Here is a 1,153,433-nt window from a genome sequence, read left to right on the forward strand (position 1 = left end):
TTTAAACAATTTTAAGAGACAGCCTAAACCTGGATAATTATCAAATGGAATTTTTTGAAAGCAAGTTTCCTTTTATTTTTATGCAGCTTTCTCTACAGCTAGAGGTAAGCTGAGAGACACCTCGTTACAGAGCACGGCATCCATGCTGAAGACAGGCCTAGACCAACCACCAACAGCTGTAACAGCTCCCCATTAGCATTCTATAGTACAGATAATAGTCTGATTACTATTTGGGTTAATTAGCTGGTAAGATTAGGGCTCCCGTGTGACAACTAGACATGATACATGCCAGAGCACTCACAAATATGAATACACCGAGAGACAGCCGCAGCTCGCAGCTGAGATTTGCTCAAGCTCACGGGGCAGGTCGCTGGCAGGTTTGGAAACAGAAGATGACAGTCCCCAAAGAAAAGAGCAGGCTAACTGCTTAAGTGGGGACACGGACATATGCAGATTTTAAACAACAGCTGTTTTGTTCACATAACAAACCAAAGCAATCTCCTCCCTGGTGGTAGCCAGGCTCCAGTTCCTTGGAGGTGGCCACTTGAAACACACACATAGAGTTGCGAGATTGATGTCTCTGGGCAAAGGCTTTTCCCACAGGCTACCCAAGCGCTATATGTGCTCCTGCCCTTCATCAGATTGTATTTTTTCAGATTAAATTTTCCACTTATCACAGTAGGGATGCTTCATAATGAGAACCCACCAAGCAGAACTTCTCAAGTTTATGATCCAAAACATGATACTGATTCCATTACAACCCAAAACTGGGGAAAAAAGTTCTAGCACTCTGCTCTGGAGCGTGGCTGTATTAGTGGTTTCAGACCACGACTGTACCTCAGAAGTGCTGTACACTAGTAATAACCATTTTTTCACTTCTAACTATAATGACACTACAATAAGCAAGGCTACAAGTAGGTAAATTAGTGAGTAGCGTAGAGAAAGAAAAACTGAAGTGACAGCCACTCCGATAAAGTTATTCCAAAAGAAGGAAAGATGACATACAAGTCTTTCAAGAAAAATAAAAATTAGAGCATTTTCTACAAAGACTTTTTCCCTGCCTCTTGACCCCCTCATTAACTTACCACTGCAATCAAAGGCTTTTAGTACGTGGCAGTTACCAAACCCCTCTGCCTGCCTGTGGAACATTTCAATATGACTCACACTATATATAGTGACCAAGACTGCTCCCATTATCATTCCATCATGCTTACCCATTTCTGAGGAGCAACTGACTGCTTTTATTTCACTTTGTATTTTTTACACATATGAATGCTAAGACAATACATGACTTTCCTACTTGTCAGCATTCAGCTAGAACTGCAGAAGGGTTTTTAGACAAGATACTTGCCAGACAAGAACTTCAAGCTTGAGCGCACCAGATGCTGGAGTGGCAGGGGCTCAGGCTCATCCAGGAAGGAGGACAACCTGGAGATCTCAAGTACCTCAACAAAAGCCAAGGAATCACGGTCAGCCACTCGGCTGTGCCAGACCACAGGGAGCAGGACTTCGTTTGGCCCTGCTACTGCCAAGCTAACGGATGGAAAAAGAGGGGAGCTTTAAAAGTCTCTGATGATGCTGAGAAACCTTCCCACGAGAAGGCTGCTCACGAGCTCTCAGGGATGTTTCCCTCTTCTGGAAAACAAAAGCCCTGGTTCAAGAACCATGTACAAGCTCTTTATTAAAGATTTCTTAGGTATGTATCAATTTATCAATCGATTTATATATCAATCCAGTACAAAATGAAGCAGTCAGCCTGCACATTGTTTCCTTCTATATGTCAGGCTGGGACAATCTATCAAATCGGCAATCTCACAGGCAGAGGAATACTCCAATTCCCAAGACAGATGGCAACTCAGTAAACAAGTTACATGCAGCAAAAGAGCCAGAGGGCAGCAACTTGTATTATTAATTACTTGCACTACTGCAGCACCAAGACTAAGGTAGCAGCTGCTGAGCAAAATTAGGAAGATACAGCAGTAGAAAAGCAATAGTTGTAAGAGAGGGAGTATGTCCAACATAAAATAGCTACAGGACAAAAGTTGTTTTCATTAAGAACATTGATATAGTAAAAGAAACAGATTGGTGTGAGCAACAGTGTTGGGAAACCTGACCTGCACTTAAGGAGGATACTAAAAGGGACCGCCATTCAACATGCCACACAGTGTGCCAAGATGGCCAATAAAAGGAAGATTGCAAAAAACCAATGCAAATCTTCACCTACACCAAATCCCCAATTCAAAAATGCTGCTAGACCTTTGTTTTTATATGCAAAATTCCACAGTACATTGTCAAATGTAAAATGCACTAGACAGTAAAAAGTAAGAGATACTGTGTCTTTGTTCAAAGGAGACGCAGAGAACTTGGTGCAGACCACAGAACTACTGACTCACACCAGTGAAGAAACTGAGATCTCAGATGCTGGTAAGATCTCATGAACTTAAAGGAATACCTGAAAGACAGAGAAAAGGAAGACATTCTTAAAGGGTAGCTGAAATTGGAAATGAATACTTGATTTAAAGCTTTTAGCCCTTTTCTTTTGCTTGAATAAAAATGTTCTAGTGCTCAGCAGCTTTTTTTTTTTTTTTTTAGATTACAGCAAGTTTGCAACCCTATCCCTGTTAAATTTTTTGCCTGCAATGGGGAATTGGCCCTGTGGGGTGGACGTACTGCATCAAAAACAAATTTAACATCTTCGAGATATCCAACAATTTCTCTTCCAGAAATTCAGACCACAGTGTACTAGAAGAGAGGGTAACAAGGGCTAAGACAGGGAAACACACAACATCTGCTGACTTTACTAACAGCTTAAAAAAACTTCATCACTGTTTTCTCATGCCACAGACAGGTTAATCCAGTGCAGTTCAGAAGCACATTAATCAGGATTTCTTGTGTATGTTATAAACTTAAAAAAAAACATACTCTCTTGTAAAATTGCTGTGTTCTAAAAAAACAAAGGGACCAGAGGATTAGAAATTAGCATTTTATGTCACATGATTTTTATTATTTTAATTTTAGCTTCATCCAAAAATCTTACTTATGCAGGTATTCACTTCTGGTATTCATACGTTAAAATCTACAGAATTTCTGGCAGACTACACAACGAGAAAAATCTCCCGAGTGTGCACTGTGTTTGGTGTACTTCCCACCCAACAAGCCAAACAAGAGCAGCATTTATGACTGAGGATTTATGATCCCAGCTGGAGGACCTGCACCCTTCTGACACACTTTGCAACTCGAGTTGGATCTTTGCATAGCATAAATGACAAACAGAAGAACTGAAATGTTTGTTACACAGCACCAGAGGAATAGGCCACTGAAACCTCAGCAGTGATTTCAGCCTGTGCCAGGCCACAGTATGCTCACGTGTTTCAGTTCTGGAGTTTCAGGCTCTAAAAATGACAAGACTTCAACTTTTCAGAAAAAAAAGCTATTATATTGGATTTCAACAAATAGCTCAGTTTTCTGTCAGTCTTTAGAACAAGCCACTTAACATGGCATTTAATAACCTGCTTGTTAAAGAAGATGAAAAAAAATCTGAAGCATAACTGCCTTTTCAGCTTTCACTTAAAATAAGTTAGCTGAACCTGTGGTCTTTGTTGTCTGTGGCAATCAGCTGACACCGAGATATGTGATGACTTCAGTCATGCAAATTAAACTTATTCATGAGAGTGGAAATCTTAAGCATCCAGTTTTAAAAAAACAATATGCAATTCAGACTGGTTAGCTATGCTTATGCTGACTACTTCTTACAGGCCAGCAATTAACAACCAGTCAAGGCTACATAAGTATCACCAGTAATTCAGTAACATTGTTAACAGAACACATGGAGACATAAAACCAGACATATAGTTCTTTTTGAAAGGACTATAATTATCCTACTATAGGACATCCATGTACTGTACTCGGCTAACACAAGTATTTGCTCCAGGATTGTTTTAGCACTGTTTCCACTCCCCCAGACTGGTAGCTATTGTTTTTATTTGGCTGTTCAGCTACACTAGATAGTTATCAGCTACCAGCTTATCAGAATAATTTTTTAGTTTCAAATTACAGGACTATTTTAAGCAAAGTAATATTTTGCTCAAGAGCACACATTCAAAAGCAAAGAGCAAAAAGGAGTCCAAGATCATTAAATATGTATAAAAATGTTATTTTAGTTGCAAGGCCGTCTCATGCAAAGCAGATTTGTCATTATCGATTTAATCAGTGAAATGGGATGATATCATTCCTCCACCTCTTACTCATCTGGGGTTTGGAGACTGCCCTGCCCGTTTCAAGTTCTGCAGCCATCATCTGAACTATTCTTACTGAAGAGAGAGAAGCAGCAGGCTTTAGAGTTAAAAGTAGCTCCAACTCGAGTAAAGTCTTAGGGAGAAAAAACACTATTGTCAGATTTATCGAGGATAAAACCACTTGGAAAATCACATTACTTGGATAGTCACAACACTGGAATGCACTAGCAAATATATTCCAGCAATCATTATCTGAAAACAGTTAATACACTCAAGGATGAAGCACCTCTTTATAGGACAGGCTTTTGTCCCTTTCAGCATCTTTCAGGTTTTCTGTTCATGTCTTCAGACACCACCCCTCTTTTTGCATTATTCAAAAGAGCTTTTAGCATTGAAACACATCTTTTTTTTTTTTTTAGTGTAAAGAAAGTAGCAGGGGGCACTAGTCAAATCCTTCAAGGCCCACCAGACCACAGCAGAATTGCCACAGAAGGTCACCATCACCAGCTTTACAAGTATGAAACAGTTTTCAGGTAATCTGCAGCAGACTTAAAGTCCTTCACGTGATTTAGAGATTAAAACAAAACCTCCCAGGTTAGATCTCCAGAAGTTTTTTTAAGTCTGGATACATGCTTATATAATTTTGGGTGTACGCCCTATGCCAGCTTTTCTCAGGCAAACAAGGTCACCTCCTCAGCAATGCAGCTTTCTTGCTACCACTTCTCAAGAGCACTTCTCTCCAACTTTATTTTTTTTTAAACCATTGTAACTTTGTGCATGCAGGATTTTTAGCTGCTGACAGCAAAGGAAGTCACTTTTCTCATCAGCATGATGACTGGCCAACTTACCGAAGGTTGGATTCAACAGCTAGTTCAAATTCATACAGGAAGCCTGTACAATGCCATGAATGGAATCTAGTTTTCCTGGCTCCCAGTCACATGCCTTAACAAGAATAAAAGGATACAAATATCTTTTCCTTTGTTGTTCACCTTTGCATTTCTTCCACTTCAAAGACTACAAGGAATTACATTACACTACCCCAACCAGTGTCTGTCAGCTTCATTGGGGGGGGAAGGAGAATAAAAAAAAAGATTGAGAACATTTAAAAAAAAAAAAAACAACAAAAAAGCACAAAACCCCATAAAGTTTCAGAAACACTACAGGACTTTTTTTTTTTAAAGAAGGAACACCTACTATTCATTAAAATAAAATCCTGCTTAAGCCTTTTCCAGTGATGTAAATTCTTCCAGCAGCAACACATTAAACTACTGTCACAGTAACCCAGCGGCCTCCAATGTAGCTTCACAAGAAAACCATCAACCACAAGGTACATTTCAGGCACTCCACACCTTCTATGGCTGCAACATCCCACATCTGTGCACAGCGACCAGCACAGATTTGTTAAGTGCAGGTATCCACGTGGGAACCTGCAATACAGTGACCTAGAGCGGGGCGGTGAGAGCACCCCTTCACTACCTGAAGTGCTATATTTGTTTCTGAAACTTGCACATAATCGAAAAAAAAAAGTTAAATGGGAGCACTGTAAGTTTTTTGCTTGTTTACAGATCTCTTAGGAATCAGGGGCTCCTTTGATCTGATAAACAGTGTCTGGAAATTCTCTTCCTCTGTGCAAAAAAATTAAATTTGGGTAAAGAATAACCGTGGAATTCCGGTTATCATTACTCTTTCAGTTAGGGGGTTAGGACTTACAATAAACATGCTTTCAGACACAGCAATGAGGCCTCCAGCAAAGCCCAGATCAAACTCAGCATTCCTGGTATTTCAGAGCTGATGTTTTTGGGCTGCAGACATTTCAAGTTCTTTTTGTACCTCACAAAGACTGCAATAGAAAGAACATAAACTTAATCTTTGTGAAAATCCATCAGAAGCAACATTCCAATTACATCGCCTTTACATAATTAGATAGTGAACTATTACAGCACAGAGGAGTCTGGCATAAAACTTAAGCTGAACTCGTTCAAGATAATGCAACCAGCTGGTTACGACGTGTGCTAGGAAGAGAATACGCAGCATCTTCATTTTCAGAGATAGCAGAACGATTGGCAGAGGATGCGGCCCCGGCCAGCCTCGCTCGAGGCAGACCAAGCTGCACTACAGCAGATGACACTTTGCTGGGCTAGAGCACAGACACATGCAAAGCAGGTGGATGAGAGAGCAAGAGCCTCTAGCCCATGCAATGAGCCAGCACAGCTCTGGGCCGTAAAAGGAGATGCATGGACTAGTATTTCTTCGAAATGTGACAAATATTTAGTGGAACTAATACAACTTACGTAAGTCAGTCTCTAAGCATAAGTCTCCCTTGAATGAGAATTTTGAAGGACCTCCTTATGCAAAGCTTTCATGTAAGTATATTTGGTAACAATTTTCTTAGCTCTCCCTCTGCTCCCTTCTGCTCCTTCCGCTTTTGTAGCCTTCATTCTTTTTATGATACAATCCCTCCCCACCGAGGCTAAATATTTTATCACAGGCCAAACAGTGTGACATCAGATAAGAAATAAAAGCAGAAGCAGCAAATGAACTCTTCAGGAACAATGATCCTATTTTTATGCAAACTCCATTATCTTGTTTTTAAGTGACTCAGAGCACTGAAAAATATACTACAGAGAACAATCCTGATCTGGTGCAGAATAAACACAGCAGCCTAATCGGTCCTCAAAGCCTAATAGTTTGTATTTCTCTTTCAGAGGACCGTAGCAATAACTGTTTCAGTTCTGTTTTCCATCCCCCCCCCCCCCCCAATGACACACGAGCAAAGTCTTAAGACATTCAAACACTATTTCTTGGAAAAGATATTTTCTGCTTCTGAACAGAACAGATTTGCCTGCATCAGAGGAAGCTACCTGCCAATTTCTGCAGCACGGCCTTTGGTTCTCCTTTGACACACCCAGCAAAAAACCCACCCTTGACTGCTGAGAGCCTAAAATAAACGTAGGAACAGAAAAACAAAAGTCTGCCTAAGCAACGGTGCTCAGTGGCCATTTCTTTAGTCCCACATCAGTGTAGACCGATATTACCATTTCTTCCACACTCAAGGATTAAAAAAAAAGAAACAAAAGCCACATTGATGTAGGAAGACCAGACGGCATAACTGCTTGTTATCAGAGCTGATCAGCACATGAGACACACCACCCCCAAACCAATAAAGAATAACACAGAAAGGGAAGAGGAAGAGAGCTGCAACTTCACTGCCTGCATTTCCACACCTACACTTGACACTGCTCAACGCTTCGCTTGATATATAAAAAGTGCTTTTAAAATTAGGTTCACCGCCGGGAAGCTGGCACGAAACGTCACCTTTCTAACTCCTCCAAGCACCGCTCCCATGAGACCACATAAAAGGCCAACAACGAACGTGACATCACTGATATGACCTTATCCTAACGGCGTAAGAGAGACCCACGGCGCGTAGCAATAGCGATCAACAGGAAGCCACAACCCCAGCAGAAAGACAAGGGCTTTCACACAGGAGAGAGCCGCACGTGGCTCCTCGTCTCCATCTCGCTGGCTCCCCAGATCCCACTTTGTCTCGGTGAGCGTGGCGGAAAGCCGTAGGAAGAGTGTCAGCCCATTACCCTGCCCTGCAAGGCAAGCAAGTCCAAGGCCTTCACCCCAAAGTCTCTCCTGCAAAGCATGCTACCAGGTTCCTCGGGTGAAACGCGGCTTCCCACCGAAGACCGCCAGCCGAGCTTCACCCAAGACCAAAGCCCGTGCCAACACCTACCTGTAACGTGGCCAGACGACGCGCTGGGCTTCACAGCTCCCGTCCACCAAGAACCGAAGCTCTGAGCTAACCCAGCGCTCCCTCTCACCTCCCGGGCAAGGCCGGCCTGCTGCCGGCACCCTGTCCCCGGTGGGGAAGCCGGGCTTTGGCAGGGGAGAGGTAGGCCCCGGGGGGGGGGGGGGGGGGGCCACGAAGCTACTACCGAGGCGAGGGGCTCCTCCAGCCGCCCCCAAGGGGGCACATCCCCGTGGTGGGGGTGTGTGTGTGCGGGCAGGGGCTTGCCACGAACCCCCGGGGGAAAAAGCAGCAGGCCCCTAGGCCGCCCACCCGTGGCCTGAGCTGGGAGGGGGGGGGTGTCTCCCGTCCCCGGTCCCCCACTCACCCTGGCGGCCCACGATCTCGGCGACGTGCTCGGAGCTGGGCACGGGCACGCACTCGGTGGTGTTGACGCTCTTTCGGCGGAGCAGTGCCGCCTGCTCGCCGTTGAGGCCCGCCGCCCCCCCGCCGCCGCCGCCGTAGGCGTGGGACAGCATCGCCGCCATCATGCCCTGAGGATCGTCCGCCCCGCAGAGCGCTCCCGCCGCCGCCGCCGCCTCCTGAGCATCGAAGGAGGGCGAGAGCAGGACGGAGCCCAGCGCCGGCAGCAGCGGGAGCGGCTGGGAGGGCGAGGAGGACGAGGAGAGCAGCAGCAGCGCGGCCGGGTCCTCCTCCTCCTCCTCCTCCTCCTCGTCCTCCCCTGCCAGCAGCTCCTCCTCCTCCTCCTCCAGCTCCAGGTCTCCCTCGTCCCCCACCGCCGCCGCCGCCTCCTCCTCCTCCTCCTCCACCTCCACCCCGCCAGGCCCCGGCTCTCCGGGGGGGTCGGGCGGCGGCAGGGCCAAGCCCGCCCGTCGCCGCCGCCGCCGCCGGGCCGCCCCCGTCCCTCCTCCTCCTCCTCCTCCGCCGGCGGGCAGGCCGCGGTCGCGGAGGCCGAGGCCGGCGAGTCGCTGCTGGAGAAGCACCAGCGGCTGCGGCGGCGGGTGGGGGGGGAGACGCGGCTGCTCGGCGGGCTCGGCGGCGGCGGAGGGGGGGGGGGGGGGAGGCCGCGGCAGCGCTCCCGCTCGGCATGGCGGGGGAAGGCGCTGCGGGCCGGGGCCGAGGGCCGAGGCCGGGGGCCTTAGCGGCGGGGGGTCGGCATGCCGCGGCGGCGGGCACCGAGCGTGGCGGCGGCGGGTGCGGGCTTGGGCGCTGAGGGGGCCGAGATCCTCAGCGCGCCTTTTGTCCCATGGCGCTCCCCTCAGCGGCGGCCGCGGGCGGCGGCGGCGGCGGCGGAGGGGGGGGGGGGGGGGGGGAACGGGACGAGGAGGAGGAGGAGGCGCGGCCCCGCCCCGCGCTCGCCGGCGCGCTATTGGTCGGCGGAGCCGGTTCCTGGGCGGGGCTTGTGAGGCGGGGAGTGTGTGTGAGGGGAGGGGGATGGGGGGGTTCGGTGCTGCTGTGTGAGGGGGCTGAGGTGCGGTTCCTCAGGGTCGGGTAGGGGAGCTGTGAGGAAAGCCAGGCTGGGTGTTCTGGGTTTAAATTCAGCTATCCTTGGTGAAACAGTGTGAGACATCCCCCCGCCCGCCCTCCAAAAGATCAAATGAAAAAAAAAAAAAAAGCCTTTGATGGACACCCTCCTTTCCCCTGCCTGCCTTCCCCTCAGTGTTCTGCCCGTGGGCTTCCCCGCTGAGGTGAAGGCTTTCTGAGGCCTCGATGCCGGTTAGAGCTGTGCAATTTTTCTCCTCAGCCCCTTAGCCTCTTCAAGTGGCGGGTGAAAAATTTCAGGCAAAACACAAAGAAACTTGTTTGGAAACGTGATCGCCGAGAGTCAGGAATGGGAAAGGACACCTTGACTCTGAAGTGAAATGGTGAGCAGAGAGTGAAGACCACTGGAACCTGGTTCGTGGGGCCGGGCAGAAAGCCCAGGGAGGAAGACAAAGCAGAGGGTGGTACGGTCCTCCACAAAAACAGGCTAGAAAATGGTCTTCAACAGTGGCCTTCGGGCTTGGCGTGAGGGCAGCAGGGCTGTTCTTGACGTAGTCAAGGAAAGCCAGGTGCAAATGGTTGAAATACGAACATCAGAGCAAGAATTGGGGTGGGGTAGCTGCTCCCTGAAGATGTTATTTATGCTGAGAAAAGGTTCTGGGGAAAAATCCAACTCTAGGTTACAGATGCCAGCGTCATTCCCAGTGCTGGCAAAGGGAGACGTCAGGGTAGGAGCATCGGCTGGCAGAGGTGAAAAGTTCTGTATTCACCAGGTAGCTGTGAGCTTGCAGACAACCATGAGATAGATGCGAGAGGGACAGCAGATCTTTAGCTGGGGTAGAAAGGCGGAGGTCTGCAGTGGAAGAATCGGTCTGCGCACTGTTGGCCAGGGAAGGGGGAGGTTTCCAAGCGAGGAGCATGATTTGCTGTGCCACAGGTGGCCGATGGGTCCAGGAGAAGGAGGATGGGTCTGGCAAGCGTGGCAAAGCCAGTAGGGTGCTGGGGGGGGAAGGCTTTTGAAAAGAAACGAGGTCTGAACCAGAGGAAAAACTCTCCAGACAGCAGCAGTTGGACTCAGCACGTGTTGTTCTCAGCAGCCAGATCTCCACGTCATTGCAATCACCGGGCGTGTTAACTGGCACCTGGGCGGATGCTGCTCGCAGTGAGACCGAAGTCCAAATTGCCTTGCTGCCACCGTTCCATCCATGGAAGCCGACTCTTGTCCTCAAGGGTCCTCCTTCCAGGTCAGAGCTGAGCAGAGCTCCTGGACCTTTGTGGAGATGCTCTCTAGGTCACCGTGCTGGGGGCACAGCACCCACACGGGGCTCCAGACGAGCGGGGGCCTTCATTTCCTCCTTTCAACTAGCAAATAGATATATGAACACAACAGCCCCTCTATCTACTTGTGGAAAATACTCGTAAAACCGAGAATTAGATAATTGTCTGCTGGAGCCCATAGTCATGACAAAAAGTGTTCTCGGAAATATTTTTTGAGCAACGGGAGCCGAAAACATCATTCCTACCTCAGGTCAGAGTAACAGCCAAAAACCTTGGATGCAGTGAGAGAGGCTGTTAACTCCCCCTGCTCACATTTGCTCCATTAGCCTACACAAATACTCAGTAAAGACTTTCCTGACACCATTGTTAGGCTTCAGGTTGTATTTCAAAACCGTCACTAATAACCAAAGCTCTTGATTATTTTGAAAACTTCCAGCAACGTTTTCCCTTTGTATATCTTTGTTTCCAAGTGTAAATTACTGGAATTAGAAATGCAACTTTGTGAAACCGCCTATAATGGACTGATGTAATTGGCTTGAAACAATCCATACGTTAAAATTGTGAACGGTGATAAGAAGGGGTTCATGTGCTACGAGGGAGGTGAAAGTAGGGTTGAGGAAGAGAGAGCATAGAGAGATTGCTGCAGGGATGAATCCTCCCCAGGCTGTTGATAAGGCTCACGCAGGCTTTTGTGTTCTTGCTGCTTTTTTTCCCTTTCTTGATAAAATCAGATGTAGAGAAAGGCTCAGCTGGACCTTTATACTGTGTGGAACGTGTCGTGCAATGCCACCACTTACACTTTTCTTAATAAATCCCGCTCAGATTCACATGCTTCCCTCTTCTATTTCATTATAGGTTAAATTTGGTGTTCTGTAGCATTCATTTTTAAATCTAAAGTCAGGCTCCGTGGGAACTCTCCCACTTGTACGTAGGCAAAAGTATGTACAGGCATGGGGGTTGCAGGGTTTGGGGGTGCACCCAGCCTTGGGTGACCTGCTGTCCCAGGGTGACCTCGTGGCTGGATCTTATGTGCCATGTAAAATCCTCCATTCCTGGCCTTGTCCACTCTAGGTGACTTCAGATTTAATAAAAACCCCATCATTTGTGAAGCAGAGAGGTAACGCAAAATGAAGGGAATGGTGAAATAAATGTGTTTTTCGTATTTTTCTTTAGGTGGGAAGGGCAGGGGTTTCCAGGTACACGTGAGAGGAAGAACTCAGCAGTTCAGCTTGCCTTGAGCTGCAGGTCTCGGAGCATCAAAGGGACGCCTCTTCCTCCAGCCCCGTGCATTAACATGCCGATAGTAAGGACACCTGCAGGTACTTTTTCTGGGGGGTTCTGGGGTTTCCACACTGTATTTTCAAACACTCCCTGCAGGTGCTTGGGAGGTGTCCAACAGCGGCGGGGGGACAGGCAGGGCAAGACAGGACAATTTCCTGATGAGGTTGGAAGGAAGAGAAACCAGAGGCTCCCTCTGCGTGGTGGGTTTTTTCCATGATATGCCTGACAGTGCTGATTTCTGCATTGTCCGGACACGTTGCAGTGCACGGCAGCTCCCTTTGGCCTGTTCACCCAGGTTTTCTTCCCGTGGGAAGGGGAGCACTTCGGGGAGTGGGCAGGGAGAAAGAGGTAGTTGACGCATTCGTAGGTCTTGCTCTGAAATAACATCACAGGGCAGCCGGGGCGTTCACCCAAGCCGAGGAGCTGGAGTGCCCTGGTTTGGGGGTAGCCAGAGGAACCCCGTTCAGCCACTCCCCCTGCTCTCTTCTCTCCCCGTCCTCCTCCCGATCCATCGGCATGTCCCCTCCATGGCAGGAAACTCTTGTTTTGTGTTGGAAAAAGTGAAACTGGACCATAACTGTACATTATATATAGTATTTCTTTGTGACTTTAAAGACTTGTTCTTAAGTAGAGTAAATGACAGTCACGTTGTCTTCTGCAGACAAGGTCTGCTCTTTGGTCACAGCTTTTGAAGGCCTCTAAAGCTGATAAATAAATTAAAATTTATTTTGACAGCATTTGCAAAAACATTGAGAAGAGGATTAAATATGAGACTAAAGGGGAGCAGTAGAGTCTTCAGCTTTTGATGACCTGAAATGAAGAATAATGGATCTCTATAAGATATTTATACACGAATTACTAGGTTACAGCCGTGGTAACTGGGTGAAGTTCTGCGATTAGATTTGATGGCCTGAAAGCTCCTTTTTTCTGATGAACTCTGTCAAAGTTTCCATGATTTCATCCAGCTCTGCCCATCGCAGTTGGTTGGGAAACAAGTGAGGAGCACGCGAAGAATAAGCAAAAACTGTTGTTAGGCTGACCATTGGTTGCACAGCAGTGGATGTTCTCCAGACCATTTCCTTGCTCTCCTTCCCTCCTCTGCGCTCTGCCCATCATGTGTGTTGGCCAAATCTTTGCACTAGTGTTGCCTAGAGCTTTTTGGACTGGTGGAAGGCTTTGGGGTGGCTGTATTTCCAGTTCTCTGGAAATGTCTCTGGATATCATGGAGCCTTGTAGACAGTATTTTTTTTGTGTTGTTTCCAGATTGCATACCAGATGTTAGAGCTGGGCTGTCAGGCTGTTTCACAATGGTTTGCTTTCCGTTTACTAAGTAGTAATTTTCTTTCTGTCCATCCTAAGTCACCAGGTAAAATTGGAGTCAAAGTACACTTTGATCTCTCACTACAACATTTCTTTCACCTCCACTATTAAGACCTGCCAATTTTTCAAGCGTCAAAATTTCTTGGATCTAAATCCACTGGTGCCAGCCCCTAAATCAGGATGTTGCTTTCCCAAAGACAAAGGTTAACCTCGGTGACATCTGCCCAGATGTTGTTTATCTCCTTACTGAGGTATGCTATTTGCCCTGCTAACAATTTTGCTGTTTTCAGCATTAACCTTGTACCTGCCTCCCTGAAACCAGTGCTCAGGGTGCCTGAGGGCTCCTAGCCATGAGAAGTGACTCCTGGGGAAAAAGAGGTTTCTTCTCCATTTTCTGCAGAGCATCAAAATCCGTCCTGTGGCTGTGTAGCTGAACTTTACTTTTCAAGTGGATTTATTAACTTTCTTACCTCCTGCCCCAACATACCATCTCTGGCCGCTCTTCACGAACTGTTCCCTGCTCCTTTCTCCCAAATTCTCAATGCTTTTTTCAGATTTCACCATTTTTTCTCCTTCATTCCTCTAGTCCAGTGGTCGTTTTCTCGGTAGCACTGCAGCATGCATGTAGGGCAGGCGGCAGCGGGAAGACGCTCAGGTTAGAAAGCCCCGGTCCCACCGCCTGCCAAGGGCAAGATCTCACTAGCAGGAGGAGGAGATGGCTGGAGGCTACAAACATTTCTGCGACATAGGAAAGGAAGGGGAAGCTAACAGCTCGGGGCTGCCAGGTGTGCTTCGAGCAGCCCAACACTGATCACATCCTCATCAAAGGCTTGGAAGGACTACAAAGCCAGTGTTGCCTCGTTCTGTCCTGCCATCATTGCGTAGAGATCCGGGATGAAAATGCAATTTCTTCTCGGCGTGACTGTCGCGCCTGGCGGCCGTAGCCCTGCAGTGCCATCAGAGCCTCCCCTGCGCATGCAGAGAAGCGGTGGCAGGTGGGGGAGCCCGAATGATGCCTCCACGGAGCCGCTCTCCAGAGCATCTTTTGGACTGCGGGGTGGAGGGGTCACTGCCTAGGGGTATGGGACACATGGGGGTAAAGCATTTTAGGATTGCACAAGACTTATGGGATGTTTAGAGGAGGCAACAAATGCAGGGATCAAGGTGTTTTGAGGGGGGAACAAGGGTGGAAAAATAAGATTAAAAGAGCTGGTTGTGTGTAAGCAGGTTGCTGGTCAGCACCTTGGCTGTGCCTTGCGTGTGAGCAGTGCGGTCTGTCCTGTGCGCTCATTAAAACCCATTTCTAATTATTTCCTGGGTGAGGAACTCTCTTCTGTGTGTACGGGGGTCTGAGTGCCAGGACTGCAGTGGGACCATGGGTCAGGGGCATGAGCGTGGGTATGCCAGCCAGCGTGGGATTGCTAGCAAACACCAAGGCAGCCTAGCTGCTTGGTGAAGATATACCTGTATTGTATATATGTATGTATATATTTCCCACTAATGAGCCTTTATCCTGCTCAGCCAGGGAAGGGAACAGGATGAAGGCGCTGGTGTGGTTTTGTGTTTGTGTGAGTGTTTCTGTCCATGTGGATACGCAGGATGGTGGTGAAGCTCTGGGGGGCAATGGGAACCCGCTGGGGCAAGAGGCAATGCCCTCAGTATGTGATGCTCTGAGCATCACCCCCCTTCAGCGCATCCCAGAAAAGGGGTGCAGAGGAGCCAGGAAGTCATTTGGAGTTGGGGTTGGAGGAAACACAAAGGAGCACATCTGAAAATTTGGGGGTTGAATGTTGCTGCCCGGTACCTACAGGCAAAGCAGAGGAGGGATGTGGGTTACAGACTTTTCCAGCATCTTTTTGGCAGCAAAAGTTCAGAGACTACGTGAACTTAAAGGAGCTGTGAAGCCTGTAGGGTGAGAAAACTGTTCCTACTCACTTCTTTCAGAAGAGAGGCAGAATTTCAGGGATTATTTGCCTTCTCATAGATCTTGTGTGGGTATGAGGAGGGGTGAGCTCTTTGGAGCATTTCAGAAAGACTTTAAACTCAGTGTGGCTTCTGCATTTTTGAGACCAAAGCTGAAGGTAGCAGGTACCTGAGGAAATGCTAATGAGTGACCTGATTAAAAATACTCTGGTTGAAAGCCAGACCCGCTCTGCTGGAAAGAGAAGCGTAATTCTGGCTGGCTGTTGGTGTAAACATGAAAACCATTTGGCCAACCACCTCTCTGTGTGGATCCAGTTACAGGGCCAGCAACCAAACTGGTTTCCTACCAAGGGTAGACTGGGATTATGCCTGGGAGGCAGATTGCTTCTTGTAGCAAAGAACGAACTGAAATAGCTTCATATTCTTCAGCCTGCAGATTTCCTTTAGCAAGGCTGTAGCACCAAAACTGTATTAAAAGAGCCAAGCAAGAAAAGAAGTAAAAATGAAAGAAATTGTGTAACATCAGAGCCTGCAATTGATTTCAGTGGAAAAACAGGGATAAAATGTTTATGTTGTGTAAGTCAGCTGGCACCATTTCATCTCATCATCTCATTTGGACCTGTTGAAAAATTGTGCCTGTTTTTTCTGTGCATGTGTCTCTGTGGAGGGTTGATTTTTTTTCTAAACAGCGGGTCCTTAATTTTTTTGCCTGAAGATCTATTTATATACAAATTAATATCCGTTGATGAAGTGTATGGATTATTAAGGTTGATTATTCATCGTAGGTGTGATTTCTGTCACCCAACATTGCTTCCTTTCCTGTATTGGACACCTAAAGGTTTTCTGGGGTTTATTAAGGCATAGCAAACAATAAGCATGTCTGAATGCTTGCAAATGCAGGTATTTCCAGGAAAAAAAATGCTCTTTTCTGGATAGATGTGCAAACACGCATGAATCCCTGCAAGCGCTTGTAAAAAGGTGAATAAAAGAGATGATGTGAAGTGAACTGTTGCCCAGAAAGGAAAGCAGCAGCACTATGGTGACTATGGAAGGCTGCTCCAGCGCGGGGTGACAACTGCCTGCATCCCTGCCTGCATCCCTGCCACCCAGACGGGCAGCGGCTGCGGGCAGCAAGAGCTCTCTGCAGGGACGGTGGGCTCCGATGCTGCTCTCTCCTTTTCTCACCCTCGGCATGATAGGAAAAGAAGCAGGTTTTTTTGTTGCTGGGCCACTGATGTCCTGGACATGCAAAGCCTGGGTTTTTAAGTGAAAGAACCACAGTCACATCACTTAATGTAGCCTGCCTGGGCACAGGGGGGTCAGTAGGACAGGCAGATATCTTTTTCCATGACGTTTCAGCCAACCTCCAGAACAATTCTGGCTTAAAAATGGGGGGTGGGGGGTGGGGTGTTAAAAAAACCCAGCTTTTGATTTTTCAGCCAAAATCCGCCAGGTTTGTTGAAGCCACTTTTCTGAGACTCTTCCTTGCTCGCTGTGCTGAGCCAAACCCTGTTTTGGTAAAAATATGGCTCAGATGGAGTTTTAGCTCAGCCCTGTGCATTCGTACAGTGCTGAGCCTATTTTAAGTGTTTGATTAACAATGCTGCACCCACCTTCTGTGTAGCCTGAACAGACTAATATATCCCACCAGTAAGAATACTTTTCAGGTAGTCCAATTTATCCCAAGCTTCATTTTAGTCTACCATGTACATGACGTAGAAGATAGCCTGATACAGAATATAGGGATTACTATGCATTTAAGCACAGACTACTGATGAAAACACTGATTTTGGAGACTTCTAGGGGTTCTGAGACAACATTGGTGCCAACAGAGGAAGAGAAAATGTTTCTTTCTGCCTTCAGGAGGCTGAGCATCTGAGCGTGGCTTCCTGCAGAGGCAGTGGTGACCTTAGGCGGTTTTCTTTGCCATCCAAATGACCTGGGGCAGTGATGTTGTCTTGACATCACCTGGCATGGAAACAGCTGTTATCTAATATAGTTAATAGATTTCTGAGGTCAGAAGAGATTGTTATGATCATTTGGCTTGACAGTTACTACGATCAATTGTGATATTTTGGGCTCCAGCCAGCAGCCTGGGAGGGTCAGGGAGGACTTTTCCCCCCCAGTGCACAATCAGTGGGTATTTGCTGGGTTTGGTTTATGAGTTTGTTTTCCTGTTTTGTTTTTTTCTGGAGGCATCCGAGACTGGTTGCAGCTGGAGATGGGGCCCAGCAGGGCCTCATGGTTGTGTACAGAAGCCGGTTCCCCCGGGGTGGTGATGTCTTCTCCTGGAGGTGCTAATGTGGTGGCAAAGCAGAGAAGCTTTTGTGTATAGTTTCTGACACCCCAGCTGCAAATACTGACCCATGACCTGGGTCAAGCCCTTATAAGATATGGGATCAGAACAAAGTTTTTTCCCAAATCAGATCTGGAGGGACTTTTTTCTGCCTTCTCCAAGATGTGGTGCAGGGGGACAAATGCAGTCCCCCAGGCATAGCTTGTGCAGCAGTGTCCTTGCTGGTGCAGTGCTCAGGCACTGCTGGCACTTCAGCCCTTCTTCTTTGCCCATCACACCCAAAAGTTCAATTTCTGGAGAATAAAACCAACTCAGCCTGGCAGGAATCAGTCACTGCAATGTAATCAGGGAGGAACTGGGTGGATTATGGGGAATGGGAGATGAGGTGAGTTGATCTAATTGGCTTCATTAACCTGAAGGCTGAGAAATGACTGATACTGGCTGTATTATTTGACCTTTTGATTTATTCTTGGGCATTAAGGAAACATAATTCTCATCATTAAAGTAAAACAGAGCAGTGGGGTGGCCTGCCAGCAGTGACCTGGGAAGGCACGGAAAGCTCTGTACCACCTAGCTTGCCGGGGAGTGGGAGTTCGCCGTGTATACTGCGAATATAAATAACTGGATCAGCCCGGAATCAACAGTTTAGTCAGCTGTGTACCAGGGCTGTGCCAGCTATAGACTCTACATATGTAATTTTTATTATAATCCTTTCTTTTACACCGGTCCCATAATGATCTTGTTGCATAAGGAGGGAGTTTTAATGGAGTTATAAAAGGGAAATATTTTTTCAAATCCATTGCCAGTGGAAGGCTTTGTAGAGGATGGACCGCCCCGCTCCCTTCCTAAAGCCAAGGATTTATCCATGTGTGTCTGAAAAAAAAAAAAAAAAAAAAGACTGTGAGCTCCTTCATTCCAGGTGAGTGAAAAAGCATTGCTGGAGACCCAGCCAGGAGCCTGGGCTCGTGTCTGTTTTGTGGCAGCGAAATAATGCCTTGTGCTTGACACTACAGCTGCTGTTTCACACCTCACTGAGTTTAATCTTATGAATAAACAGTATACTAATTGTTTCAGCTTTCAGGGCAGCGGGGTTTGCAAGGCAGCCTAGTCATGCCAGGAATTTAAGTTTATGTAATTTGGTTTTTGCTGTGGATTGCAGGCATGGCCTCTGGCCAGCTGGGGCGTGAAACGCCATGCATTGGAGATGCCCCGCACCGGGTGAGAACCCGCTTGGTCCTTATGCTGCTGGAGCATCCTCCACGGGCAGCAGATCCCATCGCACCGTGATGCCAAGGGACCAGCTCTGCCACATGCTGCCCCGCTGCGATGCTCCTGCTGGGAAGAGCGTGTGGAGCAGAAGCCAAAGCAGCTCCGATGATAGCTTTGGAAGCAATGCTTTCTGAGCAAATACAAGCAGGGTGAGCTGTGCCGGTGTTAAGGATGTGTGGCAGGAGAGAAGCACCCTGTGGCTGAGCATACACTTCACATTTGTTTTTCTTCCCACATGAGGTCCAGAAGCTGCCACGATGCTTCGTGGACCTGGCGTGGATAAAGCTAGGGCGGAGGAGAGGTTGAGTGCCTCTGTAACAAAAGGAAATTTGGGCGTGGTTTTAATGGTAATCCAGACATGTCTGGTATTTTCCCTGCCCGATTGCATTCGGTGTGGTTTTAGTCCACCCTGGGGAGGGACCACCCTGCTGCCCGCCGGCCCCAGCGGGGATGGGAGCATCGTCTCTCAAACCGCCTCCCCTGCGCTGCTGTCTCCCTTCCTGCAGAATAAACCCAAACACACTGTCTCCTTCGGTTTGCGTTTCAGCTCCCCCTCCCATCTGCTCATCTCCCCTCCTCCCCTGCTTCCCTGAACATCCCTCTGTGCCATATGGTCCCTCTCTCCCGCGCGGCCTCGGCAGCACTGTCTGGTCCTCCTCCCCTCCAGGCACCCTCAACCTCGCCAAGCCCCAGGATTTTTCTTGAAAAGCTTGTGAAACTTGATGTTTTTAGTGATGTCCCAGCTTCTGCGATGATGGCTGGATTGCAGCTGTTTTCTTTTATCTTCAAAAACAAAGTTTCCAGACCCAGGGCTTGCATTTATGATATTTAGTGCCGTGGGAGTTTTTAAGCTGATCAGGTGGGATTTCTCCTTGATCTTTGAAACCCACTAAGCTCTCTGGCTGCCTTTTTCCTCTCCATTTCAGGGATATTCTCCGTTTGCCTCATTCCTTTCAACTTTCTGCTGACTGGTCGGATCTGCACTCCAGTTTGGGGTGGATTTTCCTATTTCATCTCCTCTTGTTATTTAGCAGTGACCCTGAATAATCTGATCTTTCTCTGCTGGCTAGGTAGGCATCCAGCTTCTTCTGCAATGAAGAAGGACATTTTTATAAGAAGTTGGAGTAAGCAGGAGGAGGTAATGCAGCCACCCATCCCTGTCAGCTTGATCCGTGCTTGCTGGTGGTGGAGCCTCTGCTGAAAGATGGGGATTTCCATGGGAGATTTAATTTAGAGGGTCACCATGATGTGGCGTTGCTGAAGCCTTTTTTTGGTGAACAAGTTTTATTGATTTATTTGGGGATATTTCCTATCAGTCTAGGACCAGCTCTAGTGCTGCTTAGAAAAACCCAGGCTGTGCCTGTGGAAGCTGTGGTAGTGACAGAATGAGATGGACCAAAGGACGACAGGTTGTCCTGTCTGATAGGGAGTGCAGTCATGGCCAGATATTCAGGCTGAGAGAAGTATCCAGACAAGTCCTTCACGCCCAGGAAGTCAGGTTTTTTGGCTTATCCTGCTAATATAAGAGTGTATATGCACGGATGCCAGGGAGTTATGCTTTTTGAAGGCATTTGATCCGCTCTTGAACAGCCAATTCAAAGGGAAGCCATCACACACTGCTGCATCCCTGCAGGATAGTTGCCATCCCAAATCCACCATCTGCCTGCTTCGTTTGTGGATGCGGCGTCTTGTTTTTACAGTTACAGATGGCTTGAAAAGTTAAATCAACTTGACACAACCATGGCACAGAATTTTTTCTTCCCTCCCACTCGTGTGTGTCAGTGCAGCCCATTGTGATCCATCAGCTGTTTTGGTGGTGACGGGTGGTTATCGTCAGCCAGCACGGGATGCTGGAGTCAAGCATCCTGTAGCCATATAGAAGCTTCAACATCCTTATTTTCCAAGCAACATCTGAAAAAACATCTGTTTGTATACCTTCATCAGTAAAAGTCCTAGATTTGGAAGTTGGTTCTTTTTTTTCCCCAATCTATCTGGCCTGGAGCTGTGTTAATGAGCAGACACAACCCTCACCTGTTCAACCAGAAAAGAGCAGAAGCCATCGGTGATCTTGGTCTCATCCCCACCTCACTGTGGTCTGTATCAAACTCAACAGGAGGCTGGATGGCTTCCGAATGAAAAAAGACCTCAAATCCTTCTTTTTAAGAGCAAATATTACTCAACTGCTTTTATTTCTTATTCCATATTACTGTATTATTTCTTATTATTTCTATATTATTCTATATTATTTCTTATTCTGTGTTATGTACTGTTTTTATTTCAACTCTGTGTGTGACTGTTTCAACCACACTAGTTCAACTCTGGTCTCATACATGGAAAAAGCAGGGGATGGGGATGTCTTTTCGACCCATTTTAATTAGGGTGCCATCACTGCTAGGCAGAGAAGAGTCCTCACCTCTGAAAAATCATGCTCAGTCTTAGCTTTTGATTTCCAAGTGGTGGCTCAGGGGGATTTGAATTGTTGACATAGGGTCCAGTAAAAGCCATGTGTGTACAGATACCACATCTTGGCCTCCAAGTAGGCGATGATGAATAGAAACCTAAAATAGTGGAATTCAGAGTCTGGTAATAGGTGAATTTGTGCCTACTCTTGAGTGTAAATACATTTACCTGCTAATGAGTGGGGAGGTGAAGAGGTTAATTAGAGCACAGCTAATCAAGTGCTCCACTGAAGCGGGCTGCTAGGGATTGATTGCGCTGATACTTAATTGGCACCTTTAAAACAGGGGTTCTGCTCTGCCTTTAGAAACAGGATAAAAAGGAACTTAAATGGGCTATCCAGGGGAGTATATATACAAGGGAATGAAATGGCTGTGCAGTCTGTGATAAACAGATGCTAACATCCGAACAAAAACCACTCAGGGACTTATTATATATATTATTTCTATTTCTCCTCCCGAAAGTCCCTCTTGATCCATACCCTCATCTTCAGCACCTGGAGCCTGGCCTGGCAAGGGGAGGTGGCATTGGGTCTCTTGTCCCAGCAGACATGGACCTCCCATTGCAATGCCCGAGGTGGCAGCGGGAGGACTCAGCCACCCGTCCCGTGGCATCTGCGTGGGGACAGCCACCTCCTTGTGTTCCTGGTGTTCATATTGTTTCCAGGTGCCGCCTTTCTACGTCATAGAATCATAGAATATCTAAAGTTGGAGGGGACCCACAAGGATAATCATGTCTATCATGTTTTATCCCGGTACGGATAAGAAACACAGATACGAGATTAATGGGATCCCACTGTAAATGGAGGAAACTGCCTATACAGGACACACAAATCAACTCATTTTTCCAGAGATAAGTAAAGCTTGCCACCTCTGTCCAAGATGCCATGAAGAAAATACTGCCTTGCCTCAGCTGATTGGAAATCTTTGATAAATGAATTGTTTTGAGCCAAGTGCTGTTCATTAGTATGTTTAGGAGACCCATGCTGAGTGGCTCGTTCCTGTGAAGGAGAACTTATGCTGTGCTGCAGGGGTGAGTGAGGGTATTTGCATCTGCATACAGGATTTTGACCTAAATCCTGAAAATTACACGCTAATGTAATTACATACTTTCAAGATGTTGCTGGTATTTGCATAATTGCTCAGTTTTTCCTAGGTTGCAGATAAGGATGATTTTGCTGTTAGCACCAAAATCCCAGGAACTGGCTAAAACTTCTCCCTCGGTGCTGTTCCGTGAGAAGGTGTCAGGGTGTCCCAGCTGACCTGGTGCTTGTTCACTTGTTATTTGGATTGAAAGCTTGAAACTCCCTGAGATACACTTACACTAGCTGTGAGAGGAGTCAAGCCCACCTCCAAATGAAGAAATTCAAAGAATTTCTGAGCCAAACTCCCTTTGCACAGTGCTGGAAGAAGGAACACTTCTTAACAGCTTCATTTAAGAAGGCACTTACCCAAATCCATATTTATTTTTTCTCCTAAGAATAGAAATTTTTTTCTTCCCTAATATTTATGAAGATGCATAAACTTATGCTGCCTTATGAATATGCAAACTAATAACATTATTGTGCAAGTAAAAGTGTTGATTTGTGATGCTGACTTTGTACAAATAATTTTGTTCTTAAAGAAGACATAGGTCCAGTGTTGCTGTTGCTATTTTGCGTTACTCAGCTGGGATGTCAGCGGCTGGGGAAGAGGAAACCTCACTTGAAGTCCTTTTTTAAAAATAAGAGAAGGAGGATCAGGACATTTGCCATACGTGGGAGCTGCTGGTTCCTGTGGGAGAGCTCCCTCGGGAAGGCGACCACCCCAATTTCTGTGTTCTGAGATGGCCTGTTCCTTGCTCACATCCCCTCCTGACACTGTTTCCAGAAGCTAGCCATGCTCAGCATACACAGAGCTTGGAAAACACAGCAGTAATGTGAAATTATTTTGAGAAATCAAGTGGCAACCGGCATGAACAGATGTCCCTGGGAAAGAACCACCAGGGAGATGGGGCTGGACTGACTGTCTTCTCCAGCAAGCATGTAGCGCTAAATAATTAACCTGCATCACTGAAACTGTTGCCATGGCTTTGATAGCTTTTTGGGATAGCTGGGTAGCTGCTTTAGCTCCTCATAGGGACTGATGCCAGGTCTGCTGGGGAAGGTGTAAAGATCCCCCTTTGCTTCAGTGGGATCGGTACATCCCTGGGAGGTTTAGTGCATAACCCGCTGGAGCGATTGGACTTGTTCCCATGAACCCCATGGTGTTTGGGTCAGATATCGCATTTTCGGGAGATAATAATGATAAAAATAGGTTCTGAGATAGGGATCATGCATTTGGGCATTGTCCTTTCTCCTCTCATCCAACAAAGCTTCCACCTGAGCAGCGGCCTATATTGCAGAGGTGGAATAGCCTTTAGCAGGATACACGTTAATCATAGAATCATACAATCATTTAGGTTGGAAAAGACCCTTAAGACCCTTACGGACACCAATGTTTCAGTAAACTCTGAAATTTAATAACCAACAGCAAACATTCGTTACTAAGTGTCTCGCAGGCCTCAGTGGGAGATATTTATTTTCTTTATTGCTGTGTGCAGCGTCTTCGTAAATATTTTGGCCAATGCTAATGTCATTTCTTCAGTCCTTGAATTTCCCAGGGCAGAGGATGAGCACTGAAAAATATATATGTAAATACATCTCCTACGTACAGGGACTGTTTTTGGATAGCGGATATAGTGGTGAGGAGGAGCAGGCTGGGCACCGCTGTCTTAAAAGCTGCTGTTTTAAGAGTGAAAAGCAATTCTGCAGCTCCAGAAATGAATAATAGCATTTTCCCCAGCTCCTCTCCAGCTGGTGATGGGGGACGGTGTACAGAGCGTGCTCTTCTCCACTCTCCACCCCAAGGATGGAACTGCTAGCAAGATGCTCTGTACGCTCCGTACACGCTTTACATGCTAACATGGTATTTTTATCTTTGACTTCAACTTTTTTCTAGTATATCTTTTCCATCTCTGGCTTCTTGACTGCACACTGCAGTGGCAGAATGGGCAGGAAAATAAATGTAAACCCTGGTACTGTAGTGCTTCCCCCTGGTGAAGCTGGGCTGCAGATATAACAATATGAATCTTACTTACTTTACTTATTAGGCTTTTACTTATTTGGAGTCCTTTGACAGCAGTCAATAAAGATGGTCCCAAACAGAGACAGCTGGTGTAAAAGTGTGGTTGACAAGCATAAATAAATAAAATTAATTGAAATAGAAAGACCTTCTGCTTCTTAATGGTGACAACTGAAGCGCTTCGCTAAAAATGGAGCAACTGCAAAGAAGCAGAAAAGAATTAAGGTTCTGTAATAAACTGGGGAGGTTGCTTTCTCTTGGAAACTTTTTTGATGGAAAAGTGGGGTTTCAGTCAGATTTTTTTTCGGTGGCCACATTGATTTTCTGTAGATTTTTTTTCCCTGGAAAAATATGAATGCCTCATGTCCTAAAAAGTGGGGTTTAGAGCTGTAATCTGGAATGTGGGAGGCTGTAGTTTGGAGGCTCGATTCTGTTCCCATACCTTATCTCGCAGTCACACTTCGGTTGCTGGCGTGAGGAAATAACTGTGCCTTCTACCACTTTATCTGAGATATAAAAAGTCTGAGCAACAAACCAGGCTTTCTCTCTTCAGACAATTGCCTCTCCATATCCTTGCTTTCTGTACAGGAAAAACAGATGCACCGCAACAGCTGCAGATAACTGGGTGAATAAAGGATGGATTTAAAATAAAACATAAATATCCTTTAATAAGCTGTACATATTCTATTCCTGACCTCTCTGCTGAATGTAGCCTCAACCTGATTTTATTTGCTTTGGTCAGGGGAAAGTTAAAGCCTCCTTATTTGAGCACAGTATTTTTAGATCCAAAATACAGAATACCCATTGTGGGTAGTGGCCTTGCCCTCAATTTATTTTATTTTCTGTCTCTGTTGTTCCACCGCACTATAATCATCCTGTGGCTTGTGTTCATGGTGTGCTTATATTTACCGTGCAACATGCAAATTGGTGTCTTGTAAAATACCCGACATCCTTCCACTGCCTGTCGCAGGAAGCATTTGGTTGGCTCTGGAAGATAGTGAGGCAATTAAAAGGCAACCCTACTTATTTCATAATTAAACAGAAGCACCTCCCGTATGAATTTTGCACTGCTTTAAGAAGTGGGCGAGGACACCCTTGTGAGCAGAACGGCGTGCTGGGTGAAAAGCGGGAGTAAATTTGCCCTCTCCTTTTGCTTTTGCTGGTTGGCATCTTCAAAGGCAGCACGATGGTGGCTGGGGAGAGCCGAGAGGGTGGTGGTCCAGTCTCTGGGACCATGCCCGAGGGTTTCCACCCACCCTCGAGATGTTGGCCACTGCGTGAGCAAACCCACGTCCTCCCTTGCTGCAGGGACAACTCATCTTCCCCGTCACTGCAGCGCAGTCATCTCTGTACAAAGTAATTAAGCGGTTTCAGTTCCGACAAGAGGACGATAATCCCGTCCTGGAGTGAAGCTTCGTGTCGCAACGTGTCCTCGCACGCTATCCAGCCGCCGGCTTTCCCCCTTGCACATCAGGCTTGTCAGCAAAGCCTACGATGAAACTGCTGTAGGCTCCAGTCCTCGGGAAATTACAACCTGGGTGTGTGGGGAGAGATCAAAGGGGCTCCACTCAGCCCGCCGGCACGGCCCTTGGGGCACGCTCACAGCACCAAACCGGAGGCGAAGAAGAAGGCAGAGACTGGATTTAGCAACAGTTTAAGTAACGTCAGGTCCACCCTGGCTGGTCTGCGCCAGGCTGGCGTTCTAGCCCCTGCAATGATGGCCAGTGCCAGGCTGCCGCTTCTGCCCTTGCCGCGAGCCAGGACATCTCCTGTCTCCTACATCCCTGATTTAGGAAGAGATCGTGTCTCGAAAGCAACCTGATGAGATTTAACCAGCTTTTCCTGGAGTGATTAATTGCGTGCGCATATTTTCTCTTTGCACATAACTAATTTGCTTTTACTAAGTGTAAATATATTTACCTTCCACCTTGCATCCTCAGGAGGCATCAGTAGGAGTAAGCACAGTTAATGGTGGCAGCTTCCTCCTGCCGTTCCCGAGGGAAATAATAGCTATTCCCACTGCAATACAGAAATGTCTACATATATATATGCTCACACCAAGTGATTCTGTTTCTGAACTTCCCCAGGACAAAGGGAGGTGAGAGGAAAGTCCCCAGCCTGGGGACAGCCACGCACCCTTCCGCATCCCTTCCCAATAGTGCTGATGCTCCAGCTCCTCCGCTCCGCAACCCGACATCCAAACCAGCCATCCTGGTGTTTTTGAGACTCGTCCTTGTCGTAGCGTGGATGCACCCTTTGGCAGAGTCCACCTACAGTGTGTGCCAGGCCAGGATCATTGTCCCAGGTGAAATCCCAGGAGATAAATCCTGACATTGCTCGGGAAAGCACTGCCGGGACCGACTCTGGAGCAGGGGGCTGAGCCCATGTTCCTCCGGCGGTGCTGCCAGAGGTTTTACTCCTGCTGCCTACATATTCCTTGGGCTGTCGTGCTTTCTGGGAAGTGTGATGGAGACGAGCTCCAGAGTCCTGGTGCGTTATAAGCTTTTTTTAGTGGGTTAGCTCATTTAGAAGCTAAAAAGGTACAGGATGCTTTTGAGAAGCAGCAGTTTTGCTCCTGGTGCTGTCCCTGGGAAGTGAAGGACACCTGGGTGCAAGGTGACACCTCCTGGGTGAGACACCTGCAGAGGGACTAGCCCCAGGTCTGACATTCGACAGAAGATGATTGCTGTTTTTTCCCTCACTCTACTGGGAGCTTAAGTGTTGGAGATGATTGCTCGGGGGCTGCACTGAGACAGGCTGCTGGGAGCTTGTGGGCTCGAGAGATGAAGTGTCAGGCTTTACAAGATGCTCTCCAGCCCCCCATATTAAGTCAGGTTTGGGTTTTTTTTTGTTTTTTTGGTTTTTTTTTTTTTTTTTTTTTAAATCTGCCTACTTGTTAAATAAAATTCTGTAAGAAACATGCCAGGCTTTCTGGCAGAATTTCAATAAACCCAGTATGGTCCCATGTTGTGCTTTAACTACAGATACATTGGCAAGTGGAAAATAAATGTTTTCAAACCTTCCTCATGGGTTCTAAACCGGTGACTCACCACGGCATTCTCAGCCAGGATGAGGTTCAACCAGAAAACCTGCCCATGCTGCTGCATAGGAATGATAGCTAAAGGAACTATTTTATCAATCTAAAAACACTGTAAAAATGGACTTTGCGTAGGAGCAGCAGAGAATATAGTTGCCTGTCTCCAAACCCCTGCTTTGGCTAACAATATGCCAATTTTCCCGAAAAAGGTGGAGAAGAAAAATACAACTTTGACTTTCACCATTTATAATCAGACATGCATATTTATCCATGGCACTTTGTACAAGCTTTTTTTTTTTTTTACTGGATCAAGCTTCTTGCATTTCAGGGTAATTTTTGCTGCCAGCCCTTGGCATCAGGACAGCTCGTGACAGTGACATCCTTATGTTACAGGGATCATAAGTCAGATCGCTGCAGGATGCACTTGAGGTGAGTCCTGGAGATTATGTGGCCTAAAAGTGGGATTTTATGTTGGCTGAGTACCTAGTGGAAAAGGTCTATTATGGTGTGGGGCTGGTGTGTGACAGCCTGCAAAGAATAATGATTTCTGCCCATAACTGCATATAGAGAAAGCCAAGCATACAAAGTTGATGAACATCTTTGAAAGCAGATAAATGTACTTCTAATTTGTTAGCGTAATTACCACAGCTTTGCATAGCACTCAGTCGGTAATTCTTTTCTCAACAGATTATAAGTCTTAAATAATTCTCCTGGAAGATTAATTTCTCCCCCTTGTATTTGGACACCTCTCTGAAGCATATTTGCAGAACTCAGTTGGGTGTCATTAGCGTCCCCACATGATTACTACGGTAGCGTTGTGATCTGTAAACGTCCCTCTGGAGCGGCTCTTGTGGATCCGAGTATGAAACATCAATCTTTCTCTTGTAATTACATCCTCAGGACAGGAGCAAGGCTTCATCCTCCCAAAACAACCTACTACCAATTAGCAGGCTTTAAGTCTAGGGTAGACACCCTGTCATCTGTCTGCTTGAAAACAGAGACCATCTCTTCACACCTTCCAAATTACAGCTGTAAAAAAGAGGTATGATGTAGAAGACGGTAAATGTGATCTCTGCACTGAGCGTCTTCACCTTCTTTGAAACAGCTTTTAATTCTCCTGCAGACAGTTGCGTGCAGGAACAGTTCAATCTGTGAAGCTCAGTATGAATTTTGGATCAAGAAACATCCCTGAAATTTCCAGGCCTGTTTTTCTTCTTTTTTCTTTTTCTCATTCCTACTACCAAAGTTAATATCAAAGCATTATCTGCTCTGGCTTCTCTTACATCAGTAGGAGAAACAACAAAGTCCCATTTCTGTGGTGGACCAAGCCTAAGCCTGCTGTGGGCTCTTCTAAAACAGAGGCTTAGAAATCTGTGTTTGATACCAGCCTTGTGAGGTCTTGGATCTGCACTTTTAGTGCTGGGACAGCACTTTAAAGCCAGTCTTGGATCGTTTGTGTAGGCCATGATGGTCATCAGAAGAAGGTGTACAGCCTTCCGTGAGCAGGGAGTCCCCCGGAGAGAGGGGACAATGTCTCTGCTGAGCCACGCAGCGCAGTTTGCTTTCAGAAGGTGTTTTTAGATGGGTTTGCGTGGGCCTTTGCTTAGCTAGATGTGTGAGTATATAAATAAAATGCAAGTGTGAGACTGCAAAGGAATGTGTCACCTTTACCCTTCCCCCTGATTTTTAAAATACTTCTGCTCTCTTCCCCCATTTTACCTGCTAGCTATGGACCTATGGGACAGCATCTCATCCCAGACGACATTCAGATCAGCTGAGGAGGCTGATGGTTTATTTCCCTAAATGGTAATTGCTGACTTTTATCTTAGCAATCTGGCTGTTCCCTGGTTTCTCATCCCTTCCAAGACCTCAAGGTACCAGGTTTCTCTTCCTCAGCCCTTGGCCGCTGTTCAACATTTGCCCCGGAGCTGCTCTGGCTTGCAGCAGGTGACTTGTCTGACTGATCCCAGGTGTCTACACTGGGATGAGAAAACCCAAAACCTCATTCCCTAGGAGCACCTGTTTCTTTCTCACCAGCTATGGAGCAAGTTGTGTTGCCCAGTTTGGGTGTAGACGCTGGTATGGTAGTTTGGGATGGCCTGACTGCTCCCGCTGCTGTTGCAGTAGGGTTGGCAAGCTGTGTGGACGCCTTACGTTGTGCTAGAGCTAAATTAATAAACCTGACATTTTTTCAAAGCGGGGTTTCATTAATCAAATCTGTTGCATTGTCTCTGGAGCTGCATTTACTGGTAGCACTCAGCTGCTGGACATGGCTTTGAGGCTGGTGATGGGGTGACACTGGAGGTGGTGGTGCTGGTGGCCCAACCAGACCATCACCCCAATTTATTTAAAAATATAAAAGCAGGTTGGGAGGATGCTCAAGGATTTCCAGGGGAAGGGATGGTTGGTGATGCTTCAAGAAGAAATGAGTGATGCTGGTGGGGAAGAGGCTGCCCCTTTCCTCACTCCTGCTGACCCCATGCTGGGGCTCGATTCAGCCACGAAGCATCGCCGATCTTCCAAAAATGAATTGGGAAGAGTTGCTCTGGGTAAACTCCTTCCTGCATCCCTTCTATTGAGCTGCTTGTTATTTGAGGAAACTGGAGGCAGGACTGTGTGCTATTTTGTGATTCCTCAGTAGATGAAGCCTTTGTGTAGGATTTGATTGTTTCGAGCCGTAACTGCAGCGTCAGCAAGAGAGGTTTTTATTTTTAACAGTGTTACTGATTGCAGCCTTCCCTTTGAGGGCGAGCTGGCTTCATGTCGCTGTTTCTCTGTCACACTCGGTAGCTGCTTAGCTGTGTTAGAAATGCCTTTTTATTCTTCGCTGCTCTCCTTATGGTTCAGAGGCTGCCCTGGTGCCATGCTGGCATCCATGGGACGAGAAGAAAACCTGCGGGTCCCATGCAAACCTTGCACAGCCATGCACAACCATCATCACAGCCTTCGCTCGCAGAATACGTCCATCTGCGGTCATTCTGGCACCTACTCAAGTCGATGGTGTAGAGGCTTTGTTTTGTGCCTCAGCTCAGTTGCTGGGTCAGTGCCTGTAATCGAGCCAGCTCCCCTACATCTCTTTCCCTATCTTTTATCTTCCTCATCTTCAAAGGAGGTATAGGGAGGGGGAGTTTGCCACCCTGTATCAGTTACCCCAGCTCAGACAGGTTTAGCCTGGGTGGATGGGACAATGACACTGAGAATTGGCCGTGGCACCCAAAAAGGAGATTTTTCCCAAGAGCGTTGTCCCCGTGCAAGGTTAGTGACATGGACCCCAGCCTCCGCCGGCCACGCTTGCTGCCGGACACCCCTCCTGAAAAATAATGAAGTGTAAGTGATTGTGGTCCCTCTCATCTGGATGGTGCTGTGGGAGCATCTCCCTGCGTCCTCGTGGCCTGGGGATGCTGCGGTTGCCACTGTCCCCAGTGCGTAGGGTGCCACGGGGAGGCAAGCGCCTGTGGACTTACAGTTGGATTCTCGAGCAAAGGTGGGGAGATGTTTAAACCAGTTCTCCAGCAGCAGCATCCTCTGCTTAGAGTGGTTTAAACAATCTTGGTGTCAGTCTCTGGAAAGTGTCCAGGGAGGATGGCAAATGTCAGTGATTTCACAACCAGTTTCATCATCTTTTTGCTTTTATTTTTTTTTCCCTTCTGAAACTTGGAGATTTGCAAAGAAAATATTTTCTGGCCTTTGAAATCCATCATAAAATATTTCGTGTTTGATGTTTGCGGGCACAGGGTTGGTGGCTGCACTGTCGTCTGGCAGCATCCGTGTTGCAAGGCGCGCTTATGGGGCAACGAGAGCCTGTGGAAGCTCTTGCTTTATCCTTATCTAATGCTTGAAAAGGAGGAGAAAAAGAGAAATTTCCCCAGACTAGATGCTACCTCCAAAATCGAGGTGTCATGCCTGCCTGAGGGACTCTTGGTCCCTGCTCGATGCCCTTTTCAGAGCTTCCCTTTACATGTGGGGAGACATAACGGGGTCCCACAGAAGCTGCCCTGCTCTTACCCCACGAGCCCCAATTTCCAACTGCATGAACAACCCCAGTGCAATGCTCCTGCAATATTAATTATGCTTTTCTCCACTTCCCAATAATAGGGAGATTTTGGGTATGAAATGCTTCTTTCCTTTCCAGTTTTCGTTAAGAGGTTGTTTCCAATGCTAATACGAAAATTCTCATTGAGTGCTAAAATGAAAAAGATAAATCATTGGGATGGAGAGGAGAGCTGCTCTCTGGCAGTTTTCTTGCCGTCCCCTCACCACCTTCAGCAATTTTTTTCATTTGTTCACCATATTAATCCTACTAAATCTTTTTCTGTTAGCAGCTGGCACAGTAATTCAAGCATGTACTAAGTGCCTGTAACAAATGTTAAACCTCACATCTGGGACAGAAAATATTCATTTTTCTAGTTGTAGGCAAAGAGAAATGGAGTGAAGGAAAACAGAGATGAGGCCTGGTCGGTGACGGTGCCTGAGCCCTGGAAAGCATGTGGGATGCTCACAGGGCATACATGTATACATTATATATATTTTATATTATTACTATATTTTTTTTTTCATTTAATTATAGAAGTGAAGGGCTGGATTTGACTTCAAAGTAAACAACTATAGCCATTACACCTTCCAAGGTGCTTTCCTTAGTAATTTAAAGCCCATGAAATGGGGCATCTTAACAATAGTGGTAGGACCCATCTGACCGAATGTGAGAAACCGAGATTTCTAGGTGTGATTTATCTCATCCCGCAGAAGACATTTAAAATAGATTCAATGAATCACTCCCTAAAAGTGCCTGTTTCTCTTCGCTGACTAAAGGAAATGGGGGGTGATTAGCTCTAATGGAGACATCTGCGCTGCAGATACCTTGAGTCAAGGGAGCTGAATCCTGCTCCGACTGATGATAAAGTCTTTATTTTCCCCTGGGTCCCCGCTGACCTTTTGGCTCAGTGACTTGCCTGAGCTCCAAGTAAGCAAACTGCTGGGAAGTGATAGTTCATTTGTGATAACTGATTTATTTCTAAGGTCTCTACTCCACTGGCAAGTGTTAACGCGATGTTGGAGGCTGCCGTGGTCGAGTGTGCGTCTGGCTTTTGTCTCCTGCAGCCGTAATAAGGCATTTAATGATGTGTCAAACAGCAGTTTGGCGAGGTAAATAGGGCAGCGTGGTCTGGAAGAAAGTCTTTTAAGGTAGGGAAGGACTGGGTAGGAAATCGCCATTGGACAATAGTCATCAGTGGCTCCCAGTTGAGATGGAAACAGCCTTGAGTGTGTTTGGGGGTTACCCAGGGTTGTCCTGGGGTGGGCACTCATCTCTGGCTTGGGAAAAGCCCAAACAGGCTTTGCAGGACAGGGCTAGAATTTGAAAGGATCTTGGCAAATCAGAGAAACGGTCTCAAAACCGATGCGGTGCTATTCAGTAAGGTAAATGCAATGCATGTGAATCAGCAATCTGGTGTGAAATGGGACATAATGGGAGAGGTGAAGGCTAGGGGGTGTCATAGTCCCCAATCGAACCTTTGTGCTGGAGGTGACCATCACCCTGGGCTACCAAAATAGGGATATTGTGAGTATCTGTAACAGCTCGGGGACAATCCTGTTCATCTCAATGCTGGCGAAGCCCCAGCTGGTGTCCTGGGTGCGGGGCTGAGCACCGCTCCAGAAGAGAGCAGTGAGGAGGAGCGGAGAAATAGGATCCTCCGAGGAGCATCTTGGGGGCTGTGTGTCCTGTGTAATTCCGGAGGAGGTGGAGGAGAGACACGGGGGTAGTTTTGCAATGCACAATGTGACAAAGAAGGGAATAAATTGTTTTCTGTTTTTTTTTTGTGGTTGGGACTTCTGCGTAATGTGAACATCAGCGTAGGATGTGGTTTCTCAGCTGCATTGGGAATTGCCGCCTGGATAACGGCTGTCCCTGCATGAGCTGGACATGGGTTGAGGCATCCTTATGGCTCTGCTTTCTGATGTCCAAGTGCAGCCTGGCACCTTTGGGTATGCACAAAAGAAAGATAAAACACCAGTGGGAAAGGCAGAGCTTGTTTCATCCCAACCAGGAGCCAGCACCGGAGCGAAGATGCGCGCGGTTCGTTAGCGTGCTTAGCAATTTGCATTTTGTAGATCTGCTGCTAACTAATCCCATCATACCCCTGCAAGGAATGTAGGTGGGTAAGAATGATTATCCCCATTTTCAGATAACAGGATCACAGGGGTTAACTGATTTCCTAAGGCTGAGCAGGGATTACAGCTCAGCCCTGAACTCCTGCTCCGTGCTCCCTTCCCTGTGCCACAGGCTGTATCCCATCACTTCTCTCTATTTCCCCTTCTAACTTTCTGTGTTTACATCTGCAGGGTTGGGCATTTTTTCCCCCATTTTGCTGTGTTCAGGGTGATGATGAGATGTATTTTTCTTTCTAATGAGGGCATTTTTCCCCTAGTATTAGCGCAGCATCGTTGACCCGGTGCTTGACAACATGCAGGCCTGGCTGAGCTTTTGACCGCTGTGTTTTTAATGCCTCAACAATTTATTTGCCTACCATGGCAGAACCATTTTTTGGGCGAGATGTATGACTTTGAAATGTGCTGGTCTGGCAAGCCGACGCAATGACTGCTCCGTGACCGGCGAGGATGTCGTTACCCTGCCACGCTGGGAGATTTCAATCGCTAAAACAGATAATTACTTCCAAGGATGAGCTGGGAGGTCTGGGCAGATGGCTCAGGTCTGGGGTCCCTGCGACGGTCCCCAGAGATGAGCATCCCGCCCTGCCCAGGGCTGCGGGGTTGGGCTTAGCCCAGGCTCCCGCTGGCATCCCCTCCAACGTCCCCTGGAAGGGAAAACCCCAAATCAACCTCTTGACTCAACGTTGGCCTCCTATTGGGCTGCTGGATTCGACGGAGACCACTCGGTTGCTGTAAAATAAGTGAAACTGTATCCCCCAAATGCTTTTCATGCAATGCCTTCTCTTGTATAAATATGTAAGGCCTGCCTTATAAGTTGCTTTCCAAGTATTTTCTTTTGTTATAGAGAAAAACTTGCCTTCTGATGTCTGTAAATTTCCTTTTGAGGACCTGCCGCTTTGTCCAAGTAGCCAGTTGTAAAGGACTTTCTCTCTCCCTTCCTTCTTGCACCTCTTGGTTTTGCTTCTCCCTCCGGTTTTGTTTCCCCATTGCTTTGAAAAACATGACCCAGGTTATTTGCTTCTTTGTTTCTCTTCCCTCTTGACCCACTGAAGTGAGCGGTTTTTACATCCTCATACATGCTGTGTTGTAGCTGGGTTTCTCTGTGGGCAGATTTGGTAAGATACTAATGGGAGGAAGCAGGTGGAGTGTCTCGGGCTGCCTTTTTATGTATGTATTTTGCATTTGCTGTAATTGTGGATCTTTTGACTCAGCAGCTTAGTCAAAAATATTTTTAAAAATTCTGTTTTGCTTAATCCAAACATTTAATTCAACCCTAAGTGCAATACTTCTTTGTACTGCACTTTGTATGCACCCTAAGTGCGTTTCATCTTTGCTTGGCTGAGCCTTTTAGAAACCTTATTTGAAATAAAGTGGATCCATTTCAGAATTCAAGTATCATCTTCAGATAAAAAATAAACATGAAATTATTTTTTAAAACTTTTTTTTTTTCTCCCCCGGCTGCGGCTCTCGGTTCAATTTGATTTAGGATTAAGCCTGGTTTTGGCCATCCCGCAGCTGCGCTGTCTTGCTGGGTGGTCTTCCAGCCAAAATAACCTGCAAGTTCCTGCAGCCCCTGTCATGGCATCTCCCGTTAGACACCTTTCTTGTTATTATTAAATCTCAGTGCTTTTACTTAAGAAGAGCCCAGTGCCTGGAAAATCAACCTCTCAGCTGCCCTCCCCAAAGTGATGTCCTGGTCTTGCCGTGCCTCCCAGAAGCTGCTCCCATTAAACAAAGGAAGATGTTTCTCTGCTTTGGGAAACAGGGATGACTTGGGGATGAAAAGTTCTCGTTTTGAAGAGACCGTCAGGCTGAGAAGCTTTCATGAAAGCATTTCAAGTGATTTTTTGAAACACTTCTGACAATGACATTCAGGATTCATGTGCACAACATGCACAAAGCAGCCGTTTCCCGCAGTATTTCTGTTCCCGATGGGGTAGGAAACACCTTGTCTGCCATACAGTTGTCACAAACATGTACTAACAAAAATATTAAAGCCAGCAAAAACTAGGCACATGCTGAGTTTCATCTCGGGCATCCCGAAAGGCTGGATGCCAATTGGTGGATTTTACCGTTTTCCGCTGTTTTCAAGGTCTAGATAGTTGTTTTCAAAATCTCACAGGGTTTACATGCGAGCCATTTGCTTTGCAGAGTCTGTCCGAAGGTTGCACCAGCGAAATCTTCCGCAGCATCTCCCAGCAAGGGTGGTGGCACGGGGTAGATGGGGTGCCCTCGGCAGGATGCTGTCGGTCCCCCAGTGCTCGGGGCAGGCTGATGGCACACGGGGCTCTCCGGGGATTTAGCAGCACAGAGCATCCCGTCGCGGTGCCTTGTGTTCCCTGGCACTGCTTCGTTCCCTGGCACAGACGCCGGCTTTGTCGTCCCCGTCCCCCCCCTTCGCTGTCCCCTGCTCTGCCTGCGACAGCTCAACAATAGTCGGGCGGCCGCCGCACGCTGCTTGTGATGCTCCTCACAGGCATCTGTTGCCTCGTGCTTCCCCATCTGCTCCTGTTTTCTGCAAAAAACACGAGGGCAAATGCTGCCCTTTTGTCGCTGGGGGGAGCGTCTGGTCCTGGAAGGGTTTTCACGTGGGGCAGTGATTTCACTTGGTGAATGGAGTGTCATAGAATCACAAAATGGTTTGGGTGGGAAGGGACCTTTACAGGTCACCTGGTCCAAGTCCCCTGCCATGAGCAGGGACATCTTCCACTAGATCAGGTTGCTCAGAGCCCCGTCCAACCTGACCTGGAACGTTCCCAGGGATGGGGCATCTCCCACCTCTCTGGGCAACCTCTTCCAGTGCCGCACCACCCTCATCATAAAACAATTCTTCCTGATATCTAGTCTGAATGTCCCCTCTTTTAGTTTAAAACAATTAAACAATTGTCCTATCGCTACAGGCCCTACTAAAAACTCTGTCCCCATCTTTTTTCTAAGCCCCCTTTAAGCATTGAAAAGCCGCAGTAAGGTCTCCCCGGAGCCTTCTCTTCTGCAGGCTGAACAACCCCAACTCTCTCAGCCTGTCCTCACAGGAGAGGTGTTCCAGCCCTCCGAGTACTGGGCTTGTCTCTTGGGTATGCAAACATAGTCACACCTCCCGGGAAAAAGTGATAGCAATGCTTTGTGTCCCCTTTGGAAGGGTTTTGCCGGGTGGGTGAGCACGCACAACCCAAGCAGAGAACTGTTTCGGTTTGGGAATCAAGGCTTGGGCACTGCAGCATTTCTGCAGTGCTCAGATACCCTCAAAGCAAAGATGACTATTGAAAAGCTCCAGTGCTCTGGAGTGTTTTGAGATGAATCATGTCATGCAGCTGAAGAAGAGGTCATAGTAACCCCAAATTTCCAGCTGGACATTGCCCACAAGTGGCCAACCCAATTCAACCCCATGCATGGACAGGCTATCAACAGCCACTGGATGGTCTGGGCATTATTGCTGACATATGGACTTGGAGTTATCATTGACAGCAACTCATTTAAAGCTTGACAAGGGCATTACATGTAAAGAACACTGTATTTTTGGAAGAAGAGTGAGCACTGGTGTCACAGGTAAGGCCCTGCCCAGCTCTGCGACATGCTCTCTCCGGGGAAGGTTTTCGAAGATAGGCTGTAATTGCATAGAATAACTTTATCACTCTGTATAAATTTAATCCTATTTTCTCTGCTAAAGCTACGCCTACACACTAAAGTGCTTCTCATCAAGTATGCCAAAGATATATGTAATAATTAAGTAGTCTTCCCATATAATTTTTTTTTTTTCAGGAGATGTACTTTCAAGAAGTTAATCTTTATGATGCTGCTAAAACTTGTATGTAAAGAAAGCAAGTGGATGTCTTCTGAACAGTATGTCCTTAGGGACAAAAAGTCCTGTTGCAGTTCAAGAGGGCCAAACAGTTTCTGGCATGAGACCATATTGCTGAGTGGACGATAAGGTATGAGAAGAAGATAAAGGCTTTTTTGAGCTGTAGAGCTCCTGGAAGCTGTTTTTTGTGGTGGAAGTGGAGTGGGTTCAGTGCTCGGAGCTGCACACAAGGGATCTTTGTGTTACTATTTTGTTTTCTCCCTGATGATGTTGGAAAAAGGCAGGAAACATCCAAGCAGCTATTGTATGGGCATCACTCATCTGATAAAAGTACCGGGTAAGGAATGTTTTCTTAAACTCATGGACATCTGCTACAGGCAGGTTGACCCTCCCTGAGTGTGTAGGGTGGGAAGAGGAAGAGAAAATGTTAGGTAAAACTTTCATTTTCACTTCGTGTTTTTAACATAGCTTTCTGTGGCACTGAACACCAGTGGGTGCAAACAGGTTAAAGCCACACAATTCAGAGGTTTTGCTTGCTTGAGTCCAAGGGAGGAGGGGAGTTTTTAGAGTTTAGTCTCAGCCTTGAGATTAACGGGTGGACTCAGCATCTCCGCTTTGGGGAAAGCCAGCTCAGCCCCACCACACAGGGGCCCATCACAGAGTGAATCATCTTGTGGGCCACCAAACGGCGACAGATATTGCAAGTTTAATCTCCCATCAACCTCTACCATATATCACAGGACAGACTCCCTCAGGTCTCCAGGAAAGCAAGCCGTGTGCCAGGGAACTCCTCATTAACCAAGTGTTATGACATATCTGACTCCATTTCCCCTTTGAAGATTCTTTAAGCTTTTGTTTAGAGCGGTGTGGCTGGTGAGACGCTCATCGGCATCACAGAATACCGTCTGCTGGTGCAAAATGAAAGCAAAATTGAAAATACTTGTGACCATCAATGAAAAAAAAAAAAAGCCATCTCTTATCGTATTTCCACACTGCCTCTTATTGGTTTCATCCTCTGTCTGCGTTTGTTTCTCTTTCTCGGAAAGGAACTTGCACAATATCAGACCTCAACACATGACAGGCAAAGAGGAGGTATTTCTGGTGGGGAAAGAAATGCAAAGACCATTTGCAGGGAGGAGCTTTTCCTCTAGACTGGCTGGAAGAGCGCTGCAAAGGGCAGATGGGAAACACATTCCTGTTTTGTAAGGGAAAATATCCAAGGGATGCTGGGGTGTTAAAAAAAATCACAGATCCAAGGTGAATGAGCAAATGGGTGGGAGGGAGAAGTTATTTTAGGCTCATTCAAGAAGAGCTAATGACTCTCTCTTCCAAACCCACCCTCACATTACCTGAAACAGAATAGTCAGGATATTTCAGGACTAAAGTAGAAAACATCCATGGTGCACCAAGTCCATGGCTCCAGCTGCTTGACACTATCTTCCTTTTTAGCTGTAGATAGCAACGGGTAAAATTCAGCAAAAGGTAAACTCACCACTTCTTTCTTCTTACTGCAATCAGGAAAAGGCATTAAGCAGCTTGTCTAGCTGGTGGGACCACTGACACAGGTAAAATACATATAGTATGTATATGTACACGTAGCTTCGGTCATGTGTCAGCTTGACGGCAGCCGTGGGTGTAAAGCTGGGCTCGTGCTACCACTACATTTGGGAATAAGGACTTTTGGGTATGTGGCAGTAATTATCTTATGAACCTGGGCTGACACCACTCTTACCCTGGGGCACCAGGGCTCAGCGCTGCTCAGGGTCGCCTTAAATACCCCCGACAAATCTGCTTACCTATTTTTCCCCTGAAAATCCCATGTGCCCCGTTCAAAGGCAAGGCTTACCTTGATCCTTCTGCCTGCGGTGCTGCAGGAAGGTTACTTGGCGTGCAAAGGAGAAGGTAAAACATCGCGGAGTGCTGAGTTTTGCCCATCGCTGCAGACTCAGTGGGAGCTCATGGCTTGGGCTCCGCCGTGTGGGATGGGATTTTCCCTTTAGGATAATTAGGAGTTTTTTCCATATACAGCAAGGCAAATAATTCCTGAGACATTGTACCGACCGGAGGTACAATATTTGTCAATTCCCGCCTGCTGCCGGAAAAAACCTGCAGCTCCCTCGACCGCTCGGAGCCTCAGTGCGATCGCAATAATGTCTACTTGTCAAGTTGGTGAGGGACAGGGAGACACGTGTTTAATTTAGTTAATTAATACAAGTGGCAATTCAGCCTACAGCTCCAGCACAGTTACCTACGTGGGTGGCTTTGTCCTTGAACTGCCTTTTGAAAGGCTTTTCCCAGTTTCTAGTTTTGTAACTCCGGTGCCTCTCACCCCTCCGGAGCTTTGCTGGGAAATGTGCCTGATGGACTCATTTCTGTTAGTCCTCTGTGGGGGAAATCAAGTATTCTCTTTCAGTCTGCAAAGGTTTCCACTTTTTTAAAAAAACCCCAACCTGTGCATGCAGAAAGGAATTTCAAGGTGCCACAATTTTATTAAATGTATTTGCTAGTGTGATAGCGTAGCAGGATGGAACAAATAATTTACATTGAGTCAATTAATTTGGCTTCATTTTCCTTGCCTCGCAATCTTTCTAACCACTTATAATTATTATTTTATTTACCTGAAATTTTAAGCACCAAATAACTTCAATGAAAAACCTTCACCATACAGTTCTTTTATAGCTCTTTTATATTATGGGCACTTAAGACATATTAATTAACCTTAGCAGACACCCTTGACGCACAATATCACATCTAGTTTCTGAATGGGTTCACCTGGGGTTTAGAGTCAGCTCTGCACAGCAAGTAGTTGTGCATCCTAATCTGAAAATGTAATTCTCAGCGATTTGTCTCTAATAATTTTCTCCTAAAATTACCTGTTGTCATAAATATGCTCGACGACAAGTCCGCTTCCTAAAAAATACTTATAGAAAGCAAACAAAAAAGGGATGAAAAATGTGGCTGAAGCAAATTCTGTAGGATCTTCTGAGTCTTTGCTGGTGCTTCCCTCCAGTGTAAAAGACCCAAGGTGGCCCCATCTCATGGCTTTCTCCCTGTGGGCCCATGCCTCTCCCTTAAAGTACCATTTTGGGGTAGGGAGTCATCTGGTGTGCTGTGCGGTCTTCAGATTTGCCTCGAGAGATGAGAGCAAAGGGATATCCCCTAGGACATCCACCGGGATTCATCTTAAAACATCTCTTGGGAGTCATCTTAAAAAGGAGATCCAGGCTGATGTGCAGCTGGTAGGGCTGGAGCCATCCAGTCCTCACCTGCCTGGTCTGACCCCGAAAGTGGGATTTCTTGGAAAATATATACCAGTTGCAAATATACAAATATACATCAATTCCCAAGAACTAGGCCTCTCAAAATAATGGCTCTCCTTCCTTTTCCTGCAATTGTGGGTTCACCATGCTGTCCAGGACAGCCCAGGAAAACCCTGATGGACTGCCTTGAACTAGTACAGCTTTTTCAAGGTGTACCATAATAATATCAATAATCAAAGAAAGGCCACGATGTACACATTCAGCATTCAAAATCAGCATCAAAAATCATGAGTCATATGCCAGAAGAACTTGACATTTCTGATTAAGTGTTTTTGTGGTGTTTCTGGTTTGGGAGCTTTTGGGTGACATTTTCCGGTTTTCCCTTCGAGTCACAAAAACATAAAAACTTGTACTTGGTGTAGTGTTCCCAGTTCTTAAGATTTTTATTATGGACAGCTGGGGATGGCTGGGGATGGCACGGTGATGAGCCTGGCATGCAGCAGGGCTTCGGCTGTGGCTCCTGATATTTGGGGTCCTGCCAAGCCACAGCAGCTCCTGCTCTCACCCCAAACTTGTCCCCATGCTCATGGCATCCCTTCTCAAGACCCTTAATTGGGGAGTGCACATATTATTTAAATTCTGAAAGAAAATGTGAGAAGCCTGAACCCTTCCTCTCAGGTCAACAGAAATGCAGCTCGGATTTAATGATGTTCTTTAATAAAGTAAATTCCTTCAGCTGTGATGGGGGTAAGAGTGAAGCGATAGGAGAAGGCAGAGGGTTAAAATCACTTAGCTGGTGTGAAGTGAGCTGTGAGGAACAGGTCCCAACAGGCCTCCACGTAAGTCATTCTTTCTTCAGACTTAATCTTCCATCTCAGTTTACACTTAAGCACATAATCCTTCTTGCTTTAATATTTCTACCTCGCTCTCCGGCTTCTCTTTGTTCCACCAAAGCAGCAAAAAAAGGGTAAGACTGGAGTAAGAGATTCAGGTGCTTGTAGACCTTGTGGGTCCCTCTTCTCTTCTGGGAGGAGGTCCGCTTCTGGTGTCACGGCGGGGCTTGGGATGGGATTAAATAGCTCCAGGTCCAGGACTAACCTCCCTGACCCCATATGCCAAACGAGCTAAACAAATCAATCCCAACAATTTTCAGTGAGACATCGTTTTGGAGAACACTAAGGAAACTGGGACTTTGCTTTACCTGCAGATGTTAGATGTTAGAAATGTGGTCCTCCTGGGGGTTTTAAATGCCTTTGAAAGGACTGGAGTTGAGCAGGAGAGTACTGGAAACCAGACACCGTTAATCCGTGATCCAAAAATGAGCCGGTCATTTATGGGTGAGCAGCAGGATGTGTCCCCCCAAGACTCCCCGGAGTCTCCATGTAGGATTTACAGGGAGCATTTGTTGTGCATGAAGTCACGTTGCTGCTACGGCAGGGACGGCCCTGACACTGTGAGCTCATTTTGCTGTTCAAAAGAGCCAAGTGAAGTGAACCAAGAGGCACAACTTCAGCTACGAAACCAGCCCGCACCTGCATATACATTTGATACACCCCATATTCCTTCCATACTGCCTACACTTTCAGACAATAGATTTATGTAACTATTTTACAACCAATATGGACAGAAGTTTAGAGAATTATACATTTTTTTATCGACTGTAAAGTCATTATACAAATCTATCACTTAAAATATGAGCACCGTGGAAAGAACTTGATACTCCTAAAGCAGCCTTTATAAAAGCTTTATTGGATTTTAATTTGTAGCATGGGCCATAAATTGTGCAAGCTGCAGTGCTTGTACCATGTCCCTGACGTGGCATACATTGGGCTGCCCTTGAACCGATGACAGTGACGAAGATGCTCTTTGTAATAAAGTAACTAACTCCATGAGAGGTCTCCTTCAAACACTTTATTATGGTTGTATTAAGCTGTCCACAGACAATTGCCTTTGCTTTTAGCGTGGAGAGGGTAGATGAGCTCTATTAGGGATGGCCAGATTGCAGATCTTGCAAAATATTTTTTGAGGGTTGACACCTTCCCTGCCTGTACTTAAAAATGTCCTGTCTCTAGAGCTAATATAGGGCTCCCAACTCATGTCTTGGTGTGGTCCTTAAATCCTCTTGCTTTAACTGACGTGGGTATATGGCATTGAAAAATTCCTTCGTGCGTTGGCTACTTGTTATGTGCTAAATTCATTCTAGCAAAGCGTTTAATCTGGGGCTTAATTCTGTCCCTGTTTATCAGCATACCTGTGGCCAGATGATTGCTTTTAATATTAGCAACAATAGGCACAAAAGGGGGGGATTTTCAATAAGCTCAATTAGAAATCCATCTAGGTGCATTTTAGGTGTCTAAATATTTTTAAAATATCTGTCTCAGAGCAGTGCTTAAATGCCAAGGGTGTCAGTAAGTTTTAAGCAAATTGTAAAGGGCTCTGCTCAATACACCGATGGATGGTGCATGTGGGTGCTTCATGGAGGCTCTACTTTTGAGGCGTGTACGCAGGCAGGTAACTTGTTTTTCCGAAGTATTCTCACTGGCTGCCCTGGGCAGGACTTAGTGGAGTAAAATCAGTACATAGGTACTTGCAGGACTAGGTCTTTTGAAGACAAGCAAATAGATATTTTAAAATCAGATGAAACCACTAAATTTCCACATGGAAATTTCAGAACGATCATTTCCCGTAACACCTTGCCACGCTCCATGAACCGCTTGTGCACGCTGCCAGTGATCTGGTGAGTGAATAGCACACACCAAAAGGCATCTTTCTTTTCATGTGTATGGTCCATCTTTTCCCATCAGTACTGGTGCTCCAGTACTTTTGTGTGCCGCATGCCTGTAGATAATGTTGTTTAGGGACACAAGAACAGCAGATATGGTACAACAAATCCATTTGCCCAGTGGTTTTTTGTCCTAAAATGGGGCTCAGGACAAAAAATTTTAGAACTGAAAGTGTAAATGTACCTCTGTTGAAAATTGTACTGTAATATGCCCATGGGAAGTGTCTTGCTGAGTCCAGTTATTGAGTAGTTGAAGCCTTAAAGACTTCAATATATGTGAAAACTATGTAAATCTTTATGCACAGAGCAAGAAACAGCTATAGGTCTTAATCAGACAATTCAGCTGTAGAGCTTACTTGGGTCTGAGTAGATCCAGGAGTAGATGTCCCTTGGGCTGCATCGCTTGGGAGTTCATGGAGGTGATGTGGAGCCAAGGAAAGAACAGCACCAGGTTTTTAAAATACAGGATGGTCATGGGGAAGGTGAAGTGACACTTCTTCAGGATTTGTTTCCTGGGTCTGGAAGTCATCATGGCCTAATTACAGTCCTTAGAAATAACGCTTCAGAGGGAACGTGACATTCCCAGGAACGTTGTTCGACGGCTTATATCTGATGCACAGTAGTTGGCCTTGTGCATCCCCCAGCAGCAGTTGCTGTGAATGAGAAAACTGCAATAAAATGAGGAGGATTGGAACTGTGTTTGACGATTAGATCTTTCTCAGACTTTTCTTTAGTAAGACTCATTTTTATGGTTATGAAAATGGATTTTTGTAACCACCCAAACTTAGGCTTAAAGAGCTGTGAGTTATAAATTGAGTTGTAGGTATTACGCTGGGCAGTAAATCTGGCAAAGTAACAGGAGGGGTAACACATCTGGAGACAATAAGAAAGTTGAAAATAAGCTGGGAAGGTATTCAGCAGCCTCAAACTTGTAGCAATTTCCGTTTGCCCTGTGATTAATGGTTTTAGATCATTTATTTTGCCATAGCTGATTTGATTTTGGAACTTCTCCAGCCACTGCTGGTCCTGATGTGGATCCTGGCACGCAGCACTGTGAGGGATACAACCCATGCTTCAAAGGTCCTGATTTCCCAAAGCAGGGGAAAGTGATAAATGGCTTTCCCTGGGAAGAAAGCATAAACAAAAAGAGTAAATAAATCCTGGCTGTTCTTTAAGAGGAATCTACAGGATTGCCAAACTATGCCTCTAGAATCATGGAAGGACACAATATTGTCTACTTGTGAAGTAAAGGCCGTAATTAGAAATAAAAAAGTGCTGTTCCAAACACGAAAAGGAATTGGAAATAGCACCTGTTATAATAAGAAGATATTAGCTGTAGAGGTGGATAAGGAAAGTTTTCATCGGTGGGAAAAAAACCGCAGGGGGATGGCAAAAGACAACAAGGAGTTTCTGTCAAGTGTCCTGGGAAGACCCAGCAAAGGCGACCAGGGGATTATTGATACGATAATGAACATGAGGACCTTCCAGTAATCGCCTTTGCGTGATTTTGAAAAAACACAGGGTGATTTCTTGCGTCACATGAGGATGGCAGGGAAATTTCCAACCCGTTAGCAGTCTTGGAGGATATTAAACACCAGCGAGTGGGACGAACTTGTCTAATTCTGCAAGGCTGGGCTATTTGACGTGGGCAGGAGAGCTGGTTTGGTGACCACCCGCTGGTGGCCCTTGTATGAACATCCCGGGATGAGATGGGGAGCGTCGCCGTGCCGGAGCGGCAGATGAAGGCAGGGCAGGCAGGAGGCTCTGGGCGAGCATCGGTTGGGCTGCCTGACAATTTCTGGGTGAACGAATGGAAAAGGTGACATCAGATGTGATAGATAAAGAATTAAAGCACAGGAGTGTAATTAATGCCAGTCAAAATGGTTTTATGGAAAATAGATCTTGTCAAAGAAATGTGATTTCATTCTTTGATGAGATAACACATTTGGTTGATAAAAGTGACTGTGTTGAGGTAATAGATTCCTCTAAAGCAGTTAGTGCAGCGCGGGCTGACACTCTGATTAACATTTATCGTGGTAAGCTATCAATAATGAGCACATTAAATGGATGGAGGGCTGGCTAACTGACAGGTCTCCGAGAGGGGCTGTCAGGAGGAAATCAGCAGCAAATGGTGTTATTTCCAGTGAGATTGCTCCGCCAAAATCAGAGCTGCAGGCACCTGTACATGGTGTAAGGGATGGCACGACAGTTTTTAACCGTATCCCCGTCACTGCCCCACGAACACCAGTTTCTGTAGTTTTATATTATTCATGTAATATAATTATCAAGTGGCTGAAAGGAGGGAAAGCATCCCAATTTTACTGGCTTCTTCAACACCTGGAAGATCACCGGCGAGGGGATTTTATTCAGGTTTTGCACTTAAGGTGCAAAAATGAGAGCAGAGCTCGGAAGGGATATTTAATTGGTAACTTTTTTTAAGCACCTACTTCTTGGCATCCTTCATGGGTGATGTTCTGTAACTCTCCCGAAGACTGAACTGATGAAAGAAACTGGAGCAAGAGCATATCAAGGGCAAAGCCAGAATCCAGATTTTAATGAAGCAAACATAACCTTTTAGTGAGGCAGACTCACCCTGAGTTCGTCAGAAACCTGATTAAAGCCTACACAGCTAATTCAGTGCAGTGTTTAATTATAGCTGAGCCTGCGAGGCCCCTTGGAGTTAAGGATTTTCAGGATTTCTAACTAAAATTTCCCTTTCCTTCTTAGATTTTTGGAGGCTTATGACTTATTTATAATGAAATATGCTTCAGGCTGAAGCTTGCTGATGCAAAACGATAAGATGGCTGATGCCCACCTGAGAGTGAATTATTTTGGGTGGTGTCTGAACAACTGCCTCCAGCTCTTTTTGTTTTCCTTGATTTTTTGAATGGAGGAGACACATGGGATAATTTTCTTATTTATAAAACGTTTCCAATCACCTTTCTACTACCTGACCCTGAAGCACGGCATACATCAGAGAAGTTTAGAGGTTCACACAAGCCACGCTGAGGGCAAAAGCATTTTTTGTTGTGAGAAATGGGGTAGGGGTGTAAACACTTCTTGTCGTTTTAGGCGTGAATGTGAACATATAAAGAAAATCAGGGAAAACCTTCTGCTCCCAGCAAGGGAACCTCTTAAAGCCTTTTCCTGGCTTGCACTTGGGCTTAGGGGCAGGCAGGAGAAGGCAGCGGATTTGGGAGGAGGTAGGAGGAACCGTAACAAAATTATTTTAAAAATTGCTTCTATGACTTTTCCCATTTCTCCTGAGCTGGAGTTGCAGGACTGGGACCTTAATTCTACCTGCTTCAAGTTTATTGGAATAATGTCAAGACAGCAGCCACTTTTTAATTAAAAAGGGCTTGTGCATTTTTCTTTAGCATTATTTATTTGTTAAATGAGTTTGCTGTGATTAACATGCACACAGGGAGAGGGGCAAAGCACTCTCTTTACTCTCGGACCCAATAAATCTTATGCAAAAATACATTGATTGCCTCTGCCGCCAAATTGCAGAACCTGCTTATTGCAGTGAGAATGGGTGTAATTGTGCACGTCAAGCATCGTCTCCTTGCTCACTCAGCAGAATTGGCCACAATATAGCTGCTCCAAGTCCTTCCTCCCTTAATACACTGATTTTATTATGTGTGCGTAAAGTTATAAGCATTCCCCCCCCGAATCCCTGCAAAAGTATTAAAGCAAACCATTAAAAACCCAGAAGTTTGATTTTTCTCTTGTTGCTGTGCTCAATTCACAACAGCATGTAGTAGTAGTAGTAGTAGTAATAATAATAATAAAATATTTGAGGGAAAGAGGCAAATCTTTCCTACCTAGTGAGGAGGTGAAAGCATCAAATGCCCTGTTCCTGTGCCAGGACTAAGACCTGGGAGGCTGCAACTGGGAAGAGCTGGGAAAACCAGTCAGATTTTGCCCCAAATTAATAACGGAAGGAATTTCTCCCATGTAAGTACAAAAGGCTGTGAAAGAGTTGGTGAGAATTTGAAGAGATGTTCAGGGTAATTTGTTAATGCAAGGCAGCAGTGAAATAAATCCTAGCAGTTCTGCTAAGGGTTGAGCGGCGCTCCAACGCCTGCTTTTATCCAAAACGCTTTGCTTTGTGCTGTAGGATTTTTCACTCACCAATGGATTCAGAGGGGAAATAAAGAAGCAGCCTTTAGCATATTTTTTACAGCTATAAGCAAAGAAGTGAAAAGGATCAAAAGAAATAATTTATCATCCTCTTGCATGCTTACAAAAATAAATGCACTTTCAAGTTGCAGAGACTTTTCCCAAGTTTCCCTGCATCACAGACTATTTATAAAGGCTCAGCGCTACTTACTTTCTGTGGAGGTTTGAATTTTTCACTTCAATCTGTGGATCTCCTAAAGCTTATGTAAATAGCAACGGGTGATGGTTCCCACTGCTGCTGTGGAGTATTACCTCCCTTTTAGATAGCGGCAGGTAAAGGAATATGATGGAACTTACTGCAAGTCATGTCTGGATACTACTATAAATAGCCTTATGTGATGCTGTCTGCTGGCTGTGATGTGATGGGGATCTAAAAATACCTGCTCTGGACTGATTTTGCATCCTGGAAATTTGCTGGTGGGAACTAGGACTTGGGCAATTAGCCACTGAGGGACTTCTGCATGGTAGATCTCACATGCATTTTGTTCATGGCTTGCTTTAAAAAGCCATTCCGGCGTATTTCTCCAATTGCAAAGAGGTCAGACGTGGCAAAATGCATGGCACAAACTGCTTACAAATGACTGTGTGTCCCCGGTGGGGTGGGTACCGTGGTCTGGCACTGTGCCTTGCACTGGGGCATCCCTGCTTCAGACAGACAGCGGTGTGAGAGCGAGCCTCCTAATTATCTTTACATGATGTAATTAAATGGGGCTAAACACATCCGTGGCGTTAGTTTCTGGGTGGCGGTCATCTTTCTCTGCACAGGGGGAATTAATTTGACTTTGTTAGAGAGAACTAAGAGAACAAATCTCCATCTCTTGCAATGTTGGGTGTGTTGAAGTTGAGGGCATCTATACGTGACGTGGCATAAACCATATTCAGCTTCCATGAGGCCACCTCGGGACAGAAGAGACAAACTTCAAGGAGACAGACTGCAGAAATATTCAGTCTTTAGCAATTAAATGGATACTTAGTAATTCTGTGGTGGTTTACTTCTTCCAGTCTTGCCAAGATGAGAAGATAACACCTAAACCTTAGGTCTGGAAATCCCAGCTACAAACTGGGCAAGTGTTACAGCAGTGTGCAAGGCGTTGGGGATGGGTACCGTGAAGCTGCCGATAGCTGAAAGGAGAGTTGAACCTGCTGTGTTATTTAGGCTAAGAGCCTTTATTCGAGTGCATTGCTGGGGAAAACCAGAAAGCAAAGCCCACATCGTCTCGTGAACCTTTGTAGACATGCCTGCACAATCCATCATAACACAGAATTAAACCTGGTAAAGAGGTCATCTCTTTTACATGGAAAAGGAAAATTGCTTTGTGGAGTTTCCCATTGAAATTCTCTCTTTGGACGCTCCCACCCACAGCAAATCTGGGTTTGAAAGACCAACCTCGGAAGGTTTTTATCAGGTTTCAGCAGAAAGGATTAGCACTGAGGAATCACATGTTCCTGGAAAGAGCATTCTCCAGCTGAAATGTTTCATATTTTTGATTATTTTTTTAATATGAAGCCTTGGAAATTTCTATGGTGATGCTGTGAAAATTTCCATTTTCCTCCCAAAGCCACGTCTTACCTAAAAGATTACAGAAAATATTACTTTTCTCGGCTGTAACTGTAAGCACAGGAGTTTTTATTCCCTTCAACAGCACCCAGGGCCTTATTATGTACAATATTGGGAAAACCGAACAAACCCCAGTGAATGTAATTGAGAAATTAGTAGCCCAGACTGAAGCGTTGTTCTCCAACACCGTGATTCTTTGTCTATCTCTCAGGTGCTCAAGCCCAGATGAGGTGTTTTTGGAAGATGGCCCTTCTCTGCAGTGGCCCCACTGTTTCTCCAGGTCCCTGCAGTGTGACCATCTCCCATGGTCCTTGATGTCCTCAACAGGTATTCTGTGAAATATCTTCTCTGATGGTGAGGGGAGTGGGAAATAGGAGCTTGCAGAGCTGTGCATCTCACAGCTACTGCAGAAGTTGAAGGGGGATGAAGATCGGCTCTGAAACCCGTAGGAAAGAAGGAAGCATCTCCCGGTGGGACCCTGCTGGGATAGTTACACCCTGGTATGGAGCTGATCCAACACACAGCCCTTTGCAGACCAGAATAACAAGCCTTTTCTCTCTTTTCAAACCAAAACAAGTGCGATTAACCAGCGACAGGCTGGAATGACCAACCTGAGCAGCTCCCAAACCCGCAGCCTGAAGTCCCACGCAGCCTGGCATGACTCCTGTGCTCCCAGAATGAACAAATCAGTCCAAAATAACACACGTAACCGTGTTTCTACACAGCAAGAGCTGTTTGCATTCACTGGAGGCGAGGTGGGGTTTGACCTGCAGCTGTACCCCGGCTTCTCGTGCTCTCCCTGAGGCAACCCGTGGTCTCTGACCACCTCGAGCAGGCACCAGCAGGTCCTTGATCTGCTCCCAGGTACCACCGCGAGAGCCAGGACTCATCGCCCACCGCGCCGTGTAATCAGACTCATTGGCAAGCGCTATCAAATGGTAATTATTGCGATTTGCATAAATATAGCTGAGCTCATCGGCAGCAGATGCTCCCTCCGAGTCCGGGCACAGCGTGCATGTGTCTGGGCTGAATGGCAATTTTTTGGGGAAGAACAGGGGGAAACGGGGGTGGAGGAGGAAGCCATGGGGTTGTGGGGCATCACCCTTTGCTTGTCCAGGGAGGTGCCGTGCCCCTTGTCCCTCCAAGATGCCCCTTTGGGGCTGAATTGCTGAGCAATGGATAAGGTTGTCCCCAGCCTCTGCGCTCCTCCTTCTAACCTACGCAGGCAGATTTGGGGTTTCTTCACCTCTGCCCTCTCGTAGGGTTACTCACCTGCACCCAGATGTGCTGTGCATTGAAACCAGCTGGTGAAATTTGTACCGTGTCAGGACGTGTATTTAATAAACTGGCAGCATTTCATTGCCTGCTCTATCCTTAACAGGCTGTTAAATCCACGCCTTTATTCAGTTTTAACCCCGTTTGAATGTGCGCTTCATTTAAGCCCCTGGCTGGGGCGTTGCTCAGGGATGATGCTGAGACTCTTGAGCAGGGACAGCAAAGATTTTTTTGTGTTCTTGCTGTAACTGGGAGCTTTTCCTTTTGCTGCACAGAAATCTGTTATTGGCTGTTGGTGACAGCAGAACCAAAGGTTATAGATGCGTGCAATTCTTTGGTTTATTTGATTTGGAAAAGGAGAAGGGGGAGGTTAAAAAAAAGGGTGGGGGGTGTAGTTTAAGTTTTCAAATGAAAAGAAAGGGAACCAGCAATTCATTGAGTTTTGACAGAGCACTCCATCATTTGCTCCTCTTCCAGGAACAAAAGCGAATTTGCAAAAAACCAAAGACAATGGGAGGTACAAACTTTTTCCAAAGGGAAACATTTCTCTATTGTTTAAACAAATGTGAAGAACGAGTGCAAACACACACAGACGTCCCCGGTGCATTTCCTCCAAGCTATGGATTTTCCTCTCCATCTTCCCAAACGAATGCGAGGGCACGGACACGTGCGCGCCCTCTCCTCCCCATCCTCCACTCCACCAGCTGTTGGTACCTAACAGTCACTTCTCCTTTTGAAATAATTACTGTCTGTAGTGGTTTTGGAGAGGACTGAGGTTACAATTCCCATAATAATGAAGGAAAGAAAGGCAGTTGGTGGTGAAATCCTTTCCTGGTGGCACCAAGCATTTGTTATATTATAAAATGATACTACTGCATACACACCCTTGAGTAGGTATGTTTTGAGTGTTTTCTTACTGCATAAATACCCTGACTACATTAGGAAACTAGCAAGAAGGTTTCCAGAGGTTGGGCTTTTCAAAAAAGCCCTGAGAATCATGATTTTTGCTTTGGTCCAATTTCTCCTTGCTCTTTCTTCTGCACCAAGTGGCAGCTGGAGGGCAGCATGCTGTACGTAGCACCTATGTATCAGCCCCTTACTAAGAAGTCTATGGGATAAATGAGTTGTTATTAAAGTATTGGGCGGAGATGGCACTCAAAGGTTTTTTTTGCATTCAGGAAAGTTATGCCGATAACGAATCCCAAGGCTTGGCAACGGAGCGAGGCTGTAACACGGCGTGTAACCTGCGCGTCGAGCTGATGGATTAAAATCGATGAGCGATTGGATTCACGGGATTGGAAATTGCATTTCAACGATCGTCACGACCATCCAGCTGCTCTCTAATGAGCTCGGCCCGATTATGCTCTGCTCTGGGCACATGCTTTTTGGAAAACCCCTGACTTCTGCAACCGCCTCGGGGCAATGCTCAGGCTGAAACCCCAGAGCTGGTGCTAAGCTCAACTAATTCTTGCTTTTCTAAGAAAGACTCACATTAGATCAAGTTTGCCACAAGCCCGGATCTGGTTTTCAAGCAAAAGCTTTGTATTTTCCCCTGTTGATGAGAGATTCATGACTCTGAGAAGTTTTGGCATGGCAGAAGGTGAAGGCTCTCAGGGTTTTGCTCTGTTTTCCTTTGAGCTGCTGGGTTCTTTCCAAGCCCACGTCGGGAAGCGGAGGTTAGGCTGTGGGAAAAGCACGGCTGAGGCACCCAGGAGGATTTGTGCTGGAGGCCCTGATAAGCAAAACCACAGAATATTGCTCAGCTCAACTTGCTGGTGTAGTTTGAGCTTAAAAATCTCCATGAGCTGTGTGCTGGGCATGCTACAGGGCATCAGAAACAAAAATCCTTATGAGAGGTACGGCAAGGCTTCGTCTCTCTCCAGGCTATAGATACACAAATATTTTGAAAGGAATCAGAAACACTGCGGATTTTTCATAGCCTGTAACTAGGATATCCATTCATTCCTGAAAAATGTCCCAATTTACATGGCAATATAATATCCGTTAATAGCTGCACACTCATTTAACCTCCGGCATCTCTCTCTTGCCCGGTCCTCAGGGTCGGGGCTGGCTCTGCCCTCCCTCCCAGCCCTCCTTGGGGCTGCAGGCTGGTGTCCAGATGGACAAACTCCATGGCAGAAAACACTTACAAATTATTCAGAAGCGCAAAATAATGAAGTACCTATTTTTAAGGCTTTAGGGTATTCCCACAGTCAGTAAAAAAATTATCATTCCCATAAACAAAAGGGGTCCTGCAGCGGCTCTACGTGATATCACTAACAGGCAAAAAAAGCAGAGGTAACTGCAGCCTGGGACCCCACTGTGCATTTCACAACATATATTTTCATGGATAACAGTAATAGCAGTTGTCATATTTTATTTATTCGGATAGCACAAGGTCCTCGTTAACTTCAGGACCCGCAGGTAGTTAAGTTATACTTGCACGGAAGGCACTGAGGTGGTGTGGTTTGATCCATGTTCATTTAAATGAATAAGAAAAGGCTTTTGGAGTAAATACTACCAATAAATTTAGCACCAGAGGGTGGGTGCTCGCCTGAGCCCACCCAAACCACCCAGGGAGGGAGGGGAAGAAGCACTGGGGAGGTGGAGGAGGGATCTGACAGACGAACTGCACAACGCATTGCCGTGGGAAAATGGCCAAAAATATATATAATGGGCCAAATTCCCGCTTCCCACGGACATCTTCCTAAAAGCCCGTCAGCAGATGCTGGTGGTGGAGCCGGGCTGCTTTGCATGAGCCTAACTTGGAGGTGGATAAACCTCGCTGATATAAAATAACCAACTGCTGCTGTCAGCTTGGGCGAGCCTGGATCTGAGCGTGGAGTTCAGCAATATTTTTATAGGAAGGGGTTATTTGGTCCCGTTTCTCCCCAGATGGCAAAACCCCTCACAAAGTAAAATTCAGGATTACCATAAATGTAAATATGTGCTTTTGCAAGCCGTAATGGATTAAAAATGCTTATGGAGCTTTTATGAAGGAAAAATCACTATAATCATCATAAAAACCTCTACCTTACAGATGTACTTAATGGAAATATATTATATGCACAGGGAATGTTTACTTACTCTTTTGCTTAAAACTGCTTGTGTGATGCAGAAATATTTAATGGAAATGTATATTATACACGGAATTCATTTACCATTTCACTTAAATAACTCCTTCCATAGAGAAGCAATTGTTAATGGAAATGTGCTGGAAAGTTGTTTATTATAAAAGGTAATGTTTTCATGTTTTTCCCCCAAATGTTATGTGACAACCAACATTTAATAGACCTTTTTCCACAGGGATCTTTGCAGGGCTGGTAGGAGTCACATCCTCAAACTATTTTATCAGTGACCACCTGTAAGGACAGCGTTCACCCTGGGAGTCATGGGTCAGAGGTGCCAAACCGCAGAGATACAAAAATGAGTGAAAAGCCCATTTTTACAAGGGTGAAGCATCACTTTGCTTTTATTGCTCTTCCATTTGCCCCAGTGCGGTACCAAATTTCAGCTTTGGCGGCTGGGAGAGAAATCTGGAAAGCTTAAAGGGCAAAAAGCCCCAGGTCTGATGGGAGTTGCTGGGACGGAGACCGGCCAGAGGAAAAGTTTTAAAATTTGGCAGCGGCTTGACTTGTATTTCACAGCCACAAGACTCCTGACAAGGTAAAGCTCCTCTTGACGCCCGCTCCAAAGGCAATTCCCATTTCCCCAGCAAACGTAAGGAAAACGAAACAATTTGGAGTTACGTGAGTGTGTGTGACAAATCCCAGCACTGCGGCTCTAATTGATTTAACTTGGGGCTGGGGATTGAATTACTTGAAAGGAACTGGAAAAGCGGTTTGGTTTTTTTTTCCATCCATAACCACTAGCTTAAATACACAGCACATGTAACAAAACAGCCTGGGCGAGTACTTGGGAGAGTGATTTAGACCACGCTCAGTAAAATGAAGAAGCTAAATTAAAAGTAATCATACTTAGCAACAAAAACATGTATTGCGCTGTTAATACTCTTCGGACAGGGTGCAATTTTTTAGAGGTGAGGAAGACGTTAATAAGTGTAATACAAATATGCGATCATTGCTTTTTAGCAGATAATTGAGTGCAACAGGGCTTTCCTGTCTAATTTTCATGGAGCTCCATTTGTCTTTCCTCCAGCTCCCAAGTGCTGTTCATGCTTTGGGTCATGTTATTTCCATCAGTCTCAGTGTCACCCAAACCTTGTTTACCATATGGACAGGTGTCTGCCTTCCTATAAGACACCATGGTTTTTTAGGTGTGCAGCTTGTCCCCTGTCCCTCCTTACCCAGCAACCCCTGGACACTGGGCAGGAGAAGCCATTAAATGCTTTTTCCAGCCTGAAAACTGGTGGGAAAGGAGCCAAGGCGCATTGCTGCAGCAATAACCCCATGTGTTCTTTGAGTTCCAGAATCTGGATCCCCATGAACCTCTCCACTTGTGTTTTGGAATTAGAGATATATGCATGAAAGGGTCAGCACGTGTCCTACCAGCTCTGAAATAGGGAGTAGAGGAAAAACTCAAAATGCACAATTAAAATAGTAATTAAAAAAAGCTCTCGTATGCTTGCTTTTTTTTTTTTTTTTTTTTTTTTTTTTTGTGCATCAAAATTCTCATAGCAAAAATTTTCTGAGCAAAGTCTGCTCTGGGGACAGGGAACACCAGCTGTTTCAGGGAAATGATGTTTAACAAGGGTGACCTGACATGGTACTTTGGAATTGGGCTCCTGCTTGAACACCAGCTTGACCTCGTTGCTTCTGACGAGCTGCCCTGGGGGAATGAGGGCAGGGCTAAACTCAGCACACATGGGCTTAATTAAGTCAATTTATTTAATAAGAGTAGGGAGGAAGCCTCTTCTTCTTCTTGTGCTCTGGAAGGCTGTGGTGGTTTGGCTTTGTCCCCATGTTGGTAGGAGCTGCTTCTTGCTTGGAAGGTAAGAGTGAAGAGCTTTGCAGGGGTTGCGGATGCTCTGCTTGTTTCTCCTGCTTCTTATCTTACGTTCTCACTGCAGGAGAAGAATTACCAACCTGAGTCTGGGTTGCATGAGTTGAAATTAATATCTGTGTTGCGCCTACTGGCTTTGGTGGAGTTTCTCCTGACTTACATGGGTGCAAATGTGATTATAACAGATGCTTATTGACTCTTTTGTAATGCAACATCTTCATGCTTGAATTTCCTTATGTGCTAGTTTTGTACCCTGGTGTTTTCCCTGAGCTCTGTGGGTTTGCTCTTGAGTTGGATGAGTGTGTGAGGGGGGAGTCAGACCATGGTCCTGGTTACTGAGGTGTTACAGGTTCTTACTGGAAACTTGGTGGCCTGGGCAAAAAATCCATTTGCTCACCCTTTCTGTAAAGATGATTGATAATGAGAGTAATGATGTATGTTCTAATGTTATTTTACATGATCTGCCCAGAAAAAGACTGTTCACTTGTGGAAACTGCTGGGCAGGAGTAAGGTCCTCACCTTGGTTTAGCTCTGTGTAGGAGCTGAGGATCTGCCCCACATAAGTTACTACAAGCAATATTCCAGTATCTTTTGACATACTCTTTCTGCCTAGTGCATGGGAAGTTTATTTCTTCCTGATAATCACAAAACTGTGGAGTATCTCTGCGAGTTTTCCATCCTTGAGTGGAATTATGGAAAAGATAAATAGCTGCTGAGTAATTGTTTGGCAGAACATAATTGCAAGAAGCACTTGGAAGAAAAGAGCTGCAGAAGACAGCAGGGCTTGGGGGAACAGTGATGGCCCAGGAGCCTATTTCAGCTCAGCTCCAGCCCTTTGCAGGAGAGAGGGTGAAGAAGAAGGTGGCCCTAGAAGTGGTGAACAACTGAAGCAGTAAGTGATCTGTGTGGGAATACCACTACTTGGGTTTTATGGTGAGGTGGGATTGTAGTAGGCTAATGCGCAGCACTTCACTGGTTTCCCAACTAGCAGGCTGCAAGTGGTGTGGTCTATTGACTGCCTCAATGGAGAAGGCAGCCTCAAGATCCTGAGCACAAAACTAAGTCAAAACAAAAGCAGCATGAAAGTCATGTGTGACTGGTAAGAAGGACTGGACATGGTCACATCTAGAGAGAAACCCAATGTGGCTGGTGGGAGAGGCGGTGGGTGGTTGGTGAGGTGGTTTATGTGGTGGGGGAATAGTCAATGCAGTGACTGCAACTCATTTTTAGGGTCTGGATGGGTTGTAAGGATATTTTGAGACACGGTTGTCTGTTGTAGTGTTAATAGGCTGTTCAAAAATTGTAGCATGTCAAAAAGTTTTTTGAAGGGAAAATTATGGTTGGTTTTAGTAACCCCAGGATGGGGTAACCGATACGGATCCATGGATCAGCTGTGGGGGCAAACTGACTGGGTGAACTCTTTTAGTCTCTGTCCAAAACAGAGGAATTTAATCTGATTTTTTTTCATGCCACTTAACCCTGGGAACCCTTGCTGGACCTCTCAGGCCCTCAGTTACAAAGGTTCCTTACAAATCTTGAAATATGATGCTTTCCTAATGTGGAAACTGTGTACTGAACTCTGGATAATTGAATATTGACCTCATTTCAGTAGACAAAGAGGTGATGACTGGTTGGAAATCTATCAGCTCAACTGGTCAGGTTATATCAGTGCTTCTTTTGTGCAGGAAAGAAATGGCATTGACCACTGATGCATAATTTTGGGACTGCTAAAGGTTGAATTGCCCAAAGCTTTAAATCACTGTGGATGTAAGTGAATGGAAATTAAATGAGAAGGGCTGGGGGAAGAAACTGAACTGAGGAAGAGCACCCTACTGAGTGCCCCCAAACATTGAGCTTAATGGCAAACCTATGGAGACATTGTTATGGAAGTGCATAAAAGAGGGGAAAGTGGGATAAATGGTAATGAATGTGGGAATAGGTTCAGATCTTTGACATGTGAGAGAAAGTAAAGGGCATTGATGAAATATGTAGCCAATAGATTATGATCTCCATGAAACCAATAACTATGTGGGGTCTAAGCCTGTGGCTCCATCTGGACAGTATAGAGTGACTGGGGATTGAGAAATGATGGGATTATTGCAGATGCTCCCGGTCTGTACCTGGATTGTAATGGAAAGCATGGGAAATAGTGAGGAGGATTTAGATGAAGTCATATGTTTGTGTAGGAAAGGAGGGTTTCCCTGAGTTATTTGACACAGTGTAGATAACATGACATCTGTAGTTTAAAAAAACAGATAACCCCTTTTGCTAGAGGGCATAAATTGATCACCAGTTGCATTCTGGTTAGGGAGAGCTTTCCCTACATGCAGGTGTTTTATACTGGTCCACTTGGCTGGTCTTGCTCATTTAAAGAGAGAACTGTCACTGGAGAGACTTCAGATTAATGAACTAACCTCCACTTCACCTCTTTCTCCTGTTTACATCTTAGCTCAGCAGTTGAGTTCCTCTGAATTGCTTTCAGAATAACACAAAATCCAAAGCTGATGGCTCAGCTCACTGGATTTGGATCCGAAATGCATAGACCACGATAAAACTCATGAAACATCTGAGAAGTTTCTGTAGTTTAGGTTTGTACCAGAGGAAAAGGTAAATGTATACTGAGGAAAATGCTTGTAAACAAATTCCCTCAACTTCTGTCAACTTTCATCCCTGAGCAAGTATTTAGAGCAAGGCTGAAAGCCCCTTGCCCCAGGGGAAGGGGCAGAGGGAACTTTTAATGGCAGTGTTAACCCAACCTTATCTACAGAAGCTTAAATGTGCTGCTCTAACATGAGATACAAGCAGAGTGAAATGTCAATACCTGTCAGTGTAATGTGTGAGTGGTTTCTGACATAAGGAGAAAGATGGTTGATCTTTAACCAATGTTTCTTGTATGAAAGAGATCTGCTTGGCACTTGACAGCTCCTTGCAGTCATCTTCCATCATCCCCTGTTGGGATCTTGCTGGCTTTTCTATGTGCTGTGGAGGCAGCTTGGCTGTTCTTGCTAAGTTGGGCATGCCTGTGCTGTATGGGGGTGGGACCTCAGAGTGCTGCCCAGAAGAGCTTATCCTGAAGAAATGTGTGGTCTTGTGGCAGGATGACAAGGTTTTTGTGTGAGCATCTCTTACCCAAATCATCTGCACCTTGGGTAACCTCGAAGCTTCTTGCTTTGGCCTTGATCTTGCTTGCACCGAGCATGGCTGGGCTTTGTAAGCTAATTGATCTCAGCCTGAGTTCGTTTTGCCAATACAGAGAATGTTAATGCTTGGAGCCTGTTGTCGGGTGATCTTCAGGTGGTTTCTGGGATCAGGCAGCTCAAATGAGTGCTTTTCCCTTTGGGAAAGCAGAAAAATTGGACTGCATGGCAAACCTCAAGGTTGTCTTTTAGTTCTTCTATGCCCCAATGTACTTACATGGAAAGGGAAAGGTGCCTGAAGGGGTGAAGCTTTATGCCATTAGCTTTTTGTGGGAGAAGGGCATCTGCAGGTAGAAAAAGAGCTTGAGACCCCAGAGCAGGTCAAGGATCACTACGTGGGGCAACAGATCTACAGATGAAAAATTTTCTAGGTCATCTCTGCAAAACTCATATTTAGGCTCTTCTGTTGCTGCTGCTGGTACTTATCTGCCATATGCTCTTTGTGGCAAACTGGTGGAAATCTTTGTGTGAACACTAGTTTTATCTCCTATTTCTAGTAACCTAGTGCCTCCACCAGAGCATATGCAATCTGCTCAAATGAAAAAAAGGTGTCTCTTGAAAACCATGTAGACAGGCTTGAAATAGCTGTGCTATTTGTGCTGTGAAAGAATAAATTCATTCTTGAGCTGAAATAAAAATTCCTGAAATAGAGTTGGGAGCGGAGCTGTGGCAGAGATGTATCAAGGCAGCATCTGTATCTGGCTGGGAAGGGCGGCAGCTGGGAAGAAAGATGTGCAGTTTGGTCTTGAGAGGGGTCCTGAAATGGAGAAGGGGTGTGAGAATTGCATGTCTTGTGTCCATTGCTCTTGCCACGGCAACCCATCTGCTGTGTCGAGCCCTTGCTGAGTCTGGCACTGGGGTCTGCATGGGTTTGGTTGTCCCCTCCTTGACTGAGATCATCTGTGCTGGAGCATGAGCCCTTCTACCCTCCAGCAATGGGCAATCTCTGATTTAGTGACTGCTTCTGTAGCACTTTTGCGCTGATGTACACTGCTATATATGCACTAGCTGTGTAGGGATAGGAGTATTTTTCCTTCTCTCACCTTAGACTATGAGTTCACATTACCTTTATTAATCAGTGGTGAAGAACGTCCATTTTTGTAGTGACCCTGCTTTAAAAATCCAGTTGTAATCTGACTTGAGTGGCAGCATTTCTTAGCGTGGTGGTCTTGAACAGCAGGCAGGAGAAGAAAGGCTCTTTATTGCAATAGGGTTGTGGGAAAGGTATGGTTTGTAATGGGCAGCATGGGAAAGGCACAGTTTGGCTTGAAGTCTTGTAGTGTGCTGCTTTTCCAGCCCTGAGGAACAAGGGGAGCACCAAGACAGAGATTTTATAGACCTGACATTTAAAGTCATTAAGACTCAATTATATTCTTGTTGAAATCATTTTATCTTGATTTTTGTCCCAGACTGATTATTGGAAATTATCTCATTTCCCTGAGAGGGGGGAACTCCTGTCATGGGAAAGGCTCCTCCACAAATTGAGTTTCAACATTCAGTAAAAGCAGCTTCAGATGAAATTTTTTCCTCCAAAAGATTGGAGGAAAATGCCAAGAGGAAAGGTAGATGAACAAATAGCAGCCCAGCTGCTATAGACCTGTGACTTTTCTGTGGTGATACCATGCTAATGTAAGATGTGGAGAAGAAAGCGATGTCCGAGTTGCCTTCATGGGTGATTTTGCTGCTGACACATGGGAGGATCTGGCCCACAAACCAGGATGGCTGATGGCGACAGTAGGGTCCCTCATGAGATGAACTGCATGGGGTTTAGCTGTGGGTCCCCCGAGCACCCTGCTAGTCTTTCTCCCTGATTTTGAGCCAGACTGAGGGTAGGTAGAGATCATCAAGCTGAGGAATCCACTCAAGTTCTGCAGTCCCTCCTTGCAGGACTTGGAACCATCTGCATTTGGGTGGTTACAACTATTACAGCATGGAGGGTGCTGGTCCCCTTTACTGTTGGGATTTTTCCCTGCAGGCTTGAAATTTCTATAGGTTGTTTATCCTACTTATTCCAAAATCTTTATTAATGAAGCCTTAAATGTTTAATTTTCCATCTGCTCTGATGCACCTCTCGGCTCTTTTGCCAAAAAGCTCTGTTGGGACTTGACTCCCTTCAATGATAAGATGTGCTTCTCTAGTATGTGGGACTTGGAAAATGAAGAAGATGGTTCTAGCTTCCATTCTTCTTGGAGTACAGGGCTTTCTTGTTGGGACTGTATTATCTGCGGTGTAATAAAACCATATGACTCGTGTCAAGGCAGGCAGAACAACTAGGCTTTCCATAAAGCGTGGGATATATTAATTCTGGGATGCATAGTTCAGAAGAGAGAATGAGGCTGGGACTGCAGCCTCCATAAACCATCAAAAGGGCAGGTTTTGTAGTTTACTGAGTGTCCTGTGCCTGTGGTACCTAACGGGAGAGCTTGGCTCTTGAGCCTGTTTAGATGAGGAACTGCAGCTATGGCTCCTGGACTAAAGGTATTTATGGTTAGGGAAATGCAATTTTGTGTTGAGATGACTTGGAAAAAATTGTATTTGTTTCACTCCAGGAAACCAGAACAAAACATTTTAGTTTGAGGGCTTCTGAGATGTTTTATTTGGGATGAAAATTTAAAAAAAAGATTTCAATATATTTCTCTGAAATATTGAGTTGTGTTCAAATTGCCTCTTTAGAACTTGACTTATCTTTCCAAATCATGAATCTCAGGATGCTTTGGTAGACAGAAAATAATTTTCTTACCAGGCTTGTTGATCTGAGTGCCCCATTCAGTGGTGCCAGTATGAGAACAAGACTTGAACAGAGCATGGGACTCAAACTGATCAGCAAAGGCCGTTACAGTAATGCTGCTTCTTTCTCTTGTGTCTGCATCTCCCAAAGGTGCCAGCAAGCGAGAAAGGGACCAAGAGAGGCCTGGAAAAGTGGTTTGTGCTCCATTAGAAAAAAGTCTGTTCAGTTTTCCTAAAAAGATGGATGAACTGGTTTTAATCTTCCCAGGAAGGCATAACTTCCTATGGGGAGAAGGCATCATAAAAGTTGGAAGTATTCCTAAAGACAAAGCTTGAAGCCAGTAATTTTGGATTAGGCAGAGCAGGCATGTATCATGCTGTGAGGGTAACTAACACAGGGAATGTCCTTCTAGGGTTGTGATGGGATTTGATCAAAACTGGAGCTTAATGTTTTCTTAAAATAAATTCTGTAACTGCATCCCAGACTGGGATGCAATAGAGGAACTGCTCAGCCTTATAAGATGTGGAAGTCAGTTTAAGTGATTATCAGTTTGTTTCAGCATAAAATCAACAAAGATTTTGTCTTGTGAGTAGGACCGCTATCAGAAAAGGAATTACAAGGGACTGAGAACCTGATGTTTGCCTGATGTGAGAAAGCCATTATTTTCCCTGCGTGGGGAGTAAAAACCAAACAGACAAAATAGATTGGCAAGTATAAATTTCCATTCATTATAATACTGAGATACAGTTTCTCCCAATTTGTCCTGTGCAGAGCTTTAGATGTTGGAATCAATTTTCCATTCACGGAGATGGTACAGGAAAATGAACATTAAAGTTTGTAGTTGTCCATGAGCACAAACAATGCAAACGCATAAACTGGACCAAAGAAGAAATTTGCTGCTTGAAGCACCTTCCTCTTAATAAATGCGGATAAGCCTTTAATATCCCCCTCTCCCATCCTTGGGGATGTGTTGCTCTGAAGGAGAGAGGCAAAAGCTATTTTTAGTTGTATAATCCAGCAGCCTTCCTCATGTTGCCACTACATGGTGCAAGTTATCCCTCAGCGGGGCTATTCTTCCAATTTCTAATGTTGGGCAATCCCACAAAACTGGATGGTGCAAGGAAGCCAGCTTTGAGTTACTTTGCAGGAGAGTAAAAGGTCTAAAGGCTATTAGAATTAGTATGCTCCTGATAATTGTATTATGTAATAAATGTTAGATTGGGGTCTTGCATGAGGTTGAAGGGGAGGGAGAGAGTTCTCTTCTGAGAAAAATAAGAAGGGGAGAAGTAGTTCAGAAAACAAAGGATTCCTTCTGAAATTCTAGCCTGGCTGCAAACACCCTTTGTACCCTGCCATGCAGAAGATACTGGGGAGAAGCTTGCTTTCTTCTTCCTAGCTTATCTGCAGCTCCCTGGGCTATTTCCAGCCTGTGCTCATGACTTCACTGGTCTGAGAGACGAGATCTGGTTTATTTTCTAAAGAACATTCCACCTGTTTGGGGAAAGTTTGGGGTTGGTTTTTTGAAAGCAAGGTTACGCCACAGGCAAGTGCTTACTGTGGTTCTGCAGTAATGACTGCTGGGTGACATAAATTGTAGAAGGCAGAGGCTATTTCCCTCTCCTGGAGTCATGCTGAAAAATTATGGTCCAGCATAGAAGCACCGTAAGAGGTTTGGAAGAAGTCAAGAAGGAACAGCAGGTGCTGGGACTGCGAGTTGGATGTCTGAAGATGCAAATGGGGATGCTGGTGTGCAAGGCCATCCCTGGCTGGACCCCAGAAGTCCTTACCTTGCCATCACCCAGCCCTGGTACCCCCTTTTCTTCATGGGCAGCGAGTCCCTCCAGCACTTTTTGGGCTGCTCTGCTAGATGGTGCTGTTGCCCTGGTTTCTGAGAGGAGTTTTATGAGCTGGTCCTCAGCAGATGGTCCTCAGAGGAGAATTAATGCTTATTCAATTAATGGCCACTGTATCAGCCGGAGCCTGCGGAAAATATGCTGCGCTCTGGAAACTGCGGAGAGCTGCTCGGAGCACGTCTGCTGCCAAACACCCTCCTCGCCAGCCAAAACTGTGCTCCGAGATGGGCCAAACCTCCTGAATCTGCTGCTGGACCGGGAAGCTTTACTGACACGAGTGTATGGTCTCGTGTGGTTCAAACAACTTTGTGCTGCTGCACAAGCAGCATCCTTAATCTCCTGGTATTAAAGGAACAAGGAAAAGCAAACTCTATGGGAATGTCAGGAGATTAGGACAAGAAGCAACCAATGTTGTGCAGCCATTAAAGTATTATTTTAGCTTGATTTCAACAGTAAGCTGGGAGATCTGAGGGAAAACTGCTTTTAAATTTTATCAGGCAGAAGTCAGCCCTGAGTTATTTCTCTGCAAATCTGGGGGAACTTCACTGCGCTCAATTACAATGTTTAATATTCATGTGAGTCCTTTCTTTGAGGAATATCCCCAAACACTTCTTGAGCTATAAATGCAGTGCCAGGGAAAGGCACTTGTCACTTGTGCAGGAAAGACTAACTAATATGGTTCCTGGCAATTAAAGTGGTGGTGAAATCTGCTTGGGGGACCGAGGTAAACATTTGAAAAATGAGATCTTTAGGACTGGCAAAGAGCTGAGACAATATTAGGGCTAGAGCTACTATACATCCATAAAACCAATTCTTAGGGACCTAAGCCCAGTATTCAGCCTGTAAGTGCCAGGAACACCCATGTTTTTTCTGCTGCTGTTTGTTCAGCTGTCCAGGCTCTCCTGCAGGTGAGCATGTTGTGGCTGAACCCAAACTGGTCCTAATTGAACCATTTTTCTCCTAGCACAGCTACCAGGAAGGCCAGAGTCAGGCAGAACATCTTGCATTTATGTAGCACAAACTGTGGGGGTTTTTTTCCCCCCTCTGTGTCAAATTTAAATGGCATTTTGGTAAACTCCAGCATTTCCTATGTGTGTGTCTTGTTCCCATGCATGCTCCCAGTGGGACTGCTGCTCAGTCAGGATTAACTAAATCCCATCCTGGTGCTGGGCTCAGTGCTTGTCTGGGAGCAAGCTGGGGTGCCTGGGTATGCCCCCCACTTTGTGTCGTGATTTAGGCTGCAGTTTTGCAGGATTTAGACCTGCTGGGAGTGGGTTTTTCTGAACACATGTCCAGGGTGGGAGGGAGGGATGGATGGATGTGGCCCTTTGTCTCTTCTGGTGAAGCCCTTCTACCTCACCCAGCTCATTAAGTATTAATTTTTGCAGTGTTGAACCCAGCTCTCCCACATCCCAGCTGACTGCCTTGCTTGTGGAGCTGTAATGCTGCTTGCTGGTCTGATAAATATTTAATTACATGCAAAGCAGAGCAGGTCTGTCATGGGGTGGCTGAGAGCATCAGGTCAGAGCAGTTTGGGGAGTGCTGGGGTACAGGCAGCGCCCAAAATTGAGGCGGCCTCTGGCTGCACAGGAGGCAGGACTACCCATGTTCTCAGATGGAAACCCAAGCAACCAGACAACAATTTCCTGGTGTTTTCCACCCAAAGTGGCAGGAAGGTCAGAGCTGGGGATCAATGTTGTCTTGGAGGTGGCCCAGAGATGCCAAGGAGCAGAGGATGCCTTGCAAGCTGCTGAGCTTTCTGGGACCCTGTTTGCTGAGGTTGATGTGGCTGGGCAAGAAGGAGCAGGGGTCTTGGACACCTTCAGCAGGGATGAAAAATGGTTTTAAAGTCTGGGAGGGGCTATTCCTTTAGCTGCTGAAACAGGAGGAACTGCGGCGTATATAGGTGGTGGCATCTTTCGGTGGTGGGCTAGCAGGCTCACACGGATGGACCTGTGCGAGGGCAGTGTGGCCTGGGCTGTCCCAAAATGTGCCTTGGTGAGTCTTGGCAGACCTTATAGCCTCAGCCAAGGTGACTGCATGCACCTAATTTGGGTGGCATCATGGTCACTAATCCTGGGTGCCCGCTGCACTCCTGCTTGGCAGGATAAAGGGCTCTAGGGGACTTGTCTACAGCCCCACAAAGTTTCCGTGGAGGAGCTGGAAGCTTGAACCAGCTTTACTGCACCCAACCTCATCAGCATGTTGTGTTCTTCCCAGTGGCCTTATAAGAGCAAGGAGAAATTTCAGGCTATAGGATACCTTAAGTGTTTCTGCATGCTATGAACTTGCATGTAAGGGAGATGCACGGAGGACCTGGTGGTTTGCAGGAGAGTAGCTGTCGCTCCCTCAAGAACCAACTTTCTTTGGCATGTGGGAATAACAGTGGTCCCCAGCAGACCAACCCCAGCCACCATGCAACCAAAATGTCAGTCTGCAATGTTTAATTTAACAGGTATATTTATAGCAGGGTTAGCTGCACACTATAGTGTCTTTGTATCAGATTTCCTTATATGATGGTGATGTTACAGCACCTCGGGTTTCTCCTGACAGTGAATTACAGCTAATTTCTCTCCCCCACATGCCTGAAAGGAATGGGAGCAGCAGGCTGCAAATCTCTTTACAAGAGTATCTGCAATGGTGAGAGCAGGGAGAGGAGTTACTGCCGGGGAGGGCAGCCACTTAAAAGCAGTCTCTGAATCTCAAGTGAATGTTGTAACAATGCTCAGTCCTAGCTCTGTGGATAAAATGGCTTAGTAATCATTTAAAAAAAAAAAAAGCTTTGGACAGAAATGTCTGAGTTTGATAGATTGAGAGAATCTTGAAAATATTTGATTTCTGGTACCATAACTAATCTCTGAAAGCAGCTGCACCTTGAAAGCAAACCCTGCTAGCTTAATTTTCAGAATAACTGTTTTAATATATGTTTCCAGCATGTTCCTTTGGAAGCAACTAGTCTATTATGTTGAATTATTTGTGAAATTCCTGTTGAAGGCAAGCTCTGAGCAAGTCTGTGGTGGGGCAAGCAATGGAATGCCATGTATTTCTCAAACAATAATGTGAAGTTCAGGAATCATGCCCTGGGGGAGGCATGAAAATGTATTTATTCCTTGTTCTAAGGTAAACCAGACCAAAACCTAGGCAGTAGTTTGGGTGTCAGGCTGATACAGGGATCCTTGGTAGCAGGTAGTTTGAAGCATGCTTTATTAACTGTGCACTGGTACTTCTGATATCATGCTTTTGCTATTCCTATAATTTTGCCCAATTAGTATGCCTATTAAATTGAAACTTCTTACTTATTTAATATCAAGCTAATGTAATGAAGTCAGATTCACTTGTTAATCCACTTGCAGGTAATTGCAATGATAATAAAGTTGCTCAAGATTGCGGTTTCTGGAAATGCACCCTTCTGCACTGCCTTGGGACTGAGTGGTTTTGCTAATTTGCTCAAGTAGTGGTCACCTGCAGATTGGATATAGAATCTATTTATAAGCATTCCTAATTCTGCATCTTTAGTATCCATATCCATTTGCCAGCCTAAGACATCTAAATAAATAAGGAATTAATCTGATGCAAGCTTTGTGAAAACAAGTAATTTCTTAACAAGAGCCAAGCGAGTAATTCACGATGAATAATTTATCTGACATCTTTTTCTGCTCATGGAGCTTCAGCAAACAGATTTCTGCTTCCTTCAATTAACAGCAGAAAGCTTTTGACAAATTTGGGGTGAATGTTCTTAAGATGGCTCATTCGCAAAAAAGCCCCTCTCCCCAGGATCCAAAATTGCAGTTTTGCAGCTTTTTCCTTTTGTGAGGAGCCATTTGCTGAGAGGATTGAGGAGCAGGACAGAGATGGTGGCTTGGGGCTGCAGCATGGTGCCTGCCCTGATGTGGGAAGTAAATGGAGTTTTCTAACTGCCCACTGTTTTGGGGTTTGTTTTGTTTTTTTTTTTAAAGCCAGATGCTGTTTAGATGATGAAATTTTTACCTGGGATGTGTGGTATCAGTGTTTGGAGTTGAGAGGCTGCAGTGGTGGCTCTGGAGTAGGAGCTGCCTGTTGGGTGGTTCTGCCAAGGAGTCTCGGGACTGTCAGTTCATGGCTATTTCCTTGCGGAGTGGGGAAAACAAGGCAGAAAAACTGTTTTATTTTTGCCACTGCTGTGTTACATGGCTGTGGAGGCAAGCAAGGTGTGGGGGCAGCCCACCAGGAACCAGCATGGTGGCCAGGTCCCACGATCTCCTAGTCTTTCTCTACTTGACCCATGATTTGAGTTTGAATGCGAGTCCCTTTGTGAAACTGGTGGCACTGGGCACAGCTGACAGGGCCATGTGGAGCCGTGAGAGGTTGGGCTGGCTGTTGAGGTCTTCCCTTGCAGCCTGTGAACTTGGAGACAGGAGTGGATGCGTGATGTGCTCCTCAAGTGAAATTCTAGGTTTGTGCTTGCTTGTTTTCTTCCTTTCTGTCTGTGTGGCACGTTTCAGCTTAATTGCAGGGATGTGTGGATGCTCCAAACCTGCCAGGAGCAGAGCTGCTGACAGCTGTCTTCAGCCATGAGCTTGTAGATGTTGTAATCAGTGTTGCATGAGTCACTTCTTTTCACATGTGGCAAATCTTGACTAAAGACTCCCTGTTGAGCACTCCCTTGGCTTCCTCCTTGGCCTCTCCCACATGAGTGTTGGACAGCAAAGAAAACTTTAATAATTAAGGCTGTTACTTGTAACACATTTTCTCCAAGCAAAAACAAGCTGTTTGTTTATAAAATAGAAAAACCTGCAGAAAGGAAAAGATTGGTCAAGTCCTGAAGCACAAGACACCATACAACCCTCCATTTGAAGATGCAAATGAAAGTATTTGAAGTCCTGTGGTTGCTGTCTTAAGACACAGTCACTGCAATACCCCTTTGAAATGATTTTAACTATTTTTTCCCCAGTTTTTGCTGGGAGCTCCTCCTCTGCTTGTAATATCAATGCCTATGGATTTGTACCTCTGTCTTGATGGCACAGCTGAAGGTTCAGCCTTGCTCCAAATTTGACTGTCCTCTGTGTTCAACTTCTATTCATCTTTTGCCTTCCCACCTGATACTGTTCCAAATATTGTAACATCTTTGATTTTAGATGTCATACTTAAATCCAGTTGCGTTTCAGTAGATGAGGAAAATGTGTTATGTGCTGTTGGTAAATCAAAACCTGCCAAGGAAATTGGAAAGATACGCAGCCAAGGTGATGACTCTTTGGACAGTCTTTGTTGCTGGAGCTTTGGATTAAGTGAGAGCCTATCATGTAAATTTGATTTTTCTCAAGCCAAAATCTTGCAATTATTTTTTCAGGTATTTTTAGGTTATAGCAAATCTTGACTGGCAACTTATATTGGGTGTATGAATTTCTTTTAGCACTGAAGTGATGAGGTGCGTACTCACAGCCTGAATTTTGAAGAGCTAGCAGTGATTTGGGGTCATGTGGGCACCCTCGTTATTTGCCTGAGAAAGTTTGGGTGCCTCAGAGGGAATATTCTGTAGTTCCTGAAAATAAGCCTCCTTTGAATTGCACCAGAAATGATAGCACTTAAATTGCTGGATGACTTTATATCTAATTTTAAAGTGAAAGCCTTGTTTTCTGACACATTTTACTGAGATTTAAATAGGCAGTAATTGTCTTTTAATTATTAGATCAGTAATAGGCTATGTATCTTAATCTGTTATGCTGTGATTCCTAAAACATATTACTATTCATCCCCCAGAATTGATTATATTTAACATGCATTAACTGTCTTTTTAAATCTCTGTAATATGTCTATTTAGGAATCTTAACTTATGCATTTAAATTGGATTTAATAGGAGAGGATTTTGTGAAGCTGAAACTTTGTCCATTAAGAACGTCTCTGAGGCTGTGGAGATGAGGTGTGCCATGGGCATCACTAATTGCGGAGTTGGATGATCTTGCGGTGCAGGGTTGGAGGCTGAAAATGTCACCGTAAAACCGGTGACTTACACCAAGGACTAGCTCTGCCCTAGATCCCCCGTTTCATCCCTCCTCGTCCATGTACCCGTGGGGATGCTGAAGGACACAGATCTGGGGGTGTCCTATGGTCAAAACCACCTCTCCTAGTGCCTGATAGCCTGGCTTACTTTTGCCACCTAACAAATGTCTGTGGTGGGGAGTACTTTTAAAATCCCCTGCTAGGTCTGATTATGAACTGTAAACCTGCATTTGCAGGAGGTTAATGGGGAAAATGTTTCTGACTTCTTTCCAAAAGTACTTTGGGACTTGGCAAAGATGTGTTGCTAAATTATTCAGTAGAGGAATTTATTTTTAGCCATGTGAGGAATGGGTCATATCACTTATGCTTTGGGGGTTTGGTGGTGGTTTTTTTTCCCCCCAAAGTCAGGTTATAAATAAAATTGCAGGGTATAGCAGCTAGTCAGTGACTTGTCTCTGTGCTATGTGCGTCTCCCTTGTGATGATCCTGGGATTTTCCTGTTTGGCTCTTGTTATATGTAGGTTTTCTGTCTAAAAGGTATCTTAATGAGGTTGTTTTCCTGGGGGCCAACCTCAACTCCAGCAATAAAGGGCTATGCAAGCATGCCTGAGCCCTGCTGGCAGTGTTTTGGGGGAGGATCACCCCAGCACTGAGCCTGTTGCTTCTCTAAGGGGTTGGGGGCTTTCTTCCCTCTCCCACCTTTCAATGTATACATGCATTTCCCTACATGCTCTTTGCAGCCCTGATGAAACCAGGCAAGTCCATACATTGCTGTATGGCTTCCATGTAGGGCTGCTGTCACTAAAAGGGGAGAATTCTAGCGTTATCATTTTCGTGAAATGGATGGTTTCTTTCCCTCTTTCTTCTGTGCACTGAGCTTCTTTTCCAATCCCAAATTAAATGTTGTAACGTTGGGTTGTAGGGATCTAAGAACACAGGATTGGAAAATACCGTTTGTGTCTACTCCTGTATTAGTCAACACTGCTGCACAAAATGCCTTGTAAATTGAGCTATTCCTTAAAGCTAATTAGGTTTCTTTTCTCCATTAATCTTACTGGAAGGCTGAACCAGAACCCAGGTCCTCTAATACTTAAATTTGTTTTAAAATCAGAAGCCTTTGTGAATTTGTAGCAAGTCTACATCTTTGTCTTTTATCAGCTCTTTCTGAGCCAAAAGTGCTCATTTTTCTGATCTGATTATCTTCTTTCAAAGTATAATTGTAGAAATTCGTCAGGTGTGTCCTGATATGTCACTCTGTGCTGATGACCAAGCTGAGTTTTCCAGCATCCACTGGTAAATGTCTTCTGTAAAGCTCTGGATCTTTTGTGGGCTTGGTCCAGCCTGAATTCCTCTCACCTGCACCAGGAAGGCCAGTTTGGCCAGTGACCTTTGAGGGCCCCACTGCTGTCTCTTACCATAGCAGGAATGCTTCCCAAAAGTTAGAAAAACCATGTGGATTACCTCTGTGTCTTAGGATCACATTGATGCTTTTCACAGGTGCATCATGCTGGTGATCTACAGTTTTCTTGGAAGAATGTGCCCATTGGTCTGTCTGCAAGAAAACTGTAGGCCACTAAGCGAGATCTTAAAATACACTGGATGAGGTAGTCATTCCAATTCTTCTGTTACAGCTTGAATCCCTGTAGTTAATATCAGTTTTGCACATTATGCTATTAATTTGTGCCTTATTTTTCCAATTCTGTGTCCAATATTCTGAACCTTCTCCATATTGTTGATGCTTCCCAACTAACCGTTAAAACTCACCCCTGTGCTTCTATTTTTTTCCAGTAAGTTCATTAAAACAAACACTAAATAGAGCAGTCACAGGCTGGCTTTCCTCCATATTCAGCTTTAACCCCCATCTTCTCTTCCAGCAGGGACCATCATGATAAACTTCCAGTTTAGTCCCTCAAAGTCTGTGTTTATCTCTGTTTTTGCTGCCTTACTAATGGTTTTCCTTGTGACTACATATAAGGCGCTTTATTTTTTCTTAAGCCTTGAGTGATGATATCTGCCATGTTGCTTTTTTCTTAGAAGTAGTTTAATCTAGCAAAGAACAATGTGGGGTTGGACTGGCATGATCTTTTGGAAAAAAACCACACTATATTTTCTCCTGTTTTCCAGATCCTTTTATGATTTTAATTGTTCTTCCTATGCTCTGGTGAGGGATTAGATTTGTGGGTATCCAGATCACACTTTTTCCTCCTTAAATGCCTTATATTGCCCATCTTGAAATCCAATGGTGTCACCCCAGAGCTGAGACCAGTGTTGCTAGAGCTGAGTATCATACAACAACTATTCTGGTACTTGAAGGTGGAGATTATATGTTTCTTCCAAAAGCTCCATTTCTTAAGTCCTAGGCATTGCATTTTCCTTCCTCCAGGGATGTAGTTTCTACTACAGGATGGGAGACTCATAAGTTCAAAGCTTTTCCTCTTCACCCTCTGCAGCAGTCCTTCCACACCCTCCTCCTGCCCTGTTTAGCATCTCTTCTGATTCTTATTTTGTAATGATTTGAGCAGCAGTGGGACCCTGTTGTGCAGCCTGTGCTCCTGGCTCTTTTTGGGGTCTGGCTGGGATGGGAAGCACCCAAGGGGAACACTGGGGTGATGGAGGTGGGAAGGGATCTGCTGAAATACAGTTTTGCTGCAGCTGAGGCTGGTGCTTGGCCACCGCTGCTTCTTGGAGACCTTAGGGCTTGAGCTACTGGGTCTCCTGGAAAAGTTTAAAAAAAGGCAGCCAAGGGTCCAGCCAAGGTGAAACCAGTACAATTGTATGTTGCAGGAGATAAAACCTTGAACCCGGCCTTGAAAACCGTCTGTCTTCTGTATTGCTGTTTTAAATAACAAAATTTTCAATCTGGGTTGACTAAATTGGCTGAGAAATTAGAATTGCTTTGCTATGAGTCCCTTGCACATGTGTATTTGTTCCAGATGAGAAATTTGGGGGTGCTAAGCACAACCACCCCTGGGGGGGGGCTCTGGAGCTGGGATTTGTGCATGGCTATGGATGTAGCGTGGCTGGCTCCTTCCCCCCATGGCATTTTGATCCCATGCTGACTCATTGTTCCAGCTCCTCTCTTGGATCCTGTTTTTCCAGGTTTATTCTGGTTTTTTTGGGGGGGAAACCCTAAAAATGAAATGCCTTTTTTTTGAAGGCACTAATGATGTGGCTGTAGGAAGCTGAAGATGCCATGGGAGCTCCAGGGAATTTCTTGACAAGCAAAGCAGGAGGCTGTGTTTAAAATGTGGGATCCGCTGCCCTGGGAAGAGAGGGGCTGTGCTTACAGCACTGAAAGGGGAATAAAGGACCCCATCATGCAGTCTGCAAAACAGTAAGCAGCTTGCAGGTGGACCCTGCCTTTTGGTGTCTTAATCCAGGACTAAATCTCACGTTTAATGAGGAGGTCTTGTGAGCAAAGTGACTACTTACCAGGAACCTGCCCTTAGAGAAGACTAGTGAATGGTGGTTGCTGGGGATGAATGCACTCAACTTGTGAGTAATTCTGTAAAACCAGCACATACATGTGCTTGCAATCTTGCTGCCCCTTGCAGATGAGTTTTGAGCAGGGCAAGACTTTAGCTTCAGATATTTTTACTGACTGACCTAATAAGAGACATTGAGTTGGTATCTTGTTTGTACCATCCTGGTGGTGTGGAGCCTTTCTTCTTTGTATTTAGCTTTTTTTATTGGGAAAAAGCACTTGGAGGCTATGCTGTGTATCTGAGCACAGTAGGAGCCCCAGGTTGTCCTGGAGGGTTTAATTCTGCAACAGTTAAAATGTTTGGGGAACTTAGGCTGCAGCTATTAACATCTCCTTTAGACATCAAATGTTTTACCTTTCTTAATTTTGATTTCTTTGGGGGGGGTTAGTTCATCTCTATCCCTTGCAGTGGCTTTCAGAAAAACTGTACAATTCTGTTATTGGCAATGGGTCCTGGCTGAAAGCTTTGTTTCAAATGCGTGTGTAGGGGAAGAGTGGTTTGAATTCCTTGGTATTTAGTCATTGCCAAATAAATAGTTTTTCTCCACAGATGCTATTGGCTATAACCATCTGTGTGTTCCAATTATTTTCTGTTAATATTTTTAATTATATCAAAATACAATCAATTCCATTATTTTTTAATTAATTCCTCTAACTTTTTGTCTTTCATAATTCAATTATTTTTCATGACTGATCATTTTTTCATCAGTCACTTACTGTCACTTGGAGTACTGAATGAAACTGGAGTACTACACTGTGGTACTTTAAGGTCCTCCAAATATACCTGAGACAACAAATGAACCCCTGTTTCCCTTTGCATGGTCTGGCTTAAAGAGAAAACCCTTAGAGACCTGCCTGACTGCCAGGAAAGCTCTTGCATTTTGGGACCCTGTAGAGGCTGCTCCTCATAGAAAATGCTTCCCTAGACTATCACTGGTGCTCTCTTCTAACCTGAGATACAAGAGCCACAGACCTTGCCTTCCTCATTTGTTCTGAGCAGCTGCAGCTTCATCAGAAGTGTTTGGGACCACTTAGTATTTAAAAAAGGCAGAAATGACTCCTGAAATAAAACCTGCAAAATGATCAGTGGTTTGGTGAAGTCAATGTGGAACAGCTCATCACCAGATTTTTGGCATGGGGATTAAGGGACAGCAGATGAAATGAGTAGGTGATATGCTTAATAAAACAAAGTGGCTGTCATTCTTGATGGGGTCCATCTTAAAGCATTGCCATTGCTGTCAAGTGGTCTTCACGTACAAGATGATGCTCAGGAGTTCTTTCCCCTCTTTATGTGCTTTTGTGTGGGTGCCTGTGACAAAGGTTTCATTTCCACAAAACTCCTGCCATGCTTCATGAAATGGGACAACTCCAGCCCATGATTAATGGAAGAAAAGGTTTGTTCCTTGTGTGATGGGAGAAAACACCTCTGTGTCCGAGCGGTGCCGGTCCCTCCCTGCTGCTGCGGAGTTTGCTCCACACAATTGTCTCACTTAACCTCTTTGTTTAATATTTTTAATGACTTCTTTGGTCTGTGGATATTTGTAACATTAACATAATTATCTATCTTAACATACTGTATTTGCTGCCTGCTGGGGATGAAACACTGAAACTAACACTAGTAGCTCATTAACAATAATGCTACTAGCTCATTAACAATGTTGACCCAATTACATGTTGTGTGTCCCAGAGACAAATAACTGTAATTGCGACTCAAAAGTGATTTCATAAACACTGAGATTCTCTTTGAAATGCAAAGTAGGGTGCATTATTTGAATTTTCAGTATAAATACAGGTTTAAATTAAATAGAGCCAATCATCCCACTAAAACAAAATTTCTGTCTGTGCAGACATCCTTAAAAAAGGCCTTTTGCAATGAATTGATCCACTGTGCATCTTGTTCTGTGTAGGATCGAAACCATTTTCATTTTTGTGCAAAAATTATGCCAGTTATAGACAACAAAAGCCAGACATCTGGTAACTGGCAGCCACTCCAGCTATCAGCAGGTAGCAGTTTTCTTTTGAAACCATTTGGATTATGTGGCGCACCCAGGACAATAGGAATCTGATGAAGCCTTTGATATAATCTGCTGAGATTTTTTTAAAGCTGCCTGGATGAAACGGAGCTAAAGAGATTTGCACGAGATGATGCCCGCAAGCTGCATGCGCGATGCTGTGCGTGCAACCTGCTGCCATGTGATATATTGAGAGTGGAGGGGAATGGCTTTGAGTGGGGAAAATGACTGTAATATAACAGTAGTGGGGCATACGGATGGGAGCTCAGGATGTCTCGTTGCCTTCCCAGAGGCTGGTGTGGGATGTGTTGATGCCGGGACTGGTGGGGAGAGCCCAATTCCCATGGGATGGAGCTGAAGTTGGGGGATGGTGATTCCCCTCCCTGGGTGTGCTGATGTCCAGCAGCACTGCCACTTGCTGCTATTGCTCTCTCTAATGCTTTGTAATTGGTGTTCTGCGGTTTGGGTTACTCCTGCTTTGATACAGGGATAAGGTGGACTTTTTTTTCATGTTGCTTTTGTCCTCGTTGTGTCCCCAGTGGGTTTGCACACTCGGCCATCTGTGCAGGCACTGTCCTTTCTGGAACTGGGGTGGGGTGAACTTGTGGGGTGGACAAATTTCACTGAAGAAAAACGCAAGGATCTTATTTACTGGACCAAAACCAGAATATTTTTTTTCTCTTTGTATATAACAAGGGCTGTTGCAAAGAAGAAATGTTGCGTTGCAGCCAAGTGATTAAAGCTCAGGCTCAAAAGGGAGCACCTCTTTGCAGAGCTGTTTGCCCACAAGCTTCTATACTGCTGCGGTGGTCCAGGCCAATTCACGGCACTGGGATATCCTTTTTGTAGGATATTGCCCTCTGTAGCTTGTACGGTCTCTGCTGGAACAGGGCATGGGGAATAAGAAATAATTGCATCTTCATGCCAAAGCAAGGATAGGTAGGGAGGGTGGCAGACCCTCTAAGAAGAGGTAAGGAGCCCCCAGCTCTTTGGGATGTGGGGCTCCTCACCAGTGTGGTGCCTCGTCCTCTCATGGTTCTGCTTCTCCCTCAGCACTGCTACTTACTGACAGTGTGAGATTTACTTTTAAAAAGCAACTTTGGTGCCTCTGCCTCAATATTTAGTGATGTTATCAACATGGCTAGGAATGGATTTTTAAGCTTGAGAGGAGATGACAACCTTGTGACGTGATATGCCAGATGATGGGTAAATTGAAACTTCACATCATTATTTATTGAAAACAGCTACTATAGCCTACCCAGAATTTTCAGCTTGACAGGGCTCACTTATTTCATATTTTAAACATTAAAAAAACAACAACAGGGGAGGCTGTCATTAAGATATCAGTGAATCAAACCATTGAGTGAGCTAATTGTGCACCAAAGAGGGGTTAGCTGAATTTTTAATGCGGTGTCAGTGTGACTTAGAGGTGAAGGTTATTGAATTTATGGTGTCTTATACACAGTCATATGATTAGGAAATGATGTTGTACCAAAAAGGTTGGTCAAGTATCTTGCCTCCAGTCCTGCACAAAATTCCTTGGTTACCTCTGGGTTGTGTGGCGATGCCTGGTATGGCTGCAGGATCCTTCTTTGGTGTTTTTGTTCCTATTGTGCTGAAGAGCTGTTTGGTTTGTTTCTCATTTCAAAGGCTTCAAGACCGAGGTTGCATGCCTCAACCTCCAAATCTTAACATACTGCTCTTGCAGAGACTCCCTTTATACCTAAAGGAGGGCAACCTGGGGCAGGACTTGGAGCAAAGCCCAGCTCCAAGTTTGCTAATACTAACTGTGGAAGGGGTTCAAGGGAGGTATTAAGTCCCTTAGGTAGAGTTTAAATGTATTTTCTTTTCAACCTGGCTCAAGAGCTGTAGTTGTAGCAGAGGCTCAGAAGAAGACAGGATAGAAGTATTTAAAACCATACTCTCAAAGAAAAAGAGCAAAGAGGTTGGATCTCCCTGGGCAGGGAAGCACCTATTCTGCAAGCTCATGGCTTTGTGTGGCAGATGAAGCTCCTCTTCTGCTGAAGTTCTTCAGCTGTAATCACGGGACTGATTTCCTGGGTAAAATATCTCCTGAGCAGAGATATTTAAGTCCTTGATGGTAGGTCTGCTAATGGTCAGACAAGCCTACGGGGCTCTGGACATGGCAAAGGCTCTGGCAAGACTTATGGAGATGGCAACTGGGGTGTGCTGCACCTCCTGGGGCAGCTCCTCAACAGCCCCAGCTGGCTCAGGTCTCCTGTTTGAAGAGGTATGCTTTTTTAAGTCAAGGACAGATTTTTTGTATGTTCTTTGACTGCTTCCACCTCCTATATTAGAGTGAAGTGTCCCTGCAGGCAGCTGAAGCAAGTGTTCTTGCTGTCTCGCTATGCTTAGTGAGAATCTTTGGGGTAACTGGAGAAGCAAAGGAAGACTTTTTAGTTCTGTCAACCCCAAGAGCCTCCTGCATCCTTTGAAATCATCCCTTTGGTGTCTTCACTGGCATCTAACTGCCCTGGGACTGCTTTTGCCTGTTCCAGTGCTCTTTTGGGACTGGATTTACATTACTGCCAGCTTGAATTGCAGCTGTCTCTGCCCACCCAGTCCTGCTCAAAGCTCTTCCCAGGTGAGCTTATCACAGTGGGAGTTGTTTGATCCTTTGTGGCTCCTGGACTGAGATATGAAGTACCTGCCCAGCCTGGGAAGGGTTTTGTTTGGGTTTTTTCCCCAGTTCCTTCTGGTCTCTGAGGAGACAGGAGACTCTCCAATATTAGGCTCAAAAGTCCATCATTTTGGAAAATCCTGGGATACCCCTTTTTTCCTCAGACCCTGCTGCCCAATGTGATGGGATGCATGCCCTGGAAGGATGTCTCCTCCTTTCTCACTCCCGGGGCACATCCCTGCTGATGCTTCTGGACACAGGGGTGAAGGAGGAGGGGAGAGCCGAATCTGCCCCCCCTGCACCCCAGGTAGCACCCTGGGGGATGCACTTGTCCCTTGGGCCATGAGCAGCTGCAGACTGGGAGCTCTCTGGGAAATTGCCCATGGACTGGGATGAAAACTGTGCTAGGGACTGGGTGAATAACTCAGCAGTGGTATCAGCTGGGAAAATTTCTTGCCACAGCTTTTAATATGTGGGTATAGAGGGAGCGAGATGGCTTGCGTAGATGTGGGCATCATTTCCCTGCATGGGATGAAGGGCTCCGAACCTGGCTGCTCTGGGAGTGGTGGTGGAGGGAGCCCGGTTCAGCTTCCCAATGCCCCATGGATGTGCTGAGATGAAGAGTATGGCACTCAAGTAGCTCCTGTCTCACTGGGTCTATGGGCTGAATGAGTCTGTCTTTCCCCCTAGGAAAGCATCATTATTTTTTTTCTGACCTAGAGGGATGGTTCAGCGTGCCGAAATTGCGTTTTGAGTCTGTAGCCATTTGGCAGCACCAGCAACGAGCTGAGGTTCTTGGCGAGGCTGGCAGGGCTGAGCTAACCTGACACAGTGATCCACCCTTGTGATTACTGCTCTTGCATACCATGACTTGAGAACAGTGAAATTCCAACCCTAAGCTGGGTTTATTTGGTTTGCTGGCAATATTTCACAATTTGGCTGGTTGTGATGCTTCTGAAAGAAATTTCACTGGGGAGCCTGAAAATGGGGCATTGGGGATGTATTATCCAGAGCCTTACGGGTTGTTCAAGAAAAAAAGTAAGGGGGAGAAGTTTGGGAGTTTTTTTACTCATGATTACAGGAATTTGGGATGTGGGGCCCCTGGCACAGCTGGGCATTTGATGTTGATAGCAAAACTGCAAATTGCATTGGTAGCAAATGGGGTTTGTGTGGCATCAAGTGTCATCCTGCCTGGTTTTGGCTGAGGCACCAAGTTTTAGGCTCCAGGTGGAAAATGATATGTGAACTCAGCTGCAATATCTGTGCGAAGAGGGAAAAACCCAAAGGTGGCTGGTAGGATGCTGCCCTGGCTGGTCATGGGTCTGTTGCCTTGCCCTCCTGCTATTCGAGAAGGTAAGAAGGACCTGCCGAAAAGGGTGTTTCCTATTTCATGTTGTCAGATGCAACCAGATGTGGACTGGGGAAGGTGGTGTGCCTTCTCCCCAGCTGTGCTCCGACGGCAGGGCATCATCTACCTGTGCTTCCACCCCATCCTCTGGAAAATGGAAAGGTTGGGCTGTGGTGTTTTGTCTCCCAGGGCTCAACTCATCCCAATGCCATGCTCCTTATCTCCAGCTTAGAACATGGCTGGACTCACCGGAGAGCCCCTCGAAGCCTGAGTGACTCCTCGGCATCTCCCTTTGCATCTTACACCTGGGATAATGTCCCACTTAACCTGCAGATCCAGGGGTTTCCCAGCAGATCTGATGGGAGCATTTAGCCTTTAGAAATATTCAGATGAGATCTACTGCAGTGGTCCTGGAAAACTGCAAATATTAGCAGATCAATTATCTATTACAAAGAACAAGTATTTTAAACTGTTGCTATTCAGCTAGTTTGCTCCAGTGAGTCTTTCAGCACCCCTGCAAATTCCGAGCTATTATCAGAGTAAAGTCCACAATGCTTTTATGCTTTCCCTTTGTCAATGTTGCTATGTAACCTGTGCTGCCCAAGTCAAATGGAAACCTGATAGGAACAGGGGTGGTTTTACTGATGTTGTCATTTTGGTGCTGAAAAAAAGGAAATGGTAGGAGAAAGATGGGGTTTTGTTAAAAAAAATTAAAAATCTAGATAAAACTCTGGGTGTAAACCTAAGTGTAGGAACAAGTGTTTAACTGTCTGCACTGTGGTGGTACTATCTTCTGGCTTTTGCATGTGGGATTTACTGTGGCAAACCTCCTTTCTGGAAAGCAATGGGAACAGAAGCAACAGAGACTAAAAACTGAAGAAATTGTTTTTTAAAAAAAAATCCCAACCAACTGTGTCAGCAAAGGGGGGACAACTCTGTCCCCCTTGGGTGATTTCTGACCCACCTGCAGAGGTAGCGGCTGGTTGGGACCGGTGCCCCCCTGCCAGGGTGAGGAGGAAAGAGTGTTGACAATTAAAAAGGCAGCTATTGATTTACTGAGTATTCCCATTGACAGGACATTCACAGCCCATGAGATCTAATCTGTGGCATGTTGAATTGCCTCTGAGCTCAAGGACCTGCTGGATTTACCCCATTTCTCCTTTGCTGTTCCAGCATGGGCAGCTCTTTTTATTTGTCTGTTATTGCTGGTGTGTGTGAGAGCATTTCAGGAAATGAAAATTGCTGATGTCCCAATTATTATTTTTTTTCAAAAGCCAGCTTTATAGCTGAACAAAATACTGTTTCAGGACTGTGGTAAGCAAGTGACCGGTGGTGATCTGCTTGAGTTTGTGGTAGCTGGGGCACTGGTAGCAAAGGGAGCTGGCTCCCCGAAAGCTGCGTGTGCAGCACATGTGAGCTGACAGCAAAATTAGCTGCCTGCCAATCACTAGGTTTTGATCAGTGCTGACATAACCAAGTGAGCTGGGAACAAAAGAGGAATTTTCAGAGTTCATAGTTATTTCATTAAACTATTACAGTTGTTATATTCGCTTATAACTTCTGAGCAGCCCCTGCTGCTGCGTTCCAGCAGGATGAGGTACTGCTGAAGCAGGCAGAAAACCTGGTAAATAATGGTGGTTTTTTTCTTTTCTGTTGAACAAAGCTAGGTGTGGTGGGATGTTGCTGGGGTAGGATCCTTTCCATGGGGTTCGTGATCCCCCAAGCTGATCCGAAGGGCAGACTGCTGTGTGTGTGTGTACCATGCAGCAAGAGCGATGGCAGTGCTTTTGCTTTGGGAAAAATGCATCTGAGCTACACACATATATTGTCTTTTTATTTCCACGTATGTTACATGCATATCTATTTTATGCACGCTATGAAACACCTCTGCTGGTTCCTGTTGGCTCCAGCCCTTTCTGCAGATCCTGAAGATCACAATTGCCTTTCCCTCAACCAGTTAATTATTTTTTAAGCCTCCCTCTGTCAGAGACCTTGCCACTTCAGTGTTTGGGCAAGACTGAGCTAACAATTACCTTCTGTTAAGAAAAATGGTTTGGCACAAGAAATCTTCCTTGGCTTCTGCTGGGAAGCTTCTGAGAAAGGCAGCTTTAATATCTGCCTTGGAAATTGTCACTTACCATACTGCAGGAGCCTGTCGGAAAACGGGGAAGGGGTTGTGACTGTAGCACTGCTGGAAACTAGATTTAGAGTTTATTTTCTCTGTGTTATGAGAGAGCTCCAGTTAACAGTCTGAATCGCATTAGATGAACCTGGTCCCTATGTAGTATTTCTAAAGATCTGGAGGTAATTCCCTGATCTGGGTAAACAGGTTTCCCATTGGCTTCCCCAGCCCTTCCACCGGCATCCGTCGTATCTAGGTCTCCTTAACGGTAGCTCTGGGTTATAGACCTGGCCTAAACAAGCTATTCACTGACAGCCTTACAATTATTACAAAAATAGGGCTTTTCCAGCTTTGTGTGAGGTCCTTTTGAAGATTTTTATCTTCATCCCGGTGAAGTTCACAATTCAATCTAGAAAGCTTGAAATGGTTCATCAAGCAAAGCGATGGCTCTCCATCTCCTGCTGGAGCCGAAGCCAGCCTTTGAGGACAGCCTATTTAAGGGAATTGCAGGATGGCTGAGGTTGGAGGCACCTCTGGGACTGTCCAGTCCCACCTCTGATCAAGCAGGATCAGCTACAACCACCTGCTCAGGACTGTGTCCAGTTGGATTTTGAGTATCTCCAAGGATGGAGACTCCACAAACTTTCTGGGTGACCTGCTCCAGTGCTCAGCTACGTCTAGAGCACATCCAATATGTTCCTCCCTCTCATACTGGGGAGCCCAGACCTGGACCCAGCACTCCAGGTGTGCCTCACCAGTGCTGTGCACGGAGGATACTCATATTCATCCCAGTGTCCACCAGCGCCTTAGGTCTTTCTCTGCAGATCTGCTTTCCATGTGGTCAGCCCCACCATGTACTGGTGATGGGGCTGTTCCTCCCCAGGGGCAGGATCTGGTGTTTCCCCTCGTTGAACATCACCAGGTTCCTCCTGGCCCATCTCTCCAGCCTGCCCAGGTCCCCTGACTGGCAGCCTGAGGCTCCACCATCACTCCTGGTCAAAATAACCAAGCCTGTGTCTGCCCTATAGATCTAAATAACCTGAAGTCTTGCTGCTTATCTCGGCTTTTAAGTCATTTGCCCATCATTTCATCAGTTTCTCGTTGCTACATAAATGGGAAAAAGTCTTATTTACTTTTGCTGTTAACATTATTTTCACTTACTGTGCAGACTGCTGGTGAGTTTTATTAATAATCTATTTGTCAGAGTGCTTAATGCGTGTTTGTAAAATGGCTTAGAGGTAATTTGCTGTTTCTATTTAATTTTTAATAAGGTAGCTCTCTTCATTACACTGTCTGCTGGAGAGGTTTTATTTAGAAATATCGAAGCTGTGACCATTGTATCTTAATTCCCTAATCCATCCAGCCGTGCTGACAGCGGTGCTGCTTTGCCACCGCTATGTCCCGTGCTGGTGCGGAGGTTGTGGTGGGCAGTGAGATTTGTGGTTCTCCTCTCCGGGTGCTGGCCCTGGGGAGGACCTTACCTTCCAGGCTGTCACAAGTAGACCTTGGAAATGTCATCTTTGCCACAAACAATTCTATGAAGGGTTTGGGTTTGAACTTTTGTCTGGTGCAACGGTGTGGTTGGAAAAAGGTAGCCTACCCCTATTTCTAGCCAAAAGTCACAATTCCCGGTTCTCCAAGGGGAGCAAAGCGGAGATGGGATCCTGGAGCTTCCAGATACCCTGGGACACTCACTTTGCCCAGCTGCAGCTTACCCATCCCACCAGGCTGTCGTCCCAGAAATGCGTTAAATCTCTAAACGGTGGCCCCTGGACAGCATGTAAAGTAGTGATGAAGCGTGCAAAAATTAGTAGGATGAAGCAGTGCCTGGCACGCTTTCCTGTTTTCCCTTTGTATTTTATTCTCTTTCTTTAGTGAGAGGTTTGAAGGCTTCTTGGAGGGAGAGTCTGTGGGTTTGTGAGAAAGACCTTCCACAAGGAGACCTGTAGGACCTGAAGTGGATTCTCACTGCTGGAGCATCAGGGAAGGAGACTGGGAGGGGAATGTGGAAAGCACTGTGAAGATGCCTGTTTAGAGGGCCCTCGGATACCATTTTTGTTACAGAAAAAGCTTCTGCATGTACAACAGTTGAGCCTAGAGTGTTGACTTAGATTTTTAAATTGTGGTTGTGACCACTGAAACCTGTACTTGGAGAGGTCAGGTTTTAAATGCTCCATATTTTCAAAGTCCTTTAAGATACCAGTGCTTTACCACAGAGGTCTCGGCTTGTTTTATCAAGGCATTTATTGGAATTGGTCTACTGAGCCCTATTGAGAGCCAGCGGGTGTTGGGAATCTCTTCCCCACCTTAAATCTCAGCCCATTCCTGAGCTCAGCCTGTTGCAGTCTGTGTGACATAGCAGTTCTGCCCTTATAACTAAATCTTATATGCTTTAATGGTTAGGCCTTTTTTAATTTATATGCAAAATTGATTCTAGCAATCAATACCCCTGTGGGCTGAGAACTCTGAGCTGCAAGTGGAGCTTGACTCTGGCTGCAGGAATTTTAATTGTTGCTCCTGATGACTTTTTGAGCTTAAGATGCAACATGGCTGGGTTTTTTTGTTTGTTGTTCTTCTAAAAAAAAAAAGTCTGAATTTTCTTCTATATCAAAATCTATAGAAAATAGCAAAGTAATTTTCTTCCAGAGCCCCCAATAAAATGGGATTAATCACATCTGGCTTCATCTCAGGTTTGCTGAAAATGGTGTTTAACTTAGAAGCTCCTTCTAATCCTTTAGTAAGTTTGAGTGCAACCTCTTATGTCAAGTGTAGAGAGCTCCTGGTTTGTGTTCCAGCTCAGAGGGTTACAGCTGCTGCTGTTAAAGATGCCTTTGCATTTTTGCTCTTGGATTGCTGTTAAAGAGTTCCCTTTGGTTTTGATCTTATGCTGAAATAAGACTGCAAAATGGAAACATAAATAGTCGACGCAAAACATCCGTACACATCGCTGCCTGATGGCATGGAGATGTTGAATGATCGGAAGCAGAGTGGAGCTTGGAGGTCTGTCTGGTTTTAACAGCGAACTCTGTAGTGAACTTGGATAAATCATATAATTGCATTGCTCTGCATTCATCCCTTAAATTAGCACAAATCAGTACATCACCAATGTCTTTTAGCAATAGCTCCCTCCTTAATGGTTGTGGCTGATATGGCATGCACCTCCTGTCTTGCTGAAGACCCTTGTACTGCAGCAGGATTTGTCTCAAGCAGGTCGATACATTTTCAGCTAATGTTTTTGCAACGGGAAATGGTGAAGCATATGTCGCATATAAGCTTTGAATTTTCCAATTACTAACTAAGGCATTTTAGGAAGAGAAATGTCTTTTGGAATAAGGCATTTCAAAGAATCTCCACTCACAGGTTCAAAGTGACTCCCCCTAGCTGAGAAGTGTGAGCTCGGTTATTATTCCAAAAAGCTGAAAAATCAGTGCAAAAAATCTAAAGCATTTATTATTTTTTGTATTTTTATTTTGTGTATTTACTTTGTTAGTATTTGTAACTTGGGGTTCATTCAAATAATTGAAAATTTTTTTAACTTTTCATCTAACTCGGAAGGATCAATCCTAGGTGAGTTTTGGGTCAAAACCCCTTGCCATCCACTTACCTTTTTGGTATTTTTAGCAAAATCCTTGCTCTGGCTTTGTTTGGGGTGGGATATTTCTGCAGGGAGGGTGGCAGAGCCCTTGGTGGGGTGAGATCAAGGGAGATGTTGCAGAGGTGGCTTGCTGGGTATGATGTATATGGTTTTATTTGGGACAGATGCAGTGCCTGGTGTCAGAGTTGGCATCGCTGCCAAGGCAGGGAAGAGCCAGCCCCGAGTCAGCTGTGTAACATCATATAGTTTTCATCATGGGCAATTGTCTTCAATTTTGACTTGACCCCTTGAAACCCTTCAGGAGGCACTTCAAGGCGAACATCTGAGACTGTAAACTGAGGGAGAACAAAAACAGGCACCAGTCCCTGAAGGGTGGAGCTGTTAATGTCAAATGTGTTTTGTAGTGCTGCAGAGTCACTGTTACGTGACCCTGTCTTTTAAGTAGAAAAGATGAGAGAAAATCTCTCATGAAGTTGGGGATTTGTCTGCATGGAGCATCTCCTCAGACACCATCCCACAAGGAGGTTCCAGCTGGTGGTCACCTCGATGCACCACAAACTCAGTTTGCTGGTGGAAACTGTTTTTGCTGGGCTGATTTTGTAGCAGAAAGCATCATACTGGCTCAACTATCGTTTTTCTCCAGGTCTTATCCTGGATCAGGTTTAAGCTCTTCTCCAACTAGCACAAAATGCTTCAAGCTAGCCCCAGCTTTCTGCTGTTTGCTGTGAGCTGCTTGCCAGGGCACCCGGATCCAACATTAATGATCGCAGAGCAGCAGCTGCAATCCTTGGCTTTCCAGGCACAGCTCTGTTTGGAAAGTTCAGAAAGAAAAAAAGACCCTTTCATACAGTGCTTTTCTCTCTCTGGAACTGTATTTGAAGGGAAATTTTAATATTTTTTTAGTTTTCAATGCAGATCAGATGAAAAAGTATGTCAGGATCTCCCCATCTCCAGTGAAGTAGTTGCTGCGGAGCTCCCAGTTACGTTTGGGATGAGGATACAGGTTTGCTGATTTTCCTGGAACTGATTATTAATTGCCTAGCAGATTTTGAGTACTATGTAAATAACAGATGGGTAAGGATAAATAGAATATCCCTTTCTTGCTGCATCTGCATTGTGCAATTTCAATAAAGAAGCTGGACTTTTTAGCAACCATCACTGCAAAGTAAAGAACCTGTTTCCCTGCCAGGCTCTGGAAATCAGCCCTTCCTCGCTTGGTCTTTCTATGGGTATCTATTTTTTTGCTGTCACTGATCCCAGACCGGCTTTGCTGCCTGGTGGCTTGCAGAGCTTCATGCTGTCATTGCATGTTCATGGGGTGAATGGCTCTGGGGGGAGTTCCTTGGGAACTGGCTGTGCTTTGCAGAGGTGGGATAGGGAAGAGGTTTAATTCCAGCAGCAATCACAGCATCTTAGCACTTGGGTTAATCGCACTGCTTAAATATCTGGGTGGAAGTCGGGGTCCTGAATGCACCCTGCTCAGCAATCCTGGTGTTTGCAACCTGGTATTCTGCTTTGTACAAAATCCTGCTGCAAAGGTTGTGTTGGTTTTCCTCCTCTGGCTATAACCCTTGATCTATTTATTGATCATTAGCAAGATAATAGCTTTTGCTTGGGCTGTGCTCAGAAACGGGGCTGGGGAGTGCGAGTGCAATGCAGTGACTGTAGTGACAACAGGACTAAGAAAAAATATTCTGTGTTTCTGGTAAAGGCAGGTTGCTGCTGGGATGCCAGGGGTGTTGAGGTGGCATAGACTGGTAACTGGTCCCAGCTGATGGCAGTGGTGTGGAGCAGCCCTGCTGTGGGTATCACTGCTGTTGTGGGAGAGGGGTTTGGGGCTGAACTTGTTTCTCCTCTGTTGGTGTGAATCGGAATGGGTTGGGTTGGAGGGGACCATTCAAGGTCATCTAGTCCAACCCCCCTGCCATGAGCAGGGACATCTTCCACTAGATCAGGTTGCTCAGAGCCCCGTCCAACCTGACCTGGAATGTTCCCAGGGATGGGGCATCCACTGCCTCTCTGGGCAATCTGTGCTGGTGTTTCACCACCCTCATCGTAAAACATTTCTTCCTTATGTCCAATCTACATCTCCTGTCTTTCAGTTTAAAACCATTATCCCTCATCCTGTTGGTCATTCTTGGAGTCCCTGCATCCCTCTGTCTCTAAGCTGTTACTGATCTTGATGTTACTACCTTAGCCTGTTGTTCACTGAGACAGGGCTCAGCAACATAATGTGATCGCTTCAGGGTGCTAGTAAGAAGCCAGTAACTCTACGATATCATGCTATAGAGTTTGCAGGAGATGGATCCTCTTTGGGTGCTTGGCAGCAGAAAATTCTTGAGTTGTTTTTAGCATTTATTACCTTGGTTTTCACTATTGCTGGGTTAAAGATACAGCTTTAGTGGTAAGTGTTTGTTAGGGTGCCAATGAGCATGCAAATGTCCTCCTGTTGGTGCGAGGCTGCCAGCCCGTGCTTGCTGGCACAGACCGGGACCAGCAATGCTTTGGGGTCACTTTGATTTCTCTGGCGGGATGGGCTGGGTCCCCATCACTTCTTGGGAAGCCCTCTCCAGCTGGGATTAAAGTTTCTTGCAGGTAGATGGTAGTAACTGCACAGGTTTGCTCAGATGAGGTCTCTCTCACCCAGGCCATGGGCATGATGTAGCTTCTTCCCTCTCTTAATGGGAAACATCTCGGCTGCTTTCTCGTGAGCCTGTTTGCCTTTGCTTGGTGTTGAGCCCTGTTGCTGACTTGTGTTCTGCAAGTGACCGAGGGACAGCACACATCCTGTATCCCACCCGCTGGAACTGTGGGGGACTGGATGGTCCTGATGGGAGCTTTAAATATCACTTAAAAAATGTATTCTTTCAGCTCTGTCAAAACCCCTTCCAATTCTTGTGTCTTTGACCCCTTACATGTAGCAGCATCTGGCCCAGGAGCCTTTATGGGCTGTGGGAGGGCTGAGAAGGCTCTAATAGCTCCGGCATTTCACAGGGAGACAGGGAAAGGACAGCCCTGCCCTGGAGAGCTGGTGTGGGAGTACGAGGGATAGAGAGTCTGTGGTATGGCTGACGGTGATATTTTGGGTTATTAGGGCAGCAGGGAGAGGTGTGTGGGAGATGGGACCTGATGCTCCCACCCAGCCGGCCGTGGGGGTGGTGGACCCCCAAATACTGGGGAAGGAGGGTACGTACCTGGGAGGATGCGCCGCAGGGCCGTGCGTGCTCCTGTCCATACGTGCACATGCCTATAGGTGCTATACTGCAGGACCTTCACGGTGACCTGGTGTCCATAGGCTATAATTTCTGTAATTTCCTGATTTGTATTTAAAGTCCTTGTAAGGAAGTAGGTGCAAAGAGGGGGAAGGTGAGTTTAATGGTTAAATTACTAGGTGCAGGTGAAGAGTTGAAAGACAACATGAAGGACTCCTCCCCATAGCAGGGCTCCCCAGTCCACCCGGGTTTTGGAAATTGGCTTTGTTCCGCACCAGAAAGGAAAATGCGGAGAATCCCCACAAAGAGGGATGTTTTGGTTCACTTCTAATAAGTTGTCTTGGATAAAACTGAACTGTTTCTGTTTCATTTCCATTTTGACCTTTCAGAAATGTTATTCTGCAATCATATGAGAAAATATTTATATTAAAAAACAGCCTAACATGAAAGGTCAACATCTTTTATGGCAAAAGCGTGGGAGGAGGCTGCTCCCCCCCCACTGCTGCCCCAGTGAGGCTGTGGGCACGATGGCCCCTGGCAGGTCGGCACAGCCCGAGGTCCCTTCCCCTCTCACCGTGAGTTGGACCCTTCTCTGCTTCACTGCTCCCCCCCAAAAAAGCTCTCCATTTTCTCTCGAGGCACTAAATCCCCTGCCCATAGCTGTGCCATGCACATCTATACAGAAATATCTATTTATATATATCTCTATAAAGAAATATACATATATGTATAAATATAGGTGTGTGCGTATGCCTACAGAAATATATACTTCTATATTTGCAGCAGCGAACCCTGTCCAGCTACAGAAGGGCTATAAAGATTTTATATTTGGCGTAGAAAACTCACTAGGCAAAGAGTAATTAGGAAGAAGGTTGAAATATTTCGCTGCGCTTATTTAGTGTGTGCCTGCAGTTTAGACTGCATTAGGTATATTGCTTTCTCCTGGCCCGTTCTGCCTGGGTGAAACAGAAACCTGCCCTGGAAATAAAGATCTGTTAAAATGACTGTGGCTTGGGATCGCCTACCTGCCTCTGAGCCAGAGGCTTGTGATATGCTGGAGGGAGAAAAATCTGTTCCTTCTTGGGGAAAAAGACCCCAACAGACACAAAAGCCCCCAGGAGGCACCTGCTGGGTGAGGGGCTGCAGGGGTCAGATACCGAATTCACGGTGCATGTCACCAGGTTGGGGATGTAAAAGATGAAGTGATTTAGCCAGGATGTGCGCTGGTTGAGCCACAGCGGGTTAACAGTGAGATTGCAACTGAAATGAGAGAAGAATATAAATAATACTGCTAATAATACGTATCTGATGTATTATTCTGTAATCTAATCTAATGCATATCTAATAAATCTAATAATACTAATACATAATACTAATTTGGATTTACTGAGGGCTTTCCAGCCACCTTGAGATCCTCGCAAGCCTCACCAGAAGTAGCGAAGCACTTTGCTGGGGTTGTAAATGCGGTGTCTTTTTTTTGTGCAGTGGGTTAGATCCCAGCATAAATAGGAGAATTTGGGGCTGGCGTGGAGCAAGGTGCCAAGTGCTGCTTTTATCAGCACAGTTAGATGTCTCGAGTTAGGGAAAATCACTAGTGGGTGTACATGGAGCCGAGTGCTCTCTGGTCGGGGTCCCATCACCGATCCCTGTGTACATGTGAACACAACATCATTAATTTTATTGCTATTTTTTGAAGATGATGTGTATCTTCCAGCAAAGAAACATTTCAGCCCGGCTATAATCCCTGCTCCCACACAGCACTCCAAAAGCTTGGGGTGGCCTCATGAAATGAAGTTACACCCTAAAAAAGAGAGCCCTGGTTGGGAAAGGCTGGATGCAATTACATCGGAAAGCAGCCCTATTGCTCTTGGCAGTTGAAAAGCAAAGCCCTGTTTGTTTGCTTGCTGATAGCCCCTGTGCAGTTTGCTGTGGCTCCAGGCTCGGAAGGTGGTACATAATGACTTGTCCCTGCAATATGTCATGCTGATAGTCTGTCGGTCACTCCCAAACAAGTTTTACATGCCATTTTGTTTCCCTTCAGGGTAGCTGCTCAGCACCTAGTTGCTTGGGCTTATAATTGTTTTGAGGAAGGGACTGCCACGCTAAATAACTCACTCAGTACTAGAGTTGTTAGCTTTCGCTAACTTTTAGGACTTCTTTTATGCTTGCAGTTTTTCCTTCTTCACAGCTTCATGTATCTGTTGAGGGTGCCCAGGAAAGCAAATGGCTTGGAAACTAGATGCCCATATGTCTTCGTTACTCTGAGTGTGCCTGCGGGAGTGACACCTTTGTGGTGGTGGTTTTCAGAGCTGTGCCGTGATCCAGCTCTGTCATAGTTTTATTCCAGTCTGTTATGGAAACCCTAGCGAGGCAGCACGATGGTCATGGTCTTCCCAGCCTGGTCTCTGAGTACGATGGCATCGGTCATAGCTGGTGATTTCTCCTTTGCCGCTTCTGCGGATAAAGTGTCACAATAAGGGACGTTGGTTTGGAGGCTGATGCAAAAAGGAACTGGGAAAATGCCTTCCTAGTCATTAGGATTTTTGTAGCAGCTCAGCTGCGTTCAGTGGAGAAAAGCCGTGGTGTTGGAGGTACCTGCAGGGTGTAAAGTGGCCATAAACTAGCCTACATGTGTGTCCCATGGGGAACAGCCTGCAAAAGCTGTATGCTGCCCTTCACGGGAAGGCAGACATTAGAAGACAAGTTTCGATACTGAACTGCATGTAGCAGATCCAATAGGTGATTTGTAAATATGTAATTTTTTTGCTCCGTTGCTGATGGAGAAAAGAATTGAGGCTTATTGGAGACAATGAATTCTGGTTCACTTGCAGGGTTTTAATTAAGCCTGCCTCAGTTTCCCCAGTAGAAAGCTAGGCAGACCTTGCTTGGGGCTAATGTCCTTTAGAGTCTTTCTAATCTGGCAAGATACTTATCAACACATTCTCTACTGCTGTTGAAAAATGTTTTGCTTCCTCTTTCCCTTGTGGCAGCTTACACCCTGTGCAGCCTCCCAGGCAAGTTTGCAAGTGTTTTTAATTGACCGAGAGTGGTTTGTGCTGCACTCGGATCCCTGGGCATGGACAATTAGCTGATGAGGCTTTACTACAATACGCTGCAGCAGCAACAGCTTTTTCCTTTCAAAAATCTGCTGTATTGGAAGAATAATTAATATCTTGTAAATTCTGGGTTGGACCTAGCCATGTTGATGGGGTTTCTGTGCTAAGTGGCTTTATCCTTGCTGCAAACGAACATGTCTGCCATAAATGCAGAGAAGAGCCCAAAGCATCGCCCATTCCTGGGGTGTCCCCCTGCCCGGAGCCCTGGGAACATCGCAGCTTATGGAGTCCCCCAAAAGTCACCTCCTTTACTCACTCTGGGCTAAGACAGGGAATATCCTGGTGCCCCATTCATGGCGAGAGCTGCCTTGTAATCATGAGAAACGATGTAATTAAAGGAATTTCTATTCCTTGTAATGGGAAATGCATGAGGATGTGCTGTTAGCTCCTCCTGGAATACTAAATGGAAAAGTAGATCCAAACCCATCAAAAAAGCCGCAAACTATGAAGTAAAAGCAATTCCCCCCAACAATTAAATGCTCCCACATTTTAGGTAAGAAATAAACCCAAGAGCACTTAAAGTTCCCTGTGCTGGATGTGAGACACTTGCTTTAACACCCAACAACATGTTTCAAAACACCATCCGCTGCTTCAAATCCCAACATTTGGATCAGCTTCTTCCCAAAGCTTTCACTGCCTCTGCTCCTGGCTGAGGCAAATACATATTCTGATTCCTGATGGGATTTATGTCTCCTTGTTTATCAATTCTGAGCGTTAATTCCTAATGTGAAAATTCTGCTTGGTCTTGCAGAACGGGCGGATTTGGTTTGATCAATGTGCTGGTGATGCCTTGTAAAAATATAGGGCTAGAGTACATAATCCCGACAGTTTGTTGGAAAATTGCTTTTTTCTTTTTTTTACCCCCAGTAGAAATGAATTCAGACCAATCAGGGCATTGGATTAGTGAAGCTTGACCTGCTAAATTGAATCAGACAGTTATACAGCATCAGATGTTCACTGCATTGACCTTTTTAATGAGAAATAGGTCTATTAGATCTGTTTTACTCTCAGTAAAATATTTTATGAATCTGAGTGGTGCTTTCCATCACTTAGGTACGTATCAAGTTATAGAGGGTAGGTTATGAGGCGACTAAGTAAAATTAGCTTTTTGATGGCTTGTCCAGGTGGAACATGTCTAATTTGTTAACTTGCTGACCCCTTTTTTCCCTGTGCCAAAAGCCTCAAAAAAAAAAAAAAAAGCAGGTGCCAATGAACGGCCTTTATGAGGAGAAGGAAAAGGCAAAGACATCCACCAGAAGGTGCTCTGGCAAATCTCTGGCAGCCTGTGCCTTGCCAAAGATAAAAAGGCAAAGCCCTGGGACTTTGCACTTTGGCAGAGTTTTTGGTGGGGTTTTTTTTGAGGGGAAGTGTCTCAAAATGCTCCCATCCTTCATTCTCCCCCTCCTCATTTGATCTGAATTTTTTAACCAGCTCAAATTAAGTAATTGCCTCAAATTATTTTTAACCATGATGCAAATGAATTAATATGCATCTTCTTTTGGGGTTTGAAGCACTGAATGCAGAATGAGCTGTGCACAAGCCAAGAGCACGGTAACCCCAACTTTCTTTAAAAGCCGTTGAGATGTTGGGCTATTTTAGAGGAATCCATGGGAATTCACCAATTTCTTCCACAACCTTTATGGAGAAAGGAGGGTGGTGACAGATGCACGTTGTGCTCTGCTCGTTGGCTTCTGCACATCCTTGGGGTCAGATATCTGTTGTGCTGCTGTGTCATCCATCAGACACTTCGCCTAAAATCAAAGGTGCTTCAGATCGGAGTCAACTGTCTAAATACAGGCATTTTGTCCTAGTTTAGGTATGCTGTGCTATCCTCCTTAGCTGCCAGTTCCCATTCCAGGGATGGTCCCTCTAAATGCTGTGTCTTGTCTGCCAACCCCTGTGGATGTCTCGGGTGATGGAAGGTCACCTGAGATGCCAGCAGATGCTCACCACAAAACTGCTGACTCCCATCCACACATGAGTAGCCATGAAATCAGGGACTTGCAGGCAATATCTGTTTATAAAAAGCTACATTCACCCAGCCTTGCTCTTGACATTGATCATTCAGTGTCTTTGGGAAAGACAGCTGATGCTATTAAATTAATTTTTAACTTTGTTTTTATGCTGCACCCAAGTAAAACCCCTCACAAGTGGCATGTTCAGGGTAAGCTTCAGTGAGACCTTGTCTTTGCCACGATGCAGTTTCTTCTTTGTTCCCTAAACCAGTTAATAGCTGTTTATTTTATAAAAATGGTCAGGTATAGACTTTTCCTATAATTTGACAGACATCCCTGGGTGGGGAACGCTGTCCCTAGATCTTTTGTGACAAATAGAAGAAATTACCATTTTATAGAAAGTGAATAGTCAATATTTCATTTCATAGTTGCCATGTACAATTTTCCCCATTATTTGGAGAAGATTAAATGAGAACTCAATTCATTATTAGGTTTTAAAATATGCATTGGATTTCTCCGGATTGTTATTATAGGCCGTCTCTTCCAATGCTGTTCCTTGGCAAGAATAGGGTCAGGGTTTTTTCTTGGGTTTTTTTTGTGTGTGTGTGAAAGATTAAAGACTCATTTAAGCTGTTATCATTGAAAACATGTGTTCTTGCTGATTCACACTGGGGTTCCTGTTAGTGTCATCTACTGAAATGCTGTCTCTGCTTTTGGCATGTCAGGCATCAAACAAATATCTGTTATTGCTTTCCAGGTGCAGTGGCCAGTGTGCTGGGATTTCAAAGAAGCTCTCAGGCATGTTTTCCATGGAGATGGGAGGATTTCCCAGTGGTTGAAGGAAGAAAAAACAACAACAACCAAGAGCCAGTCTTGAAAGCAGAGTTTCTCCATGGAGGAAACTTGCAGCTTTTGATCAATTCTGTTCAGAAATGTCCCCATCTGCAATGCTGTGTCTCCTCTGGGACCTTGTTGACTTTATGGCAGCTCTGTCATCCCAGGAGAAGTGTCTTGAGCCACCCAGCTGAGAAGAAGAGGTGAGGGAAGGGAGCCCGGCTGTGCCAATCGTGCCTCTGCTGAGGCATTGGCAGACCTTTGACCATCTGCATCTCCATGCTTGCTTCTAGCCTGCCTGTCTCCAGGAGTTAGTCTTAAAAAGAAGGGGGTTTAGAGGGGTAGAAATGAACAAGCAGCACCGAAACGCATCTCTGTAGACTTTTGCAGTAATATGATGAAGTAAGAAGAGTTAGAAATGCTCTCTACCTTGCAATTCTGGCTTTTGCAGACATCAGCTTGGAGGTGGATCTGTGTGATCCACTTATCAACTCTTCTGTTACCTCCTACTATGAAGGAGAGGAGTATTTGCAGATGGCGAGAACTGGATCTGCTCTGTCCTCACGTCCTGCCTGCCACCCCTGTCCCTTGCCACCAGCTTTGCTCCAGCTCCCCCGAAGCCCCCCAAGAAACACAGGAGGTGAACGTAGTCTCTGTGGGCTCAGCTCGGGTCGTGCAGGGGCGGTGGGAGCTGGGAACGAGCTCCAGCCTCTCCCGCTTGGCTGTGACCGGCATGCAGAGAGGAAGGAACGCGGCCAGCCGAACCCATGCACAGCAATATGAATCATACCCTGAGAGCAACGTGACAAACAACTTATCCATGTCTGATCTGCTAATACATATTTATTGTGTTAACAAGTAATTCTTTCCTGAACAGAAAGCTCGGGAGTTGATTTATATCACAGTCAAATCAAGTCTGAAAAAGCTGCTAAATTCACCGATATAAATCATGACAATTTTGTTTTTGCTATGGGCTGTAGAGAAAATGGAAGCTGAGCAAACATGGCACTTTGACTGTTAATAATTAATAACAGTTAATGACCAGCATGAGCAATGCTCTAGCATCAAGATTATTAATAATACTGATAATTACTTTAGTATTACAACAGTGATCATTCATAATGATGAACGATAGGCACCTTGGAGTGCCCTTGTCACCCCGAGGACGCAGGTAAGTTGCGTGGCTGAATGGGTGTAGCAAAAAGTTCCCCTTTGCAAGATGCTTTTATTTCCAACCTGTGGTGGGTGTCAGAATAAATGTGTGTGTGGGTAGAGACTCCCCATCAGCATTGCCCCTGGAGAAGTAAATCAGTGTAAGTCATTCCCAGGTTTAGTTGTATTTACCGAAGCCCACCATGGTGTTTGTATGGGGTAAATACACACTGTGGGGAACATGCTCAACTCCAAATATTCTGTGGACTGAAAAACTTAGCCTTCATTCTATTTTTATCTACCTCTTTTTTTCCTTCTTATTAAATTAATTTCTCTTTAGAAGGTTATGTTTTTCTTGTAATTTTTGTATACCTTCTACTTTTGCACAAGGTAAAATTATTGTAGCTCTTATTTCTATCATTTTAAAAAACAGCAAATAAAATGGATGTGGATTTCCTGGGAGGGCAAAGCATTGGGAGCAGGAATTGTACTAAAGGTTTAAACTCCCTTGATTAAGTTTCCCTGAGAGGTTTAAGTGAGCGTGTCTGCATTCAGATTCAAGTCAATCTACAGGTTTTCACAGACATCATGTTTTAAAGCTCTAAATCCATGAAAGGCTTTTTTGAGCCTTCTGCCTTGCCGTGGCTGCCCAGTGGCGGTGCTGAATTTAATGCGTTGATGATATATTCAACCCAGCGCGCTGTAAATAGTCACTAAATATTCAGCAGAGCCTCGGCTGCCTCCTTGCACTGAGGCCCAAGACAAGCTCAGATGGTGACATTTTCCTCCCTAATCCCTTTACTTCCCTTCCCATGCAAGAGATTTTCGAAGGATGCTAAATGTCACTAAAGGCCCTTCAAGCCTGCAAAACTACTTAAAAGTTTGGTGGTTTTGGTTTTTTGGGGGTTTTTTGTGTTTTTTTTTCCAAAGAGGGTACAGCATGGGGTGCCACCACCTTCTGGGGAAGAGTCTCATTTTGGTGGCATCTCTTCCAGCATCCTTCCGCAGGGTTGCAAGTGCACCGTGACCCCATGTTGGAGTGAAGCCCAGGTGATGCTCGACTGAGGATCAGGATTTTCTTCTCTGGAAAACTGTGCAAGATTACAGTGTGATCAATAAAAAACAACCACTTCAGGCAAACACGTAAACTGGGCTGAAGCTAATGAAGCTGATTGCTTCTATGTCTTGCAAGCTGGTTAGTGCCAAGCTGAGTGTAAACTTTTGCTCTGGAGGAATGGCATCACATGGAAGAGGAAAGGAGGATGATCTGGTAAGATTGTATTTGGGGTTCATTTCAGATTCTTGTACTGGAGGGAGGTGATAAGTGTTTTTAGCTAGGTATCTCAATTTTCTAGGGTGGAGGTGGCCTTTGCATCCCAGTTCCCATGTGCAAGGTGAGGCAGTAATACCTGCCAAAACTGGCATGAGAAGAAAGCATTAAAAATTTAGCTCTTGGGGATGGGGACCAGAGAGATTTCTGTGGGATTGAAAGCTACAGCAGAGTCTCTGGCTACAGCAGTTATGGCCAGCATAGCTCCCTTACCCCAGCCCGAAATTAGTTTTTAATTCATGAGGCTTGGGAGCTGTCTGTAACAGGAGATGCTACAGCTGTGCAAGGCTGTTATCTTGGGTGGGTTTTGAGGTGGTGAATGACTTTGAAGAGGAAAAGTGTTATAAGTGCAACAGTAAAAATAAAGACCAATGTTTCCATTCCTGTAAATGTTCAAGTTTAGGATGTTCTCCTGAGGTAAGTATGGAAAGAAGTTGAGTTTTGCGTGAACTGGCAATTTAAACCAAAGATGACATCTGCCTGTTATTTAGGCTGTTTCTCTTCAGTCAGTTTGAAAAAACACTTTTAAAACAGCATTATCAGCTTAAATTGAAAACCAGTATTTTATTTTAAGGATGTTGTAAAAGGAGTTCAGTTTCAAAGATTTTTTTTTTTACCAGCAACCTGTTGGAAATGGCTCTTGCAATGACTAATTTTGGTTTTGATGAACAGCAGTCCTTAGACCAGATGAATTTTGCTGAAAAAAGGCTGTCCAGCTCTATCCCTCATATCCTGGCACAAGAACCACCCTGTCTTGGGTCTCCTGGCAGCTGGTGAGCTGGGTCAGGGAGAAGCTTCATACACAGCCTGGCACTTGGGGATTGCTCCATAGTCCTCCAGTACAAACCAAAGTCAAACATTGTGCAAAATACTTTATTCTATCCTGCCTAAACATCAGTTTAATATGCATAAAAAGAGATCACTGCATATACGAGAATTTTTTATTTCTTTTTTCAGGTTCATCCCAATCAAGTCTCAGTTTTTAGTTGTTTATACATGGGGAAGGTTTATTGACAGTATTTCTCCATGTTTCTTAATTGTGAGCACAAATGAATGTACCGAGCATAACATTTCAACTGCCTTATTTGAGTTCATAACATTTTGCAATAACCCTTGCAATATTTTAGATGAACACTTGAAGGACATCTGTTGGTGCTGGAAACAATGATGCAGTTTTTTGCTTTTGTTTTTTTAATTGCTATTTTGTCAGAGGAAGAGGCATGTTTCTGTCACTTGAATTGAAAATCCTGCTAAGCGCTGACAAAATCTGCTCTGTTACCCTTGTTCCCCCTTTCCCTCTCTAATTGGCAGAGTTGCAAGAACGGCTGAAGGTAAAGTCTGCTAACACATATTTTGGAAATTGAGATCAATATCTTGCGAAGCCATATGCATGTGTCTCCAGGGGGTTTATTTAGCCAGTTAGTATTTGTGTTGATAATAGGACTGTGAGTTCTGTTTGATGTCAGGTTTGAAAAGGTACGTGAATAAGTGATAGTATGAGCACTGAGCTGGTGTTTGTAGGAGAAATGTGCTTGATGTGCTACAAATCTATGAATGAGAAGCCATGTGAAGGGCAACTAAAACAGGACTCAATCAGGTGGTCCACATTTGAATCTCATTTTTGTCCCCAAGGTAGGAAAAAAATAAATAAATCAGCTAAAACTTTTGTAGGTTCTGGTCCTTTGCAGCAACCAAGTTCTCACTAGGGCTGTCCTTGCTGGTGCCCTGTATGGATCATCCCCTGGTCTGGTAGATCTGGGGGAGCTGAAGGCCACCCCATGAGCTGGTGATGGAGATGTGTGGAGCTCGGGCAGGAATTGCAAACCGTCCTTGCTGTGGGGCGGTTGTGGATGCCCACCCTCCCCGGGCCAGAGGCAGAAGAGGGTGGCTACTGCAAGCCCTGAGGGCTACATCTGGTCACCTATGCTTGGGTTTCATATCTACTGTCATTACTTATCATCTGCATGCTTTCAGGGCCTGATTCTTGTTTTCACATGTAGAATGCGAACATTTTTCTTTGGAATAGAGATGTTCATTCATTTTCTCAGCTCCTCCTGCCTATCCTTCCCTCCCTTCCTCTCATTACTTTAATAACACTGGGATAAATAGTTATACCTTTAACAGTACATGGCTTTTGCTATATTTTTTCCTTCATTTGCAAAGCACAACTATACAGTTTCAGCCAGAGTGTTTTGTATGTGATGGGGACAAACTCCCTCAAGCAAAAACAAGTGAGAAAGTGATGTCTCCAGGGAGCAACCTATGCAACTGCCTCCCAAGGTGGCAGCAAACACCTCCTTATTTAAACTGGGGGAAGAAAACCCTACTGATGCTTACATCTCAGCCTGACCCACTCATGTACTTGTAATGTAGGAGAATCTTACCATTTCTGCATCCCCTGATGAGGTGAAGGCCAGGCAGGAGGCGGGGGATGCCACTGCTCCCTGGGGAAGCATGGCTGAGGAGGCAGAGCAGAGTGACACCCAAAAAACCTTGGAATTTTGGGTCTGGTTGTTTTCTGTTTCTCTTGTGTGACCTCAGAGGCAAATCACTCTTAGTACCTCATTTTCTCATCAGTAAAATGAAGATAATAGAATAGTTTGGGTCAGCAGGGACCTTTGAAGGTCGTCTCGTCCAACCCCGCTGCCATGGGCAGGGACATCTTCCACTAGATCAGGTTGCTCAGAGCCCTGTCCAACCTGACCTTAATCACTCTTTCTTATCTCACTAGGATATGAAGATGGATATACTGAAGTCTGTGAGGTAATTAGCTGTTGTGGCATTGGGTCATCGAGTAATTCAAATGAATTGTACAAGAGAGATTAAACATCATAACATCTGAGTCCTCTGCTCTGAACCAAGTAGGAAAACACTTGATTTTTGCAGGGAGAACTTCTGTCCAGGGTGACCTTGGTGCAATTCTTTTCTGGCTGAATTTTGACTTTTAAAGGCTTAGAAAAAGTAGGAAGGATACCTTAATGTGTTTCTCCAGGCTGTTAATTGGGCAAATCGATTTGAAATAAGGCAGGTGCTCTTGATGGCTTGCTCTGCTTTTTGGTTCACTTTAATTGAAGTAACTAATGGTGTAGGAGTTGGTCCTACCCTCGCAGCACAGATAGAACAGCTAGAAGCGATGTCTGTTTTGCTTTGTGGTTTTGTGTGTCCATAACAGCCTGAAAAAAAAAAAAAAAAGATGCTTTGGCTTGGATCCCTTTGCGCTTGGGCAATGCATGGGACGGGGTTCACCGCTGCAGGCCATGCAGGCTCCCACAGCGTGTGAAGAAGCTGCCTCTGGCCCATCCCAATCTCCTTTTGCAAAGCAGGTACCAGGGATCATCAAATAATGAAATCTGGGGACAGGCTTTTTAGTAGGGCCTGTAGCGATAGGACAAGGGGTAATGGTTTTAAACTAAAAGAGGGGAGATTCAGACTAGGTGGAAGGAAGAAATGTTTTACAATGAGGGTGGCGAGGCACTGGGAGAGGTTTCCCAGAGAGGTGGTGGATGCCCCATCCCTGGGAACGTTCCAGGTCAGGTTGGACGGGGCTCTGAGCAACCTGATCTAGTGGAAGATGTCCCTGCTCATGGCAGGGGACTTGGACTGGGTGACCTTTAGAGGTCCTTTCCAACCCAAACCATTCTATGAAATCCAGCTGGGTGGTTCAGAAACTCTTCTGAGATGCCAAATGATTTCTGATCTTTGCCCCTGTGGCATCATCTGGCAATGTTAAAATGGAGGTAGCATCCCCTCCTGTGGACTTGCCAGTGACTTCACTGCAATGCAGTTACATGGGTGTGCGAGGTGTGCGGCACAATATCATTGGCGGAAAACAAAGTATTTAGCGTGATTTTTGAGTACCAGCACTGTTACTGCAGTGGTAATTTTCTTTTACCTTTGGAGACTGCAGGTCTGCTCACCAGGTGCTATTCAGAATATTACTTTGAAAGCACCTCATGACTTTTCCCTAGCAAGCCATTTAGGAATTAGAAACCCCTGAATCATTTTTTTATTAAGTTTATATACTGGCCCAGCATGCATTCAGACTGAACATTGAAAAGTTTGCCAGCCAAGGAAATCAAATCAATTAAGCCCACAAGATTTACGATGCAGGTCTTCGGGAGTTTTGGGGGCTGGAGTTGCTGGCCTTTTGCCAAGGACGTAGAAAGAAATTTTTGCCTTGGCTATTTCAATGTGCAGGTGGAGAGATGCGTCACGGGAGCAAGTGAAGTAAGCTGGGAAGTTCTGCTCAGAGCTGTTGTGCTGTGGGAGGATTCATCCCCTGGTCATGCCTTAGGGGTTGCACCTTTTGGGACAGAATTTTAAGGGACCAATTATATATATGCATTTTTATATATATGTATTTAATTGAAATGATAAAGGAGGTGAAGGTGTCTTGGGATGTACTGCCCTTGGCATGTCTGTGATATGTCAGAAAAATTAGGGCAACAGTGTCTGCCTTCAGACAGGCATGGGATTATGGGCAGCATCGTGAGTGGGCATGTTGGAAAGCGTCTCTTGAACAACTCTAATTCCCAAACCTCTGTCTCCTCCATTCATCCCCACTGCCTCTGCCTGCACAAGAGGCTGAGTTTTCCTAACAGCCATCCAGATGTTTGTCAGAATATTGTTCAGTATCAAATGTGTATGAAAAGTAACCTGAAAATAGCAAAATTAGAAGGGTTAGTTAATCTAATCAACTACCAGTAAGTCCATGCAGAGTTTAACATCTCTTTCCATGAGTTGCCAAAAATGGTCAAACTTGAACGGTACTGGGAGGACACAAAGTTACTTCGTAAGAGATTTATACACCTATGAAATGATGATTTTTAATGGAAAATAGCTGGTTGAAACATATAAAGCACTGAATGGGGCAAGATAACACACCTTATTACCTCTAAGCATATCTACATCTCTGTTAAACTGAGTCGGGCTGACCTCAGCAGGCAGGTTAGCAGAGCACTGGCTGTGTGGGGAGGGGGAATTTTTTTTTTCCTGAATGGTAACTTTTGAGTGGGATTTTACATGACAGCCTTCCTTTTCTACCTCTCTAATATTTCCATTATAATTTTCTTTTCGTACACACAAATCACCTCTGGTTGAAAACCAGGTTTCCTTATTCTCATTGATCTGCTACATGAATCTAAAATTACCTAAAGCTGTTCCTGTCACTCCTTCGCATCCTGATATGGTTTGACTGCTCTCCCAAGTGACACTTTACAGATCTGTACTTGCCGTGTTTTCATTCCTTTAAAAAAAAAAAAAATGCATCTCGCAATAGTTCTCATTTCCCTTTGCAGTTTATCGATTACAATCTGGCAATTTCCAGTCCCAATCTTGACAAAACTTTGTGAAATGGGGCTGATTATTAAGAAAAATCACTTCCTCTCCAGCTGCTACACCTCCTTGCATAGGACCCGGGTGCCACTTGTGTTTCTTGCCAGCAAAAAATTCAGACCTACAGAGTTGGGATAAAGGGAAGCTTTTAGTGAGTAAATATGGGCTTGCAGGAATGAAAAAAATAAAGATAATACAGGTGCTACATCTTGTGGGATGTTGCTAAAGCTCCCAGCGGGTTCAATACTCTTGATGAGCTTCCTTATTCTTGCCTTTGTGTGTGCTGCGTGGTGCTGGCTCCGTCGAGCCCTCACCCCTTTCAAGGATCGCTCTATCAAAGTGCTATTAAAGGAAGGGTTTCGCATCTCTGCTGTATCGCCAATGGATTGCGAGACAAATTCAATCTGTGCAAAGGAGGTAGAGATTCATCTGAAAAATGTGTAGGCAATGCTTCTGGGAAAAGCGGTGCCGGAGTGATGCATGGGGAGAAGTGAGTTGCACCGGCGACATGAAGGCAGCAAGGAATGGGGTGAAGATGCAGTGAGGGAGAGAGGGGAATCGGTAATACCAAAGCAGAATTAAAGAGCAGCTAATTTCTCTGATGAATGAGTGTGTAAAGGAAGGGAATTAAACTCATAAACTGGGGAGTGCAAAAGTGTCTCCAAATAAATAAAATGGATGGTCATGTGCAAATGCAGAGCTCATGGCATTTGTTGTGGGGCTTATGGGTGCTCAGTTCTGTGCTGGGAGCCTGTAGTGGGACAAGAGGCTTAGGTTGGATATTAAGAAAAATTTCTTCACTGAAGAGGTTATTAAGCACTGGAACAGGCTGCCCAGGGAAAGGGTTGAGTCACCATCCCCAGGGGTATTTAAAAGATGTGTGGGTGTGATGCTCAGGGATATGGCGTAGTGGTGGACTTGGCAGCGTTAGGTTAACGGTTAGACTCGATCTTAAGGGTCTTTTCCAACCTAAATGATTCTAAGAAGAGCTGGAAATGGTCTCCAAGCTGAGGGTGGATGTTTTCAGGAGCTTAAGAGGTTGTTAAGAACTCCTTATGACATTTGAGGAAAGAAGAAGCCCTTGCTCTCATTAACAGTAAGGCCATTTTGCCTGGTGAGCAAGCTGAAGGGCATCAAAGTACACTGATGTGTAATACAAGGATGCTTAAAAGCCTCTTCACTGTTTCAGTGTGGTGGAGCGCAGCCTGAGCTCTAGAGAGAATAAAAACCTCGTGGGCCAGATCTGCAGCTGGCATGGATCACTTGATGCTGCTGAGCTCATCTGCACCTGCAAGTACCCGAACTTACCCTGTCATCTTGTACCCTTTTGATTTGGGATGGTTTGAGGGGATGCAGGAGTAACGGGGGACTGCGGTAACTGCAGGAAGAACAGAACCCACCAAGGCTGGACGCAGTCGCTGCTGCAGCAGGATGGTTTAATGTGAAGTAATTTCCTCATGTGAATCAGTGCAGTGAAGAAAACAATAGTAACAGGTATTCTACGGGGAATGGTGACAGATAAAAAGGCAAGAAGTGACAAAGCTGTGGGACATGGCGCAGACGTTATGGTATTGAGAGCTGTGATGGTGGAGCAGCCCTGGATGTAGCCCCAGATGGTGGGATGGGATGGAGGGGGGGCTCTGGCGTGTGGCGCTTGCAGCATCTTTGGCTTGAAATCTGTGGGGTGCTGGGGGTAAAATCCCTGCTCGCTTGACTGCTGCGGACAGCCCTGGCACTCGGCAGGGCTCAGGCTCCATTTCACTTCATACGTGGCAGCGGCAGAGGATGAAACGCTGCAAAGAAAGCAGTGAAACCGCTGCGTGACTGTGAGCGTGTCAATAGGGGAATTGCTCTGTTCAGTGTATTACTGGGCTCCACAAACGGTATGTTTTGGGGTAGTTTTATAACCCAGTGTGAGCCCACCCCAAGTTGCCCAGGGGAAATGACAACATTTCGGGGGGGGTACATAAGAGGCAAAGCATCCATGTGTCATTTAGGACAGAGGCAGTTGTGAGCGAGGAAATTGATGTGGCTGAAAGGCTGTGTGAATTGTCTTTGCTATTTATGGAAGAGTAAGGTCATTTCCCCAGGCTTGGGGATTCAATTTGCTTGCGGAGAGGAAGGTGCTAGGAAGAAAAAGTGAAAAGCCTGCTTGTAACAGAGCAAAACAGCCAGTAAAAGCTTTAAAAGTTGGCATTGTTCTTTGAGCTGCGATAAATAATGTCCCTCAGACTGTGAAGAAAGGATTGAGAAAACCAGGAAAGCCTTCAGCATGGATTTTAATAGCATGGTTGGGTCTATGGTGGAGGCTGGGTATAGCAAGGCACCACAGCTTTAGCTTTTGTCCAGGTCTGCAGACTTAGAGGTGCTGGGGACCTCCCTTTGCAGGGCTGAGCTCTGGAGATTACACCTGTCGCTTCATGTAATAATTTTGGGAGCTGGGACTTTGAAGCAGCATAAATCAGTCCTGAACCAAGCCCACGCTGGCTCTATCGACACAACACTGTGAAGGCTTTGAAGCCAAGCACCCCACAATCACTGTGTGACATTGTGAAGGTGCCCCTGGGGACAGAATTATTATTTTCCCCTTGGGCTTTTCTCTGGAACTTGTCCCAGTTGAGCTCTTCTCTGGCACTAATTACCTGTGAGGTGCCACAATGGAGCAGGAGGTGTTTTGTCTCATTCCACAGAGAGGGACTTTGGATGATGCTGTTGGAGAGCCAGAAACCATTGTGTTGTTAAATATCCCATTAAAACTTTACGGAGAAGGTAGAGAAACTGTTATTGTACAGACCATTTGTCCTAAATTTCTCAGCCTCCTAGCAAATCTAACTTTTCCTCTATCCTGCCCTGTGCCTTCAGGTCAACCTTGTCCATCAAGGAGCCCTTCAGAGCTCTCGTGAGGGCACCTCAGGTGGCATGGGCAGAGGGTTACCCTCACTGGGGGCTGGCACTGCGGCAGGACACGCGTGTGGGCAGCAAGTGCTGTGCAGGAGGCGAAACCCAGATGTTATATATATACATTCATGCCCACAGCTGCTCTCCGCAAACTCCAGTTTTATTTCCAAGTTTCCTAACCCGTTTGCCTAGAAGAAAGGGTTGTTCCCTGCCTCCCTGGTGAGTGTGGGTGTGCTGGGGGGTCTGCTCACATGTGTGGGTTTGGTGCTTGGAGAGGTTCCTCCAGCCTGATGCCTTTTTCTGGCAGAAGCCCACCTGATGCAGCAGTTGGGGTGATGGAGGGGAGAGACAGGGAGTGAGGGCTGGCAGGGAGCCCCATGGCCCCACTGGGAAGGCATCTGCTGCTCTGCTCCAGCCATGGTCTTGGTGACTATTCAATTTTTTTTCTCAAGCATTTGTTGCTAACACAGGGTGTAATTCACTTTACGCACCAAGGACTTGGGTTTTGCAGCTCTGGCTGTTTTGTTTGGGGGTTTGTTGTGGTTTAACCCCAGCCAGCAACTAAGCACCACGCAGCCACTCGCTCGCTCCCCCTGTGCCTAGTGGGATGGGGGAGAGAATTGGGAAAAAATAAAGTAAAACTTGTGGGTTGAGATAAGAACAGTGTAATAGAACAGAAAGGAAGAAACTAATAATAGTAACAATATCAAAATGTCAATAATAATAATAGAGGGATTTGTATATACAAGTGATGCACAATGCAATTGCTCACCACCTGTCAACTGATTTCCAAGTGGTGATTTCCACCCCTCCCAGCCCTGCTCCCCCCAGTTTCTATACTTGGGCATGATGCCATATGGTATGGAATACCCCTGTGGCCAGTTTGGGTCACTGCCCTGGCTGTGTCCCCTCCCAACTTGTCGTGCCCCTCCAGCCTTCCTGCTGGCTGGGCATGAGAAGCTGAAAAATCCTTGACTTAGTCTAAACATTATTAGGGCCAACTGAAAACACCAGTGTGTTATCAACATTCTTCTTGTACTGAACCCAAAACACAACACTGTATCAGCTGCTAGGAAGATGGTTAACAATATCCCAGCTGAAACCAGGACAGGGTTTTTTCATGCTTTTTGTGGTGGTTTTGGCAGGGACTGGCTTGGGTTTGTTCCTCTCATTCTCCCCTCCTCCCTGTTCTGATAAACACTTCACCTGGAAAGAAACTGGCTCAGGTGTTAGGCTTGGTGCTGACAAAATTCTGATCACTTCTCACCCTTTTTCCCAGGTAAGACCAAAGTAGCAGAGGCTGCCCCAAATTAATAATGCTATGGGGTCATTCAGTAGTCCAGTCTTAATGCTGATGGACCTCTCAGAGGAGATGTAAGACCACCATGCAAAACCCTGGCAACAAATGAAGCTCCCACCCCAGCTCCTCTACCAGGGCAGGGCCACAAATTGCAGCAGCTGTAGGAAATCCAGCCTGAGTGATTCTTCCTCCAACCGAAAGCTTTTCCTTGCTCCCAGCTGCATAGATAAGTTTTCCCTGTCCTCTTGCCTATTCGCTGAAGTTTTGTTCTCTGCTGAGGTCACTTGCAAGGTCTGCCTGGGCTTGTGGTACCCTGGATAAGCAGCTCCTGGTTCTGCTGGCTCTGGTGCACCCCAGGATGGAGTTTTTATCTCAAGATGAAGTGAAGCTGTTGGACAAGCAGGTATCTGATACAAATATTAAGTGGGATCACGCTTTCTGTTGAAGCGTACATCATCACGCTATGCTGTAAGAAATATTTTTTACATCAGACTTACGCTTGCTGGCTGTAGATTATTGTTCATTTTGGTCTAAGAGGCTGCTTCTCAGAGTGCTGTGTTATTTACCACCATAGGCTCCTGTGTGCTGATCCGTGCTTATTTCTGAGTTATGCAGGAATATAGAGTGGGTCTGGCTCTCACTGGTGCTTCAGGTGGAGAGGAAGGAGAAAGCTTGGAGCACATCTGTATGTGTGGGAGAAACCAAGCAGGAGGGAATGACTAATTCAAATATTCTTTCTCTTCTGACAGTCTCAAATGAATCTTTGTTTTGGGACCAATTGAGAGATAGCTCTGTTTGGGAAATTAATAGCACTTGCTCTAAAGGACCCTTTGTCAAAGAAATGCCAAAAAAATTGATGGTCTTGAGCCAAGCCATGCAAGTATTGAATGAAGAGTGTCAATATATGGTCTTCTGTTTATAGCTTTAGTGAAAGAGGCTTTTCAGACAGAGTATGATTTGTACCAACTCCTACCCACAATTGATCTCAAAAGGACCAATTTAATGCAGGATCTGTTTATTTTAGGAGACTGCTAACAGACCTTTGAAAGGGTCAGCGGTGAAGCCAAACAGATTTTCAATATCTGTATTACTAAAGAAAAGGCTTGCTCTCAGTTGTGCTCTCCAAAAATGGTGGAAGGCAAATACTAGACATTGAAACCTCAATATTACTCTGTTACAGAACACATTAGAGTAACAGGACTTTTATACAATTGCAATTAATCTTTTTCCATCTGATTTCAAGGCTCTGGAAATTCAGGTTTATGCAAATTGTAGAAAATAACTTCATATGCTTTGCTGTAGTAGGACAATTGCAGTCTTTGGCTACCGGTAGTCAAATATGAGATTTATTTTTGCTGAACAATGGCAAACATAATGTAAAAATTGCTCAAGAGACCAATAAATAAATATTCCTCCTTCGCTGGGAGTGAAGGAAAAATTAATGTCCAAATAGAGAAAGCAATTTCTCAGTGGAGGAGCTGAGTTTCCTGATAAATGCATTCAAACTTGTACACCAAGCTTGCAAAAATGAAGCTGCTGGTTGTGCAGAGCCTCGGTAGCCCCAGTTGCCCCCCCACCCTGGTAGGAGAGGAGCAGCAGCCCTGTGCCCACCCCAGAGCTGCTTGGGATTCACCCCTGTGCATGACCCTTCGTAAAATCGGAATTGTCACGTATGTCTTGGTGCAATGATGAAGTCTCCTGCCGTCGCTCCCACCTGCTGCCTCATCGCTGTGGCGTGGACACCATCAGGCTTGGGGTAGACATCGAAGCGTGTTTTTTAGACGTGTTTCCTGGTTGTTTCCATCAGTGTTAAGGCACCCAGAGTAACCCGTGTGGGCCGTGTTTGGGACACGAAAGGAAGGATTTGTGTGGCCAGATATGGGTGTGCAGCAACAGTCCCCCTCTCTGCCCCCCCAGTCCTGCCGGCACAGGGTTGCATCTTCCAATTCCCATATATAAGCAGTAAGTTGGCACTGGGAAGGGCTCCGCATCCCAGTACCTGTGCTGGTGACCATGTCCTGTGTCCCCTTTCCTTATGCCCGCTCCCTGCTCGGGGAAATAACCAGCCAGCCCTCTGCAAACGTGGTGAAGATGGCATGCAGTGCTCGGTCCTGACTAATCAATACTCTTCCCGAAAGGCTCTTCATCTTCCCCTCACTGCTGCCTGACGGACGGTGCCAATATTTTTCCACCGGGCTGCTGGTGCCGGTGTGCGTGCTGTTTATTAACTGCGGCGCTTGGCACGTACCTGCCTTTGGCCTCTTGGTCTGTGGGTACCCTCTCCCCTTTGATTAACGCATAATAAATATTTAGATAGTGGGATAAGAGTCTTATTCAATGTAATTAGTGTTTTCTTAGGTGTCTGTTAGATGAAATATTAAAGCCTTCATTGTCGTTCTTATTTACTTATATTAAACTGTTGTGAGTGCCTAATGATCTTCCTTCATGCGTACATCTAATCTGTGAGCAGCTATTCTGGGAGAGGTCTAAGAAACATTTCTTCCGAAATAGTATGAAGTGGCTGGTTCAGGATCACGTTGGTGTGTGTTGTGCTCATTTTAGTACTACAGATGAGGTTTGTGGTGAAGGAGAATGTGATGCTTACATATTATGGGCCAGTAATTTCTAGGCTTTACCTAATTTTCCATAAGTCTCAGTAGAAATTTTGACTCTCCTACTAATGCAAGATCTGGTTTTGTGCATGAGTCTGTAGGAAGTACAAACGTTTGCATAGAAAGACCTGCTTCCATCTAGTCTGTAGCTCTTGTATCTCGAAGCCTTGCCAGGCTTCACCACAGCCCATCGATAATCTAGGACATGTTCCGTTCCCCACCTGGCTGTGGATCCTGAGCTGATCCTCCTGCATCTCTAAGGTGCGGGAACCTCTTTGGTGCAAGGAGCTTGGGGTCAGTGGGGTGTGGGAGATACATGTAGTTCCTGTGGGGAGAAAGTTGCTCGAAGCCTGAAAAAGTCCATTGTTTTATAAAAATCAGTTTCCCTTTGTGTAAGGTGGATTTGGGGGGTTACTACCACAAGGATGCCGAGCAAGGCACTGAGCAAAGCCCTGGTAATACTCTTGTCCTTTGTGTCAGGGCATAGTCTCTGTAATGTTGGCTTGTGGAAGTTCACATCACTGTGACCACTAGAAAAATAACTTGGGTTATCACTATCACTGAGCTTTCAGCACCTTTGATTTGCAAACATATTTAATACAGTACTTTTACCATCTTGGTATCCCATAAAACTTGCTTCCTGAGCAGTTCAACTTACTAATTTTATATGGCTGAACCATAGCAATATATTTGGGTATTAATACAAAACAGTCATTCACCGAGGATATTTGAGCAACCAGTAACCAACTTTCCTTGAACAACAGGGGAAGTGTAAATGGCTTAGCGGCTTAAGAAGTTTCAGTGCTGTTATAAGTCTACATTTGCAGAGGAAAAAAATCTTGCTAGTAAAACTACTTAGTCTATTTGGTGCTAGTTTCTGCACTGTGCTCTCTGCTAACAACATAATGGAGATGAACGAGGCTATGAAGTTTCTTACATCTTTCTGCAATTTTCCTTTTTCCTTTTCATGACCAGATTTTTGGAGTGGAATTGCACCTTTTTTCTCCAAGTCTCGTGTTTGCTGATTATGCAGCAGAAAGCTTTTTCTGGTAAATGCTGTGATCCTTTGTGCTAATGGGGAACTGAGTCTGCCTGAAGATGGTCAGATGAATGCCTAAGGAAAACATGTTGGAGAGACCGTTCAAAGAGTCTCACAATTGACTAATTTCAGGCATTGTGTGCTGTCATCTCGGCGAGGTGAACAAGACCCATTGGAGAGATCTCGTTGTTATCTTTCCCTACTTATTCTACCCTTATGTTCTTCCCGCTGCTGAAGAGCTCTGTGGCAGAAATGTCTGAATACTGGAGCTGTCAGGGATGTGCGAGCCTGACGGCAAGGCAGAAAGCGCTTGTCCTCTTGGGGAAACGAAACCAGTCGGGTTTAATCAGGTGACACGTAACAACCAGGGACCGCAAACAAACCAAATAACTGGGTGGTTTAATTACCACACTTTAAAATTGAAGCATTGCAGTTTTACTTCGCTCTGTTTGTTTTCAAAAATGCTTCCAATTCTCATCCATTTATATTAAATAAGGTTAAAAAAAAAGATAATCCCCTTATAAAAAGGGGATTTTATAAAAAGACCTAGACCTCCTCTTGTGTTCTTTTGGAGGAATATTTTGTTCAACCACAAAAAAGAAAAGGGAAGGTTTTAAAGGATTTTCTATTGTTATTTTTGAGAGAGGAGCAGTATCCTCACTTCAGGTTAATCCCAAACTATATCTATTCTGAAATATCTTTTTGCTTTGGCAGAGCTATAATGGTGATTACTCAGACTGCTTTGTTTGCTGTATGAGTTCCAAAAATCTTTTAATTTCATGTGTATCTTAATGGTTTCAGAAGATGTGTTTCACCTAGCAAATAAAGAAGGGAGGAGAGGACAGTTGTGTGCAAGGAAAAATTTGGGAAGCCTACAACAAGCCTGTGGGGTAGAAGAAAGTGTTTGGATGTGGGAGATGGGATGAAGCGAGCTGTAGATCTGTTGCATGTAATGAGAATAGAAGGAATAAGGAGGAAAGCACCAGAACGTGAAAGAACCAGTATCGGCAGAGGCAGAGCAAATGAGACGTTGAGTTTGATGTGGGTGGCTGGAAGAAACCCACAAAGGGATGGGAGGAGGGCAGGACAGGGCTGGAGCCGCCGGTAAGGGCACGATGCTGCCCAAAGGCAGGGGTGCAGGCAGGAGAGGCAGCACCAGCCCTGGTGTAAAGGAGACATGTAAAGGGAGGATGCCTTTTCATGCCTTTTCATGGTGTTGCTCAAGAGCCGAACAGAAGAAGTTTGTCCGTGGAAAAAAAAATGACGGGTGCCCTGGATGACTTGGTTCTTGTATCCTTGCAGCTGTTGCTCAGTTCCTTTCAAGACGCCTCGAAACTTTATAGCTTTTCTCATGTCAGTCCCTGAGTTAATTTTCTTCTGTGGGGAAACGCAGTCCTGGGGCAAGGCACAGAGACTGCTTTCCTCCCCTGTGAGACGGATGCCGGCTGGTCCCAAGTCATTTATTCCTCATCCTCTGCCTGGTCTCTGCTGGCCGTGTGGGCTGTGCTGCCAGGGAGCAGAAGCTGCGAGCTGTGAGCATCTTGATCTCTCCCAGCCGATTATCCTGTGACAGAAAGGGAGTAATCTATGAAGATAGCTCTATAAACACATTTTCACCGGAATGATGTTATTACCGTAGTTTTGCCAAAAGCAATTATTTTATTCAATAAGTTCATTGTGCTGCCAGGGGTCTGGCTATACTTTACGTGGCTTAAATGAGGTTCCTTGCTAAAGGAGACTTTCAGAGAGCTTTAATTTTATCCAGCCTCTGACTCATTAGCAGCAGTACCTCTCCTTACAATTGTATGTCCCAGAAAGAGGATGTGAACAAGGATGGCCAGCTCCCACGGCTGGCAGGGCTCAGCATGAGGAGCGGAAAGGTGGCCCTCACATCTCTGATAATGGTGAAAGAAGCTTTTTTAGGGGATATTTTCTGTTTACCAGATTTGGAGCAGATCTTGTGAATCATCTGTAGGTGGTTAACCCAAACGGGCACGGCTGGAGGAAATGATTCACCGTGGTACCAGATAGATGATGTTGGCTGGGTCTGATAAGCGGAGCAAAACGCCAGAGCGTTGCAGTCTCCGACAATAACTACCATCCCTGCGGTTATCTCGTAGGCGATGCATTTTCTTTTTTTCTGTGATTCACACACAGTAGGATAGGCGAGGGGCTGGGCTTTAAGTGCGCCGAGAAGGTTTTTTTCTTGTTGTCTTCATAGGCCACCTTGGGGTTGGTGTTTTGAGACGTATGCTGGACTCTTATGAAATCTGGCTTTTTTTATTCTTATTCCCTTCCTCCTCAGGCAGGTCAGCAATGTTTCTGCTGTGCGACGGCAGCGATGCACGCAGACACCGGGGCTGCTCTCCCTGCCGTGGACTGCGTGGCTCCTGCCGAAAATAGCCAGGCAAGGGCAGAAAGGGGCAATGCATCACTCGTGATCCTGCCCGCTTCATCCCCGTGTTACCCATGCCAAGGTTAAGCGGAGAACAGCTCTATCCCATGCTCGTCCATCCACGATGCCTCCCTGCGTGTTTGTTAGTTCCAACTCGTTAGCGCTGAACTGATACTCAAAGGAGTCTTGCGAGCGCTGTTATCAGCTTCAAGGTGACTTGCTCGAAGCTGTAGCTCTTATCGCTGTCTCTGTTGAAGGGTGGATGTGACCCAACCGTTTTATCAAATCTCACGATGGGGGGGAAGAGCAGTCTTGCCTGTGCTGTTTGCAGTAGACATGAAAATCCTTTATCTGATAATATGATATTGTGGAATATTAGGAAATAAATTTATCTTCAGCTGGCATTGTTCAAAGCCTTGGGAAAACAGGCAGAGACGAAGTTTTCTGTCTCTCCTTTGGCACGGACCCCCAGGTAAACTAAGAAGGATTATATGGTGTGTAAATGCGTGCCATCTGGTTCGGAGGGATTAGGACCACATTCAGCTTGTGGGCCAGTGTCCCTCGGGTCTTTTTATGATGGGCTGATGGTAGCAGTTTAAATTAAATGTGGAGATAAATGATGTCCAAAGGATTTGTAGGCAGGCTGCTGTTCATTTGAGCAGGTTTGGATGCCTCAGTACATTAAATCCAAATACCTGGCCAAAGAAATGCAAATTCCTCTATAAAACACCCTTTGTTTTTTACACTGCTTTGGAGATAAGGTGACACTTCAGATAAGCCCTGGGCAATGCTTGTCCTTTCCAACCACAGGAACAGCACTTGGTCTGGTTTTCCCTGGACTCACTTTTTTTTTCCAGTTCAGTTTTTTATATGACAGATTATCCTGGTTGAAAGCTCAATCTGTTGAATTCTTTTAAAGACTTTGCCCATCTTCTGCTACTGAGTGCCACAATAACACAGTGGGGCTTCCCTTCGCGGTTACAGAAGTTGATCTAACTTCTCTCAGGGTGCCTGTAGCTTTGCTTTATATATAGTTAGGTTAAGAAAAATCACTATCGCAGAGGAGCCCTCCGGCAGTGCTCAGTGGTGGTACCTTTCTTCAACCTGCTACCTACTTATTACGAGTGATCCTGGGATACCAAAACCCAAATTTTCTGTGTAGATAATAAATCGACAGCTCTGTGCAAACAACCTGGTAGTGGTTTTGCGCAGCCTGACTGAGGCTACGTTGTGTACGTCCTCTGTCCTGCAGAGTTTATCGGCTCCTGCACGCTTGCATTAGAGAAAAGTCTTCCTTTGGAAAAAAGGACTTTAATCCAAAACTTGGATTCAGAGCCAGATTCAGTTTCTGGCACATATCTGTCATTTCAGTTAATTAAGTGGTTACATGGAGAGCAGTTCAGAGAACTGCTGTGCTCCCTGTATGATTAATGGAACTAAGTGGTTTGAATCGTTTTACAGGACCCCATTGATAGGGCAGCAAGGTGCCTATTTCATGCTCATAAATCAGGTATCTGAAATGATGTGAATACCTTCATCAGAGCTTTATGCAATAAGAGGATGATTTCTGCCTTCTGAAATTCAACACTGCAAATAAAATGCACTTTTGAACCTGCTGCAGTAGAAGATACTGTGACACGTGAGCTAGGACTGGGTTAGGTCTTTATGACGGGATAAATAAGTCAAATTACTGGTGTTGCAACCTCCATCCTGAGGTTACTTTCTTGGCTACGTGGCTGCTGTGAGGAGCATCTTCCCGAGCCCTCTCAGCTTTGGCGAGAAAGCTTTCCCTTATTCTGACACTAGACGAGTCCCTTTCTAATTTATATCCACAGGCTTCTGCACCAGCATTTTTTTCACCTGACCGAGCTCTTCTCATCCCTGGTGCTTAGACGGGATGCCAAACACTTTCAGCTTTTGCCATTGCTAAGCTCAACAAGTGATGCTTTTAGAGTTTCCTTTTGCGTGATAAAGTAGGCTTTTGCCTCCTTTTGTAAACCTGGGAAGCTTTCTCTGCACCTGCACAGGTTTGAATTAATCCCTGAGAGTGGAGGGGGACCTGAATTGTGTGTGCTCTTCCAGAGGAGATCTCCCTCCTGCCTTGTTCGGTGAAGGGCATTAATGCTTTCCCAGCTCTGGGGGAAATAGGTGGTGAATCCCAGAATTGCACTGGCCTTTTTGAAGGCTTCAGTGAATTAATTGGGACTGTAATATTGCAAAGAAAAACAAAGCGGCAGTGAAATGAATCAAGCTGGCGCAGCAAATGGGATGTTATTTACAAACCACGCTCGTTCTTCTGCATTAGTGGATTCATTTTCTGAATTCATTTGATTCATATTACTTGATTCATTTTCTTGCCCTGGCGATAGGGCAAGGCGTAACAGTATTAAAATGAAAGAGGGTCCGTTTAGGTTAGATATTAGGAAAAAATTCTTCATCTGTGAGGGTGGTGAGGCACTGGCACAGGTTTCCCAGAGAGGCTGTGGCTGCCCCATCCCTGGCAGTGTTCAAGGCCAGGCTGGATGGGGCTTGGAGCAACCTGGGCTGGTGGAAGGTATCTCTGCCCACGGCAGGGGGGGTGGAACTCGATGATCTGGAAGGTCCCTTCCAACCCAAACCATCGTAGGATTCTATGATCTCTACTTCAAGTGCAGCGGTTGAGGACTGACTATTGCCACCTCAAAAGCTGTCGCAGCTTGGAGGAGCTACGATTGCACCCTGTTAGCGCGGGTGCGTGGCACCGGCAATGGTGCCTGTGAGCGGCTGCGAACTGCTGGAGCGCGGCCAGCTGTGGATGCTATGGAGGGTGAGGAATGGAGCAGGCGGAACTGGGAACATTGCTCCAGAGGTCTGGAATAGCTGAGTAATGAAAGTATTGTTGCTCCCTGTGGCGTGGGAGCAGCAAAGCCAGGCAGGATCCCCTGGTTCAGTCCTGCCTGCAGGGTAAGAAACCAGGCTGTGTTGCAGAGACTGCCATGGGCATTGCTGGCAGCATCCCACGGACAGGAACGGAGGGTTTTCACCGTGCACTTATGAATTATAACGGCAGCAAAAGCGACCGCTCCTCCCTGCTGCAGGGATGAACGTGCGCACCATTTCTGTGGGCAAACTGTGATGTTCCTGCGCTGGGCAGCTGTGCTTGTTGACAGGTTATAATCAATTCTATCAAACCTTTTAAGTAACTTAATTCCCCAAAGCAGTGCAACTTCAGTTCATAATCAATTCTTCTAACCCAATAATTGGAGGGCAAATAATTAGAAAGTGACAGCAAGGGAAGTAGCTGTAGGGAAAAAAAAAGATTCCGCCTCTTACGCCGCTCTCTCCGGAGGGGATAAGGCTCAGCAGCTCTGCTTGCTCACAGCACATATGTTGTCGCACAGCAATCAGGAAAGTGCTGGCAGAAATGACTCCCCTCCTGCGAATGTCTCATTTCGTTGCAAACAGCAAAAACGTGTTGACTTGACGTAACAAAAACGGTATTGCAGATGGGAAGGGTGGGCTGTGATGCCCCAGCTTTCCCCTGCCACCGTGAACAGGTCAAGGGCAGGTTCCCAGCAGGCTGCAGAGAGCAGTGGTTCTGCCTCGCAGGGGTATCTGTCAGCACAGACCCATCAACAGCTGAGAAACGCTCAAATACTTGTGTTCTGAGGTCCATATAGATCATGCCGATACCCCAAACACAAGTTTTAAATCAAGCTCCATTTGACTGGAGGAACCTCAGAGCTGCAAGGCTGGGTCATAGACTTGCATTTCCCCAGAGATCAGGAGTTTGCATATTTTGGGCTGTGGACCTTGCCATTAAGGGTGGTGGATTAAGTCCAGCGTTTGGTAGGGGATAGTCCCCACGTGAGTTTTGTTCGCAATAATTTAATGTTAACTTTACTGCAACTATACTCTGGCTCCCATTTGTGAAACCTGTATCACTAAGAAATGTTTCTATAAATTTAGTGAACGTTCCCCCCAGTTTTGGACAAATATGGAACTACTTGACGTTTTTTGTGCTTCAACATGGAAAATCACTGACATTTAAAACATGAAGAAATAAGCAGCCTTTCAAGCACAAAGAAAATCCTTTCCACATCTACCTTTTTCCATCAGTTTTAAATTCAGATACAACCTGCTGTGACTGAGTTGGAGTTTTAACATCAGAAAGAAATATTCTGTCTGAAATGGCTGAGACTTGTGCAAAACAAGAGATCTTTTGTGCGGCTGGTATAAATCCCTCACCCTGGCTGCTGTTTGCTCAGACCTAGGGTCAGATCAGCTTGTTATTTGGAGGAGCCCAAGGTCCTCATCTATTCTCATGTTTTTACTGTGTGTAGCTGCTATATCTCAGGTATGGGGAGGTCAGAAATTCCTCACTTGAACTTCCACTGTGCTCATTTGTTAACCTGTTGCTCATGTAATCTGTTGATATGTCTCAAATCTGTTCGATAAATGTGGATATTGGGCAGTTTATTCCATGCTACGCTTTCCAGTTAGTGTTAATGGGACTTGCACATCCAGAAAAATCCACAGGTTATGAAGGTTCCCACCATCTAAGTTTGTTCCTGCATCCTGTACATCTTTTTTTTTTTTTTAATAGAGAGTAGTGCTGACGTACTGCAGTTTTGGAGGTTAGTTTTTGATGCCAGAAGTAAATGTAACTCCAGCACATTGGAGCATTGACTTTAGCTTGCTCTGTCAAGAACCGGCTTGGCTCATAGCCACTCATTTTGTCTTTTGCACTTAATCGTAACTTGAGGTCATACAAGAGCCTGAAACCGTAGATATCTTGTGGTCCTTAAGACGTACAGCCGTATAATTGGACCCATGTTGAGGATGGAAACGCTTGGCTGCCGCTGTGATACAGCCTCTGGATGTGGGCAAAGCAACCTCCTGGGCTGGGACCCCTGCGCAGCAAATGCCCTTCTGCAGCTCCATCCCTTTGACAACGGAGCCGTGCACCCTTGCACGCCTCTCCCGATATCAACTTCTGCTGTCTGATGGGAGCCAGTTTCTAGGTTAAGCAGGAACTGAGCTGTCGAGTGCTTTAAAGGTTATAAAAACACCTGCAACCAGCCCGGGACACTAATCATGGCATCCCCGGAGGGTTGGGTTGCCCGCTGGGCTTGCGACGTTGCCGCAGCGCAGCTGAGCCCTCGCCTGCAGCTCGGGGATGGGAGTAAGCATCTCATGGCCTCGCTGAAACAAGATTTGTTCCCCATCCCCACGAGGAGCACACTATATTAATGAAAACTATCTAAGCAAGATCTTCAGCGGTGGCTCACGGGTGTCGTTAGCTATAACTGCGTGTTTTTCCTGGACCCCAGCACTGCCTGGCATCACAAAATAAGACCGCTTGGGTTTTTACCTCTTGCTTGACCCAGGAACAGGCAGTGTGCAGAATTGATGTCAAACCATTCATTACTGAAAGAAAACATCAATTAGTATCAGCCATGCTGCATTCATTATTGTTTCTAAAATTAGTATAAATGATCAATCAAGGTTATGCATAATGAGCAACAGCAATACCTGAATTACGAAGCGTGTGGAAATAATAAAGGTGACAAGCAGAAATAGCTTGTCTCTGGGAGAAAATATTAGGCTCACAGCACTAATTTACTACGTTCCTTTGTTTGAATACAGATTTGAATTTTGCACCAAAATACTATTAAGAGCCATAGGGGAATGAAGTTTCTGGTTTTGCTTGGTGTTTAGAAAACACAGGTGCTAACTTCCTTTATAAGGTCCTGTTCTGGTCATATAACAAGACTGGGCTCAGGAAAACTAGTGTCAATGTGCTGGGCTTTACTCAGTAATGAAGAATGTGTCTGTATGGCTATGCATAAAAATTATTTCAAATAATATATGTAGATGATAAAGCGATGCAGGAAAAAAGGAAGAAATTCTTCTCTGGAGTATCTCCTGCTGGAAAATTCAAAGGTTTAGTTTGAAAACTTGAGGGGTTTTTGCTCTTCTGTTTTTATAACTGGGGAGAGGGGAATTTACTATTTGGACGAAACAAAGCCCATTTTGAGTTATCTTCTGCTTGGGAACCGGTGTGGAGATGATTCCAGAGGCAAGAAGGAGTCACCTTTGCTGTCTTGACATGACTTTTGATTTTCAGGGAATGGGGGAAGCATGGAGGACCCAGTGGAGGGGGCGAGGATGGTCAGGAGTTAGTGACTGTGAGGACGGTTGGGGGCTGGTTTAGTGTGGTGAAGACAGAGCTCAGGGTGATCCCACGGCAGCCCACCAGCACTTGAAGGACATTTACGAAACTGATGGAGACAAACTCTTCTTGGTAGTGTCAGATACAAAACAAAGGGCGGGGGCCACAAGTTGTGACTTGGGAACTTCAGCTCAGATATGGGAAAATCCTTCTGGATGAGGAGGGTGACATAGACCTGAAGTGGTGGCATCTCGGTCCTCGGAGGTTTCCAGGACTTGACTAGGCAGAGCTGCGACTGATGGCCTCGTGGCTGCCAGGAGCCCTGCATGGAGCGGGAGCTGGGACCAGAGATGTCCAGCGTTCTCCTTCAACTGATATTTCTGTAATCCTTGGACGTGTGTGCTGCTGTGGTGTGCTGGGATCCAGCAGCCTCCAGCTCAGGGAAGTGTAACTAAGATGAAACAGTGATCATTCTTGGCTCGTGGCAGGGAAAGGCAAGGACTTGGGGCTGTCAGAACACTGCAAGAAAAACAAAAAAGGCGTTCAGAATAAGATACCAAATTCTAGCACCATTCAAATTCATAAGCAAATTTAAGTTACAGCCATTTTCCATTTTTCTGTTTTGGGAGCTGTGATGATCCACCCTGGGGTCAGGATTCTGGAGCATACGGTTCCCTGAGGGATTTCAGTCCTACAGTGTCGCAGGTGCTGCGGACGCAGCCCTGCCAGGGATGCTCGTACTTGGCGATGAATAAAATGCACAGTGAGTGCTGCCTCTGATGCCCTGGGTCGTGTCACCTCTGCGTGGAAACCTCCCCGGAGCAGACGGCAGCAAACCGCTGCTGTTTGTTTGTAACATCTCGCTGTAATTCTGCTCCAGGACGCCTTGGGAGCTCTGCCCCGTGCCCCTCTCTAGCTGATCTCGTGTGCAGCTGGGAAAGCTGTGTATGTGTTTGATGGCTCTTGTCTGAATTTTGAGGGGAGGAAAAGCAAAATGAAGTTCCATGTCTTCTGCCATATGACCTGCCTCCCACCTTGCCTCCTGCTGCCGGAGGAAAGAGGCAAAGGGTGGGGAAAGAGGGGATTTTTCACGTGTATATTCATGTATACCATGGGGGGGTGTTGGTGGTTGGGGTGGTTTGTGTTTTTTTTTTTTTTTTTTTTTTTTTTTTTTTTTTGGCAGGAGGCTGAAGTGCAGGCTCTTCAGGATTTCCTTCCCAGCATTCTGCATGGGGGGAGACACACACACACACACACACACACTAATTCCCAGGTTCCTGCTTCCTTGGCCCCAGTGAGCGCTACCTGGATGCAGCCTCTGGATTCCCACAGCATCCCGTACGGGTACGACCCCTTGCACCTTCTTAAGCATCTGTTTTCTACACATTCGAAGGATCACTAAGTGCAACTACTCTCCTGCATTAATACCATAGCCTGTTCTCAGCATTCAGTTTAATTGTAAACCCTTCAATTAAAACCAAAGCAACCACAACTGTTGAATTAGAACAGCTATGTTTGAATCAGAGCAATGATTTCCCATCTCATTGCATCACTTCACAAGAAATATTCACAGACTGGAACCAAATACCAGGAAAAAATACTTTTAAATCCCTGGAACAGACTTGAAGTTGTATCATTTCATTTGATGAGCATAATGTCTTTGTTTGCTTGTAATAAAATTTATGATAGTCTTAAATATTCTCATTATGTCCTTACCTTTAAGCGCAGCACAGGTTTTGTAAATGTCATTGTTACTTAGCAACCTTGACTAGTTTTTGAAACACTTTTTAATTTTGGAAGTATAACGAGGATATAAGCATGAATGGTATTTTTTTCATAAACAAAAAGCAAAGTATGTGTGTCTTAATTCAGGCAACTAATTTTAGATTAAAGGGAAACAACAATCACAACCGTGGAAAAATTCTCTAGGAAACATAACAAAAATGAACGTTTTCAGCTGATGAATCTGAAATGAACTGTAGCTGCAAGATTAAGTGGGCAGGGACAGTTGGTTATATTTAAAATTGCGATATCTATCAGGCAGAATGACATCTCCTTTTAGTTATGTGGCTGCATATATCACAGCAGGCAGGCTTATCAGGTCAGGAGGAAAAGGACATGTGTGATGCTGATGTGTGTTGTACAGAATGGAAATCTGAGTTATACAAATTTGGGCATTCAGTCAAATAATGGTACCAAGAGTAAGTATACTGGGCTTTGAGGAGGCTGTAAAAAGAGAAGGGGGAGTTAATATTAACCTTGGGTGAGATAATTTTAAAAGGCAATCCGTCGACATGTTGCTTTATATATATATAAATATTCAGAGCTTTCCAGCAGAGAATTTTCTTTGCGTTGGTAGAGAAAACCTGTCTCAGTATAGTCATTAACCAGATGGCTGGGGCAATTCTCTTAGAAGTAAGAGACCTCATGATAAGATCCTGACCTGGATAAAGGTATAATAGAGATTCGTCTTTACAGCTCTGTCCCATCACTCCATTCCTCTGGGGGGGGATCTGTCTGTAAAAAACCAACAAACGAACCAAAACAACCCCAACGCTCAAAGCCTTAGGTTTCTTGCTCAATAGGATACATTGATTTCCTATGGAAATCATCATAATTTGATTATAATTGTCAGAATTTTGTCTATGATAATTTAGAAAATCAGACTGTGTGTGTCCATGCGTCTGCCCCAATAGCTTTTGCTCCTGTTTGGTGGGAACACTTGGATCAAGGAGAAGAGCCCAAGTGTGTCCACAGGAGGAAGGCGACTGCCATCAGCCCTTATCGGAAACCAGAGAGAGCACGAAGAAGAAAGCTGCTCAGAACGAAACGCTGCGGGAAAACAGGCTTCGCATATTTCACGGTTCACAGAATTACATGTTTTCAAACTTCTTTTTTCTTCTGCATGAACAGAATTCCTGTTTTTTCAGTCAACTTTAGTGAACACTTGACAAAAAGCAGAGAAAAGAGGTGACATAGAAGTAAGGCTCCTTGTCAAATGTACCAGTACGCTCTTATTGACTCCAGCACAGGCCTTGGTAGCACTTTATACCCATCTTTTCTTTCCAACAGTCTATTTTCTGGAGGGGGAAAAACCCCACCTCCTCTTACCATAATCAATATGGTGAAGAACATTTTGTCTACCAAGAAGTGTTCCTTGCCTTTCGCAAAACATTTAACAAGCTTTTTTAACTCTGAAAAGAATTTAAAAAATAAATTATTAAAATACCTACTTTTTTTTTCTTTTTCATCACTTTTTAATTTTTTACAAGTAGTTCTTTCTGTGTTATTCATGGCAAGGTGCTTTTGATGAGGGTGTAATTGGGATGTTTGCAAATTGAAAAGTTGGTTCTCTTGCATGAAAACAGGAAACTGTTACCATTCCTTTTTGTCCAATTTTAATCTGATGGGAATTCTCCGCTTAGGACCACAGGCTTTCCTATAGGCTAACCACATTCCTTCTGTAAGTTTGTCTTCACGTAGGGTTGTATGGGAGATCTATTTTGGTCCATATAGTTAAAGAATAAATTTAGAGAATCAATGTCCAGCTCCTAATCAGTGTCTAAATGGGAAGTTGTCCTGGTTTCAGCTGGGGAATGAGTTAATTTCCTTCTAGTAGCTGGTACAGCGCTGTGTTTTGGGTTCAGTATGAGAAGAATGTTGATAACGCACCGATGTTTTCAGTTGTCGCTAAGTAGTGTTTATACCAAGTCAAGGATTTTTCAGCTTCTCATGCCCAGCCAGCGAGAAGGCTGGAGGGGCACAACAAGTTGGGAGGGGACACAGCCAGGGCAGTGACCCACACTGGCCACAGGGGTATTCCATACCATATGGCATCATGCCCAGTATAGAAACTGGGGGGATCGGTGCTCGGGAGCTAACTGGGCATCAGTCAGTTGGTGGTGAGCAGTTGCATTGTGCATCACTTGTTTTTTATATTCCAATCCTTTTATTATTACTATTGTCACTTTATTATTGTTGTTATTAGCTTCTTCCTTTCTGTTCCATTACACTGTTCTTCTCTCAACCCACGAGTTTATTTTTTTTCCAGTTCTCTCCCCCATTCCACTGGGTGGGGGGGAAGTGAGTGAGCAGCTGCGTGGTGCTCAGTTACTGGCTGGGGTTAAACCACAACAGAAATGCTCTTCACAGTATTATTAAAAAAAAAAAAAAAAGCGTCAGGGGCTTTTCAGATTAAACCCCAAACTGTCCTCATCGCAGCTATGTGCAGCACATAAAGCGAAGCAGGTATGGCAGTGGCTGTTGTGTTAGGACCCCTGGTATCAGGAGAAGGTCAGTGCAAACACCAGCATACACTTGGTGCATTTATACAGTCCAACTTTGGCTCTTGGGATCCCCCTGCCTGGAGCTACTTGACTCTCCCTGCTGACTGCATAGGAGCTTGAATTACATGCTTGAATGCATATAAGGTAGATGTCTAAGGTGAGAAAAGTTTTATTCTACCTCTCTGAAGATTGTTGCCTGTCTTCTTGTACTTGCTATTAATTATATCCTTATTTCTGTAATATATCTGTTCATTTGTGTCCCCAGTTCTAATCTTTTCACTTCTAGTCTTCTAAGAAGCCCCTATTTCCTCTTCTGAATTGGTTCAATTAAAAAAAACCAAAACAAACAAACAGACCAAAACCACCAAAGCCAACAGCTTCCAGTTGAGGACAAGCCACCATTTTTCTGCTTGGTGCCTTAGCACTTCCAGTGCTATTTTCTGCCCCATTTTTTTTCTATAGTGCTTTACCTGCCTGTACATTACACAGACTTTCACTGAACTGTGTTTTGTTTTATTATTTGTTTGCTTTTTCTTTGTGGAGTAATGGCTATAGTATGCTCAACATTCAGCAAGGTACGTGGATAGTATGGGTCAGGTCTTCCAATGCACAGTGTATTTGCCAGAATTTCCCAAATCTTCACCTGCATTTATGTGGTTCTTGATCTCTCTTTAATTCTTTTGCTTTCTTTTAGGTAATCGATACACTTTGGGTCAACTGCAGTTCTTGCTATCTTATTGTTTATTCTTCATCCCAAATAATGAAGAATGAAAAAACCCACAAACAACAGAACAAAAAAAAGAAAAAAAGAAAACAACAATGCACAGGCAACCACACTGACAGAATTTAGATTTTCATAACACTGCAGTTCCACAGACTATTTCAGTCAAGCCCAGCAATATCAGTTTAGTCAGTATTAGATTACAATTTATTTATTGAGTAGATTAAAATAGCTGTGATAGGGAAATCTTCATCTGAAGAAAATGTTTCTCCTGGAGTTGTGCAGAAACGCATTCTTGATAATGTACTCCTAAATAATCGTCCATGATCGTCTGCAGGAAAATACTAACGTTGCTGTGCGTAAAGCGTGCAGGTTCTGCCAGAGCTGGTAGAATGGTAAAAAAGGTGGCTGGGATATGACATTGCCTGAATGAAGCTCGAGTTTGGGGTGGCAGAGGTGTCTCAGCAGTCCTGGACGAGTGGTCCTGGGGAACTGAGGTTCTCCTCTGCCGCTGGCAGTTCTTGAGGACAAATACCTGGGGCAGCAGCCTTCCAGGAGTGCCACTGGCAGAGCTGCTGCTGCCTTGGCACAGAGGGATGTTCCAGATGATTCCTTGATGTTTTGTGAATCTTCCTAATTTATTTTCTCAGAATCAATGATTGCCTCATTATGATGATTTCACATGCTTTAATTTTTTCTGGAAATTAATAATAATTTTCTGTCAAGTTTCCTGGGGACTATTTCTAGGTAACTATTTATCCTATTCTTATTCAGCTTCATATGTGCGACTGAGGGGAAATAACCATTCTGATTTTCACAATGCAAATATAAATGAACACATACACAAAAAATGTATACATTCACATATGTATACATGCATATGTGTATACACAAGAACACTTTCTGGAAAATAATATTTTCCAATGCAAATGTTCAATTTGTTGGAATCTGGCTTTTTTAATAGATTTTTTTTTTTCCCCCGTTAGAAAATATCAGGCCAGTTCTGCTGGCAGCTTTTGGTTAGATTAAAAAATTGAACATGTATCACACTCCTTGGTTTCTGTCTTTTAGCTAGTTTCTATGACAATACTTTACCTTTCGCCCCATGTCTACTTAGCTTCCTTAATAGCATCTCATGAGGGAGTTGTCAAAGGTTCTCTGAAAGTCCGTGTAAACCATCTGTCCTGTTTACCGAAAGATAGCTTATAAAAAAAAAAAAAAAAAAAAAGCAGGCAGAAAGGATAAATTAGTTGTTCAAAGCCAAACAGCAGGTTCGTCTCAGGGAACCAGGGAAGGAACCCTGGAGCCTGGCTCCTCCTCAGCTGCTCATGGCATTACATACCACTTTCCCTGCAGAAACATGAGTGCACTAAACCAGGCAAATGCAGGTAAAAATGAGAAGAGGGTGGCTGATAAATAAGTAGGCTCATTAGTTTCTGGATCAGCAGTCTCCAAGCTGCTTTGCAACCCGCTTCTCAAAAACAAATCTGCCATTAACAAGGGACCTGCAGCCAAGTATATCATTAGAGTCACATTAGCAGGAGTTTAATGGTCTGCGAGTTCTCTGTGTATTGCATGCTGTTTTACACAGAGACAGAAACTGCAGTGAGGAGCAGAGGAGGCAAAGGGAACTGTGGCGGAAGAGTTGAGGTGCTTTTGGGGACTGGCTGTAGAAACCGGCAGCACTCCGCAAAGATGGAGGCGATGGAGAAGGGCTCAGGTGCACAGCAAAAATCAAATGAAATGCCTGGTTCTCAGGAATGAGCACTGGTCTCTGATTAGTTTCTTATGTGACCAATATCTAACTGGCAACAAACTGATGGGGTTGCTCTACTTACTTCTCCGTGTGTAAGTGGTACTTAGTGTGCAGGTCAACACATCAGGTGTTGGGCTGGAGGAACCTCCCCAGACAGAGGTGGGAGGCTGCAGGACAAGCTGGAGAGAGAAGATAGTCTGGCCAACTAGTATATCAGACTCACGTAATTCATGGCTGAACATGCATCTGCCTGTCTTTTGATGCTTTCAAGCTGTGGGGAATGCGAGAGCTTTCTGTAAAACATATCAACAATCACAAAAACAATTAACTGTGAGGTTTTTTAAATGCTGAGCTTTCAGAGTCAAGTGATTACACAAGACTCTCATTATTAACCAGAAAAAAATGTTTCTAGTTATAAAGAAAAGTGGAAATGCCTTCAAAGCATGAACTCCAGAAGGTCACACACCAGAAAGCGGTACAGGCAATTCCTTCAGTCCTCGAGGTTGTTGAGGGTATGTGGGGGTGGCTGTGCTGCAATGCGAGATGACTGTGCTATAATGCAGAGGTGGTGTGAAAATCAATTAAAACTCATTAAATGTTTTGGAAAAAAAACCAAACCAACATTTTCAAAGGCATGCAAGATAAAGATGTATCTTTAGACTATCATTATACAAATTATACAAACATTTCCTTATCCTGGCAGAAATACATGAGTCTAAATAGATCCACTTCCTCTGACCTGGCTGTTTTAAGCTCTTTTTCTCCCTCGAACAAAGTGAGAGGAAGGCACAGAGAGACGCTAGAGCTCTGCATTTCACACTCAGTCGGCTGTCCTGGGAGGCCCGTTGGAGAAGAGCAGAAAAGCAAACATGAGGCAGCTTCCATGTCCTTCTGTTTATTGTGTCTCCATGCTTCTCTCAGGGAAGAAGAGGAACCAATTTTTAACCATCTTTTTTGGCTTGCCTTGTCCTGCCAGGTCTAAATTAATGAGTGACTGGACTCAACGTGTGGCCAGATTTCTGTCCTGTGAGGACAGGTACTGGCTCTTTCAAAAAGGCAAGGACTGGCAGCAACTGTCTTCGATAGTCAGACGACAAGAGTGTTTCCTGGCACTAAGGTAAATGCCGGCTTCTGTCTGGTTTGGAAGACGAATTTTAACCTCCTTTTATTTCCCAGGAGAGTGCCTCAAATGCCAGGTCATTTTTTATTAAGCTTCTCTCCTTCTTGTCTAGTGATATTGTTTCAGATTTTAGGAGCAATGGAGCATTCCCTGGTCCAGACGTGAGACTCTATCTGTGTTGTTTTTTAAGAGCAATCTCAAGACCAAATTTTCTAGCTGTCCAAACTGTTTACCCTCAGGAGGGCAGTGGGAGCTCAATTTAGGACAAACCACTGGTGCGCCAGGAAATAGGATGGATGGGAGGGAGGAAACTTCAAATATATGCCCTGTGGTTTTGGGAGCATAAGAGCATGCACCTTCCTGAAGGGCAGACAGGTCCTAGCATGCTCCATCTTCCCTGCAGTGCCATCACATGAGCAACACCATCTAGACAAGAAGATCTGAAGCCATTCCTGACCTGGTGGTCTGCTATAAGGTGACACGGGGTTTGTAATGAGCCTGAAGTCATCCTATGAGGCAGCACTGCCCTGTGGCCCCCTCAGAGCATTCTGAAAATAGCCCCTTTCAGATACCTTATAGGTGTAGCCCCGTGGTCTTGCTGCCCAAAGGAGGTTATTCTGTGCAGAGGAGGGTATTGCGATCGGAGGAGCTGCGCGAGGGGACTGTAGCGCAGGGGTTACAATAGAATCTGTCACAAACTGGCCAGGGACTTGCATTTGGGTCTGATTTCCTGCCAGCTATTAGCACAAAAATGTTTTATTTTTGCTCAGTGCATCCTTAAGGTGATCCATGCAGACTGGAGCACAGTACAAGACTGTACAATGCTTACAGATAGAGGGATTGAACCAAGACCTACCATACTGTGAGTGAACCCTTGGTAATTTGAAGTTATTAGGAAACTAAGCTGTTGGATGCAAACAGGAAAACATTTATGGGAGCAGTTCTTAAAACACTTTCTTCTTTTTCTCCTTGTTTTTCAAGTTCAGGGTGTTTGGAAATGCAGCTAGAATCTCCACTGTTTTGGGACAGTTGGAACACCGTTTTCCAGGCACATATGTATTCACAGAAACTTGCCTGACTCTAGTGAGTAGACAAGAGGAAGAATTTTGCCCGACACTTTTCTATTAAGCACATTAAGGGGGCTCCCAAATGCAGCAGAGTACAGGACCTGGGGATTTCTCCTTCTAGCTGAAGCCCAGCCAGAATATAAGCCACAGGGAACATAAGTACAGATGGCCCAGACCCATCCTTCCTCTCCAGCTGATTGGGATTGAAGGAGAAGGGAGGGATCAGTCTTTTTTACTGTATTTTTTGTTGTTACATGTATTTTTCCTGTTCAAGTTTGTGTTTCTCTCCATCTGCCTCCCCTCTCCCTGTGTGACAGGCTGCTCAGTCTGGGTGTGGGAGGGAACCACAAATTCAGTTCATCACCTCCTCCACCTTTCTTGACATGTGTAAATTTTTGTTCATTTTTGTTTGCTACCTGGGTCTGGAGCCAAGCCTTGCAGAAAGTCAGTGATGGGGCTTTAGCTAGACATCCTTCTTCTCTACCTTTCCTCAGATGCAGTGGTCCTTGAGTTGCAAACTGGAGCAGAACAGAAATCATCCCAAGCAGGTGTGAAGTTCCTGCATGTTTGTGTCAGTGGGTCTGGTCCACTCGCACAAAGAGCCCAAGAAAGCAACCAGGCTCCTCCCTCGGGGCAGGGATTAATTTTCAGATACTTTTCAGATTAAAGTTGTAAATAAATTTAAAATTAAACAGGGTCTATAGAAATTCACTATTTAAAATATTATATTGTTCTACAGCTCAGCTCACTGACAGAGGTGTTCAGATGGGAAGGGTCGCTTGCAAATGGCAAAACACGCTGCCAGAAGGGAAGGGGGTGCCCAGAGTTGGACTGGAGACATCGTAAAGGCAGCGCTGTCTGTCCACCTCTGTGAGGTGGCAAGGAGCTGTGAGCTTCTCGCTCCTTACCTGGAAAATGAGTGTGTGACTGCCCCGAGGCCGGAATGAAGGTGGTTGTGGAAACAGGAAAACAAACTAAAGCTGGGTTGCTTTCACTGCTGGGCAACATTTTTTCCACCTCAACTCTTTCCACTATCACATTGTGATCTTACAGGCACATTTTCCCCCATGCATTTTTTGGGAGGATTAAAGAGAACTGATTCTTTAAATACGGCAAAACTGTAAAAGCAACTCGCCGGGTTTTGCTTTGCTCTTTTTCTCTTCTAGCTGTTAAGTCATGTTAACCCGTGATAAATTTGCTTTTATGTCTGCAAAGCTGGTTTATTGCCTCGATGCATTTTATTTTCAAAGTTGCATACTATCTTAACTGCACTGCCTTTCTTTCACGGGTTGCACCAAAGCATTGGCATTATGATTCCCACACTAGGGATGATGCTTCGGCTCAAAGGTTGACTTGTTGAAGGTCTGTTTTCTTTCAAAGTGCTTTTGATATGAGTGCAGCAACAATATGGTATATTTTAAAGCCATTTGGTCTTCCCAGATGCTCAAGCCTGTTAGTTGTATATTTTTTAGATATAGCCTGCTAACAGCTAAATGGAGTTTGGGCATTGCACAATTTCTCTGAATCATATTTTCCCAGCAGCCAGCAAGAGTACAAGTATTTTTCTGGTTTTGCTTTTTAAACTGAAAGCTCATCTAGAATTGGACTTCCACTTTTATAGAAATGGCTTTTCACATTTTTGGAGCTGGGGGTCACATATGAAAACTAGCAGAGCCCCAGACGTCACTGAGGCAGACTGGTCCTTCTCCTTTTCCATTCTTTTTCTTCACCTCAGCCAACTTTGGATTGATGATTTCCCTCCAACCTTCCTCTCTCCACCTTCTGCTGCTGACACCATCTCCTCTCGCTTTTGGCATGTTTCTTTTTGGCTTTAGCAGTACCAGTAAATCTGACTCCTTCAGACTGCCAGGAACCTCTGTAGCTCGGGAAATGCCAAGTGGAAGCCGAGACTTGGCGAGGGTCTCCCTTGGTCTGTGCTGCAGCCAGCCTGCAGCGTGGTGGTACGGCGCCCATGAGGCCACCTGCGCGGGGTGCAGGAAGGGATTTCACTCTCAGGTTTGCTGCTAGAACCAGCCCTAATGCTGCTTTTAAGGTGTGAACATTTCTGATACGCTGGTGAATTAGTCCCGCTCCTGCTGGGCTTGGTTTCCCCGAAGGCCAAATCTGCCCCAAAGAGTTGAGGTGGAGGAAGAGGCACAATGATGCAGCCAAAAGCTGCTGCAGGATGCCCTGCTGAGAGGTCATTCAGCCTCTGAAAGGGGAAAGCTCACACACTTCCAGGCCAATCAGATAAGAAGGAAAATCAAATTAAATATCCTAAGGATGTTTTATCAAGTTTTGTAAAAGCAGAGAAACGCCCCCGCCCCCTCCAATTCTGAAGATAAGTGCCAAGTGCTGCCTGTGATTCACCATCCTAGCACTGAAGTAACGGAAATGAGTAACAGTCCTGTAGCTCTGGATCATAGCTGATTTTAGGTGTTTTCTGTAAATCTGCTTTTAAAAAATTGTGTTTGGAACCTTTTTTTTCAAATATTGATGGTTGTGTGTCTTGCGGCAGAAAAGAAGACAATCCACTTCAAAAACCCTATTTAAGCTGGTCAGTTCACAGTTTTGCTCTCCATTGAGCAGACCTAGAGCTGCTTAGCTATGTATCCTGGATGTTGAATTGCTAAAAGTCGATGAAGAGTTGCTTTCAGCTCTTCACAAATATGATTCCTGTGGTCATTATGGGATGTGGGCTGGCCTAATAGTAACCTGAAGGGAGCGGGGCCAGACTGCAGCTGCAAAGTTGGAAGATACTTGATCTGGCTGAGCCAAGTGAGGAGGAGGAGGAGGACACCAGGTTGAGGAGATGCTGCAGTGGTGTCATTCATTCCAAAGCACAACTTGTACCACCCTGTGTATTGCCCTGAGTCAGGTCACCTAAAGTCATTTTGGCACTGGGAATCTGGAGGCTTTTGGGAGGCTGTGGTAAATGCCTCCTTGTGGCATAGCTGCTGCTTGGCTGCCCTAGGGGGAGCGCTCTGGGGGGATCGTCCCCCCCGTGTTGGCACCAGGACGGCTTTGCAAAAATGGCTGCTTCTTCCTGGGGTGAGACAGGCCCTAGGGGATGGAGAGAGATTCCTAAATTTGATAAAGCCTTTGACTGCAAATAGTTTTTGCTGGTCACAATAACGATGTTTACAAAGAAAGGAAAGACAGAAGAAGCTCTATTATCAGATGTTTGCCGATTCCCCCTGAATGCACTATAGGAGTTACACAGGGACATTTCATCCTTGAGAAAACATTACCCTTGTAGTGCAGCCAAGGTCACCGCTTTGCATGAATTAACTGTCATGTCAGCTCTGGTCAGGGGGGTGATGTGAACTTAAGCACCTGACTTCTCTGATGATCTCTACATTTTGCCTTCACGCCTGAGCGTATCTTGCCCTTTTGTGCTACCTCCTCTCCACCTCCCCATTGCTGTTCAGAACTGCACGTTTTCCTCACTCATACACAGACAGTATGGACCGCACGGGCCAAACCCAGGGGCAGAGGCCATGAAAGATGGGAAGGTGCTCTGGGACTCTTTGAGGATAAAAATAAATGATGTGGCTATGAAGGCAGGCAGGGATTTAGAAAAGCTGGGCTCAGATTTCACTTTGGAGGAGCTGTCTCTGTGATGCTTCAGCTCTCGCTGTGCCTTTGCTGTAATTTTGTACAGATGTGACAGTAACACTCCTGTGTATGCCTGGCTTTCCTGTGCCTGGACCCGGTGATGCTCACAGCCTGGAAGGCTGAGGCTTTGCTCTGTAGCTGGACCTATTCAACTTCTTCCCAGGCATTTTGAGTCTTGTCTTCCGCCAGCCTGAATGCTCATCTGCCAACCTCAGTGAGCCAGTTCAGCTCGCTAACCCAGCAGTAAGGGAGAGTCTGGGAGAGGAAAAAAGATGTTTTCTGCTAATTTAGTGAGTGGAAGAAGGAAGGGAGATCTCCCAGGACAGAGTAGGATTTCCCCTTTCAGCAACCAACTTACAGCTGAGCGTGTCTGAGATGTCATACAAAGGACAGTATGAGGCCCAGCGCTTGTCCCAGACAGCAGAACAGGGGCCCTCCTGTCACCATCACCTCTCTGCACTGGGTATTGTCCTTCTGAGGGCAGCATCTGGCCAAGGGATTTGTTTTGGTCACTCATCTCTGTGTGCCCCTTACCCAAACTCGGGGGTGCTCACCCTTACTTCCTCCCCTGCAACCCCAAGTCTTTTTGTGGTTACTAATAAAAACATGGTGTGAACTTTGAAGGGGTTGTTAGCAAACAGGGCTCTAAACAACAAGCTACACAGCAGGCACATCTCTGAAAATTAAAGGTAGGAAGCAGGTGCAAGGGAGGAAAAATGAAATGGCGCTACTCCCAGCACAGTGCAAGGCTGTTTCTGGGCAGGGCAGTTCTGCAGCCTGCGATGCTGCCTTTCTGCCATGGAAATTCTCAGGGTTGTCCGGCCCCTGCCCACTCTGCCATGCTGAAAGCTGCCCCAGCCCCAGGATCCACCTCTTGCCAAAGCCTCTGGTGGCCCTGTTCCTCTCGGTGTGGTCAAACATCCACACAGATCCTCACCAAAGTGCAAGGAGATGCTCCGTGTTGCGGCTGCCCTGCCCTGGGGTTACTCAGCAGCAAAGCAAAAGGCACACAAGTATCCTCAGATATCTTAGGATTTTTCAACGAGGCTCTTTCCTTCCAGCATGTGGTAGTCAAAGGTGGCTGATCAAACCAGGGGAGCGTGCCCATACGCAGGCATTCTGAAACCCCATCTTCCCAGGTCTAAGGGCTCCTCCGCCCCAGGAATACTCTCCCCACCATGTGGAGGCTATTCCAATGCAGGGGAGGCTCTGAGCTCTGACCACCCTTCATTTTGTGAATTGCAAGAACCTGATGTAATTCAGAGCAATCTCAGATTGCATTAGTCTTGCCTCAGAGTCCTGCCCAGTTTTTTAGCTTAAAGCTCTATCCCATGTATTTTCTTGGCTTTATCAACAAACTTCAAGTGCAGAGGAAATTCTGCTCAGGAAATATTTTAATGTAATGCTCTCTATATATATTTATTTCCCAGGTTTTTGTTATTACTCTGTGCCTTTTCACAAATAAGGAAGGAGTACACTGTTAAGTGCTGCCAGTTGCACGAATGTAGGAAGAAGAGTGTTGAATTTTCCCCAGGTTGATATTTGGGATCAAATTCCCTTCAGCTGGAAGAGGCAGCCCTCTGCTTGTACCAGGTCAGTGGCCAGGTGTATAATTGATGCTGAGGGGCTGCAGGGCTTTCTCTGAAAAGAGAAGGTGAAAAATTAGGGTTTTCTCCTGTCTGTAGATGTCTTGTTTCAAGTGTGGCCGTGAAGTCAGTGTTCATATCAGTATTTGTGACTAAATACAGTCCATTAAAAAAAAAAAAATTAAAAGAAGAGGGATGTGAGTGCCAGCAGGCGATGGTGTGTGTGGAGAGGAGCTGCTGGGGTGGCCGGGGAGAGGGGGACCCTCCACTGGGGACACCTTGCTATAGATCCTCCCCATCACCTTGCCTGCAGCGTCACGCCAAGGGGTGAAAGATGGCATTTTCAGGCAAAACTTAACCCTCCCTCACACCGCTGTGTGGGATGTGGGCCACCTCCATTTTCTCCATTCCTGGTGGATAGGAGGGACAGGGGGAGAGGAGCCTTTCACTCCTTCGAGGAGGATGCTTACTGTGAGTTATAGCGGAGGCTTTACCAGCATGGACCCAAATGCCCAGCGATGTATTTATCGCCCGGGGCCATATTTGAGTTGTCTGTGGGGGAAACGTGCCCGCACGGCTCTCCACAGCAGAGACCCCCCCTGTGTCATGGCAGCGCTGGGGGTGACCGCCTCCACAGCCCCCCGGCGTGGGGTTACAGGGCCGTTTTTCCGACATCAAACGCAGCTGGACCCAGGTACGAGCGAAACCCCACCGAAACGCCGGCCGCGAGCCCCCCAGCCGCGGCCTGGCGGCTCTCCCATCTGCTCGCCCCGCTCCTTCCCGGAGCCAGGCAAGGATCTTTCCCAGCTTCGAGACCTCCATTCAATTTTCACGCTTTATCTTTTATTATGGATATAACCGGAATAAAATAAGATAGACTTTCCCCGTTATTATTAGAGGTGATAATTTGCAGCCTAAGTGTGTTGCCATGGAGATGTGAGAAGCCCCCGAAGAGGGAGGCCGGGAGTTATGGCCTAATCCTGAGGTGATTTTCAATAGCACCAGCTGTCCCGGGGCTGAAAGGCATGGCAAATTACACCATTATTGGAGGGAAACAGGGAGGCTAAGCTAATTATTTGTGGGCTTTAGACACAGGTGTTCATAAAAGCAGGGCCGTGTGCCCCTCATCGGGGAAGGCCCAGCGGGAGGCTGTGGCCCTCATTTCAATCACAAAGGGCGGCCATGGGCCTGCTGCCACCATGGGTCTGCACCGCAGGTAACTCTGCCTCGGCGGAGGTGCCTGCTGCTCTCTGGAGAAATGTCTCTTTTATTTTTATTTTTTTTTTTTTGGGGGGGGGGTTATGCCTGGGAAGGGTTGTTGGAACTTGGTGCTTTGCGGGGCGTGCTGGGGTGGAGTTTGGGAGGGGGGAAGTTGAGGCCTCTGGGGAGGGCCCGGTGCTGCGCCATTATTGCAGCAAATAGTTATAATGTGGTGTTTTGGTCTGTAATAGCAGGCAGATCTGCTGGTATTGCCTTTGGGGGCTTGGTGAATAACATGTGTGTAAAACTCTGCTAAAATAACTCGTGCCCTTTTATCTAAACTGGTGTAACTTTGCCTGGTGAAAGCTTTGGTGTTTATTTCTTTTGCCTTCAGTGGATGTACTGATGAGCACGAGATAAGCCTATACAACTAAAATGTTTTGAACTAGAAAATAACCAAGCTTATTACAAGCAAAAATAAGGAGTCTGACACAGGAAAATGACATGGTTTCTCGGTGAGGAAAATACTGTCTATTATGTTCATGTGTGCATACGAAAATATTTTTGTGGAAATAGACTTGCTAGGCTCATTATTGCTTCTACTGAGTTGTTTTGTATTTCAGGTTTTAAAGGCTGCTTCTGAACCCTGAAACAGGATTTAAAGTATCTATTCTGGATACTGTAAAACTGTTTTGGGGGTTCTGAGATTGTGATACTAAAAGGTGAGGCTGGGAAGCTTTAACTCCACTCTGCAGGTGAGGAACTGGGTAATAGAGGTTAAAACGTGGTGAAATGATGCCTGTGAGCACAGGGCTGAGCCCCTGCCAATGTGGGGGGAGCCTGGTGCTCCCAAAGGGGGAACTTGGTGCAATATCTTGTGATAGGTCCTAGACAAAATGTATTTTGCAAGAATTTAAATATGGCCAAACCAAAACGTTGTAGGAACTTGCGTGCATTTCATTGCAGAAGGGCAATGTTAATTTTGTCAAAACTGAGCATCTTTCTAAAGAAAAAAGTTTAAATAAGCTTTTAAAAAGTGTGTTTTGAAGGGTTTTTTTCCCTCTATTTAAAAAAAAAAAAAAAAAAAAAGCTTTAAGAGTAATAACTTATGTTGATTCTAAAAATATTTTAGCAAGTAAAAACCAAATTCATTTTGGCTAATTGCCAGATAAGATTTCTGTTTCTTGCAACCCTAATGAGTGCTTCCTGAAAAAAAATGCAGCCTCTTAAAAATGCTTCTGAGAAAAATATGTTGTCTCTTGGGGTAATCTTGGCCAATAAAGTTGTGCCTGAGTCGATGTCTGACCAAAAATGTCTAGCGGCACAGGGATTTGATCTGAATTTCCTAAAGCTGGTGGCTGGGCTTCTGTTACCAGAAGCCAACCACGATTGTTGTTTTTCAGGTGTGGTTTCAGCATGTCTGTGCTAGGTGGGGTGTGTGTTAGGTGTAAACTTGAATGTTTGTGGACTGAAAACTTACTGGCTGGTATAAACCTCAGAGAGCATCCACTGGAAAGCACAGCAAAGGGAATTTGTTCTGTCTCAGAGGATGTGTTTACTGTGTAAATGTACTGTTTCTCTTGGCTAGAGCTTTCAGATGTATGGAAGAATAAAGGATACCAGGGACTGGTACATGCTTCGGAGTCTTACAAAACTTATGCAGTGTATTACATTATTTTTTTTTTCTGTAAGATAGCTTTATTGGAATACTGGATCTGTTGTTGTTGGAAAGAATCCATGACCATGCAAGTGTACACTCAGATTGTATTGTAAGTTAAATCCACATGGTACTTTGTGTTTCATCTTTTTACTGTCTTTCAGAATAATGCTCCAAAATTGATGTGAGTTCATGTATCTTCCCCCCAGGTTAACAGCTGAGTTTACTAGTACAACCTGTGATCATCTCTGATGTATCTTTTGGGGAGGAATTCAGTATCAAGTTCAGGATAGATTATTCAAATCAATAGTTGAGGCCACAATTTCTTACACTTTGTATTTTTATAGCCTTTTAAAAAATAAATGAAAACGTTGCATATTGTTAAATGTCAAAGTACCATAAAAAAGTTCACACTTGATAGCTTCAAATAGCAGTGTAGGCTGACATGGCCAATTACTTGTCTTCCAAATAATAATACCATAATGGATTCATTACCTTGCTGCTGTGATATAATGAAGAAGTAAGAACCGTTGTCGTTTTTATGCACTGTGTAACACAAATATATTCACAGTGCAATAAGATTAGTACTGGTAAATGTGAGCGTTTTGTTATATAGTCACGTGCCCCTAGCACTTTGTGAGTAGCCTTTAAGCATTTACAGCTGTCTCTTCTGTAACTTCGCAGACAGCACTATTGCTAGCTTTCAGAGAAGGGTGGCTGCTGTTTATGAAGTGAGGGAGATACCTGAATAGAGGCTGTGTCTCAACAGTGCTGATTGTAGCTTTAAGTGTTGGTTTCTGTATGCCTCCAGTTGTAACTGGGACCTCTGCAATCCTTTGTACTGAAAGTAATGCTGAAGTTCCCAAATGGGCCTCAGCCAAGCCCACCTGGGCTAAGCTTTTTTGCAAATATTCCTGGGCTGGATTTTCAGGAAGGTTGTGAAGGAGAGCAAGTGAGATTTCTGGCTTGCGGGTGTGCCCTGTGTGTCACACTTTGCAAGCAGAAGCAACTTACGTATTTGTGTATTTCTTGGTTTGGAGACCTGTCAAGAGAAATCTTAGCTTATGTTTTTTCTCCCGCTCTATTGTTTTCCTCTGAATTATTGGCTATGTGCATTTTTCTAAAATGGGAACATCTGAAACAAGCAGGAAGGGAGCATGACATGAGCTGAGAGAAGCCAGTGGAAGGCTATGTCAGGCGGGTTCTTGCGGAGTTCATCAGGACAGAGTCTGGGCTTTGAAGCCAGGTTCTTCACCATGGTATTGCTTTAGTGCTGTGTCACATATGGGCACCTAGAGAAATAAGGGAAGGAGGATTTAAAGCTGCTGTTAGGGCAGCAGATGCTCTTTTCCTGCACTCTTTTGTGTTCACTGTAGCGTGTGCTGTTCTTATAATGTTCTTTTTAGACATTGAGATGTTGTAGTAGTTGCCAGATAAAATCATATGTTAAAAAGCAAAGGTCTTTCATTGGAAAAAGAAAGAAAAATGCAGTAAAAGGTGATGAGCTGGCATGTGGCGCTGTGGGGGCCTGTGATCCTGTTAGGGGCTCACTGTATAACAACAGCCCATGCACGGAAACAGGGAGTTGGCCCTTCCAGACATGCACGGCTGAAGGGGCAAGATGAGCTGTGGCAGCTGGGACCCGGGGGCATTCTCTGTGGGAAGCCCCTGGGAGGGCAGAGGGGTGCTGGAGTAGGGGATGCTGCTTTGGGGCAAGTCACGAAGCACTGCAGCTCAGCCTCACTGAGGCCACTTGGACCCATTTGAGCCTCGGCGTGACATACCGTGTGCACGGTGGTCTTTTAGTTCATGCTCTGGGTGGTGATGTCCAGGGATGGCCCCTCTTTGGGTGCCAGCCATCTGCTGACTTCAGCAGGAGCGGATTGGCATGAGATTAATTCCACGGGAAGAAGAAAAAGAAAAGAAAAAAATGCTTTGTGTGGATGATAAACTGTATTTGGTGCTGATGAATCCCCAGGGCCTTGTTCCTGCAGGCCCTGGGCCAGGCTGCCTGCGCCTCATCTGTGCTATAGTTGTGCCACCCAATTCTGCTCTGTGCCCAGCTGGCCTTCAGCTGCAACCCCTGTATGGGGAAACCCAGGGAAGGCAGGGCTGCCGCTGCAAATTAGAAGGGTCCTGATGACAAATTTCCTTGTAAAGTGCAAAGCCAAGCGATGGGGACTATTTTGTGAGCTCATCAGTGCGGTACGAGCTGTGGTCTGGCTTGGCACTCAAGTGCCTGGGGAGAAGTGAGAGGGTTCCTTTGAAACTAAATGCCCTATTTAAACCCAATTCATTGTACTATTATTGTGGTTGCTCCTTATTATTGGGCCTTCTGCTGATTGCATTCAGCCTGATAAGCAATTATTGTTAAAATGAGCCGTGAAGACAGTATGCAAGTGATGAACGGTGCTTGCAGGTAGATGGCAAAGCTACAGTACTGGGCAGTGGTTAGCATTTTATTTGTCTTTGCTTAAATGTGAACAGTTGACACTAATCAGGAGAACGTTCTGCCTCTAGATACGCTTTCAGTTCATTACTTCTCTGGGTGCAGCACAGTGCTGTTACTGTTTAAAGAATGAATCAATTGAGTAGTGTTGCTGGTGGTTTTTATCATTTTCTTTGCTATGAGAACATATCTGAAGGGCACTGCTTTCTCTCCTTTCATATTTCAGCCTGATCTGGAAGGAGAAATCTTGTAAGATGTGATTCTCTGCAGCTGCACAGGGTATGTAGTTGCTTACTGCTCTGCAAGGTTGATGTGGAAAACTTCTGCTCTTTATTTTTATTTTTTCCTATTTGGGTAAAGACAATGCAGAACAGTAGCAAGAATCATGGGATTTGCATGCTAAATGCCACTTCAGTGCTAGTGGAAAAGTGAGGAAACTGTCACTGAGTACTAATAAACAGAAATATAACCAGTCTTCTGAGTATAGAAGGCAAATAAAACCTGGGAAACCCGTAGCATGGTGACAGCAAAAGAGCAGGTGTTTGGAGAATCCTGGCTTTTGATTGTGGCTATGATGCTTTGTGTGATTTTTTTTTTTTTCTTTCTTTTTTTTCTTCCCTCTGTAAAGTATTTGACCTCCTCCTGTCTAGTTAACCCAGCTGGAAAATTAGGGAAAGAAAGCAGAAGCCTCAGTGAAACTCAGATAGCACATCTGATCTGAAGTCTCCTGGGAAAAGGGTTTTACAAAAACTGTGGTGATATTAGATGTTCATTCTTTAATGCTTCCTCACATAGTATTGCACGCCTGCGAGCGAGAGAGGGTAGACTCACCACGAAGAAACACAGAGAAGCAATTTTTAAACAAGCCGTCTGATCAGCTGTGGGTACTACATCAAAGTCACTACCTAGTTTTTAGCTTGTAAGGATTTCCTTCCCTACCGAAGGGTGAGCCTCTGTAGGTTTTGTTTTAATGTGCAGTAAGTATATGCAATTGATTGACCCTGTGGCAGATGCTTCTTGCTGTCATATTTGACACAAGATTGACTTTTCTCAAATTTGCAATTTGAAAACAGCATTTTTCTATAATTCACCATAAGCAAACATATATAACCCAGGACCAGCTGCTGCGGCTGTTAATAGAGGCCGACATGTCCATGCAGCCGGGTGCATGCATACGCATATCCCCAGGGAACTGAAAATAATGACAGCTAAACTACAATCACTGTCCTAGCATTGTAGCTTGGCTCACTCAAACCACTCCCTAATAATAGTATTACTTTATCTTGGACCATTTAATCTCATTTATAATTTTAAATGGGAGTAGCTAGTTAAAGTCACAATGTTCTCATTTGGTGGATGCAAAGCTGTTGTGAGCTGCTTTTCCAGAAACAGGGTATGGTGTGTACAAAAAGCTATCGATGCTCCTACTGGAACCCAAGTGGCACATCCGTATAGCTCGGGGCCATGCTGCTTTTTGTCTCTTCCCATGCTAGTAATAAAACAGTACCTAATTTGTCCCTGGTTGGCTTTCACCTGCAGCCTCATTGACATGAGACCTCAGAATGAAGTTGTGGCTTCCATTAGAAATAGAAAGGGCTCTTATGATAAATGAGGTGGAGACAACTTGAGCGGCAAAATTGTTTGAAATAAGCTCTTAGCTGGGTTGAAATAATTGTAGCAAGTAGAATGCTCACAGCAGGGCACCTCCTTTGTGATTTGCAAGGGACAATGACATTTAAATGCTGGGAAAGACAAGTATCCAAAAACTAAGTGATGGCAAAATTTAGGCTGAAGCCACTGGAATTGGTGAACAAATACAGTGTAAGCACACTTCACGTGGCTCCAAAGAATACAGATGGCTCATAACTTTCCCTAGGTACATCTAGAATCTGCAGGATATGGTTTTTTTAGCTTAGTTGTGTAATTTTCATTCTCAGTACCAATTTTTGATTATTGCTTGAAGTAGTCCAGAGTCAGATAATTGAAATTTGAGAGGCTGTATCTTTTAAAAAAACCCCTAAATCCTGAAGAGTGCTGAGGGGTGGAGGGAAGGTGTAGTGAAGGAGCAAGAGGGTGAGGGCTAAAAAAGCTGAGGCATACTGTAAAAAAGGGGTTTTTGAGGAATTGAGTGAATAACAGGTTTTGCCTACATAAGCAGTTACTGGAAGTGTGGACATTCTGGGGTTGGAAGTTTCACTTGTGGGACACTTGCTGCAACATAAAAGTGCATCTTCCTGTTTATTTAATTTCCCTGTGTCTGAAGAAATACTTTACTGTTTCTGGACATGGGAATATCCATGTTTATAGGAAAGTGGTAATAATAAGATGGCATTGGGGTATAGCACATTCCTTCTAAATCTGCAGATAGCATGGAACAAAACGTAAGAAGGTTTTACTGGGATGTCCCTATATATCAGTGAATTTTGAGCAGTGGGCGGTTGGTATCAGCTGTGTGTATATTCCCGCCATTATCTAATAACCCACTAGCTTAAGCCTGAGGAAAGCACAAAAATGCTTCAAGTAGGACAAATGCCAAAGGACCTTTCTGATGCCAGCTACAGCTGAAAAGCTGAACCTGCTCCTTTGCTGTTGTTTGAGCAGCATCTCATTCTTTCTTTTTCTTCTTTCTTCCCCCGCTCTTGTACTCACCAAAGCAAGTCTCGGCAAATCCCTCCTGAACACACAGTGCTGGCAGGCTTTTATTTCATTTCGTGTTTTTCCTGAAACACCCTCTTTGTTTCTCATGCTTAACTTGAGGGAAGGGCAACTGATGCTAAGTAGTTTCAAAGAGTTCTCATCCTGCCTCTAAGGTGTTAAGTACAAGGATGATTTTGGGGTAAGACGCTGGCCTATCAAACACCTCTTTTGTTCCTCCATAGTAACTATGGTTTGTCACTGGCAACAACTACATTGGGTGATTTTTTTCTACTCCTAATGAGACCTCAAGATTTAGTGAATCATCCCCTCACGGGAGCAGGGAGGGGAGATATGGGCAGAGCAGCCAGAGACATTTCAGTGTGTCAGGAGACCCAGTGCGCAGGTAGTGAAACCCAGCCACCGTCCCCATTGTGGCAGTGCCTTCCCCCAGCTGGCAGCTTCTGGTGCTGCTGCATTTGTGTTTGTGCAAGAGGTTTGGATGTGTGCAGGCAGGTGCTGGAGCTAGGCTAACCTATGAGCTGGCTTGGCTTTTCTGTGTGTCCGCAGCACTCCAAGTTGCAAAAGGTAGGAGTTTGTCGTCGAGGGACGTGGCAGACTTCTGCTGCTCATAGTGCTGCGTGCTGGACTGTTGCACGTGTACCACAGGCATAGTCGTCTGCTTCTAGAATAGAATAATAGAAGGAATTATCCTTTAACATGAAGTGTCAACCTGGAATATTCAGGAATAAAAGTACAACCTTTTGGTGGGAAGGAGGAAGAAAAAAGGAGATTGGTATGTTTTTGTTTAAAAGCCTGAAAATCCATGGAAAATATTACCTAGAAACATTCACAAAGAGGACTGTAAGTATAACTGAGGTGATTTTGTTTACAAATCTAAACAAGCACTCATGGAATTTCATTGCAGTATTCCCCTAGCTCTAGTTGTGGCTGACCTGTAGGTTCACAATAGTCATTCTGCAGTCAAAACATGTTCATCTAATGCTGAACTCCTTGATCTTGCTTGCTGAGTATGCTGGAACTCCCTATAGCAAATTATTAATAATTTCAGAGAGCAGCTTTGCTCTGAGAATTTTCCTGTTACGGGAATTGCATTTTATATGTTGGAATGCATTGAAATGGTTTGGAGTGTTCTGTTTTCTTATATCACAAAGTTACCCTGTTACCTCCCACCATCTGTGAAAGTCCCTCCTGTCCTGATTGCTGCACTGGAGTAGCATTCTCTGCCACACGGGCTTGAGAGACCCAAGTCTAATAAAAACAACAAAGGACAGGGAACAAATATGTTATAGTATTCAGTCTGTACCTTGTGTTAATGACCGCAAATGTTATGCAAGGCCCACAGTTTTTTTTATCACATCTCTTGTTTTAGTTAAACTGATCAAAGTAAATGTGCAGTCAGCAGCAGGTCCCTGTCAGTCCAGCTGGCCAGCACAGGTTTTCATCACAGAATGGGGAAACTGAGAGCAAGAGGAGTTGAACCTTTCTTGAAGCGAAAGGAAAAATTTCCCCCTGCCAGACGATATCTTCCCTGCAGAAGTTAAAAGACAAGAAAACGTTTAACCATCATCAGCATAGCAAAGTTTGGCTGTTTTGTCTGGGTTTTTTTAACGCTAGGGTAGCAAGTTCAGGAAGAAAGAATTATTTGTTTAGCATATGCTTAAGACTGCTCACGAGCGAGCTGAGGGCTTGTTCATTTTACAAAATCATATTGTAATTGCATGTAATTTCATCAGTCTTCAACTGATTGCTAACTCTTCAGCCTAACGTGCTACAGACTTTTTTTTAATGACTGTTTCAACAGGAATGATTTAGGTGTTTGAGAATAATTTTTTTTTTTTTTTTAGGGAAAAATATCTTCTTCCATTAAATAATAATCTGCAGCTGGCTAGCAGATAGGATTTTGTTGTTTGTACTTTTTGTTGTTTCCCTGGCAATATCTATTCTGGACATGGGTATGAAGTTCTCCCAGGGAATCAGTCTTCATGTTAACGTATGAGGCTTTAGTAGCTGGAGCCTCTCAAGGTTTCACGCTTGAGAACCACGGGCATGGGTCTGTTGTAGTCCCACTGAGACAGCATAGAAAGGGATTAGCCAGGTTGCTTGCCACCCATTTCACGAGCTAAGAACATGGGGAACTGCACGGGGGCTGATAAGGACAGCAGGGTGGGAACAGTGCTCTGGGCCACTAGTGTGATAGTGGGATAGAGTGGGCAATCAGATGGGAGACAGCAGGGAGGAGATGTAAGGCTGGGTAAAGCAGACACCTCCATAACAAGGAGCTTCAAATTGCCATAAATCAAGGTGGACCAGAGTTGAAGACATCAGTTTTGATGAGTACAGGGCCAGGCTATCTACCCACTCTTGCCAAATGTGGAATTATCAACTCCTGTCAATAACTGCCTGTGAAACCTTCTGGGTATGTTTTGGCCTGCCCTCTCACTCACCTTGGCTGATAACTCAGTGTATTAGCCTGTTCTGTGGAGGTATTGGTGTTTCAGTGCAGGGAATCAAATGAGACCCCCAAATCCTAGGAGATTGCATCCAAAATATATTTTCAAAAATTGTGAAGTTACAAAGAGGTGCTCAAAACCCAAAAAGTGTCAGAGTGAGTATTTTCTGGACGACAAAGTTGGCTTCTTGCCAGCATGCCCTGGGATACAAGGTGGGTTTTGTCTCCTCTAACTCTACCACTCCCCTAAAATTTAGCTGTTTAGTGTCTCACTATAATGGAGAAAAACAGGAATGCCTAGAACATTATTAATTTTTTTAATGGATTATAAATTGCCTAGGCAGCTAGTTAGACAGGATACTTATGGTATGGATTGTGGGACTAGCAGCAGAAATCTATAGGGTTCCCTAGGGTCCCTTTATAGTCAGCAGAGAGCTTGCTAATATAACAGCAGACCATCTAGAAAGGGTCAAACGAATCACTCCCTCCAAGTGCCTGGTTCTCTCCACTGACTAAGAAGTTAATGTAGAAATGTGTTGGAAGTAGAAAGTTGAATCTTGGTGGGGCTGACTCCCCCCGGGCTCTGTGGGGCCACCTTGTTCTTTCTCTGCCGAGTGCCCTTCTTCCCCCCTGCACACAGAATGAAGGACCTGGAGCAATGTGTGGCCGATGTCTATCAGCGGGACTCCGGCATCCTTTGTGGCCTGTCAGAGAGATATGTTAAGTGCAAGCTGATCGCCAGGAGCAAATGGATAGCTTTGTGTGTGAGACTGGGGACTGCCTTGGAGAGATTGATCCATCCCTGTTGCTGCTGCTGTGTTCAATGGGATGATGGGAAAATTGTTTTAAACTTGCCTTTTATGGGTATTTTCTCCTTTTTTGGGGTGTGTGTCCTGATTTAAGACTGCAGGATCTAATTGAAGTGCCACGTTCCAGGAGCTTTAACTAAACTTCACAGGAGCCATGATTCAGACACCCAAGGCGGTCTGTGATATTGGGGTATTTTGAAAAATTATGGCTTGGGCAGCTCAGGCTACATCCCAAAATAAAGTCAATTTTTCAGCTTGATCTCTCTGCCTCAGTGAAGCAGAGATGCTAACAGCCTCTAGCCTTCTTGGTTGTTGTAAAACTAAATAATATTTGTGAAGAACTTAGTGTAGTCATGAGCATGGTATAAAAGCTGTGAGAAAACTAATAATCCTGTCTTCAGGGTATTTAATAAAAAATGGAGAAAATGCTATGAACAGGAGCACTGCAGCTCAAACACATGTAACAAACAGTGATAAACAGTGCTTCATCCTAGAAACATCTCTCTCCTTTTATATTGCTTAATAACTGTGTGAGACATGGATAACTTGAGTTGTGTTTATCACTACATATTTTACTCAGTCTGATTTGTGTGGGGTTCTTTGTTGTTTTGTTGTTTGTTTTTTTTAAAAGAAAACAAAAAAAGTCTCCAACCCACAAAGGTATGCATGTATCAGTAAGTAGGATTGTTAAGTGTTACTTGTTTTTGCCTCGATCAGCTTGAGAATTACAGCTTCCGAAAGGTCAGATGTAATGCGCTCCCAGGATTTTGCCCACAGCCCATGTTACGGTTTCAAGAGATGCCAGACGTGCCTGGCAGCAGGGCAGGGAAAGGTGGGCTGAGCGAGACTATGATCAGGAAAGCGTGTACGCAGGGCATTTGGAGCATCCCGTAGGAGAGGATGTGCTGGGACTGGACTGCATGAAGACTGGCATGGACTGAGGGGCACTAGTTTTCTGGGGAAACGTTCCCCATCTTTCCCTGCCTGTGGGCATTGTAGTCATTAAACACGTGACCCGCCATCCAGAAATTCACATTTTTTTCATTTAGAAAGTATTTTGGTATTATCCCAAATAGTTTGGTACCTTGTTTACCCTCACTGCCAGCTGAAAATATTTTGCACTGTTTGGTGCCTGGTGCTGCTCCTTATGAGGAGCTGGTAATGTTTGCTCCTCCCAAAACTGTTGTGTGCCACAAGGCAGCTGATGCAATTACCTCAGACATGGCCTTATTTCACAGTGGTTGCAATGGAACCTGCTATATAGCTTGTACCTGTCTGTGTGTGTGGATCCTTTGAGCTAAATGATATTTATATACATCTAAGAGCAGGTATTAATAGATGGAAGTTGATAACGTAACTGACTAAGGGTAAAACTGCCAGGAGAAGTATGAAATTGCGGCTCAGACTACTGTGGTGTTTGTAGTGATGCTTCAGCTGTTGACTGACTGAACAAAGGAAAAGCGAAGAGGCAGTCCTAAGGGGTGCATGTGCAGTCACTCTATATTGTCTTTACAGGTAGATGTGAGCAGCCAGAAATTGGGCACAGTGCCTCACAAGAAGAGGAGGTGTGTTACCTGTCAGTGGTTCTCATTACCTTTTCCACTAGAAAATGACACTTCTGATGTACATGGTAAGCTTTTCTGCTGCAAGTATCTCAGTGCTAGTCTGTTCCCAGTGTGTGTTGGAAGGGGGACCTCCTGGGGAGTAAGGCATTTGTGTGTGAAAAGGGAAAAAGGCTGAAGGCGGAGGAAGGAATCTGCAGTGTTTTTCTGCAGAGGGAATAGTTCAAAACCGGGCAGTGGCATGGCAGAGTGACAGGAGAGTGTGCAAAAGAAGCTGGAAGAAAACGGCATTTTGAGAGATTGCACAGGATGTGAACCTGAGCTCGAGCTGGTTCCCCCACTGGTTTGTGTGGCTAGCCACAGTGGGTTTATTAAGACCCAGCTTAAGATATTAAGTATTTGACTCATTATAATCAAAGCCGCTTCTTTGAGCCCCTGTTTAATTACAGAAAGATGCACATCAGGCTCTGTTTCCCTGAAGGCAGTGGAGATGGCTCCCTTGCAAACCAACACCTATTACTCTGGGAGACTTCTCTGTCCCCACACCGTTTTTCCTGCTGAGGTTTTCCTCTCCTTGCATGCCCCGGGGCACAGTGAGAGAGGATCAGTGGCAACTAAGCACAGTCAGTGATAGCAGCACCCTGCGACCACCCCGTGGCACTGAGCTTGGGCATCTCCCCTCCTGGCTCCACGTCGGCAGTGGGGTGAAGAGCCTTCCTGAGGGGTCACCCTATGGGTCTGTGTGTTGTAAGATGAAAAACCAAGTTGCCCAAGCTCACACCAATGCTCTGTGCTGCATCCCAAGAGGGCAGTTATGTTTAAGGGAATATTTATGAAATATTCATATACTTTAGGCATATGACTTATGTAAACTAGAAGTCTCAGCTTGCAATTTTGTTGTCAGAAAAGATAGTCTTCTGAGTCACCTTCCAGAGGGTCTGCCTTTCTCCATGGTCTATGTATGGGCTCTGTGTAAGTATATATATGCACATATATACACACTCTGTGTGTGTGTATATATATACACATATATAAGCATATAATGCTGAACTGAGTCTGGCTGGGATGGAGTTAATTTTTTTTCATAGCAGCCTGTATGGTGCTTTGTAAGGTGTTTTTTTATATATATATACACAAACACACACATAATCCTTAGAGATTTGTAAATCCTTTCTTTACTCTGAAAACTCTTGTTCTGTAACTAAATTGCTTTCCTATGGTCAAAAAAAGGAAGAAAATAGCCCAAATAATATTTATTTTAGAACACGGTTCTTTAAATTGGTAGTGGTTAGAGGGTAAGAAGAGCGAACGTAGAGGTTAGATGTATAGCACCTCGGTGTCACACACCCAATTGCCTTTGGGGTGCCTTGTGTCCCTTCAGCAGGGAGTCCCCACTTACCCCTGTGCTGGCCTGGTCTGGGGTCACCCCTGCTGAGGGACTTTGTCAAAACAGAGCAAAAGGATCAGCCCAAAACAGGTCTTGGCTCCTCTTACCCGCTGTGTCCAAGGCTGGCTGCATGGCAGGCTACGTGTGTAATTCCCATAACAATTTAGTGAGGTTGTTGTTGATGTGCCACAGCCTAGAAGTCTTATTGTCTCCCCATTTTCCATTTATCTTAAAACTTCTTGCATGCCTACACTGCAGGCTCCCGCTTTTCTGCTCTCCCCACTGCAGCTGGAGTGCCATCTCACCATGGTCGCCCAGGGAACCCTGGCCAATCCTCACCCTGCCAGCACATTTTTAAGTCAACAAGGGGAGGTTTAACCTTTATGACCATACACCAGCCCTCTGTTGTCAGATACGATTCTTCAAATCTTTTCCATGCTCTTCCTTTGTAAAATGACCTTACAAAGCTTTAAAAGTACAGCGAAGACACAGAAGACTTTGTGGCAGTCGTCCAGCCTATTACACTGTAATATTTTCTTATAACATCTAGAAAATAAACTAGAGAATAGAGCTTTTGGTCTCTCTTGACAGAGATGTTTTTGAGTTCCCTTTCTTATGCATCACAGCATTTTTACTTCTTGAATAAGAATGATTACTTTAGTCTTTCAAGGATGAGGAGGTGGAGGAAGAAGGGAACCATAAAGCAACAGAGTAGAGAGGAGGAACGAAGGGCAGGGAAGTGCAAAAGTCAATGTTCGATGTGTTTAGAGCATGTTTTTTTCATAGGTGCTATAAAACTCTAATTAAATGCAGTAGCTTGAAAGTACTTTTATGGGTCACAACAATGTGGCAGTGAAAGCAAATGCTATTACTATATTATGTTTTACTTCACCCATGTTGGACCAATTTAGAGCTTTACTTTCAGACTTAATTACTGCACCATGAATCAGGGGGAGGTCCGTCAACAGGGATGGTGTTAGCCTGGTGTAAAGCTGCAGTAATGGAGCTGTCTCCTATGTCTAAGTGACCTGGAGCAATAGCCTCCTATTTTAGCCACAATCAGTTACAACCTGAGTGTTTTTCTATGATGTGGCTCTGTTAAATTTATCATGGTCTGAGGTAAATAGTGACTGGATAGTCCATTTTTTCCCTGCCCCTTTAAATCTACAAATAATGGAGAAATCATCCTCAAATGTGTGAGTTAAAAGTGTTCTTTAAAAAAAACCACACCACTTTGCGAAAGAAACTGAAAACTGAAGAAGAAAGCCTTGACAAAAGTGGCAATAAGAGCTGTCTCACTCATGCAAGTGAGAAAGTAAAGGTTAGATTGAAGTAGCAGGGGCTGGCTGCCCTTCCTGACCCTGTGTGCAGTTTAGAAAAATCTTCATGTGGCCAAGCTCTGCAATGCACCGAGCGCAGCTCAGCTCAGGAGGCAGGGAGCAGCCCCGGGTGGGGATAGCCACCATTCCTCGGGGCTTTCCCAGTCCTGGGGAAAGGTGGGGCTGGGTGAGATGTACGGCTGGATGTCCCAGAGCTCCTTCAGCCTGGGCTTGGTAGCCTTTCCTCCTGGGGACAGTGTTCAGGTTATTTAGCATCCCCCGAGTCATCACTGCCCCATGTCAGTCGTGTCTTCTATCTCCCATGCGCGCAGCATGTCCAACCTCAGATAGCGTTGGCTGTTATCTAGCCACACAAACGGGATGCAGAGTAAGGAGCCGGTGCTTTGCCAGGTGACAGGTAGGGAGACCTCCCTGATGGTTGCTGTCTTAACTGAAGCCACTGGAAAAGCAGTAAGTTTTGCAAAGGGACTGTAGAAGGTCTTGGGCAGAAAGCGACTTGTTGCTAAGTAAGCGGCATTGCGGGATTTGGGGCGTGTGTGCGCCATGTGGAGTCTGAAGAGCTGTCCTTGTCGCACGGGGAATCGTTAATTATTTCTTTATTCACAGGTCTCTGTCTCATCTGTGCCTGTGAGTTTGAAGCGGCTCAGTGTGCTTTATATATTAGGACTATTCTCGAGATACTTGCTCATTAGCAGGAATTACAATTACTGCATAGTTTGAACTGATTAAACAGTCTAATGATCATTACTAACAGTAGTAGCTATTCTAGTTAAGAGTGCAATTGGTGCATCAAAGTCTTACGTTTCGGAGGTGTAATTCTGCCCCTTGGGGGGAAAAAAACGTTCCTACTTCCTCCCAGGCACGACAGACCGTACCAACTATATGTGGCAATGATACGATAAGGATTATTTTCCTTATCAGCATCAGCTATTGGCCATTGCAGAAAGGACGTTGGATGGGCTGGAGCAGTGATTTGATCCTGTGTGGCAGGCCTAAAGCTCCTATGTAATGCTGCCTTAGGAGTTATAGCTGTAAGCGATGCTGGCATGAGCAGACTTGATGGGCTGTTGTCTGAGTGATAGCAAGGATGTGTTGGCATGCACAATTTGAAGAGACAGCACTGAAAAATCTATGTTGCTTTCCTCGGTTTGCTGTAAACAGTTTGGTTTTTTTTTTTAATGATGCATTGTTTGGATACCATAGTTTCTAATACACCTGTCTAAACTGTTAAATCTTTGCTGTGTAGATTTTTGGACTGATTTAAACAAGAATCACCCTAGAGCAGCTAACATGCACAGGACTTGTATTATTTTCCATATAGGTGCCTGCAAATGCATGCATGTTGATACAGAGACTCTGCCTGGGACTGCTAGTGTTACTGCAGTATATTAGGTATTAGAATTTTTGTCTCAGAATATTTACTTCTAATATTTAATGTCTGGGTTCATTTTAGACTTACATTCTCCTTGTGATGGAAGTCATACCTGTAATGCTATTTTTAGACATTTATGTCTAGTGCCATGAACTATACCTGTTGTAAATGCTTCAAAGGGTTGGATATGCCTTCCCTTTTAAAACATCCTGAGCAGGAGATGTTTGCTACAAGGTTGTGTGTCCTAAACTTAACTTTTCTTTCTGTCCCTTTACATGTGTGCATTTTTTGCTTGGGAGGTGAAGACAGTACTTGTTTCTTATTGTTAGTATGCTTATTTTTTGGTGAATTACTTTGTACTGCAGTTCTATCTCATTCTGTATGGCTGTAATAAAGCCAGCTGAGATGAAGAATGATACCAAGTTGGAAAAATAGTTGAGCACTACATTATGATACAAATGTAAAAAAAGATACTTTAAACTGCTGAAGGAACAAGAGTTTCTAATATCTGCAATAATCAAAACAGTAAAAAAAAAGAACAATTTTCAGGAATAATGTGGCAGTTAAAATGCTTATCTTTGGATCTGATGATAGTTAGCATTAAAGTGGTGTTTCTACATCTTTTAAAATGCTGTACAAATATTTACTGATTCCTGATACTATTAGGAGGAAGATAGGGGACTGTAGTTTTTCTGTGATAGGGCTGAGATAAGGGTAACATTCATACTGTGGCCCCTATGTGGTCCAGATTTTCTTTCATCATTAATGCCAATGAGAAGCACTGTTGTCAGGTACTTAGGATTAGATGGAATAAGGATTCCCGCATGTGAAAGGTGGGCGCTGCAATGCCAGTGGCTCCTGCACCTGACCACAGGGACTGCTGGGATCTAGAAGTGTCTGTGGGAATAGGTACTCCTTGTTCAGCACTGCGGGAGCTTATTATGGTCATGTAAAATCTGAATGTTGATATTTAGCAGTCGCTAAGCACTCGCATGAAGCCTGGGCTCCTCTCCTCCCATGAAGCATGCAAGGTTGATCACTGTGTGCCCAGAAGAGTGGTTACAGCCCATGGCAGGAAAAGGCACACATTTTGAGAGGGCAGGATTTTTTTTTTCCTAACAGAAAACCCAGTTGTTTTTTCTTGACACTTGGACATTCTGTTGTGCTGTGCAGGGGGTACCTGGAAAGACCTGCATTGAGGGTGAGAAACAGGCAGTTGGTGTGCCCAGTGGCTGCATGCATAAATGTGCTGCTTCTTTTTGCTATGAAACAAGAAGGTTATTTTTCAAAGGCACCAAAAAACTGAGGGTTTCTGAGTGTAGAAGGAGCCTTGGATAAGCCCCTGGTTAGAGGCAGCGATCAGATGCAGGAGGTCAAGGGCCTGACCGCAGATTTGCACCCGTGGGAAGTTATCTTTCCTAGCTCGGTGCCATAAGTTCTGTGCATACGCAGCACTATAAATAGCATTTAGCAGGATTGCGACCATCGTTTGAAGAAATGTGACATATTGCAGAGTGCCACATGGCAGTATGCTGTAATATCCCGTGATAATAATGGAAATACAAGCAACTGTGAACAGTCTATAATTTTAGTTGATGTACTTAATTGATAACATGTTGGCTTCACCTGGAGTGAACCAAAGCCTGCTCCAGAAACAAGGAGGGCTTAGGAAGTTGTTACAATGCATGACTAGGTAATGAGGACAACAGCATCCAGCAAAAAGTTTATTTAGTGAAGATAAAAGCGCATGTCCCTGAAGTAACTTTGTTCCATATATATTTTTATGGATGTGTATGACAACTTTACTTTGCAGGAATCTCTATATAATAGTAAAAGCAGAAATTATGTTTCTCACCAGGAGCTAAATTGTCCCATATATTATCAGATGGGGTAAATGTTTTCAGGCTGCTATAATTTTCAGCATATCCTATTTATTGCTGCAATTATTGTTTCACTGTTAACAATAATTTGGCTCAGGGTTTTGTTGCCAGGTACTTGCTTTCTTTAAACACCAGAAAATGTGTTCCATAAAAAAAGCCTTTGTATTTCAAAGTATTTGCTTGCAAATTTGACAACATTTAAAATACTGAAATCCACCCCCCCCCCCCCCCACCCCTGCCTTGACCTGTTTGAGGAGAAAACACTAAACCTTGACAAGCTCTTTGAATTCATCTCATGACCTTGTCCTGCAGCTTTGGAGATGCTGGAAGGTTTGCTTCTCTCTTCTGTACTTGTGCAGCCCCTGTAAAAGTGGAGTTTGGGCCCACAGCCTGACCTGGCAGGCTCGGAGAGGTGTGCTAATGAACACAGCACCCGCTTCCCTTCCCACTGTCTGTGTGTGTAGACTTTTTCTGATCCTGAGACTGCTGTGGTCTGTGCCTGGGGTGTGGGAGAATTTGCAAGCTCCTCAGAAGCTCTGGAAGCCTCTAATCAAGAGCTATTGTCAGCACAGACAAACTCAATTTACATCATTTCCTAGACCCAGCTTTGTGCTTCACTTCTGCCGTAATTTTGCAAACACTGTCTGTAGGTTAGTGTGACCTTCCTGCCAGCCTGGCTCACCCTGGCCAATGTGCTGTCCTGCCTGGCAGAGATGAGGGGAAGTTTTCTGTGAACTGTGCAGATTTCTGGTGTGCTGCTGTTCTGCACAGGCAGGGCCAGGACCAGCAGACTGGGGCAGTGAAGAGATCCTATGACAGTTAAAGGGAAAGCCTAAAAAGTCAGCATCTGCACACTACAGCCATTCACAGGACCTAGCTACCTGGCCTGCCGGATGGGGGCAAGCTGTAGTGCTTTCTGGCTCTTTATCATATGGGCAGAGCAATGACATTTCTCTGCTGAAGAGCATCATGGCTAAGATCTCTGGAAGGTGAGGTGTGGGCTGTGCAGTCTGGGGGTGGGACGCAAGGAAACTGCAGGCTGACTCAGTACTCTTTAATGTCACCCCCCTGCCCCCTGTCCTGCACAGAGGTGACCTTCCATCCATTATTTTGGTAGGTGGCCTTCACTCAGCCAGGGATTTGTGGGCATGGGGACAGCTGCCTCCGTTGGGTGCAGGTCTTACTGCTTTTCCCACCACCCTGATGTGAGCAGTGTCTTGTTAGAGGTGTGGGGGACGGGGAGAGAGACTGTTCCTGTTCACGGAGGACACTACGTTAAAAAAAACCATTACTTTTGGATTTAATTTCATACTAATTCATGATAAGAAGTTACTCGCAGAGCAGCCCTGGAGTCCCTGGTATGAGAGCTGCTTGCCCTGAGCTGCAGGTGCCAAAAAATTGGGCAGGCTGCCTGCCAAGTGAAGTAGCTATGGGGATGCTGGGAGTATGGCTGGATAGGAAATTGGGCAGAAGCCACAGGTGATGTAAGAGGTCTTTACTGCCAAAGTTGTCTGTAAGTAAAGGTCTGGGCTTTTGGGCCAAGACTGGCCTTTTCTAACTTTTCTCTTGGAACGTTATCCACTGAACCGTTGTGTGCATTAAAAGGAGGAGGACCTGCATGAGGCCAGCTGCATTGCTGCTTCTTGGAGAGAGAAGAAAGGGCAAGCCTGGTCCGTTATTACCGAAGGTCCATGCTAACCTTGTGGCCTCCCACCATGATGGGAGAGGTGATGCTGTGCACCCCTGGGCTGTGCCCTCTGCAAAGGGCACTGCAGCCTGCTAGATATGGCGCAGTATCAAAACTGCACTGCTGAGTGATCTTGGCAAAATCAAAGGTCTTTGCGGGTTGGAGTCAGGTCTGTAGGGCATTGCTTTCTTTCTTTTTAAAGGTTTTTCTTTTTTGCAGTCTGTGACTATAACTACCTAAGATCAAGGTGTTACTCTTTCATTGGAAGATGTCTCATTTCTACACCATTCCTTTACAACAAAGTAGAGATAAGTTTGTGCTCTAATGATGGGAACAAGCATTTTAGATGGGGAAGCTACTGTTAGCATAAAAATCATAGAATCATAAATCGTTTAGGTTGGAAAAGACCTTTAAGATCATCGAGTCCAATGGTTAACCTAGCACAAATCGCTATATACTGTTGGCATCAAGTGTGTTACTCCCACTGGTTTCCGAATTTTGTACTTCAGTGTGCAGATTCCTAGAAAGTCTGTGCACATGTGAAAATATTTAAATAGCACATATTTTCCATAAGCGCTTAGAGGCACCGAACAGATACACTGTGATGAAGTTTAATGTTTTAAATATCCCTCACTGAATAAATAGAAGTAGATCACCCATGAAGGATGACTGTTTATTCCACTCGTGAGAAGACCTTGATCATATATTAATGAGGAGTATAATACTTAACCTTCAAGGGTGAGACACCCTATATATATGCAAAATCCCACATTGCCACACCTTGAACTTTGTATAACAGCCAGATACCTTTGCTGCACTCCTAAACATGTCCCGTATCTATTTGCCCCGTGTGTGCCTCCTCTTGCATTATAAGGTAATAAATAATGACGTCTGGGGGTTAAAGAGTCTTCGTAAGAGCTGCTCCGAATCGATTAATCAGTAACTATTGATTAGCAGCATGTTCTATTAATTTCATTATGATGTCTAAAGGGCAATCCATAGCAATTAAATAAAAAGTCATCTGATAGCTGGTGGTAATTGAATTTGTAAATTTATTAGCTTATGTTCATTTACTCCAAATACAAGTAATTAATATTTTATGCAACTGTTTTGAAAGTGAGAATTCTTTGGGGATTCCTGTAATTGGGGCAGATAAACCTATTCACTGGGAACCCCCAATGCTGAGGAATGCTAATGATTTGCAAATAAAGGGAAGAACTTGTAACTAAGCTTCCTATGCACAGTATCTTCTGTGTATGTGTAGAGAAACAAATAGACCAGTTACTGATTTCCAAAGATTTTTCTGTTACTGTAAACATTTTCTTACCTTTCTTTGTATTTCTCATAGGCTGCATTTGGTTTTAGTGTAGTGCTTTGGCTATTAATAATTTAAAAAGGTATTTCTTTTGTGGAAGAGGGCCCTGATGTGTGGCTATGCCTTCTGATTTCCAATGCAAACCCAGCTCCAACTTTGAAATAAGGAGGGGGGGGAACAGGTTTCTCAGAGTTAGATGGACATATATTTTCATGGACATATGGACATATACTGGGACATATATTTTCAGCATTGATTGTAACTTTACACAGTCATGCTGATTGTACGGAGAGATGGCCTACCATTTGGAGTAATTATTCCTTTGGATTATGCCATAAATACACCTGCTAGGTGAGGAAGGAAGAACAGCGTTTCTCTCGGAGCTTTCAAAAGCTTTCTGATTTTTGCTTTCCTTGGGGAAGCTAATAACTAGTATAGAGACAAATGCAGACATTATCGGGCAAAATTAAGGTATAAATCACCAGAGAGAGAATCTCCGCATCGCTCTGCAGCGGTTGGGGGAAATCTGATTTTACACTCTGCATTCTGTGTCATGTCTGTAACTCTGTCACAGCCCATTTGTTTGCCAACCCTGGCACCTTGTTGTTCTCCACTTGAGCGTGCAGCTGATAATGACATACTGGGTTAAGGGGTATCGGAAACTCTGTCTGTGCTGGAGGAGTCAGCCATCGGTAACCTGCCCGCAGGAGGTGGGCTGCGGTCGTTGCTGGTTGCGTTGGCTTCGTGCCTGCGGTTGCAGTTCAGCTGCAGTTTGTGCTCACAGAGAAGCTTGTTCTTTGACCTCGTACTTGTGATGAAATCGCCATTTCTGTGTCTGGATGTGTTCCACCGTTCCTCTTTGGATTAATTAAGGGTGGTGCTGGTCACTTAATTGTGAAGGCAGTGCTTCACTTCTGCAAAGCCGTGTGCCATCTGCAACCTTGTTATAGAGAGGAAGGATGGGACCGTGGGGCTATTGCGGCAAAGGCAATCAGGGCTTTCTTTTGAAATTGGAACAAATGGAATATTTTAGCTGAAATATCCACTCCTTCCAGAGGGATGCTTATGTCAGCTTTGACAAGGAAGGCTTTCCATCCCCAGGATGGAGCTTCTGGTCAGAACAAGAAACGCTGCTGCTTCTTGTACAGCACTTGTGTTAGACACTCATCTTAGCGTGGGAGGTCCGGATGAATCTCCTGCTCTGAATTAAATGGTGGTGTGAATCCGGAACTTTGGTGTGCTGTGTGAATGCCCAATCCCCTGACCTGTTAGCTGTTTCGGCTGTTCTATGTCAGTTGTTTCAGTGATATAGGTGGTTGTGTTGTTTCTGTATCTGTGGGTTGGCCATGTTGACCACGGGACAATATACTCTGTGAGACTGAGGTGTCCCTGACTGTCCAACTTCTATTATTCATTTGGTGATTTCAGTTTGTTACTTTTCCTTGAACCTTCCCCTGTGAAATGTAAGGAGAGAAACTCCCTTCGTGGCTTATTCTCAAATGTGGTTATTAATTCCTTAGTAATTATTTTTGTTCATATCTATTCTTTTTCCAAACCTTGTCTTCTGAGTTACGGCTACTGGAGCTGCCTACAATATTGAAGTAGTGCTCCAGTGAGATCCTTTTCAGGATTTTTCCCACTCACACTGAAAAACAGGCTTAGCCTGGTGGAGCACCAGGTTGCAGTGTCAGGTCTTTATTCAAGCTGATGTTTCCTGCGCTGCAGGACAGACTGCGCTCCTCCTGTAGCCCCCTGTGCTGCTTTGGCAGTGCTGCAATGGGAAATCCATGCTGCACAGCTTGCCAAATGATGTAGGTGGTGTGTTTTTGCTGACCTCTCCTATTTATTGCTCTCTTGTTTCTGGTGGTACCTGGAAACTAGAGTTCCTGACAATTTTTTGTTTGTTTTTCTCTTCCTCAGATTCCCCAAACAACTGCACAGTATGTTCCCAGGAATGGCTGATGTGGAGCTGCAGTGGGAATGTGCCTGCTCCACTGTCAGAGAAGATTCCCTTTCTCAGGTATATCTTTAATCCATTTAGCATGGCCTGAGCTGATTTTCTTTTTTTTTGTTTTGTCCTCCTTACTTAATTGGACATTGTGAACTACAAAGTGAAATGTTTAAGAAGGATGTCTTTGCCAATAAACAGACCTTAATGCTGGCAAGATATTTTGGAAACTAAACAATAGTTTCTCTAAGCTCCTGTTGATAGGCATTAATACAAGATGAAGTTAGGGTAATATGGTATAATCTTTCATGGTTGGTATTTTTACATTCCAAAAGTAATTGTGATGACATTGTGTATTTTATCCTCTGACAGCCATATGTTGGCTGGCTCTTTCCCAGATGTGGGATGTGAGTATTTGTTAAACACTATTGCCTTTTTCTATTATCAATTCTACCACTTGTGTTTAGTAATGGGCTATACTAATATGGATAAATCCACTAAATGGATTCATTTGCTAGTAAGATGTAGGTGGTGTCTTTGGAAAGAATAACATCCCAGATTGCTTCAATTACGTCGGTCACAGACTTCTTTTTATTGTCCTTTAACTTCCCTTATCTGTACTCTACAGTTCCCAGATTCTGTCACATATTGATTACCATTTGCTTCCTCTTGAGTTTTTAAATAATTAAAAATATTTGTTTCAGTTGCTTTCCCTTTAACAAAGACTGGCAAGACTATTATAAAGCAAAAATAGAGATGTGTTTTTCTCTTGTGAACCTGCGGTTTGTTGGGCATCTACGTGTTTTTTTTGGTTTTGGTTTTTTTTCTTTTTTTTTAAAAACACATGATAACAGAGAATAATTTTTTTTTTTTTATCCTCACTGATTTGACTTATTTTGAGCTGTGTGAAATTGGCCCTTTCAAAGTTGTGTGTGTGATTACGGTGTAGACTATCCGTTCCTTTCACATAATAAATGTAATCAAGTCATGATCACTTGCACTCAAGAAACAGCTGATTTCCAATTTTGTGGTCAATTCCTTCTAATTTATGAAGATGATGACCAACATGTGACTCTGTCCTCCTTTCTGTACCTCCATAATGGCTGCAATATTGGGTTAAGAAATGCAAATCTCTAACTTTTATGTCTTTGAAGGCTCTTTTAATACTGTTACATGTCCTTGAAGTCTTTTGCTAACTGAAGATTCCAGTGACAGTTGCATGGGCTGTACTTTCGCTGTTAGGACACTGCTTCGTAACTCAGAATAATTTCTGCTGTCTTGCTAGGAACTTGAACCAGCAATGTCATTTAGGAGTGTCACTTGTCTTTGCTGCCAGACGCTTTCTTAAATAGCTGTAAGGAGTGACTCGGTCTTTGCACCTGTGGAGAGCTTGCCATGTGGTGTCCTTGGTACAAACCTGGTTAGGACTCTGCTCCTGTGCAGCTTGCCTGCCCTCATGCTGTGCATAGACAGACAACTGAGGCGTGGGGTTTCTGCGTGTTGTGTGCTTTGTCAATTAATGTTTATCTCGTGCTGTAACCCTGTGCAAATGCCAAATCTGCATGGGTTCACTGGCTTCTCTGCAAAACACCTTTTGCTGTCTGCATGCTGTACGCACTGTACCTCCTTTCTTTGCTCAGAAGGGATTCAGCCTTTTCTCTCGAGCATCTCTGCTCTTCCATTTCCTGGCTTTTGGAATCTAGCTGGGATATTCCTGCCCTGATTCCTGCTTTGATTCTGGTGTGAGAGAGTCCAGGAGCCCTCTGCAAAGCTCTTGGTGTCCCCCAAAGACCCTTTGTGCCCCCTGCAGAGTTGGGCTGGGGCTCGTCCTAGCCCTGTCTCTGGATCTGGTGCTTGGAAGCTGTCTCTTCCCTGCTATACCTATTTAAAAGATATGGTCCTCATGTGAAAGGAAGAAAGCAAAACTCAAGGTTAAAGGGCCAGGTCTTCCCTACCCATTGGGTAGTTGGGTGAGTTGGGTTTGCCCTCCCTGCACTCGTTCTGGGAGATGGAGGTCCCTGTGTTGGGTCCCCTGGCATGCAGATGGATTTTCCCTCCCACCCTCAAGGAGAAGAAAAGCAGTGAGGCATTTTCTGGGTTGGGAACTGCTGGATAACAGAGGGCAGGAAGGAGTGGGTTTGCTCTGCACTTAAGGGTAGTATCAAACTTGGCAATTCCTCTTTGAAGCTTGTATTCAGTGAAAGTTTTTGCTAACCAAAGCAGGCAGTAAACAGAACCCGTAAAGATGAGCAGAAATCTATCTCCCACCTCCAACACTGCAATCTGGTTTTCTTCCACAAAGTCTGGAAATGCGTAAAAAGAAAAAGTATTTATTTTGGGGATACAGGGGAGAAATGCAAGACTCTTCACAAGCTAAATTGCCAGGTCCTTGTAACTTACAATGTCTGTAGATAAGAGAGGTTGTTTTTTGTGTTTTTGTTTTTTTTCTTCATGGAAGTCATATGGCAAAAATTTCCTTTCAGTTATGAAAGCAGCATTAGATAGTCTTGGCATAAGACTGAACAAGTGTTATCAACCCTATAGCCAGAAAATGTTTATGCTAAAGATTTGTCTATGAATTTATTTTCCCTATCGTAAGGGTGCCTGCATAAGCTGCCACCTGTGATCCATGCTGTCCAGGTCAAAAGACATCAAAGCAGCATTGGGGGAGAGTATCTTTTTGCATCTATGCATACAGAGGCTGAGATTAGCCTATTTGCAAAATCCTTTTATATTCCCTTCCCTCAGCTTTTCCCTCCCCTTTTCTTTTTAAGACATCTGTTTAAAACTCAGCATTTAGGCCAGACAGGGGTCTCTTGATTACACAAGCATGCTCCTGGCTCTCGGATTCAGCCAATTAAGGGCTCAGCTAGCTAACATTACCATTTTAATGCTACTTATTGGGTGGCACAATTTGCTGCATGTGAAGAATAGAGTTCATGCCCCACTATGTGCGAAGTGGCTTATTTGGCACGTTTGTTGTTAAAGAAATCTTTAATTAACAGCAGTTGCAGTATTTGTTTTCTCTGTCTGAGGTGGGGATGGGAAAATGGAAACAAGCAGCAAACACAAGGATTAATTGTCAAGTTAAACTGTTTTATACTGTTTTGCTTAGGTTCTTGTTACGGTGCTCATCACTGCAACATTTTAACTCAGTTGCTGTTTTCTTGTTGCTTGCATAGATTATAGGAAAGTATGGGGTCTGATACTGCTGCTTTTAATGTGAGAGTTAATCAGAATAAAATCTTAAGTTACCAGTTAAATTGCATTGGGGTAGCATCGGCATAAGCTTTGGAAATTAAAAAAAAGGAGCTTTGTGTTACGCTCAAAATGTTGTTAATAGGCAAAAAGGAACACCCCCTAAATGCAGTGTTTTGAATATATTAGTCCAATAAAAGTCTTAATCTTATCAAAATACAACTAATGGGTATTATTAGTCCAGTTACAATGATACGCACTGATAGTTCAAATCATCTAGTTAATATGGAAAAGGCTCTCTAATAATAGAGCCAAAGGCATGCTGCTCCTCCAAAGGCAGGAGGGCAGGGATGGCGAGTCAGGCCAGCTGGGCTTCAGTGCTGGTGGAGGAGGTTATTCATAATAGCTGCAGTCTTATTTACGCACTACACATAAACAAGTGTACTGTATGTGGGGACTTGGAAGAAAACGGTGTATCTTGTAGCACTAAAGGGCTGGCTCCTGGCCTTGAGCCATACTGGCTAAATGTAAACCTGAACAAAAAAAATCACAGGTAGTCGCACTTGAGAGCGTAATAGCCTGCAAACACATTGCAGATGCAAACTCAACCTGTGTGTGGCTTGGGTTAGAGGTCTCAAAAGTATGATGGCCATAACTAGGAAAAAAAAAAAGTGTGGTTTTTTTTTCTTAAAAGATTAGGCTGGATGTTAGGAACGTTAATGAATTGAAAGCGCCTCGCTGAGGTCAGGCTGTCGGCAGGTGTGCATCAGCAGCTCTCCATAGGTGCAGCGATAATGATTTGTAACTACAGAAAAAACTGAACCCTGCCGGGACGCTGTACCCTAGAGCAAGGAACATGGAGAACAGGGGACAGTGCTCAGATACCTTGGTAACGGCTGTGTTGCAAAGGGCCAAAATAGGCTGATTTAAAAAAACAAGCCGAAACCAACCCCCCCAAACACTGCCTGCATTTCTGCATGGGTTATTAGCATGTGTTAGTGATGTGTGAGCATTCAATGCCCAGGGCCCTGTATGCCTGCGTCCTGTGTCAACGGCAGCTTATCCTGAGTCTTTCTGTGTGGCTCTGCTTACTCCACTTTGAAAGTGGAGCAAATGTACTGCTGCAGTACTAAGAGCATTTAAGTATTTTCCATGTTTAGTAGCCTTGAAACAGCTGAATAACCTCCTGTTAGGATGCGGTGTTTGCTTCGAATCCTGTGGCTAGAAGCTGTGCTGGATAAAATTCTTCAGGGAGTCACTTATAGCTGGCACTAAACTAAACCAGAGAAATTTATTAGCTTTTCTGCCTCTTATTTCTGTTACTTTTTGCTTGTTGCTGTTCATGAGAGTCAAGGAATAACATCTTCCCTCAGTACTGTGAGGGAACAGCTTCACGCTTTTTATTTTGGAGAGGAGACTCTTTGTTAAGAGAAAGCCGAAAGAGAGGTGGCAGTGGCTGGCCTTGCTCATGCAGAGCCTGCAAGCGGGGTCTTCCCTCCATCACCCTGTTTGCAGTTCAGGCTGAGCTTTAGCACGACATGTGGCCTGTCCCCATTGTCTGCAGAGCCACAAAAGCCTTGATTGCTCCTTCCGCGGAGCTACGAAACAGTGTGCCGCATGCCCCTTGACTTGAACAAAGTCGGGCGCGCAAGACCCGTTGCACCTCTTGTGGCATTATCAAACATTTATTCAGTACAATACACCATATGGAATTCATAAAACTTTATAATAAAAGAAATATTAGCGATGCCAGACAACCGGGGGGATGCGATGGTGAGACGCTTGGTGTTACAAAGCTTCTCGGCAAGTTAAATGACCAGGGAGGATGTGGGGAAGGTTCATGCTTCAGTTGTTTAAAACAATGTGGTCTGATTTTTTTTTTTTTTTTTTTTTTTTTAAGGGTGAACAAACCCTTAGGGGGGGGAAAAAGGTTAACAGCCTGCCCAACAAGAGATGGAGGTAAAAACCAGGCAGTAAACCATGTTTAAATGCAGGGTAGACGAGAGGAATGGGGTAGGGGAAAGGCTTTGAAATTCAGAGAACATACTCAAAACTGGTTTTGTGCGTATAAGCTTAGGTCGTTAATAACCGTCACAGGTGGGTGCCGACAAAGCCGGGGAAAGGCAGGAGAGCCATATGGGCAGCCTGATGTGGGCAGGGATGGAGGGAGGGGGCTGACTTCTGTGCTCCTTTTTACATGTCTCTTTGTGCTGCCTTTTCTGCTGGTGCTGCTTGTGCCCATGCAGTGACCTGGCTTTGTAAAATGGCGTTCCTTCCTGTTGCGGGCAAGGGCACTTCATTTCTTGGTATTTGAAAGTTCAAACCCCTGTGGGCTGGATCCAGCCCTTGGAGTTCCTGTGGTAGCTGGCTGATGTATAAAGGCATGCGTATCCGCCAAATTTTATGGAGGGCAGGGAAGGAAAATGACCTGCTTAGCCACACCAGGGGCATAAGGTCCAGTGGGGCAGTCACGTACTGAATCTGTCTGACAGAGGTGTGCAACTGAGTTGGGTGACAGCCAGCACTTCAGGCACACTGTTCTCTACTTCCTTTTTTTTTTTTCCTCTTCTTCTTTTTCTTCTTTAGCTGTTATGACACCCCATCAAAATACCACTTGGGTATCTTGCTTTCTTCCAAAAAACCAAGATTTGGTCCAAATTCCTGTAAAGATGACGTTTAGATGGTCCTTGTCAGAAGTCCTTTCCCAGATTCCCCTACAAGGGGGGTAACTAGTGATGGTGAGTTTTGACTGCTCATATGAATCGATGCAATTGGAAGGACAGGGGTAATACTTCGGGGAGCTGCATCTCTGTACCAGGACTTGTCTGTGGAAAGAACATCTGTCAAGCCAAGCTATGAAGCAAAAGACTTTCATTTAATTGAGACCATAACAAGAAATAGCGCGAGGAAAGAAAAGCCCTGTAGTCAGAGCTGAAGCACCCGGGTAAAGCTCAGCCCCTCAGAAAAACCAGCTGAGATATGAGCCTTTCAGAGAAGTGGGGGAAAAATATAGCTCACTTTATTCCAGCAATTCATTTACTTTTATAGAACTATTTAAAAAATGGTAGCAGTGAATTACCAGAACAGAGCTTTATGGCAACAAGCTAATGACTTCAAAACCCGATTCATTAAAAAAAAAAAATTACAATCACTGTTCCCTTGGGTTTGTTGTATGTTTTATTTGGAATGTTTGTCTGTAAATTATGACTAATTTGAATTCAGCCCTCTCCTCTTCTCTACGCATTAGCAAGCAATGCCTGTTTAAATATGAGATGCTTTTAGAAGTCAGGCAAAAAGGAGTTGTGTCCTTCTCTTCTCCAAATCACTGGACCAAGAACTGGTGGCAGAAGCGCTCTGGAAGGGTTTGGATGTTAAAGACAAATCAAGGCAGAGATCCTACCTGGTTTATGAACAAACTGACCTCCTCATTGAGAGATTCTACCCAGAAAGCTGCTGTGCTCTAGGGAGCTGATTTCAGTGCCAGCCAGCATCAAGCATTTTGCAGTATGAACCCCTGGAAAACTGGAGGAGGATTTCCTCACCTCCAGCTAGGACAACTGCAGCTTGCAGCAGTTTTTAAGGATCTTAGTTTGCCAACGCAGGTTGCTGTGAGAGGGTGAGCAGGGCTCAGGCTCTCTTGGAGGAAAAGGACACACGTAGCCTGGATGCTGGGTGGTACAGAGAGCCCTCTGAGTGACGCAGTGCTGCTTGTTGACAGAAGAGGTATGTGATGTACTTTCTTTCCATCCCAACTCTCTCTGGGCTGTTGGGAACTTTATTAACTGTTGGCCAGTCCTGGCAGCTTTGTGAATGCTTGCACTGACTCATTTTCCACTTCCCTCTGTAGCTCATGTCTGTGCTCCATCAATTCTTTGGTATGTCTGTCTAGAGCAATTGGACAGCCTGCTTTATGGGCTCCTGCTGACCTGCGGAGTTTGAGTGTCCCTGTGCAGTTATTGGAGACACAGTAAAAGCTGACCTCAGTGGCAACTCTGGGCCCCTATCCATCTGGTCACTGCTCTCCGTTCCTCCCCCAAAATTTTGTACTGCACCCTAAAGCTTACACCTGAGTGCAGATGGGAGTGAGATGGGGGAATGTGGTGTGACAGTCCAGTCCCATGCCCTGATTTCTGCTTATGTTCAAGGATCCAGCAAAAATAAACGCTATCATATTACCTAAGGAGGACTGTAAATGTAGAATGAACGTGAGATTTATCTGTGCCCTGCTAGACAAAGCACAGGATGTTTCCATTGATCTGCTTGTCTAACTGGACCTGACTGAAGGTTATCTTATTTTCTGGCATAAAAATCTTTCCAAAAGTACGCAAATGCTGAGAGCCATGGCTGGGGCTGTATCTGCCTTCTGTTGTATTGATCTGTAGCAGAAGAAGGATTTTCCCATGGAAAAACAGCTGTGCAGGGGGTGTCTGCCAACTGTATTGTGGGGCCAGCATGCATGCAGCTATACATGGAAAGTCATATGGATCTATTTGTAGAAATGGTGTCTGTAGAAGTGAAGGCAGTGCTGGCAGCCTGCTGAAAAGGATTTCTGAGAAGTTTGTACCACAGCTTGGTACTTGTCATGCAAAAATATGCACACCCTTAAAGATGCAAATAGGTACTTGAAGTGATTCCCTCTCTTTCAAGCCCCAGCTAAGCTTTCGGATACTCTTTTTCTGGAATCACATCTATTCAGTTGTTTCCTGGTCTGCAATTACAGTGTTAGTTATTCGTACTTCTACATGTACACACACACACATAATAAATATATCTTGTTTTAAACAACATTTTGCATGTTTGTCTTAATTATATCCTTTTTCTCCCAAACCATTTGGCTGGAAAGGCTGATGGTGGTAGATTTCAATCCTGCAAAGTCCCTTCCTCTCCTGGGGTGTCTGAGGGTCTGTCGCTGCCACCTGGAGCTTCCTTGGAGAATCCCAAATCTAGCTTGTAGCAAAGGGAGGAGAAGGCTGGGACACGTATGTCACATGCAGAGCTTTTGGTCCTGCATCCTATTGTATTTGTCTTTACAGCAATGTTGTGATGAAGGACACTAGAGTGGATTCAAAAGCATGTAGCTGTGTTCAGTGTGCTGTATCCTCCTTGGTTTGTTTTTACTTTCTACTATGAACCTTATTTTCCTTTTGGTATTGCAAACTAAGCACTCCAATAGCTTCTTCTAAATCTTTAAATAGTTGGAATGGAAGAGTGGCTGAAATAATTGCTTGCTTTTCTATGTGAAAGCAGTATTTACTTCATGAGGTTGTAGAATCTGCCAATGGAAGTTTTTAAGGATGGGTTAGACAAACGCATACTGAATATGATTTTGCTTTAGCTGAGGAAATGGAAATGCATTTAAGAGCTGGCTCTGTTTGCTAGGATTCCTGATAAGCAGCTATCTTCAAAAATTGTAAGTGAAGAGGGAAATCCCAGAGGACTGGGGAAAAGCAATGTATGCCTATTTTTAACTATCCTTTCTGTTAGAAAGTTTTTCCTGACATATAATCTAAATCTTGCATCTCTAGCTCTGTAACTTAAGCCTGTTACTTCATATACTATCTGCAGAGGACAGGAAAAAAGACTTACTGCCATTTCCTTTGCATCAGCATTTTTCCTATTTGGAAAGTTATTATGTCTCCATAGATTTCCCTTTTCTGGACTAAACTACCTCTATTCTCATGTGCTTTGTTTATGGGCTTTGTTTTCTAGATTTCTGTTCATTGCTGATTTTCTTTTTAGTTGTCTTAGTATGCTCCAATTTCATCTATTCTTACTTTTCTCACATCTGTTCACCCTTTTCATAACAGCAGAAACCAATTCCTGTTTGGCCGATGACCTGCTCTAATCCTTAGATCCTTTTCTGTGGAGCTGGTGTTCAGTCTCTCATTCCTCATCCTGTATTTGCACAACCAATCATTTTTTACCTCCATGCAGTACTTCTGCTGCCATTTTGAATTGCATCCTATTTCTTTTTCCTGCACTGTTGATGCAGTTTGAAAAAGGTGTTCTGAATTCAAATACCACCCTACAAAAGACTTGTAGCTCTGTATAGCTTAGTTTATTCTTCACAGCTTAATAAGAATACTCACGATTTAATTGTTGCAGGCATTAATGCAAATAGAAGATAGCTTGACAGAAGGGGAATCCCTGCTTGATACACAGTTCTGATTTTGCAGCAAACCACTAGCAACTACTCTGTCATTAGGAATCAGACTTGTACCCACTTGTAGAAACTGCACCTAGATAGTTTTCTAGGTTGCTTTAAAAGAAAGTGAGAGGCAAAACTTTAAGGGTTTTGATATCTGCAGCTTTTCCCTGACTGCAGGGTTTCTTGTCACAGGAATAAATCAGTGAGGTTCAAGTACCAAGGGTCCAAAATGAATTTTGTGATACCCAGCTGAATATTCTCTAATCCCTTCCACAGATTTGTTGGCAAGATTTATCTCCTTGTTCCAAAAGCTGCTGTTAAATACCTGGGCGTAACGTAACCTTCCCCTCCTTTCCTCCGAGTTTATAGTTTCTCTTCTTTTTGCCTTTTCTGTCCCTTACTCAATGAAACCTTGTCTTTTTCTCATTTTGCCTCCCATGTGTCTGCCACTCCTCTATCCTGAGGTAGTTTGGGTCCTTGATTCCTCTCCTTGCAGGACTTACCCCCCTGCCCCGTTTCACTTTCTTTTTGTTCCAGCTATGAAGGCCACTGAAGAGGTCCCTAAAGCAGCCCCAGCCGTACCCTCCAGTGCTCTGTGGCATGGGGCTGTCTTGCCACCATGTGTTTCTGCAGCCTCTCATTGCCTGCTCTGCTGCCTTCTTCCACACTATCTTCCCCAGAGATTTTGCTACTGGATTGCTGAATGACCCGAGACCTGCTTTTCTGCACTCCGTTTTCCTTCCTTACCTGCTCTTGTGCAGCTCTTCCTTCAGAGCAAACTCCATCCTCTCACCATTGCTGTGGCTCAAATTACCTTTCTGTCTCTTAGATTCCCAGCTAACCCTTCCCTGTCAGACCAGGGAGCTGTTTTATTGCAGACTAGGAGGAAATAGACTGTTGATTTCCACACACACCCCCCCCCAGCTGCACAGAATAGTGCTGCCTTTTGCTGTTCTCTGTGGATTGCCTGTGTACACGCACATACACCCACTTGCAGAGAAGTGGCACAGAACAGCCTTTGCAAGGCTGCTTAGTGAAGCAGGACAGCAGAAATATGCAGGCCTTGGCCATGAACAAGTTGCTTGCATCCAAATAAATGATTAGAAAGCAATCTAAGTGAAAAACCTCCCTAACAGCAGAAGGGTGGCAGGTTTGTGAAGGAGGTAATATCTCTTATTAGACCGATTGATACAGTTCAGAAAAACAGGAAAGCCTGAAGATCACAAGTGGCAATGTTCAAAGCTAGATACAATTTGAAGACTATTGTTCTGAGTTTAACCAGATAAGATAATCGTTTGGACTGTGGAAGAGGAAAGAGATGCTGCTTGGAGCAGAGGGTGGTAGGGATTAGCAGGTGAAGAGGGATAACGTGACTCGCTCCGAGATGGAGAGGGAATTTATTGCTATCGGAACTTGCAAGACAGGTCTCTGTCCCTTGCCATTTAATGTTTTAACTTGTTCTTCCCTGCTAGACCTTTCTGCCTCCCGAAAGACAAGGGGGAAAGCAAAGGCAATTATTCCCCCTGTGGAAAGCAAAGATCTGCAGTTTGCCCTGCGTTAGCACAAATGGTCGCTCTCCCTCAATAGCAGCCTGCTGGAGCGTCAGGCATGCTGCTGCCCGGGAATGGTTCTATGTGGGACGTGGCTGAATGGGGCTTATAATACACAGAGCAATGCAGCTGTTTGGTAGGAACAAAATTCTCCCTTCTGCTTCCAATTTAGTATCCATATAATAGCTAGATTAGCCTCAACAGCTAGGCAAAAATAATGAGCGTTTTGATTAAGACAAGCTGGAAAAGGGCCAAACGCTAATAAAATTGGAAAGAACCTGGCCTCTCCAAATTAAATGAATTGTCTGTGTAATGAGAAAAAAGTTTAAATTAGCTAACCAGTGCCCCAAAATTAAGCATTAGTAATCTTTATTATTGGAAACCTGTAGAATCTGAAAACAAACTGTTCTATTTTTCATTAATGCTTAATTTAGCTGATAGGCATGGAGTTGCAAAATCTTTTAGGGGAAAGAGTTATTACATGAGCTATGTTGAGGCCTCCCTGTTGTGTACGGCTGTTTTCTGGCATGGCACAGTCTACAGCTCTTCTGGGCAAGCGGTCCTTCAGGTTCCTTCCACCTCTGCAGATGAGCATCTCCCTTTGCTCAGCATAGGCTGGAGGGGGCTGGAAGTGTATTACATTATAAAGATGGTTGTTAAATACAGCCCACAAATTGTTTTCTTCAAAGTTTTGGGGAACCCTAAATGACTTAAATGGAAACGTGCCGCAGGCTCAGCGCAGTGATAGTGGCTGTCACTGGAGCTTATGTGAAGCTTGTTGGGGGATCGGGGGGCTTCATGGATCAATGGTAATGAAGATATGGGTGAAAGCAAGAGGAAAAGTCAGTATTTTGGACCAAATGAATTGAGCTCACCTCTGAGCAAAGCCCAGCTTCATGCCGTAGGTAGTAAGCCAGAGAAGTGGGAGCCCTGCTGCTGGAGAAGGATGCTGACTTTGCAGTAGCTGGGAAGTCATAAAGACTGTATTAAAATGTATTGAAACATAAGTGTTCAAGCTCAGAGTCAGGGTCTGTCAAACTTATGAGGCAAGGTAGAAATTCACTGAAAGTAATTTGACATCTCTCTCTGAAGATATGGCCAGATTTTTTTTTCTTTTGCCTACAGAGGAAAATACTGTTAAAAGTGGTTTCAAGACATCCATGGTGCCTGTAGTAGCTGTCAGTCTGATACCTCACCAAAAATCTACCTAATTCTAGTATACCAATAGGAAGCTGGTTTGGATAGAAACACATTTCTTTCACATTATTGTTGTGGTGAGAGGGACTATAGTCCTATTAGAGGAAGGAGGAAAGGGAGGTCTGGTCTCAAGACTCAATGTGGTCTGGGCTCAGTAAGGTGATTATTGTTGTTAGGCCTCTGTCCAAGTTGGACTTGCACCGGTAAAGTTGGCTGTGTGGAAACAGCCTTTTTACCTAGCAGGTTCCCTGCCTTGGTGCTTTCAGAAGTCTCTGCTGCAGCAAACAGCAAGTGCAACCATTTACTGCGTTTTTTGTTTTTTTTTTTTTTTTTTTTTTTTTTTTCTTCCCCCCCCCCCCCGTTTAGCTGTGTTCATTCTACAGGGTGGAGGGAGAGCAAGCTGCGTGTTGATGCTCAGCCCTTACGAGGTTCAGTGACCAACATATCTGCTGGGCCCCGCAGAGCAGTGGGGCTGGTGGGCATTGCTGGAAAGGAGAGGGAACTCTTTCCAGCTGCAAGTGGTGTTGGAAAGCGACTGGCCTGGTGATGTTAGAGAGGAGAGATGATGGCATCCTCGCTTGGAAAGCCTGCTGAGAAACAGCCATCAGTGGCTGCCTCTTTCCTCTTCCCCAGCTGGTTCCCAGGCAGACAAGACCAAGCAGGATTCCTGCCTCTGTACAGGGAGGTGGTTTCTTCCCTGCCTTTTGTGTAGGACTGCTTGCATTGATTGCAAGGTAACTTGTATTCTGGAGTATTTTACACTTGCTCTGAAGTGGTGCAAATAATTGCCCAGGGCAATGGGAACATCAAGTGAGGCTCAGGTTTTGGCAGCCAGAGCACTGTGACCGCCAGCAACCCATGCCAGCCAGAATCATTGCGTAGTTTCTTTATATTCCCCATGTGTTTGTCACCTGCTGCTGAAACTAATAACTCTCAGGTAAAACCTCTTTGTTGTATAGCTGCGTGGCATTTAGTGACAGCAATGCCCTGTTTTCTTGCTGCTGCCCTGGTGTGTGTCCAGCCCTAAGCAGGAGGTGTCCGTCTGCCAAGTGGAAGCAGCTCCCGCAGAGCTGCAGGTTTCTCTGGTTTTATGAAACAAACCTTTAGTGCTGTCCAAGCTTGTGAAAGTAGTTATCAAAAAGTAGCAGTGAGTGCTCAAATTCAGACAACAGTAGTATTGACTGCAAAGTGAAATGAGGTTTGATTTAGCTGCCAGACAGCAATATTGCCCTGTAAGAAATTAAAGTAGGATGATATGACAGTTTAAGCGTTAAAATACATTTCTTGGGGATGGCGGTGGACCCCGCTATCAGCTTTTAACTTTGAATATTGCTTGCTTGCTTCACTCTGAGGGTCATGAAGCATGGAACAGGTTGCCCAGAGAAGCTGTGGATACCCCATCCCTGGCAGTGTTCAAGTCCAGGTTGGATGGGGCTTGGAGCAACATGGTCTAGCTGAAGGTGTCCCTGTCCATGGCAGGGGGTTTGGAACTAGATGATCTTTAAGGTCCCTTCCAGCCCAAACCATTCAATGGTATTTATTTTGTATGTTCTAGTTGGTGTTGGGGCTGCCTTTGTGAGCAGCTCATTGTTTGTACTGTTGGTTTCAATTTTCTTTGTCATTATATGGCTACATCTGCCACAAACCAGCACCTGAACCTGAGATGATGGCTTTGGAGTGGGAGAAATTCCTATGCAGCTCAAAAGAGGCAAGAATGGCTGAGAATTAGAAAAATGTGTTTGTTACCAGCTGTTGTCAGCACCATTGTCTGCTTCCTTAGATGCTTTGGGAGAATTTTACTTTCAACTGATAGAGTTTTGCAGTAGGTACTTCCTGGAAAAAGCCTTTATGGAGGTGCCTATATTACAAGTCAACTTCTGATTACAGCTTTAAAGATTATCATGGTACTCTGTCAACTTTTGTTTAATTCATTTGTGACTTGGCTTCCAGGTGAGGCTATTATTTGCTTGTTATTTGTTTTCTAAAAATGACTTGTTTTGGTTGAGTTGCCTTTAAAATGAATGCACATTTTTAATTATGTTGTCTGTTTTATCTTTTAAATGAGGCAGGTGCTGTGTGTTGGAAGTAGCGTATGTGAATTTTCTACCTGGAATATAGAAATAACAGATGTTGAGCCATACAGCTGTGGCTACGGGGCAACTGTTTTAACACTTTTACTTCTGCGCAGTGACAGAAAGGTTGTTCTTTCCTATTCCCATCAGTTTACTCATGCAACAACTGGCAAAAACCTGAACTCTTCCTCCTTTCCTGATTCTTGTCTCCCTAGACTGTGCTCCAGGTAGTGAGGGAGCTCTGACGACTTCCAAGTTGATCTGCCTATACCAGATTGTGGGTTAATAACTGTCTTTAGCTATGATATGTAAAGAGGGACATGGCAATTAGACGGTGGCTCAATTAGACTCCACAATACTAACCATAGGGTGGTGGAGGGAGGTGAGACCAATGCCTCCAGCTATGTGGGAACCTTTACAAAAACAGAGTTTACAGAAGACTTTTCTTTTTCTCAAGTAGACATCGTGTAAAATGATCAGTGCATTTAGTCTAGGCTGTACTAGGCAGGGAAGTCCTGCATATACTGCCCACCTGTAGCATACTTAGGCAATGCTTAAATCTGCTCCCTGGTGGCTAAATCCAGCTGAAATCGATGGTTGGTGTGACTTAAGCAGATGTTTAAGGGTTATTGTGGGTAGGGATAGTGATGTGAATCAAAGACCAGATGCGTAATGCGTAGGGAAACTTTTCATCCCGTCTTCAGCTCTAGTACCTGCCGTGGCATCTCTCAAAGACGGAGTGAGGTGTCCGTCACTCCCCTGCCCATAATTGCTCCCAGAGTGACCGATTACTGACTGAGAGGTGATGGTAATGAGCCCCATGCACGAATCCCTGTTATATGATTGTATGCAGTGTGGCTGCTGATGGTACAAAATATAAAATGCGTTGTGCAAAAGGGCATCGCACAGGACTTGCACGTGGTCCTGCTGGGTGGGAGCGTGTTTGACCTTGGGAAAGGTAAATGCCTTGTGAATACTGGCTGAAGTGCTGTGGCAGTTGGTAGTACAGGAGGAGGACTGAAACTGCCTTCTAATTAAGTCAGGGAACAAAAAATAGCCTGAGGGGAAAGATTTTGAGTTTAACTGGAGCCCCAAGGAAACCTGAAAGAAGGGATTAGATACAAGAGCAAATGTATTCCCGGTCTGGGGTAGGCTGCTGTGGTGCAGCCTGTGGAAGATGTAAAGCTTGCACAGAAACATGATTTTAAACACGCAGCTAGGTAGACATCTAAGGTGTGTGATCTTGATGAGAATGGGAGAAACCGCTTGTGCTGGGATCAATGACAAGAAACAGCATCTGAGACGGTGTTATTTGGATTTTGTAAATAATTCTGGATTTGTCCTGACTTATGTCAGGCTGGTTTCCATTTGCCTTTGTATTTAGCAGTCTTTCTATCCTCCTTGTAGCTGCGGTACTGGACTATGTTGGAGGTGCTTTGCATCCAGCCCTGCTTCTCCCGGGCACTGCAAGGCAGGAAGAAGCACCTCAGCAGAGGTGTGTGGGGATGGAGTTGGTAACGTTGGAGGTCTTCTGGCAGAGGTCGTTCTCCTGTCCCCCTTACTCTTCTGTTCTCTCATGTACACGTGGGGGCTGAGTTTCCACCTGACAAAGGTTGGCTGTGTTTTTGTTGGGAGCCTGTGGGCTGTATTCAGGCCATGGTGAGGAGGCTTGTGCAGCATGTGGATCTTGATTGCGAGTACTGTGTTTGCCCAGACTGTCCCCCATTGTTCCCAAATATGATTTAACTAAGGTTGTATCTTGCTGATACAGTACAGGCAGTTACTCTATGATAAATTTGCAAAATATGGTGCTTTTACCAAAGGCTCCGTTCTCTTCATCTTTGATTAAGAGGAAGGAACCTGGAGATTTTTGCAAATCTTCTCTCACACAGACCATCAAAATTATTCTGGAAGTGTACTAGGAGTACTGGGTACTCCTGCATGTCAGGTGCTACAGGGTGTTTGTTATTTGCTGCAGTTGTGTGCGAAGGAAAAATATGAATGCATTTCCTTCTCGCTTCTTATTTTCCTGTCCTCTTCTGAAAGGTTCATTTCTCTGTATATACCTAGAAACTTTGGAGATTTACTTTTCCTTTTAATAGAAGTACAAGCACACACACATCTTTCATCTCCTTGCTGTGGGAGTTGCGTATAGATCTAACGTGCTCAGATAAGAATGCACTCCAACGGGTTCTGTAATAAACTGAATTAACTTAATTTTACAAAGTCATTTGATAGATAAATTAACCAAAGGGAAGAGGCTAAACCTGGCAGGACACTTCTAAGAGCAAGTAACATGCAGAACATGTTAAATATTGTCTTCTCTTTATGCTTTCTATTGGGGAAGGAAGTCTGTTTCTCTTACCCGTTGTTGTTATTTATGTAGTAATGTTAATTAACAATGAAAGGAGCTGTTATTTCTTTACAAGTGTGGGAATATATAATGGTTGCTAGCATGTGTAGGAGGGAGGAACTCTTGTGCTTCTTTCACTTCGAGGGCAAGGCGCAAATCTGAGTGTCGTGATAGTGGGTGCAATGTAACATGGCAGAAGCTGGTGGGCGATTGACTCAACCACTCTTTTTTTTCTAGTTGTGTCTGATGCCTTGGATTTGTATATAAATGTATACGTTACTGCTGTGCTATGGCTTTAGAATTTACTGCATCATTAGTTCATGGCTGCAGTTGAAAAACCTAGGAATAACAGCACTGGACCAGGCCAGGGAATTGGTGTCTTGAGTGGCCATTGGGAAACAGGTGCTTAGAGGAACTTTGCAATGAAGTAGTCAGTTAAATAAATCTTTTACTTTTTGTCCCAAACTTCAGATTATATTTTTCTGGTAGATAAGCATAGATTCTAACTATTCAGATAAAAGAGCATCCTTATCAAACATGATAAACTTAACACCTCTGACACCCGTCAGTCCTCTTTCCATAGCAAAGCTAAATCTCACCAGTTCATTGGCGAAACGTGGGAGAAACAACAGGTGGTGATGTTGGCAAGAAAAGGAAATAAAAGAAGAACAAAGCAAAATAGATTTTGCTGAAGGGATTCCTACCTGTTATAAAAGTTATTTTCAACTTAATAGTACTTCTCACAGCTGATAGTACAGACACACGAACAAAAGAGCTAAGTGCACTTGGAACAGCTTGAAAGAAATGTTGAAATGGCTTAAAATAAGGAGGGAATATTAACTACATAGATTTAAAACTACAGGACTACACTGTGTTAATTGCTCAAAGTCAGCCTTACTGCAGCGTCAACACCGGCTGGTGTTTAAAATGTCACAGGGGGAACCACCAGTGCCTCTGAATATCTGCCTTTTATTTAGGTGTCTAACTGGGAGCAGAAATCTTCACATCTGGCCTCAGCTGCACGTGCGGAGCACTTGAAAAACGTAGTGCTGAGCAAAAGGGAGCTAAACATCCCTGGGGAGCTTCCCGGTGAGAAGGGAGCCTGTGCAACATCCTCTGGAGGTGCAAGGCATGCTGGTCTGCATGGGAAAATGTAATGTGCTGGCTCTGTTGTATAGGGCTGGGAGATGAGAGTCCTTTGTCACTGCCACGGGTCTCCTGCTCCCTGCAGCGCAGGGCTGGGCTCCTGCCAGCTCTTATACAAGTTTTATGAGGGGTCTGTTCTGCCCCACACACATTCAGCACGCCTGTAACTGGCAGGCAGGCTCTGGCCAGCAGGATTTGCTGTGTTTGCCAAAACCTGCGTACGGTTCTGTTCTGGTTTATACCATTTATGCAACTGTAAGTCTGGAGACTCGGCTGAAAGCAGTGAGCTTAGCCGGGCTTTGTGCTGGAGATGGAAATTTGGACTCTACTTGACTCATCAACAGGATCAAAATATATTTACTCTTCCCTTCAGTAACCATGATGAAACAGGTCACCATCAAGACTTATTGTTCGGTGCTAATCATTGAAGAGATTAAGAAATTGAACTAAAGCCAAACTGAGCATATGGCAAGCCAGCCCCAACCTACTGCAGTCATGAGCTGCCAGTGTTTGGAGAAAGGTGTTTAAATAGAGAGTCTGGTTACAAAATATTTGGTATTAAATTGATCATCTCCAATAAAGCATGTCCATTTAAACTGATCACAGTGGTATCCTGGGTTGTAAGCTGCCCTCTTTCCTGAGAGCAAGTCAAGAGCAGGAAAGGATGGACTTTTGGGGCACATGCACAGTAAAACTAGTGCTCCTGAGACTACTCATACTATGCAGTAGTCTGTGGGGCGAGTGAAGGGGCATGACTGCAGTGTTTGGCATTTTCCTTTCCGCAGAGGACATGACACTGAACACTGTGGGGCTGAGTGGGACATGCAGGTCTGCCAGGGCTTTTCATTCAGGTCCCCCCTCTCCCCCCCCCCCCCCCCCCTTCCAACTCATTGATTAGCAACCAGTGGTTCAAATGAAGATATATCACGTAAACCCACTAAAAATTTGAATGTACATTTATTTTAAAAAAACTCCACCAAAAAGCTCTTTTTTTAACCAAAGAATTCATCAGATCATTTTCTGCGTCTCAGAATTGGATTTTTTTTTTTTAATCCACTGTGCTTAACCACGGCAATGGGAGAGCTATAACCTTCCAGTGTTAGGTAAAGTGCTGAGCTTAATCTGTGGCAACTGTGCTGCTCAAGGCCATACGCATTGCCTGATACACTTGAAACATTATTGCCTCCTTTATGTAAAGTAGCATTGATCGTTAGAGAAACTTTGGAAAAGGTGATTGTAGAGAGACCTGCCCCAATAACCATTACTCTAGGTTCTTCTCTGTAGAGATTATTGGGGGTTACTTTCATTCTTCACCAAAATTCAGTGTCAGAAAGATGGACTTTTAACAGTGCATGGATATACTAAAATTCCTTTACTTTGTATTCTTTGTTTGTATTGTAACATCTCTAATTGTGTGTTACTCTGTGTTGCCTCCTGAAAGCAGACAGACTGATTTTCAAACTGTAACAATTAGGTTTCATATTCTTCTGTAATGCTTGCAGATAATACAGATACAGAAAACATGGAAGTCCCTTTCTGATGCATTGATGCTATACGTTTTCCTATATTACTTTTATCGGTGCTTTGTCCAGTGTTTTGAGAGATCTTGCGAGGAGGTTTCTGTCTCTTTTTTTTTTTTTTTTTTTTTTTCCTTCCTTTTCCTGGGGTAGTATGCACCCACTTTTTATTATTGAACCTAAAGGTCTAATTCTGAGTGTTGATGCTCTAAGGGAACCTTCTGGTGTTTGAGACATTTAAGACAAATATGAGTGATAGCATGTGTGAGACCGAAGGACATTTATCTGAAAGGTGCACTACCAGGAGAGGAATAAGAGTCATACAAAACACTTGTACTGTGTTGGGGGGGGGGGGGGGGGGGGGGGAAGTTTTTGATCTAAAAAAAGATCTGGCCATGGTTAGATGCAAACCCAGGGAGTATGGCCTCAGTCAAATGCTGCTGTGGCTTCTCTTAGTGTGCTGTCTAAATCTAGTGAGGGAAGGGTAATGTGCTGATACTTAAAAAGCAAGAGGAGTATGGAGCAGAAGACACAAAAAGGCAAGAACGATCTCTGGTTGGTTCAGGGGCCAGGCAGCTACCGTGAGCAGAGCAAACGATGCTACCAGCAAGCCAGAGTGTGCAAAATCCATTTGCATGTATGATGCTCCCTTTTGTCAGATAAACTGCATGTGGCAGAGGAGCCGCAACAAAGAACGAAGAAAGATGATTAAGGAAGGCCCAACACATGGGCCTCTGAGTGTAGCCGCTCTTGCTCCGGACTTGGGATGAAAATTTGACAGAGGATGAGCGTCCCTCGCCCAGCAGGAAACCGTCAGACTGTAAAACAAGTGAAAAGATGTGGGTGAGCAGGGAGGGAGGAGGCCTGCTGGCAAAGGCAAGTGAGAGAATTGGAGCTAGAGTGAAACGTGTGAGGACAAGCACCAAGGAAAAAACAGGAACAAAAGTTTGAGAGTGAATGGAAAACCAGCTATCACTTTAATTTTGGATGTGTACAACAACTGAGTCACACAGACAAAAATAGGAGGAATGCATATAACAGGCCAGATTTTTAAGAGCGCAGCTCTCTGATATGTAAATAGAGACACTATGTGGGGGATTCAGCTATATCAGTTCCTCCTTTTAGTCATCTTTCTCATTGCCATGACTTCCTCTAGGTTGCAAACTCTGTTTTGATAAAGTTAATTTCTTCTTCAGTGTTGGGATTTCTTTTCCTGAGGTTTTCAGGCGGCAAAGTTTGTTTTGGATACTGAAGCTCAAACACAAAAACATGATGTATTGGGTGGAAGGTAAATTTTTATGTTGGTGCTATTCTGGGCTGTTTAAATTGACTTTTCAGGGCAAAAAAAATTTTCTCTGATGTCAATGGAGCCAGATTAGCTACAGTAATTGAGATCAGAATCTGTCTATTTACCTTTCTTTAATGTCTGGAGCTCCAAATACAGTCATTCCACTGTAGAAATGCAGCACCGGCCCTGCAGTTTGCATCCGGGTTAAATAACTTCTGTTCCCATGGCAATTTTGTCTCTCCCTTGGAGGAATATACTATAGAAATGATACTACTTTCACAGTGGCAGTTAAATGGGATTATAAGCTGTTGCTATTAGTTGCATTATTTTTACAACTTTTTTTTTTTTTCCTCAGTCCAGCTAGGGACTTACAATATTCTCTGCCTCAGAAATAACCCTTTTGCATTACCCCTAGCAGCAGAATGGCCTCTCAGTGCTATCGGTTTCTCCCAGAATCTAGCTATTTCTAAAGCATTTTAATGTGAGCTAAACAGAGCAATTTGTCAGGGCAGTAACAGCCCAAGGCAGGGGACATACACCCACAGTAACTTGAAATGATAAACCTTACTGCCTACAGATTTTCCCAGCTGTTCGACAACAGTATCTGACGCTAGGAAGGTGGAAAATTGGGGTACAGGTGGGGTTACAGCTGTAGTGAACTTCTGATGCAGCACTTCTGATGGATCTGTGTGGAGGCTATGGTCCATGCTAAGAGTCTTTGTCCCGGGGGATGTAGAAACCAAGCTGGTTTTTGGTTGTGCCACTGCCAGCGAGATTGCTCACTGCTTCCAGATGCTCATCATTCCTCCTCTTCTGTGTCCCCTTGTTGCTCTTGCAGATCATCTATAAAAATAGGGCATATTAGTGCCTGCTGACGAGTAAATCTTTAGAATAATTAAATAATCATTCAGAGGTGACTCAGACTCATGGTAATTTGCTTAGAAGAAGAAACCCACAATGTAATAGACTTTTTTCATGTATCAAGAGATCGCCTCTAGCCTCACTGACCTTTCTGCTTGCTGGACTAAAGACAGTGTAGGAGAAACGTCAGTGAATTCCATTTATGTTGTTGAATAACTGACAGTTATTTCTTTTGCCAAATATTTTCTTTGGTTTGTCTTGCTCTGTGCCTTTTAAATATTGCCTAGTTACATAGAAGGGGTACTTTGAGAACTTATTTTGCTTTTCATATTTTTTAACTTTGTGATTGCTCATCTATTCTAGTACTTCTTTGAATAGTCACTGGCTGTGTCAGGATAGATGTGCTCCTCAGGAGCAGATTTTCTCTTTGTGTCTCTGGTTCTGCAACTTGATTTACTATGAAAAAACCCCTAGCCACAAAGTTATATCCATGTGCAGATTTTGAAGTCTTTTGCCCATCCAGAACTGGACTTTGGTTTGTTAATCTCCACTGATGACCTAAAGAAGAAGTCAGAGACTTAAGCAAATTGTTATTTTAAAATAAATGTAAAGAATCTCTGTTTCACAGATTCTTAGTCAAGTTTAATCTCTGTGAAAAGTGTGCCTGTCAGCAATCCTTCAGGCTGTCAGCTGTCCTTGGGTACCTGGAGCAGCAAGACCCTGCATAAGCCAGAGCTGTGCAGGGAGGGGAGATGCTGACATGGGCAGCAGCAGGAGCATCAGGCTGCAAGTCCATGCAGGGAAGAGCCAAGGGCAGAACCCTTTTCAGGGAGGTTCTCCCCTCTCCCATGTGGTAGTTTTCTTCTGCACCAGACCTCTTATTTTCTGTTGAAATACAGCCCAGTCTATGGGCAAACAGCAAGGTGCTGGACCACATTCTTCCTAATCTTTACGTTTTATTTTAATGTTCCTCCAATGTGGAATAAAGGTGATTAAAATGCATTCAAGGCACTTTGGGGATGTTTCTGACCTGGCTGGGATTTCTCTTGTATAAAGCTCTAACAGCTCCTTTGTCATCAGGACAGGAGAGAAGAAACACAAGTTGTCTTTCCCCAAACACAAAGGCTCTTTGTATTAAATAACAATCCCTGTACGGCAGCACTGTCGAGACTGCAAGTGCCTGCAGTGTGTACTGGCCTGTGTGTTACAGCCGTTTAACCTCTGCAAAGCAGAGCATGAGACGCTGAGCAGATGCAGCGATGACCCCGATCTTCTCTGCTACAGCTGCAACCGTGGCGATTCATTTCCTGCAAAAAGGGTGACGTGCCAAAAACCAGGAGCAGATCCTAGGTGTTCAGCTGAGATCTAGTGTGTAGTCAACAGAGTTGTTTCCACCCTTTTCCATCTCACTGCTGCCTTTAGAGCTGATGAAGAAAAGGACCGATGACTGTGTTGCCCACTGGACTGCCAGCAGATCCAGCTGGCAATGACCTGATCTTTAATGATGACATGAAAAATGGTGCCGTGGCACATGAACCATGCTCCTAATCTGTGGTGGGACCTTCAGATGCCCAGTGTAGGGCCAAACCAGCTGTTAAAAACTGACTCAAAAGCACAGCATGGAAGAGTTTAATAGCTGGAAAAAAATCTCGATTCACCTGGAAGAAGTAATTTTTTTCAGTTTCTCTGTCATACATATTGCAGCTATTCTGTGTCAGAATCACTTATTGTCAGAAGTAGAGAAGTTAAAAGGAAAAATACACACTATAATGATACTCCCGCACGCACTTTTACAGAAACCAGCTCTTTTCTGGTATCACTGTGCACCTTGAGTAAATGTGTATTTGTGACACACAACGATTGGAAAAGCTACACGTTGGAAACAAGGTGTCAAAAGGGTATGTCCGTCTTTCAGCTCAGCTGCACAAACGAAGGGGAAGAATGTAACGAAGTCTACAAAGAAGCCCACGTTTACAGTCTGACACCACAGGTTAACTACTGCTGCAAAGTTGACTTCATGTCCTATGGTGCCAGCTCCATTCTCCCTCTTCCTTTTCACTGTCAAAAGGCAGTGCTTTATAGTAAAGCAAAACCTTGGCATCACTTGGGGTTTTTTTTGTCTCTGCTATTGCTTAACTGTGTTTGTGTATTTAATCTCATAAATATTGAAGAGCTCATAATATGAAAATGTCTCTCATGAATTCTCAGACTATATGAAAAACATTATTGAAAACTCCTTTATCTCATTGTACTGATCAAGGAAAAAATGCCAAAAGCTTCATAATGATACTGATTTGCTCATGCTATGCTGTTTTGGACTGTAAGGTCATGGTGCCTTCTCAGAACATGTGCTTCAAAGAGGAATTATGGAGCTTATTATAGTGGTAGCCTGAAATCCTATAGCATGTGTTATATAGAGGTCATACTAGACGATTTAGCAGTCCTTTCAGGAAAACCTGTGAGTCTAACCAAAGTGTTTAGAACCACTTTGAAGACTGCTTGGGTAAAGCACTAATCTCTTTTCCTACTGATGGAAGAATCGGTGATATTTTGTGCAAGTGATGTGCAGCATAAAAAAGATGGTCCAGCTTTAGAGAAACACCTTAACTCTATAAACAGCTCCCTATGTACCCACCCAGTCTAGGAAAAAAATATATTGTCAGTAATTGAGGTATAGTATGATCAGGAAAGGAAATTTTGAAGTGAATGTTTTTGCCTGCATAGAAATCAGTTTGATTTTGCTCCTCCTAACTGAAAATTCATTGAGATAAAATGTATTTTAAAGTTTTGCTTTTGCTGGCTGAGAGAAGCCTTACTGTATTTTTTTGTGACCTCTAAAAGGGCAATGAATTCTTCAACTTTCCTGTTCTCAGAACAGGTCTAAATATTTTTGTGAAATACGTGTTTGGTTTGGTATCCCCCGCCCACCCACCCCCCCCCCCCCCCCCGTAAAGCTTGTCTGGGCCATGATGGTTCTGTTTTGTGACAGATTTTTAAGCTTCAGGTTTGTTTGTCTAGTCTCAGAATGCTGTAAAAGAACTTAAGACCATGTGGTGAATTGGACTTCAGCAGCAGGACCCCTTGCGTGAGGATATATGCATGCTGGTTTCCCATTCCACCTATCTCTTCCACCCCATAGATTTCAGCAATAAGCCATGGTGGCCAGGTTTCCAATTATCCAGAAGCTGGTAACAAGCTTCACTCTAGGCTTTAGGAACTAATTATTCAGACCCTCTAATCCTGGAGTTAGCTTTGTTTGTAACACCTACACCATAAGGCATGTTCCCAAAAACAGTAGAAAGACCCAGCACTGTGCAATGTCTTGAGACTATGACCTTCGAAGTCCGGTATTGAAACAACTGTGTGAGCTTTGCACCTATAGCTCATCTCTGTGAGCTCCTCTCTCGTTCTAGAGTTTGCCAGGGATTATAACAGCAGCAATCAGTGCCGTTTCAGGTTACCATTGCCCTAAATGCCCTCCTTCTTCCTTCTGAGATAACCCTCTTGCTTCAGACATGTTAGGCAACTGTAGCACACACAGGCGTTAAAGGATTAATGTAAAAGTCACCCACTAATACAAAACAGTTGCTTGACAGAATCCACAATTACCATCTCCCCATGCAACCCCACTTTATAGCTTTATTTTACATGACAAAATGTTCTTAACTGATCTAATTTAGATTGACAGCACATGGGCCGCAAGTCTTCACAGACGGAAAAATAAACGAGCGCACATTTATTTATGTATAAAAAGCAATGTGAACACCTTGTCAGTACTGTGACAGATCAGATTTCTGAAAATACATGACAGTTCAGCGGAGATGAGCCAAGAAGTCTGAAGCATCCCAAACTGCCACATACGGGAAGCAGAAAGACAGCCTCGAGAGCAATGGGTGCTGCACCCTAAATCTCCCAAGTTCTGCTGAGTGAGACCTCAGTAAGGGCTGAGCCTCCTCCAGAGAAATATGCTGCAGAAGTTGTCAAAGAATGGAGGGGAAGAGCTGCCTTCCAGTGGCTGCTGGAAACAATTGATCTCCCATTAGCTTTCCAAACTGGCCAAAACTAAGCCAGAGTCTGGGTAATTGGCTTTGTGAGTGACTGAGTCTGGAAGTCTGATCGGAGCTTTTCATAAAACAAAACCAGCTCAAAGCAGAGCAGCAGGCAGGCAGGATTGTAGAAAAGAGCTTCTTTCGCAGCATGAGAAACAGAACCAGGAGAAAGTTGAAACCTGAGTGAGCTTTGGCTGAGTCACTGATTTGGGCAAAAATAACGCAAAGCTACGTAAAGGATTCTATCCCCCCCGAATGAGAACATTAGTGAATGAAGAGACAACTGTTCTTTGGGCTTCAGAGAAGATATGAAGTAGACTTGGGTTAGCTGACTTGGAAAAATTAAGTAGGCAGATTACCAAACTTGTAAAGGTGGCAAACTAATTTAATGACTAAGGACTTCCAGCTGATGGGACTCATATTGTAAAGCAAGTAGTGGAATCCAGACTTTATCTCCAAGTGAACTGTAATGCCCATGGATGCTGGAAAGGGTCTTTATTCCTTTGTCAGCTTCAGCTCCCTGGCATAAGTAATTTGCAAGTAATACTTCAGTTGGTGATTATTAACATTTATCATAGCCCAATGTTTTCATGCCTGATATAAGTTAGAGTAACTCCTTTAAAACATTTGACCTATACTGGTCTACAGCTGCCGTTGCTACTTCCGACTATTTTCCTCTGCTCTCTACTTTATTCCTGATGAATTTTTTTCTGTGACTTTGTTCCCATCAGATTCTGTTTTACCGCTACAGATGGGTTGAGAAATGTTATGCTGTCATCCAGATTATGCTGGGCTGGAATCATACAATTCTCTTCGTTTCTCCCCAGTTGTTCTTTAGTGTGTCGGTACATTTGCATGAGAAGAGGATCTTTGTGATCTTTGTTCCTTAAGGGCCCATCTGCTCTTGCTGCTTATTTCCCCCACCTGAAGTCATAATCCTGCTTTTGATATGACAGTAGCGGGAAGAAATTATAGTGATGTCACCGAAAGAGGATTATGGCACTTTCAGGTACAGAAGCAGATGGACTTTACACAAACAAGGTGGCAAGGTTCTCACTCATAGAAAGCAAAAGGATGGGAGAAAATGCAAGAAATGGGTATGTGTTCTGCTAAAATGGGTCTGTATTTTGCTAAATGGATTTTTTTCTTCCAAAACAATTATGATACATTCTTAGCTCTTGAGATCCAATGCTGATTAAAGCAGAATAATATTCACAAGGCAGCTGTTTTATTAATTTCTGGAGAAACTAAGCAATCTCAAAAGGAAGTCAAAGCCTCAGCATGCTACGTATGGAATACAGCCATGGTAAGACATTGCACCTGTTGTTAAAAATTTGCGAAAAAAATTTAACGCACTGGTGAAAAAGAGTTTGGTTTGTTGCTGTTTGTTTGTTTGTTTTCTCCCAGTGTGGTTGCTGAGGCACAAAGGAACTTTCAGGAGTCAATGAATCACTCGGGGTATCTCTCAATATGACATGGCCTTTTGCTTATACAGGTTGGTTGCCTCTCTCAAGCACAAAGACTCAGGAGAAAAAGCCAGTTTCCCATGCCATCATCTTGATCTGCAAGTATCTTTCTTCCCTGCAGTATGCATCCTTCTCCTGTCTTACCACCATCTGTGTGGAAGCAAATTCTCACCTGACACTGATCAGAAGTTAGAAGAGTAATAAAATTTCTCCTAAACTTCGCTCCTGATAATTCAAGCTCTTGCTGTCCTTTAGCTGTCATTGGAGCTACCCTCTGCTGAGAGTATATATTCTTTTCACTCCCATAGTCTTGATCTTCTGGAAATGTTCTTTTTTATATTTATACACATATTTCATTTGTTATTGTGGTGCATTGCTTATGAACTAGCCCCAGAGCAATACTTTTGACAATATTTTAGGCTTTGATGATATTATCTGTTCCCTGAATAGAGAGAGAGAGAAAAGCTAGTGACTTTGATTTTGAAGGATAGTAACTGTATTATCCTGAACACACACAAAGGTCCCTGCTCCCTTCCTTAGACACTCTCTATGGTCATGGTAACATCTGAAATCAATGCTCCTAATTCATCCCCGACATAACTCAAATGATGGCATCTGGCCTCACGCCCTGTTACACATGGATATGTCCTGTACCGTCTCTGCTTACAGAACACAGAGAGCTCACTATTTTGGAGTGTCCCAGTCCCACAGTTTCACCATCAGTAAATCCTGCCCTCAATGGATTTTGTTCACTCTCTTTTTAAAGTAATCAGATAACAAACAACATTTGAATTGAAAATAGGCTGGATGGCAATGGAGAAGTTTTTCACAAAATTTGTGAGGCTCCATCCTTATGGTCTGAGACTTAAGACTTATTGCCAGCCCCAGAGATGCAGAAGTTCTCCCTTAGGGGGACTCCGTGCCATAATTTTGGCAAGCGTTAGGGGATTTACTTCTATGTGCAAAGAATCCAGGATTGACATTGTTAGATGCAAGATATGCAGAGGATTATTATGGCAAGTTCTGTGATTCAGCTAATGTGACTCTATATGCTTTTAATAGAAGGGTGGACAGTTGTCTATTGTTGCCTTCAAAAAAATCTTCCCCAGTGCTAGGTTGAGCATATTTGCACTTTTGAGTCATGCTGAGAAAACCCAGAGGTCTGATAGACCCCTTCAATTCAGCTTGCAGTGGTTTTGCGGACTTCTAACAGGCAGGGACTTTCTTAATTCTCTTATGTGAGATGGAAGAGGTATTTCTTTCTTGAGTTTTTGTGGTTGCAGTCACATGGTGAACCAAAAGGGAATGGAGCTGTTTGGAAGATGCTTTATGTAGGGAGGAATGATGAGCTCTGGATTTAGGTATCTGCAGCCTCTGCAACAGAAATGGTAGGAAATCAAAGGGAAAACTTAGGCTGAAGGTGAAGGCAAAGTGATAGTGTATGGGTTTATCAACAGGGGAATGTTTCTCACGCAACAACAATTCCCCTACTGACGGCTGTGCTCTGTTTCTTGACAGAGCACTACAAAAATAGTCTGGAGAAGGGGAGCCAGGGAACTGAAATTCATAAAGTAGTATCGATGGTCCTGGAGTTTATAATAGAGAGAATGATTTTTCTTATCCACCTTAACGCTCCTTTTCTATCACTCTGCCCTGCCAGGTCTGATAGTGGACTTGTCAGGGTCCAAGTGCAGAGATGAGAACAGGGAGCTGGGATTTCAGGAGTCCATTTCTGCTATTTACTTGTGGCACAGCTTGAAACAAGTAATTTATACCTCTTGGTGCTTTAGATTGCACTTGGTTAAAATGGGAGGAGGGCCTACTGCTAGCCTTGCAAGACTGACTAGCAATGTTTTGCCAGTGATGCTCAGGCAGGATGCCGTATGACTATGCAGTTTTCAGTGTGCAGAGGTTATTTGTCTTATCTTCTTGTTTTATCTTGGAAAGGTAGGTGACAGCTGGTTGCTTTTATCTGGGCAGTGCCTGCAGTTGTGGGTTTTCTCATGTGTGAGCAGTGGACCACTTTGAGACAGCTGTGATTTATCTGAATCATGCATGTGTGTTGTATCTCTTCTGAAAGCAAAACCTCCTCTAGGCATGAGCTGATCTACCACTGGAGGGAAGATATATTGCAGACTTTTCTTCCCCAGTTAATTTAGCAGCCATCCAAATTGCCTCACAGGCAATCCATGTCCCACTGGGTTGATGTTTTCCAGCTGGAAAGATACAGCCTGTAAATAAAAATGGGAAAGAGAAGCAGAAAGGGAAGTTGGCTCAGCAATTACTGGGGTAGTCTGGAGCCCAGGCCTCAGTTTCTGCTGACCTTGAGTAAGTCACTTAAGCTACCCTAAGTGAGGAGCCCCTGCATCTATGTACTCTGTTCTTCCAGCTCACGTTCCTTGGGCACTGTCGTCTTTGGTTTCCTCTAAATTATTCATCCTCCTATATAGCTCGGTCATCTTACTTGTGCCTGTGCTGCAGCTCCTTCACCAGCCAGTAATGGAGCCAAGGAGAGTCCGCTGTGGCAAGGAGTCTCCAAACTACTGTAAAAATACCAGCTCTAAGTATACGTGTCCATGGCTTAGCAAACAATGCAGTTACAAAGAGGACATGAACCTCTTTCTTTAACGTACTCTTTAGATCGGATTCCTGTAAAGTAGCTCCAAGGAAATCGATAGCATTTGTGTGCATGCATGTAAGCAGTAGCCACCCATTGCTCAAAAATGCAATTGGATAACTGTGTTATTTATTGTTCTTTATTTGCAAAATTATTGGGTGTCCATCCAGAACTGTGCTAGGGAGAGTAAAGACACTTTTTCTAGCGTTCCACAATGGACTTGCATCTTACAGTCCAAAATCAAAGACTACCTGTAGGAGAGCAAAAGAACAAGAGAGAGACTAAATTGAAATCTAAAGATGAGCAGCAAAACCAGTAGCAAAACTGGAAATGTAGTCTTCATAGCCTAAGCTATAGCTATACTGTAGGCAGACCCCGTTTCTCTTGTTCTGGGGGAAATGGCCCAACGTGGTTCACGTGCAACCTAATGAGAACAGCCCTTGGGTTTCTTCTGTTCCTTGGATCCTGCCGGGGCACTGCTCGGTGCTGGTTTCCCCGGGCCAAAACACTTGCAGGAACCAGGTTAACAGCTGAACTGTCTGGACGACTGCGAATCAGTGTCCTGAGTCCCTGCTGTGACCCTGGTTGGTGTACTACTGCAGACATAGCCCTGCATGTTAACCTGCTGTTTTATCTGCTGGATTGCACCCTGCCCCACACGGTCTCAGCAGTGAGCACCAGCCAACTTCTTTTGACACATGCTGATTCTTGGTGTACTCTGGCTGCTTAGCACTGATCTGACAGGGCAGAGCAGCCAAAAATATGTTTAAATGGCTCTTGAAAATTGCCTTTGTTGCAAAGAGGATCTTGAGAGCATAATATTGCCAAAGCAGCTTTCTAGTAGAGGGGAAAAACAGGACTTGGCAGCAATCCTCTTGCCAGAACGCTTCCTTGGGGCTACATCATCCAGCCATAAATCTGATTAACTTTTCGATTGCTCTAATTCATGTTGAGGTCTAGATGAGTCCCAGTTAGGCTTTGGTGTAGGAAAGCCCAATGGTGGCTTTGACTTCTCACTCTCTGGTCAGCCCACCACATCTGGACACTGTTGGGCCAAAGCAGAAAGTGCTGATTCTGTTGTATCCTTTTTCCTCCTGCTCCCACCTCAGCTGTAACCCTCCACTGTGGGAGTCTGCAGGTACCGGCTCTGCCTTGACTTGATTCAGCTCATGTGATGATGGTGGGGACGCATCTCCATGCCTGCCTCAGTCTACCTTGACTACTTTAGATGAGCTTTTTGAGACAGAAACTCTCTTACTAAAAGTCCATCGCATAAGATGCAGAGACCCTATATTCTCAGTGCTGTGATCTGAGAAAGCTAACCAGGTATGCATTAAGAATGTGGGAATTAAACCAAATTATTTAACTTGGGGGTGGGGGGAAATGAAAACACTGAAAAAATATCAAGTTTCCCTGGGAAAAATAAAATTCATCCTTAAATCACACCTTGTCAGAGGAATGCTGCAATCCCTCAATCTTTCAGCAGCAGCTGAGTTTCCAGTTCAGTGTAAGTGATCATTGCAGCATATAAATAATATTGTCCACTAAAACTAACCTGGCATTTTGAGATTTATTTCTTCCCTCTCCTGTTGTGATACTTAACTCTGTTTTCACCTTAAGTCATTCCCGTGTTTGTTCTCTTTTATGAATAAATATGCATAGAAACAGGTATCATGAAGCAGCAGTGCCTGGGAAACTGCCGTGGCTGTTGCATGCTCAGGGCCAGGATGGTCAGTGATGCCCTTTGTACGTGGGGTCCTGTAGCAAAACAGGGATGCCTTTCCTTACTGCGTACGCCTCGCCTTCCCATCTCTTGGATGAAGTTGGAAGGTCTGTTTCAAAAAAAGGAAAAGATATGCTGTCCAGCTGTAATCCTAGGTGTAAATCCTTGGGTCTAGCATCCTTATCCAAAATTAATGGCAATGATTTTTGAAATGTAAGGGAGCTATGGGGGAGCCTGGAGGAGGCGGGTGAAAACTTCATTGAAGAGATTCGGCACAAACACAGCAAAGTACTTAGAGCGTATGTAGTTTCACTCATGGCTCTCATGTTAAAAGTTCAGCATATGCTGAAGCGTGTTATCAAATCAACACCTTAATGATGGTGATGAGTGGTGGGATGCCCTTTTCAGAGCTGCACTACGATTGCCTTTCTTAGCATATCTAAGATGAAACTGGATATTTGGTGGCAGACATTAAAGCTCCTGATGGCACCTCTCAAACTTCCTCTGTTTTTATTTCTCTTCCTATAGAAAACAATTGCTTGTGCCCTGCTTTGTGTGTGCTAGCCTGCTGCAGCAGGTGCTGCTTATAATGCACAGCAGCCCTCCTACCACACTGGAGCATCCAGGTGATAGACTCTTTAAAATAATGTGGGTTTTTTTGAAAATTCCATTAAATTAGAGCAGGGAGAAGTGACTTTGAGAAGGAGAGAGGGCAAACCCTTCTCCAGCAAAAATCACAGTCTAAGGGCAATTGAGGCTAGCAGTGATCTCTCTTTCCTCGTAATGTACTACTACAAGTCTTGTTGTTGGTTTGTTTGGGTTGTTTTTAGATATGGTTGGGGTTTTTTAATTGCCTTAGGGAGGGAAAAAGTCTCTCGGCTATCTGATGACTGCCAGGATTCAGGAATTTGACAAGGGGAGAAAGAAACAAACCAAAAAAATCCTGCTGTATTTGAAAGCATTTCCCGATTTGTAGGGTTTTTAAAAAAGCTAGGACTATTAGCTAGCAGAGCAAGGCTAGTGAATAAAAAGCCAGTGGGACTTTTTGTAAGCAAAGATCCTCCTTGGATGCAGTGTGGACAAAGATGCAGGTTAAAGAAAGTCTGCTTTGTTAAAGGAGCCAGTGCAAAAACAGTTTGCAGCATATTTTGGTAACTGGGGAGGAATGCAGGGGGGTGAGAATGGGAGAGATGCTGCTTATTGGGCAGCTGTGTCTGTACTTAAGGTCTGCAAGTTACAAAAACAGGTGTTAGCACTGGGCTGTCGAAGGTGAGGTTGGTAGGGCTGCAAGTGTGTCTGGTCGAGCGTGGAGGTGCCATGGGGAGGACAGCTTCTCAGCATCACCTCCCCAGGAATGTTATAAACCCACCTGGTTGCTCAGACTAAAACAGAGAGACCAAGCTGACCTTTAGCTGACTTGATCCCCGCTAGCTGCAACGCCCCAGGAGGAGCAGGGGTAGCAGGACCGGATGGCATGGCAGGCTGGAGCAGTGCCTACCAGCATAGGGGCCTTCCCTCTTTTTTCGTTTCGTTTCATTTTGTTTTCTCTTTCATGCTTGCTCTGAGTCAGTTAACCCACCACGTTGAGACAAGTGGACTTAGTGCACACTTGGCAGGGCCAGTTCCATTCTTTTACTGTAATAGCATGCCCTCATAGGGTCAAAAAGTTTCTTCAGAGGCATTTATTCTACTTGTATTGAAATTAAAGACATAAATCCTATAACAAAATCAGTTTTGGATCTCGGACTGCTTCTTAATGGGTAAAGATGATACACTGATACAATGTATGCTTAGAAAACAAAAAGGGAGCGAAATTAAACATTACTCTGATTTATATTCTCTAAAGAGTTATCTGTATAGATCAAATCATTCTTCCAAAGGGACTGATGTCCTGTTAGTGGTGTCTTGGGCACAGGAAGATCCATATGGGACCAGCTCTGCTGTGTGCTGCACTGCTGAGGGTGGGCTGACGAACTTGCTTCTTTCACTTCAGAAGTGTTTTGTTTGTATGAAACATGGAACTGGGATAACATTTTCCTTGTTTCTTTTGGGGAAAAAAAAAAAAAAAAAGCTGTAAACTCTTCTTTTTGTAAGTTGGCTTCTAAGTGCTTGGGTTAAGGACAAAATTTTCCTGGGGGGGAGCTGATGGGTGCTGATGTTGCAGCAGCATCACTGTGACTATTTGGCCTGACTCCTTGGGCAGGACAGAGTACGAATGGCTGCAGTATTATTTTTTCTTCCAGTTCAATAGGTGTGCTGAGATGAAAGTTGATGTTACCAAAAAAAAAGTACTCATACCAAGAAAATGAATGTTGTCAATAGAACCCACCACGGTCCTTGCTAGTCTGGTCCCATGGTTACATTACTGTCACTCTTGAAAACTTGTACCACATTTTAGGTTGAATTTCCTTCTGTGGCCAGAACTTCCAGCTGCTGGTTCTTGTCAGAACATATTGCATGCTAAACTGAGAATTCCTCTATTAATTTTGAGTTCTCTGTAGTTATCCTTATTTACCCCTTAATCTTCTTTCTGACAAGCTACAATATTACAGCTTTTCTTATTCTCTAATTAGTCTTGAGGCTTTTGTTTGCGTCTTTAAGAGTTTTCCCATACCCTTCCTGACAGGTAGCCCAGGGTAGAACACAGTGGTGGTACCCCCAGAGCCATTCCCAAAGGTAATTTCACTTCTCCTTTTCCAAGATTATTTAGTTTTGGCATTCTTAATCATTATTTTCTTTTGTTGTTCACTCCAGTGTCATGCAGAGAGTTCTCATTTAACAGATTATCCACCATGATCCCTCCCTAGGTCCTTCTAGAGGAGCTGGTTTGCAGGGGAAACAATTCTGCCATGCAGCTGTATCCTGCAGTATTGGGTTGTATTTGTGGAAAACGGGTTTGTGCTGAGCCATTGGTCACATTAAAGCATCCGTGCGCAGGTCACCAGGTCTTTCTGTGCTGGTGACTCGCTTCTGTTGCCGTTGACCGATTTCTTAAATGTTTTGTCAAAGGCAGGCTTTGTCAGAGACTAATGGGTGTGTTTGGTTGGAGACAATAAATGTCAAAGTGCAGTTTAGCTGAGAGCTAGTTATTATGAAACCTGCTTAAAAACAGAGGTTGATGGGGTGAGCAATGCCCTATCTACAGCTGTGCTGGAGAACTGTCGATGGGTTTGTCTTGAATTGATTTCCAGACGCGACCTGGAGCTACGTGTGCACGTGAGTTCATATGTTGGTCAATCCTGATGACGGCTGAAATCCTCATCATTAGCTGCCCGGAGTTCTTTGTCTCCAGTCAGTGATTTGCATTTTCTGTTTTATGTTTCATTTGTGCAATTTCACCAAAGAGTGACGGGAGGAGGAGGTTGTCAGCCCAAGGTTGTAGCCGGCAGCAAGCCAGCAAACAAGCTGCATGCAGCCGAGTGCCACCTACTTTGATGTTCCCAGGTAAACGGTGTGACCTGAGCTCTGGCCCTCACAGCTGGCTCTGCACGGCTTCAGCCAACGTCGAGGTCCAACAGCAGCGACTGGAAACCGATGTTCATTGTTTAAAGCACATAAAAAGCTACCGACATCTGGCTTGACTCCATTCAAGTACAGCACTGAATCAGTTCCTGGAGAAAAGGCGATGCGCTGCTGAACAGGAGGCAGGTGGTGACAACCCCATCCTGCCACGGAGACCCTAAAAATAAGTCTTGTCTGACTAATCTGATGCAGCTGTTTGAGGGAATAAATGAGTTAACAGATGAAGGATGAACAGCTAATAATTTATCAACCACGTTGCTGAAATTGATATAAATCCTCCCAGCGAGGATTTTTCTTTCCGTTTTTTTGGCACATTTTAGGGATGTGAGACTGTGAGGGCTCTCCTGCTCTGCTGCGTACTCTCCCTTGCTGTCTCAGACTGTCACATAATCATCATTTTATCTGCACTTTTTTATAGGAGAAATTGAGGCTGAGTTAAATTATGCTGCACTTTAACGGATCCACACTGTGTAGGCGGTTGTTGGCCTGATGGTTTTACAGATGACCTTAGCAATGGGACTTGGCAGAGGCCTGCCTTCAGAGCTCCCTCAGCTGGGACCATTTTCCGTAGAGATGAGCAATGTCCAGAGCCTGAGACTTGTCAGCTATGCAGTTTTTCACATTCAGTGTCTGTGAGCCTGTCTTCTCTTTCCTCTTTAAGGATTGTACATGCATATATGTGTATTTATGTGCATATTCAACCAAAAAAGACTTCTGTTTTGTACAGGGGATACAAAGGTGGATTGTAAATGACGTGGAAACTGAAATGAAGGCACACATTTCTAACAGTGAGGGTGATTAACCATTGGAGCAACTTACCCCCTTTCAGAGTATCCGTCTCCCAAAGTCTTTACTTGAATATCATATACTTTTCTGAAACAGGGACTCTAATTCAGTTAGCCATTATTGGGCCTACAGCCAGGGTCACCGAGTGAAGCTCTGTGGCCTGTAACATGGGAGAGGTTGCCCCGGGTGATGACAGTGGTCCCTTCAGGCAATGATAATGGAAACGCGAGGAGGGTTGTGCTCAGGAGTCGGAGCTCTGCTGCTGGCTAGTGCAGCAAATGGAAATTGTGGGGTAGTTTTATTTAGATATAAACATAATATTTTTTAATGAACCAAATAGACAACTGGATAACATAATCAGGGCTGTAGATCCTTCAATCATATTTGTTTTACTGTGCCGAACACTTCAGCTTTCTCAATACGCCAAAAATGTTTGCATTGACAATTTATCACTGTGAAATCGCAGCTGGAGGTTTTGGAAGGGTAGAGACAGATGGGGTTTCTAACCTCTGGGGAGGCAATTTGAGATGGAAAAGAAGTACGTTAACAGAATAAATTCTGCTAAAATTATGGTTAAGTGACTAGCTAAGAGTGTTGACCTTTAAATCACTGTATTTAAGCTTTGAAGTCAACAAATGATCGGGATAAGTGAGGTGGTGCTGAAAGAAGTGAATTGTTGTTGTAGGCTGTCTGCAGACTCAGGAAGACAGTGTGGTGTTGATGAGTTAATGTTTAAAACACTTTTATTCTGTCAAGTAAACACATTTTTAAGAAGACCCTTAGATCTGGGACACAGTTGTAGAAATTGCAATGCATGTGCAGGTAAGGTGAGGCAGCTTGAAGGAAAGGAAAACGTGCTTTGAATAACAGATGTGCAAAAACAGCAAAGGAAGGAGACTTAGGGATAAAAGCATGTGATAATTAGAAGGTAAAGATCCAAGTGTGTGGCAGATGCAAGAGAAGCTAATCAGGTCTTATGGCGAATAAGCAAGAGGATTAGTTAAAATCAGGAGAGAGAATGGTTTCATTATACAAAGCCTTTGTAAAACCTCATTTGAAATATCATGTCCAGCACTGGGCAGTCGGTTTAAAGAAGGATATTTACAATATCACCAGAGTGTAAAGGCAGTGTTACAAGGCTTATCGAGGCATTAGGAGGACGAGCCCGGGAAGAGAGGCTCCAGGAGCCACCTTGACAAAAGAGGGAAGAGAGGACTGGATTGCATTTTGTTAGCATTCAAAGATGCTCGAGAGCCCGAGGAAGGGATCCCAGCATGCGAAGCTGTGGTAATGTGAGAGGCTGGTGGGTAACGAATGTTTAGGGCTAGTTGCAGGAGGGATCTTTTCTGATTGTAATGCAGTGGTATAAAAAGTAGCTGGGTGAGAGAGCTGGTTGTCGTCCCATTGATGGTCACAACCTCAGCCTACCTGGGGTGTTTCAGAGATGGTGGAGAGAGGGTGAGAGCCCAAGGCTTGTCTCGCAGATAGGCTTCTCAGTATTGAAGTATCGAGGCCAACTGTTTTAAAAATAGTTGCAGCCTCCCATGGGACAACCTTGAAGGCTGAATGACAATTAAAGCATAGGGTTGAGAGAGACTGTAGAAGCACTGCACCTAAACAGAAGCCAAGCATATGCTGTTCATGAAGACTGGAGAGGAGCAGTGCCAGGACCAAACTCACCAGCGCTGCCTCCTCCAGCTCTTTGAGAGATGCTCAGAGGCACCGTCCCCCAGAGTCCTTTGCAGGTGGGATTTACAGCAGAGAAGGAAAGGTAGAGCTTGCAGCTATAAACAATGGAGGATTCAACACTGATTGCTGTGCTGGGGAGTGAATTTGCCTTCAGTGATGAGAAATATGATTTTGCAGAAGAAATGCTGTGAGAGGGGCTCCAGTGATTAATTCAGCCTGTGATTAGAACAGGTCATAAAGCAGAAACTCCAACTAACAACTACTTTGCAAAATAACGCATTGGTTTCTCCATGGAAATTCATGAGCCGGAAAGTTGGGCCACGGTGACCTGGTGACAGCAACGCATAGGAGATATCCAGATCCAGTTTGTTGGACTGGGCATCAAGTCTGGTCGCTAGTAAGAAGAAGTCTCATATAATTGAATCTCATGTCCTCATTTTTCGAGGAGAAAGATATATATTTTTCTTTACTCCAGGGCAGATGGCATAGACATTAAACAGTCCAGGTATGTCACTGCTCATTTCAGTCTTAATGCAAACATATTGGAATTTTGATTATGTTTGTTCATTGTTCTTTGAGCCCTTCATGCAACCTGATGGAATTGAGCTTGTTTATGAAGATGGAAAAGGAGGGGGAAGAATCATTATCATCTTTATGAGGTATTACGGTCCCACTGATCAGCAGCCTGTTCAATTCTGAGTGGTAATCAACACGCACCTTTCATCTTTTTTGCTTTATGCTTTTACTGTGACCTATAGTCTGCCAGACATGGGCATGTAAAACAGAGAATGGGCAATTAATAATTTGCATTAGCTTGCATCCTCTCAGTATTATAGAAACATGCTTATGCATGCATAGAAAACAATGCTCCAGTGGTCCACAGGACATCCACCCATGCAATTTTTCATCCTTCTTAAAAAAAAATAAAAAATAAACTAAGCCTCATTTTTTAATCCCATATGGGACAAAAGCAAAGGAAAACCTGGCCTATTAGAAAAGCCAGGAGATACCTGTGAATAGCGTCCACCATTTTTTAAAGTTACTGTTTTTAATGCGAGGTGCACAAAAATACACACAAATGTGAATAATAGGATTAATGAGAGCTTTGTCGAATACTCTGTAAGAAAGTGCCTGCTTGTTACAATCCAGACTTTAGAGCACACTGAATTGAGGTATTTTTAAGCTGTAACTACATAGAGCGGCAACATTTTGGGGGAGAAATTAGAAATCCAGGCAGGGCTGGTTCAGACTAAGCCAGGACTCTAGATCATCAGAGTTGGGGCGCCTGCCCCAAGCCCAGGAAGGAGTGTGGGACCTCATTCCCTCTTCCTCCTGTGTTTCCCTGGAATGTGCTGCCAGGGAATGATGCCTGGATGCTCGTGAGCTGTCTGATGGCAGGGCCTGGCACTGCGTGAGGGCTGCAGCTCCTCGGCTCTGTGCAGGCTGAGGGAGAGACATTTCCCATCTGAGCAGCATTGTCTGAATATAGAAATGCCGGGCAGTGCCTCAGACTCTGGGATGTCAGGAAATGTGCAGGATGGCCTCACCCAGCAATGAAGAGGTGAAAATCTCTGAAGGGGGGATTGGGGACATACAGCCAGGCTGTATTTTCATAGGATAAAATGGATTTTCAAAAGAAGACAGAGGAATTCAGTGAGTTTTAGAGAGGTGACTTGGCACCTTGGCCTCAGCCCTCCCAAATTTTTCTCCTAACTTGGTACTTCTGAACAGGAGCCACAGAGTTTCTATTCGGCAAACAGATCTTGTGTTCAGCATCTTGTGGCACAGACCTGAGAGCGGGAACCATAAACACCCCTTGTAGGCACCGGTTGCTGCGGAGCAGTTTGTCACTGCTAAACTGGCACCTCTTGCTGAGTGCATGTTCACAAACACTGAAGTCACTTTTAGCAAACCCACAGGCCTTTGCATAGCTGGAAGTTTTCAGCAAAAGCAGTGCAATTCAGCTGTTACAGAAGTATTTACAGCTCCCATTGGAGGCTGCTCTAATTCCCTCTCCTGTCTCTTGGAGTTGCTCACGAAATATTCTCCAGTACAAGAGAGAAAAAAGTTTTCTTTTTTTGGTAGGAATCCGTGCATCTCCACTGCCATATAGAGGTGTGCACATAAAAATGCATACTCGTGAATACAAGAATCAGCAAAATGAAATAAAGCAAAATGAAAGAAAGATCCAAGAAAAAAAATCTCTTTTTCTGAAATGAAGGGATTCTGAAGGGCTTTTTGTTTTGCTTTATGTCTATGAATACATCACAGAAGAAGATCAGCCTGGGATGATATTCATCCTGAAATGAGAGGGGGTTTTGCACATTCATCTCCAGACCATGCATTAGAGCTCTTAATCCATATGCTTTTAGGTGGATGATGCATCAAGCAACAAAACACAGGCTGGACTGGCAGATCCCTTCAAAGGGCCCGTCCACTGCTGGAGCAGTATTTGGAGCAATGGCTCTTGCTTTTTCTCTTAAATTGCTTGAGACAGCGCACCATACTGACTGCTCCTTTGTAGCAGGATCAACGTGTAACGCTTTAAAGACACTTTCTTTTTGCCCCTTGAAACACAAACAGTGGCACCATTGGTCTACCTCTGTAGTGGCAATCCCCTGCCTCTGAGACACGTCTCTGCTGGACCTCGGCCAGAATATATCCTTTGCTGTGTGCAGGTGGCGTTGCAAGACATCTTTATTTGGCTTGGCGTTGAGTGGACTGCCTCTTGCCAAGTCCTCGGCTGCTGGTTTTGATGGCAGTAGTGAAGCGGTCCTCTACTGGGCTTCCCAGTGTGGCATCCTCAAAGCTGAGTGCAGGGAGGAGGGGAGGGGGCATGCGGAGAAGAGAGGCTGTAATCAGCTGGGGACACTCCACGTCCCTGCGAGCAGGGCGGCTGTTTCAGACGTTGCACTGGGGATCTGGGTGTTGGACTTCAGGGTCCGAAGCTGGAAACTGTTCTTTCTGTCTGTTTGTTGTAGATTCAGGTGCTGTGCAATGCCAAACAACCCTCTGCTCTTTCCTCCAAAGCTACTTATGCAGTCCCCGCTACACTAAGGTCTGAGGAATTCACTGTATTTAAGGGAATTATCTGTGTAACTGTAGGGTGAAGCAGAAAGAGTTTGTTCTTCCTGTGGTAGAGCCTGGGCTGCTCTTCAGACACCAGCTAGCGTTGACCTTTTGGCTCGTCCCTTCTCACCAGCATCAATTATCATCTGTCTCCCACTGGATTCCCACCTTCTGAGCCCCAGTGAAGGGGAATGCGATAGTGGAGCGCTCCAGTCAATAGGAGGAACATGGTAATTTATATATCCTGCTGATGCTGGTGAAGAGAAAAGTAAATTTATGACTTGCCTATCCACATCTCTTCACTTCTTTGACAAGATTGGTAGGGCAAATAGAGCAAAACCCTGTCTGCAAGTCCAAGGACAAGTGACTGCCTGGCCTGCAGCATCACGGACTGGAATAAGGCTGCAGCAGAGAGAAATCATCATCTGGCTTGGTATGTGAGGGTGTTATCCCAAGAGTAGTTAATGCATTCATGTTACTGCTCTGTCTTCTATTGGATTCAATATATTAAAGTGTTACTCAATCTATTTTCTATTTAGTTTGCAGTAACCTTTGGTATTAACCTTTCCTTCTTTAGCATGTGCTAGAAGAACAGAACAGACAGCAAATAGAGATCTGCTTGAAATTATGTGGCGTTTGATAAGAATGTAAATCTATTTGCAAATGTCGTGGAACAAACTTTGAGTGGGTGGAGTTAGCTAATAAACTAGAATATTCATCTTTCATGTCGCTCAAATAGTTGAATTTAAGTTCTTGCTAAAAGCAGTTGGTTTTATGCTGCATTCACCTTGGAATCCCTCATTACTGTCAGGGAACTGAGGCATTAGTTATCATTTGCTATTAAAAGAATTAAAAGAAAAATGTGCTAGAGTATGAAAGTCATAGCCTATGCTACACACGAAAGTGTAGAGACCCTGCTGTCAGTGGGAATATGTACCAGTGCTAAAAAAGCACAGCTCCATAGCTGTTGGAATTTGGAGCCACATTAATCTGGAAGTATCCAAATACCAATAAAATTTTGCTTTATTTGCTGGTTTAAAATAATTTCTTTAGGCAGATGAACAAAATAATATCTATCCCCAGCAGCTCAAGTAAAAACAACTGGCTGAGAGAGCATTATTATGTCAAGAAGTCATAGGATTATTGAAATATTGGTGAGCCAGCGATAGCCTTGAACAAGGTGATCACAGTTTTCTTACCAGCTCCCCTGATGGTTTCTCATTGTTCAGATACAATCCCAGAACCCTTTGGGTCTGACTGTAGTCACATCTGGCATACAGTATCAGAAACTTTTTTTAGCTACAGTTGTTGAAGGTAGTTTTGTTGCTGTGGACTCTTCTTCACCTTCTTTTTCAAATTATTTTAAAAAGTAAATTATATAATAATACTTTCTACTTAGAGTGCTGAAAGCTGAATTGCAGAGAAGTGAAACTGAACTCCTTGTTGCATGCATCAGTTCTGGATAATCATCGCTTTAAAATACATATTTTCCTGCATTGTTTAAAAAGAAACTGTCATGGAAACTTTTGCAAGAGAAAATTTCATTATCCTGGAACAATGTAGTTGGGGAAAACAAAGACAAAAAAAGAAAAGTGGTAATTAGTACAGAAACCTCACCAGGAAACATTATGCAGTCATTTATTCTCTCCTACACACCATACTATCACATGGTTCGTCATCTTTGCCTTACAGACAGTACAATAGAGTGCCCTAAAAAAGAAATAGAAAACTTGAAGGGCCAAACAGTAAATTTGGAGGTGATCCAAAATTGAACCTACGCCTGTTTGCTTTACAGCAGCTGATAAAAGTCCTCGTGGGTTTGATACCTATAATTTTTCATAGCAAATCCTTCCTTTCTCCTTATTTCTAAAATATCTCATTACCAGGAACCACCCAGCACAAAGGTGGTACTGCCAATAGTTTTAACTGGGGGCTTCAAACAAAACTGTTAATCAGCCACCCACGACAAACCTCCTCATACTGACAGAAGGAGTTTGTTTCTTTCCGCATTTTAGACAAAAGCTCTTTCTCAGATCCAGGATCCAAGTGGGCAGGGTAATACTACCGGGCAAGCAAACATATGTTTTACAGACTTGTTGGAAACCTTCCCACTTTGTTCCAAAAAAATACTGTATGTTGAGGATACAAGAGAAAGTTAAATGTACCTCTAAGGGAGCCAGTAAATTCCCTTCCTGGGAAATCTTTGGGAGATGTTGCCGTTTGCCGCAATCTGTTCTGCACCCAGGGCAAGAGAAAAAATATGCTCTTTAGAAGTAGTTCTGTGACCCTCCGGGCTAAATTGTCGCTGGCACTGATGAATTAGCAATATATCTAGACAGGGATTAGCATTACCAGAGGCAGGGAAATCGGCCTAACCTTCCTTCCAATTTGGTGACGGGATTTTAAAAAGGGGTTTTAGTGAAAACACTGGAGGAGATTTCTGTTCCAGTAAAGAGATGACATTGAATCATGCAGAAACACAGAATGATTCCTCAACTCCATATAAAAAGGGAAAAAAGCCCTCAAACCCAACCAAACATCTTGATGATATTTAGTCATACATTTTACAAAACCCATTGAAGGTTATTTTGGCAAAAAAAGCTTTTGCCATATTCTGACCATTTTGTTTTCCTCCTTGAATTTGGTGGTCATCTGTGCTGGAAGGCAGATGTCAGTCTTTGTCGTCTCAGACAGGCTCTCAGGGTTAAAGGGTCGAGAGTCACAGATTGGAAGCCAAAGCAAGATGAATCGAGAAAAAATAATGTGCACAATTTTAACAATGAATGCAATTAACTGTTGGGATAATTTACCTCAGGGTATGATGGCTTCTCCATCACTTGAAGTCTTTAAATCATGACTTGAACGGTTGTCTAAATGATGTTGTGTAGCTCAGAATTAAATTAAGTTGATGGAACAGTTGAATTTTGATATAGTAGGGAGTGATTATTTGTCCTTTAATGTCCTCTGCATATGTGTATGTATAGATAGAGACACCTATACATATATACGTATATAATACTCCTAAAAGGTAAAATGCATTGAACGCCTCTCTGTGATGGGAAAACATAAGTCTCCTCTGCTTGTAGTTCCAGAGTTATATAATATTAGCATAAAATTCACATCCTACCCACTCCCATGCGTATATGCTTTCATTGCAGATTAGTGTTTTCCCCATAGAAAGCTGTTAGAGAATAGCTTAATCTGTGATCTGCAGTCCAGCAGATTTGCCTGCAGTAAAGAATCTGTGGTGTCAAAAAGTGGGTTTACATTTTCATAGTTCTCACTGTAAAAAAATTCTTCTCCGCTACAAACCTTTAATGAACATTGCTAAAACGCATGGTTTTAACTGGAAGAACAACCTAATCTGTGCTGCTATGTGATGAAACGGGACAAACTATTTCTTGTTGGAAGAGAAAATCTTAATTTTTCCTGAAAACTTTGCTCGTGTTTTAATGACAGGCATAGGTCAGGTTTGATTAAATTCATGACCTGTCTAGCTGCCCAGGTATTCGGTGCCACTGGGGAATCTGTGCATAATGCTTACGCAGAGCTCTTCTGCAAAAGCTTCACCACAATTCCTCATCCGCAATAGCGTTCCCCACATGTTCCTGTCGATTCATTGATCGATTGACTTCACAGGGCCTGCTCACATTTGATATTCGCTTATCTTTCTGGGCGTCATCCAAATTTCCTTCAAGAGGTGCGAGGGGAAAGTACAGACTGAGGGGCAAGGATCCTCTGCTGCCAAGTGAATGCCGAGGTACTCGGTCCCCTTCATGGGAGCCAGGGTGACAGCTTCACTCCAATGCATTAGGCATTTGTTCAAGAAACACAAGGTACTGCTGACGCTGCAATTTCAGCATCGTCCTAAGGCTTGATTTTTTTTTTGATCCTTGTTTGATGGGCTTGGGCATTTGGGAGTAGTAAAAATACTGCAGTCCGCACCAAGATTAAGGATCTTCTTACACAATCATAGGCAAGATAGGATATGGTTATTTCAGCCTAAGGTTTCCACTGACTGTTAGGGTTTCTTTGATGCAACTGTCTCTAGTTTTGGGAGGCTGCAAAATGCTTCACTCGAGAGTTTTTCTCCCTCTTCTTCACCTGCCCTCCTTTAATAATGTCACCGCGTAAATACACATTTACATTACTGCCATTGGCACACACTGAGGATTGGATGCTGAAGGTTTTGACAGTCCGATCCTTCATGGTCTGAGCTGGATAACTTGAGTAAAATGAGGTGCCTGCCAATCAGTTTGAACGAGCCGTGTGTTGTGGCAGAGGCTGTCCGTGTTGTCAGTGCAAGTCAGATCAATTACATTTGAAACAAATCTTTTATTTTAAGCTTAAATGATCTATTTAGGTCAGCACCTTAGAAACTAATTCTGTGCCCCTGGCTGTGCAGCTGGTCCTCATTGCGCACCACTTACCCTTAATAAGAGTTTAGATGCATTTTTTTATTCTTATGCCAAATGTCCTCAGTGTGTTTATGTAAAGTACTTAACTTTCAGATGATCAATTGCATGCCAAAAAAATGCAGCTTCAGCACTTCCTAACTGTACCTAGCAGGGAGTCACTAGGGAAAAATAAGTAGTTATGCTCAAAAGAGGATGAAAAATATTCTTTAAATTCCCACTGTTGCCATTTCATATTGCGGCCTGCAGACGTATGACTTTCTTCCACGGCTGCTCCGCGAAGCAGTGTAAATCGGGATTGCCTTGAGGCTTGCGCGGGGATCCGGACAGCCATCCATGCGGCTGTGCAGGCAGCAGCAGAAGCGTCTCAGCCAGTCGAGGACAAGAATACACTGGGTTAGATTTGCTGCCCACCCAGTCCGGGACCCTTCTTCCACAGTGTTCAGTGCCAGATGTTGCAGAGGTATATAAAAAAAAGTTTGGGATTTATTTTCCTTGTCAAACAGGTTATACCCTGAAAATCCAACCAGCTGGGCTGTTCTCAGCTCTTCAAGTGTCCTGTCCTCCTGTTAGGTTGTTTTAAATTTCTCTCTACTACAAAACATGTCCCGTTCTCTACTTGTATACAGCATTAATCACTGGGGCAATATTATTTCTAATTTATCTTTATTCGTAAATATTTATAACTAAATGTTGCCTCTTAATAATACAGTATGTTAAACGAAATTGAAAAATTGAGGCCTTGATTGCTTCTGATGGCAGCTTGGTTGGGTCTGGATGGTGGTGTTACTCTGATGTCCAGCTTTGGATAATCGCATTCCCCACGCCTGCTTTTCCTGTTCCTTTTGCATTTGATTGGGAAATCTTCCCTGACCTCTGCTAACTTGTGGATTAATGTGTCTGAGATGTTTGCAGCGTTGAAAGGTCTATGAATAAACATTTTTGTCTTCCTTTGCTATGGCTGACAGTATTCTAGGGTCATTTGAATAGAAGCATAAGTTATTTTTATAGCTGGTTTGCTCCTGTGCATATGACAACAGTGTATCACAGTCCAGTAGTCTGCAGGACACAGAGATCAGCTGGCCTTGGTGCTTTGTTTTTAAACATCTCTGCTGTGTTATGGGTTGTATAATGCAAAGACACTGTTCCTCCTTAACTGATTTATAATGGGAGGGAACTTTTTTCTTGGCATAGGAAAAATTATGTGTATGGGCAGCAGTTTGCAGAAGTTACTATTTGTCCTTCCAGGAGGAAGGGCTTTTTGGGCACGTGCAGGTACCCGGGATGGATGTGTACAGACATCTCTGGGAGATGTACCTTATACAAATGCTGCGTCGTTGCCTGTTTGACTGCGTATCGGGGATCTGCAATAGGTGTGATGACAGAATGCTTTCTACCGGTTTGGTTTTTGTATCATTTCTCTGAATAGTGCCTTTCAATATAACAGAGCTTGGTTGAGCAGAGAACTGTTTTTACGTGACTCCCCCCTATTTCTCTTCTGAGTTTCAGCATGTTCTTTCTGGCTGAACTGACAAGTTTATTATGTGGGTGGGAGAGTGAGCACCCCTGGAAGAGCCCAAATGTTTTCTCTTGTCCACCTTTAGCACTAGAGGCTTTAGCAAAAAGCATTTGGGGAAAAGAAGCTCTGAGTGACAAAGACCCTCTCCTCTCTGCCCAGCTATGTAAAGAAACACCACAGATCCAGGAGCTGATATGAAAAGTCAACCTGCTCACCAATTTTACGAGGTTTTCTTGCTCTTGAATTATGCAATTGCATAATTCTCTCAGTGTGCGTTTTACATGGCAGGTCTTTTGAACCTAAAAATTATGTATGAGCGAGGTCCTAAGGCCCCGCATGTGTGAGTGGGCTGTACATAGCTTTTATCACAATACAGAGTTTCAACATTGTTACTGACTCAACCAAATTAAATCTGAAGTAAATGGCTTATTGGGTAAACATAAAGAACACGAGACCCAGAGCAAACGGAGAGAGCAGAGTAGTAATTCAAATACGAACAAACAGCAGCATACGAGACAAAGCTGGAGCAGATAGAGGTGTTTGCATACTTTGCTAGCAAGATTGCTGTATGAAGTTGTTGACACTTCAGCTCATCTCAGGGGTATTCAAGGGATAAGTTCTGGCTGCTGTTAAAGGGTACGGAGAGAAGTTCCTCCAAGTGGTGGCCATTTGTGTTTCTCATGTGCATATTTGCTCTAATGAGAGGTATCCCAGAGAACTCATGGCATCAGTTTGTACCCTGATGCTGATTTTGAGTGAAAAGTACCGCATTGTGACTGACGTGACCTGGCTCCCAGTCTAGTCTTTGGGCAATAGGCTCAAGTCTGCGGCAGAGGAGCTTCATGGGCAGCAGGACCAGTCTGCAGAGTGAGACAGCTGGTGCCGAGGACTCGATCTTTACATTGCACATTTCAGGGAGAGCTTTTTTCAGACTCTCTCTGCTCTGGTCCTGTTGTCCCATTAGCAATTGGAGCTTATTTTCTGCTTAATTTTAACTAAAAGCAATGTAGTTTGCGTGCCCAGAGAGCACTCTGCAATAAAACCAAAGCTTGGCTGTGATGTGGCCAGAGACCACCTTCCTGCCCCAAACTAAAACACTGTTGTAACTTCCTGCAGGTACTGCTGTGGCAGGTTGGCCCTGGACCGGTGTCTCCGCTTGTTCCAGTGTGGCAGAGTGCTTCGGCAAATCTGAAGCTCTCAACTGCTCCCGTTTCCTCAGGGAGTCCAATCCTGCTCAAAAGGCCATCAAGAAGAAAAAAGTTTTCCAAGTATCAGTCTTGTGCTTCATTGTCTTTTGCCGGTGTTGATGGCAGCTGGATGCTGTTGATGCTGCACCTGCCTGTGAACATAGACCCAGCGTGGCTGGATTTCACTCTGAGACCATGGCGGGACATCTGTGTCACCTGTCACCGGAGTTGCCTAATTTTTTCAGACAGCAATTTCACAGAGATGCAAAAAAAGACCTTTTCAGTTACAGCATCAAAGGCAAGAGGAGGAAGAAAGGATCCCAACCCAAAACCTTCTCTGCTGACTTGTCAGATGAGACTGGGAGTGATGGCTGTAGTCTGCACCCGGATGACAGGTAATCCTTTCAAACATAAAATAACTATACTGACAAGGCAGCTTGTGTAGTGGTGCACGGTGCCAGAGATCCCTCTCCAGAGCCTGTGCAGGGGCTTGAGTAAAGCTGCAGTGTGTGCATATTGATAGCAAGCAGATGAAGATTATTAACTGTTACCATTAATTTTTCTTCCTTTGTTGACTGAGGAAATAAACTTGCTCCAATGCTTGCCTGAGCAGAGCGAAAAACTGCAGTGTGATTAATGGAGGCTCATGATTATGCCTCATCTCTGCAATATTGGATCCCAAACTGTGCTCCATGGTGTATTTAGAACAAGAGAAATCCCACCTTGCTTTGAGCAGGGGAGAGCAGAGCTGGATGTATACTCCTGGTAGTTTCCAGCAGTGTTTAATTCCTGCTGTACGCTAATGGTGCTGTGCTCCCCACGCAGCTTTGGAGAGGGAGGCAGAATATGCAGTTGTTTGGGGGCGTGATCCAGACTCACGTTCCTCCTGGATGCTCTTTAACTACCCATGACTTGCTGTTAAAATTGTCTCATATGCTGAAGTGTTCTCACTGAAAATCTTTTTTTTTTAAGTGGGGCTGTTTTTTTGAGAAAATATTTGCTATTGGCCTAATTCTCATGTTTGCGGGTGTATTGTGAGCAGGGGTGAGCCTCCTCTGCCGGGAGTCCGCGTGAGCCGGGCACGCACCAGCTCAGCACCGGGGGCCGGAGCTGCGTGGCTGCAGGTGATTGCTTGGCTGGTGGTACCTTCTTTGTGCTTCTTCTAGTGCCTTGCATTTGAATGTCACAAAGATTATCTTGTGAAATGAACTATTGAAGTTTTAGAAGTAGCCTAGTGCGGTAGCCGCTCTGGTCAAATGTTTTGCTGGTGGGTGAACTGCGAAAGTGCTGCTCCAGCCAGAGCTTGAGAAGTTAAAGGGCGACGTGTTGCTGAGCCCTCTGAAACCTGGAGGAAAATAAACTATCTCTTCACCTCTTGGGAAGAGAAGGTGAAGAGGCCAGCAGCTTAGAGCATGACTAATCTTAAGGGCAGCAGAAATTAGATTATTAAAGTAATATTCAAATGAATCTGAAATAGTTTCACTTTCCGGGCTGTGACCTGAAGTCACAGAAGTTTTGACTTCGTTATTATATCGAGGTCTATTAGCAATGTGAGAGGAAGACAGAGCACAGTCATCACATGGAAGTGCAGGGGTGAGAATTAATAGATTAAAAGGAGGGTAAAAGCACAGGGTGCAGGGGGAAGCCTGAAGTAATGCACATCAATGGGTGTCTTCGCTACCCCTTGTGTCCCGGCCACACATCTTGTCTTTTTCCTCTTTGAGCCGGGGGCTGTGTCTCTCTAAGGTCTTCCCCTGCAAGCAAGTCTCCTGTGACAGATTCGGAACTGTGCTGCTCCTTCCTCATTAGTAATTTTAAAAGTTGTACCTTCCAAAGCAGCTTCTCGTCTCCTTTCCTATCTCCTCCTGCTCTGTACTGCTCATTATGGAGGTGACAAATGAACTAGAGGTGACTGAGTCATGGACCTTCAATTGTTCATTGACCTATGCTGTCTTTCCTCTGAACAGATCCTAAAATTACAAATTACAGATCTGCTATGATGCTATTTAGTTTAATTGGTATGTTCATTTTATGGAAAGAAGGTTACTGAACTCTCGACACTCTAGTGTCAAAAATCTACCAGCTCCTGACACCCAAATGACTTTGCATGGCAAAAAGAATAATCCACCATTACTATGCCGCTAACATTTATTGTTGCTGCGACTTGCACAGCTCCTGAAACTCCGGAGTTAAAAATGATGGAGTGGTGATGGTTATGGTTTTAATGCTTGCTTCTTTGTAAATTGCTATCTGAAGTGTCACTGAAACAAATGATTTGTAAGCATGATGGTGCACTTTGCCAGCTGAGCATCTCATTAGCATAGTGGACTGTAAACTGCTTTATCACTTGCTATGGTTTATAAGTGCATTCTAATAGCTTCCTCCTCTCAGGGAGGTAATGTTTTGCTTTGTAAATGTGAGCCTATTATATATTCATGTTAATCAGCAAAATCAGTATTCCCTCTTGAGAAATATGAAGATACCTGATTGAGAAAATACCTGCAGGTTCCCTCACATTATGACCCTTTTCTCATTGCCACAGGAGAGCAGCGTCAGATGTGCTTTGCATGCATCACTTTCCTGTAACTCAGCAGCTTGGTGGGGGAAGACCTTCCTAAAGTCCAGCTCTCTGTTACTGCAAGCAATCATGTCGTATAATCCCATGCCTTCCCCTTGACTGGCTCACCCTCCTCTCCGTAATGTTTGGCTGTTCCAAGAAGCTCACGTGCTTGGCTGGGCCATAGTTGTTCTTGTGCCAGCCTTGCTCTCGAGCTCCAAAAGTTATCTTCTGCTCAATGCTACCCCTGGGGGCCAAAAATAGACACAGATTTGGAGGTTTGGTGTGTGCCTTGATTCTTGGTTGTCTTATTTTAGGGGTGACATTTTTGGCTTTCTACTAAGGGTTTCACTCTGCTCGTTTTTCTGCAAGCAGCATCATCTCTCAAGGCGGTTTGTCTGTAACGCCCTGGGAACACCAGGACTCTGCGGCTGCTGTGGCTCATGTACTGAGAATAACATGAGGCGGCAGTCCCTTTAATGTATCTTGGTGAGCAAATTTCATTGACAATTTCTACATGCATTATTTTAGCTGCTGGAAGTTCTGTAATGAGCTTTCCATAAAAAAGATCTATTTATGTGTGTATACACACTTCCCCTTTGTGCTTTTCTTCTTCGGACAGAAAATTACAGTTACATTGCATGTGCTGACATTTTTCTCCCATTCTGCTTTCTTTTGCCTAATTATAGAACAAAGGGGTGAAATACAGCGACTAAGAATCCTATGTGTGTTTTTAAAGTGGCATGAATTAGAATGAAGAAAAGTATGACCATACAGCTTACCTTTAAATTGGGTTTACCTTGGCTAAATTCCAGGCTGTAAAGGAATAATCAGTGTTTGTGAGTTACCATCACCACAGCCTTAATAGTTAATTCCATCACTCTGCTGGCACACAGAAGGCTTCTGCTAACGGCTCCATAAATTCTTTTCATTTTTATATTTGTGATAATTAGTGTCATGTCATAAAGGGCTACAGACAACATTTCTAAAATCAGAAGCTTACCTTCAGGCCTCTCAATCTATATTTCAATGGACTGTTTAAGTTAATAGATAGAGTAAAATCTTAACTTTATCCTAAAAGTTAAGAAGTGAGACAGGTAGCCGAAATATAATAGTCACATTCAGTAAAGCGTAAAACTCTCAGGGGCCCTGTATAAATGACATTTTTCCAGGCTTTTATATCAGTGCGCTTTGGAAAAGAGCAGACTGAAGCACAATGCCACACAATGCACAAAGCAGTGAAGCACAATATGAACATTTGGATGAGTCAAATGGTTGTCCTGTCATAGAATGCAGTGAAGTCTGGGTACTCTAAGCCTCTAAATATTAGTCTGCTCTACAGACTACCTACCCACAGGCTTGGAAATACAGGTTGAAGTATCCATCCTTCAAGGTTTGGATCCAGAAGCCCCGTGTTTCTACAGTCGATATACGTAGGTAGGGAATGTTTGTATGTATGTCCTTTCCTCCTAAGTTAAATGCAATAGACAATAAAATGATGACGAAAAATATAACGACTAAAACACTTTACATTTTTTACCATCTACCATCCGTCAGCGTCCCAAAGTGCCTCTGGTTGATGGGCAAAATTTGCTCTTGGATTAAAGCATAAAACAAAGTCAATGGGAGCTGGACACCACAACATCTGAGGACAGAAGTTGGCCCTACGAGCTCTACATATGGTACCACTGAAAAGCTGCCAGGCACCTTTGGGATGCAGGACAGAAGGCAGATGGGTTAATAGTGCACAGCAGGCTGCCTTGCAGCATGAGGAAAGAAAACGTTGGCTGAAGACCTTGGGGCAAAACCAATGTCACTATTGCAAGAAAGAGCAGGAATCCAGATTCACAAATGGCAGGGGACAGGGTCTGTCAGAGAGATGTCCTCAGCATGCTGAGTAATCCCCAGATCTGTCGTAAGTGTAAAAAGGGTTAACCCTTCACAGTGTGTTTCCCAGCTATTTCAACCAGCTTCACCTGGAGCTTCAGTGTGCCCAGGCTGTGCCAGTGCACCAGCCAGCATCGGGAACTCCAGTGTCGAGGCTGGTTGGCAAAGCTGGTCTCAGCTTAAAGGTGCTGTGTGTTCGGGGACCCAAGCGCTGTACAGCCACCTGTGGGACCCTGGGGAGAGCTTCCCCTTATTTTCAGAGAAGACAGCAAATCTTCTCCACCAAATGAGTGAATTTATGGGTTTTGAGCAATAATCAAGCTGAGAGTGCGAATGAAACGAAGAGCTGAAGCCGGAGTAGCTGTTGTGTTTGGCACACCTTTGGTGCTCTTAGTGGGAAACATGAGAGCACAAGGGCTTTGCAAATAAAACTCTGCTAGTGGTGGGATTTTGGGAAAGTGGGCTCTTTTGGAAACTGTAGCAGCAAGCTGGAAGTGGTATCCTACACAAGTGATTGGGAAAGTGCTTTAGATGTTGATTTTTGGATGTTTCCCGTGTCATAGCCTCATCTGTTAAGTCACCAACTTTGGTGTCAGGACATTGAGAGAGGCAGAAGTGGATGCACGTTTCTCTCTTCTGCTGTTCTGAAAATGTGACTGCAAGTGCCAAACATGGCAGTTATATACTTCACTATAAATTACTGAGCAACTGCTTGTTTCTCCCCGATCGTACTATTTTGAATGGACTTCCAAGAAAAGCCTGAGCTTTTTTGAAAGGTAGAAGAGGATCTCTCACCAACACAGATTAAAGTAGCTGTGAAGTGCTCAGGCCAAGGAAAAGGATTTGGATTTTCCTGGATTTGTTTTTTTTCAGCTGTGGAAGAAGGGAAATGTTTCAGGTCAAAGCATAAGCTTACATTTTTCTATTTTAAAAGCACTATATTGCAACCAGTATCCTGCCAGATTTGACATATGCATTCAAGGTTTTAGATAAGGAGGACATGATAGTTTTGTACGTGAATTTTTTGGGCAGATCTTCTACTTCAGCAGAGCGGTGGTTGGTGGAAGTTATAGCGGGTTTGGAAGAAGAGAATGGAGACAAATGTGGCTGTAGGAAAGGGCTGATTTAGAACAATCTGGACCCAGCCTGAACTAAATCCAACTTGTCAGGTAGCAGCTGGTAGGAATTAAAGTTGAACCACATATAAGTACAATTTCTTCTGCTTTCTGAAAGGGCCAGAAAAGAGAAAGCAGGTGACAGGGGCTCTATGCTCCCCAGCAGAAATTCTGGATTTAAGGAAGGTTTATAGTTGGTATTATGTGACCTGACTGTTCCTGCTGGTTTTTTTCCTTAGCCTTGGTCATGTCTATTTAGCTTTTGATCATTATGTGTCAGGGATTGTCTGTGCAGTAGGGGCTTGCTTTTCTGCTGAGTAGATCAGTAATATAATAACGTATTTTTCTGAGCAGATGTGTGCATAGGAGAGGTTTCTGTATTTTCAATAGGTCTGTGTCTCCTGGATAGGATTCTCTGCTGACTATTAACCTCTGACTGAGGCTTTTCTTGCTTTAATGTGGGCTATTTGTAATATTTTTCTATTCTGTCAAATTCAGTTCCAGGGAACCAACATCTTTAAAAAAAAAAAAAGAGAGAGAGAAAGGGCAGAAAGACCAATAGATGGATCATGTTCCAATAGTCCTTGCTTCCTGAAGAAACCACATTAAAAACATACAAAAGGATGAAATAATCTTCAGTTGAACCTTTTCTATCAATTTACTATTATACTGACAACACTTGAAAGTGAAGACCATTGCCAGCTGTCCAGGTTTTTGCACAGCACTTTGGTATGTGATTGCTGCACCTTCCTGAGGTTTCCCACAGCTTCATCTGAGTATGTGCAAATTGATTAACTAAGCGTTAATACTAAATACCTCACATGAATTTGTGGAAATCTTGAAAGTTCTTCGGTTCTCTGTAGAATGAGTAAGTCTTGGAGAAAATTTGTTAGGCCAGCACAAGGTGTTATCTTTTCCTCGGTATGCACAGGTACCCCACGACAGGCGTGACATCTGTTGTGGATCTATCACTTGGGAAACTTCTTCACTGCTGCAGCTCCTAACTCCTACCGCCTCACACATTGCTTCTCCAGCAGTTCCAGGTCAGCTGCTGATTCTGCCCACGTGTCCCAGGAAGTCCTTCAAAATGGGTAAAAAATGGCAGCAAAATCACACGTGTATTCCTTGCATTGCCCTTTTCTGCCCAGTTGTCCCTCAGCTGACTCATCCCCCCTTGGCTTCTTTTAGTAGGTTTCCCAACCAGTACTGCAAATGTGCCAGTCATTGTGGTGCTGATCCTGGTTTGCCAGGGGCTGGACTGGATGCACCAAGCATTTTTTAAAAGCTTTACATCTACTCACCTTTGGGGTAGTAAAGAATTTAAATTACCACTGGCTGTGCGTTTGGGAATGTGTTGTTAACTAACCTTTTGCTCTGCTGGCCTTTGGACAGCTCTGATTTTAATTTATTCTGAAACTTCCCAAGCCCTTGTGAGGTTCAGCTGGGACATCTGTAATGTGTCTGGAGTAATCACACCAGTGTTTAACCAGGGCTGTTGGTAGGAACGGTTGTCTCATTGGGAGTAATTATGGGAGTCATGATACCTCCCTGCTGAAAGACTTCCCTTTCTGCATGTCACAGGCCAGGTTTCTCTGTGTACTTTGAAGCAGAAGGTCAGCTCAAAGGGCATGGATATTTATTTTCTCCTGATTTCCATAGTCTCAGATGGAGACGGTGGTTGCTCTTTCAATAACTAGGAAATTGCAGTCTCCAGGTTTTTTGTAACCAGCTATTTCACCAGTTCCAGACCACCAGAATTGCAGGTGGGAACAGAGTTTAGATAATTCACAAGCAATCACGTAGCAAGAGTTTCTCAAAGATTGTACCACATGTAGAATGCACCCCAAAACCAGAGGCGAAATCAAAACAGAAGGTAACTGGGTATATTTCAGCAGACGCTGTTCCATAAACTAGTGATCTGATTCTCAGGTGGATGAGATGTCTGTATCCGTGCATGTATCCCAGAAACATGATCTCCCCCGTCTTTTGGGGGTATCTTGGTGGTGTTACTCTGCTACATGCCTCTTGGTTTCCAAGGGTTCACCACTGGATACTAAACATATGAAGCCCACTGTGAATCCGCTGGGCACCTTCAGAAGCACATGGTGCCTGGCCCAACTCGCAGCTGTGCTGTGTGATAAATGTGCCTCAAGAACAGTCTGGCTGCTTGCATATTCTAAGTTTACTTTGCACTTGCTCAAGGCATGGATGTAGATTGTACGCCATGGCTCCACAAAACTCAAGAAAATCCTGACTCTGAAAGCCACATTTTTTCTTTTAAATGGGTTTATAAATGTTGTTGGATTTGACACCAAGCTTGAAGTAGGTCAGAAGTAGCTGTGACTGTGTCACCTACCGGGAGAGACAGAGAGGCTGGTTGGTAGGAGAATGAGTAAAGTTGTTACAGGCAAATTTGTCAGACATGGTGAAGGATTCCCACAGGAAAAACACCAGTTCCAACTTCAGTAAACAGACTGGTTAAGCAGTTACTTCCTATACATGGGAGTAAATGGTCCCTCTTGAGACAGAGTCATGGGACCTGTGGACCCTGTGAATGAAATTTTGGAGGCTGTGAGGTGAGTAGCTTCCTTGGCAATAGATACAGAGGGATGGGAGATGGTCTTTGCTACCAATCTTTAGCTGTTTGGTATAACAAAACCAACGTCTGACAAAAACAAATGTCTGAAGGTTGCTGTTTAAAGTTTCTGCTCAGATTTTCTTGGACTGGCCACAGTGTATTTTGTGGTACCTCATCTGATGCGCATCCTTTAAAATCTTCGTTGCTAATAAGTTTTTCTAAAAAAAAGACTGTAATTGCATTTGTTCAGGTGTTAATTGGAATATTGTACATAAAGGTGAAGTGATGCCTGAGGGCTAATGGGTTGCTACCACCATACTCCCAAGGAATAGCGAGAGACGTGTGAGCCTGTAACAAGAAACTAGTTAGGTTTAATTAAGGGTTTCAAATACCACTGGTGCCGATGCAGATTTCATCCACTTCTTTAACAGGCGTGCAGGGGGGTGATTACCTGGGAGGAGTCTTTAGTGAATCAGTTGTGAAAAAGTTGCATTTTTGCAAAGATCTGTAAGTGAAAGCAATACTGTTGAAACTTTCTTGGATTTGTCTTCAGTCCTTCTGGGGAGGTGACATAACCTGGAAGTTCTTCTAGTGTTCAAATGGCCTTCTTGAAATTTGGCTTACGGAGGTGATCAAGATCCTTGAGGGTTACAGTACATTATGGGGAAGGAACCGAACAGATTCCTGAATTCTTCATTAAAACATTGAAAAGCAATCAGTGCGTTGGATAAAGTTCAGTAGGGCACAATCTTACATTTAAAATGGCCGTGACTAGCCTGGGAGCCCATCTGTCCTCTTAGCTCTTCTGGCTAAATGATGCTGCTCTGAAGTGCGATCTCATAGAGGATTTGGATCTCTCTAGCAGTCTGGAGGGCAAGAGCAGGGCTGCTTGCCTCCCCGTGCGCACCAGCCGCTGCTGCCGGCGAGGCCAGGCAGCAGCTGAAATATTCAGCTGGGTTATTGGAGAAATGCTCCGTCGGTATTGCCTGTTTGCGTTCCAGCTGGGAGTAAACACATTCAGATAGAAACACAGAGCCAGGATGGGGGTCCCTGAAGCAGAGGGAATGTGTTCCCACTGCTTTTTAGCAAATGCATCCTCACGTGGACCACAGTACTGCTGTTTTAAACATTAACCTGTTGTGTCCGGGGGATTTCTTTTTTCCTGCCTTCTCCAGATGGTACTTTCTCCTGTTTTTCCAGATTTAGTTACGTGTTTTGAGCCTCTCCGATTCCTGCTCTCCAACACATCCCGCATGTCTGGGTGCTGCAGTAGCTGCAGGAAAAGCCATCGTGGTCGTGGGATATAAGTGCGTGCCAGAGGTGGTAGGTTTTCTCCTGAACTGGGACGCTTTCTGAACGTGTCGCTGGTGAGCGATTAAATTGCCCATTAAACACAGAACCGCTTGTCAGGCAGGATTACTAGCTGAGGTTTGGATTAGCCCAGCTTTATTTTTTAATGTACCATGGTGTGTAGTCACTTGCAGTCCCGCTGCATTCTGGCAGGATTTAGACCCTCGGACAGAATATAATTAGCATTTGAAAGCCTATAGGTCTCTTGCTAGTTTTACTGGTGAAAATGGAATCTGTTCTTATGTATAAATAAAGAGCAATTCGTTATCTCAAGACATTTTAGACCTCAAGGAAAATCTTTGACTGTATCGTTCTGCTCATTACAACAGGTATTATAATAGATTCCCATGGAGAAAAAAGCTTGGGTGATAACATTCAAAGGAAACTGATTGGAAAAATCTACATGGTTTATAAAATACCTCTTGCTAAAGCACATGAGAAGTGTAATGAAAGCATAATAGTAATTATATGAAATCCATACAAGGGATTCATGCTGATACGGCATTTTGCAACAAAAATGAATTCATGTGATGAAAGGAGAAAGGAGACAAAGGAATATGGTTTTAAAAGACAGCACTGGGGGAACCTGGATGTTCTGGAGAGGCTGGTGTTGACTGAAATAAAAGGTCAATTCTTGGTTTTGTCTGGAGCTGGCAAACTGCTGAGCCAAGCTGTCAGAACTGCTCTGGCTTCCCTTGGTGAGTCTGCTGTGGGCAAGTAAAACCAAGCAAACTTTGCTAGGAACAGAACCGCTGCTCAACAGGAGAGAAGCAAAGCCGTGTTTGGGTAGATGGATGGGTTTCAGATGCTCCTTTCTGCCGATAGTATCATTCAATTTTTACCACTTGCAGTTCTGTAGTGACCTCAGTAGTTGGGGTTTTTTTCTTTTCTTTATCTTTAGGTGTAGCTGGGTAATTAGAGAACGTGTCAGAGAGCCCACAGCATTCAAACTATGGCTGAGGCAAATTTGAGTCCATTGGTACTTCAAAAAACTCTCATGTCCATTTTTTTTACGAAATTTTGTTTGAAAAGGTACTATATGGCTTATGCTCATATCTGTCTCATTTTGCAATGTGCACTGAGTGACAAACTAATAGGCTAGTATTTCTGCCTTGGTATTGCTTCACATGTATCTCTATTACCTCTACTTTTATTTTTCCTCTAATGACAACAGCTTAAAGTGTTATTTCATTTTATCAGAGCTGTTTTAATCCAGAAAATAAAGCTGCACACTTCAGTGAGCACTAAATTGCAGCTGCCCTTAATTATTCAGAATACAGTATTTTAACTATTTAATTTTAATGCTATACCACGACATCAAAGGTTATAAAGTAATTTTAAAACACATTATTTAAAACACTTGTATAACTTCAGAATATAGGTGGATATTTTTTTCCAAACCAAAATTTTCTGGTTTGTCTTACGAGATTTTTTTTTTTTCGGTGTTGAAAACGTTACTTTTTTTTCCAAAATCATTGCGCTGCAAGGAGAAGAAAAGAATGAGTTTCAATAAGGAATTCTGTCTAGAACAATACCTTAGACCCAGCTGTTTTGTAGGAATGCTGTGAAAGTCCAAATGAGACTTTGTATAGTCCTGTGAAGGGCAATTCATCTCGCCCTTAGACAAGTTTTATGCTAGGTCAGGGGAATTGCCCTTAGAAGAACCTGTATCTGTGCATTACCATTACAGAGAGCTATGGTGCTGCGCTTGGGCTAAGATAACTAATTTTCATATGCCAGATTTAAGACAGATAAACCCCTTCTTTAAATTTCTGTAGCATGCCTTGCTCTACCGTGAAGCTTCAACTCGCAGCACAAGAACAGGGAGGAAATCAGTCTGGACCTGGTTACGGGCTCAAAACTTCTTGTATCCCTGAGACTACCCTGAGACTATTTGCACCAAAGGCTGGGGTTTGAGCCACGTCCTGTAAAGCCTTCCTTTCGGCAGTTTCACTGTGTCATCTTTGTGAGATCTCTGCAGAAAATGTATCTCCATCTCATTCAACAGCGTGGGAAATCCAGCCTTCCTTTTCGGGCATTTAGGGAGAGGGCTGGACATGAAATGAGGGAGTTTATCTTTTGTGTATTAGACGTGGTGCTGTGATCGGTAGGTGTGTGGGTTTTGTCTCTTTGTTTCTGAAGCACAGCAAGTGTACGTTATTGCCACGTTGCTGTTTCATACATTGGGAATCGGCGAATAAATAACTGCCGGCCGGCAAACGCTGCTCCCTGGCAGATACAGATTCCTGGCACTAAAGGATTAATGGCTTGAATAACTTTTTCAAATACCATTCTGCTGAGGCAGCATGAATGGAGCTCATGGTCACTTTTTGTCACCTAATATGAGCCCTAAAAGGTTCAGTAAACGACACTGCCGAAATGGAAAACCAGATTAGCTGTCCTATCTTGCCACCGAGCCTGCTGTGGGCTGTGGGGGAATGGGTCTGGGCTCACTTATCTTCCCTAAGCCACAACCAGCACAGACCTTGTGGTCAAAATACAGCCTCTAATTTCTTTTTCTATCTTTAGTACATACTTATTTGTGTGTAGTTGAACGTTTTCATTCGTTCTGATTTCATTATGGTGAAGTAATTGATACCGAGTGGAGTACATTGGGCATGACATGATTGCTGGTGCAGCGTGTGATAACGTGCATCTGGGAGGGATGGTGCGTATGGCTGTAATAGCAGGCAGAGCTTTTCATCTCCGTGTCGGATTCAAATCCCTGACATGAAATGAATTAGGAGGATCAGTCTAGCCTGTATCCTAGTGGACTGATGCCTTTCACAAAGCACATTATTACTTTTGGTCCCAATTTTCACCTTTGTTGCAAATGCAGCCTGCAGTCCAAGAGCCTGAACAGACATGAAAACAGAAAATGAGCTTCCAGCTTTATCCCACAAGCTCTGGCCCAGGCCACTCGGGATCAGACAACATCAGGGAGAGAGTAAAGGAAAGGTTCAATTGCTGCTGTCCTGGGTAGAAACACGAAGAAGCTCAAGTCAAGGTTTAATTTTCCAGGAACTACCGATTCAAAAATTACAACTGTTGACATTAATAATAAATTGCACTCCTACGTAGTTCTTGTGGTTTAACATTTCCCAGGGCCTCACCTGGGAAGCCAGCATCATGACCTCATTTTACAATTTGCAATTGTAATTGCAAGTTGACAATTTACGGTTCCCACAGGGAAAAGCAAGGCAGAGATGAAATGACATATTGCTGCAAGGACACAGTGCAGAGGTGATTGTATGCCCCTGTTGCTGAGCCCTGGCCCAGCACTCTGTGCACTGGCTGTAGTGCAAAATGACCAGTAGTTTGACTTTACAGGTTGCCCAAAATAACGAGCGTTCAATTCTCAAGAGATGTATTGCAAGATGCTAGGAGAATCTCACCTCCCAGATCTTTCGTACTATGCCGGAATCTTTTATTTCTTTTTTTTTTTTTTAGAAGCAGACCTGTTGCTTGACGTGTATTTATATATGCCTGTTATAATCACATCTGTCAGTTACAGCTTTTACGCAAGTGCATTCAGATACAACTAATTGAGGAGCTGAGGGTTAAATTTTTCCTGCTTAAACTGAAGGTCAAACTCCTCAGTACATCAGTGAAGCTGGCCCTTAATTGCTAGTGCTCATTTCAGATAACGCAAGCCTGCTGTTTCTTCAGAGCCGTCTGCAGATTCGTAATTTCCAAGATACGAGTTTGCACTCCTCCATTTTCATAATTCAGTAATCTGTTACAGTCCAAAAGACTTTGATTTCTGACTGTCAGCACTACGTAAAGCTACAAGTTCCTGTGTAGATCTCTGAACGGACGTGGTTTCGTTTGGAGGGTTTACTCTAGCCCTCGCTGGAGCCCTGGGCTGCAGCGCAGTCATGGAGAAGTGGGATTTGCCTGCCTGCAGTGGGAAGACACAGAGATATTTGTGCTGCTCTGATTATACAGGCTCCTAGAAAGTAACTTAGCTGTTTCTGAAAACAAAAACTAACCATAACTGAGGTTCAAATCATTATATAGAATCCAGGTCCCAGGCCCTGAACATGGAAGTGGGATCCAGGCCACTTATCTTCTGTGTGAGTTGGGCAGGTCGCTTAATCTCCCTGTCCCTTACCTTCCCCTCTCATAAATCTCAGAAAATTTGAGAGGTGTTATTTGGGAAGTGCTGTGAGATTTAGAGATGAAAAGCAGTAACATCTGATGTGTCTACAACTACACATTATAATTGCAACATTACTGTATAAAATGAATATTTAAACAAAATATCTATATACAGACATCAAACTTTTAAATGTCTCTTCTAAGTAAATTTATTTTGAGCTTATATGTAAACAAAAATGGGCAAAATGTGCTCTTTTGTCTTCATCCCTAGAAAGGCCATTTTATTGAGAACATGCCATATAGGGGCAGGGTATCTCTCAATTTGGAGACAGCAGGTTTCCCTCAGTGGTAAGAAAGTAACCAAAAGTGAGAGTTAATTGCATGATGGAACGAAGGTACCAAAATAACTTATTTTATGTGCCAAGAAGAAGGGAAGGGAAGCGGAAAATAGGAGAAAATAGGTGTAGACAAAAGAATCAAAATTAAACAAATTACTGCAATAGAAAAGCATCTACAAAGAAGCAACAACATAGGTAACATGCTAATTTCCAAAAGTGCTAGAAGACACAAATAAAACTGTATTTTTCCCAAGCAGTTGGCGCAATGAAAAATGTGTACTATTAGATGTGTCTGGCAAAGGGAGACCTTGTGGGAAAAGAAGTCATCGAAGAATTATAATATGCCATTATTATGCCCTTGGAAGCATAATGGGGAGCGTGCTCCGAGGAGCAGTTTGGGAAGCAGGGAGGAGGGTGTGAGTTATTTGCAGACGTGAGTCCAGGCCCATGGACAGAGCGGTCCCCCTCGAGGACAGCGTGATGCAGGGACATGAGTGCCCTGTACATTAGGGACTATATAGTGACCTCCTGTAAAGGGGCAGGTGCCTGGCTGATCCTCTGCCCGCAGTGTCTCCGTAAACCCCCGAGCCAGGCACATACCGCTCCACACACTGTGATTACTAGTGCAGTAGGTACAGTTAGAGATAAATAACAAGCAGCATAGTAATAACAGTCCTGATAAATAAATAAAATAAAACAAAACCTGCTTGTTCTCATAAGAATTGTAGGCTCCTGGAAATTAAAATCTGTAGCTTGTGCTGTACAGAACCTATGCCTTTTTATCACTGTGCCCTAAGATGAAATGTCTCCTTCCTGCTTTTATTTTTTTTCCAATGTTGCTCTTGGACAGCACGTAATTATTGCAATTTGCATGTTGCATGATGTGGGACGGTACCTTTCAAATGCCAGCATGTAGCTGTGAAGCCTAAAGGAAGCCCAGAGGAATCCTAGGAAGCACGTGCTGACCCCGAGACCCGCAATTTCTGCAGTGTCAAATGAGTCAGACAGACTCATTTTTGGTCTAACTTTTCTCCAGCTGGCAAAGATTCCAGTAGAGGCCAATACAGAAAGCTTCAGAAAAAGCCGTTTCTAATTCCCCCATCACCCATCTAATTCCTCTGTGCTCCTCCAGTTTCTGAGAGGGTCAGTCGTGCTGTGCCCTGACTCTTCACTGAATGCCAAGGCAAACAGGGTTATCCCCAGAGATGTAGGTGGCAAAGGTTAAGAGCTGGAAAGGGGTGGACGGCTTTTTGCTCTACCTGTTTCTGCATTCCTGACCACTTGTACATTCCTGTACACGAGCATCGTGGAAGCTCCATAACCCTGAACAAGTCCCGGTAGTATTAACTGGAGCTACGTTGCACGTATTGTGTATTGTCCAGCATGAGTTCCAGCTGAACCCTGAGAGCTTTTACTGTTACATGCACACTAGCAATAGTTTATTGATCTACCAGCCGTGGTTTCTAGGTTATCATTGACAAACTTCACTTCAAAAGCCCAATGATTTGGCTGTTGGAGAAGGTTGGAGTTGGAGGGTCCCTGGGTGCAGCTCCAGGCACTTCCTACCCAGGGAAAGGACTTGCCCGCAGAAATACACACATCAGGTTTGCCCCAGGAGACAGCACTGCTATGACCATAACTTGCCATCTCGCAGTGATAAGTAAACGACATCTTGGGGTTAAACATTTAATGAGACTTTAAGTTTATTATTGTAACAACTTTTACTGTCATCTGGCACGTAACACAGATGCATGAAATTTTGTTTAAGCGTGAGAAACATTAACAAAGCAAATTGCATTTGCTTGTGTGTGTTTCAGAAGCCCTTATTCCACAGCTGTCTTACATCTTACACTATGTGTAGATATACACACACACACATACTATTGCTGTGGTTTGTAAACTCTCCTCATGTCTGCATTCAAATAACAACCTCTGGTCTAACTCGGGGGGAACATTGCCAATGCTTGGAACATCATGAAATGACATGAAATGATCTTCTACAGCAGGAGAGAGGGAAATAAAAAACCAGCCTTGATAACACACTTTTTTAAAAAGCTGCACGATGAATGCAGACCACAAGGACTGCTCTGTTATGAAAAGTATTGTGCACCGTTGTGTATAGGTACAAACCCTTTCAGAGAAGGAAGAGTGCCATGTGAGCTCTAAGCTTGACATTTTAATAAGGGAAATATCTCATTTTAACTGTGTATAGATTATTTCCCCCTGAGGCCAATACTTTTTTTTTTTTTTTCATATAAAGGAAACAGGAGAGCTATCAGCAGCTGCAACCAGCGTATATGACATTTTAAGGCAAACTCCTATAGTAAATAGCAGAAATACAGTATTTGCTTAACACTGTATTAATAAATATGTCCTTACTCATATATTCTCTGCTAAGGTCTTCAAAGGCATAATGAAATGTGGTGATAGAGTTCATATGGGTAGGAGGTTGGTATAAACTCGTGCATATAACTGAAGAAAGATGTGCCTTTATAAGAAATGGCCAAACTGCACTGCTCTTGTTCCTGGTGGGAGCAGTGACCTATTTTTACCTGTACTGGCCAGATGGGCTTTACTACTTCTTCTGTGTGAGCAGGCAGTGTCTCCCCATAGATGTTCTGCCAGTAGGGAAGAGGCAAACCTGCGATGTACCTCTGGTGCCCACCATCAGCCTTCTCTGCCAGGTTTCAGCCTTCATCTCGACCTACGCTGTCCACCCGGCTGTTAACTCTCCTTCTCTTCTCACACTTGCTTCTTCTCGTTTCTCTGATTTTCCCTTGCGTATCAAGACTGCAACTCTGCTAAGTGTTTCTGATAGCATCTCCTTGCTGCTGCGTACCGTCACTCTAAGTACTGGTGTTTTCAGAGCCAGCGCGGTCGTTTGTCTGCCCAGACTCCAGTAAAATCGGTTGCGTTTCCAAAGGTGTGAGGAGACTTTGAAAGTTGTACCTGAGTCTTCAGAGCTAGCTGGGTCACGAGTTGTGCCTGCTGTCAACAGGACAGGATCACAGTGGTTGCCTTTCCACCTCATCGCTCAGGCAGGATTTGGATTACCTCTTCATTCACTGCTGAGGAGCAGGAGACCCTTGGAGATAGGACCTAAAGTCCACCTCTAGCAGCAGCCAGTGCCAGCTGCTACAAAGAACTGACTATTTAGCCCAACTGCTACAAGTGCTATGTGGTAATTTGGTCTTTCCAGAGCCCTTCTTCAAGCCTACATCCTGGTTTAAGACTTAAAGCAAAAAGTTTGAGGTATGCTTGTAGGCGTTCTTTTTTTGTTTTTTTTTAATTCACTCTGTATCTAGTCACGGTCTCAGACTGAAAAGGGCTTTTGCGTGCATTATCCTGATACTTCTGCTGTACTTCTGCACCATCTTAAGCATCTTACCCCAAAGCTGCTTCTTTCTTCCTGCCTACTCTTCAATTTTTCCCATTCCTATTTTTTTGTCTGAACTCTGTAACTAGGTATGGTCAAAAAGTAGCGTTGGCAAAAACCCAACCAACCAACCAACACATAGAAGGCTGTCTGTTGAATTCATTTTCAGTGCACACTCTGTCAAAAAAATCATGCATTGGGTGTTTTGAAGCAGAGCATGCCTGAAGGAGGCAACGCATGTTATGCTATATTCTATATTTCCACTTTTGGAGGTTGCATGTTCTGTTTCAGTATGAAGGTGTAGCACAAATGGAAATTCTGTACACACAGAGCTACTGATATTCATCCAGATTTCTGGAAGCCCAAATCTTTCTTAATCCACTGTTTCACTCTGCTCCTGAATGTCAGCTTTTGTTGCATACATCCTTTTTGAGATACATAAAAAAACAAAGCTCATCTTTAATATCAGTATAAGAGGTGGATTTTATGTTCTGTAGGTTTCAGTTGCTTACTCAGTTGTTATGCTCAGATATTCAGTGGTAAGCTTTTTATTGTATACTACAAATTCCTTGAAAGTGTTACTGTTTTGTGACCTGGAAGATTTACAAAATACTTTTGTGTGACATACATCACACTGGGACATTTCTTGTTGCCCCTGGCATGCAGGATGGGTTATTGTATTGACTTGATTATTGGGTATTTGATAAACCTAATAAAGCACTTCCCAACATCTGTGGAGCATTAGAAGTAAGTTAATCCTGACATCATGAGATGATAACACTTTTTTTGAAGACTGATTCCCTGAAATCAGCCTTCATGCTGGAAATAAGTGAAAGCTAATTAAAAACTACAGTTCTCAAGCAGGGATTACAGAAACCTTGGCCATTTAGCATGAATGACAGTACAGTGAGACATTTCCCCAGCCGGGTTTCACAGCCAGAGCTCTAACTATGAGGCAGGGAGGATGATTTTCTCTTCTAAAGCAGAACATTCCCCTGTGCTGTACTCCTCTTGTCCTCTTGCTGGTTACATTTCTCAAACTATTATGGTACTTCTATTATATTCGTATATTTTGAATTAACGTTGAAAGAAGTGGAGAGGGGTGAGAAAACCTGGAATAGAACTTGACATGAATTGACATCTGGAAGCTATATTGATTTATATTCATGGAGAAATATAATCTAAATATGAAGAGAAAGGAGTTAACAACATGTATAACTGCAAATAGGTTATCATATTATCTTTGCCTTTTACTTCCCGTATTGCTCCTGAAATTTGGAGGGTTCTTTTGCATTCCTGGTCTTCTCTTGCTACTTGTTGCTTCTGGTTTTGGATGAAATGATACTGATTTATAGAAATAAATAGAATAAATTAACAAACTGGAAAATAGTGGGTTTTGACTGAAGACGTGTAAGTGCTTGGATATTAGTTAATGAGCTTCATGTGCATATCTAATTGGAGTATTTTGGCATCCATTTTGTAGCATTGAGACTGCAAGCTGTGCTCCGATGGTAAAACAGTGGTAGCACTGGGAACCCCCTTTGGTCTGCTTTGGTTCAAAAGCTCTGGACTTACTGAGCGTGAGTGTCCGTCCTAGAGAAGGACATATCACATACTTCATTCAGCAGCAATGTAATGTCTGGAATGATGATTTTGAGAGATGTTGAGCAACTCCTGTCATTACATTATGGTTAGAGCACTCAGTATTTCCCAGGAATGGCCTCTGGGGACGGAGAGTGAGAGTGAAGATTCCCACCTCTATTTTAGGCAGCATTAGGCAATTAATTGAGTTGTGTTTGAATGAAGTCAGAAGCCTGATTTCCTTACAGAGTGAGTGGAGAAAAATTAGGTACCTTTGGGGATGTGTGTGAATCAGAATGTGAAAACTCTTCTAGAAGAAACCTATCCTATAGAAAAGGGCCATTATCTGTAAAAGTCAGGCCTCCATTAGGGTTTCTTGGGGTTCCAAGATCTGTTTCAAGTCTCAAAAAACTTCTTCTAGGTAACTCTCCAAAAGTCAGAGAAAAGAAGTTCTAGAAGCAGTATTCAACCTCCATGTTCTAACTCCCAGTGCAAGTGTAAGACACAGAAATGTCTTAATAATAACAGATTGATCTAAAATACAGGAAAAAAAGATCAGTTTTAGGAACAGAAATGTTATTTAGCATGCTCTCAGGAGCATGTAGCCACGGCTGTCTTGTGGATGGTCAGCTGTTGTATCTGGGGAAAAAGTGTGGATGTCTCCTGCCAGCATGGAGTGACCAATGCTGCAGTTACATGGAGAAACATTAAACCCATGGCAGCCTCTGCTAACCGAGATAGCTGCAGGTGCTGAATTTATTCCAGAAATGGGAAAGTGTAACTTTGGGTAAGTGGATTGTTAATGGCCAATTCTTTGGCAGCCCAACAATAGCACAATGAGATTAAACAGCTGTAATGATCATTTGTCTGCAAGTATCAGTTTACTTTCCATTAAAAAATATGGTAGCTTTTCAAGCTGAAACATGGATTTTAAACCAACAAGGGGTCTATAGGAAAAAGAGGTTTTGAAGTGGCAAATAACTACTGGCTAACATTTGGACTAGCATTAGGCAGCATTTTCTGTTTCTCATTGGGAGACATGGCTCGGTTGGCGAGCTGAGCTGCTGTGGGCTATTTTTCCTTTCATTGTAATTTTGTCTCATCTTGGACACAGTCCTCCTAGTAAAGGACTTCATATTTGAACAAATTGCTTCTCAGTCTGAACAGTCCAACACAAAAAAGAAAAAAATGACCAGATGCTTGTCTCTCTCCCAGAGGGAAAAGCACAGTGGTCTAACCGTCAAGTTTGACATACCTAATCAGTAGTTCAAGCCCTGGCAGTCATTCAGAGGTAGATAATGCAGACTTGATATTTTGGCTGGGGACTGGATGGTGTAAAGAATTAGGCCCGAGCAAAACAGTTTCCAAAGGGAGCTGACAGAAGATGAAAACAAAATTTGTTCAGTAGCGTAATTTGTTGTCAACATGACTGCTCTGAGTTCACAGGGTGTTGGGACAGGTGTCTTCTGAACCATGACATGAGAAAATCCAGAGGAAGGCAGAAAAGAGGCTTAGCTCGTGAAGCTGGCAGAGGGCAATCTGCTCTGCGGTCGTACAGCCCTGCTTTAACCCATACTGAACATTGCGCCTGCCCCAGCCTGGTCAGGCAACGTTTGTGTGAGAGGTGTGAGGATCTCAGTAGCTTTGACAGTCTGTAGTCAGCAGCAAGGAGTTTTCCCAAAGTGAGCCATAAGTGACCCTGTGGTCCCCTGCCCAAGGCAGAGGTATGGCTGTAGGTATTCATCGCAGGGGGCACCTCTGCCTGTGGGTAGCTAATTTCCTTTTGATCCCATAATTACATATTATGAGTGCTGTCACTTTTCCTGCTGATTTCTGCAGGGGTGGGTTCAAGGCCAAAGATACGCAGCAAAGAGAAAAACTGGGCATGTGGCTTTACTTCCATTACTGGCAACATCTTGGGATCATTGATAGCCTTAACACAGGATTCAAAGTCATAGCTGTGGTAAAGTTTAGGCTTTTCTACAGGCCGGGTGCAAGAAGAGAGCATGATTGTGCAGCCTTGCTCACAGATTAGATGCTGTCTGATGGACAGGTGTGCCTTGAGGTGTCAAAATCAGTTGCTGCCCCAAGCAAAGGGACTAGAGGGACACATATACAAGAGTATTGGGTCTGTCACAAGTTAGCAGTAAGGTGTTGCTAATTACGAATTCGGCTGGATCTTATGGAAATCTCTTCCATCTCTGATTTATACGAGTTGCAGGCACTTCCTTACAAAATTCCTGGCATTTAAATTTAGAGGTCATAAATGATTTTCTTATCATTTAATATTAGCTATAAAATATCCATATTTTAATATATTAGTGTAATCTAAGTGTTATTAGCTGTAATCTTCTGAGACCTGCTATTGACTGAGAGTCTGATTTAGCAAAGCCTTTCTTTCAGCTCTTGCTTCCTTTTGCTCTTGCGACTAATCTGTTGACATCAGTGGGGCTTGTCTGATTGTTCATGCACTTAAAATCAGACACACCCCTGAGAGCCTTTTGGCAATCTGTCTACGACTAACTTCTGTGCCCTGCTAGTTGTATAAAAATGGGTTTGTTTGCAAACAGAGGGGTCATCTGGCTGAGGATGAGGGTCAACAGAAAGGATGAGGCTCTTCCAGAGTTTGGATCACCTGATTTTAAAGGAGATGTCCAAGTTATTCATTGAAACTGTGTTTTTTCAGCCTATGCACTGTAATGAAGAACCTCAGATGATCAGGTCAGGTGGAGACATCTGCATTTTACATGCCAAAAATTTAAGGCAAAAGAACATGCCAGGATTGTGCCAGTATGTGGGGAATCTAGCTTCTGCTGTCAGCACTGTCACTTATTTCCCAGGGCAGTTTAGGAGAACAGAGTCGTGACGCTAGGGTTCCTCCAGCACCTTCTCTGGGGAGCAGCAGCATTTGCTGAGGATGAGGATACAGTGATCAGCATTTGCTCTGAACTCTAAAAAACTCAGAGCTTGAAATACGTGGAGGGGATGCACAGGTTCCTGAAGGGAAATCAGTGCTTGCAGGGAGAGGTGCCGGTGGTGGGTAGGACTAGCTGGGGCTATAGGAGTCTGTCTGGAGGACAGAGTTGGTAAGAGGAGACACTGTGGCTCAGAAAGCTTTGCTCTCGGGAGGGCAGAGTACAGAAAAGGCATCTGGAACCCAGAAAAGACACTGAATCGGCTCTTGAGCGCTGTCGTAAGATGAGTGTGGTTTCCAAAATCATTAAAAATGAAGCAAATTCACTCTTCAACCTAACTCTGACCGGCAGCTTCTCCACACAAGCATGAGGATTTCTGAAAGGGCATGCCCTAATTTCAGTAAACTACGGGGGCATGAGGCAGTGTGTTGGGCACAGGTAGACTTCAAGATAACCTTCAGGAAAATGCCGAGAAAGAAGCTGTGCCTTTTGCAGAGGGAGGCATGAATTGCTGAATTTTTGTAGCATGTGCTGGCACAAGGTACTCTGGACTTTGCCCTCACTCTCTTTAGGGAAAACAAATCTTTCCAGGAGACTTCAAAACTGCTTTAGGAGAAGAAACATCTTGGCAATCCATCAGAGAACATAATGCACCAGAGGCACCTGAACATCTGATGGTAAGTCACTGAGAATTTCACAGCTACATTTTACTCTGAAAGAAGGTCACTTTCATAAATTTATAAGGCTGAGCTGACTCCCATATGGCTTGATGTCCAGAAAAGTTCACAGTTCATCCTGCTGGGACAGGACCAGTACCCACTTGCGTAAGAACAGAAAAGTTGGCAGTTGTTGTTTGTGATCCTCTAGAGAAATGCCACTTGTACCTTCATGTAATTTCCGGGAAGGAAACTACGCCTAAGAAAATGCCCATCTGGAATTACATCAGTGAAAATGGAGGATTGCTGACCTTGAGAAGAGCAGCATGTGAGCGAATGTTGCTGAGACATCTCTCACTGCTTGTGCTTGATAACTTTGAGAGGATCTCAGCTGCTGAAGTCCAGGATCATCAAAGGAGGAATGACTGGCATCTTTAAAAGTTTGGATATTGCAGCAGACAAACCATTTAATCCTATTTATTACAGCAGATTTACTGTCCTTTGTTCAAGTGACAAAGTTGTTGTGGGAGGAGAGGGGGAGAACTAATTTATTTTGATGAAATAAGGGAGATAACAGGAAGGTCCAAAATACAGCTGCATCCCTATAACCTGAAAAGTGAACTCCAGGAGAAGTATGGCTGGTATTCACATATTATAGTATCCTCTCTGCCGTTCCTGGCAGCGCAGCGGTTGCCGAGCCGGTGGGATAGATCTGCAACTACCCCTTGCTAGGTGAGGTTCCCTGTAAAGTCAGAGCTTGGGCTGAGGGTGCACGTGATCTGCGAAGGGCTCTCTGGACCAGCGTGGATGTACGATACATGCAAGTGGTCACCTTGTCCCAGAGGTGAGAACCAGGGATGGTGCCTGACTGACGGTGCTCAGCCGCAGGGAATTTAAAAGCACGGAAACTGTGTGCTTGTGGGAGGGCCCGGCCACCGGCAGCAGCCTGGGGATGGCCACCTTTACCCGTGATGATGTGACAGTTTTATTGCTCAGGATGGAATTCAGCTTGAGTGCTGCGCGGACACATATTTAGAAGATGCTTGGTGCACAGGAGAATGCGAACCAATGCAAGGACTCTGCAGAAGAGAAACAACATTTAGATATACCAGCTTGACTTACAAGTGGCAAAACAGGAACAGCGATTAAACTCTAATCACAGGAAAACAAGAACTTATCATACAGCGTTAGAGCTAGATTTCTCGAGGCGGCAAATCCAATACTCTGCTTTAGAGGAGGGTGAAGCCACAGATGCACTGCTTCCTTCCAAAAATGTGCTGAGGCAATTGGAGTAGTTGCTTGTCTTGCCAAAGCAAAAAGCATTCTCTCTTTTGCATGAAAACTAAAGAGTCTTACTTTATCTCATCTGTCTAATAAGCTCATTAATTGTAAGCCATTTAGTTAATTTAAGGTTCTTTGTAAGAGGGACTAAATTCTGCTCTGATGTATGTTGCTGTACTTCTGGAGTAACATCAATGTGGCTGTTATTGTGACTACTTAATGATTATGTTAAGAAAACTGCAAGCTAAACAAAACGAACAAAGAAATTAAGTTAATTATAACAAAAAATTATAAACTCTATAAAATGCATTAGGCGGCACTTCATAACGGAAAGATGCCACAGACATGGAAGAATGTACACAGGACATTTTGATCTTTAAACGCATTCCTACAGTACCTGGTAGGAGAAGGTATGTTTGGCAGGAGGTGGAGATGGCAGCTTGCACGGGTAGGAGGAGGGTCACGGTGCAAAGACTGGAGAGCCAGGTAGGAAGGAAGCCCTGGGATGGGTGGGAGCCCACATCAGGGAGAGCAGCACGTTGAGGGTTGGTGGGAAGAAGAACAGGTAGGAAAGGAGAAAACTTCCCTGCAGCTTCGTTTGACTTGCACCAATTTTCTAATTATGTTTAAAAGGCACTTAAGTAAGTGTGATGAAATTATGTGTTCTGATCTACTGCATAGTTGGATGAATTCATAAAGGTGTATAAAATATTCCTTGTGACAAATGAAAGGGGAGTGGTAATTCTGGAGAACAAAATTACATGAGAAGGAGGTAATTGCACATAATCTTACAGTGGATAATAGTACCTTAAACATGGTTATTGGGATGTAAAAGTCGGTAAAAGAAATGTTCAAGTTTTTGAACAGGTCTCTTGAGGTGGAAGGAACCAGATCCTAGAAAAAGTGGTAATGTGTTGCAGAGTGAACTCTGCAGTCTTCTGCCTTGAATAGTCCGTTGAGCACTGCACATCGTGGTGGTTAGAGAAGGAAAAGCCTACTTGTTCATTCCGGGTGAGATGTACAAAGGAAATCATACGTGATGGAAAGCATCACTGTGGAGCTGAACTCCTATGGCCCTGGGGCAGACTCCACGGTGTGATCAGAGTATCAGCTGTTGCCAGTGACTAGCGGATATGAGATTTTAATTTTGTGGACAGGAATGGAAATCTCCTCCAGCCTAGTGAGTGCTTTTAACCCCTCACCTTCAAGGTCACAATTGCTCTTATAAGTTCTCAGCCTGTGACTCTCCAGTTTTTTTCTGGCACAGTAGAAGGGATGGGTTTTGCCTGAGGAAGGCAGCAGGTTTTACTAGAGACTATGTATGCGCAAAAAAGCCTGTTGGCAATAAGCCTAAAAGTAAACCCAGGGCTGATTTTGAATCTCCATTGCAGGATCTACTGCAGTTTTTAGGATCTGGATCTGACCTGAAGACCCTTCCCAGGTCTTGGCTCTGGGACTTTTCCATAGCCTAAAGGAAGAGGGCAGCTGAGCAACTCAGGCAGTTGTCGCCCGTCTTGCCACAGCAGGATGCAGTGTCTGATGGGGCAGTTGTTTCTCCTAAGACCCAGATTTGACTTTATGGGTCTCTGTACCCCCTTACTTCCAGAAAGACCAGTGATGCTTGCTTCCACTGATGTGGAACCCCTTTGTTTTAAGGCACACACAGCAGCCTTTTGTCCCTCAGGATCTGCATTCAGATTGAAAGCAAAAAATGAGTTTAGCGGTGAAAACCTGCTCACCCATTTCTGAAGCTCATAAACCCCCAGTGCACGGCCCAGCACAGTTGGCAGTCTGTTCCTGAAGAAGCTCAAGGCAAAAAAAAGAGAGATCACATGTCAGAAAGCACAGCGCTTGCCTATTTTCTGCTTGGTTCACATCAGCTCTGTTTGTCCTCCACTAACATTCACTCAGAAGTTGGAAAAAGTACATAATTGCCATATAACTCTGCCGGACAACTTGGGAGAGTACAGCTGCTTCTAATATTCTGTCTTTGCTCATTGTTTACTTTCACATGCAATTCAGCAAGACTTACTATGTTTTCACTACTAGAATACAAGCAAAAGTTAAATAGAAAACCAAGATACGGAATTTGCAAACTGCAATGCAAAAACTGAAACAGCTGAGCTGTGATGGCATGGTTGTACCAACAGTCCTGTTTACTCTGTAGCCTTAGGCTGACCAATCCAAGTTTTACATGTCTTTTTTTATAAATTAGAACATTTGCTTGCTTCACCCTAACCACATTTTGCTCTTCAGGTTTCACATAACACATCGAGTCATGTGCTGGGTGATAGATTCCGGTCCTGCTTGTGATATTCTTGGTCACATAGCCTTGCACCCGCAGATGTTATTGTGCTGTTTCTTAGGGAGAGGTCTGCTCCCCAAAGGACCGGTAGAATCTCAGAGAGAAACTCCCATCTCAATGTAGTTACAAGTTGTAAGTAAGATTATCACCATATGTTGCTCTGTGTGTTCAAATAGAAAGGGTCTTGGCCACATACTGGCAGAAGTCTTGGTTGTATTTAAAACAGAAACCTGCATTTGCTCAGCTTGCTATTTCCTTGGAGCCAAATCCATATTTAGAGGTAAGGCTTTTTTGTATTTGTAAAAATAGGCTTTGCAGGATGAAAAGTGTTTCTGCTACGTGAGCAGACACTCAAGGAAAGGCTGACTTTGGAAGGGCAGTTTTTAGAAACAGGTTGTGAAGAGCCACTTGTTGCTCACGCTGAGAACAATGGTGTTGTGTAGCACCACAGAACTATGGGCTCGCGCGTTGGAACGTGCCGGGAAAGCAGAAGGGAGAAAACCCATCCCCAACTACAAATGCCTGCTACACATAGTCCTTTCCCTTTCAATAAGGGCTGCTCTCTTTTAGCCTTCACGATAACGGACCAGGTGCAACTTCTCGTGCGGTTATCTCACATTGCAGAATACTTATTGAGAATAGAAGATGGAGCAAGACCGTTCAGAGAGAAACCCTTTGTGCATCTGTGGGAGTCCAGAGCACGGAGGTGTCCGACCACCAGTAAGAAAGTCAGTGTTGCGAGAGCTGCATTGAACACTCGGGCTACAATTGTGGTGCACGTGCAGAAGGAGCGATGGTGCTACTGAAAACAGAGAGAAAGCAGGTCACAGACGAAGGGACGAAAAAGAGAAGACCAAAATATGAAGAAAACCACAGAACAGCAGAAGCAAGTTGCAGACAAACAGCAACAAGCGCTGGAAATAGTCTTTGCAGAAAGGGATGTCTCGCAAAGCCAGAGCAGAGGATTTGGTGCGTGAAAGCTCCTGGGGACGGCAACGGGAGTGCCCTTGAGAGCAGGGAATGGTGAAGGTGGTGGAGCAAGGTCAGTCCGTTGTGAGGAATAGGGTGACAGGGTGCCTTCCCCAGGGCCCTTGCCTTGAAGTCTGGGTAATTTCCAGAGAGAAACGCCCCACGTGCAGAAGTCTATAGTCAGGTGGTAAAGGCATTTCTAGAAGACTTGTGCCTGACCGGTGGAAATTACCTCAGTCAATTAGTTGTCTGAGCTCCTCGGCTTTCATTTCCTACCCAACATGTGCTTGTTCCAGCAGCCAAAAAGCTACTGAAATGCGTGTGGCAGCTTGGTATGTTCCGCTTCCAGGAAGAGCGGGTGGAGAGCGGCCAAGTAAGCTGACAAGGTTGGGGTTCCTCGGCTGCTGGCAATGCTTTTGCTGCTGTGGAGACCACAGTTTGACCTAAGGCATGACACGCTCTAATTAAGCCAAAGCAACGATTGCAGGCAGAGCATATTGGTTTGCTGATTATTTTAAGTTATTCTTGCATAAAGTCATGCTGAAAGTCAGAATCCCAGAAGAACAACATCCGAGCTGCAGACTTCTTCCTGGGATTTGAATCCCGTTTCCCCTGAGGTGCGCTTTATGTAAATGTTGGAGCTGTTGATTCTCACTCATCCACGATTCGTGCTCAAGAGAAGACACAGCCAGCACCACCACCACGGCTACGCGCTCTTTCTCTGCCAGGAGAAGGCAGCCTGGCCGTGGCCCGGGATGATGAAACGCCCTCCATCCCACCTTCACGCGCGAGCACGTCCAGCGATGCCGCAGCACGCTCTCAACCCTGACAGCCGGCGACTGGGGCTGCTGGCGGGGCTGCACGGGGTCTCAGCACCCAACTCCCGAGCGTTCAGCACTTGTGAGCTGCGACAGGTTATCCTGAAACAGCCCGAGAGCTCCTAAACAGCAATTTACCCTCTTAGATCCGCCTTACTCCCTGCCGGCTTGCAATTGGAAGCGCGCAATCCTTTTTTCTTAGCGTTTCAACCCAAATTATGGATTTTCTGGGTTACATCATGTATACCCAGTGCTGTATTTTGGCTGCTATTCAGCCACCCCCTAAGGTTTAAAACAGGCCTTTCAGGTGCTCTGGACCCTGTGTCCTGAGCCCTGGTATTTGTTGCTTTGGAAGCGTTGGTGCTGATGCTGAGCTGCGGGATCTTCTCAGGGCTGACCTGTGTGGTCCGAGCCTACGGCCTCTTGGTTTTTGCTTTCTGACTCTCTCCTCTTTAGATAATTTGGTTTTTTTTTCTTCTCAAGCGCAAAAATGAGCTATCTGGGAGAGTCCCGTCTTCCTCGCTCGGAACAGTTCTCCGTGCCGGCTGGTGAACCGTGCGGGTTTCTCTCCCGCGGAAGAGCTCTGAGAACCCACCTGCCGTGGCTGGAGCTTTTCGGAGGAACACCGAGAACACCCCACTGGAGAGAAGCAGAAAACGCTTCTGCTGCGTGCGGAAACCGAGGAAAAAAAAAACCAAAAACAACAACCCCAAACAAAACAAGGCGAGAAGCACAATTCCCACCTTACCGGTACAGCCGTAACGGAGGCAGAAGCGGCACCGATCCCGGGCGGGCCGTTCCCCGAGCGGCCCCTAGAGGGCGCCGCCGCTCCCCGGCGGGGGCGCTGCCGCCGCGGCCGCCGCTGCCTCAGCGCGGCCCGGCCCGTCCTCCCGCCGCCGCCGCCGCCGCTCCCGCCCGCCGCCTCCCGCCTCCCCCCGCCCCTGTGGCCGCCGCGGCTGCACGTCCGGGCTCGCAAGGCTGCGGGCGGCAGCGGCCGTAACAAGTGAGACGACGCCGCAGACCCCCCGTTCCGCCGCCGGTTGCTTGCGGCGTTGCCCCGCGCCTGCCGGCAAAGGAGGCAGAGCCGCACGCTCCCCGGGTTGCACCGCTCCCGGTTTTCGGGGTTTATTTATTTTTTTTTTCCTACGCGTGCACCGGGGCTTCCCCCCCTCACCTCCCCCCCCCCCCCCAATTTTTATTCTTTCTTTCTTTTTTTTTTTTTTTTTTTTTTTTTTGGCGTTGGACATGGAGCCGCCGCGACTCTTTTGATGCACGCCGGACGGCTTGCTGCTTTTTTTTTTTTTTTTTTTTTTGGGGCAGGATTTTCCTCTGTATGCTTTTCCAGCGGTGGGAGGACCCTTCCCCATCCTTCCCCGTCTCCTTGAGTTAGTTCCCTGCGCGCCCGGGAGCCTCGGAGCCTCCTGGACTGAATGCAACTTTTTTTCCTCCCTCCGCACCCCTTCCCCCTTGGCTGATCCCTGTCAGCAGGGACCGAAAAAAAAAAAAAGCCCCGGCGAGGAGGAGGCAGAAGGGGCTTGTGCGTGCATGTGTGGTTGCTGCTGGTGCCCGGCACCCGAATCCGTAGGTGTGTGTTGAAATATGGAGAATAGTCTTGGATGTGTTTGGGTACCAAAGCTGGCTTTTCTCCTCTTCGGGTTTACGCTGGCGAGCCTGCATCCTCGAGTCTCCGGTAAGTCAGTTCTGCCTTATTTCCCTTTGCGCTCCGGGGCGAAGGGGATTTTTCTCCGCATCCCGAAGCAACGTGCCCCTTTCTCTGGTGCTAATGGACTTTTCTCACCCTCTGCAAGCACGATTTTGGTTTTTCGGGGGGTTTTGTTGTCGGTGGTGCTCGCCGGAGTGAGCTTTTGCATCACTTCCCACAGATGGGAAGGGGGAAGCGGGGTTAGAAGCGCCTTGCGCAGCCTTGGAGAGAAAGGGCAGCACTGGAAAGAAGGAAATCCGTGGAAAAATAAAGGAGAAATGTGGCAGGAGGTGGCATAATAGGTGTGTAAGCGTGTGTGCCGTGGCGGCGGTAGGGTTAGGTCCCCTTCTCTTTTGCACCTGATCCCGCTTGCGATTGGATATATTCGCCTATAGCTTTTGGGGTCTGTGTGCTGAAGCCGAGGGAAGGGGTTGCCTTCACTGGGTAAAGGAATAAAAGCAGCAGATGAGTTAGCAAGGCAGAAAACGCGGTTATCTGCAAAGCCTCTTCCAACTCTATTAGGCTGCGATTCTTTGGGGCTGCACCTCTCTCACCGCACTTGGCAGGCACGTTTTCTAATTAAAAATGGCAAAGCCAGTTGTGTGTGGAACTGGGGTAGGGGAGGAACGGAGGGGACTGGCACAGCGATGCTCCGGGGCTACTTGTGCGGGAGGTAGAGAAGGGCTCGGCGGTACACAGATCTCTTATTCAAAAAGAAAGAAAAGAGAAATGGGAGCGTGAGCCAAGAAGTGTTAGGAACTAAGAAAGTGCAGCTTTGATTTGCAGCAGGCTCGGGGTGCGAGTGCATGGTGGAGGGAGATGCGTGTGAGGAAATAGTATTCTCTAGTGCTCATTTAATTTCCTCCAAAAGGAAAGGAGGAACACTTCAGTAGCAGAAACCTTGGGAAGGGGGAGTCTGGAAAATACAAAAAGGGATCTGAGCACACGTCTGTGCACACTGCTTTCGCAGCACCAACGGAGGAACAATGGGAACCAACTCCCCACACCGCGCACACCAGCACTAAAGCAGGTTTTTGTGATGGGGAAAGTGCTGCATATGAAGCGTTTTGCGAAAAGATCCTTAGTGTCTTCTGGCAAAGCTCAGGTTATATCAGCTGTATGCAAATGGCAATCGCCCACGGAGGTGGTGCTTCCTTTAGACAAACGGGGGTATATCTTTTGATTGTCCTGATTTTGGGGAGTTAGCAAGTAAACTGGAAGATGCTTCTCTGCCAAACCAGGAGGTTTATTTTGCATGCGCGTGTACGCGCGTTTGTGCATGCGTGTCCCCAGCATTGTCCTCCGCAATTACTTGAGTGGAAGGTGGGACCCGGGCAGTGGGAGCAGGATAACGAATAGGTGTCTCTCTTGCCTTTCCATCTTAAAGGCTGGGAGACATGGCAGTGATCCTCCTTCGTGAAAGATGATTGACTCGCAGGCTGCTTTGCTGCCAGAGGAGGGGATGGAGCGAGAGCCTCTGTGCTTGAGCGCCTGAGGAGCGAAGGAAACCGTGTGCTGTGTCAGGGGCCAAATGTGCTGCAAACCCACTGCTCCCACAGCAACGGTATTGTTTTGTGGTACACGAAAGAAACAGGCTGTTTTCCAGCAGCCCGTGTTGGCTGCGCATTTCACGCCCCGTCTACGATAGACAGGTGTTTATTGCACTGATTTTGAAGGTGGCATCTTTGCGTTGCACCCAATTCCTCGCGCTGCGCTTCACAAGCTGCAAATGGGCAAAGTTTTCCCAGCGTCGCAGCCCCGGGGGCGGTCGTGAGTTTGTGCTTTCCTGAGCGCCCCTGTCGCCATCCCAAGTCAGCCGACAAAGCCGAATAAAACGGGTCTTGCCCCTTTTCGGGTAAGGCTGCAGCCTCTGCTCGTGGCTTTTCCACTCCACCCGCGAGCTGGCGGGCTGTGGGCAGGAGGTGCAGGCAGGAGGTACGGGCAACACGCTGTGCCTGGCACGGCACGGGTGGGTGGCGAGCACTGTTAACAAAGGGCTCCTGGAGATGTTGCACAATGGGGCCGGCTCCTCTCTTGCTCCCTGCCCAAAACCCAGAGCTGCCGTGGGCGTGCAGGGGTGCGTTCAAAACTTTGGTACCAAAGGGAAGCGGCGCATCCCTGTGCGGGCGGGGACACGCTGCTTCCGTGCCGGAGTCAAGTCCCGCGCCTGTCGTTTGCCATTGTGCGTGAGGGGCAAAACGTTTTGGGGGATGAGACAAAAAAGTAAAGCGCAACATCAGACTCTTCCTGGTTAAAAACGTGCAGAAGTGGACGGAAGAACGGATGATGGGCAGTGTTTGCCATTTTGGAAAGAGACCGTGGAAAACGTGTTCCTGATAAAGGCAGATGTAAATTACGTAGCGTTTGGTCGTTATGGTGCTGTATGGCTTGTTCTTTGCATGTATTAAAGTAATCACAAAATACCTTCCTTTTTTTTTTTTTTAATCTGTAGGTGGGAATTTAACTCAATGTCGAAGGTTTTTTGTGAATGGCTTCTGTGTTTGGTGTCTTTGACTCCCACTAGATCTTGGTGAGAAATTTAGTGTTAGTGCAGCATGTCAGAGCCCAGCGATGTCTGGGTACTATGGCAATCACTTCTGTGAGTGGTGCAGTATAAATCACCAGTGACCTGTCACAGCATCCATTTCACATGCGCTGCAGTTGCCCTCTGTGTTATGAGCCTTGTGAGCCACCACATGTATTATAGGAGCGGGGTAACCTCCGTGCGTTCGCGAGAGTATTTTTAAAAATGGAAATGAGCTTGGTTGAGGATGAGCAATTTACATTTGAGTAGTTTTCTTCTTTCTATAGTTTGTTGAATATTTTTGTATTCAGCTCTTCCTATTTTAGATCTTTTTGTCCTCACTTCCCCTGTCTCCACGTCCGTGTGGATACAGGACCAGTGCTGGCTTCGGATACACGGTCCGGAATGTTTGTTTTCAGTGAAATTATGCCAAGTGTAATGATGACCAGATTTGACACTTGGTTCATTTATCTTTGACTGCTACTCCCTTGTCCTTCCTAACACAAAACTTAGTGTGAAAGATCTATTCCAGGGCCCAAGACATGACAGTGCCGTCAGGATATTCTCCTTCTGTTTCTCTTGTTTGTCTGAACCCACCTTTGCCTGTTTTATGCTGGGTGACAGTAAGGTGTTTGGGGCAGGACTGTAAGGGCTTTGCTGTGCAGTTTCACAGCAGGATCGTGGTCCGCAGTGAGGGCTTGCAGGATCGAAACGATTAATAAAAACATCTACGCTTGTCAAACTTAGAGAAGAAAACCTGTGGGACTGCTTGCTTCAGAGACAACTTGCTATCCAGGTGAGTTCTTCATGTCATCTGACCGAGCTTAATTTCAGAGCTAGTGCCCTGACCTGGATGTTTGCATTTTCCTGGAGCAGCCTGGATGGATATGGAGGAGCGAGTGCTGCCTTCTCTCAGCCCAGCCAGGCTTTCACGCTGCTGCCAGGGAAGCAGAGCGCCTTGTTTTGCATCCCCGTCCTGTCTCATGTTTTGACTGGCAAAAGACTGGTGCTATATGTGGGCTGGTATTTCCCAGTAGGCTGTTGTTTAACACCATCCTGCAATAATCTGGGTTCTGCCTGAGCTCGGTCTCTGAAGCGTGCGTTGCATGTGACGCCTGGGTTGGCCTCTTCTAATGGGAGACTGCTGTCAATCCGGTGACATGACAGCTAAAATAACTCTTTCAGAGTCAGTCATCAGATGCTCAGCACACGGATTTTCCACCAGATGTCCTTTAGAGGGCCACTACTGATTTTTTAAGTGTTATTTTTATGAGATAAAATAATGCTACAGAGTTGAGTGTTTCCAATGCGCCTGTTTGCATGGCATGTCCGGCTGCAAGGACAAAACTCTGCAATGGGTTTGCACCTCCATTTTTGGTCAAAAAGGTTGTTGCAGAGACTTTCAGCAAATGTGCTAACGTGAGTAAGCTGTGAAAGAAGTTTGCCCTTTCCTGGTATTTTAACATCTTACCAGACTAAAGCTCGCCTCTCCGGTTCCCTTCTATGCTAGCCTAAGAGAAGGCTTAGCTATGCCACTCTGCAGGTGTAGGGACGCTCAGACCCGAAGGCTACACACGAGCCAACAGGTAGGTTCTCACCTCAGGTTTGCTGTTGCAAATCCCTTGACTGATGCAATTTACAGAAGTTAGTCACTTCGTGCATTGAACAAAGCGGTTGTGAAAGAAGCTGACGCTCAAAGAAGGGACCACGTTTTTACAGGCTTAATTTTCCCTTCTGCTGAAATGCAGATCTGTAACAGCGTGAGTCAGTGCAGCCAGTCTCTTTGTTGTAATACAAATAGATGGAAATTTCTTAAAATGTTGGCCTTGCCTGAATAAAAAGTATACTGATAAATTCCACTGAGGCTTTCATGATTAATTAACTGAAGGCAAAAAAAATCACTTGCTCTGTTAAAATTATCTCTTGGGTGAAACATTGACCTAAATTTTTGTATTTCCATTGGAATCCAAAGTAAACACGCTGGCCCTGTCCTCGTTTTCCTTAGATCCCTCTTACCACAGCCACGGTGCCCCGGGCCGGACAAAGGAGCGAGGGCATCGGCTCGGGAGGCAGCACCCGGGTCTGCAGGGTGCAGAGCAATCCCCGCTCCTCTGGAAGGCATCCGCCACCAGGTGCCCCAAGTCTCTGAACACCCTTACTTTTAATTTGCCCAAGTGAATTCCTTTCTCCACGCTGGCCTTAAAATTCATCTGCCGAAAAATAGGTACCGCGGCGTTCCTCGTCGCAACTGTGAGGTTGTGCCCCAGGCAGAGCTGGCCTCAGGTGGTTTGCAGGGAACTGGCTTCAGTACCTGTGTTTATGCCATTTTCTGTCTGGCTCCCTGGTGAATGTTTCTGATGCTCGCTTTCAAGAATTTCTTCTCAAATGTTTGTTGTGGGGATGGCTTAAATTGTTACTGGTTCTGGTCCTTGGGAAATAAATCTACTTCATGTGTCCATTACTTATCTCCTCCTCCCCATCCCCTTCTATAAACTTCACAGTCTCTTTGACCGCTTCTGCTGTTGAAAAGCAACAGAGGTCTCCTCTGCAAGATAAAGGATGCTCGATGCTGGGGAATCTTATTTTTAATACCGGTGGAGAGCCTCAGGCGTTTGAGATCTGCTCCTTTGGGTCTTCTGCACAACCTCCTGTAAGGAAAACTTATCAAACTATGGAGAGCGATGACTGAAAGTGAAGTGTATCTCCTGATTTCTGACAGTAAATTCACTGGTAAAATAGAGTATATTATTCCTGAAAGATAACACATCAGATAATTGTAAACCTAGCAGAATTGTTTCTTTCTGACAACGTTTCTCAATTTCAGCTTTGATGTGAAAGGCTACAGCTAAATTGGGCTAATGACAGAACATCTTGCTCGAGAGTTTGGAGATGTCTGCACTATAAAGGAAACTGAATTCTCAGAGAGGCACAATAAACGCACAGTTAAATGTCTCAATTTCTGTCTCAGTTGATGGCAGTCATTTGTCGATGGTAATGCCAATACGTGCTGTAATTTTATAAATGCTCCAAAGTATTCAAAATACATTGAAAACTACGCTAAATTGCTGCCCGAAGTTTCAGCAAAATACTGGTTGTCAAACAGGGAGGCTGAAGGAATAGTATCTCCTTGGAAATCACGTTACTGGCCTGAAAACTGGGTATCTCTTGCCCTGCAAAGTAGAGTTTAAAACAGGGAGGCTACTGATGTTTTGGTGATTTTGTTTACTTTTACGGTGCTTTATGAACAATCAGATTCACTGGATTGAAAATGTGCACCCAGCCCATGGTCACACTTTCCTGGGCCGGAGGGCTCACAAGGTGCCTCCCCTCCCAGCTTGGAAGCAGAAGGTGAACAAACACCAGCTTTGTCATTTCCAAAGCTTTGATACCAATTTCCACCTGTTTTGGGAAATAGGTCCGGACCAGCTGAGAAGTTTGACTCATTGAAACAAATACTGTTGTTCTCCTCTGGGGTTTTACAGCAAGAACAAAGGGTGACAAAGTGTAAAGATACTGGAAATTACACCGAAAAGCTCCTGTTCTGTGCACATAGCTTCCTGGACAGTGAAACACCCCCGACCACCAGTGCAGGTGTTTATGACAACATTTGTTTTAGTCGGAGAGGGTAGGGTAGTTGGGCGCTTACTGTGACACTGTGTACGAAATGCAGAATTTATCTAAATCACGGAGGTGGTGATTGCACGATATGGACGTACCGTGGGATGAGGATGTACTGTGGGAGTTGAGGCTGCTCGTTGGGGAGTGGATGGAGAGCTTTATAAATTGCAGGGTTATGACTCTTTTGAGAGGCTCTGTAGATTAGCTGAGCTAAGGTCAGCTCTTCAATCACCAGAAGAGCTCCACAATGAATGGCAGTCTCTTAGTTCATATTTTTATCATTTATATATAATAATAGTTTCACAATCTGGTGTCTACGTTCTGTACACCCTGTCAGTCAATGGGGGCTTCAGGTGTGCTGACAGGGACTGTGTCTTGCACAGGTGAGGAGCTGCATTTCTCTATTTCCAAGTTGCCTTTGCTTATTGCTTTCCCTTTTTTCCCTTCAGTAGCATAGCTCCGTTCTTGTCTCCTATTTCTCAAGTTTTTGTTTACTCCCACTGCATACCTTCCACCATCTCCACAGTTGCCTGATACTCTATCAAATCTCGGTGCACCACTGCAAGTACAGGCTGTTTTGGTAGAAGTAGCAGCAAGGCTACTCTTGGATACGGGTAGCTCCTACAACGAAAGATTAAGAAAATAGATTATTGGTCTAAAGCTAACTATTATTTTAGTTCCCTGCTTGCTCTGGGTTACACTCAGTAGAGATTGTCATAAAAAATAGCGGCACAATGTTTGTATTCTCTGCCTGGCTGGTCACAGATGTGAGTCTCAAGGCAAAGCAGCTAAGGAGAAGTCCTCACTTGAGCCCTGTATATGAAACACTTGTGCATGTACTTGAGATCTTGCGGCCAGGCTGGGAACAGATAACGTCACTAAAAGAGGAATCATTTGCTCATTTAGTCCGTTCTGCGTATGGACAATCCATGTAACTTCACCTATTTACCTTGCAGCACTGTGATGGGCTGGAGAACGTTCTCTCTTGGCATAGCCAATTGCATGCGCTGGGTTGCTGTTGGCTTGCTTGTTTTTCCTTTGTTTCTCATTTGAATTTGCTTGGCTCCAGTTTCTTGCCACTGGTTCTTGCTGTGCCTTTCCTTCCCCACTAAATTAACAGTGAATTCTCCCTGAGAAGGTATGAAGTACAGTGAAGGCACATCTTCATATCCTTTCTGACAAGCTAAACAGATTGGTGCTGGATGGATGCTCCGGTGCTGCCCTGAAGGGCCAGGCAGCCTGATCTGCCCGTGCAGCCGAAGCCTGCACCCGTCCCTCGCCCATCCCACGCCGATAGCTGTGCTGCTGGCAGGAGCAATCGCGGTGAGCCAGAGGCGGGTGCTGTTGGCATAGCTGAACACTGACCTCATAAATATTTTTTTTTAGAGGCTTAGTCCAGGTTCCTCGTCCCTTTTTCTTGGAGTGTATTTTGAGGAGGAACATAGAAGTGCCCAGCAGCCAAATCTGGTTCAGCAAATTTGAGAAATCTTGGTTCAGAAAGTGTCCAGAGGCTCATGCCTCTGTTAGCGGTGCGACCTACAGCTAAACTGGTGGGCATTTCTGTCTGGCTGTCAAGCTCTGAGAGCAGTAATTAGACGAAACATGACAGCTCTGGACAAGGTCAATTGATATAATTGCATAAAGTGTTTCTTTCTAAAGGCAGGACTCTCCGAAGCGTTGCAATTAAAAGCTAAAGGTTGCTTCCCTAGCAGCGGTGTTGACTTATGAGCAAGGAGTGGACTATCTTGGGGCTTACAGCAGGTACCGAGCAGAGCTGGGTGCTTCATCCTTAGCCCACAGCTACCCAAAAGGGCTCGTTCGGTGCAGAGTTCGTGCATGAACCCCCTTCCCCCCGAGTCTCTCTCTGACACTCTTCTTCTCACCAGCCAAAGGCTAAAAAGCATTTTAAAAGCATTCTTTGGAGTTTCTATCCACAATATTCATTCTTTGTTTCCTCTTCGAAGCATCAGGGGAAGAAGACAGATATTTCAAAAGGCTCTGAGGGGTCTTTGTCTGTATTCCCTTCCTTTTTTCCCCCCCTTCTCTGCCTTCTGATGATCAGAAGAGGAAAAAAAACCCTTGAAACTTTCCCTCTCCTCTTCCCTGGTGCTGAAGACACTCAACAGACCGCAGTCGTGGTGAGACCCAAATGCACCAAACTGTTGACTGCTGAAGCAGCAGTGCGTTTTCTTGCTCAGGTTGGGGTTTTGACTGTTGTCGTCTTGGTGGCAGGCACTTGTGTCAGATGCCAGGGAAGGACCAATGCAACTTTGCTGTAGGACTGTAATTAGTAATCATGGTTTTGTCCGGAGTTTGTGCTGAACCACCTGCAGAACGGCCTGAGCGAGGGCTGTGGAGGAGGGTGGTCCAGCAGAAGGGGGTGTGTATTTTAGGAGGTGGGTGTAGATGGCATTTCGTGTGTGTCTATTTATCTATATATATTTCATGTGGTTGCAGTGATGTGGGGTTTTCCCGATATTCATCAAATTCTGTAAATTTCGTACTCATTTGCCAAATGTCATGGCGCTTGTGTTTCTCTTATCCAAAGTGAAAATCCTTTTTCCTAGTTTGTCCCTCCTTTGTTGTATTATAGATGCTGCTGAACGTGCTGTTGGCGTGATTGGTTATCCTTATTTCCTAAATGTTATTTATAAATTTGGCAAAAAGGCCCACAATCCCCCATTCTGCTTTGGAAGGAAGCTTCCTACATGGTTTTCTGCTCAGAAGATTGAAAAGGTTTAGATGAATTATTGAAGAGGAGTCTGTCATACATATGAAAGTAGTTAATAGTCTTAGATTTAGGCTTTGCTGTTAAAAAGGACACTGGGATTTTTATGTATTTATTTAGGGGGGCTCTGGACACTTTTATTTTCCCTGGACAGAATGAAAACCGTGTCCTCCTGTGTGAAGAACAGTGTGAGGCGAGTTAAAAAGTTAAATTAACATGACAGCTCTTGTTTTACCGTTCATGATTAGGAGGATGCAAAACAGACAGTTTCATACCGCTGGATAGTGTCAGAATGGCTTTTTTCAGTGTCCACAGAGATTTATAAATGTAGAAATTTTCTGTGCCTGTGACAGAGACACCAAAAGGGGCTGATAGCTCCCATGGTCCAAGTGTTGATAGGACATTTAGCAAACCAGCCGTATAAGGACACTTAGAAAAAAGTATTAATGCACAAGGTTTTAAAGTGCTGTAGGACTGAGGGTGTTGTATGTGCAGTGCTTTCTGCAAAAATCATATGGTTTTATGTTTTTAGATTTCTGATGCTAATTGTTTTTGACATTAAAAGTAAGGAGATACTCAGTTTGCGGAAATTAAAACAACTGTGCTTTGCAATAGCAGGTGTGTGTTACAAGAAATATATTCAGTTCTGGTGGAGACTGTTACACGTGGCGGTTTGCTGTGATCTCCCTCTCACGCAAATGTTATTCATTCGTTGTTTTCATTAATCTGCAATAAAGGTCATCTGGATGAAAGATTCAGGAGAAAACTGGGTAAACAGCTGTATTTCCATACTGCCCACACAATTCTCTAAGCCCACAGTAATGGAGAATAAATCAGATTTTTTTTAATCCATCAAATTTTAATGATTTGAACAATTATAAAAAGAGAGAGAAAGGTCGTTTCAATACATTAAGCCAGATTCTTAACCTGAATAAATATTCACTGACTTCCGTGGAGATACCTTCACATCAACAAAGTCCTCCTAACACAATTTGTTGTTGATCATTTGCATATGCTCACATAGATGCTGATTCTCTGCAACCAAATAGCTTTGCTATAGCAGGTGTATTGATATTAAAAGGGTTGTTAACATCTCTCCAGAGGGGGATATTCTGTTACCAGTAACTCTATCAAGCTTTTCCATCTGCGTAGGGAATTTGTCAGAAGCTGGTGTTATGTTATTAAAAGTATTAGTTATCTCTTGATTTGTGTCTAATTGAATTACATCATTAATAGAACTCAATTACAATCAATGGAAAATGATATCATTGCAAGGACAGTGGCCACTCAAGGTTGTGAGTAATGCTTTGTGCTCAACCAACCACTCACAAATGGGGCAGCACCATGACTCTCTTAATGAGCAAATTTTCCGATCCTGACCGAGGGGAGGTTTCCTACTTAAATGGGCACGCTGGCTTAGAGCCACCCAAATCCCTTGGCACCGTTGCTTCATTGCAAATTGTTTTTTGTGAATCAAGTATGAAATGGTTTTCATCTCAAACGTGCAATAAAATAATACTCTGGCTTCCCCCCTCCCTCCCCCCCCCGCAGCCTCCCGATGCTCCTTACATAAACTTAATCTGTCTCTATCACAAATTCTTGAAGTACTGTGGAGTGAGGCTGTCGACAAAGAAATCACAGGGGGCATCCCTGTGTGTGCCAAGTCTGGGCTGTTGGTGTCGTATTGTTACTCACATTACTCCTTTTCACATCAGAGCTCGCAGAACATCCCAGGAATGACAAGTGCATCTGTCGATAACTACAAAACTAGCTAGCTTTCCAAAAGACACCAAACCCATGAGACGTGGGAGAACGAGCTCAAATCCAAACAGACAGAAACGGGAGCAGCATCCAAAGTGGCAGTATCACAGTGGTGGATTTCCATTTTTTTTGCTGAGTTGGAGATACTGGCCATACAAATGAAACATTGCTCCTCAGGGAGGTGGAAAGAAAGGTGTAGACTCTTGCTTGGTCGTTTAATTTGCTGCCCACCAGAGAGGGACGCCAGCTACTACTGGTGGCAGCGAGACCTCTGGCTGCAGCAGAAGTGCAAAAGAAAGATACTACAATGACAATACAGAACAAACAAGATTATCCATCACCCATGAGACTCGGAGAGCTATACCGTCAGGAGTATGTTGTAGCAGAACCCTGGGCTATATTATACCATTAATTTTTTTTTAAGTAATACTGTTGACAGGTTTTAATGGGAAATTCCACTTACAAATCAATGGTGTGATTCAGTCCTGTATTTATTAACACATTCCTCAGATTGCAGATGAGTGAAACTACCTGAGTACAATTCAAATGGCCCTTAAATGTGGAGTGTGATAGTATTTTGAGTGTCCGATAATTTATATCGCCAGACTGTCTCAGTAAATGAGATCTGTCTCTGTGCATTAATATGCCAAATACCTGATAGCAATAACTATTTCATTAGTTCTGATTGTTCCTGACATCTCCTACATCGTCAGGAGTTTCCCTCCATCACCCTGCGCTGGGCTCCAGGCTTTGCCACTAAGTGTTCTGTTCCCATATGGTAGGTAAATGGGTTGTGTCAGAAGTGAGTAAACCTTTATACAAGGTCAATCTGGGTCATTGCATGACTAAAAAAACATCAAAAAATGCAGCCAGCCACTCCTGGAGCTGGGGTTAACTTTCCCTCTTTTCTCCGTCAGCTGAATGAATGCTGATGCTGAGGTTTCCATCCCAACTGCATGTCCCTGGCTGAGCTCTAGACCTAAAGGTCCTGTGGTCCTTCCCATAAGGAAACCTGATGCTGAGGCCAGTCCCCTTTGAGGAATAGTTTTTTCTCTAATTTTCTATTGGGTTTTCAATCATACCAGCTCTAAAATCTCATTTTCCCAAACCGCTTTGTGATGCTGCCACAGCCTTGTAAGCGTCCCGTTGTTGCTTCTCCACGAAGTTAAATGAGGATGGGGAGGTGCTTAGCACAATTAAGGCCAAACAACTGCAAACACGTATGAAGGATGGTAAAATGCTTTGAGATTTCTGTAGTAAAAAGGTACGACACAACTGTAATGTATGGCTGTCATAAAATGCGGATCGTCCTAACGCTAGTAAGCTCTAAATGAGACTAGAGTTAGCCTGACAATAAATTAGATTTTAAAAGGTAATTCAGTGAACGTATGATGAAAATTTGGCCTCTTAGTATACGATCTGTCAGCAACTTATCTGAATTTGTTTCTCATTTTTTGTAGAACATTTCTTGATGGCATATACATTACTCTGTAATATAAAAAAGTGAGCAGCTAATGGTTTCCAAAATCCATCCCTAGGAAGAGCCTATTTGGCTCCTGGGAAGAAATCGGTCGTTTGAAATTATAATCAGTAAACATTTTCCCCAAAACGTTTGGCAGATCCCTCCCAAAACTATGACTGAAAAAACCGTATTCCTTCCTTGTGGTTCTTAGTCTTAAAGTGGTAAGTGCTGGTGAGTGCTGAAGGCCTTCCCTTACCCCTCTGTTACTACATGAATTACATTCTTGGCATTCCCAGCCCTAATAAGCTGAAGAGGGGATGAAAAATACCCCTCTGCGTTCCTTTGAGCGGCAACAGGTGACTTCTCAGCATTGCTTGTAGGGTCGTTTTTCTGCTCATTAATGGTCTCCCTGAGCAGATGCACAGTAACCTCGCACAAAATAAAAGTGGCAAGTCAACAGGCAAATAACAAAACGGGGAGCAAATATCAACTATTGCTTCACGGTTTGTACTCCGGGAGTAACCATAATGTTTCCAGCCCAGGACTTAATTGTCAGCTCTCAGGACTAGAAGGGCTACAGCTAATGAACACATCCCATCCTCTGCTTCTACCTTCTCGTAAATCCTGCTTTGTACTTTTTCTTTTTTTTTTTTTGTCCTGCAGTAGTTTTGTTCATCATGACAGAAAGTCGATTTAAATGGAGGAGAAAGGAGTAGGACAATACAGCACACAACAGCACTGCACTCGTGTGCTCCAAAGCCCGGTGAAGGCTGGACTCTGCATCCAGCCCAGCAGCTCTAAATGCTAGAATGGCTTTTTTTGTGCCGTGTGGCTTTGGGCTTTAGGTTTTTGGTGCATTTCCTTAAATATATAACGGATCGGCATCTGATATCTAGGGGAGAAAACTCCTTAAGTGATTACAAAAGAGGCAGCTTGGAGGAAGAGTGGAGGAAGGGGCTGTTGCAGTCCCGTTAGCATCAGCCCTTGTGGGTGCCCAGCTGCCGTCTTCTGCTTGTACACCCACAGTTAAAAAAGCTGCTGGATTTGGGATCAGAAGGGAATTTTCCCCTACTGGTCTGATTGCCAGGGACTTTTTCCCCCCCCTTTCCTGTAAAGTGGGGTCTGCTGAGCTTCCTAGCATCTTGTGCAACATTCAGGGACATGGGTATCCTCACATCTCCTCTGGTAGTTACAGTTTCTGGTCTTTATAAGGTCTTTTAAAAGTGTGCCTGCAAGTATTTTGGGGGTTCGTGGCATGTGGTGAAGCTCTGTGGGCCTTTCTGTAGTAGGTGTCTATTGTGTAGCTCTTGTGTGGAGTGGGCTTGTCGCCCCATGCGGGAGGGATCGTTCCTTCGACATGTTTGGTCAAATTGGAGCCCTGCCTGCTGGGACCTCCCTGCCGTGAGTGACATCCAGTGGGAAATAATCTCTTTTAACTTCACATTCCTGGTAGGCTGTCGTGTAAGGCGTAGTAACGTATGTTAATCTCAGGAGAAAAATAGTCACCTCCAGGTGGTGAATTGTCTGACCTGCCTTGATGTCTATCTCAGGATAATGCTAACCTTCACAAGGTACCTACTTTATTCCTCCGTAATTGAAATTCATTTCTATGACTGTATAGTATTAAGAAAACCTTAACATCAGTATTAAATAAGACACTGACTTTTTCCGCCTTGTGCAAATGATTTGTAATGTGGGCTTGGTATTGAATTAACAAAGTGACCTTTGTGGCATTTACCTAGAGCACAGAGCATGGGCAAACGAGAAAACGGAGCTGCTGTAATTAGGGGCACTGCAGACAGCAAGGCTCTTTTATCAAAGCTTGCCTTGGAGCATTGGATGCCTCAAGCGAGAATCTGTAAGTGGAAGCAGAGGCAAGGAAATGCTTATTATCAGAGGGTGAGGGCAGATCCTCTTGAAACTTTGTTGTCTACTAGATCACGCGAAAGAAAAGGAGCTGCAAGTCGACAAACTCTCCTGGATGTTAGAAAAGAGCAAAAGGCAATTTCCTCTGCCAGTGTTTTCAAGGCATTCCTGCAACAGGTCACCTGCTGAGAGTGACCTGTTTGCTTCAAGAAGGACACCCTCCTCATTTTAGGTAGCGAATCAGTCAGGGAATTTTCTTTTCTTTTTAATGAAAGACTTTGTAAGTGTCCCATAATAAGAGACAATTTATTTATTGTATTCTTTTTGTAACAAATTAAACGTAAAATAAACAGAAATGTACGTTCTGCCAGGCTGAACCAGGAAATATCCCTCCTGCCCACGTCTGAAGTGAGACGACTTACTGCCAATCTTACCGCGGTAAGCAGTGAGTGTGGATTGTAATGAAGGCAGTGTATAATGATTAAAACATAAACACGCAGATTTCCTCTCTTCCCTTCACCGAAAGGAAAAGTAATATTGAGCAAGTCGTGCTGTCGGTGCCCGTATCCTCGTGGGGCATGCAGCCCAGGCTCCCACCCTGCCTTTCTCCAGCTGTTAGCAGCTGTCCCAGGCTGATGTGGATGGTCAGCAGCGGATGGCCAGGGGGTAGGGCAAAGGCAGCGGAGGCACTTGGGGTCTTTGGCTGCTTCCAAACCTGGAAGGTGGCCTCTTCCTGCAAGGAATACGTTGCTGGCCATTTCTCATACTCCTAGCATGCAGCACTCTGGTATTTAGTGTGTCAGGGAACCAGTTGTCTTCATGACCTAATGGAATAAATGGACATTTGGATGACTCTGCACTTAAGCAGATTTTAAAAAAATAAAATATACTCCTTAACCTACTGTGTAAATAGGTGCTTTATTGTTGGCCATACACTGAAGCTCCATGTTGCTCTTAAAGCAGCTTGTAATGATTCAGAAAACGCTTCTTTGCTGGTAAGACCAAACGATGTACAAAAATCCCTAATTCCTCTTCTGAGAATGAACCTGGTAGGGCAAAGCAGCCCCACTGGCATTATCCAGGAACGACCACTGAGATTCATGGAGCAACGCCCCAGGCACCTGATTAGACAAAATCCTGCTTTAATTCCTGGCATTTGTTAGGGGCCTGACAGTCACTTCTGAGCGTGTGGGCAGCATTTTGCTGTCTGATGACTTCTGTGGGTGCTGTGCACCTGTGGACGGGGGATGAAATACAGTCCTATGAACACGAATAGAGGTGGTTTAAATTCTGTATATGGTGAGTTTGTACGTATGTAAGTAGGTATGTTTGGGTGTGCATTGCTGTACTTGCGTGTGTTTTTGTATCTCAGGTATACCTGGGTGTGTACCTATGTGCATATACATGTATGTAATGTATGTGCACGCACATATAGCTACAGTAAGAAAGAAGGTGCAAGTTCTTAGTAAACTATAGTTAGAAAAGCAAACGAGCTTGCTGGAAGAGTAGAAAGAAGAATTGTAAGTGCACAGTGCTGTGGTAATTACTTTTCTCCTTTAGATTGTTTGAACAAACAAGCTAGAAAGATTTGACTTGAACTGAAGGTTTCAGTTATTACTGGTAGGGGTAAAATAGTCATTATTTGGACTTCTGAGAATCAGAAGTTCAATGTCACATTAAACACATCCTAGCACTCTTTTGCCACTGTACACAGATGCTGATTTTGTAAACTGAAGTAATAGCGTGCGTTGAAATCCACAGAGGAGGCAATGTCCCTCTCCCTTAGAGAATTAGAAAATTTCACGTAGTTTTGATCTATAGTGTATATCAAGCCTATAAAGTGGTGTGCTATGTCTTCATTAAAAGAGGAGACAGTAATCATGAGACCATGTAGCGTGATGGTGCAGGATTTTCTGCTCTTTTGTTGCTGGGTGGGGGTTTTTTGAATTATGACTACTGAATATTGGTTTTGCACTCATGCAAAAATATGACTTTGTGAGCTAAGTATAATCAAGAGAAGCATACGCACATTTTCACTGAAAGATGTGGTGCTTTATTAAAATATTGTATATTCATGATCAATGTATGGATTCATCAGAAATAATGTTTGAAGTAGAAATTTAATGTCTTCTCCTGTATGTTATAATAATTAACAGTACCCAGGGACAGATTTTGTAGGGATAAATCAGAAGTATGACTTCATGCCAACTTTTGGCCCCCTGGGGTTTTCTATTTTCACTTCCAAACAGCAATAAATTATGCATGTTACGTACAATTAATGTGTTTTTAATGAACAATTAGAAAATTGCTGTGGGATGAAATTACTGTGAGGTAAACTTTGACTTTTAAAGGAAAAAATGCCCTCTGCTTTTATACATGTGCCAAACTTTTTCTCTACAAGTTTTATTGTCTTTGCAATCTATTTCAATGTGTTTTCCTTACACCTCTAAGTCTGGACCTCTGTAAAAGCTTCTGCTTGCATGACAGGAAAAAAGCTGTTGATGTTTTGAAGTTTCCCGTGTTGGAGCGGGATTTAGGCACAGGCTGGAAAAAGTACCTTGGAAAAGCAAAATCTGTTGTTCCTTCCCATTCCTGCACATCAGTAGTCACCTTAACCCAAAGCAGTCACACACATAGAAATGCTGGTACAGGAATCAGGTGCACGAGGCATAAATTCTGCACCGTGATAAATCCCTGTCATGCCAATGATCTCAGCCAAGGTTGAATTTGGGATTAGGATCAGGGCTTTAGGCTTGACAGACACTTGCGGATATTTCAGCTGCTGTCTAACTGGATTTATTCTATCTGATAGCATTTGTTTCCAACTGACTTTTTGTAGAAATCAGAATAATCTTCTCACACCTGTGTTTCATGAGATGATTGGCTTTATATGAGCAAAGAAGGTAAATGTGGAGAAGGGAAGGAGAAATATTGATTTGTAATGTGTTAAGCCTGAGCTTTACATACACAATTTGGCTCCTGTATTTTGTGATGGAAATGCCTGTCTCTCAAGAATGTTTGGTTGTAGACATTCAGTATTTTCCAGATTGAAATTGGTGGTGGGTGGGTTTAGTGTGTTATACCGACATGCTGGTTAACGTTCATCCTGGCAGTGGAATCGCTCTAAGATGAAAATCTTTTCCCATCTTACTGTCCTGTAACTGTGAGAGTGACAACACGGTTGCAGCTGAGCGGCCCTCTCATTGCTTTTGGTTTGCACAGCAGCGGGGCTAGGTTTTCAAGCACTTAACGTTCAGTTTGCACTTAAATTTCTTAAGTCGTCCAACAACCTGAAGTTCTGACACTTGCGAGGTGAAACAAAGACACAAAGTCTCTCTTGTTTGTGAACAAATTAAGCACTTGCTTAAATCCCATTCTGCACAACCCAAATCCTGCACAAGTATAAAAGCTTAAGTAAATGTCCCTTTAGAGCGCGGGAGCTGCAGGAGCGGCTGTGTGTGGTTAGCCGACCCGTGCCGCGCTCAGGGATGGCGGCTGCGATTCAGGCTTACTTTGCAGTAAAGGTTGCAATGCTGTGTCTTCCCACTTCCTTGTACGGATCTAAAGGGGCTTTCTTATGCTGTAGAAGCTGGTGTGCAAGCCTGTGTTTCCACCAGATTTGGCTTTGAGTAATTAGAAGGACAGAATAATTGATTGGTTATGTTTCTATTTCTGGGTTGCTCATTATTTTAAAGTGAAGTACTGTAGATGGGCAATCAATATCAGAGTAAAGGTACATGACATCACCTTCTGTAACTGCAGATTTCTCTTCCTTTATTTTGTCATTTTGTGAAGTCAAAAGACGGAAAACTACAGTCAAATGTCTGCTGCGACCAAACCTCTAGAAAATATCCTCTCTTGGCGTGAAGCCCCTGCGGTGTCCTGGGATCTTTCCAAGAACGGTGAAAAGTCCTTTGGCAAACTTTCTTGAAAGAACTCAAGTTAAGTGGAGACCACATTGTCCAGATTGTTTTCATCTGAAGTTTTGAGCTCAGGGGCTCTTTTTTGATCAGATGTGACCGAGGGGTTAAACTGCCAGGGAAATGGGGTGTTTCAGACCCATAGGTGGTTATGAAGAGCCGCTCAAGGAGAGGCAGCAATGTCTGTACGCTTCCTGGGCAACAGAAGGAGACCCAAAATCGAGACACCAAGCCGGGCTCCGAAACTTTGGCTGCTGCCAGATGTGTCTGTATTGGAGAAGAGTGGGAACAGCAACGTTCGGTGCAGTGCTCCTCTGTCCCAGTGAAGGGGCTGTTTTAATGTAGTATCAGCCTCAGAACAGAACCGGGCTTCCAGCTCTTGCTTTGCAGAAGACCTGGATTTGGTTCCTGGTGTTAAACCAGGTTAACTGTTGCTGGCCCACCACCACCACCAGTGGTTTATTTAGTAACGAGACAAGTCAGACATTTGTTGTGCAACGTTAGAAAGTTAATCGTGGTAACAGCAAAATCCACAACCCTTAAAACAAACCGTTTTTCACTCTTAAAAAACGGGACAACATGATCCTGTCCAGGGCCAGCCAGAGCAAACTAAAAAAATTCTGCCAGCTCTTGTCTCAAATCAAGAGCAATGATGTCTTCCTTCCCCCTCACACGGAAGATTGGCTGCGGCTCCCACTGGGCAGTTTGTATTAGAAATTAAATGCACTCAGACCTGGTTAATCCCCGTCTTGCTCAGCCGTATGCCTGGGTGACGAGAAGCCCCATGCAGCAGACACGGCGAGGATGTGCCCTGTGCAGGCCTGGACTCAAGGGGCCAAAGAAGCGCGACGTTTACACCGGTTTAGATTAACTGGGCTGAGTGGAAATGGAACAGAGCCTTCCCATCTCTGTTACTGACTAAAGCAGGAAGGCTGTGGGTGTTTTGGTGTCAAGCCCGCTTCTGCAGTTGGTGACTTAGGTGCTTTGATGGCTTTGGTATTACGTGAAAGGCAGGAGCATGTTGGGGCTCTGAAGGATGGAGCATAGTTGCTTACGCTGGTTCTGCCCTGGGATGACTTTTCATGGTATTTATGTTCCTTTTCTCCAGGGGAAGAAAATACCAGTAAGAACAGCAAAGACTGAATAAGAAACATCATCTCCATTTATTGTAAAATACCTCTTCCTGCATATACCCTTCATTTCTTTTAAGGCCAAAAGCACTTGGACAGAAAAGGCCACAGAAGAAGGAAGGGGGGATTTAGTTGGCCTTTATATGCCCTGGTGGGATAGATTTGCCAGCAGAAGTATCTTCCACTCTGTGGAGGTGGGCAGGAGGTTCAGTAAGTGTTTCGCTTTTCCTTGATTCATCTTTCTTCAGCTCTTAAATTAGGTCGATCCTGCAGTATTTATCTGAGATGGCGTTAATTGGGCGGATCCTATATATTCTGATTGTGGCAGTAGGTGATGGTGAAACCTCTTCCAGAAAAACTTATTGGGGCAGTTATTTCTAAGTGAGTTGTTGCACGAGATGCTCAGAAGAAAGGGAAAGAACTGCATAAAGAAGAAAACCAGAGAGGAACTGGAGAAGTGAGTTGTATGTCTGAATTAAATGCAACGACAGTAATTTTTAACATGAAAGAACCAATTTATAGGAAGCTAGTGAAGTGAGAAGTGAGGTGAAATAGTGAGAAACAAGGCAAATTGCAAAGCACGAAGACACTGCCTATGGAATGGAAATACGTGGAGCAGCCAGGCAAGTTAGAAGAGCACTGCCTAAATGAGGAGGGATACCCTCGTGTCAGTACGGTAGAAATGGGTGTGAATATGCATATGTACATTGCACAGTGTGGGCATTGTACAGAACAGAATAACCAGGGGACAGCTACACTGAAACTGTAACTCCCCTGTTCTTAAATACAGTCCCTTGGACCCTTCTGTTTTCACTCATTAAAGCACATACGCATACACTGTCGGGTCAAATTCAAGGAAAACTTGTAGATAGTTTCAACTGGAAAAAATACATTGTCTGCATATTTCACTGTTGATTTTTTTTTTTTTTCCCTTTCTGTGTAAAACCATCTTTGCCAACCTAACGTTTGTGTTTGCATGCACTGACCCCAAAAGCAATTATTTGCACATCTCTACTAAGAGATCTCAATGATAGAACCTTTCTCTCCACCGCCCCACACGTACGTGTGCACGCATGGGTACGTGCACTCCATATAGCATGGGATTTCCAAATATGCATAACTCCTGTGTATTTCTTTTCTGTAGGGTAAGTTGGATTCTTAAAATACGTGAGCTTTCAAGTACTTTAAAGTCATATTTCAAATTTCTTACTTGAAACTTTGGGTTTCAGTTAGTTGGAGGTTTTCCTGGTTAACACCCAGCTGAAAACAAGAGCTCAAAGCTGTTTGTCACTTGTTTCAATTTCTGGTAATTGCAAATAGATTGAAAACATTTTATGCAAATTTTGTTCTAAAAATTAATCACCCTCTGCAAGAAGCCAAAACATGATGTTTTTTAAGAGACCTGTTTTGAATCTTCAACTGTATGCGTGCTGGACTGGCGTGATAGATGAGCTCAGGGCTGTGCTGTGACTCCAAGCTCAGAGATCAAATGTTTGATGGATGCTCATACAAATGTCTGATGCTTAAATAACAAACTAAATAGCAAAAGGTTTGGAGTATGACTTCCAGGAATGACCAGTCCTGTGGGAGAGTGGGGATGGTGGGATGAGAATTAATGATCAGTCCCTTGTGCTGTTTAAGTCAATGAAAAGTCAGGACCGACTGACATTTATGTCCTGTTTGTCCATACAGGGAAAAGATTTCTAGAGGAGCAGTAGATTTTGCAAATGAAAATCAGGATGCCTTTTCTAGCGGTGCTGTCGCTGGTGATTAGAGGTAGGGAGGGATGTGCAGTAGGGATGCGTGCAACGATGCGCCTCTGGAGCAGAGGTAAGACGGTGGATGTTGTGTGCGGACACAATACCAGAAGCAGAAAATGCTCCTTGGGTTGATGTTGCTGAAGGGCATTTATCTCACCAGAGAGCTGGCTGCGCATCCTCCCGTCCTCCCCCAGTCGTGGGAGGGAGGACACTGTTGGTTAGCATGGTTTATCCAAGAGCTGAATCCAGCCCAAAATCTTGAAAATAAGTACAGTGTCAAGTGTATAGGCATTTATCAAGCATGGGCAGATGTGCCTTTTGTTGAGGACCATGAGCATCATATTCCTAACGTCAGTGCCGGGACAGCCCAGGGGCTGAATTATTTGTGCTCTTGCAGGGAGCTGCGAAGCTTTTCAGTGCTTTACTGCAGCATAAATCCTCTTATTACCCTGATCTACCTGTGCTCTTTTGAAACGTGAAAAACATTTTCCCACCGACAGGAATATTTTCCCCAACGTTCCCTGTTTATTGATGGTCAGAAGCAAAAAGTCCTTATTGTGTGATAGAGAGGTCTGGGGAAAGCAACGGTGTGCCTCTGAGGGGCTTGTGTGGTAAAACAGAACTAATAACTTTTCAAGGAGAAATTGCTTTGGGTTTGCTTCCAAGGATGGGAAAGGATCAGGTTTTGGATGGAGAAATCAGTGTTTGGCTTCTCATATCTGAGCTGGACAGATACCAGTCGCTTGTTTGTTTGTGTGGATTTCTTGATCCAGCTCTTCATTTTCTGTCAGTCTGAGGGCTGTTTTGGGAAGGGAAGGTTGCATCTGTGGGTCTTGTCTATGGAAGACTTTGATATTCATGCAAAGATTAAGGAGGCTTTTGAACATTGTCCCTCAGTTTACTGGAATGTTTTGGCTTCTTTTCATTTTTGTTATTGTTTTATAAAAGGACTGTCCTTGAAGCCGGAACACAGAAGTAATTTATTTCAGTCAATCAAGTGCATAATAAATAAGTGCATGTAATTATTCCCACTTTACTTTTCTCACGAGTATTTGCTGCTGTATCTTGCAAAGTTATGCCTTAGCTAAATAGCATGGATGAGACACTCCACTATTTAAGGACACGGGTACTGGGTGTTCCCCCACCCCAGTACTCGGCTCCAGTTCAGAAGTAGTGCTGCCTTCTGCTTTCACCCATGGGGATGTGGAGGGGTGAGGACAGCTCTGCGCGCTTCTGGGAATGGCCTCAGTTTTCTTGTGAGCATCCTTTCTTTCCACGTACGCTCTCCCTTATACACAGGTTATGATGGCCCAGAGTCATCCAGCCTAGCGTGCCGTGTCTGCCCGCGGTGGGAACACAGAGCTGGAGCCCGTCTGCCTCGCTCGGGTGTTTGATGTACCCCTAAATACGAGGTGCCCAAAGAAACAGTCCTTCTAAAGCAAATGCCTAAGCTCCCTCTTTAGTCACTGGAGAAAATGAGGTTACTTTAAGGACCTCCAGAGGAAAATCCCGTCTGTCAAGTTAGTGCCAGGAGCTAGGCAGGCAGGCTGGCCCCAGGGGGTCTTGAAAGGCTTCAGGCTGCTGACTGCTTCAGTAGGCACCAACATTCACATGCCTGCTAGAGACCAAATTAGAGGGACCGGATTCCCCTGGCAAGACCCTCTTCTGCCTCCTAAGTGGTCGTGGAAGGAAGACGGACCCTACCAGGACTCACTAACGATCTGATGGCCCCTCTGAAGGGGCCCTTTGCTCTCCGTTAGCAGCAGAGGAGCAGGGCTGGTGAGCAGGGACCTCCGCCGGTGCCCAGTGCTAGGTGAACCATAAGGTCGTGCTGAAACGTCTCACAAGCTGTTTAAGTGAACCTGACAGAGAATAATTGCCAGGGCAGAGGATATGCAGCTCTCTGTATGAATTACTGACGTACACATGGATAAGGATTAGGCAACGTCTGTACCCTACTAGACCCTGTGAATGTCATGCATGCCTGTGGCTCTTTATAGGTGATTGAATCTCACTGCTGGATGTCTGGATTTATACACCAACCTTCCCTAGGAGTGAAAAATCAGAGGCACAAGCAGCTTGTATAACGCAGGTGACAGCGTTAGCTTTAGCAACAAGCGCTGCATATCTTCTGACTTTGAGCTTTATGTCATGGGGCAGTGTGGAAATCACGGAGGACAAAAATGACAATAAGCTAAGAATGATAAAAGAAAACCTATCCGAATCAATTCAGTATTATGCAGTGAGTGATGGGGAAAGTATATGAGGATCCTAAATTTGTGTCACTTGTCTTACGAGAGTTTAGCGATAAATTGCTCTCCCCTAAGCAGGACCTTGATTGCAGTGATGGACAGGCGGGTGTGGAGACTGGAAATCAATAGCTGGGATAGATTCAGACAGGAATCATTAGTTTGCAGGCAATGGAGACCAGGATCTGCGCAGCTCAGTCACTCACAGCTCACGTGGCTTCGAGGGGACATATTTTCTGACAAAACCGGCAGGATTTGGCCCTTACAATTTTCTTAAGTACTTTCCAGAGGATTTATGAATAAGCTTTGGGTCCAGTTTTATTAGTAGTAATTGTATAATACATCAGCTTATTATGGCTGAACATTTTTCGTTCTAATGTGTGGTCTCAGGGCAGGAAAGCCTATTTACTGCACAGCCGAGATACGCTAATTTTGTTCATTAACCAAAGCTTTTGGTTCTCTCGGGTACCTCTGTCCTTCTTTACATATCCAGGCCCTTTTGCTTGTCTTAGATAAAAAGATGCACGTGAGGACAGGACAGAAGGAGATTTGAATTTTGGTCTGGAAAAATCACACAAGTCCATTCCCCACGGTAAAGCCAGCAGCGGAGAAGTTGTTGGCAAGTCCCAGCTGGGACCTGTCTGTGCCAGGCATTTGTTTGGTAAAGTGACCTCAGGAACTATTTCTGCAGTAGAAAAACAGTAAATTACTCTGCTGAGAGCCAGAGGTGAACCATCAGGTCCATAACGGGGAGCACAGAGAGCCTGTTTGGGGGAACCCCTCCCTTTCCCCTGGGTCCATGGCTGTTGGAGCATCTTCCACCTTAACAAACCGCTCCTGTTGGCAGCGGGGGCTTCTCTGTACGCTGGAGGATTTCTGAAGTCACATCCGATTTGAGTTGGAAGGATTAGGCCACAAAATGTCCCCTTACTTAAAAAAGCTAATTTCACCAAGGGACTGGAAGGCAGAAAGGACCGTTTTTCTCCTTGTATTTTGATTTTCTCCTGAGCTAAGGTCACCAGCCTCTGCAGATGGAGATGCTCAGAATTAGCACTCTGCTATTTGTCAGCTCCTGGCAGATCCTGTGTGGCACTTAGATGATTGCATTTATCAGCAGCTTTGTTCAAAGTATCTTTTTGGAACTTTACATTTCATTCAGACGTATTTTGGTACAGATAAATAGGTGTAGATAAAACCACATATACATACACACACACCCAGTTACATGCTTATAGTTATCTGTAGAAAGATAAGGGGCCCTGGGGAGATTTTTAGATACTGGGTTACTATCAGAGGGACATAGGTACCAAAGTCTGATTTGTGCGAATAGATGTATAACCCAGTCAGTTACTGCAGAAAGGTCAGAATAAAACCTAGAGGCTATAAGAATGTTAAAAGTATTTTCAGAAACCTAAAGTATTTTTTTTTGTCTAAGATGTGGTAATGAATAAGGCAAATGATGGAGGACTTGAATTTGGCTCGTATTACAAAATTTTAGAGTTTAATTAGTTATAGCACTTCTGTCATTTCATCTTCAAGTTCAGTATTAACTGAACAAGTGTTCACTGATGATCTCCATATCTTGGGCTTAAAAAAATTAAATAAAGTTTTAATGCAATTTTTTCTGAGTAGAATTAACTGTAGAAGGATTTTGCTGCCAGAGCTCTAACATTATGTCCAATCCTATAATAAAGATTTTTTTATTACTAACAAAATAATTTCACATATTCAGTATTACTCATTCTGGATAGAAGGCTCTTGCATCCTACACGGTGTTATTCTCTCACAGGAATTCATTTCCTGACCTGCATTTTTGGGACAATATGGCTTTAAATTCAGCAGAAATCCCCATAACCTCTAACAGCCTAGCTTTCCAGTTTATGAATTTTAAGTTACTGTTGTAATTTCAGCAGGTCTGGCTCCCGCTGAAGAACAGAAAGGGGAAGGGTTGCACTGGTATGTACAGAGATACAAATTCCATCGCAGATCTTAGTATTGGGTAAAAGCTATTGTGTACACCTCAGTTTAGTTATGTCTATATTAAATCCTGTAGGTGTAACTGACATTGATAAATTAAGTGGATGAGCATCCTCACTCCGCCTTTCAGGAGAGACTAACACAAGTGCAGCAGAGCGCGGTCTCCGCTCCTCTTCCCCTGCTCCGAAGAGCTGCTCCCTGCGTGACCAGGGGGTTTTGCTGGGTGTCCCCTGTCCCCACAGCAGCAGTCTCTGCAGCGCCGGGGACCCAGCACCCCTGTGCCGGCGGCTCTGCCCACGCCCACGGAGATGCTGCCCGCACCCATCGAGACCTCCCCGTGGGTGCTCGGACTGTGGCGAGGGGCTGAACCCCGGTTCTGGTCCCTGACGGTGCCCGGGCCATGCAGGAACATGTCTGCAAACGTGTACTGGATAACGGGATTTTTGATTGATCTAAAAGCAGAATTTAATTAGCTGTTGAGCATCTTCTGTGCTGTTTGAGATCATTAGAGGGTCGCATACCAAATGTCTTCTGCAAAGAACCAGGCAGTGAAATAAAAAAAATCCCAAACCCAAAGCTTAGTGAGTGACACTGAAATCAAGTCTCTTTGGTTAATAACAGCAGATGAAATCCTGGCAATCATCAAGAAATCATTTTTATTTGCCAAGCACTTCTGTGTTGTCTTGAGCGTAGGGATAACAAAGCACTTCATAATTAAATTAATTTCACAGCATCACTGTAAATGAAAAAGCACAGTCACTCTTGCTATTTTCAAGACTGTAGCTTAGGGCTACACAGGCAAGATTTTGAGATGAGGCTGGAGAGTTTTAGCTGAGAGCTTGACAAGTGAATGAAGTCCTCGGAGACAAGCTTGGCCAGCGCTCTGATTTACCAGCCACTCTTGCAAGTCTGGGGGAAAAGGGGACTTTTCCAGGATCCCCCAGGGCAGAAGCTCCCCTTCCCTGTCTCTTCCCTTGTGCCCCGTACTGAACATCCAGGGAGCTGAGTGCCAGTGGCTCCCCAGCATCCATCTCCTATGTACAACTCGAGTCGAGTGGAAAACTGCATAGAAAGTGGATTTTTGGTAGTAAATGGGGCCATGAAATAAAATGGATGGTAACTGATATAGGGAGATTTCTTGTGTCCCCATTCCCAACCCATGGGCAAAGTCCCACAGCCCATGAGTTGTGGCAGCTGAAACATCAAGTCTTTTTGCCAGAAGGGCGAAATTTCTGGAAGGGAAGGGGAGTATCTGCCCGATGGTAATGTAGTCCTTGAATTCTCCAGGACGGTTCAGGAGACCCAGGGACCCTTCTCTCCCTCTTCCACTTCTGCAGACACCAGGTCCCCCTGCTACCTCCTCATTAGAGCCCGTTGTTTATTCCTAGAGAAGCGGGGACTTATTTTGGGGGCTCTGGACTGATACAGGCTGTCACTGAGAGTTCATACGACTTTTAATCAACTGGTACTGGAGCAGGGGCAATGTGAGTCTTGGTTGGATTTTCTGTTGGTATTTTGGATTTCTTCATTTGACACTAAGGGAAAAAACTCATATTATCTGATATCTGTGTTCCCACAAGCCACCTGCCTACTGAACATGCAGTTTAATCAAAGTGACAAATCTGGAGCTAGTGAAAATGAACCAATTAACTGAACTCAGTGCATTTTCTCCCAATTTCACTTAGGTGAATTTAGACTGTTGGGTTATTTTCCATTCTAAATCTCCGGCAAAATATCACGCTAAGCTAGACAGCAGTGCTGTTCCCTGTCAGGAGAAGAATGAAACACAGTAAAAGCCTCAGGGAAGAAGGTACCAGTGTTTTCACAGCCAGAGTGGGCTTTTTGGTATAAGAGGTAGTCACGTGTTTCAAATTTTCATATTTCTGTTCTAAGCTGCAGGATCTTCACTTGGACCTTCACCTTTCCTTAAGTTGTATTAAATAGAGTGTATATCTGGTATAATATTTATGCCTCTCACTTCACAGCTGAGATTGAAATACTGAAGTTTTTATATCCATAAAAAGTGCAAATGTAAACAGAATATTTACAGATCATTGCAAACCACGGTGCATTTCCTTCTGGATTACTTTGGGGTAATCACCGAAGGGGTATTTTATACCTTCTAAAATAGTTCCTTCCCCTTACTTGGTATTCAATGTGATCTCCTTGTCAGCTTGTTACTAAATGATTTTAGAGCTGAATTTTTGTCTTTGCAGACCGTTTATTTTTTCAGGAAGGTTTCACTGAATATAAGGCTAGAAAAAGCTGGTGTGTTTTTTCAGGCCGGTCTCCCGTCGTGCATCGGCTGCTGCATTTTTCCCATGGTTCCTGATCAGAAACTTGGTGGTGGTGCCTGGAGCTGCAGAGGTTTTGCAGGGTGCTGGTTGACCGCCGGATTGTGCGGCTTGGTGTGTTGCTGCGGGGTGGTTCATGATGGTGCTTTGGTTTTATGGTGTGACTGAGAAGGAATTTGAGACAGAAGTGTTGTAATATTGAAGGCACAACTGTATGGGCCTTGCGGCCGGTGGAGAGAAGGTGAGATAGAGGAGGGCGGTGACGGTGTCTGCTGTGCCAAGTTGGTAGATGATCTTTCAAAGATGAACTGAAGGTGAATCTAGACATTTCACAGGGGTTTCCCTGGATTCAAGTTGTGTCATTAAGTACTTACGTGGAAAGAAAGGGTAAATCCTTTATTTCCTGCGGTTTGGAAATAAGAGACATTCAGACTTAGCGGAAGACTGAGCTCTTGTATAAGCTGGGATTGGAGGAAGAGACCAAGAAAGCAGTGCCGTCTCCTGGGGAGCAAACCCGCCTGCACCTGGGAGAGGGGCTGTCTGCCTGGGCAAGGGGTTTCTGTTGAACATCTTTGACACTTTACCAGGTGCTTGAAAGGGACTGTCTGTGCCAGGACTCTCAGGCTGTGCCCAGCCTGCCGGCTTGTGACTGTCAGAGAACAGCATAGGGTTCAGGTACCATGGGTGAATGGCAGAAGAAGGGTCCTGTTGGCGTCCCAGCCCAGCGTGGCTTTGCTCAGCGCAGGTAGAGGCAATGGCAGCTTGCTAGTGGGGAAGTTTGCAGGCTGGGCTGACTGTTGGGGAATGGAGAAGAAATAAACTGAACTTGAATTGAGTAGCAATACCTTGGTAGTGCCTTTCCTGCTTATACTGAGATGACTTTTCAAAGGCGATGTCGTCTTCTGATGCCTGCTGGTAGGAGGTAAAGTTTCTAGAGAGTTAAATGCAAATCGCACCCTTCAATATATGCAGTTCACTGGCACTGGGGGAGTTACACGGATTTGACTGGAGTCAGAATTTAGCCAGCAATATGCATATTCAAGGCTTTTTCAAAAATCGGAGTCCATTCAAGGGGCTGCTTTAAGGCTTTGCTAGAGCCGAGGCTGAATCCAGCGCGGCTGCCGCCCTCCCTGCCCCCATCGCAGCCGATCCGTAATTGTCGGAAACCCAGGAGCAAACAGGTAGGCACGAATGTCTGGCAGCCCAGGATGCACCTTGATTGACAGCAGGCTACTGATGTCTGTGCGATTACAGGCGCTGACTTCTAAAGAAGAGCTTAATTAGCTCCGCTCCAAGAGGTCCATTCTCCCCTTCGTACGCGTGCATAACTCCAGTTGACATTAATGTGAGTTACATACCGGGAGGAGAATAGACCCAGAAGAATGTGGGGGAGGTGTGGGACCGAGAGAGACAGAAAACGAGATGCTGGGGGAGGAGGAGTGAGAGAGGGAGCACAATGGAAAGAAAATGTTGGGGGAGTAGGTGCATGCCCGGGGAGGAGAGGTGACCTGCCTCGCCGGCCGTAAGGATGCTGGGAGCACGGGGACGTGCTCTTGGCTTCCCCCTTTTCTTGCCCGGGGAAGTGAGACTGTGGCAGATAACTGAGGACTCTTCCCCAAGGGTAAAATCCTTGGGAAATCTACCTCCCTCGCCTCTTTTCCGTCAGAGACTCCAATTCCCATCCTGTTGCTCTGTGAAGCACATGCCAAAATTCCCCCCGATTTCAGCAGCAGCCAGATGTGGGACAGCCAGATGTGGGACAGCCAGATGCGGGACGGACACGTAGGGATTAGGGGAGGGAGGAGAGGATACGCATGTGCTGCGGCTGGGGGGGCAGATGGCTCCTTTTTGTAAGGAAAAAAAGAGGGAGAGGGTTGGATGCGTGAACAAAAGCTCCTATTTAAACTCTAGTAAAGACAAGAGAGAACTGAAATGGAATAAGACATAAACTATAGAAATGATGAATGGCTGCATTTGGTATGTCTATATATGGGAAAGGAGCTGCTGTGCATAATTAAACAGTGGATAAATGGAAATGTACATGGTCGCTACTAACTAAAGAGCATGATAAATGAGTTATACTCCGTCATGTTCATATATCGCCTGCTGCAGGTTACTAGTGATGCATTTGTGCTATTTATTCTACTTCCATTGCTTCAGCCAACTTATTCTACTTCCATTGCTTCAGCCAACTTATTTGTGGAAGTAAACGAGACACGGTTTGATTCTTCTGCCCAACAGGTCTGCGAGTCAGTGTTCCTACAAAGTTTCTCTCTCTCTCCTGCTCAAACTCTCTCCAGGACACAGGAGAATTTAAAAGCTTTACTCGAACCCCTTTTTTTCCCCCTGAATAGGCTTTGTGTGCTCAGACTTAAATGAAGAGAATTGATGGTAAACCTCCCATTAAGCGGACATATTGAGATCAATAAAAAAATCACAGAGTGCAGCCTGCCATTGTAACCTTTGCCAGGTGCCTGGAACCAAGGTACTAATTTGAAAAGCACGAAAGGGTCCCTAATTAATTTTAAATAGTATTTTAGTATGTGGAGTCTGTAGCTGGACTTTCTTTTTAACAGTGTTCCTGCAAACCTCAGACAGTGCTGAAGCAGCTGAGATGCGGGATGGGGAAGCTGCTGCGGAGAGCTGTGGCCGTCACAAAGCTGCATCTCTTATGCACTGGAGTAGCTCGGTGATTAGCGGGGCTCACGGCTCTCGCGAGGGATGAACGTCCGTGTTTGATACGTGTCATCTTATCCCTTGCTGAAGAGCTAGCAGGGCAGCCAAAGCCAATGTCAAAGGTGTCGGGTCCCAGTGGTGATGGGACACAGAGCTCTAGCTGGGCACGGACCCACACGCTTCCCTGGTGCCGTGCCACCGACCTGCTCACCGGTCTGCTGATGGGCACGTAACCCCCTCCGATCCAGAGAGGAATGTGGGAATTTGAGTAGTGTATGGAGAGAACGGCTGAAAACTTGAGAAGAGATTGAATACTTGTGGCTGAATCAGAGGAGACCACTTGGTTCCCTGCTAAATTTGCTGGATCGATCTCTCAAAGCCCGTGTAGAAGACCCACGCAGAGGTTGTGTGCGGTGGGGTGGGTCCCCCTTCTGTCTGGGGACCTGCATGGGCCAGGATCACTTGCTGGTAACACAAGGCAAATAATAAATCCATATGACGCAGAGGAGCGACCCTGTGCTGCAAACGAACCGGCTCACTGGCTCCGTTACTCCAGTCTCTCTTTGTGGTCTGTGAGCACGTGCTCGGAGAAGAAAGAAAACAAGCCGAGAGCTGCAGAGAGGGCTGTTAAATGTGTTGCCAGTTTTGAGAGCAGCGTCATTGGATTCTCATTCTTTTTTTCCTGCTAGTGAAAATAATGTCACGCATCAGGGCAGCTTATATTATCGGTGTGTGTCCTGATGTATTTCAAATACCTCGAGAGATGCCTGAGATAGTAGCACATTTCGGTGGAGGTGGCTGCCTCCCACAGCCTCCATTCATTAGCGATTCTGCAGAGTACCAAGAGATTAAATCACTGCAGTAAAAAAAAATATTTATGAGCATTAATGAAGGTCAGAAAGATATTTGCCAACTAAGAGAGGTATGTCTGTATTATATTAAGGCCCCAAATCTAAATTTTTCAGGTATTTTGATTTAGCTGCTTTATGGCATCACCACAAAGTGTCTTAAGACCCAGAGGAAAAGAAATTTAAATTCACAATAAAAATACATACAAATGCAGATTATATTGAGCTTTTCCATCTTCTGTTCTTCTATTTTTTATTGGAATTTGATTGGAAAACACAATGAGTATGTAAAATATCTGCTCAGAACATAATAAAAGGTAGGATTAACTTACACGGACAGCATTAATGGATATATTTAAATAACAGATGTTTAAGTAGTCATAATGTACAGCCCTGCTACAAACTCAAGTTGAACTTGAAATATCTTTGCCTGTGGAAAAAAACCCTAGATAACATTGACTCCAAAAGCCAAGTTTGGCCATTATAGGCTTGAGAAACATCCCTGTTAGGCTTTTTCTTGTAGAGAAGTTGGCTTTAAAACTTAGGATCTGTGTATGTTAAAAAAAGCATCAGAGGGATTCGGGAGGCTTACTTGTGACAACACGAGCGTGACAATGTGGACGTGACAGCACGGGCACTTTTGGAAGAGCACACACTGTTGCCGAGGTGATTTTTTTAAGGCTTTGGACCTTCCTGCTCCGTCCAGCCTCTTCACGCTATTTTCATTTTCACCATTGTCCTTCCAACCAGAAGATGAAGAAGACTCCTTGGACTGCACTTGCCTGGGTAGCGTTGTGGTGCTCAGCAAGCTGATCATTTCGCTTTGCCTGGCTTCACCCATGCCCTGAGCAGGGGTTGGACCAAAGGACCTCCGCAGGCCCTTCCCAGTCTGTCTTTCTGTATGTTCACCTTGGATTAAAAGGATATGGAGCGATTGCTTCCAAGCCCAAACCTCGGAGGTTGGGGTAGGAGCAATGCAGTAAGGCTGAGCTGTCTGGAGGGAAGTTAAGAGCCTCAAATTCCCCACGTAGCTTCTCAAAGCACCTCGAGTGATTGTGGCTGAAAGCCACCCTTCTTCAGCGGCGACGGGAAGCTCCAGAAGAAACCCTAAGGAACGGCAGGATTAGTTGTGGGGCAAGTTTTGGTGTTTCATTGACTGTGCTTACGTTATGTGTTACTTTCTTCTAAAAATCAAATTCCCTCTGACAGGCTGCTGCTGCTGCTAACTGCAAAGCTGCCTCCTTTTTGGCGAAGTCTGTGTCTTAGTTTCTGAGCTTCACTGCTACCTGACAATCAAGATATAGTTCATTTTCTTCCGAGAACAAAATGTTATGAGGAGAGTATGTTTCTCTTTTCTGGCTAAGATGAATGTACTTTTTTTTTGGTAGCTGAATTCTGAAGACAATAAACACTAAACAAGGGAAAGAAAGGAAAAAGACACATTCAAAACCTGCTCACATACTCTGTGCTCTCTGCTGTTATTACTTCGGATCAGGTTATAAAGAGTGCTCTGGATGGGGACAGATTTTGAAGGGTGATTGACATCCACCAGCTCCTTTTCTTCTCCAGATTTTCCCCAAAGAGCAGGACAGGACACAGTGGGCTCGTTGCAAATCTATCCGCCTGCGTGATCGTGCGGCGGAGCCTGTGGGAAATTGGCACATCCCCTCTGTGCTTGCCAAATGCGTAACAGGAGCGGAGGAACCTCTCCATTTTGATCACGACTGTGATGCTGACGGTGTCCCACACCACAAGCAGGTCACTTAGCTTTACTGCCTTCATTTATCCTGGTAATAATTCTCCCCTCTCTTTCCACTGCACCTTGCTGTGCAGAGGCAGCGCTGAGTCCTGTTAGCAGAGCACACCTTTCCAAAGACGTTTGCTGAGACATGAGGGGAATAGCAAGCAGCTGCCACACTCCTGCTCCCTACCCTCTAAGCACAGTGATAAAGGTTCTTTACTAAAACTGTGAAGGCTAAATAAATAAATTAAAAATTAAGGAAGTTATTCCCCCAGCGGAAGAATCAATCTTGAGCAAATGCACTGGTAAGCTGTGTTAGTGCGGCAGATAGATATCTGCCCTTTAGCCATAATTGAATGAGGTTACCACTGGGCTTGTGCAAAGGAAGGATTGTATTAGGGAGAAGGCATGGCATTTGTGGTTTGTGGAGCTCATCACGACAATTCATTGCCACGGCATCGTCCAGGAAAGCCGTGTCTTTTTGGGGGGCTTTAGGTGTCCTGTAGAAATGTGCAGGCTTTGAGAGCGCTGTCTGGCTGTGATGAGGGTCTTCTGAAGCCAGTACAGCTTTCCTGTGTGTTGCTTCCCAACTTACAAAGGGGCTGACGTATCTAAAAGAGTTTCAGAATCAATGAGGAGAGAAAAGAAATGCTGGGAATGCTACAAGTAAGGTCTAGGATGTGGGTGATTTGAAGCTGATGCCCAGAGAGTTTCCCATGTGAAGAGATAAGTGGGATTGTAGAATCAGTTCCTCGTGTAAAAGTGTTGAAGATCTCACTACAAAAGAATCTGTTGAAGAGTCTCACTACAAGAAAGACATTGAGTTGCTGGAGCGTGTCCGAAGAAGAGCAATGAGGCTGGTGAAGGGTCTGAAGAACAAGTCTCCAGACTGGAGCGGCTGAGGGAACTGGGGTTGTTTAGCCTGGAGGAAAGGAGGCTGAGGGGAGACCTCATCGCTCTCTACAACTACCTGAAAGGAGGTTGGAGCGAGGTGGTTGTCAGCCTCTTTTCCCGGGTAACAAGAGACAGGACAAGAGGAAATGGCCTCAAGTTGCGCCAGGGAAGGTTTAGGTTGGATATTGGGAAAAATTTCTTCACTGAAAGGGTTGTCAAGCATTGGACCAGGCTGCCCAGGGAAGTGGTTGAGTCCCCATCCCTGGCGGTATTTAAAAGACGTGTAGACGTGGCACTTAGGGACGTGGTTTAGTGGTGGACTTGGCAGTGTTAAGTTAATGGTTGGACTTGATTTTAAAAGTCTTTTCCAGCCTAAATGATTCTGTGATTCTATGATTTATTGTCTTGATCATTTAAAACTGAACTGGATAATGGCAGTCTTTAAAGTAATGTCCAGGGTTGTCTCAGATGACTAGGTAAGGTAACCCTGCTATAGCTGTCTTTGCACGGACGGGGGACCTCATGTGTGAAGGTCTGCGACCCGGTGCCACACATCCAACCTGGTGCCTGCCGTTGGAAATTAGTGGGATCGCTGGAAGATAAGAATAGCATTACAGAATTGCTGAGATTTTAAGAAGGAGCTTCTTTCCTTCCATGTCTGTCCCATACCACTACTAAAAAAAGGAAGCCCCATCCTGGAGCAGTTATTCAGCCAGGGGCTATGCTGCCTGAACAAGGCTTGAGCGAGGTCCCATGTGCCCAGAGGAATGGCCGAATCTGGGTGTTTCTTCTTTGTTTTGCTCACCCAAAGCAGGGCCAGGCTTGTACTGATTTGGGCTGACACATGATTGCTGGCTGTTGTTGGGATGCGTAGAGGCAAGCACGGCACTGGTTTGTGTGAACCAGTGAACGCATATATTTGAAGTAGCCATCCTCCATGTAAAAATGTTGTGTGCTAAATGAGGACGAAACATAGCCTGTGTCAAAAGTGGCTGGAGGAAAGCAGGGGAGAAGAAAATGATCCATTAGACAGGCAATAGCTGCACAGCAAGCAATATCCAATAACCCCACCGGTGTGAAGCATTTTATTGTCATAAGGACAAAAATAACTTTTTAGGAAGGATTCAGTAAAGTAGCAGAAGCAGAGGTCCCAGCTAACCATGTGTGTGTCGTGACTGGTGGCAGAGTTTGGGTAGATATTAGCTAATTTCACTGAACTTTGGGCATGTAATTCACTGCACTGAAATATTGATATTGCTCCACCTAATGACAGGAGCTCCACACTGGCAAATGTCTTCAGGTTTGTAGTTAAATGAGGAGCAATCATGTTAACAAAGGTAACACAAACCATTAGGAAATCTCTATGCTGCATCTCTGCATGTGGATGCTATTAAAGTGTCAACTCTACATGAATACCAATATTAACAGTGTAGTCAAACTTTAATGATTTATAACAATAGGTGCTGTATCAGCACAGAGAGCAACCAGCAAAAGGAAAGGCAAACCTGGAGGGAAACAAATGACAAAAGGAGAAGATAATACAAGTGATGGAACTTGAAATGAAAGAAAAGCAAAATACGGGCTACTGCAGTAGGGAAGACATGCTTTTGTGTGATGTGATGGAGGATTTTTGATGTGAAAACTTTTCAGTGGTACCCAAATGGTGGAAATTTTCTGTTCTTTTCCCACTTTGATGTCATAGCGCTGCTAAAATAGCATGTCATATGGCCAAGCGCATCAAAATAACAAATTTAAACATGGCCTAATTATTATTTAGCTGCTGGGGTGGTCTGTCTGTATGGGAAAGTTGTCCCTAAGACCTTGCAGGTTCAAGCCTGGCCCTGCAGCGATGTCTGTGGCCACGCTTCTGCTCTGTCTGGTTTGTTCTGTATTGTGTCGGAGTTTATTTCTGGTGTGACTCCAGCCTACTTGGCAAGGTGCAAGTTAGAGAAATGGGAGGTATTGGAGAGCAGTGAGGAACACATTTTTTGGTCTGTTTAGGTCCATCACTCATTTTAAATATTAATTCACCAGCTCATGTTTAAGAGACAGTTCTCTCTCCCAGCATCCAAACTGCACTATCCCTTCACTGGTCCTCAAGATCAAAAACAAAAGAAAAATTGTATCTGGTGTGTGCTTTTTTAGGAGGGGAGTTGATGAGAACTCCACAACACAGTTCAGGCCATAGCCGTGCCCGGTGTGTCACACACTGCTCAGATGACAGAGGGGGAATAAACATCCTTAATTCTCCCGGAACAACATTCTTCATTGCCACGTCCTTCCCTTTTCAGATATTTGGTGTCCCTGTCCTCGCAGTACCAGGTTAATAAAGGGCTGGAAGATGCAGCTATGCAGTTCCGCACCTGCAGAGGCGATCGGCGGTGCCTTTGGTGGTTCCTTTGGTGGAGAAGGCATCAAAGCCACAGCAGCACTTCAGCTTCTCACCTCAACATTTACTATAGGCCTGCCTGCTGCACTGGTTAAGGTTTTGTGCTGCTTTCTTGGTTGGGCTTTTTTGCCTGTAGAGGAGGTAAACTCTGCAGTTTGCAGTAAAATCAATTCAGAAAAATAGCAAGGGATGGGGAGCCATGAAACACGTGGGCAATAAGCACTGACAGTCAGCGTGCGTCTTACCATCATACTGTGGCCATCGTAGTCTGCCGGGGATGTTCCTGAGCAGTTTGTTATTTTGCTATGTAAAGTATCTTAATAAACACAGCAGTTTCCTCCTTCAGATGCACCCATTCTTTTACAGTGATGAGGACGGTGTTAAGAGAGCTGTTTTGGAAAGGCAGGCATGACATGAGGAAGTAGAGATACGAAGAAGGAAAGGATCCACAGCTCTATGGATCCCTAGCTGGTATTTTTGTCAGGGTCAAGTGTGCTACCAGAGGATATATAGCTGATCTGGGGAACTCTGGGACACCCGATGAAGATGCAGAAATTGGGGGTACCCAGGCTCCGCCGTAGCCCGGGGCGGTGGTGATGGGCAGTGCTGGCTCCCCCTCGGCGCTGGGGGGGAGCGGAGGGTGACTCAGCTCCTCGTCGAAGCGGCACCATGAAGTGACGTGAATTACCATGTCTCATATGAGTGACCTTTTCCACTTCTGATACCTTCCTGCTTTTCTCTCCACATACGTTAGCACTGCCTTCTTTTAGCAGCTCTCCACTCGCTGCCTTTGCAAACGGCCCCAGTGCCCCGGCCATCCCATTCCGCCTCGTCCCTGCGCCCGGGCTCACCCATGCAGTGCCATAACAGCTGGTGAACATCTTCCCCTGACTTTCTGCTGGTGAGAACAGCTGCCTTGCTTCTTCCATCCCTGCCACGGTCACAACATCACCGAAACTCCGGCATCTCTCTTGCTTTTCGCTCTCCCTCTCTAGTTACTTGACTCTGTAATTGCATTATTCAGCAGCAACCCCGCAAGGCGTTTTGTGGTGGCAGTGAGAGGGCACAGAAGCGTAAAGGAGCAAAACCGCACCGCCTTGCAACATCTGCAGTTGTTTTTCCATGTTGCAGCTGTAATAAGGGCTGGTGCTGCGGTCGGAATTGCAGAGCATCAGGAATCGTGCGCAGGTCGGAGGTGAAGAGGGCACATTTTATTCTGACTAAATAACTTTCTGTAGTTTCCGATCAGGAGATTTATAACATCTGATTATAGTAACACCATTACCCATGCAGCTGCTGGCTGCACAGAGTAGCAGAGCCGGCCAATTAGTTCAGATGTGCTGTGTGGGTGCGTGCACGTGTGTGTGTATGTGTGTGTGTGCTGGCATCAATAGGAGCCGCTTGTCAGCTCGGTTGCTGGACACGAGCCCTGAAGCTACAGCTCGCCCCGGGTGGGAATGCAGCTAGATTTTTTTGTTTGGGGTTTTATGCTATTTATTTGAACAACGGTGAAGGGAGCTTTGCTCTCTCATTGCTTTTCACGGTCATGGACTGATCCTGCTGCCCGCGGCTCGGCTCCGCGTGCCTCTTTTCCTTCTTCCTCTGCTCACAAAGAAGCCCCTTTCTTTCATAGAAAATTCCCAATTTTCCAAAAATACCCCTAGAAGGCACATATACATGAAGTTACGGGTATTTTGCTTACCTGGACCGCTATCTTCCCAGCATACATTGGCTTGTATGTATAATTAAGTTCAAGTCTCCCCAAACTTGGATTTAACTTGCATAGCACTGGTGGAAAACATATATTAAATAAAGCAACCTTTCTCTGAGCGTCACCCACAGTGACGGCTTCACATTCGGGATGAAAAGGGGCTGAAGGGAAAAACAGGGCCAGTAAAACCCGATGTGGAGCTGAAAGGTGCCGGGAGGATCCCAGGGAGAGGGAGATGGCTGGAGCCCTCGGTCCCAGTGGGAAGGGAACCTGGATTTTGGCACTGCCCAATGGCAAAGCTGCGGTACTTAATGAATTGCGAGAAGTGAACTGGGATGGGAATTTGAGACGTGGTAGTGATTGCATTTGGCGCTCAGAAGAGACTTTTCTAGAGTTCTTGGCTGGTGGTTAAAGAGCCTTCTGACTCAGCATAGGTAACTGTGATTAGCCTTTTTTATAATGAGAGGTTAATTAAAAAATGGCTGAGTAAGGGAGAGGGCGATTTGCACATCTCTTCCCCTCCAGCGCTCGCACCAGCAGGCGGGAGGTAACAGGTCTACACAGGAGTGCTTCGCTCGGGGCTGTATCCCTGAACGCGGGATGAGAGCTGGGAAGGGACGGACAGCTTCTAAGATGTCACTGGTGTTTGGTGAGAAAGCAGGGAAGCAACATCCCAGCTCGAGATGTGCGTGGCAGTCTGGTTGAAAAACAAGTCCCTTCTGATTGTGGAGCAAATGCTGCGTTATCTAATGTGTAATGTAGCGGTGGGGTAAAAAAAGTGCTTAAATACCACTTAGGGACTAAAGAACAACCCGGAGAGGTTTTTTATTGGCTTCAAAATGACAATGACATTGAAGATAGTGTATCAAAATAGACTGTAATCCAAGCAAACGGCGCAGACCAGCGATGCAGGTAATCCCTCTTCTTCCTCCTCACCTGCAAGAGCCAAGGGCAGCTCGTATATCCTAAACCTGCTTTTGTTGCTGAGTGCCAAACATAGGGTTGGGTTTAAATATGAAAAAGGTAGAGATGGAAGGTAATTGCGCCAGAAAGTTTGAAAATTTACTTCCAGTATGTTGCTTTGGAATTGTGACCCATTTTCAAACTTCTCATTTTGCTCAAACTAGAAATTGTGTCTTCTGTGAGCAGAGAGTATTTACCAATGTGGTTATTTAATGTTTTGCAAAAATGGATCCTGGCAGTGTCCATTTTGGGGTGGGGAAGGGTTTGGTTTTGTGACTTTTTAAGGCTTTTGGGAAAAAAAAACCCCTATGACACCTTTCTAGCACAAATATTTTAGTCTGTTCTGGGGATCAAACCTCTAACAAATGCGTTTGAATATGGCATTCATTATCGAGCTGCCTGTGTTTGCATGAGCAAATGGGAGGTGGCGTCTCTGCTGTAGCAGCGAGCGGAGGAGCAGCCTTTCCCTGCAACAGCATCTGAGCAATGTTTCACACACTGAAGGCAGAACAAGCACCATCGATCCTAGCTATGCTCCAGAGGCTCAGAAGGGAAAAGTAAAGCAGCATTGATTTGGAAATAGTAGTAATGGAATTGGGGGTGTTGTTTGCTAGGAATGGATAAAAATGAGTGACCTTTCCGGTGCGCTCTATCTGCTTAAATCAAACCGTAATAAATGAGGCAGCATTTTCGGACAAACTAATCAATAGGCCGGCGTAGTCGAGGAACCTCATATCACATAAGCTAACTGGGTTGGACTTCATCATGTGAGTTATAGCCTTGTGTGGCTCCACGTAGTCCTTGGAAGCCTCAGGAAAGCGCACAGCGTCCAGAAAAGGGAGGAGGGCTTTCGTTGGAAAAGCAGCTTGTGCCATGAGAGACCCTGGGGAGTGCTGGCTACATCCCCCCTGCCCTGTATCACCTCTCAAATGACCAGGTGGATGAGGTGCTGCTAAGAGAGTCTGAACTGAAATCTCTTTGAGGGGCTACTAGAAACGCAGCTTTCCTGGGAAGCGTTACTGGGGAGGAAAACGTGCAGGACGGCTGCGTTTTCCTGATGTCCTGAGCACACATACCCTGGATGCACGCATGCTCGTGGTCTGCACAGCCTACAAGATATTCCAGGGGTTGGAGGGAGTCTGCTTGTTCAAAACCTGTAGGGAGCCGTGGAGAAAAAGCCCTTAAATAGTAATTATCTGTCTCAATATAGGTGGAATTGACCTGATTATAGGCAGGGAAAGGCTTGGAGTGGATTAATTGTGGCAATGCAGTAGGGACTGTTCGCGACGTGATGATGATCGTGCAAACCTTCCAGACACTGGGAAAAATTAGCCTGCAGGACTTCACAATCTGGACCTACAAGCTCAGGCTGTTACCCTTAAGCCTAGAAGTGCCTGCCCTCATCCTCTGGTTCCTGTGTGGCACCCAGTCCATGGAAAGAATCATGATGGTACCTAAGAGGTACCTGACAGTGCTTTAAAAGGAGCTTGGAGGGGCTTGCCTTGTATAATTTTAGCTATCTAGCTTGGTTACCTTAAAAAAGGTTTTGCAGAGCCTCTTTGTAATGAAAAGTTCTCAATATAGTTAATATTAATAGTTAATAGTTATCTGTTTTTACGTACATTGGTAGAGATCAGTGGCATCTATATTGTATGCTTGGGAGAGTATGGACTTCATCTGACTGACTCTGGTGGTCCACCCCTTCGTGCGAAGTTGTCTCTCAATCCAGTTATTTCTTTTGTGTGGGGAGTTCGTTAGTTGATGCAATTTTGCTGTAAAGGCTTGCTTTTCTGGGAACTGGTTTGCTGGCCACAAGTTTTATTGTACAGTGTTTGAAATGTTCTGCACAATAATAATAATAATACTAATAATACTTTGCACCTCTGCAGCAGTTCTTTCACACAAAGAACTGAGAGTACTTTAGGGAAATTCTCAAAGTATACGTGACAGTAAATCAAAGCTAGCTGTCGTATTGCTACTTGTGCCTATCAAAAATTCATAACAATTATTAGCCTGTATGTTGCAGATAAAGATATTGAGAAAAGGGTCCAGATGATGCACACTGGATTAGTGGCTTAGATCAACTCTACTTTGCTGGTTTAGACACAATACCAACCGGTCTCTGAAAGGGTTTTTCTGCTAGTTAAGCTTAATTTATCCTTTTCTTTCTTTCTTTCTTTCTTTCTTTCTTTCTTTCTTTCTTTCTTTCTTTCTTTCTTTCTTTCTTTCTTTCTTTCTTTCTTTCTTTCTTTCTTTCTTTCTTTCTTTCTTTCTTTCTTTCTTTCTTTCTTTCTTTCTTTCTTTCTTTCTTTCTTTCTTTCTTTCTTTCTTTCTTTCTTTCTTTCTTTCTTTCTTTCTTTCTTTCTTTCTTTCTTTCTTTCTTTCTTTCTTTCTTTCTTTCTTTCTTTCTTTCTTCTTTCCTTTTTTATTTACAATCCATTTCCTCTGTGTTTTTCTGCCTAATTATTAAGAGTAATGTCACACCCCTTTTCCCAGCAGCATTCTACATGCTGATCTTCACTGTAATTATATTTTGCACTTAAATAATAGTTTTCACTCAGATTTCAAAGTGTTTTAGAAAGGTGGTAAGATTTTCTCTGTGCAGCCTCAGAAAGTTACACGTGATGTGCCCTGAACGCAGAGGTGAGTTAGGAACTCAGTGCTCCCCCAAGATGGGAGGGTGCCCTTTCCAGGCAGAAATGGAGCTGCCATTTCACAGCTATTATTTCCCCTGCTTCCCTGAAGAGGCTCTTTCTTTTATACCATCATGAAAATGGGATCCTACAGTCTTCATTCGGGCTGCCCGTGGCTTATACACAACCTTTCTCTATGTGCAGTCCTTTGGGAACCGCTCAGCACCAAAGACACATGCAGCAGCTGTGGCCAAGAGGTGCACCTACTCACAAGGGCTCCAAAACCTGGTCACTTCTTTTGAGTTTATCCTAAGAAATACGCAGATTCTTTTTTCTCCAATTTCACAGGCAAAACACCTGTCTGTAGGTATTTGTTGCTGCTGAGCACCGTGGGGTATTACAAGAGAGAAGCCCCAGAGCTCTTTTCTTGCACGCAAGTTGTCATGTCGTCTTCTCCTCCAGCACACGCAAGAAGTGCTAATCCATGGACCTGTATTGCTCTCTCTTGTCTCACCTCCTAAATGGCCAGGGAGTCTCTCTTACAACTTCCAGTCACTGTTGTCAGACAAATGTCTGTTTAGTCTTATTTTGGACACGCCTAAGTCTCCACAGAAGGAGTTCACCGAAGATGCGCTGTCTATTCACAAGTAAATAACTGTGTAACTCATTCCTAACAGAGCCTCTTTGGGAGGAAATACAGACTTGCCTTAAAATAGTAATAATAATGGGGAAATAATTCAATGTAGCAGAGTTAAGGTGCGATAAAACATTTATTCCTTCACACATGACAAGAAAAAATGTGTTTATGTTTACCTGGCAGCATAAGATTTATGGTATCATTAACTATTCATTTCCCTGGCTTTAACTGCTTGGGGTTTCTAGACGATGTGATAGACAATTGTGTTGCTTTCATTTAGCAGCCTTAAAAGTTGGGGTTTCTTTTTTAAATGGTGTTTTGGGGGCATGGGATTTTATGAAAGGATAATTTACTACATCAAGGAGAGAATAAACTTGCCTAAGGTCGCCCACTGAGTTGGGAACAGGTCCTGTCTCTCCGACTTGCTGCAACAAGGACGTTGGGGACCAGTCTCCCCTTGCACGCTAACAGCAGCCTGATAGTTTCACCTTCTCCGTACATGCAACATAACCTTCATTTTTTTGTCACAGTCCATTTCCTTCAAACCTCACAACATCCCATGACTCTAATCCTTCTTCACACCGCTTTCTCCATGCCCCTTTCTATCCCCATATTCTACTCAGCAGGCGACAAGTGAAATTTTCACCCTGAAGATGGACTGAAAGGGCGAGGAGGGAGTTGGCATGGCTGCGTGCGTCTTAGACGTTCAAAGCATAACTCAGACCTAACTAATGCATTCGCTGCTAATTCAATAACGTATTTCACACCCCAGAAGTGCCTTTTTGTCAGTGCTTAGTCTCGGCACCTGCTCTCCTAAAAGAAGGCCTCTTTAATGTGTATTTTATGACTGTCATGCAGCAAGGGAGAAGGCATTATTATTTGGAAATCTCTCTGTCAGTACACATTAAATTGGGACTTAGTCATGGGTAATTAGCAAGCATTGACCCACACGGTGATTTATACCATATTTTGTGAGCTAAAAATAGGCATTTTCCTGAAGAACAGAAGTCCTGTATATCTGAGGAAGGACAAGGTTGGTGGGATGCTCAAGCTGAGCGAGAGCGGCTGAAGAGGGGTGGAAACGCGGTTGTTCCCCGAGCCCTTCAGGAATGGGGACACAGATCTGAGCTGCAGCCCCAGATAGCAAAACTCAGCGTTGTTCACGTAAATGCAAAGGATTACTAAACCCTTTTATTCTATTTAAAGCAAGAGAGGAATAATTTACATAGCGCTGAGATGTAATGAATTGCAATTAAGCATGCTTCATTAAGCAACTGACCTTCCAGACGTAGACCAAGCCGGTTGGTTGTTTCCGAAGACTTCTAGGGGGAAAAAAGGAAGTGTGCAAGTGTGTGTGTCTATGTGTGCATGTGTGTAAACAAGCCGAAATGGTAATTATTGCACCATTGTGCACTCTTTTTTCCGTCTGTCCCACTGAAATCATTGGAAAGGTGGATTTATTCTAATTCTGATACTTCAGAAGAAACAGGAGGGGAGAAAATCAAGGTGTGATGTCATTTCTATTAGTAAGATTGTTTCTCTTGCCATCACTCAATCCAACAGTCAATAGGCAAAAACACTCTGAGTGGCAATATAGCCTAGCAAAATGTTGTGGTTATATTATCCTAACTGTGAAAATAGATGTAAGGACAGTATTTACACTCAATGCCTTCTGCTGTCTATCAATGTACACACAGAAAATCAAATGGAAAAAAAAAAACAGAAATGAAATTTTGGTTCTTTTTTGTATTTGGCACAAGAATAGACGCAAAGTCAGTCTGGAAATGCTGCATTATTTGTGCCCATGGCCACCAGCGAGAAGCGGCATTGACAAGGTTTGCATGCCGGGGAAGTCGGTGAAGGTACCTGCTACACCTTGGTAGCAGTTTTTGCCCTTATACCTTCGGATATAAACATATTCCTTTGAACTAGAGCTGGAGTAAATCTTGGTCTTGGTTGACATGCCAGTGATAGGTTTCCCCATCTAGTTTGAATGTGATCTTTCAAAATGAAGAAAAACTGTCGAGGTGTCTTTTTGGGTTCTTGCTTCACCCAAGTCCAGAGCGCATTGGGTTCCTTCAACATCACATTTTGGGCAAGTTTTCTTCCTGCCAGTTCCTTTGCTGGATTATGCCTTTTAAGCACAAATTGATTCCTCTGATTTTCCAGAGTATTTTCTTTCTATCAGTGCGTCTCCTTTGACATTGCATCGCGCTCCTCAAAGGCAGCAGTATACAGTGCTGCAGCTGGGGGGTGATTACTAACAAGCAATTACTTTTGCAACATTGTTTCTTTCAGTGGGATTAGGTTGGTATTTGATCTAACCAGCCCTAACTCTTTCCAGCTATAAATGACGCTTTATTGCCAGGTTTGAAAAGAAGCTCTATGTCCTGAGTTATGGATGCAAAGAGCTTTCATTAATGAATTTTTCAACTTTAGTAACCCAGGAAATTGAAAATGGGGGAAAGAGAGGAGCAGAGAATATATTCTTGTTATGAAGCAAATGCATCTAAGATCCAGAAATAAAAGATTGTAAATTAGCTACTGGGTATTTTATGTGCTCTATTTTGACTTGTCTCTTTTCCAGCTTTTCATAAATGAGACTGTCTTAAAAATTATAGCCCCATTCTTACAGTAACTGCTATGGATGCCCGAACGATATGCCAAATGTATCTGAAGGCTGGAAAAAAAACGGAAGCACATGGGTAGCAGATGCATGTAGCACTGCTCCGTGCCTGGACTGATAGGAACGGCTGCAGCCCCAAAATGGGCAACGTCCCATGATTTTACTGGGAGCTTATGACACCATTTGGATTCATTCTGCTCTGGGCATTTAAGAATTGTTCCAGGCTGGTTTTCGGTGCAACCCAGATGATCAAGGTTCCAACCGTGGTTTTGCCCAAATCGGACAGTCTAGAAATCGCAGGCTGCGAAGGGCAGCGTGGTTCCCATTTCAGCTGCGATAAAAAGCTCCTCTAAAGAGGAGCTGCCAGCCCTCAGCAATCCTGAGTTTATCCAACTTTTTGACACTAGAGATTGAAGAGTTTAGCCTTGACGACTTCCCTCACCGTACTGTGTGAATAATAATCATTCACTCAACAGGGAGGACTTGCTAGAATCCATCAGCAGTCAGTGCTTGGAAAGCCTGCAGAGCTGGAAAATACCGGCTCTGTTTTTTATAACAAAATGAACCAACTTATGCTTTTCTCTACTTTAAATCTTATTTGGTGAGGCAACAAAGATACCACTGCTTTTCAATGATTTACCTGTAAGTGGCAAATCTGTGGGTTTTTCGGGTTATGTCTAAGGCGTGGGATTAAATATTGCACGCAGGGGACGTTTCCCCGTTCCTCACCTTTTCACTGTTCCCACTGCGGGCAGTGGTGAGTTTTGAGTGGGTAAAGAGTGGGAGGTGAAGTCCCCTAATACAGGAGGAGAGTCCAACGTGGCTGATGCGAGCCCCAGGGAAACGCCATGGGGTCAGATCACCCAGGCGGGATTGGTAAATTGTGACTCATTTAGTTTTGGGTTTGGTGTGACCTGTTGTTCTTCATCTTTGGGCCAGTATTTGGGCCCTCGCTGGTTTGCATGACTGGGAGAAGAAATTAAAGGTATATTAATCAAAAATAGAGATAAAGAAGTGCTTCTTTGCGCAGCAGGGAAGGAAATTGTGGTCATAGCTGCCGGTGTTGTTGCGGAGGCAGATGGTGTCGGTGGGAAAAAAGGGTTGAGACCAATTCATGGCTGGTGGCCGGGCCACGAGCGGGTGGTAGGGGACTAGGTGGGTTGTAACCTCCACCGTCATCCGTATAGCAGTTGTGGGGGCTGGGGTGTACAAGGGCTGTCTTGGCTTGATCAGCCTCGTTGAGATCTCGGGTCATTCGGTCCGACTCAGAGGGGGACTGCCCTTAGTGGAGGTCCCCGCAGGGGATGGAGCCTTCGCCCTGCCCTGCCCCAGCCCATACAAAGGCTGGTGACTGCTGGGGTGGGCAGAAGTCCTGGCTTTGGGAGAGCTTGGCTGCTCCGGGGGGAGAGGAAAGCTTTGCTACGGCAAAACCAGAATTATAATGAACAAAAATACTGAAGCGTGAATGATGTTTCTTTGCAGTTGAAGATCAATGTAGAAGAGTATATCTTATGTTTACACCAGTGAGGGATTAAGATGTTTACCTGAGAAGAAAGGAAAATAGATCAAAACTCTTAAGTAGCTTTTGCCAAAACCACAAGGAACTGATTTTTTATTGTTTTAATTTAGCTATAATTAAATTGTTTAATTAAAATGCTCTGCTGAAGTATTTCACAGACAGCGGCAATTCGGCTCCCATGTGTTGCCTTTTCCCTTCTTTATTATGCCTTCTTTCTACCAGAACTCATCACTGCACGGACACGTGCGTGCCCAGACATCAGCGGGTAGTTTGGGTTGCAGCAGGTAGTAATGCCTAACCTGGTAGGCGTTACTGTCCGCCGGCAATGCGAAACCCCTTTGGCTGTCTCTCAGCCAGCAAAAGACTCTAGTGAATGCACTGTTAAAATACTCATGTGATTTCTTTACAGGAGGATCTTCCTTTAATTAAAACTCTGTAGACTGATATTATTAACACTGAAATGCAAGCTGGTGTAAACCGGGGTTGATCACTTCTAAAAGAAACGGCCGAAAAAGGGGTTTAAAAGTACCGTTTGGGTGAAGACATGAGTTTGCATCCTTAATGCCAAGTCCATTAAACCAAACAGCATGGTGGTTCTTTATTTCAGTCTGCAGCTTGAACTTTGGAAAGGTTGCCTAATCCATTCCTGATTAAATATGTGATTGCAGGCCCTGATTATATGTGTGCGCGCATGCTTGTTTGTGTATAATCTAGCTCCGGTGGCAAGGTGCCCAGAAATCGGTACAAACTAGGTTTTACACAGAAAACCTGCCTGACAGAAGAGGATTTCAACTGTAGCTGAAGAGTAAATTAAGAAGTGCCGGTACATCCTCAAATGTACGAGCACTTGTACATAACAAGCGCTCTCATAAGCGGCCCATTTATACTGTCTTTCCGAACAAAGCATGAGAAACGGCCGTGCTCTGGCCTTGCAAGTAGCAGCTAAATTTAAGCCCTAAATCTGAATGCGATCGGTGGTTACAGAGCCCCCGATGCTGCCCGGACCCCTGGAGAGCAGGAGCTGCTCCTAGCAAGCAGCCCCACAGTCCAACGGCCACGCAGGCCCTCTCGCTTCCTTCTGCTTTGCCACATCACGAGCCAGGTTAAGCCATTGCAGGTTTTTTTTTTTTCCCTGGGGACAATCCAGGCTCTGCGAGGCACATGGCAGTGGGATTCACGATGGGTCATTCCACCGCTGCTATCCAGCGAACTTGTTGTATCAACGAGTTTATTCAAAACAGGAGTAATTCAAGGGCCTGTTTTGCAAGGAATGGATTTAAGCTCTATTGACAGAGCTGACTTTTATCTCTGAATTAGTCCCACATAAAATAATTGCATTTAAAAAGGACTCAGCAGGCTGCTGTTATCAAAACCTTTTGAAAGGTCTGTTCTGTTTGATATTGCCGTTTGGCTTTTTTTAGACAACATCAAAGAAAAAAAGAGAAAGACATAAAAAAAAAAAAAAAAAGAAAAAGAAGAAAGGAATTGATAAGGGAGATTGCAGTGCACACTAGCTTACCCATGTCTCCTGCTGTTAATACATGTCCGAGCAGGCTCAGGACACCATGTGGCACTCTGTACTCCGCTTCAGAGCGGTTGTGGGACAGATGCCATTTGATGGCATGCTGCATATGGAGCCGCTTGTGTCGACTGCATCGTAAGAAAGAATAATCAAGGCTCACCAAGAAAGAGATTTGTTTGTGTCTCTCTCCATCTTTTTTAATGATGTTCGTAGCCAGAGGATGATCTGCTGAGAAGCATTTCTCCACCTGCTGACCCAAGGAGATTGTAGGTGAAGGCTCATCTGTAGGTAGCCAGCATGGCTTTGGTTTTCAGGTTGGGCAGCTCTTGGCTGCCCAAGCTGATGGGGAGGTTGTGGGAGCTCTGTACTGGCATGGCGGTGGGTTTGAGTCGTGAAGAACAATGAAGAAAGGGGAATGGTGTCAGCAATGAACTTCCACAGCTCTCCATGGACTGAAGCTGCTTCAAGCAAAGCCGGGAACAACCCTGCGAGGTTATTCTGGAGGTGGAAGCATACCAAAATTTGGGTATTTCTCTGCTCTGTCCACGTAAAGGTAAAACTGCGGCTTTGCATGCAGAATAACGGCGTACGTGGTACTGAGTGCCCGCTCTTCCCGTCGCACAGCCCACTTTTCTGCAGGATGCACAGTGGACAAGCCCACGGGGAGATTGTGTCTCTGCCTGGCTTTGGTCGCTCTTCTGGCTCTGGTTTCCCTCCTGCAGGTATTCCCAAGGAGCCGGCACAGCTGGAGGAGGTATTTCCTCACAGCCCAGATCAAAAATTCACACAGATTTAAGTGCTTTCTAAAAATACTAGCAGAATAAGAGATGGAAATTGGAAAGATATCCTGGGTTAATAGACACTGTCCTCTGTTCTGCCGTACGGGGATGTCACTCGCAGCAGAATCCAACAGGGCTTTCTCCAGTGGGGAAGCGTTTGCATCACAACTGTCCTGGTTCAGCAGCTGAAAAGGAAAGAAAAGGGGGTTGGATCAAACCAGATTTAAGATTTATCTTTTTTTTCCTTTCCTGATAAAAATTAACACCTGAAAAATTCAATTATCGTCAAAAGAAATTTTCCGCTCGGTTCACACCAACGTATTACACTCTCGGCCTTTCTGAGAAATGAAGGACTGCAGAAATGCCTCACTGAAGAGATGGGGAGAGAGCCGGTGCTTTTCCTCTGACAGCCCACGCTGGGGGCTGCGTGGTGGTGGGACACACTGAGGGGACGGGGACAGTCCCCCACCCCATCTGGAAGCACCCCAGATCCTCTGGGAGCGGAGAGGCCTTCGTGGCTCTTCCCACAGAGCTTTTCCACTTCCAGTTGTTTGAGTATTGAGAAGGGGGGAAAATCCCTGTCCCTCTGCTCTCCTGTGAGATGGGCAATTAAAGTCCTGGCCTTGGGATCAATGAGTTTTGCAGGGTATCTGGCATTGCCAGCAGCACCCAAAATGTCTCAGAACCTAAAAATGGTGACATTTCCCTGAGCAGGAGAGAGGAGGGCTTGTGCTCCTGTAGGCAGAGGAAGGAAGCCAGCACCATAACGGGACCAAGAAACCTTGACATCACCTTTCTGTTCGCCTCCTTTCTTTCTTTGCATTCTCTCCTTCAAATACAGTAGGAAACACAAGTTGTTTCCTGACTGCCCACACTGGCTTCTTTTTGGTAAATTCACTACTTGCCGACAGTTCCTCTTCTTTAGCTTTCTATGGACGTTTTAAAGTCATTAAATTGAAGCATGCAATAATACACGAGCTGTCCAGGGTCAGGCGGGAGCGGAGGGCTTGTGTCAGACCTCGGTGACAAACAAAGCATCATTTGCCTTCAAACAGCCCGTCCCCAGGAGCCCGGTCCAAAACCTCGTCTTGCACCTTATCGCAGCGCTCAGTGTTTCATCTGTCCCCGCTCTGTGTCACTCCTCTGCCTGCTCAGCTTGCTGCCACCATTGCCGAGTTAATAAAGGGTCACTCAGTGGTGAGGAGCAAGCTGCTTTAAAGTAGATTTCACAAAGAGAAATCTGCTGAGAGTTTCCTGGGTGGCTCAAAAACTCAGCTCCAGAGATGTCGCAAATGTGGCAAAAGAACATTTTTCAGTGTTTTAATGGAGCACCAGGTAACAGGGGAGGGCATGGCTCCGTCGAGGCTAGAGAAACTTGTATCGCCTACAGTCCTTCCGGGAATTGTATATTCATTTTTATTAACTTTAATTATAGGAGCCCTATAAAATTTTCCCATTTTGTGTTGCATGAAAAATGCAGCAGTTAATTGCTCTTGACATTTCACTGGTTTGTGTTTCCCTCTAACGCAATCTTGTACTCACAATAGAGACGAGGATACCAGTTGGCTTGTTTTAGAGATCGGAGGCTATGATCACACCATGAAATTAGTATTTTTGCTGCTTCTCTCATCAGCTTACAAATACAGGTGCAAATGTGTGTGTTTTAAGAGGGTGTTCTTGGATTTATGGTGCTTGGCTTGCTAAATACAACAGGTTTCTTTTGCTCTGTGCTCTACCTACCTAGCCAGGTCTGCATTGTTTGGGTTTTTTTTCCCTTTCATCCTTTCCTTCCTTTCTTTCCCCACAGATCTGTCATTTTTTTTCATCCTTATTGAAGGTTTCAAGCCATCTGGACTCATAGCTGTCTTTATTTTTTAATTTTTTTTCCAAATGTCATCTCATCTGTGGTAAAAAAAAAAAAGGCATACGGCATCTGAATATTACCAATTATAATGTCTGAGGGCTGGATAATCTCTGAGCTCAACGCGGCAGCCGTTCCCTGATCCCGGTGGCAACCAGGCATTTTGGACTGCATCCATTACCTGTGATGATGTCTCGGGATCTCCAAGAAGGGAAATGATATGCAAAGCAAACTAACCTGATGGTGATTTGGAAAGACAGAACAATGCCGAGAGTAGGAGACCAATGGCGCGCCCGCCGCGCTTTGAAATGGAAACTCGATCTGGAAGGAAAGAAAAATGTCAAACATCGCTGCTGCTGCCTCTTGATCGTGGCAGAGCAGCACTTGGCGGGGCAGGGGTGCTGGGTGGGTGCGGGGACCGGGGGGTCTGGCGGAGCACCCCTGCAGCAGGGTGGCCCGTCACCTCTTGACATGTAGACGTGGTGCTTAGGGACATGGTTTAGTGGTGGACTTGGCAGTGTGAGGTTAACGGTTGGACTCGATGGTCTTAAGGGTCTTTTCTGACCTATATGATTCTGTGATTCTAAAAGAATAGAGGTACCTGCCTAGCAGGCTGGTTTCTTCTAAGAGTTGCCCAATTCAACCTATTGGGTTAAAAAATGTTTAAAATTAAGTGTAGAATAGATTTGAGTCGTATCCGAAAAAGCTAATCACTTAGGTCTTTGTCTGTAACACAAAAATACTTTTCAACATCGTTATGTTAATGACGCATTCAACTTCCCATCTCAGTAAGTAGAGAGGACAAAATACGAGGCGTATCTTGAAGGTCGTGAAGATGCAGAGAGAGATATCCAGAAATATTAATATTCTTTTATTTGTTTTTAAGGTGTGGAGATTAAGACTGGAGAGACAGGTGAAAAAAATAAAAGAGGGAACAAAGCCTCTGGTAAATCCTTCTCTTATGCACAAATCAAAATCATTGTGAAAACATGGATGTGAAGCTGTGGAGGTTTTTTGGGGTAGAAGACTATACCCAGATAAACACCAAAATCTGGAATTAATCGAATGAATTAGCTGTTAATCCTACCATAATGTAAAGTTATTCTCTTTGCATTTTCTGAATCTTTACAGCTGAAGTGTACTAAATGCGACATTTTTAGTCAGGTCATATTTTCATCTTAGACTTCAGAGGAGAAAAAAATTGTTGCTCTACAGTACTGTTGAGTCTAGGAGAATATATATACAGAGTAGGTCCGTGTAAATAAATAAGTAATATTAGCACTCTGATGTGAAATGAGGGAAAAAAATGGAATGGTTATTGAAACAGCACTGTTTTCTGTGTCATAAATTTCCTGCTCCCATGGGTTACCGTAGCATTTCGATCTGAGCCGCGTGCTGGCACAGATAGCCAGGGAAGAAAGAAAAAAAAGGGGGAAAAGAAAAAGAAGAAAAGGCTGACAGTTGTCTCACGAATGACATTGTAGAGAATACCAAATGCACAGCACAGCACACCTAATGGGGATGAAGAACATGCCCAGCTGTGGCTCGTCTGCCCAAGTGAGCTGCCAAATTGCGGTGGGTGCAGGCTTGGGTTACGTGGGGCGGCTGCTGGAGCCGGAGCGGAGACTGCCACTGAGTTACACCGCCCCGAGAAACTGTTTCATAGGGTCTTTGCAGCTCTAATCCAGAGAAATCACTCCTTTCCCCTAGGTGTTGTATTTATTGTAACACATTAAGTTTGCAACCTGCCTGACGCGGGCTTGGATGGAGCTGCCCAGGGGGGAGAGGCTGTGGCCATCCTCCGCTCACAGCACCCTGCTTGGCCACGGGATCCCCGCGAGCATCTTTACATTGTGGCTCCTCTGTCCACCTGTATACCGTTCTCTTTAAATGATTACAGTTGGGGTTGCAAGTGAATTTTCTATCCTTAGTTCAGGATCAAATACTGAAATTTCTCAAGAGTCGAGCAAAAATCCTCAGGACTTGAGGCTTTGATATATAAATACATACTACTGGTAGTGTGCAAACTTAGGGCTATTAAAAGAAGGGATTTAGATAAGAACATCTATCATTTTTCTGAACTCTCTCTGAAGAACAGCAATCAATTAAACCTGTCTGAATGAAGGGATTTGGGTGGGGTTTTTTTAAGAAGCCATGATTGACTGTTTATGCAATAAAATTTAAATAGCTGGCAGCGTTGCAGACTGCGGTGTTTTTATCTGTAGACCCATCGTATTGCAGAGAGCTACGCCGTGAGCTTCGCCTCATTGCCCTGCCAATGAACTTAGCCATGTATCTATTAAGCGAGTTGATTCACTCACCGCATTAACCTAGTTTTGGCCCTTGGCGGTGCCGACGCCAGTGCCGCCAGCTGCCGAGGGCTGCCTGGCTCTGCGGCCAGGGGAGCGCCTGCAGACCTTCAGATACGTTTCGGGATCCATTTTCGTGCATTTTGGTTTAAGTTTGTACTGGCATTCCCTTAAGAAACGTCATTGTATTATATTTGTATACATATGTAGTTTATGGATTGATTTTTTTTTATGATCAATAAAACAGAAAGAGTACATGAAGGACCCTGAGTATTATAAATATCCTCCAAGCAGTTTATGGAGTGTCAGTTTTCTCTGTTCCCCAACCGCTTCCCTGAACGATTTTATAAGGGCTCCAATCTCAGGCATTAAGGGTCTGCTCCCTGGGAGGTACAAGAGCATTTTTAAGAAGTCAGTTGCTTCAGAGCAGAAGAGCAAAATGTGGTATTGGCCCACTGGCTTGGGTGGGCTCCCTTGTGCTCCTTCCCCTCTAGGCTCCACCAAAACCTCAAACGTGTTTTGGGTTTATGTCAACTGCTGGGACCTTCGGCATTGTCGCAGCAATTCTTCAGTAGGAGAGAAACCAAAGATCCGTTTTATTTTTTAATAATTTTTATGGTAATTTCTGTATGGAAAGCTCACAACTTTTTAGTTTTATAACTGCCACACACCCCGAAACTGTACAATTTCCTCTCATTCTGGTTCACTTCAGTCTGCACTTTCTGATATTGTTTATTGGTGCCTTCATCAAAACGAGTGCTTCTTATTGAACTCTTTTCAAGGCTTTTATTTGCTTTGGTTAAAGCACATTGATTTTCTTACATTAAAAATTAAGGAATGAATCTCATTTTGATCTTACTTCTGCCTGGTTTCAGCTCTGAAATTGCCAGTGGAGTATGACAGCACACTTGAAGCGTGCTTTGGACATTTCCTTCAGGTTAAATCTGTAACATGAGTAAAAGAACTTGGTGGCTAACCCATGTCACCTGCAAAATTTGGTCGCGGTTTAATCAGAACAGTCTTCGCTGTTGGGAGAAAACTTGGCTAAGCTACGAGCAGCCTGCCTTGCTCATGGGGGTGTTGTGGCACAGCAGCCAGGAGCAGAGTTTGCTCTTCTGGTAGGAACACGGGAATTTATTTTGAACGTATGCCTCGCTCCTCACTTGCTTTGCCTGATGCAGACAGGATTCATTGCGCTCGGCGTCAGGGATGTCTGAGGCAGGTATTGCTGCTGGAGATGCCCTCCTCAGCTCCTCGGCAGGCAGAGAGAGCCAGAGCACCGGCAAATTAACCGCATCTCCTCTTGGCCTTTACTTTTGTACGGGCCTCTTTTGCTGCTGTTTGCAGTTCCAGGAATTATTGTAGTTATAATAGTGTCACGTTTAAAAACCTGGTGCTGTTTAAGGCACAGCAGAATGCTCGCAGTTTGCGGCGCTGGGCTGCACGTGCATTGCCTGAGTGTCCCGAGCTGATAGAGGTAAGGCTAACAAAAACGTCAGACGGGCTATGAAGTCTCCTACTTCGGTTTCTAATGATTGCACCTGGGGATGAAGCAGGGACAGAGCGAGACGTCTCTGATCTTCTTCAAATGCATCTGCTCCTGTTGTCTGCTTCAGACGAGACCCTGGGCTACGTCTGATCTGGTGGTGTAATTCCTCTGGGACTCTTCCTTTTCCCGTGACAGGGACAGTTCCAGGAGACTGGAAATACTGTGTTAGCATAACAGGCCTGGATCACGTTGACAGCATTTCTAAGGGAGTCATTGGAGGAGCCACGTCAGTAACTGTTGCTAACGCCTACAGCCCTGCTGCAAGTACACAGGGACTCGGATGAGACTAAAAGGGGTAAAACTTGCTCCGGGTGTCAACTCCTACAATGGATTTACTGTAAAAATTAGAAGCTGGTGGTTTTGTGTAGTTAATATGAACATTCCATTATTCATTTCTATTACTCACGACTTCTGGTTGATCACTGGTTTTGTTTGACCAGCTTATATGGCTTAGACAGAGGAAAAACTGTGACAAGCCCAACTGAGCAAGGAGAGAGCTGAGCGCTCTCATTTCTCTCCGGGCTCTTTCACCCCTTTCTTCTGTTTTTTGCAGCAGGAAGGAATTCAACCTCAAGGTTTTTATTTCGTATGCATCATCAGTGCCAAAGTGCACAAGCTGATCTAGACCTGAATTTATAATTTATCTTTTTTTATGACTTTTCCCTAAAACCCTGATTGTCTCAGAAAGGGATAGACCTGCAGCCTCAGATGCTGTGAGCTGGTGTCAGCTCTCACTCCCCAAGTATTTTGTTTCAGATGTCACCTGGCACTCGAAGAGAGGTGTCAGCACTGTCGCTGTGGTGGTTGGAAACGGGTTGTGTGTGTGTGTGTGTATGTGTGTGTGTGTTGCCCTCTCTCTTTACCCTACAGCTGTATGTGGCGTAATATATTTCTTTTCTTGCATCTGGACATCGCTGGGGCAGGGACTGATGCCACTGGGCTGGGCTGAAATGGGGTCCCCCCATGGGCAATCTCAGGGGAGGCTGGCCAGGGACATTAGGGCCAGCAAGTGTCCTCGGGACCAGGACGTCTTGCTTGCTTGCTTTTCCTTTGATCGCTTGCTTTCTTTGGAGGAAGGTTCAAGAATTATATTCACCTAAGGAGTAGATGAGAATCTGTGTGGGTATCACTGTACCAGTGAAGCTACAGATACATAGGCTGATGCATAGAGAAAAGGCATGGATCATATTCTAGATAAATACCTGCTGTGAGTTGATAATTTTCCTTGAAAACGAAAAAGAATTCCTCCTATTTGCAAAGAAATGAGCAAGTCCCCGGCTGGTGGATCCCCTCTCCCCGCTTCTCCCATCCCCCAGGCTGGCAGATCCTTGCTCTGGTTTAATCCCTGACCTACATCCAGCATCCAGGCTCCCACTTCTCGTTTCTTTGGCTGTGAATATTCTTTTCAAGAGAAGTTGGCTGAAGGATTTCCTTAACATGTTAGGAGACAAACAGACTAATCTTTCACACTGCTGATCTGGAACCAGGAGAAAAACCCTCTACAAATCTCCCCGCTGCTCATTCCTGTCACGTCCCTGCAGCTCAGTTGTCTCTCCTCGTGTCTTGGCACATATCTTCACTTCTTCCTTGGCCTTGCATTTTGAATGCTACCTTCCTTATCTCCTTTTTTTATCCACATTCACTTATCTTTTGTCCTCTAGCCACAAACCATCATCCTTCCACAAGCCTTACTACAACCGAGTGTGCCTTCCTGCATAGTTATTAGCCATCTAATTTTTCTGCTTGGTAACACCCAGAACCTTATTTAGTGGAGTCATTGTGTGAGCCTCATCTAGGCAGGGGTTCCTTTAATTAAATAGCTGTCTGCTGTTTGTTGTTTTGGCTTCAGGTTCCTTTTGTATTTAGTAAAATTGGTGAGGAAAATAACTAGTCTTTAGACTCAACTAGTCGAAAGATAAGCTCTGCTTCCTTACTTTCATTTATTTGACTATTTTTTAAGAGCAAAAGAGCTTTAGAAATGCTATAGATAATAAAGCAACTAGAAGTGCCAATTGGAAATCACATTTGACTGAACTAGCCTTTAGAAAGTCTGGTTTAGACTGGGATTCTCTACTCACTGATAAGGAGATGGAGAAGCAAATGGTCTTCACACAGGTATTAGTAAGTTCACCTTTTTCCTTTTAATCAGCACACTGACTATATGACAGCAGGTGGTACTGTAGTCAAATAGATTTCCCAGATTGCTGGAGTGTGCAGAATCGTATCCCTGGTGTTGTACGTGAAGAGGTCTCGACGGCAGCGTCTTGCTCCCTTGAGCGCAACGGTTACAGGACGTAGCGAGCACCACCCTCACTCCTTCTCCCCTCTTACCTGCCACATACATGGGTGAAGAGCTCAAGGGATAGAGCGGGTGGCTGAAGGAGGTTGGTTAGACATGGAAAATATATTCCCGTCTTGTTAACGTAAACGGTTCTGTAAATAACCGTTTTTTCAGCCCACTTGCTGATGCAGAAGGATGAAGGACTGAACAGTTGTTGGAACAGGAAACATTCGGCGTTTTGGTTCACTCCGTCTGCAAAGTTCCATTGGGCTCCAAATCAAATATTCCTTGAAAAAAACCCAACAAAGCAATTAAAAGGCGGCAAAACTGCTGGAGGAATATCATTGTGTCTTTACCCAGTATCTCAGTCGACTTCTCAGTTTGGATGCTTCAAACCAAGGTTCGAGTTCCTTCTCCTGCTGGAGAGGATGTGAAGACACATCTCTCTCCTACTGCGAGAATGGCCTAATTGCTCACCTGAGGAGTAGGCTGTGGCTGAGATCTCACCGTCTCCTCTGATGATGTTCCAGCTGTATAAACTGTTAAATAGCAGTAAAAAGAAGTGTCTAACCTGGCAGGTTACCTATATGTCTAAAAATACTTCTGGTTTCCTCTTAGACATCTCACTCGCTCAGTTTTTCGCTGTTCCAGTATTAGCCCTCCACTTTTTGACCTCTGAAAGGGTACTTTCTTTGCCGGTCCATCTCAAAATTATTCCACCTTATTAATTCTTTTCCTGAGGTGCTTATTTAACTAGACAGCTCTGGACACCCTTGCCAAAAGTATTTTCTCCTTTGTTTGCTGGGGATGTACATTCCAGACAGCGTTTGCACTTGGCATTTAAATTCAAGCCCTGCCTACATTGAAGTTCACAAGATCTTTAAGGGCATTTAGAATTGACAGACAGAAGAAAGTCCGTCTTCATCATGTTTTCTGTAGTGTTGTCTCTGAAGGAAAGATCTTTCTTCTGAAGATATTTCCAGTACAGCTGCAACCAGAGGAGATAGTTATCAAGGTGTTGTTGGAGGCTACTAAAGAAGACGGATTTGGCAGGGTCCTGGGAGTCTGTGTTGTCTAAGATGCTGAAAATGTTCTTTGGGTTTTGTTTTTTTTTTTTCCTCTGCTTTTCCTGATCAGACTTGTGCATTTGTGTCAGAAAAAATGCTCTTATTGGGTCATCAGAGGCTTTGGCTTTGTTTGTTTGGCTTTTTATTTCTTTTTTTTTTTTTCTTTTTCTTTTTCTTTGCTGAGGCATCCTTATACCCTATTCGGGTCATCAGAAAGAGCTGTAATTGTCAAGAATACTTTGATTTTTTTCATCTCCCGTGCTCTTGAATGGTCCCCTCCTCTGCTGAGAGCTTTGTGGGACCTCCAGTCAACGCAGAGTAATGAAGACGCTCCCAAGCTGGTTTCTGCCCGATGAGCAAAGACACCCACAGCCTCAAGGACCCAGAGCTTGGCAGAGGCTGTCCAGAAAGCAGGATTAACCTTCCTCGGGCACAGTGCTGTCAGTAAGGAGGGGAAGGTCCCATTTCTGTAGCAAAGAGGTGATACCACTGACTGAAGTTGTCACGGCCAAATGAGGGTCTTGCACAGAGTCTGATAGCGGGTGGAAGGAGACCCTTCAAAATCATTTTTGTGCAAGCTGTGTTGCTGGGCTTTTAGGGGGCTCCAGTTATGATGCATCATCACTCATCCCAGGAATAACTGCACTGCAGTCCTTTGCCATATTATTTCTTAATTTATCTATTTTCTTTTTTTCCTAGCAATTTGTCTGAACTCCTCAAGCTGGCTCATGTTCTCCTGTCCCTCGGGTAGGGAAGGGGACATGGGTTGTACGTGCCTTTTCTCCTTCTCTGTGCCTGGGGAAAGACTGGGCTGGACTGGCTAAGGTCGAGACCTTCGGCAAGATCTTCAAGTTCTGCTTGTGGGCTTTTCCTCTTGGTTTAGGAGAAGCTGTTTGTGTTTCTCTAGCTGTTCCCTCTCACGCAGAGTTAGGGAGGACAAGAGACTCTCTGTGTACGTTACCTTCCATTTTTTGACTTGCATACAAATTAATCCAGGATTCTGCTAACAATGTATCTAAGTATCAAGTCTCCCTGCTAGAAGAGAGTGTATTCTCTGGGAGGAAAGGGAAGCTTTTTATCTGAATCCTGTGTTATAGGAAGCACAAAAATAATGCAGATACATGGGAAGGCTTTTGCTGTTAATGCCTCTGGTTGCTGTTAAAAGCTGATGCCTTAGCACCTGATTAGTGCCGTAAATAGGAGGTGAAAACCCTGAAGGCTGAAACTGTCCTTACAGAATGATAAACTATCTCAGTGTCATCCTATCTGCATTTTGTAGCAGTGATGTTTCTTGTCTCTCAGATCACAACTTGTTTATCTTTCCAGCCAAAGCAGCACTACTAGGGATGTTGCACTGACTCGGGTGGGGAGTTTCTTCCCCGTGACAGTATTTGTCCTTTCAGTCTGTGCTTGCCTGGCTCACCATGAGCCCTTTTGCTATATCTAAAGCAGATATAGACGTGTACTGCCAGGTGGGTAAGTACTGCTTTCTCTTCTGAAAGTTATTTATTTTCCTTGCCTCATCTCCGGTGCCACTTTAAATCAGAGGAGTAACCTAGTCTCCCAGCATTGTACAAGGGAGCTCTCCCAGGCAGAGTAGTCAGATTTAGTCTGATGTGATGAAAGCACTGAAACAGATCCAGTTTAAAAAACACAGGACAAGTAAAATAGGCTGGATGAAACCTTTGTGCATCATGAAAGGGTCAGTAGATTAGTTCCTCCTCAGGGTCTTTGAGTGTCTTGAGGAGAGCAAAGGATTGGTACGTGGGGATTTTCTTTTTCTTTAAATAATCAGTCTGATCTCATCTGCTGTAGGCAAAGAAAAGTCATTTAAGTCCCAATTCTACATAAGGGTGATATGCATGGTACCATCTCAAGCATCCTTTCATGCAATATTTCAAGGTCTGCGGTGCAGAACTCCCCAGCAGGACTCCTGGCGAGTTTTTGTAACTTCTTGAAAAACAGGAAAAAAAGAAATGTGGAGGTAATGACTCCCTCCTAATCCCCTTTGCTCCTCTATCCCCTGCCCCACTTGAGGGAAAGTTTTCTGCTTCTTTTGTTCCCCCCCTCCCCAGCAAGGCAACAACGTCTGTGCTCAGACCTCAGCAGAGCATGGCTGCAAAATCAGGAGACAGTTTCAAAAACTGCTGAGTAAATCTTATACTTTATATTAAAAAATCTTCAATTTTAATTGCATGTTTCTCTATGAGAGAAATGACACCTCTAGATAATCCACTTTCTCTATAATGTATTTTATACTTCCTGGTAAATATATGACCGAGGAGCTGCTGCCTCTTTTCTGCCCTCGGTGGTTCTTGAATTGCTACATGAAACTGCTGGCACTAATTTATCCTGTGAGTGCCGCTTTGCCGATTTGAGGAAAATTGCTAATTGTTATCCTTCTATGCAGATTCTTTCTAGGACATGTCTCCACTTTAATCAGTTCCATTGCATCTGTGATGATGATAGCAATCAAAATTCATCTACAAAGTGCTGTGAGTGCCCTTCTTTGCAGTAAACTGGTCCTGACTCACTTGGCTGCACAGCTGATCATAAAGAAGCTTTTCAGCTGCAGCCTTGTTGCACCTTATAGCTCCAAGTCCACAGAGCAGCGCACAACTCTGTGGTTGTTTCTGATTTTTTTTTTTTTTTTTTTTTTGCAAGAACATCATCTAATTTGAATGGGGATGGTACACAGGCAGTGATTCCTTCTAAATTTGGATTACAAATCTCAATTCACTCCTGATGCCAAAGCTGCTTCTCCCCCAATATTTATCATCGGTGAGTCTCAGACCCTCATCTGCTCCACAGCCTTTCTGATCTTTCCCAAGACTATTCAGTTTCTTGAATGATTTTTTTTGTCTCTCTTTTTCTCAGCCTTTCGGGTCTGAATCAGTGGTCTCCAAACATAACCTGCTGTGCCAGCTAGCTGCAGTCATTACAGTCTCGATTGGTTACTGCAGCGAAAGTGGTTAGATTGTTGCAGAATGGATTTTTCGGCTCAGAAAGGCTCAGATACGTTCCAGGCATAGCAAGTAATACCTTGGGCTGGTCGGGATGGCCAAAAATACTGTATTCACAGCTAGTCTTGCTTGAGGGGAATTGCTGGGTGTGTGCATTTGCTTCCTTTACATTCCTGTTTGCCAGATCCTGTCATTCACAGTTACTTGCTTACAGCGAGGGCAATAACAGTATGACAGTGACAGCTCCTGTCCAAACCAGAACTGGCACACGAGAGAGAAAGGAGAGAGCATTACACCAGGAGGGTCATACCCTGCTGGGGTGGTTTATGTTGATGCAGAGATCGGCGCGTAAGGCCAGCTCGTGGTGCCAGAGCCGGCGTAGCTTTGAACCAGCTAGTCCCGGTATTGCTAAATCCCAGGAAGGAGCCTCCTGAGCTTATCCCGGTGCTTCATTGCCGCTGCTGGGACTGCCGGGACCTCTCTGCCGGCCAAATTGGGCAAATCTACTCCTGTAGCTGCTGCACGGCCAGCACCCCGAGTCGTCTTCGAGAGGAGTCATTTAGAAACAGCAGCAATCCGAAAGCTGTGGCTGCTCCTGCCTTTCCTGCCCAGCTGGAGCAGTGTGATTAAAGCTGGTGGGAATCCACTTGTCTGAGGGATACGAGCCAGGTTTAAGTCCTGCCTTGATGTCACCTCGTGTAAATAGCGCAGCCGGGGAGGGGCTGGGTGCCGCAGGAGAGCTCCGGAACAAAGGGGGTCCTCTTGGCGCGCCGTATCTGATTTGATCATTGTGGCATTTAGCAGTCGTTGTAGCACTTTGTGTTATCCTTGTCTAGCATTTTTGGGGGTAATATTTATGATCCTTTTACTGCCAGACACTGAGAGGATTTTCTGGAGTGTCTATGACATCAGTACCCTATTTAAATGCATGGAAAGCATTTTCCTATGAAATGTGAGCATACAAAGCAGAAAGAAAAGCCTCTCCTAACCAGGCAGATTTGCTCTCCATCTGACGCGTTTTGCCAGAGAGAAGCATATATCTGAATATCTCAAATCACTTGATGAATCTTTTACTTGGCAGAACGTGAAGGTGACAGAGACTTTGGTTTCCAAACTCTTGTGGTGTGGTCCTTTTAAGCTTCACAGCAGAAAATATACTCTCAGCCCTTGACATCCCCCAAACCTAAGTGCATTTCAGCAGAGCGTTGGAAATGTCAGATCTGCCTTTGTTGATTTCTCCTCTTCCCTATTTTATCTGTGGTTCACTTTTGCTGCCCTGTTTACCACTTTTATCTTTCTCTCCCTGACAGGATGCTTTTTTTCCACTGCTGTCCAGGCTTTGAAAACATCGCATCTCCTGTTAGCTGATCCTTGTACGTCTCTTGAAATTTCCATTGACCGCTGCTTATCTTCGACGTCTTGTTTGCTTGCTTTTAGTGTTTCTTTAGTAATGCATTGGCTTCCCTGATCCAGTCTGGAGATGCCCATGGGGTGCTAAAGTAAGATGGCACTGTAACTGATAGACTCTGATTCCTGTATGTATGAGCACATTTGCTGTTCAGCCACAGATTCCAGGTGCTTGGTGTACCTTATTAGTCTAAACCACGTGTTTGCCTTTGAAATTGAAATCCTAACAAAATAAAACCAAAAAGTTGTGTTTTTTTTTAAACTTTCATCTATTTTCTGTTATCTAAGTGCACTATAGTGGCATTGATAAAAGTGGTCTTTTTTATTCTTGGCTAGATGGCAGGATCTGGCCAAGGCAAAAGCACCGGGCTGCAGAGGCGGTGGTGTTGCTTGTCATCTGTTGTGACACCAGAATAAATCGTGCCTTTCGTGAAGCACGTACAAAGCAATAGAAATAGGATCTTGAGGGTTTGCTCAATCCTCCATAAAGTCTTCTCATGTCCTTTTTGTTCTAATCTGGTTTTATTCTCCACTTATTAAGGAAATAAAAAAGTAAAATGCCTCATTTCTTTGAGACCCAGACAGCAGCACCTCCAGAAAAGGCTTATTTGAAAAGCCCGTGAGGCTTCAAATCCTTCAATTCTTCGTGGCTCATAGCTCATCGAAAGTCTTACCATTTGATAGGAGGTCATTAATATAAGCACTCTGAGAGGTGGTGCAAGCAGATCCACGGATCGTACATATCTGCATAGGCACAAATCTACAACCACCACTATTTATTATTAGTCGTGACTGGCCAGCATTGAACTTTTTCCTCCAAACTTTTCCAGGCTTTGCAAAGATGCCGTGTTTCCCGTCCTCTCCCACCGTCGGTCAACTTTGCCTCTGCAACTGTTAGTAGTTTTCCTGCTGTTTGGTAGAGAGATCAGCTCATCCCACCCACTCCTCTGCTAGCTGAACTCAGAAAAAGCGCTCTCTGACTTTTTCCACCCCTTGCTGTTGTCATCTTAGTGTCAAGTAGCAGTGTTGATGCTTTTTAAGTCTTTTCTGTAATCTGCTAACCTGCTTAGCCTTCCCACTTAGAAAATTGCTGCTCCAAAAATTGTCTCTGCCAACCGACCGATTGCTTTTCTGTACTGGAGCCATCAGAAACTCCCTCTCCAAAGTGCCTTAATCCATGCCCACCCGTGTGTAAGTAGGAAAAACCATCTCCGCTTCATGAGGCTGTACTCTGTAAAGAGCATCCGTCACACTCCCCGTGGTGGAGAGATCTGGGGTGTTTCTCTGCTGTTCTTTAACGGATAGCAAAGAGGATAAAAGCACTAAAATAGGGAATCTCTGTTCTCTCCCTTTCCCTTGCTCCTGCAGCCCTCTTGGGTAGGGTCACGGAAGAGGCTGGGACAGCTTTACGGCATGGCAGCGCTGAGATGCCTGCAAAGCTCTTACTTGTGATTCTGCAGACGAGTGAGTTGTTCCCCGTCCTACACCTGTAGCGTTGTGGAGAATTTCCCATTCATCACCGTAATGATAGCAATCCGCTTTGCTGGCTGCCTCCTCTTGGGCGATGCTTCCTTTCTAGCTGTTGCTGAGATTGATACTTGCCATTCCCTATGATCCAGATTATTTGGGTTACTGTAGACACATTATCTAAAATGAGTGTTACTGTCTCTGTGCAAGATAGAAGAGCTACTCCATTTCCCCACCTCTGATTACCATCCTGGCCCCAGCCCACCCTTTCTCTTGCGGCTTTCAATACGCTATTCGCATCACCACCTGAGGAGCTCTGTCAAAAGGAGGTACAGGGATAATAAAAATCAGAGGCTTGCCTTTTTCTTTGCCAAGCTAAACCTATCCTTTGTTGGCATAGGAATTTGAACTGTTCCTGAGAATCAAACAGGTTCATAGAACAATAAAGAGTTGAGATAGAGAGGGTATTCTGGTCATCTAATCTATTCCTCCCTACCTGTCAGCGCAGATTTTTTTCCCCATTGTGTGTTTTTCAGGTGCCTTTGTGGCGTGCTATCCAATTTGGCTTCAGCTGTCCCAGGCAATAATGTTCTTCCTTCTTGCCTCGTTACGTACCCCAGCGAGACTCAACTTCCTTCAGTGAAACATGACCATTTATGTCTGACAAGAAATCATTTCTTTTGGTAGAAGAGGTGGCGCACGGCGTAGATGATTAAAGTGCGTTGCTTTTTCCATCAGGATTACCTTGTTAAAGGAAAGTAACCCAAGGCTTTTCTATTCGTTACACTTGCTGCTTTTTTTCTTTGCCTCCTGTTCCATTGTGCTGGCGGTGCAGTCAAATGAGATGCAATCACACCTTTGCTTCATGCAAAATGAATGCAAGCCATCCTGAAACGCCCATCCTCCATTTCAGCGCCTGGCTTTAATCAGCAGAATCCTAGAGAATCCCTCTTGTGGATGGAGCTGAAGCAGATGTTGGTTTGGGTTGCACAGAGGGCTGTAAAGAGAGCCTTCTGCACCTCTGAGGCACAACTTTATTAATTTTGTGCATTATTGCACCCCTGTTTTGCTCACCGGATCTCTTTGCGTGGGACCAGTTTGCAATATTCAGTAATCCACTGCAACCAAGTGCAGACTACAGTACGTAAAACCCTCGAAACAAATGTTTTTAATATAAAACACAGAAATGAGACAATTTCAGAAATCATAACCCTTGCTCAAACAGGTTTGCATGAAGTGAAGGCTAAGAGGTCATTTCGCGTCAATAATTAATATGATGCGTGGCCTTGGGTGGAATATCTGAAGCCAAAGGTTATTCTTCCTGACAGCGCTCAGGAGATGTAGGAGCTGGTCACTAACAGGGCTTGTGTTCCTAACTGATTTAGGGATAGAGCTTTTGGCATCCCACTCTCGGTCTATATTTTTCTGCTTTCCTGCCTCATGTCCTTAAATCCTGAAGAAGTAGAAGCCTATAATACCAGACGTGATGAATTAGTCACTATAGTTAGATATTGTGAACCCACGGGATGCGCGGAGAAGCTCTTTGAGGTGGCTGAGGCCGAAGCAGTGGTGAGATTCATGGACAGTTAATGGGCTGCGGTAAGCAGACCCATGAGTGGGGCTGTTTGCTTGCGCTCGGGGTTTGAGTTATAGTGCTGACATTTAACGGCACAGTCCATCTGTCAGCTGCCTCTCTCTGCTGAGAAAGGGAATTGTTACTTTGGTTTTGGTTTTTTGTTGTTTTTTTTTTTGTTGTTGGTTTTTTTTTTCCTTAAAAAATTGGGCCATTTCTGACCTGCAACATTTAGCAGTGTGCCTTTGATTTTGTTTTTATGTTACTGAGATTTCTGAGCTTTAAGCACTGTTGCTTTATGGACAATTCAGGCCCTTCTGCAGCTGACAAGTCCTGATAGATTTATGGCAGTCATAATACAGAATGAATTTGCTGATACCTGTGTTTATAGTAGCACTGCTGCTCTAAGAGTATATTTGGGTTCCACGAAACAGTGGTAATACATGAAGCAGATCCGTGTGTGATACTGTCATAAGGAGACCGCGGAAGCGTGGCAAGATTTATTACGGGACTTGCATTGAAAATCCCAAAGCTGAACCCGCCAAGAATATTACGGGGCATATGACATTTGCGTAGGACATTTTTGTGTGTCTGGATGAGCGCTGCAGTGATCTGTGTGCGCTGTGACCACTCGGGGGGGACACGCGGATGCCCTCGGTGCTTTGGCATTCTGGGGCTCCCGGAGGATGCTCTGGGTGCGGTTAACTTTGGTTTACACATTTAGTTTTTCTCACAGCTCCAGAAAGAGTTCATATGAATTATTCTGAAAGAAGTGGGCCCTTCATTCAGTTTATGTGTGAAGCACAGAGAGCATCTTCAAAGTGTTTTAAAATAGATGTTTGCTGATAGAAACCACCAAGAGGTACTTCTGTGAAGAAATTACTGCCTAATCTGCTGTTCTTTTATAAATGACAGTTCAGGAGTCCATTAGCCGTGTTTAGCTTTGCTTTGATTGTTGGATTAGGAAACAGCCTGACTCTGCTGATTTATTTCTTGGGGATTTCCCAGCGAATGATGGCGTGGCAGTGCCTTGTCCCCAGCGTTTTGAAGCAAGGGCTGTGACCACAGGTGCGTGATTTGTCCAAAGACATTTCTTTGAAAGATCAGAGGTTCTTACCAAAATGCTGCAGCGTTAGAAAGGTTGATGTGGGAGCCCTGTGGAATTGCCACGGACCCGTCCCGGGCGAGGAGAGCGGCTGTTGATCCACCTGTATGGAGACCGTTGCTGCATGGGCTTTTACCAAGTTGCATCCTTCATTCTTGGCTGAATGAACGGCTGTTCCTTACTCCTTTTTTTCTTTATTTTGTTAAAATCAGTTAAATCTTCACTGTTTTAAAACTGCTTGTGCCTCACTAATAGTCGGAGACCTCCTAAATGAGTTATCCCCACTTCCATCTTATTTTTCCTCAACAGACTCACCTGATGTCTTCTGTTAGCAGTGTCTTTTTGCATCTGCTCTTCACTGACATAATCGATGAAGTTAAGTTTCTTTCTAAGAGGGTATTTTTTTCTTGGTTTTGTTCTCCTTCTCTTTCCTTGACCTTAAAAACATAAAAAGAAGCCTGCCTGAATTTCAAACCTTTGAGGTGAGTTCATGTTTAATAAGGAACAAAAGTTCAGGATGTGTCAGGCTCGCAAAGAAAAAACTGAGTTTATTTTTTGACACAACAAGATTAGGAGGTGGTTCATAAATCCCAGCTCACCCTCTCTTTCCTCTCCCTCTAATGAGTTCAGCATGCGGTAATGATACGATCATCAGGATGCTGCCGGTGAAGGGGGGGCTTCCAAATTCTACCTGCAGACGAGATGGGCACCGTAAGCTGCAGCCATCCATCACGACAAAGTCGTTTGTGCCGGATAAAAGCCTGGTTGGGCAGAGTCAACGAAAGGCGCGTTATTAGAGCTCAGCACTCCTGCGTCCTTTGCTTGGGGTGAGGGGAGAGGGGAACCCGGCCACGGCACGAGACGTTTATTCATGCCATTGCCCTTTCCAAAAGCTAAGCCGTAATGCAGAGATGGACCCATCAGATGCAGCGGTAATAGCCTTTGCTATAAAAAAGCCCTTATCCAGATTTTAGCCTATTATTGCTTTTGGCATTTATTAAATGGCAAATGCTACAACTAAGTAGTGTTATATTAAAATCAAAGTTCACGGTCTGTTTGCTATTAATGATACATAAGCCAGTGTTTAGAAAAACTCTCTAGGCACAGCACGTGCTTCCCCATATCCCTCCAATGTGGCACGACGTAAGTCACCTCGGTGAGATGTTCCTTTCACACCTGAGGATCTCTGCGCGTGAGAATTAAACGGCCTCAGTCCCCCATTCGCCAGCTTAGACTCTGATCTGTTAAAACAGAAAATCCCAAGTTTCCGTAATGCAATTTAGTGGCATTATTCCAGATTTCCGTTGCCATCTGAACCTGCTCTATTCACTTAGGTAAATGTTTTGCCTGTGTTAAGGGGCTGTGGGATTCCTGTTGGTTTCCAGTGTAAAATGTTTTTTTTTCTGAAATATATGAAACATTATCCAGCTCCTAAAGTTGCTTTAATGAGGGCATTTATTAATTCTCTCACTGAGGATTGGCAATAGCAGTTTCCTTGCTCAGCGGGACTGGCTAATCTGCTGCTTCTGCTGCTACCCCTACCTGCCACGCTGCTCTGCAAAGAAAAAATGCTGTGAGGAGCCGGAGTTAAAAGTCAAAGCAAGAAAGGAGGCTCTCAAAAATCTGGGATTGGTGTAAGGAGCACTTGACTTTCATTGAGAAAAGATTGATGAATTGTTGCTAAACAGTGCCAACAGCGTTTCTTCACTTCAAATTACTGAGTGATGAGATAAAAGAACTAAATGAAAGATCCAGCTTCTCTCAAAGCCTTCTACTCTTATGTTTTATGCATCTTTCTTTATGTTTGATATTAAGTTAAATTATGTTTGTTAACCCCCTAAGAGAAAGGTTAAAACAATTGCTTTTTCCTCTAAAATAAGAGGTAACATTAAATTACTTTTTCCTGTGATTTATTTGTTCCTGAACCTGGGATCATATATTTATGTGGCATCTTGTACATCTGTCAAAGAATTCTTCCTGCTCTTGAATTTGAACTCCTGACCAGTCTTTATGATGGTACTAAAAATATTTGATGGCTACCTTTGAGCCGTGGGCCAAACTGAAAGAAAAATTATAATCAGCTAAAAGCAACATGCATTTTCTCCTAACATCTCACACATAAACACCCCCTAAAGGACCGTGAGCTTCTATGCAAAGTCCCTCAGATGTTGGGAAACAAAATTAGAACAGGTTGTGCCTTCAGGAGCCCAGCAAACCCCCACGTTACTGCACATCGAAGTCAGCACATTGCAAGAGTGCAAGTCCTTACACTGTGCTAACACAGGCAATTATTTACATTAACTTCCGCTGAGTCCGGTAGAAAAATCAGGTTTTAGCACTGGAAATGTGTGTTTCCACTACTGTGCCTATTTTGTCTAACAAGCCTGTACCCAGAACTGTCTTCCACCCGAGGAGGCACCTGTGGATCTTGCCTGTGCTCCACAAAGCGCCAAAACCTCCCGAAACAGGGCAAGAGCATCCCGTCACGGAGTAAAAGTGAAATCCTAAACTCAGAAATTTCTGTCAAGCCATCAAGGATCGAGTGAGATAGCTGGGACTGCCAAGCTCCAGGGCCACTGTGGGAATTAAAACCCTCTGGGTCGGGCCGTGGGGCTGGGGGCTGGGAGGACCACGGGGGTTCAGCTGTCCCAAAGCGCGGTGGGGTCAGCGGCAGGGAAGGGGATAGTGTGGGTGGACAGGGATGGTAGAGCAATGCCCTACTGTTTGCAAGGTAGGGCAAAGGGAAGGGTCAGAGGAAGGTATGTGAATATCAGAGCCCCTACTACGAGTAATTTGGTCAAATCAGGCCAGAAAAATCAACCTGAGAGAAGGAGGGGGCTGGCAGCGTGCCGCTCTGATTTCCTTTGCCACCGTTGAAAGGGCTGACTCATAGACAAGCACGTTAGACCTGGCCGGTACCGATGGTGCTGCCACAGGCACAAATCCGAGGTCGTTTGTCTCCCTCGTAGTTCAATCAGGAAGGAGCCCAACACGATCGCGTCTCCCGAGGGAGCGGAGGGTTGTATTGCACACAAGGCCCGAAGAGGCATTTGAATTCAGCTGATTGATTTTTGGTTTCATGCCCTGGGAAATCCTTCATCCCGCTGCCGTCCCCTGCCTGGCACGAGCGGGGCTTTGCGACTCCCCACCGCCTCCGGGCTTGGCCAGCGTCTGCAACGGGTGACAAGGACCTTTACAGACTATTTAGCATCGCTCCAAGGGCTGCTTCCTAAGACAAAATTAGGCTAACACTTTTTGACTTCAGCAAGTATTTTTCCCCTTGGCAGTTCTGCAAGCGAACAGTCAAACTGCCACCACTGCAACTAACGCATGCTGGCAAGGTGAAATAATTGCTTAGAATATGTGCAGACAGCGCCCAAGATTGGGCTGAAGAGCATTAATGGAGTGAAAGCTGAGTAACTTTTTCAGAAGCACCTGGATGACAATAAAATTCAGAATTGCAGATTCCTTCTTCGCCCACATGAAGTAATGCCTGAACTTTTAAATGCAGTAATTTAGCCCAAGCTAAGTAATATAGTCTGGTCAGTAGTAAAATAATGATTTAGTTCAAGTTGTGGTAGAACTGGATGCAAACATTTTGGCACAATCATTATCGTTTTCTGAATGAATCCTGGGATGTTGAACAAATGTGCAGTCTGCTAGATTGTGGCTCATTAGGTGGAACTGAATGCAGTCAAGTAACGTAAGGAGAACATATGCCGATACATGGAAACAAATGACCTAAATTAACATTATCACAGAAATCGCAGAGGAACTCCTTTAAACAACCTTCAGGAGAACCACCAGCTACAGCAACTGAGATATTTGTTGCTCAGATCAGTGTAATATTTGAACAATTTTCCATGCCCAGCATTTAAAAGAGTGCATAGCAGATACAGAAAAGCATCCTGGAGGCCTCCCTGACTCCTGATTCGGCGGCGTTAACAAACTTCAGTTAAAGTCAACAAGAATTTTGAAGGAATAAGTGTTCGGCAGTGACTGTGGATCCTCCTACCAAGGAAAAGCTCATGAAAGCTCGGAATTATTTTAACTTTTCTTATCCCCCTTGTCTAAATTTTGTTTAGAAATTTGGTAGAAAATGATAAACTGCACTCATGCTTTGAGGCCGTGATGATGAGATTTGTAAACAAATTTCTTTTTTGCTTTTATGGGGACATTAGACTCTCTCCGTTGGTTTGAAAAACTGTATTTCAGATCAGGTGGAGTCCTTATTATTGCCCATTTAAAGAACAACAACAAAAAAAGAAGCATTGACAAGGATACAAGGCAAGAAAAGTATAGCCTGCCTTGATTGTTACAATATCCTTTATAGCCTTCTCTTCCTGTTATGGCATGGTTTAAACATATGGCTTTTGCAGGCCAACCATAAATATCTTTCTTGTGCTTCTGGTTGCATTTTTGATGGAATAACACACATGCCACATGTCTGCTCTTGAGATGAAGCTGTTTGTGATGTATCTACTCGCTTTCTCTGCTGCAATCAGTATTTTCTTTTCATATGTTTATAATTCATCTTAGTTAAAAAGACACCATTGTGGCTGACAGAAATAAAACCTAACAGGCCTTAAAACCCACAATAAATATGAATTCATTCTTTCAATTGTTCCCCTGAGGCCTGACACTGCAAAGTGCTGAGAAGCTTGTATTCATACTGAAATCAATGAGACTCCACTAGTCACCCCTGCGACATGTTCTATCTATGAATATAGTCCCCTTTTTTCAGTTAAATAATAATAAAAAAAATATGCTGATAGAGACCCAAGAGGGAAAAGGTGGAGGGAGACAGGTAGTTACAAATACATTTCAAATGTTCTTTCTATGAAGATACCCTCAGGCTGAGGACCTTAACAAATTGCAGTTTGATGGGAGCGGGGACAGTATTCTATAGGATTACCCTGTATTTCCCAGTGTTGTTGATGATCAGAGTCAGGGCAGGGGCTGGATGGACCTGCGATCTGCACTGGAGCTGCCGTCCTTCCAGAGCTTGCTTGCTGTGGGTTTATCGGCGATGTTAAAGAGAGGTGATGACTCAAAAGGACAAGACAAGTGAATAGACTTAGGGGGAAAAAAAGTAAATAAAACGCTAATGAGTGTTTTAACTTTGGGATAACATCTTATCTCTCCTCAATGCTTTTTCTTTAAAGATATATGGATGGCTATCGTCAGGTAGTTACCAGCCTTTGACATTATCTGTCACCTTGTTTCACGCAATCGCTGCCGGGAAAGTGAATGGGGACGAATTAGAGCTGAGGAAAAAGGGGTCTTCTCCCAACAAGTCCAGAAAAGTGATCCAGGCTCTGGAGTGCAGGGAAACGCCAGAGCGGTTTCTCACAAAACTGCGGTGGGTCGTAAACGGCTCAGGGACCTTGTTGTCCTCTCTCTGGTGGGGCAATCCGGCCCCGCTGCAGGCTGCAGTCCCAGAGACGGGGATCCTGCCGCTAACCTGCCGTCCAGATGGAAAATGTGAAGCGAGATCGCGGCACCGAAGCTTTCAGGTCAGCGGTATTTGGTAGGGATAGTGGTGGAACGAATGATCGTCGCTCATTATCATCCTGCTGGGATTAACAGATAGAGGTTAGGAGCTGCATTCTAAAAACATCCGTATGCGGCTTTTAATTATGTTAAAGTTGTGTTTAGGGTATGGACAATTGTTATGCTATTAAGAGCAATTAAGTGACATAAAAGGTAGAGTAACACGTACATGATAAGCATGTACCCTTTTCCTTCAGTAATGCAGGAAATAAATTGTATATTACTCCCAACTCGGCTAACTCCTAGGGAATATTAAGACAAAATGAATTACAACACTTCTTTTGTTCTGAATTTGCTGTTATTTTTTCAATCGTGTAAAACGTGATCCCTCTTAAACATCTCATGCAGATTAAAGATAGACCTGTAACATATGGCGTAAGTGTAGTGATGGACCAAAGAAATGGAGTTCCTGTTTAAGTCCTTCTTCTGGTCAGAGGAAGTTTAGAGTCAGAATTTTAACCCAAGGCTGGAGGGGGGCCTCTGAGCGCTCGATCTGCACAGAAAGTCTTGGGATAACAGAACTGCAGGAGTCTTAGTGGGGAGAATAATAACAGGGGGATACTCGGCAATATTTCTTCCATTTCTTTCATTTCTGCTCATACCTGAAACAACGTGAAGCAGATAGGAAACTCAATTGGAGTCGTGATTCTGACCATTTTGTCCTTCCCTCTGGTCTCCTTCCCCCTAAAAAAGCTTCCAGAAGGATGTAGGTAAAAAACTTGTGTCATTTTTGTATATCATTGTTCCAGCTTTGTTGCCACTGATAAGATACTTTATGATGGATTGGTGGGTTATTATGCATTTGTGCCCAGATACCGAGGTTTTGTATCTCTTGTAGCATATCTCATCTCGGACAAAGAAAGAAGAAAAGAGTGTTTCAAAAACTTGCAAAGAAATAAAAAAAAAAGTTTAGATGAGGCAAATATGTAATAAAAATGCACAGAGAAACGCTAGAAAGGTAAAAGTAAGTTGAAATCATGATACGTCATTAATGTTCTAGTGAGCAGATATTGATAATTAATCTATGCTGTGTTGGGTGAAGGAAGGGATGGATTGAAGGTTCCTCTGTCTTCACCTAGGGGAGGCCTCCATCACTCTCTGAGTTTGTGAAATTAAACTCTTAATCCCATAGAAGAAGCAGAAAGACCTTCGCAGAGACATGCCCCACTTTGGAGCAAATGGGAGGGAGGTTTCAGAACATCAAATCTATTTTGACACAGGTTTGTCTTTGCAGTGCCAAGGGACTAAAGAATTTTGTTTGTTTGCCTAACAAAAAAGAAATAACACTATAGTAGAACTGAAATGAAATGTAGAAAACACAGGGTTGGTATAGTGAAATAGGTAAAATACTTTGATTTGACTTGCAATCTTTTACTGGCCCTAACACAGTGTTTATTTCATTTTGTTAACACGTTGACATAAACGCGAACGTTTTTGTTTTCCACTGTGCCATAGGAATGTGTGACATTTTGTGAATACCTGATGGTAATCGCTGTGTGTGTTAACTATATTGCTTTCTAGCCAAGAATAACAGTGCAGGATTGGAAGGACCGATGTGTCAGGGAGGCCAGGTCCCTGGAAATGCAAGCTTTTTGGTGCAGACGAGCCCACAGAGCTCCTCTCCGTATCCCTCAGACACCTCAGGGCACAGGACAGTCCATGAAATGTCTAATAAACTTTGAATCTATCGTAAAAGACCAAAAGCCCCAACTATCTTTTGCTGCAGGAGAAGAGTAGGAGAGATTAAGAGCATCAAAGCACTTTGCTAACATTAGGTTAGGTTCATGATGGTTCATGTAGGTTCATGATGGTTCATGATGTCCACTTCAGAGCAGGTCTATCGAGCTGTTTTGTGGTTAAGAAAGCAATAGGGGAACTTGGACACTCGACTGCGAGCCCATGTCACAGGGGTGACTTTTAATCAATGAGTTTGCAGTGAGATCCTTTCAAAATAGGGGGGGGGGGGGGGGAATAAAAAAGCTGAGCTCTGATGGCTGCAGCGTGCCCAAGGGCCCTTGTAGCGTGGGTGCTCGTGCTGTCCCCATCCCAGAGAGCTGCAGAAGGTGTCTCGTTGAGACTAAGGAACCCAAACCATAGTGCATCCGACTTTCCCCTGTTACATGCCATAATCCTGAGGGAACAGGAAGCATAGCACTGTTCCTCTGATGTTTACTGCTGTGTTTTCAGTGAAAAAAGCCATCCCCCCCTCCCCTGCAAGAAGCATCAGCCCTGGAAAGCTTACCCATTATTATCGAATAAATACGATGCTGACAGCCTCATCATTGCCAGCCGTAAGATGAGCTGCGCTCTGTAATGAAGTCTAATGATATCTGCTCCGTTTTCCACCGACACTGCTCCTAATCAATGGAAAGGGACCCATTAAGCAGACATCTCTCTGCAACCCCTCTCTGGCTGACCAAGGCGAGAGAGGCTGGAGAAGGAGCTGGCATCTACGAGATCATTTAGAGCGCTGCTAAATTAGAAGGCAGTGGATGATACAATGTGGCCTCGCTTTTAGCCAAAGCTTCCTCCTAAGGTGCAGCACTTCATCTCATTTCCATAGCTATTGCTGCTCACCGCCACCTGCCCCGTTAGCATGCAGATTAAGATTCCTTGTTGATCTTGGGAGTAAGAATTCAACAACCTTCTCTGCAAGATGCCGCTGATGGGAGCAAAAGAGCTGTTGTTCTTTTTTTTTTCCAGGGGAGCTGCAGACTTCTTTAGGTGAAATGTTATCTTTTGGCATAATTAGCACTTGATTTTTGATGTAATTAGTTGCTATTTCAGTCTAAGGGCTGGAGCATGCATATGGGATAGGGACAGGTGGGCCGATTTTTCTGCAGGATTAACAGAATGTTATAAAAAGCTTCTTTGCTTTCTGTGAAATTTATTCATGGCTGCAAAGATGCCTGCCTAATTAATAAGCAAGTCCATAATAATCTTATCTTGCAACGGAAAGGTTTTACATGAAACCATTACTGACGTTAAAACTTTGCCTTTTCAACTGAACCCATCATCCCTGCTGGTGAAAACCTGCATAGTGATGGAGTGACAAAGAGTTGGTTTGTATTTTATCATTTGGAGTTGTCATTACAATTTCCACAGATCAGTAATGCTTCTCCAAGGTTTATTAATGATCTCTTTATCTAACCTTAATTCTATGGCACTGACATATACGTAGTACATTCTGGTGTATGGGAGGGAGTTTGAATTTTCTGAGCAGAGCTCGTGAATGGCTTCCAAGGAGCCATCTGAAATTCTGCAGTTGTCATTGATACATAAAACAAGTGTTGCATGAGACCAGATGCTCTTTGCAAGCCAGATTTATATTTGAATGTATGCAGAAACCTTAACCTCTACAAACAGCTGAGTATGCATTTTACAGCTCACGTCCACGACGTGTACAGTTGATGGAGTCTCGGCTATGTCTGGGCTGGTCTCGTACGTGTACTTTTTATAAATTGTACTTCTTTAGTCCACGGTGAGCTGAAGTTAGTGCTAGTATTTAGGTACATGACTAAAAGTGCAGCAGAGCCCAGAGACCTAACTAAGGCTCTTACTCCACTGTCACCAATGTACTTTACACATTGGTCCTCACGTCAGAGGATCTCCTTCTCCTTCTCCTTCTCCTCCCCTCTCCCTCTCCCTCTCCCTCTCCCTCTCCTCTCCCCACTGTCTCTTTGGGATGGGGTAGCTCGAACATGTCCAACTGGTCTCAGTGGGGACATCTACTGTAATGACACCAAGAAATTCCCACTCAGGTTTTGCAAGGCCATGAATTGGCATATTTAAATACATGTATATTCTCCTTTGCCTGTTGAGGTAGAGTTCTTACCAGCCTCTGCTAACCCGGGGTGGGCAAGAGGATTGTACTTGCGGTTGGGCTGCGTGTGGAGGCTCAGTGGTGTGATAGAGAGACTGTGGGATAAAAATACTGGCAGAAAGACAAGGCTCGAAAGGGTAAATATGCTGCAAGGAAAGTTAAAAGAAGGGAGATTTTAAAAATGACAGACTGAGAGCAGTTAAATCTGCATGAGAGTATGGAAACCAAATCCATGAAAAATGAATGAACAGTAAGTGCATCAAGATATGAGTTGAATAAAAAGAAATGTGAGAGGAGGAGGAAGGTTAAATAAGAGACACAACATGTTTCCTGATTTTTATGCGATGTGAATGGTAATTTTGCTTGTCTTACCCGTGTCAAATTCCAGAAATACTCTCAGCTATGGGAGAGCTTATAGCATAGCACCATTTCCTTGCTCTCTTTGGACGTGATGGAGTGATGCATGAGCACTTACAGCTCCCAACAACCCTTTCCACATGCTAACAGAAGGATTTTGGTTTCTGTGATATGGGGGCATGAAGGGCTCAACAAGTCTATGTCCCAGCCTGCAAGATGATCCATGCCTGACTTCAGATCTACTGCAAAACAGTAGATTTCTACCCCAGAACAGGAGATTCCTACCCTATTTTTCATCTGAAAAGCTTTAAAGGTCTGCAGATGTGTTATTTGAAAATAAATCTTTGGGAGCTGTATACAAGTGTACCTTTAGCACTTGATTTTCATAATGGGTAGAAATCAAAAGTGACTGTTCGCATTAAATGAACAGACAAAGGGATGGAAGCAGCTTCTTACCATTGCATTGTCTTTATAAGTTAATTCAATTAGATTTGTTTTAAATTCTCCTTGTTCAATAGCTAGCATAGCATCACATTACACCAGCGTGTTTAAAAGTGAAATGAGTCGAATAATGTAATTTATTACCAGCAAAACTAACTGGCAGCACTAAAAAGTGGCAGAAGCATTTTTGGCTTGTGTGTACATGGGAAGTGTGAGCCAAACTGTCCAAAACAGGAGAGAAACCTACAAATCAGATCCTGGATGTCCTAGTACCTCTTGGAGCTTTGTGTTGTATGCCTGTGTTCATCCTGCCTCAGTGGCCTTGGGGTGGAGAAAATGTGGCTGTTTGGCTTTTTTGAAATTAATCTGATGAAGACAGCGTTCCTTTTGGCATGTAGAATGATGATGGCAAGTGATTCTATAAAAAACCCCTGCTAAAAGTGATGGGAGATCAGGTCCTCGTGAGGGCTCTGTGGATTAGTGATTGCTGTGGAAATGGTTGTGGGGCCTCAAACAACGGTGGGTTTTCCAGTTCTTCGCTTCTAGCACCAAGTTCAGTCATGTGTGGTTTGCGATGCTTGAATGTAGCTAAAATCTTTGGGCTTAATGTAGATGTAAGTCAGTGAAACTTAATGGCGTGTGACTACAGACCAGACAGTGTAATGCTCCCTTGTCGTCTTGAGCTGAAACTATGGAGAACTTCACTAGTTCAGTCCATATAATTTAATCTGCTTCTGTAAGATTTCTTCATACAAGTAATATTCACTCCTTATTTAATATTTTGTGCCTGTATTATGTCATCAGCACATGAAGGCTGGCCACCCGGCTCCATGGAAAAGGAGTCGTGTGTGGTGGAGACCCACTGCTGGAGGCTAAGCAAGAGACGGTGGGTATCCCAAACAAATTTTCATTTGGATATTTCTGCATTTGCCAGATTTTCTCCCCCTCTTTTAATTCTTGAAGTGTGTGGAAGTGAACACAGTTCATATTTTTCCACTGTAGTTAGGCAATCAGATATATTATAGGGCAGGATAAGAAATTTCTGGTCTACAGGCTGAACAAAACCTGCAAATTAATTTTTCATGGCTCATGGCTGCATGACTTTCTCAATGTTTCTTAACAGTATTTTGGATAGCAGTTAAGGTGTGTGTTAACCTGCGCCGTGTCCCGGTCCTTTGAAATGCCTCTTCGCTGCCAGCAAGGGAGAAGCTTCCCACCTGCGCAGCCGTAGGAAGGAAAGCTCTTTGCCATCGATTCCGTTTCCACAGAGCTACAGCCCAGAGGAGTCATTTGGAGTCATGAATGCCTATTCATAATAAACGTCAGTGAAATCTTTAATTAAAAAAAAAAAAAAGACACAATCAGAGCAGAAAGAGTGGAAGAATTGGACTCCTGTGGTGCGGTGCGTGGAGCAGACATTAAGGGGATAAGCTGCGTTGCCTGCTTTGTCTGGCAGCTGATAAATCACCGCCGTAATCCCCGCGCCAGCAAGCAGGGCGAATGGTTTTACACCAGGATGCTGCGTTCGCGGAAAGTGCCGTGGGTGCGTCTGGGCCTTGAAGCACTATACGTGGGCCACCACATGGGAGCTGAGCTCCTGGAGAGCAGTATGTGAACCTTCAGGGAAAGCTACGAAATGCAGAAAGCGCTACAAGACAGGGGAGGAATCAGCCTGTTGAAATTTGGGCCTCTTTCGTGGTCTTAAGTTGAATTCTGGGCCATTAAGCAGGGAGTTTTAATTGAGTAGTACTGCTTTGCAAATACTTATAAATAATGTCTATTTTTAGTACATTTGGTTGGCAGCTTGGCTGAAGAACAAAGTGAAAACAGAAAGGCTCTAAAATGAGAAATCTTTTGTTTGGTTCTTTTGTTTTTTGAATGCACTGCCTTGTTTCAATCTGTATGCACAATATTTTGTCTCGAATCTTTATCTTTTTAAATTAGAAACATATAAATACAGGCTATACCAGCATTATTTTTAGAGGGGGGAAAAAAAGTATTGTACAAAACCGGTTCAGAAAAGGGGATACCATTTGCCTAAAAAGAAGTTAGTTCCCAACTTCTGAGCAAAACAGAATAGGAGGGGGTAGGAGAAATAGGTTAGAAAGATGCAGCCTCTTCCTTACTGTGGAAGAAGAGCTTGTATTCGAGTGAATAATCCTAGCAATGTATCCTAGATAATGCAGACTGTTTTTGTAAAGCACTACTACTTAGATACGATTACAAACAGTTTATCTTTTGGCAGAATTGTATAGTTGTCAGGATCCCTGTTTGTGTAACTTGTAACATTTAAGACAATTGAATGGATATGCCGTGTGTAAAATGTTTGATTCAGCAGAGCTTCTGGACCTTCAAAAAGCTACAGAAATTTTCTATTAAGGATACAGATGAGGAATCCTGAAGGTAAGAATTGACTGTGTGGACTATTGGCTATTCAAAATAATAATAGGTTTTCTATAAGGATTTATGTCGCAGTGGTGGGGGATAAGTGAGATGTATCTCACCTTTGTGCTCTATGAGAGTGTGAGGTGTCTCGGAAATGTTTAGTTTGCAGCTAGGTTCTGAGTTTGGCTCTGCTGTCGTGCAAGTATAAAGAGCCAGCTGATTGCAGTTGTCCGTATACATATTTAATTTAGCAGTGTATAGCAAGGTGGGGGATCTGATAATTCTTTTATTAAATTATAGAGGGAAAAATTTTGTGTGCATGCAGCAGACCCAAGGATTAGTTTTTGCTGGGATGATTGTGCCTTGCTCAGTGTCTACTGTCTGACCTTAGCACTGTCTGGAGACTGAAGTATGGGATTTGATTTGTATAGGTCTGAGATCTTGGGAAAACTCCAGCGGAGCATTTAAACACATACATAGTCTCATTAATACAATCTGTTCAGATGTGGAAATGAATTTGTGGTGTTACGCTTGTCCCTGGGCTAAATACTCCTTTCCTACATAATAGTAAGAACGTAGACTCAGGAGCAGAGTCAATTATAGACGGACACGCTGTCCCCGGGGGAGCGAGGGGCTCCGAAGCTACCGAGAAAGCAGGAGGGCAGATGTCCTTTGATTAATGGGACACCCCATGTATTTTGGGCATCTGGCAGGCAGGCAAATTGTCACTGCTGCTACTTAGGGACCGCGGCCCCGGTCGATGCCGTAATTGCTCGGCCGCTGGGTTACCACCCAGCCGCTTGCCTCTGCGGCAGGGGGAGCGGGAGGGCACGGCCGCCCCGGTGCCGCGGGAGGCAGCTCTCGGTCCCGCCGCTCCCCGGGGTGCAGCGGGCACCTCTTCTTCGTGCCGGGCAATGCCCTCCGCTCGTGAGTCCCTCGCTCTCGCCGTCAGTCAAAAGGATGGTTAAAAATAGGAGTTCTCCGGACCTGCCCGTTGTGCAGCTCATAGGATACCGAGTCGCGTGTCGGTATCCTATTTATTTGCCCGAGAGCAAAGGTGATCCAGATGTGGTCCTCCAAGGACGCCGTTCCTCGAGGCACCGCTGGCAGCCAACACAGGTCCAGGAGGACCCCACAAGCCCACCCAGGCACACACGGGGGACATTGACTGCAGAAGGACAGGCGTTGTACTGCATCGCTGCACAACGCTTTGCCCTTTTTTCCCCCATTGCTTTCCTAACGCAGGTGTGTTTTGGTCACCACAAAGAAAATTACTGCCTTGTAGTTAACTAAAATGCTACTTCAAACAGCAGAAGGAAACCACACAGTTTTCTCTGGCTCCTTTGTTGCCTGAGTGAAAAGCTGGGGAAGATAGATGGGTCACTCTGCATACAAAAGGTCCACAATTACCCTATTTCCAATTTCTCTCTTGAAACAACACAGAAAGGGAAAAAATGCAGATGCAGCTCGCTAGCACATATGTCAGTATTTAATTTAAAACTCTAAACATTAGAGGGTATTTTTAAATGTGAGCAGTGGGATATTAGCTTCCCAGTATTATGTATATGGAATTACTTATGCTGTTGTCTTTTGTTCGCTGACTCATAACTACTGACATTTTAGTGTTCACGTAATTAAATTTTATAAGTAAAAGAGTGATGTTTAACTTCTTGTGGTGTAAAAGGAATGGATTTAGGTCTTTGCTCATTCAAGTGATGTATGTATATTTATATATATATATGTGACTTGGGGCACATTGCGTTACATAATGAAATACATTTTTATATTCTAGGAAATAGTCCTATTTTCCTTAAATTCAGAAACACCAGGATGTAAATCCCAGCAGACCTCCCGCTGCTCTTTTGTAGTGCATGCCCCGCGGGCAGGAGAGCCCCGGAGCTATGGCCGAGGGCGAAATAAATGGGGAGGACATCGGTGGTTTGGGCCTGGACAGCCACGCTGCCACCACGAGGGTTCTCGGGGGTCTCCCGGCGTGGGTCCCCACATCTGCCAGCGCCGGGCCGGGTCACTGTCCCCCGGGGCTGCCGGCAGCTGCCCGCAGGTGCGGGGCCAGTGCGGGTCCACGCTGCGTGGTCGGACGCACACAATAGATGCATCTTGGCGATGGGAGGAGGTAGGGTTTTTAAGTGGTCCCCGGGGTGGAGCCGGGCAGACAATGGCTACCTAAAGAAGCCATAAGGGCTTTAATATGACAAAAAGAAGCATCTGTTTACGGTCTAGTCCTTGGAGTGGCTCTATTCAACCCGCTGGAGTTGAGCTCATCCTTTTTAATTGCCCCTCGGGTTGTTTAGTGGGAAGGTAACACTTTCTGAAATGGAGTAGCAAGGAAAGTTGATTTTTCTTTTTTTTTTTTTTTTACTGCGTATGTGGCTTTTGCTGAGCTCGTTTCCAAGAGTTTTCTGCTCCTTACCTGCCTGCTGCTGTGTCCAACGACTGTCTAGTACCGAGCTAACAGGAGGAACGCTGGGGGACTGTCCGAAGCAATTGCATTTCTTTCTTGGCTGTGTCTGAACTGTGTAGCTGGCTCTGTCCTTGACTGCGCCAGCATAAATACGGACTGAACCCCTGATAACTCTTCTCTGCTCGTGGTATTGGTCGGTTATTTGCTGAGGACTTGGAGGCCACGGACAGCCAGGTCAGGATCAGGCCCTGAGGACCCCCAGGATTTGGGGTTGCAGCAGCAATTGGCGGGAGAGCTGCTTTTTCATATATTTGTCAGGTAAATAGTAAAATGCCCATTGACTCTGTGAGCTCTGGTTGCTCTTAATCAGTGCCCACCGTAGTGAGGTTGGGGCTGGGGGACACAGCCCTGTGCTGCTCCTGCTGCCCCGCAGGAGGAACAGGAGTCCAGGCGGTGGTCCTAAGCAGGGACCTGCTTTTCTTTGAATCTTCTCCCCTGCTGCACTCAGGTACACCATATTTCTCTTCCCACCCTCTCCCCGAGGTATTTCTTCGCCAGCCCTAAATCAGCATCACACTTAGGACAATACTCCCAGGTGCACAAGGGAGATAGCGGATGCTGAGCCGTTACACCAAAGCACTGCTGCTTCCCGAGGAGGTTTGGGATGAGCGAAGAGGCACCCTGGGACCATCCTGCTCCAAATAGCTCCTCTCCTTAAAGGTCTCCTTTGGGATCCCAGGGTGGCCGGTGGAGCGAGACAAAGCATCTCCACCTTGCCCGGTGCTGGGGGAGGGTGAGCGCTGGAGATCTCCTGGGCCTGGTGGGCATGACATGACGGGGGGTTTCGCCCACCCCAGCCTCCCCCTTGGTGCCTGCCTCTTTGAATTGCTTTGTGTTCAGAGGCTTGGAAGCTCTTCAAAGGTCTATGAAAGGGCGCACCTTGCTGTGTATTGACATTAAATGAATATTAATTCCCATTTGCGTTGTATCAGGAGAGCCCCACGATTCGGGATGATGAACAGCCCTGAAGACTTCTCCCATTGCACACAAAGGTATAAACCAACAGGGTGTGCTGGTGACTGATGCGCAGCCATATGGGTTTGCCTTCTCCAAAACAGCATTTCCTTTCACCAGCATTGTCCCACTAAACAAGCAAAATTTAACAGTGGAAGAGAATTGCAAAGAGTTCGAGAAGTTTTCCTGGGTCACGTAACAGACTAACCTGGGGACTTTCCTATCTTCTTCTATTGTCGGAGAGACAATACGTTGCATACGTTGTAGTACGTTGCATTTCTCCCACGTATGCTGGCTTCTCACTGTGATTAGCATATTCCTAAACCACTTCATTTCTGTTTTGTACCTCCTGTGAAATACTAGACATGCTCAGACCTCTTTGTGAGAAAGCTGTGTTCCTTTATTGTGTTTCCCACACTGCTGTGGTTAAATAGAATATATATAAAGTCCTTTCCACTTTGCTAGGAGATAAGGATATTCTTCTCTAGTGGATGCTGCAGAATGCTGTTTTAAATATTTAATTTGCATTTTTGTTCCAAGCTTAATAATAATAATAATAAAAAAATCCCTACGAACAAAGGGGTTGCTTGACAACAAGAATTTCTTAGTGCTTTAAAGCATGCTGAGAGTGTAGCAAATGTCTTTATCGCTGATGAAGCAAAATAAGAAGCTAAGCACACACTTTGTGTTGAGGTTTGTCTGCTTGCAACAGGAGCTTGGGGCTTTTTGGCCATTTGGGTGCTTTGTGAGTGAGTTGGTACGGGGATCTGCGAGGTATTTTTTTTGTTGGCCCTAAGTACTGACCAAATGGTTTAGCAGTTGTTATTAAATGAGGAGGGATTAGGAAGTCATGCATACACTTCCCAACAGGCTCTCTGTCCTTTTGACTCCTTGCCTAAACGAAGTGCTGTTTCCTTGCAGGGACTATTTAACTCTTTAAACTGAGAATGGAAATTCTTCAGCTAATTGGAGATGGACACTGGCATGAATGGCCTCAATCCGCTTACGCTCTCATTAACATGCAAATTGAGGTTTCCTCTATCACCAACAGCCTTGTTCCAACAAACAAGGAAAGAGCTGAACTAAGCAGGGCTAATCTCACTGCCCAAATTAGCAACCTCGGAGTACGGGTGTTTGGAGGTGGACTGGAGATAGATGCGAGTCCTAATGAAGAGTATAAAAAATTCATTGCCTAAACTTCAAAGGCATCAGTTCAGAGTAAAAACAAAAATATGTTGTCCCTCTGAACCTCCAAAGATGTTTTTATCAAGGTTTTCATGCGGTAACACGGCCAAAACCTGCTTGGTGTTGGCACGTGCATGGTGGGCACTCACAAACCCACAACGCTGTTCTGCTCGAGTTTAGCAGGTTTGGGAGTTAATCCATGCATGTGAAAAGCTTCTTTGCTTCATGGTTTTATTTACGGGAGGCAGCGTAGTTATTGCCAATACTGAAAAAAGCCTGGCTATTTACCCCTGAAAATACAGAACGTATTTTTAGCCTCCAGAAGTGAGGTGCGACGCGGGGAGGCAGCCTGTCCTGTCCACGAGTGCCCCTCGCAGCTGTGGGCAGCAGACCCCTTTCTCTGACCACTTGCGTTGTGTTTGATAGACCAGGTCTGTCAAATCTAAGAAGTTCTCATGGGTTTCATGAGTTGGGCATGTTTGTCACCTCTTTCTACTGTACCTAATGCTCTTATCTAGAAGGATGTCAAAGAGTTTCATGCATCTTGGGCTAACACTTTGTCTTAGCACAAGGGTTCTCCAACAGCACAAATTTCTTACCCCATTTAGTCTGAATAATTTGTTGTAGCTCGTTAGAGCAGGTCCCTCTGCTGCAACAGGTAAAGACCGAGACCACGCCTGGTGGGTATGAAGCGGCGGCCTTGATTTAGGGTTGTCCCTTCAGCCCGTTCTGTTTGCCCTTACTCCAGAGTCTCTTCATTTTAGTAGAGTTGGCCCTTGTTTGCACTTATGCCCTGTGGATGTGAATCTTGTCTCCCTTACGACATTGTAAACCAGGAGTAACTAATGGGTCCTTGACTCTGCGTACTCTGGTGAGGCTGGAGGAGGCTGGTGCAGACTGTGTGAAAGCAGTTTTGGCAGGACCCCATATCTCACTTTGCTTTGGGAGTCACCGAGAGCTTCACAATCTTGAAAACTTCAATCACCTCCAAACCACTTATGTTCATCTCTGACCTCTTACTCGACTTAGGGAAGCGATAAAACAATTTTGTCTGAGGAAGTAATGCGGTTACAACCTTTGAAATGATGCTAAGAACGTTTAGGACTAATCTCATTGAATCTTCGGGAGGGCTGACAGCTGGAGCCCAGCCTTGCACAGTGGAGGGAACTTAAGCAGGAAAAAATTGCTTCAACTTTCCATAGTTAAATCCTAATGGGCTTAGTAGGAGAAAATAAAAGCAATTCATTTAATGTTACACTTGTTTAAATGAAAAAGAAACAAGTGGGGACAGAGAAAAAGAGATCCAGCCTTTAAAATTAGCCAACATTTCACGCCTTTTTCTCCTCACCGTCCTCATTTGCTGATTTCAGGCTTGTCAAAAGCATCGGTTTGGGCCTTCAATCTTGTGACAGCAATGAATTTTCATGGCAGTCCGCGTGGCCTCTCGACACGGGGTATCAGCCGGGTCTCCTTCGCCGACAGGGCTCGGCAGGCGCTGGGGGGGCAGAGGGGCCGTGGCTGCCCCCTGCCCCGTACTGGCGTGGGAGAGGCCAAATTAAATTTCAAACAAGGAAAACGAGCGGAAAATTCAACTTGTCTGGGGTGACGGGGGGAGGATGGCTTGTTGCCGCGCTTGTCAAGTGTAAGTCTCTGATGGCTTTTCTTGATTGGCTTCAGATTCTGTCGTTATAACCCAACCCGGCTCCCTTAATTTGTCTTTGTGACAAAAATTGCTGTGCAAAATAATAACGTTGCTCCCCTTAATTAATCTGCAAGATAGCCCTGCGCAGAGCGGGTAAATCTGAGTTCACAGTCAAGGCTGTGTTTGTTGCCAAGAGATGATGTGGGTTTTCATTCTGTTTTGTTTGTTATTTAAAATAAATGCATACAATGGAATGGCATTTTTGCTTTATGGTGACTGCAAGCAAAATAAAAACAAATTATTAGCAGTGTGGTTAGGTATTTTGATAGCAAACTACTGGAGGTTTTAATTAGAGCAGAAAACAAAAGGCATAACAGTAAATAGTGGTTGTCATTGATCAACAGTTATTATTACTGTGTCTGTTAATAAATGCTCCCCATTTTCCCATCAAGGATCATTAATGCAAACTTAACTTTTAAAGCATATTCTAATTCCCACAAAGTTTTCCTTCAGAGATACTGCAAATTCTGCGGAAACCTGTAAACTCTAGAGAGAGCCTCATCTTCTGCAGGTGCGATGGCACAATTTTCGTCCTGCTCAGCTGGAATGGGAAATAACTGATACCAACTTTGGGGAAGGGGGGCACAGCCTGTCTGTGAGTTTGCCTTCTTTCATTGAGACCACTACACGTAAGTAATAGCAGAGTTAGGTAGTTATGAAATGCTGCTTTTCTGGTAATAGAGAAACATAAAATGAAATATTTGTCCTTTGAAGTTAATGGCTTTTTTTGCCATTAACCTCAGCGACAGTAAGGTTTTTTTCTGTGGCACTTATTTTAAAACTCATTCATTCCTTCTCTTCTTTCACACCATAATGAAGAAAGATGCCACTTAACTACTAAATCTCTATCCTACTTGCTTTGGAAGAAAGGACTATGTATATTTAACATTGCTTGAGTACAGCCTCCTGCAGGGCAGTAGGATACTAAAATTCAGAAAAACCTTCCAAAATACCTGCTTGTTTTCCTTGCTTGGGCCCTCCAGTTCCTGTGCTGCTGCAAAACACTGAAGCATGATGTGAATTTCAAAAGAAAATCATGAGAAAAAATATTTGCGGTCAGCAAGCAATTAACATGCACAGATATTTTCAGAGGGGGACTAATTCTTTCCTTTCTAGTTCATAACCATTTAGCATGCTGTGTTATAATAAAGCCATGTTGCTGCTTCCACCCGTTATAATCGACAGTCATTATCCTCAGTTCCACAGTGCTTCAAATAGAAACCGAGTACTCCAAAGAAGATGAAAAAACTGCTGGGTCCACAGCCAAGTTGCGAGACAGTAATTAATGATCTTCATATGCATCTCCTGAAGCAATAACACTTGGGACTCCAAAGAGATTTTGTCTCTCAAGCTGAGAGACTTGTATCACTACTTGCACAAAAAACTTTCCTTGAATACCCAGCGATAAGTTATTAGCATCGCAGAAGGCACTCTCTGCCCTGATTTATTGAATGGGCATTAGAAGGCTCTGTGAACGTTAGGGAAGTTTTAAATTCACGGGTATCACGACCTCCAGGCACTAGCGCTCCTTGGTCATTGTTACCTCTACCCGCCCCGTGTTGAGTAGATACTGGAGAGTTTTTTCGTTTTCCGCAGGTGCTGGGCTGTTGTGGTGCTTCCGTGCCCCGTCCTGCCGAGCCTGGTGCGCCTCCAGCCACTTGTAGGTGGCTTGCAGACGTGGCAAACATAGGCAAGCTGTTTTGCTCTGTTATTTGGTCCTTGTGCAGTGTGGTGTGGTCGGGGCAGTAGTATTTTCATTCTCTGATTGAGGATGCACATCTGACTGCATGAGAGAAGAAGAGTGCTGCGCCTGGTCCCCGGGTACCCTCAGAGGCAACGGTGGGGACCGCCGCTGGCCTGGCACTGTTGTCATCTGGTTTTTGCGTGGTGTGCAGAGGTAAACACGCGAGATGTTTGCCCTCTCACTCTAGAAGACAGCCGGCAGAATTGGAGGGAGTGCTGTTTGTGACTGGCTGTGGTTGTGTTTATGCAGAGATGCTGCAGAAATTGCAGGCCGATGGGAGCTAGGTTACTCCTTTAGTGCAGAAGAAGTCTCATCCCACTTGTTCTCTTGACTACTTTGACAGAAATCTAAATTTCACTGATTTTAGAGTTTTCCCTTGTGAGACCCAGACATGCATTTGCTGGTAATTCAGTAAAACTGTCAGAGACATGAGCATCCTTTGAACAGTCCTCACGATGCTTTATACACCCTGACAGAAGGGAAGAACAAATGGCAGTACCGAAATGGGACTTCTTCAGCTCCAGAGGTTCAAGGTCAGTTTTCACATGCCATTGACATTAGAGATAAAAGGATCATGTGGTAACTCTGGCACTTAAAATGTATAAATTGGTTCCATTTTTTACTTGCTTTCTTAGGTTTAGGTTACCTTAACTCTGAAAAGCAACTTTGAAGTGGTACTTTGGAAGGCTATTTTGGATGATTGACACAGCTCCCGTATCACACTGGCTGTTTACAAGCTCAGACTCACTTATCCTGTCCATCCTGAGAGCCCAGAGCAGATTCTTTGCAGTTTAAACAGCATCACTGTTGGTGAAGATGCTGCGCGGCAGACTTCATCAATTTTGGTGCCCGTATCTTCTTTACTGGTGGATTGTTCTGCTTGTTCCCTGAGCCAACTCTCAGCAGTCCTTGCTTTGGAGAAGTCTTCCTATAATAAATATAATTACTGGAAGGGACAACCATGATAAGCATTTACCCAGAGCCCATTAAAGTCAGAAAAAGGTTCCTTTGGGCTCGTGGGATGAGACGAGGACAGTGCCGTGCAGGAGAGCGCCGGCTGCAGCGTGCCAGTGGTGGGAACGAGGCATCCGCAGTCGCTGAGGTTGGACTGCAAAATTATTTTCTAGAAGTGCATGGTTGGATCCAATCTGTCTTCAGGAAATGCTGAAAAATAACCTTCGTTTCAGAAATGCTTTCCCACTGTTGGAAGGTGTGATGCTCACAACACGGCTTGGTTTTCTGTCTTCCACAAAAGACCATAAAACAAATCAGGGGACAAATTAATAATGCTAACTCAAACCTAGCCCAGTTTATTTTGCACCTTCTGCCTTCCAGAACAGCAACTTTACAAGAATTCAGGTCAACTACAGATTATAGTTTGGCTAAGAAGTGCATTTAGATATGGAACGTAGGATGTAGAAAATACCCAAACATGCGCATTATTTTAAAATCTTTAAAAGTTCAATTTTCACACCTTCCAGTGAAACTTCTAAGTATTTCATTTTGAGCAGCACTTTATGGTTAATGGGAAAAAATGTCAAATGTAAAGGTTAAATAAATTCTGTGTGTAATGAAATATGCAATTTGGGGTGAAACAGAGCATTTCACCTTAATGCAAAGGAAATGTTTGAGGGACAGCAGTGGGAGGAGCTCATTCTGCAAAATGCTTCCACGCTTTCCATTTCAATTTTACCAGATAAGCTGTTTTTCCTGTAATTTTAAATTTTTTCCCAGCAAAACCTGAGAAATCTGTTCTCTGGCTGTCTCCAGGGCTGGCGAGAGGAGCACGCCGTGGTGCACCATGCTGAGTGCTAATGTCTTCGACTTGCCTATCCCCACGACCTGGACTTCATATTCTTCTCCCGCTAATTCTAAAACTATGTTTGCAAAGATTTTTTTCCCTCGCATAACTAATCCATTAAGCCAGAGTTGAAGGATAAATACCGACAACATGCTCTGTTAGCTTGAATTTGATCTTTGCTGTCCTAACACGCCTGCAGCAGAAAATCAATAGAGGAAATAAAGAGGAGCACGAGAGACCCCCCAGCGCGGTGGGGAGTGCCTGTGTCTTCATCGTCTTTTGTTATTCCAACTATCCATAAACTCTGTGTCATGTTCTAGAATATTATAATTGCTGTTAGTCAGCATTCATGTTCTTGGGTACATATTTTGAATGGAAGAAACAAAAGAATGATGGTCTTTTCATTGCGTGCTGTTAATTAATTACAGAGTAGGACTGGTTCAGCAGCTCAACATGTGAACTTCCCCTTTGCTATTGTGTAGACTTCTGTGCGAAAATCCTTTACAGTGCAGTGGAAAGTAACTTCCTAATATTTGTTGCCTTTACTGTTAAATTATAGCCCTGCACGGAACTCTGTACTTCACAATTTAATAGTGTATATTAATTACATTCTCAGTGTTTTCAGAAAGTCAGATTTCTCTACAAACTTAGTCATTTTCTGTAGACACTGGCATCAGTCCCATCAGCTTGCTTTAGTATTTTTCCACCGAGATGGTTTTACTGGTAGGTTTTCCCCCTGATTCAGCATCACAGTGACTGATCCCTCAGTATTTTGAAATGCCCATCGCTGTCATCGGGGCTCCAGCCCCATTATTACTGCGACATCAAAGCACTACGGGTGCACTTTAGGTATCTGTTTGGGTGACGGGGCGTCGCAGTCGGCTGTTGGGGAGGTGAATCGCTGAGGACACCGACTCAAGAGTAGGGAGCACTTTATTACAATTAGGGCACTGCCCATTAATCTCCCTCACTGGAAAGAAAAGAATTAGGAGGAGAAGGGCTGTTAGGAACGTTTCTAGGCAAGGAAACCCTACCAAGAGAGCAAGAGCAATTAGAAGAGAAGACCTTCTGACGTCTTTCCCTGCTGGTGGAATGTATTTATGTTTGCCCCTCACTGGGATTCTTTTTCTCCATCTCTCTCCATCTCCTTATTTGTCTCCAGGTTATATGCCTCTCTTGACCTTTTCAGCAGCCAGGTGTAATCTACCTTTGGATTGCTAGGGGGCTTTTTTCAGTGGTAAAAAAAGCACACAACTCTACATGTAAAAAGGAGAGGCTCACAATGGCTAAAGGCACTGATAGCTTCTGGGGGCATAGAGAGAGGAAGGGAAGGATGCAATGTCAGCCTGCTCCTTCCACCTCATCCTGCCTTGCACTGATTTCCGTTTCTCCCAAGCCCTTCTATAGATTTATATCGCTAGATACATACACATGAGGATTATTTATAGTGTTATCAAACATATCCAGTCAGTCAAATCTGATGGAGTTTCTTCGTTCCTACTCTAAGAAGCACTGTAGCGGGAGGAGCCCCAAATGCGGAGGACGCCCAGAATCTGCAGTTGCTGTGTGTAGCACCATTTAATTTTTCAGGCTAGAAATTAATTTCCAGTAGGCTGTATGCAGTCATGGAGTATCATCTCAAGAGATAAGTTCCCAGAGTCTGTCTTAAGCAAAGTCCTTTATCTAACCTTTATCTAACAGTCTGTTGGGGGCAGAGATGTTTTCTTCACGAGTGCATCTGCCGTGGCGCGACTTTGCAAGGGGATGCAGCGCAGGAGGAGCTGTGTTGGCGTAACCATCTGCGGGAGCATCGAACTTTCCAGCTTGGCCCCAGACAAGCCCCACCAGCTCCCCCTGTGCAACCCTGCAGCAGGGATCAGTTGCCTTAGGGGACACATATCTCCATCCTAAGAGCGGCTTAACCTCTCATTAAAAAAAAAACAAACACAAACAACAGAGCAAACAAAATCCTTTTGAGTTTCTGCATGCCAAAAAATCGAGTAGTCACCTCCCACAGGTCTGTTTGCTTCAGTGCTGCTGAGGAAGTCTGAGAGACTTCAAATTATGCTAAACAGGCTTAAACACTAGCTTTTAACTTCTCCAAATTTCTAGCAACGTCTAGGAAGAAAATGAACCTTCAAACAGAAATAAATAATGATCAGACTTTGGGATTTTCCAGTTACCTTTTATGTTCTCTTTTACTTGATTTTCTCTTTCACTGTATTCATCTTTTCACTTTGAGCTTCTGTCCAGAAGCTCTGACAAGTACAAAAATTATTGGGTTTGTGTTATTTGTAGACTTGTGAGAATTTGGAAAATCTCTTGATAACGTCGTTTATAAGAATGTTAGCTGTAGCTAAATGCTGCATAACAGGTAAGGATTAGATAAATTTCTAAAAGTTGTCTGTGTTTAGGAGCTTGAGACCCAAGGCTGTTGATGCGGAAGATAAAAAAGTCCCAAAGCTTGTGGTATCTCAGCTCTGTTGATGGCTAGGGATGATTTTGGAGCCTAATTTTCACTCTGTGTACTGAACTTCTTCACAAGAGGGATAAGAAATGGAAATAGCAATCCCCCTTTATGGACCTGTGTATAGGCACAGCACACAACACAGACAGGGTTTCAGTGCATACACGTGCATTGGCCAGGGCAAAATAAGTATTGGCTATAAAAATCACTAAGTTGTCCAAGGATATCAGAAACAGTGTTGAAAAGATAGACAGCATCTGCCTGGGGATTGCTGGCCCCGTGTCCTGCAGTCCAGTGTGTGTTTCACCTGGATGAACCTCTCCAGACTGGTCTTGTCCATCTCTTTAACATAAGATGTGATTCAGCTCTTCTGTGTTGTTTGTGGGATCTTGAGAGCTTAAGACATGATAGTATTTTTTTATTATTTTTTTAATTCAAAGCCCTGAAAAAGGAGGCACCAGGTGACAGGGCACTGGAATGATGCAGAGCTGAGGCCTCGTGTTGCGTGGCCTGATGTGCCACAGAAAGGCACGTGTGGGAATGAGCATCCAAGGCATGTTGGGATTGTGTTGGAGCATTTTGGAGGTAGTCAGGGAAAACCAAAAAAGGCGCCCTTTTTTTTTTTTTTTTTTTTTTTTAACCCTAGTGCTTATTGGCAATGATCCTTAGAGCAATTTATCTGTGGATCCACAACCAGACTTCATCTTGGAGGGAGTTAGTGGTTTCAGTCCAAAAGACTGTCCTCCGGTGAAGCAGCATTTCTGCAGTGTGTCTGACCAGGGCCAGGGAATAAACCCAGAAGCTACGTATTTAATGGCATATAAATCCCCATCATATGTTGGAAAACCTACTAGAACTGACAGAGCAGACTAGCTGCAGCAAACTAGCTTGAGCTGTAAAGTAACAATTGGTAGAAAATATGGGGAAAATCTCATTTTACTCTCTACTGGATGGACCAGTTACAGCAATGATACGGTGTCTTCAGCAGTTAAAGATATGGGCAGTATTAACTACAGATTATAGAGCATAATGCGGCAAAGAAAAATCATTTTCAATTTAGGAAATTTTGTGCTATGTGAGTCTGCAAGACTCTGACCCCAACATACCAGATATTAAATCACTCCCTGATTATTCGTATTTCAGATTACACAGAAATTTCAAAAGGGATTGTGCTAAAACCTCCTTTGCATTCAGCAGTGCGGGACCCATCCACCGATGGGCATGAAAGCGGCTTTTCCCCGGGGTCTGAACAGACAAGCGTGAAGGTGCATATCACAGGGGCCGCCTCCTGGGGCTCTGGGACCTTTTCATGTTAGTTCATGGAGAAAAAACCCAGTATTTTTCTCTTTAATCACGATGCAACACGTGAGGACTAATGGTTTTCCCGCCTGACCCACCGTCCCACGTCCGTTGGCTGGGCTAATAAGTAAAAATGTGTTGAAAGCCAGGTTTGTTACGGGGGTTGCTGGTCTGTAGCAGCTCCGGTGCCGCCCCTGCCCCTCCGAGGCTGCCTGTCAGCCGCGGTCCAATCCTGCTGCGGAGGCACAGCAGGTCCGTGTACCCTTTGAAGCCAACACCAAAATTTTTGTCCACTTCAAAGCGGCCTCATTAGTGCAAAGTTGCTAGAAAGGTCTTAACTCAGCCTTCTGCCGGTTGAGAAGATGCTTTCGTGGATAGAGATGACTGTGGTTGGTGTACATGTGCTGTTAAGTGAAAATATAAGGGCTGCATATTCTGGTAGTGGTCATTATTTGCCACAATAAGGATAGCACTTCCCTTCTCTCCGAGCACTGGAGATAGAGACATTTTTTCTCGAGGACAACGTTTCTTCAGAAGAAAAGAACCTTCATTTAAAAGAAGCTAAGTTTAGTTATCTTGTTTTAGTAATTGCCAGATATATACTGTTATAAATGAGTCAGGAATCATCCTCAAAGGGAGTTGATTCAGAGACAAACAGCAATTTCACCCTACAAAGCCTGAGATCTATGGAATAACTCCATCCAACACCAAATGCATGTATGTATATATCCAAAAGCAAAAGATATGATTCAAGTAATCTGACATTTTCAAGTATCCTAGATGAGATTCTAAATGACCAGATTTTATGAATGAAATTGTTTGGGTTTTCTTTCTTTCTTTCTTTCTTTCTTTCTTTCTTTCTATGCATACTTGGACTTGAAAATCTGCTATAATAGGAGTTTCATTAAAAATTCATACTTTCTAGTGAGCATTTCTCATATTGATACATTCACACTATCATAGAAAAAGTATTTTCTAATGGGAAAAGAAAAAAAAAAAATCTGACACTGTTCAGGACACTTGTCTTGTGACCAGTCATGCTACAGTACCAGTGGCTGCAGTGGTGGCACAACCAGCTTTTGTAGCCTTAACAAAATAAGGCAGTTCTGTAACTGCAGTAGGACCAAAGTTCAGACGGGATCTGTGGGCCCACTCGGTGCTCTAAATTTTAATAACTTACTGCTGTGCCTGGTGAGAATTGTCTTGTAGTCAAGGACATCAACATGATTATATTCATACTATTTGTATTATTTTTATTGCCTGGCAAAGGACCAAAAGAAGATAGACTTCATAGGAAATTTGTTTCCACTCTGGGTATTCAATCTGTTTGAATAAATAAAGCCGCTGGAGGAGTCCGTCTATATCCACCATCTCTCGATGGTGCCACGTAACATTTGCTCTGCTCATGAGAAGCAGGAGCTGGATTTTCATTTCCAGCCGCCGGCCACGCACCCTCCCTCGAGGGACTGGATGAAGTCATGCAGATGTCTTTTCTCTCCGTGTGTTTTGGCCACCAGAAGATACAGATGCAGTAAAAATACACTCATTTCTAAAGCTTTTGGGGATCTGCTGCTCATGTTCAGAAGAACAGGCAATCTTGCAAGGCTCCATTGCAAAACATGTGCTAAATACCTACTTCTTCCATACGTGCATTTGTTGTGATTGCATATGCTACTCATATGTATTTAGAAGCAGCCAACAGTTAGGTGTCCCATTTAGCTGGGAAATCTTATACACAGATGCCTTATGCATGTAAATGTATATTTATGTTTTGCAGCCCTTTCAGTACCATTTTAAAATTGCTTGAATGTATTCATTATTTCCTAGTATTTCAAATATTTCAAAGGAACCTCAAATTGAATAGATATACGGACCGTAAAAATAATTATTGCATTTCCCGTTCATCTTTTTGCATGCACAAGTTTTCAGATTCATGGTTTTGTACTTTAAAACCTCAGTCTTTTATACGACAACATTATTCATTCATGCAGTTCAGTCATTTGGTTGTCTACTATAAACATGCATCCAGAAAAAAATTAAAAGGGAGTTTTTTAGAAGCAAATTCAGTCTGGTTGCAAACATTGTTTTGTGAAAAGCTGTTTCAATAGTGTCCTTTGAAGTTTCTGTTTCTGCTGGGAAATTACGCAAGTCGGGAAATAAGATACCAAAACATGGAAGAAATATATTATCACGGGTATGCAAGGCTCGAAAGACCGTTGCCTATAGACAATTTGGGTTATCATGCCATAGAACCTGGGGGTAGATTTACTCATCTGCCAGAAATCCCTTCCAACCCAAATAATCAGTGATAGTCTGACCAGATTATTTATTGATGCCCTGTTTCCCATTTCTACAGCAGAGGTATTAAGTTTTACATTTTTCATTCTTTTCTTTTTTCTTTTTATTAATGAGACTCCTGATACCGTTGCTATAAAATCACCTGTTTCAGTCCATTATTTTTTCCATAGGCATTGGTAGTTAGATACAATATTGTTATGCCTCTTAGGATATGTAAGATTGATGAGGAAAGTGGGTATTGCTTTTTTCTGTGATTTGCATACTGAATTATGAGGGTCATCGCTTCTTCCATGAAAGCATTTCCTTTTAGCAGTGATATTTACTGCAATTCATTTAGGAAACCAATAGCTCTAATTTTTTAGAGTGAGGTGTGGGGTTCCGACCGCATGACTCTAATTAAATTCAATAGGAAACTTTCAATAATTAAAACCTATTTTTCATTGGAGTTGCACCTCCATCGCAGAGGGAGCAAAAAACTAATTAAGAAGAATTCTGATTCACTGAACTCTTGCACACCATTAGACCACTGATTAGCAGAGTTACGGCAATGCGAGCGAGCGAAACCCTCTTACACTGCTCTTCACTGCCAGTGATAGGGATGAAAGGATAAAGCAAAGGCTAAAAAGGAAAAGACTGTTATTCCGACTACATTGACATTTATATGTGAGCTAACCTGAATAAACTGATCATTTTGAGGAACACAAGACTGAATATTTAGCAGGATTGATTATGAGGAGCAGAGAACCAGGAGCTTATTTAGATTATATGTACTTACTAAGTCTAACTGGCCTTCCAAGTTTTCCTTGAACTGCCATTAGAGTGATAAAATTAAGGTTGTGATATTTAATTGGAAAGACTAAACACTGATCCGCATCTTTACTCTTACTCTAGTATTTCTGCTTCAGGATGTGTAATGCTTTAGAGGAGACTGGACAAATTTCCTTTATCTGGAAAGGCATGTGATGGGGCAACAGTTTTGTTCTTGCTGTGAAGGTGTGAGCTTCATAATTCATGCAAGAGGTGACATTTTCACCATCAGTTGAAATAGCTTGTTTTACATTTGTACCAGAAGAAGATGAGCAGAGTGGTTTTAAAACCTTGTTAACCTCTCATGTAGGAGCACTTTTCTGTTTCAGAATAATAATAAAATGTTACCCTCGATCCTTGGGAAGGCTGCAGAAATCCCAGGGAAGGAAAAAGACTGTCTCTTTTCCAGGCAGGTGATGGTCAGAGGATGTGACGGGAAGATGTGTGGAGCCAAGGCGGCAGGTCACCTTGTGTAACACCAGCGAGTCGCCAATGCTTTTTTCTAAGAACTCAGTGAATTTGGTCTCTTGGGGCCAAATTTCTGAGGTTTTAGTGCCCGCAGCGTGGTGACAAATAAATATGCGTATCTATAAATATGAGTTTGAAAATTATTTCCCCCCTCTACCTGGGTGGTGCAGGAAGGCATCCAGGTTTTACGGCAAACGGGGATGTCCTTCATGGGGAGCGGGTCTGGGTGCGTGCCCACCCTCCTCCTCCTCTCCCTGCCCAGCATGAAGCCTCGCAGAGCCCTCTCCAGCCTGGCTCCCTAGTCCCCGTCAGCATTTCTGGGCTCAGTGGGAGCACTGGGACTGAGAGCAAAGGACTGGCGGAGGGAGAGAAGCAGCGCCACATCCACGTCTTGGTTTACCTGTTGCTTTGGGATGAATTTCTGCACCAGTGAGCACCTGAGCAAAGGTTTCCCCATGGCAGGAGCGCAGTGATCCCACAGAGGATCCCAAGGCAATGAGATGGTTGTCTCGTAGAGTACAAAAATTTGCTTTTTGGTGATGACCCTCAAATGTTTCCAGATGCTTTGGGTTTTACACTTTCTTTGGGTAACAGATTGCAGCTTGGTTCTGTTACATTTGTTGGGAGGTAGATTATATGAGCACAGACATGAATCTCCTAACTGTGTTCATTTGGCATGTCTTTGGACTGCTTATTAAACAGGAAACCCCACTGCCTGGCATTTCTAGTGGTTGCCCCTTCCACCCCAGGAGTTTTAATGTCAGAAAAAACTCTCTTGTCATTCTGTAACCAGTCAAGGATTCCTTCATTTCTATGCGCGAGTCTGGCTATGACTCCTTTTTTTCATTGATACTCTATGAAACACTCGAAAACCAGTCTGATACCTTTCGTGAACTTTTTACATCTCATTGCTGGGAGGTGCAGAAGCCCATGCGGGAGGAAGGCGCATCTGCTCCATGCCCTGTGCCTTTCTGGGAAAATAGTGCCGGCTTTGATTCCAGCCTGTCCCGACAAATGTATGCTGCAGTTAGAGCATTGCTACAGCTAATACAGTACAGCCGTCATTGCTGTAATAACATTAAAAATATAAGCTGTAATGATGACACCTGTCATCTCGGCATCGCTAGCAAAGACCTGCCTGAAAATGACCCACATTTTGTAACAATCCAGGCTGACAAACCTAAAGTCCTGTGATCATCTTCTCTCTGTGACCTTAACAGGGGCCATTTTTTTTCCCCTTTATGATTTCCTTTTATCATAAATTCAAGCCATTAATGCCACTTTTTATGCACACATTTATTTTGAATAATGCAAATATTTTGACAAGGTATTATTCTTTCATGAGGTTTCTGTAAATACAATTAGACTACATATAACTCAGAATGATGGTGGTCCTTCCAAGATTTTCTAGGCTTCCCGTGGGTGCTGTTTAGTCCTTTAATTGCTTACTAATGTAAAAATATCATTGTTAGTATAGTATAAATCATGACAATTTTGTCCCACAAGAGGCTAAGAGCAGCTCAAGACGCTGTAATTAAGATATACTAATAGATCCAGCAATTTATATAACAGCAGCTTTTAACGAGGTTGAAAAATGCTATTGCTCATATTGTACCGGAGGCAGAAAAGACAAAGAAGAGTAGTTCCTGTATGCCACAACAGGGTGGTTATCTGAGTTTCAGTACTTGTGGGAGACATCATCTGGGAATGATTAAAGCTGAATATACCCATGTGCACTTGGCTTTGTAAGTCTCGGATATTCTTTAATAGGTGCGTTGAAGACTTTGAACTAGGACCTCCTGAACTACGTCAAAATTATTCTGGATATCTCCTTATAGGATTAGAAAATGTAAGCCTTGTGATCTGCCTGAGGATTTAAGATCATTTGTGTCCCTATCAGGAAAGTTTCGACCAGCACCAAGAAGTGAGTCTCTCGCCGCAGGAGCAGAGAAGGAGGCGAGTAGGGGGCTGGTGTCGGCTCCCCTGCGGCTGGGAGACTTGCAGGGGTCTGCTCCCAAATTCCCCCACAGCAGAGTCTGACCACATTTTCTGGCCCTGCAATAAGCACATTTCTTTGTCTCAAAATAAGCAAGGAAACCTGGGAGAAGAGCACAAATTAAAATTATGCCTCTTTTGCCTGAGGCCAACAGGCCCTCGACCGCTTGCTGTCTGTGCTCCATGCCCATCGGCCAGCGGTTTAAGACCGTGCTTTAGGCAGGAGAGCTCCAGACCCTGTCTGGGAACTGGAAAACTCCAGAGTTTGGGAATCTGAACCGATTCCCAGCACTGCCCCAGAGCAGCGGAGCTGGGACGTGGTCCCTGTCCCCAGGGGCTTAGGAGCCGGTATCCAAAATAGGTATTAAACCCCCAAGGACCCAGGGTACTATAAGCCTCTGTTCCCTGAATCTCTGCAGATTTCTAAGGGCTGGACAGATTGTCACTGGCATCATGACTACAAATTGCTTTTACCTTCAACTGGCATTTTATAAAAATCTATTAACAATTCCCGGAGCCGCCTTGGGACTCCCTTTTCTTCCCTTCTCTGAAAGAGGACTACAGTTATGCACCAGCTCTCACTCCCTCTGGACCATCAAGTCTTGACGTTTTTCTGTGCAAAGCTGAACGACTTCAAACCACGGTTGGTGAGGGGCACTCACCCTTCTTACGAATCTTGGTCCGAGCAGCAGCCTGAGACCTGGGGATGCTCGTGGCACCAGGGACTCACCCACCCGGCTTGGGTGTCCTCCTCCCTCCAAGCAATATGCCTTAATCACTTAGATTTTTTTATGGATTTCTCTAGCCTAAATGATGGGTTTTATGGTGCATTGTCGGATTCCTTAATCACCATGAAAATATTTTACGACAACAAAGGTGGTAAAACACCAGCGTTGCGTGAGGTAGCAGTAAATTCGGGGCTGTAAGAGGGACTATGGAGAGTTGTATACTTTCATAGATGCCTCCCTGGGTGGTGCTCTTAGTCTGTGTACCAATAAGAGCAATTTTATAACATAAAAGCAGTGGGAGTGAAGTGACTGAAGTGAATGGTGAACCTCTGACTCAGGACATCAGTCCTGTAAAAGCTCATTAAGAAATGCTCTGTGGTTTCAAGGCAAGGTTTGCAAACTCAACAAGGTTTTATTTTATTAAGAAACCGCTGGATTTACTGTGCGGTTTCTGGGGTAAATGAAACGAGCCCAGCCAAAAAGAAAGTCTGGAGTCACGGTGATGATTTCCATCGTTGGGATTGTCACGTGGCCACGCCGTGTTTTGGTCAGCGGGAGCACGGGGCAGCACCAGGATGGGGTTGGCTGGTGAAGGTGATTTTTCCCTGTCGCTCTTAGGCAGCAGCTTTGGGAAAGACCAGAGCCACCGGCCTCTAATCTGTGGTCACCTGCAAGAGCTCCCTGTGTTGCCTGCAGAGCTGCTCATGGCCAGGTGAGACTTGTCCTCCATCACACAGCAAGTATTTCAGGCAGAAACTTGGCCCAGGGGCATTTCTTTTGGTTCTGTTTTGCTGCCGATCTCTGCCGCTGTGTGAGTATGCTGGAGGGACTCATCCTGATTTGTAGCCAAATTCACGTTTGAAATTAAACTCCATTAGTGTTTACAATTTGTGAAGTCTTTAGTAACCTTCAGCTTTCGCTAGTAATTACTACAGTTAGGTTTTCTTACTGTTTTAAGGGATTTGAATCCCCTTGGCGCAGTGAGGAGCGCAGGAGACAAAATTACTGAGTGATGCCTGGAAGAACTGTGAAACTGAGTATGCAGAAAAATCTGCTCAAATGCAAAAAAGCAAACACAGAGGGAGGTATTTTCCCCTCTATTTGCTTTCCATTATGGCAAAACTAGGTGTTATTTGTTCTACTAAGTTAAATGATTTTAGACTAACATGTAGGTGATAACTTAAGTTGAGGATATTCCTTTTAAGACCTGTGGAAAGGTAAGGGATTTCAAGCAGCTTCAGAAAAGAACTTCCTGAACACAAGAAGGCGTCAGGTCACGTAATGGAAAATAAATATATTGCCAGGTTCTTTGCTGTGAATTAGTGCATACCCATTGGCTTCAATGAAAGGATGTCATGTTGGTCCAGAAGCAGCCTGGCATATAGTGGATGCAGGGCTGTAAGCCTGGGATACAAACCAGCAAGCCATGAAAAACCAGAGGGACAAGGCAAGAAGGAAATTGGCTGGTTTATTCCCGATTCAGATGGTGCTCAGCATCTCCTTGCTGGTGGCACACAGTCTTGCCTGGAGCCCTGCACTGATTTTTAGTCACAACACTGAATAATTCAACTTCTGATATCCCTTGGTGAAAAAGTGTATCCTGATGTTTTAAGATTTCATGGCAGAAATGATCCTGGGGGCTTTGAGTCTCAGGGATGCGTAGGTATAAAATGTTCTCCTTTTCCAACTGCATGGTGGTCTGATTGTAGAATGTCTCTTGATGAGTTTATGTGAAACTTCAAAGCAGATAAGCTTTTGGGTGCGTCTGCGTGGACTGTGCATAGGAGCATCTCCCGCTGGGGCAGGCTCGCCGGAGCCGGGAGGCATGGAGGGATGCGCAGGGCTGAGCCTCCCTGCCCGCCTCCCCCTGATTTTTGCAGTGGTATTTGCAGTTCATTTCACTGAACGTATATATCTGATTCATTGACATCTGTTAAGGAGGCAGTGGAGAGTAAGCCGTGCATATGAAATTTCGGCGAATAACGTCTGCATTTCAATGAGCCGGAGCTGTTGTTACCTAGCCATTTATTATGTGGCCTTTGGGGCCCTGACAGACAACACCCAATCTGTTTCTCATCAGTTTAAATTCTAATATTTACTTACAATTGGTTCACTATAAAGACTTTCCTTAAGGTCGTGCATGTCAGCTTCATGATGAAAATGTCTCCTCTCCAAACCCGGTCTGCAATTGTTTGGACATTTAGATATATCAAAGAGGGAGTAGCAGAGAGGAGCTGGAGGACAGAAGCTGATGCCAAGAGCTGGCGTGGACATAATTATGCTCTCTGCTGCCTCTGAAGACAATAATAAAGGGCCCACAGACTTCAAGAGGAATAAAGACTGGCCTCAGCCGTGGTAATAGGTGTCATCAGGTGCTCGGTGTATTTTTGAAATCCTGATCAAAGCCAACCGTTTTAGACAGCTTTTAAATAAATAAATAAAAGCAGTACGCTTTAGGATGATGTTAGTCAAGGTGCCAGAATTCCTGATACATGTCAGGAGAGACGAGAGCTGGTGGGGTGAGGATACAGAGGTGCTGGGGAGGCAACGTGCATGTCCAGGATTCAGGATGTAGCTGCAGCCAGAATAAGCCACTCTTGCAAAACAGAGCAGGTTGGACTCTGAGAAGACTTGTGTTGTTTGGTCTGCCTTGTTCCTGAAGTATTTTCAGAGACAGCACTTGCATCCCTGTCCTGACTTGTGTTTGGTGGCAACTGCCTGGGAATACAAAATCTGTTCAGCGTCTGCATGGTGTTTTCTCAGTTGCCCCAATGCAATCTGGCTCGGTATTGCAGGGTCATTCCCAAGTACAGGGCTGCTCACGTTGGTTTCCCACAGCAAAAAGAGCAGTGAGACAATCTTGAAGGGCGCAGCAAGCCAAAAGGTGCACGGAGCTTCCAGGAGGAGCCCAGAATTTCTAGGCAAGGAGCAGCTTAGCCCAGTGCCGGTCGCTGTGGACGTAACTTGGGGAGACTTATGGCAAAGAGGCATTTTGCCCTGTGGGGGTAGTGATGTACGTGAATGCTCTGCCAGTCTCCCTGGGACTCTCATCCGCAGGTTATGCTGTAATTTGCTTGTCATGGGGCTTCTTTCCCCTTGTTTCTTCTGAACTGTCAAGCACCATCAGCTGTTGGAGGCAGACTGCTGCACAGGATGGGTTTTACCAGACCTCCACAGACGATATTAAATTCCTGGTTTGCATTTTTCACTAAAAGTGAAAAGCATTGCAGTAATGCTGCAGGCTGGTGGCCAGACGTTTTCCCTGATGCTTCTGCGTTGGCGTGCCTGGGAAAGTGGTAGGTGGCCTTGTTGCTCGTGATATTGAAAAGTGGGCTAAGCCAAGAACTGGGGAATGTATTACAGGGAACGCTAGTTCTTTGACAAGGGAATGGTTTTGTTGATGGGAGATCCCTACAAACACCTGCTCACTTTACCAGTGATTACTGCTATGCTTCGGTAGGAGATTTTCCACCTGTAATGTGTGCCCCATATATAGTGACAGTATAATATTAACATAATTGTCATTAGTTTTCCTGTCTCTCCATACTGAGGAGTATCATTGCAGGTGACAGAGAGCAAGTGTTCTGGTTTCCTTTCACCAACTCTGCAGAATGACAACACACCTTTTATTTCCTCCATCCTACATGCACGGTCGATGGCTGTAAAACGTCTGCAAACAATGCCGCGCAGCGTTCCTCCGGTAATGCATGGGTGCCTGTGAAATATTCATGAATTACAAATGAAGACTCAGAACAGAGACTCTCTGACGAGGTAGTAATGGATTAGCAAATTAGGATGTGATTTGTTACATAGAAATTTGCTTCTTCCTATTTAATTTATAGGATTTATCATTTTGTGAAGGAGGCGCTGGCCCTTAAGGCCTAATGTAAAGTAAAATAAAAGAAAATGGTTTTACAGATGTCATGCATGATACAATAATGGATTTTTGCCAGGGAAAACATCATTTAAATATTCTTCATACTATGAAACTAAAGGACCTTCAGACTCTTGAAGTAGTGTATAAGCTCAGGGACAGAATGTAATTGCACTCCCAGATGGAATTGCTACAGTTTTATGCCTGAGCAAGCGACAACTGAACGATGGGGTTGCGCAGACCAGCATTTTCTGAGGTCTCTTCTTTGAGTGTCACGCTAGAGAAATCTAAAATATAAAAGACTGTCAGAAGAAACAACCATAACTCTATTGGAAGCCAGTTTGCAGGAATCCCATTGAGCAGCACTCGAAAGAAGGAGTTTTGAGCATTTGGGACTGTATTTTGCGTGCCAGACAGTGGGAGAGTTGGAGCCACATCTCCTGGGGGGCTGTGGGTGCTGTAAGCAGTGGAAGGTGCCACTAGCTTTGGGTGACAAACAGCACAAAGTATGGGCTGCGGGGTCTCTCCCAGTCCTGGAGAGGATTTCTTCCTTTGTCCGAGCTGGACCTGCTTTCTGTCTGCATCTGGATCCGGCCCCTTCCATTTGCAGTCAGCCCATCTCCCAAGGCAGGGTTTAGGGTGTCCTTCAGTTGCAGTGAAGTTTTCTGCTCATCTCTCCAGTTTGGAGAGGGGCTTTCCTGCCTCCTGCTCCAAATACTGGGTGCTGCAGCGTGTGGTCTGTGCTGCTGGTTGACATCAGACCTGGAGAGGGTTGTTTCTGGACTACCAGAAATCCTTCCCAGCTTTTATATGGTCATCCTAAAAGAAGCTACTCCATTTACTCTGGATTATGAAGACTGGTTTTGACCTGAATTGTAGTAATGGAGTATTGGCTTTTGAATGGGATGAAGGGAGGGAAAGTCAGCCGCTCGCATGAGAAAAAGTTGAATTTGTTTGATACTGTTAAATTGCCAGCAACAGTTCAAGTGAAGCTGAAGACTCCTCCAGAGAATTAGCAGGCACTTGCGGTGGCACTTGTTTCGGGGTTTCTCCGGTGTGCCGTGAGAGCCCAGGCACTAGAGGAGGAGGGTAGCGCCGGAGTCGGGACTTGTCCCACTTTGCCGACTCTGAAGCTGACTTGCAGCGTGGCCATGGGCAAGTGATTTAACCTCTGCTTGCCGGATCCTCTTCTCAGAAGTGTTGTCAGCGCTTAAGATCGTTAAATGCTCCCACAGTGCTCTTGTGGGAGTGCGTTATTGCCCTTGGAAACCAAAGGAAAAGCATTCACAGCTCCATTTGAAAGACCGTATTTGCGTGCTGTTCCCCTAGTGTAGGATCTCTGTCCAGCGGTGGCTACTAAATAGAAACAAACCAAAATATAATCACAATGTATATGGGTTATCATATTAAGGTATATTTCCAAGGTGGGACTTCATTCATCTGTGTGCAGATGGTGGGTCCTTCTTGTCTAAACCCCTTGAGCTCTCAGTGGAGTAGGGGCAGGTGACAACCCTCCCTCCTGCCTCTTTGTTAGACCTCATGGTTCTTTTCTCTCACAAAACGTAGTGTATTTTATCTAAAGCTAATAGCGCCTGTAGGAAAGACCAAAGAGATCCCCATCCTTGTGACAGGAGGGATGCATTTGTGGATGATGTAGGAATGAACACCCCCTGGCCCTGGAGAGCTGAACTGGAGGTACCCGGTGTCCTGGGCAGCCGCCAGAGCCTTTGCGCCACTGGGAGGGATGATGAGGCCAAGGTCATCCTCAAATTAACCTAGTTCAAACGTTTATGACAAACGTAAACTATCTGGAAAGCTCAGCCCAGTGATAATTTCTTCATAGATAAAGAAGATTATTTAATCCAAGCTCATTATGCAGAGAGGAGGACAGAAAATACTGCCTGCTACGTGTAATGGTGTAATATTTTTGCAGCACACTTGCAGGGGCCTTACTGCTGCCTGGCTGCACTGACATGATATTGCCTAAAGTTTTATATGCACAGCACAGCTCGGTACATCATATACTTCTGGGGAGGTTATGTTGGGGCCCCGGAGGCATAAATTCCTACCTATTCTGATTTCTGTGTTCCTATTAACCAGGCCTTGGGGAAATTTCTGAGCACCTGAAAATATCTTTCTTTCTCCATCTTCCTCACGGATACATACGCCCTCGCTGTTTCATCCTCCCTGCTTTAATGGCAGACATCTGAGGTGTCTCCAGCAGCCAAGTTCATCCCTGCAGTAAGACCTTTGGCCTTCACAGTTTCACGCCGAGGATTCATTTTGTCACTAGGTGTCAGATAATTAAGCGAATAATTATGTTATTGTCATTTCCCTTGAAATGGGTAGAAGAAGATTCATTTCTGTGGTCTGCTCTTTGTTGGTTACCAGGCTTTGGTGAGCTTCGTGCTTAATTCGCATTTCCTTTTGATGCCGGCAGGTAACGCGCCTGTCGTGCGGAGCCTTTCTGTAGGAGCACAGCTCTTTATTATTGAGAATCTGTCATTTATGTAAATCCTTGCCCACATTATCATTTCTAAGCGGGGAGAGAGGATTCCCAGCTCCTGGAATCGGTAGCCGGTGGCTAGAGATGATCCAGGTATGAAAGAGCCTGAGACAGGTGGGAATTCTTCCACCTTTATCTGCTCTTTGCAGCTGAATTTCTCCAGGGCTGATTCATGTAGGTCCAGGAGAGTATGTACTGCTTTATAGCGAGGAACCGCTGTCAAATACTTGCTTGGCTGACAAGTTGGCAACTTCTAGGTTTTGAAGGATACTAAATTAAATTAGAGTTGCAAGATCCCAGTCTGTTCTCTATGCAACAGTGACTGCATCAATCTATCTGGATTTGAATGCTGTTTCCACTTGCACATACTCACGATATCCCTCTCTGACACTTTGCCAGCGTCTCCCGGTTTCCTCTGATGCCTGCCGTTACAGATAGACTAGCGAATTTCTCAACGTGCCAACGGTAGATCTGTCAACTGTTTCTTCTTCTTCCAGCCATAAAGAGAGAAAAAATAGCTAGGGGGCATAGGATGTATGCAGCGGCAGTGATTGGGAAAAGGTATCCCAGGAAGATCATTATTTTGTCAGACATAGCGCAGAGGGAATTTGTTTGATGTAGGGGCTGGGCAGGGGCTTCAGAGTAAGAGATTACTCAGTTGCATAGACCTAGGGCTGATCTATGATACTTTTCTCCAGAAGGGTTCTGGAGGGTTTTGGGTGCGTGTGAATTGCTGGTAGACCCGCAGCACGGTTCCTGAGCTCGCCCTCCGCTGAGCCGCCCCGTCCCGTTCTGCTTGGGAGCCCCACCGCACAGCTCGAACGCAAAGATGCCAAAAAATAGTAATGAGATGTTCCTGAGCAAATACATTTGAGACATTACAGAAAGCACAGAGCTGTTCCTCTCCAGCCCTATTCCATTAGTGAAGCTACATTATACACTCAAGATACGACATTTGGTTTTCGCAATCCTATATTAGTCATTTCTGTTTTGCTCGCTGACCTGGAGGAAAGAGATTCGCTAACTTGCATGAGCACCGGGGCTGCTTTTGAGTGGGCTGCATCAGGCTTAAACGTACCATATGTGCACATGTAGGTAATTGTAGGCAATTATGGGCTATTCTGCTGCTGTCGGAGTTTCTCCTTGTTCCTTCTTTGTCAGCGTGATAATTGCTGGTTTTAGCCCGTGGTGGTTGTTGACCCAAGCTGTCCCCGACCCCTGGCGCCTTTGCACTGCCTAGTCCCAGGCAACACCGTGCCGCAGCGAAGGCGATGGAAGTATTGCTACCGCTGGGAACGGGGACAAGTTTCACCGTGAACCCAAAAGGTGACATCTGCAAGAAGCCTTAAGATGGGCTTTTCCTCGGGTGGTTGTGTATCCCTATGGCAGTTAAATTCCTCGGGGTCTTTGGGATAGCCTGAGCCTCCGGGAGATGCTGCCCCTGTGATTCTCAGCGCTTTGGGCACCGTCCTGTGAATTGGGGGGCTTGGGTTCAGTCCCGAACTCCCTCTTTGCCCCAGGTGGGTTCCCTGCTCCCGGGATGTTGAAGCTGCCTATGCTGTAAAACGGGATCTTTATAATATAGTGAGATGTAAGGGGAGGGCAGAGAGGGGCATGGACCTGAGAGCTATTGTTTTAAGGATCTGAAGAGCTGTATTGTGTTCTGCAAATTGGCCTGAGCATCAGAAATGATGTCCAACTGTTCCTCATTTTGAAGAAGGGGGAGAAAAAAAAAATCAACAAAAGGAAAGAAGCTGTGAAACATCTGTGATACTTTAGATGACTTGCTAATGCATATGCCAGTCTGTTAAAGAGGCCATTTACAAAAACCTGCAAATTTTGCTGGCAGGTAGGGCGGGCTGAGGCATAGGTGCTTCTCCCCCCCCCCCCCCCCCCCCCCCCCCCCCCCCGTGACCATGTTCACATCTACAGCTTGGAGTTTCTGCAAAAATGATACATATTCATGAGCTTGTAGAACCCTGTCTGGTTTTTTTCTGGTCTTGCAGTCCAAAACTCCCAAGGGATGAGCACTAAGCCAATAGTCATAATCTTGCCATGTTAATAACTTGTCTGCTTTTATTTTATGGAATTAAGATTGGATAAATAACATTGATTTTGAAAGCACAGTGTGCAGTTTATAATGCTTCAGCTTAATGTTTCTCAATTTTCTGTTTCTTTCCACCTGACACCTATACCAATCCCTTCCTATGGTGTGGTTTGAGTTCACTAAAGGCATTTTCACCTATTGTACTGAAAAATCTCCACTGAATATGTACAGTCTGAATAAAAGCTTCAAGATTAGATCCCATGAGAAGATCCTAACGTCTGTGCAATAATTATTAAATGATTAATGTGAATAATGTTCTCTGCAAGTGAAAGATTTGGAGGTGTATTATTATATTAGCAGTGTTTATAGCAAAACAGGTAATAGCATCCCAATTAATGTCACAGTGTGCGCTCATTAGGTTTTCAGCTGATCTTAGGAAACTTCATTCTTATGACAAATAAGAACTTTCTGGTGGAAGAATAATAATATTATTAAAAGAATTGCCCTAAATAAAGCCTTGACAGAAATACCATGTAGACTAAGAAGTATACATAGCTAGTCTTTCTGTGCTGTCTAGTGCTTTAAAGATTTATGCCAAGGTATAAAACATACTAGGGCTTGTAATTTATATCAGAATAAATGAGTTGCTGCAGCCCAATCAGTGGAGTATAAAGCCCACAGAAATGAGGGGGCAGGTGTGAGATGCTGCAAGGAGAGGACTTGGGGTTCTCCGCTGAGTTCCTCCCAGGTCGGGAGCTCGCCGGGTGGCTTGGTACCGCAGGGTCTCGATGTTTGCCACATTCCTGAGCTTTTCATTCCCCCCACTGAGCAGGGAAATAGCGTAAGCAATTTGCCCAAAGGCTTTGGTAGCGACGAAGCTGGGAATAAAACCCAGCTCTCATTTTCTAAATGACTAGGAAAGTAAAATGGAAAGTACTGGTAGCAAATCTGCAGGTGTCACCAGCCTGGGAGAAGCTGGAAAGGAAGGAGCAAGACTTGATACTGGAATGATAGCTTGGAGAAATGGTACCAAATTGACAAGATAAAGCGAAATAAGGGGAAGAAGATGTAGGCAAGAGACCACCAAGACCATGGGTACATGCCGAGGAGGCTTTTGGGCTTGACAGCACTGTTGCTGAAAGAGGATCTGGGAGAGATGGTGGATCCCATAACCAAAAGCATGATGTTGTTGTGAAGAAGGCAAATATTGCTGCGTTAACTGAAGTGTCACGTGTAGTAGCGGCGTATGGAAGGAGTTATTCCTTTCCGCTCGGCACTGATGAGGCCACAGCTGGAAAAAAGGGCTCAGTTTGGGGCACTGCACTTTAAAACTCTGCAGACAATCTGCGGCACTCCAGGGAGTCTTTAGAGGTTGGGGAAACGGTGACCTTTAAGGGAAGGTTTAAACTCTGGGCTGGTTGAGCTAGAAAGAGAAGGTTGAAGCACAAGATCTTACAATAAAGAAAATTTTGTTGTACTGAGGATGTTATCAGTTATTTTCCGTATCTACTGGGGACATTGCTGTAAGGCCAGCTTAATAACCAGCAAAGATTTAAGTTGGACGTTAGGAAGAAGCTTTCCAAATATCAAAATAAAATTATGGAAAAGTTTTCTTTGGAGGCTCTTAAGGACTCGAGAGGCAAGCATTAGTCGGGGATGCTTCAGGTCTGCTGCTTCTCCCCAATACCCTGCTGAGGTGCTTTCTGCCCCCGTGTCCGTGTTTCTCCCCACCCCACCTCCAGCGCTCGGGGCAATCTCTATTTAACAATAATTTTGTCAGCCACTTGAGTGGCTGCACAGACCAGGATTAATTGTGTTTGTCTCGGTGATAGATGCTTTTCAGCAAGTATTTTCATGAGGGAATCGGCAAATTAGACCACAGTGATCTTTACGCTTTAAAAATGTGTCATTGGGAAGAAACCTTGGTGCAGCTTGTTGATGCTGCCACAATTAATGGCTGTGCTAATTTGTCATCTCTTCTTGCTTGCTCTCTAGCCATCGCTGTAACTTTGTGTCCCTACCGTACCCCCTGCATTTCAATGAAATATTCAGGAACAATCACCGACGATAAAATGTATAGGTAATCTGAAGTGACAGTTGTTGTATGTGAATCGTTGATATTTTAGATAATTGCATTTAAAGTCCGGTCTCATAATGGTTCATATTGATTGAGGGTAGGTAGCCAGATGTACTGTGGAGCTGCACTGGCAGCTGGATTTCAGATAGCGGAGAGCTTTTCCATCTGGGAGTGTTAAAAACGTGCCCCCCGGGGCTGGCTGCTGGCAGGGCAGGCTCGGCCGTGGCTCCTCCATTTGGTGCCTCCACAGATCTGAGCAAGACCTGTCCCGCTGAGCAAAAGTTCAGGGATCCTCAGAGCATTTTGTAAAATGTCCCATTATTTTCAGCTTTCCGCTGGCAGCTGGCTCTGCAGCTCCAGCATGGGAAATGAATTTGCTGGTGGGTGAACGTGGTCAACAGGATGGTTTTTGGTTGTCACACTCTGTGAGCGTCACTCGAGTTTTTAAGGGCTGTCATGAATGGATATACCTACGTCGTATGTATCCGAAACATTTTTGTTTAACTGAGAATGATAAATCTAATGGCTAAATGCCCTGGACTAGAGGATCGGTTTGCTTTTATTCAGTGGTCTGTAACTCTACAATCTCAGGCTTCTCCATCAGCATAATGTAAGGTGATGCAATCAAGAGATGTAGAAATTCTGTCAAGACTTTAGCATTTGCCCGTGACGGAGATTATAACGAGCTCAGGGCTGTCTTGCAGTCCCTGTGTCTGTCCCTTTCCACCCCCTGCACTGTGCTGCCTGCTTGTCATAGCAAATAAAAATTAAAGATGTCCATAGCTCAGGTACGTTGCGAAACACCCGACTTGTTTAATAATGTCTTTGATTGCAGTTCAGCTGTCTTCCTTTTTAATGCAAACCAATCAGGTTTAACTAATTACTCGCATCAAATGTGTCAAAATCTGGTAAGCAAGAAGATGGGAAATGGGATGTTATTTCCTCGTCACTTTTTTGAATTTTCAAAACACAGCGAAGCATGTTAGTTGAGTGTTTGCAAATAAGGTGCTGTCAGGAGAGCGGGCAGCAGGCTGGAATGCAGAATGCGTGGCTGGTCTGTGCGTTCCTGGAACAATTAATACATTAAACGGCAGATGAAGTTAGGGACACAATACAGCAAGGCAACACAGGAGATGCTGCATTTATTTCCCCAGTGTTTTCTTTCTTATGTTATTGATAAGCATTATTTTGGCATTATGAGCGACAAGAGAGGCTAAAAATTGAGTACTGTAACACGGCAATACGGGCAAAAAGAAAATCACATCCTTGCACAGATCTGCAGGGCTCCCCTCTGCAATCCTGGGGCTGAAGAGGAGTTCAGAAGTGTGATGCTGTGTGGGGGCAACGGCTTCTTGCCCTTGGGCCTCCCCCCAGGACAGATGTGGGCTGGGGCAGCTCTCGCAGTGCAGAGGTCTCTGTGGTGGGGGATTATTTGCTGAGCTCTGTACAGATGTTTGCTCCAGCCCAAATTCGAGGTAGGCTGTGAGCCTGGATAGTTGAATGTACCATCCTTTAGACAATTCCCATCACTCCAGGACTGATTTCCCCCCTCCAGTTGCAGCAAGATCCTGTCTTCTTTACCTTCTCTTTCATTTCTAGCCCCTCTCCCACGCAATGGCTATATTCCTTTTCTGAGAGTCTCCACCACAGCCCACCACGAAAGACTTGGTGTCACTGGGGTTTTCCGCAGGCGAGGTGGTGCGATGCATGTGCTGCGCCACGAGCAGAGGTTACCCGCGCTAGGGGCTCAGTGAAGACGTCGCTCTGCCCAGGCTGGGTTTGGGACCTCTAAGGGGATAACCAGGCTCCGGATTTAAATCTCTGAAATGCCAGTGTCTCATGGAAATCTTAAAACTTCTTAAAACAGCTGTCGTGACGGAGTCGAGAAGGACATCTGATAGGAGGCTTCCAACAGAGCACGCAGAGTTTTAGGTTCTATCACTAGCAAAATACTGTTTTCAGGCTCCTCTGAGGTGCTTGGGCTGCCTTGGAGTCAGCTTAAAATGAAGACCTGGAAAAGCATTAAACACACCCAGGACCTCCCTGGCTGTGTCCCTGTCCCCTCCTCCCCACAGCACCAGGACATAGTTCTGCTTCACTGCAGTGGGAATGAACCACTTAATTTCTCTCTTCCTCGGTTTCCCTATCTGCCCAAGAGGATTAATAATAATAAAAGCTGCTTCTCTCATGGGACCGTCCTGAGGTTCAGTTCATTAATGTTGATAAAGCACTTTGGGCCCTCCAGTGGGACGTGTGAGATGGAATGAGGCAAGAGGGGAAATGAAGCATCTTTATTTTAAGCCGTTGGTGGCGTCTAAGATGTCAGTGGCAAGAAAGAAGAATCTTTGTTTCTGTAAAAGGCTCCATATGAGAAAGAAAATGAGAAGAAAGGCACTTTTAGAGAGTCACTTTTCAGGTATTAATCATAGTCTAAGTATTTACAGAGTGTCACTGTCATATTTACTTTCCATCCACAGTCCATCTTTTGCTCAAGCCGCTGATTAATTGCCTGTCTGGACATCTGAAGTACTGATCAATTGATGACCCAAATGATGACCCAGAAATACTAACTAGTGTGCCCCCGTGCTTAAATGCTTTTTTATATGCAAAAGAAGATCCTTGCCAGGCATATTCTGTAGGCAAAACTGGAAAGTTTTCCTTTGTCTTCAGTATGGCATTTTGCTCCCTCCCCCAGATGGGTAAGGCAGAATTTTTATAAAACAAACTACCAGAAATGGAAAATCATAACCCTTTGGTTTTTAAACTCAAAATCTGTGTATGATATTTTGTTTTATGCAAAAAAAACCCACCCCAAAAACAAAACCCCAAAATTACTTAGTGCATTTTCCATTTGATGTATGACTCCGTGCCTCTGTGCAGCCTGTCGCCCTCCCATTATCAGATGTTAATCTCCTATGCCAGTATCGCAGGAAAAAAGCGGAGAGCTGTATGCAGAGCTGCAGAGAACTGTGACAAGGAAAAATAACTCTTCGCTATGCTTTTATAATCTCCCCAACCTGCTCTCGTTCCCAAGGAGAAGTTAAAGAAGAAGCACTCGGGTGCCAACAGGAAAGGAGACAGTGTTTAGCTACTTTTGCATCATTTTGGTCTTTCTTCTGGCCCTCCTTCAGGCATCATGCAGGTTTCTAAAGTGGAGTCCTGGTGGGATCCTCTGCTGTAATTCTCTCTTATCGTGCAGTGCCTAAATAATGTAGAAGTGAGGAATGGAGATAATAGAACTGCTGACATCTGGCTAATTGCCATGCTGGCTGGGGGCTGCCTGGCAGCTGAGGGAGACATGATTTGGGGATGAAGAACTTCTAGTGAACCGTGATGGAGAGAAGCCATTGGAGAGAGACAGAGAAAGAAAATACATGTTTTTTTCTCTCTAAATGGGTCTCAGTGGTAATGCCATCACCTCTGGTATCGTGTGGCTTCAACCTATCAAAGATAACAGCTTCAAGGATGGGAAGATGTGGGCACTGTTTAACAGTTGTAATATACTGGCTTGCAATTGTTGCAGCTGAATTTCAGCATAAAGTCAAGACACATCACGTATTTTCTGTACATTTTCCTCTTGAAGGTTGTAATTAGTGGGAAAATTCAAGAAAGCCCCACCTCATTTTTTTATCAGTCTAAGAATTTGGGTTTTCCCCTTTCTAACATGCTTTTAGACAAAAAAAAAAAGACAAAGATAACTATGCTTTTATAAATTCACTGCACACTTACAAATGGTAACTGTGGTTTGAATGACTGCCTTCCCCTCCTATCCTGTATTGTTCTCTTAGATTTGAAGCTCTTCCAGGTAGACATAATGTCTCTGTAGGCATTTGGCCTCTGGAGCACGACTATGCCATTAGTATGAATAATCTTTCACTTTTTAACTGTATGAATTGGCAGAAATATGTATCTTTAAAAATATGAATTCCATTTACAACTTTCTGCAAAGAAATTGTAAAGGGCCTTCAAATCCACCTGTGACTAAAGATGGTTATTTCGGGCACCTAGTTTTGCAAGGATATGGTTGAATCACAGAATCCTGGAATGTTTGGGGTTGGAAGGCACCTTAAAAATCACCTAGTTCCACCCCCCCTGCCGTGGGCAGGGACACTTCCACCAGCCCAGGTTGCTCCAAGCCCCATCCAGCCTGGCCTTGAACACTGCCAGGGATGGGGCAGCCACAGCCTCTCTGGGAAACCTGTGCCGGTGCCTCACCACCCTCACAGGGAAGAATTTCTTCCTTACATCTCATCTAAATCCACCCTCTTTCAGTTTAAAACCATTACTCCTTGTCCAATCGCTACATGCCTTTGTAAGAAGTCCCTCTCTAGCTTTCTTGTAGGCTCCCTTTAGGTGGACTTGTGCACCTTTAGGTTCCTCAGATGGTCTCAAACCTGATCTTTTCCTACCGTGGGCAGTTCTTCATTCTCCCAGTCCCTGCCTTTTCCTTCTACGACTTGGGTGGCGCAGCTGGAACGTTTGCTGGTGAAGACTGAGGCAAAAAAGTCATTGAGTACCTCAGCCTTCTCCATATCCCATGTGGCGAAATATGTGTCCTGTCATTGAATTTGCAAGAAAATTTTTTTTTTGTCCAAATGGACATAACTCTGGCAATGGAAATAGAGGCTCTTCAAGATGAACAAGGTGTTCAGAGTAGAAATATTATATAACCTTTTTGGAAAAGATCCAAATTATCTCTTATTAATTTCATTAATTAGGTCATTTCAGATCAACACAAAACTTTCAGTACAAGCACTGAATTTATTTCCAAGAGAATATAGATTCTGATAATGTATTCAGGGTTTCCAACATCGCCTGGACACGATACTATTGCTTGTGGCGTAATTTGAACTCAGTATGGTTTTGGATGGACTGGGGCAGCAAGCTACTTTTCTCTCCTGTAAAATGTAATACAGTTATCGATATTCAGTAAATAGGGCTAGATATAACATCTTTTACCATTTCTTTTTACATATGTTTAGTGGAATGCTGAAAATTTTCTCTTTTGCAAAAACTGTACATTTCTGAAGAACATTATTGTATGGCAAAGATAGGATACGTCTGGAAAAAGCAGCAGTATTTTGCAAAGAGGTGGAAATGTATACCTGCAGCGCGCACGCAAACACCCACTTACTTGTACATACACACTGCTGCATTGTAATTCAATGTTTGGGTTTGATGATAGTTAAAATTTTAATGTACGGTCTCCGAATATACAAAATGTTCAGAGGGTAAATCTAAACTATTACCTTTACATTATGAATGCCGCTGGCTACATGTTTATTGTGCAACTTAATCTGGAAAGGTTCTTTCATGAATTTTCATCAATTTTTCAACAAAGCCCTGTTGCAAATGGTGAATTATGCATTAACATATGTTCATGCTAATTTATACAATGCTGACAGCTTTTAGGCATTGGATCAGTGACTTACATTTATATTTCTAAAATTTATTTATTGATAATATCAAGGAAATTGGGAGCCCACCTGCAGGACTGCGTCCAGCTCTGGGGTCCCCAACATCAGAAGGACATGGACCTGTTGGAGCGGGTCCAGAGGAGGGACACGAAGGTGACCGGAGGGCTGGAGCACCTCTCCTGTGAGGACAGGCTGAGAGAGTTGGGGTTGTTCAGCCTGGAGAAGAGAAGGCTCCGGGGAGATCTTGTAGTTGCCTTCCAGTACCTAAGGGGGGGCTACAGGAAAGATGGGGAGGGACCCTTTAACAGGGAGTGTAGTGCTAGGACAGGGGGTAACGGTTTTAAATTGAAAGAGGGTGGATTTAGATGAGATATAAGGAAGAAATTCTTCCCTGTGAGGGTGGTGAGGCACTGGCACAGGTTGCCCAGAGAGGTTGTGGCTGCCCCATCCCTGGCAGTGTTCAAGGCCAGGCTGGATGGGGCTTGGAGCAACCTGGGCTGGTGGAAGGTGTCCCTGCCCACGGCAGGGGGGGTGGAAGTGGATGATCTTTTCTTTGAAGGTCCCTTCCAACCCAAACCAGTCTAGGATTCTATGATAACTACCACTGAAGAAGAGATAATGCATTTTTTCTTTGATTGCTGCGGGGTTTTTAGGCCAAAGTAATGAGTAATGAAGAGAGTCGTGGGTGCGTGTGTGGGTTCGTGGTGTGAACCATGGCTTTAACGTGTCAGATGCCTGGTATCTGACCAGGTATGCCAGGTATAAACCAGGTATCAACTGACAGTTTGACCTATTTAACTTCATAATGTTGGTAGTTTTTGTTTAGCTAAGGAAAGTAATATGCCTGTGAATATAAGGAGAGTTTTGGTGCTCCATGGCAGCGCCGGACACTGCACACCTGGATGCAGCATCGCTTATGCCTTGCTCTATACTGGTTTTCTCTGCCCTTTGCCACAGCGCTAATTGCAGTTTTCTGCAATTTTAGGAAGAGTATACAGAATTGCTTTTTTTCAAGATGACAAATTCAGTATGCTGGAAGCTAATGGCAAAACATGGACCAGGCTGATGGGTCAGGAGGACTGGAAAGGTTGGTCTTTTTGAAAATACACCATTGTTTACTCTCCTGCAAAATAGAAAGATGCATTTGGAAATAACAGGGTGGTAGAAAATAGAAATTAAAGGCAAGCATTTGTGTCCTCCTAATGGGAGAAGAACTAGAAAGCTTAGAAAACAGTGGATTTTTTTGTTTTTAAAGTCTGCTTTTGCAATTTTTTCTCATGATGAAGTTTCACTGGCCTGAGACGTGCTAGGTCCAGGGCTAAAGGCTGAACATAGTTATTTTAAAATGTGTAGACTATATATGATGGAGAAATTTCTCATTAATCAAATAAGGGGCTAGCGCTGTAGTGAAACATCTTTAGATAATAAGATGGCATGCCGTAAATATGGTAAGAAGTACTCAGATAGGAGACCAGAGGTACACTGAAATAAACACCAGTATCAGGTATATGTTATTGCAATCCATTCCTTAGCTGTTTTAATTTGATGATGAGTAGCCTTGTGAACTGCTGGATCAATGGATAGATTGTTTTGTTCATAGAGCCCAGTTCCCGAACAGGAGTTTAATTTTTTAAACTCAAAAGTCTATTAAAAAAAGTCAATTACATTAACATTCATACATTTCTTTGGCTCCCTAATCTGTCTCCACTTAGACTCTCATGCTCTAAACCCCTTAGGACATTCAAATAAATAAATACCCATAGGCAGAAACAAGTTTAGGGGCTAGAGGAAGAAATCGTGACCTTACAAAAAATAAAACAAACAAACAACCCCCAAACGGTAAAATAATAAGCAGGCATTTAAGGTGGAAAAATCCTTGCTAGGATTTTCCAAAGAACCAAAGAGCAGCTTAGGCACCTCTTCCCGTTCCCTCTTCTTTCAGTGGTATTTTAGAGCCTAATTTCCATAGTTTCTTTGGAAATGTAGATTATTGACTTTAAACTGTGACCTTGTGCTTTTGGGGAAAACGCACCGTCCTTTTGTTTAGTGCTGTTGCAGTCTTTAGCACAGTGAATTATTGGACCATTTCTCTGGGCTTTATAGACACTTGCTGCAATACAAATTAATACATCACAGTCTCGAATTTAAATTTAAGGGTTTTATTTGTTTGGTGCAAAGTCTTTAGTAGCTGCAATTTTTCCTCGACACCTTGATTGGATTCTCACACCTGTTTCTGTCTCATAGATTAAATATCTAATGGTTGCAATAGAAGTGTTATGGTTATTTGTCTGACGTGATCTTGTTCAAGGCTTCCCTGCTCTCGTACAACACCTCTCCCCCATCCCTCCCTTTGCCAGCTTGTACTTATTAATCTTTTCTACCACATGATTAGGTTTTCTATAAATACTCTATAAATAAACATACTTAATGATGCCACTAATGATTAATTGGTTCATAATGGTTTACTGGTCATGATTTATGGATGACAAGTTTAAGCAATTATTAAGCTTAATTATACTTAATCGATGGGGTATTATTCCATTGTTTATCGCAGCGTTTGTTAGCAACGTGAATGAAAATAAATGTGGTAGGAAAACCTGGAGTTCAGTAGTTGTTAAATGTGTGCATTAATTCTTACGTGTGTAACTAAATGTACTGCTGTGCACTGAACGCATGGCTGAAGGGGCACTGAGACTGCACCTCCCAGACCACGTTTGGGCAGTAACAGGGAAAATATTGAAGAGAAATCATTTTGATTTTGAGAATGAAATTAAACTATATACTGTATACGTCCTGTATATATATTACCTAAATGTGCATTTGCATCTCTCTGGCTATATATGTGTATGTATTTATAACAATATAAAAAAAGTGACTGGCTGTACTGATGCCACCTTTCCTTACCAATATAGGAAATTATATAGCCCTCCTGAATGCATACTCTTTAACCACACGTGACAGTGTCACCTCCTTGGTGGCCTGAAGGCCGTATCTTAAACACATGGAGCACATCGTAGTTGTCTTCATCTCTCTGAGCATCAAAGGCTTTGACAAAGCCTATGGTCCTCCCTGTGATACATTCAACAGAGCCTAAACTCACCAGAAAACATGGGTGACACATGATGAATAGCCAACAAGAAGCGATATGAAGTTTTCCTTTTGCTTTGTTAGTGCAAAAGTTTGCACTGAGACCAGTATGAGCTTGGATTCTGCGTTATTTATAATGCTCCTGGTGTTATGCACATGGTTTGAAGTTACTGTAAAATACAGTGCTTTGTGCTTGCTTTGTAGGCTCTTCAGCAGCTGTCAACTAATGCAGATCCTCAGAACTGTGCTTGTCATCATCTGATAAGGGTGACAGACAAATAAAGATGTTTGTTTATCACCAGGTTACTTCTGAAAAGTTGGAATTAAGTCAAAGAACTATGTTAATTCAGACTGCAGTCAGAATGGAAGGAAATTATTTGTTTGCCACATAATAGAAGGACATTATTTCCAGCGAACAAGAAAATGCTGCTGAAAATGTCCCTTTTTTCTAAGCATTGGAAAAAAATCACCAGGACTTAAGAAATTTCCTACAATAAAAATGTTTGAAGGGAAGGTGTTTGGGGTATTAGAGGGGAAGTATCAGATCTGTTTGCCCTGTTCTGTTTCCTAATGCCTGCTAAAATGTCTTGCATTAGGTGCTTAAACAGTGATTAGGGTTGCTCTTGCTGGCTTGCAGCAGCGATTGGTATGGGAAGAAGTTTTCCGTTTAAATTATTAACACAGAATAGAAGAAAAAGAGGGAAGAACACTCAGTGATCGTTTGACACTTCAGGGAGAAAGGTTTTTATCTTTCTCCTTGTTATGCCACATTAATTAGTGGTTATTTCCGTGCATTATCATGGCATGACAAAATACCGACTCCGTATCACTTGATATTTCAGTGAGTGAACAGCTGACTCGATAGGAAGGCAGCTGTCCCAGTCATGAAGTCAAAAAGACCAGAATTTCTCTACTTTCATCCCTGAATAAGCGTTCCCCATGTGGAAAGGTGTAAAATCCCAAAGGTGGTGGGCTTGCCGGCGTTTCCTTGCAGGTTAAATCCTTGCGGTCCCCAAAGCGGGGTGGCGAGGGTCCCGGGTGGACGGTGGGTGCTGGCTTTCCCCAGCTCTCCCAGAGAGCTCAGCCCCACGTGTATGGGGCTGCCCAGAGGGGTGGTCAGGCTGGGCGACTTGGTGGGTCTTTGCGTGGTCTCCCATGGGATTTCATCCTGGAAGGGACCCCAGGAGCAGTGCCTGCGGGTGCCGTGGGGCGTGAGCGCCAGGGATGGTCCCGCTGCCTTAAACTGGGGCTCCAAGAAGGGTTTTTTCCCCTCCTGTGCCCACCTGAGCCCACAGCATCACCGTGGACCCGGCAAAGCCCCACGAGTGCCTTGCAGTGGGGGGTATCTCTGTCTGCAGAGGCATTTATCCGGTGCGGCGTGCACCCACCGCACCGGAGCGGGAGGCTCACGGTCTTATCAGGGGCTGCATGAAGGAGTTGTAGGCAATTTCATCGTGGAAGCGAGGAGATGATTGCAATCAATAATCAATCAAACCAGTTGTGACAGTAATCATACATCACTTTTCAACATGGTTACTCTGTGCTGCTGTTTAAAATTATAGATGCTTCTCTTTAAGCAGCTTTACTTCCCTGTGATTTTCTTTGTGTTCTGGAAAATGCCAGCAGTCCTTAACTTTTAGGTAATGTTGTCAGAATTTCAGAGTGGCAATTAAGGGAGTAACAACAAAGAAATGCAGTTGAATATGGAGCATCAGGGCTGGGCTTGCTCTTCCTTTGCGGGTGGATTCCCTCTGTGTCAAAGGCAACCGTAGCATCTCCGGCAGCGCTGCACGGCAGCCCTTTGCTGCCCTCCTACAAATGACCCCTGCGTGTCACTGCACACCATTACTCGCAGCCTTAGCCCAGGGATTTTGCAGAGGGGCACGATTCAAATGGTCCCACGCAGCCATCTGCATGGAAGGACTCTGAGGTCTTCTCGGCACTGGCGTTCGTCTTTGCGTTTGGGAAAGGAAAAGCCGTGCATCACGGTGAGCCTGCAAAATGTGGCATCTTGTCTCCTCTGTGTTGTTGCTCCAGCTGCAGGAAGAAAGCAGCGCTGGGGTTTCGCAGCTCTCCTTTGGTCTGCTAGTAATGAGACTGCATGGTAAACATGTTTGTGTCTTTTTTTGTTTTAAAAAAAAGTAGACTGGAATATTATTATTTTTCATTATACGTTCCATGGTGGCAGGAGTAGTTGACTACAGTTTTCACAGTACCGACTTTCTTGAGTGCGTGGAAGGCTCTGAAGTGTTTTAGTCTCTGAGCACAGGACAGGACTGTGCTGGGTCACACGCACTTTTTGGATGTGGGGTCGTGGAGCGACCCCTGGTGCTGTGCTGGAGGTGCCTGACCGCGGTCCCACTGCAGGGAGCACGGTGCAAAGTCCCTTGTGCAATCATAATGCTTATTTAATGAGAGCTATGTGTATAGGGGCAGGTATTTCCTTTTCATAGCTGGCATTTGATAGTATATGTTTACCATTGGGATTTGTACTCTGGACCATTGCTGGAAAAAAACCAAGTGCCTATAGCTAATGTTAGAAAGCTCTGTTCTGATCTAGTCTCTTGGGTTCATACGCGCATCGCTTCCTGAGTCAATCCTTGCCGGATTTGAAATGCCAGTGTTTGATGTTTATTCAGACTTGATTATGCTGGAAAATTTCAAGGCAAATCCACCCAGCCTTCTAAGACCTGTGACATGGTCGCAGTAAAAAGGTGGGGAAAACATTTTTCTTCTTTGGAATAAATAAAAAGCATCCTAAGCTCACACCCTGTTTAAAAGTTTGCAGAGAAATAGGACATTGCTGAAAATACAAACTTGGTATTTATTATTAATTATTCCTATTTTTCACTTATTCGTACAACACCCCACCTTACATACAAATGGAACCCTTCCTCTTAGGAGTCCCAGGGTGCCTTAGAGATGTGCATGGGCCGTCATGTATGAAATGGAGCCATGAAAAAAGCCTGGGAAGACGAATTTATACAAAAAAGGTCATAAAGTAACTCGGTGTCACCTCACCTCTCTGCTGTGGTTTCCTATCTGTGCAATGCGTTCAGTTGACCCCTGTTCCATCAGAATGATGGAGGAATGAATTAAGAGGGATTTTTCAAAGATGCTGGAGAAATTAATAGGAATTAATTAGAATTCTGCAAACTTGAAAACTCCCATCCCTAATTTTTGTGGGTGCTTTGAACATCCGAGCTCATAAAAAAGATGAATAAAATTTGTTCGGCTTCAGCAACCTAGTACTTCGGGAGCCGTTTACAAACACGTGGAGATCTTATTTTTGTTCTGCTCTTGGCTAGCCAAGATACCAGAAACTCGGATATTACTACCCAGTCCATCTTTCTAGGATTTTCTTCTTATACTGTGAAACTGGTCTTTGTCTTCATTTCCTAGAGAGGTTTTATGGTAAAGTGGATATACTCAGTATAGAAGTAAGAAAAACGTTAATGGGAATAGTAACCAGAGCCAGTTTTGAATGTTCTCCTATTGATTTGAAGAAGCTGGTTTTACTCTTGCAAATCTTCCTCTTGCACATTATATATACCTCCATTTACCCTGTATGTACATTAGGACAATATAGTGAAATCATTAGGTTTTTTGTTCTTGAGGCTCAAATAGCTGTGTGTATATTGCAATTAAACCCTCCAAAATAAGAGTTTGCTTTTGTGCTACTGCAAAGTAAACTGAGCTCTTTGTAGCGTCTGTAATTGCCCGTGGGCAATGACGCAGCTAGCAGAAACCTTCTCCCATCTCTACGTCTGCTGGGAAATGTACCTCCGAGGCTTCTTGGGGGGGCTGTTCGAGGCAGATATGACCTAAAACACTCCCAGTGTTCAGCTCAGAAGAGTTGAGAAGCTCCTGTTTCTGTACTGTTTGCTTTCGGAAGCGACGGTGAGGAGGGGAGGCAGCGGTCCTGGCGAAGGAGCAGCTTTGCATGATCAGCTTTGGCTGGAAGACTGCACTGAGAAGAGCAGCTGCGCTGATGTACAAACTCATTGATTTGAAACCCGCTGTAGACTTTTAACCTCATACGTCTTTTTGTTTCTGTGTTTTGAAGTTCTTACAAGTGTGTGCCTTGTGTGAGCGAGGTGCAGTTTTGTGCCTTACAGCCGATGCCAGGCAGACAGATGCCCTGATTTTGGCCAGGGACTGAAAATGAGGGCTGTTCCTCCTAGTGACTGATGGAAATGATGACTGACTGAGTCATGGCCGAGGCTCTCGGGCTCTTCTCCAGGGCTGGGGCAGCGTTCAGATTTCAATTCTTGTTTGCTTTGGCAGCCACTTGCCGTGTGGGCTGATCTGATCATCTGTGGTTTTGGAAGACTTTGCTCTTTGAAAATTGTATACATAGTTATGCTTCTGAAGTGCTACGGGTCAGTTGTGTGAGAGAACAGAACCAGGAAAAGCAAGGGGAAAAAAAGATTGCTTGATAATTTTAAGTTATGTGTGAGATAAGGAAAAAAAAAAAGTCTGTTCGGGTTTCTAGTGCCCCTTGTTTTGCAGGTCTCAGTCCTCAAATGAGACTTTAAGGAAGCAATTTCCCATTGACTTGTATTTTAAAAAGTAATTTTTAAAAAAAGTGTTCTTTGTCATTATTCTTTTCACAGCTGTGCTTGCTCATTTGTGATTCGGCTTACCAACACGTGTGCCACACAAGCAGGATGTGATTTTAATTAACTAGCTGTTGAGATCCTTGAGTAAAAGGTACTGCTGTAATTAAATGTTATTTGCAATTGTCTGCTGTTGCTTTTTGATTTGCATTGGAAAAGATTATTGGCAACAGATCTTGAAAAAGAGGCTTCATTTTCAGTATTGGATATGGCAGCAGTGATGGCTTCCCAAATGCATGAGTTTCCATGCTCAGCGAGCTGGGGAATCGCTGGAAGTAACCCTTGAGAGGAACCAGTTTCCTAATCACAGTAGGAGAATAGGAGCCATTTCAAACTGGGTGCACGAGGGAGGTATTTGGAAAAGAAGAAGAGTTGCCGAGGAGCAGAGAGTTGAGGCAAGAAGGAAATTGGGGATGGCTCGCGGCTGAGAGCGCTTTATGCAGCCGGTGGAGTGTCATCACCCAGGGAGTCCCTCCACCGCTTCCCCCTGCCACCACTTCTGCTCTGCACCCACAGACTCCATCGCAAATTACCGAATTGCCCCCAAAACACGTCCTTACCCTCGCGCTTGAGATCCAGTGAGAAAAAGTGAAAACCTCAGCTTAGAAAGTTTATGTCCCCCGGTGCTCTGGGGCTGGTTGCAGCAATTCTGAGCCAGCCTGAAGTACGCTTTGGACGTACGCCCTCATCTAGCAGACAGCCAAATATTGCATCACGATCCATTCACTATTTCTGCTAAAAGGTTGCAGAAAAATTATGAGAGCATTACAACTTTGAAACCTTCTTAGTATCTTAAGCACTTCTTCCACCCACCCCCAAGTTACTTATTTATTCAGCTGTGAACTCTCCTTGGTGATTTATTATTTGTCATTTGATTCGATCTTGATTAAAGCTGTAATATCACTATTTAAAGGAAATCAAATCAGTATTGCAATTCTGCAATCAATCATGAGTCTCCATGGGATTTTTTGCTGGCCTCTCTCCCCTACTTCCCATCGTGTTGGAAAAGAGCCTTCCATTGGTGCTTGTTTTTATAAAAAGCATTGATTTTCTGTCTTGCATGTGGCAATAAGGTGGTTTGTTTGGTTTTTTTTTAACGCATCACCTAAATATGGGTAAGGCTGGTTTGTTTGTTTTTCTTTTAAGTGACAATATTTTGCATTTATGTAGCAATGTTATGTAGCCAAGAACTTCCAGGTGCTTTCAAAGCAGAAATATATTCAGCCTTGCAGAAATCCAGGAGGGAGGAGAGGTAGAGAGGAAGACTGGTCTCCCATGGTTTTTATGGGAGACAGAGAAGCCTGGGTTCTGACTGGCAAGAAGGACTGACATACATATGTTCAACTCCTGACACGGATTTCCTGATTCCAGAAGGCACTGAATATATCTATAAGAATGAATTCTTATAGAATTCATTCTACCGGAATGAATATATGGTACTTTAAATTTGTACTGTGATGTATTCACACAGGAACCCAAAAAGACCTGGGCACCAAAACTGGAACTACCATTTCCCTTCATACAGAAAACCTGTGGCACAAAGCAACCCTTATGGGGGATGAACAAAGGTTGGATTTCTTCATTGCTGTCTAAAAAATGTAAACCCACGGTCTGGTCACCTTGCAACATGTCTCAAGAGCAGGCTGCAGCTGGTTTTGCAGTGGTTTGCCTGGAGCTTGGTGAGGCCAGACACGCTCTCCCCTACACTGATAAAGCTGATCCTATTTCCAGAAAAAATATTTGTGGCTTGTTTGAGCTACAGGCTTGGGGTGAGAGAAAAAATGACTGTTCATATTGCTTCAGAAGGTGTGAAAATCTATTTTCAGTCCCCCTGTTTTGTTGTGTTTTGTCCAGTAACTTGTATACAGCGTTTCAAGTCAGGCGTTGAAACCCTCATCTTCCCTTTCCAAGTAAGTGCCTTAACCTCAAGTGCTTTTTCTTCCCTCTCTCTGCTCACTAAACCTGGATTATTTCCAGTAAAGCTGAAGAGCTGTGAGAGAAGGAATCGCCCAGTCCTTGTGGAGCACCCGGGGATGGGGCAGCCTGGTAGAGCCGAGCCTGGGCGCTTTGTAATGCGAGATGTCTTCTGAGCTGCTGTATAAAACGGGAACTTCTCTGGTTAGGTCTTAAGAAAAAAATCAGTTTTTAAAGAGAAGAGCTTGGGGTCTTAGCTTCAGAAGAGCGTGGCAGGCTGCAGTGGGCTGCTGGTGGGACACGGGCATCCTGGCACGTTCCTGAGATCCCAAGAGTGGATTTATTTCACGCTCATGTCAGCATTACCTCTCTGGCCCGTTCAAGGCAGCTTCGCGCTCGGCTATCTCCCCATGCATTGCATTTCTGGGATTGCATTTTCTGGCACCTTGCTCTCCCCTTGCAATGGAAAGAGATCCTGGTGCCTAATGAAAATGGTCTGATTTTATTGTGAAAGACAGGAAACTGAAATGGAGGCAAAGCAAGACGTTGCCTTGTGGCCACGGTAAGAGGAGATGCCTGGGAATCCTGCTGACTAGTCTCACTAGACTACGTTTTTTGTCCTTAAAAAACACGGTCTTTTCAACCGGTTTATTACTACTAAAAAGTTTTTCGCAGCATTGGTTGTAATTCAGAGCAGTTCTGGCATTTAAACTCTGATGCTTGTACAGCTCTGATAGGGAAAATTAAGGTCCCCAGTGATGATTTCTGTGGTGTTTTGGATAACGAGCGTAACGTGGGGTGAACAAAGTCTCTAATGACAAAGCAGCAGATGGGACGCTGGGGAGGAGAGCTCTGTTTTGCAGATGCGTGCATTTTCAGGGATGGCAGCGATGCACGGTGATTTTGTTCCCGCAGCCCCTGCTGAGCAGCATGTGAGAGTTCGTGGAGATGGACGCTTCCAGCCGAGCGCAGAGAGATGGCTCCTGGGGCTGACGGCTGCCTCTGTGCTGCCAGCGAGAGGGTTTACAGCTGAGGGAGAATAGCAGCACGATAAGCGAGAGGCTATCGGGCTTGAGCGTTCCTCCGTGTATCTCTGGATCCCGTGTTACAACCTGCTTCCCCCCCCCCAAGGCAAAAAAAATACAGAAAGATGTGTCCCCACGGCATTAGGGTAGACGCAGAGAGCTGGTGGCTCTTTCTCCATCCCTTGTGTGCCCGCTCCCACCTCCTCGCCTCCAGCTCTGCCGCCGGGCTGTCAGGCAGGCTTTCGCTCTGCCCATCGGAGAAACTTTTAGGAGTTTTCCTCCTCTTCTGCAGAGGAGCAGGCAGAGCAGTGGAAAGGAAACAGGTCCAGCCGCGGTGATACGCGATATCGTCCCGGTCCTGAGGCTGGGGCAGTGGTCAGGAGATCAGTCCTCCCCTGCAAAGCCTCTGACGTCCGCAGGGCAATATTGTGCGTATTTTCTCCTCTCTTCCAGCCTTCCTCTCAGGAGAGGATGGAGGTCAAGGGCCTGCGTGCTCACACCAGAGTCCTCCTGTACCCTCCCTGCAGTCAAACAGACCCCACGCACTGGAGGGACCCATACGGTTCCAGTTACCCCAGCCCCAGTTCACTAGTCCTATTTCTGCACACCCCCCCCGGACACCAGGACGCCCCAAACCCAGCTCAGAGCACAGGTTTGTACTTGGGATCCACCCCGACCAGTCCTCAATTTCTTCATGAAAAATGCTACGTTTGTGCAGCAGCACGGGCTGCTCGAGGGCAGGAGTGGGAGAGGCATGTGATGGCTGATGGCCTCAGTTCCTCCTGGGGTAAAAATACAGGTTTTCCTCAGAAACCATTCAGAAGTCTGCTTATAAAAATGAGGTCTTGTTGTTCTGGAGATTCAAGCACATTGTCTGTCCTTCAGAGCCGAATAGCGTTAGCTACGTTAATGCACCCATCTTGAGTAACAACTTTAGCAAATACAGGGGAACAGTGGCTTTTAGTTAATGGCCAGAAAAGAACAAGTGGCCTGATGTGTATTATCAATTTTTTAATTAAATTTTCTGTGTGCATATAATCAAAGGGCTGACTCCCTGGTATTTCGTTTCTCCATCTGTAGAAGGATAATGGCTCTTCTGTACAGGAGAAGAGGCAGCCTGCGTTAGCTTGCAAAGAGCTTTGCACTGAGAGGATGACTCTGTTGCAAAGAGAAGTCCTCTCATGCTGTAAATACCAGCACACCCGTATTTTTGCTGGGGAAGTTAGAAACACGACGGCTGCGGTACCCCTCGTGTTCAGTGAGGCTGCCGCGGACTGACGATGATTCGGATGTCAGGGCATGCGGGAAGGGGATTCCATCCCTTTCCCCGACACAAATATAACTCCCTGGGATCTGAAGCAAGGCTGGGGACGCTCAGGAAAGAGAGTCCAGACTTTGGTGCACGTTGACAGGAGGCTGCAACGGATGTAGGACAGAAAAAACTGTTTTCTGTGAGGTCCGACACTGCAGTGTCTAGGTACGCAGTGTTTTTTCTGCTGCTCCTTCTTAGTGCTTTGTGGTTGGGTTGGGTTTTTTCCCCATGTTTCCCTGGAGATATCTGTGTCTGCTTGCTGCCTGACACCCTTAACCATTTCAGACCTTTCTTTTCTGTGCTTCTTTCTCCTTTGCATTTTATAGTATCCTTTTCTTTCTTCTGTCACTTACTGTCCCATGAGACTCTCGGGACCCCCTGTTAGTTTCTCTCAGCAAAGAAAGCTTTTTGACAGCTAGTCTGAGACCTACTCAATGGTGTGATATAAAAAAGAAGCGATAATAGGTCATTTTCTCCCATTTTCAGATCATTTTCTTCGGCATTTCCTTCCTTTTTTCTCTTCACCCCTTCATTTCAAGATGTTCACCTCCTGCTGAAGTCCCCCCACTGTGATAAGCTCAGGTTGTCATATGGGTAACATGTATCCCCAGGCCAGTTGGTGCGGTAAGTCTTGACACTGCTTCCCCTTCTACTTTCTCCCCGTCATTTGAGGGGTGGGCGAAAAAAAAAAGGCATTTTATTTTTTAAATTTTTATGTTTATTACAGAAGTATTTCTGTTAGAGAAATAAGTGGTCCAGAGCATCTCTTCACTGGCTCTTACCCTTTATAGTGATAAATGAGTAGTCCTGTGCTAGCTGCAATTTTATATATTTTTTTTTTTCCCCAGCACTAAATTTGCAGTATCGATACAGAATTTAGGACTGTACAAAACTCACCTCTGTTTTAGGGTTCATGAGAAATCTACAACTCAGAGTGTGCTAGCGGAGAGCAAGCATTTCTGAAGATGTGAGGCAGGAGATCATGGAAACTGGTCACGGCCACATCGTATCATATTGCTGCCTTCTTTCATTGTAATGCCAGATAACACTGGGGGCTTTAAGTTAGAGGTATCCCTGATGAAACCTCTGCAGATGTGTATCTCCTCGCTTCCAAGCATTCAAAATGCTTCTCATCTCAGATTGCCTGTGCACAGCTCAAACTCTATCTTACCCTGTGTTTAAAGATTATGGCTTCGTTTTGGTAGTAATCGGAGAGAAAACTCAGGGACTGAAAAATTTTGTGGTTGGTAACAAGTTAAAATGCACGCATCTCGCTCTGTATGATTGTAGGTTTATTTTTGCACAGTTTTCTGTACAGTTTTCTCTAGCAACTTTTAAAGGCGATTATCCAAAAAATCTGGATTTCAAGTTTGTTATAAAAAAGAATGAAAATCCCCTCTACTATGTGTCTGAAATTCTTTGGAGTATGCAGACTGGACAGAAAATATTTCAAAATTAAATTCTGGGCTGATATAATTCTCACACTGCTTCCAGTGCTGTGCAGATATCATGAAAAGAGTCTTGCTTGTGTTATTTCACTATTTGCACATCTGCCTTCAAAAAGATACGGAAAGAAGCAACATGCATGGCTCCATTTTTAATTCAGCACTGAAACAGATAATGGTGGGAGAGTCTAATGTTTTAAAAACTGATTAATTCTACCTTTATTTGAGACTGAAATTAAACAAAACGTTCCTGGGGATTTTAGTTAGAGGGGGTGCTGGAGGAAAATAAATACTTAGGGTTCCAATGGATGATCTGTAGGGAAGATAAAGTCCTCAATTAAATTTAGCGAGCAAGATTATTCTTTCCTTGAGAATTATTTTACCCCTTCAGGAAATATTTGTTCTCTGTGTTTAGCTTATCATATTATGTAAGATGATTAGCTGAAATTGGAGTTTGTTTCCTATAGAGTTAAGAGCCAGAATCCTGAATGACAATATCTAGGAATGCAAAGATAGCATTAAAATGGATTCATAAAAAGAATATAAGAAACGTTCCTGTAAAGACAAAAGAACTAGAATAAAATGGGATTTCACTGCTGTTGAAATGGACTGCCGCACTATCATGAATTGGAATTTCTGTATTGCTTCAACTGTTTTCTTCCTACACAGACAGCCTGAAGCAGTCAGATCCACAGCTATAGAAGGCACAAGAAGATCTGACAGATGAGCATGCTTGTGTGATTTTTCTTTTGCTGTGCCTAATTTCCAGTTTCTTGGGAGTGTTAAGTATTGGTGACTGCCGTAGCTGTGTTGGGCAGGCTTTTGTCTCCATTTCAGTACTGAAATCAGAAGGCAGCCAAGTGTCCTATTGCTTGAAGTTGAAAGTTTTCTGACAACTTTAATTGATAAAAATTAGATAACAATAGAAATAAAGCTTTGGTATTCTCTGCTAATGTCTCAGTTTTGAAGGTACGGTATGCTGGAATTTGTAGAATTCTTATAAAAACCTCTGAATGTGATTTACCTTTCCTGGTCTTGTATTAGTGAAGAAGAAAAACGTCACTCATTTTGATCACTAAAATGAAAAAAACCTTTGAATACCAGGATTGCATCTTATGTCTCTTCCATGAAAGTATTTGAAGCTTTTCCATGTAAGCTACAGTCCTGTACAATTAAAAGGGCTCATTGTCCAAGAGGTTCAAGCAATATGTTTATGTTAGTTGGGCAGAATGTCTTGGTCAGGCTTATTAAAAGTTAAAAATGCATCTGATTTTACCCTCTTCTTTTAAGTTGACTTTCCATTCTGTAGCTGTTTGCTGTTGCCCAAAGCAGTCTACATTGTCAAGAGGCCAAAGGAGACTTTGGAGCAAATGATGCAGTCTGGACAGCCCACTGTTAATTCAGGTGCTTACAAAACACTTCCGAACCACGGAGGCCGAAGCTGGTGCTTTCTCTGTCGCTGAAATCCTTTTCTATGTCTGTTTTAGAGTACAAGACTCTTAAATGTAGGAGCTCTTCATTTTATGATTCTATTATGCAAAATTATGTGAAACCTGGTGATTGAAAGCTGCTGTCACACAATCGTCTTGTCATACAAGATGATTCCTCAAAGATGGGCAGAAGAATGAGGTCTTCTTGTGAAGGTCCTTCCTGACGGGGTATCAGGACAGGTCTTTCTCCAGTAGAAGTTTGCTTCCATGCATTGAGCAAGTAATTTTGGAGCTCAGTATAGAAATAAATGTTTTGTAGCATTGGGTAGAAGGGCAGCATTATACATCTTTTCTTACAAAACAATATTGGCTGGATTTCAGTCCACAGTGGGTTGGATCTAATTATAATGCATTCTGAATTTTGAAATACTGTGTTTTGATGGTTGCATTGAAAATAGAAATTAGAAAAAATAGTTCTGGATTCAGTCCCTCTCTCTAATTGTGTACCTGAGATATTTTCCGTCATCTTCTTGCACTGTGTCTCCTTCCTGAACAGTAATGTTTAACAGGTTATATTCATTTTGTCTTTGAGAAATAGTGAGTTGTAGAAAGAACGACCGGGAAAAGCATGCCTCAGCAAACACTGTACTGAACGTTACTTATTTATCATTGAGCTTTACCAGTTAAACCATTTTTTTCAGTGGTTTTAGATAAGCTTAGCCTGACATGCCAGCTTGGACTCTGCTAATTTAATTGCTATTTATCAAACACATTTATTTAAACAATTCAGTTCATAAAACATTACGGGGTAATGATGAACCTCCAATTGTGTATTGACTAATTCCAGAGACCAGTAATTGTACATCCTTTCCATTAGATTGTTAGTTGTGTTTTTTGGATAGTCTGTCCCGATGACAGGTTAAATGGTACTTACATTGAAATCCCTGATAGTTTTGCCTGGTGACATGGAGCAGCAGTTACACGTACAATAGGAGTGTTCCTGTACCAGAAACGAAGAGAAGTGCAATACCAAGCATCAAATTGATTTTAAATGGTACCGTAGTTTGTTGCTTCTGCATGAAATTTTAATGGTAAACAAGCTGTAAACAACTTTGTCCCTTGATATTTCTGAGGAAAATGTCTGAATTTATTGATTCTTTGTAGTAGAATGGTGCAGAAAAATAATTAATAACAATGATTTATTAATTCCTCCATAGTGCAATTTATAATGACCATCTCATTCCAGAAACTTATTAAGAATTCATACATAATATTACATTCTAAAAAGTTTTTCATTTTTTTAAAGCTTTTTTGAGGGGGAAGTTGATTTTAAATAGATCCTTAAACACTTAGAAAATTTCTGCTGGAGAAGTGAACTATCTTTCATTCCACATATGCAGGTGGCATAGCTGTGTTGAATTCAGTGGAGCAACGATGCGGGTGAAACGTAGCCCTCGTTCTCATTTTCTCTTTAATTTGCATTTCACATTGTAAAACACCTACTCCAACTTACCAGAAGTTTTTCTGCAGGCATCTTTCTGCTGGAAAGCAAACATCTCTTCTAAGAAATGTCAGCAATAATTGGAGGCTAAAGGAATGATTAAGGTTGCCCACAGCTTTGCTTGACTTCAATTGGCATTTTAAGGATCTGAGAATTTTACTGTATTTCCAAAATTGGGACTGATCAAAGATACATTTATCATGTTACATATAAAAGCCAAGAGTCCAAACCCATAATTATCTGATTCCTATACAGTTGAATTTAGTGTTTATCATGAGTGACTGGATAAAATTGAGGTGAATGTCGGGATGAAAGTCATGGAAATCATTTTCCTCTTCCTTATTGTGCTGTTGATTTAAACTGTTGGTACTTCAGCTTCGCAAATGTAACACGGTACTAATATTTTCCTAACAGCACTGATTAAAAAAAACCCCAAATCCTCAAAAATGTTACACAGTATATGGCTGCACCGGTATTCTGCAGAAAATGCTGAGTCTTGTACGGATGATCATTTCATACACGTGAGCTAAGCATGGGTTAACACGGCATTCACAGTTTGGGATTTTTCAACAGGAATGACCGCATTCCTGCTTAATAGGTTATGACTTGAAGGCTAATTATATACAGTTCGCATTATCAATTAGTGAATAGTTAGGAAAGATCAATTGAAGGAGCATGATCTTTTCTAGGGACACATGTGAAGGGTCACGCTCACATGGGGAGAACCCTGCATATTGTAATCTAGTATTAATCCCTTTGCCCTAGAGTATAAATAAATAATGTTTGTCACTGATCCACTTAGCAACTGTATGTTTTTAATGCATGCATTTTCTTCTTCTTCCGTACATACTAAACTCACACAGAAACATGTTTCTAATTAAAATCCTTGGAACTGGAACTTCTCTGTTCTTACTATATCACTGCTGACTGTAATCCAGTGGGAACACGTACATGTAATATTTTCAATAAAACTGCATATTGAAATTTAGGAGCATCCCTCCTTATGAAGGGTTTACTTTTGTTATTTTTGTTCCACACGTATTCATGGTCGTGCTATTTGTGTGTGCTCATGGCCATCTTTCTGCTTTTTTGGGTTTTGTGAGTAGAGTTGTAGAAGTGCTGTTGATTTTTTTGTTGAATCTTTTGTTGAGAAATGTTTCTTATTTTCTGTGTTGAATTTCTGCTCAGAAGCAGAGAGGGGGCGTAGTAGTGAATCTGTCATTGGCTTGGTCTGGGGTGTGAACTTTTTAGGTACCAACCCCTTTCCTCCTAATTCCAGTGAAGTACTTGGACCTGGGTTTCCCTAGTCTTAGCGAAGCACCTTAACTACAATGGTTACTTTGAGATTTTATAGAGGCTTTCTTTCCTTTAGAGCATATCTTTGACAGATTATGTTTTATTTTGATTCCTTTTTTTTTTTTCCTGAAGCAAAGTGGATTTTTTTTTTTCTAAATTGAAAACTGTTTCTGAGATAATAAAATCCTTTCTTACCCAATTTCCCCAAGGCTTCTGGGGAGTATCAATAATGGTCATATCAGCTTGCACCTGCAAAGTAACTATTATGGCCTGTATCTGAAATTAATTACAGGCACAGAAAGGCAGCACTGATATTTTACGAAGAAAAAATGTACCTTTAAAGGCAATAGAAGCTGTGTGGAGGGCTATGTGAAAATCAAGTTCTTCAACTAAAATCATATTGGCTGCAGCAGAATTCACAGCATCTGTACGGTTTCCAAGTCAATTTAGTTTTTTAGCAGTAATTCTTTCCAACATCTTCTTTTTTGTCCCTTAGCACCATTTCAACTCATACACAACCTTCTTCATAAATTGTTAGGCACAGCAATAGTTTCTAAAATCCAAAATGTGTAAGAGTTCAAGAATCTCAGGGAATGAATTATAAAACTGGACAGATTTAGGTTTAACAAGAAATCTCATGGAAATAAATCCAGTCCACCAAGTCACTGCTTTCCTGGATTTAGAATATTTCAACACTATAAAACTTTCAGAACTCCAGAGCCCCAGGAATAGGGGATGAATTCACTGCAACAACTCTGTTGCTTTTTTTCTGTCATGGTTCACTGTTTAAAGATACAAACTGATAGTCAGTCATCTTGTCCTTTGCTGTCAAGAGGTAGGCTAAAGTTTTTTCTTTTGGTGATACAGGTTGTAATAGAGTAGACAATACATCACTGAAGAGCCACAATTTACTGACAGTGTACCCTCCCCTATTTGAACAGTTTTACTGGCAAATATGCCACCTTTTCAATGAGTAAATCAAGGTGAATCTCTCCACGCTAGTAATGGGCTTCCTTTGGTAATAACAGTAGATATTTGTGTTCATGCGCTACACTGTCTCTCTCTCTCTTGCATTATTTGTGTTGCCACCCTCAGAATTTGATATCAACACGATCACATTTTAAGCTGGTGATACCTGCATTGATTCTGTATAGTGATGCGCTTTTCTCTTTTTGTTTCTTCTTCCTATTTGTTCAAGACGTCTTAAATTAGCACTAAGATGGTTTTCAGGGAGAAGAAAGACACTGCTACTAAAAATTAGGAAATTGCAGTTCTCCGTATGGTTCTTTCTGAAGTAATACAGACTGCAGTTGCTGTATTGGATTTGTTCCAACGGTGAGAGTTAGGTCTGTAGGCTCGGAAAACTCCTGTGAACTTCCTTGCTATACCTGGACCTCCTCTTCCTTAATCGTAGATACTTTTTTCTCTTTTTAGGCAGCGAGTAAGTAGAATAAAATCCATGGCTGGTACTGGAAGCGGAACTCGGGTCTCCCCTCCTTACAGATGAATACAGAGTAAAGCTCCTTCTTGCCTGCTTTGCCTCTACTCAGAAGGGTGCTGCTTTGATTGCTGTGCAGTTGTCCAATTTTACATGAAGGTATCCTGACGCAGAATACTCTGCATCAAGTAGTCTTCGCTCCGCTGTCTTTGGAAGTAGGAGATAACGAGCTAGCGTTTCTGCAGACTGAGAGAATTAATTCCAATATTTCTGAAACATGAATAGAATTTCTAACTAGCAGGCTATGCCACAAACAATGGGCGCTTCTTTGAAAGAAGTAAGCAACCAACAACTAATCCAACAAAATACTAGCAAGCAATTTTGGCTGTACAATGCCTGCAAAACCGCTCTGGCTGGGAGCTGTGGTTACTTCGGAAGTTGCCAGGAGCGTTTGGGAAGACATGGGCAAGTTATCCATGCTAGTGAGCAATGTGGGAAGAGCTGAAACTGTTGCAGATGTCATAGAAATTGTTGGGGATGGTTTTGCTGCAGCTGCTCACCCCGCACTGAAATGCGGAGTTACGCCAAACTGAATGTGAGGGTTGAGAACCGGTATAGTCAACATGGTCCTTTCTGGTTACTGTCATTTCCAAAAGCTTACATCCAGTGACCTAGATGCTTGTCTCTGCCTTGTGAATGCTCATAATAAAAGCGGAAGGGAGAGTAAGCCATTACTAGTTTTGTAGTCGGCCATAAATGCAAGATGGCTGTAAGACGGCCAGGAATTTGATCAGATTAAAAAAACCTGTCTAGGTCAGTAGCCTGTCTCCTGGAATGGGAAGCGATGGGCAATTAAAGAAAAGACAAGAGACAAGGTTCGAGTGGTCTTGCCTTGGCATGTCCTCCCTCCTTTGGCAGTTGGCATGCGGGAACTGACAGAGCTAAGTGCTGCTTTCAGTCTGTCATGTTCAATAGCATCATCAGATCGTTCCTCTGTATTTGTCTCATCTCTTTTTGAACCATTTGGCTCCATAACATCCTGCAGTTCAGAGTTCCAGAATTTAATTAGGCATTGCACATACAGATTGTTCAGTTTATTTACTTAAAAAATTTCAGCGATGATTTCACTGGAACCTCTCAGTTCTTGTGTTCATGACATGGTAAATAATCATTCCCTATTTAACTTCCCTGAACCACTGATAGTTTTAGAAGCCTCCAGTAGATCCTTCCACACCACCGTCGGTCTTCCAAGGAGTCCCAGCCCGTTGAGTCCCTCCTGGGGATGAAACCCACACTCTATCTCATATCATTCCTTTCATCCTGCTCTAATTTTATAAAAGGCGTGTATCAGTGGTTGCTTTGGAGGCAACATTAGTCATTAAAAGCATCTCGGACTCGCTCCTTCTTTCTGTTTAATAATCTCTGTGTTTTGAATTCAGATAAGCATTTCTAAGTAACTTATCTTGACCTCACTGCTCTGTGGCTTTGTTGAACTAAAGATAAGGTCCTTTGTGCAAGTGTCATCTTCTGCAGGAAAAGAAAAGTGATGTTTACTGCTGAAGATTTCCTATCAGTTTTGTCTTAGTGATCAATCTTTCCAGAAGCTTTATATGTAACATACTGTGAAATAAAAAAAAAAAAAAGAAAAAAAAAGAAGAGTGCATGTCTCCACATAGTTATTAAGTTAACATTCAATAAAGAGTTTTGAACCAGAGCTTTAAATTTTCCATACATGGACAGTTTGGAGACAGCTGTACTGCAAAAAATGCTGTTTTCAAAGGCCAGTTTAGTTTCTGTGTTAGCAAAATGAAATTTGTCTATGCCAAATAAGGCCAGCATATTTATTTTACTCTAGTAGGATAAGATCTCTCTGAAAACAAACAACCGCTGAAATACATGCACTTAGGAGCTACAAAACCAGAGCTAGTGTATATCTACCAATGTATACTCAGTGCTAATTTCCATTAGTTACACCTCCGCATCCATTCCCAAGTCCAAACCAGTATCAATGCTTTTCTTCCCTCACAGAGAGAAGGTGTTGTTAACATGAATGAATGAACCTGAGAACATCACTTAAAAACACTGAGATGCGAAAGCATCATGAGCTGTCATTATTGGTGAAGGCAATCCGTGACAAACGTAAATGGCTTATCCAACCTTGGGCAGGAAATTTGTAGCAGAATCTAAAAGAGTATCTAAGTCTCTTGATTCGCAGAGCCAAGCCTGAGTGAAAAGATGATCCCTTTCACTCTGTTCTTATTACACAATACTTGTATTTTTAAAACTGCAGGAAAACAAAGGAAGAGAAAAAAGACAGCCCGTGAAGCAGCATGGATAGTTCTTTGACAAGGTAACATGAAAGATTGGGCTTTACAGCTTTGTGTCTTTCAAGGATAGCTGTACTTTCTGATTTGCTACGTAACGTGCATTGTCTTTACAAAGACTTTATTTAGTATTTACTGTTCAAACGAAACCCTTACGAAACCCTTAAACACTGCCCATAGTCTGCAGTTGAGAGAGGAAAGCAGAAAAGCATCGGTTTCTCATCTTTTTGGAGCACAGGCTTTGTGCTCTCCAAGGTTGGTGCAGACAATCAATTACAACTTACTCAGCTAATTATTGATACATAAATAAGGCAGTAATTATAGTTCAGAATTAATTTGCAGATGGAACGATGAAACAAGACTGCTGAACAAGGAATGAGAATCCTGGCTCGGCACAGAAGGGAGTGGGGTTGTTCTGAGGGGAGAGGGAATAATCGGGATGTTTCCTGCTGCTCTGCTCTAGCAAGTGGTTCTGCTGGGTGTAAGAAAATGAACAGCGAGCATTGCTTTAGAAACTTCTCTCACAAGGATTGAACACGAACCTCTTCAGAGATGTAACTGCTGTTAAGGAAAGCAGTCAACCTTATAATAATCAACAAGGTGGTTGGAAAACAATTGCTATGTAAGCGCTGGGTTAAGTTTGTGTTTTGTCCCTGCAGCTCTAGAGAATTCCCAATTTCACTGTCGTCTCAGGTATAAATTTACATCCCCCAAAAGTCTGTATCATGCAAAAAAGCCAGGCTGCTGCCATTTTAAGCCAGGAGCTGGTCTGAAATAAATGCTCTCACTCTTATAAATAAATTTAACTTTACATTGGGAAGAAACCATAGATAGATAAGTGGGGAATCAGGTTAACTGTATTAATCCTTGACATTCTTCCAGTTCCAGTGAGTCAGTAGGATAATGTGAGATATATAAATCCCCAGAGCCAGTTTAAAGAAAAACTGTAGCATAATGGGCCCGAGTGATTACTAATTCAGGCATTTTGTTTCTGATTCTGCCAGGTGTATTTTGCGAGTCTTTGGATAAATCAGTTATGGTGGGATTGGTCTCATCTAACTTTGGCTTTGACTAGATGGCTGATAGGCTAAGCTTCCTCCATAATCAGCAATACCGGTACCATGAAAGGGTGATTAATCGTATCCAGAAATAGATGGGAAACTTGCCATGTGGAAGTGCTTATCTGTTAAAGATAAAGGGAACACGCACAGCTAGCTTAGACTAAGCGTACAAGTTTTGGACAGTCCTTTTGCCCTTGGTGTGCAGTGTTTACACGCATCTCGTGCTCTGAAGCAGTGATTCTGCCCTCCACGCTTTTATATTTAAAAATCGTCTTGTGCTCTAAGCACAGCAGCCAGTTTGTTTTCAGTGTGGCTCCGACTTACGCTGAAGAAGATGCTCTGCTCTTTCGTAGTCTTTACATTTGTTACCCTCTTCTACATAAGAGCTCACAGTACAGGCAAAATGGTGTCTTGTGTTCTCTGGATACATCATCAGAGCAGGTGCTCTGGTGACGGTCATACATGATAAAACAACAAAGAGCTCAAGACTCCTCTTCTGTCCTCACTCATCAGTGTTGGGGTGTCAACCCTTGAAAAGGAAGAGTTAAACGAGTGTTTATGGGAACAGAAAAAGTTTGAAGATTCGTGGAAATGAGAAACAACAAATGAACACATTTGATCAGGAATTACTGCAAATATTCTTACTGTGAGAGGACGTTCAAGAGTTGTTATCTTGGGAGAAGTTTCAATCCTGAGTTTTGTTACAGGTTTTTTGTGTAACTTCAGCTTTTAAAATCTGCTTAGGTGCAATTGTCATTGATTCCTTTGAGGATCTGCAATTCAGGTTCATGCTGCTGTTCCTTTCTGCAAAATAAGTGTAATAATATTTCACTTATCATGGGGTTATTCTGGCATGTCAAGTATAAATAAGAGCATAAGCTGAAATAGAAAAGAAGATATCTGTGCCTTAACAACATATTTTGAGTTGTTCTGAAGAACTGATGAACCTTTTTGAGATGCAGACTTGAAAGACAGAAATTGAAATTATTCATACACAAAGCTGTTTTCCCCAAGATAGGAGAGGTCCTTTGAATGTCCTTTCAACATCTAGGAATAGCTGCAGTCCCTGAAGATACTGAGATAATCATTGTTTATGCTGCACCCCTTTGGTCAGGATGCTTTGGTCCTCAAAACCGGCAGGGCAGAGGCAGAATGGTGACAATTATTTTCAATAAAAAATATATGTAGTCAGTGGCACCCACTACAAATACAGCCTTGCAGTCCTACTGAGTGACAGACCACAGGGGAATTCAGGCTTGTATTAAAATTCTGCGCAGTGGCTCTGATTATACAGCAGAATCCAGCTGCGAGATGAATATTGAGAATTATTTTCATTTGAGAGATGAGAAAAATTGAAGCACAGGAAGGTCACTCAGGGTAACCCAGGGTAACTCAGGAAAGCTGAAAAGAGAACCTTCCCTTCCAAGGCCAAACCTTGGTACTGTAACCAGGAGGAATATTTCATTACGAAATTTCTTAGTATGTGATCATGAGAACTGTTTTGGCGATAGATGAAAATAAAATGCTTTCATCCTTCTCTATTTATTAGATTGGCTGTACATTTATCTGTTTCTGATTTTCATTACAGCTGTCTAGGAGAAAGCTCCATTACAGAGAATACAGGCTCTAAGTCTTTATTCCAAAGTGTCTGTCAGATTGTGAAAATGGGATATAGTAGGTGGGAGAAATGATGAAAATGTGTTCAGGACATCTAAGCTACCTTGCGGGATTAGAAGAACATAATGTCATTACAGCCATATCAGGGAAACCCCATTTGAAATCATCTGACAAGGAGCACGATAGCCATTTAAAAACTTCAGCTTGTTTTATTCATGTATCAGAAAATAAACCACTGTTTCTTTCCCAAATCTGAAACGTTTTAAATTTAAGTGAAATGCTGCTGCATAATCTCCCTAATGCCTTGCTGTAGGTTGATGAAGAAAAGCCTCCAAAGATGGATGGTTAATGAATAATGTTTTTTAATGCTGCCCAACTAATACTGTTTGTGTTGTCATATGATTAAAAAAATTTATTTTTTTTTTTAAAAAAGCTTCTAATGCAGAGAAATACCCTGGAAAATGGCTCTCCAGGGCTTCTTTATGATACAGACTTAGCTTTGGGCAGGAGGCTGGACCGTGGCTTTGCAGGGACGAGGTGGTGACTGGCAGCTGGTCGTGTTCAGCGGCATTCACCCATCACTCTGGACACAATTTCTCCAGTCATTTCACAAGCCGGTACGCCATCAGGTACCCATCTGAATTTTACAGCTTGCTGATTCATCTCTTTGTAAAACAACAACAAAAAAAAAAGAGTGAAGGTGGCGTGTGTATTGTGTATTAGCGGGATGTCACCTGGGTGCCTGGCAGGAGCGCGGCACATCCTTTTTTAATATCGTCCCCTTTGCCGTGCCACCTTCCACGTGTGAGCGGAGCATATTTCAGCCAGGGAGATGACGACCGAAAGCTGGCTGTTAATTTTAAAGTTGGCGTCCATCTGTCAATACAGGACATGCTAACACGTGAGCTCTCTACTGTAGGGATTTTTCTATAGATAACTAAAGTACGTATTTAAAAATTTAAAAAACGGGGAATAAATAGGAAAGATGGGGTTTCTTCTGACAAAATTACCACACACCTGTCATGCCCGGGGCCTGTTTCAGGGGCAGCAAGGGGGGCCAGAGCTCCCTGGGTTTTCCAGCAGTGTGGCCTTTACAAACGGGGCCTCGGAAAAGCACGGCTAAACAAACACAGAGGTGGGTGCTCTGCTCTGGTCCCAAAATGCCTCAAAGTCGGCAAAACGCGGCCAGCCAGCTGTCTGAAAGCGGTTAGCGTGCTTCAGCTTGGGACAGTGAATGCCACGCTTGTCGCAGGGCATCCAAAATGTCTCCTCAGGGGACGGGGGGGAGGGAACGCTTCACAAAGGTACCTGGGCCACCGCGGCACCTGGTTACGGGGAGCTTGGGGCCAGACGAGGTCCGCAGCCGCACACAGGGTGGGGGGAACCATGTCCCCCTGGAAAAGCAGGCCGGGAAGCATCCCGGGATGGCACCGGAGCAGAGCCAGCCTAGGCCCATGACCTAGAGTCCATGGCTGACCCCAGCTGAAACAGGGCTGGGGGGGAGTGAGGTCCAGGTGAGGCTGTTTAGGGTAATTAGTGCTGTGAGGGCCCTCACCTGGTGCCATCTGAAACCCCCAATCTCTCACCTGTCAGCTGTTAACGAGCCAGAGCTCATTAATGAGCCCTCAGCCACAGGTGGGGAGTTGGGGAGAAGAGCGAGCGACTGCTCCATAGTGCGTGTGGGGGAGAGGTTGTTGGCTGATCCTCGGTGCTGCTTGCGAAAACACAAGGTAAAGGAAAAAAGCTGCTTTTATTTCACAAGTACTTTTATTTTAGCTTATTGTGACAGCTGAGAAGCAGTGAGGCATCGTCGCAGTTGTTTTCTTGAGTTGTAGGTAAGTGTGGGTGAGTTAGAGGTGGGCTTGCAAGTTAATTTGCTGAAAAGTCAGTGTTTGAACAGGGCAAATGTGCCTGAGTTTTGTGTGGAAGGACTGTGAAGAAGAGAAGCGAGATGGATGCTTTTAAAACAATCACTGTGTGCTGGTTCTGGGGGTGCCGTAGCAGTGGGCGGTTAAACATCCAGGTTATGGCTACAGGAGTGCTCCAGAGAGGGAGGTGAAATGAGCTGGGGAGAGAAACTTTGTCAGGTAAAAATAAGGGAAAGGGTTTGTTGGGCTTGCTGGAGACCCCCTCATTGCAGAGCACTCCCCTTGGTCTGTTGATAGAATGGTGTTTGTGTGGCGATAGCTTGTGAGTTTGGTGTCTGCATTCTGTTTTGGCTGCTTCTGTAAAAAGAGGCAGTCTGCCCGATCTGTTCATATTGCTGATTATTATTGCGGGGGGGGGGGGGGATGTTAAGGTATGCCAAAGGGGTTCAGTGAATGATGTTATGGTCTAATATGCAATGCTTTTTCTTTTCCTAAAAAGAAAAAAAAAGAAGAAAAAAAGAAGAAAAAAAGGTGATGCAGCATAGGTAATAGCAGGTGCCAGGTTGGTGGCCACTGTGGCCCTGGGAAGGAAGGACTGGTTGGCCAGTCTGGGATGCTTCTCTGTATCCTGGTGCTGCTCCCCGCAGGACTGTGCTCGGAGGTGGTGCTGGGCTGTGGGATAACAGCATGTAGTGGTTGTGATTTCACATTGGCTTCTGAGCCCTTGTGGATTTAAACAATATCCTCTTATTGGTATTGATTTGCTTTGGAGCCAAATAGCTTACAGGTAAAACTTGTATAAAAAAGGTTTCTATTGACAGTGCTCGGAAACATACTTTTTTGGTGTTTCCCCCCCCCAACCCCCCGGGCAATAGTTTCTTGCTGGTGCTTTAATCCAGCCTGGGAGTGAGGATAAAAATTGACATTACTCCTCCTTGTGTAGGTCTTCTGCTCCAGGTTTACACCTGCAGAAACCTCACAAGTGTGGTGTGTAAGCTTTGTGTAGAAAGTGTGTCTGCCCAGTTGTGGTCTTGAACCCTGGACAGATTTCAATTGACTTTGAACTAAGTTACACCTCCATGAAGTTGTATTTTGGTGTTCATAGTGTGAAATGTGTTCTTCTGATTCGTGTCATTATAAACAATGCTAGGGCAGCATAATAAAATGTGACCCTCACTGTATATGTAATCTTTAACCATTTTGTTGCCCCTCGTATAACCGCAGGCCGGGAGGAGACAGATGATATGTATATAGTTCCTTTTTTTTTTGCCAGCCCAAAACCGGTTTTGTTGTTAACTGCACAGTGTTAAACAAGAGCTCCTGGGGCAGAACTGAGGCATTTGGATGTGTATTTGGCCTCGGAGATTGCAGTACTTAGGGTCTTGATGGGCCATTTGTGAACTTGTTTGGGTTCTGGTGACCACGGCTGAGGCTGTGCACCCCTCGCCTCTGTGCATCACATTTTTAAGAACTATCATTAAAATCCACATTCATCACACAAAGTCTTCACTCACATCAACAAAAATAATTCCCCACACCAAAATCAAAATAATATCATCACAAAACTGACAAAAGTGGACAATTTACACACACAATCCACCCCTCATCCCTTCACCACAATTACAACAATAAAGATTCCCCACTCATCAAGCAGCTCTTAACTCTCTAGCTGCGTTCAATCCATGTTTTGCCCGTTACCTCTCTCAGTTACTATCCTTATCTCAAATTCCTCACATTGCCCGCATTCTCCACCAAAAAGACTGTGACGGTTTGACCCTGGCTGAACACCAGGTGCCCACCAAAGCCGTTCTATCACTCCCCCATCCTCAGCTGGATAGGGGAGAGAAAATATAACGAAAGGCTCGCGGGTCGAGATAAGGACAGGAGAGATCATTCACTATTACCGTCACGGGCAAAACAGACTCAATTTGCAAAATTAACTCAATTTATTACAAATCAACCAGAGCAAGGTAATGAGAAATAAAATGAAATCTCAGAACACCTTCCCACCACCCCTCCCTTCTTCCCGGGCACAACTACCCTCCCGGATTTCACCACCAAGCCCCCCCAGCGGCACAGGGGGACAGGGATGGGGTTTATGGTCATCACACGTTATTTTCTGCCGCTTCACCTCCTCAGGACGAGGGCTGATCACACTCTTCCCCTGCTCCAGCGTGGGGTCCCACCCACGGGAGACGGTCCTCCACGAACTCCTCCAACGTGGGCCATTCCCACGGGCTGCAGTTCTTCACGAACTGCTCCAGCATGGGTCCATTCCACGGTGTGCAGTCCTTCAGGAGCACACTGCTCCAGCGCGGGTCCCCCACGGGGTCACAAGTCCTGCCAGAAAACCTGCTCCGTGGGCTCCTCTCTCCACAGATCCGCAGGTCCTGCCAGGAGCCTGCTCCAGCGCGGGGTTCCCACGGGGTCACAGCCTCCTTCGGGAACCCACCTGCTCCGGCGTGGGGTCCTCCACGGGCTACAGGTGGAGATCTGCTCCACCGTGGACCTCCCTGGACTGCAGGGGGACAGCCTGCCTCACCAGGGTCTTCCCCACAGGCTGCAGGGGAATCTTCGCTCCGGCGCCTGGAGCATCTCCTCCCCCTCCTTCTTCACTGACCTTGGTGTCCGCAGGCTTGTTTCTCTTACATGTTCTCACTCCTCACTCCGGCGGCAGTTTCTCTCCGTCCCAACTTTTTTTCCTTCTTAAAAATGTTATCACAGAGGCGTTACCACTATCACTGATGGGCTTGGCCTTGGCCAGCGGCGGGTCTGTCTTAGAGCCGGCTAGTATGGGCTCACTCTCTCTCGAACACAGGGGAAGCTTCCAGCAGCTTCTTACAGAAGCCACCCCTGTAAACCCCCCCCGCTACCAAAACCTTGCCAAACAAAACCAATACAGGTCGGCTGTTAGACGGGATGTCTGCTGTCTGGCCCGAGCAGTGGGGAGCCTGGTCAGCGGGGAAGTTTCTGGGAGAACTACTCCACCCACACAACCAGGGGATTGAGAGTCTTTTGGAAGAACTCGCCTAGTATGAATATGTAACTATTATAAAAGAAGCTGGGCTGTTTTTCACAGTGAGTGTCTTGGTAGAGCAGAAGCTGCTGGTGTGCCCAGCGCTGTTTGCTTGCCTTTATTAATTTAATCAATTGTAAACTTTGATTGGAATCCTGTTTGAGACTAAATTCATTTATCACAATAGGTACAGGTCTAAACCTGAATGAAGTATGAAGTGTTTTATTTACAGGCAGGAAAAATAACTGTATAAATCTTTCCTTCAGTTTAGAATTGGTCACCTCATGAAAATATTATATATACTACTGATCAGCAATGTCGTGGTGTTTAAAAGTGTCAGGTGGTGTCTGTTACCAGTGATTAGTGTAAGATCTTCAGCTGCTGTGGCTTCTGCAGGAGGCCAAAAAAAAAAAAAAAAAAAGGAAAGAAAAGAAGAGTAGAAAAGTGTAGGTTTGGAAAATGAATGTGGCCTGACACCTCCAGAAATACCGGCTTAAAATGTTTTTCATTAGGCCCTGACAAGAGATAAATGAATTCACAGGAACAGAACCACAGATGAAGCCTATTTCTGCTTTTATAAAACGAACATATAGCATTCTAGAGCTAAAGAGAACATAAATCTCTCCAGAAATGACACCAAAAACGTGCTGAGTATTTGCAGCTGCTTGTCAGGTTCTGTTGAATTGTGGGGGTATTTATGAGCAAGACAATACGGGATACAGTATTTTGATGTTTCTTAGAACTGCACATGCATAATCCTCATTTACTACTTGTCACTATCCTAATCTGAAAAGTAAAGCAGGATAGTGTGGTGTTTAGTCATGCTTCTTAAATGTGCTTTGTAGACTACTTTGCTGTGTTCTACTTAATGATATACTGCTAACATCCTACTAAAACCTTAAATACAGCTCTGAAATAAAAGGACCATTTTCATTTTCTTGTGTTTCTAATGCCAATCAATTGGCACCTTCAAGCAATTATTGACTAATTAAAGACTATCTTGGAGAAGACAGAAGAAGCATTAGGAGCTCGCATGTGGTGCTAAACCATTTTATAATATTTGCATAGTGCCATAAATGGAAGAGCAAATAGAAATTTGTTGAAGCTTTTAGCAATGAAATCGGAGTGCTGGTGACCAGACAGAACAAATCTGTTACCAAAGTGGGAGCCCTTCATACTACTTAATCCTTTAAAATGTTACATACAAATTAGCTTTTGTCATCAAGGCTTGCCTGTGGAGCTGTGCAAGGATACACACCAGCTAATAATATATACTGCTACCTGCTTGTTTACTTTATAGATGGAATCAAAACTCGGCCTTGGAATTTAATCACCCTATGGTGAAGGGGTATTTGGATCCAGGGCAGGCAGTATGATCATTTTAGAAAGAGGGAGGGAAAACCATGTGCAAAAAAATCACCCGCTGACATTGTGTGACTTGTTTGGATGTGGGCACAAGTAGCAAGCATAGGAGTTCAGAGAGATTTGATTTCTGGTGTCTTTTTGTTATTATTACTTGGTTTATGCCTAAGCTCTGTCTCTTACTACAAAAGATTCTCTAAACCTCCCTGACCTTTCAGGCAATCATAGGTTGTGCTTCAGAATGGCCTGAGTTGATTTATTGGTTTTATTTTTTTTTTTCTTCAAAATCATGTGAACTCTACAGCCTTTCAGAGTATAAGACCAAATCCAGTGGTTTTCTTCTGAGCTTATGTAGTCAGTTGAACTGGCGAAGCTGGAAGTAAAGGTTAAGAAACAATAAAACCTATATATGGTCAAGAACCTATTGACAGTTTTCGTAACTGCTTGCAACTCTGCTTTATAAATGTTTTAAAAGTTGAATCCTCATGAGTATCTTATGCAAGAAAATATATTAACACTGCTATGGCCAGTGTGGTTTGTGCTAGCATCTAGGTGGCAAAGTGAAGCCAAGTGTCTGTAGTCCTACAGAGTATACTTCTTTACGTGTGATAAATAGGATGAAGTCCTGCCTTGAGGAGTTCGATCTCTAAATCGACATAAGGGGAAGAGCATAGGAAGATAACTGCTTATTTCTCTTACTTTAATTATGGTAAGTGAAGAACAGGAGATGAGTGAGTTGCTCAGTGTTGCTGTGGAAAGGCTTGTATCTGAACTTAAATCCTTTTAGCCAGAGGGCAGGGTTTCCTTGTGCAACACCATTTTTTAAAAAAAATTGGTATTTATCGACTAATTCAGAATTATTTAAGAATCTCACTGGAGTAAGTAGAAAGACGTTTAATTCCCTGTCTAGAGACTAAGCCACCAAGCCTTCATTTCTCTAATAAATTACACATTCATTTTTTCTTAATCCTTGCTCCAATTAATTAATCCCAGTATCCTGATTAAAACAGCTCAATTCATTTATCCCAGTCTACTTTGAATGTCCCCTGTGTTTTCATCCAGGCAGGTGGAATCTGAATCCTTGCTTGGCTGCAGTCACTGTGAAGTTTGTCTTCTGAGGGTGGTTTTTTTTTCCTTTCCTATCAGCTTGATAGGTAACTTGTGACAGTTTTAGCAGTGCTTCACCTGGTCTCTTGTACACCTGGTGTGGTCTGAGTTGGAGCTCTGAATTCTGGAAATTTCTCTCTTTATGTTCAGTGCAATTTTCCTGACTTACCCAGTGCTGTTGTAACTCTGATAGAGTTTGCACAGGAAAGTTCTGGATGAAGAGTTGCAACTTGAAAGGACTTTTTTTTTTTTGGTATTAAAAATGTTTACGAAAAGGTTTCTGATCTAACTTTTTAAACTGCTTTCAGAAGAAGATGAATAAGTTGCTATACTGCCTGGATGCTCTGCCAGGCTCATAAGAGCAAACAAGCCTCCAGTTCTAGTCTTTTCAGTAAGAGGATGTAAATACTAGCTTAGAAATCTAAGATTTGGTACCCCAGAGGATGTCTGTCTTTACAGAGCTACAGGCCTTATTATTAAAGAGCTTGTGTGCAGCTGCACGACTCGCTTTTTTTTTTCCTTAGGAGTTCTAGGTAAGTAGAAATAAACACTGGAATAAATCTCTCCCGGGAGGCCACAAAACCAGTTGTACCAATAAGACAACATATCAAATATTAGTATCCATGTTGGTTACATTTAATGTTGTTGGGGCTACTTAATTGTTTTCTTAATAATGTAATGCATAGCTGATTTGGGTCCTTAAAAAGTCATTAATGGACTTTTCAGTAAATGAAACAAAAGCAAGGAGAATTATAAATTATTCTTCATAATCAGTAGTTAGTCATTCCCAGACAGTTCACCAGTTATTTACTCATTCTTTTAATAAAAAGAATATGCATTAGACAGGAAAAGTAGTTTCACGTGCTGGTAGAACTTGTTTTGTATTTATAGGAGATCTGATTTTAGAACTGAAAGAGAAAAAAAGAAAAAATTGCTTTCCCTATCTTTGCAACTTGAGGTACTTATTACTTAAAGTCTTAGCAAATATAAATGGTTATACAAAATATCAGGTTCTGGAAAATGGATGTGGAAACTTAACTGTCTTGAAAGGAAGATGTCACATACTATTTCAGGCCTTTCCAAGTAAGTTAATAAACTAATAGCTTTGAGAGAAGGAAGGGGGAAGCAGGAAGGAAAAAGGGAAAGAAACACACATTTCTGTTGCAGCCGCAGGGTTCCTGGCATCATGCAGCTTAAAGGTGTGTTTACAGCCTCTTTCCAGCTAAAGATAAGAGACAATGAAATGCAAAACCAGGCTCATGAAATTTTAGGTTGTTCCTAACATCCCAACAAAAAGTTCTTGTTGTGCAGCCGGAGCACCTGCCAGGGATGGAGCTGCTCCCCCGGGAGCTGTTTGTCCTGCCGGCTGCTGGGGGGCTCTGCCCTGAAACGGGCAGGTTCTCCTCCAGCCCTTCAGCATTCGGTGTGCCTCAGAGTCATAACAGTAGTCTCTAACTGTTATTTTATTAGTAGATCTTCAAGTTCTTTTTAATAATTGATATGCCATAGTGCTATCCCTGTTTATCTGCGTTGAGGATCTGCCCGTTGACTGTGGTTCACATTCCAAATTGAAGTTGATGAAAGTCTCCACAGAGACTGCGGAGTCCAATTTTGCCTCATTTGGTATTGCAGTGATATGAAAGAACTAGGCGGCTCTTAGTTTACAGTCATTTTACTGGAAAACATGCCTTTAATTCTGGTGTACGTACTTGTTAAAATCCTGCATGGATTTTTAGCTCTGAAGTACAAATGCATAGCAGAGTTACGGATCTGGGATGCTGAAGAGACCTCTGGAGACCAGAAATTGGCATTTATTTTTAAAATGACATCTTGACAAGGCACTTTCTATAGAAGGATACCATTCACATATTGTATTATTTATTAGGTTAATTTTTTAACTGTCTGTAACTGACTTACAGAAGACTTTCTGGAAGTAGCATTGTCAGCGGACTGACCGTACTGCTTCTGAATGGAGCTGTAAAGTTTAGCAGCGTTCAGTTACTTTTTTTTTTCCTTGATGAAGAATAGTTTTTCTTGCCCGTGGGTGGAGTATGGTGTGAGTCTGGCCAGGAGGAGCCCACTCAGGAGGGTTTCTTAGGGAAGCTGTTGTACAGTCCTACCTACAGATCTCGGTCTGGTTTTGCTGCGAGTGCCTTTGAGCACCTGCATCTCCCGCATGCTTTGCTGGCCAGTTGTGATCTTGATCAATCTGGCTATGGCTTGTTTGCATGTTTTGGGGATGGGTGCCAGGAAGTCAGGGCTAAATGCAATTTCATATACTAACATCAATTTGCTGTGGATGCCTGAGGAACATCCTCTGAAATTTGTGAGCAAATGAGGTTTCATCTCGCTGCTAACAAGGTTGTGTTGCCAAGCCTGTCACTGGTGGAGCTGACCCCTCTGCTCCAACAGGACTGTTATATTGCCTGTTCCAGCTGGTGCTATTGGCTGTTAATCAGAAGTGTTTATACTTTCTCATTCTCACTTGATTTCTGCTTTCCCTGCTCGACTTTGTATTCAGAGTTGGTTCATTATGAAGTATATTGTTCCAACTCTGTCTTGACATTTCACTGTCAGCTGGCAGTGATCGGTCAATATTACTGCTGTCACTTCTCACAATGCAGAAAATATGCTATCACACCAATTAGGATGTTTACTCAATCTTTTCTCTGCACTCTTTCTTGCTGGCAAACATGGCTCAGGATGTTAAAGTGGGAAAAGCACGTTAAAAAACCTACTGGCTGGAGTTTCTGAAATAACTGGCATGGCTGCAGTGTTACCAGCTTCTGTAGAGTGAGAAACAAGATGATGATCGAATTCTGCTCTCACAGCTTTGTAGGTCTGTAATAAATCCTCTGGGTTACATTTTGTACTCACTTATGCTAAACATTATCTGGTTTCATGGGGTAAGGGTAGATATTTGCCTCATTGACTGGAAATGAAAACAAATTACAATGGTGTGACTGGGAATAGAATTTAATTTGTTGACCATAACAAGCGAGAATCCTGTTCCCCTCCCCACTTCAATATCTCATGCTTTATTTAATTACACACACTGATTCACATAATCAGTATGGAGGCAACACAGGCAGCGTGTCCTTGTGGCACAACGCAGGGCAATTTAGATGACGGAGCTGAAATAGTTTCGATGAAGCGTGCTGAGGTTTGGATTCCAGAAGTGTGTGTATCTTTGTGGTGGTAGTGAATTTGACCCAGAACTCATGTTCCTTCACTTCAGTTTAGGACATAATGAAACAGATGTATAAATGTAAAATATGTATGCATTTTCTTTCCTGCTGCTGGGAAGGATGTGCGCAAGAGGCAGCGAGATACGTGCTGTGGATTACCAGTGAGCCATTGGTATTGTTATGATTTGAATTTAATCTTTTCCCTTCCTTCTTTTCCTGGTAATGGTCGTAGGGTGGAATCACTGAATTTGAGAACAAGATCGCCAAGTATTACACTGTGCGTTTTGGATAATTGCAGCGAGATTCAAAATAGCACATTTATGCATAAGGTTCACTGTGGAGGAAGTTAGATGGCTGTCATGGCATGAGCTGGGGGATGGGGTGAGAATCTCACCAACATATTTCAGAAGCAACCAGCGCTGCTTTTTATTCTTGGATAAAAAGCGTAATGCCTCCAGTGCAAACCTCAGAGTTCAACTTTGTTAACGAAGCTGAGAATTGAGAGGGTGATGCCTTGCCGGAGCTCACTTGTTTGTCTCCAACTGAGTTTTGAGGGCACCCGTCTGTTGCATAGGCTTTGGTCGTACCGAATGTGTTGGCAGGGCTGGGCTTATCAGTGGTGCAATTTTGCTTTAAACCACTGTGGATGCTGTTACAATCTTCCTCAGCAGTGGCATGTGGGAAGATCTTTAAGGGTCTTGGATCAGGGTTTTTTCTGACTTCTGTATGGTGGCCTTTAGCTCTTTTAAACAAAATGAAGCTCTCTTAAACTCCTATAACAGAATTAATCTCGTTACAGTGAGGGGATGTTTGAGGAGAGGAAGAAAATGGAGAGAATTCCCACGAAGTGACTTGGTGACTTTTTTCCAGCCATTTGTTCTCTTACTGTAGCTTGTGTTGGCTGCTGTGCAAAGTATGTATGCACTGCCTGGCTGCTTGGACAAGGCATGTGATCTGTAGATTGTTTTTCTTTCCTCTGCATGAAATTTTGATGAAATGTAATTGCTTGAATTAAATGTATGTGTAGGTCCTGTGGATAGGGAAACTGTTTTTTGTCTGTCTTTTGCAAGCAATGCATAGTGTATGTTTAATAGCCTGTTTCAAAAAACTTAAAAAAAACCAAACCCAACCACAAAACAAAACCAAAAAAAACCCCAAACAACAACAAAAAATTCCCACAAACCCCAAAAGAACAAAACTGAGAAGCAAATGAAAGAGATTGCTTCAAAAAGAAAATCCTTCATCTTGAAATGGAAAAGGAAAAAGGCAGGAGTGAACAAATATTGCCCTTGAAGTGGCAGAATAAATTTCATGCAAAATAAAGTAAAACTTTCTTCAGAGGATGTGCATGAAGTGGTATAATCTCTTATTTGCAAGTTTACCAACCTGGTTGTCTCGTTTTTTGTTTACCCATCAGGTTATGAATATCTTCTTAGGAAAGAAAAGCTTGTTTTCTTTTGAATTTTTAATTCAGTCCCTATTTGCAACTAAGCTAAACTGAAGCTTAAGCTGTCACTGTTCAAGAGGCAGATAGCGATGTTTAGATTTTTCTATTTGTATGATCAAATGTGGCTCATTAGACTAAGGGAAATACCGTGCCATTCAAAATAATGAGTTTGTTTAGTAAAAACCTGCTTTTTACAATGCAAGCTTTGTAGTGCAATATTGCTACACTGCATTGTGTCATTGGCAGAGGTTGCTTTAAATTAACTTGTCATTAGGTTGTGCAACGTAACTTTAACTTATGACTGTGTAAGTGTAGATACTTTTCAGCTAGAAAGAAACTGCGAGTGTAAGTTGTGATATGGAAAAGTTAAACTTTTTACTGCTTTTTTACTCGTTCAGGTATTACTGAAATGGTGGGTAGCTTAGGACAATGAAAGTACATAAAAAAAGTAGGATGTAAGTAATCATAAGCCCAACTCGATAGCAAATGGATGAAATGCCATAAAGCAGGTTCCACACTGTCCAGAGCCACCAAGCCTGAAGTGATGTGTATTGGCATTTCTATAATACACACTTTATTCATAATTCTCTCTATTTTTAACTGACTGCTGTCTGGGTCTGGTCTGTCAGATTCTAGTTTACTTCCTTACTCCAAATCTTTCATTGCTGTGTCTTGACTTGATTTTGGATGTCATACAGTGAATGTTACATGATTAAAGACATAATTGATTAGGGATAATGGGAGTAGTTAAATTTTAATCCAGCACTCTATCCTGCTGCGGTATCCTTCAGAAACCCAATCAATACAGTTGCTTAGGTCTTCCCTGTGGTAATGATATAGGTTGCCATCTGAGGTCAGGGCTCCTGTCTTCTAGCAATTATAGAAAGGCTGCCTGGGAGTCTTGTAGCAGTTTATCATAGTAATTGTGATGACTGTTTTATACAAAATACACAAATGCGTATGTGTAAGTGTGCCTTATATGGAAAAATAGAACTGTAATTATGTTTCAGGTATGCTAATTAAATACCCTTTAAGCGGCATTTAATATTGATTAAGAGGGGGCTCCTGTGCAATTTTTATCGGCATTATATGGTGCTCAGGCACAGTGTTTAAAGCCCCAGGTGGTTTAAATCTCCTGAATGGATCTGCATAGCTGCCTGATGATCAGAAGTCCAGAACAAAAATGTGTGTCTGAGAGCGGAGGCAGAGAGTTAGTGTCAGTAGTTTATCTGTTAAAATCTGAACGTATTTTTCTGCTGTCATGTCAACCACACTTTGCTCACTCCTTGCTGAAATAATACAGAATATATGACAGGCCCTTGACAGGGTCCTAATTCAACTACTGCTGTGTCTCTTTACTTGTTTTCTCTGCTGGGGAATTATTGTCTTGTTTATTTGTAATTTCAGTGATGTTCAGGTGGCTGCCGTAAGTTCACTTTACTGTAGCTTTTCAGTAGTGCTTATTTCAAGTCTGTTACCTGTTCTGGAAATGTGTAACGAAGGCACCGTGTCCCAAGAAGATCATACTAATTTTGCCTTTAGTGTCATGCTGAAATACTGAATGGCCTTCAAAATTGTCTATTCATAATTGTCTCATTTCAAAAATTAGGCAATTGTGGAGGAAATACTGTACAACAGCATGTCTCGATAGCCTAGTTGTTAGGCAGGTTATGGTTTACTAAGTACCAACCAGGTGTTAGTAACAGGTAGATATTTTTATTACCAGAGTGTTAATGTAAATCCTTGATTACTTTGCCTGGCGTTCCAGTATCGCGTATCCCTATTTTAAAGATGAGGAAACAGACTGCTACAGAGATTGGAAATGAAATGCTCATGATCACCTAGCAGTCCAGTACAGAGACAAAAATGAAGGATGTCTTTGGAGGCTGTGAGACATCAGTAATTGGCATCAATAGCCAGGTTGTTTCTGAGGGCTTGTACGTGGCTATTACTTCAACATGTGGTAGGCAAATAGCTGAATAATGCAACTGGTCATCCATCAGGGACGGTTTCACCTTGGGCTAGTTGAGGCTGGGAGGAACCAGGACGTCATCTAGTCCATCTTCTGCTTAAAGCTCAGGGGTTAACCAGTTGGGTCTTCAAAACTTCTAAAGACGCAGGCTGCCCAGCCTTGCTGGGTAACCTGTCCCACTGCCTGACTATGACTCCTGTTCTGAAAATTGCCGTGATGAGTGGCATCTATCTGCGAGATAAGTGCTGTAACACGGAGAAATTTTTAATGGCGCTTGTGGTGCGGAGGCTTCAGTAGCCTGTGGTGAAGCGTTATCATAAATACTTACTGAGTTGCAATAATAGAGTATGTGCCTGGATGAGAGACTTGCTTAGCATCCATAACTTCCACTGGGGTCATCCAGGGCTCTGGGATCTGTCTTGTATTCCAGGAGTTACTCATTAACCTCTACTCCACCGGGAGCTGGTACTGCAAATTACTTTGCAGAGTTTGTCTTGAAACAAAGATTAAGTACCCAGTCCTGAGAATTGAACTTCTAGGGCATTTTTATAATCGGAGCCAGTTTTCTAAATTATTCTTTTTTTGGGGGGGGGGGGGGGTGGGGTGGGGGGGGGGGGGAAGATGCATGTTTTCAAACTGTTTGGTACCATGCAATAAATTATATTGAGTTCAATATTTATAGCGGCATATGAATTATCTGTGTTAAAATCATGGCTGTACATTGCTTTACTTAATATTTTACTGGTATAGGCAATTACATAAAATGCATATAAAGATACCACCCTTTTATTGCTTAAAAGCAACATTACGTGTCAGTTATTAAATATTGGTGGGCATAAGGAAAATTGGGAATTGATTACTTAATTCCCTTAGGTGCTAGTAAAAAAAATATTCAGAATGGAAAATACTGTGTGACAAATGTGAGGAAGAAATTCCTCAAATAGTTTTGTAGAATATTAATTAGAACTCATCAGAAGACATAAAAAGTTTTTTTTTTAAAAAAGGGGGGGGGGATTAACTGATAATGCTGAGCTTTCACCTCCTTATCTTGTGGAAGGTATGGATTCAGACACTGGTTTCCTTTATTTTGATACAGCTTTCAGCAGGATCTTTTTTTCCTCCCCCTGTAAAGCAAAACAATATTTTTATGTAACGATGGGAGAATAGTTTTGCTTGTATTTCTTTATTAGAAGGTAGTAATAAAGCTATAAGTTAAAAATAAGAGCACTTCTCCTTTAGCAGAGCTGTAGGTTAGTTAAGTGGCTCTTTTAAGCCACCATGAACCCCAGGGAACTGGGGTGCCTCATCCTGTGTGGTCCTGCCTTGCCTGTCCATGGCTCTGAACAGTCCCTCTGCTGCTGATTTCATTAAGAGCTGAGGAGGCTGAGTATCTGTTGGGAGTGGCTCAGTATCTTGAAGAATAGTCCCTTAAGAGCTAAATCCTCCTATCCAAACAACAGGGTGGATCTCAGATAAGCAGCTCAAATGAAGGATTATCTTGGCTGCAATGCAGATAAGTTGATCTGCAGGATGCTTCCATGCTTCCAATAAGGATTAAAGCTGCTTGTGCAGCATCTCTGTGGTGGAATTGCTGTGGATTTTCACCTGTTGCATTTATGGGCCAAATTCAGATCAGAGTAAGTGGACTGTTTAATTTGGTAGGCTTTCTTGTAGCCCTGACTTGCATGGGAGCTCATATCAGACTTAATAGCATTGATTCGGTGGTCCTCTAATGTGTAGCTAAGCGTCTGATATGAAACAGTCTCAAATGTGGGGATCAAAACTAAACACTGAGGGTTTTAAAGTTTCATGAGGTTGTATTTGGCTTCTGATGGCAGTGGCCAATGGGAGATAGTGGGGAAGAAGGTAAATAAATAGGAGACCATTAGGAAATGGAAATATCCACGTGTCTCGCTCATGTCTGTGTATTTGCATGCAATCCTAAGGTTTGTGTGCAGAAACTTTGGCTGCAGACTGGCTCACGACATCTGCCATCATACCCTCCTCAGAATAACGTACATGAGGGCGCTTGTTGAGAATACATATTCCGACTTCTTTTTCCTTAGGGAAGGGTGGGGGCAAGAGTCCTTAAATGACAAGTGCTAGGTTTCAGGTCATTTTGCATTTGGCTTCTGAAGAAGCAAAAAGGATGCTTGAAGGGCAGTGCTCCGTGGTGAGCAGCTCTTCCCGATGAGCTGAATTACAGCCTGATGCAGCGCGGGGCTGTAGCTTCGCAGCTACTGTTTGTAAAATGACAGTGTGCCCACAGGTAGTGGGGCTGGGCAGACAAAGCGAACCCGGGGAGTCTGACCTTTCAAAGTCGGTGCTCTTTGCGGAACTTCTCTCCAAAGTGCTAGCAAAGTTCATTACCTGCTGCCACAGTTATTTCCACTGCCTTGATTACATACTAGAAGAGGGTTTTGCTATCACAACTGCTTATCTATAGCCAATTCTACCTCCACAGCTGTAGTCTTAGCGTGGCTTTTGAACCATTTTTCATTGCATATCAATTTGGAGTGCAGCAGACTTTCTACAGCCCGCTAAGGAAGAGGTAGTGGTGGTTCTTTTCTTCAGTCTGTAAATTCTGTTTAATGTTTTCCCCATGCCTGTCATATTTACTTCCCTACTCGCAGCCTGGCTATAGTGGTTGAAGGACAAAAATTAATTTATCCAGCAGATAGAAAAATCTGATGAAACTCAAGCTGGTTTACATAGATTAAAACCAATGTATTTATTTCCGTCTTGCTCCTTTCCATCCCTTTATACATTTGAGTCACTAAGAGGTATCTAAGCTTGGTGTAATGTAGTCCAGATCAGTATAACGCTGCCTCAGAGCTGTTTTACAAGGCTGCAAACATGCATTATAGTATTATTACCCAGCAATATTGAGGGAGTTCCGTGAGTCAGTTTTATATAGAGAATAAATTCTGCCCTCAAATATCTTCAGTAAAAGTGCAGACCAATTGTGATAAATGAAGAGGAAGCAACTGCTGGGAAACTTCTACCAGAGATCTCTAATGGCCCTGCCCAGTGTGAATTGCAGTTGATGAGAGGCCATGGATGTTCCTAGTTAATTGCTTTCACATTCCTCCCAGATACTTAGACTAAAATAAAAATTAGGTTGGAGCAGCTCTGTGGTGATCTATGAAAACTACATTTCCACTGGGCTGTGGGGAATATTTACTGTACCGATATATTGATTTAATTTGAGCTGGGTGTCAAGAAGAAACAAGTAGCAGGAGAAAGAACAGCTTAAAATAAACTATTCTTTGGTAAGCACTTAAGTGCTAGTAAATAAAAGTACAGGATTTGTAAGATTTGATGTCCCCCCCCCCCCCCCCCCCCCCCCTTTGGTCCCTGTCAGACTTGGAACAGATTTTTGTTGAGAAAGGTCAAAGAGTTTGTGTGAAGGATTGGTGTTCACAGGTAGGTGCCCAGCTGAGGAGATCTCAAAATCACAGGTCTGCTCTGGTTGTTTTCATGGTATAGTAAGCATTAGAGAAAAATAAATAGATTTGCCTTTGGTTTCTACTAAATGCTTCATTTTACTGCTAAAATAAATAATACTTTCCTCTTAAATGTTACTTTTGAAAGCAGTCGGCACTGATGAGATATAAAGAAGATCCAGAGATGTATGAATTCAGAGGAAGTAATCAGAATAGAATAGTTCATTCAAGGAATACAGCATTTCAGAAATGTATGCCAGAAATGTGAGAAATTTGAAAGATGAAAGCAAGTTATATTTTGTAAAATTACAATGGATGGGAGTCTGGGTTCTGTATGCGTAACAGGTATGCTGTTAATACTGGCACTGCAACGTCTGCTGGAAAGTTACTTGTCGCACAGTTAAGCAAGTAGAAAGTTGGGTTACGCCAGAATCACCGTAATGTGTGCGGTTACAGAACAAACCTTGGGGAAGGAAGGGGCCACGCTGCCGTAGTCGTGATGGTGTTCCCAGTGGTGCTGGGAATGCTGCTTTGCTGTGACCATAGACTTAACCTGGGAACAGGAATGCCCATTTATTTTGGCAGGCTACCGACTTTTCCTAGGCTGGGAAATGCCAGCATTTGCTTCCATCATTTTTCCCACTTGTCTTAGCGACATTGGAGAATATCACAGGGCAAGAGGGGGCCTTTGTTTGCCTGTGGGCACCCACCTCACTGCAACTCGAAAGCCTGCTGCAAAAAAGGCTTGGTAGCCAGAGCTGCCCAAAAGTAGTTATCGTGGCATTTTGTGAGCAAAAGAGTTATGTCATCTAATCTTCATGCTCCCCTAATACAATTCACTACTTTCAAAGATGGTTGGATGGGTGACTTTTTTTATGTAAGTTTTTTTGTGTGTTTTTTTTATTCTCTTGACACTTCCTTTTTTATTTCACTAGTTATATTCATAGTAGAATAGATAGCTGCTTGTACTAAAAAGGCTTCACTTCTCCCTTGTTCCTTTCCTCCTGTACCCTTGACACTCTTCCTCTTTCCCTTAAGCTTGGGTTACAAAGCTGTATTTGTTCTAGTAGCAGAACAGTAACTGCTGTAAAAAAAAAGGTTTGTATCATTTCTATGAAACACTTTTTAGAAATATAAACAATTTATACAGGAAGCTTGAGGAGCTGTTTCAAAAGCAAAGTTCTCTTCTTTTGCAGAAAAAAGTGTACCCCTTTTAAAAAAATCTGGTGTGGTGACTGTAAAAGAACAAAAAGATAATCTGAAACTGAATCTCAGTTGCTCCTTTGATAGGAAAATGCAGGGGTAGCAAGAACTCTACTAAGAGTTGTATCAACTTGGGATTTATACAGTCAGTGATGGAACACAACAGTTGAACAAGCATCCATGAGGAGGATGCTACTGATATACTTTTTCTCAAATGCAGGCTCACAGCTAAATAAAGGGATGAGCTCTGTCTTGTTCAGTAGAAAATGTCACTTAAATGTCAGATTTCCACCTGCCTGACAACAGCTTTCATGAAAATATAATGTAGCCCAAACACCACTGAAACATCAATTCTTGGTTTAAAAATATCAAGACTTTAGGAATAGTACACTTGTATTGGTGTGAAAGTTTGGCAGGGAAAGATGTTTGCTGTCCTCTGGAACAGTTCAGATCTTTTGAAAGTTTTTCTTCCACTATAGACACATGAAAGAAGTTGAGGTAAATGGGACTGGTTTACCTAAGCATCTGTTTCTGTTGAAAGCTGATTTCTCTGGCTCAGTCACCCCATATCTGTTCTGTTGTAGGCAATTGGCATGTGATTACTTTTTGGGTTTTTTTTTGTTTTTGTTCCCTAGTGTGACAGCAGGACAGGGTAGGGATCTACATGAGAATGCAGTGAAGTTTATAATGTCATTATAGCTTTAAAGAAGGTAATACAGTTTAAAACCCCCTTTGTTCTAGTAGGACAAGATGTTCGTTATGTTTTGGATGACTTCAGTGAGTGTTACGTGAGAGCTGAGATTCTGTTTAAGTAACTTATGAAGTTGTGGAACACACTGGTTTATAAGTTTGTTTGATGTGTAAGTTGCAAGGCCTTTATTATAAACAAGGGAGACCTGAGACTATAGGCTGTAAGTCAGAGTTGTAATAGCTGCTAGCTGTTTAAGTGCAGAAAACATTATGCAATTGTGACCTTTAGACATTCAGGTGGCTGTGGTCAGCATCCTAAGTAATGAATTCAGAGGACTTTCTCAGGATCGGTAGATTTAGGATATCATAAGGCATCTCCAGTGGAAGAGAAGTCCACATATGGGCAGCCCAACAGTGCTTCTAGAAGTTGGTCAATTAAATTGGTGTCTAGATCTTGTTAGTTTTATTTAATTGACTGTAATTGGAACTTAGGTGTCTGGTTTGCATGTAGATGCTTAAGCTGTTTCCCAGCTTTGCTTGGCCCAGGTAAAAGATTCAAGCTACCAAAGTCTGTTATTCTACTGATGCTGTGATAAGTCATTCTTCCTCCTAGTCTAGGTGTCTCATTGATATTTTACTTGTTTGGATATTGAAGTCAAACTTTTCACCCTCACAGCACTTTTGAATGTAATGAGTCTGAAATGGAGGACACTGTGATAAAGACCCATAGTGAGAGGTAGAAGAAAAATAGAATGTCTGCAAGAGTACATAAGTTGCCTTATTTTGGGAAAAAGCGAACTCTTCAGTTTCATAATTGTTTTTATTTACACTTTTAGCGCTTTAAAATGTGTGAGGGGTGTGTATTATCAGGTAGAGATGTCTAAAGAGATGAGGGGCAATGGTTGCCGTCTATCTTGATGGGTGGGGGTCTTGATGAAGGTGAGAGATCTGAGACTGGCAACCTGCTGCTATGAGCGGGTTCTGCTTCTGTGCTATGTGCTTTTGATGAAGACTGGTGTGTAATTGTCAGAGAACAGTGTGTGTATGTCAGTGAATGTTGATTACGAGTAAGGAAGCAGGGGACTTGATGCTTGTGGCCTATTTTGGCAGTGTTGTCACCTAGAAAAAGAGAAAACTCCACAAAATAGTCCTTCATCATCTGTTGAGAATATAGTGCTATTTAAGGGACAAAAACGAAAGGGAGGAAGAAAAGTGGTTTTCTGGGAACCAGTTTTTGAGAGCAGAGGAAATACTCATTAAGAGCAATTAGCTACTTTGTGTACCTTTGAGAACTAAATAACTTAGACATAATAAAAATACCATTAAGAAATAAGCGAGGCTAGGAAAACTGTACAAGGAACGTACAGAAAAGTGAGGGTGCATTTGTATTGCCACACAATCTTCCTACTTAATTGCTCTTGACTTAAAAGTAGATAACATGGTATTTGTCCATTTAGGGCTTTTTGTTTTAGATTTCTTTTTAACTGTCCAATTCAGCAAGCTACAGCCAGGCATGTTTGTTTGTGGTTTAATCTCATTACACAGTTCCTCTGCATAAAGCCTGTAAGCTAACGGTTTGTAACGGGATTACATACGTTGGCTTATTTTATGCAATTTTCTAACAAGGTTATTCAAGGATACTGTATTTGGATAGAATTTTTTTCTAGCAACTCTCATTTCCCTTACAGTCAACCTCTCATTTTCATGTTTTCAACTTTCTGTCTACTTCCCTCACCTTTTTTTCTTCTTGTCCAAAAAAAAAAAAAAAATTCTTCAGTTTGGCAGTACAGCGTATCATCTTCTCATCACAAGACTTCTTTAAGACTTATCATAAAGTCAGGGGAGGACAGTGGAATTAATCAGTGGTGCAGAAGCATGCATTAGGTACATTAGGAAGATATCCCCCTTCCTGCCGCAATAAACAAACAAACCGGAGGCTGCTCGAGTAACACTGGCTTTTGTTGTTGTCGTACTTGAATTTGCTGGTTTTGCTCAGACTGTCAGCAAATGTGTTGCATCTTGCCACGGTCCCGACACAGAAATTTCACTTTGAGGGCAAGGATCTGGCTCTGGCATTAGGGGAAGGGAACAGCACCCTGAGAAGCCTAAAATCTGTGTAGTAAGTTATGAATGTGAAATTCTTCCAATAAAGCATTTTTAAGTGCTCCAGTGCAAACTCTGTTAAATGAGTGCATCCTCATAAATCCCAGCAAGAATTGAACGACTCGGTTGAGATTGCATGCTGTAATTAAAACTGCGAAGGTTCCTCTAGACCTAAATATAAATTGACACTTCTATTTCCTTTTTTTATGTGCCTGTACTTTCAGAGATGAAAGATACCTGTATGTATGGGAATGGGGGAGTAGCAAATGGCTCTTTTCACTACCAAGTGTTTCTCAAAATGAGGACAAAAGGTCTTTATTGCAATCCTAACAGCAATGGCTTCAGATAAAAATATTTTTGCAACAAAGGAAGTGTGGAAGTGAAAATCTCTAAGGATAGCGGAGCCCTCAGGTCTTTGAAAGAAACGAGAAATATGGTATTAGTATGGCACTGTCTGAAAGCCCAGGGATATTAGTGGTCTTTAGGCTGGGATCTTAAAGGAATATGGCTTGCTGCGAAGGGCTTGGGGGGCAGAAATTGCTTTTTGTGCTCTGGGATAAGCAGCCCCTGGAAGCGCTGGAGCATCTTTGTTCCAAAGCTCCAGAAATACCGTTGGTTTGTAACAAGCTTGACCCCTTTGTTTTGTGACGGGATTAATAACCATGGAGATTTGAAATAATCTCTTTTCTTATCAGCCGTTCACATGCTGACGGACTAATGATGGGTTTCATTCCTGACCCAGATGCCACATGTGAGGTCAGAGGCTATCTTGGTTACCATATACTTGGTGTCCTTCGCTCCTCTTCCAAGGCTGCCTGCAAGAGAGCCAGTTTCTACTGGTGGGTTTTAGCATTGCCAGTTGACTTCTGCAGCACCTTCTCTCTGCTGCTTGCAGCACGGATGGATGAAACAGCCCGCTGTTGCTTCCCGATTCACTTTTCCCTCTTTACAATGATTCCAGCTTATGGTCTTTTACCTTGACAGTGGATCTAAAGCCTAATTGCAGCTGGGGACCCCGCCCCCTGTTTAATTTGCAAAAGCTTGAATTTATTATCTTACCAGGCATAACTGTTTACCATATAACCTGCCCTGATAACTCTGGTTTAGTGGCTGATTAAAACTCCATCAGTCATTACTGAAAGCCAGTCTCCTCCTCTGTAGAGCTGTGTATCTTGTTTTCTGCTCAGGCTTCTGAATAATCGGAGGAAGTTCAAGGTGCCATTCAGATTTTTCAGCTGGAACTAAGTTGTTCTGAAAAATAGTTAGGTGTTTTAACCTTATTTATTCTCCTGAACTCCTCTTAAAATAGGTTTGCTGCTTTGGGGAGAACATGCGCAACTCTTGTTTTCCACATGTAATAGTGGAAACAATGAAATAAAACCCTGAACTTTTCAAACCTTTGTCCTTCCTTGCACATTCCTGAAGGCTGTAAAGATTTTTGGGAAAGTTAAAAATGGCCAAGTTATTCTGGAGGTTCATTGAGAGAAACTGAGTTGGACCACAGTAATTATGTCACATCATTATTTGGCTTCTATTTGGCCAAAGTTCATATACTAGGATAGATGATGATAAGTAGTTTTATTGACAATAACCTTGAAACATATTAGAAACCTGTTCCATTTACTGTTTGGTATTTAAAATATGTTTTCCCAGATATAGTCTCTGATGTAGGTATTTCATTAAAGAATATGTTCTGAATTACAGTGAAAATAATTGTCAGCTGAATTGTATTGCCCATTATAGTTACCCATATCTGTGGGTTCATGGTCTCTACACTTCTGGCTCTGTGAAGAAATACAAGAAAGTATACTGGAAGTATGTCCTTTATGGCTTTGGTGTCAAAGAGCTCTAGAAGGTGTCTCAGCTTTATAATAGCAATTTTATTACCTTTGTGGAGCCTCAGAAATTTATTTTGAGAGAATTGTCACCTAAATACTTTACTTCTACATCTGAAGGGCTCTAATGAAGTAGATCGGAGAAAATCCCTGTTGAAACCACAGTATTTTACAATGGTTTGGATTAAATTTTTTAAGTATTTTTAGAAAGTCTTTGCTACTTAATCTTTGCAGAGTGATCTCTGATGTTGATAGAAGTCTTTTGACATTGTAAAATAAACCTTAATAGCTCTCATTTTATTCATGTCAACTTTTTTATGCTAAAGAAACAGGGCTCCCCAAAATGAAAAGTATGAAAGTTTCTACTTCAGCTATTTTTTTGAGTTCTCTTGTATCACTAAAGAATATATATTTTTTATTTATTTGTATAAGATTACAGTATAACTGCTCATTCAGTGATTTGGGCACGCTGGTTAATTTCTGAAACATTAAAACTGTTCATTTTTTTCTTTATATCAGACTTGTGTTGTCTAGGAGGCTTCATCTTTAATCTCTGTTCTGTTGTGATAAGGACAATGCAAAAATACCTGGAAAATGAGAGCACTTGGAAAAAAAAAAATATCCAAGTGATCAAGCCAAATAAGCTGATGATAAAATGTACACGTTGCAAAAACAGTTGTATATTCCTATTTGGTTTTCATCAGGCTTCTCCGTTACTGCTAGTGGAGCTATTGGCAGGCATATCTTCCTGAGCGAGGGATAATGTTTTCTCCAGACAGCTCCGAAGTCATTGAAAAATATTAGTTAAAGGCCTGTTGAATGAATTGGTAACTTCTGAGTGTACCCTCCTTAGTCTTTTTGATTCCTGAAATGGGCACTTGTGCATTTTGGCACATCTGGTGAAGTAAATGTCTGGAAATGGTGACTCTGCATTCAGCGTTTCTTTGTTCTGCTAAAGAGCCTTAAAACACAGTTCATCTTACTCCATAGATGCTCAGTACCCTTTGCCAAAGTTGTTCATATTTTCTGTAAAGCTTTATGATTGATTATGCTAATCTCTCTATCCCTGCTTAACCGTGCTGGTCTGTGTTGCCCTTTTCCTAAGCATAATTACAATGAATTTCAATTGAACTCATGGCAAATGTCATCTTAAATACAGGATTTTCCACACTCCCTTCATCTTTTTTCCCCTGTTAATGTAGCACAACACTTACGTGTGGAGTTGTGGTTTTGGAGTCTGAGCTCAGTCCTGCAAACATCCACAAAGTAGATCCTTAATCAAACCTTATCTGAGCTTAATCCACAGTGCAGGTCTGGATCGCCATAGTTGTGCTTTTGAAGAGAGTTTAACTCTGTGAGCATGTGTAACAACAGGCCTAGGAGCACTTATCACTGATGAGATGCTAAAAATGCGGTTGTCTCTGCTGTCTGTATGTCAGTGTATACCAAAAGCTGGAAAACAGTTTTCTTCAGAGACTGTATGTGGCTTGCAAAGGAATTTAGTCTTGTTGTGCCAGTAATTTTCCTGCCTTTTTTCCCGGTATAATTAATATATCTTGAACACAATGCTGATTCTGCAAATACTTAACTTTGAAAATGTTTTATCGTAATGCTTTTCTGCAGATGTTCCTCCTCTGTTTTAGAAAGGAAGGATTCTTGGAACAGATAAAGAATTAAAGGGTGGCATCAGTTTATTTTAGTTTGACTTTGACAGATTATTTTAGCAAGCTGTCTATCTTTAAAATTAGGACAATATTTTAGTTCTGCATTTTTTCCCTTTTCTTGTTTTCAGACTGAAATCTGTGCAAGGCAGATACTTTTAAAAAATTATGAATTAATTATTACAGGTGCATGACCAGAACAGAATGACCTAACCAGCAGTTAAAATAAATACTGCCTGTTCCATAGGAGTCTGTCAGTTTGGGATGCTATACCCTTTCAGTTAATCCATAGTTTGTTTCGCCTGTTGAAATTTCTATGGTTGGCAGACACTTCTGCTAGGAAGAAAACCTTTCCTTTTGGGTTCTTTCTGGATGACTAACTTTTGCCCTTCAGATATTCTCATTGGAAGTAACTTCTGAATGTCTTCATTAATTGTTAAGAGGTTTTTCCAGACCCTTCAGAGGTATCTGAATGATCCAGTACCTGGTGTGAATGCCAGTGTATGAATAGTCTAGGTTGTGCAATGTTTGCAGGGAGTACTATCACTGGCTATATTAATTTGATGGCTACTTTTCAAATTTATTACTGTTTGTCAGTTGCTCCTTTTGGCAGGATATTGTCACAAGCCTCATGAATAATGTATATAGTTTCCACAGTGTGTTTATGGTATCAGCCCATCAAATATCTGTCTGGAATTTTGCAAATATATTGTCATCTATATTAATAAATCTATTAAGAAATGTACCATCATATATATGGGGAGAGAAATACAAACATGAGTGTTAAATAGGTTTCATACATGTGGCAGGGAAAATGATAATAGATTGTGTAACAGTTCAAATGCCAAAGGTTTATTAGCAGGTGTATTAGAAATCTGATTCAAGGACTGAGCTCGAACTTGAGGACAGGTTGTCACTGTAAGCCAGCGACCCTATTTGAAATGCCCTGCTTTCTCTCTCGGATCTCTGAATGCTTTTAAGAGTGTTAGATTCAAATTTCGTAGGCAGATAGGTGCTTATATTCTTCTTCCAGTTATGCCACTGTAATTTTGTGTAATTTCATTATCTGCAACATAGCCTTGTACTTAAGCCAGCAGTGTGGTTCTCCTCCCCCAGTGAAAGGGTATTTCTGCATTGACTTTGGTTGTCACTCCACATGTGACTTATGTGGTCCTAACCCATAATTTACATATAAAAGGACAAGTGACTTGAGAGGCGATGTGGGATACCGTAGTGTTTCAGAGCTGCATGTGCATTTATTAATGAAGGGCTCCTTGAAAGCAGTTCATAGCCTGTGCTGTGGCTGCTAGTCCATACTATTGATTAGAATTGGCTTTGCTTGATTCCTTCTGTTGTTAATGAAACGTTTAAGCTATCAGCATGTGTGGGATTTTAAGTCCTCCTGTCTGACCTCAAAGGACGCACAACCAATGAAGCCCCAACCAGAGAGTCTTTCTTGGCTTTGTAGCTTGGGCTGTGCCAGACTTCCAGCCCTTGTAAATTGGATCCAAGGGGAAGAGGAGAACGTGCACGTGTGTGTGCGTATGCTTGCCTGCTCACAACTTGTATGTGCCCTGCCCAGGTGGATGTGGTGGCATCAGCTTCTGCCTGGTTACAGAAGGTTGAAATGCTTTGTTCCCGAGTCAGCAAGGGCAAATGACATGTTGCTAGGTACTTTCTTTAATAAGTGCATTTCTGTTTTTCAAGGAAGCCTGTGTGATGATAAGACAACAGTTTTGTCGTCTCTTGTCAGAGTGAAGCAGTAGTTGGTGGTGGAACAATCAGATTGAAGTGTCTAAGTCCAGGTCCGTTCAGAACCATCCTCACCCATCTGTTCTCTAGTGTTGGTCAATGCTGTCTGGAAAGACTGAAGATACAGGCTTCTTTTAAGCTGGAGGAATATTTGTGGCCGTGCTTCCTTGGCAGAAGCTGGCGGAGGTTCCTGGACGTAGAGCTCTTTGATACTCTGTGGGGCCAGAACATTTGTGAGAAGCATTTCTAGTGTCATGACAGAGGTGGATGTGACGAGCTTGCTGTCAGCATGGCTGTGTAGCAAATTGAATGTTAATGTGCTTCTCCTAAATAGGGAGAAAATGGGACACGGAGAGGTTAAATGACCCAATGCAGTGAATTTGAGATGCACAAGGTACTGCTGTTGAGTGGAGGATGGTGCTTGGAGTCCGAAAGACCTTGTTACAGTATTGATTTGCTGTGTGTTTTTAGGAAAGACACTTCACAAAGCCTCAATTTCTCCATTATTCTCCCTGGGGCCAATAATATTTACCCGCTTCATGGAGGCGTTGCAAGGCTTAACTAAATAATGTTTGCAAACTGGCATGTATGTGAGGAAAATTAAAGCTGGGCAGTGGCAAAGGTGCCAGGCTATTACAGCCCAGTGATCGATCTGCTACATCATACAGACTCGGGGGAAAATCTTTTTTCTGCTTGTTTCTGTCCTGACAATTCTTTGTTTTTTTCACCTTACCGTATTTTCTCTCTTCCACAGAAGAACTGGGATAGATGCAGCATTGCATTGAGCTCAACTGTTAGGACTTGCGTATAAGTCTTTAATTTTTTTTCTTACAAGTTTTTCTTAGCTCTTTTTCATAGGTTCTGGATACTATTGTACAGAGTCTCTCCTGAGAATGATAATATTGTCTTAACTCCTTGCATATTTTCTTTGGATAGCTTATTTCTAATCGTCTTGTGCTATTTCCATGTCCTGAATGCATTGAAGCTCTTCATCAGTGTGGGGGAATTCAAAGGCTTTTTCTAATGTCTTCACAGTAAGACATGATGAGCGTACTATCCTTTTTCCTCACTTGTTCCACCTTTTATTTCGCAAATGTGAATGATGATTGTTCTAAACAGGAAATTAAACAACAGAATCCTAGACTGGTTTGGGTTGGAAGGGACCTTCAAAGAAAAGATCATCCACTTCCACCCCCCTGCCGTGGGCAGGGACACCTTCCACCAGCCCAGGTTGCTCCAAGCCCCATCCAGCCTGGCCTTGAACACTGCCAGGGATGGGGCAGCCACAACCTCTCTGGGAAACCTGTGCCAGTGCCTCACCACCCTCACAGGGAAGAACTTCTTCCTAGTATCTAATCTAAATGTACCCTCTTTCAGTTTAAAACCGTTACCCCTTGTCCGATCACTACATGCCCTTGTATACAGTCACTCCCCACCTTTCCTGTAGCCCCTTTAGGTACTGGCAGGCTGCTGTAAGGTCTCCCCGGAGCCTTCTCTCCTCCAGGCTGAACAACCCCAACTCTCTCAGCCTGTCCTCGCAGGAGAGGTGCTCCAGCCCCCTGATCATCTTCGTGTCCTCTTCTGGACCCGCTCCAACAGGTCCGTGTCCTTCTGATGCTGAGGACCCCAGAGCTGGACGCAGTCCTGCAGGTGGGGTCTCACCAGAGCGGAGCAGAGGGGCAGAATCCCCTCCCTCATCCTGCTGGTCACACTTCTTGTGATGCGGCCCGGGATAAATAAAACATTGTTTAGATACATACTGTAGAACTTGATTTGGGGCCATCTGTTAAGAATAGCTTAAGCTTGAGGGCTCTAGAAGAGGATAATCTACAAATTTCTTAATTCTGCCTTTGCACTTCTAGAGGTAAAGCTGAAAAGTGACTATTAGAAGGCTTTAAGACTTCTCTGCGTTATTGCTGATTTTTGATTGGGACAATCATTATAGTGTTAATTGGATGAAACAGGAATTAAACAGCATGACTTCCACCTTCCCCAATATCACTGAATTAAAGTACAAATAGTAATAACTAAAACTTGCAATCCATGGTTTTCTCTTGGCAATGCTCGAGAGCAACAAGGCAGCCACTAGAATTCCCATGCGTGTTTTTGTGTAACGTGGCAATATGGAACTAAATTGAGCCACAAGATCCCTGCGTACAGAGGTACAGTTGCACATGTACAAAATTGAAACTTTGATTATCTCCAGGACTCAAATTACTTTTTTGCTGCCTGGCCAGCAAGTTGGATTTGGGGATATTGTTTGCCTTCCCTTCTAATGCTTATCGCAGTCTACTGCCATACACAACAGTCTGATGTCTTGTTTAAGCAAGGTAGGCTCTAGTGGGCTTCATTAAACCAAGGTGATAAAGTGTTTCGGTTCGTCTCAGTTCATCATCTGCTGATCTGAAACTCTGGATATATCTTAGACTCTGTCAATTAAACTTTCTTTCTTTTTAATAGTGTTTAGTTACAATAAGATATCTCCCAGTGAAATTAGTTGTTAGACCTTGAATCATGTCCATTATCCGTGGTATCTGTTGGAGATTAAAGTTGCATCTTAAGGCTTGCATGGCATCTAGGTTTTCTGGCATGGGTAGATTATACCTCAGGGAAATAATTATTTTTAAAATTTACTAGGGTCTTGCTGTTGGTTAAAACTTAGGACAAAATAAACTTCTAGTATTCTTTATAATAGTTGCTAGAAAACATACTGTGTAAACATTCAATAGATTTTTACTAATGATGCCCTTGCATAATTGTGCTTATGGATATTTCATCATTAGTTCTGTTACAAAGCATTTTAATCAATCACCTAGAAGTTCTGTTCCTTTGTAGTTTAAAGTGTTATAAAATAGTACCAGTACTTCAGTCACAGCCTGTGCTCATAGGTTTGTCTAGAACTCTTCAAAAAGAGGAGAAAAAAGTGTGTCCTTTAGTATGTACAGTTGAGAGCAATAGACAACAGATCCCTTCAAACCTCTCAAATCAGTGTTTTCTGCTTGTGTAGAAACATGCATAAGAAATTTGCCAGCCTCTGAGCAATAAGGGGTTTTTATGTTTTTAATCTTTTGTTCAAAGCCATGGAAACATCACTGAAACAAGGAGAAAAATCAATGTATCCAGTCAGTACTGGTGTCTTGACAAATTTAGACTGCTTTGGTCTTAATCTGTGGGGTGAAGTTGAAGATGGAGATAGTTAAAAGGACGCCTACAGAATGCTACTCTGCTTTTGTGCAGAAGGTTATTTTACTTCAGCTTAGTTGCCATATTTTATTCAGTTCTTGTGGTGCTTCTTAACACCCTGGAAGGGTTAGCAATCTCTTGTATTTTGACATGAAAACTAGGATGCGTGGGGTATTATGCAAATTACCAGGCAACTAAATTGCCTATCTATGTGCCAAATCCTTTGCTAAGTACAGTTTGGCAAATGCCAGTGGCAACCTGTTTTAAAGGGATCCCTGCTGTGATCTCTGAAGCAGTAAGAGTAGAAAAATCCAAATTGTGTATTCTTAGGCTGAATAAATGTCAATTCCCAGGGTTTCTGTTATACATCCAAAGGCACTCGAGTGGTTAAATGACCATGTCTATTGATAACCATGGAATTTTAATATTAGCTAAGGGAGATATTTTTAAACCCCTTCTGGGATACAGAGCAGGTTTTTTAAAATACATTTACTTTTGTGCTTTAATAATTTTGAATAAAGATGCTGCTCTCTTTAGAGTTTTTGCAAAGTAAGCTGTTCTAACATTACTGCTAAACATTGCATTGGTCTTTGAGGACTTGGGGAAACATGAAATGTGTCTCACTTGAAAAAACAAACCAAGGCCACCCCTCGCAAACCCCAGACAAAATCAAAACACAAAAGCACAAAGAATCTTTGTGAAATGTAACAAACAGGAAGTTTCCAGAGTTCAGTTAGCTTTAAACTCTTAATTTTTTTCTTAATCCTTTAAATCAATGGTTAAAGTGAAAATTTGTGATGTAAATATTACGTTGGGTTTGTATTTTGTTTTTTACTATTTGCTATTATCTTTTTACAAAAAACTGTGCGGCATGCTACCCTTGGTTTAGTGCTGGAGCTAATTCTTCCTTAGGGTATGTTGGAAAGAATCCCTTATGTGTTATCTTTATTGATGTAACTATGAATAAAATCACATTGTTGCAACTTTGGGGCCATATGTCATTAAACTTTTATTAGATGATTATTGCTGACTAGAGTTTGATAAAATACTGAACTAATCAAGTCCATTTAGTATCAAAGTGCAATTCCGTGCGTAAGGTTTTCTGGAACATCACACAACATACATTATGTATACAGTTCTATCCCAGTGATTTTTTTTTAGAGGTGGCACCATTTTGTTTCCTTCTGTGTTTTGGGGCAATTGCTACAGAAAGAAAGAAAATGAGGGTGTGAAAGAAGGAACAGGGAAGAAATTAAAAGCAAGTGGTAAGGAAAACCCTATGTATGGTTTGAGACACACGAGTTGAGCATGTTCTTCAGTGTATATGTCAAGCTATTCCCATGTGACCTGCACTAAAACCAATCAAGCTGAGATGTATAGTTATGCATATGCAATTTTGGGCATTTTATCCGGTATTTGCAACTGACAAATCTTTCACTGAAAAAAAAAAATCTCATCGTTTTCAGGGGAAGCATGTGTGTTCCCGCACAATTTGCTTCCTTATAGCTCATGCTGCACTAAGAAGATGGACATGTACCCAGGGATATGTTAAACGCTCTCCTCTCCTGAAACCAGTTGCCCATTACTGACTGGCTCAAGCTTTGCATTTCCTCTGTCTCTTAAATGCAATCGGCCTTACTGTAATTGAGGGAAAAATTATGGTGGGGATTTTTACTAAAGGTAATGGCTAAAATGTTTCTCTTTCCAGGAGGCAGATTGAGTTTGTCTTGCACAAAACAAAAACCCCAGGAAGCCTTTTTCCCCCCCTTTATAATATTAGGGCAAACCAGAGGCCTAATAGGATTTTCAGTCATTGTTCTGTGAGTGATCATGCTCCTGGCTGTTAAATCTTGATGGGAAGGTAACATTTGTTGCAGAGGCTCAAAGAATTGTTCCATGTAAGACAGCCTCTTGAAAGTAATCCACAGCATCCGTAACCTGGTTTGGTGCAGGATAGGAAGATGGGAGCACCAGAGAACAGAACACTGGAGTGCTCCCATCTGAACACTGCCTTGGCTCTGAGGGTATTGAGAAGGGCTGTCTAACAAGTGTCTTGATTTTAATTATTTGAGCATTATTTATTATCTGTTGTGCTTACTGGAATGTATCAGTTCCCAAGGAAAACTGTCCCGTTCCTTCTGGCAACTTCGAGGGCAGGAGGGAAAGATGTACATACCTCTTTGAGCAGAACAGGGTGTCATTTCTGAGTCTTGGAGAGAGTAATCTTCTGATAATTGATCAGACAGACGGCAGCCTGATGCTGCAGGTGATGTAGTTCTGGGTCCGTTGAGATTCACCCATACCGCATCCCAGTGCTCGCCCTGTTTCCGAGCTGGAGACAAAGCAAGGTGGCTGCCAATATCGCAGAGGGAGCGAAAGGCATGAGAAGCATCTCGGGAGATGCCCGTTGCCAAACGTGCCTGTATGCTGCTTCTGGACAAAAGAGTTTGGATCAGTTTGCAAAGCCTTTATGAAATGCCTAGTGCAGGCATATTTGGATTTAGCATCCTTTTTTTTAAAAAAAATAAAAGTCCTTCTAGCCAATATTAACAATGATGTCTTTACTAGTATTGTGCACTTAATAGTGGGTTATTGTTACTTTGTTGCTTTTACCATGGTAAACATAATGGAGAGCAACAAGCCTGACTTGTGGGCTGGCAAAAAGTCTGGAATGGATTTTTTTCCAGTTCTCGGTGAGTTGAGAGGCAAAATGATGACAAAAAAGGAGAAAGTGCCAGAAACTAGTGAGTTCCTAAACCAAAGGCTGAAGAGAATGTTGGGAACTGACAGGTGGACTTTAAAATGAGACAAATTCAAATGATAAGCAAGATGGACACTTTAAGAGTTTGGCTAGCCACAGGAACAGTTGCTGTGCTCTTAACACCCACCTCCCTTGTACAATATCCTTAGGTCAAAAACAAGTTCCTGGAATTAATAAATCACTAATTTGGATGGTCTTTGTTAGATAGTTGAACAGATGAGAAGATCCGACTGTCCTGTCCAGCCTTAGGGTCTGAGTAGTATCATAGTTATTAAATGCACTTTTTAACAGAAAATAGTATATACTTCAGTATGTGTAGGTGTGTGGTTTTTCCTGGCATTTACAGATGCACTAGGAATGTATGTAGGGGAAAAAGAAGGGAGGATGATGATGTATAGGACTGAAACAATTTATAGATTTCAATGGCAAAAATTTCATTGTAAACTTGGATTTGAATTTTATGCAATTCTCCAACTGAGCAGCTGTTTTGTATTCCTTTTTTAACACGTGAGCGGTTGTAACATCACATAGAGTTGTTCTCAGCTAGTTGTCCTTAGCCCACTAGCTGGATTTTCATTCTTAGCTTACCTGCTTATATCTTATTCCACAGAACGGGTTCTTTGGTGTACAAAGGCAATCTCGCCTCAAGGAATTGCATCAATTTCAAAAGTAAACAAAAAAAAAATTTTCCAAAGGATGAAACTTTCCTTCTAAAACTAGCATACTAAATTTTAGCCACTTTACGTTCAGTGTGAAATATTTGAATCATGAACAGGAAGCTGAAGTTATTATTTAGAGAAAATTGAACTTGAAATGCTTTAGTGACTGTATTTAAAACTTTCAGATGTCTCATTTCATATGAAGCTTCAACTCTTATTTTCCATTGAAATTTTTTAAAAAAATCAGATGGAGATTTCAGTTCTCTTGAAGTATTTTCTCAAGCAAAGCACCCTTACCACCTGTGCGATGAAACTGCTTATGTTGTTTATTTTGCAACATGCCATAAATACAAATCTGCCAGCCTTAAATCCTCCATGCATGACTGCGGGAATAAATTTGCTCTGCTCTGTAGTGGAATTGAAGCACTCATAAAGGGTGAATGCACCATGCTGAGCAGTTGAACCCTTGCCTTTTTCCATTAACCCATGTACCTCCTTTTCCTTTCAAACAATTACCTTGAGTTTTTTTAAGGCTGATGCATTCAGCACTATAAATTAAAGCTCATTCAGCAGAGTTGTAGGTGATGAAGCAATAAGACCTCTTATTTTTCTTCTGTAAACAAGGTTTTACACTCCAGGTGATACAATGCACAAAAAACTTATTCAGAATTGCTAAGGTATGCAGCAGAAGAATCATAGCTCTCTTCTACTCCCCAGCCCCTCTCTCTCATTTAAATAGTTTATGCCAGTACCGTATGTGAGTATTCAGTGAAAAAGTGTCTCTACTATAAGTGTCATGTAGTTATAAAAGAAATATACTTAAAGTGCAAGTATCATAATCTGAAAAGCTATTGTTACTGTAGAGGGAGACCAGAGCTGAAGTAACTGCTGGAGTGGATGTTGCTGCTGGTTGAACCTTAGACCTCTGGGACTGAAGAACCAGGCATCAGCTGATTGAGCTCAAAGATTAAACCGCTCATTTGGCTGTTGTAACTTACCCATATTTTGTTGACTGGATGTAGGAGGAGACATTTAGTACATAAATATTTAGTTGCTCTTTAGTATAGCTCTGCACTTCTGTGCTGAGTTTAAACCTGATATGATCTAACTTCAGTCCTTGTTAGTTAAGTATGTTCCTTGCTGTACATCTGTGCATTTTTTTAAGTGAAAATAAACAACAGCCTTTATGTTCATTCTTTATCACTATGGTATCTTAGCAACAGAGCTTCCTCTTAAATGACCCTTGCCATTTTGGAAGGTTTGTATCAAAGATGTTTTAACCTTAATTCTTCTTGCAGTTTCTGAAACTTGTACAGAGAAAGCTTTGATTTATGTTTGATTTCCCAGGAAAGGATGTGTTATTTGCTCAGACTCTTGTCAGGATAAACCAATCTTATTAATATTAAGCCATTATTTTTTGTGTAGGACAGTTTCCAGACAAAGTTGCTCACTCCATAAATATTTCAGCAGTTTGAAGGTGGCAGTTCTTACTAACTAAAGCTCACTTTCTGTTCATCATAGAAACAAATTCTGCTTGCAGCAGCTGGGACTCTGTCTGGTGTGTTACTAGTGTAGGTGCGCTGCCTGTAACTCAGGTTATCTGAAGCTTTCCTTTGCAGGATACAGTTTTTTGTATTACAGTCTGTTAAACTCTTTACTATGTGACTTATTCTTTTATCTTTTTTCTTTTTTTTTTTTAATGATTTTTAAATTTTGGCTTGTTTAAATTTTATTTTTGCGTGATCTCTGTAATAAACTTGTGTAGGAAGCTATTGAAAGGCTGGATTCAGGTCTTTTTCTAATTTCAGGCCTGGTTTAAAGTGGTGTAAAACCAAGAGTACTACTTCTGAAATATGTGCATGAGACTATAATGAAATTGTTTGTAAGGTGTAATGTCACAATTCTGAAAGAACTCTGGGGTTATGGTGCTGCAGCTGCTGTCATGAACAGTATATATGGCTCTAAAGTAGGAGGGAGGCCTTCAGTCTACATGTGGCTGTGAATTCTTTATTTTTTTTCATATTGTGTGAAGCTGTTCTGAAAACTGTTTGTTTTGGAGGGTTGGTAATTACTCTTACTGAGCTAAGAAATGTGGTAGTTTGGTTACCTTCAAGTAAGGTGATATAGATGCAAATCAAACTTCAATCTGGAATAAATTTAGTCACTTGGACTTACTGGTACAGATGGGATCTGACTCTTAGCTATTCTGTCTGTCATACTGATTAACTGTAACTCTCAAATAAGGAAGGCCACTTTTTTGCTTGAGGAAACTGTTAATTTAATATTTTATTTGCTCCCACTGCCGGTGTTACGTTCTCTTTGTAACGGAATTAAGTTAGTAGTGCTAACACTGCGTAGCTGAGAAGTCTGACGGGTGTATTAGATCACGGTGATACTGGGTGGACAACAGCACTTCTTGGTGCCTCAGTAGGTTGACCAGGTCCCACGTTCCAGTTTTATGCTGCAGCTTCGCTATTGAAATCACAGTATTTTCAAGGGCTTAAAAGTCTGAGTCAGTGAGATATTGCATTCATATGCTGAGATGCAGCTATTTCTAAGGTAATTCAACACTGTGCAATCATGCCATCATAGTGGTAATTCACCACTATGCAATCCCCAGAATGGTTAAGTGAACAATACAGAAAGGAGTTGGTTTTGCAAGGAGCACTTATGAAAGAATATAATGCAGTCTCGGTGGATTGAAAACACGAAGTAGAAGTCAAACAAGTGTCTTGAAACTTAAATGGTTTTGGCAATTCTTAGAGGATCCTAAAATACCAGCTAGCAAACTAGTGCAGAATATATTGGGGCATGGAATAGCATGCTTGTGTGAAAGCAAAAAAAAAATAAAAAAAAATCAATATTTTTATGAAGTTGTTTGTTTTCCTCACTAAAATTAGATTCACTTGGTTTTCTAGATGTGCTGTAGCAGTAAAATCATTCCTATAAAAAATGGAGCAGGATCTTCAGCCTCACATGACAGAGTAAGACAAGTGCAACTCCGGACTATGCCAATACTTTAGCAGTCCGGGGAGACAAGGGTGGGGAGACAAGGGTGGTGACACTAAAGTAAGCAGCTGCCCAGTGGCCCAGTCTAAACGCCAGGCTCATTTTCGACTTACTCCTCAGGTTCGTTTAAAAGACTCCACGAGGTCCCTGCTGGGGTGGGTGTGGGAAGGGTTTCATTGCGATTGCCAAAGCAGAGGAAGAGGAGATGAGCTCTGTAGTTAGCGAGTAGTGGTGAATCTACTTCCAGGGCTAACCCCTGGCAAATGCAAGGGGGGACAATGTAGTTGAGCCTGAAATGAAATAGGCTTTGGACCGTTTAGATAACTTTGTTTTTCCTGTAAACTTGGACATACGCAGGCAGCTTACCCTATGTCTGCTGACATACAGAAACTCGTTCTGTTTAGGGATTTGACTCTTGATCAAGTTATCCTAGCTAGAACTAAACTTAAACTTGAAATAGGGAGGGTATCTGCAAAACAGAAACTACCTTTTCTACAGCTCTGTAGATGAAGAAATGTAGAAGTAGGTTAATGGTGCAGGAGACTCAGTCGTGGTAAGGAATTGATGGCTACTGAATCCAAGTTATCCATTAAAGAAAGGAGGTCGGGTCATAATATACAACACTTCTGCGGTCATATGAAAACCGGTAAGAGCTTTTTATTAGATAACTACCTCGTAAATCAGTCCAATAGAACAAAGGCCTCAAAACTGAAATCTTACTGACATGTCTTCGTTGCTATTCTTGGTGATATATGACATGGGCCATTAGTTTAAGTGCAGAAAGTCTTCTGAGATGGTGCTGGTGAAGTTGCACTGCACGCATCTTCATCATGCAAATGTGGGTTTAAAAAACCAATGCGCTCAGGATGCAAAGGTGCAGCTATAAATAAATGAGGAAACAGCCACCAAGCAGCTGCTCTCTCAGCACTGCATGCTAATTAAATTCCTGACCTGCTGAGGTTGGCAGGTTGGCAGGTACGGGGCTGTGGCTCCGGCTGTGCTGAGTGATGGCATTACCTGGGAGCTCTGCCCATCTCCTGGCAAGCAGGGAAGAGCGGAGGAGGCGACGTTCTTATTTGTGAGTGGAGTGCTGAGCAGCCTGTGTGCAAAGCCATTAATATTTGTAGTGACGTGCTCGTTGGCGAGGGAAGAGCGTATATACAGAGAGAAGCTGATGAATTGCGATGTTTCTTTTGCTGTTCTGTAGTATGGTTATTTAACAAACACTGTTAAGTATGTATGGTGATGCCATTCACCAAGCTGTTTTTTGATCTAGGGGGAAAAAAGTAATTTGTTGACATTACAGCAATTATAAAATACTTGCCTCTGAGAACACAAATGTAATGATATTAAGTTTAATTACGTATAATTAATTCTACAAAATATTTAAATTGTTGTGTTGAATTGTGCAGCACTGGTTGCTGTACATTTTGTTAATGTGCGGAGCAGATGTGCGTGAAAGAGTCTGGAAGTCATCCAGAAGTTGGCAATTATTAACTGGGTAATCTGATAGTGATTTATTCTAACACTGGTTAACGTACCTACATAAATGTCTACATATGTATGGAGAGTGGATAGATGTAGACTGTACAGGTAGCGAGGATAGAATTCCGTGTAATGATTTTAATTGTGAGATCATAATTAACATCAGTGTGAGTCCATGTTCCCAAGAGCCGATCCCCCTTTTCTGTTTGCCAGTGCTTGGCATTATGTTGTTTTTGGATCTCTGTCTAATGAGATATTAAATATCACAGGATTATATGACTATATCTGCAAAATAATACCCAGTGAGAGTATTAATCCTATTCGAAGGTGCTGAGAGTTTGGGTGACTTTTGTGTTATTTTATTGGATGCTTGATAGAAGTCAGAAAGAGCTGAACCTTATCTTCTGTGAACTTAACCAAAGGTCTGTATAAGTCAAATATACCATTGTTTAAATATCCGGGGAATCTGGGCTGTCAAATGCAGCCAAATGGCAAAATATTTAACTGTAATGGCCACTGCAGGCGATAGGGGAAGGGAAAAGAGTGAAGAGAGTGCTCCCATTTTTATACCACGTGTGTTACCGGCTTGGGATTCTGTGCAGGGCTAAATGGTCTCTCATTTAGCACTGGTGGTGTAATGGAGGAAGGAGTTTTGGCTGTATTTAGAGCCCTGTTCCTCAATTTCTGATGCAATTCATTTACAAGTGCTGCATCTCTGCACCTGAGAAAGGAGAGGGGTCAGCTGAGACTGACAGCCTTTCCTCCCCACGCAGCCTGAGAAGCAGCAGCTCTTCCTTCCTTCTGCTCTTGCACTTACTCCCTTGCAGCTGCCTGCTGAAAGACTCTGAGCTGCCTGGAAAGCAGCCATGGCTGGCCACAATATTCATTGCCCTCTTCTTCTCTTTAGTATTTAACGTACTCTTGCTGTTGTCCAACTTCTCTCTCTTCCCCCCCCCCCCAAGCCTACAGGATGCTGTGAGGAGCATGAAAATATGGCTTTGTTCGTCCTTTTAAAACAGGGGGAGGGGAAAAGCTTGCTTGGTGTTGGTCTAATAATATAAATCCAGTATTGACCCTTGGGATAGGTGAGCAACCTACTACTGGGAAGGGCAGTGACTGTGTGCCTGGGAAAGCAACTGGCTCCCTGACTTGGTCAATGAGAGGTACAATCCTGTTTTGCTCTTCCAGCCGCATGTATCTGTGTCTCTGCTGCAATGAAGGCTGGGCACGAGGGGTACAGCTCATGTCCGTGCTCCAGCATGGGTCTGGATGAATGATCTTCCGTTGCAGGGCAGCCGTATATCTATCAGCTGTGAGCAGAAGAGTTGTCTGCAAAGGGTTGTGTCTGTGCCTAGTGAAAGAATACTTGCTAAGTCCTTTTTTTCTGCTCTGCAGGCCTTACACTGCAAAGTGTGAACCCGTATTCTCTCTATCTCCCTTGCAGTGTGGCATGCCAAAGAGGTTCTGGTTAATACTTTCTAGTGGGATGCTCCTATTTCTATCTGCTCTGCTGGTTATTCTTCCACAGCGGCCCTTGAAACACTGAGGAGTTCCTTGGGGACATCATTCTTGCCGTGTCCCCCAAGAGCCCTTGTCCTCAGTGTGGTGGTGGGACCCTGCTGCACCACTCCTGGGCTGCGGCTCTCGGGATTCCCCAGCCTCTCGGAAAGCACTTTGGGTGCTGTGCCAGCTTCGAGCCTTTTGCTTTGTTCTATTGGACTGTGAAGCTAAGGAAGTTGGGTAACATATTTAAAGGTGGATATGGAGAAATAAAACTAGAACATCCTTTACAGCTGTAGCTTGTGTGGCTTTGGCGTCAAGGTGATTTCAGTGTTCCCTGCTGATAACAGACTCTCCAGTCAAGGTGGCTTACAGGGGAATTCGAGCAGGTCCGTGAGTTGAGATTTGGTCCTTGAGACAGCCTTATCATTAACCTCTGCCTGTCCTGAGCACAATCTCATTTGGGGTGAACTCTCCCATTACATCGCCCTTTCTTAGCCAGGGTTTCTCCGAATGCAAAGCATCTTTGCAGTTCTTGGTCCCAAAAACCGAATCAGACCACTGGCGTGGTGTTGGACACGGCTCTGAAGACCTTTGGCTGGTCCCTGCAGAAGGGCAGGCAAGGCCAGGTCTGCAGCTGAGCTGCCGATGGCAGCCCTGTGCCCGCGGTGCACGTGTGCTTCAGAGCTGGCCGTTAAGCAAAGAGTATCCGTCGTCCTTGGATATGCAGGAGGGTAAGGGCCTGTATCAGAAATACTCAGTATGCAAACGTAGAACTGTGAACTAAGCAGCTTGCTGCGGTAGCTTTGGGTAAATGGGACAAGCAAACATGTGAAATTGTTGTGGGTAAGTGACTTCTTAGTGAGGAGGGACTGATAAAGGTTCACTGTTGTCAAGGCCATTCTGGAAAATGAAGTACATTGGTTATATGATACAGACATATGCATTAATGACTCATTTGCCCAACAGAACTTTTAAGAAATACTATAGAATTAGTTCAAAATAAAAAAAACTTATGTCTTTGTAATATGTCCTTTGGCAGAAGTGGGTTCAAGTACTTAATTGATGTATTTTTTCTGAAATGCACAGTGAATGTGAGTCATAATTAACGTTCTCACAAAGTCTAAGGAGGACAGGATAGCAGAGTCTTCATCGCACATCTTGAACGATTTCACAGAGATCAAAGCTTATCTTCTATTTAACAAGACAAATTAATTTCCTGAAGAATTCTAGTGTCAAATGCTCTCATAACATTTAGATTTGTAGGCCTTATAGCAATATTAAATAATTAATAAGTCAATAATGTGTTATCACTAGGGCAAGGTATTTTTGGATCTACATTACCAGAAGGAAACTGGATATCTAGTGACATTATTCCCTAATGTCTGTAAGTGAATGCTCTGGGCTCAGATCTTCCACTGCAGAATCATTCAATTCTGTTCGCAGAAAACAGTGGAAAATCGGTGACTAAGCCTAGTTGGGGGGGTGGGGGGTGGGGGGGTTGTGCAGGAAACACCAAAACTGGGCAAAAAATCCCAAACACATCAGTACAAGAAAAAGGAGCCTACAGTTTCTATTTTCTGCCTCTACAGGAACAGATTGCATTAACTATATAGGTGAAGTGTCCAATTTTAAACTTCTTTCCCTTCAAGTTGTGTTGGAGGATATTATTTTCAAATCAATTTATAGATTTTTTTTCAGAAGCATTTTGAGCAGGTACCCCACTGAAATGAATGAATTTGACTCTTCATTTCAGAAAAGGTAGATTTAGGTGAACTTGTGATGCTGGGTTTTTTGAGAATTTTTTTTTTTTTCTGTTAATAAAAGAGAATTTGGTATAGGTTCCTTGGAATAAGGTGCAACGTTCCCATTAACATACTGGAAATGTGATCAGGCTGCTGGACAAAGCTGCGCAGCAGATGGAGTTTTCACAAAGGACTTGATTTCAAAATCTGGCTTATTTTAAAATATTAAGAAGCTAACTTACCAAAATTCCCCCCATAAGAAAATGGTAAAAACTTTTGGGATGATTTAAAATAAAATTTTAAAAAATCATTTAAATTCTTGTATAAAACTGCTTTGTCTTAACTGACTATTTTTGCCTGCTTCCTACAGCAGAAAACAAATTTCCCTTTTCTGTCTATCTACGAGTCCTTCTCCCTGCCAATAATTTTCCAATACGTTGTCCAATTTCAGTGAAACTTGATGGAGGAGCAGGTGTTTAAGAAATATTAAGTTCCTACAGAATTAATGAAGATCAATAGCCAAGTAAAGGAGATCCAAATGAGCGCGGTGCCCGAAGAAAAGGCAGGAGCGAGTGTTTCGGTGCTGCTGGGGGACAGCAGCAGAAAATCCCTTTGCCGTGGGTTTGGGTGGGGATCGTGGCTGGTGTCCGGAGCAAAGCGTGCCGAGGATTTGGTCGGCAGCCGTGGTGCTGGCTGGAGGGACGGAGCTGGGGTATCGGAGGTGACTGGCTGGGGAGAGGAGGAATTAATGAGGTGGCAGTGTAAGAAAATGGGATGTAATTTATCAGGAAATTAAGCTTCTAGCGTTCTGGTGTGTGCAAAGCAATGTGTTCATATTGTAATAATGTACAGCATAGCATTCCTTATGTGATGCAAAAAAAACCCCCCAACCATTCAAAAATGAAAATGTTTCATTCCAAACTGTCAGGATGTCTCTTAATACTGGCAGATTTTCTTTGGTTTTTTTTTTCTTCTGAAATTGCATTGATGAGTCTGCAAGGCATTCTGGGTTTGATGGGAGTAGAATACCTATGGAATATATGTAATTAAAAACCCCAACAGACTCTTCGTGGCTGTTTTTGAACATAAATATACGCGTGGATGATGTGCACTGTACCTGTACAGTGTCCTGTGGACAAAGGGTCGGGACAGGTTAACCTGTGCAATTTATTGCAGTAATTCTTTCATGCCTATCAGTTCCTAATAAAGTATGATTTTATTATTAGCATAAGAGATGATCATAAAGATCCATATTCAAATTAATATGTAGGAATTAGCAAGCAGAAGCAAACTGCTGAAGACTTTGACTCATGTTCTCAAGTCAAAGAAGCTGCAGTGTAGTTTACATGCTCCCATTTGAGGCATTACATACTGGTGTGCTGTTGGCAGCTAGTAGAGCCAGTAGAAAACTGATAAATTTTTTTGTGCATAAGTAAGCAGAGTTATGGGTGTTTTAGGTTTTTTTTTGTGGGGTTTTGGGTTTTTTCCTCCGTACAATATATTTACTTTTACTGTGTTTGGGAAATCCATGGGATGTACCATGAGTGGGAAGTTGAAATCTCAGGATATTATTATTTTAATCATGTTTAATTCACATTTTTTGTGTGGAGTTTGAAATTTTACTTCAGAAAGACTTCTTCTGAAACTTTTTCTTTGTTATGTTAGCAGGAAGGGAAACTGAAACGTGGGGTTTGGTGAGTGGGGGTGAGATTTACTTTTGGCAAATGGAAAAGATTTTTATTTTTAAATTAGAGAAGCATTTCAAGGACACTGTATTTTGCTTTGGCCACAGATTTCTTAGGAGAACCAATTTGCTTTTTTCTCTTTAACCTTTTTGCTTCTGTTCCTTCTGCATACTAATGTCTGTGGCTGTAGATTGCTAATAATTTCGTCCTCTAGTGTCTCTATTTTTAGCCAGGCTATCTAGCTGTTAAGTGGTAGCAAGATGCAGTAGTCTCGGGTCAGACTTTCTTTATGTACATGTGTATGAATCAGAAATGACTGTATTCAACTGACTGGGAGTGTAATTTTTTTATGCTTTGAAAGCTTTCTTTAGTTTATGGTATAAAGCAGATTATTTTTTTCTTCCATTCTTATATCTAATAGTTTTAGTTTAAGCAGGATTTTATTCCAATTCACCCAAGAAGTGGAGCAAACAAGTTGAAGGATGCTCATCTGAGCTATGAGTGTCACCCAGTGATGGTCTGAATTCTTTCCTGTTCCCCTGAAAATTGTCTCCCACAGGAGTGAATGATGTATTTTGGCTACCATTTTGCATCTCCTTTATGCCTACTTTTGCTAGGGTTGGTTATGCATGTGTACCATCTCGGCAAATTAAGTACAAAATCTTAGTCAGCTGGGGTTTTTTTCTTTTAAGTTTCTCCTTTTTTAAACTAGCATCAGGACTGAATACTACACCGCCCATGGAAAACGCAAAACCTGCCGCAGGCATATGGCTCAAAACTCCGCTTAGATATACGTGCAAGTTTTGAGAACAGAAACAGTCGTTTAGAGCTCTGTCCTGATGCCAGATTTCCTTATTGCAAATTTTCGAACTCCTCTTGCAGAGGATGACTGCGCTAGATATCTGCGGTCTCGAAGGCAGCTGTGGGTATATGTGTTTTATTATTATCATCTCCCGAGCATGGCTAGGAGTCGTCAGGACAACACCCTGGCAGGAGGTAGCATTTGCATCTCTGCCTTTGAGCAGCAGTGGCGTGTCAAAGCTCATCTCGGAGCCCCCTCCCTCCGTTTGACAGTTGTGGCAAATAAGAACAATTTATTCCTGACAGCTTTAGTAACAATATCAACTAATTTATGCAGAACTTCTCCTGGGATAATTGGGATGCGGACATGCTCTGCATAAAAGCCAAGGGGTATGAGGAGACCCCCGGCTTACCAACTGCTGCTCCCAGGAAGAGGCTGTAGGCCAAGCAGATTGCCCCTTTTCAGCAGAAATTAAGGGTGATAAGGAGGTTGGAAGACAAAGAAGCGAGCCCTGCGTGGGTCATCTGTCAGGAGCCTTCCATAGAGCTGGGGAGGAAACAATGGGAACCACTTCAGCTCAAACAATGCAACTTGGAGAAACGTGCGTTTTTATTAGAAGAGGGAATAGAAATGTTGGCTCTCGTGCACTTTCATGGAGAAGCGCCTTATTTCCCCCTTCTTAATTTAAAGCTCAAATAAAATTTACTGAGCAGAAACTTTGCTGCTTCTTTTTTCTGTGTCTTGTTTTGGAAAGATCAGCAAATAAATAATAAATTATTCAAATTCTGGCTGACAGTGAGGTTTGTGGAAGGAGGACATGCTGTGTAGATGGAAAAAGTGGCAAAGATGATGCCAGTTTAAGAGATGGTATTAGAAGTTAAAGGATCTTTTAAAAAATACGCTAACTCCCGGTAAATTTTTCCCTCATCTTTGAAAATGTTATACTTTATATTCTGGATAACAGACACAATGAGACAATTTTGCCTTTATTGTTTCTGAGAGATTGGGTCCAGATCTAGAGATAGTAAATATTTGCATAATTCTGAAGTCTTAGGCCTGAGACTTCCACTATGCTAATTTGTACCAGCTGAGACTCTTCTGCTATTTGTGATCCTGGAAGAAAGAAAATCCAAATCAAAAAACTAGATAATAAGAAAAAGGGACAAGAAGAGACAAAGTTAAATTGAATTTCATATGCCGCATCTGACGGGCACCTGCTGATTTTGAATTTGTAGAAGTTCTTCTGTGTTAATGATGTTTATTACTTTGATCATAAAGCTGAATCAGGTTTGACTCAGAATTTTCTTAACAACTTGCACAAAGAATTCTACATTTTAAAGGGCACCTATGCAAACATAAGATTAAAAGGAAGTTTTTAGAAGAATAAATATCCATGTTTTATTTTTATTTCATATTTGTTATTAATTCAGTGACCCCTGCTGGGGAGGACTTAGGTAAACAGAGTCAGGTATCTCTGTTTCCTTTTATGGAAAAAATAGTGTATTTTGGGCTGTATGATGAGTTTTTGTAAAACAAGATTAGCAAGACAAACAATCCACCCTTTTGACTGTGTCTTTCTGATCCTAGGCCATTGAATAGTGATCTTTGGGGAAATGACTGTTGTGCCAGTCACATGAACCGAGCGAACTGTGTCTGTGACCAATAATAATAGGACATATATGGTAAAATATAGTATCTCTGACTGGTTCCTCTTGATTCCTTCTGTTGAGCTGATTGTCTTTGTTCCACAGAACATGCTAAGTAGGATTTCTGATCTTCTATTGTATTGTTTCTTTGTAGAAAAGAAAAGAAATGAAAAGGCCTGTATGATGGAGTTTCTTCTTCTGAATGCTATTTGTCCTTACAGTGATGCCATTTAGGTATATGTGCCAGCATTTACTTCTGTAAGCAGGGTATTTAAAGAGGGAAAAAATTCTTGATGCAGAGAAACAAAGGAAGGAGTGGAAACTTGAAGTTTATTTTCTTTTCTGACCCTATACATCTAGTAGAATAATTTAACAATTGCTATATGTAATGTTAAGTGGTTTTCTTAGAATGTTATGGGAAAACCTCCTATCTCCCTCCTCCGGTATACAGGAATATCCAGAGAAATGTGTGAAAAAAAAAATTGTTTTGAAGACTGAGTTGTCTTCTCGTGCTGGTTCTACAACGCTTTCCCATGGAAGCATAGGTGTGAGCAGATAGTTCAGTCGGTGGAAGTTGTGACCGACAGACTCTGCATGAGTTGCCCCGTGACCCTGGTCCGTACTTGCTCCGCATCTGTGTGCGCAGATGATTTGGGTGGCACTTGCCTCTGTGTGCAGGTAATAATTACCAACAACCAGTGTGAGAGAAACTCAACTTTTCTGAGTGCTTTTCGGGACCTGAGGTCAGAAAGGGTTACCTTGTTATCTGTAGATTTATATTCTGCTTCAAAGCTGACCCAAAATGCTGCTTTTCCTTCATTTCACCCCACGTTGTAGCTCTTTACACCCTGGGGATCTGAGCCATATGTATCAAGAGGAGACAAGCTAGCTACAAAAGTGGCATTTTTCTGTTAAAACGGTACTTTTGTATCTGGAGCCTTTTGGGAAGCTTTTGCTCCTCCTTAGCCCATGGGGGGGTTGGGAGGGGGGAATAATGTGAAGGCGACAGATGCTGGACACTGATATTGTGTAATCACATATTTCACGGCTGTCACTCGGTTGTCCCTGCGGGAGGAACGCATCTCGCATCGGTGCGTGCCCGGCAGGTGAGATGGAGAAGATGCTTGAGCCTGCTCCCTGCCTGCAGTTGTGGGGGGAGCTGGTGTCATTGGGGGCTGTCGCATTATTTTTTTCTTCTTTTTTTTTTTTTTTTTTTTTGCCCAACGCTTCACAGATGATGATTTTCCTTGGCCCTTTTCTGAGTGGTGGCAGGGCTTAAACTATAGAGACATCAGCAAGGTGGAATTGTGGCACTCGCTTCATCTGTCTCCCCTCCACCTTTTCAGGAGAAACACCAGCACTCGGAGGGAGCTGTGAGCCTGGCTCGGCTATTTCTTCACTCTTGACCTTGTGGCTTTTCAGTGATGATTAAATACCTTCTCCATAGCTGGAAGGGTGTGAAGGCTGCCTCTTCAGAAGACGAAGCTATTATGATCCATTTTGAGGCTGAACAACGTAGCTTGTGATACCGTGTTTGGATAGCCTTATGTGCTTGCATATGTCTGGCAAGAGAAGGAGGAAGGATCAGCTTTGCAAAGAAACTGCATCCCTCCGTTTTGATTTTACACATGAGGGGTTCCTATTCAAGCATGTGAGAGTCTGTGAATGTTGGCATGTTGTTTAGGGGGAAAAAAGTACAGTAATTTTCCTCTTTTTCTTTCCCTCCTGCCCCGCCCCTCTTCCAGCTCCATCATGTACAATTATTTTAGTAGCAGGAGGACTCTATAATTTTCAAAATACATAAATCAAGAATAGCATTAAAAATAGATCTGTTACTGAAGATACAGTCAAAACAAATCAGAGGCTGGATTTGGGTTTTTTTTGTTCTTAAATTGTCCTGTTTTCACCAAAATGGGATGACCTACTTCTGTGCATCTTGGAGGCTTCTGCAGGTGCTTATGTTGTCTGTAGGGATTTCCATCCCCCAATTGCTGTACCCTGGTGTTTTCCTGGAACATCATTCTGGGGCAACTTAAATCTGGTTGAAAGGGGGGGGCTAGAGAAAATACTGCTCCTGTGATGTTGCTCTTGACCTTTGAAGATGATACTGTGCAAGTTCACTATTTCTTCAGTTTATAAAATTGTGTTCTTTAAGCTTTGGAGAAGTAACTTGGCTGCTCTATCTGAACAGATTTATGTGTGCAGGTCTGCACAGATCCTTTTTGATAGCCATAATCCTATGTTATAAGATTTCTGTTGTTGTTTAAAGGAAAGAAATGCCTCCAGTAGTTACAGTGCCAGACAGAAAGGGACATGTCTAGCTAGTAAGATTTATTTGCAGGTCAACTGCTATACAGTTGCACCACTTTACCTTTCAGAAAGTGATGTGGTGATTTATTGTGGGGTGTTTTTCTATGCACTGAGTATTTCTGAGACTGGAGCCTCAGAAAAGGGCACTTTATATATTTAGATTAGGAAAAGTGACTTCCTTCCAAAGTAAAAGTCAGCAAAAGATTTAATTAACCTTTTCACTATAAATCTAACTCCATTGATTGTCTTCTGCTTCCTCCTCCCTTTCCTTTTCTGTCTTGTTCTCTTTGTGGTAGGCCAGTTTTGTTGCCTGTGTTTAGGTGTTGCATGCATCAACTGCTTTTTGCTAGCTCTAGCCTGTCTTGGTCTCTGAAACAACCTCATTTTTTCATCTCTGGGTCTCCCATAGTGATTTTGGCTGCTTTATTACTTCTTCTATTCCTGATAAATTTTTAATTGAAAAATCAATATAGACCCAAGAATACAGGGTCAGCAGAGAAGTTTTGTAACCTACCAGGGATAAAACTTTAAAATATTAGTTTTACCTCAGGGCTGCACAATTGCCCTTGAAAGAATATTATTTACGGGAGTGAAGGAAGAGAGAAGATGCGTTCTAGCAATTGAAGACCTGCTTTTGAAGGATACTTGGAATTATTTATAGCATTTTAATTTGCTCCCCCATTTAAAAAATATTTTAGGTTCAGAGAGAGTTAATGATGTATGGAGTCCACTTCTGTGATTTCTTCCGTACCTGTTTATGAGCTGCCTGATGAGCTGTGCCATCAGCGTTCAGCCAAATACTTCTCCAGAAATTAAGCTGGATCCAAATTAAGCACTTACTGAGGTCCAGACAATATTTTGATTGTTTTCCATATCAACCTTGCTCTCCTCCTAGATGATGCTGGAAATGGAAGCTTGGAAAAATGGGTGATAATCAAAGAGCGCAGCAATATCTGTGTTTGTATTAGCAGGTTGAGCAGCACCAAAGCGAGAGCACTGGTGGAGAAGGTCTGGTGTGTTTGGGAAGTTTTCTTTGAAGTAGCTGTTGTCTGATCCCAGGGGCCTAATGCCTGCGGGATGCTTACAGCACAGCTTCAGGTTTAGCTTCAGCTGGAAAGGATCCAGTTTACGTGCTCAGAGACTGCTCCACCATGTGGATCAAGCACCGCAGGTTGGAGATAGAAGGAGCTTGAAAAGTGCTACTGAGATCTAAGCCGAAATGCTAATATGGGTGTTTTCCATCTGTCCCTGAAATACTGTAGCTCTGAGAGGAGTCCCAGTGCTGTAATATTTCAGCTGACTTTGGTATCTCCTAACTTCTGCAACAGATGAGCAATGTTTTGATACAATATCATTTGTTATGGTTTCAGTTATTAAAAGTGTTTTTTCAAACAACTAACCCAAGAAAAACAATGTTGTTTTCGAGCTAGATGCATCTCACTTCAGTGCAGTTTTTAGAAGCACTGTCTACAATAAATTGCTGGTCCTTCTTTTACTGTAGAAGTTTAAGAGGGTATGACTTTGCACATATTTGCACTAATATCAAATACAAGAATCTACCTAGTTCTGCTGACAGTGACCAGGCATATCGCAAACTCAATTATGTTGTAAACTTGGGTTAGTTTGTCTGATTCTTTTTCAGGCTTAGTAAAAGCTTCAGACATGAGCTGACTTACAGATTCATATCAAAATCGGGTGACAAACGTGCAGGATTTTCTTTTACTGCAGTCAAAAATTGCAGAGTATGCCAATTCAGACAAAATGAAAGTAATGTCGCGAAGATGGACAAAGCTTAGAAAGTGCTTTATAATTTTTTGCATCAAAATTGAGGAGAATACTTTTTGGCTGTTTGCAGTAATGGGCTATGAAATTGTTGAGTGCTGTTGGCAGTATATGAGATGCTTAAACCTTACTGTTCATCTAGGAGGTTGTCCTTGAATTAAAGCAGTGGCGTGTCTAGCTTGCCCTATTATTTCTAGAAATAAATCAGGCACATTTTGAAGTCTGTGCACAGCTCTTAGGGCAAGCTCCAGCTGGCTCGGTGTGAAGTGCCTTGGAAGGCCTTCAGATGAGTTCCCATTGTTTCGTTATGTTTAAAAGCCAAGAACAGGAGTTCTGGCGGTACTACTGATCCAGCTTCGCCGCGGTGGGGAGGCCAAAGGCAAGCAGCCCTACTCGGCTGAGCTGGAGGAGAGTCCGAGCCCTCAGTGCCAGCTTGTAATGTGATTAACCATCGCACGGGGGGACGCGGCTCACAACCGCGCACACGGTGGAGAGCTGTTCTTGGTTAACCGCAGCGGCTCTCGCTGCAGACCTGATGGTCTTTTTCATGAAACCCCCCAAAATGACAGTAAGTTAAACTACAAGTAGTCCTTTTTAAAATTTTATTTTTTTCTTCTCCTCTAGTTAGGCTGGAGTTTACTACCTGTGCTTTCAACTAGTTTTGCCACAAGGACTTTGGAAGTTGTAACTGGCTTTCAGTTGGATGTGTTCAGCTTTGCTACTAATGTGTGATTAGTAAACATGGAGGAAGTAGAGCTGTCTGTGTCTTACACAGGTTTTTGAATTGCAGTGTCTTGAACCTGAATTTACCTATCAGAAATAATGCAATAGTATGAATTTAGTTGAAATAAAATTGCTGTGACTTGTTCAAAAGTGTTTCAAAGAATGATAAATAGGTCACATCATTCTAGCGAGGATGCTTGGGACCTATTCCAAGATAATGATGTCAAGGTATAAATTCTAAATCTTATTTTTCCTTAACAGTAACGGAGTTTTCTTCTAACGTGTTGGTAGTAACTGTTGACCAATTACTGAATGGCTTTGATATACGAAAGACATGTGCAGTTGTATATTTAGTTGATGCAATTCGCTTTGCTATGGGATGCTTGACTAGCATTTGAATAGAATTTCTCCTGTAAAAGATTCTCAAATGCTGTCTTTTTTCATGGATCCAACAATAGTTTTTCATTCACCTGCAAATTTATTTGTGCGTGCCTGTATATTTGAGAATCGGGGTGAAGATGAGTTATTCATGCTTGACTCTTGTAGAATAACACCACTGTGGTTTGAAGGAGAGAAGTCTTCATGTCCAAGTGACAAACAGGGTTTGGATGGTGTGTGTTTGTGGCACTATAACCAGTAATTTGAAAAATGTGACTGATTTCTTCCTTAACTTAAATCTTTCATTATACTACTTCAAAGCTAATTTCTTTCTTATTTTCCTGAATGGTAACTTCCATTAATTTCACTCTAGGTAATGATACAATTATATGTAATCATTGACACAATTCAATATGCAATACATCAGTTCCTTTGTGCAGTGATTGTGCAGCCCTTTCAGCTGCTTGAATTTGGACGGTTTCCATCTTGTGCATTGCCAAGAGCAGTTCTGGAGTCTCTGACATTTTGTCTGACATTAGGCAAGACTAGTAAAGCAAGGTTCCTTGGCAGTGGTTCTGCAAACTTGCCCGTTTTGTAGGTGTGAATTTGACGCTCAGGAGAAAGGGATGAGCCAGCTAAAAGGTGGTATTTCCCATATAAAGTCATGGCCGAAGTATTCATCTGAGATAAATAAGAACTTGTCTAGAAAGAAATCTCCTGGAGATGCAGGCAGTATATCTGTTTCAAGTGCTAATGACAAAAAATTTCATATTCATTCCCTTGAGCTATAATTTTGAAAATAAAGTGAAGATTGATCAGATAAATCAAAGACTTTTCTGTTTTTTAAAATGCAGTTTGTGTCTGCTGGCCTTACTGCAAGAATAAGGACTGTAAGACTGGTAGCTCATTTCATTTGTCTGAGCCAAATCTTGACACTGTTGTTCAAAATGAGTAAATCACTTGTGGTTTATTTGCTATGGATCTTTACTAATGTTACTAATCAGAAGGTACACTGTTGAGCCCCAGAATCTTGATCTTTCTCCACAAGAGCAGGCATCTGAACTTATTGCAGATGCATGGGTGTAAGTGGGATCAAAACTCAGCCCCTGCCTAGGAAATCTGGGTCCTGCAGATTCCAGCGGTGCACAGGTGATGCTGGGGGCTAGCAATGAGATCAAAGTGTTGCTAAATGGGAATGAAGAAATGCGTGACTGTCTTGAGCTCCTTAAGGAATACGAGTCAGGCATCTCCTGGCATTTGAAGAACTCTATAAAGCGGCAGCGTTAGTGGCGTGTGAGCGCTCGGGAGCACTGGGGAGTCTCAGGCGGTGGCTGGCAGATCAGGCGATAATGATTCCTCGCACCATGGGAACGAAGGAAACCGTAAAATCCATCTCCTTTTCTTTTCGCATGTTGTCTGATGTCTTTGATCATTCAATTTCAGTGTATTCCTCTGTAAGGTTTGCCCCTTTTAAAGCTACCTTTGATATGATGCTGTTATATACTTCAGTGGAGTCCCTTGTACACTATGGATGTGCAGGAGCCGAATTATCTGCCACCCACCTCAGCCCACAGGCTGGATACCTCTGGCTTCAGTCCCTTCAGAAGTGGCTAGACCTCTCTTTTCTAAAGAATTTGTTTGAAAATATTTTGCTATCGTTTCCCTCTTTCCTGTAGGTGGCTGTTCAATGCTGCTTCGTCCTGCCAGGTACAATAAATCATAGCTTGCGTAGGGATGCGTGTGAGTGCATTGGGAGGGTTGGTGCGGGGAAGAAGTGAGCTGGGCTTTGTAACCCCAAATATGCCATCCCCTGAGCCGCTAAGGCAGGCTTAGAGAGTTAGTGGTTAGTTAGGAAGAGGTTTGTTTGCCTAATAAGGTGCTAGGTTACCTGCTGATAGTCGAGTCTTGCTTTTTTATTGCTGTTTTTCCTGATGGTAGAAGCTCTGCAGTGGTTCCTGGGGAATAAGAGCCTTTCTATAGGTATACAGGACCATTTTACAGAATTTAAGACCTTCTTCCAAAGTAACAGCAGCCTTCCCCAGCATATAGAAAGGAGCTCGGTTTCTATCAAGTTCTATGTGCTTTTAGCATAACTTAAATGAGATCCTCTTAGTTTGGCTCCTGTGAAATTCTGTAGGCTAATTCCACGTCGGTGTGGTGACCAATGTTGTGCTTATTGCTGCTCAAACTTGCACAATAATCAAATTTTGGTGCTTCAAGGACAGAACAGTTTGTAAGGAGCTATTGCGGCTTGTGCATTTAGGTGAACTGTTGTTATGCAGATTGGTTGCAGTTTTTAGACTTCTGCCAAACTCCTATCACAGCCCTCCTCTGTATGTGATGAACCCCCAGGTTTGGAGTAGTTTGATAGGTACCTTTCAACTGTGTTAATCAGCTGCTAATTTGAGGTACATCCACCCTTGCCTGTGCTGCCTCTGCAGGAGTTGCATCTCCTTGGTCTTGCTTTTGGTGGTGACTGGCTACATCTTTCTCATGAGCAAGTGTGGTGTTATCGGGGTTAGTTTCTTAAAAGGGAAGAAACTGGCTCCTTTCAGTAAAATTTTGGAATTTACTGTGGCTTCTGCCTGCCCCAGGTAATGCTGCATCTGCAGGTGGGGCAGGGGTGGGACCTCCTCTGGTGTTCCTGAACAGCTGCAGACTATAGTGCTAATTACAGAAGAGAAAATAGCTTCCTTTCTTTTTGAAATTAGCGGCCAAACAATAGGAAGCTGACTTGTGATCAGCTTATGAAAGTAGTGCTTTGTTTTGGAGTGTTTATCATGGACACTTGGCCCAGATGGGATGGTCCTGGAAGTGTACTTACTTTCTACCAGTTGATAAAGATTTGTTTTAAGAACTTGAAACAAAATATGGTTTTATATTAAAACTATGAGATTCCATATAAATTATTTTAAGCGTTGAACAGTAGGCCCAGCTTTGAGGTTATCTTTTTAAAGACCGTATTTGCAGTTTTTTGTATGGCTAGATGCATCTGACTCTCATTTAGTGACAAAACAAAAATGAGAGATGTCTAGACACAGTGGATTTTCATAGCTGTTTCTGCGCCCATTACCATGATGTTACACATCTGTGCAATTTTCTTTTCTCGGTACATTGGTATTGTGCTTTTTTGGAGGGTGTTTTTTTGCGTTGTTGTTTTTTTTTTCCCCTTTGGGATGCTGGTGCATCTTTCTCCCCTCTCCTTCCTTAGGAGCTGGTTGGGGGTAGGGGCTGCTGTTGTACTACCTGCTAGTTATTAGTTTCCCAGTGCTTTATCTTTTTCTATGCATTTTTCAGTAGTTCTACTGTTGACAATCATACGAGGAAGGATGGCTGCTCTCCCTGAGGCTGTGAAGGGGGATTACAGTAATCAGGTGGGTAGATGACAGCCAGGAACAAAGAAGGGTTTGGACTGAGCCCCCCAGGAGCCTGCAGAGGTGACAGTCCTGCGTGTCCCCAGGCTGCGGTGATGCCCGCTGGGACACGGGGCTGCCCTGAGAGCTAGGACAGCCTGCGCAAAACCCACAGGCCTGACTGTCAGCAGAGGACAAGGTGGAAGCATCCCAGGTCGGTGTTTTGGGTATTGAAGCTTTCATGCCTACTGGTGAGAAGGGGGGCGTGTTGGTCTGAGCCCCGCTCCTCTGGGGAGAAGTTTTTCAATATCAAGACTGAAGCGGGTAAGGGTTTATTCCTCCGATGTGTCTTACCTTTTATGCTGTGTTGCTGTTTTTGATGGATAGCTTTGTCGCTCTAAGTAGTATTGCTTGCGAAAACCCCTGCTGCCACCACTGTAACCATCACTTCCACTTCATTCTTAGCTCAAACCTGGCACCTGCCAAACTACTCATCTTTTCAGGTGTCGTGTGACACATGTAAAGTTTGATATTCTGGGGAAAGTTAAAGTACAGAGATAAATTATTCTGAGGACAGATGAATCTCGTTGACTGGCATTTTACTACTGGATTTGACTGTTGAATAATAACCTGGTTAGTAAGAAATAGGCTTGTCACTCAGCAGACCGCAGGAGTTTTCAGCATCTCTAATTATGAAGAGAGAGAATTTCCTTCTAGCAAAATCAGCTTTCTGTAATGTTTGTCCTCTAGGATGTGTAGCATTTGGTGTATTCTACATATCTTTAACGCAATGTTATTTGGGCTTATTTTGACACTTGTTGCCTTAGCAAACCATGTATTTTCACTATACTTAATTAAGAGAACTAATGGCTGTTTAAGAGCTCTATGTTTATTCAGTCAGTCTTACGTAATACAGCAAAAAAATCCCCTCAGGTACTGGTAATAGGGAATTAATGCTAAGGCTGTAGCCCTGGAATAGAGAACTGTTGCTTTTCTTCAAAACTGAAGGGTACTTTGAAATTGCAGTCTCAAAGCAACCTGCTCTTTGTTTGCCTTTAGAGGTACTAAAGCTGCATTTTGCAAAAATGCTGAGTGTACAGGTTTCCAAAGAAGAGTTGTGTGTGAATTGTCATACATTACGCATAACTAAAAGATCACAATTCACAATGTCCACTTAACTGTTATATTTTCCCAGCAAATATAGGCCCTGGAGTGGCACTTCTTGTGTGGGATTGTGGAGGTCTGGACCTCAGACACTTGCTATGCTGTACATGTAGACCAGAAAAAAAGTTAGGGTCCTGCCTTGAGTTTTAATTCAAACCTTCTTTGATGTTCACATTGTGATTTTTTTTTTTTAATTATTCTTGACTAGTTTCTGCTTTTGAAGCTAAAAGTTGTCAGAAATTTGGTCAATAAAAGCATCCGGATTACAAGCATATATTCCTAGATTTCTTTCCTCTTTCAGTTAATCAACAAGCCCTGTTCTCCAGAGTATCCTGGTCGTGTTCCGCTCCTTACTTCATTTGGTGTTAATTATTTAGAGAAGAAAGAAAGGTCTTGGGATTCAGCTAGCAGGAGATGGTGCCTTTCCAAAGCGGGATGAGAGTGCTGGCCGGTACCTTTCAGGCAGCCAGTCTGTGATTTGTACCTACGAGTACAGGGGGAGAGATGTTTGTGTTCAGGGACAGCTGCCGTCTCATTCTATATCTGGGGTGGCTTTTACAGAAGCCCACGGTAAGGATTGACTTCATGCTGCTTCATTTATCTACCTATCTACTTAAGTGGACCTCTTAATTAGTCCTGTCTAAACCCTCTTGTGTAGCTGACCGCAGTCAGCTTACTCATCAGAAGTCCACTGAACACCTGCCCCGTTGAGCCCCCGACATGTTCAAGCTGTAATTTAAAAACATTTTGCTTAAAAGATCTGAAGAATTGTTTCACTTGACAACTTCTCATTTGTTAAGTGACCACTTCTGGCACTTCATTTGCTGTTCCTGCCCTAGAGATTTCTCCCATCCGTCATTTTCTGTCTGTCCTAGGGCCCGTGGGTTCAGATCCCTCGCATCTCTCTCCTTTTTAAGCAATGTGATAGAGATCCAGAGGTTCAGTGGTCAACGCGTTTGGCAGGATGCTTTGTTATCTGTAGGCTCCCTGATGTGTCTCAGAAGCAGATTCACATGCAGCACGGTCCATGTGCCCCACGGGTTTCGCAGCCTTGAAAAGGCTTTGTTTCTTGCAGAAACCTGTAATGTTTCTGTAGCAAGTGGTGAAATTCAATCTCCATATTGGATGAGTGCAGGGTTTTGAGTGTAGTATCAAAGTATTCCAGGGCATAATGCTTGAGTGATCTTAAACATTATAAATTGTAGCCTGTCTTTTTAGAGAGCTGCAGACCATTAGTATCTGTGCTTTTTGCTGGATGTTTTTCAAATCCTGCCATAAATTCTCCCTTCCCACTGTCCTACAGGTTGCCTCACTAAATCATGCGAGATGCTGTGAGCAGGGTTCTCCAGTCCTGCCCTGTGTAGTCAATTCTACCAGTGTAAAGTGGGTGTCAAGCATTGCCAGATGGTGTGGTTTCGTTCTTCCTGAGCCCAAATCACTACTGCCCTATGTCTTTTGCAGTTGTCCACATAAGTGTGAAGCAGGTATAAAACATTACCGGCCATATATTATGTTAAAGCTACTTCTCTAAAGAATGATAAATGCATCAGTGGGAAGCAAGGGAGCCAATTACTCAGCATGATTAAAAGCAAACAAATGACCTATAATTGCATTTCATAATTAAAAATTCACTGCATATTAATATATTTTTATTATTGAGTTTATTAACACTTCATAAAACTGTATAACATGCATTACTAATAGCTGCTATATAATTGCAATATATTTTAAGTTTTCAGCTCTAAATGTTTTTTGAAATAGGATTTAGAACAAAGGCAGATAATGGTTTTGGTTAGATAATGTCTTATGACTGTGTGGCTCTTGCTTTCAATTTTGTGTCTGGCTGTTCAAAGGACCCAGCAGTGAAATATCTAATCCCAGACTCTGGCCATTCCATCTGATCTATATCATATCCTTTTAAAAAAACCCCACACCATATAAGCACTGACTCATGAAAGTTCCTGGCAGTGACAAGACTGCTGTATTACTTAACGTCTTTCTTCAGTGATTGTATATCTTTCTTCAGTGCTTGTACATCCAAAAATTGAATAAATGGGCTCTAGCGGAGCTGTGAATGAGTGATATTAGTGGCTTATGTGCTCTAAAGTACCTTAAATGCCGTAGGGGGGAAAAATTAACAATAGCGATGCAGAAAATAAACAAGAAATAGCTCCAAAGTTTTGGAAAGAAGTGTCCCCGCGGCTTAAGATTTGAGACATCTGCCAAAGCAGGCTTTCATAGATCCATGAAAATAACGTCTAAGGATGCTCAAACCCCATGCCCTACATGCCAGGGACTTGGCTGAGGTAAGGAGCAGCGGTCGTACCAGAAAGCAATCGCTGAGCTCAGGCTCGTCCTGCACCTGCATGGGCTGCCCTGTTGGAAACAGCGAGCTGCACCTTGAAATCCCTGGGACTACCTGGGGATGCTGCTGTAAAACCTCAGTAGCCTTAAATTTAAAAAAAAGATTTGGCAAGCAAAAGGGTGCTACCTGTATGAGTTATCACTTTTATAGAGGGATGTGAATAAAGCTGAGTATTTCAGAACGTAATGTTTGTAAAACACGGATTGTCCCCATCCCAAATCATACGAGACTGAAAACTCGATGTCTCCTCACCCCCTGGGATCTAGCTTGATTACAGCGATGGCACTGGGGAAAGTTTAAAACTGCAGCTGTTCGAGTGGTAAAAACATGCCTCTGACTTAACTGTATCGAACATATGCATCTGCATATTTATATCCTGTTGAAGCTAAATCAAACAAACACAATGATAAACATTTTTGTGGTGTAAATGGTATGTGATATGATCAACAACTACTCTTCTGAATTATTTTCCTTGAATTTTCCGAGTTTTTTTCTCAATAACTACCGGCACTTCTAACTGAATTTTCTGATATGACAGATTATTGTGTTGCTTTGAAGTTTAACTTCAAACTGCTTTTACTCTTGCATTCAAATATTATATAACTGCAGGTTTCACTGTCACTGAACGTATTTTACTATTTAATACGTATTTCTGTGCAATGAATGCAATTGCATTACAATAGCAGCAGTGACGCTGTGCGTTTTGCTTAGAAAATACACAGATTTACCACTTGTAGTAGCTGAGGAAGAAAGAAAAAATAGCATCTAGATGTATTTTCTTCTTCTGACATCCTCCTACAAGGGAACAAAGCGTTCCTTCTTTCACTGCAAGGTGTCCTGAGAGCTACCCCCAGTTGCGCAGTCATTTCAAGCAGCCGCTTTGTCACCTGTGTGCTGGAAATGGCTGTCCTGCTCAGCAGATGGTAGGTGTGAAGGATGGGTGATGTAGTGCGAGATACGCTTGTGTTGTGTCATCCAAGGATTCCCTAGAGCCAGGCTGGAGCAGGAACAGATGGATGATCCATCCTCTGGAGCAGGGATCAACCACTCCCTGATCCAGCTCCTCTAATGTTCATGTCTAAATGGGCTCTGGCTTTGTTGGCTTGCTGTAATCACTTGTCCTGAAAAAAACCAGCTGCCAAGAAGTCTGTCTGGTAGCTCCTGGAGGTCTAGGAGCCTGCTGGATACAGACAGGACTATCAATACCCAAGTGGACACGTCAAGAGTGTTTTGTTCTCGTTTGGTTTTCTACTTGTAGTTGCCTATCCTACTTCTGCTGGTTGCTTTTGCTTGATTTAAAAAACAACAACAAAGGTTTAAAAACCTGCAGGATAGATCAATACTTATAATACTTTCCCTAGCTAGTATTTTTATTATAGCATTTTGTATGACGGCTGAAATCAGTATAATACAATACAGAAAAGACTAGAGTAGGGAGGAAAACCAGAAGATGCATCCAAATTGAATAAGATATGGGTAGCTTTTTAATGCAGCTGACTTCACAAAAGAAAGAGATGTTGAATCAAGATTTTGTCTAAAAGTCAGGTCAGATTTTGAACAAATAGAATGACTAAAAACTGTACTTGGAAGAAGAAATGCAAAGGCTGAATAGATTAAAGTCTCATCTGATTCACTGGAACGTGCACTCATATCTCTACACTGGATTCAGTTATTAAAAAGTTAAATCGAGGCAAAAAAAAAAAAATATCCAGTTCTACATAATGATTGTTCCAAACTTGGAAATGGAGGGGGTATCTGCCATAAAACAGTCTGAAAAAAATATTTATGTACTGAAATGTAAAAATGAGGAACTAAACATCATTAGTCACTACAGAATGGGACCCTGGACTCCTAGCAAGCTGTCTGTGTCCTCTTTTTGTCTCTGTAAGTAGAGACATAATGTGTTTCTCTTTCATGTGGGTGTTTGGAAGGGGACCTGGGAAATGATATTATTGTGTGAAAACTGAGGTCTGACTTTTTTTAAAACAAAACAATTAAAATGGAGAACACAGACACTTGCTTTGTTGCATGAAGCTTTGCACAGACATTGCTGGAATTCTTAAGGATAGATAAGCTATAGAATTATATGAGTTTGATTTTTTTTTTTAAGCATTATCTACAGTTTCCATGGTATTTTTCTTGAATGGGGAACAAACTACTTTTCCCTTGCCAGGAACTCTGCTTTAGGGAGCCAGAACCAACTCTTGATTGAAGCTGTCATCTCAAATGGGCTGTGTCCACGTTCCACACGTACAGTGGCTTCAGGAATAAGTGGAATTAAAGTATACCACAGCATTTGGCATCCACACCATCTGTTGCAAACAGCCTACTCTTTGACAGAAACTAAGCTGGGTAACTTTTCTTTTAGTTGCCTATGGCAGACAAGACTTTGGGGCTTCCCCGTGCCACAAGCCACCTTGAGGTGGCATCTCAATCTTACCGGTGGTCTGCTTTGTCCCCGAGGCTCTCGCAGCCTCTGTGGAGCCTGTGCTGAGCCCTTGTAACTTGGCGTGGCGCTGGGCAGCTCTGGGTTATGTCGACCCCAGATGTGCATGTCAATGCAACGTCTGCTGGCGTACAACCCCCTTGTCCTACTTCTGTCAAAGTGATGTCAAGTCTCTGTCTTCCTTGGGAGATCTTCAGGGGAGGTGTGGTGAAGCCAGTCCCCTTTGTGGGCTCAGAGAGCCACACTGCGTGACAGAGCTTTAAAAAAAATAATAATAAAAAAATAAAATAGTGTCTGCCTGAAGAACAAACGCACCATGAAGGCATGGACTTGTCCCAGCTGGGAGCTCGACACAGGCTATGGTCACTGCGTGCCACAGCAAAAACTTGGCTGGCTTGAAAATCTGGGCAGGAGACGCTCCAGTGACACTTGCTGCACTTGGGTGGTAATGATTGTGTGTAATTCAGAATACAGCATTTTGGGGAAAGATACAGTAGAAGTGGAATAAAATTTTATTACAGTGGTAGTGTTTGTATTTCTAAAGAAGTCTTATCTGAAATATGCTTACAGAGCTGGGATTTTTAGGGGATACTTATACTTAATTGTAGAGAAACATTTGTTCTTAATAGATGTTTCTCCCTGATCCAATCATTAAATAAGTTAAAATATGAGGCAGGATATTTACTGGCTTTGATGTGAGTACCCTTCTGACAGCGAGGGCAAAATACTGATTGGAAATCATTATAGATGGTCAAATTGGAAAACAAAAAATATTCTTTGTACTTTTTTAATGTGGCCGCATCCATATTTAACACAGAAATGGCAATTATTTCCTGTCGCGGAGGAGCCCTGTGCAGACAGGTTTCTGCGGAGCGTGCTGGAAAGACGCGACGAGGAGCCGGTTAGGAACCATATGTGCTGTAACTGCTCCATTACACTGGCTGTCAGTCGGAGTATTTTGATGGATACTTATTAATGTAAATGGCTTTCCATTCTTCCTATCTTTGTTTGTAGAGAAACCAAAGCACCTCTATTCCATCTTTTTTCTAATTAATTGGCATAATTGGTAGAAATGGGCCATTTGGGAGTGAAAACCCCTTTAGTACCTAACTGAAATTACCAAATAGTGTTTATCTACACAAGTGCCAGTAATTTGAATTAAAATGTTTGGTCCTAACCTTTATTCTTTCCCCAGCAAGTGATTTTATTCATGTGTTTTTTTCTGTTATAGTATCCTCAAGTTTTTTGATTTCATTTCGCCCTCTTTCCCTTTTATATAGGAAGCCAGAGACCATCAGTGTTCACTGCTTTTATTTACGTATAGCAGCCAAGGAATATGGGAACTGAGTCTCCAAGGGCTTTGCCTGCCATGTATTGGGCTTTAAGAAAGCTGTTGTGGAACTTGAAAAAATTATAACATTAAATTTGTTAATGAAAGATGGAGCTTTTAAAGTGATGATCTTCTTCAAGAAGAGGCTCATGGGGTGTTCGATATTTGCTCTTTTTCCTTAATCCTGGGGTGGGGGGGGACCCCAAACAAAACAGAAGAACCCAACTTAGCTGCGGTTGTGTGGACTCTGATTTATTCTCCTCCCACTGCTCGGTGGTGGTTCTTTTGATGTATGTTTCTGTGTCAGAAAAGAAGAGGAACACCGATGGACTAATAATTTAGTTAAGTAAATGATGATAGTGCTGTGATTTCAAAAACATACAAGTCTAAACCCCTTTTGTTCTTCTATTAGTTCTATTTGTTCTTCTGCTTCTAATTTGTGAATCAAGTTCAAAACAACTTTTATATCATTAATTACGCTGCCCTGGTGAAGGAAGCACTGTGGAGTAAAAGACATCCTGATCTACTGATCACAGGGAGCTAAATACTCTTGGGTTCACCTCGTTTCTTTAGTCTGATTTTTTTTTTTGTTCTGATAAGTGTGAAATATTTCTCTACATCTTGAAGATTATGAAGGTTCTATTGATTTTTAGATGTCATGTGCTAATCAGCTTATTCAACACTTAGGAGTTTTAATAAACCTGCAGTGTGGTGTTACCCCAATATTCACACATCAGACAGGTTTCTCTTTTCCTACTGGGCAGAGAAGCCTGTCTAGTGGAAGGATGATGTGTCCTGTTTTTAAAGGAAGGTTCTTAATGACTGAGTTGTACCATTAGACATGCAAAACCAATGTGCGGAATGGGATGTTGTTTCAAGTGTGCAGCTATAGCAAGCAGACTAGTGGGCTTTAATTTCATTAATTACCATGGTTAGTGTAAACTGAAGCAGGCAATTTAAGAAGTTGCAGACTTGCACTCTGCTCTTGGCAGCTGCTTCTCAATTCAGCATTGTCATTTTGGCGATTTTAGCCTAAAAAGACGTCGGCCTCAGTTGTACCAGTGCGGTGGTTTGTCGAGGCCGGGCTGCGTAAGGCGGAGTCGCAGCAATTCACGGCGAACAAAACTGCTTTTCAAACAGAGATTGTTTCGGAAAACTTGTCAAACTTTGCAGCCGGAGAAGATGTAGGATGGAGTGATGCCCTGAGGGTTATTGGTATTCAGGGCAGCCAGGGTAATGGTTGTGGCTTTCGCTCAGCTGCAGAATTCTGCAGCCCACTTTCTGTCGGAGGTTCGGGGAATAAGGTCGGTATTGTGCGCTCGCGCAGCGCCTGCTACAATGGGGCACTGTTTGATGGCTGCTGGGGTCTCGAGGTACCGCTGCAGCCGCAGCATGCGCTGATTTCAGAATTTGCATTTAAAAGAAGCTGTTATCGATGGCAGAGGTTATGAAACAATGTCTGGGGCTCCCCCCGCAACTGTCTTTAAGCTTGTAATTGCATTTTTTCACAACTTCACTGAAAACTATGAGAAACATTTTCTTCTCCTGTTACCTGCCGCTCATGTAGCTCATGGTTTGGATTCTTCTCTCTTTTTTTTTTTTTTTCTCCTCTGAAGTTGTGTGAATTGAACCTTTGCCCAGCTTGAATCAGGTGGAGAGCTGGAAGGCACCAAAGAGAAATGTTAAATAAAACCTGTCTTGTCCCGGCTGGTTGTGGGAGTTTGCTGTAGGATGTGCCAATGCGGCTTTCTGTAGCTCAGCCAGGATTTGTCTGAACAAGCAAACAGGGTGCAGAAACTAATTGCACAGCCTTAATGGCAAAAAGGAAGTGTAGAAGTTGTAGTAGAAAGTAGGAGAAGCAGGTCAGGGGTGGGTTGGGTGAGGGGAGGTAGAGGCTGCCTGTCATCTGTAGAGCAATTGGCACGTTTGGTTTTTACGTGCTTAAACACCTCTTATAGCTTGTTAAACCGTGGTGCAGTTTATAACTTCATTGAAGTAAGTAAAGAGCCTTTCTAATCTGTAGTAGAGCTGGAGAAAATCCTCTTGCATAGGGTCAGGGTGATGCTCTTTGTGCAAGTCAACTTCCTCATGTAAAGGAAAGGGTGATCAAAGGCAGGAATGGAGATCTGGGAAAAAATACTTTTTTTAAACAGTTTGACATTCTTTTGGACTGTAATTCTTCATTTGGACCAGTTTAGCAGTTCACCTTTTTACCTGGTGGACGTGCACTGTCTCTCTTGATGCAGGTTTTGTCTCCCTGGTCTGTGCGTTTGGTCTGGTGCCTTGGAGAAAGCGTATTTGTGGGAACAAGGTCTGTGAGGTTTTGTGTCTGTATTGATGGTTTTGGTTTACAAGCCTTGATTTTGTTTATTTACTTTGATCCTGCTTTTTATTTAAAAATAAAACAAACCAACAAAACAAAAATCCAAAACCTCCCAACCACAGCTTGATTTTTGATGTTCCCAGAACCTCAGATAGAGAAACAGGACAGCCATATGGCTCCAACATAAGTCTGGGTCCCTAGCTAAGGAACGTAAATACTTTTGGTATATATAGCCTTTTTTTTTCCTTCCAGAAATAGTTGCAATCAAAAGGCATTTAGCTGCAGGGGTGGCCAAGAGCAGGCACAGCCTTGGCAAAAGGCCCCAAAGCCACTGCCCCATCTGCATAGTATTATCCACATGAGTAGGTTTTCTTCTTCGAAATCAAGAGGACCGTATGGCAATATTCAGATCTGAAATTATTTCAAATGGATTCCCATGTAGTTACAACTCTGTATTTGCAATCTTAGTGATTTCAATTTGGAAACTCGTTCAAGTGAGTAATATAACGTCGGACTGCTCCTTCTGTTTTTCTTTGGAGCTGGCAAACTTCTAAAAATAACTTGATTACGAGAAAACTTCTCAGGTTGGGAATAGGACATCAGGGTGTTTTGGATTTATTTGCTCCACACTTAAAAAAGAGTGGAAGTTACTGTCGTTGCACAATGTTTTAATAGGAGTGACTGAATTTTGTGTTCTGAGTTCTAAGCTTTTCCTAGTCTCAAAAGATGTACTTAACTGAGTTTTTTGCATAGCAATTCTGTTATGGTTCTATGGGTGAAGGACCTCTCTTCCTACGGGTGCTGTGCTGTTCCTCTTAACCTGATTGTTCTTTAAAGCACTCATTCAGCAGAATTCCAAGTGAAGCTGTACAAGACCCTGAAGAACTTTATCCAAGGGTCTCGATGATGTGGACTTAGTCATTATAGAAGCAGGATAGTGAGACAAGAAAACACTACCCATGGTTAAACCAAACTGCACAGCAAGCTCAGCGTATGCCTTCCAGGCGTTTTGAGCCTCGGTGCACACCAGTTCTTGGGCCAGCTTGCCTGAAGACAAGATGCTCTGTCTTGGTCAGAGTGACTCTGCGGTGATTTGACAGCAAGGTATTTTCTTAAACAGACCTGCAGTAGGAATTGGGCATAAATCAATGCAATTCATACTGAACCGCTTGGGCTCCAGTCGTCTTTGTACAAGTAGCCAGGGAAGCTGGGTGCAAGAAATCCTGCTTCTTGCATGGCCGAGCGACCATCGATCCTGGCAGGAGAGGGGCAGAAGGGCTCCTTGTGTACTTGTTCCTACACCAAGTGTGGTGGCAGATGCTGGGGTGGATACTTGGTGGTGCCTTAACTTTGCTTTTTAACTATATCTGGGCTTCCTCAGTGCTTACTCAGTGCTTTGGTGGAAGGGGGACCTGGGGGAGTACAGTCTGATTCCTCTGTTGGCTGTGGTTAGATGAGGGACAGAAAAACGATCTGGCTCTTGACAGCTTTGAGGAGAGCGTTGTTCAGCTGCTACGAAAGCTTGGAGGAAGCATCTTCACCTTTAGAAAGAGGCATGGTAAGAGGAAAAGAGAGGAGTAAAACGCAGCGGAAAGAATTCTGGTTGGAGAGAGCCTGAGACTTTTTGTCCTTTGGAAGACAAGTAGCTCAGAGCAGAATAAGGAGAAGAAAATGTCCTTTGAATCAAATTATGGCTGTTCATCAGGAGAGATGTACACCAAGGCGGAGAGGCAGTTTTAGACCTTACCTGGGGGTTTCCTTCATGCTCTTTGCTACCATTGAAATACAGCAACTGTTCAGGGAGTGAACAGGAACAAAATGCTTAATAAAAGATATATCCTTTCTTAAAATCTGATGAGAAGCTTTGCAAGTGCGTTAAAATAGATGCTGTAGCTAACCCAGTACAAGCAAACTTGCTATTTTAGCGAGTCTCGAAGTGAGAATGTTGGTGGGCTCATTCAAGGTATTTCAATTCCTGGGCAGAAATGGCTTTTTCCCTGTTAGAAGCTTATTTTCCTTGAAACCTCATCACTAGCAGGGAGAGGTGGCTGCTTGATCATAGAATAATCATTTGGGATTCCGTATCCCCTTCCTAGTCCCAGGTGAGAATGACTTCTCAGTCTTTGCTGGAAGCCTGCATTGCACAGCCATCAAAGCTGAGGCAGATGAATTCTGTTTTCTGTGCTCAGTGAACAAAACTTGCTGAGTTGATTCCTTTTTTTCTTTTTTTTCTCCTTGTTAGGAAATGCTCAGTTAATTGGTATTTGGTAGCTGGCAGAGAATGAGGGGCTTTGAAGACAGTTCTGCCCGAAGGACAGGTGTGATGAGAAATACTGCTTACTGTGTGTGGGTTGCAGAAAGCCAATTCCCAACTAAAAACTGTACATCCTGCAAGTAAACTCATATTGACAGCTTTGGGTGTTACTTGGACAATGTCTCTTCTAGGCTGTATGGTATCTTTGAAACACAATGACATTTAATACTTTATTTGATCTTTTTGAATGACTTCTGAATATGGATCTGCCGCAAAGCTGGTCCTCATGTCATGTTGCAGACTTCAAAACACAGGTCTGGGTACTTTGTGGCTTTAATTTAACATCACTGTCCAAGTCAATATCTGACCCATCATACATCGGGCTTCATCTCATCTAAAACATGTGGAACTCAAGTTTTAGTAGTTATGCTTATGCTGTGAAACAAAAATCCTGCCTCTGGGGGTGATTGAAAAATTAAAAGTAAGGGATATAGGGATATGCTTAAATTATAAGGTGCTCAGTTGGAGATAAATCTATTGTCCTGGGGCTTGTGATATGTGACAAACTCCCACAGGAGAGGTTCATTTTCTAGCTAGTGATTCCCCCCCCCCCCCCCCCCCCCCCCCCAAGGTCTAGATTCTTCCTAGGGTTGTGGGGGAGTGCTGGCTTTTTTATCTTTTTTTTTTTCTCAGACTCATAAAATAGTTTAGGTTGGAAGAGATGTCAGGAGGTCATCTAGTTTAGCCTCTCAATGTTTCTGTTACTGTAGCTGAGACATGGACATGGAGTTAAAGTAAAACAAGGAAGCTGTGATTTATTATGAAACAAAATTGAGTGGGTTTTTTTTTTCCTGCTGGAAAAGCTGATGCATTAAGGGAGTGTGGTGGGAGCAGTTTGATATTCATTGGTTATCCCTCACAACAGCAGTCTTGATTGCTGTTGGATGTTTTATGACTCAGATTATGCTCAGATTAGACTTTTTCTTTATCTTAATTCTTTTGGGTTTTTCAAAAGCTGAAATGATGCATTCAGGGCACACAGTCCATCGGCTTTGCTGTGTGCTTTCATTGTGCAAAAAGGGAAGGGCTCTACATTTGCAGTGAAGTCCCCATTTGTTTCTTTAATGTTCACATACATTATCGTAGCACTGCAGTTTGTTTCCTTAATGAACACCAGTCTGGTGTTCCCAGAAGCCTTTCACTAAATAGAAGTGGGAGAACTTTAATTTCGAGGATTGAACAAGAAGCTGTCTTTCTCTGTTTTGTAAATGGGAGTAGAGAGAACGTTATAATTAAGATATTGTATGCACAGTAATGGGAGGAGGGTGCAACCGACCTCCTATTACCTTAGCTTGGGTGCTGGTTTGCTTTATGCGTGTGTCAGCCTTGGGTATGTGTAAGGAGATGCAGGTGCACTTGTGAGGTTTTTTTGGTTGTGGGGCCCTGGGTGGTCCCTCTGTACCGTGGGTCCTGCCCTGGCAGAGGGATACCCTACAACGAGAGGCACAGAGGGAGCATCTGATCTGTTGAAGGTGCTCGAGAAGGCTGCAGATGAGATGGTAACTGAAGGCTAGAAGCAGCCTTTGTAAAGCCATTGGAATTTGGTGCTGAAGGGTACACACACGCTGGTTTTGGCAGCTGTATCGCCCAATATGTTGAAGGAGATAACCCCCTCCCGGGGTCGCATGTGCCAGATCAGTCCTGTTCATCCTTCAGTGCAAACACAGCTCTAGTTTCTAACAAAACCAGGAGAAAACAATTTGTCTGTGTATCATTACCATAATTGATATTTATTACTTTCTTTGTGATTTTCTGAGTGTTTTTTTGGGTTTGGATGCTGGGTTTAAATCACACCCGCAACAGGCGCTGTTGATGTGTTCGTGTCTATTATGTTGTCCTGATAAGCTTGGGCAGTGGTTTTCACCTTCTTGATGTGAGTTATTGAGATTGATTGAAGCTCTATGCTTGTCCTATCTAAAATGCTATGTAATTAATGTTTCATTATGCTAATGCATGCAAATTTAGTAGTATGCATTTGATGGGGAGGGGAGAGAACAAAAAGGATTAAAGAGTTCACTTTAAAGTACAAATTAATTTATTGCATTACTAAATGGCCTGCAAGGAAGGAGGAATGCATTTAAGAAATGAACAAATACGAAAACAAAAACCCCCCTGTCTAAATGTTTTGTCTTCCCGAGAAGTGGTTTTATTCTGAGCTCTGCCATGTGTGTTTGAGCAGCACTATTTATGCTATAGGCTGTTCTGAGCTATAATGCACTTAAATTCAGCACAGAGTTCTTAGTCATGGAGCCTGTCCCCCCCCCCCCCCCCCCCATCCCCCTCACTCTTGCTTCTTCCTCCGCTCTTTTCCCTAAATGCATCACCATCTCAAAAAAATCAAACTGTGGCAATACTGGCTTTGGTTTTGCTCCTTCTGCCTGTCTCTCTAGCTTAAAGCTCTTCCAAGGGATTTCCTTTTTCAGCAACTGATGTGTTCTTTTGATGTTTTAACTCGGTATTTCTTGCTCTTCATTATCTTTTCATCTTCCTCTGTATTCTTTTGCTCACCTGACTTCTTTCTTTCTCCTTTACATACATTGCCATGTCCTTGCCCTCTCCAGCTATTGCCCTCCTTTGCCCTTTCATCTAAAGCATGAATGTCTATTCTGTTGGCTCATGTCTCCTTCTTGCAGTCCGGCTTTTTCCACAATGACTGGTAAAAACCTGCATCTGGCCAGATCTATGGGCCTTTTCTTGTTTATATTCCACTCGACTCTCCCCTTTCAGCCCTTTTCTGCTTGGCTTGGATTCAGTGCTGGATTGATTTTTTTTTTTTCCCCTCCCCTTTTCTTTCTTTCTCCCTGCTTCTTGACTGTTCCTTCACCACTGACCTGGGGGATTTTTCTCTTCCTTCTTTTGCTTGGTGTTGCTTACTGCTCTGTCCTCATTCCATCCCCATGCATTTTATTATCTAGGTGATTTAATCTAATAATAACATAATCTGATAATTTAAGTGATTTTAATTTTTTTTGGTTTTGACTCTATAGTTACATATCCCAAATTCACTTTTCCTCTTCGTTGTAGTTCCATATCTGTAGCCGGGCACTTCTTGAGTCTCTTTTCTGCATTTTCTTCTGCTGGTCTGGACTGTGAAACCTTTTATGGGATGCAGCAGACTGAAACACTGGCAGAATACTGGAGCTTTGAAGGTTTAGTGTAGGAATATCTCTTTCATAACTTAGTAAGTGAGAAGGTTGCACTGTAGGTCTCTGAGACACGAGAGGGGGTGTTGGTAGACAGCTTTTGACATACTGTAGCTGTCAGGATGGAGTTAGTTGACTTTTTCAGCCCTGTTCTGTAGGGCCGTGCTTCGCCGACTCCTCAAGTGCACTACTTCAGAAAACAGACTGTTTCTGATAGGCAAGCCTGAAATCTGGTATCTCTTGGATGCGTGTTTAACAGTTGTGAGAGTAATTTCTTTCATTGTCAGGAAGACAGAAAGCATCTGCTGGGGAGAACATTGAAACCGGCAACACGCTGGTGTTGTGACGTACCTGGGGGAAACGACCTTAACGCAGCCTCTTCTCTGCTGAAGTCTTCTGCTAAGGGCTGTTTGAGAACTTAACGGGGTTGTTCAAAATTGTGATAAGATCCTGATTGGTAATACCGCTTTTAGGCACCTTAAAGCATTGCTTTTCTCCAGAAATTTGCATGTTGGCTATGCTTTTACATTTCCTTAATCTTGATAAGTACATTAAATCTAATGGATAGGAAATGTGGATAGTACCAACAACACTGTGCTTCTGTCTATAGATACAGCGCCTGATCGCTTTTCTCTGTGGAACTCCTATGTGCAAACTGGCAGGTGCGGGTACTGGTTATCTTGAGGAAAAGGGGGGAGACCCAGAAAATGATATGGGTTTTTTTGATAATGTAACTAAAGCATTTGAAACAAAAGCACGTAGGAAAAATTTGCACTGCCAAGTCAGTGCAATTAACTGTTCAGTAGTCTTCTCTGGGCGCTCAAAATGAAAATCCAATTTGCTGCCTTCTCCGCTGTATGAAAACACCAGGCTCTGTCTGGGTTTCCCACGCACAGCGAGGTCTGCAGTGGCTGCTGCCTGAAGTTCTGGAAAGCTTTGGACCAGAAGAAGCAGTGCTGTATCCTGCTGTATCGAGCGAGTCTCCGTCCTCTTCCAATACTAGCGGTAGTTTTTAATGTAGCCAAATACCCTTGTGCCCTCCATCCTCTGTGCTGTGCAGGAAGCAAAATGATTCTCTCATTTCGTTCCAGGGATAACTGGATCTTCTGCATTTGTTCCCATGAACTTGTGACTTAAATTGATTTATAACCTTGCAGAAGCAGTGCATACCGCAGGGCTTGTTGGTTGGGGAGGCTGGATTTGGTTCCTCAAACTGATTTGGCTAAATTTAGGCAGTGAGAATCACTCATACTGTTTTAAGGCAAGCCTACCTGCGCCTGACATCTGATCTTGGATCAGAGGACCTGAGCTCTGCCTCTTCCAGCGGTTGCCACAGACTGAGTTTCAGTGAGTGCATGAGCAAAGCAAGCAAATCGTGGGTGTGCGTAGGTACTTGTTCAAATAGTTTTATATAGTCTGGCCAATGTGTTGTCTCTGCCCAAAACAGCTTAACAGCAGGCAGCTGCCAGAAGACTTGGTCTCTTTTTTCTTCCCCAGCCCTTGTCTTCCAAATAGTTGCGCTCTTGCCCTCTGCCTCGTTTTATGGTTCCGTTACAAGGAATCTGATCTCAGAAGAGTGGTTTTCTTTTGAGGGTCGGCAGGTCAAGCTGGCTCTTGCGTTTTTCTGTTTGCTGGAGCCAAAGCGAGGGAAGCCCCGGGAGCGTATGGCTGGGGCTGGAGGAAGGGGAGGAGTGCCCCTTTCGCTGCACCGTGGTCAGAGATCAGACTGGGTCAGCCACAGAGCTGTTCTCCGAATTAGTGGGCTATCCCAAATATCTTTGCTGGGAAAGGAGTCAAATGGGTCCAATCAATGAATAGTGCTTTTAGAGACCTCAGTAGTCAGAGGGGTGGGTAGCAGGAAGGAGCATCTGCGTGTGTGTGTGCTCTCATCTCTCTTATCCCATCAGAGTTCATTTAACATCTGCAGCCTGACTAAATCTGAGCACCGAGTGTGTAAGGTGATGTGACAAACCCATCTGTTGCATGGGGTCATTCATTCATTCTTCGGCAAGCAGAACTACACATGAAACTCGGCTTGTTCGGTTTGATAAGGGGTTCATTTACTCTTTCTATGTGACTGTGATTTTACACTAGAGGGACAGCTTGAATGTGGGACAGAAATGATGCTGGATCTGCTCAGTGGCCCTTTTTCTGGGTATTGCTCATCAATGGCACCCAGCGAAAGTTCTTTGTAACTGATGTTTTGAACGCTCTGGTTATAAGCAGTGGGGTACTGTGGTGTGGAGGCACTACCCTTAGTAATAAATTACCTAACCCCCCTTATTTTTATCATGCTAAAGCTTTAAAGTAAAAATCAGACAGCCAGTCGCTATGTGTTCCTAATGATTCATTGAATATGGAGGAGTTATAATGGAATTTTTTTGCAAGCACTTTTAGTACAGTTTAAAATCCTGTGATAGCACCATTTAAAAATTCAGTGATTTGGAACGTCGTGATAAAGTCCTGATAAAAAGTATATGTTCACTTCTATATGAAAACTGAACAATGCTTCCATGTACCACACGCTTGTGCGTTGCATTGTACGTTTCTTGGAGCAGGAATTTTTATTTCCACATTTGAACATCAAATGCAGGCACGAGGCTAGATTTTAAAAATTTCATAGAGCTGAGATGAAATATTCAGCACCCCAGAAGGCGCATCATAAGTTATGATAAAAACATTAAAACAGGAGTTCTCCTTTTAATATATACTAAGCTTCATATTAGCGTATTTTGTGGAAACAGATAAAAGTGTATCAAGTTTTGCTATATATTCTGCATTACCTAGGCATGTAAATAAATGCTTATTAGCCTGGCCATTAAGCTAATTTATGCAGGCTCTGTAGATGAAGGGAGGGGGGGAAAAATCCTCTGAGAAAATGTATACTCTGAGTGTCCATAAATACACTTCATTGTAATAGACTTAGTTCAGCTACGGTGCTCCGCTACCAAATTTCAGTTAGACTGGGGGGTATTTCTGTATTCACAGAATTCAAATGGTCTGTGTGCAAAAGTCTTATTTCTTAATGTTTATTTGAAAAAGAAGAAAGCTCCAGGGGTGGCCCGGTCAAACGCTTTTGCAACTGTGACATCTCTTCCCTCTCCATAATGGAAGCAACTGATGCAGAACATGAAGGAAAAAAAAACCCACCCTGGAAGATTACATTTCACAAAGCCGGAACAGAAAGTGGAGGATTCAAAAAAAGGGACTGATTAAGCAGCACATCAGAGATCATCTTTTAAATGTTAATTTCTTCTGCGGCCTGGAGAATGATAATCTTGAAGTTACTCTGATGCTACCTGTCAAGGCGAGAAGCCCATTAGTTTTATTCCTGTATCACAAAGCGGGTTATCACATAGGGTAATGCCTTGGTTGCTAAAGCAGCAAGGGACCAAGGATGGGGTCTTTTAGCTTCAAGTTTTCTTCTCCTTTGTTTGGGTAAAGGACATGTGGGCTATTGCCAAGGGCCCTCTCCTTGACCTCGGAGCTTCAGATCTCCAAGCAGCGCTACGGGCTTGTTTGATGACACGGATGTGCTCGGAATAGCTGACACGGTAGCTTTGTGTAGGAGGTATTTAATCTTTACAGTGCTTCCATTCAAGTTTGTAGTTAAGCCACAGATCTCATAAATTTGTGTTTGTAGTTTTTCTGTGCGCGCCGTAGTCGGAGGGAAAAGGAAGCGTTAAGGTGCCCTAGACCCATCGGTTTCAGCAGCCTCAGGTTTGCAAAACTCTTAATTTCCTTTGTTCGCTCCAAATAGGAGAGTGCTGGACCTCAAATGACAGCTGCGTGAGTATGCACGCAAAAGGTGAATGTATTTACTGCAACAGATGAAGCCGCTGTAAGAGCACTTCCCTCTCTCGTTCTGACTTTTAAAGCCTCTGAGAGGCAAAGAGTGTGGAAGCAGGTCCCAGGGAAGGCAGGGATGTCCTCGCTGTGGCGTGTGTGTTATAAGAAAGTGTTAACTGCTATCGGCGTAGGTTGGGTTTTGCAAACCAGACTGGGGAACGTCAGACCAGGGTTCTGTAAATGGGAACAAGTGCATTCTCTACAACTTGGTGACTGTCAATTGCCGTGGCCTTTTTTAGTTGTTTAATATCTTGGAGCTCTAAGGGATTGCGAGTAAGTGCAGGTGAAAAATTAAAGGCATTAGCAAAAATGCCGGATAAAGGAAGACCCCCACTCCCCTGACAGCAAAACTTGGAAAAAGAAGACACGGGCAAATTTTATGGCAAGTTTTAGAAGAGCTCTTCATCTCTTCTGCCTGGCTGCTTTATTTCTTCCTTCCCTCCTTGCCTTCCATTTCAGTTGACCTATTGCAATAAGGATTAAATTGTAGGTTTAGCATCTCTGTTTTAAAATAAGTCCCCTACCCTGCTTATGAAAATGGCAAAGCAGCTTACAGTTGCAGCCGTTTCAGCTATGAGACGCTTACCGTAAGGCACAATGGCAAAGAAGTTGCCCAAGGACTAGGGGAGAGATTAAAGAACTTTTTCATCATCTCCGTATTTCCAGCTGTTAAAAAGCTGTGCAATAGGTAGCTGGAGAGACGGCTGTCTGTCTAAGCTCTGCTTTGCAAGCTTGATATTCAGGCTGGAGATGGAAAGGCTGCTCCTGCCTCCTCGGTTGCAACTATTGGGGGTTTCACCCTGGATTTCCACCACGCGGAGGTGGAGGCACTGAGTTTTGGAGGTAGCACTCCTGCTCTTGGAGAATATGGGAAGAGGAAGCACAGTGCAGTGCGTGCTTTGGGAGGAAAGACCTCCACAAGCTGGAGCTTTGCTTTGTTTTGGTCTCGTTCTTAAAGCCAAGGGGGCTTTAGGCAGTAGGGACCCAAAGGATCTATAGGAGCAGCATATGTATGGGCTGTTCTGCCCCATTTCCTCCGCTGGCTTACCCTGGGGTAGCAGTAGCGTAGGTGGTGTTTGGCGTAGGCTTAAGCATCTACTGAAATGCTGACATTTCAAACAGGTAGATACTATACAGGAGAACAGGGATCCAGGGAAATGCTTCTGAACCCTGACTTGGGCCTCAAAGTAAACGTACTGTTAAGAAAAGTTGCTGGAGAAATTGTGCGTGCTTGTGTTTTCCACAATGTCTTAAGAATTTTCATAGGCTCAGTTTTGTTTCAGAGTGTGGGTATATATGTACACACATAAGTATGCACTGTCCTTACGGAATATACAGTGAGTACAGAAATCTTCACAAAGAAACTGCGTACCCCTGCAAAGAACCCCTGATAATAAGAAATGGTAAGCAAGCATTTTTTTTTTGAGGCAAACTGTGTTGAAGTAGGCTCCTAGAAATTGGGCTGTATCTTGTGGCTGTTTGTCCTCTACAGCAGAAATTGCCATCAGCCTGGTCAGAGCACGTTCAATGTGCATTTCATAAGCTGTGCTAGCAGAGTTTGGTTGCTCGTTGCGGGCAAAGTTTAAACCTTTTCTTAATTTGATGTGTGGCTCTCTTGTTTCTTCAGGTGACAGTCCTTAGTTTTACACATATAGAAGGAAGGTGTGGAGGTGTGCTGTGGGCTGGTCTGATCAAGTCTGGGATTTGTCTCTCCCTTAATTTGATAAAGGCTGAATTTGTTCACCCTGGGTTGTATTGTGAAATTACTTGATTATTTTTTTTAGGTGCTGAAATAGGCCTCTGTATTGGGTGTAGTGTATTCCTTCTTATAACCTGGTCTAGAGGAATCAGGCTTAGTGTTTGCTGCTTGAGGTAGAAATTAGGGAAAAAATTTGTGCAAGTCGAGGGTTCAAGAAGATGACATGTTATTGGGAAAGCTCTCCTGGCTGCCCTGACTTCAGCTGTAACATTGCAGCTGGGCTTTCCAAACTAAGCTAATAGTTCAAATATGCAGATAGGTACTAACGGGATTTTCAAATACTTTTCTACCTTTCTCCTTCAGCGCCTACATACTACAAAAACGTGGCCATTAGATTCTTATCCTTCCAGGTAATGTCTACTGAAAATAAATGGTCATTTTCTTCTGTTTTTAAGGTGTCACCGTGACTTCTATCTTCAGGAATAATATTTTCAAGAAGATTTGAATTTTCCTTACATTCAGAAAGCTTTTCAGGTTATTCAAGCTGTTAGGTTCCTTGTAGTAAAGCAATTTAAGTTAAATATGCCTTTTGCAAAGGATGTGAATAGCTGAAATTGCAACTGAACTGCAAGGGTAATTGCATGAAAAGAAAGTTAATCTTTGTTTAACTTCTGTAACTTCTGCATTTGCTGCACTGGAAGCTGTCATAACCCCATTTCTCCTGCAGAAGTGGATTATTTACTTGTGATAATAGCCACATAAAATCATTAACATGCTGTCATAAACAGCTGTGTTAAACTGTTATAGGTGTTGGTGACATAAATAAATGTCCAACAAGAAGCCGTCATTTACAAACAGAACATAGTTGCCTTTGGGAGAGGGGAAAAGAACATGTGTTTTTAAAGTAACTACTCTTTCATGCATTTTAAATATACCCCTATAACACTACCCATGTTCTCGGGCAGAAGTGCCCTGTGCCAGTGTGCAGCTTTTAGTCCTAATTCTGATGTGCTTCCTGCAGTAACTGAGATCAGAGCATTAAGACAGTTGAAAAATCAGGATTTGGCTACTCTTCTTGATGGTATTAGACAATATATTTTATTCTGAGGTGTTAACGGTGCTATTGGTTTTGTGTCTGAAATACTCTTCAAGTTGAGTCTCCCAACTCTTGCTTTCTCCTTTGCTGAATTTTATTAATGTTTTGAAGCCACAACTTTTTTGTTTATATGCTTTGAAGTAAAATCTGGTACCTAGCTACTTCACTTAGCATACGGGTAGAACTAAGTACTTGACAATAAAATTAATTTCTATAAAGAAAATGCCAAGTAGCTGTTTATGCATTATTATACATATAGTCATAGAAAGCTTTGGTTTGGGAGAGAAAATAGAAATAATTAATCTTAGGACTAAAATGTTTTTGAATTTTTTTATCATGTAAGTTTTTGTTTTCATTTGCTCTAATGAGGTAAAAGGACTCGTTTGATGATGGGGGGGGAAGCTAGTTTTGCATTCACATGCAACTGTTTCAAAACTCCATTTTTCCATACACTGGAGCACAGAACAGTAGCATTATCACTGGCACGGAGTTTGGTGGAGGTTGGGGAGCAACCTGTCTGTCTGGGAACCAGAGGGCTACGGCTAAACCTGGAAGTGCTCAGAGGTGCTGCCCCTGGGCAGGGTGGGATAGGCGAGCCGGTGATGTGGCAAACTTTGATTTTATTTTGATACAGTGGAAACTACTCTGATACTTTCTCACTCAAGTATAGTCACTGAGACTTGGGGAGGCTCTGTTGTCTAAAAATACAAGTTGTACGTGCTTTGCCGGTTTATAAATTATTAGGAAATGCTTGATGCGATAGAGAAGGAGGACCATGTTAGGTTATTGAGTTGTGCCCTTTGGTGTAACTGCATCCACATGTTCTCAAGCATTTTAATGACTTCTCTATAGCAGACCTCATGGTAGCTCTGCTCTGAGAGCGTCTCTCTCTGCCTTTACGGTCTGTTTTCTCTCCTAACTACACAAAGTGGGTTGGTGTCCTGCTACCAAAGTGATGCATAAGATGTCGGCCTCTGCATTCTTGCAGATGGTGGAAATCTCAGGTCTTCAGTGCTGCGGCAGGGATGACGTGCAGCTTGTAGGGTTGGCATTCTCAGCACCTCCCCGCCTCTTCTCCACACGAAGGACATGCTCGTGTGGTGTTTCTCTTGCTCAGTACTGGGGAGCATGGCCGGACTAGTTGGTAGCGAGGAGAACCGTTGTTCTGGTGAGGTGGAAGATGATCTACCAGGCTTAAGGTTTTGGCACTGTTTCTGATAGATGGTCAGACTGCAGTCTTGCATGCTTTCCTCCCACTTGTTTGCTAACAGCCAACAAAGCGAGGCCCAGCGTTGTTTTTGTGCTTGTCACGCTAAAATGCATCTCGGTACATGTGGCCAGAGTAGGTCCTGTAAGCAATTAAATTCTCCAGATAAACCTCGAGGGGTATGGTGGTTTTATGCTAACCTCTGACTCGGGTGTATATAGTTGTACAGATTTTTAGCTTTGCTTCATCTCCATGTTTTACATACAAAGGATCTGTTTATCTACAAATACTGTTTTCGTAGCGATGGGACAAAAAAAAGTATAATTTATGCTTGGGGTTTTTTTGTGCATGTTAACAATTTGCAGAGAAACATAGCTTAATCTCTTACAATGTTTGCCAGCCATATTTATGGGGCCTCTGGGGCTTGTATGCTACCTCCTTATATTGAGTTTCTGTATCTAATATGGTATATTTCTTCCTCCATAGAAATGCGTAACCAATATTTACTCCTTTTCTTTTATGGTTTTGCTGTTTCAGGGTCACAGATTAAGACTTTTACATCGTTGAGGTTCTTGACTGAGCCTTCAGATGCTGTCACCATGCGTGGAAGCAATGTGCTGTTGAACTGCATAGCAGAATCAGACCAAGGAGCCCCAATTATTAAATGGAAGAAAGATGCAGTCTTCTTAAACCTGGCAGTAGATGAAAGGCGGCAGCAGCTGGCCAATGGATCGCTCTTGATACAAAACATAGTCCACTCCAGGCACCACAAGCCAGATGAAGGTGTCTACCAGTGTGAAGCATCTCTAGAAGGCATTGGAGCCATCATCAGTCGGACAGCTAAGGTCATGGTAGCAGGTAGGGAGAAATATTCCTACCGTTTGGATTGCTGGAAATATTCTTTGTGAGCAGCTGCTTTTTAAAAAAAAAAAAAAAAAAAAAAAAAAGAAAAAAAATGTACATAAAAGCACTTCAAGTGCTGTGGGTTTTCTTTTTTCCCCTCTTCAAAAGAAGTAAAGCTATATATGACACTTCTGCGACAGTAATTTATTTCTGACAAGGTATTATTCTTGTTTAAATATGTCTAATCACTTCTTTGTTGCTTTGAGTTATCTGCTGCATATTTATTGTCTTCAAAATAGATGAAACCTCTGAAGTTGGAAATTAACTGCTTTTCTGATGAATTGAAGATCACAAAAAAAATGCCAAACTTCTGTAGGGCACTGAATGTACAAATTTTATGGTTTAGGAACTTTTTCATAGACAGGAATTTATTATGCAGCTTACTGGAATTGGCAGCCTCTTTGTATTTCCTTTAAAGCACTTGTGTTCCTTCTGCCTTATACCTACACAGATTTGTTACCAGGCACCTGAGAACACTTACGGCTTCTCATTGACTTTACAAATACCTTTGTGAAAGGTGTTTGTCTGAAGTTTTAAAGGGGTCTTCTGCCTCTTCATCAGTCTGTGGAAGGATGTAGCAAGTCCTCAATCATCTAATTATTGGGGAGAAAGATGTTTGGAAATCCTTCAAATAAAAGCTACAAAGGAACGCAAAATCGCTTAGTAACTGATACCAACTGGAATATGCTAAAGTTCAGAATAATTTTCTTTAAGATCATTATTAAAGAATTTTGCCAGTTCTGAGGGGATGCTTTTTGTTTCTGCCCTTTGTGTGGATGGAGCTACTGTGTATTGCTGATCGCTGTGACTTAAACCTGTTAAAGAATGCCCTGGTTGCCTTGCCTTGGCAAGGGCTGAGCAGCCATCCACAGGTGCTAACTTAGTAACCTCGGGAAAAGAGGATAAAATACTCTTCTGTGCTGGGGAGAGGATTGACACTTATGGTCTTTAGTGCACAGGTGAGCTATGAGTTTGTTGAGGCGTGTTGGTTATGTGAAGGAGCAGCTTGTGTTTATGTTAAGGAAAAGTTAAAAGGCAGGTTGTGTTGAAGCTTTCAGCGTTACCTGGCTGTGCTCACGCAGCCTGTCAGGGAGATGCACTTTTTTCCAGGTCTCCGGGCGTCTAGTCTATGAACTACCCAGTCTTGCTGTCCTGCCGCATTTTGAACAACGTGGGGATGTAGAACAAAACTGAAGTTCGGTTCAGTCCAGGTGTTCTACAACTCTTTGCCATCCCGTGTCTTCCTAACTCTCACTGGTTATACTGGGAGGGAGTCCAGGCATTTGTCTTCTCAGCTGGACTCGCCAGTGTCCCTCGTGAACTCGGTGCCTTTTCCAGTTTTAAGGTCCCTTAAACCAAAGATCACTTCTCCTCCTCCAACCTCTTCTCTACCAGTTAGAAAAGGTGTGTTTTTTCATGGTACCTGACTTAAAACAGGTAATAAGAGTCTCAGCTCTTTCCTAATCTACCTCTTCCCCACCACTTTTCTCTCTGAATCTCTGGTCATTTAACCTCACACCCTCAGCAGTGTATGTACCCCTGTGCTAGGATTCCTACCCAAAGTGATGGAGAGCCCCACAGATGTAAAGAAATTGTTCATTCTGTTATCAAGTCACCCTCGGAGGCAGCCTGCAGAGCCATGCTTTGCCAAGTAGGGCTTTTTGCCAGTTCAAGTTGTTATTTGGCCTTGATCTTGGTTGTTGGCAACCGCTAACTAATAAAATCACTCCAATTATTCTTTTTAAGTGAATGCACATATGTGAGTGCTCGCTGTTGTGCTGTGCCCAGCTCTAATTTTGAGCTTTTCATAGGAAGAACTGTGCTTTGCGTGGCAGGTCCTGATCTCGTATCCCTGCAGTGATGGTGGCAAGTTTGGGGTGGGGGGGGGGTTATGCTGTTCAAGAAGAATTTGGCTGCAACTGCAAGAACCGATAAAGATTTCGTAACTGGAAAGACAGTGAAAAGGACAAGAGGCAATGCGCACAAATGGAAGTACCGGATATTTATTTAAAAATAAGTATGTTTCCTAAAAGGGTGATCACACAGTGAGAAGGGTTGCCCAAGCATGCTGTGGAATCTGCGTCTTGGAGATAAGCAAGACCCAGTTGCACACAAACCAGCCCAACCTGCTTGTAGCTGCCCCTGCTTTCTGCAGGGCACTGGACTTAGATGGTCTCTGTAGGGCCCTTCTGACCTTGGTGATTCTGATTTTGGGTTTTGTTGTTTTTTTTACCTCATTGTGTGAAAAAGTTCTTCAAGCAGAAGTGCTATTTTACCCTCTGAAGGACATGTAAACCCAAGCGAGCGGAATTTTTGTGGTGGGTTGTTTTATTTTTTTGGTTTGTTTTTTTTTTTTAGGGAGTCACTGTGCAATGTTGGCAGAACATCATTGACTTAAGGCACTGGCAGATGGAAACATGACAGAGTAAGGGAGAGAGGGCAAGAGGAGAAATGAAGGTCTCGCACTCCAGTATGGTGTGTTAATCATTGCTTGGCAAAGCAAATAAACTTCCTACGTTGAGAAAAGCCTCCTTTTACAGAGATGAGGATTGGGATAGGATAGAGCTACGTTTAGTATTATAACACTTAAAACCTGAATCTTTCTGATCCCTTGTATATGATGTACAAGGTATCGCTGCTAAATAGACTTTTTCGTGGACAGCCTGATGCTCTCGTCCAAAGGAGATGATGGTGGTATGCGTGATTGCACTGTCCTGATGAGTGGGAGATTGTGTTCGTGTCAACGGTACGTAGCCTTGTTTCACTTAGTTCCCCATTTCTGTGCAAGATTTCATTCTTGCAAGATTCTAAAGGAAGGATCATGAGCTTTAATATTTCAGGCAGGTTTTAGGAAGAGATTCATTCACTGAATTACAATCTAATCTTGGGTAGTGTCACTTTTAAACTGTGGGTCTGTTCACAGCATTTTAAGTACTTACTGTGCTGTTTGGCAACATAGAATACATCAACATTTATGTCTTTGGAGGTTACAATTGCCAAACCACTGGTATGCATAAGGGGCATATATCTTTCTCGCAGTAAAGACTCTGAACGTGATTTCACCACACTTTTGAAAGCATTAACAGTCAATAAAGCAGTCACCGCTAAAAGGTAACAGTCAACTCTGTGTGGAACAGACTGCTCAGGGGTACTGAAAGTATATTGCCCTTTTAAAGCCCTTCCCCTTATACTTTCATGGTTTAAAGTGCTTTCAATAAAGAAAATGTAGCAAATGAAAACCATTTTTAATCAGTCGAGAATTTTATGCATGAAGCCTGCCATGTATGGGAAAATACACTGTTTCTAAGAACTTCTCAAGGGTCCTTACGGCCCCGACGTGCTCCAGCTGTAAAAGTGTTCCTGGCTGAAATGGAAATGAAAGCACCGGAGAGAAACTAAGAGCTGCTTCCTTCTCCAGCATCTTACTAAAACTCCCAATTTAACAGACTGCTGATTATTGGTATTTCTAGTAATCGGTAGGATTTCGGATAGAAACCACACTACCTTGTCTTATGTCTCTATTTATAGACTGTTGCTGGATCAGTCCTTCAAAGGTTCTGGCTTTACTGTTTATCTGAAATGTTGGTCTTTCAAAAGATGATAGGAAGTGGAATCCGAGGTCGCTTTGTAGGGAAATTCCTGCACTTCAATATCCAGCTCCTTGGGGAAGACAAACTCTGACGTGCTAACAGAGGAATTTTTTTGTGTGGTTGTGATGATTTACAACTAGAAAACTGAAATACTGAAAACTACTTAGTTTTTCTTAAAACAAACAAACACCCTCCCCCCCCCAAAAAAAAACCCCACCCAAACCCCCAAACAAACAAAAAAACCCCACACCAAAAATCCAAACCAAACCAACTCCAAACAACCAACCGGACAATGGATAAGTTACATCCCACCCGGAGATCCATTTAGACCAATGCCCTAGCTTTGGTAATCACCAGTAGCAGATGTCTGGAGACTATAGGAACAGTGTATATCCATATAGTTCACCTGAATACTCTATCAGTTGTCAATGTGCCCTGCGTGTCAGTAAATTCTTCAGTCATGAGTGTAGCATTTGGACATTTGAGTGCCTTTTAGTTTTTTTCTTCAATAAATTTGTCTTCCTTAAGCACTTAATTCCTTGCATGGGTATATTGCCACTGATTCAGTCCTGGCTGAAATCAGAGGTAATTTTGGAGGATGGAGGGGAAAAAACCCAAACCACAACAAACCACCGCCCAGAAGAATAGTTAAGACACGCTTTGTCAAAGAAGTTGAAAAAATTTCCTATCTGATGAAGTCACTGGAAAAGTGCAGCTGGCCAGTGTTGCACTTTGAGATCCTGAAAGGCTTAATTTTGTGAAATAGTTTTAATGCAGGGTTATGGCAGGTGTCACAAGATGGCACCTTATGTACAGTCTCACGAGACTTCTCTTTTACTGTGGAAGGAACTTTTTGGTTGTTGTGAAGGTTAATATCCAGGGAAGAAAGAGGGGAATTTTCAAACCGCTGTTGTGACCACATTTGTTCTGGGACTAAACTGTATGCGTTGAGCAAGTGCCATGGAACAAATAAAAAACATTTGTCACATTTCTCCTTCAGCTGTAAGTTAGCCCATATGCTCCCATAAACCTGTCAGCCAAGCAACAACTTATTTCTTCAAGAGCTTTAAATGATTTAAAAATAGTTTTAAATGGCATTTGACACCAGTGTGTCCCTCAGCTTTGAACGGGAGACTGCTGCTCGTGCCACAGTGTTTTATTGGGTTGCTTCGTCAGCATTAGAAAAATTAAAAAATAATCCAGGGAGCGTTTTATAATTGTGCTGGTAAGAATCAAAACTTTGCAGTGCACTTGTCTAGACAGAACACCAGCAGATTGCAAAGAGACAAGGTAACTGGACTTCAGAATTACAGCCCTGTATTTCTTGCGATTGCACCTTGTGCAATATTGCTGCATCTGTGACAGCCCTACTAGACTTCAGGTACCAGAAGACTAGTTGCTAGGACAGCTGTTGAACCTAAGGTTAAAATCTGGAAAGTGTGAAGAAATTTTAATCTTCACTTAGTGTAACAGCTTCATTGTTTTCCTAAATTATTCTTTCAAATATTGTAAGTCCACTGATAATTCTAAAAGATCTATTTCAGTGCATGCAGAACAGCGAAGAAATTATGAACTATAATATTAGATACTATTGCCTAGCAGTATTTTGGGATTTTAATGAACTAAGGATGAAAATGAATCATTCAGAGCAACCCAAGGAGGTATCACTTTTAAGAGATCAACGCGGGAAACCTGCTATACTAAAATTTAGGAAATACTGTATTGGACAGAGTAAACAAGACATGGTCTGAAGTGGTGCATATTTCATTCCCTGGATTTATGACAGTCACTTTCTTTTTTTTATAAAGGAAAAAAAAATTGCTTTCAGAAATTAATCATTTGGGAGGTATAACTTGATTTATAATGACTAAAATTAGCCAATATTGACTTAATAATTTTTTTTAATCCTACATTTTTTGGATTCCTAATCACAGGAGATTTTAGAGTAATGCGAATTTCTAAACCATAATAAAAGCAGTGAACAAATCTAAAACAAACTCCACATGCTTCCCAAACTGATTTTGGAGCTCCAGAAATTTATTTTCTTCATAAATGGCAAAATAAAAAAAAGGCAAGTCTTAATAACTCTGTAGAACAGACATGATAGCTGGAGAACTTAGAATACAAGTATCACCCCTTGACCGTGAACTTGGTAAAATAGATGGACGCTTGCGAACTTCTGGTCAACAGGTTTTTCTAACGTGCCTTTTTACATTGGTATTTTATATGAATACATACAGCACGCACAGTGTGTACTGGTGCATAGGGCACCTCCTGGGGCTCTATCAGGAATTGGTTAAGTCCAGTGTTTAAGGACTAGCTAGCCAGTTCAGATTTTTTCTCTTTTTTTGTTACATGCCATAATAATATATGCCTGTGGGACCGCTTTTTACATCACTTGATGACCTATAGTGCTTAATAGTCTTTTTGCTTAATGGAACGGATGATTTCCGAGTGCTCGCTCTATGCTATCACTACTTAATGTTTCTTTGTTGTATTTGGAAGAGCCTCGCGTGCAAACATATACCCTGTCATGCCATTAGAGCTCATTAGCACATTTGTATTTAAAACCAGATCTGAAATGTGAAAGGAAATATCAGGAAATCGGGTAAATATTTGACTGTCTGCATGTCACTCTGTTTTGGTCCCAATATTTTTCTCCTGTCTCGTGCATAAGATGTACCTACTTTTCTCTTGTGTGAATGGGGGTATGGGGAGAAAAGCAACCAAAAAACCCCAAACAAAATGTCCACAATATCTAGTAAGGTAGTTGTCCTTTTGATATGATCACTGATTTTTTTAATGGTAGTTTTCAATGTTTTTCTGTTCTGTATGACCACTCTTGTGTGACAGGCTGTGAGTTGTATCTTTAATTTCTCTATGCGTTTGTCCCACCTTTAATCGTATGATCTTATGGAAGTGAAGTGGCTCCTCTAGGTGCCTCGTATACGGAGCTGCTGCAGGTCGCTCTACTTTTCCCTGGTGAACTGTGATGGGATCTCTCATTGCAGGACATGAGCTGTAGGTGATGCTTTTACTTCCTCAGGAGTAACTCTCACCTATGGAAGAAGGGAAGATATTCCTGCCTGTATCGCTTCAATCCTCGATTGACTGTTGAATATCGGAACACTTTGATCTCAAATATCCACAGCAGTGAAAATTTGGGAATAAGTAACTGGCTCCTTTTGGTGACTGGCTGTTCTTCGTAATCACAGTTACCACTAGGCACTAAGTGGCTTTCAAGAGAATTTGCAGCTTTTCTTGATGCAGATCTACTGACTTCTAGTGCCAGGGGAAATGTGGCAGCCAGCTTCTGCCCTGTCACTTAAAATACCAAATTCTTCATTCTGAACAGGTAGAAGGAGTAAAGAAGCTTTGGAGTATTTGGAGCCAGTCATCAAAGCCTGTTGGGTGAAGAATAAGATAGAAAGTGGGCCCAAGCGGCAAGAAGTAGAGAAGGCTGAGCGTTATATTGGCTGTTATTTGGGTATTATTTAGGTACAGTATAGTCTAGATACAGTACAACTAATTGGATATTTTGCTTAACCTTCACTTCAAACATGCTACTTAAATATTTAAAGATAACAATCTTACAGTTACTCAGGTATTTTATTTTGCTATAAATAACTATTAGAAGTCTCTTCAAATGTGCTAAGAATCCAGTGACTTGGAGGTCCCTTGGACATGAGAGCAAAGAGAAGCTCATCTGTGACAGCCCCTATGGTGTTCAATTAACATGCAATTCTGGCTTTCACTTAGTTCTCTATTCCAACTCTCTGTACATCTCCCTATTCTTCATTTGTTTTCCTGGGTGGATTTTTTGTTTGTTTCCACAGAAAATCAACCTTTCTAACGCTGTACCTTTCCATTAAGCAGGCTGACCTGATCCCCACCAGTGTGAACTGGGAACAGCTCCACCGTAATGTTCCACTGGTTTTAAAATAGCGAGTAAAGAAGTAGGCCATGTCTGAAGATACATGTCTTTGCTAATATTTGTACTTACGTTTAAGTACCTGAACACCAACACAATAATGAGCATAAACACTTTAATCAGCTTTTAATTTTACTTCTGTTTCTGACTTTAAAATGACTGTAGTGAGTGAGTTGGGAGCAGCAGACTCCCACGGACCGCTCCAGCCACATATCTCTTGACACGTATCCACGTGAGTTGCTCTTGGGTGCGCTTTCTGTCAAGAGGAGGAATAAGTAACTCTATTTAGCCCAATAAAATGCTCTCTGTTCATCTGCGTTGATGCCGCAAGTCCTCTGGGATCCCCGAGGCGGTGGGTATGGCATACCCCGGCGCTGGTTCCCATTCTGTCACTCCAGCAAAGGTGCTTCTGGATTCGTAACCATCAAGGCTTTGCTCTGCGTTCCCCTCTCCTCCCCTCCGAGACTGAGCAGAGACTCAGTGCTAGGGAACACATGCTTTGAGCCAAACTGATTATTTCACGCGCTTACTTTCTGCTTTTAGGAGAGCAAAGGGTATTCTGCAAGGTTGCGTCGGTGCAAGTGAAACACCACGTTTCGTGCTGATTTGCCTCTCCAGGCTCTTCGTGTGCTATCTTCGGTTGGCTCGGGCAGTTCTTCCCCGTGAGTTGTGCCGCTGGGATGTTGCGTAGCCAGGGATTAGAGCTCTGCTGGGAAGATATGGCTGGACATCCACAGCGCTGTTACTTCTGCAAGCTTAAATTGTAACTACGTGGTTTCTGTCTGTATGCTGTGGTCCTCCTTGAACACCCTCCTTTGCAGTAAGGTGTATGAATGCTGAGACCATGCCGAAGCAAGCGCTCTGAAATGATATTCCTTCTGTCCCATAGTATTGTCTCTTTGCCTCACCTTGCTCTCTTGCCTGCCACCCATCTCTATCGCTTAACTTTTACAATTGAAGCAGGAGGTATCTTTAGGCAGAAGGGTTTTTTATTCCATGTTGTAAATGGCTTCTTCCAAGACCAAGGCTGTTGTTCAGTCCTCCTCTTTGGTGTTCGTGGTGTCTCTTGATTACACGGTGTGGATGTGCCTTTATTTCTGCTGGCTGCTTTTCCGCAAGCTTCTGCGGTACAGGCAGTGAATGGCAGAAAAGAGCTGATGGCAGCAGCCCTGCGAGGGGATTGCTTGCCTTTTTTGCAATCCCATGTGTTCATATTTGTAATGGCAGGATTGCTGGTACTTAGGACAGCTAAATAGCTAGGATAAAATGGGACCCTTGTAATTTTTTTTGAATGGACATCAGTAAGCGAGAAATTGTTTTGCTCATAAAAATGGAAGTCTGAAAATCAGTAGGTAAAAGTTACAAAATTTCAGGTCAACACGCTGCTTTTATTCTTCATTTTCAATTTAATGACTGTCAACCTGTAGGAGAGCAACATTCTAGAGGAGTGAAGTGTTTGAGAACTGCATTTCTGTGCGATGCTCATTTTTATTTGGGTGCAGGGTGACAACAGAAACGCCGTCTTTTCTGCACTGTATTCCCTTCTACTGCCGGGCTGTTGAGAAATGCTCAGCAGGAATGCGTGCCACCGCAATTCCTGCTCTTCCTATCCTTGTGCTGCATAGAAATGTGGCTTTAATTAGCAAATTTCATTTAGGAAAAAGGTTTTGCTTTTGTTTTTACTGCCTGGCAGAGATTTACTTAGACTGAACTTGAGGAGATTGGATTGAAAAAGGAGAAGCCTTGGTTAGTGAGGGCATGCAGTTCAGTGAATTAAAATAATGGGGTGTAATAGATCATAGGCACTGGAGATGGCCATCAGCCTGTAGATCATCTGGCCAGTTTCCCTTCCAGGAGAGGGTTGTTCCTGCACCATGTTTGCTGATCAACTGTCTGCTCTGGTTTTACAAGCCCTAAGTGATAAGATTCTTACGGCCTCCCTTGGGACAGTGTCCTACTGCCTAATAGATCTGTCAGGATGTTTTTTCTGGAAATTAAACCTTAGTTTTCTTGGTGTCATCACTTTGTCCTTTATTGCGAAGGACAAAGGGGCTGTTGGGGTATAATCTAAGCCTGAAAACAAATGTTTGACTTGTAGGTTCTTTTGGGGTATAAACTAACTTTTGATTTGTGGTGGTTTTTGTTTGGGTTTTTTTTCTGATCTAAAGGTACCTTTGAAATTGCTCATGTTCCTGGGGCTGCTGTGACAGAACAGCTAATAACTGATGCAGTTATTTCAGAGAGAAAGAAAGCCTTTGTGATTCTCACCTTCCCAGGCCCCGTTGCTTGTCTGAGACTTGCCAAAAACCTTTTTGCTGCTTTTTTTTGGTGTCTCCTCCCTCAGTCCATCTCCCAGTGGCAGTCATCCGAGCGATGAAGGACCTACCTGCGTTTAGTTCCTGGCGCTGTCAGCTTCAAATTCAGTCTTTTGGAGGTAGTTTTCATTTAGGAGCATTTCTTCTCCTTTTCCCTGGCCGAGGCCGGTCTCCTGCTCCTGGCTGGCAGGGCAGGCTGTGCTGCTGCGGGCTCAAATTTACCACGCTGCTCTTCATGCCTCTGGCCCGCCTTGCCTCCAATTATATAACCTGGTCTTGCTAGTTTTTAGGCAAAAAGGATATTTTTTTTTTTTTACATTAAAAATTATTGTTTAAAATTTCTCTTCTTTATAGTCTTTTTGTTGTTGTTGTTGTTCTCTGGAAGTAACAATGCTGGTACTTGAATTTGCAGGGGTCAGAGTCCTCCTCCTGTGTTTTCTATGAGCCTTTCTTGGTGTGAGATGCAAGTGCTTCAGATGTATTTGTCAGCCTATTGCTACAGCATATTTTGCAGAAACAGAAATAATGCTATTGGAAACAATACTAATAAATAAAAATGAATAAAGATATTTAAAAAAAAAAGAAATAAAGGGAAGCTTGCTTCTGTTTAGATGCTGACATTTAAATCTGCTGCCCTGAAATCCTGCTCACCTGCTGCCTGACCATGGAGGCAATTAAAGCCCAAAGTTACAGCAGTTCTGACCTCGGTGCTTCCTCGGTGTCTGGTTGCTCCATCCTCTGTATGTCTGCTCAGCCCTGACAGCACGCAGGAGCTGGGTGCCTCTCGTTTTTTAGCTCTGTGGGAAAGGAGACCTTCATCTGCTTTTCTTCCCTTGATGCTTATTGCAAGGCGAGTGGTCCCAGTGTGCCTTGGCCGTGCAGGCAGGATCAGGCTGGCTGTGGGAGAAGTGATGGATACCAAAAGCTGGAGGAGCTGCCTTTGCCTTTCTGTACAGTGCTCCAGGTATTACAACACTCAAAACGACAGTGGAGCGATCAACAGCCTTATTCAGCCCGATTTTGTTTCAGTACAGTAACAGATGTTCTGATGTCCAACCTACATCTTCTCTAATATTAAGGAATCTGATCTAATCTTTCTATTTATGACAAAGAACAACAGAGGGATCATCACTTCTTTAATTGCAACCGAACACATTAAAATCTGTTGAACCTCTTGCTCAGACCCCTCATCCTTACTCTTATTTTTTTCTGGACTGAAGAAACCTGATTTAAACTGTCATACATCACTTTCCCCAATATCTTACTGGTTTTGTTGCATAGTTGAATGTCCAGATGATATGTTCTTATCCAACAGCAGCATCATTAGTGCCTTATGGCACAAGGTAGCAGGAAAGAAGTGAAGGATACTTGTATATCCTTTAAAAATATGTTATGGGAAGGTTCTTGAAACTGCTTCCAGGTGATGTGTAGCGCAGTTGTTACTTACAAGGGTTAAAATGTAGACATCTTGCATGCATGTCTAATATAGAACACACAATTAGGACTTTTTCCCTGAGAAAAGCCTCAGGTGTAAAGCCAGTAAAAATGGATAATTTTATAGCTGTATTTATCTTATAGGATTATAGAAGAACAAAGAGCTAGTTCTTTGGAAGAGCTTTGGCTACGTTAGCTGAAATGTGCTATTTTCTTAACCATGAGCAGTTCAGTGTAATTTGATACTTATATTTCAAGCTTGGTGTCATGTAGTTTGGGGTACTTGGATATAATATCTGGAGTTCACAGTGAACCTAGACTTCAATTGCTCACCCTGCATATCCTGAACATTAGGGACCTGACTCTCAGAATAGCATTTATAATGATGAATTGGATCCTAAGTGTCATTTACAGTGAATGGGGAGAATTAAATGCCAAAGAGTGAGATTTGTAGGAGCTGGTGTGCTGAATGCCAACGTCTGCTGAGGAGGAATGTGTCTGCCGTCTCATCTCCTTCCTTTTTTGGGCTCCAGAGCTGGAAACTGCCTTCTGTACTTAAAATAGCACGCTCTTGGGCACAGGTGGAATGGTTGTTCTTGTTGTTGCATCGTTGGAGGAAGAAGTAGCCATGTTCAAGTTCTTGCAAATGAAGTGGGAGACTTGAGTTTCAGACCCATTTTGGTGGAGGGGTGTGAACTCACTGCACCCGTTCTCCCGGAGAACATTTCTGTTCTCCTTCCTCTGAAACTGCGGCACAGTCCAGCCAAAAATGCTAGTTTGCAAGAGCGTAGGCTGGGGCCCATTTTTACATGTTTGTAATGAAAGCGACTGTAGAGCATGTTGGAGTCTGTCAGACGGTTCCTTGTGTGCGTGGAAAACTAGGTGGTTCTGTGAATTTTGGTTATCTGAAGGAGCATAAACTTATAAGTGTTCAGAGAGCTGGGTCAGCCAGAGCAGAAAAGCTTTGGGATATACTCAGCAGTATCATTTTAGGTACTAAAGTACATTTTCTAGTGACAACTTAGTCGTTTATACCACTTCATTTGCTTAAGTGGGTCCTGCAGAGTGTTTTTGGCTCACGCTCTTTCTAGTTTAGCTGACCAAGTTCTGAGTAAGCGTATTCTTTAGATGTCTAAGTGCTGTTTTGCCTGCGGTGTTCTTCTGATCCCTGTTTTGGATGAGTGTGCAATGCATTTCAGGATAAATACAAATGCGGCAGATTTTAAAATGTCTCTCCGTGTGATTTGTTTGCTTTATGCTGACATCCATACTGGTAAAACTGCAGCAATAGCTCATGAAAAATGAACATGAAACATTGAACAAACATGATCAGATGGAGGTGGGGGGAATTCAAAAGTGGCAAGGCTTTCTGGGTAGCTCGTGCTTCGCATCTTTTTTCAATAGGTCTTCCCCTGTTTCTTGATTTTACTTTTGTCCCTAATAAAAGTAATGAAGATGTAGTCACCTTCAGGGATTGCTTTAGGTTAATTTAATTTTCTGACTTGGAACAATCTTGTGACCACCTTGCATGCTCTCTTGTTTCCAATTTAACCTTTCTAATGGTTTCTTGACCTTGCTTACTCAAAATCTATACACGTTTCTGAAGCGATGTTTAATAAGATGAGAGAAGCTGTTTACAACCCTCTCATTTGTCCTTGATGACCTCTGTTGGGCAAATGAGAAATAGGTCAGTTGCGATGCCACCGTGTCACTAGAGGGTAGAGGGATTTAAATTAGCTGGGTCAATCTTCAAGTTCCATAAAACACAGCATCCAAGCAATTTCATTAAAAGGGGTCAGGTTTCTCTACCCTAGTTGGTGCCCATGTCTGACCAGGAGAAGTAGTTGATGTATGTGCTAGTTTGGGACTTGATTGACGTGCAGCGGTACAGAAATGTAGGTTTCCAAATTTCTCTGCATGCTGTGATTGATGTAGGGTGATTATGGGTATACAAGCTAAAACATACAATTCTTAAACCTTCTTATTCCATATTTACCAGCGGATGATACAATCCAGTACTGACAGGGAATTGAAGGGATGACATATAGGTCTCTTCTATCTCTAATCTCAGATTCTATGCAAACCTTTAGAATGTAAATTGGAAGCATGCTTTATATTCGTAAATGCAAAAATACTCTTGAAAAGCTTTCACTTTGAAAAGATTATAATGATTAGCATTTATTATGCTGTTGTTTTCATGCAAAAAAGAAAATCCTGCCCAGATTTTACTCAAATTGAACTTTTGTGCCTTGCATAATAGCCCTGCTTTAATTTGAATAAGATTCAGAATAAAGTGGCCAGATAGGAAGTTAAACACTATAGAGAGAGAAATCCTAATTTAAGCTGCTAAATGCATGTGTTTTAATACACAGACAAAAATGAGGATGTTTACAAGTAAGTGGTATCACAAAGGGCACGCCAAAAAGTCTGGGGAAGAAAAAGCAATTTAGTGGAGAGCAAGATGTTAAGTTTCTTAATTTTCTCTACAGCAATAAAATCTGGTGAAACGAGGTGAGTGATTGCATTCATTTTATTACAGTGGTTCCCACAAGTGTAGCTGTAGCTGAGAGTCTGTCAGCATTTCCATTATAAACTCTATTTTCATGGGTTTATAATTCAGTCCTAAAAGCTCACCTGGGCTGGTGTCTGGCATCCAAGATCTTAAGTCAGAAATTAATCTTTCACGCATTTAGAAAATAACGTGTTTGGCTACATCTAAATTAACTAGGGATTGTAAAACGGACATTGCCTCTCTTCCTCAGTGCTACGCTTGCGATCTTGCAGAAAACTTTGAACGCATCATTTTCGACTCATTTTTTTGTTATTAGTGGCTACGGTTACCAGTCAGATCTTACAGAAGAAAAATCAAGGGAGAGAATCATGCCTCAGGTTATAGAGTAAGTAACGAAATCAAAAGTGGAGCAGGGATGTTTCAGTTCCAGCCTGGTTTGTTTTTCTCACTTTATTTCCCTCTTCAGCTCATTTAAAGCCAACCAGACACCTTTATATTACCGTGCGCTTTGTAATGCAGTTTTACTTATCGAGGTGTGTGAAGGGAACAACTCCAGCTTCGGGGCTGGACATGGAGTTATTGAGGTTTCGTCTCTGCTCTGATGCTCTGCTCAAGTAGAGAAAAACTAAGCGGTCGAGGTCTAAGAGGATTCTGACCCAAAATGTTGAGTAGCTTGGGGTGGGGGGCAGTGACCGGGAAGGCCAGGCCAGGTGAAATCGAGTTCTCGGAGGGTAAGACCTGTCATGCACCTGAAGGTATTAAGGACACGGACTTGTTGAGTGACAACTTCCAGTCTGCTCTCTAGCAAGATCTACCTAATGGATTTGGTCTGGGTTTCTGAACTGAATTGTGGAAGACGGAATATTTTAGCTATTTTTGGGAGGCAGAGTAGGGACATAAGTTGTTTGCTTAAGTCTTTCTTTTGCCTAGCTTTATCCAGATAGCGTGCATAAGCAGAGTCCTTAAATTAATGAACGGAAGGTGCACGGCCTATCACATTTTTAGATATTTGGATGTAAACACTTGAAGTCTTTAAAATACATAAGGTGTTTCCAGGAACGTCCAATCAGACAAAGTTTGCAGCTGTCTGGGATCTGAACACAAAATGTAGGTTTACCTGGTTGTAAATAGCATGTACCTCCTCCTGTGGCGCTCTCCTCGGACATTAAGCAATCATTGGCTGGACAGCGAAAAGCTATGAAATTGGCTTTAAAATATGAAATCTGGTTGAATGCTTTTTATGTGTTGTCTGGCTTTGGAATTGGAAATGCACTTGTTTCAGCTTTTGCCACAGTTGGTAAGGCTAGAAATAATTGATTTTAAGAGAGAGCAGAACAGAAAATGAAGCTCTCCTTCAAGTTCTTGTTTCCAGAAGCTGTTTCTTTAAATCTGGACCAGAACTAATGAGTAGCTGCTTTGCCTGGTGAGTGTAGATTTTTTTTTTTCATTGGCATGTTACACTGATCAAGCATCAAATTTTTTTATTTTGTGAAAAACAGTAGTGGCAGCATCCATAGCTGACTGAAATGAATTTATTTCCATTGCAATCTGTCTTTACTCTTGCTGCTTTCTAAGATTCAGAGGAAAAGTTTCCATGCTATTGGAAGCGACCAGCAATTTGGCCAAACTCTTATGGAAAAGAAATTTTTTAGAATTATTTTCATCTTATTTCCATCTCTGAAATGTTTTCTCTAAGCCTCTGAATTCGTAGCCTGAACTTCTATGTGTCTTCAGCCTTTATTATTTATGGATGCAGCTTCTGGAATTGGATTCAGTCCGTGAGCTTGTCCGTTAAGTACTTTTCAAACACGTGAGTTTTCCTTCTACACTGCGGGATGGGCTCAACTTACTGAGGGAGACATTACAGCAAAGAACTTCTAGGCAAATAAAAATGACGTCAGGCAGGACCGAGCACTTCCTAGTCTGGCAGTCCCATGTTCACAGCTATCGTATCAACAGGGTTTCATTTTACTATGATTAAAACCAGCCAGTAAACCGTGAATATCAGGAGGACAATAACAAGAAAGGGTATGTGGTAAGAAACAATTTCTTCAAAGAGGACCCACTTAAAGCTGCCTCTGTGGATTGCTTAATTTTATGGCAGAAAATGACATAGCGATTGGTGTTGCAGCTTAATGGTCCTAGAGCCTAAAATTTGTGCTCTGGGGTGTGGATCCAAGGACAACCCTCCAGGCTGAGCTGATGGGGTGTGGACTAAAAATCCAAGGCAATGCGTGACGTGGGGTGCTTGAGCAGCAAGGGCAGGCAAAGGCCTGTCCACCGCGATGCTGGAGGAACGCAACTGGTACAGAGCAAGCTCTGCTGGGACACCGCAGGAATGCAGCCGGTATTGCCATGGGCTTGGCCAAATTTTCATTTTGGCGTGGGACTTTCCTTGCTCTCCAGGGTGGTGATCGCAGAGGAGGGACTGCGTGTGAGTTGATGCTGGAATCTGTGTATCGCTCCTTCAAGCTTTCCTGAAATGATGGAGCAAAGGCATGTTTTCTGGGTTTCCTTTTCCTGGGGGTAAATTCTTGTATGTGCCAGTTAGATAGGAAATGCTTCAACAGCCTCTGCTTACTAGTGCAAGGAAAATCCTCTGGATATGGGCTTGTTTTGCCTGAGGAAGGTGCTTCTGGTTCATTGTTTGGAAGTCTAAAAAATTCTTGGAGTAGGACAAAGGAGTCTTTAAAGGAATGGAAGGAATTGTTAGTAAGGGATGTTTCCTTCTTTTCAGGCTACCCAGAAAAAAATCCTGATTGAAAAAACATCAACCTCTTAAAGGATTTTTAAAATCCTACTCTTAAGATAAGCAAGAACTATGTCATGACATCCTATACAATGATGTTCTTTTGCATGAATACCCGATGAAGGCAGAAGCCTGGTAAATGGATGATGTCTTCAGTATCTAAAAAGAAAATACAAAGTTAGAAAGGAGCTGCCAAAGGTTGAAATTTGTTTACTGACTGTATTTTCTGTGCTGCAAACAAAGTACTTTGTCAACAAAGAAAGCCTTTATATTGATGCTTCTCGAGAACAATATTTTTGAAGTGCTTCTTTCTTCATGATGAAGTGGTTCTGTAAAAATAATATTTTCTGACTAAGCAACCATGTTCTCTATAAAAGTTGGGAGTTACATCTTCAGTGACGAAAATAAATGTTCAGTCCTTTCTATGTACTTTAAAAGCGCGAGGCTAAGAGGGAGTCCTTTCTGTTACGCACATGTAAACTATTAATGGTAGCGAAGTGGTGGCATGTATCACTTGGCAGGACTTGGGTGGAGATGGTGGAATGATTTAAGTCCTGAGGGTAGGATTTAATTTGCTCCTTGATGTTGTCGTCATGAAGGGACAAGGGATTTGGGGTTTGCTGGGTGGGATGGGACCTGCGCAGACTCGACCGTGTGGCGTTGCTCTGATGTTGTGGCTGGTGAAACAGCTTTGTACAACCCCTGCTGCTCGAAGCGCTGCATATTGCTAATGAAAGGGGTGATGCAGGAGCAGAGAATACAAGTTGACTTCTCATAGCTCCCGACTGGTCCAGGAGATGCAAAAGCTCATGAATTACCATGACGGCTGGTTTAAAAGAAGCCTATAGCCATGCTGTGAAAGCAAGTAACTCTTTCAGGTGGTAAATCTGAAAGAAATGCTGAGTGTCCTCTGATGGCAACCTTTGTGCCCCAGAGAAGCAGTGTTTCCCTACGTGCCACCAATATTGCTTGTCTTTGGGATGAATGTTTTTTTCCCTCTGTCTGCAGCACCTAGCACCAATGCTTCTGATTGATGGTTAAAGCTTTGAGTCACTGTATAGTACAAATAATAGGATTTTTCCAAAGAATAATATTTCAGAGTGGGAAATCCAGTACAGACCTTCACAGTGTAAAGTACGTCTTACTTCAGTGATGGCTTTGCAAAACTATTTCTCTACTTTTAGTGTTTTGCTCTTTTGAAAAAAAGTTTGCTATTTTTATTAAGTGCTGAGTAATTTGGCATTGCTGAGATAAATGAGTCCAAAGTGCAGCGGTGTAGTAGGCAATGAGATGCAAAATTAATTTTATGAAGTCTGTTTCTCAGAGGGTATGAGGGTTTGGTTTTTTTTGCCACGTGTTATCGGCCAGTATAACACAAACACGGGCTGTTGGAAGCATGTGAGTACGGGATAGCTCATCTGTTCTTCCTGCGGTGCCTTCTGAACAAGCCGGCAATTTTTAGCATGGTGTGTCATACAAATCCTGACTACCTTTGGAGTTCTGAGCAGGCAGAGGGTGATGTAAGGAAGCTGCGTTTTCTGTGTGAAGTCCAACAAAAAGGAGGTGAAGCAATAGGAGTTGGTGTGTTTGGGGTTTTTTGTTTGTTCGCTTATTTACTGCTTAACTTGAGAAACTGGGGTGAATAGTGGTGAAATCTGGTCACTCTATTTCAGCCGGGGTGTAATACGTGCCTCTTGGAGAGGTAATCTTTTAGAAATAATTTCATTAGGGATTTTGAACCTGTGCTTCAGAATTATTTTGATAGGTGCTGCTTTGCATTTTTTGATAGTGATCTTATAAGAAAATATTATTGAAAACGAGCTTTTAGCCGCAATAATGCGGATCTTCAGTAAAACTGTCCATAGAGCAGTTTTAAAATAACTTGGCTCTGGTCAAAATGCTAAAGGCTCCTTAAGAGGGTAAGGGAGAGTTGTTAAACTCTCATCACTGCTGGGGTGACCTGACCCTGGGTTTCCTGTCCCACAGTGGCACTTTGGCAGAGCATCACCAAGTTTTTCTTTCCTTCCAGACCCCAATGAAGAAAAAATGGAAGCTTTTTTCTTTGCATTCTATGATAACTTAAATATTTTCATTAAAATTGACTCCTTGTTTCACTGTGCATGGGGAACATACCAGCAGTTTAAACTTATTTTCTTCCTTACGTTCAGTATGGCAGTAAGCTTCTGCTTTCCAAGGGACGGGGCATGGTGCAGGATCTGTGCTGTTCCTGGAGGACACCGGCGAAGACAGGTAAAGGAGAGCTGAAACTCCCCAGTTGCAAGCAGCTGCTGGCTCCTTGCGGCATGCTCCGAGGTTTCTTGTGGAAAGAAATGACTCATTATACGCCCAGTAACAAGAAGGCGAAGTGAATGTGTTGGGAGAGAGGAGGAGAAGCGATGCGGAGGGGAGGGAGAGCCCTAATTGTGGCAAAGCCTGCAGGGCAGCCCCGTGCTGGTTTGCTGGTGCTGTGCTTGCAAATCGTGTCGACAATAAAATAAAGCCTAAAGACTGTGTACTTGCAGTCTGTGCCCCAAAACAAATTTGACAACGTGCTTACTTAAAGGAAAAAAATAAGAAAAAATGAGGATAGTTATCCTCAAAGTGAGGTAGCCTTTTTTTGGTGTGCTGTCTGTGATAGCATACGTGTGAATTTGAATAAAAGCTCTTCTGCCAGTGTTGCCAGATTATCTCCTGATTCACCCTGTGAGGAAGGCAGGAGGCTTCATTAATGACCTGATGCTGGCTTCCCAAAATGCATCATGTAATTGTGAGACTGCTAGTGTTATGTTTTGCTGTGATCTCAGGGAGAAAAAAAAAAATCCCAAAACAGCACTAGGAAACCCGCCAAACACTCCCCCCCTGACAAAACCACAATAACTCACCATAAAGCTTTGGGGATAGGTGTAAATCTATATGTAAACATAGACATAATAGAAAAAGTAGCAATTAAAGAATAAAAGGGAGTGGGGAAAGTGGGTGTCCACTACACTTACTCATGTTGAGGCATTTCTCTCCTGGGTTAAATGACAGTATAACCCCAGTATAAATATCCTCTTAGGGGAAGGAGTAGAGTCCCTTTGTAAAACAGTGTCGTTTCAGTAGTAGGTTGGTTAATGTTGCTTGGGGAAACCATGATGCTGTGTGGGTTTGTAGAAGTAATAACAAGACATTCCTTATCTGAATTTTAAACACATGTATAATAACAGGCTATCTGTAGCAGCCATGCCTGATTATTACAGTGTTTAAGATGAGTAATTTTATAGTTAAGGATTTCTATGTCCTACATATGTTATGGATCAAGTGCAAACTGCTGCTTTTTTTCAGACAGATGTGACAGTCTGACACTTTGATCAGCCTGACACAGCGCAGTCATATTTATGGGCTGGCAATCATATGTATTGCAGCAAGGGCTGGGGAGGGAGGGGACCAGCTCCAGCAGTAAAAGGCACATCAAAGTGCTGATATCAGCTTACGAACAGACAAGCGAGGGGGGGGAAGGCAGAGACGCTCCAGGCTGCGGGGAGAAGTGGAAGCATTATTATAACGTTGTCTCAGAAATCTGACTTTTCATTAAAATCAGTCAGAGAAAGTCAATTCCCCACCATAATCCTCCCCTCTGCCTCTAGAGTAGTTTTGACAAGATCCGTAATAATCCCGGAGCACTGTGTAATTTTACAAACTCTGACACAAACAAGTGCTTATCCCAACCTTTGGTAGGCTCTGGGTTTTAACATAGGTGCAAGTTTAAGAGTTTAATACGAGGGGGGTTTTTTATTATTTTTTTTTTCCATTAGTGGCTAAAGGCTCATCCTGTTATATAACAACTATTTCTAATCTTACTTAGTATGGGGGGGGGTAGAAATGTTCCTCTTAGATGCATCTTCTAGGCCAACGTGGGACTGCCCCAGTTTTTCTCCCAAGGCAGAAATATTGATTTAATGCTCTAATAAAATAACCAGAAGGTCATTGCATTATGGTTGCCATGGCCACTAATGCTTTGTATTGCTAAAATTCTCCCCTGCACTTTGCGGTTGGGAGGTGACTTGTGGCCCCCCTGTTATTTGGTGAACGCGAAGTCCATGAACTGGACTCGGGAGGGACGGGGCCGCGGACCCCGGCGGGGAGCAGGCTGTGACCGCTGTCCTTCTGGCCTCTGATGACAAACAACAACAAAGTGGTGTGTCAGACTAAAAAGTTGAGGAATTTTTATATATATATACCCCCACACATGTATTGTATTGGAATAAAAACTTCTGGGAATACCAATTCAAAAATAATAATAAAAAAAACGATTTAAGAGAATCTTCTGTTTGGGAGACCCCAGTGGGCAAGCTTGTTGCTTTAGGGAAGAAAAGATGATGTTTTAGAAAAGGAAATTTCCAGGAGCAGCATGAAATGTTGAAGTGGTTTGGAATGAGGAGTGGTGCGTGAGGAAAAACAGATGGCATTGGACTTGTAGAAATGGAATCTCATGGTTTTTATTGCCAATCGGGATTTTGCACAAGGTTACTTGGAGGGGAACAGAAGCAGCACCACGTCAGGAGCAGAGATGCGACCGTCCATCTGACCACTAAATTGTGGATGCTGCTACTGGAATCCTACATTCAATAGTCACATTTTTAAAAGTTGTCGAGTTCAGGCTAGAAACAATACTTAGAGCTGAAAGGAATGGGGCACAGCCATAAAAAGCTCTCTGTTCAGTTCATGAAGGACTGTCACGATGAGGAGTTTTCTGCATCCACACAAGCAGAGTTGGGTGGGTGTCTCACCATTCCCACTGCTATTTCTTCCATGAAAACTGCAAAAAGTGGGTAGGTTGAGTGGACAGTTTGGAGAAGAGAAGGCCTGGAGCCAGCGGGGAGGAGGAGGGAGGCAGACAGTACCGGGCTGTGACAGATCAGCCTCGTTGCTGGAGCCTGTGTCGGGTTCCTGGGAGCGGAGGAGCCAGAGCAGAAGAGGGTCAGCATGTCGAGTATGCAGTGAGGGGCTGCAAACGTTGTGCTTTGGAGACAGAAATCCTTCAGTATGAAGATGAAGACAGCTTGAGGTTGGTGCTCTAAGAGGGGCTGAGCTAGTGAAAACATCTGATTTCCTTGGTCTTTGCCTAATGAAACCAAGCCTGGCTTACTGCTGGGTGTTGGCCAAGGGCGGGTGCGCTGAGCAGGGCGGGTACTCGCACTGTGCTCCCGAAGTGTTAGTTAATGCCACTGCATCCCGTTTGGATCAAGGGGATTTGGAGAATTGGTGTTCTGATGAGTTCTTGAACGTGTCTTCCAGGAACAAATGCAAGATGTGAAACATAGTTACCGAGTTTCATTGTCAGCTCTTTAATGAGCAGCTGATTAGAGATAAATTTAAATATACTGTGTATATAGAGGAGGGGGAAACCCCTTAGTACTCTACTTTAAAGAAATAACCTTTATAATGGAACTAAAATCATAGAATCCTACAATGATTTGGGTTGGAAGGGACCTTCCAGATCATCGAGTTCCACCCCCCCTGCCATGGGCAGGGACACCTTCCACCAGCCCAGGTTGCTCCAAGCCCCATCCAGCCTGGCCTTGAACACTGCCAGGGATGGGGCAGCCACAGCCTCTCTGGGAAACCTGTGCCAGTGCCTCACCACCCTCACAGATGAAGAACTTCTTCCTAGTATCTAATCTAAATGTACCCTCTTTCAATTTAAAACCGTTACCCCTTGTCCGATCACTACATGCCCTTGTATACAGTCCCTCTCCACCTTTCCTGTAGCCCCTTTAGGTACTGGCAGGCTGCTGTAAGGTCTCCCCGGAGCCTTCTCTCCTCCAGGCTGAACAACCCCAACCCTCTCAGCCTGTCCTCGCAGGAGAGGTGCTCCAGCCCCCTGATCATCTTCGTGTCCCTCCTCTGGACCCGCTCCAACAGGTCCATGTCCTTCTGATGCTGAGGACCCCAGAGCTGGACGCAGTCCTGCAGGTGGGGTCTCACCAGAGCGGAGCAGAGGGGCAGAATCCCCTCCCTTGACCTGCTGGTCACACTTCTTGTTGATGCAGCCCAGGATACAGTTGGCTTTCTGGGCTGCAAGCGCACATTGCCGGCTCATATTCAGTTTTTCATCCAGTAATAACCCCAAGTCCTTCTCCGCAGGGCTGTTCTCTGTCCGCTCCTCTCCCACCCTGTATATGTGCTTGGGATTGCTCCAACCCACGCGCAGGACGTTGCACTTGACCTCGTTGAACTTCGTGAGGTTTGCACGGGCCCGCCTGTCAAAGTCCCTCTGGACGGCAATAGATAATTTTCAAAATTAATGAGTACTGTGGGTACGCCGAGCAAAATGCACAGTACTGATTTGGTGAGAAAATGTAGAAGTTGGTACTAATTATGTGAAGTAGAAGGCTTTTACACCATTTAGTAGTTCATAGAAAAAGGCATGATTGATTTTTTGATTTTTTTTTTTTTTTTTTATTTGAACCAAACAAAGGAAAAAAACCAACCTGAAAGCCGGGAGATGCATTGGTGAAGAACCATGTTGTGCTTTTGCTCCTTGCAAAAGGAGACACATCTCATTTTGCAGTGCTTGGGGTTCCAGCTCAGCCTGCTGTTGTGGTAGCACACATCCCCACTGATATGTAGCTTTATTTTTTAGATTAAATAAGTGCATATTCTTAGACCTAGTAGATGTAGGAGCTTTTTCCTAGTAGAATATATGTATATGGGGGAGAAGGTATTTTTCTTCAAGAAAGCTTAGACAAATAGAATAAAACTTCATCCTGCAACACTGAAATTAGGCAATATTGCTTTAATGCCCCTTTACAATTATAGTATAGGTGATTCATGTTACTGGTCTCTAAGCTAAACTTACTGATAGGACTTCATTTTGATGGACAGTATCCCGATAATTGAATTCCCAAGATTTTTTGATTAGGGGGTGTGATGGGAGATGTCTCACACTAGAGGAGCTTTTGTGCAAGGGGAAATCCAAATGCAGCTCCCATGAAGCAGCATAGTAGGATGTTAAAATTATTTTTACTACGAACCAAATGATGGATGGAAAATTTTTATTTAGTCATCTAGTTTCTTACGAATGTTTTGAAACATTTTAATATATATTCTGGAAAAAGTGGTACTTATTTGCAAAGGGAATATATTTAGTCAAAAATTCAATTTTATAAAGAAAAAACGTTTTGGTAGGAAGATTTTTGTCCAACCCTGGTTATTCTCATCGTTTCTGTGGAGCTGTCCGGAACATCAGGGTTTGACAATGCCCATGATGATGTAAAAGAGAAAATATTAAAACTGCCAGCAAACATTAATTTTATTGGAAGTTCTGTGGCAGGTTCATTGCTTTAATTGCTCTGTCTGAAAACTGAGGACTTAATTTTTTTCTGTAATGTTTTTTGATCTCTCTGAAAATTTAGTCTCCTCCTAGCCTTGTGGAGAATCTTGATTTTCTTCCCAATGCATCATTCAAGAAAGGAAAAATGTTGCAATCAGCTGCGTATTCACTATGTGAAGAAATAATACAGCAAAAGCTCTACTGGTTTGCCTGAGTGAAAGACTAAATTAAAAGGCATAAAGCTGCATTGCATTTTAATTTACTGTCAAAAAGAAATGGTAAAGAAATGTTGCCATCTGATCTCTGAGCAGGTGAAATGTATCACAGTTTGAGGCTGTATGGTTTTTTTGATATTGCAAATTGGATTAGAAGTAGTATTTAAGTACTATTAAAAAAACCAACAAAAACCAACCAAAAAAAAAAAACCCATCACACCAAAACCACAAACCAAATGTACAATATTTAAATATTTGAGTGGCTTTTTTCTTTAATATAGTTGCTTTATAGCTAAGCAACATAGTTTAAGATTGTCTGAGCTGGAAGGTAGTAGATGAGAACATGTAATTCTAGCACATTTTCTACCTTTTAAGGGAAAGATAAATTTTGAATGCCCAAACTCAACTAAACGAATTCTTGAATGTTCTCTGTCACATTGATTTCAGCAAGTAACAGCATGCGTTTTATCAGAATTATTGTGAGTGTATTTCCGTTCTGCCTGTTTCCTATTATGTTAAGTAGTCATGGCTTTTCAGGAAATATTTAACCATTTAAAGCAATGGTTAAACTTTTCTGATTGTCATTTCATTGAGAAATTATTTTTAGCTGCATTGCTATATGATGTTTCAATTGTGAAGCTCATTCTAGTAAATGTAACTATATTAATTATTTTAAAACCTTAAAATTTACTTTTTATTTTTGGATAAGATAGTCCCTAAATGTAAAGATACTTAAAACCTAAAAAGTATGTTATAATATATACAGACTATATGTAATTATGCATATGGACTTGATCTGAAAGGTATTTTCCAACCTAAATGATTCTCTATTGTAGTTATATGGATGTTCAGCTGCTTCGGTTTCCTGTAATCTTAATCAATTTCTTGCATAAAACCCCAAATGTTTCAAAACAAAAAGCAAAACTTCCAAATATTTCCATGATGCTTGGAAGAGAGGAACTCTAGTGCAGCCTAACACGCTACCACTGTAGGTTAAGCCAAATCTTTCTTCTATAGATGGAACTGAGAATTAATTTATGAAATAAGAATAATAACCAGTTTAGGTATGTAATTGTCTGCATTAGAGGAAAGAGAGAAGCCTGAAATTTAATTCTGTGGGTTTTTTTTAACCTGAGGAGCCAAGGCTCCTCTCATCTTTCCCTGGTTATTAGTAAATACACCAGCGGTTCTAATCAGTCTCTGAAATTCTCCAGAACTTCAGAGAAACTTCATATAATGAAAATATGTTCCACAGATTCAATATAAATTTAATAGAACAAAAACGTACCACTTGTGCTCTGTAGTGCCGGAAAGGCAAGTGAGCAAGTCTTGGCGTTTGGGCACCCTGTGTAATAGTGACGTCCGCTTGCAGCCAAAGGCACAGCCGTGCCGTTGGATGGCATCCGCCATCTCTGGGTGCGATGACGTTTTCCACCCAAATAAATTCTTGTCTGATATTGAATAATAGCTTTTAAACTTCTCTTTCTTCTGATTACATAGAGTAATGAGTACAACTGAATTAAAAAACTCATTGCATTTCTGACAAAACGCACTGGAGAAATGAGGAGTTTGTAGGATTTTTCTGATGACCTCAAAATAATTGCAGTTATTCACACAATTTCATATTTCAGTGAGCTTCAAGTTTATTGGTTTCTAAGGTTAAAAACAAGTGAAAACTGTACTCTGTTTTCCTTAATCATAATTTATCCCTTGGGTCAATAGATCTCACTGCTCTTATCCGTGTTTGCCAGTTACTATGTACGTGTTAATTAAAATAGACAATGACTACTATTAGACAGTTTAAAAAAAATCACGTTTGACAGTAGAATTGTGACCGATGTACACCCCGAGTGGGAAAGGAATGCCAGTGTGTGGGCAAAAATACCTGGAAAACAATGTCTTTATGCTTTAGCTGCATGAACCTACTTGACTTATGTATGCATTTGTGTGGAGGGAAGCTTCTCTTTCTATATTCATTACTGAGAACAAGATAGAGTAAGCATTGGTGGCTTTGATATACGAATCCAAGAAGAAAGTTCTGGTGACTTTCTTATTCCCTCATATTAATGTCACAGGCTGGAGGCCCTGGGAATTGCACTGCAAAAGGGATATTGATGTGTTACTTGACGTGTTCTCATTCAACTGCAGATGATGACAATATAATGGAAGGCTGGTAGCGTGATGAAATCTATATTTTGCAGCATTGCAAAATAGTCGCAAGCATTTACCATCGCAGGCACAAAATCTGCTTGTCTGTTTTTTTCTTTCCTGTGATGGCTGAAAAGATTGCAGACAAGTAACTATTGGCTGCTGATTCTACTCAGAAGAGTTAGTTGTCGTGTATAAATAGGCAAATGTTGGTTTAGGGCCCTCTTGCTGCATTCAAGCCCTTTTTTAATACTGTTTAACAATGAGGATGCTGCTGAAGCTTTAATGTGGGCATCATGTAACATATGAAGTAGTATAGTACAAACTAACAACGGCGTAACCTGTTGGAGGACGTTCATGCTGCCGCTTTGAAGTGTTTTGCCGTAGGCAAAGTGGTAAGTCCTGCTTTAAGACCCTAATTCTATAATACATATGTTTTTTAGTTTTTTCTGTGTGAATGGTATCACTGGGATTATTCACATGTGGGAAGTTGACAACTCATCTCTTCCCGCTTCCTCTGCCCTTTGCTATCTTGGCTTCATTGATGTGATTCTCATCCCTCGCTGTCCCTGACTCTTTTTGCCCTTTATTCATCAGCTGAACTCTTGCCTCGTGGTCCATACCCCGTGTGCCTCTTTTTGCAGGATTTATGACTGTTTGGACTTCTGTGAAACTATTTTCCTATTTTGAGGTTGTCATCATCTAAGCAAAATGATTGACCCGTATCCCTTTAACTTCATCGTGAAGGTCCAAATCCTTTCCTTTTCTTAACTATGTTATTCTTCAAAGTCTCTTTTTCCCTGCAGCATCATCCAAATCCTGATCACTGCTCCCTTCTCTTTTCAGTGACCTTTACAAATTCAGTCTTGCTTGACTCACCACATCGCAGTAGAGTTGCACAAGTAATTTTTTCACAGCCTCTTGCTTTGGTCCCAAAGATGCTCTTCCTCTCTGCCTCTTCTCCAGGGACTGCTGCTCCTGGAGCTGTTGGTTTTGCTCTCGGAGACTTGTCTCCTCCTCCTCTTCCACTGTCAGACAATCTGCTCTACTTCTGATCAGACCAAAATGGCCTGGGTGCACTGCAGGAGTCTAGCTCAAACCCACGCACTTGAAATGGATTCTGAATTTTACCTCTTGGTAATGGTGCATACATGTATGTGTATGTACATACGTAGATGTACACGCATGGTGCTTCAGGTGGCATTTAGATATTGGAGATCCATGTTATGATCTGACAATTGGTCTGTTCTCTGCCCCAAAGGCATTCCCTCAGTGTCTGATTTACCCCTGGTACTTCTGACTGACCTAGGCTGCTTTTTTATCCCTTTCCCAGTGAGAATCTGGAAATTATTATTTCTCTACTCATAGTATCTACTCATAGCATATGGAAGTACGTCAGTGCACCTGATTGTTCCATTTTGTCCAGCACTATTAGCTGGTGCAGAAGAAGATTCTACTAGATGCTCTTTGATTTTGGGCGTTATCAAGAACGAGCACCAGCCCAGTCATCTGCCTCCTTCCTTGGCTGTGTCCACCCCCCTCGTGCAGTGGTCCCAGCCTGTCCTGATCCTTTGTAGCGTATATTCCTTTTTTCCCTGGTTTTTTTTTTTTGACCATACTTCTTACCCTGCCTTTTGGATTCAGTGGGAAGAGTACCAGGGAAGTCTCTTCTGCTGGCACATCTCCTGCGGGTACCCCCAGGTACGCGGATGGGAACTGGCCTGTGTGTTTGTGTGTGGTGTCAGCTCAAATTGTGGTTTTTCCAATTGATGCACTACTACTTTTGGTCTAGAAAGCTCTTCTCCTCGAAACTTGTAGGATCTTTTTTTCTTTGAGCCCTACAACTCGGACTTGTTGAAAGTGGCCAAGGAGTTCAAAGGCTTTTGGGAAGGGAGAAGGGGAATGAAGCGGCTGTTGGTTAAAAGCGGGATGTTTGGGATTTGTGGTGTTAGGTGTGCTAGGATATATTTCTAGCTGACAGGTTTTCCGTGAAAGCAATGTCTTATTTATACTATGAATCAATCAATACCATGTGGATTTTTGATATTTACCTGAGAACATGTGCTATTTTGCTACCAGTTGTATCACAACAGAGGATTAACCTGCATTTTGTGATTCCTAACCAGATTGTTTTTTAGTTTGTGAGAGAATAGTTGTGGGTTTTTTCTTACCTCGTTTTGAAGTTTTCCACATTAAAATATTGAAGAACAGAAATCGGATACACTCCAAAAAGACTTTTCTATATTATCAAGTGCAGCACTCAGCTTATGAAAACACATTATGTGCTGTCTCTGCATGTTTGGAAGATGAAGCGGATTTTTGGAGACGCTTTACTGAGGTAGAAGTAATTCTCTAATTAGGGTTGTGTGCATATATGCTAGGCTTTACCGGCAATAATCAGTGAAGGAAACAGCCTCCCATCAGCTAAAACATGCAAAAAGGCTAAGACTTTTCTTGACGACAGGGCGACATGAACTTTGGGTTGTGGAGCCTTTTCTCTCCAGAACTAATTAGCAGTGACGTTTAAAGCCATCAGCGGTGATAACTGCAAACCCCTTGTTAACGGCAGTGGTTGTGCAGCCAGACACCGTAATTAGCTGATTAATGTTTGCTGGAGGACTTGGGCTCAATTCACCCCACTGCTGCCTTGGACATTGGAGAGTCTTGTCAAACATGTGCTTTGAGTAGTTTAGGCGGAGTCATTCCATTGAGACTGATAGCTCGAGGATTAATTCCGCAGTGCAATAGATTTGGAAACAACTGATATTAAGAAAACACCTTTTAAATCTTGTTTTCCCCTTTTTCTTCAGTTAATACTTATTTATTTGGAAACAAAACCTGGAAATTCCTTCCTGAAATTGTTTTCTTTGGTCTTGCACGTGCTGTGTTGTTATTGTAGGGTCGCTTCGACATGGTAGGCTCAGGATGAGCGCTCCCACTTTCTTGAGAGTGAGGGAGAAGTTGGGTTCAGCAGAAACCAGATGTTACGCGAGTGACCATGGTTAATGCCCATAAGGCTGCATGTGCTAACAGGATCCTGTCGGAGTTTTAATATGTCTGAGTAACAGACAGGGAAATCTGACTTAAAAACATAAACAAGCAAAATGAACCAATCTCTAAGACTCCCTCCTTAGATCCTCTTGGCTTTCAGCTTTTCAGTACCCCGGGAAGAGATTTTACAAAGCCGTTTGTGATTTTAGCAAGTGGGATATCAGCCCTGTATGACAACAGACCCTCCATTCACCTGCAGGGGAACTCAGCAGGCATTTTAAAGCCTATTTGTAAGAGCACAAGCGTCTTTTTGCTGTCACAAACAACACTGAATAATTTATTTGGGGGAGAATCGGCGAGATGTCTGCTTTCCTAAAGATGCTGTTTATCAGCCATCAGTCCCGCTTTCCCTGAACTCTTTTCTGTTCCCTCTTTACCAGTCCTTGCTAATGGGAGGAACCAACTTTTTTTTTCTTTCTTTCCCCTCAGTCAAATCTCGCGTGTCCCTGGGATGTTGCAGGAGACGGGCCCGTGCACGCTGTGATCTCTGGCTACGGGGGTGTTCAGAGCCTTTTCCCTGCTGCAGCATCTCTAACAGCAGGGAGACTGCAGTGCTTTTTCTGTTTTGCCACAGCTTGATAGGTTTTAGAATCTCTTTTTATTCAAGGACAACCAACTAGATATTTAAATATGTTTTTTGCAAGAACAAGAATTGTACCAGAATAACATCTTTTGGACCATAGCCCGGCCGTTCTACCTCCCAGGTCAGTGCCCCCAGCAGGGGAGGTGAGGTGGGTCCCTTCCAGCCAAATCTTTTCCAGAACAGAAAGCATCTTTCCAAAACACTTTTTCTCTGATAAAACAGTCTATTGCAACAAAATGCTGTCTAGTGTCCTTCTGGGCCATAGCCCTTGGGTTTGCAGATCTCTGACAGCTAAATCTATCGACAGGAATGTTTGGTGCTATTGCTGTTTTCGTTACTTGAGTCTAAATATTACTGTATGAAATGCAGGGGTGGTTTTATTAGTTTCACATTGGCTAAATAATTTGCCGGCTGATCATTTTTGATAATTTGTAGGCAAATTTAAATTGCCTGCCTTCATGGCAGCCCCAGAGCAAACCTAAACCCCGGGGTTAATGGAGATCTTGTCGGGAGCTGAATTTAGTCCTTTCTCTGGGGTAAGGTTAATCCACTGCCCTCTGTTTCATCCTAACAAGGCAAACACCTATGGAAAGCAGTGTGGTGCTGACACACACACGCTCATTTGATCACGACCTTCCCAACTTGAGACGGAAAAAGTGGACCACGGTGGAGCTTAAGCACTACTGGTAGAGTCAAGTTTGTCTGGTCTTGCTGGCAGTAAACACCTTTTGGAAGAAAGGCTTTGATGCAAAGGCAAGCAGGGTGCTGGGAAGAAGTCTTTTGTGGCATTTAATGTGTTGGAAGAGACTATTCACCCGTATAACCTTTGTGATGCCGCCGGGGTTGGAGAGACCTTTTGTAATGCAGTGTAAGTGCTGGTGAGGCCAGCTTTAAACACCTGGGGACAAATACGTGGAGCCAGAGGGTGGGATCTTAATGGTAATGTTTAATGGAAGATGCCAAGTAAATTCCCGGTATGCTGGTGAGGGAACCCCCAAGCTGCGAATTGTCCATTGGGACGTTTTAATCTCTTACTCCTTCTCTCTCCATTTCTCTTTGGGCATTTCATGACGTGGTTCCCGGGATGCACACAGAAATACCAGGGACGCAAGATCCTTGTTAGCTGGGAGCTAGCTCTGTAGTGCTGCTAGTCTTGTTTAAGAGCTGAAAAAATCCAAAATATTGTCTGCTGACAGTAAGGGTGGAATAGGTGTCCAAGATGTTATCCTTGTACATGCAATCAGGTAAAACATGGATACTTTGAACGCACCGTGGCAGAGCAGATGGGTAGTGAAGCTCGGTGTTATTGCTCAATGGCATCGCTGAAAGCCAGCAAGTGCAGAGAGCTGGTGTTTCAGGCTAGAAACAAACTCCCTGCCACGCTGGGGACGTATAATACGAGGTTTCTGTGCATACGTACTTCACAAAGGGTTAATGAATGGTTAACATCTCTTTAATGAATAGTTAATCAGCTCTTAGACTATTGGAGTCTTGCAGATTAACCAGATGCTTATAACCATCTGTAATACCTCTCACTGATGAATTTTACAATCATCTGCTACATGTTCTTCATATTTGAGTAGGTGACTGGAAGATGTTATCAACACTCTATGTTTTAGAATGTAATTGTTGTAAGTATTGCTTCAAGAAATGTTTGACCGAAATGCTTGGATACCATAGGGAAAGCATACTTCTGTGTTTAAAATAAATAATAAATTATGCTGTCACACAACTACAGACTTTAAAAAAAAAAAAAAGCCTTAAGTGTTGAATACATACCATCTGGTGAAAAAATACAGCCATACGATTAAAACTTTCAAGATACCGCTTATTAAGCTGAGAAACTTTTTTTTAAGCAGTGTAGAAGGGAGTCTTGCTAGCATGAATTACTTTTAATTTGAAGTTCATTCATAAACTGAAACTGTAATAACTGAAGCATTTACTCTGCCTGTATCCCACTTCTGCATCCTGTCACTGAAGGATCATCTTTCTCCAGCTTCTGCTCCATATAGCTAGATACTGCTGGTTTTTCCTCCAAAATTTTTCACCATTCTATTTAGCTACTAAACTCCTTAGAGCCGTTATCTCCACCCAAGATCTCCTCTCCTGCCTTAACCTCTATGGCCACCTTTGCTTTTAATGCCCCAGATTCAACAGCCTTTTTATCAGGTCTGCAGGTCAGCAGAGAAAAATCTTCCTTCCTTATCAGGTTCCCCGCTGGTTCTCCTTGTTTTTTCACTAGCTTGCATGATTTTCAGCTTTCAGATACTTTTAATATCTCTACTATATTTTTACACAACACTTTATTAAAAGAATAGTTTTGTGAACCTGTACTCTGTCATCCTTCAGATTGCCTCTTTGTAATTCATTGAAGCTGTAAGAAATCAATTTATTTATGAAGCTATGATGGGGAGCAGCCCTAGATAGCTGACATAATATATATCATACTCATTAAACTGAAGGAAATGTATAGGTGCATACAAGTACTTTTTATACCCAGTCACTTTTGGATGCTGGTTGTTACTTTGAAGCTTGATTCTGCATTATTTTTTTGAGTTTTTTATTCGACTGATGTGATTCTCAGAGGCACCTAGCATAGTAGTGGAGTCTGTTTCTTGGTTTCTGCTTGTGTGGTTTCCAGCACAGCATTATTCCTAATAAAGGCATTTGAATCAATGTAAGTAATAGAATTTTTAATCTGCGCCTTAGATTTGTCTTCTAATTTACAAGGTTTGTCACATGGTAATGCCACGTGAGTTGTCGAGCGGAGGGTGGGAAGGATGCTGCTGCTGCTCTGGTTTCAGGCTCTCTGAAGAGAAAGCGAAGGTTTGGTCATCTTGGGACCTGATCACCAGGAGAATTAGTACTTGGAGCACACAGACTGCTTTTCTAAGGAACTCTTCACTAATTCTGAAAGTAAGGCAAGGTGACCATTCCCATAAACATGCCTGTGTTTCTATGCTGGCCTCTGCGAAGGCAGAGGGTATGCCAACAGGAGTACAGATACAACCCAAATGACGACTGGCTCCTAGCAAGAGCTGCTGAACCCTTCAAAAATCCCAGTTTTGAATGTGTAGAGGGGATTCTTCCACGAGATATGACAGCGGTCATATCCACAGAAATGTTGGCTGTATGACCCGGCTGGTTTATATTGGTCCCTAAACACTTTGTGTGGATTTATGTGCATTTGTATTTCCTTATATAATCTAAATAACGCCAACAACTTATCCTAAAATAATGATCTTGAAAACAAATTAAACATATCATTAGATATGGCTTCCTCTCATTATTGCTTTTAAAGGGGACTCAAGTTTACTGGGGCCAGAAAATATACCGTGAAGAACCATGGGTTGTTAAGGTATTTGATTCAAATTTTATCAGAAGATGAAAATGCAAAGAGAATATGGAAAAAATGGAAGTTCTTCTGGCTGATCTGAGTTCCAAAAGTATAATTGTGGGAAAAATAAATGAATGAATAACTGCAGGTTCTAGTTGTTTGTTTTATCTGCTGGTTTGAGCTTAACTAATCAAATAACTGTGTAGTCTGACAGCGTTTGTGGTCTGGATTGTAAGCTGCTTTTCTTAATTTTTTTTTTTTTTTTTAAGGCAAGAGAAAAACACTGACTCAGTAGCTTGAGGAGCTAAAGTATCTTGCCTCGCCTTCCAAATTGAAATGAGATAGTTGGTATTTTGTTTAGTGTCTCATTCTTAAGTTTTATTCCGCTGAGCTTAATACTTTCAGCAGTCCTGCTCTGTAGCACCTGATTTACGGTTTTTCTTTGTCCTTCAGTGTTCAACCTTACTGTGCAATAGTCTTTTGTACCCACGCTGTGATGCTTGGGGCTAAATATGCACATGCGCCTCCTGTTTAAACTTAAAAATATAACTACAGGTTTCACCTGTCTTGTTTCTTATGTGCACTTTACTAAGTAGTCTGATACTGCCTTTCTTCTCCTTACCCCTGAGAGAAATTGTGCAGGCATTCACTGATGCTGTCTGAGATACAGTTATTAAATCTGGAAACCACGAGCATAAAGCAGCTCATGCAAACATTTTCCTAATGATTGAACAAAATAATACACTTAAATATAAATGAGTTGAATACTGTGACTGACATTTAAATCACCCAAAGCATTACAGGCAATATAGTATATTGCTTTTTGTGCATTGGCTCATAAATGGTGCTGTTACACCTTGATTATGCAGCAGTGGAATGTCCTCTCTGTTGCTTTACGTTCCTTTTTACTCCATCCTTTCTTTCCTTCCTTTTGCTAAAGCACACTGGTTCCATTATAACATTGCATATGGGCACGGGGGTCCCCCTAATTTAACGCCAGAAGCGGGCGAGTGGGTTCAACGTGGCGCAGAGCGGGGATGTGCTCCTGCCACTTCGGGCTGGAACCGGTTAGAGGGGACCTTTGGGAAGTCCAGTCTTACAGTGAAACAAAATCAACTTTAAGGTTCGTTTAGTGGTTTGGGGGCTGAAGGAGTGCTGTTTACTAGCGAATTCATGGAAGTCGCTTTGGAAGTATATAAACCGTGCTGTAGTCCTGCTGCCGCCGTCTGGCCAACTGATGGACCCGATGTCCGGTGGCGATGGCATGGGTTGCAAGCTGCTGGCGGTTGGCGACTTGTATATCTATGTGCTTAGTTATGCCTAATTCCTCGGTGCTTTTTAATTGCCTGGTCCCAACCGCTTGCCGGTGTGGGATATCCACCTCCATCGTTACTGGCTCCCACGGGGCTCTCCTGGGTCTGGTTTGGGATGCTCTTGTCACACCCGGATTCTGTTTAGCTGTTTGTGTTAAAAGTTTGAGTTACTGAGACATGAGGCGGTTGTGCCTGGCACTTATTTCTGTGCTTAAATTTAAATCGTGAGAAGACATCTCTGAGATTGTTCATCAGGGAAGGATTTTAGGTTGTATTTTCTGCACAAGTGCAGCCATATTTCTTTGCAAAATTTGGAGGTACCCCCAGTTCTTAGGGAGGAAAGTTAATTTAATCTAGATACTCATCACTTCTATAATTCCTAAACAGAAGTAGTCTTTAACTTGAAAACCTGTTTTGAAATTATATTCTTAGTAATACTTTAACTGGTTATTCACAGTCAAATGATGATTTTAAGACTGCGTCAGTAGACTTTCAGAAAACTTTTTTAGTAAAGGTTTTTAAAGAGGAGTGATTTCATTAGGATGACTTCAGAAATATACTATTTTGTCTACTGTGTGGGCAATAAATTATCATTTACTGAGAGCAAACAGATGATTTTGGTACTCAGCGGGAAGGGTACGGATATGTGCATACGCTACAGTGTGCCAGGAAAAAAACAAGGATCCTCATGTTGAAATGTCTGTCATCCCTTGAGTACAGTAAACTTCTGAAATGCAATAACTGAAGTTCAGCGTGAGTTTATATCTTCATAAAATTAGAACTTGATACATCATATTAAAATTATGAGGCAGAGTAAGCACTAGGCCCTTAGCCAGATATGTATTAAATGTTAGACTCTGTTATCAAATGTCTTCCCTTAGAAGATCCAATTTAATTTCTACTTCATAGTTGTATCTTTCCAAATTCAATTCTTCACGTTTTTCTCATCCCTCAGCTCGTCAAAAGGTTTCTGGTGACTTCTTCACTTGTTTCTGCGGTATCCAGGAGCTCCAAAATTATCTCGTAGCAGAGACAAGCTTGGTGTTTTCAGAATCCAAAGCTCAGATATTTTCTATAATACCTATACAGGCCTGAAAATACAAATTTAATAAATATAGGAGAAGGACTACTTACAGAAAATATTAATGTTCTTTTAATGGTCTGTAAAATTGTTTGGCAATGGAGAGGGTTGGTAGGATTGGTGTTTTAGTATAAAGTTGGTAGGTGTTTTAGTATAAAATGGGTTTCGAGTGTGAAATTGGGGGGGGAGGGGAGAGATAAAGAAGGTGGCTTGAAAATTGTCAGAAAGCATGACTTGCTTTTTCTTGGTAGTCCTAGGTAAAATAACATTGATGAGAACAACCCACTTATTTCTTTATTTCTAAATTACTTGTGGTGATTAATATCTCTGTTTCCCCAATAACGTTGTTCACATACTGCCTTTCTAACGTGACATCTGTGTTTGGTTTGGGAAGTAAATACATGTGTTGGTATTGTCAGAAACAGTGAAGCAGAAACAGTAATGTTCGTGAAGGAGCGAGCGCATCTGTGAACGGGAGGGGACTGCGTGAAACAAAACCCAGGGGAAGGAAAGTCCCTTTCTGAGATTTTTTTTGGGTTGGCAGAGGGAACAGTACTGAGCAAAACCAGCTGGGAACACAGAGACTGAGACCTGAGGCGTGCCATTACGATTCAAGATGTGGCACCCCTATTCCCGGTGTCACCTCCAGCAGCGGAGCCGACGTTGCGCTTGGTGGCCTCAGAGACGCTCGTGCACCCGCAGGATCGTGGTGCTGGCACCTTCCCTGGCATCCACGGTGCTCTGGTGGTGGTTAGTTCGTCAGGATAATTCAGCTGAAATTCCTGACCCTGAAAATCCTTTTGCGCTAAGCATGGTAGGGACTCATTTATTTTTTTACTTAAAAAAAAAAAAAAAAAAATTTTTTCCCCCCTGCTAATTGTGGACACACACAGAGCAAAATCCCTTGCTGGTTTGCGGCGGAGAATCCAGCCATAAATGCTGGGTGGCCCTACCAGCTGGATGCACAGACGCCATCGTAATGGCCCTTACTAAGACGTCAAATTTTTTCTTTTATGTCTATGATGATGAATATTTTGACCCAAATTTTATTTCCCTCTTTCCCTGTTTTTTAACTCCAAATTAAATATTCAGACCATTTTGGGTGCTTTAAATTGCTACCTTGGACCCTCCTTTTTTTATTTAATTTGAGTTGGCTTTTATTTTTGCCTTCAGTGCAGATTTGTTTGAAAAGAAACTGATGGTTTGATCACTTGGGGGATGACAAGGGGGAGTTTCATCTTAATTAGCTTGGAAGAGTCATTAATGTTAATGAATGAGCTTTTTTTTTTTTTTTAAGAATAAGCTGAGTTAAATATAATGCCAAGGGATAAAAAAGTGATTATGTAAAACTAGTCTTGGCACTAGTTTTCAGTCATTCTGGTAGCATTGTGAAGCCCAAGGAATAATTCTCCCAAGCTTTCTGGGAATGCCATGGGTGGAGGCAAGCTAGTGAAAATACAGGTCTCATGTTTTCACAGGCAGTCCCTAATCCTCCCTTGAGCAGCAGTTGCTAAAAATGCCCCTGGGACATAAGGTAAATGCATCCTTATTCAACAAGTAGTCAATGAGGAATGAAATAACTTGCACTACTTTATAACAAATGTACAGATCTTGTCTGTTCGAACACCTCATGCTGAACTTCCACCGCTGAGGGTAGTTTTTATTGGTTTACAGAAAATAAATTGTCTCCAGAACAATAAAGCTAGCGTTTACTATGTTTCTCTAGATATTCTGCCACCTTTATTTCTGTAAAGTATTAATCCTCACAGCAGTGACTTCGGTGAGACTACATAAAGGATTAAATTATATTCAGGATGTGTAAGGACATTGGAAACTATTCCCTGTGAGTAGTTGCGGCATTGTCCTCTTATTAAAAACTCAGAATATGAACCACTTCAGAATTTAAATAATATATTCTCTGTGTTTTCTTCCTGAGGACTGCTAATTTAAATCAAAAGCCTTGTGAGAAAGGGGGTGGAGGTGGGGGGAAATCCGTGTTCTGCTGTAAATAGCTATAGGGACATAAACAGTGCTTGGGCAAAACAAATAAACCAAACTTCACTGTTAAGTTCTGGTGATAATATGAAGCTGTATGATGTACAGATGTGTTATTGATACAGATGGAGTTGTAAAACTGGTTTTAGTGACTTTTCTTACAAAATACTGGAATGATAACTACACTAACAAAATTACTCTGCAGTTTTCTGTATTTGTTTTCGAAATAATAGATATCATAATCTTAACATATACTCCTGCAAAGGCTTTGGTACATGATTTGCTGCCTCTTAAAATATTTAAACCCATAATGCAGTGAACATCCTGGTGATGGTATGGTTGGAGGCATTAAGAAGATATAAGCGGGATGGAATTAGACTGTTCTTGCTAGACACTTCTGTGATATATTATATAATTAAAATCAAACATTGTAGTCTTAAGGAGCCACAAATATGAAGCATGGTTGATGTCCTGAGCAATCACTAGGCATGATGAGAGGCAATTTGTTTGCAAGCTCCTTCTGTAACCTGCTGTCTGGTAATTTAGTGGCCTGTCTGCCTCGTGATGCCCTCGTTCCCTGTGGAAACACTTGCTCTAGGGGATGCTGAGTGCTGTGGACCCTTCCTGGGTGTTGAAGGTGCTGCGTGTACAGCTTTTTGGGGTAGGCAAGTCTTGCCTTGGAAGCAGAGTAAAAAAATTTTACTACCAAAGTCATCGAAAAGGGTTACCGGCTCTGAGATAAAGAAAAGTGATTGGAGCTCTAATGAGCCATGTGAGTACCGATAAGGAAATAATAATTTTCTGATAGTTAATAAACTAAACATTGACTGTAAATAACTAAATCCTTGGTTAAATGACTACAGAATTTAGTATATGTGAGATATATTAAATATACATCGGAAGGAAATAAAGAAAACTAATATTTTAGCTTTTTCTCTCAGGGAAGAATTAGCTGAGTCTTCTGAAGTTCAGGTGCAAAGTGTTGTGATCTGTTAAACTGTTAGTCTGGTGAAATACAGAAAGGTATAGGGAAGTGATTTGTAAGGTGAAGATCTGCTATCTTGGTAGATGCTGAATAGCATGTATTAATTTTTTTTCTTTTCCTAAGGAGAAGACACTCCAGATTTGTTTTTCCTTCTTCCTGGTAACTTTTAAATGTTTAGGCTGATTTAAACCTAATTCGACAGAACAGTAGTGACTGTAAAGATCGTGACACTCCTATGACTTTTTTATTTGGCTTTAGAGATAAATGGTGATGTACAAGTAGAGATTTCCACTTTGGGAAGGTTAGACCAAGCAGAAACTAACAGGAGCACTGTTGCTCGGTGAGCAAAGTTGGAAATGCAACGGTATGTGAAAGAACAGGTTTTTTGTTGTAACTCTGGGAGATTTTGGTTATGGCAGTCTCACCCCTGCCTGTGTGCAACTTCATAATTTCCAAAGGTAAAGTAAAAAACGTTGTTGAAGTAAATCAGTCTTTAACTTTGCAAGCTGCGGGCCGTGGTTCTTGACTCGCAGGGAGAAGAGAATGCAATTCTAATGCCTTAATGTGAAAACTCTTGTTAGAGCCACCATCTTAGTGTTCTTTTTTTTATCATTTTTAGGGGATTCCATCTACGTCAGGGAGACGGAGGTATTTTATGTTCCTGCTTTTGTACCTTGCTTCTCCTTTTCTGTTAACTATGGTAATAACTTTGTGGGCTTTCGGTTCTCTTCCTTTTAGTGTTTCCTGATGAGGTGAGACAGCTTGGTAAGGACTTGCAGTAGAGAGCTTGCACTGTGGGCTACCAAAGGGTCATTTTTGTGTAGCACAACACTAGTGTGGGTATATTAATAAATTTTTTAATGGAGTCGGTGGTTTTAGGAACACTGTCATTTTTATTTCTATCCCCCCCCCCCCCCCCCCCCCCCCCCATGTAATGATTTATAACTTGAAAGCTAGAGGTTTATTTCGCAAGATTAAACAGCATTTTTCCAGGTAGAAGAATGGGTTCAAAAGCACAAATGCGAGAATGCCCCAAGGAAGCAGTCGGGAGGATGTTTTGAAGGTAAGGGAGTTGCAAGAAGGACATCTGGTGTAAAGGCAAGAGGGTGTATGCATGTGACTTCGGGGTTAGTGACGGGGAAGGAGTTGGGAAGGCAAGACAGAAAGGGAGAGGTGGGTGGATAACAGGTCTTTAATCTGGGTTATGGATAGCTGAAGTTTTGGAGCAAGGTCTTGCGGGTCTTTTTTTCAGTAGTTATAACCACATATTTTCTGAACTAGGAACCTGTATCTGTCAGACCTAGCAATAACACATATATTTGAATGGACATTAGAACAACATAATCATACTTCTTTTCTTTCTTATCTCAAACCCGTGGCTATGTTGCATATTCACAGTAAAAGAACATTTCCAATTTTAAAAAGATACTTTTGGAAGTTAGGTTATACAATTATGTTTATCAATCATGTGGTCCAGAGTCACAGAATGCTGCTTTTGCATATCCTGTCTGGGGTTTTAAGATGAACATGGAAGTAGTCTACTGCAAAATGTGATTGAAAATGTTGAGCAAAATTCGTTTTCTGCAGATGATAAAGGTAAATTCAAATGAGGGGGTACAGGTGTATGCGTTTTGCTTTGGATTTCCTTGGTGCTACTGGAAAATCTATTTCTTTGTCTCCTGATAATGTGGTCATGCATGCTCGAAAATCCTGGAAAATTGTACTATTTGTTAGTAAAAAGTAAGAATTTTTGTGTAATGGATTTCCAGGTTGCTTACAGAGGGTGAAGGTCACTCCGCTAGTGGGCCAGCAGAGTTTGTTTATGTCCCATAAGCTCTTTGGTTTTGAAATGACTGTAGGTGAATTTGGGAAATGTAAAAAAAGAAGAAAAAAATAAAAAATCTTGTTTCAGACAGGAGAGAAGCAGCCATGCTCGTTTCTAACAGGGATCTATATTCTGGAGTAAGGGAGCCTTTTAAAACAGGTTTACAAAGTTCTTAGTTCCATTTCAGTCGCTTCAACCAAGAAGAGAAAACGTGGGGAGCGCAGATGTGCATCTGAGGCTGATTGCTAGACGCAGGGCAGGTAAAGCAGTAAAGTGCTCGATTTGGGGGCAATATTTTGAACCTCTTCCGTTGGAAAAACCAGATTTGATGTGTCTTTGAGAGCCCGCTCCTCTGAACGGGCTGGATATGGGGGCTCCAGCGAGCACACGCTGTTCGCTCTGGTCGGTGAGTCGTCTCTCGCTGTCGGTCAGGGTGGGATTCCTGCCAAGAGCAAATTGGAAGCAAACTTCCCTCTTCCCTGTGCCCATCGCTATGGCTTTTCTGGAACATGGAGATTTCTGTGTTCTGGCAGGTGCCAGTAAACAGCATGACTGTATTGGTGTGTTTCTGGCTTTTAATTGCAAATAAATTGTTGTGCAACAGGCACCGTTGTCTAGCGGTGACTGGGAGGTAGCTACCCTGTGAGTTCAGCGTCTTAAATGGAAAAATCTTTTTTTCTTCTTCCTTTGGTTTCAGGATAGAGATAAGATCCCCTGAATCTTAGGTAGTGCCTTTCATTAGTAGATGGCACAACGGTTTATCAGCCAGGTTCCTGTCCTTGCTCCCAGTTGTTTAGAGGGAGAGAATCAAAGCACAAAGTGACTTTCCTGAAGTCACTTCCCAAACCAAAAAGAGAAGCTCAATTATCATGAGCGCTGCAACCCATCAGCCCACAAAACAGCCTGGTCTGTGCTGGCAGTCTATCTCCCTCTTGCCCATGAGCATGAAGTGCTTGTAGACTTGTGATGTTGTGATATGGGGATCCTTGGGGACGCAGAGGGTGTCTGTCTTGGAATAAATTGCATGGCAGGGCTCGAGTATCATCATCCTCACGGCTCCAGAGCTGCCTGCGAGCTGTTGAGGAGGAGAGCTGATGGGAGCTCAGTGCTGTCCGGGTCTGTCCTCTGCAGGATCGCCACTGACCAAGTGAAAAATCGTGATGAGAAACCATCACGCTGAACAATTCCCAGGCAGCTCTCATGTAATATAAATGATGTTTTTACTTTTTCTCCCAGGGGAAAATTGCAAAGCTTCATGAGTCAATTAACACTTTATAAATTATTTTGAGATCAGTGGATAAATAGGCTTGTGTAAATGCACTGTATATTACCTGCAAAAGCTAAAAAGATGCCACCATGCCTTTTAACTGCTCTCATCCTGTTTTCTCTTTCTGATTTGATTTATTTGCACTTAACATCCTTTTTGATGTTAGGTGCCTGATTTTGAACAGCTCCTGAAATGCTGAAATTCCCACTGGGGGAAAGAAGGAAAAAGACTGCTTTTCACATGTGACACGATTTTCTCCTCTGAATTGTCAAGGCCACCTGAGTTGCACTTGGGGGCAACTTTCTTTGTTTTGTACCGAGTACCTCCACAATATATCCTTGTCTGACCTTGACATATGGAGCGGGGAAATACAAACACGGAGCATATAGTATTTTCCATATGGTCATAAAGGAGGGGAAATGAGGATAACTTCAGAAAACGTAACACTGCAACACTCACTGGGGCAGTTTGGTTTGATGTAACTTGTCCTGTACTGCTGATAAAAAGCAAACTTGAAGCTGGAGATGCTACACTATAAAATATTCAAGTTATTGGTGCTGAAGGCTACTGCTGATTTCTCATAGATTTGTGGTAAAGCATGACAATGCTGTAGTATTCAACCAGAACAGAGCTAGCAGGTTGCTGCATTTTAATGGACTTTGGTTTCCAGTGATGTTATTACTGTTATCATAGTTATCTTTTTCTTTCAGAGAAGAGCTAAGCCCTGTCAGAACAGACTATTTTATCAACAGAGGTTTGTTGGTGCTATGGGCAAGAAAATGGTGTGTGATAGAAAGGAGTGTCCCATTAAAGTCAGTAGCACTTAAGTCATTGAGAATGCATACATAAATAAAGCAGGATTTGACTCCTTGCATACAAGACTTTCAAGAGTAGCCGGTAGCTTTTCCTGGGTGCCAGGACAGCGTTTGATCTCCCGAGACAGAGATTGCTAGACCAAGGCCAGGACGGTATGTAGCGTCTACCATTTTCTGGCTGGATCCCACTCCTCTTTTCCTCTGTCTTGCCGTCTCTGCGGCAGCACGTCGCAGTTGGAAACGGGTATGTCGGTCGCTCCCGTTCGCTAAGTGGTTTTGTGAACTCAAATGGCATCTGCGGTAAAGCCTGGGGTAACCTTGTTGGTCTTTACGTGGTCCCTGTGGAAGGAGGAGGGAGAAGATGCCATGTTCGAGGACATCTGCCAATGGAAGATAAAGTGTACAGGAAAACCAGGGAAAGCATTGGGGACCTGCATTCTGCAGTTTATGAATTGATGTTAGATGGTTTATTCTGGTATAATTTTAATACTACTTTTTCTTCTTACTCTGTTTCCACGTTTTTTTTCGAGGCTACCGCTAAAATGTCTGTTGCTTGTCTTCAGGGCAATGAATCTGCAGGGGTTTGAGTCGCTGCTTCTGTTTTGTCCGTATTGGACAGACCTGCTTTGGCAAGTAATGGCAGATGTGGGCTGGAAAACAGTAAGGACCAGTTTCTGTGCAGTGTTGCAGCTGTACCTGGTTTTGAGAGTCATTTGTCTTTCTGCTGATGCATGATTAAGCAAGCCAACTTGAGCAGATGAGTTTGTCTTTCCGTAGGCAGGGGCAAGGAGAGCTCTTACAGCCCAGGAAAGGTGGGAGGAGGTTGAAGAGGCTGTTTTGTACCACTCTGCAGCCGATGGAGAGTGGCAGGTCGCTGCGGAGGATGAGTTCTCCTCTTCCCTGGCTTCCCAAAGGGCTGAAGTTTGAGCTATAGAAGCTACTGTTGTCTAGACCTAGTGGCTGATGTTCTGCAAAGTAGGACACAGAGCTGGGCTCAGATATGACCTGAACTGGCAGCTTGACATATGCTTTATTGATAAATTGTAGAATAAAATGGGGACAACATGAGCAAATACTGTCCATATCTGAGGATGTTCAAATTCTGGCTATTTTCTCTCTCCAGCCTGGTTCTGGTGTTTGATCAGGACCGTTTAGATGGCATGGCACTGTGTTAGCCAGCAGTCCTTGCCTCCCTTTCCTTGCACTTCGCTTATTCTTTTGACTTCCACATGCAGCGCCCCGTGCAATACGCTGCATTGAACCGGTCCTGCGTGCGTGCGTTTGTGTGTCATGACGGGCACGACAGCCGTAACACCCACGGGGGCCCCGGGAATTGCTGTACCACAACTACCACTGCTGCTAAATGGTTACTTATACGCAACGATAGCTGGTGATTTAGGGTTGCCTGCTAATGTTCAATAAAATGCCAATTGGGTCTACATTTCTCAAGTTGGTATTTGCCTCTGCCTGCATTTCTTCTAGTTTAATGGCTGTAGAGAGTACGCTGTGCTCAGTTAATTCATTTATTGCGCTGTATTTCAGGATTGGACTTCGACATGCTTTTACCAAATTTGTCTCATAAAAAGATACGTCACATGATTCAAATGCTTTAGTGGCCTACAGATACATTAGTAAATCTGTCAGACCCAAATTACTAGCTGGTTTTAGTTGCTTTCCTGAGGAAGCCACTGATTTCTTGGGGGTGGGGGCAATAGTAAATTTCCTAGTTTTAATGATTAGGAAAAGAAGGTGGAGACTGAATCCTAATGTGTGGAAAAGCACATTTAAATAGATCTCCCATAAATAAATAAATGCTATGGGCTTATGAGGAATTGATTGTTCTAGAAAAATATTGCTGCCTGTAATGGTAAAACAATTATAACCTCTTTCTTATGTGTTCAGCTGTGTAGCATGTGATGTTTTCCCTAATATGGATTATAGGCTGTTGCAATTTGTCCTTGAAGACAAAGGAAAAAAACCAACCACTTCTAGCCAATATAATTAAAAAAAAAAATAATTAAGCCAATTCTTGTACTTTGGGCACAATTCTAAGAACTTAGGGTGGGTGGGGGTATTTTGTCCTTAACCCTTAGCTTTGTGATCCTTATCCTTAGCAGAAAATGCAGGATTTATGCTGTATGGGAAAGAATATAGCTAAAATGAAAGATCTTAAAAATACGAAACGAAGTTCAAAAGTGTTAGCCAACTGAGAAAAATCATTTAACATCCCATTTAATGTCTCATTTAAGTCTTATATTATTTCTGACACGTAGCTTGCTGCATGACTTTGAGTTTTTGGATGGGCACCATAGTATCATGTGTACTCTGTCAGAACTGCTTTTCCAATTAATTTGTTCTCTCTACAGTTTCTCTAGGTTTTTTTGCTGTCAGGTAAAATATTGTGTGAAGAGGATGCAAGAAGAGAGGAGTTAGGTGTTTGAGGCAAAGAGCTGTCCCGTGGGTGGATGGCTGGAGCGTGCTGTCTCCAGATGCACCGCCAGTCGCTGCAGGACCGTGGTCGGCCGTCTTGACCATGGGCTGAGGGGAATTCCCACCTTTCAGGGATGAGTATAGTCACAGTTGTGGTCCTCAATGCTGTGCCAAATCCACCGGGAAGTGGGTTTGATAAGTAAGTTGGTGGATATGTTTTGAACCTTCTCTGTTTGCAATGAGACAAGACAGAACTAAAGCGTGTTTCCATGCAGCATGTCAGATAATGGTCAAGAGAAAAGATAAACTTTTAGGGTTTTTTTGTCCTTGTATTTTGAACTATGTTATATATTCTTGAGAGAATGAATGCCTCCTTTGGCATAGTTAAACCTGTCGAGGATTGAGCTGCTTCACATCCCGTGGGTTTGCGTACAATGTCTAAACATCCTGTTGGTCTCATTGTTACTAATGATGTCAGATATTCCCAGCCCGTGCTTGTGGAGTCAAAGGCTTGATATTCACACTCTTGGAAGTTTGTCCAAAGTTCCGAGACCTGTAGTGTCCCTTTAATCACTAGGAGCATGTGCTGCCCCTGAGGAACTGCAGTTGGCTTTGGCAGAATAAGTGGCTTTCAAAGATTTTCACCAGGCAAGAGCTGCAAAAATGGATGCCCACTGAAAAAAAACCCTGAAAAGCCTCAAACAGCTGGAAGAGGGTAAAATGGACAGCAGCCAGAACTTCTCAGGTGCTGCATTTGCATCTTCTACTTCAGTGTTCCTCATCTTCATTTGTCGCTGCCTTGCACAATCTTGTGCACCTTCTCCCAAGCAGCTCTGGTGCTTGGGCTGTCTGGGCTCTTTCATCGCATTTAGGCATTTAAGAAAGAGCCACATATACCTTGCACACCCATACGTCACACCCTGTGTGTGTGAGACGCCCTATGCTTGCAGTTGATGAGTTAAAATAAATTTGCCCTTGTACTTGCATCTGAAACCTCTGAAATCTCTGATGAATCTTTCTTCTCACAAGCGTTTGTTCCATGGTCTGTCCCAGTCCTTGAGAAAGTCTGGTCTTCAGCACAGGTGAGATGAGTGTCTGCTGAAGGTGAGTGGTAATTGAGAGTTTTGAATTGATCTTTTCTTTAAATAGATATCATGAGCCGGTGCCATTAAGTGCCTTAAACTAGAGGACTAAGGTCCTCTTGAACTTGGTTTGATCTTCTATGGCTAGTCAGTAGAGGAGGGAGCAGAGACGCGAGCAGTCTTTTGCTGTGGTAGTTTATATACGTTCTGGGTCTTCGAAGTGCTGTAGGATAGTCCATGAACTGGGTTAGGGGAGGGGAAGGGAACATACATAAATGTTTTCTCCGCTGCGTAGGCAGAATCTGTTAGTCGAGGTAGCAGAGTTTTACTTTTCCTTCTTCCTTTCTCTGAACAGATTGACCTTCGATATGTCAGAACTGGTCTGTCGCATCAGAAACATCTACTGGTATCATTGGAGAATAAACCACAGTTCATGTCACGTTAGGCATTTCAGATTTCTGAAAGATGAGGTTTAAAGCAGACAGCTGGATTCAGAAGCCGCAGTGGATGGGGTTTGCACGATAGAGAGGTTTGTGGTGGTCTTACAGACCGCGCCAACCCTTACTAACTAGGACCGTTGTGAAGCTTCACTTGGCTCATGGTTGGCCTGTGCGTTCGGCGCCGATTCAGCAGGTTTTCAGCTCTGGGTGCTGTTGTCCTGTGGTACCGCTCAGCTCGGTGCTCTCGGTGGTAGCCCAAATAGAGCAATCCCTGCTCGTTGAAGGCAGGGCTGGCTGCGTTGCTTGTTCGTTCGTTCTTTCTTTCTTTCTCTGGAGCCGGGGATGCCTCAGTCCTGCTTGAAGACGCCGTTCGTTTATTGGTAGGTGTGACTGGAGTTACACCTAATTAGTCTGAAGGTCCTTTCAAGGTGGTTCTGAAGTACTTTAAATGAGGCAAGTCACAAAAATATCATGTTACATTTGTAGACTGTTACATCAAGAGATTGCTGGTCCGCTTAGGGCATCTTTATACTCCTTCTACAGTGCTTTATGGAAGCGAAGTCACTGCTCCAAGTGTAAGGCTTTAAATATAATGGACTAAACGATGCTAGCACCAGCGAACTCCCAGTGCGTGGCACACAAATGAGAGCGCCTGCGTTTTTTATTGTTTTAATTAGAGATTTTGAAATGTGGCCCTTTTTAGATTCTTCAGCAGTAAAAAAAGGCCTATTTTCTTCTTGCTTATTTTCTGTTTGAGGAGCAGATTTGATGATTTCATTGGCGACTGGCGGGAAGCCTGTGCTGCTTGCTGGCTGCAAGCCACGAGTGCTGGCAAGAACCACCGACAGGAAGATGAAGAGATTTACACCCTCTGATTTGTGTATTAACAGGGGCAAAGCAGTAGGTGGGCTTGTTGGTGGGTGATAAAAATTTAGGGTAGTATTTCTTTTCCTGACGCAGGTGTATTGTACTCCTGTGAATGATAGGGAGTTGCACTGCTAGAGATTCAGTATATTATGTGGGCTTGTTAATAAATATTAGTGCAGTTGTTGCTTTTAATATCTACTGTGCTTTCAGACCAGATATAAGGATGAAATGTTTTACTATGAGGGTGGTGGGGCACTGGAGGAGGTTGCCCAGAGAGGCGGTGGATGCCCCATCCCTGGGAACATTCCAGGTCAGGTTGGACGGGGCTCTGAGCAACCTGATCTAGTGGAAGATGTCCCTGCTCATGGCAGGGGACTAGTTGGACTAGGTGACCTTCAGAGGTCCCTTCCCACCCAAACTATTCTGTGATTTTCCCCCACCCCTTCTCTTTGAGAAATCAGCAAATAGTCTTAAGCTGACAGCCGTGGCTGTATCTTGTAAAAATTGCGAGAGAGGAACTAGATCCAACCCGCTGACTGAGCAGCCACAGAGGGCTACAGGCAGGGAGCTCTGGAGACTGGTGTTTTGCCCGTGGCTATAAGAAGGTTGTGGTTTCAAGCCGTGATCTTGAAGAATGATGAATTTGGCTCTCACGAACTCCGAAATGCTGACAAACCTGTAGAACGAAGAGAAAAGCAATCTTGAGGGTTGTACTTGAATGGTTCAGTTAAAATTGAAATTTTTGTTCTTCTGAACCTATCCTGTATGTGTGGGACATTCAGGCACAACAGCTTTGTGCTAGTGCTTTGAATCAGAAAGATAGATCTGCGAAGACTAAGTAGAACTGACCATGAAGGCATTGAATCCTTGATGAAAATCCCCCTACAGCATAAATATGTGGATGGAAAAAATAGATTGTTTCCATGCGTTATGCTGAGCGAAGCCAGCCAGCGAGCTGCATAAAAGGTGACAAGTAAATTAGATTTTAAAATTCTTGCAGTTTTGATAATCTGAGCTGACATCAGTAACACAGGTTAGGGAAAAGTCTTTTTCAGAATAATAAGTTCATTTATTTCCTGTGATAGGTAAGAGGCATCAAAGGGCAGATCCTGGCTTCATCTTCCTTCAGCTAGCCTTTCTTGGTGGAATTAGATTGCTGCCAAGAATCGGTGCTATGATATTTGTAATGGACTGTACATGCTGGGAGAGAAAATTGCTGTGCTGGAGGAGACCTTGATGTGCCCCTGTACTAGAAAAGGGGAAATTTTTTTCCTACGTGGGATGTTCTGAATCGTCTCTTCATGAGTTATGGTTTCTATCTCATCTACAGCGAGTTCAACAGCACTTGTGTGAACGTGTCCTCGCAGGGGTAAGGCTGATGGAGGAATAAGTGGCTTCTGACCTTTATCTCCTTGTGGTTTAAGAGGAAACATGGTGGCTCTCCTGGCATTTTATGAGGAGCCTGATCTAACAGTAAACTCTCAGGATTAAAACCTCCTCAAAAGGTGAGGATGCCTGGGAAACTGCGCCGCTTCGGTCACTAAGTACCATTAGGGTTGCAACACAGCTTAAGTGTCGGAGCCTAAACTCTCCCCTAAATATCTATTTAAAAAAATATATATACACACAAACACTATTGCATTTACAGTCAACTATAAAATCTGCGCCTTGTTTCTTTGACTATGTTATAAGTTGACCCAGTACAGAGATTCCCTCCAGAGCTGTGCTACTATTTGAGGTCAACTAAATTATCCTCCTCCCAAGAGGGCTGCAGAGAGAAGTGCAGGGACTGCCCCTTCGAGGCTTCGCTGCGGAGCTCTGAGGGCTATCTAAGGACTCGAGGATGTCACAGCAAGAATGTCAAGATGTGTTTTCCAGTACGATAATTGAATGCTAGATACAAGTTGCAGAAATAATTGTCTCGCCCTTAAATGTGTAGGCTAAAAAAGCTATCGCGGTTTGGTTCTCCTGAAATGAGGCCAAATGCGTTGTTTGGCTTGGAGTTTGGGATGAATCTGGCTGAAAACATCTAAGCTGCTTTTGCTCCCCTGGCGCAAAGCAGGATGAGTCACTCCTCAATCCAAAAGCAATGAGACACATGCTAAAAGGACAGCAGAAAAGCATGTGAAGTAGGTATTTTTTTGACACTTGTTCAATGAATATTAAACATAATGGTGTCTGTTTAAACTCATCCCTCGTAGTTTTATTTTTAGGGTATCTGGTGATGGTGGTCCCTAAGGGTTTTGTTTTTTTTTGCAGGCAGTACATTTTCAACCCCTCTTCAGCTGAGCAAACAGGCTTGAATTTTACTTTAAGCTCATTCCATTTACAAGGTTTTTTCTCCTTTCTGCTGAAAAACTGAGAACTCGGCATGAACCCAACCTTTCTCTCCCTCCTAGGCTGTCCCTGAACTGTATTTCAGTTTGTTTCGGTTTGTGGGTACCCCAAAAGAAACTCCCACTCGGTTTTATAGGAAAGAAGGAAACACTGATATATTTACAGGAGGGCTTGGGAAAGCCTGGTTTGAACTCTTGCTTACCTTGGATTTCTCTGGTGACCTTGAGCAAGCAAGTCAGTCACTGTAGCATCTTCAGAAGTGCCTAAAAAGCCTGAGGAACCCTTCCCAGTTAGAAGCTGCCACATTTTATAAGCTAGTGGGATGCCAGTTGCTGTGGCTTTGCTGCCTTTCAATATTTTAACCTGTATCTTAGAGACTCAGTCCCTCATCTATGAAATTGAAATGATACTATCTCTTGCTTGCATAAGAATACAAATTAAAGACCTGTGATGCACTCAGATTTTTTTATCTATATATATACACACTTATGTACACAATTATTTCAATTAATTATTATGTAACTAGCTGTACTTGGGTTAATCTGGAGCTATTTGGACCTGCCTGCCACTATGCCTCATAAGTAATTATTTGCATCTTAATACACAGTTTCAATGCCAAGCCCACGTCGATCCTTATCTCCTGCAGACAAGGCTATAGACCAGAGTTGTCATCCTTGTTGAAGTCTGACTTCTTAAATCAAACTTCCAGTCTTTCAATTGCATCTGGTCTCCCTTTGGCTGCAGCTGCTGGACGCTCAGTGACACAGACAGCTACATTTCGGTATCTCCACGGGGCTGTGATGGTGGGTTACAACTGGACTGCTGCAGAAGTAACACCTGAGACCCAGGGAAAACTAAAGATAACATATTAGAGTTGTATAGGTTTATTTCTAAGGATTCTGTCTTTCTCTGAAATTCTCAGTTACTTTTCAGTATTTCATTTTTTGATGGAACAGTTTAGGATACAGTTGATATGTGATGTTGACTGTATTGTCTTTACCCACAATTTACGTTGTTTCAAGCAGCCATGTTAACTTCTAGTGAAGTTTGCCTATGCTAATCACCACAGTCGGGAGAAATCAAGGCAATCGTATGTTCACATCACATAAATCACATCAGAGACCTGCGTATTCCCTGTTTCACGGTGTATTTGTATGTTACGTGATCTACCAGTGGGGCCCGTGTCTGTGCATTGCAGTCGGAATTGCAGTCCTTTGTGTTCAAGGGTGAAGTTTCACAGGATTATAAGTATGCTCTGCATCATCGGAATACTGAGTGTGGTTTGTATTTAAAAAAAAAAATAAATAGAAAAAGAAAAAAAAGTAGATTCTGCCTTCTTTGTGGTGGTCGTGAGCTCTTAATTGGTTAATCCCGTACATAGGCAGCCTTGGGAGATGGGTGGCCTAATTTAGGCATAACGAACAAACGCTCATATATTAATGCTGCTTATATATTTTTAGCTTGGGCATGTGAATTTGATGAAAATCGAGTGCTAATAAGAAGAGATCATCCATGGTCTCCTGAATACCATGCCAATGGCTGAAGCAAAGAGAGCAGCTGGAGACTGGGCCTGTAGAGCAAATTAGTGTCTTTTTGCTAAGATTTTGTATTTCCTCTGGCACGCTTCGAGTGTAGTCTTAGCTGGTGGTTGGTAAGTGTTATTTGAAATATTAGGCTCCTATAGCAGGATGACGTATTTCTAATATCAGGCACAAGTTTGAGGAGCAGTTGAACTTTTCTTTTGTTGGAAATAGGTAATAGTAAATAGGCCTATGATTACTTGATGTGTCATATTCTGGCCTCATCTGCTTTTGGAACACCAGGCGGGTTTCCATCCTCGGCTTCTCAGACGGTAAGGCACCTTCCTCTCCTCCACTTTGCGCTGAGGGTGCCCTTTGTGGCAAATTGGTTTAGCTTCCATCTATATAAACCTTAACTGCCCAAATTTCATATATTAAAACAAAATGCAAAGGCATAAAATACCTTACTAATGTTCATTTTATTGTAATATTTAAATCCTTCCCTTTGAATCCTTCTCATTAGGCTGACAGCCAGTACTAGGAGTGGCTGCCTGGTACCACACCGCAGGAATTCCCTGGCCGGCAATATTGCCGAGTGCATGTTGGTAATTTGATTTCCACCCCTCCCATGCCCCCCCACCCCCATTAGTTTCTTAATCAGAAAACAGCATCCAGCTTAAGGTGGGGTTTGCAACAAGAAGGGGAACAGTTTCTTTAGCTCCTGTTTCTGTGAATGAACCTGAACACCACATCTGTGCTTGGATTATTTGGTGTAGGTCTTGTTCTGATACTTCTGCTGCACATAACACGGCGCAAATATTTTCAGAATTGTAGACTGGAGCTAGCAAACAAAAAAAGAGTATGGAGTAACTGAAGTGTAGCACCTTTTTGGAAACCAGTCTGTGGAAGAGAGAATTAGACAGCAGTTTCTAAAATATTTACATTTCCAGATTCACTCACCCATGCTTCTCTTTCCTATTTTCTGAAGCAAGCAGAAGGAAATCACTCTTTTTCATTACCTTGGTTTCTCGCCCTTCAGCTATTATGTGAATTGAAAGTGAAAAAAAAGGTCTTGTCTTGATGTTAAGTAACCTTGCAGACTTTAATTTGAAACAAACAAAGCATTTAAAGCAGTTCTTCTCTGGGGGATTGTACTGAGTGCTACTAAATTGCTGAATATTTAATAGCTAAACATGTTCCAGACCCTGAGGTCTGTCCCCCAAATGATAAGCCTTTTTATTAAGTGAACTTTAATTGCTTAATAATTGGGTCTTCTGTAAGGAAAGATGGGGATCCTGATAGGCTGCCAAGCAGACTGCATGGTAAATCGGAGTTGGGTACTGCTTTCAATTAAGTTTCCTAAGTAGGTTTGAGTGTAACGCAGGGAGGTGCATCTGTGACCCTTTGGCTACCAAGCAAAGCATCACTGAGGATCTGCAATGTTTAATTCCAGAGTCTGTCTCGGAAAGTGACTTTCTCGGAATGTATTTGCTGGTCCGCTCCCTTGAGCCAGCTCCCAACAACCCAAACATCTGTGTAGCTTCAGAAACTGTCTTTAAAATAAATCAGCGTAAGCCAGGAGAGCTGTAAAGACCCAGTGATAGTTTTAAGATCTCATATGTTATGGTCCTGCAGAGAGATGAATGGGTTATGAACATAACCGTGGAAAAAGGTGGTTAGTGTCTTTTCATTGGGACACAGCAAAAGGTTTTTTCCAGTGTCCCCATCTGTTATGCAAAGGCTTTTATTATGGTTTTTTGAACTTTAAAAGAAAAAGAGTTGGGGTACGTGCAGAAAGGGAGACTGTGCAGAGGCAGGGCAAAGTGTGAACTTGCCTGCCTGTGCGCGAGGGCACGGCAGGTATGGTGCTGCCATGGGGGGGGGAGGAAAGTCCTTCTATTGCAGTTGTTTTAGTCCTTATTTTTACAGTAAATTGTTAGATTTAGCTGTCTTTCCTCCTGGAAAAATCTGCAGTTTTCAACAGCTTTCCATCACTGTTCACACTGTGTTTATATTCAATTTTTTTTTTAATTAAAGCGTTGAACGCTTCTGTTTTTCTAGCTTGCACCAGCTTTGCTGGGGGTGAAAAGCTGTTACTTGTGCGTCTGTGCCAATAGCTCTGCTGGAAAGTAGCATCCTTGCTGTAACGGGGAGGTGTGTGAGGGTGCAGCGGGTGGCAGGGCTCGCGTGGGTGGCGTTGGGAGCGACTGCGTTCTCCTCGCTCCCTTTCTTCGTAGGGATAGCTTATAAACCTGGCAATTAGGAAATACCACTGCCCACGCAACGCTAGATTCATGTAGGCTCTTTTTCACGTGTGGAAATGCCATTAAGAAGCCTTCACTGAGCCAGTTTCAGTCTTGCTAAAGAATTTCCCTGCTTCAGCTCACGGCAGCGCTTCACCCCGGTTGCGAGATCTCGTCCGTGCGGATGCTCCGTGAGACAGGAGCAACGTCTTTGAGGAGAACTGACACGAGACGTGGGGGGCCAAAATCACACCCAAAAAATAGGTGTCTGAACCAGGGAAGGAATGCGGGCCTCCCACTCAAATGCCTTTTCTGGTACACAATCGTTCCCCAGTACACTGATTTGCTGAATATCTGGGTGGCATTTTAATGCCTGGAAAATGGAGGTCTTTATTAAGAAGCTGACGAAGCAACGAATAGTCTCTACTGACAGCTCCTTTTTGAAAGCCTTCACTGTATGCTGGCTGACATCATCTAAAAGATACTTGTTTCCTATATACTTTTTGGTGGCTCTTAGTGTTGTCAAATTGTAAGTTTTTCACTCTGTCCAACACTTGGCACACGTTTGCAGACGTGTCTGAGTGATGGTGCTTACTGGTGTGGCTTCAGGTAGCCCCTGCAGGCAGGCGAGCGTCCCCGGCTGGGCTGGGGGCTGGCGGGGGCATTTCTAGGGACTGGCCAGGACTAGAGCCAGAGCATGTCCCCAGAATATGTCCGCACCATCTCTAGCACATCCCTAATCCAAGCAGTTGCTTCAGCTTATTTTCTTGATTTATCCTTCTTGTACTTGGCTGGAAAGAGGGCTGGTATTTTTTTCCCCTTTTTTTTCTTTTCTTTTCAAGTTTATCTATGCTCTGCAAAGCAACGATGCTTCCAGGTAATAAAGTCCATCATCTTGATGACATCTTGCACTAGGAATCTTGCAGACGGTGTTCTGTTCTCGCTGGGTTTTTCTTGTGAAGGATGTGGTCCTCATGATTTTGCACTGAGTGAGGCTGGGGCATCTGGGGGTTGTGCAATTAAAGCTCCCAGCTCTGCTTCCTTGCCCTCGCGAGTCAAAAACATTTCGTGGAAAAACAGACACAGGCCATTCCCTGTTTGAAGTGTTTTGATTATGTGACCCAAGTAACTTAGTTAGCAGAGGTTTTTCAGAGTATTTTTCCTTTTATTTGGAGGGAAGAAGAAATACAGCAAGACGCGACTGTAACATTTTCTTAACCTTACGTAGGTTTAGTTGTGCTTTCCTTTGAATGCCACCCTGTTCTGAGCAGTTCGGATTGCGTGATAGCGTATCTGTACTTCGTTAAATTTGTTCCTGAGTGGGTTTGTAACTAACAGGTGCAATTTGTTACTCTTTATGTTGATAACACATCTTTTCTTTGCTGTTAATGAGTGTAATTTACAAAGGAAAGTGTTAGTCACCCGGCCATTATAGCAATCTCCAAGCAGTTTGCAGAATATCATGTAAATTTTTTATTTTTTTTTTTTCAGTCTGGATTGTTAACAAAATCCAAATCAGCATGGAAGCAGCGTGTGACTTCTATTTTCAGCAGCTATATAATTGCTTTTTTTGTTTCTGTTTGCAGGACCACTGAGGTTTCTTTCCCAGACAGAATCTGTCACGGCTTTTGCAGGAGACACGATCCTGCTGAAGTGTGAAGTTGTTGGGGAGCCCATGCCCGTGGTGCACTGGCAGCGAAACCAGGAGGACATATTCCCCGGCCCGGCCGACGCGCGGGTGGCTGTCCTGCCCTCCGGAGCTTTACAGATCAGCAGGGTTCAGCACGGGGACAGTGGGATCTACAGGTGCCTGGCGAAAAACCCAGCTAGTTCGAGAACTGGAAATGATGCAGAAGTCCGAGTTTTGGCAGGTAAGAACCGGAGCCTTCCATACTGCCTTTTTCTCTTGTCTGGTCGTGTCCTTTGGTTCTCTGAAAGAGTGGTCGCTTCTCCTGGGGCAGCTAGGCTGATTTATCCCACTTTCTTTCCAGTTACTTCTACAAGCTTCCAAGTTCTTCACATGGAAGAGCCTGGAGACCTTTAGAAGCAGTTGGATGCGAAGGTGAGGAGTTGACACTGTAGGAAAGTATTCATGCTGCCTAACTTCAAGTACCAAATTTAGATAGGTATGAAGCTGGTCTCTTTTACGTGGTCAGTGGGGAGAGAGAAGTACTTCCCATCTGAGAGTACAGTAATTACTGTCCCAGAGCTCGCTCTGGAAGAGCTCCTCTCACCCCATTGACTAGAAAGGCAATCTGTTGGGACTAGCTGCCGAATTTATCTACTCAAAGTTAGGTCGCTTGGATACTTCAGTGCCTGATGTGATCTGCCAAGTTGCCCAGAGCACAGTTTGGGATCGGACACAGTTTAGCTGTGATAGGTAATGCTCCAAAATTCATGGCCAGGTGAGCTTCTTGCTCTCCTTATTAATAAATTCATCAGCTAAGTAGATGGTTACCACTGCAGTATAATATCAAGAACCGAGTGCCAGAAGAGTGGTTTGAAAAAGGTATTGCTGCAAAATCTCCTTTCCTTCTAGTTCTACAGGCTAACACGTAACCACTAATTAAAGAGGACAGAGATGTTGTATTTTTAGAAATTCGTTATATATGCATTTTCTAGACAAATGTTGGTTTGCATGATTTCTCACTGAGAGGTGACTGAGCAGGATTCTCAGGCTTCTGGGATGGTCCAAACGCTATAGATAGCGGGAAGGCCGGGATCAGTCTTGGGGAAGCGTCTGTGTACTAACACAGGTGAAGCTTGATGTGTTCATCCTTGCTTCTAGGAGTGGTCTGTAGCTCTGGGATTTGGGGGATTACAGTTTCTTCTTTGGGATTCGATACCATAAAACTGAACCAACCCCCCTGCAGCCTCTAAACCTAGGATTACAAACCAAAGCCCATGTCCTCGCTTTCTGCTACAGTAGTAGGTACTAATCCTTTTCGGAGCTGCAAAGCAAAATAACAGCCAGACCAGCAGGCAACAGGGAAGACCACATCACCTGCAGTTCCTGCCAGGTTTTTCCCTTACTTTTTTGCAGACCAGAGCTTGCACCTGAACTCGGTAGGGTGGACCTGTTCCCCATCCGTTTGCTGGTGTAACGGGCTGCCCCAGGATGGCTGTTCTGGGGGCTTCGGGCTCGCCGTGAGCCCAGTGAACCCGGTGCTGTTCCTTAGGCATTGGGCAGCACTGAGGCACTCCTGCCTCCCTGGTTATTAATGGCAATGAGAGCCATGGGCAGGGGGGGGAAAAAAGATATTTTTTCATACGTTGTGATTAAAATTAAGAAAAATCACAAAACTTTGTATTTTAGACAGACCCGGAAGATTTCCCTCAGTCTCCTGAGCTCCTCTGAGTATTGTTAATTTGCTATGCCTCTACGTTTCTGATCATTTGTGGATGGATTGATGTGTCTTCGTTTTCCCAGTTTCGGTCGTTAACGTCCTGGCTAAATGGCCTCTCTCAGGCTGTCTATAGGAGAGAGGGGAATTAATTTATCTCTTCCTAGCATGTTAAAATTTTATACCAGGGAAACACTGGAGCAAATAATGAGGAAAATATATAACAAGGAACTAGTGGAGTCCGTCAGACTTTGGCTCAGGGCAAGCAGCACAAGGTCTCATTTCAGGATAATGTGAGCAGACAGCAGCTCTTGTAAGAAATGAGTGGTGCTCCTGAAACAAAAATTCAGATCTTATTGAGCCTCTTGGGAATTTTGTTCTCGTGTGCACGCTTTCATGGTTCAGAGCTAGCTGATACTTTGCTGCTAATTCTGCCTCCTGTTTGTGCTCGTTGGTCGAAATCTTCTTCAGTTGCAGCTCTCCACTTCCATAATTAGTGAAGGCAGAATACTCTTCTTGGCCTTTTTCCCCTGGTTAGTGAGGAGAAAAAAAATACAGAAGTCTTAAATCCCATTCAAAGGAATAGGTAACAAAACAACAAAAAAGTGTAGGTAGTATATCATAATTCTGTATTTTTAAAGTGCTGTTTCTTCCACAGATGGTGGTTGTGATTTTTTCGAACACACACTGTATCTGTCAGGATTTGTGGCAAAACTGACCACAATCCTGGCAAATAATTTCTAATCTTCTCTACAGCTTCCAAAGAGAATGCAAGAAAAAAGAACAAGGGATAAACACCTTTTGTCATTTAGTTTCTTTAGTCGAAGTGCCTGTGGCTTAAATATTTGATTCGACATTATGCTGCGTCTGGAGATATTTGTATCTCCTCTTGATAGAAAAACTCATCATCCAGCATGAGTACAGGTTAGAAAACCAAAATACTTGGATGAAGGAATTACCGATTTCCTGGCCCAAAAAGTAAAATTCACCCTACCAGACCCAAGCCTGTAGTTTAACTCACCATGTAAATGAAGGAACAGTTGAGCCTTCGGCCTCCGTTGCCAAAGAGAAGTAGCTTGTAGGTGCTTAATGTGTCTGAAAGGTGGGGCGAGGCACTGGGCATGAAGTTTTTACTTTGATAACTCAGAGACACTTTACAAGTGCCCAATTGCAAGTGTGTTTCCTCTGTGTGGTTGGTTCTGCCTGGGGAGGCTCTGGAAGGGCTGATTCTTCCCCCAGCGCATCAATAAACACATTTTACAAACAGCTCCAGCCTCGCTAAATCGTCCATCAGAAACCCCGTGCCTGTAGAAGTACGCAGGCCGTATGAGAACAGATTTTGAAGAGCTTTTCTAAAAAAGCCCAACAAACCTGAGCAAAACTCTTGAGGAGTTTTTATTGGGTCAGGTTTTATCAGTTGCTCTTAATTTTAAGAGTAGCCATTGGAGCTTTTGGCAGAAAGCTCATTTCAAATGCACATTTTTTTCACCTTTCTAATTGAAGTACTCTTCTCTGGGGTCCAGAAACTTAATCCCAGGTGAAAGTTTCAGCAAATACTGAAAACATGAGGAAATACATATTCAGATAACTACATGCACTCACCTAATTAATTTAGAAGGAATAATGCTACTGCAACCCACCCCCCCACCCCCCTCCCAAAGATCTTCTACAAACCAGTACTAAGGAATTAATTCTTAGCTGAATTCATTGCTTCTGTAAATTAATGTGTAAGTTTCTTTGGGAGGTCTGTACACTTCAGAAATACAGATGATGTTTTAAAAGCAAAAGTTGAGTGGTTTGATGCCTGAAAGCTATTAATTGTCTGTTTATAAATAATAATCCTGCATTTATCATTAGCCGTTCAAGTAATCTGCCGCTGTACTATTGTCTGTTACTGAGGTTCCTTCCCTGTCCCTGAGCTTGTCTGCTGAGCTGCAGTGCAAGATAACGGTAACAATATCATGTAATTCCTTCATATTTAATGCGAATAGAATTTGGTTGCTGCTGTGCGATTTGGCTCCTTCCTCGCGGTTGCACTTCTGAGGACAGACGGATAACAGCGGCAAAAAGGACCGAGTAGAGATGGATCCCACGAGAAGGAATTAGGAAGGAGAGGTTGGTTGGCCGTGTTTAAGTAACCACGTACAACAGAAGTTGCCTCGTGAGCTCGGGCTTGCTTTGATGCTTAAGTGACTCCGCTTGTTAGAAGGAAAGCAATGGCAATGGTAGAGCTATTTAAATAGAGCGCGGCATCGTGGCACTGACGGAGTTTTGCAGTTACCACTGGCTTAGCTTGATTTTTGAATACTCGCGTTAATGCAGGAAGCATCTTGTCCGAGGACATCCGATTAGGTAAATTGTCTGCGTGGGAAATGAAAGGGGTGGAATACACTGAATTGTGTTGTTCGCTATGGGTTTGTTGTTTAATGTGAGTTTTACAGTTAAAGTTAGTCTTGAGGAAGGTCTGGCTAAGCCGAAGCACGCAATTTCTTTGAAGCTCAGCCATCAGTTCCTCATGCAACATCCTGAGCTTGTATCAGGTGCAGAGATAACTTAAAGATTTCTTCTCATCTTTTATACCCTGGGAGGATCCCCGTGTTGATGTACATTCCCTAACAGCCGCTAATTGTCGAAGTCAGCTCTTTACCTTACTCTTAACCTCAACAGCTAGCGCTTAACAGTGTTTATTCTTAGATGAAAATAGGTTTCCAACAGATGTGGCCCACTTAAATTCACAAGTTCAGGGGTTTTTATGTATTTATTTTTAAAATCTAAACAATTTCACGTTTATGTTCTCCAGTGCCTATTTCCTGCGGCGGTGCCTTGCCCTAATTCTGATCAGTACATATAAAACCCAAATAACACCACCAAAAAATAACCAAACAAAACCACCAGCAAAACCAGTGTCACTTATAGATGCACAAATCGCAGGGGCGATGCGCGACGCTAGAGATGGATCCAGATCGTGGTATAAGCTGAACTCCTTTAGACCAAGTCTATTTTGATGCTCGTTTACCAGCGAGGTGATGCCCGCAAGCGTGCAAGCCTCTGCACAGAGCTGAGGATGCCTTGGAAGGGATTTCAGTTACTCGGCTACCAACCGAATACGAGCTTCCAGTTTGAGGCAGTAGCTGAGGGAGTGAATGTTGATAAATTAATAATAGTTCAGAAAAGAATTATAGTGTTTACTGTACAGAGCCTGCCTTTTGGTAAACACAGGGGAAATTTCGTACTTTATTCAGGAGATCTTTATAGACTTGCTGTTAGTGTGCTCTATAAGCACTTACTTGGGGGAAAAGGCTTTTTAATCTGCAATTTTTTATAAACTACATGAAAAACTAATGACTAGCAACCTGAAGCTATATTCTTGCAAGCAGAAAAAAGTTAAACACTTAAACCCAGTAATAGCCATTGGAACTGTTTATTTTTGTACTGAATTTTCTATCAGTTGTATTTATATCACGGGTGGTTTTTTTAGTCGCTGCTCCTCCTGCCTTTCAACCCGAGTGCCAAGTGGATCAAAAGCCTTGCCCTGAGCAGCGCACCCGGCGTAGGCATCACTTGTGCTGCTGAATTGGGATCATTTCTATTAAAGGTTTCATTTCTACCTCCTTAGGAGAGAACCATTTGGATGGGGTATGCCCTGTCACAGAACATGCTGGGTTACTTAGTTAATAGTGTAAGTACTCTGATTTTTAAATTATGAGCAGTATTTGGATGGATTGGGGGAAAGATATTTTCTTGTTTGGGAAATAAATTCTCCTAAGGTGTCACCTGTTAAAGTCGAGTCTGAAAACAAGGCAGCAGTGCGAGAGTATTCACACGCACACACGTGCTATTGTCTTTCCGTGTGTATTCTTACATGGTAAATTCCTAATTACAAAATATCCACATAATAACTCCCAGTATCTGGGTTATCCCTACTTCCAGCTGCCCAAATGAATACCATTGCTGAGGTTGCCTTATAAGCTAGCTGTATTCTGACCTTTAACAAAAAAAAAGGTTGAATTTAAAATACTTATTAATAATCCTGGGGAATGAGCTATTTTGCCTCTCTCCCCTAGATAAATCTGATTAGCGCTTAAGTAATCTCTTACATAATACATATAAATATCAGTTTCCCATGTTACAGTGGCTTGCCTAGTTGGAAATAAAAATGAGCAGGCAGGCAGAGACGTAATGTAGAGGCAGCGTGTCCTCTTAGCACGGGGCTGATCTCAAGATCAATGCAATCACACGAACGGTAACTAATATCTACTAAAGAGCTGTTTGCTCAACAACTCCCTGGCTAGTTGCCATATTAGTGTGTTTATGAAATATGCATAGAGGTTTCAGTGATTGCTCTAAATGGGATTGGTTTTAGTACTCGTGTTTGAAGCACAGATTGAGTTCAGAACAAGAACCTTAAGAATATTATGTAATTTATTTTGGAATGTATTTGAAAGCATAAGTTGCTATTGGAAGGTTCCTGGTGTACAATCGATGTTATGAAATTGAGCTAGCTTAAGGATGCTGATGCTTTCAACTAGTGGACCATAGGCTGGTTTGCAAATTTGGGTAAGCAGAGAAGAACAAGGTAGGTCACTGCAAATTTGCCACTGATTCTGCTCTCAAAATGCAGTTCACAAAGAATCCCAAACACAAGGGAATTCTGTAGTCTTGGAACAGCCTTTGCATTCCTGCTTTGAGATTTTATACTCAAGAGTGGCACTAGAGCTTTAAGAGGGAGCATTATTTCATACTACTAATAACGGCACACTAATAAACTATTAGTGACTATTAATGACTATGGCTGATATAGATCCTAAACATCAGAGATGATGGCTGCAACTGAAGGTTGCAGCCAGGTTTGGCTTTTTATGAACTTTTAGGGTTTTGAGGTTGTGGTTGGTTTTTTGGTTTTGGGTGGTTTGGTTTTTTTGGTGGGGTTTTGTGGTTGTTTTTTTAATTGCATGAAACACATTACTTGCTTCTCTGGCCATTAACCCAATTTGCTAGCAAAACATACGCAACTGTTTCATCACCACTGCACTTTGTAAAGTTATCTCTTAAACCAGAAGATCATTCCCCTGTGCAGGAGTCAAATTAGCAGCTAGAGAGAATTTAAGTGGAATGACTTAAATGGCTATCGGGGAATTGGAAGCGTATTTTATATATACACAGTACAATGTTGCTGTAACATACTGAAAAGACAGGCAGTCTTAATTGAAACCTGCAGTAGCCTGGTTACAAAGAAATGAGAAAAATCTAAAAATTGGAGGAAGTAATCCGATAATAGTAATAATGAACCAAAAAAACAGAATTTGTGGAGAGTCAAAGGAATCAAAGGCATGGAAGATATCAAGAATTAGTAAAGATTAGGGTGGAAATGTTTTTCAAATATAACCGAAATAATATTACTATGAATGAATGAAAGTGGTAGAACTTCTTTCAGTATTTACAAGGCAGAAAAGTAAAAAAAAAACCCAACAACTAGTTTTTGAAAAAAATATGTGCTTGTATGTATGGCATTGATTATTTAAAAGTATTTTTATGTTAAAAAAATAAATTATTGTTGTCTTGACATGAGTGGATTAAATTGCTTGTCCAAACCCAGATGTTTTCAGGTCATTATATCCAGATAAAAATGTAGTTCCTGGAGGAGCTGAGAAATTCTCAGGACCATTAATTCTTGAGCATAAATTTTGAATACTGAAGTTTCCAGTGGTCTGGAACAAACAAACCAACCCTAGAGTACCTGATGGTCTGTCAGGCTAGCGTCTTTGAGGGACCAAATAATAGAATGGTCCATGCAATTAAAATCAGTCAGTATCACTGTATGAAAGCAGAAGATGTCAGCATAAATTTTTGGTGGTAATTTGTATCATTATCATAGATTTCTGGGAGGATTTATCACCTGAGAAATTAGAGAAATTGAAAAGAAATATAGTATCTGTAAGCTAGATGAGATTTGTAGCCATCAAGTCTCCAAACAGAAATGGTTACTGAGCAGATATTTCTAGTGGGAGCCCTCACTAAAAGCCAGGGATATATATTCTTGATCCTGTGCTCTCTAATATACCGTATAGCAATAAAACTGCAATTGAAGGCATATGCATATATCACAGAGGTGGTAGATACTGAAGAATGTGGATCACTAGACAGAACTCGAAAGACAGAGCAGAATTAAGAAAACAAACAAGACTATTTAAATGTGATTGGTCCTATTGGCCATAGGATTGCCTAGGGGCCGGAGCAAACTCTTACCTCTGACAAAAATCTTGGAGGTTCATCTTGAGTAATCAGCAAACAAGTGCTGCGAGAGAGGCTAATGAGGACCTGGTAAGGATAACGCCGGTGGCGGCTGGGTCGTGGTACAGGACGCGTGTGACGTCCCTGCTGAGGTCAGTGTGACAGTGAGTCAGAAATGGTGCAGGAGGTTTGGAGGAAGCTTGGAGAATGGCCATAAAAATTATTTACTAATTAAAAGCCACGCAACAGTTTAGGGCTGCTACTTGTTTGTTTCTAAAAGTTGGCTAAGCTAGTCTTTGATTTGATTTTTGGGGGATTATTTTTATTTTTTTCAACTCATAACAGACTAGGACTGGGAGTAAAATCTGTCCAGTTATATTCATAAGGCCACATTGCAAATCTTGTATTAGGTTCTTCTCTGGATTCAGTTCCTACCTGAATTAAACCACTGCTGCTTAATTGGTTGTGTCTTTCCGTCTCAAGGACGATGTAGGTCTAAAATAACGTTTGCCAGAGCTCTGCTCAGCTGAAAGTAAGAGTGTAAATGTGTTGCTGCTTTCTCGCCTCAGCTCTATTCTCCATTTTCGGGATAGAAGATAATGTACTCATGGAGCAGTTCCTCATTCTGTTTCAATTTTGCCTCTAAAACTTTAATGGCTAGAGAAAAAGCTTCCTCCTTTTCTCTTCTAAATACAAGCCAGCAGTGACCCTTCACTACCCCTGCAGTAATAAATTTTATATTCTCCTTTTACCTAAGGATCTCGAAGAACAAGTCAAAGGCCTGTAAATATTTTTCTCTTCATTATGGATGAGGAAACTGAGCATCTCACAAGAAATTGTCATTAAAGCTGGAAATAGGACCCCTGATGTATAGTCTCACGTTCCAGCAGCGACTTGGCACAGTTTTCCTTGCACTTTAGTTAATGTCTTTTGAAGTTACTACAGTAAGAAGAATGTCTTCACGCCCTGATGCGTGTCGGTGCTAATGGTACAATCTTTGTGTGTCCTTACTCCTCGGATGCTCCTGGTCGTGTCACGTCCCAGAGCTCAGCTGAGCCAGGCTTGCATTTTTTTGGGAGGGGAGGGCAGAAGGGCTGAAGCAGAAAAATGCTAGCAAGGGGGTTGGGAGATGGAGGCAAAAAAGCAAAATCCCAAAGTAGTGACTGCATTCTGGTTATGCATTTTAATGCATTCTGTATATTGAGAGATCGGTATCATTTTAATGACAGATTTCTCTAATGCTGTTCACACATAACCCTTGCTTTCTCATTGGGATTAAGTGTTCAGCCTTTAGGCATGATGGTGAGATCAGGTTGGGGAATTTTGCTGGCCTTTCTTCGCTGACAGCAGAGAGCAAAATTGGGTTTTATTTGGTATAAATCTTTATCTCTTTTAATCGAATTTAGAAATGTGACTATGAACACTTAGAGATAGTCCGTCACATCAGTGTCACATTAAAGGCATCTCAGTTCTGTAATTTGCAATATAAAAACTACCGCAATAAAAAAGAAAATTGTACTGGCAAAGTACAATATTATCCAAATACATTCAGAAAAAATTTCATGGCTATGATACGATGGGAGTCTTTTGTCAGTTGAACAACACTTACAAATGCACTGTGGCACAAAGTAGCTTAGCACAGTGAAATACCATACAACAGGATGCAACACATTTTTATGGAAGCATTACTTCTTTTTTTCAATATATAATGTAGCTAAAATACTGCGGTAACATTTTTCTCCTCCAGTGCTGAAGAGCTGTATCTGTGTTGCTGAATCCAAGTGAACTGCTTGCAGCTTTTTTTTTTTTTTTTTCTTGGAAGGCAGAAATAAATTGCACTGTTTTGAGCCCCACTTGCTTAAGACCAGTTTGGTATGAGAATTAAATACATCCTCAAGTCTTATCAATGTGTATTGACACAAATCTGAGGGTTTCTTGAGAGAAAAATTGGTGATTGGCTGTAAAGTATGCTGGTAAAATGTGGCAGAAGTTATGCCTTTGATATGAGAAAAAAAATTAATTCAGGACCTTTGCCTGCTGCGAAGTACATACATGTCCTTAGTTACATCACAAAATATCTCGGTTACTCCATTAACCATCTATAAAAAGGAGATAAAGCGATTTATCCTAATACAGCTTTGCGAAGGTGTATTGTAATTTTTTTGCAAATAGTGTGGTATTCTCATATATTGGTGTAATGGGGACTATTGAAATCACACATTTGCAGCTCCTATTTGTGGTTTTGAATTTCAACTATGTGTCATTGATTTAACGAGCATGGAAAAATGTGTGTATAGCTGTACCTCATTACTGCACGTTGTGTGCTCAAGAAAAATGCTAAATATAAAATGAGGTTTGGCTTTGTTCGGGGAAAATAAGTTCTTACAGCTCACCGCTTTATAATTAGTTTTAGGCATATCTGTTCATTCTTAAACATGAATTTATAGAACTTTGTTAAAATAAAATCAACAAATGCCAGCAAGGTGATAGGTGCTCTGCAGGCCGGGGAGTCGGCGTATCGCATCCCTGGGGATGTGAGCTCGGGCCGCCAATGCCGTGTCGGTGCGGAAGAGATGAAATCGTGGCCGAAATGGAGTCGGTGCCTCCAATGGAGCCAGGGCTTCATGCAAAGAATTTCTCATCTGCTGAAGCTAGGCCATAGTCGGTTGATTATGTGGGCTTGATTATAGCGTACAAGTACCTTGTCAGGGAGAATACGCGGAGTGCTCTTTAATCAAGTGGAGAAGGGCATAACAAGAGCTTGGTTATCGTTATAATCAAGGTTGGATGCCTTCCTGAAGAAGGCACTTTATTCAGACATGCTTTTGAGCTCAGGACGGGTGTGATTCTGCGGCCTGTCTTAGACAAGAAACAAAATTTAATGGTCCTTTAGCCTTGAAATCTCCTCGCTCTCTTTTCCCTTTCTCTCTAATATGAAAATCTAATTTGATGGACCAATCTCTCTTATTTCGCAGCTGGAAATAACTGGTTGCACTGGTGCAATATTAAGTAATTTTACCAGACAAATCTGAATCAGATACTGAAATGGCTGCCTGGGCACTAGAGGCGTACTGCTTTAAGCTCACAAAAAAGGCCCGATTTCCTCACAAGGTCTGATGTGTCACTGATGTGCATTTTTGTAGGGTTTACTCAGAACAGGTTTCGTGATAATTTTTTTTAATTGTTTCTTTTTTTTCCCTTGACAAGCATAAGTAGCTGTACCACCTTCAGTATAACACTGTACTGCAGAGGTGTGCGCGGTCTGTGGTCCCACAGCCTTTTTGGTCTGCGAATTCTTTTAATGTCCAACGCCATTCCGATGCTCAGGGTGGATCTCAGCTCTTTGAGAGGAAATTGCGGACGTCCCCCCGAAGGAAAGGGTGCCTTTGGAGACCCCTCGGTGCTTTGTAGGGCTATGGTTAAGTAATCGTAGCTTCAGATAACGCTGCCTTTCGTGTCCTGGTTACTGAGCTCTGGTTTTAGACTACTTCTGTTTTTCGCAAGGTGGCACCAAGTCAGAGGTGGTGCTACGCCAACTTTAATGGTCTGTGATAGCATGTCAGTCCTCCTTACTAACTAGCCTTTTGTGTCGTGAAAGCTGTGGTTTTCTTCTCGATGCTTAAACAAACGTGTTCGTTGTTCCATCCAGACGCCTCTGGTAGTAGAACTGACGCTCGCCTTCACGGCAGGGACGTAAGGGCTGCGGGCAGTTGTGGTTGGGGGGGCTGTGTTCGGTACAGGGGGTGCTGACTCCCACCCGTGACACCCCGGGGCACGGCTGCCGTCTCCTGGGAGGCTCAGCCCTTGCGAGGGAGTTGCGTGAATAACCTGCAAGTTCTGAGCTTCATGGGTTTGAACCCTCAACTCTCTCCCTCCTCTTCTTTTCTGAAAAGAAAAGATATTGTCGTCTTTTTTTCCTTCCCGTAACAGGTATTTTCTTCGACTCTTTATGTGTCTTTAAGCTGCGCTCTCTATTCAACTGGAAATCAAGCAGCAAAAACATTGCTTCACAACCGACACGTTTGGTTTTTAGCTGCTGTTGAGCTGCATTTCCGGATGAAAGAGGGATGTAGAGAAGATGCCACCTTTTCAGCTAGCAGCTATATCATCAGGGAGTTCAGAAAAGGTCAAATACAAGCTTAGGCTTCTGTTTGTGAGTCTTGAGTGGAGCGAGAGCTGGAAATGAAGACGAGCAGGCGACAGCAGTGCTATGGCAGAGCAGGGACCCTCTCCCTCCTCCGGGCAACGGGGCATTTCTCTGCAGAGCAGGGGAGCAGCAGCCAGCTCAAGGCAACGCCACGGGACACGCACAGTTGGCTGCTGGAGGCAGAAGGAGCTGTCCTAAAGGAGAATAAATGTTGGAAGAGGGAGCTAAGCGAGAGATGAGACGCTGATCGTTAAACGTAAGCGTTAGTGGGGATAAAAGCAGAGAGATGTTACAGGGATGTGCAGTAGTGGTATTTTCTCATGCTGAAATTATATGTAGCTACCCATTCCATGCAAAACTAATTGGAAATACATTTTAGCCTAAAGCGGTTTTGACAGTTTTAGGTTAAGTAGGAGATCCCAAAACAATAATTAAAAATACTTATCTACCTTTGAGTCCATCCTCTGTCATCTACTATTATTGTCTAGTGATTCGAGTCGCGATCTGGCGTTGGACGGTGACTTTCCCCTTCCAGTGTTCAGCAGTTTCTCATGTTGGTACCCTCTTAGTTTAAACTTGGGCTTGGTCTAGCTATCTGCCTGTGTACCTTAACACTAACAGTTTTGCTTTCATTAGGATGTTCGTTCAAGTATGTCCCTTGGGAACATCCAAAATTTTGCTAGGCAAATTACAGAAGAGAAGAAAAACTGTTGTGTTTCATTTTGGTTGAAGTATGGTGTTGCTTTCATCTGTGCTAGATATTAACTGATCTTCAAATTGTTGTCAGTGCTAGAATGAAAAAATTATTTTCACTGGAGGAGTTAAGACAACAGTGATGATGTCTCATTAACGTTATTTCTAGTCTCCAGTACAACAAAAATGTATTTCACATGACTGTAAAATGTGAATGTGCTATCCTGCTTTTTCCCAAGTACAGAACGGCAATACGTATTGAGCTGCTTTTGTGTGGTTTAGGATTTTGCAGCTTTGTCTAATATCCAGGCTAGACCAGCTCTGGAATCCCATTTATTCTGGATGTATTTGAAGAACCCTCTCAGCCAGATGTATTCTACTAAAGCCTATAGTTTCAATTATCAATCATCTCCTTTTTCTGCCTTCAAATTTAATCTTCATTGATGTAATTTTCCCTATATTTTTATGGCTGTGCTTCTTACTGCTGCTCACATCTTCCATCCTAACTGAGATCATTATTTTAATCAGACAACCACTTTTGTGGTTTCAGAACTAAGTGGTTTTGAAGGGAAGGAGATAGTCCTGTATTAAGAGCTGAATGCTATCTGCGGATTTCGTTTGCTTTCTGGTTTTGCACATCTGTTTTCACCTTTGGAGAACTGACTTTAAAAAAAAAATCAAAACAAGCAAAAAACTAAAAAAAGCTTTGGTTTTCTGCTAGTTAGCTCCTATGTATTTAATTGCATTGTATTTAATCACTAAGGTAATATATGTATTTGTGGTTATTGCAAGAGGTGCCATGCAATTCACAGGCCAAAGGCATCACTGCAATCAGCTAAAATGTCTTCACAGATTGAAGCTATTGAGTTGTGTGTGATAACTTCTGCATCAGTTGCACTTACTGAGGGCTGGAAATTGCATGTTCATCTGGTTACTGTAAGAAGTTGAAATATGCTGCTGTTGTAAATCCGTAGCAAATGCACACAGCTACTTACAGTTTCTTCCGACTTGTATGGGAGAACCGGCTAATTACTTGGAGATGATACTGGAAGATCTTATAGTGGTTAATTTAGTGGGAATATTCACTTAGAGTGTGTATTTTTTTTTATGTTTGTGTCAGGAAACAAGGAGTAATGTTTAATGGCTCTAGTCCAGCACATTTGTTTCAACATCTGTGATAAGAAAACGAAGTCCTTTCCAAGGGAAGGAACAGACTCATTTAAAAAGCAAACCAACCCAACTGATTTCCTTGGTGTATGGTTCTGTTTGCTGGTATTTCAGGCACAATGCGTGGGTTTTGGGTCTAGGTTGTCACCTGGGTGTGGGTTGTCCCCTGGTCAGCGGTGATCCACTCATGCGAGTCAGAGGCAGAGATTGAGCTCACCCGAAAGTGGACACCCTGAGCTCGGCTCAGCTGCCCACAGGTGGGTGTCTGGGGCTGGCTGAGACAGCTGGGGACCCCTTTGGTCAGGCAAAGGAGAATTTGGGGCACTTACCTTTCTGCTTGTTCCTTCTCGGTTCAGACTTTTCAAGTTATTTCATTCTTTGTTTTCTGTGTTATCCTAACTTGAAGCTTTCCTTCTCTTTTCTCACCTGCTGTATTTATGAACTTCCCTCTTGCAACTCCAAAATAGTGTCATTAATCCAGTACCACTCTTAACCTTATGTGTATTTCTCTCTTCTTGCCATGACTGTGCCTTTTCCTGTGGCTTTCCAAGACCTGACTTTAATACCAGGCTATAAACAGTCCTTTCTCACTTTCCCAAAAGCTGGTATTTTTCTGCCTTCAAATTGTTCCCTTGGGTTCAACCTGTAAGCAGCTCTAAGATTGCCATTTGATACACTTTTTATATGTCTGTACTATGATTTTCTATTTTTCTCATCAGTAAGAATCTGTGAAAGCTCTTGTCTCTTGGGTCCCTTATTGATCAGTCATTTCATATTCCTCACCCCCATCAAAAAGAATGTTTTGTTTTGTTGTTTGGTTTCGTTGGGTGGGTTTTTGTTGTTTTTTTAATGGACGATACTGGTTTCTTTTGCTCTTGTAGATCCAGGTTTGCACAGGCAGCAGTTTTTCCTGCAGCGACCCTCAAACGTGGTGGCCATGGAAGGGAAGGATGCTGTTCTGGAGTGCTGCGTTTCTGGGTACCCCCCTCCCACCTTCACGTGGCTGCGAGGAGATGAAGTGCTCCCCGTCAGGTAGCTCAGTCCTCCGTGGGTCGTGTATCTAACAGTATGTTTCCTTGAGCGAAGTACAGGTGAACCACCGGGTAACGTTTCAAATTCAGTGGGGTGGATTTGGAGGCTATGAGATTTTCCTCCTAAATAATGAGACTGGATGTGTCTCTTAATCTGCTGCTATAACTCATCACTGCGCCAAATCCGAGGGTGGAATTTGATCATAAATGTCACCTGGCTGATATTTAAAATGGAAGTGCAAAGCTATTAACAGCAAAAATCACAGCTGAAGAACTACTTACAGCATAATTTACTGTGTGTATTTTTCTAGATAGAGAGAGCATCTTAACACACTGTGGATATGTGTTATCCATGTTTCAGGTCCAAAAAGTATTCGTTACTGGCTGGCAGTAACCTACTCATATCAAACGTGACTGACGACGATTCTGGGACATACACGTGTGTAGTCACCTACAAAAACGAGAACAGCAGTGGCTCTGCAGAGCTGTCAGTGATGGGTGAGTACATGAACTACGCCCACTTTCCTTCTCCAAGAACATTTTTAATTACTCCCTTTTCCAGAGTGACTTAATTTTCAGAACTCCAAATAACTGCAAACTGTACAAGTCCCTTCCCTGGTTTCATCAGGTATTCGCACCAGTGGAAACCAAGTCATGTAAACCTTTGAATACCTCTCACCGTGCCCATTAGCCTGGCTGTTGCCAAACATCTTATGGTATCGGATGCTAATTGCTACTGCCTTCTGTATGTGGTCGTTTCCCTTTATTTCTCCTTCCTGAAACCTTATTTTTGGCATTACAATGGGTTTCCCTTTTGTGCATGATGTCAAGCTCAGCGAGTTGAAAATCAGGTTTGTAGCTACTGTTTTTGGTCATGAACAGTCAATATGGTAAGATAAAAATGAATGTATTTAGTGCCTTCTCACCAAATTAACAGAAGTCCAGGTAAATTCACGAAAGTCCTCACTCATGATGATGTTCTGAGGGTTCCCACTGTTAAATCTTATGAAAGCACCCTCCCGACAGAACCTGCTTTCCCCCACGCTCCTTCCTCATGGCAAATGTTAATGAAATCCAAAATGTGTTTAAATCTAATAGCTGCCTTTTTTCTTTTTTCTTCATTTAAACCATTGAACAAAGGCAGAGTACATTAGTGTTATTCAGTCAGATCTAAAGAACAACATAGTTAATACTTAGTCAAACAATAACATATTTCAACGTGCTGTTCATTTTGCATTCTGGCTTTAAAGCTTACGCGTGAAAAATACTTTCATTAGTGAATAGAGCTTTAATTTGGATTATAGGATATTCAGTGCTTGTATAACAATATTCTTTTATCAAGCCATAATAAAATACAATAATTACTGGTGATGGAGGGTTCAGTTCTATTTCTCTAGGTACATTAATGTAATACTTTGTTTTACTGGATAAAAATAAAAATGTGGCTTTATAATTGTGGAAGTCATTTATTATGGAATTGGTTTTGTTAAAAGGAATCAAATATTGAAAAGGCAGGTAAGTTGTTGGGCAGTATACTTTACTTGCCTTACTGAAATATGTTGATTTCAAATCTAGTGTGCAGCAGGTGACTAATTGTTGTTTGAGAAGTAGAAATAAATTGCACTGATATTTCTCCCCAACAACAGATGACAATACGTATTGGCAAAGGCAACTGTGGCTGGAGGATCATTTCACAGATTATTGCATAGATCATTTCTGACCATGCAGTTCCCATTAAAATTAATAGGAGTTTTGCATCTAGGTCCTCTATGTACCTTCTGAAAAATTTATTCTTGTCTGCATTCAGTCTGTAATGCATCTAGCTTTGGCTTCATTATGCCTTCTGCTGTGTGTCATTTAGAAATTAAAGGTACATAAATTTTCATGCACGTTGAGAGGTATGTGATGGCAATGTGACTAAGGATGAATATAAGATGATGAAAATCTCCAGGAGAAGACGACAGAATGCTAAGATAGTGCTAAGCATGAAACTAGACCCACACAAGATGAAAGATGCTACAATTACCGATTCTTTGCAGTCTCAAGGGGAACCCAAAATTGCATTGCCATGGCACAATGTGGTTGTATTCACCCTGTTGGTATATCAAAGATTTCTTTGGTAAAGTACCTGTTCACATACAGAATTCACAACTACAGAACAAATGAAAAAAAAAAAAATGGAGCTGTAGGTTAGGCACCAGATTAATGTACTTTTCTTATTTTCACGAGTAGATCACTCATTTGTGACAGACTTAACTGAAAATGACACATCGTGTTCGTGTATGTTTGTATTAATAACAGAAAATGTTCAAAGGATTTAAAGGAAATTGCATGATTAAACTGGAGAGATGGTGACAGCAATCCCCTGATCCCTGCCTTTCCAGGGCAATATACCAGCGCTACAAACTTGCTCAGAATCTGGTTGTTGAATCCATTCTTACCAGTAGGAAACTCTCAAATGCACTAAAGTTTCTCATGTAATCGTCATATCTCATCAACAGAATAATTAATTGATAGTTTTATTGTCTTTGTTGGCTAGATACAAATGCAGATATTTCTGTGTTTCCTTAGAGTTAACATGCTTGTTTATTTAACAAACTGTAAATTGCCTATCAGTATTTTGTTGCGAGACTCGCATTTTTTAATATTGATGTAATCCTTTAATTGTAAATGTATCTGTAGTGCAAAGAGGAATAAATGAAACATTTGCAGTCAAGAGTGCAAAGAAATTTAACAGTCCAATAATTATCTCCTCTGAAGTCAGAGTAGACAACATCAGATCAAAGTTAGTTACATCACATGGTAGCGAGATGCTTTTGATCTTTTAAATAATGAGGCTATTTGCAAGAAACAGTGTGTTTCACAATGGAGTTCTTAGTAGTTCTTTTAAAGAGCTAAAAATAACCCTTTCTGTATTGGACATAGGCCTAAAATTGCAAGAGGTGAATGAATTTGCGAGAAGAGGTAATATATTTTGCTAAATTTTGATTTTGTATCGTGGCCTTTTGGCAAGATTTTCAGCACAGCTCCTTGTGTAATCAAAATTAAAAGGTCCGGTGCAGTTTACCTAGTTACTACATAAATCATCTACATGCTCGGTAGCTTTAGAGAGCTTGGTGTTTAAACAAATGTTTGAAGATGATTAAATGTGTTAACCAGTGTCAACTACAATCATTTTCTAAGTATTTTCTAGCTTTCAGAAGTGTATTTTGGGCTTGTTCCCTTTTGGCCTCTGAGGGGTTTTTTTTTTTTCAGTTTGTGTTTTGTTAAGTGAGACTGAAAGCCTGCTTAGCTGGTTTTAGCAAAGAAACCCTCTACCCCAACTCCGTAAGCATTCTGAAAGTGAAATAAACCCAGAAAAAGGTTCTCCATACCCTGTACCTACTTGTGGGATCTCACTGATTGCAGCCTGGTTTGGCGGTGGGATAAACGCCTGGGATTTCAGGTCCTGGTAGAGATAAACCCAGTTTTCTGTGGCTGCTCATAACTGAATTGATAGATTTGCTGATGTGCTGTCATACATCATTTCTTCTTCTTCCTGCTTAGTATTTGGTTTGTCCCTTAATTGTATCAGAGCAAACTATGACTGTACAGATACAGTAGGGGAAGAGTATTGCGTCTTCTTAAAGTTGAGAGTTTTCTCAACTATTCTTTGCATAATAGTGTTTATATTCAGAATTATGCTATCAATGCCTTTGAATTGGGCAGCTATTTTTAAATGGATCAAGATTGAGGGTTTTTTTTTTCCAGTTTTCTTTTCCAAAAATGTCCCTTAAGGAGCAACAGAGAAGGGAACAGTTTTCCAGTAGTGTTGGGTCAGGAATGCTGGTCTGAGATGCCTTTAGGTCACTGCCTAAAGTAAGAGAAAGTAGCAAAAAGCAAAAAAAAACCACCCCAAACTGGATCAGAAAGACAGTGTTTGCAGAAAAAACACTATTGCTAACCTTTACTGAGCATCCATATGTATGATCTACAAATGATGACTGCAATTTGGAAGCATTTTTTTCTATGTAAATGCCTTTTACTAGGGAGTTTTTAATATGAAGTGGTTTTAGCGCTAGTTTTGTTTGCCATTGCAGAAGACAAGCTACATCAAAGGTAAGGCCACGTGAGACAAGTGGCTTATAGAATCACCTCAGTCTTTGACAAGAATGAACGATTGTACGTACCGTGCATCTTGGTCAAATCAGTTTTACTTCTGACTCTGCTGCATAAATTCTTGTAGCAAAATGGTTATTCAGAGATCAAGGTCATGGAAAGTACCGAATAAAGCAGGCGTGGATCATGTTGTTGTGTGTGAATCACTTGGGTAGAGAGTAGTAGTAAGAAGGAAGCCTGCATCACCATAACGTGGTTTGACACCGCAATGAAAGCATGAAAAATGGGAAGCCTTCTAACGTTCCCTTTGTGAGCGCTGCTTAAGCTGATCTTGCGCAAATGGACCGGTCCTGAAATATTTACAAAAGCAGTTATGGTCTACTGATAATGTTAAAAGTCAAACCCAGTGATGTACCTTATTGGTACATACTCATTGAAAAATAATTTCCAAAATACAGAAGATTATCCACTATTATAAACGGGTAGAGAAGCAGGCAGATCTTCCGTGGCTGGACATTGCAACAGGTCTCCAGAAGCTGGTTGAGCCCAAGAAAATCCGAGTAACCTGAGGGTCTGTTTCTCTGTGATCCCACACTGTGGGGCAAGTTAATTTTGCTCATGTCTTGCTATCTTGTTGAAGAAACCAAGCACAGACTAGGCTATTTAATTATCTTCTGCTCCGCTTTTATAGTTCTTTGTGGAACAGGGCATATGTATATGTGAGCTGGCAGGATAAAGCAGCACGGTAATCGATGACAAATCTCATGATGGTTTACTTTAGGCAAAAGTGAGACAAATGAACATAAACCCCAATCTCTCCCCAAAGCAATCTCTCTCTCATTCATTTTCCTGATAAGTTTCAATACTGAGATGTTCCGTGTGAATGGAAACATTGATACCGTTCGTTATATTGCTCGCAGGTATAACTTTGAGTCTGTGACATGGCAGCGTAGGTTTTCCATCCCCAGAGCTCCTCTGTCAAGTCAAGCAGACAGAAGTGTCCAATGTCGTGTTCTCGTGTCCTTTCCCAGAAGGTTGATGGAGCTGAGTTTACCTAGTTCTCACCGAGGTGAGAGAAAATTAATGGTACTGTCACCTGAAAATATGGAAGTCAAATGTTTCAATTAGGCTTTGGGAAGAGTTGGCTTCGGGGTATCAGTGTGGGACAGGCAGCCCAAAGTCTGTTGGAAGTACTGGGTTTGCCTGCTGAAACGTCACCGGGTTTTCGAAGATGAAGGGGCTGAACTAGCTTAGATAGATCAATAACTTTCTATGTTCACTCCCCTTTATTTAGAGAATTTTAAAAATGTATTACCTAATCAATAGTGTTCAGTGGCTTCACAGGAGCCAGTTATATTTTCCATCCAGGAAAAATACTTTTGGAGAATGTTTAAAATGAATTTTATGCAACTTGAAGCTGAAACATTTCCCTTCGAAATCAGTTACCTACCATTGCATTGCTAGCAGGTAGCGTGGTATGGTTGCATGGTGCTGAATACAAGTAAAATAATGGTATGGGAGTACCCTGTAGCTGATCTGAAAAGGTTAGCTACTCACTTCAAGGATTTTTTTTTTTATATATATATATATATACTTAAGAAATTAAAAATGACAGTGCTAGCAGAGCTGTGTAACCTTATGACAGAAACGATGAAGTCTTGGCACTCACGAGGTCTGTGCTGGCATAAACAGTAAACTGCAAAGTACCGCGTAGTGCCACAGGTTTTTACTGCAAATTCCTCTCTTTCTCCTGATCTCAGATTTGTTTTGCCTTCTCGAGGGGTGCAATGGAACGGAGGAAAAACATAAGGGTGGCAACAATTTGAAAGGATGGTGGGGGCAAAGGGTCTGTCCTTGCTGAGGCTGATGTGTGAAGAGTATTTTATTAATAGGACACTTGAAGGTGGGGCACAAGCTAGTACGTGCGTAGCTAAATGCCTGGCAGCTCTGCAGTCACGCCGAGTCAGTGCAGCTAGCGGAATCTGCAGAGTTTTGCAGAAATTTTTGCAGTTTTTCTTTTATGTGTGAACATGCTCGACATCCTGATGTGTTTTGTTGGTTTTTTTTTTAATGTATCTTAAACTACATAAAGCAGTTCAGCTAAGCGGTCCGAGCAGAATGACTGGGTTATCCAGCTCCCCCAATGAGTCAAGAAAGTCATGTCATGGCTGAATGCCCTTGAGACACACAAAATATCTGAGTAGGCACGAGTGCTAACATCGCTGCTGCAAATTTAAAGCTGATGAGGTTATGTGGTTTTCCTTTTTATACAGTGTTATATTAATCTGTGGAGATTCCCATCAGAGTATAGCATTGGGACCAAGAGATTTGTGAATTGATTCGGAATTTGGCATTATTTTATTGGATATGGGCGTATTGAACACAAAAGAAAACAGGATTTCAACAGTCTCTTCTGTATGTCTGTTTTTATATAAATAGAAGATACATATATACGTCTGTATATATATTTGTGTGTGTGAGCTTCAGGGTTGACTTAATCCTTTATGGGAAGAAGCATCTACTTCTATATAATAATATAATTATACTATTATAAGCATACGTTATTCTGTACCTATTTACGACAAAGTTTTTTTCCCCAGCTTACTCTGATGCTGTTGATGCTGGCTAGTGCTGGCAGTGAGGCTGGACTGGAATGAAGAATGAACAGCAGTCTGATCTTTGGGAACTTCCATATAGGTCTTTTTTTTTTTTTTTCCCCCTAGTCCTCTTTGATATCTTATTTTGCTTTTAGAGCAGTTTGAAGAATTTGTTCTGAGTGATTTTCCTTTAACGGAGTCTGTGAATAATGAGGTGAATGCCTACTTGCAGGTAAAGGGAAGCTTATCCTGGTAATGGTGTGTGATTGAAGGACAGTTAGCTAATTTTTATTGCCATGAATGGAATGGGAGTTGAGTGCCTAATTCAGACCATTCTGGAAATATAATTCTTGTCAATGCATCATGAGTATCAAATACTTATTTGGCACCTGACACTTGTAAAAAGCACTTCAGTGAAGCTCCAGTGTTGCCATTTTCTGATAATGGTGTTTAAATTCAGTCCTATTAAAAATAAATATACCGAACAAGCTCTGTGATACTGATGCTTACTTGGCTGATGATAGGAAAATGGCTGTGTCTGGGTATGATCTGCAGGTTTATGATTAAGGGAAAAATACTTATGCAGGAATCCGTTTGAATCCACAGGAGAGCAGATGTTGGAAAGTTAACTCTACCAGATCTCCGCAGAGCGTGATTTTTCAACTTTTAATTTTGTGGATCAGTTTGCAATAGTTGCCGAGATACTCTGCCAAATGGCTTGTTAAAGAAGCTATTTTCTCTCTGACGAGGGAGCTTTTCTGCTGCTGGAAACATGGAGGGCGGTGGTGCGTTCGTGTGCGGCGCCATCGCGGTGCCCGCGGGCTGATTTGCTCCCGGGGCCGCGGAGGGAGTCGTGCCGTGCGCGGTCCTGCCGGTGTAACTCTCGAATTTAGGTAGGATGGGAGCGATGGAGATGTTCTCCAGCCCAGCAGGTGATGGCACAGCTCGCTGCCCCAGCTACCTACTTCAGCCGTCTCTAACTTAAGTTTTCCGCTTTGGCTCTAGGCTCTGTAGGGCTTTGCACACATTTCTTAAAATTGATTTTTTGCTTATGGCCATAGGTGCTAAATGAGATTTAGAGAAGTGCCTAAATAACTTTGGGAGCCAGTTCTGACCCTGAGCAATACTGAGAAGCTACTTACCCATTGGAGACAGAAATCTTTTTATTTTTTCTGTTTGCTTGCTTGCTGCTTGCTTTGATTTTTTTTAAATATGACCTTGAGTTGAGTAACATGCAGGCAAGCCGTGAATCGTGTGTGCAAAAGTTACTGTTAACATGGACTCACTGTAAAGTCTTTGGACGAAAATTGTGGGTTAGCTGTTGTGGGTCAGCTTGACCTTCAGCGAGGTTTGGGAGCTGAGGTGCCTGTTTGACAATCTCCTTCGTAGGTCCAATGCATTTATCGAAATTTTACCACCAAATATCTCCTTTAGACTTGTGTTGTACAAAAGGTTTTTGAACAGTGTTGATCTGTAAACCTCAAAGTGGAGGATGGGGCACTTTTGCATTAGACATAGTGGAAAAGCTTAGCTTCAGTGATAGGACTTGAGCCATATAGGATACCAGAAGACTTGCAGCTGCTATTTCCCCAACTTTTAATGTATATTCGTATTTAAAAAAAATACATATTTTCTTTATAAATGTTCTGTTTTTCAAAAGCACTAGACTTGTTACTTTGTAACTGTATAATTGTTGCATGACACTAGTCACTGCATTTTGGTGTTTACATTGAAGTATGAATAAGTCTGTCTTTCTGAGCATTAGACAGGATAAGATGAAACAGAACAAAACCCGGAGAAGAGGTGTATTTTCTTTTGCTGTGCAGTTCCTTAGCAATGGCATCTGCTTGTAGCTTTCAGCTGTTTCTGTGAACATCTAATAATAACGCTAGGAATCTTTCATAGCATGGTATTGTAATTAATATATTAGCATGCTTTAGCACCATGCTATTTCCAATAAGGAGAGCATGTTATATACTTTCAAAAAAAAAATATTGAAAATGACAAGTAAAGAAGACTCAACTGAAATGAGAGTTTCCCCATATTGCTGGCTGGATTTGAAAAATAAAAACAACAGATGTCTACATACATTTTAAACAGCTTGCTTTAAAAAAAAAAAAAAAAAAAAAAACCAAAAAAACAAAGCTTTTTTTTTTTTAAACTGTTTTAAGCAGAAAGCTTTCTTGGAGAGGAGTGGTTCCCAATACTCAACCTGACCCTTGGCTGTTCAGCTCTGACATTCTAGTTTGTTTCTTTGTCTCAATGGAGAGAAGAGCTTACAGCGGGGTTACTGCTGAGGACAATCTTTTATCTCTTCTACTATAAACTGAGAACTGCATGAATATATATTGTAACAACAGAAGTGGTTTCTTTTGCCCTTGGAGTGGTTTGCTCTCTACTCCCGAGCTCTCCAGAGCACTTTCTGCAGCAAAGTGCTTGAGAGTAAGTCACCCTGATGCTTTTGATAAGGCAGTCAAAATATGTAGATCTCCTTGCAAAGCACACTCCTGTCATTTAAAAATAAATAAATGTTTTGGTCTGTGTATTACAGTTTTTAGTTTACATATGTGTAGTTTTTAGGAACAGGTTGCACAGGTAGTTATCAGGCATGTTTAAAGGAAAGCAGATCCTGCTGTGGGGCAGTGGGCTATGATTTCTCAGGGTCCCTTCCACCCTGATTTTTATCATTATTAGCAGAGTAGTTTTTGTTGATGGAGGGCAAAACCTTGGGGTTTTTGTTTCTGGTTTGGGTTTTTTTGGTGTTTAGGTTTTTTTTTTTTTTGAAATGTCACATCTTTAAAGTCATAGTCAGAGCAGAGTTTCACAGGTAAGAGGAAAGTTGGCATCGCTGTGCTTACACACCGTTGCGATTCCCTGCACTCTCTATTTATAACACCAGATGAGTGGCAGCGTTCATTAGACCTTTTTTTGTCCCTGTTGCCTTCTGGCTCTCGTTTGATTCAGCGTGACAAGAGTGATTGGCCATTGGTTTGATTAATGGTTATAAAAGGTCCTAATGAAATGAATGGTGAACTGCACTCAGTTATGGAGTAGTTCCCATTAAACTACATAGTTAACACGAATTAATGCAGCTGCCAAAATTCAATTATTAAAAAAGAAGGCAGGAGAGCGTCCAAGACTGAAAAATGTCTGTTACTGATAATGAATGTGTCTAGTGCTATTCCCATGACTTCTCCCAGCTTTTGCTACTCTTCAGATTCCTAGAAGTGTTTTATGTTGGCTTCAGTGGTACACTTGCAGCTTGCTGGGAAAGTATTTACAGCTAACAGTGGTGGCGATCTGTTAAAACCGCTTGGGACTTTGAGACTACTCAAATTCAGCGTGTGAAATATGTATATTCCAGTTGCGAAGGAGAGGCTCTCAAAAGTCTTTTGAGCAAATGGTTCCGATTAGTTTAACTAGAAAATATTGAACAGAGCGTAGAACAGGCTTCCTACGAGGTGGCTGGGTTAATATGTACATTTATTAGCTTAGACAAACAGTTCGCTATGCCGGGGGAAAGAGCAAACTCAATTTAGACACTGGCTGCATCATCGTTCATAGGAACTGCATAAACAAGCTGGCACTGAATTCGCTATGACTGCTAAATAATTGCAGCTTTTGAAATAACAGGATTTCTTTTTTTCCTGCTGCCCAAGGGAGATGTTCAACACAAGCACAAGTTCTTTTTCCTAAGTATATTTGGATATATGGTTACACAGTTAACAGAAGATTACTCTTGTTCTTCTTGTAATTCTGTATGTTATTGCAAAGTCTGACTACGATGTGGTCCTGGACTCTAGAAAAGCTGCTGAAGTAGCGAAGTTCTCCACTGGAGAATGAATGCAGCTGGACAGTGCATGGTGATAGTATTCATTATATACACACACAGCCACTTAAAATTTCTGTGAAATACCAACTTCACTGAATATTAGCCCCAGCAGCGGAGCGATGTTGAGGATTCCGACCTCATCGCCGGAGCAAAGTTTGCTTTGTTCTCAGCTATAGAGCAGCTACAGGTATTTGAAGCAACCACTGCCCATCGTGTGGGAAGGGCTAGAAATACTAAAAGCACATTTGGTTAAAGCCAGATTTTAAAATATGCAGTATTTCTAACAGACTTTAAATAACTTTGACTTCAGTTAGTTTTGAAGGACTTGTATGGCTGACATGATTTTTTTTTTTTTCCCTTTTAAGCGTTGGAGGTGTATTAGATATGCACAGCATGGGGTTTGTGAGCAACATTTTGTCACAACTTATCTAATTAAAGCATAGCTGTAGGCCAATTAGACATAACCATGAGTGTTTTTAACCACCTTTTTATACATAAGAGAAGAATTCATGAACTTGAATTTCTTTTCATGGAGAACATAGTATCTTCCAAATAAACTTCAAGGTTTGTAAAATGGAGTTGAAATGTTATTTCAAAATGCTGGAGCTTTTTATGTTTTGGAGGCGGTTGAGTTCAGTATCTTGTCAGAGATGATACCCAGGAATTGAAGGTAAATCTGTGCAGAAGCTCCTCTTTCGGGCAGTTGGAGCCTGAGCTCTGGATCAGAATGAACTTGAAGTAAAACTTCACTTCTGGTTTTTGTAAAACCGGACTGAGAGGCAAGCCCTGAAAAAATGAGTAAAAAAGCTTGCGTATTTTGGTTCTCCACGAGTTTTGTAAAATTGTGAATGAAATAGCCCAAGCTGCTGAGATGTGTAGTGTGCTGAGACTCACACAGGTTTCGGGTTTGGGATAAAAGGACTTTGGCATTGTTGCTGTGATGATAGTCCTGCTACGTAACTTTTTCCTAGGACCTTTTGTAAACTGCCAGGACAAGAGAAGAGGAAAAATAATATAAATATTTCATTCAAACCATTGTCTTCATTTGCATGCAATTTTGGAGGAGAAAGAATTGAATTGAGATGGGGATGAGCTCTTGTTGCAATTGTTAAGCTGTTTCCCTCTGATGCTGGTAGACAGCCATGCACAGAAAGGAAAAGTACAGCAAAACCAGAAAACGCAGCTTTTCTTTCTGGTTCTGACCTGCACTCATACCCTCTCTTGGTAGGACCGTACTGCTCTACCCATCTTTGAGAGCCTTGTCCAGGTGTCCAGCTATTTTTAAAATAATTATTTTAGCTGCCAATTTTAAAGCAGAAAACTTCATTAGAAAAGATGGGCTGTTTGGCCAAGTTGGACTTCCGAAGGGAGGGTAGAAGGAGGAGGGGGAGGCTTGAGGATGGAAAAAAGCAAACCCGCAGAGGTGAGGACAGACCCGCAGCGCTTTTGGGAACACGAGATCTGGTTTGGGTGGTGTCTGGGATGGAGCTCTGCGTCCTCTCCATATTCAGGGTCTTTCTCAGGCTCCCAGCTCGTTGGCGTCGTTCCGGAGCTGGAAGCCGTGGGGAAGGTTAGGACACTGGCCTTTTCCCCATGAATCCAATCTTCCTTCCAAAACAGTGTCTTCAAAATAGATCAGTCCGATAATCTGCGTTTCTATTAGTTTTTCCACCAAATTCAGCTGAGTAAATGGTACGTCTGCGGTCCCGTTTACCAGAATGCAGTTAGCACAGTCTTACAGTGCTGTGAGCTGGGCTCTTTTAGGCTATTTTTCATTTCTTTGTTTAACTTTTGAACCTGCCTTTTATAAATTGCTTATCGTACAAAAGATTAGTTGGACTTCTACTGCACTGAGCTGCTTGAAACGTAGGTCTCTACAAAACAGGATCGGTTTGAAGTCTGAAAGTGAATCATTTATTAATAGGTGCATATTAATAGCTAATATTTTTTGTTCCAAAAGAAAACATCTCAGAGGCGGCAAGTTGATGAAGTGAGCATGGGGCCTGTGGCAACTGTGTTTATTTTTCCTTCTGCTCTTTTTAAATATCAGAAAAGTGTATTCATTCATGGTGCAGATGCGTTTTGATACTTAAAGCAAGGAAAGTTTTAAAACTCAATTATATGAAATTGTCAAATGCTGTTGAGCAGTGTATCTTTTTTTAAAATAGCATTTTGAATATTTTTTCAATAGCTTTTTGCTCAGTTGGTTCATCCTAGTCATCTTTTTTTCCCCTTTCTTTGTTTTTACATTCCTGCCCATGTATCGTTTGCCTAAGTCTTCAGTCTCTAATTCACGCTAATTTGCAGCATGGAAAATTTCTTTGGTCATGTCTATGTACCAGCATACAGACATCTATCTAGTAAATATGCTCTTTAATGGGAAGTTATTTCTCTGGGACCTCTTAAAAATCTGTAGTTATTTAACTTCCATTTTCCTGTTCCTCTTTCTGCTGATATGTATGGATTAACTGAAGAAGAGTTGGCTATTATGTGCAGAAAGTTTACTTTTTGAAGATGACAGAAAATGATTGCCTTTAATGAAAAACGGAAGCCATCTTTTTTTTCTGTTAAATTAGGTTGTTAGGAAAAAGAAGGTCAGCCTGTGGGGTAGGAGAGGGTATGGAGGTGACTCCCAGATGGAGCAGGTTCCTGCTGGACACCTCGTGTGCCATCTGCTCTGAAAGGATTTTCTGAACTCCAGGGGTGCCAGGAGAGGCAAAGCCCTTCAGAAGAAAGCTTGGTATTTATTGCGTGCAAACACAGAGGATTGCAAAGCCAGCAGCTGTACATAGTTGGTTCTATCCAGACTGTTACTGTGCCTTATAACTCGGGAAACTACAACTCAGAAAAACCTTTTTGGTGCCCACCTACACAGATCGTTTCTTGAGACACCTTAGACAAGCCAGTGCTCCCTGCCCTTTCCCATGTAAAAACCTGCTGTCCTTTGGGAAGCGTAAGGTGCTACTTACTTTGCGAGTATGGATGCTCTAATAACTGTTCTCCACTGACAAAACGATAAAACAACTCGGTCGTTTTCTTTTGCAGACAGTAGCTGTCTGAGGTGCGATCAGACGTGATCTCTGAGCCGGCGGCTGCGGCGCTGCCCCGGCGTGAAGCGTTAGGCAAATGCTGCCGGACTGCTGCCGCGGCCAAGCTCGTGTGTCGCAGAAAGGTTAGGAGAAGCATCCGAAAGATGCATTTGGGGAATAATTATAAAGACAGTGGGAACTGGGCAAGAGCGGAGTCATGGAAACCACTGAAGGATGAAATTTCAAGAGGAGGAGCGTGGCCAACAGGTCTGGAAATCCTTGACAAGATCTGTGGGCTAGAAATAGCTTCCACATTTGCTTTTTAGTGAACACTAAAGGTTGTAATGATTTCCCCACTATCTTTCCTCCTCTGCTGTACAAGTAGCTTGTTTATCACAACCCCTTTTTTTTCCCTTTTGATTTCCCATTAGCAGCGTCAGTAGAAAAGGAGCGGGAAGAAGAACGACCCTGTTGGATAAAGGGTTAAAGCTAAACTGTTCCACACCAAATTTTCTCTTCTGGAGTAACGGTTCGTTCTGCGGATGCTGTGCCACAGCACCTGCAGTACACTGCAGCCTTGTTTGGGGCTTGCTCTCTTAAAAACCCACAGCACACTTAGATAATTCACAGCTTTAAGCAGTCCCTGCCCTGGAGGCCATCAGTTAGTGGTTAACAGGGACAACTTGTCCTTGCCTGTGTCCTTTTCCAATATTTCTGTGGATAAATAGAAGCATTTCCTAATGTGAGCATTAGGTGCATGAATTGCCTGTTGAGTTCTGTTTGCCAAACAAGCTGGCAGTTTCCCTTTGGTACTGTAGGTGCCACTGAAAAAGAGAAGTATTTCTCTGTGAATATGCAGTACGGATCTGTTGCAGAAAATCCGTGCCAAAGGTAGGTGTTGCAGGATGGTGGGTATGTCTGTGCTGGGGATGGAGGAGCTTCACTTCATCTTGAAGAGAGCACAAGCTGTGGTAAATGCACTGTCTTCTATAGAAGCCGTAATATTTACAGGTAAATACCGTTGTTCCATTTAGGACCTCAATTTGTAAAACTGTAAAATGGTCATGGCCTCTCAGTTAATGATACGATTTTGGTTGATGTAATCCATAATTATAAATGAATTTGGCAGGTGGAGCTGGAACAGAGACAGCCTTGCCTGCGGTATGTTTTCATGCAATGTTGTCACAGGCAGCTGAGAAGATTGCATCTATTAAATAATGGTGCTTTTCTGGAAAAAAACCCAACCAAACAACCCCCAAAAATCCCCAAACCCAACAATTTGGACTTTTTTCCCCCCAAAAAAAGCAAAATGAAATGGTTTGTTTAGAAATATGTATTTTAATACATAGAAATATGTATTTAATCTATGTATTTAACACATAGAAATATGTATTTGCACTTTATGTGCAAATGGGATTAACATATCAAATTATTTAGGAAACTAATCCTGTTTCATATCAGCCTGTCGGTATGATATTTTGAACGCATGAAATGCTTTCCTAGATGTGTAAGTTGATTTGCCTGCACCTTGCTCTGGTGTTTCCAGTGGAAGAGCTCTTCATATTGACTGACAAGTATGAAGAGATAGCATTTTCCCAGTGAGGGTTTGGATTTTGTTTTACTACTTAAACTTACAACTGAAACCATAAAAAAAAAAAAATCTTCTAAAGCAAAAAAACAGTGGTTTTGACATGAGTGGCGTGGAGTATGTTTGAGAGTAAGATTAGAACTGGTCATTTTCCTCATCCTTCAGCTTTGGCTATAATAGTTACAATTTGATGCAGGTTAGTAATGATGGGACATCACTATGATCCTGCATCCCAACACTGTGTAAGTTTGTAGAGGGTGAGAGGTAGGAACTGCTCTGCCTCTGTGGCCTTTCCTCGCGCCGTGTCAGCAGGTCCCCTGACCAAGGACTTGGGGCTGACCCTGCTTTGGTGGGTGCTGGTTGTCGCTCAGCCTTGGCACGGTGGTGCGAAGCCTGTGAAGCTGCCTTGCTGTCCGTGAAAGGCTTTATATAGCGTCATATACAAGCACAAGTCATATCTGTGAAATAAAATCATCCTGTGAGTGTGTTTATAGGACTGGTGTACTAATATGTTACTACTGCTCAATGTAGACAGGGGTAAGTCACTATTTTTTCTCTTTTCTGGTGGTGGTCTTTTGGGAGGGAGTGGAATGGGAAGGTGTTGCTTAGTGGTTTTTGTCCCACAGACATTTCTTTCATAGCTTCTACTGAGAAAACTAATTTTCTGTATTATACTTTTAGCAGAGGCAGTTCAGATCTTTGTGTCTACTGTTGCATTTATTCCAAGCTCTCTATTTAAGAGCCTTCACGTCCTGATTGATTAGTTGCTGTACAAGGTGTCACAGTTTTGCTGCTCCCCGGCTATCTGTTGGGAGTAACGAACTGTGTCCCGAAATCCCACAGGCTCAGCACCACTGGAACCACGGCCGGTTTAGCACAGGGGATGTCCAGATTGCTCTGTTTCCCAGTGGAAACCTAGAAGAGGGGATGGTTTGGCTGACTCCTGAAAACACAAACTATTCCAAGGGACTAATCTGAGAGATATCACACCGCATCCCTATGGTTTTACACAACCAAAATATCCACCGAGATCAGCGGGAGCCTTGTTTCTATCAGACCAGCAAGGTTTGAATTTTTATCTTCAAAAGAGAGGGATAAAAATTCCGAGCAGCTTATATGTGTGTGTGATAAGAGTGTCTTTGTGAGGGGCTCCTGGATAAAAGCTCTTTTTCAGAAGAAACCACAATCTAGCATAGTCTCTTTTCCCTTTTTCCTGCTCTTCTGTTTTCTAGTCCCCCTTCACACAGCATCCTCTTTGCATTTGCCTTTGGCCCTGGTAAGTTCTTCTTAAAAGCAGAAATGATATTTATTCAGCGTTTGTAGTTAAGTCTGCTTTGTGTCTTTGTTGTGCCACATTATCTTCAAATGCATCATTGAATCCAATGTTGAATGTCTCTTTGGCTGTATATCTTTTTTTACGCGGGGCAGCAGACTGTTAACTTTGCTTCATCTGCATTCAAAACAAAATGAAACTGAGGAGGAAGAAGAAACAGTTCAGCCGAGGAGAGAACGATTAGCACGCAGGGCAGTGCTAAACTCTGAGGCTCGTACTTTGCTCGTCCCTGCGCATCAGTCCTGCAACCCTACTAATATTTCCCAGGACTGCTTCTCTGGAGTCCGTGGTGTCAATCGACTAGTAAATTAGAACGGGTCCGAAATGTTCTGGCTAGGGGGAGAAGAGACATCCCCACCGTATTCCCTTGGGATTTAAGGATGATGAGGTGTCCCCTTGTCTTCAGTGTGCTGATGGGGAAAGGGAGGATTTGGTTTTCTTCTTGCTGCCTTTCACTTCAGGGAGAGGGAAGGGGATTTGTGTGCTCCATGAGGATCTCTGCTGAGCCCTGCTTGCTTCACCTGCTGGGGGGATGGTGGTGAAGAACTGGCTCGTGTCTGGAGAAGCAAGAATACCAAATGCCTAGGAGTATGGATATTTGGAATGTCTGATGTAGTTTTAATATTCCTATCCTTGGCGTATTGGATATAGAAAATGGGGGGAGCACTAGAGATTCTTTTCCCTTCTAGAACAACATTTTGTCCTTTTAATACAAGTGCTTGCCATGATATCTGGGCATGTAAATACAAAACATTATAATATCTGGATGTCAAAAACAATACTTGAAAAGTTCATAAAGAAACTCTGTATTTTTTTAACGCTTCATCTTTGATTCAAGAACCTCAGCCTTTTATAACAAATTAAACCTAATTAGCAAGTCCTTAACCTTTACGAAAAAGGATTATTATTTTTTCTAAAATCATAAGGTCATATTGTTTGTGTATTTATTAGACCTGAAAAAAAATACTTCTGCAATAACAAAGATGCAGAAAAAATATTTTCTTAAGAGTTTTCTCACTTTTTTTTCTCCTTAAAGTTAAGCCTAATAGAGGCGAGTGCTTTGCAGATCTTTCTCCAGTGTGTTTCACACCTTGGAAAGGGCCCTTATTTCTACTTTTTGTGATAAAAAATTCATTGCTGCTTTAGCAGTAGAGACGCACGCATGTGTAACTGCATGCTTCTTGACACACCAGTGTGACTGTCCTGCTTTTAGTAGTTCTGTGCTACCTCTGCTGTTGTGGTGATTTGTTTTTTATTTGTGGCTGCTGTTGCATATAATAAAACAAAGAGAAAAATGCAGTTTAGTCCACAGATATCTAGAGAGAGGAAAAAAATAAGGAAGCTTTCTGATGTCATCGATTTTTCTTTAACAAGCAGCTGCTGAAAACATAATTTCAATTAGCAGGTTGACTAAAATAAATTTCGTGGGTATCATGGTCATCTTCCCATATTTTACAATAGTTTTCTTAGTAGATTGTAAGTAACAGGTGACCTTTTTGAATAGCGTGCTGGAACTCTGCAGCATGTGGCACTATTGAAATGAGTGTAAGGAAACGTCAGTCCTTTAATAAAAATAATAAAAGCTGGATTCAAATCAGAAGGGCTGCGAACAGGTTTGTGCAGTGGCCCCTTGTGCTGCATTGCAGTAAGGGCAAGCGGAGCCTTCGCTTTACATACCTGGCTGCCAGCTTTTGCTCTGGGTCAGTACAGGTTTCCCAAAGGTCCTGCATAATATTTGCCCCCATCTCAAATAATTTTGGATGTTACGCATGATGCGTGATGCCTGTGTTCAACTCGATTCCCACCCTTATTCATCAGCAGAATTTTTCCCCGAATGACGCTTGTTGCGTTGACTTTCATTCATTCACCTGCTGACCCAGAAGAAACGCGTGCTCTACCTGCGTGAGTTAGCTCCCTGCCCAGGATTGCAGTTTGAATACTACACTTTGACCTGGACAATTGCAAATTAAAGATAGCTTCAAGGGAAGCAGACGTATAGCTCCAGATTTACCTGCTCAGCTGTTCCCCCTTGATTTGGAAATAGTAGAAAGAGAGGTAGCCTGGCACTGCACTGGCTGGGTTGTGGGTGCTGGCGTGAAGGAGTTGAACTCTGTGAAAAGGGATATATATTTATATCCACCATGTCCTGTCCCATCCAGAAGGACAGCATTAATTTGTGCAATGTCCTCACTCCATCTAAAGAGTGTCTAATATAAGCAGGCTGAACACAGCATATGATCCGCTAGGGTTATTAGTGCATATAGTTTATATTCATCTAAATGAAGTTGTGTTTTGTTGTTAAGCCTCCATACAAGCCACGTTTCCTGGCCAAATAGAAGTGGCTTAGAGCTGAAAAATACTTCTGCTGGAAGTCGACAATCCGGGTAGATGGCAACTTAAAATATGCAAGAAATCAAGCGTGCCAGTATCTAAGCTTTGAAGTAGCTCTGTGTTTCGCTTACTCTTTGTGTAGAGAAGAGGTCCAAATACTGCAGCAGTTTTCCTAGAGCAAGTACCAAAAATGCCCTTCGCTCCCGAAGGATGGCACCAGGAGGATGCTCGAGGGTGGCACCTGCACTAGGGGTGTCCTGTGGAACATGGTGTCACGTCAAGCTGGGAGAAAGGGGGTTCACCCTCTGCACCCATGAAAAAAGCTACTAAAATCTCCTTGGAAGAAGGTGAAGGTTTCCTCATATTTCCATTGGTAGAACAAGGGTTTCCACTTCTCTGTGGGTTGGCTGAACAAGTGGTGGGGAACTAAAATTACTAAATTTCTGGAGTCCAGGTGTCTTTGAGATGGTAGTTTTTAAGTTGTCTTTCAAACACTTGAATTGAGGTCACACAAAAAAGACCAGAGTTCAGTCCCTGAGAGGCAAATAAGGGCTGTGGTTGATCTTTTAATTTTTTTTTCTTTTTCCCTTGACTTGCCTAGAGCTTTGAGGTTTTAATTCTTGTTACATCCCATGAAGTGTGGAGCATTTCTAAGTATGAAGAATGTGGTAGCTTGCTGCGTGTGGAAGTGTTCAGAGTAATAGAGGAAGTTGCACTTTGCCTTTGTTTATGTCTCTTTTAGGTACAGAATTATGGTTTCAGGTATTTAACGTGTTGATCATACGTGGCCAGTTGTGATGGGTTGACCCTGGCTCAACACCAGGTGCCCACCAAAGCCGTTCTATCACTCCCCCATCCTCAGCTGGATAGGGGAGAGAAAATATAACAAAAGGCTCGCGGGTCGAGATAAGGACAGGAGAGATCATTCACTATTACCGTCACGGGCAAAACAGACTCAATTTGCAAAACATACTCAATTTATTACAAATCAACCAGAGCAAGGTAATGAGAAGTAAAACAAAATCTCAGAACACCTTCCCACCACCCCTCCCTTCTTCCCGGGCACAACTACCCTCCCGGATTTCACCACCAAGCCCCCCCAGCGGCACAGGGGGACAGGGATGGGGTTTATGGTCATCACACGTTATTTTCTGCCGCTTCACCTCCTCAGGACGAGGGCTGATCACACTCTTCCCCTGCTCCAGCGTGGGGTCCCACCCACGGGAGACAGTCCTCCACGAACTCCTCCAACGTGGGCCATTCCCACGGGCTGCAGTTCTTCACGAACTGCTCCAGCATGGGTCCATTCCACGGTGTGCAGTCCTTCAGGAGCACACTGCTCCAGCGCGGGTCCCCCACGGGGTCACAAGTCCTGCCAGAAAGCCTGCTCCGTGGGCTCCTCTCTCCACAGATCCGCAGGTCCTGCCAGGAGCCTGCTCCAGCGCGGGGTTCCCACGGGGTCACAGCCTCCTTCGGGAACCCACCTGCTCCGGCGTGGGGTCCTCCACGGGCTACAGGTGGAGATCTGCTCCACCGTGGACCTCCCTGGACTGCAGGGGGACAGCCTGCCTCACCAGGGTCTTCACCACGGGCTGCAGGGGAATCTTCGCTCCGGCGCCTGGAGCATCTCCTCCCCCTCCTTCTGCACTGACCTTGGTGTCCGCAGGCTTGTTTCTCTTACATGTTCTCACTCCTCACTCCGGTGGCAGTTTCTCTCCGTCCCACTTTTTTTCCTTCTTAAAAATGTTATCACAGAGGCGTTACCACTATCACTGATGGGCTCAGCCTTGGCCGGCGGCGGGTCCGTCTCAGAGCCGGCTAGTATGGGCTCGCTCTCTCTCGAACACAGGGGAAGCTTCCAGCAGTTTCTTACAGAAGCCACCCCTGTAACCCCCCCCCGCTACCAAAACCTTGCCAAACAAAACCAATACACCAGTTTTATCGTAAACCCTGAAATACCAGCAAAACACATGCGGATGTGCATGTCAACAGACTAACAGACTACCCTGCAGCAACGTACGTGTTTTTTAGATATTGCGTGGTAACTTTTCTATTAATTTGAGTTAAGTAACTCTGCTTTACGCCTGCCAAATTTGTTTGAATGTAGCACTAGCTAAACCCTTAGTGAATCAAATGTTTTGAATCCATGAAAAAATGACAATATCACTCATCCATTGTAACAGAAATGTCAAACAGTGACCTAACGACAAAAAAAGTTTAGAATAGAAATGCAACAATAGGCAGTTTATTAATATAAACACTTTAGTCCATTTCTGAACTGAGTACCTTGGTGTTTCCAGCACTCTGATTCAAAGGTCCATCTTGACTGTCAAGATTTTATGCCAGCGAAGAAACAAATATCAACGTGATGAGAACTCTCGCTCATCAGATTCCCATTTGAGTCTGAGACTGCTCGAGGAGAGAGTTCAGGCTCACGGGTTTTGCTTTGTTGAATCTTTATCTCCTTTTAATTTTTAAATCTCAATACTGGCAATTATCACTTTGTCATTATTTTGACTGCAAAATCCAGATGAACATTGCTTCTGGCCTTGAAACGAAAAATACTTTGCGGGCTGGGTGGGGGGAGACGCCAGGAGAGCTCCGGGTACCCTGCGGAGGCAGGGGGAGAGTAAAAGCACCACCTCGATTACAAACCTTCTTTTCCCTGGTTTGTCATTTCAGAGTATCCACCTGGAAATTGGGTTTCTAAATTGCAGCTGTCATTAGCTGCTGGCACTGTTAGTTCTTTGGGGTTTGGTTTGGAGCTTTTTGCCCTCTTCAGTGTTTTCTGGGGAAAAGTCTGGTGAAAAATGAACTATCATCAGAAAGTAGAGAGGTGAAACAAAATTCAGAAGGAGATCTGCAAAGTACTGCTTTTAGGTATGAAGCGAGCCCTACACACCGGGATCAGAACCATCTCTCATTCTCCATGCAAATCTGAGTTAGAAAGCGTTTTAGAACAAAATGCTTGTTTTCCAGATATTCAGTATTTTCATAGGCTTTTCTGTGCTTTAAAGTGTGATTCAATGCTGTCTGTGTGTAACACGTTGTATGCTGTAGGTCTGCATTTTGGTTAAATTTAGCATTTTGGTGCTTCCTTTGTAGGATTTTGCCTGGGAAAAATATAATCGATACCTGTGGGTGTCTTGACTTTTATTTCTCAGCTTGGCAGTAAATCCTCTAGGTTTTTGGTATATGGGACTTCAGCAACTCCTGTTTTTTCAAGATCGCTTCTATAAATACAACATCATCTCCATGACATGGAGGGAGGTAGGCAGGGTTTGTTGGTGTAAGGGTTTTCCCCTGGCTGTATGATGGGTGGGGGTTTATTCTGAGTTGTGATTGTCGAGTTTGTTAGAGGTAGGTGGGTAGTTAAGACTGCACTGTCAGAAACAAGCCCTTCAAGAGCACCTCACATATTACCATAAATGTGAGTGTGACACTCGCCTTTAAAGTACACTAACTCAGCAAGAGACATCTGAACTTCCAAACTTGACAGAATTTACAGAAGAGGGAAAAAAAAATTAGGGAATACCCAGCACAACTTCTTGTCGATGCAGGTTTGTGGTTTCTTAACTGAAAACTTAATTTGCCGGAGATCAGTTGTAGATCTTGGCTGGTGAAAAGGCTTTGAGAATTTCTAAGATGCCAAGCTCTAGCATACAGACCAAAGGGTATTATATTGCATCTTCTGAAAGTAAAGGAAACGGCAATTAATAGAAGTAATTGTTGGAGTGGGAGGCGCATATATGTGTTTGGGCATATGGGTGTGCATGTATATGTGTGCACGGAGCCAGCTGGGAGTCTGCCTGTTATTTATTAGGTCATGCGTAGTCCTTCCAGATCCAGCTTTAATGGGAAAGTTCAGAGCAATGCCATAACTGTGTAATATACAGAATACTATTAAAAATATAGATTTCAAATGTTCTGAAAGGAATCTTATTGCAGCATCTGTAGTTGGTTTTATTAAAAGCAGTTTAAATTCCCCTGCCCGGAGCAGTTTGGAATTACGGAGATGGGCTGCAGAAATTTACATTTTAATTGAGGCAGAAGACAAAATAGGGCATGGCACAGCATTCAGACATTACCAGAAAGAATAAATAAAGATATGTATCAGCTAGGCGAAAAGAAGTGACTGGTGGTTTTTCACTGCTGCCTGTGCTATATTTTCTAACAGTGCAATGAACAATACTGGGCTTGTTTTGTTTGCTTCATATCAAATTGGAGCAACTAAAGGTACCCCTATTAAGCAAGTTGGTTATTTAAAACACATTGTAAGACTATAAGTATTCTTTCAAAAACCAATAGCAGGGACCCAGCAGAAGGTAAAGGGATGTGTATGTGATCTGTCCACTGATTCATTTGAAAGCAGGAGGCGAAGAGTAGCTTCTTGTATGGTTGGGGCAGTCTGGATGCTTGACTGTAACTGTTGAAGTCTGGTTTCTAAAATGTTTGTTCTACAAAAAGCTGTTCTGATGCTAATGGGAGCTGGTGCCCGGGTGAGTATGGTTGGATTTGTTTTGGATCCTGAGGATGTTTTTCATAGTAACAGTAAACAATACTGTTTCCACTGATGAATTTTTACAAAGTCCACTGAAGATGGACGATGCTTAATGTTAGTGCCAGCATGATAGTAGGGCCTAGAAACAGTCCCTGAGAGTAAAGGCCTACTATAGTCTATATCACATATATGTGATATAGTTATAATACATATGTGAAAAATAACCAGATGTGATCTAAATGGTTTGTCATTCAGACTGAGCAGGTAAAAGCGAGGGGAAAAACCCCACGGGCTTTGGGTAGTGGTCCCAGTGCCCAGCTCTCCTGAGCCCGCTGCAGCAGCTTTCCCTTGAGCAGGAAAGTTTTTCCCTCAGCTTCCACTATTATTTTGAATCAATTGACAAAGCATCATTGCTTGGACTTTCCTTTTAAAAATATCTTAAGGCGCTCTTTTTATTGCTTTCAGCTGCGCAGATAATAAGTCACATCAGATTCTTGGATTCTAACATTAAAGCGTAAACTTAGTTGACCTACTGTGTTTTTGTACGATCCATGCAAAGTGTCCCCTGTTTGGCAGACCCCTTAGGGCACTCTCATAATAGTAACCTCCGCAGAGAAGCGGATAACATCCTAGTCTAACGGGCAATGTCCAGGGTTTTATTTCTTGCTAGCTGGAGAAGAATGAAAGGCGGTCAAACACTTCCAAAAAGCCCTCCAAGTCCTCTCCCTCTCCAAACAAAAAACCAATTTCTACCCGTGGGTGGTCTTATGGCTGCTGACCCCATGGAAACCTCTCTGCAGGCCTCGTTAGCAGGACAGCACAAGCCATGGGGCAAATCGGTATCACCTGCGGAGGAAAAACCCATCTTGGGTCCCAGCTGTTTGGTTGCAACACTCTTCCTTCTTGATTGGCAAAGCCAGGACTGTAGGAGGTCCGGTTGGTTACAATTTCATTGTATCATCAAGGAAAGAGAAAATGAAGATCTCAAAGTGACTCCTGTTGCTTTGGGTTGGATGACTACTTTCTCCCTCCTACACAAACACTTGGAGGTCCACTCCTGTCCGCCGCTGTGGGAATAAAGACAAACTGGTGAGACTGGAGAGCCTTCCAGCTCTGGTATGTGATGTGTGCCGCGGAGGAGAAGGGAAGGCGTAACCTGGGTCTGCCATTAACGCATTCCCGAGTTTCTAAATCACAGAAGGCTTATCAGGCTGAAGCAGAGAATTATCTGGATGCCCTGGAGGAACGGGCGGGAGTGTCAGCAGTGGATGGCACGGATCAAGTCCCCTTTCCCCAGAGGAGGGAGGGAATCATGCAAACAGGACTATGTTGTCACTGTGGATGAAACCGCGAGTGTGTTGAATATCGGTCCCCTGCCACATGGATACGTGGCACAGCACGTGCGTTTTCTGGGCTGTTCTTGAGAAAGGAAATGAACAGATGAAGGCTCGAGAAGCTGGCAAATAAATTCCACCATGTCTGTATTCCTTATGGCTGCCCTAGAAATGACTACATCTTGCTCTTTCGCATCAGTGGGAACGCTATGTTTAAAAAAAAAAAAAAAAAAAAAGGCAGTCCTAGAGATTTTTCTTCTAATCCACCATGTAGATTATTCTTCCCTCTTCCAAAAAAAGCCCCTGAGAAAAAAAAAAAAAAAAAAAAATCATGTCCTACATATTTGTCTTGAAAGGATTATTTCTTTGTGATTAAAAAAAAAAAAATAATTTTCCTACTTTAAAATCCCTGAGTTCTGACCTTCACTGTCTTTGATCTAAACAGCTAATCCAGTGGGAATTTAATTTTGATGTGGTTTCAAAATTTGGCTTCCTGCTGATTTTTAAGTGGTTAGTGTGAAACATGACCAAATCTCCAGCAGTATGGTGCTAATTAACATCATCTGAACATGCTTTTTCCTCCAGTTAAGCCCAAAGGCAGCAGCCAAATCCAAAGGCAATTGTCCAAACCACCTACCTAGGTCATTGCTCGAGGCTGCATTATTCTCATCTTTTTTAATTACAGTGGGTTGTCTCTATCTTTCAAATTAAATTACCTTCAGCATTCTGCATGATGATGTCTCCATCTGCATTGTTTGGCCCCAAACTATCCTACTTTGTCCCTTCATTGCGATAAAGGTGCTGGGGCACTCAGTTAATTTCTATAATTCTTCTCTTTCTGGCTTCTTGCATCCATTTCGAAATGCTTCCAGCCTCTGTGGCTTTGGCTCCTTCTTGCAAACATATTTCCCTTGGGGAAGTTGGAAAAGCAAACTCAGGGTGTCACTGCAAGTTCAGTTCCTCAAGTAACTTCAATCTTTTATCAATACATTTGTTATTTTACATTTCCCTTTATTCTCACCGCATCTTTCTCTGCTTTACAAATTAGCAGTTCTATGGGATAGGACAACCCGAGTATGAAACCACGCTAGCAAATAGGTAAGTCGGACTGAATTTGGGGTTGAGTCTTGTTTTAAGCTGTATTGGTATTTCTTACTCAGTTGCTGCTATATGTGTAATATATGTTCCTTTTCCCTTTGGAATAAAACAAAGCAGGAAGATTTCAAAGCACAGATTTTCAGTGTTTTGTCTTTAAGTGATCTAGTGGTTCCCTTGTAGTTTCACGTTTCTTGCAAGACATCTATTCTTCTTTCAGCTTCTTTGCGCTTACGCATTATGGTTAGTTTTATCTAATGACTTTTTAGAATCCTATCTAAGTGACCAGATAATCTGGCCCTGCTGAAAGTAATACCAGGATCTTCTCTGGGGGCGAATGCTCCCTTAAAAGATAGCAGCTCTGACTTTGTTGTTGCTTTAAGTCTTCTATTTGTTTTTTTTCCTTTACTGTGAATGATTTGTCCTAAGATCACAGTATAAGGGAAAGATTTGTTAATACATTGAATTATATTATTATGTGTCCCCAGGGATAGGTGTCTTTTCCCATCTAGCTTGATAAGGAATGATTAAAAATAAATGTTTCTAGAGCCAAAGGTAATTGTTTTGTGATATGTATTAAGGAACATAGAAGTTAACACAAAGGAATAGCATGAGACTGGATGAGGCAGATAAAGCTATGATGTCTGCATCTATCCTTCAAGTGATTTTCTTCCTTCCTTTGAGAGATTACATGTTGGGTCTGCAAAATGGGGAATTACTTGAACAAAGGTGCTGGAAGACTTTTTGAAAACTTCTGAAGTAGTTCCAGTCTCAGGATTAAACAGAGACCGACACCAGGACGACAACATTTGGACAACAGCTGACAGTTTACAACCTGCTGCGCTGTCAGCCCGATGGACCGTGTTGTCAGAGCAGGTGGAGCGTGGAGGTTTGTTCACTTCTGCAGCGGACACGGGCTACGAAGTTAGATTGCGTCTCATCGTGGTGGTCTGCTGTTGGGGAGAGTTGCCTCAGCCCTTGGGACACGACCCAGATCTCCGCTGGGAATAAATGCAACGATTTCTGCTGATGGATGCAACGTGAAACAAACCTGTGAGCTGGTTTTTGGGAAGGTGGCAGTCCTTGTACTCCTGTAGATAGGGACATTGGAGTTAACGCTTGACCTGTCTTTGGGGGACAGTAAAGCAAATTAGTGTTTACAGTCTAGTTTGCGTAGCATCAAGTGACAAATTATGATCTAGTTCAGCATCTTGATCAATGATGGCACAGAAATTGCTGGTTAGGGCAATCAACATATTGCTTATGTACGACATGGCTTCAAATTGAAATTCTGCCTATGATATGTTGTCAGGGCTTATCTAGATTTTAATGTACGAGATGAAATTCTATTGCTGCCCCATTCTAGGAATTCACAGGAAAATCGATGGGAGTTTTTGAGCTGTGCTCCCTTTTCATTTTCTAAATATGCACCTAGATTCTTACAAACACTACAAAAGAGCAAAGTATTGAGAAAGAAAATTTTTTCAGTGTCTATGGGCGATTTTACTCGCATGAAAACTGCTCCTTTCAAAATGACTGTTATGCTGTAGGAATTTATGAAAGGTACTGAGGATGTTTCAGCTGAGGGGTTGTTATGTTCCTTCGTGTTGAGACCTAATACTGACAAAAGGATTCTTATGACTTGGGTATTTTGTTGGATCATATACCCAAGAGAAGGGTATTTGTTTCTGCGAGTTCTTTGATATTACAAGATGAGGTTTTGGGTCTGACCTGAGCTGGAGCTATTCCTGGATGTTCAGAATGGCGTTTCTCCAGCATTCCTAGCATTTTGTTTGCCTATTTTTTTTTTTTTGCTTTGAAAAGACTAATGCTCTCTGCAAACATGCTCAAATTTTAGAGAAAGCTAAAAACGAGGGCATATGTTTTGTTTTAGAAGTACATCCTGGATGTTGGAGTTGAGCTTTTAGCAGCCTTTTGGTTTTGAGTTGGTGTTATTGGGCTTTTTGTTTTCTTTTATTTTTCTTCTAGGGAATAGCTATAGTATACTCCTGGAGGGAAGGATAATATGGATGTATATTTTATTTTTTTTCCATCAGTGTATCTTTTCTGCAAGCTCACGTTTGCTAAAATTACTGAAGAATAAAATCTTTGGTCTGTTCTCCAGCAACATATTTTACTATACTTTCTTAGAGAATAATATTATCAGGATGTTGCAAGATACCCTGTAGCTCAGGGTCACTTTAGTATCCTTTACTTCTTTTGATGTATCGGAAGTTGTTTGTTGTATGCCATTTTCTAGTTAAAGCTGTAGACGTCCTCCTAGCAAGCAGAGCCTAAATCATTCAGGAATTCAGACATGTCAGTAACTTTTATGTTTTCAGAGCACTGCAGAGCTGCATGTTAAATGACAGCAAGTACCAGCTACTCTGCTTTTCTGGCAGTGCCTTGAGCCTTGTCAAGGGAGAAGCACATTTCCTTCGTAAGAAGAAGTTGTGAGCACTGACACGGGCCCCGGGTGCTCCGGAGGACTCGAGCTTCTCCTCTGTTGGGGTTTGATCTCATGGATAATTTGTAGGGAACTCCCCGTTTGGTAACGGGTATGGGAATGAGTTTTGACACGCAGCCTGGGCTGGCAGCATAAGCACGGACCGTGTTGTACAGGAGGTTGTTTTGGAACCGGGGGCGAGGAGACACCGAGTTTCCTGATGGTTCCCTGCAGAGGGGGAGGTCGCTTGGGTCCTGCTCTCGCCTTATTTCTCTTTTTCAGCCACCTGAAGCCCAGGAAGAGTAAAGGGACTCATGTGCAACAGTCTGCGTAGTTACTGAAAGCAGAAGCTGCGCTGTTATAAAATATTTCCTCGATGTATATGTGTCTGGATGTGGTGAGCTTCTTTATTAGCGCTGCAGTTGACCTACTATCCTGTCAAAAACTTAGACTCTGTTTTATCCTCCGCATACCTGGAGAATTTGGGTCGTGCGTATATGCAAAAATCACGTCTGTTCATCTATGATGTGCAACCCCCCCCCCCTTGTAATTTATTTAAACCTTTTTTTTTTTCCCCCAAAATCTGGCCCCAGTGGGTGTTAGTGCAAGCTTTCTGTTTCTCTCATTTCCCTGAAGGCTGCAGACAATGCTCTTAGGTTGCCAGACCTTTCCAATTAGATGTAGTTGTCTTGTTCTAACACAAGAAAGGTGAAAAAAACCCCTGCCTGCCAACAGGATGAGCGAAGCCCATGCCTTATTTTCTTTTGCATCATTTGTTGACTTTTCCTTTTGAGTCCATATCAGGGATTTACTGAAGAAAGGATCATATGAAAGGTCTAAGCTGCTGCTGTTTTCTATTTGCTGTATTTTGATTTCACGCATTTTTATCAGAGTATACTTACTATATAAAGATGATGGAGGAGTATGTTTTAAGGCTAAAAGAAAGTGAAGACTAACATTCTGCACCCAACTGTGTCAAGCAAGTACTTTAGGCTGAATTTAGCTTATTCCTACTCATGGTGCATGCTTCCTATACTATGATACGTTTTCCAATAGGCTACTGATAACTGATGCCTCTGGTTTAGAGAGGATAAAAATCCATTGAAACTCTTGTGGGTGTTTTGTAATATTCTGTTTAGGTTTTTTTTTCTCTTTAAAAAAAAAGTTCTATAGAGAAAGAATAAAAGATTCTTTTGGATGTCACAGGGATCTGGATAGATGGAAAACAGCTATTGTCAGTTAGAAATATTGACTTGAATTCTTTCTCTCTTTAGAGTAAATAATTATGATCTCTTAAACAACAAAAAATGAAATTGTGGACCTTTTATAGATAAATAAAACTTTTGGGGTCTGCATGTCTTGAGAATTCCCTGTTGCTTTGATTGGGAGCCACTCTGAATGTTGAGTTTGAGTCTAATCCGGTAAGAGACTTTAGATGCTGTCCTGCTGAAAACCAGCTTTTAGGGCTCTTAGCTGAATCTTACTGATGTTAAACATTTTCTTTCACATATAGCCATGATTTTTGCTCGTTTTACAGAGCTCAGACTTTATGCTTTTTTGGAGATAACTATTTCCGTCCCAGCTGAAAGCAGAGGGTTGAAAGAAGTATACGTTGTGTTTAGGGTGCAAGCTTTAATTTTATTAATAAGTTTTACTCTCACGTAAATGTAAATTAATCGCTTATTCTGCTAGCTTATAGTTGAGAAATTGGTGCTCCGGTGCATTTTGCCATTGTCATGAAAATGTCAGTGTTCAGCTAAATAGTGATTGACAACTCTGCAACACACTAAGAAAGTCTTAGATTGTGCTTCATTGTGTTTGAGGAAAAGACGATCTTTACTCTTATGAGCTTGCAAATTTAGGTCCACAGTCATTTGTTTACTTTGGATGCTCAGCTTGGAGATCAGACTGCCTGAACTAGGGGCTTCTGCTGTGTCCTAGGCTGTGATGTATTTTACCGTGCAAATATTCAGGTTTCTTTCGGCTCTAATGTATGACCAAGCGAGACAGATAAAGGATGTGGAATTGAAGGATGACTGTAAATATATTAATCTCCTTTTTACCAGTGATATCCACGGTGCAGCTCAAAGGGAAGAAATTTCAGTCTGATAAAAATGTAAAGCATTTTTAGTTTTAAAATATGTATGTTAATTAAAGCTTTCCAGCAATGAGAAGGTGCAACCCATTAACTTTTCATTTTTGGTCATTTTGATGAAGAATTTAGTATCATAATATAGTGCCACAGGAGTGTGTGGCCAAAGATTCCCAGTCTAGGTTTGGGCTCTTCCCAGAAAGGCTGAGATTCTGAGTAGCAGTCAAAATTGTCTCGGGTTGGGAGTTCTCATGGAGGTACATGAAGAGAGGAGCTACGTATTCCCTTTTGAAAAAGGCTTTCTCCTTGTGTATGATTCTCCTAGGAAAAATGGAAGTGTCTCCTTAACCTTCATATAGGCAGTATTTCTCCTTCTCAGTGTATTTAATTCTTCTTAAAACATACAGTCCTTCTCCCCGGTGACCTACAGCTATGAATGGCAAGAGTGAAATTTTTGTCCCAGGAAAATAAGCGAGGCAGGCTGCTATAGAATAGTAGGAGGATGGTTTACTTTTATATATCTATATATCAAAAATCTTGAACTGGTGTTCTGTTTTTGTAAAGAAGCTATAGTTACACATGTTGTATGCATAAATAAATGGGGTTTTATATATTGTGATAGTTGTAGCTGTAATTATAGCCCTGTTGCATTTATAATTCTCAATAAGTTTTTTATTTTTAGTATTCATAATATTATTATTATTATTAATAGAATTGCTCTTTGGGGGAAAAAAAGACTAATTTGCAGATTGAGTGACTTGTCTTAATGGCTGCCATCAGTCTGAAGCTGCCAGTATGCATTTATCTCCATTTCCCCCTGTATTTATTCTTTTCTGATAGTCATTTCCTTTTTTATTTATGTCCATCATTGATGGATTTAATTCCTAATATACTCGCATACAGGAAGGCTGCATACATTCATCCCGCACCTGAACAGTGCAATTTTTCTTGTTTGTCTTGACATTTTACCTCTAGTTTGAAAGACAGGCATATGGCTCCTTTCAAGAGCGAACCTAAGAGTGTCGTATAGATCCATATAGTCGGTAGCGCTGATGTAGGGGGACAGCCAGCAGACCTCTCATATCAGCGTGTTTGTGCTCTACCCAGGCAGCTTATTCTGATTTAGATCATGCCAAGCCCAGCCTTAATCTGCTGCACTACATAATAACAGAGAGACTACAGCTCATTGCTGCGAGGAACTCAAGTGTGGAATTTAAACTCGTGTCCATACTGACGGCGCACCTATGCACCGTTCCCCTCTCGCATAAGGCACGCGTTTTAATGTGTCAGAGCTACTATTATCTGTTCATTCCAGCTGAGAGCCCAAGAAAAGACTCCTTAGACTCAGCAAAGACATTTATTGTTGAAGAAAATAATAGTGGTATTGCCATGGCTGGTTTATGATTTGTATAACAGATGCATACGTGTGAGAGTGTGTGTGTGAAGGCAGTGTGACTTTGAAACCGCTCCATAATCCAGGGTTCATGCAAGACAGTTACAGATCTGAAATTGCTGCCAGTTGGCAGTGAGCTGGTGAGAAGCCGAGACCTCGGCCTTTGGAGCCTGTATTTGAAACTTGGATGTAGAAACCAAGACGACACAAGATGAATATGTGTGGTGCTGGACTTGATATTTATCCAAAAATACATTAAATTGATGTTCTCGGCAACTCCAGTCCAAAACTGTGCTACAGTAAATCAGCTTTCCCAAAGGTTTTCCTTGGCATCATGCGAACCCCTAGCCAGTCATTTGCTTTTACTAGAAGTGCTCCAAATAATCATTAGTTTTAATATTTGAGTATTGAAAGCAAGCCATCATCAATAAACGAGTGGAAAGGCTGTTAAGCAGAAAGGGCTGAGGCGGGGGGTCTGTTTTGCAGGAGCTGGGTCTGGGGCTCACACTCGTGATGCAGGAGGTGAAAATACTGAAATCCTGACTTTCCTTTACACAGTTAATTGTGGTAAGCAGAGTAACTGCAGCTGTTTCACCATACTGTAAACCTACTAGATGTTTTTTCAAGATAAAGGAAGATGCTTGATATTAAAACATAATTTCCCACATTATTTATTTGTAAATTAATGCCCTTTTCTGATGAGTACTGAGAATACTTACAGAATGGGTCCTCAGTGGCAGACCCCATTATCTTTATCAAGGATGTATCTCAAACACATGGAAATTTAAGGTCAGGAGAAGGATTTAATCATCTGACTTCCTGCATAGCACAGATCAGGGTACTTCCGTTAAGTGATTCTGTGTCAAATGCAGAACTTCGGAAGGGGTTAGAACAAACACGTTAGAAATATAACCTGGCTTGAATAAGCCATGTCATGAGAATCCCATCCCCTCCATATGTAAACCAGCATGAAGGCTGATAAACCGCACGTAAAAATAAGACGTACGCGTTATGGTACACATCAGCCCTTAGCACTTGAATATTTATTCTTCACTGATCGGTTTTTCCAATCCTATGGAACTCCCCCCTTGACCCCATCCTACTTTGTTTTTTTGCTTAGGAGAAGAAAAGGACTAACAGAGCTGTCTTACTGTTTTTTAAAACAGGTTAGCCTGGAGTTACGCATACCCACAGAATCCCACTTGTATTGGTTTTCATTCTAGTCAAACCATTTTGCCTCTTTCTGTTAATTTATTGAGTATTTTTAAAGTTTAATAAAGGATATCGGTTTCAACCTTGACATGCCTTTTGCAAATATCTAGTACAGTGAGTAGCTTTGCAATCCATTGCAGTCGTCTTCAAAAGATAAAGGTCGCGAAGGAAATGCAGTATGTGTTTGAGCTCATCTTTCTGGTGGCCATCCAAAGCTTGTCGGATGAAAAAGTCTGTTTCATGTAGGGATATAAAAAACTGGTTTGGTGAAGGAGGGCAGCAAGTTCTCACTGCTTTTGTGCTGAGGGCTGCTTTGTTGTTGCTCATTTGGGCCTTATTAAGGAAAAAAAAAAAGAAAAAGGGAAAAAAGCTAGGGTTCCAGGACGCCTTAGAGGATTTTCTAGATGTCCCTGCAGCAGGTAAGGACAGTCAGGAGATGGTTCTGCTGGAAGAAGATGGGCTCAGCCTCAGCAAACAGCAAGACAGATGTACTTCACTGGTGTTTTGTGTTGTTTTGTTTTTCGAACCTGGTCTGTGGTGATCAAAATAGAGGAGAACTTGAGGAAAAAAGGCAGCATAAAAGGGGCTGAGAGGAATGTTTTTTGTCGGAGAGAAGGGAGGATTTCTTTGCTTTACGTTTCTTCCAGGGTCTGCCTTTGGAAAATTCTGAATCTATTCCCCCTTCCCACTGCACCCCCCCAGCTGTATCTCAAGCAGACAGGCTGAACACATGAAAAAAAATCCTAGGGAAGTTCAAACACTCGGAAATTACAATTATGGTCATCATGACCACATTAATAAATTTTGCACTGTTTTTTTGCTAGGGTTAATTAACTTTTGCACAAATCTGGGGGAAAGAAATGATGCTTATGAATAATAATCTTGTTTGTGGGAAGATACTGAAATACAGATCTCTGTGTCATGCAGACAAAAAAAAAAAAGGCAAAATCTTTCATAGATGATGTTCTTGGACAAATTTCCCTGTAGACTGATGCCTGTTCCTAATGGCTACATCACAAATGAACATTGGTCAGCAGGAGGTAGAACAGAGGCTATTTCAAGTCGGGCCAAGATGTTAGCACCTGAAGATAAAAAGACTGAAGCATCGGACACAATAATCTCACTGCTGTTAGAATTCAGTAGATGTCCAGAACTGAGGAGAAAAATGCCTTTATGCTATTACATGCCTGTTTCTATTTACACCTGTTACTTAGAAAGGTGATGTGTTTGGATGGAAAAGGCTGGAAGGGAGCTAGCAGCAGAGGAATGAAAGCTTTTTGTCCCAGGGCTCCCTGGCACTTAATGTACGTCTTAAGTCCTGCTCAAAGCAGAAAACAGCTTTAAAGCACTCTGTAGCTTGTTGTTATTCTGCTGTAAAGTGGGTTTGGCGACTCGGAAGGTGATCATTGCTTTCATAAAGTCTGCTGCAATTAAGCGTGAACATTCCTCATGGCCATCAAAGAAGCAAAGCTACGTAGATGCTGTCCCGCCCCGTAGCTGTGTGGTGGACCCACCGGGCGAGGATGGAGGATGCACTGGATGAGATGAGGGACCATTATGTGCTCTCTTCTCCTGTGTTGGGTTGCTCCATCTCTAAAAAAAGCCTTGCAAGTTGTGGCTGGCTACCCAGCTGATGTTCACACTGCTTTTGTTATTTCTTCATGGTGAGCTCTGTGCTTCCTGTTGAAAGAGCATGATCGTTTTCCTCAAGTTTTTCCAAATAAGTGCCAAGAGTGCTTTGCGGAGATTAGGCTTCGATTGGCTTTGGTATGTGGTGGTGTGAGCTCCTGCCGCGGTCCCGGGGTGGGACTGCATCTCCCCATTACTGCTGTTGGGGGTCTGGGTGGCTGCGGTGGTGGTGGCCTCTTGTTTCTTTGAGAGAAATTTTTTGAGTAACAAAGCGAAGTGTTTCCCACTGGTGGATCTAAATGCGTTTTTATTATTTAACGGAAGATTTTGGAATAGTGGATGTGTGCGTATTTGAAAGAAAAACACAGTTTGAAGTGTTTAGATATTATCTTAATATGTCTAAAGCTTCACACTGAAATCCTCATTTATATCTTCCTTGTTTTCAATAGGTGTTATTTCCAAACTAGGGAGTGGCGTCAGATACCTGCAATTCCCCCATCATTGCTGGGGCACCAGCCCCTTGCTAGTTTATGTTCTTAATTACCAACCTATGCAGTCTTCAATGTTTCATATAAAATAAAATGTCCTGGGAAAGAAAATCATATTTGGTCCTTCAGAAGGGTTTGGATTTGAGTTGCTTCATGTCTGTTTTTTTCCTGCTGAAATGTAGCTTTTAATTTTCTTTTGTATTGAGGTAACTAATCACTTGCAGCTTGCAGGAGTTATTGTTTCACTTTGCCTGTCACCATGAACAAAGCCCAGCGTACCTCCAGTGAGGAGGAGTGAAAATCAATGCCATTCCCATGGCATCTCCCATTGAGGCCACTGTTCAGTAAGGGAAAGCCCAGCTTTGCTGGGGGAGACAATGGCAAAGTCACTGGGAATGCATCTTTGGGGCTCTTGCTAGGGCTTTAGTGCTTTCTGCTTCCATTTTCCTTCTGCCAAGGCAGAGGAATGACTGCTTCTGCCTTTTTTAGCCCTGTTATTTCTTAGCTATTATTTTGAACACCCGAGACGTTTTGATGACACAAACAATACAAGGGATACGCATGCTGGCTGTGCTAAAACTGATCATCACCCTCCGAGGTGCTTTAAATTAAGATCTGAAAGACGTCATTTGTGGGTTTTGGTTAAAGTTGACAAATGGGGTTCTACTGAACAACTGTAAACTTGTAAGTTATCCTGGACCATGCTTCAGCCCCTACCGTTTCCCAGATCAGAGGAGAGGTGAAGTGAAAGTTTCTGTAACGATGTCATTTGCATCCTGGAAGTGCTTACCCAGAGAGAATGATGTTAATCTCAAGTGAAAAAAGAAAGGCCCAAGGAAGGTTAAGAGAGTTTTTTGAAATAAAAATTTTTTAGAGCCCCAGGGCAAGAAGTGTTACAGAGGACTAAACTTCACCAGAAGTTGTGAAATGAAGGAACCGGTCTTTGCGCTATGTGCAGATCCCTTTAGTAGATGTCATACTTCTCTAATAAGCTTGGTATCCAGAGCCTCTTTGATGGAAGTTGCCTAAGTCTAGAGCAGTTAATGCATAAAAGATGTTTTCTATTTCAGAGCACCTATATTGGAGAAATAAAGACTGCTAGCAAAGCCGTTTTATATAGCAGCTGATGTTGCCAGCTAGTTTAGTGCCAGCGAGCTGCTCTGACCTTGTCAGCTCTGGTGAGGAAGGGTTTAAGTCATGGGCCCTGTCAATAAATATCTGGCAGCTGGTTCAGTTCAGTCAGGGCGTGACAAGGTCTCCGTAGGTTTGTGCTGTGCCCTAACAAATGATAATGACCCTGGAGAGCTGGAGGAATTATTTAGAAACCTTCAGATCACCACGCTAGCAGACTGGATGTATACCAACAGTGCCACCTTAATTACTGGGTATACTTCAGTGGAAGTGTAGGATTATTACAGGAGGACCACGGAAATGGACATGGATAGAGGCGAGGTGTCTGCTTTACACGTGGATGCCCAAAAAATCATGGTATTAATGAAAAGAACATGTTGTACTTCAGCTGCCTGTTTGCAAAGAGGCAGAAAGATTGGACTGCGTGTTAATCTTCAGGTACCAGAGAAGATTTAGATGTGAATACAGTAATTTAAAGCCGTAAGGTTGCTGGGGTAATAGGAAAAATTGACACTGAAAAATATGAGAGCAAATCTTCAATAAGGTCAGATGTGGATGTCATCAGCTGAATATGCAGAAGGCAGGTACAGCATTCTCGATGGAGGCCATCAATTTGTTTGCTGTGAACTGTCAGTTGTATGAAGAGCCTGTTCCATCACTTGGTAAGAGCTGGAAAGTTAACGAAAGAATCCACCAAAGCACGAGGATGGAATTTGTGAAATGGGATTCAAAAGGAGAGAATAAATTTGGGAGTCTACCCTAGCTGATACTCTTCAAAGTGGAAGCTACTGAAAGAAAGGGGAAGCCAAAAGGCCCCAAATGTGACACCACTTGTGAATTTTTACTGTTTTTAAAGGATTGTGGTACAGTGCAACTTGGGAGCAATGACAACAAATCAGCTGCTATAAAACTGTCTCTGTGCTGATGTACGAGATGGAAGAGATCAGATTTACAAGAAATTTAAATGAGGTTTATAACATGCAGCGCTGCCAAATGGAAATTTTGCATCCAGGAAACGCTCCTGGCAAGAGCCAGCGTTGCTCTTTGCTGGGTGGGAGGCAGCGGGGATCCTCAGGAGGAAGAGGAGGATCTCGTAGCCTTCCTCGGGCAAAGGCACCGGTGTGGAAGGGATGAGAGTGGGGAAAGGCAGCGTGTGTCATCTGCAGCCGCTGCCCTCGCTCCTCAGCAGTGCAAGAGGTTGGAAAGACGTTGTACGTCAGAAAGGTGGGGATTAGGGTGACGTTCGCTGCCTGGATGGCTTTAGCCACAAGGCACTAAGTACAAAGAAATCCCGGCTTTCCAGTTTCAGCCCCAGTGCAATCTTCCTTCTTACTGGCATGTTTGATTTTCAAAGCTGGAGGCGAGGCTGGAAAGGAGATTTCCCTTTTCTTGTCAATATTGGCAAGCCGCCATTTGTTTTGTTTTGTTCTTTACTCATCCATCATCCCGAAGAATTTGATTTGAGAATTAAAATGCCACTTTTCTGGAAGCTTCAGTGATTCCCTGGGGTTAAATGGCGCTGGTCCTTGGCACAGCACCATCCGGTGAGGAAGCCTGTCCCCGAGGTTGTCCCTGCCTTGGTCTTCCCTCCATCTCCCCCAGCGCGCCCACCTCCTGCCTGACAGAAAGGCTTTGATTTAAAGGCCATGGTAGAGAGTAATGGAGATGCGGGGCAATCATAAATTTACTGTAAAATCCTCTTTTCCTGTTAGGAAAGTATCTTGGAACTGGCAAGTGAAGTGGTAAAATGATTTCTTTCACCTTATGCATGAAATTCCCCAAATTATCCAGAGTATAATAAAAACAGAGATAGCGTTGTCTTGATAAGACTTTTTTTCTCCTGTATGGATGGAAAGAGACATTTACAGACATTGTTCTAACAGTTTCATTTGTTCTTTTATCACCTTCTGACACCATGGGCTACAGAGCTGCAAGGAGATAGTAAAGTGTTAGAAAATAGAAATCATCACAAAGGTACTCCTTTACAGTGGTGCAAGTATTGCAATTTGGTGACGGCAATCTAGTCTTAAACCACTATGATTTATACATGTACGTTAAGGGCGAGAGAGATTATGTTGGTTTGTGTTGGGCATACCCTCAGTTCTCAAAAAAATCTGATGGGAACCAACGTGTTTCCTTATATGGGTGTTGAGCAGACAAATATCTTAAAACGTCAGCGTGGTTGGTGTTGGCCTTATTTGAGCTTCCCCATAGTGGTTTTTTTCCTCTAGTGGGAAGATGTGGCAAGGCCAGAGGAATGTCTCTTTAAAGTATGTGTGACAGATGTTTTCTTAATCAAATATATCAAGTATTACCATTTAAAATTTGCTTAGAAAGTGATTAGGCCCAGTTGTGTGATGTTGTCTCATACTGGTTTGGTTTTGTTTTGTTAATGTTGCAATTAATCTTAGCAAAAATCTAATTCATCCCTGGGCTGCTTTCATGCCATGATCGGTTTGTCGAAATCTAATGCAACAACCCCCCTGTCTAATCAGATACGTTATCTTGATTTAGAGTAACAGCAGGTTTATGGAGTTTTGTTAGAGAGTAATATAATTATGTCTTCACGAGTTTGGGATAATTAATCTAATTATTGTTTTGAAGAATAAGTATCTAATACGGCAGATACAGTCCTTTGTTACTTTTTTTGTCTTATTTTGGGGAATATGGAATAACATGCACTTCACAGCACTTGCCATTGCTCTGCTGTAAGCACTTGGGCAATGGATATGGGCTTTAATGAATAATATCTTCAACTTTGACAAAAAAGGCAAATTTCTTTCTTGAATGAACTAGTAGAATAAATGCAACCCTGACATCTAATTACTACTGGTGCATTAATAAAATCTTTTATACTTGCTATGTTTTAGGTGAAATAAGATTGCTTAGCGTTTGTCTAGCAGCAGGAATGTGCTCCTGGAGCTTATAAATGAACCCAAGTCAGTAACTAGCAATTATGTGATTAGTCTTGTCCTTTCCCAGGTGTTGGTGGATCACCATGCTGGTTGGACACAGATCTGTTGCTGATCAGTCACAAAATCAAACCCTAAACACCATTTTAATCCTTCCCAGCCTGCTGTCACTGAGCTGCTCCTCTCTCCTTATCACGGCTGAGCCCTGTTCTCTGTCGATACCAACCTACAAAGGTTTTTCCAAACTCCCAGTCAAAAAGGGTTCATGAAGAGACAATAGAGTCTGGTGTTTAATGCACTTAATTCAGGTTTGAGCTTGTTTTGACAGAAAGCAAAACGCAGCAGCGTAAGCGGGGTGCGCATGGAAGCGCAGCCCGGCTATGCTCAGCGTGGGGACCACGCAGCATCATCTCTGGTCGCGTGTCTTCTCCAGCAGCATCCAAATAAATAGCGTGTAATAGCATCTCTGCGATCCTTTAAGTACGAACCGTCTTCAAAATGGCATAAAAAATGTTAGCCAGTTGCTTGAGTTGGGAAGTGTTATCAGTCTTTTGGACAAGTCTTTTAAATACAGTTGCTCTTCAGGGTGATGTAGTCACCTCGCCACATTTTCAGTCTGCTAAAGACATTAAACATGTGAAGTCTCATAGTCCTTGGCTTCTGAACCATTTTTATGGCCTTCTTTTGTGCTCCCTCGGTCTGGTATCTCCATATCTCCCTTGAAGCGGGTACCAGAACTAGGCATGCCGCTCTAGTACTGGTCTCAGAAAGGCTACGTAGTCAGGCAAGATCAGACTCTTTCTTCTCCTTGACATTGTTCTTTTTAAACATCCAAGGCTTACACTAGCTTTTTTAGCCACCACGGTGTACTAAGAGTTCACGTTGAGGCTGTTTGAGACCTCTGAACGTAAGCGCATCGCCTGAGGTCGCAGAGCAAGCAAGCTGCTGTAGTCAGGTGGGATATCAAGGCTCTTGGCAAGTCTTTGGTCAGACCATAAGACCACCCTGCTGTCTTTCAGAATACCCTTTTAAATACATGCCGGCATGTCATATATTGGTTTTCCTTCTCTTGTGCTTTTGTTTTACTGTCTTAAAAAAACCCAAAAAACCCCCCAAAACCCTGTGCGGCTTTAAAGGTCTAATAACTGTGGTGTAACAGGATAAATACATTAATAGGCTGGATTGCCTATATTAAATGGCTGTAAAAATGTCACTCTTATGAATAAAATGCACTAAAGCCCATTTTGGAAAGACTTCCCGTGAAGGCTGGGATCGCAGTATGAAAAAATAACACAGTATATTTGATGTAAATAGATTGGTGGATGGAAGGCATTTCAATAATTCAATTTGATTGTATAACATATAATCTGCGGGAAACCAATAACTTGCCACTTAAAGAACTACTCATTCCTCTGAAAAATCTTCAATAAACATTCTGTTTAGAAACAATTCACATTTTATGTTCTACATTTTCTTCTTCTTTTTTTCTTATTTCTTATACTTAACAAACCTGGATGGAACCTGATGTTATTTTCCACATATATTTGCTTATGCTTCTTATCTCAAACCTGAAGTTATAAATCTTGGTTCATGAAACTATGATTGCTTTAAAAAGCGATGGCTTCTGATAGCTTAATGATTTTTTTTCTTCTTCTTACGGTGGAATAAACCGCCACAGGTGGGAAATACCTTTTAGAAAAAAACCCCCATTTTCAAATGGGTGCTGTTAATTAGGAGGGTTGAAGGTGAGGCAAGGAGGGGACTCCCGGGCTATGGGTGCAAGCACTTTGCATTGCAGCTCTTCAGGAGGTGACATTTCCTTGGGGCTACAGTGCTCCCCTAAGTGGTGCATAGAAAGGCTCAGGTTCCCCCAAACAGCCCAATCTTTCCTGAAAAGTGTTTAGTTTAATTTAGAGGAAGTTGATGTTTTGAACCACTTGCTGCATTTTAATGATAACTTAGGTGTGGGGATTCTTGTTGATCAGATATGTCCTGACATGGATGAAACTGAGAAATAGGCGATAAATGTATCCAAGGGATGGGTCACTCCGTCCCTTCTGGGCCGTTGCTACTGGGTGGACCTTCAGACCACACCAAGTGCTTCATCTCTCCTCCTCCACCTCCAGCGGTGTATTCCTGAGCGCTTCGCCTCCAGATCTCAGTTGCCTGACCAGCGTGTAGATACGGTCTCTTGTCACAACTTTTGTACCCTTTCGTAGTCTGTTGTAGGTTGTGGAGAGCGCTTAGTGTGTTACGGGTAAATGCCGCGTCTCGACGCACACGGCGAGGCGTGAAGCTGGTTCTGCACCGAATGACGTGTCTTTGGTTTGGCAGTAGCAGGAACAAAATTGGGCTCAGGATCCGCAAACATCTGTCTTGCTGCAAGCTTTGGGATGTATTGTCTGTGTGTGTCTTCCTTCTTAGAGGAGAATTTGTTTAATAAGTACTCCAAATACTGGAGTATTTTCAAAATATTTGCATGCACACACTAATGAATAGAAAAAATTGTCTTTCTGTTTATCAGATGGGAAAACCAGCAGTGCAGTGCGGTCTGGGGTTTAATGCTGTTCTGATGCTGTGTCCTGTGGGAGGTAAACAGGAGCTTAATCCAGAGCGGTCCGGTGCCGTTTTATTGGTGTGAAGAGCCGGCGATTCGTGCCCGGGGGCTGCCTGGGCTCTGCTGAGCGATGCCACCAGCAGAGCTTGGGGTCCCCGGTGGCAGTCGTAAAGGGAATTGAATGAACGGCGTCACTCTGAAATTTCATCAGCATTTCTGGTTAACTGAGAAACACCTTTGGCTGATTTCTTTCCAAGCAGTAGGATTATCCAACTTCTAGAAAAATTGGATGAAAGGCTGTTTTTATTAAATATTTGATTGACTGAATGGGGTATTTTGGGGTAAAGGGTAGAGGTTAACTGCTTCTTCACTGTGAAGAGCGGTCTGTTTATGGCTTGCAGCATATGTTTCTAGTAATTTCTGGCTTCCCTGGTAGCTTTCTGTGGATCCTGTGGTGGATTATAATACTTAGCCTAATGAAAAACTGTATGAGGTAAATAGGTCCGAAGAATTGCAGATTTCAGGTAACCGACTCTTAATTTTCTTCTGTTGTGTCCCAAATTACAGGTTTCATCTTATTCTTAGACTTATTATTTGCATAATGCATTGTATTTTTTCTTTGAAGTATGACTGGCCATCAAAATATTTGGATTATAGAATTTTTTCTCTTTCTCTCTTCGTTATACATGAAGTATGGTAGACCAAATTATATTATTATTTTAGTTGAATTGTTTAGTTGGCGTTTAAATCGGAGCATTTTTACCTTGGAGTTTACTTGCCAATTTTATCAATGACCATCATCTTTATCAACATCTAAAAATTGTTTTCTGTTAACAACTTATGTATTTCCAGTGTATAAGGGAGTATCGCCTCATTAAAACTGAGCGCTGCCCTGGCTCCCTCAAATCTTTAAAGATGGGCAGGAAGCCTTACAAGAGAGAACTGCTCTTGCAAAAATATTAATAACATTTTAATCACAGAAAGCTGGGGGTTTTTTGTTCAGTTTTGCTTTTTATTTTTAATTAAAAAAATAAATGGAACAGCCTTTCTGCATTTAGTCCCAGCATCTACTTATTAGAATTACTAAGCTCAAGCAAAGGATATGGTTGGAAGGATGCTTAATTGTAGGTGTATTTGGGAGATTTGTGTGTGCATTTATTTTATATACATATATAAAATACACAAGATCTTGAAGTTACTAAAATCTGAAGTTGCTGCAGGAGAGTTAGGTGGATTTTCACATGCTCATTATATGTCTATGGGACACATACCATGTATTTAATCAAGAAAAACTTCCATTAGCATAGAACATGGCATTGATTCCTAGAGGACGGTAGTGTCTGGATCAGCACAGCTATCGTTGGGTTTTTACCCCAGAACTGTTAAGTTTAGCTATGCAGTTCAGCTCCCACTAACATGGATCCCTTCTTTTGGCTATAACTCAAAATCCACTTGTTTCTTTCTTTGGGCTGTGTGTGGTCCTGAAGGAAATGCCAATCCTGACCTTAGTGAAACTTTAGCTGATCTTGTAGGTGCAGCTGTATGTAGGGAAATTCCCAGCTGATTCATTAGAGTTGCAGGATTCAGTCCCATGTGCTTTGGGTTCTCTGGGCTGTACTCGTTACTTTTGAGAGGAATTGTCAAAAGCATGAGCTAAAATCTTTTTTGTTTTGAGCTCTTCTTGACTTTTTATCCAACCTTGGGTAATTCATTTAGCATTTTTGTAAGGTTTTTTCCCCCGCCATGTGTAATGTGATTAATAGTAGCCATCTCAGAGGAGCATGGTGAGATTTATTAGTTTTTTGTAAAGTACTTTGTGATTCTTAAATGTAAAAGTGCAAAGTATTAATATAATAAATTAATGTGCAAGCTCCTTTCAAATTAATAGCTAGATTGAGCCATATACTCACACTGAAAAGTGTCCCAGTACTATGTGAGTAGCTCCATTGAACAAGACAATGAAGGCAGGGTACATGGGCAAAATTTAGAAGAAGAATGGAAAAATATTGCTGAACTGGGCTTAGGGCTGCTAAAGCTTTTTAGTAACAGAGTTGTTGGGAAGGCTGCTCAATACACAGCAGTAGGAAAAAAACCCTATGACACTCTTGAGATCAGGGCAGACCTGTTTCTCATCATTCTAGCAATAGTCCTGCTTGTTTCAGGCCTCTGGAATTGTTTTCCCACACAGTGCTGTTCTAACGGAAAGCTTCAGTTTTCCAGATACTGTTTTCCAGATCTAGAACCCACTAGATGTATTTTTAAGCGTACACTCTGTTAGGTTGGGGCTGGAAAGAGTTAGTTCTCCAGTACGCATAGCTTTTTGATGTGTACTGTATTTAAGATTGCAAGGTATTGAAGTGGAAAATATTAGGGTTCTGCCTATTTTCTTGGACTGCAGGCATTAACAACAATAATATGGTGCTTTGATTTTATAGCACTGTCACAACATGTATTTTGAAATCACTTTATAAAAAGAAATAATCAATATGTACAAACTGAAGTAACAAATGCCCAATAAAGTGGAGTTCAGAAAAGCAAAACTATGGATTCCCCAGTAATTGCAACAAGCGTGTTGAAACGCGCATCGAGACGGACAAGATTTAAACTGTACTTTGGATTCTGAAACATTGGTTAAATTTATCCGAGAGTTCTGCAGCGGGACTGTTGCGGCCGAACGCTGAGAAACCCCGTGGGCAGAGCAAAAGGCGTCGTGTCCTGGGTGATGGATGGAAGGTTGGATGTGACCATTAGCTACTGCGGGCTCGGACGTCGGAGAGCAGCCGGCTTCCCCCAGCTCAGCTCGGGAGGAACCGCGCTGGCTGAAGTTCAGGTCTCCAATTTTAACTTCAGTGGTAAAGTATTTAAGCGCTTCTTGCAGGGCTACAGATCTGTTAACAGCAGCGAACTGTATAATACCTTTCCTAAAATAGGTAGGGGAAATGTGAAGAAGCTAATTAACCCGAGGCCGTGCCGGCTGCTCTTGCGTCGCACGCTGCGTTCACGCTCCCAAATAAATGTGGGATTTCCACGAGCGGCGGTAGTACCTGCCGTGAGGGGATGCTGCCTCTCCCCCAGATCCCAGGCACGCAGCAGTTAAATGTCATGTCGGGGTTTTTCAGCCCGGCAGGTTACAGCTTTTGTCTCCTTGCAGCTTAGAAACCATTAGTGAACCAGAGTCGTGGTTCTCGGTGGTCTTCCAGCCACTGTAAATACAGCTTCTGTTTGATGGAAACAGTGACTTCCTAAAGGTCAAACCCTAACCTTTTGCTTGCTGGCAGAAAGGTATAAATGGCTTCTTCCTTTCTTGTATCTTGAAAATCTCAAAGATGACTGATCTGTAGGTTCGCAAGGTTCCCCAATGCTTTTTTCTTTTTTTTTTGCCTGTTAGAGATGACATTGAATGGATCTGTACTGTTCATTTGATGGAGCAAAGACATAGCTGGACACCCCCTAAAAAAATCATCGCAGTAATTGTGGTTATGAAAGGCCCTCAAAAATTAAGGGTAGTATAGGTTGCTAAATATGCCAAAATACCCATGAGTATAAAAGGTGGATTCTTAAACTTAATCTGAATATTTTGCTACCTAGGGGTGCGCATGCTTGCTGATGGATGTCAACCAGGAAAAAAAAAAAAGGCCTATGAATTCCTGGCTGACATTATATTTTGAAGTTGTCACAAATACTGAAAAGGTTTTGAATCTCTTCATTCACCTGAAGTTTGTTCTAGGTTTTCCATCTTCAGTATAATGATTTATACTTATGAAATAGCCTGAAAAAGGTGTCAGCAGTTCAATATCAAACTCTTTCCCACAGGTGTTAAAAATTTAGGAATCTTTGCTCCCATTGTCCTCTACAAAAAAAGATTCTTATCCTACAGCCCACGGACTTTCTTTTTTCTGCTGCAATGTCGTCCTTCTCTTAAGAGGTTGTAACTGAAGATGGAGATATACTTTTTGGCTTTCATGTTTAGTATCATTTGAGAAATTGGCATGATGTACGCCAATGAAATCGTTTTGTAAAACTGTCATTCATGAAAGCAAGTTTTGCACAGTGGGTAGGGTGGAGTGTTGCCATCTGCTTAAAGGATAACACCAGATTAGGAATTCCCGAAGTCGGCGTGTTAAGCGGAGAGCTGGAAGAGGTGAGAGACTGCCTCGCCGTTGGCTGTGGGGTATTTAAGACTCAGCATTTCTTTATCGGAAAAATAAACACATTTGAATGTTTGCACTCTGAAAATGCTGCGTGTGCTTCTCTGATGAGATCTTCAAAGGCAAATTCTATATTAACGGTCATGTATTCCCTCTGACTCGAGGGACGCTGACCTGCTTGTGGTCAAACATGCCGCAGCCGCTGTGCCTGGCGGTTATTCTGCACACCCCAAGAGAAATTGTGTTACCTGGTGATTGAAGTTACAGGGTGAGGAGAAAGTTTAATGATGCACGTTAGGGAAAATGTACAAGTGACTATTAAAATATGGGGTTTGCAGATATACAAAAGCGTAAGCAGTAGTCTCTTCAGTGTTGTGTCTATTAGTCGTTGCAGTCTACCAGTGTTGAAAGAAATTTTTCAAGCAGCATGAGTGCAGAATATTTGCTGTTCCGGTGGATGAGGATCAGATGGTCGATATCTCTTAGTGATTGCCTAAACCACATTTTCCTGGACAAATATTTGATCAAGTTGGTGTTTCTTTTTTTTTTTTTTTCCCCTACCTTATTTCCTGAATCTATGCAAATACAATTAAAGTCAAATAAGTATTAATATTTTACATGAAATTCCCTGGGTAGAAAGAAAGCAAAGGAGTTTCTCCATGTCTTTCTCCTCTTCTGCTTGAAGGAATAGCAAGAGTGAAATATTCCCAGTATTTTTCCTGTTTAATTGAAGTAGTCTGTGTAGACTGATTAGGATAGGCAGTCTTATCTACTGTTCTACTGCTTGGGATAGGCACATGCAGGGGTTAAATGGAAAATTAGGGACCGTATAGTTCTTGCCTAATAATGAGGGCAAATGCTCAAGTGACCTAGCAGGGAAGGGTACCTCATGGCATTTCCAGTAGCATTTTTTTGTGTATTCTTAAGAAAAAAAATCTGGAAGGGGATGTGTGTTTGCAAATATAACATAAAAAATGCAGGGGGACAACTTTGTTAATTTAAGGGAGATCAGTTTTATCCCCTGAGCAGAATAAATAGAGCGCTGTCACCAAGGGTATGTGTCACTGCAAGTGTTCCCCGAGAGGCTTGGTTCAGCTGCTCCGCGTGGTTGTATGCCACCTTGAATTTTCAGGGGGGTATGAAATTGGGTGCGAGTGGTTGGAAATTGGCTGTCAAAGTGCTGCTTAGGCTACAGAATTTCTTGGGTAGCATCAGCTGTGATTCTAAATAAATATTTCCATATGTGAAAATGAAAGTTTTTTTATTTATACGTATGTATTGCTAACATTTCAATAATAAAACGGCTTAATTTATAGTGACAGAACATGTATTGACTGGTCCTAGTCAAGTTGAGAAGTTAGCTCTGGTAGTGTCTAGTAACCTGTTGGTTTCTTACTAGATTTCTTTTTGGTAGAACAGAGCAAGGCAGTGGATGTTATAAGTCTTTCAAACCCATTTACAAGGGAGTAAATTTTTGAGATTAGCTTCAGAGTTGTGATACTAAGTCACGGTGTGCTCGTTTTGGCTGGGGCAGAGTTAATTGTCTTCCTAGTAGCTGGTACAGCGCTGTGTTTTGGGTTCAGTACAAGAAGAATGTTGATAACGCACCGATGTTTTCAGTTGTTGCGAAATAGTGTTTATACCAAGTCAAGGATTTTTCAGCTTCTCACGCCCAGCCAGCAAGAAGGCTGGAGGGGCACAACAAGTTGGGAGGGGACACAGCCAGCGCAGTGACCCAAACTGGCCACAGGGGTATTCCATACCATATGGCATCATGCCCAGTATAGAAACTGGGGGGAGTGGGACTGGGGGGAATCACTGCTCAGGAACTGACTGGGCATCGGTCAGCAAGTGGTGAGCAGTCGCATTGTGCATCACTTGTATATTCCAATCCTTTTATTATTACTATTGTTCACTTTATTATTGTTATTATCATTATCATTTTCTTCCTTTCTGTTCTATGAAACTGTTCTTATCTCAACCCATGAGTTCTACTCCCCCCCAGTTCTCTCCCCCATCGCACAGGGTGGGGGGCAGCGAGTGAGCGGCTGCGTGGTGCTTCGGGTTAAACCATGACACTTGGTAGAATTGGACATTGTGTATAAAACAGAGCTAGCGTACTGGAAACTGTAAATAGTAATTCTACATGAAAAGTTCATGGAAGTGAGTCATTTACTTGGGAATTTGTATGTATAAATTCAACACATATAGATAATTACGTATCCTCAATAAAATGGATGGAAAGAGAAGCAATTAAACATTTGATTATATCAAATTTGGACTAATGAGACAAAATTAGGGTCTTGTGTACATCCAGAAGACTTTTGTAGCTTGTAATGTTCTCCACTCCAGTTTGGAACCTGCTTTGTCATCAATTCCAATTTTGTGTTTAATGAGAAATAATGCAACCACATTTAGAAGGTTTTAGGCTTCATGGTTATCGGGAAAATTGCATGAAAACATACAGTGTAATATAGACAAATGTGAAATAAGTCTGGAGGCAATGAACCAAGCTACAGAGTACATGTGACTATAATAGGAAAATCCTTGAGGCCATCATTTTAGCTTTTTGATAGAGTAAAATGGCAAAGATGTTATTGAGATCCATCAGCAGAAGGAAATATAAATCATTAAAGTCATGGGAGAGTGGAGCCGGGGCTCGGTATGAGCTCAGGGCATCGGGCGCAGCCTGCCCCGGGGCTGGAGGCTTTGCTCAGGCAAAAGCAACCTGTAGGCTTGGAAGAATTGCTGTGCTACTGTTCCTTTGGTGTGGGGTTCTATTATTATTATTGGGGGGGTATTACGGTTTTTGGGGGGTGGGTTTTTTTTAAAGGGGTTCCCAATTCCAGTACAGTAAGTCATTCAGAAGATATTTAAAAATTAAAGTTAACATGTGCTAGAACAAAATACTTGAGATGCAGAACAGAGAGCATTGCAGTCATCGTACAGCAAATATTCATGGCTGCCAATCAAAAATGAAATATTTTTCAAACTTCATTAAAGGCTCGGAAGAAGTGCAGCCTGAGATTTGGACACAAGCTCATGTCTGCTCGTCTTCTAACCCAATCTGTTTGTTTTTCCCAGGTGGATGTTGGCCATCAGAATTTTCCAGACAAATGGCAAATTCCCTGAGATACCTGTAAAGCTTTGTGTCTAACGTCAGAGGTTTTCTGTTTTCCTTCATCTCAGCTTTTAATTTTCAGTGAAAAAAGTGTCTCAAGATTTTTCGGGGGGGGAAAGGTTTTTGGCCTTCAACATATTTTCTGGTACTCTATATGTTCTTTTAAAAGGTTTCTCTTCCTTTTTTTTTTTTTTTTTTTTAAAAAAAAGGAAAAAACAAAATGAAGACTTAGGAAATGACAGGAAAAAAAGAGAACTAAGGGAGGGTTCATTTAATAAAGTAGAAAAAAGAACACAAACTCATACACAGGGTTCTTTCAAACCTGGTTTTTAACTCTGCATTAAGGCCCTAAAAGGTATTTGTTAGGAAACACTGGAGATCTTGTTTTGTTAACTTCAGACAGGAGAAAATGCAGGGGTCATATTTTCTCTGTGGGTACGTGTGTTTTGTCCTGAGAAGATACATAATTTTCCCAGAAGCTCTGTCCCGTCTAGGAAAGTGAATAGTGATTTTTCTTGGGTATTAAACACCTATTAAATGGCAGAGTGCAGCAGACAAGACATTTAGCTGTATGCTATTTTACAAAACCATGTTGAAAATTTCCCCATTCCAGGTGCTATTATGTTATCTACCAGAGGACACGGAGCCGTGGCTTAAATGGTGAGCTGAGTCATGTTTTCAGGAGTAGTATTAAAGTAGGTTTATCTCAACTTCAAAGCTTTTGCTTCATTCTCGGTATGTATTCAAGAAAAGTGATGCTGAGGATGACTTTTCGGTAGAGGTTCATTTTCTTAGTAGGCAGAAAGTGAACACAGAGGAGTGTGAAACATTGGATCTCTGCCAAGTATATTTGCAATATCTCCCAAAAATAAAAAAAGGGGAAAAAAAGGAAGAATACAAATAAACCCACAATGGCGAAGTGGGTTTGCCCTGGTGAGTCCTATCTGGATGCACAGCTGGAATTGTGCCATTTTTGCGTTTATTGAGGAAACGGTCTCTCTCTTTTGGCAATGATTTGCTTTCATTGTGTGAATATTCCCCCCCCCCCCCCCCCCTCTCTCTCCACACTGACCATTGCCTGGTCCCACCCAGCAGAGGCAATGGTTTTATGTTCCGTTTGCTCTGTCCCACGTATCGCATTGCGATGGGATTCAGCATGGTATTTCAGGGAGTAATTGGACTTCAGGAAGGTAGTCCCTGTGGTAGGAGAGTTGCATACATGTTCGTAGATGTGTGAGTATGTTCTCCTACCTTAATAAATGAAACACTTGAGTAAGGATGAAAACGCATTTCACAAATTGATAAATTGTGTTCCTCGCGTCTCCTGAAGTGCAGTGAATTTTGATTGATACACATAATTTCTTAAAACTCAAGCTGTTTTTTACTAATATTTCCATCAGCTTTTTCAGCTTTTTTTTTTCTTATCTACACTTTTAAAACTGTAATTTTCCTGAGACTTGCCAGGGGCAAATCTTTAAACTCTTTGTTGCAGAATAAGCCTTTTTATTTGTGCGCTAGCCTGGTTTTCCCTTCAACAGCTAAATGTGTTAAGTGGTGATGGGAGGAGTGACAGCTGTCAGAGTGATTAGTATCACATCTCAGCAGCTGAGCACTTAAAGTAGATGAAAATTTTGTCTTGTGCATAAATTAAGGTATGAGCAATCACGTGGCGGGTGGGAGAAGCAGCCCAGGCCCTCCTTCCAGTCCTATTTTAAAGGTAGCCTTTTCCTGTGAAAATAATTAACAGGTTCTTCAAAAGGATGCTCTTTGGATGAAATCCGTTGCTTGGCAGAGAGCCTGTGTGTCCGTCTTAGATTCTGTACAAACCCTCGAGGAAATAGTTGTGCTTTGTGTGTGATGGTGAATTTTACCCAGAGTCCATGAATTAGTGGGCTGTTTGAACAGAGGAGATGAAATATCTATTATTAAACAGGGGTCAAGAGCATTACTTAAAGTAGTAAACACTAATCCTAGTAATACAATCGGAGCCTGCAGGTTTGGGATCATACCAGTAAGACCTTAGGGTTACAGATTATAGCTTTTATTTCTTCTGTACACGGCTGAGAATACAAGAGCTGTAAAAATGGTATTACAACGTGCACCAATGCTTGTAAATACTGTATCTGAAGAAATGAGACATATATGTGGGCAAGTTTAATTCCTCCTGCTAATAGTCGTTCAGGATTTTAAAGGTAACGCTGCCCTTGTGAAAAAAGGTGCTGCAGGTACTTTAATCACCACCAGTAATGGTGAAGGCTTCAGTTTTAATTTTTAATTAAGAAGAGACAGCACTCCCAGCAGTCCAGGGCCGTCTACCACTAGCGTGATAGAGCATTGATTTAGTAATTCAGGGAAGAGTTGCTGATAGAGACTGAAATTCGGCAATGTGACCCTAATTCAGCTAAACACTTGCTTAACTTGAATCAGATGACTTACTTCAGGGACATTAATAGAACTGAAGCCCTACGAGTGGCTCAGCACCCTCCTGGCAGAGGTGGAGGATGTCTGTGGGGTGCAGGATCCGTGTGCTCCGTTGCCTTTCTCTGGGGTGTCAGGGGTGACCTCCGTGAAGATCCACCACCCGCTGGTGACCCAGCAGCTGCTCGGAGGACAGCTCGAGGTTGCGGGATGCTCAGTTCTGCTCGAGTTAACTCGAACGCTTCTTCTGGCACCTCTCCGGTAGAAGCAGGCTCAGCTGCAAGCTGGTTTTACATGCGGAGACAAAGCTTAGCTTACCTGGTAAATACAAGGACTTCCCATAGCTCCGTGGTGCACTGAGAGCTTTTAGACTCGCAATAAAAGACCAAGTTTCAAATGCGATAAGATGTAATTAACTAATATTATTTCCTGATGCAATCATGTGCTGAAAATTGCAGAGATTATATTAGGAGAAAACAAGGGGTCAAAATAGCCAAGGACAGCGAGATAAAATTTGAAAACATTTTAGAGATGCTAGACTGTGATTGTTACAGAGACGTGAAAGCCGTGTGACACAACGTATTATTGTGTATAGTGATATCTCTGTCCTATAGCGTGTTGAGGGTGGGTCACATAGGAAAACATGGGTAGCTGAGATAACTGTCAGGAAAATATTGGGCAGTAGTGATAATGAAATGAGCAGCTGTATTTTTGAAGAGTCACTTTTGGTTTTACATAAATAGTATCTAGAATATAAATAAGACTGTGAGCTGGGGGAAATACATAACTCGTGTGTATGTGTATACACGCATGTATTTGAAGAGTGGTTTCATCTGTAAAAACTCATACACGCTTGCATACGCTTCTATATACCTGAATTGAACTGGGCAAGAAGTAACCTGTTGACCTTGCCGTAAAACAAAAGGGTTGTGTTTTAATTTTATTGTTGTTTTAATGCTTTACGTATGCAGTAGGCTTGTACTCATCTGAGCTTTCTTCTGTGTTTTTGGAATACCTCATGCACCTATGCATTTTGACACCAGCTCATTTTGGGAGAGGAAATGTGGCTGGAAAATACGCCAGCGTTCGGGCGCTTCATGCCAAGTGCCGCTCGTTAACTTGCTGTCCCGACGTTGGGGCATGGGCTGTAATTCCGTAACGTGCTCCAAAGGAAGCATGGCGAGGCGACTGGACATTCCCGGAGGAACATTTCGTTCCCCCCCTCTGCCTTGTTCCCTCCAGGCTGTGCCAGCCTTGTCCCAGATGGTTGTGACTGCGGAGATCGGGGAGTAGGGGAATGGAGATGCTCGCCCTTACTGCTCCCGGCATGAGCTCACCCCTGTGGAGGAGATGGAGCGGATTTAGGAAGCCCCTTTCTGGCCCTGCGCTGCGGTTTTGATAGTTCTCAAAAGGCAATTGGAGGATATCACTACTTCTGCTACTTTTTCTGAGCCGCTTAGGAAAGGTCGTGGTGAAGTTCTCGATCCTGCACTCATCCCGGGCCAGCAAAGAGCTAATCCCTTCCCTAACTTAAAAATGTATTGGCTCTGAAAGCTGTATGTGGACAGTAAATCCCATAGATACAGGATACACGCTTGATGCTTAAAAGGCTTCAAATTCATGAAATGAAAGAAAATTCAGAGGCCTGTCAGAAGGAAAATGCAAATGATAATTAGGGACTTGGGAAAGAAGCATAGCTTTAATAGAAAGCCACTGTCTCGCAGGGGGAGAGCAGATTTCTTCTGCGAGCTGGAGAACACCTTGAGCGTTACTGGAGTATCATTGAGACGGACCCGACCCGAGCGAGCTGCTGTGTCTGGCGAGGACCACGGGGCCAGTACACTGTTCATGGCTCAGTCTCCTGCCCAAATTGGGCCTCACAGCAGGACTAATTACCCTGGACCTCGGCCCCGTTTCAAGGCGTTGTGGTCCAACGGCTCCAGTGTTTTGCACAGATCCGCACTTTGCTGGGCTGTACGGTTACACACAGTAGGATTTTCAGTAAAGCCGTGGATATGCAGATACTCCGCGTGATCAGAGGAGAAGGTGGGTGATGTATCCAGAGCATAGCATGGCATGAAGGGAGCTTCAGTGAGAGTTAAACGGTAGATCAGGAAATTCTAAAAGTACCACCTAAAATAGACATCTTTAAATGTCTAATATCAAATTAGCCTGTCTAAATATATTGTATTCAAGAACTTCAAAAGAACTGGTTGAAGAAATGTCTAAATTATAAATGTTCCTTTTTTCAGTAATTCTTGAAATAGTGGGTAATCGTGGAGGACCGGAGGGGAGCTGCTTGTGCGCTGAGGTTTGAAACGGCCAAGGGGATGTTTCGGGGGCTGTGGGCTCTGCGTCAGATAATATTTTTCTAACATTTTGACCCATGACCTGAAAGAAAACAAAGCATTGACACAGTTCGTAGATAACGCAAGCACAGATGCGTTGTTTTGTGAGAGCAGGAATTAATGAAGAAAACATGTCACTGATTGATCCAATTGTCAGGTAATTAGGGGAGCTCGGCACAAGTAAATGCTGTTTACGTGGTTGTGTTGTCTGGAGCAGAGGCCAGCCGTACAGACTGCAGCCTTTGCTGGAAAATACGGACTGGGAAAGTCTTTGAGGGTCAAGGCTGCCGAGCAGCTGAACATCACACCCAGCCCAATGCAGCAGCCAAAACTGTTGATGTGATTTTGGGGATTTATGAAACTGGGACCCTTGGATAAGCCTAGCACACCTCTGTACCTGGCACTGGGGAAAACCCTGCTGAAGAATTGCATCCGTAGTTCAAGAAGAAAATGAAAGAAGCGATAAAGGCATCCAGGGTGAACCATGATATTGGTTAAAGAATTGGAAAAGATACTTAAGATGAAAGAGCCCCTTTTATTTATTTAATTTGTCAGAGAAGGTTACAGAGTGGTTTGATCATGGTCTGTAGCTATCGGTGGAAAGAACAGAAATATAATAATGGAGCCTTACAGTCTACCTGTCATAGATATGAAAAACATCCGCTGTTGAAAAAGGACACGTGTAGACTGGAAGTAAGATAATACTTTTTTCTTAAATGAGACTAATTAATCAGTAAAGCAGTATACCATGGTGTATTTTGTATCATAGGACAAAATGAATGAGTTCCCTAAAATAAACACAGTAATTCAAAAAGTGATTAATTCAGGGAAGTCCTATTCCGATTTATGCGTTAGGTTGGACTAGATCATTGTAACATACCCTCCTGATCTCCTAAGCCTGATCCACGTGCTCTCGCTTTCCCATCGGTAAAATGACAGTGAGGTGTCAATCTCCTTCACTTGGGTATTGCAAACCCATTAATGTCTACGGGCGAAATGTGTCATAGCAATTAAACTATTATTACTTTTTCATCAAAGGTTAAGGCAGTTGGAAGAACTGAACTGCCTATGACACTGGCTGACAGTAATTCAACTCGCTCGATCCGTTCAAGCTACATTTGTGCAGCTTTGTGGTATATTAACGTTGAGATTCAGCAGCAGCGCACTAAAGGACATTGTGCACTCCCAGAATACACGTTCCTTTGGTCTGTTTAATTTATATTAGTTTTTGAAAGTTAACATGTGCTGTCCTGGGGAAGCAATTGAACGAAGCATGGTGTTTTCTAAAGCCTAGATCTTTCTCAGTTTTCATTTATTCCACTTTTCTGGTTGTTCTCTGAGCTGTTCAAGTGGGTTTCAGGGGGCAGCATCCTCCGTTGGGGTGCAGGGCTGGGCAGCAGGAGGCACACGGGCTTCATCCTGCCCTTCTCCCTGCTTTGCTGAAGCAATCTGCATTTTCTTCTTCTCTTTTGATGGTTGTACACAGGAAATCTGGGGAAAGAGGGTTGTAGCAAGGTCTGTATGGCAATGCCTGCAGGACAGGAGGTTCTTCACCCCATTTCATCCTCGCCGTGTGGTACAAGAGCTGTCGGCTGCTTTAGTCCTGCCTTTTGGGTGAATTAATGGAGAAGAGTTATGCTTTTGGTTCCTGGAGTAGGCGACTCAGCTGCAATCAAGAGAACAGCTATCTGATTTATATTTTGGTGAACAGTGCGTGTACACCTCGGTCACTTTTATTCTCGGTGACCTTGGATTACTTAAAAATCGTTTGCCGTTTTTGCTTGCTAATCGAATTAGAGCTTGTTGATTCCTTTCTCTTTGATCCAAATGCAACTGCCTCGCCCAGAGCGGAAGGGGGGTCGTGTAATGGAGAGCCTGTAGCTGCAAGAGCTGCTTCGAGTCCCTTTCATCTACCTGCACTTCACTTTTAGTGCCGAGAACAAAGGTCAGCCCGTGCTAGAGCGGCCGGTGGAGAGGGAGGTTCACGCCGGCCGTCTTTTTCATAATTCATATTCTGCCTTTGCTCATATTTTTGTGCTCGGTTGGCAGGTAGGGTTGTTAAGCAAATAAACCAAAATAAATCTGCCTGGTGTATGCTTTTAGTTTTTAAACTAAATGGAGCTTTTAGATGCTTTCATTAAGACCTAGCATTTGCTAGCTGTTAGCCTGATCTCTACAAGGGAGATGAAATGACTTTTTATTTATTTAAAGGCTAGTGTGGACAGACAGCTACACATCCACTAACTGGCCTGACATCTAAAACGAGAGCTGGTGTTGGTCTAATGTAGAGCGGAGTATATTTTTGTTTGATTTCAGAGTGTGATAACCTGGCAGGGACCACCACAGTTCCCGTCAGCTGTCACCCTGCAGTTCCCGACTCTTCTTAATTATGGGAGCAGGGGGGATAAAACTCTTACTGTCAGTTTAAAAAGGGCTTACTTCGTTCGCCTGACTGGGATGAGGAGCTGTTTCTCCTCAAAGGCGATGAGCACTGGTCAGGAGACAGGTAAAGGGGGACTGGGAGAACTCCGGCATCGCACGCTGCGGACTGCTGCTCTCCTGTGCTTTACCTGCGGGCTGTGGTAACTCGGAAGCCAGCGATTCCTCGTGAATATTTCTGGGTTTTTAAAATTGAATTGGAAGTTTTTATTACTTTGTGGCAGTGACTTCTTCATTCTCTGTGTTTTGCACAGCTTGGTTTGTAAAGCCATTCATGCACAGCTCAAATCTTTCTTTTCCAAGATACTCCTTCGGAGCATCTGTCCTCAGTTCATGTTAATGATTTTGTTTGAATGGGATAATTTAAAAGTTGATGTACCAGCCTGAATAAATGACATGAGAATCCACCCATTAACATGCCAGGTACATCGAGGGGGCTGGAATTATAGTAAGCATCATAACAGACGGCAGTAACGTGTCCAATATTATATATACTGCTGTACTATATATTCTGTCTTATCTATTTGCTCCTCAGTTTCTCATTTCCCTTTCTTTTAAGACAGTGTGGTAAAATGAAGATTGAGGCCATACAAATAAATAGCTCGAAAATAAGTACCTTTCCAGCACGTTTTCTCAATATTTCCCTCTTGCAGAGTGACAGACTCTTGCCGGTCTTTAGTATTGGACTTCCAGGCAGGCTACACACGGGGACGTTCAAGTGGATTAACAGTTTAACGTACATTTTGGGTTGTTCCAGAAACCAGAGTGCATACTTCTGTGAAGGTTATTGAAATGTGGTCAGCTGGTGATTTTTTTTCCTTACAAGATAGTAGTTTGATGACTAACAGAATGAAATTAAAGAAAGGAAAATACAGAGGGGCTGACATACTTTTTTTTTATTTTTAAAAAATATTTTTCCTCCTATTTTTTTTTTTAATACTTCCAAGCGTGGTGGAGGCTCTCAAGGTAAAAGAGTGGTTTTCTTGTTCTTTTGAGGCATGATGATGAGCCTGAGCGAGCACAGATCCATCCTCTGCCCATGTGTGTGGACCTGGCTGAGTCACTGAGTGGATCCAGTGAGCTACTGTCTATGCGCATTTAGTTCTTGATAGTTTTATTTGGCAGTTTTGCTACTGAATTAAAAACATGGCATCAGCCAGGATAAGTTTCTAAAGGCACCTCCTGTGAGCAACTCCCAATTAGTTGTACTTTTGGAGTTCCCCCCCTTCCCCATGCACTTTTTATCTCACTGGAGTCTCATTTTCCCAGCCTGTTGCTATGGGCTTTGCAGCCCTCGGATATCAGGGAAAAAACTAAGGAAACATTGACAAGAAGTGGAGGATAATGGCAGGGGAGCCGTGGCAGTGCCTTGTCCCTGGCTGCACCATCACCTTCCCTCCTTCCCTGCGGGGAAAGCCACGGAACGTCCCTCCGCACTAACGCTGCCTGGCAAAAGTGGAAGAGGCAACAAAATTGTGAGTAACAGCAACAAAAAAAGCCCTTATTAGGGATGAGGACTGCTACAGAGAGGGCAATAAACTCATACAGTGTTCCTGGTGCTTCTACTGTATTTTTATCTGTTTGCAGCCTTTCCAATTTTCTTTTTGATGAGGTTACAGCGGTTGCTTTTAACCTTAATGAGGAGTGCTGGGGGAAGAGGAGAGCTGTATGGAGCCGGGGTGGTGCTGGCTCATTAACTGACCCACTCGCAAACGAGAGCTGGTCCCCACTGCCCAATGTGGGGCTTGCGTAGAAACCGGGCTCCTGCTCCAGTGACGGCAGCCTGCAGCTGGTGGGGCTTTACGGGAGGCAATCAGGGCAAAGACGTGCAGATCCTGGAAGGGATTTTGAGACAAAAAGTCCAAAAGTAAACCTGGGAAATCCGTACTGCGAAGAGGCGGCTTTCTTTTCCAGCTAGAGAGGGAAGGGAGTCTTGGATATACAGAAATCTCGCAGGGACATCTATTAATTAGACTGGCTTTTAATTATCTGTCACTGATATGTTACATGACCTTGAGCAAGTCATTTACTCTATATGTGTGTATCTATCTGTAAAATGCTTGTGAATTATTTAATGTCTACATATTGCTTTGAGATCCCAAAATGAAATGCATTATATTTGCAATTATCAAGTCTGATGGCATGGAGCATGCCGGTGTCAGCCCAAATCTCAGCAAAGAGCTCTGGAAAAGATCCTTTGCCGGTCCTTAACGTACCGTGGGGAACAGGAGAGAGATCGTGCGGCATCTAGGCACAACAGTTATTTTTCTGTCTAACCACAAATACTGCCTCTTGCAGAAATGCACAGGGGGAATGGTTATAGACTAATCTTGCATTTTTGTTTTTTCTTGGGTTTTCTTGATGAGGTGAAGGTTGGTGCCTATAAGTACTTATCTTGAGTTAACTGAGAGTATCTTGATGTTTTTATGAAGGGAGAGAAAGAAAAAACACCGAGTATGCCTTCTGAGACCTTGGAAAGTCTCTGCGGCCTGACATTATGTTCCAAGATTTTTGTGTTCCCATTAACTTAATACCCATTTAGTCTGTCCTTACACAGGCAAAATACTATCAAAAAAAAGAAGAGGAGATCATTCAGCTCTATCTGCAACTTTCTTGCAACCTAATTTTCTCTTCCATGTTCTTTACTCAAAATTTCGCTAATTGTCAGTATCATATTAGCCTTTGGAAAGGCTGTTCTGTGATGCACGTGTTCCTGTTGTACAGGGCTTGACAGAAATGACGTTAATGCATTTAAAGATAAAGTTTGACCCAATACACAATTCTGAAATGCTCATTTGTTCCCAGGGCAGATGGTATGTGGTCAATAACTGTTGTCTCTACTATAAGTCATAAAGGCAGCAATAAAATAAAATCTTTAGGTCGTTATAAATTGACAGATATCCGTGACCTTCGTTTTCTCTTCCCAGGCTGTCTGTTATCGGTTCGTTACATAAAATGAACACTTAGTAGCATCCTGCTTCTGTGGTCTTCAGCCAGGCAAACCCATTCAGGAGCTGGACTGACTTTTTACCTATTACAAGGGGCGGGAATGCTTCATTTCATCTTTATGTTGTTTTTAACTTGGTGGTCATGCATGAAACAATGTATTAATGGGGAAAAATCCATTCTCCGTGCCTAACTTCTCTACTGGTGGCGAGGAAGACCTTGTATTTCGGAAGTCCTCCAGAATATTGTTGTTAAAATAACATTTTAGTATTATGATCCATTTGAAAGACTTACGCTCCTGATTTGTTTTTAAACTCAGAAATGTACAGACATTTACATTAATCCTGAAATATTCTACACTGTGGTAGAATATGGTGGTCTACAAGATGGCTAGGTTTTATTCAGTACTGTTCACGGAAATCACACAGAGCCTCCTCTACAGAAACTTGTAGGGGAGCGTTTGTGCGCATTCTCTACCCAGACCTTAAAACTTGCCTTTCGTTGATCTGGTTTCAATACTTTTTAACTGTATAGGCTTTTTCTGTGAGGACGAACACGTGTAACTGCTGCATCTGCTCCTCAGTGCTGACATTGCAGCAGCCCAGCAGCAGCCAGATGGAACTCCCAGCGATTTCACAGGGTCGTTATCAACCGTCCTGAACTTAATAGGGCCTGGCTACCAGGAGGGCAATGAAGGGGGAGTTGTTATTAGCCACCTGACCGTGCAAACTTCCCCCAAAAAATCCCAAGAGGGGTTTTTTATTCAGACACAGAAGTGCAAACTTCCCCCCAAAAATCCCAGGATGGGTTTTTTATTCAGACACAGAAGTGCAAACTTCCCCCCAAAAATCCCAAGAGGGGTTTTTTATTCGGACACAGATTATGCCCTTGGCAAGTTTTTAAAACTAGTTTTTAGGAAAAAGGCAAAAGAGACAAAGCGGCAACATCTATGAAGAAGTCGTATTTTGTGATGGGAATTTCTTACTTGATTCCCAATGTGTGAACAAAATCTTTGTGATTTACTAAGAAAGTCCATTTTTCTTAGCAGGCTTTTTATACTCACTTATCGTTGAGGTACGATCCTGCAGCGAACCTGTCCTTCCTTACTGCTCTGACCCCTTGTGAAAACTTCACAAGTAATCTTATCCCCTTTGAATTTTCATAGAATAGCTGCAATTTGAACCAATGCAGAGACAGTAACGAGTTTTCCTTACAAAAACAGTGTCTCCTTTTCCTCTGCACTGAACTGAGGGGCTGACTCCTACAAATCCATGAGGAAAAAGTACCTTTTTATTTAGATGAGATCAAGACTTTTAGCTCTTCAAGTGCAGCATGGGTCATCGCAGCATTTCAGAAGGATTTCTACCTTTGGAAACAGAAGTGGGAGCTATGTTAAGTTTTGCGTTTCACTGTATTTTGTGTTTGAAACCATGCGCAACTTTGGAAGGTTAAAGGCTGCTCCACGTTACCGCGTTACGCTGAGGGACAAGGATACATTTTGGTTAATTCAGACTGATTAAAATACATTTGGTACAAAGTGAGATGCGTGTCTCAGGTGAGCAGGCTTTGACTTCAAAAGCCCTGCTCGAGCTGCGGGAGTTTTCTCCGCATCTTCTCCTCTTCCATGCCTGTGGGATTGCGATGATGTATCATTTGAATTTTTGGTGGCTTAGTTCTTTTTCTCTTGGGAACCATGAAGTTCTGCTGTTCTGCAGTAATGGTATAAGCCGACCTTCACGTTGAGAACTAAAGAAGCATGAAAATAATCTAAATCATTAAATAAGACAAGTAATACCTTTATTTAGGTGAAGAATGAAGTTTTACATAGAATAACAGATTCATTTTTCTTTCATTTCTTCAAGGCTGGTCTGAGGGGACATATATTGTGATCATTTTGTCTTTCTGCCTGTCGGGCATAGAGTTTAAAGTAAGACAAGGATGCAGAGCTGTGGTAAGAGATAGAAAGATAGTAATTTTAATTTACTATTTTTTTGAAGACCCATTAGTGGACTTTGTTTTTTATGCCTCATACTCTTTCTGAAGAGCCATGCATTGTAACACCATTCATAGTTTATTCTTGAACTTCTTGCAATAACACCACAGTTCCTGAATTACTTTACATAACAGGGAAGAGTAGTAAATACACACACATATATATATATTTTTAAAAAATATATAAATTCATATAAAAATCCAATTCTCTTGTCATTTTTAGATCTGGAGGAACTCCACTGGCTTTGAGTTAGATTGTGCTGACTCCCCTGAAGGCAGGCACAACCTGGCACATTGACTCGATGTAGCTTTATTTTAAATTCACGGTTTGTGCAAGTTAGCAGTGAAAAGTACAAGGGATTTTTTTTTTAAAAAGGATTTGAATCTATGAGATGCCAAAGCCACCCTTTAAGTACATGCAACTGAAAGTCTTCCCATTCAGAAGGCTGACAGGGTTGGGCACTTGCTGACAGCAGTTATCTTTCTTGGGTCAGTAGAAACACATTCCTTATTCAAACATGCAAAGAGGAGACGCTTTGCATTAGGAAAGGCTGACATTTTTCCGAGTTAAAACTGCTTCCTCTTGTCGCAAGATCAGCTGTCATCTCGCAAAAGGTATTTCTAGAAATAGGGAGGTCATCCCAACATACACTCTCTAAACTAGCTGTTTCTGCTGGCAAGTGTTCGATTAGTCCCCGAGTCTCTGCTACAGGCTCATTACAACAAATCTTTGACATTTTTGGTAATAAATGCAGCCTGCTGCGGTCCTTAAAGGCAAAAGCCCATTTGTTCGAAGCTGGCGTTTGAGACCCGAAACCCAGACCCCCACCTGCTTTCCGCGGCATCGCAGAATTCCCACCCAGCCTTTCGAGGAGTTCTTTAGAAGCCCCCGTGGAACAGCGACCTGCTTCAGTACTGACCTGCCACCACGACAGACTTTAGAGCACCTTCTTCATCTGAGGGACCTTTGGGCAAGTGAAGGGCAGGGCTGTAGTGTCATCTTTATAGGAGTATATACATTAAATACAGTTTTCGGGTTTGATTTTTTTTCTTGCACTGTGGAAAACGAAAAACTCTTCCTCTCCCTGAGCTGTGGGGGATCTACTGGCACACGGATGAGTTATCGCATTTTGAATTTCGGAGCCTCCGTTACCACGTCCCGATGGGCTCTCTGCTGGGGGACAACCTCCGTAACTGAGCACCCACCAAGTGCGTTCATTGGAGCGCAGAGAACTTTAAAATTTGGTGTACGCTTTCATACAAAACTACTTAGCTGCAACATGGCTCCTATCTTGTATTTCATTTAAGTGACACCATTCACACAACTAAAAATCTTCCTGAGTCAATAGGGTTGCATGCTGGGATCTGTCCTAATCCTTTATCCAAAGATATTTAGTGCGGACTTTGATATTATTTGCTGATACAAATTCTGTTAAACTCAGAATCTCGTGGACACCTTTCATAGATCTCCATTAACCTTCTAGGGTGTTTTCCTCCCTTTTTTTGGTACAGTATCTAGCATAAAATATTCTCAGTCTGCGACTGGGGCATTTTGATAGGGCTAGGTTGACATGCAGTAATGAAAATGAGTTTTTAGAAAAGTGTTGTCAACCTGACATTGAATAAGCATAACCTGCTGAGATGTTATTTGAAATTATTTTGGTCTGAAGATAGAATTCTAAGGCTTTCAGCCAGAGCCAGGGCAGAGTACAATATAGGCATTGTATAGTGCAAGGTTGTTCTGGAAGAATCTTACTAAACTCTCACTTTCCAACAATTCACAGATGTTTTCTGAAAAAAAGAAAAAAAATTTCTCTGAAACATTGTAAGTTTCTGGGGGGGGGGGGGGGGGGGGGGGAATCTGTGGCTTGTTCAAGCCTTTTTATATTGCCACAATATAATTAGAAGGAACATGAAAATGGCATGTATTTTTATTTCCTTTGCAACCCGCCTCATCAGCCTTGTTCACATACGCATGCCTTTAAAATATTAAGTACTGAGAAAAAACACATAGAGCGCAAATATGGCAGTGCTTGACATTTATTGATGTATAAAATATTTATAGAATGTATATTTATAGTGCTTGACATTTTATATATATATATGCATACATATTTCCAGTCTAAACGTGTTGCATCTGTCTGCTTTAGGGTGTTACATTGTCCTTTATTTGTGGTGTCTTACCTGCGCTTAATACTGCATAATTTCCACCAAAGTAATTATGCAAATTACTCACTTTAATGGCATCGCTAAAAAAAATAGGGGGCACACCTACCCCACTATTGCAGGGGTGTTGGTGTGTGCGTTACAATTGTTAAATACATCTATTCTGCGTGAAACTCAACACCCTGATGTGCATATACTGAGCATAAACCATAAAAAAAGAAAGCATCAAGCTTTCTAGCAGTCTAGAAAAATGCCAGCAATTTAAAAAAAAAAAAAGGGAGAAATGAGGGGAGAGGAGCAACAGTGCTGGTGGAGGGAATGAAAAGCTGCCGGCAAGCAGGGTCAGGGTCTGGAAGCGTGTGCGTCGTAAAGCATAACTGGCGGGAATCTGTGAATTACAAGTCTATAAATTAATTGCAGGCTTCTGGTGACATCGCAATAAAGCACATTAATGAAGATTGAGTAGTTTGTGATTTTGTCAGCTCTGAAAAATTATATGGTTTATAAACTACGTAGAGACTGGTGGTTTTATGTGAGTTTGTTGAATAAATTATGCTAGGATTCTAGAGTAAAAAAAAAATGTTAAAAATTAATGTATGAATGTGATTCCATCAATTTTTTTTTTTTTTCCTTTGGGTATTTCTTACCCAGAGAGCTTGTTTCTTTTCCCTTGAGCCGTACTGTCAATGCTGGTTCTTCGTAACTCAGCGGCTGAATTGTCTTTTTTTGTGCATCTCTAGTCTAAGCGATCCTATTTTTTACAAACCTCTTGATCAGCATCCTAGTTACTAGTGTTCCCTTAAGAGTGATATTTTATTTGAAAAATCATCTACAAAATTTCCGGCACTGTGTGGTGCTGTGGTCTGGACGCCCTGATTTAATGTCTGTATGGCCACAGAGCAAGAAAAGCCCAGCCCGGAGCGTTTCTGACCCGCGCGCACGCATCCACCTGAGCCTTTGCCGTAGGAAATTAGGCAGCTGAGTTAATCAGGACACCTCATCGGTTTTAATTTGCATGTATTGGGTTTGATCTGAACTGGATCAGGAGCTTCTAGGTATCCTAAATTATTAAATACATGGTAAACAAGAGACCAAGCTGAAGGAGGAATAGAGGAGATGGGACATGGGAGCGGTGCTGGAGGGGCCCAGGACAGATGTTTGTTGAAGTGTAGGTAACTTAGCTCAAAAGCAGAAACAATTGCTAAAATCAAGAAAAAGCTGACATAAAAACGTTGCAGTCTTACTTTGATCTGCTTGGTGTTATGTGTTATTCGCAGTTTTTAAATATAATCTCATATTCTCAAAAGTATTTCCACCTCATTGTGCACACAAGTTTGGAGAGCACTCGGGATTAGATTGGGAGCAGATGATTGAAGAGGCGATGATGTCTAGGACTCTGCCTTCATTTATTACCAATGCTGGAAACTATTGTCAAATAAAAAACAAAAAAAAAAGAGTTTTGTAGTTAAGGTGATGAAACGCAAACCCTGAAGAACACAATTTTGTTTGTACATCTGCCACGGTATTCCTAGCAGACATCGCTTACGCCACATTTTCATATGTTGCAACTTTTTTTCCTCATTTTCTGCATCCCCAGTGAGACTTTTTGGTCTGATGTGCAAAAAACCCAGAGTAGTCCGTGGAGTACTCTAACAGAGACTGCTCTAAATCATACCTAACTGGACAAGAAAACCGAGGAGGGTACTTCTGCCCTCTCACTGGTAGCTTGGCTAGTAGCACCTCTTAGTGTCCGACTCCTACGAGTTTAAAAACATTTGTGGATCACACGGGTATTGTAGAAATGGGAGCCAGAGAAAAAAACAAACCACTGGGAAATCAATCATTTTTGTTTGCAGAGAAAAGTTTGAAAACTAGAAAGCGTGAAGCCATGTACTAAAAAGGAAGCTTGAAATTAAATCCCGAATTGCTCTTTCGGCGAGCGGGGTCCTCCTGGAGCGCCGAGGGAGGCTGCGAAGAAACAGAATTTGACGGTGTAATTGAGAAATGTGCTGTAAGCCTTGCACACTGGCTCGGGATGTGAGGGCAGCCTCGGCTCTAACATTTCTTAGCATCTGTGCAATTTATTTTATGATCTTCGCCGCCTTTTAATTTAGAGGAGTTTTTCGTATTATGGCTTTATAAATATTATAATCAGACATCGGGAATGATGGCTCAAGAAATACAATTGGATTTTCTGTCTGAAATGATAAGTCATGGATGGTACTTAGAAATTAATCTACTCTGGCTTTCTGGCAACCATGGATATTCAAAACAGAGACTGTCGTTCCCCTACAAAAACTGACAAAACGTACGTGGGCTGCTGAATTTTTGTGTGTGTTTTTCAGTACAATGCGGGGGGGGGCTCATTAGAAATGTGATGTTATTAACAGTTTGCCTCAAATTGCTAATTTCCATCATCCTAGTATTACAATAATGATGAAATTAAATTAGCATATCATCTAGCATACTGAAAAACTGTGAATACATTACAGTAATACAAGGCAACAGGTAATTGCTAGCTTAATAAGAATTCATTTTCAGCAAAGATAATTCAACCTTTTTCTTCTTCCAATCACTAGGGACAGATTTCCTGGTTATTGATTATCTCCTCATCTTCTATAAACCCAGCCAGAAGTCCTCCTTGGTTTTATGAAAATATCTCTCCTCTAAATATTTCTAATTTTGTATTATTTGTCAGCGGACTTGTCTTGTACCTGTAAGTGCCTGTCCATATGTTGACTTGCAGGACCTTGTTACGTATGCAGTTGGCATCTGATCCCTTTGAAATGAGGGAGATTTTATTACCTCCCTGCTCGCTTAGTGAGAATTACATATATATTTTGTTATACATAAATCTTACGCGTCTTCTAAATTGAGGTTTTTGTTCTTTCTTTTGGCAAAAAAAAGTTAACATTGACCTGTTTAAGTGTATTTTCTGGAATAAATGCTTTCCCTAGTATTTAATAGGCTCAGGGTTAAAGAGAGTAATCTGAATTACAGATTTATTTTCTATTTATGTCTAATATTTTTCAGGCTTATTGAAATGATTTACTTGCTAAGCCTTAATTTATATCCACTTATTGCCACTTTCATTTTTTTCCCCATCTTTTTTGCAGTTCCACCATGGTTTTTAATTCGCCCTTCAAATCTTCATGCCTATGAGAGTATGGATATTGAGTTTGAATGTGCCGTGTCTGGTAAACCTGTTCCTACGGTGGAGTGGATCAAGAATGGAGAAGTGGTCATTCCTAGCGACTATTTTCAGATAGTGGTAATTATCTGGCTTTTACTTACTAGAATTACTTTTTTCTTTTTAAACAAAGTTGTGAAATGTATTCTGGTATTTGATCCAATCGTTGCCTTCATAAACATATTGGTCTTCCTGAAGGAGGTGGAAGAAATTTTGTTTTCTAATACAAATAATGCACGTTGCATTAAGATGTGTTAGGTCCAGTACATTGACGTCCCCCAGTTTTAGTGATATTGGAACAAGGTCTTTTCACGGAGAAGTAACAGTGTCAGGTCATACTTTGAGTTGCTGTTAATAATATTGTTTGCCAGGTGTTACTGACTTCCCTTCCTCACCATTATCTTTTCTGAAGAGGAATAGTAGATTTTTTCTCCAAGGAAATAGTACTCAGACACAGGGGCTTATTTGACATAATTACAACTTTTCAGGGAAAATTGTTGTGCACCCTACCCAAAGCAACATCGCCATCCAGGACTCCAATCTCTTTTAGTTTAAGTGTCACTATTCTATAGGGTAAGAATTTATGCTGTGTTTTATAAAAGGGTTGATTTAACTGGTCTCTCCTGCAAGCAGAGTCACTTGTGAGCTGAGATGTTGGAGAACACCCCTGAAAACTTCAGCTGCTGTGAAGATGGCCATGGGCCATCAGGTGTGGCTTGTTCAGAGACGTGGCTTGGTTCAGCGCTTTCTAATTTTTCACCTTGTAACAAATAATATTGATTATCATCATGTCTTTTAATTACCCATCAAAAAAAAGAGTTTATTTCTAATGTGGTTTTCATGCAGGAGAGACTTATTCTGCCATATATTATAGCAAATTCAATCTTTTTTTTAATATATCACTGCTTATTAGAAAGCAGCTGTCCAAGGAAAGGACAGCTCTATTGCTGTCGTGGTCGTGTGGTGAAGGTGTTCGAAAATTCCTTCACTTAATAGTTAACGGAAGGTACGTTTCAGCCAAAGCGTACCCCTCACTTGAGCTGTTTTACCCAACATAATTGGTTTCTGCTTGTGCTAACAGAAGTCAAAAGTTAAATCTGTTTCAAATGAAGTGAGCGTAGAGTGTGACCTTTTCTTGAGGATCTCCAGGCCTCGAGCCATAAGGAGGGTTTGACCTTCAGAGCAGTATTTGTTCAAAGATGCAGAAGTTGAAAGTTCTTTTAAATCTTCCCTGCAGCAAAGGTCCGAGACAAAATTCAGCGCGCTACTCGAGTGATGGCTGTAATTTGGAGCTTAATTCTCGAGAAGGGTGTTGGATGGACTCAGCGCAAGAAAGCGAATTTACCCTTGGGCCATAGGCACCATCAAACAAAACGCAAAGACCGCAAGGCGTCAAGAGATTCCTGATGAAAGAGCTTATGGTTACAGCCCTCTAAGGACCAGGGCTACGTGCGCTGGAGCTGAGATTACATACATAGCACCTTGTTTCACAGCGTAGCTGTTCTGGAAAGGTTTTATAATCCACATTCGCTTTGAATGGTGTTTTTCTAATTAATTCTCTCCACTTTCTTTCTTTCTCTTTTGCCGTCTCTCTAGGGTGGCAGCAACTTACGGATTCTGGGCTTGGTAAAGTCAGATGAAGGTTTTTATCAGTGTGTAGCTGAAAATGAAGCTGGAAACGCACAGGCCAGTGCACAGCTAATCATCCCAGAGCCTGGTAAGATGCAAAGGACATACAGAATTGTAGATGTAATTAATGCTATTAACATAAAAATCCCAAATGAGCAGCTACTATTCTTTACTCCCTCATACTTATCCAGCTGGCTGGCTGTAGTTAAAAGCGTGTCCAGGCTATCAGATAGTTTGAGGCATTTTGTTCACTGGGGCAATTACAAATGCTGGCCTTGTCCTAGAGATGACTCTGGAGGCCAACTAAACCCGCACAAAAAGCCAACAGCGGTGTCTTGGTCTTTATTGGTGGGCTTTATCCTGCTGAAATAAGAGAAGGTGATCATAAATGGGTGAGGTGATGGACTAAAGTAGTCCGTAAGCAGTAGAGAATTATACATAGTTCTGCATCAAGCTGTTGTAGAACGTTTGTCTTGGGGAAGGGGAAAGAGAAGAAGAAGAAAGTATGAGAAAGAACAGTTCGTCAGTGGGCTATCAAGTGCAGCCAGCCGTTGAGATGAGAAGGTTTGTGTCTACGTGCTGGAAGGATTTTTTTTTTGTTGTTGTTGCTCTGAAATTAATAGGTGTTTGGTTTTATGGACTGCACTGTGCAGCAGCCTAAGTGTTTACTGCTTTATGGGTTTTTAAGTAACAGAAAGATGTCTTCATTTTAAGCTAGATGATATGTAAAACATGGATAAAAGCCTTTCAAAGTTTCTGGGTTGTAAATGATTAATGACCGGCGCTGGGCTGCAGGTTACACTTGCTACCTCTCATGGGCTATGGCAGTAAGCTGAGAACAAGAGAACGTGCTGAAGTGTCGTTCATGCTCCGAGTTGGACTGGGAAGAGCAGAATCTTGGTAGGCCACAAATAGTCAGTTGAGACAGCCCTACCGAGATCAATTAACCAGCCTGATAGCTCATACCATAGAATTTCTTTGGGAAATCCTTTGAAATGTTTCCACGCAGCATCAGTGTGAAGTTTTAAAGCTTTGCCAAAACTCTGGGCACCTGGAAATAGAGAAATAAGCACGGCTGTGGTCTACGTTCTTGTTAGCTGCAGTAGTCTGACTCTTAAGGACCCCTGTCTGAACACTGAGCAGGAGTGTTTGCTGAGATCCATCGAAGTTCGGTCCTGTAAGCTGTTGAGTTATGGGCAGTGTTACCCAGTGTGGTTCCGGGCAGTACGGAGGGAGGTGGCACTACCCCGTGGCCATAGCTGAGGTCAGCTGGTGGACAAAAGTGAGGAGGAGTAAGCACCACTGGAAGCCTCGGATCCCCATTTTGCAAAGTTGCCTCCATGCAAATACTTAAGGCAAATGAAAATGGGAACAGGGCTAAGGTTTTTCCCTCGGTTTTCTGTCTTGATCCCAAATGAATGGCTGAACATGGATTTTGCACGTCTTTGAAGCTCACCTCCCTCTCGTTCCTTCTCCCTTGTGATTCAGCATCTCCTTTATAAGCCTGTTCTCTTTCTTTTCTCTCCACTGCCTGAAAGCAACTCCAGTAGCAACAGGGGAATTGTCGGAGACCTCTCAGTCCCGCTCTCCCTCTGCCCTAGACGCTCGTGCCACAGACACTTTGCAGCCATGAAATTACGCAGCTTAGTGGGAGATCCGGGAGGCAGGTAAAGGGAGAAGAAATCTAATGTCCGTAGAGATGTGACTGTTGTTATCTTCCTCCTGCTAGTGTGACCCTCCAGCCTGGGCTCCCTCCTCGCCCTGCTTTGCAGGGCTAATTGACTACCCGAGGTTGGCGGTTGGGTATTGGCATCAAGCGGCAGATATTTATTTGGGTTCCCGCTTTCGTACGTGCCCTCCACCCGGCGTAGTGCAGGATCTTGCTGGGTGAGCGTTTCCCTCTGTGCAGTCGCCAGAGGTGACGATGAGGTTACCTTCCCTTAGGGACGAATGTGAAAATGAGAAGGCACTTACGGACTAGATTCACTGGCAGAAAAAACGTTGATGTGATATTGAGGAAGGCTGGCTGGGATCATCATCCTGCTCAGAAACAACCTGCTCCACTTCAGATCTCACTCTGGGGAGATGCACAGTTGTTTTGCCTTTGGTTTTTGTTTGTTTTCTTTCTGCTTTCTTTTAAGATGAGTCTCATATTCGGTTCATGCGCTTGGATTGTATTTACACACATGAACATCTGAAGGAAACGCCATCTCCTGTTGTAGTGGGGTTTAATCTGGTGCGAGGACCATCCTAGGGGAAACTGGATAACTCTTTGCTGCTCCCAGCTAGTCATTGCAAGAGAAATGCTGTCAGTAAATTTTACGCTCCGTGTTGGTGTTTATTATGTTTGGCATTGGATTAAAATTAAAATAGAAGAAAATGAAAAGAAAATCCTAAAGAGCTACGGGATGCCATTGTAAACTGTCTCTGTTTCCCTTTTTAAGTGATGGATTACTTTTTTCTGGCTATTTAATCAGATCTTCAAACAATGCCACTCCAATTCCTCTGAGACGAAGGGAGGGCCAGCATGCACAGATGGTGGAGTAGCCAGCTATAAATACAAATGAAGCGGTGGGGCTGGCTGTCGTGGGAGGAACGGAGCTCCCTGTGCTTTGATTCTCTTGGGCCGTGCTCAGCACGTGGAGCTCCCCAGGGCATCACCGAGTAGCTGGGGTCTGGCCGGGGGGCTCGGGCAGGGGCTCTCCCCTTCCTGGGGCCCGCAACGACCCAGCAGAGCCCATGCTTGCTGTTGGCGGGTTTTTATGAGAAGCCCGTCGAGAAATTTCGATATACTTTTTAATAGCTATTGTCCCCTTCCAGAGCCGTTAATGTAGAAGGGAGTCATGTTGAAGGCTTATCTGAGCTTCTTTTTCCTGAAAACCAGGGTCAGATAAACCCTTTATTGAACTAATAATGATTTTACCCTAACAGTGATTTCTACCCCAAACTTACATCAGGGTAAAATAATCACTTTTTAACTTTTTTTTTTTGTGTATGTGATTCATAATACTACAGATAGCTTTTGCTTTAAGTTTTGCAAGTAATTTGGAACATTCAGTGGGTTAAATACGTTGTGTATGTTCTGTTGGGGGATTTTGAAAGTTTTATTGGGATAGAAAAGAATAATCAGTCTGAGTGCTCCTACTACTGTTGTTGTTACATGGACATGTAGATTCACATCCGTTGCTGACCATCACTAACTGTAGAACCTGAAGTAGCAGCACATAAGTTGGTATTAAAGCAAGAATAAATGAGCCCAGACTGAGACCAAATACACCCCTTGTAAATGCTGGGATGCTAAATTGGAATTAGACAATACTGAAATGAGAAGTGAAAGCTGAACGGGCTATGAGCTCACACAGATAATAGCTTCCGCTTTTAGTATTCCAGATGTGGCTATAAGATGCTCAAAACTATTTTGGTATGTGTTGCTTAGACTGTAAAAAGCCAACAAGCTCCCTGAGAAATATAAAATTTCTGTCCTTTTAAACTGAGATTATGACTGGAGAGGCGTTGTACTTCACAGTGCATTATGAAGCAGAGTAAAATAAGTGGTGGTAGATGATCTGCGATACACACATTAGTCAATAAATCAAAGTACATTTGTGGATTCCAGCACACTTGGGGAAAAGGAGCTTGGGATTGTTGCTTCTCCTTTTTCCTTTCTTTCCCATTAACAACCTTAATGTTACCCTTTTAGGAGGAGATAGCTCACCAGTTTGTAAGAAGAAAAAAAACCCCAAAACTTTAAATGCTTCTGATTTCTCTAAAAAACAAAGCGATAAACGAGGCAGATTTAAGGATTTCAGTTCTCTCCTCTCCAACACGCACATTCTGGGTTTCTCAGCCCTCTCTGCTGCTTTGCTTCCTCTGTTTCTGCTCCCTAACTCTGCTAAAGGGCGATGGACTTTATACGGTCTATGGAAATGTGCGATCATATTGAGCAGGTACCAGGAATAAAGCCTACAATAGGTACTTCTGGTTGCGTGTACAGGAAAACAAATTCTCAGCAAGAAAAAGCAGATGAAAGAGATCTCAGCTGACTGTCTTATTTTTATAGCTGTATAAAACCTGTTATTTGCACACCCAGAAAATGAATAGAGAACAGCGTGGTGGTGAGTGATGGACATGCATAACTTCAGATGAGGAGAGCATCCCAGAGGAAAATCTTCCTATAAAGAACTCCCAGACAGTTATTTGCTTTTATGCCGGTGGCTTCTCACGGATCCATCCTTTTCAGATATTCACGAGATGTGTGGAGGGATTGTTTTATTCTAGCAAGTGCAAGTTCAGATAAAAACAGCCCTGAAATAGTCAACTTGTGTATACGGTAGGATAATTATTAGCTATGTTCCTGCAATAAATTCCTTGCTAGAAAAATCTTCAGCTTAGGAAGACACCCTCTCCCAGATTCTGGGAAAAGTGCTGTAAATGAGTCTGCACTCCTGGCATTCAAGAAGGGATTGCATGTCCGTCCACGAATGATCTCCAGATGTTTGAGGATGTCCGAAGCTGGATGCTGCAGGGAGGACGGGAAGGGTGCGGCGAGCTGAAGCTCGCGGGTGGCCTGGTCCTCGGTGTCTGGTCCCCATCGAGCGGGGGTTTCACTCCGGGCCCCGCTGCGCGGGCTCAGCTTTCTGCGCCATTCGCTTTGTCATTTTTGTCACGTTCTTTATTTTTAATTCCTCTACTTACAAGTTGCGTAGCTCCTTCTCATGTCAGCTTTCCAGCTTAGCAGCTAGCAGATTTAACATTTCTGCATGCGCAAGATCTTTGCAAAGACTTTGCATTTCTGTATAATAAGACTTAGCTTGGGAAACCTGTGAATTACTTTTCTTTGCAAAATAAACAGGGGTTGACTCAATTTAAAAAAAACCCTCCCTTTGTCTCTGAATTCCTGTTACAAAAACATTGTGAGGCACAGTTTCCCCTTCCTTTGTTATTGTAAGTATTATTTAGTATTACTTATTCTATTACTTATTATTTATAGTTATAATTTAGTATTCTTTATAATTACTTCCCCATGAAAAAAACCACAAAATAAAATCCATCTCTACTCTAAGAAACTGAGCTTATATTGGCATTAAAACATCAGATTTGTATTCCTTGCAAGTCTGTTGGAAAGCCAAACCACGTGCGTTAATTCTGCTTATCATTAGCCTTAAAATTAGTCTGAAATAATACCCGTGATTTCAAATATCAGGAAAAACTGGGTTTCTTTTCTAACAGTTGGTAAACCAGTGAAAAAAGTAGTGATGAGGAATGCTCTTTACTGGAAATGTTAAAAAGAGGCTGGACAGATATAACTTTGTGCTAATAATCCTGATCCTGCCTTTGCAGAGGAAGCTGGAATGCGCTGTCTCTTCAGTCTGCTCTTTATGCCCTGAGTTAGAAATAGCAAATTTCACACAGCTACTTTGCATTGTGTAGGCAGAGACAGAGCAGAAGAAAGAAGCGAGAGACTATTTCAAGATCCCACTCATAAATTTCAGAGTAGAATTTTTTTTTTTCTCTAATGCAGGGAGTGGTAATTCCACTGGGATGTGGAAATGTATTTATTTCCTGAAGGCTTATTTAGTCATGTGGTGTGAGTTATACTGCCCGTATGGACTTCGGCTAGAAATAAAAGAGCATGGGGGCAAATTCCTGCACTGGACCAGGGACCCTTCGCACCGCCGAGCTGACGGCTCGCTCGCTGCCTCTGGTTTGGCCATTGCCCGGTGGCTCTTGGCTAGAAAACTTGTGGTGCCTCTGGGGTGCTGTTCCCAAGGAGGGACACGGAGATGGGGTGCAGCGTCACTCTCCTTCACCCACGATTCTCCAGCACCGTTTGAGCAGACTCGGCACCCTCAAAGTCTGTTTCTAGCTGCAGGGGAGTTTCCCCCGACGTATCCTACGGCGTGCAGCTCATCTCTGTTTTTATGCTAGAAAAGCTGCACTCTACTGAGCTGCAGTACAGCCCTGAGTATTTAAGATGCTTTGAAGTGAAAGAACTCCTGCAAAGTTGTAAATATACCTTAGGGATATGAGGCGTAACCTTCCACGGGACGCAGCTCCAAGGATGAAGTGCGATGTAGCCCAGACGCGATCTTTTATTCCCAAAGGTGGGGTGACAGCCCCAGGCAGTGGGAGCCCGTGGCCGGGGCTGTGCCTGGTGGCTCTGGACCCTGGAGGAATTTAATGTGCTGTATCGTCATCTTATCTGGAGCCCTACCACTGCTGGTGGCCGAAGAGGTGCTTCGGGGGAAAGTGCTGGGAGCAACAAGCGGAAAAAGCACCTGATGCCCAGGGATGGGGAGAAGAATAACCTCCTGAACCATAGCGTCAGGATTTTTTGTGTTGAAACAAGAGATTTAATGCCCTTATTTTGGTATGCACAACTGGTAAGCTGTTCACATTTATTGCACCGCATAAGCAGTAATAATGATGGTAATAGTAAGAATAAATTTTGTTTATATGGTTTTATGGTGGTCTTTGCCATAATATTATGACACCTTACTGGGGATTTATAACAGACGTATGCGAAAATGCAAAATTAGCAGAATATTTTTCTAGTTTAAAAAAAAAAAAAAGGTTGGTATTGAAAGGCCATCCGAAAAACAACAGAGGTGCTTAGAAAGCATGTCTGGATAGGTGGACTGCAGGGGATTATCTTGGAGGGTTTTTTTGAGCTTCCATCTTTGCAGGTCTTTAAGAACAAGTTAGGTAAATATGTGCTGGGGATATTTTTAATCCAGCCATGGGATGTAGGAAAGGATTAGTTGGGTTCATGAGATGATGTCTGGTTCTGTTTTCCATTGATCTAGTGAACATTGCTGGAAACTTTGGAGTTAACAGTTGCAGTTAGAGGTGCTTAATCTTGTCTTAAAATACTGATATCAAAGAGTGGTGGCTTTGTTCTGTAAGAGCTATAATGGTTTAAAAACCTGACAGCTGGGTTTCTACACCACCCCGGTGTCCTATGAAGCTCAGGAGGATGAGCTTCTGTGCTGGAGTCACTCTGCTTTCCCCCCAACCGAGTTAAATCTCGGTGAAGGCCAAATTTTGAACGTTTGGACAGGCAGGGAGAAATTCCGCAAGAAAGAGGCCCTGGTCTGGGAAGAGGGGTCACGTGAGAGTGTGGTGAGACCAGGTTTCTCCTGGTCTGAAGTAGGAGGTCACCCCTCTCGCTGATGGATGTATTCCGATGAAATGTCGGGTGTTGTGGGTGAGATGTTTCTCAGCTGTGCCGGAGCTGCCTTGCTGCGTATGAAAGACCTGCGTAAGGTCAGTGCCCGGGGCAGGCAGGGAGCTCTCGGGGTTTGGCTGCAGGTTTGTACAGCCGGGGAGAGAAGTTCAGGTGAGCCAGAAACTCCTGGAAGAAATTGGAAGTATTTGGGGAGCTCTCATGCCTTTAGCAGTCAACAGCAGATGAGCGCGGGACTGGAAGATTGACATTTTAGCGGTTGTTTTTGAAGTTACCTTAGTCATCTAAGGTGTAAGACACCTTAAGAACATTTGTGCTTTCCAAACAATTCACAAACATGTTTGGGCTTTCTTTAAAAAAAACCCCAAACATACAATGAAAGAGTGGTCTGAGCACAGAGGTTCTGTAAAGACATGATAGAATTTTACAGAAAATGCTGTGGAACCTATTGCATGTAAGAGAGGAAGAGCTGTTGTTTGTACTCTTAACAGGAACACAACTGTGTATTAAAATAGATTTAGGATAATTTGCAAATAAAGACAGAGAAGGGTAATAATCTCCTATAATGCTATTAACCATTTAAAATCTAGCCTTACCCTGATTTTTTTTTGTCTTTAATAAAGGATATGTGTTGAGAAATAATAATCATGGGAAACTGGAATACAATTAGGGTTTAAGTGGTGTTAATTAAAATATCACTTACTGTATATTGACTTTACATGGTAATGTCAGAATAATCACAAGATAGAATGAATAACTGCACAATTAGTTCTAAGACCTTGAGATCTCTTAGAATTTAATTTGTCAGAATAGGAGAACTGAAATGACTATGTTATAAATATGGAAAGCAATGTACTTTTTAGTCCTGTGTGAGTTTGGTGCAGATAACTGAATCTAATGACTTCACGTAGGAACTCTTACTATGAAGTACTTGATTGGATTTGTGGGGTTTGGTTGTTTTTTTTAAACCTTGAAAAGGAGATTTTGGTTTTCACAAGTATTGTGTGAATGGCTAGGCTTGCATACCAGAAATCTTCATTTTTCATGTAGGAATCGAGTGCAAAGAAAACGGGTTTTCACGAACAGCTCATTGAAGAGTTGTTCGTTCAGGTTTGGCATAACCTCAAGTGTTTTACGCTTTCATGAGAGCAATGCAACGTATTTATTACACAGTGAAGTAAAGCTGTAGAAAACCCCATAGAGGGTGCAGAGTCAAATTCCGAAGAAGCTCGAATGTGAGGTAAGTCTCAGCGTTGTGGCTGTGGGTGACTGTTGCCACCCAGATCTAGCGGTCGTGCGTCCGCTGCCCCTCAGCTCTGTGTCTTCTGCTCTCCAAAGGCCGGCGGGTTTGTTTTCTTCCCTCATTTCTGAACATCAGACTTCTTGCGGCTTGAAAGAAGCTGTGAGTGTCTCTGTATAGCTGTATATCTATGTAATTGAATTTTACATAGACAAAGGCAAAGTGTTGCTGTGCGTGTGGTCGACATGTGAAAGTGGTTTGGGTTTTTTTACATACAGGTTACTTGAGTAGACTCTGAGGATGCCATAGCCTTTTCGTTTCTTGATTTTAAAGGTAACAGACAATTCAGAGTTTTAAAGAGACCTTAGATATATTAATGCGCTCAATTTAAGTAATAGAGTATTGGCAGAAGCTGATCTTGCAAATGTTGGGGGAGAAAAGAACCCAAATGAAAATTGCAGGGTGCTGCAGACGGCAGCTCCTGACACCGGTGGAAGGGGATTTACTGTCAGCAGAGGTGACGGCGCAAGTTTCGGAGAAGCCCTGGTCGTCCTTGAATGTGCATGTGTAGGCTCTGAGGGTTGGCCATAGGCCAAGATCCTTCTGCCCTTATTTCCAGGGAAATACCAGTGGCCTGAGTTTCAGCGATTTAATGGATTTTGCAGCTTGTGGGGGCATAGACTTTCTTCCTTTAAACCACCTCTAAGGAAGGAATTGGGGGAAAAATACGGAGAAAAGCCTTAGAGAGGAAAGACAGACCAGTGCCTAAACTGCTAGTCTGAGCCCGGTGTGACAAAGGTTTGGCCACAAACCTCCCAGTAACTCACTGGGATGCCTACCGATCAAATGAGTTCAACAGTATTTGCCTAAAACTAACTACGTTAGAAAGCATGAGGTGTTCATATATTCTGTAGCGGGTCACTGGCTAGGAATTGAAGTTACTTCAGAGTGGTTCACCTCTTTATGGCTCGCGTCCTTCTAGCCTTGCTCATTTGGCCATGTATAGCTGGGTGTTTCATCGCTGGCTTCTGACCTCGCCCGCCACTTCGCTAGCCAGAGAGAGCTTAATTTTTAAGTTAACTCCTCTCTTTGTCATCTGTTTTCCTCCTTTTGCAGGTGCTCATTTTTTCCCTAAACATAACAGTTTCCTTTAGAAGCGTAGATGAAGTTACACGGCGGAGCTCAGGAGTAATAAGGTCAGGAGATGCATTGTCTGCAGTCCTGAGTGCTGATGGGTTTTTATATGTAGTGCACTACCATGTCACCTTCCCAGCAGAAACCTATTTGCTGAGCTGCCATTTGATCAACGATAAGAAAGGGTAAGAAATAGCTGAATGTGTTTGGTTTATGGGGAAACAGCAAATTAATCTTCAGGCATATTTGTCAGCGATACTAACTTCATAGCCTTGCTCCATGGCGGAAAGATTTAGGGAAAACAACCCCCAAACATGTAGAGGCTTACACGTGGTCCTATTTAGGAAACTGCTAGATATTCTATTGGTTTTGCTTTTGTTCATACTTGGGGCCAATGGTACAGGATGACACATGGAGCATGTGCATGAGATAACAAATATGTGCTGCCAGTATCACTCTGAAGACTAGAATATATTGATTTCATTAGCACCTACAGCTCCAACAATAAAAGCCTGAGAGCTTTGCCATCCCTGCGTACGTGTGTTTGCGTGTGCTCTCCTATGTGTAAAAAGTAATTTTTCAGTGTTGCAAAAGATGAGTCTGGGAAGAGAATTAAAAGACGCAGGGCAAACTTTGGCTCTTCGCCACCTGGAATAAAATCCATTTAATTCACCCTGACTATACTTGTTATAGTGTTAAATATAGACTAAATAGTTTAATATGGATTTATGTAATGAGCTCACAAATTGATTTTGCAGTGCAAGCTCAGTTTAGAGTTTAGGAGCAGACAGTCTCTTGTTAAGATCAAAGCAGTGCTCCTGCCTTCTGACAATGCCAAGCATGGATTTGGGGACAAAGATGATGATTTTTTTCTATTTTTTTTTGGTCTCTTTTGGTTCTGATGTTGATTCAGACCTATTAAGACTTTCTCTGTTTGTACGTTTCCTTCCATCTGCAGGATCACAGAGTAGTAAGGGGGGAAATAATAATAATAATAAAAAAATCACAAAAAAAAGCGCCTTGTGCGAGCTCCTAAGGGAGGAAGCAGGCACATTTCTTCTAGGAATGCAAATGTCTTATCTGAGTGACAGGGGGGGAAAAAAAGCAGGCTTCTCATATTCTCCCCCTTCCTCTCCTTCATCCCTCCCGTCTCTCCCATTCCCACCATTAACATTTAGGAATAACTCCATGGCCTGTGTTTAAATATTAATTATTTAGCTCAAGTGATTTGCTAATAATTTGCAGACTGATATTTCTTGGAAGTTTAGGAGATGAATCCCTGAGATGGTGCATCTTTCATCCACCCCTTCCCTGTCTGGCTCAGTGGCCTCGGTTAGATGTAATTGTAATTGGTGTCTGGGTTGGGATGACAGTGTCAGCCTATCATTTCAGGGTTTAGAGCTGTACATTGGATAGCCAGATTTGTAATTATAATGTGCTTTACTCCTATTTATATTCAGCAGCATTCTCGCCTTGCTGTTACTTTCCCTGGGAGTAGAAGATTGGGCTGGGGAGGGGATGGCTTGAAAGCAGTGAGAGCCATTATTTGTTCAGAAAACGCCCTGATTCTCTGAGGAATAGAGGGCCAAGGTGAGCAGCCATCAAAAGTTACCATTTACTGTCCTGGAGCATGTACTCTGAAATTGGTCCTGTCAAAATTAAATGTGCTGGCCCCTCCAGCAGGAAAAAAGCAGAATTTTCCTTGCGCGGGTAGCTGGAATGGCATTATCCGTGCTGCGAGCCAGTGCTGTGCCCTGCTCAGGCTGCTGGGCAGAGGATTTCTCTTACGATGGCCTCATAAAGATGATTATTTAATGGTCCTGTTTTCCTCAAACGTGTCTGCTTTCAACTGTAGTTGCAGGACTGCAAATAGAGACATGCAGGAGTCAACAACTTGGTACCACTGGAGTGGAGATCAGCATCAATTTCCATATTTACTGTAATTTTCCTTGCAACGGTAGAAGTTAATTTTGAAAAGGTTCAAGGGTTTGATTAGGCAGAAAAAGTCACGCTGGCCTCATTAAGCTGCGGCTACAAAGCTGGTGGCGTGTCTCTGGCCAGGACAGCGCTGGTCCGTGCAGCATTTCAGGCGACTGCTTTGCTAGCAAATGCTTAATTTTCGTGTTTGGGATGTTATCCCTTCAGCCCGTTTAATGTTTTTCTTCTTTTAATTTCATCGCATTATTCACTTTGAAGGATTTCTCTTTCTCATGGGTTTACTTTCTGCAAATTCTTGAAGGTAATTCTATTTTCCCCAGAATCGCATCTGCAGCCATCGCATGCAGTGTATGGCAACGCTGTCTTCTACCTAATGAGATTTGAACCTGTAATCCCACGAGAGCTGTCCTAATCCTGCTGCGGATTTTTGGGTGAAAGGTGTTTCCAGTTCGTTCTCTTTCATATTCATGGGGCTCTTGTCTGCAGAAAGAAACAGTAGTTAGAGCGAAGACAAGGTTCAAGAAATTCACACGTTTCTCCATTGAATTTCCTAAAGCCCTGCTAAAGAGTTATTCCTTTGCCCCTGTTCTCTAGTTTGGTGAGGAGGTAACTATTTTATACTACTTTACACATGGGATGGCTTCAATGTGAGGATGAAAGAGTTCTTGCCTCCCAGCAGCACAGATCTGCTTAACCCATGGTAAGGGTTTGAACCGAGGCTGCTGAAGTTCCAGGATTTCATCTATCTAGCTCTTTAATCCATTTTAAAAATGTCTTTTTTAAAAAAAGAGGGGAGGATGGGTGATGGCTCTAAAAGCTTTTAAAGCATGTGCAAGAAAATTATATTTGTTGATGTGAAAAAGAAGAGAAGATTTTGTAAAGAGAAACTACGGAAAAGAATTTTTTCCCTCTCTCTCCTTTGATTCCAAACTAAAAATCTATGTATTTCTGTCCTCTCCATCCTTCTGTAGCATCATCTGTTGAGAAAGTAGGGAGGGAGGAGGGCGTATACTTGGGCTTTCCCTATGCTTTCTCCTTCTCTTGAGTTTGTGACATCTCTGCGGGCAGAATCTTTTTAAAGATCTTCAAAATACTGTTCTCGGAGTACAACCGCTTTGCAGTTACCTTTAGCAGAAAGGAATCTCTGAAAGCCAAGCGATCGTTCAGAGGTACGCTAGCTATTTCCACATACGCTGAGAAACAAAGGGAGAACCAGATTTGGGGACGTAGCTCACCGAACGGACGCGGGATGCGGTGTCGTTACCGAAGGGTGATGAGCAGCTCCGTGGTCTGCCACGGTATTTCCCCTGCTGGGGTCACCCCGAGGGCTCCTCCGCCAACCTGGAGCCCCTCGTTGTGTCCCTCCCATCTTCAGGAACAGAGAGGGAGCCTTTGCTCCCTACCAGACCTGAGCATCTCGTGGCCGAAGAATGCTGGATAAACTATAGTACCGTCTGCTGTTCTGGGCATTAAATTAATGTCCTACATATATAGATTTTTTGGCTTACCTATGTTGACCTTAGGCGACTGTATTCCTGATTTACGATGATTGCCTCGGAATGAATCCATCTTCTTGCAGGACCAGAGCCATGGTTAAGAGCAATGCCTGGGTCTGCTTCTAAGGAATTCAGACTTTTAATACCCTTACATTTATCTTTTTTTTTCAGCCAGGATTAAGGGAATCTTCGATATCCTTTGTTTACCTCTTTGTTTTTTGCTTTGGGGTTCTTGGTGGGTTTTCCCCCCTGTTATCTGTAAGTTAGCGTATGTCAGATTTCTGAGCTGTTCAGAGATACTGACAATTTCATTACAGAAACAGTTGGCAGGATTTTCCCTGCCAAAAGTTAGTATCTGTCCTTCAGGTAGCAACAGCTGTTCACGGTTGTTGTCAGTTAAAACATCTACAGCAGCGGTTTCAGTTGAATAAAGCAAAATTTTGCTAATCTAGTGGTGTGGAAGAACGGAGAAGAATTTTGAAGCATCTGTCACAGCTGTTAACCCGGGAAGGAAACAGGAATTGGATAAAGAGCCTGAGAATCAGGTGGAGGTGGGTTCCTTTTTGTAATTATTACAAGAAGTAGGACAATTAACGACGTGGCTTGCATGGGTAGGGTGCAGAGAGCCTGACCCTGCACCCCTGTGCTGGTGATGTGAGACTCCATTTTCTCTTTTATGGGAAATAATCGCTGTCGACCAACACATTATCTGTCACACCAAGGTAAAGGCAGATGGAACCTGCTGAATTTCATGGCTTAATTAGGATGATGTTTAATCCTATAGATTCCCTTCAGCGGCCGCGATGTGCCCTCGGCAGCGCTGTGTTCTGGAGATCTCCCCACGCACCAGTGGCGGTGGGAACTCCCCTTCTCCCCACGGACCCCGAGCCCAGATGTGTAACATGAAGAAATCTTTGCTGCAGTATGACTATCAAATCTGATCTTTTTTCAAGCCAGATTATGAAACAATAAAACCCAACTTAACTTCTGTTATCCGTCACCAGATAAAAGTACGTATCTAAGATCATACATGAAAATGAATCCTCCTGAAAACAGCTTTGCCTGCAAAAGCCGGATTGCAGTGTGAGGAGCGGCATGGTTGGCAAGATGAATGAAATGATCTTTGCTCTGGTCAGCATTGGCCATGCCTCGGGATGAAGTCCGGTCTCCAGTTTTGAGCCCTTCACTGAATGGGACCAGAGAGACACTGGAGAGGAAAGCCATGGGAATTCTGAGAGGGTCGTAAGGAGGAGAGAGACCGAAAGAACTGGGAGACTTTCATTTAGGTTCTGAAACAGATGACTGAGAAGTGACAGGATCCCAGTTTGCAAAATTACAAGCAGTCAAAGAAAAGTCAAGAACATCATTTGCCCCCCAAACCGCACTGCAGAAAGCAGGATTCGGGGTACAGAGTACCACAACGCCTCAGCCTTTCTGATGGTGAGGCTGGTGGAACATCGATGTGTAAATGATGTTTCGGGACACTGTGTCTGAGAGGTTATAGCATTTCCATCACTAAATGTTACCAGGAGCAGGTTTTTGACAAACATCTGCCGGGGTCCGTTGGTATAACTGTCTGCCTGATGGCAGATGGAGGGATTTAAGGTCTGTCGTTCATGCCGTCCCAGGCCCCTTTGCTATATGTGTTTTCTTAAAAGTCAATGACGACGTATAGCCAGTCTAACGGAAAGAATTATTCTCATTTTTGGCTTGAATTATTCTGATGCGAAGTTGCTCAAAATTAAAACAATTATTTGGATTTCAACTACTATGTTTCTTATATCAGAATCCAGCTTATTATATTTTACTGCTGTTGGTATTTTTGCGAAACTGTGTTGTTGAGCTAGCTTTATGACATTTATCTTCATGTGTAATTGCCTAGCTTTAGTAAAAAGCAAAATCAACCTGCTGATATCCCAAAATTAAGATATCTTTCTAGCATGTTGAAGGCATGCTTAATAATGCCAACTTTAAACCAAGCTTTTTCAGAAATACAAAGCCATATAAAAATTAATGTTGCATGTGTAATATTGTGTATTTGCACTACTGTAGTTATCCTGTGCCTTTCAGTACTGAAATCCCATTAAGCCTTGCCTTCAGCATGCAAAAGACAGCTTTATGTTGAAATCTGTAGATAACACTTAGACTGTATTTTTCTTGTTTATCCTCTAAAGAAGGTTCAGTTTAGCCAGTGTTTTGGCCACTTCATCTATTTTTTGTTCATAATTAGTGCGGGACAGAGGGAAATGAATCGGTTTGGTGCTGTGACAGATGCTTTCCCAAAGCAAGGAGCTGCTCTTGTGTCCGTTGGCTTCTCCGGCAAAGCAGAGGAGCAAACGATGCTGCTCAGCCCAGGTGGTTTTGGGAGCAGAACTGCGCAACCCTGACTCTAGCCCGTCGCTTCGGAGGAGACGGTTTTAGCAGGAAAAGTCCCATGTTTGCACGTGGTTATGGACAGGAGTGAAGCAGGCATCATTTATTCTGCTGTCTCTGGAGCAACGCGCGTCCCCTCGTGCGTGAGCAGGGAGCGATCTCCTCGCTCGCTTGGACACGAGGCTTTGGGCTGAAAGTAGTCCTTGTAGGAAATGTCAAACGGGGGCATGCCTGCCCGCTGCCTCTTCTCCACCAAGGAGTTTCTAATGGTTTGTTTTGCGGCTTCTTCTAAACTAATCTTCTTGCCCTTCTGTAAGGTTTGCAAGTTGCTGAGTGGTGCTGGCTGGGATACCGTGCCCTGCAAAGTGTTTATCGTGGATCTCCTGTGGGACGAAATTCCCGGGGCAGTGCCCGTCGGGTCCGGAGGGAGGAGGTGGCCGTGCCATCGTCCTGGGACCGCGGACACCCCGCAGCTGCAGCTACGACCACGTTCACGGGGCGCTGGACTACTGCGATTTTCAGTTTTACGTGCGGTGCTAAATCTTGAACACGGATTCCCAGTCCTGGGCAGAGGAGGAAGGTATTGCCTGGCATACCTGTTCCCTCCGTGCTCCAATACCTGCAACCCTGCGGTGGCTGTGTCAGACAGCAGACCAGCCGTGAACGCCCTGGGATGGGTTTTCTCATCCTCCTGTCTTTCCTTCGGCAAAGCCCTCCCTGGCCTCGGCAAATCCTCCAGCTCCAGCCATCACTTTGTTCCCCTTGTTTGCACAGCCAGCGTAGCCGGGCCAGCTAAAAGAGCTATATTTGCTAAATATGTGCTTAGTGTCCCCATCGCTTTTCAGGATCCCTCTGTGTGCCACCGCTTTTCCACCGCCGCGTCCCCGGCATCTCATTGTACTCTGGGTCGAGGCCTCTTGAGCCTCCTGGCTTAATAACTTCTCTGCTTCACCATCCAGTATTATTAAAATATATTTAGTATTCAGGGATTTAGATCCTGACCTTCTATAATTATTGACACCTATTTAATTTCTCCTTTCATCCATGGCCAAGCCTGGTACAGCTGCTATGGCACATGTATATACATCATTGTTGCCAGCACAGGCTGATTGGCATTCATGCTTGAGTGTCTTTTTATTTTCTCCTTGGATGCTGGGAGCAGCCTGAGTAGCTCGGAAACTAAAGAGCTTCATCTATTAGGCGTGACAGATTTGTATTCAGCGGTAAATGCCTGACCTTGCTCAAACTCCCTCATCCATTCCCATCATCCCCTCCCAGATGAAAGATTCTGCTTAACTCCTGCTTCCTGTCTGTCGCCTTGGAAACGGGGACGAAGCGATGCAGCCTGAGAGAATAACTAATAAGAAAATATCTCTGGTGTAAGAATAAAAACCGCATTGTGAAGGAAGGCACTCGCCGCAAGCCGACAGGCGAGGAGCTTTCAGGAGGAAGGCTTTAAAGGCGATCAAACGCCAGGAATGCGGTCGCGTTACCCTATAGCGAAACAGGCTAATAAATGGCCTGAAATGCCAACGCCCTCCCGCTGTGGAACAATATGTTTTAACTTTCCACGTGGGTATGTAATGGAGTAGAGCGCCCGAGCAGTAAAACTTGCGTTTCAGGCTTCGGCGCGGCGTGAGCAGGCGCGGGGGAAAACGCTGCGTGCCCATCGCCTGCCGTCGCTTCCCTGCCCTTCTCGCCTCTTCATTTGGCTAACATCCTAACTTCTTGCCGTTTCTGGGGTTTTACGGTTTCCCGGGTCAGAAAAAAAGTTTAGGCTTCAGACCAAGTCTGAATTTAACCTGGAAACTTTTTTAGATTCTGGTTTCTGGGAAAACTGCTTTGGGCGATTTGCTACAAGAGTTGGCCGTTGAGCATCGCAGCAAACAATTTTTTTCCTGCGCTGTACGCTCAGTTGTGTCCGTGGTCATTAACGTGTGCGTGCAGTATATATCTATGTACATTAACGATACTCTGTTAGATATTTACAGACGCTTCTGTGAACTTAGTGACTTACTGTGCTGGCTGCCTCCAGCATTGGGCCCAGTATTTTTAGCACTGAATTTGCTGTCCTGAAGAATCCCGGGTAATAGGTGGTAGGTTTGGCTAGATCTGGGGGTTTTCCCCACCAGGTCTGCTTTACTGCATGTTCTGTATTGGCTGAATGGGATTACACACTGGACTGAGGTCAGGAATCTCCACCGGTTACTTCTGTGTCAATCTGGAAAGTGTATGTAATATACAAATATATACATATACACAAACACACACAATTTAAACACAAATTGAATAGTTCAGTCCGTTGTATTGGTTAATATGTTATATCTTCAGTAAGGTCACATGAATTCTGCAGTTCTCGGAAGCGATTCCTGTCGTACAAGGACAGACAGCGCACTCACCATAACTGAGTACCTGTGGCTTATTTGGGTCATTAGGGGTTTTTTGGGGACGTCGAAGGAGTGCGGGACACTGGTTATTTCCCTCTGGGCAGCCTGCCACAGTCGCTTGGCAGGACAAACATCTGTCCCGGCTGATAGAGCCAACGGCAGAAGCTCTTCACGAGGGCTTTGAAATGGGTTTCTAAAGCAACGCAGCACAGTGGTATGAAATACCATGGGTATTTTATTCTTCCTGGGGTCCGTGCCACTCTGTTATGGTCATGTATGCGAAACAAGGAGATGTGGAAATTTCATGTGTTAAGAGGACAGAATGACAGAGTGGTAAATCATGAAGGACGTTGAAGTCCCCTAGCAAAAGGTTTGATCCTGGGGAAAATTGTTGAACTGGTTTATGTAATGTTAAAAAAAAAAAAAAAAAAAAAAAAGTGCCGTGCTTATCCTGTGTTGCAATGTTTGCTCAAGTTTCTGATATTGAAATAAGGAAGCAAAAACTATCATAGTCACTTTATCACAGTGTATTATTTCTGATGTTTTTATTCGCAATGAAATATTTTGAAGTGGTAAAAGTAATTAAAACTTGTCTGGGAAAAAACTGTCAAGGAGTAAAGATAGTTAAAGTGCTTGGGAAAAGAAGGAAAATATGATTGTCGACTTATCGCAAGGTGATGTTCCTGATTAAATAGATTTTACCTATAAAATCAGGTAGGAAATACTTAAGATGAGTAGCTGGGTTGACAGTTTAGAAAGGTGAAGATGGATCATTTAAAGCAGGGTAAGGTAAGAGAAGATGTGTGTGTAGGTTTGTATGTGTAGGTTTGCAAAGCAGCAGGTAGTTCTGCTACTATTGACATGACTGTTCTCCAGAAGGGAAGGAGAATGTGCTGGGAAGGAAAAGAAAACGAAGGAGTTTTTATTAAAAAAACAAACCACCAGGTGATCTTATGTATCACTAGCATGGAAATACTAAAAGGAGAGAAGAAATATTTGCATTTGACTGGATAGAAGTAAAACACCATGATATTGTGTAAGGCTTTAAGCTCCTCTGGTCTTCCACATAGGATTTCTGGAGGGAAGCCACAGGTGGACTGAGCAAACTGCGGAATTCAGGTAGTGGGGAATTCAGATATTTCAACACTTATTTTCAGCCTCAATCTTGAGTGAGAAAACGGAAGCTGTCTAGAAATGAAAACTGTGAACATAATATATCGCTCTGCTGATGTTCAAAAATGGCAAGCGAGCAACTTCTGCAAGTATTCACCAACTTGGCTTATGCTAGCAAGAGGGAGAGGGGCAGGCAATCTGACCCAGGCATCGGTTCATAATGAATCACAGGAGAGGAGATAGGATAGCTGCTGAGGGCTCTGGGGAAGACGGTGTCTTGAGAAACCAGCCTGATCCCGTTCCTCGATGCGATTGCGTGTTTGATGGAGAGCACCACGTAGGCTCTGGTGCGTGGAAGTTGCTTGGCTGGAGCTGCCTGACGTTCTCGTTCAAAACAAACACCGTTCGCTCTCAATATAGCATATGTTTAATGGATTAAAAATTGGCTCTTGACTTGGGAATCATCACGGGGTGGGTATGTGGGTGGTGGCATTGAGCAGAGATTGTCATTGGGCCTGATGCTGTTCAGTGCTTAAGAGCAATTACCTGAAAATAAATACGAACTTCTTATTACTGGAGTTAAAAGGGTTAGAGACGGATGCAAAGAATGACTTGGACAGTTGAGCAAACTAAGCCTGTTCAGATGATGTGTTTTAACTACAGCCAATTGCAAAATAATATATATAGGAATAAGCAAGTGGGCGATGCCTGGAGAACTACTGCGGAGAGCAATCACCCTGGAAAAGGGTGGAGGAGGAACAATGCATTCAAACAGGAATCCCCATGAGTGCTGTGAAGGAGAGGGATAATGCATTAATTTGGGGATCGAAGCGGAGGATTAGCGAGCAGGAGGAGGGAGCTGCTGTGCTGCCTCCCCGCAGCACTCTCGAGACCACCTCTGCGGTCGGGGCTGGGTGTCTTTCTCCAAGGGGGGGTTCGGCTGCCTTTCTCCAAGATGCCTTTCAGCTACACGCAAGTCCTTTAAACTCAATACTGGGCGCAGAATCCATGGTGAGTCCAGTGTTACATTACTGCAGAGATGCAACCCTGAGCGCTGCCTGTTGGGAATATCGAAACTGTGTTTGGAAAGTGAGTTTGGCCCAGCAGAGAGAAGAGATGTCTGTATGGTGAGAGAAAGTACCGAAAAATGTTTTTCTGAATTGATTTAAGCTAAAATGCTTTCATTTAATTGGCAAAAATGAAATTAAATTTCAATGAGATGAATAAAAATTCATTTTTTTCTGAAGAAAAATGAAAAAATTCCCCAAAAAAGAAAAAAAAATCAGGTTTGTAGAAATTCCTATTTTTGTTGGAACTGCTTTCAGACATTAAAACTCATTCAGCTGGGCTTTTGGAGAGGAGAGGTGTTACTGGTGGATGGAAAGGTGTTGTTTGTTTTTTTTTCTAGGAGGCTTAGTGGGATGGCTAAAAGGTATGTTTTGCTCTTCCTGTGTTGCAACAAAATTCATTGTTTGTGTTGATAGATTAACCAGAATGTAGGTAGCTGGATTAGACAGAATGCATTCTGAGAGACCAACTGTGTGGAGGAATGTGATTGTCACGTTTAATGAAGTGTAGTGTACTCTCATCTATATGATTATTATTTTTTTAAACAGGGTACTGAAGATGCCATTATAGAAAACTCTTCTATTATGGAAATCTCTGAAGAGAAAGAGGGGAAGGAGCTGTGGTTGATGCTAACAGAAGGGAACTGTTGAAATAAATAAGTCCTACTAAAGGTTTAAATTAAAGGACGAAAAAAATCGAGATGCACAAGTACATTTGCAAGTCTGTTTGTAGGCAGCTGCTCCTTTACAGAAGCTGTAATGCAAGGTCTTTGTAACCTTGACAGAATTTGCTGGGGCAATCTCTGTATGAAGAGGAAAACACTTTTCCAGTATGTTAGTCGCACCCTGGCTTTCCTTCAACATCAGATATGCATGAGTATTTTCTCTTTTGTTAAAACTATTGGGCTGTATTCTGCTCTACACATGACTCGTTTTGATTTTTTACCGGGAGCTTTGTGCATCTTTTTGCTGTAGCAGGGAAAGGGAAAAGAGCAGTGTCCTCTGCTGAGCCGTTTCAGATCCGCCTGGGTTGGTGATATATTATGGATGCTGGATCCAAAAGCATGCTTGTTTGTTTTGGCTCTGCTTTCAAGACCCTTGTGCCACAGAATCAATATTGTTTAATGTCAGTCTTGCCAGCTCTTCCTTTCTTTTGGGAATGAAATTAATTTTCTTCACCTTGGCATGTATAGGACAACAGTGTCCCCCCTGACCTGCCGCTTGAGCGTATGCAATTATCCTAAGAGTGGAGGTTGTGAGGGAAACAGCCTTTAAAGCATTAGATATAGCGGCTTTAGGACATTAGCAAGCCCTAGACTGAGGCAGTTCTCCCATGATGCTACCCGGTTTCTAACCTCTGTTGGGTAGACCAAAGGTAGGTATTTTCCTTTCACTGAAGACTTTGTTGGCATAAAGCCTGCGCTCAGCTGGTCCTTCATAACTGACGAACATCCCCTTCCATGCCAAGACTCCTTGGTCATACCACACGGGGCAGACCCGAAACGCGTGGGTTTTAGCCGTGATTTGTTGGCTTCGTCGCACAGAGCACAGGGCTTGCAAAGTCTAGAAAAGTAGCGTTTAGGATTCTTTTTTGTTCTAATCTTATATATTGTTGCTACTTGATGAGGTGGAATTTTTAACATGCAACGTGAAGCAAGTGGATTACAAGCTGACCCTTAAAAAGCTGTTTGTAATTCATCCCCCCTTCCCAGCTCCTCTTAATCTGATCTAAATCTTGATTATCAGAACTATTCTCTTGCACCTTCAGTAAGTTATCCCTTTCCTTTGCCAGCCCTGGAGTGGTGCGGTTTTTTTGTTTTGTCTTTTCAGTTTAGTGTGAATTTCCTGAGGTTGGAAAACATAATGCTCTTTGCTGTAGATAGATTATTTTCTTATCAGCCTCTGCCAATTTCTATTCTAACACTTTGTTTTTTGCCATCGTACCAGACTTGGGAGAATTATTCTAGTGTGACCGCTGTTTGAATGTACTCTTTGGTCTACTCCCGAGTTTTGCCGGAGGCAGTTTGTCTGCCTGCCATTTCTTACATTACCCCGATGACCTCAGAAAGAAAGCACAATCTGTAAAGCAGAAAATGGTATACTGTTTAAAGGAATGTTTTGCATTAAGCAAGTCTTACCTTTCTTTTTTTTTTAACTTTCTTTGAAAAAAATGAATTTGAAACTATATCAAACCACTCACTTTTCATTTATGGGACATCACATAAATCCAGGCAGTTGTAGTTATGCTGAAGAATTTGTTATTTTCTCCTGCTGTGGTATCTCCATTCATAAGGAGAGAGGAGCAAAGATTTTACATGATGTCTTTTCCTCAAGAGAACTGGGTCAAGTTCACTATGACTCACCTGGAGTAAGACATTGTATGCAAAATAAATTTGGTGCATTTTACACCCGTGAGGAAGGGAATACAGGAACAGAGCCCTGGTTTTCTCTCTCCTGTGCTGGAGCTCACATAGAGCTGGTCTCGGGGCGAGCGAGCCTCAGCGATTCTTGCTTTTCCTTGTGCCCATCTAAACCCAGAGTGGTTGCAGCCGAGGATCCGTCTTGCCGCTTACCAAACATCACTCAAGTGTGTCTTTTTGCACGTGTTTTCTACTGCCTGCACAGGTTTATTTTTGTCGCTACGTCGTTCTTGCCGCGTCCATATGTTGACGAAGATTTCTGTCGAAGCTATATGTAGGCGTGGGAGGGGTATGTTAAGTATGGCCGTGTGTCCAGCCCGTTGTTCAGCTCAGTGATGCTTCACTTCTCCAGTTTCTGTCTGTTAATTTGCCAGAAGTGACAATAAAAGCTGGAACTCCCTTTACCTGTACTGGTTTCTGCATTCCCTACTGAGAATTAATTGACAGTAGGCAATTAAATGAAGGCCTATTAATCCAACGTAATGCAATTATGAGAAGCTTTATCTCTTTAGCTTCTTTCTAATAAATTATTGAAGGCACATGGCTTAATACTGTGTTGTGAAGGTCTCTGCTGATGGCCACTGTCTTAAGCTGGGGTGGGATGCGATCCTTCTTTGCCGTCGGAGCGGGGTTTTGTTTCACTGCTTTTCCAGCTTGCCTCTAGCGTTGCAAAAGGTGCACCACGCCAGAAGACTCATGAGCAGTAGGCACGTGCAATAGGCTCTAACTACAATTTTAAATCTTCTTCTGATCTCACTTAAAGATGCCTCTGGCTGCAAGATGTAGCTGTGTTGTGGTGTCTGCCCGAGATACCAGCTGGGAGAGCCAGCACAGATGGGAGCATTGCTGCACGGACGCAGGTCGTTGCCTGGGCTAACGCAACCTCCTCACTAGTTGAAGAAGTAGATGTGGATACTATAGTAATGCGGTTATATTGCTCTGAGTACGTTGAGGGTTTCTACGCAGCACTGCGAAGGGTAGACATCCTTCAGCGGTTATGGGATTCGGCCCTTTGCGATGTGGCGTTACGCTTTCTGTGAACCGAGCTATGTTTCAGCACCGCAATAAGAAAACACAATGCGAGTATATAGTTAGTGTTGTCCTCTGTCCCTTTGTGATAGTAACAAACATAATATATTCATTTTCATGTGGACTTGATGACTTTCAGCCAAATACGCATTAACAGCACCAGTTGGTAGGATTTGTTTCAAACCTTGGCAATGCCCTGTTTGAAAACGATACCCGCTTTTAATGAAAACTTCCCCCTTGCCTTATTGCTGCGTATGAGCGATGCCAGCAGAAATGGAATGAGATTTAAATGGCTGTTTTCTGCTTTGTAGAAGATGGTTAGCATGCAAGAGAATAGCAAATGTTTGCCAGCAACATAATGTGTTCCCCAGAGAACCAGCTCCTGCATAAGTTAGCAGTCTTCACATGGAAAGGTAATGCTATATAGTAAACAAACCAAAATGATTTTGCTGTCTTGCTCTGGCTCATACATAGGACAACCTGGAGCGGGCAGAGGGCAGGTTTGTACGTCATCAGCTGAGGAGGTGCAAAAACCCAAAGCTCCTTTGGAAAGGAGGTAAAAAGGGGAGAATTGTGTGGCAGCACCGTGATAGAAATGAAGCTAATGGCTCTTCGGGGCTGCAAAAAGAGCAGCAGCCTGTCATTGTTTCAGGCCCTTGTGGTGGATTATTTACATGCAGATCAGCCCCGGCATGCTGTGCTGAATTGCTCCTGTATAGAATAACTCAGGCCTTCAAATCACTTTGAACAGCTTGGGCTGGAGCTATAGATTTCTGCAGGCCTCTCTGCTTGATTACATTTCTGGTTGGATTCACAAATTTATAAAAATAAGTCAGTTCATTTATTTTGGGCCAAATGGAATAGACGTGAAGGAATTTAATGTGTCTGATTAAAAAAAAAAAAAAAAAAGTGTTCAAATGTAATGATTACCTTGAATTTTGAGAGCTCAGACCCGCTGCAGTCGGACCAAGCGCACGACCCCACATGGGCTCTGGCCACCACGTGAAGCTGTGCTGCTCGTTAGCCCCAGAGCTCTCGTTTACCTTGTGCTTGGCGTGTATTTTTGTAGGCTTTCTTAAGGAGAAGTGCGTGAAATGGTTTCTGTACTTAGATTTTGATTTAGTATTCTCGTGATCAGCCCCAGGTAATTTCCCGCTTAGAAACCAGCACAGCAGAGCGACACAAACGTGCGGCCTCACCATTTCCAATCATATGGATGGGAATTTGTTCTTTTTCTTCTTGTTTTTTTGTTTTGTTTCTGTTTACAGGAAATGTTGATTTGGGGCTCATTTTTCTCTATCATCCTGCAGAACCATTCCTAAATAACTGCATTATTGCTCGTTTCTTCTTTATCAAAGTAGTTTTATTTAGTCGGCGAGATGCACGTGAGCTGTTATCGAAAGATGAGTAATGGCGTGAGCTGCGGGACACATGTAGAGTCCCTGTTATTGCTAAACCATCTCCGTGAGCCCTGTCTCACGTCTGCTTGCCAAATGCTGGATCAAGTCCTGACCGAGCCACCTCCCTTGACGCCACGTGAACATCTCCTAAAGTGCAACTCCTGCGCTGTACTGCATACTTTTCTCAGTAGTCGTTATTCCAACACGTAGGTGGCTTTCGTAAACATCTCTGAGACTTTTTCTGGCTGTCTGTTGTCATCCTTATTCCCTCCTACAAGGAGAGCCCCAGGCTGGAATTTCTTAGGAAGGGTCTGCTTGGCAGCAGCCCCCAGGGAGGGACTGATCTCCCACTCGTGACCCCACTTCGCGTTTCCCATCTGTGGTAGCAGGGAAAAACTTCTCGAGCAATAGGATCCTCCTCAGGCTCCAGCAGGATGTTCTTCCATGCTTGTAATAGCCACCAGGATGGTATTTACTCTCATTATTAGATATTTTTGCTCTCATCCTTCCCTGTCTCAAGGAAGCTTGAGGGCTAGTGTCTTTCTCGCTGTGCTAAGATATATTCCTTTCTATCAAGCTGTCTTATTTTCAGAAAATACTCCTCCAGTTTTCTAAGGCTACTGTCTGAAGACGATGGATGTGGCTCCTTCTCGGAAGTGACTTCCGACGGCGCAGGTAATCACCAGTGCGTGCTCCTTGCCTTTCTTCTCACGGGCTTCCAGCTCAATGAGACAAATTAGCTACTCCTTGTGGTTACTAGTTGCTAGCCTGACATTTCTGAGCACATGACATGGTGTGACCTTTTTACATTATAACATATGATAAAAGCTTATTTATGGGTCTTGAATACCTGTAAGATACATCTTGCACTTTTTCAGCTCCTCAGGACTTGGCATAGCAATCAATTATTGGGTCTTTGTATAAAGACCCAAGAAGAAGAATCTTTTTTTTATTTTTCCTCATCTATTTCTTCCCTCATCTATTTCTTCAACTCCAGGGTTTGCACAGACAGTTCTCCAAGTCTTTCTTTTCTTTCACGCTTACGTGTCCATAGTTTTTGTGAAGAATACATCACCCATATCGCCCGTACTGTAATGATCTTTGTTACCACAATCTGCAAGGAGTCAATGAGTTTTTAAGAAGAGGTGGGTTTTTTTTTTCCTTTCTTTTAAACGATTCCTTTTTTCTGCATAAAACATGTTTCTTTTTTCTTTTACATAAAAATATCCATTGTGTTTCCATTTCTTTTCTGGCTTCCTTGCATTTTCATTAGCTTAGCTTGCTATGCTAGTGCCGCTCGAGTTCCCAGAATTCAATATCAATTGTAATTTTAAAAAATATAAATTCCTGATTTATATTCTATCCCCCTTATTGTATGGACTCATGGAATTCAGTTTTCTCAGCCGGATCCATAAAAAGATTTTCTTAAGTTTTCAGAGTTCTTGAATCCTTTCAGAAATGTGTTTATTGCTTTCTCCTTCCAAAAAATACTCATCCCACTTTAAAGTCTGAGTAATTTGTGTCTCTTGGTAAATAAAACATGAAAAGCTTCTTACCATTTTAGAAGCAAAAAATATGTTCCCAGGACTATGAAATCTTTAGGTGAAGAAAATTCCGTTATTCCCATACTCATTCAGGCAGACAATTTCCATTTTAAATTATGAAGCTTGCAGAAAGACACAGGAAGGAAGAAGACTGCAGGTTTCATCCCTACTTCACTGAGCATCCTTTCCCACATTGCAGAGCAAAGTTTCAAGCCAAGGTTAAACCTCCGTAAATGTCTGGACATCCTAGACAACTTGTTTTACGCACCATCTCGCACCGTGGAAGCGAGTTGCTTTCTGAGAGGTTAAAGATTTTGGCAGCACAAACGGTGCTGCTCTGGGTTGGAGCTGTTGTAGCCTCTGCTGAAGAGTGCTGGCAGTGAAATATTTAGTTCCATTTTCCCATCAGCGAATCGCTGGAAAATAACTCCGCTGACAGGGTTGGTGATTGTTTACATCTGACTGCAATCTTTGGTGAATCATCTTTCATAAGTAGTGTGGGGAAAAAATTATTTATTTTTCTGTCATCTTAACTGCAGCTTGAAATACCTCAGCTGAAAAACTTTCTTGTTCTTGAAGCAACTTAATCATGTTTTGTTCCGTTGCTTTGTTTCAACTTTTCCCATTATAATGCATGCTATTAATAAGGGGGACGTATTGAGCTATTTCCTTTCTCCGCCGAGGTCTCCCCGGTTGCAGTCCCGCCGTTAACGTTCTGTCCGGGGCCACTCGTCGTTAATGGTGGCAGAGCTGATGAGAGTTGTCCCTTTTCTGCGCGCGTGAGAGGGGATGCGGAGGTGGGATGCTCGTGCTGATGGAGCTGGAGGCTTGTTCGGCTGCGGGATTCTCCCGCAGCTCTGGGTAGCAGCTCCCGCTCCCTTTCTCCTTGAAAAAACTTCTAAAGGTCTTGGGCTCATCCGCATGCAGAAACGTGTCTCTCTCTCTTTTATCTCAAATTTCTTCACAAGACAGGAAAACCACTTCTGTCTGGCTCTGAATAATAACGTAGAGCATGGAGAGCCCCGTTGATATCAAAGTGTTCGCAGTGTAAGCACAGTTCAGTATGAATAAGGCTATCATAATTCATGCCTCCAACATCAAATGTTTTACTGTAATTTTTAATTCTTTATAGATTTACATGGGCCTACTTTGTACCTTGGAAAACAACAAGGAGTTTGCCCTTGACTTCAGGCCAAAGAGGTGCCGAATCGTACCTAAACAGACTATTTTAAACTGAGCTGTAGAGGACTTAATTTTTTAATTTTTTCTTTATTAAGAAGTTTGTTTTCTCTGCATGTTAGAGGACTATTCCCTCTGGTAACAGACTTAATGCAGGAGAACGTAATAAACTAAAAGCAAATTAACTGTGTTATTCTAAATTCTCTTTCCTCGTACAATCAGTCTTGTGATTTTCAAAGGAAACTGTATAAAACTTGCAAGACTAATAATCATAATTATTATGAATAATGAATCCTGAGATATTATTACACAATAAAAACACACCCTCCCATGCTGTGTCTTACTGTTCAATTATTTAAAGCTCCCTGACAATTATAAACTCGCTTTAAGTCTGTCGTCTTATGTGATGAGGAACTGTAACCCCAGCCACAGAAGCTTTTTTTTTTTATCATTGCAGTTCAAAATAAAATTGCATTTAATATTTCAAAAGGAAGGTTTCTTTCTTTAGTCCTTCAATTTTTTTGCTAAGAATTGCTATTTTATTTCAAAGCATTATCCAGGAGAAAAAGAAAGCAAGCAGCATTTCAAACTAAAGCGCTTTGATTATGTTCTGCAAGGAACAGAGCTGAGGGAGAAGAGCATTGTGTTCTCAACTTCTTAAAAAAAAAAAAAGTAACTACTAAAAATCTGAATTATATATTAATATTTGCCAAAGTTGATAAGAATTCTGTTGATACAGCTTATAGTAGCAAGCCCTCTGTAGCAAACTCAAACTACAACACGTCAGAGCTGCTCAGCTTTCCAGCGCTCGTCAGCCCTGGCCGGGTGCTGCAGGTATCTCAGCAGCCCCACAGGCAGCAACTCTCCTCAATTTTTCGAAAGAACCAGGCATGTAATAGCTTTCATTATTCAGGAAGTGTTTACTATAGCGGTGAAGGGTCTGTCTTAGAGGTTTTAAAAAAAAAAAAAAAAAAAAAGGGGAAATTTTATGTATAGAGTTGTGTGTAAAGAGTGATTTCATTTGGGTCTCTCTGCCACCTATTCTATTCTAGTGTCTCAGCCTTGCTTTGCAGTCCCTCCGAAATCCCCCGCGCCTGTGCTCCCAAACTTCGTCTCTGTTTTGCTCAGAGCCTTTTAAGGTCTTTCACGGGTTATTTATACAACTTGCGGTACGCAAGAACAGACGTACTTGGGCAGACCGCAGCCTCTCCTAACAGCCCTCCACAGGATACCTGGGGAGAAGTCCAAAATCAGGACGGGCTTCCCAGAAGACGCTGTCGTGGTTGACCGTCACCCATTGCTTCTCTCCTTGACGGTGCCCGTCGGTGCCGTCCCGCACGGGAGCTCTGCTGGCAGGTCCTCTCCTGCCCACCCTGCCTCTGCCACTGGTGTTTTTTGTGTTTTGGGTGGTCCCCAGCGTTCCTCGGCGCGGGGTCAGCCTTGTGCACCTGGGCGATGTCAGGGTCTTCCTCACTCTCACGTCTCGCGTGCTTGCTGTGCCTGTTTGTCCAGGGGGAACAGGAGTTTTTTCTTCAATAATGTGTAACTTTAACCAAAATAATGCTTTCCAGACACCCATGCGATTGTTCAGTTAGAACTATTTCCAGATCAAATTTTGACTCAGTAGCTCTTATGTAAAGTAAAATAATTTCAACATTTTTTTTTTTTCCCCTGTACTGAGTAAAATATTTCTCCCATTAGATCTCCCATATCCTTCCCCTCACAAAATACTAGTGGGCGGTTCTCGTGAAAAATTGCAACCTAATACGTGAGAAAAGGCTTGAAAATTACAGGTGATTGAAGAGAGAATTAGGATGGCAGAAAGCCAGTAATTTTTAAGATGCTACCGTAACTACCACTATTATGTATAATTCTTTTTAAGTCTATGGCAAAGTAGATAATGTTAACAAAACTATTAGTATCACTACACACTACTATAAATATCATTCCTGTTGTCTCAGAGTAACTGCTTTTCTAATGGGGCACAGTGGGTTTCATTAATGTATAGATTAGTTCTGCTGGTTTCTTGCTTTTATCTGTAAATTCAATATCCGGGAAAAAAAACCTTACCTTAAGGAATATGTAACATATTACTGTATTTTTTCAGTGCTTTGTACCCTGATAATGGTCTCAGAATTAGTATTCAAGCCATCTGATTGCTATTTTTTTAAACTGGCTTAGGTGGAGAGAGAATTTTTAGAAAGGAGAGGGCACTAAAATCTCTGCTGACTCTTTTTTTCCTTGTGGCAGCGCAATCTGCCGTTGAGCTTTCTAATAGGTTTATTATAGATTGGAGGCACTAATTCTCTCAGGTTGGGAATCCTCTTAATTACTAATTTTGTTACTCGTATGGTGGAACAATTGTTCTGGGAGCAGCGTAACTGATGAAGCCTGCTTTCCTATGGACTTGCATCCTCCGAGCCTGGGCTTTGACACGACAGTTGTTTTTGCTGGGGTCCTTTTCTGACCCCTTCTTCCACCTCGGGGTCCCAGCAGGTAAAAATGCAATTAGCCCCCCCTTTTTTGATGCCCCTGAGTACCACCTACCAAGAAAGCAGCTGATAGGGGAGCGAGTTTTCGTTCCACGCCTGTATATCAGGCTGTAGAATCACTGAATTCCTGTTGAAGGCTTTTGATCAGTGGGGACACCGCACCCAAGAACTGATTTTCCTTAAACTCACGATGACTTCCTTTGTTTGAGATCCCTAATTGCTTGAGAAATTTGGTTAGAATTGGCCAAAATGCAACAGCTTCCCTAGAGGGTTTAAAAGACAGGCAGATGGGATGATCATTAAGCTTGCTTTCCTTAAAAAGGGAAGTTAAAAATATAAAATGGCAAAACCTGCCATGAAAGGATTTCATACAGGGGTTTCAATCTAGGGCTTAAATTTTTGGTTTTAGGGATAAGGACTTTTGCTATTTTTGTGTCTGGCCATTCTGACAGCCAATGAAATATTTAATTTTGCGTTCAGTCTCCCTTTAGGACCAGGTAGGGTCAGTGCTTCAGTCTCCTGCAGTTTAGCAGCAGCTGTAATTTCACTTCTCAAAGCCGACGGACCCCGGAGGACAGATTACAAGGCGCCCTTTGGTGTTTTGCCTCTCTGGTGCCCGTCAGTCTCTTGAGTCTTGGCTGGGCAGCCCCTCGCCTTGTTGGGACAGGGACTGCTTCAGTGCTTGTATTAAATATCGTCTAACAAGAGAGCTGAGGCTCCTACGGCACTGTCCTCCTATCCCCTCCCTCTGCCTGCCCCAGGCTTGGTGCGGACTTGGCGTCGTCGTGTACTTTTGGGGAGAGAAACGCTGGGTGTTGTGGATCGGGTGCTGTAGGCGTAATGAACGGGATGCTCTGGGAGCAGACTCTCTCCAGCGTTAGCCAGGGCTGGGAAGCGATGCCATTTTTCCCCCCCATTTTAGTGAAACCATTGTTTTGCTACGTATTATATTTTATGAAAACGGAATTATTTTCTATTTTCTATGATGCTTTCTTCCTCCCAGCACAGCAGAAAACAGCCTTCCCATCTCACCTCTGCCCTGTTCTTAGCTTAGGAAATTGCAGGAAATTTTTATGGAAGACAAAATAGCAATTAGTGCCTTGTAGCCCCAAGCCTTTGGGGTTGTGAAGGACACGTTTAGCTCATTCAACCCGACGTGGAAGAGGGGGTGGCAGGCTGGGAGGGGAGGTCCAGCATACCTGCCTGCCCAAAACTAGCGCGTGCACCAGGACAAGTTTAGGGAGTTTATACGGACTCTTGCCGAGTTAGATCTGAACAGAACGCCAGGTCTGTCTCAGCAGTAATGGCTGTGCCGTTCGTGAGCTCCTGAAGGTCTCTGCACGGTGGGATGCTGAGCCTGCCCGCTTACCTCGGAGGTAACGGCCGGGTCATCTGCTGATTGTGAGAACCTTTCACTGTTAAAAAATTACATCTCCACAAATTATTCATGTGCCGGGCGCAGTCACACGGTTTATTTTTAAGAGTGTGGAAGGTCAAAAGTAACTGCAGATCTTTCTCTCTTAAAAGCGCTATCCTTGAGATACCTTGATGTGCAGCACGCATCACACACAGGGCACCTGGAAGTTTTCCAGCTCCTGGATGATTTTGCTTACTCTGCTGAAGATTCATAGGCTTTATTAAACGAGTTTTTTCTGTGATACAGGGAGAGGAAAAAAACCCACGCGCAGGTCTCTTATCCTGGGTAGGTGTTGCCTTTCCTTCACGTTAAACGCAGCCTCGCCTGTTAAGGCTGCTGCTCTTTCGTGGCAGACTCCTCGTCTCGCTCCTGGAAGACGCCGTTTGAGCTCTTGGCGCTTTGATGAGCAGCAGCGTAGATCCCAGTTGAGCTGTGGGATGGCACCGGGCGTGCTGAGGTAGCGTTGTGCCGCGATTGCCACCCGGCCCGCTGCGCTGGCCCTCCAAACTGGTTTTCGCTGCTGGCTTGTAGGCTGGTTTAGGCTGCTGAAGAAATAAGGGTTATGTGAGTGTACCATCTGTCCGTTGATCTGGGTGGCCATCTGTCTGCCTCTGCCTCTCACCGTCCTTCCTCTCCTTTTTAGTTATTTACTATCGGTTGGGCAATTTAAAATGCTTAGAGAAAGGGCGAAGATCAAAGATTTTGAATCCCTTTGAAACTGCTAGGTGGGCAGAGAAGCACCGTCCGAGCCAGTCCTGGAGGTGCAGGAGGGAGAGCTGAGCTGTTCCCACATCCCAGGGTGGTGGGCAGCTGTGGGAAAGGGAGGGGGGGTCCCTCCAGGACCCCTCCGTATAGCTTTGCTGTCGAGCACTGGAAGCATCTGGGGGACGCGGAGCTTTTGGAGCGGCACCGCGGGCCGTGCGTCTGCGAGTTGGCCGACGTCCCGGCTGACCCTGTTCCTCTGCTGTTCTCTCCCAGGGTCTCGCTGAAGGTGGTGGCACATGCCTCACCAAAAAAATGAAAGCGTTCAAGAGCTGTCCGGATTATTTAAAATCTCATTTTGCGCTTTCCAGGAAATTTGGACTCAGATGTTTCTCTTCTCTTTGTTTATTTTCAAGCCGGATGGTAGCATTTATTTCATGCAATTTTACACAGAGCATACAATAAAATGATGGGCCGGATAGGAAATTCAAAGTGACTGAATTGATCTAATTCTGATGTCAGGAAAAAGGTAGTGGTAAGAGCAAAGTAGTCTTGGCACCTGGGCAATTGCAGATGGAAAAAGACCTCTTGAAGCCTCATCAGTCTCTTTTGATACTTTCATTTGTGCAAGATCTGAGCATTTCACATTACTGAATTTACTTACACCTTGACTCCTGTCTCAAGCTAAGTGATTTGGGATCTTTCTTTATTGTCTGCCTGAGGAAAGCTGTACGTTGTAATTCACGTCATAAAAAAGCAATGAAAAATAAGCATGATTATTTCATTGTGCAAATGCGAAAAGACAGTAGCAGCGCAAGAGAGATGTTATATGTTATGCTGAAGATCTTGCTGAGCTAGCAGTTGAACCCGGGACACCTATAATCCAGGCAAAATACCTGTACTACACAGCCATCGTTCTTCTTTCCTGTCTCTGGTTTGGGCTGTGTGGTCGATATGCAGATGGTTTTGGTGCAGGTCAAAACCAGTCCTTTACAGATGAATACTGTTTGCAGTAAAGCAGTTCGTGAGTTCATCTTTGCTCTTCCCTTAGTTTTTGTGTGGCCAAGGCATGGCAGATGCTCACTAAAGCAGTTGGCAGGTTTTTGCAGGTTATCGAGGCGCCTAAGAAGTGTTGTAGACCGTGGTTCCGTTGAGGAGCTCAAAATACCTTCTTGGGAAAATTGCTGTAAAAGGCTTGATTAATTTATTTCTCGGTTCATTCTGGTGTGTAGCCGTAGAAGTGAGTGCTGGAGAGATTGGTTAAGACCAGATTCATCATGGGGAGCAGCTCCTTGAGCAGTGTTAGTTAACCGGGTCTGCGAACAGGTTTGTTGCTGCCAAAGCGAGTTGTGGTGATACGTCTCCTCTCTGCAAGACAGAGGTGAGTAGGAGGCTGAGCAAAGTTTGTTAGGGAAAGAATAGTAATAAGCAGCCAGGGAATTGAGGCGCTAAGCCTTAGCAGATAAACACTGGAGGAGAAGGACGGCTGAAGGAGATGCTCCGAGATGTTCCCACGTGGCGTTGGAACCTTGGTGTGGTCACCCGTGTGGAGGCAGCACGTGGCTGATTCAGGGATTTCCTACCAAAAGCAGGTGACTTAAAAGACTGGGAAATCCAGTGGGAAATCCATTTTTTTTCCTTTGAAGCCATTTCCGTCACGTACCAGCTTTCCAACCCTTGCATATTTAGGAAGAGTTGTTGCAAGAAAATTTGATTTGATTTTTAGGAGTAAAAAAACCAAGCTTGCAGGCTGCTACCTCATGATGGCGTGGGTTTTGTTTCTGGTGGAGAGAGGTCAGTTTGCCGGGCTACCCCCAGGGATTTTAGTGAAGTTTGATAAATGTCTGCTGTTGCAAAGCACACCTTGGAGTTGGCCCCCCAACACTTGATGGCTGCCCTTGCAATTGTAAGGTCCTAAAGCTTCTCACCGAGTACAGGATGATGCTTCAGTAGTGGAAACACTCCACGTTTTGTATCGTTCACCAGGTTTAGGTTTGTCTCCTTGTTCCTTATTTTCTTTGTGCTGGTTAAACACTGCTTTGAAGGTGGTGTTATTAATTTTTTTCCCTGGTCTTTTCTCTGGTGCTTGTTACCAGAATGTGTGAACCTCTGCACTACCATGAACACGCTTGGATTCACAATTCTCCATTTTTCAGATGAGGAGGAAAGGTGCAGAAAGGTTCACCTCAAAAGCATCCCAATTAGCCATGCATGGCGGCCCTACAAATTCACAGTCCTGTCAGTGATTTTGATAAATAATCTGCTGAACAAATCAGGTAACATATGCCACCTTCTGCCAAAACTTTGAGTAACACTGAGAACTACAATAAAATTTGAAAAAAGAAAAGGACTAATGTGCTTGGTGAAACCTGAGCTACAGAAAAGGACTAATTTTTTCCATAGTATTTGAGAATAATTAGGTGTTTAAGGAATAGAAAGTACAAGAGCTAAAATACTAAGCAGGTACCCACCACATTAGGGGAAATGCTGTTGAGAAAAGTGATGCCGAAGCATTTTGTTGCTTTGCTTTACTTGCTGTTCTTAGCTTGGGATTATTATTTTTAAATTGGCTGTAAAATACCTTATTGACACAGAGGTACCTGTTTTGTCTCACTCTCTCTGAAAGCAAAGAGTTTGGCCCAAATATTAAAGGCAGCAGCAAATCTCTAGATCTTGCCGTCAGCCTTGGCCGGGTTTGGTGAGGAGGCTCCATCCCTGGGAGAGCTGCCAAAGCGTGTGTGAGTTGAAGCTTCACGGGCCTTGACCGTGTCAAGACTTGGAGACTTGTGTGTGTCTATCAGCTCTTCTTATGGGAGTTGAGTAGCAGCAGTGAGTATGCGTTCAGTATAATTCAGAGATTTTACTTTCTTGGACGTTTAAATGGCAGTGGACTGAAGACCTTTGAAGGTCTTCTTGGTGCTCAGTGTTGGACTTGTATGGCCACGAGCTACTGTGAATATAACTTGAGGTAAAGAGAGATTGAGAGATGGGTCTTGACTGACATCTCTAAGTGTGAGCAGACGTTTTAAAGTACATCGTATGCCTCCCTGAAAAGTCTGCCCGACATCAGAGCGCCTAAACCTCCAGTGTGGCAGCAAGTTGGGGTCCCCTGGGTAGGTGTTCCAAGCTTACGCTTTTTCAGGGTGCTTTAAGGAACAAAGGGGTGCAGGTTTGATTCAAATATAATCCCGATATGAAAAATGAGAAGATACTTCAAAATCAAAAGTCAGAAAGTTTCAGGGAGAACAAGCTGAGACACACCATAATGTTTCTTTATAGAAATGGTTGCTTCTCAGAATAAGAACATCTCAGTTTGTGAGGCTTTCAGAATTTTCCCTCTATTATGGGTTGTTTGGGTTTTTTCCCTCAGCAAAACCTGTTATTCAACTTTGTTACATTCCTGAACAGTTTGAAACCCTTCGTGGCTCAGTCTTAATGCAAGTTAAACTTTTGCTGGTCACGGGGAGGAAGAAGAGGAGCAGCAGCTGATCAGGAACAGTGGGAAATAGTTGACCTTCCAGCCACTCTCCCCATCGTTACTAGAAACAGCTGCTGCACCGCTGAGTTTCGCTTGCAAAAATAATGAACTTGCGTGCGCTCTCCTGCTGCATTTGGAACACCACAGATGACAACATTTACGGTTGCTGTTTAACACTGTTGGTATTTGACCACAAAACGCCTTCCAAGTCCCTCGGCTGCTTTAAAAATCTTCAGTTTATTTCGGCTTTTTCCGTGGGCGGCAGCTATTGTTCGGTGGGTCGGGGATGGCTGACTAGATTAACTGACCAGCATTTCCTCCGGGAGCATTTGCGGGTGATTGAATTTCTTGCAATCAACAGCCCATTGCCCCTCGCCCCCCCATTTTTCTTGGTGACTAATTGATGATGACAGATGTCACCTGCGCGGTGACGCCAGCCCTGCCTTCCCAGCTCCAAGGGGGAGAGCAGTGGTGCTTTCTCTGAACGTGAGAGCTGATCAGTGGTGGGTTTGCCGATTGTTTGGTTTTTTTATTTATTTTATTTTTTTTTTTACATTGTAGTGTCAGTTAATTAATAAGATCTCTTCACTGCATGAACATAAGCAGCCATTAAGGCCGTATTTGCCATTGATTTTTTTTTTTTTTTAAATGTGAATAGCAATTGTCACAGCTGTAAAAGGAAAGACATGGAATGTAATATGCAGACAGATTTGCATACAGGCGTGTCTTTCACATGCACGGGAAGAGAGAAGTGTGCGCACGTACCAGCCTGTCTGAGTGTCCCCTTCGACAACTGCTGGCCAAGCTGTGTCCAAAACAAGCTCAGGTATGAAAATGGCAATATCTCAGATTTCCTGCAGTTAAAGAAATGATATGAAAGTAGATTGTATCATTTGTAGGTGTACTTTTACACTAAAACAGTGCGTAGTGGCCGTGCCTGTGCTGAGAGTGCTGTTGCTTTGCTGGCACCGCAGCGATGGGTGCGCGGATGTCGTGTGTGTCCGTGGGGGGCTGCAGCTGCCAGCCTGGGGAGCACCAGCTCTCCAAAAATAAGTGAAACCACTACAATGTCTCCTTTTCTGGCGGAGTTGCAGTCACACCCGAACTTTGCTGGAATAGCAGTGCCAGGCAGCAATTCACACCCAGCATCCTTAGATCTCGGTCAGCAGGACTTCATCTTCACTGCCTTGACCCAGCCCGGTTTTTTGCATAGAGTAGCTCTTAGGTGACAACAGCTAATGATCTGAGAAAAATAAAATCACTTTCTTCTAACTCTGATCAAGCAGCTTTTCCTTTGACAACGCAAACACCATCATCCCCGTAGATGCTCTCCTCCTTTTGGCCCCTGCGCAAAGCTCTTTCCCTTGCCTTTCTTGCTGATGTCCTGCTACAGGTTCAAATAATTCTTCTTAACTCCCCAAAGGGCCCAGAGTTCTTCAAGGTACTGTTTTGCACGTTTAACAGCAGATAAGGGTCTGGGTGACATCTTCCTTAAAATAACTTTCAGTATAACTGTTGGGCAAAACTGCCCTGGATTAATTGGAATTATGGGGTCTTGTAGTTCTGTGTCGCGCTGCTGAATTTCAAAGTAAACACAGACGGCACGTCTTTTGACTTTTACAGGGGATTCAGACAAATTATATTTTAACCTGAGCTATTCCTTCACTAGTTATTGTAGCCTTCTTCGGCCTGACCTTACCCTTTTGCCTCTCCGACCACCCAACACGTGCTCTTCCCTGGACTTTCCTCCTGGCCTCTTCTTGCTCCCCACCCCAGCACACCTCAGCTTTCAGATCTTGCAGCAGGCATCCCGTTTCCCAGCCATTTATCCTTCTCTTCCATATGCCTTTGTCACCCCTTCAGGGGCTCTCCCCCATGGAAAAGGAGGAAGAAATGAAAGCTGCTGACTCTTCTCCGGGAGAAGAGAAGGTGCGATGTGGTCGTCTTCTTCCTCTGTCTTCCAGTGCCTGTCCACACATAAAACAGGGCTGGAGGTTGAAAGAGTAAAACGCGTGATGCGCGTTCATCTTGGTTTTCCACCCGCTACTGAAAGGTGGTCAGATGTTGCAGCGGCGAGCAGAAAATAAAATAGAATAGCACGGCTGGTTTGCAAGGGTGGGCTAGGGGGCGGTTCAGATATCCCGAGTTCCACGGGGCTGAGGAAGGGTCTGTTGGTGCTGGGTTTTGTGGTGGGGCCCTCTGGGCGTTTTTTTCCTTCACTAACTGTGGTTGCAGCTGCAAAATCTCATGCTCCATCCTGGGGGCAGATCCTGCGTGCTCCTCTGTGAGCCTGAGCAGCACCTCCCTATCAAGAGGAGCGTGTAGGAGGAGATGCGCTGGCTTGCTTTTCGTGGAGGTGTCCCCGTTTAGTGGTTTCAGGTCACGCCGTCCAGAAGATAACTAGCCTCCGTCCTCCCGCTATCGCAACTCGGCAATTAAAGCTGTTATCCTTCTTGCCTGTATTTGAGAAAATGAGGCTGGAGAGAAAAGAGAAGCGCTAGTGTGTATTTAGCTTCCGACGTGGTTGTTATTGCATAGAGTGAAACTATCAAAATCTCCCCCGTCTCTGTGAGATTTTGTATTTCAGATATGCGTGTGCCGTTTCCAAAGCGCTAGTGGCCTAATCCTGCGAGGTGCTGAGTCAGGAGTGAATTCCTCGTACAGTAACATCAGGCGTTGTTGACACACATGAACTTCAGTGATTTATAGCAAGGTTCGTAATGTCATAAAAGAGGCATAATAAAAATTAGTACTGCATGACTTGTTTCTAAGAACATCATTATGGCACCAAGTAATAATGAATTACTGTGCAAGAAGCCAGAAGGGAGGAAGTATGTATGGCAACGAGGACAGATCTTTTATTTGGTAAATTAGTATCACTGCATATGGGCTGAAAATCTCTAAACATATGCTGACGTACCCTGACATCCTGGCATGTGCTCCGTGTCGTTGGTAAAACCTGATGTGTGTGAACACATCAACTGTAGATGGGCGCGCTCGCATATGAGCTGTGCCAACGTGATCTCTGCTGGCGTTTGGAGGATGGATTTGAGCACGCAACGCCTGAAGAAATGCTTTTGGAATGTGGTGCTTTGAAACTGTGTTGTATGATTAATTGGCTGGATGGAAACTGGAAAGGCCGAATTGTGTAAGTGGTCCCCAGGAAATGTAATAGGAGTTGCTTGTGCAGAAAGGAGCGTTTTGTTTGACCTTAAGTAATGAGCTACCGGTAACTTGTCCAATCTGATACTTATTTGGGACAGTAAATTACACCCATTTCATATCTCTGTAAAGGTTATCTGGTAGAACATCTGCTTTTTTCGTAGCTGTTGGAAACAAGACCAAAATTTAATTATTTCATGATCAGCCCAAAACACTCTGATTAATTTGGTTCTTGTTTCTCTGTTTCACCAGTTCTCACCCATTTAATCACTTAAAGTGGGACGGTGAGAGCTCCTGGATCCACGTCCCAGGGCTTTCCCGGGGAACGTCTTCCCACTGCAGGTTAGCGTTGGGTTTTAGAAGCAGCCTGGAGGACGGGTGGTGAAATCCATCATTCCATCATGAAACTTCAGATGGAATTTTTAACTACCCATGTGAAATGCAGAATTTTTCCTTGCATTCCCCTCTCAAGGCACGTGCTTGATGGCTTAGCATGGGTGATGCCTCCAGACGGAGGAGCTTCAGGCCCCAGGATCCCTACATCAGAGGGTACGTCCTCATACCGAAACCACGCTCTTTAGTGGCACAAACCCTCCAGCCTTGGTTATTTTCCTCGATCTGGAGCAAAACAGCTCCTGGTTACATTCCCAGCCTGGGGAATGGGGGTATCTGGAATGTGCGAGTCATGGATTGCTTTTATATTCCGAGTGCATAAAAAATGAATCTTTCAGTGTTAAAAGTAACACCGTGCAAAAATAGAGCTCCTCTCATCTGCAGATCCATGGTGTGGTCTATTAAATCGGAAACAATTAGTGATCTGTTACAAGTTTAATATAATTGCAAATTCGTAGTTGTGATAGCCAGTGCAAGGTAAAATTAGGCAACTCATGCTCTACACCCCAACTTTGTTTTGTTTAGAGCTGTTCTGTTTCTTTCTCTAATGTACATGAAGATTGATTTTTATTTTTTTTCAAGAACACAAATTAGGAGTGCTTTTGAATCCCCTCTTTAAAATTTAATAAAAATTCTAATTAATTTTTTTAGTCCATCGTTGCCATGGGGGTGCCAGCCGTGGATCTGTAAACCGTCTCTGAGGTTTTCCCCCAGGAATGATTGTCGACCCCTGAGCTTCTTGAGCTGCCTGCAGTTCTGCCAGTGAATGGCATAGCCCTGTTAAAATAAAAGTGCATTCTGTAGAATGAAATGGGAACGATTCTTTCAAAAGGGTCTGTGTTCTAAAAAACTGACGAATCCTCCAAAATTGATATCTATTATAGATCTTCCTATTTAAGGGTATTTTACTGGAAGAGTGCCTCGCTTTTTCAGGTGCTAGGTGTTACATGTGCAGCATCTCTTGAGTTACAGATACTCCTGCGGTGAGCTTTTTTTCTCACTTATAACTTTCGCAGTTTGCTCTACAAAAGGTGTGAGATAGGTCAAAAAGGTTCTGAATTAAAAAAAAAAAAATTTAAAAAAAAGACTAAATTCTCTGAATGCAGAAGTGTAACAAAAGACTGGATTGACCAGGCTGTGGCCGTACTGAGCAACACCAGACAATAAGCACGTATTTGATGTTATTTCTGGAATTAAAATTCCATGCAAATTGCTTTTCCTTTTAACACTGAGGATTTGGAGATGAGAACAGATTCATGTTCTTATGTCATACTTGAAATTCATGCTGTACGAATAACTGATTTAAAGTGCTAAAGCCAAGGAAAATATGGCGGGGGAGCGTGGGGAAGAGACTTGAATTAATCCAAAAGGTTTATATTTTAACTTGAATAAAACATCTTTTTTTTTTCTGAAATGAAATGTTTAACTTAAAGCCTGAATGTTCCTTTTATGTTTAAATACATTCAGTGAAATTTTCAAAAGTCTTTTAAAATGAAAACAGATAAAAAATTCATCTCTATATTCAAAAAAAATCAAATTAAGGAATTGAAATAGTTGTTAGAAGGCATAAAAAATATTTTAAGGTAGTGTCTTGGCTGAAAATTTTCATTTGATGTCTTGAAATGTCATTTTGGCATCAGGGCATGTGGGATATGTAGGAAAAGTGTGATTTGCAGCAGGAGGTTGAAGATTGCAAGTGTGATAATTTTTTCATTTTTGCTGAAAAAGTATCGAGTTTCAAATCTTATCAGCAAGCTCTAATTTACAGTATTTTAAAAGTATAGATAGCCTATAGTAGATGTTCTTATTTTAACAGACTCTAAGTGTAAAACAGTGGCAGTTGCTTGAGTAGTCTTTGCTTAGGTAAGGTTATAATTTCAAAAAAAAACAACGCTAAATGGATAGCATCATGAAAATCAACACTTACTTTGATATATAGATAGATCCTATATATAGCCCAATCTCTTTCTGTATTAATTTATCCCCCTGAAAAACGAGTGTAATTTTTAATTTAGGCGTGTGGCAACATGTTATGTGTATAACAGGCTTAAATTTTCTATGTGACTTAAACACGATGACTAAAACCGTGCAAATATTAATTGCTTTAAAAGCAGAAAAGTCAAACTCATCTTTCTCAGTAGCAGAAAAGTCACACTCGTTTTCTCAGTTCAGAACTCGTGCCTCAATGCAGATTACCAGGATAGCGTTTATATCAATATTACTGACATCCAAGAGCAACATTTTCTGTATGCACAGTAACTTGCCAACTTATTTTTCACCTTAAACTTAGAACTTTTTTCCTTAAACTTCTTTCCCTTTTCTGTCAACTTGGTAAGTATGTTTTGGGTTTTTTCTTTTTTTTCTTTTTTTAAATAAAAAAAGCAAATGAATATTTTTTTTGTACAGAGGTACAAAAACTGTGCTGAGGTCTGGAGTGGGGTGTGGGTGTATATATCTATCTATGGTCTCTGGAGCGGGGGTGTGTGTATATATCTATGTATCTATAGTCTCTGGAGCGGGGTGTGTGTGTGTGTGTGTGTATATAGTCCCTGTGAGCACTCAAGTGAGAACATGAGATGTTTTATAACTCAGATTTAGAGCATTTGTACCCACGTCTTTTACCAGGAGAGGCTCATGAATAAACCCATGCCATCTATTGCCACCTCTGCTTAGCAATAATAATGTTATATCTTCTTGATAGCAAATCCCTTGTGGGATATAATTACAAGGTTGTTGGGGTTTTTTTCATTCATTCATCGTCTCTTCTTGTATATCCCACATAAGTTTTGCTGGTCTCTACAAACACCATCGAAAGGGTAGACAGCTGCTGCTGACAGGATCTCCTCTCCCCACCTGCCTGTAGACGTGCACATATATGTTAAAAACCCCAAAAAACAAACCAACCTATGACAAGTATTAAAAAAAAAAAACCCGTCTCTGTGAACTAGGTCTTGTATTCCTATTATTTTTAATTAGAGACAGCCCATGACTGCTGTGTGTGGGAAGCAGTGGTGAAAGCGGATGTCACGCACGATGTTATGCTTTTAGTTGTTTTAAAACCCCTAAATTGTGCATGTTTTGTAACTGCTCTCTATTTTACCAAGAAAGGCTGTAAACAAGCAGGTGCCAGACATCTACACCAAACCTATTTCTGCATTTTTTGAAGAACATTTGCTTTAGGAGTGCAAAGACAGGTCCTACTGGCAAAATAATAATAAGGTCCCCAAATCACAGCTGATTCTGGATTAAAAATAACAGGGGGGTTGGGTCTGAATTTGAGGGGCTCCATTTGGCTTCCGAAATGGAAACACGAAGATCAGTTCCTATCAGACCTGTATTCAGACCTTCTCTGTTGATTGTATAGTCATTTACACTTATGGAAAATTAATCAATCCGGTTTTATGCTGGCTTTGTACAGAGCTAGGTGATTATTCACACTGCCACAAGAGCAGAGAAAGATGCACTTCATGAGGAGTTAATATAAACCACATCAGGCTAAAATCGGAGCCTGTCAGACTCTGATGAAGATGGTTTAACCAATGGTGGATTGATCTTGTGTAGTCATATGAAAGATTGAAGGATTTCAGACATTACTTGCTGAGATAATTTCAGGTTATATGTCTCGCCGTATTGTACTATTCTACTGTATATGTTTGCTATTCACTGCTAGCAACAATAAAAGTGAAATTGCTTTTGTCAGTGATAGCTCTACACAGTTTACTGAAAGCCAGAGTAAAATACATGCTTAGTGGACTGGAGCTTTAGTCCCAATCTTGCCGCTTTTCCCTGCATTTTTTCGCTGTTATTTCACTAAGTTGGCACCTAACGGGTCAGCCGCCGCCGCATCCACAGGCATGAGGTCACGAAGGGTATGGATTCGCCTCCGGATTTTGGATACTTATTCAGCATGTTTAAAGGTAGACGCTGTTTGGGAGTTTGAGTAGCTCTATGGGCTCCATCAGCTGTGCTGGGTAGATGTCCTCATTTTCTGTGGGGGAGATTAGACGCCCATATATATGTAGTCGCGTACGCATAGTCACCTAAATGTTACGTGTCTGGACTCGGGGCTGATCATGGCGCAAGTTTCTGAATACTAAATGGGTTTTGATGGAAGAGAGGTGCCAGACTGCCATGCTCTACCGGGAGGATGGATATTTGGTGGAGGGACCATGGACCGGGGCGTTTCGGGGGAAAACTCGGAGTTTCTACAGCCCCTCAGGTGCCAAAGTAGTTAATAATGGGGATGTTTCTGAATTGCTGGGTTTTAAGTACCAGAACTCAACTGGAAAAGCCTCACAGGTTTGTCTGTGTGTTCTGTGGTTTGGGTTTTTTTTCCAGTCTTGCCTTTGGTACTTATCTAGAGGTGTTTACCTACCGCAGCCCTCTTTAGAAGATGACAATGCACTTATAATACATGAGTCAACATATAGGATAGACCAGAAACCCAAATCTGCTTGCTCTGATCACGAAGCAAAATAGTCGCGTCGTCGTAATATAAATGTACACAGAATTATACTTTAGCCTTGTGTTTGCACATTATTTAGATCAGTGGCCCATGACTAAGGACGCTAAACACAATCTCAGTGCAAATAATGGATCACAACTTTGCAGCCAAAAGAGCTGAGACTATGACTTATTATTTTCTTTCAACACATCATTGCTCTGGAAATGCCACTGGGAAATTCCCTAATTCCCTCTGGTTTTGGATTGATCACAATAAGAGGTAATAATGTTTGTTATTAATAATAGCAATATTAATGGCTTTTAATAATAATTTAGGGATAATATCAGAAAATGCTAAGTTAGTATTCAGTGAGCGTCATGCTTTTTACATGAAGCTGTTCTTCATAAGCTGTTTAGATAATACAACACTGTTAATGCTCTCACAGTAGATTAATGCTACTAATATAGTTCACAATATATGCGTAGGGAATGACCAAAAAAGATTGGCAAGAATGAAGAAAAATAAATTGCTTTTTGGTTCAATACCAATGGTGAAATCCTGCTATTCAAGGCTAGTATGGCTCATGAAATCGGACCTTATACATCATGTTTGCTCTTGGAGAAAGTTAGGTGACTGGATCCTCCATAAGGTGCATGTACTAAATCTAGAGCCAGCTTATCATTTAAAGTACCGTAAAAAAAAAAAAATATTTTTTTTTTATTTTATTTATGTTGGCAGGTCAGCTTTCACATAGATTTCGTTGGCAACAACCAAGCCCTTAAACTCTATAAATATGTACTGTTTTAAAATGAATTTTACTGCTTGAATCTGCAGTTTAGGCATTTCTTGGTTCTGCACATAGTCTGAACGCTTTTCCGTGGGGAGCGGTGATAATACCAAGTTTCACTGTCTCGTCTTTTCGTTTTATCCCACTTCGATGCAACTACCTAAAGTCGTGTGCCGAAGCACCCTACTTAGTTTCTGCTCTTCCCAAACCCATCGGTTCGTAGGCTTCAGGCTTTGAGTGGTCAGGTACTGCTGGCTTAGGAGGTGAAATACTTCTGCTGCTTGGGGCACAAGAGACAAAACCAGTGAAATAGGAGCGAACAAAGGAACATGTCGTACTGATCGCTCGTGCAAGAAATAATTTCCAGTTATCCCATGGAAGTAGCCTACTCGAGTTTTGCGTGTTGCTGTTCGCTTTAGACGATGGTTCAGGACGGTGTATTTTAAGGTGCGATTTTACCGTTAGTTTTTTTTTTTCTCTCTCTCATCCCCTGTCATTTTATTCACGTTTATTCCGTGCCACCTTGGCCCTTTGTTCCCTAACACCTCAGCCGTGACCACCACGGCACCTCCCGCTCGCCCCGATACCCCCGTGCCACCGGCCTCTCTGACTGACTCCTCTCCTTCCCCTCCAGCTGTCCCAAGTTCCAGTGTCCTCCCCTCTGCCCCCCGAGATGTGGTCCCTGTTTTGGTCTCCAGCCGATTTGTCCGTCTCAGCTGGCGCCCGCCCGCAGAAGCCAGAGGCAGCGTCCAGACGTACACGGTCTTCTTCTCCAGGGATGGCGTCAACAGGTAGGTGTCAACGGAGCGTGGGTCTCCTCTGGATGGGGGGGATGGCCCTACGAGGGTCTGAGGTCTTCCCAGGTATCTTGCAAATGGTTCTCAACCTTGTGTTCTTCTCCCCGTGGTTAAAGAAGCGTGAAGCTAGAACTGCCTTTCGTTGCCTTATAGTTTTATAGATGACATATCAACATTTATATAACAGCGCTCGTTGTCTTGGCACGAAGGGCCGTTTGCGTTGGCAACGATGTCTATGGATCTTACCTCCTCCAGCTATTACTTGACCGTCTAACATAAAGTATTGTTAGCTCCATATTTTACCGTTCATCTTCCTCTGAAGACACGGGCTCGAGTGTTGTTTGCATCGCTGGGAGAGGTGAATTTGTTGAGCCCTAATCAGCCGGAGAGAAGGAGTGCTTTTAGAGCAGTGCAAACGGTTTAAGACCTTGAAAACAGCCAGGGAGTGGGTTGCGAAGATTTTACGTGATTGCAAATAAATGGACCAGCCTGGGCCGTTCTAGCCTCGTGGGTTAGAGCTGCAGAGCAGAGAGCTCTTCGGTGATAATGGCACTATAGATTGTTTGGCGTTCGCATGATTCCTCATCGTGTGTGTTCATTTCACACTCGAAAAGGTACTGCGCATTTACTTGGGGTTTGTTTTATTTTCCTAACTTCATAAATGATTTTATGCCTGAGAAAAACCTTGTGTTTTTCTCTTCCTGTACATCGTTATGAAGAACTGACTTGAAGTATCCTGTCCTGTATTTCGCTGCGCTTACGATACACTTCAGCTGCCGGCTGGTGACTAGTACTTGCGTGGGTGCTGATGGCAGCTCAGCTTCTGAGGGGACTTGAATAAGAACCTATATTTAATTGAAAAATGGGCAGACCTGTATTGGATTCATGAGAGCTAAAGAAGTGGGACCCCACAGTTATCAAAGGGAGCTCCCCTCTGCCGCAGTGTGGGCTTATCCTTCATCCGAAGGGGCTCGGTCTCGCAGGCAAAATTTCCTGCCCCGGCTGGACGTTCGCAAATTTCTCATCTTAATCTCCAGCAAGGGCCAGCTTTCTTTTATAGCTATATAGCCATTTCTTCACCCAAAAGGTTGTCAAAGCACTGGAACAGGCTGCGTAGGGAAGTGGTGGAGTAACCCTCCCTGGAGGTATTTAAAAGACATATAGACGTGGCGCTTAGGGACATAGTTTAGTGGTGGACTTGGCAGTGTTAGGTTAATGGTTGGACCTGATGATTTTAAAGGTCCTTTCCAACCTAAATGATTCTGTGATTCTATATAAAAGGGTTTGTTTTTTAATTTGTTTCAATGCTTGTAGACATTGATAGCTCCAGCAGCGGTACCTGCTGCAAGAGGCAGACGCTCCTAAATAGAGACGTGTATCCATCTGGTCCGGCTGAGCAGCCTGAAAGGACACAACACCCAAAGCACTTGGGATGAGAGTGTGAAACGCGCTCTCTCTCTCTCTCTCTGTGAAAGAGAACTCTTAAATTCAAGTTGGCATTTCTGAGGCCGGTGCTGCAGGCAAGCATCTTCTGCAGCAGGGTGTCACTTGTGGGATAAACGGCACCTAGGCAGGGGGGCGAGTTTGTGGCAAAAACACGGGGTAGGAGCCAGGCTTGTTGGGTTTGGGTCACGGGTCGGACACGGGCATCTCCCCTTCCACAAATCCCTCTGAGCCTGACTGTGGGAGCAGAGAGGGAGAGACAGGAGCAGGGTGAGACAGAGGGTCAGGGCTCCGATCTCCATCCTGCCTCAGATCGAGTCTCCGGTTGTGACTAGTGTGTATGAAATGAGAACGACGCCTCGCTGGGGCATCGGGAAGGGTTATACTGAAGGTTGTAAGGCACTCGGGGAGGGGATTAATTGGCCTTAGAAAAGTAACTGATGCAAAAAGAGCGATGAAGGAGTTGAGTGGGAAGTGAGGATGCTCAGCGGCTCCCTTGTCGCTCCCTGTTTGGGTACCAAATCGGGGTTCACACGGCTGAATGAAATATTTTTGCACATCTGGGTCCTAACATTTGTCTGCAGCCATCGCCACCAGTAATAACGGAGCAGGGCCCTGTGCTGTGCATCTGTGCGTGGGGGTTCTCATCTCCTTTTGTTCATAAAGCGCACTGAGATTTGTGGATGGGCGTGAAGCGCCCGTGTCGGGGCGATGCCGGAGGGCACTGTTGTAATCTCATCCCATTTATTTGAAGTGTCTTAAAAACGTCAGAGCTGCCACACACAACTGGACTGAGTCGTATTCTAACTCAGCCTTTTAGTTCTGCAGTGAAGTGAAAATCCTAATATTCTTATATAAGGCCTTTAAACAATGGTGTTTCTGAGATTAAAAAAGATGTAAAGAGAGCTCACCCCAGATTCCCTTATACTTCAAAATATTTTTTCTTCCAGAATTTCCATGTTGCTGCTCAAAGTCCTGAGTCCCAGAAGGCTGCCTTAGTCCCATTCCCAACTAGATGCACGCCTTGTTAAAGAGTCTTCTGCAGAAGACTGTGGGCTCTGTGTTAAAATAACTAAACAAATAAATAGACAAAATAAATATTCTATTACGTTCCTGCCAGCAAAAGACTCAAACTACCACCTCCAGTTTACAACTTTTGAATATGCACCTGTAGCCTTGCAAACTTTCAGACAAACTGCGAGATAAAATTGATGTAGTTTTCCTTAAAGGAAAAAGCGTCCACGGAATTTTTGAGTTGTTTATTGTTTGCTCATTATTTTTACAAAAGAGCTATTTTTCTGTTTACGAAAATAAGTATTGGATTTGACATTAACCTCAGGGATGCAAAGGAATTGTCAGAGAAATTACTGTAAGTCTGGAGTAAGGCGATCTTCCCGGCTTCGAGAGCAGGGAGGATTTGCGTGACATCTGGCAGCATCACCGCGGCCAACACGACCCACAGGGCGCCCGGCCATTTCAGGGACCGTCCGGAAAAACAGCCTCCCGTGTTTTGAACTCTCTCATATGGGTTTTTCAGCTCAGCCCTTTCAAAGAAACCCCTTTTGGAAGTGATTGCACTTATTGCCGTAGCGTAATCACCAGAGCCCTTCTGATGGGATGCTCTTTAATCTTCATGCTCAGCTGGGCATCCTGCGTGGGATCAAATGGGTTTGCTTGCTGATAAGGATGATTGGAAAGAGCACTTAAAGTTAAAAGGCATGTTTTTCGGGAAAGGATAAAACAAACCTTCAATCTATTAGGAAATAAATAAACAGCCAACCAATACACCTGCAGCTAGGGAAGCTTCTGGTCGAGGTAAAAGTTTGGGTTTAAAAGTGAGATATTCTATAACATGCGCTGATCGAGCAGACTGTTGACGAAAAAACAAGCAGAAATAGAGGATTATGTGTATAGGATCTGTTAGTAGATACGTAACTTGTAGCGTACATTTGATTGTGCTTATTTTCTGTTAAAATGTAGTGGAATATAACAGTAGAATATAATGCATGCATTTCAGTGGCTATCACTCTTCAAGGTATAGACATGTACACGCTCACAAAGACCATAAAAATCCATCCTGCCTCACAGGAGAAGTGTCCCAGAAGAGAATGGAGCTCATTTAGGTTTCATCTGATGTTATAAGCTCACTGACCCTCCCCCCCCCCCCCCCCCCCCCCATTTTATATGCAAGTAAAAGGTCATCCGAAAGATTAAAAATGCAGAGTTTACCAATGTAATGGGTAAATCTCTGCCTTTTTGATTTCTTTCCCATTTTACTGCTGGGATGCTGCCCAGATGGTGAGCTCTTGGGAACGGGGCTGTCCTTGGGTGCTGCTGATGCTCCGGCATCTCTCACATCCATGTGCTGTTGAAGCTTTAATTTTAATGAATTGTTATTTTTTTTTAGCTAGAGGCGGTCTTCAGGTGGGAAGCATTGGATCCATTTCCATCTTTAAACCCCTTCCGAACCAACAGCATTTGTATCTGGATGTTGTTCACGTTTAATTGAAAACTGATTCAAAGTAGCAATTTTTTGTTCTGAGCGTTTGCAAAATGGGCCGGATTCGATATTTCAATCCACAGGCAGGTTCAAATTTTGATCTGATTTTGATATTCGGGTTTGCTCTCAGCCTCACTGTTTGTTCCCTCTTTTCCTCTGTCTCTGCTGGTTTGCTTCTCAATGAGCAAGCATTGATTCAGGCAGGCATTTGATATTTATGCGGTAGCATATTAGTCACCACAAAGAAAGAGACATTGTTTATTTTCGCCGATTTGCTTCTCATCTACCTCTAAACCAAAAAATAACTCCTCAAATGTAATCTCAAGACATATTTAATTACCTGTGCATAGTTTTAAATGAATTCTGCCTTCCTGGTGAGAATTTGCGTCACTATATTTAAAATTTAATTTACAATAAAAAAATCACTATATTTATAAATAATGAGAAATATTTGTATGGTAATATATTTCTGTTTAGCATTTTAGATGAGATGCAAAGGCCCAAAATACTGTTCAGTTTTTGATTGCAACCTTTGAAATGTCAAGTTGGCTTAAATAGTGGGTCCTGATTTGTAGTTATCCTTCTTTTTTAACTGACTGTTAGCAACCATTTTTCCCAATAAATGAAATTAAATGCTCTGATCTTAAAAGAAAAAAAAAAAAGAAGAAGAAAATTACCCTGGAAATCAGCAGTATTACAGCTGAACGTAAAACCCTCTGACGAAGGACTCTTTTGCAAGATTGGGACCAGTTTTATTTTTAGTTGAACATGCGCTAGAACTTGTTTTCAGTAACAAATTAATAAGTGCATAGATAGTCACAACAAGCTAATAGATCTCCCAGTTTACCTTCCTGCATGTTGCCAACTGAAGAAATGAATCAGGGGACCACTTAATTGAATACAAAAACTTATATTTGATTAAAGTCTATCTTCAGAATTCAGCTGAAGTTCTGAAATATCATTCCCAGATGATCTATTTACATTAGTTTTGAGGTTTGCTTATTATAATCAAGGACTTTATGTTATTTTGTGGGAGAATGATAATGGGAGATAAAAAAAGAACTCAAGGTAATAAAAGTCCGTCCATTTTAAAATTAATAGTATTCATTTCACAGCAAGGAGCATTAACATGACTTGTCTTACTTGAAGTAACTAATTAGGTGTTTGAAACATTATAAAAGCATTTGTTACACACCTAAGAGATATATGGGAACTGTAATTATCTTTTTTTACATGCTGATACCGTAATGTAACATGATCTTCAGTCACTGGAAATTACATGTCGAAGCCTCCATTTTACAAGAAAGTGGATGACTTTAGTCAAGGTCTTTTATTTTTAGACTGTAATTTATGGCCCAGATGGGTCTGAAAAAGAAAACCCCAAATGTAAAGGTGCCTGATTCAAGGATGTTTGGTGCTTTTGAGATGATTCCTGCAGCATCGGTAACGCGTTAACCCCTCGCCGGTAAGCAGGAGCGCACGGTGGACTTTTGTACGTGGGTGCCACTCATCTCGCCTACCTTCAGCCTGAGCGCGTGCCAGCGGGGCAGGTCGCTGGAGCTCAAGGGAGGAGGACAGCCACGTGTTTTACAGAATCCATCGGACCTGGTTTGGACGTCTATTTTACAAAGACGAGGGTAGTGCTGTTGTATTCTCAGGGAGTTTTTTCTCCTTGCTAGCTGCAGGGTTTGAGGCGTCATAGAAGACGTCACTGCCCGTGGCAGGTGGCCCATTTAAACAAAAGGGATAATTTTTCCTCATGACTCAATTACATTGCCACAGAAACCAAAACCAGTGGAGTCCGAGATTTGACAGTTTGAGGGAGACGGACCCATTTGGGTGTCTGTGATCATCTGGGTGCTGAAATTCCAGAAACCTGCTGAAATTCCAGAAACCTATGCCAGGAGAATAACCAGATAGTTCCATCCTGGTTCCTGATGTACTTGGGTGGTTATACAGCTCCTGGTTTGCACCGAGAAGTGTCCTGGGCTTTAGTATCACCACTGAAATCCAACGGAAGGTGAACACCGAAGCTGCTGAGATTGCGTTTGAAGATGAGCGCGTTAGTCTAATCGAAGCACTTGCTTGGATGTTTCCAAATGGCCGGGGCTGGGATGTGATGCAGCAAATGCAGATCTGAGAAGAGGAACAACAGTCCTGGGTCTCCTCATGCCTCTGTGGCGGGGCTGGATTTTTTTTCTGTTGCTCTGCAACCTCAGCATCAGGTACAGAATGGGCTGTGTCAGGATTGCACTCCTCATCGTAGCACTTCACACCTATGTCCCAAACTACGCAGGATGAGAGAGTTGTGCTGGTTCAGCCCCTGTAGTCTAAAATGCAGATTTGGTTCGGCTCAGGAAGTCACTCAATGGCAATGTGAGTGCTGGGGGCACCAGATATGTGTATGGGTTTTTTTTTTTCTCTTCTTTCTTACTAAATAATGGGGAAAGACTTATTGAAAGAATGCCACAAACCGTTCCACCTTTCCAGACTTGCATACATATATCACCACCAGTACCACTGTGGCAGGGAACTATTAAAACGGATATCTGACTGGAGTTTTTCTTCTATCGCTTCATCTCCTTTTTCTTCTCTTGCTTCTTTGCTGCTATTTTGGCATTGAAAGGTGGTCTTATTGCATCTTTGCTGTTAACAAAAAAGACGTATACAATGAGAGACAGTTGCTGACAGTGCTGTCATCCTGCAGGTAGGAAGTCACTGGGTATATATTTTTTTCTCTCTTCTGTGGGTTCCTGCTTCTTAAAGGGTTTATGGAAAAATCGTAGCTGTTCAGTTCAGACGTTACGGGCCATCTGGCCCCCCGGTTGTACCGCTGCTTTCAGAGTCCGACAGTTGGTTACAAATCCATTGGAGCCATTTTCAATGCAAACAGAAACCAGAGATAAGAGGCAAGAGAATAAAATTAGGCGAGTTGGTCAAGCACAGCTCAGCTTGCCCGGTTAGAAAGAGCAAAGGCTCTGCCTGCCGGCGTCCTCATCGGGGAGCAGCAGCCGTCTGCAGCTCTCCTTTCACGTTATCGAGTGCAACGGAAAGCCTTTCTGCTGGAATAGAAGAGTTAAACTCCCGTCTAAACTCCCGTCATCTCTGCTAAGGGACAAGCCGACCGTTTATCCCCAGGGAACGTTCCCCCAAGTTTTTTTCAGTCAGTTCCTGGAGGGCCGGAGCGACGGTGGAGCCCGGCGCTCAGAGGACAGGGCTGTTCTCTGGTATGAGAAATTTCATTTTGAGGGAACGTTCCCCAAAGGAACAATAATCTCTGTTCTCTGAATTGCTGCTATGCCTGTTGCAGCCCAGAGAACCACAGCAGCCTACACGAAGTTTGACAATTAGTTGATTCGGTCTTAAATGATTTTTTTTTTTCTGCAGCATGAAATCTACCTTTCTGTTGTTGTTAGCTTTTCCGAGGGCATCTAGCAAAGGAGAGGAGCGAGGCATGCCACCCATAATAAATCAGTTACAAAAGCAATTTTACCTACTTCTGTTTGCAGATTGTCCATGAAATGACTGTGATTTCATCCAATTTAAAACCTGCTTTACTGTTTAGGGATTGTGTTTTTCCCGGATAATCCCACGTTAATGACTCTAGGTCTGTCTCTTTCTCACCAGCCGTTTCTCTCCCCGGGCAGCACAAAGTCCCAGCTGGGCAGAGCTTTGCTTGACCTGTGCTAGGACGCAGATACCCCTTCGGCTCTGGGTGCTCCTGGTGCCAGGAAAAATTCCATGGCTCTTGCCCCGGTGGGAGGACGATGTTCTGCACCTCTCCCTGGCCAGGGGCTGCCACCTCCCAGTGTCTGGGCTGTACCTTTACTCTGGAGACCACCACCGGCCAGTTACCCCAGGACTCGCCACTGGGAGCAGCTGGTGGAGGAGTATCAATCGCGGTTTTTGCCATGGCTCGTGGTAAAAAAACTCCTGGCCGGGTTGGGCAGAAATAGAAAGCTGGCTGATGCAGGCAACAGTGAGCTGCAGTGTTTCTTGAAACTAATTTAGCGCTGGACAAGAGTTGGGCTCGGTGTCACGGCTCAGGAGGAGCTCACCTTGCCAAGGGGTGGCGTAGTGCAAACTCCCCAAACAGGGTTTCGTTTGAGACCTCCGAAATCGGTGGGTGGTAGCACCATCGTAGAAAAAATTCCGCCTGGTCCCTTTGCCTGCGAAAGAATGGGTGGCGGCGGGGGTTTTGCAGGAACAGCTGCAAAAAGGAGCAACACTGCCGAGGGCTCGATTTGTGGGGCGACCCAAACGCAGTTTTTATTAGCTGGATGTTTACAGACCAATATGCATCTCGCTTCCTGTACCAGAGATGTGTTCCTGTATTGAATAGCGATTTCTTTCCATCAATTTCCCTTTTTTGTTATATTAAGAAAGGCAAAGAACCAATATACGACATACCTTACAAAGCATTAAAATACCAGTCTTTTTTTGTAGCACTTGCAGCATTCCCAGTGGGCCCCATTACTTGAATTAGGCTTTTTAAAGTAAAAATAAAAAAAAAACCCTATAGACGAACAAGCCTCAAACTGAAGTTTCATAAGGAATCCTACCTTGCAGGCTACCAACTGCATAAATAAGTAGTGCTTTAAGATCCAAATGCATTTTAAAATGGGTTTTTTGGTGGTGTTTTTGTTGGTTTTTTTTAGGGAACGGGCAGTCAACACATCTCAGTCTGGGACACTTCAACTTACCGTGGGCAACCTGAAACCGGAGGAGACCTACACCTTCCGAGTGGTGGCATACAACGAGTGGGGACCGGGAGAGAGCTCGCAGCCCGTCAAGGTCGCCACGCAGCCGGAGCGTGAGTGTGCGCAGGACCGGGGTCTTGGCGTGGGTGGCAGCAACGGTTCCTAAGGAGTTGGGTTTTTACAAGGAAACATGATAAACTTACTGAAAGATACAAAACCTTTCCACTAGAGTAAACGTTTTGGCTTCTTTTTGTTTAAGAGGCAATATTTTCTATTTGTTTACGTTTAGCCATAATTTTGTTTTATAAATCTTTGGAGCAGGTGCGACCTTTCAGTAAACACTTTTCTCTTTCTGTATGTCTCATTGTATTGTAAGTATTGGCGCACGTCTGGTCTCCCGAAAGAAGAGAAATTTCTTCTGGTTGAGTTTGTGCTATTGCAGTTTTTCGCACTTGGAAGGTCCAAGAGGGGCTTTTGCAGAGAGAGGATTGAAACACCTTTTGAGCTCTTCCATGGCAAAATTAATTACTGAGAAGAATAAAAATGGGATCGGTATCTAGTTCTGAGCACAGGGATGGGTGCTGTCTCTCATATTCATGTGTGCTGGTCTGCTTTGGTGAACCGTAGGGGTGAAGGTGGGATGCTCAGCTGTTTTAACGCTCTGTCAGTAAGTCCCTGCCAGAATACGCTCTCCCTCTGTAATAAGGTGGGAAATCTAACGCTTAACAGAAACTGTTGTACATCATCACACGTTGCCACGTACAGAAATTTAACTGAAAGGCAGTATTTGTCTGAAAACCCCTTGTTATGTGAAGATAACAGCTGTGCTGGAAAGCCCTGCAATGTGGTTTTTTGATCCATTGCCGCAGGTGACTTGTTGCTGGGAGCAGGTAGAGAAGGTGGGAATGGCTCTCCACGGAGGGGGGGAGGAGGAGAAGAAGAGCTTGGAAGCAAATCCTGTGATAAGGCGAGCCTCCGGAGGTGGCTTTAGGTGGCTTTTGAACAGTTCAGTTCCTTTTACGGCTCAGCCGACCCCCAGGAAAGGTGTCTGTTAGGGCCAGCGAGAACACGCGCAGTGTCCCCTGGCCAGGCAAGGGATGGTGTGAACAAGGGGAAAAGGGACCCTTCAGCTGATGTTATTCTGAGATTTTTGTGGCTATGGCTTTGTTTATCACGAAACGTGACTTTTACTCCCTGTCATCAATTCCCAAACTCCCAAGAGTGGTGATGTTAGTGAAATATCACCTGAGATACGTCGCTTTCTGTTTTTCTGGCTGGCCTTGCATTTTAGATCCGTCTTCAATTCCTGCTCCGAGGTTGCTCTGCCGCTTACTGCGCTTATCTGCAGTTACGCAACTGCCATGTGCAAAAAGAAGCAAGGTTGTGTCCCAGCCCTTTTTGGGGAAAAAAATCTTGAAAGTCAGTTTATGGATCTGAACCTTTTGAAAGTAAGGTATTAAGTAACTAACCATCAGCATCGTTTATCTATTAGTAATTTATCTCTGCTTAGACGCGCAGGCGCAAATGTGCATATACACATTTCTGTGTATGTTTGTATTTTTAATATATATATATATTTATATATATGTATTTACAGAAGTAAAATATCATTCCAGTCAGGAAAATGCTTTTCCCCAGCAAAGCCCCAGTGAAAAGCAGGCACCGCTACCCCCTGCTGTTACCGCCTGAAGCTGCCACGGCTCGGAGTTATCAGCTCTGTTTAATGTGCAGCGTAGACATTTGGAATATCTTTCCTATTTAATAACTCGAAGATTTCTCTGAAGTGTCAAATTTGAGCATGGAGAAAATATTGCTTTCCGTTTTTTCTTTTCATTTTTTACTGTTGACCAAATTATCTTATCATTTTGAAACAAGTCTCTCTGGTCCTGGGAGGCAGGCAGCCTCTATGTGGCTGTCTTTTAGAACATGCTGTAAGTATTGTACAATAAATTACGTGGCAGCACATAGATTGAATTTCCACGTTATTTGAAAATAGCAGAAGTATTATGCAATCTGGCATTGTTAAAGAAGAAAAAGCTGATGAAAAAGGACATCTGAAATTCGTGTCTGTCAGTGCCTGTTTCTAAAAGTGCATACATTTGCTCAGTAATCAGTTTAAAAGATCAACAGAACAAGTTCCAGCCTTTTGAAATAATCATCCAGAATATATGGGCTGGATTTATATGAAGGTTTTTGTCCCCAGATTAACACTCCTCTCTTCTTTTTTTTGGTAAACTACAACCCCTTTTTCTCTGCCTTTATGGTATATAATTTCACTACAGTATTATCAGTCCAGATTTAAATCCCTGCTTGCTTAAGCCATGTCTAATCTTTTCATGCCACATGTGGAGACTTTGTGAGTTATTATTTTGGCTCCTCAAGATGCTGTTAAAGCAGCTTGGTAGTAGAGAATAAAGGAACACATCTACTCTCGCAAGGAGGATTGAAATTGTCCATCCGAGCTTTAAAAGCTGTTCCCTGCTGTGGGACCAGCTCACTTCTTTTCACAGCCCTTATGAATTAAAACCAGTTTCCTAATAAATCCGTGTCTCCCTGATGTGTGTATTAGTTGGTGGAAGAGGAGATGAATAGGAAGGCATGTTGGTGTGCCCCAAAGAAACTTGACGGCATCACTCCAGCCTCATAAAGTCGCCTCTTATCATCTCCCTTTCAGTGAAATCAATTTAGTGTGCACTGACATCTCAACTTCTACCCGAGCATCTTTAAGGGCTTTATAAGGAATAATTAATTACTGTATCCTTCTGAGGTAGGGAAGTATTATTATACCTACTTAAGAGAAGCCCAGCTGTGTCCCCATATGTCTCTCCCCTCCCGTGCTATGCTGCGAGGAGCAAATCTGTGACCCCCCGTGGTTGTGCCCGAGGTGGGGAGCTGCCGGGAGGAGCTGTGATCCCCACCCCAACGTCCTGAAAATGGAAATTCTGAAACAGAAATACAGGGATTTGGGGTAGGTTTGTGGAGAGAGTGGGCCATTTTGCAGCAGCTAGGGGGTGATCTGACTTGCATAGGAGACTTGGGTGACTTTGGTCACCAAGATCCATGCTTTTGTAATTACTTTCAATTCCCCTTAGAGGCTGGTGCATGTAACCTCAGAAATCAGTCCCTTTGTGGTTTTGGTTTGTTTTTTCTTTTTTTGTTGTTTTTGGTTTTTTAATCAATGACTGGCTGCACCTGAATTTTCTTGCTAAGACAACTAGCAGCAAAAACTGCCATCAATGCTGCATTAAAGCAAGTGCACCAGAAGGTGTTAAAGTTTTGGGGTTCGGCGGCAGCTTTTTTTGGCTAGAAGTTTTTCAGTGGAGACAATATTCTTTGAAGTTGTTGCACAGGAAACGTTAAAAAGACATAGACAAAATTGCAACTGCAATGTCTTTTAACATATATTTCTTCTACAAATGCCAAAACCACATAGCAAATTAAAAGGCCATTAAAATTAATGCAATGAAATTTCACATGGAAAAGCAAGGGAAGGCAGGGATGTCTTTTAAAGCTCACAAAGTTGACAATTTTATCAAGCAATAATCAACTCCATATATGTTGATCTGGGCAAATTAGGTTTGCAGAATAAACATGTGCTGGAGTAATTGAATTTTCTGAAGACTTGTATCGGACCCATCCATTTTAGACACCAGCGCAGAGACGGTGCCAGATCGTCACCTCTTGGGGCTGGCGAGGGTCCCCATGCGGGGCTGGATCCTGCCGGTATTGGGTGCTGAGTAGTTCAGAGGGCACCGGGTGCCGCCTTTGCTCCTACTCAGCTATTTTGGGTACCGGTTTCAGTCCCAATGATGATAACGTTGTCGTTATAAATGATGCTAAATGGTCTCGTGATAGTCAGGGTCCTGCTGAAATGAGAGCCCTGCAATGAGTTTGGGCAGGCACAGACCTCCCACCAAAGTGGGTTTGGTCAGGTTTTGGGGAACAGGGAGCTGAGAATCCCCTTTCTCCAGTGCAAAATGGCCATGGATCTGGGCGGAGGAAAAGCTGAGCTCGCGTTTAAGAAATTGGGGGGGCTGGAGCCGAGGCTCTGTGGCCTTGGGCAGATCATTGAAGCCTCTTGGTTTCTTCATCGGGAGAGTATAAATAAGCAATGTTGACACGCGGTTGGACCAGGTGATCTTCCAAGGTCCCTTCCAACTTGGGCTGTTCGTTGAGTCTGTGACTTTTCCTCTCTCCTTCCTCACGCCCAGGGATAGGTCTATCCACGCTGCTTTAACGATATCCTTCGTGGCAGGGATTTCCCTTTCCATCATGTACTGATGTAAGAAAAATTACTAGTTTTTAACAGACCCGCAGCTAATCCCATCTAACGAGGGAGCCGGGGGCTCCATCAGGAGCCTTCTCTGCCGCAGCCTGTCCTGCATCGGCTGTCACAGTGATGAACTGAGGACATGGCGCTCCTGCTCTCCGACCGTCTGTTTACAACAGCATTGCGTATATTTTTTTTAAAGTAGAAAAAAAGTCTCAGTCCGAGTCTGCGTTCTCGCTCTGCCAAATTTTGTGTGTACAGAAAGATCCCCAGAATAATGAATGGCCACTTTGGGTTTGGACAGTGTCCGTTTTGCAAGGTGCAGGGGTATTTATATATATTTCATATATTCATCAATCTCTAAGAGAGAGCTGGGGCAGGCAGAAAACATAAGCATCTCCGGTGTAGTGCCTCGGTAGTGAATTTTTCTTGTCATTTGATGAAAGGGTGAAGCAGTACTAGAAAAATGTGTTCTGTGGAGTCATTAATATCCTCCTCATTTGTGTGTATTCTTCCATAATGGCTCCGTAAAATACACCCTGGGGTAACTTTATGCCATTCTTGCATGGTTCTTTAATTTTATGAGTAATTTATGTGGAGCATTGGCGGGGGGGGGGGGAGGTTTTCAATTGCTTTAAATTTTAATGAAACGTATCTTCCTTTCTAAAAGTTGGGCAGACCTAAAGGGAAAGATGGTGATGTCTGGTTTTCTGTCTTGCTTTTGGCTTCCAATCCACTTTTTCTTTCCTTGTATTTTGGGGGGGGTTTTTTTGTCTTTTTCTTGAGAGAGAAGAGTTGCTTCAGTCTCAACTCTTGGAAGGTGCTTCCCTTTGCAGAAGGTTGCTGCAGGAGCAGGATGGGACACTGGTGGTGTCCCCAGCATGGGTCTGGGTAATGCGTCTGCCCTGGCCCTGGTTTCCTTACTGTTCTCTTGTGGAATTAATCTGTATTTTCTCAATGGAAAATATGAACTCAGATCCCCTGAACGCATTTGCGGTAGGAATTTTGTCTTTTTGTTTCCTCTGTTTTTGTTTTTACACCAGGTATAATTTCAAATCAAGTAGAAATTTCTCTGATTTTGTGGGGAATCTGAGCCATTTTCCCTTGACAATTGATCTGCCGTCTCCCGTTCTGGGCTCCTGTGCTCCCCGGCCACCTCTGCTGTATCGGGGCTGGGTCTGTACATGCTGCAGGGGCGGTCAGGCCAGCTTGTTGCTTTTTAGATATGTTTCAACTGGAGTCAAGGTTGGTTAATAAAGGCTGTTAGCATTGATAATTGAGATTAAAGATCACCTCATGCTGTTTTATTCTTCAGACTCTGGCTAGATTTAGTGCCATGGCCTTTTTGTTTTTCTTTTTTTCTTTCTATTTCCCATTGAATTTTTAGTTTCTCTTGTGGAACAAAATGCAATACCTTAAGCCAGATTCAGTGACTCCATCTGCACTTACCTGCTGGATGTATGGTTGCCTGTGCGTCATGGGGAGCTTGATTAAGACTTTTGTAAAGGCAGTTTACAACGAGGAGGGATTAAGGAAGGGAGAAATGGAAATTTATTTTGTACTGCTTCCTAGAGACTGTGGAAAAAAAGTTGCAAAGGAGAGGAAAATATTCTGCACACCTTTCTTGAAGCTTAGATTGATTGTCACCTCCTGTTCAAGCAGCAAAAAATGTGATCGGGTGAGCGTGTGGTCAATTCTTCCAGTATTTCTATAAAACCCATCGTGGTCAGATCCATGAAGATGTTTACTCAGTTGAAAAGTTTCCATCTTCCCAAATCGTCTCCATCACAGAGTGCATTTCCACCCCGCATCTCGCCACGGTGGTGCCATGCCGTCGCCTTTCCACCCCAGCTCTGCTCCTTCTCCAGCCGTGTGCCTCTGAAGCTCTGAGGGGACCCGATGAAATACTCAATTCTTACCGATCGACGGTGCTCACTCCACAAGCTCTCTGAAGTTGAAGTTTCCAGCTGACTCGTGCAACGACACTGAGCAAGGTGTTTCGTTCCTGTCCATCGTCATCCCTTTGTTTCCAAAACGGGCGCAGTGGTGACGACATGCTGGAATCTTAATCCTTTGAAGACAAGCGTGCAAGCTCTTCTTTTCTGTGAGTTAGGAGGGCAGATTCAGCTTCTTGATAGTGGGAGAATTTGTTACCACCTTGGTAGACTAAGAGTTAAAATGAAAACCAAATCAAACCCAGAAAGTAAAATTGTTCATTTCCTAATTGTCTTGGGTTCAATTTAAAGAACCACAAATTGCTTGCTGTTCATCATTCATCTTAATTAACTGAAATAAAGCAGTCAGTCTTTTCTTTCGGGGGTTTGGTTTTGTTGAATTTTTTTCTGACCAGCTCTTCTGCCTCCTTTGAAAAGCGTCAGTCTCATCAGAAAGTTGCATTGCTATATGAAATACTCTAGTTAAAACAGAATTCAAATGCTTTGCATCCCCTTTATGAGACCTTCTTGGTGTCCTCTGTTGTACAGAGGAAGAAACCCCATAGATGAGGAATACGTACCGTATCAGATGTGTACACTGAATCCTCCTTCTTGCAATTGTGAGTAGGTGTCTCTGTGGCTTCTTGCGTAGGGCAGAATTGCTGGTACCTTTGACACGTGGTGAATCAGTGCCAGGCTCAAGTGTTGTTTTCCTTCTGATTACTGAGGTTGGCACTATACCAGCAAGACTTTCCCTTCTGAGACACATACTCATCTTTTTATACCTTCTAGAAAAAAATTTTAAAAATTCTTTGGCTTTGCTGGGTTTGAAAATACATCTGACCCTCGTCATTCCTGAGAGGTTTTGAGATATTATTTCAGAATTTTTTTTTCCTATTGTTTTTAACAGATCTTCTCCTCTCTTCACAATAATCTCTGCCTGTTTTTCATGAACTTAAAATTTACTTGTGAAAGAATAGTGATAGTATATTTTATTAAAAACATTCCTCTCTGCTTACTTCTTCTTTAAAACTATTTAGTGTTTTCCATCAGACTCTTTAAATATGGGTTGAGGATAGCAAGAGTAGGGCAAGGACCAGAGGTTTGGGGTTCACAGGAAATGATGATGCTGGAGGTTCTTGTATTTTGAAGTACAAGGAAAACAATTCTTGATTCCTTTCCTTTTTTTTTTTTTTTTTTTTTGCTTTAATGAAACAATACATTACATCCTTTCATCCAGTGTTGTAAAACTTGTGAAAAGCTTACACCAAAATTGGTGCACGTAATTTAAAAATTATTTAGAAAATAAATACTTTGGTTTGAAAATAGCATTACTGGGTGTTTCAGCATTATGGAATTACTTTGGTTCATTTTTCTTGCTAAGCAAAAGTTGTCACTATTCTTTCCAAATGTTTTGATGTCTGTGAAGACCATGTTTACCAGAAATAATCTGCTTCAGTGAAAATATACCAAATGCTCTAAACGAGAAGAGGAATTTTCCATTTCTGAGGCTTGTCTACGCTGCACACTCCTGCCTTTTAGTGTTTCATGGAGGTGGTTGATATGAAGAATTCAGTGCTTGTCACCTAATCATTGCTTTTTATAAATAATAAGCTTTGCTGGCTAGAAGTGTGTTGTAATTCTGCTCCAGGTCTGCTGAGATGCAAAGGCACCATTATGCCAAGTAAAATACTTGCTTTGACTGACTTGCCGAGAAGGAGCAGAAAATTAAAACCACTTTTACCTGAAAAAAGAAAACTGCAGAACAGATGAGCGTATCTTAATCAGCTATGCAAATCAAGGCATTGCACCATTTGCATGAAATCTCCATATTTATAGGTCGCTGATGCAAACAGTAATGCAGTGGCACAGCGGCCCTTGCCTGGATGCCGCTCCGCCGGGAGCGGTGCAGGACAGACGGACCACCCTTGGCACCCCTCGCCAAGGCAGGATTGACCCTGCGTACGGAGGGGATGGCGCTTTGGGCTGTGGGTAAGCGCTGGGAGGCAGATGACAGTGACGAAGATGTCACCTTCCCAGCATGAAAGACGTTGCAGTTGGAAGCTCTTCTGCACTAGGGTCCGTTTCCTTCGCCCTTACATCCCTCAAGGGAGCGTTTCGATGCTGCCGTCCTTTCCGCTCGCTGTTGGTGAGGCACCGGGCGGTGTTTCGCCAGCCGGATTTGGTAGTTGGCTTTGGCACCGTCTGACCTTTCTCTGGACAAGAGCACTGGTGTGTCCATTGGCTGAGATGCATCCACAAATCTCTGCTGAGCCGTAGACCGCTGGGATGTATTTGTCTCCCTACAGCTTTACTAAAACAACAGCGACTGGGGCACAGGTAATGAGCTGGAAATGAAATAAACTTCACCGACCCCAATTTGGGGACCGGGAAGAGACCTGCCCAGTGCTGCCAGCTGATCCAATGCCACCACATTTTACTGAATGGTGGTACAAAGCTTTTCTCAAACCTTTTGATCAGAAACAAAGCTATCTCTGTAGAGAGACAGGTTTTCTTTGTAGGACAGCCTGATGGAGACCGTTTGTGCTATGATTTCTCCTAATTTAACGGAGGGACAAGACTTGAGACTCTTGAACCTCTGCAGGGGAGGAAGGGATGCGCTCCAGCTTACTCTTCCTGGGAGGTGCCAAATCATTTGAACAATTCAGCGTGGTCTGTTGACCCCTTCCATATTGGTTGACTCTGCGGGATATCCGAGCCCATCACTTTGCTCACCCATCCCGCTCGGCTCCCATCGGGGACCTGGGTGCTGCCGTCACTAGTCCTGCCTTACCGGGGGTTGGCAGGGTGCGAGGTGCTCAGCCCTAACCGCTCCGGTCCTCTGCAGGAGCAGTAGCGCAGCACCGGGAGAAGGAGAAGGTCGAAGAGAAGGTGTTCTATAAAATGGGCTGCTGCCGAGTATTTCTAAAATAGCTTCGGGTGTAGGAATTGAAATTCTGTCTCAGTTCCGTTTGACATACATTCATCTTTGTTTTATCTGGACCTTTCTTCCTACCCCAGAAATCTTGCAATATAAATAGGTACGATAAAGAATGGGTAGGAGATATATTATTATGCCATTTTATGGGAAGGAAATTGAAGCATAAAAGCATTAAATTATTTATCCAAGCTCCCTCTGGAAGTCTGAGCCAGAGCCAGGATTGCTGCAACCTATCTTTCTGTGCACTGTTTCTCAAAATAAAAGGTTGAATTTCTGTCCCTATCGAAGTCAATAGGAGTTGCTTTTTAGTTCTGCGGATGCTATCATTTTACATAAGTGCATAGCGAGGCCTCCAGCCGTTGTAAATGCTCTTCCATTCAGAAAGGCTTTCCTTCCATTTTTCAGACCTCAAACAAATGCAGGGTATGTTTAGACGCCCAGAAGCAGATGGAATTTGTAACAAAAGCTTGTTTTCTAAATGAATTTATCTCACTGACTGCAGAATATTTCTTCTTTGATGGCATTATTTTAGTGTTTGTGTTTGCACCTCGTATTCGCTTTCAAGTAGCTTATTGACATTAGTGAAATCATCATAAATTTTGCTCCCCAGTGGAAACTGTTACAACAGAGTACTTCTTCCTCCATCCGCAATCTTGTGGCTTTCCTGCCACAAATACAGCCCAACGTTACGGTGTAAAAATAATAGTAGGAGACCATTTAAAATGTTGTTCCCTTTCTGAGTTTAGTAGCAGGGCTAACAGTTTGGTTACTGTGGTTCAGTTCCTAGAAAAGTTTGAAAGTCAGGCAAAATAAGCACGGGAGTGAAAACGCTGGGTACTGAAGATGCTTTTTAAAGTTTCTTTATTAATGAAACACCTGTTATTAGGTGTTGAGCTGCTTCTGCTGCCACTATTTTACCCGTTTCTGGAAAAGGATTTTTTTGGCAAGAATAGAATAGATTTTCAGTTGGAAGGGTCCTACAATGATCATCTAGTCCAACTGCTTGACCCCTCCAGGGCTGACCAAAAGTTAAAGCATTTTAAGGGCATTGGCCAAAAGCCTCTTGAGCACTGACAGGCTTTGGGCATCGACCACCTCTCTAGGAAGCCTGTTGCAGGGTTTGACCACCCTCTCGGTAAAGAAATGCTTCCAAACGTCCAGTGTTAAACCCCGCCAGCACAGCTTGGAACCATTCCCACGCATCCTATCAGTGGATCCCAGGGTAAGAAGATAACACCATACTCCCTCCTACTTCTTGGTCCAGACTTTCTAGAATTTCTGTTGTGGTATCGTGCCCCACTGGCACGTTCGGGGTCTCTGGCGATGCACAGGTCCCCTGAGTTCGCCATCCTTCCCCCGAGCCCCAGATCCTCTGCCCCTCCGCAGCAGGAGGACAGAGGAGGACACGTTTCCAAACCTCCTTCGGTTAAGGCAGCTCCACAGAGGCCCTTTCCCCTTCGCTGCGGAGTTTGGAGCTGAGCCACCTCCACCACATCACTTGGTGGTACCATCCCCGGTGCCGTATTCCTTTACTAAATCCAAGAATATTGGATTCACGCGTCCATCTGTGGCGCGCAGCTGGGCGCCACGTGAGGAGTTAAAGGACAGACTAATGAAAACCAGAAGACTCTCCGAAAATATAAACGACAGCTACTTCCAAAAGCTGACTCCAATGCCAGCTCTTGTGGATAGCACTGGAGGCGTCCGGGGCAGTCCTGCCAAACAACTGTCGTGTCTTCAGAGCGTGTCCGGCACGGGGAGGTGGGTTTTGCTGTGTTAATAATTACACTGCCTGCAGGCTCTCTGAAGTTGCATCTTTCCATGCAGCATGGAACCAGATTTTAATGAAATATCGTTAAAGCTGTTAACTACAGAGAAAGAAGGGGGGGTGGAAATCAAAGGCGCAATCAAAGCATGCACTCTATTATCAATAACTGCAAGTAGCTTCATAAATGTTTTATGTTTGAAATGTTTTCAGTGCAGATCAGCACAGAACCAGCTGTTTAAGCGAAAAGTGAAATGTAATAACAAGAACATTTTAATCATTGCATCTCATTATAGAGAAGAATGAATCACTAGGAGAAACGTTTTAAAAAAGCAGCTTTCATGATGGAGTTGGCTAGCCTAACACAGAGCCTGGAGACCAAGGAAGCCTAACTTGGAATTAACAGGGCATATTCCTTTAAAAAAATTGAGCTGGGATAAGTGGTTTTGCTTTCCTTATGAAAGCATGGTGGTGGTATGTGCTCGGTGGTACGTGCTCTCTCCTGGGAAGGTTTAATGCAAAGTTTTAATGCTGTCTTTTACCTGAAAGGATTCAGAGCACGAATGCTTTGAACGGCACACTCGGTGCAGGAGCATCATGGCCATTAGGCAGGAGGTCGGTTTGGACTACAGGCAGCAAAAGTCAAGACCCCTGGGACCAGAAGGAGAGAGAAAAGAAGTAGGACTGTGATCCTTTCACCTCCTATTTGGGCATTCAACTTCGAGATGGTATTTATGGCTCTGCTTTCTTGTCCAAAGGCTGCAGTGCACAATTCTGCATCGATACACCTTAGAGCCCCGAGGCTGGAGCCCGTCAATACCCCTGAAAGAAGGTCAGTGTCTTGTGATAGAGCTTAAGGCAACGGCCGTGGGGTAACTAACTCTTTAGGTGCCAGAGCTGTGCTCAAGGAGTTCAGCTGCTCCTCTCCCTGGTCTCCAGCGGCGCTTCGCTATGAGCCGGGTTCCCACCCGGTGGCCTGAGGTGCAGAAGGCAGAGCTCCAGAAACAGAAAGGTCGGATTTGAGAGATTTAGCATGTTTAGGCAATCGCCAAGCAACTTTTGACGTAGTTGCCTACGCTCCTATTTTAGGCACTTGTATCTTTCTTATATCTTATTAACTGTTATTATCAGAAGTTTAACTGAACAGCAGCAAAGAGGAAGTCTCTATGGAAGAACAGTGAAGGCTCGTGAGAGTCAAAATTGCGTTCCTGCGGGTTTTGAGGAGCACGATGCCTGCCCTTTCTGCTCCTACAACAAATCAAACTTGCAGCGTTACTAGAAGTCTTAAAGCCCTCATACCCTACAAGTGGCCAGGTCTTCCCAGCGGCTCTTGCCCACTTTAGGCTGTGAAGCCCTCCTCCTGAGCTCCTCTGGGTCTTCTGACCCTCAAGTCAAGCTGCATTGACTCAGCTTGTACTCTGGAGGTAGGAATTGGAGTTTGGTTTCTCGTGCCGGAGGCTCCCAGCTTGCCTCGCATGTGTGGTGCATCTGGAGCTGGGAATGCGCGGCACTGCTCTGTAAGATGGATGGAGGGAATGAGTTACGGACGTTCTCTGCAGGCGCTTCACCTCTTGCCAACTGGACGTGACTTCTTTGGGTTTATAGGGACTGCTGGCAGGAGGTGAGCTCTAAAAATAGCCCATAGACTGTAAGACTGGAGAAGTGCTGGAAGGTGAAAAGCAAGACATCCCGTTTACATGGAGGACAGCCCTCTTTGCTGGGGCCAGCTCAGATTAGAAGCACAACGGTACTCCTCTGCAGTGAATATGATAAGAACATGGTTACTTATTTCTGCAAGAGTATATACCTAAAATCAAGGCATGTATTGGGTGCCTATGGTAAGTATCATCTTTCAGCCCCAGGAGCGTTGGCTTTCAGGGCAGTGTGGATACAGCTATTCACCCCCGTAATATCAGATCAGCCACGCTGACAGCTAATGTTAGCAATAACAGAAAGGCAGTTAATTCGTATTCCTAAAATCAGCATTGGAGGGAAAAAAAAAAAAAAAAAAAAGCAAAGCATTTGACCATTTCTGGCTTTGGACCTGATTGCTTTTACTGCTACTGAATAGGAGTAATTCCACCAAATAACCCCAAAACTGGCAGTTGTGAGAGCAGCATCAAACTCTTTGCAAGCAGTTGTTGTAGCTTGTATTTATGAAACAGTCTGAGGCGCTGAACTGATCTTTTATGGGAGCGGAAGGGCATTCTCAGAGGAACGGTGATTTTTTTGAATATATTGAAGCATTATGTGGAGCCTGTGGTAAAAGAAAATGCATCAGTCATCTGCCTGCCCTCTTTCCTTTATCCTTTTTTCTTAGAAAAAAGGATGCTGGTAGTTGTAAAAGACTGACTTTAGAAGAAGCATGATTTAATATCTTGTTTTAATGGAATGTAAAGCTGTTCTAGGGCCTCTCTGCTATTTAGAAAAAGAAGAATTTAGGAAAAGATTTAAAACGTAATGCTAATTTTCACGAGATTGTTATTTGACAGAAGGGATCAGGAGAGATTATTAAATGCTTTGTGTGTGCTGAAAATACTGAGACCTTAAGCACATTAGAGTGCCTGTCAGAAATACTGAAATAGAATGAAAAGGAAAGCTGGCCGAAGGAAATAAAAATATATTAAATATATCTACGCTGCATCTAAACCTGAAATTACTTGCGATCAAAGGCTATCTGTGTTTTGTTGATGACGTTTCTGGGCACCTTTTCCCAGTGCCCAGCTCTGCCATCCCTGTTTTTCCGGAGAGGGACGGATTGAGGGAGCGCAGGGTCAGGCGCTCCTCAGCTATCGCTGCTTGCCGCACACTTCCAGATTTACAAGAGAGAGCTGTTAGTGTGAAACTGCCTTGTAATGGGGATGTAACTTTGTGGAAAGCCTGTTCTAGGAGCTGTAATTCTGTTATCTGCCGGTTGCACAATAGCTTGTGAGTTTGTTTTATGCCACAGCACACTCCCTATTGAAAGTAAAAAGGTACTATGCGGTGTTGAAGATGCTCACAAATAACCTTCTGGTTGACCTTTACGTTTTTGCCACAATCATAATTTGTTTGGTTTTTTTTTTTTTTCTTCCAATTTTGCTTGAGTTCGAGGTGAAGGCACAGATAAGCTTATAGATAGCTTCATCTCCAAACATCTGGAGTTAGGGTTAGGTCCAGCTGAGACTTGCCGGGAGTGATTTTCTGGTATTGCTGGTAGTTAGAGGAGTTTATTAAGCTTTTTTAGCTCTTTTGTTTTAATAAGTGGTTTAAGCTGACATCTAAAAGCGCGATGTAGTTGATGTGTGATAATTTGCATTCAGGGTAAAATTGGAGCATTTGAAGATACAGCCGATGTAACAAAAGGTGATCAAGTATGGTTTCTTTAACAATTACAAGGGATTGTTTTGCGTTGTCGTTTGAGGAGGAGTTGTGTGCTGCTTCACCCACCACCGTGATCTGGTCAAGGCAATCAAAAGTTTGCATTTCAAATGATCTCTACTTAAGGCTAAACCTATTGCAAACCTCTGTATTTTCAGAACTAATCAAACCAGGGAATAGTTTCAAGGATGGGCTATTTTAAAACTTTTGTTGTCGTTATTTGGCTTATCAGACGAGCTTGTTTACAGCCCTGCAATTTCTGTAAGTGGGACAAAGCCTTGCTCCGCGCTCCCAGGTTTCCGTGGCTTTGCAGGAGCGGTCTCGTACCCCTGCTAAATGGGGGGACGCCAGGCTAGAGAGCCCAGCCTTTGGCGTGCAAGGATCGCCCTTAATGCTTCATTTCCACCGTCATCTCTGATCCTCAGGCAGCTAAAAGGGAGTAAGTAGCACGTAAAGGAGTTTAAACAGATAGCATAAACAGGTATGTGTGCACAATACGTGCAAATGGTGTAAGTAGAAGCTAGCAGAGGGATTTTGAAGGCTAATTGCTGCTAAAAGAAACCAAAGCCTGCTGCGGTGCGCCAAATCGATTTTTAATTTAATAGCGTCAAGCTGGTACGTACAGAGCTGGGACAGAAACACACACAGCTAAGCGGTGCCTTGCTGGAAAGCAGCTTTAAGCTCGCAGTTAGTGTGTTTATGAGATGACTTTGGTTGTGTCGGGTGCTGTGTTGGTGCTTGCCTGTGGGTTTTTACTAATGGCTCCTCTAATGGCAGTCCTTTGCTCGAACTGGTCTTGGATGATCAGATTTGCGTGTCTCCGATTTCCTGCTACCACAAAGTAAATGCATCTGTTGCATGCATTAGATATTTGTGCTAATTATTTCCCAGAAATTCATTTTAAGATGAGGTCCATCCTCTGAGCCAAAGGCACAGAGATGTAGCCTAGATGGAACAATCCTTTTCAGCATTTCGTGTATTCATGGCGCTAAATCTGCAATAGTCTTTCGGCAGCGTATTTGCCATGGCTTTATCATCCCTTTTGTATTTTTTCCGGAGTTTCTGAGGTGTACAGTGCTGAAGCAGTGCCATTGCAGGCGTCCCTCGGAGCTGTGCGCTGGGCTGGGCCATGCCACACGTCAGGGACCCAGGCGCAGCGGCGGGCGATGCGGGAACGGGATTTTCACGCCATCCTTTCATTTCCGTGCAGTGCAAGTTCCTGGGCCGGTGGAAAATCTGCGGGCTGTGTCTACCTCACCTACCTCGATTCTCGTCTCCTGGGATCCTCCTGCCTATGCAAACGGCCCTGTTCAAGGCTACAGGCTCTTCTGTACAGAGATAGCGACTGGAAGAGAGCAGGTGAGTGGTGACTGCTCTCCCTGCGAAAAGGAGATATTTGCTGTAGGAATCTGCAGGTCTTTAGAGCACTATAAAGGCTCAAGAGTGAGGGTTTTATGGATTAATCCTCCAGGTTAGGTAAACGTTGCACAGACCAGTGATAAAAGAGCAAATCAAGCAAAATAAATTTCTGCTAGTATAGAATGGGTTCAGGAGGTAGAAGGCGGCAGCCTGTTATATATTAGCCATTCATTTCAGAATAATGCCAAAGAGCGTTTCAAGACCCTTTAGACTCCTCCTTTACATTGTGCAAAACCATCAACACGTTAATGGCAGGTTGCACACACAATCATTGTAGAATGTATATTTTTAGTTGCTTCTCGTAACTTCTTTCAAGTAGGAGGGTAAAATAATATGAATCCGGGCTAGAAATGACACTTTTTCTCTCCAGGCTGACAGATGCTCATAGCAAAACTTGGTGTTGATGCTGTGCACTTAATTGCGCTCCTAACTCTGCCGTGAGCACATGCTTTCGAGCGGCAAAGCAGCAGCCTTGCTTTCTGCAGATTGCAGACTGCTCAGACACTTCCCGCTGGCCGTTTAATAACCAATATTTGATAGGAGTGCAGAAGTGGCAGTGGAGATGAGCTCTGCGGGTAGAGTATGGCCTGAATAGGTTTTTAGCAAAGAATAGGGCGGCATAGAAAGCGGAGATGTCTTTTTTCTCACCTGATAGCACGTGATAATCACAGGCATCAGCCGTCTTGCGGCAGGTGCTTCAGTGGTCTTACGGGAACTTTTATACTGTCCCCATTTTTTCTGTGCTTGCTTTATTTTACTTCCTCCTCTTCTCCAAAATTCCTCGTAGACTCTTTGCCTTTTGTTTTCTTTCCCCATCACGTACCTGTGAAGTGGCAGCAACTGGCTTAGCCCCCAAAGCCCCCCCTTTTCTCCTGCGCCTTTAGTAACTAAACACCGCTCTGAGGCGCTGAAATCCCCTCCGTGCCGAAGCTGCGGGCAGGGCTGTGGACGAGTTTGGAGAACCGAGCTGTAACAAGCCGCTCTGTTAACAAATTGCCTTTTATATCAACTTAAATAAGGATTTAGCTCTACTTCTCAAAGAGCGAAAAGCTCGCCTCTAATCCGCTCATCCCTCGGCACGGCCGTGGCGCTGGCTGTCACGTTTCCCCTTGGTTTATCGTCTCTGTGTGCTAGAACGTGGAGGTGGACGGGCTCTCCTACCGGCTGGAGGGGCTGAAGAAGTTCACCGAGTACGCGCTGCGCTTCCTCGCCTACAACCGCTACGGCCCCGGCGTCTCCACCGAGGACGTGACGGTCACCACACTTTCGGATGGTGAGTGGGGACGGAGGGACCCCGGGACGGGGTGGGGGTTGCGTGTATCGGTTGCCGTCGTCAGACTTTTTCTTCTGCCGCCGTGTTTTCAGAAGAGGCGGCGATGAAGCGAGTTGGTTATTGAACGTGGAGGACAGAAATCAGAGGTTCGGTACCCTCTGAGCTGGTGTTCGTCTTCAAGCATAGTTGGTTTGCTTCATTATTCCTGTGCCTAGTAATAAGGATAGTCTACTTCTCTCGTTATTCTCTCTTTAACTTAGGCACAGGTGTATCCTTTCAGCTTTTCAACAGACACTGTTACTTTATTACAGCTGCATTTGGAGAGCCAACTGCCTGGGTTTTCCTTGTGCTTTTTAAACACAGGGGTAGCAAATGTGCTAGGGCTTCAATCTCTGCTCGTCACAGCGGATGCACCAGCATCCTTCCCCGAGCTAGTGCTGTGCTCCTGTGGCTCACAGGCTCCAGGAGATAAATTGAATTTTAGTTTGCATTCAGAAGCACTTAGTTGTGTCTGATATCACAAAACGTACGCACGGCTGACTCCTGTTGAAGTCACTGAGCCTGATCCCCACACCTGGCTAAAACAGGAATAACTTCATTGGAGTCATTTGGGCTACAAAAGTGTAAAATCCATAAAAACGAAGGAAAAATTCTTTCAGCGGGGCAGGTAAGAGTCCATAAAGCAGAAGCCAGACCAGAGACAGGCTCCAGAGGCTTCAGGGATGTGCCAGCTCCTGACCGAGCCCCACAGCCGGAGGGGCTTTTTCTGTACCAACATTTTGTTTAAAGACGATATAAGAGGTGTCAACTAAGCTTTTAAAGTGAGATTTATAAACAGGTAATTTTCCTTCTGGTAAAAATTCAGGCAATCTCTTTCTCATTCATGCTAATAAAGCAAGGTATGTGAGTTCAGCTGGTCCTGGCCTGGGTTTGGATTACTAATTTAAGGTCATTTTCATGGGGAAAAAATGTTTGCTTTTACATGAGAGTTTAAAATCAGGGAATAGGCAAGAAATACCTTGCCGTGGGCTTCAGCTAGGTATGTTAAACTTGCTGGGATTTTCTCCCCTCAGAAACGTAGCAGCTAACCTGTGCTAATGAGCACATTCGGAAACAGTGCCTGGCATGCACCTCAGTCGCATAAAAATTTCACTGTTGTTCCTTTCCATGCTGTAGATTGATGCTAGCGGAAAAAAAAAATTGAATGCGGAACCGGGGTGACTGAGATTTATCCCTTTATAATTACAAATATTTATCTAATTTCATTACAAAATTGATAACTCTCCCTTGTTATTCTACCAAAAGAGCTGAAAATTTGCATGAGGTTAAGAATGACAGTTTTCTGTCTGGTAACCCGGTTGCTTCTGAATACTACACCAGATCAACTAAAAATACCAATTTCTGGGCAGCATCGGTAGAAGCCGTATAGAACCCGGAGCAAATGAGCAGAGGGGGGATCGTGCACTGGAGAAGCTCTTGTATTTGTTTAGGGTATCTACAGCATAGAGCCCTTCTGCAGGTGTCCCTGGGTCGCGGGTGGGTTGGTGACATCCCCGATGGAAGCGATGCTCCTGTCTCACATCCACCCGCTCCCGGTGGGGTTGCTGCCACCCTAAATTACCCTGTGGTCTGCAGGTCCCCCCAGGTCTCCTTGACCTCTGGAAGAGCGGCGATGGAGAAGGCATGGTCGAAAAGGGGGGGGATTCAGCCAGGCGGTGAGGCTGTGTGGGGATCAGGAGGAGCAGTGCTTTCATTTTAAAAAGGCCGAGCCAGTCTGCCCTAAGTTTAATTGAGAAATAAGCAGGCACCTCGATAACGGGCACTGGAGGAGAGCTGTTGGGAGCCTTTAAAATAGACCTTGGGAAGAGCAACATGGAGGGGGCCGGGGGTGTGGGGAACCCCGAGCGAGGGAGCTGGTGAACCCCAGCGCTGGTTTAATCTGCGTTATTCTGGGCTGGAGCTTCAGCGGGATTCATCCGTGAGACCCCCGGCTTGGTTGGCACTGGAATTGTACGTTTGACACCTCTGGAATATTTTTTTCGAGTGCTATTTACGTCTACCCAGCAAATTCAGTTTTCCCTTGTAATACAGGCTGGATCTTGGCAGAATAAATTACTTCACACTTATAATTATAAAAACAAAAGGAAAACAAGTGAAAATGAATATTTTGCATAATGTATGTAGATTTAATTCACACTGTGAAGTGTAGAACTGCGGCCCTGTACTCCACTTTGGTTTTAAATGTCACCGTAAGTGAGAAAGGGAAAGCTTGTTATTCATGAGTCTGAGAATTATCCTCCGCAAGTGTTTCAAATGCTTCACCTGTCTGTGAACAAAAATCATTGCTAACGAGAAGGTTTGCATGGGACTATTCCAGAAAACAGGAGTGTGCCTAGGTGCCCTTGTTTCAGGAATCTGGAAAAAGACGGTATTTATTTTTCTCTTTATTTAAGCAGAAGTCTGTTCTGTAAAGAAGTCAGTTGGCTGCAGCCTTCCCAGCCTTCCTCTGTTGGTTTGGGGCGGGTGTAAAAGAAGAGAAAATCCCTTTAGGATATCTGTTCATCCTCCTCATTCTGGGTAGCACGGTCCTAGCTGTCCCGAGAAGGAAAGGACGGAACCGAGAGAGCAAGTCTGCAGCGCCAAAACTTTCTGCAGTTTCTTCTTTTATGGTACTACCCTTTCCCAGGGTTAAGGTCTCTTCTGCTAGAAGGCTGCGCAGTAAAACAGCAAGAAATAACTCCTGCATGGGCAAGCTAACAGCCTACATAGAGGAGGGACAAAGACATTTCATCTGTCCTGTTTTATAGGTGAGAGATAAAGGAAGGAGAAAGCTTGTAGTTGTCCATATACACAATTTAGGATTTGAAGGTTTTGTTCCTATGTCCCCTACCACCAACCTCCTCTCCATGCTGCCCCGCTATGCTTTTTGGATTGCAGCCCGTCCTCCGGCTTAAATTCAGATTTAGCAGCCTCATCAGTCAGGGACCGCTGCTGTTGGAGGGACAGGAGCTGGCCACCTTTCCCTGCTTTTGCCACCGGACAAAACCGAAATGAGGAGCACCTTGCTTGTCACGACCGGCTCCCTTTGGTCTTTACTTCACGTTGTCTTTGCAGCTCGGTCCGTGTAGTCTCTGGCAGATTATTTTCGCATCGGTAGCCAAACCCGGAGGGCAGCCCCCGGGCAAGGAGCCGGGACGCTCTCGAAGGACAGCGACTCCTGTGCTGCTTTTCTGAAAGCTGGTTTGGAACAGAAGTAAAAGTCAAAAATGGGAGAGAAGTCCTGAAGGTTGGTCTGCCTTGCCTTTCCTCTTGTGAAAATGACAGGATCGTTTTTAAGTCTGCCTCTCTCTTGAGAGCATGCGTGTGCTTGAGCAGGTTATTTTTTCCACGCCAACCCTTTGCTGTATAGCGTATGACAGGGTATATAGTTGTATATATATAAAAAAAAAAAAAAAAAAAAGCCTCTACTATTAGTTCCTGCAGTTCTGTAGGCAGAAATTTTCCATGAGGCTCTGGGATGTAATCTATAGTTGGAGAAATGCACCCCAATCAAAGGGATTTAGTGTGGCATCTCCAGCTGCAGGAGCTACAGACCCCAGACAGCATTCACCAGATCAAGGAACACACTGTATCTTTAATGCTTCATTTTCAGTTTAAAATACAGCTCAGATAATATTTGGCCAGGCTGCGTGCCATTTCAGAAATGCTTTGAGCTATCATGCTCATGAATTTATCAAAATGCATTTAATCCCAGCAATTGGCAGACAGTATTATTTCATGCTTCCTCAGTACCCGATTTAAATGTAATTTATTTCCATAATTATAATATGAATGCTTTTTTTTTTAAAGTAAAAATTGAAGATTGAAGTTCAGATTGACACAGGAGACGGCCTATGAAGTTTTTCAGATGTCGGTAGCCGTTCCTGTGTTTGCACCAGAGCTGCGAGCAGGGCGAGGAGGAACGGACCGCGAGGGCGTTTACGGGAGCGGAGCCCGTCACTCGGAGCCACAAGCGTGGATTTACCGGAGGTGCACGGTGTCGTGGCTGTGGCCCTGCTGGGGACCGAGTCCCTCGTTGTGCCACCCCAGTAGCCCAACCTCTCGGTACAGTGAATTCCCTGAAAATTACTCACTCCATCTTTCTCTGTTTGGGAGAAGTATGGGGCTGTTTCCCTCCTCTTTTTTCCCCCCTGCAAGAATTACACAGGAGTTTCCCGATGCAAAACTTTTTTTAGTCGGGGGGAAAGGTGCAGGCTGTAATGAAAGGTCCATGGGAAGGTTTGGTGGCTGGAGATGGTGCCAGCACCAGCAAGGCTCGGTGACCTGGTGTACTTGTTTCAGTCTTTATTGAGTTAGGGACCTGGATCTGGCCCTCTTGCCTCCCGGCTCGCTGTCCCCGGTTAGTGCCGCCGTCCGTCCCGTGTCTCTCCCAAAAGAGCAGCCTGGGGACCCGGGTGCTCTCTGCTGCAGCGAAATACGTGGGCGGCTTGCTCGGCCGTCTCATTCATTCTGGATCATTCTGCTCTATGACTGAAGAACAACAAACAACCGGCAAAACCGCAAAGGACACGGGTTCATCTGATGGGCAACTGAAAAAAATTTTTTTTTTGATTTCACCAGATAGAAACTGAGAGCAGCACTGCGGAGAAGGACTTGGGGGGGGTATTACTGGATGAAAAACTGAATATGAGCCAGCAATGTGCACTTGCAGCCCAGAAAGCCAACTGTATGCGGGGCTGCATCACAAGAAGTGTGACCAGCAGGTCGAGGGAGGGGATTCTGCCCCTCTGCTCCGCTCTGGTGAGACCCCACCTGCAGGACTGCGTCCAGCTCTGGGGTCCTCAGCATCAGAAGGACACGGACCTGTTGGAGCGGGTCCAGAAGAGGACACGAAGATGATCAGGGGGCTGGAGCACCTCTCCTGTGAGGACAGGCTGAGAGAGTTGGGGTTGTTCAGCCTGGAGGAGAGAAGGCTCCGGGGAGACCTTATTGTGGCCTTTCGGTACTTAAAGGGAGCTTGGAAGAAAGATGGGGACAGAGTTTTTAGTAGAGCCTGTAGCAATAGGACAAGGGGTAATGGTTTTAAACTAAAAGAGGGGAGATTCAGACTAGATATAAAGAAGAAATGTTTTACGATGAGGGTGGTGAGGCACTGGAGGAGGTTGCCCAGAGAGGTGGTGGATGCCCCATCCCTGGGCACATTCCAGGTCAGGTTGGACGGGGCTCTGAGCAACCTGATCTAGTGGAAGATGTCCCTGCCCATGGCAGGGAGTTGGACCATTCCCACCCAAAGTCCCTTCCCACCCAAACCGTTCCGTGATTCTGTGAAGAAAAAAAAAGAACAAATCCGAGTACCTTGCCGTATGAACCTTCTTCCCATCAGTACATCTCCAGCAGTGAGGCTCATCTCACCTACCTCTAGCCACCTCCTCCAACACAGGCAGCAGGGCTCCTCCAGCGCATTCGAGGCTTCTTCCACTGCTGAGTCCAGACAAAGCGGCCGAGTTATCCCTGGATGCATCTGTCTCTGTTCTATTGCGTATTGCATAGCTAATGCTAGGTAAAATGAGTTCTGCTGTAATTTCTAATGGTATAATTAAGCCGTGGATAATAAACAAAAAACAAATTTTACCAGGTGCATCCAATTTCTTTGATCAAGATATAAAACCAGAGGAAGTAATTGTAATCTCGCAGGCGCTGGGTTTGCCAGGGGAGCTCTCTGATTGTTATGCAACCTGAGAGATTAAATCAGAGTCTCTGATTTGGTAACGCAAAACTTCTCCTTGACTGAACAGCGAGCAAGGAATGAAGACACCCAGTATTGCTGTGGAAGTGATTGAGTTCGATGCTGGGTCAGGTCTGGATTTATTTCTCATTTTGATTGAAGATCTGGAATAAAAGAGGAGCACGTCAGTTATGTTCATGTAGGCAACAGAACTGGGAAATGTGACAAGCGTTCACTGAAGAGAAATAAACGAGATAATAGAAAGACAAACAAATAGTAAAAAAAAAAAAAAAAAAAAGAAAAATTAAGAGAAGTTTGTCCAGTAGGGGAAATAATATGTAGCAGCAATAAAACTTGAAAGTCAGTAATGAGAGGGAAAGGTTTAAGGTGGCAATGGCTAAACGTCGCACCGAGCCTTTGCTGGCCACGAGAGAGGGGGGAGAAAAGAAGAATCACGTTTGAGAAACTGGGGCTCTGAGCAGTTCTGCCTTGCTCACAAACAAGGGCAAATATTCTCCAGTGAGAACAGGCTTTTCTGGGAGATAGCGGCGTTTGCCAGATCCGGCTCATTCAGAAATGTCCAAAAATATCTCACTTTTCTTTTTCCTTGCAATACCGAGTACATCAGAGACGGTTTTCTGCCTGGTATTGTTCAAAATGAGGGGAGTGTGAGCAGTGACGTCTCCTCTCTGGTAAGGGAGATGAAATGTTTCACGTACCGTTTGCTGCTGCCGGTGCTGTTGCAGCAGCAATGCCTTAGATCAATTTTGCACTGTCGTGGGCAGTATGGAAGCAAATAAAGAATGGTCCTTGCGCTAGAGAAACCAACTAGTTTCTAAATCCGCTAATCTGGAGAGAGGAAAAAAAAGAGTCGGAACAGGGAACCGCTTTGTATGCGGAGCCCCGGCAGGTCGGGTCCCCCAGCCTGGACCCTCTGCTGCGATGGAGGGGCAGGTCTGGGTGGTTAAAATGCACGATGTCAAGTTAGTTATATATGTTCCGTGAACGTGTATTTTCACATCAAACCGTGGCAGGATAAACAAAACGGTCCAGAGAGTCAGCTGCTCTTTTCAGGAACTCCCAGCCGGGTCAGGCTATTGCTTACCCTGGACCTTTTCCAAGAGCAAATCTCTGTGAGGAAGAGCTTCAATATTCCTTGCCGCTCACTTTGCTGTACCTCTCTCTCCAAGCAATCTGAGTTTTCAGATCACTATGATTCAAATGCATCTTTTTTTTTTTTCCTCTTGTCTCTCTCCCCCCCCCCCGCCCCGCCTTTTTATGATCCACAGAGCCTTCGTGAAGGACAGCAATATTAATGTGGGACTTCGCTGCCACCAGGTCCCTCCTGGTTACCTGTTATTACTTTTGCTCTTTTGTAGCCTGTGTTTAAAATATTATTTTCTTATTAGCACTGACAAATGACCTAGCTCTGACTGACTTAAATCCCTAAATAGCAGCATGCACTGAGGATGCTCCAAAGTGCTACGCTTTGGGAATTTTTTTTATTGAACATAGACGTGACTAGACAGAGTCCAGCAGAGGAGCTGCCTGACCAGCACTGCTTAAAATAATCTGGGGAAAGTAGCATTTATACGACTTGCTGTGATCCTTTCCTTTAATGACTGTACAGGGGTGTTTCTTATCATATTAGTGGCCATTACATTCTTTAGAGAGTCACAGATGTTCGGGTCAGAGGCAACTCCTCACTCCAGATGCAGCCTGCCTCTCCCGGAGCGCGGATCTCGAGCCAGTCTGCTCATCTCTGGGTGCCACAACTGGCAGCTTATATGGGCAATAGAGACTATAGAAAGAGACAATATAGACAACAGCCCCCGTTAAGTGCACCTCTATACAGCACATAGAATTTCACCGGTTCATTCTGGTGAAAGTTTTGGCCAACGTAAGTGATTTGCAGAAATATTTATGTATACGTTTTGCTTGGTGACCTATGTCCCACGCTCCTAGACAGCAATTTTCAGTGAATACTGAAGAAGGTGAAAAGAAAGGTATGCCTGGTTTCTAATGTAGGTGGATTCCAGCTCATAGCTCTTTGCCTATTAAATTACTCTCTACAGCCAGAAGTCCTTTCCCCATTCAGGTAACAATAGGTAATAATCCAAGCACTTCTTAACACTACACTTGTTTAAATAAAATCAATTTATTTGATCTCTAAAATGTTTCAGGTCTCAGATCATTCTTGTAGATCTTTGCTGTATCGATTCTAATGGGTGGACAACTGCAACAAGAATGATTTTGCCCTAGTGTTCTTGTTAATATAATCTCAAAATGTGTTAAACGGCTCTTCTCTGGCTCTTTTTTTCCCTAATCAATCCCATTGCAAACTATTCTTAAACTGGGTATTCACCATGATCCTTTTTCAGCTCGCTCTTTCCAAATTCAGGGCCACCTTCCTGTAAGCATAAACTACATCTCTGCTTTTCAACTGTTCGGTAGCCCAGGTTAGCAGGCAGTCATTATTTCTCTGAAAGGAAAATAAAGCTTCGGGTTCGTGTCAGGCAGTTGATGCGTCGCCAACCACAAACTTATTTTTAAAAGCTCTTGGGTCCTCAGCGGTTGAATTAATAACTTGCCATCAGCTGGAGGCATATACATTTGAACCATCGTTGCACAAACGTAGTGGAAATAAATGTACAGCAGACAGGGAGTGCAAAACAGGCAGAAATGTGTCAGTCAATAGTTAGTCGCTAATGGCCTGTCCCACCGCGCAGATGTTGGGCATTCCCCGGTATCGGTGGTGTAAGCCCGACCCTTCCCAGGGAGGGAGCTGGCCGGACGGATGGGATACACGAATCTGCACCGTCCAGGTTTTTCCTACGACTATAGCTAGAGAGAACGTGAGATTAAAGGAACTTTTAAGACGGAAGAACCCCCTTGTGTCAGAACCATTTGTTTTATTGAAAGCTGTGGGTGCCAGACCTTCTCGTTAATGCCTCGTGAGGCATCTTTATGAGACCACGTGTTGAATAGCTATTAGCCCCATTTAAGAATTAAAGTATATTTACTGGAATGGATATAACAAAGTTTAGTTGTATAAAACCAGGTACGGATTATATTATGTATGATGAGCAAAGCCTTAATGTACAACGCTGGTTTTAAATAATACCTGAAGACAAAGTTTCTTTTCTCTTTCCCCCTTAGGCATCGTTGTAAAAAGAGGTGCGCTGCTGCCGCTGAGAGAGAAATAGCCTGCTCTGTCTGTATATAATATCTGTTCAGAAATGCGCTTTAATACATAAAAGCCAGAGAAATTGTGGCATGTTCTTGTTTATTTCTGACCAAGTTTGTAACAAATAACTGAATGCAAGTAGTTGGGCTCACTGCAGGGAGCCTGCTGACTGGCTGTTTAAAAGGCTTACTAATAGGTCTATCAAAAATGGGAAGAAATGAACAGATGCATTTGTTTTTCCTCTCCCTAGGGGACCTCTGAAGTGCCACCTGGATTAGCTGCATGGTTGTGATCAGATTATAAACTAGCTGTAAAAGCTGCACTCTTTTCTTTCCAACAAGAGAAATACTCGATGTAACCTACCCTGCCTTCGATGCTAATGACAATATTTCCCATTTCTTTTTGCTTTTCTTTCCTTTCAGTGCCCAGTGCCATGCCTCAGAACGTCTCCTTGGAAGTGGTTAACTCCAGGGTAAGTCTGCCGTGTGCTCAGCACCTCATGGCCGGTGATCACAGGTATTTGTGTAGCTATTCCTACTTTGTGTAGCTATTCCTACTTTGTGTAGCTTCTTCATATACAAAGAGACCCAATCTGCCCCTGCATGTCTGAGAGATCATATTAAAATAAGAACTGAAACACCCAAAAAATGTTTTAGAGAGAAACAGTGATTTTTCCAGAGAGGCTTCAGCAACGGTAGCGTCACTTAAACTTAGGTGAATAAGCAGAAACTGTTCCCTGATTGCAGATTAATATGTGCAATAAACCTAACTGCACTTTGATTAAATGGAACAATCTCAGGGAATAATGAGAAGCAGAGCTGTTCCTGGGGAAGAGGTGGTGTGGGAAAGAAATAGTTTATTGGTAGGTTATATGTACCACATGCAGGTAGGTCTGTTGTCGTCTTGCTTGTTCCAACAAATATATTTGTTTTCTGAACGGTGGGTTTCTTAAATCCAGTACTTGCTTCCTTAAAAAAGTCTAACATTTCCATATCACTGATGAAGTAGGCTGATGTCATTTCATAAGACAATATTGGACGTAATAGGTGTTAATCATGCTTACTACTTGTTGAGTGCTATTTTTTGATATATTTTGAAAAATGTTTGAGATTATTTCCTTTCTTTTTATTCATTCCTTCCATTTACTGGACCTACATAAGCTTTTATTCTGTAGCCGATTTCAATGATCGGCCCATTTGGACATGGAAAAGCTCACACTTCAGAGTGTGGAAGAAAGGCACAAAAAGCCCACTCGTATTTTGTCAGGATGTCCTCTTGGACATGATCTTTGCAGATTTCCGTTTGCACAGCTACCAAGGAGTAGGAGCCCCAAGTTCACCGACGAGGATAAACTCCAGTTTCGAGAATATTTATGTAATCTCTGCTTTGCTGGGAACGCTGAGTACCTGTCAGTTTGATCTTTCTCTTCCACTGCTCATTTTCATGACATCAAATGTATATTCTGTTTTATTTTTATTTTTTTTAATGCACCCAACTTCAGTTACTTTTAAATTCCTCTTACACGTAGTGCCCAAAGGGCATTGGTGTCTTGGCACATCTTGTTTCAAACGCTTGTGTTTACTTTTTCTTGCTTATTCTCAAGGTAAAATGTCACAGAGCAATTGATCACGTTTCGTGACCTTTTGCGGTGATCATTTACATTTAAAGTACTTGGAACAAAAATAGAAAAGAAGCTGTGGGGTGCGGTGCTGCACAGGATGGCGTGCGGATGCTCCTGCCCTACGATGTGTTATTGCGTTATTGGTCCTTAGAGGTGGAGATAGTTTGTAGGGATGGGGTGAGGGAGGATGGGCTGTGCGTCCATCTCGCCCTTATCCACCGTCAGCAGAGATCGTCGGTCCGTTCCCAGTCGCAGAGTGCTAAACGTTGGAAGTCTTGACGGGATATTCGTTTGCAGATGCAAGTGCTGTGTTGGACAAAGGTAGACTTCGGCGTTAATCTGAGTGTTTGGCTGGACTGTATTGTGCAGGACTGCTGTTTCGTGATAGGCAAAAAAAACCGGGTCGCAGTCCTTCTCTGCGTGACCAAACATGTGTGTTGGAGAACTACGCCGGTGGTAACGCGAGGGCTTCTCCATCGCCCCTAGAATGAGGCCGCTGTGTGACCCAATAACTGCGTAAAAAGGTATCTTAAGGGTGTATGTATGAAATGGGGATCTTTGTCAGAGAGAAGGAAGAGATGTGGAACCAGCTGGGACTCTTTTGGGCTGTATCCTACAGGTCACGTGGACATGGGAGAGAACAGGTACCGATATATTCCAGCAAATCTTGAGAAAGCATAAATAGAATTTAAATTTTACATTTAGGTAATTTGGAACAACAAATACAGAAATGAAGTAGACTCACTAAATATTAAGGAATAAAAATTTTAGTTTTTCGAGTAGAAGAATCGGCTTCAGAGACCATGCCCAAAAAAAGCCTTGCCCATTCTTTTGCAGTCCAACTCCTATGGCATTTGTGGTCGAGGCACAACTAAACTGCTAATGTTGTAAAGGGCTGTATGCAGTCTCCCACTCTTGTAAAAGGCTGCAATAACGCAGACTATTGTACTTTTGCAGTCCGTTTTTTATCATGTTCTTGCTTTTCTTCTCTCTTGGCAGCAGTCAGAATTAATTTGATTAAACACTTATCATTCACAAACTGATTAAATCAAAACAAACAACTAAATAACCCTCATAGTTTGCTAACTGGATTTGAATGGTGCGTGGAAGAGCCCAAAGGCTGGCCTTGGCAGTTCCCAGAATTGTTTAAAATTTTATCTCTAATTTAATAAGATTTCTCTCTTTATGCTATTTTTCTTTGGCAGTGGCAGATCTATTAATTTAATAACATAACGGAGATGGCCAACCAAATGGGAGATGCTTGATATGAATTACTATTATCATGATTATTGCTTAATATTGATGGTGTTCTGTGACTGGAGACCTCGGTCAGATCAGAATTGATAATGGTGAGGACTGTGACAGAAATACAGTTCCCTGCCTAAAAGAGATTTCACTGTAAAATGCAACGCAGAAATGGCTGAGACAAGTAAGGGACTAACTCAATATCAGAAGCTGGCAAAGTGCATAGGGTGCTTGCATGGACTTTTAATTAGAGCTAGGTGATCTAATGAGAGAGAAGAGATTTCTTTTGCACGTCTTTTGTTTCAAAATACTCCATTTTGCTTAAGGAAAAGGACACGTACAATGTACAAAGGTGTTTTCCCAAGGAATACCTGCATCAACGGCTTCTGTTTCTGGCAGAAACAACATGGCAATGGCCAAATTTTGGTCAGCAGAGGAGGTCAAAAACGGGAAATGTTTTTATAGCAGGCTTTTAGAAAACAAAAAAGTGTAAGACCTGCAATTCTAAGCTGAACTAATTGTCATAAGTTTTATCTTTTAAAAGAGAACATTTTTTAAAAACTTCAGGCTGTAGAACAAGGAGATCTGCACTTTGCTGTAGCTGGGGCAACAAAAGAAAAAAGAAAGATATTCTTATTTTGAGGGAGCTCCAACAGATCTGAACTCTTTTGAGCTGGCATACGATTTCTGCGACAGCCCAACTGTTGTTTTAGCTGGGGGCCGTGAGCTGGAAGGCTGAGAGTTTGCTCCTTTTGTCTTTTATTTGAGGAGATCTTTTTCTTCCTTTGAGCTCATTTCTTCCACCCTTTTCAAGAACCAGTGTGAAGGCAACTGTTTGTGGTTATTTATGTATTTGTTTACTTCTTTACTTCCTTGCTTTAAATATTGGTGTGTTTTTAGTTTCTGTAATTTTTTAAATACTAATTAGCAAATCCAAAGTGCATAAATAGCTATAGATTTATCTAATTAAAACTGTATGCAACTTTATTTCTTCTTCCCATGTTAAAATACAGAGAAAAGTGAAGAAATAATTGGAACTAACAGTAGAAGCAGAATTCCTTTGGTCATATTTAGTGGCAATTTAATCTCGGGATGTAGTTCCACTTAGATGAATAGGGATTGCTTCTGGGGTAAGATTTTTCATAGGGTAGTTAGAGCTCTGAGAACATAACTGGTAATGTTCTCCTGGGGAAAGTTAAAAGACACGTAATGAATCTGGGGGGGTTTGTCATTTCTTTTCTGCACGTCTGTTTGTATCTACGCTTAAGAAAAACTTCACAGTCATTATGCCCCATAATGTTTGCAGAATCATACCGCAAATCAAAATTTGCGCTGTTTATGAGATTTTAAAAGTACCAATAAATAAACTGCAGGAAGAGTTATCTCTGTCATTAGTTCACATTAATAAAATATGGGGGTTTGTATCAAATTTAATGAAGGAGAAGGTGGCCTAAGCTAGCAATAGCCGTGGATGGTAGACTCGAATTCCGCACTTGCAACGCGTTGCTGGGTATTATCCGTAGCTCTTTCCAGTGTGAATAATTGTATTGTTTAACATTCGCTGAGCAAAACTCTCCCCTTCTTTTTGCCTCATGTGGTCAATTATTCCTCGCAAAACCTTGGCAGCTATGGAGAGCTTATTTTACTGTCAGAAGAGCTAGGCTAGTGGGTCTCGGGACCTCCAGCCCTAACAAATCACTTAATTTCACACTACTTAAACACACAGATATGTGCCTTCTGGAGATGCTCCATATTCATGGCAAGTTTGACCTGCTCAGGGCTGCAAGGTGTTTCTGCCGTCGGACCAAAATTCAGCGGCAGAGCAGCTAATCAAGCCCGAGCCCGGCTGCTGGATGTTCAATCGCAGCTGGCTGGCGTAAGGCTGAGCTTGACTTCGGGATCGGCCCAGACAAGGGCAGACTGTGGTCAGCGGCCCATCAGCTAACTCCATTTTTAATTATATTCAGAAATTTTAACGTTTTGTAACGGAGAACGGCGCCTGAGGTGACGAGTGCTGCAGAGTATCTTAGGGTAGGTAGGTACTTTGGAGCTAGCTATACTTTTTAAAAATCACATTGATATTTTTATGTTGTTGCTCTGTCCTTTTTCTAAATTATTTTATCCAAAGGGTTTAGGCACTTGAAGTTAGGCATCTGGCTGCCCGCTCTCCTAGGCGCTCACCTGTGGGCCGTTTTACATTAACCCATATTTGCCAGTCTGTGGCCAGAGAGGCTCTGCTGATGGGACCTAAAGGAAACAAGCCTCTTGTCAGGAGTTTTACATCATCTACACATAGGTCTGCCACTCAGCTGGAAAACATTTAGCGGTCTCCAAATTAAAGTCATCGCCAAACTATTGGCTCTTTGACAGTCTGTGGAAAAAAAGCCTTGACGATTTTTAAGCTGTCAAAGTGAAACGTTATTAAGTTTCTTCTCCTCTTCCCCCTCTGATTTTGGTCCCCGCATTGATTTCTGCTGTTGAGAAGGATGCAGACACGAGGAGACGTGCCTTGGGATGCTCCGTGACAGACGTGAGGCATGCAGGAGCCAGATGTTGCCACTGCAAAAAATATTTTTTTCATTGCTTGGCATCTGGGTCTGGAGGCTGCTTTGCACTGACGGCAAGTGATACACTCCAGCACAGGCAAAGAGATCAACCATTCTGTCAGATTGCATTTAGCTCAGCTGCTTAAAATTGCTCTGCTACTAAATGTACATTAAAATGTGCTATAAATGCATCCTAAACCTTCAGAGGAATTGTTGCTGAGCTGTATGTCATTGCTGTGTAGTGCCACTGGCTCACTGGAGGATGAGGATGGATTGGGCCCTTTATGATAAAGCAATATCAAGAGAGAATGTTTCTTTTAAGGCTGGACAGACTGCTTAAAGTAGGTGCGATATATTCTCTTTAGCGTCTTTTATTGCATCTGAAACATTTGGTTGGCATGGGAAGTATTTTTCCCCCGAACGAGCATTATTTATAATGCTCAGAATTGACATTAGGGAGCATTTCTTTACCGAGAGGGCAGTCAAACCGTGGAACAGGCTTCCTAGAGAGGTGGTCGGTGCCCCAAGCCTGTCAGTGTTTAAGAGGCATTTGGACGATGCCCTTTATAATATGTTTTAACTTTTGGTCAGCCCTGAAGGGGTCAGGCAATTGGACTAGGTGATCGTTGTAGGTCCCTTCCATCTGGAAATATTCTATTTCTATTCTATTTCTATTGTAATTCTAATTCTATTCCTATTCTAATTCTATTCTATAATTATCCCTTATCTCGCCAGTGAAGTTTAAAACTGCCGAAGAAAGCAGCAATGATCTGGGCCAGGGTAGAGGAGCTGTCTCCCATCCCAGTGAGGGGGCTGCTGGGGAGCCCCTCCGTGCCTCCCCGCCGGCCCCACGGGTGAGGTTTGCAAAGCACCGATCCATCCCTCAGCTCCAGTCGTGTCGGGTGCTGAGTTTCACAGCTACAGACTGGCTAGGAGCAGAGCCCGTTCTGGTCCTGAAACACTGCAGTTGGCCAGAGCCTGCTGGTGGGAGCAGCCATCCCATTTTACAGACCGAAAGACTGAGACCTGAAATAATTTTTCAAAGTGCGAAGTATTAACAAAATTACTAAGTGAGGAGATGCTTACACGTAATGAAACAGTTCTGGCGGTAGAGTTTATTTTGGGAAAAATGGAGGTAATATAGCTGGTGGGTTATGCTGCCAAACAAACTGCACCTTCAGTAGCGTTGGCCATCAACCCACCTTCCAGCGGGGATGGTGAGTCAGTAAGTACAAAAAAGCCACGAGAGCTCGGCAACAGTGACAGCCGAGCGGTGGGTTTCAGTGCTTACGTGGGGCTAATCCTGTGCACAAGGCTGCCCTGTGGTATTTCTGTCTGGCATTTCATGGCAAGGATGAGGGGACAACGGGGTAGGTAAGCTGGATTTTAACGTGGTATTTGCAAAGTGTGAAAAACATGGTCCTTTCTTTAAGTAGCTAATGTTTGTAAAGCATTGTGTAGACTGAAGCTCTCAAATATACATAAATGTCGTGGCTGTAGGAGAAGATGGGCTGCGAACTGGAAATTGAGATTGGATTCCTCGTAAAGGAATCGATATCAAATAAGTAGTTTAAAGGAACCAAAAAGTAAAATCAAAATGACTGTCACCACTGTTTAGAGTTGTGTCCTCTAGGGACAATTTACGTAACCTTTAAATATATTATTTATGGAGAAGACCACAGAGAAAGAGCTCTTTAACCTTTAAATCTATTACGCGTAGAGAAGGATAGTAACAAGCATTGAGCTTAACCTTTAAAAGGAGAAAATTTGCTGAAACTTGTAGATCAATACCTTCCAATTCTTACTTTTAATTATAAAGGTTTCTGAGACCAAAACTGCTTGTGGGTCACTCTCTTAGAAAACATCCCTTGAACTAATCCCACTGGAAGTTGTGTCGTAATCAAGAAAGCATTATAACTGTGCACTTCAAAGTGCATTGAGGTATTTATCTTGAATAGAACGATAATTTTTTGTTGCACTTTAAGGGTACCGCCCACGTCTGATACCTCACTGCTGAGTACATATAAAGTCTCAGAGGTTATGATGTCAAAACTGGACAGATTCATTTTGTTATGGGATTTGATTAAACCTTGTTCAAGGTGATGAATGTTCTGGCCACCTTTCCATTTAAGATAAATTTAGAGATACTATTAAGCCACTTAATGCACCCAGGCAACACACAGAGTAGGAGCTCTGGGCAGTTATTTCTTAATGATAAAGACTCGGGAGCTTCTGAACAGTGTAGCACGAGAGGTTTACCCAGAGACCAATAAAGCAAATTAATGAGCTATGACACTGATTAGTAGAGCTATATGTTCCTGGGTATCTCGGAGAGAAACAATAAAAAGACGAGGGAAGGAGAACGACAAGGTCAGGAAGAATGGGCAGGGGAGCAGATAGCGCGTGCTGCTCTGCCCCTCTCCCCGACCCAAAGCCAAGAGGAAGGAGATGCCGGGCTAAAAGCTGGGATTATGTTTTCCATGCTCAGGACAACGTCATCGCCGTGTATCTTTGGAAATAAACAAACGTGCCAGGTTAAAGCACCAATATCCCTTCTGATGTGAGCAACGCGGGAAGCTTCTGAGTCAAACTTTACTGATCGTGAAGGGATTTTAATGGTAGCAAAAATATGCAGCCTGCTGACCCTGGGAAATGATTGTAACTGCTCTACCTAGAAGCTTGATATCAGGAAAAAAACCCTCTTAAAATTGTCGTCTGGCGTGCCTCTAGGCAGTTGTCCCTGGCCGCAGCGGAGGGCTGTACCGCCGGGCAGCCAGGGGCATCTGGGGGATGCCCAACCAGCATTTTGGCAGCTTCTGGTGTTTCCCCCTGGAATCCCAGCCATCACGGTTTCCAGTATTATTTTGGGAATTGTTTACTCTTCCTCCTGTGCAACTTTTGAATCTTTTCCTGTATTCTAGGAGGAGGCTGTTTCTATACAATCCATACATACTAAAGTGCACAATATCTTTATTTTATGTTTTTATAAGTTAATTTTACATCTATGGAGTAGATGCAGCTAAGAGTCATGGTATCAAGAAGGCACTAAATATTAGAAAAAAAACAACAAACGAATATATGCCAAAGAATAGACTTCAATTCTAGATAATGAGTAAAAAATAAGTTTCAGGATATTATAGATAAAAATGCAGTGATTTTCCTCAATCACAAAAAATTAATTTGAATTTTTTTTTCCCAAACTTTTGCACAGTGTGGCAAGGGACTGAAGACAGCAATTGCCAGCGCTCCGTGCAGTTGCACCTAATGTTAATGCAGCTTGTCTGGTTGAAAACTCTCCCTTTGGCATATGACGTACACAGGGCAATGGTTTCAGTCAGAGCAGATTTGGGTTTCTGCTTGAGATGTATACAGCAGTATTTTTTCATTATGAGCCTTGTAATGCTAATGAGAGGTTAGAAGTTTGTCTTTATTTTAGGATGGTGCCAAAAAGTAATTTTCACCCGCGGGCACTGTTATACCGTGACCATGTGCTGGGCCATCACAGGCTCCATCCAAAGTGAAAACAGAGAGGGCGTTTAATGCCCGTTGAACTGGGAAAGCTCTCTGCTCTGCATTTCTATCTGGAAAAAAAATATTTTTGACCTGCAATATTTCCTCTGAGCAACTGAATGATGGTTTTCTTCAAAGTCTGATATTTGCACGGTCAGTAAAACTCCAGCCTCGAGCAGGGCTCTCCCATTTCTTCTCGTTGTAAAAACCTCTGAGTTCACTCAGCCCGTTACTGCTTGGGCTGGAAAGAAGGAGCAGAAAAAAAGGTACCTTAGAAAAACTGCTGAGACAATAAAGATTTCTTCTGGTGCTCTGGCCAGCCTTCAGTCTGTCCCATGGTGATCTGTCTGTCTCACGCTCTTCCAAGAGCGCGCAGTTGTCAGCTCCGGCTCGGCTCTCTGCTTCACACAGGCATAGAAGGATTCAGATCCTCCCGAAGAAAACCTTGACTTCACGAGGCATTTTGTGGTGTCAGAAGTCCCCCAAAATCCACAAGCAGGCTGGTACAAATGGCTCCGTCCCTGCCAGGAGACGCGTTTGGATGCTGCACATCATTCAGTTGTTCTAATATTTACTTTCGCTCCCTTAAGAGATCCTTATCCTTTTGCAATTAGGCAGTTAGACTAACAAAATAATTTATAATCATCACAAACAAAGCAGTGCAAATCTGTTCCTAAATATATTTCTCCTTAATATGATGTGTTGTGGTGAACAGTTCATTCATTTATAAATATGTTTCTTGAAAATTACCGGCATAACATTAGTCCCGAGAAGCACAACATTGTTTTTAATATCAGACAAAGTGACTGAGCTTAGCACAGCTGCCTCTCTTCCCAGCAAAATTTATTTTGAGATATATATATATATAAAAAGAAGCAATGCTTTTAGTTGAGAACTGGGAGCTGGTAGGTCTGTGTTTTAATCCCAGCTGGTTTAGGAGAAAAGGTTTTATTCTGTGGGTCGGTTCCATCTGTCTGTGGCAATGCCCTACTTTCTCTTTCCAAAATTGGGAGCTTGATAAAGTCCTCTTGCATTTGGAAGTTATGTAAGCATCTTCAAAATATTTTTTTTTCAGTGTGAGCTTTCTGACCCCCGTTACGATTTGGCCTTGAATTAGGGATTTAAGCACCTTCCAGAATTGCATTGATCTTTCGAAGTGCTCATTCTGTCTCGGAGCACAGTGTTATTTCTATTATTTACCGTGATCCAGGGAGTGGCTTGCTCTTCCCAGTACAGCCCTACGGTGTGCACTGTGCTTTCACCCCGTTCCAGGGCCACAGCATTTGAGCACAGGCATTACCTGGTAGAAACCAGACTCTAAATGTAGGCATCCAAGTTGTCGTCATTGAAACTCTCCCACGCTCGCTGCTTAAGCAGCAGACATAATGCTAGGTGACCTACAGAGAGAATTTCCTATGTATTGCATTTAAGGGAGTCATCGGGAAACGTGTTTTGTTCGGATTTCTTGAATGAGTTGGAGGAAACAACAAACTTTTCCTCGTTTGCAAGCAGACAGGAAGACAAATTACTCACTGTAAATAATTCACTCGTCTCTAATTCTGGTTCGCTCTGATTTAATTTTGTAATACTGCCAGATTTTATTCCACATTGCTTTCTTTAGTTTTCTTTGTTATTTAGTCCTCTGTGCTCTAATGCCTCTTCTGTAATTGTTTTGACTAGGGAACATCTTGCAATTAAAAGAAAAAAAAAAAGAACAGCAGGGTTGTAAAAGAGCGTAACACTACTATTACAGCTGAAGAGGCAAATAAGACCGAATATCCTAACACAGGCGAGGCCAATGGAAACCACATACCACAACACAACCACGACGGGAGTCAGACTTGCTTTTGGCATCCAGTGCTGCTCCGACTACCCGACAGCAGATTAAGGGTGCTGTGCGGTTGTGGGTTTGAAGGTCCCATGGGCTGTGCTGAAGACTTTAAGCTATAATGTCAGGAGCGAGTCAGCCTAATCCCAGAGCCCCGGTAGAGACAGCAGCCCCGAGAGCTGGCCGGTGCCGGCAGCACGCTCGCTAACCTGGGGCTGGTCCCGCTCGTCAGCGTTGCAACTTGATTTGCTCCTTTTTTAAATGAATCAAGGGTATTGCCCATTTGAAGGAGCAGAGAGACATTACTGAAAGCTGTAAGGTTAATGGACGTAAATTAAAGGGCATTAAAACCCCATACAGATGCTCTCAGTCGGATGTGAAGTTGTGGTTTCAGTGAAGCGTGAACCTCCTTGAAACACCGGAAAATGAGGGCCAATTTATTTCTGAAGGAGGACATCCACACTCGAGTATGACGCTCTTTAATTTATGGGTGTTAACTGCACTCCTTAAAATAATTCCTTTTACTTTCTTCTCTTGTCAAACCACAAAAAGCAGCCTGTGGTTGCTAAAGCGGTCTCCCCTTTCCTAAATAGATTTTCATCTTCCAGGCGCTAGAGTTGGGGGAATGACATTTTTTTTTTATGATGAAGTTCAGACCCATGAAGTAGGACCAAACTCACCCCCTCAGCTCCATGCTCTTCCCATCCCCTACCAGCTGATGGGCAATAACAGTTGGCAGTCGTGTCTGTACATTGTCGATTTTATTATTATTTCCATGTTAGAGGGTCCCTGAGCACCGCTGCCTGTCTTCAGCATCTCATCCTGCAGCTAACACCACCCTAAAGGCTGCCACGAGCTGCTTCCCCACAGCTCTTTAGTACCGAACGTCAGCGGAGCTTGAGAGCCTGACGCTTTCCCAGCATCACGGATATTATTCTCTGCTCGGTCATACGCTAGTTCAATCAATCACTGTGAGGAAATAAACGTAGCCAGAAATTATTGATAATATTTCAGATGTAATCTAGATCTTCTTAAGCTGCTTTAGAGTGCAAGGCTTCCCTTTCATCCCCATGTCTGTAAACGCCTATTCTGCACGTTTCCTTCTAACAGCCAGCTGGGCTTAACTTGCCTTACCTTCCTATGTTGCTTTTATATTTAGCCCTCTGGGTTTTTTTTAAAGGGGGAACACATAACATGCAAATTAATGTAATTTTTTATAATCGCATATATTTATGTATATTTCTTTGGCTGAAGTCCAGTGAGTAGAATCAGTGGCCTTGAATGACCTTATTTAAAAAAAAAACAAAAACAAAAAATGCAGTCTCTTATTCAGTGTGACTGGTTTGTGGGAGAAATTACTATAATCTTCTAAAATTGTTATTCATGGGGAGGACTCCTGAATTATTTCAATTTGATTATATAATCTAGCAGCTGACCTTTGATGAACTCCCATAAAAGAGCCAGGCTGCCCATCTGAAACTCGGCACCTCCCTTCAAATAGACGTGCGGAACGTGGACATCTCTGCCGAGGGGCAGCTCGGGGACGGGCTGGTCCCCGCAGCGATGCCGATCCCTCTTCTGCAGCGGCGAGCGCCTGCGGGTCGCGAGGAAGGGATGCTCTTCGAGCTACGGCATTTTGCGGGTGTTAGCGGAGGATGAGAAGCGATGAGGGGGGCAAAAAAGGAAATCTTCGTTGGCGTTATCCACAACATTTCTGCCTTGACCGCAACGTTGGTTTTAAAAAGTAATAGATAGGTACTAAAAAGCCTGTGAAGGAATGCTGTGAGGCTGGGGCAAGAGGGTTCTCAATTGGGAGGGTCAGGTTTGGCAGCATTCGGGACCACAGGGGATGCGCTCGGGCTTATTGCGACCTTTCAGTATTTAAAGGGGGTTTAGAAGAAAGATGGGGACAGACTTTTTAGTAGGGCCTGTAGTGATAGGACAAGGGGTAATGGTTTTAAACTAAAAGAGGGGAGATTTAGACTAGGTATATAAGGAAAAAATATTTTACTATGAGGGTGGTGGGGCACTAGAGGAGGTTGCCCAGAGAGGCGGTGGATGCCCCATCCCTGGGAACATTCCAGGTCAGGTTGGACGGGGCTCTGAGCAACCTGATCTGGTGGAAGATGTCCCTGCTCATGGCAGGGGACTAGTTGGACTAGGTGACCTTCAAAGGTCCCTTCCCACCCAAACTATTCTGTGATTCTTTTGCACTTGCCTTTAACGATGTGGCATGCAATAACCAGGAGACCAGATTGAAGCAAATTGGTCCAAGCAGTGTGATGATGGGCTGTGCGACATTTGGCTGATAACTGTGGTAAATCTGGAACGAAGGCATTTTTCCAGCCCTGCGCTGCGGGTACCGTTTCAGCTGTCTGCCACGGTCATGGGCGCGCACGTGGTTTCTCTAGGCAGATAGCAAACGTGGTGAAACAAATTGGCACGATTTGCCACTTTATTTCTGAAGGGATGACTGGAATATAAAACAGAAACAACGGAATGGTGATCCTGTATGGGATTGTATGGGAAGCGAGGGTAGAGATGCTGTCGAAGCAGCTTCTCGAGGCTACAGCATCACTTCTGGCAGATAATCATCTGCGAAAATGTGAACAACAGGAGAGATTTTCTGCAGTATAAAACAAGTTTCCTCTTCAGACGTATCTACTTGTATATTGGAGCGGTGCGGTGGTTGAAGTGCAAAGGAAAGAAAGCTCTGCTGGAGGAACACGCTGGCTTGGTGGGGAAAAATAACCGAGTAGTAACAATTAACTTTCATAAAGTGTTTTTCATCTTCAAAGTGCTTAACAAATGTGGACTAATTAATCCCCACAGTTCCCTCATGGGATGTTAGCATGGTTTCATGCATGGGAAGCAATTAGCTTTGGAAAAGTGCTGCCTCAACACTGAACCCCTTTAAGAAGACGATGGTATCTGCTTCTGCAGACACCAGCTGAGGCTGAACAAGGCGGCGGCCGATGGCTGCCGTCCTGCTGCCGGTCTCAGGGGGCTGATTTTAAGGAAAAGCATGAAAAACTTTTTGCTTTGCTTCCCTAGCGCAAAGCTGTCTATGCTGCTGAGCGCCCCCCTCAAGGCAGTATATGTGCTGTCTGTATAGCAATCTGTATAAAATTGGATGTGCGTGCAGCTCTGCTGTAGGCGGAGTAAATAAGAGTTTGAATAATCAAAGGCAAAGTGTGGGACATGACTTCATGGTGAAACCTTAATCGATTCCCTCTGCACACGTCTTAGGACGCAGAGGTTCAGGCTGTGCTCGTTCACATGTTTTCCCATGGCCGCCTGCCCTGTGCTTGGTGCAGAGCGTGCCATTGGCTTTGGAAACCTCCGTACCGGTGTTTGCCAGTGGCCATCAAATATCATCCTTTGCTCAGCCATGCACACGCATGCCTAAATAAATGGAGCTAGAACTATGTGATAATACCTTAAAAAGTCAAGTCCTCCATCCCTGATGCAATGGCCTAGACTTTCCTCCTGCTGTCACACCTCTTTGAGATATATTAATATTATTATGTGACTAATAATAATATTAATAATAAGGATTACTAGTTGCTTCCACATCTTGCAAGGCTGTGGTCAGCTTGCGTGGAGGTGGTTGATCACGTAGAGTTTGCCTGCACATGAACAGCAGGGACCGTTGCAGAGTTTGACCCTGTGGTGAGGGGCTGGTTTTATTCCTGCCCCTGGTTTTGTACCGGGCTGGTCAGTCTTTCAGAGGTGACCGCGGTAGTTGCCGCCTTCATCTTCTGATGAGCAGCTTGGGCTGGGAGTTCTCATTTTCAAGTATTGAGCAGGCACAATTGCGAAGTCAATAGAAGTGGTGGTTTGAATAAATAAAGGACTCCAATACAGCTAAAATGACAGCAAAATTGTTAAAGAATTGCATAGTAAACATCATAAAGCACCCTGAAGTAGTGAAGCTTAATCTTTCCCAGAATAATGGAAGAAGGGGATAATGTCATCCTTTCCACAGGAATGCTGTGAAAGTAAACTCATAAATGAGCATATAAGTTAAATTTGATAGTGTTTGCAAAGTACTTATGCTGTAGAAATCCTAGGAGGAACTTAGTAACTCTCTCTCCTGACTGGGACTGAAAAGTACGTTCAGTGAGCAGAGTGAAACCAAACTATGAGTATCTTTTAGTTAGACAAGTCAGATTCTGTGCAATAAGTCAGACATAGGAAAGGTATTTCCTTACTGCTATGTCTTGACTTTGCAGGATGATGACATTTCAATATGTTTTTTGCAAAGATTTCCTAGCTTATTGGGAAAATAAATGGAGAAAAAGATAACTCCATATGGGTATCACAGGACAAAATTTGTGTTCTGTAAACAGCACAGAAGTTTTTGGCCCCATTCTGCAGATCTCTGGTGTTTCAGCTAATAATAACAACGTTGCTTAGAGCAGAAATCGACTGTGATAGGATCCAACCTGCTGCGTGGTGAGTGCCTGGAGCCATTTCTCACGGTGGTCCAGAGAAGAGATCAGGCTTGAACACATTTGGTGTGGCTGAAATCTCATGGAAGAAAAGACTATGCATGTATATGTGTGTATATATATGGTTGTAATTGCCACCAGACTTATAAATGGCTTGGGTTGTTTTTGAAGATTTCTAGGTTGGCATAAATGTTGGATGGCTTTCCATCCAGTGTGGATGAAGTTGAGTGGGAACAACAAAGGCACATCCCTGGTACAAACAAAATCTCCTGCAGTGTTTCCAGGATCTTCAGGTGGAGAGAAAAAACCCTCATACCAGAATATACATATATTTTTAACTAGAACAAAGTAACGTTTTCTATACTTTGGTCTTAGAAGCAGTTGAAATTTTTAATTGAAATTTTCTGGAGCAGTTCAGCCTGAGGCAGTTATCTTCACCAGTAATGAAGGTAATTCAGTCCTACAGGTTTCACCTGCTTCAAAAAATTGCTGTTGTAAAGGTTTCACTGCCTCGTCTAAGGGAGTCATTGCTCCTCCAATTATTCCATCACCAGACAGATTTCTTTTAATCTAAAAAGTCACATTTTTCTGCTTGTTGTCTGTTTCTTTACCTTCCATTTGAACATTACTGCTCCCCTCCAATATCCTGGAACAAACTTCGGTAAGTCTCATGCATATTCATAAGTTTATTTTCAGCACGGCTGTTCTGTAGCTCTTCTTATGTGTTAATTATATCCAGAATCTCTATAGAAGTTCTCAAAAGTTTCCAGCTGTTTAAAAACCTCGTCAGAGCTGCTGTGTGCCACAGTTGAGTGCAGAGCCTAAGTATGCTTTTAGTGTTGTATAAAAGAGTCAAAACATCATTGCGGTGAAGTACCAACATAACGTTTCCTCTTCATTATTTGCCATGAAGAACAGAACCCAAACCAGAGTGAGAGCACAGCAAAAAAAGGAGCTTGAAGAGCAGCTGCTGTGCTGAAAAATATATTAGAAAAAGGTCATTTTCTAAGTTATTGGTCGGGACTGTCTGTACAACTCGGGTAAGGATTAACGCTGCCTTAAAACGAATAGGCGTGCCACGTCTTTTGTTCCTATTTATTTTTTGAGATGGGTTTGCTGCAGCGGAGCATGCTGGAGGCAGTAAAGGGATGCTTCGTTTTCCACCCCGTGCCGCTCTGCGCAGCGCTACGGCAGGGGCTGGGAACATCCTATCTCTGCATCCCAGCAGCTTTCACCCTTCTCATCTTTTGAGCTTAATAAGTTTTTAGAATTAATTGAGAATCGGGATTAATTGTAGGAAGCAAACCTCTTGGACAGTGAGAGAATATTTTCTTTGAGGCATGAGGGAATTAAGTCAAATATGGGGACCTGTAACCCCAAGACTGGTTGGAAGCTGATGAGTAAGTTAGGTATTTTCTTCCTTCAGGTCTTCTCCAAAGTTCTCCCAGGACACTGGGAGAACTTCCCTGGCTTCAGCAAGCACCGCTTGCCCCCCATGGATCGCTGCAGCAATTGCTGCTGGTTTCAGCATGTCGCTGTTTGCAAATGCTCTTTGTTGGTCACCGAGGTAGAGCAATAATCACGTGGACCTGAAAATTTGGGAAGTTTTAGGGATTGTAACTTTTTCTGCTATTGAAGGATATCAGTCCTGCTGACAGAGTATTGTTTCTAGAAAGGCGTTTTCCAGAAATATGGCTTTGGCGAAGGGTACTTTTATGGAAATCCCTTACTTTTGCGTGCTCAGAGGTAGCCGGCAGTTGGCGTAAACCAGGATGCAACGGGGCAGCTAACGGTTTTATTTATAGGTTTGTATTGCAAGGGCTGAGGGGGAAGGCTGTCTCCAGCAACTGGTGGCAGCCTGGATTTTACACACCCAGAAGACAAGCAGAGCTCGTGCACTCCTTGGCCTGCAAGGGTTAAAGGAAAGGACGTTTTGGAAAAACCTTACATGGCTCTTCCTTAGAATTCTAAACATCTTAATATAAGGTGTTGGGTTTTTTTACAAATGAAAAACTAACGCAGGCTGTCGCATGGTTGTGATTTTTCTCCTGCATCCCTCCCCCGGATCAGTAACTCCACCACCGTGGAGTTTGGCTCTGCAGATGCTCTGCAACGCCAGCCCGGCACACAGGGCACCGTGAGCACGGTTTAGAAAGGCAGCGCTGGATTATTCCTCCCAGCGTTTTCTCATTTCCTATTTATTTTGAAAGATGCTATCTAAGCTTCTTATTGAATTTATTGCTAATTACATTAAAAAAGTAAAACTGTATTAATACAGCCAAATTCAATGAAGACTGAAAGGCGTGTTGCTTCTGAGTAACTGTGATTTAATCACACCAGCAAGCAATTTGCCCAGCGCAGAGTTGGTTAGCTGCTGTTATTCAGTGGAGAATACCTTTGAAAAAACGCTCATTAATTTCTTTTGACTGAGCTCAATATTTTACGATTTTTGCATCCAAACTGTGGAAGTTGGGATGGTTTGATTGACTTAAAAACTATTGGAGATAAGAAAAAAAAAAGGTACAGAAATAGAAGCAGAAAAATTTATTTCATTTGGGGGAACTTCCATTCAAAGCTGAATTTTGCACATCTCCATGTTCCCCAAAGCTCTTTAGATCTGGGAGCAAATGTACCTGGTTTGCAAGGGTTAGACGGGAGGATCTGCGACGAGCCTGCGTACCACGGCGAGAGGATGGCACGGCACAAATATGTATTCCTGGCGCTAACTCTTGTCCTACAGCACTTGCAAATTCCTGCTTTTTCCCCATTCATATGGGGAGATGAAGCATATGGAAGAAGCTCAGCCTAAACGACGTGTCCTTTCAAATAACTGGCTGTGTACTGCCGCCTCAGTGTTTATTATGAACAGCTATTTCTTCACTCGTTAGGACAAGGATCTTTTGTTCTCACCGAAACGCAATAAAATGAGCCATCAGAAATTTGGGAACGGCTTGTCATAAAAGTTTACTGAGTCAGGATCCTGCTGTATGATCGAATAAACACAGAAGTAATTCATTCTGGGGCTCGGTCTGAGCACTCGTGGTTCAAGATGTGAGATAATTTGGGTGTCTATCTTCCTTTGATTTCCGATGGCTTGTAATGAGTCATAAGATTTCTGCAGCATTGGCAGAGTTTTTTAATTGGATTTTATTTTTATTGTATTATTTAGTATATAAAAAAAGAGACAGCAAGTGCTTGTGCTTCCCTCATTTTCTTTAGCATTTCTTAACATCATATTTTAATTGCCTTTTATGCAGAAATACACACTGGCAATATGTTCTTTTATCATCCTCAAATATATTGGCCTGGTGCCATTTATAAAAGAAAATTTCTCTTCTGCAGTTTGACAGTAGAGTGTACAGATTTATATGATTTTTGACATTTTCCATAATTATTTTTTTATTACTGTAAAGAAGAATGCATGCAAAACTAAACAAAAATTAAAAGCTGCTCCATAGTGGTGAAATTCTTCCTGTCCTTCAGGATGGGAATATCATTGTTAGAGGCACTTAGGAGTGCTTGATACAATTTACCCTTCATGTTCTCTTTTGTCTTCAGTTCCTTACATGTAATTTATTTGCTTAAAAGTGCATAATGATACAAGGTCACGAGATAATGCCTGTATCATCAGCGATTAATAGCAAATGGTATGGTAATATAAGAGAAAATTCTTTTAGCAGTGCCTTAAATGCCGGCAATCCTCATCTCTTGCTAACACTGGACACTCTTGAGATGCCGTATAGAACAAACTGCTGAACAGAAGGTACCGGTCTGGCAAGCAGGACATCGCATGTGTCCTCCACACCTTTCCAGGGATGGACAGGCATATTTGCTGACCTGAGTTTCCATCTCTCAAAGTCTGAGGCGCTCACAGAAGCAGACAAAATTATTTTAGTGATAAAAGCTGTTGGCGAGGGACGGATGGATGCAGAGATGTGGCGTGTCATTAACGTCAACAACTCCGAATGGGTAAGACAGTCGAAACCCGTCTGTTACTACTTATTTTCCCTAAAGCTAGTGGATGTACAAAGCGAATCTCTGCTGTCAAAATCTAAGTGCTACCAGAAGTCCCCACTGCTGCAGGCAGGGCTCTCGCTGCCTTTTCGCTGCCCGCCCAAAGCCTGGGGGGGATCGTCACAGCAGTGAGCCTGGGGGCACGGGGGAATTGAGCGGTGTCGCGAAAGGAGAGCAGAGGAGGGCTGCGTACTTTATAACTTGTAATGGAAATAGTTTTGTATACCCTCCTTCAAAAATATTTGGCGCGTTTTGGAAGAGGGAAGGATGGGCGAAGCCGTGGGTTTTGGCAGGCGTCTCCTACCGAATTAAATGACTGCAGAGTAGTGGCTGTATCTGCTTGAGTCGCAAAAAGAGCAGGTAGACGTTGGGTTCAGAAAGCTACGGATTCACCGATTCAAGTTATTTGCAGCCAAGGACTGAAAAGCAGGGCAGGACACGCAGCGAGTCATTAGGCAACCAGGAGCAAACTTCGTTAGGCTGTAGCATCCAGGCTGGTAGGGAATGCCTGGGCACTCTGATGTCCTAGGAAAAATGAGCTGCAAGTGCGTGTAAAAGTGGGAGTTGTCTGCTTTATTTGTTAGTTTTGCTTTTTCATGCATGCATTCTACCTAAAAAGAGCAAGCCCTGGAAGCCTGCTTGTAAAAAAGCCTGCTAAAACTGCCATTTTTTTTCTAGAAACTGAATTAAGGGAATAAAAAAGGTCCAGTCCTAGGAGTCAGGTTGCTTCTCCTCCAAGGTTTGAGGTGGCCTTGGGTGCCTTGTGCACACCCCAGCTCTCCCTCAGTGCTTGGCAGTAGAAATGGCTGACACAAAATAAAACTGAAAAGTGCAATACCCGAATAGAAAACCAAAGCAGAAGAACTTCCAATTTCCTCGTTGCATTGACTTCACCCATAGCTCCAGTTCTCCGGCTGAGGTCCTCGGAGGGCATTTCGTAAAGACGCTATAAAGATGGTTGAAATACTGAAGCAATAACTAGTGGTTGCATTAAATAACTGGCTCTTAGCTTACAGCAACATACAAGCCAACAGGCGGTGGCGAAATTGAAATTAGAACTCTGAAGCTTACAAATACCCTGGTTTAACTGTGCTTCTTTTTTTACAATTACATTTGAATGCTTTCCATCACATTTTCCACGGAGCTCTGAGCCTGGGGAGAGTGCAGTGTAGCCACAGGACATGGTTACACCTGCACAGCCATCTGACTAGCGGGTTGTACTCACCAAAAGCGGGTAATTCTTGAAAAATAGATCTGTGTTCGCGGAGACTTGTTCTTTGCCGTTTTGTATGTTGTTGTTCTTTCATTTATAAACCAAACAAGTTTAGGAGTGTTTAGTATTTGGCAAAATTTTAGTATACCGTGTAGAATGAAGAGATGCTTAAATGCAGCTGAGAATGTGCGTTGCGAGGTAAGCTCAGTTCCTTCATAACTCTTCCATTTGCTGGTGTTGCCGTTCAGACTGAAGTTGGGACGTTCCTATTGCATTTTTGGGTAATGTTGGGCTTGGCAAGATATTCTCTCTTAGGTGCATTTGTGCCTTCAGGCAGGCACAATCGGCCTGTGATGATTACGTGTCTTACCTTTGATGAGAGAGGTCAGTAAGATCTGCACGGAGACTTTCAGCTCTCTGATAACGAGTTAAAGGGAAAAAGGCAAGAAGCGAGGCAAGAATCGGTGCAAAGACAGAAAAACTGTAGATTAGCGCGAGACAATCTTCTGTACCCAGAAGAGGGCTGGCCCTGGAGCAGAGGCAGCTCCAGCGGTGGCCGCGGTTGCCCGCCTTGTGTCGTTTCTGCCTTGGCTTTCCCTTGGATGGACAAAATTCTTGGGAGGATGGCGGTGGCCGCGGCTCCTCGGTGGCACCAGGAGGTAACTCCAGCACTTCTCCTGCTCGGCCGCGGGCTGCACGCCAGGCACGGCCGCGGCTCCGCCTGCCCTCTCCGCCATGGGTAGTATCACAACACCATTAACTCCATATTGATTTTGCATTCAAGAAGAGAACTGTAATTACGGAGAGTTTCTATGTGGAGGTACGGGTCTTCTGTCCGCTCGCATAAGCTGCATTTTGCATGTTTTATGTCTCTATTCCAGCCCAGTTCCTCTGCCAGGTTTCGTGCCCATGATTAAAAGTTATAGCTTTGTTCTGATGGTACAGTAGAAAACACCGAGGAAAAATATTGTCTCATTCACCCTTGGCTGCACGTGTAACAGTAACGAATGGTGCGTGTTCCCAGCTCGGAGCTGGGGTCAGCGGTGACCTGACTCAGCTGCTGCTATTAATTTAAGAGAGATGGCGATAGCCACCGTGTTGGGCTGGGGTGAAGGAGGTGCGCTCCCCCCCGTCCCCTTGGTAATAAACTAATTGTCGTGTGGCTCTGCCTATAAGCTCAATAATTTTATTAGTTTTTCAGCACGGACCAGAAGGCCAGAAATGAAATGATCGCATCTTGCAGCGCAATATGTGCCCAGGACAGTTAACGAAATAGGAACATTTCTCAAACCATTGGAAGAGATTGGGCAGTGTCAGTAAAAATGTGGCCATATTGGTTTACTGTCTTCATGTATTTTCACTGTAGCATTTTAATGGCTAGTATCCAAGTTAATTTTTCCATGTGTATTGGCCTTTAAAGGAAGAAAATTGTAATCTCTGGTAATACAAAAAAATTAGGAATGAACTTGGCGGGGAGAGTTTTATTTGTCGTTTTGGTGATGAAGTTATATGCTCATCTGAACCTGGCTGTACCAGAGGGTAAGGGAACTTGTGCCTGAGGTTAACCGAGTGCATGTAAGAGCCTTGTTTTCACCATCGTGGTGAACCAGCAGATAATTTCTGGGTCAAGATTTCCCCTACAAAATGACTGAAATGAGAGTTGGAAGGAGTTGTCGTGTCCTCTGGTACCACGGCTAATGCACTGCTAGTCCCAACAGTCAGTTTTATGGGTTTGGTTTTTTTATTTTCCTTTCGCCTACCTCTCTTCCCCCACCTCCCGCATGTACTGGTAAAGCATTTAAGTGCTGGTGTTTTCCCACCACATTTGCCAGGGGATTGTTCAAGTGTCACTGTCATACGTCTCACTGGATATCACTATTTGTCTTTCCTGAAACACCCTAAATTTTCCCTTTCTTAATGTTTTTCTGCCTCTTCTAGTTACGCCCCTGGGTACCATCGTGAACGATGCCTTGCCGTTGACATTTATAGTTTGTATACACTTTATGCTCTTCTCTTCCCCTCAGTACTCAAGTGCCGAGTTCCCTGAGGGACAGATTTTCATTAAAATGGGCAAGGGAAAAAAAAAAAAAAAATTACATTACTGCACACAATTACTGCAGTTGCTGTTATTATTACTTGTATTAATGTGGAATATATGCACTCTAGGCATGTACAAATACAGGCTCAAGACCTCGCTGTGCTAGACAGCATGACAAAACAGCAAAATAACAGTCTTTGCCCCCAAAATTAGTCGGAGGTATTTCTGGTGGTTCAGAACACCTTTCTGCATGGCTGCTATTAAGATATTTGCAAATAAGCACACATTTTAGTTCACTAGTAATTACTGCCATAGTCATTCTCTGTCGAATTTGCTACTTCCCAGCCTTTCCGTATCTTGAATAATGCACAATATTATACACTTTCTTCCATTATGTAGCTCAGTAAATAGCATCACCAGTGTTTGAACTTTACACACAGTCTCCAGCTAGCGAGCAGGTCGGAGTGCTAATCAGAGGTTCTGCCCAAGGTTTGAGACGTGACGAAACCCGCTGTTTTCTGACTGGGAATGCGCCTTTCCCCGTATCGATGCTCACAGCGTGGGCCTCGGACGCAGCATTTTCTCAGAGCTTCGCTGCTCTTCACTCAAAGCGGGACAACCCACCGCTGCCGCGGTGAGAAGATGGGCTGCAAAGGTCGCTGGCACGCACTGGAGCTCTTCGTCCTACATGACCCACCTTGAGATACTACTTGTCTGGCCTAAAATAAGCATCATCGTTTGGATTTCTGGTTTCCAAAATCTGATTTTAACCTTGACTTCTGGCTTAGACCAAATCCTCCAGTTACGGGGAGGGAACCCCTGAAAATGCATATGAAGGTGATGCTGCCATATGTGTCTTGGCTTGTCAAATCCGATGCCATGCAAATTGAGATATTTCCATGCTTGCTTGGCAGTATTTCAAGAGACGATGCTCTAACGGCACCTCTGTTAGAGGTGCCCGGATCTTGAAGGGATTTGTTTCATTTGGAGAAGACTCCTTTGTGCTTCAGCCACAGCAATAATTGTTTCCAAGTTAAGAAAAGGAGATACCTGGAGCTCCGGTTCCCCTGTGAGAAGAGCCATAGCAGCCTCGTTGTTTTGGCCTGGCTGAGAGCTCCTGCTGTATCTGTAAAAACCGATTTCTTCTTGAACACAGGCAACTTAAATAAGCACCCGAAAGGTCTCTAAGGTAAATTTACCCAGGAACAAGATTTATATTAAGCACTGTCTGTAGCTTTCTCCAAGATGATTATTGTGGGAAAGTGAAAAATGGAACTTTATTTCCTACTCGTTTAAGTTCTGGAACATATAGGCAAGAGTCATAGAGTTTATTTTGAAAAGGAAGATCGGGTTTATGCTAAAAATGAGAGCGGGATGGATGGATTCCCATGCAGACAGAGAGCGCGTAGCAAGCCTTGGTGGGACTTGTCTCCGCGGGGCAGAGGTGATGCTGAAGCGGGGAGCCGCAAGGCTGCTGGACCGTCCTGCTTGGCTCATGTATTGTACTTCATTTCTCCTGGTGCCCTCTCGCCCCGAGGTGCTTGTGCTGTCTGTCGAGACAGAAAGTCCTCCGGGGCAGCGCCTGCGGCTCCGGGTCGGCGTTCACCACGGTCAGGCCTTAATTTCATTTAGAGGCAATAGAAGATAGTACAGAGAACAGTCAATACCACACTGCCACCAGCTGAATTTTACGAAATCATTTCTTGACATCTGAATTTATTATTGCTTTATTATTATGCAACAGGTTTTGTTAGAGAGCTCATGGGATATTCTTTGTGGGAGTCCGTTTTTCCGCATAGGGTGAAATTTCTGAAACCATCCAGTTTTGCATTCAACCTCATAGTCCAGAGACTAAATGCTGAGTATGGAGGCTCCTAAGGGATGGAGAAAGCTCACCTCTAGAAAAAGTAATATAATGAAATTAGTGAAAAGAGTTACCCAGGGAAAACTCTTCATTTTCAGAGTTTACAGGGCAATGCAACTGGCCCGAGTATCTTCTGAAGAAGCTCCAGAGTGCCAGGAACAGGAATGAAGTCGCAGGTGTGGGAGAAAATCTGTTATCCCATGATGTTAGTGACTGTTGGTTTCGCTGTCCTGTAAAAGACTTCATTTGAACTATTTTTGGACAACATTTCACTTTGAATATTTAAATTTTTTTCATTTTTTTTATCAAGTCCCTGCAGTCCTCAGGGCAGATGGGGCTTGTCCCTGATTTCTTTCAGTTATAACCTTCTGTTCAAGGATGATTGAGAGAGAAATTGAGCCATATTCATTAATATGGCATATTTGGGTATGATTGCTCTGCAGCTGTAAACACTGAGGTCTTTTCTTCCCTTCCCATCGCATCTCTTCTGGCAGCCAGTCAGATCATAAGGATGAGGTGTCTGTTTCCCCATACGTTATGGAACATAAAGTTTTAAAAGGAGCCAGGGTAAATACTAAAAATTATTTAAGTTTTCCCTGTATTTGTCACTACCTCATTATACACACATGCTAAACCAGAACTTAAAAGAGAAAAAAAACAACACAAAACTTTATTAAAAGTAAAAACAATAGGTGTCAAAACCTGTATGATTTCATTGTTAAACATGTGCAGTCAAAGTCACAGAGGGGGAAAGAGAAGTGTGTTTAAGACTTCAGTTAGCTTGGCTAAACAGCATATAATGTACGCTTTAAAAGAAGCATTTGAGGAATAAATAAATTAGCCGGGAAAAAAGCCTTTGCGCTGCAGAGTAGTAAGGCTTTGTGATTACTCTCAGGAACTTAATTTTTGCCTTTCCTTATTCCGCGAGATCTTATCTGTTCAGATTTAATGTTTCCCTAGCAGCATTTATTTGATTTTTTTAATAAAAATATCAGCTTACATCTTTTTTGTATAACTAGAAAGAAATATAATTGTTGGCGTAATAATACCTTATGTGCCTCCAGTTATGGGGATCGGCTGGTTTCTTGTCCCTTCTTATCAAACTTGATAGCGCTCATTCTCTTCGTCTGTCCTTCAGGATTTTCACTTACAAAATTTCCCCCTCGCTTTCTGTAAAATGCGGCAACGTTCGTGTCTGGGTACTGCTTCTGTCACCTGAATGGCAAAAAGGAGCGTCAGTGCCAAGGAAACCTGGGCAGTCACTTTAATTTAGGATGCACCGTTCTTCCTGCGTTATCACTGAGACTTTAAAATGACATTCGCAGGGATCCTAACAGCAGCATTAGCTGACATCGTATAGCAGCAAAAAGAAAGCCGAGCATTTCTCTGGTCTTAGGATCCTGGTGAAATGAGGATGAATGAGCAGGCTGTGTGGATCACCTTTGGAAAAATAGGGCAATTACCCTTTATGGACTGTTCTTCAAGTAATTTCCACTAGAAATGCAGTTTTTGAGACAAAATATAAAAGAATAGACTCCATTAATGAAGAGTTGGTCTCAGCAGAAATGTCATCTGCAGGACAGGCTTCAGCTGGGATGGGATGTTGGAAGGAAAAAAATATTGCCGCTTCTCTTATTGATTTGGGGCCATATCCAGTAAGAAGCAATGGCTCTGGTGTGACTGCAAAGCTAGCTCCAGAAATGGGATGAAAACAGGCAGCAAAACCGAGCCAGAAGATTTTGTCGGACACAGGTGAAACGGAGCTGGGATCTGTCCCCCTCGGCGGGTTCCTGGGGTGCAGCAATGCCTCCCCCAAAGCCTGGGGGACTGGGACGTGGGCAGAGGAGGGTTTGCTGCTGTGCTTTGGGGTTCAGCTCGGCGTTGGTGGAGGTGATAGGATGTCGCGGGTGCTGGGGTTCCCAAGCCCGACCTCAGAGTCGACTGACGTTTTCACTTACTTTGTCTGAAATTCCATTTTAGGTGCCTAAAACATTTACAGCTTTGTCTCTGTGGTCGCAACGTTAAGATAATGGAATTATCTCCCAGATGGAGAAAACATTTGGTAGTAGCGCGACTGTTGATATTGCTGTTAAGACGTATCCTGACTCAAGCGCTGGGATTTTGCTGTTTGTGATGACCAGTCAAAGCGAGATGAGACCCATCATCTCATTTATTCTTTCGTAGCTCCGTCCCTCCTGCAACCTCCGTCTCTCTGATCCGCTGGTGTGGTGCCCACATGGGGAGCAGACTGGGACCCCAGCACCGCCGGGGTCGTCCCCTCGCCCCTGGGGATGCTGCCGGCGTTTCCTTTTACTGGCAGGACCCACTGGGGTCATCATACTTCACTTGGTTCAGCAGCGAAATGACATTTAATGAAATGAAGACAAGGCATTACGCTTCTAGTGAATAGTTATGAAATTTGGCCTGGATCTTGAGGGCAGTCAAGAACTGTAGGGCAGACTTTTTGATATGTTTTTGGCTATCTTGACAGACATGGAATATGTTTTGGGGTTTTGTTTGGGGGTTTTTCAGTGGGACTATGTCACAGAATGAGTCATTTAGATTGCTTAAAGAATCACCATCCAAAGGTATTAGCAAGAGTGATTTTAATATGATGTTGTAAAAGCGTGGCTTAACAAAGTTTGGTGGCAAGGCTTGCTCTATTACTTACTACATGGAGGAAACATACGAAGGAAAATTGAGTTAGAATCGATTTAGAATGATTTACACAGAGACTGGCGATGCAAAAGGGTAAGGGAGACCCTCCCGTTGAGTCACGATGTTCAGAGTGGACCCCCTTGCTTTCTGAACTCCTGATGGAGCTTAGGGGCGGCTAGGTCCAAACTTAGTCTCAGACTTGGACAGTGGTTTATGTCTAATGGAATTAATACAAAGAGCAAGGAAAAACTCCCGTTGAATCATGAGGTTCAGTGGACCCCCTTGCTTTCTAAACTCCTTGCCACCCTGCCTAGTAGGGAGAGCTCAAAGGAGGCTCGCTTAGGCTGTCATATTTATGGGATAAAGCGGTTGGCTCGTAGTCAAATTGCATACAATGGGAGAGGTATGCACGAGAGTCCTTGTACCCGCAACTTTATTCCTTGATAAATGAGTCTTGGAAAAACCACCCGCTTTTCACGTGTTAATCGCGTGGTGGGTGATCCAAGCTCGTAGGTGTCGGTGCTCACTGGGTCACTTTGCTCCATTGCGGGTTTCCTAGAGGAGTTTTTGGCCCGGCTACGGCTCAGGCCTTCACCTCCTTTGGAACCGGTACCAAACTGCTGCTGGTTTGGTTAAGGGGGTCAAGCGCATCCGTCGTGGTCTGTAAATCTGAATACACTGGTTGGATTTCATCCTTGCATCCCCCCAAACCAGCATGGGTGTCTCGTAAAGTTTGAAACCTTGCAAAGCGCTAATAAAACCCCTGGGCCGGAAAGCCCCTTGCTTCTGGCACAAGGATGGGAGAGGGGGTGGCCTGTCCCCATTTTGGGGTGCCCGACAGCACGGGGGTCCCGCACCCAGCACCCACAGGGTGGGAGCAAAGGGATCCCAGCACCTTCTGCATCACGGGGCTTTTCCTCGTAGCGCTGACTCAGCCTGACTTGCTGGAGGGTCCTATAAGACTGCCAAAGATTTGGAAAATAAAATAAAACTGTTTCCAGTAGATTTATTATCTGGTTTCTATTTATGCAACGCCTGCTTATGCCATTCTGGAAGGATGATAGTACCTGAAAAGAGTTGTAAATTTACTCTTGCCTCCTTGAGGTGTTTTTGCGCAGCCAGAATGGTTGGAAGATTTCTTGGTCTAAATGAAAATCAGGACCTGAGGTTTCTTTCTTTTTCCATTTAATGACTTTTACGACTTTTTGTCTTAATTATATATAACCTAAGGGTTTTTTTGCTTTTCTGTTGCTGTTTTTCTTATTCCTCGTTGGTAATGTGTACATAGCAGTGGGAATAATGTTTCTTGTTAATTTATGTTGCAGAACCAATGAAAAGGGAAGCCATAAAAGATTTTTTATATGTTATAAAAATAGCCTTGCCTAATAAGATTGGGGGGGGGCGTGATTGGAAACAAAAAAACTAAGACCAAAATTGGCTCCCTAAAATCAAAGTTTGGATCCCACAGTTCTACTAAAGCCAAAAGTATATGTCCTTCCATCTTTAAAATCCACAAAACAGTCTCTAGAGAATAAAAGAATTATAAACCAGCCTATTTCTGGGCTGAAATTACATGATATTTATGGAATCATTCATGATTAGCTTTGCTTCAGAATTTTGAAAGTAGCCTTAACTCCCAGAGTGCCCTTTTAATGCAGAATTAACTCTTTTCACAAGCTTAATGTTATCTTTCACAGAGAATTGAGAAAGCATGTGATGAAAATTTCTATTTATGGTCTAGTAGTATTCTCCAGTGCTCTTCAGATTATTTTGGTGTTTTGTTTTGTTTGTTTTTAAACTAGGTAGCAGTAGGAAAAATTAGTTTATATATATTTTTTCCATTCATTGGGGCTAAAGTTGTCCTAACAGTATCTGTCTGAGAAGCATTCCTCTGAGTAGTCTCCGCTGAATACGTTGTCTAATAAAATTGGTAAGGAACAGGTTTGTCACCTGCCTTCTAAGTGATCTTGAGATGCTGATGATTACATCTATACACAAGTATAGGATTTGATGGAAGAATAAATGATGCTGATTGTGTGCCTAATTATGCAGTTTATGGGCCCAATCCAGCACCTGTTGAAACTAAAAGAGAAAAAAGTCTTCTTGGTTTTCGGGAACTTTGGTTCAAGAGATGTGAAGCAGAGTGCTGTGTAGTGTTTATTAGCCACTTTTTTTCTTTAGATGGTGAAGAAAAAATGCGGTACATAAAATCTGATACTTACATAGAACCACTTTTTGAAGCTGTAGCAGTTTGCAGGAATCATAAAATTTACTAAATAAAGAGATCAATACTACGTTATTGTTTGACTAGTGAAGGCAAACGATGCTGGGTATCTCCTGCCTCCCCTGGAGCAAGGAGGAGACTCCATCATCATCTGCAGCAACAGTTGAAGCACTTTGATTCAGTAAGTCCCTTCTGAACTGTGTATTAAATGCTGTTTGGCTAACTAAATATCTCCAAATCTGCTCACATCCTTTGTATTGATTTATTAAACCGTTTCCTATATTTCTGTGTACACTTTAATATATTTACTTCTGATCTTTTCTGTGAATGCTTAGTCTCCAGTGTTCTTTCTCTCCTGCCTTTTTATTTTCTCCTCAATAAGGACTTAATTTGTACGCAGCAATACTCTTCACCTTGCCTCTTTTGTCCAAGTTATTTATTGAAATAGAGTTCATAGAGCATTCACCAGGAGAAAAAGCATTTCTGTGGACCAGGACATATGCTGCACACCCTCGTGTAAATCCTGAGAGTTTCCAGCACAAGCGTTGGCATCTTGGGCATGCCAGAGGCGCAAGGATAAGGAGTGTGGGGTTTGGATGAACAGTGCTGATGGATGACATGGGTATTTTAAAAGAAAAACTCATGCAGTAGCAGAAAAAGTGTTGACCCTACTACTCCTCAGTAGATGTTATTAGGGCGTTGGTGTTTATTTGGTTTAGTTTTCAGTGGTGTTTTTCTGGGTGCATGTATTACATCAAATGCCTGCTATTTTCACAAACTTTTTCTCATCAGGAAATAAATGCATGCTGGTGTAATACATAGTTGGATTTAGCAATATTTGCTCTCAGCACTGTTCAGTAGCTGTGAATAGGAGATAAAGCTGTTTAACCAGAATTACCAACCTTTGGCAAAGCTTTATCATTCTGGTACATATTCTGCATTACACTGTGCCTTCACGTATGTGAAATTAAGGTTTGATCCCGGTCCAAGCATTTCTGAGCACTGAGGAGGTGAAATACAGCTACAGATTTTGCAGTTTGGACCTCTCTGCACTTGAGACAGTTTTTGCCAGTTTTGCCTTTTGATGAGGCTTTTAAGTCTGCTGAAATCCTGAAATCTGTGTTTATAAAGTCCTATATTAAGCCCAACTGCTGACTGCTCTTGCTGCATCTCCGTTGGTTCATCTGTAGGGTGTGAATGACTTCACCCGCAAGGCAAGGCTGAGCTGTGCTCTTGAGCGAAATTTTCAGGATTTTTGGAATAATACTTTGTTTTGACTGTTTATCTTTGCTGTCTAGCTTGTTTTCCCATCAGATAAAAACGGGACCAACATTCTTATTTCTGACGTAGTAATGGCAGCCTGGAATTTCTAAGAGTTGATCTCTTGTGTAATTTACTCAAACTGGAAAATCTTTGAATTTTTTTTTCACAAGCAGTGTTTGACAAAGGTTTCTGATTTTTTTTAATGGTTGCTTTCTTCTTCCTGTAAAGTTAAGGCAAATTAGCAACATGATACGGTGTTGTGAAGCGAAAATTTCCCTCTTTATCTACTGGATGGTACCCAAGTAATCATGTGCTACTTGCAAATAAAATGATATGGTAAAGGAAAGAAAAAAACCCAACCAATCATGTTCACTCAAAAGAAGACACTAACTTCAAATGTGATCTTTATTTATCATGACTGCAGTATCTGCTTCTTTGCCTTTTAGTAACACTACCAGAGGTCAGGATGTGCAGGCGCTGGTCCTGTGTCTTTCCGAAAGAGGAAAATCGTATAGGATGAGATATGACGGTAGTGTTTTGGAGCAATGCTTTGCTGAGTAGAGATGAAAGCAGCTGAACAGGACTCGCCGTGCACCATTTCTCTGTATTTGTAGATATTTTGCTGGAAGGCGCTTGATCCTGCACTCCATTCGGACAAACTCCAGTGAAGGCTGCCGGAGGCAGGCTCCGGTCCCACCGCTGCGATGGCTTTCCACCGCCCAGCCCGAAGCCCTTAAATGACATGAGTAAAGGCATAGAGCAGCTTCTTCCAGCACCTCCTCCTGTGAAGGGAGGATGTTATATGGCAGTCTGATGCAATGAAACGTACTTGCTTTGAAACCAGTCCCTTAATTCACTTAGTGAACCAGTATGTTGTGCACAGCACTGTAAAGTTACTTGGTGAATTCTGAAAACTTTGAATTTTTTAGGATTTTGACAGTTGTTCTCCCTCGAGGGCCTAAACGTTGTGCCCATGATAACGAGAGCAGGCGGGGCTCAGATAGATCACTGTCTTTATAAATTCTTACACTGCAACTTTTTCTTTGAATGGGAGGTAGCCCTAAGGATCGAAAGTGCCAGAAATGCTACCTCTGCTATTCTGAGACATTTCTTTTCAGTGATATTCCTGACTGGGGTGGTTAATTGTGATCATCAGGTGGGAATCCACCCCATTGTTAATGTAACAGGTTATTTTCTAAAATCCATTTGTAAAGGTTGCTGTACTTATTACCTAGTCAAAGAATAACAACCAGGTGCTAGGCTATTTAGATCACTGCACGCTTTACTTCAGAGGGCTTTGTTCAGGACTGTAGCTGGAATTATTTCTCATTTTTCTTGACAACTCTATTGTGCCTTCCTTTATTGGTAACATTATGACATTAAATCTTCTGAAAGGAAAATAACTTTTTAAATGTAGCAGCACTGGGCAGCAGGGCTGTAATCAAAGTTTGGCCAGTCGCTCATTCTGGCGACATTGTGCAAGTCTATCTCTTCCTTGAAAAGATGACAAAATGTCCAAAATATACCAACATAAGCCATTTTTGTGTGTTTAACTGAACAGATCTGTTCCCTCTCCCAAGGTCAGGCAAGACCAGATTTCTCCTTTATCTCATTCAGACAAGAATTAATCCAGAGGAGTCTCACAGACTCTGCTACACCGGGCAGGGGATCGTCGCAAAGATCCCTTCTGGCCTGTGAAGCTCCGAATCTGGGCTCTGGTTCCAAGGAAATAATGGCTAAAATAATGGCTGAAAGGCTCAGTCTCTTCCTTTGGGAGGGCTGAAGGGTGCAGTGTTGCCTGGCACATGCGGTGCTGAGCCTAAGGACAGGAGCTGCTGGATGGGAGGCCTGCATTGCCACCAGAAAACCGAACTAAATAATCATGTTCATGCTCTTCATTCAAGATAACGAGGCTGCTAATGAGGACTGGCACTCTTGAAAGCACAGTGTGGGCTGAGGTGTCTCATTTTGGGAAGCATCCCCTAGAAAATCCACAGCAGGACACCGAGTCGGCCGGGTCCCCGTGAAACACGGAGGAAATGTCAGCAGTGCAGCTTGCTTTTGGAAATGTTGACCACGATGGGTTCTCTCTGAACAAGTGTGAAACAAATATTTGGGGGTTGGAGTAGATGACCCCCAGAGGTCCCTTCCAGCTTACACCATTCTGTAGTTCAGTGACATTTCTGCTGCTTTCCGTTGTCATTTTGATATTAACTTCTCTTCCAACACGGCTCAGATGCAATCCAGATTAATGGAGTACCTGACTGATCATTCCACCTGAACTTAGGCACTTCATTTAGCCATCGAAGTGCAGCACCCTAAGTGCTGCTTGGTTTAGTGATAAGGTGGCAGGCAGCTCCCGAAGGGTGGTTCAGATAGATGGTACATCCTTCTCTGACCAAGTACCGGGATGCTTCAGCTATGTACGTAAATTAATTGGGATGAGCCCAACCTTGAATGTCCAGCAGCAGATTTATAACGAAGTTGAACTTTTCGGCTCCAGTAGTAAACAATACTTGAGGCTGGACTAGATCCAGTGTCCTTCACCGTAGAAGAATATTCTTCTGCAGGTCTGTATATCAACTAAGGTACCAATTATAAATACGTCTCATAGGAGGTCTTCAGGACAAGACTTTCAAGCTTCAGAGATTTGCCTTGAGTTTACCACTGACTGGTATAGTTTCTGGGAGTGTAGAGAATTAGGCAAATCCCACTGAATTCTGCAAATTCAGGCTGATTTGGGGGCGGAGAAAAATTATACCGAAAGCTTCCCACAGCTGCTCTGATGCTGATTCAAAAAGCCTAGCTGCAGGTCCCTAAAGCAGAAGTGCTCGTTAGAAGAACTAGAAAATAGAAAATACATTTTTATGTCCGAGATCGTTTTCTGGAGCCTCGCTTAATGTTATTGAGTGTCTGTAGGGAATGAAAAGTCTTCAATGAAACAGATGCCAATGGGTACAAAATTTAAAGGCCTATCCTGAATGACCCTTGTCATTAATCCTAAAAATCGATATAATGTGTTTGGTTGTCTAGTGACTTCTAGTCATTTACCTTTCCCAGATGAATTTGGTATCTGGGTCCCATGATAATTTCAGGGACCTTCAGCACTTCAAATTTTAAAGAAAAACATAATGAAACAAAAACCGTAGAGATAAAACCAGAAGTAATTATTGAAGATTATGTATTTTCACAGCTGGCTGGAGCTAGAGTTATTTAAGGCAACGTGTGATACCTGGACTACCCTTACATTTCTGCCAGTGTTTTAGAGACTTGGAAAGCCAAAAGCAGAAGCACAGATAATGTTCAGTTAGAATTAATGAATAAGATCAGCCTTGGGGTACAAAATGGGGAGGAATTAAGCAGTGGGCAGGTTTTAAAATGCTAATATAATAAGCATAGTCTGAGGGATGGGGCTCTGGAGTGGGATTGCCCTTGGTCTCTGGGACAGATTAACCCAGGGGAAAATGGCAGAGCGCCTTAATTTCTCATGAAATGCCAAATTTTACTTTTTCATCAGAGGTGTGAGCCATGGGAAGCGCCTCTGTGTCCGTTTAGATAACCTAGCCGTATGTGTGAGAAACCCCTTGTTTTGAGGCTGCATTTGAGCCTTCCACTGGCACCTGCCTGGGACATCGGGGGAGTCGCCGTCCTGTAAGACACAAGTTCTGGATGCATTATACTGAATAAATGAGGAAATTAAAGGGGTTTTTGATAGCTGCCATAGAAGTACGTATATACAGTCTGAAGGCAGTGTGTAGTCACAGCACGCAAGAGGAGAGAGTAGAGAAGCACAAATTAGTTTTGATGAGTATTTGTTTAAATTTGAAAGTCTACCTGTGGGTCTTCAGGCTCCATTTTTGTTTTCAATTAAGCTTTACAGTCACCAGGACCCAGCCACTTCTTTGATAACTAACTTAAGAACAGGGCCAGAACCTTCCCTTCTCGTTTCATTTGAACCTCTCCCAGGGACTTAATTGGAGACAAGGTCAGTGCACATTCATATTTCAGGCCTTCTCATAGTCCTAGACTTCACCGGTATGCGATCATTAAAATACAGTTTTACAAACCCACATTTTATTAGCATTCAGCCCCAAACTTGGTGATAGGAGATATATTCCTCTAATCAAAAGGAAAAGTAACACGCTTCTGTGAATAAATGGATGTAACAAAGCTTAGAAGTACTTCAGAGTGCCAATTTTGAATAGGGCACAGAAAATGCATGCAATTCGGGGCTGTTGTCAAAGAAATAAAGTTTTGTCAGCAAAACTTAAGAAGGTATTGCACAGGGTGTGCTTTTTGTTACAGAAAGAAAAGAAACAGAAGAAACTTGAGTTTTACACAGAGAGGCAGCAGTGTCCATCCCCATAGCTGCTATCTGCATTTCTTGAGAGGGGGCTTTCCTTCCCTTGGACACTGCTCTGCAATGCTCTGCGGTCCTGAGAAGTGGGACAGGACATGTCCTACCCTAACCTGAAAATTTACAGGGGCAGAAGTGTTTATTTTTAAGATCTCCAGCCTGGCTAATTGTCCCTGCATCTTCTGATGTCTTGTTTCCCTGGTCTTTTTAATAGGATTAGCCATAATCATCTTCCATCTTTGAGCAATTCAACAAAAGCTTTATACTCGTTTGTGGAATTTACCTCGTTTTAGCTGTTCGCTCGTGATCCTGTCCAAATCCTTTCCCAGCCCTCTCTCAATGCCCGCAATTGGGCTCGGGGAGCTGTTCCAGCGCACGATGCACACTGAATAGCACCAGATGGTTCCTTTCTTTTCCGAAACTCACTCACTAACCTCTATACCCAAAATAGCGTCCGAATTAGGCCTTTAAAACTGAGCATTTCTGCTGGGAAACTCTCTTTATGCTTTTTCCATAAGAGGCCCAAAGGGATGCTCTCCAGGTTAACAGTACGCCATGAGAAGCTGGTATGCTTTGCGCTCCTGTGTTACCTTACCACGGGAACCTTCACGCACGTTGAGACTCGCAAACCTCTGTCGCAGTTAGTATTTCAGTAGTGTTGTTATGAAAATGTGTAATTTGGAAAAGGAGAGAGTCAGTGGCTTTATAAAAAAAAACATACAGAGAATTGGCGTCGAAGCTAAGACAGGCTCTGGCACTCAGGCGATGGACGCAGGAACGCCGTCAGTCTCCAAACGCAGCGTGCATCTCTCCGTCGCATATGGTATAACAGGAGGAACCTCCTTTACTGCTGCGGGAGCGCAAATATTTAATAAACAAGTTTAGGGATGCATTATTTCATTGTGCTTTTTTCATTTCCTCCTCTTGCTGTTGGCGGCAGTGATGGTGTTGGGTCGGTTGTGCTGATGGGCAGTTAACACCTTCCTCCAGAGAAAGAGGGAGTTTGCTGCCTTTGAGGGATCTCGGGGCAGCTCCTGATGCCAGCACAGCATAATAAGGGCGCGTGCATTAACATTTGAAATGGAATATGTTTTTTTAAGTATTCTTGTGATTTTATTTTAATCTGAATCTTAATAGCCTAATTATTTTGAAATTATTGTGCCCTTTGCTTTATAAACTCTTAATCATGAGGCTCTCAGGCAGATATCGTTCAACTAATCAGTATTGGTATAATCAGTAATTACAGTGATAGCCAACTACAGGTGCTGCTAAGTGCTAATCAATTAAATGCATTTGTAATTGAAAACTTGATTGAAGTATGGATAGTTGCTTTGATCCCTGGGCCTGTAAAGTTCCAGTTCGTTTTCTTATAGTTGACTGAAGCCCTTTACGAGCTTGCAATATTTAGCAAGTGTTGCAAGGAAGGAGGTGAAATTCAACCTTTCCTTGCCCGATACGAATCAAAATCGTACTGTGGATCAGAAATGGTTTTGCCAGCTGTTGAATGACTTGAAGGAGTTTGTTTGCATGTCGACAGGCAGTTCTCTGCAGGTGGGGTTGCTGCCTCGGTACATCTGATGTTGGCAAATGCCGTAGAGGCAACGTTGTGTGCCGTCGAGGCAACGCGGCAGCCCTTGGGCAGGGACGGGACTCCTGCCTGGCCGGAATGCTGCCAGCAGCATCCGTGTCCCTTTGCTGGGCGGCATTCCAGGGGTTCCCGACTCCGTGTGCCCTGGTCACTCAAACCCAGAGCATCCTCAGCGGAGGGAGGAAGAGCTGAGAGCAACCGTTCATTGTGAGTAATTCTGTCATTGGCAGAAGGAAGAGTTAAAATGAAAAGAAATATATCGCTACAGCTATGGAAATATTTTGTAGATGGGTTTTCCTACTACAGGGGTTGATTTTCTTAATGAGAACTTTCTAGCCCAACTCCGAAGGAGATGTCAAAGCTTTGAAAATCTTCATGAATATGATGTTCTTTAAAAAAAAAATCTTTTCAAGTTAATGGTGTGTCTTAGTTACTTCAAAAGGTATTGTTTTCAAATGTACTTACAAAATCGGTACAAGTTAGTTTTAGTTGTGTAATGAAATGTCTAAAAATGCCCTAAAATATCTAAAAATGCCTAAAAAACCCAGTAAGCAATGACTTTTTTTCTACTTATTAAAATGAGAAACTGAAAGCAAGGTTCACCTGTCCTAACTTTGACTTGTAAAAGTCAGATATTCGTGGCTAGGCCAGCTGTCCCGTGCAGTCGGGGGGAAAATGGGCAGGTCTAGGGGCAGGCACTGGAGGTGAATTTCTTTGGACATTCCTTTTTCTCACCGACAACTATAAAAAGAGCCTGATGCATTAAGTGTCTAAACTTGGCTCAGACGAATCTCCACCAATTTTGAAACATTAAAATTGTTTTAAATGTTGGTTTAAGCATCCTATTTTGAAATGTTCATATGTCACGCAGCTAAAAAGCACTTAGTTGCACTGTCCGTGATTATTTCCAAAGTCTTTTTAAATATATAGAGCAAAGTTTTGGAAGCAGTTGTGCCTCAGAAGTTTCTACATTTGAAGAGAGGGGGGAAATTATTACTTTTTTCATTATTTGTTTTCAAACCTCACTATTTTCTGTTTGTTTTGTTCCTTTGCCACCATAACCAAGTATTTGCCTGAGGTTCCTGACTCTTCTAAGCCTTGTGTTTGGTTATGTTTCATCTTCTCTTCTTTTCAAGTTAGCAAAGACGCCCAGAGGCATTTTTTATCCTTAAGTTTTTTTCCCCAGTATATCATTACTATCACTTTCTTTTTTTTCTTTTTTTTTTTTTTAAGACTATGGTGATCAAATGGTTTAAGTATTTAATCATGCAATTTTAATATAAGAGCTGTTTGGAGACGTAGCTCAGAAGAGAAATACCCTGAGGAGATAATACTGGCTGAAAAGGTCTTCATACCTTAACAATCCTCCCAATTTTTTTCTTCTTCTTATCTTCTCTTGGGGCAAAAAAAGTGGTTTTATGAAACACCATGCTTGGGGACTTCAAAATTGCTCGTATCCAAGGCAACTGCCAACAGGCTCCACATGTATTTGTAAATTAATTTGCAGCTTACATGTCGGTTGTGGAAGGAGAGCCCCTTGCCTGCGGGGCAGCGGGAGGGGAGGGGGTCCGAGGGCAGCAGGAGAGGCTGGGAGAAATTCAGCTTTTGCGTTAAGCGCCTTCCTCTGTCACTCATACACGTACCGTAACACGTTTGGATGCTTGAGAAAAGAGCCTCTCCGGTGACTACAGCTTTAGTCCTACTGCAAGCCCAGGAAATAAAACGGGAAATAAAGTCCAGGGCTGTGCCCAAAGGCGTGGGACCCAAGTCCGAGAATCACATTACTGGAAGGTAATTCAGTGAGGGTCATAAAAGAGCAGAACCAGTTGGAAAAAATGGATCCAAACCTCACCCCTTCTGCTCCTACACTTGCCACTCAGCACGTGAAAAATCCTGTCGTCTTGACTACTGGTGCTTTCAGATGTTTCTAGCAGGACTTTGGGCGTTCACAGCACATTCTGTGAAATGCTCTCCTTTTTCTTTCCTTGCCCTAGGCCTCCTGTATTTTTGCAAGGCACTTCTGTGTCCCACATGGGTCTAAGCTGGCACGTCCACAGCTGAGAGCCTGAACCACATAGTACACAAACACATGGTAAACTGTTGATGGTCAAGATACCATTAACAAATAACGGATCTTAATTTGTTCTCCCAGAGCACTGAAAATATTGACTTAAAGCCTCTCAAAATAAGACACCCTTATTTCATGAAAAAAACATCATACAGGATCTCTGTAGGTTCCATAGGTCTGGCTTCGAAGTAGTTTTGACTTTCCTTATGTCACAAAAAGGAGTGGTTTGGACCACTTAAAGAATCACTTCCAATGGTATTAGCAAAAATGATTTAATAGGAATTTATATAAAAGCACGACTTCACAGAATTTGATGGCAAGTTTCACTCTATTACCTAATACATGGATGAAACCCACAAAGGAAGACTAAGTTAGAATCAGACTAAAATTAAGTATCCAGAGACCGAAAACGCAATAGGGTAAAAGAGAAACATACAGCAAAAAATTGAGTTAGAATTGATTGTTTGTGATTTGTACAGAGATTGAGAATGTAAAAAGGGTAAGGGAGACCCGCCGGTTGAGTCACGAGGTTCAGAGAAGACCCCCCTTGCTTTCTGAACTCCTGTTGGAGTCTAGGTGCGGCTGGATCGACTCCTAGTCCCAGACTTGGGCAATGGTTTATATCTAAAGGGATTATGAGTGCAATAGCAGCCTAAAATCCATTTATGGTTGAAGAAAAATCATGACAGTAATTTAAGTATAAATTTGAAACTATTAACTTGTATATTACAATATACTGGCTACAACATACTTACTATAGACTATTGAGGTTAGTACATATGCATGCATAAAGATGCTAAGAGAAATACATACAAGAGAATAAAAGAGAGAAAAAGAGGTATGCCTGTTAAAAATTCCCCTCGAGGTCGGTGAAAATATTCAAATTGAATGCTTTGGCATTTGTCTCAACGGGCGAAGGGTTGAGCCTCAAGAAGCAGAGAGAACCAGCCCCAGCCATATCTGTTTTCGGTGACAGACCTCCGATTTTCACAGACAGGATTGTTTGGCAGCTCCGAGAGGCGTCCCGCTCGGAGGGAGATGCTGGTCCCAGCCCGCTGCGGTCCGGGAGAGCTCCAAGGGCCTCCCGTAGTACCGCTGCTTGTGGGTCTGGGAGGTGATTGACTTTTGCCATCCACAAACTGCTGGGATGCCAGCTGCGCTGGTACCATTTCACATGCAGATAAGGGAAACTCCGAGACTGAGAAGAACTCCAAACACAGAGAGGGGCTGCTCCCAGCCTGTCGGGGGAGGACTGTACTAACAAGGTCTGCAGGTCGTTAGGAGAGAGAACTGGCTGCAGGTTGTTCTGAGAAGTGGCTCTCTCTCCTCCCTCCGCCGGGCAGCAGGAGTCCTTGAGACGCACAGCATATCTCCCTGTCTCCGCTGGGGAAGAGTTCCTGGCACAGCCAAGGGTCGCTTCGCTGCCCGGCTCCTCACGCCTATGCCAAGGGCTGGCGAGCCTTCCCGAATTCGCAGGGAGAAGGAATGCACCAGCACAGCTTACAGCGCTAGGGGAATAAGCTTCTGTGCCACCTGCATGGTATAGAATAAGTATTTCCTTGGAATTCATCTTCTCTTTCAGGAGAGAACTCACACATAGCCAAAAAAAGTACAGTACCCTTTACTTTACCTTGGCATGCTTAATTTCATGGTGTAAACTATTATTTTGCAGTTATGTCAGCTTAGCACATCTTACTGCACAAATGACACATTGATTTTCACATTTTCTCAAGCACTAGCCTGCTTTAAAGTACACCTGAGGGTTAGACATATTTTTTAAATACTGTCTTTGTTACGTCCCTTCTTGAGTCCTGCCTGTTTTTCAAAAGGTACCTGATTTGGGAGATAATACATGTTTTCCATGAGCTGTTCAGGTAGTTTTGATTTAATTGTTAGCAAAACCAGAGCCTGAATGCCTCTGAATGCACACTTCACCCAGAGGAGATTATTGAGGCCAAGATTAATAGCAGTTACAAAAGCCACATTTAGACATGAATTTTGGCAAGCACAAAAAGGCTCGTTCTCAGAGGCACAGGACAACTTCTGAATGCTCCTAGCAGATCCTTAGGAGCCCTTCTGGGGGATGTATCGTTGTGTTCGGTGGTGACCAGTCTGACTTATGTACCCAGGTCCCAAAGGCAGGGTTTTTAAGGATGAAAGATGAGTCAAACCGGTCATGAAACTTTCTATTCAGCATCCTGGGGGCTTGTAATTATTTGCAGCTGCATCTCGGGCAGTATATTGTGGTTTTGGCTATAAGCCTTGCTACTGACAGGTCCAGCTTATTTATGCTAGTTTTTAAATTTTAATTTCTTCAAGCCTATAGTCCTGTTTCAGCTTGCGACCTTAAGTGGGGAACGCTTGCCGTCTGGGTGTATTGAAACCGCTGATACTTCAGAGGTGCTGTAGTGTTGGTTTATTTTTTTGTTTATTGCTGTTCTTAAGAATATTTAATGCGTGTCACTACAGCATTTGACAGACCTCAGGTATCTTCAGTGCCCATTGCTATTACTAATAAAAGCTAAACAACACCAGTAGGAGTATTTAAGATACAAAAAAGGCCAGTAACCTTTTACAGTACTTTTCCACGTTGCGTTCCAACCAGGACTAGCAGGTTCTTAAAATCCTCTTGAAGCTGGCTTCATTTTATGGTTTCCTTAGGAATGCTGGTATAACAGAAAGGAAATACTTTCTTTCTGTTGGTTACCTTTTGGATAGAGCGTGAAGGATTAGAGCACTAGTCATTACTGTTCTCTCTTAAGCAGAAGAAAGGACAAGAAGCCCGTCAGAACCTTAGTCATTGATTTTCCTGGTGCAAAGGGTCACATGTTAAGTACTATTGATAAAAAGCATCGTTGCGGTGTCCATGGAGACCAGGTTGAGGTGAAAGTGAACTGTTACTGTTACAGTGACAGCTTTAGGTGGATCTGTAAAGAACCTGCTTTTTCCTCTGATCATAAGGAAGATCTTATTTATTCTACCTTGAGCGTTAGATCAAACCCATTGCCTCTGTGAGACCTGCTGTGCGGGGAGAAGCAGTCAGCGTTGACTTCAAGGCAGAGGAAGGGATATTTGGGGTCTTATAAAAACTGTGCAGTGCTCGCAGGTGTTGGAGCTCCAAGTGCTTGGATGCTTCTGCTGGAACTCTTGTTTGTCTTTTTTTAAATCAAATTGGTGTCAAGTTCAGGCTAGAAGTAGTATGGCTGCAATAGTTCCTTATATCCCTAAAAACCACACGTGTATCAATCTCACATCTGTTAAATGGTTGCTGACTGGCCCCATCGAGGGGTTGAACCACCCCAGTGGCAGATCCGTTACTTGAGTCTTGTTCTATTTGCCAGAAACTCTTTTCTTTGTGTGGGTGGACGCCGGTTGGAGAGCCCTTCTTCTGAAGGAGCAGAACCAACCCTAGTGCTGCCTCTCCTGAAGGGCAACAGATTGTCTTGGGGCCTCGAGCTGATTTAGCTCACATGTAGCTCAGCCATCTTTTTTTGTTTGAAATAAATTGACAAAACGGAGCCTGTGGTTTGGAAGTGATGGTGGACCACCCAAAGATTCGCTCAAAAGTCTGGGTCATTAGAAGGTCTTCCAAATTATGGGATTTCTTTCAAAATTCACTTGTGGTTTCTATCAGCTGATTCAGTTCTAAATTTTCTGTAAGCGGCACCTTTGGGTAAAAGTTTGTGTTACTGCACTTTCCAAACTGAGAGACCAGTGTGATTTGTTCCTTCTGGTGGGATTTTTCAATCTGGAAATCATTCCTGTAACCATCTACCTGCATGAGCTGTACGACAAGTACCTGAAAGCATTCCTGTCCCTTCTTCCCTTTATTGTTTCTTCTCCATATATTTTTATTTTTTTCCCCCTGGATGGGGGCAGCTGGGATTTCAGAAGCGCTTTTCTTGTTGCTCTTGGAAGGGGCAGGGGAAAGCTGGAGTTGTTCTTTCTTACACTCCTCTGAGAAAATATCCAAATGCTCTGCTTTCTTCTCTACCTGGGCAATGGGGCAGTCAAAGTGTCTTCTCCTTGTAGCTGGGCTGGAATACACAGAGGTGCTGAAGTCTCCACAATGGGAGAGTGGCTCAATGTTGTGCAGAAATCGGAAGAGTTGGGAGTGCACGAGTATCGAACAATGAGTTACCTGTAGACGTCCTCAGAGCTGTCAACAGAAATATGTTTTAAAACTGCTCTCTGGGTGTTTGCATTCTTCCATAAACATTTTATATGTAGGCAATTTCAATATGCAAAGTGACCAAATCTGTTTTTAGAACAATTGCTCTCTGGTTTGAAAAATGGAGTTTGTTCTGCCCTAATGCAAAAAACTCGGTGTTATTTCACTCAGCAATGAAAACCTGAAGTATTGATTTTGAAATGTATAATTGATTGTAACAATAAATCAGTGGGCAGTATATGTGCAAAATTGATTTTTCTATTGCAATAATTAATTTGATATGTGCTATAACATATTTATGCAGGGACTAAGCAACTCAATAATGGTAATAAATTGTGCTTGGTCAAAAACTATCCACTGTGATGTGGTTGACTTTTTTTCTTTGTCTAAAAATTTGCAATACAGTGCTGCAAGATATCGTATAGATAGAATTGTGCAATTGTGAGGCCTTGCTCCATGAGAAACCCTTAATGCCTTGTATTGGGCTGAGTGAAAACACTAGAAGGATTGGAGACTTGTAAGGAACAGCTGGTACCCAGACTGTTTTAGCAAAGAAATGTTAATGTACGCTATCAGCTCACTTATCAGTCCAGCCCAGTAAATCTGGTGGTTTCTCCTGGACAAATTGATAGAAACTGTAATAAAGAATAGAATGAATAGACATGATATGACGGAGAGGGGTCAATGCAGTTTTTGTGGAGGGAGGTCCTGCTTCACGTGCCTATTAAAGTCCTTTGAAGGAATCATTGAGCACCTGGGCAAGGAGATCCAGTTGATATCATTGGTTTGGGTTTCGTAAAGCCTTTTGATAAGATCCCTCACAAAAGCCTCCTGAAGGAATGCAGTTGCTGCAGCGTAAGGAAAAAGATCCCTTTGTGATAAGCAACCAACCAAAGGACGGAGAGAGGCGTTGGCTTGTCTCGGCTGAGGACCGCCGGCGGTGGAGTTGCCCAGCGATGCACGCCGGAGTCCACACCGGCTAGTGCACAGGATGGAGAGTGAGGAAACAAGGGTTAACAATTTAGCGTAGCAAAAGTGAAAGCTGATTGCTAAAAATCCTTGGAACGCTGAGTTGAGTGGGAGGTAAAAGAGTAAATGAAATTCCGTGTGGTTCAATATAAAGCAACGCAGGGAACACAGGCGTACCCGCTGCTGTGCGCTGAACTAGCTGCTGCTGCTCGGGAAGGAGGTCTTGCTGTTAGGAGTCTGGAAACACGATGGTCTGCGGCGGTAAAAGCACCGCTGAGCCTTGGGGGTTATTGGAAAACGAACAGGGTTGAAAAGAAAACGATCGCTGCAGCGCCGCGCAAACCTGCCTGCACCCTCCGCCAAAGACGGGGAGGAAGAAAAGGTACAAGAGGAGGTGACGGGAACGGCCAAGGACGTGGACCGGCTTCTGTGTCGCGGTGACAAAATTCCTTCAGACCTTTCTCCAAGGAGAGAGGTGGCAGAGACGGGTGTCTGGCCGGGTAGGGATGTGTCGGGACGCATCAGGAAGGGAGAATTTCACTTTGGGCTATTAGGCTGAGCTAAAATCCCTCACACAATCTAGGCTAGACAAGCAGTATTTAGAAAAAGTGATTGGTCTTGGTTAATTGCGTTGCTGCTGACTCTGACGAATGGCTCAACAAAACTTCTCTTACGTGTTGGGATCGGCAATAAGTTTATTCCCGAGAGGTTTGACTCTCTTTACTGCACCCTCATTATATCAACGTAATGTCTCTGTGAAAGTCCGTGGAATTAAAACGGCACAGAATTGTTAGGGCTGCTCAGGTTGATATTTGTATCCTATGGTCAGAAAGAGGTGACTTTGGCACTTCGGGCTGAAAAGCGAAATGAGTTGCAGTGTCTACTCAACCCCAGAGCTGATGTTTCTAGTACTGTAGGTATTCTAGTAGCCTGTTGAAATGAAAACTTCCTGAAAAGGGAGAAAATTTACTATATAAATCCATTGTCTATATAGCCATCCACTGCTAGAGAATGCACGGCTTGCTTTATCCCAATGTGAATCTTTTTAGATTTGATGTGGTTTTGTTCTCAAAGTAACAACTTAGTTGAATACATGTTGTTATTAGAAAAACATAGACTTTCTTTCTTTTTTCCTTTTTTAAAATTCATTTTATGTGCTTTATTTCTGTCGTTTCTTTGAAAAAAAAAAAAAAATCAACAATAATATCTCTTCTTTTACAGAGCATCAAAGTTAGCTGGTTGCCTCCACCACCAGGTACTCAAAATGGATTTATTACGGGCTATAAAATCCGACATAGAAAGACTACCCGCAGGGGTGAGATTGAAACACTGGAGCCAAACAACCTCTGGTACTTGTTCACAGGTCAGTGTTCACATGGTACAGCCTTGCAAGGTTTTGATGAATTAAATGCTTTGGGAATAAAATATACTTTCACTTCAAGGGAACATTGATTTCTTTGCTGGCAGGTAGCATTTATTGTGTTGTATGAAGACAGTCTTTATGGTGTTTCTTTTAAACCAATCTTTTCCTTAATGCTTTTATCATATGTTTGTCTCCTGGATTTTATCATTAATGAATTTGAAGCCCCATTTCTTGTGTCCAATATCTTAAGACTTGGATGGTTTTTTAGAGCACTCGGTCAACATCTCCTATTTTCTCATGGGTGCAAAAATAATCGATTTCTCTAGTTTCTTTTCCAAGATTTTCAGTGGAAAATATCTCCTCACAGAATAAAAAGCGCAACAGTAGATCATAGAAAAACTATAATTGCAACAAATGAAAGTAGCCAGATGAGTATTGTAAGGGTTACAGTGAATTCTAGTGGGTGAAAATGAATTTCACCTGGGTTCTTGCATTGTGCCCAAGACATAACTGAGAAAGCAGCAAAGCGTCAAGGGAGAAAATTAAACTTTGACAAAGGCAACGGCACCTTTGCCACTGAATTCAGTATAACCGTGATTTCACCTCGAATGACCTGCTTTATGTTTACTTCCACGTGTAAATCTGTGAGAATCAGAAGTAATTTTGAATTCTATATTTCAGAATAAACAATACCATTTTTCTGTTTTGGAAGGAAAAGCGGTATTTTCTTTCAAAATTAAATAACAGCAAAAGTAGAACATTTTTACGAGGAAAACTTTAAATACTGAAATCTCAACTTGGTCGTCTAACCTAGGCTCTTGAAAGAAGTCCCCATGGGACCTCTTGTGGAGGCTCCATAACTGATGGCTGCACAACAAACGAGTACTTTCTGGGGAGCGATAGCACGTTAGACAAGTTGGGAAGGATCTATTTTCTGGCAGATAAAGTAGAAATAATGATGAAAGCTGCTCAGATGTTGGAGTGGCTGCTGCCGTGACGGCTTAGAGAAGAAAACACGGCGATGCAGTCCGAGTCCCGAGTACCTCCGTAGCTCTGCTACCACCGTCCCCGCGGATCCCATCCCTGCGGATCGCGCCCTTGGCGAGGGGGAAAGGCTGCGGGAGGCGAAAGCCTCGGTCTGCCGCGTGGGAGCAGAGCAGGTTAACCTCTCTTGCGGTACATCCCCACGTCCTGAGCGAACTTTCGTTCGCATGAATTATTCCGGGCTTGAAGAGCTGTGGGAGTCCTGGTGGGACCGCGGGCTGCAGGCAGCCCCAGCCCTCCTGCCTGCCCCGGCCGCCGATGGCTCCGTGCAGCCCGGAGGGAAGTGCTTTGTTTTACGGAGCATGGGAATACGTGGTTTAGAAAGCAATTAAGAAAAATATCCAGATCTCGTTATTACCCGCTGCATGCATATTTTGTGATTGCTGGAGAGCGAGCTGCGTGGCTCTTCTAAATGGACATTTTAAATATTAACATGCAGGCACTTCACATCTTTGCTGCAATCCTATTTGGTAGGCAGGTGCTTTACGGGATAATAAGAACATCTGCAATAGCAAAGGAGTTTAGAGTTACAGTGCAGGTTTTTAAATAGCTGCTATCAATTTTAGAGTAGCCGTCCATGTCAGCTAAATGTTAAACTGCTCTTTTTAATTATGAGTGTTCTTCTCCAGAGAATGTTTGCAATTAAATGAAACATTTTTTTCCTGTGCTTTGTGGTCAGTATAGACTGAGCAAAAAGATAAACCTATATCCCCACCTCAGGGACTTGGAAGTCCTGTGGCACGTTCAGGAACGCTGCAGTAATTGTTTTCTGATGGCTTTAGCCACAGAGGAAAACGTCTGTTTCTGAATTCGTGCTTATTTCATAATATTGGTAAGACTTTATATTTTTTGCCTGAACTGTGTGCTCTGAAGTTAATCAGGAGCACCGGAAAGCAAAACACTCGTCGCTTGCTAACCTAGTTCCTAGCCTGCAAATTTTATCCATAAGGACAGTGTACCTGCAGTACCCTGCGTGTTAAAAGCAGTGAGCTGTTTTTGTGAAGTGTGCAATTAAGAGATCAGTTATGTAAAACAAATCTTCGTTTTTCTACTATTTGGACTTTTATTAATTTCGTATGTATGAGTGCAACTGATGGGAGTTATGACCCAAACCAGTCCTGGGCCGGCGCAGCCCTCAGACGATTTTTGAAGCCTTTTCTTTTGGTCAAAAGTCTCTTTTCCCGCGTGTCTAATGACCTCCCCCCCGGAGCCGTTCTGCTACACCCCTGCCCAGGCATTGCTCGGAGGGTGCTGCCCGTACAACATCCCCACGTGCGTGGGCCGTATAGCACAGTCTGCAAACCGGGCAGCGAGACACTGCGTGGGGCTGCGGTCTGCTGGGGGAACACGCTTCTGTGTATTGGAATACGTATTTTGTATATATACATATATATATATGCGTTTCTATGTATTTCCTTATATATGGCACATCCAGTGGACTATTACTAGAGATTTCATTTTATGCAAAGTCTATTGCAAACTCTGTTATTTTCATTAATCTGTTTTTCTTCTTTCTGTATGATTTTTGTTTGCTTTTTTTTTCTTTTTTTTTTTTTTCCCAAACAGGACTTGAGAAAGGAAGTCAGTACAGTTTCCAGGTGGCTGCCATGACAGTGAATGGGACAGGCCCCCCCTCGGACTGGTACACAGCGGAAACACCCGAGAATGATCTCGATGGTAAATGCTTTCTTTTAAAAGCTGTTGTCTCCCAAAACCTTTTAGCTGAGGGGTATCACTGCAGTTGTCACCCAAGCCGAGGTTAGGGTGAGATACCTGGGCTCCGAACACCCACCAAGAGATAATTTCTTATTCTCCTGGGTCCCGTATGCCTTGGGTTGCGTTTCTCTGTCGTCACCAGGACCAAGGAGTCGGAAACCTTTGTTAAAATAATTCTGTGGCAGAATTTAGCTCCTGAGCATCACGGCCGTTTGCCGTAGTACGGTGCAGTGAATCTGTAACTTCATAAATGATAAATGTAATCAATCAAAGAAACAATGGAAATGATGCCAACGATCCTAACAGTTCACTAAGCAAATATTCAAATAGGTCAAATCCTGTTTCCCTGCCTTTATTTGCAGATGTTAGAAATGCAGGTTGGCAACAGAGCTGCATAATTAGTGAAAGATGATGGGATGCAGATACCTGAAAACTGTGGGCTGTATAAATCAGTGCAGATGCTGACACAAAAGGGAAGAAAAACACTGAAATGAAAGGGTTAGATAAAATGACTGGAATATTTGAAGTAGTAAAGGAATAAAAGGAGAGTAATGAAAAAGTCTACCTAAAAAAATTAAACAGACTGCAAATCAAATGGAACAAAGAATCTGACAGATGGAAGTCACGGCAAAACTACAGACAATCCATAAGAAGCAAATACGTAGTAGAAAGGAGATGAATAGAAAATAAAAGGAAACTGATGAAAATTGCTATGATTTTTAAAACAAAATAAGTCACCTAAAAAGGATCAAAGGCAAACTGGATGAAAGAATAAATAAATAATCAATTTAAATGCACCATAGTACTTGATGTTGCCTTTCTTTTGACTGGCCGGATTTCCTTACGATTTCAAAATCAAGCCTTGCAAATTGAAGACTTTCTGCCTTTCCCTATGTCCAAATGCAATTTTCCAGCAGACTGGGAGTGACTGCAATGCATGGCACGCAAAATGGGAGAACCACTACCTGTGGTTTCTCATCAAGGTTTGAAAGAAGAGGTGATGCTGCTAGACGCGGTGTAACTATACCAACGGATCACAACATGCCGCGGTGCATGATGATATCTTTCTAATTATGCTTTGGCTAGACAGCAATTTGAGAAGTGATGTTGTTAAGGTGTAAACAGCTGACTTTTCGCTGGCGAGAGTAAAAGATAAATTCTGAACACACCGCAGTATGCAAAAAGAAAGTAACACATGTGAGCAAATTTTCGTTTTGATTTGCATTTAGTACACACGGCACTCCTTTGATGTTTTTGTGCCCAAATACACGTGTGCATGCAAAGACGTTAATCGAGTAATCGCAGGAGACACGCGATGGAAGTGGGTGCATGCCGATAAATTCAAGCAAAGCCATCTTGTTCATGTATTGTATTTACATGCGTTTGCATTTGCAGTAGTGATGAATTATCCTCGTGAAGCTGCAGCAGCCTGATGCTGGGAATGCGCCGTGTTGCGTACTAGGTACAAACGGTCCGATGAACCCTGGGGAAAAATCTACTTATTACTGTAGTTACGCAGAGTCCTGCAAGTGTCAGCTAACCAGGGAAGGGCTGGAGCACAGGCTGGTAACTGCAATTCCCTCTCTGCTGCTCTGGCTAATGCAGTTTCTCTTCCTTTCTCTGGAAGCTTGGTTGGCATCAGCAGCACAAAGACGAACAGTATCCTGGCGAACAGCATCAACTCCCAGTGGATAGTCATTTTAATTACTGTCTTTTTTTTAAAGTGATTAGAAATCTAAACATTGCTGCTTCTTCAAGGTTCCCTGGAAAGCTCGAATGCCTTTACTGACAGCTGGGAAGGTTTTAAATATTTATTTTAAGCCTCAAATTTTGTGCTTTAAAAGAAAAAAAAAATAGAAATTGAAAGCAGCGCTTTCCCCAAAGGGTCTGTTTTAAATAGCTTGAGCAAGGATGCAAGAGAATCTCTGATCAACTCAGCAAAGGTATCCTCCAGGAAAATGGGTTTAGGATGCTTGGTTTCTGATTACTGCATTGAACAGATGGAAGCTGTTATACATATTAGATAGTGATATAGTTTAGCTTCAGCTTTAAATTAGTGCTCTAAGAGCATGACAAGCTACACTGCTATTATATTGTAATTTATACTGAAAAGTGAAGGGGGAAATACGTGAACAAAATGGGATGAGTAAAAAGTAGCCTGACTTTGTAAAACATACATCTTTGAATGTCTAAGAGAATTGCTAAAGTGACCCAAATGTAAAGCATTTTTCAAGCTTGGCAGTGGAATTAGGGACCTTTTAAGTAGCACTAAGTGCAGTATTGCCTGGATGGAAGACGTAGGTGCTCAAGCCATCACGTAGAAACACAGCGAAGGACTCGGAGGCACGTGTGAGCGGATGTGGCATCCCAGGAGGAGAAGGCACGCCAGGCAGCGACACAGGACATTTTCAGCGAACCTACCCGTCCGTAAGGGAAGAGCGTGAGAAATGCAGCACCAAGAAATCCGTTTTCATGGGCACATCTACCGAGGAGCTCTCCTCCTGCGTGCCAGCCGCTGGTCTGTGGGGCTGGCTGACATCCACAGCTCGTGGGTCTGAGCGCGGCATTTCCTTACAAGTTCCCGCAGATTTCCTCACCCGAGAGGAAAGCGAGAAACTCTTGGTGCAGTTAAGAGAGGGAATGTAAATTTTTCTCACTTGGGACTCAGGATGAAGAACTCATTTGGCACTACGTGTAGGAGAATGGGATCTCATGGTTGCTTCTCAGAAGTAGTTCTGGCATCACGTTCAAGCCCAGGAGATACAAAAGTAAATGTATTGATCTAGAACCGCAAGGGAGCGGTCTGACAAAGAAAGCAGAAATATGAGATACGTGTTTCAATGAGAATTTGACTCCTGGATATCCGAGTGCTGGGACACTGAAATCAGCAGAGCCACGCAAAGGCAGGATGGTCGTGTTTCCTGAAGAATTGATGGATTTAGATGTTTGGCTGTATGTTAGGTTTGACAGAAGTCCTTACTGTGGAAAACATGCTTCGTTGTAAATGGAACCAAAAAATTTTTTGTTTGAGGGGAATTAAAAATAGTTGATTCTAACATTTAACTTTGTATTTGGGATGTGAGCTACACGACACAAATTCTAAAATTCTGTTTCAGAATAAGAAAAGTGTTTTTTCCAGAAGATGTTTGAAAGTAAAGCTAATGAAAATGTAACTAAAATTGCTTTATACAGAAAGCTGAAGCAAAAAAGTGCATCTTCAAAAAATAGCTGTGTTTATGAAATGTCAGTATTCAAAGAATAGTTCAAAAATGTTGTTCACCCCAGCTTCATTTTAGAGACTTAATTCACAAGAAGGGTACCAGAAGTTAAACCGCCTTTAACTTTTTGAAATAAGAAGTCATGATTTAGCTCTGAAATGCGTGAATCGCATATATGAATTGTTTGAAATAAAGAATATGAAATGTTTGAATAAAGTAGTTTTAACCTAAACGGCTGCCTAGAGGTATCTGTACTGCAGTTGAAATCTCTGTGTTGTGTCAGATGTAAAAATGATCATTTGAGGGCAATCGGTTCTTTGAATGCTCTGATCTCCTCTGCTGCCTGAGAATTGCTGCTTTTAGGAATTTTGAGGAATTTTCAGTATTGCTATGTTATCCAGCTTCTCATTTCAAGGCATCAAATTGTTATTTCATCTTTGGGGCTTGTAAGAAATGCTTCTGTCATTTGTTTTTCAAACAGCACTGTTGAGGAATAGCTGCTCAAGTAACTTTTGCTTCTGCATTAAAACAAAGTTTGGGAGTGGAGTGGGGGTAAATGGCAACTTAACCTGACTTACAGTGGCACTACTGGTGCAATCTGTTTCTTCTTTTTGTGAGTAGCAACTTTTCAGTGAATTTTCTTCAACTTTTAAAGAAGACCCATGTTTTGCAATTTTAAGGAGTTGAATGCAAAGGACTTCTAAAGTTGCTAGGTGGTTCAGACTGGTAATGTACTGATCAGCCTTCCCTGAAGGTGCAGCAGGTTTTCAGACTGCTCTAATGTGTTCATAAGAATTCAGCTGAAAGCTCATAAAATACCAAGGACACATGCATGGGACTGGTTATTGAAAAGTGTTAATTCTTCCTTTTATTACCTTTTCCAAGGTTTACATTGGGAATGCTTCACAACTGTGAAGTGTCTTTTGTTGGAGTTTACATCATCTTGTCCTTGTCGTCCTTCCATGTAAGCTTTCATCTATTATATTGCAAGCCTTTTTATTGGGGAAAAATAGTAACTTGTCTCTTTCTGCTCTCAAACAGACAAGCTACTGTGCAGCTCCTCTGAAGAGACTTGTGATATGGTAGATACCGGGTAAACTCAAACAAAAGGCATTTACTCATCTAACCTTTACGCTAAAGTTAGGCTTGTAGAAGGCAAATAATCTCCAAGTGATTAATTACTACTTAAAGTAATGAATTTTACCTGGGAACACCTGTAGATTAAATATCTCATTCTATTATTTCATTTTTGAAATGTTGGTGTAATATTTAAAGCAGCTTTAAAGCAAGAGATGCATGTCCAAGAGTTAAATTCTTCTTTTCATGGGAAAGAAACAGACTACTGCCAGAATATACTAGTGTATTGCTAACAAAGTAAACCTTTTTGTTAAATAATCTGCGAGCCCGAGACGACTCATGCAATCAGCTGTTAGGATCCTGCTGAACTTGCAAATAGACTAGGGAAAAGAAAAGTTGTCCTCCTGGAAATTCTTTTGCAGATAATCTTTCATTTTCCTGCACCATTATAAATCTCTCTCGTAGCCTTATGCTAAAAGTGGGAAGCACCAGGAGATACTCTGTTTAAAACGGGATGAGGCAGCTCGGTGCTCTTGGAAGGGAACGATGTAGCTCAGAAATCAAATTGCATGTAAGCGCTGCATGGAACTCCGGGGCACCTGGTTGGGGGTTTTGTGCAAATATTTTTATCTAAACTCAAACCTTGAGTAGAATATTAATTTATACTTCTATCTTTCTTTCTTTTTTTTAATCCCAGAATCTCAGGTTCCTGACCAGCCAAGCTCTCTTCATGTCAGGCCCTTGACAACAAGTATCGTCATGAGTTGGACTCCGCCGCTGAACCCAAACATTGTCGTCCGCGGGTACATCATCGGCTACGGCGTAGGCAGTCCGTATGCTGAGACTGTGCGGGTGGACAGTAAACAGCGTTATTATTCCATTGAAAATTTGGGTAAGTAATTCTTTTCATTCATTTCATTACATGAAAAGATGCTCCTCTGAGATTATGCTATTTTTGCAGGTTTATTTTCGGGCAACCACTGGTGCTTCCTTTATATGTTGCTTTCTTAGGCTGTTTCTGCATTCCATTTTACATTTGGTTCTACCTTCAAAACTCTGGACGGTCTCAAATATGTCAAATTTCTTTGATCAAATGCTTATTTAATTCAGTAGACCTTATTAAGTCGTGTGCTCCTAATACTGACTCCCACTTGTGCAGAGAGCTGGACCTAAAGATGTTATTCCCTGGACTGCCCCCCCCCCCCCCGTTTGAATTTAATGGCAATCGCAAAACTCCTATTTTGTGTCTGTCAAAATGGTGCCCAGAGAGAGGTGGTTATTCATTATTCATGGCACAGCCTCTGTGACAGTTCATCTAAATTCTCAGCATGGTACACAGGGACCTGGATTCTTCCAGTGGTGACGGACCGTTCTCCTAGCACTGGGAAAACAGTTCAAAGTTTAAAGGAAGTCAAAAAGTTTAATGGTTTCCTTGCGGTTTCTGCTTTAGCACTTCTATTCCAGGTAAAAATGGTAAGTTTTCTGCTTAGTAGTCTGGGAATGATCAGCTATTACAGGAAAATTCGTTAACTTGGTGCATTAGAGGTGCACAGCTAGACTAGTTATCTCAGTTCTGTAGGGCCGAAACCCTTTGATAGCTGGGGACGCTTTTCTTTGGAATTTGTGTTTTATAGCACCGTGAAACTGCATCGTCCAACCTTTTTGCTGTTTCCTCGGGGGAAACCTGGAGAGTAGCGTAAACTGTTTTTACTGTTACTTCATCAAACAGCTTCTCTATGTCCAGGTGCATATTTCATGATGGAGGTATTTGCAAACCACAGTGCATATACACTCCCAAATACTGAGTGGGTTCTACAGAAAAAGGCAGATTTGATAATGTTTTGTGCAAGTGCGAAGTTACTATGCAAAACGGAAAGATATCTGACTGGACTGTGGCAGAAATTTTGTGGAATATAAAGATAAAAGCTATTGCTAATGAATGTGTGTGTCTAATAACTAATGGTCAGGATTAAGTGCAAAGTATTTTTTTTAATTCCAAAGGGATTTAAATTCTCCCAAACCTATTTTAAGTTGTTCCATATCTCTAATGAGCTTTCAGTTGAGTCTTTCGCCATTGTTGACCCAGAAGTACTAGGGAAAAAAAAGGAGACGGACAGAACTATCTTAAGTTTTACAGAGTTCCGAATGCTCAGCTCCCACTAACAGTGTCTTGATTAACAACTGGAGAAATGTCTTGGGTTTTGTGAAGCTTTAGCGTTTGTTTTCCTTCCTGTATTAAATGACCAGTGAATACATTCGCTCATAGGACCTCTGATAGCCACTACCGTCAAGTGGAAGATGTGCTAGGAACAGCTTGCAGGTACAAAAGCCTTCTCATAGGGTAACTACACTTGGTATCTGTGCCAAGTTGATGGTGTACTTCAGCTATTAGAACTGTTTCTGTGGATTAAAAGGGTTGTCCTATATTCTTGGCCCTGCCAACAGGCAGAAGTACGTACAAAGTCCAGCAAGTCAAGTTTCGCTAATGTACTTTACTAATATACAGAAGTAACACCCAGACATCTTGAAAATGTCAAGGAACTACTGAGTGTATTAAATATTTAGTTATAAATAATTTGGTCACTGAAATCAGGGTTGGGTTTTTTTGCTGAATATCTTCTAACAGAGGTTTCGTGAACGTTATTAATTATTCAGATGGAAAGTATCTTTTCATTGTACATTTTTTGGTTTGATTGCAAATATTCAAAATGTGAGCACTGTAACTTAATTGTCAGTGTCCGGAGAAGCTGCATGCATCTGGTCTCGAACTGGATAAGGATGCAAGCTCTTTGGTCGCAAATCCTGACGTGTGCATTTTAAATTCGACTTCTCCAAACGTTCACATGTACAACTTCGGAAATCAATTCCATGAATAATTGCATTAATTAAATTCCATCATTTAAATATCCACAGAAAATGAACCCCAGAGGGATGTGACCAAGGGCCCAGAGAAAGCTTTTAAAAAATTAGAACAGTTGCCAACACTTCGTACATTATTCACCCACTTTATTAGAAACCATTACAAGAAAATTACACAAAATGATGAGACAGAATTCTTTTCCTAATAAAAGTACTGTTTTCAAAAAGGTTATGAATCAAAATGTGCTGCTGGCAGAAAAAAGGGGAAAAAGTACTTCCTAGATGAAATGAGGGGAAAAAAATACTTCCTAGATGTTATGTGGACTCACCCCACCTGTTGTAAAATTTCCTGTGAAACCTGTACCTGAGTATGGTATTCATTGTCATAAATGTACTATGTGAAAGCGACAATGAAGTCTGATGTCTAAATAAATGATGAACTCCAGCGAGTTTTTCTCTCCCTTCCAAAGACCTCATCCCTTTTGATGCTCGTGGCTTTCAGCGATTACTTCCTCTTGGCTCCCCAGCTCTCCTTTGTCTCGTTAGACAGAGACTGCAGAGAGGTCACCCCACTTCGCCTCAATCCAGTCTGTGATGTATGTAGCTGAAAAATGGGGTTTTTGCAGCTTCCTGAGGTTCACCGCAGTTTTTATTGTTGCTTTGTATGCTAGTTTGAAGCACGCTGCAAACCTACGTATCATTTAGATTCTGGAGACGGAGATACTTTCATTAAAGAGCAATCAGATTTGTTTGACATGAGCTGCCTTTCAGAAATCCTGCCTGGCTCTCACTTGTAGTCACCGTTTTCACCTACAGATGCCCAAACCCAGCAATCCAGGTCCATGTCAGGCATTATTTTACTGCTATAAGCTCGCGCTGTAGTCCTGAGAGAAACGATGGGGAAGAACTGCTCTGTTAAAGGTAGTGCCGTGTCGGGTTGAACAGGGACGTGAAACACCCTGACACCAAACGTGTGCGCATACACGCACGCCTGATCTTTTTCCTGGGAACGATTTTCTTCTGTCTGTGTTCAGACCCACACAAAAGCTCCTCCTGGACCTCTTTCCAAAGCCCTTACAGTTGAGGGGTTGACAAGAGGGATGCACGCAGGTATTGGAAGTTGAAGCTAACAGCCCCCAGGCTGGCTCACTGGCTTTATTCCCTTCCCAGCATCCGCGATACGGTTGCCCTGGAAATTCCTGCCTTCGTGATCCCCCTTTGTTTGGCAGTTCCTGCCGTAGATGTGCGATAGGGTTGCTGTGGCAATTCCTGCTTGTTGGATATGTAAGGCTGCAGTTCCTCGTGCTGGTATTTGTGTAGGTTTTGTTCCTCCTTCCCTAATTTGTTTGTGCATCCACGGGTCGTTGCTGGCCACCTGCACGCGCATCCTATGAATACGGATGGTTGGGTACCATTGTTATGAATGTCTGGAAATACAGTAATTTGTTGTAATTTGCATTTTTATGCAAAATTCTGTAGTTCTCAAATCTAATCCTAAATGACTTACTACTATCGTAAAAGTTGAGGCAGAGTCAGAAACAAAACTTAGTCCATGCTTTAAGCTCAGGTCTGTTGATGTTCTCTGCAGCCAGGATGTAAAGAAGATGGGTAGCTTCAGTTGTGGTCATGGTATGTCAGCGTTTGGTGGTGAAACCTTTGTGATACGACAGAACTAATGATAAACTCTCTGACCTACTCTCTAGACTGGTTATTTATTTTACCCAACTTCAGACATTTAACTGAGTCACCTGAGTTTGAGCCGTATCAGGCCACGTTACTTGTCTAGTCCCTCAAGCAGGAAAAGAACAGCAAGGATAGTTCAGTCCATTCAACAGCTCCATCATCTGACTTTTTCTCCCTGTTGACCATGGCAGATGTCCGTAATGGTAACTTAGCCATGCTGTGTGTTGTTTCGCATCAGGATTTGTCATTCAAGAGCTGACGATGAAATTCCAAAGATCTTTGCACCTTCAATCTGCTGCTAATGATCGACTAAAAATGCTTTCCGTGTAGTACTTACTGGGTTTGGATATGGGAGTCAGATACCGAAGTCTCTTTAGAAATACTATCGGACACTTCACTGCACCTTTATAATCCTAAATACTTTTAAAAGTCTGCTTGAAAGTACAAGGCTTGGAAGCAATGGGCAGTCTCCTTAAGTATAGGTCACCCATAGGGGAAGGATGGAGACCTACATGCTCACAGAGTGGTCTGCTTTTTAATTCCTTCCCTCTTGCTAATGCAAGCGAAACACCAGTATGCCCAAGTTGTACGGCAGCTTTGCATCACATTTTCAGGTACTTAATTGGTTACTGCCTTCAAGCAAAACTTTTTTAATGCCTGAATGAGCCTGTACCGGAGCTGTTACAGCACTTGTCTGAGTAGTACACTTCAGCGACTGAATAAATCACTTCAAAAACATGAAGAAAAGTACTCAGTCTTTCATAATAGTGATTGAGAACTTTATTCTGTGTGATGATCATCTTGAATACAACTATATAGAGGTAACACTTGTGCTCTAGAATGAATTAGAGTGATTTTCTTATGACTGAGTGGTCATATTGCCTTGGAGACACCTCCACAGGTGCAGAAGAATATAAGAATATCCAGAGACTTCAGCTTTGTCAGTGAAGAATTTGTTGTATTTTCTTTTTGTAGTGTATGAAAGATATTTGATGTCAGTCTCATAAATTTCAGGAGCAAGCATCCCCTGCTCTCATTCAACCTTTTCTGTGACAGAGATCAGTGCTTGACTGACTCTGCAATGAATAATTCTAACAAGGAGACCCACTTCTAGTGAGCCACTTCAGTTTGTTTTCTTTCTGTTTCTTTTAATATTTTTTAAATCTTTGCTTGTGATTATAAATGGCAAGGTTATTGGCTGAGTAATGGTGGGTTTAACAATATCGGAAGAATTCACAGATGCCAATTCTGATCTTTTACGCCTAAGAAGTAATGATTTCTGTACTGATCCAGCTCAGAAGGCATTAAGTGTGGTAATGAACTGGCTGGGCTCATGTCCATGGAGCTGCGTATTAAAGCTTACTCATGAAATAAAAGTTTAAAAGAAAAGGGAAGAAGTAAGCCAAGGAGATTTCTGTTTACTGATTCTGCAAACGTAAACCCCCAAATATCTGAAACGCCACACTAGCTGTAATAATTTGCATAAAACTTTTAGTATAGATCATAAAGCTGTATTTTTAATTAATGTATTGGAAAAATGAAACGTGGTAACTTTATCATAGCATATGCCGGTACATTATAACGTTATCATATCATGCCGGGATATTTGGATGACTCATTCTGGGATATTTGAACAACTTAGTGGGATAATGGGAAAAGGTCGGAGGCTGACGTGAGAAGGGTGGTGGACTGGGCGTAAGGAGACGCGGCGGACGACTGTTAGCCTCCAGTGCTGCACAGTGCGGCCTCTGCCTTTGCTTTATGTTAGTGACATCCCAACAGCAAAAATGCTTTAAAAAAGCATTTGGATAGTAACAGTGGAATAATTCTGCAGCTGACGACAGGGTGTTTGCGCCACGTGAGAGAAAGCAGAGAGATGCGGGTTCGAAAACCTGAGACTCAGTTTTAAGCTGATCACAAAAGGTAGTTCCTCTGGCGTCCATAATAATACTTCCATCTGTAAAATGCCCTAGGTCTTTCCCTGAGAAAATGTGTATAAAAATTATTAGTTTACAGCTCTTCAAATCATTTAAAAACTAAACGTGATGGGAAAGCTGCACCAAATTCTAGAGTCTTACAGAAATGTGGACTTTCTTCTTCATAGCCCATCCCCTCCTCCCCCCTTACGTATGTGAGAAGAGAAGAACAAGGCGTAATTTTAGAAAGAGTTTTTAAGTACAGTTGCCTTTATGTGATCTAAGAAAAAGCTGCATTCATCTCCCCGAGTGTGTAGGAATTCGTATGCACCCTCTTGAAAGAGTTTGATTGGGAAGCTGGAGTGCACATCTTGAAATATTATTTTCATGTCTCTTTTTAACTTGAACCTTTGATCCTCCTGGCCCAGCAATGAAAGCAAAGTGCATAATATGCAGCAAAATCTAGCAAAGACTTTTCAAAGTTACTCCCTCTCCTCCCATAAAGCCTGAAGCTACGCACATCTGAAAATTTTAAGCTCTGAAGAGAAAATCTAATGGATGTGAGCGATTTCTGCTTAATTAGTAGTTTGGAGATTAGAGCTACCATATGAATAATAAGAACGCATTAACAGCTCACACCGGTAAGTCATTTTATCATGCTGGAGGGGGTTGCACGGTCTCCCCTGGTCTATACGGAGTGGTGCAAGGGACTCTATACGGCACGGTGGGAGTTGGCAGCCGGGGTGGTCTTGTCTTTGCGCGCCTTGATGCAAGTGTTACTGTTCAGCTGACGCGTGAGCGTTTTGGATGGCACAGATGTTCAACTTTACAGATCCCTGCATTATTCAAGGAATAAAACTTAGAAAAAAAAAAAAATCGACAATTACAAGTGACAAGAAATGAAGATAAAGCTTTTAGATCTGAATTTATATTTTAACAAACATACCAGTAGGAATACAAAGGGTTCCATCAAATTCACCTTCAATCTTAACTGCGAATCAGGGAGAGAAAGAAGGTTCTTCATTTTCTTTAATCTTTGCAGATGACAGTTGTGGATTATAACAAAGACATGAAAGGGAACAAAAAAGCTTTTTAATGTAGTTTTGGGTTGTTTTCTTCCCTTTGCATTTTTAATACAAAATGGAGCAGCAAAAATCAAACAAAAATATGTTAAATTTTATGCATCTCACTGTTTCCCTCATAGATCACATTAAAGCACAACACTAACAAGTAAAGGCACTTCGAGACTCCAGGGACTCTTCATTTTCTTTCTTGCCTTTGAAAACTGACTGTCATTTAAGGAATGCTGCCATTTCTGCAAATACTTCATGCAACAATTTTCTTTCATTTCTCCCTGACTTTGCTTTCTTACAGAGTACGGAGAAATTGCTCCCAAGCAAAGGGTCAGTATGTGAGCCATGCATTATTTATATTACAAACAGATCTTGCGTAACTCCCCCAAATCAGATATTGTGTGGATTTTAACAGCGTCCTCGTGTTAAAGTGAATTTTAGTCTGCCCATAGACTTACTTATGTGCAGGAATCCGCTCATACACTTCACTCTGGCTGACTTTCTGTAAGGCTTTTTAGTTTGTTTATGCCTCAGTTCTCCAGCTGTAAAAAACAGCTAAACAGGCTTCTCTGACAAAGTGTTTAGGATCTGTTGACAACAGATGGAACAGAAGAGCTGAATATTTCCCTTCTTCGTTGGTAAAACCCAGAATGCCGAAGAATAACTCTTAATCCCAAATTGTAATATAAATAATGCAGATAGCCAAGAATATTTTTTTTCTTTATACTCATTCATCAACCACAAAAAAAGGAAGCTTTGTTGCAAGGCTTAGTTTTCAGGGAAGAGGACAGATACAACACTCTGCCTTCTGGATTGTCACTGGTCTCTCAGTCGTGGATGCCAAGGAGATCAAAACAGCTAAGTGACCCAGGCTTCTGGATGCACGTTTGCTTGGATGAAAGACTTATTTGTTGCAAAGGAAAGCACAACCTCTCCTCGTGGTGCGACTTTCATTGTTATTTTTTGTGTCTGAAGAAACCTTGCCTGCACACAGGTTAACCTTCCTGGTACGTTAATGGCGTTTCCTCTGATGTCAGGAAGCATCTCGAGTCACAGCTATTCATTTTTTATTCATTCGTCCATATGTCTTACACTTCATTTCTGCTACACTACTTTACTCTTCCTGAGTTTGTCTGCATTTGTAACATCAATAACAAATGTATGTGATACGCATAGGGATTTTTTTGTTGTTTCGCATCCCTACCGACACAGAGTGCACTGAGCTTGCAATGCACCATGGGAGTTGTAAAGGTTCACATCTCCGCAGGAGACAAGACCTATTTCTAAGCATGTTCAAATTACAGTCTTTCCTCCAAAAAAAAAAAAAAATAAAAGGGCCCTGCACACTTTGTTATAATGCACAGAGGACGTAGCTCGCAAGAGAAATCAGCAAGCAGGCATAATATATGATGAGATGACATCTTAAAAACAACTGTAAATATGGATTTGTTGTTCGTCTCCTGAACTACATTAAAATAAAAGCACTTAACAGATTCTCATTATGAATTCTCCTTGCTCCGTTAAACACTTTCTCTAGCGTTTTAGAAGTTAAATGTTTCCAGAATCAGCCTGAGTACCTATAAATATACAGGCACCCCCAGAATAGCGAGGCACATCGTTGTCGCCCAGCTGCAGCGACGTGTTTTGATGCCCTGACCTTCACTGCTTCACTGCAGGGTCTTGTCCTCCCTGCGCTGCACGGTGCGCTCCCCCAAAGGCTCCGGGGCTCCAGGTAGGTCGATGTTGACTTTTTCGGGATGATTCGCTGAGAGATGTCTTGCCAAGGGGGGCAGCCTCTGAGAAGACAAGGAGGTCCAGTTGCTGAAGGATGCTGCTGGAGCTCACGCTGCAGCAGAGTAAGGCAAAACCCCGGGTGTTGCTACCTAACCAAATTTTTGGAAGATGACTGGAGTCCTAGTTTATCAACCAGAGAGCTAGGACGTGCCTTCAACAGTTGTAACAGAGTCAACGGCGAGACTGGATTAAAAATTACAAGTTAGGTTGTATTCGTTTGACTTTTAGATGTTTAGGACCTCCCTCTGTCCCCTGCCCCTCGCATCTCTGGGAAGCAGATGGGCAGAACTGTGCTCCTCAGGGACAACTTTCGGTTAAATATAGGAAATATTTTAAGCATGTCTATGTATTAACGTTTCTTTGTTATTTGTGTCACAGTGGCGCCCAGAGGTTCGAGGTGAGATCGGGGTTTCGTTGCGTAGTTAACATAGAAACACAATGTAAGACTCTACTTCAAAGAGCTTATAGGCAAAAGACTAAAGGAAATAGAAAAAAAAAAAGAAAAGTTAATATTGTAGGGACTGAAGACATACAAAAACCAGTGACTTATCCATCATTTCTTGAGAAGTTTCTGACATACTGCAGACGTGAATCCAAGTTTCCACTCTTCCCTGTATTCCCTCTCAAAACCAAATGTTTTTGTCTAAAAAGGGCTTTAACGCTCAGGTGGGAATTTTCCCAGGCCAATAGTTTCACGTTTTGATGCCTCAATCAGCAATCTACATTGTTCTTTCAGATCCTAAACAGAACAAATTGGTTTTCAGGAGATACTAGTACTCCTGATGCTTCAAATATCATGTTAGTTAGCTGACTTTGTTTAAACATTGGTCGAAACCTTTTGGCATGGAAATAATGTGCCCGATTTCCAAAACTTACATTTTGTGCTTTCCATTCACAAAGAAGATACCAGGCCCATCCTCTGTAACCTTGGAAAATGCATTCTTGAATTTTACAGCATTTGGTAAGTTTAACTTAATTGAACAAAGTTCTTCTCTGTTATTATGGATTGTTCAGTTTACCAGAAGATGTAAATATATGCTAATTTGGTTGTGTTAGAAAAAGGATAATTCATTGGTAGGTCTCTTATTTTCTTGAAAGCAGTACATGAGCTTTTTATTACCCATTTTAGCCTTTCTGGTAGTGACTTCTTTCTAAATTACCTAATACATTCGGTGAAATAACATCACAGAAATTATCTCCTCATCCACCACTGAAATGCAGCCGTTGCTGATGTACAAGGAATGCCTAGAAGGAATAAAATAAAACTGTTTTTCTCTAGCTGACAACATAGGAGAAACTAATTTGCAGAATTTCACCGTGATAGTCTATTCTAGTGGAATATTTATAGTTAAATTTGCTAATATGATTAATAGTTTGGGGTTTGGGTTTGTTTTTTTTAATGTGGATATCATTTCCCTACATTGTGCTAAAATTTGCTTCTAAGCTTTGCTCTCCAGGGCAAGCGTATGCTGTCCAAGAGGTGGAATACGTCACTTACTGTTTCTTTTAATGCACTTTAATCTGCTGGCCATTAGGTGCCAGTGGATATTTGTAAAATCAGAGTCAAGGCACCTTTGTTTTTGGGTGGCGGTGTACAGTCCATTGCTTGAGGGTAATTTCTGCCCAGAGGAGGCCAAGTCTCCCCTTGGGCTTCAACCCCAGCCCTGGCTGCGACCCTCCGTTTCAGGTCCAGGTTACAGAAGTACGCTACATCTGACTGCGATGTTGGAAGGGCTTTACCCTCTCGACTTCTCAGAATTCGGTAACCCTCGTCTGCAAGAGTTTGTACTTCAATTTGACATTCGTCCTATAGAGAGATTACTTTTTCTGGCAATAAACGAGCGTGACTAGGTCTAGGAACTGGTACTGGTACTACTGATTACTGGGCGTGATGTTTTCACAAACCCAAACAGCAGTAAATGAGACAGTTCTCTGGTTGCTTTTTGAGATAATTGTACTGATGGCTTTTCTGCCCTTTGGAGGGTCTTTCAGCATCAGTGGCAATGGCAGGACACACAGGGCATAGCCATAATTCTCTTGAAGACCTTTTCTCTTTTAATAGGGCATTTTCTGCAGGAGTTACTCTGCTTGCAACAAAATCTAGCATTTGTGTTTCTGCTCCTTTCTTTGCTGATAAAGAGGAGTCAGACGGTGAGAGCAACATAGAAGGCAGGAGGGTCCTATGTCAGCAGCTGGCTTAGAACTTCCTCCTCAGGTTGGTATCAAGGCCAGGTTCCTGCTCTCCTCATGGTTGAGGGAGCAGGTATTAATTACCACAGAATGACTTAGATTGGAAGGGATCCCTCAAGTCATACGGTCCAAGTCTTTGTTCAAGCAGAGCCAGCTTCAGAGGGAGCTCTGGGTCACACCAGCGTCCTCTGCAGCTGACTGCTCAGCACCTCCACGGATGGGTGTTCCACAGCCTCTCTGGGCCCCTGCCGCAGCGTTTGACAACCTTCATATTTATTTATTTTCCTAATAACTAATAGGAATGTCTCTTGCTGCAATTTCCACCCTGTCCTTTTACTGCAGGATATTGTCAGACCCCATCTGTTTTGACAAGATATCTTTGTTTCTACTTTGTCTACAGGGAGGCTATAGTTTCTCATGATGGATACCTTACTACTGTCTCTGCCATCCCAAGGGTAGACTTCTGTAGCCTACAGTTAAAAATTGCTTAGTAATGGGGCAAAAAAAGTGCAAAAGATGGCAGCTTTTCCTCCTCGGCAAGCTGTGGCAGCATGAGCACGTTATTATACTGTGCTTATAGATTCACGCTGATGCTCGAGCAGAGTACAAGGGATGAGACCTCAATGAAGTTCTACGTTTGGTTAGGATCAGGAAAGGCACTGACAGAGGTGTTGCGAGAAGATTGTTGAACATGTAACTTATCTTTATTGCTATTTCCTTGGCTACATTGCATTAGAAGAAATTCAGATGTTTTTAAGTGCAAGGCAGTAGCTCTGAGTAGGATGATGGGATTGAGCAACGTTTTCATGATGGGCGGGAGACCCCATCTTAGCTTTGGCTCTCCCAGGGTACCAGTCTGTAGAGCACTCTACAGCTCCCTCGTGCCAGGTAATTGTTAAAATGGGAGATGAGAAGAAGACTTGAGAATGAATTTTTATTTGAGAGAGAAAGGAGCTGATCTGGAAAATCAGCCGAGTGCACTACCCTCGTCCCAACCCTGTAGTTTAAAGCGAGGAGCTTTCCTCAGATCGGAGTTCACATCTAGTTGTCAAGTATTTATTTTATATTTATGGTTTAAAGACAAAGTCAAATTATACATGAAAAGTCAACATTTGTCGAAAGACCCCATGTAATGGCTGTAGAGATGTCACAATTTTACCCTCTTAAAGAGGAAGAAAACTGTGGTATCTTGAATGAGTTGGTATTTGTTGATTATTTTCTTTCCAGTAACAACTTCTGTCAGTAGAAGAAATCGATTTTGTTCATGCTTAGTTTGAACTTCTTGTCCTTTTTTTTTTTTTTTTTTTAAGTTGAACTGCAGAACACAACTGTATTTCCAGAGCATGTTCCTCACCAACACCGACATGGGGATTCTTGGTTGATGCTCTAATTAAAGCTGAATTCTTTGCTCAGCTTCTTCAAAGGCAAGAAGAGATTTCTTCTGCCAGGAAAAAAAGCATATAATTGTCTCCCACTGCTGCTCCAGAATAGCAAATACAAATGGTAACATCATTGTTATAGGGTTGTGTTCCTCCTGTGATGAATAGGAGTCAGTGGAGAAAAATTGAGAATTTACCTCTGAATTCTTGCAACTGCACTGCAATCGTCATCTCTAAACCCCTCGTTTCTTTGTTTCTTTGTGTTGTTTCTGCCAGGAGCGCTAACGACCCTTCTGTTCCATTAGCAGCTGCGCTTATTATCAGATTTACACTAAAAAGCTTTCCTCATTTGAACTCCCACTCCAGTCAGTGGCACTTTACCAAAAAGAGCACCAGAATGACCCCATAATTATTATTAGTATACAATGCAGTTTAAAAAACAACTGTCTGTCACATGATAATATTAATGCTTTTTCATTTTTTCATTGTATTGGACTAAACTGAACTCTTAATACTGTGTTCAAACACTGTACCATGGCAAATTGCCTTTTTCCTTCTTATCTAAAGGAGACTCAAGCAATTATTTATTGCTCCAGTTAGCAGCAGCTCAAATTAACCACCTGAATTTTTCATGTTTTTAACAGAAAGCTACAGATCGCATCCTCATCCCAATCTTAGCTCATTTTTGCAAATGTAACCTTACCCAGCCTAGTTATAAACATGAATCATATGTCAGCCTGTTCAATTTATAAAATTTGATGGACTATATATTGTGCTGTATGGGCAGTTGTAATGAAGTATGTGCTATATGGTCTCCATTTTTAAATTTTCCATGAACTTATCACATTTTTCCGCCTAATTTATCAATTTTCGTGAGTGTATTTTTCATGATCAAATTAATAGTAAATCACTCATTTTGCGTATTCATTGTTGGGAATTCACAATGTATTTTGATTAGACGTGACAGTTCTATGGGGTTGTGGGGGTTTTGACAGTAGTTTCTAGAATCGTGTTTCTCCGGTAATCTTCCACATTCGCGAAGTCAGTGTTCAGGGTGACATTCTTTTCTGACTAACGTCTTGTTATTTAAAATTTAAGTCAAGTGAAGTCCAGACATCTGTGCTCTGGCCATCGTCAGTGGAGATACGTACCAATCCTTAGAGGCTGATTTATCTTACATTTCTTAAATACCTATCTTAGTATGGGATGAATTGTCATACAGAGGTGCTTGTCTCTTGAGTCGCTGTAGGGACAGCCCTTATGAACTAAACCACGTGCCTCACTTACAGAAAGCAGTGAGATTCATCCACCGTCTGCCTCTGTATGTCCTCTTCAGTCTAGGCACCGAGTTCACTGCTGGGAACAGCAAGCACCTGGTACATCTCAAAGTCCTAAAACTTCATCTTTTGGTATTCTTCCCTGTGTTTCCCAAAGTCTACCCTGTGACTGGTCTGTATTAACCCCTTGCGTCACGCTGCCAGACGTCTTTCAAAACTCCTAAATAGGCACAACGGCCGGGACGGGGGTAGAAGGAAGAGATGGAGTCGGTCTAGACTGTGCATGTGAATTTGTTTTTCTTCTGCTGAAACTACTGAATGTGACATTATTAAAGTCTCAGCTAAATAATGACTTCTTGTCTCAATAAATAAATCTTTGTGTGGAATCTGGAGAGTTACAACACTTAGTTAAATCAGAAATTAAAAGTAGTATGCTAATACATGGTGGAAATCATATGAAAATATATACTACGTCTTTCTGAATACAAAATAATTTCCTTATGACTAATGATATTACAGTGAGTACCAACTGAATTAATAACCGTACAATACTTAGCACAGGGAGTTATTAATGCACCAGTCATTCATCTGGCAATTTTTAAAGTTTAGCTCTTTTGTGATAGAAGCACAGAAGTCACCTGAATATTAAACAAATATGTTACTGTTTCTTCTGGACATAAAATTAAGTACAAAATATGTGGGTAGAAAGGATATTAGTAACAATGTGCAATAAGTACTTAAAGATTATTTACTCATTTCAGATTCACTGTAATGTTATTAATCATACTGAGCTGATTTGATGTTAATGTAGATGAAATATGTAATTCTGCAGCAGGTCTTTTGCAATGTCACATTAATAAATGCCTCCTCACGTGCAAACATTTGTTATTTCTTGCTGAAGAACTTTGAGAAGGTGGTTCCCATCTTTGGCAGGTGTATGAGCGCCCAATGTATTCAGGTGCAATCTTCTTCTGTACAAATAGAATTAACAGCTAAAAAAAAAAAAAAAAAAAAAGGTGGGGGGTTAATGAAGTAATTCACCTGGAAAAAAAAAATCAGGAAAACAAATCGCCTTGTTTTGCTCAGAAAACAGTAGCAAAAAACCAGCATGGAACTGGTGTGCTCACTTCACTTTGTTTTTATTTAGGGACATATTTAGAGTAGCCCCGTGGTAAACTAGGACACACAAACCAGCGCAGCACGTCCGTGCAACCCTGAAGTTAATTCCCGTGTGTTATTTCTTGTCTGCCGCATCCTTCATCTTTACAACAGAGCGCGAGCAGTTCTCGGGGAGGTAAAATGTGGTAAAACGGCTTATTACCCACGTCACTCTGACATCGAGAAATGAGGGAGGGAGGGAGGCTTTTTGCTCAGCGCCCAGGAATCGACCCCGAGGGCGCGTTCCCCGTTCTGGGCTGGATTCAGGAGCGCGAGTTCCACCCAAGCTGCGCCGGAGAGCCGGACGCCTGCGGTTCACCGCTACGGACCTCAGGATCCCAAGGCAACGCGTGGCTGGCGACCCTCAACCGTCTCTTCCCACGTCATCCCCCAGACGCCAACGTGTCCTCGTGAAGGGCTGCCTGGGGCTGGATGCTTCCCTCCCCGCTGGAGCTCAGCACCACGGCCCCGGCTGCCCCAGCTCCATCCAGCGGCTGGTGGGAAGGCGCTGGTACCCCACAGCATCCCTCGTCTCCGTCTAGCACCGCGTCTTGAGGATTCGTCTGCGCGGAGCGATGGGTCAGGAGTTAGGGCCAATGCGCAAAGCGGGTTCCAGGGTTTTTACGCAGGCAAAGCTGCAGGTGATTTAAAGGAGGACGTCGGGTCGCTGTCGGTGAAGAGGGTGCCAGGGGATTGAGATCAATAAAGCCTTTGGAAGGGAAACGAAAACGATGGGCAGCAGTCATGCTCGTCCCTTCGCACAGGCATTTGTTTAACTTTATTTTTTTTTTTCTTGCTTTTCAGGAAAGCGCTCATCCATTCTGCATCCCAAATCTGACTTTAACGATGCGTGCTTTGTTTTGCCTTATTTGTTTCCTCCTGCAGAGCCGAGTTCCCATTACGTGATTTCCTTAAAGGCCTTTAACAACGCAGGCGAAGGGGTGCCTCTGTATGAAAGCGCGACCACCAGGTCGATGACAGGTGAGTTGCAAATGCCGGTTCATAATCTGCTCCCCGTCAGTGAACGTTAGCCTTACAAAGGTGTACGCTAGGCAGAACATTTTGGTCAAGGCAATGGAAGAAAAAAGCTCTGCAACCTCGAGGTCCCTGCTAGAATAAATCAGCTTCATTTTCTACTTTATTCTAACTACACAGATAGAATGAATTATTTACCTTTTCCAGAAGTTGGCTGTATGAATTTAACGGGATGCTCACAAGCGCTTGCTCTTTGGTGCGGGTTGGCTTGGGAGAAGCATGGCTCCCAACAATTTAAATATTTAAAGATCAGGGCAGAATAGTGGTGAATAGCTTTGTTGAATTAAGCCCAGATGAAATTATTTTTGTTTCCTTCATTTTTTAAAGCAGTTTAAATTAAAATGAAGTAGTTAAAAACACACTCTCATCATGCACATCTACAAGAGCATGTAGAGGGGTTGCAAAAGGTGAAGGAACGTACTGATGAGATTTTCCTAGCAGGATAAGGCTCGCAGAAGGGATTACCCAGCAGTAATGGAGCAGGGTGCTTTTAGGCAGCTGTTTTTCACAGATGCATTGTTGGGACACTAGCAAAGTTTTAAAATCAGAATTACTCTCATGTAGCAGCGTCTTCCAGACTGCCTCATGCTTTTTCTGCAATCACTGGTGGGTGGATGGGACTGGCGAGGGGTTAAAAGAACAAAACTGAACCAAAAAAAAAAAAAAGTTTTTTCCTCTGGAGCGACACCATCATTTGGTGAAGTTTTTTCTCGCGTTTCACCCATGGTGTTCAGAGCTGCCTGGAAAGGGAGCTGTGTCACTGAGAGCAAACCCCATCACTGACGCTGGCTTGGGTGGACCACGAGGAATAAATCAACCAAATTGTACTTCTGTGGCTCTACAAGGAAAAACAGCTTTTACCATATGGTTTTGTGAAGTATTCCCATAAAAAATCTTGGAAAGTCAGAAGGAGGAAAAAAAAAAAAGATTAATTACACAATCAAGGGCAACTGTAACAAGCTACATTAGATATAATAAGTGTCAGAAAAATTTTGACTCAAAATTATTAATCTTTCTTCTTGTCTGGAATCTACAGAGGTCATTCTTGCTAAGTATGTGTCTTGTAAAATCTTTTTCCAGTGAGTTTGCCTCAGGTTCTATGTATTCCTTTATTTTCAAGCATTTTGTTCCCTGTTGGTTCTATTTAAAAATCACCCGGCTGGCCTGTGCAAGATTTGATTTTATGTCTGTATATAACCTCTCATAAACAAAATGATATCCAGGTGTGAAAAAGGTAATTCAGGCTTGGGCTCTTGGTTTGGTGAACTGACCCAATGATCATCTGCGAACAGTCTGCCCCGGTGCTTCTCTTATTGCTGAGACATCTGTACCCGGAGCTTCCCACCACCTCCCACCCGTGGGATGCAGCTTTTGGAAGGAGCCAGTGGCCTGGGTTGTTTGTGGAAGAACATCTCAAAAAAAGGCTTTTAGCAAAGCAGGAAAGCACAGAACCGTGCCCCGCAAGCAGCGGATGAGCTGACGCACCCTGGGCACCAAAGAAAACCAAAAACTGTGTCTTTGTGTGTCCGTTCAGCATATACATGGGCATGCTTTGGTGTCTGCTTGTGTGGATAGGGTGTGCAAACTGAAGTTACCTAACGTGCAATATTCGCAAAACAACTCCGAAGAGAGCAAGAAACTATTTTCTGTCGTGAGACTGCAATTTCCAAATGACAGATGTCCACACGTAAATAATAGCAAATGAAACTTTGGTGGAAAATGGAGACAGTATTTAGGGACCTATTTTCAGCCACCGGTGGATTATAGACATTTCCCTCTTCCCCAGGTCAGTGGTGATTTGTTTCAGAAACTGAATTGTCTTGATTGATTGAGTCTGACCATAGTTTTTTGCTAAACTCAGCCTCTCTTCGTAATCTCCTCTACAGCAGGACTTCAGTTTTCAGTATGGGAAAGAAAAAGAGAAAGGAAGTGCAGTATTTGCTAAAATGTCAACTCAGCTCCAGTCACATCAACTTCCATCATAAGTTTGTAAAAAAACCCAACAGAAACGGGTATTGCTCACCTTCCAAAGTTTACGGCCAGTTCTTTTGGAAAACTTCAGTTCAGGAAAAGAAACTGTTAACTTTCAACTTGCAGAAACTCGATTCACCAGGTTGGGGCAAAAAAGAGATTCAGCTGCCCATTCCTCCCTGTGTGGATCGTGTGTTTGAGTTTTGGATCACTACGACGACAGCCACTGGCTTGCTTCATCTCCTTCCACGCTCATATTCAAGCTTCTTATAAAGCAGCTTTTGATGAAAGCAGCAACACAAGAAGCAGATTGAACCTAATGGCTTATCATACATTTTAAACATCCTTGTCTCCTCTGTTTTTCCTTCTGAGGGCTGTGACCCCCTGAAGTTCTGAGTAAGAATTACAAAAAACGTAAACCAGGAGTGATCAAAGAGCGTCAGGAGCTGGAACTGTACATGGAGCAGGCAAACTGTAGCAGCTGTCAGCGAGATAATATTAGAGTCATTTATGCTTTGATTAATTAATTAGCACGTTATTTTAGGGGGAAAAAAACCCCCAAGCAACCTTTTGGCGTGCTTGTGCTGCACTTTACCCACTGCATTTTGAAATTCCATGTAGAAAAATCACAACTGGTAAATAATGAGTCGGGAGGGAGTTTTAAAAGATAGGCCAGAAGTTGACTGGGTGCTTCAACAAGGACAGAGGTATTTAAACTGAGTAGAAAAGATCTCTGGTTCCTGCGTGGGTGTCATCGCTGTGCAGCCCCAAAGGGCAGAGTCAGAGCCCTGGAGAAGCCAAGAGCGTGAACGTCGTCGGGGCCGAACCAAACGCCGATCGGGAATTCTGTACATGGGTGGTTGGTGGTTTTTTTCCCCTGTAACAGCAGTATTCTGCTGCCCACCCAATGCCCGGTCCCCCTCTCGTGCCACCGTAACTTAGAGAAACCTCCTCTGCAACAGAGGGGATGGAGAAGGATGGTTGCAGTCATCCCAGCAGCCTCAATTAACTGGATGTGTCAGCACGCTACTTGGATCTGAACTTTTGGAAATGAAATGAAATGTGCCACTGTCTTGATAATTCAGACTGCCAGAAGTTTCCTTGGCCGCTGCATAGCGCACCGCCGTGGCGTGGGGATGGTGCTCAGCCTCTTGCTCCCCAAAGACCGCCCGGTCACAGACACGCAGGAGAGGAACTGTGCTTGTTTCTCGAGGAAGAAGCCCCCTTGAAGATAATCCACGTCTCCATGCCTGGATGCGCGCATTTAACATGCTGACAGTGTTGAACCAACAATTGCAAGATTTTCACTTCAGGAGTGAAATTGTTGTGTGCTGTTTTACCTAACAAACGTTTAAGCAGATGCAGAATATATTCCTTTCAAGAGCCTGAAACAACAAAAGAGCCTGAAAGAGGCTGCCGAGAGAGAAAAGCATAGGTAACTCCTACACACGTGAGAGTAAGTCACGTCTGTAAATGAGGTTGGAAGATGGCACACTCTCCACTTTGTAGGTGTTTCCAATAATGTATCATCTAAGTGATTCGTTTTTTTAAGAAAATGTAAATAATTTTAAGGAGAGACACTGTGCATTGACTTCATCTTGTGTGAAGAAAACACAGCGTACCTGGCAGTATTTAAACAAGTCATGGAAAATAGCAGTTAGCGCTGGTTAGGTTTGTTGTAGTGATGTAACTGAGATGTTGCCGATGCGTTCTCATTTTGCATTAATGCCTTTCTTTCTGTTCTCCTCATGTTCCTCCTCCTCATTAATGCCATGCATTTAACCCATTGTGATGTGTGCCCCTTGGTGGCTGTTTGTGGTTTGGTTTGTTTTGTTTTGTTTTTCTGTTTAACTTACCTATTCATTTATTTTGGAATGCTCATTTGGTGATGTATGGACCCAGACCCCATTGATCCATTAGAAGTTGATTTTTATCCTTTGCTTGATGATTTCCCTACCTCAGTCCCAGATATCTCCACCCCCATGCTCCCACCAGTAGGTGTCCAGGCTGTTGCACTTACGCATGATGCAGTGAGGGTCATCTGGGCAGACAACTCTGTCCCAAAGAACCAAAAGACTACGGAGGTTCGCTTCTACACAGTCCGATGGAGAACAAGCTATTCGACAAGTGCTAAGTACAAGGTGAAATTTTAACGCGTTGTGAATTTATGAGCTATTTCATCTGTTCTTATCTTATTTGCAAAGACTCTGATTTGGCTTTTATGAACTTCCCTCAACCAAAATTTGCATTTCAATCAAAAGGAAACTTGCCTGAGTAACTACTGCTTCCTAGAAACCTGTGTGTTTACTTGGATGAAAATGCCATATTTTAATTAATTCCACATGCCAATTGTTGAAAGTTTTGATCTTCGATCTTTACCAATCAGATATAAATTAGTCACAGATTTGGTAGCACAAGAGTGTAGCGTGACTAGGAAGAAATGCCAGTTGCAAACCCACCCACACTGTATGGCAATTCCACCCACCTATATTACGTATTCCCAAATAGCAAAAAATGAAGGCTAGTTTATGAGAAAACTCCACTTGAATGGATGCGAGAGCAGCATGCTATTTTCTGTATGAGCATTTCTTTCCAAGTCCTAATGAAAGCAGTACCAAACCCCGTGCGGTACATTAAAGAGATACGGTGGGACAGGGAATGGGAAGGAACAAGCACAGCCTTTAGGCTTTTTTGTTTGCTTGTTTTTGAACAATAAGCTGTCTTTCCCTACTATCGTCAGCTTATATATTGCATCTCATATAACATCCACCTTCCCCATGATGAGCATGCCCTTCCTCCTGTGCCCTGCCATAATAGTTGTTTTCGCTTGCCTAAAGGATCATATTGATCCATAGTGAGTTGTTTGCTATGGGTGTATTTTTATACTGCAGGTGGATGCCCCCTTTTTTACTGTTCTCCGTCCTAACAAAAGCAGCCTCATACAAGTCATTTTTACAAGGACTGTGGAACAGGCCAAGCTCTATCCACCACTGAGGCTCCTCTGATTAGAGCCCGAGTGATGAGTCTGAATAGAGGTTGGCCTTTCTAAACCCCAGAGAATAGCTCTCCATCCCCTTTCAGGTTTGGGGTACCCCTGTCCTACAAGACTCTAATCTCAAGATCTTTCCCAGGCAATTTTCAGAAGACATAGAAATGATGGTGGAGAAGTTCTTGCCTTCAATCCCTTTTCCGAGTGTGATTTTTCAGCTCTCCCCCTTGCACGTCTCCGTCAGAATTTGGCTCGCTGGCACTCGGCTCGGTCCGTGTGCTGTCACAAAACTATCCATTTCAGTTGCCTTACTCCTGATTTGCATTCATGCCAGCTGAGAGGAGACTCGGTTCAGCTGGCTTTTTGCTGCAGGTGCTGACCCACTGTAAAGCTTTTAAATAGTAGCACATCTTTACAAGGTGTAAAAGGACGTACCTTGCTTTTACATCTACTGCCGCGCTTGTGGCGACCTCAGATGCTGACAGGATGATCTGCAACGTTAACACGCAAATTTTGTATGTTCATGCAGTTGTAACAAGCTCCGAGGTAATTAAGGGTGCCAAAACGATGCACTGTAATGTTTTGAATGCCCTACCTTGATCCGACTCCTCTTTAGAGATGGATTTCCGAGCCCAACAAAATGTGGCGCATAGCACAGGGAAGCACAGCGAGTCCCACTTTGCAGCTCTAGTGATGAAATGAAAGCTCCAGAAAAGACAGCATTGTGTTTTGCCACTTACGGTCAATCATAACATCTTCTCTAGTTTCCCAGTGCACGTACTGAGCGGCATGCAGTGGAAAATGGTGGGTGACGAGCAAAAAATGATCAAACCCAGCCCTATTAATCTGCTGTGCAGGAGAAGCACGTCCTGCTCAGAGGTGTCGAGCCCGTTGGCTTTCTGCTCGCACGAGCAGGTGGACATCTCTCGCAGAGCCACCACGCAGGGCTCCGGGAGTCATCGAGGAGCAGGAGGCTGAAGAGGAGAGGAGCGAGAGTGAAATTACCTTTTTTTGCCATCCTCTCTAGTTCGACTGGTCTCTGGGTAGCATGTGAAGAGCCGGTCTGATTCATTTATTCCAGTTCAATCACCCAGAAGCAGAAACAATCAAAAATCTTTCAAGAGGGTCTGCTTTCTTGAAATAACCACATTTTTTACAAGGAAATGATAAAAGCTATTATGTTATTCTTTGAAAACGGTGGGGAAAACTTCTGTTTTCTTCAGAGGGGTTTGGATCAGGCTCACAAGTAGGTTCCCAAAGCACTTGCTTGTGCATTGGTGTTGAATTTCCACGTCTTTTGAGATTTTCCCATTACAGTCTCCCATTGCTTCAAAACTGTATATCAAATCTAATATAATGAAGAGTTTAGACTTTCCTATTGAAGTTGAAAGTTTATAAATGTAATTTTTCCCTACCAACTTTACTTTGTACAAACTGTCCCAAACAGGCATGGTGTGGCATTACTAAAGGTACTTGCTACAGTTACACCCCCTTCATCTCAACGTGATATTAACTTCAAGGATGTTTCGACTATTGAAATGCTAATATTTAGTATAGAGTGAAACAGTCAAAGAAAACCACTCAGCTGGAGACAAATAAGTTTCTTTGTACAAAAAAGAACCCAATGTCTTTATGTTCTGCTAAAGACTATTTTGTCCAGGAATAGGTTCAAACCCTATTGTTTTTTTCCATGTGAATTTTTCCTGATCATGTTTAATATCTGAGAACTTCCACAGTGATAGTTATCAGATTTAGTTACCCTGAGACATGCTGAGGAGTATTTTATGCCGTAAATAATTTCATTTCTTCCAAAATCTTTTCTGGGGGAGAAAATTATTATTCCCTATATTGAAATCCAGCCTTTAGTCAAAGAATAATTTATATAAACTCTAGCAGGTAGATTTTGCCGTCTCTGTCAAGTAGTTGAGTAGTTTGGCTGAGTAGTTTATAAACACATAGGTTATAAGTGATGTCTTTGCTTCAGTAAGACTTTTTATAGAGGGAGATCCTCGGCTGAAGTAAACCCCTCGTACGGATAAGTTGCAAAATGGCTAATTTCCAAGAACTAGGAGATTTAATTCAGTATGAAGATGATAAAATCTGGTATTGCATTAAGTCTTCCTATTAAGTAGCATGCAAAACATCTGTCAGAGCACTTGTGATAAAACAGCGTACCGTGTAGGCATATATAGCCCATTCATTAATGTCTCTGCAAAGTAAATTTCTCCCACTCCCCCTTGAATATTACTGCTTTATTCTGTGGTGTGCTGGAAACTTGATGTCCCATTTTTAGTAAAGGTCGATTTATTTTTGAATCATCTGGTGATTAGCATCAGAATGGCATTACTGATGCGTGCCAGCAAGATGCCTTGTTGTGAACCGCTTCCCAAATGTGAACATCAAGGTAGTCTTCTGATGCAAATGTTGTCCTCGCTCAGTACACTTTACTCTATAGGTATATAAAGGTGTAAAAGAGCACACCACATTTATGCGCTCGCCTGTAAGTTGTTGGCGCTGGAGGATTGCACACCAGGCTCTGTAGCTTGAAAAGCATGGGAATTGATTTTATTCAATTGTCACCAATTTGTCCGATAATTTTCTTCTCACTTGTCTCCTTTGATACTAGTGCGGTTTGCCTCAAATTGTTCCGTACTGCAGGCTGAGGTAAAAAGCTACATCAGCTAAAAATAAATGAACAATTTAATATTCACATCAACATCAATATGTTTAGTTGTTCATAACGTATCACAGTGAGGCAGATCAATAATATATTTCAAATATAATCTAATATATAAACAAATTACATTTAACCAAGCGAAAGTGTGTTTTATGAATGCAAAAAAGCATCTTTATGCAGGGGTCCCGGGTCATATTTCGATCTCTGTCATAAATACACGTTAACCCCAGGAACTGAGAAGCCTTAGTCAGGACCATTCTAGGGGTAAAAATGCTTTCTGAGCCGCCACTAAGAATCAGGAGACTAAAAAGTTTTTGTTGTTGGGGGTTTTTTTTGGTTTTTTTTTTTGTTTGTTTTTTTTTTTTTAGAAGAAACCCATCAAACAGGCTGGAAATTAGTATTTAAGTAGTGGAAATGTTCCTATTTTTTGTCCTCTTATGGGCATAGATGAAGGACGTAGGGTTAGCTTCCAATTTACATTTGAAAAAAATGCATGGCAAATTTCTTTGTCTGGGAAAAGAGAGAGAGAGAAAGAGAAAGCATCACAGTAATTTCTTTAACTGCCTATGGTACTAAAAATACTCCCATTAAGGTACACAGTAGCAATAGAGCTATTTTGCTTGGAAAAGGAATCCATTCTAACTGTTGTTTTACTTGGCTACCAGCAAAACCAGTGGCTTTAAAAGGCGTTCTTGGGTCCATCTCTTTGCAGTCGGCAGACACGACCGCTCTGAGTCACACGGTGATAGGTCTGAAGCCAAACACGATGTATGAGTTCTCGGTCATGGTCACCAAAGGTCGGCGGTCCAGCACGTGGAGCATGACCGCGCACGCCACCACCTACGAAGCAGGTACGGCAAGAGCTGCTGGAAAGGCTCTCTTTGGTGTTTTTTATTTGTCACCAAAAGCCTTGTTCAAGTTCATCCTAACTGCATAAACCAATAGTGCACCTACAAAATTAACTGTATTTCTTCACTTTTTTTCACGGGTACAAAGCAGAGCTGTCGCTCTACTGAGCTCTGGTGGCATCGCAAGAAGTTAGGAGATGGTAGTGTGTGTGTGTGTGATATGTTGCCCCATAATATAATGAGTATCTGTGACTGGTAATGCTAATGATTTAAAATAGTTTTCACTTTTCAAAGAAACCCGTGATCAGGTGAGAACAATTATTCTCTTATCGTTAGGTAATGATTTTGCTACTTGAAAATTTTGACTTCTGAAGTTCTGTGTGGTTTTGTCTCAAGTTCGTGACTTCCCATCTTACCCGCTTAGTAGAAAGGACTCAATGACTGCTTCTATCTAATGCACATCCTTCTTGACTCAAGGTCTTGACTCACAGCTCTGTTCAGAATACTACGGGGACACATTTTCGCTGTTTGCTGCGCACTGTGCTGGTGACCAACGCAGCAGTCCAGCCAAGACCTACAGTCAGAGTTACAGTGACTGAAACCGTGTGTGCGGAATTAGAGACAGAGACAGCAACAGGAAAAAAAGATAATAGTCAAGTGAGCAGTCTTTTTAGCTTGCTCATTATTTATTGGAAAGACACAATTCTCTACCCTGTGCTAAATGTTGACTTACAGAAATTCCCTGCTGACAGTTTGGTAAGACATCTCTTCTGTGCTCAGTGTTTTTATACATCTGTATTTCATTTCCAGCAAGCAGCCATTGTTAATAGTAACAATATGCTTATAATAAACAAATACACTTGGAAGGCTTAATTTAGCGCTCTTCTCAAGCGTTTGAGTGGTATTTTCCAAGGAGGAAGCTATGACCTGAAAGATATTTCAGATTCTGAAGGGGACGAAACCCAGTTTTGATAACAGACACCAGTTACGTATTATATGTAACCCTAGTTCAGCGGGATAAAAATATTTGAAAAGGGATGGAGACGTAGTGATCTCTGCAGGCAAGAACATCCTCTCCAAAACTTAATTCTTTCTTTCTCTTTTGTGTGCTTTCAGTTAACCACAGGAGGGAAATAGTATGCCTGGTCTTTACTTCTAGTTATCACGTAGGTGTTAATGGCAAGGGTGGGGTCTTCCATTAAGTTTTCATTTCTTTTCGAATAAGCTATTGAGCCCCTCTTTTGAAACTCCTGAGTAGATTTGCTTTTGAATAACCCCACTGACCTGCACGAAGCTGGATGCTGCAGAGCTCCTAGGTTTTCCAAATCCGTTATGATTGCCTATATATCTTGCTGTAGTCCCTTGTCCATAGATAAGAATGTCCATGGTTTTGCTTAAGATATTTTTCTTCTTCATCCGCTGTAGACAGCAGTATGTACATTTGGACACCAATGTAGTACATGCTATATTTTCCTGAGGGTGATGGGTGGCCTTGAAAACACTCTAGGTGCCATTACAAATTGGTTTCTACCAGCAGATACCAAATGAAGTCTGCTGGTAAATATTGATTTGTTGGGGTTTTTTTTAATGAAAATCACAGTACATGCCAGTTAATTAACAAAGGGAGAATAAGAGGGAATATATGTGTCCTTAGATTTTCCCATGTGATTGCAATGCAATTATCTGAGCTTGATGGAGCAGCTCTGTTAATTAAGGACATCCTGCACTGCTGATCTTTATTGCCTATTTTGTACCCATTCTGCATGTTGAATTTCCTGTAATGATATTAAAAACCATACATATCAGCATCGATACAGAATTCACTGGAGATTACTGCCATAGCTGGGGAGAGTTGTTATGCCCATAATTCAAAAGCAACTCTCAGAGCCAAGTTCTGTCCCCAGATCTGCCTACACAAGTCTTACTGATATGAGGGGTGTTAATGAGTGCTAAGGGAAACATCTAAAGCTTTGATTTTTCTCACGATATCTTGTGTTCACAATCTGCTGAAAGCAGAGCTCAACTTCAGCCGCTCGGCGGGACTCACGTGGTAATCACCAGCATGGTAAGCCTATGTTACAGGAGGGGCTTACAAGCTTCGTTGGTTTAACCTCACAAATGACAGAAAGTCTAGGAAAGGAAAGGGTTAGTTCATGAAAACATGTCAAAAGGGTTCATACCAGAGAACGGAAAATAGTGTTTAAGGTAAAGATGCTGTTTGCATACAGAGAGATGGATGCACTTCGGTACAAAAACTTTATGTACAGTTGGAGAATGTTGTAGGATAGGCTTAGCAAAAGCAGAGAAGGAAAATTCTACTTTTAAAATCAAGTATGATTTCTTTATGAAAAGGGTTATTTCTTGCAGTTCCCTGAAACAGCAAGACAGTCCGAGATGTTTCTTCTAGTACCCTGTTTTCAAACTGAAGAGCCAGTGTCCCAAGCTGGCTACAAGCTGAGTAGCTTTTAAATGCAACACAACCCTCTTGAGAAATAATAATAATAACAACAATAATTATAATAGATAATAGATAGTAATAATAATAGATAATGACAAAACAGTAATGCAAACTTCCGTAGCAGTGTGGGAGCTCACATCATGCTGGGCATTGCTGAGGATTAAGAGACTACTCGAAGATCTGTGAGTTTTTATTGTGGCTTGCCTACTTCAGGCTAAGAAAGATGCTTTCAGCGAGAAGCAACTAATGTGACAAGACTAAAGCGAAACACTGTGAGTCCCATTGGTGCTGGCTCTGGACGTACCAGACTGAATGTCTTGTTCCAGCACGTATAGCAAAGATAATCCACCCGAAATCTGCCACAAAGGGCATCAGCTGGCGAGTACTCACCTGCTTAGTAATATAACAACGGTAACGGAAACTTCTGTTTTCTGCGTACAGATTTCGTGGTTGCGTTCTGGATCCCACTCGTGAAAAGTTCAACTGATGCAAATACCGTGAGACCATCTGCTCTGTGTTATTTCAGAGCGATCGGTTCCTTGTGACCAGAGCCTGTTCGGCAGCTGGCTCTTCCCTTACTTCTTCTTGTTTAAGATCACCGAGTGTTGGTCACTCTGAAGATTTGTGTCTGTGCTTTAGGTCGGGTTGGTTTAGTTCAGCATGGTCCAACAGATTTTTAAAGCTTGACTTCCTAAGGTGACTTTGGAGCAGTTCTTCGAACATTCAGGAAAGTTGTTTAGTGGCCGTATGGGTAGGACGCAGATGATGGGGTGCTCGTACGCTGTGTTCTCCATGCTGTTGTGCTATCTATATGCTCTAAGTCGTCTACAGCCTGGATCAAATCTGAGTAAATGAACAATGAGCTCAGTGCCAATGTATTACTCCTCTCTCTTAACTATTTTTTAATAATTGCCCATTTTTCCTTTCTCGTCCACGGTCTTACGATATGATTTTAAAATATCTGAGACGCTGCGCAAGACGTCACGGCCAGCATTAGTAAAGCAGGGTGCAAAGCAGCCACTGCAAGCGCAGAAACCCAACCTTCCATCTTTAATGCAGTGGAGATAGAAAAGCTAAGAATCTTCTGTCGTGTCTAAAATGTCCCAAGCTGAGCATATATTTGTTTTATACTGGTACATACCTACAAATATTCCTAACAGAGAAGACACAATATTATTACTGTTATTAAATGGATAGGGCTCCCACAGTATATTAGATGTTCTTGGATACCTCGGTGGTCGTTTAGCTGTAAGGACCAATATTAACGGTAGGAGGATAAGGGCTATCCACCAACTCCTAGCGTATCCCCACGCAGTGTTTTGTACAATTGCCACTATTAAAATACCACTTCCAGACAAATCATATGCTACATGTTTGAAATGCATCTAAGGACTCTCGCATTTGAAACGTTCTAAGAAGGCAGTAAATGCCTACTGAGTAGTTCATGCCTGCTACGGTGCATAAGGAATTCAGAAGGTGAATAATTTCAGTTTTCAATTATATTCATTATTTTCAGCTCCAACCTCTGCTCCCAAGGATTTGACAGTCATTACGAGGGAGGGGAAGCCCCGGGCCGTCATTGTCAGCTGGCAGCCGCCGTTGGAAGCCAATGGAAAAATTACTGGTAAACATTTACATTATCCTGTATTCTCTATGTATTGACTCTTCTGATCATTTGCTGCTTTCACTCCCTATCTCTGTTTTTTTTATCTTGGGTGCTATTTGCTCTGACGTTATTTTATTTTCTCTTACTTTTATCAGCCAATTTGGTCTAGGATTCAAGGCAGTATTAGGGATACTGCAAAGTCTAGAACTCGGGGGATGTAAATCTTAATTTTAAATGCTAAGAGCAGTAATATAAGTTAAAAATGCAGCATTCAAAGTGAAGGTTTTGTGGTATGTGCTGCTCAGTGATAATTAGAAATGACTAATAATAAGTACTTTGTTTGGCAATAATGCCATACATAATGATAGGTTGCTCAGTGCAGCAGATCATGGGAGAGTTTATTGGTAGATGCTTAACTTTTTACAATAACAATTTAAGGCAATGATAATCAGGGAAGAAACCCTAATACTGACTGACAAGAACTGAACTTAATGGATGCTTCACAATGACAGATTTTATTTTCCAAAATACTGCATATAACCTTAGTGCCTAATTAAGAAATCCATTACAAACCTTTAATGTTAATTCAGTTTGAAAAATATAGTGGAGTTCTATCTGAGATTTTGCATTTAAATGATCATTTTAGGCTGTTAATAGACATCTTAAAGGCAAATAATTATTAGGAGAAATATTGCTCGTCTTCAAAAATGTGCACATTAGGGTCACATTGCTACAAACAGTTGGGCTAGACCAGCTCTACGACATATTTTCATGTGGGAGAAAGTGTGCGTATGTCACCATTACTGCTAGCAATCCCAGCTACACCCCGCTGAAACACTGAGAAATATAAATGTAAGAGGAAGAAGAGCGCCTGGGAATGATGTCCCGTGTGAGCCATGAGCAGTGAAGAGCACTGGGTCAGATTTTAACAGTAGTAACTCGCAGGGCTTCACTGGCATCAGATGAGCTGTTGTGAGTTACACCAGGAAAGGACCCCACTTTATATTACCAATAAAATAAGGATATGCTTCCATGTGGACAACGCCCAGCAATAACGATTCCTAGGCTAGTCTTGCATAACTGTGTATAATTCCACTCCACATTATCATCAGGACTTGACAATCCGTGACCGTGTCTGAAAGGGAGGATGTTTTGATGAAATGGCTCTGTTTATGCTAACCTAATTTAGCCATTAGAGAGCAGAAATGATCATTCTGATGGGCAACGCACTGCAGAGGGGTTGGAATTAGATGATCTTTAAGGTGCCTTCCAACCCAAACCTTTCTAGGATGATTCGATGATGATGATGAAATGACTGCTAACTGTCCTGATTCCTCAGTGACTAAAAGACAAAATAAAATAAAAGCTTTCCTGACTTCCAAGGCATGAAATGACTCTGCGGCAGCAACTTTTATAGAGTTTTTCCATCGACAGCAGCGTTCAGACCTTAGAGCGGGCTGGGTCCCGACATCCATGCACAAACTTCTTTCTTGTAGCGCTTGGTTGAAGAATGACTCTCATGGGGATTTTTTACTGCACATGTGGTCAAATGTTTCTTAGGCGTATCAGAGGAAACAACTGCTTGTGGAGAGTAGAAATGTCCCTAACAACCGAATCTTCATCCATACAAATGCTTGAGTGAATATATTTGTGTTAATTTGAGAAACTTATATATGTTTTCATAGCTTAATATATATTACTTCAAATGTCATGATCAGAGAAACTGCTTTAGTAACCCCAAAATACAAGCCTCTAAATAAAATCCCATAATATAACACTAGCACCAAAAAAAACCCCCACAAAACCGTAACACTTCCATCCTAACGCCGCTTGTCTGTGACCAGTGTAACCGATCACGTGGAATGAGTTTTGAAAAGCATCTTTGTTTTAGAAAAGAATAGGGAAATAGCATTAATGATAAGGCTTATACCAACCTTGTAGTAACTTTGGGTCCAGACACAAAGACGAAGTCCAGACGACCCACTCGGGCTCTCCCCGCTCCAGTAGCTCCCTCCTGCGGCACAGCACTTAAGACCAGGCTTGGAGTGGGGTTTTTGCCTATGACTAACTTGCCAGGGAGCATTTCGGGGGAAAAAAAAAAAAAAAAAAAAGAAGCTGTTTTCAAAGTTAGGCAGAAACTTGTGTTGCAGGGGGTGCTAGACCTCACAGCCTTGCTTACAGGCTTTTTTCTTCCCAAAATTTCATTTCCTGGCAAGGTAATTCCTACAAACTACTACTCCTTCCTAACACTGGTGCTTCTATTCTCCAAGTTCTAAAACTTTTAAGTTTTATTCAAACTTCTATTGTTTGAATAAGTATTTATTGTAATACTCTTTAAGTTACCAAAATTCTGAGTTACCAAAATTTTTAATTCTTTATTCTTTTCACCAAAATACTTTTCCCTATAGTTCCCGAGAAATATTGCATAAGCACCCAGTAATCGATGCGTGTCATTAATACCAATTAGTTTTATTTCAGCACTGAAACACTAACGACTTACGTCATATGGTTTATGGCAGCTATCAGACTGAAGGGTGCACCTCAATTTGAGAAATGCGCTTGTAACAGCTTTTTAATGTGTGCTACTTATTTTTATATTTGTTAAATCTCTATTTCTTACAGTAAATACTGTAATCGTGGTTTTGTTCTGAAAATAGACAAATGTGTATTTTCATAGCATTCCTCAAAGCTATTTTGATTGGAGACCTGCCCTCCCTGCTTTTATAAAGAAACCCCCGCTTTTTAAGAAATCTGGATTTTACCTGTATTTCGTAACAGAAGCACGTTAAAATATGCTTGAAGCACTAACTGAGAGACTGTGTTTATTCAGCTTACATCCTCTTCTATACTTTGGACAAGAACGCTCCGATTGATGACTGGATTATGGAGTCCATCAGCGGCGACCGCCTCACCCACCAGATCATGGACCTCAACCTGGACACCGTCTACTACTTCAGAATCCAAGCTCGCAACGCCAAGGGAGTGGGGCCCCTCTCCGATCCCGTTTTCTTCCGGACACTGAAAGGTTTGGATCTGTGTCATCTGGATAGTAATGATACGTAGAATTTTCTTATGCCTTCATGGGAGCTTTGCAATTAATTCCATGTCAGCCAGAAGAGATCCTACTACTTGAAACTATTATTGAGAGATAAAAGCAAAATGCTACATGCAGTAGTTGACAAAAGCAAACCACATAATGAGGCAGTAACTATATTTTTCAATTCATTCAGCTGGGGGAAAGCACTCTGACACCACCTAACTTTCTCCCATCAATAATAAAGCTAATTGGATCTGACTGGATTTCTCTAGGGAGGTCCCTTTTCATTTTGGATCTTTCAGTGACTGTAGGAACCCGTAATGACTCACTCCTATCAACAGAGTAGACGGGCAAAATTATGATTAAAAACCTCAGCAAACTGAGATGCAGCTTAGCTTTGTGTGGGGAAAGTTGTTCCAGATATTTTTCAGGACCTGTTATTAACAAGAGACTAATTAATACCTGACCCCTCTCCCTCAGTGACCGGTGAGAAGGAGCAGGCAAATGAGGGGTGTGGGGTTTGGCTGGTATTTCAGCACCGCTGTGTTTATGAGAGCAAAGGGTTGTGCTTGTATCAGGCTCCATTTCAGATGAACATGGGAGATATTCCTCTTTTCTCTTCCCCGCTTGCCTGTCTGTGTGAAGGCCTGACGTGATCTACCCAGAAATTATTAGTTATGAAGATGTAAGCAATATTACCGTGAGTGGGAAGCAGGGTTCTTGCTGCAGCTCTGCTCCTTATATTTTAACTGTCACTCATTCATTTGCACAAAGGTATGAAATTGCTTTTAGAAAGACGTGTAATTAATGAAAAACTCAAATGACATAAACAGCGAACCTATTCCAGGAAAGAAGCATGGCATATGAGAGAGCACGTTAGCGCTGTGTCTCCTCTAGAGAAAATCCAGGGATTTGTATATAAAAACAACATCTCGGCAGAAGGTAATTGAAACTGGACGCAGGCTGGGCCCGAGAAGTCACGACTGGAGGGAAATTAGGGAAATTCAGCCCCAAACCTGTGCGCGAGAGGCTTGGAATTAGCGTTGACACTCGAGCCTCTCTTTTAATCGGTCGCAAGTGACTTCATTTAACGCGAGCTGTACGAAAGCCAAGCAAAATGACTGCAGAGGAGGGGCGGCACGCCATCCCCACATCATTCCCTTTGGGGGATTTGTTTGTCTGTTTGGCGAGCGTTTGTATTTGAGTTCGTCTTTCAGCAAACCTTCGTCATGTGAATAGCAAATTTTTCTGCTGCCTCTGAGGGAAGGAGGGGAAACTCCCATTTTCAGCCATTAAGGAAGGTTTGCGATGAATGAGCCAGTGTCCTCAGCAGCGCTGGCAGAGAGCTTTCCCTTTTTCCTTCACTGATATCAGTGTCTCGAAAGCATGCTATCGACCATTCAGGCTGGGAGTGAAAAGCCTCATACAACAGTTTTCATGAATTAGCAAGAGTCAGAAAAAAAAATGAAAAATCGTATCAATTTGTTCTAAGCTTATCACCGCCTGCACAGGTTTGCAGGACTTACTTGTCCAAGTCATGTTTCACTTCGAATGAATTATTGGTAAGATCCTGATTATTCATTCTCCACTGCCATGAAATGTGAAGAGATAGCACTTTGCGGGTGCTTCATCTCTATCAAGCGGATGGTGCCAACTTAATTTCATGCTCACAGTTTGTGCCAAGCAGAAGAAGTCTATTAGACTGAGTTTAAAATGAGTCAAGGCATCAAAATATAATAGCTGCAGACTAATGAGATATGAAAAGATATAGAGACCCAGATATCTAACTAAACCAAAAGATTAATGCACTTGATATCACTTACTTTGTAATGTTTACACAAAGTACCATAAAACTCATTTGGGAAATGAATTCTAGATCAGACAGCATCAACAGATACCAGAAAGATGAATTTATACATTTGTTACGTCTTGTAATAGCCTACAAGGACGATGTCTAATACCCTGCCATGAATACTTAATGATATCCACCCTAAATATGTCATGTTCAATACTATTCAACTGTTTTTTTGACAAATCTATCCCTACACTCGAGGTGAAAAGACTTTCTGAAGTCTTGAGTGCATTCTGAATTATGCAAAAATGTTGGTTTCCTGCCCTTAATGATTATTAACAGAAGATGTGGATGTGCCATATGGTAATGTGTGCTCTGATGGCAAATCTCTGTCCTGATCAGAGGAAGTTTTAAATCACGAGGAACTAAACAAGCATCAAAGACCCACTAAGTCACCCACTGTCTCGTTTCATATATTATAGCACATAAAGCTCCTCCAAGGAAACCAAGCCATTACTTGTGTTGTAATTGCGATGCGAGTATTTGTACTGACTTTCCTTTACTAATGAAAATGTAGTGATCTGTGAGAAAGAGTTATGTTTAGTAGTAAATAACACTACCACGGAGCAATGAGTTTATATTCTTCCACCTCAGCTCCGCTGATGATAATATACAGGCAAATGGGCAAATCCTTAGCTTATGTAAATTGTTGTTACACTGTGAACTTCAATCAATCTGCAACAGTTTACATCAGTTGAGGATCCGCTTTTTTTATGCTCTGGCTGGTTAAATTTATCACTTCAAGCATGAAGAATCTGATGCACACATTCTCAGGGTCCTGGAATAGAAAGATAAAATGTGATTGAATATCTGTTGGTTTTGGGTTTTTTTTCTCTTATATAATTTGGGTGAAAATTTGAGGTCATTATTAGGGGTTTTCTTACTCCTTGTTGTTGAGTTTGGATGACTTCAGTAAATATTCCATATACATATATATGTATATGTGTTTATGGGAAAGAAGCAGAGAGTGCCCAAATAGTATGTCCATTTTGAAGCCTTTCACAGTGTACTGTCACAGATTGTCCCCGAAGGTAAAGTCCAAGTCTCAATGTTACATTATTTTTATGGCATGTAAATGAATCATTTTCAGAAATTCATTAACTTGCAGAAGTAAATAGTCAGAAATTTACTTGCAACTGCCCAATGAAAGATGACAACTGAAGAGGGAGGGAATGAACCGGTGACAGACAGAAAGGAAGGAGGATTTCCTCAATCTTTTAAATAACTTGTCAGTGATTTGTTTTTTCATCTGTTACAGAAACAAGTAGATCTCAGAGCTGTACTTAGTAAATGTGCTTATGCTTTCTTCTGCTCAGCTGTACCTGTTCGGGATTTCAGCCAGCATTTACAAACAGACCTTCCGTGAGCACTGAGCTCCTTTAATTAAAGAAGATGAGAGAGTAGTATTCTGCTTATCAGAATCACGCAAAACATTACGTAAACTGAAAAAAGTTGCCTGTTAACACACCTATAGACATGACGTCAAGCACGAACAAAGCCCTGGCTGAGATGTATTTTTAAAGGGAAGAGTGGAAAGGGGGAGAGAGAGGGCTGAAGAGGTCATGGGCTGAGCTTCAGATATTCCCATCATGTTAAGATCAGCAAGGAAAACTGTATTTGTGGGCTTTCTGCAGGACACCAGATTAAAAGTTGCCACTGTACCATTTCTAAAAGAACCTGAAATCGCAGCTGATGCCGATCCCGACCCCCCGCTTTTTGGCAAGGAAGGTGTGGGGCAGCATTTCTAGCACTGCAGTGCCCTCTAATGCTGCCTCGGCGGTGTGGTTCAGCAGCGCATCCCAGTCCATAACCGGCACCAAAGGTGACCCCTCGCGACCTGCCAAAAGTAAATATTACCCACCCGGCTTGGAGCCCTGCCTGGCACCGCGGGTCTCCAGGCTTTCGCCTCCTCCATCGCCTGGAGAAGGCAGCGAACGCCGAGCGGTGCTGGGGCAGCGTCTAAGTGGTATCGGCGCTCGGACGGAGGTAACTTCAGCTGCGAGCGAGGATTCATGTTTTCATGAATATATTTGTCCTCGGGGAAAGGCGATAAGCCGGGTATGGCTCAGCGGGGAAGCGCAGGCTCACGGATTTTCAGAAAGTTTTGAGGCAGTGTGCTCCATCTACCCCTCTTCTGCTCTGCATCCCTGTGGAAAAGTCGGAGAGGGGGGGAAAAAAAAATATTAACTGAGGGTTTGGGGGTCATCGAAGCAGCTATTCCCCCTCTGCCACAGGCATGGAGCTCGTAGACGTGTCTGTAAATGCAAATTACTGCTAGTTCGGTACCTCCACGTGTTCCTAGCGCGATGCCATCATCTAGAGGAGGTTTTGTAGTGGTTTTAGCAGCGAGGGGAGCAGCATGCTTTGCACCTGCAGGCACTGGTTATTTGACTTCCAGATTCATGTGCCAAAACACTTCTTTTTCCCCCAATTTCCTGTGTTTAAGATTCTTGCATAATTTATTAAGCAGAGGACTGGTTAATGCTCTATGATGGTAGCTACTTATGAAACGGAGGAAAGTTTAATTCCCTCAGCCATATCATAAATAGTCAAAAGTTGTAGCTGTGCAGGAAAGCTTTTAATATATCTACTGAATTTTGAAGTCTTGTCTGGTGCACTTCAGATCACGCTATCTTTTATGGGTTTTATGCAAACCAATGTAAATAGTTTTAAACCCCTTTGCAAAAAGCTGAAACAATGATAATGTAAGTCAGACCGAGCTCTCAACCTGTAGGTGATTTGACTGTAATTATTTAAAGAAGCAGTATCTCTCCCTCTTTCCCTTCTTGCTTGGTTAAACTTGCCAGATCGTACCAAAAAAAGAACAAGCGAATGAAAAAAAAGATTTCACATTTGGAAGAACTTGGTGAAAATATCTGATACGAGGCACGGTTCAGGGTTCGAGGAGCGTCTGGACGATGCTCTTAGCCATAGGGTTTAGTTTTAGGTAGTCCTGCGAGGAGCAGGGAGTTGGACTCGACGGTCCTTACGGGTCCCTTCCAACTCGAGATATTCTGTGATTCTATGATTCTGTGTTTGTCCTCTCAGCTCTCCAGGATCTCTCTGGAAAAGGGAACGGTAAAACTCACCCTGTCCTCCCGCACCTCCCGCCGCCGGTGCGGGAAGGCAGCACCGCGCTGCGCCGACCCGCTAAACGCCGTCGCTGCTGCGATGCGTCGGCTTGCCTGCGAGGAGCTGTCAGCCTCTAATGACATTGTCTCTTTCTTGCAGTCGAGCACCCTGACAAAATGGCTAATGACCAAGGTACGGTGCCCTCCATCTGTTGCCTTTTCTGCCGGAGCCTGGGGGGGCGCGCCGGGGAGGGGGCCGTGCTTTTCACCTGGGCTGCACACCTGATGAGGCAGACGCTGGCGTGATAATTAATCTTGTTAATGAAGTTCTGCTCGGCTGCGGCTGCTGCTTTGATGGGGAAGATGTAAATTTTCGGGAGAGGAAATTGTTTTGTCTCTTTTCTGAAGGACCAATTAAAATGTCAAGCTTCTTTGTATGAAATAAATTTTTAGTCTCTCTGCTGCACTTCTGAATAATTCACATTAAGTATAATTAAGCTCAGCATAATTTCCAGGCTCCTCTTGCACCCTTTCGTGGGTTATAGATTAAAGTTCAAAAGCCTCACTGTGAGAAATCGCAAATCATCTTTTCTCTCAAACCAGCAGCTCCTGTTCGATAATAGCAAAGTTTAGTCAACTTTTCAAGGCATTATCGTTACATTTTCCAAATGTGAGTATATGTCTGATTAGTCACAGTTCCTCTGCTCCTGTCTCCATTCGAATAGTTGTGAAGTCTGTTGCTAGGATATTTTTTCCTTTTTTTTACTGTAGACCTACTTATTCCTAAGTATTTCTTTCAATTACAGCTAGAGCATTGTACATTTATGTGACATCTGCCCAAGGAAACAGTCGTCATGACATTTGGAAAACTCAGACCTGATCTTGGGAGGTTTATTTGGATTCAAACTCTCACTTCACACTAGTTTAAAAGGCAAAGTGAGGTGTAAACCTCAAATCCCTGGCTTTACTTAACAGCCACCATCTTACCCCAATTTAGTGAGTTGAGTTAACTTACAATAGGTAATTCCTAGGGAAGTCAAGAAAGCGTTATTTAGAAGATCAAGGTCAACTCCTGGAGGTTACCCGGAGCATATTTCTTCACTAGGATTTTACTTTGTACAAGGTACCCCATAGAGTATCACAGCAGGGTAGCACATTGGAGAGACCCACTCTCAGCCAGTTTTGGAAATTCACCCTCCGATTTCAGCGTATGATTTGCTGAAAGAAGTAGAAGTATACAAATTATAAAATTAAAAGCTGGTTTGCTCAGTATGATTTTTTGCACCACAGCACACGCAAATTGAAAATGTCAGGTTTGAATAGATAAAAACTATTTTTAAAGGGTAAAAGTGTTAGGTTACAAAGAAGCCTGTAAGTAAATCTTCAGTATATTTTTGTGAGATTTGCAGTTAAAATGTTTTCAGGCAGGTTTAGAATGCCTAGGAGAGGCTTCAGCACAAGTTATCACCTGGTAAACAGGACCGAAAAAGTGTCCAGTTCAGTTTAAAAAAACAAAAGTGTGGGGGGGGAAACGTAAGGCTGGATGGAAAGTAGAGTTTGCGTCTTAGTTCTTCACTGAGCATGTTGCTCTGTTTCGGCATAACTGTATGGTTGTATGGCCGTACTGTAGTGCTATTTCATGGACCTCAAACTACCACAGAAAAAGAGAGGTCTGGGTGGTTTTCCTTTTGTGCATCGTGTTCTTCTGGGAACACTGTGCCCCTTGCTAGGGAAAACAGTCACCAGAATAATTCGTTCTTGAGCAGCCTGAACAGTGGTTGCAACCTGGTGAGTGAAGGATACTCTGTATAGACTTTAAAACAGGGAAGATTTCAACCTGTTTCATGTAACTACTTGCAGCATGTCTGGCTAAAGCATATCCCCAGGGTGATAACTGTGTTGGGATTGCAGCCGTAGCCTGCGAATTCCCAGTTGCTTCGGGTATGGTGGGGTTTTTTTGTTTGATTTGAGTCTAATAACTTACCAAAATGAAATTAGGTTAGGGTGTCTTTAGCAGACAGCAGGTATGCACAGTGTGAGTTCAACGCAGTCGTTCCTAGTACGTAAATACTGTCTTTTGCCTGGGTAGTTGAAATACACTGCGTTTTCGTTCTTTAGGACTGTAGCATATGAGGAGGAGAAATTCTCAGCCTTTTATTGTATCTCCCATAGGCTTGTTGATATCTGAATTCAGTTTCCATTTTTACATGACCTCAGTGATGAATTCTAATAAGACGAAGTCTGAGGTCTTCACTGGCATTTACTTGACCTTTAGGCAGCTCTGCTGAAGACAAGCAGATGGTGCCAGGTCTCACTAAAACTGTACTCCAAGCACAAGCGTTAAGACAAACAAAGTCAACGTTTCTGAAAGCTGATTTGCCTTAGAAATCATCAAAGCTAATTCTTTAATCATCCTGAACCAATGCCTACTGAAGTCAGTGGGAGCCTTTTAAATTACTCTGTGCTTTGGACAAGGCCCTGGGGGCCATCTCTGCCACAAATGCAATTCTTATTGAGTGACATGAATAAACTCTGGTAGGTCATCTGTCTCTAATGCCGGCTCATGGTTCCCGAGTTCAGGAAGCAAAATTAACGTACGTGGCAGCAAAGCAGTGTTGGAGGGTGTTGGATGTGCGAGGGCGTTGGGGTGCGAAAAATGAGAAAGGGAGGAGAGTTTAGGGGGAACTTCAAAGGTTTCTTGGTCGGGGCAGATGTGCTCCCTGTTGCTGCAACTCCCTGGGAGAGCAGAGACCTACCACTGACAAGAAGAAGGAGGCGAGAGAGACCCCACCTCAAGTCCTTCATTCTTGCCCATGAGTGATGGACAGAGTTGAGCCCGTCCCGTCCCGTGGAAGCTTTGGTCCGCAGCTGTCTGACAGAGAATGAGAAATCCTGTTGATGAAATGCAAATAACCCTCCCAGGGTGCAAACACCGTCATCCGAAGGGCAAAAAGAGGAGCCATCGGCATCTAGAGAATCAAATCACACGTTTTCCAGGAGACCCCTTGGATCTGAAGTGGGTGCCAAGCCCGTAAATGTGTCAGCTTCTTTTCAGATCTTTATTTTGCATGTATGCAACTGGTAGAGCAGGGCATAGGCAAAGGTACTAAAAATGGTAGTATAAAAGTAAGAAAAAAATTAACATTTTCAGATGCTTAAGAGAGAATTTTTGTCACAAACTTTATGTATGTGGGTCAAGGCCAGCTGCTTTCAGATGAGCTGTTGTAGAGGCTTCCTGGAGTCTAAAAAGCTCTGTTTATGATTTTCATCTGAAATACATAGAGGCAAACTGGGCAAAGAAGAGATTAATCATTGTGTTTTATCTTGCCCCAGTTTCCATTTGATAAAACAATATTAAATTCTTTAGTCCATATTTTGTCAATATAGGACTTGTCAACAGCTTTGTGTTGCCATCAGAATGAGATCTCTGCAAGAGCAAAAAAGCTGATTTCTGCCTTTGGACTACAAATGTTTTATAACATCCCCTGTAGATTTTGATAAAAGGAAACGTACACAATTTTGAACAAATGTTTCTTCTTATCTTAGGAAATTTCAATACATTTTGATTGCTCAATTGTTTTCTGAAAGCATACCTCCCATGAAATGGGTCATATGAACTGTTTAGATAAATTCATATATCACTATGGAAAACTGTTACGTATGGAATACAGGTATGATTTTTAGAGAGAGAGAGAGAGAGATGGCATTACTCTTTTTAAACCATAAACTGGATATTTACAAGTTCAGATTTAACGTTTACTGCGAAGGTGAGGCCAGTGGGAGGTCTCCTGTTCCCACGCCTGGAGCAGGGCCAGTGACCATACCCAGGACAACAAAAAGCCCACGGAGAAGATCATCCACGACAGACATCCGCAGCTTTTGTTTCCAAATCCTGAGGAAAACAGTGGTCTGCATTGTTTTGCATCCAGTCCAGAGGGATGTGGAAAGGTTTCCAACTGATGCTGAGGGACTTTGCCTCTCCTGAACGGGGGATGAGCACTGGGCACTTGACCGTACACCTGCCATTTATACCTCGATGCTTTGCATCTCGTGAGTTAACGGTGCACCATTTGCTTCAGCTTTCAGAGCAAGGGGGTTTGAAGCGCAGTCTAGTCATGCCTGGGATTGGACTTTCTGCAGTTCAACCTTTGCCATGTTGGATTATTGCAGGCGTGTTGCTGTTTGCCCATTTGAAACCTTCCTGTGCTTGTTTTTTCTGCGTATGCCTTCCTGCATGAAAACAGCCGCCGGTACATCTACAGCCTGATATCAGCCCCAAAACAGTTGCATCGTCTCATACTGTGACTGCAGAAGGCATCAAGTTTGCTTTTTTTTTTTTTCTGTTAGAGCTTTTGATGGCTCCAGGCTTTTGGTTCTGAAACTATTTTGCAAACTCTGTGCGTAGCAGCAGTGGAAGGATGAGCAGTTCAGATCTTTTTCAAAGTGCTGCTTCCTAAACAAATAATGCAGTGGTCTGTAACGCTCTTTGCTAGAGAAAAGAAATAAGAAGTATCCCATTTATCAGAATAACTCCTTCTGGGGGGAAAAAAAAAAAAAAAAAAAGCCTTTTAAACTCTGTCATCTGGCTATGTTTACCAAGCAGGTGTAGGAAGTCTTTCTTAAGTTCCAAAAGACGGAAAGCATCTCGGAAGACATGCTTGAAATATTAAGAAGGGTTATTCCTGCATATTGGTTGTGTTTCCTGCTGCGCTGAGATGAAGTTGAGACAACTGCCTCCAGTTACACTTGAAAAAGAAGGACTAGAAAGTCAACAGGGGATGTGGTATCTGTTCACCTAATCTTGCAGTTCTGCCCCAAGCCCCAGCATCATTCCAAGAAGTCTGCCGGTTTATACTTGCTTATAAGCAAATTTGCAAACAGCCCAGTCTTCGCTGAGCTCTTCAGCTATCACCGGGCCAACGTGGGCTCCTTCGTTATCAGGTGCTGACTGTAGATGGGAAGAAGACACAAGTCCTCATGCTCTGACCAGTTTAAATGCTGATGGATGCGGAACCGCAGCGCTGAAAGTTAATGTTTTACATCTCGGTGCCTGACAGTGTGGTCAAAGGTGGGTGCCTTCAAAAAGCAGCTTTTCCCATCCAAGATAAGCAGGTTCAGCCATGGTTGTGAGGCTTTCTTCTCTCATCACTGGCCGAAGAGGGAACTTGCCGACGGCTGTGCACACAGAGGTGGATCCTCACCTCGGTGCTCTCTGAAGTCAGTGTGTGACCCACGACTCCTCGTCCCTGCGAATACGCGATGTGACCGCACGGCGTTACCCATCTCAGGCTGAACTGGCATCCGTCTTCCAGGATGAAGAGCAGCCTCTGGAGAGATGCTGAACTGCATAACATGTATGAATCAACCTTTCTCTCTTCTGACTTGTATTTCTGCCTTCCCAGAAGATGGGAACAAGGTGCTAGAGGGATGCTTTCATTTTTCTCAGATGTCGATGTGTCTGCTCTGGGCAGAAGCTCCCGTTGCCCCTTGATTTTTTTCAGCCAGCCTCCTTACTCTGCTGTTACTCTGCTACATCTGAGCATCCTTATTCCGCTGGGTTTCTAGGGGGGCTGCAGGTCAGCGGCGAGCTAGAGCTGCCCCCCAAAGGCAGCTTGCTGTCTTCTGCTCTATCCTGGAGCGGGTTTCCAGGTGCTCAGCACCATAACTGCCTTACACAGGGAGCTCAGCTTTTCTGGGGGAACAGAAGAGCAGTTTTTTCTGACGGCACCGTACACCTGACAGTTCGTGTTGGCTGTGAGAGCCAATGACTTAGTTTGCAAGCTTGGACCTCCCAATGACCTGGTTTGCATGCTTGAACCTCCCTGGGGACCCCCATGGGGCAGGAAATATCACTTGCAGTCTCTGCTGTCTCATGTGAGAATATTGCTCAGCTTATTTTCTCCATATTTTGGACTGTTTAAGGCAAAATACAGCAACAGTGGTAGCGCAGGGCCGTGTCTGGTTCAGGGGAGCCAGATGATGCAGCAGCAAGCGTCATTCCCCCTCCAGCTCTCCCGTGCGGGTGGTTGGCTTGCAATGAGCGTTTTGCAAGGAGAAGAGCAAACAACATCCCTCAACGTCTACCGACCTGCCTGTGTCGTGCAGGAATACCTGAACTTTGCAAATAAGGAAGCTGCTCGAGTAAAGCATGAAGAAGGGAAGAGATTTACAGCAAAATGACAACAGAATTTTTGGCCAATTTCCAAGTGCTGGATGCCTGAGAGGATGAAGAACCGTTGTCACCGACAACGTGATTTTTTTTCAGAGAAAAACTTGAGTTACTGAAACCTTTGAAAGACCTGGGGGAAAACAAGTTAAACGCAGAAGTGGGAGGTGAGAAATGATATGTAGGTTCATATGGGTGCACCTTTTTGTAGCTCTGAAAGTATGTTACCACCTTTAATACAACTTATTTAAAAAGTAGGAAAATCAAGTTTAAAGACTGTTTAACCTCCATCAAAAAAAGCAGTTTGCAAAGAAACTGCTGATTAGTCAGGATTTTATAATGGTTTGTTCCAAAAGATGGAATAATACAAAGAATAGAAGCTCCACTGGAAACTGGTGGAAGCTGAAGAGAGAGTCTTATTGTCTGACCCCCAAAAAAACCCAAATGGACATATTTGTTGAGTTATGCCCAGCTCATATGTGGCTTTCTGGCCGACACTGAGGGTTTCCATCTAAACTCAGTGGGACAGGAGGTTTGTACTTGTCTTCTGTAAGACAAGAAACCCACCAGTGGATTTGGGAAGGAGGTGGAGAGCAACAGTGATAGTCCAGTGCAAACAGACGAGTTCAGTAAAGATCTTGAAGCTGGAAATGAAGTAGAAGCTCACAGGTTAGCTTGCTTCTTAAATTAGATTATTATAAAGGTAGTCGACACCTGAGGCGTTGAAACTGGATGAAGCAATAGCCTCCAAGTAGCAGTGCTCTCGCACGTCATTTGAGTTTTTTAGAGGGAAATATAACCTAAACTGTTGCCAAGTGAAAGCTAGAGGTAGAAATGATTTATGGAGGTGTGTTGGTTTGGAACAGAGCATGGATAATGCTTAGGGGTTTAAGCCCTACTTACCCTTTAACATGGAAAACCTTACAATGCAAATGAGATTACCTCCTATCTCCTATGTGCTTAGATTTCCACGTTCATCCAAATATTGAATAATGTTTGTATGTCTTAATAGCAGAACAGAGCCAAATTACCGTAAATTTGGTCTGGGCTATCCCTGACAAACCGTGTTGTTAAAATACTGTTTGTTAAGAGTTATTTGCCTTCCTGTCTCTTATCAGTGAAATTGCCTCTGATTAGAAGTTGGGCCTTTGGAGTTACCCTCAGTGAGTAAAACTGGAAGAGTCTGCTGCCTTGGGATGGTTTTAAAACTTAAAGCATTTCAGAAACATTTCTAGCCCAAGAACCCCCCCCGACATGGACAGTGTAGCCCAAACCTTTCCCCTGTTGCTGCCTGGCTGGCTCCGTGTTGCAGCCATCCCGAATAAATAGCATCTCCAGGTGCCAGTCACCGTATTAGAGCCAGAAATGAAACGGGCAGCTGTTTACGCAAATATTTTTGCAATGAAAATGTCATGTATAATGCCTTGAAAAGTGCTCTTATGCTAATTCAGAAAGTACCAAACTTCAGAGTCAGGCATGCAGGGTTAGTTTTTTTTAAGTCTCCGATATCCTGACTAAATTTTCCAATACATTAGGCTCCCGCTAAGATGTTTCGGTGTGGGCTAAACATAAAAAATAGTAACATTTAGCAGTCTCCCGTGGAGATACCCAATTTCCTAGGCACAATATAACCCCAGGGTCACAACATATTCACACACTGCAGTGTAGTAATATGAATAGGACTGCTTTAGAGTGTCATCTTGGTAAACAGAATTACTATATACCTTACATTTATCTCTATTTTGTCTGCTTTTACAGCTGAACATTTTGCAACCTTGCTTTCTTGGGATCAAGTTGTTGTAGCTGTGCAATTACGCTGATTGAAAAGATGATTACACTGAAGTCTCTTCTGATGATAATCATCTTCCATTTGTTTAGGGCCATTCATCACAAAATACTTTCCAAATTGGTAGACAAAGTTATGCACGTGAATTTCTTCGCAATCCACGGAAATACAAGTACCTCTGGAGAGGAATGTGGCAGTTGTTTAACAGTGCACAGCAGCAACAAACAACTGCAGGAAAGTGAGAAAATGTGGGAGTTTTTGCTAATTTGCCAAGAGAGCTGATGTAGACGGTGGTTGTTTGCTGCAGAAGTTATCTGCAGTAAGCCCTGGTAATTCCCTGCCCTGCACTAAATTTTCGGAATTTTTGCATAAGCCCTTCACCAACCAAAACCCACCCTCAGGTACTATTTGTCTGACCTAAGGGATGGCAGTGCCAAAAAAGATAGTGCCCAGGGCTCTTCTGGAGTCGGGGTCAATGCTCTGCTCCAGCAACCTCTGCCCGTCCAGGGGGAAGATGTCTTTTCCCTGAACCACTGTCCCAGCAGAGCACTGCTGGCATCAGCTGAGACTGTGCCACCTGGAAAGCTTCATTTGACTTAAGGAAAAAATAATTAGCTTTGGAGGAATGAGGTAGCCACAGCAGGCTAGTGGCATGAGGTTGGTCTTTGCCAGAAGAGCAGCTTTTACCCCAAACCACTTCTGCCATGGACTTTGACTGCTCAATCCCGTATCGGTAGAGTCGAAGAAGAGCTTGGTAGGACTTTACCAACCTTTGTGATTCACCTTGACATGAGGAAGCAGAGATGCTGGTCTTGGCAGAAACGTGGACATACCGTCACAGTTCTTTAGCCCAAAGCTGATAAATAGGACAAAATAAAGCAGGGGAAAAGACAAATACCTGAAATTTTACTATATTAATTTGGAGTGCAAATATTGCCTCAACAGCCAAAACATTTTTGGAATAACAATCATATCCCTTCTTTTTTCTTCCTTTTTTTTTTTTTTTTTTTTAATGTCGGGGTTAGAAAAGAAGCGATCTTTTCGTAAAAAACAAGCAGTTCTGGAGTTGTATTTCCAAAAGCGGGAAAATAAATTAAAGCAAGCTTGCTTAATAGTGGTGGAAAGCCACCTGGCAGGTGGAGAAACGTGCCCACGGTTTTCTGTACAGCACCGTCCCTCTGCTGCCGTGCAACTGCTTGTGTGCAAAAGCAGCTGTCTGAATTATTCCCGACACCCGTGGAGGGAGCACAGACGGATGCTGCCATCACACCTTAGTTTGTCACTCTAACGAGCACATCTGGAGGAGGGGAAAAAACCAACAGAACAAGGCAAGCTGCTCAAAGGGCTGAAATTCAGCTTGCTTTCAAAAGCCTACTTTGATGACAGATTTTCCCCAGCGCATACGAGATGACTTTTCCCGCTCTGTTTAATGGTTTAAACGTTGTCAGATAGGTGCTGTCTCAAGCAACAAACTTGATTTTGCTGGTTTACCTGTCACGCCGTATCTGATGCATTTTTCTGCCAACAGGTCGTCACGGGGATGGCTCCTACTGGCCGGTGGACACCAACCTGATTGACAGGAGCAGTCTGAACGGTAAATACAGGCTCCATCCAAGCATGCTCCATAATTAAGTACAGTTTTGGTGACAAACTCCTACTTTTCTTCTCTTTATTGCTCTCTCGTTCCTCTCTCTTATGGCTTGGAGGCCACCCACCGTGCCCACTGGTCGCACGCTGGCTGTTTTGTAGAGAAGAGTTATCTCAGCTGTTGAAAATCCCATCCACTGTGCAAAATATCTGCTGCAAAACAGACTGTAGTTTTAACCAGAAATGTTGACAAAGAGCAGGGTTAGGACACCGTATATTCTGTTTTGGCTTTCTTAAAGTTGATCCCCAAAATACCCATCAGATTTCCAGCTGACGCAGTGCTCCAAAAGGCATGTCGCTGGGTATGATCGTCCCGTCGCAAGAGGTGGTTTAGATATATCTCAGACCGTGGGAACGCCTCTGAAAAAATAACAGCTTAAAAAGAATTGTCAAATGCATTTTACATTATTATATCTCAATTCAAGCTTTCTGCAGAAAATACCATTTTTAAAATTAATTAATCCTGCCCTAAAATAGGAAGAAATGAGAGGAAACCCCATGGATTAACAAAAATTAACTGAACCTAATCAGTGCCAGCTGGGGAGTAGATATGCCATCAATAACTTCTTATTCCTGACCCCATCTCCGTTACTTAATGAAGCATTGTCATCTCACAGTATTGAATGAAACAACAGACAAGATTCCCTCAAATGTGGTATCGAGTGAGGTTTGAAAGTACAAAATAATTACAAGGCACATAGCCGATTAACTCACACTGATTATTCTCCTCAGTCAAGACAAGGAGGGAATGCAAAATTTTGTTACTTTTTTCTGTCTTACATTGCTGCAGCCAACACACCGCTGTTTAAGGCTTTTCTCCTGTTCTTCATAGTAGTTCATCATAAATATAGGAAAACTGACTTTTGGGAAGTAGAGAGAGCTTCCAGGGCCTGCAATAAAGGGTAGGGAGAGAGAAAAAAAATTGTTTTTCTTGATAGTTGCTGTATTTTATGTGGTATGTTCCTTCAATGCCTTTTACTCAGCATGGAAATGAAAAAGAAACCAAACCCCAAAGTCTTTGGGATTTCTGTACTAGACCATTGTAATGCTGAAAGGATGGCACTCACAACTGCTTATCTTACTCAGTTGCCTGAAAAAGGCAATGAGAAAAGGGCAAATTATTTAAATAGCATAATTAGTTGTGTAAAGAAAGGCTATTAAGGCAGAAAATCAAGGCAGAATATTACAATTAAATTACATCTCCTGCTAAAACCGTTATTTGGAAAGATTTGTCCTTTTCTCCTTTCGCATTCAGTCGTACTAAAGGCAAAATGAAATCCCAGTCAGGTCTTGTTTAGTTTGTACAGGGGAGGTTGTGGGTGGGGATGATGCCATACAAAAACTCCTGAGTTATTTTTCTTGTGAAATCTTGGACACGCTATAGCACAGCTCTTCCTTTTGCATCCCATTGCACCAAATATTTAGTTTTTCTCCAAGCTTAAGCGGAAAGATATTTGGGGGTTTGTGAGTTTGTAATCTTATAGGATGCCTGGAAGATTGCCTTAGCAGACAGAGGAAAAGGATTACTTGCTGTTTTGTGCGGGTATCCGTAACATATGGCCCAACGCTGTGTAAACAGAGGCGTTATCAAACAAGATTATAAAAATATAAATTGCCCTATTCCCAGTGCAATGGGGAAAATATTGTTGAAAGCAAGGGACCAGTACTTGAAGTCAGTTTGACGGGAACTCGACACCAGAAATGATGTTATTTTCAGTCCCAGTCTTGCTGCTGCATTGAAACCAAGAAGCTCATCACTTCAGAAGATTGAGCCCTTAACCTGCTCAAGTGTTGCACGGGGATCTGGTCAGCATAGCAATAAATGAAATATAACGTGATGCAAGACTGACTGTGGGGTGAATGCAGTACTGACAAATGAATCGGGCATTCAGGTTGGCTGATACACAAGAGATATATTTGCCTGTAAATACCGAGAAAGACTATATGGGCCGTAAAGAAAAAATCCATAGTCCCTGTATTTCCATTTTCAGCTGATAATAGCAAAAATGAGCTGAGAGTTATTGACTCCCAACATCACGTTATTAACACCCAGAAAATGCAAAGTTGTTACTGCTTAAATATTTTGCTGTTTGCTATACCGCTGAAAGGCAGCGAGACATAAATTTGGGCTCTTTATGGCACCCTTCCGCACCCTCCGTCTGCTTTTTCAGAGGAATTCGTGCCACCTGGCAGGCTCTATGTGTTTTATTTTACGGGTGACATAGGGAGGGGAGCAAATCCAGCGCTAACCGTCCCCTCGCCGTCTTATCTTTTTTCAGAGCCCCCCATCGGGCAGATGCACCCTCCCCACGGCAGCGTCACCCCCCAGAAGAACAGCAACCTCCTTGTCATCATCGTCGTCACCGTCGGCGTCATCACGGTGGTGGTGGTGGTGGTGGTGGCCGTCATCTGCACCAGGCGCTCCTCGGCACAGCAGAGAAAGTACGTTCTCAGCACGGGGGATAGAAGGAAAATTCGGCGACGCTCAGCTTCAAAATAGATACGGGCGATAGCGGTCGTACTGCGGAGTCGTGGGTTCTGGGGCTGAACTGCAGTTTGGGCCTCGATCTCTTGGGTTTGGAGGTGTTACTTGTTGGTGAGTCGAGAATATCCCCAGGCTGTGGAGTAAACCATGGAGAATAAGTACCTCCTGACGTGGCGAGCCTTGAAAAATAAGTCTGCCCTGCACAGCTCTCTGTTGTTTATAAAGCCAAGTATAATTCAGACACAGGAAAGAATCAATTCCAGTGATTTAAAGGGAAAAAAAAAAAAAGTATTTGTCTGTGCCAGGTGATGCTGTGAGACTTTCTGAGTCTGCAGCCCTGCGCCTGCACGGCCAAGAAACACAGACAGTCCTGCTTGCTTGCTAGCCTTTGGGAGGACGTTATCCTCTCCAGACAGCCTGTCTCCAAAAGTCTTCCAGTAAAAAGCATCCAGAACCGTTCTCCAGGTATTTCTCGTATATTTGAAAAAAAAACCAAACCCCACCCAGTCTATAGAAAATTACAGGGGGGAAAAAAAAATCTTTAGGATTCCTCTGAAAGGCTGTAAAAGGGCAGCAGCGTAAAGCACAAAGCTTTTTTTCAGTTTTTATGAGAAACTAGGAGTGGGGTCAATGGGTTTGAAACAGAGCTGTGTTTGATGTATTTAATGCATTGAAAATTATTACACTATCATTTTACTATTAATTCATTTTATTATTATACTAGTGTGAAAGACTGGACCTGAGAAAGTGAAGTTTAATCATAGTTTGCCCACAAGAATGATAAATGTTTGCACAGGCCAGACGTTATTAAGTTGATTTGTACTGATGCTTAAAAAAGGGCGGCACGATGAAAGAAGGGATGGTCAGGGAACCAAACAGCCCCCAGGTTTCCTGAAATCAGCTTTGAGCTGGTCGGGCACGGGCAGATGGCAGCTTGTGGTGTTTTACAGTCACTGGGGCAAGCGCTTTCTCTAAGGATGGATATTTGAGGGTAGATTTTTTTTAAATAAGAAGGCTCTCATTTAGGCAGAAAAGTGAGAGTCGATGTTTTTAGGAGTGCTGGAGTAGTCGAATGATGAACTGATATGGAAATCTGCTTCTATTGTGAGTCGTAGCACCTGAAAATCAGGCTATCGTCTGAAGGCAATGGAAATTCTTCTGTTGTGTAGAGTTTGGTGAATCAAGGCTAAAGCTCTCTTAAGTTTCTAACAGGGAAAAGGGAATTACAAGAGAGAGAAACAGATTCATCTGTCCAGAATTAGGTGTCTAAAACTTAAAATACCCAAGTTTGAATTAATCAACCTTGACCTCCGCTGTAGCCACTGGGGAGGAACAGGAACGTTCATTCATCTTAGCCTAAAACATCGGAAGACTTGCCACCTGAAGATGCTTATTGCTGTCCGGCGATTAAAAAAATGTGAAGCTGGTGGATTTGGATTTGCTGTTTAACTTCTAAATGTCTATACTATGGGCAAGTGAATCTCACCCAAGTTGCCCCAAACGAACCATTTCTGCACTGAAAGTGGGGAAAAAACAGGGCAATAAAAATTAAACAACAGATCTTAAATTTAGCACAACAGGGAAAATCCTGAATTTCCTCAAAACAGAAGTTGTTGGTGGGAATGACTTTGTTTCTGACCTGCCTGGAGAGATGCACACTATGACACAAAGAGTTTAGATTCAGGCTTTTATTGGCAGCTGGTTCTTGGTTTAAAATCACCGAAGAACTACTGAACAAAAGGACTGCAGTGAGGGGAAAGGCCAAGTCTTGTTGGATAATGCATGTGCCCTTCCCCAGAGCAAAAACTTGCAGGTGATGGAATAATCTCCTGTAAGCCTTCAGTGGAGGAAAGTCATATTTCTTAAGTTAATTAAAACTTGGCTGAACAAAGCACAATAAAGCATATTATACAGAACAACCTGGTACTGACCTAGGTGGCTTACTAGGTATTTTCTGTCTCTGCCATCTAGGGCAGAATGAAATATCAGCCATACAAACCCTGTGACAATTTGACACCAGTAAAAAAATAAGGGAGAAAAATGTGAGTAAAGATTCAGGTGCAATAACTTACCCAGTTGTGCATAAGGGGAACGTATGGCTCCTGCAGTAATTGAGATTCATGCCCTCACCGTAATTAGGTCTTCCGCAGCCTGCGATGCCCGCTGTCCTGCACTGGCAGCGTCGGCTGATGTGGTGCCAGGGAGGGTGGGCGATGGGGTCACCCATCAGCTCCGTCCTTCAGGTCAGTTCAGAGCTTAAGCTTAGAGAATATGAATCTGAAAATAAGGGAAAATACCACTTTGGACAGCATACACTGCAGGACCTGCTTCTTCCAGGAATTTTTTTAAGGCTTCAAGGTGTAACGTGCCAGAAGGATTAGCCTATGGACTAGTAACACGAGGTTATGATTTCCACAGCAGAAAAGGTGAGGGTGGACATGTAGTCCGAGCCTGGTAGGTAAACAGTGCAGATTTAAGCCATTAAAAACGAAGCATAGTCTTGAACAAGTGCCCGAGCAATTAGTATTCTGGGTGGGGGAGCGGTGTAAAAAGAGGCTGCAAAAAATGAGCTAAGACTAGTTGAAGTCCCGTATAAGTAATAGGGATGTGTCAGTATACATTTGGGAAGGCTCGGGGGAGGCATTAACCAAAGCGTAATCAAACTCGAACTAACGGGGAATGAGTTGGCAGGTGCTAAAGAGCCTCCGTATTTCACTGCTGCGTTCCCGGGAGATGCTCCTGGTTTTCTGCGTGTCCTCCACGCCGGGGAAGCTCGTTAGCGGCGGCCTCTGCCCCATCTCTTCTACAATGATTTGAGGCTGGATCTTACCATGGGGGAGAGGCCCGTGAAGGCAGATGATTGGAGAGGCAGGTACTGGTTTCAGCTTTTCAGGATGGCTGGCAGGAAATAAAGAGGCCAACGTGAAATAATTTTTCGTCTGTAAACAGTGGGGGAGATTTTCTGGAGGAAGAGTTGTTTTGTACTCTTCTCTTTTTTTGTTGTTGTTTTTTGGACAGGACCTCTACACCAGTTGAATTTCCTTTCATATAGCCCAAACGGCAAAGTGCACGTTTTTGCCAGGTTAAGAGTAAAGAGCAGAAAATACAAAATACTAACTCATGCATTGGAAGGATAATTCAGGTGAAGTAATATTTGCATTTGTTGTTGAGTATCTTCAAAGTGCTTTGCAAACAGCAGTGCAGGAGGCTCAGGATTCGCGCGGGAGGTGGTTACAGCTTATGGGGCCGTTGCTTGTGCCCTGCCTCGAAACTGTCCCTGCTCCGTCAGAAAAGACGTCCGATCGGCCCGGGACTGGATGGTTACCCATGGGTTTTTTACAAGCAAAAACTGGTTTTGCCCAGGAGAACAGTTTATTTCTGAGATCTTCAGATAGAGACATCTTCAATTGTTGTTAAAAAAAGAAACTAGGCTGAGTTGTTATAACCTTAAATGTTTTCTCTGGGGTGATGTAACTGTAAAATGAAGGCAATGAAGAGTAATCTCACTCTGGAGTATTTGAAAAATTATCCCACGTAGCATGTGTATATTGCTAGGAGCTTTATGGGTGTGCTGTATAATGGCTGAAGTCACTGCCCAGGCGGTGCTGTGCTGGAAAGGGTAGAAGCAGACAATGTGGAAGAGTGAAGAGTGTCCTCTCCAGAGAGTTTATTTATTTTGAAAGTACAGCTTAAGTTCTGCTGTCATTATTCAAGACTGCATGACCATCATATATATTTTAAGGGCAGAGCTGAATTCTGTTTTTATATCCATCCTTAGGAAAAAAAATACATATCATTATAGTATGCAAGCTGGATGCATTTCACGTTGTAAAACAATTGAACAACAAAAGAAACGCTGCCATCTGAGATCATTTTTTCAATTCCAAACTCTTGTCTTTCTAACCCCTGCTCCAGTTATAAAATGGGTAATGGATGAAATTTGAATCCCGCTGTAAATCTCAACATGAACTTCCGAAGCATCGGTTTCCATTGCTGCAGCTGAGGTTTGAAGCTGATGTTGAAGCTTTTATGACTGTCTTCTATAGATAAAATGTACTTGCCTGGTGCAGCAAAGATCCTGCCTCCCCCTGAAAATGAGAGTAGATGCATTTTCAGAAGCTGAATCTCAACTTCTGCATTGCAAAAACAAAACATTCCAGGGAAAGATTTATTTTCGTTTGTTATTGATGACCTTCTTGTATGCGCTCCTGGCTCTGATTCAATTTGCTACTCATGGGCTGTCAGAACATCAATAATTTGTGAGAAAAAACAATGCAAACCAAGCTAGATCATTGCATATATTTTTAAATGATATCATTGCTATAGCGGTTTTGTACTTGTGGTTGGAATGACACATTCATTATAACCACCTATTTTGAGTTGTGTATAAAATTACTTTGGGGCTGAAATTTCTCTTGCCTAGCTCAGGCCTGGAGAAATGAATTATTTTCAATGGAAAGTGACAAACAAGCTGCTGTATTCTGAAGTGAAGAAAGTAATTCCTTGTTTAGAACCAAAATTATGGTCTTTTTTTGAATGAGACAGAAGAAACAACTTTACTTTTTACCTTTAGGCAGGTCATATGTTAAGGTTTGAATGAAAGTGCTCATAATTATTCTTGTAGGTGTTAATCAGGATGGTACTAGGGTCTGTACAAGAAGGTATTAAAGAACTGCCTTTATTCCATGTTCTTTGTTCCTGTCCTTGAAATATTACCGTTTTCAATTATTAAGTTTTGGCAATTAGCAAGTAACAGACTCAACATAGGAAGTCATTATGACCAGAAGCCAACACTCTCATTTCTTGTGGGCTATAAACAAAAACCTCTGAACAACCCCAGCCTCGCCTCCACCGCTAACTTTCCTGATCACTTTTTAAAATTAATCTTTTGACCCTTGAAGAGGTTTTGTGGTACCGACCAGTCAAAGGGCCTAGAACAATTTCTGCCTTTAAGGGTGGCAGTTTGAGGACTGGGATATTTCTGCTGAAGTAAAATGTCATTGCCATCGGCTTCTGGGGATGAGACAGGGCCGTGCCCTTGGTGACATTTGAAATTGTAAGACTCGTTTATTCCTTCTCTTGAAAGCAAAATGTTTGGTGATGCACGTAGTTGTAACTCTCGTCTCTTGCTTTCTAGACGAGGCTGAGAAACTTTAGCAAAGAACAGAAATCGATTCAAACAATTGGAGTTTCTTTTAGTTTAAAATTTCCTCAAGCTTTTTTCTGGTAAAATAACCCCATGTCACCTTCCACGATACTGCCTGCAGCACATGATGGGAAGGGCAGTTATCTGAGCACACCTACACAAATAACACACACAGCGCGAGTCCTAGGGATGCCAGTGAGAGGTTTTGCGTTGCTTTCCATGGATTCGGGAAAGAGCCTTCCCTTCGGGTGAGCGTGCAACGGGGGTAATGTGTGGCTGAGAGCACTCAGTGCCCCTGGAAATCAAGGTTTTCTTTTTTTGTTACCTAAAAGCACACGTGAATTTGAAAATATTTGCCTGCAGCTTTGTGTATATCCCAAGTATTTCTACTTTTCCACTTGGGACAATAATACGACTTTCCTTTCAAAAAGTACTTTGAGGAAAAAAAACAGGGGCAGGAGTACTTTTGGATTATTGAGCAAAAAAACCTTAACAATAACCAGAAAAACTGTTCTTTCAGTTAATTAAATCGATAGATTTCTGATAAGACTTTCTCTACAGCTGTAAATTAGACATTGTGCTCCATATTTAAGGAGTGTGTCTTTTCTTTAGCATAGAAAAACATGCGTATTTTGTTATAAATAGCCTGCGTGGTTGAGGGGAGGTGACAGTCGGAGAGCAGCGGAGCAGTGCCATCCCCTCGTGGCACGGTGTGCTCCCGGAGGAGGTGGTCATCTGACGTGAGAACGTATTGTAATATGTGTGCATGGAGAGAGGAGAGTTAATGTTGCTCTGGGAAATGCTACTCCGGGTTTCTGAGCTTTTCGGTAATAAAAATACTGCTTTAATGTGTATTTAAAGAAATACAACCTATGCTGTACGCAGTTACGGAAGGTGTAAGATGCACGTAACTCGGCAAAAGTGGGCTCAGCGGTTTTCAGTCGCTGTTTTTAGATGCAGGCACTCCACAAGTGCTGCTCGTCTTGAGATGAAACGGGCCACTTCTCTTCCAGGAAGAGTGGGTTTCCCCAATTTCTACATTGGGGGGGCAAAAAAATGACCCACCCTGCTGAGCCCCAGGCCCATCCCCTGGAGCGAACTGCGGGAAGCGTAGGAACACACCAAGAGAAGTGCTGTCCTTCGAAGGACACAACCAGAGGGGTTCCTTAGAAAGACACCGATGAGGAGACATCACTCTTTTGGTCTTATGGAGGGGAAAAAGCGTTCTTACGTGACGGTTTTGATCTTTTTTTTTTGCTGCAGGAAACGTGCAACACATAGCGCTGGTAAAAGGAAGGGCAGCCAGAAGGACCTGAGACCCCCGGATCTGTGGATACACCACGAGGAGATGGAAATGAAGAACATCGAGAAGCCGACGGGCTCGGATCCCGCGGGAAGGGACTCACCGATGCAGAGCTGCCAGGATATCACCCCCGTCAGCCACAGCCAGTCGGAAACGCAGTTGGGCAGCAAGAGCACCCCACAGCCCGGTGAGGGGCTCCGAGGGCAGGAGAGACAGGAATTGCTTGGGTTTCACGTGGAGATTTGGGGAAATGGGAATCGTAGAGTCATTGTATGGTTTGGGTTGGAAGGGACCTTTGAAGGTCATCTAGTCCAACCCCATTCCATATACTCCAATCTTTTTTTTTTTTTTTTTCCTCCATCACCAGCATATAAATTTTCTTTAAATTAATTTGATATTGGTGGTTAGTGGCCTTAGCCCAGCACATGGAGTCTCTAGCAGAGGGTGAAACCTGGCAAGATCCAGGAGGAGATTGGGAGAATTGCCAGCTCTGCTGTGGGTGCTGGGAGAGACGTTCCTAGATGATTTCTGCAGTGGTTTCAGACTAGGGGAAAAGGCATCGGTTTTGATTTTTACACCATTCTAATTTTTTAAGTTCAGGAATTCAACTGGAAGTCAAATGTTGTTAAATTTGCATACCGTGCAAGAAAAACAGGGAGGAAAAAGGGGGAATGGAGAAGTAAGTGGGGGAAAAAGGAAATGGAAAATGGAGCAAAGGGAGAACATGATCAGGAGGAAGGTCAGCAGCATCACCAGGAGGAGAATTTGGGCCAGGGAGACTGAGATATGAAGAAAGAAATTATGTAAGAAAAATGTGGTTTCAGCAAGGTTTCTCCCCCTTTTTTAACCTGAGTGCACACAGCACACCCCAGGTTTCACTTTAGCTGATAACATTTTTTCCACCATAATAATAGAAAGTCTTGGGAGAGGCAGGTGGTGTGTACAGAGGGGGACGGAGGGCGAAACACAGCACGGAAGTTGAAAGCATAAATGTATTTGTCTTGAGTTCATCGTGAACACATTGCTTGTGGGTGACAGAGTGAAATAATTCCAGAATATCGGTTGGGGCTGTAAATAATGAAGGTGACTTTTTCAGATACTTCTGCTGTTTTTATCCCTTTTTCATAGCTCTTGTTCTTGCAGGGAAAGAAAAATTAAGAAGGAACAGTTCTCAATTTTCTAAATGGATCGAATTTTCTTTCTCTGACATTGTGTTTTGGGCTGATAGTTTACTATTTAGAAGATAATTGTGACAATGCTTTCTGTTGTTTTAAACGCAAAGGACCTTGTTATATTAGACATTGGGAAAACATAACCAGAAGATTCCCTTTGCCTAAACAGTTATTGCTGATGATCAGGAGAGCTGATCCAGCGCCCAGAAGGGTCGGTGGGAGAGCTCCATTGATTGCAATAGGCTTGCAAGCGAGTGCATGGTAGGAAGTCATCACAGCATATGAGCAAGTTAATGACAAAGGCTGGGCTAGGTATTTTATGTGTGAATGCCTTGGACCGTAAATAAACGCCTTTATCTTTCTTCCCTTGTAATACACAGTTCAGTAATATTGTCCCTGGCTTTTCACTAGCAATTAGGTCTCTGAATGGCCATCGATAGAAGACTTGGCATTTCAGTCCTGCAATTCAGAGAAGAGTGATTTGAAAAAAAAAAAAAAAAAAAAAAAAGAAAGTCTTCTCATGCAAATCTTTTTTTCCTTCTTTTTCAAGGAATATGTTTTCACTTGGGTACATCAGAGATGAATAGTCTGAGCGGGTATTAAGCTTACCTGTATGACAGTATTAAACTAATTTAATCCATGATTTATTAAAATAGCAAAAGTAACATAAATATAAGGTTCATGTGAGACAAGGTATGAAGAGAGAAATACAGCTTTTATTTCATTGCAATTCACTAAGCATCCAGTTCCAAGCACACTTTCCTTCTGACAAGTGTATTCTCTAGAATCTTTGACTACTTCAAATATCTTACACTAATGTGACTAAGTTAGAGCATCCGTATTTCAGTAGCTAAACGGAGAGTTTAATATATATAGCTGCTGAGACAGTTTTGGGTTGGATTGGACATCAGGCAGCGTATCTCAGCTCTCTGATCTAGGTAGATGTGCTAGTTGTGATCCAGGACCAAAGAAGGGGAAGATCCAGGCACATCTTCAGCTCGCCATGGTTGCTGTAGAAAAAACAAGATGCACAGGCTGGAAGAGCCACCGTGAATTACCAGACAATCAGGACATAGGACTTCATGGTATCTCACAAGGAAGGTCTTTTTCATCCTTCAGATGTATTTCAAAGACCAGTTCTTGGCTGCCAGGTTTTGTGGGTACCTGAATTTATGCAGCCTTTTTCTGCTCTTGATGCTTTAATTTTGAAGTATGTTTATAACAGGGAAGTTACAAGAAAAATGTCACATTTTTATGAAGCGAATGGGGTTTTCAAGATAATTTCAGAGTCAAAGGGGACATGCTATCTTAATTCTCTTATGGAAAAATGCAATTATTTTATTCAGAGAAGGCAGCCAAAAGAGTCTGTGCAGCTCTTTGCAGGTGGTGATATTTATGATCGGTTAAAACCACAGAATTCTAAAAAAAAACCCTATCGGTCTTTCTGCTAGATATAAAGTGAAGAGAAACATTCATTTACAGCATTTTCAGCTGAGCTATTGTGTTGTTTTTCTGTAGGGCCTGAGACAGAAGATGTCGGCAGCAGCATGTCCACGTTGGAGCGGTCGCTTGCTGCCCGCCGAGCCACCCGTGCCAAGCTCATGATCCCCATGGATTCACAACCAAACAACCCTCGTGAGTACTGGGACCTTCCCCAAACCCCCTTCTGCACCCCGCGAGCCGTGCTCACCCGTCTGAAGATCTCGTACGGTCTTTCAAATATGATCTAGTTATGCCTCATAAAGTTAAATAGCACTAGCAATGTTTTCTTCATCTAAAAAAACCCAAACCTGTAAAAGGCCTGGAAGTTTGCCAGGGCTTCACAACGCATCAGTGAAAAAACTATGGAGAGAATTCAGAAATCATACTTCTGCTAGGCTCAGCCCAGGTTAAGCCTAAAGAGTCATCGTGTCTATTTTTACCAGGTGGATAGCGATGGATCAATCCCTCTGTCTCCCTACTATAAAACTTGAAAAACAGGGGTAAGAGTTCAAGTTGCCAGAGCAGAAGGCTTTGCAATACAGAGATGTAAATTGTGATGATATGGTTACTAGCAATAATTATAACCAGCTGGACAGTATTGCGGTTTCTGCTATATTTTCTTTTGTCTGTAGTAGTCGGCCATGCCCCTATATGCATTTTTAATATGGAGCAGCTCTCTTATAAAGCCAAGTAAACGAGGAGAAAAGGTATTTTTAATAGGTGTTCAATTTTACTGACCACAGAGCGTTTATCACTGAACAAATTTCATAGATGAAGTGAATCTTTTTCAAAGCGGCAAAGTACACAAGAAAGGCAGGGAGGCTGGAGAGCATTAGGTTCTCCCATCCTGCAGAACTGATTAAAATTTCTGAAGTGACCTTGTTTCACATCTGAGCAAAGGAAAGGGCTAAGCGAGAGCCCGCAGGCACCGGAGAGAGGGTTTGGCACTGATCAAGTCCCCAGTGGAGCGTGAGGCTTTGGGTCTCCACCTTTCCTCTGAGCAGCCCTGTGATCAATCTCTTGGTAGCTCTCAGCTTTTAGCTAGAAGTTCTACCTTTGACCTCACAAAATAGATCCGATCAAAAATCTATAGGAATTGGTACATCTGTGTAAGTAGTCGGACTTAAGAAAAATGAACATATATACTGACAGAAATCCATTTCATCTTTCCAGCTCTGGCAGTTAAATGTAAGTGCCTATGTGTAGGTTTGTGGAAGGACACATCATAAATGATATATTAAAAAAAATAAATAGAAGGAACTGAGTGAAGGAGAGGAGAGGGAATAACCTACCGTGGCTTTGTGCACTGAATCACTTAGGAGGAGCTAGCATGGGTTCCCTTAATTTGCATTCGTCATGTGTGCGATTCAGGTCCTGCTGCTCAGCCTCAGTACCCAGCCCTTACGAGGATAAACCAGAGGTGCCCAGGGAGAGATTGAATTCCAGTTCTTCACGCCTTGGGCTGGATGTATCACCACATTTCACCCTCCGCCCTCTTTATGATCTGGAAGAAAGATCTCTGGGTTGAGGCAGAGAAAGCCCTTACACCGCCTGGTCGTGTCCTGGGAAATACTCCCATCTTGTAACCACACTAATCTCACAATCAGGCAATTTGCCCTTTTTTTCAGTGGGATTCCTGCTGGGTCGGCCTGGGTTGAAGGAGGGCGGCAGTCCAAGAAAAGGGATAGACTTGGAGTGGTGTAAGCAAACTCAGAACCAAATCAATTGTAATTATGAAGGGTCAATAGCAGTGGTAGTTAAGGAAAAGTCAAGTCAACGTTGTTCTACATACAGCTTAGAGATAAAAGTGCACTTAAACATATTTAGTTTTTTCAGTCAAATGATGCATTTTGAGGAACGATGTCCTCTTTTCTATTTATTTATATTTTCAACAGTATCAATCTAATCTACAGTGACAGCATATTATGATTGTTTGCAAAGAATTAAACTCGGATTTATAAAAGTCTTATTTGTGCATTTGTGCAGGCTGAGTTACGCTGAATGTGGTTTTTTTTTTCCCCAGAAGGTAAAATTGAGGCTTTGTCAGATTAGATGCTTTAATTAATTTCTCTCTGTTTGCTTGATACTGAAAGAAATTGTCAGCAGTGAGCGATTAGATAGATTGAAGAAGCAACATCGTAATTCTGAAGTAAAAACCACATACTCTTAATTGTTAAATACCAAATCTGGAAGTATTCATGCTCATCTCAATAATCAGTATTTGCAGTCTGTGAGAGCAAATATACTCCATAATGCGCCTTTGCTTACTGAAGTGGAAGGAGCATAAACCAGATAAATTTGATAAGGTTTTAGTGATATCTTTGATGGCTCTAATGCTACTGAAATACAGGCAGGCGCAAATACCAAGGCTGTTGTACGGAGAGGAGTATTTACAGAGAAAAATAATTGAGAAAGTCTTTGCAGGGTATCACATTCAAGTATTGCACCTGTAATTCCCCTGTTTTCCGTTTGTAATCTTTACTTACGGAAGATGAAAATAAAATGCTGACAGAGTACATCAGTTTGGAGAGAGAGAGATTTCTGCTATGTTTTGTGGGGAGGTTATTTTTCTGTGTGTGCCCCTCCCTAAAATTGCAGAAAATCCCAACAGTTCTTTTTTTCAGGGAAATAGGAACATGTCGACTCAGTTGCTTTGGCAGCCTCTGGGGTGCTTGAATACAATTCAAACTGTCCTACTTTGTCATTTCTGTGAGCTGTTCTCGGGTGCTGCCTTTTTTACGTGATACACTACATTTTAAATGTAGAACAGTGTTTAGGTAGCTCCATGATTTGGTCAGGGAATTTCTGTTTTCAGTGTCTTAGTATATCAATATTAAGTGCAAATTCAATTGCTGACAGGCTATGGCAGAACAGATTTGTTGTCATATCTGCTTGAAATTGCAAAGATTTATTGAAAATGTTTGATGTTACCTTTTCTCCAGCTTCTCTACAATAGAGTACTGCAATGAATAGTAATCCTGTCTTATTTTAAAAATTAAAGTGCTAGGTATCTGCACCCTCAAAAGAAATGAAGGAATGGACTTTGAAAAACAAGTTGTTCTTTAATAGGATTCAATAAAGAGTGATATTTTTCACTGTAGCAGCCATGTTATAAATATTGTCAATAAAAATGTCTTATACAGACAAAATGAAATGTCTGAATAGTAGAAATTCTCTTCTAAGAGTGGGTGAGTTGAACCCAGACAACTCTGAAGCTCAAATCACCCAGGTTAGCATGGCTTCATGAGTTTTCTTCATCTCCACACTTGTCCATCACCTCTGGAAGTGCAGCCTCGTCTCGCTGAAAGCCCTGTGCTTAAAACCACCCTCGTAAAACCTTGGCACCTTCACGGCTTCTTGTGTGACCTTGGGCAGGTAGCCCAATTCGCCACTCTGCGTAATGGATGTTGCAGGAGCTGGAAGTAATTGTAATGACTGTCTTGAAGTTTACAGCATTGTTTATAATTCACGTGTGAAAGATGCTAGATAAGCCAACCCTTATCAGCAACGAGCCAAAAATCTCTGCTTATTGTTTAGCTGGGCAAAACTTTAATGAGAGTTTCCAAGTTTTTCCTAAAAGCTACAGAGAAAGCTATGATTTGTATAGCGTTATTGTCACCCACTCTTCAAGCATGGACTGTTGAAAATAAAGGAGACGTGAGGGAGGAGTTGCAGGAGCCCGCGCTCCTCCAGAGCAGCGGCTGGGGGCAGCAGGCTCTCCTGAGGCATCAGAAAAGGCACTGGGGACCTGTGTGTGCTTAGACAACTGAAATAAGCCCTTAAATTGCCTGCTCCGTTCCTTCTCGCTTATTTGTCAAGGGATATAAAGCACCCCTCAAAATGTGGCTGAATAGCTGGAACACAGACAAAAAGCTACTTAATTTTACAGATAAGTAATTGCAGACTGCACTCGCAATTATCCAATGTATACCAGAGAGGCATGTTTCCGTATACAGAGCTGGCTTCTGTGGGCAGAGGCATGTTTTATACCGAGGATTTGGGTACTTTGCTTTGGAAATGTGCTTGTTTCTGGTTCCCTACTGACCCTCTAAGGGCTGGGGTTTTTTTATTTTCCGAAAGCACTCACGTAATCTCTCTCTCCTGCTTTCCTTTTAGCTGTGGTCAGTGCCATTCCAGTGCCAACACTAGAAAGTGCCCAGTACCCCGGGATCCTGCCGTCCCCGACCTGCGGATACCCGCACCCGCAGTTCACCCTCCGGCCGGTGCCGTTCCCGACCCTCTCGGTGGACAGGACCTTTGGAGCTGGAAGAAGTCAGTACAGTGGGTTTTTTCTGCTCTTTGCTGTTAAAGTGCTTGGAAAGAAGCTGCTTTTTGTCATTGGGATGTATAAGCTGTAGCCAATGCAAATCTTGCTGCCGTGCTTTTTGGGAGCCAGGGTAAGTCCGGTCGGGTAACAGCAACCGCCTGCGGGCTGCCTTTTCTCCAGCAGCAGCTCCAGTTGCCATTTCCAGTCTGTACTGAACACCCTAAAAGTGAAAAGTCGCCGCCTCTCTAATCCAATCCTGTCTTTTCTGCAGGTTTGTCAGTCATATCACTGTACTTATAATTTCCTTTGCTTTATTCATAAGGTTATTCCCAGAAAAAGGCAGTCTTCAGGAGCTCTTCTTCATCCCAAGGCAGAATCTAGTATCACCACTCATTAAAATCATCCCTGATAGCACTTACACGACCTCTCCACACAGTGTCTTCCCAGGCTTAGCTGCCCGTGCTCTTAGAAACTTTAATATCTAACTTGCTAAAATTTAAGCCAATTGTTTCTTGATTCTGTTATAGCGGGCATAAAGAACAGTTTGTCTTCTTCCTTTTGCAGATCCTTTTATACACGTGAATACTGTTATCCCATCTCGCATCGCTCATCTCTCGAGTGAGCTCCGTATTGGCATTTGCTCCTCTGCAGTAATCATTTGTGGTTTGTGTGTTCCCGTAACTATTCCTCACCTTATCGTGATGCGGGGAAAGCGCACGCACGCAGCGCGAGCCCCCAGCCTCACCTTCACAACTGCCTTGTGAGCCTCTGCCGCACCGGCAGCCATCTGTTCTTTGTTCAAGCCTAACGAGCGTGCTCTGGCATATTAATTATAGTTGGAGGGCTGATACTTTCTTATAATTTTCCCTTAACTCTACCGCATATCAAGTCTGAATTATTGACAGACGAATGTCAATCTGTTACATGTATTTTTTTTTCACATCACAGAGAGTCTGTGCTGCTGGTCCACGGGGAACTCATCCTGAAATGACTGGGTTTTTTTCCTCCTCTTTGATTGTTGCTTTCAGTCAGTTCAGACAGGTCCTTGGGGACCGGTGATTGAAATCCAGTGGTGGGATTGTAGGTAAAAGGTGGGTTCAGGTGTCCTAGTCATCATCCTAATGCCATTCCCCCTCTCTTCAGCGTGATTGCTGAGGTCCTTTCAAAGCTAGATGGCATTTTCCTCCGAAGGGCCTCGCTGGCGTAATCAGGTTTTGGTCCGCTGCTTAAATTAATACCAAACCCACCACAAATGCAATGCACGGAAACAAAGTAGATTCATTTTCTTGCTTGACGTACATTCGATGGTGGGGAATAAAAATAAAATTAACCACCCTTTGCCTGATCATGGAAATGGAAGAAAAAGAATTGAAGCCTGAATTATTTGCTCAGCTGCCATCATCTCGACCTGCTCATGAAGGACCTGAGCATCTTCTGTCCTCAGATCCAAAGCGGCGGCTGGGACACGATTGCTGAGGGGTACGTTAGGCGTAACCCCAAAATCACACATCCCTGGTGTGTTCAGCTTCTGCCTGAACGAGCCACTAGATTTACACATGCAGCAGTCTGGAGATGAGATTTGCAAAAAGAGGAACGTCTTTGAAGTCCTGTTGGATCCAGTGGCAGTTCCTGGAGGAAGGTCCGTATAGAAAGGTGTGGGTTTGCCCGAGTCTTTCAAGTGCGGCATGCTTGAGAGTTAAAGATTGCTAATACACAGAAGTTCCCTGCAAGAAGCTTGAATACAAAACAGCTTTAGTTATTCACGAGACCTGATGGGCATCGAAAAAACTCATGCAGTGACGATTTCAGATAATTTGGGCAATTTCCCATTAAATAATTCAAAAGCGGTAGACATAGCCTTGTTTGGATAATGGCTGTTTCAGATTATTGAGGTCTAGGTAATCAAGACCGTGTGGTATTTAAAAAATTATCTAAGCCCGTTACAGTGTGCAACGACAACCTGTTACAGCCGTTGCAGTTGTGCTCTCTGGCGAAGTCTATCGGCTTCCAAAGCTCCCGGATCATGCAAAATACCTCCAAATGAAATATTCTCTTCCTTTGCTGTGCCTTACATTTTCACCACCGCAGCAACGAAGACAAGGACATGGAAATAACATTTGTTTGTTTTCCAGTGACACTTGACACTGTCACAACCAGCCAAGCAGTTCACTGGGTTTATGTAATGGCAGCGTTCGTTACTTTTCAGTCGGAGGGGGGACGAAGGGATCTAAAAGTATATATGACGCCTGAAGCTTTTCTCAGCAAACGCCAGCGCCGATGCTGTCATCCCATCTGGAAGAGCGGTCAATCTCCAGCGCATCTGACTGAAAAGCAGCGGCTTCGTTTGCGGCTCACCTCCCGCTGCCTCACCGACCACCTCGCTGGAGCACCGAATGGGGATAGATCAACGGAATTCCTCTAACGCTTTGAGTTTGTTTATTTTTTTGGCCGTTTTCTTAATGTGATCATGCGGTTGAGAGCAACTAGCAGTTAAAGAGACTATAGCGACAACACATAAAGCTTTTTTTGTGTGTTTTACCCCTCAGTGAAAAATTCACTTGATACTTGACCGATTGCAGCTGTGTCTCAAAAAGCAATACCCAGCAATAATTCCTCGGAGAGAGAGCCTACCTGTGGTACTGCATGACCGAGCACCCTATTGATCAAGATGTAGCAATGCCTGAATAAATCATATGCCACGCCATTAGCGAAGGTGTTGCTCGGCATCCTGCCGTACAGACAATGCTTGAACACCTTTTTCTGTTTCTGAAGGCCTTTTTCATTGACCCAAAGATTTGAGTGCTGCAACATATCTTTAGGACAAATGTTCTACTGAAGAGGAAACTAAAAAAAAAAAAAAAAAAAAAAAATGGAAAGGAGAGTCAGGCCCCAGCTAGAACTTGAATAATAAGCTGTCTTGCTTGTTTGACTACCGCTGATGATGCTACCAGGCATAAAATACAATTGCTAAATATCGGGTTTTTCCAGACAGAAAACATCTCTGAGCCATAATAAAGTGACTGTCATCGGGTCAGCGATCCTTCCCGCAGCTTGTCTTCTCCTCCAGGCTCCTCCAGATCTCTGTCACACCTGCTGATCACAATTCTATCCAGACAGGTAGGAGAAGGTGGTGACATTGACATGCCCAGTTTGCCATGTGTTACAGAAGGAAGAAGATGCTTTTTTTTTTTTTTTTTTTTTTTTTTTTTTTTTTTTTTTCCCCTCTGCCACAACTATTGGAGATGCTGAGCCATCACGGTCTCCAGTAGGGAAAGAAGAAAGCTGGAGGAAACCATCTCCCACTTGGGAGGTACCGAGGTGGCCCCATCCCCATCCCCACTCTGGTCAGCATAAACAGACCACGTTCTGGTCCTGTCCTGATCACACTTTTACAGGAGGCAGAGTACTTTTTTTCAGGCTAACCCTAAAGACTACAACTGGTCTAACAGCGTGGTTTTTAGAGGGAGCCATTCATCAGTATAATTGCCCTCCTAATCCATATGATGAAAACTTGGAGACGTTCAGAAAGTATGTTTTTTTAAGAATAAAGATAACTTATTTTCTCGTATTAAAAAGAAAGATTGAAAATTCTGTAAACCAGAACAGTAATCAACAATGATGTTATTAGCTTAAGGTAGCTATAGAAAAGTATTATGGAATAGAGGGAACTCTACTTAACATTGATCTGCTAAAGTGAGATACCCTAAAGCAAATATTTCCTGAGCACATTTCCTCCTGGAGCTGGCTTTCTGGCTGTGAACAGTCAGCTCTGCGGTGAGCTCACCCAGCTGGGAAGCTTAAATCCCTTCTACCACAGAAGCTGCATTCTGGACTTGGTGGAAATGGTCGTTTTTATTCAACAGTCCGGTTTGGGTTCAGCAGGGGTTGCAACATCTCACAGAAGTGGGGGGAGAGCTGTACTGGAGTTGTGGGTAAGGTCCTGCTGAGCCCCTCACTTCCTTTGCTTTCCTCTAGAAAGTGACTCGTCAGCAAAGCAATTTGGTTTTTTCAGTACATAATTCTTTGGATTTAGCCACATATGATTTAAAAATGGTTCTGCTATCTTCCCATGATTCAGCTTTAGCAATTTTTTAAAAGCATTCCTCAAAAGTATTCTTTGGGATGTACCTAAAATTGCACGAGAGTAGTAACCTGACAATAAACATGCTAAAAAAATATTGCTGCTTGTGCTGTAATAACATCCAAAGATCCCAACAGGAACGAGGCCCCGGTTTGTCAGCATTGTACAGGTATATAGTCTTAGTCATGTGACATTTACAAGCTGTATAAGTTCAAAAATACACAGAAAGTCATTAGCAGGTATGGAATAAAGTTCAGTCATTTTAAGTCCCCATCTACCGTCACATACTTTGAATTGTTACTACCTTTTGTTTTCAATCCATATTGATTTTTTCATTACCTCAGACTGTGGCAGAGCCAATAGCTACAAATCCAAGGGGGACTGTTTCCAGTGTTATTTCTTAATAGAAGATATACAATGTAAAAATATGTTCAGAGACCTATGTTCATTAAAGTGGTTGACAGCATTGTACCAACCAACAGTTATGCAAAAGCAAAGGGAAGATCAAAAGACTTTGCATCAGATATTTATTCTTCTGCTTGGTGAGCAGCGTCCATGGCTATTGGAGTTCAGAGCAAGCTTATTCTCAACGTTCCTCACATATAAAATGAATGCAAACAGGGCTTTATCCAACATTTATCCAAAGTAATGAGACAATAATTGGTTTTACTGGGCTTTAGAAGAGATCTTCATGTATAGCATAATATTTTCTTTACTCTGGCAAAATATTTTACTACGTTCAAGAGCAAAAATCACAATGGGAATGCAGCATGGTATTATCTGCTTCATCTTAAAGGTCGATTGGGTGTCAGCTTTCTGTAAAAAACCAAGATAATAATTGGAGCAGTAGAAATACTTAGAATTCTTGGGCACTTCTGTTGAGGTGTATGAAGGCAAATAGCTGGCTGCTAGGCAGCGGATTGATGTTGGTGATGTAGGCAGCAGTAGCGATGTGCTCATCTTCATCCATCCTTCAAATAAACAATCCATCCTCTCTTCCTGCAGGGACTGGAGTGAATTGCAAATTGATGGTTCTCATTATGTTTGCAAGCATGCACATCTTCTTTTAGAAAAAAGTCTTCTCAAGCATGAAGCACCTTTGTTAGACCACTTACCTTCTATATTTAAATCCCACCTCTAGCTTCTTATGTTAATAGAGTCATCACACCTTTCTCTTCGGTAATAGCTGGAGGATAAGCTGAAATCTTCTATGCAATAATGGTTATGTAGGTCTCCAGATTTTACAACTAAATCTTTAAGATAAAACATACCCATAGAGTAAAGCAGTAATTTGATAGCCTTTTAATGCACAGGCTGTTGTGCTGATGCTGGCTGATAAAGCTTTGTTATCTGAGAGCAGAGAATACCAAGCAGGTATTTGATGGCGAGTAGCAGTAAGCGTCTGGTCTACTTGTTTCTCCAAACAGGACAAGAGCCTCCCAGAAGAGCTGTCCTTAAGGACACAACGAAAAGCGTTGGGCTCCATCGGAAGTTCAGACTTTGACGAACATGTTGAAAGACATTTTGAGGCTAAGAGCGTAGATAGGCAAAAGGCTTTATTTTTACTTTAAGCAAAGACCTCGCCAAGGATTTGCTCCAGAAAGCATTGTAACCTCAGATGTGTACCTCTGTGAGACTCACATGCTATTTTGCGTCTTCCTTGACTAGGGCAGAGTGAAGGGAGAGAAGAGCCCGATGCCCACGGTAGCCTGGAGCGGCAACGTGTTGTGACATCTTCTTGAATGTGTGGGCAGTGAGTAAGGGCGGAATGAGCTAAACTATCATTCCTGCTCTGCTCTGTTAAAAATAACCTCAGTATCTCTGGCTTCCTTTAGGAGAATTTTAGTCCTCAGAGAAGAAAAGAGAGGGGTCTGCTGGGCAAGGAAGGAAATGGAGAAGCAGAGCTAGGGCAATGGCATGATAATGCAAAGGGCCTTGAAGGTGAAAACAAGGGAAATGAGCCACGGATGAGCAAACTTTTACAAACCGTAGATGATTTTGACCTGGGTCAGATCCTGTAGTTGGGTTCCTATCTGTGGTGTTCAATCTTGCCAGGGATGTCTGTGATATTGCCATAGGAACGAGCAATGGGGCTGTGGAAATGAGGAGAAATCCTCATTTCCATTTTTCAAAATTGTTTTGCCACTCAGTAGGTTGTAATTACTTATATACTTTGACATTAATTATTATAAAATGCCTTGAGATTTCACTTGGCTGTGTAATTGCATGTTATTTGCACAATGAGTTCTGGTTGTTGCAGCAGGCTTTGAAAGAAACCAGATCCTCTGGAGCTTTTTGGGTCCCAGTATAATAACTAATTCTGATAGCTATGTGTCAGGAAGTTTGTTTTCTTTGGAAAAAGGTTGAGCTTTTCCTAGATTTCTGGTTTGTGCCACAAGCTGCATGACTAACTGTTGTGCTGTGAGCTATCCCGGCCGGCATGGGTACTGTGGAGACACTGGGCAGCACAAACACGCTCAAATTAAAGGAGTTCCTGTTGTGACGGGCTCTTCACTAACCAGTTTGCTTCCTTTGCTTGCAAATAACGTCAGGCCCTGAGGATGCTCTCACCAAGAGGAGAGCTTTCTCCAGCGCTGCTCCTCGGAGCAGCGGGACAGGAGCTGGAAGAGGGGCCGGGAGAAGCCGCGGACCCGAGCTCCGGGGAAGCCTCAACAGCGCTCGTGGTGCAGGATTTGGAAAAGAAGATAAGAGATGGTGTTTCCAATTCAATTCGCTTATTCTTCTCCTGCAGTAGGAACAAAATAGAAGTGGCAGGCTCTTTCCCGTGGCATGGGGAAATGAACTTCTTGCTGCCATCCGTAAAGCGCCACAGCAGACTTACACTTACCAGTCCTTGTAATTCATTCTTAACTAGTTTGGCTTGTCATGGTAGGCATAGTGGTCAGGAAGAGATTTTAAAGATTTTTTTTTTTTATTCCAGTTACAGTTTCCTTACAAGGAAATAATGTTTTCTTTGGAATTTATTACATTTATTACAAAATAATGTTTTCTTTGGAATTCTTTCTCCTGTCTATTTTCTTAAACTTCTTAAAGTCTGAGTAACGTGGTATGGTATTGTGTCCTGGTATAAGCAGCAGCAGTGAGTTTCTCTTCATGACCAAGAGTCAGCGTTAGGTAAAGAGCAGTGCCATAAATCTGGGCAACGCCATCGGGATGTGTGAGCGTGCATCCTGCCTCTTGCTGTCTTCTTCTGTCCCTCCTCCTGCACAACATCTACCACACTGTATGCACTCCATAGAAGATACTCTGATTTTAGACTACACAGTTAGAAGATTTTGCATCTAATTTGTTTCAAGAGAACTCGGTTCACAAATCAGCTTTTTTGGCATTCACGGTACTGGAGGCGTTAGACAACACTGTGGACCATACACATCCTGAAAACTCTTATACAACCATAATCACATTGCAATTCATATTTTGGGTACAACGTGGGTTTCTAGAGGGCTGCAGAAATAAAGGGCTTTTCTCTCTGTTTCAGCCTTTGTTTTCATTAGTACTTCAGCTGTTTGCTTCTGTTTTCTGGCATGGAAAGTCCATCACAGAGGTTGATACTGGAAGCTTCTTTTAAGAAACACTGCAGAACATAGGGTAGCTGTCTTTTATATTTAGAAGGTTGACACGCAACATTTAAATCTCTGAAGAATTGACTTTGAATATAGGCTAATAAAACAGCAGCCTATTGCTTTGGCATACTAAATGTTACAGCTGTCTCAAGAAAAACAGTATTGGTGATTGGTTATGTGGAAATTAATTAAGTCCTTTCTTTGTCTCCAGCTTTTCTCCACTACGACTAGAACACTACCGTCATGCTGAACACAATGAGTTTCCATAGTTGTAGCTTGTTTCAATCTCTACATGATGTATTCATGTGATTATTGATTTTTAGTATTTAAAAGCACATAGAGAGGAAAGCTAGAGAGAAGGAGATCTCACGCTTGGTTTTTTGTTTTGGTTTTTTTTTAAAGGAAGTTGTTTTGAGCTTCAGATGGCACACCGCCACTCTGAGGAACATCTGGTTTTTAATTCGTCTGCCAATAACTCTTGACGGAACTGTTTACACATTTCCTGCACCTTCTTGAAGGGCGTAGGCTAATGCTGCCCCTTCTGTTGAAAACGACCATTAAAGTAGGAAATGAGACATAAAAATTACATCAATAATAGTCCTTTGGTTTTTCTTTTTTCTTTTTTTTTTGACTGTTCTCTCGCAGCTGTTAACGAAGGACCGGCACCACAGCAGCCATCCTTGCTACCGCAGACGCAGCCTGAGCACTCCAACAACGAGGACGCCCCGAGCAGAACCATCCCCACCGCCTGCGTCCGCCCAACCCACCCTCTCCGCAGCTTTGCCAACCCCTTGCTACCTCCGCCCATGAGTGCAATAGAACCGAAAGTCCCTTACACACCGCTTCTGTCTCAAACAGGTAAGAGTGACGGGGGGGGAGAGTCTCCGGTACCACTCATCTGAACCACTGACTTTCAGTTCGTGAGAAAATAGAGAGCACGAGACTGTCCCGTACCCTGAAAAATTATCTGTAAGAGCTCACAGAATGGGAAGTGGATATATAGTTTTACAATAATAATCCAGTATTTCATTCTGGCAATCTGGAATAAAAATTCAGAACAAGGCAATAGCTTAAAATCAGAGTTAACAAGTAAGTGATAAAAATGAATTAAATGAGATGCTGAATTAATCACTTGGTCTTGTTTCCAGTCTCCTGTTATGCTACAGTAACTTGAACCAGTGCCAAATGCTTGACTCTTGTTTCAAGGCTTGCCTTTCTGATAATGAAAGAACTATTTATGTATGCTGGAAAAGAACTGACTGCAATCCACTCCAGTGTGCAAACTACTTAAAAATTAAATAGCAAGCGTGCAAGGAACAGAAAGAAAATTATTATATATATTAATAAAAAAAAAAAAAAGGTTTTAGCATAGTGCCACTATTGAACGAAGCTGAGGGCTGGTTTCAGGTTTAGATTAAATGGCTGCGTACGGCTGTAGTGAAACAGTCATGGGTGGGAGGCATGGCAGAGCAAGAGGGAACGGTGCCTCTCCAGCTCCTTTCTGGGTTTGTTCCCAGAACAGCACGATTTCTAGAGAGCTGTTTTAAAAATTCACCCTTGGATCAAATGAGAACATTTGTGTGATGTATCTGGTATTTGCTTTGTAAAGTAGGGGCAGTACTAGAATTGTTCTTCACATGAACCGGTATAATTTGAGTAACACTATTTGCCTTGGTAACCCTAACTACGAGAGCTATTAAGGAGAAAAAAAAAAAAAAGGGGGTTGCAGACTGGTATCTCTTTTTAACTGTTTGCCCTACTCCCTTAGCTTGGATAATCTCCAGTTTGGCTCAGGCAACCTTTGAGATTTCAGCTTTACTCTTTTTCTATTCTAATACTGCTTTCCGAGCATAGCTTTCTTGCCATACAGCATATGTTGGGTCGAAGTTTGCAACAAGCAAGCTACCAAAACATCTCTGCATTTTTACTGGAAGCACCTGCTATCCATCAGCAAGTAATCCAGTTTCTGACAGCAGACAGAAGTAAATAAATCCTTAGTTATTGGAGAACTGCTTTTGCCAAATAGTGCTGCTGAATTATTTTTTATATATAACAGAGTCCATTCATCTTTATGTAGTACTGCATTTTACTTTATGAGGATCCAATTCTACTTGTCTTACTCTAGTGAGTAAGCCTGATTACCTCGAAAGGACTATTTGTTCTCTAAGTCAATCAGAGTTTACATTTTAACCATTATAACCAGGAGGCGAGGTGAAGAGAGAGGAAGTCGGGGCATGTTACTTCTCTTCATAGAGAATCCCGTCATCCTGAAAAACAAAATTGCCTTTTTTTCAGGAAGTAATCTCATATAAGCAGGTGCAATGTTTCCTACAAACAGTGTGTAGAACTTTGGTATTAGGCAAAATTAAGAACTGAAAGTTTATGGCAATAAACTGCCATAAAGCAATGGAAATAAAGCAAATGCTAAAGCAATGAAAAAATCTGTTTTTCCGGACTCTGTCACATAGACAAAAACATGTTGCTGGGTTATATATGGCATTCAAACTATTGTATTCACTGTTATACTGAAACCACAATTTTTACTTTTTAGACTCCCATATAACTTCATTTCTGATCTGCCTCCAGCTATTTTGTGGTGTTGGAGGCTATTTATTTCTCTCTCTATATGGTTTCTCTTGCTTTCCTCAGTGTACTTGTCCTCAGAGTCATTAGCCAGACTGATGTTGTCTCCTTTACCAATTTCTTGTAGAAAGGTTTCCGTTGTAATCGTTAACTTCTATTCGTGCCTCTAGGCGGTGGGGCGTGCAGAACTGATCCTGGTCCTGCACATGATCCCTCAAAACTAGGTTGCTCTTTCAGTACCCACTCCCAAATCCCACTCCTTTGGAATCCAGATCTCTCTTCTTTTCCCTTAAAATGGGAGTGGAGAGAGAAAGCACTGAAGAAGAGAAGCCAAGAAAGAGCGCTTCATTTCACCAGCAATTCTGCATGTTTAATCCTACCCGTGAGCACGACAGCATCTCAGCCATAGCTAGACACCCACGCAAGGGAAACTTTGAAGACATTTGTGACTTGACAAAGCTTATGATGTATTTCTGTGTTTGAACAAACCTCCTAGTAAAGACGACGGCCAGTCTCTCCTCCCTAGTCCCCACGGCACAGCAAGGGTGGCCGAGCTCTCTGCAGGCCAGCTGAGACGATTCCCTTACGGACCACATCTGCCCCACTTAGGGACATCTCAGGTTTAAAAGGCTCTTAGCAAAAATCCCACGCTGGAATACCGGTTACTTTCCGTAACCTGGTAGATAGAATGACTTGAGTTTTTCATTACATGTTTCTCAAACTCAAGACATTTTTGCATGTCCTGTGTAATAAAGTAATAGGGCAATAAATAGCAGACTCATCATCACTTAAACCAATTAAACTAATCTTTGCTTTGCTGTCCTGTCTTTTAAATGCATGTCAATCAGCTGTCTTATCCCTTCGGACAATACATAAATAATGGAACAATCCTGCAGAATTCAGAAGGGGAGAAAGCAGCAGAGAACTGCAGAGATTGATCCAGAGATTTCCTGCAAAGACTTTAAAAAGCAGGAACCTGAAGTTCAGTGGAGATTTCCCTTGAAATCCCTTCATTGCTGGTTGCCAGCCTCTCCTCCCTCCAGCCCTGTGAGGTTTATATCCCCTTTTAAAGAGAAATGGCAGGCAGTCATGTCCTCCGGTCCTCAACCAGCCCCACCGCCTGCCCTGCAGCCAGCAGCGTGCTGAAGCTCCAGATGTATTTGTATATTCAGATTATAGTCCTGGAGCTGATGTCCAACACTGGCCCTTGTGCAATATTAGGATCGAAATTAATTTTTGGATCTTGCCCAGAAAATAGATGAGCACAGGGCTTTTTCTTGGCTTTGATTGACCTGATGCTAAAAGGAGGTGTCTCCTCTAATATTTTCTCTATTCAGTATATCTCTGTAGTGGCATTATAATTAGCTGTTAAACTCTATCATATGGTTCATAAAAAAGACATACAGAGATTATTACTCAGTTGTGGGGGATTTTGCCATGAGGATATGAATAAATATCAAAAAGGCTGTGCTCCTGGTTTGGGGTCATGACATCAGCCTAATCCAGAGCTAAATCTGCCATTTTTCTTCTTTTTTTTTTTTTTTTTTTTTTGCTTGAGCCCAGTAAATCTGAACTCTTCACATTAAGCCCTTCCCATTGATATTTTATAGGAGATCTCACCTTTTCATCACTGCTTTGTGATCGAGCACTTGAGGTTCCTAATACTTATTCTGAAGGCGTAAGAATCACTCCATGGTATTTCCAGTCCCCACTGTGGCTGCACTTGCTCCTCTTTGCAAATCATACACATAGGCATCTAAGTGATTTGACTTAGTCCCCTTTCAGGTTAAATAGAAAATGTTTGATGGAGTGTTGAGCTTATTGCATTATAGATCTGACATAAATTCCACAAATGGACAGGAAAGATTTTTTTTTTTTTTGTACCCTCACAAATGAAAATTCCTTTTAGGTCTTGATGATCAGCTGCACTTTAAATGAACCTGAATTAGGAGGTCATTTTTCTTCTGCAGAAGCAAGTGTAAGGCGGTAGAAAATACTGCCTGTGAAGTGGTGGTTTTTATATTGTGTCACAGTTCGAAAACTTCAGCCTTTTCAGGCTCATGTATCTTTTGTGAGATTGTAAAAATGCTGCTTTTTTTCTATTGCTACTCCACCAAAAAAAGTGTAGTTGGAAATCCAAATTGTCATCTTCTCGGGCTTCCTGGAATCACTCAGTGATACCTCAAGAGCTAAACCTCACTTTATTGTACAGCAAAATTGAGCTTGATTTTCCTTCCTCCCGCCAAGCTGTAAGGTATGCCCCGAAGTGGCTGTGGGCTGGGAGTGCAGGGAAACTGTTCAAGATTTATTTATTTATTTGCCTCTTTGGAAAAAAACCCTTGTATTTTCAATGTTTGGGGAGTAAAAGTGAAGAGTGAGGTGAAGAAACCTGGCAGTAACCATCCCTGTGTAAAAAGCAGCAGCTGGATATTGCCTGGACATTAGTACAAATCCTCCCATATCCAGGCTGACCCACACGCTGTTTTCATTACCAAACGGGATAAGAAAGCCTGATAAGAAAATGAGCTCCACAAGGTCATTTTTGTGCTGCTGCTTTTTTTTTTCTTTCTATAGCTATTGTAAGAAAAGAACGAGAAAAACAAGATAAGAGTGAAGGTTTGCAAAGCCAGTGTTAAACCCAGGAGCTAACGGTCAAATAAATAAGGGATGAAATCAAGAGGGAAAAAGGGCGTATGGGTATTAAGCAGTGACTCCTGGGCCATAATAATCTCAAATCGCAAGGGTTTGGGGCCTCAGTAGATGCTGAAATTACCGTGATCCTTAGAAGAGTGAATATAGAAAGAATATAGAAAGAATTTTCAGTCGTGCTGAGAATAGGCTGCTCCTCACAGGAGCGTTGGTAAAATCACTTGTTACACAAATGTCTTGAATATTGGGTCTCAGGTGAAGTGTTTAGAGATGGAAATTCCAAGAATAAAACTTTTGGCTGGAAATTAGGCAAATTTTGGAGACATGAACTTGGAACTCTCCGGTGCTAGATTTATGCATTTAATTGCTATCCATTTTTTAGAGTGTTTAATCCCCTGTCATGCAAACCGGGGATTTAATTTGTGAGTGCATTTATTCTGAACAATCAATTAGCTCTAATTAATTAGCTATATAACCAAATTCTCAGGTTTGGGGGGTTGTTGTTTTTTTTAAATTTACCATTCACAATAAAAAAATCCCTCTGCCAATATAAAACACAAACGAAACCCTATTGCTTCTAATTTGAATTCAGTCATTGAATTTAAAGGCAACTAAGAACTCTTCTGCTAATTGGGTATAAAAATCTTTCTGGCGTAGGGGTTTTTTTTCTTATTTTAATGATGAGTGTAAATGAGGTTATGGACTTCTCTTCATCGTAGCCTACAGTAAGCAAGGTCTATAAATTCACTGAAAATATGGGATTGATTCATTCTTGAACCTTTTATTCTGAAATCCTAGCTTTTTGCACTAGTAACTCCCAGAATCAAAGGAAAGTTATTCTTTTATTTCATAAGCCTTCATCTGTCCCCCCCCCTTCAATTTTGAAATGTTGTTTTCTTCCACATTTCTTTTTATGAAAACAAGCTTTCTCCATTCACCTGGGAGATATATTGGCACAGAAGTGTCGTGAAAGGGTCAGTCCTATCTATTAGAGAAATCTGGCCCCAGTCCAGTGAAGTTTAATTAGCATGCAGATAACTTGAGACACCTGAGTTGTTTCATTAAAATCTTTGGGACTACTGGAAGGTGTAAAGTGAAGTGTGGATTTAGGTGCTTGCCTGAATAAATGAGCTAATTCCCCTTTGATAGAAATGATCTATTTCAATACAAAGCGGCAGTCAAATAATTAAAAAAAAATTATCTGGGTAATTATACTGTAAATCCGTAGAAAGATTTAATGATGTGCCATTCTATCTTCCTGTGTTTCATAAGCAGAGAAGTAAAACTTTTTCCACTGCGTGTACAATTTCTCCACCTTAATTTGGGACTGCGTGTGTTGTCACTGAGCACTTGCAGCCAACGAGTCACTTTTGCCCTAACGCTTGTTTATCCCACGTAGTATTTCCCGCAAATAGATTAAAAACATGAAGAGCAGCTGAGAAGACAGAGACCAAATCTCTCTCATATTTCCACATATTTGAGCAGTCTGTGTTGCTTTTGTCTTGAAATGTGCTTTCCAAAATCACTGTTTCTATACCTATTTTGAAGCCGTAGCATGTAAAAATGTGCGAAGTTCATCAGTGCTATTTCAAAAGCCTCCCCAATAGGCAGTCCCAGTACTTGCTCGGTACCGTATTCTGATTAAACGACCTCTTTCTCTTTTGTGTTTTTATTTCTCTTTTTACTTTATTTCTCCTACTATCAAATATTTCTAAATTAAACTTTGCCTCTTCCTAGAACAATTTCCCTTGTGGAATGAGCCAAGCCTCTGTTGATTATCACTTCAAAAATCAATTTTAGAAACTCAATTTCTTGATGAAAAATATTTTTTCCCACCTGTAATGTAAAACAGATGAGTCTTCAAATAATATTTTTCATTTAGTTACATACTGTGTTCCCCTGTGAGGCACTGTCTTACTTAAACAAGAATATCCAGCCATGGAGCTACAAGTAAGCTCACTTCTACGTGTTATTCTCATCTTTATGTCTCAACTTTTAAGTCATTTAAACTGACACCGGTTTTACTGGTGGAAATATCAAATAACCTGTAAGTGGCATTTGATCCTTTTGTGATTTTCTGTTGTACTTTGATAAGAAAATTACCTCTTCATCCTGCAAGATAAGCCGTATACCCCACCAGCTTTGATTACTTAATAGGGAAAACATCTGGCTTTGCGTTGCTACACAGCTCTCCTTCCCCAGCCCTGAAGTTCAGGCTGCCAGTCAGTCTCCTTATTGTCAGAAGCATCTGGGACAGACAATATTCTTCAATAATTTTAATTTCCCAGATTGATCGCTTTCGTTTTGTGAGCTATGACATCTTTCTGTGGGAGCATCCCTGCAGATTCCTCCGTGCCGGCAGATCTTCATTACTAGAGGCAGCTCTACTAACGACACAGGTTTTGTCTTTGTTCTGTTGGTTAGAAAAAGCCATGGAAGAGGTGTGAGATGCAGGGCCAGAAAATATTATCCTCATTTAGTTACAAGTCTGACATTACCTTCTGATTTCCGCAGCTTATTTTGACTTTTATAGTCTCATTATACAGGATTCATCCTCCAAGAATCCTCTCAGTTCTTATGAAAACAAAGGCTTGTTTGCACCCCAGTAGATAGATCAATTTTCATCTGCCCCTTCAGACCAGGTGATCTTCAGCTGCAGATCCCCTTCACGTCTTTGATGTATGCCCTGGCTGTTGGGCGATTGGATGTAAGAATGTGTCTGTATCCCCAGCTTGGAAATTTTCTATTTACGTTTCCAAATTGGTTTTATGAGACATGCCTATACATACCTTGCCTGATCCAAAGTATTTTTTGCCTTCTTGAAAATCCTGAACTAACACCAAAAATCAGCTTTAGATTAATCAAATATTGAACCGAGCATTTTGTCCAACTCTGTAATCAATAGACTAAAATGACTGCGGTGTAAAAACGGGAACTAGTAGCCCATATACAACACAATGCATCTTACCGCAAAATCCTCTTTTCAGAGTTTCTCCAGTGTCGTGTCTGCTGTCAGACATTGTGTTTGATGATGGTTGTACGTGTTTACCAAGAGCAGAATATTATGAAGATGAACGTTTTTTAAAAAATGCTAGGTGTCCTCTCTATAATCGTGGTCACTGTCTGATGTTTTAGCCTAGGTATGTCCTTCCTAAGCGCAGCTGTTGGTGATCTCTGAGAAGAACACGTTGGCATTGCGAGCTTGATCCACATCTCGCTGAGGTTAATGGAAAGACTCTCATTGCCTTTGAATTTTGCATTACCACCTAGTGAAACCAGATTACTGCAGTCTTTCTGAGAAGCCCAGGATTTGCAGGCAAAACTGATTCCATTGCATTTTCTGTTCCGTATATAGGTTAGCATATAGACTCTTCCTCTTTGCCACTGCCAGTTAGTAAACCCCTCTTTGTACAATTCGTTTTTTCCTGCGTGCAAGTTCTCAGGCTTGTACAGAGCTTGCCAGATAGGATCTTCCCAACGCTTTGTAAAACAGCACTGCTGTTGCCTGGCTTCTGCCAAAAATTGCTTCCCTCGTACATCCGAAGATTGTAGTTGACTTCTCTGAGGCGCATACCCGCTTGTAGGCTTGAAATCAGAAGCGTGCAAGCTTTCCCCTTCCCTCATTTCCTTCTGTTAGACCCAGCAGAATTTATGGCAAAACTTCCTGTTCTTTCTTCTCAGAGACATGACTCGTTCTTAGCTAATTTTAGACTTCTGATGAATAGGTGTCTGCTCCGTGCCAGTCACATAAGCTCACTGTGCAGCCAAAGGAGAGAGAGGATCTTCTGAAAGAGAATTCATCCAACCTTTCTGCAGACTTTGGAAGGTTCTTCTTTCTCTAGATGATCGAGGGAGATGAAAGAACCAGCAGAGGCTCATCCCTCGCTTTCAAACAGCTGAAGCGATGCGGAATTCAGCTGAAGGGACGCGATACACGGTCTAGCCTCCTCGCTGTGAAGGTCTGAAAGTTTGCATAAGCAGCAGCAGGTAGGCAGAAAGGTCCCTGCAGTTCTCTTCGTGGTACTCCAGCTCCAGCTCTATTTCCAAGCTTTTGCTAGTAATAGATTTCATAATCACATGCCTATAGCATGTATCAAAATAGTAAGAATCGGTCCTGGATCGAGATCTTGAGGAACTCCACTGGTACCCGCCTTCTACTCCAGTGTTCTCCATTGAGCATGCTTTCTTGCTGTCTTGCCATAAACTAGCTCCTTTCAATTTTTGCATTTATCTCCGTTTTCTCCACCTTAACTCTTTTTTTTTTTCCACGTCACTGTTTTGCATCGTCACCCGGAACGGCTGTAACACATGAACCACGCAAGAATTTTTGGTCTTCACGTTGGATACAGACCCCAGATCCATCGAGTGCGAACATAGCATTTTTTGACACTGTCTGAGTTTCCAGCTTGCTGTCCTCCCTGCAGCTGGGAACTGGCCTTTGGAAACGCTGCAACGCAAACAGCAGAAACCCTGAGCCCTCTCCCTAAAATGAGTTGTTCTCACCTGGCTGAGTACATCATCTCATGTCCCATTTGACATATCTCAAAATAAAACAATGCCAAGTAGCTCTCCCGAAGTATTGCTATCAAGAGGATGGATGCTATAGTGGTTTTACTTGGTGTTCATCACGATAACCTATGGCCTGATAGGCACGAACGCGTATAGAGTTAGAAAACTGCCTCTTTTGGGTTTGACTCGGGATCACGCTGATGTGCAATGCTCCCGAAATACCAAGGACGATACTGCAGGGAGTTCAGTGGGGGCCTCGGAGAGGCGGCGGTAGCTGGGATTTGCACCTGGTAGCTATACATTATCTAACTAATGAGCCAGTGAAGTGTTTAGTAACCCTACTGAGAAAATGAAACTTTTAAACAGTAAATCCGTGCTGGGGCTGCTCTGAGTTACACCTGATCGGTATTGTCATCTCCTGCCTCTTGCGGCCTCAGATGCAAGGTTTCCTTTTTTTTTTTTTTTGCTTGTGAGCGTCCCGCTGAGTTGGAGAACATTAGAAACCAAAGCGATTTTAATTTAATTAGCTACTCATTTGCATAAATTAGTTTACTTAGCATGTCAACCTTCTGCGTCCAGAATTCTCTTTGAGAGGCCTGCTTGGTCTTTTTAATGTCCTTCGGGGGGAGAGGGCTCAACTGTTGTACTAATTACGTATTACAGGCTTTACCTTGGAAAACGGTCACTGCCGTAAAACATTTGCTGAAGAACTGAAAAGATGCAGCTACGTATAAGGAAAATTTTCTCAGCTTCATTTTAGTTATGAGCGTTACAATTTGCCTGTTGCTTTTGTTAGCTAAAGGGCAAAAAGATGCACAAACTGAACTTACTAATCATCATTATGGCTTCTCATTAACAATATCCAGGAGGGAACATCTGTCTTTGTGCAGAAAAGTGGGTCTTTAAGTCCAATTACTACAATTAATGAGTTACATATGAGAAACATGATTTTTACCACGGGATTTAGAGGATTACAATAGCAACATACTCTGCATTTCACATGAGCTCCTCACCACCACATCAAATATTTACTTCTCCACCAACCCATGAAAACCAAACAAGTTGCAATGGGAAGCCACTCGTATAAAAAAAAAAAAAAAAAAAAAGCCTATCTGGGTCCATTATCTAAGCACGGATGCAATTTTCTGTGGTGGCTATATCTTATTATTTATTCTTCACTTCCCAGTGATATCCCAGGACGCAATCCAGATTCCCTGTAACAGGAATGGGATAAATCTCTCTCTAGCAGGGCACACGAGCGCTGCCGGAATAGAAATACCAGCTGCCAGCTGCAGGGGCCATAGCTGCAGTTCACTTCTTTGCTGAGCACTGCAGGTGTTTGCAAAGCACTGGGGGAAAAAGAATGGTGAGCGGCTACAGTCTGTGCGCCAGGCAGCTGAGAGTTAATTTGCCTGTGACGGAACCTTTTTCAGTTTATTTTTTAGATTCAGGGTCTTGCGTTTCTCGGTGTGTAACTGCTGGGTGCACGTTTTGAGTGTCGGTGCGTGATTGTTCACGCACACTCTTCTTTGGAAATAAGCTTTTTTATTAAGAAATGGAAGTGAAAAACATTTCCTTTTTTTAAAAAGCCGATTTGAATGTGCAGCGCTTAGAAGATTGAATCTTTGGGGATTGCTGTATCTTCTACTCTTACTCTGAGATACAGGGAAGTCTGAAGGCCCAGTTATTAAAGAAGCCTTTTAGCTATTAAACGGGAGCTGGAAGAGTGAGGGTATCTTTGTGGCAATCTCTTTTAGCTTGTATTGAGCTTTCACACTTTCATAGCTTCAGCTAAACGGGAGTTATCTGCAATTCTCAGCCTTACAGAGAGGGTGTTTGTGAGTCTCTCCCTCTCTGCCCCCATCTTGCAGCTCTTTACTGGAACTTACTTTTAATGAACACGCTGCTGGCAACTGGATTTCGGGAGGGATTTTGTTCTCTCTTCTGCTCCATTGTGTTTTCTCTGCCTTAAACTAATTAAAAATGTAAACACCGCTCTTTGAAACACAGGAAAATTAAGCTGCAGCTCTTGTCTCCTGGCTACTTGCTGGAACGCTGGGAGGATACCGAGAGCTGTCACGACCGCAGTGATTTGCTGGGGTTTTGGGAGCGAGAGCCGCGGCTGCTCCAGCTGCAGCAGCTGCCTGCCTCCCTGCGCCGGAGGTGTTCTCCCAGCTCAGGAGCATTGCTTTCGCGATCTGTAAGAAAAGAGAGGGAATCGGGTGGGAATCTAGCGATGGAGAAAACAATTGGGTGGTTAAACTCAAGAGCCGTGAAAAGGCGGTTTGGTTTTGCGTGGAAACTGGGTGGATTTCTGAGCCGAGACCTGGATTTTGGAGTGAGCCTCTGTGCGGCCCGTGTGGATGGAGACATCTCCCGCGCTCCTGGTCCCTGCGTCTCGGCTCCAGAGCCGCAGGCGTCCACGTACAAACCTGTCCTGCGGCTCGTCCCAGGGGCACCCCTTCCTCTATGCACATAGTATGGCTTGAGTGTCTTGACCTGTTCTTCTCTTTTCTGGGTCCGATTCTGGCGCAATGGCCAATAACCCACTTGACTTACTGATGCTGATGCCTTTTAATACTCCTAATAAGCACGATCGGCTACTAAAGCAATGGCTGTTGTTACTATCATTATTATAGTACACATTTTTTTAGTAGAAAAAAAGGCAGAGTACTTGCTGAAGGTCATAGTGGAGGAAATCTAGAGAAAAAAAAGCTATTTGTTTATGATTCATCATCTTGAATTCAGTCGGAGTTCAATGAGCAGAATAAAAACTGTGCCCAAGTCTCTAGGGAGACGGAAACCTGCCCTGTGAGACTCCAAAGTGATGCCCTGTGCCAGAGGGGATCTGCTGTTACCTGGTGGGGCTGGCTGGGGGGATTCGACAGTCCCTGGTACGTGATGCCTCCTGCCAAGCAAGTATCAGCTTGGAGATTGCATATTTAAAGACACCAACACGAAACTTGCCTTAAGGCACAAGCAGGCATCAAAGTGGGTTAATGTCAGTAGAGGAAAAAGTGGGAAGAATAAATTTTGGGGACCTAGGTGGCTGAAAGAAGTGCCAAAGCGCTCACTGGAATGAGTTTGACCTTACGCAGGTCGGAGGGATGTTTAAGCCGTAGCTTCAGGGGGAGCAGGATTACTCGGGCAGCAAGCAAGCTTGAAATTGCCATCGCCATTTTTGGCCTTGAATCTATGATGCATGAGATGATACATGTTCTCAGTTTGGCTTTGTATGGCAACTTTAATTTTAAAACTATTCCCATGTACTTAAAATCAATGTCTTGTGTGCCTCTATTTCAACTGACAGCCCTTGTGTCTCCAGCAGTCTCGCACAGAGCCAGGCACCTTGTGCTGAGTGGAGGCAGATTGTCCAGGACAAAGGTTTTATTCTTTGATGTTTTAAATCATTAAATGAGACAAAGAATTTTTAATTTCCTTTAGAAATGTCCAACCGAGACATGTCAGTTGATGCATCTTTAAAGGGCAGCACTTCAAACCGTGCTGCGGCTGACACCTCCTTTGCCAAGCAGCAGTACCGTGGCTCGGAGCGGTGCCAGGAGGAGTTTCAGCAGAGCTGCTTCAAAAAGGGAATCCCTCTCTGTCAAAAAAATAAATGTATTTTGATTTTTTTTTTTTCCCCCCCTCCTTCCAAGCTGGGATAGAAAGTCAGAATTTTTTTTTTTTTTTGAGAAAGTTGAAATACAATTTTTATTTTAGCTCATTCAGTGACCCACCTGGAGGGCTGCTGTCAGCTTGAGGGACTTGAAACAAAAATAGAGGAGAACTGTGGAAATGAACTGCCATTCCCCCAGCCTGACCACTGCTCTCTGTTCTTCGGTCTCACTTTCTTCTTCAAACGCCACATCAAACTGACAGTTCTCTGACAGACAGGGGCCACAGAGCCCAGGTTTTCGTTATCTTCCGGTTTGTAGGTATTTTTCCCAGGAAAACTGAAGTTTCCGTGTGAAAACTTTTGGTTTTGCGAAAGAGCACGCTTCGTCAAAAAGTGATGGAACATGGCAAACCTGCTGCAATCTCGGACATCGGTTCTGCTGGGCACAGCAGCGAGCTTTCGACCTGCGATGTTTGAAATATAAGTTTTTAGAAAGCATTTGTGCTTCTTCCTGGAATAAAACAGCGTAAGTCTGTCTGGGAAGGAGCCTATGAGTTTACAACCGAAAATGCAAGCAGCATGGTAAAACCAGCCGCGTTTTGCCTCTAATCCCCAAATTTCACCCCAATCCCTTTTCATACCTACAGGTTCTCAGTGTGACTTTTCTTTCTTTTTCCAGGGCCTAACCTCCCCAAGGCTCAGGTGAAAACAGCCTCCCTCGGCTTGGCAGGAAAAGCCAGGTCACCTCTGCTGCCCGTCTCGGTGCCCACGGCCCCGGAGGTCGCAGAAGAGGGCCACAAGCAGACGGAGGACTCCGCGAACGTAAGCACCATCTTTCAGAGCCAGCCTTCTCGCGAGGCTCATCGCCATCCCGTTACATTCTCGAAGCCCCAATCTGCACGTTAATTTTTAGATAACGATCTGTCCCTCCTTACCTAAGGTATTAGGCTGCAGCTGATAGCTGTTGGAAAGTTAGTAGAAAGTTCTGGCAGCCGGTAAAACTTTTCTGTTGGCTTTAATGGACTTTGGCGTGTGTGATGCAGGGGAGAAGCGAGTGCTTAAATTCTGCGTTAATATTATCCACGGGACAACTCACACAGCCTCTCCTGAGTGCCCTGAGTTATCGGGAGAAGAGAAAGAGGGGGTGAGAAGTGCGATAAGGGAAGAAAATAATTTTGGCTGGAAAAATGAGTATATAGTAATACCAGATAATGGTGAGAAAAATAACATTGAAAGAGTAGATAAGTGAAACTGAAAAGGTGGTGAAATTAGAATAATCTTTTCACTCCTATTAAGACTCTCTTAGAGAAAGGTCTCATGTGAGCTAGAAGATGAAAACAGTGCAAAAGAAAAAGAATAAGGAAAAAAAAGAAATACATTAAATACATGTTGTTTATCACCTCTTTTCATCTACTTGCACAGGAGAATTTTTTGCTAGGCACTATAGCGGTGATTTGTCCAACATTTCATTAGTGAACCCTTTTACACTTTCAACCGGACTGAAGGGAAAGACAAAAGATTTGCTTTAGACTTAACGTGTGGAGGGTTTGGGTCTGCTGCCTGATTAATGCAGGACAACAGTGTTTGATTCCTGCTTGTCACTATCAACGGCCTAAAAACATACTTCCACATATAGTCACAGAAGGATTCTCACGTTTTGCTGGGAAAAGGGGATGCGGGATGATGTAAGGGATGTGGAATCTCCTACTGGAATGGGGATGGGAAGGAAAACACCCTCCATGGTAAAATTGCTGGCATCAGGAGTAATTTAACACAGGACATTTGGTAATACAAAATGCAATTTCAGCTCTCAATACCTTTTTTCATCACAGCAGCACGATTTCGATCTCAGGAGAGACACTGCTCAAGCTCCACAAGTGTGAGGGCAGTTCCAGGCAATAACAGTACAGGCAACAAGCTCATCAGGCGGTCAGAATTTGGGGAGAAAGGCTAGAATTTGGGGATTATTTTTTTTAAGCTTGATTCTGCAGGTGCTCTTTTAAGCTGCCTGCTCCATCCCACCTTGGGGACTGCAGGATTTATACAGCACTGTCAGATCTTTTACCGGGAAAAACCCACATAAAGAAGTAACGTTTGAGCTCCCTCTCAGTGTCTGAAAGCAGAGGATCGCTCCTCTTGCTCTTGCCTTGGCAATTTTTGAGTTCAGTGGTTCCCAAGAACGGATGCCGTGCTGGTAATTTTAGGTTTTGCTGCAGATTCTCAGTTGACCATACCCCAAAGGGTGACTTTCCTCCAGCCCACTTAGGCGCTTCTGGAAACTGTTCCCACTCTTCTGCTCCCACTAAAGGCCACGGTAGAAATTCCCAACCACCAGCGATGGCTGAGAAGTTCAGCTAATTGCTGGACGAACCGTCACAGCCTGCCCTGGGAGAGGGCGTGTTTAGATGAGCGTTTGACGTCTCTGTTGGCTGCTGAGCGATGTTTTCATAGTCGCCCCAAGAGTGGGCGACTTAACATTGCTCTAGCATGGTCACCCCTGTTTTTCAGCTTCCATGTTAAGCCCAGAGAGGCTTCGCTATCCAGCCTGTAAGCGTCAGCCCACCTTTGAATGCTCCAGGTCCCTGAGGACCACGTGGGGAAGATGTCCCGGTGAAGATCCCGGGCTCTGTGCCGGGGGGGGAGCGCGGGGTCGGTTCCCATCGTGCTGCCCGCTTATGTGTGTGTGTTCGTTCACTCGCAGGTTTATGAGCAGGATGATCTGAGTGAACAGATGGCCAGTTTGGAGGGGCTAATGAAGCAACTCAATGCTATCACAGGCTCAGCCTTCTAACAGCTCTTGATGAAGCGATAATTATCCCGGAGCATTGCAGCATACCAGGATTTCACACGTACCACCCACGTACACCACCCCATAAAATCATCTTGTTCCCGGTCCCACTTCTTCAAGCGCAAGGAAGATTCCTGCAAAGTCCTAAAAGGAATGATAAGAAGAAGAAAAAGGAAAGAATAATAATGGAAATGTTACAGAACTGTGGATCTGGCATCTAAAGTGATGGAAGCGTGGCAAAACGGATGACGTCATTGCTGCGGAGTCGTAGCTGACGCCACCAGATTGCTCATTTTGATCTACTAGTCTTCGTAGAGCTCAAGTTGTCATGACTAACTCATGTTTTACTCCGTAGAGGTTTGTAGCTCTTTGTATAGATCTAGTCTTACCTCATGCAAGTATGTTTTTAAACATAGACCATGCCATTAATGAGACAAGTGTTGTAGGTCACTCGTTTGGGTTTTTTTTTTTAAGTATGTAATTACTGACTACAAAAACACCCATAGCAAATAATCACGCCACCACGCAAAAAAATTGGAAGTTTTCACAACAGCACAAAATGAAAAGACAAATTACTAATTTCTTTTGTCGTCTCTGTCACTCATCTCACACAAGTGGTGGGGATTAGCGAGTTGCTGTAAAATTCAGCCATTTTAGCAAGCGTTTGTAAATCCTCTCGTAGTTAATGTTTTATGTATGGCAAACAGAGAACCAGGAATGTAAAGGAAGAAAAAAAAAAAAAAAAAGTCTGCATTGGTGGCCTGCTGCCAGCCAGCCAGTGTACACTTGCAAAAAGAGGACATAATATGCAATCTTCTCTGACACGCAGTCATTACGTGCTGAAGCTTGTAATAAAACTTGTCTGCGTACGGGTGGCCTTTGTGCCAGACTGCCCCGCGATGACCTTGGGAAGTGCTGGTGGGGCTGCCGCGAGTCGGAGCAGAGAGAAGAACGGAGCTGAAGTTTCCCCCAGCCTTTGCCATCCACCCCGCATCCCCCGGGATGGCTCCGATGCGAGGACCCGTCCACCCGGGATGACGATGGGCGGAGGATGAGGAGGGCAAAGGGGTGGCAGGCGCTGGGGGCTTCCCACGGGCAGGACGCGAGCCTGGGGGAAGAACCACAGAGAACGGTAAATAACTGATAAATTAATTAGGAGGGCTTTTCTGCAAGCGTAATGTTTCCTGGTTGAGCAGCAGGACACCGTGAACCATCTTTAGGGATTCCCTCTCCTTGTCCTAGAGCTTTAGCTGCGCATTACAGTGTTTATTGACAACGATAACTGGTTGAATTGACTAAATTTTGTGTGCATACATTTTATTGCGAAATTTTCAGCTGCATTCAGCGTTAATCCCTGTTTATGCAGCTGAATCACCAAAAGGGAACTAATTTGCATATTTATCAGTTAGGAGGCTGCAAAACCCAATAAGAGAGTTTCAGATGAATTATTCCATTCAGCTCTGCCTTTGATTTCAAGCTTGAGTGGGTCATAATTTTAAAAGAGCATGGAAAGGATAGGATCTTTACAACCTAATAGCTCCTTTTATTAGGTGGGTAATTATATGTGAATCTCCGAATAAAATATTTTGAGTAAAATGGCACTGCAACAGAAGTAATAATTCAGATTATTTTCTACGGCCCCGTGCTGGAAAGGAAATCAGATGTCAAGGAGGAATTAAAATGCTTCATTAGGAACTCTAGTGTGTTTGTGAAAATGCTCCTTTAAAAATGCCTTGTTATTCAATTTACTAAGATTTTAATGAAATATTTCTCAAGAGTGAGGAAATCTTGTTTGCATGGGAGGCTGAGCTTTCCAGTTCTGAAAGACTTGTAACCAAAAACCTCTACTAAATATAAAACGCACAAATCTTTTCCTGATGAAAACCCAGCTCAGCTGTTAGACCCTATAAAATCACTGTCTCCATTTTAACTGGAAAAAAAAGAAGGCTTAATGCAGCTTTTGAATAGCTAACCGTCCATATTTGCAGAGATTGACATTGTTGAAATAGAAACATAAGGTCAAATCCGTCTCTCACTTATCATTTATGAAATATCTCTTACCCTGGATTTGCAGCAGAATAGCTGGGAACCGAAACCGCCCCCAGGACTTTACAGAGCAGCACTGCACCTTTTTAGTCACGGAGTACTAACCCAGGACCAAGTATATAACAATCCCAAATTGCCTGAAATAAGAGGAGCCGCAAAGAGGTTTGCAAGTTGGATTTTGTCTGGTTTGGACACAAGCGTCGTAGTGTCCGGGCGCTTTGGTATTGATCCCCCTCTTGGTTTTGTTCAGGCGTCTCTCTTCGACTTAAAACGCTAAGCCCCTGAAAGTCTGCAAATTGATCTGGCCCTCCCATGAGCGCTGCCTTTCTTCTGCCATTTGAAGCGTATCTATTTCCAGGCTCAGCCCGTTTAAATCAATAACACTTGAAGAGCAAGGCCAAGGTCCGCGCCAAAACAAGTCCTCGTGTCCCCGGGAAGGAACAACTCTTATCGGCTCAGCCCGGGCAAGACGCAGCCGCTTCCCACCCCCTTTCTAAATAAATTAGTAACAAACTTCTGCTGCAATTTAAGTACGTTCAGCATACGTCAGTAAAACTCAATTATTCCATATAAACACTGAGGTTTTGGGGTTGTGTCGGGGGTTTTTTTAAATTTTCCTTCAGCTCTACCCTTCACCTCCCCTGAGCCACATGACACTAAATTTGGGTGTCGCTGTCCTAAGGAGCCTTGGAGACATTCCCAACCCTCATTTGAGGACAATTTTAGTACAATACCTAACTAATTAGTAAGCAGGCATTTCTTTTAAGATTTCACCTTATGTGTGAACTATGTAACTTGCAAAACTCAAATGTTTTAGCACAAAACTTCCACATTATATTTTGCTGATGCTCTATGTATTTGCAGTGAGCTTGGCTGAGAATTTCTTTGGATTTTGACAAATTCCTCAACTGCCAGAGTATTTATAGCCCATGACTATCTCAGCCGTGGACACTCCCAGAAAAATGTAATGAGAAATCTGCCAACGCATGACGAGCTTATGAACCTCGATGTTACCGTGGAAGATCGTGAGCTAATCAATACAAGAGGGCTGCCATAAACAGGTAGAAAAAAAACCAGCAGCCAAAAAAGGATTATTTTTTTTTTCTCCCTCCCTCTTTTTTTTTTTTTTTTTTTCTGCTCCAAGACCTAAAGATGGAGCAATATCAATGGTTCGATAGGCTGAGCACTCCCTAGCTCAGCGTCTTTGTCCGTGGACTGCTTAGATGTTCACTTCTGGGGAAGAGGTTCAGTCCCTTTGAGAAGCTGTCAAATTTTTGGAAGGGGGAGGATAATCTGCTCGTTCTTGCATATGACCTGATTATGTCACAATTTGGGGCCGGACAGCGATACTGCCAAAATTTTGCCGTAGGGTTTGTGGTGTCACTTCTCGGGGAGCGAGGACCATCATATCCCCTATACTGGTCTGGCTGTTTGTGCACCCTCATGTTAGGGAACCGGTAATTCCCCACTAAAAGGCAGCCAGAAATTGGAGAAGCACAGAGATAGTCACGTAGCTCCGAGCAGGATTGCCCGCTCCAGAGTTTCCCAACAGGTTTGCAAATGCTTCAAGGGTTGGTCCGTGCTCGCCCCGCGGCACCCAGCCCACCACCAGCGGCAATGCGCGTCCCAGTACGCTCTGGCAGCTTTGCACTGGTGGCGAAGGAAATCACACCCACGAGGCTCCCGTGCGGCTTGGGACATCACGTGTGGGATGCTGCAATAAGATTCTGCCGCAAAGTGGCTGTTCTTTGCGTTGGCTCTCCTTGAGCCTCTTCTTCTGGTAGCCTTGCCTTTAGGTTTTTTACAGGAGCATCTTTTCACCAACCCCTTCCCAGAGCCAGCTCCTTAAAAACTGGCTTAGGTAGAACTGCCGCATGTCTGGCCTGATTCCCTCCTTGACGTTTTTAAAGCCTAGATGATTTTTAAAAAATGTTTCTCTAGAGCTTCTGGGCACGTTTGCAGTGTGTGCTCGCTCGCTCTGACACCTTCTGCCAAAACACAGAGCGCAACCCAGAAAACACCAGGCAAAACGATGGCAGCGCTTGTTCACACGTGGAAGGATGGGAATGAGTTAACGGTGAGGCCACCTCTGGGTCCTTCCAGCCCTTGGGAAGCGTCAGGCATTTTATTCTGCAGTCAGAGCTGATGGTGTAATTCCCGCTGTAGCTCACCGAGGGCCCTTTCCCGGGATGCCCGCCTAGCTGGCACCTAATGCTGAATCCCGCAAATCCATACGCAGATGCTCTCACACGCTGCCCCGAACAGGCACGAACCACCTCTAGCCATACCAGTGGACACCGGTGGGAAGCAGAAGGTGGCGAATCCGCAACCCCCTCGGCCTCATTTCTGAGATGGATACCTGGAAGCTGGATGGAAGAAAGGTTTTTTTTTTAAAAAAAATCGTGGCTTCACAGGTGATCAGAGATTGTTTTTTCCTGCTGGCTTTGTTTCCCTGCATCCCCCATTAGCTGCTCAGTGTCCTGTCTGGTGTCGAACTGGGTTCTCGGAGGCTCCATGACTTATTTTTTCACGTTCTCAGCAAAAGGCATTGAACGCATCCTCATTCTGGTCTGGGTTGGCTGGAGAACATGATGCAGCCCCCCCCCCGTCACGAGGCGGCACGAGCCAGCGTGCCTCCCTGTATGCTGTACGTGTATTTCCAAGTGCGAGGAAGCAACGTCGGTAGGAGAAGGAACAATGCTGTTTTTATTCTTGTAAAATAGACCTGGCGATTCCTGCGTTTGTGAATTGCCACCGTGTTTGGGATGGGGTGGTTGGGGGGGGAGGGTGTACTTTTTATAAGTAATATTTAATTTATTATTTAGAGTGTTTTCTTTTGGATAATTTATGATACAAGGGATACCTGGCTGGAAACCTAGAGCAGGCTGTTAAAGCTGCAGTGTGCCCATGTCCCCGTGTGCTGGGCTCTGGTCCTGCCTTACGCACCCCAAGCGTGAGGATTCGGGGGGGTCGGCAGTGGGACCGTGCCGCCGAGTCACCGGTCACCGCCACTGTCACACACACCCCACGGCTGCTGTGAAACACTGGCTCCAGCCTGTAATTCAATGTCCTGGCACTGGTGAATGCCATTTAAAGGGCTTTGTAAGGTAATTCAAAAATTCTTAGCATACTAGTGATATGTTTATCTGATAGAAATGGGTTATACTACAGCTTTAACTAGCCTTAGTTAAAAAAAAAAAATCTTGTTGTTACAAAAGGCCTAAAGATGGCATTTTGAGCCTATAAACAGTTTCTTTAAATTGTCAGACTCTAGCATTGTTAACCAAATTAGAATAGTGACTGCAATATTTAAGTGTAAATCTTGTTCTATGAGAAAGGAAACTTGCTTACAGTTTAAAAATAAATGACTGTTTCTACACACAATCTTGTATACTACTACATGAAGAAAAAGGGGGTTTTGTAATGCACTGTAGAACAGTCTCATATTCATTTTTTATAGAAATGTTATTCCAATGGTGCATTTTTTTGTTTAATAAATAAAGTTTTGATACAAATTCTCTCTCTTTGTCTACTACGTTGTACGACAAGCACTGGGTATTGGTCGCTGCATCCCAGGGTGACCCCGCAGCTCCCACCCCACCACATCCCATCCAGCCCTGCAGCATCTGCGGGCTCCATCCCTGCTGCATTGCTCCCCTCCTGAGCCCCGCGTCAATGCGATTTGCAATTTGGGGCTCAGTTTAAGGTGAGTATCAGGGTCCGCTCTGGATGCTGCAGGAGCTGTGGCCATTTGGGGAAAGCTTTGGAAGGGGAGAAGTCGTCCTCTTGCGAAGGAAAACGTGATGCCACCGTGTAAATGGTTGTCCAGAAAGGTAATTTCACACGCTTGGGAACCAGCTCCGTATCAGTAGAGAAAGTCACGCTGGGCTTGGCTTCCCAATGCCACCAGCAAGCGGAGGGCTAAAGCCACCGCGGGCTGTGCTGTACCCCCGGGAGCTTGAACGTCTGGCACTTTCCATGTTCCCGTGTTGGGCTCGGGAGGTTTCCAAGACGCTCCTCCAGTTACTGCATTTCACAAACTATTTTCAGTCTCCCCATAAGGGAGCAGCCGGGATTTGGATTTATTTCTGCTCCCGTGCCTTTTCCCATCACGTTTCGATGCTGCTGTTGTTTCCCAGCGGTTGCTGAGCCTGCCTGCCCTGCCTCCCACAGGCATCGTGAGTTAGTAGTCAAGTTAGCCAAAACAATGTTGGGTGATGCGAGCAACCTCAAGACACGTTCATGTTGAGCTCTAAGCACTCAACACGTGGATTTTTTCATAGCTGTCCCATCCGGCACCTACCTGTGAGCGTCTGCAGGAGGCAGCACCCAAGGGAGACGATGCTGCCAGCATCTCCTCTGACCCCATAGCCCCAGGACCGCACACAGCGAATGTTCTCCAGACCCTGATGGGTAACTAAGGCAGCCGGTTCGGTCTCTCGTTGCACTTTGCAGCCTTCTTTCCTCTTCTGTCCTATTTCTCGTGTTGCAATTGTTGTTTCTCCTTTACCGGAGTGCTCTCGTGCTTTGTTACTGGGGTCGTGGGTGTTTGCATTGCTAAGCCACCCTGGCACTGGGTGCAGCCAGCTGAGCCAAAATGCTTTCTAGGTCCCCTGATGCTGTGCTGCAAATAATTTGCAAGGCGGACTAGGTGGGAAGGGCACGTTTTACGTACGTTATGCCCCAAACCCTCCTGTCTTCCACCTTCCTGTATAGGTGCTGAGAATGGGTGGTTTCTCATCTGATCAGAGGAGACGGGGGCAAGTCCATATTCTGAATAAAACACGTTTAGGGCACTTTTGACCTGTGTGAGTTCTGAGGACCTCCTCGATGTCTCCTCTTGCCAGCAGAACCATTCCTCACGTTCAACATCATGGCCAACTGCCTGGTGTGCCCATATTTGTTCTTTCATGCAAGGCTTTTCTTTCTCGTCTCATTTGGAGGATTCAGAGTAAAGTGAACATGGGGGTGGGTGGGGTGTCTGCATTTTTTCCCCATTATTCTCAACTTTCAAGGCTGCATAACAAAATATGACTCTGTGGAAGGAATTGCTTTTCTTCTCTTACTGTTTGCTCTTTCAAGGTCTTGTCCAAAGAAAGCAGTGCGGTTTACGGGGCCAGAGCTTTCATGTTTATTTCTAAAAATTAATACCACTTTATGGACACTGAAGCCCTTTTTCTGTTCTTGGCACAACCTTTTTCAATATCAAAACTCCTTTTATTTCTAAACTCCAAGCGGTGGCAGGTACCAAATCATCACATCAAGCAAGTGGGAGGATTTTTTGTGTTTGAAGACTGAGATGTAAAGAGAAATAAGAAGCTATCTCTGTAGTTAGATAACGGTATTAATCCTGCTTTTGAAGCAAGTCAAGACCTGACAGTTCTGTATATCTGTGATGTCGAGAGCGACAGAGGCAAGGGGCTGAGCGAGACCGGCCGGCCGTGGGCCGCCCGTCCCGTGCGCTCGCCCTCTGCCCACCCGAGCACATTCCCATCCGGGCAGGATGGGACCTCGGTGCTGAGCGGGGACTCTTGTCCTGTGCCCCAGGGCTGTGCTCAGCTCAGCACCGAGGCAGAAAGCGGCCGGAGAAACGTTGCCCGTGTAAGCATTTCGCACAAGCAACTTGCGCTTTTCTTCCAAAGTTTGGGTTTGATGCTAACGAGGATGGTGGCGGAGCCAAGCGTGGGAGTGGGTGGTGGGAAAGGGGCATTCTAATCGGGTCAAACTTCGGATATTTCCAGATGTTTCCAGGGAAAGGCAGACATTAATTTCATTTTTTCCTTCAAGAGTTACTGCATTTTAGAAGGTTATGCGAAATGAAAGTCAAAGCTAAATTGAAAGCTCAGAAAACTCTTCCAAGGACCCCAAATAATGCAAGCTTTGGGGACTTTTGCCTTCCTGGCACTTTGTAAATGTTAGATTCTCCTCTGTAGGAAGGGAAACCCCCCTCAAATACCTTAATAAAAGAGCTCAAGTTGACACCACGGTGGGACTTTCCTCCAAAGAAGAAGGACGTGAGCTGCCTGCGGTTTGGTTTCTTGGGCTGAAGGTAGGGCTGCTGCGTCCTGCTGAAAGCAAAGGGGGGTCCTTGTCCCAAAGGAGGATCCTGGAAAAAAATGTGGGGGGCATGCCCCAAACCACTGCTTTTGTTTTTGTGCTGGAGTCCTTGAAAAACCCTTTTTGGTGTTGTCAGTGGGGATTAATGGAAACCCTTTCTATTACACCATGTTTAAGCACAGAGAAATATGACTGTAGGGTAAACCAACCCCTGATGAATTGCATGCGTTGAGGCTTTAGTTTGAATTTAAAATGGTGGCATTCTAATAAATTTATCATGGTTCGGGATTTTATTAGTAAAGTGGGAATATTTCGTTTCCTGCACAAAAAGATGTCGATCTCTCTTGGGGCCAATACATTAAATCTATTTGAGTTTTTCATGTAACAAAATAATGCTAGTGTAGGAAAGGAATCGGTGGACGGTTTAGAAGAAAATATTGTTTTACTTTAAGTCAAACTGACTGCAAGATCAGTGTGTTTTGGTCTGAAGACCTGTGCCTTCAGCATTTGTGGTCACAGTGTGGGGTTTTTGGGGGAAGCTTTGCATGCCTGCCACTTTGCTTTTCCCAGTGTCTAGAAGAAGAGGCTGCAGCCTGTAAATATTAAACCATCATAAAAAATGACTGAGCCTCTGTGGCTGAAACATTTTTTTTCCAAGCGTGAGTGACCTGGAGCCACGCGTGGGAGGGTTCGAGCCCTGCCTTCCGTGGACGGTGACTCCGTCGCTTTAGCAATCTGCGCACGACCGATGCACCGCGGAGGAGTCGGGTGCCGCTCGCCCGTCTGTGAACAAGGCAGTTAGCCACAGGCCAAAAAAAAAATAAATCTGAGCTGGCCATCAGTGTGTTTTCTTTAATAAGTAATTCACAAACAACCTCTGGAGAGGCTCGGCAGCTCACCGATGGCTTTTCACTTACAATTTCTCCAGCTATGATTTCATGACCACTCCGCAGGAGGATGCTGGGGCACGTGGCTACAAAATGAAGTCAAACATAGTAAAACCAGCTGGTGGTTTGAAAGGAGGTGCAGAGCCTGTAAGCAAAAATCACTCCCTGGACAAGCAGCAGCATGGGAAACAGCTCGGGGGAGCACTTACACATTTTGTGTGTGTGTAAAAACGGCCCCTTAGCCCACTCCGTAAAAGAAACAAACCCGGGAAATGCAAGAAAGCAAATCTGCTGTGTGCAAAAGCACCTCGCGGTGATTTTTTTATTATGGCAGTTGCACAGGAGCACGCCAGAGAGACTGCAGTAAAATAGGAAAGGGTTGAGATCCAACCCAGCACCGCCACTGGAGTCACGCCTGGGCATGGAGCATTTCCTCCGCTTTTATTTCCAGCTGGTTTCAAGCAGGCTGAAGCTGAGGTATTTGCAGGAGCAGACAAAGTCATTGCTGGAATATATAAGCAACCTCCAGCCCAGGTCCCTGGGGGTCATGGCTGGGGATGGCTGAGCTGCATTTTGGGCTGGGACTGCACAGAGATGGGGCTTCGTAGACTTCTGCTGGCTTTGCCAGCTCAAGTACACTGGAGTAGCAACATCTTTTTAATAAATATAATTCCACTCCTTGGGGGTTGCTTTGGGAACAGACCCCCATACACATAAGCCGGTAAGCAGCAGGATTGCCTGGGAGGCTTTCCCGAGGCTGGGATCTGCAGAGTCTCAGCTTGCAAAGAAAGAAAAGAAACGAACTTAGACATTTTCTAGCAACAAGGCACTGCCTTATGAAAGTCCTCTTTAGCAACAGGCAGGACTTCAATACATAACTACACCTCTCTAAGGAAGTTACTCTATTTTAAAAGCAGTTAGTTTCCCCGGGCCAAGGAGGCAAAGCCTCATGGTCGCACCAGGCTCCCACCGCCTTTCTGCTGAAGTCCCGAGCCACAATGCTCTTCACAAAGTGCATTATAAAAATGGTCGGGTTTTTTTTTTCCTTTCAAACCTCAGAAACTGTTGATTTGAGGCTATCCAAGTATTTCACTGAAACATATTGTATTTTACTGAATATGCTCAGGAAGTTATCGCAGTGTTTTATTTCAGTCTTATTTCAATGTGGCAAAGTATTTGGCTGTGCTATAAATATTTTGACTTTTTTTCATGTGTCATGCTTTAAAGCTACATATGTTCTGGCTGATACTATAATGCAAAACTCCAGATGTAAAAGTCAGAAGAAAACGTTTGGACTTTGCTGAAATATAATGTGAGTAAATCAAATACCTTCACCATATTTCCTTTTAAAGAAACCCATGAATTATTCATTTTTCACCCTGGTTTGGGACAAAACCTGGTTTTGGCTCCGTTGTGGAACAGCAATTCAATTTGCTAGCAGTCTTAAGCCAATATGCTCTGCTACGTCTGCTGTTGCTGGCACCCCGGGCAAGACAGTCCATCTGTAGCAACCGAGCGAAAAGCAAACAGCCTTCCTAGCGTATCACCGTACCCCTGGGTCGGTGGCACGTTCTCCTGTTTGACGAAACACCTGCAGATACCAGGGCTTCGTCCTGAGACCCCAAACCTCACTTGGACCCTGGGAGCCCACCGGCCGTTGCGCACCCTCTTGTCCGAGGCTGGGGGACAGCGCGGCGCTTAATTGCACGTTTCTTGCTACGTGGGAATTAATGCGAGTGCTTTTCTCACCAACAAACGGAGCAAAGAGCAAGCGGATCGAGTAGTGCTGATGCACTGTCTGTAAATGGCTGCTTGGAGGGTGCTGGTGGGATCGGGAGCGGGACCCCAGCCGCAGGTGATGGGATTTGCTAACGCGTGCGGTGGGAAACACCTGGCAAATATCTATTTTAAGGCCCAAATGCATCAGTGGACACGTGGTGGCACGGGAAGGTGGGGACCCTGAGCACTGTTCTCGGTGCTGCATTTACATCCCTGGTTGCTTGGCTCTCCGCTTTTGACTCAGAGGAACTTCCCAACAAGTTTGGGGGGTTTTTTTCAGCTTCTTGCCGAGGAAAAGTGATTCACGTGCATGGCGTTCCAGTCAAAACCAGTCAGAGAAAGAAGAGAAGGACAACGGTCCTGTGCTGCTCTTGCAGACACTTACCGTTGCTGTTGGAGATCGACTCCGTGCCTTGTCCGGGGCTGTGGCTGCTCCGGGCCACGGACGGCTCTGCCGGGTCCCCGCGGGGTGTGCGGGGCTCTGAGCCGCCCCTCGAGCCCCCCCAGGCTCCGGTCGTCACCCCACGGCTACCCCCAGGGAGCTTTTCCCCTCTCATTGCCTCCTTTTCCAAGAAAAACTTCTGAGGCAGGGCGGGAACGACGGTAAAATCCTGAAAAATCTTTGTAAGAAAAGGAAAGTCATTCCTCCGATGTAATGACAGCGGTGGGTTAATGTATGTGTTAATTTTCAGTGTCTGGGCAGAATTTGGAAGAGGGATGGTTTATCTGATTTAACAAATTACACCCTTTCTCAAGTCTGGAATGAAACGCCGGTTCTTTATTTGGGCAAAACCAAATTTGATTTATAATGTTGGGACCATGCAAAAAAAAAAAAAAAAAAAAAAAAGTAGGCATGCAAAATTCAGTATCACTTTATTATGACAATGTGCTACCCGGCCTCCCAGCACCCTGCGCCAGACATGAATATTTTAGTAGCCAAGGAGGAGCGGCGTGAGCTGGAAGCATAATAATTGGCGTAGCCTGAGCACGGCTTGTAGTGCCGGCTGGGGAGGGTGTCCCTGCTCACTGGGCAGAGCCGGAGAGGGCACCCGCGGGAAGGTGCGATGGGGAATGGGGATGCACTGGGAGCCCCTGCCCAGAGGATGGTGTCCCCAGTGCTGGGCTGTTGGGACACCCTGCCCTCGGACCAGGGACGGAGCCCCAGAAGTCAACAGATTGCGGGATCAGGTCATGAGATGATCTACGAAATTAGATGCCTTTGATCAGTGTTCGTAAACGCAAACATTTAACTTTCCAGATCACCAAGTTTCATTAAAAAAGAAAGCCTGAGTAAGTAGAAACAATTCTATATTGCTGCTAATGAAATTGGATTAAGATAATAGGGTCTTGTCTGAATCATTACATGTTTCATCCGCAATTTTTTTTCACAATTGCATTATTCAAAACTCGGCCTATTTGCCATATTCATTAAAAAAGAGGGCAAGAGACACAACCTTAGCACTGAAAAGAAAATAAAGTTTGTTGTGAAGAGAAAAAATCTCTCTCTTACATTGTAAGAATTGTTTTCCTTTGTACTTGGGAACCACATGATAGAGTTGGGAAAATGGATTTATTGGGTCTAGAACCATCTCTTTCTTATCTCTTACTATCTAGAGCAGACACCAGTGAACCACCACAAACGTGTGAGACCGCTCCAGTTAGCCACCTGGCAACACCTGGCGATCCAGAAACAGTGGTTAAAAAGAAAAGTATTCCACAGAAAGGTCCGTAGCCTAAATGAAATACTTTGCACACAGGAGAATCGAGGGTTCGAACCCTGCTCCTGGGGTTATTATTGCTGTTCCTGTCGGCTGCTCCCGTTTCCTCAGGTACTAAACCACTTTGCGATCAGCACAAGTAGTATTACAGTTTTTGATGATATTCCCTTTATCCAATTAAAAACCTTTAGTTTAATTAAACTAAACTTTGGGTTTTTTTAAAAAAAACCTGAATTAAAATATTTTAGAAGTTAAATTCAAGTAATTACATCTAATTGAAAACATTCTGAAAGTTGAAAAAAACCACAGTTCTCAAAGACCAGGCTAATATTCAGCAAGAAAAGGTGGTGGTGGCCTGACTTGATTCCCCAGACAGCACCAACAGCTCTGACACCAAACCTGCTCTCTCTGCTTCTGCTGAAAGATGGAAGAGGTTGAAAAATGCCAGTACCACAATAATGACGGGGGTGGGGGGCTGGAAACGGTACCTTTCTCCGCCTTAAAATTCTCTGTTTCCTTAACTTTTTGAAAAAGAGGATCACAAGGCGATTCGATTACGGTACATTAGTCCTGCAACCTAATGGCTGTTACATCCAGCGGAGAAGGGGAGGAAGCTGAAGCCAAAAAAATCCCCAACTTAGAAGTGATCGCTGTGCTTTTCGAACAAAAAGCTCATGGAAGGGCAGAGTGTCCCAACGTCCTCAACACAAACCAGCCTCCAGTTAAGACTGGTTGGCTCCGAAGAGCACGTGTTAACAGAGCAGATGGAGAGAATTTAGCCCACGGTGGGATGCGCACGCCTTTTTATTTTGTTTTCCAGCCGAAGCAATACACCGGTGGCGTGGTGGGGGGATGCGTCTGTCGATACCTCACTAAATCACCAGATGCAAGACTAAGCCTGTCCAGCTAAACCCACGCTAAATAGCTTCCCGTAGCCTGGGATCAGGTGCAGGCACACAGAGGCTTAGCAGAAGTTCGGTGTAATGTTATGCTCTTATCCCCACTGTTATGGGGAAGAGCTTAGGGGGAGTTAAGTGAATGTATTTCTAATTAAAGGTAACGGAACGGCTCCCTGACTGCTGGGTGACTCCTTTTAGGCACAGTGGAAGTACCAGGGCAGCAGCAGTGTAAGATAAGTGTCCTGGTTTTGGCTGGGATAGAGTTAGTTTTCTTCCTAGTAGCTGGTACAGCGCTGTGTTTTGGGTTCAGTACAAGAAGAATGTTGATAACGCACCGATGTTTTCAGTTGTTGCGAAATAGTGTTTATACCAAGTCAAGGATTTTTCAGCTTCTCACGCCCAGCCAGCAGGAAGGCTGGAGGGGCACAACAAGTTGGGAGGGGACACAGCCAGGGCAGTGACCCAAACTGGCCAAACTGGGGTGGGGGGGGGAAGCTGGCTGGGGGCTGCTGCTCAGGAACTGACTGGGCATCGGTTGGTGAGTAATTGCATTGTGCATCATTTGCTTTGTATATTCTAATTATTTTTAAAATAATAATAATATCAACAATAATATTAGTATTGTTGCTGTTATTATTTTCCTTTTCTGTCCTATTAAACTGTCTTTATCTCAACCCCTGAGTTGTACTCCCCCCCGCGCCCCCAATTCTCACCCCCATCCCACTGGCTTAGTTGCTGGCTGGGGTTAAACCATGACAATAAGCTGTCTAAATTCAGCCGTAATGCTGGAAACATGGCTCAGTTTCTGTGGGCTACTCAAGCCCTGGGTTTAGGGATCAGCTTGGCACCGGGCTACCACTGGGCACACGGACTTTGTCCGGTCCTGTAGACACGGGGCAGCCCTGCGAATGACTACTGGTCAGTATTCGCTGGTCAGTGACTGGTTCCAGGAGAGGTGGGGTTGGAGACAGCACTGTGCTCAAAAGGCACATGCATGGCTATGTCTAAGCAACCAAACGGAGCCTTAGTAACCCCCCCAGACTAGTATGTGGGATTAGCGTCTGTGAAAGGAGGAAGTTAAAAAAAAAACAACGACGAGAAAGTAAGAAGTACGTATATCTCAAGAACCTGTAGGCTGTCAGGATGAAAAGCCTTTCTGCTGCACACCTGGGAGGACCAGTTAACCTTTACCTGCACAACTGGAACCAAAGAAAAGGGTGGTCACAGCCCCTTTGAAATGCACATTCAAAATGAACAGCCATGTCACTGCTTTAAAATTAAAGCAAGCTGTCGGTAATGATTTTGATGTACTTAAAAGCATGCCACTTGTCACCTTGCATTTTCAATTTCCTATCAGTCAACTTCCCTCGGTAAAGATTTTGTTATGTTTCCTCCTGCTCTAGGGGTTCAGTTTCTGCAGTGTTAGGAAGCTGCTGTGCATTTCATGGCCAATCTAAAAACCCATGTAGATTGAAAAAATGCTGAGTAACGTGCGGGTTTTTTTCAGTGCTCTTAAATACCATGCAGATGATGAGACTATCTGAGGGTCTTGTTCTGTTATACTGTTTTGGGGTCTTGCTCTAGTTATTCTATTCTATTCTATTCTATTCTATTCTATTCTATTCTATTCTATTCTATTCTATTCTTTCTATTTCTTTTTCTGTTTTATTCATATCTGAGAGTTAAATTTATCACCCCTCGTGTAATAGGTCACATAGGCTCTAGTAAATATATAGGTAGTCATCTTCATGGGGGAATGAATTCCATTTTAATTGCCCTCTGAAGGAACCTGTGTCGTTCTGTTGATGGAGGGGAACGCGCCCGACTCCACACACCTAACCTAACTCCATACCTGCCGCTGAGGGTCTGCAGGCAAATAATGATGCTAATACAGTTCAATACTTTGGTTCTCCACATTTGCTGAGAAGCCCATTCCACCTGTAAGAGACCTACATGAATTTGTAAAGGAAACCGTTTCTGGGGAGAAGGGTGGAGGAAAGAAAGAGAAGAGCTACCTCTGCTTCAGGCAGACCCTGTTTGCACCGTAGGTATTTATTAGAGCTCTGTCAATAGGAGGGATGAAGTTAGACACATTCAGAGGCCGATACGTAGTGATAAAGCCCGGAGTCAGACACGTATTTTACAGCTACAAATTGTTCCAGCAAAACCAAAGATGAGGTGGTACCTGAAAGGTTCCTCAAAATCAAGCCAGCACTGTCAGGAATGGGTTTGACCATTTTACACTGACATTTTGCCTCTTGGCCCCGCTGTGGCACAGAGCCCTTCAGACAGAAAGGTGAAAGTATCTCCCGTAGCTCCGGGCTCTGCCAGCTTCCCAGGTCGACTTTCAAGACCCACAGCCTGAGAACTTCATACCGTTTGGCTTCTCTTGGGGAGCGAGAGTAGTTGTGATGCCTTGTGCTGGTGCATTTCCTTGCCCCTCTCCCGGCTGACGTACGGACTCGGGAAGGCTCGCCAGCCCTTGGCGTAGGCGTGAGGAGCCGGGCAGCGAAGCGACCCTTGGCTGTGCCAGGAACTCTTCCCCAGCGGAGACAGGGAGATATGCTGTGCGTCTCAAGGACTCCTGCTGCCCGGCGGAGGGAGGAGAGAGAGCCACTTCTCAGAACAACCTGCAGCCAGTTCTCTCTCCTAACGACCTGCAGACCTTGTTAGTACAGTCCTCCCCCGGCAGGCTGGGAGCAGCCCCTCTCTGTGTTTGGAGCTCTTCTCAGTCTCGGAGTTTCCCTTATCTGCATGTGAAATGGTACCAGCGCAGCTGGCATCCCAGCAGTTTGTGGATGGCAAAAGTCAATCACCTCCCAGACCCACAAGCAGCGGTACTACGGGAGGCCCTTGGAGCTCTCCCGGACCGCAGCGGGCTGGGACCAGCATCTCCCTCCGAGCGGGACGCCTCTCGGAGCTCCCAAACTCTCCTGTTTGTTTGCGGAAATCGGAGGTCTGTCGCCGAAAGCCGACACGGCCGGGGCTGGTTCTCTCTGCTCCTTGGGGCTCGACCCTTCGCCAACTGAGACAAACAGCAAAGCATTCGATGTGAATGTTTTCACTGACCTCAAAGGGAATTTTTAACATGTATACCTCTCTTATATGTCTTTTAGTGTCTTTATGCACTTGTGTGTACTAACCTAAATAGTCTATAGTAAGTAAGTTATAGCAAGTATATTACAAGATAATAGGTTGTAGCAAGTGTATTATAAGATATATTATAAGTTAAACTTTAAAATTTACACTTAAATTACTGGTGTGAATTTATTCAACCATGAATGGATTTTAGGCTGCTATTGCACTCATAATCCCTTTAGCTATAAAGCATTCCCAAGTCTGGGACTAGGAGTCGATCCAGCCACACCTAGACTCCAACAGGAGTTTAGAAAGCAAGGGGGTCTTTTCTGAACCTCGTGACTCAACCAGAGGGTCTCCCTTACCCTTTCCCACATTCCCTTTTACTCTATAATGTTTTTGGTCCCTATATACATAAGTTTAGTTTGATTCTGATTTGATTTTCTTGTGTGCATTTCATCTGCATAGTAAGTAATAGAGTGAACCTTGCCATCAAATTCTGTGAAGTCACGCTTTTATACAAATTTCTATGAAATCATTTTTCTATTGCTAATACAATTGGAGGCAATTCTTTAAACGATCTGAACCCCTCATTTCTCCCCCGCCCCCTTTAAACCCCCCCCATGACACTCCTCAAACGGTTCTTTCTGCCATAAGCATGGCAGCTCTGCAGAAAACATCAACCAACAATAAAACGAAGCAGCCAGACGCTGATGACAGCGAGGACAAAAGTACCGTATGATATAAATCAAAGCCCTGTTTCTCCCTTCCTATACATGCCAGGCCCTGCAGCCCGGGGACTCAAACTTGATGATAACCTGCACTTTTATGGTGTGGCCTCGCCGAGTCTCCTTGTGCTTTGGTCGCAAGGACTGCGTGACGGGCACGCTGCAAGAAGGCAACCGTCTGCCACGTCTGCCAGCAGCCGAGAACACGTCCACGTCTTTTCCATCTGTCTTCCAGTCTCACGGGGCAAACCGGGCTGTAGCTGAACGGTGGGCACGCAACCCTCCTTCGACGGGAGGGAGAGGAGCTGTGCTTTGCTTCTCTGAAAGCACGTGAACGTTTTATTATCAATAACTAGAGTTATTGTTTTTGTTTTCAATTGGCAGTAGTAGCTGCAATACATTAATGTCCAGCTAAAGGAATGCCTAATGCAAGCATAAATCTTCTGAAATATTTATAGCATACATGTCTCACCATGTCCTGTATTTATAGGCAAACCATTTAAATGAATATCTGATAAGGAAAAAGACTATTAAGTTGAGAAAAATCTTCCCTTCCCAGCAGGGCTACAATGAGTATTTGAGCAGCTAAATGAATAAATCTGCTTGGCACTAATATATCAATGCTGCATGTTCTATAAACTTTCCATGCAGGAGAATATAAATATCTGACAAAGAAATAATCCTATTAAAGAAGAAAATTGACTGCAAATCAGAGCCATATGGATAACAGGTCCTTGCAGTATTATCTGCTGGGTCTTTGATTCTCTGTCTTTACTAACTTTTCCCGCTCCCCCCAACATTAGGGAATCTTTTCTGAAGACATCTCCATTTAAAGCAAAGTAGCCAGAAAATCTTTCACAGTTCTAGAAAGGACTCTCTAGCCAAGGAGGGATTTCACACAGATTTAAGGGCTGAAGGGATTATTTTATATGTGTAGTTTGACTTTCTATATTGCGCCGATCGGTGACTGATGCAGCGGTTCATGCATCAATTTTATTACCTGGCTGGGGGTGCTGATGCCTTTTGAAGTAGCAAGACTACAGGCGTGCGAGGGGATAAAAGTGCATTTGCTCCCTCCCTCCGGCAGAGCAGCAGGTTTTTGAAGCTCGGTGCAAACTGTGGCCACCTGTAAGCCACGGGCAGCAGAAAACAGAGCTGGGTTAGGTACAGCTCCAACCAAAACATCAGCGCTTTGGTGCACATCAAATGCCTTTGCTTCGCACCAGGGGAGCAGGCATCCGAGCTGCAGCCCGCACTTCGGGTAGCCCAAATTTCCAGGAGCGTACTTAAAGACTAATTGTCTCTGGGGGACTCCTCAGTTGTAGTCACAAGCAAAGGATGAGACTGTTTGTGGTCTTCTGGGTTTTGTTGTCATAAATTCAAGTGTGACAGAAGACGTAGAAATTTCATAAGCCCTGTAAACCAGCTTCTGGTCTTCAGGCAAAAGCTAATGGTTTCCACTGCTAAATAAATGGACAGCCCCCCCGCTCTGCTGGGGATTCATGTGTGCTAATGTGCGAGTCAGGGTAGACTGAGAAAATTAGAAAACTCACTATACTGTTAAATAAAACTGGGATTTTCAAAGGCATCTGAGTGTAGTAACTGAATCTTAAAGGATTTAGCCAACCTCATTCTTTTCTGGGAATCTGAGTGGAAAATAACATGGTATACATGTTCAGAAACTTTTCTATTAACAAAAAGCTCCCGTTTGGTGGAAATTGGAAGCGGTGGGAATCAGAGAGGAAAGGGACCTGCTGTGTTCCCACGGGTGAGTAGCACCGGGCAGCCTCCATGCCTCTTCTTCCCGGCATGTAGGTCAGGGGCTTGGTGCACTTGTTTCCTAGCCAAAACATTTGCATTCAGGCACAACCGAAATAATTCTTAAAGTGCAGCATGAGCCTGCCTCTGTGCATGCTGATATACCCAAATAAAACCCAATACCTACCCCACAGGATTAGTTCTTGCCCCAGGATGTACCCTTCCCGCTAGCGAGGGAGTTTTGTGTTGGACTTGTTTTTCGGTACCCATTATAGTCACTGTGCAAAGAGCCATTTTGCTGGTGTAAAGCTGTCCCTCTTAGGGCTGGAGGGGACTCAAGCAGTGTTAAAGGTCTCTGCGTCTGCTTCCAGTGCTGCCGTCTCCACTTTATCCCAACGCACCGCTCAGGCACAAATTGCCTAAGTGAAAGTTCTCCTTATTTGCGTGCCCCTCAAGCCGCCACCGCAAACTGAACTGCATGAAAACATGGCTCATGAGGAGTAGGAGGTGCTGCTGAAGGGGAAGGATGCTCTTCCAAAACATGCTCGGGATTAAAAAAGAGACAATTTTGTTTGCAGACGTCTTTCTTGAAGGCAAGTTAATTTATGGGGAAGAACAGAAGTTGCAATCTGGCAGGGAAATCTTCCCAACGTATTTGGCAACCCCACAGAAGCATAAATCTGGGTAGCATCCCCTCCTACAGCTTGACTCCCTCCGTAGCTCCCAAAGGCATCCCGGTGCAGCCCACGCGCTGGTGATGGGGAAGGGGTGGGCTTCCCACCCGGCTCTCGCTCTCGGGGCACTCGGAGCAGCGGAGACCACAGAAATTCTGCTCAGCCTCTCCTAGAAGAGCATATATGGAAGGAGCAACAAGAGTTAAAGGCAGAAAGAATCATTATCGCAAGCAAATCGGTTACCAAGAAGATTCCACTGAGGTCTTCTAAGTAGGAGTGGTGCAGCACCCAAAACCAGTGCACCGGACACTGGTCGGGGGGAGACGAGGAGTACTTGTGTGGGCTTGGAGCCTGGATTGCGGTGTGATGAAGAGGCAGGAGGGCACGGCAACTTTTGGAGTCAGCATCACCTTAAAATGAAAACCGAACCACATCCTGAGAAAAGAACCTCAATGCGCCTTTGTCATCTGTTTTTTACTTTTTTTTAATGGCGCCAAACCAGAGACTGGGGACGATACGACCTTTCTTTTCTTTCTCTGGCTTTGTCTAAAAGTCCCACATGACTCCTGTAACACAAAAGCCATATCATTGCTGCTGTGAGCTTTACCTTCTGGTTTTATTTCTTTTCTTTGTACCTCTCCATTCTTACTTCCACGCAATGAGGATCCGGTTTGGCCAGCCAAGGTCACTTTTGTAAAATAAAGGCCTTTCGTAAAATTGCTGCAAGCCTGCAACCAAACAAGGCAGCCAGGCGCAAGAGACCCCAAAGCTGCTGCAAGTTTGCAGACCTTGGGAGGGCTGACAAGCATGGCCCATGGCTTTGTTCTCCAGTGGCGAAGGTGCCTGAAGAGTCTGGTGAAGAAATAGAAAAGAACATTTTCTCGTTTTGCTGTTTATTCTCTTCCCCTTTTATGCATTCATTAGTCTTGGTTGGTATGCAGGGAAGCAGCCCAGGACTTTGAAAACAACTGCAGTAACAAGCACTCCAGCTTGTTTCAGGAAACTTTTTTATTTCCCATCTGTAGTGCCACCCAAGAGATTGTCAAACAGAATTATTTTTTTTTCTTAAACCCTCAGCATTTAAAGACAAAAAGAATAAAGGATAGTGTTAATAGGAATGCCTTTGTTAGTTCTTTATTTCCCAAATGCTTTAACTTTTTTCTTCTTTTTTGGATCTTTAATAACAGATTTGAAAGATGTAGAACATCAATTGTTTGCCAGAGGCCAAGTCAGACCCAGCCTTGTCTTCAAATCTCCAGCCATGGTCACCTGCCGAATGCTGTAGAGCGGTGGGGAACCAGCAGTAGTTTCGTGCCTGTTTTTTCGGTGCCATGGGAAAACAAGACGAGTGTTACCCTCCTGTGGATGCCCACGCCACAGGGTCGGCTCCGTGCCGATGCGAATCCCGATTCCGTCACACGAGGAACGCAGCCTGCGCCGGCGGAGCCGGCTGTGACCTTCCGCAGCAAACCCACGTACCCTTAAAGAAACCCGCTAAGGCGGTTGTAGAAGTATTGCATTTTGGAGCAATTAAGTGTCAAGCAAATGCCTTTTTAGGGGGAACTTTTTTCTGTGAGTGGAGGAATAGCAGAAGTGGGATGTCTGAGTCTCACAGAACATGCTTTTCTAGGTAAGTGGGCTTTTTTGATTCATTTTTGGGGGCGGGGGGAAGATGGGCTTTTGGGACCCTTTCAACAGAGAAAGCAGCAAAATGAGGGTTTTTTGCAGTGAGAAACTTTGGAACTGCCTCCAGTCAGAGGTACCCCACAGGCAGCTTTTAGGAAGAGAAAGGGATGAAGATGTAGAAAGCTGAGGGGCATGGGCAGGAGCTGGGTGCAGCTTGTTGCTAAGGTCTTCCATGAGCTGAAATAACTCCAATATACCCTTGCTTTAAATTTTAACAACCAGGTCCATGCTCCTAGCAACAAATCATCATTTTGAAATGCTCCCTAAGATTAGGAACTGCATGCTTGATTGCACTGTGGATGGGAAGTGCATGATGAAAAAAACAGAGAAAAGAAGAAAAGCACTCATAACTCGAGAAGCCCAAAAATAATTGTCTGTGTGCAGATGTTTTGTAGAAACAAAGAAAGGAGAAACTTTAGACTAGAAGGACCATGTGATAACTGCACAATGAGACAGCAATTTTTAAGTGAGCTAAGCATCTTGCCTGAGAGGAAAATCTGATGAATTCCCACTCTAGCTGGCTAATGGCTTAAATACACAGTTCAACAGGGAAATAAAATTGATCCAAAACAGACATTCCTGTTTCAGATCTTGGACGGAAAGCCTTGATCCTGCGTCTACAGAAGTAAGGATCAGCTTTCCCATTAACTTTCATTAGAAAAGAAAGTAGTTCAAAAACCTTTCATGAATACTTTCCAAAGGTAAGGGATGAACAGCAGCAGTTGTGGAAACGTCCACACAGAATACGACAAAGAAAATGTAGACCTTGATCCAATGAACAGCCTGTTGACGTGTTTAACTTTGAAGTGAATGGGCTTCTAAAGCATGCAAAATTAAATATATGCATAAGTCACCTCTTAGGATCAAAGCTGAGATGAGTGACAACCTGGCCCTCAAGCACCAGAAAAGGAATTTTTTTAATTAGCCAAGAGAAAGAGGCTGAGGCAGCAAGGGGAGGAGCGCAACCAACATCCTCTACATTTCCTTGGCTCTGTTGCAGCTCAGAGACATACAGTGTCCAAAAAAATTTAGCTTTTGTGAAGGTCAAGTAAAAGGTGCTGAAGTTCTAATCTGCAGAGAAAGAAAGCCTGGCAGCATCCCAAGGATGAAAGATGAAATCGGTACGAAGTAGAACGAAGACACGGCTACATAAAGACCTGACAGAAGGGAAGGGCACAAGCAGCTGCTTATTGCAAAAGGGAGACAACTCCAGCCTCCCTTTTCTAACAGTTAATGTTTAACTGGCCACTAAATCTAATGTGTGAGAGAATTGTTTGAATGGGAAAAGTGCCACAGTGCTTATATGTGAATCTCTGTGTTTTTACCATGCTTCATGGTAAGCTCCAAAACAAGCTAGGGTATCTGCCACCACGATTCTCAGCGGACAGCCCATCTCTTTGCAACATGAACACATTTAAGAAACCGAGTAGGTGTGAATCTTAAACGTTTATTAGCGCTGACACAAACTGTGGGTCCAGAGCACTGCCAATAATCAAGCAATTTCTTCAGAGTGATCTCATTTACAGAATTCTATTTATTACATTACTGCCCAATGGTTTGCTAAGAGAAAAAAAGAGGAGTATGTTGTGCTACGTTTTGCACATTTTTCAATAAAAATCTAACTAGAGAAGACAAATAAAAGTGGGGCGAGGAGATGATACAGAAGCAGAGTGAAGAATATGCTAGCAAATGTTACTTTCAGCAAATCTCCCTGAGAAGGAGGAGATGTTAACGAAGTATTTTACTACGGATTTGGACATGACTAAGTTCCAAATGCTAAATTCTTGTTCCAAATATGTAACTGCCGTAGTCATCTGTATTGTGTATGTTATTATTTTTATTATTATTTCTAATGCAGTTGCATGGTGTTTGTCACTAGTATTTGAGCAAACTAATGTACTTCTCTAAATGCACCTGTGCTGGGTGATAGCACTACCACTGCTGCTAGCGCTAAGGCTAATGTTACACCCAAAGTCTTTTTAACAGGAAAAAAGGAAGCACAGTAAATAAAGAAAAGAAAAGAAAAGAACTTACTGCTAGTATAATTTGCAATCTTAACACTCTAATTCAAGGATTATTATTAGTCTAGTTCTGATTGTTATAGAAAAAGACAAACTAGTACAGTTAGAGTATTTTTACATGGAGAAAGTCTCAGTGAGAGCAATAATATGGTTTTATTTGTATTATACATGCTGCTTTACTTTCTATCCCTTTTCTCTGGGGCTGTGCTCACATTTCCATTGCTCATCCAGGTCTTTTGTGTCAGTACCTTCAGAGCTACCAGGATTTCCATCTCTGGAAGCTGAGCATTGCCAGTGGAGCATCCTGCGCCCTGCTACCCCAGCACGGGCACTCGGGTGACGAAGCACCAGCAAAGCTGATTAGTGCTGCAGAGCGTACCTCTGGGGATGGAAAACCAGAGGGGCAAGGACCATCCCTGGGAGCTCACGGGTCTGGAGAGACAACAGCATGGAAAAGGTTGAGCCCGAGGTTTGAAGACCCGTACGGACATCTTCATTCCCATGCAAAGGTGAGGGGGAGCCAGTGAGTGGCTTGGTCAGTGCTAGCCAGTTAGGCGGAAAAAAAACCATCCATGTCATGCTTAAGATTTATTAAAAAGTAATTATTCCATTAAACGTGCATCTCAAATGAGGTATTCTGGCAGTAACTTCCAGTTTCCAATTCTCTGGAAAACACGAGGCCATGCATTCCTGTACGGCACGTGGTAGCCAGCTGCAGCACCCGATGAATTCCAGCTCTCTGGGTAGCGGAGTGCAACACGCGCAGGAAAGGTTCAGTGAGCCGGCATCTGATTTTGGCAAAAACAAAACAGTTTGACCAGAAAATGAAGATGTACTTTCAAAAACACAGAAAGTAGCTGTCTGTTCTATTAAAATGGTTAATAATAATAATATTTGTTTTAGGTGGCTGCTTCTTTTTCTCATAACGCTAACAGCCATCGTTTATATTGCTCCAGCCTGCAGCTACAGCCAGCTTGCAAAACCAAAGTGAGATGAGAATGGAAGGAGCTGGGGCTGGCTCTGCTTTCTGCTCACAGATCTTTTCCCAGGTGTCCCATCAGAAATGCATTGCAGCGATCAGCGCTGCAAGGGTCTGACCTGCTGTCCTGATCCTCTGACCAAACAATCTGGGCAAGAAGCGGGAGCTTTTTAAAGCTGTCAGGAGCTGAATTACTATGCACTGTTAGTTAGAAACAAACCCAGATTTGCATAAAACACTTCCAAGAGTTAAATGCAAGCCTGATCGGTGAGGGCTCCCTCACAACTGTTTCTTCCACTTCCTTGCTTGGTCCCAGGGCGTTTGCCAGAACCTGCACGTGATCCACCACTCCTGGTGGAGACAATCAGGGTGCTGATGGTGCACCGTCATCGTCACCATCATCCACAAACTACTATCAATATCCTGTTTTACCGAGGGCAGAGAGTTACAATTATACCTTTGGAAAATAGTCACCAGAATATTCCTGGCACATGCAGATAACCTGAATTCAGCAAGGTTATTCTGACAGGTATGAGCTTCTAGTGAATTAAGTGAGTTTCAGGACTGAATATGAGCATTGAAACCCACAGCCAGATGTGTCAATGCCTAACAGCCATTAAAACTGGTTATTCACCCCACAAGCAAGATAACACACAATGGTAAGGATTCAAACCCATTCATTCCTAATAGCTTTTCAGTAACCTGTACAAAACGTACAGCTCCCAAGGGAATACAGTTGCGTATTTGGCACTAGTAACTATCTTTTCTGGCAGCCCCGGCCAGAACAAGCACATTGGCAAAAAGGAGGTGTAAAACCAGCGTCTTTTTGCAACCACTCCGTAACTCAATCATGAGAACCCACAGCATCTGCCCATGGGGTTGGAACAAGGGGCTGGGGGTGAGAAAGAATTATGTGAAGTATTTCATATTTGCATGAAATCATGCTCTATATAAAACAAATACTTTAAAGCCTGAGCAAAACGAGGCACTGAGCTAGATTAACCTTTAGTCTAGCTCTTCTTATGTTCAGGCATGCTGGATTATTTGGTTTGACCTTCATAGCAGAGGCCGTGTAATTTCATCCAATTACCGTCATACCTGATGAGATGTGTTTGACTGCATTTTACCTTCTGGTAAAACATACGACCTTGGTGTGAAAAAACTTTGACCGTCAGAACTAGAAGGGTCAGCCCCATGGTCAGTGGGATCCTGTCTCAGGAGCGGAGCTTTGCGAGTGAGCGGGGCTGTGCTGGCATCTCCCTGCGACACAGACCTGGCCCCCGGGGGTTTCCAGCTCAGGGACTTCCAGAGCTGTGCAACCCACTTCTTCCATCACTAGTTCGTTCCACCAGGTGGTAGCTTCAGTTAAGCAAGCGTGAAAGCCAATGGAGCGGTTTATAATCCTCATGCCTTTTTTTGCTGTTGTTGCAAAAGGAAGAAAAGAAGACAAAAATCAGCAGGAAAGAGAGGGCTTGTGTTTCTACTGTTAAGAGCTCATAAAATATATTCATTGTTACATAAATTAATTGTTCATTCCTTTCCCGTGAAATTTATTTTTTTTTTGTTCCTGCCGCTTTTACAACTCTTATTTGCTTTGATGTTAAGACAGGGTGGGACTGCAGGGCAGGTCTCTGAAGGGCCTCAGATATTTTTTTTTGCTTCTGGCCCAAAGAGGTGATTAAGACAAGTTATAGGAGTGTTTCCTGGCCAGCTTTGTACATATAAATAAACCAATTTTGAAAGCATTTTAAGAATCGTCCATCATGATTAATCTTTGGCGTGGTTCTTCAGTATACATTAGCATGGTAGAGATGATACCTTAGGATTGAAAATTTCAGTTAAATCAGTATGTCACAGCAGTTTGGCATGCTTCTTTCCTGAGGTTATAGTAAGTCGAGTCAGTTGCGGAAGGCCTGCGGGGCTTGCAGTTCCCGAGTAAAAAAAGGCAAAACAAAACTTAAGCCCTTAAACTTTTGTTGACTTCAAGGTCTTGCACAGCGTGAGAGAGGAGCGTCTTTATCTACTTCCTTGTCTTTGTAGTCACAAAGATCACGAGACAATATAAAAAAAGTCTTCTCTCCAGTCTTCATAAACACCAGGCGGTACTTAGGCTCAGCTTTCCTCTTTGCAACCCCCAGAGCAATTTTGGCAGGCTATAACCGTCCAAAGGGCTTCAGCGTTTGCGACCATCTCGCCGCAGCAATAGGTTTGGAAAGGCTGCCAGGGCTGTGCTAGCAGGCGAACACAGCCAGACGACAGCGTGGTAATAGGCACTTGCATGACAAGCTTTATTTGCTCTTTATTTGCTCAAATATACAGTGGTGCCAAGTGAGAGGGCAATGGGGGCAACCTCAGCTATATGAGTTCATGTGAGTTTGGGAGATATTGACGGCATGGTCTGCACATTAGCTTTTACGAAAGAAAAAAAGAAAAAATATTCTTGGGCATCACTGCCTATTTGTCCCAGTGCAGATTCTCCTTCTCTCCCATTGGAATAAAGTTTTCTTATAAGAAAACATCCGTGGAAGTCAGCATCAGTCTCTTGAATGACTGGAGAGATAGGAGCACATCTTCAAAGCACTGTACCGTGCCTGTTAGTGCCCCCTTTTTTCCTTTCCCCATTTTACATTTACTCTTCTATATTTTCTTTACTTGTTCGTGTGGTAGATTGGCAATAACATTCCTGGACTGGAGTTTGGAACCAGATGAAGGTTACTTCCAGAGTGCAGTAACCCATTTCCCTGCCTCCTCTTTATGTTTATTTTCCATAAATGACTTGACACTTATTTTGCAGTAGGAGATCATTACCAGCTACAACATTTATTTTCAATTACATTATTACTTTGATATTTCTTTTTCATAAAAAGGAATCTCTTTATTGCTGCCTTGTGGAAAAAAAAAAGTCAGCGATTTAATTAACTAGTAACTCTGGCTTGAATGTTTCCTGGGACTGTGGCTGTGAATTCCTGCAAAGTGAATGTTTTCAGACAACTTGCTGAAGAGCCTACTTCAGCTGATTCTCAGCAGACACGTGTTAACCGTGTCAGAAATCATTCCACTCTTGCACTAATGGTGGCTTATTTTTCCATTACCTCCCAACATTAGTATTTACCGTAGCACCTAGAAGTCTCCGATGCCTCAGCGAGACCTGTGGGATGGGAACATAAACCAGCACTTAATAAGAGAGAGTCTCTGTTCCGTTTCCAACCTAGACAACCACCGCAAACCAAGGACAGGAAGAAAAACCCAGGTAAAACGTGGCAATGAGATGACCTGCTGGGTCATCCCTGGTGCTGGGACCAGAGCCTGGGTCCTCAGGCACGTGTTCTGGGGCACTTCTTCCTAGTCTTTGCTCTGTTTAACTGTCTCTCATCTGACCGCTTTGCATTCACTTTATATTGAAACCTTCCCAAGCCCACTCACTGTTTTCAATATAGGGACAGCCAGGTCTGTTCAGAGAGCAAAGAACGCGTGGAAAGAGCAAGGATTTCTCCTAGCAGCGCGAAAAGTGTATCCCCAAGAGGAAATGGGACTCATTTTAATCCCATCTCTCTCTCATCCATTGTTTAGAAGAGAGAAAAAAAAAAAAGAGATACAGCTAATTAAGGCTAAATTCACCTGCCTAGGAAGACTCCTTTACCCTGGCCAGGACTTAGTGTATGGGCAGAGTGTCCTGGCTGGATGGTCAGGATGCCACTAGTGACTCCAGTCCGAACAGGAGCTAGACAAGGACAGGCAGGATATTTTAGTTGATGGTAGTACTTGGTCCTAAGAAGCCTGTACTGCCTCTGCTGCATCCCAAACCACCTTGCTGGGCACGTACAGATTTGTCTGAGCCATCAGAGACCTGACAAGTCTACCCTGTACAACAGGCTTCTCACCGCTGTGGTGCAGCCTGGCCGCACGAACTTAGAAAACCAAGGCAGCCTACAGCCAGTGTTTCTGATATAAACTGGCTTGCGAAGAAATAGGGGGTTTGGTTATAAATGGGGAGTAATAAATAGAGGACTATAAAATATGACAAAAACCATGGAAGCTATGATTTCTTTTAGCATCTTCCATTTTCTATTGCTCCTGAAAGTAAGTTTAATAAAGACTAATTTCCAATGCTGAAACACAGAAAGAAAGTCAATCAGGGAAGCAGATAAAGACGTAACCATTAATATTAACAGTCCAGAACCATTAGCTTTCACTGCCTCAGAATAGAAAGCCGTCCCCAGTGCACAAGCTGGCTTGCCTCCCACCAAATTTAGCTAGAGATTTATCCTTCAGTGTCCTTTGTACTTTTTGCATTTTGATGGCAATACATCTAAGCCAGGAGCATCATTCGACCCAGTCTGTGAGACAAAGGTATAGAAAGCAAAGGTGCCCGTGCCAGAGATCAGCAAAAGACATTCAAATCCTCTGTTAAGTAGCTCACAGGGGAAAGCAGCAACACGACGGACTTCAAAACTCAATCGGGAGCACCACAGCAGCAAAATCCTGGTGATTAATTGCAGCAAACACTGGCAAAGGAAATACACAATTAAAAACTAAATCAAAATGAAAATAAACACCCATCAGGATCCCGCAGAGCTTTGAAAGTCAGGGCGAGGCACCATAAACTATGGATCGAGCAGTCGCCCCACACAGCAGCTGCCAGAACACTGACTAGAAAAAAAAGGGAGAGGAGATGACAATCAGCTCTCAGAAGTGGTGCTGGCAAAATAGAACCCCCTCCTTTTACAGCAGTCAGCTAAATAAACTAGGACGGCAGAGAGCAGGCACAGCTCTACACTGGCTTCTTGTCCCACTTACCCCAACCACCTAGCAACTTTATTATGGTTTCTTTAACAAGTAGAAATGGCAACTATAACTGCTGTATGAGTATACACCTACACCTATACACCTCAAACCCCTCCCCTCTTTTCATACACTAATCCAGCTAAACTGTTAAACTGTAAAATCATATAGATAGATGAGAACAGAGAAATGCAAAGCTGTAATAGTAATCTCATTGCCCAGCTTCCTCTTATTTTAGGCAACTGAATCAGATCAACTCACGCGTTATTCAAGCTTCATCTTGAAAGTAGTTGAGCTTTCTCCTTTCTGGTACTTTTATGGGAAAGCTGCCTGAAAATTTCATTGCCTACAAAGGTAAAAAAAAAAAAAAAAAAAAAGTTTCATTTCAGTCTATATTCATTCAAGGCTGGTTGGCTTTTTAGAAGGGAGGTGACCTCTCACATTTCAGGACAAAGCTTCTCAGTGACAGAGATATCGCCTTTGTGGGGGTTATCCCACCTTCCGCTGGTTTCCCTTACACCGATCACAGAGGAAAGCAAACACCAAACTGCCCGACTCCTCATCTGAATCAATAAATAAGAGAATGGCTGGTTCTACCTCTGCTACCTGCAGCCTGGGCTTAGACCTGAACTGCATTCGCAGCAATACTCTTTTACAGCTGTCATGGTCTAAGGAGGTAAATGATGCCAGGTAGAGAGGAGGGATAATATCTCTCCATTAGACCAACTGATGTATTTATAAGAAACAGACAAGCGTGCAGGTCTGAAATTGGAGCAGTCATCTTCAAAGCGGAGAACAATAGCTCTGAACTGAACTCTGTATCTTAATCAGTTAAACCATCTGAGAGGTGATTGGTACCTGTGAGTAGGAGAGAAAGGCTGCCAGCCAAGAGAAGGACATAATCAAAATTGTTGGAACAACTAAGAGTTAGAAGAACAGCGTTAGATGTACCTATGTTCATTTATTAAATTAAATTAGATTTAAAAAAATACCTATTTAAGTTTCCCTCTGAGCTTGCTCAGAGAAGATAGTGTACATGACCAGGTAATTACAACACCAAGCATGAGAAATTACATAAATTAGAAGAAGACACGTGAGGCACGTAGAACAAAGGGCTTGGAAGACAACAGTCTCCTCAAACCCAGAGGGAAGAAAATAAGTCCCAGGAAAATGAGCTCAGTGAATTAATTATAATTGATAAAGAAGGCCATAAAGGAGGCTAAAGATAACATAGAAAGAACAAGAAAGACTGGAAGTTGAGCACTTGGGTGTCAGCCCCCAATCCCGCAATTTGGTATACGCAGCTAAGTTGTTCTTCCCCGTGGGATGTGCAATGTGATTATAAAATTAAAAAAAAAGCAGCAAAAATTTGGTCTGTCAAAAATATCACTGAGGTTTTAAGTAAGTACAGGTGTTTGCTCTTATACGACCAATGGCAGGATCAGGCACTGGTATTACCCAAACAGCCCGTCTCTAAACACGTGCCCAGTGCTCCAAGTGGCCCGTGGTACAGCGGAGGCTGGTGACAGAGCATCCCCAGCCTTAGAAGCAATTAGCTGCCAGAGCTGTGCAAACTATTGCAACGTATTAGCTGCTGCTTAGTTGGCAGGAAAAGATAGCACTTTTTAATTGGTACATCCCCAAGTGGTACAGCTCTGATATTCACAGGATATTTACTGTGAAATGAAGCACAGGTTTCATAGATGAGACAAGATACTATAGCACAGGTAAGAAGCCTTGGAACTTGACTATAATGTCTTTCTTTGGGAAAAATTGTCTGATTTTCATAGCAATTTATTTGAACTATAACTTGTGGAAGAAAGATTTCCTTCTTGGGTCTGTACTCTATTTAAAGCCTGAAAAAAAAAAATACAATGCATTAATATTTTACCTCTCTGCCTCCTTAACACAGAACTATATTTCCTAACTATGCCCATATGGCCCTTGTAAAGAATGTGAGTTCATTAGCCAACATTCACAGCTCCTGCTATCAAATCCAGGTTGTGGTTTTATGGACCTACTAGACATAACATGATAACTCTGACTCATTCTGCCAGCTTCCAGCTGATGTTATTCTTAAATAAAATTAAAAGCTGCAAAGCAGAAGCAAGGCACAATGGATTTGCCAGCTGTTATTATCATGTTCATAGTGTGAATACGGGGCCAAAAGCGTTGCACACCATTATTTATAAAGGTAACTGAAAATTAGGTGTTTGATTTTTTTTCCACTGAGACACCATCCCTCCTTTTCATCCCTATATGTCTGTCATTCCTTGGCTGTCATATTGCTTTTAATGCTCATGTGGTAATCCCTGGCATGACGGGCCATAGAGAGGTTGAGGACACTTCTGCAGATAACAGCCACTGGAGGTCTTCTTTCATCCAAAGCACGAGGAGAGGACTTTTGGGGAAAAAAGGTCTGAATCCTGATCTTCATCCATAGAAGCCAGGTTTGATCCTCCATTGTCAGAGCTCATGGTGCAGCTGGTCCAGGGCTTGGGCAAGCAGGAAAGTGAGAGCCAGTCTCCAACCGTTTATCAGCTCACACTGGCCTTTCCCCGTGCTCGTGGTCTGCCTGTGCCCCTCTGTTCCCCAGACACTTGTACCTACATACTCAACAGCTACATTACTCTTTGCAGATCTTCTCTCATTGCCTTGCTGTAGTTCTGATATTCCCCTAGATGTTGCCAAGACATTCAAAAGCAGATGTTCTCTATTTCATGATGCTCTCGGTCTGCAAATAGACGAGTAAGTCTCTTATTTAGCTAGATGTGGATAAAGTCAACACGTGGATTTCCCCACAAGCAGAATGGCAAACCAGAGTCTGAAGGGGTAGATGACACTGACGTCTGCAGAGAGCCTGTAGCAGGTCAGACGGTCAGCACTGTCGCGGATGGAGTGATGCACTTCACTCGTAAGAGAGAAGTAGCGGTAAGTTTATTGATAGAAAATAATGGTTTAACAAAAAGTTTGATAGTAAATGTGACAGTGGTTTGAAAAGATTCGATGACAAGGTTGATATTTACTGTGTAGAGGACAGGGTCAGACAAAACTGCCAGGGAGACCCTCCCGTTGAGTCACAAGGTTCAGAATGGACCCCCTTGTGTTCTGAAGTCCTTCCCAGAGAGAGTCTGGGTATGGCTGGACCCAGACTTAGTCCCAGACTTGGTCAATGGTTTATATCTAAAGGATTATATATGTGCAATCAACCCTTTACATCACTCAGCTAAGACTTCAAAGTTTAGCGTGCTATTAATCACTTACCGAGAATCTGCTGCAGCGAGGAGTCTCTCAGCGTCGAGGAGTAACCTTGAGATGCATCCCTACTCAAGGGGAGATCTTGGCATGCAGCCTGCTGCCGTGCAGGAGAGCTCAGCGGGCCCTGGGCTGTCCACTAGTTCTGGAGTAAGAGAATTGACTCATAGTCATATTTACATACCCACCATAGCTGTTAGTTTCTTCCAATTTTGGCTTGAGTCAGACATAGCCCAGCACTGTGGTTAGGCGGGCGCAATGTTCAAATTAGCCCTTGGCTATTGTATTGCTATCTGTGCTATCCCAAATCTATTTTGAGAAGGATGCAGCCATCACGACCACACACATCCATTACGATCACCACTGGTGGTTATCGCTTGGTCAGGATTATGGGAAATTCAGGTCCGGTTGCGGGGCGGGAGGAGCACACCACCACAAGCACAGAGCGATGCACAGGAGGAGTGGATCGAAAGGTTTGGGGAGAAGTACAGGAAGATGCAGCATTGTGGAGCAGGGCAGAAAGCATCACAAATTGTTGGTATTTTGTTATTCCACCCCGGTCTGCTGTCTGACTTACCACATGGCCTTTCTGTTGGCATTCTGTGTTCTTCTTCTACCCTTACCTTTGTACCTTCTCCCACGTGCTCCGCCTTGATGCGAAGCTATCGCCTGCTTCTTCTGCACCACGTAGCTAGCGGCTTCTGAACTGACCCTTATTCATCTGAACATCTCCTTCCCACAGATCCGTTCCTTACTGACAGCCAACCTCTGCAGTATTACTGTCAATTGTAGCAAAGGGACTTTAGGGCCCAGAGCATAGATGAAGGTAGAAATCTTTCCGACAGTAGAGTTTAGCCCTGGAATAGATTGCTAGGGGAATCACCATCACTGAAAATCTCTAAGGACAAAATAGAGAAGCTCTGTTAAGGAATTATGGGTCTTACATACACTGGATCGTCCTTTGGAATACCTACTTTCCAAGAGATAGTAAGAACAGGCGCATCACCCAGTCTTTGACCTAGCTGTTAGTTTTCTGACAGAGACCTCGGTTACACGTCCACACATAAAATCCATTTGTAGGAAACAATGCTTAGAAAATCTAGATGTCCATGCAACAAAAGGAAGATCAATGTTCACCCAAATATGCAAGATAAGGAGGAACACTTTCCTGATGGCTGCTTGAGCAAGGGAACATTTTTTACAGCGTTATCCACTGAATTAATTTTATTTGCAGCATTAGCCTTATTTCTTCATTGGAAATATTTCCACATGACTTGCAGTGCTTTCTCGTTTTGTCTGTATGTCTTGTCAGGATCAGACTTAATTACCTTTCCTTTCAATGTTTTAAAAACTAACCTGCCCTCCAGTCTTGCATGAAAGTTGCGTTGGCATGGTTACCCAAGCCATTACTTCATGAGTATTGATTGTGTTACTCGTATGGCTTGAAATAATTCACTGACTAATACTATCTGTTGAATTGAGAGTTGGAATTATAGCATAAGAAATGGCTTCTAACTCTAGAAATCCTGTCCATAAATGAGAATTGGGAATCAGCTAATAAGATTTTTTCAATGGCTGTTGCAAGAAATACCGAAATGAGGGGAGGCGATGCTGAGAGGCCAGCAGGCAGACCTCACATTTCAATGCAGAAGTTTGAGCGACGTGCAGAGGAAATCACTCAACTGTTTGTGTTTAGGAAAATGAGAGCAAAGGAGTTGTCATACAGAATCAGAGCGGAGCCGAATGTGATGCTGCACCCTCATTTTGACGCTTGTGTCAGAGAGGGTCTGACGGCAACGGAGTGACCTGCCTCTGAGGCCTTTTGCTAAAAATAGGCTCGAATGAGGGGCTTGCAGAACCAAAAGTTTAGTAAAGGGTACCATCCCTTAAGCTAGAGAAGACGCCAGGCAGGGCTGTGGAGCAGACAGTCCACGAGCCTCCTCCCGCAGCCCTCCCAGGCTGTGCTCCCCCAAAACCGTCGCCCTATTCCTGACACTTTCCTCTTGAGGTGCCAATTACAGCTGCCGGCTGCTGCCTCGCTGCTGTTTGCTTTTGTTTTCCAGACCAGCACCTCATCAAACAACATCCTGAAGGGTGAAAGGCTAATGTTCTCATTGCACCACCGTGTGTCAGCTCACAGTAAGAAGCTACAGTGGAATTAACCCTCTGGTAAGGCAGTTCCCATGTGCAAGAGCCTTTGCTGCATAATCATTCTTGATTGCTATTTAGTGGTTGGAACAGAGAGCTGGTAATTAGGACTCCTGGGTACTGTTTTCAGCTCTGTCAGTCACTTCATCTGTGACCTTGGGCAAGCCACTTATCCTTACTCTCCCTGTCTATGCCTCGTCTTACCTACCTGCAAAACAGCAACAGCACTTCAAAAAAAGTTGCCGGCAAAGTTGGGAGAGTGACCCGTAAAGGGCTCCAGCATGTAAGGCTCTGCCACCTGCAGCCACCCCTGATCGTCAATTTATTTCAGCCCCGCACTGCCCACTCCACGTCCCTCGTGAAACCGCGAGGACAGACTGCTGCACTGCAGGGTGCGCGGTCCGAGGCAGCGGAGATGTGTGCCCACCATGCTGAGCCCAGAGGGGTGGTACTGGATGGTCTCTGGAAGCCTTGGTCCCTTCCAGCAGATGCTCCAGGAAGGTTGCTGTAATACTTCCCGGTGCCAAAATACCCAGAGATACAGATGCATTTCTTCACCGCTCAGCACCCTGGGCAGATTCAGGACTCTTGGCTTCCTTTTTCCTTGTAAACACGTCACACGAAGCTGCTACGGACATCTCATCCCTCCCCACATCTTGACCTCGCAGAACAGCTGGGAACCCACAGCATCGTCTGGCTCAACGCAGGTTCTTACAGCCAATAGCAAATTCAACCCAACATTCTCCACCCAAAAGAAAGCTACTGCCCAAACTTGAACAACTTCTGTCCTCAGCAATTGAGCCCTACAGGGTCCCCTGCGGAGGGGTCTGGCCGATCAGCGTTGGATTTTGTGTTCTTGACAGAATTCGGCACCATACTTTGGAGGCCAAATCTGTTACTGGATGTGGATCCCTGAATGTCCCCTCTTTTCCATTTCCAAAACAGATCAGAGGCAATCTGGAACAAATGTAGAGGCTTTGTCTTGCTTCTCAGCTTGGCTATGTGATATTTGCTCAGAAACTTTAAATTTGTGATGCTGGAAGCCAGATGATGTGGTTTAAGCCTTTAAATTGTCATGTTTTGAATGCATGATTGTTTTAAATATTTATCCCTTTGGCAATTTGGAAATAATTAGCTGAAACAAATGTATTGACCAAAAGGCCGGGGCTCTTATCCCGTATCAGAAGCAGCCAGAACACCTGATTCACTGAAACATTTTGATAAGGCAAGAGCTATTGCAGTGAAATTATAATGACTAGATAAAGACTCCAGTACACCATGGTAACTAAACTGCAGCAATTCATTATATTGTCAAATATTTTATTTTTTCTTGAAAATTGTGAAACTTCTATTTTACAGTATACTTCCCTTCCATTGTGGGCCCTCCCTAGCATGCACTTTCTAAGTGAGGGTCATTATGAATGAGTAAGAATCCCTTGAAGTTTCGTGACCTGGCAATGTCCTTATCTCCTGTGGGGCTCATTGAAGACCCGTTTGTGGAAATCAGCAGTAAAAGGTTTCATGAGCAATTCCACAGCCCAACTTTTGGTCTCACCATCTGCTGCAATATCTGACATTTGGGAGATGAGAGGATGGTTTTGCAAAGATGCAGCTGAATGATGTAAAAGCCAGCTGCAGTCAAAAGCTGAGGCCAATTTTCAGTACACTTTTAAAATGACTTTTCTTTCAAGGAAATAGCAATTACACATTTTCCTCTTCATGGGAGCATCTGATTATCTCCTGCCACTGACGCCAGTGTCATTGCCTCATCTTCTCCTCGAGAGGGAATAAAGGGTAAGAAACTTTACTTAATGGAATATGAAGTGCTGGTGAGGTTTGTTTCTAAACTGCAGGCACCAGCTGATACTGGTATTACGGCAGGCAGGTCAAAGAAGTACACTTTATGCACAAAGCACAAACCAATGACGTTTGCCGAGGTCATTCATTCCTGCTGAACAGCATCCCCGAGTCACATCAGCCCTCAGAAAGGCAGGTCTCCTGCAGAGAGGACCTTTGCCCTTAGTGCAGAAAGCTGTACTGATCTGAGAAATCAATAATCATTCTCAGCCTTCACCCGGGAACTTCAGTAGGTGTTTTAGTACCTTGGACCCAGACCATTATGGAAGTTGAAGATAAAAGCTGAGATCTTGCACTTGATTCAGTACACTCCAGATACGTATTGAAGTACCCAGTGGAAGGCAGGCTGACATTTTATTTATTGATGTCTTGCATGGAAGCACTTCCTCAGTAGTCACTTTCTCAGTGACTGATAGCTTGAACATCCCATTGCTGAAGTTCAGGAAAGAGGTAAAAATGTATGTAGGAGATGGTGAAAAGGGTATGCAAGAGAGGAGGTGACATTTCCTCGGCAAATGGAGAGGACTGAAGTCATTTCAGTTTTTTAGATGAGAGCTTGCAATCAGACAGAAAAAAAAGGAGGGTTCTTGGACTGAACAGACCAGCTGCCAGTCTGTACCTTCACCCAAGCTGTACAACGTCAGAAAATCATACTGTCCGAGCGTTTGCCCCTTCAATGATGTTCACTTTTAATCGGGTCTTTTGATCCCAGCTATCTTCATGCAGATAGATGTTGAAGAGGGCCAGAGAGAAAGTAACGTTGTTGGGCTTCAGAGATGAGAGGTGTAATGCTGAAGATGTGTTTTTCCCTCCCTGTTCTTTGAGGGTGTCTCTTGTGGAGGAACAGCAGCTATTCCTATAGCTTTTCTGGCATTCTCTCAAGTGGGAGGTAATATCTCATGGCTGACAATGTGAAGGGCTGCAGGGAGGTCTAAAATAATGAAAATGTTTACTAACAAGAGGAAATCATCCATCATTGCCACTAGAGCTGTTCAAGTCTGAATTCCAGCCGGAATCCAGAATGTGCCAAGTGCTAGATATTAGGTTCAGTGAGATGAATTTGTATTTAATCTTTTGACAGATTCTGCACAGATTCTGCACAGGTGTGGCTCTGGAGCAACCGTAGGGAAGAGCTGACATATCAAGGTTAATTCCTTCAGTACTGGCCATGATGCCATTTGAGCAAAAAGGAGAGAAAAGTTTATTTTGTTAAATAAGCCATTGCATTTTCTTGGTCAGGAGTGACAGCAGCTGCTTTTGACTCACTGCATCAGCAGGGAAAAGCAGGGGATTAATCACATGTGTTGGGTCAAGAATCTTCTGGGCTGTCCAGGGCTTTTTGATGCTTTCTGACCTCAGAAGCCCTGGCTGTTTGATAAGACGCTCTGGGCACAATGAGGGTTGTAGCATTTTGCCGAACGCTTAGGCGAAAAACAAGGAGACAGCCATCACCGGGTTTTTTTAGGAACAAATCATGTCAAACAAATCTAATTTCCTTCCATGACAGGGTCACGGCCTTGGAGATAAGGAAGAAGCAGGAGATGACTACAAAAACACTTAAAAAGGCTTTTAGCACTGTACCACCTGCCATTCTTAGAAGAAAGGAAGGCAGAATGATCTCGCCTGGGCTCTGCCTTGTGTCTGCTTGAGCCAGAGAGGAATTCTGGAAAAAGGCTTAGAGTGGTAACATTTTATTCCTGCGTACTTTTATCTAAAATGCACACGCTTGAGAGAACTCGAACTGTAGGTGTTGCCTTTCGGGTGTGTAGCACAGCTCTACCTTCACTTCCACTTACACTGCAGCCGTTTGCTGTTTCAGCTGGAGGTGGTTATGATATTGGTACCAAGCACGGTTTTGCCATCCTTGCTGCCTTGGCTCAAGGTGTGCTTTACAAATAGAGTAAAGAAGGTTGCCTGTAACAAGGAAGAGCTTAGTGTAAGCCGGGCTTCAGAGGCTACGGCTGTAGTCCTGGCTCTACCATGTTATAGTAGTGGGAAAGCATCCTCTTCTGGTGTGCTCTCGAGACAGTATAATAGTAGGCATAACCTTGATCAGGGTGCTCCTGTCCTTAATTGCACTCTCCTGCATAGTTAACGCTTTAGTAGAATACCTGATATTATTATCATCCTGCTTTTTTACGGATGGCGCAGAGGCACTGCAAAGTTAAACGACTCGTTCAAGGTAATGCAGATCAGGTCAGAGCTCCTCTTCTGGGCTCCCCAGTTCTGGCTCCTGCTCTCACCATGAAACACCCCCTCATGAAGGCTTCCAGCCCTGATTTTAACGTGATATATGTATCACTTGCACCCTCCAGGATTTGGTCAAAACATGACATCCAATATTCCAAGCAGCCAGTCCTCTATTAAATAGTGAAATTTGCTTTATGACTGTGAAGACAAAGTTCCTCAATGTTTTTCCCAGCCAGTTACCTGCTTGGAAATGACATTATTTTTTCTGTGCTATAAAGTTTGTTTTATTTCCTGGGATAGCGACCTATACAGTTCATGGGGTTTTATGTATTCTTTTATAAAATGTTTTGTGCTCTGAACCAGCTAATGCATTATATTTTTGTCCCTCTTTTAGGAAAAAAGGACAGAAAAAGTTAACGGTATGGAAAGATGATCTTCCTGTGTAATGATGACCTTTTGTACCAAAGCTTCAACTATTTAATAGGGTTGTTTACTGGTCATACCTAGGCCTTCAGCAAGGTGAATGTCATTTTCTCAATCCACCTTTAAAAAGTGTTAGGATTTTTACAAGTTTGGGTCCAAGATTACACTTGGGTAAGTAGATTTAGATAAATCAGAGTATGCTTTCAGTACTGAAGAATCACGAAAAGCATGCTTGAATTTCCTTTAAAATATTTCACTTAGATTTGAATTCAGTTAGCTTAGAGAACCTCATAGAAATGTATTTATCTATTTGGCTTTTGTTACTGCAGCCTTTGACCATGTCATACATTTTTAACAAGAGAGAGACAGCAATAGAAAAGAGGTAAAATTACAATTAAAAAAGGAGAAACCAGAGAGACTTTGTAGCCTACTTTAAGGTACGTAACTTTGGGTCGCAGTCTCTTCTTCCAAAATTTTTAGCTGTGTTAAATGCACAAGGATAAGATACAGTCAAACCACAACACGCAGCCCATGTTAAATTTGGACTGATATCTTAGACAATTGATGGCCAGACAGCCGAATCTCCCAAGACCTCAGCTAGTCCCCTAGCAATCCTTCTCGCCAAACTCTTAGAAGTCATCTGTGGCTGTGTCTACACTGGCCAGCCGTGTTGTCGGGTCGGAGAAGATCCGCAGATCACAACGCCTGGTGCTGAGGACCTGATGCCCCAACCCGTTTCCAAGGGGTTTTGGTTCAGCCTCGCGCTGCTCCGGTCCCACGGGCTGGTCACCACTGGCGGTGGGACAGCACGAGCTGTGCTCCAGGAGCTTGGTTCCACCTGGAGAGAGCCCAGGACCACTCCTCAGCCTGCCAAAACACGGCGAGCAGAAAGGCTGGGCTCTCAAGCCGGCTTGTGAGCCGCACAAACCAGACACCGGGACTCGTCTTCTCTGAATCTCTGCACGGTAGCTGCGTACGCAGAGCCAGAGCTAGGCTTTACTGAGCAAACGGTACATCGTACAATATGCATACCAGACTGACTCCGGGACAATGAAAAAATAGTCTGGATTTAGGCACAGGTTTTGAGCTAAATTGTATTGATGTAAATCTAGCCTAGTGCCATTGATTTCAAATGGCTACTGCAGACTCTCACGTGTAACGCTTATATTAAATCTAGCCTCAGATACACAAATTAACCCATCTATAATAGGTATAAACAATTACCCTTCCTGAAAATGAAGTGGGTATAGCATAAAGAAACGTTCTTTCTTGATGAAATGTTTGTCAGCCATTCTGAGATACCCTTGGCACAACAAGCCTTCTCAGGCTTCAATACTGATAATATTCAAAGCTTCAGCCAGGCAAATACCATCAGGTTGTTAACCTGATAAAAACAATACAATAACAGTAAGTGCACTTCCAAGCTCTGACTCAAAAATGAATGCTCAAAGATGATTGTTTCCCACATGGCTTAATAAACAAGCTAGAAGAAGCTTTCTGATCTTTCCTAACCTGATTTAATAGACAAAACACCTTCCTTTTGTTTAACCAGGGTATCCCACATGCAGAACACAAATGGTTTTATTTATGCTCTTGTCCCTAACGAAAACATCTTATTCTGAATAACAGTAGAGATCTGGCTTCATAAGTTAGCATGAACAAAAACAATTCTTCAGTGATGTCTCACAGTTAAACCTAAATCTAGCTTTATTTCCTCTAGCTAGTTAAATAGGCATTTAACAGATCTAGAAGCCTAATTGTTCTATGATGTTCCCTGTTCAGCTAACTGAGAGAAAGAGAGATATTTTTCTCTCTGGCCATGAGTCAGAACCAACAGTGACTAAGTAAACCCACGAAGGTCTCTTCATTGACTGCAGTGGAAGTTAGATGGGTCAACCCAAAGCTTTCATTCAGTATAGTCTACTGGCATTGTCTATGTTGACATTTATATTGGTTGAGAATCATTTTAGTTATTTATATTTCTTATATCTCTTCTCCACTTGCCAATCTTGCCCCAGGTAAGTACTTGCTTGACGCGCTACATCCCTGGTCCCGAGTCAGCTACTGCTGGAGCCCAGCAATGCTTCATCGTCAACTGGGACTAATTCACAGATAGTGAGGGGCTGCTTTGTGATAAAAGGATTTTTGTAGACTTGTGAGAGTACAAAGATTTTTCTAAGGGGAAAAAAAGAAAATTCATGCTAATAGTCCCAGGCAAATACATGTTTATATCTCGTATCCTATATCAGAGAAAACGTTCACGAGCAGCTCGTGTTTCTTTCTGCACTGGCTTTGGGAATAACACACGCCAGAGAAAGCTGCCTGCAGGCAAGCTCAAATGAACTGATTTTTAACTTATTTATTTTTTATTTTTTGACTTAGTCATTCAGCAGGCTAATTTGAGACCATTCTTCCTCCTTTCCCAAACCGTCCACTCCTCTTAAAAGTCTGTGCACACAGTCATTATGTAAGGGGCTTATATTTCAGTGCTTGATTAAAAAAATACCTGGAGGAAATTTTGGTTTGAAACAAGTTCACAGAACTGTTTTCTATCAGCCGCCCGTTCAGACAAAATGAAAATTAAATGTGCATGAGAATTAGGCATCAGTTTCCTTAAACTGCCATTTTATGACTGTATATTTTAATTGGACATTGCAGATAAATCCCTTTAAAAAGCTTAAACCCAACATTTTCATCAGCCTAGAGCAGCTCGTATTTTGTTCCAAGCAGCTGAACAAACACATTGGGTTTCTTCTTCCTCAAAGGTTTTTAAACCCTACTCCACTCCCAAACAGAGCCGGCACGTTACATGCATGAATTAAGCGAAGCAGATTCGTATAAATGGTATATTTACTGAAATGGAGTATACGTAATTCCTTGCAGAAGGGAACAGACAGAATATGTTTTAATTGTTGAGGAAAAAAATTCCGTCCCTTTTCTGTTGCTGAAGTCCCGTGGTGTTAAAAAGCTTGCGTTATGTATAACAGCCATCTTCCGCCTCTTCAGCTGAATCAAGGAACGCCATCAATTTTTACCTGCACCACAGGTTCCTGCACTAACCACTACGAAGAGGCATTTGCCGGGCAGAGGAAACAAATCACATACACGGAGAGACACAGCGTCTGACTTGGGTTTGCAGCGACTGCTGCAGTCAGCATAACAAAACAGGGGAAGAGACTTTCTGCACCACTGAGGCCGGATCCAGTTGTCATGGGCAACTATAGCATCCTAAACTTACTGATGTCCATCTCATGAGAGGGTTGGGGTGGAGGGTTCCCCGCGTCTGCTGCTCCTCCCAAATCCCTCTTCCAGAACCTCACCGCACTGATGTGCTCCTCTGGGCACTGATCCAAAGCAGAAGGGCTCTCTCTCCAGATCATTTCTTACAACCGATAGTTGCAACCACGGGAAATTTTTTAAAAGGGATGGTGTCTTGACTTGCTGTCAGAAAAACAGCAAACAAAAAGAGCTGTGTCTAATAGGGTGAGCGGGCATAAAGATCCCTCTGGAGTAACGCCATAAATCATCAGTCAGGTTGTTTCCAGTCAGGTAAAACAACAAAGAACAAGAAAAATCAAGGGAAGCGTAGGTTCCCTTGGTGCGGGGACAAGGACTGCTGACTGTGTTGTGGGGTTGTACTCTGCTTTGGGCAAGAGAATAACTGGACAAGACAATCCAATCTGCAAGGCTCAAAGCTCAGGTGCATCCTTCCACTACTGCTGCTTTTCCCACCACGCTCTTCATTCAGCTTCGTAGAGTGAAATGCAACATACCCCATATCAAGCTGCAACTATTCTGATTTATTTTCCTTCCTGCACCCTCCTTTACTAATTATCCAATACTAATGCAATATTGAGGATTTATTTCTGTATTTTTTCTGCTATGCATTTCAACCAAAGCATAGTGGCTATAATGAATTATGTTGCTTACATTCATCCCTCCTGAATATAACTTACTTAATTTTAATCGGCTACCATGAAAACATCACTATCTGCATTGGCTCTTTGGTGTTCTGCAACGGCAATAGAAATCCTACGCTAGAAATGCCTATTTCTCTTCACTGGAAGTGGAGTCTAGACAGCTAGTTCATATCTGGACATACCCTACCTCTGTGACTCTCCACCCTCCTCCTTTCCAAATCAGTCCAAACCTAAGTCATCCCAAAAAGTTTAGAGCCTTGAAGGAAACAGCAAGACCCATTTTCAGCTCTGCCTGGTTTCCACCATTTCCACAGTGCAGACAATATTCTAGGAAAAGGAAGTTTTAAAAATAACCTCCCCCACCCCAGTGCTTAGTAACTCACCAGCTGTATGTAGGACATAGAACTTCCATCTCGGTCTACAAAAAACTCTAGATTTGCAACACTGCATTTTTCACCCAGTTTTGAGACAGCTAGACATAGAAATGAATCAAAAACCTTGAACTAGGTACCCAGGCTTTGTATATGAATTACAGATCAGCTTAGGAGCTACATATTAACTAGCAAAATGAATAGAAAATCATATAAGCTATTCAGTAGGAAATGTCTAAATTGGTAGCTTCTTGCTCAAGGCTGGAGAGAAATTTTCATACGGTTAAAAAACTAGACTTGCACACTTAAAGGGTGTTTAAAAAGAGATTAGTCAAAGTGTTTTTAAATGGACCTGACTAGAAAATAGTAATTCTGTTTCCACAGTAATGTCCTGTATTTCTACATTTGATTTTTTTCCAAAAATGAAATAAGATTGTCATAATGTAAATTGCAAAATATCAGGATAAAGAGCACTGCAACCAGAGAATGAAAATTAGATTCCTCTGCAAAATCAACACATTCATTTTTACAAGGTCAATTTAGCAACAAAAGCCAGAATGAAAAACAGAAGGAGAAAGCCTAATAAAACTATTTCAGTTTTGTATATTTTCAAAACTAACTTCTTTTTTTTCTCCAAATAGGTGTATCCGTACAGAACATTTCAATTTAGTGGACAGTATTTTTTTCCTTTTTCTTGACCAGCCCTACTTACAGGCAATATTGGCAGGCAGATTAGATGACCTAGTAGGATTTTTTTTAATGCCTAACTTTGATAATCCATGAGTGATGACTATGTGAGTTTGGCAGTTAGGGGATTATCCTTCCATGATATCAGTCTATTCAACCCCTCACTTTCAATCAAATGATCGATAACTCATTAGCTGACACCTATTTAACTTCAGAGCAGCAAGTTGATGTCACCAGTAAGGAAGAACATAGGCACATTCAGTAATGGTTGCAGACCTTCAAATAAAAATAAAAAAAAAGAAAAAAGAAGACATTAAATTTTAATTTTATGTAACAATTCACCTGCTGTTTGATGCTGTACCACCTTCCTACCAAAGAGCAGAATTTTGTTCAGGGAGTCGTAATGCTTAAATCACCTCTTTGTGACATTTGAAAGTCCCAGAAGCTGATGCTAAGTGATCATTCTTACTTGTGACACTTATTTGTTTATTCCATTCCAAACCAACATGATCTCTTTACCACCTCTTCACATATTTTTCTCAAGCACCTTTCACTGATGAGAAGCTCTTAGATTCCTATTCCCCTTTTTTAACTGCAGCAGTGAACTTGACTTCCTTAGAGGATCTAAATTCTGATTTGTTTTTTCCTAATTACACGATAAGCTTTTCCTGTATCAACATTCCCATAGGGAAGACCTATCTATGTAAGTATACCCACCTCTTCAGTTCAGAAGAGCTTGCTATATTTGCAAAGGGTAATCTAAAAACCATATCATTTATGAAGCGTCTATTTTTCAACTCTAATAGTCATCTGATCAAAGCCGGCAGCATTAGTACGTGCAGATACAACAGTATACATTTTATTTCAATTCTATTGACTCGACCTGCCTTCTTTCCAGGGAATGGTCATATTTTCTCACCAGGAGGTGGAACAAATCACAGCTCAAGTGAAAGGGTTGCACGTGTGTGTTTGGTTTTGAGACAAAAAACTTATATTACTCCATCTTCAGTAAGTCACACTTTCAGGCTACTGTGTTACTGTAGTTCTTCAGCATATTGAGCCACCACTGCAGTTACAGAAATTGCGCTGTTAAACAGAATCACCCTTTAGCACCAGTGCCACAAGATGACTGTGACCTGGTGCTGAAGAGCAGAAAATATGAGCAGATCTGATCTCCAAAAAGCAGAGCCAGCAATTCGCCAGATATTCTCATGCGCTGGTCTAGATTGTGCTGGATATTTGAGAACTAAATGGGCCATTTCAGAATGACTCCCAGAAGATTTGCTGAAATTGTTGATAGCAGCCACAGCAAACCATCCCCATCCCAGCAGATATGTAGCAATAAAGCTCTGATTCAAAAAACCCCACCTTTGATTCAAAAGGTGTGCAGGTTGTTTTACAGTTAAGTAATGAATCTCACAATGGCCCCTGGGTACCGGTACATCCACCTCAACACTGACCTCAGCTTCTGTTCTTATTGATGAGAAATTCAATAATGGAAAAGCCGTTTCCATCAAGGTATAGAAGTATGAGAGTTACACGCACAAATTAAACCCCACTACATCCTTATCGTTTTATGCTACCCAGTACCAAGCGGAGAGTGGGTAGGGAGTGACCAGGGAGGAATCAGGTATACTTTTGTGTGGATAATCTTGTAGGAATATTAATGTTCTTCTCCTTAATCACAACAGCTTGATTGCTCATTTCATGTGAAATTTTGTCAGAGTTCAACATGATAAAAGAAGAGAAGTAAATTATTGTATAATATTAAAAATAACCAGTATTTTTAACAAGAAATAAATCATTATATAACTACTTTTTCAGAAGTGCCTTCTGTGGCCTCTTAGGTCACAGTAGATGTAGAACTAATATGCAGATCAATAAAAGAAATATACCTAGCAAAGATAAATAGCACGACAGAGTGCTTTGCTACTTAGTGCCTAGACCACGTCTTCTTAAGCAAGGACAAAACCGAGGGAATAGATCAGCCATATGGGGTTAGTAGTTTTATTCACAATATGTCATGTCTCAGCCATGGCTGGTTATTTGCTGTTTGATGGGGATTCTGCTCCTGGATAAAGTATTCCATACTAAAAATATATCCCATGCTCTTAGATACTACAAGAAACCAGGATTTATCCAAGATTTGTTCCAAACCGTGGACTTTTCCAACAGCTTTCTTGCAGAATCTCATGCTAATAGGAGCGTGACAAGAATCCTAATTGCCTAACAGAGCCCTTATTTCCCAATCTTTCCTCCAACTCCATGTACTTAGTTGAAAATGAAGCATGTGCTGGGTGGTGGCCACTCTTCTGGGCTCTGCCATGCCCTCTACAGTATGTTCTCCAGCCTCAAGTTCAAAATCTGGGCTCATTTTCCTTGTGATGGCAAGGAGTCTCCTCTTCCTGCAGACTTCTGCCTCCTCTGACATTGATCCCCCATTCTGCAGTCAGGGGAAGGCTAAGATTAGAAAGAAATGGGATTTTCTGCTGTTTCCCAAGGCTGGTAGGATTCTGGTCTGTGTTGAGGTTGAGGACATCTTCTCATCGACAAGCTCTCCTGCCTTTCACAGCATTGCTCTGGGGTGGAAATGCAGAGCCTTGGGTGCTGCAGGGTGATGTTGGATTGCTGGAGGTATATAATTTCCAAGTGAAAGAAATAGAGCTCTGCTGTCTAAAATATAGAACCTTTATCTACAAAGTTGTGTTTTCCTCTCAAGTTACCTAAAAGCCTGAAGTACTGCTGCGGCCCCTCCGAAAAATAAAATCTAAAGAGCCAAACCACCATTTTCATTCAAGAGCTTTCAAGAAGCAAACAGCTGCCTTGATTGCTCTGATCAAAGTTATGGTAGTTACATATTCTTCTTCAGAACTGGAAATTTCCTTATTGGAGGCTTTCTGCAAGCTCATCTTTTTTTATCCCTATAGAGAACTTCTGGCATATGTATTTCCTTTGCAGAACACCAGCCTAAATCCTCTTCCTTGGGAGAGATACTTGGCACTACTACCTCTTGGATCTGTTTTTCTGTCCTAAGTGTTCCCATTGACACGCAGCAGCAGTTGTGCCCTTGAATCATCTTGAAGCTGCATGAGTACTTGAGAGATGAGGTTTTCAGTTAATTAGATTCTGCTGCCTAAACTGTGAACTTTTTCATCATTTTCCCTTACCGTCTTGGGTTCCAGCTTAGAAAAATTTGCAGAGATTTTGCTGCCTAAACTGTGAACTTTTTCATCATTTTCCCTTACCGTCTTGGGTTCCAGATTAGAAAAATTTGCAGAGATTCTAATTTCCTTTTCCTTCAGAAGGTGGTAATGTGCAGAGTGCCTTGCTCAGCATTAATCTGCAGCAGCTTTTCTCCAACCAAGGGTGCAGCCCAAGTTACACTACTGAAAGTGTATGCTGTTGTAAAAACTCTAGATTAAAGTCTTAATGATCAATTTAATTCTTCTTTTAACTGGCTTTCTTTGGCAGTTTGGTTTTACTGCTTTGAAAGCATTTCATTTCGCTGGAAGAAGCAGAGCTACAGTTAATGGATTTCAAAATTCCACCCCCAATTTCTGCGCTTTGGTGGAAAAAAAATGGAAAAATGGGAAAGCCAGAGCTCAAAGAAGATGATGCTCTAACTTATCTTTGCTCTTCTCACCTTCACCTGTTTTCCACTGCTTCTCTGCACATGTGGAAAATCCACAGAAGCACAGTATGAAAAATAAAACCATAATACTCTGCAAAAAACTTTGATTATCTTTTCAAAACTAGATGGTGCATTAAATAAATAAGAAGAAAACATGCATGGCTGGCAGGATATATGTAGCTGTTAGAGAGGTGAATATAAGCATGTCATATTGGTTGACATTGTTTTTGGAGAGAGAAATGTGCAGATGTAGGGAAATTAAAAATCTGCCTCGAGTTGCTTCAGCATAGACCATTTCTCTTAGCTTGACAGGCCATGCCTGCTTCATTGGAAACACTTCAGGATTTTAAACCTCCTATAGTAGCTCTTAAGCATCTCTTGTGATCACTGTTGTACATAGAAACTATGTTAAAAAAGACTAAAAATGCTTTTCCTAGTTTCGATGTAGTAAGAATCTCACAAAGGACATCTCTCACTTACCTGCAGACTGTGCAATTAACCATGATAAAGTGTATATCAAGTCTTTGATAGCACAGCTTGCTGAACCATCCCCATATCTTTTCTGCCCATCAGCTTACCTATCTGATTGTGACAAGTATCCTTTTGTTTCCCATTAATCAACAGAACAGCTTGCTTAATAATTTCCTGGCCCTTGGTCCTGTAATTTAGGTCATTTAAGTTTTTTTCTTTCTATCATAAGCCTAATGGGCACATTCAGGATCCCGATGAAGAGCAAAGCTCCTGACAAATGGCAGCTATCTTGTGAACTGTAACAAGTGAGTTTGCAGCAGTGATGAACAACGAGGTGCAGCTGTATTTAAATCAAACGGAGGGAGACAGTTTCCGAAAGACCAATACTGAGCTTCCAGCAAGTGTTGGAAAATTTGCCAAGGACAGAACACCAAGTATAATGGTAAGTTAGCAAAAACTATTTCAAAAGCATATTGTGTACATGGAAGTGGGTTTTGAGAAATTTTTTGTTGTTGTTTTAACCTTTGCTAGAGTCATACCTGCTTGTTTCTTCCACGAAACTCATAACCCAAAGCTTCTAGCACGCAACTTGCTGGAAAGGAGCATCCTCCAGTGAAACTTATGTCTCTCAGTATAAAACTGCAGCTCTTTTTCTGGAATTATTAGCACCAAATTTACAGTACTGATTGTAGGGACCATGGGTGCTTCCACACGCCTATGTGTCAATTTTAGCGCATCTTCGCCAACAGTGTTTTTCTGTTAACGAACTGAGGTAGTGTACATTATTTATGGCGTAGTGACAGATCTTTGTGTAATGTTTTTTATAGCTGGGATCCAAATGCTTAACAACAGAGATCAGTATTGTTATTATTATTATTCCAGTTTTCACATGAGAAAATGAGGGTCAGATACTTATTACTTAGTCATTACTAAGACTTATTACTAAGTCATTACTTAGCCGATAACACTTGGCAAACCAGCAAGAGGATCAGAAATCAAACCCAGACCTCCTGAAAGCACTGCTTCACCTGGGAAGGAAGCCAGCCTTCTACCTGCTAACTACAGGAACCCAGAAAAGTTTACATATTGATTACGAGGTTGCTGAGTAAAACTATTCATTTCTGACTTTACTACAGTCAGCAGTTACTGGAGCTAATCACAAATTTACTGTAGTAATCTCATCATTTGATTTGTGTCTTTCAGAATGTGATTACCTGATGAATTGGCAACCCCATTTTGTTGTAAATTCCTTAAGTTATTGAATCAATTGTGACCTTAGTCTGGTAATTATACTGGATAATTTCTAGTTAGTTTAGTAAAAGTTTTTTAGCTCATAATGTTTACACCTTCTGCAAGAAGTGCCATTGGTTCTTCATTTGCTCGTTTACGAATTTATGCTTAAACTCACTATAAACTCCACAGAGATGGTTTTCTTTTAAATTTCAGAAGAGAGTAGTAAGCCAAGGCACTCAGCTGCAGCACTTAGAGGTGTGGCAGTATTTCTAGATCAGTACCTCATTCCTCACCCAACTGGAAAATAAAGGTGATGGTTCCCGTGGTGGGTCCTGCTCCCAGGTACCCTCAGCCCAGCTGGTGCTGAGCCGTACCTGGGCGATGCTCCCTTGCCTGGTTTGCAGACCAGGGGGAAGAGAGTTTCTCAACCAGTGCACTTTTTTCCCTAAGCAGGAGCACTAACTCTTTTCTGCTAAAACATGAGTTTTCACAAAACTTGCCTTTGAAACTTCCATCCTTCTGGTATGTTCCGTTGACACTGGTCAGTGCATCAGGGGTGTTGGGCAGGCAGAGGGACTATCAAACCACACCATTGCATGCACTTAATTTCGCTGAGAAACCAGGAAAAATGTAGCTCTGTGTAAGAAATGCATTCACGGGGCTGTAATTCAAAGTCCAGTGACTTTCCTTTGCATTTATCTGGCTTTGGACCGAGTGTTACACGTGCAAGATAAAACCCTGCTCCCATAAAAACTTGGCACCCTTGCATTTGCTCCTGTGTGAAGGCAGAGTCTACCTCTCCCACATTCTCCAGGACTGCCAGGAAGACGTATCTGCAGGAAAGGACATGAAGTTAGACGTAGGTTACAGACTTGCTGCTTTCATTTTTGCAGGGCCTTGCCCAACTGGTAATGCCCAACTGGTGCTCGTCCGCTCTGGGGGAGAGTCTGAAGTCTGCACAGAACCAAAAATTTCATTGACTTCCACCGTCACTACGCTCAGTCATGAGCAGGGAAATCGTTTTAATACTTGAGTTAATTCCCATTAACCATATTGGCTTCTCTCCTTACATAGTGTAAAAGAGCATTGATTCCTTGGCTCAAAGAATATGTAGATTTGTGGCCATTGGAATGCTAGTTAATGTCAAGGCTAAACATTTAAAATTTAGCACTGTGTAAGCTTTTTAAAGATGTTTTCTTGAAGTCTCCTTCCTTTTTAAGGAAGTCTCCTTTTGTCCCAAAGTCATGCATGAGTACAAACACCAGAAAACCGGATTATTTTTTTTAGCTGTTTCTGCTGTAATCTTATGAATTTACTCTCAGTTCTAGGATTTATGCTTGGTGTTCACTTTTTTGTAAAGAAAATGAAATTGAGTAATCTGCCTAAATAATATAAAGGCTTCGCAGCTAAATCTTAAACTAGGCATAATAGTCAAGAACAATAATCAGAGTAACACAAGGGAGTGTGTAACAGTCCATAATACCCCCTACTGCAAAATACAGCGCAGAAGTGAGAATTTTCCTCCAATATTAAATGCCCTGCAAGGATAGCTTCCCCTGTTACCTGTCCTGTTGTGGTAGTTGTTTACTATACGTGTGCACAGCGGGCTATGAAGGGAAGCGAGAGGTTTACTGCAGAGCACCGTTCCTTCACCTAGACCTTCAGCTGCAAAACCACGAGGGCCAGAAACAATAAAAGATCTTTTTAATAACTTTGCAATACTTGGCCCCTTGAGTAGAAACCAAATCCTGCGGTAGGCAACTAAGCTTCCCGCACAATATGCAAGGAAATCTGGGAGCCTCCGAACACAAATGTAAACCAGGTCTAGGCTGCACCGGGGGGCCATCAACTTTAACTCATCTTGAAAGCTAGTCCCTTCTACAGGAAAAAAATTAAAGACTCCTGAGCCTGGCAGAGAGCACAAAGGAAAACATGCCTGGTTTTCAGCTCCAGTTTGGCTGAGGTGAGCCTACACCTTTCTTCAGGGATTTACTCCTGGCAGACATCAGCCTGAAGGAAGAGGCCAGATGCCAGGGATCCTTTTTCGAGGTATTTTAACTTTTAGGCAACAAGTTATAGTTCCTTCATTACCCCTTGGTGGAATGGCCTCTTGCTATGTGATGCTTTGCTTCAGCACGAGAGGAGGGGCTCAAGGCACTCTCCCACCTCTCAGTACCTTTGTCTGATGTTCTGAATTTCTCCCAGCAGTGGCTTATAGCTATCGGCAAAAAAGTTGAATTGGGATTTGAACGTCTGTCTTCCCCCGCCTCCTGTGATGGTAGTCTAAGACTCCATGGAAAGAGGGTCTACATGCTTTCACATGGGGGTTACAACCTTTTGGCTTTTCCTATGCGTAATCCAAGAAACCCAACATACTGCACCGCCCTGGGGATTTAGGATAAATCCCAGTTATTTTTCAGCACGTAGGTGCAAGCTGAAGATGTTCACAGCTTTGGGAATGCACAGAAACAGGGAGAAAGCTTCAGGCGAGAAAAAGAGTAAAGCAGCACTGGTGTTTGATCACCTACAGGGATTAGCAGCAACTTTTCTAGCACTGTTTGGGATACAGTATGCCTGAAATGCTGCCCCAGTCCTTTATCAGCTTTAGCCTGACTTTTGTTTTGTATGGAGATTTGCCATGAGGCCATTCTTGCACCTGGCAGGGCTTTGAAAGCTAAGGCACTGCCAGAGCCCACAACAACACAGAAGTTTTGTTCTGCACTGAACTCCAAAATACTGTTTTTAAATATAGCAACTATCATTTAAAGCTTTGTTGTTGTTGTTGCTCAGCAACTTGTCCATAATGAAGGATGTACTGCTAGCGGGCTTCCTTGCAGACGGAAACCTGAGCATCAGTCAAAGCAGCATCCAGTTAGGTGTACGCTGGCCAAGGCAATGATGAATTATATGCCAATCTGTTTTGTTACATTTAACGTCAACGAAGTCAACAGTGGTAGAAAGCAGCGGCGGCACAGCCGTTGTTCTGCAGCGTCAGACTAGTCAGAGTATAAAAGGTGGTGGGCTGGTTCACCGATTCTGAATTAAAAAGAGAACTGTGGCGTGAACAGTTAAGCAGATGTTGTGTGTAATGATTCACTTTTGGACCGCTGCCACCCTGCCTGCAAGCAGCCCAGTTCACATAGAGTGCAATGGTTTGGGGTCACAGGCTGTGTCTTCTCCTATCACACTAACACAAGATGCTGAACCAATTGTCAGAAGTTGGGTTAAATGACTGAAAGCTTAAATTTTCTGTTCACAAGAAACATATTTTTTGTTTTTCAGCAAGGCTCCAGTCCACATTTCAGGCCAAGTCCAAGTCTGTCTATCAAACAAAATTTATCTACAATCCTTCCAAACAAGAAGCTAAAGATAAAAAGTGTTGGGAAATGTAAAAACATTTTATTTCCAAAAAAAAAAAAAAAAAGATCCTTTTCATACACTGCTGTGCTTAATACCTGAATGTCAGCTTCACTCTTCAGCTGATATTATTCTTTTTAAATCCAAGAATGTGGGTACCTTTCAGCTTTGAGGTCAATAAAACTCATCTTCCTTCTGAAGGATGTTCCAAACATCTTCCTATATTTCATCTTGCAGTAGAGGAGAACTTTCATCAAGGGTTTCTAGAATAGAATGATAAAGCACTTGGGGCTGGAAGGAGCACCCTGAGGTCGTCATGCAGCCCTGCTCAGGGCTGTGTCTCATCCTGTCTTAAACACCTCCAAAGGTGGAGAACCCAGGGTCTCCCTGGGCAATCTCTTCCAGTGTTTGGCCACACTCATGGTAAAAACATTCCTAACATCTAATCAGAATTCACCATGTACCAGCTGCTGCCCATTGCCTCTCACCCTATAGCCACTCACCTCTGAGAAGAGTTTGGCTCCATCGTGGCTGTGTCATCTGATCAGGTGGCTGTAGAGAGCCATATCTCCCCAAGCCTTCCGTCCATAGTCATCTCAGCCTCTTCTCTTAGGTCACATTCTCCAGCCCCCCCCCAACCACCTTGATGGCCTCCGCTGGGCTCACCCCTGGATGTCAACACCTTTCTTTTGATGGGACGCCCAAATCTGGAGGCATCTCTCCAGGTGCAGTTTCATAAGTGTCCACCAGAGAGGACACATTCCTCGCCTTGACGTGCTGGCTGTGCTCTGGCTAATACAGCCCAGGTTGCCCTTCCTTACTGCGAGGAGCCACGGTTGCTCCGTCCTTCACTCTCTGGTCTCATCCAACAGCGCTGACCTCCCACTGGCCTCCAGAGACCCAAAGAAGTCAGTGGGAGATTCTACCTTCAGCACGGTGGGCAATGCTGCTGAGGCCGAGCATAAAGATTTGGGAATAGACAGTAAGAAATGGCTGAGAACATCTTGGCGCTGGTTATCTTGTTACCAAGGCAGCAGCAGGTAAGTCCGAGCCAATTGGATTGTGATTTTTTTTCTTTTCTCTTCTATTTACAGAGTCAAAGTTTATTTCTTCTAAGCTGGTTTAAAAATCAAATCAATTGCAGATGAATCAAAATTTAGTTTTAGACAGAAAATGCATCTGTGGATGGAAATAGAATATCCATCACTAAACCTCCATATTGTGTCAATAATCCGTCTGTTTGCTAAAAAGTTCATGTTGTCTGTAAGAAACGTGACATTTAGCACACAAATTTTATTACTTTCTCTTCATTCACCTCTTGCAGTAAAATTGGGGGGGGCTTTTTTCCTATAAATCATCTCTAGTTTGAGCCTAAAAAGAACTCCATTCTAACAAGCTGAGATTTCAAAATAACACATTCCGCTGTTCCTCTTGCAAAAATAATATGTCGTTTCTATGGAGCAGCCTCATATGTAACATCCCTTTTCTGTCACTAAGTTGTTGCCATCAAGCACAGGCTGAGACAGGCAATTTCCTTCTAAGCACCTCTCATCTGGCAGTTACAACTTTCTGAAATTATTCTTTAGGCCACAATTCCTCTTGTCTATAAACCTGCCTTCAATATTTTAGGATACCTGTGCAGGAGAACAGTCCCAACTATTTTATGCTCATCAGCATCGACACGGTCCTGTTTTCTGATTATGCTGGTGATGCCCTGGCAAAATTCCCAGTCAGGTATACTATTTTACATCTTTTTTTCTAAGCCATGTGCAGTGTGAAATGGAGCGGTTTGGACTGCTTAAAGTGTGTAACTGCACGGCGTGAACCTGAGCAGGCGCTGGTTTTCTGTCGAAAGCGTGGCTGCATCGTAGGGAGAAGTGCACGGAGCTGTACAGAAGGCATCCACCTTACGGCAGTCCTATTTATTACGCTTTCTGCAAGAAGGCCTGGAGTGAGAAAAGACGACAGAAATCCATAGTCCTTAACTCTGTGCAAATGTCAATAAAGACTCATTTCACAGCTCTAAAAAGAAAAAAAAACAAAAACACCCCCCCCACACACACACACAACAGGTACACAAAACTCTATAACATACAAGTAAAAAGTGCAAGAGCCTTCAGTGAAGAGCTGTCATCACCATATAGTGTCACTGCCTTCATCTATTTACTTACGAAGCTCCCTACTTCTATGTATGGCCCAAGTAGTAGCACTGTACACTGTTTTATCATAGTCTTTTTTGGGGAAAAAATTCTATCAAAACCAGTCTCTCCCCTCCATAGTCTATTCGTTATGAGACATCATAGCTGCATGGAATAATTCATAATGAACAGAGACAAAATTAATTCCTGAGCACCCAGCTGAACAACTGTGCGAGATGCGTCTGATCAGAATTGGTTTTCAGCAGAACTTCATGTACTTTTTTTGGTAGACTTTAGTACTGCTTTGCTTTTAAAAAAAAATTAATGTGCGCTTCTCTCCAGCCGTAAAATATGTCCATATAAATGCGTTATCTGTCTATTAGTTTCTTAAGTGAAAAATGTATTGGAATCTCTGATTAAAAGGGGCAAAGATATCCCTCGTTGGTTTTGACAGGCTGGATATTGCCGAGCAGTGTCTCCCCCTCCTCTGCCAGCAGAGCAACTATTATGAAACCAGGACACACTCTCGTCAATGGATGGGCTGCACTATACTTTAGTGGGTTTTTATTTTATATTTTTATTCCTCTGGGAGCGAGCATCGGTACGTTCTGGTCCTCGTCTTACTTTGCCCCAGTGCAACCAAATTCAGGTATAAACTCCAGTGTCCCACCGCACAATTCCCTGCTCCACGCGCTGCTTTCCTGGCAAGGGAGACACGTTCTTCCACGGGTCTATACGGCTCTGGAGTCGTACCCCCGCACGAAAGGGCTTTCAGTAACTAGTGTGTGAGTTACCCAGTTTAATAGGAGACAGTTAATCGTCTAAGTTATCCAATGAGAAAGGTGAATTAGAAAATCTGGCCTGGATTGACGATGCTTTAACTTTCCCGACAGGCAAACGTGTGCAGAGCACCGCGCGACCGGCGTGCTGCTGGCAGACCCTGCTGCCTCCGGGGTAAAGCAGGGCGATGGAGAAGCAATCTGCTTTTCCCCATAGCTGTCAAGCCCTTGTTCGATAACGCTGAGTGTTGTCTGACAAGTGCGAGTTTTGTTCAGGAAGGCAGAAAGGAAACCAAAGCCTCAGTTTTCTACTTCACCTCCCAGCACCTTGGCAGATGGCGTAAGCGGGCCGTTTGGCTATTGTGTAGGAAATAGGCTGTAACAACTCTAACAAACCCAAGTCAGAAGAATTCAAGGTTTTCTTTCAAAGCTTTCACGCTCGTTTTAAATTCCCTGACTTGCGAGCTAGCTCGCTGCCAGCTAAGAGTGCATTGTCGGCTAAATGAGTTTTCAAGCTGCCACAGGTTTTTCATTAGCCATCTCATGATCGGGACCATCCTATTCATCGCTAAAGTTTGTGCCAGCGTCTTTTTCAAAAGCTTCTGTTGAATTACGTTCCTCCCAGCAACAAATACATTCCTGTCATTTTGTTCCAAGTTTGCTTGGTGGGTTTTTTCTAGTAGATAGTAGTGAGGAAAACCTGTAACAAAAATGCTTTTTAAAAAAATTGTGCTGTAACAGAGAGTAGTGCCTTATAAAAAACTGGACTTAAACTAATAGGGACCCAGCTCTGATTCTAAATCATTTAGCTGAGGATGGTCCAGCACATACAACAGACCTGAAATCACCTGTGTTTTGTAACTCAATTTACAGCTATCATTTAATAACAATTTAATAATTGCCTTCCAAGATATTGAGATATCGTCCTAGAGGATCAGATCCTTCCACTGTCACTAACATTGCACAGGAAGAGAAGTCTCTAGAGCCAAGAACAGCAGTTTAGGGAGGGGAAAATACTAGCTTAGGGAAAGGAGAAAATAAATGTTTAGCTAGGAGACAAGGTCAGTCAAATGGTATAAACCAGAAAGAACTGTCCGTGTCATCCAGCCTGAATAGACCATTTGGAGAGTTTCATCGTGTCTTTCAGGGACCTTCAGAAACCAGCTGGAACGCGCCATCCTCTCAGGCGATGGCTCACGCCGCCCCACGCTGAATGCCAAACTCTTCCTGCACGAAGCCGATATCTGTCCAGCTGTCTGGCTCCAAGGGACTGTCAGGCAGTAGAGCCCAGCTCTTCGCTGTCATGAGCATCCACATCAAATAACAACCCTTATAAAACATCAAAGTCCCGCTTGCGTTTCCTGCCTTTATTCTGCTTCCAGAAAGCTTTTCCTGAAGTTTACCCCATCAACAGCTGGCAACCTTCTCCCAATTTCCACACTAGATTTACTCACGACTCGTGTTATTGCTCTGTGTTTCTCTAAATTGTCCTCCAGCTTAAAGAGCTCTACAGCTAAAGAAGTTTTTGGTTGTTCATCATTCCTCCTCCCAACGAAGCTAATGCTCCCATATGTGATCAACACACCACTCGGGTAGCTGAACTTTAACTAAAGAGAATAAAGTGAAGTTACTCAAACAGTGTGTTGAGAAAAATAAATGTAGCTATTTAAATTTTGATTTAAAATTGATTTAAAACCAATCTTCCTTAGAGTTCAATGGCAGAACTGCTATAATCTTCAGTGGGACCAGAATTTCATGTCACAACACATCCTGGGGCACACCGAAACACAAGTGCACACTGCCAAACAAACTTCCATTCCTCTTACTTCCCTGCAAAAATCTATCAAAAAGTGTCTTCTGCGAAGTGTCCAGAAGTCATAAATTTCAGGGTATTTTGAACTAGAGATGGCAAGAAAAATCGAAAGTCCTAACAACCAGGACCTGACTTAAACATCTCTGATGACGACAGATATGACAGGGAGATATGAAGAGCAAGCTGACATTTTCTTTATTTTAAAATGCCACCGAAACATTGACAGCAGTGCAGACAAAGTAAAGGCTCATGGCATGTTTCTCTTTCCTTGTTTTTCCAGATTGGGCTGGAAAAACATCATCTCCAACTTCTTTACATGAGTCCAAGATGTGCATGGCAGCAGCAGAGCTGTAGGACTGGGGCAGGGACAGTCCTGGTAGGTGAACTGATTTATTAAGTACACTGCAGCACTCAGTATGGCTGGGGCTAAGGGAGAGTTTATCAGGAGGGTGATTTTAAGTGAAATTTTGCACATTGTTTTTACAACACTGTAGAAAACCTGAATGCTTAGGAAAAGTGTTTTTAAGTCGAACCCAGCAGGTATCCAAAAAAGATTCAGTACGTAATTTTCTTATTCTGTAGGCATTGTCTTACAAGAAATAGATTATAATATTGGCGTTTTGGTGGGGTCACAGTGATGGCTGATGGTGGATGTAACAAAAAGCGTGTCTTCTTCAAAAAGAAAACAGCTACACAAAAGATGGAGGTTTCTGCCCTTTCAGATTACAGACGGTTTGAGCAACCTGGTCTAGCGGAAGGTGTCCCTGCCCATGGAACTCGATGATCTTTAAGGTCCCTTCCAACCCAACCCATTCTAGGATTCTATAATGATTCTATGACCGAAGCATAATGTCCTCATTGCTGCTACACTGACCACAGCTTCTCTTAATGGAGAGTATTCAGGACATGTCAGGTTCTACTCACCCACCCAAAATGGAGAAACAGGACTCCTCTACTGGCCTTGGATCCAAGTCTCTGGAAGAAACCAGACATCTTAGCAAATCCAGAATACCATCCCCAAACCACTTTCCCAACAGCTGACTGATGCACCTAAACTCCATACAAGCATCAGTCTGTCACATGAAGGTATGAATTCCTCTTGGCTTCCCTGGAAGTGTCTTTGTACCCACCTCAAGGCTAAGTTGCCTGGATTGAGAAAGCAGGCACGGTTCTGCTTCTCCGGCTGGGGGGCTCCACTGTGTAAAGTACTTCTTTTATCTGCTCATACACCAATCTCTCTACTCTCCAAACTGAGGAGTCCTTTTTAAATTCTTTTTCTCCTCCCCTCTGCCGGAGTGTGGGGGGGACGGGACTTTAAAAATGAGAGGGAGGTTCGGATCACTTAAAGAATCACCTCCAAATGTACTAGCAATAGAAAAATGATTTGATAGAAATTTGTATAAAAGCATGACTTCACAGAATTTGATGGCAAGGTCACTCAGTTACATGGATGAAACGCACAGAGGAAAATTAAATCAGAATCAAACTAAACTTATGTATATAGGGACCAAAAACGTTATAGGGTAAAAGGGAATGTGGGAAAGGGTAAGGGAGAGCCTCCCATCGAGTCACGAGGTTCAGAGAAGACCCCCTTGCTTTCTAAACTCCTGTCGGAGTCTAGGTGCGGCTGGATCGACTCCTAGTCCCAGACTTGGGAATGCTTTATAGCTAAAGGGATTATGAGTGCAATAGCAGCCTAAAATTCATTCATGGTTGAATAAATTCACACCAGTAATTTAAGTGTAAATTTTAAAGTTTAACTTATAATATATCTTATAATGTACTTGCTACAACCTAATATCTTGTAATATACTTGCTATAACTTACTTACTATAGACTATTTAGGTTAGTACACACAAGTGCATAAAGACACTAAAAGACATATAAGAGAATAAAAGAGAGGTATAGCTGTTAAAAATTCCCTTTGAGGTCAGTGAAAACATTCACATCGAATGCTTTGCTGTTTGTCTCAGTTGGCGAAGGGTCGAGCCCCAAGGAGCAGAGAGAACCAGCCCCGGCCGTGTCGGCTTTCGGCGACAGACCTCCGATTTCCGCAAACAAACAGGAGAGTTTGGGAGCTCCGAGAGGCGTCCCGCTCGGAGGGAGATGCTGGTCCCAGCCCGCTGCGGTCCGGGAGAGCTCCAAGGGCCTCCCGTAGTACCGCTGCTTGTGGGTCTGGGAGGTGATTGACTTTTGCCATCCACAAACTGCTGGGATGCCAGCTGCGCTGGAAAATCCCCAGGCTGTTGGAGAACTCCAAACACAGATAGGGGCTGCTTCCAGCCTGTCGGGGGAGGACTGTACTAACAAGGTCTGCAGGTCGTTAGGAGAGAGAACTGGCTGCAGGTTGTTCTGAGAAGTGGCTCTCTCTCCTCCCTCCGCCGGGCAGCAGGAGTCCTTGAGACGCACAGCATATCTCCCTGTCTCCGCTGGGGAAGAGTTCCTGGCACAGCCAAGGGTCGCTTCGCTGCCCGGCTCCTCACGCCTACGCCAAGGGCTGGCGAGCCTTCCCGAGTTCGTACGTCAGCCGGGAGAGGGGCAAGGAAATGCACCAGCACATCCTTATAAGCCATGTCCTTCAACCTCCTCATCATACCAATCACATTTTAAATTCTTTATCTCTATATCTGGTCTTACCTACTAGAAGAATGACACTCTGAATTGCTATTAAAAGTATATATTTTATACAATAGAAACCACAATTCTTTGGTCAACCTTTTTTTCAGTATTTTGAAAGAGAAGTTATCCATGACTCATTCTGGAGAGACAATGCTACAAAATATTTTTTTTATATAGTCAAAGCTTTAATTTATTCTTAGCCTTTTAAAGTTAACTGTCTTCACACCTTCTTCTGTAATCACTGTACAGTGACAGACCCCCAGACAGCAATGCCAACCACTTGTTCTATCACGGGATGGAGTAACATGCGCTTTGGAAGAGCTTCTGTCCTCACCAAGCGCAGAGGGAGCCCAGAAACCTAACATTTCACCCTACTACTCCAGCACCTCTTGGACCATAACAGATAGTGCCATTGACAAAGCAACTACTTCACAGGGAGACTCAAATCAGTTAATCTGGACTTTCTGAATCATCCAGGCTCTGTCATTTCATCTAGCTCATCCTTCACTAAGTCAACACTAAGATAAAGTATCAAGGCAAATACCTAGGCTTGAGCTGAAGAGATGATCATGCCGTTGCAATCATTGGAAGTTTGGGTCAATGGTTACTCAATTTCTCAGTTAAAAACTGGCACCTCATTTCTGACTAGAAGTTATCTAGCTGTGCATTTTAGTCACTTTACACTTTTTGCTGAATAGACTTCTTATACCCTGTGATCGCTTTTGATAAAATGGAGAGTTTTCCACATAGGGCACAAGTTCTGGCCCCAAATCATTTTAGTGGTTTGTCTCTGTACTCCTTTCACTTCTTTGTCATTTCACTTATAACACAAACCCAGAACTGGACCCATTTTTTGTCTTTACAAATGTTACACAGAAAGCAATCGCACCTATTCATTTTCATGCAACTCCTCCTTTTAGAAATACATCATCCTGCACTTACACTGTTTAGACACCATTTAATCAAGGTACTATGCAGATATTTATCTTCTTGTACATGTGAATCATAAATAACTACCTCAACCATTCATCATTTTTGTTGCTATCCTACGAATTTACCATAACGGACATCCCCAAGAAGGGCAGCTCTACAATTACACACAATAGCCAAGAAGTCTTACCTAGCTGCATGTTTAGATGTCTACAGTTCTGAAAGGTAAGGTCACATTTTGGAAGATAAACGTCATTTTTATTGACATGCTTCTTCTTTGAAGTTTTTCTTCTACATGATAAATTCAGAAGTTAAAAAAGATGTGATTCTAAGATCATTCATCACTCCTATTAACTTCAGTCTTGGCTATGAAGTGTTATGGCTCTTAAATGCCTCTTATTGACCAGTAATGAAGAATGCAAATGAAAAATTGGTATATGGTACAATGCATACTTAGATTATCAAAACTATAAACGCTTCATGACAGGACTGTCTTTTTCCTATGCCTTTATATATAACATGATGGAGAATTATTCCATGATTCATCTGAGCTCCTAGCCTCTACAAACACATAAATAATTAATAACAATAAGCAGTTAATTAATTTTCCAAGTAACGATATTGTTACTCTTTTGCCACTTTGGGGTAGGCACTAAAAATATTAGTAGATCAAGGTAATGGGCAAAGGAAAGAATAGTCAGTGATGCAGAAGATTAGACCATTCCTGAATAAAGCACACCTTACGCTGCTCTGCGGGAAATTGATTCATATGCGAGAATTCAGACAGGATATGTTGGGAAACTAATTATTCAGAGGAAATCGGTAAGCCCCAGAGCTCTGGCGGGAGCAGTGTGTGATAATCTACGTGTAGCCACTCAGGGCTGTGTGTTTTTTCAAGGGGATCACCACCTGTGCCATGCTCGATTTTGAAAAATGCTAGTGGCTTTTTCAGAGTACGCTCAGCGCACAAAAGCAGTAAAATCATGCACATCTACCTCTGGGTGACAAGCGCTCATGCACAGAAAGCAAATCAGGCTTTGCTTAACTCAGGTCAAAATTTAAGGCTGTCATGGTGATTTCTGAATCCTACCACCTTTCTACTTTCAGGAGAAGTACGTTCTCCTTTTTCTCATAACATTCTTGGGCTTCCTCCAGTATCATAAACATTTTCATTTCTCTCTGTACTATGCTGCCTGTGCTTTCTCTCGGAGGCAAACGGTGCTCATTTGCTCTTACAGAAGTGTAACTCTCAGCAACGAACACATCCTTTGCCCACTTGCACTCGTCAAAGGTCACTGAAAGCGTATTAGGATGAAAAAGCAGTGTCTGAGATACAAGACAGCCAAAGTGCAGCGTTTGTCATTAACTGAGTATTTAAATTTGAGCTAATGTCACTTCTCGAAGTAAGCTGCTGCAAAACAAAGATAGGAAGTACAGAAGAATTGGAAGAATTCCTTCAAACAGAAGTGCCTACATTTTCCCCTACCTTTTCCCTACCTAGTCACTCATAAGTCTAAATTTAGGTGCCTTGTGTAAAAGTCCTACTAACATAAGTGCCTAAATTACCTGTCAAACCCGGAGAGAAGGTCAGATGCCTCTTCAGGTGTCCAAAGACATCCCCAGTGTAAAGTTGAGGTAGGAAGGTTGGGTCCCAACCTTAGACATCCAACGTCCAGTTAGTAAATAGTCCACATATTCTGCATTATGGGCTTCAGTCAAAGGGACTTGCCAAAGCCAGGGCAAGTCAGTGGTCCAACATTAAATGACATCTTTATCTCCTAGCCTCCTCTTTGAATCCTTGAAAATCGTGCTCCCTACAGCCCCTCCAAAAAAAGTCCAATGCCCTGGGTCTGATGAGGTCTGTAAAGAAAGTAATGGAACCATCAGCATATTTTCCTTTTCATCTTTTTGTTGCTACCAGTGAAAAAATGTTAATCATTTCTTCCTAGACTTGTACAATACAGAATTAGAAACTTTAAGCACAAGATTTGGGCTACTGCCCAAAGTAGCTTGTTTTCTTCTCTTTGAAAGTGATTTTCTCCCTGTGAAGCTGTTAAAAGCCCGCTTCACCCCTTGGAGTCTTTGTTATTTGTGAAGGCTCTCAGTCACCCTGACAAACCTTGCTCACTAGGAGCACTTGGCAATCTCACCCTGCAGATTTTCCATGACATTCACTCCTTTTCCATCTTCTTTACTACGGCCTGATATTTTTCAAAACTAGAAAAAGTGACTTATTGAGAGGCACAGCTTGTGAGAAATCTAGCTGCTTTTGATGGGATGTTCCTCGTTACAAACACATCACCCTTCCACTTATCTCCAGCAGCGGACTGTATTATCAGATAGGCAATTTATTTATGTGCCATCTTGCTTGTAGCAGCATGCTATAGATCACATAGCTTCCCCTCGTTATCAGATACGACAAGCGGGTATGACAAAAGTGTGACTTTAAAGGTTACAACACTCAGATGCCTCTCCTAGGAGTAATCCAGTCCTGCCTTTGCGGCAGGACTCTGCTTCCAGGCCAGGATTAGCAGCAAGAAGATGGAGATGTCAGTCCCACGTTCACAGTCTGTTTTCTTGGGACGTGCTTTACCCCCATCACTACCCTTTCCAGAACGTTGAATTCTTGCCAGGGTTTTAATCTAGGAGCAACAGTTGTGGATCCACAGCTCTGGCTTTGCTTCAGACTCTTGATCAATATAGTTCTTGCTCATGCTGCTTCTGGAAATGCATCTAAGGGGAAATTAATTCCAGAGGAGAGGGTTTGCTCAGAACTTAAATAACATGGTTATCTTCTGGTTACGTTACAGAAACAGCTCAGGGCCCTATTAACCAGACTCTGTACAAGGCTCTTGTCTTTCGGTGCAACAGGCTTACAGTATCACAGAAAAGGATTATCAGCAGTGCGTGTGTGAGACATTTTATTGTTGTCCACGCGAGCATAAATTTAATCTCTAGTTTTTGCTAAATTCCACTACTATCTTTTGCTCAGGAGATTTTTTGCATTTATGATAACAAACCTGCAGCCATTAAAAAAATGCTAAGAAAGTGACCGTAAGGATTAGTGATCTCATCTGCAAGGATACTGCAACAGGAGAAAAGAGGGGAAAAAATCCCTCCGTTATACAGAAAGAGGTATTAAAGGCAATTTTCAGGTGGAGTCTAAAGGTTGAGTAATTCCACATCTCTAAACCGTAACACCTGATAACCCTCTCCCAGGAGAACAAAGGCAGGGCATCTTGCGAGTCCCCCATTATCTCTATGTTTCAACCTTCTCCCTCTAAACTCTCCTATTGTCATCTCTAAATTAAATTTCTTCAATTTCAAGGCTTTGAACAACTCCACCTCAGCTTGCATCTGTGTTAGAACATTAACTCTTCTGTAACTGGCTGCCTCATTCCTTTCTCTTAAGAAGAAGTAGACCCTGTTTCCTCTCCAAATCCACCCACAGGTCCCATGTGAGGGGTCTTTGCAGACCAGACCGTCTTTGAAAACGTGCACAGGATGCAAACAGTGGGGCGTAAGAGTGTACTCTGCCCACCTCTGTTTGGCAAGAACCAGATCTCCCACTAGAGAGAGAGGAGTTGCATACTGGGAACTATTTTAGCAACTTGACTGCTCTCATCTCGCTCAGCGTCTGTCCTCCCAGCAGTCTCATGTCAGCTATGAAGCATCTCCACGGATGCCGTGGAGCCCAGAAATACCCAGGGACGCCTAAAACTGGGTTCAGCCTCAGACCAGAACCGTTCAGATTTGATTTGAGTGCCAACCCCTGGGATTTCTGTGGGGCTTTCTGCTTCATTTCATCCCATCCCTTGCCAACATGCTTCAATTTCCATGTCCCTCTGTGGTCATAATTTTTCCTTTTTGGAACCGTTTATACTGGCAAATGTATTATTGTTACATTATTTGTTGAAGATAAGGGATAGAATTATTATCCAGGATGGGAGACAAGACTATTACCTCTTTCACTGCAGTAATGTTTGTTATTCTTTGTTTTTGAAAGAATGACCACAGTCTTTTCAGGGTATTCACTTTTGTTTTCTTTTTCCTGTAACACTACCAAAGAAAAGAGATTGAAGATTAAAAAAAAAACCCAACCCACCAAAACTCATGGAAGGGAAGTTTAACTTTAATAGCAACTTACGTATTTGTTTGCATTTCTTGATAAAGCTTAATTATAGAGCCTTCATAGAAGTAGCTTAAAAATAGACTTCTCATGTAGCAGCAATAATGATGCCGGTTATCTTCTTTTAAGAGATTGGAGTCTGACAAAGACTGGGATAACAAAAAAGAAATTGGTTACAGTTAATTTTAATGCAGTAAGGCAGAAGAGAACAGCAGATAAATCTTTCAATACAGGAAACCCCAAAGCCTTCTTTGACGTTTATGCAGATATAGCTGAATTGACAACCCTGTGTTCATTAATAAATTTAATATCAGACCTTTTCACTGAATTAATTCTGTCCAGATATTGTCATTCCCCCAACCAAAGCCTTTTTGAGTAAAAACGCCCTAAAAAATGCTTTCAGTTGGGAAAGACGCCCAAACTTTGTCACTTCAGCAATGGAGGGGGTTGTTCCTTACCTTCTCCCTTCCCCTTTTCTTCCCCTCCAACCCCCCCCCCCAACATTTTCCTTTTTTTTTTTTAACCAGTTTTCCTTTGTTTTATTTTAGCACTGAAAAGGAATTAAGAGAAAGCAGGGCAAACCCTTAAAAGAATGGCTCAGTAAAAACTTTGATTATTCAAGCAGTTCCCACCAATAGAGTTGATATCCCCATGTCTCAAAGGATAGCAAACATCCCCATCTCCTATAATAACTTTTTCTAACAGTTTGGAAGGGAGGCGCTTCTGGACTTCAGCAGTTCTTGAGCAGACCAAATTAAAACCAAGGACAGATATACAGTTCAGTAACCTAAACTCTTCACCCCTGCTAAGTCAGTGGCTAACTGCCTCTGCCTTAGCTTCAGAGAGTCTCAGAAAATGAAACTACCAGGGGACTAGTCCACACAAAGCAGCGATAAAATGGACTTTTGTGGGATGTCTGCTCTCTGCCTAGGACTTGGTATAAGTGACCGCTGTCAGCTGGGGAAGAGAAGCCAAAGAGGACAGCTGAGGAGTTCATCACCAGCCATTCCAACGTCCTGCTGAGCCACGAGGACCGGCACGGCAAGAGACCAGAGGTGTCCGTTTCTCTTTCGCTCATCACAAGATGTTCACCCCCTAAATACAAGTTTTGGGCAAGGACACTTAAACAAAACTAAGTGCTTGCTTCTTTGCAAAAGTATCTCTTACCCGTTCTTTCCCGGAGACTTCAAATTTTTCAGCCCTGGAGGTTCCGAACCACATCCATCGTCCCAGCAGCAACGGGACTCTGCTGCAGCCCCCGCCTGATGCGACAGCCTGCCTGCAGGTTGCTGCAGCAGCTGCAAAATATCGACCCGCAATTTAAAACTAAGACTAACGTTTGTTATTGTTCTTGTGCTCAAGCTCTGTAATGGCCCTAATTCTATTTTCAGAAAAATATGATACCCTTAACACCCAACCTCCTTCCATTTTCTGGGTGCTTTCTTTCACTACGGCAATTTGCACAGTAGGTGGGAACTTGAGCCACACACAGAGAAACATCCATTATGGATTGGAAGGGCTTTGCTACCATAACTTAAATAGCCCGCCCGGTCCAATTTAGATTACAGCCTTAACCTACAAATGGACACTGGGAAAAAGGTTCATGGAGGGAAAAATTAGCCAGACCATTCCTGTTACATAAATGGAGAGGAATTCTCAAAAGTTCAAGATCCTAAAGTTACAGGAGCGACCCTTGCAAAGCATTAGATATTACAGCACATAGCTTCATATTCTGAATGCCCTCAGTATATCCCTTCCTGTTTTTTGCCTTTTTCCGTTTTAATTGATTTTCAATTCATCAGCGTAAGAGAGGGAAATTAATTACACCGAGGTGGTAGATCACCTTTTTTAGGAAAGATGAGGTGGTGATGAAGTTAGATGGTGAGATAGAGATTGAATAATTTGATTTTATGTATAATCCAAGTTGATAAGGAAGTAATTTTTTCCCCTGTTCCAACACTGCATGGCATCATTTTTCTTTGGAGCCTTTGATGCTTTCAGAAGAGAGAAGAACATTAAAAGAAACTTCCCATATTAAAAATCCAACCATCATGCAAGTTCTGCAAATCAAAAGCTGAGCTGACAATATGGGCAGCCTGAAATCACATCCCCTTTTTGATTTAAATGCTGAGTTCTCACATTGCTACTGGAACTTTATAAATAATTGCCTACTCTTACCCATCGGTAGTTTTTGCCTCCTGGTAATTTTTGCTGTGCTTGTAGCACCAGGCTGCAAACTCATTCCTTTTTTTCAGGAAGAAAATACCTCTAAATTGAGGCAGTTCACCTCCACGCAAGACCTCATGAGGGCTTTGGGTGGTAGCCTCCACTATTTCTACCCGCTTTGCTACAAAAAGTAGCGTCATCCTCTCCTGCCACGTTCAGAAGTACGCTGCAAACACAGAGACTTGGCACGCTGTGAGATTGCCTTTGATAAAAAGCAGCACCGGCACCTCCCAGCCAAGCAAAAGCTCCAGCACAGCAGAGCACAGGGACACGCTGGCCAGGAAAACTTAATTTACTGATGCTAAATAGTGCTGGGATCCCTCTGAAGGAGGATTTCAAACTGTTGTCAGAGAAAAAAAAACAAAACCAAAACAAAAATCTTACTTTCTGAGTTTATTGTGCCTCCAGAACTGGGCTGAGAGGCAAGACTGTGAGATCCTGATTGCGCTAGTAATTCTGTACGATGCAGGAGCATCTTTCTGGGTTCAACCTCTCCTTACAAGCAGATGAGCCACCTTCTTCCCACATTGTTCTTCCTCATCCATATGCCGATGAGTACGTGATGAAATATTTGTGTTAAAATACAAAATCAACCTAAAATGTACCATTTTTACCACCCTTTAAGGCCTCCATATGTAATCATTTCCAAAGATGTCTACTAAGACAAAGATAACTCCTAAAGGAAAGAATTTTATTTTTTTTTTCTTAAAGAAGCATACTTTTGCCCCAAATACCTTTTGATCTAGAAATAGCCATGTAGTCTGATATTTTTGCTTAAAATGAAGTTTCGATATTATGAATTCACAAAATTGGGAAAGAATCCATATAAAGCCTGATAAAATGAAGAAGCGGAAAGTACTACACTGATCTATAATCACCTGTGTACCTCAAGCCCTAAGAAAGGTGACTACCAAGCTAGATGTTTGTAATTAATAGAGGTTTGGTTAAAAAAAAACCCACCAAAACAACAACTAAGAAAGCTTTTTGCTAGCTCAGGATCTCAATCATAGTTAAATTAGCAAGTCGTAACGTTGAACAGTATCTTCTAAGCTGCAATTCCTGACGTCTGAGGAAATATCCTTTTAATTTAAAAAAAAAAAAAAAATTAAAAAGACTGCGAAACCTCAAAGGAACATTACCAAAAACTTCATGAAACCCCCAGGAGGGGGAAGGCAGGGGGTGTCACCCCCGGCCGGGGGCAGCATAGATGCTGGACGTGCTTGGGAAACGCAGCCGGGCAGGATGGAAGAGCAACACCTGCAGCAAACCGAGCAGCTACACGCCACGTAGCGTGAGATACCTGTACGTGAGCATCGACCCTCCCTTTAGAGCAGTAACAGGAATGCCTTGCCACATCTGCCGGTTGGCCAGACCCCACTGCCCAACCCCCCCCAAGGCTGGGCAGGGGACCTCCTCCAGGGGTTTTCCCAAAGGAAGAGGCAAGGAAGGACCGCAGGAGGAGAAGGGATGAGCCTGGGCCGTTTTCTTTAAGGCGAGTTTCTCACCACCCCTCCGGCACAGCGGTTTCACAAGCACTGCACGATCCGTAACGCCATCCCGAGAGGCTCAGCCCAGGAATCACCGTAAAAATTTATTGCAGCTGTGGAAGTGAGAGCAAACTAAAAATCACCCGTTAGCATCATCCCATCCAGCGAAGACACGCTTTGAAATCCTCTAGCTGGTTCACAGCCATTCCGGGGCACCTGCTTTATTGTACACCAGGGAACTCATTTTCTGATAAACAGAACTTGCTACCTGTTTTTAAAAAGGGTAAGCGTAACAACTTCATTAGAGCAGCTGGCATTTTGATGATACTTCTCATAGCTCACCTCAGCCGCCACATCCTCCCTCTGATAGGAGAAGGAGCAGCAGCCATTTTATTTATTTATTTTGATAGGCAGCATTTTTCTGTAATCAAGTATTACATTTTAAGAAGCTGATTTTCTGAAGCATGAAATGGGTATATAAATACAATTCCATGACCTGTAACATCCAATTTCAGAATCTTTTATCGAGCAACAGCTATCTAACAGGAAACTAAAGATTCTCATTTCTTGGAAAGTTAAATGTAAATATTCCAAAGCATTAATCATGCAAAGTGAATTTTGGAACCTTACATTTATTTCAGATGTTTTGGTATATTTGAATAAATCCAAAATGCAACGGTTTGGGGTTTTTTTTTCAAAGCCTGGGCATGTGTATCAAATTGCTTTTTCACCCCCTTTCTTTCTGTATCCTGCACAGACATAACAACAGATCAGAGACACCGCTTATGCCCTATACCCTGGGGGAGCGAAGCTGCCATTCTTCCCACCTCGTGAGAACAAGGGCTAACTGATATTAGAGTTCCCAAATCCTCCATGAAGAGTATCAGATCTTCAGGAACAGAGGGATTTGGGGTGCTGCCCTGACTCTGCTGAGCGAGCGTCTGCGTTTGGGGGGGTCAGGATCGCACAGGGGGTGGGAGAGGTGCAGAGGAACCAGACACGGACTTTTGTGCAGTGCAAAAAAGTCTGTTTGTGCCAGGACTCGGAGCACAGAGCTCAGCTGCTCCTCGCTCTGGGTTCCTGCCTACGCTTACCTTAATGCTTTTCTCCTAGATAAAACGTTCCTGGTTTACAGTTCTACCAATAAACTTGCTTCGCTTTTTCCAGCTAAACGGTGCATTGCTTCTTCTCCACCCTCAGCCTCGAAGGAGCTTTTTTTTGCATGAGCAGACCGATTCCCCAGGCCCTTACTACTGGTGATTATCGCTTGGATTGCAGTGGTCGGTAGCAGTCCCAGGCTCCGTAAGGATCTCTGTGAACCAGGCTGTGTCCTCAAATACAACAGACAAAGCACTTATTTCTGCATATCACCCCTCCTAAGCAGAGATGTTCATTTGCTGACCCAAATCACGGCAGTGTTACAAGTTTCCAATGTTTCTCTCCACCGAATAGCACTTTAAAAATTCCTTGAAGCCCTAGCGGCATTTTTCAGTCCGTCTCTCCAGGGAATCCCGTTGCTCTCCCGTACTGCCAGGCGCTGGTGCAGTCCCGGCTCTGCGGTAGCTCTCTGGAAATGCCTACGGCCAGGACAGCATTGCTTGGGAAATCGGGTGGCTGAGCGAGCATCCGAGTTAAAGACAGGCATCAGGAGAGGGTAGTGACTAGCAGAGAGCTAACCATTTGGGAGCTCAAATATTTGCACAGTCACAGGCTGACCTGGACTACTAAATGGATCTGGAATACCAATAATCACCTTTCTTGGGTCAAAACTGATCTTGTGTTGATAGTTCCCCAATCCTGTTTATCTGATGATACTGCTGCTATCAGGCACTGCGAGAGAAGGAACAACACAGGGGGCAGAAGGTCTTCATCTCCTTAAATCAGTTCTATTACCTAAAGAAGCATTTGTGAAACTATGCTGTAGCTTCATACGTAGGTTAATTGGCAAAAGAGATTTACAGAGTACTGACCTAAGCGTTGGAAGGACGTAAATCTGCAGGTTACTGAGATGGGCTCTGCTTTGACACTCCTTATCAAGACAACACTTTGCAGAGGTTCACGTTTAAAAGACAAACAGTTATTTTTCTTTAATTCTCCAGCATTTTTGTAATTACAGAATTACAGGACAAAATCAACAAGGGAATCCTGGAAAGGTTGAGCTGGAGTTTAGTTTAATTGTGATCCCATTACAAACTCCACTGATTTCAATCGGCTCCAGTTTGACCCAACTAACTACCTTATGCAAAACAGAAATAAAAAGAGACTGGGTCACTGCCTGTGCGGTGGCATTGGGCACCGCGGTGTGCGGTAATCCCCTGTCCAGGTGAGAGCGACTTCATCCAGGTGGGAAAAACACGCACACACGATTACCCCCACGATAGGGCGTCCGGTTTGAGTTCACCACTATGTGTGACAGAAAGGAGTTCTTTAAAAACACCAGCGAGGATGGCTGCATGACAGTCGCCTTTCCAGACACATGAATAATCATCGAGCACCAGCTGTTGTACAACTCTCTGTACGGCTGTTGGATGAGCAGACCTGGAAGAACCAATTATAACCATTCTTCTTGAGGGGTGCAGTAATGGGAGAAAATGCTTTTGGCAGGAGAAAAAGACATGTCGCTTCAGAAATGTGAGCTGCCACTTTCGTGTTAGAGTTATTGCAGCTCTCGGGAGAAGAGGACTGTGCCCAGGAAAGGGTGAAGAAAAGCTTCCTCTGCATGACAATTTGAGGAACCTTCTTCCTGTCATAAATCCTCTGCACACATAGGAAAAAAAAATGCATACAAAGGATTATTTCCACTGAGGTTCTGCAGGAGATATTGAGGGAAGAGAAACATAAAATCTCTTTTTGTTGGAAAAAGAAGGGAGAGATTTATTTGGGCTCAATTAAAATTAATTAGCATAGGAATACCATTTTGACTTCGTAAGCTTTCTCCACAAATCTCATTTCTCTGGCTGCCATGGAATAGGACTTGCTAGAATTAGGTGCAGGGCATATATAAACACCATTTTCTATTACCGTGGGTATTTAAGCCTATGATACTGGTACCCTAGCACAGAGTGGGGAACTAGGATGCTAACTTGCACAATTTACACATCTAGTTCAGATTCAAGCTTTTATTGTCATTATTATTAAATGGAGGCAAGAATCATCCTCAACCCCCTTTGCAAGAGAAGAAGCTGTGGTATTGAGGAGAGCCTCATCCCTGGGCTGAGCTCAGAGAGAAGGGCAGTGGCAGAAGGGGGAACACAGCTCCGCTCATCCTGCGGTGGAATCCTAAAATCATAAAAACCCTTCATCCCCTTGGTTACACCTACAGCCACGTCCCTTCCTTCCCTCCCCACTCCAGATAATGTTCCAGAGAGGAAGTTATTTTTAATATTGCCAACACAACCATAATAATTGGGTTTGGTTTGAGTGTTTTCACTTTTCATATTGCTAAATCACAGAACGCTTTGTGCTGGAAGGATTTCACAGGAAGGAACGCATCTGCCCATGCTGCCAGGATAATAACAGAAAGGGAACCGTCAGAGTGATCAAGCCTTCTCCCGAGAAAAAAATCCCACCTCATCTATGTCCTGCTACTGGCTAGCTTGCCTTCCAGTCCCACCAGTCATCTTATCATACAGGCAAAAGCAAGCCAAGGATAACAGGGACTGGTGCCAAGAGCTCAGCTGGTGCTCCAGGAGAGACCCCAGGTGCAGAGCTGTGTGATGACAACTGTCCTCCAAGGGCTCTTCAGGGTAAGAAAGGGCCAAGAAAAGCTGGAACTGCTTGGAATTACTACAGCACAAGAGGAGCAGACAAGATATTTTGCCAATTAACAAAATTAATTAGTAGGTGGGTTTTTTTTGTAAGAAATTCTACTTCTAAGCGATGTTGGTGGAATGCTAGTGCTGTTGCTCTCTTTGGGTTTTGATGGAGCTTTTTATTTTGTTTTCTTTAGAAGTCAGAAGGATATTCGTGTTTCTTTTCCTTTTTTTGAAATAAATGATACCAAAACACAGAGGTCCAAGACTCTTTGCAAGCATCCTTCATTACAATGAAACATTGTCCATTTTGATGGATGTTACCTTTTGTAAAGGATAGACACCAGAAGCTTTAGTAATCTGAGCTTGCTGCCTGTGCACGATGCACCTGAACCTTCAGAGTCTGAATAGCAGACGGGGGATTTCAGAAGTGCTTTTCCCTCCACCAACTCTGCTCACACTGAATCGATGGCCAAAATTCCTGTAAAGATCCTACCCCTTATCCTGCGGCACTAATAAAACTATCTCAGCAAAGCAAACAGCACAGTCACTGGTCTGTTTTAAATTCAAGCCACAGCTTAGTCAAAAAGCTGTTGATGGAGAAAAATTTTAGTGCGAGCTAACGGGCTGTGATGAGCCACTCCATTCCTCAGCATTATTCACATGCTGTCGGATAAAAACTCCCACTTTGAAAAAGTGGAAGACAGGGTAGCCGGGGACAGACATTTTGTGATCACACCAGCTTGGGGAAAATGGCATACAGGCTTCATTTAAAAACTAAGCTTTTAACAAGGCTGAAAGATAGTAATTAAAGAAAAACACCACCAAAAACCTTCCACCATTTTAGCATATGCAAATCAAGAGCAAGCCCTGCTATTTTCTTGCACTCACATTAGCTCCATACAGAACAGAATACACAATTTTTTTGTTTGTTTTTTTGTTTGGTTGGGTTGTTGTTGTTGTTTTGTTGTGGTTTTTTTTTTTAACTGGAGACCTTTATCACCTGCAGCAAGGTATGTGCATTACAGCAGCACAAGAAGGCTGGGGGAGTGATCAAGAAGAGCAATAGCCTGCTCCAGAAGCCCACAGCCTTTCAACAGAGCGTTTTCTCTGTTCAAAGGTGCCAATTTAACAAAATTCACGAGCTCTTTCCAGAAAGCACACACATCTTTTGTTGGAAAGCAAGACATGGAGTCTCCCACCTGCTGTCAGCCCTCCTTAGGAACAGACTCCTGGTCTACAGCAGGGACTGGAGCAGCACAGCCAGCACCTGGGGGGACCCAGCTAGGAATCTCAGGGATTTGGGATCTCCCAACCCATTTCACCAACATACTTAGGCTGTAGCTTGCAGCAGAGGAGCCCTAATAAGTTCCTCCAGGCTCAAGAGAAACTGCCCACAGTGCAGTATTTCCCTGCCAAGATAAATAGCCTGTCTGAGCCCCCAGCCGTAGCAGCTGTGCCCCAGCCCATTTATTTAAAGTTAACTCAGGTGCCTATAGCACACGCTGCCAGTTTACCCTGGGCAGCTCCTGCTTTTGCAAGCACTAACTTGTCGGGGATGAGGAGAGTTTAGCAAGTTTGTCATCCCTTCTTCCATACTTCCTGCTGAAGGTGCAAAGGAGGTAATGCCATCTACAGGAGGAAATCTTTTATGCCCTCAAAGGGAATTGCTTGTCTGATAAAATTCAAGAAATATTTATATATATTTATCCTGTTCTCTGTTTACCTGCATCCCTTTAAGAAAAGAAAGCAAAGGAAAAGCAGGTGTTTTCTCCCTGAGTGCACAAAATAATATTCAGGAAAAAACTCTAAATGGGAAAGCAAACCATTTTACACTCAGATTTACAGGATTTCATCATCTGGACAGAGACAATAATGATCTCGGCTGACAGAGAGAGGGATCCTGCTAGAAGTGTGATGACTCTAAACCAAGACTCAGAATTTACAGGGCTGTCAGGGTTACTGCTTACTCCTAATTTGCTGTTTATCTTGGAATAATGCTTTACCTTTCCTCTGCCTCACTACTTAGGCCTGAAGCTGATACACTGATTTCAACAGCATCACAACTGCTTTACAGCACTGTAAGTGAAACTAGCCTGAGGACCAGAGGATCTCACGGTATGAAATGTGTTTTCATATGGTTTTCTTTGCTGAGAGAAAGATCTCTAATACCAGCTCAGGAAGATATTCTTAATAATTGAGCACGGTACATATTAAAACGTTGAAAATTTTCCGACTCACAGGTACAGGGAAACAAGTTTCAGTGTTGCAGAATTTATCTGTTCTGCAACGTGGACAGTGATTCTCTCCTTTTCCCCAGCAGCACGCGGCTGGACTCGAGAAGGAAAATCACTGACCCAAGCTGGAGCCACTGTGTGGCCGGGCTGGCAGTGGGGAAGCTGATACAACTCAAACTGGTGCACCCCTGCAGTGTTACAGAACACTGGAACTGAATAAACCTTAACCGTTGCTAAGCAGATTAGGCCAAGAAGGGCAAACCCTGGAAACATCTTCTTCTGCGATTAATTAAGGCGTAAGGGTAGTGATGTCCCCAGCTCACGAGGAGGGGAGATGCAGCTGCCTCGTACCCAAGTACCACCCAGCAGCCATCCCGAGAGGGATGCTGGCATCGGCTCCGGGGCAGGGGGAGTCTGCCCTTCTGGTCCAAAGGAGATGGCTGCAAGAACAGGGAACGCCCAAAACAGTTGCAGTGATTGGCATGAAGAAGACCAGGTTACTGGAAATGCAGGGGCTTGCTACCATTTCTGCACATCTTCTGTCTGGCACCGACCCTAGATCAGGTCGTCTTCAACGGTCTAAGCCAGAATTAGAAGAATGATAGGGAAATCAGAATTTACCCAGCAACACAAGCCTGATTTCAATGAAATTCAGGAGCTTCTCTGCTTTCGAAGGCAAGTATTATACAGAATCGGTCTGTATTTCTCAGTTTGGAGATGTACTTGTCAACCAGGTGGTGGGTTTTAATATATGTTTTTGAATAATTTTTCTTTTCCAGTGCTTAAATATTTCTGATCGTCAGTCACAGATACTGTATTAGACTGGTTATTAAGAAAAATCTGTTAAGAGAAACACACATCTATTAGTCCTTACCTGGTAACTGTTTAGACAAAGAGGGGCCCACTCATTTTGCCCAGCAGAAACAGAGCTTTCCCTTGCTTTGAATCAAGACACACAATGATGTGATGGACAGCCTAATTCCAAAGCTGCTCAGACTAAACTATTTTGCTGCAGCTTAGTTTAGGCTAAACTGCGTTAGGCGCAATTAGCTGCGTAGTGGTAGAGCCTTCCAGTGTAAGTTATTGCTTCATTTAGACAGAGAAGTCAATCATCTAGTGTTTTATTAAAACAATAACAACAAAACCAATGATGGTTTCCTGGTGGCTTTCTTTATCACTATTGCCGGGGGATTTCAAGATATGTCAACTTTTCCACCCTTTGATCTCCAGCTACCAGAGAAGTTCAGATTTTTGCCAGTCTGTTTCTTTTTCCCATTTATTCCTTGATAATCAAGTGATTAAGTGACTGACACCCAGCCAAGATAGGAGCAGATGAGAAGTGGCAGACTGTATTTAAACAGGGAAACTGGATGGATGAACAGAGGCTTTAACAAGTGGGTCTACTCCAAAGGAATGCCAGGAATAATGTGTTAGATAAAAATACGCAAGCCCTCACTCTCGTCTTCCGTCCGTTGTGGCAAATATTCCCCAGCTCCACACAACGTAGGTTCTGAGAGTTATGTCTGTGCTGGGGAAACTAAATGGCATCAGTAAGTAAATTCCATATGGTGCTCCCTGAATTGTTTCAGTAAGTAGCTGGGTAATGGGACTGGGGTCTGGAGGCAGAACTGCGGGCTGTGCCTCAGCCGGTGCCAACGACGATTACCCCAGTAAGTTACTGGAAGTCTGCTGGTGTGCAGCAATATCTCAGCAACGGGGGACCTGGGCCCTGGGCTTTCGAAAGATGGAATAAAGAGCTGTGAAGGTGTGATCAGCCAGGCTCTCGCTTGCTGCTCCTGCTAGTTCAGCACCCAGGGTAGAGAAGCAATTCGCGTTTCCCTTTCAAATTTGGGTTGAATTCTCCGCACCGTGTTCAAACGCCACAGTTCCCTTTCGTGACAGCTTGTGAAAGTCAACACTCTCCCGCGCGGCTTTGACCTTTTCAGCATTCGCTGATTTGATTAGTTGACTATTCACGTTCTGCTCTTTCACAACCTTGATATCCTCTTGGAGGGAAGAAGGGGAGGGGGAGGAGAGCGCAGCACGGGCAGCTCATTAACCACGCACGGAGAAGTCAGGGCGGGTCACACAACGGAATTTGGGATGCCTGCCTGGAAGACATGTGCGTTACAAGCTCGGTGGCTCTGTGCATCCCTTGGAGCCCTCCAGCCAGCGATTCGGCTTCGGGGCGCGCAGCGACAGCCCAGTTTTCAAGGACTTCACGCTGCTGTAAAGCGTTTGAGGCAGGACACAGGTTTTAATTTAATCCCCATTTTCAGTAACAAAGTGGGAAGGGCAAGCCCAACACCAGAAGTATTGTGTAAATTATTACAATGCTTTATTTCTCTTACTTAGTATTTAAAGGGGTTTGATTGCAGACTCAGAACTTGGCAACTACTTAGCAACTGATCTATTTTGCTTTTAAACGGTTTTTACAGCCAAGACTTTTCCCCATCTCCAAGGAGTAGCATGCACAGTAATTGCTGGTTTATTGCAGTTTAATCATTACAGGGTTCAGCTTCCTTGAAGGTATCCAAATAAATTTAGGATTTCTCGTACATTATATATGTATGTTGGTATAATTTGGGTCTAGTCTTGCCATTTACTTGGACTGAAGCACATTGCACTGAATTCTACAGACAGCCTGGTAAATCTCTCATTGCTTATAAAGTATCATTAATTTAGTCACTGGTAATATATTGGTATGAAAGGTCACACAAGCTACAAGTCATTTATTATAAGAGTTTGGGATGAGACTCTACATAGGAAGCGTTAAAATAATCAGACAGTAACTATACCAAGGAAGCTGTTAGCAAAATTATCATTAAAGAGATTTCCTAAGGGACAGTTCTCATTGAAGTTCACCTGGTCTGAGTTCACAACACCTGCGTTCAGGTACCTAAAGCTGTGCCTTATTTCAGAGTGCAGTCATGTTGCATGGTAAGTGGCGAGAACTGATGCTTCCATACACAGATTCAGACCTTAGGTGGCTTGGATTGCTCCTTGAAAGTGCTGGCCCCTAACAAATTTCAGTGTACAGATGAAGGCAGCTGTAGTCCTGGCCCTGATCCTCGCCAACGTGCTGGAACCTAGGTGAGGTAGAGCTAGACCTCAACACTGCAGAAAGTTGGCACAGGCGGGTAGTTTTTCTGGCTGGAACTGGAGTTCTTACCTCCATGGCAAAGACTCACTAAACACAGGGAGGGACCTGGAATCCTTGGTGTACCTACTGCCATTGCAGCTAGGAGGAAGAATTTGCCTGCAAGCCACAGGCAGGGATCTCTTGGAGTAACAGGGTGGATTATCTCCAGGCAGACAGGTGAGCTGGTCTAGAAGCAGCCAGTTCCCACAGGCTGCTGCCTGTGAATTAGTGAACGTTCCACCAAAAACTGCACTGCTGTATTTGCTGCAAGATGTTTTCATTTCAGTGAATCAGCATTTGCTGATGAAATCAGGTCAAGCAACTCGAGCCCATATTCTATCTTCACAAGCCTCTGTAAAAGGGTTATTTTCAAAGGTCACATCCACCTGCTTCATAGGTCTTCTAGATTAGGGAATAATTGAGAGTTGGAGCAACGTCTATACTGAGCCAAGCTAAAAGCTGACAGCTGAACACGTCTTTCAACGCTCGAATCGTAGTTCATGGATGGGTTACCTGAAGAGATTAGGTGGAAAAAAAAATCAATGCAAGATGTGACAGAGCAGCCCCTGTAGCTAATGTTTATCTGCTGTATGCCCATCAAACGTTATATTAATCTACAAAGTTTTAGTCAATACCAACAAGAATTTTACTTCTGTGTGTGCAGGGAATACAGACCTTGGTCTAGTCAGACGCTGTAGTTGGGAATGTAAGGGGGTTTAGGCTCCTGAGTTTAGCATGAATCATTGGCAGCTGAATTCCTAAATAGAGAAGAATCTGAAGCTATGGCTTTCATTAGGTGAACTTAGGTTGTGCTATCTCACTCTAATTGGATGGATAAAACCTCAGCTTTTGCAAAGACCCTGCTTAGTCTGTCACCAAACTTTTAGCATTTGTCATCCAACAAGCTCATGTCCTGCCTCTCTGCAGATTCCAGTAACAGCTAAAAAAAATTCTCATTCTGTAGGTAGTTAAGTGACTGTGAATGCCAACCTCAGTATAATACAGTTGATGACATTTTTTAAAGGAATGTAATTTTATTAATTATTAAGAATCCTTACCCATTTTTTCTTAGAATCAGGTTAAGTGGTCTATTTCTTGACAAAAGTACTTGCATTATTATAATGAAAAGTCCAAAGCAGAACAGGTACTTCATAGCTCTCTGATAAATGTGGGGTAGGGTGAGGTGGGGGAGTAGTTTGTGTACTAGGTTTTTCCCTTTGTACTAAAGGGTGAAATGCAAATTCCATGGATTTCCCCTCCACCCCCAGCTAGTGGATTGTGTCCCCATCAATCCTGGTTGGGTGATGGGGGGCTGAGAAAATTATACGGTTGCTTCTTGGCTGATATCGAGCTAATTCACTTACTTCCAAATTTTCAGAGATCTGCAAAATGGATAGAGCATGACGTGATGTGTACGTACCTGTTAAGCACTCTAGGAGATTTCCTAGGGAAATGGTAGATTATCCAACATTAGAAGAAGCTTTAAGAACAGATCAAATAGTAGTCAGAAATTATGTAAGTGTAACAAAAAATCATTTTGGCCCATTTAGCTTCTGAATCTCATATTTTAGCAAAGAGCAAAACCAAAATATTGTCCAATGCTGTATGGCCTCTTGTCTAAACTATGTGAATTTTGAGCTGGTTTAGTACAGTCAGGTTCATTTTAGTATTCATCACGTTATGATCTTTTTATTTCTTCATCAAACTAGACAGATCTTTTTCTTCTTAGCTCAGAGAATTTGGAACAGGGTCCGATCAATAGAGTAATCAGAAATCTTTGTCACTTTCTAGAATTCATGTTTCACTGTCAAAATAAATGAATATTCCAGTCTTTTTGAAATGACACAGATTAGAGATAACGCCTTCCATAAAACGTGGCATGTAACTAACCCGTTATCACTGAATGCACAAGAACTTTATTTTGCTTTCCAACACAAACAAGAACTGCTCCGCAAGGGATTTGCTAATAAGATTCTGCGTTGAAAGAAGTTGATTAGGCACAAAGATAGAGCACAGCAATGAATTCCTCTCTCTATTACTAAAGAGAGTTTCAAGTTAAATACTCTTTCTTGAGTAACAACTATATAAATACATTTGAAATTAATACTTAGGGGTGGAATGGTCAGTTAGAATAATATAATATCAATAAGAATATCTAAACTTTTCTATTTCAAATAAGTTTGCATGTGGAGAAACTTCAAATTTTTTTTTACATTCCCCCATCACTGAGCGCCTATTCCATTGCAGTGTCATGGAGAGACATTTCCCTCGGCAAATTCGTGGTAAACTGCTCAGCGCCTGAGTGCCGGGGCAGGATACCCGTGTACTCACCTCGCTCTTTCGGAAGCAGAAAGAGTGAAACCAGTTTTGATTGAGGAGAACCTGAATCAAACCAATCACCACAGAGGAGGTGATAAGCGACTAATTCTAGGCATTCAAAACGTTGCATTTTATCACTATGTTCTTCACATATGCCACTTGAGTATATCGATTCCTAAACGTCACGATCTTCTCCTTGAGTAAAATCCCCAGTGCCCATTGGCACCGTTCAGGCTGCGAACACTTACTGACGTGATGTGGATGTGGTTTGCACCACCACCACCCCCCAAGGGTTGTTCCCTCCATGTTGTGTGAAACCAGCCCAGTACGAGCACTGTAATTATCCACCAACTGGGTAATTATTGCTGAGGAAGGCTGAGAGCAAACATGTCGATGGCTGAAGGTGCTAGTAAGTTTGCTCAGTGCTCCTCTCTCTGTCAACTCACGTGTTTCACTCTATTCGCCTTGTGTAAGGGGACACTGACATGTTCACCTACTCATTTCAGATGGCTTTTTGACATATTTTTCCAGCATTACAGTTCATTGCTTGCTGTATTTAAAGACACTTATCACATTGCCAGCTCTCGCCTTTCATCTAATTATGTCCCTGAACTTAGTCTGTGTGTTTTGTTGCTCACCTTTGCAGTACACATTCTTCCTTGCTACCACAATTTTCTTTACAGCATGAATTGCTTTCTGTAAGTAGTCTTTATTTCTCTTAGCACTGAAAATACATTCCTTGCCTTGAGGCTACTGAATATTATCTTCATCTCAAAGAACATTTTGCTATCTATGCTGATTTGTTAGTTTATCTTCAGAGGTATCTCATGTATTACTTATTGCCCTCCGCTGAAAACAGATGTTGAGCTGAAAGGTGGATTAGTTCCTCTGCAGGCTTCAGCAGAATTCCTGCAAGTGGATGCCCAAGTACCTACTACAGGGAAGTGAATCAATGCACCCACATCTGATTTTAATATAGCTGATTAATGTATTTTTTTAATCCACAGGAATTTTTGATGAGTTGGTCTAGCTTACATTAGCTTGATTGCAGCATTTTATTATTCTAATGGAGGTCAATATAATCCTTTTGAGCATTTAGGTCCTCAAAGCTAGAGACACAAAGGGAATTGAGTGTGTGAACAGTTTCCAGAGCAGACCTGGTGTGCAGCTGGCTGACTTGGAGCCTGGTTAACAGGAAGATATGCCCTTCAACCACTTGCGTACATCCAAGAAGTGAGGACTAATTTCAAGACGCCATAATGATGATTTTATTTCCCTCCTGTGCTTTTTTGTCTTCCCTCTCCATCCTCTTGTCTCTATGAACTGAAGTTACCTGGGATATTATAACTATTAGACAAGTGTATCAGAGCTCCGTTGATGGTGGTGGGTGGAACAACAACAACAAAAAGAGTTGTGCTGTGTCTTCACAGTTTATTTTATATTTTCCTTTTCCTTCTAAATGTAACTGAACTAACTGTCATGGCTTACCTGAGAAAACCTTAAATATCTCTGAGTATATTTATTAGTTTTTATTATATTATTTATGCATTATGCACAGGGAAAAGGCATTTGAGAATCTGCACGGTAAAATGCAGACTAAAATCACAGAAAATTGTGAAGACTTACAGATTCTCTTACAGATTTTCTCTTACAGACTGAGAAGATGAGAACACTTACAACAGTTGAATTGGTCACAAAACCCAAGAGCAGCCAAGAATGAAAAAGTACTGGCATATTAGGGCAGCATGCAAGTGAAAAGCATTTTTTAAATATCCTGAGATTAAAGTTAACTTACATGTTGCAGAGAATAAGCTACACGCAGATTGCAGAGCTGCCTTTTTGTCCAAGGGCAGGTGTAACGGCATCTCCATTCAGGCAAACCACAGGGACGTGTCCTCCCTGTGGTTACCTCTATGGTGACGGCTTTGCTTAACTTCTGTCATGTGAAGAGTTGCTGAGCCCACTCCTGTGCTTCCAGCCTGGATGTGTGGTAATTGAACAAGTCAGCTTTATACCTAAAATCTGCTACATTCACAGGTGAGAAATGAAGATCACGTAAGTGCTATAGCTGACTGGAGTAAAGCATGCAATGGCTCTCGTCTAAATCTGGGATTGCTTGGCATGCCAGTCAGGTCTAGAGACTCCAAATTGACTTGGACAAAGTAAGAATGAGATATGAATCTCTACGCACGTTCTAGTGCAGAACCATCACTGAGACAGAACCAGAAAAGTAAACGTTTGGCCAATTTAAAAAGCGAAACTTCCCTTTAGCACCCAGGATTTGCATCCTTGCACAGGCCGATGACAGCTAACATAAATGAAGGCACAAAGGTACTCGGGAGCACACAGTAAAAGCTAAGGCAAATCAACTAAGGCTTGATTACCTAAACCAGGTAATGCACCATCCATATCTCACCAATTTGCCTATAAGGATACTACAGCAAACTGTGCTGAACACTTTGCTAAAGTCAAGGTATACATAGTAAGCTGCTCTTCCTTTATCCACAGAGGCAGACAGCTTATTCAGAAAAAAAACCACTTCCCAATTCCCTTCCTGTCCTTCAGACGCTTTGAATGGCAGCCAGGAGGATTTTCTCCACAGCTTCTCCAGGGACTGAGGATAAGCTGAAAAGGCCCGTACCTCCCAGATCCTCTTCTTGAAGATGGGTTTGATTTTTGCCTTTTTCCAGCCAGGAGCGTCTCCCGGCCAACGTGTGGTTTCAAAAACTGACAGGCAGAGGTTTAACAGCCATATCAGCCACCTCCCTTGGCACCTTCAAGTGCTTCCTATCTGGTCCAATGGACTCTTCCATATACACCTTGCTTAGGTGGTCCCTAACTCAATCTCCCTCAAATGTACAAAATGCATTGCTTTCCTAGACTCTGTCTCTGAGGGATCTGGGAGGCTTGAGAGCAGAACTTGTTGCAGTAAAGCCTGAGGCTTATGTCTATAACTGGCCCTTGCTGTATGTAGTCTAGACAGACGACATTCATATTGTGTCTCTGCATAGCGTGTATGGTTTCTGTGTTTGAATAGTGTACTAGACTTGTTGGTCTAACAAAAGTGTTCCCTTTTCCTACATATCCCTAATTTATGTGCATAGATTTCACAAATGTAGCTGATTTGCTTCAGCTATCTTTGTGTTTCCGTGGCAAAAGCTTCCAGTAGTCTGATTGTCCCAGCAATGCAGTTCTTAAATGTTGATTGCTGTGTGCATAACTGTGCGTGCAATTAGCTGTGCATGAAAAAATTCTGTTGAGTTAGAGACTGCATTCTCACTTAAACAAAGTCCTTGACTTTCAGTTTGTATCCACTTCCATCTGCACGCTGTTCGCTAAGAAACAAAATAATGGTAGAAAAATAACAAAAGGCCTAATCTAAATACAGAAATTCAGGAAAGGCTTGAAGATCCACAGCAAATTCTGTCCCTAAAGGATTTCCAGAAATGGTGATTTGGCTAAGACGCTACACACAACACTTGCTGAACCAAGACACCAGAAGTTCTACTTGCCCAAACTTATCTCCATGGTATCCCAGGCATATTCAAGACAAGTTTTTGATGTGTATACATTACTCATCTCCAGTACCTGATTGCAAAAGGATAGTCTGTCTTCCATGTTTCCTCTCTACTATTCCTGAGCACAGACACAACAATGAAAAATGTATGCATGGAACCCATACAGGCAATTTCTGTTTCATCTTGTATCCTTCATTCAATGGCAAGGAGCAGCACTGCAAGACAGTAGCTGGTTAATCTGCCTCTAGCTGTTTACTAAATAAGAATGTTGAAAAATGTTTCAATCTTTCTCCCAAGTATACATTTTTTTATATACTTTAAGAAAAATGTCATTGCAATACAAGATTTTCTGTCACATCATATACCAATGTTCGAGCTTGTCCCACATTGCTGTGTCCTGCAACGTCCTTGATGGATTCGATATTCTACTGCTATGTTCCACAACAGCATGGGCATGACATCCATATGAAGAATCAGATGTTGTTTCCTGACGGTGATATTGCAGCTTTTGCTACCAGACGCATTCAGCAATAAACGATGCTATTATGCTTTGCACCTTAACAGATCCTCCCCCATTTCCTGCAAGAACATGCTTCCACTTGATGTTCTCAAGTGCCCCCGAACTCATCTAATTTAGCACAAATGGGACACCCAAAGTGAAGAACTATAAAGAGATCAGTGAATCAGCAAGACACTGCTGTCACCAATAAGGGGTTTCAGTATTATTTAGGATGTCCTAGTCTAACTGACCTCATTCATATTTATGGTTGTTGACAGCAAGGAAAGAATTTTCAAATAAATAGCTTGAGTGTACAAGTCAGGAATTCCAAGCTGGCTGGAGGAAGTCCTTCCACCTGACTAGGTGCTTAGTCATCACACTTTCTGAAAATAGACTAAGCTCGGGCTTTGGTGAGGGAAGGAGTAGAAGTGTGTCTTATTTCCATGAGAACATTTTATGAAGGCGCACTCTACAGTTCCTGGTGGGAGTCAGAGAAGGTTCTGGTTGGTGTCCATCACGCAAGAACCTAGAAAGGGAGAAGTGCACTTTGCCAACCTGATGCCCTTAAGAAAAAAGGAGCAAATTTAAGGCAGTCATTCTTAATACCCTCTTGGTGACACCATTACTTTTGGACCTTAAACATTTCAAAAGCAACTTCTAGCTGTAGCAAAGCTATGTTTGAGCTTCTTTGCCTGTGTTTCTATCAAAGCCTTCAGAACGAATACAGACAGTAGGGCGTGAGTACAAGTTTCTTCAAGTTCCACTAGTCTAGTTTAATTTATAATCACTATTAATGAAAGACATTATAACCACTTTGTTAGAAGTTCAGTGTTCTCCTTTCATCAGAATGACAATAGAAAGGAGAAGCTCACAGCAATGTTGTCTAAATGAATCTTCCCTAAGGTTGTTTTTTCAAGGAAGGGACAGCTGGGACTGTGATTATTTCAGCAGAGACCTTAACAAGAAGAGGAGAGAGCTCTTTTAATATCATTCAAGGTGACCTTCAGCCAACTTGGTTGAGAAGATTCTACAGTAAGATGATTTTTCTGCTGAATAGGTAGAAAACCCAAGCACTGCCCCAGAATTAAAGTCTAGGACAGTAAAGCAGATAACATGCATCATTAGGAAGAACAATATTCTCATGCACTAAAGACAATCAGAGCCAGAAAGTTGGAAAAGCAATTTTGTCAAGTCCTCTCTTTTATATATCCAAATTAAAACCACGGTTATGAAACTATGAATGCTTTTGCTCTTTAATTATTTATTTAATGAACTGCATAGGCTCTGATTAAAGGCAGGCTTATAAACAATGTTTTAAGCTGAGTTTTTCAAAATATTACAAATATAAATCCTGATGAAATTCTGGGGTTCTTGAGGGTCCTAACTTTTTGATTTCTTGAAAATCTTTGTCTAAAATGGTATAGCTGACATGAAGTTGAAATCAAACCTACATTATATTGTCAGTATCAATCTTGTTCAGTTATAAGAGTGCATCTTAATTCCCACACTTCAGTCATAGCAACCAAGGAATGCATCCAGGAGCCTTAGGGGAAAATCTGAATTTGAATAACCCAGAAAAATGTATTCTGTTTTTGATCACATGCACCACTTTTCATCATGCAGAAATCCACTGACAAGCCCCAGTGCCTGGTCAAGACCTATAAAATATTATCTGTTAAGAGGTAGAACTGATCAAAATTTTCAAAAAATATACCCCGAGGCATTACAGTTTAAATTTGATGTCCAAATATTTTATCAAACAGAAGCGTGGAACTCCATCTCTTTGATGAATAGTATAACCTTATTTGCTATTCATGAAATTTTTCTTCTTGTTGAGAATCTTAGGTCAAATGCATATTAAAAGCATGTTATTTGCCATCTGATACTTGTTGCTCTCATTTTAAAGCTCTCATTTGAAATGTTTTGCTCATGCATTTAATGAACAGAACGGATACTCCATACGGTGGTGGACATGACAACCTACTCTGCAGAGAAAGTGAGATTTCATCAATGAGTGAGAGGCATATAGGAATATAGGATGGAGGGACCTTGGATTTGCAGGTTCTGGACTCCACAGCTACGAGCAAATATAAGGTAGTTTGTGGGTGTTTATCAGACGTCTATGTCACACATTCCCATCCACCACTGCTTACATATTCTGCAGCTCTACAGAATCACAGAATATTTTAGGTTGGAAAGACCTCTGAGGATCATCTGGTATTGGATTTTCTGCTCCAAGCAGTGCCAACTTCAAAGTTAAATCAGTTTGCTTAGGAAAAACAGTTTTGCATATGCCCAAGGACTGAGATTTCCTAACCTCTCTGGGTCCCTATTCCAGTATTTGACAACCCTCACTGTGAAAACTATTTCCCTAATATTTATCTCAGTAAAATATAACAAACTATGAACCATAGAAGAAAAAAAACAAAAAACAAACAAAACCAACCAAACCCCAAACAGGCATGTTTGCAACTTGCCGCAGGAAGAAAGATCAATGGAAAGGATTGGTAAATCAATGGAAATTATTTCCTTGCATAGCAGGAAACTTATGAAATAAACCGCCCAGAATGAGTCTTGGGTATGGACCATGGCCCATGCTTCAGAAGGCAGGAAAACCCACGTTATGATTTCCAAACTGTCCCTTCCTGATCTCAGATCGAGCAATTGGTTTCACCTTAAGCAAGGAATTAAATCACCCCAACTGTATTAATACCAGGCATATTAATCCCATGAGGAGCTGTGGTGCACCCTGATGTACCTTCTATTTCTAGGTGTGACTACTCTCTACTAAACCACAGGATAACTCCCTGCCCTCTTCCTCTCTCCTCATTCATATGTCAAAGAAGGTATGAGTATCGAAAAATATTCTGTCCAGCTTCTACAGGAGACCAGACCAAACCCCACAGCGTATGATTAATAGAACTGAAATGACATACAAACAAACAACAACTGGATCTTTAAATAAAGATGCCAGTGAATCTGCTGCCAAATGATGCAGATCACAAGCTTAATTTTCTGTCTCTAGGAAAGCTCTCGCAGAATTGCCTCGATAAACATCGTAACCTCCAGCATAAAATACTTTCCCCCCACTAATGTGTTTGAAGGCTTGTTCCAGAACTTTACACCTCATGTAGTTAGAAACCATCTAATTTCCAGTCTTTCATAACTAATTTACATCCATTTGATCTTATGCCAGAATTAGCTTCCAGTTTAAATCATTTCCTCCTACTTTGATATTTATATCCTCAGTAATTGATACACTGGGGCTGGCCACCAATGGACATGGAAATACGAGCGTAGGTCCCCTCCCCTGCTCTCCAGAGGGATAAAACAAGAGTTGTGGCACAGTTCGCGTGATGGAGAGGGAAAACGGTCTTTGCGACATTGTTTGGAATGGGTCTGAATAAAGGCAGGGTGCTTCAGTAATCAAGATACAGGATGAAGATCGCTTGAACAAGGATCCGGGAGCTGTTATGAAGAAAGAATTGGCAAGATTTAGACACATCCTGGATGTGAGGAGCTGCAGATCACAAAGATGATGCCAGGTTACCGGCCTGACTGACAGGCAATAATATCGGGCTGCACACAATGATTGAAAAAGGATAATGGTATTAATAATGATAATAGCAACCAGTTCTGATAACAATGCATAATGAACTGATTATTATAATGATCTTTGGAGGCCACTATTATGATTCTAAAAGTCCACATCTGCAGCCACTATTTAAGACTCTTTATTTATACGCTCTGACAAACATTAACTGTGAGGCATTCTTTAGTCAGGGATTCAAAAATCAAGCAACATCATGAAACTGACTGGTTTTAAATTGTGTTGCCAAAGCAAACCTAAAGATAAAACTACCTTGAGCCAAAAGCTGCTAGGAGAAATAAAATTAAGCAGATAAAGAGAAAAAAATGCTTTCTTTCTCTAGTGGTGCAAACAGCTAGTACAAACGTGTGTCTGGTGCCCTGAACCTGGAGGTGGAAATGCCCAAGTACCTGCCCCAGCACCTGGAGCTGTGCTGAAACGGATGGAGTCCCGCACGATGCCCACATCCCTTCACGAGGCAACGACCCAAGGTTTGGGGGTTCAAGGGGCACTTTGGTGGGACATTCCCAACCTTCTCCTGACATACTGCCTTCTCCGTAGCCTATCCTTCTTGCGTTGCTGCATTCCTTCCATCTTATACTCCTGTGCACATACTGGCCAGTCAGAGCTCCCAATAGGTAGTTTCATTCTATTTTGCTCATTGGAGCAATTGGACAACCAGAATGATTTCATTAATTGATGTATCTTCATTAAGTAATTTTGCTAATAATATTTTAATAATGTTTCACAGAACACTCAGGACATTTTTGCAGTTTTTCTTTTCATCATTTATCTTAATTTATAAGGATCTGACAAGTTGAGTGGCCTACAGTTGATTTCAAATGACTTATTATAATATATGACTAAAAAAGGTAAATTATTTTATTAGAACGTGACCTCATTTTAGGGGAAAAGCTATTCTGGTTACCTCGTAAGACACAATTAATCAATTTTGAATGTCCTGGATATATTTATCTTCAACACATAATGTAAGTATGCACAGCACAAGAGGAAGCATTTGCTGCTTTATTTACTTTCTAGCTTGATATAGTTCCTGTTCTTAGATTCAAAAAAAGATAGAACAAAGCTAAAATGCATTAATTGACATATAGAACTAGTATAATGGAAAAAGAAAATGACGAATCTCTTGATCATGCACAAAGACGTATGTTGTTAGGTAAGGGAGGAAAGCACGTGTGCTTGTCTAATTAAAACAATTGGTTAGATCGGTAGAATTACTTTGTGAAACTGCACTGATTTATTAACTAAATTAATTTGTCAGGAAAAGCGTTTCCTCTCGATAAGGAATGTATGTTTTTTGCAAGAATCTCAAACACTGACTTGTTATTGTTGTTTCAGGCTGAAACCCAAAACTTTAAATTTGGAAACCTCTAGACATTTTCTTTAAACATTCTCAACTGATAAGGACGCTATCACAGTTCTGAATACTCGTGGCGTTGTCCGTTTGATTCAACACTACGGCACACGCCCCCGTCTTGCTCTAGCCCCTGGGGAGAGCTGAGGAGCGCGATGCTCCCAGGGGTCCTGCAGCCTCTGCCCTCAGCCCGTCTCCGAGCAAAGATCCGACCTGCAGATCTCTCTCTCCATGTGCTGGAGCGGGTCGAGTGCAGAAAAGGCTCTGCTGCCAAGAGACTGGACATGGACATCCAGCAATGGAAGATACTGGAAGAGGAGAAGGAGTGACAATGCCTGGGAGGGACAGAAAAAGGTGAATGTTACATACATCTGACCCAAATCAGAATCAACTGAATTTAAAATGACAGAGGAAAATACTGCCTTTCACATCAGCTGACGACTAGGTATTTTCATTTCCATTTTCCCAAGAGGAATGTTCAATTCTTGGTAAAGATTTTGGAGGAATTTTCACAAAGATGACAAAATTTATCCTAGGACCCTGCTCTCTTCTCGACCTCTGCGAAACAGAAACGATTAACCAACTGTAAATGCTGCAAGTTGCCTCCTGAACCTCAGCCGCATTCCCTCCCTAGACGACCGTGTCCAACCCGTTGTCCCGTTGTGTGATCCAGTAAAACCAAGCCACTGCCAACAGGCTTTTGGGGAATTCCTCCCCTTCCCCTCCTGCCCCTCCGAGCACTGCTTTACAAATCCAACGAGAGCATACGCAGAACTTCTGGCACTTCTCTGCTTGCTAACAGCTACAAACGATGCACCTGCTTGTTGCACATACCCAGCTGCACATACGCCAGCCAGCAGCAGCCCCTCCATCTGCAGAAAGCTCAAAAGCCCTTTGCTTTACTTGGAACGCATCACAGGATACAGGAGAAAATATTCAGGGTTTATCTCAGATCGCATTTTCTCCCCGTTTACCTTTATTTCTTTTCTCCCGGCATTTTAGAAACTCTCTTTTCACTCCCGAAATAACTGTCTACTAAGGTAGTAAAATTAAATGTAGTTTTTCACTCTTAATGCTTTAGATTATATACATTAGAGCGATTTATATATATTGTACATATAGTGCATTTGTATGGGGTTTATATGCGTGCACACGAATAATCAAAACAGGAAAAGCTGTGATTTGTAAAGAATATTTCAGTATAAAAAGTCAAGTGAAATTATAGCAAAAACCAGTTACAGCAAAAACAAATCATACAAAAGTCACATGTAAGTGAATTTTGAGAAAATATAATATGATGTGGACTCATACTAGTAAATGTTATTTTCAGAGTTTGGCGGTATTCATGTAAATAAAGTGGTGTGGTGCAGGATTGGGCCTTACAGCTGTGCAGGGCTGTGCTTTCCTTTCCCACAAAGCTCAAATCTCTATTCTGCACTTTCACATCCTCTCCGACATGTGTACCTGCAGTATTTATCTCCTGGATACCGTCATTCCTGTATCACGACCTGTCACTCTTGCATGAACCCACGGCCCTTCCTGACCATCTCAGGCTGTGTCCGACCCTGCTTCTCGCCCGGGCCTGATCCTGACCCCCACTGGCAGGCTCCTGAGGGAGCCACCAGCCCTGCTACACCCTGCCACCACCAGCTCACCATTGCCGTGTGTGACGTGTGCTCGTCAATGCCCCCCAACGCGGGTCCAAACCTTGCCAACCCACAAGACTCTACTCCAAAGGCTTGCTCAACCCCGCACTGAAATCCTGGGATGCCTCAGAGGATGCTAGTGCCAAGAAGGAAAATACAAGTAGAGCTGGGGCCTCTCCAGCTCATAACTAGGAAACGTGCTGCCTGTGTTCTAGTTTTGACCCTATCTCTTTTGGGTTTGGTTGCCTCTAACAAAGAATCTCAAGCTGTTGCGTGTTTGGCCAAGTGTGTACAAGAGGGAGGATCTGTAGCCTCGGGCCGGTGTACAGCTCCTTCAGAACTGATTTACACCTGCTAAATTCTGACCTGGGAAATTCATCCTTGTGAGCACCATCCTTGCCAACCTTAAAGAACAGCTTTTTAAGACTATTTAGGAAACAAGGGGGGAAAAACATTCAATTTTGAAAACCTTTTCAGATTATTTTGCCTATAAGTCCATTTATCAAGGAGTAACCCATGCTGTCAGAGGGATGGTGGGTCCAATCCTATACGATGCTGAGCCATTCCCAGGAGGTGCTGAGCACCTTCTGTCGGGGGGCTAGACCGTACCAGCAAGCATCAAGCCGTTAGTGCCCAAGCACCAAACGGGGGTGGCTAACAATATCGACAATATCAATTCCTTCCCCTTGAAGACAAACTGTTTTGATTATAAATGACTAATTGAAATTAATGTCTCTCAGCAAATTTTGCTGAACAATAGTCTTCTCTGAGAGTATATAATTCAGTAGACTAATCTACTACTGAGGTATAAAACTTCCTGAAATTTCTTGGTGTTACTATTTTCAACCTTTCTAAAAGCCTTTTAGGATCTGCACCAGTAGACGTCTGATTTAATTGTAACTTCGTAGGTCAAAAATCGAATTACAATCTAATTCTGGGTAGGTGAGTCAAAGACAAGTCATAGGGGTCTCATGTAAGTTAAAGGGGAGGAGGGTAAATCAGAGGACTAGAGCCCAAGTGGAACCAAGCTGGTGGTTTGTTGGTGGTTTTTTTTATGATATACACACTTCCAGCTCTTCCCTACCATAGGCAGAAATGATGGGTTTAGAAAACAAACGTAGTAGTTTTTATTTGAACTAAATTTCTTTAGCCATGTCACAAATTAAATCTTAAGCTCTTAGTATTGAAAAAACTTTACAATGTGTTTACTCTGTTTACTTTTTAACTCAGCATTTATGCCGGTTTCTTATCCCTCAGTATTTTCCTTAGCTTGGACAATAGAGATATGTTACCTCTTCCCTTATCATTGGCTTCCAGGCAGCTGTACTTCGTGTGCTAACAAAATGCTGCAACGTTTGGATCATTCTATCTACTTACAGGCTTGATGAGAAAATTATTTGGTGAAGTTTCTTGGCCCGAGTTTTCTAAACAGGTAGTCTAGGAGCTGATCCCTGTGGTCCTTTCAAGCCTGAAAGCCTGTAAATAAAAACAATGAACAGAAGATGTTAATTTAAAAGTCTCGCATACACACACACGCACTCCAGGATCTACAGATAGACAGATCCATTTGCACTGTAATTAAAATATGCACACAGGAACCTTTCTAGTGATCTTAGAATAAAAGCTTATATTTTCTGAATATCAAGGTAGGGACAAAATTAACCTGACATTTGTATTTGACAAGGAAGTTAATGCTGTGCTAATCCCCTTTGGGATGCAGCAATTTTCACCTGCCAGAGATGTTGTAGTCCAAAGGGAATAGCACTTCTATCCCTTTCTGCTCTATTTGAACTGAAGAAAAAGGGGAGGCGGAGAAAAAGGAAAACGTTCATTATCCCGCAAATGCAAAGGAAAATGGTAAGCTTTCCTCTAAAGGCCCCAGCGAAGGTGAGCACAGATGCGAACATGGCTACATGACAGCCACAAGGATCCAGATTTGGGGGTTGAATATCCAGCTGGTACCTAGGCGGTTTTCTGGATGCGGGCAGAAACCACTCATTGCAACCAACTGTTGAAATGCTCTTGCCATCTACTGTCCATGATTTAGGATACACCTCCATTGGGAAAAGGGACTGTGGAAGGATCTGGACATCCCAGTGGGTACCTGAAAAGGAGAAAATGCCTAACTATAGGGAAGGTGGAAAACTGGAGAAGCTATACCCTGCCAAGCGTCAGGCTGAGAACTTTGCCTTTCCAAAACTGGGGAGGTGAGGGACTGGGGTGTATATATATATATTTTTTTTTAACACAGATATAAATAAGTTTCACTTGAGACTCCTAATTGTTAATTAGTCCACTTTAAAACTAGATATGTTAAATTCATTACAGCACTAACCCAGTTTGAAATGCATTAGTATTCATCTTCAATGCTTAATCACTACAGTATTCATTTAAAATTCTTCCAGTAATCTAGTCTGCAAAATTTCAAGTTGATATAAATGTCAAAAGCAAAAGACAGAACTGTCTAATTAGCTAAGTACCTCGGTTGTTGCTATTTCTTGGCAAATAAGTGAACTTATGCAATGTTTGTTGCACCAGGGTACAGTATTGATGGGAGTCTTTGAAGGAAACAAAGAATAGCTTGCGATGACCGATTGCCTTTGTGTGCCTGTAGGTTTTATTTGTGTCGAGTGGGTGGAAACAGATAGCCTCATATGGCCCCTTCACATTGAGTTTCTATTAATCACATATCTGTTTACAAGGATGGGATTTCCATCCGCGGAAATTTTGAAAAATCAGCTGCACAAGCTCCAGAGCAATATAATTAATTTTAACCTGCCTCTGCTCTGAGCAGGGCGTTGGACCAGATGACGTCCAGGAGTCTCTTTGAACCGAAGTTATTCCAATATTAGAATCAGAGTTATACTCAAAGCAGGGCCAATTAATTTGGATTGCTCAGGGCCTCATCCAGGAGAGTTTTAGTGGTCTCCAGAAAGAAACATTCCACTACCTCTCTGGTCCCTCTTCCAGTATCTCATTCTTTGATTCTGGTGTTATTTATCTCCTACAGTCAGACCATCCATGGAAAAAAAAAGTCTGAATTTTTCTATTTCAGATTCCTCAAAAATATATGTTGTGGGTTGGTTTTTTTTTAAACACAGTTTGAACTGATTAAAGTGGAAAGGTTGGGTTTTGGTTTGTGGTTTGTTTGGGTTTTTTTAAAAGGGAAGGGGAGGGTTATTTGCTTACATTGTGGCCCAGGGAATGTATTTAAACTGACTGCAGCACCATCTGCATTAGTTTGTGTAACTATTGTTTTCACATCATGCCTGCTCTTTCCTTCCTTGTGGCTGGCTTTAAACTGAAAGTGTAAATTAGATCAGTCTTTGAGGGTATAAGATCTTCAGGCAGGAAACACTGTATGTTTGTTTGGGGAGGCACAAATTATTAATAAGTAGTAATTAGTACTACCCACTAATGAATTCTGGGGTTTTTCCCTTGTTGTTAGATGTTGGTCAAAGTCTAAACTCCTTTATTTTTCTTTAGTGGAATTGCGAACCAGACATTCTGGAGAAAGAAAATTCATGACCTCATTAAGTGAGAGCTATAGACCTTTCCTATTTTCGTTTTTGTTCTGTCTGAAATTATGATGCCTGCCATTAAAACGTCAACATTCACCACGACTTACAACACCACAGAATGCAAGATGCTGCAATTATTTCCTCCTCTTGATCTAAGAAGTGCTAAGAAGTTTTAGATGCCAGTGTAAATGACTTTTTAATGGTGACTACTGTGCATCAGGGTAACATCAAATATCTACTAGCAGTGATACAATGCCAGCAGAGCTAAGAAAAAAAAAAATGTGGCCTAATTTCAGATTCCTAGAAGCACAAAGGAATTTGAAGAATTGAGTCCCCATTGCAATCAGGTAGGTTTCCATCCTGCTAGGGAAAGGTTGAACATTGAGCAAAGATATTGGAGTAGAAAATGATGAATAAAAAAAAAAAAAAAAAGTGGAAAAAGAGAGATGAGAAAAAGAGTAAAGGATAATGAAAAGCTAAATGGGAAACACGAATTGGCCAAGAGACATTAGTCATTTTAGCTTGAAATAGCTTACCTGGGACTTGTTTTTCAAAGGCTATATGGAATCTTTCTCTTGACTTTCAGAGTCACTCGGGGCTGAGAAGAAAATGCAACCCCAAATTACCAGTCACTTTTGTAAAGAGCTTGTTAGCTAGCCTGCAAATTGCATCTGTGGGTGGAAAAGGTTCTTCTATGCCCCACTTCCATTTTACCTTGATGGATCCCCTAAGCCACCTCCTGCTTTTACAATCCTTTCTTATCCTCTGTTTCTCCTGCTATTGTGATCTCTATTTTGTATCTAAACCTGCAATGAAATCCATGGGGAAAGTTCCCTAATGATTTGGTGATTTTCTGCTGTAGTCTTAGGGCCTTAAATTGAAAGCTAAGGACGCTGAACACAAAAGTGATGCCATAGAAATGTAATAAGTAATAACAAACTTACAAAGCATGGTTCTGTCCTTTGCTAAAAATAAAATAAAATAAAAATCGTACCCAGTTTGATTTAAAACAGAATGTTTTTTGGAAAATTAAAAAGGGTAAGATCTCATTTGGTACAAACTTACTCAGCCTCAAGCACTTCAGCAGTTCTACTGAATTAAGTCAAGAGACTTCACAAAATTTGAAACCTTCTGAAACTCATCTGGCCAGATTAATCAAATTCCACTGCACTTATATTGCAACTCTTAGTGTATGTGATGATGGGTTTATTATATCATTGAATTAAAATTCAATGACAGCCTTTAAAATCTACTACATTGATCTCTACATCAAGTGCCTCACTGTAAGTCACATTTAAATAATACTTTGTTAATTTCAAAAAAAAAAAAAAAAAAAGTAAGAAGTTTTGTGTTACAGCAAAATTCCTTAGGGAGAGCTCTGTAAAGGCAAAAGAAGAACCAAGAAAGCAATGGTAATGTGCATAATATGAATAAATTCTTAGGGTAAAATGAGAGAGGAAAAAGTAATTCTGTACTATGAGAAGCAGGCTTTTCAAGAAATACAGTGCCACAAACAGAGAAAGCTAAATCATTCCTGATAGTTATTTAAATACCTCTGGCATAAACGTAGAAACCAAAAGACCATCTCTGTGATCCCAGCTATGGCAAAATTCTTGTTTATTCCTATGGCAATAGTTCCTCAACTGAAGATATGAATCACTGCTACTGGCACTTATAGGAGGACTCGACGCAAGAGATACAAGCTGTTCGGTCTAAACTGTTGATTAATGAGTGATAGCGAAACTTATAAATAAAATCTGTGTGCATCTGAATGTCAGCTGGTAGATAGGTAGGGAGAAAGGGAGGTCTAAGAATCAGCTGGGAAAAATAACTAAGATGGAGTGAACAGGACAGACATCTTCATAAAATGCACTACTGAAAGTAAAATATGGCTAAAGCTAGGCTTCTGAAAACAGGGAGCAATCGGAGGCAAAACACAATATTATGTAGGCTTTTTCTATTTCTTAAAAGAGCAGAGAATTGTAGCTGTAGCCAGGCGGGTTTGATTTCTACCTTAAATGCTCTATTTATATCCTCCCCCTTTGTCCCCTGACAGACTGCTACTTCTCAGGCGCAGACTCATGACAAAGGGTGAGTCAGCTTGCCAGAAAGCAGGATTTGATCCCTTTGGAGAGGTGATCAACCGCAGCTCACCGGCTCCCGCTACTCCCCTCGCTCGGCGTTACGTGGCAGCAGGTACAGAAGAAGCCTTAGGGAAGTAAAGACATGAAACGCTTCCAGCGGAGGTCGTACACCTTTTGGAAGCTGAAAAATAGACAGCTTGGGAGGAAATAATACGATGGCATGCTCAAGAATGCTTCTTAAAACCTTTAGGTCTATAGACTAAAATCCCCAGCCGCTGTCCTCCAGTCTACTGCCACCGACATCCGTGACTACCTCTGGGTACGTCCACTAAAAATCCAGCCCGTAGTGTTAAAGAGAAACCCATGCCTGCTAAGGAGCAATTTTTTTTTTGAGCAGACCTATAGAACCTTACCGCAGGGGATATTGTTTGTATTAAATACTGATGGGTGGCACAAAATTCCTGTGGGTGATGTTTGGTTGGTGGTCTTTTCTAGAAGGGAAAGAACAAATCACAAAAATTAAGCCGTGAATCACAACTATCGTTACAAAAAGAGGTTTATGTTTATTTCTAACCAGAAGATTCATCGTCATAAAATACTAGAGTCGTTTAGTTAAGTAAATAATGGCATTTGGCAAAAACAGGAAAATTAAGAGACTCAGATTTTTACAGACTTAATATGCTACGTGAAGGTATAAAGATATACAGCTTTTCTCAGAAAGTCTCAGGGGGGCATATAAAACAATTTAATACTGAAAAACAGGACAAGAGAAATAATAAAGATTTATTAAGCTAGAGGCTAACTGAATAAATCAAAGAAATGACACTCCTGGCTACTTTAAATTCAGAATACGAAGTCAGAAAAGGGGAAGGACGCTAAAATTGACTCTGAATCTGTCAGACAGACACACAGAAAATCCCTTTTAAGAAATTTTAATAAAAAAGCATATTAAACCCAAAATAATAAGCCCCACCACAGAGGAATTATGGCTATATATAAACAGGTCAATAATCACAATGAAAATGTCAGATCAGGAAGAACCAGCTGGAAGGGAAAAGAGGAAAAGAGAGAACGATTAGATATTAGCTGACTGCCCGTGGCATTTCCACAACCGGGCTGTGTCATTCTCCCGCCCCTCTGTCAGAATTCGGGGGGGCAGTCTATCGCCCCGGACAGAAGCAGTCCCAGCTCCAAAGCCCTTCATGTGATGCTCCCCACCTCGGACAGGATTCCACAGGTCCCTTTGAATTCCCCTTCTTAATAAAGATATTTTGCTATTGTTTTCTTCATAGGTAGAAGGACGAGGGACCTCAGTCCTCACTGCAGTGCCTTCACGCTATTTCTCCAGCCCAAAGGGGCTTCAAGGATGGTTTGGTAAAGTCCTTGTTAAACTGTTGCTCCGGTGGAGCTTGCCAGGGAACTGGATTTAAAAAAAGAATAAAGGAAAGACCTCAAGCTGCATTAGAAGTGGAAGACGTGATTTAGCCGGAGGTCTCTTGGGTTCTCCTTTCCCACCTGAGGACATTAGAAGAGGCAAGAGAAAGAGGGAACGCGTGGCACTGTGCTCAGAATGTTTCTCGGCCCAATTTGCTGAGATTTATGAGGGCATAACAACAAAATTTATCAATTTTTGGCACAGCCACCGTTACAGAATAAGCCTATGTAATATTCAGTCTGCTTTGTTTTATGGAGCTTTTTATAGAATAACACTGCACCCACACAGATGCGTGCATCTGTTTGCTCTTCTTGCTGCAGCACCAGCAAGACAAATCAAGTTCAGAATGCAAAAGATTTACAGTTAGGCTGAATTAAGAAATATTTGAATTAAAAGAAAATTCACTTTTTCAAAACACTAGACTAAAAATACGGTGGTCGTTAGGCTACTGGTGTATTGGGATCATTAGTGTTTGTGTTATCTCGTGCTTTTCTATGATTCCTTAACTGCATCTATCCATCTGCTAACTCCTATATTTAGATTGTAAACATTTGTTTGGATGTTTAGAGTGCTTGGATCTTTTGGTCCTGATCCATGACCAATACTCTGAGATACTGCCGTAATATTAATAGTAAGTATGTTATAGCAAATCAAACCATAAACCATTTTCACATGTCTGAGCAGTCTCTGGTGAATTAAAATAGCCATCTGTTGTAACAACACAAAGCTAAAGCTTTCCAAAACAGACAAAAAATATAATCATATTTATGTTTCCTCCCCAGTATTTTAAGTGTGGTTAATATTAGAAGCAGCTAATCAATGCTGAGCCCGTAACATCTTAGCATCACTGTCATTTAGCAGAAAGGCTATTATCTTATTTATCCTGTCCAGTAGACTAAGCTAGCAATCAACTATTTTTTAAGTGTCGTGCTTTAGCCCCAGCCAGCAGCTAAGCACCACACAGCTGCTCCCTCGCTCCCCCACACCCAGTGAGATGGGGGAGAAAATTGGGGAAAAAAGTAAAACTCGTGGGTTGAGATAAGAACAGTTTAACAGAACAGAAAAGAAGAAACTGAAAATAATAATAACAATAATAAAATGACAATAATAATAATAAAAGGGTTGGAATATTCAAGTGCTGCACTGTGCAATTGCTCACCGCTTGCTGACTGATGCCCAGTCGGTTCCCGAGCAGCGATCCCCCCAGCCCCACTCCCCCCAGTTTCTATACTGGGCATGGTGCCATATGGCACAGAATACCCCTGTGGCCAGTTTGGGTCACTGCCCTGGCTGTGTCCCCTCCCAATTTCTTGTGCCCCTCCAACTTTCTCGCTGGCTGAGCATGAGAAGCTGAAAAATCCTTGACTTAGTATAAACATTATTAGCAGCAACTGAAAACACCGGTGTGTTATCAACATTCTTCTCATACTGAACCCAAAACACAGCGCTGTACCAGCTACTAGGAAGAAAATTAACTCCATCCCAGCTGAAACCAGGACAGTAAGCCATCAAATATTGCAAAAAATTCCCCCCCTATAATTGTCCAGAGCTCAGAATGGCACTGTTTACAAATAATATTATACTTTGATTCGATAACCTTGTAATTTGTCCCCGTGTGCAGAATGGCATTCCTTGTCATTTGCATGAATAAAAGAAATAATGGTATTCTAGTTAATTTTTTAAAACCTGATTTTATTTGTTTTCCTTATTTTTCCAGGGTAGAAGGCACTTGAGCCAAGTAGCTGTTGCTGTATTTATCTACTACTGATATTCACAGGAGTAACAACTGTGCTGCCGTATTCAAACATTTATCTATTTTCATCTTTGAAGTGCACTAATTGACTTTCATTTGCTTATTGATATACACGTGTCTGAGCCTGGTCTACGTAAAAATCTATCTGTGCAGCCCTTCAAGTTTCATGTTCATTGCAAAGGAACATGCAGCCCTCACCACTCTCGATAGATAAGGTTAGACGAAACTCCAGAGCAAAGGAAAAATTGCTTGTGAAATATCTTTTCCCCATTATTTCTTTTACATGATGCGTTGGACATTGTGTGCTGCCATAACGGTCAAATTGCACACCTATAGAAGAAGCTCTAAGCTGATACCCACATTCGTAGGTCCACGCCTGTGTGTCTTTGTCTCAGTTCCTTAGGCATAGGGAATTTATTAAATATGTATAGCAAAACTGCTATAAATCCATCTCACTTGAAACACTGTCTTCATGTGACGGCAGAGCTCTCCGCCACCCTTCCCTGGCATTTCCTCAGGGACGCGCATCCCTCCTCCTCTCCGTCTTACCCCGAGGGACCTCACCAGAGTGGCTCTTCTCCGTCACAAAATTCAGGCTGTGAGGACCTCGCCAATTATATTTCACGCTTAATAACACCACCACCGATTCACTTCGCTCAAGGCGGGGAATGAAGAAGGTACCAGAGATGCTCCAGAAGCACCCTGCTGTAAAATCTGCCTCCCTTGCGTTCATGAAATAGCCCCACGCTGAGCAGAGCGGCAGAAACGCTCTGTGCAGAGCACGGAAACGTGCACGCAGTCTAGATGGAGGGTTCTTCGATGTCTCGTGCTTCCAGGTCTGGTAAGATGATCCCAAGAAGCTAACACCAGCAAGCCTCTCTTCTCCTGCAGGAAAGCGGGCTGGAGGAGGAATGGGGTCGGTCCGGAGGAGCAGCAGTGGACCAAACAGTCCTGGCTCGTCCCATCACTGAAGCCCATGTGGCAGAAAAGGGAACAGAGGACTTTCGGTTCCTCTGACCAAAGGAGCCTGAAGTCCATCAGCAGTTCAAACAGCGACCAAGGACGAGGTATGATTACGGTGATGCACAGTAACGAGAAAGATTGCTAGAGGGAAACGCACGCTAGAGTAGGGATGCAAAAGAGGCAGGTTAATGCCTTCTGCTCATGACAATACACACGGCTTAATCACAACAGACTTTTCCCAAACGGTCCCTACCCATTCACATTCGCACAATAACAATCCCTCCGTGCTTTAGCAGGAAAAAATGTTTGCCACCCAGTTACACCCACTCTTCCCCTTACTCCACGCTTCAACTGTCTTTAATGTCATTGTTGCTTTTCTGAGCATTTCCACATATCATGTTGACAGATTTTGGCTGGCTGGCTCACAGATGGAAAAACCATGCGGTTTGTGAGCAGTATGATGCTCATATTTTTGAAAATTATAGCTAAAAAGCAGGGGAGGAAGAATAGCTTGTGTTCTGCTTTCTCAAGGCTAGATCCTTCAAAATCATTCCCTTTGTATCGCCCAACTCCAAACATGTTGGAAAGCTGGTAAAGAGAACTCTGATCTGCTTCCTCTTTTAAACTCAAAATATTCAAAAGAGGGACCAATTTAACAGAACAGTTGTTGCAAACAGCTGCTTCGAAATGTAGATGGCGATTTACATAAATTCATATTCAGATCCCTCAGCTTTTCTGTACTATAAACAAGAAAGTTTTGTCAAGTGCCCAGGGATAGCTTTGTTGTGATGGGTGCTAAATAAATACAATTTGTTGTGGTGGTGATTGTTTGTTCCTTTCTCACGGGGTGCTGGAGGCTATTACATGGAGCGGTTTCCTTCAGAAACTCATTTTGACTGAAAGCTCTTTTTGAGCTAATCCTCCATCGTTTCTCAGAGCTGCAAGAAATACACAGTCAGGAGGACAAGTTCCAAAACACGCACAAAGGCAGGATTTGCAGAACTGAAAGGTGTCCAGCTCTCTGAAACGTCAGATTTGCAGAGGAGATGTGTATGGGGGAGTTGCAAGGCTGGAGTTTACTCCTTAGCGACAGTTCTTCGGCAGATTGTAACTGATAATAAATGACTCCTCTGCATGGCCTGATTTGTAGAACATTTTGGGTTACTCCGCAGAAGCTGCCTTTCAAGATATTTCATTGAAATACCTCTCTTCCAAAGCTGTGTTTTGCATTCAGGACTCTGTTTAGACACCTTTCCAACCATTAAACCACAGTAACATGTTGCTAAAATGGCAAATTTGACAGCACACCATTTAGTTCTGTCTCTGGAAATCAAAGCAGAGATTGCAAACAGCAAAATTAACAGTTAGTGTGAAGCTCTAATCAATATATTTTTAAACTGTTAACTGTACAAAACCTTTTGCTAGAACGCACTAAGCTGCTGGATATTTTGCCGGTCCAGCGGTGTGTAAAACCATGACTACAAGAGCGTACGGGGATATCATGGGGGGAATTTAAAAATGAGAGAGAGGTTTGGATCGCTTAAAGAATCACCTCCAATTGTATTAGCAATAGAAAAATGATTTTATCGAAATTTGTATAAAAGCGTGACTTCACAGAATTTGATGGCAAGGTTCACTCTGTTACTGAGTACATGGGTGAAATGCACACAGGAAAATTGAATTAGAATCAAACTAAACTTATGTATACAGGGACCGAAAACATAATAGGGTAAAAGGGAATGTGGGAAAGGGTAAGGGAGACCCTCCCATCGAGTCACGAGGTTCAGAGAAGACCCCCTTGCTTTCCAAACCCCTGTCGGAGTCTAGGTGTGGCTGGATCGACTCCTAGTCCCAGACTTGGGCAACGGTTTATAGCTTAAAGGGATTATGGGTGCAATAGCAGCCTAAAATTCATTCACAGTTGAATAAATTCATGCCACTAATTTAAGTATAAATTTGAAAGTATTAACCTGTAATATAATATGCTTGCTATAACTTAATAACTTATAATGCACTTACTATAACTTACCACAGCCAATTCAGGTTAATACACATGCATGCATAAAGACACTAAGAAAAATATGTATAAAAGAGTAAAATAGAGAAGAAAAGAGAGGTATACATGTTAAAAATTTCCTTCGAGGTCAGTGAAAATATCCACATCAAAACCTTCATCGTTTCTCTCAACGGGCAAAGGGTCGAGCCCCAAGGAGCAGAGAGAACCAGCCCTGGCCGTGTCGGCTTTCGGCAACAGATCTCTGATTTTCACAAACAGGAGAGTTCCGATACATGTCCCGCTCGGAGGGAGAAGCTGGTCCCAGCCCGCTGCGGTCCGGGAGAGCTCCAAGGGCCTCCCGTAGTACCGCTGCTTGTGGGTCTGGGAGGTGATTGACTTTTGCCATCCACAAACTGCTGGGATGCCAGCTGCGCTGGAAAATCCCCAGGCTGTTGGAGAAGAGCTCCAAACACAGAGAGGGGCTGCTCCCAGCCTGCCGGGGGAGGACTGTACTAACAAGGTCTGCAGGTCGTTAGGAGAGAGAACTGGCTGCAGGTTGTTCTGAGAAGTGGCTCTCTCTCCTCCCTCCGCCGGGCAGCAGGAGTCCTTGAGACGCACAGCATATCTCCCTGTCTCCGCTGGGGAAGAGTTCCTGGCACAGCCAAGGGTCGCTTCGCTGCCCGGCTCCTCACGCCTACGCCAAGGGCTGGCGAGCCTTCCCGAGTCCGTACGTCAGCCGGGAGAGGGGCAAGGAAGTGCACCAGCACAGGGGAGAAGAAGAAAGTACAACAACTCTCTCTCCCTGTTGAATCAACAGCTTAATTAAAGCCATCTCCATGCGACAAAACATCATGAATTACTTTTTACAATAAAGAGAAAGCAATTCGGCCATTTCGCAATTAGGTTAGCTTACATCTCAGGACCTCCGTCAAATGACTGAAGCTTTACAAATGAGCATGCATCTACGGTCATTAGAAGCGAAATTAAATCACACCACTCTGCCTTTGCTAACAGATTATAAACAGGGATCCAGATGTTTGCTGTGGCTCCTTAAACTCGGCAGGACTCCTACGATCAAATCCATGAGTTTTGATTTCTTCCCAAAGCTGGAACTTTTAAACAGAAAACACCGAATTCCTCAAAGACCCAAGTGAATCGGTTCTAGTGTTTCAGTTGTAAGGTTCAGCGCTGCCTCAGCCTCCTGGGCTGTCCCTTCCTCCCCATTTTCAGTCTCCCTAGCAGAAATTGCAAGTCAGTGCTGTTGTGGTGTTTTCACCAGTCTGGATAATGAAAGACTAGTCTTTACCCAGAGACTCTGCCTTCATCCAAATACAAATCAGAACGTTAGCGCCTTCTAGATTAAGTTTTATCTATTACGAGTCATGAAAGCTCAGGAAAGGATTGCCATAAGATCTTTTAAAAACCATACTCATTTGCGGAACGAAATCGAGGGTTTTTTCTACGTTTTTGCCAATACCATAAGCTATGCTAGGAATAAAATCCCTGGATTTTCACTATGATAAAAATATTGCACATACATTTATGTTATTTTTACACCTACGTGAAAGTCATTAAACAGACAAAGCTCATAGCCGCGTTCATTACGTTTCAACCTTAGGAGGCATAAACTATCCTCCCACACATTCTTCCCTGTTCTGGTATTATCTAAGAGTTACAAAAGGCCATTAATATTCTGAAATTATTTGATGTAGAAACCAAATTATCCCACAGAAAAAGAAAGCCTTGCTTACTTATTGTAGGCCCCGTTTTGCATTCCTGCAAAGACAGACAGAATACTAAAGCACAAAAGAATGAAAGGAGGCTGATGAGTTATAAGACTATGGCAGAAATTTACAACCTCATGAATCCTTTCCATACTAGAACTTTGAAGGAATTGTCTTTTTTTGCTTCAAAAATACCTGTGAGGATAAAATAAATGCAAAGTGATGTATAGATTGTTTCTTATTTGGCCTGCTGCTATTTTTAAATTAATTTTCCAAGGTTCTGCTTTCTTTTTTTTCCCTCCAGCAGTCTGAGAACAATGGCATCATGAAACAGCCCAGTTCACAACACTGTATAAAAAGGCTCATTAAAATGCAGCCTCATTAATTACTTTTGAAATTAAGTTATACTGGCTATCACTATCTCAGCACTTCAGATTCTTCAGGCATACATAAAAGAAAAGTTATTATCTCACCTCTAGAAAGTGTTTAAAGGATAATAACAGCAAGAAGCAAATACCAAATCCTATATGAGATATACTGTGACACAGAATTGGGACATATATTTCTTAAGTACTGCCTCATTGGTCAGTTTTGAGCTAGTTTTCCTACGCTACATGCTCCTATGTTGTAGGTTTTAAATACAGGGAAATACAGACTCAGAAAGACACACACACACCCCCATTCTACTTGTATCCAAAATACTGGGTGCAAGTAAAAACTTTGGGATACTTGCAGCATGGTTTTGGTTTCCAGCTTCAATATATCAGATTGACAGATCTGCCTTATGTCTGACATATTGGGGATATTCTAGGAAGGCAATGTAGGTGGGTATTCCAGTAAAAGACTCATTAGATTTTGTGCTGATTTTTAGGATGACTTTGGAAAGAAACTTTTTAGCGTATTTACAGTGGGACGTTGATACTATTATGTAGTGGTTATATAGACTCGCCGTTTGACACGGTGACAATTCTTGTGTTCTAAAGGTTATACGGATTCGCCTAGAACTGTTTCCAAAAAACACGTTTATAAACTATCTGGGAATGCAAGGCTTTGTGACACTTGGAGAGGAGCATGCCCAGGAAAAACAAGATCCTCTGCAAGCCCCTTGGCTTTCAGAAGCAAATACATAATACATACCCTCCATTTCTCAACTCAAGTCCTGTATTCTTACACTAAAATGCATCACTGGAGTGATGGTACTTAGAAATGCACATCATCAGAGCACATCTTTTCTGTGATATATCGCACCGAACATTATCTTAAGTTTGCTCAACATTCTTCTGCATCAGGGAAAATCATAACTAAATCACAATTAAAAATAATGAATTATTTAGAAATAACACATGTATTTAAATGTGACTACAGGAGAAAACAGTGTTAGGAAGGCTCACTAACCTTTTTAAAAAATGTTAATTTCTGTTTTTATTGGAAGAAGCTACACTGGCACAAGGATGCAGGAATTCAGCCAAACCTTTTAAAATGTATCAGTGTTAGGCTGCTTCTGAGGAATGGGAGAGTAGCTTGCAGACTTATCTCCATCTCCCTCATGTAAATTTACATCAGGGCATGAGCTACACTAATTATTTAGGTTTTCTTGTAAAGCCCCCAGCACATTTAGTATTTCGTCTTCTAAAAATTTTGAAGCTGCATTTCCCAAACCGTATGTACACAACCCATCCATCTGATTTGCATGAGTATTGCTGTTGTACTTGCGGCGCAGGCAACTGCGCCGGTCCCCGCGGTTCCTGCACGGCAATGTGTGTGCGCGCGCAGTACCTCGCACGTTGTGATTTCAACCCTGTACCAAACGAGGCTGTCGCAGAAATGAGTGGTTTAGACCGCTTAAAGAATCACCGTCAACGATATTGGCAAAGTACCAGATTGTCCCCACTCGCTGCACGTGTAGCCAAACCAAGGACACACCGTTGGCTGGCCTTGACGTCTCAACATGGTGCAGGGGGTCTGCAGCACCACAGAGGAGAGACGGGATTTGTATCCGGGAAGGGAGAAGAGTTTTGGGAAAAACATCTCAGCTTCTTTTTGTGGTTTGGATGAGAGCTAATAGGCTCATTTTCAGTATTTCTTCTCAGAAGTGCTTGATTTCATACATGTTCAATCTTACTCGTACATTAGAGAAATTATAACCAAATCCCTCTGAAATGTCTTTATCCTCGCCTATTTGGTATTGGTATTATGCCACCACTGCTATGAAGTCTTACAAGGCAAAGGTCAAAACTCCATCTCAACCTTTTGACACGATCGTGGGTTAATTCCAGAAAGCCTACAGTAGGTCACCCTGTAGGACAAGACAGAAGTTCTTAATTTCTTCTGGGCTTGGTCTGTTTTGCCTACTTAGAATGTCAGTTATTTGGGGGAAGAAACCTTTATTTTCCTACAAGTTGTGCTATTAGTACCATCAGTACCACCAGGAAGAAATGTTTTGTCTGTCAGGAACTGGAAAAGAGTTCATTCTTTCACTCGTAATAAATGGGGGAGCTGCCTGGATTTAGAGCCCATACAGCATCTGGTGAGAGGGAGCTACAAAAAACACTGAACACAGATGTCACATGGTCATAGTTTGGTTTTGGGTTTTTTTAACGCAGTTGTACTTTTGATGAACAATACTGGTGGAGTTTTCTCAGATTGTTTTAGAGATATGCAGGATCCATTTTCTTTAGATGGGAAATTTAAGTTGTCTCAATTGTTTCCACTAAATGTATTCAGGCATATCATAATGAATTTCTTATAGGAAAAAAAGACATCTAAATGTTAAGTGGTTTACAATTACAAAAATGTATTATTCGATTTTCTATCAAAAATTTAACTGCCTGTAGTTTTAATTTCACACACTATCAAGTTCTCTTGCAACACACAGAATCTGCATCTTAATATATTACATGTTAAAAAAAATGCCATAAAATTATGTTTATACAATTATATGAATTGTTTAAAGCCATTCTGCTCTGCTTACCATTGTGTTAATTTTTTACTTCTGACTTTTCCGCTAAAAAAAAAAAAAGTAAAATATCTTTACACACTTAACTCTGGCCTTAATTAAATCTCAGTGCTGTGTAATGAGCTAACAACTTCCTACAACAGACACCCAGCATGCCAACAGGCGCTGCTGCAGCTCCTAGGAGCGAAAATTGCTTGCAAGGGCGATGGGTAGGACCACTAATTGTTTTCGCATCTTTCTGCATTAGTTACGTCATATCCATGTACACATGCTTCTATAGCCTGAGAGAGAATCCGAGCATTTTGTCCTGCTATGGAAAACCTGAACAGCCCCCATTGATTTTGGTGGATGTCAGGTCGGGACTGAAAGCCACGTGCTGCTGCTTACTGAGGCAAACTTAAAGAAGATGCCTTCTCACTGCTTTCTGCACCTATTTGAGGTTAGCCCAAATCTATTTTTCCCTCTTTACTGATGGAAAACTCATTCATTTACCTCTGTGTTTCTCCATCTCTCACAATTACTGAAAGCACCTGAGGGTTCTCACAGTTTGCACCAAAGCTAGTGAGAATCACTTAGCTAACCTATATCCCCATCGGTATTACTTTGAAGGCCATACATCTTCAGATACCAGTTTCCCCTGACCCAGGTATATTTATATGATAGCAAGAGAAGAATGATGGAAGACATACTTATTCATGTCCATGTTCTTATTTGAACAATAATCAGGAAAACAAATCACTGCCATAATCTTAGAATGCCAGGGCTTCATCATGTATTGTACCTCATGCAAATGTGGTGCCCTCTCTCAAAAAAAAAAAAAAAAAAAAAAAAAAAGAAAAATCAATGATCCTAAGGATCTTTTGCCTTGAAATTTATTAATATCAAGTGTGACTACAACAGTTTCCATAAATATACATCATATAAATGCATGGGTTTATTGAGTTCATGAATTGGGCAATGGTTTTCCATCACTCAAAATTAGAACTGGCAAGGAACAGAAGCCAGAAAGCTTTTGCAGACCCATGCGAGTAGACAAAGACATTGCTGAGTACAGGATTCTACTGCTGCTGATCTGCACGACAGCTGGGGACGAGACACGGTCAGACAAATCTATGGCAGCTTGAAACCAAGAGGACTGATAAAGCACTGATTTTTCAGCATGCATTTCAGCCTATTGGTTTTCACAGTTAGGTACAGGTATAAAGCTAGCATCATGCTAACATCAGACTATTATATCAGCACAGTTAGCGTTGCCTCCACTGGCCAAATTCCAGCCAAGGCAGACGTAGGTTGGGATTGTAAAATGCACCAGGTCTGTAGGAAAAACTGTACAGCTGTGAGTGTTCAATGCAGAATGCGATCTTGGATGGTAAGAGTTTTCCAAGCTTATGAAATCCATCACGGTTATACACAGAGCTCCAGCAGACATGTAAGGAACAATATTCAAGTCCCACAGAAAACATAGCTGTTTTCAAAAAAGAGAACTAGCTCTTGTATTGCCCCATTGAAACATGAAAAATGCATCCCTATTGTGAATATCTATTACTTTCCCACTAAATCCATAAAAATAAGGATTCAAATACTAAAGCTGCTAAAGTCTATTAGTACAGGTGTCAGCCACGCACCATTAGGTTAATGTCCGCGTGTAGGGAAAATACATTTTTCAACTAAAAAAAAAAAAAGTAAACGTAAACTACTGATTGTCCAGATTTGTAGAAGTGGCAATGGGTGATCTGTAAGGACACCTTAGCACTTGACCCTTTGCTAGAGTAACACAACGTTCTCAGTGGTAGCATGACATGCAAAGCTGGTTCATTGAGACAAGGGGGCACATGAGCTGCTAGTGCATTAATTACGTTTGAAGAGCAGGCAAGCCTTCAGACCCTACTCATTGCATCAAATAATTTAGCCTGTGATTATTTTTCTTTAAAGTCTGCATGAAATTAAAATAATTCAGTAGGTACATTTTTAAGTGAATGACTGAGAGATACACAAAGGAATTTGGAAAGAAAATCAAGTTCTCTTGCCCAGCACCTCCATCTCAGAAGTCGAGGCTGTGCAGTAGTTAACTTGCTTGCAATGTTCTCAGCAGAGTTTGTCTTCACAACAATTCATTTTTAAATAAATGAAATAAAAGGAGTTTTATATCTTCATTTTATTCTTTAGATTTTGGCTAATCATTCAAGTAAAAAAGAATAACATTACTGAAAGAGTGTTGTTCTTCAACAGGGACTGGAATCCAGCAGGGGGGGCTGAATTTGGGTCATTGATGAAAGGAGGTGGAGGCATTGATGAAGCTTGTTTACAGAGGTCAGAAGTGGTCAAAAGTGTTAAAACAAAAGCAAAAGTAACAGTCAAAAATCAAGAGCCATTACTAAATGGACACCCCCTTCCCCCCAGTAGAACCAGAGCTGGAAGTTTCTTGAAAGACACTGAAAAGAAATAAGCCTTGCTGTTTAGAAGAGGAAAATGAAGTGAACGGTAACGTGACTGACAAGAGCAGGATTGCTTCCTCAGCAAGGGAGAGCAAAAGCTTTGATCAAACTGAGCAGTAGCAGGGAACTGTGCAGTTCTATGGAAAGTTGGCAGGATACAGAATACAGAGAACTGTAAGACAATCATCTTATTACAGTTTCTGTACAAAAAAAGAGAAAAAATAATTTTGGGACAGCCAGTTTAACATGTATTCTAAATATTTTGGAGGATGGAGAGAAAAAGTGGATTCCAGGAGCAAGAGTCAAGTGTCTGAGCTCTACCTGAGAGTCAAAAATCCCTTTTCCAAATCCAGACCCAAACTTTCGTGTGCTTAGTCTGAGCAAGCCAAGAATCAAGAAGTATTGGAAGGAAAAAGGGAAGCCTTTTTCTTTCCTGGAAGAATCTCTAAGACCTGTATGACTCAAGTCTAACATCACATTAAAGGAAACTCAGGTTCAAAAGGTGGTGGCCCACTGTGCTGGTGCATTTCCTTGCCCCTCTCCCGGCTGACGTACGGACTCGGGAAGGCTCGCCAGCCCTTGGCGTAGGCGTGAGGAGCCGGGCAGCGAAGCGACCCTTGGCTGTGCCAGGAACTCTTCCCCAGCGGAGACAGGGAGATACGCTGTGCGTCTCAAGGACTCCTGCTGCCCGGCGGAGGGAGGAGAGAGAGCCACTTCTCAGAACAACCTGCAGCCAGTTCTCTCTCCTAACGACCTGCAGACCTTGTTAGTACAGTCCTCCCCCGGCAGGCTGGGAGCAGCCCCTCTCTGTGTTTGGAGTTCTTCTCAGTCTCGGAGTTTCCCTTATCTGCATGTGAAATGGTACCAGCGCAGCTGGCATCCCAGCAGTTTGTGGATGGCAAAAGTCAATCACCTCCCAGACCCACAAGCAGCGGTACTACGGGAGGCCCTTGGAGCTCTCCCGGACCGCAGCGGGCTGGGACCAGCATCTCCCTCCGAGCGGGACGCCTCTCGGAGCTCCCAAACTCTCCTGTTTGTTTGCGGAAATCGGAGGTCTGTCGCCGAAAGCCGACACGGCCGGGGCTGGTTCTCTCTGCTCCTTGGGGCTCGACCCTTCGCCCCTTGAGACAAACGCCAAAGCATTCGAATTGAATATTTTCACTGAACTCAAGGGGAATTTTTAATAGGTATACATCTTTTTCTCTCTTTTATTCTCTTGTATGTATTTCTCTTAGCATCTTTATGGATGCATATGTACTAAACTCAATAGTCTATAGTAAGTATGTTGTAGCCAGTATATTGTAAGATACAAGTTAATAGTTTCAAATCTATACTTAAATTACTGTTGTGATTTTTATTCAACCATAAATGGATTTTAGGCTGCTATTGCACTCATAATCCCTTTAGATATAAACCATTGCCCAAGTCTGGGACTAGGAGTCGATCCAGCCGCACCTAGACTCCAACAGGAGTTTAGAAAGCAAGGGGGTCTTCTCTGAACCTCGTGACTCAACCAGAGGGTCTCCCTTACCCTTTCCCACATTCCCTTTTACCCTATTTAATTTTTGGCCCCTATATACGTAAGTTTAGTCTGATTCTAACTTAATTTTCCTCTGCACATTTTATCCATGTACTAAGTAACAGAGTGAACCTTGCCATCGAATTCTGTGAAGTCACACTTCTATACAAATTTCTATAAAATCATTTTTCTATTGCTAATACAATTGGAGGTGATTCTTGAAGTGATCCAAACCTCTGTCTCATTTTTAAATTCCCCCCCATGACACCCATTCTGCTGATGTTCACCTGGACTGAGTTTCCAGGCTGGGGTTATCAAAGGTACCTTAGGAGACTGTGGGGTTTGCCATCAGACCTGGCTCTTCCCATCAGAAGTGCACTGAGGAGGGAAGAAACAGGACAGCAGACAGACAGAGTTGGGAAATTATAAAGCACTACTCAAATAAGACATTTTATCTTTTCCAAAGAGAAAACTAGTCCAATGACATTTGTACCGTGGCTGCTAGCTGAAAGACCAGTGTGCAGGGGAGCATGAACTGAATCTTTGCATGCAAGATGAGCCTTCGTATCTTTTTGTAAATAGAACCACGTCAGACACCTCATGCCATCATCAATTTCTCTTTCAAATTAAATGCTCCAAAATTTCTGACTTAAATGCATGAATTCAAAAAAATTTCTGGCAGGCTTGAGTCATAAAAGAATACAAGTATTTTTTTTCCACCCTTACATAACTTGCTCATTGACTTGGTCCATTGTGGGCTTTAGAAAATGTAGACGAATGGCATATAAATCAGAAGTGTTGCAATTTATGTGCAAATAATTAAGGAAAAGGTCTAAACACTGCTTAAAATTATGTAGGGCAGCAGCTGAATTTCACAGGCTCAGTAGTGTTATCACATATGACAAGAACTTCTGTTCTGCAGCTCTTTCCATCAGCTCCAGGCAGGTGGGTCTGTTACAGTATTGTCCCATTCTGGAATGTTCCCTCAGGCACTTGCTGAGCTTCTCAGAGAAGCAGCAGGACCCAAGCTGTTGAGAGGTCTCAAAAGGTTTTGAAGGCAGGCTGATTTCGCAGAATTGCGGACATGAGTTTAAGATGCTTAAACATTAGAGCCAACTGAAATCTATATTGAAAAACACGGTATTCAGGCACACTGCCTCATATTTCTTTTGGCTATTCTTTTAAATCATGTTCTGTCCTTTGTTATTTGCCATTTGTGAATACGTGCACATGAGTGAAAGTTACTTTGCAGAGATCTTTGAGAATGGCTGCTCCCCACTGGAACACCTCAGCACTAATTCCCATGCAAGCCTAGGTGTTCATTGAATTTTCATTATTATTCATCAATCACTATCCATCATTTATCTTCTTGCTTATTCAGAGAGAAAGAAAAAAAAAAAAATTAATGTAAGTGGTGACACCTCATAAAACATAAATAATGAATAGCTCTGCAAACCACCCCAGGCAGAAAATGCAGCTCTGGTAGCTCTATAATACATGCACACTCAACTGAAAACTGGGTATGGATTCTTCTTAAATGCTTTGCAGAGGAGCAAAATCCATGAGCAGGTTTTACAGCAAATAATTTCCCTAGCCCCCCCACCCTTAAAGTTGGGCATCACAAAAGGAAGGCTTCCCTCCTATTCACAGTTTCCAGTTGGGTTAGAACTACTGAAAGAGCTTTGGTCATAATTTTTCAAGAGTCCTCATATTATTCACCAAAAACTTCAAGGATATTTAGATAAACAAAAGAACAGTCAAAAGTGGACCTGAATTCTTTATCCATTCCTTACATGCGCAGGTCTCAACAAGGCAAAGGAATTAACTTTGCTGAAAAGATTAATGAGGTACAAAATGAATTGATGCTACCCAGACTTCAAGTTAGGCAGCAGAGTTGAGGATGATAAGTTGCTGCTGACAGGTTCATATAAGATGGAGAGCTTTTTAGGGGCAGGTACATATTAGCCTCATCTTGCAAAAACAAACTGAAAGTTTTAATATTGTTTCTGCTTCTCACCAAGAGAGAAAATAGGTTTCACTGAAAGAAATTCAGTAAGACAAGTAAGATTAAATTAAATTTTTAAAAGTTTCTGATATATAAGATCCAGGCTTTTTGTTCTGGGTTGTGGGGTTTCTTCCCCATGTTGGAGGTGGTTTGGTTTTTGCCTAGTCTGGAATTGCACAAAGTATCACATTGAAAACCAGGAAATTGGTCAAAAGTGTTTCCTGAAGCTCTTCAACTACAAAATTTTCTCAGATCTTTTCCTCTTTGAATGGTCATTATAGGTTAATAAAGATTTAGTTGGTAGAGGTTTATAGTGCAACATGTTAAAGCTCTTTGAGTAACATAAAAAACCCAGAACAAAGCTAGACACTCCTGAGAGTCCCTGTAAAATAGTGATGGGGTAACAAAACTATTTACTTTAAAATAGTTTAGCACAACCTGTTCCTAGTGAGTATTTTTCACCAGTGGAGATTTCAACTGCAATAGCTGTATAGGAGTGACACAACCAGAGATGGTAGAAATTTAAAAGGCTGTTAGGTCACCTAACCTCCTACCTAAAATCTGATTTAATTTCTTGAAGGGGCATTTCTAATCAACAAACCAACAAAAAAAAACCCAAACAAACAAAAACAAACAAACAAAAAACCCACAGACACAGAAAACCACCCACCCACAGCCCTTGAAGAAAGTGGAAACCCCTAAAATTAAGCCTCCTGTGCTGGGGCATGCGATTCCAAGATCCCAGCTACTTGGGTATGGGCATAGCCTGAACTTCTGCCCCCTGAGGGCTGAAAATGCCTGCTTGGTACATAAGGAGGAGAAATCTGCATCAAGCATATTTACACCCGACTAAGAACCCATGAGTTATCTTTGCAGGCAGGTCTTGATGGATTGCCATTATTTACAAAGAAGCTCCATGTAGATTTTCTGCAGACCAGTTGCAATCATACTGAGGGAGTGTGGCACGCATCCGTCTCCTCCTTTAGTGGGAAGTATCCCTACCCATACGTTATTAGTTCTCAGGGACTGGTAGGATTTCCAAACCATCTTTAGGAGTTAAGGTGGTTCCATATACAAATAGAAAATGAATTTAAAAATCAGTGATGAATCCGAACACCTTATTTCTGCTCCTAAAAAATAGAGCGTAAAAATATCAGAAAGCAAACATTTCATTACTTCTCACTGAAAATATTTTTTCTTCCTTCCTACAGATTTGTATATTTTTCTTATGTCTCTAGAGGAGGGGAAAAAAAAAGAGGAGGTCAACATTGATTGAACATCAGGCTAAAAGTCAGAACGAAGTGTAAGTTATGCTCCTTTTACAATCAATGGAAAGAAATTGGTACAGCCAGAGGGCAAATGGGGTGGACATCTGCGGATGACTGACCCCCCCCTCACATACCTGTTTTCTCACACTGACTGGAAAATGAGCAGAGTGTGGTGAGGCAGGACAAACACCTAATATGCCCAGAGTCAGATTAAATGAGATCCATCTTAAAAAGTTATTCAGCATTCTATGCCATTATTCTGCAGCACACAAGAGTCTTTTGCTTTTAAAACGTTACTGTTGCCACTTACAACCTGACAATACTAAAATTTCTTAGTAGCCAGTGCACCACGACTGCAGAGAAATGTCCATTTTTTTATTCTGTCCCTTCAGCAAAACGAACCTGTTAATGGCATGCAACGTGCCTTTTGGTAGGTTATGCTTATAATACAGACTAGAAAGCAAAGCTTAGGACTCTGGGAAGTCAGGATCATAAATACAAAGTTCTGTTCATACACTGCTCATGCCTTCCCCCTAATTATCTGGAGCTCAAAACAGTGTAAAAAGGAGAGCAAAGATAAAGAGAGGCACGGGCTGCTTATAATTCTGTGGGCACTCCCTTGCAATTCAGTGTAGATAACAGCAGATGGACATAACAATTACAGAGGCTCACTAACATGTATAAATTCTCACTGAAGAAGGTTTTTACAATATTTTCCAAGCACTCCATGTCTGAATGTGTGTAATTCTTTTGCAAGAGAGACTTATGGCTAGTCCAAAGCCATATGTACACAACCCCAATGTAGTACCTTCTGGTTACTTCCAACAAGTATATTAGTTTTTCTCTGCATAAGGTAGGTGGATATGTATCAAATTCAGCAGCTTTTCTAAATTTCCAGCCGCACTTAGGCATTTTCTACCCTCCATTCCCCCATCGAGAGGCTCAGCAGTGACAAGCAATGGACACAGTCCCTGCTTTAAAATACCTTTTTGTTCTCACTAAAGGAAACTGCCAAATCGTTCCAATCTTTTTACATTTTTGCCTGTACATCTGTTACTTCGTACAGCTGCCTGAGAAAACTTTTTACTCTGTGTTTGAACCTTCCGTACAAAGAAAACCTGTGAAATACCACAGGCAAAGACAGAATCACAGAGTTGTTGAGGTTGGAAGAAACCTCTGGAGATCATCTGGCTCAACCCCCTCGGCTTCTCCAGCTCAAAGCAGGGTCAACCACAGCAGGTTGCTCAGGGCTCATGTTTTTCATCCTAAGGCTTGCACACACCGAGAACCTGTGAATCGCTTCACTATTGCTCCTCCAAGACAGTTAAAGAAAGACAAAGTCACAGTTGTCAGCCTTCGGTCTTTATTTATGCTATTTCTGAAGGTGTTTATGCCTGGAAAGTTTCTAGGTGTTCACAAATGAAGAAAGCTTTCAGTCCTCTGATGTAGGCAGAGAGGTGTCAGCCAGAAGCTGCATTGCTTGCAGTTTTCCAGTGACTTGAGTAAGAGTCACAGAAGAACAAGTCACAACATATCTTGTTGTAGCATGGGCTACAGCAGAGAAAGTGGCCATGAACTGCACGTCGAATGTTTACCCCAAAAGTGAAAACGCAATCGTTCCCTAGGAAGCACATTTTGGTAAACATCTTGTTTTCTTCCATTTCAGAAGTAGTCAAGTCATAGGCATGCTCCACCACTACCATCAAGCAATGGGAAATGGACCATTTCAAGCAATTTGGACAACTTGCATCTCGTATCTAGATTGCGACACCCTGATTCTAGCTCAGCCCGTAAGCTATCTAGGAAAAAAATACTGATATTTTATCAGGAAGTGAATTAAATAGAGAAGAAATGTGCAGTATTCGACACACAACTCATTTCACCATCTTTCTTAGTAGCCTTATATACACATATACACAGACACACACATATACAGCAGAAACCCATAAGAACGCATTATAAAATAAAATTTGATTTCTATTATTATCGGTGTCTCTGCAAAAGAAAGAACTGTGCAAACAAGCATCTGCACTTCTGGATAATTAGTGATATTTCCCAGACCTTTTTGCTACGGCGCATACTAACAGAGGGTTACTGGAATCTGGAACTGCTGAATTCCCTGTGTCTATTCCAGGAAATTAAATGTCTCCAGGCACGGGAACTTAATTGCCCATATGGTTAGCTGTTGGCACAGTCCCTGGCTCAGCTCTACCCTAGGCCAACTACCACTTTTCCAAAAAATTTCCAGGCATAATCAGGGAGTTTGCATCAGCCAAGGACCATTCCCAACGCACAGCTCGCATGAAGCTGACTTATTTTGTGGGCCAGAGAGTTTCACAGCATGGATGCATGCTGTTCCACACCACCTGGCCAAAGACCAGAGGGTGGTTTCAAGCACTTTAACTTGCTGGTATAGACGTAACATGGACTTCTGACAATTTAGCTCTGTAATCTGGTTGTGCAGGTTGGGGTGAGAGTGGCTCCTCTGGACTTTCTTATTTGTCCGAGGTTATTAGAAGCGGATCCCCTATGGAAATTCAGACTGGCAGTTTAGGTTTGTGGCATAAACATCTCCTTGGTCTGCAAGGAAAGGAGGCAGACCCATGGAGAAGCAGCAGCAGAATCTAACTCAGGTCAGAGTAAAATAGTGTTATTTCTGAAACACTCAATACAGTCGGTGTGGTCCAAAATTCATAAATATGTCACAAAGATATAGTCATTACTAGCATAACACATAGGCTAACTGATGACTTACCTACCTGGAACAACCTCTTGCCTATTTTTCCACAAACACATTTACAAATCTTTGACCTCTCTTCAAAAAAAAAAAAAAAAAAAAAAAAAAGAAAGAACTCAAACACACATTATTAATTTAAACTATGTTCCTTGAACTAAATGGCTATCTGGATTGTAATGAGAATGTTCTGCTAATGGGAAGGAGGAATCCCTTTGAAAATAACATGGGTAATGTTTTGGAACTGACACTTTGAAAATGTTATACTCATAGATATGTTCTACGAGAGCTTCTATTTTTATTCTAGTCTTGTAGGAAGGTACACTAAAAGTCTCCAGTTTTAGTTTATTCCCTTCGATACCTGCAACAATCAATTTGCCTTTATTCTTAGTTGAAAATCAAGGCTTTTTAAGTGACCTAAAATTATCTTTTCAAAACATGGTAAAAAACCCTATTGATTACACTCCTCTATTACAGCTAGAGAAACTGGTGCAAATAAAGTCAGTACCCAAATTTTCAAAAATAGCCTGTAATAAGAAACTCCTCTAGGTTTTTTTGTTTACCATGAAAGCTAGCAAACAGGAGAGAGAATTTCTACTTCACATTTTGGAAGAAACAGTAAAGAAAGCCACCTCCAATTGAAATTGCAAAGCTAATTTCAGGTGGCAGTCAAAACCAAACCCCTCCTCACCAGGGATTTGTGAAAATTTGGGGAATTCACCCATGTAAGGTTGATTGCATCTGTCCATATAAAAATGCCTAACATATGTAACTGGTTTATTTTCTGAAGGCTTGAAAAATTATTTTAATCAGCAAATAGTCCCCAAAGAACCTCAGGTTAGTGGAAAGGCCTCCATTCAAAGAGGATTTATGCCCCATTTTATTTCATGCCTTGATTCTATGCAGTACAGATATAGCCTTAGGGATATGAGCTTGAACCTATTCATTAAAGCTCAAGTGTTTGCTGACCCTAGTTTTTAATCTAGGGTACGTCTACACCAGTTTTAAGCTTAGCGTCTGAGTTGCCTTGTGTTTTGAACTGGGACAGCTTGCCGTTTCTGTCAGTCACCTCCTTTCTCTCTGAATCTAGTTAAAATACTAAAGTGCAACAAAGCAGGTGAATCATTATAACTCAAAATCTAATTCTTCTCAAATAATAACTACCATTTAGGGGTGATGCAATCCACCTAAGAAACCACGATGCAATCAGGAGAGGCAGAATAATGCTCCTTCTTCTCTTCATACAAAATAATTCAAAGGATCAGACCACTGAAGTAACAAGTTCTGTGCGTCCTCTTCCTGCCACAGAGGGTAAGTATACTTGAAAATAAAGCGTGAGCCATGAGCGTGCCTCTGCCAAGTCCTCCGAACCACTGGCTAAGCCCTCCTGCTCCCGCTCAGACCCTCCTGTCTATTCCCAGCGTGTGACTGTGGATCTACCAAGCACTCGGCCATTGTCAAAGTTGGGATATGTTCCTCAAAACACGCTTGTGTTTTGGGAGTCGCTCATCATAGTCAACAGGCAATCCAGCCCAAGTCAGCACAGCCAGGTCTAGAATCCAAGCTGAACCCTGGTCAGATTCCCATTGGACTCTTACAATAATTTACAAAACCCGTATGTTTCAGAGAATTATTTTACGCTGTTCTTTGTTGATATTATTTCAGGCGATGAAATTCAGTCTGGGACGTAAAACAGACTGAGACGTGGGTAACTTGAGCATCACTTCGGCTCAGATCTCTTAAAAAAACCCCAAAAGCCCAGCCTTTTGAGTAGCAGGATGGAAGCACTGGCATAGCACAACTCGGGTCCATTTGTGCACTGGAGCGCTGACAGCTCTTCTCAGCCTCTTCCCTACTACATAGCAGCAACGTTATGAGTTATGAGCTACAGCGAGTATGTTGGTTGTGTAGCTCCCAAAGTGAGCTAAAGCCCAGCTGAAGTTCGGACTTGTGGGAAGTTTCACAGGAGCTTCTGAGAAAGCACGTGGCATCCCTCAGCAGCAGATGCCCAGAAATGGCAAAATCTCAGTGCCGAGTCCTTTTCCAAGGCACTGCTACTCCTATTAAACCATCGCCAGTAAGAGGAGGGAATTTTGGCAGTCTGATTATCACTAGCTTTCTGTCAGATGGGTCATTAACCTTCCTCCAAACATGCAAACATAACAAATCATTCTGAGTCAAAGGGTTTGGTATTTTTTTTTATTTTTTTTTTTAGATCTCAGACAGTTTACCAGAACTATTTGGAAAAGAGTATCTATTTTTAAAAACATAAGTACCTCCATTTTTCTGAGGAAAAATAGCAGTTACAGAACTAAGTAATTATTTAGAAGCACTTTTATACCTTCTAACAAATGGAAAATTGTGCAGCTTTTGTTTCTACACCTAAATTACCTTAAAACTTGTGTCTGAATTTAAGCAATTAGGAATCAGTGCATTTCCTCTACATCTGTGGATTACATTAAACTGGAAACATTTTAGAAAGGGGGATTGTCATTCTTAGTAATTAACAGCATTTCCAAAGTAACTCTCTTGCAGTTCCCCTTGCTATTCCCAGATAATCAGACCCTCATGCCTATGTTCCACTCAGCTCATCTACTTAGCAGGGGATACACGCATCTGCAAAGCAAATGTGGAAGAAGATTCTGATATTTGCAGAAAGGCCTTCCAGTTGGTTCTTTTTTCCCCAGCAGCGAAGATGCTGGGATTTAAAATAAACTCCTAATAGCATATGAGCGTTCATTTTCAAATTAAGCATTTTTCATTCTGCAAAGGCCTCTGATGTAGCAGTTCGGGCTGAGCAGAGAAGTCCCAGCGGTGGCTCTGCAAGGAGGAGAGTCTGACACGTCTTTGTTGCCAAAATGAAGGCTCAGATTTATGTCATCTTAGTTGACGTGGTTTCAGAATAAGTCCCCTAGCCCCCTACTCCCATCAGCTCCAACGCGTGTCTGCACTGCCGCTAAGCGCAGTACTACGGTACTTCGTTTCACTCACGGTATTTCTCTCTTGATCCAGGTTGTTCTTCAGAGCTTCTGGGTGCTTCTTGCTATGTATGAACGTAGCTAACTCAGGTCATGTGCAAGCAGAGAATCCTATCTGAATACGCATTCCTTCCCAGAGTCCACAGTTTCAATTGTAACTGATTTTCCAACAGAAACACGTACACACAGCACATCTCATAACCAGTTACTGCAGGCCAACGGATAGGTAGCTGCCATTCGGCTGCCAGATGACATTCAGCAAATAACTTTCTTTATCTAGGTGTTGCTTCTCTCTCTGTATAGCAGGAGTAAAGGCAATTACTCTGCTGGAACGTACATTGAGCTCTACGGTTGAAAAGTAGAAATGCTAAATGATTATTTATTAGATATATTCATAGTTTGATGGTGTTGCTTCCAGCATCCTATAAACCACAATTGCCTTAAAAAGACTATTATTTTTGCATGGTGATGGTCTTTGGGCTGTAAAGATCCAGCATGTACAACACAGACTCAGTGGGAGCAAGAAATGCCATAGGGAAAATATAATGTACAAACTATAAAATAACGGAGTAAGACTTAACACAGAGTTTGTATAAGCAAATGGCAGACTGTCTCCTCTGCATGAATATAGTCCAATTCACAGATGCTTAGAGAAAAACAACTGCTAAAGCTCATTGCCATCAACTAAATGTGAAAATAATCTCATATTCTGCTTTATCACTCCAGCAGAGCCCATGTCCATTATGTTGGCAAATGGAGCTCTCTACCTATACAAATCAACCCACATAGGGAGAGAAAGAATTTCAGTAGTAAGCTTATTCTTATAAATTAGGTAGAGACGTCTTAAAATTGTCTTAATTATTCAGCTCTGTGACTATAATTGATCATGATGCTTTACAGTTCGTTCCCATCTGCCCCAGAATGAAGCATCTATTAGAGTAACACACATCTCATTTACCCTATTACTTTTCTAACTTCAGTGTATAAAAGCGAACACAGGTAATAACTCCAAGTATAATGTCAAGATTTACATCTGAGAATAATAGAGCCAAAGGGCAAGGCTCTTTGTATGGTCATTTAGATGGCAAGCGAGTACAAAAATGCCCTCACTGCTCGAAACCTACGTAAATACATCGTTAATAGCAATCATTCTAACGTCAAAGCGAGCATAGAAAACAATAGCATTTTATGCTGTGAAGGAGAAGCAACCTGCAAAATTCACTTGGTTCTGATTTCACTTAACTCATGAAACTAATGACTTTCTTGCTAGCACTGTTTGACAGTCTGCTTTCTATTTTGAGCTCTTCTTGAGCAACCTGACCGAGGAGAAGCTGTCCCTGCCCCTGAGAGGGGGTTGGACTAGGTGATCTTCAAAGGTCCCTTCCAACCCCAAACCATTCTGTGATTCTATGAAACTGAAACTTCTAATTCGGATGACCAGTCGCCACTGGATTGCTTTGGTACAAGCTTTCTTTGTGTCTGAAATCTCACATGATGTGATATCAGTTAGTCCTTCCACCATTCCAGGGACACCACACCGATCCTTGTTAGAGCCAGGAGAGAGGAGGAAAGCACATCTTGGAGTTTTGGACTCTCCAAAGTGCTGATCTGGTTCTAACTCAGATACGAGCACACTCATCTCCCTGGGTTATTTCAGCTAAATCAGTTTAAAAGCCATAGACAAAGGGTTAATTTTTCAGTCATCTGTAACACAAAATAAATAAAAAAATAAAATCAAAGAACATTAGCTTTACAGAAACTTTGTGAAGTAAGAAAAAATGTGAGATGAGCAATGTATTCCTGTTCATCCTGACACGCAGCATAGCCTTAACTGCCTGCAAAACCTCTGTGGAAAATTAATATAAATAGAAGAAGATACAATAAATAAAATACTCAATTAGCGGAGTGCTTCTCTATGCGCCAATATGGATAGCAACTAAAATGCAAAGGTTCAAGCCTGCCTGTAGTATTGGTATTTACAACTGAGCATATAAATTACTGGTAATTTGTTACATGGACCTGCAGCATTCGCACTTGTAGTGTATGTGCCTGGCTCCTATGGGTATATTGCAGCAATGTCTTCTAATGGTGGCTATGTTCAGAAAGATGAATAAGAAAGAAGGAAAAAAAACATCAAAGCGAAAAGGTTCTATACACCTCTGTGTCCCTGCTTGAGTTCCCTGGCTGGAACACATCAATCTTGAAGTTTTTATTACATTGCAGATTATTTTTTTTTATTCTGTGTTTCCGTCTAGCAACACAGCGATGCATCAGAATAAGGCCATACATAGCCACGAAAAATCTCTTCTAAATAATGCAATGCTTTTATATACTCCTTCTTATATTTAAGGATTTTGTCTTTAGTACAGAAAGGAAGGTAAATTATAATAGCTTTGCACAAACCAAATGAAAAGCACAAAACTGTCAAAACCCTTTATTTAATGTGACAACACCAGAAGAGGATTAGCATAATTAGCAATGGTAGCTAATTATTTTCTTTATCAAAATAGCATTGTTTACTTGCTGCAGAGTGCATAGCAGCAGGCTGAAGCTGTGAAATAAATGGCATAGAAGAATTTCTTTACCGGAGTGTGTGTTTGCAGCCAAAATGAAAGAGTACTCTCAGTGTGACGCAGAGATCTATAGCAAACTGCTTCAAAAATGCAGAGTCAGTAACACGGAATGGAAACCAAGAGGTTTTTCCACCTAGGGGGAAAATTTTGATTATTTTTTTTTTTCTCCCCTACCCAAGGAGGAAAGCCTTTTTCTTGCTTAAACGCACTCGGGAATGGAAGACGGACCTCAAGGCAACTAATCAAGCACCCTGGGTGAGTCATTAGTCTTACTTTTTAAATACTGTGTGAAAGAGTCAAAAAGCCCATCCCTACACAGTCACACACGTTGCTTAATCATTACTTGGCATCATATAGAATTCTCTCCTCCATCAGTAAAGTTTGAGGCTTTTTTTTTTTAAAGACTTTTCTAGGACAGCAGTTAGCCATTGTGCCAAGAGAAGTGTTACCTACAAAGAATGCTCTGGCAAAGTAAAGGAGTTTCCTAGATTTCAGGAACAAGTTCAAGCTGGTATCACTTAAAATTCAGTGGGAGCCTACAGTTTCCAGGGGTGACACTTATTTTCTATTGATGACAAGTGTCTGAAAACATAAGTCATCAAATATTATGAAATAAATAACAGCAAAATATTTAGGCATAGGAATACTAGGAATTTTTTTCTTCAATTAAAATATGTTAAACGCTGAGAAAGCAAGTCCCTCATGATGTACCTTTACTGAAATCTATTTTTCCATTCAAAAATCACCTACACAGGAAAAACATCAAACAATCTTACTAGAAGCATACAGAAGAGAGAATATCCTTCTATAGACAAAATGAATTAAAGGAGAAGAAAAAAAAATCATCCCTAGTATCACAGTGAAAGAATACATTTGTTTGCCCACCGAATGCTGCTAGCAAAAGTGCAAGCACAGGCTCTTGAAATGGAAATCCCAGGCACTTTGCACAGCCAACCATGACCTTAATTTGTGTAGCCCCAAAGATCAAGTGCAACCATTATAGATCATAGCTGTCCTATTTTTAATCCAACCCAAGCCATCACAGCTAGGCTGCTGTGGGTAGTGTTTTTCCTTTGGTCATTCTTGTGATGTTTTTGTTCTACCTATGCCCCCAGACATCTTTCTGATGAAATATTCCTCACTATGTATGACATCCTGTGGCCTGCTTTGGTATGCTATTATAATTAATGAGGGTACGATTCCTTTTATGTGTGTCTTCTTGATGGCCTAACTTTTTTTGGTCTCTTTCCTCATAAGACTCTAGTCATTATTCCATGAATATTGCACAGCAACAGCTACTATGCCATCTGCTCAGTAGTCAGCTGTTGAATTATTAATAATATAAGAACTTGAGGGCAATTTATTATATTGCAACAACATGAGTACACCTAGGAAAGCAATGGAGTAAGGCATGTAGTTCAGCTTGTAAGGAGAGAGTTTTGTGAAAAAATACATTTGTCTTGTCCACCTTTAGTCTGTTGTTCTGCCCAGTTACTTATCGTCCCCCAACTCCAATTCACAGTCTGCGTGAAAAAAAAATTCAGTGCCTGCAAAGTTAAGTCATAAAGTACAAGGATAAGGTTCATTACCAATCCTCTTTATCAAAGCCAATATGAATGTAACTGGATATTCAAATGAAGTGGGAATAAGGAAAACCAAATTTACCTGATGTATTGATTTATATTGGCCCTGAATTTGAAACTCCAATTATTTAGACTAATGCTTTATTTTCTACTAGTACGTTCTCTCTAGCAGTTTTTGAGAAGCGTGCAGCAACAGCCTGCTTTTTGCAAACGTGTTTTCTGACAGTGAGGAGACTCTGCTGTTACGCACAAGATATGATTTGGCTGGCTTAACAGAGCACTAACCAACCACTTCATAGCTGCTCCCAACATAAAATTAACCTGTCACTACTGGGTGCAAGAATTCCACAGAAACCGTTCAACAGCAGGAAGTTGCCCAGACTTGAGCTTGACCTATTTACTATGCAGCCAATTTAATCAGTAGCTCAAAGACCTTGAAAATTAATTTATTTGTTATCAAAGTCTTAATATTTTGCAAAGAAAGTATTTTCTACTAATTAGGAGCTGTATTTAATTAAAAAACCATCACAAACTCTTCTGGCCACCCAGACCATTCATCTTGGCTACCATCTAAAAACGTAAGCAGGATTTAAGGACCAAATCTACCCAACACTTTCATTCCCACTTTTGATACATCCCTTATGTTTACCACCACAAGAAAAATTACAGCCCTTAGGACATAAAACACAGTCTGTCCCTGCTCCTGAGAAACATGTATCATCAAGAGGTTTTTTCTCTATTTGTCCTGTCTCAAAGGATGGAAACACAACCGCAGCGATGTTTTAAGTCCTGTTGTGGAACTTTCCACTTTAGAAAATTGGCAGAGCCCTGCAGCTGGAGCATGTGCGTCAGGGTCGGGGGGGGGGATAACTAGAAGGGTTCATAAGATGACTGTGAAATCAGGGAGAGACTTTAGGGAATAGAGTTCTGAATATCTTCAGCACATCAGAGATGTCCTCTTGGGGTTTTCCATGCTGAAAGGCTGCGTGGCTTTTACTGAACATTCCCCCATAAGCTCAAAATGAAACCCAGAGCATGCAGTTTATTCCTTTGACACAGCAGAGCCACTTTTCTTCAGTCTCATTTTCCAACCTTAGGGAGGATCAGAGACGCACGGTTGTAGGCATGGGCTGAGCAAAAACTTGAAGCAGAAGTACTTGACACAAAGTTGAGCCTATACAACTTCAGAGGCTGCTGGCACCACTAGAAGTGACAACATTAGCATTAAGACTTATGGAAATGTTAAGCTTAAGTGCCAGCTTTCTCCCTGCATGTATTTTTGCTACAAGAAGATATATAGTGTGTGTTTCATAGATATCTCAACATATTTTATGCTTAATGTTGAAAAATGTATTCAGGTATTTTTAGCATTGCATTGCTGCCTTTCCTTCTTGGGGAGGGATAATATACAAGATTTAACAACCACTATGGAAGAGACGCAAAGACAGCAGTAATTCTTGGGGTTCAGCTGACATTTGTGAACCTCTTGAGCTCAGCTGCTCTCATGGTTTATGAGATGTGCAGAACCACTTGAGGGAATTAATAACCCACTACCTGTCTGGAATGAGAAATCTCCTTTCTTCAATCTAAGTATAACATCTGCCCATCTCTCCTTTCTACCTCTTCCAACCATTTTTCCTTCTGTGGGATTGGGGGCTGCGTGAGGGGCGTTTTTTCAATTTTAATCAGGAGAAGAGAAATCATGGAGTACTTGAAAATTAATCCTAATAACAATCTAATTATGGGCTCTTGAGTTCTGTTTTAGAATGAAATTCAAAGCTGACTGACATGGGAGAGATATAAAGTGCTCAACTTCATGTAGAGATCTAGCTGGAGTGCCCCCAGAAATCAGTGTATCTTTTAAAAATGGATGCAGACTCTGACCATCTCTGTCAGAAGGGCAACTACTTAATTAGTGTCTTAACCTTTCCAGCGTTGTTTGAAGTATTTCAAACAGTGGCAGACCTGCACCAGGACTGATGCAGTGAGAAGCCAGCAAGGAGGTTAGCATTTAGAGCCATTCCCTCTAATGGGAGTTATGACAAAGGTCATAAATGCACATGAGCATCCCCAAACATAGAAACAAGTGTATCTTATACCTGACCAGACATGTTCTAGATGATTAAGTAACCAGAAATCACGAGCAGCTCTCTGACCAGTATTGTTGTCATCACAGTACTAAAAACCTGCGTTAGGGCTACCGCAATAACATCATTTTGACAAACCCCAGTTTGGGACAAATCATTATGAGTAACTTTAAAAAAACCCTGCACCTCCACACCCTTTAGATGAGACTTTCAGGATATATTCCTGTCCTGATTTCAGCTGGGATGGAGTTAATTGTTTTCCTAGTAGCTGGTACAGCGCTATGTTTTGGGTTCAGTATGAGAAGAATGTTGATAACACACTGGTGTTTTCAGTTGTTGCGAAATAGTGTTTATACTAAGGCATCATGCCCAGTATCTGAACTGGGGGGAGTGGGGCTGGAGTGTGACCACTTGGGAACTAACTGGGCATGGGTTAGCGAGTGGTGAGCATTTGCACTGTGCATCACTTGTATATTCCAATCCTTCTATTATTGTCACTTTATTATTGTTGTTATTAGTTTCTTCTTTTCTGTTCCATTAAACTGTTCTTATCTCAACCCACAAGTTTTACTTTTTTTTTTTTCCTGATTCTCTCCCCCATCCCACTGGGTGAGGGGCAGTGAGTGAGTGGCTGTGTGGTGCTTAGCTGCTGGCTGGGGTTAAACCACAACAATTCCTCACACGAGGACGGAGGCTGCCAAGAGAAGGCTAGAAATGGGCCCAGGGAACTTATTTGTGTTAAATGAGAAGGAATTGTCTCCCGGAGCTTGTCATGGTTTAACCCCAGCCAGCAGCTAAGCACAACACAGCTGCTCACTCACTTCCCCACACACACAGTGAGATGGGGGAGAAAAATCAGAAAAAAAAACCCAAAACTCATGGGTTGAGATAAGAACAGTTCAATAGAACAGAAGAAACTAATAATAATAATAACACTAATAAAATGACAATAATAATAATAAAAGGATTGGAATATACAAGTGATGCACAATGCGATTGCTCACCACCCACCAACTGACACCCAGTTAGTCCCCTAGCAGCAATCCCCCCCCAGTTTCTATACTGGGCATGATGCCATATGGTATGGAATACCCCTGTGGCCAGTTTGGGTCACTGCCCTGGCTGTGTCCCCTCCCAACTCCTTGTGCCCCTCCAGCCTTCTCGCTGGCTGGGCATGAGAAGCTGAAAAATCCTTGACTTGGTATAAACACTATTTCGCAACAACTGAAAACATCGGTGTGTTATCAACATTCTTCTCATACTGAACCCAAAACACAGCGCTGTACCAGCTACTAGGAAGACAATTAACTCCATCCCAGCCGAAACCAGGACAGAGCTGTTGCTAGACGATGTGACAGAAAAGCTTGTACATGGCAGCCTAGCCTTACTGTGACCCTTCAGAGTCCTTGTTTTCTTGGAAATCTTCACTTGAACATACTCTGAACTTCCTAGAAAGCACAGTCCACAGTGGCTGAAAACTGTAAAGGGGGGGGATTTTTTTTTGAGCAGCTGGTACATGAATGTTGGCAAACCTATATCAAGTTACATTGCATATTCCCTCTCTTCACTTAAATACATATTTAAAATATCTGAGGGAAGTGAATTGGTCAAATAGTTGCAATCACCAGTTGAAGTAGTAGCAAGACGTATGCGCTCCTAATAGGAGTGGGAAGCAAGGCGTAAGGTAAAGGGAGCGACCCAAGGACCACTAGAATTCCTTGACATTTAGCACAGGTCAAAGAAGTATTCTTTTGCATGTGTCCTTGGGAATTCTTCATCATCATTCCTATTTGTGGGAGAAGATACATGACAAGTGGAAGCGATTTCTATAAGGGATTCCTAAGGGGGAGTTGGTGGGGTAAAGCGCTGGCAGAAGTCAGCCAACAGTCCTTGTGTCCCCGGGTGGGTACATGCAGTAATTCTGCCTGAAAACACAGGATCCAGCTACATGAGAACAGTTCTGTTTAACAGAAAAGGGACAAATTGAGTAAACAACTGGACTGAGCTTCACTCTTCCAAGGTAATGAACCAGCAGGTTTTACCATATGAATACACAAGGCAATACTGTCCTTATCCAAAGTAAGAGTGGATCCATGCTTGGCATGCAACAGACTCACATCTTCTTAAAAACTGCAGCTAACATAGGCCAAATCCTTAACAGGTGTGCTCAGGTGTTAAGGTATTCTGGACATTTCTCATAATAACATTCATCATAAGACCAAATTCAAAGCAGCAAGAATCACTAATGCTTATCCCAGCTTCTGAACTGTCTATTTTTCTTTTACAATTGGTTGCTAAAGCTGGTGCTCAGCTCTAGGCACTGAAACCAATGAATCAAATATAATGAGTCTGACATGTCACCTAGCAAAACACTGGGAAGCTTTAGCAAAAACACCCTTGGTTCCATGCCATTGCCTCCCTTAGATTCAGAGTTCGAGTTTTATTGTTCTGTTGCTATAGACTTCACAGATGAATAGCCACATTGCTTTCAATAAATGCCTTTCTTCACATCTTTCTCATCTCCACAGCACTTTCTGACACGGAAGATACTCCAAGGGTACGTTAAGAGCTAGCAGAAGCAAGGAGTTTTGGAAACAGGATTAGTTCAATATACTTGCTATATGTACGGGTGTGAGTGCATGACTATCTTCATATTGCATATAAATAAATAAGTTAAAAATGAACAAAGCAAAAAGAGCATGAGCAACTGTTGCGCATTTGAAAGTCTGCTGTGCAGATTCTGCCATGTGAAAATGCAGGTTTTTTCTTCCCAGTGGAGATGGCTCATCTGGTCGATGGAGAACCCTACCCCTCCAGGCTCCTAGATCACACCCCTTTTCTTTGGAGACCCTCTGTCTGACCAGTCCAGCTGCATGGCCCTTCAGGAGCATGGGCAAACACAGTTGTTTAAAGCAGAGGAACCTGCTGAAAGTTTTAACAGGAATCGGCTCAAAACCAAGAATCAGCCCAGGCCAGAATCAGAAAGCTTTGAAGCATCTTAGACCAAACCATTGACTACTACCTTACACTGCCTTGGCTGTCATGGGGAATCTAATCGCCTTCTGTTAAGGTATTGGACTCAGATGCCATACATCAGAAGTATTTCATGCCTCTGCTTGAAGTTAGATGGAAATCTGAATTTTCCCAGCCCCCCCCTTTCAGCTTTAGATTAATTAGAACTTCTAATTCAAATAAAAACTGAATGGTGCAAGTTATTCTTAGGCTGTTGCAACATTGCTGGAAGTAAAGGGTGTCATTTATTTGCATTTCACTTTGAGCCTGAAAATGATATCATTTTCACCAGAAAAAACACATATTCTAAGGGTTTCTTGTATTTTAAACAAACGCATTACTCACTAGTCTATTCTGCCCTAACCATGTTTATATTAATAAGCAAATTGTATTTCCCTTAAATGTCACCAAAAGTATACACTAATAATATTCCCCCTGTTGTGTGAACCCAACATTATCTGCCCTGTGCTGACGGGAAAGTTGGTTTACCTGCTCAGCCGCTACCCCAGGACTCGGGGAGAACGGTGCAGCCGTCTCCTCTGCCAGGTACCTCCTCTACTGTCTTCATCAAAACACATACTTGCTCTTTTAAATGCCAGGATGGAACACCTTAACGTCCATATTTTGCTTATATAGCCATTCCTATTTTATTTAGTGATCGAATAGTATAAAGTAGTGGTGTAAGCATGTCCTTCCCCATCTTAACCTTCCCCCAGTTCTTTAGCTTTCCTGCGTACTAGTGTTTTCCTTTGAGCAAAAGTACCACATTTGACATTTCCTCGTTCCACTTTGGAACTAAAGGGCAGGAACTCAGCCAGACTCTATTCTTGAGTTATTTCTCTCCATAGAAAAATAAATCAATTTTTTATCAACTCCTGATCACACAGGCTATATGGGTTTCATTAGTAACCTCATAGCCAGAGAGACTGTGGATGAAGACTGGAAATAGTGAATGGACACAGCCACTCTGCTGCCCTGCTCCACCACTGCACCCTAGAAGTAGTTTTCCAGATCTGCACTTCTAAAAATCTCTCTTGAAGGAGTTCTGGCAGAATACAAGATCATGAGTCACAACCTGGTTTTTTTGTTTCTCACCATCTTGCTAACAGCCCTTCAATCGCTAAGTGTCATTGCATCCTAAAATGCTTTAAGTATGGATAAAACAAGAGTATATTGCTATTAGTTAAGTATTATAAGCCACAGCCAATTTAACTGGGGTAAAAACACAAGCAGAGTTGATCCAAAAACCTCAGCCGCTTGTAAAGTGGCATTTGGTCGGTTTATGGAAGAGTCACACACTGCTGCCGCCTACAGCGACGCAGCCTTAAACCCTTTCCAGGGCTTTTCTCCCAGCCATGTTTCTGTCTGTTGTTTGTGCTTTTTGGGTTTTTTTGACTTCATTATTCCAGCATAGAGGGAACGACTGCAGATGTGGGCCTAGACAGATGGGTGCTGAATAACTAGAAGCAGAATTGTGCCCACACCGTGGATCGGGCAACCCCTGCTTCTGCCTTTGGAGGCCAGAAAAGGTTTCTTTGCAGCAGAAACCATCGGTGGTGTTGAACTCCCTCCAAGTATGTGTTCTGCTGTGAGACACAGGAAGAGATACTGAGAAGAATTACACTGCAACCAAGAAAATCATTACCTTCATTATCACTGGATTAAAGCACCTTGCTAATAATAGAAGCAATTTTAAGTACGTTGCTTCTGCAAGCTTGCTAAAGAGCTCTTTATTCCTGTTAGCATGGAGGACTGTACATCAGTCACATTCAATTTGCTGCCAATTTCAGAATAAAAGAATAGTTAGTTTGGTTATATTTAACTAATTAAGATTTATTCAAGAAGCTAAATCCCAGCATATGGCATATGTTACTCAGTATTTAGTATGCATAATCATTGTGTTCTTCTGTAGCTCCTTACAGGAAAGGAGGAAGTAAATAGAAAAGCATCAACAGCTATTTTACACGGGGGTAGCTGTGCTTAGGTTCACCAATTAGCAGCAGTGATAGCAAATAACTGAATATCCAGTCCCAGTTCAGGCTGACAATTTCTTACCCCTTCTGAGCTTTCCTGCCCTCCCACCACCCATTTGTGACCAGTAACTCAGCTGCTGGGTTTCTCCAGTTCAGGGCAGCTCTCCGGCTGTAGGGCAAGGGTGCCCTAACCGCCAGGGTATTGACTTAACTCCTCTCTTTGGGCTGTTAAATCATCCAAAGTTGAACAGCTCCAGCTGGAGGGCCCGTGCCAGAGTATCAGCTTTTTATTCACAGGATGTCCTGTGAAGTAGGGATCTGGGTTCAGCGCAGAGAAAGATATATTTGAACCCCGAGCTCCCACATTCCCTGACCTCAGGGCTGCTCTGCACCACCTGTGGGAACAGGTTCTAGGGAAGTGTTCCTGTTTCCAGGGTATTTTATCCAGTGTCTTTTTTCAATGCCCCTTTTTTCCTAAATTGACGCATTACTCCAAAAGCACATTTTTTTTTTTAACCTGTAGTCATCTTGTAACCACAACTGTTTTGACAAAAAGCTTCCCGAGATGTTCACGGTGAATAGACATGGGGAGCACGTGTGACAGACCAGCAGCAAGACCCAAGCTTCTACAGAAATACCATTTAAACTGCAAATGTATTCTGCTGGACAAAAATATACAGATTCAATGCCATGTGAAGAAAGGATGCTATGCTAGGATTTCTGGAGGAAGACACATATAGAACTTGCCTTTTTAGTTTGCTGTATGTCTAACTGCATGCAAGAGAGGTGCACTAATATTTCCAGCAATTATAGAGCTTAAAAACCAATTTGTTCATTGGCCCAGATACTCTAACTCTCATACTGCACTACCACGTGTGCGAGAGAAGTAAAGGAAAGTCAAGAGAAACCTAGGTACGGTTTTAGAGCCTGGAGAACACAACAAGAAAAGCAAGGAACTGGAACATGAAGTTATGATCCAAATTGTGCATTTTCAGAAGAGCTGAGGAAGCCTCAGGGGGAAATCAAAGCCTCAATAGTCTGGTACAACTTCTTGCAATGTCATTTACGTAGAGATTTGCCCCCCCCCCCCCCCCCCCCCCCTCAAAGATGAAATGCCTCTTCCTAGCTTTGATTGCCTTTTAATGAGGACCGACCACCTGATACCAGGTATAGCACTGGGCAAAACATGTTTTTCAAGCCACAGTACAGGAGGTAAAAGGATTTTCAGTAACCAATGAAAGCAAAACAAAGATAATGCACCCTACTCATCTAATTCCCAAACCTAATGGCTGTACGGTCAGCAAGCACAGACATAACTAATTTCACATCGAGGGTATTTAAGGCAGAGATTTTTTCCGGTGGGAAGTAATCAGCAGGGAATATCCCTGCAAGACAGACATGCCCCACAGCTGTGGTAGAAACAGCTCGACAAACCACGCAGGACCCTAACCCACCTGGCACAGGTTGGGACTCACAGCAGTAGTTTCTCCAGTTAAGTCTTTTCTTCTGATGTGCCAACAGACCTAAATTAATGCTTTTCTTACATCCTGATCTCCTCTACACCAGCTCGAAATCTGCATCTCAAGCTGTTAAGTGAAATTTGGGGTTTGGGGGCTTTTTTTAGGTTTCACGAGGTGTAAATTCTGCTGGAAATGCAAACTGTATATAGGAATTATCTCCACCTACCCCATGTGAACCCACATCAGCACTTTCACATTTGACATGACCGTCACATATATCTGTCTGAACCAGAGTTACATGGACCCTTTCTCTGTGGTACCCACCTTCTGCACATCCAAACGGCAGCCCCCAACACATCCCGGCGGTGCACGCAGCTGATCCCATCTCAAAAATAATACCCTACAGAGTATCAGAAGTACATCTTCAACCCAATAGTCTCGTTGCTCGCTCAGCCAACAGTGATTCAGCCCCTTCTGTCGATTTCTCCATTTCAACGTTAATTCTTCATCATTAATGGCACACTTAATTGACTAGCCCAGCCCCACCGTCTCTGACAATAGCAGCAGTGCTGCCTTTGACTGCAAGAGGAAGCAGAATCGGGCTTGTCATTAGTAAACGACTTTACTTCGTCTTTCTGCTTGGTTAGTCATGAGTTCCTTGTAAAGGTAGCCTCGTTTATGGTCACTTTCAAAGCTTTATTATTTTTTAATGATGAACCATAATATTTCTTTACACAGGCTAAATTGGAGGAGACAGCCAGCTTCCTTTGATAGCCAATGAACTCTGAAATGACACCTGAGCTCCTCGCTCCGTGCTGTAGGAACGCATTATGCACAGCTAGCAATGCCATCTATATTCATTAGTTCCTACAAACAGCCTTGCAAATACTGATGCTAAACCCAAAATGTAGTATATTTCATCTGATCAAATTGTGCAAAAAACCCTGAATAACACCATCTGTATTTGAACATAATGTTTACAGCTAAAAGGTTCTGAAATAACAGACATTTGGTAGTTTGAGAAAACTAATGGTGATATTATGCAGATTAGATCCTCAATTGTTACACTAAACCCAGAAAAAGCTATATGCTATATTTATTTTTAAACATGCTCTATTTTCAGTAGGTTTTTTCCATCTTCTAGTCTAGTATTGGATAAGGAAACACAAGGAGTTTCAAGCACTTAACCAAAGAACTGGAACAATTAATTTGGAGCCCAAATTCTCTATGCTATAGGGCCCTCTCCTTCTACACAACCTTGTAGAGATAGAGGGGCCTTTAAGGTACTGTTATATTCATTGTTGTAATTCAGTTCAGTGGTCAAAAAGATGCTAAAAAAGTCTAAAGGGAAAAATGAAGAGGCATTCAGAAGAATATCCCGTGCACTACACAGATGCAATGATTGAAAGCTACATATTGTAAGAGGAATACCCATAGACACCACTTCCTCGCTCAGACAGGAGAGTCCATCTCAATCAATATCATTCCTTTAGGGTAAACAGCTTATTATTCCATGTCACTACTTTCTTTTTGATCCAAATTATTTGGAAGAATCTAATATTAAAGTGAAAAAGCACAAATGCAAGGGAAAAAAGGGACAGCTTGCAAAATAAAACCGTCAGCTCCTTTCAGAGAGCAAAAAAATCTGAGAGTTCAATCTGGGGCAAAATAATATCCCAATAACCTTAAAGTAGGTACACATTCATTATGATTTCAAACACACCACACAGAAATTAGAAAGCCAAGTTGTGCACAGAATCAGCTGCAACCCACAAGAGTTTTTCAGAAATTAATTCAGACCTGTTCTTCATTAGTATATTTTAACCAATATAATAGTTGTACGAGTCCTGCCTCCTGAGCCCGTGTCCTTCTGTCGATGTCAGGCCATCACATCTTCTAGCCCAAAGTTATCTATGATCCCAACATATCCAGATTAAACCACTCGGTGCCTTTGCAGATATTTCTGAGTATCTTTTCTGCCTTCCAGCTGCTACCCCAGCCAGCTACATCTCTCCCTCAGGCCTCATCTCACACGTACCACCACTGTGGATGTCTCCAGCAGCCCAGAACATGCCAACCAGCACCAGGTACCTGCCTACGAGCAGCTGAACTGAGCAAACACCGTGGTGGGGGGGCTGAGAGCTCTCCAGCTGACAGGAACCTGCACCAACCAGAGCTGAAGTGGCTTCCCACCTCCGCTGCATCCATGAGCTACAGCTCCAGCAAGGATGATAGAGTTTAGATACTTAACTGCTGCACATGTAGACACCTACCTTTAGGTGCCTTCACCCACAAACTGAAATCAGCTCTGGATTATTAGTCGCTTTTATTGTTGGAAATTTACTTGTAATGATGCTGGCAAAAAATACCGGTTACATGTAACCTTTACAACCTATTACACCAAGCACACGAATACAAGCAAGGGTTTACAGGACCTTCACGTCTATAATTTCAGATTTAGAGAGGCAATCCTCCTTACCTGCTCCACTTACGTAGCTATGCAAACAAGGCGAGATGTCCTGCCCACCTTCTGGGTAACAGAGGAGAAATCCCCGGTTTCCGGGTAAAGCCAGCCTCTTGGATAAAAGATATATCAGCATGAGATTAGAGAACAATCCCATCAACTCCCCACATTGTACCTGGGCAGTGTCTGAGTATTATCAGTTTTCCTAGAACACATTTACCCATCCAAGAATGGAAAACAAACAGCAAACCACAGCAATGCTAGCAGTATGATAATTAGGTGTCTTACATGCCTACAGTTAAGCCAGTTCTCCACCTGCACAAAAAACCATGTTTCCTTTCCTAGCTCTGGTGAACTGTTAGCGTTGGAAAGATTCAGACTGCGTCCTTCAGGATGTTCTGCTATTAACTGTACCCATAACTTTAGCGCTGTTGACTCCACCTGGATTTCCCCACGCTAGCAAAAGGAGATTGTAGGAAAAGTTCCTGGCCCCTGAACTTTGAAACGTACTTACACGGACGGGGATCCCACGGAGCCAGCTGTGTGAACGTTCAAGCTGGCCAAAAGACAATGCAGACGTTACCGATAAAGGCTACACCACCTACTACTGCTCATCCCCACAACACCCCAACCAGACAGAGACTACAGCCACTTTTTTTTCTCTTCCTTGCCTTTTATTTGCTCGTGTGAGTGATTCTTACTGACAGAAGTCCTGGGTTCAGTCAAAGGCAATAGGGATTTTCAAAGCAAAGAAGCATGCTGACTAATTAAGCCATTCTACCTCTCTTAGTCATTCATTTTAATAATCAATGTCTTTATCTCTAACACATGGAAACCATTAACAGCTTGCTTCATTTGTTGTCATTATGTGCTGGAACCAGAATTCATTGCTTGCCAAAACAGAAAAAGATATTACTGATTCCACTGGGTGCCAAATCATGAATCACTTACAAAGATAAACGATTATAGAGAATAAAACAGTTGTATAGCCACCTCTCTGGCATTATAATGCATTTGAGATCAGTACAGAGCACGTCAGGACATTCCCTATCCCATGTCTTTGGTCCCCGATGCTGAGAATTTGAAAACTTTGACTCTTCTTGAAAAAAATGACTTGTAGCATCTGAGGGTATGATAACCTGACAGCTCTAAAGCCTTGTTCCCAATGCTTGGCAATGTCAGAATTCAGCTTATGCCAATGATTATTCATGTTGAACTCAAATTCAGCAGATGACATAACTGGCCATCAATCCATTTTAGCGCTAATAAGTTTATTTCATGAGCAGGTATAACACTGTAGATCATATATATCGCCCTGTCCACTTGAGTAAACACACTGGCTTTTGTGCACTTAAATTCTTGAGTACAACCTTGCAGTAATGTTGCGCTGGGCTGCTGGGTGGTTTGTTTTTTTAATGAAACAATATTTTAAAGTGATTTATTTCTTAGCTACAGGATGCAGATAACGATAATGCTGTAAATATTGTAATGTGTAGCGGACAGTAACTCAGGAATATCCAGTCATCTATATAAACAAGACATACTTTATTACTGCCTTTGCTGAGAATTTTGTGCTCAGATGCTGAAGCATATTTTCAGGTTTGTTGTATGTGAGTTAATGGATGGAGTCGGATTCCCTCAGTGAAATTTATTTAGGAAGGTATCTGGTATTTGACCTGTGTTTGGACGATTCTTCAGACGTACCACCTATGCCTTCAGAACTGCCGGAGTATTCATATTTTATGTACATTGATGGTCCAAACATAACTTCATGGTTCACGTCTTCACCTGGTAGGAACTTGTTTATCATCCCACTGACAGCCTGGCTTCTGCACCGTACAGCTGAGTAAATCATTTGTAACAAAGAAGTTCTTTTAAGGAGAACAGGGTTTTTTTCTGTTTGCTCATTGCATGTGAGGATGTGGCAATTTTCTCTAAAGTACATGCTGTGGAGGATTATCCACATGCACAATTTGACAGAAAATTAAGTACCATGCATACTGCAAATAAGTTACATGCAGCCTTTCTGCAAACAGTATCCATAGGGTTGATACTCATCCCTTGCGCTAATGATTGCGGAGGTCAAGGTACCGTAATATCGGTTTGCATGGGGGCTGTTAAAAAAAAAAATGGTCAAAGCTGCTCGGATCGGACAGTGCAGGTCACAGAGCTCTCTCCTGTTCTCTCGCTTCACGAGGATAAGCCTGCATCAAATGGAGCTGGTAAACTCCCAGGAAAAAGAGATGCAGACTTAAAGCTGGTGAAAGAGGAAGAATGAATTTGGGTTATAAAGGAGAGAAAGTTGGGCTAAGAGGAAATGCAGAGTAAAGCAAAAATTATAATACTTAGCTGGAAAAATACATTGTTAGCTACTTATCTAGTTTATTTTATGAATGTGGAAAAAAAAATTTCTTCAACTACGATTATAAAAATAACTTATCAGAAAACTAACAGACCCCAACATTTTCAACATACTTACCAGAATATTTTAAATTCCGTGCCCCCCCTCCTGAAAATTCTTTGTTCAGACGACTTCTTTCCAAGGAACTTCATTAGTTATTAAAAGGTGCAATATTTTGTGAGTCTTTATATTAGGTTTCTAAACGGCCAGCTATGCAAGACAAAGAAATATTTAATTATAAAAATTGGATCTCCTGCAGTCCTTTCTCTTAGAATAAAGGTTGCAGGATAAAGCGTTGTTGTTATGGAAAAAGTCTGAAACAAATTCATTTCATTTTCACTTCTCCATATTAATCGTATTCATTCACATATCTGGAAGTAATTACAGGCAAAGAGGAGGAATCAAGAATTTAAATAATAACTATTAACTTTTTCACTAGGTACATTAATTTTATGACAAGTCATTTGCCTATGATAATTAGTTTGGTGATACTGATGTACTTTCTTAATAAATCATGCAAAATAAATGGACTTGAAAGTTACATTATTTCAAATTAGAAATAAAGTTTTATATGTAAACGGTGAAAAATGGTGAATTCTGACAGATCAATGGGAACGGGGACAGTATAAAACATTAACAGGGAGAGTTTTATACTGTTCGTCGAGGGTCTCGGTCTGACAATGTTTTGGAGAAAACAGAAGAATCTGCATACGGCCTTGCTGAATGGTAACCATCTTCTTCAAGCTTCCACAGTTCCGATTTTCTACGGCCAAAGGCCATTCGAAATGCCGACATGAACGGCGTAACCTGGCGGAGCCCTGCCCCGTGCTGGGAACGGGGGGCACTGAGCCCTGACCCGGTTGTCCCCTCCATCCCTATGGGCTCAGCGGAGATGGGGAGATGCTCTCAACTCACCGGTTGAAATATATGCGCAGAAGAAAGCCACTCTCAGGGGCTGGTCTTAAATATTTATTTTCTGGCTTCACACCTCCACAGACATCCAATCCCCCAAAAAAGAGTGGCGCATCCCATCTGGGCTTTGCCCCCGCAGAGGCTGGGAGCCCCGGCTGCATCTTCTGGGTCCGGCACGGCGCGGCTGGGGGCACAAACCCCCGGAATGGAAAACGTGCTTACGCTTCAGCGCTTTCCCATCAAACAACCCGTGAACTCGCCGCAAGTTATTGGAGGAGGATGGATGTCAACTGAAGACAGAAGTAGCCAGAAAATTAAAAATTTAATGCAGGTAAGAGAAAGCTGGGAGAAGGAGAAAGTTATTGTGCCCTTATCTCACAAAAAGGAAAGTTTTAAAACAGTTCTGGAGGTAAGGGCTGGGAGTTTTTAGGCATAGAATGTGCTTGAATCAGAACTTCATCTAACAGGAGCTTGGTGGGCTTTTTTTTTTTTTTCCCTCTTTTATTTTTTCCTGGGTCTATTTTTATCTTGTATCTGCATGAGCTATTTATAAATCATATAGTTCATATGCCCTAAGGAAATCTTATGGGCTAGAAGTATCTTTGCTGAATTTTGCATTGCTTTTTGCATTTCATTTTTTGCCTATGTGAGATCCATGAATAAAAATAAGGAAAATGAAAACAGATATTTAGGATATGTGAACAATCCTATTTACTCCATCTAATTTGCTGAAGTCCGGTTATCAGCGCATTACATAAATAGTTAAAGACACTACATCAAACCTCTCACTGGTTTACAAGTAAAATTTAGGGTTGATTGTTACTTCTGACTCAGGTTTTATGTGGTATATTTACATACTTAAATTTGCAGATGGGTAAAAGACGTGGAAATTTCTCCTTTCTCTTGCACCTGGAAATGAGTGGAGTTCAGCTGGGCTGGTGCTGTGTGTGTTCCCCAACACACATACAATTAAATTTTACTCTCACAAATGCCCACAGTAAAGAATTTTAATATCATGTGTTCCTTTGGCACTTTTCCTTTCTGTTGATGAAAAATTACTGTAGTGACTAGGATACAACGAGCTGATCCAGCTCAAATATAAACATTGAATAGCTGTGGTGGCCTGCTTGTAATCAATCCTTGGGACAGGGAAGGAAAAGGAATATTAAAAATATGCAAGAAAAAAAGAAAAGGAATTCACTGACTCAGGAAATTCTCCATTTGGCAAATTCTCCGTATATGGCAAAAGGAACTGTATTTATCAACTGCATGCTCATTTAAAATTATTCACTTGCTCCCACTTACAAAATAATAAATGGTTATTACAGTTAAAATGTCCCCAATTGTATAGATATCAAAATGCACGTTCCATGCCAAGCTTCTTTGAACCGGGTATCCATAAATAAGGGTGCAACGCAAGGCTGCGGTTTGAATTCCCAGCTAGAGTTTACGTGGAGACAAGAAGCAACGTGGGAAAGGTACCGGGTCCGGTGTGTGCCGTCATGTTCACTCCTGTTGCAGGATACCAAAGCTTGTGAATTAATGTGCCATTCAGCTGCCAAACACCTACACTCTGAATTCCACGGTCAAAATCCTGCCTCAACTGACATAAAAAGCAAAATTCCCCATTTCGTTCAGTGGGTCAGGATTTTGTCCTGTATGTTTCTACAGGTGTCAAAAGAGAATTGCAGCAAGTGCACTTTAATGTACCTCCCTCCCTTGGTTCATCCTTCTCTCTTTGAATGTGAGCACCGGTATCTTTCTTTAAAATTAAGAAGCCACTTTTTACATCCACAGATGGAAATAAATTCTCTTTGAAAATGGAGAAGCAAATATATCAAAACATTTACACAACTGGAAAAGCCTGTCTAGAGAAACAAGCCTGGGCTGGCCCACGATGAAAGCAGTGGAGTAGTAACACAGCAAGGGCAACAACACAGATACTCTTCCCATTTCCCCAGGAAATCACCGTCCCTACAAAGCAAACTAAAGGGCTTTTGTTTCAGATGGTGAAATAGGATTTCAAAATGTAATTTTCACCTCTGACGTGATATCTGGCTCTTTGTAGACATGCCCAAATATTCCTGGTCTGACTGTGCTGGCACATCCACACGTCACTGCTCAGTGCCATGGAAAGGCACTGGCTTGGAACAAGGAACAATACAGTCACATAAAGTGCAGCATTTAATCCAGCCTAATAAACCGAGTCACAAAGCCTTACTGCAGCTTTACCATTTCTGGCTCTGGATGAAATCATTCAGCGATGGTTCAGGTATCTGCAAATGGCTGCTTTGCTCCATTTAGATGTACTGCAACTGTCCCCAGACCTAAACCAGCAGCAGGTAATAATAAGCACAAAACATAAAATAAAATTAGGCTGTAACAACAGCCACCTTCACCCGAACTATTTTTTCAAAACTTCCCCTGACCCACAAGAGAAAATGATTTAGCAAAACTTTTGCCTAAGCCACAGAGTAGAGGCTGCTGCTTTTACAACATGAAAAAACCCCTCTTTCAACAAATATCCAAGAAGCGGAGAGGCGAGACACGCAGTTGCAGTAACAGGACGACCTCCATCAGGGGTGCGACACGGTCGGCTTGTAGACATGATGCAAAACCAACATGGAGAAGAACTTTGTGCAGCAACATTATGTGCCCTCCCGGCTCTTCTTTGGCCATTTGTATTTGGCCTCCAAGGTAGACGTACCATGAAACACCAGGACATTCTTCCCACACCCTCCCCTTTTTCTTTTTACCTGCGGCTTTGCCAGACGGATGGATATCTCGGACAGACAGAAATGTTGTCACGTTTTGAAATGTGAATTGCAGCAGGGAAGTTCCTGCCACGGGGGAGAAGTGGAAGGGGGAACAATTTCCTTTTACCAACACGTATTAAAATGGAAGAAAGTGAAACTCAATAGAGAAGGTCAAAGCGAGCCATGGGAGAGAATGCATTAGGGAAAGGGAGCGTTAGGCACGGTGGGTGATTTCATAGCTTCCCTTTTTACGGCGCGCAGCAGACTGGGATGGAAAACATATCTCAGGGAAATGCAGAACAAGGCATATGGGAAAGGAATAGGCACAGAGGCAAAGATTTTGCAATAGTGGAGTTTTTTAAGGAACAAAAGCAACAGGATTTGGAATATCTCCTTGTAAGCATTCACCTAACCAGCGCCAGAAGTCTCAAAACTCACGAAATGAGTAAACCAAGTCCCAGCCAGAAGCAGCATGACCTAGTCTAACAAGGGAAAATGGGATGGAGTAAACTCGAATGATGGCAATTCTGAATTAAAGAAAACATGTGGAAAAGAGCATTTGATTTGGGAGTGAGAGAAGTAATTTTTATATTTCCTGCAACAGAAAATGATATGGAGAATTGAACTACATCGGTACACATCAAAGAGTGTGTTAAAGAAAACTCTAAAAAACTAAAAAAGGTAAAAAGCTTTGGAATTTTCATTCTCACTTTGGCAGCCGTGCTCTCTGTAACATCTTCCTTGCCTGTTGCTGTACACGCTGCAGAGAAAAGAAATTGAGAATTGCTCCAGCACAAGCATGAATCACAAGGACAGGTGTCAGTCAGGGAGAAAGTACCAGGCACCCAAATGAAAGGCTGGGGAGAGCTCTAATTTGCAGAAGACATCGCTGAAGGTGCACAAGGAAACATGGAAATCAACATATTGATTTGTTGACTGGGGCATCAATTTTTACAGATCAGAGCACAGTATCCAGCGTAGCACAAAGAAGGGTAAAACAAGAAGTGCAAGTGAAGAACATGATGTACTGGAAAGTTTACAAGTAATGCATTTTGGCTGGGTCTGAACGTGATTTGTAAAGTCATGTCTGGCTGAGGAAACCCAGACTGAAATGGATAAGTGGGTTTTTTTAAATGCTAGCCTTAGTGTTAAATTTAGACTAGACATTTAGAAGCTTTCCTGCTATGGAGAATCTTGGAACTGTATCATTTTTCAAAACAATAGACTGCTCTGAGGTTACTAATCTTAAGTAAATATTGGAGTCAAAATATAAATGGTCAGAACAATATATTGTGTAATAAACCATGCAACCCGGATGTTGAGTAAGCAGCATACCGTTTTGTTTTCAAAGCATGAGGATTAAACATTAACATGTAACAGGGATAGACCAGGCGATGTGAGGGCAACACTGCAGTCAATCCATTTCATGAAAGAAGCACCTCGAAATACTTTTATTTCATGGGTTCGTGGGGGTAGGGAAGTTATTTACTTTTGGGGTGGCTGTCTTTTAGCAGGATTTACAATAAGGTCTGGAAAAGGCTAAAGACAAATAGGACTAGGACTCTCTCTACATGAGGAGAGTCAGGTGTCTCAGGATGGGATCCCAAATCGCCAGCTCTATAAGACACCACCACCCAACGTCAGCAGCTGGCTTCATCTGCTCTGCCTGCGATAAACCCCAGGGAGTGGAGAGACTTAAGGCCCCCAGACTCCGGATCCTTTGAAATAACAAATTTCAGATGGATCGTGTCCGGTGCAGCTCTTCCCCAAGCCCATTGCCTCCAGACGGGACATCTCCTCCCCAGGGTCCGTTCCTCCATCTGCTGGGAGATGTAGGGTCTGCGCGGATGACCTTGGAGGCAGTCGGAGTCAAACCTGCCATGTCTTGCATCCATGCAAGGCTGAACCCCGGTGCATATTAACCTCCGCTTCTGCAAGAAAGGGATTTGCTTGGTTCGGCCCTGAAAAGAGCCCCAGTATGAATTACGATGTAGGCACTGGGGAGAAAGAGGAGAGAAGAACCACCGAGTTTCAGTTTCGACGGGTCTGAGCGCACGGCTTACACCTAGCCCCAAAACATGACAAAGGACAAAGAAGACAACGGCTGCTCAGAAAACTTAGACTGACTTGATTAAGCCAGGAAATAACCCAGCTGGGAAAAGAAGTCTCTCAACGCTTAGATGTATACAAGGTCCTGCAGGTGGTATTTTCCCCGACTCAGATAAGTTGCTTTTGTTTTAAAGAACTGCAATTAATGCTTCCTGTCAGCCTGAAAGGAATGAGTCTGAGAGCATCTTCCATTGGCACATAAATACCAGTGACTGCACTCAAATGCAGCTCACTCCAGGCTAATTCACTATTTGCTAGCAGTTCTGTATTTAGTTTTTCATTGCCGCTGGTTTTTACTGCAGACAATATACTATTGCCTGGATGCTGGATGCTATTTAATCGACACTGAAAAGGTAGCACGTCAGGGGAATAAAATTTTTTAAAAAACCTTTCCCTTTTGAGAGCTGAGCAATAAAGACTTTATGGAAGAAAAGTGAAAAGTGAATTATTTTTTAGTGCTGGTGAAAGATGCCAGCCCAATAGGCCTAAAAACTGAACTCCTCAATTACCCACGGTCAGGAGAGTCTACAGTCCAGAAAACAAGGAGAGGCTGAGAGAGGTTGTTTATTCAGCCTTAGAAGAGGAGGTTATGGGGAGACCTTGCGGTCTTCAGTTGCCTATTGGGGTAGATAATGCAGAACCAGGCTCCTCTCCAAGGTGTACAGAGATAGGAGATGAGGGAATGGACCCAAGTTACAGTGCAGAAAATTCCGATTAAATGTAATGAGAAAAATTTTCACCGTGAAGATGGTCAAATATTGAAACAGGTACTAGAGTAGTTGTGGACTCTCCTTCTTTGGAGATATTTAGATATTGGCTAGCCAAGGCTTTGAGCAACTTGATCTATTTGGAACCCTCTTAGATCGTGAGAGTGAACAGGATGACTTCCAGAGGTCCTTTCCAACTTAAATTATTTTATAATTCTATGGTTTTGTGCTGTCTACCCGGAAATGGGATTAGGACAACATAAGAGGACTCAAAAGTACTTATGAGCTTAAAGACACAATTTTCAGGCAATTTTGAATAAGAAAATTTCAGCAGTGGAAGCACAAGCCTTTCGCCACCCAAGCTAAGACCACTTTAGGATGTAAATGGGGCAGAACTGCTGTATCCCTGATCCAGCAACGTTTCCCCACCTCACCGAGCTCCTCACACAGCTGAAGTGAGAACTTGTCAGGGCTGAAGCTGCTGCTCTCAAGCAGCTTACAAGGAAACACCCTGGGAAAAATTTATCAGGATGGTTAATTAGTTATGCAGTGCCATGGTAACATGTCTACAGCACTTCTGGTGCTGACCTTACGCCTATAGCCGTGTAGAGCTTTACTCTTAGCCCCATAAAAAAACCCCAAAGCAAACACAAAAAAGTGTTTGCCACCACCTGAGGCAAATGGCTAAAATGAGGCAAAATAGGAATGTTTTCCCCCTTGAGATTTGGCATATGTACGATTTGGATGCTTTTATTCATGCACAAGTAATAAAGTAAAATTAAGCATAATTTTAAGCCTGCGATTATCACATTTCCTGGCCAAAGGACTCATAATATGTATTTTTTTTTATTTAATGCAGATGACCTGAATTTGCAGAGTTCCCAGGCAGTCTACAATGGGGTGATAGGCTGGCATTATTGCTACTGATTACAGCCCCTTCCACCACACAACACAGTTGGGCTCCCTGTTCCTTCCTTCTTACTTATGTTCTTCCAGAGAAAGGTCTGCCTCAGTGAAACTGCAAATAAATGACTTTCATTAACAGTACTTTCTCATCATCCGCCTTAAGGATAACCCTGACAGGGCAGGCTATTTGGAGAATAAGTAGCCAAGATCCAAACCCATCTCTGGGCACGACACAGGCAGCCTCAGCCTCACGGTTTATTTAAACACTGTTGTTACGTGACAAACTCTTACCACCGGCATTTTCTGTGTCTGCGTGTGCGTGGACGGCGAGGTGGGAGCTGTCAACATGCAGCAATTCAAAGAGAAATCCAACTTTCCCGAGTCGTGAAACCTTCACTTTTACTTCCTCTTTCTTTTCTGATAAAAGCATCCACTTTTGTTCCCTCCTACTTGCAAAAAGGGTCATGATGGCTCCTTCCTCCGCTGGTGTACGGTGTCCTGTTGTGACTGTCAACCCTCAAAGCCTTCCCTTTTTCTCCTGCCTTTGGCAGAAGAGCCAGCCTGGCTGGTTTTATGGGAGGAATCGTGCATGATACACTTCTGTTTTGAGAAGTTAATACTCAGTCATAAAAATTCCAGGCAGGATTTTGTTCCCATTTCTTTTTTATTTAAGTGCCTCAACAGTTACAATGCAAAGAGAAAAGAAACATAAGCAAAGATGTCACCAAGTACAGATCTTTTAAAAAGCAGTAGAGTATCAGGCACTATAAAATTTTTTGTTGGTCTGTTATCACTTAGGTTCTGCTCCATCCTATCTCATTTGCTCCAATTTCTTGCCTCAACCATGAAGAAGGTGGCATTTTTCTTCCTCTGGGGTTTTTCTTGCCTTCCCTTCTTTGTCCAAAAATTCAACCCGTTGGCTCCCTTTCTATTTTGACTTGGCCGTAATTTTGCTACTCCCAGGGTAAAACTCCAGATGAGGAAGCTTCCCTGGTATCCTCAATGTCCCTTCCAACAACCTTCCATCGCTCCCTCTTCCCCCAGGGTAACAGAGGTCACCTACTCCGGCCTTTCCCTTGTCCCCAAGTGAGTCGTTTAGAAGCCAGTCGTGTCTTGATGTCTTACGAGCGTTAATTCAAGCGTGGCATCTTCATTTCACGAAATGTCACTTTTTAAAAACTTTTTCACATCCGAACTTAAAGTTATGCTAATCAAAAATGAAATGCTTTGTGTGTACCCGGCTGTAGGAACAGAGACCTTGATGACTGGCTATTTCTGCACCTCTTTCCCTGTTCTCCTGAACTTCCCCGTGACACGGCTGTGAAGATAAAAGCCCGTGGAGGCTCACACCTTGAGTTGTTTCCATTGCACAACTGGATGCTTTAGAAAAATCAAATTAATAATAATGGGCTATTTATGAGTTTATTAATAAACTGACGCAAAGTGTGTGTGTAATGAGTCATTTAGGTCCACGGCACTTTATTGGATTAATAATCCAAGTGCCTGAATTAAGATTTATATAATGAAACCTTAAGGGTCCTGTTACTGTCATTTTTGTTAAATAATTTTCTTCAAAGTCGTACAAATAAACATGGTTTTCGCATACTAAACCCTAATAGCTCCTAAGAAACCATTACACTCATCTGTGAAATAATATGCATGTTTAAATGCAACTAAATACATTTTTAATGTATTTGTGCTATTCCAAGGGAGACCATAATGTCTCTTGTGCTGGCAATAACGGTTTATTATGTTGATTTTCATATACGCAAGCTTTTTTTTCCCTCCCTAGTACCAAAGCAGTAAGAAATTAAGCCATAAAATGTACGCTCAAGCAAAATTATAGATTTCACCTAATCCCACAAAAACACAGGAAATTAAGACTATAAAATTACTTGGGTTTTTTATCCCTGGCTCAGCTCATTTTACTTGTAATTAAAGCAAGATTCGCCCAAGGAGGTCACAGATTAGAAAACCTGTTATTAACTCTGATTAGGACTATTAGGATACAAGCCACAAGCCCCTGCCTCGGTCCAGTTCTGGGCTCCCCAGCACAAGAGAGACATGGATATACTGGAGAGAGCCCAGTGAAGGGCGACGAAGGTGATGGTGGGACTGGAGCATCCCTCCTCTGAGGAGAGGCTGGGCGAGCTGGGGCTGTTCAGCCTGGAGAAGAGAAGGTTGGGGGGGATCTTGTCAATAAATACCCAAAGGGAGGGTGGGAGGACCACAAATAACTGTCCAGTAAAAGCTAGAGAGAGCAGAAACTCATCAGCCCAAAGAACCCCGGAGCCACCCTGCATGCGTTTTTCGGTCGTCTGCGTCGTGTACCCTGCTCTCATCCCACCCTGGTCTGTGAACTGCTCTGCAGTCACACCAGGAAGACCCAGATCTGCCTCATACCTTCATTTAGACGCTCCTGTACTAACCAATGTCGATGCGCTGCAATAGAAATCTGTTCGTCCGCCTGATGTGCATCTGTGACTAAATGATTCGTCCCTGTCGTTAGGCCACTGACAATAATCCTGAGACAGTAACATGGTCCTCGTGCCACCTGCAGCATCGGAGAGCGATTCATCCCACCACCCCGGGACGCCGTCTCAGGATAATATGAACGTAACTCTGAAGCCACCCAGCTCTTTCCATCCTCTGCAGAGGGAGAGCTTAGGCTGCCTGTGACAAGTCTCATTTTACCTAGTTTAAAAGCTGGATCCTTTACGCTGTAAAGTAGGATTTTAGTAGACCTCCACTTGACCAAAACACAATGTAATCGTGTACTGTAAAGACAAAAAGGTATTTTGCTGTGATCTCCGTGTTTATTGTTAAATGTGCCTGCTCATTTTTTTCATTGAGAATACTCCGTTCTGCACACCGAGTTTTTAAGAGTTTGGGCACGGGATGCGGTACACGCACACAGCCTACCAGATCTTCATCGGCTTGGCCTTCCTCATCACCTTGCACCATTTGCCCCTTTTTACGAGAAGTTGCATTAGAAGAGTCCTGTGGTTTCCAAGTCAGGGCCCTGGGAATTGGGCCGTGACAGAACTGTGTTACTGTCATTAGTAACAGATTCTTACACATTTGTTAATAATGTATACTTTCTGGTGCATTAAAGAAAATCCACATCTTCATTCCTCTCCGCAGCAAAATCTCTCACTGTAATGTAGCTAATGCTGACATTACTATTCCCCATCAATAATTCACATCAACTTGATTATAGTAAAATTCTTTGTGCCAGTTTCGCTGCTGCTCCTTGCTCATTCTTTCCTGCAGTCAGGCCATGGTGGTCAGATTTCTGAAATGGACTAAAAGCACTAATTTGCAGAACTTGCTCGTTGTGAAATACTATACTCCCCTGTGCTAAAGAGACTTTGCAAACCATTGCTATTCAATACCAGAACAATTCAGAAGCCTTGAGGAAGCCACAAAACACATGGGATATGAAGTGAATTACTGTGACTGTCTCTTGCCTTTCATTTATTGTTTAGGATGTTCTTTAAGTAAAATTTATTGAAAATATCTTCTGTTAATGATCCTAGCCCCAGTTCTTACTTGCACTGTAGTTCTGTAATCCCAGAGCATCCTCACGAAGTTCCATGGAAAGTTTCTGAAGTCTTTAACAGACGTACTTAGCTCCCACTCCCTTTGCGGGCTTGAACAAATGTAATTAAACTGAATATTCCACGACTCACCCCACACCCTTAGGATGCTCCCCTCTGATCCTTACTGAATCTTCTTTCACCAGGTCCATACCGAATCCTTCTGAGAAAAACTGTGTTTTCTTAGAAAGGATAAAATCAGCTGCACTATATATGGAGCCAATTCAAGGCTGCCGTTAAGTGGTTTCCAAGTTGCTCTGTTGAACATTAACATAAAAAACCCCCAACTAGTTTCTCCTTCAGATATACTAACTTCTTCTGCTTATCTTCATCTTTCAGTCAAGATGTCCTTATCTCTGGTGAATTAAAGTGAAATAACAATTCGAGGAATTATTTGTGTCCGGGTGAATCCCGGTACTACTGCAATGGAAGAAAATTGCATATATTTTAAATATATGTATCATTCAGCTGAAGAGGAAAGCCATGCAATTAATTATAATTCCCCTTGTATTCCTGTTTCTGCTGTCGCCTGTACCTAAACACCACAGTTAAGCACAGGGAAAGGAAATTCCCAAGGAACACCTCCTTATGGCTCAATAGAATAACAAACAATAAAACAAACACACGTTAGCTTCCCCCAGCAGAAGTTTATGCCAGTGAGAGCTAAATTATGGTCTGGACCTTGATTTTAGAGAAGAATTTCTCCCCTGGCACTGATGTAACACCATTGAGGGCAATCGTGTGTGTAAGTGCAAGGGTAAGGTAAGAGGTAAATCAAGATGTTATCCTTTTCAACTTGAAAGCTGAGAGAAAAATAAAGAATTTCTATTTTAAAAACATGTTATAACAAAGTCAGCAACTGCTAAGCATACCTCATTTGTCTTTCAGCTACAGCGTATACATTTGTTTAATATTTCTAAACCTTTACTTAAAAAAAAAAAAAAAAAAAAAATCACTGAAGAGACTTGACCTCCATTTAGGTCAGTTGCTAGTTTTCCTCTCTGGCACTGAAGTCTGGTTTTGTTTTCCAGGACTACTTGGAGAAAACAGAGCCCCTAACAAAGAAATCAGAGGATGAAATGAATGCCACGTGGACAGGGGCCGAGCTCCTTTAGGAGGGCTCTTCGATTACAAACCAGAATGAATGAACGATGAGGAAGGATGAAAACCCCTGAAAAATAACCTCGGGTAAGGAGTAGATGCTCTGGCAGAGAGGAGCACGTACCAGTCACGCAGCTGGGAGTCGTTCAGTAGCATCGCAAAGGTACAAGATGCAAGACGGGGTGCTCACGCTGCGATACCGGTTGTCCTACAAACACTGTCAACAGATTGATTCGTTCGGATAGACAGCATCCCAATTATGAAAATGTGAACGTATTACATAAACAGGAAAGCGCTAGTAATAGCTCTTGGCACAAGGCATCCAGCGCTATAAGAAGTTAATGGAGCAGCCCGAGGTCCCCGCGCTGCACAAGCCTCCCACCACGCGCTCCTGCTCCATGGCTGCCGTGCACAGCATTCCCATAACCACCCTCCCCTCCCATAAAAATCACCCCCGAGACAGGACTTTCAGCATAATAAAGTGCGTGGCAGAGGAAGAGGTGTTTCTGCCCAAGGAGATAACGAATGTCCTTCCCAGGACGGAAAATAATGTGAAGGGCCATCATGGTTTAAGGGATCTGAATGGCGTAGGAAATAGGGGCGAGACAGGTTGCTGCTGCTATAAACACACATACACACCAGAGCAGGACTCCTGGTGCAGAGTCTTTATTATTGTCTGCAGAATTTATCCTAATTCTGTTTGCAAACACTCTTATTTACTATAAAAGCATCGGTTGCTAATTTCCAAAGTTAACTCGGTCTTCCAGAGCAGACCTGTGGAGTATTAATCCATTCCCCCGCCAAGCCCGCAGTGCTCCACCGCTGACATCTATTGACTTTTTTCGACTTCTTGCTCGCTCCATACCTTGACCATTGCCGCTTTTGAATCAACGCAAAGAGTCAGATCCCTCCTGTCACATCCAAATAAGCACAAAGCACACGGCAACCCCAAGAAGGACACGCTGATGTTGTTTGGGTATGACTCCCCTCACTCATTCTTACGGCTTTTTCGGAATGAATTCATTTATTCGGAATAGATACCTGACAATGGGTACTAGCCAAAAGCTCACAAACACAAGCAGTTATTTCATATTTGTAGTGTTCGACATCTTTTATCTACCCCTCGACAATCCAAATTCTAACGGCTATGCCAAACACCTTGTTAAAACTTTAAAAACTGCCACGAAAACTGTCAGGGGAGATAAACAATCTTTAAATCAGAAAATAGCTTCTTGCCTGCTATCTTATCAGCCAATACAACCTACTTATACAGCAAGCATGTCTGCTGAACTGCTCCTGACGGGGACACATTTGTGGAAGACCAGGAGCTCGGAGACCTGCCTTGAGTAAGAGTCTGCATCTCTTTTTTTTTTTTTCAAATTTACAGCCTCTTGCCAAGAGCCTTTGCCCAAACTCATCCCTGTCACTTTAAAGCCAGCCAGGCACCATCAGGGGCCTTTGCAAATCTCTGCTTTTCACTGCCTACAGCTTCTCCTTTTCTACATGAGAATTTCTTTGTAAGTCCAGGTATTTCTTCTAATCCTTACATACGCACCTCTGCTTTTGTTTCCTGCACTTCTGTATTTTTCTGGGCCTATTTTTTTTCTTTTTCTTTTTCTTTCTTTCTTTCTTTTTTTTTTTTTTTTTGGTAAGGCTTCTCATTTAAAAAAAAAAAAAAAAAATCCCTTACCCTAGTTTAACTCAAATCATCCTTCTCCCAAAGCTTTTTTTTCTGGGGAAGAAAATGCATCTCTTCTTCTAACCTCAAATTGTGATGCTCATCATCTTATAAGTCCTGATTCAGACTGTCTTCTGAAAAATAACTGCTTGGCTGTCCATCAAAATATCATTTAAGTCTGGAAGCTGCAGCCTAAACTGCTCTTGTTGATAGGAGGGCTATTTCAAACCCAGTCACACAAATAACAAGAACAAATGTATATAAATAAATCATTCAAAGCAAGGTTTTCTTCCATTACTGATAGTAGTGAATGTTAACAGATAGAGAAAGGAATATATTTTAGCTACTGAAAAGAAGAACAGATGTGTAAGAAGTCAACATTTTCAGATCTGCAGCCTTCCAAGGTGAGCTGGGGCAGCTGACCTGGGCCACAATTTTCCAGAACAACTGGCAATTTTGCGTGTCTAATGAATGATATTTCAGACACCACATTCAGACTTGTTGAGCCTCATGTATGCCACTTGCAATGAAATACTCAGCATCTTAGAAAAATGTATTCAGAATCGTAGCAGCAAAAGTTAAAGCCTGTACTTGGAAAAAAAGTAGTTGTTAAAGCTCTGCATCCCTGTTCGCTTTCCACTGAGGAATGAACAGCCCTGATCTCCCTCCTGGTGGTGGATGGTGAAAGAACAAACCCAGAGACAGAATTAGGAAAAACCACAAATCATTGACATTTCTTCAGAAAACCCCGTAGTTCAATCCTTTACATTTTCACTGCAGTTACAGAGAATTTGAGTGCCACCAGCGAGCAGAGGGAAACTCCATTCCCACCAGCACTAGCATTATTCCCTTTGAAGTCAGCAAGGTATCGGAGCAATATTGGGCACCAAAACACTCGCATTGCCCCAGGTCTCTTTTAGCACCGATAAAAACTGAATGAGCCCTTTTCCCGTGGTGAATGGGGATCCATTTCAGAGATGATTCAAAAGGAGGGGCTGCCAGCAAAAGAAAGTTGGCAAATACGAGTACAGAAATCAAACATGACAAATTCGGTGATGTGGCCCGATGGTGCACGGAAGAGAGGACTCAAGGGGGATAGAGGAGGTGGGAGTGAAGATCATGACGACAAAGAAAAGTCTAAAGCATTTAGACGTTACAAATGAGGGTGAGGTAAGAAAACTGTCATTTGGGCTATAATTACAGGGCAAAGTTTCTCATGGATCCACATGATGTTGAACAGTTGCTCGAAGAGTAGTAGATATACCTGAGTGGGGGGGTGGGCTCTTCTAATGCGGCTGGATGGAGCTCTAAAACGTAACAGAGGACTCAGTCCTATAACAGCAGATGGATGACCTGACAGCCTGCCGTCTCTGAGGACTTTTCATTACAGAAGAGTTTTACATCCAGCTGGATGGTGTCCAAGATCCCGCTGTAGGAGCACCAGAACGTCCATAGTCACGTGAGACAAGGAAGGAACTAATCTTTTTCCCGTTCCAAACACCACCTTCATTCTTTGTTTTCCTTCTTTTCTTTCTTTCCTCTTTAAACCACTGGGACAAGCCCAGCTCTTCAGTTAGATACTCCTGCGTCTGTAAAGAAACTTTTTCCATTCCCTTCTGTCCTTTTATGAAACAGTAAAACTTTCAGAAAAGTTCTAAAGCACTTTAAAGCCCATAACCTTATAAAGTTATAAGGTTCTCCTGTCCCTAAGCTACACTGTAAAATAAGTCCACTGCACAAGCTCGTTTCATTTTTAATAATTCTATAGTTACTGCCCCATAACTTTCTTGGTCATGAACTCCAGGAATAAAATTGAAAAGAACAAGAAATCTGAAGCCTCGTTAATAAAACGCTCTCACACGATTTCTCCACACTCCCTAATTTAGGGACAGATTCACCCCTTGGATGGATGTGACCAGATCCTGTCAGCGAATGGCACTGTGGACATCACCGCTAGATTCGACCTCAGAGAGCTCAAGGTGAAACATCACTGCGGGAAAGTCTTTACTGTCGCTTTTAAGAGGACATAGGATTGCAGATGTATCACACACGCACACAGGTCCGCCCTCGAAAATGCATCAAAGGGTAAAAAATCAGGCTGTGAATGCTGGAGGAATAAGATATTGTCATTGCCAGGGAAAAAAAAAAAAAAAGCGCACTGTGTGTGGCTTTAAATTTGAAGAGAAGTCTATACTATTCAGCGCTAGGATTCACAGTCACTCAGAAGAGTAGTCTTTACCCAATCCTGCAGTGCAAATAGCAGCAGACTTAGTTTTCAAATTCCATGAGCAACAGTCCAGAAGAAAGCAGAAGGGTTTAAGTCCTCTACTAAATTTGAAATTTGGGGTTTAAAACACTGCCTGTGAAAGACATCTCTGAAAGGTTTCCAGGGGTTTAATTGAAAAATGTTTTTGCACACCCATAAAAGTGTCATTTTTAAAATTATATTTTACATCATAGTATTACAAAGGATTGCATTCACACTTACTGATTAACCAACTATAAAACCAACTATCGATTATAAAAACTCTATAGGATTTTCCCATACAAATAAATGTTTCCATTATTCTCTGCTGGGAACCAAGAGTTTCTAATGACATGAGCATAACTGTGAGCACTGATTGAACAAACGTCAGTTTCATACCAAAGATAGTTTATTATATTAATTATATCTTGCTTGAAACTCATAAAATATTGAGAGACATTGGAGAAAGTTGTTGTCCTTGGAAATGCAAAACATTGACAATATTGATTAATTTTAAGTGTGGTGATAAAAATTCTTCTGTCCCCAGAAACCTGTTCTGCTTCCTTGTCTTTTTCTTTCTCCTTATCTTTTCCACCTTCTGATTTTAATCTTCTCATTTTAATTTCATTCTTCTTTTAAGAGCCAAAAAATTTAAGTTGCATTTATTTTGGCCCTTATGACCCAACCCTTGGAGAAGCAGAGCCCGTTTCTTTAACGATCCCTGTGAAGGCAGCAAGGTTTGGGTGTGCTCATGCACTGGGAAATTTCCCAAAATAGACGTGCTGGAAGAGTTGTTGGAATAATTGTTCCCTAAGAGTTATTTCGGCATACCCCTGCATGAACTCTCGCAATCTAAAATCATTAATTTTTTCCCCATCTGGAGGTGGATTGAGCTAAATACGAAAAAATAATCATTACAATCTGGAATAAATTTCCACAGGGGGCCTTCACTGGAATAACTTTTTGGGAATAATTAGCCCATCGCCGGGCTGCTGGCAAACTTCCAAGCGCAGACAAGCCTTTACAGAGTGCTATTTCATTTATTTGCCAAGCGCCACGCCAGTCAGGGGCACAGTGCGACCCCAGGCTGGTGGTACCCAAAGGGGCAGCAGATGGTGCGGCAGAGCCCTGCCCAGGGGTGCACCTAAGGTCCCTGCAAAGCAATTGGCCCCGGTAGAAGATAATTCAGCGCGCTCTGACTTGGTTCCCACCCTTGTGCATCACCCACAAGTGCTTAATTTTCTCCAGAGGGAGCTGGAGAGGACTGGCCGCCGTGAGGAGCCCAGCACCGGTGCCGGCAGCATCGTGCCCGTCCGGATGAGTGCACTCCCCGGGACTCCCAACCGCACTTTGGGAGATACTTGCTAAAGTGCTTTAAGGACGCAAACCACCGGCAGTGATTTGAATTGTAAAAGCCAAACGCTCCTGCTTTTGGACTCCCACCACGGTAACGCCTCTATTAAGTCCATAAAGAATATCTTGCGTGTATTTCTCCACTGAAATAGAAAACAGCGCAGCTGTGTAACATCACGGCAGGTCAGACGGGGAAAGGAAGGCCACCTCCTACGAGAGAGAGAATTTTGAAAAAGAAGAGATGTTCAGAGCTGGCAGTGCGGGGGGAATACAACGGGGCACTCCTCCTCCTCCTCACCCACCGGTACCGACTTCTGCAGCAGGCAGGTAAGCCTGAGCCCACCAGGTAGTCGCCAGCCCACCACGCTCACCTTCAACAACCTCCGGCAAGGTGGTCTGGCTGAAGACCCACCCGGTGGCCAGCCTTCCCTCTAGAAAACAATTAAATTACGGGAAAAGCCAGTTACGGGCCGCTGCAGTGATGTGAGACTGGTCAAGGGATGCTAGGAAGGAAGAAGGCACTTGTAAGACCAGTTCTTGCTAAGCTGGCAACACTTGCCATTTAACAGAAGCTGCCAGAGTTTCTGGGTTGAAATACGTGGGACTGGGGACCATAAAACTGCCAGAGCTTTGGAATCCTTTATGAAAACAGAGCGGTGCTAAATTATCCCTCAAACTGCTGAGCTCTGGATTTGAGGATGCAAATCTGAAGAGCTTTTCTGCACGCTGCCTTCTCTGGAAACCTTTGAGAAGAGGACGTTGCTGACTGGACATTGCTTATTTTTTTACTACAAATTTTCCCCTGAGATGAATGTCAATATAATCATTCAGAGACCAAAATCTGTCCCGAGACAGGAATCAATACTTCTGTTTTAAGCCTCATTCACAGAGCATGAGTACATGCTAAAGTAGTCCATAACGGATCAGGTGTTGGCAGTTTACCGTCTCTCAGCAAAAATTTCAGAAGTATTTTTCTCACACCCCATCCAAAGATATATATGAAATCATTGTTTGTTACATAGGTATAAGAAGATTCTTTTTATTTTTTTTTTAATTTACAAAACAGATGAAGAAAACCCGAGGCTTGATAAAGGTTATTTGCTGAGCTGCACATGCACTCAGAAACTTGTTTTATATCATTTTACACTGCAGCAAACATTATTGCATCTGCAAGACACAGCGTGAATTGGACTGAACTTGTCCTTCAGTCCTCAGTCTGAAACTTTTCCGAGTGCATTTTGGTACGCAGGCCAGGCAGTGCCAGAGGGAAGCGCATGGGAATCACGCCTTATTCAGCCTCATGCTAATGCAATTCCCTTTTTTGTTACTTTCCGAGTCCATATTCAGCTGCATGAGCAGATATTAACAAGTCAAAAATATCAAAAACATTTAAGAGGCGGCAGACCCCTTTCGATGTTTAGTACCTTGGAAGAAAGCCATGGGGCTCCAGCTGAAGGTGGGAGCGGGAACGCAGAGCAGGAATCTCTGGTGGGGTCAGTTTGGGGAGAAACTTTTCAGCCCCACGGGTACGATGCACCAGAGAGAGCTCGACCAGTCCAACCACCCAACCCCAGTGAAGGCATCGCCTCCCTCTGTTTCAGACTCACCACAGCCACGATGTGCGATACGTAACCACTCCGTGGTATGCTTGCTTTACCAGTGGCTTATTTTCCACTAATATTTGGAAATCACGGAAACAACTCCTTGGTCCTCAGGTCACGGTGAGAAGGTGCGCAGCATTTCTGGCTAAGCTGGGCTCGACAAACGCCCTTTTAAATCTTTTTTTGGTACTCCTGCCTTCACTGAGGCACTCAAACCTGTAAAAGAGATTGGTGGGGTCTCACCGTTTAATGCAGGTAACGCGGTGGATAGTGCCTCGGCGCTGATAGGGGGTTTCTCCCTCTAATAATCCACCATTGCAGTCATCCAAGCAAATGCATATTGCTGCCTAATCCCAACTGCCTGAGTTTCCATTTTTCTAACAGCCTTGTCTATACCTCAAGAATGTGCTGGTATTACCTCTGCTTAGCGGAGTCACGTTTTTAAAAAGAGCATTTTACTAGAGGGGAACGAATATCGGGGACCTGGCAAAGCCCTTTCTCGGGCAGCATTAGCGGCGCGGGGCTGAAGGGAAGAGGAGCACGTGCGGGCAGAGGCAGGACAGACGGACACGGCCGGCGGGGAGGTCACGGCAGGCTGAGCAGAGCCCAACACCTACAAAAAAGCCTTTAGTTCATTAGAGTTCTGGGAAGGCAGCGAGGGAATTGCTGCAAGTTTTAGGTAAGGTAAGGAGCATGGAATTACAGGCAAATAATTGAACAGAAAAAAGTACTTTTAAACAGAAGAAAAAGCCCTCAAAGTTTATAGAGCAAAAGTCTTTACAAGTATTTTGCTTATGACAAACTATCACCAGAAGCACAGAAAGCCATGTGGGTACAGAGAAAAACCCACCAAACCAGAAGAGTCTTTCACCTGCCAGGTTTAGGGTGACGGAATCTGTGAATTTGGTTAGAATTGGATAAATATCATTTGGTAAAAGAGAAGGGAAATTTGGAGATATTGCGGGATTCATGTTGATATTTTTAACCAAATAGCCAAAATCTTCATTCAGAAGAGATTCCATCTTTTAATTTAGCTTCCTTAAACTTTGTAAAGAGCAAAGCCACCCGGAAACAAAACGTTTTGGAGCAGAACGTTTATTTTTCAAGCAAGTGAAGCATGTTTTCATTGGGGGTCTACTCCACATGATTTTTCGCAAACATTTCCCTTCTCTTTTCACTGAGCAGTTAAATCTGTTTGCAGAAGCTCAGTGAAGACTTCGGGCATCGGAAAACATTCAGCACCTACCCTTTAAAATGCAGCGAGTGAAAGACACTGACCGCATCGGTTACTTCTGTGTTGTTGGCTCAGGTGCAGCTAAACTCCTGAGAACCTCAGCAGAAAACTAAATACTGACCGTCAGGATGCTCAGATCCCTGCAGCTCCCTGCAAACTAAAAAGCCAAACTAAAAATAACTCCCGCAGAAGCACAGATGTGTTCTAGGGGCTCCTTCCAACTGGATGTGCCAACGAAACGATCAAAAGCTGCCTAAATCCTGGCCACCCGTCCTGTTACATATTCATGGCGTAAGTCACCGGGCAGTTGCATGAGCAGGTTTGGAATGTTGTTACATTTTATTAGTATTACAGTTAGGAGTTAATGTGCAAATAATGACACGTTTATGGCTGTTTTCATCGGCCCCTCGTGGCTTGCTCCCGCAGCGGTGGGAACCAGCAGGGAGGCAGGAGGTCTCCGGGTGAGGTGCGGGACGTGGCACGAAAGCTCGATTTGAACACAGAGCTGCCTTGCTTTCCAACCACTTTAAAAATAACCTCGGCTAAAGCCCGTTAGAGTCAACTGGGTTTTTTCCTTGAGTGGTTTTTTTTGAGTTTGGTATGAGAAGAATGTTGATAACACACTGGTGTTTTCAGTTGTCCTTAATAATGTTTAGACTAAGTCAAGGATTTTTCAGCTTCTCATGCCCAGCCAGCAAGAAGGCTGGAGGGACACAACAAGTTGGGAGGGGACACAGCCAGGGCAGTGACCCAAACTGGCCACAGGGGTATTCTGTGCCATATGGCATCATGCCCAGTATAGAAACTGGGGGGAGTGGGGCTGGGGGGATCGCTGCTTGGGAATTAACTGGGTGTTGATCGGCAGGTTGTGAGCAATTGCCTTGTGCATCACTTGTATATTCCAGTACTTCTATTATCATTATTGTTATTCTATTGTTGTTATTATTATCATTATTACGTTCTTCTTCTCTGTTCCATTAAACTGTTCTCAAGCCACAAGTTTTACTTTATTTTCCCGATCCTCTCCCCCATCCCACTGGCTGGGGGCAGCGAGTGATGCTTACACGGTGCTTAGCTGCTGCCTGGGGTTAAACCACGACACCGACCACCCACCTACCACCCTCCCTCCTCCCTGTACGCTTCTGTAGGGAGCTGGCTGGGACCTTTTCCCACCTTGTCCTCAAGAACACGCAGCGCGGAGCGCTGCCGAAGCAGGATTACAGCTTCATTTCTGGATATATCCCAGCCCGGTTCCTCCGCCGGCCGATTGCTGGAGCTGCACCGACCTCTAGAGGCTTCGGCCCCCATTGCCGACCCCGGTTTTGCCCCCCTAGAGGGAAGGGATTGCTGGGGACCGAGGGGGGGGACGTGTCCCGTCCACCTTGGCTTTGTCCCGCCTGCTCTGCTGCTGCTGCTGCCCGAAGGCTGCGGGCAGCGGGGAGCCGGGGAGGGCTTGCAAGTTTGGGGGGGGAGAAATTGGGAAATCTGTAAGATTCCCCCCCGGGGAAAGCGAGGGATGGTCATCTGCCGGCGGGGCGGCGAATGTCGTGGGTTAACCCCAGCCAGCAGCTAAGGCACCACTCACTGCCCCCGCACCCAGTGGGATGGGGGAGAGAGTCGGGAAAAGAAGTAAAACTCGCGGGTTGAGATGAGAACAGTTTAATAGGGCAGAAAAGACAAAACTAATAATGATAACACTAATAAAATGGCAATAGGAATAATAAAAGGATCGGTATATACAAGTGCTGCCCAATGCAATTGCTCACCACTCGCCAACCGATGCCCTGTTAGTCCCCAAGCGGCGATCCCCCCAGCCCCAGTCCCCCCAGTTTAGATACTGGGCATGATGCCATGGTAGCCTCCCAACTTGTTGTGCCCCTCCAGCCTTCCTGCTGGCTGGGCGTGAGAAGCTGAAAAATCCTTGACTTGGTATAAACACTATTTCGCAACAACTGAAAACACCGGTGTGTTATCAACATTCTTCTTGTACTGAACCCAAAACACAGCGCTGTACCAGCTACTAGGAAGAAAACTAACTCTTATCTCAGCCGAAACCAGGACAGCTGCCAGTGCCTGGACATCTTCTCAGGCCCATTTATTTATAGCTTGTTGGGAAAAAAAAGTAACCATCCCTACCCAGTCCCAGACAACATGTTGCCACACATCCCTGTTTTAAGTAGATCTCTCTCCAGTTTAGACTACTTGGTCATTAGCATTTAATTGATTTCAGGACCAACGCATGAGTGCAGATTTTAACAGCGAAGCTGGACCTCTCATCCAAAGCAGCATTAAGTACCTGAACGAAGATACTAACCCTGGAAGTGCACTGAAGATGCAACCAGTGATGCATCCAATGAAGCGAGCTCAGCTTTAATGGAGAAGTCATTAAACTTTTGACATAAAAGCTAGGAAAAAGCCAATCTTTCCGGGGTAGATATAAAAATGAAAGCTTGTGCCTAGGTTCTTCTAAAGTCAATGAAAAAGCAGCTGCTCATTTCATTAAGGTGTATTTTAGCAGAGAACTTTAGCACCCCCAAAAGACTATTGCATTCTTCTTAAGCAACATCTGCCTCAAAAGATAGGCGATGCAAAAGACGATGCATACTCATGCACCAAAACGTGTCCCACATCCCTAGCACCCATCCCTTTGTAAAGATGCTGTTCTGAGGGTGTTCCTGAGGGCACACAGCGTCAGTGGCATTTGCCGCATTACCCTGCGTATGCTTTTTTCTCAAAAGTGGCGATTCATTCTGCACCATGGCTTTTCTCAAGTTGCCTTTTGGACTTAATCTCCAGCCAAACCACAAAGGAAGGAGAGGGGAGAGTTGAGCATTTTGCTGCCTGAGAAACAATTCCACCCCCCTGAGAACACAAAGAACTACTTATATAAGCGTACCTGATTTTATCTTGGTTGTATTAAAGAGGCTCTTTCAGATTTAAAGGTGATCTTAATTTCACTTTAAGCGTGCCCAGTGAATGTCTACGGTCTGTCCCTGCAAACAGAGTATGTACATGCATGGCAAGTCTGCAGCTACCCCTATATATGAAATGCAAGCCACTTCCATGCACAAAATACACTATAAATAATGTATTTGATACATACAAGATAACAACAATTGCTTAATTTAGACCATATTTGTGTTCCTCCAAGGACTTAATGTTAAGGCAGGTAATGTAAACAAACTCCGAATAACCCTGGAGGGGAGATCTGGGTGAGTTGTGCTACAACCAGTTCTCCGGTCAGCAACCTCCAGTGCCTCCAGGGAAGAACGCCAAACAGAAGACGGAGGAAACCGTTTCGATGCTCCTTCTTTTAAGGAGCCTGACCTAAACTGCTGATCTCACATTAAATACAGGTATTTCATGACGGTACCTTTAACAGTTTACTTTACAAAGCAGTCCTTGATGAGGACCGGGGAAGAGAGAGAGGAGGAGAAATCCCAGTGACTGATGAAGGGAGCGGACTCATTTTTTAAGGAACTGTAGCAACTAAATAACATGCATGAGTTGCAAATCATATTTATTACCAAAAAGTTCAATATAAACCAGCAGGTGAACATGTCCCTGCTGGAAAGAAAAGCAGAAATTAGTGTCATACTGCGTATACGGCAGGCAGGTTTAATGCTCTGGGAGGAAAACTCTGCTTGCACAGCGAGATGCAATCACTCATGTGTCAATGGTTGGCAGAAGTCTGTGGGCAACCTGACCACAGCCTTCCTTTCTGCACGTACTTCGGTGGCAGAGGTTGAGAGCACTCTACAACCAGACCTCGGAGTAGGGACAGAAAACTTTCCTGAAGCAAATGTAGTGTTTGCCAAGCCTTTAATTCTTACAATAAGTGAAGGGAATTGCAGCTCGCACAGTGGGATTTCCAAATTGCTGTCTGCACGCAGGAGATGCTCTCTGCCCGGTACAACATGATGCTGGAGTTACCCCCGTGCTCAGAGACACCGTTTCATTCCTTATAATACAACACGGTTGTGGTAGCTACATCGGAGAACGCAGCTGAGCAGTAAGTGACACCGATGGAATGGCAGCAGCTTGTCAAGAGAAACGAGAAGTTCCCTTTCCCATCCTGCTGCAGATAAAGGAGCTGCTGAGCCCTTGGCTCAGTCGTCTGCTCTGCAGAGGAGAAGAGCTCATCTTTGGATCCAAGCAGTGCTTCGGGTGTTCTTGTGCTAGAGAACACTGAGAAAATAGAGATGAATTATGGTTTTGAGCTTGTTTTGAGTTTGCTTTTGAAAGCGGCTGGCAGACTTGTTGATGCGCACAGGCTGGGTGCTGTTAACTTTCAGAGTTCTTCAGATAAGAATTGCTCCTTCCAATAGGAGCTGAATCATTTGTGTTTTCTTGTTTTGACACCTGCTTCTATATGAAAAAGTGCATTCAGGGTTTACATAACTGTAGCCTATCATTTGTCAAATTTATCTGTGAACAGTATAAAGCTAAACTACACTAAGAGTACTAAAACTTTAGCCAAAATTATTAATAATCTATTTTTTTTAAGGTGTCCTGGTTTGAGCTGGGATAGAGCTAACTGTCTTCCTAGTAGCTGGTACAGCGCTGTGTTTTGGGTTCAGTATGAGAAGAATGTTGATAACACACTGATGTTTTCAGTTGTTGCTAAGTAGTGTTTACTCTAAGTTCAAGGATTTTCCAGCTTCTCATGCCCAGCCAGCAGGAAGGCTGGAGGGGCACAACAAGTTGGGAGGGGACACAGCCAGGGCAGTGACCCAAACTGGCCAAAGTGATATTCCATACCATATGGCACCATGCCCAGTATAGAAACTGGGGGGGAGTGGGGCTGGGGGGGATCTCTGCTTGGGGACTAACTGGACGTCGATCAGCGGGTGGTGAGCAATTGCATTGTGGATCACTTCTATATTCCAATCCTTTTATTATTATTACTGTTATTTTATTGTTGTTATTATTATCACTATTAGTTTCTCCCTTTCTGCCCTATTAAACTGTTCTCATCTCAACCCACAAGCTTTACCTTTTTTTTCTTCCCCCTGATTCTCTCCCGCATCCCACAGGGTGGGGGGCAGCGAGTGAGCAGCTGCGTGGTGCTTAGCTGCTGGCTGGGGTTAAACCACAACATTTGCAGCAGCACTGAGGTGAACCAGGTACCTGAAAAGTCTTTTCCCATTCTTTCTCCTGCACTGACAGACTGCTCTAGTTAGCACGGCAGGCAGGATAGGCAAGATCGTTACTTTTTCAAATGCCTTTAACGCAGTTTTTTCTGGAGTTACTTCTCTCTCCTAGAAAAAAAGAAGACCCCATTAACCCCCTGTTTAATGATTTTTTGCATCCAGTGAAGGAGCAAACCATAAATCTCTCCTTCCTTCCCCCAAATACACCATTAGTTTTCAGGCAGCCCCTCAATCCCAAGTCCTTCCAGTTGCAGGTAACGACCCAAACACTAAGCTACAGCATGGCCTGCTTCCTCTCTGGCCCCAGAAGTTGCTATTTTTTTCTCAAAAGGGGAACAGCTTTAGCTGGGAGCCTAAGGAGTATCCCCTTGTAGTGTGTGAGACGAGGGTTAGCACATACTAAGGGGTGGGGAGGTGTCAAGAGGTAGAATCCCGTATCTTGAATAACCTGTAACCACCACCATCTCCACCACCAGTTAACCAGTTAAGCCTCTGTTCAAAAGGTAAGAGCAGTATTTGCCCAGGACACGTGCACTAGATCCACCCGGGTTTGGAGCTATAGGCTAGCGCTGTCCTTCCCTCTTGGAGGTCTTGCTGATTTCCAGATAGAAGAATACCATTAAAACCAGAAAACCATTCCATTCTAAGCTACTCCAAGCATCACTAAGCCAGCACTACAGTGGATTAATATCCATCTTTTTAGTACCAAAATACCGTCTTACTCCCAAGAGGTAGAAGAAAGGCTTCCGCCAGAATGAGGATTTTGACAGAAAGGTGATGCCAGTGTTAGTGGAAATTCTTTTGTCAAATTTGAGTCCAAACTTTGGGAACTTCTTGTGCTTTAATATAAAACATTCTAGTTTTGACAGAGAACATCTTTTCATTAAAAAAGAGAAGCATTTTCTTCCGCCACGGCGTTCAGTCATGGTGGTTACTCACTAAAAAAAGTGATGAGACATCATTAAGAAATAAAACAATGGCACGTTAAATAACGTAGCAACACCTCATAGGAGCTATAACAGCCGGCACGGCTTTCTGTACCTGCGTGGGAGGCGTGAAGCATGATCGGGGCAGTGCAGTCCTGACATGCAGTACTAGAGGTTTTGTATGCAAGACCAGGACAAATCTCCTGGCCCCAGGGGCATTAAGTGTTAATACTGGTGTAATAAACAGCAAAAAACTACAAGGCACAGTTAAACAGTTACTATTAAGAGTCATCTTTCTTCTGAAAGCGCTGTATCTGCTTTTTGCTCTTGCATGAAATATTTTAATCGGGAAGAGCCTTTTAAAGCCACTGCTGTGCTGGTTTTATTGCACTTTAACATACAGTCGTGTGAAGAGTAACGTCATCCCTAAAATGAGACTGTATTGTACAGCTACACAGGAGAAGTCACTCACATCCCTGTTCATGACCTCTTCAATCAGTAATTATGCAACACAACTCTGGAATTAGAGCAAGTATAAACTGTTCTTAAATTCAACTAATTATCAATGGCGTCGTGGTTTAACCCCAGCCAGCAACTAAGCACCACGCAGCTGCTCACTCACTCCCCCCCATCCAGTGGGATGGGGGAGAAAATTGGGGGAAAAAAAGTAAAACTCCTGGGTTGAGATAAGAACGGTTTAATAGAACAGAAAAGAAGAAACTAATAATGATAATAACACTAATAAAATGACAACAGCAATAATAAAAGGATTGGAATGTACAAATGATGCGCAGGGCAATTGCTCACCACTCGCCGACCGACACCCCGCCAGTCCCCGAGCGGCTATTCCCTGCCCCCCCACACTTCCCAGTTCCTAAACTAGATGGGACGTCCCATGGTATGGAATACACCGTTGGCCAGTTTGGGTCAGGTGCCCTGGCTGTGTCCTGTGCCAACTTCTTGTGCCCTGGCTGGGCTTGAGAAGCTGAAAAATCCTTGACTATAGTCTAAACACTACTGAGCAACAACTGAAAACACTAGTGTGTTATCAACATTCTTCGCATACTGAACCCAAAACACAGCACTGTACCAGCTACTGGGAAGACAGTTAACTCTATCCCAGCTGAAACCAGGACAAATGGTGATGGGTTTTCACTCACCTTCACTCAAGCTCTACTTTCTGAGTGTTATCTGTCAAACCCTTAACTTGCATTCTGAAAAGTTACTAGGTAGTGCAGTGTACACACATTCCCAAAAAGCAATCTTCATGAAATTCACCAAATAATGATAATCTGTTGGGAACATAGCTTCTCTCCAATTTTACAGAAGCCTGTTAGCAACAGGCTCCCTTCTTTTCATGAGGAGAGAGTTTCATTGCCCCCCACTCTGTGACCAGGCTGGAAAAGACCAGATCCATTATTCTCTTTTATTCTGTCCAATTATAAACTAAAGGAAGCTCCTTCAGAAAAATGACAAATTGTCTTGATTCCCAGCCCACAGCCGTCCCAGGAAACCCGCAGTAAGACCACCTGTCTCCCTGCTTTCCCTTTTGTGACCAGTATTGCGTAGACAGAAGAAAGACTCCAGAGGCGATGGAAAAGCTCCCCCACCGTGGGCTGCAGAGCAGTATGAAACGTTACTAGTCATGGAGAAACAGATGTTATGCTAACCTTGGAACTATTCCGACCTGCCAGGCAATTTAGTCTTTAAATCTCCAGGGAAGTTAAGCAAACCTGCTCAGTTTTTTGATTATTTCTGAGTTTTCTGATTAACTGTGCAAGACCCAACTCAGTTCACAGAAAACTTAGCAGTGCGGTGCCGTAGGCCATCCTGATGTCCTAAGTGCTTTGTCTAGGTAGACAGAAAGAAGCCCAAGTTTTGGCACCCGCTGCATTCTGTACTGCAGACACTTTCTTTACGGTCTCACTTTGACCTCAAAGCAGAACTCTGTAAAGTCATGCTGGCCACTTATTTTTAGCAGTCTTCTTTCTCAGAGGAAATATGCAATTGTACTTCAACTCGGCTGAAAAATCCACAAGTGCTCCCGAGTTCAGACAGATTTCCTGAGGCAGTGCTCTGGGCAAAGACAGTACTTGTTGATATACGCCTTTCCCAGCCTCTCCAGTACCTGGCCAAGGGAACACTGAAACATGAGCAGTGACGTTCCTTGCTTACTCTATCCACAACACAACAAGTTTTCAATTGCTTGGAATATAATCATTTATTTATCTTTACAGTGATGACGGAAGAATGTACAGGTTTTTTCACCCATAGGTATAAAAATCTGTTTATATACAGAGTCACAATAATCTTTAATTGGGAAATCATTCTGTTCTCCTGATCCATTCTTACTAAAAACCACAGGAAAAACAAATATTTAGTACAGGCAATATAATTCCAGTAGGTTTGCAACCTGGCATCAAAAGCTCAGCTTTAGATTAAGGGTAACGTTTGATACTTAAAAAAGGACTTTAAGTCATAGGACACAAAATAAAGTTGCTTTTCAAATAAGATATATACATCAAAAATAGGAGTCTAGAAAAGGCATTGGTTTTAATGCTATTAGAAAGCTATATAAATGTGCATGGGTCCATTTCTTCTTGTAACGAAAGACCGAAGGAGAAAGTGCCTCTGTCTTATAGGAAGTTCCTCCTGGGATAAGTCAGTTAAAAGTACCTGTAAAAGAGAAAGAAGTAACCCCCTTTTGGAAGAGTAAAGGCTGATGGTTGCATCAGTTAGAATGACTTTGTTGGAGCAGTTACAGCTGTGTTTCAGTTCAATATTAAGAGCACACCATAAATAGTTCATAAGTGGGTAACAAAAAATTAAATACAATGTAAGTAGCTACTCAGTTGTTAAGAGTCCCACAGATGCCTATTTACTTCTTCATTAAGCACAACCTGCATACATAACATGCTTTTAACATCCAGCCTCTTTCACCACACACCCTCCTGGCACATTACCAAGGCTTCTGTAGTTCTTCATTACGGCCTTAAATCACTTTCTGAATTCTTGTTTTTAAATACAGCATAATGTGTACATGAGAAGTTTCTTAATATAAAAACACCACACTGGAGCATTAGTCTGTATAAAGGAAAAAAACGTTGCCTCTTGCAAGCTACTTCACGTTACCTAATCCACTTACTCAAAAATCTTTTTCAAGTCTATAATTAAAGCCACTAGGGCAAAAAAAGCAGTTTTACAGAACACAGCCAACACATGTACATTTACATGTACATTGGCTATGTACATGTAAATGGGTAATCAGTTCACAAGTTGATGAAACTCACGGTCTACTGATCCAACTGATTTCTGCAGAGAACTACAGTACCAGTGCAAAAATAACCACTTCTACAAATAGATTTATGAATCCATTACAAAATAATTATTTTATGCTAAATTAAAAAATTCAAAATGACAATTTGATTCTAAAATGGCAAAGGTTTGAAGTTTCACATTTTAAAACATTGTTCTTTCTTGACTTCCTTTAAAGTTATCCATAATTAGACTTTTATAGCAGAAATACTCAGGGATTAAAAGTTTAGTAGTAAATAGCTGTAACTTGAAGTCATTAAAAGATTCCAGTAGCCTGGAAAACATCCAAGATTATTGGCCTGTTAAGTGGCCAGTAAACAACACTGGCAAATTGTTCTTGTCCACAACTTAAAGATCAAATTTCCCTTTATGTTGCACTGACACTGTAAGTAATAAAAATGACTGTGCATTAGAAACATGAGTATTCAGGGGCTGGTGGGTACATTATGAATACATTTTCTTTCTAACTGTAAGAATTTACACAAGCAACACACCCTTCTATCTGAAGTGGTCACCTAGTGCGCAGTTCAGATATGAGGGCAAAAATAACATCTGGTTGTTGGCTGCACCAGGCTTATATTCTTCATATAGGCAGAAGCCAGAGCACCATGGAATTACCACTCTATGCTATGGGTTGAACACCAGTTTGAAGGTTTAGCAGCCTTGCTAAAGCAGGTCACAGCCTGGAAACTCCCATCCTATGTCTACAAGTTACCTAAACATAGTATTCATAGTTGTATAAAAGTTAATTCCTTTGTAACTGTCAAATAGGAAATCCATACATTCTTGCCCCTTGTGTGTAGTAACTCCAGAACAAAAAAAACAGAAATTAATTCCTTTAAAATTACACAACCATCTTCAGACAGAATTCTTAGTTGTTAAAACTTCAGCTAACTCCTTATGAAAAGCTCAGATCTCAAAGCTGTGCACTTTCATAAATGAGCACTGCCAGCTCAATGGAAACAAGAGAATGAATTACCATTCTTCTGCAGGTGATTAAAAACAAAAAATTTTTTAAGTAAGTGTTTGGCAAATCCACAGATCAGTACTGTAAACAGGTGTGAGATACAAGAAGATGCCTTGGAAAATTAATTTGTAGAGGTATTATCCATTTAAAAAGAAATAGAAAAGTTTCAGGAGCTTCTTATGTAATTCTACTAAATTAAATTTTGAAGAACAGAAAAAGGCAGAAAAGTTACTTTGCTTGCTTTATCCCAGTCTGACATCAAGTATTTATTAAGTGCCAGAAAATATACCTGCAATGGTTTCTAGAGACTGTATCTTTGCTGTAAAGGATGAAAACCACTGCTTTTTTCTCCCTGGTGATCTGTGTAGCATCTAATGTGAGGATGTTCATATCTATATATGCAAAATCACCTTAGTGTTCTGCTGATATAGGGTATGCCAGCTAACACACGTGCAGCGTGAAAGCAGGACTGCTTGTGTGTGATACACTACTGTCCACCGAATGACTGCTGAGTGGTTGCCAGCAGCCAAGAGGTAAATCTCAGAGTGTGCCTCCAGGAGATCTGACTCACCTGATTTCTTTTTATGCTTCATCTCCATTATCCATTTCTACATCTATATCTTTTGTTGTATCAGCCGCTCGTGATAAAATGTCTGCCATTAGTGCTTCCTCCAGTTTTTTGCGCACTTGTTGCACCCGCTCTTCTTGTTTTCTGAAAGGAGAGAAGGGAAGAAGGGGCAGAAATGTCAATCCTTCAAGCATACTAGTAGGCTGGGAGCATAACACTTGCATAAACAATGACTCAGGACTGGTTTCTCAACTCTCATTTTAACTTAGAACAGAATACGATAGAATAGTTCCAGTTGGAAGGGACCTGCAATGATTATCTAGTCCAACTGCCTGACCCCTCCAGGGCTTACCAGAGGTTAAAGCATATTATTAAGGGCATTGTCCAAAAGTCTCTTTAAACACTGATAGACTTGGGGCATCGACCACCTCTCTAAACACTTACTAGACTAGTTCTATTACCTTCTCACATACACAGGCACACAGGTAGTGCTTGGCTCTAAAACCGAGAGCACTCTGAGCCAGAAACCTCTCTGTTTTAGCATGCATGGTTCACTTTCCCTCATACAGAGACAGAAGGATTGAATGTGACATATGATCTTCCACTCTCAGATCAGGTACTTGAAAAGGCCAAACAGAAAGTTAATGGAGCAGTATCCCACTGGACTATCTTTGTCAGGCTGTTGTTTTTTTTATTTTTTTGGGAAAGACATATTAGAGTAGATCACCGAAAATTGTAGCAGGAGATTCCCATCATGAGCATTATAAAGGAGATCTGAGGCAATCTCCCTCTTTCCCAGTGTAAGGGTGTGTACACCAGGAGCACCTTTACAGGATGGTGGGGCACTGAGTAGGTTCCTAGGTGCTCAGAGAACCACTCCCAAGTCCCACACAATGCCTGTGCAGGGAAAGAACCTCAAGGAGCTTCACCGTTTCCATTTATTTATTTAATTACTCCTACCTATCTATTCAGTCTTATCTACTAAGCAACGATGCATTTAAAATGGCAGCAACTTCTGCTGAAACAAAGGCTTGTTTCCCTGGGGAAAATTAATTCAAAAATACTGCCTTGATATCAATATAAATTTAAGATATTTTGATTCAGTGTTTAGTTTGGAAGGTAATACTTAGCTTTCAAATGTTAACAGAAAACAAGAAGTCCTCTTTTGAAGTTTTCCCAAGAGAACACAAATTTTGCATCAGACCCAGGGTTTTTTTACATGAAAATCCACTTGTTCTATCAAGCTATGTTTTCCAAAAAATAAAATCTTTCAATAAAATATACACTTAAAAATGGCCAGAACTCATCAGAAGCAGACACAGGAAAACATTCGTTAGTGCCACAAACTCCCTTTGGCTATTTAGGATGGCAGGACAGATACAAAGAACATCAAATCTTAAAAAGAGCAGGAGTGATATCCAACATGCTCCACAGAAGCCAGAAGCCTCTGAAGAGCATCAGCCTCTAAGGCTACTCAGTTCTACGGCTGCAACCACTAGCAGCACTCCCTAAGTACTTCAGAGGGGGCTGTCTGCTTACAGAGATAGCAAAAGGCCCAAAAAAAAAAAAAAAAAAAAAGAACAAGCTACCAGTTCCATACAGAACTTGTTTTCTATCTTCCAGCTGTTTTCTACCCTTGTTTTCTATCTTCCAATACACAGCTTACTGTCCCAGAGGTGTTAACTTTCAATGCCTAGAGAGTGATCTTTCAAACCCTGGGGCAGAGAACCGAACAAAACCAAAGATGCCTTATCTTTTGCAGAACCTGTGACAAAGGAGAAATCAAAGTTAGAGTAACAAATTCAGTATTTGTTAATTGAATGACAATGATCCCAAGAGCACACAAAAGCTGAAATACAATTTTTAAAAAAATCAGTATTAAAAAGTTGCCACCATCTCACTGTTGGAATACACTGTGAACTGGTCAAAGATTATGGAAAATAAATAGTCGGAGCATATTTCATTTTTCCCCTTTTTGGCTTTTGAATTTTGACTTTAAGACATTAGGATCTTTCCACAATCCACAGCCTACAAACTCCACTGAAACAGGCTTCAGATTACAGTCAATAGCCATTTACACCATCTCGTGGTTTAACCCCAGCATGCAGCTAAGCACCATGCAGCTGTCTACTCACTCCCCCCACTCCCCCCCGCAGTGGGATGGGGGAGAGAATCAGAAAAAAACCCAAAACAACTCGTGGGTTGAGATAAGAACAGTTCAATAGAACAGAAGAAACTAATAATAATGATGGTAACACTAAGAAAATGACAATAATAATAATAAAAGGACTGGAATATACAAGTGATGCACAATGCAATTGCTCATCACCCACCAACCGATGCCCAGTTAGTCCCCAAGTGGCGATACCCCCAGCCCCACTCCCCCCAGTTCAGATACTGGGCATGGAGCCATGGTACCTCCCAACTTTTTGTGCCCCTCCAGCCTTCCTGCTGGCTGGGCGTGAGAAGCTGAAAAATCCTTGACTTGGTATAAACACTACTCAGTAACAACTGAAAACATCGGTGTGTTATCAACATTCTTCTCATACTGAACCCAAAACATAGCGCTGTACCAGCTACTAGGAAGACAATTAACTCTACCCCAGCCAAAACCAGGACACACCAGCAGAGCCCTTCAGTAGATTCCCAGTGAATTAGCCCATACTCAGGGCTAATTTAGGCTATGATGATAAATATGAACACTTACTGACAGCATGTTTTAAAAAGTGACTGAATGACCAAATCAGAGAGAAGAAAGCTGCTGAAATATCTTTATAAAGCTTCCTTTTAGAGCGCAAAGAAAATTTCAATGAACTAAAACATAGTAAGGACACATCCCCACTCTTACAAAGAATGGCTCAGGAATCAAATGTAAATGTTCCTTCATCATGGTTCTAGTCACTGGGCATTTTAAGTGTATGTCCTGGAAAAGCCCTGAACTATCACATATTCAGTGGACATATGGGAAATATCAATCCTCACTCTGTCAAAAAAGGTCTCAGGGCATTTAGACAACCTTGACCACTTCGTAACCTGAATTAAGCCATGAACAGCTGAGCTGGAAGAAAAAGGAGGCCCGTTCCAGGCTGTGAATATTTTATAACATCAATGTGTATCAGAGAATGTACTTGCCAGAAAGCACACAAAAAGTTAATCTGGAACATCCTTTCTTTCTTGGTGCTACAAGGTCCTTCCCTGCTTTACTCTTCAGTGAGTCTGCTGTCCAGAGATGGAATCTAACATAAAGGCCAGCAAGTATCTTGATATATCAACTTTGAGGAGTTGGGCACAAAATAATCATAAGATTTACCACCTCATTAAGGCTCCTTTATTTGAGGTCTTCTTTTAAATGTACTTAACTATGTTGATGAAGTTTTGAAAAATATATGCTGAAGCATAAGCTCAGCCTATCCTAGATTTTGGAATTGTTATCCTGATTTTTAACAAGCCACTTCCTATCATCTCAGACATATAACTGTAGTATTTAACTCTCACAATACACAGAATTGACAGCCAGTTTTCTGTATCTCGGACTAGCTTCTGTTATTAAGGGCCCAGGTTCCCTATTTACAGTGTATGTGGCCTTCTCCAGAGGTTACTCCCAGGTCTTGCTTCTCAAACTCATGTGAAGACACAGCCTTCCCCAGTTATCTCACTTCCAAATTTTCAGCCAGCCAGCTGATCTCTGAGGGAGCAACAACCAAAAAATAACTCACAGCACTCTCAGTTCTGAAAAGTTTGGTGTTCTAGCACAGCTTTTAAGTATTAAAAACATAGCTCTTTTTATACAAGTAATATGACTTTCAAAGCACATGAACTACGAAGAGCAAACGTTTAAGGACAAACAACAAGAAAACACTACTAACAAGAAGTGCTCATCTTTAACACTAAGCAAAGCTCTAGGACTTGGAGTGTCCCCACTCAATTTGATTCTTATGCTAGTTTATCACAGCACTATTAAGTAAAACTACTTTAGTCCATTACGTCAACAGGGTTAGCAGTGCTGCCAGGGAAGGCAAGCGTGCTGCCCACAAGTGCCCGCTCTTCGCTACCGGCCCTCAGCCCTTCAGCTCCACAGCTCCCCGGCAGCATCCCACACAACAGCAGCCTACGCTGATCCTTCTCACCTCCCCAGCTGCATCACTCGCTTATAAGCAGCTCCCTGGCCACGTGCTCTTCTCAGCCTTCCTCCCAGCAAGACACAGTCCTCATCCTTTAGTTTAAGTACTATTGCCTTCAAAACCAAGCTAAAATTAAAGACACATTACTCCTAATACAGAAATCCACAAGCCCCTAATTCCAATTCTGACCTTATGTTCAGTGGAGAACTGCTTTATACAACAGGATTGTGTATAGCTCTGCATTCAGATGATTTCCTTAGCGCTTAGCATGATTTTATTTGTCCTTACTACTTGCACTCTTCTCAGCCCACACAACTAAGTGAAGCACGCATGCTTTAAAGACACGTGTGATTCCACACTACTGTTATGCAACTAAACTATGATACTGTGCCAACCTCCCCTCTGATTTCGTCCTCTATTTTTCTATATTGCTACATCTATTGAGGCTCCATTTGATTCAGTTCCTTATGTGCTGGCACTGCAATATCTACTCTGTCATTGAAATAAAAAAATTGCATATAGCTCTAGTAATAGCATTTAGCTGCATCAGAAACACAAAGGTATCTTTACATTTCGGATGGATGTCAGGTTAGATGGGAAAAAAGCCACAGAACCAACTTCTCCTTGTCTGAACACCAGTTCCACCTCCTACGTATCAGGCGGGAGGTAATAACCCTTTTCCCCTGATCTTGCAGCACATTCAAATACAGTATTTTTTGGAGACACTCTAATTGAGAGCCATCACTGTAAGTGCTTACAGTAACATTTACTCTGTTTTTATGAAAAACATGCTCTAGAGCTTCTCAGCAGCAGGGATTCCAGAAGTCTTCCACTAACCAAATCTGAGATGCACTGCTGAAAAGAGAATTAATTACTAGTATGTTGACTGTATTTGCTGTATTCTATCAAACTCAGGTTTAGGGGCATCTGCCAATTCCCCCCTATACATACACCTCTCCAACACATCACTTCCAAGGGATCTTTCCCATCTTCTCCTCCTCTCTCAGCAGAAATTAACCACTGTTGAGACAACATACTCTAAACGGTAATTACAGAAATTCTCAGATGCCCAGTTACTGTGCTTTCCTGACATACTCTGTATTAAACTCGTCTTTAGATCTGGGGTCAGACGGTTTATCTCATAGTCAATATTGATATGATTATTTAGGGTTTTGCCTTCCTGGAACACACATCATTTTACCTTACAATTTTCTTATTCCTGAGGAGAGCTCAGACTGTGGAAACATTCTCAATCTTTCATTTTCTTCCTTTGGCACATTACAGATCTTGTGGCTTTGGTCTGTCATACTGAAAGTAAGATTTGTACAGGGTATTGAGGAATATTGTGAGGGACTAAGCTACAGCTGACTAGCTTGGATCAAGTTTCATATAGCTTAAGATTCCAACATTCTTAAACCCGTGCCAAATAAACTTAGAGATCATTAAACTTTAATTACTCTCCATTCTTGTCTCATGGTAAATACAGCTTAGGGTTTGGACAGATTAACAGGTACTTTTTCTTCCCCACGACTGTGGAGAGCATGACATAGCGAGACATACTACATTCATTTTTATGCTTTGGTAAATTTAGCAGGTTATGGCTACCCATAAGAAAAAGCAGAAGTCCCATTACCACCACACTATTTGAAAAAAGCAATTGTCAAAATACCCGAGAAAGCTCAGGAACAAAACCTACTGGGTGATGGTAAGCACTCAGCAAAGAACCTAGACTGAGCAAGAGAAAGGGCTGTTGAAAACTGAGAGGTGGGATTTTCAGAAACAACTTACATGCTTTAGGAAAATAAATCCCCTGAAAACTATAAGCTTTAGAAAATCCCACTAAAGAGAGAGACATTTGAAAAGAATGACAGGCTGGACTACGAAGCAGAACACTGCTGTGAGTCAAAAATTAGTTTAATATATTGCAAAACTTCATCCATCTAAGCACAACTAGAAAAATCAATCCACCTATTTGTTATTTTCAAAAGATACCATTCCCCAGTTCATCCCAAAAGAGAGAAACTGGTTAGGGCATTTATCTAGCAGTGACACAAAGGTTGTCAGTCTTAGCATTTCATGGAAACGGAGGCAACTCAGCAAGGCCGTTGCAAAGAACGTAAGTAGATGCTGGTCAGGAAAGAAGCTACAAAAAGAAGGTGCAAAGTAGCAGTCTCAAGATAAATGATCTCACAGTCTCAAGATAAATGATCTCACAGACTCAGTATGGGAGAAGACAGTTAACAGAGAATTCTAAAAGCCTGCCTCAGGAGGCTAAGATTTGGATGTAAAGACTACTGGGAACCACACCATACTCATTTTATATACTTACCTTTCACAGGACTAGCATTAAGAAGCCCAGAACTATTCAGAAGGTATATCCCACAACTGAAAAAAAAAAAAGGTGCTTGACCCTAGCGATAAGGAAGCACAGTTGTTTCCTAACCAAGCATTTATAGGAGGTTATTTAACATTTTCCCAGGGAATGTGCTGAACCAAAAGAGGAAATTTTGCATTTTGCTCTGATTATGCAAGAGATTTACCATTATTACATGACCAGTATTACTTCAAGTTAAACATGAGTCAAGCTGACAGCTATTTTATTAGATGTAAACAACTGCTACGATTTCCCTGAATAATGTATAGTAAAAAAGAATATATGGTGGCAACTGACCAGACATCCCCAATTGCAAACTTTTCCTTATCATTATATAAGTTCAGAAAGCAATTGTACTGCTTTCCTTAGTGATAACAAATGCCATATTCTGATATTACTTCTTCACGCAATGTGTTTTCTGGAGGGTCTTAAAATGAAAGCCAGCTTCTCACAAACAACATGAAAAGGTAACTTCTAAGAATATTTAATCCTTTTGTAGTGAGCTACCTATGAAGTCACGAACCAGAAGAGACACCAAACTGGCAGCTTATTCATAGAGGTTGAGCTGCTCCAGTTCAGAATCTGTGTCCTTCCTGAGTTGCCAGTACTGTCTGACATCAAATTCAGAACCTGCTTTGTAAAAACAACTGAATGACTGCTAAGACAAAAAACGAATTTTGTTTCCAATGAATAATAAATGTTGTCAAGCACGCTAAGAAAGTTTCTCATCTTGCCCTGTAACATTCTGTAGCAAAGCAAGAAAAGTTTACCTTCTAAAAGCATCTCAAGTTGATGTTTAAGAAAATAAAGTGAAGTAAATCCCTAAGCAAAGGACTGGGAATCAGATAATTTTATACCTTAACATTAGCTCTGCAGAAGCTTCAGCTAGCCATCTAGGGCTTAGAAAAGAACGCGACAGTAGTGGACCTTGGTGCCGATGAATTCCACTAAGTAGCAAAATCCAAGTTTGGTCTTCAGATTCCCTATGCAACCTGGAATTTAACTAAAAATGTGATACTGAAGGCAGTGTTCATCCCATGAGTTGATTCATGCTAAGTGATACTAAAAAAAAAAAAAAACAGATGCCAGATTGTGTCCCATGTCTTGCCACACTCTGGCAATTAGTCAATGTAACAAGAAATCTCTCTCTTCACTCAGTCCTAACCTTGCAATTCAGTGCTGAAGCCCCTGTTTTTAGTACCCAAAAAAGGATGAGTCTTTCTTGGAAAAGAAAGTTAACAGTGCTGCTATTAAAAAACAAAATCTTTGCCCATATGTGCATAGCTCTACCTATGCTCTTCATATCATATCGCAATCTCTCACTTTAAGAGAGTGTATTAGCTGCAAAGCTATATGCTGTAGGGGAATATTCTTATTCTCCTTTGTTGAAATTACTTACTTTTTAACTGAGATCAACAAATTAACTTGACCAAACCAGAAATGGGAAGGAAGAAAGCCAATATTGATCATGACTATAGCTTAATGTTTAGGGCACTCTCTTGGGGAAGAAAATGTGAATTATGACTCATACCTTAGTGAATTTTTTATATTACTATTTTGACCACAAAGAAAAAAACCCAGGTTTTCATTTTTTCCAGTTACTGAACTTATCAACAGGTACAAGAAAAGTGTTCACACTTCTCTTCCTTTATCTCCAGGACTGCACTCAGCCAGGAAGAGATCTACTTTAATTGAACATGCTTTTCATTTTACTGAAGACTTTATGAGACTTACCTAATGTCATCATCTGTGACTATGAAAGCTTTGCAGAGGGGTTGAGATGTATTAAGCCAGACGGCTGGGTTCTTCTCAACAGCTGCAGAGAGCTGTCCCGTGATAGGTGCAGAACTGGTGTGCAAAGCACTAGCAACAGCTGACAACAGGGTATCGTCATTGTTACCTGGGCCAACTCCTGAAACAAAGACAACTGAATAGTTACCATTCACATTTCATATGTAACTTCCAGTGGCAGAGCTCTTCTCAGTTTGTAAGGCTATGTACACTCATGAGATAACTACCACAGGGTACATGATTGTATAAGCTCAACAGTTAAATGTAAATTCTTAAAATGGCTTTGTAATAGCACAGTTCTCATTTAAATGTAAGTTAGCATTTCAAAAGGCATCTCATTTCTAAAATTGGCTAGGTTTTTTGCTTACACTAACAATTACACTATCGTCAATTTTTTAATCAAGATGATCATACCATAAATTTACCAGTCACATATTGAAACAGGTTTTTTGCAGCTTCCTGGTATTAATTCACACTAGCACAGTCTTTGCTTTAACACTACACAGTATTAAATTAATTCTGGAAAACAAACACTGGAGATTTTTACAATACTCAAATTCCCAAGAAAATCTCCCAAGCAGTGGAACAAATTATTAATTTTGAACTATGACTTGAACATATTTTAGATCAACTTTCACCATAAGAATGCAGTTCTGAAGTGTGGGGTTTTATTAACTACATAAACGAACTAAAAATAAACATAGTTTTGGAGACTGAGGTATTTTGTAAGCAAGAACATTTACAATTTGAAGTTTACTCAATCTGACTGTAAACTGAAAATTTGTTAAGAGCATCAAAAACTCTGTCCTTTTTAAGCACAACAACTTTGTAGATCTGAAGCAACTGCAGTAAGTGAACACAATACCTTGAAGACCTTTAGGTAGCTCCATGGATTTTATGATTTGTTCACTCACATCCGATGCGCTGAGGCCTTGTAGCCTCTTCTCCCAGAAAAGCTGAAAAAGAGAAAACAAGATTGCTCATTAGAAATAATAAAAAAAGCCCTAAATCGGTTCATGGAAATAAACAGCATTCATGATCAAAACAGCATCAGAACAATAAAAGACAGACAGTGCCTAGCAGCTTACAAAACAACCAACCTAACAGTCACGTAAGCTACCAAAAAGATAATATCCTATCTGCTGATGGAGTTTTAGGCATCGGAAACGTATTTGTGTGGAATTATGTAGTGCGTGTTGAGACACTGGAGACAGCTCTGCACGTTGGAGCAGTACAGCTGCACCAACACTAATGCTAATGAGCAGCTATGCCACTTCAGACCTATGCTAGCTTGGTGACACTGCCCCTTCCAATGCTGTATAGATCTCTTGATTTATCTGGAAATAGAATCAAATCTCTCCACTTTTAGAAGGATACATGGACTAAATTCACATTGATTTTACTTTCTATTGCTTTGTTTATTAGCTGGGAACATGTTTCCATTTCTCACAGAAACCAATTTTTTGACCTGACAGATTTTTGTTTAATGATACAGATTTCCCTACTCATTCCTGTCTTACTGGTCTGAATATTCACCCGGAAGTTCTGGGCTGGAGATTAGCCACACCTATTCTTTAAAATGGGCCTTTTCCATTTAGCAAGATAGTGATGAAAGGTAGTTAAAAAGTTGATTTCCATTCCATGGGAAGCTACTTTTAACAAATAATCTTAATAAAGAGGTAAGCAAGAACATAGCAATTTCCTGTGGAAAAGGCATTCCAAAATAGTTTGATTTTTCTGCAGGATATTGGGGGGGGGGGGGGGGGGGGGGGGGCGGAAATCTATTTCTTTTCATGCCTTAAAAATCTGAGACAAAAAACTAGAGAAGCAGTTACTCTCATTCCTAGGACATTCTTCATTGCAGCTGGGTATGCAAAAACCTCAGTTTAAGATAGGGCTTTCAAATGTCACATTCTGCTCTAAAACTGGAACTGAAACAACTAGAGCATTCTCTTTTATCTCCTGTGGAACCTATATTGCTAGTCACACAACATCATAACTGAAGCACTGTACATCAGTGATTCTTATTCAGAAAAAAAAAAAGTTTCTGAGTTACGAGGTACTAAAGGCAAAGAAAAAAGCAATAAAGAACATCTACCTTAGCATTAAGAGTATACTACTGACTGAAAATAAAACATGCCATTATGCTAAGAAAAATGCAATACTCTCCACAACATGTCTGTACAGTTTTATAAATTGTAGGTTGAATGATACTTGTGTTGTCTGAGAGATTACTATGTCATTTTACAGAGATCCACTTATTTAAGCACTCTTCTCTTGACAACAGGACACATTTGTAACCAAGTTTAGATCTAAGTGGCTTAGAAAACTCACACAGTATCACCTAAGTAAGCTCTTCAATTTTTTTGCAAGCTCTGACTACACTTCACACGTTCTTGACATCTCCATGATTTGATAGGTTTTTGAAAATACCTATTGCCACTTATGTCTCATTTTACTACAGCCACTTAAAACTTCAAATGCTTCCTGTAAACAGACTTCTCGCTCATAATTAGTATTAATTTTCAACATTGCAACCCAGGTTTGAGCTACGCTGCTAGTTGAGTATCAAGGTGCCTCTTTTATCTTGTTAAATGTTAAATATTTAGTACCTCCAGTCATTCACTCCTGCTGTTTACCACTATTGCTAAGCCCCCACCCAAAGAAAGCACTCTAGATGCCTTGCAGCAGTCCTTACAGCTCCATGGATGAAGTGGCAGTGCCTTAAAGCTGTCTAGAACGCTGAAGAAATCCTTCGTTAAAAAGGTGAAACCAGCAACTCACTAGCCAAACTCAAAGGAATATTAGGATTCAGATAAATAAAGTCAAAGTAAAAATCTATCAATTCAGTATTTTATCACTGGGTTAGCTTCCCGTCTTGTTAAAAGTCTCTACAAAGCTTATTCATGTTTTCGACCATTAAAAGAATTCACCCTTTGTTCCCCTTTCCCTCTCCATTTCACCAGCTTTTAAACAAAAAGCCCACCAGCTCCAAATCTAAGCTATGTTTTTATACGCTACACGTAAACATAAGAACAGCGTCTCTTTATTTAGGATAAAATTAATTGGTCTACAGCAGCAAATACATCACTAAATACAATCAAACATTAATGGGGTTTGATTCTCAGTTCCCTACTCAAATCAACCCAGCACACATCACAGAGGGAAGGAGGAATTGGGAGAATGGAGGGCGTGTAGGAATGCAAATGCCTGTGTGGGAGAGAGAGTTGCTTGAAGAAGGACAACTAACACAATGAAAGCTTAGAAGACTTGGAAAGAGTAGTGCAGTATCGATTGGGTGGAGCTTCCAACACCAGTAGTTGCCCAGCTCTTTAAGCACTGATTGTGAATGCAGGGAAAAGTCTATACAACTGTCAACACCTCAGATGACTTCAAGGTCAACATCAGTAGAAAAAAGCACTTGACACTTAGACACACCTGTTAAAACAAGACTGAAGCAAAGCATATTCCTAGCACAAAGCTTCCAGCACTATTCTATATAATTATTTGCAAACAAAGATTGTGCTCCAAATTTTCAGCTCCCCAGATCTCCACTGAGACTGCACAAGTCACTCTTACTAATTTTTTGCTCAGAAATTAATCACATTCCTAGATTTTTATTATGAATTTTGTTCCCCAGCCCTTTATGGGTTCTTACAAATCCCCTCTGAACCTCTGCATCTTTCCTGGATCTTACTGAAGATTCTGAGCTGGACCAGACCTGGACAAGAACGTCCCTAGCAGCTGCACCAGGAATAGGTATTAAGGGACAGAGAGAGAGGGAAGGAAGCTGCTAATACAAATTCAGAAAAAGCTTTTCTGTTACTTCACTTACATGATGAAGGTGCAACAGCACAGAATTCCACAGCAACAGAAGGACGCATTCAAGTAGCTGAAAAAGATCATGCAACTCTCGATGCGCAAAATATCTGCCTTCAAGGTTACAGCCCTAAAAATAGCTTACATTATTTATCTCATCATTAGTGAGATAGGGAATAGAAAAAGAGAAAATAAAGCTCAGGTTCACAGGCTTTGTGCCCCGCTAAGCAGAATAATAGGCAACTAAATCAGGAGCAATTCATAAAAATCCCATCTAGTTTAAGAGTTAGGCATCAGCATCCACAGAGCATGGCCTAGGCAAACTGCCCCCTTGGCATTTGTCTCCTGCCCAAAGCCATCTGGACTTCATAAAACAAGCAACAGCCCCCCCACACAGTGCAAGCATCTGCAGATACAGCCACTCAAATTCAATAAATGACTGCCAGCAACAGAGGCCACCTTCTGCATAATAACCTTACATCTTCTCACAATGAGAGGTTTTCTTGTAAAATGGAGTGAGCTATCCAGACTCTGGGCTTTTCTCAGCTTGCGTACCCTGGAGAGTACCATAATCCCTGAAGCACAGGGCAGGCTGACGTGGTCCAATCTTCCTTCCTCCTGCTGAGAAGTCACCAGTACAGCCAGAAAAGCAAGATTCCTGCCTCCAGGAAAGAAGCATTAGCAAACAGGAGACCCTGTTATTTAGTAATGAGAATCCTGATGGGACCAGGGTAGGAAGGAATGAGAGAAGAACCGGATTTCAAGATTCATCATTGTTATGATGTGACATTTCATTACTAATGCAAAATGAATAACCATTCTGAGGATTCATAGTCAGTTATGGGTATTCATCCTGTTGGAGGATAAAAAATGGCTCTATTTCAGTTTTGCCTGAAGTAGCAGTTAGGGAACACACACTGAAAAGAGCCTAAACCCCAGGTCCTTCATTTACCGATGTTTGAGTGTTCTAGATTCAGAAAGACCCAGCAGCTAAGTGCTCCATTTCCTAGGAAATTAATCAATATGCATTATGCCAAAAGTGACCTCTTATGCAATAATCTCCTGCCGAGCAAGAAATGTATCCCTTATCACTCAAACTTACTACCCTAAGGGCAACCCTGTTTTCTTCCTGTGACAGAGGAGACAACATAGGAATGCAATGCCAAGGTCCCCAGGGCGGAGCAGAATTTTCACTTCCTTGTTGTTCTGAAACTCCATAACGGCAGAGCTGTACTAAGCTGTGCTTCTGAAATTCTGTTTGGAGAATTATAAAATATTGCTTCCTCCATAATTGGTTCTTGTCCAAGAAAAGCTATTTGTGACTAATGGTAAACTATAATCTAACCCGTAATCTCTGTAAAAACACAATCTCCTAAGCGACTATTATTTCTCATTCAGACAACAAAGAAATGATAGATTAGCCTCCCTATTGCAAGAACCACCAAATACAAACATCTTAGGAGCTGCTCCGTTTCCTTAGATAAATAAGTCTATTTACAGTTGCTCAAGCAATGGAAGCCTACAGGACATTTTTGCTGGAAAGGAATCCATTCCAATTCTATTCTTTTTAAAAGAAAAGCATGTAGGTTCTTAACATTCAAACATTCTTGGAGGGTGACTGATATATACCTATATCGATCAATCATGAACCTCAAATTTCATCTGCTATTTACGATTTACAGAGTATTGAAAATACTGTAGATGTCAACAGAATGATGTACTTGACTGGAAACACAGAAGAAAGGACATTGATTCTGCTGTTAGTGAGTTCAGAGATTTGTTTAATGAGGTGGTTTCTTCCATCTAGACAGCTACAGCATCTGCTCTTAACTTGCAGCAGTAGTCAGAAAAAGCTACCATCTAATTCAGAAGTATGATGGACACAGGAAGTTTTACAGCACAGCCACAACTCCAGGTAGCTGCCTTGGCATCTTCCCAGCTCTCTGGCACCACATTTATTTCCACGCTGCTTGCAGATGCATTATAAGCTGGTATGTGAGCTGATTAAAAGTTAGTCATGTCTACACAAAATACAGTCAACATATCTATACTGTACTGCAGACACAGACAGCCAGTTATCATTTGGGAAACTGCTCAAGTGATTGACATTGCAGGCAGTTAAATGAGGAAATACGATTAAAGAGAGGTCTTTTCAAAGTCTCCATGGAAGAATTTAAAAGGAATGAGAATTTCTCCAGAAAACTGGAAAACTCCTTTCCTCTTTTATATCCAGTTGCTGAGTTGCTCAGTTCTGCTGCATCCATAACTGCCAATCAAAATTTCAGTGTTCCTTTAGTTGCCTGGGAGAGGGAGATGAAACTTAACAATCTTACTGGGTTTCTTCCATCCCTCTTTTTGATAATTCTAACAGATATTAACCAAGAAGCTTAAGTTTTCCAACTCTATCTAATTTTAGATTCCAATCCCCAAAGTTGATTCACAGGAAATAAAATCACATCTATTTGACAAAATACTAAGAGCTAAATACCTCTTTCTTGTTAAGAACTCTTCACAAGAAGACATACATGAAATGACATCCTGCAATTTTTCTTGTAAATTAGGCTTTTTAGACTGCATATATATATATCTTATGCCAAAAAATTACCTCGGTCAGGTTTAATTTGTCATATATAATCCTATTCAATAATCCATTACAATACAATCCACTGCAAATATGTATGACAGTAAGTATAAAAGAGACTCTCAAATCAATTTTGAAGAGTACTTCTGGCCTACAGATAAATGATAAGTAAATACATCAGGTCTATCCTAGGGTGTTTTTAAAAAGTAAATACCCTCAGATTTATCCTAAAGTGTTTTTTGAAGGTGGTTGTCTTCCACAGAACTAGAGGAATCAGATCACATAATACTAACTGACTACCTGATTTTCTCAAAATGAGCTCTGAAGAGAAGGACAGCCTTCTTTTAAACATTTGAGGTATGTTTGTGGAATATTTTTAGCCAAATGTATCAGGAAGATACTGAGGTCAATGCTTTGCAAATTCAGTGTTATGATTACCACTTACATAAACATCAGTTTTATGGGTATGGTTTCAAATATCCCTACCACCACAATCAACAGCATACAAGAGAATTATCTAGTGATCAGTGGGTCCTCAGGAGTCAAAGCTCTCTCAATTCTCAAGCTATCTCAATGAAGCAATGCCTCAGGCACCATACATTTGGGGGACAGGGGTAAATGAGTGAGTATTGTATTTACCCTGAAAAAGGTCAATAAACACGGAACAGTGTGAACCAAGGAGCTCTAACACATGAAGAATAGGATAAGTGCTCTACTCAGGACACAGGCCTGGACCTTTTGGAGGCACCAAGTGAGTGTAGGTACAAAGGCCAGAGATCCATAAGAAGGAAGTTTATCTGCAGCACCATTCCATTTGATCCCATTAGGTACGGAACACTTGACAGACAAGTAACTCAAGTTTAAGTGATTACATGAAAGATCTACTGCCTATAATAGTTTAAGATAGTTACAGGACTTCCTCTGCTTCACATTCAGTTTTCTCATTGAGGAATACTCAAATCCAGATGCACAAGTGGAGCATTAATGGGCCCTGATGTACTGCTACGTCTAATGGCCTTTTTGCTAAATAGGAAGGAGAAAGAAAATTATGTGACTTTAAGACAGTACTCAATATCACCTGAGAAGATGACAGATATAGTTGCATGATTTTTTGATGCATCATGAATTCCATTCTCAACTTCAGCAATGCTAATCTGACTTTTTAAAATCCAAACCATTACCCTTAAAATCATCAAGAAAGTATCATATCTTATCAAAACTTACTAAGTCTAACAGTGAAGAGGAGGCTAAAACAAGGGAGTTTGTTGGTTGATTTTTTTTTTCTTCCCTTGCAGGGTCCACTAGCAATCTTTCAGGATTCCTTTTCTTACATTTGTTTATCAGCGGACTCTGCAAGGGGAGAAAATCCCAAAGTCACAGAAATAGTAAGAATACCTATCTTAAGTAAGCTTATGGAGGATCAAAATATTTTGAGCAGGTTGATACTTCAAAAAGAGACATTAAAGCACTTTGAAGAAAACTGCAATTGAGGCTATTAGATTTGCTACTTAGGAACTTATAGATACACCTATCATTTGAATAGATATGAAGAATTGAGAAATCTCCATGGATTGATTGGTACTGATATTTTAACAAAAGCCACATCGAGGAAGAAGACTGATAGTTAAGAGGAGAGGTCTAGTGAGTACCAGAAGACCCTTCAGAGCACGCATGCATACGTGCACAGCTCAAGTTCTGACACTACTACTTCCAGGATTCTCCAGAACATTTCCATTTTTTCTTGGGTAAATTTCTCCACTCTGATACTCAGTAATCTACAAAAACTTTAAGAATGGCTTTGAAAGCTTTAAGATGCTGTCTTGCAGAGCTCTTGCTTGAAAAAGGCTGACAACCTCGTGACACTTATTGTGTGCAATGAACTAGCATGCTGAATACGTGGAACCAGCAGTTGCTCTAATTGACAGTTTTACCTATATGAAGATCGTAGGCAAGCTGTTATTAGTTTATCTTTCCAAGAACTACCACAGGGTTTACTGCTTAAAGAAGAGCTGCTGCCAAATATCCTCCCTGCCAACACCAATAAGTGTGTCTTCTCACTCTCAGGTCATGAAAAAAACCTACCGACTGCCAAAGGAACTACAGTACTCATTTATTTTTACCTCTACATAAGAAGGCAGGCCAAAGAGAATTTTCAGGGAATTCTGGTTAGACTGTCTTTTGAAAAGGGAGACACAACAGATCTAAGCGGATAAAGCTTTCAGAGATGGCTATCTAGAACTACAGAAGCAAGAATCCCTTAAGGGATTTGGGCCAATGATTGAAGAAACAGGGAGGAACAACACTGGAAGTGGTAAATGAGTAAGCTTTATATACAAATAGGCAATATAGTTAGTGTTTCAGCATTCACTTGAATATCCAGCGATGATGTATTTACAGTCTATGTACCGGAAAGCTTGCACACCTGAGTAGGAGAGAAGGAGAAGACAGTGACACATGTAGGGATTATTTATGTAAGGGAAATACAGGCTTTATCTGGAGGGGAAGAGAATTCAAATACATTTGCAAGGCTGCATTTGTCCAACAATTGTATCTCAAGTAACAGGTGCTCCACATGGTGCAGGCTTTATTAAGAAAAAGGTTTTCCAGCAACTTCAGTCCTCACCCTGGCTTCTCTACTTTATCTCAACAGATCACATCAAGAAAAGAACCATTGCTTTTTGAAAACCAAGCAAAGATCGTATCTATTAATAGCTATGCTCCAGCTAGTGAGTAAAACATCGGAATGAACTGCGTGCTATGTTCAAACAAGATGTGCACGTGTGTGCATCTATGTATGCATACATGAAGGGTGTACACATGACCAATGACTGGAGTTCCTCCATACTTTTAGTTACTAACACCAAAGAAATACTGATAATTGTATGATGGAAATCTGTGTGTAAGGAAACTAGATCACTGGAAATTGTTTATGAAAGCTGCCAATTTGCTTAAGATTCTTCAGTAACTGACAATGTAATGTAATGTACTACCTACATTAAATTGCTTTGTACCAGATTTTTAAATTAAAATTTCACTGAAAACTCAAATTTTATGTAAAAACAACTGAAACAATCTATTCTCTTCTTTCCCTAAGTCTCCCACCTATGTCAATCATCACTACTCAGAACAATGACAAACCAGAAAACAGCTCAAGGCAGCATTCTAGCTTGGAGAAAAGCAAGAGTAAGACACATCAAGACTGGCTTTGCTAAAGATTAACTATTCCGCATTCAATACGACCAGAGCTAGCATTTCTTCCAAATGAAGTATGGCAATACAGAGTAAGAATAGTGTTTAAGTGTCCTCTTCCAAAGATACACTGTTGCAAGCAAGAAGAAAGGCATATGATTGAAAAAGAATGCTGACACAGTGATCAGCAGATGATGATTTCATGAAGATCTTGCTATAGCTTAATCCATTAGAACCTTTCTTAAGGAGGCAAAGATTTAACTTGGGTGGGTTTGAATGCAGCCTATTCTGCAAATCTTTACTGGATAGCCATTCTCAAAAGACAAGGGATGCATTCCCAAAGATTTCAGTCACACTGTATTTGAAGAAAAGATTCTGCAATAAAGAAAACAGGGAGGAAATAGGCAAGCATGAAAGGATTTGGAATCCATCAAGATATGAATCGCCAGACATCCATTTATCTTGCCACAAAGGTGCCGTAACTTTCATATGCTTTGGTGATAATAACTGGTTCAGCAAACATGACCAAAAGGAAATTCCTGACACACAAAGTGTAGTAGTTCAAAAGAAAAACCCGAAGAATCTGAAGAGAATCAATAGATACATGCAATTATGCATCTTTCAGATCTGAATGTGATAGACTTACATGGCCCCTGTTGAACTTCATGGGACCAACAGTGAGGTTAGCTGAGGCCTTCAAATCTTGCTAAAAGACATCTCAACAAGATGATCCCATATGGCTCGATATTTCTTCTTTTTCTTTCTCACCTGAATTTAGAGGATGCAGAGTCTAAATTCCTTATGTTATTTCTTACAAGAACAGCATTCAAGATGTTTGAAAGTGCAATATTAGAGACAGCTTGAGTTTCAAAGGAAATGTTAAAAGTTAGTGACATATGAGTGTACAAAAATTTGAACATGCCTCTGTATTTTCTTCTCATCCCTCCACTCCCAAGATAGAATAAGCTGTTTCAATTTGATGGTAGTAATACTACGACTCAAAAAATACAACTCAGACTTAAAAACAATACCTCAATCCAATATACACTATGTTATCTAGCCAATCATTCATTCATTAACTAGATTGCCATTTCTTCTCAGGTCCCTCTTCCCCATTAAAAAAAAAAAAAAAAAAAAAAAAAAAAAAAAAAAAAAAGCACTGTGCAAACAGACGATCTGTCATTGATAGAAAGAAAAGCAGCTAGAGGAGAACTTGTGTAAGATGAGTTTATGTTACTGTGGTTTGTATTTATAGTAGTAGTAGAATGAAAAAGAGGGATTTAAAATACAATCTTTTATTGATTTTGCACAAAATTCTTCTACATAAAAGAGAGATATTACTTCTTGATGAGAACCATGTATATCATAGGAACTTCTATTAAGAAGCTGTACATGTGATGTCCAATTGCGACAGTATAGCATATATCTGAATTTCAAGAGGAATGTGGTAATCAAATATGAATGAAGTTCTGGATTATGAAATATTAATTTCCATATGAACTGACTGTTATTTTGGTATTTTTTAAAAATTATACGTATTATACACATTTCTGTAAGTAACATTCAAGATAGGAATTCTCATCTGAAATTGAAGCACAGCTGAAAACAAGCACATTTTCAGCTTGTTCAACTTTCTGAGCAGTAACAATGGAAACAGATTAATTCTTACCTGTCGTGGCTGCTCCGTCACTCGCTGTGGATCAGATCGTACTTTGTTACTAGGATGATTGGTAACTTTGGTGACTGGTTGTTTGAAAATTGATGCAGTTTGTCTGATGGGTAAAGTTGTATTTAAGTCTGGTTTTCCCTGTTTAAAAAAAAAAAAGTGAATTAACAAAAATTATACATAAAAAGTACACAAATTAAGGTTGGATTCACCCTCTTCTACTGATGTGCAAAAGAAGGAGGCTTTTTTGGAGTAAAGGTTTCCCTTAAATGCTGTACTTAACTGACCTTTGCAGTCATCCATTTTAAAGAAAAAAAAAAGTAACAATTAACTGGTTTCACACATTTTCATCTGCTCAGGAAGAATCAAACTGCTTGAAAGTCCATCTTTTCTTTTGTTAAAATATGTATGTTAACTGTACAAGTGACTTACGTTCTGAAAAGAGACAGTTTCATGATCAGATGTCAAAATGAACTCTCCAAAGCTTCATAAAAATATGTTTGTAGCAAACAGTTTATAGAGTTCCAAGTCTTAAAGGACAGCAAATTCCTGCATAACTTTGGTCACAAATTTCCTAAGCAATTCCTACATCAAACAATCCTTAATTAAGTGCAGCAATTTATTCTGGAAAGAAACTAAAACTATATCAACTTTAGCAAGTCTTTTGACAAAGCTAGTTTTTATCAGGTTTGTGAACTGATGATTCCCAGCATCAGATATAACTTTACCAATAATACCTTGTCACCCATCAAACCCTTAGGCCCTTGGAGTTACTACTGCCTGAACCCCTCTCTGTAGCATCAACCCCAGAAATATGTGGGGTGGGGGAATAGAATTCTCCCATAAGCCCCAAGACTGATGAGGAAAGAAAAAGATAGATCATCACCTGCACACTGCTCCAGCTTTTCTAAATCTGTCTCTCTATCCAAAAGCAGACTGCCAGATTGAAGTGCTGTGCCAACAGAACAGCACCTTACAGCTTTTTGTTTGTAATCCCATTTCCTTCAAGTCCTGAACATATAATTTCAGACTTTTCTGCTTTTGCATTTTGTCTGGTATTTTCTTAACAACTGAAATAATTTCCTTTTTTTCCCCCAAGGATACAAGGGTGTGACTGAGAAGACACACCATTATATTGACACTGAAAATAAATATCCCATGGCACATATTTTCCCAAAGAACGTGTATTAAAAAAAGTTCACTATTTTGCAGAACAGTCCTAAGCACTTCAAAACATTTAATAACCATATCTAGTTTCTGACAAAGAAAAATGGTTAAACTTTTGCTTTTTAAAAGTTTACTGCTACTCATACAAAAGGAAGAAAGATAAGTTATTATGTAGTATTTCACACCTCAGAAGTTTTATAATTGGCTGTGAGATCACAGCTCAAATGTTACACAATGAACATCAATATCAGACTCCATCCAAGGATGTTTTTCATTAGGCTTTACTTAAGACTCCTAACTTTGTGAGAAAAAGTAACCTCTTGGGCTTAGTAATGGGAATTAAATCTCAATCTTCAAATCCTCCATATTTAGATTGTACAATTGGGGCTACACAGCTTCACAAAAGAGACTATGTTAAGAACCAGAGAGCACCAGCTTGTTTAAAAATTGTTCATTCCTAAACTGAACACTCTGGAATTCCAGATGATGAAAGTCAGAATACTGACTATAGATATTCTGTAATGATCTGTATGAAAATGAAATTAAAAATATGGTGAGAGACTTAGGCTTATTAAGCAATAAGCCTTCTCTTCACTGCATCTGCCTCAGATTAAATTCTGCTTTTAAAAAGTACATATCCCTCTTTTAGAGCTTTGCTAGAGTAATTTGACAGGGTAGTTCCTCCACCATCAGAATGTCCTGTATTTTAGCATACCTCTGTTATTGCAAGGTGGATGGCTGATGAGAAAGGGAGCGTGAAGCTGTTCTTCCTATATAGGTACAGTGAACAATCTATGAGCTAGCAATAAAGAGAGTATCATCTCCACACTCCATAGAAAGTAATTTTCATCATGAAGACTATTCTACAGGCAAGCCACTTAATCCCAAAATACATCCTTACACACTACAATGGTTATTATATTGGCTGCTCCTATCCAACTACTTGATTAATCTGTTGGGTGGCGGGAGAGGCAAGGGAGGAGCCTCTTTCTATAGCCTCTCCAGGATGACACAGTGCTATTAGATCCTTCCTGGTAGAAAAAAAAAAAAAAAAGGAATTCCTCCACATAATTCTAAGGAATGTAACTGGTAGGAAGGAGCAACAGAATAACGCTTCACATTTATCTAGGCATCTCAACATAACCTAAATGAGGGGATAGTTTTAAAATTTCAGGCCTCACTTTTTCATGCAGATGGCAAAGAAGGTGATTTATCAAGAGTACTATGCATATTCTTAGATATTCAACAGTATGACTCAATTCATACACTCACTTATAAATTAGCATTGTAGCATTTTGGAAATCCTTGCTTAATACTGATTTGCTCATCCTCTCTTAAGAGCCAAAACAGTTTTCCAGACCAACAGAAGAAATGTGCGAGAACATACAGGTGAATTCTGAAAGAGTTCTAGAAATCTGTTCCTTTCAATGGAAGCAATTCTGATCTCACATCTCTACTCCTACCACTCCTTTAAATATACCTTGTTATTTTATAGGTCCTCTTTCTTCATAATTTCCAGGTAGCGCAGTTAACTCATTAAAATATAATAAGGCTAAACCCACAAATTCCAATAGAATTTTTCCTCAGAAATTCAGGCTATCATTTCTGGTTTATAAACTTACAGCCAGAAACTAACCAGTCTCCATGTCTTGCAATATTACTGCTTTCAAATGGGAAAAACAGCATATCTTCAGGGATCTCCACCTTCAGCTCCATCACTAATACACTGTTGATTCTTGTCTAACTGGGACCAGGGTTTCCACGGCCAGAGCAAATGGCAACAGAGCACCAGTACTTCTGCCCGATTACACTTAATAATTTTAACCAACCAGAGAAATTACCATTCAATTAGCATGGAAGTTCTGAGATCTTTTTACACAAAGCAAAAGTGAGAATCTCAGCTTATAAATAAATCTAGACATCAGTTTTCTCCTCATGTTTCACCTACGTAGTCCCAGTCCACTAGAAAAATACTTCCAGATACTTTGGTCATTGCTTTTAGCATGTGCTTTGCATGGTGGATACTGGTTATGGGCTCTATTTTTTTTCCTCACTGATGATGACAATAGTAAGTCTAACGTTAGACTTTTTCATATATAATATATATTTTCATATATGATTAAAGCATCTCTGATGAGCACAGAATCACCAACCAGAGCTAGACAGTAATTGCATTTACTTACATTTGCACGAAGTATTTTGAAAATGAACTTTGCTTGCACCACATAACTTAAAATCACACCAGAACTTTGATAGACCTCGCCTATCCTACAAGCTTTGCATTCCCTGATCTTGTGACATCAAGTTCAAAGCAGTATTTGATGCTTTGAAGTCCATGGCCCCTGGGCACTGAGCAGTAGCATCAGTATTAGTGGTAAAATATCTATTAAAACTGACAAAACCAAGAACATTACAGAGCCATCTGCCATATGGGGGATAAATCTGGTTTAGCAAACATTTCTAGAACAAAGGTCTTTGTTTCAAGTTCATGAAAAATATTTACAGGTTCCTTTTGGCCAGTAATGTGACTTAAAGGGAAGTTAAAAAATAATTCCATTAAACTTAGAAAAATAAAAAGGACAATTTCTTCAGGCAGCATGAGAAATTAAGAAAATTCAGCTGCAATAATGATATGTTCCCCAGAATTAAAGCAAAACCCTGATGAGTTATAAACTATGCAGGCAATACAGGTTCAAGGCCTAGATGTCCCATATACTTTTTATCAAGGCTACATACTAGAAAGTGGTTATTAAGATAAACTGTTTAAACTAAGAACAGATCAATTCCTAAGTACTGTAATTGTAATCTTAGTACTCTCCTACTTTATTTCCTTTCTAATCATAGTCACATCTGGGCTTTCTGATCTCATCCTAAATAAACAGTCTCTCATTTGTGGCACTGAGTTTTGAACAACAGAAATAAAGTCTTTAGTACAGAAACTTGTTAAGCTCACCCATCTCCAGCACCTGCAGATCTTCAGATGTACAGGGGAAAAAAATTGTCACACATTAACAGGAAGCAACTGATATTCAGAGAAACACATTTTCACAACAAATCATAAGCCACCCATACATAAGATTTATTCATGACAAAGGAAAAGCTTCCAGTACATCCTAATAGAAATAAGTAACAAAGATCCCTACAACCAACACGTCTCCTGAAGAAAAGAAAGCTCTTTTGAGCTTTCCAGATAGAAGACACTATCTACGCATTTCAAATGGACAGACACAGATTACTTCATTTCAGATGGTGATCAAGCTCACAATATTCAGTTTTAGGCACACCTACAAACCTTCAGCCTTCAGAAATACAGACACTGTGGGCTTTTACATTGCTTGACTACTATCACAAAACAAAATCTCTTCCTACTCTGGGGATTATAGCAATGTATCAGCTAGCAGAAATATCAATGCTCCCTGCTCATTTTTACTCATTAGGAGTATTTTATGCTCTAACAATGGTTTCTAAAAGAATTTCAGTCCACTGTCTTTCCAAAGACATGTATTTCCAGAAGCATCAATGTGCCCTGGACATAAAAACGTTTTAAAAATTCAACAACATATTTCCAGGCCTTCCAAATCACTTACAGCCAGACACTTGTACTCTCTATTATGTTTTCTTTTCAAAATAAAGAATTGATAGGCTTATTTTTATAAGCACGGCAGTATGCTGTATCTACTGGATTCATATTCAATTGTATTCCTTATTTCATTGTCTCTTCAAAAGCACTTCAAATAAAGTAACTTAATCTGCAAGTGAAATGTAAAAATGGTTACACAGAAAACCATGGGAAGATTAGTACAGGTTGAAGCAAAACTCCTCCTGCAGCTCTACCATAAAGAAACCTATTAGATACATGCCTTTATTGCCAATACTGAAAGGTCAGTAAGAATGCACAACGCAAAGACTGGAGATAAGTATTTTGCTAGAAGAATATTTCCGTGTCATTTACACTGTTGTACATTAACATCACAAAATGGTGAGCATTCATTAGCATATATTATCCTCAGTTCCATTTTAAGCCAGGTGGCATTAGTATGTCAATCTTGACATTGAGTTCTAATCTGCTAATGATGAGAATCTCAGAAGTATGGCAAGACAGCATTTCCATCCACCAGCTGCATAAATCTAACTGCCTAGACACGACTGAGAAAGAAGACTCAAGTACATTTTGATATTCCTTCTTGAAACATAAGGGGAGCCAAAGAATTTAGAAACATTTGTGGTAAATTGTTTGTACAAAAACAAACAACCCATAAAATATGAGTAAGTTTATACACAAACTTGCCTATGCAAGTCTGTCTTTTATGGCCCCCCAGCAGCACAGCTGCAAGGCGGACTAGAAGACAACCACAACCAACCTCCTTCAGTGTCTGTGGAAGAAAACATAAACTTCAATAAGTTGAGATCTCATTTTTAACTATCACAGGATTACTGCAGAAATTCTTGAAAGCTCATGAGCTACAGATTCAGTCACTTAGAAATAATAAATGTTATTTACCTAAAAAAGGCATTTTCTAATAATCTTGTATTTGACAGAGCTACTGTGAGCAACATTCAAGTAATCTAAGATCATACAAAATGAGCACACAGTCATCCAGATTTTATATACCAAATTTTGTAATTTCTGCTCATGCTAAAAGCCTAACCAAAACCTTTCCTTGGACTACACCCAAATGTTATATTATTTGAAAGCCTTGTGTCTGTGGGAAGAAAATACTAAATAAATTGAACATATGCTTTAAATAAAAAGAAATAAGCATGAAATGTGTGGTTCACGCATTACAAATGGCAGATGACACAAAACATCAGTGCACAAGACATAGCTATAACTTGTTAGGTATTTTCATACACTACTGTAAGTAATGAAATCCTGAAGAATAAAACACTTGAAAAAGAAAACATTGCAGATTGTTACAGAAATCCTTTCAAACTGTTGTACGAGGCTTCTAAAGTTTGTCCAGGAACATATTATCTGAGAGTCAGCTAAATTTACTTGTCATGTCCCTATGTCCTATATCAGTTATTTCACTTCTGTACGCTTCAGCCTTTTATGTTTAATCTACTATACATATTTTCTTCACTATTCAAAAGGATACACTGTTGTTCAAAAAGAAGTAGACAATAAGAGAACAATCAAATCAATTGAGAAAGGCCCAATCTTTAACAGAAAAACACCTGGCCTTGTTAAGGTCCATAGCTGTACGCAGACATCCAGATTTGTACAGGTAAATACATTTGCCTCAGAAAACAAGCTTCCTGGCACATATCGCACACATTAAAAATGTGAACTATTTCATCTCAGAACAGGAAGATGAACATAGCAATTTGAAGCCTTGCACAGGAGAATCTCTTGATGTCAACAGTCCTAACTTTTCCCATTTACAAGAACATAATTCAGGTAGACGACTAGCGCTGAGGTTCTTAGTCCCAAGCTACCTCCTGAATTACTCAAACTTTTGACTCATACTTAACCTCACCTTGATATTTTCTGGGTAGTAGCAGAGTATTCCTTCTTTTTATAAATTTACCTACCACTACTAAAAATTAAACATACATGTACATCTTAGAAGCGGACTGCTTTAAGCAGAAAAGAAATTGCTAAATGAACTACAGGAAAGGAAATTCTTAGGATATCCTTAAACACAGTATTGACTAACAAACCTTATTTTGATTGAGAGAATCATTCCTTAGTCTCTGTTTGTTCTTCTGCAATTTACTGGGCATCATCTTTCCCGTTCTGAAGTCAAAACTGCTGAGATCAACAGTGTTTCCCAGGTATCTTGCCAACTGAGGCTTGCTTCTGAACTTCTTACCACTTGGACTAAAAAGAAGAAAACACTTTAGTATGTTTTGTTGTACAAGAGGATACAACCTTGACTTCTTATAACAGGTTTTATACCTTGTTAAATATCTAAAAAGTTTCCATTATCTTTATTCCATGTGGCACGTTCATTGATGTGTTGATTAGTGATGGTATACCTGCCCAACCTCTGCATGTCCATTCCCGTCCTGTGCACTGGATTTTATTTCTATGTCAGGCTGTTGGACGCTAGGATACACTACACCTTGGGAAGCTGGGTTAGCAGTACAGCTAAACCAAACCCTAGTAAAAGAAGTATAAATGTCAGACTGTGGCCAAGAGCGGGACCCTCCCTGCACAAATGTAAAAACCGTATGCAAGGTTTAAACTGATTGCTAGCTAAGGCCAACCTAGATCCAACAGCAACCCTTCTCAGCTATCAAACAGCAAGGCATTAAACAGATGCGCAGAACTAGGATTTGAGGTGACATGACATCTCTTAGCTATTCAGTCACGAAGACTGGGAAGCAAAGCCAGATAAGTATCTGAGCAACAAGCAAGCAAGCAGCAAGCAAGATGATGCAGAATATGAAACAGGTCGAAAGCTGCAATTGTGTATATAGATCCCATCATAATAAATCAAATCAGTTGTAGTGAAGTTATTTAAATCATCTGCATTTGGAATTATGGAATTATTATTACCCCAAAGTCCCAGCTGATGTTTTTGAGCAACATCAGCAAATATCCAATTTCCAGTTATCCTAAGGAAGTGGTATGTCTACCAATCTTTACATCACAGAACTTTCTATCCCCTCATGTGTACTTCATTCTCAAGGATCCCAAACACAGTTGCACACATTGTGCACACTATCTGCACTAAATACACATTTAATCCATGCATATTTTCACCAACCCCACTGGGGATTCCTGTAGACTTACTCACTAGTTTGCATGCCCCGTGTGCAAGTCATTGCACATAAGCACCTTATTGCCAAGAAGCTATATAGTTAATTTTGCTGTAAGGGACAACAGTGCTGCCCCCAGACTTAAAAGCTCGACAGAAAATCAAGTATCAACAACTGCTATGTGAAACTCAAGCTGCAACACCAGTTTGTGATAGCCATGAAAATATATCTATATCAGTACAGACAGCTGTGAAAATGGCTAAATATCCATCATGTGAAGCCAAGAGTCCCTTGGTCTAATGCAAATTTCTGTCCAATGAAACAAGCCAGGTGTCAAAATCCTCCCAACTACTGAAACCCAAGAGGTTAACTGAGCTCAGAGAGTTTTTCAGGCCACTTCCTTTTTGCAGAAAAGTACTGAATATTTTTGTTTTCTTCACTTTTCCAAAGTGGGTTTTTTCTTTTTCTTTAACTTAATAATGCCTTGAGGCAAGAACTTCCCCACGGAAGAATATGTATTGAATTCTGGGAAAAATAGCTAATTAAGCCAAACATTTTTCAAAGTCATTTAAATGAATCCAGAAATATGGAAAGACCTAATTAACAAGAGGTAAAGGGTAGGAGAAAAAGACTTAAAACAGATCACAATCTGAAGCTAACCTCCTCAAAGATGGGTGTGGGAGGGAAAAAAAACCCCACCATACATACACACACACACACATCCCACCACAAACTATTTTCTACTTCTTGTAAACCAAGAATTGAAGCTATGCTATAAGCCAAACTAAACACAACACCAGTTTTATTTTAGATAGTGGAGATTAACACCCTGGTTTGTTAACAGTAAGAAACATTCTGCACTGAAGGTCAGAGACAGAGCAAGTCTTGTGGGGCAAGTAGGTTTGCTATTAAAATAATCTGACCGATTGTCTTTCATTCCTATTCAGGCAGGTATAAGAAAAGTTCATGATAAAACCTTGTCAAGAATTGCTGGCTGCCTGTCTCCGTTTCCTAACAGAGTGGAAGGGCTGAATTTACTGAACAAAGCATCCTGTTAGACATTGCCTTCCCAGCTTTCCTAATGAACATAAAACACTGAAGGAAAAGGAGAAAACAACGACTATAAGCAAACCCTGAAGTTGGTGTTGGTATTCTGCATTCCAGACACTTTTTTTTTTTTAATTAAAACCTGTATACACATGGTCATTTTAGCCCATAGCTAAGTAACTACTAAACGGAGATAGAAATTTGACATCCTACATCTTCTTCTATTATATCCTAATTTTGGTACCAAAGATGAAACATGCTACCTTTCATTTTTCCCATATCACCATCTTCTACTGTTCTGTAAGAAGCTAACAGACTGTGTCATCAAGACAGCACTCTTTTTACTAGCTTTCCTCTTCAGGTTCCTTGGAGAGAAATGCTTCATGTACACCTCGAAGGAATCCAAAATTCCAGCAGTGAGCAGTTATCAGCCTAGCTTCACTAAAAATTCTTCCTGTAGAATTCTGAAAACAGATTTCACAAGTAAAAGCAAACTTTATAAATGCATCCAACATTCTTAAATTCTATTATTTACACATCTAACATTTTTGGGGTCTTGTTTGTTTTGTTCAGTAATCCAAAAGCAAATCAAAGCACATGATCCAATATTCCATATTAGCATCTGCAAGGATCATCAATATTAAAGGGTATTTCAATCCACACGATGAAACCTACCATTTAAGTGAATGGTGAAACTCTTAGCAGGGACAGACTGCAATCCATTAGCAAAATATCTAGTTTCACCTTAATTTCATTGTTAACGACAACTGCATTTTTGGGCCAAGGTTAAAAAATAATCCAAGACAAAAAAGAAGGAACTAAAAATAGGCATTTTTTTACTAAAAAGTGTTTGACATTCCGTCCCATAGCTTTTGCTTCCATGTTTTCCCACTGTGGCGTGAAGGGTGAGACTTGCTCTATCTGTCCTTGACCTGAAATGACAAAGGTAAACAAAAAGGCAGGCAGAGAGGAATCTGTCCACCTTAGCTTTGGTTGCTACTTCATTCAAGTACTTATTCTGGACTTTTTTACATTTCCCTTATTCCACCATTCATTCTCATCATCCTACTCCTTTTCCAGATGTTGCTACCTCCAGTCAGCCGTCAGTGACCACAGCACCTCCCAGTTTCCACAGAAATATGTCACTCCTTTGCATCCCACTACATTCATATTGTTGTCAATGCATCTTTTCCTTCCAAGTGGTGAACCAACCATCTGCCCTCTCTGACAAAAAGCAGAAATTGTTTTTCTTGGTCCTTAAGTCCATAGTCTTCTATTCCTTATTATTTTCATTCTAAATCCCCTTATCTTTGAAGCCATTCAATTGCTCCTGATTATTTTCTGATCCTCACTTGTTCTGCTGATGTCCCAGGTATGAAACTTGCTCATGATGCATACATAGCACACATGACTTGCGCATCCAAGTATTAATAAGATTGGTTCCAAGAACATCGTCCATGCAACTCCATTAGCAACTTATGACAACCAAGAAGCCCTTGTTTTATCATAACATACTATTGCCTCCTCTTCACATACTTAATCATTCTACAAAACCTGTAGTATTTTCCATTCTCCAGCTTCAATGAAATCTAATGACACACAATTGAAAGTGAAGTTCACTGAAGTCCAACAGATTAAGTAGCATTCCTTCTGCTTACTTCAGAACATTATTTTGGCACAAACTCTAAAATCTAGTGAATTCCACTATGAAACTACATTTCATTTGGTTCCATTTTCCACAAAAGCCCCTATCCTTAATTGTTCTTCATTTCACCGTTTCAACAAGTTCATATGATGTCAAAATACTGGAGAATGCTCTGTAAGCCTTGTGGTTCAACATCAGTAGCTGGCAAAATACCCCCTGGCCTTCCATTCAGTTTCAAGCCTGCTTTTTTTTCTAATACCGTCCAGACTCGTCATTTCGTATGTCACACCTTCCCTCTGTTCTAAGAGGGAGATAAATATGTGAGCTGGAAGGATTTGAATAAACTCAAAACTTTATTTTCACCCCACCTGTATTACTTTTCACGTATATTCATTTTTTCACTACCAGTCCTGTAGTTGTTTCCATTTTGTACCCTGAAAGCGTAGGCTGTCAAACCACTAAAGTAATGCCTGAATTTCTGAATTGTTCCCAGATTATCTTCAATCTCTAACCTGCTCCTGCTGCAAAGCTTTCTCTTACCTGCAGAGGAAGCTCCATGAGGTTAAAGTCAAATAAAAGGCCTATTTGCAGAGGCTTTATTTGAACATCTGTTAAATAATTAGTATGCAGTAATGGAAAAGAGTGAGGTTATAGAGCCTATTTAAACCAGTATGTCTACATAAGAGCCTGCTACTTACACATCTTGGTTGAAACTAAGAAATAGCATGTTCTTTTTTTTTTTTTCCTAAACGTGTTAAAACCAAGTTTAAGTTCAAATTTAGTTTTGAGTAGAAAAGAAAGGTGGAAGGAGAGGTATTAAGCTTTCTTCTCTCTGAGAAGGCACTCTGGATCATACTCTGGAGGCATCTTAGAAGTCAAACTGAAAGAGACGTTGAAGAAAGGTCAGACTTTGAAGTCACACTTGTTGCAGGAGATTTTTAAAATGCATTGCTCGGAGTTCACATACGCTAAAATTTCAACTGCTACAAAAGTCAGAGGCATGGACCACTACATTACTTTAAGGAAACATTACACAGATATGGGAGAAACCCGTAAAATTTGCCCTCACCCACATGTTCTGCACATTCATTAACTTTACACTGACTTCTTTCATGCAACAACGAGCAAGTGAAAGTGTTCTTTCAGGGGGTTGTGACATAGCAGAGACTCTGGTCTGACTAAATTGCAGCGTGACCCAACATTGAGACAATTTAGACTTGCAAGATCAATGTGGGATTACACAGGAATATCTCTACATGGATTTCAACAACAGATTGTTGTAAGACTGTTATTTTTATAAGTACTAACTAAAAGTTACAAATATATAGCCTTTCCTAAAGATAGCTGACTTTCTACAGCTTTTTAAAAAATTTGTTAACTTCATTTAGAAATTTCTGGGGTTTATTGTCCAAAAAGAAATATTATATTTAGTGCACCTGAAAGACTTAGTTCTACCATAGTTGACATGTATCAGCACTTAAACCTTATCCTGTCAAATTAAACACTGTACAATGTTTTTCCACATAACCAATTAACAAAAACCAGCACACCTCAACAGAGGTGACGTGCAACAACTTCTAAAAACTATTCTTTCAATTACATTATCAAGGCTCGTATCACTTTATATGAGATTAAATGAAGAACACAACCCTATACGCTCGCACGAATTCACATACTATACAAATTGTAGTTCTTAGTGGGCTGAAGGTGATTATATTATATAATGAGCTAGTGTGGAACTTTATTAAAAAGACACTTTTCAGATGTTTCCTGTGAAGCAGTAGAGCAAGCTAATTAACATACAAGGAAGTTACCTTGAATTTTATTGTACAGCAAAACCTACTTGATACTAGCCTATCTGGCCCCCTCCCCAGTTCAAAATGCACAGTAAGTTTACAGGCAAGATAGTAGTGTGGCTTATTAAAACATTAACCTTGTTGGCAGACATTTCTGGGTTTGGTTGCTTTGAAAAAAATTTTGGCAAACTTTTTTTTTTTTTTTTTTTTTCTCTCTTTGAGCTTTTGCTTGCTGGCCCTACCCATCAAACAGATCTGGAGGAAAATTTCAACCGCAGCAAGCTAGATGCTCCCCCAACAGCAGATGATAACAGGGAAAACATGCTGTCTTCTCCAAGTTTAAAGTGTCTTGCTTTTCAAAGCAGGTCTAGCGTCACAGTTTTGCAGCAGTGGCTAAAATGATAAGAAACTGAAGAAGGAGAAGGTGTGATTTCATGGCTATTAAAACTACAATTCCTTCCCTTAATTTAGTATTTACACCCTCTACTACAGCACTGCAGGGGCAGTCTAAACAAATCAGTCACGCCACCTATTCCAAGGTGGCCAACAGTTGCAAAGTTCCTGTTTTCTCAGGCTCCCGTCTGGCAGGCTGTAGTCTGACCTAGAGCCACACACCAATGAAAAGGAAGAAAAATGCTAAACACTTTTGAAAAGGCAATTCACATTAAAGACATCTCGATTTGGCTACCTAACAGAGGTAGAGCAAGGCAAAGCATTTCTACCAATCACTCCCCTCCACAGGTTGGGAATGAAGCCCAGGAAAGGAGATATATCCGAGCATTTCACAGTGTAATCGTTAAGTCAGACCACAGAAATCCCACAATAAACTGAGTTGTTTGATCTTATGTTCAAGGGAACCTAATATTGGACAGCTGCTCACTAAAGCCTCCTAGGTAGCTGACCTCTAAGGGAACATGACAGATTTGTTCACCACAATATAAAAACTGCTCTGCAATTGTTGGAGATACCTTTCCTCAAAGATTTGTTTGCAAATACTCAAACACACACTCTAAGACATTCAAAGATTCGGTAAAGAAGTCACTACATGAATAGCATAACATAATACATTTTCATGCCTTCAAAGGCGTTCAGCATTTGGTACCTAATTTTGCTTGCAGCAAAAATATATTTTTTACACAATAGTACGTATAGTTTTTACCACCACACTGAAACACCAACAGCAACTGACACCAATAAACAGTAAAAAGTTAATTTCCAGATTGTTATTTAATCTTCTATTTATGGAAATATTTTGGATGCATTTATCAGAATCTATTTCTGTTTCCTAAACAACCTGATGACCTCCTTTGCTGGGACAGAGGACTGATTCATTATGCCCTCATCAAATGAAGTCAGAGTTACCACTATGACTTCGTAATAATCATTATTATCATTCAATACAGGGATGAATTCACCCTATAAAGTAAATAAATTTATTTTACATACTAAGACCCTACTAGCCAGCATGGTTCAGCCAGGATTCCCCATGCTGCCCCAAACTTAAGGGAGATTGTTACCATGCATTTTCAGAGATCAATGAAAGTAACTGAGCCATGGAAATACAAAATAACACCCGTTCCACTTAAACTTCTTTTTCACATTCTCCTTCCAGCAGGCAAAAAAAAAGGCAGCCAAAATATTCAAACTAAAACCTAAAGATGATCAGAGAAAGCCTACACAAAAAACCTTGGGCTGGCTAACTTGTTTGTTATTATCATTGGCCTTGTGTTTGTTTTCATTTAAGTTTAGAAAAGCAGTACGCTTATGAGCATTGAGGGATGCAGACTTTCAGAAGAGATGAGAAGAAGAAGATAGTAACTGAAAACTCTCCTCAATGAAGGCCAGCCTCTGAAGTGGGTGCACTGCAGAAAAAAGATATAATAGGAGCAGCACTAAGAAACTAACAAGCAGCTAACGGCAGCAATTTTTTTCTTGCACAGAGGTGAAGTACATTCTCAAAATGTAGACCTCACTATTAGGACTTGTTCTAAGCTCTAATTACCTTTCGAAACAAAAAAACAATAACCCTATGTATAACATAAGCGCAACTGAGCATCACTCAGGAAGTCATGACTTGCTCACTTTTAAAGACAAAGGTAAAGGTCTCCCTAAAAAAAAAAAAAAAAAAAAACAAAAAAACCCCAACAAGGCAAAAAAAAACAAAACCCAAGAATTAAACTAATCCTACCATCACTGGAAACTCTCTGGCATTTATTTTACTGTCAAACCACAAAACAAACTTCAAAGGGATGTCTGTTTGCCCCATGGGTACACCTATACTGGAAAAGCTTTTGTAGTTAAACTTAACAGTCTATTAGAATCCACTGAAAGCGGTGTCAACTACTTGGCTTTTTTTAATCTCGACTAGAAAAAAAATTAGAGTAGTTCTTGCTTGCTTTTTTCCCACGAAGAACAAATGCATCAAAACAGAATATTAACTTGTTGCTGCTGTGAGAGAAGTAATTTCACGCCAGAGTTTAAGAAATATATTTCAACAGGTAAATGCTCTAGGGGGTTATATACACTAACGGGATTTTACGAACAAAAGGAAGGGGTAAAGAAAACAGAAGCTGAGATACCCATGTTCAAAGTTCCCACTTCACTCAGACTTTTGCAGGACTTTGGAAGCATGACTGAGTCTTTTGGCAGGACAGCAGCACCCCCTACCTCATAGTACACTGAATAAATAATACTTTAAAAAAATCATTATGCCAATTTACTACAGTATTAGGCCCTATGTAAATAGGTTACTACTAGGAGAGTCACTTAAAAAATGCTCTTTCTGTAGGTACAGTTTCTCAGATAACTTTGATTACAATAAGATAGCAATAGTTAGGACAAATTGGATATATGGTTCATACAAGCACAGCAGCTTTATTTGAAAGAAAAATCAGATGTATAGCCTTAAATGGAATATCCTGTCTGTAGACAAAGTGAAAGAATACTCTCAGATTATCACTCTGCAGATACGGGGAGGACATTATAAAGGATTTGGTAGCAAATACAGACAAGCCATTCAGAAAGAGGACTTCTTATTCTTAAGAAGCAACAAAAATTATCTTTCAGCTCACCTTTGCTGTAAGTTGAGCATTCACTTTATAGTATGGATAAGACAGTCATTCAGAGAATTCCTACCTTCTTTACACAAGAAAAGATCACCTATATTCCTGGAAGTTGCTACTACGTATCTCAACCTGATTCAAAAGAACAATATTTTGTCTTGGCACCATTGTAATCTTCTTCTTGACTTTAACACGTATCATTGTCACTGTGAATATTTCTTGCTCATGAGACAGAACATCTGTAATCACTACAATATGCACTTGAGCTACAGGCTCCGCACACCAGAACTATTGCACGTACGACCTTCCAGGACGTTATCTGATGTGTGGATTAAAGCCTAAACCAGGTATTTATTCTGAGAATGCTGTGCTGGTTTTGCATTTGTCCTACATTCAGTATCATGATTTTTAATGCACTATCCCCTAGATCAAATAAGTTTATGTTACTAAATATAATAATTCTCTCCTCCCTCAAACTCGGCTCCAGAAGAATTAGATTTTTCTCCACCGCCATTAACAAGGATTCTGCAAGCCAAGCCAGGCCTCTGGTGTCACCTGTGCAAGCCTACTATCCTCAAATCAAGACACACATGGAAATCTATTTCTTCTGACTGTATAAAATTAAGCAACTGGAAGTTTAAGTGAATTTTTCTGAAGATGTACAAACTTAAATGCAATGCTTGTTTTTGTCATTGTCCTACAGTTGCGAAAAAAGGGTGGCATTAGTCTTCAAGTGGTCATGCCAAATCCTGACTATGCAGGCTTTTTTGTCTCTGTATAAGGCACACAAATCAAAACCCACTTTGTACCCAACTACATATTTTAACAACATAGCATTTATTAACATTCTTTTTTTTTTTCCTCAACAGAACTAGAGTGACATAACTCTTTTGAATGTATTTGGCCTGCTCTACTTACTAGATCAAAACAGATTTTCATTTGTTTTAAACATAGCAGTGCTGAAGTCTGCCTCACAGCTATAACAGAATGAAAAGAAAAAACAACAAAAAACAGAGATAAATTTCCTATGCCAGTCCTGCCTGCAGCCATAAAACCATTTTTTTATTTGTTTCACTTTGGTTGTGCAGAAGTAGTCCTGTTACTGAACAGAAGTTATTTCTCTAGACATAAATGACTACTTATTTTTCCAAACCTGTAATCTGTAGTGAAATCAACAAACTCTAAGCTATGAGTTGCCTGGTAAGTTTTTAGTTTCAATTTTGCGGTTGTTTGGCAGAAGATCTGCATCACTGCTAACCATGCTGGAAGGCGTCCTAAAATTTGAAACATTTATTCCTACCACTTTCCCACATGAAAAAGACAGAATTCTAGAGTCAGTGATGAGCAGATTACAGTCTTGCATCTTCAACAAAAATTGTGTTAAAGAGTTTCTTAACAGGGTTTTAGGCAACAGCAGCAGCAAAATCTGAAGGGTGAAGGCTCAGATCATTATGCAGAAGGGGCTAAGCTCAAAAGCTGTGTTTTGATCTAGCGTAGTATTTGTGAAGTACTTCCACCACACCTCTGTCTTAATAGCTTTTTTATGATAATCACAAAGGTCAGAGGGCTCACGGATATACGTGAAGAGGGGCAAAAAACATCTTACCAGAAACTACTGGAAGCGTTTTACTTTATCTGAGCAACTGGTTCACATCTACCTAAAGTGTGACATGTTAAAATACCATAAACCAGTCCTGAAACAAGCAAGTTTCAAAATGCATATAAGGTAGATTGCAACATGTATTAATCTTGCAAAAGTTGTTCTTAATTACTATTATTATTTAGACCATCACAGTAAATGAACCTTTGTCCAATCCCTTTTGGGTTTTTTTTCTAGCCTTAAGAAATCAAAAAAACCTCAGGTTTTTAGCCAGCTAACTAAGTTGCCTTAATGAACTTAATGAGGTTACATATCATTCTTTGGAAAGCAAAACCTAAAACCTGGAAATACTAGAGCTTGCTGCATTTCTCCCATGTTTTCATAGTTTAATTCAGGATCTATAACATATAAAACACTGACACCCCTACACTCAGATGGGACAACCATGTGGCTAAACTCAAGTGGTTTTAAAACAGGTCATCCTGAGCAAAGAGCTGAAGTTACTTGGGCTTTCAGCATTAAATACATTCCAACATAGTCAGCAGTGACTGTCTGGCTTGAGAAAAGTCTGGTGTTTAACTCTGGAAAGAATAATCCTACACAGAAAGTTCAGTTTAGCAAACTGCAGAAAACCAGGACCCATCCAGAAAACAAGATTCAGATTGTAGACTCAAGTGCAATCGTTCAGACAGGCTCCACGAGGCAGCACCGCAGAAAGGAAAGGCAGATGCAGACATAGACAGTGATGCCAGATGCTACCCAATCATCTGCCGCAATATTAGCATACGGTTGGGAGCGCAAGTCAGACAAAGGTGGTAAGACAAAAACAGAACTTGTCTAAAAAACTTTTCAATTGGATTCATTCAAAAAGCTCACGAAAAAACAACATTCCTCCTCCACATCTAGTGATCCTTTTGTCAGACGTTTCATTTTCTTTAGCAGCAACACGTGATGGGTCAAATGATGCCATATTCAACACTGACAGAAACCGACTTTTCCATTAGCTGGTATCGGAGAAGGAGCAAGCACAACTTCTTACTCCTCCAGCTGGGCAGCAGAAAGACTGAGTCCATTCACTGCAACAAAAGGAGACTGCTAGGCCTGCTCGGAAACAGCAATGTTAGGGAGAGGTTTCAGGTGCGGTTCATCAGATGCATATAGTGCTATAAATAGAGGTGCTGTGGGTAAGAGGTTAGGCGTTGCAGAAGACAGCTTCCTCTGCTGTGCAGCAGGCTGGACTTACAGAAGCATGGCCTAAGAGCAAGACTTCAGCATTTATTTGATTTCTGCCTTGGAAAAAGAACTGTCTTTTCAGCTTCTGAAAGCAAGCGGGAGGGTGAAACAAAATTAGGTTGCTGTTGCTTCTCCTGGTTTTGCGATAACCCGTGCAGCAATAACGAGAACGTTTAACAGTGGCAAGACTTCTCCAATTTTCACATGCTCTTAACTTTGAATTTTCAACTGTTGTTACTAACGGTAATCTTCCTAATTAACTCAGCCTGGTGTGCGTGTGCCCCGCCAATGACCTAACTATTTTGGTAGGACGTCTTGTGTACAGATGATGGCAACTCTGACTCACTTTAAATGCAGGGAGGTGTTCTTAGCCTGATCCTGCTCTACGGAAAAGCTAGGCTCGGGAGGGTTGTCACGGGCCAGCGTGCAGCTCCCTCCCAAAGGAAAACCGGGCTGAAGGCTTCCTCACAAGCCTTGCGAGCTGCCCAGCCGTCAGCCCTGCAGCCAGCCGGCCAGCCCAGCGCTGGCAGTCGCCTGCTGGTGGCAGAGAACCGCGGAGCATCGCTACAGACGAACCGCCGGCTCCTCCCGAGCGACGGGCACGGCTGGCTGCCCGGGGATCCTGCACACGCGGCAGGAGGAGCTCCGGCGGCGGCCTGGCCTCCAGCCCGCCCTGCGGGCGCCTCTCCCCGAGCCCCCCCACCAGGCCGCCGGCGGGAGCCGCTGTCCTGCGGGCAGGGCCCCCGCCGCCGGGGCTGGGCTGCTTCGGGCCGCCGCCCGAGGAGAGAGACGCCCCGGCCGCCCCCTCCTCTCCCGGCACCGGCGCTCTCCTCAGCGCGGCCGCGAGGGCCGCTCCCCGCAACTGTCAGGGAAGGGACCGGCCCCGACCACCCAGCCAGCGGTGCCTGACAGGGCAGCCATGGCGGGAGGGGACCGGCCTCACCCCCCTGAGAACCATGGCGGGAGGGGACCGGCCTCACCCCCCTGACAACCATGGCGGGAGGGGACCGGCCTCAACCCCCTGACAGGGCAGCCATGGCGGGAAGGGACCGGCCTCACCCCCCTGACAGGGGAACACCATGGCAGGAGGGGACCGGCCTCAAGCCCCTGACAGGGAACACCATGGCAGGAGCGGACCGGCCTCAAGCCCCTGACAGGGCAGCTATGGCGGGAGGGGACCGGCCCTCTGACAGGGAACACCATGGCGGGAGGGGACCGGCCTCAAGCCCCTGACAGGGCAGCCATGGCGGGAGGGGACCGGCCCTCTGACAGGGAACACCATGGCGGGAGGGGACCGGCCTCAAGCCCCTGACAGGGCAGCCATGGCGGGAGGGGACCGGCCCTCTGACAGGCGTGCGGGGACCGGCCCCATCCTCCCACCGGCCCCTGACAGGCGGGCCGGCTGCGGGGGAGCGGGACACCCCGCCGACCCCGACGCGGAGGGGGGAAGCTCAGGGAGCAGGTGGCGGGGCCGAGGAGGAGGAGGAGGAGGAGGGGGGGGGGGGGGAGCATGGAGGAGCGCTGGCGCCGGTGCCCTGCCCGGGCCGGCCCCGTCCCGCCGGGGAGGAACGGGCTGTCACGGGCCGGTCGGCCCCGCCGGTTACGTACCTGAAGTAGTAGACATCGCTTTTGCCGGCGCTGAGGCCCGACTTGCGGATCACCTCTTCCTTCTTCCAGCCCGGGGGCAGCGCGGGGCAGTCCATCCTGCCCTGCTTCTCCATGCACCGGGCGCAGGGCCCGAGGCGGCGGCGCCCGATGAAGAAGGAGAAGAAGAAGAAGAAGATGAGGATAAGGAGGGAGGACGAGCGGGGAAGGGGCTCGCCCGGCGCCCAGCCCCCGGCGCTCGCAACAAGAGCTTTATTGTTCCCGGACACGGCCGGGGCCGGGACCCCCTGGCGATGGCGGCCGCGGCGCGCTGCTCGGCGCCAGGAGCGCGGGCTGCGCGCGCAGCCGGCGGAGCTCTCGCCCCGGCGCCCGCTTCCGCGACTCGAGCCCCGGAATCCGTGTCAGCGGCCCTTCGAGCTGGGGCGCGGCGCGGCCTAGAGGGGCCAGAGCGGCCAACCTTCCGCCGACCATAGAGAGAGCCGTAGGCGGGACAGAGCGGCAACCGGCGGGGACGGAGCGGGGAACGGACACCGGGCTGCCATGGCCGGCGTTTTCGGACGTCCTGCGAGCGGGGGAGCTCTACCGGGAGGGCTCGGGCTCTCCGGCGGAGGAGGAGGAGGCTGGAGGAAGCCCGGAGCGGAACCGCGGCGGCAGGTGCCGGGGCAAGGAGGAAAGCGTCCGTCACCTCCCGCTTGTCCCCCGGCGTGAGGGAGAGCGGTGCCGGGCTGGCGTTGGGACGGGGACGCCGACACACCTCCTGCCGCCCCAAACCCCGAATTCACCCGTTTCCTCCTCCAAAAGCGTCCACGAACGAAACGCTTCCCCACCACCCCTTCAGTTTATTCGTGTCCTCCACGCTCCAACCACCGGCGCCGCCTCCCCCTCGCCGGGCTGCCAGCCCTCCGCCGACCGGGGCCCGCCGGTGCTCTGCCGAACTCGGGGGCCCTTTCCCCGCAACACGACGCCGTCTCCGCACCCCCAACTCCCCTCCTCCCCTCCCCCCTCCCCCCGGGTCGGACACCCGGCAGTCCCGTAACGGAGCCACCGGAGGGCCAACCTCCTTCACGGGCTCGGCGGCCCTGCGAGGCGGAGGAGGCCCCGGCCCTCAGCCGGCGGCGCGGCGCTAGGACCTGCGCGGCGCGGTCCGGCCCGGCCGCCTCCCTCCTCCGCGGGGCGGGAGCGGCGTGAGGGGAGCGGCGGGAGAGCGGCCGGCGGCGGCGGTTGGGATGAGTCAGCCCTGAGGCGGCATGGAGCCCTTCCCGCCGCCCACGGAGGAGGATGAGGAAGACTGGCTTCGCCCGCAGCCGGGTGGCGGAGCCGCTCCGCCCGCCCCGTGTGAGCGTGGGGCCCGGGGCGGGCGGCGGGGAGGGGAGCAATGGCGCCGGCGGAGCTGCGGAGCGGAGCCCGCGTCTACCGCGGTGATCTGGCCCCGGTTCTCTGACTCGGTTCTTCCCCGGGCAGGGGCTCCGCGGCCGGGGCAGACGGCTGGGGCGAGAGAAGGCGGAGTTGCCCTGCCGGGATGGAAAAGAGGGAGCTGCGGGGCGAGGAAAAAAAAAAAAATAAAAAAAAAAATGCGAGCTCTTTGTGGGCGAGGAGGGGAGAGCCTCTCCTCGGCAGCCATCGGCCTGCCTTGTCTTTTCAATTAGTTCTGCGGTCCTCTCGGTGACCGCTTTGCTCCTCCGCTTAGGGCAGGAGACCTCAGAAGGCGTTCGGAACAGCACCCCCAAAACAGAACGCTGAACTAATCGGGTGTTGTTTTTTTTCATCTTACAGAAATAAAAGTCTCCACCCCTTTGGTTTGTTGTTTTGGTTTTTTTTTAAATTACTTTCTTTTGCCTTTTTTAAGTTGGCGGCCTTGTTTTCGTAGCAGAGTTTGCTGTTTGTTGGATGGTGATTTGCGGTCTCCGTTGGCCGCCCCTGGGAAAGGCGGAGGATATCTGGTAGAGCTATCCTAGCGGAGTTAAAGACAGATTATTTTACAGAAATAAAAATACTTTTTGGTGTTCCACTGTGAAAGGATATCGTATCAGCTAAGCAATGTTCTAAAATGGCTCAGTGAAAAACAGATACAACTGTACCTCCGAAAACTGGAGTGTTTAGTAGTAGGCCAAGTTGCTATGGATGACTTAGGCTCATAAGTAATCCTAGAATTAATGCAGCGCTAGAATTAGTATAAAACTTGTACATTTTGTGTTCTTCTTGTAACATCTGTTTATTGGTGTGAATTAATTAATAATAAAAAAAAAAGGTGACATGTAAGGCAGCCTGTAATTTTTAACCTGTTCATTTACTTTCCTTGCAGCAGGCCACAGCAAGTCTGTATCGGCAAGAAGCACAGCATGCAGAGTGATTGTGCACGTTGACTTGGACTGCTTTTACGCACAAGTAGAAATGATCCGTAATCCTGAATTAAGAGACAAGCCTTTAGGTACGAGTTACTTTGCTGTTAATTTGGAGATAATGTGTATTCAGGCAGAAGAAACTAAGGTCACGAATAAACTAAGGATGTGCCTGTGTGGTGAGATTCAGGCAGGCACCGCGGAGCTGTAACCACATCCCGAGTGAGCAAGATGCAGTCTAGACTCCGTGTAGCTGTGACTGCAACATTAATACATCCTCCTGCGCACAAGTACAGGCGCTTGCCAACGTGTCTGAGCAGCTGTGGGGATTGAAGCTGGTTTATAACGTACACGGGCAGGCAGAGGGCTGAGCCCCACAGATGAGCCTGAGCCTTCTGACACAGTCATGCTTAAAGCATGCTTTATTCTATCCAGAAGTTAAGAATGAACACGAGGCAGTCAGTAGTATCTACGATCAGTGGAGAAAGTACATCATAAAATGACTATTGCATAAAGAGCACTTTCATGAGTAAGATTGCCTGGAAAGGCCCAAAATTAAGAGCGATATTACAACAGGGAAAAACATCTGTAAGGGTTTAAAATGTTCTTACCGTCCAGTATACATCAAGAGATCTGTCCTTCTCATAGTCCTGTAAAATAGGACTGTTGTGTTGGTTTGTTTGCTCATTCTATGATGCTGCAGTCTGATCAAAGCATATGCTTCGCAGTCTTTGCAGTGGCATGAAAGTACTGTGATCTTCCGTGAAGCACCAAGAAACCTAAACTTAAAACACATTCAACCTTCATTTCTAGGTGTGCAACAGAAATACATCGTAGTTACCTGTAACTACAAAGCCAGAAAACTTGGAGTTAAGAAAATGATGTCTGTCAAGGATGCTAAAGAGAAGTGTCCTCAGCTGATACTGGTTAATGGAGAAGATCTAACCCCCTACAGGGAAATGTCATACCAGGTTACAGGTACAAAATTAACAACTTTTCAGTAGAGGACAAACACTGTGTGCATGTGCAAACGCGTGCAGTAGTACATGATGTTTTCCTGCTCCAAAAGATCTTACTAGAATGAGCCTCATACCATGGCGATAATACGGTCGTACAATGTCAATATTTCACAAAATAAGCTATTAGACTTGGTTGCAGTCTGGATCAGGCACTATAAATGTATCATACTGATGTAATAGGGGATTTGTATGCTATGTTAGGATTACACCCATGTAGTTCTTTAGCAGCAATTTTTCTTATTTAAATACTGACTGCAGTCATACATTTCCAAATGTGAAGGAATGGAGGACAGAATGCTGAAGCCTTCAAGCAGGTGAACTTCTCCAGTATCTCTCAGTTAACTGATATGCCAGCATTGTCCATCGATTGCAGTCTTAGCAGGTGAAACAGTAATAACTTAAAAGTGAAAGCCCACCTATCTGGGAAACAGATTTCCTTAGGAGAAAGTACTGCAGAGGTTAACAACTATAATTTCACAAAGAAATGAGGAAAGAAAGAAGAGCTTTGGGGAGAAGAGAAGCAGATGCCAGAGGTAGTTGTGGGATGAAGAAATATTCCCCTTCTTCACCTTTGCTAAAATAAGTGCCTTATTATTTTATCTGGAAGAGAACATGGTTTCTATTCATGGAATCATCCTGCTTGAATCCATGGGGAATCAGCTGTGGGTTGATGCAGACATGAAAACCTCACGTTATTTAGTGGTGTGCATATTATCCTTGGGTATCTTTTCCTCCTAGAGTTGTTGGGGGAATTTTGTCCACTGGTGGAAAGGCTTGGGTTTGATGAAAATTTTGTGGATATCACAGAGATCGTAGAGAAAAGACTAAATCAGCTACAGCAAAGTGGATGTTCCAGAGTCTGTGTGTCTGGCCATGTGTACAACCACCAAGGTGAGTTAAACATGTTGAAAAATACGGTCAACGTTTGTGAAGTTCAGTACAAAGTATCTGTCTGCTTCTAAGTATTGTCCAGAGCTGAACAGCTGGAAACGTGTGTTGCTCTGTGCTTGGTTTCCATATTTGAGGGTACATGTATCACAAATGTTAATCAGCATTCCAGTTAGATTGTATAAAAAAACCCCAAATCTCTGCAGCAGATAAGTATGTACAATGATTTGGCAGAAGAGATTTTCATTGTCCTTTTTTTTTTTTTCTTTAAAGTAGTTTTACTGTAGTAAGACACAGAATTTTGTTTCAGCTTGAACGTTGTTGTCAGTTGGCAAAATTGAGTGAGTTTCTTGGTGAATAAAAACCAAAAAAACAGAGTAAATTTTTGCTACAACCATTAGGTCAGGAATAGACTTACTGAGACTAAAGTAGCTAACTGAGCTGCTTCATACATTGTGAATCCAATAGCTATGCCATGATACTCATTTCATGCACTAGGAAGAAAAGCGGTTGTTTTTCTCCTGGACTTTAAGCTATTGCAATGGCTTCGAATATGCTTTGGAGAGGAGGGAAATGCCTGAATAGTCCTTTTCCTCATTTGGCATTTGCATGTGAGTAATAAAGGCTTAGCTGCAAGGCAGCCCTTTAAATGGAAGATTTGTAAATCTCTACTTTGGTCACATTGGTACAAGAATCTGTGATATTTAACACTTTTCTTTGACATCCCTTAATATATTGTATTTTATATTTAAAATACTCCCTATACATTATGCTTCCTGGACAGCATGCCCCTAGTTTTGGACAGCAGCAGTCTCCCTTTTACCAGGGTTTTTGGGAAATAGGAGTGAACTTAAACTTGGATACAGAAGCCATGGCAATACCACCTGACCCATGAAACCATACTTTCTTGTACTGCTTTAATGCAATGCGAAAAATTTCTGAATCTAGAGAATTAGTTAACTAGGTGACTGTTTACATACTGAACACTGCTTTCTTTTTCTTTGCAGCTATCAATTTGCTTGATACAACGCATCTAAGACTAGTTATTGGATCTCAGATTGCAGAGGAGTTCAGGGAAGCCATATATGCGAGACTGGGCCTCACAGGCTGTGCAGGAGTGGCCTCTAACAAATTACTGTCTAAACTAGTATCTGGGACCTTTAAACCAAATCAGCAAACAGTTCTTCTGCCTGAAAGCTGTCAAGATCTAATACGCAGCCTTGATCACATCCAAAAAGTGCCTGGTAAGTATGGTGCTATGAGCATAGATGGAGAGCATTATTGACAACTCTTAAGATGGTAAGAAAAAATACTGAAAAAATTATAGCTGCAATAATTTTAAAATCCAGTTCTCACAAGCAGGCAGCAGGGTGTGCAGGTGTGTGTTCAGGGTGCTTTCTATTTTTTCATAAGCTGTTTTGAGTTTTGTTCAACAGAAGCAATGAAAGGACTTTGGTTTTCTGAATTTTCGGCTGGGGCATAAATATGTGGCAGTGCTTACAAGGTACCTTCAAAAGTACTAAAATCTCAGTTTGTTTTTATTGAAGCCCAAACGCTGTGGTTGATACTAGGTTTTAAATACAAACTTTTTTAAACTTGCTGATTGGAAACCTACTGATAGTTACTAAAACAGTCTATTGGAGCCTGATAGAATACTCTGAGGAAGTACGTTTCCTAAATATTCTACACTGACACTGTGCTGTTGGCCAGGAAACACTGATGTAGGCTACATCACAGGCAGACCTTTGCTGTGTCCCAGTATGGCTTTTCTAATGGCAGATTCTGAAACTCGAATGGAAACTCACCAAAAATGTTGCTGAAAAGCCTGCATTGCAGTAGGGAAAATAATTGTCAGTACTACGTGGGTGGGCATTTTTTATATATATATGGGTTTTTTGGTTTGGTTTTTTTTTTTTTTTACTTTACTCTGTATTTTTAATACACATTTTATTTAGGCATTGGCTACAAAACTACAAAACGTCTTGAAACGCTGGGTGTTAGGAACGTGTGTGATCTCCAAGCATTTCCGTCTGCTGTGTTAGAGAAGGAACTAGGTGTTTCTATCGCTCAGCGTATCCAAAAACTCAGCTACGGAGAAGATGACTCCCCTGTGACTCCATCAGGCCCTCCTCAGGTACAAGTATCATTCTGAAGCACTTTATAAAGAGCAAAAAAATTGCTTTTGGTTTTATGCAGCTTTGCTGGACTAAGCAAAATGATGCCTTTTTGTATGTATTCTCTAGTACAACTCAAATTAATGTGTAATTCTCCTGAAATTCAGTTGAGCTCTGAGTGTCAAAGATATCTTGGTGTTAATTCTACACGCTTAATTGTGATACTTTTTTTCCTCTTCAGAGTTTTGAAGTAAATATAAAATTGAAAGGAATAATGTGGTTTTTTTAGTCCTTTAGTGATGAAGATTCCTTTAAAAAATGTTCATCAGAAGTGGAAGTTAAAGAGAAAATCGAAGAACTGCTCCCTAACCTATTAGACAGGTGACTTGTCTTCAGTAGCTCTTTTTGATGACTGAAATTGTGACCTGAAGGGACTTGGAGCATATGTTAGGTTTGTCTCATACTCTGCATTTCTTCTCTCAGCAAAATGCATTTATAGGACAGCACCTGCCTCTCCAACTTACCCTTCAGTCTTTTTTTCTCAATTCATGGATTGTCCTGCTGTATTGCCCCACTTTCCTCTTGTCCCCATCATCTGTCTTGCCCCCAGGCTGGCTGCCAGCCCTTCCATTCCTATGCAGCTTCTCTGATAAGGACCTTTGCATATTCCATTTGCTCATCCTTCTCAGTTGCTGTTGCTTTGGTTGTGCATCACAGTATTTAGTGCATCTTCACTAATTTCTGTGAAGGAGCTTAAGTTTTCTTTCCTTAAGTGACTTTCTCTACTTTCACACCCTTGGTGACCACCATTATGCATGTCTGCTGTTCCACAGCTTGCTTTTCTGTCAGTCTGAAAGAACATTTCACTCACGAAATTTGAAGTGAGGCTGTTTGTCCTATCTTGTTTACAACATGTAGAATTGACAAAATCTTTTTTGTACAGAAAATACATCCTCCCTACCCCTCAATGCCTTTTGGAGGGGGAAAGAAACAGTTACATACTCTTATCCTTCTTCCAAAAGCCAGCAAACCTTTTGCTGCCAAAGTGGGTGTGTTTCCTTGAAAAGCAAAAAGAAGACCTAATAGCTGAGGATTATACAGGGTATAACTGCAGACTATACTACTTTTAATGTATTAAATATTGAAACGTGGCAGTATTGCAGACTGACCCACTTAATTTTCACATTCACTTCAGGTGAAGACTCCTGGAGACAGTATTCACATTGTATTGAATTTCTAACTTCTGGGTAATTATGGGAAGCAGCTAGGACCCAAAGTTCCCTGTATAATCAGTGGAGTAAGGCCAGAAGTTGGGAGAGATCTGTAATGCTTAATTTGACTTTGTAACCTAGATGCTGTGTGTTTCCATGGAGCCTCTGAAAAATACTTATAGTAATACTTACTGCTTTGTGCACATTAATGCTCCACAGAATATACAAAGATGGAAGACAACCACACACAGTGAGACTGACCATACGCCAGTTCTCCTCAACCGATAAATGGTTTAATCGGGAAAGTCGTCAGTGTCCTATTCCGCCTCATCTCATTCAGAAATTTGGGAAAGGTAAACTTAGAATTTTTGAAAGTATCAACTTTGTGCTGCTACCACCTAACTTCTCTGTAAAATTCCGTTACTTAGTGTTATGATAATATTCCCTACACTTCATACTTGGAAACTTTTCCATTACTTGTAACAGATGTATCTTGATGAGGTGTGCTAAAAACGTATAGAACTTCACTGTAGGAATAACTTCTATGTTATTACCATGTTTTAACCCAGTCCAGCTGGATTCCTGTCAGTAAATTTCTTGGTGGGGTGGGAATGTGCGACTGGGGGCTGCTTCCCAGATTAATAATCTGCTTTTCTCTGTTAGGGATTTGAATTATGTTCTCAGTTTTATTATGTAATAAAATGTCTTTTTGATGTACCTCTGAAAATTAATAACATAAAGGCTCTCATCCTTCTCAGACTTAAGCTTTCCAACCAGTAGTGGCAATTCATTTGACACTTCATTCAGATTGGGATGAGGAAATAAATCTGAATCACTGCTGCATCAGCACACAGAATCACTGTTCCCTGACTTCAACTCCTGAATTACTTCTCACAGTCCTAGAGAAGCTATTGAAAGTCTCTGTACATTATCACTTCAAAATTGCTACTGGACTTCTACATTGGAGGAGACAAGTTACTGTCAGCTCATATAGTCATGCAAACTCCATTAAACCATATTGTTATTATCTGTGTTGGGGTAATGTTACACACCTACATGGCTCTGTGAAGGCCCTTTTTGGTAGAATTAGATAATTTTTCAAATCTATTCAGCTTGGCTTTATTCTGTAATTCTTCCTTTCTAACCTAAGTCAATCTTTACAGGTATGAAATTAAGCATTTTTACTGGAGGTAAAAAAACAAAAACAAAAACAAAAAACCCTGTTACTCAGTTCAGGACATACCTGACAGGGCAGAACAAACATCTTCCTGACCATATTGACAGATTATTTTGGAAGCCTTTAGCAGCGTTTAGAGTTTAATACTTCAGGAATTCATGTTTTGAGATGAATAAAGGTTTCCTTAGTGTGTATAAATGGAGTTACAAATATTCTCATGTTGCTAAGAATAGCACTGTATTTTCAACTTCTTAGATTATGACTGATCTCTTACTTTTGTGTACCTGCAAAATGTTGAAAGTTCAGAATATGAAGTTAGAAGATTACCTTTCTATTTTGCTATTTAAGTCAATCGTATTCAGTCAGCTATTTTTGATTATATACATTTGGGTTTTTTCAACCTTTTTTCTTTTAGAAAGCAGCAGCATCCTATCTCCAATGGTTGATATACTAATGAAACTCTTTCGAAAGATGATAGATGTAGATCAACCATTTCATCTTACTCTTGTGAGTGTCTGCTTCTCCAACCTCAAAGATCTTCCCAGCAGCAAGAAAGGATCAATTGGTTTCTATCTAAAGCAGGTATCACCTCCATCAGGCTCTGGTAAACGTGTTCGGGTAAGCTGAAAGATACTGAAAACTATCTGCAGATAAGAAAGTTCTGAGATATTTCTGTCTTTATTATATAGATTTAAACCTTAACCGCTTTGGAATTTTTTAGGGTCGTAAGCTTTATTCACCTGGTAAAAATGAAGATTTATTTGGAGTCTTCTGAGCAGGTGTTACTTGTTCACTTTCTTTCATTAGACAGACTGCTTAAAAGAGATCTAATACTGTCTTGAATGGGACAGCCAGCTAGGTTATCAAGCCCCTTAACTGAAGAGAACAGAATTCACAAAGGGAGAAATCCAAACTTATTTCTTCTAAAAAATAATTGCTGAATTTGGCTGTTCAGTAAGATCTGCCCTTTTAGCATTTGTGGAACAACAGGCCACTTACTCAGATATTGTCATACTAAAGCATTTTTTACCTTGGACTAAAAGTTCCTTAAAGTTGCTTATCATTTACCTTGTTGCTTTTATTAAGATACTTTCACAGTGATTATTTACCTTCCTATGCATTCTCAAGTCTCCCTGTTCAGACTAGAAATTAATCAAAGATTCAATTCTGTATTGACCACTAGCACTAGCTTCAGATCTAGTGAGCTTCTAATTCCTGCTCAGAATTGGAACAAACTTCCTACCTTCCAGCTCCATATGCTAGACAGTGTAGGAGCTGTCTGTGAAAACATTGCTAAGTATTTCCACGAGATGCTTTCAGTACATTAAGATGGAAACTTAGTAACTTCAAAATTGTGTTGTGTAACTGTTTCTGTATTGACATAGCAATTTTGCATATTGATAAACTTGTCTATTTCTCAACTGCTCAGGACTATGATGGATAACATCATAGTGTGTGTTGTAAAGCTCCACAGAGTTTTAAAGCAGTAAAATGTAACTTCAAGGTATTTGCTGCTTTAAAATAAGAAAAGCATTCCTTCATGTATGTACTTTTCAAGGTCTGTGCTTGAAAATAATATTTAAAAAAACACTACTGATTGTAAGGGGAAAAAAAATTACTGTCTGTTAAGGAATAATTTGAAGAACTTGCTGTTAGTAAAACAGTGCTTTGTCACTGGTTGATTACACAGAACATACTTATGCTTTTATGTATGGGTTTTTTTGCCACAGGAAGTAGAAGGTGTCTCACAAGGTGAGGGAAGTGCTTCTTGGAACCAGAACTGCAACAGAACTGGAACTACAAAAACTAGGAAACTTTCAGAGGAAAAGAAAAGCAACATAAAAAAAGCAGGAATTCCTGACTTCCCATTATATTTGTCTCCTGGTGACATTGACCAAGAAGTCTTTAGGGAACTTCCAGAAGATATTCAAAAAGAAATTATTTCTGAAAAAACAGACACAATCCCTACTGAGGATGTTTCAGGTCAGCCATCAGTATATTTTGCAGAAGAGGTGCACAGCACTTCCCCAAATTCTAAGGGACTAAAAAGTGATACACACGCTGCAGGGTGCAGTATACATCTCACGTCAGCTCATGAGTCTGTAACTGTTCTGGCACACAGCTCCAAGGCCAGTTGTTCTTCCGAATGTCCCAGAAGTGCATTGACAAGCAGCAGTATGGAAAAACAACCTACTGACTCTCTGAACTTCAGAGGGAAAGATCTGTCATCTCTGGAAGTTGGAGCCAGCCAAACTGTTCTGCGTGTCCCTGTCTTGGATAAAGATAAGCAGGCCTTTCAAACAACTTCTGTGGATAAAACCTATAGTAGGCAAGCAGGAATTGTATTTCCTCCTAACGTTGACACAAAGACTTTTTATGAACTACCTACAGATGTGCAGAAAGAACTACTAGCTGAATGGAAGAGGCAGGAACCTGTGTCCAAAACTTCTACGGATAAACCCCCTGAAAAACCTAAAACAAGTAAAGGAAGAAGGAATACGGCACCATGTTTATCACAGTCTAACAGTTTGCTAAAATATTTTAAACCACAGTGAAACATTTTTCATAATAGTGACACTATAAGAATCAGCACTTGAAGGCACTTTAGTTATGAAAAGTTTACTATAAATTGTAAAGGTGTGAATATTAAAAATATATTTTGACAACTTCTGACATAAAACTTGCTGGTGACTGTTTAATTAGTCATTAGTCTGCCTTATTTTTCTTTCTTATAAATTGGCATTTATCTGATGAATCTTTAGTTGTCCTAAAAATATAGGATGCAAACATCTTTCAGTATTCACTATTGATACCATAACACGTTGACTGGGGGAAAGGAGTGTTTACTTTAATTTTCATTGAGTTATACTATGGATGCAGTTAATTGTTCCTAACAACTTGGGAGGGGATTGAGCAGAGAAGATGAAAGCAGTATTCACACTGTTCTTTAATTTGCACCACTGTTTCTCTGATTTGTGATGGAAATTACTATTCACATGGCTATCACTATTTCCAGCAGTTAACTCGTAACTGGAGGTACTAGAAATACTAAGAGGTAATGGGAAACATTACTTCCAAATGAATTGTATCACCAGCTTGTTCCTGGAAATTAGTCAGCATATAAAATTGTTTAGGTTTTGTACTCAGGATTCAGCAAATGACAAACAACTCTGTGTATAAAGAGCAGCTTTTAATGAGATGCTATATACAAATTCATCAGGCTTTTCTTGACATATTTAATTCCAAAACAGTGAAATAGTTGCTCATTACACTTGCACACTTACAGTTAATAAACATGTTTAAAGTCTCTGGCACACGAGATGTTTGCTTGTTTCAGTCAAGAGTACATAATTGAGGTAAGAATTTATCAAAGTGTGTTTAAAGCTATGGCAAAATATTTGACTACTGTATTTTAACATTGCTATAATTTATATCACCAGACTCTTGCATGTGTGTGTATATATATTCTCTGCATATAAAGTGCAAAAATATTACAAAACATCACCTGATTACATTGAAAGTGACATCCTGTTCTTTGATGGCACTTCAATGTAAATTCTTGCATCATTCCCAATAACAGAGAAAACCAGCATTCACCATTTTAACAGTTAAGCTTTATGTATTTCCACATAAACCACAATTAAAATAAACTTCTCCATCTACTTTAAAAATGAATCCAAGTAAAAGATGCATGTGACTTAAGTGCTTATTATTTTCCACTTACGTTTAATCATGGTCTTTCAAGCCTTTCAGTCCAGCTCTTGTTTCAGTGATTAAGTTTATGAGAGTAGTAGGTAATGCTGTCTCCACTACAGAACTTGGAAGCATTCCTCCTAGTTCTGGCTGAATAAATACAACTAGCTTAGAATGCTCTGGATTCCTGTGATGAAAGGAGCAAAATCCTTCAGTTAACACTTGTTACTCTTGCTATGAAACTTAGTGAGATGTACGAATGTTTACAATTCATAGTCCATCTCTGTTGAAGTTACTAATACAGAAAAGTTTCAATTGTTTCAGAAGATAGTCTGAGTCACAAAACTGATCTGCACAAAACTCTAAAGTTCCCCCAGGATAAAACTGTCTAAATAAAATGTTAAAAAAAACCTGTGTGGTTCAGTAAATTTTAAGCTTTGCATAGAGAAGACAACCAAGTAACCAAAGATGCTAATATAAGAGGGCTAGAAATACTTACTCAGGCAAAGGTGAACACACATATCCACAGGGATTGTTATAGCCTCGAACACAAGAGGGAGTTGGAGGGCAGCTGGAGTATTCCACGCTGACAGCTTTAAGTCACCATGCACACACAAAAAGCAAAATCAAATTAATTTTGTTTATATATGTCAATCATACAACTCAAAAATACTTTTTAAAAACAAACTCATCCAACTACTATAGGATAGTACAAGATCTCGCAATACAGTCGCTGATGTGTTTAGCAATTCCATTCTGTACGTGAAACGCCTAAAGGACATTAAATATTTGTGCAAGTAATTCAATACACGTAAATATTTCTATAGGTGTTTGGGCAGACATACCCAACAGTATTATCCTTGAGATGTGATTGCACATACCAAAGTGTTGAGATGTGGCTTAGTTCTGGACAAAGAAGTTGGTTTGTCAGCAGTTGTCATTAATTAGTAAATGCAATTGCAGAAGATGAGGAAATTGCTGCACACATGCACAACAGTAGTTAGGAGAGGTTCTTTTGTTTAGTTATCCATTACTTTTGCATAATAAAGTATTGTAAGAATATGGCTTGAAAAATACCGATAGGTCAGTAAAGTTCCAAGATGAAAAATGTTGTTTTCTGCCATGTACTAAGATCCACACAAAGGAAAAAGATTAGCATGGAAATGGAGCAGCAGTAAGAGATTTTCCTGGTTGGCCATATAGTTGTAATATTAATCATTTTACATTTTGTATAAGTTTACAGAGCCAAACTCAAGGAGAATCAAATATGGGGCAAATTAGCAATTCACTCAGAGAATAGCTTATTAGGCAAGTAGCATCTGGTCAGGAAGCCATCCAAGTACAGAAAAGTGTTATTAAATAAACACTGAATTTATATAGTGAAATAATAAACTCTAGCTTCCTCATACTACTACATTTTTTTCAATTTTTCAGAGAGGCATAATAGGAGAATAAACAGTATTTTCTTCAAAGATCAATTTTTATAGTTTCAGTACTAAAAAAACCCAAACAACTTTGTTTTGGGGATAAACAGGAGGGGACTGTTAAAATCAGTAAGACCACACATGGAGCAAGGTACATGATACCATGATTAGGCTGCAGAACTTACTACAGGCATTCACCTTAGGATTTCCAGAAAGCAGCCAAAATACAAAAGCGTAAGTAGTTACGTGCAACTTACAGTTAGTTGTAAGGATATCACCAGGGTATGGTTTAACATGCAGCAGGTCAACAAAATCTCTTGATGATATCAGTCCCATACCATAACTGTGTGTTACACTGTGGTATATACCAGTGTCCTACAAGTAAGTAAAGGTAATTTTTTGAATTAGTATGTCAGAAGCTAAGTTTTATTTACTTGGCAAAGCAGCATTACATGTTGAATAATGAGTGTGTGGCAAAAAATGGATTCCTATTTGTTAGCAAAAGACAACAGTTCTTGTAACCTAGTTAGTGCTAAACTAACATGAGAGCCATGAAGGGGATCTTCCAGTAACACAGGATAGGGATTCACTGCCATGCCTTGTGCCCTAGATTTGAGGCAGGAGTATAGTTTCTGTGTGGAAAAACTCAAAATGTGCACATTTAGTATCCACATTTGGTGGAGCTAGAATGCCTATTTGCATTAAAATACACACACTAGATTGCACATTGTGTTCCAGGACAAAGATGTATAATCTGTTAAACTAAATCAGTTCCAAAAAAAGCTAAGAAGATGTGGTTGGATGTACCACTACCACTAACATCTGACCAACTTTAGCAGATCCAGGCAGAGGAAAGTGAGAGAGGGATTCAGGTAAAACAAAAAAGGGAGGATTTCTCCCCCTCCCACCCCTTGGTTTAGGGAGTAGTTTCACACACTTGAGTCATTCATACCCATGTAATATGTTCTGAGACCTCCCTCCATCTCTCTCAAGTGGTTAGATCAAAGCCGGCTAACACAGGATGATACTCTTCATGGGAATTTGGAGTTCTGGGTTTCCAGAGTGCCTGAGACAAAGCCCCAAGCAACTGGAATTCAGAACATACAGGATTTCACAGCACTAGTGCAGCATCAATTAAATTTCCATGCTGCCTTTAACTTTGGTGATTTTTTTTAACTTGTGTAAACTATGCTCACTGAGAGGGGAGCTTTCCCTACATTCTGTTGTCATTGTGTCTCACCCTACTCTTGATGGAGACTTCTGTTGTTTACTGTGGACTGAATTCTTGGCATGTTTGAAGACATTTATTTCATAATAAATATTTAAATTTACCCTTAATTTTTAAATTATCCTTAATATTAAACTCCTAACGGGAAGGACACATTTCATACCCATTTCACATAAGCAGCAGGCTTAGAAGTTTTTACTGACCCAGAACGTATTTTGCAGAGAGCTTTCTTCATCAAAGTAGAGGTCTTTTTAGTCACCATAATTCATGCAGAAAGAGTTAAAATAAAATCTTTGCATTAAATAATTGTATTACCTGGTCAATCCTTTCTAACAGCTTGTAAGATTGTAATGCTTTGTCCCATTTGTTTCGATATTCAGGAAGATACATAAAAGGAATAATTTTACTAGGGACTTCCTTAATTATCCCTTCTCCACGGTATCTAGATTGTGTAAAAAACAGATATTGAATTCACATTTATAAACTGGAAAAGTAAGTTATACAATAATAAGCATCTAGCAGTTGGGGATGCCAGGCTATAATCACGTAAAGCACATGAATGTGATTGCACTTGATGGATTGATTAAAATTCAAGTAGTAATAAAAAATTATTCTGCAACTCATTTTTGAGACCATTACATTCTTGGCACCACACATTTTAAATTAATTATTTGTGAGCTATTAGGAACCTGTTCATTTAAAAACACGCAATTAATCTATTAATTTACTTTTTCTATTTAGATACTTTCAGTCCATTTTGACACTGATTGCAAATCTTCTCACTGTTTATGAACTAGCATATTCTGGCATTTCTCCAGCTTTTGTTCATAATCTTCCAAGGAGTTCAAGGGAAAGTTCACAGAGGGGAAGAGGGGCCTCTCACAAGGAAATAGGAAACTCCTGTAATGCTGGGAACTGCTCATTAATACTGATAGTTCTCACACCTAGTTCCTGGAGAAACTGTGAATCACTACAGTAAGCACCCACAGACAGCAATTAAATGCAAAGGTGAAGGATGCTGCATGGTGACAGATAAGCTCAAAGGAGACTATGATTGCAAACAGTTTAAGAAACATGAAATCAGATTTACAGACCCTGATGATGCATGAGTGTAAGTCAGAAAGAGCAAAGACAGCCAAGTTCAAACCCAAACACTGAGGCCCTGTAAAATCATGGGTCTGTTTCCTCACTCTGCAGCAACTCTTGTCACCACTCGCTGCCTTGGTGCAGCGCACACAGTGTGGGCACATATGACTACTCCAGAAACTCACTTCTCCACTAACTATAGCAGGTCCGATGGTGACAGAAAACATTTTAACGCCTACTCAAAAACGGCGAACGTAAACTGTGGCAGGACCAATTAAAATCAGCATATTAATATATGGATACACCCTTTATTTCCTAACTCCCATGAACTTATGTTTACCAATCTCCTAAGCAGCTCTCGCCTGCATCCTGTAATATCTTCTCTCCTAAACTCAGGGTGAGTTGTTAATCGGAAGGACTTCTTCTAGGCAAGGCTTCTGAAAGACACAGTTGCTAGAATAAAAGAAAGGGCACACTTGTGAAAAATCTCAACTTCCAAATAATCCACTGTAAAAACTGGAACACTGGAAAAAGAGGAAGTAAGCCTGGTAAAGATCACTCAGATCACCAGATCTAGTCTCCCTGTCTTAGACAAACTAAAATACATACCTCATTGTCTTTCTTGAGCTTAGGTGACATAATTCCAAATTAAATCCTATTCAGCCTTGAACAATCACCTTAATGCTTCCCTGAACTCTCCTGAAAGTATTTCACCTGACTGAAGCAAGGATCTCTATTGCTTTTCACTTCCAGATCCCATACTGATTTCTTTTAGCAAGGAAAGCAAACTGTTAATACTCCTGCCAATCAAAAAAGAATCTGGCATTTGTGATATGCGATTAATAAATATTCAATGTCAAACCGAAAATGGGAACAGCTATACTCTTGCTCCTAGAAACAGCTAGTATTCCTTCACAAAAGACACACTAGGGACCAGTACTGCTTGTTAATGTGACAAAGACTTGTACAAAGATAAACAAATGAAAGATTCTGGCTCCCTGTACCAAATGGCAGAAAACATGATGATGCTTCTCCTAACTGCAAAGGACTTGCTGCATACAGATCTGAATACAACTGAAAATGGCTTTGTGCCTGACTGAGACTATAGTATATCTTTTGTCCTCCACAAAAAAAAGTCAGGCACATTCTTGTGAATTCTAAGCAACCAGACTCTCAGTCCCTCACATCCACCTGTATTGAAATAAGATCTGAAATACAATAATAATGCCACATACAAAGTATGCAAATTCTTATTAAGATAACAGTATTTTTAACATATTCTAATGAAATATTACACTATTTTCCATTATAATACTGTAGAGTAATTCTTCTGTAATATTAGTGATAAAGCATTGTCCTCTTTAATACCTTTTTGCTCAAACCTTCAGAAATAATTAGAAAACCAAGTAAGACTTTTGGATTTAGAATACCACTAATCACAAACATCTCATCACATCGAGAACAAAAAAGAATCAGATGCAAATTTTCTCTACTGCCTATCTGTCTATTGGCATTTAATATAATTTAATACTCATTAGGCATTTAAAAAAAGAAGAGAGAAAGAGAGAAGCTAAGGACATGTTGCAAGTGTCCTCTTTTCCTCCGCTTTTGCACACTTCAGTGAGATTTTTCTTCTTTCCCCCAGTTTAATAAGCTGAATCAGCTTGGTAAAGACTCAGCTGAGTGCCACTGCCACCATAAAGGAGAAGCACGATTGCAGAGCCAGAAGAGGGGTAGGGAAGAGGAGGGGAGGAAAATAAAGACTAGAGCCAATGCTATCAGTGACAGCAAGCTGTGAGATCAGCTTAGTGTGCCTCGCCTCACTCTGCCCTTTGGGCCAAATCTAGCTGCTTAACAACAGCACAGAATTCATCGCTCAGGAGAAGGAAGGACAGATGGAGTTGCTGCTGCAGAGATTATATGATCTTCTTATCTCAGTACAGTTAATTCAGTTTCAGGTGCCAGAAAGAAAAAGGTACAAAGGACAGATAAGGTAGAGCAAGAGCGTAAGCATGTCTGCATGTGTGAGTATCAGTCATTTCACAAGTATGAAGGCGTGAAAAGCAAAGTCCAGCTGATAAGATGTAATGGCTTGAATAGAATATTCCACCAGGAAGAGTCACTGACTTCAGGCCAAAACTGTGACTTCATACCTATTTATTCCATATTAGTAAGTGTTATATAATATTTAATTTTTATAGCACATTTGAAAATTGCTTGGGAAATTCATCTCTCTTATTCCAGCCCTACTGCTTACCCAGTGTAACTACAGCACAAAATCTTCTCTACAGCTAACAAAACTAAACTTAACACTTCCATGAAGGACAGAACGTGGTTAACTTTTCCATTTCAATCTTGGGTGTCACTGTTCAAAAAAGATGTTATTCATTACAATGACAAACAAAATGTAAATACTTACATATTTCCTGCATACTCTTTTGAAGGCTTTGAAGAAACTGTAACATTTTTCTCAAAGTAGAAAAAGGAAAAATAAAAACTTAGCAGTTGATAAAGAGTTGTCAACTAATTTTAAAGGAAACACTTTTTGCAACAAAACATATCTAATAAAAATAACTTCATAAACAATATTAACTATTATTTTCTTACTGAAATTTTTATCACTCTCCATCCTGAAGTATCTTGATTGTATGACAAAATTTTTTCTGAAACTTCATCTGCAATTTTCTTATAGTCCATTTATCTGTAAAGATTCAAAAGCAATTTGTTGGCATATGATAAAAGAATTCCCAAAAGAGCAAAAAAACATGGGGCTCATTCCTGTATTCTTTCCACAGCTTTTAGTACACATTAACTGACTATTTCTATCAAATAAACTTTTTATTTATCATATTACATTTCAGAAAAAGATAGTCATTATTTAAACAAAATTATGTAATTGACTTCCAGTCTGGGCTACTGAGAAGCAGCCACTGGTGTGGATCTTGAGAATGAATTACAGCATCCAGAGACACACCATTCACGCTATATTAAATCCAGCATTACTCCCCATTAAAACTTCCACTCCTTATACAGTTTATCACCTGAGATTCTGATTCTGCCCTGATTTGCAGAAGTCATTAGACTAGCAACCAACTTGTGCAGTTAAAACACACGAGGCTCAAAAAATTGGAGAGATTTTTCTTACATCAGAGCTTTATGCAACGATCATTATAGGCTGTGCTACTGTGGAAACTCTTTGGCAAGTGAGAGGCCTGGCTCTAGCAATCGTGCAGCAGCAAGACTGCAAAGCCACCCTTACCAAGACATCCTCCACCCAGCCCTTTCCAGCCCAACCCAGTCCTCCCCAACACTGACATCTCCGGTATGCTGCAGCTCCCTACCTACCCATCTTCTTCCTCCCTGCCAACACATACAATATCTCTCTTGTAACTCCTTCTCCTAGGAGGATCAACTGTGGTTCTCAGGCCAACAGCATCGAACGCTTCTGGACCAGTCTCTCACACAAAGTTAACTTCATACCTAAACCTTTATGGGGCTGTCTTGTGTGACGGGTTGCACAGGCTTTTCCAAAGCTACCTCAACGACATCCTGTGGAATTTAGCCGGGTGCTCAGTTTGCACCCCTGAAGGAGGGGTGCCCACCCAGGGCTACGGACGACCACCCATCCTCCGCCTGCCACGAATCCGCGGCGCCTCCGCAGCCCCCGCAACCCGCTCGGGGAGCGCTGAGAGGCTAAGCCGACCGCCGAAAAGGCGGCGGAACCGAAGGCCTGGTCGCCGGGGACCCTCACCCCCGCGGAGGCGGCGCTGAGGCGCGCTGCCCACCCCCATGAGGGGCGGCGGGCAACCCACCCGGCAGCCGTCCACCCCGCTCTCTCTTGCAGCGGGTGGGCTGCCCCACACAGCGGGAGCTCAGGGCAAGAGGGAGAGAAGGTGACAGCGGCGGCTCACACTCACCTCACCAGCGCGGAGCGGAGGGGAGAGCCTTGCACACGGCCCCGCCCCGCCTTCTTCCCGCCTTCCCGCCGCGGGGCATGCCGGGAACTGTAGTCCCGACTAAGGCAGCCGCCGGCCACCCGGCTTCGACTACAACTCCCGCAGGGCCGCGCGGCCGCCCCCGCGCCTGCGCGCCGCCATTTTGTAAAGGGGGTGCGGTCCCTTCAAAACCGCTGCGCGGCAAACGCCGGAGAAGCGGCTGCTGTGGGGTGGGGATGCCCGGGGCTCCTGGGCAGGGATGGGAGGGCAGGACAAAGGGTCGAAGCTAGGGCGGTGTACCCTCATGGAGATCAGATGGGGCTGTGCTGCTTTGGGCGCTTCTTTTCCCCGCGCTGACTGCTTCTTGTGAGGGAAAGGGGGACGGGGGTGGCCGCCACGGCCGGGTCTTACCGCGCGGGCCCGTCCTGTCTTTCCTGGGGGTGTTGTGTGAGGATGGGGCTCCGGGGGTGTCTCTGTGCCGGTGCCTAGCTCGGTTCCTCGGCTCTACGGGGAAAACCGCTTTGGCTTTGGAAGAGCTGACCCCACTGTGCTTTTTTTCATATAAATCCTTATGCTGCTATTGCATGCTGATGCTTGTACGTATGCGATATGGGGTATAACCAAGTTATTAATCGTTGTTGCTTGGTACACCACCTGTTTCCTTAACAACAGGTTTTTCGAATGGTATTTTACCTATAGGAATGAAATGGACTGTTAGGTTTCTTTCAGTGGCCTTGTCTCATGACCATCCTGATTAAGGATTTGGAACCAGACTGCACTTCCAACTCTTCAATTTAAAGTTTACAAAGGCAGCTGGGATTGGGTTGACTGACTTGCATAGGTAGATAGGATGATTCTAAGTGCTTCCATGAGGCTTGTAAAATTCTGCTGTGTGTACCCATTCAAGTTATATAAAAATATCTGCAAGGGTAATGACTTCCTACTCTTGTTACATTGAGTTGTTTAGGTTTTCATACTAAGCTACTTTAACCTCCAGTTTTGTCCATGAACACCACTCTTTTGTGCTGGTTCTGAAATCAAAAGTTATGATACTTCTGTGTGTCTTTGCTGAATTGTATGTTTCGTGACAAATGTCAGCAGTTCTTATGTGAAATCCTGTTCTTGCAAAAGCAGGGTACTAAGGCTCTTCTAGAACGAGTGAGGAGCTGGATTTTCCTGCTCTCATTATATTTTTTTTCACTACTGAAGTTTCAATGTACAAGAAGCTTTCCCTATTGTTATCTTTTTTCCAGTCTCTTTATTGTCTGCCTTTGACTTTTCTAGGGGCAGCACATATGTATGACAAACTTTTTGAAAAGCAGAAAGCGGACTAGCTAAGTAGTAAATTTTAGGAAAATAATAAGAATTACAGAACAAAAGTAAAAAATCCTAGTTATGTTACAGTTTGAGAAGTCATATCAGTGCAGATGATCACTTGTGGTTTTGTTTCTTTTTCCATTTAGATTGATTAAAAAGATGAGTGAAGATTTTAACAGAAAGCGGGGTAAAAACTATGACAAGCTCAAAAAAAGAAAGCAGTGTCTGCTCTCCTGATTCAACAGTATCTTGTCTTTTAACAAGCTATAGCACTGACAGCAATAATCCATACTCAGACAGCTTGATTCACTACAAGGACAAGCTTTACAGCTCTGCATCTGAGGCTTTGGAGGCTTATATTGAAGATTTTGATTTAAGTCTCACATCTTCAGAAGTACGCACTGGAAAAATCTGCATACTTCAAAGCACTCCCAAACAAGTTAAGTTTTCAAAGCATCATGCCAAAGAAAAACATGGTATGTCTCTGCAAATTTGTTGTCTAGTAAGTTTTGGTGTTTGCTGTTCTTTTGGTTTGTTCTTATTGCCAATGGTATTGCAACTCCTTGTCTCACACCAGATGTGTTTTGTTGAAGGAATATTCCCTGCACAACTGCTTGCAAGTCTTTATGGTATAGTAAATGATGCTTGGTCAGGACTAGCAATATTTGTCATTCTCTGTAATGCTTTTTCATAAATGCTTGGTGGATTGGTAAGAATTCGTGACCATGCTCATAGACGCAATAATAAATTCCAGAGTATGGAATAGAAATTGTATTTTCTATATGTGAGTATATGCTAAAGACAGTATAAATCATTGCTTAAACCCAAGTCTTGGAAAAAAAATCTTAGTTTTCTTTCTGGAGTAAGTAATATCAGTATCTAATTAATTGAATGAGTTGCCTCAAACACTGCTTTGTCTTAACACAAAATTTGTCTCTTATCCATTGATTTTTATGGAATGTACTTTTGGACCTGGAGTCTAACCTAAGTGGGCAACATATATGGGTTTGAATTGGCTTTTGTAGTTATTAGTTAGCTTGAATAAATAATTGATTATATGAACTTTTATTAGAAGGTCTAGAGCAGATAACTGTGTTTGAGCTAATTTGTATTGCCAATGCTTTGTTTATTACGCCTAAAATAACAAAGTTCTAAGTACAGGCAAACTTCATACCTGAAAAAGGACACTTTTCTGGGTTGCATTGGCATGGACAGTTATAGTAGCATATTGTGTTATTCAGGCCTTTTTTTTAATTCACTGTAGCCTATAACCTTCTTCTAGCTTCACACCTTTCCTTTCTTTCTCTTACCAAGACAGCTATTTTTAGCTGTGTTTAGCTTTTGGTTTATATTTTTCTAATACAAACCACCTTCTACTTATGTTTAACTGATTTCCCCCCAGAAAATCCCAGCATTCTGATTATCACTAAAAATGTGAAACTGTTCTATGAAAGATGTCATCTCCTCACATTTTTACTCTGAAATTTTTCCATTGCTGTTCTTTGCAGGAGTCTCATTAGGTCCATTCACATATTAGCTAGTCTGCATGTATGTTTTGTATGTTACAATAGTCTGTAATAGACAGATTTCACTTACTGATATTACAGTGAAAGAGTGAAAAAATAACTTCCAGATACTAGCTGAGGAAAACCTATTGTCATGAATCAAAGTGCTTCATAGTTTCAGTAAAGGATTTAATGCTATAATTCTTCCCTGAAAAACTGTCAAGTCAAATCTTATACAGCATGTAAGTTTCTGTAGAATCACAAAATAGGTCTATAAGCCCATTATCTGGCTACTTGCTTTGCAAGCTATTGCTTTTAGCTATTTTTTACTGTGTATCTGCAAAATACACCGTTCTGAATGTGAAACTAAAAATGGACTGTAGAATGTTGAGTTCTTGTTTTTCTTAAATAAAAAATTAAAGAAAATACTGAAAGCTGTAAATGTGTACTATGAAAGGAGGGGTAACTTTTGACTGATAAGGTTTTTATCAAGATTCTGGTTAGAACCTGAACCACTCTTGCAAGAACTGTAATTCAGTGCCCCCGGTAAAGAATACATTTCAGCTTTAAACTGTTACTTCATGTTAGATCTTATAAATGTATCCTTTTGGTATGCTTGAAGTTTAGCATGTCATGTAAAATATCTTTATTTTTCAGCACTGGATGATTTTAAACAGCATGTAGGATTGGGTTCTCTTGCTTCACCCTCTAGAATGCAGAGTGAGTGTGACCCAGACTCGATTAGTCTTGCAACAGATGATCTGTTAGCACTTCCAGCAGATGGATCACTACCCTTTGTCCAGCGTACTCCTTTTAAATCAAGGCATCAAAGTAGTGAGTGGAACAGATGGTCCCTTAAAACATCTTTCTGCCCTTACCAAACCTCATCACTCGGTACTGAAAGTGGCTTCAGTCTCCAGGAGAATGGGAAAGCTGTTGCTCACCAGAATCCACACAAAGACTTCAGCAAAAAGAAATGCAATGTGTATACACCTGATATGTATGATTCTGTCTCCTCTAAAGGAAGTTTGAGACCCTCATCTTTTGAAGAGGACACTTTTCCTTTTAAGAATTATCCAAGATGGCTTACCAGTCAGAAGTCCGACTTAAATGTATCAGGGATAAGTAGTATTCCCAATTTGCACTACCCAGTATGGCTTAAGAGTTACAACCTTTTTTCTGATTCAGCTAAAGAAAGCGATGGTCAAAATTTTAACATACAAGGCAAAGCTTCCTCTTCACAAGCTTTTGAGATCCTGAAAAAAAGGCACTCTGTAGATAAACACAGTTCTGATTTTTTTGAACAAAATGGTTGCCTGGGTCTGGGAAGTGATAACAAAGTAGAAGAAAGTTGCAACTATGACAGTCCAGCTGCCTACTTCCCTTTTGAAAACTTATTTTCAAGGCATGCTAAAAAGCCGTTCAGAGGTAACTATATTTCGTATAATTTGCTTTTTAATTTTAAGGATATATATTATATGTGTATGAAGACATGTACATTTTTTTAAACCAACACTCTCTAGCTGTGTTAGTCTGACTGTACTGTACAGTAGATTTATTCACTTGCATCTTTGACATGACTCAAAGCACTTACTAGTAGTTGACCAAGTTAAACAGCTTTTATACTGTAAGTTTTCATATGTAAGCCAATATTTAAGCATTCCTTTTATAGCAAAGTACTTATTCCATTAGTATTATATTAGTACTTATTGCGTATTTAGTACCTCACTGCAAGGTAATGACAGTAGTTCCATAAATATCTTAATAGAATTTCAAGCATTAAATTAAATTATATGAAGTGTAACCTTGGGGGAGAGAGATTCCAAAACATAGTGTAAATGAACCTGTCAAATTGGTAAAAAAAATACCATTTATTGTGTAGTCTTTTTCTCTACTTTACACAATCAGCAGGAAATATTTGTAACCCCTATATTTAGGTTATCCACTGCCTTCAGTTTATGTAAAGACTTTCCTTGGGAATCACTCGTGTAGCTAATCTTTGCAGCAGGCCATTGCTCTTCAGAAGCAGTGAGGTCCTCCTGTGGTGAAGCACTATCTTTGTATTATGAAATATCAGCAAGATTTGCTTTGATATGAGAGATTAACATTTTGAAGTGTTAATTACCTTTGCTTCTGTCTAAGTTTATTCATTTAAAAAGAAAAATATTTTTTCTTTCTTATGCAGAGCATAAATACTGATCTTTACCTTTTTCCAAGAGGTTATATATAAAAACTACATTAAAATGTTGTTTATGTTGTTAATTCAAAGCAACAAAATGTCAGATATACAATTGTCTGCAAATACCTTTATAATGTGTGTGCATGATGAACTTTAAATACAGGGTTATATCTTTTTTTCACATAGAAAATTTTACCAATCACGAACAGGCTAGGTATAAAAAAAAATAATGCTAATGACAGACACATTTTGAGTGCTTGCCTCAACCTATTTTTAAATGTGAGTCCTGTATGTGATTGTATATGTGATTTGCATGTATATGTTGCATGATTTCTCTCCCAGGTGTCTGTAAAACCAGCTATTAAAAAAAGTGTACAAAATAATAAGAAAACTAACCTATGACTTTATAGTATTAATAAGTAATATTTAACATTGTATTGTGAAATAATATTAATTATATTTTTCTATAGCATGAAAGCACATTAAAACCATTAAATAATCTTGAGTGCTGCATATGATACTTGTTTTACATAAATTAAGAAAAGAAATGCTTGGCTACTTTAAATACTCTCCTGGCTAGAACCTTGCAGATCCCATTTGGTACTGATGATACCAAGATAACCAAAGGAGTTGTACTGGGGCTATAGTCTCTGTAAAATATTTCCAGTGCTAATTCATCTGTAGTAATTTTCTTTGAGTATTGCATAAAGTTAAAAGTAATGTGGAAATAATTCCCTTGAAAAGGGTTGGACACATTATGTCCTTGTTTTTTAGAAGACCAGCTTGAGCCACTTACCTCAAAGGCTGACAGAGGTCTGGAGATTTCAACTGAAAATTTGTCAAATAATCTGGAAAATCATGGCAGTCCTTCTACAACAGATATACTAGAAGCAGAAAGATCATGGGAAAATGCTCCAGGTGCTTTGTAAGTAAAGGTGTATTTTGGAATAATTTGTTCGTGAAAATGCATAATGCATTTAATTGCTTTTCTATATAGGTTATAAGTAATAGTGCTGTGGCATGTACGTGAAAAAAGGATTTACTATTAGATTGCTTGCTAGTGCTGAATGTTTGATATTTCAAGGTCAGGATATTGGTGCACTGCTCTCTCTTCATTGACTTGCAAAGACTGCTATCATTACTTATTGTTGCCTCTTAATAGCATCTTTGTACATCAGTGATATGTAAGAAATATTTATTTCAAGATAAAAAAATATTTAATTGAACTTAAACTGACAGATTTACTAGTTTATGATTAATAGTTTATGAAAAACAAGTTAATAGTGGGAAGTCCCACTATTTACCCCCAATAGTGGTAAGTCCCACAGTGGTGTGGCCTTGGGAAATTTCAGTTGTTTAGGAACTGAAAGGTTATTGCACAGAATCAACGAATGCTAAAAATCAATCCTAGAATTTCCTACAGTTTGCTACAGTTTTTAAGCAGCTGGGTGTATGTGGTTCTGAGTGTTTCTCTTTGTCCTAGAAGATTCTGAACTACTGCTTAATTGTAACAATATTTCACAAGAGAGTAAAAGTCTCAAACTGCAGCATTCCTGCATGTGATAATGGAAGTGGTACTATTCATGCTCCTGTTGAGAGAGAGGCTAATAATCTAACCTTCTGCTAGCCACCAGAATACCCACAAGGGAGAGCATCACTGGAAATCAGGCTTCATTAATACTGTTTCTATGAGACTACTAGCTTTGAATTAAAATAACTTAGAGACTGTAGAAGAATTAGAGGTCAGTAAGCAGAAGGCAACTATTTTTCTTTAGATATTGAATATTAATGGAGGAGTACCAGGTATAAGAAAAACACATGTGTAATAAATTACAGCTAACATGTCCTTATCTTGCCTTTTTTGTTTAGTTGATTTTTATGGCTACCCAGGTTTTAATTATACTGGCAAAACTGGAGAAAATAGTTATGTGTTTCTCACATACACCAAAGTGCTGACAGGACTACTCAGTGTCCCTTTGGTGTTGCAGTGATGCAACGTATCTGGTTTCATCACAATGACTGTATCCTAAAATCATTCTTTTAGTTTATAAACCTGTTGTTATTCTCCGTTGCATGTTTAATGTTGGTTTAGCAAACCACCAGTGCCTGTGTGCTGTGAGAACATGGAGAATGCTCTACCATTCCCTAAAGCGGATATCATACATAAATTCTTGGAAGACTGTTTAAATGACAAAAATAAGGTCAGTAAAATTGAGTATTTATTTCTGAGAGTGCTGAAAATGTAAGACTGATAAATATTAGAAGGGGCAATCCCTGTAAATTTTTTCTTCTGCTATAATATATAAAGTAGAAAGCCTAACTGCAGTACTTCAGTCATATTTAAGCACGATAAATTCATACAGTTATTAAATCCTATAATCTAACCCTTGGTCACAATTATGATTAAGAAAGCATCAACTATGAAATGCTTTGCTTAGGAATAGTTTGACTTTTACACTCCATGTTTTGTTTAAATAATGATTTTCCTGCCTCAAGTAAAGGAAGAATTTTTTGTTATTGATGTATTAAATACTACTAATTTCCTAGCCTGGCTGATGTACTGTTGAGTATGAGTCAAATTCAAGAGGTAAGCTAAGTAATATATTTCTTATTATTTATGCTGTTGCACTGGAATTGGATCAGGGATTGAATTTACTCTTTTGATTATTCATTAGTTTATTCCCATTCTTACATATTAGTCACCTTCTTGGCAGTCTTAATATTGTTCAGTCTGTCACTTTGATTACATGAACCGTTTGGCCTTTTCCCAGCTAGGGAGATGAGCACTGAGCCCAGTGTTCTAGTTGAAAGGCATACTACTAGTTTACGTACTGGTATGTTTCCTTTACTTTCTGCCTTATTGTCCTTGAATCTTAACTGCACTAAGATTCCCTTTTCCCATCTTGTAGTAAACGGAGCATGACCCTTTAAGTTTTTCCACTGTGGCACATACTTCTGTTTCCCTAAGGAGTTAATTGACACAGAACCTAACAATGTGCATGAGTAATTTAAATTATTCTGTCTGATGAATGGTGCTTCACTGTATATTAGCCTTCATGAATCCCTTTCTCTTGGTTCTGCTAGATCATCAGACATTTCTAGACATAAGTATTTCTAGATTAATCACAGATTTGTGTCACCTTGAGTTAAGATGCTTTTTTGATTATAGTATGAGCAGGTATCATACGGATGCTAATTATATGAATAAATCTGTGTTCATCATTAAAGAAGCTTACTTGCTCTGTTGGTTCTGAAATGTTGACACATGTTCCAGCATTGCTGTCATGGCATTACAAGGACAGTCTTAGTATTCTTGAATTATTTTACACAAGCCAGGGCTGAGGCCTTTCTGTGTTGCTTCACGTCTTCCTAACAGTGTATGTATTTACAGTGACTTCACTGACCATATAGTGGCATAAAAATAAGATTAACCATTGTAGCATCATAGATGTACAATTTATAAAATAGATCCTTAAAGAAGAGGTAGAGGGGAAACTGTTTCAGGGAAACTTTTCAAAAGTTGGTTGTATTATTTTGTTTTGGTTTATGTGCACTGCAGTACACTGCAAGATCAACAAATTCTTTGGGTTTTGGTTTAGGAAAATACTTTTTCTGGAGGTCATCACCAAAGGCCCCTTGAAGCTTTGAAGCTAATGTTGTTTAAACTTCAAGAAATTCAGGCAAGTTTAAACCAGAATGAAACTGCTGAGCAAAAGGAAGAGATTGAAAAAGTGAGTAGTCAATTTCCTTATGTTGTATCTTGTCAAAAATCGATGGGCTGTGTATGTTTCTGAGAAAAATTTAGTCCTTTTATAGACTTGGTTTCCTGTCATCCTTGAAAGAGCACTGCCAGCAGATTAAATCCACTTTGCATCAGGAGCATATGCCCAAGGCTGCTGTGCCCTCAGTCCTCTGTCTTGTTGCTGCTGGTGCAAATTGGAGGCTCTGTGCTAAGTTATGCTGCAGTTTTCCCCGTTTGCAGGGGCACTGGGTGGCAGGTCAGTAACCCAACAATGGCCTCAGAGGTGCTGCAGAAAGCCGTACTTGTAAGCCAGGAGATGGCGACATTTCAGGCAATCCTGCCCGAAGAGAGCAGACTGGGCTCTCTGCTGCTCGAGCAGTAGCTGTGTTCTGGAAAAAGTTGTCTTCTGATAATAATCCCGTTAATTCTAGGTTTTTGGGGCTTGTACCAAACTTTTAAAAAGCCATTCTCAAATGCTCTATCCTTGCCTCCTTTGGCATCAGAGAGTTGGTATTTTGTGACACTTGTTTCAAAATTATTTCATAGACTTTATTATCTCTTTTTACCTTTTTCATAATGTTGCTTGCATACAGTTCTTAAACCCTATGTCCTATACTCAGTAGTGAATGAAATGCTTCATGTATTTCTGGATCAGGCAGACTGGGGGAATGGGCTGACAGGAACCTCATGAAATTCAGTAGGGGGAGATGCAAGGCCTTGTACCTGGGAAGGAAGAAACCTTTGCAGCAATACAGGCTGGGGACTGCCTGGCTAGGGTGCCGCTCTGTTGAAAATACCCAAAAGGTCTTGGTAGATACAAGCTGAACATGAGCCATCTGTGTGCCCTGGCAGCAAAGGAGGAACAGTAGGGCCTGGGCTATATGGACAGGAGCACAGTCAATGGATCAAGAGAAATGATTGTCCCTCTGTATCCCCAAGCACTTATTAGAGCACATCTATAATACTGCATCCAGGTTTAGGTCCCTCACTTCAGGAGAGACATCAATAAGCTGGTGGAGGGGGCCCTAGGTGGTTGGGGGCTATAGCACTTGTTTATTGGGGGGAGCTGGGAGAACTGGGCTTGTTCAAGCTGGAGAAGAAGCCTTCCTGCCCCTGCAAGTAGTGTTTCAAGAAGATGGAGCCAGGGTCTTCATAGTGGTGCATGGTGGCAGGATGAGAAGCAGGCTGTCATGGTTTAACCCCAGCTAGCAGCTAAGCACCACACAGCCACTCACTCATTCCCCCCCCACCCTGTGGGATGGGGGAGAGAATCAGGGGAAAAAAAAGTAAAATTCATGGGTTGAAATAAGAACAGTTTAATAGAATAGAAAGGAAGAAACTAATAATGATAATAGTAACAATAATAAAGTGACAATAATAATAAAAGAATTGGAATATACAAGTGATGCACAAAGCAATTGCTCACCACTTGCTGACTGATGCCCAGTTAGTTCCTGAGCAGTGATTTCCCCCCCAGTCCCACTCCCCCCCCCAGTTTCTGTGCTGGGCACGATGCCAATAAGGCATGGAATACCCCTGTGACCAGTTTGGGTCAGCTGCCCTGGCTGTGTCCCCTCCCAACTTGCTGTGTCCCTTTAGCCTTCTTGCTGACTGGTCATGAGAAGCTGAAAAATCCTTGACTTGATCTAAACATTACTTAGCAACAGCTAAAAACACCAGTGTGTTAGCAACAACTGAAAACACCAGTGTGTTATCAACATTCTTGTCATAGCGAACCCAAAACACAGCACTCTACCAGCTACTAGGAAGACAATTAACTCTAACCCAGCTGAAACCAGGACACAGGCATAAATTGAAACAGGAGGTTCACACTGGACACTGGGAGAAACTCTTTTACCCTGAGGACAGCCAAGCACTGGAACAAGTTGTTCAAGGAGGTCATGCAGTCTCTGTCCTTGGAGGGTTTCAAGATTTGACTGGAGATAGTCCTGAGCAACCTGCTGTAACCTCATAGCTGCCTCTGCTTTGAGCAGGAGCCTACTTCCTGAGATCCCTCCCAACGTGAATTACTTTATAATGCTATAAAATTGTTGGCAGTACTTTCCCATGTCATGTGCTATAAAAATTCCATGTTTTCTGTCATATTCAGCTACTCTTCCTTCCCTCAGTTAACAATTTTTTTTGTTTCTTTTTAAGCTTTCTGAAAAAGCTAAGGCTGAATTAAAACTGTGTGACAGTGAGATAGTCCCTCTTACTAATTCTATTCAGAAGTAAGTGACCACCGATTTTCTGACTTTTCACAGTTTTCAGAAATTGCAGAAAAGGAATTATAAACTGAGTTGTCATGTGATCTGAAAACTTTGTTAAGAATAAGCAAATAGTGAATAATTAAAAATATGGCAGTTTAAGGAGCAGAGAAATACTTAGTGAATGGTTGCTGAGATGTACTCTGTAAATAAACATTTGTATTTCATCTATACCAATAGATTAATTACTACTACACATAGATGGACTTCACAAACTTCTCCAAGTCTGATTATTTTAATATGGGACAAAATAGCTTCTTACTTTTTTTTCACTACAGTGGAAAAAATAATTGCTAGAAAACATTTCATTAATGAAATCAGCAGTCCTACTGAATGGTTACAAGTGACTAAAGAAATAATAAGTTTGAGAAAAGGCAGAATGGAAAACAGGATTTTATGTAGAACATTTGTTTCAACAAAACTCACTGTTGCAATACAGTTTTATACTGTAATGTAAAATGAAAAGAATTTTTAATTAAAAAAATACAGTAACTTTCAGTATTGATATGGTATTTTATGACAATGTTTTGCAGTGTTTAACATCCTGTGTTAAATACCCATTCCATAATAATTTAATAGAAACAGTGTTTGTGTGAGCACCTGTATTTGAGATGTATTTAAAATTTCAGTTCCAAAAAGTTTTATCTTCTTTAAAAAACATCTTAGTGTATTCTGTAATCTCTGAAACTAAGTAGAACAGTTTGACATAGAGACGTAAACTGTATATAATACCATTCAAACTGTTAAGCTGTTTGTAAGAAATCAACATCATTTTGTGTTAAATGTAAATAGTAATATATACACTGTTGTTAAAGTCTTCATTTTTCCTAATCTAGGGCTTTACAGCATTTGTCACGTGTTAAAAGTGTTGTTGAAGATAACAGTAACCAACAAGAGCAGACCGATGATCATGAAGATAAACAAAAAGAAAGAATAATCTGTGAAGCTGATATCAAATAGTTTAATATTGTGTAATTTAAATAATTTGTCAGCCTGACCACTGGTCAATTTTTTTGAAAGCTGAACCACCAGTGCATGTTCTCAAAAATGTTGTATTCAGTATTTCTGTACATATTCGTTCATTTCATTCATTACTTCAAAGCTTAACTGAGTGTTAGTGCTTTCAGTAGGATCTAACAATATGTGACAAGGGATACCACTTTTTAAGGAATACTTAATTAAAATAAGGTGAACATTTTCATGGAAGAATGTCTGTGTATTTATACAAATTTATGAAAAACTTGAACTATGTGCTTGATTCTAGTCATCACTTCATTACATGGCCTGTTAGAAGCAGGGTGAGCTCAATATCATGTGTACAGTCAAGTAGTAATGTTTAGCAATAATGTAATTAAATAATATTTTCAGTGCTGTTCTTTCTAACAGGACTAGAGTTGATGTAATTTTATGTTTCTTGTTCCCCAACCACAAACTTACCAAATATATTGTATCAAAAAGTGTCTGAAGTCTTTTTTAATTGTCCCCCTTTCATATTCTAGTAAAGCCTGATTCTTTGGGGAGAGAAGGCATTTGTTAAGAGGCATGTTGTTTAGGAGCACAGAATGTGTTTCAGCTGGACAGATCCAACATCTGGTTGTCTCTTTTACTGGGAAGTCCTAAGCTCCCTTCCACTTTCCTTGTCTTTGCTCTTAGCTTTAGAGCATATAAAATCCTTCTGTGGGCCTAAATAGGCAGAGAAGTAATAGAATAGAAATTTTTGTTTGGTTGGTTTTTTTTCCCCAGCATAATTGAATAGAATTAGTCTGTGAAAGCCACTGATAAGGATTGGAACTTGTGCAGGAGAGAGAGGAGTAGGACTTATCCCATTTGACAACAGCAAATTGAGAGACAAAAAGAAAAGCTGTAGGTAGTAATTCAAGTTACGAATTGAAATACATTGACAGAACATTTTGAAAGAAGCCTTTGATACCTCTTCTGAGGCTTACATAATGTAGCCCAGCATTTTATGCTGTCAGTAAATAAAATATGGCAACATGCCTTTCTAGTGAACTGTTTCCTTTTTAATCTGGATATTTATAGGTACGCATGAGAAAGCAGGTACCTGAGCATGTACTGATTCTGAGAAATGAAATAGAGACCAGAAGAAAAAAGTAGAAGGAAAATTAGCTATGTATTTCTCCTATCTTCCTGTTAAGAACTGGTAAGTAAAGAGATGATAATAATAAATGACTTCATTTTATGACTGTCATGGCATCATGAGAACATAAGTAGATCATAAGTAATACGTAATAATGTATTTTAGACAGATTTTATTGGTCTTTCTCAAATCCTGAGAGCTAGATCTGAAATCAGAGTACAGAAAATGAAATTACTCCTCTAGAAAACTTTCTTATAGAAGCTTTTATAAAGCATTGCATTCCTGAGACATGAATGTACAAACCGACTGATACTGTGGGTATAATTGTTGTCTGTATTAAGACAGTATCTGTTTACCAGAGGTCATTTTATCAAGGGAATTCAGATGTGCAAGGAAACATGAGGATTTTTCCTGACATCACACATGTCTGTGTGTGGATCACAATGAATTTGCTCTACTTTTGCACTACTCTGGATGCTGTGTGTAGGTAGTTACGCGTAGTGTGCGTATGCCGCATTGTTTGAGCTAGTACACCTCAGACACTCAGCACAGCTAGTGTGGCACTGCCTAAGCTATCACAGCTCTTCTCTTTCTGAAGGTGCTTGTACCTATATAGCTCACAGTAGGAACGTAGATTTATTCATCCAGGTGGACAGATACTCCTTGGGGTGCTGGTAGCACAAGCAAGACTTGATGCCCTTGGAGGTTATACCACACTCCCCTTGTATCCTGCTTGCAGGGCTGCATAGGACAAATGTAAAGTACTCCCTGCTCCCTTAGAACTTCTCTTGATGTTAGGGCAGAGATATTTTGCTATGTAGAAAGTCTTTTTCATTAATTGTCCCTTGGAGAATCCTCATACCTATCCATATTTGTGAGTTTCCTCATTCTTTGGAGTTTTTTATTAGACTCCAGATATTTCTCCTTTATCAGTTTAATGTACTTTGGAGAATTTCAGCACAACCTTTTTTGGTTTTATGGCACACAGACCTAGGTAACAAAAGTATTGTTGACATTATTGAATATTTGTATTTATGAACTTCATATTGGCCAGGTATGAAAGGCTTTGATCATGGATAAGGTCTACTATGTGAGGTACTGTACTGCACAGGATAAAAGCACCATAAGCGTATGAAACTAAGCAACAAATAAGTGATGCTTTCTAGCTGTAGACAATAGAAATTCAAATGAGAATAGAATAAAATAAATCCCAAACCAATAAAATACCATTAGTCAGTAAGAGAAGACAACTGGTTTTACATTAAAATAATTTTTTTAAATGCTACCAAGATTTTACAGCTATTAAAGAGTATTTTAAAGAGGGATTTGATCCCTTATGTATCAAGAGAAAAAAGTAACTTTTTGGTTGTATATACTGGTCAGTTCTTGCAATTATAACTGGAATTTAGTTTTTTTTATAAGTTAGCATTAAAGAAGTTGCCATTCAGGAAAAATAACGGAATACATTAATCAAGTACAAAACTAAAATAATTGCCATATACAAGATGTCAGTGATGTTCTTGTCCTTGAGGCTAGATCAGGGGAAAGGAATTTTATTGAACTACAATCTTCCATGTGACAGTGGGAAAAACAAAAGGGTAGGCAGAAAGAGAGAGACCAGGATTTGGAGGAAATACTATAATAAAATAGCAGGACTAGATAGAAGGAAAGTCACTGTTTCTCAGCAAGTGACAAGAACTGTTTGCTAAGGATGTACACAAGTATTTGTGATCCTATGTATTTGCATATACAGGAAATCTTTTATGAGGAGGGCACTTCCTGAATTACAGTGTGTATATATATCAGTAAAACGGAGCTGAGGGAAGTAAAGGCTTTGATGAAGACAAGTATTGTGCTCTTAAATCTTGTGAAGGTCCTATCTGTGGTAAGACTACAGACGTGGCACGGTGGGAGGAAAATAGATGGGATTTTTGTCTCGGGGACTTTTGCCCTTTAAAGGCTTAATGAGAGAGTCCATTGTGATACTGGTCTTGAAATGGAATGACTGTATGCTGTAGTTATCTTTTCCTCTGTAACAGTTCATTTGTGTTAGCAAATCTCTCTGCATCACTGTATTTGCACTGATACAAAAATGTGCTGATATAGGAAAACTTAATTACAGGCTCCAGATATCATGAAGCCTAACAGTGCTGCCAGTAGAGGGTTAATTTGGCTAGAGTTTATACCTGTTTTAGTTTGAAAAGGAGGATCTGAAAAACTACAAATCCCATAGTCACTCATTATCAATGTATTAATTCTTTTCTTATGTATCTTTGACGCTGCCAGATCACTTGTATTTGTTTTCCAAGAGGTGCTTATGGATTCTCACATAAATATATATGGAATTGTGAAACCCTTGAAAATCATAATGTATATTTTCTTTCTTGTTGATCATGGATTCCGTGATCCACAATGGTTTTTAATTTTTGTGTCCTTACTCAAAATATTTAGTCAACTTTAGAGTTGGTAGGTCTCTCACTGTGCAGAGAGAATTGCTGTTCAAAGGGAAATGAGAAGAACTTTTCTTTAATTTTAATTGACCTGATCCTGCTGTTGCCAGTTTGAATGGCTGAGCTTTTACAGCTCTTTCAAAACAGAAAAGAAATGACTACTGAGGAGAGATGAGCTCTATCTCATAAGGAAAAATAAGTGCTGCTTTAAGTTTAGACTTGCCAACTTAGGAAGAAAGGCTTTAAACCAGAATTAATGGGGACTGATGACAAAAGAATGTAAGTGTTACCAGTGGAAAGGTGACCAGAGGCATAGTAACTGTGGATATAGGGTTTTTATAAAAAAGGATTGAAGCAATACGGAAAACAGGATTGTGAATATGTCTGCTTAACATTTAAGATGTCTATACTTGCAGGCTATATGGAAACTAAATGGAAGACTGTACAAGGTTCTATATAAAGTTGTGATTTAGGCAACATAAATGTTTACTTGGTGGGATATTTCATTTGTTAATGAATTAATACAGAAAAAAAACTGGAGGTGGCTCCTGAAGAAAAGGGGAGGGAAGACATCTTTCTCTATGAATATTTAGTTTTGTATTAAAGTCTAGAAGGATATAGAGGGAGATAATCTGTTAAAAGTATCTTTACAATAATTAAAGGAGAAAAAAGCCTGACTGCTATTATGTTGAGGACCTACCATTAAGACCACCAACCAAGAAGGAGAAGATGGAAAGAACCTTTTTGTAAACAACTGACAGAATACTTTGCCTTGAGGAATTACTACTTAACCAAATATTTGTTGGTTAAAATAAATTGAATATGGAGTATCCAGGGTATTTTTAGACTAGGATGATGTCAGGTTTTGATACAGAAAGTGAAGGTTAATACCAGAATTTTCTTACAAGGTTTTCAAGTTTTTTAGAATGGAAAAGAGGAAAAACAGAAAAAAGCAACTACAAGAAATTCAAAGACCTGTTTGCAAAATCTTCTGAAAAAAGTCCAGGAAAAAGGTGCTCGGAAGTTTGGCAGTTCATAAAAATACATATATTTAAGATATAGTTGCAGGATATCCTAGTATGGAACAGTTAAAATAAATGTAATATGTCTTGTAGACATCAATGGTCTTCATGAAGGAAGCATAATGGAAATAGTTAGAATTGTCCCTGAAGATGAGTCAGCTTGGACTTTTGTGCATTTTGGAAAGTCCAAAGCACAAAAATGAGAGACAAGGAGGAAGAGCTGTCAAAAATAATGAAATAACCCCAAAGTTCCTTATTGCTTATGTAACCAACAAATCCTTTACTGATATAAGGGAGGACCAAGGAAAATTTTGGTCCATGACCTCCCTGCAGAGAATAATAAATGATGTCAGTGAAGGTATAATGTTTACTTAAAACATCAGTGGCGATGGGGTGTGGATAAAGCTTAAGTTACCACAGGGAAAACGTGATTAATAGCTCTTACGCAAGCTACTGGTGTTCAGTGGACTACATCTACCGGCATTAACACTAAGCTCTTCGAGAAATGGCTGAAGCGATCAGTAATGGTTAGACCTCAGTGCAGTCCCATAATGGTCTAGAAATGGGACTAGCAAAGTAACCTTTAACAAAAAGTCAGCAAATGATACCAAAGAATTATAGGGCAATAAGCTCAACCTCCGTTTCCTAGAAGTTCAGAAGTACATAATCAGACATGGAGTATCTCAAGGAAATAGGGGAGTCTCGGGGGGGAAGAGAGAAGTCGTTACAAACACTGTGTATTACACAAACCTACTTTCTTTTTTATGACTGGGTAGCAACATTTAACACTTGTGTGCTTCAAAACAAGGAATCATAGTCTATATTAAATTATTTTTAGGGAAGCATGAAGATGGGTGGAAAACAGTACTTGGAGGCAATGAAATCTATTGCTATTCTTTATTTTCATAATGTAGTGGAGTTAGAGAAGATCCAGAGGAGAGTGACTGAAGTGATCCTGGAGCTAGAACAGCTGCCTAATAGGGAAAGACTAAAAAGGCTCGAACCTTCAGCTTGGAGAGGGGAACGTGTTTGATGTTGCTCTAATACCACAATACAGAAAGACAGGAGGCCTTAAAGGAGCTAGTAGGAGATCTGTTTAGGACTGTGAAGTGCTCTTTGTTTTAACCTGCAAGCGGTAAACTTGGGATGTCAGGGAGTATCAGCAGGTTCAGAAAAGACTTAGGCAAAGTCATGGAGTTCTTCATAGAATGAAATCTAAAGGGAAGAGGCTGTTCCCTCTAGCATCTCTCATTCAACAGTTACGTATGCCTGTAAAGTATGAAAGGTGTAACCTGGAAACAGTAGCCAGGTTATGCTCTCCCTTATCATTTCTTAAAGTCCTGCTGAAGAAAAAACACTGGGCTGGAGGTACTGTTGGTCTCAGCTAGTAGGACATTTCCTGTGTAGTTAGGTCCATTGCAGGAGGGTAACATACAACAGTTCTGTTGCAGCAAGAGCGATTTAGGCTTGTGAAAGCCTTTTTAACAATAATAACATGTAAGCGGGGAAATGAGTTGCCAAAGAAGTTCTGGAACCTCAACTATTCTTGTGGTTGTAGAAGTAGATTACACAACTAGCCAAAACTGTAATTTAAATATATTGGGTCCTTAGGATAGGTAAAGGAATTAGATGACCTCTGGCTTTTTTTCCCCAAGTATTTGATGGTTCAGACTCTATCTCATTGTCATGTTGTGTCTTAGGTGTCATGTGATACGTGAGTAATGTTAAATCTGAATGTAGAAATTGTCAGACCTTTCTGTTGTAGTTTAGTGAAGAATAGTTTTTTTGCATTGCGTCACATTTCTGCACAATGGTACTGCACTAAATGCCATTAGTGTTACTATGCAGAAGATGAGTCACTTCCCTGAGCTCTGTAACATAACTGAGCGTATATCAGAATTAACATCCTTTTGTTTCAATGTTTTTCTTGTCTTCTGTGTCCTAATCTGTTTCAGCTTTACTAAATGGATAACCAGGCATTTGAAATGCATGGAGAGAGCATACAAAGTTCTTCAAAAGGAGAAGAATGGCCAAAGAAAGAGGTACCAGTCATTTTCTTTTACAGTGCTAGCAAAACATTATTAAAAGTCAGTCTGAAGATTAAACCCTTATTTTGCAACACGACCTAATCCTATACTATTAAGAAGGTCCTGAGGAAAATAAAAGCTGTAAAGGGCTTCAGTTGCTAAGGTCTGAAAATGCATAGTTCCATGTGCACTAGCTAGGATCTGAACTGTGAGACGTAATTGCCTAGCCCCACTTAAGCTAATAGCTGAATTCTTTATCCTCTGACTACTGGACAAAGTAATTATCTTTGGAGGATTCCCCATAGATTTTAACAGAAAGCGCTACTTAAAAGCTCATCTTGTGGTAATGGTTAGTATCTCTACTGAGTTACACATTAGAGTACTGTTTCATCTTTTTTTTTTTTTTCTTGCCCTTGAGAAAAGTAATTCTCTGTAATTTTCCCATTAAAGTTTTTGCTTCTCGGGATTTGAATTAACTTCATGCAATAACAGTTGGCGTATCGCTCATCAGCCACTATATTTGTTTGCAGTCAGTACAGTGCTGCTTCTTGGCTATAAATATACCAAGGCTAGTGATTTCCTCACAGCACAACTCACTCCACACAGTTGTGCTGAGGTTGAATGTTCTGTATTAGTTCTTATTATGTGATATGTACAGCACTCTTTTGACTTTAAAAATAATTCTTGAATGGGTGCCACTGCTGTGAAAATGCTGTAAATTAAAAGTCCTTCAAATCTGGAAAATGGGGATTTCAAATGCATTTAACTATAAAGCCTTGTTCTCTGATGAGACTTTGTGGTCTGAGTACTACTGTTGTGATATTTAATTGAACACAAACTTTAAAAAGGGAGTCATTTGAACTGAAGAAAAGATTATTACTGAATAGAATAGGGTGATATTTTGAGCACTTTGCTGCTGCCAAGAGAAATGTATTTGTAAAGAGCTTTTGTCAAAGAGATCAATGAAAAAGGTAATTTTGTTAAAATCAGCAAGTAATCTTCATTTTTTTCACTTCTGATTGCCTAGCTTAAGTGATCAACATTCATACCTCATTTTCAGGCACTTACCATGTAAAAAATCAAGCTTTTAAAGGTAGATCAAACTGTGCACCCAGAATCAGTAGAGTTTTAAAATTTGGGCCGGAGAATGCAGTCTCTATTGGTCTGAAGCTGCAACTTCAGCAGCAAAAATGTTTAAGGGACAGGAAACACTGAATATCCTCACCAAGGTGATGCTTCATGGTGCCAGAAGTGCCTTGGCTTTCTATAAAGAATTTGTGTGCTTCTGTGTGCCCAGCTGCTTCTCCCCTTCACCCTTCTCCAGAGGTCTGAATGTCCACAAAGGAAATTTTCAGTAAAGAAATGATGCCCAGAGCAGTTCATACAGATGAAATTTCCCCATTCTGGCCTGTCTCCTCTACTGACAGGGAGCTGGGCTGTGTGAGATGTGACGTAAAGCAGAGGCAGCGTTTCTGACCCAGAAATGAAGGTTTGCCATGAGTTGATGCTGCGGGTCTTCAGTGTTTTGTGATATAGATTAGAAACAGCAATGAAAAAATCTTTAAACATTTGTATAACCCCTCAGACAGCAACAATCTGATAACATACTCTAGAAGGTTTCCCTATAATGGGCCCAGTAATTTGGCTATACCTGTGTTTCTGAAAGGCATACTGTTTTGATTACAAAAGAACTATCACAAACTTTCTTCTGTGTGTTAGAACTAATAAAGCTTTCTTTTTTGTTTGGGGGTCTTTTTATTAATTTCAGGAGAGAAAGGGCAGCTGGTCCCTAATGAAGGTCTTTCTAGTTTGTCTGTTGGCCTGTATTATCACCACCACAATAGGAGTGCTGGCCCTGTCCTTGGTCTATGTAAAAAACACTGCCTTTATGAAAGAGACGGGTGTTACAGACGATGGTGCAACTTCCCCAAAACCAGATGAAAAAAGTGTGGATATCAAATACCAGTTCCTGAATCATCTGGGGAAATCAAAGGTAAATTGTTCATCTCGTGCAATAATATTCTAGCATCAAATATAGAAGTTTAATGAATTAATTTCACCTAACTATTTTTTAAGCATTAGGTGATCAGCCTAAAGCTGTTATCCAGACTTCTTTTATAATCCATGGGGAGAGACACAAACTTCCTGACAGTGTTTCACTCCAATTCATAACAGATGTTGGAAGTGGTATGGATCTCTGGAGTGCCTCTTGGAGAGCTAAATAATTGCTCCAACAAATCAGGCTTGCAAGACAAGGCAACCATTTTATGTGTGATTCTGAAATTACAGAGTATGAAATTCTGAGAAACAAAACCAGAAAGATCAAATTTTAATTTAAGCTGAGTAGCACACTAAGCTTTTTGTTCTTAGGACTGGATTCAAACAAATTATGTTGCAAGAAGAAAAATGAACTCCATGATCTTGTTTCAGTGAGTGTCCTTGTTTCAGCTGAGATAGAGCTAACTGTCTTCCTAGTAGCTGGTACAGTGCTGTTTTGGGTTCAGTATGAGAAGAATGTTGATAACACACTGATGTTTTCATCAGTGCTAAGTTGTTGCTAAGTAATGTTTAGATTAAGTCAAGGATTTTTCAGCTTCTCACGCCCAGCCAGCAAGAAGGCTGGAGGGGTACAACAAGTTGGGAGGGGACACAGCCAGGGCAGTGACCCAAAGTGGCCACAGGGGTATTCCATACCATATGGCATCATGCCCAGTATAGAAACTGGGGGGGAGTGGGACTGGGGGGAATCACTGTTCAGGAACTAACTGGGCATCGGTCAGCGAGTGGTGAGCAATTGCATTGTGCATCACTTGTATATTCCAATCCTTTTATTATTATTATTGTCATTTTCATATTGTTATCATTGTTAGTTTCTTCCTTTCTGTTCTATTAAACTGTTCTCATCTCAACATACAAGTTTTACTTTTTTTTTTCTGATTCTCTCCCCCATCCCACTGGGTGTGGGGGAGGGTGTGAGTGAGCAGTCGGCTGTGTGGTGCTCAGTTGCTGGCTGGGGATAAACCACGACAGTGAGCTAAAATTAATTGACAATGTAAGGAAGCCCTGGGAATTATGTAGGTTTTGGTTAGGTGTATTTTGATACTTATAGAAATGTATCCTTTGAGCAATTAAAGACATATGCCTTCCTCTAAATATATCTTTATATAAAAAATAATTCCTGATTAATTTTTGCTTTTCAGCAAAAGAGGGAAAAGGGTAGATTAGGTAGTAGGGCACTTTAAACTGACAACAGCCATTCTGGTACCTTTTCATGTTAGAATTAATTTTTAAACAAAGTGTTTTTAAGAATGCAAACAGAAGTATTTAAGAGGAGAGCAACCCTTTTAATATGCCCTTCATCAGTGCAAGATGGTTCTTTCATGGACAAAACATGTTCTAGAGGCAGTACAAATATTGGGAAAGGATATTTTCAGGTGCAAATAGTTTGCAACCATAGAAATTCAGGAAAATGTCTTGCTCAGGAAATGTTCTAAATGTTTTGAATCTAAAAGTTGAAGCATATGTGTAACTGATTTCCCCAAATCAAAGTCCAGAATGACGTAAAAAGAGGAGCAGATAATTTTGTTCTTGATGTCACTGTTTATCTCTCTTTTATAGAAATGATACTATTACATCATGACATGAGAAAGTATATAAATGATTGTGAAAAGTGACTAAAATACATAGAGAGAATCCTCACTGAGCAAAAGGACAGTTCCCTTCAGTATTGCCCAGACCAATAATTTTCTGAAATATTTTTCGATTCTTTGGTCACCACTGTCCACAGTTAATACAATTCTCCACTCCTACTAACTTTACAGGTATATAACTACCCAGGCGGTGAAATTCAGTGGGCAAGATTCAGGAAGAATGTAAATGAATATCAAAGTGATGAAGAAATGGAATTTGGAAAAAGTATCAATAAACATGGCTCCAAAATGACTTTTGGAACCTTACGGATCAAAAGCAAAGGGCTTCGGGCTCCCCATTGGCATTTTAATGCCAATGAACACGGCTACCTGCTGCAGGTATTATCTGATTCTTTCAGCTTTCCCAGTTGTTTTGCAGTTTAAAGTATCATGCGTCTATAGAAGATGTACACATGTAAAAAAAATTTACATATACATTATATACAAATGTTAACAGGTAATAAAAGCAGAATTACCATTAATTGATGTATGACATTAGTTTTCTTGCTTGAAATAAAATTTTCACATGGAGGTGGTTGAAATAGGCTGTTGAATGTTGTTACTTGCAAGAGGACCAAACACCTGTGGCTGCCAATGAAGTATAAAAACAGAAGTCAGAGGAGACTTTGGATACCTGACAGATACAGAATTTTATGTATTTATCCAAGTGCTTACAATGATTAAAGTAATTATATTAGAGAACCATTGCAGAATCACAGAGATGAAGGACTGTTAAGGATCTTAGGAAAGCCTCTGGCTCCATCCCCTGTATTGATGCAGGATAAGAATACCTAAAGCATATTTGATACTTTTGTTCAGTTTTTAAAAATTTTCAACAAAGGAGCTATTATAAAATCAAAAAATAGTTGTCTCCCATGTTTCATCACAGAAACCATTGGAATGTTTGTGCTAGTACAAAACCCACATTTTTGTTTACTGCAAAAAAAAAATAATCCTAATTTCTCCTTGTTTATCTCCATTGGCTGTAGACACCCTCAGATCAGCTTGCTTTTCACAACTTTTTGTATGTGGAAGACTCTTTTATTCCCATACAGTCTTCTCTTTTCTAGACCAAATACCCCTTCCTTCCCCTCACCCCCCAAATAAATCTTCTTTGCAAATGTTTGCCCTGTCTCACCTGACTGTCAAATTTCAAATCTGTAAAAATGAAGAACATGAGATAAATAGGAAGTCACCATAAGGAATTCAAGGTGGCATATTAATTTGGAAACAAACTGATCTTTCTTTGGAAGCATAGGTACTTACATCTCCGTTATTAATTTATTTCTAAGCATAATTATTCATATTTTGATCAGCATAGAACTGAACAGCTCCAACTGGATGGGTGATCCTCCTTGGAGTAAGGCATTCCACAAACACCTGGTCCTCTCTCCAGCAGTTTTTGGTCAGAGATGACTCCTTTATAGCTGTTCACAGCTTCTTTAATATGAAATAGTTTGAGTGTGAGCAATGTGTATTTGTCATGTGTTCCTTAAACCTTCTAAAATTTTGTCATTTAAAATGCTATTCTGGACTTAAGTTCACAAAGGCTTGTTAGAGAGTGCATCAGGTCCTGTTTTTTTCCTAACAGCCTTCAGGTTATTTGAGTTATTGATTTGCCACATATGGATTAAATGAGAAAATTTTCATTATGATTAAGTTCTGATTATGTTACAGGGTACTGCCTGGATTGGAGTAATTGGTGCAGATGACAGTGTGGTTACCACATACAATGTCACGGCTGGTCAAGTGATCTTCTTCCCTAGAAACACTGTGCATTGGGTAAAGAATGTAGGATCAGAAGACTGTGTGTTCTTGCTGTTTTTTACAACACATGAAGAACTTCAGACCTTGGATGTAGATGATGCATTTTTCTCTACCCCAGAGGATATAGCAGCTAGAGCATTAAAGGTCTGTATGATAGGATAGCCAGCCTCTATCTAGTTGTCTACATGTTAACATGGCAGTCCAGGCTCTCTCTATATATTTTTTGGAGATGATCCTCCCTACTTCAGCTGTTCTTTTCAGTCCCATCAGTGCGGAAGGGTGTACACATGTCCTTTGCGTAACACTGTGCCACCCTGTGTTCCTTTATACACAAGGAGAAATAAATGATGATGCTCTCTCCAAGAAACTTTTTCTCTTCCACCCTTCACATTTATCCCCAGTTCACAGAGGGCCCTCCATATTTCCAAAGGTGTAAGGGAAAATAACGTAGTGAAGCCCCAAGTTAATTTCCCAATAGCCCCTTGATGAATTCTGTGGTATGAGAAGAACTCATAGGAAACTATAGATAAGTCCATCTTCTTGTTAAAACAGATCTTACTTGAACTGACTAGTTGGCAGTGTCCCATGAGCAAGAATATGGCTACAGGGTTTCTGCTAAGTCTGAGTAATCTGCATGTTCAAACCACAGAATTGTAATAGACCTTCCCACCCTGAAACAGTTTGATGGGAGATGGATCGAGTTTCCCTTCTGCTCCAAATCTCTGTGGTAACTGAGAAGGAAGGGCAAAACAAAGGAGCATACTAGAGTATTGACAGGGTGAGGCAATTAAAGAGATGAGGTGTGTCTACAAGGCAGAATGTCTGCTACCAGGTACTAAGATGGGATATTCAATGAAGCAAAATTCTAAATCCACAGTTTGCTGTGTGTCTCTGTCAGCTTAACATGCATTGTGTGTTCCGCAGCCACAAGGTGGAGTTAACTTCATCAGAACATTCAAGAAACAAGCAGAAGATCAAGCAATTAACCTCCCACCAAACTTAAATGAGCTTGTACAAAATGCTACGTATGTGCAGTCTCCGGACAAACTTGTATGGCAGTACTTCTATGATCTCAAAGGTATACATCTAGGAACTTTGTATGTAAGAGCTCTCTGTGTTTCTGGAGGGGGAGAGGAGTGGATCTGTAGTTGATTCACTGAAACAGGAGTTAAAAAGTAGATAGAGAAATGATAAGAATTTAAGGAAATAAAATGAAAAATGTATTGGTAATACATCAAATTACTGCCCTGATTCTTATCTCAAAGTGGTTTACCCTTTTGATTTTAATGTTTCTATCTGCAATAGTAGATATGAAAGCAGAATGCCAGTAAGCAGCAGGGCATGAACGAAATACTTCCCAGCTCAAGGTTCTCTACTTACGTCTATAAACAGGACTGGTGTATTCCCTGCTACAGTTAAGTTAAGCAATAACCTAACCTTTTCATTCAGAAATTAAAATCTAACAGGCGAGGAAGCCCTGCAGCAGATTAGCTGGAGAGTGACTGGTGCTGACCTTCTTAGTATATCTTGCATCTGCATAAGAAACATCAGTGAATAAACACCTTAACAGATGCCTAATTATGTCCTGCCTTTTCTTTTACAAATATAACTTCATAAACAGCATTGAACCATATTCACTGTTTGATTTATCAACAATTGTATTAACCATCCCTCTGTATAGCCTAGATCTAGTGATTATCAGTGAGCACCTAATAAACATAGATGGTAAAACTTAATTCCAAGTAGTAGAGTCTATTCAAAAAGCTATAAAAGCAAATATAGGTCAGAGCTCCACATACAGCTGATAGAGGTCATGAGAAATAGATGCGTGACAAAAATCTTCACACTTGGACCAAAATGTTCTTCTGCATTGGCAGTACTTTACAAAATATTGTGATACACAATCCATGCCATAAAGGTTAATATGAATTAATATACTGAAAGTTAGCATGTTCTTTAAGTGTATTGTTATTGATAGCAATTTGGGATAGAAACAAATCTAGTCAGAGCTTTTCATTATGATTATCTGACTACAGAAAAATAGGGTAAAGGAGATTGCATAGTGTCTAGTGCATGAAGGATAGAGAAGCTAAATGGGCTTTCTTTTTGGTTCCAGAGCCTCATAAGATTCGAGGCCTCAAGTTTAGTACATAATAATAACTTGAAGTTGGCCAATATACTAATAAACAATGTTAACCAACTCTTGTTGGAAATGCTCATTTAGCTGTCTTTGTTTTAGGGTCAGCAAAATATCCTTTTCCAGGAGGAATCTTCCAGTGGGCTCGCTACCGCATAAATGGCACTGGACTAAATGAAACAGAAAAAATTTTTAGTGAGTCACTGAACAAGGTACGTGCTTTTAATTGGATACCATAGATTTATAAACATAAGGCATAGTATGCAGTTTCTGTGGATTCATCACTGCTTTGTCATGTATAAGAGGGATATAACAAACTTGGATGGTTTTCAGAACATTTTTTGTTCTGCTTTTCAGCATGAAAATACCCTTACCTTAGCAACTCTCAGGATATTCAGCAATGGACTGGGGCAGCCTCACTTCCACTTCAATGCTAACGAGATGGGTTATGTCATTAGCGGCTGTGGACAGGTAATTTGTTACGTGGGTGAGGGATAAGTCAGTGGAGTTTTGGCTGTAAAACAATTACAGATCTAATAACTGATTCCCAGCGCTGATTAATAACACTACAATTAGAAGTATTATAAAACTTTCAGTGTCCGCACTTTCCTTCTCCATATAAAATTTTGATCTCAGTTACATTTGTGGAAGCTTGTCTAGCCAAAGTGGAGTTATACAAAGAGTAGAATTTGTCCATCTTAAGTTGTTCAGCTAAATCACAAATGCTCATTACAGGAATTGCCACTCTACTGAATGCTGGGACTACAAAATAAAAAAGCAATACTTTTGATTTAGCACCTCTGAGGAACAGATGAATAGAAAAAAGTTTAGTGAGTATTAAGGTTTAGAGTACAAGATTTTATTATGTTTTTCACTCAGTGCAAATTTGAAGTGCAAAGATAATTGAGATGGAATGACGAAACTCCATAACGTAAGGACTTACCATGTTCTTACTCAGGAATTTGCCCAGGGCCCCTCTACCTTTCTGGATTCTCAGTGAAAGCACTGATGCTACACTAGCTGATTTCAGTGCAGTGCCGGGACCATCACTGTGTATTTATCCAGTAACAGCACACTGAAAATTGTTGTTGAACATTGCTGCTTTACTTGCAATAGGCTGGAGTTATTCTCTCTGGAGTCACTGCCAACTTCAACATTGGCATTGGAGATGTCATATTTTTCCCTGTTGGAACCCAACATTATATCAAGAGTTTATGTGATGAGGATTTGCTTTTGATTCTAGCCTACAATACAGGAAACCAGGTGAGAATTCATATGGGCAAGGGAAGAAAAACATGTTCAACTATGTTTTTCTCAGGCACGTAAGCTTTATGCTTCATGCTTCAGTGCACACCTTTCAAAAGACATTCTAAGAATATGTCAAGTACACTGACAGTTAAAATTCCCTTCTGGTGTGAGTGGTTGGCATGCAACACCTATCACTCTGTACTGGAAACAGGAGGTGGGAAAGACAAAAAAAAGGTCCGTGGTAGGGTGTGACATGCTCCCGTGTGTGTGTGTGTGCGTGTGCATGTGTGTATAAGAGGGGTGGAATTCAGATCGTGTTTGTGCATGAGGTACTGCTGGTGTTTAAGAGAGGGAGCTTGTCCTTGGGTGGACTGGGCAGGGTCTTTACAAGCCGAGTACACACAAAAGGTAGAGATCTCTGTAAGCCTTAAACAAGTCTGTATCCTAAGAGCCAGGGCAAGGGTGTATTTATTTAAGGTTACACATATCCAGTGATCTTGATAGTCCAGTGTAAGACTTGTCATTAGTTATATACTTTTATATAAATTCATTTTCATCTTGGATTTGAGGTGCACTTTAATATTCCATATTATTAATATTGTAAAAATGATCAGGTAGCTGTGATTATTCTTCTTAAAATATTGTCTTTTTCTTCATAGCTGGAAACTCTTCGAATGAATGACTACTTCCATGGAACGGCAGACCATATCCTTGCTCAGCTTTTTTGGAAGGAACAGGCTGAGTTTAAGAAGTTCCCAACGCCTGCCAAAAAATCAGGCAAATAACCTCTCTTAGCAGTTAATGGCTCCAAGGACTCTTTCACGATCACCACGTTTCTACCAGTACTTTTTGGTACCTTTCTTGCTATTTATCCAGAGGAGATATTCAGAAAAAAGGAATAATCTGGGGTTATTCATTATAAAAAGTTGTTTTCTTTCTGTATTTTTATAATGTTTTATTTATAGTGCAATGTAATTTGATTAGTTGTATATTAAAGTAATTTCTACCATTACAATTGCCTTTTGCTCTGTATAATAACCATTATCCCACTGTATCTCTTCCCTCACACTACTGAGGTTTACATTGATTTTCTGTCATGTAGACAGTGCTCTTATCTAGCAGTGTCTCTACACAAATGCAGCGTCTATACACAAACCAGGTCTTGTGTTATAAGCCCCACATCTTACAGTGATGGCAGGAATGAGCTCACCATACGTTCAGGTCATGTTCACTCTCCTTCCGCTAACTACACTCCTCTCAGTGGGGCACTGTGTTAGAATTTAGGACAACTAACTCCTTTTCTTGACTTTGCCACCAAACTGCTATCTGATTTTGGAGGAAACATTTGAGGCTAGATTCTCAGCAGAAGGTAGACTCAGTAGTCGATAAGCTCTGTGTTAGGCACCTGTGCTTCCCACGCAAAAGGTGGGGAGAGATAAGCCCCCAAAAAATGGGCCAAAAAGAAGCAAAAATTATTTCCCAGACTGGCATCTATGCCATTTTATTGTGACCCTCAGGTTCCCGTTCCTTCTTGCATAAATATTTAATTACAGTCAACAGGATGGCTGCAGCAGGGGGGCAAGGAGATCTTTTTCTGTTTCCCATGGCTTAGGGCACTTTTTTTTTTTTTTTTTAAATCTTGTGAAATACTTGCCTAGTTCTGGGGGTTTGATCCTGTTTTGATTTAAAGCAGTTTACTGATTTAATATCAAGACATAATAAACAAGGATTCAGTGAAGTATTCAGTAGGAATTCAATTTCATTTCTTATCAAGGCTCTTGGTAATCCCCTGGCTACTCTTTAATGTGGCCGAAGGTCATCCTTCTCTCCAGCAAACATCCCACCACCTTGGGGTACTCCGCTCGCAGGTGCTGCCATGCTCCGGTTCCTACTGCACCGGCCGGGCTCGTCCTGGCTGTTGGCAGAGCAGGGCGAGCGGCTGTGTGGGTCCCCGCAGCTCTCTCCGCTGCCTCTCCGGGAGGATTTTGTGAAGCTGTTTGGTGGCCGTGCTCCGGCTGGGGCTTGCAGAGCAGGTGGGAGAGGGAACACCCAGACTGCGGACCCCAACGGGGCTGGAACATCGACCTGTTCATCGCCTTCAAGACAACACGTTGCGTGCGTGTCCATGAGGAGAAATTTCGCTATCACATAATTAACCCGCAGCCCAGCATTGGTTTTAAAGGCCAGAAACAATACCTAAAAATGGATGTAAAAGGCTTGATATGAGCTAACTCAGGACACTGCTGTCCCTCCAGAGCTCGCAGGAGCAGGATTTCTTCTGTGCCATGTCCTCACGGGCCACCGCCTGGCTTTGACCCCAACCTACCAGGGCCGGATAAGCTCTCTCAGTCATACTACACCCCAAGGGGTGGAGACCTGGATTATTATTATTAGGTTATTAAGTGCTTTCAGGTGTTAGGAGAGAAACAGGCTGGTTTCTCAGGTGTGGGGAATCAATCAGCCCAGGGCTCTGCTTTAAAACAATTCAGCTGGGGAAAGGCAGGTTTAAATGCAGGGTTCGCAGCGGAGATGTTCCTTGGGAGGTCCAGAGGCACCCACCAGGTAGGGGAGAGCGGGGCTTTTGTTGTTATTTGTGGTTTGGTTTTTTTTTTGCAGATGGGAAAAGGTGGTTTGCTGAGGAATGGGGAAGTGGGGTTTGTTCTGCTCTCGTCCTGTTCTTTTGCTGTGCTGGAATACCAGACTGAAATCTGTGGTCTCTAACCTCAAAGGCTGTGATGTCTCCTGGCCTCTGGCCTCCTGAGCCCTGCGCTCCCGAGGCACGGTGTTCGGAAGTTGGTTGGAGGTACCCACCAAATACTTCTGTGCCTGGTTTTAGCCAGTGCTCTCAGTTGTGTGCTCTTAGGGCTGGGTTTGACCTGTGACCCGCTGTTGGAGAGGTTTGGTTTATCTCTTGTGTCTCATTTTTTTGGTGTGTTGCTTTTATTCCATGTTGTATTTGACCGCAAGCTACTCTTTAAAATATGTAATGATAGATTTGGGTCCTTTACCCAGGCAGATGCTATTATTGCCAGCGTAAAGCAGGACAGTGCCTGTCAGTAAAAGGGGATGATCATGTTGATTATAAAAGAAAGATCTAAAAGTGTTAAAAGCCCGGAATTTCTAATTTGTATTTTGCCAGCTGATCTTTGTGAGTCCCCAGATCCTGAGAGGCCACAGAAGGGTACGATTAGCATGTGCTATGTAAGAAACCAGGGGAAATGTTCGTATAGTACACTTCATCAATCTATTTAGTCCTATGAACTACTTCATTAAGACTCGCAAGGAGTGGGGTTCAGGTACCAGCTCTTCTGTAGGTACGTTTCTGGAGCCCTGAGGGAAATTTGGTTGTCTAGCAGTCTGCTGCTGTTTGGCTGTAAACATCTTGGCCCCCCTGCTTTACTCTGTGCCGGTCTGCTTAAAGCCCTGTGCACCGCCAGGAGGGCGAGTGCGCTCTGGAGAACCTCTTGGAAGGACCAAGTGAAGTGAGATGCATCGCTGTCGTTTATCAGGCCGTAATGAAATGATCATTGCCTTGCACATCCAAATCAATCGGGTTAACAGCCTGCGAAATGCGCTTTCCGAAAGCGATTACTGCCCCGTCGGCTGCTGCAGCCGTGCCCTTGTGCTTCAAAAGCAGGCTTGCGTTTGTGAACGCTTTATTTTTGTTTGGTTTTTACTAAATAGCTAGCATATTTTTTGCAGACTTAAATTTTTTTAAATTAAATTTTGGTCTACTAATGGCAGACTGATCCTTCAGCTGAGTGAAGTGCTTTTTGCTTAGCTGTAAGCGTGTATCCATGTGGACTGACTTTATTACCCATCTTACAGATGTGCTGGTTTTAATTCTCCTTTAACTTTTACCAATACTGTTAACCCAGCTATTCTCACCATAGCTTCTTTAGGTGTCAGGCAGCCTTTGGGCTGGTGTCAAATCTGCCTTCAGCTGACCACAGTGGGATTTACTGCGGTGCTGAATCACGTTTTTTCCTGGCGGGCTGTCCATTTGGGTCGATGTGTCATCGGGGCTGCCTCCCACTTCCCCCTTTGGGAAAATCCCCTTTCCTGCCCCGTCTCCACGCTGAGCCATTCCTTGGAGGTGGCCGATATCACGCTAAGCGGGTTTTATAGCAGAAGGTGCAATAGGGTTTCTGTAACCAGCTGCCATAAACCGAAGGGTTCACGTACCCCATACAATGCTCCGCGGTGGTTTTTTTCACTTGGGAGGGTTTATCCTTTTCCAGACCTGGCACTGTGCGTTGTCATTAAAGGTGCACGTTTTACAGCCTGGCACAGCTTTATTCCTGATGGAGTTTGACTGGTTTCCACCTACAGAAAATTATCTGTAAAAATTTGATGGCAGTGAGAGATTAGCACAGGACCATTCAGAGGCTTTTAAGCTCCTTGAATCCACCGACCGTACGCGGCTCGGTGCCAGGGCTCGCTGCTTGCCGGTCGGGCAGGAGCTTCGTGAGGCTTATGGGTCGCATCTGCCTGGGTTAGCAGAGCTGCCGAATGGGGAGATGCAAATTCTTCAGCCAGTGGGTGAGCTGGAAAGCTGCTTGGGGAGGATATCTCGGCCCCAGGGGCTGGGGGCTGTTCCCACCAGGGCTTGAGGAACCTCCCCAAACCCCCACGTTGTCACTCTCAGCAGGGACAAGTGCTGGCAGCACGATGCAATAGAGGCAAAATGTAGGAACCCATTGCAACCTGGTTAAAAAAAAAAAAAAAGGCAACAAAACCCCCTCACTCCAACTAATAAAAAAAGCCCCTAAATCTATTGAAACTTTTTTTACTAATTCTTAAAGAAGTATCAGAGTTCATGGCTATTCGCGCAGCTGCGCTGCATTCCCCTTTTTGTTTTTCTGATGTTTAACAGTTAAATAGTCTCATCTTGCTGATATTGTCATTATAAGAAGTAACCTGCACTGTTGTTCTGAGCTTGCGTCGTGTTCTGTGAACAGGCAGACGCACAAACATCTCCTACAACGTTTTCTGTTGAGATCCCACCAGCTAAAAAGCCGTGGCAGAGCTCGGTAGCATCTCAAGAGGTCTAGATACAGGATGATTTAATAATTAAACCTGCTCTGTACATCTCAGTCCTGCAGCTTCCTTCTCACGTCAGTGAGCCTTTATGGCCCAGGTGAGTTTTATAGATCCCAAAGGACGAAAGGAAATTTCCTGCTTTTTGTTGTATGTTCTGATCACAGCCAGTTTAGAAATGTTGAGAAATCTTTATCTTTAGCAATGCAAACACAGCCAAACAGAAAAGCCAGCCCACACCCTGACCCTGGACAACCTGTGTGGTAATGATTCATCTCAGCAGCTGAAGGACCTTTTGAAGACAAGCCAAGATTTGCTGGATTTGAGTTAGTTTTTGATGGCTGCAGAGCTGGAAATGGCTTACCTTGTTTTATAGAACGACACTGCTAATTATTGGGGCGGCATCCCTTTGTAGTCCAGGGTTATCCATTCTCCCAGCCGGGGACTTGCCAGCGCCCTCGAAGGTACCTGCCAAGTCCTTTGTGGGTTTATGGGCTGTCGTTAGCCTGGGCAAACAGAACACGTTCAAGGTGAGCACGGGCACCGCACGGCAGCGTCGCCGGCAGCTCCACGGAGGAGAGGGGTTTCCCTGGCTGGGGCAGTGCAGGTGGCTTTTAGGGCAGCGATATCTGTGGGGACCCTCTGTTTGAAGGGCACCAAAATGCACACTGAAATGAAAATAAAACCGGGCCATTGAATCGCCTGCCCCAAAGGAGGCAGGGGTGCTGCTTATTTCCCTCTTCAGTCAGGCAGGAACGCAACAAATCGAGCGGCAGCATGGCTAAGGGGAAATATTTGATTTTGTAACCAGATAGACAAACTGGGCTTTCTGGGGAAGACTGTGCGTGGTTTTCAGTGTGTTCATTTTGGAAACAATACAGAGCTTAACAAGTAAGCTGACTGTGCTTTATAGGAGAATAGGAAATAGGAGCCTCCCCAGGGACGGTACTGGGGGCAGACTCGCCCGTGTGGGATGCCGGGGTGCTCCTGCAGCCCCTCGGCACCCGGGGTTGTCCCCCTGTGCCCTTGCACTGGCCCAAACAGTGTTTCTTAGGAGTGCCAGATGTTCATAAACTCATCCTCCTTTTCACTACATTTTATAAGCAGATGTTGCTTATCCTGCCAAAAGCCCAAAGTCTTTAGGACCTTACATTCTTTCCAGCTTCTTCGGCTGTGCTGACCTGTGCTTATTACGGTGGGCGCCCCGCAGAAACCCTCTGAAATGGACTGTTTCCCGGATGCAGGGGACAGATGCGTGGATGTGTGTCTTAAACATTTCTCGATACAGAGGAAACCGCAAGCAAGAACGGTACGCCGGTTTACAGACCAGAGCCCCGTGGTTAACTGTCACCATAATGACGCCAAGAACCCGCAGCCTGGCGCAATCTCTGCGGCGCAGGCGCAACGAAAGGTCGACCGGTGGTCATGGTACTTAATGGGGGCACACGGAGACCACCTAAGAACCCCCCCCCCCCAGCAGGGGGCTGGACACCCCACACGATCACCGCGTGGGTACCGAAGTCTATGTGGCAAATGTGCCGTTGCCTTGTCTGCTTAAGAAGGCGTGAAGTTTCTTGGAACTGGGCAGAGATTTTGGGACTTGCGCTATATAAAATGGCACCATCAGGAGCTGGGGGGACGGACGGACCCCCACCACCAAGAATCAAGAGGACTAACAGGATGCCGCTGGATCCACGGCTGGTGATATCTTCTTTGTCTGTCTCTCTCTTTCTCCCCTCCTCTCTTTATAAAACTGTGAAAGATGTGGCAAGGGACTTGTTTGTCTAGTTGAGTTGTCCAGCCAAGTAGTCACCATTGAGTTATTGCATCTAACCTCATGCCTTGTATTAATAAATTGTTGAAGTGGTTGGCTGGTGGCGTTTCACCTTAATTCAGTCCAGGGGTATCACGAACTTGGTCATCGGTCCCAAGGGGAGGGAGGTCGTCCCAAATGACTCTTTTTGGGCCCTGACACCTGGATGTGCATGTATACATACACAATTTATCCATATATATGAAATTATAAATATACATATTTTTAAAATCCAGCTGCTTTTAGTAGTTCAGAAATGTGCTGTAGCTGAGAGTTTACAGATGGAAAGAGGGTGTTCAAGTCTTCTTCCACCAAATGAACCTTATGGCAAAGCTCCGTTAAGGAAGGTGGAAATTTGAAGCAGTGCCTGCCCACAAATTGATAACGATCTCCTTAGTGCCCACACATTAAGATTCTTGTCTCTTACAGGAGTAGGTGGCAGCGCACAAGCAGAGCTGTTTGCCCAGGACAGCGGTGGTGGGGTTAAGGGGAGAGACCTGCTGGAGGATTAAACGGAGGCACGAGGCTTTGCTTCTGCACAAGCAGAGTTGGCTGCTGTCCTGCCACCGCCACTCCTGTCCTCTGCCCGAAGCTTTGTACACGTGTGTGACACCCTGTGATGATGTGTGTCACCCCCTCCCTCCTAACCCAAGGTGGGTCCGGACCCTGCACGACAGTTCGTGCGCTGGGAATTCGCCTCCTCCCACGGCTTACCATAACCTCTTTGGGTGTCTTTATAAATGCACCGGTGCTTGCCAGTCCCCATCCCTGCAGCTTGGATTGCACTTTATTTCTTTACTCATTTTTCAGTTTTCCTGCTCAGTGGACAGTCGTCTCTTTGCTGGCAGTGAGCAGGTGATTGATATGCTGCAAAAAAAGAAAAGTTAACTTGCCACAATATGGGAAAATAAAGGCTGTTCCCCAAAGCAGCTCTGGGAAAAGGTCACCCCAAGTGGGAGACCTCACAGTGACGGTGAGGTCCATTCCTCTGAGAAACTTGCTTTCCTCTCGTTGATTTACAAAGAATTTAATTACAAAAAAATAACATCTCTGTTGGGCGCAAGGCAGCGTTGGTGCATGCTGCCGGGCTGGGCGAGGGAGGAGGTCGTTTGCTGCTCCTTTGCCTTTTTCTCAAATTTCAGACTCCAGGTTTCCTACAATGCTACTCCTGCGTTTTGGGAACACAGCGATACGTCTATACCAGCGCCAGAGAACATCATGAGAAAAATACCAAATACCCTGTAATAATGTATTCTAAATATTACATAATAATAAAAGCTCAAGGAAAGGAGTCTTTTCTGCTCCCTGCCCCTGTGAGATGACTGGAAGGTGCCACGGTGGGATCGGAGAGGCACGACGGAGTTGGACAAAATACAGCGTGCCCCCCTGGGAAAGAATTAGAAGCTGAAGAAGTTATGATGCCGGGGAAGAGCAAACACATTTATTTGCAAATACAGTTTGCAGCCAGACAGGGGTGCAAGCGCTTCCCTCCAGAGCTGGGGAGCATCGGTCCGTGTCGGCTCTCCTCTGCTCTCTAGTACGGTTTAGTTACCTGTATGATACCTTTTAAATAGATGCGTTTTAAATAGATGCATCAATCCCTGAGCTGCAGGGTGATGCGCATCCCTCCCTAAGGGCAAAGAACGGGTGGGCACTAATCATTCCCGAGTCATTTACTACAGTTAAAAACCAGGGATCAGTGGCGTATTCGCGGAAGAGACTTTGCTGAAGACCTCGTTGGGTGGATTAATTCGGTCTATGGCTGGTACCTTGGTGTCTGCTGAAGTAGTTGTGGCCTCTTAGGAGCAAGATTTAGGTTTGCATCCAGAGTCTGTCCGTTGCGGAGCAAAATTCAGAAAACCCCTGTGAGAGGGGAGGGAGAGAGATCGCGCTCGGCCCCACAGCCATCTCGTGTTCAGAAACTAATGCAAGAAATGGCAGTTCGCTCTGGAGCCAGTTCAACCTCTGGAGCTCACGTCAGTGCTCAGGAAATGTGGATTTTTGTGGGGTTTGACCTTTGCTTAACCGGCAGCATCCCCAGGGAAGGCTTACCTGTGTGCGTGCATATGAGACTCGAGTGAGCTCTCAGCATTTCAGGGGGTCCTGGGATGGCAAAACAAATGCCCAGACCCCCAGCTTTACTCTTTTTTTTCTTCTCAACAGCCATTCCAGCCTGCAGCAGGAAGAATGAGTCAGCGGCAGAAACCCCCTGGTTTGCAGTAGCACGGAAATGTGATAAAAATCTTGATGCAGACGCTGATTCTATGAGCATGTGTGTATCACTGACATGCCACGATTAAAATGGCCATTAAAATAAGCTTGTCTCTTCAGTAGGCAAGTTGAAAGTTTGGGATTTTGATTCACTGTGGATCAAAGAGAAAATGTTGGAATAGAAAATTCTCCCCAGAAATACTTGATTTGCCAGACTATTATTGTTATTATTAGGTCTGTTGGGTTTTTTTACTGTTGTTACTCGGAAAAGAAATCAAGCCTCTGTGGCTTGTTATAGAATGAGAGAGAGCCTGACTGATTAATTGGATCACTCCAATTTGAAACCCTTCAGCTCAAGCCCATTGGAAAAACCACCTAGAAAATTTGTAGATGTAGCCTATATTTTCTGAGAGTGAGTTTGCTCTAGGTAAACCCCAATTTTCTGCCTGCCACAGGTGACCTTCCAGTATCTTGTTCTTTACAGATGCCTCACTTCCTCAAGCAGGATTTTTCTTTTTGTCTTTTCTCCCGCTGGATTATAAAGGCACTGAAATATTTTGGATTTAAACTTAGTTGCCCCATAACGTCCCTGCGCAGCCAGGCAGTGCTGTCGAGAGGATGTGGTTTGGGGATGAGGAGATGACTTGGCAATAAGGAGGTCCTGGTCCTGGCCCCCTCTCGGTCCTCAACTGGCTGAATGAAGATTTGGTATCAGCACACCGAGGTGATGGGGTGTGTTCCTGGGTCTAGGAGTCACTCCGTGCCAAACCTCAGTAATCTGGTCTATAGTCCTCCTTTCAGGCAGGCCTATCCATGCAAAGATAAAACTCATGAAGTGGAAATGTAGCTACAAGCTTGGGAGAAGCGCTCGTGGTGTCGTTCTGTCCAGGTGATGGATGAGCCATCGGAAACCAGGGACCGTAGGAAAGGTGATTGGAAAAAAATAACAGCTTGATGTTTCCCTCCCTTTTGCAGCTGCTTTTGAATTATTTTCAGGTATTTAAAGTGTTGTTTGGACAGAATGTTCTTCAGAGCAAGGGCTGTAGGTCAAGTCCAAGCCCTTTTGATATCCCACAGATTTGTTTCTGCTTCCTAAAGAGACGGCTGAAATATTTTCAACAGAAAAACAATAAATGGCAACAATAGTGTGTTTTCCAACGCAAACACCCAGGCAAACACTAAGTTTCAAACACCATAAATAAAATCATGGAGGTTTTGAGGTTCTTCCCATCAGGAGGGGTGTGGGAAACGAGCCGGGGCTGAGCAGGGCACCCACCATTTGCGAGACCGCGCACGCCCACGTCAGACCACGCAAGATTTATCCCACTGGGATGACGTTGCCTCGGCGTGATGAGGGTCCTGCTGTCCAGGAGTCAGAGGTATCTCTCCAGTGAAGAGCTGGTACAAGTTTTCATTGCTGAGCATCTTTTCTCAAGTGCGCCAATGGCTTTCCACCGCATGAAGAGAAGTTTCTCTTCAGCTTAAAAGCATTTCAAAGAAAAGGAAGGCGGGTGATTAATGCCGAGCTTGGTCAGCACCCTCCACGGAGCAGGGTCTGGGGGACCCCGGGACAAACCTTTGCGCTGGCTTTATTAAAAATACAGAAATACCTTTGGGAGAAAAGTCTGCCCGCTGGCGTGCGGGGGGAGGCTTCACCCTTGCGGAAAACAAAGCTTGTCCGTATTTTGCTTCATGCCTGGAGCCCAAAATAGAGAAGCAAACCGGGGGGGGGAATGGAGAGGAAAAGGCACAGCAGGTGGGAGGGGATATCTCCCATCCTCCTTATGGGAACAGCCGATTTCTAAGGAGTGGAGCTGACTTCTCTCCATGACTTTTGCTTTCTCACCTGTGGGCTGTGCTGACCTCTGCTGTGCTGGTGGTGTTGGGGGGGATTTAAAAATGAGAGAAGGGGGGTTTGGATCGCTTAAAGAATCACCTCCAATTGTATTAGCAATAGAAAAATGATTTTATAGAAATTTGTATAGAAGTGCAACTTCACAGAATTCGATGGCAAGGTTCACTCTATTACTTAGTACATGGATGAAATGCACACAAGAAAATTAAATCAGAATCAAACTAAACTTATGTATATAGGGACTGAAAACATAATAGGGTAAAAGGGAACGTGGGAAAGGGTAAGGGAGACCCTCTGGTTGAGTCACGAGGTTCAGAGAAGATCCCCTTGCTTTCTAAACTCCTGTTGGAGTCTAGGTGTGGCTGGATCGACTCCTAGTCCCAGACTTGGGCAGGGGTTTATATCTAAAGGGATTATGAGTGCAATAGCAGCCTAAAATCCATTTATGGTTGAATAAAAATCACAACAGTAATTTAAGTATAAATTTGAAAGTATTAACATATATCTTATAATATACTTGCTATAACTTACTATAGACTATTCAGGTTAGTACACGCATGTGCATAAAGACACTAAGAGAAGACATATAAGAGAGTAAAAGAGAGAGAAAAAGAGGTATGCCTGTTAAAAATTCCCCATGAGTTCAGTGAAAATATTCAATTTGAATGCTTTGGCATTTGTCTCAACGGGCGAAGGGTCGAGCCCCGAGGAGCAGAGAGAACCAGCCCTGGCCGTGTCGGCTTTCGGCAACAGATCTCTGATTTTCACAAACAGGAGAGTTCCGATACATGTCCCGCTCGGAGGGAGATGCTGGTCCCAGCCCGCTGCGGTCTGGGAGAGCTCCAAGGGCCTCCCGTAGTACCGCTGCTTGTGGGTCTGGGAGGTGATTGACTTTTGCCATCCACAAACTGCTGGGATGCCAGCTGCGCTGGTACCATTTCACATGCAGATAAGGGAAACTCCGAGACTGAGAAGAACTCCAAACACAGAGAGGGGCTGCTCCCAGCCTGTCGGGGGAGGACTGTACTAACAAGGTCTGCAGGTCGTTAGGAGAGAGAACTGGCTGCAGGTTGTTCTGAGAAGTGGCTCTCTCTCCTCCCTCCGCCGGGCAGCAGGAGTCCTTGAGACGCACAGCATATCTCCCTGTCTCCGCTGGGGAAGAGTTCCTGGCACAGCCAAGGGTCGCTTCGCTGCCCGGCTCCTCACGCCTACGCCAAGGGCTGGCGAGCCTTCCCGAGTCCGTACGTCAGCCGGGAGAGGGGCAAGGAAATGCACCAGCACAGCCGGTGGGGCCGGAGGGATGTCTGCCTTCCCTGGGATAACCCCCCAGGCAGCCCCTGCCCCGCACATCTCCCCTTTCCCCAGCCGAGCCGACGCGTTCGGTACCCGGCCACATGCGGGATGCTCTGCTCCCCTGGAGCTGTTACAAGGTTCGGATGCTGCACCGAGTAAATCAGGTGCAGAAACAGCTTGTGACCTTCCCTGATCCCTGCAGCAAGCTATACTGCACCTAGATCAGTTTGGCTGGCAGTTAATTTTTTTTATATATGTTTGCAACGTCCTCTCGACTGGACCGCTGTGCCAGCGGCCGGAGGGGCAGCGCTCGGCCGTGGGACGGTTCGTGGTGCCGGCGGGGGCTGCGCTGTGGGTTTCCCCAGAGGTGAGACCTGCGGCCGGGGACATGGCACCAGCTCCCGGCCAGGTCTCAGGGCAGGGGGAAGCGTTTCTTCTCTGCTATCGGCGAGAATAACTTAATTTGCTCCCAGAAAAGTGCAAAGAATATAATAGTTTGAACGCTGCAGTTGTGGACTTGAAGGAAATCCGATTTTACTATTTAGAAGTGATCAGTCTGAAATGCCAGCAATTTGATTTTTAAAGGCTAGAGCTCATGGTAAAGCAGGGAATTCACTATGGGATCAATGTGGTAAGCCTTGCTCTTTAATTCGCAAAACATGTTACGATTCATTGGGGCAAAGAACAGCACTTTCTGCATTAAGACAGAGCAATTCAGACATTCTCCTTAAAACCATCAGCACTTACTCCTTTTTCTTGGCGGAGGGGTCGCCTGTGAGCTAGGCTTCCCTAGCAAGAGTGTGCGTGTGTGTTATAACATCAATACATAATTCCTTCTTTTGAGCAAAATGTCAGTGGACGGCTGTATTGGGATATACAGACCTGAGGATTTATGACTCTTCTAATATACTTTAGATCTCTGTTAAACACAGCAAATTGGTTTCCATATGACTTCATTTAATGGCTAGATAAAATTCAGATTACAGTGTGCTACTCAGTAATAAAAATTCATGAGACAATATTTTGTGCAGGCAGGATACAGTAAAATCAAAATTATTTCCCTGGTGCTGTGGGGATGTAATAAACTCGAAATCCTCTTCAACCTGTACCCCTGCAAGTTTGGCCTTTCCTTGTCGGTGAATTGAATTCAGAAATTGGTATTGCTTCTTTTGTAAGGAGAAACTCAGAATATTTAATTTTCTTCTAGTTTTCATAATTTAGTTACTGAAGTTATTGTTTTCTGTACTCGCTTCCAGCTCTGTGCAAACCCATGGGAGAGGTGGAAGGCATTGCAAGAAAAGATTTACTTTCTTTATTTTGAGGATAATGACTTGGTTTTATGAGCAATGAGAGAACTGGGGTGCAGGGGAGGGTGCTGGGTGAATGTCTGGGATAGCGGCCGGGATCCTCCACGGACACCCAAGGGTGAAGCTGAGCAATTTGTGGCAGAAAACAGCTTTTCTCTAGCAGCCCCTCATGCACGGGGCAGCGGCGATCGCCGCTGGAGCAGCACCCACAAACGAGAAATTTGGAGTTCGGGGTGTTGGCAGAGCCCGCTCGGCACGCTGGCGAGCGCAGGCTCACAAAGCTCATAAACTTTCTTCTTCGTAAATAGCTAATGAAGGCCTTGCTTCCGTCATTTAGTGATGGAAGGTGCTTTTTTTCGAAAAGCCAAGCACCCCATGCAAGAGGAGGTCCCGGGGTTTTACCGGCCGACAGTCGGCAGCCGCGTTAAGACACGTAATTACGTTCCCGGGGAGCGCTCCCCGTGCCGGCGAAGGCTGCTGAACTCTGATTGCTGCCTGCAGCTCTAATACCTGGTTTACTGAGCTGTCGTTAAGCAGCCGATATTTCTCCGATGAAGCTGTGGGGTGCCTCGATGGACGCCCTCCCCTCAGACCCCCTCCCTCGGGCTGCGGCAGGGACCCACGGAGAGGTACGCGCTCGGTGCGAGGCAGCTTTGGGGCCGCTGGGAGAGTGGGACAAATCCTGCCGTGCCTGGGAAAGGTCTAAAGCATCAACACGGCATAATGGAAATTAAAAAAAATTCAAGGGCATCCATGAAGTAGAGCAGAGAGAGGGCACGCCGACTCATTGATATAGCAATGTAAGGTGGTAAAAGACTACTTTAAAAGCTCCTTAAATAATAGTGACTGTTACTTACTTTGACTAAAAGGCAGAAGATATGTCAGGGAAAAAAATGTTCTGAAGCCACTCGAATTGTGCGCTCCTTTTGGGGAGGTGACAATAGTTATGGGGGAAGCTGCTGGCAACATGTACGGGGATCCTCGGAAACCCCTGCAGACTTAAGGGACAAACCCACAGCTGGGAGGTTCATGGGGAGTTTAAAAATGAGAGAAGAGGGGTTTGGGTCACTTAAAGAATCACCTCCAATTGTATTAGCGATAGAAAAATGATTTTATAGAAATTTGTATAGAAGTGTGACTTCACAGAATTCGATGGCAAGGTTCACTCTGTTACTTAGTACATGGATAAAATGTGCAGAGGAAAATTAAGTTAGAATCAGACTAAACTTACGTATATAGGGGCCAAAAATTAAATAGGGTAAAAGGGAACATGGGAAAGGGTAAGGGAGACCCTCCTGTTGAGTCACGAGGTTCAGAGAAGACCCCCTTGCTTTCTAAACTCCTGTCTTAGTCTAGGTGCGGCTGGATCGACTCCTAGTCCCAGACTTGGGCAATGGTTTATATCTAAAGGGATTATGAGTGCAATAGCAGCCTAAAATCCATTTCTGGTTGAATAAAAATCACGACAGTAATTTAAGTATAAATTTGAAAGTATTAACATGTATCTTATAATATACTTGCTATAACTTACTATAGACTATTCAGGTTAGTACATGCATGTGCATAAAGACACTAAGAGAAGACATATAAGAGAGTAAAAGAGAGAGAAAAAGAGGTATGCCTGTTAAAAATTCCCCTTGAGTTCAGTGAAAATATTCAATTTGAATGCTTTGGCATTTGTCTCAACGGGCGAAGGGTTGAGCCTCAAGAAGCAGAGAGAACCAGCCCCAGCCATATCTGTTTTCGGTGACAGACCTCCGATTTTCACAAACAGGATTGTTTGGCAGCTCCGAGAGGCATCCCACTCGGAGGGAGATGCTGGTCCCAGCCCGCTGCGGTCCGGGAGAGCTCCAAGGGCCTCCCGTAGTACCGCTGCTTGTGGGTCTGGGAGGTGATTGACTTTTGCCATCCACAAACTGCTGGGATGCCAGCTGCGCTGGTACCATTTCACATGCAGATAAGGGAAACTCCGAGACTGAGAAGAACTCCAAACACAGAGAGGGGCTGCTCCCAGCCTGTCGGGGGAGGACTGTACTAACAAGGTCTGCAGGTCGTTAGGAGAGAGAACTGGCTGCAGGTTGTTCTGAGAAGTGGCTCTCTCTCCTCCCTCCGCCGGGCAGCAGGAGTCCTTGAGACGCACAGCATATCTCCCTGTCTCCGCTGGGGAAGAGTTCCTGGCACAGCCAAGGGTCGCTTCGCTGCCCGGCTCCTCACGCCAACGCCAAGGGCTGGCGAGCCTTCCCGAGTTCGTACGTCAGCCGGGAGAGGGGCAAGGAAGTGCACCAGCACAGTGTGACCACTGATATCAGGGCTGGGTACTGTAAAATGCCCACAGGCCACATCACAGACCTCATTTCTCATTGTGGGATTGTTCTCCGCTGTATATTTTTGCTAATTAAAATATATCTTTAAAGGTTTTATTCTTCTGTAGCAGCACAAAAGGATAGGTCCAGAGTAAATGTCTTCTGTGCACTAGCTCTGCACAGTTATAGACCAAATTTGCAGTGATAGGAAGCAAAACAAGGATTCTCCGGGGAAATAATTTCCGTATGGCTGTTTCCAGAGGACCAGAAGGTACTTCTGAAGATGCATGCTGTGCAGTGGGGCCGAACTGTTGAATTAGCTGTAGGTGATGGCAGCGGGTGTCCCCGGGTGATCTTCAGCGCTGCCTCGGAGCAGGCACCCCGGGGGCACCAGCATACATGAGGCTGCTTTACCACGTTTGCTCAAAATGTTCTTTGATATCCCTAAGCTCCCCAAGCCTTCCTAGGGAACCTGTTTGAGAGTTTCCCAATGCCGGAATTATTTTTAAAAAAGAAAAAAGCACATTTTTCCCTCCCTTAAATTAAGCTGGCAGACCTGTGTGCTTGATGGTTATTCTTGCGTTAGAGAGCGGAAGCTGTATTAGTAGATCTTTCCTTTTTTTTGCACAGAAATAGGTGAGACACTGTGATGTTCTTGAACGCATGCATTATTCAATCTGCTCGGTGAGTAATATCTGCACATCGCCCTTGGGCAGCTCTTTACTCCTAAAATGGGGTTTTTTTGCTGTTTTAAATACAGATCAAACAAGCAGGTAGCAAACTGTAGCTTGGCTCCTCTACCGAACCCTGGTGGGCTTGAGATCTGCTCTGCCACTCTCCAGCTCCATCTGCCTGGTCCCTCCAGAGAAGGTGGTCTTTGCTCCAGAACTGGGGATACTGGCTGTCCGGAGGTCTCCTACAGCCCAGGCTGGACATTGGGGCTGGTTTATTTTAAGAACATCTGTCTGGTGGGATGTACGTACACCCATCCTAGATGGGGGTAGGACAGCAGAACAGATGTTCTCCCGGTGTCCTTTCCAGCGTCCTTAACGCAATTCTGCTATACGGCAGTATATCCATATATATTCTAGTTCGGTTCAGAAAGCTTTTCTGTGGTCGTTCTTGGTGACGTGATGTGCAGCAGCAGCAGATTGAAACACCCTCGTCGACATTTCTGTGTGTTTTAATTGACTCGGGAGATGTAGGACACAGAGTAAATGGCAGGTTTTAAATAATTAAGGTGCTGCTAATCCTCAAGAAATGTCAGAAAATCCCTAAGAGATACCGCATGAGATCCTCTTTCTTGTGAATTGGCTAATTAGAGGGATCCTTTTCATTGAAAATAAATAACCACGTGAGGCTGCCAGCTACGGGGAAAGGAGGGCTGTTGGGAGATGAACACCTCTCACTGAAACGCAGTCTTTTCATTCGAGGGGTACAAATATTTGGATATAAATCCTAAGACTGTTTTGCAGTAATCTGAACGATGAGCAGTGGAGTTTGCAGTTGAAAGCAAAGGCTGTGAGACTCGAGATGGACACGAGAAGGTCCCAGAAGCTGCTGGCGACCTGCAGGTGAGTGCAGACCGAGGATGGGGGCTTGTGGCCAGCTCTGCCGGAGGCGGTTTGGGAGACCCTCTGTGAAATAAGTGATGGACTGGAAAAGAAGTTCGTTAGTGCGGGTGAGATGCCTGCTGGCTGTCAGGGTGGAGCCTGAGGTTTGTACGGCGTAGGTAAAACTCTGCGGCATGTAAACCTCCTTTATCTGTGCCTCATCTATCACCATGCCTGCTTCCTTTGACGTTCTTCAGAAGCTGCCTCTGTTTATTGATAATGCCAAAAAACATTGTTGGGTTTTGAAGGGTATGTTCTGCTGTCACGGCTGTAATGTGAGTTGAGAAAGTGGGGTGGGAGCTAACAAGTGGAAAATTTTAAACATGCAGAATTATGGCTCTAAGGCATTTTACTATGTAAAAAACAAGCAGTTGGAGAAAAATACATTCCCTTTGAGATTAATTTTTCACTGACAGAAACAAAAGGCATTGCTAACAGTAATTTGATGACTGTTCTGCCTTGGAGTTTACAGAAGCGAATAGATGCCAGGGAGAAGCAGATTGTGTCTTTCCCTCAAGATATCTTGGGGGAAATCTAGATTGTGCCAGACGAGCCGATCAGGAAAACAGGCTTCTCTGAAGACTGGAATACGGTAAAGCAAAGAGTATCTGGAGCCTCGCACATCCGCAGCGGGTCCCTAACGCCCAGCTCTTCCCTCCCCTGGTGTATTCAGGACCGGTGGCTTTGGGTTCTCTTTGCAGCTCTCGCTGGGAGCTCGCGCAAGAAGCTGGTCTCCAGCTTCATCCCTCCAACTCCCTCCTCAGCCCGTTGCTTGGGATATTGCTGAATCCACTCGTCTGACAAATGGGTGGTTATTTTAAGGTGCGCTGACATCAGCGACATCCCTTTTCTAAAGAAAAGAATGCAAATGTTATTTTTGCACAAGTTCCCCCTATTTTGGTGAAAGATGCTCTCGCGTCACGGCGCTATAACTGGAACCCGGATCCGCTCCATCTGCTCAATCCACTGACAATTTGCTTGCAGTTTAAACTATCTTTAAACTCTCCCGGTCCCCCTGCGTGCCCGCGGGAAGAAATACACCGCAGGAGGGTGGACGTGCTGTAGTGGAGCCTGGGCAAAAATGCGTCCCGGAGGTGAGAGACAAAAGGTTAAGGAGAAGGGCAGAAAACAAGGGACACCATCGTGCCCCGTGTGCTTCTGTGTCGCCCATTTTTAAGAGAAAGAAATGGCAAATTTGGGGCTAATCCAAGGTCTGCAATACACGAGATACCCTGGCCGCAGAAAGGGTGCGGGACCCAGCGCGGCTGCTCCTCCCGGGGCAAAGGCAAACTCGGCTTTGGCCCCTGACCCAAAATCTGCTTTATTCAACCCGCTCCCCAGCGTGATGCCCAGAGAGGGGCTTGGGGAGGGAGCGGTACCCGGGTCCCCCAGCCTCCCCGTCAGGTCCCTGGGGCTCTGCAGCCTTCCTGCTGCCTGCTACCCGGCTCCTGCCAGAGAACAGCAAATAGATGAACCTGAGGAAGAAAGAAGATGTATTTTTTTTCCCCTCCCTGCTTCTCCCATGCAGGGTTTAAAATCCTTCTGGCAGAAACTCGCAGCGGGGTTTGCTATATCTTCCTAACGAGAGATGTGAAGATGCTAGAGCCTGTTTAACTCTTCTCTCCCCTAAGCAAAATTTATCGCTTAGCCACTTGAAGCAAGAAACGAGCAGCAACATCTGACGCACGGACACGGCATTAAAATGGATCTCCTGAGATGCCTCCGACAAGCTGTATCCTGCCCTTTGAGGGAAAGCATCGTTTTCTGCCGTAGGGTGTATTTCTTTACAAGAAAGGGAAACCTGCGCGGGAGCTCCGTGCGTGTGAGTGCGTTGCCAACAGCTCCGGCTGTATGTGCGCGGCGTGGGTGGGAGGCACGTCCCACTCCCTTCCCACCTCCCTGCGATAAGCCGAGATGCCATAAATTGGGTGGTTTGCACCTTTGCGGTGCTGAGGGTGAGCGGCACTAACGGGACACAATTTAATGTAGTCAGCAGAAATTAGTAACCGGGCAGGAATTAGGAAATGGTATCTTCAAGACCTTAAAAAATAGGGCAATGCTGCAGGCACTGGCTTTAATATTTTATATAGCAGTAATAAATTATTGCTTAGAAGTTGGAAACCAGCAGAAGGCAGCAGAAGGATTAAACTGGAGCTAGATCTCCGGTAAGTTGATTCATTTTATTTTGTAATGGTATGCTTTAATACTTTATTAGTTCGGATTAATAGGAAGTTTCTTAGCTGAGAAAGATAAACAGGGAAACGTTCTGTTAAAATTGGCTCCGGTGATTCATGACGTTTAACCTTTGTTTCTATTTTGCCATGTAAGAAGTAGTTTTAAACGTATCTTTCTTGTGTTGAAAATGGAGATAGAGTGAACGTTTGTGGGGCTAAAGGATGCGCTGGGTGGGCTGTGCGGGGCGTTTACTGGGCTCCGGGCAGTCTGCTGTTTGCATTCCTGCCCGTGCCACTTACCCGAGCCGGCATCTATTATTCCACAATTGCTTCCAAAAACGCTGTGGCAGGGATGTGAACTGCTCTGTGTGCACGTGTGTTGCTGATTTGGGCCAAGGAGTCGGCAGGGGACCTGGAGCAGGGATCCCCAGGGCTGCGACCCGGCCAGCTCGGTGGGGAGATGCTGCTCTCAATATTGTGCCGTGCAGCGACTAGTTTAAGACTTACAGTCTTCATCTAGCAAACCCCAAAAAGTATACATTCATGTCTTTAAACTTTAGATGATGTTCAGAAGTCCCTTCCAACTGAAATTCTCCCATAACTCTGTGCTGTGTAAGAGAGAAGCAGGAAGGTAAATCATGTTGTCAGACTCAGCATCAGGATAAAAATGAGCACATCTGACGTATGCAATTGTTTTTAAATAGTGCCTTTCTCCTAAAGTAGTGAATGTGATTCTGAATCACGATTTTGTCATGAATCTCACAGCTTATTTTCTCTGTCACGCCCCGCCGCAAAGCGCAGTGGAGCAGCACTGGTGCCAAGGGTGCCGGCATCCCCCGCAACATCTTAATCTCATCCCTCCTCTTCTTGGGGGGCTCTTACTGAACCTGCAGAGGGGGATTCATTTCCATCCATCTTTTTCTGCCAAATGTAATTGAATAGGGAGTGGAATTAGGGAACTAGCATCATTTTTTTTTAATCTAATCTCAAAAAAATAAAGATAATTGGACTGGACTGCCCAGGCGGTGATGGCACCTCAGGCTCATTGGTCACTGCTGCAGGAAGGCAGCACACAGACCTCACCGCTTTTAACCCAAGCCTGGAAAGTTTGTGTTTCCCCTTAAAAGAACTAAGCTTTTCTATAAAGAAGCAGAAAGCAAACTGCGGCTTCACATCTCCGAGCAGAGCTAGCGAGTCAGTCGCCTACAGTTCCCCACACAACTGTATTTCCAGCCCCAGGGGAGCACAGTGAATTTTACTTAGGAAACCATTCATCTAGAGGCAAAACTCCTCTATTAGTGGTAAAAAGGGATAAGACTTATGAATTTGGAGGAATTAAAGTCATATAGAGCCATTTCCACCAGCAGAACTGAATGTCCCCAATCGGGTGTTGAGCGGCTGCCGTGGGAAGAGGCACCCGAACCGGTGGCAGGTCCTGGGTCCATGCTGCCCCTTGGCAGCTCCCACCAGGTTCCAGCCCGGAGCCAAAAGGACCGTGGGACAGCAGGAATCTACCGCCTGCCCAGCTTGGTCTCCGCTGGAATAATTTATGGCACTTCATTTCCTTTTTTCCGCCTCCCGCGGGTGATGGCCGAGGGCACCCGGCAGCTCTCCGAGAGCCTCGTTAATATTTTGCAGTTGAGCACCAGCTGAGCTGGCCAGGATGCACACATCCCTCCGGGATAACACGGCAGCATCCCTCAAAGCCCGGGCTAAAACCCGTGATTATTCCTGCTCTGCGGCAGTTTGGGGTCACTCTTGGCAGGGAAGGTGTAATTGTGTCCCTTCCCCTTGTCCCCGTGCTGCAGCTCTCGGTGAGGATGAGGAGGCGGAGGGGATGAAGCTGGCTTGCCCTGCCCATTCGCTGTGTGGCAGAGGTTTATTGTACAGCTTGGTTCTTTTTGCAGCCGTTTGTCTACTCGTTGAAAGGAATCAGGCTATCTTGGGTAGAAACAGCCGGGTTCAGGTTCTGGCATTTAAAATCTTCTCAAAGATTTTAAAAGAAACAAAAAACTATTTAGATATTAATTTTGTGAATTATTTATTACAGGGGTTTTTTTAATTACTAGTGTCTCAGTTTAAATAAAATTAGGAAATGGGGACAGCCATTCTGAAGCTTTTCTCAGACTACCTTTACTAAATTTATCATTACAGTGCCTTTTACTATATCACAGAACCACCAGGATTCGTCATTTTTAATGCACCCATTTATTGCCATAAGTGAGCAAAGCCAGCCATTGCAGCACCCTCTCCTTCACCCTGCTTTCATTAATCACCCTCCTACCAGAGCTAGTCTTAAGAGAGCTGTGATTCCTCCACTGATTTCTTCTCTTCCTTTTTTTTTTTTTTTTTGCATACAAAATATTTGAGTGATTTAATTCTTCAGAGAATCTGAATGTCTGCAAGCCACATAGATTTCAGTGAAACTCCAGCATTTGTGTCAGTAATTTATAAATTGGGTTTTTAAAATCCTGCTGGAACTACTAGTAAGTCCTTTTGCCACCAAATTTCAAGTCCTGCAGAAACATGCCCATGTGCAGTTGGGATTTTAATTTTCTTTGCAAACTTCCTCTGTTTAGACAGTCACTTGTTCCATCAAATACTGGGGCATGAATTTGACTCCTGTATGCTGTCGGGTATAATTTTCTTCATAAAAAGCTTTGACAATACAAACTACCTACGTTCTCAGTCTTACGGGTTGTTATTGCTCTGTTTGAATTCATCCGCCGTGGCTCAGGTGAGGGCATAAACGCCCCTTTCTCAACACTATTCCTCATTTGCAGTGGGAGTTTTTTGGATCCTAGGGCATTTCAAGGCACGAATCCTTTCAAGGAGCATCTAAATAGGATGTTCCTAACAGGGCATCAAAACGATGTGACCATATAACGCAGCCAGGAGGTGCTACGTCGTCCTGTCTGTATGTTTAAGCGTCTCAGGCCACACAGACTGCACGTCTGCTTCAAATTAGGTGTAAACTTAAGTAGCATCTAAAAGCTGCTGGGAACACCGTGAGCCCGTGCAGCCCCGCGGCCAGCCTCGGTCCTTCTGCCCACGCAATTCAAATGCAGCTTTAGAGCAGCGGCGAACTCGGGTGGGGAGCGGACAGGCACGGTGAGAGGGGACAGCCCGGCATGCAAGCTCTGCAAAGGCGACCATCCGGCCCCGCCGCTCCCAAAGATGCTGTAGCACCTCTAAAAAACCTCAGGCATCTCTAAAAATGCCTGAGTTAATATTTATATAGCTCTGATTTACAAGGGTGACTCGCGTCGGCGTCGACGTTAGCAGGAGACGACGCTGCGGAGAGCACGGTCTCCCCTGGAAATGCTGCTCTGAGGTTTGTGATTCGTGGGAAGCCTCCACGAGTTGGGTGCGAAATTCAGCCTTGCTGCTGCTGCTGCTGCTGCGGCTGCATGGGCGATCCAGCTCCGAGCTCTGCCCCGCGACCCTGAGCATTCTTTGCTTGAGGCGGTCGCAGGATGTGTCTTGCTACCTGGGCTTCCAAAGGCGCTTCCAACGGCACATTTCCTGCCATAGTTTAACTAACTCATGATGCAAACGCAAACCAGGTTAGCGAGGACCCAATCTGTAAGGGTTCAGGTTAAGAATAACACACCATCGCGACAAAATATACAAAAAAGAGATTTAAGCAAGTCCTGGGAAACGCAACCCTAGTTCCCCGAGCATGTAGCGAAAGCCAAGGTGTGGGCTGGGATTGTCTTTTTTGCTCCTGCCTTTGAGAAGCAGCAGGTCTGGCTGCCCCACGCCTCCGCACCAGCAGCACGTCCACCAGCCACCATCTCGGGAGCAGCCGTCCCCTTGGGCTGTCGGGAGTAGTCGTCTTCAGGCTGCGCATGGTTAACGTGAAAATATACGGGTATCTATCATTTCAGGGTAAATCGTGTCCAGCCTTTGCAGCAGCAATGAAGTTAACCTGCGCGTAAACACAGCGCAGCTGCCTCCTCTGCACAAGCAGGCTGGCAATTAGTTGCTAAGGCAACATTTTTCCCAAAGCTGGGATCTTCCGTGCAGCTTTTTAGCGCAGCTCCATCCGTACGGATATTTTACAAAGCGGGTTTGACCTGTGAAGAGCTCGGCTTTGCTTACCGACCTCGAGGTGCAAGGGAGGAGGGACCGCATCTCACCGGGGCAGAGGTCTCTAAGGGGGGCTCAGGGGGACCCCCACTCCCGGGGGGGGATGGAGGTTGAGGGGAGACCCCAAACCCCTCTTGGTGCTGTGTCCCGTGGGTCGGGCGCCTATGGAAGAAGTGAGTGGCCGTCCATGAGCCCGTTAACGATGGCTGCTGGAATCAAAGACACCAAAAATTTTTCTCATCTGGGTAAATTTATGGGTAATGGTCAGATCTGTAAAATTACTGTCTGAAATAATACAGGCAGACATATATTGCATGTCAGAAAGCTAGATGGTAGATAAATACTCATTTATCTAACGCGATTGCTCCTACTGGGCTTTGTTTCCAAATGTCCTCTGTCTAATAACTTCCTCCCCAGCACTTGCCAGACAGAAACTCGGGGAAAGTAATAAAGGGACCCAGTCGGGGCCATTTATTCTGCTCTGCAGGCACTGAGTTTACACTGGAGTAGGAGGGAGAAATTACTTACACTGTAAACAGATATTTATTGTTCTAGATAACAAACGCTCATTTAGTTCGTAGATAAATCCTAAAGTTCCGTGTTTGTCAGACTATTGCATACGGCTCTTCATTTGCATGATGAACCGCTCTTCATTCTCTCCACTCAAGAAAAACGCTCTTCCATTTAGAACTGGGCTGCAAATCCATGATTTCTGTATCTTATAACAGTCAAACACTTCATGGCTATCTCTGCATCTGCTTTGTGCCGACCCCTAATTTGGGCACACGAGTGTGCCAGCATTGCCTGAGCTCTGTTGCAGCAGTAAACGCAAAATACAGAGATGCAAGTCTCCTCTCTGAAAGGCAACGAGCAGCGGGAGCTGCCTTTCTCCGTGTGTCTGGGCTCCACGGCCCGAGGTGGAGCAGCGAGGAGACATCCTCGTCCGAAACCTGCTGCAGACTTTGTTAGTGCTGTCCTGGCTTGATAGTTTTTCTGCTCTTCTGTAAGACGAGGGAGCAGGAACTCGTACGGGTGCCATCAGGGCTGACTCAGAGGATGCAGATCACCTGCCAGTGCCTAGACAGTAGATGCTAAAATGATCAATACTTTAAAAAAAAAGAAACTAATCCTTTCTTTGGGGCAGCTACATCCAGACAGATGGTGTACAGCGAAAAAGAAAAGGGATGCTGTTTATACTTGAAATCACTGTTGAACTAATGAGCATAGCTCGTTCTTCCCTCCGAGCCTGCCTCCCTTCACCGTGCGGATGGACTGGCTGAGGCTCCTTTCTTGCCGTCCCCACACCACGTCTCTTTCTCGCCACGGAGACTCGTCCTGATTAATGAATTTCACGATGTCCCATGCTGCTGAGAGCCCAGGGGTCCTCCCCTGCCTTGGCCAGGGTGCTGAGCACCCCCAACCTGGCTTTGCCTTCAGGTAAAAACCCTACTGCAGAGAAATGGTCAGTGCAGGATCTGCTTCCCGATTTATACACCTTTGGCTGTACATATGCCTTAGAAGGCTTCTCCCAGTGTCGCAATGCTGCCAAAAGTAAACGATTCTTCCAAATCAGCCTTCACTTAGGAAGAGAGGGAAAGCTGAGCGGTATGGGATCACTGGGGGCTTCCCATGCCAGCTCTTGTCATCTAAATTCAGAATTACTTCGCGTCTCCACCAGTTTTGAGGGTGGAGATATTACATAGGAATAAACATTGGAAGTGAAAAGTGTCGAGATCTGCCGTGAAGGTGCCCATGTCTCGGGTACGGTTCTGTCGTGGTTTTTAACACAATTTTCCGTTATATGTTATTTTTAGTTATTTGGTTTGGCCCTCACATCCCGGGGTCTAAAGCAATCTGGATGGCTTTCCTAAGAACTGGATTGCTGGTGGAGACTTCACATGCAAACTGTCAAGTGTGTACTCTTCTCAGCTCGATCGGCTCTCCTTCATCTTGGGAGGAAAACCGTTCACCCGAGAAGAAGACGAGCGCTTTTCCCGACACCCCCCACCCAGCATTGCCCTCGCACGGGCGGCTGAGCCAGCACGGGGCCGGAGCACGGCTCCCAGCCAGAGCGGCCGCAGAGGAGTACAAACACTGCGCGGCAGATGCCATCGTCAGTGTGTCGGTATCCCCCAAAGATAATGAATATTTACAAAACCTTGCCCAGACTGATCGTGTCATTGCATTCAGGTCGGTGCAAGAACTTTTGCGTTTGTGAGTTTGAGAAACGAGCAGTGAGGGCGAAGAGCATCGCATGGGGTTACATTGGGAAGCGTAGCTGATCTAAAGGAGTTGAGTCAAACTTAATTGCGGAGCTTCTTTCGGTTATTGAGGCTGTTTTGTAATCTCCCAGTGCTACCTTGCATGCTTCTGTCATGGAGGGGAATGAGAGAGAGAAGAGGGATTCAGATTGCTTAAAGAATCGCCTCCAATTGTATCAGCAATAGAAAAATTATTTTATAGAAATTTCTATGAAAGTGAGGCTTCACAGAATTCAATGGCAAGGTTCACTCTATTACTTAGTACATGGATGAAATGCACACAGGAAAATTAAATCAGAATCAAACTAAACTTATGTATATAGGGACCGAAAACTTAATACAGTAAAAGGGGATGTTACAGAGAAATTATTTCTTGTGATTTGTGCAAAGGTCAGGAATGTGGCAAAGGGTAAGGGAGACCGTCCCGTTGAGTCACGAGGTTCAGAGAAGACCCCCTTGCTTTCTAAACTCCTGTCGGAGTCTAGGTGCGGCTGGATCGACTCCTAGTTCCCGACTTGGGCAGGGGTTTATAGCTAAAGGCTTTATGAGTATAATGGCAGCCTGAAATTCATTCATGGTTGAATAAAAATCGTGACAGTAATTTAAGTATAAATTTGAAACTAATAATTTATAATATACTTATTATAGACTATACGGTTAGTACATGCATGTGCATGAAGATGCTAAGAGATATACAGATAAGAGAGTAAAAGAGGTATAACTGTTAAAAATTCCCCTCGAGGTCAGTGAAAATATCCACATCAAAACCTTCATCGTTTCTCTCAGTTGGCGAAGGGTCGAGCCCCAAGGAGCAGAGAGAACCAGCCCCGGCCGTGTCGGCTTTCGGCGACAGACCTCCGATTTCCGCAAACAAACAGGAGAGTTTGGGAGCTCCGAGAGGCGTCCCGCTCGGAGGGAGATGCTGGTCCCAGCCCGCTGCGGTCCGGGAGAGCTCCAAGGGCCTCCCGTAGTACCGCTGCTTGTGGGTCTGGGAGGTGATTGACTTTTGCCATCCACAAACTGCTGGGATGCCAGCTGCGCTGGTACCATTTCACATGCAGATAAGGGAAACTCCGAGACTGAGAAGAACTCCAAACACAGAGAGGGGCTGCTCCCAGCCTGCCGGGGGAGGACTGTACTAACAAGGTCTGCAGGTCGTTAGGAGAGAGAACTGGCTGCAGGTTGTTCTGAGAAGTGGCTCTCTCTCCTCCCTCCGCCGGGCAGCAGGAGTCCTTGAGACGCACAGCATATCTCCCTGTCTCCGCTGGGGAAGAGTTCCTGGCACAGCCAAGGGTCGCTTCGCTGCCCGGCTCCTTACACTTATGCCAAGGGCTGGCGAGCCTTCCCGAGTCCATACATCATCCTGGAGAGGGGCAAGGAAATGCACCAGCACAGCTTCCCCTGAGGAACTGCCCAAGGAAATAGGTATAATTCATGGAAACAATATTTCTTGCCTGATGCTCCCCCGGGGACCCGTTATTTCCCAGGGCAGATATAACGTCTGCCAGCAGCCAGGCACCAAGACGTGCTGGCCAGGGCGGACCCGCAGGACTGGGTGAGCGGGCAACTGGGGGCCTGGATTTCGCAGGGAGGAGTGGGAGAGCCCGGTGCTGCCTGGGGTCCAAGGGGAGCAGCTGGGCATGCATGGGGTGCACCCCCGGGCACCCTGCTCTCTCAGGGTGCACTCAGGCCTCCCGCTTTGAAGAAGAATTGGGCTCTTTGCAACATCTTCATAAGCAGTTTTCCCCTCAGCCTTACCGGAATTTCTTCATATATGTTTTGAATCAAGTAACTATGTTATAGACTATGTTTGTTACAGTAAAGATTGATTTTTGCTGCTAGGGAAAGCCCCACGATATCTGAAAAAACCAATTTCTTGTGAATGGGTGGAGTGGCTGTTGAAAAGTGGTCCTGTAGCGGAGTTCCCTGGAGAGCAGCCATGCTAACGCAGGTGCTATAGCCGGTGACGTCTGGCATTGGCACCCACTCCTTTTGCACCCCAGCATCCTCGGGGCACAGCCTCACCGCCCTGCAGGCAGCGTCCAAAATCACTGGCGATGCGTGGCAGCCCCTATTCACCCCCTGCGTGTCTCTGTTTTGCTCCCACTCCCTTTCCAGCCCTCCCCGCCCCGAAGCGTTGCAGTAACCACATCGCGTGTGCAGGCGTTTGGCCAGCCCGGGGGGTTCGGGTACCGTGGTGGGGGTCCTGAGTCCCCAGCCAGAGCCCCCCACCTCCGCCTTCTGATACCATGATTAGAGAGGAGCCCTCGAGTCATGTCAGGATAATAACACTTTGTCTGACAGACATTAGTGACATACTTTTGACAAATTGTTATTGCCTCTTCTCTGCTTCAAGGGCAGCGTTACCAGTCCTGCCATTGCCAGCTTGCCTTGAGGATGCTTGCTGCAGCTCAGCCTTTTAGTGCTGCTCAGCACTTCTTCTCTGCAAGGCTTTGTTGCTTCTTCGATAAGTCCAAAATGGATAGATTACACTGGAAACATCCGATAATTCTACAGAAACTGCAAAGTGTAGCTTACAGGGTCATACTGCTAGTACAATACCTGAGACATTTATTTTTCATGGGAACAAAGAGGAGCAGATCGCAAGGGAAACGCCAGTAAGGCAGAGGCAGCACGAAACTGGTTCTGTTTCTTTACAGTTAAATCGCTTATTCTCACATGTGTAAAATTTAAAAATAACCCAGACAGTTCATCAGAGGCTGCAGACTATGCTGTCTGCTTAACACCGCAACAAACAGCCTTCATCTCTTGCCTCTGTAAGCAGATGACTAGTGATAGGTGTAGGTGGTGGAACTGGAAAACTTGGTTTGAAATAATCACTTTTCTTCGAGACAACACTATTATGTATGTTCCCTGTTATACAGCTTTTAATTTAAAGAGTTTCCATATTCTTTTAGATACAAATATTAATCCCTGTTTGCATCCCCAGACTCTTCTTTGCAGTGTACTCCAGGTAGCATTTCACAAAGTAGCTAAAAGAACTTGGTGTCATTAGAACAACTATTAATTTCTTAATTTAGTGTGTGCCCTAAAATATGTAGAAGATAATAATCCCTGCTTATACAAGAAGGTTTTGATATTAACAACGTGTTTTCTGTATGATTATAATGTGTAGATTATTATTTAGGCTACTCTGTGGGTAAGCGTCATGGTTTAACCCCAGCCAGCAGCTAAGCACCACGCAGCTGCTCATTCGCTGCCCCCCACCCTGTGGGATGAGGGAGAGAATCGGGGGGGGGTAAAACTCGTGGGTTGAGATGAGAAGAGTTTAATAGAACAGCAAGGGAGAAACTAACAATGATAATAATAACAATATGAAAATGAAAATAATAATAAAAGAATTGGAATATACAAAACAAGTGATGCACAATGCAATCACTCACTACTTGCCAACCGATGCCCACTTATTTCCCGAGCAGCGATCCTCCCTGGGCCAACTCCCCCCAGTTTCTATACTGGGCATGATGCCATATGGCACAGAATACCCCTGTGGCCAGTTTGGGTCACTGCCCTGGCTGTGTCCCCTCCCAACTTGTTGTGCCCCTCCAGCCTTCTCGCTGGCTGGGCATGAGAAACTGAAAAATCCTTGACTTGGTATAAACACTATTTCGCAACAACTGAAAACATCAGTGTGTTATCAACATTCTTCTCATACTGAACCCAAAACACAGCGCTGTACCAGCTACTAGGAAGAAAACTAACTCTATCCCAGCTGAAACCAAAACAGTGCAAAATCCAAGTCACATCCTGGCATCCCACGGTACCTGGCACTGTGCAGGTGCAGATTAGCCCCTGAAACAGTCACTTAATTTGCAGAACTATTCTCTCTCCAGAAGTTATCTAGTATTTTAATGTTATTGGTGAACCATTCTAGGATTCTAAGTATCTTTCTCTTTTCAGCTATGAAATCAGAATTTTTCCTACTTTAATAAATTTACTAAAATTATTACATTATGTGAGAAGGTAGTATTGCACAACTGTGCGAGCAACATGAGTAATTCTTAAGAATAACTTGATGCATTTTAATAACCTTTTTTAGCCTGGTGAAGGAACTGCACAGAGTGGTTTGGTTTCAGTCTGCTTTAAGGCTCAGGTGACAAAGACGAGATGAGATATACCGTTCCTTTGACTGGGTGAATCCAATCTGTTCAGCTCAATGTTTCCTTGGGGGAACAGATTGCTTCATTACTTTCTGCTTCCTTTCACTAGACTGGTTTTTCTCAGTTATCCTTCATGGTCCCTTAGAAATAGTCCATGGACTCCCAGGAGGTCAGCAATTACAAACCAGTGCTTAGCTGCACCCAAGATGTAGGATGCACAGGTATCTAATGACCTGGAGGCTTAGGATTTGCCTCAGCTCACAAGACATCAAAAGACAAACTTCAACGAGGATGCAAAGGTTTTAGTCAGTGATGTGGACCTTTTCCCATTCCCATTTTGGGGGGAGTTGCCTGGACAATTGCTCACCATTTGCCAACCCACTCTAATTCCCAAGCAGCGATCCTCCCCGGGCCAACTCCCCCCAGTTTAGATACTGGGCATGATGCCATACGGTATGGAATATCACTTTGGCCAGTTTGGGTCACTGCCCTGGCTGTGTCCCCTCCCAACTTGTTGTGCCCCTCCAGCCTTCTCGCTGGCTGGGCATGAGAAGCTGAAAAATCCTTGACTTGGTATAAACACTACTTAGCGACAACTGAAAACATCGGTGCGTTATCAACATTCTTCTCATACTGAACCCAAAACACAGCGCTGTACCAGCTACTAGGAAGAAAACAAACTCCATCCCAGCTGAAACAAAGACAACAGGTTTAAAAATACTTCTAGCAGCAGGCAGTATGGAAACCAGGTTTCCCAAATCTTCTGTGAATGCCCAGAGAAATTCCATAGGTGTTCCTCACCATTTGTCTTTAAAAAAAGGGAGCAAACCCTGAACCCCAAGAGATCAGCTTGACTGAGCTGCCAGGAGCAGTAGGTTCGGGGCTGTTAATCACAATGGGAAAGTGCCTCTTGACAAGCCTCACTAAGGCACCTAATTACCTCCGTGGGACTTGCAATGTGTCCCAGTTCTCAGTGCTTCCCTGCTGCCTGTCTGGAGAGCTCAGCGCTGCTTCTTTGCAATGATTTTTTGCAGCGCGCTGGGTTTATACGTCCGGGTGGAAGGAATATGGAGCGTGGCATGCCCTACAACCCTGCTCCCAGCAAAAGTGACTGCACAGGAGAAGATGTTTTGAAGTCCTCACCTCCCCCCGAATGCGCACCAGGGAGCCGCGTGTATCTTGCTGCTCTGCCCCACAGGGCTACTTAGGTAGGAAGAAGTGGCCGTGCTCGTGCCACAAGTCAGTTGCTTAGTCTGTCATATGTGAATAATTTTGGCACCGGAATTATTTTTCTAAGACTTCTAGATAAATACCTTATTAGGCCAAATGGGACAGAGCAGGGCGGGGGTTCAGCGTCATATCAGATGCAGTTCTGCTGTTGCTCAGGCACCGTCGGCATCGGTCCATCGCGCCCGCAGGCTCTCCCGCAGCCCACCCCAGCGTATGTGGGGGTTACAAGTGGCTGAGGGTGCAGAACTAAACCTGAAAGCCGAACACCGACTTTGCTGCAGCCGAACCCGACGTGTCAGTGACAGCGGGGAAGGGGACAGCGGCTGCCACGTGCCCGTGTGACACAAACTGCCCTGTAGTAGCGAGGTTGGTAAAGCAGTCCCAGTCCTGTCCTGGGAGAAGGGAGCATCCACGGGCGAGGAGCAGGACCAAGCCTGGGACGCATAACCCCAGCCAGATGCAGGTCTGCTTGTGAGTCCACGGGGCTACGGCTTTCCCACGCATCAGCACGACCTGCAGGCTATGGCTGGAACGAGGAGATGTAACACCCGACAGGACTGTGACACGGGTTTAGAACAGGAATAACTCTCCTCCTTGTTGCAGTGGAAGGCTAATGAGCACGGTACACCATTACATGGCAAACGAGTTTAAATCCACTCTTTCTTAATCGCACGCCGTGGTAGGTGCTATCCTTCGGTTCCTAATGATGTCTCCTCCCGCCACTCACACAGCACAGCTCATAGGCAACGCAGGGAGGACATTCAACAAGAATAGCTGTCTCCATCCCACTGAGATGAAAACGTCTCAGTTAAAGTAAGGAAGAAACACGCTCCTTTCTAAAACGGCTTTTAAAAATCCTCACAGCCAGGACCTGGAGTTATTCAGGGACATTAGCACTTGCTGGAAAGGAGGATGGTGGGAATGTGCACTAAATGTCCATTCTAGCTAAAAGACCAACAGAGGACAGAAGGGTGCGGGTGATGTTTTCAGACACCCTTCACCCTCTCCTGGTAAGGTACAGCAGGGCAAAATGGGACTTCCAGGGCCATCAGCTCCCACCCCTGCCGCTGCAGGGACACGGCTCACAGGGTCCCGACGAAGGCAAAGGCACAGGTCCCCCATTCAGGGTGGGCACACTCTCGACCTCACCTTCCCTTCTGTGTATGAATGGGACTGAAAAAGATGGTTTTTTCAGCACATATTCTCTGTTCAATGTGGTCTCCAACTTGTTTGGTCAGTTACTTACACAGTGAAATGTGTTTTGCTCTGTGGCTTGCCGGTTACAAATTCTGCTCTGAATATTCAGTATTCAATAATTTAGCCCAGATCACATGCTAGAGCTTCTGTTCCTCAAAATTAACTGTCTTTGGATAAGTTATACAAAGTGATGTACTTTAAATTACTCAAGAGCAATTAATTTTGAGTGGGAACTTGTCACAAGTCAACACAGAATTCAAAATTCACAAGTAGTCAGTATTTTGAGTGTTTGAGTTTTAAATTTCTTTTCCATGAACATTTATGTGGCTCCTTAATGATCGCAAATAGTGAAGCAAAATTAAAAAAAAAAAGAGAGCATTGAAATTTCAATTTAAAAATTAATATTAAAGACTATTTTCTTGTTCATGGTCATCTCAAGACATTACCTTTTATTTTAAGAAAAACTATCTGCACAATTCTCTTCTTGTAAGATATAACACTAAGAATTAGCTCCCCAAAGCAAAAGAGAAACAAAAAGAAACTTTTACTGGTAAAAATTGGTGTGTGCAAAACTGTGAAGACATCAGAAACAAGAAGAAAATTGTGCATCTATAGTTAAGAGTTCTTGCAGAAAGGAGGCTTAAGCTGCGCCGAGCAAGCCTTTCACTACTCATCGAGATGATAAAATCTTGACGGATTGTTTCCATGGAAAATAAAAGATATTAGCTTTGTAAAGAGAACAGGATCGCCCTGTGTAAAGCCTCGCATGCTGTTTGTGCTCCAGGTACTGGCAATGAAAACACTGATACATGAAACCTGCAAATCAAAAAACAAAAGAAGAGGAAGACAGAGAGGTAGGAAATAACTAATAAGTGGCTTGGACAGATGCTAAAATATTTTAAAGCAGGTTTCAGCTGACAATCGCAGAGTATTTCAAGGTTCGTATTCCCCGGTTGCTCCCCAAGAGCAGACACTGCCGGAGGCTCCGCACCCCCCTGCTCTTGCTGCTCTGCTCCTGGGGAATGAACACCCACGAGTGCTCTCAGGGCAGCGTCACACCAAGGGAAAAACAGCAATATTTTCAGACCGGAGGGATATTTTGTTTACCTCCAAAACCGAGGCCAACTGGTTTGTGCTGTGCTCCTGATATGAGGACACCATTCCAGCTGCAACAGCAGAGGGACCTCGGATAGCCGGGAAAACGCAGAATGAGAAACACAACCATTGCAGAGCCTGGGGAATGATGTGAAAAAGCCCGATTTCCTCCCATTCACGTCCTTTGCGTAACAGCCCGTACAGTTAGAGGGGGAATAACTAAATAACTCGGGGAGAAGCTCGAGCAAGCCGTAATTATTACACCTAGAGCGCGGTCAGGGTGGCGATCGACCATGTGCAGGGCCGACCGGCAGCCCCAGCACGGCAAGCACGGCATGTCTCCCACGCTCGCCGGAGCACTGAGCAGTTATTCAGGCTCATTTGGATGCCCAGGCCAGCAGCCCCCCTGGACTGCAGCATCTCCACACACGAGCAGCTCTGCAGGAGCCACCTGGGACCCAACTGGGTCAACGCCGAGCAGGAGCTAACAAGGCTTGATGAGTCTGATTTGAATTTGCGCCGCTGATTGCCTCTGCGGTGAATCTTTATTTCGTGTCATATGCTTCCATTTAAATGTGAAGAGCCACTTCTCGTCAAAGCTGTGGAGCACTTAGGCCACATTTGTTCCTTCTGGGCCAAACCACCCGTTCCTTCTCCAGACTAGGTATGAAGTGCTTGCGAAGCACCTACGGCACGCATGTTCCCATGTATTTCTGTGGCCCCTCCTGCTCTGATGTGGGGGAGCAATTCAGTTCCCCGAGCTCAGCCTGCGGCTGTGGTTTAGACCCCATCGGGTTTTGCATCTTGCCCCCACATGCTGCTTCAGCAGACAGGTCACCCCTGCCATCCCCACCAGCCCAAGGACATTCCCCAGGCAATGCCGTCCTGCCCGCCGGGGGACGACACACAGCCCTTGGCTCCAGCCTCCCCGCTTGGTTCAAGTGTTAATTTTATTCTTCTGTCCTGGTTTCAGCTGGGATAGAGTTTGTTTTCTTCCTAGTAGCTGGTACAGCGCTGTGTTTTGGGTTCAGTATGAGAAGAATGTCGATAACACACCGATGTTTTCAGTTGTCGCTGAGTAGTGTTTATACCAAGTCAAGGATTTTTCAGCTTCTCATGCCCAGCCAGCGAGAAGGCTGGAGGGGCACAACAAGCTGGGAGGGGACACAGCCAGGGCAGTGACCCAAACTGGCCAAAGTGATATTCCATACCATATGGCATCATGCCCAGTATAGAAACTGGGGGGAGTTGGCCCAGGGAGGATCGCTGCTCGGGAAATAAGTGGGCATCGGTTGGCAAGTAGTGAGTGATTGCATTGTGCATCACTTGTTTTGTACATCCCAATCTTTTTATTATTATTATTATTGTCATTTTCATATTGTTATTATTATCATTGTTAGTTTCTCCCTTTCTGTTCTATTAAACCGTTCTTATCTCAACCCACAAGTCTCTCTTTTTTTTTTGGGGGGGGGGGGGGGGATTGAGTGAGCGGCTGCGTGGTGCTTAGCTGGTGGCTGGGGTTAAACCACGACATCTTCCCAGTTTCTAAAGAGAAAAGTGCAGGGGTGGGGAGCGAGAGGTGCCTGCGAGGAGCGACCAGGCACCCAGCAATGCTGGCTCTGCACTGCCAGGGGCTCCCCGCACCTCCCAGCCAGCAGCCACGCACCCCTCTGACCACACGCTGCCTCTGCAGGGTTTAATTAGCCAGACCGCATCCAGAAGCTTTTCTCAGTGAGTCGTAATTTTATGGAAATCTTGTTAGATTAATTTTTAGTGGGGATAAAGCACTCCTCATTCTTGGCACTCCACGCTATTTTCCAGCACCCGGCAAATCAGGCTCGCTCAGCCCATTAAGAAGCACTCTGTTTCCAGGTTCTACAGATTAATTTCATTCAGAGCTTTTTAGCCCTTGCTATGCTGCATGTAATAAGAGCCACTTTTGGTGCAAAGAAAGATTTTTTTATGTGATTCCTAGCTAAAAAATCTTCTGTCTGATATTCTGGATGGGGGATGTATGAGCATATGGAAATACTTCAAGGAGCCGATGGCTTGCACAAAGCTACCTCGGTGGGTTTGCTGGTGGTGACAGTTGGCTCAAATAGATTGTATAGGATGTTGTGCCACATCCCTGAACTACTCCTGTCCTCTGCCTCTGTGACTGACTCGTGAAGTCACCCTCATTGAGCCATTCTTGTGGACTTGCAAGACAGGCAGAAGAGATCTCTACAGCCACCTTGTCTGGTAGTTCTGGACATAGACCTGATCTGCCTGATCACCGGTACCTCTTCATCCAAGCAAATACATTTTGTTTGAACTAGAGCAAACAATTTTGAGCTATTGGTTCAGAAAATGGGGCTTTTGCCTATATTTCTGCCACTCCCCTGGCTCACTTCAGAATTGAATTATCCCATTCTTACCAGTGCATATCGCTGCACAGGATTACTAGAGGCTTCTTTTTCTCCCTTATTCCAGCAGAGATTTTGGCAATGCTATTTGGACTGCTTCCTTCTGCTGCAGAAGTGCACGACATCATCATCCAAGTTCCTGGGGTAAACCCTGGTCTTTCCCCTTGCCTCTCCTCTAGCCCCGCGGGTTGGTCTCTGCCTCACCAACCAGGATGGCAGAGCAGCGGGGACCCGAGCCCATACCTGCACAGCAAGGCTGTGCCTTCCCTGTCATCCCGGAAAATCCACCCTGCAAACGAGCAGCTTCCTTTCCTGTGTTGCTAATTAACTTTGTGCATGAATCAATAGAAAATCCTCCAGTTATGACACCGACTGGTGCCTCAGGAGACCACAGCTACCACCGCGGGAGAGGGGAAACTGCACGAAGCTGGGTGGTTTCCTTCAGTCTGTTTTTCTGAGTTTATAGAAGTGATTCCACGTAATTTTAAAGCAAATTCACAGTGAGCTCTGTTGAAACACAGTAGTAGCTTGCTCAAAAGAGATGCAGTTTAGGTCTGCATGAAACATTTTTCTGTTGTGTTTTGTTCTGCTTTTGCAATGTTTCTGTAGATAACATGAAAATGTCCAGAGGAAACTTAGCGAAAAGGAACCCACACAGACACAGTGTGATAAGCTGTTATAAATCGGCTCAAATGAAGTTAAGATAATGAGACAGGTCTTTTCAAATTAGAGCATTTTCTCCTATCACAACAGCCCCAGGTACTGAAAAAGAACATTATGACATTTCCAACTGGCCAGCACTTACTAATTGCTGCTTTTGCAGCGAGAGTCATGGGAGACCAAGTCAAAATCAAGGAACTGATGAAGTTCAACACCGGCTGTATTATACAGCTTTCTTCATCATGAATAACTAAATGCAGATGCACACAGTTATTTAGGTGCTGATACTCTGTGTTTGCAACATCAAAGTGATCCTGGTTTGTTTCTGAATTGTTGGGCACATCACATATTTAAAACATGGTAACACAGGGAATTAGGAAAAATGGGTGCATTTTGAAGTTAAATAACATATCTGATTTTAAAGAGAGATGCAAATTGCTTGCAATTGCAGGCTGAATTTTTGACTAGGCAGAAATGGCCAAGGTTATTATCTGCCAGCCTTAACAATGTGCTTTTTTTTTTTTTAGGAAAAGAACATTTTCTGAGTCTGAAAAAAATGTGGGGCAACCTTCTAGATGAAAAAATGTATTTTAATCCAAAAATTTAGTTTCAGTAAATAACTAAATAATCAGGGCTTTTCTTTCCAACATCATTTTGGGCAGGAGAGGATAGTGGTTTCTGACCAACCTTATTCATTCCTCTTAACTAATTAGTCCCTGGCTATCAAATCACGGTGCAGAAAACATCAGCATATCCTGCTGAATTATTATTGTTTAGGAAACATATAATGGATTAAACACCCTATAGGCATAAATTGATCAAGTCTGGTTGAGCTCAGTGGAGTTACACTGCCAAGTACCAAGAGGTGAGCTCTGTCTAGACTAGAACAGACTAGAGCAGAATAGAATAGAATATTTCAGATAGAAGAGACCTACAACAATCATCTAATCCAACATCCAGCGAGCACACGAACCAGAGGAAGGGGCAACGGGAGCTCCTGAGGACCTGAACCATTCGTGGATGCCCAGCACAACTGGGAGAGGAGGTGGGTGGCAGAGGAGTGGAGGAGGAAAGGGAGAAAGCAGGATAGACAGAGGAGACCTACTCATAAAATAAATCTGCAATATGTATCTTATCTAATTAACTTGCTGGCCTTATGTAATTAAGTCAACGGTTTGCTCCAGATTCACCTTGGTCATAGATCTAGTTTCTATGTTCTAATCTATATAAGCCTTTTACAAATGGCTTATATTACCGTGTGTGAGTTTAGTCTGGGTGGAGTTTTTTTGCATAGAGGGCCAAGACACATGCTTGGTACTATTTAAAACACATAGAAAGTTTCTCCTCAAAGAATCTTGGCAATTCAGGCAGTACATTGGTCAAGGACAGGATGAGAAAGAATATGAAATATGCTAGCAACACTTCGTCATTGCTCAGTTCAGACATAGCCGTGTCTGATTGCTTTCATTAAATATCACTAATTGCTACTGACAACCCTTTGGAGGGCCACTGGGCAGTCTTACGTGTGTTAAGGCTCCCCACAACAGGTCACGTATTTGTCACGTCGCATGCCCCAGCGACAGAAATCCTACCTGATGCGTGTGACTTGTTAGGCCGCTGTAAGAGAGCAGCGTGCCCCAGTCCTTACAGACCACGCTGAGTGAGTGAAGCAAGACTAAAGCAGATTGAATGCATTTGCATAAGAAGTTTGTAGCAGTTTAATGAGGTTGAATATACATTAATTTAGTGTGCTTTAGTGAGATGAAAAATGACGCTATTAATACTTTGTGAAAAACCACAACTGAGCCACAAGAACTGGTTTAAGACAGCTTACTTAAAGGCATACACCAGTTTTGCTAAACATAGTTAAAATGATTTTTTTTTTTCCCAAGTAGAACAGGCCTTAAATAAAAATTTGAATAGGAAATAACTTTCTGGTATAATTAAAGGGAAAACAGGGGGGGGAGAGAGAGTTGGCGGCAACTTCTTCCTTATTGCTGGGGAAGAGTGAAGCTATGCCGAGCTGGGCAGCAGCTGCCAGCTGGTATTTGCTCCCAGCTGCGGGCACAGGGAGAACAGGAGAGATAACATATTTGCTTTCATTGTGGTGCGATATTGCAGGTAATGCAAATATGCTCGTCACAGGGAACTTAAATACCACATCCTGCTACTACTTCCAAAGCAGATCCAGCCCTCTTTAAAAAAAAAAAAAAAAAAAAAAGTGTATCAGGAAATACCACCCTTTCGTTATGAATTTTGTATGATTTTCTCTAATAACTCTGTAAAGTATTTGTTTAGTCACTGCTGCTTCACATGAAATTTCTCTATCTGGAAAGAACAGGGTCCATGCACATTTCCTGTTCCTGTGAGTAACACTGAATTTTAATTGTTAGAGGAACAAGCAGGAAACTGAGGTTACTAAGACATTTGCCTTTAATTTAAGAGACCCAAAAGAAACACAACTACCATAGTTTTATTTAACATTTAGCATCCTAGAGGAGATAAAGAGAAAACTTATCTGGGAACTGCAAGGGCTTCAGAGAAATGCTTCTGCCTGAAACCGTCCATCATAGCAAAACATTTCCAGTTATATAAAAAGAGCTGGCAACCAGCAGAGTTACTAATTGCCTGTGTGGCCAAACTGAATCACTGCTGATTGCAAGCCAATTTGTCAGATACTGTGTGGGTGCAAAGTTCTGAGCTGTGAGGCCTCAAAGAAATGTTTGCCAACAGTTTGATCTCCTCTGTCTACGAGCACTGGGCATTTACCAGCAGGGAAAGGGGCAAACAGACCAGCGATAACCCATTTAGGAGTGTTGCAGCAGCTAACGCTGGCAACCGGTCTGACTGATCTTAAACTGAATGGCTGCTGTTCCCAGCTGAGCTGCATGGAAAGTATTCTTCAAAAAAGGATGTGTGCGCCATAGGTAAGAAGGTTTATTTGTAAGCTGTGCAGCCCAAAGAACAAATCTGTTCAGAAAACTTCTTTTTCTCATGCTAGTGACAGCACTGTTTTGAAACATTGCCAGTAACAAACCCCAGGGAAGCGCAGAAACCATGTAAACAGACCTCTAAGTGGCTATAAGCGCTAGAAGGTGGGACTGGGTGCAGGATCTGCAGCTGGATCGTCCTCCTGGGATCGTGAAAGGTTACCTGCAGCTAGCCCAGTTTTGCAGGTATCTCCGGACACATGGAAAAAAAAGGGTTCCTATTTGTTCAAGTAGGGTGTGAAGCTCAAACTCCCATTCTTTGTTCCTCCCCTGATGATGTGTTCTGTCTATCAGCCTACTTTATCAGTGTGATACCTCAGCATTCCCCATCACATCTCACCAATGACTTCACACACACAAAAGAAGACATATAAAAGAGGAATTATAACTTCACAGGCCACTCTGCTGAAACTATGACAAGTCCAAGTATTTGAGTGAAATTATTAGAACTCACTCTGAACACGCAGCTCTGCCAGCCAAGGGCTTTCCAATGTGCCATAACCTTGCCAAAATAGGTGTACAGGGTAACGCCGGCCCTTATTTTTCTGTGCTGTTCTCACTCAGCTCTCTCCCTCTCCTGCCTACTGCATTCTTATTTTTAAAGCAGATATTTGGGGGCCAAACGGTGCTAGTACTACGTGCCAGTTACCAGCAGCATAGTGCAAATGTTGTTATTGTTTTCCACATGAATACCAACGCACGGTACTAGAGAGAGAACGCATCTCGCCCAGCCCTGTGAGGCTTCTCGAGTGCTCTGCAATGGAGACATCAAATTAATTTCAAGTTAAGGTAAAGAGTTACCCTCACGTAATGACGAGCCTGTAGCAGAAATTATTATAACCGCGCTGCATGGGCTCACTGAAGGTACTCCAGCCGTGTGGAAGTGGTTCGGAAAGAGCTGCGCTTTAGCTATAAAATACTGGGGTGTTTTTTGTTTTTTTGCTTTCAGTAGCGCAGAGTGATTGGGTTATCAGCGAGTGGATTAGCGCTGGGTGAACTCTTGCAGCTGCACCACTCGATCCTCCGTGCTGGGATACTGGAATAGCGGTGGGGTTGGAAACACAACCTGACTGACTGACCACCTCGGATTGAGTTTTGGGAACTAGGAGGTGGCTTAAAGGGAAAATTTGAGTTAACTTGAGCTAGCGAGGCTGTGGAGAGAAGCCCTTTCAACTTCTTCCCCAAAGGACTTAGGGGGGGTGATAAGTAACAGGTTACAGCTGCTCTTTGCTCTGCATCAGGCCTGCAACTCCGGAGCCGTGCTCAGCTGGGGCTGCTCCCCTGGAGAACTGCTGGTAAAACCTGAACGCCCATTAAACCGATGGCAGGGCGCAAGTTGGGACTGGCCGGGCTGTGGGACTCGGCTGGCAGGCTCCTGCCCTTCTCCTCCCTCCAGGTAAGGCAGGGCTGGGTCCCGCTTGGGGTAGGGACTCTCGCTCGCTCCTCAGGCCCGTGGTTTCCTCAGGGAGAAAGCTGGAAACCCTCCCCCGGAGAGGGACCGGTTCGCCTGAGGGAAAATCGGGGAAGAGGGCGGTCTGCCGTCAGACCCCTTCTTCCAGCTCTCTGAGGGCTTTGGCTTGACCTGCTCCCCCCCGGCTGGGCACCTTCCCCAGAGGGAAGGCTGATCTTCCTCCTCCTCGTCGCTACCACAGGTTTCAGCGCCTCACGCAGAGCCACCCGCGGCAGGTAGAACCGGCGGAGGGAGCTTCCCCTCACGGAGAACCCGGCCCCTGCCCGCCTTCACGTCCCCGCCCCGCCGCCAGCCTCGGCCCCGGGGGCGAGCGCCCACACCCGTACGCCGGCCCCGGCAGCGACGCCTCCGCCTCAGCCCCAGCCTCGGCGCCGGGCTCCCGCAGAGGGAGGTGCTCCGCGCCTCGCTCGTCCCACCTTCTCGCCGCCGACAGCGAGGGAAAGAGGCGCAGGCGGCGCGGAGCTCCCGGAGAACAGGTCTCTGCCGCCCGCGGAGAGCGTGTGTGAGGGGAAAGCGGGACGTGATGGTGGGCGGGCGACCCTGCCCGCCTCGCCGGTCGCTGTCGGCCCTCGGGTTCCGCCGCTTCCCGCGGCCCGGCGGGCCAGGCCGGCGGCTAGGGGCGGCCCCTGGGACTTCGTGTGTGGAGGGAGGGTAAAATGGAGACCGGGGATGGGGAGCCGGCTGCGGGGTGCTAAGAAATGGTTCGGTGAAGGTGAGCACGGAGCCCGGACTGTCGCCCCGCTCCAGCCCGCGGCCCGGGGCGGCTGGAAGCCGCCCCGGGCCGCGGGCTGGAGCGGGGCGACAGGCGGGAGTCCCACCCCCGACTATCGCGACTGTGTTCTCCTCATGACAGCGCGGGGGGGGGGGGGGGGAATCTGGGGATGTATAGGTTTCGAGCTGGCAGGTTTGTGAATGTGGAAGACCTGGCTGGCGGAAAGGGAAGGGCAGGATAAAGCAGCTAGTGAATGATGCGTGTCAGTGAATGATGCCTGTAAAAAAGCCTAAAGTGAATTCGTAACGAGGCGGTCTTATTCTAGGATGTCCAAATATAAGTTACCCCGAAATAGTTCCTCCGTGAGCAGATGCGTTTTGACGGCGCGGTGTCTGCTGTCGCTCCTTAATTTGGGTGGAGGAATGAGATGAGAATATGATATGGAGTATATAAAAAGATCAGCTGAGACGGAAGCAGAATGCCCTTTTTCATTTAAAAAAAATAAAAAATAGCTGGTTCAGAAATACCACGTGGAGTATTGTTATGCCATTGTATGGCTAATAGCCTTATTAGATCAGATTATTGCGGAGAGGCTTCTTTCATGCGGTTCTATGCACTTTGCAGGAATTGTGGAAACAGATTTGGTCCTTAAATTCGTAGCCAAGCGCAACTTCTGCAGAGTTTAACTGAAGCATCTTTGCGAGTGGCTGTGGCAGGAGGAGAAAGGCAGGTACACTGAGTAGCAGGCAAATAGTTTGCCTCTTCTGAGCTCTGTTATAAAAGTTCTTTTAAAGTAGCTCTATGCCATGGGCTGTAGGTGGAAAAAAAAAAATTGCCAAAGGTAAAATGAATTGCATGCTTGCAGACATATGGGGGGAAAAAAGGCCTGAGTCTTGGAGTTATGCTAATTCACACCAGTGAGAGAGAGTGTGACTCCTCTTTCAGTGCTTTAATCAGACTTTGACTCAAAGGAGAAACAGTTTTCCCATGCTGAAAAACTCTTCTCAACAAATCTGGTGGGTTTTGGCTGTGTGTGAAGTTCTCAAGATGGGGTGTTACAAGTAAATGCGCAAGAAGGCACTGTTGGCAGTTTTGCACACAGCGTTGTTGGAAAGCTCTGTTAAAACATGGTGCTAGGGAAGTTTGAACAGCTGCAGAGAAAAGTGACAGCTCTCATGGTGTGGTGCTTATTTTTGCCTTCAAAGAAACAGCAATATATTGCAGCCTGCTAAAATGTGCGAACTGGGGAGTAGCAACATGCTCCCTTAGAGCGTGCCTAGAAACTGCTAAGGCTGACATATCACAACCTGGTCATTACTGAAATACATGCTGTCACTGTTTAAAGCTGGCATAATAGCATCTCGAAAATATATTGCCCTTGAGAGTGTGTCACAAAATACAGTTGTATGCTGCTTACCTGTATATCTGCAAGCCCTGCCTGCTGAAAGTCTGAATTTGCATTTGTGAGAACTGGATAGCTTTTTTTTTTTCCCTGGGAGCTGTTCTTTTCTCACTGTTCATGCACTGCAGCCTCAATTTTCCAAGCTGATTTTCCTGTTAGCCTGTGGCAGGTATTTGGTCTCAGAACTGCTGCATAGGCGACTATGAGTGTAAGTTGTGCTGGTTCCCACGAAAATGTTGGTTTTGCTCTTTCTTTCATTGAGAAATGAAATAGCCCAGAGTAATTCAGCAGAAGGTCTATGTTTTGCATTTTGTGTTTTGAAATGTGACATGGGGAAGCAGCATGGTCAGTAGCATAATGCAGCAGGTCTGGGTTTGATTTGTGTGGCATTGGGAAGGTTTGAGCCTGGCAATCGGTCCTTCCTTCCTGCTACCCCCAGGTGTGGTTGTTGGCCTGGGTGGAGGTACCCATGTCCAACAGCTGAGATAAAGTGTGGCCCTGTCCCTGCAGCTGAGTGCTCCCTGCTGCAATATTCCCTGTGCCCTGTTGTAGTTAATGCAGCAGTATGAAATGGCCAGACAGCATGGAAATAGGCAGTTTCTGTGATCTAAACCACAGCATGTTTATCAGGCAATGGATAATTCTCCAGAAAGACTGATAGGGAGTAGACTGTGTAACCTTGACATTTCATATCAGGAAAGGAGCTTTGAGATCTGTGTTTCCTTTTGAATCTTGAAGAACTGGCTAATTCCCATAGGTTAGAGTTATAAAACTCATTGCTAATCTTGCTTGTGGCAGCTCCTAATTCACTTCTCATTCTTGCCCTCAAAACCTTTCATTTGTTCGTCTGCCCCTAAACACCTGGGTCTGCTCCCGGCACCATTAGCGGGACAGGCAGGGCAGGCATTAACCGGGGTGCGGCAGGTATGGCAGTTTCTTGAGAGACAGGAGGAGAATCAGCTGTGAGAACTTCAGAGGTTGTGTTCCTGGTGTCTGCCTGCCATGTCCTGATGCGAGCAGAAGGCCACTGGTGCAGAGAGGACAAGCACACCCTGGGAAGCTTACTGGCAGTGGCACGAGCGATATCCCAGGAGGACCATCATGAGGAGTCGAGAAGACAGGCGTGAGAAGACCTTTCTCCTCTCTGGTACGGCCTCAGCTGGAAGAGAGAAATAACTGTTCTCTCTGCAGCTCTAAGGGGTTAAAACTTCTGGGATAACCGATTTGTGCCTGAGCAGTACAATAGACTTTAATTCCTAAAACCTTTCATGGAATAATCAGATTGCTTTAGTGTTCACATAAGATTGTCTGCTGTAGAAAGAAGAAATGATTTACTGTTTCAAAAGCAGCGATTTAAATGTGTAATAGCCATTAGCTTGTTAGAACTAATGACTTTCTATCTCAAGGAACCTTCTTTACAATTTGCAGTCCTTAAAGAGTCACGATAAATGGGATCAGATTATTTGACAAACCAAACCGTTTTGATCACTGTTGTACATTTTTATTTAAACAGAATGGTACAGGGAGTGGAAATCTGCCTTACCGTATGGAGGGAGGTGTAGCTGCTATTGTGGCTAATGATTATTGCAGTGATTGTTTAAAGGGACACTGAAAGTGTTAGAGCTTTCCGAGCCTGTTGTAAGCAATATGGAACAAAAGGCATTACTTTTCAGTTATGCCAAAAATCTTCTTTACCTGTCTGACAGCAGAAGGGAGACTGCTTTGAGGATTTTGGAAGGGCTTTTGATGAAGTGCAATCAAATGTAATTACCTCTATAGCATTCCCTGGGTTCTGGTGTGAATTGAGTGTGCAAATGGCAGGGCCTGGCCCTTTAGTGTTGAGAGAACCATGTAAAGCTGCACTTCAGCCACAGAAAAGCCTCCGTGTTTCTAGGTAAGCCCCTGCACAGGCTTGGGATGTGCAAAGTGAGTTTGCCACCCTAGTGGAGGTTTGGTATTAAAGGAACTTAAAACCTAGCCCAAAGATTTTGGGAAAAGCAGCAATGTATGGAAATACAGACCTGTCTAGGGTGCAGCCAGCCAATAGCTTAAACTACTGTAACAGCAGCTTTGCTTTTTATTCACAAACCTGAGATACTCCTTTGTCAGGTGTGACTGAGATCTCCCTGGCTGCAGTTTAAGCCCAGCAGAAGGTGCAGAGAGCAGGTCCCTTCCCCTTGGTGGCTGCCCTCCTGCTCTGGCGGAGGCCAGTAGTGACTGGGAGCATTGCATTCTAAGTCAGGTTGGCAGTGTCTGTAGTGGGTATCCATAACAGGGCAGTCTTGAGCAGGCGATTCTTCGGACAGCATTGTGTGCTCGGTTCCTGCTAGCCTCAGGCAGGCAGGGGAGTTCAGGCCACTTGCACAGTGATGCAAGTGCATGAAGTCCAAGGAAGCTGCCTTTTTTTTTTTTTTTTTTTTTTTTTTTTTTTTTTTTTGGAAGAGAATAGCTGTTAGAAGGACCGTCGGCTTTACAGGAATGGTGGCCATGGTGTTTCAGAGCTGTAACAGGCGCTGTAGCCAGCAGTAGGCTCCACTCACTGCTTTCTGTCCATTCCCAAACTGATATGGCTGGGTTTCCTGGGGTTTTGTTTTGGGGTTTTTTTTTTTCCCATTACTGTACATGCAGCCCATTATCTATAGACAGCACAAACCAGAAATTCTCCTAGCCTTAATCTTGATTCAGACTTTTCATTAGATACTTCACTATGGAGAAGCTCCAAAAGACAGGTGTGGGTTGATTTGGGGATCAATTAGAGGGTTAACAATGGCCCTTGGCTGATTGTGGTCAGCCCTGTGTTCCCCTGCTGCTTCCGAAAATATTTTTGGAAGGAGATTAGAAAGCATCCTTGTTAACAAAATTGAGCTGTATTGGCCAGACTTTGGGCTGACTAACTGTAAACCAGCATAACTGGTTAGTAGAGCGATGCTGTTTCATACCATCGGAGGATGGCCCCAACTATCGGGACAGGCTTTCTAAGCTGTGGAGTTGACTTTCCTCCCTCTACCCCTCTTGCTCTTTACTCTGTTGATAACTGTTCATTGCACATATTGATTCATGTATGCAGGAAGAAGGGTAGTGTTATAAAAAACATGAGTAGCTGGCAAATGTTCAGGTCTTTTAGATGTAATCATCCAGTTTGGAGTCTTCATCAGCATATCAGGGTTCCTAAATTTAAATAGAGATCTGCAGAAAACCAGTGTAACAGTCACGTGCTTGGTGGCAAAGGCTGGGCTTTGTCAAAGGAGTTTTACAAAAGATTTATGATGAGTTTTGGATTCAAAACATGAATTTGATAAGGTCAGGGAGAGATGAAGTATGGATAATGATACCATGCTTCTGCAGTTAAAAGGGAAGTCTAGCCCACTTCATGTCTTTCAGATAACTATATTAGCTCATAAATTTTCATAAGATTTTTTTTTTTTCCCCTGACACACAGATTTGCCTTCAAAAGAGCAGGAGGGACTTGGAGGGTTTGAACAGCAAGTCAGCAGGGAGCTACTCGGCATCTCTCCTGGAATCTGTGGCGTGTTGGGCTGTGTTGGTAGGGTGGGGAGTGATCCTGCACTTGTGACAGCAGTCCCGATATCCCCCTTCTCTCCTGTTTAACCGGGGATACTTCCCTGTGTACATCCAATCCTTGTACAACTTTTGAACTCCCTCAACGGGAGTTACATGATTTATATAAATTTTATGAGATTTTTTTTTTTCAGTGAGCCACTGAAACTTCCCACACTGGCTTTCCTCCTTCTTAAATGCATTCCTGTAAATGTTGTTAATGACTGTGCTTGTTTTCCTTTTTGAAGTGTGAATGAAAGATTAGAGTATTTGCCCTCTGGGTTATTTTACAGTGGCAGGATTCTGCTGCCGTTTGCAAAATCCTTTTCTGGCTTGTGTATTTTGCAGGTATTTTCTAAATTATCATTAATTTCTGGTCAGTAGCACAGTTATATTTGTGCAGTCAATCAAGTGTGATAGACTGGATTACATGCTAAATACAGACCTACTGTGGCATGGTCAACCCAGAACTAATTCCTGTACTTACTGAGCAGGTTTTTGAAATGGTGAAATAGAGGAAAATGTGTATGGTCGCTTGTGTTGTAACTCACCTTGTATTATGTGTTTGGCCTAGAGGAAAAAAGGACTGGGGAAGTGTCGTGATAACAGCTTCTGGTAATGGCTGGGTGTGGTCCTTGTCTTTGCCTTTTTTCTTTTTTGTATTGCATGTATTTTTCATATTCATTAATACTGAAAATGACTGAATTAGTCACTCTTCTCCCTTGCCCACACAAATGTAACTATGTATTTGTTGTGTGTGTATGTAGCAAGAAGAGTTTTTAGGCAGTGACGCCTCGTCAGCAGGAAGGGAAGGGCTTCAGCACTGCTCTTCCCTCTTTAAGCGCAACTTGGGGTAGCAAAGCACGCAGTGTGAGAAAAGGAGTCCAAAAGGTGTGGGTATGTGAACAGAAAACAGGGATGGACGTGGGTAGCTGAGAGCATGCTGCTTGGTTTATTCTGAATAATACTTGTGGGATGTGTGGCAATGTGAATGGGTTCTAGCTTAGGAAATGTCTGGTGTTTGCCCATCTATTTAGAAAGCCGTATTTGGAGATTTTACTGGTTTTGCTTGTCTGAATGCTCACTGCAGGTTTCTTGTGAGTTGAAGGGGAATTTAAAGTGGAAGTCCTGATGGCTCCTTCGCAGGGCAAATGTAGCAGCGAGGAGTGTGATAATGAACTCGCCTTCCTACCTGTGGAGTTATGTTCAGCCTGTGCTCACATGGGTGAAAGCTGAAAGTCCATATACTTAAAGAACTTCTAAAATGCAGTATGTTCTGTATATATTTCTTTCTCTATTAAAAAGGGTATCCTGGCTTACTAAAGAGTAGTATGTGGCTGTGGCTCGCCAAGAGTCTTCTACATACTGAAGCCTGAAGCTGTCTGTGCTCAAATGCTGCAAGGCAGCCATGCCAGAAAGCACCCGTCTGGTCCTCCAGGGGTTTTCACTGTAAGGAAGAAAATAAGGAAAGATCATTTCTTTCACACTAATGCCGCATTTGTTATGTCTTGTTGCTCACAGCTCCTGTATGGAAATGATTATGTATGCCTGATTTTGAGCAGAGATGCCAGCTTTAATTTCATATCAGCATAGCTCCAGTGAGTTGTTTGATTTTTGAGGGGGAAAATGTTTGGCTCATTGTGGGCCATTTACTTGGCAGCTGTGAGGCTCTGCTTTTTTGGCAGATGATTGCAGACAAATTATAGCATGATGCTGGGATGACTGGACAGAGTTTTATCTTATCTTTCCTACATCCTGTCTCTTTCTCCCACTCGGAAAGGACTTGTGAGGCTACTTTCTGATAATGCGGGCTTAAATTTAATTCTCTGTCTGTTCCGCTTTGAATTGCAGATGGTCTTGTATGTTCTCTCTGCTAGGGAAGAGGTGTTTAATGTGACTCTGTTAACGAGTTTGATGTTTATAATCTGGTTGATGTGGGGTTCTCTCTTGGATGCTCCATCAGCGAGAGACGTTGTCCCACAGTAAGAGAGTAACAGGTTGTGGGGTTTTAAGGGTGACAGGGGACTCGAGTTTAGTTCTTCACTGTACTGGTTGTGGCTGGGATAGAGTTAATACCAGCCAGAATCTTGAGGATGAAAGAAAAGGAAGTTAGCTGGTGTTCCTGCAGAAGACCAGGGGAGGCTTTCTGTTCACATTGCAGAGCTTTGCGTTTCTGTTCAAAGGACGTAGCTAAAGAACTTCAAAGACCAGCCACATCCAGGTCGATCTTGAGATGTCTTTTGCTACAGCCTGTATGATTTCTTTAGGAGGATAGACGGAGCGGGAAATAATGCATTTCAAAACTCTCTTGTACATAGTGACTCTGATTTCCAACAAGAACCTGCTGCCATTGGTGTTTTTCATCTCCTAGAAGTGACTCTAACAGGAAATGTAGCAGGCAGCCTGTCCTGCCACAGATCAGCTTTGCCTAGCTCTCTCCTCTTTTCTTTATTAGAAGTCTCCATGCAGCTCTTTGTTTATCGGAAAGTTAATGGTACATCTGTGGAGTGCTTGGGAATGAGAATGGGTCTTCTTGGTGGTACTGTGCTAAACTTGGTTAATGCCCACCTGTCTCGGGCCTTTTCCAAAGTATTTTTAAACCATGAGTTGGTATTGGGGTCATCTCTCTGCGTGCCATGCATTGGTGGTAAGTTCCCTTGTCACCTGCATCCAATTGCTGACCCTGAAGGGAACCAGGAGCGGAATCTCCAGGGTGAAAAGATGGTGCCACAGTCATTCTGGGGGATCCTGCAGGTCGTCATCATGTGGTCCAGTACCTTTGCCTGTGCTTAGGAATGTCATTCCATGACCCAAGACATGATGGCTCGTGCCGTGCACCAAAGAAAGTTGAATGGGGTCGATTTGTAGGTTTTTTGGTGCTGTTGGATCTATTAGGCTGTTGCTGGGCACTTGGCACAGCATTGCATCTTAGTTTAGGATCAAATTTGTATCAGCTGATGATATTTTGAGGTGCCAGAGACTATCAGAATGGTCAGAATTTTGGTGAAGGTCTTAATGGTGCTGGAGAAGTCAGACTCCCGCCTCACTTCAGCAGAATCGAAGAGGAGCAGCAAGTCTCCCAGTGCCAGCTGTGGTGGGGAGCATAGAGTTTACTCGTGAAGCCTTTCCCTGGTTGGCTCAGGGTTTGCTAATTTGAGTAAGTGACAGTTACTATGTCTGTGTGGTGCGCCTCTGATACAGTCATCCCTGAGTTGGTCCTCAGGACAGCACTGATTTTTTTTTTTTTTTTTATGGTTTTTATGTTTAAAAAAAAAAAAAAATCTTGGATAAATAGTAGCAGTGCTGATTTATTTTGCTGCAGAGGGAACGAATCTCTTGCTGACCGGCTGCTGGTACAATATGTGTGCTGTGGCTTTATATCCTGCGTTTTCTAGAGCTAATGTTATTTATACAAGATTTTTGTTTGTTGGGCTTTTAACTAGTAGCGTGTGAAGGGAAATAAAATCTTATTTTCTGGAAGTGACTTCTCTCTTGTTGCACATGTAACTTTTCCTTGACAATATTCCCATTAGCTACTTAGGTAAATGTTGAACTTCTTTCAACAGCCTTCTCCATTAATGAGAAAATGCGTTATCGGAAAATCTAGTAGATAATCTATTTGATTAGGAAAGTCTTTTAAAATTTAAAAACCTGCAAAGTTTGAAATTTAGAAGGTTTCAAATTTTTTAATCTTTTCCAATTCTGAGAGGCTAAAAGTATGACTAACAGGCCGTGTTAAGTTAGGTTCATCAGAATTTTAGCCTGCTGAATTTATTTTTACTGTAAATATAAACATCTTGAGATGAAAAAGAGTTTCTGAATTGAAACCATTTTCCTGCAGAGTTTGTTCCCAGCCAAAAGTGATTTATTTTTTTTTTAAAGCAATTTAGATTTCAGTGAATTGCCTTTCTCCCAGTTTAAGGAACACACTACAAATGCAAGAAGAAAACCAGACTTACAACTTTTCTCCTCTGCATCCCCTTCCGTGCACTGGGGAGGTTCTTCAGAGCGAGCTGCTGACTCGTGCCGAGGCTGTCGCTTTAGTTGGAAGGGTTATTGATGGATCTGCAAAGGGCTGGAGCACTCCTGCTTCCACAGTCCCACGTTTGGAGGTGCTGCATTTGGGAGGCTCCTCTGGTCATGCCAAGCTGAGTGTGGTGGGATGTGCCACAGTGCATTTCCTCTGTGCCTGGGGTACAGAGCTGCAGAGCAAAGGCACAGTGCCCGAGGAGTAGATTTTCCTCTCCCTGTAGGCTATAACTGAATGTCTTCAGGTTCGGTTGGTTTATGTGAAGCCATATCTCTCTATCGACAAAATGTTCTCTGGGGTATCTGCTGACAAGTGCCAGATTTTAAATGATCTCTCACGCTGTAGTTAGAGAACATTAAATAGGGGTGGAACAAAATAATCAATCGAGAAACAAGATGCTGCTTCTGGTCTAGATGGGAATCTTGTCTGCCAAGAAAGCAGAAGAGTGTTTTTTAAATCAGGCTCAGTCTAGATGCACAGCCTGGAAGAACAGCATCAAAATGTCACATTCATCATCCTCTGGCTGTTGGCCATGTTGGCAGAGAGGCTTGGGAGGGACAGTTGGGAGGCCTGTTTGGGTTTTTGTAAAGCTTAATTGGTAACATGGTATTAGAGAGACAGCATGGGCTTCGGAATTGGGAGGTGAGATTGCATTAGTTGAGTGGAAAATTGGCTTTGGTCTGTGTGGGCACTTTCAGGTTGACTGAGCCCTGTGGGACAGACGGTGGGGGAGACCTTGCTGGTTCTGGCTGCTCTGACTGCAGGTGGTCTGTGGTGGAGACACAGTCGCAGCAAAATGAGTTGCCATCGCTGGTATTACAACTTCAAGTCCATTTAGATGCTCTCAGGATGGTAAGGACTTGAAAGTTAAGGTTCCAGGCACAGGGGTGTTTTTTGAATGTCGTCATGGGAATTGTGAATTGAGTTGCTTTGTTTTAGCATTGTAAGACTTCTGCGTTACAGCCCAGGGGTGTTTCTTTTCAGTAGCTCAATATATTGAGCCATTTAAAATTAGAGTTGAATAAAGTATATTGCGCTTCTGCTGTGTTAATAACCTCTTAATAGAAAATTCTGCAGTGTTTTTTTCAGATTTTTTGCTAGAAGAAATTCTCTTGAAGTACAGTCTCTTTTCTTTAAGAACCCCAAGCCTTCTCCAGTGAAGAACCTTGCTTTGTTTCAGATATGGTGTATAATTGTTATACTTCAGTTGTACATACTGTTTCAGTTAACATTTGTCAGGAAACAAAATGAAACATTCAGAATTTTCAAATCCAGCTAATTATAGATGTGTTTAAAAGCATGCTTAGATGTTTATCTAATAGTAATTATTAGTCATCAGTAGTAATTTTAACTCTTTCATTCTAAATGAAATTAAAATCTTAATGCTCAAATTTCCTGTGGAACAAGAACTCTGTTTGCTGTCCTACAGCATTTTGGAAGTGGTAAAACGGTAATGGCAGTGTGATGGCAGTGGATCCGTCTGGTCTGTCAAAGTCTCCCTGCATGCAGGTTTTTGTGAAGCATGCTCCTCCCGACTCCGTCGCATAGCTGGTCAAGGAGAGGAAAACTGGTGGTTTCTGGTTAAAATCTGAAGGAATAAAAGCCCTTTATCCAACCAATGACCATTCTACTTTCTTATGCAGTACAGTGAATGAGGAGGGCAAAGTTGGAGAAACCGTGCCAAAAGACACCGGTTCCCAGGCTGCCTCCCTGCCCTGGTGGCATGGGTGACTGCCTTGGCTAGCGCCAGGCTGGGAGAGGCTGCAATGCTTGTGCAGCCCCTGGTGCAAACAGGCAGGAATTTCTGGAAAGGCAGCCAGTGCTGGGAATAGGAGTGCCAACTGCCTTTTCATGACAGATTTACAAAAATAGGTTTTTAATCATCCTAGTCTGATGTATATTTTGCTCAACGTTTACAGGTCTGGTAAATTCTGAATATTCTGCTTTGCACATTTGCATAGCAAGGAGATGCTGAACTTCAGCTCCCAGAGAACATGGGAACATGGATATTTGGAGAAGTCTCTAATCCCACGTTAATACTATGTATTACCAGTCGAGCATTTGGGGGAGAATCCTCTCCCAAGATACCTTTCTTTTTCCGATTTGTTGAATGAAATGCCTAAAGAACAGTTATTGCATTGATCAGAAATACTTTGATTTTGATAATCCTCAAACTTCTGGGGAGAAATTACTTTTTCTCAGTGGGGCCTGGATGTTCTGGAAAGGATTGAAGGCCTTGAATTAATTTCTGTGAAGTCGCTGTGTTGGTGCTCTGGCCTTCCCCTGCCCACTGCAGCTCAAAGGCAGTGCAAGGCAGAGCAGCGCTGTCAGATCGGGGGCCTTTTTCTCTCTGTTCATTAAACCTTTATCATCAGAAGATGAATTTCTCAAAACCTTGTCCCATCTCTCTGGGTGGCTCTATATCTGTCAAAGGTATAAATTGCATACAATGAAACTGCTCAGTACGCAGCCAGCTTTTTTTTTATCCTTAAAGCTGTTGAAATGCTGGATAATCAAAACAGGCTTAGTTTGCTATTTTAGTCAAAGCAGGTCAGTACTTGCTAATTTAAATGCTCAGAAAGGTAGGTTTTATTCTGATGGAAATTAAGGTCTTGTACTGAAACAAGCAGTAGTTTTTGTGAATGGGATATGGCCCAGGGTCTCCTGCTCTGATACCACAGTAATTAGTTTCAGCATAGAGATCCAAATGGGAAGGGTGTTCATCTGTGCTAAGGATTAACATGATGTTACAAAAAAAGAGAAGGCTTAAATTTTGTTGAGAACAAGATAAGAGAGGATGTAAACTAGGTGGTGTTTCATATGGTTCCAGTTTTCTCATCACCAGGGCGTTTCATACATGTGAATAAATACTTCATAGGTTCATTTCCTACGTAGGTCTCCTTTTCCTCTCCTGTAGAGCTTCATAGCAAATACAGTAATGGGAGCTTTAGGTTTAGGATAATACAACACTCCCCTTGAACTTGAAATAATAAAAAAGAAGCCGGGGAAGCAGTCTGGTTGGAGAAAGGGTGCTCCTGCTTTGGGTGAAGGCTTGGCCAGGTTGGGAAGTAATTTTATGAAGGTGCTCGGCTCAAGCTGGGTGTCCATGGCATAGTTCTTGCAGGAGATTGTGCTAGCAGACGGTGTGCCCTGCTTTGAATGTTTCTGTTGGTGGGAGCCCAAGTGACCCTGAACACAGGTGCTTGGCTGCATTGGCCAACCAGGAAAAGGTCAAAGTAGAAGAAAATGCTGAAAAGCTGTCCCTCCTTTGTATCTGGCTTTCCATCCCAAACATGTTGTGTCACTTGACTCAGCAGATTGGAAAAAGCCAGGAACTGTTGCGTGGCATCATGAAAACCCCACAGAAATAATTTCTGTGGCATGCATTTTGCTCCAGGAGCTTCCACCTGGGCTGTGAGGCAGCCTGGGTAAATAGGATTCCTCTTTCTGCAAATTTGTGTTACTTTCTGACATGTATGTTTATTTTAAAAGTGCTTAATGAGGTAGGCTTTGCTGCTCTTGTTCACTACTACATAGAGGAAAGAGCCTACAACTGCTGTTGAGCCATGTAAGCTCTCTGTGGCTTTCTCAGGACACTGGCCACGCTTGTGTGGCTCCCCTGGGCTGCAGGAGATGTCCCTGCTTGCAGTCACAGCAGCAGCTTAACCAAGGCACAAAGCTGAACCCAGGCAGTGGGCTTGCCATCTGCTTTTCTTTCTTCTTCACTCCAATTACTATCTGCAGTGTTTGATGAGGGGGTGGGTTTTGGTGTGTGCTTTGCAGAGCAAGGCAGCTGTGAGTTCATCTGGTTATACTAAACTGCATTTGAGCTCTCTCCTTTTATTAACAGTGGCCCTGGGATAATTGCTTACTCTGCTTTTTTAATTAATTATCTTAGGGGGAAAAGTATTTCTTTCAGGGTGGAAATACATAGCCCCGCTAATGCAATGTAATACTGATTAGAGTTTGAGCCCTGAGAATGGTCCTTGCCATGTCTGAGTTTCCTTTTCAGTCCTATTTCTGCACTACCCTTTTTCTTCAAACTCATAACAAAATACTTTGAGCAGAAGGATGTAGCCCTAAGTTTCATACCTATGTTCATTATAGGTATTATTGTCATCCTCAGAACAAAAATAATCTTTTTGTCCCAAAGTCTACCATTCTAAGCTTCAATTTTTTTTATTTAGCAAATTGAAAGTGTAAGTTGTATTATCTCCTGACACCTGAACTGAAATTGGGAGTTTGACTGCAGCTTTGTGTTAGCGTATTTCAAAATAGACAAACATAACTTTTAACCCTGAGCATAGGCAGTAGCGTTTAAATGAACAAAAATAGAAATGAGGCAGAAACAAGCAGAAAGGGGGGGTTGGTATCATTAAATCTTTTTTTTTTTTTCTCCTCTTCACGTAGGTTCCTAAAAATTAGCACTATGACTGATGGAGACTATGATTATCTGATCAAGCTCCTGGCCCTTGGAGACTCTGGGGTTGGAAAAACAACGTTCCTGTACAGATACACCGATAACAAATTTAATCCAAAATTCATCACGACAGTAGGGATAGATTTTCGGGAAAAACGAGTGGTAAGTTTTTTCATATGAAACTTTTTTTTTAAAATTCATTTCTGCTAAGAACAAGTTTTATGTAAATATGTATTGCCTCTTCTACTGTGGGGCATAACGTGTTGATAATGCTTTTCCTTGTCTAGTTTTTGGCTTAAGCAACTCATAATTAGGAACTGGATAAAGAGGGAAAACGCAATTATCCTTATCCTGACATTGGATTAAGTGGTTTATTGCATATTGGTATAAAAGGATCTTTTCCTAGAGCAGGTTTCCACAGTGCTAGTGAACGAGGTGTGTTTGTGACTAGAAGTAACTCTGGCCCCCAAACTCATAATTTAAATTGAAGAGATGGAAACTTACAGAAGAACAGAGTTTCAGCTTACTTCCAGGTCACACAGTAAACTAGCGAAGGCACAAGAAGCGGTTCCACCAGCTGGACCATGCTGCTCCTCTGAGTCTCTGCCAGCAGCAAGGCTGGAGGCTGAGCATACCGAGCCTGTGATCAGGAGTCCTCGTAGGTTAGGATCGATGTGCTGCTTAATGCAAGGTGTGCGAGCCTGCTCTCCCATGCTTTTGTTTCTTGACGTTAAATAGAAGATGAGAGTCTTCTGTAGTGTCAGTCAGATGCTTTTTGTGGCTATGAGACCACAGTCATTTTGTTTTAATTTAAGGTGACTAATGTATCTGTTCATAGATCCTGACAACTGATACAGGCTAAATATAGGGACAAATTCAGCTTTCTAATAAGAATCCTTCTAACTTGATCAGTAAAACCGTAATAAATACAAGATATTAGACCCTGGACAATTATTTTAGTAATTTCTTTAATGAAAAGAAATGTAAATAACTTGCCCAGTTCAGAGATGAAGACATCTTTAAATGTGCTTCTTTTTAACTTAAATGAAACACTTCAAGAGTTTTGCATGAAACGTCCTTGGAAGTGTTGACAGTGCAGAGATGAGTAAGCTGGCAGAAGAACTGCTGCTTGTGGCGAACTTTTCAGCCTAAAAAGGAGAGCAGCTGGTGAGCTCTTCCTTGTACCTGACAACTCGAGTGCTGATGAAACTTTACACTATTCAGTTTCAACAAAATTAAGTGCTTCTCAGCCCTTGATCAGGTTAATGTAAGAACTAAAAATCAATTACAATATTTATTATTAATTATTATTACAACTTTTCCCAATTTTGAAGCAGTTGAATGAAAACATGTGTCTTGGTAATATAAAGCATGTTGTTCGTGTGTTGTCATTTCAAGTGCTTTTAAGGTCATGTCAATTTCCCTAGAGTACCATGAAAAGATGGGCATCACTTCCCCATTGACCTTCATCTTCACTGGCAACTTTTTCATGACTGCCAGTATTTGTGGCTGCTGCTGTGAATTCAGTTTTGCCATGGTGATGGGGATGTGCAGGCCCTGCCTGGGAGATGGGGAGTCAGGGGTCCTCTGAATAAAAGAACCATGGATCTGGATTATGTCTTAAATTACTTGTAATCGGCGCTATGCAAGTTCAGGCCAGATAAGTGGAGGCCAGGCCAGGTTCAGGCTGCAGTGGAACCTGGCTCCTCCTCTGCACCGGGGGATTGCAGTGATGTAATAAGAGTAAAATATTAAAAGCTCAGTTTTATTGCAAGGAAATGTCTGAACATGCAAATTACCAGAATACTCCTTCTCTGGCTGGTCAGATGCTCATTAATGTGTTTTGAACATGGGCGCTGGATTCCTTCCAGAGGGTTGAACTTTCTGCTAAACATTGCAGACAGTTTTCTTCCGTAATTTTCCATTACTGTCCATTTTGGGGAAAGATAGTTTGTAACTGTGGGAGAAACTACATCTTACATGAAATTACTAGCTTTGAAATATCTTGAGGATCTATCTAATAAATTGTATTCTAAGAAAGAGAGCCAAAAGCTTAAATATGTGGGTTTTGGTTGTGTAAAAGTCATATTAAAAATGACCCTGTAAGATTCCTTGTTTATAATGCTAAATATTACAGGAACGTGCTCCAGCAAACCAGTTTAATTCACAAACATGGTGTGGTTAATTCATTGATTCTTTTCTGGTTTTCAGATCAGGCACCTGCCACAAAGGAAAGAAAGGCATGTTTGCAGTCAGAAGCTACCTGTTAAAATGACAACAGCTTAAATAAGTCCACAGAATCACAGAATAGTTTAGGCTGGAATGGACCTCCAGAGGTCAGCTAGTCCAACCCCCAATTAATATTAACTTGGTTGTGCAGGAGAACTGAACACTGTATTTTACAGCCCAGGGAGGGCAGCTGAGGAAGTGTTCCACTTCCCCGGTTAAGGTCAGTGCAGCCTCTGGATACAGACATGTCCATAAAGTCCACATTCTCTTGATCTAAATGCAAGGGCAATACTTGCCTGCTTTTAAAATTGCTGAGAGTCTGCTAAACTACCTCGGATAACAAAACCGGCTCATGCTTACTTCATCCTTTTGTCTTTTACTGCAACACTGTTTCTGTTTAATAAAGAATTGAGCCCCAACAAAAGGTCGCAGTGATTTCTTTAAGCACCATGAGTTTTCAGTTGCAGTTAGTAAGGAAGTCATTAATGTCCAACAGAAGTTAATGAATGAAAAATAGCTTTGTATAATAGTGGTTAATCCTGTCAGCCAGCTGTAAATTTTTTAAGAACAGCAATGAAACTGAACACAGACAGCTTGCTCAGCATAGTGTTATGCCAAGTTTTAAAGAATTGGTATCTAATTTGAAGTACTGAATATGACCAAATTATCTTTAAAGTGCAGCTTTCACAGACATTTCATGTGGCTCCTGGGTTTTTAAATATTATAAGCAGCCCTCTGAAGTGGCTTGTAGAGGTAAGAGTCAGCTTTTACTGAAGGACTGAACTTTTACTCCTTACTTATTGCTTGCACAAAATATATGTCTGTGACCCACGCAATGGATTTCAATGTGAGCTGTATGGCTGTGCTGATTTGACTCTCTCATTAGGTATACAACAGCAGAGGACCAAATGGATCTCCAGGAAAAGCCTTCAAAGTCCATCTCCAGCTTTGGGACACAGCTGGACAGGAAAGGTAACAGTTCCAGTCATTGGAAGGCAGTTCTGAGTTTTTCACATTTCTGGGTAAACCATTAGTCCATTCAGGGGAAAAAAAAATCTCAAAAATCTTCCTATTTTAGGATAAGGAAAATATCTTCCAGAAATAAAGTTTTTCTGACACTGCTTTGATGCAGTGATTGGGATCTCAGAGAATAGGACTGGAAGAACTGAAGGTGGTCTGCTTCTGCCTTGGCAGCAGGCTGCCTTGTTTCTGGCACACAGGAGTTATTGGGTCATTGGTTAGCTCTTTCGTTTTGTTTTGTACTGTTTTTTGGCTTCATAACATGTTCTTAATCTCCTCTGGAAGATACTGTATAATCTGCCTAACTGTCCTGTTCTCGTATTTCACATCCTTTCTGTTAGGTTGGATGATAAGGTGTATTTGATAAAGGTGCTGATACGGGACTGCATTAGCACATGTGTAGTTGTCAGGCTGAGGGAAGTGGTTATTCCTTTTTATGTGGCACTTCTGAGGCCACATCTGGAGTATCATTTCCATTTGTGGGACTCCCAGTGTGGGAAGCTTTGTACTGATAAACTGAAGTCCTGTGCAGTGCCATTAGACCAGGTCAGGAGGCAGAGGCATACGATGATCTGGTGAGGGCTGAGGGGGCTAAGCTTGTTCAGCCTGAAGGCAGGAAGACTAAGGGGAGGCTAATTACTGTCTTCATCTACCCAGTGGGGAGAAGACAGAGCCAGACTCTTCTCAGGCTCGCAGCTGAAGGGCAAGAGGCAGTGGTCACAAGCAGCAGCAAGGATATTCCAGCTAGTTAGATGGACACAAGTGTTGACTTTGGTAGTGGTTAAGCCCTGGAGCAGGTTGCTTTTGCAGGCTGTGCAGTCTGTGTTCTCACAGATGCTCACAACTCAAGTGGACAAGGTTCTGAGCAGCCTGATGCCTTCCTTAAGTCCTCTCTAGTTTGTACTCTGGGCTTGGTCAGACTTTTCTGTAATGAGCAAGCTTTCTGTTCCGTACTGCCCCGGGCTCGTTTCAGCCTCTCTCATGACCAGCATGCAAGTGGGATGGAGAACTCTAGTTCAAGTCTTACCAGTGCTGAGTAGTACAAAAGAATTGCTTCTTATCTTACTTCTATGGCTTGGTTGTGTTTGTCTTCTTTGCAGCAGCATACTATGGTTGACATGTGTTAGGTTCATCACTGACCAGCATCCCCCTTTGCAGAAGGATTCTTTTATCTAACCAGGTGTTCCCCATCTTCTGTGTGCACAGTTGTTTGTTCTTCCCAAAGACTGTCTAGACTTGTCACTATTAAATGTGATCCTGTTATTTTTTTTTTTAAAGGGAGAAGCGTGTGTATGGCTTTCTTAAGTTTCCCCGGGTTGGTTACATACACTGATTTTTGCTATCATAAAGTGTGTGAGGTTGCCCTCAGTATGACTACTGATGTCATCTGTCAACAAGGGAAGAAGATGTGATGCACACCTATTTGCTGTGTAATAGTGACTGAAGTGCAGTGGACTGAAGCATTTGCCCAGTGGCGAGGAAGGAAAGTAGTGATGAGGCAGATTTCAGGTTTCCAGAGTAAGCAGTGCGAATACCGTGTGGGAGGGGTTGCTGGATGAAAAGCAGAAGAAAGCTGAAATTTTGTCTTTGCATCTCTTTCCCTTACTCTCAAACACCATTTGTGTATACCCCTTGGCAAGAGAATAAACATTTTGAGGTGACTTTTTTTTTCCTGAAAAGAAACCCTAAAAGTAGTGTCAGGTATCTGACATGTTTCCGTGGAGAGCTGTTTTTTTAATTTTCACAGAGGTGTGGCATAAAATATCAGTTACTATTTCTGGTACCGCTGGTTTGTGTGAGATTATATAGTGCTGGTTTGTGATGTGATAGATCCCTGTGATAGAGAAAACACCAGAGTACCATTGCACAGCTTTCCAGCACTGTCTGAATGTTTTCATATTATTTGGACTTTCTTCACATTCCTGATTTGAACAGCCTTGCGACCTTTTGGTGACAGACAGAGTTCCGTTTCATGGTTTGTAGTTTCATCCAGCTCCATAGCTTTGGAGGAAGCCTGTAAACAATGTCCCTTGTGAACGCACACTTAACGCAGGTCTGCTTACAGAGTGCATGTGTGTCTAGAGCTCTGCAAGGAAAGGTTACCTTTTCCTTTTAGCTGAGCTTCCCAGCAGATAGTCACATCAAACAATCAAAGGCATGTAAACAGCCACCTACTCTTCCTTTGTTTTCTTTAATATTGACTCTATGGAGTAGGGCACATCTATTGACTGTGTGTAATCTCGACAGGTGAATCCATTTCTATCACTGTGATCTGTAATACACTAAATGCTTCTTTTTTTCTTTTAACCAACCTCCTCTCTCTGTCTCTGTCTCGCTCTCGGTTAAATCAGGCAGAATTTGAACTAATAGGTTACTCACTGACAATGTTTATATTCTCACATATAAGCTTCCTCTGGTAAATTACTAACACACTGATTAATAAATGTTGACTGGTGTGATGCATCATAGCTAAAATGAAAGTCAAAGACTATTTTCCTTTGGTTTTACTTCCAAGGGAATGTATGTCCACTAAATCTTGCAGACTCTTCAGATTTCAAGATAATTTTTAAATAGAATTTTTACACAAGTAATTCAGAAAAGCTTTACTTATCTCTTTTCCCTTTAATCGGTTCAGGCTTGCCAGAAAAGTGCTACCTTAGAGATCACTTCGTATTAATAGAGCTATGTTGTCTTTTTTTCTTCCACCTTCAGATTTCGAAGTCTCACCACAGCGTTTTTCAGAGATGCTATGGGCTTCTTACTAATGTTTGATCTCACCAGTCAACAGAGCTTCTTAAATGTCAGAAATTGGATGAGTAAGTAGAACCGTAGAGCTTGGATTTATTGGTTGGCTTGAAGCTTTCTTGTGTATTTTAGGCTTCTAGGCTTTATGCATGTCATCGTTTGTGAGCTGGAAAATGCTCAAATGAAGTAGTTATGTCTAGTGCAGCCGTAATTGGGGTACTTGCAGCCTTTAATTTCGGGTGACAGCTTCATCAAATTGGAAAGATACATGCTTCTCCCCCCCGCCCCCCCCTCCCCTCCCCGATAGACTGTTTTGGGCATATTCTTGATAATCTTGTTTGGATTTGGTACAATTTGAATAAATCTGTTACCTCTTGAAAATTCATGGCATTCGACATTTCCTTGGCCATACCCCATATTTTAGATGATATACAGAAGCTCAGAAACTGTATTTTGGATATCGCTGTTATCTTCATGGTGTGTTTTCCATTTGCAAAGCAGAATGTGATCCCTTCCTGTCTGCTTTGAGGTTTAAATAAAAATTAAGATTGAGTTTTGAGGATTTGGTTTGAAAGCGCATTGTGTTTGCTGTTGTTGGTTTTCCTTCAGACAACAGCTAGAATAAAAGTGAAACAAAGGTTAAGTTCTTAAAATTTGTTTTTAATTGAGGGTATTTAGAGTGCTGCAAGGACAGAGGCCAGTACATGTCCAGCTGGCAGTTTTCCAGCAAACAAGATGAAGTGGGGATAATGTGAGAATCCAGATAGCTTTGTGAAAACAACTCTACCTTGTTTAGAGATTCCTTCCTCCCACTAAACAATCCCTGTCATCACAGTCCTCCACTGCTTACCAAGCTGAGTCTCTAATTTCTTCGGTGTATACTGCACACCTTTTCAAATCAGTCCCCTCAGGATCGAGGCAAGTGTAAGTAAATGGCTGTGTACAGTTACTCATGAGGGGTGAGGCTGTGGACAGTACTTGTGCCTGGATCTTCAAATGGATAAAACCGCATTGAGTATATACAAGAGAAAAACACACTTGAGGACTTTGTCTTAAACTCCTTAAGAGTTGCATTTGCAGATGACATGGGATGTTGCTTGTACTTCCTCAATGTCCTTATGAGTCTTGTAGAATAAAAGTTCTGGCTGGTGGAGGTTCTTCTCTGCTAAAGCACTGGGTTTATTGCACCTCATTGCCATTAAGTCTGTTTGTATGTTGGTAAAATAAATACTGGAAATAATTTTCTAGTACCATTTCTACTTCCTATTTTGAAAAATTCCCCTTAGCAAGTAAATGTACGCTAAGGAAATGTGTTTGGCATGAAGTGGTTGGCTGGTTAGTCTAGGATATTTAGAGGTGGGGAGCAAGAAAGGTATTTTGAATTCTTTTGTCAACAATCTTGGTCTCTAAGGCACTTCCAACGTTCTCTTAACTCTGTTTATTTTTGCTTCTAGGTCAGCTGCAAGCCAATGCATATTGCGAGAATCCAGATATAGTCTTGATTGGTAATAAAGCTGATTTATCAGACCAAAGGGAGGTAAACGAAAGGCAAGCAAAAGATCTGGCAGACAAATATGGGTAAGCAAATTATGACAGAAGCTAAATTTAGTCTGTAACTGTTCTAAGTGTAGCTGATGACTGTCTAGAGATACTTGCAAGTATACTTACAAACTCTTAAGATTTGTAGGCATTGCAATATCACATACACCTATAGTGATATTCTACTTGTCACGCTTTAAGATCGACCTGTTTGAATAGGAAATAGATAGAATGAAACACAATGTTCTAGTAGTTTGGCCAAAATATTACAACGTGAGAAATAAGGCTGAAATGAAACATTCTTACTAGAAGAACTACATTCTTGGGATATTGGCTTGTCCTGAGAGTTCAGGACAGAGTATACCAAAGGCAGATGAACACTCAGTATCATGAACTATATAACTAACAATATTTATAACTTGCTTGTCTAGTTAATTTGACAGTGGAGACACCTGTGGATTTTGGTCAGGTTCTAGGTGTGCAGTGGCACTGAATTTATTTGTTTTTTCCTGATGGATAATAAAGCTGTTAATGGCTGCCGCCTTGTTCTAGTGAGGTTTCTACATTTCTTTGCACTAAAAACACCTGCCGAGTGTCCTGTAACTGGATAAATTGGCTGATACTTAATACAGTTAGTAAATATTGCTGTGGGCGAAAAGAATATGTGTTTTGGTTTTTTTCCTTAGTTGCCCTTACTATGCAATGAGGGATGTTCAGAGAGAACTGTGCCAGCAGCAGAGGATGACCTGAAAGACTGTGAGGAATAGTAAGCAAATTAGGCTTAAAAATAATAAGAGTATTAAAAAGCTATCTGCAGCCAGGTAAAGGAGGACAGTGACACTGAGGAGAAGGTAGCTCATGCCAGATTTCATATGATGGAAGTGCTGGAACAATTGATAATCTTCTGAAAAGGATGATTTGGAAGGCAATATTCTGGGTTCAAAGGGGATTTCAGAATGGAAACAGCTAAGTTCAGTTGTGCTTATAAGTAAAAAAGAAGGGAGGGAGATAGTTACAGCTATTGCTATTTAGCTGTCCCTGTAAGTACTATCTGCCTAAAAAAAAAGGTTTCTGGTACATTCTATCTACCTTAAAAAAAAAAAAAAAAAAAAAAGTTTCTGGTATGTTCTGTGGTCCCTGAAACTTTCTGTAATGCAGACCTAGGTTTCTTCTTAAAATAGACTTTCTGGTTACCCGAAAGACGTTTTCAGCCAAGGTTTGTGCTGATGTTAATTGCAATTTGAAGTCAAAAGGCCAGGATACGTTTTGTAAATTAATGTGGCGTTTTTGTGCTCGTGTCGTGATGACACCATGTGCTAGGAACAGGAGTTTGGGTTCTGCCCAGCAAGGAAATGAAGTCACAACAAACCAGAAGTCTGTCCCATTCATTTCATTGCCACTAAACCCACCATTGATAGCTGCACTGAGAGTGTTACAAAGAGTTGAGACTTGGTTATCTTATAAATCTCTCCAGCAAACCTTTTCTTTTTCACTGTAGCATACCGTACTTCGAAACAAGTGCTGCTACTGGACAGAACGTGGAGAAGGCTGTGGACATGCTTCTGGACTTGATAATGAAGCGTATGGAGCAGTGCGTGGACAAGACACAGGTCTCTGACACAGCCAACGGAGGCAGCTCGGGAAAGCTAGATTCGGCAAAACCGGAGGAGAAAAAGTGTGCCTGCTAAACATCACCTCTAAACTGTGAGAACCAATGAAAATATTTCATCAGAATATGGCTGACCTACCACCAAATTCAAACCAGCTCTCTTGAGCCATGCACAGAAGCAAAGTTACATTGTTTTATTGGATTGTGCATTTTTCTCCAAAGAACTGGTTTAAAACGAAAAGCTGTGTCTCGGTGAGGCTCTTGTGCTGAAATGATTCTTCCTGATACAGTGCCATCTTCATGGAAAACTCTCCCACCTCTCTTCCCCGCTCCTTTTCCCCTAGCCCTCTTCTTTATTTTTTTGTGTGATCAGGATACTGAATAGAGGAAAGTAGCTTTATTTTTTTAAAAAAAAGGAGGGAAAGAACCTATTATCTGCATACACTGGATATTGAAATTGAAATGGAGGCGGGTGGTTTTCTAGGTCTGTGCCATTTTTCCACCAAATCCTGTTTCTTTATAATTCTTAATCTGCATCAGGGACCATGTGTTTTCTAAGGCAGAGATACAAAAGATTTTTGTGGCCTATTAAGAAAAACTTTATCACTTGCACAGAGTAAGCAATGCTGTGAATCCGTCCTGACTGAATCACTGAGACAGTGGTTGGGGGGGGTGGAGGGGGGTTGTGTGTGTGTATTTTGGGTTTGGGGGGAGGAAGTAGGGCATTGAATTTGAAAAAAAAATATCAGGGAATTGTGCAGCATTGCTTGTGTTGCCAATAATCCAAGCAGGGATTGGAGCGTTATGAGAAAAAGTATGGATAGGGATTCTGACGCTGCAGGGACAGTTTATAAAGAAGAGAGTATAATGTATGGGAGCAGAGATAAACTATATTTTATGAAACAACTTCTTACCATTAGCAAAAAATATTCTCCCCTCCTCAACTTAAGGAAACTATCAATTTTCTTCTTTTTCTCTGGGTAACTGCATATCGCAGGTAGGACACAGGAAAGAACTTGTGGCTGTTTGCACTGCCTTAGAAAGGAACTGTAAACTCTGCTGTGCTGAGCAAGCCTCTAAGTTACTGCTACAGCTTTGTTGGGTCCTCTGTGCACTTACATTTTCAAAAGAGCACAGCTTTCTCGTATTCTTAAATTCTCTGCAAGAGGGCAGAGTAGAAAAAAGTGATGCGGGGACTTGGAATGACAGGACTCCAGAATATGTGACTGACTAGATAGAAGTGTGTTGCAGAAGTTTGCAGGTACCTCAGCATAGAGGGTAGAAGTTGTTTTGTTAGTGGGCTGCAGTGGAAGGCTGCAATGCAAAAGATCTCTTCTACGGGTGAAAGCAAGTTCTAGTGAAATAGCAAGTTGCTTATCACAAGCAAAGACAAATACAGGAAAAAAAAAAGAAAAATACTATATTTGTAAGTATAGATCATTTTCTAAACCAAGTTACAGTATATTTATTAGTCTACCCTGTCCTTTTTTGTAGAGTAACTGTTCTGTTTTTATACAGGTGGTAGTTAAAGGTCTATTTGTGTTTATTGTGCTTTAAGCTACTTTAAAATCATCTGGGGGTGTGCAGATTGGGGGGGGAAAACAATCTCTTTACAAGTCAAGCTTGATTGGTTGGGTTGGCAGGATTGCAGACTTCCATGTATTTAAATGTTTTCAGCTTTGATTGATTCAAAATTGCAGACTTTGTGAATAGCAATCTCATAAAATGTTTCAGTGCTTCCCAGAAATGGAGAATTTACCAGATTCACTGCTGAAAAAATAAGTTTTTTCTGCCCAGCTCCTAAAACAATGTTTACTTGATGATTTGGCATGTTAACAGGGCAGATGGTACATCCATAGCAGCAGACCCATTGGGTGAGTAACCAAATAGCTGCGATTACCATGCCAGAAATCTGATTTGTAGGCTGTAAAGATTATATAAGTGATAGACTATACCTAAAGGCTATATATAGTGTATACTATACAACCAGGTATAATGCAGGTCCTTTTATAGGCTATAAAAAGCCTTAACACCTCAAGAGGTGGAAAAACTGTTGTGGTAGTCAACAGGTGATTTCCCAGGCAGAAAATGTAAGTAGACTGGTAACAAGCAGGCTGATACTCAAGATAGGTTCCTCAGTTACCTGAGATATGTAGACTGGAAGTTCAGGGTATTCTTTGAAGTTGTATTGCTTTTCCGTATGTAGCATAAAACATAAACATATGTTTTGGTTTTTTTAAAAAAAGGAATGTCTTGAATTCCTGAAAATTATGATCTGAGGAGCTCCTTGTCTCGCTTTCAAAGAAATCTCTCATTTTGGAGCATCAGATTTTTGTCCGTTGAACAGGAGTGAAAGAAGTTGCTAAGAATAGTAAATTACTGACAGTCAACCAAAGCGTCTTTCCCAGAGCAGCTGAAGTATAGCTTGTCTAAAAGCTGTTACAAAGCCAAAAGTGACTTCAGTAGCAGACAGATGATTCATACAAAGGTGTGTAAAATCCCAAACCTGGCACTGTTTCAAAGCACCTTGATGAAGCTCAGTGGCTTCTATTTATCTCTCCACCTGCTGAAACTAGCACTTTTAGAATAATAATAATTAAAAAAAGAAAAAAAATACAGCAGTGTTACCCAGAACAGTGTGGTCTAGAGGAAGGTATCGCCTAACCTTACCAGTGAGGTTCAGTGACTGTGAATTGTCAGAGCTGGCAGTCCGTTACCAGGGAGCTCTGTTCTGTAAGGATACAGTCTCTGAAACTCTCCAGTGCCAATGCAGAGAGTGCATGGCCAGCCCTCGCAGCCTGGTGTTGCTGGAGGGGTCTTTTTGGGAACGAAAGGGAAATGACTGTAGTAAAAATTCCATTGCTTAGTTTGTATTTATATACTTGCTAATATAAGAAACTGATTATTATTCTGTGGGGTTTTTTTTAAAAAAATAAAAAATAAATCTGTGAGTGCACTTGAAACTGTTATTCCAAAAGGATTTTGCCATCAAAACTTTGGAGGAAAGGAAGGGAAGTTTAAACATGTTTCCTTTCCTGGTAGGTAGTATAGTAGCTCTCAGTTATTAATTTAAGAAAAGGGGAACATGATAAATTTATTCTAAATGGCTAACAGCTTTGTTGTTTATCAGGTTAACTCTCTTTGCAAAAAAACCTAGATAATGATCTCTTACTAAAAGTTGCCTTCTGTCCCCTCTCTGTCATCATTTGACTCTTGCTCCATTTTTTCTTCATAACTATTCCTCTTAGGTTTCACATACCCACCAGCAGATTCACATTCTTTTAAGTCCACTTGGCGATGTCCGTTTGTCTTCCTCTGTTGTCACAGCTCTTGTCAATCCCCACTGAGCAACTGCAGCCCTGCAGAGATGACTCAGGGCCACTCCTTGCTGCTGTGGTAGGAACTGAAAGCAATAGCAGTTTTAAGGTTCACAAGTTTTATGTAATATCTGGGAAATAATGGTAACTGCAACAAAGGACGGACACTACAAGGCGATTACTCACAGTCTTACAAAGCCATGCCTCTATGGAAAGGAACTTTTCTATTCCACATGCTGGAAGATCCTCTCCCAGCATGTATCTGGTACCCACTTTCTGACTGAAGAACTTTCCTTCGCTTCTACTGCAGCTCTAATGGATCCCCTTAGGTAGTTTTTCCAGCCAGCTAGAAGCACAGTGAGCCCCTGCTAGCTGCTTGCAGCCTGCTGGAAAAGAGCTGCTGAGCCGGCGGGGCGGCACAGCTGAGTCATCCGTACGGTGGGTAGTGCTGTCCTGTGTACAGGCTGCTGTGATGCCAATAAGGCACAGCATCATGGCACAGCACTTTACTAGTTCCAGCTCTTCTGACTGCATTGTGAACTCCTGTATGTATACCTCACTGGAGCCATGTATCTTACTGTTTTTACCGTTTTGTACTCCTGTTGCTTGAAGTGTTTCACTTTGTGTTCAGTCTGAGAAATGCTTCCAGGACATGGGCCTGGGAAGTGAATTTGTTTTCACTCAATGTCTCTGGTAGGATATAGCCTCATCCCACCCCACTAGAACTTGAATCCAGACTCTGCTGTTGCAAAATTTGATTATACATATTTGAATTGGAAGCTAAGCATTTGCTTTTGAGCACAAACACAGCTTGTTTGCAAGCCTGCTCGATAGATATCCTGCATCAGGGCTGGAGAGAGAAGGTCCTATGATACTTTATCCAGAGTGATACTAAAAATTAAATGTCAGTGCAGGTATTCTAACCCTGTAGGCTTTTGTCTTGAATATCAGTCCAGGTACTGGTTTCTCAAGGTCTCTTTTTGTGTCCTTTTAGAAATATCTTATTTCAGTTTTCCAGTATCCCCCCAGTAAAGTGCTCATGCTGCAGACTTTACTGTGCAGCGTGTGTGGTAATTTCTGAACTGAACAGTGCTGTGCACTGACAAAAGTGACGGTAATAGCCATCCTTCAGAGGTGTGACTTGCGGGATCTTACGCTGAGAATAATTTTGGTTTCCTTTTCTCTCTGCATAGTTCTGCCTTCCTTGTCTCCAGCAGCTGTCTCAGGCTGTGATATTTACCAAGACAGTTCAAGTTACCTGACCTCTTGTTGAATCTATTCCCTTAATCCTCTTGGTGTATCCCAGTTAACTAGCGTATGCAATGTAATGGCATTAACCCCTCTTGTCTCATCCTTAGAGCTCATCGTACTCCATTCTTCTTCCTGATCTACAGGTATTTTTGTCCTCCCAGTTTTAAGCATGAATGTAAAAATGTGGCATCAAAAGATGTTAATACACTATATACTAGAGTGGTGATGGAGTGCTGACCTGTGGCTATCGGCACTACAGTCATCCCCTTGTTCCAGCTCCTTCTGTTTGCCTGCAGCCTTTCGCTTGGTCTGTCTTGGTGTAAGAAGTGTGTCCCTTATCCATTGCCAAATACTTCATTGCTAAAGTGTGGTGCCAAAGTCCAGTATTGCAGCTCTGTTTATGAACTGCCACATGTAGGGAATTTGGATTCTGGGGGTAATACACAGAGGAGTGAGGAAATTTACGGTCAGCAGGGAATGTCTTTTAAGCTCATACTGATGCTTTTACTCTGGCATTTGTGCATCCTTTGCTGACCCTGCCCTCACCTTCCGCAGCCCCTCACCTTGCAGTAGTAGTGCCAGGACCTTTTTTAGGAATGCAAAAAATGAAATGTGCTGTTGTCAAATGGGATATTATTTTTTTTTTGATGCATACGTTGAAAGTAGCTTTTTGGCTGTAGAGATCACTCCAGCAGTGAATTTACACTGCCTGTGTTTATGTTATGCCACTGTGGTGTCTTGGCCAGCCCTGCTGCTAGCTGGGCAAGGGGAGAGGCAAGCCAGTGCCAGGGCAGGGTCCTGGGCTGCTTTGCATCCTCAGGAATAAAACAAGTTACCTGTGGAGATGGGCGGAGCGGCGGGAATACCTAGGGCTGGCTGGAAATTGTGGGACAGAAGTGGTACTAAAGGCAACATGCTTTAGATAAGAGAAATGTCCTTAAATGTTTATAGTGTTTACCAGTGAGCCTGGTTTGAGAGGTTACTTAAGCTTGTGTGTAAGTAAGTGCTGGGCTGAATTGGGTCTGAAGCGTCTCTATAAAGTAAGCAGCTATTGTCAGGGCAAAATGACGACAGCTAAAATGGTAAAATGGAAAAAAAAAAAAACAAACCTGCACAGAAGGACCTACTCCATGAGCATACAGATGTGAATGAGCTTATTTTTGTTATTTTATTTTAAATAATGTCCAGCCATGGAGAAAATTATTCCATTGACTGAAAAAGGCCAGGAGAGTATTAATGACTATTCTTCAATGCGCAGTTGTTAGATGCTTAAGCAGGCGCTCTCCAGAAGTCCTTACAGGGTCTGTTGCTGACGTGTAGCAATACCTGTTCAGAGCCATGAGAGCATTAGAAACGGCTGGTGACCAGGAGATAGTGTGTGGCACATCATGTATTTTAGTCTTCACACTCATTTAAGCTTCTGCTTTCATTTTATGAAATGTTTTTATCTGTGATCAGCTAGCGATGTGTGGTTTGGGGTTTTTTTCCTTGTTCTAATGACTCATTTCCAAATAAAAGCATTTGGCAGGGGAGTGACTCTGCTTGGCCAGGGGCCCTGCTCCACCCTGGCACGTACCAAACTGCAGTTACAGCAGTGGGCTGCAGCTCCAGGCTGCCCTTGCAGAGCAGCACATCCTGATTTTTTAGCCCCTGGCTGATGCAGTTTCCCCACTTCACCATCTCCTCTTCCAGCCAGGGTGCTGTGGCACAGCCAGCTTAGAGCCCCAGCCAAGTCCTCAGCCTGGTGTCCAGCTCAGCACCTGCCTGCTACAAGTAGTGGCACTAAAGAAAATCAGTAGCAGGGGCTTAAGTAACTCTTGTCTTTTCTATAGCCTTTGCCTTCTGTAACTTTTTACAGACGTTTGCAAGAGGAAAGGTATTTATTTCACTTTAAAAAAAAAAACACAAAAAAACCCCAGGGTGTTTGGGTGCCTGAAACATGCTTTTTTTAAAAAAAAAAAAGAGAAAACATAAGGCAAGAATTGCTGACTGCTTGCACAGCTGAGACTGACAGTTAAGTATGATGTAGCAGAAGACATCTGAGAGCAGCTGCCATTTCCTTGCTGGTTTGGTAACTTTTTAAAAACCAATTGCCTTAACTGTTTTCTGAAGGCTACATCTTATTTAACATTCTGAATGTGTAAAGGGTTGTCATACATATGTTTACATTTTAGAGGATTGGATCATGTAAGAAACTTTCTTAAAAGTTGTATAAGATGTGATTTTGATACCTGCTCCATACCAACTGTTTGGGACTATTTCAAGGTAAGAGGTTTTATTGCCTAGAACTATTTCAATCCACAGATATAACTAATGTTTTCAGCCTAACTTAAAAAAAAAATCTGGAGCTGTTATTTTAAAATTTGTATTCTTGGTAGTAGAAATGAAAAGTAGCAAGTGTAAAAATAACCTCAAGTGACTCCTATTTTTATACAGGTGTGAACACTGTAGCAGTTTCAGACCATGCTCTGATCATACTTATAAAGAAAAGGAGAGAAAAGAAGTGTTGTAACTGATGTGAAGCTGTAAAAATGAATAGTTTTTTACCTGAGTGCTAGGAGACCTGGCTTTTGAGGTACCTTTAAAGAAAAAGCCAAATTTTCACAGCTTCTTTCCTCTCTTAATAATTCTCATACTTTAACCATAACTTCCCTCCCTCCCCCAAAAAACCCACACCCCCATATAGGATAAGTTTTATTGTTTGTTGTGGTGTTTTGTTTTTTTGGTTTTTTTTTTTTTTTCCAGAGGATGTTGTTCTCTTAGGACTATGCTCTTTGATGCTGGGCAGATCTGTTTCTAATTTATTGTTATTATTTCTATCTAACTAGTTAAAGGCAACAGAGGAAAATGATTCTATGCTATGTGCTTTTGTTCCATACAGTTACCTAGTTAAAACATAACTTTAGAAAGTAGACCCTAAAGTTGTCCATCCTCATTGTGCAATAGGGCTTAATGGACAAACTGTGTATTAGCAGCAGCCTGTTGTATCTTACTCAACTTATGGAAGTTAAATGGTTCTTCTTTGGTTTTGTTAAGGTATCTTTCACCTTCCAGATAAACACTAAGCATCCTGTATCAATTACCTTTTAAGCATTTCCTTCTGTTATGCTACTGTAAGCATGTTTTATGTTTGTCTTCAACAGATCTGTGCTATGCGTGTGATTGAAACCATCTTGAACACAAATAGTATTTTTTATGATAGATACCCCTTGATTGAATTGTGGCGCTTGCTTACCAATGTTGATGTCACTCTTGTACCAAAGTACCTGTGGCTTCAAAACATACTGTCAACTGATTCACTGGTGACTGGGTTTGTGTAATACAGCTGAGGAATGTATCCTGTGACTCAGTTTCTGCACTGTTATTTTCAGAATAAAAGTACATTTTTAAATGTAGTGTCTCAGCTGTTTTAGGGGGAAGTGGAGGTACAGCCTAGTTACACAGCATTAGCAATTGTGTCAGCTTAGGAAAACAAGTGGAGGACCAGGGAAAGAGGCAGGGTTTTTTTGAGCTGGCTGAGGGTTGCTCAGGGTCTGTTTTCAAACCTCACCGCAGTCAGCACCCAGCCTGCCTCGTGGCAGCTCAGCATTGGTACCCTGACTTCAAGTTGAGCTCAGTTTCTCCCAAGAGAGAGGGATGGGAAGGGACTGAACAGCACCTCCTTGCCCTCACTTGACAGGGAAATGATACAGTTCACAAAGCTCACCCTCTTAAATGGTTACTGTAAGTATAACCTGGCAAGCTGTGTACAGCAGCACCTGTGGAAACATACAACCTGCCTCACCCCTGGATTAAGCAAACGCCAAGCTTTTATTTGCATTTTAACAGAGTTAATCCTGGAGTGAAACCATCTGTGAATAATGTTATCTAAAGTTAGGTAAGAAAAGGAACAAACTGAAACTTAGTACCTTTAGCCATATTTACAGATCAATACCTTCCTTTATTTTTTTTTTCCAAATGCTGCTCTGTCTGCATATGAGGGATTAAGAGACAGACCAAGGACACAGCAGTTCTTGGCTCCCTCTGTCCCACAGTGCAGAGGTAAATGTGAGAGTGCAAAGCCACTGTCGCTCCCCTGAGGACACCATTTAGCTCCCAAGGTGTGCCACATCTCTTGGATGGGATTGCTGGCCACTGCAGCACCTCTCCCACTTTAGGGAGGAGAAAAAACAGCTGTCCCCTCTGTGGCAGCTGCTTTCCCCTCCAAAAGGGATTTCAGCTGGAGGAAGGACTCCAGGAGGAACTTCACACTCCCACTGACTTGGGCAGAAGACTTACCATTTGCCATGGAAAGTTTTCAGGAAAGCAAAAGCCACTTTAACCCAGAAAGGGATCCGCTCATTCTTTGCCCGAGGACACCGTGACATTATGCTGCTGCTATGCCTAAAACATGCTGTACCCCCCAGGGTCCAACATCGAAGGAGAGCCGAGTCCCCCTGAAAGGGCAGGGCTGCTGCTCCACCTCCACCCTGTGCTCTATCCATCCTACAACAGCAGTTAGGAAAGCGGCGACTGTAACAACATACCAGGTAGCCAAAGGTTTATTTTATAATCTTACCTAAACTGAGGGCAGTCGCAGAGCTCATCCGGCAGTGCAACACCCCCCACCCCAGGCATGGCTGGGGCTGTCTTTGCTGTCTGGACTGCGCAGGCGTTCGTGAGCTCACCACCCCTCATCAGCTCTCGCCTTGTTTCCAGGTTTATTCTTCCAAATGCAGCTCTTCAACACTGCCTCTGCACCACCTTTTGTAGAGAGGCAGCATGTGCCGAAGGTGTTTTGGAGTAACGAAGAGGCCGTAGGAGTTACAGGTCGCAACACACAGGAAGAGTCCTTCTGACAACGGTAGGAGACAAACATCCAGTTGTTCCTTTAGCTCTCTTGCTTCCTTAGCCTGGTGAGCATCAGGTAAGGGGATGCTCCATAATCTCGTGGGGTGCTGCATAATGAAGCACAAGAAGGTAGAGATCACTCAGACACCCTCACCTGTCCAAGCCAGGCTTAAACCCACCACAACCACATATGAAATAAGTCAGAGGTTTATAACTATGGCCCTGGATATGGAGGAGCTGACCTCAAATACCTGTGCTGCTGAGAGAGAAACCTGCATCCAGATCTACTACAGCAAAGGACTGTATCCCCCAGGAAAGGCTCCTGTTTAATTTTGAACAGATGTACAAGCTTCTGCATCTGGTTGATGTCCTAAGCATGCCCCATTTGAGCTGGGGGGGGGAGTCAGGACTCAGGGTACCACAGTCACACCATCAGCTACTAAGTTTGTAGCAGAGCTTGGATTTTTCTTTCCTTTATAGAGAGGATAATCTCTGCAGGATGACGTTTGGTTGCTCCCAGCAAGGCCTGAGTCAGCTCACTCAAAAACCCTATGGGGACACCAGAGGTAGCCTGCAGGAGCCCAAGCTCAGCCATTCCCATGCCCCACAGTACCTCCCAAGGTACTTACCCTGTCCAGACAGCTTTTGAAACTTTAGCCTTGGGCTGGCCAGACCAGAACTCCACTCGGTCTTTCAGTTCTTTATTCTGCAAGGAAAAAATAAATCCCTCCCAGTGTAATGTAGCAGACGAGACAAGCCTGGATGCCAGCTGGGACCTGCTGCTCCTCCAGAAAGGTGTTTGGGGGGATTTTTTGTTTTTTAACCAAGTGTAAGATGCAGTGCAAAGAAATACCACCCTGACAGCGTCGTACTGATGCAAGCCCAGCAGTGTGAAGGGCCCCCTGACCGTAGCGAGCTACTTTTGCTCTCTCCCTCCAATATACTTTGCGTCCTTACCTGTGCTTCCAGTGCAGACAGCTTCTCTGTCAGGTCTTCTATCTTTTTATCTTGGCTTCTGAGTTCATTGTTCAGTTCCTCTGCCTGAGAGTTAGGAAATAAAGTTTGTAAGAGATTTGAAACCTTAATACATTAAAAATATCTCTGTCGAACAAAACCACAGTCAAATGTCTCACTGTACCAGGGGAATTGCAGACTGTTCAAGGCCCTAGTCTTTTACCATAGAAAAACTCAAACTAATTGATTGACCAACATATAAAACAATTTCTCAACACACAGTGTCACATTTTCCTTGGCATAACCAGTATACTTCTCGTTGGCATATGTACAGAAACTCGATTACAAAAGCTAATTAGCACAGGGCCTCACCTTAGCTGGATGGGAAAAAGCAAGCCCATGTTCTGCGAGGCGAGGGGAGTACAGCCAGAGTTCACACATACAACAGCAGTCAGTAAGTAAAACAGCTCATGTTGTAGCATGACTTTGGGAAGCAGGCTGATCACTTTGAATTTTGTTGCAGCCTTTCTAGGATGCCAGCCTGTTTGCTTTGCTCATGGGAGCAGCTTCACTGACTTCACGTGAAACAAGCTGCAGGGCAGGTACCTCCGGCCAAGGATCCCCTGGTCAGACAGGTCCCCCTCGGGAGCACGGAGCCAGGTCACCTCCGGGAATGTTCTAGGATAACTTGGGGGTCTGCCTGAAATTGCTGACTCCACCACAATAACCCCATTTTTAGGGATGCCATTTCCATCTTAACGTTGAAATACGTGTGGATGCCTGAACACAGGGTGCGCAAAACAGGGCACAGCGTGATGAGCGAGCTGCTCGTCCCCAGCACATACGCTTAAGGCAGGAGCCCCCCCATCCCAGTGTCTCCCATTTCTCTTCCCGACCACTGAAGACCTGCCCGGTGGGACGCCCACGCCAGCCTGACCTCCTGTATCACGCTGCGCAGGCCGCGGTGCTGCGCCTGGATCACCCGCTGCAGGTGGCAGATCTGCTCCCGCAGGGTGGAAATCTGCCGCTGGAGATCCAGGCACCTGCAGGCGAAAGCAGAGCACCCCAGCTTCAATCCCCAGGGATCACTGACCCAGCTTTCCCACCTCAGGGTCGGCTCAAGAGCTTGTTAGCAAGGATGTTCCTGAGGATGCCTGGCTGTAATTTATACAGAACTATACATCTAAAGGCTTCTTTACTGAGCCAAACAAATCAAACCATAGTTTGAGACATATTTTGCCTGGTAGGACTACCCTTACTAGCTGTTGATAAGTAAATACATAAATAATGAAGGTTATCGCCTCACCTACCGCATGCACAATGTCACCAAAGCAACATCAACTCCAAGCGAGAATCAGGAAAGGGAAACAATTAATGCATGCAAAGTGGAAGGAGAAGTACTAGGAATTCCAATAGAATCAATAACCAAGAGCTGTAGGACATCAACACGTGTTTTGGTTTCTTCCAGCAATCGTGGTAAATTGGGTTTTGAACCAGTTGCTTTCATCATGAATAATTTTACTACCAGAAGGAACCTGAGCAAGTGATTGTCTGGCACTCCACATGAAATAATCCCCCAGAAAGAAAAACACTATCACATGCATTTAATCACCGTTTGGCATCTTCATTCCTTGACATCATCTGTTGAAGCATCTTTTCAAGTGACATTTTCTTCTCTATCAGAGTTTCCTTTTCCTAAGGAAACAATTCAAGTTATATAGAACCTATATTATATATCCTGCTATTTGATTAGCAAGAGAAGTTTGTCTGTACATTCAACGATTCTACTCGGTGTCTGAAAAAAGGCAGAATTCACCAATAACCACCTACATCAATAACCTCCACCAATAACCTCCTCCAACATTAGCTGGAGACACAAATCAGTCAGACCTCTGTGAATCGAATCCATAGGGGATGACTGTACCGATTTACCATGAGAAAAGTCCGAACTCTCTTAAAATAGCAGTTCTCTACTTAATTAGCAAAATCCTTATGTCTTGTGAGAGTCCATGCTGAGTGGCCAGGGATACGTCCACCTCTCAAAACCTTGTCCACACAGGGAAAAATCTAAACAAAACTGATAACAAAACTCCTGGTATCAGAAAGATCACCTGCATGCGATGGGGGACGGACATACATCCATTGACCCCATCATTACAGTAATCCCAGGACAGGAAAAAATTAGTTTTAGAATGGCACTTCTATAGGAGTAATTCCCACCACTACTGTATGCGTACATCAGAAAAACGATGCACAGTGCCATCACTTCTTCCGACACCATTAACACCAAAGAAAATTCATAATACAGGAGAAGAAATTTTCTGCAAGTTTCTGTGCCAGCAGCTATCAGGTGGCTACAGCACTCATTTGCCTGCCCAGGATTTTGGGCGCTTACAGTGGTGTTGTCTGAGGGTTATAAGGAGCAGTTTTTAGTGCTAGGATGACTACATTTTCATTTCAAATGCTAGAAGTACACCGATGGGGCAAGGTGAAGAGTAACTATTCAGGAATAGAAATCATTAATAGCTACAAATTAAGACTTCTCTCTGATGCTCTACAGTTTTTAAGCAAGCGCTAAATAACTAAAAGAGGGAGCTCAAATTGTACATTTTATTTATAGTTACAGCTAAAGGTCCTCAATTCAGTGTAATATGACAGGAATCTTTTTAGTCCCAATTCCAACAGCTAATATGCTATTAACTCCTCTTTCCAAGCGCTGGCACTGCCAGGGCAGGACTGCCAGTGCCAGGACAGACAGACAGACAGACACAAGAAGCCGGCAGACATACCTCCTCCATCCTTTGCACTCGCTTCTCCATCTCTGCGATGCAGGTACATTTTTCCCTGATGCCTTCAGCAAGGCGGCTGGTAGTTTTGGAGCTTTGCTGAAGCTTTTCTTCTTGTTGGAGATGGTAGGTCTGGGACCAAGAAGGGCATTAATGTAGGTGTGAGCACAGTGGATGGACAGGGATGGGGCTCGAGGAATTTTGAGGTAAGTTTACCGACCCAATTCCAAGAATCAGGAATAAAACCAAAATAATTTTTCTTTTAATTTTCCTATTTAACTTCCCCACTGCGCTAGCAGGAGAGACTCAGTAGCTCCTAGGTCAAAGTTTGCAGCAGAGAGAGCCAGAGCCCATGTAAATATTTTGACAGCGAACAGGACGGTCATGCCCACACAGGGGGGGAGATTTGTACCTGTATTTGCTGCTTCTCATTCTCATGGCTTTTTCTCAGTTCTTCTGACTGAGTCTGGTAATTCTCATACAGTTTCTGGGAGGCAGATCTGAGAGCCTGTACACCTGCTTCTCTCGTGGCTTCCAGCTAGAGAGAGTAATTGTGCAATACATATATACTGTGATGTTATAATCACATGCTGAAAAATAAGCCCTCTATACAAGACCAAATTTCAGTGTTTACCCATGTCAAAAAAAAAAAAAAGGAAAGGAATCCTAAACACCTGTGGGCAGTATCTGACAGGCTGTTTAGTTGCCACATAAATGCAGATTTATTCAGTATTGAGCCATCCCCCCATGACAAACAAAGGATGACGGCTTAAAAGGAGAGATGCTTCCAACCGCTTGTAAATACATCTGCTGTCAACTACCAACAGAACTGACTGTGCTGTCTCACTAGTCACAAATGGGAAGTGTCCCCAGAAGCAGATTTTGATATGAATGTCATTGCCTGCTGGAATGAAAGTTTGCAGCAGCCGGGAAAGCGAAGCAGAGTCTGCCCCTTCCCTGAAGGGAAGGCTCCGGCATGGGATGGCTCCGGCATGGGATCGCTGAGCAGGCACTGTGCTGCAGCAGCCGGGACCCAACTCTAACTGGACTGCAAGGCGCACGTATTCACCTGAAACCTTAAAAAACAACCCAAACACACACCTTGATCTTCAGCACTTGGTTTTCTCTGCTCACCAGCAGCAGCTGCTCTTCTGTTTCCTTCATCGTCCTTGCAACAGGACTGCAGCTCCAGCCGCTGCTCTTTGACTCCGGTTTATTGCTCGACACTTGAGGAAGCTGCTAAAGGAAACGCACATGGAAATTATTTTTAAAATAATAGAAAAAGACCTTGAGCAATGAATCTGATTCTAAAAGACCTGGCTACTTATAAGCACCCCTCTCTGCTTGTTCAGCTCTCCAGAGCTTTACATTGGAAAGCATTTGCATGTTGATTCTGATAAATAGCTCTCTTCCACTCTCTACAGTGTTATTGCACAGGTATAAAATTAATTAGCTTTTACAATATTGCAGCATATGTTGCATTGTGGGCGAGGCTGCATAAATGCACACGAGTAAACGTTGTCCAACACTTCCCGTTAAAAGAACCACTTCTTACTCCAGCATATTTTAACTGTTCAAACACAACATTTCCAAATCTGTTTGCTTCCTAGGGGCTGCCTCTTTGCTCCAAACCACTTGCTTAAAGTGGTTTTAACTTGCTTAAACCACATTTTCCCCCCACAGGTGTTCATGAATGTGTGCTCACTGCTTGCCTCCTGTCAGTTCCGAGAGCTGGTATGGGCAAGGAACACTACCTGCAATCAGTCAGATTTATGCCAGAATGTACTGGCATTTATACAGCCTTTCTTACGTTACGCCAAGTTCATTTGTTAAAAATAAACTACTACAAACAAAGGGCAGTCTGTACTTTTTAAAGGGTTCAAACCATAAATCACTTTCTTTTCACTACGGAGGCTTTTCTTCACCCTCATTCCTCACCTGAGCAGAGAAAGGAGTAAGCACTTTTTAAAAAGAACTTTCTGTGATCGGTTATTTCTTAATTAGCCGTGTTTCAGCCCACTGATCCTCCTCTCACTCACTCCACAGCGCTCTCCTGGGCTCAGCTGGGATGCAGAAAAACTGCCTTTGCATATTATCATCACTGTGCTCCGCTGCTTAGAGCAAAGAAATAAGATATCAGATCTACGAGGCTGAGTCTCATTGCTCACAAGATCTCTCAGGGGGGGAAGCACGTCCTACCCATTCAGGGTGGTGTCAGCATCAAGCAGGGCACTGCTTCATATGACCTTTATGAGGTGGGAATATATTTGTTTTCTCAGTAATTGCTTCATATAAATGATTTGATATTACGAGCTGCTTAAGAATCCATCACAAAATTTTCAAAGTTACAGCATTTATTCTGCAACTTCATAAATGTAATTACAAAGGGAATGAAGAAATCATATTTAACTTAAATCAAAAGTTTGAGGGCTTCTCTTGTGTCATTACACATGAGAGTTCATTAAATGCATTCATTAAACTCCATTCTTCCTGCATTTCCTCTGGCATTCAGGAAAGGAATGCCTCGAGACTATTCCACACGCCTCAAAAGTACCGTTTTGAGCGCTGCGCTCTCGGTTTTGCCGCCCGACACCTTGCAGGATCTGCCTGTCCCACAGGTCATCCTCCACCTCCCGAGATGCTGGTCCTCCAGGTCCCCCAGACCAATACTTCTGCTTCGGAGAAGGCTGCCCACTGCCTGCTCCAGAGCTTCCTCGTCTCTTCCAGGGACCAAGCCCAGCTGTACAACTCAGCTCAGCACTGATGCTATATAGCAAACGGCTTCCAATAAAAACCCACAGGTATACTAGTACGTACCACCAGCACGATGTTCTAACTGTCTAGCGGGCTGAACGGCAGCCTTAGATACATGTACTTTTTTAATGCATCATCTCACATCATTCTTACTGGTTTTAAGGTATAATGCATCCACCCCACGCTTTCTAGCTGCTTAGTCACTGTCTTTGCATGCCAAGTAAGCCAGGAGGCTCCAGCCACATGTGGACACGTCGTCTCCACCGCAGCTCCCAGCCGTTCCCTAGTGCTGCTCGGCCGGGCTCCCGCATCCTTCTCCTCGCGTCTCCCAGCAAACAGCCCCAGCTCCGCCGCGGAAGAGCGGTGGTTTTGCGTGGGGACACGCGCTGAGGTGTCTCTTGCAACAGTCCTAAACGAGGGGTGGAAAAACCTCGCCAAGTTTTAAAGTGGTTTAACCCAGCCTAAGACAGTGTATGCTCTAATTAAATCACTGCCGTGGAGTAAACAGCGTTTCTAGAATCGATGTGTAAACCGAAAGGTTTTCCAAGCGCGTGTCACCACGCAGGTCAGAATTTCCCTCTTTCAGAGGCTATCAGTTTCACTCACCATGTCTCCTGCTGAAGCAGAGAAAGGAACAGAACAAGAACTTCAGAAATACCTTTTTCACATATTCAGCTTCCTCGGTGATTTGGGAACATGAGGATCTGTAAAGGACATACTTTCCCTCCGAGCCACGGTCTTCTCGTGTTATTTGCTCAGTGAGTAGCAGGGTAGTCATCACTATACGTGCGTTTCTCTCTTCTATACAAGCAAGAAAAAAAAAAAAAGAGGGGCTTGTTTCATTACGCAAGGATGGAGAATAATTCCATTATTCCATCCCATTTAATTCCATTTCCGCTTAGGGACATGCTGGAGCCAAGCAGGCATTGCAAGCTTAAAGCACCAAACATTAAGAAGTACTTTATAAAAGAAAATGTAGACACCTGATTACTTTTTTTAATAGATGGGAAAAGAGATAAATTCACACATTATTTTCCCTGAAGACTGCAATGACTTTTTACTAGCAGCCTACACCCCAATCCTATATTATTTCAGAAAACATATGGCCAGAGATCCCAGGCAGATAATCCACGAATAACTCGCACATGCATGCAATTTAACTAAGAACAAAACAAAACTCTTGCCATCCATCTGCAAAGTTTATAAACCAAACCCGATTAGCCTGCGCACAGTAACGCACCGCCACCAGGGAATTCAGTCCATACTTGGCTCTGTGTTCCCAACAGCTACGCCAGCGCGGAACTGGTTTTAATTGGGTTCGGGAGGATTACCCCTGTCCTGCTTAGACATTACAAGCAGCACAAAGCTTCAATGATACCGAAATTCTCAGGGGGAAAAAAAACCACCAACCAAAACCTACCTGGGGCGAATAGTTAGGAGACAAGAGATACGGCTTTTTCTCGCAGGGAGAATAAAATCCCGAGCACCTTCGGTTGGGTTTGTGCTGTACAATGGTGACATCCAGTGTCAGCTGCACTGCTCTGAAGTGAGCGTCTGGAGCTCAAGACACGGGTTTGCAGCCCTGTCCCAGGTAGTTAGCGAGCTCCCAGGTGCACATCAGACAAGCTGATTTTTAACGAGCACATTTGAAGGGTCTGGAACCAATTAAGGTTGGCACAGAGGAATAATAAAGTCACTTAGAGAGCATGGAGGGTGTGGATGGGCTCGCAGTGGAAGAGACAAAAAGTGGTTGCACTTTACGAAGTTTACAGATAGCTTACAATAATATTGAATTTGAAAACGCATTTATTTTAAAAACACTTCAGTTCAAGGTCTCGGGGCTCCTGTCGTTTAGCTCGGTAACAGCAGTCCTGCCCGCACAGCACCGATGCTGCGGGCCAAACCCTCGCGTTCCCTGAGTCACCCCAACACGCACCTATTGCGGGAAGATCGCTCAGGCTAGCACATTTCTTCACTAGCTCATTTTCTAATAAAACATAATTAGGCAACTTGAAACATTTATTGCTGTGATGGAGGAGGAACGCCATTCCCACAGAGAGCCCCACAGAGCTGGTTTGCATAACTGCCCAGGTGGATCCACAGCAGCTCACCCACACCGGAGACATCTCCATACACCATTGCCTCGTGTCCCAGGCAGACAACGACAGACAGCTAAATTAGAAATTAACTATAAATTAAATGTAAAGAAATTTAACGCATGAGCTTTAAGCGCCCCAGGGCTACTACTTAGGACTCCAATTTTTAGGTGATTTACAAATTCAAAGAGCAATAAAATAAAAACTTATTGCTTTCCTTTCTACTCTTCTCCACCTTCTAAGAATCAGGAGCATCAGCAGCTGCCACATTCCTGGCCATCACCGAGCTGGTCTGTTCTGGACATGGGACAGAGGAGGAAAATCAGGTTGCACAAAGGCAAGCTACCTTTCCTATCATAGCTTCTAATCAAATAGCAAAGAGGAGCTGGATATCCAGACACAAACCTCGAGGGCTTGAACCTCAAGAAAAAAAAAAAAAAAAAAAAGAAAAATCACTCACTCCAAATGTTGTGCCCCGATTTCACGGTGCCACAGTTTATCCAGGCTGGGAGATAAAGCACAAATCCCAGACACCTACAGCATGAAAGAGGTTTTTCCACCGGTTCCCACCAACGCTACAAGGGGTTAAACAAAGTTTGCTCTCTCTTGCTGGCTGCCGTTTCCCCTCCTGCCTGCAATCTAGCAGCTACTGAGTCACCCAACACAAAGGCAACCCAGGATCAATTCTCCTTTCAGCCTGCCCTAATTCAGGCTGAAACCTCCGCTCGCTCCCAGGTGGAAGTCCTGGAGCAGAAACGTTTTTCTGATCTGAAGCAGCTGAGCCTGGAGAAGCGGTACCAGGCACAGGTCCCTAACTTGACCCGAGGGCCCTGGGCTGGGAGGCAGAATTCCTTGCGAGGGTCCCCCTTCCCCAGCTGGACCTCGGTACTCCTCCGGCCGCCTCCGTCCTGACACTGGGGCGGCAGCAGGACCATCACACCAAAACCTGCCCGAACCAGCCCAGAGCTCAGCACCCCCCCACCCCAGGGGATGGTGCTCAGCGGGCGACCCTAAAAGAGCCCGTCAAGAGAAGAGCGATGGGGGAAGTACCGCTGGCGGCACGCAAACGCGCTCTCCACTTTGGAAGCAAGTGTAAAAAGAAGTGCCAAGTTCATCTATTATTCACAGGCTTTCCTTGCTAGAAGGCACAATTTAAGAGGCTTAGCGTTTGGAGAAAAATCCCGCTGCCACCCTTTATAAACACTCACCTTTTGGTGACCCGTCAAGCACATGAGATTTGCTTTGCTAGGCCCGAGATTGTCAACACAGGTGTGAGAAAGGCAGTAATATTCAAGTGATATTTTTATGACTATAAAACCACATCTCTGTGCTTTTGCTTACGACGGGTTGCTTGCTCTAAAGCTCCCGCAAGAGAGAATCCAGGACACACCAAGCAGGAAAGCACCACCCTTGCTTACATAAGGAAGATCCCAAATTATTCAGAATGACATTATTTTGAGTAACATTTAATATAAAACGCTGTTTATAGCATTACACTTCCAGCCAGAAAGAGGTGCAGCTCCTTGGCCGCCTTAGCGATAGTTTTTGCCCAGGCCAAAAAGAGGGACAGACCAAAGGTGCCGCAGAGAACACGGATCCCGTGGGTGCCGCCGACGTGTGAGCCCGCTGAACAGCGAGGCCGGGGACGGGCAGGCTGGCAGCTACAGGGGACACCTGAGGATTTAAAGGGACCAAAGGCAGCCCGCCTGCAACCGGGACAGCCGGGTATTTACCGTAAACCTCTTCTCAGGCTGGGTAATGGGACTAGCTATGGAATGAAGGTGGGGCCGGACCCCAGTCATTTGAACTGAAATTAATCCATTTAATTGCAATTATTGGGAATAGTCAGATAAAGTAATTCCGTGTCAGTCTCCAGCTGAGCACTGTAACTCAAACGCAAGGTTTCTGCATTATTTTTTTTTTTCCTGTGCCTGCTCCAGGAACAGCCAGGTACATAAATACCACACTTGTTCCACAGCTGAACAGGAGTTTATACAATATTCATTCACCTTTTAATGCCTGGTGCCTGGGCACATCCACAGAAAAGCAGTTATTTGTTACTGTTGTTCTCACAAGCGTTTGAGCAACAGTTTTTATGAATATATAAACGTACAAGTAAACACAACCGTCTCTCCTCAGGCAGATGTACCTTTTTTATATTCTCCCACCGCACAAAAGCGCTTCTGCAGACAACCGGGGGACAGGGAGAGGATCAGATAACCGGTGACTAACAGCACAACACACAATTAAGCGCAAGAAATCAGTGGGGACACTTCGCAAACAACCCACAGACTTTTGGCCACGAGACATTCGCTCATCCAGAAGGCATTAGCTACGCACAAGCCGTGAAGAATAATTCACTTTTGGCTTTAAGCAGCCTCATTAACAAAGGCAGGGATACAGGAAAGAAAGAAAAAAAAAAGCAAACAAACGGGTAGCAAGGTTATGCTTTATTAAAAGCATCTGGCAGTAGGCGTGGAAGGTACCTCCAGGGGGCTAGGCTTTGCCAGGGTTTGGCTCCTCGGGGTGGGCTAATTTGGGGCAAATACTGAAAAAGCACTTGCGGTCACCGGGAGCAAAGGAGCGGGAGACCCGGCAGCTCGCTCCCCGAAGTTGGGGACGGGACCCGGCCCCTAACAGCCCCCAGCGGGGTCGGGAAAGGGGCTCTGGGGAAGGGAAAGGGGCTCTGGGAATGCCGCCCCCCCCTTCCAGCCCCCCCAGCCGGAGCCAGGACTCACCTTCGGAGGCAGAGGACATGCTACCTGCCGCCGGCACCGCTCCCAAGCAGCCCCCTCCTCTTTTTTTTCTTCTTCTTCCTCTTCTTCTTCTTCTTCTTCTTCCGCCGCCCGTCCCCCCCCCCCGCCCCGCACGGAGACCCGCGGCGGCCCCGCGGCTCGGCGGCCACGCCCCACCACGCCCCGCCCCGCCCCGCTCGCCCCGCCCTCACCTGCCGGCTGGCCCCGCCCCCGCGGGGGCTCCCGGCCCCGAAGGCAAAGGCTGCCATAACGGCTGTGGGGTACGAGCTGCACCCGGCCGGGAGGGGGTCCTCCATCTCCTTCTCCTTCTCCATCTCCTTCCATCTCCTTCTCCTTCTCCTTCTCCTTCTCCTTCTCCATCTATCTCCATCTCCTTCCATCTCCTTCTCCTTCTCCATCTCCTTCCATCTCCTTCTCCTTCTCCATCTCCATCTCCTTCTCCATCTCCTTCTCCTTCTCCATCTCCTTCCATCTCCTTCTCCATCTCCTTCTCCATCTCCGTCTCCATCTCCTTCTCCATCTCCATCTCCTTCTCCTTCTCCATCTCCTTCTCCATCTCCTTCTCCTTCTCCATCTCCATCTCCTTCTCCATCTCCTTCTCCTTCTCCATCTCCTTCCATCTCCTTCTCCATCTCCTTCTCCATCTCCGTCTCCATCTCCTTCTCCATCTCCATCTCCTTCTCCTTCTCCATCTCCTTCTCCATCTCCTTCTCCTTCTCCATCTCCATCCCCTTCTCCATCTCCATCTCTATCCCCTTCTCCATCTCCTTCCATCTCCTTCTCCATCTCCATCCCCTTCTCCATCTCCATCTCCATCCCCTTCTCCATCTCCATCTCCATCTCCTTCTCCATCTCCATCTCCTTCTCCATCTCCATCTCCATCTCCATCCCCTTCTCCATCTCCTTCCATCTCCTTCTCCATCTCCATCTCCTTCTCCATCTCCATCCCCTTCTCCATCTCCTTCCATCTCCTTCTCCACCTCCATCTCCATCTCCTTCTCCATCTCCATCTCCATCTCCATCTCCTTCTCCTTCTCCATCTCCTTCTCCTTCTCCATCTCCATCTCCCCACCACTCCCTTCCCTCCGCCTGTGGGGTACAAGCCGTTGGGCCCTGGGTGGGTCGGCCGTGGTCCCTGTGGTGAGGAGCCAGCCGCCAGCTTGGTGCTTGGGACACACCAGGGGGACATCAAATCAGAGAGTCATTTAGGTTGGAGAAGACCTTTCAGGTCATCGAGTCCAACCGTCAACGTCACGCTGCCCAGTCCACAGCTAAAGCATGTCCTGAAGCGCGATCATGTCGCTGGAATGGGCTTTTCCCTCTTGGATATGTCATCAGACTTCTCTTCTTCTGCGCGAGCAAAAATGGACAGGGGAAAAGGCGATATCTAGAGGTGTCCCATCCAGCTGGGATGATTAATGCTACCTCTTGGTACTAATGAGGGCAAGGAAAACTGGAAGGAATAAAGTGAGAAAATATGCTAAAAACAGATAAAAGCGAAACACAGAAAAGCAGGTTGAGACAAGGGGAGTCAAAAGAATCTCAGCAGACAGTCTCGAAGGAAAGAGGAACATCTTGAAGAAGAGGGCTTTAAAGAAAAGCATTGATGGAAATGCAGCTGAGAAAGCCACAAATGTACTGGGAAACAGGCTAAAGGCGGGGGGGAGATAAAATGGGGAGACAAAAGTGTATCATAAACTCTTCTACAAACAAGAAAGTCTTGATCGGCCAGTCCAGTCCCCTGAGATCTATATCCCTCCCTAGTACATAACACCCGTAAACATATCAGGTTGCACTCAGCTTTCTTTTTCCAGCGACATTTTGAATCTGAGGGTGCTTTCGCCCAGGGCGGGCAGGGGAGGCTCAAGTGCTGCACACCCCTACGTGCCCTGCCATACGTGCCCTGCCATACGTGCCTGTGTGGGCAGGGGAGCCGAACCCTCCCTCTGTGCACACACCGCAGCCCGTTCCTGAGCGAAGTGGCTGCGGTGCTCCCAGGTGGTCCGTGTGAGTCCTGTGTCTTAACAACAGGTTTCTGTCGGAGCATAAAAGGATTTTATTATTAATTAGGAATGGGGGGGAAAAAATTGCAGCTCTTTTTTTCTTTCTACCTGGGACGTGCCGCCCCTTCCTTGCCTCCTCGCGGAAGCGAAGAGCCTCGAGGGCCAAGTCGGGCCCTGTTCCCAGCCCTGGCTGCGGAGCAAACGCGGGAACGGCAGCGCCCGGCTCCAAGGTCGGCTCCCAGGGAGGGAAGGGCGAGCGGTGCCGGCCACCGGCCAGGTCCCTGCCTCACCTACCCGCTCCTGCCCTGCCCCGAGTTACCACCGACTCCTGGGCTGTTCCTTCGGCAGCAGTGGAAGCTCTTAAATCTCAAAAACGGGGAGCCCAAGAGGTGGCTTTTCTTGTGATCTGACCAACTTAAATAGCTAGCGGTTGATGGTTAATCTTTAGCACATTCCTGGGACTAACAACCCTCTCCGCAGGCTCCAGCTGTTCTCTGCAGCCCAGGAAGGCTCAATCCAGGGTGGTGATTGCTTTTGCATTTATTGAAAAACGCAGCTTGATCTATCTTTGAAGCCACTTATAGAATCGCTTGCAAACTCCGCTGCGTTTTGTCGTGGGAAATCTCTGAGGGTTTAAGATTTAGCGCTTTGCAGCGTGATTGTGACGGCGGAGCATTGACATGGGGTGATGTGGGGGTACCTCTTTTAACGGGGAAGACCGTTTGAGGTGATTTATGAGATACTGAATGAGCTGACCCCCCCCCAGGTGCCTGCGTGGGGCCACGCCAGCGCTGCCAGCACAGCGGAGGTGTACTGCAGCACGGTCGAGATCCACCACGCGACAGTGGGCTCCTTGCAACTTGTCCTAAACCTCTGCACCAGCCCCCTGCTCCGGCACAGCAAAATTTGGCTAGGCGGTGTGTATTCCTGCCCAGGCACAAGGGACAGGCTGCGCCTCTCAATTTTTGTTGCTAGGCAGTTTGGACTCGGGAACTAACCCGAGTCCTTAACCTGTGTAACACCCACGTGGCAGCGGAGGCTAACGAACCCTGGTAATTTAGGTTAGCCATTCAGTCTTGCCCTGGGATCATCGCTCCTCCTTGCTGCAGCATCCTGTTTTGCTGTTGCTGTTTTGATCCAGTTATTGCGATGCACGAAGGTCTTTATGGGATACGCAGCCAGCTCAGCATATGAATGGAAACTCTTTCAGCTCCTAGAGCTTTTTCAGTTAGGCAACAATTTCATGTTATTATTCAAACAGCTAATTTTTACTTATATAAAACCACAGTTATATCCACAAACTCATGAAAAAGAGAATGGAATAGTTAATATGTTGCTATAGGTTTTACCTCAAAACTTCAGTTACATGTTTTGATGAGTAAAGCATTAAGCTTATTTGCAAATTTGGGGGTCTGACCCAAAGCCTGTTGAATACAACGGAAGGAAACTTTGTACATGTCTGTGGAAGAGGCTCTATTAAAAATATAACCAGTAGTTGAGCTGCATCACTTTTTCCTCTGTGCATGATGGCTCTTTCGTGGGTGTGACTGCAGAGACTTGCAAGCTTCAGCAATCACGTCCCAGGTCTCAATTAGCGTGACGTTGCTCCTCAGCTCCGGTCTAGCTAGGGATTTCCTTAGTGGGAAGGTTGATGACCGATTAGACACGACACGTCCCTCTTTGGGAACCGGTTTGCCCTGACTGACGTTTCTCCTGGCCACCGCGGCACGTGGCCGGCTCTTCCACGTGGCCCTCTGCCATGCGTCCTCCCAACGCAGCGCTGCCCGGCTCTGCCCGCTGCTTTTACCCGCACGTCTCACTCTCTGCTGCCAAGGAGCTTATCTGGAGCCAGCTTCCATGGAAAACATTAAGGAAGATTTAAAGTGAATATCTAGAAATTGCAATGGGGGTTCAAAGTTCCTTCAGGCAAAGCTCCCCATGCATAAACAACCTTTTATTGATGGCTGTTAAAATACTTTCCCTACATAACCTCAGAAAGAATGTATTTAAAAAAAAAGATTTAACGTTAGGGTTTTTAGATAAGAATGTCAGACAAGGTTTTGGCTCTGACAAGCCCATCAGCTCAATAAAAACCGTGAGTCATATGTCTGCTCCCTGGCGTGAGTCACCCTGCGCTCAAGCAGAACCCAGGAGACGAGAGGTGCCAAATGCCCTCTGCGTCCCAGGGTGCCACACGTGTGGGTTTTCACCAGTGACATTTTCCCCGGACCGTCCCTGCGCAATGGCTGGCGGGCATTTTCCTACAGTTAAAATCCTTCTGCGGCTGATGTCTGCGTCCATCTCTTAAAGATCCTTGGTGCAACCACCAAAATCACCCAAAACCTGAAGGAATGTGTTAGAGGACGTCCCAAGTCTCAAGATACTTACACGTTAGCAAAGCTGCCTCGACAACATTTACATGTCTGCCAACATGAAGGGTTTTGTGGCTACGCATTTGCACCAGAGAAAGTAACCTAGATTGTTCAAGCTAATGTTCAGACTAAATAGTAATAATCCTTCAACAAGGAGCAAAAGACAGCTCTTTTGCCTCAAGTGTTTAATAGTCACCAGGGAAGCCTGGTAATTAATTTATTGCTTTAATTATACAGTGTGTTAACTGTTCCTGTCAATGTCTTTTTAAGATAAGAGTTTTGTTGCATGAGTAGTTTGGGCAAGAATAAAGAGTATTTCTTATCTTGCCTGGGCTGAAAACACAACATTAGCAGGAAAATGAAGCCCTCACTCTTCCTGCAGTTTATAGAGACATTTTAAGAGCATCTAACCAAGACTAGGAAATGCCTGCTTACTCCTGACTAAATAGGTCCTCTCACAATATTTGTTATTTGAAAATGAAATAAATATTGTGTCTGGTCTAACCAACCACTAATTTGAATTAAATAGAAACTAAAGCTTGAAATTCGTTCCCTCCGTTTCATATGTACAGAAGAGCTTGTGAACCGAAGAGCTTGTCATTTTTTTTTCCCCCAAATAAATCATTTGTTCTAACAAAACGCTCTCCCTATAAAACTTGCTTCACTGTAATTAAAATCAGGGGTGGTTATTGGCAAGATTTATATGCTCTGTTGGTACAAAATAATCCTACCAAACTTTACTTGCCTTTCTAAGTCGTCCTATGTAATTATCCAGTTGCATATTGAAAGTGTCTCTATCACTCCTCTGGGCAAGTGAGTACCCGGGAGCAGATGCTGAAGACATGACTGATTTTTATTCATGGAAGGACCTTCCCTTTGCTGTTGCCTTTCCCGGGATACCCAGCGGCGTAAGGGACACGGCGCCTGGGGACATGGGGGGAGCGAGGCACTGCCGGGGGGTGGCCGTGCCCGCTGCGTCTCTCCCACGTGTGATCCCAGAGCAGAAACAGCCTGGAAGCAGTGGGTGCTCCCGGTCCGTCCGGATAACGGATAGCAGTTGGGACATTTCGCTTAGGATAAACACCCTGTCCTCTTTTTGTCTCCAGATTCCTCTGTCTCCTACAAACAGTTTTAAGGTCCAGTTTTCAATTTCTGCTACGCGCCTTGCAAAGTTGGAAGAAAACCCATACGTTTCCCCAAGACCGCCAGCAGATCGTTCAGTGGCACGTTGCCCTCCTCCTTACCGGGCTCCTTGGGCCAGCACAAGGCTGGCTAACGAGATCACACGAACCAACTAACCCAGCTAGACAGCGCACGGAGGCCACCCGAGAAAGGGCTCTCTGGTTAAGAAGATAGACTCTGCACAAAGAAATTCAAAGGAGTCAGGAAAAACCTGACCTGGACCATTATGGTTATGTTTACACCTGGCTACTGTAAAGCATTAGTGCTAATTTTCTGCACTTAATGATGAGGAAAGTAAGGTCTGGAGATCGTGAATCACCAATTTCCACCCTGACCTGCTGTATGGCGCAATAAAGCACAGAGACTTGGATTTTTTTAATCTTCATACGGGATTGCTTTTAGAAAATAGCTATTTTCATGGTCTGATGCTGAAGAAGAAGATCCAAGACACACGTTTTCTTGCTTATGTGAACACTCTGGATGATAAATGATTCACTGATATTCTCTTACCTACTAACAAATAAGCTGTCTTCTTCCATTCTGGGTTTTAAAGTCATGGTTTTCTCTTCCTCCAGACCTTTTCCCCGGCATGAACATGGTGGAATACACAAAAGTATAAATCTTCTAGGCTTTGCATTCCATGGTGTTATCCTCAGCTGCAGGAAATACAGGAAATACTTGAATCTGCCTTTCACCGCCTTGGGTTGCAAAATCTGTGTTTGACCTGTAGCAAGAAAGTTCAGCCCAGAAGAGCACAAGATGGGTGACCGCTGCTGCCCCAGACCCGCTCGCTTCGCTGCCCGCAGGACCCCTCAGCCTCGACCCTCGCGTGCCGAATTACCCCGGACAAAATCAGTTGGAACGCGTGGCTTCGACCCCAAAACAATACAAGACTTAGGGGACGCTGCCTGTAGCTGGGCGATGTGCATTTACATCCATTTGAGCAGAAAGGGCGGGGGGTTGCCTGGGTGAGCGCACCAGGTCGAGGGCTGGCAGCATCCTCCTGGAGGTGCTTCCAGCTGGCCCTGACCCAGCAGATCAGCCCAAGGAGCTCTTCTGGGTGAGGAAAACAGGGCAGGGCTTAATCCTCAAGTCCCAACGTAGCTGAGGGGTCTGGCGGGTCTGCAGCAGCCACGGGCTCAGCAGCAAATACCGATGATTGACCTGGAGATCTACCAGGAGAAGTGTCTGGGCTTACCCCAAATCTCCCCGGCGTTGAGGACACACGTTCATACTTGGTTTCTTAAAGCAGCACTTAGACGAGACACGTAATTCTTTTTGTAGCCTTAGCCTTGAGGCATTTTCCTGCCTCTCAGCCCAGGAAAAATCCCCCTTTATGGGAGCGTTAGTCAGGTGCTGGAAAAGCGTGCCCAGGAGTGCTTCGGCGGCGGTGGGGGGGGGCAGCCGCTGTGCTCGGGAGCCAGCGTGTGTAAGGGTGGAGGAATGCTGTGGTGCAGACGTGGTGGATTCGGGTTTGGAAAGATGAAGTCATCGTCAGGACCACAGAGCAACTCTGCTGCAGCGAGGAGAAGTTACCAGCATCATTTAACAGAGTTATCTCAGAAATCTGCGGTCTTACAGCACTGTCCCGTGTCACTTATCTCCGTGGGGGCAGGGCAATAGATCTGCATGAATCACTTCTCGATCCTATCACCCATCATATTTTCTCACTGCTTTTCAAGCAATTGTGTCATCAAGTGTTAACTGAAAACACAGTAAAAACAACATGACTATGACACAGATATGGACCCTTTCTAGCTTTCCTTGCGGGTTACAGGTAATCTGTAGTCCGTACTTTGGGAATTACTGTATTTAAACTCCATTACCAAAGTTATTTTCTGAGTGGTAGTTTGTATATCAGCATCTTTTCACTGCTTGGAACTCATTTGCCTTCATACCTTGGCATTATGTTCAGAGTCCTCATGCCAAGGAAACACGGTGCCAGTAAATGTCAGATGGAAAATGAGAAAACTACTCAAATACTTGCAAAAAAGCAGTTAAAAAGCTGTTTAAATATACAATTTCAGTGTGTTGTTATAGTACTTACATTTATTTTGATAGAGTTGCCGTATAGAGTGGAAATGAGATGTATATGAACTACATGTCATTTTTACCATCTAGACACGAGTGTGAGAATAAACTTCACAGAATTGAAAAATGTCTCCATGCAAAGCCTTTCACTCCCAGCAAAGGGTTAAAAGTCACTGGTCCGGGGGCACTTTGCTGCTGGCATCAGTGGGGCTGGACCTTGGCCGGCGATTTACTGCCATGAGCATCTGCCCAGGGGCTGGGGCATCAGTGGGGTGGGCTGACCCTGGCGTGGGATGAGAGCACCGTTGGTTTCGAGGGGCTCAATGTACACGCACAGGCACAGCTAGACGGGATTTTAATGAACCCACAACGATTTTAGTGATCGGGCTGGTGTGTAAAACATAAGTCTGCACTTGTCTCGGTGTCTTACCAGAGAGCAGGAATTCTTAAATCTTCAAATAAAATAGCCCTTGCAAATTTAATTCTGTTAAGTCTGTTTGGTCTGAATTTCTATCCAAAGGTGTCTCTTCTCTCTATTTACACAATAAATAGGTATGAATAATGAATTCTCCAAACCGAATCACTCGGTGCCTCCTTGCTTGAGTGGGTTCAGTGAATCGATCACTTGTGTTTGGAGGTAGTCATTAAATTCCCTTCTGTTCAGCTGCTTCCCACAGGACTGGTCTGTGATCCACGTCAATCTCCTTCT

The 1,153,433-nt window shown here is 43.1% G+C and overlaps 8 protein-coding genes and 1 long non-coding RNA gene across 26 annotated transcripts in view; 5 read left to right on the forward strand and 4 right to left on the reverse strand.

The window, feature by feature from the left end:
- MEX3C (mex-3 RNA binding family member C) overlaps window positions 1-9,240 on the reverse strand; it is an 18,228-nt gene extending 8,988 nt beyond the window's left edge. Inside the window, exons 1-2 of the mRNA XM_049795800.1 lie at window positions 9,229-9,240; window positions 8,360-9,095 (exon numbers count right to left, since the gene is read on the reverse strand). Of these exons, the coding sequence (XP_049651757.1) occupies window positions 8,360-9,095; window positions 9,229-9,240 (748 nt within the window). The remainder of the gene's footprint in view (window positions 1-8,359; window positions 9,096-9,228) is intronic.
- A 144-nt stretch (window positions 9,241-9,384) lies between these two features.
- LOC126035616 (uncharacterized) lies at window positions 9,385-15,194 on the forward strand. 2 transcript variants are annotated; one of them, XR_007504996.1, is made up of 4 exons: window positions 9,385-9,857; window positions 10,569-10,718; window positions 11,926-12,071; window positions 12,769-15,194. It is a non-coding gene; the product is annotated as an uncharacterized LOC126035616 (long non-coding RNA). The 2 variants fall into 2 exon arrangements; XR_007504997.1 differs by having other exon boundaries at window positions 10,572-10,718.
- A 217,021-nt stretch (window positions 15,195-232,215) lies between these two features.
- On the forward strand, window positions 232,216-804,569 carry DCC (DCC netrin 1 receptor). Its single transcript, XM_049794299.1, has 29 exons — window positions 232,216-232,465; window positions 447,910-448,230; window positions 503,242-503,526; window positions 518,119-518,269; window positions 518,630-518,766; window positions 584,561-584,715; window positions 586,231-586,351; window positions 631,279-631,435; window positions 640,043-640,197; window positions 655,565-655,713; window positions 656,908-657,046; window positions 666,381-666,430; window positions 710,811-710,952; window positions 713,563-713,673; window positions 718,705-718,899; window positions 734,222-734,317; window positions 738,245-738,483; window positions 742,721-742,859; window positions 746,831-746,938; window positions 749,751-749,945; window positions 755,041-755,073; window positions 764,361-764,426; window positions 766,759-766,921; window positions 773,374-773,600; window positions 776,104-776,220; window positions 780,184-780,348; window positions 788,645-788,857; window positions 802,036-802,178; window positions 804,058-804,569. The coding sequence occupies exons 1-29, from the start codon at window positions 232,375-232,377 to the stop codon at window positions 804,145-804,147; spliced, it is 4,353 nt and encodes a 1,450-aa protein (XP_049650256.1). The 5' UTR covers window positions 232,216-232,374; the 3' UTR covers window positions 804,148-804,569.
- Window positions 804,570-970,715: 166,146 nt separating this feature from the next.
- Window positions 970,716-1,012,772, reverse strand: MBD2 (methyl-CpG binding domain protein 2). Of its 4 annotated transcripts, none has more exons than XR_007504993.1 (8): window positions 1,012,439-1,012,769; window positions 999,404-999,563; window positions 992,576-992,713; window positions 982,183-982,273; window positions 981,261-981,438; window positions 979,482-979,537; window positions 973,035-973,175; window positions 970,716-970,857 (listed from the first exon to the last, which is right to left on the reverse strand). XR_007504993.1 is itself a non-coding variant. In XM_049794289.1 (7 exons), exons 1-6 carry the CDS (start codon window positions 1,012,549-1,012,551, stop codon window positions 973,046-973,048), a joined length of 810 nt encoding a protein of 269 aa, XP_049650246.1. In that variant the 5' UTR covers window positions 1,012,552-1,012,764; the 3' UTR covers window positions 970,716-970,857; window positions 973,035-973,045. The 4 variants fall into 4 exon arrangements, 2 of the variants coding, with proteins under 2 accessions (XP_049650246.1, XP_049650247.1); XR_007504992.1 differs by lacking the exon at window positions 970,716-970,857 and adding an exon at window positions 974,621-974,796 and having other exon boundaries at window positions 973,107-973,175; window positions 1,012,439-1,012,772; XM_049794289.1 differs by lacking the exon at window positions 979,482-979,537 and having other exon boundaries at window positions 1,012,439-1,012,764.
- An 890-nt stretch (window positions 1,012,773-1,013,662) lies between these two features.
- POLI (DNA polymerase iota) lies at window positions 1,013,663-1,024,250 on the forward strand. 2 transcript variants are annotated; one of them, XM_049794257.1, is made up of 10 exons: window positions 1,013,663-1,013,770; window positions 1,014,738-1,014,863; window positions 1,015,588-1,015,752; window positions 1,016,532-1,016,684; window positions 1,017,689-1,017,925; window positions 1,018,637-1,018,815; window positions 1,019,085-1,019,176; window positions 1,020,226-1,020,359; window positions 1,021,599-1,021,801; window positions 1,022,914-1,024,250. In XM_049794257.1, exons 1-10 carry the CDS (start codon window positions 1,013,683-1,013,685, stop codon window positions 1,023,736-1,023,738), a joined length of 2,202 nt encoding a protein of 733 aa, XP_049650214.1. In that variant the 5' UTR covers window positions 1,013,663-1,013,682; the 3' UTR covers window positions 1,023,739-1,024,250. The 2 variants fall into 2 exon arrangements, with proteins under 2 accessions (XP_049650214.1, XP_049650215.1); XM_049794258.1 differs by having other exon boundaries at window positions 1,013,681-1,013,770; window positions 1,014,741-1,014,863.
- A 102-nt stretch (window positions 1,024,251-1,024,352) lies between these two features.
- Window positions 1,024,353-1,032,570, reverse strand: STARD6 (StAR related lipid transfer domain containing 6). Of its 2 annotated transcripts, none has more exons than XM_049794298.1 (7): window positions 1,032,532-1,032,570; window positions 1,031,222-1,031,315; window positions 1,031,034-1,031,083; window positions 1,027,844-1,027,970; window positions 1,026,558-1,026,675; window positions 1,025,376-1,025,469; window positions 1,024,353-1,025,063 (listed from the first exon to the last, which is right to left on the reverse strand). In XM_049794298.1, the coding sequence occupies exons 2-7, from the start codon at window positions 1,031,309-1,031,311 to the stop codon at window positions 1,024,910-1,024,912; spliced, it is 633 nt and encodes a 210-aa protein (XP_049650255.1). In that variant the 5' UTR covers window positions 1,031,312-1,031,315; window positions 1,032,532-1,032,570; the 3' UTR covers window positions 1,024,353-1,024,909. The 2 variants fall into 2 exon arrangements, with proteins under 2 accessions (XP_049650255.1, XP_049650254.1); XM_049794297.1 differs by lacking the exon at window positions 1,032,532-1,032,570 and adding an exon at window positions 1,032,095-1,032,513.
- A 133-nt stretch (window positions 1,032,571-1,032,703) lies between these two features.
- LOC126035603 (lung adenoma susceptibility protein 2 homolog) lies at window positions 1,032,704-1,060,950 on the forward strand. Of its 8 annotated transcripts, XM_049794278.1 has the most exons (11): window positions 1,041,193-1,041,281; window positions 1,045,600-1,045,720; window positions 1,051,085-1,051,171; window positions 1,052,925-1,053,149; window positions 1,054,978-1,055,184; window positions 1,056,523-1,056,756; window positions 1,057,537-1,057,690; window positions 1,058,852-1,058,961; window positions 1,059,107-1,059,220; window positions 1,059,866-1,060,012; window positions 1,060,657-1,060,950. In XM_049794278.1, exons 3-11 carry the CDS (start codon window positions 1,051,094-1,051,096, stop codon window positions 1,060,780-1,060,782), a joined length of 1,395 nt encoding a protein of 464 aa, XP_049650235.1. In that variant the 5' UTR covers window positions 1,041,193-1,041,281; window positions 1,045,600-1,045,720; window positions 1,051,085-1,051,093; the 3' UTR covers window positions 1,060,783-1,060,950. The 8 variants fall into 8 exon arrangements, with proteins under 8 accessions (XP_049650228.1, XP_049650229.1, XP_049650232.1 ...); XM_049794279.1 differs by lacking the exons at window positions 1,041,193-1,041,281; window positions 1,045,600-1,045,720 and adding an exon at window positions 1,047,510-1,047,542; XM_049794271.1 differs by lacking the exons at window positions 1,045,600-1,045,720; window positions 1,051,085-1,051,171; window positions 1,052,925-1,053,149; ... (5 more) ...; window positions 1,059,866-1,060,012; window positions 1,060,657-1,060,950 and adding exons at window positions 1,032,704-1,032,779; window positions 1,033,309-1,033,478; window positions 1,034,013-1,034,342; ... (3 more) ...; window positions 1,043,450-1,043,523; window positions 1,044,396-1,045,593 and having other exon boundaries at window positions 1,041,150-1,041,281.
- Window positions 1,060,951-1,079,576: 18,626 nt separating this feature from the next.
- On the forward strand, window positions 1,079,577-1,133,399 carry RAB27B (RAB27B, member RAS oncogene family). Of its 4 annotated transcripts, XR_007504995.1 has the most exons (7): window positions 1,098,966-1,101,604; window positions 1,115,241-1,115,412; window positions 1,118,366-1,118,451; window positions 1,121,212-1,121,315; window positions 1,122,699-1,122,822; window positions 1,124,282-1,124,644; window positions 1,133,367-1,133,399. XR_007504995.1 is itself a non-coding variant. In XM_049794296.1 (6 exons), exons 2-6 carry the CDS (start codon window positions 1,115,260-1,115,262, stop codon window positions 1,124,469-1,124,471), a joined length of 657 nt encoding a protein of 218 aa, XP_049650253.1. In that variant the 5' UTR covers window positions 1,079,577-1,079,597; window positions 1,115,241-1,115,259; the 3' UTR covers window positions 1,124,472-1,125,040. The 4 variants fall into 4 exon arrangements, 3 of the variants coding, with proteins under 3 accessions (XP_049650253.1, XP_049650251.1, XP_049650252.1); XM_049794296.1 differs by lacking the exons at window positions 1,098,966-1,101,604; window positions 1,133,367-1,133,399 and adding an exon at window positions 1,079,577-1,079,597 and having other exon boundaries at window positions 1,124,282-1,125,040; XM_049794294.1 differs by lacking the exon at window positions 1,133,367-1,133,399 and having other exon boundaries at window positions 1,124,282-1,125,040.
- An 84-nt stretch (window positions 1,133,400-1,133,483) lies between these two features.
- On the reverse strand, window positions 1,133,484-1,145,219 carry CCDC68 (coiled-coil domain containing 68). 2 transcript variants are annotated; one of them, XM_049794288.1, is made up of 10 exons: window positions 1,145,119-1,145,219; window positions 1,140,943-1,141,085; window positions 1,138,632-1,138,766; window positions 1,137,943-1,138,068; window positions 1,137,534-1,137,662; window positions 1,136,357-1,136,439; window positions 1,135,682-1,135,787; window positions 1,134,748-1,134,831; window positions 1,134,420-1,134,496; window positions 1,133,484-1,133,897 (listed from the first exon to the last, which is right to left on the reverse strand). In XM_049794288.1, the coding sequence occupies exons 1-10, from the start codon at window positions 1,145,135-1,145,137 to the stop codon at window positions 1,133,831-1,133,833; spliced, it is 969 nt and encodes a 322-aa protein (XP_049650245.1). In that variant the 5' UTR covers window positions 1,145,138-1,145,219; the 3' UTR covers window positions 1,133,484-1,133,830. The 2 variants fall into 2 exon arrangements, with proteins under 2 accessions (XP_049650245.1, XP_049650244.1); XM_049794287.1 differs by having other exon boundaries at window positions 1,138,632-1,138,769.
- Window positions 1,145,220-1,153,433: the final 8,214 nt, after the last annotated feature.

This window comes from Accipiter gentilis, chromosome Z (genome assembly GCF_929443795.1).
Source record: "Accipiter gentilis chromosome Z, bAccGen1.1, whole genome shotgun sequence".
Lineage (NCBI taxonomy): Eukaryota > Metazoa > Chordata > Aves > Accipitriformes > Accipitridae > Astur > Astur gentilis.

What these genes read in the sequence shown, in the direction of transcription:
- DCC (XM_049794299.1), top strand. Translation starts at nt 232,375, where the DNA reads ATGGAGAATAGTCTTGGATGTGTTTGGGTACCAAAGCTGGCTTTTCTC. An exon ending in AGAAGTCCGAGTTTTGGCAG is followed by an intron (nt 503,527 to 518,118) that starts GTAAGAACCGGA and finishes TTGCTCTTGTAG; the next exon opens with ATCCAGGTTTGCACAGGCAG. An exon ending in CGCCACCACCTACGAAGCAG is followed by an intron (nt 742,860 to 746,830) that starts GTACGGCAAGAG and finishes CATTATTTTCAG; the next exon opens with CTCCAACCTCTGCTCCCAAG.
- MBD2 (XM_049794289.1), bottom strand. Translation starts at nt 1,012,551, where the DNA reads ATGGAGAAGCAGGGCAGGATGGACTGCCCCGCGCTGCCCCCGGGCTGG. An exon ending in TGACGGAGCAGCCACGACAG is followed by an intron (nt 982,274 to 992,575) that starts GTAAGAATTAAT and finishes TCTCTTTTTCAG; the next exon opens with CTTTTCTGGGAGAAGAGGCT. An exon ending in GCTACCTAAAGGTCTTCAAG is followed by an intron (nt 981,439 to 982,182) that starts GTATTGTGTTCA and finishes TCTTTGTTTCAG; the next exon opens with GAGTTGGCCCAGGTAACAAT.
- POLI (XM_049794257.1), top strand. Translation starts at nt 1,013,683, where the DNA reads ATGGAGCCCTTCCCGCCGCCCACGGAGGAGGATGAGGAAGACTGGCTT. An exon ending in CCATGTGTACAACCACCAAG is followed by an intron (nt 1,016,685 to 1,017,688) that starts GTGAGTTAAACA and finishes TTTTCTTTGCAG; the next exon opens with CTATCAATTTGCTTGATACA. An exon ending in TCACATCCAAAAAGTGCCTG is followed by an intron (nt 1,017,926 to 1,018,636) that starts GTAAGTATGGTG and finishes CATTTTATTTAG; the next exon opens with GCATTGGCTACAAAACTACA.
- STARD6 (XM_049794298.1), bottom strand. Translation starts at nt 1,031,311, where the DNA reads ATGGACTATAAGAAAATTGCAGATGAAGTTTCAGAAAAAATTTTGTCA. An exon ending in TGTTAGAAAGGATTGACCAG is followed by an intron (nt 1,026,676 to 1,027,843) that starts GTAATACAATTA and finishes ACTTACTTGTAG; the next exon opens with GACACTGGTATATACCACAG. An exon ending in TGATATCCTTACAACTAACT is followed by an intron (nt 1,025,470 to 1,026,557) that starts GTAAGTTGCACG and finishes GGTGACTTAAAG; the next exon opens with CTGTCAGCGTGGAATACTCC.
- LOC126035603 (XM_049794271.1), top strand. Translation starts at nt 1,034,063, where the DNA reads ATGACAAGCTCAAAAAAAGAAAGCAGTGTCTGCTCTCCTGATTCAACA. An exon ending in GTTTAAATGACAAAAATAAG is followed by an intron (nt 1,039,752 to 1,041,149) that starts GTCAGTAAAATT and finishes GTTTTGGTTTAG; the next exon opens with GAAAATACTTTTTCTGGAGG. An exon ending in AAAAGGAAGAGATTGAAAAA is followed by an intron (nt 1,041,282 to 1,043,449) that starts GTGAGTAGTCAA and finishes TTTCTTTTTAAG; the next exon opens with CTTTCTGAAAAAGCTAAGGC.
- RAB27B (XM_049794296.1), top strand. Translation starts at nt 1,115,260, where the DNA reads ATGACTGATGGAGACTATGATTATCTGATCAAGCTCCTGGCCCTTGGA. An exon ending in GACACAGCTGGACAGGAAAG is followed by an intron (nt 1,118,452 to 1,121,211) that starts GTAACAGTTCCA and finishes TTCCACCTTCAG; the next exon opens with ATTTCGAAGTCTCACCACAG. An exon ending in AAATGTCAGAAATTGGATGA is followed by an intron (nt 1,121,316 to 1,122,698) that starts GTAAGTAGAACC and finishes TTTTGCTTCTAG; the next exon opens with GTCAGCTGCAAGCCAATGCA.
- CCDC68 (XM_049794287.1), bottom strand. An exon ending in AAGCTGAATATGTGAAAAAG is followed by an intron (nt 1,138,770 to 1,140,942) that starts GTATTTCTGAAG and finishes CGTTTCCTTTAG; the next exon opens with CAGCTTCCTCAAGTGTCGAG. An exon ending in ACCAAGTGCTGAAGATCAAG is followed by an intron (nt 1,138,069 to 1,138,631) that starts GTGTGTGTTTGG and finishes TACTCTCTCTAG; the next exon opens with CTGGAAGCCACGAGAGAAGC.